General features: G+C 40.3%; 2 protein-coding genes, 6 long non-coding RNA genes, 1 other non-coding gene and 3 pseudogenes across 13 annotated transcripts; 7 read left to right on the top strand and 5 right to left on the bottom strand.

The window, feature by feature from the left end:
* The first annotated feature begins 123,778 nt into the window (after positions 1-123,778).
* On the top strand, positions 123,779-125,313 carry LOC145534238 (uncharacterized). The gene is made up of 2 exons (XR_014074371.1): positions 123,779-124,488; positions 125,127-125,313. It is a non-coding gene; the product is annotated as an uncharacterized LOC145534238 (long non-coding RNA).
* Positions 125,314-156,877: 31,564 nt separating this feature from the next.
* On the top strand, positions 156,878-194,324 carry LOC145534404 (uncharacterized). Its single transcript, XR_014074564.1, has 4 exons — positions 156,878-157,029; positions 157,559-157,677; positions 158,673-159,396; positions 194,132-194,324. It is a non-coding gene; the product is annotated as an uncharacterized LOC145534404 (long non-coding RNA).
* Positions 194,325-246,222: 51,898 nt separating this feature from the next.
* Positions 246,223-1,136,312, bottom strand: SETBP1 (SET binding protein 1). Of its 3 annotated transcripts, XM_081561785.1 has the most exons (10): positions 1,135,379-1,136,312; positions 1,088,134-1,088,177; positions 1,087,525-1,087,602; positions 1,052,019-1,052,145; positions 823,791-823,846; positions 627,346-627,992; positions 444,457-444,510; positions 365,329-368,785; positions 277,843-278,013; positions 246,223-251,638 (listed from the first exon to the last, which is right to left on the bottom strand). In XM_081561785.1, the coding sequence occupies exons 6-10, from the start codon at positions 627,826-627,828 to the stop codon at positions 251,016-251,018; spliced, it is 4,788 nt and encodes a 1,595-aa protein (XP_081417911.1). In that variant the 5' UTR covers positions 627,829-627,992; positions 823,791-823,846; positions 1,052,019-1,052,145; positions 1,087,525-1,087,602; positions 1,088,134-1,088,177; positions 1,135,379-1,136,312; the 3' UTR covers positions 246,223-251,015. The 3 variants fall into 3 exon arrangements, with proteins under 3 accessions (XP_081417911.1, XP_081417910.1, XP_081417912.1); XM_081561784.1 differs by lacking the exons at positions 1,088,134-1,088,177; positions 1,135,379-1,136,312 and adding an exon at positions 1,092,855-1,092,976; XM_081561786.1 differs by lacking the exons at positions 823,791-823,846; positions 1,052,019-1,052,145; positions 1,087,525-1,087,602; positions 1,088,134-1,088,177; positions 1,135,379-1,136,312 and adding an exon at positions 647,695-647,744.
* On the bottom strand, positions 328,744-332,606 carry LOC145534403 (uncharacterized). Its single transcript, XR_014074563.1, has 2 exons — positions 330,509-332,606; positions 328,744-330,140 (listed from the first exon to the last, which is right to left on the bottom strand). It is a non-coding gene; the product is annotated as an uncharacterized LOC145534403 (long non-coding RNA).
* Positions 477,670-496,826, top strand: LOC145534401 (uncharacterized). The gene is made up of 3 exons (XR_014074561.1): positions 477,670-477,894; positions 489,741-489,949; positions 496,553-496,826. It is a non-coding gene; the product is annotated as an uncharacterized LOC145534401 (long non-coding RNA).
* Positions 551,046-597,725, top strand: LOC145534400 (uncharacterized). Of its 3 annotated transcripts, XM_081561788.1 has the most exons (5): positions 551,066-551,146; positions 552,390-552,525; positions 554,961-555,160; positions 595,863-596,047; positions 597,385-597,725. In XM_081561788.1, the coding sequence occupies exons 1-5, from the start codon at positions 551,068-551,070 to the stop codon at positions 597,454-597,456; spliced, it is 672 nt and encodes a 223-aa protein (XP_081417914.1). In that variant the 5' UTR covers positions 551,066-551,067; the 3' UTR covers positions 597,457-597,725. The 3 variants fall into 3 exon arrangements, with proteins under 3 accessions (XP_081417916.1, XP_081417915.1, XP_081417914.1); XM_081561790.1 differs by lacking the exons at positions 554,961-555,160; positions 597,385-597,725 and adding an exon at positions 565,553-565,688 and having other exon boundaries at positions 551,046-551,146; positions 595,863-596,036; XM_081561789.1 differs by lacking the exons at positions 554,961-555,160; positions 597,385-597,725 and adding an exon at positions 565,553-565,688 and having other exon boundaries at positions 551,050-551,146; positions 552,387-552,525; positions 595,863-596,036.
* Positions 595,628-600,784, bottom strand: LOC145534402 (uncharacterized). The gene is made up of 2 exons (XR_014074562.1): positions 599,856-600,784; positions 595,628-599,593 (listed from the first exon to the last, which is right to left on the bottom strand). It is a non-coding gene; the product is annotated as an uncharacterized LOC145534402 (long non-coding RNA).
* On the bottom strand, positions 597,104-597,175 carry TRNAF-AAA (transfer RNA phenylalanine (anticodon AAA)). The gene has a single exon. It is a non-coding gene; the product is annotated as a tRNA-Phe (tRNA).
* On the top strand, positions 1,129,315-1,129,927 carry LOC145534259 (cytochrome c oxidase subunit 2-like; annotated as a pseudogene).
* On the top strand, positions 1,130,126-1,130,961 carry LOC145534258 (ATP synthase F(0) complex subunit a-like; annotated as a pseudogene).
* Positions 1,130,967-1,131,717, top strand: LOC145534257 (cytochrome c oxidase subunit 3-like; annotated as a pseudogene).
* Positions 1,136,313-1,142,591: 6,279 nt separating the features above from the next.
* LOC145534398 (uncharacterized) lies at positions 1,142,592-1,146,993 on the bottom strand. Its single transcript, XR_014074560.1, has 2 exons — positions 1,144,958-1,146,993; positions 1,142,592-1,143,013 (listed from the first exon to the last, which is right to left on the bottom strand). It is a non-coding gene; the product is annotated as an uncharacterized LOC145534398 (long non-coding RNA).
* Between the last annotated feature and the right edge of the window lie 6,440 nt (positions 1,146,994-1,153,433).

Below are 1,153,433 nucleotides of genomic sequence, written 5' to 3'. Positions count from 1 at the left end.
ATCACTGTATAAATTTAGGGTACACAGAAGAATGGTTTGATTTATGAATATTGTGAAGTGATTAATGATTACCATAATAAGTTTAGTTAACAAACATCATCTCATATACATTCAATAAAAATAAAAATGTCCTCCTTGTGATGAGAACTGTTGAGGATCTACTCACTTAACAACTTTCTTATATATCATACAGCAATATTAACTATAGACATCACGTTGTACATTACTTTCCTGGTACTTATTTATCTTATAACTGGAAGTTTATACCTTTTGACTATCTACTGCCAATCTCCTTGCACCCTGCCCACCACCTCTGATTTGTCTTAAATTAGAGGGAGAGAGGTTTCCCTGGTGGCTCAGATGGTAAAGAACCCATCTGCAATGTCGGAGACCTGGGTTCGATCCCAGGTTGGGAGGATCTCCTGGAGGAGGGCACGGCAGCCCACTCCAGTATTCTTGCCTGGAAAATCTCCATGGACAGAGGAGTCTAGAGGGCTACAGTCTATGGGGTCACAAAGAGTCAGACACAACTGAGTGACTAAGAACACACAGCACAGAAGGAAAGAATAAAGAAAACAGGGGCTGAATATTTGAGATTGCTATTAACATCAAAAATGAGAGACTGGATTTAAATTTAACAGAGAAGACAAGCAATTAATATATATGTGTGTGTTTGTGTGTGTGTATGCGCATATATATGTGTATATATATATATATACACATATACTTACATACATATATGTATATTTATGTAAAGTTATATCACTTGTAGAAGCAGTTAGGGCCAGAGTGGGAGGTCAGGTCTAGCCATCAACATTTATGCCCTTGGTTTTCTTGAAACCAGAGACAGGAATTCAGCCTTGCATAGGAGGTTACAGATCAATAGAATAAAGTTTAACTTACGAGTGCTTGATGACAATTCAGTTGTTCAGATGGCACCAATCTATGCCTAAAAATAGAATTTATTTTCAACTTGTTACTAATGGTATTCTAACTCAATGTTAACATAGGTCGGTGAAGTGTACTAGATTCTTGTTGAACGTAACAATGTTTGAAAAAAAAAAAATCATGGGCTGGATTGTGGGCTTCCTCTGTCCTGTAGATACTGTCTGTGTCCATGAACTTGTCATGCTCACTACTGCTGTATTGCTTACCTGACATATTTATCGTACCTCGCTCCCTTCTCATGTTTTTGTCTGCCTAGAAAACTTCTACTCATCCTTCACTTCTCAAAGCTGATCTTTTAGGGGCTTGTCTTGATTTCCTCCGACTTCAGAGTCTCTTATCTGCTCCCTCTGGACTTTGTGCCTGTACATCTGTTATAAAAGCCATCTAAACCACACTGAAATTTTTGAAGTGCATGTCTGTCTGGTCCTTGTGGATTGCCTTATCTTTTAGGATTCATGGGCACAGCTCCTGATCTTTATATAGTAGTGAGCTTGTCCGTAGGATGGATAAATGAAGTATGCACACCATGAGACAGCGCCTTATCGTGGCAGAGAAGGCTCTCACCAAACTGCCCCAGCTCCTCCCAGACTCCACTTTCCAACACTCTCCACCTCACACATTCACCCAGACCCATGGTCTCATTGTCACCAAAGACCAGGCCTCAGGGCCTCACACGGCCTGGTACAGTCATCTACACCGCTTCTACTCCAGATATATGTCATATCCCACTTCTTCTCAAGATCTAGGTCTCTGTTGAAATGTCATCTTCACAAAGATTTGTTCTAACCACATTCTTGAAAATAGCAGCTTTCTTCTGTAGTTTCTCTATTCTTACCTGCTTAATTTTTCTTCTTAGCCCTTACCGATAACCTGCATATTTTGTACTTACTTACTTTTTAAAACTTTGTCAATCTTCCCCACAGAGAGATGAATTCAGTGGAGAAGGGGATTTTAATTTACAAATAATAAACAAGTAATCACTCAGTAATAAAGGGATTAATGAGTCTATTACTATCTTTGATGAGACTACTTTCACCTTGTGGGGAAAAGCAGAATGGCAGTCACAGAACCGCCTCTAGAGGAAACCACTTTTTTGGATCATCTAATATAGCCAAGTTTGCATGTGTGCACACGTGCTCAGTCGTGTCCAACTCTTTGTGATCCCATGAACTGTAGCCTGCCAGGCTCCTCTGCCCATGGAATTTTCCAGGCAAGAATACTGAAGTGGGTTGCCATTTCCTACTTCAGGGAATCTTCCCAACCCAAGGATTGAACCCACACCTGTTACATCTCCTGCCTTGGCAGGCAGATTCTTTACCACTGCACCCACCTGGGAAGCCCTAATATAGGTATGCATCATTTTAATTTCTTTAAATGTATTAGCTCATTCATTACTCACAAAAGTCCTAGCATATTGGTATTATCACTACCATTTTAAAAGAGGAAGTAATTGTGGTTCTTTCAATTCCCATAGACTTTTTTTTATACTCATCTTTACACTATTACATTTTTGCAAATCCATCTATTCCATTACCTTTATTCAATAATGCATTCAGTACTTGTTGAGTTTATCCCATATGCACCTATTACAAGAAAAGAATACAAGATTTTCCCATAGGCGTTTAGCAAATATGATACTTCCTGGCTGTTTCAAAGGTAGTAGAGATATGTTAAAAACTAACAAACAAACCATAACCTAAGAGAAAATTTAGAAGTATTTGTTTCTTTTCCTCATTATTTATACATACTCTTTCACTGTTACTTTCATCCAACAATAAAGTCACTAAAGATGGGGAACAACTACCATATATTCTGTGAAATATATGGTGGAACCATAGTGCTCTACCTGTCCCCATCTACTACCCCACTTTCCAGGCCCTAACTCCCATAATGTTTGGTTTAAATAAAGTATTGCAGAGAAACATAATCTTAACACATGAAAAGGAAAGACCATATTGAAGGAAGGAGTTTAAAAGAGAATTCAATTAATGAATCACTACAGCTTCTCCCTGGAAGAGACCTGCAAATGCATTCATCAGGCTGAGAATCAAGTCTGGAAAAACCACCCTTGGAAGAGCTATGCTTGAGAACTCACACCAAGAATAACATTCTCAAGGGAATTCAGGCGTGTTCAACAAGACATAAATGATGTTATTAGAGGACTAGTGATTTGAGTTATCAAGGAATTGCAGAGAATCGTGGAACAGACTCATTGGGCAAGGCCTGAAACACTGCTATAGAGGTAAGTGTAAATTTGGTTCTGAGGACATTGTCCTAACTCTTCGGTGCTATGATAGCCCACCTGAGACATCTATTGACTGGCAATGACCTGCCCTGAAAAAATCATGAGTTTGCTAGAGCAAAGATTTCTTACTCTAGATCTAGATGGATGACTGAAAGAACAAAACACATTGCTTTCATAATTGTGGAGAAGTCAGACATTTGGAAAACCTGAATCTTATGAATGCTGGGACTACGGCTCTGAACAACGGTAATAGAAGATCTATAGGTGGGTCTTAGCCCTGGAAAACAATGACCAAAGCATCACTTAATCCCAGAGATTTCCAATAATATAAGAGAAAAAGGACTTCAATTTAGTAAAATGTTTAAGTTCTGCTATTTAGCCAAGTAGCAGACTAAAATATTCTCTTTAGGCCAGATGTTTAATCTCACTAGTGAGAACAATACACATCTTGCCTGAACTGACCTAGGAAAGATCACCATGTGTGACAGAATCCAGCCAAATTGCACCTGATCACTTTGGTCTCACCCTGAGTGCTATTCTGAAGGTCTCAGAGTTGTGGGTGCCCCTGTTAGGTCAGTTAGGTTGTACTATCACCGATACAAAGGACTCCTGGCAAGCCTACATAAGGGGGAATCCAAAAATATAAGAAAGTAGCGGTAAATTATATTACATTTTCTTAACAGAGATATTTCTTATAATAGGTAATTCTCATTAGTCCTGCCTTGGAATTATAATTTGAAATAAATAAAATTTATTGAACATTAAATATGATATAAATTTGTGGCATAATGAAACTTAGATGATCTAAATCTTCTTCACTCTTTGGTTCCATTTTATAGACAATTACATCAAGCCCAGAGAAGAAAATTGTCTTACAGTAGTCACATTTAAGTTTCAGTTTCCAAAAGAAAAGAGGTTTTTGTTTCATTCAAAGGACAATCTGTGCCAACACAGAACCTGGTTTGTTCTCCTACTTTGCCTGCATCTTTAAAAGATACAGGCAAAGCTCCTCTTTAAAAGCTCCTTGTTAATGCTTTTTTAAATCGACTATCAGAAATTTCTTTGGAGACCTCCTTATTTTACTCACCTGTTTGTGCCTGGTCCTCCTCTTTGCCACTCCAGGCCACAAATACACACACACACATTTTCAGACAAGAAGTTGAATCTAGAGTGTTCTAATGTTAGATGGTTGTATTGCATACCACTCATTCCCTCTTGATCTCTTTTCCTCTGAGAAATGCCCTCTTATGAGAAAAGCTCTTCCATTTCAGTCTCCATAATTTGGTGGTATCTTGATTCTATTCCCTGGTTCAGGGAGAGAAATGCTGTTCAGACCTGACTAATCACAGCATCCCATTGCTCTGACCTCAGAGATTGGTTCAAGGATGAGAATAAGACCCAGTTAGACCCAAAAAGGCAGTCACAAGACTTATGATGGGAGCACCTACAAGAGAGGCATTCTCTCTCTTTTTCAGATATAAGCTGAAGTTAGAGCTATAGGATATAGACCGAAACAACTAGATGGTCATTTTACTTCTGCAATGTCTGGAACTACTGAAAATGAGACCAATACACAGCAAAACAGAGTGAAAAGAAGGAGAAAAACCTATTCTGCTGATATTATTAGAACTCCTTGATCCATCTGAGCTTCAAATTCTTAGACATTTCAGTTATAAGAACCAAAAAATCACCCTTTTATTTAAGCCAGTTGGGTCTATTATTCTGACACTTGCAATTGCAAGATTCCTGACAGTTTCTGCAGTGTATAGTTTATCTAATGTCTTGGCTCACCTAGAAGGGATTCACTTGCTGGCTTGGGTAGCCTTTTACTAATGCATGCTTTGTTGATACGATTAAAGTCACATCTCAGTTGCTGCAGGCTTTTTCACAATGTCATGAATTACTGTTAACCATCAGACTGGATTTTCATTCAAGTCATGAATTTCCTAATTTTTCTAAGATCTGGGCTAGGATGATATTTTAGACTCTAGAATCACCTCTCAAAGGGAAAAAGAAATACAATCACTGCCAGGGAGAGCTAAAACTGGACTGACCCAACCACTAAGACGTCTAAAACAAAAGGGTATTTTTTCTGGGGACGTGCTGGCTTGGTCTGACAAGAACTACTTACCCCTCTGCTCTTATAACTTGGTTAAGCCTTGCAAATGCAGCTTGCTTTTCAAATTGAGGCATCATTAACTTTCTTTACTTGGATGTGGGGTCTTGCCTGTGGAGGGCAGTACAGTAAGACTGGGGGATGTGGGCACTGGCACCATTAGGCTATACTTCCCAGCTGTCGGTAGCTGCCCTCTACTTTGGGCCCTGCCTGGAGAGCTTTGAAGAATGCTTTCATTGATGTATGAAAGACAACTTACAGCTTGTTGTGTTCTCCTATGGCATATCTGTTTTAAAAGAGTCTTATATCAAAGGAAAGACCCTTAGGCATCAGCCACAAACTAAGAAGAAGAACTTTCTAGCACATCTGAAATTCTACCCATCAATTCTGCTTTGGGGCATAGAGTGCCCTTAGTAATGGAAATGAAAGGGCAGAGCCTTGGGAATCAGGTTCAAGTCATTCTCAAAGTGTCATCTTGATTTGGCACTATAAAGCTTGACTCATTTAGGTCTCTTTCTGGAAGCAGAACTTACCCTCCGGGCTTTCCCTCCTTCTGTCAATGACCATTACTAGTGATCTAGTAATTGGGAATTCCCTGGTAGCCCAGTTGGTAAAGAGTCTGCCTGCAGTTGAGGAGACCTGGGTTCAGTCCCTGGGTCAGGAAGGTCCCCTGGAGATGGAAATGGTAACCTACTCCAGTATTCTCGCCTGTAAAATCCCATGGACAGGGGAGCCTGGCGGGCTACAGACCATGGGGTCACAAGAGTCGGACACGACTTAGTGACTAAACCACCAGTGATCTCAGCCTCCTCCTACTCCATTTTGTTCACACACACACACACACACACACACACACACACACAGTATTAAGTGAAGCAAACAGATAATGAAGAGCTTCTTCTCCCACAACACCCATTGGTGCCTCCACTTTTGTCCTGTTACTGCTATTGCTCTAATGTGCTTAACTCTGGGCCTTTCCAATTACTCTCATGGGCTGTGCTTGACTGTCCAGTGTCACCTTTCAAGGGATCTCAACCTCTAGCCTGCCTGATCCACGGTGGTTACTAGCTCCCTATGCATGGTCACCCAATCAGATAAATTGGATGCCCGAAGTCTGGACTTGTAACCACCCGCTTGCTGCTCTGAAGCTGGTACATACTGCTCACAACTGTACATACACGCCTCCAGATCTGTCACATGCCATGTGCTTAGACTTCACACAATTCTGTCGCTGCCCCAGAGAGACCACAGAACAAAAGAGGGGAAAATAAATGGGAGCACTGCTGTTTACTGTAGATAAGACAAAATCTGTCATTTCAAACCCAACCCTTTATGAAACAACAAACTCACAGCAGTTGTACCTATCATACTATACCTTTCATTTAGTGTATATCAGAGATTGCCTTTGATATCTTTTATATTATGTGTTATTATTATGTGTTAGTGCTCCTCATTTCTATTTAACATTTATATGGACATTTGACTACTTGTGATTTTTTTTTCCAGTTTTCTCATACTTTGAGAAAAAGATGTATTTGCATCCCCTAGCTCCTGGCATGGGGCTTAAACATATATTTGTATTAAATAAACCCATAGTTTATCAATAGATATTTATTGAACACTTGGTATTTGCTTCAACTTTGTTCCAGTTACTGTGGGATTTGCAGAAGAAAACTTTGTAATACTCTCCCTACCCTGGAGATTATGCAGTTTGGGAGGGAGTAAAATGAATGAGCATGAAACAAATAGAGACAATTGCAAGTTACTTTATGGTAAAGTGGTGCATTGTGAGAACTGGGCTATGTTTGCTATAAGAATTTTAAAAACAAACAAATATTTCTCAGAAAGAAAAATTTTACAGTCATAGATTTGAAGTGGAAGAATACAAAACAGGCCTACCCTTCAGTCCATGCCAAGCTGCTCCCTACAATTTATCTCTTCAGAGTTCTGTTTAGTCTAGTCTTGAACACCGCTAGTGATCCGGTTTCCATCACAGTCATTGGGAAACACCTTTACAATCTAAGTGTTCTTTGTCTGGGAAAGTTTTTTTTCCAGTACTCAACTTATATTTCTCTACCTCTTACTGCCTTTTGGTTTCATTTCATCATTTCTCCAGCCATGGCATGTCTACTGGTACCTTTGTTTTCCATCTCCTTTGTGTTGGTTGGCCCAGTGTTTCATGTATCCCATCTCCCCTGCCTTTCATCCTTTGGTTTCTTTCCTTTTATATTTCCTATAACAATGACAATCATATTCCTGCCCTGGAATGTTCTCTATATTAAATAAATGGTTATAGTGTGACTCACAAGATGCAGAGTACTTTAGAAACAACAACTCTAACATTGTTTGATATTAAAATGTTTCCAATTCATGGTTGTATCTCAGTGCCTAGCCTGGCACATAGTAGGTCTTCAATGATGGCTGCTGGGTGCAGATTAGCTCACCCTCCTGAAAGTAACTTGTTCTCCCAAAAATGGACCTTAGGGGAACTTCTGTCCAACTTTCTGTGCCAAGTTGCTTCAGTCATGTCGGACTCTATGTGACCCTAAGGACTGTAGTCCACCAGGCTCCTCTGTCCATGGGATTCTCCAGTAAAGAATACTGGAGTGGGCTGCCATGCCCTCCTCCAGGGGAAACTTCCCGACCCTCTAACAAAAGTTTCCAACAATGAGGATTCATAATTCTGTAAGTTGGTCCATTCATTTGTTGGGCCATTCTATTAGAACTTAAAGAATTCCTCCTTGCATTTAATGAAAATTTGCTTCGTCTTAAATTCTATTCATTTTTCTTGATTTGCTATGTGGAGCTAGTTAGAAAAAGTATAATTCTTATTTCACATGAAAAACCTTCACAAGCTTGAAGAAAATTATTATGACCTCACTCCAATTTCTAATCTAGCCTCAATAATGCCAGATATTTGTTGCACACAGGTCATTTGTTATGTGCCCCAAATAATTGTTTTCAATGGAAAGATGGACCAGTGATGGTTGAATGAATATCTGAAGGCATGTAAGGAGATGGCTCACTCATTGGTTCATGGATGCATTAATTTTAGATTTCTCGCCACCTTGGCTATCCTCTTCTGGATGCTCTCTAGTTTGCTGATGTCACTGTTAAAGTGAAGTTTCTAAAACATAACTCTTCAGGAGAAATGTGGCCCATACAGAAAATAGCACAACTGAGAGCTCTAATGTGAATATCTGTTTTTTAAAACTCCAAAGCCATCTTGTAAGGCAAAAGACAGATAGATAGATATAGATATAGTTAGTAACTTTGTTTACCAAAAAATATGGGTTAGGAATTCTGAAACTATTTTACGCGTATTCTGGTTTAGAACAAATAATTGAATATATTATGGATAGCAAAGAGTAACAGGAGCCAAGTTGGAGAAACCTAAACAACTCGTTTTTTTTTTTAAGTCTGCTCATTCTCACTGTTGGAAAATGAAATCATGAATAAGGAAAGAGAAAAGAGTAGAATGAACCCTGTGGGTTAGGATTAGAATCAGAGGTATTGAATATGAACTAATGGCTTTTTAATATAGATTCAAATGGAAAGATATGAAAATAGGTATAGATGTGGCTATATGCGTGGATTAATGTCTATTCACATATTTGTAAGTTCTGCTGAGAGGAGTTAGGAGCAATGACATTGCAGTAGCAGTGATCACAGCTGGTGCCCAGATCTTGGCTTCTAAATGCCATTCTCCAATAAAAAGAGTCAGAAGTCCTTGGAGAAGACATTTTGATTTTGAAGCTAGAAGAGAAAATATGAAATGAGACTGTTGAATATTGTGGTGCCAAAAAGAAAGGAAATGCTTTAAAAAGAATGTGGATATATCAGAATGGTGCAGGAACCAACCTGAAGGAACTTTCAATAACAAAATCTGGAACTACAGGATAAAATTAATATCCTATGAGTATTTAATATTTAATATGAGTCAATATTTAATAAATGTGGGAGAGGGAAAGCTTTTCCTTCTAGAATAATTTTACTTAAAAATAAAAAATTAGGGAAATGGAAAATCATCATTAAAATACTACGTTAGAATTGTTACCAGCAAGATTCCCCAAGCATGCTAAAAATAGTGGGGGAAAGTTTGGGGAGAAACAATATTTTATAACCTCAATATGCTTCCATAAACTATTTATAAATTGAAAAGGAAAAAATAGAAATTCACAGTGAGGCAACTCATCAAACAACAATGTATTCAATGATCAAATTTATTATCACCAGTATATAGATGTATCAATATCATGTAACACCTGACTGATGTACTGAAAAGAACACATCACCTCCTTGGTAAATATCTTACTAAAAAATACATAATCACAATCTAATTGTGAAAAAAACCTAAGACAACTCCAGATTGAGGGATAGTCTGCAAAATCAATGACCAGTACTCCTCAAGAGTTTCATGGCCATGAAAGATGAAGATGAGGAATTGTCACTGACTGGAGGAAATTCAGAAGCGTGTGTGTGATCAGTTGTCCAATTCTTTGTGACCCCATGGACTGTAGCCCTCCTCTGTCCATGGGATTTTCCAGGCAAGAATACAGGAGTGGGTTGCCATTTCCTACTCCAGAGGATCCTTCTGCACTCAGGGATCGAATCCACATCTCCTGCATTGGCAGGCAGGTTCTTTACCACTAGCGCCACCTGGGAAGTCTGATTCAGGAGTGATGGGTACTAAACGTGATGCAGGTTGCTGGATCAGATCTTGGGAACAGAAAAAGGACACTAGTAGAAAAGAGGATGAAATCTAAAGAAAATCAATAGTTAGTTAATAGTATCGCACCAATATTAATCACTTAGTTTTGGTATTTGTGCTATGGTTATGGATGATGTTAACGTTTGGGGAAGCTGGATGAAGGATGTATGGGATTCGCTATACTAGTTTTGTAACTTTTCTGTAAATCTAAAATTATTTCAAAATATAAAGTTTAAAACAAACACGGATGTTTCAAAAGTTGACCACTCCTTTTTTTCTTTTTTTTTTTTTGGCTTACACTGGTATTGCCTTTGCTCCATCTTCTTGATGTTCAGCCTATAGCAATGTGCTCAGTCACTGCCGTGGAAGGAAAGAACAATGGTAAAGTAGGAAGCAGTCAGGAGTGGGCCATGTGCCTGTACTACAAAGTGGTACAGTTTCCCCCAGAGTTGAAATCTCTGACTAGCAATAAGGAGACCTTAATTCTAGTTCTGGCTTCACCTAATTGATGTTTTTGGTCATATGACCTTGAGAAAGCTATTCAATCATTTCTACCATAAAAATGAACATAGTGACCTGCCTTCCCTTCCTCACAGAGCTATTGATAGACTCAAAGACCACAGTAAGAGTCTGGACCAAAGCAATGACAAAGCATCACCTTACTCAAGAATTCCCACTGCATTTATTGCCTGTCTAATTCATTTACCTTTCACTGTGTGCAATGTTGTTTTATACAGGGTAGCCTGTGCAGTGGTTAAGACCACAGGCTCTGGGTTTATACTGCCTGGTTCTTACTCTAATGCCACATGTCATAGTTTCCTCAGCTATAAAATAAGAGTTGTGACAGAACCTACTCCATACAGTTGTTGCAAGGATTAAAGGGAGTGGTATCTGGAAAGCTTTAAAAAATGTCTTGCAACATGGTAACTGCTATATAGTATTAGATCATAACATTACTGTTTTTCTGCCGCTTTGTGGCATTATTCAAGGAACTATTTTACTCCTCTGGGTACAGCAGCTGGTGCCTTCCCAACAGTAGGTTGTTTGAGGGCAGGGGTGGAGACGGTTGTGGAGCTGGAGCCTCAGCCTTCCCCAGCACAGTGCCGTGTGCAGAGGAGGCACTTGGTAAATAGCTGGTGATTGATTGATTCATAGGGCCCTAAAGCCAATGTTCTCTGCTTCACAATTTTGCTTCAGGCCAACTTGTCAACTGTGTATATTTAAACAAACTTGGAAAATAAAAAAATTCTCTTGTGCTAGAAATGGGCTTTCCTGAACTCTGTCAGAGGTGGCTATGGAAATTGCTAGCTTTTTGACATCTCTTCCTCCCATCCCCCCACCAAAAATCATTCCGTCAGCACTATATTTGAGGAGACGAACTCAGAAATAGCACACCTGACACTTAACATTTGACTGTCCTCTGCCCTGTTCTTTCCTCTTGTCTGGAAGTTAAAACAAATGAATCCTACCGTCCACTTTCCCAGATTCTCTTTTTATGTTTGTTTTGTTCCTTTTCTAAGAATGCATCTTCAGAGTCAACCTGAGCGTCAAAGCTTGGCAATTACTAAAGAAATAAAATATTACCCTCCTTGTTAAGCATTTGGCCACATTCTTCTCGGTGCTTCCATTTTCGAGATCTCAAGTGCAGCCCTCCTTCAGTGCCCTTGGAGATGTACTTGTTTCCTTACTGAATGCATTATTTCAGAGAAGAAAAAATATCATCTTTCAGTTTATGAATCACTCTTATCTCTACTCTTCACCTTTCCTTCTCTTTATGTTTCTTCCACTTACATACTTCTAAATTATTCCTGGCTAACATGAGGCAGCCAAGTAGGAATTCTGGGTCTGTCACTATCGTTCTAATCATTCCTTTGGTGCCATTTGGATGAAATGAAGTCCCACAGATTCAGGGCATACGGAAACTCTTTTCATTTTTGCCGACAGCAGTGATTGTACTCGAGAATTATCCAAAGGCTGCCCCTCTCTCCTGACCCTATTTTTCATTTCTCTCCAACATGTTGTTTTCTCCTGTTTTGCTTCTATGACTCAATAGTGGAAATATTTCATGATTCCAAGAAGCTTCACTGTTCTCTGATCCTAAAAGTGTTCCAGAATGGTAGGAGTCCTTTCTCATCCTCTAGGAGGGGAGGAGAATACTGAAACACTAGCACTAGTTCTTTGGCCCACTTTTTGATTGGGTCGTTTATTTTTCTGGAATTCAGCTGCAGGAGTAGCTTGTATATTTTTGAGATTAATCATTTGTCTGTTGCTTCATTTGCTATTATTTTCTCCCATTCTGAAGGCCATCTTTTCACCTTGCTTATAGTTTCCTTTGTTGTGCAAAAGCTTTTAATTTTAATTAGGTCCCATTTGTTTACTTTTGCTTTTATTTCCAATATTCTGGAAGGTAGGTCATAGAGGATCCTGCTGTGGTTTACGTTGGAGAGTGTTTTGCCTATGTTTTCCTCTAGGAGTTTTATAGTTTCTGGTCTTACGTTTAGATCTTTAATCCATTTTGAGTTTATTTTTGTGTATGGTGTTAGAAAGTGTTCTAGTTTCGTTCTTTTACAAGTGGTTGACCAGTTTTCCCAGCACCACTTGTTAAAGAGATTGTCTTTTCTCCATTGTATATTCTTGCCTCCTTTGTCAAAGATAAGGTGTCCATAGGTGTGTGGATTTATCTCTGGGCTTTCTATTTTGTTCCATTGATCTATATTCTCTGAAGAAGACATACAGATGTCTAACAAACACATGAAAATAGGCTCAACATCACTCATTATCAGAGAAATGCAAATCAAAACCACAATGAGGTACCATTTCACACCCAGCAGTCAGAATGGCTGCTATCCAAAAGTCTACAAGCAATAAATGCTGGAGAGGGTGTGGAGAAAAGTGATCCCTCTTACACTGTTGGTGGGAATGCAAACTAGTACAGCCACTATGGAGAACAGTGTGGAGATTCCTTAAAAAACTGGGAATAGAACTGCCATACAACCCAGCAATCCCACTGCTGGGCATACACACTGAGGGAAGCAGAATTGAAAGAGACACATGTACCCCAATGTTCATCACAGCACTGTTTATAATAGCCAGGACATGGAAGCAGCCTAGATGCCCATCAGCAGACGAATGGATGAGGAAGCTGTGGTACATATACACAACAGAATATTACTCAGCCATTAAAAAGAATACATTCGAATCAGTTCTAATGAGGTGGATGAAACTGGAGCCTATTATACAGAGTGAAGTAAACCAGAAAGAAAAACACCAATACAGTATACTACACATATATATGTAATTTAGTAAATCGGTAAAGATAACCCTGTATGCGAAACAACAAAAGAGACACAGATATATAGAACAGTATTATGAACTCTATGGGAGAGGGCAAGGGCGGGATGATATGGGAGAATGGAATTGAAGCTCGTAAATTATCATATGTGAAATAAATCGCCAGTCCAGGTTCGATGCATGATACAGGGTGCTCGGGTCTGGTGCACTGGGATGACCCGGAGGGATGGGATGGGGAGGGAAGATGGGAGGGGAGTTCTGGAAGGGGAAAACATGTACACCCTTGGCGGATTCATGTCAATGTATGGAAAAACCAATACAATATTGTAAAGAAAAAAATAGATAAATAAACTAATTAACAAAATAATAAAACATTAGCACTAATGTCAGTCAAACCTTCCTCCCTTTCTTTCTTTGCTGACTTCTGTCAGGCCAAAGCCATTGGCTTTTTTCTTGAGAAGAGAAAGTTTGGGAGCTTAGAAGGCAACCTAGTGTGAGACACACCCATGAGTATGCAAATAGGCACTTGTGAAGGCACACTTGGAAGAGAATGGCAGTGCCTGAAGGAGATCCTCCAGTCTCTGCAGCAATATGGATACCAGGCAGCCACGGGAAGCCCAAGAAGACCCTACACCGAATCTCATTTTATTACCTTCAAACTGTATGCTATGACCTTGATCAAATTACACCCCTGATCGCCTTTGGAAAGAGGAAAAGCAACTCATAGCTCCCTCAGTGGCCCTGGTCAAAGCATATACAAAGTGAAAAATGCCACGCGGGTGTCATTATTCAAAAATATTTTTTATAACAATGAATAAAAGGGTAGTTATTAGCATGGCCATTCAAATCAGTTGATCAATGACTTGTCCTATTACATCAGCAAGAGGTATTAAATAAGGTCTTTGCCCACAGAAACTTGAAGTTTGGTTGAGAAGACAAAACTTGCACAGCTCATCCAGGCTTACACAGATAAATCCATGAGAAAGCAGACAAAATCTGGTTCTAAATAGTGTGTTGTAGGGTATTCTGCAAAGATGCTAAAATTTCAGAGGTTTAAATGCTTCAGTTAGGAAATAATATTGACCATATTCTTCTACTTCTAAGTCCTGGTAGTTCTTCAATTAGACTGCAGCAGGGAGTGATATGTGAGATACAGGCTCCTCCCAGGCATCCAAACTCCTAGCTCAGTGGGACTCAAGCTCTTGGATAGGGTATTCCACCATTGTCAACCTCCCATCACAGAAAAAAGAGGTAGAAACACGACATAAGGGTGGAGAGTATAAGCTAAAGGGTATATCAGCCTTATTCAAATCATACCTCCCAAATATACCATTTGCTGACCCTGGATAAGTTATTTATGCTCTTCAGGACTTGCGTGTTATAACTGTACTTATCATAGGATGGTGTGAGGATGATAGGGTGATACATGTCAAGGACAAAGAACAGTGTTTGGCTTATTGCTGTTGTTGTTGTTCAGTTGCTAAGTCATTTCTGACTCTTCGAGATCCCATGGACTGTAGCATGCCAGGCTTCCTGTCCTTCACTGTCTCCCGGAGTGTGCTCAAACTCATGTCCACTGAGTTGGTGAAGCCATGCAACCATCACATCCTCTGATGTCCACTTCTCCTCCTGTCCTCAAACTTTCCCAGCATCAGGGTCTTTTCAAATGAGTCGGCTCTTTGCATCAGGTGGCCAAAGTATTGAAGTTTCAGCTTCAGCATCAGTCCTTGCAATGAATGTTCAGGGTTGCTTCCCTTTAGGATTGACTGGTTGGATCTCCTTTCTGTCCAAGGGACTCTCAAGAGTCTTCTCCAGCACCACAGTTCAAAATCATCGGTTCTTTTGTGCTCAGCCTTCTTTATGGTCCAACTCTCACATCCGTACATCACTACTGGAAAAACCATAGCTTTGACCATACAGATCTTTGTTGGCAAAGTAATGTCTCTGCTTTTTAATATGCTGTCTAGATTGGTCATAGCTTTCCTTCCAAGGAGCAAGCATCTTTTAATTTCAAAGCTGCAGTCAGTTTGCAGTAATTTTAGAGTCCAAGAAAATAAAATATGTCAGTGCTTCCACTTTTTCCTCTTCTATTTGCCATGAAGTGATGGGACTGAATGGCATGATCTTAGCTTTCTGAATATTGAGTTTTAAGCCAGCTTTTTCACTTTCCTCTTTCATCCTCATCAAGAGGCTCTTTAGTTCCTCTTCACTTTAGTTCTACTTCACTAGAAAGTAAAGTGGTATCATCTGCATATCTGAGGTTGTTGATATTTCTCCCAGCAATCTTGATTCCAGCTCGTGATGCCTCCAACTTGGTATTTTGCATGACGTACTCTGCATAGAAGTTAAATAAGCAGGGTGATGAGATACAGCTTTGATGTACTCCTTTCCTAAGTTTGAGCCAGTCCATTGTTCCATATCTGATTCTAATTGATGTTTCTTAACCTGCATATAGGTTTCTCAGAAGACAGGTAAGATGGTCTGGTATTCCTGTCTCTTTAAGAATTTTCCACAAGTTGTTGTGACCCACACAAAGGCTTTAGCATAATAAATGAAGCTGAAGTAGGTGTTTTCCTGGAATTCCCTTGTTTTCTCTATGATCCAACAAATGTTGGCAATTTGGTCTCTGGTTCCTCTGCCTTTTCTAAATCCAGCTTGTACATCTGGAAGTTCTTGGTTCATGCACTTCTGGAGACCAGCTTGAAGGATTTTGAACATTACCTTGCTAGTATGCGAAAGGAGTGCAAGTGTACATTAGTTTGAACATTCTTTGGCTTTGCCCTTCTTTGGGATTTTAATGAGAACTGACACTTTATAGCTTAGTAAATTCTGGTTATATTTGCAGCTCTTGTCACTGTTATTATTATTACTGTTATTATTAAGTAGTGTTTCCCAAAGTGTGTTTAGAGGACAGTAATCCTATAAGATATTCCTCACAGAAGGGTTCTGTGGTTCATGTATGTGATGATTGTTGCATTTTACATGAAAAAATGCAAAATACTGAAGCATAGAATTCCTTAAAGACCTGTAACTTTAATCAATCCAGGTTATCAAAACATATTTGGTCTCACCCTAATGCCAATGATCTTAGACTTCCTCTGAGAGTGCAGTTTAAGGAACTTACTCCAGGGGGTGATAAAATGGGGGAAATCTCCAATTTATAAATATTTTAATCTCAATAAAGGGCTACACAGACCTTGGAAATCAGTTTCCTAAGGAGATCAATTGAAAATACTAACTGCATTATGAGTGATTTTTTAAGTTGTCAAATAAATAGTTTGCATATCTTTATGTAATCATTAGCTCTTTATCTGACACATTAAAATTGAATGAAATATTGACTTTTCTCTCTAGCCAACAACTGATCTGCAATTTTATTAAAAAAAAAATTATTAACCTCGTGTCGTTTTAAATTAAAAGACACTCCTTGGAAGAAAAGCTATGACCAACCTAGACAGCCTATTAAAAAGCAGAGACATTACTTTGTCAACAAAGGTCCATCTAGTCAAAGCTATGGTTTTTCCAGTAGTCATGTATGAATGTGAAAGTTGGACTATAAAGAAAGCTGAGCACAAAAGAATTGATGATTTTGAACTGTGGTGTTGGAGAAGACTCTTGAGAGTCCCTTGGATAGCAAGGAGATCCAACTGGTCCATCCTAAAGGAAATCCATCCTGAATATTCATTGGAAGGACTGATGCTGAAGCTGAAATTCCAATACTTTGGCCACCTGATGTGAAGGACTGACTCATTTGAAAAGACCCTGATGCTGGGAAAGGTTGAGGGCAGGAGGAGAAGGGGACGACAGAGGATGAGATGGTTGGATGTTGTCACCGACTCAATGGACATGAGTTTGAATAAACTCCAGGAATTGGTGATGGATGGGGAAGCCTGACATGCTGCAGTCCAGAGTTGCAAAGAGTGACTGAGCAACTGAATTGAACTGATGCTGGGAAAGATTGAAGGCAGAGGGAGACGGGGACAACAGAGGATGAGATGGTTGGATGGCATCACCAACTCAACGGACATGAGCTTGAGTAGGCTCTGGGAGTTGGTGATGGACAGAGAAGTCTGGCGTGCTGCAGTCCATGAGGTCACAAAGAGTCGGAATGACTGAGTGACTGAACTGAACTGAACCTTGTGTCAGTCTCAGTCTCACTAATGACACAAAGGACACAAGGAATATGTTGAAGAATACACATGCCTCACCCACTTGCAAACACGAAAGTTAGAAATAACTCCCTAGGTGACTTAAATCAACCTACTATGTATGAATTTATCTAAAACTTCTGCTTCTATCATCCCTGGAACAATTAATTTCATAAATCAAGCTGCCACTTTACAGGATAATTTTAGGGTCAATGTGTCTGGATACTGTGATCATCTTAATGTTCACCTTTCATTTCTTTGAAAAAAACGTCAGCATTGCAGTCTCTGCATAGACCCACCTTGACTACATGTCACCTTTTCAGAAGATGTGTTCTTCACCAAAATATTGGTGGAGGTATAAGGCAAAAGTTATATGTGTATGTGTATAAGGTATGAGAGTAAGGATCTGACAAAATTTAATTTCTGTTATTGTCTCTAGTGTGAAAGCAATTATATTTTTCCATATTTGAGCATGTAATCAAAAGACAACAGCAACGCTGGCTCATGTGAAGGATATACGGCCTTCATCTGGGTTTGACAAATTGACAGCCCCAGGCTTTGAGGGACCCTGCAGTGTATATATGATGTTTGATCACCTTTCATTCAAGACTCTTCTGGTGGTGACATTCCAAGGCCCTAATTCATGTTGTATTTGTGATTTAACCTTTTCCCCTTTCTTTCCTTAGTCAAGAAAAGCAGCTTTGATAAGTCAAAGCTGCTAATCATTAGGTTCTTATTTCAGTCATCAACTGGTAGAAAGTTTTGTATTGGACTTGAACTTCCCACTCTCTGTCAATAATAGTTCCACAGTTGGTAACTTGGCCTTTGTTACAATGATTAGGACACCTTCACTCAACAGAGCTTATCAGTTCCTTAGCAGAGACAAGCTAAGAGGGAATGAGATAGCGGACTTGTGGGAATCACAGAGAAGGAGGGGCAGGGTGTAGAAAGCTATTCTTGACCCCATCAAAACATACCTAAAGGGAGCTCTCTAGGCAGTTGGAAGAGCACAGAAAGATGACAGGTTCCACTGGAATTCAAATAGCTCAAAAGGATGGTTGAATTGAAGGTGGTGTAAAGCAGTCTTACCTTTTGCCCACATGTGCCTTTGGGCTTGCCCCATCTTTGACACTTCATTCCTACTTAGCAGCCATATTTAATTGTTTCTGTTCCTTTATTTACCCAGTGAGAGATCAACAATCCAAATCCTTCAATAAGAATTTGTTCCACTCTCCTCTGTCAAAAATCTAACAACAGTATTTTAGATAGAAGTTACCATCAGCCTCTTCATAAAGAAAATCAAGGACCTTGAGGGATAGGCATGGGCATCTATTCAGGCAACCCTGGATAGAACTGTTTCCCAGGTCTTCAGTGGGTGAGACCAAACCAGGTGTCAAGATACAAAAGTGAAATGAACACCCGAGTGTGAAAGGCTAGAATCAATTAGAAGGGCTTAGGCTTGTAAGATCCCTGAAAAGCAGACATATGGGCCTTCCTACCCTTTCTGTCTATAGGCATCTCAGAGTTGAGGGGCAGAAGAGCTGCCCATGAGACTCTGCCAGGGACACCGCTGACTGAAGTTTTGGGGCTGGTGGCATATGTGTTTGTCTTTTAAATATATATATATTTTTTCATCTTGGTTAAAACCGCAAGTATTTGAAATACTCCCAAAGGAACGAAATCTCAGACCTGTGGAATGTCAGTCGTGGAAATTAAATGGCCACCACGTGACCTAGCGAATGCCACTGTGGAAAATAAACATATGATGCTGTGCAGACCTGCTGTTTACTCTAACATTTTGAGATGACAGGCAATCACTTTCCAAAACCACGGCAAGAGGTAGAGCTCTCAGAAAGCTGACATCAAGAGTCTTTTAAAGCAAATTGACTATTCGGCTGTGATTCTCAAGCAAATTAAGATCTGCTCTTGAATGCTGGACAATGAAAGCCCAGACAAAGCTACTAAATACACACAAGCCCACTCTTCCTTTCTGGCCACAAAAGACCACACTAAGTACCTTGTTGCTCAATCCTGCCTGCAGCTGTGCAAAACCAAGATCTCTTTACTTTAAAGGAGCAAAAACTGTAGCTTTAACTGTGATGTGATGCTAGAGGGAATGTGAGCCAGGGATGGAGGAGAAAACATGAGATAGAGAGGCGCCAAGGGAGAGAAGGAGGAAGGTTGGGGGATAGAAAGGAAGAGGAACGAAGATGCAGAGAAAAGGGGAGAGGCTGGCACAGCATTTAGGTAAAACAGAAAGGAGAAAGAGGTGTGGTAAAAATGAAAAGAATAGAGAGAAAAATAGGGAAAAGAGAGAGAAGGAAAGAAGGGATAAATGAGAATCAGGAAACCAGCTAAGATGGAGGCAAGGGGAACATGCAGAGGTGAGGGTGCCTCTTTTATGGATTCCTCCTTTCCCTTCAGATAGCATTACAAAGGCTGGAGTCTTGGCCAGCCTGGCATGGCACAGCTGGAATCAATTGAAGTGAACTGTGGGCGGCTCCAGGCCTGCCCCAGGAAGCAGCAGGAAGCCCCTCCCTCTGGTTTGGCCGAGTCTGGCTCAAGCCTGCCAGAATCCTGGGCTTCTTTGGGGCAGAAGGCTTGGCCCACTGCAGCCTTCAGGAGAACAGAAACCCAGGCCCCAGCAAAAAGCTCAGGCCCCGACTGCATTCTCACTTGGATTGCTGGGATAGATCCTATAGGGTATTTCTCTCCTCAAAGGGAGAGATGTAGCAATATGAGTCCTTCCCAGAGAAAAATCAAAATCCAGTCAGCTGCCTTCAAGGTTTCAAAGCCTTAAAATTGAGGTCCAGTGTTTCACACAGTATGGAAACAAAATCCTGACCAAATCGCACAGTTGAGTGATTTTTATTTGCACCGCTCTCCTCCTCCCCTCAGGGTCTTTCTCCAAACTGTAAGCATTTCAGCTCATTTGGTTAAAATATGTGTGAGGCCTACAATGTGCTTGGTCCCTGGCTCCAATTAGGGAAACACTGAGTGACTAACACATGCCCAGAGCCTGCCTTCAGGCTGCTTATAAGCTTTTCCACCTTCCTGTGTCTCTCCCGGAATCCCAGGAGTTGAGTCAAAACATCCTGAAGAGCAGGATAGGACAGTTTGCCCAGCTAACAACTCGAGGGTTCTGAGGAGACGACCTGCTTTATAGTCTCAGGAAATACACTGCCTGGCTGTGACCTTGACCACAAGGATTCCCACCTGTAAAATGAAACTGTGGGACAAGCTGAACTGTACGGTGCCTCCTAGAGCCCCAGTTTTGTGCTTCTCCTATAAAACTCCCTCACTGTCCCCTACTGCCCACTTCCACCAGTTTCCCAAGAGCCTTAGAATCAAACAAGATACCATTTTCCCAGATTTCTTTTTAGGCATGGAATAAAATTTCCTCACCCATTCAGGGACATGAGAAGTCTGATAAAAATTTAGGGAAAAAAAAAACTATTCATTATGAAAATTTAATTCAGGAAATATGAACTAAATCAAATATTTCTAAAGTCACTTTAACAAGTTTACAAATTTGAAGCAAATCTATTTGTTCTCCAAAGATAAGACCTGGAGCTAGAAGTTCTTTTTCATCTTTTAAATGGCTTGGGGTGTGGGTGAGGGAGAGGGAAAGTACTATATTCATATCTGAAAATGATTAAATGAAAATTTAATCCTTAATTATCCTCCTAACAGCTGCTGATGGAAAATCATGTGTGTGCACAAAATTTTAAAGTGCCTGGGTTCTGTGCTTTCAAATTAAGATTTTTTTATGCAGTCATTTGATTTTTAAAGTTATAATGAATGTCTGTTTTCAAAGCATCCAGCATAATGCAGACAGCAAATACTTTAAGAAGTATTGCGTAAAAGTAATCTGCTCATTTTTCCAAATCCAAGGATCTGTCTGAACCCGCCTTGAGCTATTTCTTGGTCTGCATTCTGTCTTCTCTCCATTGTGCTGCGTCATCACATTCGCACTCTTCTGGCTTTCAATACTGGGCCACGGGGGATACCCTCCTTATTAGAGGTGTAGGACCAAAGGTTCTCCAAGTGTGGCCCTCCAGCCAGCAACATCAGCATCATCTGGGAAATCTTAGGCCCCATTCTGACCAGTGAAATCAGAAACTCTGCATATGTGGCCCAGCAACCCCTTTCAGCAAGTCTTCCAGGTGACTCTGTTGCTCAAGACTGAGAATATGAGGTTAAAGGAAGGGATTAGAAACTGAAGCAGACGGTTGTGAAGTGAAAGAGTTCAGGCTTTTTGATTTCATCAACAATTGGTCTGCTTCCTGACCACCCCAATTTCCATCCTTCTTGAATAACTTTCCTTATTTTAGCTCTCGGTGGTGGTTTAGTCACTCAGTCCTGTCTGACTCTTTTGAAACCCCATTAGCTATAGCCGGCCAGGCTTACCTGTCCATGGGATTTTCAAGGCAAGAATACTGGAGTGGGTTGCCATTTCCTTCTCTAGGGGATCTTCCTGACCCAGGGATCAAACCTGGCTCTCCTGCATTGCAGTTTACCAGCTGAGCTACCAGAGAAGTCCTAGAATGTCCAAATTCTGTATTTAAATATGCAAAGGGAGGAAATGTGCCCTCAATCATATTTCCTAATTCCTTTTGACTCCTCTCTATTGAGCTCTCTTATCTGTAAAAAGAGTTCCATGCCAAAATTGCTATAAGTATGTTGGCATGAAGAAAAAAAAACCCAAATGATAATATTTAACTTTGATTTTAATGTTTCTCAAATTGGGTTTGTGCAAAATCTGAACATACTCAAGTTTGAATAACATTGATCTAAAAGACTGAGGCTTTCAAGCACTAGTCTACAGACTGCTGATTCATGACTAAGCTCTTATCACAATGAGGCAAGATGTTTAAGTGAGGAGGTGTTTTATTTTTGTACCGCTTTTTTTTTTTTTTTTTACTTGTTTGTTAATAAAGCCAGATATCCCATTTAAATGACTATGATTCTTTTAGGTCTGAGATTACATCCTTCAGATTTTTTTGTTGTTAGTATATCCTCTATTATTTTTAACCCCTATATTTAGCACAACAAAAATTAGAAACCCTAAGTGACACCCCAGTTTAAAAAAAATTGGTAATATTAATAAAATGAGAAAAATCTAGGAAACACATTACACATCATTTCTCAGGTTTCTATATGCTTTCAAACTTCTGAGGTCTCATCTTCATCTCTCTACTACCCCAATATTGGGTGAAAATGAACTTCATATCGTCTAAAGATTTATTTTGTGATAGAATTGATTCTTGGTTTTTTTTTTTTTCCATGAATAAAATAAAAGTCTATGGTTCCAATATAGCTGTTCAGAGGGTAGAGTCTGTCTGATCCAGAGTTTGGAATATGGCTCAGATCACCGCTGGTATAATTTTCATTGCTAGCAGTGAAGGAGGAAACAGAACAGGCTCTATCTTGAAAGCAGAACTCCATCTTCGGCGGGACTGTGGACTTTGAACTATATGCCCAGTATCTAAGGAAACGGCATACCAACTGGGAAACCAGGCCCCCGGAAGGAAGAGCACTGCCCATCACCTAAAAGAATACCCTAATTATCTGTGTAACTGAATAGAATCATACATTCTATTATGCTTATTGGGGTATAACCCCAAGCCTATTGATAATTGTCCACTGTTAACTACCTAGGCTTAAGGCATATGAAGCATGGGTTAACTTTGCTTGTCAGGGAATTTGGGAAGGTGGGTTTGTGCACGTACACTTTGGGTATATAAGGTTTTCACAAAAACTGGTCGGGGTCCTTGGCTAAGAGGAGACTCTGCCTTGGGCCTGCTGGGGTAATAAACTGCAATCCACCATCTGCATTGTCCTTCTGAGTGAGTTTGTTTCCCAGAACACGTGGCTACAACCGTAGCAGTGGGGACCAAAAGCTTTCTAGTGCAGAAATAGCATTTATCAGTAGCAGAGACTTCAGAGGAAGTTTGTTGCATTAAAGCAAAGGATGTAAGAGATACATGTTTTAAGATCATCATTTCATAAGCCAATGTTTTTCTGTTCCTTCAAGTTCCAGACCAAGAGAGACTCTGCCATCATAGTTAGGTGGAGGCTTCCATTAGCATAGACATTCTATTCACTATCTATTAGAGGTTAAATTGTGTTCTCCCCAAATTCATATGTTGAAGCCCCTATTAGAATGTGACTGTACTTGGAGACAGAATTTTTAAAGGGGTAATTAGGTTAAAATAGATCATTAAAGTGGATCTTCATCTAATAGGACTGGTGTTCTCAAAAGAGAAAATTAGGACATAAATCCATACAGAGGGAGGACTATGTGAAGACATAGGGAGAAAGTGGTCATCTATAAGCCAAGGAGAGAAACTCAGAAGAAACCAACACAGCTGATACCCTATACTTTCAGCTTCCAGAATCATGAGAAAATAGATTTCTGCTCTTCAAGTCAGAAGAACAGAAATTCCTTTAAACCATCTGGTCTACTCTACTTTGTCATGGCAGCCCCAGCAAACTAACACACTACCCATTCTGTGCATCAGAATGCATCTGCAAGGAAAACTAGCCTTTTCTGAGAGGGATGATGGTTTGAGTTCCTTAAACACAGTGGAAAATCTCTAAGCAAGATTCTTCTCTAATGTCTATGACTGAATTATGAGACTTTCTCAACCTGATTTCACAGTAATCTTTTATATTCTGAATCATTAACACTCCTCCCTAGAATGATGGAGCTGAAGAGATTTAAGAGATCTGATCTGCCTGCCTTACCCACCATTTGTTTATAGAAAGAAAACTGAAGCCCTAAATGGTTAAGCAATTGTATTTGGGTCATTGGCTAGCTACAGGCATGAGCTTCCCGTGGGTCAATGGTAAAGAATTTGCCTGCCATGCAGGAGACACAGGTTTGATCCTTGGGTGGGGAAGATCCCCTGGAGAAGGAAATAGCAACCCAATCCAATATTCTTGCCTGGGAAATCCCATGTATAGAGAAGCCTGGTGGGCTACAGTCCATGGGGTCAGAGTCGGACATGACTTAGCAACTAAACCATAACCACCACAACAACCTAGTTACAAGCAGAGACAAAATTTGATCCAAAGTTTTGACTCTAATCCTAGTTTTCTTCACCATGTCACGTGCCTTTGCTTCTTTCTCTGCATATGTTTATTGAATTATTATGTGCAAGGTCCTGTGATACTGGGTTTAGGTTAAGTACAATGTCTCTTAATCAAGAGTGTACAACAGAGGACATGGTAAAGTTTCTCAAAATGTGGATACCAAGCATTTAACCCAGACCTACTGATTCCAAATCTGCTAGAGTATTTGACAAGTGGAGTGTCAAAATCCTATGGTGGATGTATGGTAACTGCTGAACAATTAATACATTATGTTCCATTCCTATCAGCAGTGTATGGAAGTTCCACATCTCCAGCAACACTTGGGATGGTCAATCTTCTTAATTTCAGCCACTTGTATTGTCATATCATAATGTTTTAATGTCTATTTTGTTTCATTGTATGAAGTATCATTGTTTACTTTAATTGAGAACTTCCACATGTACAAGCTAGATTTAGAAAAGGCAGAGGAACCAGAGACCAAATTGCCAACGTATGCTGGATCATAGAAAAATTGACAGAATTCCAGAAAAACCACTACTTCATTCAGTTCAGGTCAGTTCAGTCGCTCAGTCATGTCCGACTCTTTGAGACCCCATGCACTACAGCACGCCAGGCTTCCCTATCCATCACCAGCTCCTGGAACTTACTCAAATTCATGTACATTGAGTCGGTGACACCATTCAACCATCTCATCCTCTGTCGTCCCTTTCTCCTCCCACCTTCAATCTTTCCCAGCATCAGGGTCTTTTCAAATGAGTCAGCTCTTTGCATCAGGTGGCCAAAGTATTGAAGTTTCAGCTTCAGCATCAGTCCTTCCAATGAATATTTCAGGACTGATTTCCTTTGGGATGGACTGGTTTGATCTCCTTGCAGTCCAAGGGACTCTCAAGAGTCTTCTCCAACACCACAGTTCAAAAGCATCAATTCTACAGCACTCAGCTTTCTTTATAGTCCAACTCTCACATCCATACATGACTACAGGAAAAACCATAGCTTTGACTAGACGGACCTTTGCTGGCAAAGTAATGTCTCTGCTTTTTAATATGCTGTCTAGGTTGGTCGTAACTTTTCTTCCAAGGAGTAAGTGTCTTTTAATTTCATGACTGCAGTCACCATCTGCAGTGATTTTGGAACCCCAAAACACAAAGTCTGCTTCATTGACTGCATGAAAGCCTTTGACTATGTGAATCACAACAAAGTGTGGAAAATTCTTAAAGAGATGAGAATACCAGACCACCTCACCTGCCTCCCCCAAAACCTGTGTGCAGGTCAAGAAGCAAGAGTTAGAACCAGACATGGGACAATGGATTAGCTCAAATTTGGAAAGGAGTACGTCAAGGCTGTATATTGTCACCCTGCTTATTTAATTTATATGCAGAGTACATCATTTGAAATGCCAGACTGGATGAAGCACAGGCTGGAATCAAGATTGCCAGGAGAAATATCAATAACCTCAGATATGCAGATGGAACCACTCTTACGGCAAAAATTGAGGAGGAATTAAAGAGCCTCTTGACGAAAGTGAAAGAGGAGAGTGAAAAAGTTGGCTTAAAACTCAACATTCAAAAAACTAAGATCATGGCATCTGGTCCCATCACTTCATGGCAAATAGATGGGGAGACAATGGAAACAGTGACAGTCTTACTTTCTTGGGGTCCAAACTCCCTCCAAATTTAATTTCATGGTGACTGCAGCTATGAAATTAGAAGAAACTTTCTCCTTGGAAGAAAAGCTACGACAAACCTAGACAGTGTGTTAAAAAGCAGAGACATTACTTTGCCAAAAAAGGTCCATACTGTCCAAGCTATGGTTTTTCCAGTAGTCATGTATGGCTGTGAGAGTTGGACCATAAAGAAGGCTGAGCACAAAATAACTGATGCTTTTGAACTGTGGTATCAGAGAACACTGATCAGAACACTGAGAGTCCATTGGACAGCAAGGAGATCAAACCAGTCGATCCTAAAGGAAATCAACCCTGAATATTTGTTGGAAGGATTGAAACTGAAACTGAAGCTTCAATCTTTTGGCTACCTGATACAAAGAGATGACTCATTAGAAAAGACCCTGATGCTGGGAAAGATTGAAGGCAGGGGGAGAAGGGGATGACAGAGGATGAGCTGGTCGGAAAGCATCACGGACTAAATGGACGAGTTTGACCAAGCTCCAGGAGGTGGTGATGGACAGGGAAGCCTGGTGTGCTGCAGTGCATGGGGTTGCAAAGAGTCGGACATGACTGAGTGACTGAACAACAATTTCTGAATATTTAGGTGATTTCAGTCTTTTGCTATGACCCAATGTTGCCTAATTTTGTACATTCATTTTACATATTGAAACACTACATTGCAAATTTCCAGGAATCATTATGCCCACTGTAGTTTATGTAAATAACACCCTACGCATCCATTCCAGCAGCCCAACTTTTAATAAGTAGGAAAAAATTCCTAAAAGAGCATGCTGCAACTGTGCCAACATTTAGATATATCTGCACCAGTACATGGATTTTTATCAGAAATATTAAAGCAGGAGCAAAAGGAAGTAGGTAAGATCAACTAGATATAATTTAAGAACTTGAAGGATGAGGAGAGATGATACCAAAAGACAGAACTATGTGAAACACCAACATTCAAGGTTTAGACCAGGGAAAAAGGAAAGTCAGCAAAGGTAAGAGGCAGAAGGAGAAAGAGAAGTGGTCATTAGGGTATTTAAGCAATTTACCCAATACTGCATAACCAGAGACCAGCAAAGCAAAGACAACCCCTGACAATATCCTATCAGGGCAGTTTTATTGCTGACAGAATAATTTTTGCAACATACTTGGTCTCTCTGTCTGTCTTTCTCCATAGTTTTCTTCATGTTCTCCAGAAAGTTCCATTTCTTTAGTATCTCTTGCTCTAACAGGCACAAGCTATGCAACCTTGTGAGAGTATTCACCTTTCTGGTACATCATTGATGATGAGATGTGCTTTGAATATCAAGTGGGAGTATAGGTGTCTTAGACACAGAGATGCTTGTAGCCAGGGTGGAGAAGATGAAGCACGGTGTTCCAATATCACTGAAATCCCAGTTGACATCATGGTGCCCTGAACTGACTAAGCTCGACAGTGCATTACAAGAGATGGTGATGATATTGACAATGACACCCCTTTGGGGAAAGAAGCCTACTGTTTGTAGGATTACTCACTCATAGTGATCTCCCTCTCCTGTGAATACCTGGTGCTCTACAAACACTTGTACCTTGCAGGATTACCAAAATATTTGCCACACTGTAAGCAAAGCATCTAAAACAGTGTTGGATACATAGCACACAAGCTCCATGAAGTAGCTATTGTGGTTTGTTGAATACTTTGATATGACCCGATTGTAGTGATAACTAGATGATCAGCTTCTTTAATTGCTCTGCTTTACTGTATGGAAGACCACACAACTTCTATCTACATGAACATCAGCTTTGACAACATCAGGACACGAAAGCTCATTCCTTAACCCCACCTCACTCATGGACCTGACCTGAAGACATCAAAAAGTCAAGAGCTGGAATTCAAAGTGAGCGTCATGTAGCCTATATGCATTTTAGGGAAGACAGGTGGTTTTGCCACCAAGACTCAGAAGATGGCTCACAGCTATACAAATGGAGAGGGTGTGAGTGCACAAGACAGATACAGAGAGACAAAGAGAGACAGACAGAAGGGATATGGAGATGGAGACAGAAGCTCATAGAGAAAACAGTGGGAACCTCAACTCAAAAAGACATGACAACTTGTTTCTCTTAATTTCCTGGAACTTGCCTGTGAAACCTCACTCTCTAGTCTTCTGCTAACCCTTTTCACTTCTCAGTCCCAAGCAGAAGCTTTCCCATGGGCAGTTCTGAGTAAACCTGGTCCATCTCACTTAGTGCTTTGGAGACAAGGGAAATGGGAAGGACATTTAGAAAGTAGGCAGAAGGGGAAATAGGTACAATAATAATAAGGTTGGAGGGAAAAAAACCTCACTTCCAGTGGGTGATGGAACAAGAATAATAGAAAAATTAGGGCAAAGAAGAGACAGGAAAAAAAGAAAAATGAGAGTAGAAAGGAAGAAAAAAGTCAAGAGGGAAAATCAGGCTACACATGATGTGATAATAGGGCATTTTAAAGTGGCTATGGAATAAAAGCGAGATTAAAAATCAAATGAGGACTAATTAAAACGTGCCCTTACGTGGGCATGCATGTGTGAGTATTTGGTATTGGTGTCCTTTATCTAAAACCCAAACATCAAATTGGACCTAATGCTCTGAAAAACACAGTACTCCTTAGTACCCACCTAAATGCCTGTAGTTGATTCTAGTTATTTGTTTCTTCAGACTGACCACACCTTCAGCAGAGTTATCAGAGCTTATTGGCAAATCATGCTGTCTGAATTTCTGCCCATGCATTTACATTCCTTTTCCTCCTACTTCAAAAACAGGATCTGGCCTTAGTGAGGATCTTTATTTTCTCGTGGTTACTTGGCCTGTTTGATATTTAGTCAATGTCTCTGATTCATGGGATGAATTCGACATTTTCTAAACCAATAATAACAGGTATCGGGGGTATTGTGGCTGGAAGGAAGCAGAGAGACCTCCCGTTGGGCCCAAGAGGAGACGAAGCCCATTGAAGCCAGGAGGCCACACATGCCAGCTCTGCCTCTCGCTGGAGCTCAGACAAGTCACTCCACCTCTCTGAGCTCAGTTATATCTTCTCTAAAATGAGTGTTAAAATATTTGCTTCAAGGATTTTTTGAGAAAATTAAGAGTGCTTAAAAGGTAAAATAGCATAAATTCAAAGTGGGTCACAGTAAGTGTTAAGGGCATACACAGTTAACAGGACCTGCCCCCCTCCTTGCCTGTTCATGTGGAGCAGAGGAGAAACAAGGCTGGGGTGCTGACTATGACCTTAAGGTCCTTATTGCAGCATCATAGGATGCAGCCAAGTCCAAACATAAGATAATTAAAAAAGAGTGAATGAACGAGCCAATTAAATAATTAGCTAATTAATTAATTAAAGAAAGTTACACCCCTCAGTTTAAAAAAAATGCAAAAGTAGTTTTATAAAAGTCCTCAAAGAAGGAAGCAATTATTTCAAAATTCACTTATGTAAAAATCCTCTGCTCTGTTGATACTGAAGCGAACACACCTAAATGGAGTTATCAGTTGTTTCCAAGTGAAGGTTGCTTACATACATATATAGATACATGTATTTTATGGTCCTGTGCTCACTATTTTGAAGGCATCCCCCCCCACAAAGGATGCTGATCCCTTTCTTCTATTTTCTTAAAAAGACACTAAAGGGAATTTAAAAGAGAAAAATTATGGAAAGTGGACAGCAATGAAAATATCACTTCACTCAGGTTCATAAATCATTAAAAAAAATTCTTCTTTCATTTCCCACAACCTAGCAGATTTATTGAAAATTTATCACTAGTCCTTTCAAGGAAGCTTTCCCTTGTTCAGAAGAGAGAGGATTTTGACCTAAATTGCCTAACAGCTAAGCCAGAATGCCATTGTAGTTCTGTGGCTCTATTTCAAAACTAGCCTGTATTTTACAGACTTTCAAACATTCAAGTCACTTCCAGTCATAGGAGCTAAAATTGGCCAGGGTGGAACTTGTGGCTGTCAGAACTGATAAACATTTCCTGAATGTCAATTGGTTGGGGAACCATGTCTCTGAATGCCATTAAATGAGTCTGAAGTCTACCTCAACACGTAACCCCAACTTTCAATTGCTTGATGGGAAATTGAGACTTTGTTTGAACAAGCTCAACCAAATTTTTTAGTCCCTTGTTCTGTGGTAAAAGGGGTCTTATGAATGCTGAGATCTCTGGAGGGAACAGGCCAAGTCTGTTTTTCACTGGGAAGAAAATAATAAAGGTCAAATCCCTCAATCCTGGAAATTAGGGTTTTTCTGCATGAACTAGTGACTGATAGGCCTCAGAAAGTTTTGAAGAGGAGAAATCAAAATTAAATCCAATATTTACTATGGTAGGACAAAATGGGATTGACAACAGCTAAGATCTTTCTCTGTATTGGAGGAGCTTTCTTCTCTAAGGCAGAGTTTTTCCTTGACCTCCCCTTCCATTTCTATGCAGTGACCCCTGCCAGCTAAGCACTTACTGCACAAAATCAGACAGGCTGTTAACATCTTCTCAAGATAGTATTTGATGAATGTTTTTCTCTCTCTCAATCTCTTTGACAGAAGGGGGTCTCCTGTGTGTGTTTTTTTCCAACACCACGAAACAATTGACTCAATTCTGACACTATCTAACTGAAGATAGCTTCAGATCCCACAGTTAGGGACTCAGTCCTACAATACTGTCACCCAAGACACCAATTGCTAATCCAGGGCATCACCTGTGCTTCTAACTGATTAGCTGTAGATTGGAGGTTCTCCAAATCCTTCCTCAGGTTTGATTAACTTGCTAGAGTAGCTCACAGATCTCAGAGAAATGTTTTATTACTAGATTATCAGCTTATTACAAAAGGATATAATTCAGAAACAGCCAGAGGGAAGAGATACACGGGACGAAGTATGTGGGGATGACACAGAGCTTCCACACTCTCTGAGCATATTGTTTCCCAGCACCTCCATGTGTTCACCGATACAGAAGTTCTTTGAACTATGTCCTTTGAGTTTTATGGAAACTTCATTCAATGGCGTAATTCATTGGCTATTGGCTACTGGCCAGTTAGAACCGGATATGGAACAATGGACTGGTTGAAAATTGGGAAAGGAGTACGTCAAGGCTGTATATTGTCACCTTGTTTATTTAACTTAGATGCAGAGTACATCAGATGAAATGCCAGACTGGATAAAACTCAGCTGGAATCAAGATTGCCGGGAGAAATATCAGTAAGTTCAGATATGGAGATGATACCACCCTAATGACAGAAAGCGAAAAGGAACTAAAGAGCCTCTTGATGAAGGTGAAAGAGGAGGGTGAAAAAGCGGGAGCTCGACTTTCAGAAAACTCAACTTTCAAAAAACTAAGATTATGGCATCAAGTCCCATCACCTCATGGCAAATAGAAGGGGAAAAAAGTGGCAACAGTGACAGACTTTATTTTCTTGGTTTCCAAAATCACTGTGGACAGTGACTGCAGCCATGAAATCAAAAGATGCTTGCTCCTTGGAAGAAAAGTTATGACCAACCTAGACAGCATATTAAAAAGCAGAGACATCACTTTGCCAACAAAGGTGTGGATAGTCAAAGCTATGGCTTTTCCAGTAGTCATGAACAGATGTGAGAGTTGGACCATAAAGAAAGCTGAATGCCAAAGAATTGATGCTTTTTAACTGTGGTGCTGAAGAAGACTCTTGAGAATCCCTTGGACTGCAAGGAGATCCAACCAGTCAGTCCTAAAGGAAATCAACCCTGAATATTCATTGAAAGGACAGATGCTGAAGCTGAAGCTCTAATACTTTGACCACCTGATGTGAAGAGCCAACTCAATGGAAAAGACCCAGATGTTGAGAAAGATTGAAGGCAGGAGGAGAAGGAGACAACAAAGGATCAGAAGGTACAATGGCATTACTGATTCAATGGACATGAGTTTGACCAAACTCCGCGAGATTGTGAAGGACAGGGAAGCCTGGCATGTTACAGTTCATGGGGTTGCAAAAAGTCAGACACGATTGAGTGACTGAGGTTGATTGATTCAACCTCTAGTCTCACTTCCCTTCCTGAAGGTCAGGGGGATGGGACTGAAATTTCAATTCTCTAATCACATGGTTGGGTCCCCTGACATTCAGTCCCACCTTTCAGTGCTTCTAAAATTTACCTTATCAACGTAAAGTATGGTATAATTGAAAGGGGTTTGTTATTAATATTAAAACACCTTTATCCCTCTATGACTTAGGAAATTCCAAGGGTTTTAGAAATTCTGTACCAGAAATGGGGATGGAAATCAAACTTATATTTCTCGTGATAAATAACAATATCACAACGTCATTTGTTTATAATTGACAAACCCAACCTGAATTAGTTTAGGTACAAAGGGAACATGCTAAATCACCTGGCTGCTGGAAGAGCATGGTGTTCCGGGCCTCGAGGAGACTTGGAATCAGGGCTTATAATGCCACTACCTTCCTTTTTCTCTCCGTCTCTCGCCTGTGTTTCTCTCTGAGTAAGCTCCATTGTCTCTCACCATAAACTGGCTTCTGCTATAATGGGGAACATGATTGCCTGCAATTTCAATGCCTTATGTCACTGAGGAGATTCTCCTCTTTTAGAGGCCAAATTTAAAAATGCAGAGGAAGGGCTTTGATTGGGTAAATGAGACGCAACTGTCCAGAATAACCAACTGGTACCAGCAGAGTGAGGGTCTATAATTGGTCCCACTTATTCAGAGGGCTGATCTGTTAGAAAACAGCATTTGAACTCGTTGAGGGAGAAGGAAAGAGGCGTATTTCTAGAAGGAGGAAGGTAGATAGGAAGGGTTAGATGAAGTTGTGCATGTTTATCAGAGAAATCCACAAATACTTGTCAACTAAATGTCTTGCTCACATTTAGGCCTTAATATAAATGAGTAGCTGAGGTCAGAATCTGAGGTGTTCAGGGCATAGACTACAGGCCTCCATGGACCTTTGAAGGTAGCTACACGATCACTCTCCTTATCAGTATCTCTTCAGCAGTGCTTGCTTGATTCTAGCACAGTTATCTCTTTTTCTTCACCATATTTGTTTATGGAATGTGTGTGTAAATCACTTTTTCTAAAGAAAGAGTGAAGCTTTAAATGAACTAGGGGAATTTACTTCTTTAAAAATAATCTGTTTTGAAAAGTGATAATTCTGCTTAAAATGTTGACATAGGCTTAGAATTTACTTTGTGTTTGAATATAGAGTTTTTTTTATAGGGCTTACTTAAATTGGAAGGGAGTGGGGTCAGGGAAGGGAAACACCTATACATTTCACTTGGTGCACTGTTAGATGTTCTGAAAAACGTTTTTGGACTGCAGCATTTTTTTTCCTGTCATTCAGGTAAAGCAGTCTTTTGTGAATGCAGTTTCTTCTCTTTCTAACTGGATGATCTTAAACAAGTCATTTATCTTTGCTGAACCTCATCTGAAGAATGGGGATTATAGTAATAGTTACTTCTGCTTTATGATGTTAGTGAGAGGTTCAAATGAGATAAACCTATGAAAAATTATTTTAAATTGTACATTATTGTGAGACACTAATACTAATTTAATATTTATTTATGTTTCTTATTACCTAGGACTATGTTACATTAGGGGGCTTCCCCAGTGGCTCAGTGGTATAGAATCTGCCTGCGATGCAGAAGATGCAGGAGACCTGGATTGGATCCCTGGGTTATGAAGATCCCCTGGAGGAGGGCATGGAAACCCACTCCAGTATTCTTCCTTGGAGAATCCCATGGACAGAGGATCCTGGCAGGCTACAGCCCATAAGGGTTACAAAGAGTTGAACACAACTGAAGTGACTGAGCATGCACACTTGTTACCTTATCCCTTTTTACCACCTGTCTTAGTTTGCTCAGGGTGTCAAAACTATAGCACAGAATGTATATGTATATACATACATACACACATATATACATATGTATATACACACATATATACATATATATACACACATATATATACATATCTGTGTATTCATGTTTATTTCAAAGTTGTGTGCCTTTAAATCAAAAGGCATCTGAAATAGCTCATGTTTAAGGCACATCTAACATCAAACAAATAAACAGCATCCAGAAGATGCAGGGTCATTACAAAAGAAAGCAGAGCAAATGAGTAGTAAAAATTTGAGTAACGGTGAATCCAGGGATTGAGGAAGGGCTCCCAGGCTTGCCTTCCTAACCACAGTAAATTTTGCAGACCAGAGTCAGCCTTGCAGACTCAGAAACCTAACTTGGTCAGCACCCAAGGACTAGCCTGTTCAGGAACAGTCTTCAATTAACCTCAGAGATATTGTGTAAATCAGACTGCTTATTAATTAATTTATCTCAAACACTGTAACTCCTGTGCCAGTCACTCTGGATACAGTCAGCACATTTCAACCTGTAGACACACATACCTGGCCTGCCAAAACCAAACCAGAAGATTATTTGGTCAGCATGGTATCAGAATAAGGAAATTTTGAGTTAATGGCTTCAGATTCAGATGTCAATAGAGCTGTGATGTGCAAAGCCCATGCTACGGTGCCCCATCTCTTGGACCCTGCTAGGTGGGCACTACCTATACCAGTCTCTTTGATTCTCATTTGGTCTGCGCTTCTGTTGCTAAGTAACACTCCTTCTGCCTGATTCATTTCCCCCAAAGATGTCTTGAAACTCTCAATCTGCTTACAATCAAGGTCTACTCATTTTAGGGCTTCCCTGGTGGCTCAGAGGTAAAGAATCTGCCTGCCAATGCAGGAGACATGGGTTTGATCTCTGATCCAGAAGATCCCACATGTCACAGAGCAACTAAGCCCAGGTGCCATGACTACTGAGCCTGTGCTCTACAGCCCGGAGCCACAACTACCGAAGCCCTACTGAAGCCTCTGTACCCTACAGCCCATGCTCTGCAACGAGAGAAGTTGTGCACAGCAAACGGAGTGCACAGCCTACAACTGAAGGAAAGCCTGTGAAGCAACAAAGACCCAGCACAGGCAAATCAATCAATTAATTAATACTTAAAAAAAATCTACTCATTTGAAAATTTTCTTCTCTGTAAGGAGATAGCTAATATCTGTTGTTTCCAAATTAACTTTCAAGTCCTATGACCGCCCTATTTTTGTCCCCTTTAAATAGTAGCTGAGAATGCTGGTTCTAAAATCACAGAGTACCAGTTCCAAATTCCAGCTAGGTGAACATGCGTGAGTCACTTAACCTCTATGAGTCTGCTTCCTCATCTGTAAAATGGTCATGAAAATAGCTAAGAAGACTATTTTTAAGATTAATTTATGGCAATGTTTAGAAGCACTTAGCATACCAGCAAACTCTCATTCATAGTAAGTAATAATAAAAGTGACTATTAGTCATTATCTCATATTCCGCCATTCAACCATCCTTCACTGAGCACCCACTAAATGTGTTTAGCTACATGCTAGCCCAGGAATCTAGCACAGGGCAATTACTACAACTGAATATTAAATTTAGCTCTTAGTTTCCTGGCTGCCAAGGCCCAAAGGGCCATATTAATTATTGCTAAGATGTTTTCTTCCTGAACTTAAGTTTATTTGATCTTATGATACTTATACAAGAAGCTTAGTACCAAAAGGTTTAAGCTCTAAAGAAATGACTGTCTAATTATGGACTTTCAGATACTGAGACAGTTAGATGAAGACAGCATCTCGGCACTCAACAGGCTGAATGTGGTGGTAGTGCAAATTAGCTATGCTGACAATTCTCTATGCTTTCCTGCCCTTCTCGAAGAGCCTAAAAATTATAAACTAAACATGAAGGTGACCGCCGCAACATCTCACGCTTTGAAAACAGGATTGGTTCTCTTGGCCAATGAGAAGGTTTAGTCAAACAAAGATTTGACCCTGGTTATTAATTGTTTCTTTATAATTTTAAGTACAGTGCTTAGGAAATGAACTCATATGCCTAAGATGCACATGTGCATTCATTTAGGCTGATCTTGAGTAATTCACATTAAGAAGAAAGACACAGAGCCCCATCTCACCATATGTTGGCAGTCACTTTACTGGACTCGAGATAGAATCAAAGTAATTGCTCCATAAAGTAAAGCAGTTATAATAACCTAAACTCCAAAAGCCCTTTAATTTTCTGATTCATATCTTTAATCAATTTGCAACATGGAGCAATTGAGTTTTCCCTCTAGTTTCCCAACTGTTTGCTCAAAGGGCTGCTCTGCCGCCTTTGACTGACGTGACATTATTGCATTTATATTGACTTTTACGGCAGTTTTTACAACATTCGCGGTGCATAAGTTACATGAAAATGTAGCACGGGAACATTTCAGGATGAAAGTATGCCATAAAGAGAGTGCCCGGCTGTAATGTTTTCAATTTACAGTGTGAGGACATTACAAATGGAGCAGAGCAAACTGGGTCTGGGCTTGGCATCATCTGCTTCCACCCCCTCCCCAGGAAATTGTCTAAGCTGCTTCCCTCAGACCCTGGACCAGGAATAGCTCTGGAGCCCTGTTGGTTGCTTTTGGCTTTGCTGTGCCATGAGGTGCTCTGAAACACTGCTTTTACAAGAGAACCATCTTTTAGCTTCAGAGTTGGAGGGAAGGAGGAGGCTGTTGAGGCAGGATTGTTTTAAAAATTAAGTAAGTTATTTGAAGTCTGAAGGAGGCCAGAGGACTGCTTGAAGATGTTGCTGCTACTGGTTGATTGTTACCTGTTCTGGGGCTGCACACCAATCTTCACTATTCATTTCCTACCAGGGTCTGGCCAGGAAGCAGAAACACATGCAAGGCTGTTTCTCACCCACCAAGGTCTCTCTCTTCCACTGTCTTCTCAACTGTGATGGCTCCAACTCAAGCCCCAGAATCTCCTACCTCATGACCTCCTCCATCTCTCCAGTCCCTCCCCTCTCCTATCCTCACTAGAGGTCTTTTTCTAAGACATTATGTCTCAGAGCAGGTGTTTCATTCCAAAAACCTGTCTGGTGGCTTCCTGTTCCCTCAGAGGAAGTTCCCAGCCCTTTTTCTAGAATTCAAGGATGCAGTCCCATCTCACCTTCCACAGTTACTGCCTCTATTCCAGCTATGCTAGGGAGCAGCTGATCTGCACACCAGCACTTTTGTTTTTTTACCTCTTGTGTTTCCCATCACTCCTCATTGACTCAATGGACATGAGTTTGAGCAAACTCCGAGAGATAGTGAAGGACAGGGAATCCTGGTGTGCTGAAGTTCGTGGGGTCACAAACAGTAGGACATGACCGAACGACTGAACAACAGGAGTATTTGTCAGTTTACAAGAAGGTTCTGAGAGGTCAGGAGCTAGCTAAATGCCCTTGGTTTGAGTCTCAACCATACCACTTATTCCTTTTGAGATCCTAGGAAAGTAACTTTTCTGTGCCTCAATTTCCTCATCTGCAAAATGGATATAATAGCAACACCAGTCTCACTGGATTAATTCATTCAGTATACATATAAGCACTATTTAAGTGCTAACTCCTGTTTCAATATTGGATTCTTCTCCATTTCTGGAGAAGGATTTCCTGTAGAAATCCTTTCTACTTTCTCTGCTAATCAAAATCTAATCCTTCAGTAATTACAATGTTTCCTCCCTAGTGAAGCCATCCTAGATTTTCTTGTCAGAATGAGGCACCCTCTGTGCCCTCCTTCCCTCTACATGTGTTTCTTACTTAGAACCTTTACTAAGAAGGGCATGGTTTCCATCAACAGCTGCAGGAAGCCACCACACAGAAGGATCCGAGCAGGCAGCCCACACTGAGCGACAGTGACAAGTTTGCCATCATCAGGGTCCCCTCGTAGGTGCTTACATACAAAGTCAGTTTCTGTTACATTACCTGTGACTGGGTCACAACTCGTCAGGAAAACTCAAAGTTCCAGGGAAAATTTAAATCAGCAAAGCTACCTATATCTTTCCTTGAGTCAGCCCTTGGCACCTACAGAACCCCTTCTGGACAGATGGGCAGTGGTAGTGGGATTGGAACAGGGGCCTTGAGAGGGTCGGTTCAATGCTTCCCTTCCTAGGGAGAACGCAGGCTGGCTTGTGCTTCCTCATCACCCCGGAGCCTAAAGAGGCCATTCACTAGCACCTACTGCTCTGGTGGGGATGAAAGAAGCAAGTTTTTGGTCAATACTCCCAGTGGGAAAATTTCTTTCAACACGTGGCCTTTTTATCTTATACACACTTTTTCAAGTAAACACTTCTCATGTACTTGCAGTGTCTTTCTTCTTTCTGATACTGTAGTTAATGCTTGTTTGTCTGCTCTTTTTGGGTGTGAGGTCCTTGAGGTTGGGGACTACATCTTTTATGTATTTACTTTTGAATATTTTATTTTTAAAATGCTGAAACACAAAAACGATCATTTCTAATATGACTTTTAAAATACTATGTGAAATTAAAAAACCAAGAATGTGGCCCTTTCACTCCTCCCCTCACACTGCTGTTAGTGGCACATAAATTCTTCCTAAGCTCTAGTTTCCTCTCTCTTGCTCTCACTCTTTCTCTCTCTTACTGACCTTCTATTTATCATCTATCTGCCTCTATCTGTTTGTCTACATGCATCATATATGCATATAACCTCATAAACATACACACATAGTTAATAAACATTAAATCATTGGCCATCTTCCCTTTTAATGCTATATCATGGACATACTTCCCAGGTTATCTATATCTAACTCGTTTTTATCAATGGCCACACTCCTGGATGTGGTGTTATTAGATCAAGAAGCCTGTGTAGTTAGGTGTAGCAATCCCTTAAATTCTGCATCAGTGGTGCCAGCTTAATTTCAGACACTGCTTTCTCCGCTCTAACCTCTCCTTCAGGTTTCCTTGTATAGAAAACAGGTACATCTTGAGCTTCATAATTATATTCAGCTTCCTTGTTGCTCAGTGCCCCATACAGTGCTGTACACAAAGCAAGTGCTCAGTAAAAGCCTGCTGTAAGAATGGATGGACATGCAGGAAGCCCAGCATAATGTTACCCAGTCAAGTCCATAACCACCTGCTAGACAGACAGCATCTGTGGTCAAGGGGTTTTCTGTGTTACTTTCAGGATGTTTTTTGTTTCCTCAGTTTCCCATTCATCCAGTAAGTCTAGAGATATTGGCTTGTCTCCCTGGAGACCTTGGGTGGAATCTGGTATTTCAAAGTGCTTAATGGTGCTGCTCAGTAAATAAAAGAAGCCATTAATATGCATGAAGCTATTTCATCAAGAGGCCAACAGAGCAAATTTAAAAGCTATCTTCAAGGGAAAAGAACTAAACTGCCATTATCATGCATACTAATAACTACAACAGAGGTCTGCAGGAGCCAGGACAATGCCCTCCCCAGGGCCCCTCAGACTCTGCTGAAACCTTAAGGTGCCCTGGGTCTTGCTATCAGCCTCTCCAGAAAGGGGCTAGAGATAGAGAATTGTCTTCTGTCTCCAAACTCCCACCAGCAGGACTGGAGCTCTCAGCATTCTAGGGCTGTGCTTAAGGGCCCTTAGATGATGCATCTAATGCTTTCCGAGAACTCTCCCTAACAGTATGAAAAATTAGATGGGGAACAGCCAACTCATGGGCAGAAAAAGACTCAGAGGATTTACGATTTGCCACCACTCCAAGGTCACATTTCCACTCAAAGGCATGAGAAATGGGGAGCGTGGTTAAGGCAGAGTCATTAGGAGTGAGTAGAGTGTACTATGCTGTCAAGAGAGCCAGAAACTGCTGGGAAAGGAGCCCTGGGCTGCCAGTGACCTTGGCAAATTCCTAAAACTCTCCCTACCTAGAATCTATACCTCCCCTTATCCATATGTCATCTACAGGCAGGCCAAGACACTTTCATGGGGATCCTGCACGTGCGGGTTAGCAGGGAGACTAGCAGCTCCCTCTTGAGTCTTCTTCTTCTTGAATTACCCAAGAGCTTCGGCCAATGGGGTCAGTCTTCACTCCAAATGTCAGCAGAGAACTAGGGAGCCTGATGTGTCCACTAATGGGTCCCTAGTTGAATCGCCTTTATTTCTACTGTTGCCACAAGTGTTGCCATGAAAAGGCTTCCACACCACACAATCCTTTGTGTTCTTTTTATAGTTGAGATGATGCCTTTTCTGGTCCAGACCCTGTTGTAGCTTGCAGTGGTCTCTTCATATGTGACCCCTTAGTTACAGCCATTCGTGGCTACACGCCCATGCCCGGGAGCCCTATTTCTGAACTCTTCTCCAGACTTCCAGGCCCTGGAGTTGAGACCAGACCAACAGTTCCAGATGTTTTAAGTTCTTTCTCACCTTCACATATCACCTGACCCATTCCAAGCTGCCACAGATGATCTGAAAGGGGATATTTAAGTTATCAGTCTCTCTTGCCTCCCAGGGGAAGTCTTGGCATCTATGCAGACTCAGATCTTCTCCAGCTAAGCATACAACAGGGTGTGGAAAGAGTGCATATCTTATATTTGCCTAATTAAGAGGGAAAATTCAGGAAAGAGGCAACTTTAAAGGTTTCCAAAGTGACTTTCTGTGCCACCTATAAAATGAAATAGCAGATAAATTCTCCTGTTGAAAAATAAGTTCACTTTTATGGATATTTTGCTATATATACAATGTGATTTACAAACAGTCCTGCTTCATCTGTCTCACTTATTTGTGAGGATCAAATAAGGTATGCGATAAAAATATGCATCTTAAAAAGCAAAAAAAAAAGCTTGATAATAAAGACAAGGAATTGCTATATAAATGATTCTTTCTATAAGAAATAGAGTTTGGTTCTAGAAACTCTAGGTTGACTTCTAGGCAAGTAGAGAATAAAAACTGGTTCCCCAAGGAAGTTTGGGGACAGAGCATACTTGATTTGTGGTGCAAACACAGAGGGGAAGCCAAAAGAATGTAATGACAGATAAAGATAATCATAAGGACAGTGTTACTAATTTATAATATCCATCTCCCACTTAAATAGTTGCTGTTTCCTTAGTTTTTCCTCCAAAATTCTGTATATTTTAGAAGCCACTTAACCACTCTGAGATTCAGTTTCCTGAATGTAAAATGAGGGAATTCAACTAAAATCAGTGGTTTTCCAATTTTTCTTTTTAGTCATAGAATGCCTTGTATGAGCAAGATTTAGAAGATGACTTAAGGATGCCCAATATGCAAACCCACTGAAACAGAGTATTTGAACACCCTAAGATTATATACAATCATAGATAAATGGTAATCTTCCAAAATTTGCTCACACCTTACATAGTAGAGGATACCACCCTACCTAAAAAGTCTGACAGGAGCCCTCTGGAGATGTTTTCATGCAACAGTCTTTAGTGACCGTGGCCCAGACCCTCAGCCCCGAGTTGCATGTATATTTCCATTGAGCTTCTTGAATAACCTGACAATGTTAGGCAGATGAAGGAATTTAGTAATTAGCATTTAATTTTTCCTAGTTTTTCAAACAGGGAGAATAACTGACTCTGACTGGAGGTCTGATATGAAGGCTTTACCTCTGATAAAGCCTGGAAGACCACAAGCAGTCCAGAAAATGAGCAGCTCAGGTGGCTTCTCTTCATCCAATACTGGGCCCACATTCTTCTAATGAGCTAACTTCTCACTTTCCTGATAGGTAAAATCACCTAAAATCACCCCTTGCTCCAAGAAAGCAAAGGCCAGTGTAGAGATAAGAAATAATTTCACTTTTTACACGAAGGCGCCATGACTACTGGCAAATACCTTTGGTGGGGGTAGTAAGTGGAGTGGAAAGTGAAAAGCACCTGGGAAACAACCCAGAAATATAAAAACAGCCTCGGGAGGCAATAAGTCTAAAAGGCACTGACGAGAATCAACCCAGCGAGCCAAAGGAAATCATGAATTTGAGTCATGCCAAACATATGAACTCATCACGGCCTAAGGTTCTCTTTCTTTTCAGAGTCACATAGAGGGTTCATTCTTCATTGACATTTTCACGACACACAGGAGGGATCCTAAACAAGACCATGAACTTTGGGAGTTTTGAGTTTGGGTTCTTCTGATGCTCTTGGGTACTTTGACTCCCATGTTGAACCTTCATCAACAGCAGGAGAAGAAGGGTCATTCATCAGGGTCAAAGAATCACATCACCTGCACAACGTGAGCTTAGTTTGTGGGGCCCATTTCATTGTGAACAAGATAGTATTTCAATAATAAGTTTCTGTTAGCCAGTGAATTTAGATTAGGAGAAAGCTGACCTTGAGAAGTCAAGTTGTAGAATCTTCTAAGCAGTACAGGAACCCCTTCTATGACGTAGCAGAAAGATGGTCACTAAGGGTCTGTGTGAGTCCCTTCAGGGACAGGCCCTCACTGCCATTCCAACATGCAGGTTCCATTGTCAGATCACTATTAGTGTTGGAAAGTTGTGAGAAAGTAGACAGAAACTTAGAAAACCCATTCTTTCTTGCAATTTCAAAGACAATTGCAAGAAGAAGAAAATATTTGCCCTAAAAGAACACATTTTGAATAGGAAAAATCTCTTGTCAGCATTTACCTTGGAGAAAAATTGGGGTGTAAGAAGTCAATCTATAACCTCTCCTTTCACAGATCTCTTTCTGAAGTGACACATCTCCAATAGCCTGTTCCACAGAGCTTGATGATATTTTAATCATATTATCCTTTGTGGTTTGCAGGTTGTGCCTCTGAAGGGGGCACACACTTGCTTAATAGCACTCCCGTGACACTCAGCCTGGAGACGGCTGGCTGCTCTTTAAAGCCCTTGGTGACTAAATCAATTAGGCCAAATATGTAGCAGATTTTTTAAAGTAACAACTCACAATGTATTTATAGTTTCTGGAGTTGGGTCACAAGGAGATTCTCTATGGTGCCAGCCAGGTGTACCCTGGTTTGATAAGTGGATCTTCAAAGCTGGAGTCCAGCTTGGTTAGTCCTTTGCCATTTCTAAATCATCACTGGAATGCCAAAGAATTAGAACAATGGGTTGAGATGTGTTAGTATCATGACCTAGTTGATTGATCCTTTTCTGCTCCCAGAGTCAACCCTGCTTCAAGCTCTTGTCATTTTGTGTTTCTACTATAGCAATGGGCTCTTAGTTGAAATCCTTTAGCCTAGTTCTCAAGGTGTTATGTGAAAGCTTCCAGCCTTGTCTGTTGTCTCTTCCCAGAGCAGTTTATATTTGTTCTTTGGTAATACTCTTGACACATGTAGTTGCTTATTTGAAAGATCGTTTTCACTACCACACTATAAACACTCCACAAGGGTAGGGGCTGTGCCCTGGATAGTCACTGGGATGCCCGCAATACTCACAGATGCTCAATAGCTACTTACTGAACGAATGACCCAATTCCTCACGTGTACCTTGTAGCGCTGCGTAATTGAGCTATGTGTTAACACACTCGAAACAAACCCCCCACTTGTCTGCACTGTTACTGCTCTTGCCTTTTGCTTATGTCATTTGCCTTATGGACATTCTAAAAGAAACCACAAAAGACAGTATGAAGACAATAATTTGGACATATTTTAAGTGATGAGAAAGGAAAAATGAGAGTATCCTGGCTGGGAGATAAGAAAGGAATTTTAGGGTTACCATCTGAAAAAGCCTGAGCTTGATCATTAGGATGCCAAGATTTTATTACTTGGTTATCCTGTGACTGTGGAAGATTAAATTCTCTGTACATTGGTCTGTAAAGCTTGGATAGCAATGCCATTCTACCCCATGGTGTTCCCACAGGCTGCATAGGGACTGTGAAACACTGAGCTTTAGGACTCTTGCTAATACACTTAGCTTTGTTGTTATTGTTAATATTTAACATAATTGCAACCTGAGCTCAGAAAAGTTTTTTTTCCCCCTGCCTGAGGTATTAACACATCACCATTCATTCCAATTATTTGTACAAATAATATTAGGAAAATATTTTCTGGAAAACAACAGACTTTTCAAAACTCTCTTTGAGTCTCCCTACCCTGACACTGAGGATTGGATTCAGTTCAGCTACATTTCTTAAAAGCTTTTCATATGCCAGGCCCCATAAGGAGTAGCTGAGGGGAAAAGAGAAGATCTATCCTCAAGGCTCTCATGGCAAGCCAAATAATGGTCCCCAAAGACAACCACATCCTAATCCCCATAACCTGTGAATATGCCACATTGGATAAAGGAGTGTTGCAAATGTGATTAGGTTAAGGGCCCTGAGATGGGAAGCTTTCTGGATTAGCTGACTTGGGAGAGCATAATCTAATCACACAGCTCCTCAAAACTGGAGCCCCTTTCCTGGCTGTGGTCAGAGGTGTGACCACAGGAGGATGGTTGGGATGGTAGTAGTGTTACTGGCTTTGAAGCTGGAAAAAAGATCCATAAGCCAAAGAACACAGATGGCTGTGTTCAGAAGCTGGAAAAAACAAGAAAACAAATTCCCCCTTAGAGCCTACAGAAAGAAACACAGCTCTGCCAACACCTTGATTTTGGTCTGTGTTGGACTTCTGACATGCAAAACTGTAAGATAATAAATTTGTGTTGTTTAAGTCACTAAATTTGTGTTAATCTTTTAGGTCAGCAGTAAAAAACCAAAATCAGATCTCATGAAATAACACAGGAGGAACAAGGGGAGAAGTCACAACAATCTAAGGACATCCAGGATTATTTCGAACAAATCAATCATATTAATGATAATGGTGACAATTCTGATGATAACCCTTAAATAGCATTTAATATCATTCATATGATACTTGAAATATATTTTATTATTGACCTCACTTTTCAGATGGGGAGACTGAGGCATAGGAATATTAACTAACTTGTCCAAATTTATTTAGCAAACATGCAAATCCATGTTCATTCCATAGAGTGGAATGATGAATCCCACCTAGGAAACCAGCAACATCATCCTGTCTTAGATTGGATCATGCTTGATCTTGAACCGGTGAGTAGAATTTTGAGTGAAGAAGCTAGAGAGACCACCATGTGGAGGAAGTGACGTGAACAATTGTGTGGGAACACCTCTGTGCTTGAAGGAAGGTAAAGAGTTTGAGTTGGCATCATGTCCAGTGCCAGAGGCTGTATTGGCAGACACAGGCTGCAAAGTGGGTTCAAAACAAATCATGAAGGTCTGGCCATGCTAGCTGCTGCTGTTACTGCTGCTAAGTCACTTCAGTCGTGTCGAACTCTGTGCGACCCCATAGACGGCAGCCCACCAGGCTCCGCCATCCCTGGGATTCTCCAGGCAAGAACACTGGAGTGGGTTGCCATTTCCTTCTCCAGGGCCATGCTAGCACTAGGGTTCTAATCTGTCGGTGGATGAAAGCTAGAGAAAGTTTCTCTGTGGAGTGACATGTAAGAACTCATTTAGTTTCACTTCATCCACCAAGAAAGCAAGAGGTGGGGGCGCAGGTGGTGAAGGGAGGAGCATTTGTGTTTTAAAAAGCCTAACCTATGGGGAAAATTGCTAGCTTGACTCCAAGGAGAGTGTATCGATTATTCACATCTTGAATTCTGAATTTTTTCCCCAATATTTGACTCCTTAGTTATTAACTCCTGACTTGTAATCCTCTGGAAGGCAGAAACTAGCTTCTCTTTATATGTATCCCTGGCACCTACCACAGGCCCTAACCCAGTACAGGGGCTTCCTTGACAAGAAATTGATAAATGAATGAATGGGTCAAGTCATGCCTTCTTGAGCTTCACTTATTAAAGTTTATGCTTTGTCTGCTTTCTGAAAAGACTACAGGCCAATAATGCACAGAACAGACGTACAGGAAACATGTATATGCCAAATCAAACAATCTTACTAAAAACTGGAAAGGGTCTCCGGACACCAGATTTCAGCAGTTACTGTGATTTCTGCCTTGGGAGACATGGTGATGGTGGTGAGGGGAAGTGTGTGGTGCAGAAGGCCAGCAGGCCCACCAGGTCTGCTCTCAGCCGCAGAAACCCCTGGAGAGGTGGACCTGGCCACACACTCAGGGGCGGCAGGACCACCATGACCGACAGTCACGTGACAAGAGTGTTGGAATTGGAAGGTGTAGGGCCTGAGAAGTATACACAACGTGAGGGAGCCAGAGCTAGGCTGTATGTCCTGGGGTGTCTCCCTAAAGCATCTGTCCATGCCCTGAGCTTACAGAGAGATGAACGCCATTAGCTTTCTTTTGGAAAATGGTGAAGGGAAGTGTTTTACATCAGGGTGCAATGCAAGCAAAAGGCAGCTCGAGGCCAGGGAAGAACTCAACGGGGGACCCCATGAAAGACACTCTGGACTTGTGGTTATCCTGCAGGTGAGAGAAGGGGAGGAGAAGGGGGAGACCCTCACAAGGAAATCCTCTTCCAAGAGGGGCGCTGAAAGCTTTCCCTCTGAGAAGGCGGCGGAGGCTATACAGCCGTGACCAAGAGAACGCTTGAGGCCTTCGCAGCAAGAAGGAGCTGCTGGAACAGCTGGAGGACTCGAAGGCAGCGCTGTCCCAGCTGGCCCAGCTTCCAAACTTTTCAAGATCTGAGTTGTTCGCAGATCCATCGCCCGTGTGCTCACTGTCATTAACCAGACTCGGAAAGGGGACCTCAGGAAAATCTGTAAGGACAAGAAGTACAAGCCCCTGCATCTGCAGCCCAAGAAACACGGGCCATGCACCGCCAACTCAACAAGCAGGAAGAGAACCTGAAAACCAAGAAGCTGCCACGGAGTGAGTGGCTGCACCCACTCTGGGAGCATGTGGTTAAGGCTGGAGCATCTGGGCGTCAATAAAACAAAGTGGCAACGAAATGAAATCAAAGTGGCACTGAGGGCCCACGTCCTGAGTTTGTGGCAGTGCCCTGGGCATGAGCTCTAAATCACCAAGACCCTAGAATAGATCCAGAGAGGTGAAAGAACGCAAAAGCTACAGAGAGCCTCTCCTGGTGGCAGGAAGTGGAGGAAGGGCGTCCACATAAAGGTACAGCCCAGGGAGGGCGCCCCCAAGCCTGTGGTGACAGCACCACCTCTAGAAAAGGTTCTGACAATCACATATCTCTGCTCGAGCCACCAGCATGGTAACTCGACCGTCTAGTCTTTTTCAGTGATCTTAAACACTTTTCTTTGTACTAAAATACAAGCCAACTTCAAAGAAAATGTTGCAATAAAAATAATCACCTCATATCCTCTCACCTAACACAAACCCTATTGTCATTGTCTTTTATTCTTTTTCCCTCTAACCATTTGTTCTTGTTTTATAGAAGGGACATTCCCAATTGGAAAAAAAAGAAAAAAGGAAGTAGAACAGGAAGAATTCTTCCACTATCTATTTTAAGTGATACAATCTATTTTAAATGAAGCACAAAAGGATCTCTTCATACAGGAACCTAGAGCCTTTTTTCCAGCTGTGGAATCCATCCCTAAGCTTTGGGGGGCAGTCTGAAGTTTAGCAAATTAAAGTAATTAACACGTGTGTCTTGTTAAAGCAAGAGAATGTGGCTGACAGGAGCATGGAAACAACAGTTCGTGCCTGAAAAGATGAAGGTGGCTTTTAGAGTGGGTGCTTAAATTCCACTGTAATGCAAGCCCCAGCTGGCTTTCCAATCTGTGCTCCTGCCAGTTCTCCACACAAACTGGGGTCCAGACCTGGCCCGACCTCACCATCTTTATATTTGCACCTTCCTCTCTTGCACTTGCATTTCCCTGTCTCTCTTACTGTCCAATGATCAGATCACATTTAAGCTAAGGAACAATTGCATAAAACCATTCCAGTCCTTCCCATGTAGAAAGCAGAGAGACAAATTCTTCCTTTCCTTAGCCTTCCTTCCAGGTAGCGGAGGTCGTGTGACTCCCTTCTCATCCATGCGTCCTAAGAAGTCTGCTTTTATTGGGGAGAGGTTGGTCCTGAAAAGCATTTTCTTCCCCGGTGTATGAAAAGAGGTAGTGCTAGCACCAAGCTTTCTTCTTTCTGTCTTCCTGCCTTGAATACAGATGTGATGTCTGGATGTGTATGGCCTTCTTGGGACGAAAAGGTAGAAAGTAGAAGGTACACGTAGAAAGGGTAAAGGAACAGCCCCACCCCCACCCCCACCCCGTGGCGTTTGATTGAGCACCAGCAGCTGCCTAGCTCCAGACTCTCATTAGGAGAGAAAAATCAACTTCTGTTTACTTAAGTCACCATAACTCACATTTTTTATTGCTTGCAATCAAAAGTAATCTCAACAGATATCACCACTCCCATCAGCCTTCCCTAATCAATCCAGCCTGAGAGGTAGTGCATATAATGGTTAGAAACTTGGGTTCTGGAGCCAACCAGTTTCAAATCCTGGTCTATCACTGACTAGCTGCATGACCTTAGAAAGTTATCTAACTGCCAAAAGATTCATTTTACTGATCCATAAAGTGGGAATTACACTGGTGTGTGCTTCATGTACATGTTAAATGAAATAATGCACATAAAATACTTAAAATACTGGCTGGCAGATAGTCAAATAACCCTGGTTTTCCTGGTATAGATGCTATCATCCTTCCCCAGTACTCGCTGGAGACGGAGGTTTCCGAACCCTTCCGGTGTCCCACAGCTGAGCCCACCCCTCTGGCCCCCAGAGCCCCACATCTGACTCTGAAAAGACCCACCTGCCCTGACCTGCCCCCCATGGGCATCCATTCTGGAGCTTGAGTTGAACTTGGCTGTGATGCTATTTGGTTTCCTCTGCTGACCTGGGGCCTCATCATACTTTACCCCTTGGTTTCTTTGAAGGAGGGACTTGAGGCAGAGAGAAGGAAAGAAGAAAGCTAAGAGAGTGTTTTCTATGCCCCTGCTTCCCTGTGACCCCTGACACTTTGCTTTTTGCCATGGCAGTGGGTTCCAGGACACCACTACTCCCCATGGCAGCTGCTTAGTCTCCCTGCACTTCAAGGATGGGAAAAATAAATCCTTCAAAGAGTCTCCTCCCCCTCTGGGAACCAAGGATTATACTGAAACTTTATTATTACTTTAAATAAATAAATTACTCCCATGAGGCCAGATGAAAACATGCTCTTATTAAATTTTTTTAAAGAAGGAAAGCAACTGGAGAATAAAATCAAAGGTAACCTAATGGATTGAAGTGGCTCCTCAGAAGCTGTCTTAATAGCAATTTGTATTTATGTTATGCTTCTCATCAAAGGAGCATTTCACAAAGGCCTTGTTTCCTCAGAGTTGCCCCATGGAGCTTGACTCCAACACAGAAGAGCCCAAGAGTCTTGGGGGTCTGCCAGCCTCCAAAGCCCAGCCTCAGGCTCTGACCACTGCTGATGATCTGTCTCTGGACCTCAGGGCTGGCTTAGCTTCAGAGACCTTCTGGGAGCTGTGAGGAGGCATCTCTGTCCCCACTGGCCAGTGGGAAAGAGAGTGGCTACCTCCCAGGTAAGGACTCCTAGTGGAGACATAACATGGAAGCCTAATCAAGGGACTTATAACATACACACACAAACATACACACACACACCATGAAAACTGTTGGAAATAAGAAGAACCTACCTCAGCTTGAGTTTCCTTCTGACTGTCCATCTACCAAGACCCAAATTTCTGACTGTGTTTGTTTTCCCCAAGTGTTCAAACTTTTTCTTTCCTTGTTTTCTAGATGGGAGACAAGCCATATGCATACAAATATGTTGAAAAATAAAACATCCATCACAGGTCCTCTTTCATTTGTTTTTGCTTCCACAGTGCTCGATATATGGTAGGGGTTAGGTAAGTATTCACCAGTGAGATAAGTGCACAGGTAAATTGATAAAAGAGGAAGGTGGATCAATTATTAATAGATGGTAAGTGGAAGTTTCTAGGTAGGAATGATCACTTCCCAGCTGCCTAGGAAGCTGGACAGAATTTCACTCCTCAGTTATAAAACCAATTAAAAAGTAGACTTAACATTTATTGAAAAATCTACTCTTTGCTTGGCACTGTTGCAGAATCTTGTTGTTGTTCAGTTGCTAAGTCATGTCCGACTCTTTGCACAATTTAATATGTTTTTAAAAGAATAGTCTTCACCGTTACCCTTCTCATGGCATCACTTCACAGATGATCACTTCACTAAGGTTCAGAGACCCTGTGACTTGCTCATGGACCTGGAACCCATCTCTACCTGCCTCCAAAGCCATATTACTCCTCAGTGCTTCTGTGTCCCTCCACCTATGGTCTTGCTTCATCTTTCCACTGTAATGTCCACATCCTTACTTGTTTCATGGAAATTCTACACTTGAGATACTTTCTTTGTTATTTATTTAGCAAAATTCTGTATTTTATTTAGAGCCCAACCCTATCCCCCAATCTTTTAATATCCAGAGTCTGCCCCAGCACAGTCATCAACCAAATACTCCATTAAGGAAGACAGAGCAGGGATCACTTAAGGAGGGTTTGGATATTCCGTGTAATGGCAAATACTACCCGTAGTAGGGCTGTTTCTCATCCTGAACTCCCATCCTTTGTTGACACCCCCCCCACACACACACACACACTCACACACAGTGATTGTGAGCTCCCTGCAGTCAGAGGCCAAGGTCTAAGTTCCAGCTCCATCACTTACCACCTTGTGACTGTAGGCAGGTCACTAAACATCTCTAAGTGTTATTTTTGTCATTTGGTAAAATGGAGATAATAATATAAAACCCACCTCATAGGGTTATTGGAAGAGTTAAATCGAAGGATAACTATAAAATTCTTGGAACTACTGGGCTTGTAGTCAAGGTGGCCAGGATTGTCAGTAATGAGAGGGTGATGGTAGAGATGGCAGCCCTCAGGTATTTCTCATGCAGTGTAGCCTAGGTGGGGTGGCTGAGGCCCTCTGTGGGACTGAGAGGGGAGAAAAGGGTTTTCAGTGATGTTAGTTGAGTATCGTTAGGGAATTCAGGGACAGACAGATGGGGACACCATCTGCACTATTTAAGCTCCATAAGGGTGTGCTTCCCGTGTATAGGACCAACTCTGGGGAGGCTGATCTCCAGAAGATAATATACAGTGTCAAGTAATAGGATCAAAATAGTCTAGAATATTCCAGAGATAGTGTGAAGTGCTATCCAGAAGGGCAGGAGTGCCCTTTGCAGGCCTGAGTGTCTCTGGGATAAACATTGCCCTTTCCCACCTCTCTTCCCTTGCTCAGTCCCCCTCCAGCTGATGCCCAGTCGCCATTCTTGATGACCTCATCCCCGTCTTTGTCTATGTTAATCACAACCATCCTTACAGCCCAGGTGAAATCCCACCATTCTGTGAACTTTTTCTCACCACTGCAGTTCAAATGCTCTTGCTCTGAGTGTAATCAGAATTTTGTATCTTTCACATGTTAGTTTGTGAAAGTACAGCGACCCGGCACTAATATTCTATTGTTCACATTAAGCCTTGATTATTTGTCTTCAGTTTTTCATAGACAAAACCAAGGCCAAATACAGATCTTCTCATTCTGTAATTGAGATCAGGGGAATCCCCTGGCTATCCAGTGGTCAGGACTCTGCTTTCACTGCTGAAAATCTGGGTTCAGTTCCCAGTCAGGGAACTAAGATCCTGCAAGATACGCAGCACAACCAAGAGGGGAAAAAAAGAGGGAGAGAGAAAGAAAGACCATATCTCTTCTGAGAAGCCGTGCCTGGGCATCTGGCACTTACCTTCTTAAAACAAAACTGAGGTCAGCACTAAGGCCAGTTGGAGCTGACAACCAGTATTCAAAATATACATTTGTTGGATAGAAAGGTAAGTAGCAACCAACTGACCTGGCAGAGTTTTAACAATTCATACAAGAATAATCCTTTCATTTGAAATAAATCAGTAAACTGAGAACCAAAGAGGGGATGTTCCTAGTCCAGAGTCATAGCCCAGACTAGTGTCTCTTGATGGGGAATGTTAAATTATTTTACCTTCTCCCTTTTCTTCTTCATACCGTTATCTTAATGGAAGTTCTTAGCTTTGTTGTTTCACTGGGACAACAGTAAGACACGTAGAATCACTTTGGATCCACTGTGGGTCTGTCAAACTGCCTATGCTTAAGACATGGACTCTCTAGTCTCAACTTTTACATTTCACGCCACCATGTTGAAATACCTACAGGCTCCCTAAACTTCCCACACAAAACTTTGCATTCCTTCTCTATGCCTCACTCCACTTGGTGAACCTTCTCTTCCTGGGAATATTCTTTAAGGTCATTGTCTTTGCTGATTCCTCAAAACCCTGTTGGGTGCTCCTACCAAGTGCTGACTTAGCGCTCTTTGCATTTTTCCATATTAGAGTTACCTTAGATCACTATTCAGAGTCCTTTCTGATATTGTATTGAAATGTGTTTGACTTTGTGTTTGACTCCGCCAAAGATACACTGGAGTGCCTGTTTGGATCTCACTTCCCCTGTGGTAAGGCTCTTTGGGAGAATGCCTCCTCTTCCTGAATTATGTTCCAGATGAGGGCTACTATCTTGGTAAAATCCTGTCTCCCTGGCTGCGGTGACTGATCTGGCCATGGGCTCTGGCTGAATTTGAACCAAAGTTCTCACAGCTGTGGCCACACTGGTTCATGGAAAACCACCCGATGCAAGATAGATCAATCAGTGGCTTCCTCCAGGATATTTCAAGCTCAAGCTGGGAAGAGGCATTTCCTTTTCTCCCTAATAATGCACTAAAGATGAGCGGTCAGCAAGGCTGGAGGCCGTGGTTCCCTCCTGTGGAGAAGCACTTCTAGAATGGTGAAGCTGACGGAGAGAGAATGGTATTTAGAGGAACAGAATCTTGACCACATTTGATCTCTTATTTTCCCAGTTAAGCTCTTGCCCTGCCAGTCAGAAGATCTGAGCAATGATCATATTTTGAGGCTGAATTGTGCCCCCTCCCAAATTCAAATGTTGAATCTGTAACTCCCAGTACCTCAGAAAGTGACTATGTGTGATAATAGAGCTTTTAAAGAGGAGATTAAGTTAAAATAAAGGTGTTATGGAGGGCCCTAATCCAGTATGACTGATGTCGTTATAAGAACAAGAAATTGGGATATACTGAGAGACACGAGGGACTCTCAAGTACAGAGAAACGACCACGTGGGGACACAGAGATAAAGCAGCCATCTGCAAGCTGAGAAAAGAAGCCTCAGAAAAAAAACCAAACTGCCAACACCTTGATCTTGGGCTTCTAACCTTCAGAACAGTGAGAAAATAAATATCTGTTAAATCACCTCGTCTGTGGCACTTTGTTAGGGCAGCCCTAGAAAACTTATACAGATTCCAATATTCTCTTTTTTGTTTGAATTGGTTCAAGATCAGTTTCTAAGCCTGATAATTCAAAGAGTTCCAGGGCAGGCTTCCACGTATCTTCAGCAAATGCCATAGTGCTTGAATCCCAAATAGCTTCATGGCCTGGCCCAAGGCCCAAGGCCTGTGACATCAGGAAGATAGACAGGCTTACCAACGGACTCATTTACGGGCCTAAATGAGTCAAGCCTAAATCAGGTAAATTTAAAACCACTGTCTCAGTTCAATGAATTAATGGCTGCCTGAAATATTTTATTTGATAAACAATGCCCTTCACAGAATTCAGAAATGTAGGATTGAGAAATGACCATCTAAGTGCCCTTCACAGAATCCAGGAACCTAGGATTTAGCAACAGCAGAACTGACACTCAGTCTGTGAGTCATAATTATCTGGATACCTCTGATTACCTAAAAGACTTGGCATTTCTTTCTAAATGGCATTTACCTCACAGAAACTCTCCTGCAAGATAAACCCAGTGAAGGGTCACTCAACTAGGTGGCTTGCTTTAAATATGACTGGGTGGCATTTTGTTCTTATGGCATTTTCCACCTTTCAAATCGTCTACATGCTTACTACCAGTAGTATTTCCTAGCTCTGTTATGAATGACTTCACCGGATAAAGATCAACATCATTCTTTTTTATTTCATCTAATAATGTTTTCAAGTTTTAAGACCACCATTTACACACCAAGTATCCACTGCATGCTGACTAGTGGTCAGAAAACCTGACTATATTAACTTAGCTTCCTATAGAACATCTATCATTGAATTAAGATTCAAAGCCTTAACCTGAAACAAGTATCAGCCTTGGGGACTACCTCTTAAACCTTCAATAGCTTCACAGTTTATTTACTCTTGATTTTGTGTGTTGGTTGTTTGTCTCCCTGCTCTCCTTATACATTGCTGCCCACTCCTTTTTATTGCAAGGACACTCTCCTTCTTAAAATATAGTTTCTGAATATATTTTCCTGTCCGCCCCCTCAATCCCTCAATAACCTTCTTCCTTGCTAAGCTAAATGTGCATAATCAGGAAAGTTCAGAAAACAGAGTTTAAAAACAATGAGAAACTTACCAATTTATAAAGTTCTTAGTAATTGGCATTTGAGGTCTACAGAAACATAAAACTGATTTTGTAAAAGTTCTCTTTCCTCTTTTTCAAATGCGTGTTTTGCTGTGAGCTCCCTTAAGATTTCACCCACAACTCTGATAATCTCCCTCAACCTATCACCTCCTTCCCTTTCTTAATGGACTCTACCACTTGAGGAAAGCTTGGCTAAGACTCAGTTCTTAATTTCTTGCTTCACAGATCAAAAGACTGAGAGAGGCTTGATTTAAGCAACTTTTTATTTAAATAAATTTTATTTATTTTTTAAAATAAATTTATTTAAATAACATTACTATCCCATCCACAAAAGTGTAGACAAAAAATACTGTTTACCACATCTCTCTCTCAACATTCTTTATGTGGACGTAAGATAAATTCTTGAGTTTAGCTAAATAATTTTTTTAAACAAGTAACAAATGAATTAGCTGACTATGAATCTAAGTGCCTTTGTCTTAATTATGCAAAAACAGGGAGAAATTATTTGACTGTGTGTCACGATCCACTCAGCTCAAGTCTCTGAGAGGACCCACCTTTTCAGGTGCTCTCACTTTTGCTATCTTCTAAAGATTGTACCTTGTTTTAATCCAGAACATGTTGAAATATTACCAAAATAACTGCTGAAAAACTATTTTGAGTTCAGATGTACTTGGAAAAGGCTAGATAAAGTAAATGAAGCATGAGGACTCTTTGTTTTTGGTTTGGTTTTCTTTAAGCAGCAAAACTTTTCAGAGATTTTAAAATGTGTGTGTAACAGGAGAATCTGCAGGGTGCCACTAGAAGACGCACTCACAAGTTTGACCTTCTGCACCTCTTCTGTGCAAAGGATCTTTCAACATTATTGGTCCAGGGAACATCAGCTTGATGTCTCTAGCCACTTCAATGACTTACAGAATAAAGGAAATTTTAAGACATAAAATAAAAACATCTTTGCTTTTCTTTTAAAAATGTAAGCTACTACTCTAGTTGACCTTAAAACTACTATTAGCGGCATTAGAGGAAGTGCTATTTCTAGTAACATTCTTCCTTTTTAGAAAGGATCATATTTAACCTTCTTCCATCAAATGGTCAAGTATTTCACAATATAAAAAGAATCAAGTTACCAAATAATACCCAGAGATGCATATAAGTGCCTATTGGATGGTAATGAGCATTTTATCTACACCACAAACTTGAGGTGATGGGTACACAAAACGTGGTATACACAAGCAATGGGATAGTATTCAGCCTTAAAAAGGAAGGAAATTCTAAGACATGCTACATTACTGACAAACCTTAAAGGCATTATGCAAAAGTGAAATAAGAGACACCAAAGGACAACTACAGTATGATTTCACTTATATAAGATAACTTGGGTAGTAAATTCATAGTGATAGAAAGTAGAATACTGGTTACCAGGGGCTTGGGGAGGGATGGGAAATGGGGTTTCCCATTCATGTCTAATGAATACAGGATTTTTTTTTTTTTTTTTTTTTAGGATGATTTTTAATTTAGGATGATGAAAAGTTCAGAGATGGGTTGTGGTAATGGTTGCAAAATAACATGAATATACTTAAAGCCAATGAACTATACACTTAAAAGTGGTCAAACAAAAACAAAAACAAAAAAAGAAGGAAAGAAAGAAAGAAATCAACATAGCTTGCTGTGGTCCACAGAGTTTGGCCTTAGAGGGTGGAGTTGTAAGGGCAAAAAGATTGAGTAAACCTAGTGTCAACATTAGTACCATGAATGAAGACTTATCTTGGTCTTGTGAATTGGTGACTTTGGTCTCTTCCATGACTTATTTCTGTCTTGAAATGCTGTTGACTCCTGGACTGTGTGACCCTATAACCATCTGATCACCAAGTGACTTCCTTAACCCAATCCTGAGAATTTTTACCACCTTAATTTTCAGGACTTAAATAAAGAATACAAAATACAGAATCAGGATGAAACAAGCAAAATGACTGAGACATTCTATTAGTCAGGAAACTAGCACCATTGTCCTCTTGTGGCTTGAACTCATCCCCATCCTCACTACATTGCCTATCATGGAGTAAGCACTTAATAAATATTGGTTGAATATTTGGGGGGGGGGGGCAGAAACAGGGTCAAAATGGTAAATTTCAGGTTAGGCATATTCTACCACACAAAAAACAAATAGCAACTTTAGGTGATCACTATATGGAAATCCCATAGATAAGAAGGGTGGGACATCAAGAAAGAAAAAAGAGTAATATATTAAAGAATATCTAAGGTAAATCTCTATTCAGATTTTTAAAAAGTGTTTTTCTTTAATACAGGAGGTAAAAGAACTCAGCAGTTTTAAAAGAGAGAGCTAAGGGGAAAAATTTAAATTCTAAGTTTTTAACATGTTACATTTTAAATGTATATGAAGACCTAATGTGTACAAGCACATGGCTAAGTAATATTATAGATATAAATACAAAAAGCTTTTGTCCCTCTCTGCAAGTAATTTATTATCTTGTAGTAAGGTATGCTGCTGCTGCTGCTAAGTCGCTTCAGTCGTGTCCGACTCTGTGCGACCCCATAGACGGCAGCCCACCAGGCTCCCACGTCCCTGGGATTCTTCAGGCAAGAACACTGGAGTGGGTTGCCATTTCCTTCTCCAATGCATGAAAGTGAGAAGTGAAAGTGAAGTCACTCAGTGGTGTCCAACTCTTAGCAACCCCACGGACTGCAGCCTACCAGGCTCCTCCATCCACGGGATTTTCTGGGCAAGAGTACTGGAGTGGGTTGCCATTGCCTACCCATGGATAACTCAGAGAAAATAAAAACTTTCCTAACAGAAGAAAGGACACTCCCAAGCTCATTCTATGAGGCTGCTATCACCCTGATACCACAACCAGACAAAGATATCATAAAAAAAGAAAATTACAGGCCAATATCACTGATGAACATAGACACAAAAATCCTTAACAGAATACTAGCAAACCGAATCCAACAACACATTAAAGGATCATACACCATGATTGAGTGAGATTAATCCCAGAGATGCAAGGATTCTTCAACATACATAAATCAATCAATGTGATACACCATATTAACAAACTGAAAAATTAAAACCATATGATCATCTAAGTAGATACAGAAAAAGCTTTGACAAAATTCAGCACCCATTTGTGATAAAAAACTCTCTAGAAAGTGAGCAGAGAAGGAACCTACCTCAACATGGTAGAGGTCATATATGACAAACTCATAGCAAACATCATTCTCAGTGGTAAAAAGATGAAAGCATTTCTTCTAAGATCAGGAAAAAGACAAAGCTATCCACTCTCACCACAATTATTTAGCATAGTTTTGGAAGTCCTAGCCAACGTAGTCAGAAAAGAAAAAGAAATAAAAGGAACCCATGTTGGAAATGAAGCAAAACTGTCTCTGTCTGTAGATGACATGATACGAAACATAGAAAATCCTAAAGATGCTACCAGAAAACTACTAGAGCTCATCAATAAATATGACAAAGTTGCAGAATACAAAATCAATACACAGGGACTTCCCTGGTGGTCCAATGGTTAAAAATCTGCCTTCCAATGCAGGGGATGCAGGTTCAATCCCTAGTGGGAGAACTAAGATCCCACACGGCACAGGGCAACCAAGCACACACACTGCAATTATTGAGCCCACATGCTCTGGAGCCCACATGCAACAGCTAGAGAGAAGCCCATATGCCACAGTGAATGATATCACATGCAGCAGCTAAGACCCAAAAGAGTCAAAAGAAAATATTAATATACAGAAATCTCTGGCATTGCAAAACACTAAAATTGAAAGATCAGTAAGAGAAACTAAGGAAATCATCCCATTCATCATGACTTCAGAAAGAATAAAATATCTAGGAAAAAACCTACCTAAAGAGGCAAACTGGAGAAGAAAATGGCAATCCACTCCAGTAGTATTGCCTGGGAAATCTCATGGACAGAGGAGCCTGGTGGGCTATAGTCTATGGGGTCACAAAATGGTCAGGCATGACTCAGTGACTAAACAACAACAAGGAGGCAAAAGACCTATACTCAAAAAACTGTAAGATAAGTGATGAAAGAAATCAGAGATGATACAAACAGATAGAGAGATATACCATGTTCTAAGATTGGAAGAATCAATGTTGTCAAAATGACTATACTATCTAAAGCAATTGACAGATTCAGTTCAATCCCTATCAAATTACCAATAGCATTTTTTTTTTTTTTACAGAATTAGAGCAAAAATTTTTGTAATTTGTATGGAAACACAAAAGACCCAGAATGGCCAAGGCAGTCTTGAGAAAGGAAAACAGAGTGGGAGGAATCTGGCTCCCTGACTTCAGACCATGCTACAAAGCTACAGTAATCAAAACAGTATGGTACTGGCACAAAAGAGAAATATAGATCAATGGAACAGGATAGGAAGCCCAGAGATAAATCCACACATCTCTGGTCACCTAATCTATGACAGAGGAGACAAGAATATACAATGGACAAAAGACAGTTTCTTCAATAAGTGGAGCTGGGAAAACTGGTCAGCAACGTGTTAAAGATAGAAATTAGCACATTCTTTAATACATACACAAAAATAAGCTCAAAATGAATTAAAGACCTAAATGTAAGGACAGATACTATAAAACTCTTAGAGGAAAACATAGGCAGAACACTCTCTGACATAAATTGCAGCAAGACTTTTTTGATCTATCTCTGAGGGTAATGTAAATAAAAATAAAAATCAACAAATGGAACCTAATTAAACTTAAAAGCTTTTGCACAGAAAAGGAAACAAAACAAAAAGAAAGCCCACAGAAAGGGAAAAATAAATATTTCCAAATGAAACAACCAACAATGGATTAATCTCCAAAATATACAAACAACTCATCCACCGCAATATCAAAAAACTAAACAACTCAATCAAAAAATGAGCAGAAGACCTAAATAGACATTTATCCAAAGAAGGCATACAGATGGCCAAGAGGCACATGAAAATACACTCAACATTGGAAGCCCACAAATTATTAGAGAAATAAAAATCAAAACTACAATGAGGGTTAGGGTAGGGGTAGCACGTATTGGGAGATTGGAGTTGACATATACATACTACTACACATAACATAACTAGTAAGAACCTACAGTATAGCACAAGGAACTCTATTCAATATTCTGTAATTCCTATATGGGAATAGAATCTTAAAAAAGAGTGCATATTTGTGTGTGTGTGTGTGTGTGTGTATGTGTGTGTGTATACACAAACACATAGATGTGTGTGTATGTATGTATAACTAACTGACTTTTCTATACAACAGAAACTAACACAACACTGTAAATCAACTATACTCCAATAAAAAATTAATTTTAAAAAACTGCTAAGAGCTGTATATGAGGTATAAATACAGAGCTCTGGAAGCATGTGGAAAGAAGGTATTAAATATGATTAAAAATCCATTCCCTCTTCTTCACATCTACCCTACTTCTTCTATCCCTGAGATCCAAGTCAAGCTCCACTGCCTCTGAGGAGCCATTCTTCATTGTTCCAACCCACTGTGATCCAACTTTGTACTCTCACTACAACCATGAGTGTTACTCACTCAGTCATGTTGGACTCTTTGCAACCCCATGGACTGTAGCCCACCAGGCTCCTCTGTCCATGGGCTTCTACAGGCAGGAATACTGGAGTGGGTTGCTATTCCCTTCTTCAGGGGATCTTTCCAACTCAGGGATGGAAACTAGGTCTCCTGCATTGCAGGCATATTCTTTACCACCTAAGCCACCAGGGAATCCACTACAATCATACTCAAGTAACTATTCAGAGCCTTGCCCTTTTCCCTCAATGGCTTTAGGTAGACTTTATAACATGGCCAATATATATTTTTGTGTATTCTCACACATTCCCCCTATTTTGTTAGAGCCATCAGTTGCTTTGGAGATGACTAGAACTGTCAAAACAAGAATACAAATAAATAGAGAAAATTGGGTTTTCAGTCCCATATTGATAAAAAGTTGTTTGTTTTCAAAATCAGCCTTGGTTAAGAGAGACAGATTTTACTAAATTCCAAAATCTTCTGTTCAGATCAGAAACCAAGCTTGGCGAACTCAGCAGCAAAATTTTACCCTAACTCTTACTGTAGATATTAGAGACAGCAGGGAAGTTTCTATCAGGTGAGATAAGAATAAAGCATTCCAGGAAAAGAGAGAAGGATTTTATGTGGATACCCCCAGGGTAAAAATATAGTCAGAGTCCCTTAGAATCAAAAGCCCAGACTTTTTTGGGCCCTGACCAAGGGTGGGGAGTTAATTGACCCAACACATTAGACTCTATAGTCTGAGTCTTCTAGAACACTCAGGCTGATGCTGCTCTGTCCCGTTACACCTAAGATGGCTGGAGAAATATCAACTAGAGGAGCCCAAGAGCAAGCACTCTGTCTCTATATGACTTGTGCATTGCATGAAGAGGTCCTCTGAGTTCCCATAGACTCTAACGTGGGGTGAACACAAAGATACTGAGCCCTGCAACACCAGGTTATATGAGAAGGATTAAAAAATAAAGTACAGGAACTTCTCCATGGTTATATAAGTAACAATATATTTTGATGGTGTGAGTGAAGCACACCAAAACAAACAGAAAACAAAACAAAACCCAGGTGGGATTAGCCATAGTGGGCAGACACCAGTACAATGTGTTCAGGAGCCAGAACAGACCTGCCTCCCTCCGTGATCAGCAGGGAAGACAGCAAACAGCAGTTCCTGCTCCCTCCATGTGGCATATAAACGCTCCATGAACACATCCAACCATCTTGGGAAAGGAACATAGAGGTGCTTCTTGTGAAAGGGAATATCCCTGATTGAACATTTATGCTTCACGCTCACTGAATATCTGTCCAAATTACACCTCAGATGCTATTCTAAAATGAAAAAGGTTGAATTGTATTTAATTAGAAATTTTAAATCCAGTTACCACTTGATCCGATTAAGGAGAACAGTCATAGAAAAGAACTCTATTCCTCCATTCTCTGACCCATTTATCTTAGAGTATGTAAATGTCCATCCTTTCTCCCCTGTTTAACACAGGAGGTCCGGGGAATGCTACACTGTGTATACCATAGGGGTCCCCTAAGTAAACGCCACATGAAGAAACAAAAGGAAGAAAATATGGATTTCATTTCTTCCTTTCCTCTCATTCCACCAAAGCCAAAATAACTCATAAGACAGATTTTTTCAAAAGTAACATAATTCACAGAGAGCATTCTGGAAAGAGAACCGGCATTAGGAAAGTCACAGGGCTTAGTCCTTAGAATATTGGTACTGCTGGCTACGGACAGTTTTCCTGCCAAGCTTTCTGTCAATAAGCTGAAGTAAATATCTAGCTGAACTAGTAAGTCCCACAAAAGTAATAAGCAAAGTTTTCAATCTTCAAAAATGTCTGAACGTCTCTTTCTTGTAGAGGAAAAGCCCTACGATGGCTCATAAATGGATATTTCCCTTGGGGAACTAATATCTTCTCCAAGGTCAAACTTGAGTTTTCTTAAAGATTAGCAGAGCAACATTTATGAGAAAGTCATTCTTTTTTTTTCTTTCCTAATCTATTACCTTAAAATTCTCTTTGCTTTGAGAAGTCATTAAATATATCCACCACCCCCCACCTTTTTTTTTTTTTTTCCTCATTAGAGCTTTTAGCAGGAAAAAAACTAGAGCAAGGGCTTCTGTGGTGGCTCAGTTTAAAGAAACCACCCTCAATGCGGAAGACCTGGGTTCGACCCCTGGGTTGGGAAGATCCCCTGGAGGAGGGCATGGCAACCCAGTCCAATATTCTTGCCTGGAGAATCCCCACGGACAGAGGAGCCTGGGGGGCTACAGTCCATGGGGTCGCAGAGAGTTGCACACAACTAAGCGGCTTTCACTCACTCACACAAACTAGAGCAAATTGTAGGCAAAGTAAAAGACAATCTTAAAAGTCAGCAAACAGTCCAGATACCCCTTAATGAGAACGTTGACAGACTGGCTGGCTTTTGCTTGGTGTATATGATGAGGCATGTGAGGCTATTAAAAATAAAACTGCAAAAAGTATTGCAGGTGAGAGACTTCCCTGGTGGTCCAATGGCTAAGACTCTGGGCTCCCATTGTAGGGGGCCTAGGTTCAAGCCCTAGTTGAGGAACTAGATCCCACATGCCACAACTAATGTTCTGCATGCTGCAACAAAGACGGAGGATCCTGCACATCGCAAATAAGACCCAGCATAGCCAAGTAAATAAATATTTTTTTAGAAAGACGGGTGAGTGTTGATTGTCTGTCTGAAGTTCATAAATGACTAATAACCGAATTGTATTAAAGATACAGCCATTACTACAGCCATACCACCCTGAACATGCCTGATCTTGTCTGATCTCATAAGGATACAGGCAGTACTCAGTTTTCAAGTACTCTTTTTCAAGTACTCTGTTATAGCGCGATACAGAAATTCATTATAGTCAGTATCCCATAAAAATATCGTCATCCTTTATGAAGACACTCAAATTTCATCTCATTCATAAAGCCTTCCCTGACCAGACTAGCCCACACCAATAACTCCCTTCCCCCAACTCCAAGAGCATTTATTGCCTTTAGCACTCACTGGGTGTAAGCCATTAAGTATTATTTTTTTAAATAAACATGGTGCACTAGATAATAAAATCCTCCAGGGTATGGATCACATTAAATTCATCTTGTCCCTAGTACCTAGCCTGGAGCCTTACCCACAGCCCATAAGGGTTCAATAAATGTTTGTTGTTAATGATGATATGTTGTAGGCGCATCTGAAACATAATCTGGATAAACACAATACAGGAAAAGTGCAAATCATCATCTAATGAACACGCAAGCCAAGAAATCAATATGAGAGAGCTGTCTGGGCACCAAGTAAAAGACAAAGTAATGCCCTTCTCCTTGCCCCAGCATCCAATATGGTGATGGATTATGCTACATAAAATTATTGATGAAGACCAATGTAGGCACAATGATTTCTAAACAGTAGCAAGAAATATTAGATACAAAATGTAACATTACAACATAGGCAGCAGTACTGAGAGGCAGAACATGGACAAATAGATTCAGTTGGTGAAGAACCTCTTCGCAGATAAGTAACTTCAAGCATAATGAAAACATGGTGCTTTCATTTCCTCCTCTATCTTTCCAGCCCAGAAAATGAGATGCTGATTTCTCACAAGATACGTCAAATGAGCGTCATTTGCCCCTTAAACAAAAGAACAGGAAGGCAAAGTGGGGCGTTCAACCTTTGCCAAAACAAACCTAACCCTTCCAAATGAGTTATGTTCTCACAATGTGAGTCAGGTTGAGTAAATTCATACAATTCTCATTTACGGTACACAAAGAGAGTAGAACAATCTACTTACCTCTAGTTTGAATTATTGTCTTCTTTCATAAGATCTGACTTATTAACTTAGTAGTAGAAAGTTCGGGCCAAATCTGTTCCAGCAGTGAATCTTATCTTGCCCTTCTCTGTCACTCTTGTTTACCTTTCCTCTACTAACACCCTTTCTTTCATCCTGGAAGCAGAGGGACTCTTAGGAAGAAGGCTCTGCCACTTTTTTTTTTTTTTTGGACCTGTAGGTAATATACTCAGCAATAGCATTGGTGTAACTGATGTGAAGCAGTGAAAAACTCCATCAGACTGATTCAAATGTTCCTGGGCCCTAGGCCAAGATTTGAGACAAAAGGGGAGAAGATGGGGACCACAAGTTGATATTCCTCCCCTCCTCAACTTGCATGTTCTTTGTTGTTATATGGACAACTGAAATAAGATAACAACTAAACTCACCATTTCAATAGAACATTGATAAGGGCATGACTCATTTTTAATAGAGTTTACTAGTTCTTTGGCTTAAATAACCAACCAACAATATTTGAACTAGAGCTCCTCACCTCATCCACTACTATGTTTTCTAGCTGCCTATAAAATTTTCAGTGGGTTGAAGAACTTGCAAAACAAATTGGTTATATAGACACCGATCTAATGACCTGGTTTTCTCCACTATTATTAATATTTTGGGTGCATTAAATCCACTAGCTAAAGGAAATGAGGACTTAATTCCATGGTTAACTGATGTATAGCAGTAATAATTTCTACAAACAACCTGGCTTCCTTCCTAGTCAAGGAAAACCAAAACCGGCTCATTTCTTTGAAATAGTCTGAGGCATATTTTTGTGTAAACACAAAGTAGTCCTAAACTTAGTTGTGTAAGAACCCTTCATTATAGGATACAGAATTTCCCTTCTAGATCTTGAAGACATGGAATTAGAAATGATTCATGTACTCACAGTCATTCATGCCCCGTTGACCCAGTGGATGAGGTGTCCCGTCTCTTCCTTATCTGTGGGTAGTGGTGGGAATATTTCAATGATACGTACTCGTGTCCAGAAATACCCAAGAAGAAAACTGGAACAGGCCTAAATAGAAGTACAGAGGAACTCTCTTAAGCATAGCTGTTTCTTAGGATGATGGAGTGTTCTAAGTCACTTCAGTGACGTTCGGATTTTTGTGACCCTACAGACTATAGACTGCCAAGCTCCTCCGCCCAGGGGATTCACCAGGCAAGACTATTGTAGTGGGTTGCCATGCCCTCCTCCAGGGGATCTTTCTGACCCAGGGATCGAACCTGCATCTCTTATGTCTCCAGTATTGGCAGGCGGATTCTTTACCACTAGCGCCACCTGGGAAGCCCACGATGATGCAGGCAGCTTGCAAAATGGTGAGTTGGGCAATGGCTGGAGCAGCACATGGAGACACCATGGGACAGAAAGCGGGAACCTCCACTAGATGGCGCTAGCATATACCTGTGGCACCCAAGGTACTATTATCAAGGCAAAGCAGGGAGGTGTGTGTGTGTGTGTTGTGTTAGTTGCTCAGTCATGCCTGACTCTTTGCAACTCCATGGACTGAAGCCCCCTGGGCTCCTCTATCCATGGAATTCTCCAGGCAAGAATACTGGGGTGGGTAGCCATTCCCTGCTCCAGAGGATCTTCCCAACACAGGGATAGAACCCAGGTCTCCTGCACTGTGGGCAAATTCTTTACCATCTGACCCCCCCTAGGGAAGGTGACCTGTGAATTAAAGTGACTATACGTGAGTATTTCATACCTCCTTAGGTTTGACCCTATGCTGAAGGTATACCAGGGGTGGTACACACATGTGTTTTATTATGACCATGATTGCTTATATGGGTATAGAGAGATGTGTGGGTGTTAACACACACATATACACATACATACCTCTGTATTTATGGACACATATGCACATATATATGTTAGATTATATAGATAAGTGTTGATAAAAGTAGAGATATAGATTGTGGGCCATTACTACAATAAATGGAAGTCATGCTGGAGGAAGGAAGCTAGCTTTTGCTGAATGTGTACTGTGTGCTAGGCCTTTTCATACACTTTCTCATTTAACCTTCACAATAGCTGTGGAAAGTGGCTATTATTACTCCCATCTTTACCAAAGAGGAAATTTGATGAACCTCATGCAGAACTTGCCCAGAATCACACAGCTAGGAAATTACAGGGCCTAGATTAAAAACCAGTTCTGCTGAACTTCAAAAATTTTAATATAGTCTTCAAAACCACAATATAGTCACATTTAACATCACATAGACTTGCAATAGTTTCTTGCAGTGTGCAAACTAAGTCCAGGGAATATGGTTTGCAGTATGTTTTCACAAATAATATTAACATGTGCATTATACAAAATTAAAATAACATATATGCAAAAGTATGATCTATGTTGAAACATAAATATATATAAAAATTTAAATAAATACCACATTTCACTTTTTGCTTTTTCACCCCAGGATAATTATTGAAGAATCCCATCATAGGAATATGCACAAGAATGAATTCCAGTATATGATTTAATTAAAATAAGTTATTTAAAAGAATATTAAGCTTGTTTTCAAGTGGATATATCAAATCCACACGCATACATAATCAAATGCATTCACCATTTGCAAAAGAATACATTAGCATTGGGGTAACAATACAAATTCCATTTACACTGCCTCTTTATGCTGTAGGAAAAGCCATTTCCACTGACATGCATGAAGCATATCTCAACTTGACCCACTTCATAATGCTCTGTCATTGAAGACTTTGCAGCCTTTGGGCACCAGACTTTTGGTTTATTTTTCTCTTGTTCAGAAAGTGTGCTGTCCCCAAATACATGGAGAAATACCATGTTCTTAGGCTGGAATAATCAATAATGAAAATGAGTGTACTACCCAAAGCAATCTATAGATTCAATGCAATCCCTATCAAACTACCAAAGGTATTTTTCACAGAACTAGAACAAAACATGTCACAATTTGCATGGAAACACAAAAGACCCCAAATAGCCAAAGCAATCTTGAAAAAGAAGGATGGAATTGGAGACATCAACCTTCTGACATCAGGCTATACTACAAAGCTACAGTCATCAAGATAGTATGGTACTGGCACAAAGACAGAAATACAGGTCAATGCAACAAAATAGGAAGTCTAGAGATAAATCCATGTACCTATGAACACCTTTTCTTTGACAACAGAGGCAAAAATATACAATGGAGAAAAGACAGTCTCTTCAACAAGTGCTGCTGGGGAAACTGGTCAACTACATGTGAAAGAATGAAAGTAGAACACTTTCTAACACTGCACACAAAAATAAACTCAAAATGGATTAAAAAACCTAAATGTGAGACCAGAAACTATAAAACTCTTGGAGGAAAACATAGGAAGAACAGTCAATGACATAAATCACAGCAAGATCCTCTATGACCCACCTCTTAGAGTAATGGAAATAAAAGCAAAAATAAACAAATGGGACCTAATTAAACTTAAAATGTTTTGTACAATGAAGGAAACTATAAACAAGGTAAAAAAACAGCCCTCAGAATGTGAGAAATAAGAGCAAATGAAACACCTGACAAAGAATTAATCTCCAAAATATACAAGCAGCTCATGCAGTTCAGGAGCCTGGTGGGCTGCTGTCCATAGGGTTGCACAGAGTCAGACATGACTGAAGTGACTTAGCATGCATGCATGCATTGGAAAAGGAAATGGCAACCCACTCCAGTGTTCTTGCCTGGAGAATCCCAGGGACAGAGGAGCCTGGTGGGCTGCTATCTATGGTGTCGCACAGAGTCAGACATGACTGAAGTGACTTAGAAGCAGCATGCAGCTCAATATCAGGGAAACAAACAACCCAATCAAAAAGTGGGCAAAAGACCTAAACAGACATTTCTCCAAAGAAGACATGCAGATGGCTAATAAACATAAGAAAAGCTGCTCAACATCACTCATTATTAGAGAAATGCAAATCAAAAACACAATGAGGTATCATTTCATGCCAGTCAGAATGGCCATCATCAAAAAGTCTACAAAAAATAAATGTTGGAGAGGATGTGGAGAGGAACCCTCTTACACTGTTAGTGGGAATGCAAACTGGTACAGCAACTATGGAGAACAGTGTGGGGATTCTTTAAAAAGCTGGGAATAGAAATGCCATGTGACCCAGCAATCCCTCATCTGGGCATATACAGCCCAAGGAAACCAGAACTGAAAGAGATACATGAATGCCAATGTTCACTGCAGCGCTATTTACAATAGCTAGGACGTGGAAACAACCTAGATGTCTATTGGCAGATGAATAGATAAGGAAGTTGTGGTACTTATATACATGAAATATTACTCAGCTATAAAAAAGAATGCATTTGAGCCAGTTCTAATGAGGTGGATGAACCTGGAGCCTATTATACAGAGTGAAGTAAGTCAGGAAGAGAAAGACAAATACTGTATATTAACACATATATATGGAATTTAGAAAAATGGTAACAACAATCCTACATGCAGGACAGCAAAGGAGACACAGATGAAAAGAACAGGCTTTTGGACTCAATGGGAGAAGGTGAGGGTGGGATGATTTGAGAGAATAGCATTGAAACATGTACATTACCATATGTAAAACAGATGACCAGTTTGATGGTCATGCAACTTCGATGTATGAAGAAGAGCCCCCAAAGCCAGTGCTCTGGGACAACCCAGAGGGATAGGGTAGGGAGGGAGGTGGGAGGGGGGGTTCAGGATGGGCGGACACACGTATACCTGTGGCCAATTCATGCTGATGTATGGCAAATACCATCAAACTATTGCAAAGCAATTATCCTTCAATTAAAATAAATTAATTAAAAAAGAAAGTATGTTGTTCTGTAAGTTGTGTTTTTGTAGACTGATTTAAAAATGTAGTGCATGTTGAGAATGGAAGTTTCTGGCAAATAGCAAGTGCTGAATGAAAGTCAACAGTGTTGATGATGATAACTATATGGATAAGAAAGAAGAGGAAACAGAGGAGGGAGACCTGAAAGGAGAGACAAAGGCGAAGAAGAGGAAATTTTAAGAAAAAGAAGAGGATGAGGAGAAGAGGAAGGTGGAGTGAAGAGAGATACAAGATCCAACTGAAAATTCACGGTTTTTGTTTTCTTATCATAAGAGCTTCCCCCTAAAGATACAAAAATATCATCTGAAATTATACGGAATTTAGGTATCTGCTGCACCCTGCAAATTACTCCATTCCTTACCTTCGACTCCATGCAGCTCTCCCCTTTGTTCTTTTGGTCTAAGGTTGGTTGCTGTTCTGTAGGAAGAAGGTGCTGTGTGCTGAGCCCCTGGCCAGGATCAGGGGACTGAGAAGCAGAGAGAGGTAGCATTTCCCCTCTGTGTGCTGCGGTCCCTTGGAGAGTATGTCAGCTGTGTGCTTTGCAAATAGACTACTTGGCGCCATAATAAAGGTTAACTTTGGCCTCTGAACCCAGGTGGAGGTCATGGAAGCGCCTCCTAGAGAAGTCAAAGTGAAATAGACTTTCTCTGATGTTTTTGTTTTCTAATTAACAGTATCGGAAAGAAGTTATAACTCAGGCAGGGCAGGGGGAGGAAGGAAAATATTTTCAGTTATCTTGGAAGGTAAAATTTCTTAAGTAGATTTTTGTCACATCAGATCTCAGTCTTTCTTTCTTCCTTTGTGTTGGGGAATGTTGGAAATTGAATTGATAATAAAATAATAGTGATAATAAAGACTAACATTTATTGAATACTTATCATATGTAGAGTACTGCTTTCCAAGTTTTATACTAGTTTATACTCAGTACAGTCTCATCCAGTAGGTGCCATATTACAGATGAGAATTTAAATGATTTGGCTAAAGTCACATAGGTAGTCGGAGAAGGCAATGGCAACCCACTCCAGTGTTCTTGCCTGGAGAATCCCAGGGACGGCGGAGCCTGGTGGGCTGCTGTCTATGGGGTTGCACAGAGTCGGACACGACTGAAGCGACTTAGCAGCAGCAGCACATAGGTAGTAGGTAGCAGAGCTAAAACGCAAACTAAGGCTAGCTGAAAACGAAACCCTGTGTAGACCACCAGACTATATTGAGATAAGCTACAAGATGCCTCCTTCACTGCTACACACAGTCAGTATATGATAAGGCTTCCCTTTACTTTTTAAAACAGTTACCCCCTTGGATTATTACCTCTTTAAATAAAGCTCTGTTTTCATTTGTGTAAAAGTTGAGAGAAGTGATACTCTTTCACAAGGGGAGTGATACTAACTTTGATCTAGGAGTCTAAAATAGCCATTTTTTTTCCTGAATATTTCTACTTTGTAGATCTTAGATCTTAGCATAAAACTTCAGCATCCTTCCTTAGACTCAACAAGCCATGAGACATGGGACAACACTTGGAGGTTACCTGCAAGGATTATTTGGGGAGGTGGGATGTGCAGTGGTGAGAAGGAAGATGTCTGACTCTGTTGGGCTTTCATGTCTACCATTCTGAGACATTCATGCTTACATGATCTGCAGTATACTTTAAGGGAGAAACCCAATGCTTAATTTGCTTCCAAAAGGTAATTTCCTGAGCTTTTAGAGAAATGTAGCAAATTGTCTCAAGAGCAATGGGCATGGTGGCCACTAGTTACTAATTGTCTTAAGAAGTTATGCCCGTTAACTAGAGCTGCTGTCAAGTGAATATCTATCTCAACATTTCCACTACTGTCTCCTGCTATCTTTTTGACCAAACTAGGATAGCAAGATGAGTGAGGAAATTGAGGTCCCTAGATGTCCAAGGTCACACCTTTAGTCTATAAGTGAACAAGAATCTAGGTTTCTTATCTCCAGTCAAAACTAATCTTTGAATCAGGGTGTTAGTAGTGAAAGATGCCTTGCTGCAGAAAGAAGGGGGGATCCTAATTAGTCAAGGTGTTTAGGAAACGCAGCATTCTCTACCATCCTTCAGAAATTAAAATGTACATTTTGCATATTAAATTCTTTCCTAAATTCTGCTGTAAATTTTTAAGTCTTGGTTTCACCCACAAATTCTGTACACTTTGATCACAAGTTTTTTTTTTTTTAAACACCTTGTCAATATCCAGAGGCACTAGTATTTCTCAAAATCCATTTTAAGTAGTATACCACAAAGCAATTCAGAGGGAGTTCTGGAAATGCTTATTAAAAATAATAGTCTAAACCATAATGATAGTAATTGATTTTTATTGGTATTTCATGTTCATACTATCTCACCTTGGAAAACCACCATATCTTCACAACAGGTCTCTCCCTAGCTCTTTCTCTCTGATTGATTCTCTGGACTCCTACTATACGTGCCTTTTCTAAAACCCTTTCACTGTGCCCTCCTCCCACTCTATCATCACCACAACATACACTATTCTCAGTATAAAATCCAACTTCTCATTTAAGTCTTTCTCTTTCTCCAGGTTCTCTCTCCACTGTTCTCCAAGACAAGCCCTGTGGTTTAAAAATTGGCACATTTTCTGATCCTCAAATTGGGCACATACTTCCTCACTTCCCCCACCTTTTCTCCTCTCTCCATTTGTGCGGGTGTATTTCTCAATAGAGCATAGGTTCCTTTGAGAGCAGAGGCTGTGATCTGCTCATCATCACTTCCCTCACAGAACCTGACCCTAGGTCTTACACCAAGCATCTTGTAACAACTTCAGCTGGCCACCTGTACTGTCTTCACCCTGTCTTAACATCTCTCAAACAACAAATGTCCACAACCAGAGTCACACCTGACCTGTGGTTTTATTTTTAGACTTTAACTATGATGACAAAGTTTTATTATGATGAAAGTTAGAAATATGTAACTTCCTGGTGGCTCAGATGGTAAAGAGTCTGCCTGCGGTGCAGAAGACCTGGGTTCAATCCCTGGGTCAGGAAGATCCCCTGGAGAAGGAAATGGCAACCCAGTCCAGTATTCTTGCCTGGAAAATCCCATGGACGGAGGAGCCTGGCAGGCTACAGTCTGTGGGTTCGCAAAGAGTCGGACACAACTAAGTGGCTTCACTTTCTTTCTTAGAAATATGTTAAGTGATTGTACTTAAGGGAAAAAGCTATCTCTATTTTAATTGTGACACCGAGGAAACCAGAATTGAAAGAGACGCGTGTACCCCAATGTTCATCGCAGCACTGTTTACAATAGCTGGGACATGGAAGCAACCTAGATGTCCATCAGCAGACGAATGGATAAGGAAGCTGTGGTACATATACACAATGGAATATTACTCAGCCATTAAAAAGAATACATTTGAATCAGTTCTACTGAGATGGATGAAACTGGAGCCCATTGTACAGAGTGAAGTAAGCCAGAAACAAAAACACCAATACAGTATACTAATGCATATATATGGAATTTGAAAGATGGTAATGATAACCCTATATGCGAGGCAGAATAAGAGACACAGATGCATAGAACAGTCTTATGGACTCTGAGGGAGAAGGTGAGGGTGGGACGTTCTGGGAGAATAGCATTGAAACATGTATATTATCATATGTGAAACAGAACACCATTCCAGGTTCAATGCATGAGACAAATGCTCAGGGCTGGGGCAATGGGATGACCCAGAGGGATGGGATGGGGAGGGAGGAGGGAGGGGGGTTCAGGATGGGGAACACATGTAAACCCATGGCTGATTCATGTCAATGTATGGCAAAAACCACTACAATATTGTAATTAGCCCCCAACTAAAATAAATAAATTTATTAAAAAAAATTATTGAAATTCTAGACCTTCAAGCTCAAGTTTGTATGTTGGTTGAAACAGCAACTTTAGACGCCATGAGCTTGTGTCAAGTACATATTCTGCCTTCCGGGTAGTTACACCTCTACCTTGTTACAGACATAACTGTTTGCAGAGGGACCCACGGCTATGAAGACAGAGAGGCTGAGATTGGACAGACAGTCTACAGTCAAAGATCTGGCTTTGGGTTCCAGTTTCACAACTGACTTCTGAGTGACCTTGGGAAAAGCCACCTTCCCTTCTTGGGCAGCAGTTCCCTTGGCTGTAAAATAAGAAATGTAATATTTGAATTCACAGAGTTATTGTGGGAATTAACTGTGGTAATTGCTATAAAATACCTTGTAGATTCTAAGGGACTCTGCAAATGTTAGTTATTATTAAAGAAACATTCTGGGCATCTCCAGGTTTTTGTTGCTTGCCTGTTTGCATAAGGCAATACCAGAGGTGTTTCCAACTACCCTTGAATAATTTCTGTCATGAAATGTATGATTCTCTTGCATGCGTGCATGCTCAGTCACTTCAGTGGTGTCCAACTCTTTGTGATCCCATGGACCATAGCCTGCCAGGCTCCTCTTTCTATAGGATTTTCCCAGCAAGAATACTGGAATGGGTTGCCATGCCCTCCTCCAGGGCATCTTCCTGACCCAGGGATCAAACCTGTGTTTCCTGCATTGCAGGCAGATTCTTTACCACTGAGTACCTGTACAAATGCTTCATGTTCCAGTTTTAATTCTGTTTATATTTACATGCAGCAGGCTCCATTTCTTAACCAAAAATTCTCTTTTTAGTGTTTGAAGTCTGCTGTTCAAACTTTTGACCCAATGAAGTATTATGGATAAACTTGCCATTTTAGATGCTGTTGTCAACCTTGTTTTTTTGTTTTTTTTTTTTATAAATTTATTTATTTTAGTTGGGGGCTAATTACTTTACAATATTGTAATAGTTTTTGCCATACATTGACATGAATCAGCCATGGGTCTACATGTGTTCCCCCTCCTGGACCCCCCTCCCACCTCCCTCCCCATCCCATCCCTCCCGGCCATCCCATTGCCCCGGCCCTGAGCCCTTGTCTCATGCATCGAACATGGAATGGTGTTCTGTTTCACATATGATAATATACATGTTTCAATGCTATTCTCCCAGAACGTCCCACCCTCACCTTCTCCCTCAGAGTCCATAAAATTGTTCTATGCATCTGTGTCTCTTACTCTGTCTCGCATATAGGGTTATCGTTGCCATCTTTCAAATTCCATATATATGCATTAGTATACTGTATTGGTGTTTTTGTTTCTGGCTTACTTCACTCTGTATAATGGGCTCCAGTTTCATCCATCTCAGTAGAACTGATTCAAATGTATTTTTTTTTAATGGCTGAGTAATATTCCATTGTGTATATGTACCACAGCTTCCTTATCCATTCGTCTGCTGATGGACATCTAGGTTGCTTCCATGTCCCGGCTATTGTAAACAGTGCTGCGATGAACATTGGGTTACATGCGTCTCTTTCAATTCTGGTTTCCTCGGTGTATATGCCCAGCAGTGGGATTGCTGGGTCATATGGCAGTTCTAGTCCCAGTTTTTTAAGGAATCTCCACACTGTTCTCCATAGTGGCTGTACTAGTTTGCATTCCCACCAACAGTGTAAGAGGGTTCCCTTTTCTCCACACCCTCTCCAGCATTTATTGCTTGTAGACTTTTGGATAGCAGCCATTCTGACTGGTGTGAGATGATACCTCATTGTGGTTTTGATTTGCATTTCTCTAATAATGAGTGACGTTGAGCATCTTTTCATGTGTTTGTTAGCCGTCTGTATTTCTTCTTTGGAGAAATGTCTGTTTAGTTCTTTGGCCCATTTTTTGATTGGGTCGTTTATTTTTCTGGAATTCAGCTGCAGAAGTTGCTTGTATATTTTTGAGATTAATTGTTTGTCTGTTGCTTCGTTTGCTATTATTTTCTCCCATTCTGAAGGCTGTCTTTTCACCTTGCTTATAGTTTCCTTTGTTGTGCAAAAGCTTTTAATTTTAATTAGGTCCCATTTGTTTATTTTTGCTTTTATTTCCAATATTCTGGGAGGTGGGTCATGGAGGATCCTGCTGTGATTTATGTTGGAGAGTGTTTTGCCTATGTTTTCCTCTAGGAGTTTTATAGTTTCTGGTCTTATGTTTAGATCTTTAATCCATTTTGAGTTTATTTTTGTGTATGGTGTTAGGAAGTGTTCTAGTTTCATTCTCTTACAAGTGGCTGACCAGTTTTCCCAGCACCACTTGTTAAAGAGATTGTCTTTTCTCCATTGTATATTCTTGCCTCCTTTGTCGAAGATAAGGTGTCCATATGTGCGTGGGTTTATCTCTGGGCTTTTTATTTTGTTCCATTGATCTATATTTCTATCTTTGTGCCAGTACCATACTGTCTTGATGACTGTGGCTTTGTAGTAGAGCCTGAAGTCAGGCATGTTGATTCCTCCAGTTCCATTCTTCTTCCTCAAGATTGCTTTGGCTATTCGAGGTTTCTTATATTTCCATACAAATTGTGAGATGATTTGTTCTAGTTCTGTGAAAAATACCATTGGTAGCTTGATAGGGATTGCATTGAATCTATTGATTGCGGATTTTCAACTACACGCACACACACACACCGTTAGGTTTATTTTCCTTTCTCCTTCCTTCCTTCTATCCCTCCTAACTTTCTCTTCCATCCTTATTCTTTTTTCTTTCCTCCAATTAAAGTCTAGAAATATTCACTTCAGGGAATATCACATGAATCTTTGCCCTGAGTGACTTTTTTATTTCTCTCCTGCCTGGAACACTCGTAAAGCCTCACCATTTTCTCCAGAGCATTCAGATAATCTCTGGTAGATAAAATGGGCCCAACTGTGTGTTATTTACCAACTAAGTCCCAGAGCAGACTAAGAAATTAAGGCACAATCTATTATGCAGGGGACTTGATTACTGAGGAACATCCCCCAGGCATTCCATGACCTATGGAGGCAATACATTTTCTCTGATACGATGGGAATTATTGACTCCCTGAACCAGAACGCTCTGAGAGTTCACATTAAGACCCTTATTTCCAGAATGGATTGAAAAGCCAACAGACTCTGGTTTCCTGCATACTCACAGTTTGTAGATTATTGATCTGATAATTAACCAACTCAGTATCCTCAGTATTGGCTCAATGTATGTGCAAAACCCCTTCATGGGACTTGAGTTGAAGAACAACCCCAAATCTGCACCTCACAGCAGCTGCTTATAGTGCTCAGCTGCTCAAATTATTTTTGTCTTTAAAGTGTAGCAGTTCAGCCTTCCTCAAAACACACAAGGTCAAGGAAAGTAATACTGCCTAGGAAATAAGTGAATTGCCACAGACATATAATTATAAGTAAGAAAGGCCTATAAAATTAATATAACCATGGAATTTTCAAGTTGAAATAAAATTGTTTACAATTTATTGCATATTAAGGCTAGCTTTGGAGGATTACAGACAAGGGTCCTTATAAAGTTAAGTACGTGTGTGTGTATATGTGTGTATGTGCCTGTGCTAAATTTTTTCCCAAAGGATTATTGTTGGAACTTGTTTCATTGAGAGTTATCATGTCACAGCCTCTCAGGAAAGCATGTTTTCTAGTGACTAGCATAAGCCACATGGAATATTTTGTGGGGAAGTTCAGAATTTAATCTTATCCCCCTCTGGCCTATTAGAATTGTCTTCTAAATGTTGATATAAAGATTAATTCTGTTTCGAATGACTACTATCTCACAATACATCTTGCTCCTCTATTTCCATGCTCTTTTTGTTCCTCCCAGCCTCTCCAAATCGTCTTCCTGCCTCACACTCTGATGGCGGTCCTTCTGCTACCAGTGAGAGTCTGAGTCAGCACCCATGCTCTGAACCACGGCTCTTCCTCTCACCTCTTCTTCCCCGGGAAGATCCCTCTCTCTTCCCATGTCCCTGTCTCCTTAGAGGGATTCTATAACAGAGTCCTTTGCTGAGATTGCAAGGATTCACTTATATGAAGTGATCAATTTAATCTTTGTGGAATAAAATAATGAATAGGTCCAGCCAGGAATCTATGTTATAAGGCCTTGCTCTCTGACGTGTTCCATAGTACCTTCATGTTTTCAATACATGAAAGATTTAAAAGATTCATAAACTCACAGAGTTGGTTTTCTCTTGCTAGGATTTTAGCTTCAATGTAAGCAGTGAGATCTTAGTCCTGTGTCTTTGAATGGCACCTACTCAATCTATTTTTCCATCAAGGGTTCATAAGCACCACAAAGGCAATGACCTTTTCTCTACTTCTGTGTTTAACCCCCACAGCCCTCATTATATTACTCTGTTCAACAAATGCCAATGTCCAGCTCTTTCTACTCCTTCAATCTCCAGATAATTTGGTCGACTATAACAAAATGTTTTGCAGCGTACAGCATGAAGTTGTTAAAGATTCTTTGTCAGGTAATTGATAAAAGAACATTTCAGCCTATCCTTCACATCCACTGGCTCCAAGTTTATGCCACTTATACTTGTACACCTCATACCTAAAATACCATTAGCCTGTTGACGTGAGAATATCACCCATTGCAGATGAATGGTAACGCAGATATCTGACCCCTCCAAGCTGCCTGACAGTTGGTGCCACCAGGGGATGTTCTGGGCCCCCTGATGCTAGGATGCTGGAGTATTGGCATACTGGGGAAAGGATCTTGAGATGGAGTGGTCTCCAAGCCCAGCACCGAGTGCCAGCCCCCAGTTCTCGCCTAGTTTTGATCATGGTCAGGACCGTAATTATGCCTCAATACCTACATCTCATGGGCTTCCCAGGTGGCGCTATGGTAAAGATCCTGCCTGCCAAAGCAGGAAACATGAAAGATGCAGATTTGACCCCTGGGTTGGGAAGATCCCCTTGAGGAGGGCACAGCAACCCACTCTAGCATTATTACCTGGAGAATTCCCATGGACAGAGGAGCCTGGTGGTCTACAGTTCATAGGGTCACAAAGAATTAGACACAACTGAAGCAACTTAGCACACACGCATGCACCTACATCTCATATCAAGGTGGTCTGAGCAAAGCTCAGGGGACTGCCACCCAAGGCAAGTTATCTCCTTCTCTCAGCAAATCACTCCCTGCTTCTCACTTCTCCTCACCTCACATTTTTTCCTCATGCAAAGTTAGTATAGATGGCGCATATGGCAGAGAGGGTTTCTGGAAAGTAATAGGATAGATGCCTTACTAGTAAATGTTTTTTAAAACCTGAAGTAGAGGTTTAAAAATTGGAAGTAGCTTTTAATTGATGCAAATGTATTGATTGAATTTGGCTCGCTGATACAAAATCATGGCTTATATGCCCAATAAAATTCGCCTTGACATCAGCCAGTCAATCTGAATATAAGGCAAACATTTATTGATTATCTTTCTTGTATTGTGAAGGCCAAATTGCATTTAGATTTTTAGTCATAATAAAGTTATAGTATTGCCTTACTTTAGAGAGTGTTATTAATAAGACAAAATAAGATTGCACACTTTTGCCATTACTTTTAAACCTACCCTTACACAAAACCTATACCCACCACCACTGTACAGTGCCCAAGGGGATCATCAACTCTCCATCAGACCTGTCAAAATTTTCCATAGTCAACAGGGAGCAGCACTTATAAGCCCTGCCATCATACACGGCAAAGGTGGAGAAAACCATCAGGTAGACCAGACGGTTTCCATTCTACAACCAATCAGTCCTGAATAGTTAGAATAGATTTTGGAACTCCCTCCCATATGCACAGATATAGCTGTAAATATGCCCTCTTGTTCTACTGATGGGAGCCTCAGGAGGCTGATATTCATTTGTCCCAAATAAGTTCGTTTGAACTCTTGGTGGATTCCCTTTAGCTTTTCATTACCATTCTGGAATAATATGCAAATCATTAGGTGACAGCATACCCTTTGGGCTTTATTAAATATATCTATTTATCACATGTAGTGTATTCTATGTGCATACAAGTCCCTTCAGGATAGTGCATATTCTCAACCCCAACCAAAAAAATAAAAAGAGAGAGAGAATTATTAACACCCACTCTTCAAGTGCCATAAAACCAAATCTCAGATTGTGACACTAAACATTTGTGGCTCTGGCATCTATATAGGCTGGTTGGAGAATTCACTCACTATGGTGTTTGACACACTCATTCTCTCAGGTGAAATACTGTGGGCAAAACTGCATAATTTATTAGGATTGTACGGCAAGGCTGAATAATTAGATCCTCTCCTTGTACAAGGCTACATTTTATGATGAGCTTTTCAACGCTGTAATCTAAATTGAGGTTGGAGTTGAGGCATGGAGGGGGGTTGAAAGTAAACTAATTGGGAGATGCTCTACATGAACTAACAGCTGTACTATTATGTCATCAAAAGTGGGATCCTATTCTTAAAGGCTTTCAAATCATCTGTATTATTAGGTAACAAGTGCCTCAAATGTTTTAATAGCAAGAACATGATCATACATATCTGTCTATCTATCTATATATGTATATATATATAGAGAGAGAGAGAGAGAAATAATGTTGCATTTTTATTTTGGTGAGTGGGGAGGAAAAGAAAAAGAAGGTTAGAAGCCAGTAATGTCCTCCATGAACAGGTAGAAAAGAATTTCTAAATGTTGGCAAGAGATGACAAAGTAAGAAAAAAAGATCTGCCTTACCTCACAGTTCCTCCTGAGCCTTGAAACGGTGGTTTAGAGAAAAGTAGCCAGTGTCACCAAAGAGACAATTTGGAATAAGAATTTGAGATCCTTCTCAGGTGATCAAGGCAAAGAAGGCCGCGAACATGGAGGACACACAATGTCCAGGTATTTGCTAAACTGGTTCGCTTGGTCCTTCCTCACGGTACCAGCAACTGAGCACTAAAGTGGGTCCGTCATTCTAGGAGATTTGCTTTTAAAGTGCCTCCCCTTAGACCGCTTTCCCTAGCATCCCGTTCTCCTTCGGTGATCAAGTGGTGTGTGAGGATAAGGTTGTTTCCCACTGGAGATTTGCTTCTTATTAAGTAGTCAGACAACCCATCTCAGGGGCCCAAGAAAGAACCATTGGAAGATAATTCTTCCTGTAGCCACTCGGGTTCTGCGTGGCTGCCCCTCTGCCACATCATTTCCTCCTATTTTTTTTCCTTTGCACATTACTGAGAGGTTAAATTTTTACAAATCTTATAAGACATTTTTGTCTTTGAGCAGATGGAAGATAAGGAGGGTTCACACACCTGGCCCTCTCAGGATGGAAAACTCCATTTGGGAAACTAATTTGCCATCTTGAAGGTTGATTCATGAGCATACCTGGCCATGAAATTCAGGTGGGAGAATCAAGTTCAAAGAAAAGGGCATGAGAAACTCTTCCCATGAGATCTGGTCTCTTTCTCTTTGAGAGCAGACCAAAGTCAAACTCCTTCACTGTGTTTTTTTTCTGAACTGAAGCAACTTAACAACTGAAGTGCCTAGAACTCCAGTTTTCATCACCCTCATTTCATTCTCCTCCTCTTCATTATCATGATCAGAAAAAGAAACAAAGGTAATTTTTATTCCCTAACATCGAGTAGAATAATTTGCCTTAAGCATAGGGTAAAAACTAAGGCTCACTTGTACTCACTGTTTCCTTTGAACATCACATAATTGGTCCCTAGATTTCCCTGAAATCTTAGATTTTATTCTGAAAACCTTACATTAGCTATGACTTTATCCTAAGGATCAACTCCCTTTAAGCCTCAATATCTATCCCTTGCTTTTAGAAATGAAACTGTTTTTCCAAAGGCTCAGCATGCTGTCCTTTGGGCTTTTGCCATATCTTAGCAACCACTCTGTTGGAGAACCTTACAAACAAAACTAGACTTTGGAGTCTGGGCACATATAAAAAGATATGTTGCAATAATAAACATTTTAGTTTCTTTGTTTAAACCAGCAATAACAGCTTTTAGTAACTGCTGAAGCCTTGCCCTTTGTTCTGATTATAGAAAAGAGGTTCTTTAAATTTAGTGTATTTCCAGGTTAATTTGCTCTTGCATTTAAGAAATCTCTACATAATAGCTCAATATTAGATCCACATTTAGAAGAGATGTATGGTCTCAACTGGCAATTATAGATGAAGTTTTTTGTTATCTTTATGGAATTTCCTAATTTTCTTCAAGAATTATGCCTCCCCATTTTGAAAATCGTTGCTTTCAAAGAAATCTAATGGCTTTATGAGGCCATTCACTGTAATCTCAGCATTCCTGCCAGACTGACAGAGGGAAAAGTATCAAATATTTTATAAGTGGATGAAAGAAGAAAACAATGTCTAGTCATGTTAGATTCAATGCAACATTTTCTTTTAGTCAATAATCTCCTTACTAAAGGGAACCAGGGCTCCTTGGAGATGTGGCTGATTCTAGAATTGGGGCAGGAAATATACAAGATAAGCCTAGAGAATTTCACAGCTCTCAAAAATAGAAGGAAAATGAAGATCTGATGCAACTGGTAGACACAAAAACTTATAGAGCCCTTCTTGCATTTGTTGTTTCTCAAGTGTTTAAGCTCAAAATAATCAATATTCCCAAGTGGTATATTCTGAAGTGGCATGTTCTGAACTCTTTCACACTAAGCAAGTATTTGCTGACTGCAAATCAAAAAATCATCATTTTGAAATGTCATCTTCTCTTATTCTATGCAACAGCAACAAACCACTTCTCCATCAGATTGTGATGTGCAACGAAAAGTGGATTTTATATGACAACTGACAATGACCAGCTCAGTGATTGGACTGACTGCTCCAAAGCACTTCCCAAAGCCAAACTTTCCAAAAAAAGGTCATGGTCATTGTTTGTTGGTCTGCTTTTGGTCTGATCAACCACAGCTTTATGAATCCCAGTGAAATCATTACATCTGAAAAGTAGCTCTGTAAATCAATGAGATGCCCAGAAAACTGCAACACCTACAGCCAGAATTGGTCAATAGAAAGGGCCCAATTCTCCACGACAATGCCCAATCACACATTGCACAATCAAGGTGTCAAAAGTTGAACAAATTAGGCTACAAAGTTTTGCCTCATCCACCATACTCACCTGACCTCTCACCAACTGACTACCACTTCTTCAATATTTTGACAACTTTTTGCAGGGAAAATGCTTCCACAACCAGCAGTAGTCAGAAAATACTTTCTAACAGTTCCTCTAATCCTGAAACAAGGGTTTTTTATGCTACAGGAATAAACTAACTTATTAATATTTCTCTTTGGCAAAAATGTGTTGAATGTAATGGTTCCTATTTTGATTAATAAAGATGTCTTTGAGCCTAGTTTTAATGATTTAAAATTCACAGCCCAAAACTGAAATTACTTTTTCACCAACCTCATAAATGAATACATAAATGTATGGAATAGACAAATCACCCATGCAGAACAATTCCACACAACTTATGTGGATAGTCAGTCCCTTAGAAGGTAGAACATAACTCTCCACTCTTCAAGTGTGGGCTGCTCATAGTGTATGCCCTCTTGGGGCATGAACAAGGGTTCAAGAGCAACGTTTGAACAAGGTACAAAGAGTACTTTTCCAAAGAGTACTTTTCCAGTTGATAAATCTTGCAAATATTATCTCAGACATAAAAAATGATGTCATCTTGATTTCATGTACCCTTGATATAAAGTGATGAGAATGGCACTTTACCTCTGTGATCTTTCTCCAAAAGTGGGATACTCACATTCCCACTCTAATCATGAGAAAAAAATCAGACAAATCCCAATTAAGAGACATTCTGCAAAGTTCCTGACCAGCAGCCTTCAAAGCTGTCAAGGTCAAAAATGTAAAGTCTGACTTTTTGTCACAGGGAAGAGGAACCTAAGAAGACATGATAAGTAAATGTAATATGGTGCCCTGGATTGTACCCTAGAGAAAAAAAGTCAAAACTAAGGAAGTCTGAATACAAGTATAATGATGGATCAATATTGGTTCATTAATTGTGACAAATGTACACTACTGGCATTAGATGTTAATGATGGGGGAAATGTGTGTAGGATATATGGGAACTCCACCTTTACAATTTTTGTAAATCTAAAACTCTTTTAAAAAATAAAAAGCCTATTTATTTTTTAAAAAACATCTACCTACTACTTCCCAGGCAACACCTTAGTGCATGTATAGACTGGTATTCAAAAAATGTTTGCTAAATATATGAAAATAACATTTTTCCTTAGTCTCCATAAGTTTACCATAGTGCATCAACTTCCATCCAAGAGTTCTTTTTTTATTTAATAACTTTGAGGGTGGTATTGGAATGTGAAAAAAGGAAATTCTATAGTGGAAAACTCAGAAGTAATTTTTTAGCAATGTATATTGACATTATTCACAATTTCCATCACAATAGAACTTTAAAAATGAAAATATTAATGAGACTAAGTGTCTTATTTTCAAAATACTTTCACATGTATTTGCAATGTCAATTCCTTCAATAATAAATTGAGAAAGGCAAGGTAGGCATTACTCTGCATTTTGAACATCAAAAATCTTGAGGCAAAGAGACAGTATATGGTGTTTTCAAGGTGGAAAAGAGCTTTATAATCTACATATTGGCAATAATTAGGCTGTGAATTGAGCAAGCCAGCTAACTTTTCTGGGGTTAAGTTTCCCTGTTTGAAAAATGAAGGAAATTTCCATGGTAGAGGAAAGTTCCTGTATAATACAACCCCCATCCAACTCCAAACACATGGAATATAATAAATTAATTTATTTAAAAATAAATACAGAACTGTATTAAATATTAAGGAAAAAACCCAAGGACCAAAAAGGAAAGGAAATTACAGGTATAGACAGAGGCTGAAGTCTCATGGTCACCAATGGGATGAGACTAGTTGTATGTGGATGATTCAGCTAAAGTCCTCAAATGGGAATGTGTGCTCCAATGTGAGCTCAGGCTGTGATAGAAATTGGAATATCCCATCTTGTCTGTCCAGGTGGCTTCTAGAAACATGATTCTTTCCCAAAGCCTGCTACCAAAGTCAAGTTTCTCATGTGAGCCTGATTTCCAGGCTGTTACCTGTACCCACACTGAGAGTAGAGCTCAGACCTCCTGTGGATCCAGATGGCACACGAGGTACAGGCTGAGGCCATCATGAGATGGCTTCTGGAAAAGGGTGCAAGAAGGAACTCTTCAAGAGAGGGTACAACCAAAAAATTGGGTGAATTCCAATTCTAGGAAAAAGAAATAATGAAAAATCTAAAAAGATCCTTAAAAATCAATATCCTTGAAATTCTCAAAGAAATAAGAGAGGAGAATGGGAAATCAAGAGTAGGTCTAATACTAGGCTAACATAAGCAAAGAAATTGCAACATGAAAGATAGAATTGAGGAAATTTCCTAGTATGGAAGCAAAGAGATAAAGTGATAGTAAATAAAAGAGAAACTGAGCTGAAGGCTAAGAAGTATCAATATAAGCCTAATAAGAATTTCATAAGAAAAATACAAAGAATTAGGGGGAGGGCCTATAAGAGCTAAATAATGTCTGAAAATTTCCAAAGCTTCCAAAAGAGTCTTCCAATTAGGGAGACCCATGTTGTACACAGCAAGAGAAATAAAAAATACAGTCCACACATAGACTGTAAAACCCATGAGAAGAGATAAATTACCTTAAAAGAACAGCATCTGTTTGACAGCTCATTTTTTTCATTAATAAAAGAATTCATTCAAAGTGTCATGGGAAAATAATTGTGAATATAGAATGCTATGCCTTCAAGAGTAAATGTGAAATGAAGACATCTTTAGACATTTAAGGACTAAGTTTATTACTATCAGATTCTCACTGCAAGAATTATTAAAGGCTATAATTCATCAAAAAGAATAATAAATTCAGAACTAAGGAGTGGGATTCAAGAAAGTTGGTGAGCAAAGAAGTTGAATATAGTGGTGATAAAAACACATAGATGTTTACTGTAAATAATAAAGGAGATAAATTTCTTTTATGTTTAAAACATGTTGGAATTAAAATTCTAGACATCCACAGTATGAAAACTGGGAATTAGAAGCTATGTACCTAAGGAGAATGAGTTACACTAAGATCCGTCATGTATACTTCATTAGAAAATTAGTAACAGAATATGTATATTGAAAATTTAAAGATAACCACTAAAAGAAAAGAAATAAACTGTGTATGTTGCCAAATAGTATATGAAGGAAAAGAGCAAAAGAAAGAAAATTATATCAGTCCAATAAAGAGGGAAATAGAAGTAAACTTAAAGTAGCATAAAGAGAACACACAATAAGGTAGCAGAAATAAAATCCAAATATATATGGGGAAGCAAGTTTCAGAATAATACTTTGTATTATTGATGCCTATTACATAAAATGTCTGTCTCTAATAACATATATGTAATCAAGTCTACAGAATGCTTTAAAAAGACAAAGAATCAAACTTATTAAATTCATGGCAGTGGTTGCATGTTGGATGAGGGCTCTAAGAAGACTATGATATATTAATTATTTGTATATTAAAAAAGAGATATGTAAATATTAAATTTTAGGCTTAATTAGAGATACTAGAAACCCAGATATTATTAGATCTTTCTTTGTATGCCTTATGTTTTTCTATTTTTTTTCTACAAAAAGTGTTTATACTAGGTTATTCCTTCTAAGTCTAATAATGTGTATATCTCTATATTATCTCAAAGCATCCAGTGAGCTAAAGGCAGAATTAAGACTAGCACCACTGTTTCCTAATTTCAAGTTCATGGTTCTTTCCTGTACACCAATATTCTAGATGTTCAGGTTACAATCAATTTTAGCTGCTCCCTCGAGTCCTTAGAGATGACTTTTGAAAGTTCGTACAAGCTTTGGGTTTTCATTACTTGTTCTTCTACTCTCAATGCTTAGATTGGCACCAATTTACCCTCGAGAGGTTCTTGTGAGCCTTAATTGAGGACCACAAAAGATAGCAAGATCTTTAAGTGAGTAGCTCTGAATAATTTCCCCAGCAGATCACTCTGCAGAATTTCATTTTCAACATGAATGGTCACACTTCAAGCAATGAATGAGCTGCATCGTTCAGGGGAAATGACGCACTCGATTCTGCAGTGCTGCTCAACAGGCTCAGTGCGACTGAGCAGCAGTGCGTCAGCATTGTCGTTACAAACCCACCAGCAGGATATGAGTGCCAGAGGCTTCTCAGATTGATTTGCTGACTCACTGCCGAGAAGGACCCACAAGACGGTCACAAACATCAACACCAACCTCTTTAAAGAAGTCTTTCTTGACTATACTCGTCCTCACGCTGACCCTTTTATGACCTTGAGTATTTGCCTTGTGTATGGAGCCTGCTAGCTTGATTATTATTGGTTTATATCAACAGACTCTTACCTCTCTTACTGTTTCTCTACAATTGGAGAAAATTTGGGGGTAGATGGAAGGTCTTTTGTTTATCATGATTATTATCCATAGAGAATCAGATTATTGCTGCATGCCATTGGTTTTAGGAATAGAACAGCTAAATGAGAAAGGTAATCAATAATCTAATATGTGATCATGCACTTAGATATAATGAAAACTCTCTCTTTATGGCACTGGATTCACTCCCAGATTAGAGAATTAGTTGGAGCACATAATAGGCCTTTTTTTTTTTTTCCTGGCGTGGGTACACGGTAGAGGACAAAACTTATGTGAAACATCAGATTTATAAACTAGTATCTTCTGACTCTGGAATGCTGTACATTTCTTTCTGGGTGTCTAAAGCCAATCCATCATTCATCATTAGTAGAACTCTACCAGAGAAGACCTTCCCATTTGCTCATTCCGTCTCTGTTGTCTCTGAACTCCTTTCATATTTATGTTCACATACTGTTGAAGCCTAGCTTGAAGGATTTTTAGCATTACCTTGCTAGTGTGTGAAATGAGTATGGTAGTCTTAACATCCTTTGGCATTGCCTTTCTTTGGAACTGGAATGAAATCTGACCATTCCAGTCCTCTGACCACTGCCAAGTCTTCCAAATTTGCTGGTATATAAAGTGTAGCATATTAACAGCATCATCCTTTAGGATTTGAAATAGCCTGGAATTCCATCACCTCTACTAGCTTTGTTTGTAGCAATGCTTCCTAAGTCCCACTTGACTTTGCACTCCAGTATGTCTGGCTCTAGGTGAGTGACCACACCATGACGGTTATCTGGATCATTAAGACCTTTTTTTAAATTTCATGGCTGCAGTCACCATCTGCAGTGATTTTGGAGCCCCCCAAAATAAAGTCAGCCACTATTTCCCCATTCATTTGCCATGAAGTGATGGGACCAGATGCCATGATCTTAGTTTTCTGATTGTTGAGTTTTAAGCCAACATTTTCACTCTCCTCTTTCACTTTCATCAAGAGGCTCTTTAGTTCTTCTTTGCTTTCTGCCATAAGGGTAGTGTCATCTGCATATTGATATTTCTCCCAGCAATCTTGATTCCAGCTTGTGCTTCCTCCAGCCCAGCGTTTCTCATGATGTACTCTGCGTATAAGTTAAATAAGCAGGGTGACAATATACAGCCTTGACATACTCCTTTTCCAATTTGGAACCAGTCTGTTGTTCCATGTCCAGTTCTAACTGTTGCTTCCTGTCCTGCATACAGATTTTTCAAGAGGCAGGTCATGTGGTCCGGTATTCCCTTCTCTTTAAGAATTTTCCACCGTTTATGGTGATCCACACAGTCAAAGGCTTTGGCATAGTCAATAAAGCAGACGTATGTATTTTTCTGGGACTCTCTTGCTTTTTCAATGATCCAACGGATGTTGGGAATTTGATCTCTGGTTTCTCTGCCTTTTCTAAATCCAGCTTGAACATCTGAAAGTTCACATATTGCTGAAGCCTGGCTTGAAGAATTTTGAGCATTGCTTTGCTAGCATGTGAGATAACTGCAATTGTACGGTAGTTTGAGCAATACTTGGCATTGCCTTTCTTTGGGATTGGAACGAAAACTGACCTTTTCCAGCCCTGTGGCCACTGCTGAGGTTTCCAAATTTGCTGGCATATTGAGTGCAGCACTTTCACAGCATCACCTTTGAGGATTTGAAATAGCTCAACTGGAATTCCATCACCTCCACTAGCTTTGTTTGTAGTGATGCTTCCTAAGGCCCACTTGACTTCACATTCCAGGATGTCTGGCTATAGGTGAGTGATCACACCATCGTGATTATCTGTGTCGTGAAGATCTTTTTTGTACAGTTCTTCTGTGTATTCTTGCCACCTCTTCTTAATATCTTCTGCTTCTGTTAGGTCTACACCATTTCTGTCCTTTATTGAGCCTCTCTCTGCATGAAATATTCCCTTGGTATCTCTAATTTTCCTGAAGAGATCTGTAGTCTTTCCCATTCTATTATTTTCATCTATTTCTTTGCACTGATTACTGAGGAAGGCTTTCTTATCTCTCATTGCTAGTCCAAAATGCAGTACTTGGATGCAATCTCAAAAATGACAGAATGATCTCTGTTCATTTCCAAGGCTAATAATTCAATATCACAGTAATCCAAGACTATGCCCCAACCAGTAACGCTGAAGAAGCTGAAGTTGAACAGTTCTATGAAGACCTATAAGACCTTTTAGAACTAACACCCAAATAAAAAGATGTCCTTTTCATTATAGGGGACTGGAATGCAAAAATAGGAAGTCAAGACACACCTGGAGTAACAGGCAAATTTGGCCTTGGAGTACAGAATGAAGCAGGGCAAAGGCTAGCAGAGTTTTGCCAAGAGAACACACTGGTCATAGCAAACACTCTCTTTCAACAACACAAGAGAAGACTCTACATATGGACATCACCAGATGGTCAACACCAAAATCAGATTGATTATATTCTTTGCAGCCAAAGATGGAGAAGCTCTATACAGTCAGCAAAAACAAGACGGGGGCTGACTGCGGCTCAGATCATGAACTCCTTATTACCAAATTCAGACTGAAATTGGAGAAAGTATGGAAAACCACTAGACCTTTCAGGTATGACCTAAATCAAATCCCTTATGATTATACAGTGGAAGTGAGAAATAGATTTAAGGAACTAGATCTGATAGACAGAGTGCCTGATGAACTATGGACAGAGGTTCGTGACATTGTACGGAGACAGGGAGCAAGACCATCCCCTAGAAAAAGAAATGCAAAAAAGCAAATGGTTGTCTGAGGAGGCCTTACAAATAGCTGTGAAAAGAAGAGATGAAAAAGCACAGGAGAAAAGGAAAGATAAACCCATTTGAAAGTGCCTCTTGGTAGATTCTCTTATACAAGCTGGGCTGGCAGGATGCACTTCCTGTGTGCCACAGAATCAGTAGGAAGATGTCTGGTTCTCACTGAGCTGCAGGCAATGGGAAGACACTGGCCCTGGAGGAACAAAGATATGAATTCTGGTGAACTTCATGGCACTGCCACAGCCCGTCTTTATCACATATTGGGAGTTAAACCAGTTGACCAACTTGGTCATTGATTTAGTGCAGAAATTCCAAAGGGAGTAACCTGAAATGCTGATTCCCAAACCCAAGTGTTTACACTAATGAGATGGGACAGTTGGTGAAAACGCAAACTATTAAACCCACCCAGAAGTTCTGTTCCATTCAGCCTGGGTGTAGGGACAAGGAAATTATATTTGTAATTGTCTCCTTCAGGAGTTTATAGTACCATTTGGAAACCGGTACTATTTGAAACTTGAGGTCTGTTTCAACACAAAGTGCCAATGCTCATTTATTTGTCTGTCTTGCAAAAATGGATTTGCAAACTTTTCTAGTTTGATTTCCTGCTTCCTGAAGCAAGATCTAAAGAAAGAGTTTGTAGAGAAAATTGTTGTATAAACAAGAATAATGTTTAGCCTGCTGAAGAAAGGTCAACAAATGGTTGCCAGGCAACTATACAAGCCACTTTGTGTGCAAATAATGCTGTTAAACAGAGAATCTGCTCATTATAAATTATTCTTACAACACCTGAAAAGGTTTTCCTGATTTTCAAATTCATGTTATAAACCTGAGCTCTGCTCACGACCCAGGCATCATCTGTATCCTGGGAAAAGAGTGCCCTCACCTCAGCCTTCGTGATTTTGGAGTGTTTTCCCGAGCCAGGAGATGACACTCCTCAGAGAACTGAGAGACAGGGGCTCATCTAAATATGAGCGAAGAAGCGGCACTGCCAGCACACATGCACACTCTTGGCTTTCCCTTTATTTGTTAGATTTGCACTTTCGCCTTCATTCTCATCACTCTAAGCCAAGGCCTTGAGCCCTTCACACCTAGATTAACGGCTTCATTAATGACAATTGTTACTTCTTTTTTTCTGCTGTCATTTTCTTTACTTATTAAATTTTATTTTGTAATGGTAATAACACAAGTGCAACCCTCTGAACAAAGCTTGTAAGTGGAGACTACATGATTGCTGACTATCGGGACAAGGTTGTACCCAGATCTCTTAAGTTTATTCATCTTGCTTCACTGAGACTGTATGCCTGTTGAATAGTAACTCCCCACTTCCCCCTCCCTTGGGTCTCTGGGAACCACCATCCCACTCTTTGATTCTATGAATTTGACTCTTTTAAATACCTCATATAGGTGGGATCATGCTGTATCTCTTTCTGTGCCTGGCTTATTTCACTTAAATTGAAAGGACAATTGTTATCTCTTCATGGGGGCAGTTACTGAGGACCAGGCACTGCCTAAGCATTTCACGTGTTTTATCTCAACATCTACTTGAAATATACCTCCCTTGCAGATGTAGGAAGTCAAATTCAGAGAGGGTGCATTACAAGGCCAGTGTTCCACAGCTAGTAAGACAACTGAGTTGTGAGTGTAAGACCTGGGTCTTAATCGTACTGCTCTAATGCCTCATACCTGCAATAACCTCATTTTATCTATTGATGACAGTTTCTCCACAGGCTAAATTCTCTTGCATTTGGCTTGCAGACTTATTTTCTATCAACAAGAAAGACAACACTTACTAGCACATAAGTAGTGTGCCAGGATTGTTTCCAAGGTCTTTTATGCATTATTTCATTCAACTCTCACAAGAACACTATGAGGCAGGTTGTATTATTATTTTTATTCCATCTAAAAGGGAACTGAGCCTGAGAGCTTTGCTCAGAGTTACAGAATTCATAATTGTTGAGTCTAGCTTTGAATTCAAATCGTTCTACTACAGCGTACGAGCCCATAACCTTTAAGCATACTTCTTCTGTAATATTTTTCAGCATTTTTTTATCACAGAGCACATCTAGTTTAATCTGCTTATCAATTTCTTATGTAAATCATCTGTTTTTGCCTCAGAATTATGGAAATTTCCCCCTGGAAACTAAGTCACAGACTCACATCCTAAGAGAAAGCACATAACTGCCTTGTTTGGAACAGAGCTCAAAATACAAAATCATCCAATAGGAGGCCTGCAGGAAGAGGTATCTCTACTTTTAGTCACTCCTTGCTGTGCTGTGTGCTCAGTCACTCAGTCATGTCTGACTCTTTGCAACACTACAGACTGTAGCCTGCCAGGCTCCTCTGTCCATGGGATTTTCCTTCAAGAATACTGAAGTGTGTTGCCATTTTCTTCTCCAGTCAAATAGCTCATTCCTCATTTCCCTTGCCTTTGCTTTGCCATCTGACACAATGTAGTATCCTGAACTCTCAATTGCCCAAATGACTTTGATTCCTGACTCATATTTGATCTCTATACTTTGGGAACTCCCCAGGTCTGGTTGCTCCCACACTCCACCCTAGGCAGGATTAGCAGGGAAAGGAAGGGATGTTTCAAGGCATGGTGACAAGGCATTTCCTTACTGTGGGGCCAAGCAATCAGGGAGGCTCTAGAACAAAGACTCTAAGTCAAATTCTAGGCAATTCTTAGGAGCATAAAACTTGGGGAGGAGATGAAAGTAAAGATGTTTTAGTAGGAGGGATTTGTATCTAGAAGGCCCTATGATAAAAGTACTAGTCCAGGGCTTGGACAACAAGTAGCTGGAATATAGGAACAAGGGCAGGTAGTTCTAGGAACATACTAGATTACAGTCCTAGAGGACCCCAGCTTGCAGATAAGTTATCAAAGCAGAGATTTAGACATAAGAGGAAAAGATGATAACACAGTTACAAGACATAGGACATAAGTTGGGTTAGGATCAGTGACCAGTAGGAATTAGTGGCAATCATCATTGAGCAGCTGCCCAAAGATTCTGTAAATTCTTGCCTGAGGGCATTGTCAGAATGGGAAGCAGGGGATCAAGGCAAGATATAAGACTACTTTTGGTTGCCTACTAAGTTTTACCTTTCTTATACCTCCTTCAGACTATATCCTTTGTCTACCAACACTGGTTCCATCTTCTATCATCTTCACCCATTTATGTCTGTTCTATAAGGACCTCTGCTGCTGCTGCTAAGTTGCTTCAGTCGTGTCCGACTCTGTGCGACCCCATAGACGGCAGCCCACCAGGCTCCCACGTCCCTGGGATTCTCCAGGCAAGAACACTGGAGTGGGTTGCCATTTCCTTCTCCAGTGCATGAAAGTGAAAAGTGAAAGTGAAGTTGCTCAGTCGTGTCCGACTGTTCGTGACCCCGTGGACTGCAGCCTACCAGGCTCCTCCATCCATGGGATTTTCCAGGCAAGAGTACTGGAGTGGGGTGCCATTGCCTTCTCTGATAAGGACCTCTAGATTGTAGACATACCCAAATATTTAATTTCTAGTAACCTCTAACTTATATACCCTCCCAATTTGAAAGACTGACGTCTCTAGGATATGTATGTATCCTATAAACTTTGACATAAGTCTCACCTGTTCAAGGAAACTGCTCTAAAGATTCACTTGGCATAAGAAGAAATGAGCCTGGATTGCACAGATCTGTGCAATGGCACAGATCTGTCCTTGATGAGTTGGGAGATACCCCTATCAGTAGTGACAGGGCACTTTCTACAGTAGCCACAGATGCCCTCAAGTCTCAATACAATGTAGAAAAAAAGGAAGCCTACTCTGTTTCAAAGGCCCTTTGGGAAATTTTACTGGCTTTATAATACTTGCTGGCATGAAATGGTTCAAACTTGACTCAAAAAGATATAAATACTGTCACAAAAATAAACATTTTTCACAAAATTAAAACCCTCTTGCCACCAAAAATCATAAAAATAATAATTTTTTACCAGAAGTAGAGATTGGGGAAGGAGAGTAGTTATCAGAAAATATGGAAGGAGGGATTTGGAAATGCTACTTTTGTCCTGAGTCATTGATGTTTTTCTGTAGCAGCATCATCAGGTGACCTCATTTTCTTTGGTGCACTTTGCAGCCACCCATTAATGCCAGAAACATCCTAGTTGATCTAGGCATCTCCCAATGCCCCATTGCTAAGACCTCCCCAGCCCCAAGTAAGCAACAGTGTTGTTTTATCCTAAGAATGTCCTAGGGAATGTAAATCTCAGTTTGTAACTTTAGATCCCAAAATAAATATCATTATTGTTTCACAACTTAATTTAACTCCAGTGGTGAATTCCATTCTATTGGGGTTGGTGGAAGACACTTAAGCTTATTCTGTTTAACATTCCTTCCACCCCTTTCTTCAAGATTATATTTAAATTTGGGTTGCATGTCTATTTAAACTTTGAGATTGTCTGTCTACCCAGTCACCACAGAACCATTCCAAATTTCCTCTAGTCTTCCATTGTTGGTTCATATAGGTCATGGCTTAGGTTTTTATTGTTTCTGCCACAGTTACCAAAGGAGACTAAAACATTTTAAGATAAAAGAGAATGAGGGACTTTCCTGATGATCCAGTGGCTAGGACTCCCTTCTCTCAATGCAGGAGGTCCAGGTTCCTTGGGCAGGGAACAAGATCCCACATGCCACAACTAAGAGTTCCCATAATGCCACTAGACCCAGCACAGCCAAATAAATGAATAAATAAATATTCTTTTTAAAGAGAGAGGAATGAAGAATGTTCCTGAATGATGAGCTAACTTTTGGAGTAATTTATATTCTTTAAAAGAGCAATTCTTTGGTACAAGAGCCCAATGAGTGATGTAGTGGGCAACAGTGGTTTCTGAAAACTCTCTAAAGGCTTCTCACAAGTGACTATAGAGGATTTTCCCAGCAGAGAAAGTGACTGGGAATCCATTCATATCAAGGAATCTCCAGGTTTAGAAGGCAGAGTCCTGGGGTTATGTGGAGGTTCAGCAAGAGAGAACTGATGGAGCCATGAGAGAATATTTTCAGAGCTTTACCACAAGAACCTGCTAGAATTCCTGGCTGGAAAGGTCATAAAAGTATGAGGGCTTTCCCCATGACTGGAGCCCTTAGGAGTGTTTTATTCCCACACTGGTTCACACTCAGCCTTCAACAGTTCATCCAAATTACCATGTAAGTAGTCTTACTAATTTATGGGTCTCATGTCTTCCGATTCCAAGAAAGTGGTTCTCAACTATAACACTTGAGATATGACTTTCCAGATTCTGAGGTGGCAATTTACCCTGCAATTTCAGGTCTCTGATGGGTTCAAAAAAAGCTCTTTATATTCAGTTTGTCTAGCTTTTCTTGTATTAAGGAAAAAAGTGATGCATTCCAGGTTCTTTACATGTAGGAGCTGAAACTGAAAGTCTCTAATGGTTTTCACCTATATTTTCTTCTGTAAGTTTTGTGATTTTAGATTTTATATTTGTCTGTGATCCATTGATTTAATTTTTGTAGTTAGTTCAAAATTCCAAAGTGTTGATTGAAGGTATGTTTTTCTTTATTTCCTTTTAAAAATATGTAAATCTAATGGTCCCAGTACTATAATTGAAAAATGATCTTTTTTTTCCATTTAGTTGTCCTTGCATCGCTATCCAAAATAAGTTTTCCATATACAAGTGAGTCTCTACCTGGTTCTATTGGCCTTGTGTGTCTCTTAAAACCAAAACCATATAGTCTTGATTAATGTAGATTTAAAATATGTATTGAAATCAGGTGGTATTAGTCTGCCAGTATTTTTCTTTTTCAAAGTGCTTTGCATTTTCTTAGACATTTTAGAAGCCTCTTGCCAATTCCTACCAAAAAAAAGACTGCTGGCATTTTGATTGGAATTATATTGAATTTAGAAGTCAATATGAAAAGAATTGACATCTTAACAATATTGAATCTTCTGGCATATTAACAATGCATATTGTTCCATTTATTTAGACTCTTATTTTCTCACAGAAATGATTTGCAATTTTTACACTTTTTGGGAATCAGATTATTCCTAAGTGTTTAACCATTTTGATGGTATTATAAATGACACTATTTTTTAAACCTAAGTTTCTGACCATTTGTTGCTTGTATACATAAATACAACCGATTGTTGCACATTGATTTTTACTCTACCACCTTGTTAAATTTACTTATTAATTCTAATAATTTTGTGTAAATCATCACAGTTTTACACAAATGATTATATATTCTGCAAATAAGGATAGTTTTATATCATCCTTTCTAATTCAGACGTATTTTTTTCTTGCTATATTTCACTGACTAGAATCTCTAGCATAATGTCAAAGTGATGATAATGGATGATGTCAGCTATGTATTTACTAGATATACATTTATAGATTCCCTTTATCAAGTTGAGGACATGTCCTTCTATTAATTCTAATCTTAGGGCAAAGGCCAGTTGTTCCTATATTAGTATCCTCTGAGGTAACCATGTCTATGCAGATTCTGACCAACCTCATATGGCTACAAATCTGACAGCTTTGCACTGTGTACATCTCGTTTTCTTTATGCTCCAAGTCTTCCTTCTGAGTGTTGAAGCACAGATGACATGGACGTGCTCAATAACACATGTGTACAACCTGGAAGTTCATAGGAATTTTCCCTGTCGGATAATCCTTTGTTGAGAGAAGTAGTAGATGAATTCTTCTCTCTCCTTCTGTCTGGAAGGCCAGTCCTGAGATATAAATGTTTCTGTAACCTCTCAGTGGGTCAAACATATGATAAAGTCAAGCCATCTGTAAGGCTTGATATCAGATAGAAGTTAACTTGACAATTGACTCTCCCTCCATTGTTGCCTCACTTTAATTTTCCCTCACTCCTGCTTCTCCTGAGTTATGCTTCCTAATATAATGGTAGCAAATAGCCTTTGCTCTCTAGGGGATTCAAGCTAAGAGGGCTTACAGAAGTGAAATGTTGAACTACTCTATTCATCTTGCTAACACAAGAGGAGTTTGTTGAAGGATGAAGCCAACAAAGGTGGTGAAGATTTACTAATCATAAAGAAAAGGGGCTGGGCTCACTGGACTATATCAATGCTCTGCAATTTTCTCTCTCTGGATTCCACTCATGAAACAATAAAATTTCTTATTATCTAAGCTAATTAAGTAATTGTATATGCTGTTAACTTCAGTTGAAAGTACACTGCTTATGCCTTGTTTCATGTTTCAATCATTATTTGTGATTTCTCCTATTACTTTTAATTCCACAATGGGAAACAATTGTGGGATTAAATAAATATCTACCTTTTTTCCTTTAATTTATAACATTGAAAAAATAAACTGCTTCATTTATGTAGACTGTTTTGTTTGTATTCAAATCAGCACATCAAAGTGAGCAGTGAGATAGCAGGTAAGATTATTTTAACTGCTGAGGGTCTTTAGGACTCATTAAGAGATCTTCAAGAAGAGAGCTGCCTTCATTGGGAAGCTTTATAGCTTCCACAAAACTGATAAGCTTTCCAAAAGGCTGAGCCAATGCATGAGGAGCAGCAAGAAGCTGAATGGTGTGTGTAGATTTAAGGCACTGAAAGACTACACCCCAACCTAATTTGGTGAGAACAGATTGGGGGCAGCCATCTAAAACATTACCCTCATAATCACTTTGGACTTATGAACAAGTGAACCTATGAGCAATATTTCTAAATCTAACTGCTCATAATTTTAATCTATACTAGTCTCTGGTTTTGGCTTTTCTACTGTTCTAATTGCCAGTCTGTCAAGTCTAACACCAATACCAGACTGTTACAATTATTCCCTCATAATGTTAATTTTGAACATTCCTTGCAGTGGTGTTGAGGAGTTGCCAACAGGGCAGCCACAGCCCTGACTGAAGCATGGGAGACACAGCCTCTCTGAACCTCTCAACTTTCCATGACCATGAACAGAGACCTGTAGCAGCAGCCATGATGGTGGAGTAGAGAGAATCTGAACTCATTTCCTCTCATCATACACCAAAATCACAACTATCTGCAGAACAACCATTGATGAAAAAGACTGGAATCTATCAGAAAAAATCTACAACTAAAGACATAAAGAAGGAACCATAGCAAGATGGGTAGAAGAGGCAGACTCACAATATAATTAAATGCAATGCCCCCTGGGTATTTCAGACTGGACAACAATTATATTGCAGAGGTTTCCCCACAGAAATGAGAGTGCTGAGCCCCATGTCAGACTCCCCAGCCAGGGGATCAGGCACCATCAGGATAAGTCTGCAGAGCACTTGGCTTTGAAGGCCAGTGGGGCTTAATTGCAGAAGCCCCATAGGATTAGGGGAAGTAGAGATTTTCCTTTTAATGGCACACACAAAATCTCACATGAAGCAGGACCCAGGGTGAGAGTAGTAATTTGATAGGAGTCTGGACCAGTCCTACCTGCTTGTCTTGGAGTGTCTCCTGGAGAGGTGGGAGGCTACAGCTCATGCTGGGGACATGGACACTGACATAAGACATATTTGGGAACATTCAACCTCATGAAGACTGCTGCTGGTATCTGCCATCTTGGCTCATTAACACCAAGACCTGGGCCCAAACAAAAGTATGTAGGCACCAGTGCTGGGATACATCAGGCCAAACAATTAACTCGATAGGGATATAGCCCCATCCATCAGCAGACAGGCTGCCTAAAGACTTTCTGAGCCCACAGCCACCTCTTTACGTTCTCCAACACATGCTGTGTCCACCAGTGGACAGAAACAGTCCCTTTCCTCTAGGAATTTTTCACCAGCCTCTAGACTAACCTCACTACCAAGGGGTAGACCCCTGATGCCAGAAAACTTACAGAATCCTCAGCCCGCAGATTCAGCACACCAACAGCAGGCCAGACTCTACTCTGGGACCATATAGGCCCTGACCATGCCTACTAGCAGACCAATATAATCTTCAGGACACCCCAGACTCGATAGCCAAGTGTGCCAAGAATTCTCTCCTCCCCCATCAATGATCTGAAACAAGCTCTGGGATACCTGGGCCCTGTAGTTGGACTCCAAGAGCCATTTCTGTCTGCTGGTAGTCTGGCACTGGCCTCAGGATCTAGCTTCACATGCTAACAGGTGGGCAACAGCCCCAGAATCTTCAGAACCTCAACTCTGTCTGCCAATGTGCCAGCAGTATAGCCCAGGAACCCTGTACGGTTCTGCAACCAGCTACTTCATGACCAGGCCCTGATAATCAGGGGCCAGAAGCATATACACAAGGCAAGGCCTGGCAACCAACCAAATTGCCCACGTAATCATCCCATCACAACAGAAGGATCCATGCAGTCTTGTTAAGGTGAACCCCTATAGCATTTACCTTGGGAGACATGAAGGTAGTGCACTTCTGGGAGGTATAGGATGTCTCCTACATAAGGTCAATGTCAAGAAATGTACCTAATCTACCACATACATAAAAGAAAGAATTCAGAGTAATGATCATAAAGATGATCAAAGAACTTGGGAGGAGAATGGATGCACAGAGAAGTTAGTCTTTATAGTTTTTTATTTTAAAAATTTATTTTTATTTAGTTAGTTTTGCCTGTGCTGAGTCTTCTTTGCTATGTGCAGTCTTTCTCTAGCTGCAGCAAGTGGGGGCTACTCTCTAGTTGTTGTACTTGACTTCTCATTGGAGTGATTTCTCTTCTTGCAGAGCACAGGCCCTAGGGTTCATGGCCTTCAGTAGTTGCAGCTTGCAGGCTCTAGAGCACACAATCAATAGTTGTGGAACAGACTCTGTTGCTCCACAGCATGTGGGATCTTCCCGGGCCAGAAATTGAACTGATGTCCCCTGCATTGCAAGGTGGATTCTTAACCACTGGACCACCAGGGAAGCCCAAGAAGTTACTCTTTGTAACAAAGAGTTAGAAAATAGGACAACTAAACAGAGATGAAGAATACAATAACTGAAATGAAAAATACACTAGAGGGAATCCATAGTAGATTATCTGATTCAGAACAGATTGGTGAGCTGGAAGACAAAGCAATGGAAATCAGTGTCACTAAACAGAAAAAAAAAAAAAAAGAATGAAAAGAAATAAGCACAATTTAAGAGACCTCTCAGATAACATTAAACACGCTAATATTCACATTCTAGGGGTCCCAGAATTAGAAGAACGAAAGGACCTAAGAAAAATATTTGAAGATATAATAGTTGAAAGAGATCTCTAGTCTTTCCCATTCTGTTGTTTTCCTCTATTTCTTTGGACTGATCACTGAGGAAAGCTTTCTTATTTCTCCTTGATATTCTTTGGGGCTCTGCATTCAAATGGCTATATCTTTCCTTTTCTCCTTTGCCTTTCTCATCTCTTCTTTTCACAGCTATGTGTAAGGCCTCCTTAGACAACCATTTTGCTTTTATGCATTTCTTTTTCTTGGGGATGATCTTGATCACTGCCTCCTGTACAATGTCACAAACCTCCATTAATAGTTCTTCAGGAACTCTGTCTATCAGACCTAATCCCTTGAATCCATTTGTCACTTCTACTGTATAAGCATAAGGGATTTGATTTAGGTCATACCTGAATGGTCTAGTGGTTTTTCCTACTTTCTTGAATTTAAGTCTGAATTTGGCAATAAGAACTTCGTGATCTGAGCCACAGTCAGCTCCAGGTCTTCTTTTGCTGACAATATAGAGCTTCTCTATCTTTGGCTGCAAAGAATATAATGAATCTGATTTCGGTATTGACCATCTGGTGATGTGCTTGTGTAGAGTCTTCTTTTGTATTGTTGGGAGAGGGTGTTTGCTATGACCAGTGCATTCTCTTGGCAAAACTCTATTAGCCTTTGCCCTGCTTCATTCTATACTCCAAGGCCAAACTTGCCTGTTACTCCAGGTATTTCTTGACTTGCTACTTTTGCAGTCCAGTCCCCTACAATGAAAAGGACATCTTTTTTGGGTGTTAGCTCTAGAAGGTCTTGTAGGTTTTCATAGAACCATTCAACTTCAGCTTCTTCAGCATTAGTGGTTGGGGCATAGACTTGGATTATTGTGATATTGAATGGTTTGCCTTCAAAATGAACAGAGATCATTCTGTTGTTTTTGAGATTGCATCCAAGTACTGCATTTCGGACTCTTTTGTTGACCATGATGGCTACTCCATTTCTTCTAAGGGATTCTTACCCACAGTAGTAGATATGATGGTCATCTGAGTTAAATTCACCCATTCCAGTCCATTTTAGTTCACTGATTCCTAAAAGGTCAATGTTCACTCTTGCCATCTCCTGTTTGACCACTTCCAATTTGCCTTGATTCATGGACCTAACATTCCAGGTTCCTATGCAATATTGCTCTTTACAGCATTGGACTTTTAGTTCCATCACCAGTCACATCACAACAATCACAACACATGGGTGTTGTTTTTGCTTTGGCTCTGTCTCTTCATTCTTCCTGGAGTTATTTCTCCACTGATCTCCAGTAGCTATTGGGCACCTACCAACTTGTGGAGTTCACCTTTCTGTATCCTATCTTCTTGCCTTTTCATACTGTTCATGGGGTCCTCAAGGCAAGAATACTGAAGTGGTTTGCCATTCCCTTCTCCAGTGGACCACGTTTTGTCAGAACTCTCCACCATGACCTGTCCATCTTGGGTGGCCCTACAGGGCATGGCTCATAGTTTCATTGAGTTAGACAAGGCTGTGGTCCATCTGATTAGATTGGTTAGTTTTCTGTGATTCTGTGTGATTTCTATGACCAACGGAATATTTCATGTAAAGATGAGCACAATAAAGGATAGAAATGGTATGGACCTAATAGAAGCAGAATATATTAAGAAGAGGTGGCAAGGTTACACAAATAACTATACAAAAAAGATCTCCATGACCCAGATAATCACAATGGAGTGATCACTCACCTAGAGCCAGACATTCTGGAATGTGAAGTCAAGTGGGTCTTAGGAAGCATCACTACAAACAAAGCTAGTGGAGGTGATGGAATTCCAATTGAGCTATTTCAAATGCTAAAAGATGATGCTGTCAAAGTGCTGCATGCAATATGCCAACAAATTTGGAAAACTCAGCAGTGGCCATAGGACTGGAAAAGGTCACTTTTCACTCCAATCCCAAAGAAAGGGAATGCCAAAGATTGCTCAAACTACTGCACAATTGCACCCACCTCACACGCTAGCAAAGTAATGCTCAAAATTCTCCAAGCTAGGCTTCAACAGTACGTGAACTGTGAACTTCCAGATGTTCAAACTGGATTTAGAAAAGACAGAGGAACTGGAGATCAAATTGCCAACATCCATTGGATCATCAAAAAAGCAAGAGAGTTCTAGAAAAACATCTACTTCTGCTTTATTGACTATGTCAAATCCTTTGACTGTGCGGATCACAACAAACTGTGGAATATTCTTAAAGAGATGGGAATACCAGACCACCTGAGTTGTCTCCTGAGAAATCTATATGCAGGTCAGGAAGAAACGGTTAGAATTGGAAATGGAACAACAGACTGGTTCCAAATAGGGAAAGGAGTATGTCAAGTCTGTATACTGTCACCCTGCTTATTTAACTTATATGCAGAGTACATCATGAGAAACGCTGGGCTGGATGAAGCACAGGCTGGAATCAAGATTGCCGGGAGAAATATCAATAACCTCAGATATGCAGATGACACCACACTTATGGCAGAGCAAAGAAGAACTAAAGAGCCTCTTGATGAAAGTGAAAGAGGAAAGTGAAAAGTTGGCTTAAAGCTCAACATTCAGAAAACTAAGAACATGGCAACTGGTCCCATCACTAGATGGCAAATAAATGGGGAAACAATGGAAACAGTGAGAGATTTTATTTTGGGGGGCTCAAAATCACTGCAGATGGTGACTGCAGCCATGAAATTAAAAGATGCTTGCCTCTTAGAAGAAAAGTTATGACCAACCTAGATAGCATATTAAAAAACAGAGACATTACTTTGCCAACAAAGGTCAGTCTAGTCAAAGCAATGGTTTTTCCAGTAGTCATGTAGGGATGTGAGAATTGGACTATCAGGAAAATTGAGCGCCGCAGAATTGATGCTTTTGAACTGTGGTGTTGGAGAAGACTCTTGAGAGTCCCTTGAATAGCAAAGAGTTCCAACCAGTCCATCCTAAAGGAAATCAGTCCTGAATATTTATTGAAAGGACTGATGCTGAAGCTGAAACTCCAATCCTTTGGTCACATGATGAGAACAGCTGACTCATTTGAAAAGACCCTGATGCTGGGAAAGATTGAAGGTGGGAGGAGAAGGGGATGACAGAGGATGAGATGGTTGGATGGCTTCACTGACTCAATGGACATGAGTTTGTGTAATCTCCAGGTGTTGGTGATGGACAAGGAAACCTGGTGTGCTGCAGTCCATGGGGTTGCAAAGAGTCAGACACAACTGAGCAACTGTTCTGAACTGAACTGAGTAGCTGAAAAATTCCCTAACCTGAGAAAGTAAACAGTCACCCAAGTCCAGGAAGCACAGAGTACCATATATTAACCCAAAGAAGAACACATCAAAACACATTGTAATCAGAAGGGCAAAAATTAAAAATAAAGACAGAACATTAAAGCAGTAAGAGGAAAGAAACAACATACAAGGGAACTACCATAAGGCTATCAGTTGATTTGAGTCAATAATTTAAAAACTCCCAACAAACAAAAGTCCAAGACCAGAGGGATTCACACAGGTGAATTCTGCCAAATATTTAGAGAAGATTTAACATAGATCCTTCTGAACCTTTTTCAAAAATTGCAGAAGAAGGAGTACTTTTGTACTCATTCTATAAGGCCAGGATCACCTGATATCAAAACCAAAGATATCACAAAAAAAGAAAATTACAGTAAAGCCAAAAGTATTCTTGGCAATTTTTATTTTTCCAGATAAATTCTAAAATCACTTCAGATTGACTTAATCTGTATATAATAATCAGAACTGTCATATTTATAATATTTGATTTTCCTATATATAGAAATAGTATATTTCTTATGTATTAGGTTATACTTATGCTCTTTGGCCAACATTTTTTACTTTCTTCATATAAGTATAACATATATTATATTTGGCTACTTTATTTTTATAATTTTTATTGCTTTATATATTAGGATTTTTTGTGGGTTTGTATTCTTTTTAAAAATTACTTACAAAAATAATTCCTATGTGTTTTACTTAGACTATAGGAAAAATTATGATTTCTGTATATCTTTTCTATATTATCAAATATTTTTGTTGGCTTTAGTAGTTTTAGATTAATTTTCTTGCTAAATACTTTCCATTGTTTTTCTGTGTTCTGGTACAAGAGACTTATTTATCTCTCCAAAGTTTGAAATAGTGTATTTTAAAAATCAGCTGAAGTATTTGAGGAGTATTTTTTCAATTATTTCCCTTCTGTATAAATCAATGTTCAAAGGTATATCTTTCCAAGAAAACCATCCATTTCTTTGAGATTTTCAAGTTTACTTTCATAAGGTGTTATATAGCAATAGGTTACTATAAAAGTTCAGTTCAGTTCAGTCACTCAGTCGTGTCCGACTCTTTGCGACCTCATGAACTGCAGCATGCCAGGCCTCCCTGTCCATCACCAACTCCCTGAGTCCACCCAAACCCATGTCCATTGAGTCATCAATGCCATCCAGCAATCTCATCCTCTGTCGTCCCCTTCTCCTCCTGCCCTCAATCTTTCACAGCATCAGGGTCTTTTCCAATGAGTCAGCTCTTCACATCAGGTGGCCGAAGTATTGGAGTTTCAGCTTCAGCATCAGTCCTTCCAATGAACACCCAGGACTGATCTCCTTTAGGATGGACAGGTGGGATCTCCTTGCAGTCCAAGGGACTCTCAAGAGTCTTCTCCAACACCACAGTTCAAAAGCATCAATTCTTCGGTGATCAGCTTTCTTTATAGTCCAACTCTCACATCTATACATGAACATTGGAAAAACCATAGCCTTGACTAGACGGACTTTTGTTGGCAAAGTAATGTCTCTGTTTTTTAATATGCTGTCTAGGTTGGTCATAACTTTCCTTCCAAGGAGTAAGCGTCTTTTAATTTCATGGCTGCAGTCACCACCTGCAGTGATTTTGGAGCCCAGAAAAATAAAGTCAGCCACTGTTTCCCCATCTGTCTGCCATGAAGTGATGGGACCAGATGCCATGATCTTAGTTTTATGACTGTTGAGCTTTAAGCCAACTTTTTCACTCTCCTCTTTCACTTTCATCAGAGGATCTTTAGTTCTTCTTCGCTTTCTGCTGTAAGGGTGGTGTCATCTGCATATCTGAGGTTATTGATATTTCTCTCGGCAATCTTGATTCCAGCTTGTGCTTCCTCCAGCCCAGCATTTCTCATGATGTACTCTGCATATAAGTTAAATAAGCAAGGTGACAATATACAGCCTTGACATACTCTTTTTCCTATTTGGAACCAGTCTGTTGTTCCATGTCCAGTTCTAACTGTTGCTTCCTGACCTGCATACAGGTTTCTCAAGAGACAAGTCAGGTGGTGTGGTATTCCCATCTCTTTCAGAATTTTCCACAGTTTATTGTGATCCACACAGTCAAAGGCTTTGGCATAGTCAATAAAGCAGAAATAGATATTTTTCTGGTACTCTCTTGCTTTTTCGATGCTCCATCAGATGTTGGTAATTTGATCTCTGGTTCCTCTGCCTTTTCTAAAACCAGCTTGAGCATCTGGAAGTTCACAGTTCACGTATTGCTGAAGCCTGAATTGGAGAATTTTTAGCATTACTTTACTAGCTTGTGAGATGAATGCAATTGTGTGGTAGTTTGAGCAAAGAATGCTCAAAGAATGCTCAGAAAGGAGCATTGCCTTTATTTGGGATTGGAATGAAAACTGACCTTTTCCAGTCCTGTGGCCACTGCTGAAAGTAGTACTGTGCATCTTTTTTTTTGGCTTAAAATTGTACCTTTCCATAAACATTGCTCTTGTTTTAGATACTTTTTATAACCAGTTTATAATTATAACTTTGATGATGTCTTTTCAAACCCAGTAAACTTTTTATGCAAACCATAATTCCAAAAGATACACGCACCTCAGTGTTCATTGCAGCACTATGTACAATAGTCAGGACATGAAAGCAAGCTAAATGTCCATCAACAGAGGAATGGATAAAGGTACATATATGCAAGGTAATATTACTCAGCCATAAAGAGGAGCAAAATCGTGCCATTGGCAGAGACAGAGATGGACCTAGAGCATCATACAGAGTAAAGTAAGTCAGGAAAACAAATATTGTATATTAACACATATATGTGGAATCTACAAAAATGGTACAAATGAACCTGTTTGCAAAGAAGAAAGAAACACAGATTTAGAGAACATATGGATACCAAGGGAGGAAAAGGGGGTAGGATAAATTGGGAGATTGAGATGGACACATATACACTATTATGTATAAAATAGATAACTAATGAGAACAGACTGTATGGATAGGGAACTCTACTTGCTCTGTGGTGACCTAAATAGGAAGCAAATCCAAAAAAGAGAGGATATTTGTAAACACATGCTGATTCACTTCACCGTACAGCAGAAACTAACATAACATTGTCAAGCAACTATACACCAATATTTTTTTTTTTAAAAGAACTCATTTAATACACATCAGTGCAACCTCATTAGTTATTATATTCAACTCTTTCAATTAGCCTACTTTGTGCATTAAAGAGTGACAGATATGTATTCAAGTGCCCTGTTTTGTGCAAATTTCTGTTTCTCATGAATTTTAAATCTATTTTGGTGTTATTAATTGATATGTAAATCTCTCTTTTAGATAGCATCTTTTATCAATTAAAAGTGACCATTTGATTTATTTTGTACAATTTGTATTTTTATTTTACTTTATTTAAAATTAATATTATCACTTGCTTTTTCTTATGCTTGAATTTTCTTGTTGCAGTTTTTTGCTTTTTCTTTTTTAACTTTCTGAGAGCTGTTTTGCTTATAAAGAACACATACTTGAAATTTTACAAATGAGTCAGTTCAGTTCAGTCGCTCAGTCGTGTCCAACTCTTTGCAACCCCATGAACTGCAGCACGCCAGGTCTCTCTGTCCATCACCAACTCCCAGAGTCCACCCAAACCCATGTCCATCGAGTCGGTGATGCCATCCAATCATCTCATCCTCTGTCGTCCCCTTCTCCTCCCGCCCCCAATCCTACCCAGCGTTAGGGTCTTTTCCAATGAGTCAACCCTTCGCATGAGATGGCCAAAGTATTGGAGTTTCAGCTTCAACATGAGACCTTCCAATGAACACCCAGGATTGATCTCTTTTAGGATGGATTGATTGGATCTCCTTGCAGTCCAAGGGACTCTCAAGAGTCTTCTCCAACACCACAGTTCAAAAGCATCAATTCTTCGGCACTCAGCTTTCTTCACCGTCCAACTCTCACATCCATACATGACCACTGGAAAAACCATAGCCTTGACTAGACGTACTTTTGTTGGCAAAGTAATGTCTCTGCTTTTAAATATGCTCTCTAGATTGGCCATAACCTTCCTTCCAAGGAGTAAGTGTCTTTTAATTTCATGGCTGCAATCACCATCAGCAGTGATTTTGGAGCCCCAAAAAATAAAGTCTGACACTCTTTCCACTGTTTCCCCATCTATTTGCCATGAATGATGGGACCAGATGCCATGATCTTAGTTTTCTGAACGTTGAGCTTTAAGCCAACTTTTTCACTCTCCTCTTTCACCTTCATCAAGAGGCTCTTTAGTTCTTCTTCACTTTCTGCCATAAGGGTGGTGTCATCCGCATATCTGAGGTTATTGATATTTCTCCCGGCAATCTTGATTCCAGCTTGTGTTTCTTCCAGCCCAGCGTTTCTCATGATGTACTCTGCATATAAGTTAAATAAGCAGGGTGACAATATACAGCCTTGACAGCCTGGACAGTATACAGTCCACTGGAGAAGGGCATGGCAAGCCACTTCAGTATTCTTGCCTTGAGAACCCCATGAACAGTATAAAAAGGCAAAAAGATAGGACACTGAAAGATGAACTCCTCAGGTCAGTAGGTGCCCAATATACTAATGGAGATCAGTGGAGAAATAACTCCAGAAAGAATGAATGCATGGAGCCAAAGCAAAAACGATACAAATGGGTAGTCTTTTATAAAAGGAGTTAAGATAATTTACTTTCATTCTCTGCCTTGTTTGGTCTTTCTTCAGGGTAAATTAAAAGATCATGTAATGGTACTTTGAATGACACTATATTCCTGTGAGAAGCCACAGCACCCACTCTATCCATAACTCCTTCCTAAGGCTTTGTACATCAGCTGAGCAGAGGTAATAGGACCAGGAACAGGACTAGACACATGACTAGGAATAGATAATAGGTAATATCATTGAATTGGATCAGGCACCGGATTCAAAGAGACAAATGAAGTGGGTGGACTCAAGACCTTAGTAGGCCACCCTAAACAGAGTGATGACTCTCTACAGAGTGATGACTGGGCAGCCCAATCACTTCTTCACATTTCAAGAGCTTGAAAGCAAGACAGAAACAGAGAGTCAGCAGTCAAGAGAGAAATACAATCCCCTGGAGACACACAGACTATGTGCAGAGAGGATGAGGAGGAGAGGAGATGGGAGAGCAGTTGGTCAATGACATCTGGAGAGGCTGAGAAGACAGTGGAAGAGCTCCCCTGGGAAACTGGTGTGGGAGCAAAACACAACCAAGCCCAACAGCCAGAGGGGGTTCCAGGCCTCATCAAGTCTGTTGGGCTGTGGTCCTGGGCTCCTGGACTTCCCCCAGACCCTTCTCACCCCAGGGAACCCAGGAACCGGAAAACTTTGATCAAGGAACTTTAGTTCACATTTTCTCTGTGCTATACTTCTTTGCTCTTTCTTTCATTCTCTGTATTTTACTATGTGAAATATATGTTGTTTGATTTTTTTGTGCTCCAGAGACTTGAGAGGATTATGCCCTTCTTTGAAATCTATCAGTGAATATCCTCCAGTTTTTTGAAAATATCATTTTGCTATGTTTTAGTTTTCTGTGGCTATTCAAATCAAGAATGGACTGTAATCTCTGGAGTCCTTACTATACAAGGGAAGAGATTTAGCATGGTTGTATTCCCCTGACTTGACACTCTTCTTCTTCCTTTAAAATATAACTGGGATTTTTATATAACTTGCTAAGAAATCACTATTCTTTTTATAATACATAGATCATCTTATAAATTCTTTGACATTTGCATTATTTTTAAGCATCCATGTTAACAAAAGCTACTTAGTTTTAGTTCTATGATTAAGTGAACGATTTCAATGATTATTTCTCAATCTTTCATGCCTTAATTTTCACATTCTTAATTACAATGAGCAATAACTACATGGCAATTTCTAGGTACCAAGAATTCTAAGTACATTAGAATAATGAATCTTGTAATCCTCATAGCAGCCTAGTGAGATGTGTGCTAATATTACCCCCATTTTATATTTGAATAAACAGAGGCACAGAGATAATAACTTTCCCATAGTCTCATGGCTAGTTTTCAACAAAACCAGTATTTAAAAGCTATGCAACAAGATGCTGCACCCAGGAATTCGGTCAATTTGCTCTGCTGCCTTTCATCTGTAACCTCATAATTTTAATTAACCTTTCTATGGGCTCTTGTCATTTCTTAAAAATAAAACAATACTTGAGTGGTGTATTTTCTGAGTCCTTATACACCTGAGAATTATTCTTTGTTATTGTTGTTGTTTAGTTGCTAAGTCATGCCCAACTCTTTGTGACCCCATGGACTGTAGCCCCCCCAGGCTCCTCTGTCCATGAGATTTCCCAGGCAAGAGTACTAGAGTGGGTTGCTACTGCCTTCTATAGGGGATCTTCCCAACCCAGGGATCAAACCCACATCTCCTGCATTGCCAGGTGAATTCTTTACTGCTGAGCCACCAGGAAAGCCCAAGAATTATATTCCTTTTCTTTATGAAATCCTTATTTACTTGTTTAAGTTAACTTGCAGCATATTCTTCAAATAACAACAACAAAAAAAATATTTATTCTTTTTAACAAGGTGGAAAAAAACATTCACAGAATAACTTTCAGAGAGCACCCTGTGTTGTTTTTGCTTTTTATTTTTTTTCTCAAAAAAGAACATTAACAAACTGTTAGGGCCAGGTAGCAAGACTCTAAGTGTATTGATGAAGAGAACTGGGGAGACTGGTGTGTGAGGCAAGGTGGTAGGAGGAGTGAGGAAAGAGATGGGTGAACGAGGCAAAGAGAAAGGGAAATGGGAGCCAGCCAGATGGCCTGCAATCCACACCATGTTCTGCAAAAGCTCTTCAGGACCTTTCCCAAGTCTCCAAATTCATGGACAGAAATTTGGTGTCATGATGTAACATGTGGCTCTGCAGAAACTGATAGAAGGGCTGGGTCTGGCACACCAACTGATTAAGGTGGATTAAAGTGCCTGGGAAGGCAGAGGAATAAGCAAGGAGGCTAAAGCAAAAGTCTTGCAGTTCTCCTGAGGTTTCTCTACCAAAGGGGTATTAAAGAAGAATGTATCTTCCTAGTTCCTGTCCACACCTGTAAGATCAAATCCTTCCCACTATAGACATAGTGAAACATCTATGCTTGTATAGGAAACAAGAAGGTCACCCCATGGGCTTTGAGAAGTTTAATCATTTCTACAGATATGGGAAAATTAGAGAAAGCTCCTGCTTTTTGCTCCACAGTCACTTCCTGCTCTAACTCACTGTTATTTTCTTCACTGGCCACTTCCTTGAAGTTAGACTTAGGTCCAGAATCAGGAAATTCATTCTTCGGGTTGGGGCTTTTCTCTCCAATTTCTCCATTTCTTTCTTTTTCTTTCTTTATCTTTTTAGGCTTAGGTGAACCAATTCTTCCTCAGAAGGCTCCTCATTTTTTATAACTTTTTTTTTCTTTTAGGAGAAACAGTCTTTTCACAGGGTCCCTTTGATTTTTTCGAACTTTTGTTTTTAGGAGACGTAAGGTCATTCTGAGATGGCTTCTCTTTCTATTTTGCCTTTTTAGATGTAAGAGAATTAGCAACAACCTCAGAAGGTCCTGCTTTCTTTTTAACCTTTTTAGCTTTGGGGGAAATAATTTCTTCCTTTTCTTCTGCTGCCTCTTCAGTCTTACTAGATTTTTATTTCTCTTTTTTTTTAACTTTTCTTCTCATTTTGCTTTCACAGAATCTCCATTTTTTCCATGGCTGCATCTGACTCCAAATCCATGTCACTAAGAAGTTTCCTCAGCATCACTCAGCACAAGTGGTATAGGCCAACTGGTCTCCCCTACCACGTGGAGAAGTACTAGTTCTTGGACCCACAAGGGAGTTGTCAAGTCAAGTAAGCAAAGACTTCAGTGACATCACAAAAGGTTGGCAGTGGCTTGTTTTTATGGTGGAACTCCCTATGGAGGACAAATTGAATGAATAAATGAACTTGAATAAATAAATGAATGAATAAATGAACAAGGATGACTCAAAGTGAAGAATTACAGATGAAGGTAGATATCCTCTAGTTTTTCATGAATTTTGTTCTTTGTTCAGTTGCTTAGTCCTGTCTGACTCTTTGTGACCCCATGGACTGCAGCACCCAGGCTTTCCTGTCCTTCACCATACCGCATGCATTCAATTTGCATGTCTTTCTACACTAAGCACTAGGGATAAAATAAAACATTCCTTATATCATCCCTCAAGAAGCACACATAAATAATACCAACAGGATATAATTTTGGATTTGTGAATGCTATGAAGAGAAAGAGTAATGAGGTGAACATATATTTCAGAGCAGAAACACAATCTGGGTAGGAAGCAAGGAGGACTTCTCTGTGGAATTTATATTCTAAGCTAAACATTGAAGAGTAAATTGGAACCATTCAAAGGAATAGGAAGAAGAGCATTCCAGATGGGGGAAATCCTGTATGTAAATACACCTGCTGCTGCTACTGCTAAGTCGCTTCAGTCGTTTCCGACTCTGTGCGACCCCATAGATGGCAGCCCACCAGGCTCCTTCGTCCCTGGGATTCTCCAGGCAAGAATATTGGAGTGGGTTGCCATTTCCTTCTCCAGTGCATGAAAGTGAAAAGTGAAAGTGAAGTTGCTCAGTCGTGTCTGACTCTTCGTGACCCCATGGACGGCAGCCTACCAGGCTCCTCCGTCCATGGGGTTTCCCAGGCAAGAGTACTGGAATGGGGTGCCATTGCCTTCTCCGGTAAATACACCAGGAAGGTTCAAAAGAAAAGCTTGTGGCTAAATCCCGAAATGCAAAGAGGCTTGTGAAAAGCAATGCTCTGCATAAGTAGCCAGGGGCCAGCTCAGGTAGGCCTGGCCACTCCTATTAAGGATGTTGAAGCAATGGAATACTACTAATCAGGGTTTAAGCAGTGTAACAATATGCTAGTACTGGTCTCTAGTGGATCTCCCTGATTGGAAAGTAAAAATATTTAAAGGACCAATAATGGACATAGTAAAGCCAGCTAGGGGCTGTTTCAGTGGCCTGAGTAAGAGAGAATGATAGTTTCTACCAAGCATTTTGTGTAGGGATAGAAGTGGGTACATTGGAGAGACAAATGAGAAGCAAAAATGACAAAAATTGGTGAAAAAATGGGGTAGAAGGAGAAAGAAGGATCAAGGATGCTCCTAATTTGTGTTACTTGACTGAATGATAGACTTTTTCATCAAGATAAAATTAAAAGTAAGTTTAGCTAGAAAAGATATGAGACTAATGTTGATAATATTTAAGTTTGAGAAGTTGTTGAGAAGTCCAAGCAATAATGTCAGGAAGGCAGTTAAAACACAGATATGGAGCTCAAAATACAGGTTTAGGCTTAATATGTAAGATTTGTGAGTCTTCATGAATAAACAAGTGCTATGGTTGTCCATGAGATTTTCAAGGAAGAATCAACATGCTTAAGAAGTGGGTTAGGGCTGAGCCTTATGAAATCCACATTTATTAGCTGAGAGAATGAACCAGAAAATCAGACCAGATGGGAGACCAGATCCACAATATAGAAAGAAAATCAGGAGAGTTGGGTGTGAAAGCAACTGAAGAGGGAGGGTTTCCAGAGTAAGTAATGTTCAGCATAGTCAAAGAAGAAATTTGTCACCCTGAGCCCTCCTTTCCTATTTTCCTAATAAAGATTGTAAAAGTGTAGTTCTGGGAATTTCCATCTGTGAGTAGATATACAAATGGAAATACTCCTTGGGAAGGGGAGGGTGTAAAGGCAAAAATCCAGGCTAGACCAGACCACCTTACCTGCCTCCTAAGAAACCTGTATGTAGGTCAAGAAGAAAGAGTTAGAACCAGACATGGAAAAAAGACTGGTTCAAAATTGGGAAAGGAGTACCTCAAGGCCATATATTGTCACCGTGCTTATGTAACTTATATACAGAGTACATCATTGAAAATGCCAGACTGGATGAATCACAAGCTGGAATCAAGATTGCCAAGAGAAATATCAACAACTTCAGATATGCAGGTGATACCACCCTAATGGCAGAAAGCAAAGAGGAATTAAAGAGCCTCTTGATGAAGTTGAAAGAGGAGAGTGAAAAAGCTGGCTTAAAACTCAGCATTCAGAAAACTAAGATCATGGCACCTGGTCCCATCACTTCATGGCAAATAGATGAGGAAAAATGGCAACAGTGCAAATTTTATTTTCTTGGAGTCCAAAGTCACTGTGGACGGTGACTGCAGCCATGAAATTAAAAGACACTTGCTTCTTGGAAGAAAAGCTATGACAAATCTAGACAGCATATTAAAAAGCAGGGACATCACTTTGCCAACAAAGGTCCATATAGTCAAAGCCATGGTTTTTCCAATAGTCATGAACAGATGTGAGAATTGGACCATAAAGAAGAGTGAGGGCTGAAGAATTGATGCTTTCAAACTATGGTGCTGGAGAAGACTCCTGAGAGTTCCTTGGACAGGAAGGAGATCGAATCAGTTAATTCTAAAGGAAATCAACCCTGAATATTCACTGGAAGGACCGATGCTGAAACTGAAGTTCTAATACTTTGGCCACCTGATGTGAAGAGCCAGCTCATTGGAAAAGACCCTGATGTGAGAAAGAGTGAGGGCAGGAAAAGAAAGGGGCAACAGAAGATGAGATGGTAGGATGGCATCTTCTACTCAACAGACATGAGTTTGAGCAAATTCCGGGAGATAGTGAAGGACAGAGAAACCTAGCATGTGGCAGTCTATGAAGTCACAAAGAGTCAGACATGAGTTAGTGACAGAACAGCAACAAAACGATCAGTAATCAGTGGAAATTTTCTATAGGGTGAAAATCCTGTGTTTCATTGGTTGAGTGTTTCATTGGTGAGGGGAAGGTTGAGTGAGAGATGGTGATGATGGAGCAAAAGGACCACATGGGCTGTAGAGTTAGACTGCCTGAATTCAAATCCCAGCTCTGCTTCCTCACTAGCTAAGGAAACTTGAGCAAGTTTTCTGTGCCCAATTTCTCCATCTGTAAAATGGAAATAAAAATATTACTTATCACATGTGGTTGTGACCATTAAATGCATTAATATTTGCAAAATAATCCTAGAGTGTCTAGAACATAGAAACACTCAATATTAGCTGTGATTTTTTAGTTCAAGTGGAAAAATCCATTCTTTTTCAGGGAGGGGCCGCAGAGGTGGACAACCAGTGTGGACATTGGTCCAGCCTCTCTGGCAGGCTGCTCACTGCCACCACTTCACTAGGTTGGTAAGATAACTTGTCTATTTTGTTTCTTCCTACTAATTTTATAGGTAGGTAATAGGAAGTTATTAGTCAGAGACTCTTTTATGCTATAGTTTTAAATTTTTATTTATTTGAACAGGTATGTGAAGAAGAAATTAGCCCCTCATTACTTGTCACGTAGACTGAGAATTAATGGTTCAGAAAACTGATAAAACTTATGTTTTTCTCCCCTGAACAAATAGCATTCAAATAGTGTGACCCCTTTCAGAAGTATGCTGTCAGCATTATTTACAGAGGCTCATCAGGTTGCTAACCTCATGGCCCAGCCGTAAGTGAACACAACAGAATGCTCTTCAATGTTGTCGCCCATCACAAGGAACAGCTTGCAGCGTGACTTCCTGAACCCTAGTTTTATTCCTTTCTGCCTGTCACCTTAGAAAACAACTTATTCAAGAACTTAGGGCTTTAGTCCTATTTTCCTTGGAACATGATCCATTCATAAGCCACAAAAGTCAAAGGAGGCTCCTCCCTCCTTCTCCACCTGCCCAGTTATCACAGAGGCACTGCCATGGGCAAGCAAAGCTATCAGTCCCTCAGGAATCTTCCAGAGTTGCTGTTGTTACTGTGTTGGGTAGCATTGTTCATCCACTCCCATTTATTGAGTCGTTAAATGTAGTATATTATGACACTATTTTCTCCTTCCTTTTTTTGACTTAATTTATCTTGGGGATCTTTTCATATCAGTATATAAAGAGCTCCCTTCTTGTTTAAGTCATTGTATGGATATACAATTATTTATTTAAGCATCCTTATTGACAGTCTAGTGGTTTGTTTCCAATCTTTTGCTACTACAAACAAGGCTTCAATTAATAACCTTGTAGGTGTATCATTTTGCACCTGTGAGAGTATATCTGTGGGATAAATTCCCAGAAGTGGTATTGCTGGGTCAAAGCATATTTGCATTTGTAATTTTGACAGATACCACGAAACTGCCCTCCACAGGGGTCATACTGACATAAATTCCCACTAATAGTGTATGAAAAGAGCTTGTTTCCCCACAGCCTTGCCAACAGCGTGTATTTTTGACCTTTTGGATTTTTGCCAATCTGATAAGCAAAAAATGGGATCACAGTATAATTTTAATTTCTATTTCTCTTATTATGTAAGGTTGTGCATCTTTCTATATAAAAGCCTTTTGTATTTCCATTTCCGTCCACTGTTCATATTCATGATCCATCCATCTATTAAGTTGTTCTTTATCTCAGATGTTTTAAACATGTATACCTCATCTTCTGTAATTTTTAACAGAAGTATAGTATACCCTGGAACTACTTTAACATAAGTAGGATACCCTGGGACTCAGTATTTTTGTTTTTTGTTAGGGCCCATTCTTGCCTTAATTTTCAGTTAGTAACATGTATGTGTGTGTATGCTAAGAAGGGAAGTACATGTAACTATTATTAGAGGTGGAAAAAATGAAGAGGAATGGCAATTTATGACTGACATTCAAATTCTGACTTTAAAAAAAAATGGTGATTCTGGCAGACTCTCTCCACTTATAACAGGATTCCATTTCTTCCCAGTTCTGAAAGAAATGTGCAAATTAGAGAATATGTGTAACCTCCCTAGAGTGGTCTTCCTAGAACAATTACTCTCAAGATAGTAGTTAGGAAAATGGTGGAGCGAAGAATAAGATTTGGAGGAAATTGTCCAGGAGGAATTATCCTTACAACCACCTGCCAGTCACCTGGAAATCCACTGGCTAAAAAGAAAAATGGCCAGCACTCTGTCATAGCTAGGGGGAAGGAAGGGCGAGTGTCACTCAGCATCTCTATTAGAGATGCTGACATGGTGGGAGAGATCTGCTGTGACATGCTCGCTGCCGGGGAGAAAACTCATTCCCTAGGCGCACATATCTGCTCTACCCTGTGCTTTAAAAATAGAAATGGTGAGCCCAGTTCAGGGGCTGCTTGGGGTGGGAGAAAGCATATTCAAATGAAAGAACTGACCTGCTAACACACACTCATATGAGGTAATGGTTTACTCCATAATATCCTTTAAAGTGAAGCTCAGAAACTGATTTGAAATATGACAAACACTATCCCAATCAAAGTAAAGCCAGGAGACTAAGCTGTCAGGTAGCAGTTGTGCGTCCTGAGTTAAGTTGTTGAACTACTCTTAGGTTCAGTTTTCCTCTTCTGAAAAATGAGGGTAGGGGAAGATCAGTTGGGGGCATCTTAGTACCCTTCTTCATCTTCTCCACACTGCAATTCCCTGAGGGACCACAGAGCCAGGGTGATATCAAACTGGGCTATACATTAAGTTTTCAAGCCTTGAAAGAAAAATTAAGCATAACTGACAATTATTGGTGGTCCTCCATTCATGTTCACGTTGTAAGTCAGGTTCTAACTCTTCCAAGCTGCCACCACTCAAAGGCATTGGTCTCTTCTCCAACCCTCCAGTTCCAAATAGCTGGATTCATAGCAAACCTATCAGTGTTTACCAAACAAATCTATCGGTGTATTTATCAGTGTTAAATATCAGGATATTTTGCTGATCCTTTACTCCCAGCTGTGAAATTTTGCCTTGGTCCCTTTTTTTCCTTTATATTTTCTCAGGTGAGCTCTACTCTTAACACTTCAACTCCCAACTGAATGATAACAAAAGGAAAAAGGAAAAACTGAAACTGGTGTTGGTCTTCCATATCTGAGCAGGTACTATTATTAAGCATCTTATAGAGTGCCTCATTATTGTTGACATTGTCATTGCTTCTAGATTTAAATGACCAGACATGGAGTTTCCTTTAGGATTCCCTAAGCTTGATTATAGAATCTTAGAGATGGATTAAACACTAAAAAATATCATCAAGTTTCATCTCCCACCCAATTCATAATTTCTTATGCATCATCCCTGCCAAAGGGCAATCTAGTTGTTTCACACCCTGCTGACAGAGAGTTCACTACCTGACAGGCTGTGACTTGCATTAGTATCTTAATAACAGCAATACGTAGCTTTTGCTTTTCTGTTTCGGAAGCGTTGTCACATTGATCCATTGTTCCTCTTGCCTTTATTCATTTAAATTAGGAGAGAGCATTTGGCAGTTTAATAGTACCACCTAAATGTTTATTTAATAATAAATGTTTCAAATACCAGCTGTAATCTTTAGCAGCTGTTTTGTATTGGTGGTACAATTCCAGCAATTATATTTTACAAAATCATTTCCACTGGGTTGAGGGAATCTATGGATGAGTCAGGATTGGAAGACAGGAGAGCTAGGATTTTGTTGCCACTTTGCTTAAAAGTGGTGACTCTGGGGAAAGTCACTTCTCTTTCTGATTCTCAGTTTTCCTAATACATAAAATAAAGGGAAGAAAATAGACAATTTCTAAGTACTTCCTTCCCCAATAATAACTTTAAATGAGGCCACAACAGTGCTTTGTCAGTGGAAAAAACCAAAAATGGTAAATAAGTGAATTCATGAATTTCTACAGTCAACTGAATATGTAATCAAGGTAGATAATAATCCAGAAAACATAAATCAGAATTCCCAGAAAAGCTTCAGTTACCACCAAATCTCTATGAACATTCAGATAAAATGAGACTTCCATATCTTTGGCATCTTCTCAGATGATATTTCCACTTATATACTTCATTATTTTGGTGCATTAATGTCACTGGTTCCTAATAAAAAGCTAATCCCACCTAAAAGGAGAATGCTGAATTAACTTTATGAAGTACTGGACTCTTTTCAGTAAATTGTTTTGATGATGGCTGAACATGTTGATTGGCTTAGGAAAAAGAGGAGGCCACACTCAGAAGATCACCTGAGCCAAATTTCTAGTGTCAGCTGAGAGTGGGGGTCCCTCAGGAACAAAGTTTAAGGAGGGAAGAAAGTGACTAAGGGACTAATTTTTTAAGTGAAATTAAGATTTATTTACATGGTCAAGCCAAGTCAATCACTGCTTACGACATTGATACACATGGAAGATTATTTTCTGGCACAGATCTGTGTGTGGAGAATTTAATTGTCTGTGGAAAATAACAACCAACCAATACCCTAAAGGGAAACTACCTCTCTAAACTTTTTAGGATGTCAGTAGCAATTTGCCCCACTGAGGGCTACTAAAAGAAGTGGAGCCCAGAGAAATCTGAACACCCAAGGAAGGTTTCCAAAATTGCTTGAGGTGACTTGAGCGAGTCACGATGGAACTTAGAAAATAATTTCATTACTTAGCTTTCACTTTCATGTCCCAACAGATTGGTTTGGGACCACTGTTGGTTTGAAACTACTACTTTATTTGAGAAATAAGAAAAATATACTTTGTATGGTGAAATGGAAAGTATATTAACCTGAGAATTAGAGGCTTAGGGTTCTGATCCCAGATCTGTGAGTTTGGGCTGTGCTTTCTTCATCTGTAAATGAAGAGGGAGATGACTGTCAAGGTTTCTTCCTGCATTAATTATCCATGAACTTTCAGTTATAAAATATAAAGACCATATCTATCTAACTTTTATATCTTCAACTCAGAGTTCATTGGACCAGTTTTAAATTTCCATGTAATGAGAGTGGTGAATTCCTGCCAGTCCACCTTTGTCTTCTACATAAACTCTTCATTCCAGACCACCTGTTTTAGTCATCATCCCTTTGCAAAAGTGGCCTACTTTTTAAATTATACATCTCCTCTTTCTTCTAAAGATTCCATTCTTTCTAAAAGTTTTTATATCCATCAAGCTATAGGATAAGATGTCCTTTTTTTTATAAAGTTATCATAAGATACAGTATACCCACTTAAAATGAATTTTAGTTAAGCAATCAATAGTGTTTAATATAAGTATATTTTGTTCAATATTTGGAATATACTTGTGCTAAAATGTGTTTGTCTGAAATTCAAATTCAATTGGATGTCCTATATTTTTATTTGTTAACTTTAATAACTCTGCCTTTGACCAGAGTTCTCTCTCCCACTGCTATAGAACTTCATAAAGTCCTGTAGAACTTCATTTAACATTTTGAGTGTCTATGTCCATCTGATTTCCCTAACTAGATCGTAAGTCCTGTGAGAGACAACCTGGATGCTACACATTATTATCTCCTCTTATCCACAGTGGTGCTTTTTATTATTTCATAATTGGCTGATTCTTTTGAGACTCCTTCACAACTCATGTACTTTAAAGCACAGTCTGCTTCTTCCTCAGGCTAAGATAACACAATCATGCCACATTAACCCAAACCCACAAGAAAATAGGATGGAACTCAATGAAAGTTAATGTCAGGGTTTACAACAGTCAGTCAGTGTTACCAATGACAATGAAAAATATAAATTAATATAATTGTTTCCAGGGAATTAAAAAGTACTACAAGGTCACTTGCAAAGCTGAATTCTTAGCTTACCAAATGCTTCCTAGTTGGTTTTGACTTACAGGATCTATTTAGCAGGACTTTGAAAAGTCTCTAAGGTAGTGAGTTCCTTCTGTGTCCATTCAAAAACACTTAATCCCTGCCCCCAGAAAACCAAGGGCACCAACTCATTTCACTCCTCAAAATAAAGTTCTTTAATTTCATTCCCGTGCTTGAGACTATTCTCTCCCTTTCAAGTCTTACCTCCCTCCATAGGTTACTCGCCATTTCCCAAACATACCTTGGACCCAAGCTTACTCTCTTGCCTCTGTCTCTAACACTCACCTCTCTGCCTTTCTAAATCCTACCCATTCATAGAGCCACTGATTCATGAAGCTGTGGGAGAGGCCCTAGGAATCTAGTGTTACACTAGCACTTTAAATATAAACTTATGATAGACCTGAGATCCAGTCAACAATATTCTCAAGCGGTGTGACGGAGTCATGGCTCAAAAATGTCCTTTAAATCTTTTACTTTTGCCTTTTCCAAGTTCCTTTTTCAAGAAGTACCTTCAACTACCCCGTCATTTTTAAAGGCTTTCTTCATCATCCCAGCCAGAAATATTCTCTCTCTCATTTAACCCGAGGCAGCATTTTATTTGTAGCTCTCCTGAGGTACTTCGTCCTTTTTAGGTTATGTTTTTGTTGTTGGTAAGGTTCCAAGATAAAACCATTCCCTGTGGTAAGAGCAAAGAGATTGGATGTACTTCTGGAGCACGGTTTTCCTAACTGCCTAAGGGCTTTGTTGGGAGAAAAATGGATAAATGGTGTTGCCCAATTGCTGGACCCCATGACTGAGGCTTTCCTTGGCAAGGAATCGTGGCTGCCCTTCACTCTCAGGGCAGCTCAGCATGGAGAAGCAACCGAGGAGAAAGGGAGTAGGGGTGCCTTGGGTTGTCCCAGGGACTCAGGCTATGCGGGATAGGGAAAAAATAGTCTAAAGTGTTAATACAACTTCACCATGCCCTGTATTCAACCGACCTCAGTGAAACTTGTCATAAATCCATTAAGAGAGAGACATACAAACTGTATTATCAGTCTAAGGACACTGTAAAAACTAATGTAACTGTGGCTCTGTGATTAAGCTTTGTCAAAGAGCTATGGAGAGGATACCAGTGAGAGCAAACTTAGAGGAGGGATAAAGCAGCAAAGAGAGGTGGACAGCTGGGCGAGAACCAGGTGTCAACGTTGGCTTTCACATCAATGAAGGGGTCAAATGAGTAAGGTGGCACATAGCAGTCACAGGTTTCAAAAGAATGAATTTGGTCACCAAATAATTTCCACAAAAATTTCATATCATGCTAGATTAAACTTGGTCAATTTTTTTTTTTAATATAGTACTTCGTATGGGAGGTTTACCATCAAGAAGTAATGTACCTTGTGGCAAATAATTGACTTTAAATCACACAATACACAGCATTTTGTATTATTGCCATCTCTTTCAAAAAGAAATTTTCCCAGGAAATTGGGGTAAGAGAAATGTGTAAAAAGACAAACACCAGCTATGATTAATTTCTTCACGAGTCAAAGCCTCTAGCCATCAGTGGGTGTGGATCTAGTCAACAAACATTCATAGGGTGACTCCTCCAGGTCCACCACTGTCCAGCCCATTCAAAGCAGTCCACAAAACAAGCATAATCTCTGTCTTCATTGAACTTGATCCCAGACTCTGAGGCCACAAAAACACCGTTTATGCACTATTTGACACAAGAATTAAAGTATCTAATGAGTTTTAATAAATTTAGAGCAGTGGTTTTATACTAAAAGCCCTTTTTTTTTCATTTTTAGGGTTATTCTATCATTAGATGTGATACCTTATTCAAGGCACCGACTGTCTCATTAAAAAAAAGAGCTCCTTTTTCACCACTAAAACAATACCCTAATTGGAATACTTCATTAAAAGAAGAATATTTCTCATGGTCAACCAAACTCTAAACACTTAGTTCACATTTTGATAAATTTTCAAAAGGAAGTCACTTACCAAAATGTAAGGACTCCTGTGTATAAGTTCTATGCATCAAACATAAGTACATCTCAAATATGTTATTAAAAGCTGCCATGTACTGAGCGTTTCTTGTCAGCTTGCTACTGTTCTAACCTTTTTTGTTTGTGGTTGAAATGAATCTACACAAAACTGTAAGAGGTAAACACTACTCATGATTTCCATTATACAGATGAGGAAACTGAGGCACTGAAAAATCAGCCACTTGCTCATAGACACAAAGCTAGTGTGTGATTCAGCAAAAATTCAAAACCAAATGTCCAGCTCCAGAGCCCACATGCTATTGGCTGTGCATGCTGGTAAATACAAATAAATATAAATTTCATGCCAAAAATCATCATTATTAGTTTTTTCCCTGGAGAAATTTAAGAAATGAATTTAAAACTTAAAAGTGAAATAACTTTTTTTTTTCTTGCCAATTATGTGTTACTTTAAAAGAAAGTTGCAAGAGGTGAAAGATATGAATCTTAACAAAGATAATACTGTCATGATCCATATGATTATAAAAGAAAACTGTTCAGCATTAATATGAAGCCACAAGTCCTGGACAACATCAAGATGGATGAACTCTCTACCAAGCTATTCAAATAACTGCCTGTTTATTGGGCTAGCTGTGCTCAGTAGGTGTGGGCCAGCAGTAACACCCTGGTCAGGATCACTCTTGATTATACAAATGACAAAGCAGCACAACAGCATATAGAGGCAGCCTCCACAGAAAATATGATCTCAAACCAGGCTATGACATAAAACAGCAGAACTTAAGTGGGGAACGACAGATGCTCTTGTCTCGATTTGTATTTGAGCACTGTCTCAATCTGCTTCGCATACACAGAGCTCATATAATCTCTTCTCTGGTACAAAACCTGAGAATGAGCTCCAGCTGAAGTCACCAGAAGGAGAGCAGGGTTGCATTCACGCAGGAAAGCAGAAAGTTGGATTGTCCGCAGCCCAGAGTGGAAGGTGAGACTTGGGGACCGACGGCTAAGGTCCCGAGGTTTCACTGGGGAGTTCCCAAACTCCAAACCATTGTTCACCAATAGACCTAGAAAATATTTTCTAGGTCTATAGACCTATTTTCTGTTCTAAAATATAGGGATTGCCTACTTATTAATAGGAGAAGGCAATGGCACCCCACTCCAGTACTCTTGCCTGGAAAATCCCATGGACAGAGGAACATGGTAGGCTACAGTCCATGGGGTCGCTAAGAGTCGGACACGACTGAGCGACTTCACTTTCACTTTTCCCTTTCCTGCATCGGAGAAGGAAATGGCAACCCACTCCAGTGTTCTTGCCTGGAGAATCCCAGGGACGGCAGAGCCTGGTGGGCTGGCGTCTATGGGGTCGCACAGAGTCGGACACGACTGAAGTGACTTAGCAGCAGCAGCAGCACTTTAATAAGTACGCCTCACTACTTCTTTACAAGCAGTGATGAGGGAGAGAGCACCTGATGTTTGGCATCGTCTGAGTACAGTGAACATTTGTCAGTGCTGGTCTGTCTGTCCGTTTCTGTTTGAAGGAAAGTATTAGCTCCCAGAGGTTTGGTTCACTTTCGTGGTAAGATCACTGGTGGTTGAGGGCCATTGTACTCACCCGCTTAGGGGGCAACTGACATCCAGGGCTGCACCGACACTTGAGGTTGACCCAAATGCACATAAGAATTAACAAGGATGGTGATCTCATTCAGTAGTAGAAGGTGTGTAGGAAAAAGAAACTGTCAACATGTTCGAAAGTCATTTCATCCCACATTGTCAACATGAAATATATCGAGTGGCTGATTGAAGTAACAGGCTGTCTTTGTGGAGCAGTGAGAAGTCGAGAAAAGGATGTTCTTTGTGCAATGATGACAATGCAAGGCCAGCTGTGGCTAACTGAATCTTCCCTCATAGACCATAATATCCCCTGGGAACCTTGATGGGCAGCACAGAGCTCCTGACACTCACCTAATTCACCACATCAAGAGAGTCAGAGGCCAGACCAGCCAGTGATGGAACCCCACGGAGTCAGACAGGCTGGTGCTGCCCTCTTTGGGCCTCTAGCGAAATCAGCTTAAGGACAGGGCCAAGGTCAGAAGCCCCAGGGAACAGGAGGAAGTAACCACAACCCATCCAGGGTTGTGAATGAACCATGTACTGAGAATGAGTCTCCATATTGGGCGCCCACACATATTAGCTCCTTTATTCTTCCCAGTTGTTAGAGCACATTGACATTGTCCTCACAGCATCTGTGGAGCCAACAGAGCTGAGGAAGCTTATGTGAACTGCCTGATGCATGAGCCCGGTGAGTCGTGAGACTGGAATTTTAACTCAGTCTGTGGTTATGGAGCAAACCAGCTCTGGATCCAGCCAGTTAAACTCAAGAATAGAATCTGAGGCAGCACCAAAAAGATCTTGAAGACCATGCTTCTGTGGAGCAAAGTTTGTATTATAGCATATCACATTCTAAAGTCTAGTTTACAAGAAGAAAGAGAACATTTATAAAATATCTGATCAGCTATACTGTGATTTGGAGTGTAAATTCCATTACCTTTATACTCAGAAAACCTTTTCTGCAGATATGGGCGCTATAGCAGGGGCTTGATGTTTTTTAGAGGGTGTTCCAGCACTGGTGTAAGCTTCCCAGTAGCTCAGATGGTAAAGAATCTGCCTGAAATGCAGGAGACTTGGGTTTGATCCCTGCATCAGGAAGATCCCTGGAGAAGGGAATTACAATCCACTCCAGTATTCTTGCCTGGAGAATTCATGGACAGAGGAGCCTAGTGGGCTACTCCATGGGGTTGCAAAGAGTCGGACACAACTGAGCAAATAACACTTTCACTTCTTTTTTCACTTTTCCAACACTGGTAAGAAGTGATCCAAGTCAGAGCTGTCATGCTTTTAGGTAGTTTTGCACAGTATTTTGAACTTTTTAGGCAACCCATGGGGGCTTCCCAGGTAGTACAGTGGTAAAGAATACTCCTGCCAATGTAGGAGACACAAGAGACATGGGTTCTATCCTTAGGTCGGAAAGACCCTTGGAGTAGGAAATGGCACTCCAATATTCTTGCCTAGAAAATTCCATGGACAGAGGAGTCTGGCAGGCTACAGTCTATGAGGTCACAAAGAGTTAGACATGACTGAGCAACTGAGCACACAGGCCAGCCCACTAAGAACCTGTATCCTCTCCTGCTTGAAGAAATAAGTGTAGTTAGCTTGAAAATTCACTTATATTGACTCTCAGCATCATGTTTAGACACTTTTTGGACATATATGTCATCAAATGCTTTGTATTCCAGAACTTTTTTCAACTGATCCAGATCATGACCTTAGACAATAACTGTTCAACATGACTTATGGTTTCAGGAATCTTAAGGACCCTGTTCTTAGGAGCATTGATTGCTTATTTTGCCTTCCATACAACTCACTGAGGAATCCAGTTTCCCACTCAAATTTCCAAACCTAGCTCAGTTCTACTTTATTTCTGGAATCTTCCTAAAAACGCAGCAAATACAGGATAAGAAATAACTGGACTCCAAAAAGAATGATTAGATGATATGGAAGCAAGTTTGACTTTTAAGATCCTGTTATTCAGACTAACGCCTCTCATTTTCACACCCTTTCCTGCTCTCTATGAAATTGTATTCCCAACTGTCTTGACATAAAGTGTGAACCATTTAGGTGTGGACGATCTCATCCACCTCCACATGCTCTGTTTCCACTTGTGCTTGATTCTTCTGGCTCTGGGAACTTCTCCTGTGTATTTGTGCTCCCACTGAGGAGAGATAGGAAGAGAGACAAGTAAAAATTTGTCTAGTCCTGAGTTGATCAGGTGAGGGTGTGGATCAGGAGGAAGGAAGGGACCTGTGTGTACGATGGGAATACTGACAAGACCTGAATAAACCTCTATTTAGGCAACATGTCTCAGGATGCTGGTCACTGCTTGTGTCCATTAGAGCATTGCCTCAGAGGGTTAGGCAGGATTATTCTGTGAATAACAAAACTCAGAGAAATTAAAAGATTTTTTTTTATTTAAGCAAAAAGAAGTGTCAAAAGTTAACTGCTAATGAGAGGAATATATTTCATTACAAACTATCTTAAGCTTATAAATAAACAGAAGTAAATATTGTCCAGCAGGATTCTACTATTACCTCGTAGTTCATACTCATAAAGGACATGTTGGTAACTTTCACTAAAGCATTCAATAACATTGTTCAGTAACAACCTGCAGCATGCCATCTCTTATGTAAGCCGATTCATCACAGGCTTTCTTCACTGGGCTTTCTTTTGTTTTCCATATCAGTGCCCTTATTATTAAGTTTTAATCTTTTCATCTTTAAATGCCAAAAATTCAAGGTAAACGTGCTTTTAGAGCCCTGACTAGCCATTATATGTTCTGCAAAATGCTAGATGCCTGCTTTGCTTGTCAGTTCTAGAAATGACTTGATGCGTCTATGGTTCCTTTTTCAGCTTCTGCATCCTGCCCACCCGGATTCTCTCCCCTGAGCTCTTCCTGTCTTCCCTGCTGTGGGAAAGGCAGGGAAGCCATTTCCTGATTTGGAACAGTGCACCTCGCTGAAGCCACTGGTTGAGCATCTCAGTCTTATATCCCTTATCGTAAGCTAAATGTCAATGGAATCATGAAATTTTCTCATCACTTTCTGGTGTTATCAGTTACTTCCTTAAACACTGTACTTTGTTAAAACATTTAGCATTTTCTAACTGCTTTCACATGTACTGTCTCATTAATTTAAAATAGTGACTTCATCAGAACTGCAAATTTCATAAATGAGTAAAACTCATTGTAAATGAGTAAACTAAAAAGCAGTGACCCCACAAGAGACTGACCCAGACTTACCTGTGAGTGTCCAGGAGTCTCCAGCAAAGGCATGGGTCAGCAGTGACACTGAGCAGGTGAGTGTAGCAGTGCCTGCATGGGATCTTTTGAAGGAGGTCACCATTATCTTCATTGCCTCCGACGTAGTTTGGCCCCAGATAAATAGCAGGGAGGGAATACAGCACCACCCTTCAACAGAAAATTGGATTAAAGATTTACTGAGCATGGCCCCACCCATCAAGACAAGACCCAGTTTCAGCCTCCCCACCTGCCCCCTCCCCCCCAGTCAGTCTCTCCCATCAGGAAGCTTCCATAAGCCTCATCCTTCTCCATCGGAGGGCAGACGGAATGAAACCACAATCACAGAAAACTAACCAATCTGATCACATGGACCATGGCCTTGTCTAACTCAATGAAACTATGAGCCATGCCATGTAAGGCCACCCAAGGTGGACGGGTCATGTTGGAGAGTTCTGACAAAATGTGGTCCACTGGAGAAGAGAATGGCAAACCACTTCAGTATTCTTGCCTTGAGAAGCCCATGAACAGTATGAAAAGGCAAAAAGATAGGACACAGAAATATGAACTCCCCAGGTCAGTAGATGCCCAATATGCTACTGGAGATCAGTGGAAAAATGACTCCAGAAAGAATGATGAGATGGAGCCAAAGCAAAAACAACACCTAGTTGTGGATGTGATTGGTGATGGAACTAAAGTCCAATGCTGTAAAGAGCAATAGTGCATAAGAACCTGGAATGTTAGGTCCATGAATCAAGGCAAATTGTAAGTGGTCAAACAGGAGATGGCAAGTGTGAACATCGACAGTTTAGGAATCAGGGAACTAAAATGGGCTAGAATGGATGAATGTAACTCAGATGACTATTATATCTACTAGTATGGGAAAGAATCCCTTAGAAGAAATGGAGTAGCCATCATAGTCAACAAAAGAGTCCAAAATGCAGTACTTGGATGCAATCTCAAAAATGACAGAATGATATCTGTTCATTTCCAAGGCAAACCATTCAATATCACAATAATCCAAGTCTATGCCCTGACCAGTAACGCTGAAAAGCTGAAGTTGAATGATTCTATGAAGACCTACAAGACCTTCTAGAACTAACACCCAAAAAAGACATTCTTTTCATTACAGGGGACTGGAATGTAAAACTAGGAAGTCAAGAAATACCTGGACTAATGGGCAAATTTGGCCTTGGAGTACAAAACAAAACAGGGCAAAGGCCAATAGAGTTTTGCCAAGAGAACACACTGGTCATAGCAAACACCCTCTTCCAACAACACAAGAGAAGACTCTACACATGGACATCACCATTTGGTCAATACCAAAATCAAATTCATTATATTTTTTGCAGTCAACGATGGAGAAGCTCTATACAGTCAGCAAAAACAAGACCTGGAGCTGACTGTGGCTCAGATCATTAAGTCCTTATTGCCAAATTCAGACTTAAATTGACGAAAAAAGGGAAAACCACTAGATCATTCAGGTATGACCTAAATCAAATCCCTTACAATTCTACAGTGGAATTTAGAAATAGATTCAAGGGATTAGATCTGATAGACAGAGTGCCTGAAGAACTATGGATGGAGGTTTGTGACATTGTACAGGAGGTAGTGATCAAGACCATCCCCAAGAAAAAGAAATGCAAAAAGGCAAAACTTGCTTATAGAAAACTGTTGTGTGAACTGACTTGTGGTCAATAAAATCAGTTGGCTCAGAGGAAACTTTCTGTTTAAAAAGGAACCATTTTGAGTCATTTTATGAAGTAAATATTCTCTAATGCATCCATTTTATAAATCTGGATTTTCTAACAATATATTATACATTGCTAAAAGCTGCATACACAGGAGCCTGCCCATTTCAGCTACTGAAACTTATTCTAAGTTTCTCCTGATAGAAGTAGTAACTGGCTGGCTGAGTCTGCAATGTGGGTAAAAGGCAGCAGCAGAGGGAGCAGAGAGCACCCCTGACAGACACTGGAGCAAATCTATCTCCTGAATCTGGCCACTGCTCAGCTACTTTCCGTGTTCTGCTCACCAAGATTACTCCTATTGGGACTGGATGACTGAACACTTGTGTCTAAGTCTGCACTGTGCCTTAGTCCATTACTGCTTTGCCTGACTCTGTCTCACTTTTCTTGCCTCCTGACCCTCTGTGCCACATGTCCCATCTGAGCTGAGTATTTAGTTATTGACATGGTCCCTTGACTGTGCTTTTGTTTCTCCTTGGGTCTTACCATCTTAAAGTCTTATCCCCAACTTTGTTCCTCCCGATCTTGTTACTTGCATGGTCCTCAGCTCAGAAGTGTAAGTGATTTTCAGCCCTGGCTCTATATTAGAATAACCTGGGAAGCTTTAAAATTTTTTCCAATACTTAACATTATCTTCAATAGCAAAAAATTGAAAGCATTTCCCCTAAAGTCAGGAACAAGACAAAGAGTGCCCATTCTCACCACTACTATTCAGCATAGTTTTGGAATTTTAGCCACAGCAATCAGAGAAGAAAAATAAAAGGAATCCAGATTGGAAAAGAAGTAAAACTCTCTCTGTTTGCAGATGACATGATCCTCTACATAGAAAACCCTAAAGACACCATCAGAAAATTACTAGAGCTAATCAATGAATATAGTAAAGTTGCAGGATACAAAATTAATACACAGAAATCCCTTGCATTCCTATACACCAACAGTGAGAAAACAGGAAGAGAGATTAAGGAAACAATTCTATTCACCATTGCGATGAAAAGAATAATAAAGGAATATTCTTTATTCCTAAGAATATACTTAGGAATAAATCTACCTAAAGAAACAAAAGACCTATATACAGAAAACTATAAAACACTGATGAAAGAAATCAAAGATGACACAAATATATGGAGAAATATACCATGTTCATGGATCTAAAGAATCAATATAGTGAAAATGAGTGTACTACCCAAAGCAATCTATAGATTCAATGTAATCCTTATCAATGGCATTTTTCACAGAACTAGAACAAATAATTTCACAATTTGTATGGAAATACAGAAAACCTCAAATAGCCAAAGCAATCTTGAGAAAGAAGAATGGAACTGGAGGAATCAACCTGCCTGACTTCAGACTATACTACTATACAAAGCTACAGTCATCAAGACAGTATGGTACTGGCACAAAGACAGAAATATAATCAATGGAACAAAATAGACAGCCCAGAGATAAATCCACACACCTATGGACACCTTATCTTTGACAAAGGAGGGAAAAATATACAGTGTTAAAATCTCCTTAACAAGTGGTGCTGGGAAAACTGGTCAACCACCTGTAAAAGAATGAAACTAGGACACTCTCTAACACCATACACAAAAATAAACTCAAAGTGGATTAAAGATCTAAATGTAAGACTAGAAACTATAAAACTCCTAGAGGAAAGCATAGGCAAAACACTCTGACATAAATCACAGCAAGATCCTCTATGATCCACCTCCCAGAGTAATGGAAACAAAAGCAAAAATAAACAAATGGGACCTAATTAAACTTAAAAGCTTTTGCACAATGAAGGAAACTATAAACAAGGTGAAAAGACAGCCTTCAGAATGGGAGAAAATAATAGCAAATGAAGCAACTGACAAAGAATTAATCTCGATAATATACAAATAGCTCATATACCTCAATAACAGAAAAATAAATGACCCAATCAAAAAAATGGGCCAAAGAACTAAACAGAAATTTCTCCAAAGAAGACATACAGATGGCTAACAAATACATGAAAAAATGCTCAACATCACTCATTATCAGAGAAATGCAAATCAAAACCATAGTGAGATACCATCTCATGCTAATCAGAATGGCTGCTATCACGGCTGATTCATACTGAGGTTTGACAGAAAATGACAAAATTCTGTGAAGCAATTATCCTTCAATAAAAAAATAAATTAAAAAAAAAGTCATAGACAATAAATGCTGGAGAGGGTATGGAGAAAAGGGAACCCTCTAACACTGTTGGTAGGAATGCAAACTAGTACAGTCACTGTGGAGAAGAGTGTGGAGATTCCTTAAAAAACTGAAAACGGATCTGCCATACAACCCAGTAATCCCACTGCTGGGCATACACACCAAGGAAACCAGAATTGAAAGAGACACGTGTACCCCAATGTTCATTGCAGCACTGTTTACAATAGCTTGGACATGGAAGCAGCCTAGATGTCCATCAGCAGACTAATGGATGAGAAGGTTGTGGTACATATACACAATGGAATATTACTCAGCTATTAAAAAAACTCATCTGAATCAGTTCTAATGAGGTGGATGAAACTGGAACCCATTATACAGAATGAAGTAAGTCAGAAAGAAAAACACTGATACAGTATATTAACACATATATATGGAATTTCAAAAGATGGTAATGATGACCCTATATGGGAGACAGCAAAAGAGACACAGATATAAAGAACAGACTTTTGGACTCTGAGAAGGTGAGGGTGGGATGATTTGAGAGAATAGCATTGAAACATGTATATTACCATATGTGAAATAGATCACTGGTCCAAGTTGGATGCATGAAACAGGGCACTCAGAGCCAATGCACTGTGACAGCCCAGAGGGATAGGATGGGGAGGGAGGTGGGAAGGGAGTTGAGGATGGGGACGCATGTACACCCTTGGTTGATTCATGTCAATGTATGACAAAAACCACCACAATATTGTAAAGTAATTAGCCTCCAATTAAAATACATAAATTAATTTTAAAATAAGAAGGATTAGAAAAGGAGATGATTTTCTTAAGTAGGTCAGCCTTAAAGTGTTTAGTTTTATGAAAGCTTTCATTTCTCATTTTGAAATTTGGAGACCATATCTACTGTGTTTATATTTCAACTCTACTTCCACAAACTGAGAGGTCATCTTTCCTGATAAGCTGAATTAATCTTATTTGTCATGCCTCACATTTCATGACTTCCTCTTGTCCATTTTAAGATTGTGTGTTGAGGCTTCTACCCTTATGCATGTAAAAAACAATAAAGAGATAGAAGGGAAAAAAATTTTTTTTCCAATGCCTGATCCATCATCAAAATTCTTATTTAATTGGTCTGGTGTGGGGCCTGCAGGTGCTATTTTTTGTTGTTCGTTTTCCTTTCTTTTTTATTCTTTATTTTTAAGCCATCTAGATGATTCTAACATGCAACAAAATGGAGAACTCCTGATATACTTGATGGTCTGACCTTGACCTTGGCCTCTGTTTACTGGATAATCCTTGTGGTGGGCTGAATTGTATCCCATACAATTACATGCTGAGATTTCTCTGGTAATCCAGCAAAGAATCTGCTTGCCAATGCAGGGGACACTGGTTTGATCCTTGGTCTTGGAAGATTCCGCATGCCACTGGGCAACTAAGCCTGTGGACCACAACTGCTGAAGTCTACACACCCTAGAGACCATGCTCTGCAACAAGAGAAGCCACTGCAATGAGAATCCTGTCTACCACAACTATAGGGTGGCCGCTGCCCAGTGCAACAAGAGAAAATCTGCATGCAGCAAAGAAGAAGCAGGGAAGTCAAAAATAAGTAGATAATTTTTAAAAGTTCACATGCTGAGTTTTTAACCCCCAGTACCTCAGAATGTGACCGTATTTGGACATAAAATCTTTACAGAAAAAAATCAAGTTAAAATGAGGCCATTAGGGTAGACAATAACCCAACATAGCTGGGGTCTTTATAAAAAGGAGGACTGGGAGACAGACACAGGTACAGGGAAAACTCCATGTGAACGTGAAGATGGCCATTTATCAGCCAAGGAGAGGGGCCTGGAGAGGTACTAGAGATACTTCCCTAGTGCCTTTGAAGGGAACATGGCCCTGCCAACAATTTGATTTCAGACGGTAACCTCCACAACTGTGAGACAATAAATTTCTGTTGTTTAGGCCATCCTGTTTTTGGCACTTTGTTAAGTCATCCTCAGGCTATTAATAATAACACTCAAGACCTCATTGCAGTTGCCCTGATTTTGTAGCATAACTAGAGTGGCCAACTCTAGACCAAGTCGCTCAGGATTTTCTCAGAGTAAGCACCAAAAATCTGCAAAATGGTTGAATATGTGGGCTTCAGAAACAGACAATCTGGATTTAATATCCATATCTGCTCATTCTTGGCTACATGGTCATAAGCCTCAGCATCTTCAGCTGCACAAAGACCTATTATTAATGACATTAATAGTAATGTCATTGCAGATAACACATACTAATACATATAGAACATTTTTCAGCATGATGGGCTCTCAGTAAATATTAACTAAATCTACATTAACATACAAAATTAACATCAGAAAATAGTCAATAGATATTTGATTTCATGACAATAAGATAGTGAAGTGGCTTTGCTTCAAGAGCTGAATGTGGTCAAGATTTTGCTTTCTATTTCTTCATTCCAATCCTGGTTTTTCTTCACTATTGACTATGATATGGCCTTGACATTTCTCAGCATTTTTACTATTATTTTACAGCTTGCATTCACCAAAGATTTGGGCTATGTGAACCAACACAAGAAGGTGTGGTTTTAATCATTCTCTGTATTTACTTTCCATCTCCTTGCAAAGCCACAGAGGAAGCTACCCCTACTCAATAGATAAAGGCCATGACCTGGTTCAATGGTGAATCTTCTAATCTGTCATAACCAAAAGGATTCATCCAAAAAAGAAGAAAGACCTGCAAATGAGGAAGTGCCAGTTACCTGCAGACACGTAGTTTGAGAGCGGCTTAAAGAGGACTGATACTGACATTGAATCTTGAATGAAAGAAAGGTGCTGGCAGGTGGTTATGGAGCACTGGTGAGTTTAGACAGAAGGTACAGTATCAGCAAAGGCAAGAAGACATGAAACTGTCAGACATATCAGAAAAATAGAAGCTTTTTTGGCATCTCTGGAGTATGGGAGTGTGTGGAGGCTAATTAAGAGAAGAATTCAACCCACACTAATTTCACCCTCCCTTTTAATGTTTCAACATGTGACTCTTGCCTTCACAACCAGATTTTAAATTCACTGAGGACCATGAGTTTACTTCTTTATATCTCCCAGTAAAATTTTGTCTTGTTATTTACTAATAAGTATTTAAATTGTGTCAATAAAACTTTTTAGAATGGATGTGTTATATCTACAGGTACATGAATTCATTAATTCTTAAATTTATTTTATTTGGAATCTGTATGTCACCATGTAGAATTTATCATGAGAAACCCTATCCCATCACCACTTCCACATGCAGGCTTCCTTGAAATCAGAATCTGTTCAAATCCAGTATCTTACACTCCAGCAACAACTCCAAATTGACTTCTATGAACCTTGGCTCTGTGACAGTGTAGAATATAATACTAAGGCTAAGGGAACACAGGCCTTATCTAGAATAAAGTTCATACCCATGCTTTTGTCTCCAGCCATTCTTATCCTCTTCCTTATTTTAGCTGCTCAATTTTTGCTTGACTTAGGATTTTACTTTCTTTCCCAGTGATTTTTGCTTTCCCTCTTCTGGACCCATTTGCTCTCTTTCATACTAATTGGTCCCCTGATCTGAACTTATGGGTTCTCTGGAGGTGTGCCTGTGTGTGCTAAGTCACTTCAGTCGTGTCGGACTATTTGCAACCCCATGGCCTGTAGCCTGCCAGGCCTGCCAGGGGAAGTCCTGGCAGGGAAGTCCCTCTGGGTATGTAGTCTCTGTCAAATTCTTCCTATACAAAAGATACGAGTTTTCAGCCCTGGCGATGCACAAGAATTACATATAAATCACAGGGGAAGTCAGTGGCAGAGCAGAAACAAGAGGAGCACGAGTGTTCCTATCCGTATATATATGTGCCTGACCTTTCATAGTGTAGCAAAGACAAAAACAGATAAGACTATATATCCCAAGGTGCCAGTTAAGGGGACCAATACAATGACTTGAGTCTTTGCAAGCTTTAATTCGGAGGCAATACCTGTGGAGAGAGAGGATAGAGACATCTTATATTTCCATCTAGCCCTATATATCACACTGCTGATAATCATTAAGATATGTGGATTAGGGGCCAACCCTTGTAGTAACTGTTTGAAAAAAATCAGCTACAATTTTTAATTTTGTAAACCAAGGGCAGACAATGTTCCAGCTTCACTACTCCATGTGTGCGTGCTCAGTCATTCAATGGTGTCTGACTCTCTGTGACCCCATGGACTGTGGCCCTCCAGGCTCCTCTGTCCATGAATCTTTCAGGCAAGAATACTGGAGTGGGTTGCTGTTTCTTCCTCCAGGGGATCTTCTCGACCCAGGGATCGAACCCAAGTCTCCTGCATTGGCAGCAGATTCTTTACCACTGTGCCACCTGGGAATCCCCAATAGTAACTGGAGATCTGTTTGAAAAAATCAACTACACATTTTGATTTTGTAAACTGTTTTGAAACTCCTTCAACAGAACATTCTTAGAAATCAAGGGCTTTCTATGAAATCTTGAGATTCAAATACATAGGCTTATAGAAAAGTAAAGCTAGAAGGTAGTACTGGCATTCAAGGTGGCTGCAGCTGGGAGTATGATCCAATGAGAAGGCGTGGTGACCACCTGCTTCAGCCGATGTCTCCAGTAAGCACAGCTAAGCTTTTCTGCTGCCACTTCCCTTTGGTGTGAATCTTTAATCTCTGCAGTGTGCTGACATTGTTCATTATCCCAGACACCAACAAGATTCAATTAGTTTCTACAGGGATGGCCATTTTACCAAGTTGAATGTGAGTGAAAGACCTTGGTGTAAGTGGTGCACTTATCAATCCAAGATTTTACCATGTTATTCATTAAGCAAATGAATTCATGTCAGGCCTCCTAATCTACTGGGCCATCAAGGGACAGGCCAACTCCTTGACAGGATTTTTTTTTTTTTTTAATGAATAGCCATTTGTATGAGAAAGAAAATCTTGCTGAAAGCCCTAAAGGATGTGCCAGCAAATAAGAGTATTTTCAACGGAACAGATGCAAGATGCGTTGGGAAGGGAAGCTGTAAGACTACAATTTCATGTGCTGTCTTGATGTACTGGAGCCCACAAGGCCACAAAGGCCTATCAGCGAGCTTCTCTGTTCTCTCCAGATGTGTGCCCACTCCAACAGAAAGGCTCCCCATCTGGACCAGGTGTACCATTTTCAGTCCTCAACCTATGGTTTCACCTCCCTGATAGCTTGAAGAATTGTTCAAACAAGCCTATTACATCCTCTTGCAGGAACAAGGGGTCACCTCACCCTCTTGTTACTACAAACCCTCCCTTCCACAGCCTCTGCTCTTTAGTCTTTCTCAAAGGCAACCCCCGTGTAGCCCCACACAGTATGCAGTGTCTTTGTCCCTACACTCACTCCCTGGACTATGTTATTAATAAACTATTCTCAGTCTCCCCTGTCCAGTATCAAAGTGTCAGGTGTTCAACCAATTTGAACTATTTTGGGCAAAACATCTCTCTCGTTTACTCACAGAGCAGGGGTCAGGAAGAGTTGGGATGAGAGCTCAGCTTTCTCCATTTGTAGCAGAACACCAGCCTTGCTGACCACAAAATGGACAGTCGGAGCCCTGGCTGCCAATCCCAGCATCTCCAAATACGCATGTAACTTAAATCCTCTTATCCTCAATTTCCTTGCCTAGCAAATAGCTGTAATAACATTATCTCCACTTGCTTTATAAGTTTTGTTGTTGTGTTGCTGTTAGTTGATTTACTCTGTGAAATATCCAAATTAGCAAAAAGAATTGCAACTTTAATTTCTTTCTTTGGAAATTTTTTTTCCAAATTTTTATTGGAGTATGGTTGATTTACAATTTTGTGCTAGTTTCTGCTATACAGCAAAGTGAGTCAGTTATACATATGCATATATCCACTTTTTTTAAGATTCTTTTTCCTTTCAGGCCATTACAGAATAGAGTTCCCTGCACTATACAGTCACTGCTTATTAGTTATTTATTTTATATACAGTAGTGTGTATATGTCATTCCTAGCTTCCAATTTATCCCTTCCCACCCTCCGGCTTTTCCCCTTGGTAACCATAGGTTTTTTTTCTATTTATGTTTAGAAAATAACCATATTTTCTGTATCTCTATTTCTGTTTTGTAGATAATATGTCTGTGATTCTATTTCTATTTTGTATATGAGACAGGGAAGCCCAGCATTCTTCAGTCCATGGGGTTGCAAAGAGTTGGACATGGCTTAGCAACTGAAAAATAACAATCCCTTTTTTCTTAAATATTCCACTATAAGTTATATGCTATGATATTTGTCTTTCTTTGTCTGACTTACTTCACTAAGCATGACAATCTCTAGGTCCATCCATATAATATTTTATCGTTCAGTCGTTCAGTCATGTCCGACTGTTTGCAACCCCATAGACGGCAGTTTGCTAGGCTTCCCTGTCCTCCACTGTCTCCTGGAGTTTGCTCAAACTAATGTCCATTGAGTCGATGATGCCATTCAATGAACTCATCTTGTCTCCCCCTTCTCCTCCTGCCCTCAGTCTTTCCCAGCATTATTGTCTTTTCCAATGAGTTGGCTCAACCCATCAGGTGGCCAAAGTATTGGCGCTTCAGCTTCAGTATCAGACCTTCCAATGAATATTCAGGATTGATTTCTTTTAGGATTGACTGATTTGATCTCCTTGAAGTCCAAGGGACTCTCAAGAGTTTTCTTCAACATCACAGTTTCAAAGTATCAATTCTTCTGTGCTCAGTCTTCCTTATGATCCAGATCGCAAATCCATACGTGACTACTAAAAAAAACACATAGCTTTGACTATACAGACCTTTGTCAGCAAAGTGATGTCTCTGCTTTTTAATATGTTTCTAGGTTGATCATAGCTTTTCTTCCAAGGAACAAGCATCTTTTAATTTAATGGCTCCAGTCACTATCCACAGTGATTTAAGAGCCCAAGAAGATAAAGTCTGTCACTGTTTCCATTGTTTCCCCATCTATTTGCCATGAGTGATGGGATGGGATGCCATGATCTTAGTTTGTTGAATGTTGAGTTTTAAGCAAGCTTTTTCACTCCGCTCTTTCACCTTCTTCAAGAGGCTCTTCAGTTCCACTTTATACCATAAAGGTGGTGTCATCTGCATATCTGAGGTTATTGATATCAATAACCTCAGGTAAATATTATTCAGCCTTAAAAAAGCCTTAATGCCTTCTCCAGCTTTATAAATTTTTTATGTACCTAATAATGATGCTTTCAGTTCAGTTCAGTTGCTCAGTCATGTCCGACTCTTTGCGACCCCATGAACCACAGCACGCCCAGCCTCCCTGTCCATCACCAACTCCCGGAGTCCACCCAAACCCTTGTCATTGAGTCGGTGATGCCACCCAACCATCTCGTCTTCTGTCGTCCCCTTCTCCTCCTGCCCTCAATCTTTCCCGGCATCAGGGTCTTTTCAAATGAGTCGCATTAGGACACTATAGACTCTGTAAATTGGTAGGGTTATGCTGTAATCACTGAATCCTGTTTTAGAATTGTTTCCTTCACCTAGTGTAGGAGGAATTGTTACTAGAGATAGGTTATTAGAGAACACGTGGACAGTCCCTTTGGAGAGACCTGGAGCATTCCCCCTCCTGCCTCCTACATCTTCTCCTGAGATGCTACCTGTAAGAGGAGGAGGAGAAAGAGTGAGAGAAGGAGGTAGAAGAAGAGAAGGGGAGTGAGGACTGCGCCATTATTTGAAAGCAGCAGAAGTGACAGGTAGCAATTTTTCTTTGTCATATTCTGAGACAAATATACTTGCTTGTGCCACCACATGTCTGCATGTAGAGCCCTGTCTAAGCATGAGGTGTGGGGACATGGAAAGAGCAAGAATTCAGAATTAGAAAGATATGAGCCTGCCTGTAGAAACATTGTCACAAGGCTTGGGTGATAGACTGCTTTAAGGGTCTCATAAAACAACCCATGGACAAGTGAAAATTGTTACATATTTTCTCTCTTCTTTTTCCAAACTCCTGTATCCTTCAGATCCCTGCACCTACATAAAGTCTTCCCCGAAACCCCATTCCTCTGTGATTGTATAGAATCATGGAAGTGCTGGCACAGATCTTGGTGGCGGTGGTGGTTTAGTCACTAAGTTGTGTCCGACTCTTGCGACCCCACGGACTGTAGCCCGCCAGGTTCCTCTGTTCATGAGATTTTCCAGGCAAGAATACTAGAGTGGATTGCCATTTCCTTCTCCAGGGGATCTTCCCAACTCAGTAATCAAACCCAGGTCTCCTGCATTGCAGGCAGATTCTTTACCGACTGAGCTATGAAAGCTCAGCTATTCCAGCCCCAATCTTTTTCTTCCAGTTCCCACCACGTGGAGGCATTATAATAACGGTGTGTCTGGAGTGAGAATAAAGTGCCTATAACAAGGTTCATGGGAGTGGAGGAGAACATTACATAGTGGGTGACTAGGAGGGATTTTACATACGAAGAAATGGGGAAACAGGGCTCAAGTAGAGGGAAGATCGCTCTGAAAGTGAAAGGAGGAAGAGAAAGCACGGATCACTTGCTAAACAGCAAACAGAAGTCTGGAAATCTGGAAGGTAAAGTTGCAGTCAAAGGGAGCCTGGAGGTGAGGTGGATCCTGGTTGGCATATTGTATTCTCTAATTTAAGAAATTTTAATTTTATATTGAAGGTAATAGGGATTCATGGGGTCGCAAAGAGTCGGACAGACTGAGAGACTGAACTGAACTGAATAGGGAAGCACTTAAAGTATTTAAATGACGACTTTGTGTGTGTGTTTATGATACATACTTTTAAAATCTCACAGTGGCAGTAGGAAGAATGAGATTGCACTGTCAAACTGAAAGCCACATGAAACTATTGTGAGACTTCGTCTGAGAAATGAGGAGGGATCAAGCTATATGTATGTATGTATGTATGTATGTATGTATGTATGTATGTATACATACAAAATATGTATCTCTCACTGTGAGAGTCATGAGGGAAGAAGTGGTTTGGGCACTCTCTATGTAAAAGTAAAATTCAGTGTATAGAGCCAGACGATTCCTGTATCAGCTCTTCCACTGTGTAGCTAGATGACCTGGGGCAAGTCCCTTTCTTTATCCTTTCCTTTTCTTCATCTGTAAAATGCGAGGGTTGGACTAGAAGTATTACAATCACTTCCAGCTCTAATACTCTCCAGCACTATGATTCTGTTCCAATTTGAAAGACATCCAAGGACATATGGTTAGTGGAATTCCCAAAAGACCTCATTATAAAGCGGTACCATAGATTAGAGCCCCAGGACAGTTATGGCAAGACTTCAGAAGACTATTATTAAAGATAATAATAGCATTTTGTTTTTATATAAGACTTATATACCTGTAATCACCTGTAATCTGCATTAATCTTCATCATATCATTGTAAGGCAAAGAAGTATAAGGATAATTATCCACATTTTAAAGATGAGGCATCAAGTCTTTAAAAGCTCAAAAGATCTGCCTGAGGTCCCAAACAAGTCATGATGGAGTCTGGACTAGCATTTCTTGTCTCTAAATTTATCACACTGAGCTCTTTACATTACCTTGGGCTCCTTCTGGTCTGACCTGAACCTCCCAGGTGCATGCCTAATCAGGACCTCAGCCTGCCCATTACAGGGAGCCCTGAGATCAAATGTAACCAGGATCAACTTCAATTTGGCAGGCACGACCCTGAGTACTTATAACATCCTCACACTGGAGAAATATTACTATGAAGATGCTCTCAGTAGATCCATTTTGAGACTAAAAGAGCCCTCAGTATGATTACATGCAAGCAAAATCTGAAGTTCTCTTATTTGTTGTGTGAAGTATGTCAAAAATACAACTTTCAGGTGCTTCTCCAAGCAGCTCAGAGAGCTCATGCATGTACTTCCAGCCTGCTGTCCTGACCTGAAAAAGGAGAAATGTAAGAGAAGAATGGTAGAGACAGGATCTTTCCTTGATCTTCCCTCTACTCCTCTGTGTTGTAAGGAGGACATACCAGGGGTCTAGGATGAAAAGAAGAGAATAAATTCCTCACAGGATACTTATCCCTTAACAGAAGGACAAGATCAAGGTAGATTGTTTTCCTGCCCTGCTGACTCTCTGGATCCAGTCAATCTACTCCTCCTTTCACTGCCTCTGTCCTTTATTACATGTTCCTTATAGGTTGGTCAAGACAGTGAGTGATTTCTAATGGAATGAAGAAGGGAAAGAAGGGAGGAAGGGTAGGCGGGAGCAGGGGTGTCTATGATAATATTTAATAAGTACATGCTAAGGGGCCAGGGTCTGTGTATATATTATATTTTGTCCTTACAGTAATCTCATTAAGTAAATTACATTACTACCATTTTAGATATTAATCAAGGAAGTCAAGTAATTTAAGATTATGTGGGTAAATAAAGCTAGAATTTGAGCCCAGGAACATATGACTCCAAATCTTTTCCACATCACTATGCTACTTTCTAATTCTGTTGGTTAGTTTGCTGCTGGCCTTGAAAGATTATCAGAGAGGATAATCTTAATTTTGCATGGTATGGCTAAAACCTGGGAGTCATAATGGGTTGTAAGACAATAAGTGAGAGGGGTTAAATGAAAATTTGACTAATATTTATAGATTTTTGTTATATTCTCCATATAACCTTATCTATATTTACCATTTGTTATTTCTGATGAGAACACTGAAGTCAATAAAAGTTATGTGCAACATAACCAGTTTATTTTACAGCCAAGATTTGAACCCAGGTTCCCTGACACACATTTGGGGTCTAGTTCCACTCCACCATACTCTCATCTCACATAGCTCTTTATCCATCCATGGTAAGGAGGCAGTGATAGCAAATATGAGCTTCTTCCACATTTTAATGATTCCAGTGTTACTAACATCCTTGTTTTGCGAAGACCTCTATAAACACTGTTCTTGAAATTCCTCATGATAAAGGTAGTGACTCTACAAGATGAAACTGCTAAAGTGCATTTGCTGGCATTTTTACCAGTTTTCTTCTGTTCTAGAGCTGTTCATATATTATAGACTTAAAATTTGTTTTTAGAATGATTTTGATCAGAGATTTCCAAAAGGAAATGACAAGAAATAGTTTCCACACTTTAAAATTAAAATTACTCATCTTACTCACTTTATAAGGAAGTGAGGAGGTGGCAGGAGAAGCTGTAACAGAGCCTTCATGAAAAAGACCCAAACCCTTATAATTAATAGGAGCCTCTAAAATCAGAAGCCAAATCCATTAATCATTCAGCCAACTTTCCATGAGGTTGGCATCACCCACACACCTTTGATGACTCAATGCACAATGAGCAAACTTGAACTGCAGGCATAGTCCTCCAAGCAGCATTTTAATACTGGTACCAATGGAATGTGAATGCTGCTATTAAATCTGTGAGTTTGTGCTCTTTCTAGTCCATAAATGTGGCTTTCAGAGTGTTAGGAATTTGGAGATGGGGGAGCATGGGGAGGCATGCCACACAGCTTGTGGGATCTCAGTTCCCTGACCAGGGATTGAACTTGGGTCATGGCAGTGAACACACAGAATCCTAACCTCTAGGCCATCAGGGAACTCCCTCAGAATGTTTTTAAGACTGAGTTGGGAGGTGCTGCAATTGCTTCCAGGGTTAGCAGTGAGAGGCAAGATGATCTTTTTTTCAGTGTATGGTGGGAATTCTTAACAATCAGACCCTAAGCAGGAAAGATGTGCCTTGTCAGATAGTAAACTTGGTACTCCAAGGATCACCCAAGGGAAGCTTAAGGTGTGGAAGAAAGGATACCTCCTCTAAGTAGATAGCCTTCCCTTGTGGCTCAGCTGGTAAAGAATCCACCTGCAATGCAGGAGACCTGGGTTGGGAAGATCCCCTGGAGGAGGGAAAGGCTATTCACTCCAGTATTCTGGTTGGAGAAATCCATGGACTGTATAGTCCATGGGGTCGCAAAGAGTTGGACACAACTGAGAAACTTTCACTTTCTGGGTAGAAGGCTGGATTATACTTCCTTCCAATTCAAAAGTATTCGTGTTCTTTTCTCAGTTATTTCTTGGAGTGATGTAATTAATCGAGAAGCAAACTCCCCCAGGGAGCTCCCAAATGAACACAGGACACAGAGACTCTCACAGAGGAAGACTATCAGGAATAGCAGGTTTTCAAATTAGGTGACTCCCCACCCCCTTTCTCAGCTAGTCCATGAAATTTGTGCCGGGATCACCACCAGTCTTCTGGTGAAGAGGACAATGTCTTCTATATATTTCACCCTAATCTGAAAAAGTGAAAGTCAGTCAGTCATGTCCAACTCTTTGCGATCCCATGGGCTGTTGTCCATGGAATTCTCCAGGCCAGAATACTGGACTGGGTAACCGTTCCCTTCTCCAGGGCATCTTCCCGACCCAGGGATTGAACCCAGGTCTCCCACATCGCAGGCAGATTCTTTACCGGCTGAGCCATGAGGGAAGCCCAAGAATACTGGAGTAGGTAGCCTATCCCTTCTCCAGTGGATCTTCCCAATCCAGGAATTGAACCAGGGTCTCCTGCCTTGTAGGCAAACTCTTTACCAGCTAAGCTACAAGGTTTTCATTCTTAACTAGCTTAGTAGTCTACAAGGGTTTTCATTAAACCTTAGTAAGCTAAAGTTCATTTAAATGAAGTATTTAATTACATAAATCTTACTATGTTTACTGAACATCAAGAAAGAGAAGAAAAACATTCTTGATAAGTTTGTTTGTTTTTAATACAGGCTGTCTGGAAGTCAGTACAAACTCAATCTCTTCTCTTTCTAACAGATATTTGTAGAGCATGAACTGTGAGATATGATTTGTGCTAGGTACTAGTTTCACAGGCATTCACTTTGAAAACAGTGTTATAAGACAGTTACGATTGTTTCCATTTTATAACAGAGAGCACAGATTCAAAAAAGTTGAATGATAGCTCCAAGATGACTCTCTAACCTTCTCTGTGATTTTAGAAGGAATATTTACTCCTGGACCCTGAAGCTTCCTCATTACTGGGGAAAAGCAAGTACTGACACACAACAGACTTTAGTTATAAGGATGTAACATGGCAAAACCACTGGCCCTTTTTTGTTGCTGTTGTTCAGTCGCTCAGTCATGTCCAACTTTGTGCGACCCCATGGACTGCAGCACCTCAGGCTTCCCTGTCCTTCAACATCTGCTGGAGCTTGCTCAAACTCTTGTTCATTGAGTCGGTGATGCCATCCAACCATCTTGTCCTCTATCATCCCCTTCTCCTCCTGCCTTTAATCTTTCCCAGCATCAGCATCTTTTCTAATGAGTCATTTCTTTGCATCAGGTGGCCAAAGTATTGGAGCTTCAGCTTTAGCATCAGTCCTTCCAGTGAATATTCAGGATTGATTTCCTTTAAGATTGACTGGTTTGATCTCCTTGCAGTCCTCGGGACTCTCAAGAGTCTTCTCCAACACCACAGCTCAAAGGCCTCAATTCTTCAGCACTCAGCTTTCTTTATGGCCCAACTCTCACATCCATACATGACTACTGGAAAAACCATAGCTTTGACTATGTGGACCTTTGTCGGCAAAGTAATGTTTCTGCTTTTTAATACACTGTCTAGGTTTGTCATAGCTTTTCTTCCAAGGAGCAAGCATCTTTTAATTTCATGGCTGCAGTCACCATCTGCAGTGATTTTGGAGCCCAAGAAAATAAAGTCTGTCACTGTTTGCACTGTCTCCCCATCTATTTGCCATGAAGTGATGGGACCAGGAGCCATGATATTAATTTTTTGAATGTTGAGTTTTAAGCCAGCTTTTTCACTCTCTTCTTTCACCTTCATCAAAAGCCTCTTGAGTTCCTCTTCACTTTCTGCCATAAAGGTGTTGTCCTCTGCATATCTGAAGTTATTGATAAATCTCCCAGCAATCTAGATTCCAGCTTGTGCTTCATCCAGTCCGACATTTCACATGATGTACTCTGAATATGAGTTAAATAAATAGGGTGACAACATACAGCTTTGATGTACTCCTTTCCCAATTTTGAACCAGTTTGTTATTCCATTTCTAGTTATAACTGTTGCTTCTTGACTTGCATATAGGTTTTGCAGGAGGCAGATAAGGTGGTCTGGTATTCCCATCTCTTTAAGAATTTTCCACAGTGTGTTGTGATTCACACAGTTTAAGGCTTTAGCACAGTCAATGAAGCAGAAGTAGATGTTCTCTGGAATTGTCTTGCTTTCTACTTGCCCTCCAATATACAAAGAATTAAATTTACCAGGAGAACTCCTAGCCTTTTAGTCCAACAAGAGTTGATGATAATCTTTTTCTCAGTTCTATAGATATTATCTGTTATGGGCTGAATCATGTTCCCCCAATATTCATATGTGAAACCTTAAACCCCAACTCTTGGCGTATGACTATATTTGAAGACTGTCATTAGAGTGGGCCCTAACTTAAAACCTGGTGCCCTTATGAGAAGTGGAAATTTAGATACCCAGAAGAAACACCGGGAATACAGGTACATGAAGAAAAGACCCTTTGAAGAGGCATCTACAGGGCAGCCTTCTGCAAACCAAGGAGAGATGCCTAAGAGAAAAGTCAACCCTGCCATCCCATTGATGTTGGACTTCTAGCTTCTAGAACAGTGAGAAAACACATTTTTGTGGTTCAGGACACCACTCTGGCACTGTGTTATGGCAGCCCTAGTAAACTAATACATTGTCTTAAAGGAAGTGGTTTTCTCTAGGAGATGAAAATGGATAAGAGAGGCAACTGTTACTTCTACTTCCAAAACGTGGAACATGTAGGTTGTTTCCAGTACTCTGATCAGTCTTGGTTCCTGACCTATCATGACAGGAAGGTACAAGCACAGGGAACACTCCAGTTGGAATTCTACCAGTGAAGGACTCAGACAGCCTATTTATATAGTTAAGATTTTAACTAAATGATCCAAATAAATGTATTCAATATATATTCAATATTGCTCACCAGAGAAACCCGGAATTATATAAGAATCACACACACAAACATAAATACATATATTTTGTAAGGACAAATTCTGTTTATGTCCCTGGAATCTAAATAATCTAAATCAGTCTGCTAACAGAAATCTGTGTGATGTAGAGAATGTTCTATATTTGTGCTGGATATGGTAATGACTATCCACATAAGAGCTACTGAGCACTTGAAATGTGGCTAGTGCTACTGAAAAACTGAATCTTTAATTTAATTTTAATTGCATTAAATTTAAATAGCTACATGTAGCTAGTGGCTATTATATTGGACAGTATGGTTCAAGATCACATGGAAAAATTAAGCATTACTTCAGTTTTGTTTGGAAATAAACAGCAAGGAAAGCTAAACACAAATAAACAAAAACTCAGGATTTTGTAATATTTTAGTACACATTCCATTTTCTTTGGCAAATGCTAATTTGACCTGTCTAAGAAGTAAAAAAGAAAAAAAAAGAGTTAAACCTTGAAATTTTATTTCAATGTGTAGCTTATTTCCTAAGAGAACTTAAAGAACTCTACAATTTTAGACTTATAGGAGATCTTGGGCTTCCCAGGCGGCTCAGTGATAAAGAAACTAACTCCCTAGGTAGGAGACACATGAGTCTCGATTTTGATCCCTTGGTTGGGAAGGTCCCCTGGAGGAGAAGATGGCAACCCACTCCAGTGTTCTTCCCTGAAAAACTCCATGGGCAGAGGAGTCTGGCATGCTACAGTCCATGGGATCACAAAGAGTCGGATACAGCTGAGTGACTGAGCACAGACACACACACACACACACACACACACACAGGAGATCTGAGAAACAGGTAGTTTCTGAGAATTTAAAATATAAAATTTCTTATTTTAAGAAAGGGGACTGGACACTTTCTGAAATTTTCACATCTGGTGCCAAACAATCATATATATGAAAGAAATCAATGACAACAAAGCCATATTCAAAAGCAAGGAAAGCATTAATAAAAGAGAAAGATAGACTGACAGGAGAAGCCAATGCCGTGGTGCTGACGACAGACACCTGCTGCTCTGCCCACAAGGAGGCTCTCACAGGTAACAAAAAGCTGTGTGGGAAACGTGTGGAAAATTTTTTTGAAGACAAGCATTTGGCTGGCAACCACCAATAATCTGAGGAAAGCTAATGCTATAAAAAGGAATAGTAACGACAGAGTAATCTCAAAAGCTCTTAAAAGAGTACACTTAGTATTCTCAGGGAGATAATGGGAAAAAAGTCACATTCTCTAAAAAATAACTGTGAAACAAAGACAGGAGATTATGAAACAAGAGTAAACAACTATGACAAAGAATGAAGGTTTTAAGATGAAAAAATAATGATTAAAAATAAACACAGCTGAAGGGCAAACCAGCAATCTATATATTAAGCCTAGTTCACAAGAAGGAGACAGAAAATATTAGATTAATATTAAATGAGATGGAAACCTGATCCAGAAATTGAAAGTGGATCTAATTGGAGTTCCAGAATTAATAATCAGGAAAGAAAATGGAGAATAGGCAATATGCCTGAAATAATGCCTGAATATGCGCCCAATCAAAAGGGGGAAAAAAGGACTTGCATCTTTAGATTATAAGAATCTGAAAACCTGAGAATTACAAGCTACACTATACTTGGACACAAATCTGTAAAGTTAAAACATCAAAGGAAAAGAAATTCCAAAAACCTGCCAAAGAGGAAAAGGCAGACTTCCTACAAAGGGATGAGAATGAGTGACATCAGTCATTTCATCATCAGTCAGAGCACATTTGCATTCGAGGTGACATTTCCTTCCCGGGAGAACACAGATGTTAGCCTGCAGACTCAAGGAGTAATTTGGATGTTTCACTTCTCTACAATATAGAGACAAAATGGTAACCCCTACCATCCACAGAATCTCAGTAATAATCAGTACCCTACTTACACTGCTTTTTCATACCTAAATACCCTCTGAAGCATCAGAATACTTATGCCCTTCTTGGCTTTCCCAACATGAAATTTCTGTACCCAAACAGTGAATTTGCTCACTTGCACTCTCTCTCTACACTTGCCCTGGCCTTGATGAAATTCTCTCCACCCGTAATGTATATTCCTGGCTAGGTGCTCACCTAAAACTCTAGCTGATCATTAAGGGCCACCTCTGAGCACATCTCTAGTTTATGGTAACCCACTTTCCCTTCTTGACTTTCAGAAATGCAGTGTTTTTTTCAATACATCTTGGCATTTTCAAAATTATTTTGATGATCTTACTGAAAACCAGTACTGAATGCTTACTATACACCTAGTACTTTAGATCTGTTACAGCACTTAATCCTCAAAACAATGCTTTTAAGTTGTTCTTCAGTCACTCAGTGGTGTCCGACTTTTTGCGACCCCATGGACTGCAGGCTTCTCAGTCCTTCACCATACAGCTAAGAAAGATGAAGCTTAGGGATTCTAAATAAGTTGCTAAAGATCAGAGAGCAAGTATGTATCAGAGCTAAGATAGACCCAGGCTGCCATGTACAGTTGTGCAGCTTAGGCATTGTACAAAAGTGCATTTCAAGGGGCCGATTGGAGTCTAATATTTAACCCATTCTTAGCTCAACAAGCCAATAATGAACCCTTCCTAGAGGAAAGGATGTCTTTTTTTTTTCTAATTCACCAAAGACCTATGGGTAGTCTGGGAGAGACACTCAAATACTGTCTGGATCCAGAACCCACATTTAACTGTACCCCTCTGCATTTAAAAGATAAAATAATGAGGTCCAGAAAACAAAATGATTTTTTAAGTTTCCAGAGCTACTGGAAAATAAGCTGATATTTCAAACCTTCCATTGCTCTTTTTGGCACCCAACTGGGGTTGCATTCCACTTACCTTTTATAATTTACTGTGTATCACTGTTTTCTGATGACTTCTTGTGTTTATACCCATGGTAAATGGAAAAATCCTGAGGAGAAGACCATTCTTACAATTATCCCAGCAGCAAATGTACTTAGATATAGAGAAGACTCCAATATCTTAACTTGAATGAAATGCTTCTCAAAACGAAGTTGCCCCATGACCCTGTGAGAACCCATGTGATAAGGACTTAATCTTCAGAAAAATCACTTGGTCACATGGTCTTGAGAAAACACCAATTTGCCCTTATCCCACTAGGAGCTAAAGTAGAACATTGGCAGGAGCTCCCTGTCAATGTCCTGCTTTGAGTCTTTCATGATATCACTTGCTTCAAAGTAGAAGAAGCCCTATCTTGAAGGCATTCTTGGTAAATTTCCTTTATATCTTTCTTTTTTCCATGCCCAACTCCATCTTTAAGCAAAATTAAAAGATGCAAAGGATGATTGTGGAATCAAGGCCTTAGAGACTCCAAGAATAACAACTGACAAATGTCTTGAAAGTTTTATATGATGAATGACATAGGCTCCAGGCATACATCTGGAGTTCAGAAAAGGAATATTATTTTCTTTAAATGTGTTGTTGCAGTTCATGTCCGACTGCAGCAGGTCAGGCTTCCCTGTCCTTCGCTATTTCCCAGAGTTGGCTCAAATTCATATTCATTGAATCAGTGATGCTATCTAGCCATCTAATCCTCTGCTACTCTCTTCTCTTTTTGCATTCAGTCCTTCTTAGTATCAAGGTCTTTTCCAGGGAGTCAGCTTTTTGCATCAGGGAGCCAAAGTATTGAGGCTTCAGCTTCAGCATCAGTCCTTCCAATGAATATTCAGGGTTTATTTCCTGTAGTATTGACTGGTTTGATCTCCTTGTAGCCCAAGGGACTCTCAAGAGTCATCTCCAACACTACAATTTAAAACCATCAATTCTTTGGCACTCAGCCTTCCTTACAGTCCAACACTCACATCCACACATGACTACTGGAAAAATCATAGCTTTGACTATACAGACCTTAGTTGGCAAAGTGATGTCTCTGTTTTTTAATACACTGTCTAGGTTTGTCATAGCTTTCCTTCCAAGGAGCAAGTGTCTTTCAATTTCATGCCCGAGTCACCATCTGCAGTGATTTTGGATCCCAAGAAAAAAAAATATGTCACTTCAGCTCAGTTCAGTCACTCAGTTGTGTCTGACTCTTTGCGACCCCATGGGCTGCAGCATGCCAGGCTTCCCTGTCCATCACCAACTCCTGGAGCCTACTCAAACTCATGTCCATTCAGTCGGTGATACCATCCAACCATGTCACCCTCTGTTGTCCCCTTCTCCTCCCACCTTCAATCTTTCCCAGCATCTGGGTCTTTTCAAATGAGACAGTTATTTGCATCAGGTGGCCAAAGTATTGGAGTTTCAGCTTCAACATCAGTCTTTCCAATGAACATTCAGGACTGATGTCCTTTAGGATGAACTGGTTGGATCTCCTTGCAGTCCAAGGGACTCTCAAGAGTCTTCTCCAACACCACAGTTCAAAAGCATCAATTCTTCGGCACTCATCTTTCTTTATAGTCCAAATCTCACATCCATACATGACCACTGGAAAAACCATAGCTTTGACTAGACAGACCTTTGTCAGCAAAGTAATGTCTCTGCTTTTTAATACACTGTCTAGGTTTGTCATAACTTTTCTTCCAAGGAACAAGCATCTTTTAATTTCATGGCTGCAGTCACCACCTGCAGTGATTTTGGAGTCCCCCAAAAATAAAGTCTGAAACTGTTTCCATTGTTCCCCCATCTATTTGCCATGAAGTGATGGGACCAGATGCCATGATCTTAGTTTTCTGAATGTTGAATTTTAAGCCAACTTCTTCACTGTCCTCTTTCACTTTCATCAAGAGGCTCTTTAGTTCTTCACTTTCTGCCATAAGTGTGGTGTCATCTGCATATCTGAGGTTATTGATATTTCTCCTGGCAATCTTGATTTCAGCTTGTGCTTCATCTAGTCCAGCATTTCTCATGATTTGTCACTGCTTTCATTTTTTCCCCAACTATTTCCCATGAAGTGATGGAACTGGATGCCATGATCTTCATTTTTTGAATGTTGAATTTCTCTCCTCTTTTACCCTCATTAAGAGGTTCTTAGTTCCTCTTCACTTTCTGCCATTAGAGTAGTATCATCTGCATATCTGAGGTTGTTGATATTTCTGGAAATCTGGCTTCCAGCTTGTGATTCATCCACCTCAGCATGTCACATGATGTACTCTCCATATAAGTTAAATAAGCAGAGTGACATGACACTATATAGACTTGACATACACTTTCTCAATTTTAAACCAGTCAGTTGTTCTTTATCTGGCTCTGTTTCTTCTTGACCCACATACAGGTTTCTCAGGAGAGAGATAAAGTGGTCTCATATTCTCATCTCTTTAAGAATTTTCCACATTTTACTGTGATCCACACAAAGGCTTTTGTGTAGTCAATGAAGCAGAAGTAGATGTTTTTCTGGAATACCCTTGCTTTCTCTATGGTCCAATGAATGTTGGCAATTTGATCTCTGGTTCCTCTGCCTTTTCTCAATCGTTCTTGTATATTGGAAGTTCTTAGTTCACCTACTGCCGAAGCATAGCTTGGATTTTGAGCATAACCTTACTAGCAAGTGAAATGGCCACAATTGTACAGTAGTTTGAAAATTCTTTGGCATTGCCTTTCTTTGGGATTGGAATGAAAACTGACCTTTTCCAGTCCTGTGGCCACTGCTGAGGTTTCCAAATTTGCTGGCATATTGAGTGCAGCACTTTCACAGCATCATCTTTTAGCATTTTAAATAGCTCAGCTGGAATTCCATAACCTCCACTAGCTTTGTTCATAGTAATGCTTCCTAAGGCCCACTTGACTTCACTCTCCAAGATGTCTGTCTCTAGGTGAGTGATCACACCATCACGGTTATCTGGATCATTAAGACCTTTCTTGTACAGTTCTCAAATCCTTACTAACTCTTCTTAATCTCTTCTGCTTCTGTTTGGTCCTAATCATTCCTTTCTTTTATCATTCCCAGAATGATTGTATGAACTGTTCCCTTGATATCTTAATTTTCTTGAAGAAATCTCTAGTCTTTCCCATTCTATTGCTTTCCTGTATTTCTTCACATTGTTTATTTAAGAAGCCTTCTTTTCCCTCATTGCTATTCTCTGGAAATCTGCATTCCATTGGCTATATCTTTCCCTTTCCCCTTTGCCTTTCTCTTCTCTTCATTCCTCAGTTCATTTAAGAAGGCCTTCTTATCTCTGATTGCTATTCTCTGCAAATCCGCATTCAGTTGGCTATATCTTTCCATTTCCTCCCTTACCTTTCTCTTCTCTTCTTTCTCAGTTTTACCTTCTTGTGTTTCTTTCTCTTTGGTATGGTTTCTGTCACTGCCTCCTGTACAGTGTTATGAACATCCATCCATAGTTCTGTACGCACTTTGTCTACCAGGTCTAATCCCTTGAATCTATTTATCACCTCCACTATATAATCCCAAGAGGTTTGATTTAGGTCATACCTGAATGGCCTAGTGGTTTTACCTACTTTCTTCAATTTAAGTCTGAATTTTGCAATAAGGAGCTCATGTCTGAGCCACAGTCAGCTCCAGGTCTTGTTTTTGCTGACTGTATACAGCTTCTCCATCTTCAACTGCAAAGAATGTAATCAATCTGATTTCAGTATTGACCATATGGTTATGTCCATGTGTACAGTCATCTCTTGTGTTGTTGGAAAAGGGTGTTTGCTATGGCCAGTGTGTTCTCTAGGCAAAACTCTGTTAGCCTTTGCTGTGCTTCATTTTGTACTCCAAGGCCAAACTTGACTGTTACTCCAGATATCTCTTGACTTCCTACTTTTGCATTTTAATCCCCTGTCATGAAAAGGACATTTTTTAAATTAGAAGAAAGTTACAACATTGTGATGGCTTGTGCCATACATCAACATTGCCCATAAGTATGCATATGTCCCCTCTTTCTTGAACCCCCCTCTCACCTCTTTCCCTATCCCACCCCTCTAGGTTGTCACCTAGCACCACCTTTGGGTTCCCTTAGTCACACAGCAAACTTCCACTGGCTATCTATTTTACATATGATAATGTATATGTTTCAAAGCTATTCTCTCAGGAAAAAAAAGACAAATATCATATATTAACACATGTATATGGAATCTAGGAAGATAGTACTGATGATTCCACTTGCAGGACAGCAAAAGAGACACAAAGAACAGAATTTTGGACACAGTGGGGAAGGAGAGAGAAGGATATTTTGCAAAGGTCACCTTTTTTTGGTGTTAGTTTTAGAAGGTTTTGTAGATCTTTCATAGAACTGGTCAACTTCAGCTTCTTCAGCATCAGTGGTTGGGGCATAGACTTTGATTACTGTGATGTTGAATGGTTTGCCTTGGATACAAACCAAGATCATTCTGTCATTTTTGAGACTGTACCCAATTACTGCATTTCAGACTCTTTTTTTGACTATGAGATCTATTCCATTTTCTCTAAGGGATTCTTGCCCACAGTAATAGATATAAAAGTGAAAAGTGAAGTCACTCAGTCGTGTCCAACTCTTTGCGACACCACTGACTGTAGCCTTCCAGCCTACTCTGTCCATGGACTTTTCCAGGCAAAAATACTGGAGTGGGTTACCATTTCCTTCTCCAGGGAGTAGATATAAAGGTCATCTGAATTAAATTCACTCATTCTCATACATTTTAGTTCATTCATTCCTAAGATGTCAGTGTTCACTCTTGCCATCTTCTGCTTCACCACCTCTAATTTACCTTGACTCATGGATCTAACATTCCAGGTTCCTATACAATATTGTTCTTTACAGTGTCACACTTTACTTCACCACCAGACACATCCACAACTGAGGATCATTTCCACTTTGGCCCAGTTGCTTCATTCTTTCTGGAGCTATTAGTAATTGTCCTCTACTCTTCCCCAGTAGCGTATCGGACACCTTCTGATCTGGGGGGCTCATCTTTTGGTGTCATATCTTTTTGCCTTTTCATACGGTTCATGGGGTTCTTGTGGCAAGAATCCTGGAGTGGTTTACTATTCTTTCCTCCAATGGACTATGTTTTGTCAGAACTCTTCACTATGACCCATCCCTCTTAGGTGGCCGCACAGCATGGCTCACAGTTTCATTGAGTTATGCAAGCTTCTTTGCCCCAACAAGGCTGTGATGCTTGCAGGAGTTATTTAAACATACATTTTACAAAATAGAGACTCTTAAAAAGTCTCATGCCTGATGTGCCTCAGGTTATGGTGATATAAAGCGGAGGATCTGGCAGTGGATCTCCAGTTTACATAACTCTTGGTTCAGGGATCCTTCCCCTCATCACAACTGCTGTAATCTGAAGGGTGAGAGGAATGTGGTCTCCCAAAATGCCATCAAAGTTTACTGCTTGAACATTCCTTCTGTCATATATGAAGGCTAAACCAGATAGACTCCAGAAAGTGTGAGATAGATAAGATATCTTGGGGAGTTAAAAGTAAATTCTAACTGCCCTTTAGAAAGTTAGAGAAAGAGAACCTACCATGGCCAGTAAAAATGTAATAAAATGTTCCTCACTGGCTAAGGAAGATGATCAAGAAATTCAGCTCTGCCCAGACCACAGGCAATTGCAACCATTCTTCAAAGGATCCTGTCTTCCCAAAATAAATGTCTGCTCCACTTGAGTTAAAATTAGACACACATCAATCCTGGCTGTTGACACAGAAGCATCTGGCAGGCAGGGTAGAATCCAGAATCCTCTACATAAATGACCAAGCTCTGCAGACATCTCTCAAGACACTCAGAGCTAAAGGAATAAGGTATCTTGCCACTTCCTAATCACCAGTATCCTCTCTTCCTGCCCCAGAATCAGCTATGTCTCAGTGAGAATGAAGGCATGAACAAAAACTACCTCCCTCTTTGTGGCTAGGGTTCCAAAACAGAATGGCACAAATATGAGATGATTTTATTTTTTATAATGTTTTTTCTTGTAATCTGTGGTCTTGCCTCAACACTTTAATATTCATTATATAATTTATCCTTTCTTTCCATAAATATTTATGGATCCTCTCCTACTCCTTTAAGTGTCATGTCATAAGTCAGGGCCCATGCCCAGAATCACCCCCATGACTAAGATGTGAAAAGTATTATTGACATCCCTTTAATGAATAAGGAAATGGACACTCAGAAAAGTTAAGTGACTTTCCAACATGAGTGTTAAACCAGAAAAAAAGCCCAACTTCCTCAGTCTTTCAAAGATGTGACTTCCTTATTATCCACATTCCTTCAAAACAGAGAAACTTCATGGAAGCTGTCAGTACTGCCTTGTAAATGCCATTATAATTTTCCCTCAAACAGATTAAGATACATAAATACACAATGGAAGGAAATTTATTTTTGGATTTAATTTTTTTTAGAAATAATTTTTATGTAATAGTGAAAGAAAGAAGTATAATTTAAACAGAACTTCATTGCAAACTTTTTTTTTCTTGCATGAGCCATTTGGATGTGAGAAAAATTACCTGTTGAGATTGGTCAGTTTTGTGTTTTCTCACTAAGATTCTTGCCTTCATCATTCCAGGCATGCATTCTTGCAACTAATATTCCTAGAAAAGCTTTCTATTTAACTCACGTGCCCTATGGACTTAATTTCATTCTATAGAATAAAGTCTTTCTATAGAATAGGGCAAACTCCTTTAGGACCATCTAATATTTGTATTAATTCAATTCATTAAACATTAATTGAGAATTTAGACTTGGGATACAACAGTGTAAAGTTTTGAGCCCTTGCACCCAAGCAACTCCTGATTCATTAATGAAGGAGACTACCAAACAAATAATTGCAGTGCCTGAAGAAATTCTTTAGTAAGACCCAATTGTAGGCAGAGAGATAGTTTTTCAGAAGTGATTAACTCAGTTTGAAGATGTACGGTTAAGAAAAGCCTCCTGGAAGAGGAGATGCTTGAACTTTTCTCTAACAAGAGCCTTCTCACTATTCTCTGTGCCAACCATATATCTTTTTTGCCTCTTACTTTTGCTATGTCTAGGTTACTATATTAAGTTACTCAGTTATTTTATTATTATACAAAGTCTTATCGTACTAGCCCTCAAGGAACTTAGAATTATTAAAAGAATTTATTTACTGTGTCTCCCATGCATTTGCTCATGACATTTAGAAGACTTCAAACATGTACAAGATATTGATTTCCAACATCACTGTTTCCATTTTCCTAGCTGATGTAATCATCAAGAAGGTTCTGGGTCTCTTGAACAATATATCTCTTACCTGATATGACTTTATATAATTTTCATAATTCATCAGATTTTCCTCTGCAAAGGAGACTAAATTATATTTTAAAATCAAATTTGTTAGAGAATTCATAAGTAGTACTTTTGGAGCATTTGACTCCATCTACCTTCTTCTTTTTCTCTTTTTCTTTCTTCTTTTTGCCATTTTGCCATATTTTGCATATCCTTGTAAGCCACCTTAAGACCCTTCTAGATTGAATGATTCTTCCTAAATAAATAAAGATAATATTGGCACTGCTTTTTTATTACCCAAGTGTGTAGCACAGGGCCAACATGGGGCTAGGGTCACATTACAACTTTCACAGATGAATTTCCTGGTAAGTATTTGAGTGTTTTTCGGTCTTTGAATGGTTGGAGAGGTAAGCAGTCATCTAAAGGAGCACAGGAGCAAAACTCTTCTTCTGCTTCATGATCATAACAAATTGAAACAAAACCAAGATATGAATTTTATAGACCAATTCTTGAGTCCCCAAATCTAAGCAAGAAAAAGATGATTTCAGGTCTTGAAATACTCACCTACTACTTCTCATTGTAGTTGGGAAAAGCTAACCTTATTTTTGTTCCTGATTTGCTGTGATATACTCCTTTCCTTAAATTTTATTATTTTACTAAACTCTGAACTCTGTTTTGCTTTAGGGAAGGCCATAGAGGTATAGATTTTTATGTCAAAAAATTTTTGAGATCAATATTTGTTCCTTGCTGAGGACCTATGGAAGGTATGTAGAGTAGGCTAATTGAAATAAGTCTTCAATGATCAACATGCAGAAAACCCCAATAAACCATTGACTGGCTCCAGGAAGCTGGCTTCAGCCCAGGTCTTAATGACCTTCTCTGAAGAATGCATTCCAGCCAATTAAAACTCTTAGCCTGGCCCACAAACAAAGTGATAATGCTGAACCTACCCAGGTTTCTACTCTCTGATTTTTAGACCAGCCAGCAAGTTGTTGATCCAGTATCCAGCTATTTTTTGCCTGTAGCCTACAATGCAACACATTTGTCTTCTGTGCCAGCTATTTCTTGTCTATTTGAGAGAGAAAGAGGGGTTTCCCTGATGGCTCAGTGATAAAGAATCTGCCTGCAATGCAAGAGACACAGGAGACCCGGGTTCAATCCCTGGGTCAGGAAGAAGGGAAGAAGCCCTGGAGGGAGAAATGGCAACCCACTCCAGTATCCTTGCCAGGAAAATCCTATGGACAGAGGAACCTGGCAGGCTACAGTCCATGGGATTGCCAAGAGTTGGACACGACTGAAGCAACTGAGCGCATAAGAGAGAAAAGTAGTAACAGATTGGAGGGTCCCTTGGAAGAGTTACTTTTGTGTTCCCCTTTCTTCCATAGACTTTTTCCCTTAATAATCTGTTGTGATGGTATGAGATTTTATCATAAAATACTGATTCTTTGGATTCAAATGTTTCCATATTTCTATGTCTCTGTATGTCAGTATGAACGAGTCTTCCTCATCCTGAGAGCTTCCCTTCCTAAAACTGAAGGATAATTGCCTTGCTATTAAGGATAATAAGAAAAAAGGAGAAAAAGAGACAGAAAGGAGAGAGAGAGCCAGTCTAATCCCAGGACAGTAAACCCGTGTACAGATGTACATCCCACCTTTGTGCCCCCAGAATGACCAAAGAAACCTCAAATCATGCTGATTTAAAGTAATCAGCTTACTTTAAAAAGTAGAGATTCAGCAAAAGAGGCACAAACATTTCTTGGGGAAAATATCTTCATCTCTGGTGGTTCAGATGGTAAAGAAGCTTTTGCAAAGCAAAGGAAACTGTAAACAAGGTGAAAACACAACCCTCAGAATGGGAGAAAATAATAGCAAATGAAACAACAGGTAAGGAATAATCTCCAAAATATACAAGCAGCTCATGCAACTCAATACCAACAAACAAACAAACAACCCAATCAAAAAGTAGGCAAAAGACCTAAACAGACATTCTACCAAAGACGACATACAGATGGCTGATAAACACATGAAAAGATGTCCAACATCACTCATTATCAGAGAAATGCAAATCAAAACTACAATGAGATATCATCTCACACCAGCCAGAATCATCTCGAAAGCTACAAACAATAAATGCTGGAGAAAAGGGAAACTCCTGCACTGTTGATGGGAATGAAAATTGCTACAGCCATTATGAAAAACAGCATTATAATTCCTTAAAACACTAGGAATAAAACTACTATATGACCTAGTGATCCCATTACTGGGCATATACCCTGAGAAAGTCATAATTGAAAGACACATGTACCCCAGTGTTCATTGCAGCACTATTTACAATAGCTAGGACATGAGAGCAACCTAGATGTCCGTCAACAGATAAATGGATAAAGAAGCTTCTTATCCATTTACTCAGCCATAAAGAGGAAACAGTTTGAGTCAGTTTTAGTGAAGTGGATGATCCTAGAGCCTGTTATACAGAATGAAGTAAGTCAGAAAGAGAAAAACAAATATCATATATTAAAGCACATACATAGAGTCTAGAAAAATGCTATTGATGAACCTATTTAGGGAAGAAATGGAGACTGAGATACAGAGAATGGACTTGTGGACACAGTGGGGGAAGGAGAGAGTCCGACAAATGGAGAAAATAGCATCAATATATACACTACCATGTGTAAAATAGATAGCTGGTGAGAAGTTGATATATAACACAGGGAACCCAGCTGCACTCTGTGATGACCTAGGGGGTGAGATGGAGGAGGGAAGGGAAGCTAAAGAGGGAAGTGATATATGTATATATGTATGTATGTATATAAAATTATAGCTGATTTGCATTGCTGTACAGCATAAAACAACACAACATCGTAAAGCAATTTTACCCCAACAAAAAATAGATTTGAAAAAAAGATCAACAGCTTAAAATAATTTTGTATATATTTGTATATATGTATATATTTGTTGTTGTTTAATCGCTAAATTGTGTCAAACTCTTTTGTAACCCCTTGGACTGTAGCTCACCAGGTTCCTCTGTCAATGGGATTTACTAGGCAAGAATAGTGGAGTGGATTACCGTTTCCTTCTCCAGGGGATCTTCCTGAACCAGGGATCGAATCCACATTTTCTGCATTACAGGTAGATTTTTTACCATTCAGTCACCTGGTAAGCCCACCATATATATACATATATATTTAAATATGTATACTTATAGGTGTATATATATCAGTTCAGTTCAGTTCAGTCGCTCAGTCATGTGTAACTCTTTGTGACCCCATGGACTGCAGCATGCCAGGCTTCCCTGTCCATTATCAACTCCCAGAGCCTACTCAAGCTCATGTCCATTGAGACGGTGATGCCATCCAACCATGTCATCCTCTGTCATCCCCTTCTCCTCCCATCTTGCTCCTTGGAAAAAAAGGTTATGACCAACCTAGATAGCATATTAAAAAGCAGAGACATTACTTTGCTGACAAAGTTCTGTCTAGTCAAAGCTATGGTTTTTCTAGTAGTCATGTACGGATGTGAGAGTTGGACTGTAAAGAAAGCTGAGCACTGAAGAATTGATGCTTTTGGATGTGGTGTTGGAGAAGACTCTTGAGAGTCCCTTGGACTGCAAGGAGATCAAACCAGTTCATCCTAAAGGACATCAGTCCTGAATGTTCATTGGAAGGACTGATGCTGAAGCTGAAACTCCAATACTTTGGCCACCTGATGCAAATAACTGTCTCATTTGAAAAGACCCAGATGCTGGGAAAGATTGAAGATGGGAGGAGAAGGGGACAACAGAGGATGACATGGTTGGATGCTATCACCGACTCAATGGACATGAGTTTGAGTAGGCTCCAGGTGTTGGTGATGGACAGGGAAGCCTGGTGTGCTGCAGTCCATGGGGTCGCAAAGAGTTTCACATGACTGAGTGACTGAACTGAAATGAATTTAGACTAACATCACCATTAATCCAGTAATCCATCACAGTAATCCAGTCTCAACAATTCAAATTCTAAACCACAAGAATACTCTGAGAAGAAAAAAATAGAATTAGGAAGTCAACACCCTAATAATTTTTTTGTAATGAGATAATAAGAAAGTAGAACATGGGGTAGACTACTGTTTGCCATTCTGTTTTGCAGGCCATATTTGCTGCAGGGAGTGAACCCTGATTTATATCAATAATTGGAAGGTGCTGCTATTCAGCGTGGGTGGTATTATGATGTATTATGATGCCATAATACATCACATGGCAAGTTGCTGACATGCCCTTCCCTTGGGCTTCTCTGGACTAAAAGGAACCCATTTGTTATTAGTGATACTGTTTCTCTCTCTGCCTTTGCTTTCAAGAGTTTCACTCACATTTGTTAAAGGGTTCCCTGGGCTGGCAAAGTAGGCAGACAGCCTGGTCACTTGGAGGGTTTTAGGCAGGGCCCAGTCTCTCTGACAGCACAAAAGCAGGAGTTCAGATGAGGAAACATCAAAAATCAATGTTTTAATTCATAAAGACATGGGGATCCTTTGTGACTGGGCAGCTCCAGATGATGGACTGGGAAGTCACTTGAGAACCAGGACTGGTGGCACAAGGATTACTGAGCTCAGAACAGAATGCGCATCGGCAGTTTTCAATTGAACTGGGAGGCAAAAGAAGCACTTCAAGCTCAGATGAGCAGAGGCGAGGATACGGTCCTGTGCTTCAGGAAAGTGGAAGAGTGAGAGTAAGACCCTAGAAACCAGAGGAGAGGAAGTTTCCTCATAGGACCCAGGAAGAAGATGAAATGAGACTAAACACCCGGGAAACAGGCCAGAATGTATAATCAGGATTGTTCTCCACAGGAGATACGTCAAGGTCTTAAAGTAGTGGAGGTAATATTTTTATTATATTATTATATACATTATATTAATAATATAATTATATATTATATTAATGATTATATATATTTATATATAAAATATTGTTATTATTTATTAAAAATAAATAGGAGTTAGTTCATCAGGGTTCTAATCCACATTTTGTTCTTATCTAACTGTGTGCCATGGGGCAATTTACTTCTTCCTGTCTTTTGGTGTGGTTTCTGCATTTATAAGATTAAAAGTTTGTATCACACAGTGTCTCAGCTCTTCCTCCCCTCCCTTTCACATACTACCATGACTCTCAAAAAAGTTCTAGAACTTTCCTCTCTCCAATGCCCTCAGAAATGATTTGAATGTGTGGCTATAAATACACACACACACATACATATACACACACATACACAAGTGCACAAGTGTGCATGCCCACTACAAATGAGGCAATCATTTCACAGATGCATCTTGTTTATTTATAACCCAAATAATACATTTAAGACTGACTATTCACCTTATTTCTATCTTGCTTTCAAGTGACTTTAAATTTTCTTAAAAAAATTAAATCAGATATGAAGTTAAATAGCATTTATGAAATGTTTATTATATGCCAACACTCTGCCAGAAAGTTTCACTTATGTCCTCTTTGATTATTTTCATATTATCAAAAACACAGGAGATCAACAATTTTATCTCCACTAAACAGAGGATGAAACAAGGTTTAATAATTAGTCAAAATTATACAAGAGTAAATAATGTTTTTATCCATAAACTAAAAGATAAAGACTTGATCACTAATATTAATCAAAATCTTAGATATTCTAATCCCTTTCTGAAATCCCATCTCCAACATGACATTCTCTCTGTCTAACTCAGCATGTCCATCCTCAGACCTGATTATTCTTATTGGGAGGCTACTGGCTGGTCTCACATAGAGGCTACTATCTCATCATCAGTTGCATAATTCTACTTAAATGCAAGCTCCTTGAGGCAGAAACTATGTCTTACAATTTGTCCTGAAGCATCTAGAATAAATCATAAGACCAAGAAAACAGTAGAGATCCAATAAAGGAAGAAACAAATAACTATAACTACTTGAGTGACCTACTTGGATTTGTAGCTATTTGAATTCACAGAAGTGTAAACTAAAATTCCATTCTTTCTCTGTGCACTTAATATCTTTCTGTTAAAGATGTAAGAGAAAGTAGCATTCCCAACAGAATCATTGCAAAACAGGAAGAAAGGCTGAAGATTCTGATCGTCTCTTTCTCTCCATTAATGGAGTGGTGAAGGACAGAGTACAATATACTGTACTTAATACAGATTCTGCTCGGTGAAACAATGATTACAATCAATTTGACTACTAATGTGACTTATCTTGTAAATTGCTGGGTCATTAACTTCAACAACATCAATGTGCTGTCACTATCCAATTCCACCAAATTAGTGTCCGAGGTTAACAGGAGAACGAATGTATTAGTGCACTATTAGTGGCTAATAGAGACAGCGAGTCTTTAATGTGCTGCAGAGAGCAGCTGAGGCACTAGAGACAGAGACAACAAGACCAAGGGAATTGGGTGAGGAGTCGAGATCCACAACACGGGGGCGCGTTAGGACAGCTGCAGGAGCTCCCCCTGCCCCTTTGCCTTGGTGCCTTAGACTGCACAGCTGAATACTAGGGGGATCTCAACCTGTGGTAGGGGAAATGCCTATTCACTGCCCATTTGGAACAAAAGTAGCAAAAGTGTACAAAAGTATACTTGGATCATCCAAGTATAATGTGCCTGTTTAAGGTCAGGTTCTTGAAGCAGGAGCTTTTCCTGCCAGCCTTGCATTCACAAAATATGAAGGAACACTTACTCTGTACACACATGAGGATGGTCCCCATAACCTAACCTATCCTGGAAGTTACTTTGAAAACTGTGCTCATATTCAATTTGAAAATTCCTTTGGTACTTGTTTCTGAAATATTTGTGTCCATATTCAAGAAATAATCATTATATTCTCCTTGTCCATCCTTTCTTGTTGAGAAGCTTCTATGCCTACAATACAGCCCAACAGGGACAGGACTCAAAGCACATGACACTGTCCCTTGTCACAGTTCATTGAACCAAAGGTGAGTACCTGTGTGAGGTAGGTCAAGCATAGTCAGTCTCTCAGGAGAACGGAATGAAAGTATGGACATTGAGTAAGTCAGGGAGTGTTAAGCGCTAAACTGTAATTCTTTCAAGTTGGAGTTAGTGCCAAGACACCAAATCCACATTCAAGCCAGAGTTATGAGGGAGCAGAATTTATGAACTTTACAAAAGTTCTAATGCAGAAAGGAGAATGAAAGGCTGAAGTGAAAGTGTGAAGAGAAGCTGTCTCAGAAAGATGGAGAAAGAAAGGATGCTTGACAAATTTTCAGGTTCTGGGCAAAAACCCACTACCTACCTCACAATTAGGGTTTATGCACTTCTCTTTCTTTTTACTAAACTGGTTTTAGTAGGTTTCTGTTTCATGCATTCAAACAACCCCAATGATACTTTCTTTATGATTGTCAGCAAGCAGCTATTGATCACCTGCTGTGGGTAGCAAACTAAACCTTGGGCAAAAACCCACTACCTATCTCACAATTAGGGTTTATGCACTTCTCTTTCTTTTTACTAAACTGGTTTTAGTAGGTTTCTGTTTTCATGCATTCAAACAACCCCAATGATACTTTCTTTATGATTGTCAGCAAGCAGCTATTGATCACCTGCTGTGGGTAGCAAACTAAACCTTGCCAGAGAGACTCAACCAAAAGAACAGATTATTGCTTTTCAGAGAACGATAACTAGTTGGAGAAATTTTTCTAAATATTTATAATCATTTTTCTTTGGTGAAAGTGGGATTTATAGAAGCCCAGGTCTGTAATCACAGAGGCCTTCCTATGACTGTAAGACAAGGTAAGACATGTAAAGAGTACATGAGAGGTGTACTGTGTGGGGTTGAGATTCAACAATCTTTCAATAGTCATTGCCATCAGGACCACTAGCTCCCATTAACTGTGGGCCCCTATGAAACTTATGCTGGGCTTCTTCGTGTCTACCCCATGAGGTGCCACTGCTGCTGCTAAGTCACTTCAGTCGTGTCCGACTCTGTGCGATCCCATGAGGTAGTTACCCTCTTTTAAAAGGAGGAAACAAGGCACAGCTAGCAAGCAATGGAATTTGAATTTAAACCCCACTGGTCTAACTCCAGAGTCTGCTCTGATCCATTCCCCCACCTCCTTTTTCAACATCTGCCTCCCTTTTCAGAAGCCATGTCCCTGTTCTCTTTTCAGATCCCTTTCTTGGCCTTCCTAAACAAACCTGTAGTAATCAGAGTTCCTTATACCAGGAACCTAAGTCTTGAGAGAAATTGAAGTCATCATTTATCTCCCCTGCAGGAGGACTTGCATTATGTCTGATTTCTGCACCTGAAAGGAAAAATATTGTCCCTTAGATATAAAAGTTTAGGCATTTTTAAGAACAGGTAGGTAAAAGAATATCTTCATGACAATCCTGAAACCCCACCCTGCAACTTGCAAAGGAAGATTGCTCTAAGAGTTTGCATATGTAGTGAAACTTTTTATGAATGACTAGAATTTTCTTGATTCCACATATATTAATATGAAGTGATTTTCTTGCTTTCACTATGATATTGGTCAGAAAAACATCTTCAATTGTAACTAAATGGTTTCAGTTAGTTTATTTTGAAATATGCTGTATTAAATTGCCTTGTGGCAAACATTACTCAATATAATCAATGTGTGTTTCCCATAAACAGTTCTCTCTTGCCAAGACCCACTCTATGAAGTAGGTCAGAAAGAGAAAAGCAAATATCATATACTAACGCATATATGTGGAATCTAGAAAGATGGTGCTGATGAATCTATTTACAGAGCAGCAATGTAGTCACTTCCCAGGTGGCGCTAGTGGTAAAGAACCTGTCTGCCAATGCAGGAGACACAGGAGACATGGGTTTGATCCCTGGGTCAGGAAGATCCCGTGGAGGAGGAAATGGCAACCCACTCCAGAATCCCATGGACAGAAGAGTTTGGCAGGGTACAGTTCATGAGGTTGCAAAGAGTTGGACATGACTGAGCATGCAGCATGCAATATAGACACAGACATAGAAAACAGACTTACGGACATGGCTGCAGAGTAGAAAGGAGAGGGTAGGATGTATGGAGAGAGTAACATGGAAACATACATAACCATATGTAAAATAGAAAGCCAATGGGAATTTGCTATATGACTCGAGGAACTCAACCCAGGGCTTGGTAACAACCTAGAGGGATGAGATATGGAGGAAGGTGGGAAGGATGGTCAAGTGGGAGAGGACATGGGTAAACCTATGGCTGATTCATGCTGATGTTTGATAGAAACCAATGCAATACTGTAAACCAATAATCCTTCAGTTAAAAATAAATAATTAAAAAAAAAAAAAAAAAAAAGACCCACTCTACACAAGATAGGTAGGGAGTTTTGAAGCCAGCCACCACAAAGCCTATAACTTGGTCAGGGGTAAGACATATCCATCATGTGTATTGTGGCTTTGAGATTAAACTTGATCCTTAACAGACTTTTAACATCCTAGCAAAGAATTCCTAACACACAGGCTCTTACCAGGTAACAGACATGGCTGAATGCTTATACTTGGCACAATGAATAGGACATATCAAAAGGATAACACACACACATATAAAGTTTTTAAACCCTTTTTATCTTGAAATGGCTAGATTCACAGGAAGCTGCAAAGAAGTGCATAGGGAAGTCCAGTGCACCATTTTCCCATCCTCCCCAAATGTTAATATCTTGCTCAACTCTAAGACTTTATTAAAACCAGGAATTTGACATTAGCGTAACCATAAAATTTATTAAGATTTCATCAATTATGTATGCATTCATTTTGCGGGAATGTGTGTATAGTTCTAGGAAATACTATCGCATGTATAGCCTTGCATAGTCACCACTACAACCAAGATACTCGGCTTGCCATTACCACATTACCACAAAGATTTCTCTTGTATTATTCCCCTATAGTCCTTTTCCATGCTCTTCTTAACACACTTAATCGCTAGGAACTACTAATCTGTTCTTCATCTCTATAACCATGTGTTATAAGAATGTTACACAAATAAGAATCACACGCTATACATCCTTCTAAGATTTTTTTCATTCAGCATAATTTCCTTGAGGTTCATCTAAATTTTGTATGTACCGTTCAAGTTTGTCCCTTGCTCTTGCAAAATAGTATTCTATGATATAGATTACCACAGTTTATTTCAGGTGCAACCATTGAAGGACATATGGGTAGTCTACAACTTGGGTTATTACAAATAAAGTTATTATGAATATTTGTGTAACATTCTTGTATGAAAATAACTTTCATTTTCTTGGAATAAATACTCAAGATGGAAATTTCTGGGTATACAATTAGAAATTGAGTACATCTTCATTTTTGAAAGAAACCATTATCTAAAATAGTTGTTGTTCAGTAGCTAAGTCATGTCCAACTCTTTGCAACCCCATGGATTGCAGCACACCAAGCTCCTCTGTTCTCCACTATCTCCTGGAGTTTGCCCAAATTAATGTCCATTGAATCAGTGATCATATCTAACCTTCTCATCCCTTGCTGCCCCCTTCTTCTATTGCCTTCAGTCTTGCCTAGCATCAGAGTCTTTTCCAATGAGCTGACTATTCGCATCAGGTAGCCAAAGTATTGGAGCTTCACCATCAGTCACTCCAATGAATATTCAGGGTTGATTTCCTTTAGGATTGACTGGTTTGATCTCCTTATAGTCCAAGGGACTCTCAAGAGTCTTCTCCAGTACCACAATTCAAAAGCATTAATTCTTCAGCGCTCAGCCTTCTTTATCGTCCAGCTCTCACAGCTGTAAGTGACTACTTGAAAAACCATAGCTTTGACTATATGGACCCTTGTCAGCAAAGTGGTGTCTCTGCGTTTGAATACTCTGTCTAGGTTTGTCATACCTTTCCTTTCAAGGAAAGATGATGTACTTTCCAAGATGTACTCTGCATATAAGTTAAATAAGTAGGATGATAATATACAACTTTGTCATTTTACATTTCCATCAGCCATGTGTGAGTGACTCGGGGTCTGTGTCCTTACCATCATTTTTCCTCACCGTTATTTTTTTTCTTTTTTAAATTAATTTGGTTGTTTCAATTGAAGACTAATTACTTTACAATGTTGTAGTGGTTTTTGCCATACATCGACATGAATCAGCCGTGGGTGTACATGTGTCCCTCGTAGCTCCGTCAGTAAAGAATCTACCCGTAATGCAGGAGACCTGGGTTCGATTCCTGGGTCGGTAAGATCCCCCGGAGAAGGAAATGGCAACCCTCATCATTATTTTTCATTTTAGCCATTCTGATAGTAGTATAATGCTATCTCATTGTGGCTGAAATTTGCATTTCTCTAATGGCTAACAAACAATGAAATGTCTGTGTGTGTTTTTGAACATTTTCTAGTTGGGTTTTTTTTTAGTGTTGAGTTTTGAGCTACACAATAATTCCTCATATAACAAGCATTACTTCAAGCCTATTTGGAAGAAAATTTTTTAAATACATTTTAGGCAAGATTTAATATTGACCTGGTTGTTCTTCCAGAGGGGATACACAGTGATAGGCACTAAGATATTTTCTTTTGCATTTATTTAATAAATATCTCATCAGTACCCAGCCTATACCCAGCCTACTAAATCATGTATTTTAAATTACATTTTAAATCTCTAGTTAATTATTACTCCCCTCTAGTGTCTACTCCATCCTACTTAACAACTTCATCTTTTGCTACTCTGCCCATTAAATTCTATGCCACTGTTACCCTCAACTTTCAAGTCTGCCTCAAATATTCCATATCTTTCTCAGCTCTCTGTACTTTACAAGCTATTTTCTCAGGCTGGAATATCCTTTGCTGCTTCTTCATGTGGAAAACTCCTACTCAAACCTCAAGATCCAATTCAAATACCTTCACCTCTAAGAACCCTTCTCTAATTTCTTCTATACTCCTCCATTTCGCTCAACTCATGATTGCAGCACTAGGAATTCTCTTGACTTTTCAAATAATTATTTTTTATATTAACGTATGTTCTCTCTCCTCCATAAAGCAGCTGACAGGGCACACAGGATAGTGAGTCTGGTACTCTGCTGTCTACAGCACTCACATCTGTTCCCACCAGCATTTGAATACCACACTTCCAAGAATCAACCAAGTTCCTTCCCATATTTGTTTATGACAATTGAGTTTTTAATTGCAATTATGTAAGTGAATCATATATTATTTAAAATGATGAAATATGAGTGTGAAAGAAAAGGGATTGTTATTGCTGTAAATATTGTTATTGGTTTAGAATGATTTGATGAAAGCAAATCAAATTAGGGATGGGTGAAAAATTATAAAACAGTAGGGGTGAAAAACATAACATTCCAGAGGAGTTCAGAACTCAGATTGTTTTGATGCTGGTAACTTAAACTTTTCACTCTTCAAAATAAAATTGAAAATTATATAGAATGTATGATGGATGCAGTTTACATGAGAAAGAGCATGTGAAACTCCAATTATTCAAACCTGTATACAAAAGTCCTTGGCCTTACATTAAAATTAGTTAATTTATTATCACTTTAAGTAAAATATATAGTACTTATAGCATTAGTATTTATTATAATTTTTCACTTTAACTATCATTCTCAACACACAAAATACTGGTTTGAATTACATCAGTCGAGAAGGCTTCTATTATGTTTTCTACTGAAGCTTATCATTCAAAAAATCGTTTTTTTATGTGCTTTCCTACTAGATCGAGAGCTCCTTAATGTCAGGAACCTGGCATTTTGCCTGACACATCAGGAATACTCAATAAATTATTGTTGGATGAATGAAAAGAAATCTATAAATCAAATTTATAAAAATCAAAAGAAAATTGTATCTTATGATCTTCATGCAACTATTTAATCCAATTTATTCCAAGAAGTTATCAGTCTCAGGTATCAGTAATCAATTCAGAGGAGTTCATTCTCTCTCTACAGAGAATCTGGGCCTCTTGAAGGGTGTTAGCTAGTCTTGATATAAATATACATCTGTATATATATGACAAATAGATGGGGAAACAATGGAAACAATGACAGACTTTATTTTGGGGGACTCCAAAATCACTATAGATGTTGACTACAGCCATGATATTAAAAGACGCTTGCTCCTTGAAAGAAAAGTTATGACCAACCTAGACAGCATATTAAAAAGCAGAGACATTATTTCGCCAAGAAAGGTCTGTCTAGTCAAAGCTATGGCTTTTTCTGTAGTTGTGTATGGATGTGAGAGTTGGACTATAAAGAAAACTGAGCGCCAAAGAACTGATGCTTTTGAACTGTGGTGTTGGAGAAGACTCTTGAGAGTCCCTTGGACTGCCAGGAGATCCAACCAGTCCATCCTAAAGGAAATCAGTCCTGAATATTCATTGGAAGGACTGATGCTGAAGATGAAACTTCTGTACTTTGACCACCTGATGGTGAAGAACTGACACATTTGAAAAGACCCTGACGCTGGGAAAGATTGAAGATGGGAGGAGAAGGGGACAACAGAAGATGAGATGGTTGGATGGCATCACCAATTCGATGGACATGAGTTTGAGCAAGTTCTGAGAGTTGGTGATGGACAGGGAAACCTGGTGTGCTGCAGTCCATGGGGTCACAAAGAGTCAAACACGACTGACAGACTGAACTGAACTGACTGTATATGTCTGTGTGTATATATATAAAATATAGTCCCACAAGTTTAACTAGATTTAATTGTGATAAAAATTAACCTTTCAGCATGGAAATGTTGTTTCTTAATTACTATTATTTTTTACACAGTTTCTCAAATATGGTCATGATATAGCCTAACATAATCTAGATATCTATTAGGTTCATGAAAAAGCAATTGTGATTTCAGTCTGTAAATTTTAAATCCTTATAACTAGACTCAAACACATTTTATTAATCAAAGTAGAAACCATTATAATCAACACTTTTTTGCAATGAGAAATAAGTTTGTTGATTCTTGTAGCATAAAAATCTGTGCTTTGGGATTCGACACACTCTTGGAAAGCATTTTCTGCCTCCTGGCGAGAGGTAAGGTGAACATGGCAGATGAGGCAAAATTTTGTAGACCAATTCATTCAACTTTTGAAGTGTTGGTTGTGTGACATGCAGTCAGGTGTTGCCATGGAGAAGAAAGGGGCCCTTTCTATTGACCAATGCCTGCTGCAGGCATTGCAGCTTTGGGTGCATCTCATCGATTTGCTGAGCATACATCTAATGGTTTCACTGGGATTCAGAAAGCTGTAGTGAATCAAGATGGGCAGCAGACCACCAAGCAGTGATCATAACCATTTTGGTGCAAGTTTGGCTTTGGGAAGTGCTTTGGAGCTTCTTCTCAGTCCAGCCACCGTGTTGGTCGTGGCTGGTTGTCAAGTAAAATCCACTTTTCTTCACACGTCACAATCTGAAAAAGAAATGGTTCATTGTTGTTGCATAGAATAAGAGAAGACAACACTTCAAAATGACAATTTTTCTGACTTTCAGTCAGCTCGTGAGGGACTCACTTACCAAGCTTTTTCACCTTTCCAGTGTGCTTCAAATGCTGAATGACCAAAGAATGGCCAATGTTGAATTCTTCAGCAACTTCTCATGTAGTTGCAAGAGGATCAGCTTCAATGATGGTTCTCAATTGGTCATCGTCAACTTCCAATGGTTGGCCAATGCACTCCTCATCTTCAATGCACTCTCATCTTCTTTGCAAAACTTCTTGAACTACCACTGCACTGTACATTCTTTATCAGTTCCTGGGCTAAATGTATTGTTGATGTTGCGAGTTTTCTCCGCTGCTTTATGACCCATTTCAAACTTGAATAAAAAATTTGCTCGAATTTGCATTATGTCTAATGTCATCTCTATGGTCTGGAATAAATATAAAATAAACAGCAAGGAATAAGTTATTAGCAAAAAATAAAGTGATAAATGTGCATTAAAATGATAAATAACATAACCACATTTATTTAAGAATGTAACCCAATATCAAACAATGCAAAACCACAATTTCTTTTGCACCAATGTAATAAAATGAAATATTTTTAAAGTTAAGCTCACATTTAACCCTACTAATTTCAGCCAGAGTACAATGTGTTACCTATAAACCATTTTTAAAAATCTAAATGATTTCTCTGAGCAGCATCCACAGCACCACTGTGAAATACAAATTACTAGGTGAGGGGCTTTGCGTTAGCTTTTTACCAAGTAACTAAGAGACCTTTCTTCAAGCTCTGAGGGGTCCTCTTAGTGCTTTCTTTGGTCCAATTAACACTGAATGGGAAAATTGAGAGGGCTCTTCATATTATCTTTGCAATTAAATGATTTGGTTGGTCAATTATTGTTAGAGCCTCATCCAGCAAGCACAAAAAAAGAAAAAGAATGAATCAGCTCCTGTATTGTTGATTAGCTTTGGGTTAGCTCCTGTCCTTACTTTCTCACTTTGGAGAACAGATGATACAATCCGTCTTGGTGTAAGTGTCAACCATCTTGTCTTTCAACTAGAAAGCTAGAAGTGACAGCTTGGTATATTAAGAGGTCTCGGCCTGAATAAATTGATGTCAGGTTTTATTACACATAGTCCAAGTTAGGAGGCACAAGACAGCCACTCAACAACTATGTATTGAACAAATAAATGATATACAGCGGTACGGCCAGTTCATGAAATAAAGATAGAGGCAGGCAAGATCTGTGTTCTCTAGAAGGCTAAAGACCACCAAAGGAGATATACAATACAAACCAAGGTATATGGTAAGGCCCTCATGGTCTGGAAAGGAGCTATTCTCTTGTCCTTATGGGCTGAAGCATGGATGAAGTTGTCCAAAGAAATGCCTCCTGGAAGCCCAAGTCTATCTGAATATCTAAAGAAATCATAAGCAGCCTCAAGGAAGTGGCTCATATTCATAACTTAGTATAAAAGAGAGAGAAATGGGATAGGGAGAGATTTTTAAGTAAAAAGCATTCCTTAGAAGTAAAACAAAAAGATAAATCAATACCACTAACATTTTTCAAATACTTATGTGAATAACTGTACTAAATTCTAGAAGAGTATATTTCAAACTAAGAGATGCAACCCAATAGAGAATTGTAAGTTTCCCATTTTTAAAATGAACTAAAATAAGATAGAAAATATCAGAATATTTCACATATAGTAGGTACATGTTTGTTTCAGTTACGGATGTGTGTGGTATTGAGTTACAGGGTAACAACGTTTTACTTACTGTGCGTTTAAATTAATTTTTTAACCTCTGATCTTTTCAATAATTAATTTATTAATTGGAGGATAATTTAAATTTAAAATTAGCTGAAAATATTACTCTAAAAAGTTTTTTCCTAAACTTGGCTAACAAAGCCATTTAGGAGTTACATCCAAATTTCCAGGTCCCATCCTAGGAGGACAGGTCCAGCATCCTCTGGAAGCCTCCTCAGAAAAAAGAGTCTGGAAATCATTAATTCTAATTAGTATGAGCTCAGTTCAGTCCCTCAATAGTGTCTGACTCTTTGCGACCCCATGGACCACAGCATGTCAGGCTTCCCTGTCCATCAACAACTCCCAGAGCCTACTCAAACTCATGTCCATAGAGTCGGTGATGCCATCCAACCATCTCATCCTCGGTCGTCCCCGTCTCCTCCCGCCTTCACTCTTTCCAACATCAAAACTTCCCAGCAATTAGTATGAGTAGGTGAGAAAATGAAAAAAAAAAAAAATGAGAAAGTGTGCTATGACCTAAGCATCGGGACCCATACGTGGAGTTTAAGAGTGATGGATGTGGGAAGAAGTTTATCAGAGAAGACTGTTAGAGAAGGTTCCTGGAGCAACTGCTGTGAGCAGGATACAAAGGTACCTGAGGACTTGCAATTTGAGGGAAGAGAGCTAAAACACTCTCAGTGGAGTCTGCCAGGGAAAGACCCATGAAAAGAGTTTGAGATTTGCCTTGACTGAGACCTGAACAGTGATTAAGCCAAAGGTTTCTTGAGGAAAGAAAGTATCTCACTTGCACTGAGCACCAATTGCTGAGAACACAGCAGATGTTGAATGAGTACAGAACGTTTGTGGAGGAACAGTAAGAAGATGAGCCGGAAAAGTAGGTCTGAATGGTAAGTTTGCATATAAGATCAGCCTCTGCATTCATATATTTGAGAGACATAGGAGAAATCGAATCAAAAGGAAAAAACACTAACAAGACAATTAAGTTTTTTCATTTCTTCCCTTGGCTTCTGCAGCCAAGTTACACAGAAATGTAAAAGAATGTATCCAAAGATGTCCTCTAAAATACCGAGCATCTTTTTCTGACTGTAAGAGGCTTGGATGCTCAGGTTTAAACAGTAGATTTGGAAAGAAGTTTTTGTTTTAAGACCATAAGACACACACTGTATTAGTTTTAAATTCCTCCATTGCAACTATGCTTCTCTATCCATTGCTATACATTAGAATAATCTGGGAGCTTTTAAATTTTCCATTGTTTGGGCTCCCCACTAAGAAACTAAATTAGAGTTTCCAGGGGGTGTATCTGGAGCATTTGTGCTGTTGAAAAGTGCCCCAGGTAACTCTGACATGCATTCAGGTTTGAGAACTATTGAAATGTGAATACTAAAACTTGCACTGCTAAAACAGAGCAGAGTTTATGCTCTCTTTTTTGCTTCTCAACAGAAGAAATCAGGCTGACATTTATTTTTTTCCAGTCTTGCCCCAGGCTGTAGCCGCAATAGAACCATGGACAGCAATGATTCTTTCCTTAACTCTGTAGGCAAAACCAAAGATGAACTTTTAAGCTGAAGCCCCTGACAGCTGCTCCTGTTCAATGCCAATTATACTAACCTAGACATCCTTTCCTTCCAGACATACCTCCCCAATGGCACACCATTGTCAGACTTTCACACTTAAAAATTTCCTGTGGCTCTCAGTTCTTTAATGGCAAAGCCCAAACTCTTCATCCAGACACACCTTGCCCTTCCTAATCTGGCTCAAAACTCTTACTCAAGCTGTGGTTTAGGCTTCTAACTGTTGGAGTTGCCTACTATTCCCTCAAGTGCCATATTCTTTCTTGTTTCTACCTTTCTCTTGCTCTTATCCACATTTGCAGTGGCAACAGTTCTATTCTTACTCTCACTTCATCCACTTTTGCTACTCAATGTCAAAGTCAGGTTAAGTCCCTCTTTGATTATCAACAGCCTTTGAAGCTTCTTTCCACCACTCCCAGCACTGGGAAATATGTTAGGTTCAATGGTTCAAACAGAACTTCAAGTTGTTCAGTGAAGAAGATTCATTGTATTTGGATCATAATTATTCGGCATAATGATTCTGTGATTCAACTGTCTGGGGCTGAGTCTTAGTTCTTTAACTGATTTATTATTTGACTTCTCTAAGCCTTAGTTTTTTCACATGTAAAATGGGGAAAAAAATTCTTACCTTAGATGTGAGGTTCAAATCAGACAACGCAAGAAAATTCATTAGCACAATGTTCAACCTCTAGTGAATATTCAATAAATTCTAGCTTTTCTTGCTTGTTTATCTGTCTCTTCATACATTCTGATAAATATATCTTGTCTCTTCAGCAAAATTGTAAGATCACTTAAAAATCAACTCCTTATTACCTGGATTACAATACAATACTAAAACCAACGTGAGGTTTGAGATCAGTTCAGTTCAATTCAGTCACTCAGTCATGTCCGACTCTTTGCGACCCCGTGAACCGCAGCATGCTAGGCCTCCCTGTCCATCACCAACTCCCTGAGTCCACCCACACCCATGTCCATCGAGTCGGTGTTGCTATCCAGCCATCTCATCCTCTGTCATCCCCTTCTCCTCCTGCCCTCAATCTTTCCCAGCATCAGGGTCTTTCCCAATGAGTCAGCTCTTCGCATCAGGTGGCCAAAGTATTGGAGTTTCAGCTTCAACATCAGTCCTTCCAATGAACATCCATCCTTTAGAATGGACTGGTTGGATCTCCTTGCAGTCCAAGGGATTCTCAAGAGTCTTCTCCAACACCACAGTTCAAAAGCATCAATTCTTCGGTGCTCAGCTTTCTTCACCATCCAACTCTCACATCAATACATGACCACTGGAAAAACCATAGCCTTGACTAGATTGACCATTGTTGGCAAAGTAATGTCTCTGCTTTTTAATATGCTATCTAGGTTGGCCATAACTTTCCTTCCAAGGAGTAAGCATCTTTTAATTTCATGGCTACAATCACCATCTGCAGTGATTTTGGAGCCCAAAAAAATAAAGTCTGACACTGTTTCCACTGTTTCCCCATCTATTTCCCATGGAGTGATGGGACCAGATGCCATGATCTTAGTTTTCTGAACGTTGAGCTTTAAGCCAACTTTTTCACTCTCCTCTTTCACTTTCATCAAGAGGCTCTTTAGTTCTTCTTCACTTTCTGCCATAAAGGTAATGTCATCTGCATATCTGAGATTATTGATATTTCTCTCGGCAATCTTGATTCCAGCTTGTGCTTCTTCCAGCCCAGCGTTTCTCATGATGTACTCTGCATATAAGTTAAATAAGCAGGGTGACAATATACAGCCTTGACGTACTCCTTTTCCTATTTGGAACCAGTCTGTTGTTCCATGTCCAGTTCTAACTCTTGCTTCCTGACCTGCATACAGGTTTCTCAAGAGACAGGTCAGATGGTCTGGTACTCCCATCTCTTTCAGAATTTTCCACAGTTTATTGTGATCCACACAGTCAAAGGCTTTGGCATAGTCAATAAAGCAGAAATAGATGTTTTTCTGGAACTCTCTTGCTTTTTCGATGATCCAGCGAATATTGGCAATTTGATCTCTGGTTCCTCTGCCTTTTCTAAAACCAGCTTGAACATCTGGAAGTTCACTATTCAGGTATTGCTGAAGCCTGGCTTGGAGAATTTTGAGCATTACTTTACTAGCATGTGAGATGAGTGCAACTGAGCGGTAGTTTGAGCATTCTTTGGCATTTTCAAATTCCAATTTATCCATTTCCTCCTTACATGATTTATGGAATATTATTCAACCTGTTTAAACTTCAATTCCCTAATATCTAAAATGGAAGTTATAATAATAGTGGTATTTTCCACATTCTGGAGATTAAAGGAAATAATTCACAATAAAGTTCTTTGCTATCTTTCAAGTACGAGTAGATAGTCTATACGCTTTTTTTCAATTATTCCGTAACTAAATTTGATATTACATATATATATTAATAAATTTATTTATTGAAAATATAAGTTTATTGATTAATTGTTCACTTAAAAATAAAAAAGTTGGTGCAAAATTTAGGTCTTAATTTCTTCATGTGTAAAGAAAGTGCATTAAACAGGAAGGAGATCATAAGGTCTTTTCTGACTCTAAGTTCTAGATCTTTGGAAAGTGTCTATACTTTTATGTGAGTTGAGAAAAGATAAGCAGGGGGTTATACGTGTAAATGCTTTTCCTTTATGTATATTCCATACATAAGAAAATAAATAGATAAACCTGTAAGCATATGTTAGTAGTGATTATCTCTGAGAGAACTGTGGGTAGTCTAAACATTTTCTATTTTTGTGTGAGATTTCAAAATTTCTATGATTAAAAAATTATTATTAAAAAGTTCTTAAGATGTAAAAGCCTTTCCCAAAAATGTGTGAGCGGGTGGGTAAGTGCGGGGGGTGGGGTAAGTGTGTGTGTGTACAGAAGCGTTGACATCTTTTAGGACAGCTGACTAGCAGTGTGCTATGACAGCTTCTTGCACATTTTTGCTCATTACAGCTAGAAAGCTGAAGAACAGACTGAGTAGAGTGCATACACATAAAGCTTTGTTTGAAACTTTGTAGTGAGATTATTATAATCTCTTTGTAGAAATTTGAAATCACCAAAAGGTAAAGTTGAACTCTTCCCAGAGAAGCCCAACATGTGACAGCGGCACCTACTGGCATGATGTGGTACAGTAACCAAGCTCCCTCAGACATTATAACAGGTTGTGTGTGCCTGCGGGCTAGGTCATGTCTGATAACTGAATTTTTAAGGAAGACTAAAAGAGTTCAAGGACAAAGGACTTAGGGTTGAATTTGGGAAAGTAAAGATTTATTTCAAAAGTAATCACTATGCTCTTACAGACTGAAAAAATACCTAATTACGTTTCCCTAAATGGGAGCCTATCTCTTACTTTTAAATGAATAAAAAGTAGAATTTTCTTTTTAGAAAGTAGGATTTTCTTCACAGATATAAACTTTATAAACATTTTGGTTGAAACATATACCAGCTACAGAAAATAATATCCATTTTTTTTCCTTCTGGTATAGAGATCTTTGAAGATCATTTTAACATTTTAATGTGGCGTGTCAGTTTATTGAACAAGTAACACATTGAAATGGACATGAGGTCATATGAGTCAGAGATTCTTACTCAGTGAATTGGGACAGGCTGAGTATACACTGAAACTTCACGTAAAATTTTTCTTGAGAAAGAAACTATAGCTTCTATCCATTTTCCAATGGGTCCCTGGCCCTTAAAGGGTCTCTGGGACTGCCCTGGTTCATGTCTGCTTATCTGGTGTAATTATTACTAGCATCCCCTTTCTCAAAATTGTCCTAGCCTAGAAGATAAGTTATTTAATCATGCTAGTTAAAGCCTGTGTGTCAAGACATTATTTTTCTTTTTCTGTGCAAGTCATGACTTATTTGACAGGAAGGAGGGCAGCTTTAAGAGAAGTTTTATGAAGTTCTCTGAACACAAATAATCTACACACCAAATATTGATTTAAATTTCTTCATTTATATTCTGCTTAAATTTAGACAACACACAGCTGAATACTTCACCAGTGTTTATTTACCATCCCCAAAATGTTTCTGTTCATCTTTTTCTTAGTTGTACTACATCTGGGTAAACACTAGGAATGGCAGGTAAAGAATGTGATTGGGATTTTTTGTGCATTCATTCAAATAGCATTATTAAGTATCCACTTAACAACAATTTGTGGTAGTGGACAGAAAAAAAGTAAAATAATATCTCATTTGTCCCATAGCTTCCAATCTGTCTGAGGAAATAAGAAACACACTTTTTAAAAGATAAGACAATTAAAATAACAATGAGATACTTATTATATCTATTAAAATGGCCAAAATTCAAACACTGACAACAACAAACACTGGCATGAGTCTAGAACAACAAAGTAAAAATGAAAGTGAAGTCGCTCAGTCATGTCCGACTCTTAGCGACCCCATGGACTGTAGCCTACCACCCTCCTCCGTCCATGGGATTTTCCAGGCAAGAGTACTGGAGTGGGTTGCCATTTCCTTCTCCAGAGGATCTTCCCAACCCAGGGATCGAACCCAGGTTTCTCACATTATAGGCAGACGCTTACCGTCTGAGCCACCAGGGAAGTCAACAAAAGCTCTCATTTATTGCTGGTGGGAACACAAAATGGTACAGCCACTTTGGAAGACAGTTGGCAGTTTCTTACAAAACCAAACATACTCTTACCATATGATCTAGCAACTGGGTTCCTTACTATTTTCCCAAAGGAGCTAAAAACTTAGATCCACATAAAAATCTGCACATAAATTTTACAGCATCTTAATTCCTAACTACCAAAATTTAGAAGCAACCAAAGTATTCATCAGTGAGTAGATAAGTAAACTGTTGCATCCAAACAATGGCATATTACTCAGTGCTGAAAAGAAGTGAGCTATTCAATTTGTGAAAGAGCATGGAGAAAATGTACTAAGTGAAAGAGCCAATCTGAAAGGATAGGTACTGTGTGATTTCAGCTATACAATATTCTAAACTATGGAGACTGTAAAAAGGTAAGTGGCTTCCACAGGTTAAGGGGACAGAGGAGTACACGCAGCACAGAGGGTTTTTCGGGCAATGAAGATACTCTGTATAATCCTTTAACGATGGATACATTATACACTTGCCCAAACCAATAGAATATACAATATCAAGAGTGTAATGTAATGTAAAGTACATATTTGGGCTGATTATGATTTGTCATTGTAGGTTCATCAGTTGTAACAAATGTACTCTTTGGTGGGGGATATTGATAATGGGGGAGGTTATACATATGTGGGAGCAGGGCATATACAGTTCAGTTCAGTTCAGTTCAGTTCAGTCGCTCAGTCGTGTCCGACTCTTTGCGACCCCATGAATTGCAGCACGCCAGGCCTCCCTGCCCATCACCAACTCCTGGAGTCTACCCAAACCCATGTTCATCGAGTCGGTGATGCCATCCAACCATCTCATCCTCTGTCGTCCCTTTCTCCTCCCGCCCCCAATCCTACCCAGCATTAGGGTCTTTTCCAATGAGTCAACCCTTCGCATGAGGTGGCCAAAGTATTGGAGTTTCACCTTCAACATCAGACCTTCCAATGAACACCCAGGATTGATCTCTTTTAGGATGGATTGATTGGATCTCCTTGCAGTCCAAGGGACTCTCAAGAGTCTTCTCCAACACCACAGCTCAAAAGCATCAATTCTGAGGCACTCAGCTTTCTTCACCGTCCAACACTCACATCCATACATGACCACTGGAAAAACCATAGCCTTGACTAGATGGACTTTTGTTGGCAAAATAATGTCTCTGCTTTTAAATATGCCATCTAGGTTGGCCATAACCTTCCTTCCAAGGAGTAAGCGTCTTTTAATTTCATGGCTGCAGTCACCATCAGCAGTGATTCTGGAGCCCCAAAAAATAAAGTCTGACACTGTTTCCACTGTTTCCCCATCTATTTCCCATGGAGTGATGGGACCAGATGCCATGATCTTAGTTTTCTGAATGTTGAGCTTTAAACCAACTTTTTCACTCTCCTCCTTCACCTTCATCAAGAGGCTCTTTAGTTCTTCTTCACTCTCTGCCATAAGGGTGGTGTCATCCGCATATCTGAGGTTATTGATATTTCTCCCGGCAATCTTGATTCCAGCTTGTGCTTCTTCCAGCCCAGCGTTTCTCATGATGTACTCTGCATATAAGTTAAATAAGCAGGGTGACAATATACAGCCTTGACGTACTCCTTTTCCTATTTGGAACCAGTCTGTTGTTCCATGTCCAGTTCTAACTCTTGCTTCCTGACCTGCATACAGGTTTCTCAAGAGACAGGTCAGATGGTCTGGTATTCCCATCTCTTTCAGAATTTTCCACAGTTTATTGTGATCCACACAGTCAAAGGCTTTGGCATAGTCAATAAAGCAGAAATAGATGTTTTTCTGGAACTCTCTTGCTTTTTCGATGATCCAGCGGATATTGGCAATTTGATCTCTGGTTCCTCTGCCTTTCCTAAAACCAGCTTGAACATCTGGAAGTTCACTATTCAGGTATTGCTGAAGCCTGGCTTGGAGAATTTTGAGCATTGCTTTACTAGCATGTGAGATGAGTGCAATTGTGCAGTAGTTTGAGCATTCTTTGGCATTGCCTTTCTTTGGGATTGGAACGAAAACTGACCTTTTCCAGTCCTGTGGCCACTGCTGAGGTTTCCAAATTTGCTGGCATATCGAGTGCAGCACTTTCACAGCATCACCTTTGAGGATTTGAAATAGCTCAACTGGAATTCCATCACCTCCACTAGCTTTGTTCGTAGTGATGCTTTTCAAGGCCCACTTGACTTCACATTCCAGGATGTCTGCCTCTAGGTGAGTGATCACACCATCGTGATTATCTGGGTCGTGAAGATCTTTTTTGTACAGTTCTTCTGTGTATTCTTGCCATCTCTTCTTAATATCTTCTGCTTCTGTTAGGTCCATACCATTTCTGTCCTTTATCGAGCCTATCTTTTCATGAAATGTTCCTTTGGTATCTCTAATTTTCTTGAAGAGATCTCTAGTCTTTCCCAATCTGTTGTTTTCCTCTATTTCTTTGCACTGATCGCTGAGGAAGGCTTTCTTATCTCTCCTTGCTATTCTTTGGAACTCTGCATTGAGATGGGAATATCTTGCCTTTTCTCCTTTGCTTTTTGCTTCTCTTCTCTTCCCAGCTATCTGTAAGGCCTCCTCAGACAGCCATTTTGCTTTCCTGCATTTCTTTTCCATGGGGATTTTCTTGATCCCTGTCTCCTGTACAATGTCACAAACCTCTGTCCATAGTTCGTCAGGCACTCTGTCTATCAAGTCTAGTCCCTTAAATCTATTTATCACTTCCACTGTATACTCATAAGGGATTTGATCTAGGTCATACCTGAATGGTCTAGTGGTTTTCCCTACTTTCTTCAATTTAAGTCTTCAATTTAAGCCTTCAGTTATGCCTTAAATTCTTCAATTTAAGGCATATACAGGAAATCCATATATCTTCCCTTCAGTTTTGCTGTGAACGTAAACTTGCTCTATAAACATAAAGTCTTAATAATTTTTTTCAAAAGGTAATTAATGAATGATTGGTAGATAACTAGTGATCTAAGAATTTGAAGGGAATGCTTGCTATAAATTAGAATAGTTACAACGACTGATTGGGATTTTTGAAAAACCTTGAAAGCCAGCCAGTGCCATGGAGAGAAATTATTCTCTAGACAATGGAACAGCTTTAGATCTTCTTAAGCAAAAACTAGAGCATAATAACACAACTCAAGAAATGACTCTGAGGCATGGCTTCCTGAAGATAAATTCCTTAGTTTTCCTGAAGACACAATAATTTTCAAGCATTATAGATCTTTCCAGCCCCATAGCACCTGTCTGATCCCTTAACATTCCTATTCTGAAAAGCAGGCAGTTATTTAAGCATGTTTTGAATCCACAGGAACACAAGTTACTGGTTCTCTTGTCTTCCTTTATAGACAAAGCCCTCAAAGCCAGGGACAATATCTGATTCTATTGTTCATCTCTGTATAATCTCTCTGTTTCTTTGTATCTGTTTCTGTTTCTGTGTCTGTCTGTCTCTCCCTCTCTCTTTCTCTCTCTGCCTCTACCACACACACACACACACACACACACACACACACACACACACACACACTCCAAATAGAAGCCAGTTCTGAACCTTCATACAAGTGATGGATGAAGGTTTGGTTTCACTTTAGTAGTCATTTCTCACATTCAAATTTGCAAGAGAGTCTATTGATGGGAACCACAATTCAAGGAGATAGTGAAGGACAGGGAAGCCTGGCGTGCTCAGTTCATGGGATTACAAAGAGTCAGACACGACTTAGTGACTCAACAACAACAAAAAATTGTATATGCAGGAGGAAAAAGTCACCTGCGTCACAGTGGGGATTCTAAGTAAAATCCCTCATCCTGCTGGATTTGCCAGCAATATATGACAGAGCTGATCACTCTCTTATCAACATCCTGATCTTTAAGTGTTAGAGGATTCTAGGGCTTGGTTCATGGTCATCTTCTCTATTTTCTCTTATCCAGTGAACTCATTCATATTCCTGATCTTAAACACTATCTATATGCTGATGATACCCAAATGTATGTCTCTACCTCTGACCTTTCTCTGATCTCCAGATTCATGTCTGTAACTTTCTGCTGGACATCCTTACTTGGATGCCTGGTAGGGAACTCAAACTCTATATGTTTGAAACAGGACTCTTGATTTGAAACCTTCCACCAAATTTTTGTGCTCTCATTCTATTCCTCATCTAACAAATGGCATTTTCATTCCACCAGTTAGTTTCTTAAGCCAAAAAATCTTAAGTTATTTCTTAATATGAGTCATCTTTGACATGTCTTTCTCTGAGGACACACATCCAATCTATCATAACTTCTGTCAGCCCAGTCTTGGAAATATATTTAGATTCAAGACCACTTCTCTCCACTTTCATTGCTGTTTCCTTCCCTTTTCTTCTGAATTATTTAAATTGCTCCAAATTGTCTTTCTGCTTCTACCCTTGCTTTTATACAGTGTACTCTTTAAAAAGCAACAGAATAATCCTTCTAAAATATCATATCGTGACACCCCTCTACTCAAAATCCCATAATAGTTCCCATTCCACTCAGAGTAAAAGCTCAAACGCATACCATCCTATAAAAAATCTATATTTTCTGGCCCTGCTGCTTTTCTGACACCACTTCCTACCATTCTCCTTATTGTTCTTTCAGCTCCAGCTACTGGTTTCTTTGTTATTCCTCAACATACCAGGTACATGTAAAATAGCACCTGCCCCATTCCTGACTCTATATCTTAACCCTGCTTTTTTAAAAATGATTTCTTACCCCAATCTCACATATTATCTATTTATTTGTTTATTTAGTATTTATTGCTATTAGAATATTGGAACATAAACTCCATGGGGGCCAAGGTTTTAATCTATGTATGTATATATCTATGTATACCTATATCCTCAATAACTATAATATTACCTGGTACGAAATAGATGCTCAATAAATATTTATTGATTAAAGAAGCTAATATATAAATCAATGAATAAATGAATGAAAACATAAGCAAATAAACCAGCCTCTGTATTTCTTATCTACACATCTCTACCTTTGTTAGAATAAAGCTCTAAAAATTGACTTAAGCCCACCAACAGATCCAAGACCAGAGGTCCCAAAATGTGCACACCAGAACCCAACTCTGCCCACCAGTGGGCCAGCACTAGTACCAGGATGCCCCAGGGTTCTACAGAAAGCCACCTTGTGAATGGCACTGCCTATCAGAGTACAGCAGCCCCTGCACAAGAAAGGGCCAGGCAGAATAGACTAAGGATCAGCTATACCTACATGACCATCTACAGTACTCAGTCCACCACAACAGAGAGACATATGTAGCCAACACAGGGGGTACTCCCAGAGCATATAGCTCTGCTGATAGAGATAAATGCACTGGTGGCACTCACAGGATGTCTCTTAAAAAAGATGACTTCTGCAAGGCTTGGAAATATAAACAACTTGCTTAACACATAGAAATAAAAACAGAAAATTAGGCAAAATGAGGCAACATAGGAATATGTTCCAAATGAAGGAAAGAGATAAAACCACAGAAGAATTAAGGGAATGGAGACAGCAACCTAACTTATGAGAGTTCAAGGTAATGATCACAAAGATGTTCGAAGAACCCAGCTGAGGACTGGATAGAGTAAGAAGTTTTTAACAAAGAGGAAATATAAAGAACAACCAAACAAAGATGAACAATAAAATAACTGAAATTAAAAATACACTAGAAGGACTCAAAAGTAGATTACATGATACAGAAGAACAGATTGTGAGCTGAAAGAGCAGTGGAGATCGCTGAAGTGGAACAGAAAAAAAGATTAAAAAGAAATAAGAATGGTTTAAGAGACCTCTGCGAAAACATAAAGCATACTTATATTTGCAGTATAAACATTTCAAACACAGAAAAGTGAGAGAAAGGGGCAGAGGACTTTATATAAAGAATTAGTAGCTGAAAATTTCATTGACTTGGAAAAGGAAACATCTAGGTCCAGAAAGTAAGAAGAGTCCCAAACAGGATTAACCCAAAGAAGACTACACCAAGACATATTGTAATTAAAATGGGAAAGATTAAAGAGTATTAAAAGTAGCAAGAAAAAAGCAACAAGTGATGTACAAGGGAGCTCCCATAAGGCTATCAGCTGCCTTTTCATCAAAAACTCTGCAGGCCAGAAGGGACTGGCATGCTATATTTGTAAGTGATGGAAGAGAAAATCTTACAAGCAAGAATATTTTACTTGGAAAAGCTTCATTCAGAGTCGATGGAGAAGTTACAAGTTTTACAAATAAGCAAAAGCTGAAAGAGTTTGGCACTGTAAAATCAGCTTTATGAGAAATATTAAAGGGATTTCTCTTGGTGAAAAAGAAAAGGCAGCACCTACGAATATGAAAATTACAAGAGGAAAAATTTTACTTGAAACTACAAATATAAAATAAATGTAGCAAATAAACTGCATATGAAGGTAGTAAGAAGCTTAAAGGATGTAGTTAAGTCATCTGTGTTCACAAAACAAAAAGATGCACAAAACAAAAAAATGTAAAATATGATGTCAAAAGCAGTAAATATGAGGGGGGTATAAAGTGTGGGGCTGTACATAGTAGGACAAGACACAAGCCTCAATAAATTTAAGTTTACAAATTATTTCAAGCATCTTTTCTGGCCACAAGGGCATGAAACTAGAAATCAACCACAGAAAAATAAATGAGGAAAAAACTATTATATGAAGACTAAACAACATGCTATTAAAAAAACAATAGGTCAGTGATGAAATCAAAGAAGAAATTTAAAATTACCTTGAGACAAATGAAAGCGAAGACACAGCCATACAAAATCTATGGCATGCAACTAAAGCAATCTTTAGAGGAAAGTTCATAGCAATATAGACCTTCTTTAAGAAACCAAAAATCTCAAACAACCTAACCCACCACCTAAAATAATTTTAAAAAGAAGAACAAATAAAACCTAAAATCAGCAGAAGGAAGGAGATAACAAATCAAAGAGAAAATAAAACAGATTAAAAAATAATAGAAAAAAATGGATTAAGCCAAGAGTTGATTCTTTGAAAGAGTAAACAATTAACAAACCTCTGGCCAAGTGCACAAAGAAGAAGAGAGGACTCAAATAAACAAAATAAGAAATGAAAAAGGAGGATCCAAACTGACACCACAGAAATACATAAAAAAGAGAATATTATGAAAAATTATGGGCTTCCCTTGTGACTCAGCTGGTAAAGAATCCACCTGCAATGCGGAAGACCTAGGTTCGATCCCTTAGAGAAGATCCCTTGGAGAAGAGAAAGGCTACCCACTGTAGTATTCTTTCCTGGAGAATTCCATGGACTGTATAGTCCATGGGATCACAAAGAGTCGGACACGACTAAACGACTTTCGCTTTTAATTTCATGAACAATTAAATGCCAACAAATTTGACAATCTAGAAGAAATGGACAACATTCTAGAAACATCAGTTCAGTTCAGTTCAGTCGCTCAGTCGTGTCCAACTCTTTGCGACCCCATAAATCGCTGCACACCAGGCTTGCCTGTCCACCACCAACTCCTGGAGTTTACCCAAACTCATGTTCATCGAGTCGGCGATGCCATCCAGCCATCTCATCCTCTGTCATCCCCTTCTCTTCCTGCCCCCAATCCCTCCCAGCATCAGGGTCTTTTCAAATGAGTCAGCTCTTAGCATCAGGTGGCCAAAGTATTGGAGTTTCAGCTTCAACATCAGTCCTTCCAATGAACACCCAGGACTGATCTCCTTTAGAATGGACTGGTTGGATCTCCTTGCAGCCCAAGGGACTCTCAAGAGTCTTCTCCAACACCACAGTTCAAAAGCATCAATTCTTTGGCGCTCAGCTTTCTTCACAGCCCAACTCTCACATCCATACATGACTACTGGAAAAATCATAGCCTTGACTAGATGGACTTTTGTTGGCAAAGTAATGCCTCTGCTTTTTAATATGCTATCTAGGTTGGTCATAACTTTCCTTCCAAGGAGTAAATGTCTTTTAATTTCATTGTGCAATCACCATCTGCAGTGATTTTGGAGCCCTCAAAAATAAAGTCTGACACTGTTTCCACTGTTTCCCCATCTATTTCCCATGAAGTGATGGGACCAGATGCCATGATCTTAGTTTTCTGAATGTTGAGCTTTAAGCCAACTTTTTCACTCTCCTCTCTCACTTTCATCAAGAGGCTTTTTAGTTCCTCTTCACTTTCTGCCATAAGGGCGGTGTCATCTGCATATCTGAGGTTATTGATATTTCTCCCGGCAATCTTGATTCCAGCTTGTGCTTCTTCCAGCCCAGCGTTTCTCATGATGTACTCTGCCTATAAGTTAAATAAGCAGGGTGACAATATACAGCCTTGACATACTCCTTTTCCTATTTGGAACCAGTCTGTTGTTCCATGTCCAGTTCTAACTCTTGCTTCCTGACCTGCATACAGGTTTCTCAAGAGGCAGCTCAGGTGGTCTGGTATTCCCATCTCTTTCAGAATTTTCCAGTTTATTGTGATCCACACAAACATGCAGTTCACCAAAACTAAACCAAGATGAATAGAAACCTTGAATAGACCAATCACTAGAAGTGAAATAGAATCTCTAATTAAAAAAAAAAAAAACTCCCTACAAACAAAAGTCCAGAGCCTGGCTTCACAGGCAAATTCTATCAAACATACAAGGAAAAATTTATACTGATCCTTTCCAACTCTTCCAAAAGACATTCTATGATGCCACCATCACACTGTATCAAAACCAGACAAAGACACCATGAAAAAAAAGAAAATTATGGGCCAATATCTTTGATAAATATACATGTAAAATCAAATTCCATACCCGCCAAGTGGGTGACCCACAAACTGAAGAATAATAATACCAAAGAAGTTATCCCACTGTTGTAAAGGTTCTGAGCCCCATATTAGGCTTCCCAGTCTGACAAAGGGACAGGAAATCCCCAGGGAGTCTGACCTTGAAGGCCATTATGATTTGACTATAGGACTTCCACAGGACTGGGGAAAACAAAGACTTCAGTCTTGGAGAGCACAAACAAAATCTTGCATGCACCAAGACCCAGAGGGAAGGAGCAGTGACCCCACAGAAGGCTGAACCAAACCTTCCTTCTAGTGATGGAGGGTCTCCTGTGGAGGTGTGGGCTGGCAGAGGCTCACCACGGGGATGAGGGCACCAGTAGCAGCAGCAGTCCTGGAAGGTCCTCCTTGGTGTAAGCTCTCTTGGAGGTCACATTAACCCTACCATAGAGTCCCTAGACCCCAAGGCTGGATCACCTCTAGTTATTAGGCCAAAATACTAACAGGGAGTGAGCACAACTTCACTCATCAGCAGATAACTGGATTAAAGCTTTACTGGAGCAAGGCCCTAGCCATCAGAGCAAGACCAACCATGTCCATTCTATCAAGAAGCTTATAGAAGCCTGTTAGCCTCATTCACCAGAGGGCAGAGAGAAGAAGCAAGATGAAATAAATAACTCGAGTAGACCAATCACTAGATCACAATACCACAGCTGCTAGAACAAAAACCAAATTACAGAAAGTTAAGATGAAAAAAGTAAAGAGTTACATCCCAGGAGAAGGGTCAGTATAAAACCCCAGAAAAAACAATGGAATGAAGTGTATATAAGCAAACTTTCAGAAAAAGAATTCCGAATAATGATAATGAAGATGATCCAGGATCTCAGAAACAGAATGGAGAAGATATAGTAAATGTTTACCAAAGACCTAGAAGAACAAACAGAGATGAACAATACATTGGAAGGAATCAATAACAGAATAACAGGCAGAATAGTTAAGTGACCTTGAGGACAGAATGGTGGAAATCACTACTGTAGAATAGAATATAGAAAAAATAATTTAAAAAAAAATGAAGACAGCCTGAGACCTCTGGGACAATATTAAACACACCAAGATTTGCATTATAGAGGTCCCAGATGGAGAAGAGGAGAGATAGGACCCAAGAAAATATTTGATAAGGTAATAGCTGAAAACTTCCCTAACATGGGGAAGGAAATAGTCAACCAAGTCCAGGAAGCTCAGAGAGTCCCAGGAAGGATAAACTCAAGGAAGAATACCCCAAGACACATAGTAATCAAACTGACAAAAATAAAGTATTGAAAGCTGCAAAAAGCAACGGGGTAAAATGGCAAATAACATATAAGGGAACTCCCATCAGTTTATCAGCTGATTTCTCAACAGAAAGTCTACAAGCCAGAAGGCAATGACTTGATGTATTTAAAGTGATGAAAGGGAAGAACCTACAACCAAGAATACTCTATCCAGCAAGACTCTCATTCAGATTTGAGAAAACAAAAGCTTTCCAGACTAGCAAAAGTTAAAAGAATTCAGCACCACCAAACCAGCTTTACAACAAATGCTAAAGGAGCTTCTCTAGTCAGGAAACAAGAGAAGGAAAAGACTTACAGAAAAGAAACCCAAAACAACTAAGAAAATGGTAATAGGGCCATACATATTGATAATTACCTTAAATGTAAATGGATTAAATGCACAAACCAAAAGACATAGACTGGCTGGGAAGATGAAAACATGTGCATGTATGCACTTCTACTTATCACATCACATTGCTTGACCCTCCTCCCCAAATTGTATGCAATAATTTATATTGTTAGGTTAATCATGTTGCCATTATGACTTGCAATTGCATTTTATCTTTATTTTTTTTCTGGCTATTGATTGTGAAAACTGATAAATATATTTTACTATTGTGATTATGTAACTATTGCTTAATACTAATGTATCATGATTGATCAACAGAATGATAGAATTCTATATCACCAAAACTACCATTTAATAGAAAAATCTGTAATCACTTTTTAAAATCCAGATGGATATCAGAATTATCTTGGAATTTTTTGAAAAATACAAATGTCTAGGTATTACTTTTTTCTCCTAAGCTCCAGATATGTTTCTAATGAGCAGCCATGTTTAAAAAAATTGGACTATATGATAATCTTTAACTTTTATCAAGTTGATTTCACTTTTTCTATTTCACATTCAGTGCTCCCATTTTGTTTATGTTTTCCAATTTCTCCATCTCTTCTTTTTTTTGATGTTCTTCCTCAAGCCTTTATCAAGCACAGTAGCAAAGCTTTTTATACATATATATAAATAGTGTGTATGATATATATGTTTTAGAAAATTTATGAATTTTTGACTAAAAATTTATGACATTTTGATTCCATTTGTTTGACTTAGTATGAATAAAATGCTAGATTTTTAATTTAAAAAAATAGATATGCACTAAGCAACAAAGGTTTACCATATAGCACAGGGAACTATCTTGTATATAGTCCATATCTCATAATAACCTATAATGGAAAATAATCTGAAAAATTATATAAATATATGTATATGCATAACTGAATCACTTAACTGTGCACCTGAAACACTTTAAGTCAACTATATATAGTTAAATAAAATATATATTAAGAAAAAATAAATAAAACAAACAACCCAATTAAAATGACTGATGATCTGAATACACATTTTTTGTTGTTGTTATTTTAAACTAGTTTATTTATCTATTTTTTAACTTTACAATATTGTATTTGTTTTGCCATACATTGACATGAATCCACCATGGGTGTACATGTGTTCCCCTCCCAGAACCGCCCCTCCCACCTCCCTCCCCATCCCATCCCTCCGGGTCATCCCAGCCCCGACCACCCTGTATCATGCATTGAACCTGGACTGGTGATTCATTTCACATATGATAATTTACATGCTTTAATGCCATTCTCCCATATCATCCTGCCCTCGCCCTCTCCCATAGAGTCCATAATGCTGTTCTATTTATCTGTGTCTCTTTTGATGTCTCTCATACAGGGTTATCTTTACTGATTAACTAAATTCCATATATATATGTGTTAGTATACTGTATTGGTGTTTTTCTTTCTGGCTTACTTCACTCTGTATAACAGGCTCCAGTTTCATCCACCTCATTAGAACTGATTCGAATGTATTCTTTTTAATGGCTGAGTAATATTCCATTGTGTATATGTACCACAGCTTCCTTATCCATTCGTCTGCTGATGGGCATCTAGGCTGCTTCCATGTCCTGGCTATTATAAACAGTGAATACACATTTTTTTCAAAGAAAACATACAGATGGTCAACAGGCACATTGAAAAGGTACTCAACATCACTAATCATCAGAGAAATGCAAATCAAAACCACAGTTGGATATTCTCTCACAGTTGTCAGCATGGTTTTTATCAAAAGTACAACAGATAAGAAATGTTGGCTAGAATGTGGAGAACAGAACCCTCATGCACTGTTGGTGGGAATGCAAATTGGTTCAACTTCTACAGAAAGCAGTATGGAAACTCCTTGGAAAATTAATGCTAGAACTACCATACGATCCAGAAATTCCACTCTAGGGCATTTATCTAAAGAAAATGAAAACAATAACTTGAAAAGGTGTGGTGGTGGTGGTAGTTTAATCACTAAACTGTGTCTGACTTTTGTGGCCCCTGGACTATAGCCCACTAGACTCCTCTGTCCATGTGATTTCCCAGAGAAGAATACTGGATTGGGTTGCCATTTCCTTCTCCAGGGGGATCTTCCTGACCCAGGGGTTGAACCCAGGTCTCCTGCATTGCAGGTAGATTCTTCACCAACTGAGCCACTTGGGAAGCCCTGGTGAAGGTATATGAAACCCTATGTTCATTGAAGAATTATTTATAATAGCCACAATATGGAAGAAACCTAAGTGCCTGTCAACAGACAAATGGAAAAAGAAGTAGTATATACATGCAATGGAATATTATTCAGCCATAAAAAAGAATGTAATCTTGTCATTTGTGACAACAAGGATGGGCCTAGGGGTTATCACACTAAATTAAATGTTAGACAGAGAAAGGCAAATATTGTGATTTCACTTACATGTGAAATCTAAGAAAATTAGCAAATATAACAAAATACAAACAGAATCAAAGATACAGAGAACAAACAATGGTTGGCAGAGGAAATGCGGTAGGGGGAGAAAACAAATAGGAGGAAGATTAAGAGGTACAAACTTTCAGTGGCAAAATAAATGTCATTAGTATGAAATATACAGTGTGAGGAATATAGTCAATTCTGCAAAATAGCTTTATGTGATGACGTACTACAACTAGACTTATTGTGGTGATCATTTTAAAATGTATGTGTGTGTGGTAAGTCACTTCAGTTGTGTCCAACTCTTTGCAACCATATGAACTATAGCCCACCAGGATCCTCTGTCCATAGGATTCTACGGGCAAGAAGACTAGAGTGGGTTGCCTCCTCCAGGGGATTGTCCCAACCCAGTGATCAAACCATTATCTTATTATGTCTCCTGCATTGCAGGCAGGTTCTTTACCACTAGGGCCATCTGGGAAGCCCTTTGAAATGTATAGACATATCTAAGCACCATGTTGTGTAACAGGAACACAGTGTTATAGGTCAATTACACTTCAAAAACAAACTAATAGGGAAAAGAGATCAGACATTTGGTTACCAGAGACCAGTGTTGTGGGGCAGCAGAGATTGGATGAAGGCAGTCAGAAGCTACAAACTTCCTTATGTAAGATAAATAAGTACTAGAGATATAATGTACAACATGATAAATATAATTAATACATATGAAAGTTAAGAGAGTAAATCCTAAGAAGTTCTCATCACATGGAAAAATATTATTTCTATTTCTTTAATTTTATATATGTATGAGATGGTGAATGTTCCTCTAAACTTATCGTAATAATCATTTAACGATGTAAATCAAATCATTATTCTATACACCTCAGGCTTATACAATGTTATGTGTCAATTATATCTCAATATAACTAAAAAGAAAAAAAAGTTAGCATATAAATAACTGTAGAGGTACTTTTGTTTATTTATTTTCAGAGAAGAGTATAAGAGTTGGCCTGCCTCCCTGTCCATTTCATACTCTCTAATTACGTATTCAATCTGTGATCTTTTCCACTGGGAATTAAGTAATAGAGCAAGAAGGGTCATTGGAGATGACCTAGTCCGAATGAGCTTTTCAGAAGAAAAGAAACTGAGGCTCAGATTCTTGAAATAACTTCAAAGTTACAGAGCTAGTTAAAAATAGAGTTAGAATTAGATTCCAAGTCTCTAAATTTTGATGACCCACTGCTTTTTTTTCTATCACAACAAGTACAAGCGCTCTTTCTCTTCCTCTCCCTTGTAGTCCTTGTTATCATTATTGTTTATCAAAATTCAATATCAACAGTCTAAGGAGAGAGAGTCAGATTTGCAAGAGAATTTGAAGCTCAGTGATGACTTTCGTGGAGTGCTAAACACTGTTGATGCATCCCCTTTACTTTCACAGAACAAAAGAGGCAAGGATTCATCCGTGGGCATTGGCAGGGCTTGATGCTTACTGACAAGGCCCCAGAATGGAAATATCCTGCTTGTCCTTTTAACAGGATTTCAGCCAGAGATTTGAGGGAAAAGTACTGCAACCGAGTGGGCTGTGAATATGAGTGGAAATGTCAGAGCTATGAATCAGTTAACACGTTTTTATTTAGCATCTTCCTGTGAAAAAGGATGAAAAGACAAGGCTCTTGTACTCAAATTCCTTACCATTGCAGAATGGAGTCAAGAACAGTGTAAGACCTTTTTAGATGTTAGAGGTTCTAACACCCCAGACTTGGAAAGCGCAACCTGCATGGCAAGAACGGGGTGACTTTCATGGAGGACAAAACGCTTAATTTTGTCATGATATGTTATTGGGATTTAAGTAGACGAAGGGGATGTTTTCTCCTTTTCTCTCTGGATTTAAGAAGTAAGTTTATATCCTTCAGCTCATGAAACACTCAAAATGTCTCTGGAAAGTAGGGAAAGCAGAAAGTATATTCCTTTTTGTGCAGAGAAATTAACATTCTAACCTCTGAATTGGCCAAAGTTCCCACATCAGATCAGAGCCAAAGTCCCTCCGGCTCCCTCCCAGGATACTTTCTAATAGAATAATCTTCTGGAAGATTGCTCCTTTGTATCTTCCTATTCGTTCTGAAGATACAGGTACTAACCCAGTCTTAGGATCCCTCGAGATCACACTTGGCTAGTGTCCTAACTATTATGACATAATTAAAAAAAATAGTTCAAGGCATCTCAAGGTGTCAATTTCTTCCTTGGTGTTCATAACCCAAATGTTTTAACAGCCTTGAGGTGCCTTCCACCTATGGGGCCCTGACTTTTTGAGGCCTATATGTTGACCTGGCCCTGCCAATGAGAAAAGCACAGATGTCTACCATCTGGTCAGGGGTCCCAGTGCTTGTGCCAATTTCCTGTCACTGACAGCCAGCACTTGATTGATGGAATTTGGTACTCCACCTTTTTTTTCTTAGTACAATATAACCTAATGAATTCAGATGGCACATAGCCAAAATGAGAGAATCTGAACTTGGGCAGGGGTAAAGTTTACCATCAATGAAATGAGGGTCTGTTAAGTAAATTACGAATGTAAACAGGATTGTAAAAAGGACAATTTAATCTACTTACAAGAATAAATTGTTTTCAAGCATTTAAGTTGCATAAATTTACATACAGTGTGCTAATTACAAATGATTGATAGCCAGTCATTCAAACACATCTGGTAGGAACCCTGTTCTCTTAACACTTTGCGAGACACTAGACTGCATTACTTAAAGTACTTGAAAATAGTACAAATGTGTATATATATATTACATATGAATATATGTATTCACACACCCTCATATAAGACAGTTCTTGTTTTTCATCAAGCCATGTTCCTGGAAACCACACCAGAAAGGATTATCAAACACAGATCACTGAGAGCCAAATTATATTTTCATACAGGAACAATTTTATTATTGGGACTGGTGTGCCAGACCCAGGGATCGCACTGGGTAAATCATAGATTCAGTCAACATTGTGTCATAGCAAACTGAGCTACAACAATCACAGCTAGAGAAGACAGCTAATATTTATTGAGCAGTTGCTGCGTCTGTGTGCTTTACATATGTTATCTCAGTCATCAATATATGACGGTAGGGAGCTACTGCCTCCATTTTCTCGGAAACAACACACTGAAACTCCAAGAGATTAAATAACTCACCCTTAATCATCCATTTGTCATCAGTAGAATTAGAAAGTAAATCTAGGTCTGATTCTATATCTCATGGCTACTTTTTGAACTATAACATTTATAATCCTTTAAAAATGCTGAATTGTATATGGTTGCGCAAAGTCTATATAACGTATAAAATGGGAATAAACAAAACCGTTATTTTCTATGGCCTGGATAAAATTTTAGTTCTCCATGAAGACTCACTGCTAAAACAAATCTGTCTTCTCTTATGCAAATGTGTGTGCCAAATTTTAAAAGTATTCAGGTGCAAGATATTGTCTTAAATAAAGCTATAGCATCCTCAGCATATATTTTTTCAATTGTTGCTGTACATGTCTTATCTTTCCTAATAGATAGTAAGTTCATTAAGAGTAGAGACTAATGTTACTCATAATTTGCACCCATCAGCATCATTTATTATACTACCTAGAATAAAATCTTGACCAATGGATGTTTTAATATGTTCATTATATGAATTAGCAAATGACTAAATTGTTCTTTCATAAATTTTAATATACCCATAGATTTTAAATTAATATGTGGCTCAGCAGTAAAGAATCTGCCTGCCAATGCAGGAGACGCCAGTTCAATCCCTGGGTCAGGAATATCTCCTGGAGAAGGAAATGGCAACCCACTCCAGTATTCTTGCCTGGGAACTCCCATGGACAGAGGAGCCTAGCAGGCTTCAGTCCATGATATCACAAAAGAGTCAGATGTGATGAAACAACAACAAAAATGGCTACAATAAATATCACAGAATAGTTTTTAAGTTTTAGACAATTATTGGTGGTGATAACGGAAAGAAGGGGCATTAGAGAAGGGTTTGGATGTCTAGAGAGTTTGGAAAACAAGTTGCTCTTGAAAAAATTTCCTATAGCTAGGAAATCAGTCCAGATTAATCCCTTGACTTCAAAGTCAACATTCAAAGTAAAAAATAACTTTTTATTGCAATAAGACATGTATAACATAAAACTGACCATTTAAAAATGTTTAAGTGTACAATTCAGTGGCATTATGTACATTCATGGTGCGGTGTAGCTATCACCACCTTCTATCTCCAGAACTTTCCTCATTATCACAACAGGACTTTGTGTCTATAAACAGAAATTTCCTATTTCCTTCCTATCAGTCTCTATAACCTCTATTATACTTTGCGTCTTTAGGAATTTGCATATTCTAGATATCTCACACAAATGAAATCATTTCAAAACTGCATTTACATATTTAGATTTTGGAAAACCTCATTATCAACTTGAAGACTGACAAATTAGAGGAGAGAAATACCATGACTCTGAAGAACTATGGATGGAGGTTTGTAACATTGTACAGGGGGCAGTGATCAAGATCATCCTCAAGAAAAAGAAATGCAAAAGGCAAAATGGTTGTCCAAGGAGGCCTTACAAATAACTGAGAAAAGAAAAGATGTGAAAGGCAAAGGAGAAAAGGAAAGATAGAATCTTTTGAATGCAGAGTTCCAAAGAATAGCAAGGAGAGATAAGAAAGCCTTCCTCAGCGATCAGTGCAAAGAAATAGAGGAAAACAATAGAATGGGAAAGACTAGAGATCTCTTCAAGAAAATTAGACACACCAAGGGAACATTTCATGCAAAGATGGGCACAATAAAGGACAGAAATGATATGGACCTAACAGAAGCAGAAGATATTAAGAAAAGGTGACAAGAATACACAGAAGAACTATACAGAAAAGATCTTCATGACCCAGATAACCACAATGGTGTGATCACTCACCTAAAGCCAAACATCCTGGAATGCCAAGTCAAGTGGGCCTTAGGAAGCATCACTAGGAACAAAGCTAGTGGAGGTGATAGAATTCCAGTTGAGCTATTTCAAATCCTAAAAGATGAGGCTGTGAAAGTGCTGCACTCAATATGGCAGAAAATTTGGAAAACTCAGCAGTGGCCACAGCACTGGAAAAGGTCAGTTTTCATTCCAATTCCAAAGAAAGGCAATGTCAAAGAATGCTCAAGCTACCACACAATTGCACTCATCTCACATGCTAGCAATATAATGCTCAAAATTCTCCAAGCCAGGTTTCAACAGTACATGAACCATGAACTTTCAGATGTTCAAACTGGATTTACTAAAGGCAGAGGAACCAGAGATCAAATTGCCAGCATCCATTGGATCATCAAAAAAGCAAGAGAGTTCAAGAAAAACATATACTTCTGACTTATTGACTATGCCAAAGTCTTTGACTGTGTGGATCACAACAAACTGTGGAAAATTCTTAAAGAGAAGGGAATACCAGACCACCTGACCTGCCTCCTAAGAAATCTGTATTCAGGTCAAGAAGAAACAGTTAGAACTGGACATGGAACAACAGACTGGTTCCAAATTGAGAAAGGAGTATGTCAAGGCTGTATATTGTCACCCTGCTTATTTAACTTATATGCAGAGTACATCATGAGAAACGCTGGGCTGGAGGACGGAAAAGCTGGAATCAAGATTGCCAGGAGAAATATCACTAACTTCAGATATGCAGATGACACCACTCTTACGGTAGAAAGTGAAGAAGAGCTAAGGAGCTTCCTGATGAAAGTGAAAGAGGAGAGTGAAAAAGTTGGCTTAAAGCTCAACATTCAAAAAACAAAGATCATGGCATCTGGTCCCATGACTTCATGGGAAATAGATGGAGAAACAGTGGAAACAGTGGCTGACTTTATTTTTTGGGCTCCAAAATCACTGCAGATGGTGATTGCAGCCATGAAATTAAAAGAGACTTAATCCTTGGAAGGAAAGTTATTACTAACCTAGACAGCATATTAAAAAGCATAGACATTACTTTGCCAACAAAGGTCCATCTAGTTAAGGCTATGGTTTTTCCAGTAGTCATGTATGGATGTGAGAGTTGGACTATAAAGAAAGCTGAGCACTGAAGAATTGATGCTTTTGAACTGTGGTGTTGGAGAAGACTCTTAAGAGTCCCTTGGACAGCAAGGAGATCCAACCAGTCCATCCTAAAGGAAATCAGTCCTGAATATTCATCGGAAAGACTGATGCTGAAGCTGAAACTTCAATACTTTGGCCACCTGATGCGAAGAACTGTCTCATTTGAAAAGACCCTGATGCTGGGAAAGATTGAAGGCAGGAGGAAAAGGGGACAACAGAGGATGAGATGGTTGGATGGCATCACCGACTCAAGGGACATAAGTTTGAGTAAGCTCTAGGAGTTGATGATGGACAGGGAAGCCTGGTGTGCTGCAGTCCATGGGGTCACAAAGAGTCAGATACCACTGAGGGACTGAAGTGAGTTGAGTCCTCTTTTTCTTGTTTTCTTCTTTCTTTGTATTTGATACTAAGTTGGGATTACTGACAAGGATTCAGCAAAAGGAACTGGCAAGAAACCTGTATGTACAAATGAGGGCACAGCCTTAGTGCTGGTTGTTGGGGGCAGTGTTTACCTCCATCAGTTGATAGCAAGTATATGAAAGTCAGCCTAACATCCACCTTTCTCCCTCCTCCCACTCACTGCCCCTACCTCTTGACTTTCCTTTCCCTCGATAATATCACTCAGAATATCTGACTGTAACATAAACAATTAAAAGTGGCAAAATAAGGTGAATTCATTAGGTGGTGTTGAATAAGAAAAGCAGCAAAAGTGGATTTCAACATGCCAAGGAAGCATCAATATTTCTGACTATTCTTTATATCAATTCACTCAAACCAGTTTAATAGTTTTAATGCTGCTTAATAGCATTTAATGCAGTTTATTAGCATTTAATGCTGAATGAACCATTACAGTCACTCAGTGTACTCTCAGTAGGTCGAAAATCACAAGAACTAAGGTGGAACTTGGCTGTCAACTCTCGCCCTTAGCCACCATCTTGTTTTAACTCTTCTAAGTCAAGGAGTCTCTATTTTAAGCAAAACCTTTGCATCAGCTATTCTCCTTGTTGAGGAAATGTTCTCTTTGTTAATGTTTGTCATCCCATTACTCCTCCTCACCTCTTCCTGTACTGGGTTAAATAATTTCTTTGCCTCCTTAGAAGTTAAACATTTCAAATATTTATAGTACGTAACTTGAAAAGTTTTGGGCTAATGGATCATGTTTCTACCTGAGATACTCCTTCATTTTCCAAAATTACTGTAGGTGCGTAATCTTTAATCCTCCATTATTTCTGATTTCTCCAGGTTAAGCATCTGTGGGTGGCAGCGAATTTAACTGACACCTGCAAACTGCCTTTTTTAGATAAAGACTTTTCTTCCCTACCTTTAATATTTGAACTTTTGAGAGAACAAATTGACTCTGTACTTTCTGGTATAGGAAATCTGATTCAGCCAAACAAAACATTAAGACTGAAATGATGCAGCTGGCTCTTGAGCTGGAATACAGGTAACTCTTATTACAAAATATTATTGCTACAGCTTTACATTATTCAGTGAATGAGCAGCTGTGAATCATCAAATGAGAGAATATCCATGAAAGGGATTTGAAAAATACAAAGTGTTATAAAAATAAAAATTTTATTAGCAGTAATATGAATTGTGCCATGCTGTTTGGATATTTGAAGTTGTATTTATTTTATACTGAAACTTAAAAAGAATAATAGCATTGGGTATTAATAAAGTTTACTGCACAGAATATATCCTTTTGCTCATAACATAAGGCCACCACAATGAACATAATCATTTTAATATGAGGAACTTAGTTTTATTGAAGGTTTTCTCCATGTCAGTATATAGAGCTAAGTATTTTACAAAGATTAGATCGATGTCTATAGTATTTCTCTGAAAAAGAATTTATTTCCCTAAAGTACAAGTGGGAAATTTGGATCTTACAAAGTGTATTATCTGATGTCACTCTACTAATGTGAACTTGAATTCAGATCAATTCAATGGCAACATCTGAGTTCTTATCAGTGCTTTCCTTTTCTGTGATATTATGATGCCCTTCACTTAAGAAAGTGTATCTACAATTTTTCCCTTAGCTAGATGGTTGCAGCTTCCAGATATTGTTTTCTCATGAACCTTAGGGAGTCTTGCTTCCTCTTTCACTGTTAGACTGTGAGATGTCCCTTCTTCCTCCCGTCTCTGTGACCACCCCTCCCTCTCTTTCTAATTAGACACTGCAGGTCTCCTGAGAAATTGGAATCCAGATGAACATATGAAAACTGTGCAGCAAATAAAAGTCAGTGTACACTGAGTGAAGGGCTAGGAAGGCTGCCCAGAGTGAAATGGGCTGTGGCATAAAATTCCCATTTTAAGCAGAGCAACTATTGAGTATGCTGTGGGAGTAGGGGAACATGTTCCATGAAAATCAGACTAGAGACTTTCTGGAGGTATCTCACTTTGGGCATTTTATGGATCCATGAATGAAATTCTTATAAACATACCAGAGTGGAGAATGTGCTCATTGATTCACTAATTCTTTTTTTTAATTGAGGTATAGTTGATGTACAATATTATTAATATTGAACTTCCCGGTGTACAACATAGTGATTCACAATTTTTTAAAGTTATATTCCATTTATAGTCATTGTAAAATATTGGTTATATTCCCTATATTGTACAACACACCCTTGTAACTTATTTATTTTATGCTTAGTAGTTTGTACCTCTTAATTCCCTACCCCTATATTGCCTCATCCCCCTTCCCTCTCCCCACTGGTAACTAATATTTTGTTCTCTGTATCTGTCTGTTTCTGTTCTGATATATATGTGTATGTTTTGTTTTTTAGATTCCATATCTAAGTGCTACCATACAGAATTTGTTTTTCTCCAACTATTAATTCTTTGGTTCAACACTTTATTGAAAACCTTCTCTGGACTAGTCATAGCTCTGGCAGTAGGTCATATAGTGGTAAAGAGGACAAAAGCAGTGACCTCAAAGAGGACATTCTCAAGGGGACTCAAGGGCTCAGAGCAGAAACACATGAATAACCAAAGTCATTTCTGAATAAAAATGCAAACTGAGACTGTGACGCATGCCATGGGTCATGGAAGCCTCTCTGAGGTGATGACATTGGAACTGGGTCTTGACTGACAAGAAAGAAGAGCTGTTCAGGCACTGAAAAGAAGGAGCGAACAGGTCTGGAGAAAGGAACAAGCAGAGCTTCTTTATGAAACAGAAGGTCAGAGAGGCTGGAGCTTGGAGAGGGAGGAGCAGACAAAGGGCAGGTCACAGAGGGACTTACAGTCCAGTCGCCGTAGCAGAACCCCAAGGGGCTTTTTTAAGCAGTGAAGAGGCATGCATGATCTATTTGCATTTTTCAAAGATGTGTTTGGATACTACATGAAGAATGGGTTTTGTTACCATGTACAGCTTTCTAGGACTTATAAGCAGCTTTGCTAAACTAAACTTCGATGAAGCCAATCATTTTACCTATTTTTAAAAAGAATAAAAAGCACTTCAAAAGGGTGACACCTCAGGGAGCTCCATCTTCTCTTTCTTTCACAATGTCTTGGTCTAATCACCCTCACTCTGGCCTTGGTAATATTCTCATTTCCAAGCTGCCTAGACCAAGGACAGAGGATTTTAGCAATCTTTTATTTTCTATTCCTCAGGCATCCAACTTCTGGAGGGCACAAAGACTTCTTTGCCTCATGCTGAGCCCTGGTCCAATCTGCCACATTTATTTATATTGTATAAATAATATACGGCATAGTATAATATGTAATATAGTAATATATCATATAACAATACCTATTCTTTAATGCTAGAAATATTACCTTTGGAATTTTTGTTTCATTAGTTCAACACTTAGATGCTTTGTTAAAACACAAATGTCTTCAAGGGAACTTTTAGATTATCATCATTGGTCATTCCAAATTGAGAATTAGGATTTGAGGATTAGAGGGGAGAATGGGAAAAGCACTAAGGAGCTAGGGACTCTACCAGAACTGGGGTAAGACCAGAGGAAGAGCACAAGGGCTCCAAAAATAAAAGCATCGGAACTGACAAATTGCTTGGCACTGCCGCTCACTTTTACTTTATCCAAACTTTTCTTCTGTCTGGGTGTTCGCTCTTCTTTTTTTTCTTCACCACATTCACCTTGTTCTGTGAGCAACAATGTCTTTTGTTCCTGATAATTAAATGGAAGTTTGCTGAAGTTTATGTCTGAAACCGAAGCAGTGGGATGAAGTTGAATTTCCAGAGCCACTCAGAACATCTCAATTAATAGCCAACATTCAGTGCAGCAAGTAAACATGTATCTCGTGGAGTGAGAAATATCAGGAAAAGACTAATTCCCTTTTATGGTTGAAATGATATAGTGGAAAGAGCATTTGGTGAGACATCCAGAGACCTGCTTTGCAGTGCCAGCTCTAGTGTTTACCCTTGTGGGACACTGTTAGAAAGAGAGACTATTTCAGGGAATTCACAGTAAGGAGTCAATGAGCCAATACTAGTGAATTAACCCTCATGAAAATCTTCAATTAACCAAATAAATCTTCATAGCCTATCTGGCAGTGGGAAGGCAAATCTCTACCTTCTAACCACCAGCCAATTTTAACTGGTGATTAAATTCTAGCATGAATTAGACTTCAACCGTGTGTATGTGTGTGTGTGTGTACAAGCATGCACAGTTTTAGTCATGTGTATATTCACAAGTATACATATGCATGTGATATATATGTATATATATACACATTCACATGTGTGTTTATCTTTACACATAAGTAAACTTGTATGCATGTATTACATATAAACACACAGTTGTGTGAGAGCATACAAGTAAACCATTTATTATGCTTATGTATATATGAATTTGAATTTCTGTTTAGTAGGGACTCTCCAGTGAGACAAAGTAACTAGTACTAGACTCACATGTCCATCAAATAACCATAAAACTTGGATAAATTATATTAGATAATTTTTGGCAAATATTGGAGAACGAAAATATAAAATGTTGTGTCCCTTAAGAGAATGAAGGCATAGGGGATTTTAGTCATATTCTCTCAGAATTTCTCCACAAGGATATTTCCTGGGCTCTAATACAGGGAAGAGGAACCCAAGCAATGAGAAGTGATCTTAATGGCCAAAGGAAGGAAAATTAGAGTCCTAACTGGGATCTCTGGAGCAGAGTGACAAAAAATGGGTAAACCACAGAGAAAGCATTTCAAAAATCTGTGTGGAAATATTCCTTAGGTTCTAGGCCAACTTTTGGACTTTGCATGTGCCACACGAAGCATGCTGAGTGGCTGAGAGCTGATCAGAGATTACAGAGATCCCAGAGGGGAGTGGAGGTACATTGGGCAACACTTTGGACAATTAGAAATCTTAAAATGTCCATTCTGTAGAAACAAGAATGCCCTGAGGATAAGAGGAATAAAACCTGAAATAGATCCACTTTGATAAAGCTTTTACCAAACCCGAAAAGAATCAAGGAGATTCACCTTTGATTTAATCACCTACCAGAATAAAACTCAACTTCATTTAGAAGACTAGAACATAATTTGAAACCTCTGTAAAACATTATTTTAGATGTCCAGCATATCATCAAAATTTACTAAACACAAAATTAGACAGAAAAAAGTGACTGAGAAAAGAGAGACAACAGAAACACTAGAGTTAATAGAAGCAAATCCAGAGATACTCTAGATATTGAAATTAACAGACGAGAGCTTCAGAAAATGATGTTAAGGGAAACAAAAGGGGGAAATCGATGACCCATGTAAAAAAGTAAAATATTTCAACAGAGAATTAGAATCCATTAGAAAGTCATTAAACTAACATTCTAGATGTACAAAATACAGTATCTGTCAAGAGGAAGGTGATGTATGTATAACTATGGCTGCTTTGCTTCATTGTATGGCAGAAACCAACACAACGTTGTAAAGCAATTTTCCTCCAATTAAAAACTAAATTTGTAATTGTACACAGAAAATTATAAGACACTAATGAAAGAAATCAAAGGCAACATAAACAGATGGAAAGATATTCCATGTTCCTGGGTAGGAAGAATCAATATTGTGAAAATGATTATATTACCAAATCAATCTATACATTCAATGCAATCCCTATCAAATTATCAATAGTATCTTTCACAGAACTAGAACAAAAAATTTCACAATTCATATGGAAACACAAAAGACCCCAAATAGCCGAAGCATTCTTGAGAAAGAACAAAGGAGTTGGAGGAATCAACTTTTCTGACTTCAGATTACACTACAAATCTACAGTCATCAAGACAGTATGGTACTGGCAGAAAAACAGAAATATAGACCAATAGAACAAGATAGAAAGCCCAGAAATAAACCCATGCACCTATGGGTACCTTATTTTTGACAAAGAAGGCAAGAATATACAATGGGGCAGAGATAGCCTCTTCAATAAATGGTGCTGGGAAAACTGGACAGCTACATATAAAAGAAGAAAATTAAAACACTTCCTAACACCATACACAAAGATAAACTCAAAATGAATTAAAGACCTAAATGTAAGACCAGAAACTATAAAATTCTCAGAGGAAAACATAGGCAGAATACTCGATTACATAAATCAAAGCAAGATCCTCTATGACCCACCTCCTAGAGTAATGGAAATAAAAACAAAAGTAAACAAATGGGACCTGATTAAATTTAAAAGCTTTGCACAGCAAAGGAAACTATAAGCAAGGTGAAAAGACAACCCTCAGAATTGGAGAAAATAATAGCAAATGAAACAACTGACAAAAGTTTAATTTCCAAAATATACGAGCAGCTCATACAAATCAAAGCCAGAAAAACAAACAACCCAATCAAAAAGTGGGAAAAAGGCCTAAACAGACATTTCTCCAAAGGAGACATATGGATGGCTAACAAACACGTGAAAAGATGCTCAACATCTCTCATTATTAGAGAAATGCAAATCAAAACTACCGTGAGATACCACCTCACACCAGTCAGAATGGCCATCATCAAAAAGTCTACAAACAATAGATGCTGGAGTGGGTGTGGAGAAAAGGGAATGCTCTTAAATTGTTGGTGGGAATGTAGATTGATACAACCACTATGGAAATGGTATGGAGATTCCTTTAAAAACTAGGAATAAAACCACCATATGACCCAGCAATCCCACTCCTAGGCATATATCCTGAAGAAACCAAAATTGAAAGAGACACATGTATCCCATTGTTCATTGCAGCACTATTTATAATAGCTAGAACATGGAAGTAACTTAGATGTACATCAACAGATGAATGGATAAAGAAGTTGTGGTACATATACACAATGGAATATTACTCAGCCATAACAATGAACACCTTTGAGTCAGTTCTAATGAGTTGGATGAACCTAGAACCTATTATGCAGGGTGAATTAAGTCAGAAAGAGAAAGATAAATACCATATTCTAATGCATATATATGGAATCTAGAAAAATGGTACTGAAGAATTTATTTACAAGGCAGCAGTGGAGAAACAGAGAGAATAGACTTATGGACATGGGGAGAGGGAGTAGAAGGTAAGATGTATGGAAAGAGTAGCATGGAAACTTACATTACTGTATGTAAAATAGATGACTGATGGGAATTTGCTGTATGGCTCAGGAAACTCAAACAGGGGCTCAGTGTCAACCTAGAGGGGTGGGATGCAGAGGGAGATGGGAGTGGGGTTCAGGAGGGAGGTGATATATGTATACCTGTGGCTGTTGCATGTTGAGGTTTGACAGAAAACAACAAAATTCTGTAAAGCAATTATCCGTCAACAACAACAAAAAATAATAAATTAAAAAAAATACAATATCTTCAGTTGAATAGGTTTAACAGCAGACTGGATAGAACAAAAAATAAGATTACTGAATGTATTTTTAAAAATACCCAAAATGAAATACTGGAAAGAAAAACAATAAAAAGAATAGAGCAGAAAGAAATGTGTGAGATGAATTAAACTATCTAACATATATATAATTGTGACCCTAGGAGGAGAAAAAGAAAGGATAAGAAAGGAATAATATTTGGGGGGGAGGGAGTGAAAGGGAATAGCCAAGAATTCTTCAATACTAATGAAAGACACTTACCCACAGATTTAAGAAGCTCCGTGAACCATATCAGAAAAATACAAAAATATTGTATCTAGGCACCATATAGTAAAACTTCTGGAAGCAAAGCTAAAGAGAACATTTCCTTGAAGAAAAATACTGGTATGGAAGAAGTTTAATTTTTTTTAAATAGCCTTTTTATTCTGCCTTGCTAGGAATCTTTGGCAAGTCCTTTGAAAATCTTTAAATGCTTCTTATGATAAAATGGGAGAACATATTATACGCCCCTTTGGAAGTTACTCAAGAGCTGCCTCAGTTTTCCATCCTCCATAAAGTCTTATCCAACTTTCCCAGGTCCCCTGAAAACTGGAAGAGAGCCAGGTATCTCTTTCCTCTTGTTCTCTCGATGCTTTATGTCTGTATCGGTCATGCCTCTCTTCCCCAATGCTCAGTTCTTTAAGGATGCATGAACATTTCACATAGCTCCTTAGGATTTCCAGAGTTCTTAGGGATGCATGAACATTTCACATAGCTCCTTCAAGGCTTGTTGCAATGTTAGAATAAATTAAACTCTGTATGAAATTTTGCTCATTGAATTAATTAAAATGTAGAAGTTCTCATTTTAAAAAGAAAGTATAAAGTTTGTAGATATTTTTTCGTTCCTATAATCCATACATTTTTCAATCAATATTTATTATGCCCCTTGTATGTGTGAAGCACTTGTACCTAAAAATTAATTTTCATTGTTTCATACATTTTCAAAATGTACATAAAACAGTCCAAATAAATATCAAATTCAGTATCCTGTTAAACATTATTATCCATTTACAATATCTATTACCCTTTTAAAATTTCAGTACCTAAGTCTTCTATAATCAATTGCAAGTGCATGAATACACAGTAACTTTTTTATTAAATCTGAGTTTAAATATTTGTTGTAGAGCCTTAATTTAAATCTGACCCTCTTTTGAATGGAAATCCTTTTTGAAATTTAATAAAACATGAAGGTCATAAAATGTATTAAACTATTATACTTTTTCATTTTTAATTCTGAACAGGCAAGATTCCAAGAGAGAAGTTTGCTTTCTTATTAGCATGACAGGCAAGTTAGGAGAGGATGGTTTCCCTTCTTCAGGGCCCTCAGCCTCAGAAAGAGTCCTGTTAACTAGTGTGGGAAAGGCTGAGAACAAAAGGACAAGGTAGGTACCAGACAACTCCCCAGGACCTTCAAGCTTGACAATTCCATATCATGTTCTCTTGTTATGCAGGTATGTCCAGAGAAATTTTGACAGACAGTGAGATCTCAGCTGCTTGTGTTCAAAGACCATCAACAACCATATGAAAGGTCTGTAATAAACAAAGTCTAATCAGAGCAAGATGACATCTTCAGAGCAAGACTGACCCATTTTTGAAACACTAAATATTGGGAGGGGGCCCTGAGAAGAAAAAAAAAAAATCATTATTTGTTTTAGCCTTTAAACTGTATTTATTCATCCTCATTGTCTTCTCAATCTGATTGTTTATGGTACATGGTTACTTGATAGGCAGTTAATAAGTACTAATGGAAGGAACAGATATGCAGCCCCATTCTGCCACATTTTTCTCATGAATATGATTCAAATCTAAACTGCTCTGACAACAATTTTGACCACTTGAAAGAGAATGGGTTTTTTCCCCAACATCTTGTAAAGAAGTTCACTGAGTAGCTGGGTTCTCAAACTTTGGTTATGACCCAAATTAAAGTTGCTGATGCTCTACAAAATGACTTGGAAGCATCCCCAGAAAAAGAAACACTCCACCCTCCCTGTTCCCAGACTCCAGGCCAACTGAAAAAGGGCAAAGAACATAGAGTCTTTACAAGGGGGAACCCTGCTCTAGAGTGTTCTCCACTCACAACTCCCAAACGATGGTGAGGGGTGAAGAAGGGAGCAATGCTTTCTTATTATATAGATTATCACTAGCTGCCCACATTTGGCTGGCAATGCCATCTTTACTTTTGGCCTGAGGTCTTGGAGACAGAAGAGTGGAGAGGAAAGAAAAGAAGTATTAATACATGTGTTCATTAATCATTTATACTGTGACAGACATTGTTCAGTGGAATGTGCAGATGAGTCAGATACTGCTGTCACTGACTTGAAGAGATGACTTACTCCCTGGCAGAGAGTTGCTCTGGCTGTCTTCCATTTGTCCCTCCTGACTCACCAACTACCCATTTCATTGTCCCAGAAGACTGAACATCATGGGTTGTTTGAACAGGTCCTCTTGCCCTCTGTCTTCTTATGTTCAGTTAATGGGGAAGCTTGCAAAAAGGCAGTAGATTGAACGTGGAGAGAAGCTGGGGAATATTTATGCCTCTGGCTCCCTCCATGCTCAGGCATCTCTCAGCTGATAACCACAACTCAACAATTCTCTTTCCTTATGTTCCTTGCTCCTTTAGGCACCACTTCTGTCACTAGGTCCAAGATATTGCACTGTCCATCATAGGTCACTGCCCCCTGCCCATGCCTTTGAAAATAGTTCTTTTATTAGAAACTCCAATTTCCAATGTTATTATGCCATCTGTGATTGATACAAGGACTTTAGCTTACTTGCTATGTGATCCTGGCCAAGTTTGTCTCATCTTCTGGATAAAATAACATACATTTTACACAACTGTTTTGAGGATTAAAAAAGTATATAAAGCATCCAACACGTAGTACCATCCAGTGACTTTATCCAGGCATTGGACTTACTCGCATTCAAGTATATGTGTTCAGCCCAAATAGACAGAAAGAGAGAAGAGAGAGTGAGGAGAGAGAGAGAGGGTGCAACACTGAGCTACATAATTTGGGATTCTGCTGCCTGTTTCCCTTAATTAGTGTCTGTCTCAGGCTGGCCTCAGTTCTCATATGACCTTAATTCTGTGAGAATCTTCCCATGTTGACTGGAATTTTGCTGCTCGAAGATTTGTGTTTTTGTATTCTACATGACCCCTAAACAGAAGCCAATCACTTCTCTGTGTCAGCCAAAGAACAGCTCTCTGGTGGAAAAACTAGCTGAAATAGACTTACTGAGAAGTTGTAAGTTGGTACTCAATGTAGTGTTTCTTAAGGGATTCAAAGATGATTTTGATTTTGAATCACATTTTATGGCTTTAGAAACCATTCCTCAGATAGAATAGCTCTCCACTGGTCAGTGTTCCATCACAGGGAGCTGCCACTCTACCCGTTGGTGTGTGGAGTCCACCACGAGGCTCCTGTCCCCTCTTTCTCCTTGTAGATCCAATCCCTAGCTTACATAAAATGGATACTCAATCCATGCTTACTGAAAAAATGCGTAAAAACATGGATGAGTAAAGCCAGACCACAAAATGCTTTACAAGTTCATCAATTCCTAGGAAATATTTATTTCCACCACCTCCCCTCCTCCAGTGTAGAGCTAGGATACTTGGTGGGTCCAGGAAAGCCAGCGGCTTCTTTGGATGCTCAATTAAAGTTGCAATGTGGCTGCTTCAGTCTACTGGAGCTCATGGGCGTGAACTGGAGTCATATGTAAATGAGCAACTTTCTGTGTCTGCTCTGTGGTATATACTATGCAGATTTCATAAAACTAAGTTTGTTGGCCTCTCCAAGTCCTTGATTTATTTTTTTCATGGAAGACAACATGCACTATTGTTTCCATTCTTGTTAGCTTCATCTAAGAAGCCCACGGTGGGTACTGTGGCATTGGTACAACTGCTGCTGCTGCTGCTAAGTCGCTTCAGTCGTGTCCGACCCTGTGCGATCCCATAGACGGCAGCCCACCAGGCTCTGCCATCCCTGGGATTCTCCAGGCAAGAATACTGGAGTGGGTTGCCATTTCCTTCTCCAGTGCATGAAAGTGAAAAGAGAAAGTCGCTCAGTTGTGTCTGACTCCTAGCGACCCCATGGACTGCAGCCTACCAGGCTCCTCCGTCCATGGGATTTTCCAGGCAAGAGTACTGGAGTGGGGTGCCATTGCCTTCTCCGTTGGTACAACTGAGGTGATGTGAAAGAGAAGCGATGTAGCTCTGGTTCCAGTCTTCTGTTCTCTAACTTCTTAATGGTGACTTGTACTTTATTGAAATGTTTGTGGCTCCACCTCCATTTGCAGGGACAGTTTTCTTGAAACGGGATAGTCTAAGTACAAATTCCTATCTGGAGCAAGGTACACATTTTCTCAACATCCCTTTTGATTCTTTCAGGCCTCCTGGTGTTATCTCCTAAGGTGGAAAGCAGCTCTAAAGAGCATGCAGTTTGTAAGCAATGTTAACAAGAAAATCATGAATGAAGAGATTTTTAAACTCACTTTCTTGACTTATTTACAAGTTCTCCTCCCTGCATCTGTAGCTAGCTGAAAGACATGTTATATGTTAGCCAAGGGGATCTGATGAACCAACAGTGTTCAATGACCATGAATAAGAAGAATATTCTGCTCTGAAACTAGATAGCTAGATCAACCAACTTTGTCTCTCAGTGAACTCAAGACTTTGGGACATAAGTCTGTAAGTTGATCCTTTAGCATTTATTTAATTTATGTGACCTCTATTTATCTTGAAAATGAATTTTTCTTTAGAAAGGCAAATCTTGTTTCTATTTAGATCACCTTAACTAGTTGAATTTCTGGATGTCAACTCTCTTTCATTATATCATTCATTCATTCATTTATTCAACAAATAATAACTGACTTCTGCTCTAGGTACTAGGGATACAGGAGTGAGCGAAACAAACAAAAAAGCAGCAAAAGTCTCTGCCCTCATAAAGTTTATATGCTGGGGAAACAGATGAAAAATGAACAGCACAAATAAAAAAATATTGTAGTATATTAAAAACTATAAAGTGCTATAGTGAAAAATAAAGTGAGAAGGGAATAGGAATGACTAAGGTAGAAGCTTCACTTAAAAAAAACAGCATAGGCAAAGTTCCCAAGTGGAGTGTGTGGCATCTTTGTTGCACCAGGAGTCCAGTGTAGTGTCAGAGGAGTGGGGAGGAGAGTTTGCAGAAGGTGAGGTCAGAGAGACAATGGGGTTGGATGGTGTAGGGCTTTCTGTGTCTCTGTAGGGTCACTTTGGCTTTTACTCTGAATAAACTTAGAAGGTACTACAAGGTTTTGAGCAAATGAATGACATGCTTTGATTTATATTTCAATAGAATCATTCTGTTGGGATTAGAATGAAGGGTTTGAGGTTACAAGTAGGGGAAGTTAGGAGAGCCCTACTGTGATATGGGCAAGAGATGAAGAGATGATAGTGGTTCAGGCCAAGAGATAGCAGATAGCGAGAAGTGATCATCTGAGCCAACAGGATTTGCTGACAGACAGAATATGGGGTGAGAGAAATCAAGAAGTAGAGCTGACATTAATGTGCTTGACCTGAACAATTATCAGGATGATTTTATCATTAACAGAGATGGAAGCAAACACAAAGGAGTCAGTTTTATAAAGGTCAGGATCTCAGCTACTATCACATCAGGACCTTCCCAGAGGGTCTCAGTCTGGGCTGAGAAGGAAGCCTTGGGAGGGCCACAATGAAGAATCCAAGCCCTGAATGGGCAGTCATTCCATCCATTAACCAGCATTTTTGAAGATCTAGTTTGGGCCAGGCAGGATTTGAGGCTCTGGGGCTGTAGCAATGACAGAGTCTCTCTGCTTAAAGGCTTACATTTTTTGTGCAAGGGTGCAGAGGTTAATGATGGGTGAATGGATAGATGAATAGATACACAGATATAGTCATATTGATAGATACACATGAAAAATAAAACAGTGGGAAAAAAAAGAAAAGAGAGCCATCCATTGCAGCAGTGCATATACTTTTTCATAGCTATGGTGGCTAGGAAAGTCTTCTCTGAGAAGATGATCTATGAACTGAGAGCTGAATGATGAAATAGAGCCAGCCGGAGCAAGATCTGGGAGAAAATATTCCAAGTAGAAAAGACATAGTTCAAGATCCTGAGCTGATGGTGACCTTGAAGTGTTTGGGGGACAGAAGGAAAGCCAGTGAGGCTGGAGGAATATGAATATGGGGCTGAGTGGTGAGGAGTCAAGAGGAGACAAGGTGGGAAATTTAGGTGAGTGCCAGATCAGATAGGACCTTGAGGACTGCAGCAGTTTAGATTTTGTTATATATTTATACACACATAGGAAGGTTTTTGAACAAGCGTTCAAATCTGGTTTGCATCTTTTAAAGATCTCTCCAGCATCTCTATGAGGAATGACCTTATGGAGAGGCAAGAGAGGAAGCATGGGGAATCACTGGGTGGCTGTTAGAGTGGGTTGTAACGTGAAGAGAGCAAAATGTTGGTATTTTGGAATATGTTCTAGACATACCCGATCCAATACAGTGACTACTATATTCCACATTTGACTATTTATGCTTGTGTTGAAATTCATCAACATTAAATAAAATTAAAAATTCAGTGACTTAATCATATTAGCCACATTCCAAGTGCTAAATAATCACATGCAGCTTGTGGTTTTGTTATTGGATAGCAGAGCTATAGAACATTCCCATCATCTTAGAAAACTCTATTGGAAAGTTCTGCTCTAAAGTCACAAAGACAACAAGCTGAAATAGTTATAGATAAAGACAGTGAAATGATTTTGGTGCCAAATATGTTCTAAGTTAAGCAGAAATGGGCCAAATACATTAGATTCAAGCTGTCTAGAAACTGAGACAAAAAAACTTCTGTAGATAATGGTATCTTCCCCTGATTCTATTGTTGGATTCTCATAGACTAATGCATACTGACCTCCACATTTCATGTTCCTTCTGCTCCTGTGAAGGATTTAGACCTTTATTCTCCCTACATCAGTCACTTATTCTTTGGTTATAAGTATTAAAAGTCTTAAATTTTAGAAAGAGAGTTATAAAGATGAATGTATAACCGGAACATATGGTTACTATCATAGCAGGATGTCATAGGACCCGGAGAGTTGTGAGGTAGAGATCCTCACTTCTGCTTCATTTTTCTATCGTAGAGGGGCTTCTCCATTCATGTATCCATCATGTAAACCAGAGAAGCCCCCAAAGTGGTCACAACCCCAAGTTTACACAGTCTTCTAGTTAAAACACTGAACATTGATTAATTTAATTTATTGACTCAATTCATTTTTAAAATTTTGAAGCGTGACAGGTATAGGCTCTGCTTGACCTGCTGTAGTCAGTTATGACCAGGCTGCAGAGCCCTTGATACTTGGGATTGAGTCTCAACGAGGAGGTTCTCTAAGAGATGGGGATGGTTGGAGAGAGAATGACAGGTAGAGATCTGGGTGGCATTTCTGCTACAGTCTCCTGTTTCTACTTCATACTCACAGAACCTAACAAAGATTATACCAAAGCTATAACAAGACAAATAGGTGTCTATTAATTACACATTTATTTAGCAATAAGCTTGGCATTCCAAAAGACAAGACTGCTATGCTCTGGGTGTTTACCAAATACTAGGTGTCACTTGAGCACAATCCTTGGCTTGAGAGGAAAGGAATAAATCAGTTAAACAACCTCTGACCTTTATTATTACATATAAAGCAAAACGGCCCAGCAAACTTGTAACCTCAAAAAAGTCTTGAGGGAAATAGTTGTTCTTGTATTACTCATCAATCAGGTCGTTTCTTATCTCATTGTTAATTCCTTGCACTGAATTCAGGTGGCCTCCCATCATCCCTGGAGCATTTGAGGTAGTTTCCTGGGGAGGACACTCATATCTAGAAAGACAGGGACCAAGATTTTCCTTGGTGCAGTTTCTAGTATCTAGTAGTTGTTCCATATATGCTAAATGATTGAGTGGATGGATGGATAAAAGTCTGGCATCCCTATGAGTGCTGCTTTGTCCCCTTGGAGAGGCTGGATCCTGTTCTTCATCCATGTGCTCATCCTCTTTTACCAGTCTCTTTCAAGAGGAGATGGCATGATTTGGTATTAAGGACTTTGACATTTATTTTACATATTATCAGCAAAATACTAACCAAAGGATCATGCCCACATGGCCTGAAGGGCTGGATAGTTCTCAGTTTTTGAGGTAAACAGCCTTCTTCTAAGGGTATAAGTGCATCTTTAATTTCAGTAATATATCTTTCACAAGCAGTAGAGGGAGTTTATTTATAACAAAAGGCAGGGATTCGTGGTTTCAATTTCTGTTCACTAATGGCCATTAGGCAGGTTTCTGACGTGCGCTGGACTGTTGTTGAGCAGTAAGTATATCACAACAAAGGCCAGGAAATGACTAATTAATCCTACAGGAGATTGTAGAGACACATTTGCCATTCATCCAGCAAGTGCTGTTTAAGTGACAGTTGTGAGTATCTGAGGGCGCTTGGGCTAAAGAGTTTATGGATGCGGTGTAATGGGAGTTCCACAGTCTGCCAGCTCACTGTCAGCCCACACCCAGAAAGTCTCCCAGGAAACACCTCCAAACTGGCCAGGTGGCAATGAACACCTTTTAGCCAGGTGATTCCCTCCCACCTCACCCTTTTGGGGGCAACACTGAGCTTAAAATTTGCTCAGTTCATTCTGTGCAGTATACCCTGTGTACCTCTGGCAGCTAAGCTGGCATTTGCTAAGATAATGTGAGAAGGCAGCAAATAGATGGAAAGCAAGCACTTCGGGTCATTGCATCCAAACCGCTCTCTTACTTCAGCCTGTTTTCTGCACAGCAGGCTGTGGCTCTAATGACTGTTTCTCATTGAACTCTTAGAATAGCAGCAGTCTCAGTTTCTTTCAGTGTCTCGCCTGTCTCTCCTCGGGGGGAAAATCAGCTTCTTGTGCTTTTCTCATTCTGACAGAGCCTCCAAGAATCGGGAGCAAGTGCATCTTGGAGACATAAAGAGGGCAGAGTGCAGCCACCTACACGAGGACGTGTGCTGTGGGGTTAGCCTAATTCGATTCAGTTCCACAGCATTTATGGAAGGCTTGGGCTTACCGCAAGGGAGTGTGGGGGATTAAAATTCTTTGAGGGCTTGCTACCTCCTAGGCATCAGGACGGGAGCATTACATGAGCCGGCTCATTTCATCCTCCCCACTCGGTGAGGACACACTGCAGTCTGCAGTTGAGACATAAGAAAGGGCTAGGTTAAGCCACTTGCCCAAGTCACAGTCAGAAATGGCTTTGAAGCCAGGACCTTCCGTTGACACCAAAGCCTGAACTCACCCCACCTTTCAGTCTGTCTCCTGGTGCTGAAGAGGCACAAGAAAAACGAAGTCAAACCAGCAAGTAGTGGGTGAGCACAATATAGTTTAATGGAGGAAAAAAAAAAAAGGAGTAGAGCAGCCCAGCAGAAGCCGAAAGAGGCAAGAAGGCTGGTGAGCCTGGGTTCCAGGCCGGCCCACTTCTGCCCCTTGCTTGTCCTCTTTCACAGTCGGCGCTGAGGACTCTGAGCTGCCCCTCCTCTCACGCAGTCCCCACCTCACTAAGCCAACTCCTCCTGCTCCGCAGGTTGCCTGCCTATCCACCTTCAGAGGTTTCACCAATTTCTACAGTGTTCACGGATTCAAGCATTTATTAAATATGCCTCCTGTGTGCATATTAAGCACACTTCCTACCTTGGGACACACACAGTGACTCCATGTCAAGGATTTATTTGCATATGTGAAATAAAATGTATATCAGATTATTCATTGCAGCATTATCTTAATAGCAAAATAGAGAAGTGGTTAAATAAATTATGGTGCCTCCATACCAATGACTATTCTGCAGCTGTTCAAAAAAAAAAATGAGGGAAAAATTTCCAAGTTATATACTTAAATGAAAAAGCAAAGAGCAGAACATTTAGCAGGCAACATTTTGTGCACATGTGTGTGTAGCACTCACACACATGTGTATGCATGTTTGTAAATTGTGCAAGGATACACAGAGTCTAGAGACATGTGTTGCCTCCAGGAGGGAACTGGAGGGCTGAGGCATAGGAATGAGAAAGACTTCACTATACAGCTGCTTTCAAGCTGCCTGTGGGGGGAAGCACCAATATTGCTTCCTCTCCTCCATCATAGACAAGTGTGTGATCCTATTGTGCATGTTTGCATGCAGTTTGCTCTGTGGGCCACTTATCACATGAGTTTGACAGCACTCAAAAGGATCTAGTCCCTTTTCTTAGACTGGAGCCTGCCAGTGTCGTGCTTATTTGACAATGTCACATTGCTGTAAAAGTTTCTAACTTTTTAATTCTTTTTAAATTCTCTGAGTTTATCTTGTGAACCAGAAGCAAACAGTTCATGCACTGACGTACACCTTTCTGTCCTTTCGACTCTGACATATGACCTATCCAAAGAAATTTCCTTTTTAAAAAAAGATGCCAGTGACCCACCCTACCAGAGTAACATTGAAAGGAGTGAGAACAGACTTGCTAATTTTGAATTCCCTTGGACTCCTTTTTCCAGCACCAGCTCGCTGTATAATTGTGAGTGTACCTACTCTGCAGTGGGCTCTTTCGCTCCCTCCAACAAATGAGCTTGTAACCACTCCATTGCCTCAGGGAGCTGCCTAGATATGCCTCCCACCACCTTCCCTGCCACTTACTGTGGCTGTCAATTCACTCTTAAACACAAATGTGCAGTACTAACCCAGACGTAAGGAACTTTCTTTCCCATGTAAACAGGGGAACTGAAAAGTGGTTTTCCAGAGTGAAGGGGAAAAAGGCATCAGAATTGGGTGGCAGATATCAGAATTGAGTATGTTTAGCTGGCCACCACTGGTCCCCAGGTCGAGTGCATGAGGAGATTGAAACAGCCAAAGGAATGGGGCTTCCCTGGTGGCTCAGACCATAGAGAAACTGCCTGCAGTGCAGGAGACCTGGGTTCCATCCCTGGGTCGGGAAGATCCCCTGGAGGAGAATTCCAGAATGGACAGAGGAACCTGGCAGGCTATAGTCCATGGGATCACAAAGAGTCGGACACGACTGAGTGACTAACACACACATAAGGAAGGAGAGATAGTGGTTCTGCAGTCTCTTCATGGCAGGCATGGTATGGAGGTGACAGGGAGGAGACTCTGAAATGGAGGACTAAAGGGAAAGATACTATCCATTGTAGATTCACATATTCAACAAACTAATGATTAGAACTGATTCAGGCAGAGCTGTTTTAAAGAGGTGTTTTAAAGGTCAACAGAAATCAGTCTGAATGTTTTAACCTGTCTAAAGAGAGAATGTATCCATCAGAAGCACAACAAGGTGGAGTCCTGGGGTCCAGTGTTGGCAGTGCCCATCTGAATCATAATGAGGGGAGAGGTGTCCAGACTGCAAACATAACACACCGGGGCATCCCCACTGTAGAGATAGTAGCCTATGCCTTGCCTTACATCTCACCACTACTGGGCTCATCCTTTCTGTTTTCACAACATGTGAATCAAGCAATCTGTTAATACAGGTTGCATTACCATGTGTCCTTTCTCACAGGGAGAAAGTGTGCTGGCTTTTCTGTTAACATGTCTCGTAGAAATTATTAAGCTGATTCTGTGATTTATATTCTAGCCTCTTGTAAACACAGATAATGTGAATCTACTCTGGTGATACAGACTCACTTTGGGTCAAGAAGAAAACTCTAGAGTATCAGCACAAAAAGCCAAAGAACTGACCATGGACTGTGGTTTTTCCAACATGCCAAAGCCATGAGTCCTGTGGTGGCCAGACAGCTAAAGGCTGTGGAATCTGCATCACAATGATTCTCTCTCAAATTTCCCAAGTTCTTTAGGTCAAAGTAGAAGCTCTGGGCATAATCCTCAGGCTCCATGTTGGTTTTGATTTGGCTCAGCAGTGGAATGGAGTGTATCTGACGTACAATTACACAGTTACAGAAACTGTATATTTAAGACCATGTTAAAATGACCCATACCAAAACAGCCAAGACAAAAAGTCATATATTTTTTAAAACCTGTTTTAAATTTCTTAAAATGTAAAGAGATAATCCACATACATGTTTCAAGTATGTGGATTATCTCTTTACATTTTAAGAAATTTAAAACAGGTTTTAAAATACAGGCTACTTCTTGCCCAGTTTCCATTACTCTCAACAAGGAACTATTGTGATTAATTTACTGTTCATTCTTGCAAATATATTGACATCTGCAGGCCAATAATATATATGTTATTTTTTTCCCTCTCTTTTCAACAGAGTAGCATTCTCTATATTTTCTTCTCTCTTATCTGTTTATTTTGGTGATCATTTTATCAGTATATCTTGGTGACTTTTTCCATATCAATAAAAAAATGTTTTCTCTTTCAGGAAGTCATATTGTTTTTATACTAAACAAGGTAAGAATACAGGATTTGGTATCAGAGAGATTCAGCTTCATAACTTCTTAAGTGAGTTCTTTAACTTTTATAAATATTTACTTTCTGAATCTAACAGAAGCTACTGACAGTTAGACTTACTCCTCATGTACCGCTGGGATTCACTTACTTTCTCTAAGATTCACTACTCTTGATTACTCCAGGCAATAAGTGCCCCTGGGTGTTTTGACTCTCTATATCCTGATTTTAGACTAATTTAAATATTTTATATTGTATGTCAATCAAGTTTTGTACATAGGAGCTAGAGAAAGCTGATCAGCACTTTCTAAATAGCCTGAGGAACCACTAGACAAAAATGATTAGATGTTCCTTGATTCAATGCCAAAATGCTATTATTGCCTCTTTACTTGTGAATCCAGGAAGATAAAACACTCAGTACATTCTTTCCAAGATGACACAGTCCACCCCAGATGGGCCCTGACCCACTTTTGAAGTTTAGGGTCATTTGTAAACACCACCCACAAATTGATTAGGGTAGTGGCCATTCTTCTCGGACAAACACTTTAAAAGTTTTAAGATTTTGTTTTTTAGAGCCATTTTAGATTCACTGCAAAATTGAAAAAGATACAGAGATTTTCCACACATGCATAGCCTCACCCACTAGTAACATCCCCCACTGGAGTGGTACACGTGCTGCAATCAATGAACCTATGTTGACATATCATAATCACCCAAAATACATACTTGACACAAGGGTTCACTCTTGGTTTTGCATATTCTATGAGTTAGACAAATGTATGATAGGTATCCATCATTATAGTATCATATAGAATGTTTCTACTATCCTAAAATTCCTCTGTGCTACACTGGGCAAATTCTTGAAGGAGACTTTCTTGTTGATGAAATAAAATCATTTTTGACCAATTTCAAGACAAATTGCCAATATTTCAACTCATAAAGATTTCCTTCCTTTCTATCGTCAAGCATTTTTTCCTAAAAAGAGATAACAAGAAAAATAGATATTTCCTAATATTATTCTTTTTCTGGCCTTCTCGGACCTCTACTCACCATGCCCTCTGCCCCCAAACCATCAGAAACACAAAAATGATCAGCAGTCAGAGCAAAACTAGCTGAAAGTCAATGATTTGTAGTTAGGTATACGGGACCAATTGCTATGATAAATGTTCTTTTAAGTAGGCAGTTCTACAAAGGATATAGACTGTTTATGTATGATTAATTAAGAAATAATTATCTTTGACTAGGGGAATATGAGACAATAAATGGACCATAAAATCTAAATAAACACTCAGGCTGCTGCCTTTAGTTTCAATTGGTGCCTGGAATATTTATGAATTATATAAAAAGACATGATAAACTCTTTCCCAAACCACCCACCATTTCCAAAAGCAAAAGGAATTATGACATTTTTCTTTGTTTCTCTATTGTCTCTGACACTAGATATGCCCATCAAAAAGGTGTATTATTGTACAATCATTACGGTGCCTTCATTTTCTGTTTGTTGAATGCCATCATCTTAGAGGTCATCATCAGTGACATCTTCTGCTTCATCTTCATCTCTTACCTTTTTACTGGAAGGGGCCACATAGAAAGCATAAGAAGAAAATGCAGGCAGGCTCTAGATGCTAAGACTAATCCCTGAATGGCAGCCAGTAATGAAACAGCGGCCTTAGTCCCAAAATTGCAAGGAATTGAATGTGGCCAGGGTTTCAAAAGCAACAGGACCTTATGGACCCTTTAATTTCAGCCTAGTGAACCTAAGCAGAGGACCCAAATGAGCCATGCTACATCCAGACTCTGACTGAATGCTAAGTTTGTGGTAATTTGTTATAGCAGCAATAGAAAAGTAATACACCATCTGATAGCATATGGGGAAGAGGGCTGAGGTAGCAATGAAAGTCCAGGACAACCAGCCCCTTGCAACCTGTTTTCTGTTATTCACTCAGCAAGGCTTTTGGCCTACATTGGTGATCTGAGCTCTTACTGAAGATTTATGACGCAACAGTGCACGTAAGGATTATTCAAATTTTTATGCTAATTCTGGGGGAGGCAAAAGCACAATGCAAGCTTTCCCTCCAGTATTGCCCCCTATGGCTGTGCACCTCCCAATACACCCAACTCTCCAGGGATTCCTCATTTGTCGTTTTTTGTTTTGTTCTGGTTTTAGTTTCTAGAAATACTAGTTTCTTGCTTCTTCAGATTTTTGAGTTAATCTGGGGAAAGGAGCCAAGCACTGCCCTATTTCTTCATCTTTGTAGAATGGACTCTTTGGGTCTGTTTTATATGCCAGCATCTTATGACCTCATTTAATCAATTACTAACTTCCTATGATGGACTGTCCAGGTGGTTCTGTGGTAAAGAATTGACATGCATTGCAGGAGACAAGGGTTCAATCCCTGGTAGTGAAGATCCCCTGGAGAAGGAAATGGCCACCACTCCAGTATTCTTGCCTGGGAAATCCCATGGACAGAGGAGCCTGGCGAGCTACAGTTCTTGAGGTCACAAGAGTTGGACATGACTGACAACTAAACAATAACAAGAAGCTTCTTATGATAGATGTAATACTACTGCTTAACAAAGAACCGAACTTGATCATAATATGTAAATAATTGCCCAAGAGCACACAGCTAGTAGGTGGCACAGCCCGTTGGTCCTGGATGTTCCTAAACATGAAACCTGTTCTTTTAAATGGGGTAGCATGCTGCCACCCAAAGATTTACATTTTCAGTCTTATTATTTATTGAAGAAAGAGAGATGCTGGGTGGGTAAAGGCATTTCAAGGATTAGAGGTCCTGGAAAGCTGAGAAGATATTAACATCCTATTGACAGCTTCCTATTTTGCCAACTCATGGGGCTGGTTCAATGAGTAAAGAGAAAACACTGACAGTTAGAAAAGCCAAAGATGACTGTCTTCTAGATCTATTTCAAGTCCAGGACAAAGTGTATTTCCTTGTTACCTGCAACAGTAGCCCAGGCTGATTATAGATAAAGGTTAGAGACGCCTTCTTACTTGGACCAAAGCCCAGTTATGGGACTGATGACCACTACCTATCAGCTGCACAATGTTACTAACTCACTTAACTTCTACACCTTAGTTTCCTCATCTGGAAATTGGGGGTTATAATGTTTTTCCAGTGGCATGCACCTGAAAAAGATGATTCCTTAGAGTCCTTCTAGCCCTAAGATATGGAATTCTCTTTTTCTCAATTGAGTCTAACAAGGTTCTGTTGTAGACTAGAGAGTCTGGAACTCTGCCACATGAGATCTTCCCAACTAAAAGTTAAACTAGCCTTTTTTTTTATTTTTCATTTGAGTAAATCTGGCTTCTTATATATTTCCCTTTATTTAATCCAGTTTGACAAGCGGCAGTGAACTTCCAAGTTACCTCCCTGTGGAATAACGTTCCATCTCCTATCTGCATTGCTGTTGTGTGCCACAGAGGAACTCCATAAAGCAAACAGATGACCCAGGTGTCAAAATATCACTTCAGGAAATAACTCGGAAATGAATTTTGATCACTAGGACACAGTGCATCTATTCAAGCCAGGGAACCGTAGTGCTTCCTGTGTCTCTCTTGGCTCTGAAATAGCATCCTAAAGCAAATGTGGAGGAAGTAATTAATTGTGTAAAATAACAGAGATTTTACCCTGAATTGCAGAATCACCTTTGTTCAAATCCTGTCAGGACTTTTATAAGAGCTATCTTTTCCCACAGTTGAGGAATTCTAAGCCAACCATGAACATGACCACTGGCCAAAATGCTCTGGCCTAATGAAATGAAAGAGGGAGACCTAGTGAGACATTGAACCCATCTTGCTTTCTTCTTTTTTCCCCTGAGTTTCTGTCTGAGAGAAAGTTCTCTTTCTTGGCCTCTCCTTTCCTTTTCCATTTTTTCCCTCTTGGTTTAGGATTTTCATTCTACTACATCTACCTTTAGGTTTATTGACTGAGATCCAATCACTTCCTAAGAGCAGTTTTGGGTGGGGGAGACTAGGAAAAGGATAAAGAGACACTAATTATGCTCAAGTAAATGCCCTAGAGGAAACACAATGGAAGGAGCACATAAAACAGTTAGTACAGTAATGAAATTGATAGGTAATATACTATTTTATATTTGACAAGAAATTGATTCTTTCTAATGCTTTCACTCTGGGATTCTAGAAAGACTATACTACTAATGCTACTACTGCTGCTATTACCAATAAAAATACTACCACTTGTAGTAGTAATGAAAACCCCTCTAAATTACCATAACTTTCCATTTGTCAAAGTGCCTTTTATTTTTTATTTTATTTGACCTTCACAAGTATCATACTGAAGCAGCTGGGCCTCAGAGAAGGCTTTGAAGTAGCTCAAATGCACAGCAGAAGACTCAAGTCTGAACCCAACCTCTGGATTCTTTGGGCTCATGGCATTATGAACGAGTCTAAGGCTTAATTTGAACTGTTAATTTGAACTTAATTTGACCTTGCTTTTGAACTGTGGTGTTGGAGAAGACTCTTGAGAGTCCCTTGGACTGCAAGAAGATCCAACCAGTCCATCCTAAAGGAGATCAGTCCTGGGTGTTCATTGGAAGGAATGATGTTGAAGCTGAAACTCCAATACTTTGGCCACCTGATGAGAAGAGCTGACTCATTGGAAAAGACCCTAATGCTGGGAAGGATTGGGGGCAGGAGGAGAAGGGGATGACAGAGGATGAGATGGCTGGATGGCATCACCGACTCGATGGACATGAGTTTGGGTAAACTCTGGGAGTTGGTGATGGACAGGGAGGCCTGGCGTGCTGCGATTCATGGGGTTGCAAAGAGTCAGACACGACTGAGCGACTGAACTGAACTGAAATAAAGGCTTAATTAATGAGAACAGACTTTCATAAACGCAAAATTTTGAGGAGCCTTAAGGGGAAGGAACAATGGTTAAAGCAGAGGAGCGAAAAGCATGAAAGGGCAAATATATTACCATACTGCTGTTGAGCTGACCTCCAGAGGCAGCTTCTGCCAGTAGATGCTTGTGTGTCTGGGTGTGGAGACTATCATAGGCCAAACTCTGCAATCTTTCCCCCTGCCTCAGCAGTCCTTCTGTGTGCTGTCAGCAGAAAAGGAACAGAGAGAGGTGAGGCTTTCGTTGAAAATCAATTTGCACAATGCACAAAAGATCGCCACAACATGGCACCCAAATGGGCCAATTTCCTGTGATTTTCCGCAGAATTACCCTCCATTCACCTTCACAGTCAACTAAGCTTATCTCTTGGAAAAAAGAGAGTCGAGTGTCTGGGTTATACTCTGATGCCAACTGTAAAGTTTCCTGTTGTCCTGACAGCTTGCAAGACAAGCAGGGAAGTGCGGCCTGTGCTGGAGACACTCACCAGAGCATCTGACATCAACACAACTGAAGTCTTGTGCCAGGTAAAGAAAAAGATGAGCATGCCAGGCTTGGATCAGGCCACCCATCAGTTTCCCAGGAGAAAGCTAGACTTTAGGGAGAAAAATAAAACAGACCAAAAACAACAAAGTTCAGCTCTTGGGAAGATACTGTACTATTTTAGGATGATGCTGACTGATGCCTTAAGTAATAGTTTAAAAACTTAAGATGTCCTGCCAGCAAATCAAAATAAGAAGTCATGATGTCTAAACAATGCATTAAAGCTTTCAAAGAACTTGTACCTGCAGGATTTCATTTGGGTTCCACAATTTCCTGAAGAGCAAGTTATAAGACGTGTTATCCCCATTTGCTTGGGAGAGTCTAGATGGTCTATCCAAAGCCACACAGGGATTGGCCGTGGAGTTAGACTTTGGCCTCCTGACAACTGCTCAGTGGCCTTTCCATCCTTTCTGTGCCCTGGTTGTTGTATAGCTCAGTGACTTCTCAAAGAGTACTGAAAAAGGCCTTGCAGCAAATCACAATTTGTGATTTTCAGGCATTCATTGCCTGATTACAGTGCAGGGAACATGGTGTTGTTTTAAGAACACATTCTGATAGAAATAGTGTTGAGGTGGATGAAGTAAAAATTCTCCTAAACACGGAGAGACAACTCTCTCAGTTTTGTTCATAGGCCCAAGCCCACCTGTTCCAAGGACTGAATGACTTTTCTAGCCCCCCTGTTGCTACTCTTTAAATTTTATTGTCACTGCTTTGACTTTTGATTCTTTGACTTTGTCCAAGTACCTTCCCTGGTCCAGTAGTTTTAGCTCTATCCTAGAACTGCCACACAGTTTCTCCACTCTTGTTCTCTGTGGTTCTTAGTAAATGCCCGACTTTTAAACTGGCCAGCACTAATTCTTTCAAAAAATCCTCTGGGGACACCTACCAGGCAGAGCTGCATAAGCCAGTGCTGTCTCAGCAATGTTTGGAGAGACTACTGTCTTTAATCTTGGTCTAGTGAAGAGAGAAGCCACTGATGCATTTTATCTTAACATCTTGTCCCTATTTCAGCAGTTCCAAGGCGGAATGAATGGGGCTGGATAGCATCCCCTCTTTGGAAGGATGTTGGTCTGACTGTTTAATAGATCTGGGAGGAGGGCTCTGTTGCAATTCTTCATTTCCTTTGTCTCTTGTCGCAGGTTTTCATTAACCTTTGAGGTTGTCTTCATTTTGTGGTTTGCATTTTAAGCATTTTCTGGTTTTGAAACTGCCTAGCAAATAATTTCTTTTTATCCAACTGCTTCCCTCAATTACTATTATATTTAACTCTTTTGCAAAATAGCAAACTCCACACCCTCTGGATATCTCAAACCACCATTCCACCCATCTGTGGCCCTTATGGTTCAGGATTTCATTTAGGAACTGAGCTTTGTGCACTTGAGGAAATGATCCACAAACGCTAGACTTCTGTTTCCCTTGCTAGCTTGGAACTCCTCTTGTTTCTTCTAGTCCTAACTGAAAGGAAGAAGAAAACAAAGAAAAAAAAAAAGAAAGGAGCAGAAAGAGGATAAGTGAATGGATAGATACTGTGCACATCTGCCATGTGGTTCTATAAACATAATGACATACACCTCACTAGTTACATTTTTCCCCTCCACAAACCCTGCCTCAGATACAAATTTCCACATTAACTGTACGGTTCAGAATGATCTTTGTTTTCCTCAGTCATTTAAATACTAACATTTTATAAATTTTGCTCAAAGACAACACAGCATGGGAATTCCCTAGTGGTCAAGTGGTTTGGACTCCATGCTTCCACTGCCGAGGGCTCAGGTTCAATTCCTGGTCAGGGAGCTAAGATCTCATAAGTTGCACAGCATGGCCCACCACCCCCCCGGCAAAAAACAGACAACCCTTGACAAAAATATAAATTAGACAATTTTGTACCACATTAATGATAAAATAGTTAACATTTGTTATTTATTAATTTGTCAATTATTAAAAAACATTTTCCTGCATTATTTCATTTAATTTTTACTGCAAGAGTATGAGGAGAGTTTGTCATGTCCATCCTACAGAAAAGGAAGCTGTGGTTTTGGGGGATAATCTAAGCTGTCCTTTCAAAGCAGCACCCCTAGGAAATGGTAGAGAAACACTGAATCGATGTCTCTTTGATTCCAGGATCTTTCTTTTCTCCTAAATATTGAACTATTTATATTCCTTGCATCCATTTCACTTACCTTTTTCCCTTGCCATTTCCCCAAACTCCCCCCACCCTAATCCCATACCACCTCACTGCTGCCATTCCCAAGTCTTTCCCTCTGTTGTGTGATCTCCTATTTGGAGAGAAAGTTTTGATAAAACACATTTGCACTGACATATATCATTAGTCATTAATTCAATGAATTAACACAGCTCACTCACATCCATTTACAACAGACACTGTGCTAGGCTGTAGAACAAACAAATATGTCTGGGTTTAATAAATAGGTCCTAGGCGGATCTGTGTCAGTACCGACAACATGACTCTGTGTGTTGAAGTAAAAGCATGTGCAAGGCATTCTGGGCGCAGAGCAGGAGGCTGCCTGGGAAGTTTAGGAAGACTTCAGAGGGAGGGATATTGGGTGTGTATTTTGTAACATGACTATGATTTCAACACTCACATATTCCTCCAACACATGGTTGTTGTGTACCTGTTTAATGTAAAGCACTGCATGAGTTCACTAGTATACACCAGTTGAAAAAAATAAACCTAGTCCCTGCATTTGTGGAGCATGCGTTATGACAGGGAAAACAGGCAGTAAACACATAAGTATCTGAAACAAACATTCAATTATAAATCATCAAAATGTGTACCATAGGTAAAATACATAAGAAGGGAACCTAATTTAAGTAGTGTGGGTAGGAGAGGAAGAGTGTGTGTAAGAAAGTCCTTTTTAGAATGATGACACTGAGGGATGGGTAAGAATGAGGTGGGCAAGGTGGGCTAGGCAAAGCAGCACTATGCGAAGGCCTTGAAACCGGGACAAGCTGGACACATTCCAGGACCTGAGAGGAGGCCACTGTGGCAGGAGAGTGGTCCTGGAGGGGAATCACAGGAAGTGAGGATGGAGAGGTAGGTGGGGCCTCAGCTTGATAAAGAGAACAGCTTGTACTCCCAGCGCGTTGAGATGAGAGGACAGGGAGTGGAGCGACACAGGCCACAAGAGCAGCTTGTGATGTCAAATGTAGACATCTGGTAACCCCCTGTCAGGTGTGGAAATAGATGAAATTCAACCAAAGGAGGCTTGTTTTGGCAGAGGCTCAAAGGCAGGCAGAAGAATGGAAAAGCTTTATGGTAGAAAAAAGTGAAGTCTTCAGGCATGTCTTGACTGGATGCTGTTGGCCTGACAAAGCTGTAAGAGAGCTAACTAGAAGCCAGGTGTCTTAAGGGATAGGTTATGGGTGTAGCTTTGGTTTCCTCTCCTTGATCCTTAAGTTGGAATTAGAGACAAAAATCAGAGAAGCTGTTAGTTATTAATCAAGTCCTGGCTATTTGGGGTCAGTTATTATGGAAGGTGTTCTTTAGCTTCCTATTTTGTCATTAGAGATAGCACTCTTGCTTCCTGCAAATCTGACATCACAGCCTAGCATCCTGGTCTGTAGGTAAGGGGTTGGTTTCCAGGGTAGGTTGCTGTAGGCTGTGGGTCAAAGTTGACTAAAATGTGATTGGCGCATAGATTTCACTGGGGAAGAGAACTGGAGGCAGGGAAGATACAGGAAAGTTACCTCTAGGGTTTGGGTTTAATCCTCCAGACAATCATCACCAAATGTTTCTGTTTGCATGTTACTGTCTACAAAATAGTTTTGAACATACATCTCCAACATGTCTATCTTTATTTATATCTAAATTTTACACATGTTCTGCTATAAATTTTAAGAAAATGTGAAACAGTTTTCTATACATTATTATTAATTTAAATGTAATTTTTCAAAGACTTCATTTGTCACATGGCTCTAAATTTTGCTAAAGAATTATATTTATAATTGAAAAAGATACATATACCCCTATGTTCATAGCAGTACTATTTACAATAGCCAAGACAAGGAAACAAACTAAATGTCCATTGATAGATAAAGGGATAAAGAAGATATGGTGTACTATGACCCAGAAATCCCACTACTGGGCCTATACTCTGAGAAAACCATAATTGAAAAAGACAAATGTACCCCAATGTTCATTGCAGCACTATTTACAATAGCCAGGACATGGAAGCAACCTAGATGTCCATTAACAGATGAATGGATAAAGAAGCCATGGCACATATATACAAGGGAATATTATTCAGCCGTACAAAAGGAATGAATTTGAGTCAGTTGTAGTGAGGTGCATGAACTTAGAGTCTATTATGCTGAGTGAAGTAAGTCAGAAAGAGAAAAACAAATATTGTATATTAATGCAGATATATGGAATCTAGAAAAATGGTACTGATGAACCTATTTGCAGGGCAGGAATAGAGACTCAGACATAGAGAACAGACTTATGGATACAGCAGGGGAAGGAGAGGATGGGACAACCTGAGAGAGTAGAATTGAAGTATACACATTACCATATGTAAAATAGTGAGCAAATGGGAAGTTTCTGTATAACACAAGGAGCTCAACCTGATGCTCTGTGACAACCTAGAGGGTGGGATGGGGTGGGAAGTGGGAGGGAGGTTCATGAGGGAGGTTCACGAGGGAGGTGACATATACCTGTGGCTGGTTCATGTTGATGTATGGCAGAAACCAACACATTGTAAAGTAATTATCCTCCAATTAAATAAATAAATTTGAAAAAGATGTGGTATATATATATATATATATATATATATATACACATGTATATGTATATATATACACATATACTATACATTATGGACTACTACTCAGTCATAGAAAAGAATGAAATAATGCCACTTACAACAACATGGATAGATCGGGAGATTATCATACTAAATGAAGCAAGTCAGAAAGAGAAAGATAAATACCATATGGTGTCACTTATATGTGGAATCTAAAATATGACACAAATCAACTTATTTACAAAACAAAACCAGATTCAGACATAGAAAACAAATGTATGGTTACTAAAGGAGAAAGGGGGATGGGAGGGGGATAAATTAAGAGTTCAGGATTAGCAGATACAAACTACTATATATAAAATAAATCAAGATTGTCAGGAAAAATATAAGCAACCTCAGATATGCAGATGATACCACTCTAGTGGCAGAAAGTGAAGAGGAATTAAGGAGCCTCTAGATGAGGGTGAAAGAGGAGGTTGAAAAAGCTGGCTTGAAACAACATTCAAAAAACTAAGATCATGGCGTCTTGTCCCATCACTTCATGGCAAATAGAAGGGGAAAAAGTGGAAATAGTGACAGATTTTCTTTTCCTGGGCTCCAAAATCACTGTGGACGGTGACTGCAACCATGAATTTTAAAGATGCTTGCTCCTTGGAAAGAAAACTATGGAAAATCTAGACAGCATTTTATTTTTTTAAATTATTTTATTTATTTTAATTGGAAGCTAATTACTTTACAATATTGTGGTGATTTTTGCTATACATAGACATGAATCAGCCATAGGTGTACATATGTCTCCCACCCTGAACCCCCCTCTCACCTTCCTCCCCAACCCATCCCTCAGGGTTGTCCCAGGCATCAGCTTTGAGTGCCCTGTTTCGTGCATTGAACTTGGACTGGTCATCTATTTCACATATGGTAATATACATGTTTCAATGGTATTCTCTCAAATCATCCCACCCTTGCCTTCTCCCACAGAGTCCAAAAGTCTGTCTTTATATCTATGTCTCTTTTGCTGTCTTGCATATAGGGTCATCGTTACCATCTTTCTAAATTCCATATATATGTGTTAATATACTGCATTGGTATTTTTCTTTCTGACTTACTTCACTCTGTATAATCGGCTCCAGTTTCATCCACGTCATTAGAACTGATTCAAATGTGTTCTTTTTGATAGCTGAGTAATATTCCATTGTGTACATGTACCACAGCTCTCTTATCCATTCATCTGCCAATGGACATCTATGTAGCTCCCATGTAGTAGCTATTGTAAACAGTGCTGCAGTGAACATTAGGGTACATGTGTCTCTTTCAACTCTAGTTTTCTTGGTGTGTATGTTCAGCAGTGGGATTGCTGGGTTGTATGGCAGAACTATTTTCAGTTTTTTAAGGAATCTCCACACTGTTCTCCATAGTGGCTGTACCAGTTTGCGTTCCCACCAACAGTGTAAGAGGGTTCCCTTTTCTCCACACCCGCTCCAGCATGTATTGTTTGTAGACTTTTTGACAGCAGCTGTTCTGATGGCATGAGATGGTACCTCATTGTGGTTTTGATTTGCATTTTTCTGATAATGAGTGATGTTGAGCATCTTTTCATGTGTTTGTTAGCCATCTGTATGACAGTATTTTAAAAAGCAGAGACATCACTTTGCCGACAAAGGTCTGTATAGTCAAAGCTACGGTTTTTCCGGTAGTCATGTAAGGATGTGAGAGTTGGACCATAAAGAAAACTGAGCACTGAAGAACTGATACTTTCAAACTGTGGTGTTGGAGAAGACTCTTGGGAGTCCCTTGGACTGCAAGATTAAACCAGGCAATCCTAAAGGAAATCAACCCTGAATGTTCATTGAAGGACTGATGCTAAAGCTGAAGCTCCGATACTTTGGTCACCTGATGTGAAGGGCCAGCTCATTGCAAAAGACCCTCGTGCTGGGAAAGACTGAAGGCAAAAGGAGAAGGGGCAGCAGAGGATGAGGTGGTTAGATAATGCTTGGCATTCAATAAGCCATCAATAGGCACTGTTGCAGAAATAAATTCTTAAATGAATGACTAGAGTCTGTCTGTAGAGATGTTCATCTCTCTGCAGCAATTTTCCTAAGACAGTGTCTCCACTGTGCCCTACAGTAGTATTCTACATTGTTTGACTATTACATTAAGAGCAAGTTCTTGTTGCCCTGTACTAAAATATCAATACTTCTTGTAATTCTACTCTGTGGTCTTGAGTTTTCAGCGGAGGTACTCAGATCAAGGCTATCTCCTTTTCCATGGCAAACCTTCAGATCCTTGAAGACAGTTATTTTCCCACTGAGATTTCTATCTGAGTCAACATTATTACATATCATAATATTACACATTACATGTTGCATATTACTTTGTGATATATAATGAAATAATTATACAACTCACTATAATGCAGAATCAGATCATCAGGCATCAGATTCTCCTAAGGAGTGCACAGTCTAGATCCCTCACGTGCACAGTTCTCAGTAGGGTTAGTGCTCCTATAAGAATCTCATGCTGCCACCGATCTGACAGGAGGCGGAGCTCAACTGCTAATGTAAATGATGGGGAGAGACTATAAATACAGATGAAACTTCCCTAACTCCTCCGCCACTCACTTCCTGCTGTGTGGCCCGGTTCCTAACTGGCCACAGATTGGTATCAGTTCATGGCCCAGAGCTTGGGGACCACTGCCTTAGATTAGTATGGCCAGTAATATTAGTATTATGGGATGAGTAGTCATGGAAGTATTAATAGCAAGGGCAACAGTGACAGCTTATGCAGTATTGTCAGTTACACTAATACCATTTCCCACTTTCACAGTAGTTAATAAAGTACTTTCACAGTCATTGTCTCATTTCACTCTCCTGGTAACACTGGGTGGTGGATTTTACAGCCTCTTACTTTACAGGAGAGGGAACGGAAGGTATTGCTGCCCACATTCTCTTGTCCAGTGCTCTGCCTTTGAGCCAGCAGGCAACATTCTTTCAGCCACAACACGGCTTTTGTGAACGTGTTGCCACATGCTAACTACTCTGGATGCAGCCAGGAACACCACAAATATTAATGGGGAAAAAAAAAAGCAGGAGAGAAGGCAACACCTAGACACCAGAGCTGCCTGGAGTAGGGGTGGTGGGATTGCTGGTTAGTCTGTACTTCCATATCTGTGGATTTCTTTCCACCACCTTCCCAACCTGGGCACCAGACTTTCTGCCCCTTGGCAGCTGGGGATATGCCCAAAGCAGTGGTGCGTAGAGAGTCCTCAGTTCTGTCCTGGTCTCCACTCTCGCTGGTCTTCTCCACTTTCCCCTGGAGAATGCTTTCCTCAGTTTCCTCCCAGAAAATTTAATTTAATAAATTCTTACAATGCCCTTCAGCTCACTCAAACATATCACTGAGCAGTGTTGGGCAACTGTATTTGCCTGCAAATTTCCCAAGAGCAAGGACTCAGGAAGCGTCAAGCTCATCTGCCCTTACTGGCGGCCCTGACTACCTGCGCTGGGAACAATCGGCCTGCATGGTGCTGGGAGGACAGAAACACAGTGTTCTCTTTTGATGGGGGTTTCAAAGCGTCCACTTCCCGGAATGGGGGCCGGTGGCTGGAAAAGGCCCTCAGGATTTACGAGCCTGCAGAAACTCGGCTCGTTGCTCCTGTAACAAGAGGGAGACAGAACGTTCTGTCACCACGTCAGGTTCTCATGCACCAGGCGTTCTGGAAATGTTTTCCCCATCTGAGAATTGAAGGCAGATGGGGACAAGTTGCTTTGTTCATTTGCACCGTCTTCTCTCCTTCTCTAATGCTTTTCAAATCCAGTGAACCTGGAAGGAACTTGAGGGAGAAAGGGCACAAAACAAATGAACACTGCCCCAGTGTCACATAAGGGACTTTTTGATCGCTCCTCCCTTATACTCGGGCTGACACCTCACTGGCTTAGCTGCTCAATCAGTCAGTTAATCAACAAACATCCTGATCATCTACTGGGGGCTGTGGCTGGCTCCGAATAGGAGGCATAGAACAAAATGCTCAGCAGAGGCTTTATTCCTGAGGTGCTCACCTCAGGCTTGAGCAGACATTCACTACTGCTGATAAAATGAGAGATGGTTCATTATTAATCAGGACTAGATTATCTGCCCTCGGTGCCTAAATGCTTTCCTCTCATAGAAAACAGGATGAGATTCTGGAGCCCAGGAGAGATTTAACTGTCTGGAGATGATTGAAACATCAAGGGCTTGGTAAGAATAATCCAAGTAAGTGTTACCAAAAGCAAGGGCTCTCTGCACACTGGTGCTGAATCAAATCCTAGAGACAAAGTTTGAGGTGGAAGCAGAAAATGATAGCTTTATTGTTTTGCCAGGCAAGGGAAACACACTGGGCTTCTGCCTTGAAAAACTATGTGCATCTACCAGAAGATTTGATGAGGGTTTTACAACAGTGGCTCTATGGTGGGGTCTCTGACAAGAATAGGGTGTGAACAAGGCATGTAGACCCTTAATCTCAGGTGGTTGAGTCTCCTAATCTTGATGAGCTTCTGTGATTCCTTCAATATTGTGGTTTCTTGGCTGCTCCTCCTTTGATTACCAATTGTTGGAATCCAAAAAGGAACTCAAGGAAACTCAAGGAAAGTCATGGAAACTCAAGGAAACTCAAGGAAACTCAAGGAAAGTCATGGAGGCTGGAATTCACCCACAAGAAATGGCAGACAGAACAGTCTCCATGCCTGGGAGGTTCGATTTCATAAATAAAGCGTAAGTGAGGAATTAGAAGCCTCCATGACTGAGGGACACTAAGGATGGATGAACGTGACTGGATTGTGTGTTCAGTAGCTCAGTCATATCTGGCTCTTTGCAAGCCCATGGACTGCAGCAGGCCAGGCTTCCCTGTCCTTCGCCATCTCCCAGAGTTTGCTCAAACTCATGTGCGTTGAGTTGGTGATGCCATCCAACCATCTCAACCATCTGTGTCGCTCCCTTCTCCTCCTGCCTTCAATCTTTCCCAGCATCAGGGTCTTTTCAAATGAGTTGGCTCTTCACACCAAGTGACCAAGGTATTGGAGCTTTAGCGTTAGTCTTTCCAATGAATATACAAGGTTGATTTCCTTTAAGATTGACTGGTTTGAACTTGTAGTCCAAGGGACTCTCAAGAGTCTCCTCCAACACCACAATTTGAAAGCATCAATTCTTCGGTGCTCAGCTTTCTTTGTAGTCAAACTCTCACATCCATCCATGACTACTGGAAAAACCATAGCTTTGACTATACGGACCTTTATTGGCAAAGTATGTCTCTGCTTTTTAATACGCTGTCTAGGTTTTTCATATCTCTTTCTCCAAGGAGCAAGTATCTTTTAATTTTGTGGCTGCAGTCACTGTCTGCAGTGATTTTGGAGCCCAAGAATATAAAATCTGCCAGTTTTCACTTTTTCCCTTTCTATCTGCTATGAGGTGATGGGACCAAATGCCATGATCTTAGTTTTTTAATGTGAGTTTCAAGCCAGCTTTTTCACTCTGCTCTTTCATCCTCATCAAGAGACTCTTCAGTTCCTCTTCACTTTCTGCCATTAGAGTGGTATCATCTGAATATCTGAGGTTGTTGATATTTCTCCCAGCAAACTTGATTCCAGTTTATGATTCATCCAACCCAGCATTTCACATGATGTACTCTGAATAGAAGTTAAAGAAGCAGGGTGATGATACACATCCTTGATGCACTCCTTTCCCAATTTTGAACCAGTCCATTGTTCCATACAAGGTTTTAACTGTTGTTTCTTGACCTGCATACAAGATTCTCAAGACAGATAAGGTGGTCTGGTATTCTCATCTCTTTAAGGATATTCCACAGTTTTTGTGATGCACACAGTCAAAGACTTTAGCATAATCAGTGAAGCAGACGTAGATGTTTTTATAGAATTCTCTTGCTTTTTCTATGATCCAACAAATATTTGGAATTTTATCTCTGGTTTCTCTGCCTTTTCTAAATCCAGCTTGTACATCTGGAAGTTCTTGGTTCACATACTTCTAAAGCCTAACTTGAAGGATTTTGAGCATAACCTTGCTAGCATGTGAAATGAGCACAGTTGAATGGTAGTTTGAGCATTCTTTGGCACTGCCTTTATTTGGATTGGAATGAAAACTGACCTTTTCCAGTCCTGTGGCCACTGCTGAATTTTCCAAATTTTCTGGCATATTGAGTGCAGCACTTTCACAGCATCATCTTTTAGGATTTGAAATAGCTCAGCTGGAATTCCATCACCTCCACTAGCTTTGTTTGTAGTAATGCCTCCTAAGGCCCACTTGACTTCACACTCCAGGATGTCTTGCTTTAGGTGAGTGACCACACCATTGTGGTTATCCAAGTCATTAAGACCTTTTTTGTATAGTTCTTCTGTGTATTCTTGCCACCTCTTCTTAACCTCTTCTGTTTCTGTTAGGTCCCTGCCGTTTCTGTCTTTTATTCTAACCATCTTTTCATGAAATGATTGGGATGGAAAATTATAAAAATTGAAGTGGGAATATTTGTTCCCTCACAGGGTCTGACTAAAATGCTGCCAGGCAGAGATCTTAGCGAACTGAATTAACTGCACACAGCTATGTGTACTCCTGGAGACCAATGATTAAGTCAGCCTATTCCCAAGGCCTCCATACTTTTTCTGTGAAGGGCCAGACAGTAAGCACTGCAAACTTTGCAGTCTATATTATCTCTGTTGTGACTTCTCATCTCTGTGGTGACAGGAATGCAGCAACAGGCAATATGTAAATGAATGACTGGGGCTGCATTCAAATAAAACTTTATAGATGGACACTGAAAATTTAATTTCATGTAAGTTTCACAAGACATGAAATATTATTTTTCTTTTGATTTTTCCCCCCAAACCACTTGAAAACGTAGCAGCCATTCTTATCTTGTGGACTATATGAAAGAAGCAGCAGACTGAATTTTGTCGATGAGTCATAATTTGTCAACTCCAGTCTTGGAGAAGCATTATCACTCCCGTGGTGGAAAAGGAGGGAAGAAGAAGAAGATGGAGAACAAGAATATTTATTAAGTACTGACACTTCCTTCTATTTGAGTTTAAACTCATTTGCTCTTTGCTTGCTTCACATATGTAAGTGGTTCTTAAAAACAGCATCACTTAAGCATATTAAAAAAGAGTGTACCTTTTTTTTTTGGTTGAGCCATGCTGATGATCATTCATAGCCACACTGATTTGTATAATTTTTATATAAACTGTGTTCACCATCACAGGATATACTTTCCTTGAAGGCTAGCACCTGCTTTACAGCCACCATATTTATATTGGCTGCTGCAAACTTTTTTTTGGAGTGGGCCTACAGTAATTTATTGTTTTATTGAATTAGCGAATTTGAGACTATTCTATCTGCACAGTACTAAGTATTAAAGGGAGCACATAATCAAAATATAAGACTTGGACCATAAATTGTAAGCCTACCTTTCTGGAATTTTGAATCCTGGTTTATTGCTTTTAAAATATATCATAAGTGTGTAGCAATTCAGACATGTTTTTGTTGTTGATTTGTTTTTAACATTATGATGCTCTCCTATTTATTCACTTCTACTCCTCACTAATTTTTTCTTCTTCTGTGACATCTACCCACTGGCTGGGCTGATTTCCTCTCTGTCTCATAACCAGACCATGTGACTAACTCTTGCAACATATTTGCTTGTATTTTCTTTTCCTCTTTTATGAAACATTGCAGAGGATGTCTCTTTTTTATTCTCTCTTTTGCATCTATCCTTTAAGGGCATGCTCACCTTTCTACACCTACATACATATTTTTCTCTTTTCAACTCCTCAAACACTTGTGGTGCCCTGGCCCATTCATTTCCTTTCATTTTGCATGTCATATCCACAATTAAAGTTGGGGAAAACCTTAACTTTGTGCTGAGATGGCTTCTATTGTTGTGGTTTAGTTGCTAAGTCATGTATGACTCTTTTGTGAGCCTGTACTCACAAAAGTCTGTAGCCCACCAGGCTTCTCAGTCCATGGGATTTTCCAGGCCAGGAAAATCTACCAGATAAATAGTACATGGCCAATGAGAACATTCTTGGTGGTCAAATCCCTGTGTCACTTAAAATGACACCAGAGAGAACAGGGATATTAGGTTGGAAAGAGAAGGTTCAGATAAAAGTAGGAAGGGAAACAGTGTCAGGAAATCTTAGACAACAAGTCAACATTTAACACTGCAGGGAAATGGGAGGCTGCAAAATTAGGACTATCCAGTCTTGTCTTTTTAAACTTCAGGAAAATTATTTCAGATAAAGATTAGAGACAGAAAACAATCAACTTTCAAATATCTCTCATAAAAGTTATTAAATGAAAAAGAGAAATAAGAGGCAGAATAAAAATATACCAGTAAAACATATCCACAAAACAAATAAAAATGCTAATTTGCGGTTTAAAAATGAACTGCTGCTGCTAAGTCGCTTCAGTCGTGTCCGACTCTGTGCGACCCCAGAGACGGCAGCCCACCAGGCTCCGCCGTCCCTGGGATTCTCCAGGCAAGAACACTGGAGTGGGTTGCCATTTCCTTCTCCAATGGATGAAAGTGAAAAGTGAAAGTGAAGTCGCTCAGTCGTGTCTGACTCTTCGCGACCCCATGGAATGCAGCCCACCAGGCTCCTCCGTCCATGGGATTGTCCAGGCAAGAGTACTGGAGTGGGACGCCACTAACTAAAAGATATGAAAAAATGTGGAAAGACATGAAAGAAGAACATAAATTAGAGTGAGAAAACCTCAATAATGAAGTGAGAGAATTCAGGAAAAAATTAAAAGAAATGAAAATACAATATAAAAAATGAAGATGAAACAGAAGGAATACAAGAGTGGATAAACAAAACAGAAAATACTTGAAGTAAAATAGAAGATTAAATGAAAGAAAAAATTTTAAATCAAATAGGGATAAAATAAACAGATAAAAAGTATTCATGATATAGTGACTAAAATTGAAGCTATAAAAGAAGATCCCTGAACATTATAGATGTCCCTAAAGAAGAAAACCAAAGCAAGGAAACAGAATAAGATCTAAAAAATACGTTGCAAAAAATCTTTCCTTAAAAAAATTTAAATCACATATTTAAAGATATTATTGACCAACACTAACATCTATTCTAGTAAAATGATTGACTTTTAAAGGAAAAAAAAAGCATTGAGTATCTAGACAAAAAGAAAAAGTGACGTATAAGAAAAAAAACATAGATTGTAATTGTGTTTCTCAAAAGCAGTATTCCATGCCAGATGAGAATGGAGGAACTTACTTACTCAAAGAAAGAAAATGTGAGCCAAGCATCTGTTATCCAGCAAAAGAACTTTTAAATATAAAGGTGAACTCTTCTTTACATGGAGAGCTCAGGAAATTGTATTCCTATGAGGCTTTTCTTAGGAATTTATTTGATGGTGAGCTAGACATCAAAATAACTGGAGAGACACTGACATGTCTGGTGGTGAGCACTAAACAGTTATTTGTAGAACTAAGATTGGGTGTGTGCTAAGAGGGAACAAGTACATATGCTCTTTAGGTTCTGACAAGGTAAGCATATAAATATGGTGTAAAAATGAGAGAAGGAGGAAAGCACATGCTGTTTTGTTTTCCCATCTTTTCAGAAATCATATTGATGGAATCTATTAGGGGTGTTTCACTGATACTGTTGTATATATATGGAGCTAAAAGAAAAGATTAATTGTAGTTTTTCTATGTTTTTTACCCTTATGTTTCTTAAGATGAAATTAAGGAGATACAGAAGTTTTAGTTAAAAAAAACAAAACAAAACAAAAACTCTTACAATCCAAATACAGGAAGTTGAAATAAATTTGACTTAGAAGTATCAGTTTGAAACATACATACACAAACACCCCCCCACACACATGCCAAGTTCATACTTACATTTGCAATTCAAATTTATTTCAGGTTCTATCATTCTAATCTATCTATCCCAGTGCCCAGATTGTGGTCTTGGAATACCATCGCCCACTTTAAAAAATAAAAAAATCAAGAATTCTTAGAGAAATGGCTCATTTCATTTCATCTGAAACAAGAAAAAATATGAGATGAGCTTAGAACATCTTATGACACCAGATAGCCAAGAAGCTACCAAGCATACTATGTTATATAAAACATTCGAGGTTGTATAAAAACATTTTAGGAGCCAACTTGAAGAGACTCCAGCTGGACACAGATGGGTCAATTTGAGCTTCAATAATGATAATTGCAGTGAGCTAAAACCTTTCAAATATATTTGTCCTAGAGTTTAAAATAATATTTTAAAAAAGCCTCTTGGTCACCTTTTCAGGGTGATAGGAAATATTCACTATCCTGAAAATAAAAGAAAGCATCAAATATTTATCCTGCTTTTCTTATATCAACTGTACCATGAGGTATCCAAAGAGAAGACAAGGAAAAACACGTATGAAAGTATGTCACCTAGTCAGTGAAGGTAATGGCAAGATTAAAACATCACCTCTTTTCAGTCCCTAATATATGAATAGATTTCTACCTAAGCATCAATAGCTGCTAACATAATGGAGAGACAATCAGATATTATGTGCCCTTAGATGAATGGTTACAAGTCTACCTACACTCTTTCTAGAGGGATCCAATCTGAGTCCTGCTATCTTTGGATCCAGCACTGAATTTAGCTGCCAATTTTCAGAGAAGCCTGAGGCCAGAGGAACAGACGCACCATGAGGGTGCACCCAGCAGCAGCCACACTGGGGGCAGGTCTGCAAGTCAAATAGCCCAGGTTCTTCAATAGGTGCGTATAAAGAAAAGAAAGGGATGAAGGGGAAGCATGTGGACTCAAAGGGTCCTAAAAGCTTATCAAGGATTTCTAACTCTGCATGTCTAGGGATATATACTTGGGTGATAAAACCATAAAGAGCTGCATGGAAGTAACTGCCATAAAACTTAGGAGATGTTCGGAGGAGGGCTTGGTTCTGGGTTTCCCTGGTGGCTCAGATGGTACAGAATCTGCTTGCAATGCAGGAGACCAGGGTTCAATCCCTGGATTGGGAAAGATCCCCTGGGGAAGGGAATGGCTACCCACTCCAGTATTCTTACCTGGAGAATTCCATGGAGAGAGGAGCCTGGTGGGCTACAGTCCATGGGGTTGCAAAGAGTCAGACACAACTCAGCAACTAACACTTGGCTATGTTGGAATGAAGAACACAAGAGGGGTAGTGTGCTGGGTTCTATTTTTTAACTGGCTGGTGCTTTTAAAGGACTGACCTTACAGTAATATGTGAAGCCATATTTTATGTGTTTTATATATCAGTGTTTTATTTTTACAATGCAAGTTTTTAAAAATGAAGTGAAATATCCCCAGAGACACCTAAAGGGCCTCACATTTTTTTCTAAACATACATATTTTCTTCATCACCATGAACACAGAGTATATAACCTACACCCTCCTAAGTCAATATCTTTGGCTCTGAGAGAAAGAAAAGCAGAGCCTCTTTCCCTAGCTCTGTGTCCATCCCCACCTACCCCAGCTGGAATCTAGACAAGTCTGTGCTTGGGTATGTGTGGGAGGGTGGAGATGGGTGATGGAGGGAGCAATGGCATAGACATCTTGCTGCACTGAGGAAGATTCACTTAGTTAAGAGAGATATATTTCAGTGTTTTGAGTTAGGATAAAAGCAAACAATTAGGCACAAACAGCCTCTACTAGGATTGTCACAGATATTGCAAGGGAATAAATAATATATCTATTTTGAGGGGCGGTGACAACATTCACAAGTGTCAGCAGCCTCCACACATTCTCATCAGTGAAACTGCTAAGGCTTTCCTCGGTATTCATGTGACCACATCACTTCCTTTGATGTTCATTTGTTTTCTGCTGCCTTTCTTTACTTTCCTTCATCCCTCCAAGGTAAAGAGCTCTTTTCTGGGCTCTCAAGTCATTATCTTTCCTATCCCCTAAGCTCCTGGGACATGCGCATGCTGGACATGGGGAGGTTTAAGGGCTAATGAGGGAGTGTGGCAGAACAGGGAAACAACCAGAGTGAGAACCAAGCCTTGTGCTCTAGGCTGGATTCCGCCATTAATTATTAAGCCATGAGTATCAATGATTCATTTAATCTCCCTGCTCTTAGTTTCATCAATTGTAAACTGTGGGACTTGAGCTATAAGCTGTCTAAGATTCCTTCCAAAATAACATACTATTTTAATTGAAAGACTCTTTGGCATCAAGAAAATTACCAAGTATGACATAACCAAGATGTCATAAAAAACAAAACAAAACATACTGAGCTAGCGCATATGTAGTGAGTTCTAATTGCAGCTACGCTCTTAATAGTTGTGTATTTTTAAAAGCTCCTTACCTTGTTGAGCCTGTTTCTTCATGCTGAGATATGAAAAACAGTCATGTTTCAGAGTGTTTTAAGACTTTAGCAAATGAAAAGACAAATTACAGACTAGGAGAGTTATTTGCAATCACATCTCCAATAAAAATCTTATATTTAGAATATATAAGAAAAAGTTCTCAAAACTCAGCGTTAAAAAAATGAGAGGATAGCGTTGAAACATGTATATTATCATATGTGAAGCGGATCACTGGTCCAGGTTTGACGCATGAGACAGGGTGCTCAGGGCTGGTGCACTGGGATGACCCTGGGGGATGGGATGGGGAGGGAGGTGGGAGTGGGGTTCAGGATGGGGAACACATGTGCACCCATGGCTGATTCATGTCGATGTTTGGCAAAAACCGCTACAATATTGTAAAGTAATTGGCCTCCAATTAAAATAAATAAATTTTAAAAAATTAAAAAAAATTAAAATGGGCAAAATACAAGCACAGATATTCTGATAAGAGGATGTACAGATGACAAACAAATGCATGAGATGATGTTCAACATTATTAGCCATTACAGAAATGCAAACTTAAACCACAGTGCGTTATTACTACAAACCTACTAGAAAAGGTCATGATAACATCAGATGATGGTGAAGATGCAAAGAAGCTAGATCATTCACACATTGTTAGTAGAAGTGTGAAATGGTATGACCACTCTGAAATATAGTTTGACAGTTCCCTTCAAAACTAAAAATGAATTTATCATATAACCCAGTAATTGGAGATCTGGGCAATTTTCCCAGAGAAATTAAAATTTATTTCCACATAGGCTCTTGTCTATGAATGTCCATAGTAACTATTTGTAATGGCCTCAAACTGTAAATTACGCAAATATTCTTCAATACGTGAATAGGTGAAAAACCCTTGTACCTCCATGCCATAAAAGTCTACTCAGCAAGAAGAAGTCCACTACTGATACATGCAATTTGGATAAACCTCAAAGGAATTATGGTAAGGAAAAAGCCAGTTTGAAAAAGATATACAATCATAGGTCAACTGCTCTGATACTGATATACTGGAATTAAACAATTGGGTAAATGAAATGGAAAATAATGAAAGCTAGGATTCGCACTATTGGAGTGGGACATTACAGATATGCAAGAGAAGGAGGCTAGAATAATCCATGGTAATGAATTAGAGATATCAGTTCAGACTCATGCTTAACAGATGATTACATACGGAAATATTTCCAGCAATATACAGTGTATATACACTGGTTAGTGTGCACACATACTTTGCCAGCTGAAAGGGCCAAGGCGTAAGGATACACTAGTATAAATGTGTGTGCCTAAGGCCCAGATCTTGGTTTCTAATATTGTTCTTTTAAGGGATCCTTAGAGAAATGACTGATGCTAGGACTGGGGTAGTAAATAGATAAAATGAGCCTAGAGCATCTTATAGTGCCAGAAAGTAAGACCATGCTACCAAAGGAAAAGCAAAACAAAACAACGTACAATGTTGGGAGTATGTCAAAGGAATACAGGATCCAGTGGAAAGAACTCCCAATGGCCATAGCTACAGTAATTTGCTCAACAAACTAAAATAAATAAATATAATATTGTTAATGTAATAATGATAATATATAAAATTGCACAATTTCATTTATGTAACATTCTTGAAATTTAAAAAAAACCTGTAAAGGTGGAGCACACATTAGTGGTTGCCAGGGATTAGTGATGGTGAGGGAAAAGGGAGTTTAGCGAGAGGGAAAGGTCTGTGGTGGTGGAACACATGCTGAGTATCTTGATTGTAGTGGTGGTCATGTAGGGTTATACAGGTGACAAAATTGCATAGATCCGTGCACACATGCACTCACCACAGTTAAGTTCATGGTAAAATCTGAATAAGCTCTGTGAATCACGTCAAGGTCAATTTCTTGGTTTTGATATTATACTATAGCTGTACGGGATGTTGACATGGGGTGCAGAGAGGGAGTTGGGGATCCAGAGAAACGGGGTCAGTAGGAGACATCTATCATCCATCATATCTGTCTCTATCATCTATCTATATCTATCTACTCTCTATGTATCTCTCATCTGTATCTATCATCTAGCTATCTAGCTAGCTATCATTTATCACGAGGAATTGACAGTGGGGGCCGAGGAGTCCCATAATCTTTCCTCTTAAAGCTGGAGACTCAGGAAAGCCAGCGGTATAATTCAGGCTCAGTCTGTGACCTGAGAACCAGCAAAGCTTATAGTGTAAATCCCAGTTTAAGGGCAGGAGAAAATGAGATATGTGCCAACTCAGTAGTGAGGAGGGCAAGACAAGGGACAGTTTTTTCCCCTCTCCTCTTGTTCTATTCAGTCCCTCAGTGGATTAAATGGTGCCCATCCAAATTGGATAGGGCAATTTTCTTTACTGAGTCCACACATTCAAGTTCTAATCTCATTTAGACACATCCTCTCAGACTTGCCCAGAAATAGTGTTTATTCCGGGAACCCCATAGCCACTCAAGATGCCACATGAACTGTCATGTGTCACATGACACATGAACCGTCACATCTAGTCTCACTGTTTCCTTCCAACTGCTTAGTTTGGGAGGGGATTCAAGATCTTCTGGAACACACGGTCTTGCTGACTAAAACAGAAGTCTTGGGAGACTGGTATTGGAGGCCTCAGGGGCAAGGGCAGAATGGACTGTGATCTGAGTGAGGAGAAGAGGGAAGCGGAGATTATCCATACCTTTCATTGTTGCACAGTAGATCTTGAGAAAAAAAATTTTTAGGCATTATTCTCACAAAATCATCATGTCTATTTGGGGCAGATGCCTCTCCCCAAGAGTACACAGTTTGACAAGGAACTGCAGGCTAGATTTCAGCTTCCACTTTCTTTCTCAGACAGATCACCTTATACAGGGAACAACCTGTACAACTTTACGTGGCAGCCTTGGCTGAGGACTGTATTCTGTTGCATGTGAGGCTGTTAAGAACAGTTACCAAATGAGTGATCTGACAGATATTTGTGTGTGTGGCTTGGACTTCCTTGAGGAGGCGGGATTTGAACTGAACCTTAAAAAGATGGGTAGAATTTGGATAGGCAGAGAGTGGGAGGAGGAAGTTCATGATCTAGACTTGGTTGGATAAAGCTCATTGAAACCTTGACTTGTTCATCTTTATATTTTTGGTACTTGTTAATGTTCCGATAGGAAAGAAAAGAAGAAAGGAAGGAAGGAAGGAAAGAAAAAAGAAAGAAAAAAGCTTGATTATATGTTCTTAGGATTCTATTTGTTTTCATTAATTTCCTCCACACCTTCACTTCCTTAGTCACACTAGGATAAACTATACTGAGGATAGACAACCCCAAAAAGTCACTGGCTCTGTTAGGGAGAGATAAGAAAGCCTTCATAAGTGAACAATGCAAAGAAATAGAGGAAAACTATAGAGACTAGAGTTCTCTTCAAGAAAATTAGAGATACGAAGGGAACACTTCATGCAAAGATGGGCACAATAAAGGACAGAAATGGTATGGACCTAACAGAAGCAGAAGTAAGAAGAGGTGGCAAAAATACACAGAAGAACTAAACAAATAAAAACCTTAGTGACCCAGATAACCATGATGGTATGATCACTCACCTGCAGCCAGATATCCTGTAGTGTGAAGTCAAGTGGGCCACAGGAAACATCACTATGAACACAGCTAGTGGAGGTGATGGAACCTGAACTTATTTCAAATCCTAAAAGATGATGCTGTGAAAGTGCTGCACTCAATATGCCAGCAAATTTGGAAAACACAGCGGTGGCCACAGGACTGGAAAAGGTCAGTTTTCATTCAAATCCCAAGGACAGGCAATGACAAAGAACGTTCAAACTACTGCAGAATTGCACACATTTCACATGCTAGCAAAATAATGCTCAAAATTCTCCAAGCTAGGCTTCAACAGTATGTGAACTGAAAACTTCCAGATGTTCAAGCTGGATTTAGAAAAGGCAGAAGAACCAGAGATGAAATTGCCAACATCCTTTGGATAATAGAGAAAGCAAGAGAATTCCAGAAAAACATTTACTCCTGCTTCATTGACTACACTAAAGCCTTTGACTGTGTAGATCACAACAAACTGTGGAAAATTCTTAAAAAGAGGGGAATACCAGGCCACCTTACATGCCTCCTGAGAAATCTGTATGGAGGTCAAGAAGCATCAGTTAGAACCAGACATGGAACAACGGACTGCTTCAAAATTGGGAAACGAGTATGTCAAGGCTGTATATTGTCACCCTGCTTATTTAACCTCTATGCAGAGTACATCATGTGAAATGCCAGACTGGATGAAGCACAAGCTGGAATCAAGATTGCTGGGAGAAATATCAATAACCACAGATAGGCAGATGACACCACCCTTACAGCAGAAAGTGAAGAGGAACTAAAGAGCCTCTTAATGAAGGTGAGACAGGATACTGAAAAAGCTGGCTTAAAACTCAACATTTAAAAAACAAAGATCATGGCATCTGGTCCCATCATTTCATGGCAAATAGATGTGGAAACAATGGAAACAGTGACAGACTTTATTTTCTTGGGTTCCAAAATCACTGCAGATGATGACTGCAGCCATGAAATTAAAAGATGTTTGCTCCTTGGAAAGAAAGCTATGACCAACCTAGATAGCATATTAAAAAGCAGAGACATTACTTTGCCAACAAAGGTCTATCTAGTCAAGGCTATGGTTTTTCCAGTAGTCATGTATGGATGTGAGAGTTGGACTATAAAGAAGGCTGAGCACCAAAGAATTGATGCTTTTGAATTGTGGTGTTGAAGAAGACTCTTAAGAGTCTCTTGGACTGCAAGGAGATCAAACCAGTCCATCCTGAAGGAAATCAACCCTGAATATTGATTGGAAGGACTGATATTGAAGCTGAAACTCAAATACTTTGGCCAACTGATGCGAAGAGTGAACTCATTGGAAAAGACCCTGATGCTGGGAAAGATTGAAGGCAGGAGAGAAGGGGATAACAGAGAACGAGATGGTTGGGTGGAACCACCAACTCAATGGACATGAGTTTGAGCAAGCTCCAGGAGATGGTGATGAACGGGGAAGCCTGGTGTGCTGCAGTCCATGGGCTTGCAAAAAGTTGGACATGACTGAGTGACTGAACAACTATCTACACAACAGATAAAGTTGGGAACTAAAGGTAGGGCTTATTTGGAAGGTAGAACAATGAGAGAATTGGAGAGTTAAACTTGTAAGCCATTGCAGATAGCATTAATAACTTAGCTCCCTATTTTAGAGTGTAAGCAAGTGAAGCTCAAAGAAGTTCTGCTCCTTGGTGTAGAATTTTTTAGTGACCAAGTGACCCTCCAGATATCTTGACTCTTATTCCAGTGCTTTGTTCTCTAAAAAGAGTAGAATTAAGGTAAAATGTCAAGTTTAGTAATGATAGAATAAGTGAGATTTCTCTATTGAAGTTTTAATATTTCTCATTTGTTAGTTCCCAATTTTGGCTTATATGAATGAGAACACTGGTAACACTTCGGAATCAGTTTTTTTTTTTCCTTTAATGAATCCTGGAAACAAAAGCTCTCAACAAAGTGTGTTGCCACAGCTTTTATAACAATTAAAAACCTGAATCTTGACCTTTCCTATAAAAGTGAAAGTGTCAGTAATAACAAACAATGGAAATGCTTGCCACTGTTGCCACCTTGCCAATCCTTTTCACACCCATTCTCTCACCTCACCTATTAAGAGCCTTTTAAGACTTCGGCAAATCCTTTACTTTTTACTTCCATTGTCCTTATTCCCTATCACATGGATACCAGGTTAAACTTTTTGAAGTAGTAACCAGTTACCAGTATTTCTACTTTTCTGCTATCTCCTCCCTTCAATTCAGGTAGATAGGCTGATTTGTCTTCAACCCCTCAGGGTATGAACTTGACAGCAAAACACAGAGGGGGAAAATTAAAAAGCAAAAAACTTCTCCTGGTTTTTCAATTTCAAATGCCTAGGGACTAGGAAAATAGAAAAGACTGCAACACAGAGAAATCGTTGGGAAGAATTGGAGCCAGGCTTTCTGAAAGGCCCTTCTTTCTTTCTCCTCCAGGTTAGAAAAGAATTCCTAGGTCTGGAACTAAGGTTCATCTATGCTGGTAGAACAGGGTGTAAAAATTTGTACACTAAGGTTCATACCAGCAACATGTGTGAACACATCTGACTATCTTCACAATCTCTGTCAACACGTTGCTATTCTCTGGACTGATGAAAAACCCTAAAGGTTGAGCCAATCAGTTTCATGGCAATAGCTTTGTCCCTACATGAGAAGCTGGTGGGAAGAGATTAGGTACACCCCTGGGAGTCCTTGCTGATTTCAGAAATACCAACAGTCTAATGAAAGCCTGGTTCAGTGCAGGCTTCTCTGATAGCTCAGTTGGTAAAGAATTCGCCTGCAACGCAGGAGACCCTGGTTCAAATCCTGGGTTGGGAAGATCTGCTAGAGAAGGGATAGGCTACCCACTCCAGTATTCTTGGGCTTCCCTTGTGGCTCAGCTGGTAAAGAACCCGCCTGCAATGTGGGAGACCTGTGTTCAATTGCTGGGCTGGGAAGGTTCAGTGCAAGATAGTTGGCAGAGGAAAGAGGGCAAATTCTACTTTGATAGTGATTGCTGACTAAATTCTCTGAGTCTCAGGAGACCGTCTAAAGCACTAGGATAAACCATCCTGGGGACTGCTCTAATAATCTGCTCTTTAAGACTGCTACGCATTCCACAAGATTCCTGCTATTCCACTGTGTGCTGCAAACATCAAGTCGTAATAAATGTTACATTGGCTCAGGTTGATGGTTAAGGATGCAGAGCTGCTTATAACATTTCCTACTTACCTTGTTGGCTTTTTGAAGTGGTTCATCAGAAGATAAAGAAAGGAAATGAAAAATATATAAATATATGTATGTTTACCTGTTCTAAAAGTAGAATGCACAAATTACACTTTTAAAAGGGCTCTTAAAACCTACTTCTGAATATAAAAATTAGAACAGAAAGAGTAGGAATAGAACAAAGTGCCACCTCAAGGGCTCCACCCTTCTTCTGAGACTCCAACACTCTTTTACTGCTTGCCATATTCTGCCTAGAACTAAGTTTATTTTCCACGTGCCGACCTTGTAAGTTTCTTCAGAGCAAGGACTGTATATTCCTGGACACTGCCTTTTGGGTCTTGCTCAGACTGGGAGTTTTTGGATATGTGATCAGTAACTGCCTGTGGTTGATTAAACAGCTTTTCCTATCACTCCAGTAAAACTTTAAAGCCAGCCAGGGATCCATCCTTTAGCCATTTAACATCATGAGATATTTAGTAAGAAGGCTTAATCCATAATGTTCTTCTAAAATTTTAGGATAGGATGGGTCTCCAACATCTTATACTACATTTGGATTGCTTTCAGCAGAGTTCTGACTAGTTCTTTGAATCAGACTTGGCTTTATGTCCAGGTGTAATATATTCTGAACAGTAACCCAGTAAATCAGACTCAAATCTTGCCCAAAATATACTTCCCAGAATCATACAAAAGGCAGAAATTTGGTGAGAATTTTCTCAATGATTCTATATCCAGTTGGTGTGAGCAAAGACCCCCAAATGCTATTAAACTTCTTAGTGATGTGAACCAGATGGGAAATAAAACAAAAGAATTCACAACTCATGTTAGACTGAATTGAATGTCTTTAATTTCACACAATGAATAACATATGAATAGGATTAACTTTTTTTTTTTTTTAATAGTTAAGTGCTCTATACTGTGCTAACCTGATCTGGTAGCGAAAAAGACTGAGCTTTCTTTTAGAAAAAATGTTTAAAACCCAACATCTAAGACCATGGAGGAGCATGACAGTAAAGCATGCCAGATGTATCTACGCCTCAAATAACAGCAAGTCCATGTTCATTTTAAATGTACAAAAATGCTTTATGAATAAAAACTGTTACAAAAAGAACATTTCAAACAATGTACAATTTTTCTTGCCTCTATATTCAATAAAATACAAATACATTTTTTGTTCTAAAATATGTTTACATACAATCAAAGTAGAACATGCAAATTACACTTTAAAAAAGGCTTTTAAAAACCACTTATGAATACAAACTAAAAATTAGCCAGCACGACTTGTAAGACAATCTTGTGCCCCATTTTTTTCTTTTGAAATATATATATACATATTTAACACATCATGTGCATTTATTATTATTTAAGAAATAGATTTTTTTTTTTAAAAAAAGGAAGAAAAAGAAAGACACCAACCTAAGCTGGAACTGCCCTTCTGTGTTGACCAGTGGCAGCTCTTTTCAATTTTCCCCCCTTTAGTGTTTATTATACCTGGGCAAGTGGGCAAGAGATATCCAGGAAGTTTCTTCCTTGGTTGATATGTGCTTCTAAGACTGTTCCCCAAGTGACTGAGTCCAACAAGGGAGGCAGACTCATCAGTAGGGCAAACTCTCCAAGAAACAAGAGGCAGAGGGAGCCTGGTGTTGTGGAAGGAAACTTTAAAAAAACACCAAGAAAATGCTACGGTATATTACAGTTCGAGTTTCTAGGCACTGCGATGACATTGTCTGTAAGCTCTGGCGTGTGGACCATTGTGATATTATAGGGTAGAATTGAGAATAATGTCTATATTTATCTACTTTTACATAATGTGAAGGACTGAAAATCCTGCAATGTAACACTTAAATGGCTTTTGAGGCATTTCAGCTTCTGCCACCTCCCCCCCACCCCCATGCTCCAGTTGGCATTTAAAGGCTTTGGAAATATATGTATAGACTTTAGACAGTTCCCAGGTAAATCTTCCTAGTGGTAGGGAAATAATATTCTCCAAAAGCTCATTATCTGAATATTGTCGAGTAATAAGCTGTAGGAGTGGATTTTCTACTTAAGTCCTAAAACCAAATCCTTTATGATCTCCATGTAGTACATCACCTTCTACTATAATTCTGTCACCACTTGCTTATCATATTTATAGAACCAGCAATGCCCAGAACACAAACTCCGACTGCCATCGAATGTGGCCTCCCACTCCGGACAGCAGCCAAGTTAACATGCTAATCCTGTCGGCCCTTAGTCACCTACTCGGGGCTGTCAGTGGCTGTTGAGTCCCAGGCCTGTCAAATCACGAGCCAGCCCTGACACGCTCTCCTTTCCTTCAACCTGTCTTTCTTGGGTTGTAGTGGGAGCCATGACATTAGAGGAAGTTAAACTCTGTTCCTCTTGTTTGAGATGAGCGGTTGAAAAGCAAGTGGCTCCCCAGCCACTTAGAAAGATGGCTCAGAGATCCACCATCACCCTCAAGGTGATTTTTATACCGATTTCACCCTTTGCTTACCCTTAATCAGACTCCATATAAGTGGGTCCATATTAAGTGCCTCCTTGCTTAGGGCAAGTCTTGCAGGAAACAGAAAAGTAAACCAAAGAATTTTTCTTATTATGAAATACTTTTGGATCAGTTTATGGAGTCTAGTGTGTTTTCTCTAAATATGCAGCCACAGAAAGCAGTGTTGAGTGGCTAAGAGACCTCCACAGTGCATGTCAGGAGAGTTGGGTTCTAATACTGGTTCTGCTACCAATAAGATGTGAAATGAGACTGGCCCCATATTGAGCCTGGACAGGAGAGGCTAATGCAAAGGGGGTAGTTAGAAAATGAGGACATGGTCATACTAGAAAGATGAGTTAGGTTAATAGAAAGCAAAAGAAAAAAAATCAAAGTAATGCAATACTGAGGGAAGAACTTGATGGGAAAGAGAAGCCCTGCAGGTGACAAGACTCACATCCACCTCCAAACAGTGGGTTAGCTTATCTCAGTTTTGCTCCTCTGCAGTTTTCCAATCTAGTCTCGGGAACATAAATGTAGAAGATCTGCATTTGACTCACATGATCACTGGAGAACTCAATTTATGTATAAGTATGCTGTATCTCTCCTGGAATATTTTTTGTTGGTTTGGAAATTCTAATGTATCCTAGGGCTATTTGAAATTTCTCACCTACTAGAGGTTAATGCCAATTGAGCTTTAGGTCCTTCCTTAAGACGCTTAGAGAGTGTCAGCTTATTCCTCTCTGCAGGAAGATTTAGTCTGCTCACAGATTTGGTTGGGGAAACAGTACAACACTGGAAGGAAGAAGGGCAAAAGAAAGAATGAAGTCAATTATTTTCAAAATCCAACAAGAGAGAAACCTCTTTATGGCTTAATTGGAATGAAAATGGGTGCTCTTTCATAGCAATGGTGGGGTGAGCAGGGATAATTTAAACCTTCCTCTTGAGTGACTTTGGAACCACTCAGATATGGCTTGGGAATGACAAATTGAAAGTGGTTGGTTTGATTTTGCTGTTCAACCTGTGTGAAATGCCAAAGGTCAACCTAGGTCATAAACTGAGTATCTAAGATATAAGCTTTGAAGAACAGGAGACTGCATTCCTTTAAACTCACATATGCTGGGATTAAATGCTACTGACTTAGTGGCAGCACACGATGTGAAGTCCATGGTGATAGCGCACAATAGGATGACTCTGTGGATAATTTCAACCAACTGCTGGTGCCATGACAGAGCAGTGATGTTTGCAAGCATATTAACTTGGAATTTAAACGTTTACTCTGATAGATAACCCACCCCTTACTCTTATGTTCCCAACAAAATCCTTCTTTCTCTAAGGAAATAATGTGTTCTGAAGTAATAATACAATTTTCTGCTGTTCCCAACTTCCTGTAAAGAAACAATTTGGAGGTAAACCAGATATTCTCATTCTCATCGGAAAATTTAATTCTGTCTCTCAGTGTCTCTCTTTTTATAATCTACCATACCAGGTATTTGATGTCTTAGGGAAGATAAGGGGGAGGTGTGAGGGAGGAAATTGAAAATACTTATTTGAAGTTTCCACATCTGACTTTTAGAAAACATCTATGGCAACGGAATAACTTTATATTCATTCTGAGCTTCTTAACATGTTTTACTTGGGCTGTGGAAATGGATAAAAGAGATGGAATATCTGTCCACGCTAAACCAATGGCTAGAGTACAACTTGGATGAGAACTGTACAGTTGAAATTGACCACTTAAAAGACGATTTGTCACACACAGTTTGCATCCATGCAGACTGATAGACTTATAATTACATTATGTACAAAATGTTTCAGTTTATTAAGGCAACCACAACTTGGGTACTTTGTCCAAGGTGATGTGATACAATTGGAGTGGTGACACCCTTTGAGCATTTCCTTTCTTTTTTCCCAGATAAGAACACTTAATTCCATCTGCTTTCATGAAAAGAGATAATGGACTTCTATTGTCTTTTTGCTCCCCTTTTTTTTCAATGACCTTTGACAGTTATCTGTTTGAAAAAAAAAAAAAATCACACACCAAGGCATTGCTAGACACTTGTCTTTCTGGTGGGTCTGGGGTTTCAATTTTTGGTGATTTGTCAGTTATTCCATTTTCTATGGGGCATTAAAACCATTTTAATCTGTCTATACTTCGCTGATATATTTTAAGTATAAAAATAACCTGATTGATACCTGGGTCAACAAATCTTCAGTTGCTCTAAATTACTTATTTTTAAAAGGCTCTATCAATACTAAGTATTTGTTTCACAATGACTGGGATTCAAAGCCAAGTTCCTTGGAACAGCATGCCAAGGATGAACATTATGACACAGGTAAGGTTTACATTATTTAGGCATGAAAGGTAATGAAAAGGTACACGGAAGTACAATGAGCAAAGAAAAAGTTGGAACAGATGATGCTAAAAATCAGTGTATGTGTGGTAAAGGAAACACACAAAAGAGTATGAATGCATGTCTGAGGTTGCCTATCACTAGAATTTCACCCTCCAATGACATCAGTCTATCTGAGAAACCGTATCGTTAACAGAAACATTCAGGTCACCTGAAGATGATTTTGGTGCCCCCAAAGCCTAGCCTAGCTCCAAAAACCAGAAGAAATAAAAACCAATTAAATGGAAGTGGATTACAACAAAGCCAGTTGAGAAATTTGCCGCTTTTTTCGAAACCCTTGGAATGTTTCCTAATTGAGGGCGTTTCCCTTTCAATCTTCCTGTCCAGTAACTGCAATGGAATCAAGGGTGCACCTTGGCTGCAGGAGGTCTGGCGGCTTTCAGGGAGCACCACCATCTTTTTCCTCCGGGATGGGTCTCCTGCTGCCTGTCAAGGATCTAGCCATACTGAAGTGCTGCTTGGTGGGAACTGCTGTGAAACACACACGCACGCGCGCAAACACACACGCACGCACACACGCATTCTTTTGAAGACGTCCCCTTGCTTTGCTTTGCCAAGAGCTCCTGAAGGCTCAACCCCGTCCTCTGGCCCGATTCTGCCCCTGCCCAGCTTCTGGAAAGCAGGGCATGGTGTCCCTGCGGCGGGGAATCCGCCCAGCCCGGCTCACTGCACTTCCAACGCGTCAGTCCACCCCCGGCCCCAGGTTCGCACGCCCAGACCCACCCTAGGGAAGGACATCGCTCTCACTCCCTCGCGACTTCCTCTGCCTTTTGGCTTTCACTTCCTCTTCTGGGGGAAGGGGCTGTGGCGGGGGCGCCTGCTGTGGGGGCTGGGCCGGAGGCTGAGGTTTGTGTTTCCTCTTCCCGCCTCCTCTGGGGGTCTTGGGCAGAGGGGGCGGCGGGGGTGGCGGGGGCGGCGGAGGCGGCGGGAGGGGCGGGGGCGGCGGCGGGGGCAAGGGCGGCGCCTCCCGGGCCATGTGGATGACCGCCTCGATGGTGGCCATGATGGTGTCTTGGCTGGCGGCCGGCTCCAAGACGAGCGGGCTCAGGCTCGGCTTCTGACCCCGTTTGCTGGGAAGGTCGATACATTTTTCCAGCACTGGCATTTGGTCTCTGGAGTCCTCATCGAACTGCGTGGGCTGCTTCCGGGGACGCCCTCTCCTCTTCTTGACGAAGTTGTTGCCCGTCTTTGATTGTCTCTGCAGCCGCTTGGCCTTCAGGATCTTGTTCACGTGGTCCAGGTTCTTCTTGGTGGACAGAATCTTGGTGTAGTTGCACATCTTCCGCACCTCGCACTGGATCGCTTCGATCTCCCGCCGCTTAAATCGCTTCTTCAGGGAGGAGCTGGCTGCAGGAAGGGAAGAGAGAAGAAACTGATCACAGGATGCAGGCTGTCTTAATAACCCAGTCTTTTCAGTGACAACTGGCATTATATTTGGCTATGAAGATGATGGAAAGTTGATGCTATGACTCAATACCCACTATTAATTCTTTATTAAAATTAAAAAAATAGAAATAAACATGGGTTGAATAGTATGTGTACGAAGTATATCATTATTTCAGTCTTCACAGCAATCCCATGAAATACTCTTGTTCCCATTTTTAAGTTTGGAAACAGGCTCACACCATGTAGGAGGATCTGCCAGGGAAGTCAATGTCAGAATCACAATATAAAGTCTTCCATTGTTGTTTTTCTACTATAGCTTTTATTTTTTTTATTCTGCTCTCTGACCTCTGATCTAATTTAATTTAGCATTAGGCTATACTTTCTTTTGTTTGTAAAAGATGCTGAAAGGATAAAATGACAAGCAGCCCTCTGGATCAGAGAATCTGACTCATTCATTTGTACCATCAGCCTCAAAAAGGAGATGCCTTGACCTGAACTAGAATCCGGAACTGAACCTATTATATCCCTAACCATCCTCCACTGACAGAGGGAGAATTCTTTCAGGAACACTCTATTTGGGATGACTAACCCATCTCTCTCAATTTTCCCCCCAATGGTCTGGACTTGTCAACTTGCCTGATGATGTCCAATTGACCATGTCGTTCTTAACTAGTACACCTTCTGGAATCCCCAAGGAAAATACCAGCCAGGTGTTTCTGAATCATTTACACCCCTGCTACTGGGCTGTTGTTTGCAAAGAACTCTTTTCATGTCCTGGTGGCCATATGCGCCTCTATTTTATGAGCCCAACTTCTAGTTGCAGGAAGTCCTGTACTGCCGCCACTAAATAGCCTTCAGAACTGCTTCATTTTGAAGTTCAGACACCATAAAGTGTGAATAGCTTCAAGATGGAGCAGACCTTTCCTCCTTTAGATTGTTCTTCTTCCTTGTGTTGTTCACTAGAGGCACACCTGTATATACATGTGTATACACACATACACACACAGGCACTCATACACATCCGGCTGCCCTATCTTCACATTGACTCCTCCCTCTGGCAACTTACAAGCTTAAAGAGTGTGTCCTTAGTTCTTTGCTGCTGTGATTTACACTAAATGCTCATCCCCAAAGAAGCCCATGTAGTTGTCGTCAACACTAAAAAACACTGCAGGCCTAAAAGCAAATGTGTTTCATTTTAGCATGGTGGTTTGTGTCATCCTGCATTTTTTCAACTGTTAGTGGAGAAGCAGAATAAATGTCTTAAGGGAGATGAGGAAAAACTGGCAAAAACACAGACACCGCTGTCACTTACTCTTGGGCACTTTGGCATGGTTCTTTCCCTGCTTTTCCCCATCTCTCTCTCATGCTGTGCCTGACACAGATCTCCTGGAGGGTTTTATTTGAAGTTATTTATGCCATGGGCTTCATGGAGTGGGAAGCTCTGAGTTCCATAGGACAGGCCAAAATGGTACTGCTTTTGGCCAAAGGTCATTGTGAGACTTAACTGTGCAATGAATACCTACTGAACAATCTTTAAAATAAGTTATAAAGATCAAAATAGAACAAAGCCAGAGTGAGCTTCTGACTACAAAATAGAATTTTTGTAGTTAGTGTTGTAAAAAGAAAAGCTTGCTCGATTGTAAGTTTTCAGACACAGAGGGTGACTTCTATTGGTCTTCATGTCCCTCACAGGGCATGGCATGGTGCCTTGTACATGGAAGAGATTTAAAAATTGTTTCTTGACTGATGAATCACACTGATCATTGTTGTCTTATTTATGATTATACATTGGAAGTGAGAAATAGATTTAAGGGACTAGATCTGATAGACAGAGTGCCTGATGAACTACGGACAGAGGTTTGTGACATTGTACAGGAGACGGGGATCAAGACCATCCCCCAGAAAAAGAAATGCAAAAAAGCAAAATGGCTGTCTGAGGAAGCCTTACAAATAGCTGTGAAAAGAAGAGAAGTGAAAAGCAAAGGAGAAAAGGAAAGATATTCCCATCTGAATGCAGAGTTCCAAAGAATAGCAAGGAGAGATAAGAAAGCCTTCCTCAGTGATCAATGCAAAGAAAGAGGAAAACAATAGAATGGGAAAGACTAGAGATCTCTTCAAGAAAATTAGAGATATGTGTACAAAGTATATCATTTCATGCAAAGATGGGCTCGATAAAGGACAGAAATGGTATGGACCTAACAGAAGCAGAAGATATTAAGAAGAGGTGGCAAGAATACACAGAAGAACTGTACAAAAAAGATCTTCACAACCCAGATAATCACGATGGTGGTGTGATCACTCACCTAGAGCCAGACATCCTGGAATGTGAAGTCAAGTGGGCCTTAGAAAGCATCACTATGAACAAAGCTAGTGGAGGTGATGGAATTCCAGTTGAGCTATTTCAAATCCTCAAAGGTGATGCTGTGAAAGTGCTGCACTCAATATACCAGCAAATTTGGAAAACTCAGCAGTGGCCACAGGACTGGCAAAGGTCAGTTTTCATTCCAATCCCAAAGAAAAGCAATGCCAAAGAATGCTCAAACTACCACACAATTGCACTCATCTCACATGCTAGTAAAGTAATGCTCAAAATTCTCCAAGCCAGGCTTCAGCAATACGTGAACCGTGAACTTCCAGATGTTCAAGCTGGTTTTAGAAAAGGCAGAGGAACCAGAGATCAAAATGCCAACATCCACTGGATCATCGAAAAAGCAAGAGAGTACCAGAAAAACATCTATTTCTGCTTTATTGACTATGCCAAAGCCTTTGACTGTGTGGATCACAACAAACTGTGGAAAATTCTGAAAGAGATGGGAATACCAGACAACCTGATCTGCCTCTTGAGAAACCTGTATGCAGGTCAGAAAGCAACAGTTAGAACTGGACATGGAACAACAGGCTGGTTCCAAATAGGAAAAGGAGTATGTCAAGGCTGTATATTTCACCCTGCTTATTTAACTTATATGCAGAGTACATCATGAGAAATGCTGGGCTGGAAGAAGCACAAGCTGAAATCAAGATTGCTGGGAGAAATATCAATAACCTCAGATATGCAGATGACACCGCCCTTATGGCAGAAAGTGAAGAGGAACTAAAAAGCCTCTTGATGAAAGTGAAAGAGGAGAGTGGAAAAGTTGGCTTAAAGCTCAACATTCAGAAAACTAAGATCATGGCATCTGGTCCCATCACTTCATGGGAAATAGATGGGGAAACAGTGGAAACAGTGTCAGACTTTATTTTGGGGGGCTCCAAAATCACTGCAGATGGTGATTGCAGAAATGAAATTAAAAGACACTTACTCCTTGAAAGAAAAGTTATGAACAAACTAGACAGCTTATTAAAAAGCAGAGACATTACTTTGCCAACAAAGGTCCGTCTAGTCAAGGCTATGGTTTTTCCAGTGGTCCTGTATGGATGTGAGAGTTGGACGGTGAAGAAAGCTGAGTGCCGAAGAATTGATGCTTTTGAACTGTGGTGTTGGAGAAGACTCTTGAGAGTCCCTTGGACTGCAAGGAGATCCAACCAGTCCATCCTAAAGGAAATCAGTCCTGAATGTTCATTGGAAGGACTGATGTTGAAGCTGAAACTCCAATACTTTGGCCACTTCATGCGAAGAGTTGACTCATTGGAAAAGACCCTGATGCTGAGAAGAATTGGGGGCAGGAGTAGCAGGGGACAACAGAGGATGAGATGGCTGGATGGCATCACTGACTCGATGGATATGAGTTTGGGTAAACTCCGGGAGTTGGTGATAGACAGGGAGGCCTGGCTTGCTGTGATTCATGGCGTCGCAGAATCGGACACAACTGAGCGACTGAACTGAACTGAACTGAAAGGAGTTTTAGTTTAGATGTTTAAATTGACCATTCCAAATAACCGTGACACTAACACCAAGTTTCCATGTCAGAGCCAAGTCATTTACCTTGTCCACACTGCTCATGAGGAAAGGAAAACTAGTCAGAAATACTCCACAAAACAATTGGCATCATTCCAAATAAAAGTTCCACTAGCAGTTTACCTTCTTTTTATTTTATATCATCCAAAGAGAAGAAAATGCTATGTGACACACAAGAAAGCATGCAGTTCCAAAATAAGTCATTTGGGGCAATTAGCTGGCAACGTTCAATGATTAAAGCTTGACTGGAAAACTGTGAGCTGAACTGGAGGTCATTTGGAGCAAATACAACCAATGGATATTTCATCTCAGTACTTTTTTAAGCATGAAGTGTCAGACAAACAAAAAGGAACATAGTAGATAATCCCATATTCAATAATTTCTTACATATTTTTTATTAAACCCTTGCATTCAAAATTATGAAATAATTCATTCTGAGTATTTTAAACCTACCAAACAATACTAAAAATACTATAACCAATTCTTTTGTACCCACCATTCACATTTAATAATCACTACTTTTTGTCATACATGCTTTATTTATTTTTTTAGCAAGAAAACATTACAGAGTCAGTTCAGTCAGTGCTCCATCATCAATTCCATTTCCTTCCCTTTCCCTGCTTGAATTTGTACTTTTACTGCGTATATATGAACTCATATTGGTAAAAATTAAAAGTCTGAGGCCACCTGATACTTGTAATTCTGTAAGGAGGTAGGAAGACTTGCACAGTGTTGGCAGGAAAGCAAATTGTCACGATCATTTTGGAAAGTGATTGGGCAATAACTACTAGCTCTGAAGATGGGCGTGCCCAGTGCCCCAGAGAGCCCACAGCCAGGTTGGCTCCTTTGCTCATGTGTGACAGGAGGCTGATGATGTCCCCTGAAGCTCAGTGTATGTTACAGAAGACTTAAAACAATCTAAATATTAATTTAAAAGATAATGAATCACTGTGAAACATTCACCCAATGAAATACTGCACATCTGTTAAAAGGAATAAACTACAAATCAATATGGCTGAATCTAAAAACACTTGAATAAAAAAAGAAAATGAGTGTTTGTAAGCATACCATTTACGTAAATTAAAAAACACACAGATCCCTTGAATTTTTATCTCATTTTCAATGACCAGGTGTGATAGTTTAAAGTGACTCTTATGCAGATTAATTGAGTCAAAGACTGAGTGGCTGAGATTTCAACATTTCTTCCCTCCAAAGCTACCTCATGGGACTTTATTAAGCCTCTGGAGTAGCATTGTCCAATAGAAATGTCTGCAGTGGTGGAACTGGTCTGTATTTATGCTGTCTCATACAGTAGCCATTAGCCACATGTGGTTACGGGGCACTTGACATGTGGCAAGTGTGACTGAGGAATTGAATTTTTAATTTAATTTAAAGTTAAATAGCTACATGGGCTAGTGGCTAACATATTGGGCAACTCAGCTCTAGACCCAGGGACCACAGAATACTGAGGACACACAGGGATCATCCAGTAAAGCACAGACTCTGAGAAGCTCCTGGGAAACAACCTGGTGCCTCAACAAATAAGTTGGGAGCAGGGGAGGGAGGAGGGGAGGAGCTGTAAATTAAAAGAGAGAAGATATAAAATGACCACATGTGGATGCCAATTTAAACAAGCTGTCAAAAGATATTTTATACATTCATGGAAATTCTAATAATATCTAGGCATTTCTTGATATAATTGTTGCTAAGTTTCTTAGGTGTGATAATTGTACTGTGATCATTTTTAAAAGTACCTTCCTTTTAAAAATACCTACTGAATTATTAATAGGTGAAGTCATCTGGCCCTGGCTTCAAAATAATAAAGGAAGGAAGAGGGGAGTGGAAGTATTCCTGAAACAAGATTGTCATGAGTTGATTATGTTGAAGCTGAGAATGCTATTCTACTACTCTGATATATAGTTGCTAGTTCCATAATACATGGTTTAAAATTCTGAGGGAGAAGGTGAGGGTGGGACGTTCTGGGAGAATAGCATTGAAACATGTATATTATCATATGTGAAACAGAACCCATTCCAGGTTCAATGCATGAGACAAATGCTCAGGGCTGGGGCAATGGGATGACCCAGAGGGATGGGATGGGGAGGGAGGTGGGAGGGGGGTTCAGGATGGGGAACACATGTAAACCCATGGCTGATTCATGTCAATGTATGGCAAAAACCACTACAATATTGTAAAGTAATTAGCCCCCAACTAAAATAAATAAATTTATTAAAAAAATAGAAATAATTAGTGTCAGTAAAACATCTTTCTTAGGATCTTAGGATTGGTAAGGGTCACAGTGTTCTGCTTTTCATACTCTTGGGCTCTATTTTACTTAAATAACTTTAGAAAAATAAGGAATGTCCTCAGTAAAGGTCATATATCATCACCTGGAAAACTCCTGCTGGTAGCTATCCTCCTGGCTGAATGGGGTGGGAGAATGAATGAGTGCTCTAGGTTTTATTTTGTAACTAATTGCATAAACATGCATCGCGGTCCAATCTCCATTGATAGCCTCACGTGTTAAGACTAAATATCCCTCTTTCTTTTTTATATTACAGTTTTTGAGGGGTTTCCCATCTACTGATGGAGAAGGCAATGGCACCCCACTCCAGTACTCTTGCCTGGAAAATCCCATGGACGGAGGAGCCTGGTAGGCTGCAGTCCATGGGGTCACGAAGAGTCGGACATGACTGAGTGACTTCACTTTCACTTTTCACTTTCATGCATTGGAGAAGGAAATGGCAACCCACTCCAGTGTTCTTGCCTGGAGAATCCCAGGGACGAGGGGAGCCTGGTGGGCTGCCGTCTATGAGGTCGCACAGAGTTGGACATGACTGAAGCGACTTAGCAGCAGAAGCAGCCATCTACTGAACATCTGAATTTTATTGTATTCTATAAGTATTATCCAAACTTTTAGTGCAAGCTCATTATGTTGTGTGTGAATAGCACCAGAGTGCAGGTCAGTAGGAAGGGCTTTGGGCAGGGACAGCTGGAAACCATGTTGAATCAGGATGAACCTCTTAGCCCCTTCTGGGTCTCTCCTTTTCCATCTGTTATGCTGAACAGTTAGACTAGATGCTCTTAATGTTCCCTTCTGTATTTAAAGATTGTTATAATTCTTTCCTATGAAAGAAAGAAAGTGAAAGTTGCTCAGTCATGTCTGATGCTTTGCAACCTCCTGGACAGTACAGTCCATGGAATTCTCCAGGCCAGAATACTGGAGTGGGTAGCCTTTCCCTTCTCCAGGGGATCTTCCTAACCCAGGGATCGAACCTAGGTCTCCCACATTGCAGACGGATTCTTTACCAGATGAGCTACAAGAGAAGCCCAAATCCCTTCCTATCCTCATTATCAATTGCCTTACCAAATGTGAGGTGGCTTTCTACAACATTTATTTCATCTAATAATTTTGAAATCCTAGTGTGGTGGAGAGGAAGGCTTTGGATTTGGCAGGGTTTGATAGTCACAAATCTTTCTCCTTACTGCTTATGATTTCACTGTCCCTCTAAATGTTAACAGATTTTTCTCTCTTCAAATTGTTTCATTATTAGACAGTAATTTCTGGTCTCTTGCAGCAAGATTGATTCCATATTTGCTCTCTTTCCTATAATTGTCCTATATCTTGCCTGTGCTTTGTTAGTCTTAAAGAATAATTGTGAGTGGCCAAGGCAAAATATGAATTCATTTCTTCATAACTCTGAAATGCAAATCATCCTGTAGATTTTTTCTGTACTTAAAATTGCCACGCAAATGGTTGAGTTGGTTTTGATACACATCTTGAGTTTCTCTATTTGCTCCCATTATCAGATGATTGGCTCACCAGCATTTGTTGATTCTGCTCCTTCTTTTATGATAATCAAACATTGGACAGCACTCCTTTTGCACATTGACTTTATAGATGTTGTGTAAGCACTGCGAGCAAGATAAGGGCTAATGAGGCTTAGCTGTATATAGCATTTTCTTAAGAAACAGGTACTAATCTTTTAGAGACTCTGCCCACAGGCAAGACACATTCTGGTTTTATGAAGTTTTGGATGGGTTAGAGAGGGAGACAAATTTATCTCTAAACTAATTAGACTTCTTCTTGCTATTGGGAAGGTGAAGAAATTTTAGGGACTGTTGAAATGCCCTGAGTGGAGCTGGGCTGCAGGTAGATAGGGCTGGAGCACCATTAGCCTCAGTCAAGGAACAGGGATGCAGTGTGAAGGGCTTTGTATGCTGATACACGTTAGAAGATTTCTTTGCAGGCACAGGCTATGACTTTCCTATGTACTCCCAGAGTTATCCACATGGCAGGACAAGATCTGGTATGTAACACATGGGCAACAAATACAAGTTCAAGGGAATTTGATTGTTCTCCCATGTAAACTGTGCATTTTGGGGATACTTCTGTACTTAACTAAGTGATGATCTCTTGTTTTCCTAATGCTACTTTCTACTTTCTAAAGAGATATATGAAGCTCCCCTGGTGGCTCAGCTGGTAAAGAATCTGCCTGCCAATGCAGAAGACTTGGGTTTTATCCCTGGGTTGGGAAGATCCCCTGGAGGAGAAAATGGCAGCCCACTCCAGTATCCTTGCCTGGAAAATTTCATGGACAGAGGAGCCTGGTGGGCTACAGTCTATGAGATCACAAAGAGTTGAATATGACTGAGTTCGCATGCACACTAGCGTGCATGTAAATTGAGCATTTTATTTTGGATACTTCTGTACTTAACTCAGTAATGATCTCTTGTTTTCCTAATGCTACTTTAAATTTTCTAATAGGATATATGAAGTAACTTTCCTTGGTATGCAATCTTTCTTCCTTCTTTCTTAGAATTTAAATTAACCTTCTGTGTCCCGGTCTTAAAAGCTCATTTGAAAAAGATGGCAAGTTCCTTTGGCCACTGAGGCCTCTGTGGGGCAGGGCACATCAGAGTCATTGCCAGTCATCAGCACACGTGTGATATACCACTGCTTTCCAATTTGAAAGCCATAATTTAGAATTAAGGGTTAGCAGATGTGGGGGACTTGTCACCGATAGAATGGTGTGCTTCCATTCTGTTTTGAAAGTCACATTAATATAGTTGGGGGTTTCTTTGAAAATGTAACTAGCTTGTTTAAAGCATAGTAACTGCTTGAACCACTAAATGATAGCTTCCTCTTAGGGTTTTATTTTGAAAGAACATTCTATCTCAGCTGCAATGGCTGAGGAGACCCTGGTCTTTGTTTTGCTCCTATTTCACATGTCTCTGTGGGAAAGGGGAAGGTGGGAGGTGAGGAGAGCAGTGTGACTACGGAGAGGTGGAGCAGTAGGTGTGTGCCTGTGTGTTCACGTGTGGGGGCTCCTCTCTGCCTCTCCAGATCTGGGTCCTGTTCTAAACTGGCAGGCTCTCAAGTAGGGTGTATGTTCCCCAAGGAGGAAACTGGGCTGCAAGAAAAACATAATAATATTTTAATTTATATTTTATCTGAAAAACAAAAACAATGTTAAGCAGTCTAATGTTTAATATAAGGAACAATGGTGGATGATGCCCGTATTTGGGTTGCATATCAGATAATGTGTCACCTGTCACAGTTGGGCATGAGGTCCCTGGGAAAAGAAGAGACCACATGCATTGAAGGAACTGATGGCACCCCATCAGTTTATTCCTTTCGGGTGTTGTCAGGTCTTGTACATGGTTAAGTTTAGAAAATTAAGATCTTTAAACAGTAAAAAACAAAACAAAACAAAACAAAAGTTTTTCACAAAAAATAAAAATACTTTGTAATGAGACCAAGAATAGCTATGAAATATATTATATACCACACAGAGTTTCATTGGTTACTTTGCAGCAAACTTGCAGCAGTATAAAGAAGTTGCTATTTTCAAAGACGAATCTGGCAATTTTCTTTTCCTTTGAGAGAAGGATTCTAAATATTTTCACCTTCTTGGTACTGTCAATAGGCTGTCTATAATGTTACCTTGCAATTGTTAAAAACAAAAAAAGCCCTTAGTATCCCTTTAAGGCAAAATGGGCAAGAAAGTAACTGCTTTTAGAAGCCAACTCTTGCCTGGAAAATCCCATGGACAAAGGAGCCTGGTAGGCTACAGTCCACGGGGTCGCTAAGAGTCGGACACGACTGAGCGACTTCACTTCCACTTTTCCCTTTCATGCACTGGAGAAGGAAATGGCAACCCACTCCAGTATTCTTGCCTGGAGAATCCCAGGGATGGGGGAGCCTGGTGGGCTGCCGTCTATGGGGTCGCACAGAGTTGGGCACGACTGAAGCGACTTAGCAGCAGCAGCAGCAGCATCTTATGGAGATAGCAGTTTTTGAAATTGATTGGAAATGTTTTCAGAGATCTGAGCTCATTAAAAAATGCAATGCCTTTTGATATGCAAGACCATCTGATTGTTAATAAAGGAAGTTGGTTAGTCTAATTTCAACAACAACAAAAGAAACCTTTGCTTAGTTGATGGATGGAGTTGAAAAAAACAGTGCTATGATTGAAACATAATGATGCACTTCCTCCTTTTGGATCTATGTTTATATGAAATACCATTTTAACTTATAACATCTACTAACAAGTATTGAAACAAACTGAATTTGACATGAGACTTTCAAATTGCTTAGTCACAAATGTTAAAACCCGAGATTTTTGAAAAGAAGTATTCAAATGCAATCACTTGGTTCTCTCTGAAACATTATTAAAAATACTAAAATTAGTATAAAATTTTGATGACAGTGAAAATATTTTTGTTTCATTAATAATACAGTTAAATGAAATTTCGATTTATTTTGAGAATATTATTTATTTCAGATTTGTCTCAACTTTTCAAATTTACATTGTAAAAGTGCACATATTCTAAATATGTATTTACATGGGGGTAATGTTCAAAATTATTTTACTGATATCACTTCATAATCAAAAATTTGAACTGCTTAAAAAGTTTTCCTTTGTTTTTCTAGGCTCCCAAAGACTTTATTTACTGAGTATTTAATCCTAGAGGAATTTAACTTTCTATAAATCCATGGCTTCAGAAGTCATTAAAGCTTCTTGAAGACAGCATGTGTTCTTCTTTGTACCCCTCATAATGAAGAGAACTATAGTTCCTTTCTCATAGTAGATGCTTGATTAATATTTCCTGTTGGATTGTTTCAGCTTCTAAACCCTAGAAACCAAAGCCTAATATCATTAATCTTCATATTCCCTAGAGCACCTTGAATTGAATTGCATGCAATTCCAAGACAGTCAAAAGAGTGTTTCATTCATGGAGAGCCTCTGGAGTGGGATTTGATGCTGACCTCCATGTTTTGGAAAGGCAGTTCTGAGGTCCTGGTTCCTAGGTTTTCAGAATCCTTGACTTTTCTGACCATGGGGTTAAAATGCCAGTCCTTTCATGAGCCTGGGTTTTGGACAAACCACCTGCAGTTTGGGGCAGATAAAGGCGGTGGTGACTAGCCTCCAGAGAGAGACTAAGCCAAGCAAGAACACTGCCAGGTTGCTCAGAGAACCTCTAAGAAAGGGAACCAGGACTTCAGCAGGCCTGAGAAAGCTTGGTGAAGGGAATGAGCTCAGGGATCAGAAAACAAGAAATAGGTGCAACTGTATCAACCTCAAAGTGAACTGTGCATAGTATTAGTAGGAATTGCCCAGGATGAATCTACAGAAGAATTTTAAGTCTGGGAGTTTTTCTGAGAGTGATACTTAATAGAGTCAGAGTGGCTTGGTGAGGAGCGAACTGAGAGTGGCGGCACTCATTAACTAGGAATACTAGAGCCATTCAGCCCGACTCTGTGTTCAATCAACTTTGGTTTTTGTACGTCGCATGTGGCTCAAGCCCCAGCAGACTGACTAGACAACGTGAGAGGCTGGATAGTAGTGCAGTTAATGCCAAAAAGTTTGACGCTACATCTGTTGAGTCTCACAGCATGCCAGGTGGTCACACGGCGGGGGTAGCTGCACCCTCTCAAAGGGCTCTTTATTTCTCTTTTCTTTCCTCTCAAATGTGGCATAGCAGTATTCTTAACTGTAAATACCATCACTTATATAATACTCCAGCTATTGTAGATACGTGTTCATAAGTGATCACGAGAGATTTTCTTTCTCTCTTGTAAGTTTTGAAAAAGAAAATAGAAAGACAAGGAAGAACAAAGAACAATGTAACAGACATGATCTTATGAAACTTTTCATATTTTTAATATTTAGGCTTGGATTAAATAAATCCTTATTGACCATGCTAGAACTTTAAGAATTACATCAAATGGTTGGTATTCCTGTTTTGTTTTCTATTTGGTCTTAATAATTGCATTTGTTTACTTAAAACTCAGACTTTTGTTTACAATCTGATAGAAAACATATTGACCAGGTAATTAGGAGAATGAAGTTCTCATCTTGATTTTTCACTCCTCAGTACTGTGCCTTCAGACAAATCTCTCGATTCTTTGGCAGGACGTTTACTTCGGAATAAATATGATTGGGTAAAAATAGCTATATACCTCCAAGTCTTCTCTGTTCTAGGTAAAATGTCCTCAATTCCTTCATCTGTGTTCATATGAAATTAATTCTAGACTATATTCCATTTTGATTACCCTCCACTGGAGATTTAATCATCTGACAAATCTCACCTTAAATTTTGTTGCCCAGGATGGAACTGATTTTCCAAGTATGAAGTGATGAATGCATATGGCACTACACTTAATGTGAACTACATAAAAACAAACAACCAAAAAGCCTCCTTTTTTTTTCCCCCAGCAACATCACATGGTTTGTTCACATTAAATGGAAGCTCAATTAACTCTCTTAAACACTTTCATAAGTTTGGCCACCAAACTTGGCCATTGCTACATGGAATTGGTTTTTGAGCTTAAATGCAAGCCTTCTATTTAAATCTGCAAAATTTAATTTTGCTGGTTTTAGTCAATTGTGCAAGTCTGGAATCATATTTTTGTTTTCTCAGAGAGGGCCCAGGTTTGTGAAGTTTCCAGAGAATCTGAATACCCACATGCCAGCTTTTGCTTTAACCCCTTCAGAGCATGATTCGTGTGACTCAAATGCCTGCTACTATTTTCCTCTTTATTGAAGTTTTTCAAGAAAAGATGTCAATTTACACAATGAAATATCCCTGAATTCTTCGTAAAACTAGCAAAAACAATTTATACCCATTGCTTTAGACTTTCACATATGTTTCTGTCTGGTTAGTAAATGAAGGGTGTACCACAGAAACAATAACTTTGCCTAGCCCACAGGTGTATGCCCAACTCTATTATTTCTGCCAGAAAGGATATTGCATCTCATGTTGGAGAGGGAAAAGAGAAGTCTCACATTTTTCTTTTATCTGGAGGCAATTCTCCAGCCCTAGTGGGAAAAGAAAAGACAAAAACAAAACAAAACAATGCTAGCTGTGGTTCCAGTGCTTCCCAGTTCCTGCTGGAATTCATTCAAATGAAGTCCTCTCTCTGAACGCCAAAAAGGACTCTCATTTCAGGGTTAATCTTTCTGGACCCCTGTACATTGCTTAATGTCTCTCTGATAGCACTTCACACAGTGTGTCCTATTTTAAGATTATGGGATTAATCTGCACTTATCTCTTCTTTTAAATTGTTTTTTCTTAAGGCACAGGGACCATATCTTAGCCATTCTTATTTATTCTTAGAACAAATATGGACTGAGCCCCCTCTGTGCCAGGCGCTGTGCTACGCACTCAGTTCTAACTCCCTCAGGCCAGGTCCTAGCACAGAGCTCAGCTCACTCACTTGAAGTGGACAATCCACGTGCTTCAACCTAAACCAACACTTACCATCTATTTGTAAAATCTGTGTGTAAAATCGAAAAGGATTTATTGAAGGGGATCCAAATCACTGTAAATTAAACTAGATCCTCACATATTTCAGCTGTTCACTGCTCTCCTCAGAGCACCATTAGCTGTTTGGAGTATCCGAGCTACGATCAAAAGCACCAAAGTACTATGAAATACAGACTGAACTCCAAACCACCTCATAGGAGAAGAGAAGCTTCGATGAAAGAAACAAGTTTAGAATTTATTAAGTGCCATTAAGAAAACAAGCTTGAACATATAAGTCCACTGATTAATTAAAACCATGGTCCCCTGGAAAAAGGAGACAAGTACATGTTATATATTGATTATATAACACCAGAAATGAGAGTGACAGAGACAGAGGATGGGTGGGGAGATGAAAGGTCTTCTCATGGCTGAACATCTGGATCAGAATTATAATGGTTTATTGTGGGAGAGTGGTCATATGCTCTCTTGGCAAATTATCTATACATTTAAGTTCTAAGCCAATTGGTTTAGCCAAACCTAAACCAATAGTTTGGGTTTGTTGTTGTTATTATTGCTTTTTTTTTTTCAAATAAAAGCTTGGATAGACACAAGGCAGCAAATATTTCTTCCTCAATTCAAGATTTGACAATTTAACAGGAAAACACTCATTCATCATCTTTTCCTTTTAGAGACCATAAATTATTGGCTCACATACCATGTGGCTTGGATTCTAGGAAAAGTTAGTGTAAACAAACCCAAGTTACAATGCGTGGAGTAAGAGAGTGAGTCATAAACAAAACACAGACATATGCTCTCATATAAATAAGGGCCTGGATCATCAGCTTCCCAAAGTCTGCTTCCCATTAATTACACAACAAAATGAACTTTCCATATGTAAAGCCCAAATCACTTAACGCTAGCAACTTGCACAAGACAAAGACCAGGATTGTACCTAAAAGGCAGTGACAAAAAACTGAATTTCAAAATAATGAAAGTCCTCTCAAAATATCTTCGGGTATCGGAGGGCAAGAAAATCCCTTGGAAGAGTGTTTCTGAGCACTGAAACTATTCCCAACAACCCAGGAACACTGCTTGAGGCTGGTCTGATCCCCTGCTGAATTTAAAGGTAGTATCAGGCTTACTCTCTTTTGTTCTGAGCTCTGTCATCTCTATGGGGCAAGCCCCAGGTCCAGGCCACATAGGGTGTTCACAGACATTGCTGGAAACACTGAAGAGTTGAAATTCCCTCCATCAGTACCTTCTCACTATCCTTTGAAATTGCCCATTGGTAGCACAGATTCATGTTTCCTTATTGTTGTATGAAGGCTATCTGGTTTCTCTTAATTTAAAGAGATTTCCAGGAAACAGAACAATTCCTAGGGAAGAGGATTCTTGAACAGGTGAGGAACTCTGAGAGAGATGGTAAGCAGCTAAGTTCTCTCCTTGTGTCTCTTTGAAAAGTAGACTTCATAAAGCAAACTAACAACATTACTTACAAGGGACATTAAAATAACAGATGTCACATTTTAGGAGTCTTGGGTGGGGAAGAGAGGAGAAAAAGAAATTTCATTCTTTGCTGGGGGTGTAGTGGGGTGTATGTGGTTTGTTTGTTTTTTTTTAATCATCAATTTACTCAATGATCGTTTTTGTAGCATTTACTCTTTTTGTCATACCATAGACCATAAAAGTTAAGTGGACTGTATCATCTCTGCTCTCACATGAAACTATAGGAAAGGGGGAGAAACTAATATTTTTGGAGAACCTACAGCGCAGTCTGCATGCAGTATTTCACATATTTCCTCATTTAATTGTGGTCACAACCAAGTGAAGACATTACTATCTCTATTGTACAGAGATGAAAACTGAGACCTAAGAGATTAAATAATTGCTCCAAAGGACACATAAGTGATGGATTCACGGATTCAAGCAAGGGCTGCCCTGTTTCAAACTGAGTTTCATACCATATTTCCTTACTAAGAAAGCAAAGAAGACAAGGAACTGGACAAAGAGAACTCCTGGGTTTCCCTGGTTTTCCCAATTTCAAAGGCCTTTTCCAGCCCCCAAATTTCATAGTTAAATAACACAGGTATTACTGTGTCCAGATCAAAAGTAGAGCAAGTAGAACAAGTAGATGACCTGTCCTACTTCTGCTAGACTAGGTCTTCTTCACACTGCTTTGATCCTTCCGCTGTCTCAAGGTCACATGCCTTTAAGGGTTCTGTATAGGGAGCCAGACAGCCGATATAATGAGTGAGGTTGACCAGGATTATGACAGAAGGTGGGGGTAAACAGAGGGCGACATGGGAAAGTAATGAGAATATGGCCCATCCAATGGGACAAATGTTATTCTGTATGGATCATTGTTGTCGGGTAGGAATCTGAGTCCGAATGTATCAAATAATCTGGTTTCCAAAAAGCCAGAACTCTGATTATTATGTAAGCCTTCTGATGTTGAAAATCTACAAATTAACTTTTTAAAAAAATGTATAAACCTGTGTAGGTCAACTGAAATACAACTGCAGACAGCTACTGGCCCATGGCTTTATTTTGCTATCATTGTCCTTCAGAAGAGTCACGATGACTCATTCTAGAGTTTCAGGGACTCCAGGTTCTGACCCCAAACCTTTCTTCCAGCCTTATCTGTCATTATTTCCACATACACTTCTATCTTAGAGATGTTGTAAACCTGTCTTTTCTGCTTCTGTCTACTTACTTAATTTAATCCATCCTTCGAAGGCCATCTCAACTCTTCTCTCCCCAGATTACCTCAGTGTCCTCCAAACGCCCTTAGTGCCATTCAGCTGGAAACTAATGATCTATTGGTTTAAATGATAGCTCTGTTAGTATCTGAGACTGTTATTCAATCTATTAATTTAAAAATATTATTTGGCCATTTCATGTTTTAGAGTCAGGTCTTCCCAAATAGGGTGAAAATTTCCCTAGGGCAAGGGCCAGTATTTACTTGTATGTAGAAGTTTCAGTAAGATGAGCTTAATACGAAGCCTTTAACAGGTGGCATGAAGTAAGCGTATTTGGAGGAGGTAGTGAGAATAAAGGGGCTTCCCAGGTGGTGCTAGTGGTAAAGAACCCACCGGCCAATTCAGGAGACATAAGAGACTGAGGTTCCATGCCTGTGTTGTGAAGATCCCCTGCAGCATGGCATGACAACCTTATTCTTGCCTAGAGAATCCCCATGGACAAAGGAGCCTAGTGAGCTGCAGTCCAAAGAGTCAGACATGACTGAAGCGACTGAGCACGCATGCATGCAGTGAGGATAAAACTTCTAAAGATAGTTAATGGGTGTTATGATCTGAGTCATAACATGACTAAATTATGACTTACATGATTAAATCATAGCATGACATGACTTCATTTTTGACATGAGAGGGGTCATAAGACAGTAATATATTGTTTTGAGTATGTGATTGGTGTTTTTATCTGCTATTTCATTTCTTCCTCACCACTGCCTAAAAAGCAGAAATTCTTTTTCTCATCTCACTGATAAGGAAACTGAGACTCAGAAGTCTTAGTCAGACTGTTACTCACCTAAGGAAACTAAGTACTGCACACTATGCAATAACACTGGTCCCTGAATTTCAAATCCAGTTTTAACTTTACATCTGTGTGGTAGCCAGAAAAAGTCCAGGTTTCCTAATTTCTAGCAGGTAATATTTGTAATTCAATTCACTTCTCTGGGCTCAATTTCCTCAGCTGCAACATCAAGGGGTTTGCAGAGATCCCTTCTAGTCTATTCTAAACCAGTCTTGTCAATTCCAGTATAAGTAGAAGGAATCCCCCTGGGAGGTGCTCTGGGATTATCACAATGACTCTCAAAGGTAGAGTGAAGTGGGCTGCGGGTGAGTTATACCTCTATGTCTGTCTGTCTCTTTCTCTTTGTCACACCTGTTTATTCTCTCTAAACCTCTTTCTTCAGTCTCTTAGACTAACTTACAGTCTGCCTGGACCACTAAAGATCATTCTTAATGACAGTCATTACACAGTTCTTCCACACTGCCTGAGGCCATTTCCGCAGCAATAAGCAGGAAAGACCCTGTCCCCCTTCACAGCTGGGCTCAGTATGCCAACTTCACTGGAACCAAGAAGTTTTTCAAAAACTCTCCATTAATTACAGGAAACCAAAAGCACTGTCCCCCCTTCTCATTAACACAATTGCTTTCAGTTGCCACTAAATTATCTCACCACCATTAAACTAACAATCTAATTAGACTTCTGGAAATGGAAAGAGCCAATGAATAAGGCAGGCGTGTCACTTTCATCTCAAAACTGATCGTAAAATATTTGTGCCCTTTTGTTCTCTGCCACATAAAATCTGCCCTGGAAGAGTGTCCTTTCATTCTCTCCTATTTATAAAGAGGAGTTTGAATATTTGATATAAAATGAGTATCTTAATAGAAATCACTTCATGTGTGGGAGGTTTTCTTTCCCGTATTTCTGAGCGTGGAATTATTATTACCATGATCGCACCTGACTCCCCCGGTGTCTGATGCCTCACAGCCAAACCTCCCACTGGGCTTCGATGAATGTGTGAATGATACTATCACTAGGAAGATGATAAAATATATTATTATCATTACTCTGTTTTTAAGAGGGTCTGATTGTGACAAGAGGTGGTTGGGAGTGTAATCTGTACAAAGCATTCAGGGAAGATAAATTGAGTTAAACTTCTCACAGGCATAGCACTTTCCAACCTGTCATTAAACCCTCTGTCTTGCCTAAAATTTCAGCTCTGGAGAGAGCAAAATTAGTTAAATCCAGTCCAGGCATGTTTACTGAGTATCTACTATGTAACCCAGCACTGCACGAGGTTCTTGACACCCAAATATGATTAAATGTTGCTTAATAGCAGTGTTCCTGGATTTTGTTTTCTCTTGTTTTCATCCCATTTAGCCCAAGGTTTTGGAAATTCATGGGTTACTCAATACTCATTGAATGGAACAAATTTTAAATAGGAACTGGTTGCTCCCCTCAGGAAATCAATACTCCGGACAGAATTCAAGAATGGTATATATAAAATAATTAAGTATGCATAGGCCAGTGTAATCTCCAGCTTTCCATTGAGAAGTTCACCCTGAAAACCCCAAAGAATTTCTGAGTAAAGGAATACATTTATGTGTACAAGTTCCTCCTCCTCTGAATAAGCACATATCCATTTACCAAATATACCATGCCATTTAGGCTGGTGTTTTTCCTTTAACTTGAAAACAATCTTCCTTGGAGGATATCCTGGTGGACTAGCCAGAAGCTGGTCTGCTACTACTGAACAGAAGATTCTAGAGGCCCCAGGGATCCCTCTCAGGTTGTTCCTTTTGCTGAACAGTCTCAGGATGATTTGCTGTTTCTGGGGCTGACATGGAGAATAAAAGCAAATCAATGCCTCTCAACTCTAATAAATATCATTCTAGAGTATGTATTTTTGTGCAACAGATGGTTTTGTGCAGGAGACAGCTGTTGTCCAATTCATTTTGACTAATATTTAATGATTAGCTATTGTTTGCCCATGCCACGTCAGTGCTAGATCCTGGGGTTTCAAAGTTGAATGAAGAGTCCTGGGTTTGGGCTCCCTGCAGCATACAGCAAATTCCCACTGGCCATTGGTTTTACATATAGGAATGTATATGTTTTCATGCTACTTGCTCAATTTATTGGTCCCACCCTCGCCTTTCCCCACTAGTCCACAAGTCTGTTCACTAAGTCTGCGTCTCCACCGCTGCCCTGCAGATAAGTTCATCAGTACCATCTTTCTAGATTCCACATGTATGTGGTAGGATGAGGTGGGAGATAGGAAGGTTCAAGAGGGAGGGGACATATGTATACCTATGGCTGATTCATGTTGATGTATGGTAGAAATCAGCACAATATTGTAAAGAGATTATCCTCCAATTAAAAATAAGTTTTAAAAAAGTCGAATAAAGTCTGACAATAGGGCAGTGGACAGTGCAGCATGGGACACAGACACCAAATTAAATGTAGGGATCAATGATCAATAGGCTTGTGGGGAGCCATAGGGCACAGAAGATGTGGTGTCTCATTCGGCCGTGGGTTTAAGGGAAGGCTTCTTAGAGTTGAAGACACTTAAGATGAGTCTTGAAGAATAATCATGAATTCAATATCCAAACAGCTTGAGGAGTGGGTGAAGGAGATAGGAACATTCCAGGGTGGAAAACAGGTGATAGCAATAACAATTTCTAACAGCAACAATAGTAGCAGCGACAATAAGACTTATTTGCTGAACTATTCCTATGTGTCAGGCACTCTGCTAAGATTTGCTTAAGGTGTACTTCATTTATTCCACACCACAATCCTCTGTGCTGGGTACCATGCTTTTCCCCATCTACAGACGTGAACACTACTTTAGTGCAGTACTGAAATTCCAACGCGGGCACTCAGAAGCAAGAACACATGCGTTGAACTAGAGCCTTGCACAGCCCACAAGTGGTGTCAAGAAAAATGAGCCAAAACTTAGAAACAAGGTAAATGGAAGGGTGCATGTCCTTTTCGAGTTTTAGTGTCATTTTACAGACCTGCCCAAGGATTATTAATTATCCAGGGAAATGTACCCTTATTGAATTCACTATCCACTGCTGATTAAAGGCTCAGATTCTTCCAGGTAATATATTAACTTGTAGACTTTTGCCCAGAAAATATGCAAATTATTTCTTTCCAGTAGAAAATATAAGCCCAGAGGTTATGGTTTTATTGCCCATTAGGACAGTCACTGAGCAATCTTGCTGAGATTTCTTTCTTCAATGCCTACATTCCTATAATGCCATTTTCTTCTACTTCTAATTCTTTCTGGACCAGCTTTATCACCATGTTGGTTTTCTCATTAAAGAGCTGAATGAACCCTTGACATGAATTTTTAGTTTTTTGCAAGGTACTCTGACAATGGGGATTCCAAAGGAGTTTCGGGCTGGCTGACATTTCCAAGTGGGGTTGGAGCAGAAGGCAGGGGCCAGATTCTGGAGAATTTGATGCTTCTTGGGGATGTTTACAGCCTTGTTGTTCAGTTGCTAAGCTGTGTCTGACTCTGTGTGACCCCATAGACAGCAGCGTCCCAGGCTTCCCTGTCCTTCACTATTTCCCAGAGTTTGCTCAAACTCATGTCCATTGACTTGGACAGCCTTGGCCATAGGAAGAACTCAGCTTTTCTAGAATGTCCAGTTTAAATCAGAAAAGAACTTATTTTCTCCTTTTTGGGCAGAAAAAAAAAAAAAAAAGTTTTTTCAGAAGGCCTTTGGTGCGATGGGGTCTTCCAGGAAACACAGAAGTTTGCAACCCTCTGGGTCTCTTCATGGTCCAGAGCCAAATGGAGGGGACTCTTTCAGGATTTCGTGTTCAGTAGAGCTTGCTAGGCAAACAGAGTCATTCTGAGCTACTTCAACATCAGCGGGTAGGTAGACCTTTAGCAAATTTGAATGATATGTTTTTTAAATAAAGCTTTATTTTCTCTAGATCTTTTTGAACTTTTTTCTCCTATATATTTTAAGGGATTAATCTAGACTTAGAGAAATTTATTTTACAATTTGATGGCTTCTTTGGTTTGTATACTTATGACTCTTAGATGTTCCAAATCCTATTAACTTCCACATATATTTGCTCTATTTTGGTTCTTTTTGAAGGACGAGACTTTTGGCTGAATTGACCTGTTATTTTGATCAGGAGCTTCAGATCATGATTCCCCATATGACAAAAAACAAATAAATTACTTTACAATTCTGAAATTCCTGCTCATTGCTTTTTGCATTTGCACCTGGATATTATTATTTCATCCTTTTGCTTTTAGAAGCAAAATGTCTAAACATTTGATCGACTTGTGAAATTTAAATATTTTCACTTACTCTGATAGTTCTAAACAAGACATATCATGCAGTTTGAGAGAATAGTGTATTAGCCTTGATACAAAACAGATACAAACTATAAACAAAGAGCTATGCTCCCTCCGTGGCCCCTCTGTCATCTCTAACAAGACTATACCTTGAACAGGGGAGATTTGGTGACAGCAACCTTGATACATGTCTTTTTTCCTACTTGAATTTAAGATGAGAGATTATCAGTGTTGTGTGGGTGGGTGTGTGTGTGTGTGAGAGAGAACAAGAAAGGAGTGCCTGCCTATTTGCTTGTTTTCCCATCACTACTACTCTAGACTCTTCAGGTGTAGAAACCAAAGAAATTTATTTTCTTGGTGTTTTACGAAGTGCCTACAAACTTTGTAATTTACTTAATAATATAGTCTCATCCTAAGTACAAAGTGTGGGAGCATGTTTCAGTAGTGAAATCCTGTACTCTCTACACATCCCATAATCTCCTTGAGAAATCAGTTCAGTGTGTAGAGGATCAGAAAAATCAGGCTAACTTATTCAGGTGCACGTTATCTGGTGTGGTTATTCAATCACTACTGGAACAGGGCAATAGAAGTTATTTCAAATTATACATCATTTCGAAGAAACTTTATTGAAGCTTTCACTGCATTAGCCCTAATTACTCACAATAATGATGCAGTGCTGCCTTGAAGCAGACCTCCTGTGCTGTGCCAGGGGACTGCAGCTGATCAATGGCTACTGAGCAGTTTGATCACGAAACCTGACCTGCTTGAGCACCAGTGGCAGCCATTGCCTCCCTCCCTCCCAGAAGTTCACAGACTGACTTGTTCTCAGTCTGGCCACCCTCTCTTACAGCTCCTCTTCGGCCTCCTCCTCCAAATCAATAGCTTCATAAGCAGCATGACTACCAGACTCAGAGAAGCTAAAAAAAAATCCCCTTAAACAAATAAAAATACACACATACACACACGCACCAGCTAGAAAAGACATATTTTTAAGCCTCTGACCTACATTCATTTCTTCCATTTCATGTTTATAAAATGAAGTGGGAAATGTTCCTTTTTCTCTTTCACCAAAGACCACCTGTCTAAAAAAAGTACCATTAGGACTATAGACTGATAAATTATTTGGCAAGTATTTACTAACAGACTACCACATGTCTGTCAAATGTTTTCCATTTGCTTGTTAAGCAGTTCCAACATCAAGCATGTTTTTCTCAGATGTCTCCCATGTTGCTTGGTATTGAATACGTATATAGCTATTGCCTTGTAATCATTCATTTCACTCACTGATTATTTATTCAGCACCTACTATGTGTCAGAGACTGTACAAGATACCTTAAAGTAAAAGGAATTTCAAATTAGTTGAATTATTTTAGCATTTTAAAAATCTCAATAGGGATTCCCTGGCAGTCCAGTGGTTAGGACCCTGTACTTCCACTGCAGGGGGGATGGGTTCCATCTCTGGTTGGGGAACTAAGATACCTCAATAAATGATTTCTTAAATTAATTTTGCTTTATAAGCAACTTAATTTTACTCTTTTTTCCTTTTCTTTCTCTGCAGTTGTCTGGGTCTTCAAAATCATTCTATAGAAATGGTGACCTATTGGAAAATAAGTTGATTTCTGTATACAGCCAGAAGTAATTTCAAAATTACCTTATTTATAGTGAAAGATGGTACTCTAAAGAAAACAAGTGAGTTTTCTCATCAGAAGTATGTATGATTAGTGTACAAGCACCCAACTGAATGAAATCAAACCCAGAAACTGTTTATTAACTGCCTTTTGTATGCTTGACTTTGGTTAAAGCATCCAATTGTGAGTTTCACTCACTGTTCTCTAAAAACATTAGAAGTCCGTAATTAGGGAGAAAGAAACCTACCTTTGCTACTAGTAGTTGGGCCTATGACAGAAATGAGATTCCACTGGAAATCAGGCAGTAAATCAAGAAATTTGAATTCCAATCCAACTGCATGACCTCAGGCAAATTTCTGAATCTTGGAAGCATCAACGTCTTCATGTGTGAAACGGGGCATTGGGCATGAGCCCAGGTTGTGCAACTCTAACTCTCTTAGATTTGTGGGAAGACATTTGTCTGTGGGGAGTGGAATCTCAGCAAGGCCTGGTCTCCAGCACCTGCAGTAGATCTTTAGCTTGTTTTCCCGTAAAGTTCTGCTCAGCAGCCTAAGCTCCTTTGAGCACTGCCAAAAATAAACAGCCTATTTCTGTATCCTCAAACAGGAGGGCTTTGGCTCAGTTCTTATTACCAGAAAGGCGGGTTTAAAAGTTTAATATCCACCTGTTTCTATGCCCATTTGGCATATTTGTAAATTATTGAATGCAAATAGGGGAGGTGAGCCTGTAGAAGCTTGGGATCCCAAGAATGCATTCTCTCACTCAGCATGGAAAGAGTTCAGCGAAGGAAAACGGGGGATCACCTGTCTTTTGCCTCTGGGAAATAGCTATTCTTGGCAAGCAAAGGCGGAAACACACAGGCTAATTTTTAAACCCATAAAGGGAGGTCTCCAGAGCTTAACTGACAGAGTTCAAGAAGCAGTTATCTGGATGGGTATGCATACTTTGGGCTTCCCAGGTGGCACTAGTGGTAAAGAAATCCCCTGCCAATGCAGGAGACATAATAGATGTGGGTTCAATCCCCGGATTGGAAAGATCCCCTGGCAACCCACTCCAGTATTCTTGCCTGGAGAATCGCAGGGACAGAGGAGCCTGGGGGGCTATAGTCCATGGGGCTGCAAAGAGTAGGACACAACTAAAGCGACTTAGCGTCCACGCACGCACATGTAGACTCTGGCCCAAATCTTTTGCTCCAGGCAAGTGATGAATTCCTAGAGTTCCAGGCATGGCAGCAGTACCCACTTCTCTATCCACAGATGCCCTTCCACAAAGGTGCTGCAAGTCTCAGGGGCAGCTTCTTCCCCTTTCCTCTGTGATTCTCCCTGCTAGAGGGACAGTTGTTCTCATAGCTGGCATCCTTTACCTGGCGTTTCCATCAGAAACTTTCATTTCACACCTAGCATGTGAAAGATGCTAATATTCCTGATCATATTGGAGAGATGATCCCATTTCTTCAAAGCAAGACTTTCCAAGTGGGGGGGGAAGAATACCATTTCCAAGGAATGTTAAGAACTATTCCCAGAAAACATGAGTTGTGTGGTCAGGTAAGATCGTGAAATTCTGTGTCTCACCCTCCCGGAACTTCACAGTGCACACTGGTCAATTAAAGGCTTAGGAAAACCCTGCAGAAAGGAAGCAGGTACAGAGCAGCATCCCTCACACTCATCTAAGTTTGAAAATACCTATCACAAAACACCTACTGATACTTTGTGAGATTCAATGTGGGAAGTCTTGCCAAATACTTCTTTCTGTTATTTCAGTTGGCCTCCTTTTCGAATTACCAATGGTCTCCGTGAAAGAGGTGGGTATGCAGACAAGTTGAGTTCTCTATTTAAAGCAATCTGCTGAATTAGAGGGCTTTTCTGGTGGCTCAGATGTTAAAGAATCCACCTGCAATGCAGGAGACCTGGGTTCAATCCCTGGGTTGGGAAGATCCCCTGGAGGAGGGCATGGCAACCCACTCCAGTATTCTTGCCTGGAGAAAGATTGGTTTAGAGTGAATATCAATAATGAGTGTCTTCTTGGGCTTCTAATCATAATAGGCATTTCTAAATACAGCAATATGCCTAAGGTTTACCAGTACATCAATTCAACACATTTTATGGAATGTGCCATCATTCTGTGTGCCATGAAGACAGAAGAATCTAAATCATGGGTTCTATCTCTAAGGTACATACAACTCTGTCACAAGAAAAAGTTAAAGAGAAACATTTCTTATGCAGTCCAAATGCACACTAGAGATGCCAGACGCTATTGGTATTCAGAGAAGATGTGACTTACTTGCTGGGCCTTGAAGATCTGAAGGATGTGAATAGGAATGGAGTAAGGCTGTCCTCAAGAAAGGTGTTAAGCCAACCACAAGGCCTTCCTTCCTGGCAGTAGGGATGAGTCTGGCACACTGGGGTTGATACAGGAGATGATGTGTGTGAAGTAGTGGAAGGCAGAGTATAAAGGATGTCTGAGTAAGGAGCTTGTATTTTATAAACTGCTAGTGAGGAGCCAGGTGGCTATTGAGGAATTCATGACATCATGAGGTAGAATGAATCAAGCCTCAGGGAAGCTCTGATTATTGTCTCCTAACCCTGGTGAGCACAGGAGGTAGTGAAATGCAGTGGTCAAACCATGTGTTTTGGACCTGAGTTGGAATCTTGACTGTCTAAAAGTTCCCAGGGCGAGCTTCCTTACCCTTAGCTTCCTCTTCTGGAATGAAGATGCACGTATTTGTTTCAGAGAGCTCTTTTATGAGTTACATGAGATGACACATATAAGGTCCTTTATGCCGAGATTAGTAATTACGAAGGCTTAAATGATTAATACTGTTACGATTACTCACTGACCTCTGCTTCCAGGTTCTGAGATGATCTCCTTCCTTTCTTAGACCTTTTCCCTCTTGAAAAATCCAGTGCTGAAACAGCGCCCACGCTCACCGTCTGTGGGAGGTTGGCTGAGCACAGAACCCTTACCTGTATTCAGCAGCACATTCCCAGAGGGCTTTGCCATGCCCACTTTCCCGGGGCCAATCCAAAGCATCTGAAGTGCTCACCTGCATCCGATGTTGCTGCCGATGCAGCAAGGAGAGATAACACTGGGGCAGGTGGGATCGCAACACTGTCCACCGCAGCTGGCTTCTTCCTGGTCATCACGGTGGACGCTGAGCCCTCGTTCTTACTATGCGTTGCCGTTTGGTCCACTTTTAAGTGGGGACTTGGTATCCCTAAAAAAACAATAACCCCAAAGCCTACAGTCACTTTAAAGAAACAGGAAGACAGACAACATAAAATCTGAAAATGACCCGAGGTCACATCACCAAATGATCTGATCTTTTGCTGCAAGAATGACATTTTAGAATGTTTAAAGAAAAAAAAAAATGAATTAGAAGCATGACCAGTTTTGGTTTTGTGGCTGATGTTAGTGGTGACAACATTCTGGGTGGGCTACCTGGAAGTTGGGGTCAGGGCACAGGTCTAAGGGAGTTATCCATCATGCACACTTTACCTTCCATGGGTCAAGAAGCCTGTTTTTATAGAGGTTGTGGTATACACAGCAGGGAGGGGAGAAGTGCACCCCATCCTAACGAGGCTTCTCATCGCAGCAGCTGAGAGGAAAAGACTAAATGAAAAGGAAAAACTAGGCAACAAGTGTGGGCAGGTCTGCATGTTATTCATTCTAGGTGCTTGGGAGGCAGGGGTTAGTGTGGGAAGAAGTGGGGAAAGGCTTCCCAGAGCAGCATGGTTGAAGGAAAGGCATTCTCAGTGCTTAGGACAGTGTCTCATAAGTCATGGGTGGGGAATGAAGATGATTCAGGCAAGAAATCAGCCTTCTGGAGGCAGAAGATGCCCTGTGGGGACTGTTGTGTAAATAGTCATTAGACCAACTGAGAGTTGTACTTGGGGGCCTTTGAGTGTCTGATCATAATAATCCCATCTTTATGATGCTGAAAAGCCTGGGTAGGCTCTTATAAGGTGCCTGTGGATGGGCCTGGAAATTTACTACATGACATTATAAGAACTATTCTGGAGCCTTGTTTTCTGGGCTCAAATCCAGGCCCTCTTACTTTTCAGCTGTGTGATCATGAGCAAGTTGCTTAACCTCTCCAAGCTTCAAGCTTCCGTAACTGTGCAGATGGGATGGAACCACATTCTCTCATATGGGTGGTTTGGAGCATCCATAAGTCAATCAATGTAAAGGGCTTAGAACAATGTCTGACACATAGTCCATGCTATATAAGTGTTTCCTGTTATGATTATTGCTATTATTACTACTATCATATTATAACTTGCTCCACAGGTCAAACTAAAGCCAGCCAGCAAAGCCTCAGTTCTCCTACCTGACATGACCAAGGATTTCTGGGCACCTTCTACATCCCTAGCTGCAAAAAATTTTTTTAAAAAATCACTCTCCAAGTCATCTAGGCATAAGTTCAGAGACTAGAGGTATCTGAATCCATGTCAAAAGGTCATCTACTCAGAATTTCTTTAATGGTAGGCTACAGACCACTGATAGCAACAACAAGAAATGGGGCTATATCATAGCAATTGTTGATCTTTTTTTCCCATCCAACCAACTTGAGTGACACTGGTCCCTCCCAGACTGTCAGCTTACCTCCACAGTGAGATCTGCTCACTTGGGCCTTAACAGCAGCCCTGTGAAGCATGTAGTGTAGAGATTACTATTTTCTTAACCTTATAGAAGAAGTCAACACATTTCTGGGATGTTAAGAGATAACTGACTAAACTCATCCAGCTCTTATTGTCAAAGCTGGAAGTTTTCAAGTAGTCAGATGCTAAACTCAGGGGTCACCTTGGTCCACTGGCCATCTTGCAACATCTGCCTATGACCCAGCCTACCAATAGCATGCTTCACACTGAGAACACAGAGGCCCTGTATCACACTTGGAAAAGGCATCTGTAACCACCTAAGGAAGAAATACTGACATTTTCATTTACCTTTTACTACCTTCCTCCTTCTCTCCACCCAAACCTCTGAAGCTTCCACTTGAGGAGTTGTAAATAACAATACCATTTTTGTTTTTTGATTTCATATTTCATAGAGTTTTGACAGTGGGAGTGCACAAATATAAAATTCTATGACAGAGAGACAGCAAGGCACAACCATCAAGAAATCAGGAAGTGCAACAATCGTGGAAATGATCCTTGGATGATGCCTGTTTGAAAATATGCAGGTGTGCAAGGGATAGGTAAGGTAAACATAAGCAATATATGTAAAATGCAAACAGAATCTTCTGCCAGGAGATACATCCAAATAGCTAACTGTGGTTATTCCGAGGAAGGAGAGCACAGCAAAGATCAGTGTGGGAGTTTTTACTTCTGCTCTTTAGCCTTCTTTATTGTTAATATTTGTTAAACTACAAACATATTTTCAACTGTTTTTCCATTGAGAAAATATGCATAGTTTAGAAAGAATCTAGCAGTCTATCAGAGTATAGTCATCAGGGTAGACTGACTGATGCACTTTGACTGTGGATGGCTAACAAATCTAGCAATGGGAGAGAAAGCCTAAGTCAGGAGATTCCCCCACAGTGGTACCCTCTGCCACCACTGGCCCTGTTCCCATCAAATGGGTGCAAGCATCCTTGGCACAGCACACTTCTGGAATGTTGAGCTGCCAGAGGTCTGTTGGCTTATAGGTCCTCTCCCTGATCTGTCTGTCCTCCTTGTACCTGTGGACACAGGTGGGGCAGGTAGGTCTTTACTTAAATTATGTCATGCAGAAGGACTGAGCCATAAACAGTATTAGCAGGCAGATATTTAACTTCCACTTGGGAACACAGTGATTTTAAGCCATTTTGGTTGTACTCTTTTCAAGCAGAGATTCACAATCTACATCATGCCATTAAAATGGATCTGATCACACCTCTCTTGGATGTACTTTGCTACTCAAGTGTTTATAATACAGAATATGTTAAATAATAAAATGACACTTGGAACACTATAATTCAGATGGTCACTATTTAGCTATCTCGAAAGCCCTAGATAATTTAGGATTTTCTAGATTATAGTACTGTTTGCTAATTGCCATCCAGTGAATTTGAAAACAAAACAAAACAAAAATCCTGATGTTTTCTCAGACATTTTTCAGTTTTGAAAGGACTAGGGAAACAATTCTAGAAGTAGTGTATGTGGGCAAGAATATTAGATAAACTTTAAACGAAGGCTAATATAACAGTACTAGCAATTCACAAACTCTGTCTAGGAGCAGAGGTCTCAGGAGACTGGAATGGGTGACTTCTCCTTGGGAGATAGCATTGGACAGGCTGGCCACTGGAAGTCTTGGCTTCCCTTCATTCCAGGTGGCAGATGATGCTCCATGGAGAGGTACCCAAAGGACCAGACGAATGTGAACCATTCGAATGTGAATCAAGCTCTCACAAATGGTAGGTGATGGCAGAATGGTGGGGTATTTGTTAAGTTCCTTCGCAGCGTGAGCCTGGCTACTGTCTCCAAGGGAGGAAGATTTTTGAGGCTGGAGATCAGTCATGAAGAAACCCAGATTCAGCACTGTCCTGACTAGACCACTGAGGTGTGGCCCTGCTGCTTATACTGGGGCATGAGGAAAGACAACGGTGGCTTCGATCTGGGAAAGGATCACTCTGTCAAATTCAGACAGCAGACTGTATGAAGAGCACACTTGGTAGATGTGTTCAGAGAAGCCCCAAACCCCAACACAGGACAGACTGTACTGAGGCTTGCGTATCTGGAGGCCAGTACATTTTTAAAGGAGGAAATAACAATGCTAATAACTTTGTGGATCCAACATCTGTTCATAATTAAGACAGGAGCCAAAGAGAAATAAAAAAAGTTAAACTTATATGAAAACATTCTACTATAATCTGTTGACCTCGATTGATAATTTTTTTAAAAAAGTCTTTGTGCATAGCCTATCGAGGGACAGTCACTCATTTTCAAAGGTAATTTCTCATAGATCACTTACCCTCTCAAACCTCTACCTGCACACTGTGTTTGCATTAGAGACTTGATTTATGGATTCCAGCTCCTCTGATGCAGAAGCTGACTTCCTGTTGCCTTGGTTACTTGGAGCTCAGTTCAAGGTTAAAGTACTCCCAAATCAGAATCAGTGGCAGACGCTGCATCTAGAGGCCAGGTTATTGACTGCCCTAGGATGCGGAAAGGTCAGAGACCAAAGCATTGTTTACTGCCTTAAGGGTGAGTCAATATCGAGTCAATAGCTTCGATATCTTGATTCTGTTTCTTCCGAAGTAGTAGCTGCTGTTCAATTACCTCTTCCCCAGGTTGCTCAAGGTTACAAGGGGTCATGCAGGAAAAGCAGGGTCTAACAGTGGCTGATTTTCCCAGGATCCCTGTAATGAGCTTTGTGACCCTGGATAATAAAAACCAGCCTCACCATAGAGTAATTTGTATGTCACTCAGGTTTATAAAGTTAGTTATCTACTCATCTCATGTTCTCTATGGGGAAACAAACAAACCTTTGTGGGACAGTTACTATTTACTCCTCTTTTCTAGAAGAGAAAACGGGGGTTCAAGAAGGTGAGATAACTCATCTAAAATCACACCGCTGCTAAGAAGTAGTAAGTACTAGATCTTAACTCCTGGTTGAGTCCTCATTTCATCCTTTCTTTAAAAGTGCTGATAGAATCATCATCTAGGGAGCATACGTAATTCATTTTGTAACATCCACTAAAGAAAGCAATATATCTGTAAAACAGCATGCAACTAATAAAGACTTAATTAATTTTTTAATTCTAAGATTTGCAAATGCAGATGTTTCCTATAGACAAAACTCATAATGGCATAGTGAGAAAGGCTGACACCATAGTGAGAAAGGCTAACCAGGGGTGGTTAGTTCCTTCCATCATTTTTTGGTCCTTTCACAGTAGAATGTAGGACTTGGCATGGACTGAGAGGTATGTTTTGTTGAACAGTTAGTGGCTTTTAATCTTGCAAGGAGCAATGATATGCATTATGCCATTTGCCCCTTGCAGCATCCCTATGAATGGATGACAAGAGTCAGAGGGTGAAACTCCAGATTCCCAAATAAGAAAACCAAGGCACAGTTGACCAGGTGATGTGCCCAAGCTCACATATCACATGTGCAGGAAATAGCAGTGCTGAAATCCATCCCTGTTGACTCAATTCAAAGTTCTTTTCTGTTCCCTAACACATTGACTTTGGGGTAAACCAGTATATAATATATTTTTCACAAGAGGAAACTCATCCTGAAAACTTTATTTTAATTCCTTTTCTCATATGCTGGTCTGGATGAATTCTCCCATTTCTCTTTTATTCTTGTTTGCAAATGAACTTCACTCATGGTAAATAAGGGGATACACGTTATAGAACAAAGTGAATTAAGAGATAGATGGATTTGGAAAATAATGTTCTTCTGTGCCAAAGTCAATAAAAATGTTATTTTTGTTACCTCATTTTATTCATTAACGCAATAAGTATTTATTGAACATCTACCATACCAAGGATGTGACACTGGTCAAAACAGCTGAATCCCCTCAGTTCTCTAAGAATTACATTCTAATTATCTCTGCATAGCAAAAAGGTAGCTGTTACTTTTTATAAGGGTTCTGAAATATCCTAAAAGGCCTATTTAATTATCAAAAAATCAGAACCTTTGTGACCCATACAGAATCTTTGGGTAAATTTGTAAAAGTCACAACACCTAGGTGGAGATCCCCAAGGGCCCAGATCTTAGCAAACAGAGGGTGTCATTGTAAACGTATGAATAAAGCATGACTTCCTGTGTGCAGTGCACCCTCACCGCTCATAGTTTGTAGAGAGGAGCATGGATTGGATCTCAGTGACCTTTTCTCCTCGAGCCAGGGGCCTACATACTGCGAACAACCTGCTCAGTTGCTGGTGATGGCCCTATCAACATGTGTTTTGTGTCAAATGAATTTTACTTCATTCTTGGATGAAGAAGGATCTTGAGAGATGAAGTTCAGCCAAGGTCACCTGTAAGTAGGATGCTATTCAGTGAGCCTGGAGTCAATCATTTTAAAATCAGCAATTATTTGAGTACTGCATAGCACAACTCAGAAGATGCAATCTCTGTCTTCGCAAAGAAGGTTGAGAAGCAGAGAGTGAGATAAAACAGAAAAACTTACAAAACTGCTAAACCAAGTGAGATAAGAAGCCAAAGGAGTCCTCCATGAACTAGGAGGAAAATGAGATCTCAGTGGGATCTGAGGTGGTTCAACATTCACTAAGAGCCTGTAAGTGCCAGGTACCTTTAAGTACAGGGAACATGAACCTTCTCTGAATGGGGCAAACCTGTCCACGCAGGAAGACAGATACAGGCACAAAAAGCCCAGTCTTGATGACTGTGGCTTTGTAGCAGAGCCTGAAGTCAGGCAGGTTGATTTTTCCAGTTCCATTCTTCTTTCTCAAGATTGCTTTGGCTATTCGAGGTTTCTTATGTTTCCATACAAATTGTGAAATGATTTGTTCTAGTTCTGTGAAAAATACCATTGGTAGCTTGATAGGGATTGCATTGAATCTATAGATTGCTTTGGGTAGTATACTCATTTTCACTATATTGATTCTTCCAATCCATGAACACGGTATATTTCTCCATCTGTTTGTGTCCTCTTTGATTTCTTTCATCAGTGTTTTACAGTTTTCTATATATAAGTCTTTTGTTTCTTTAGGTAGATATATTCCTAAGTATTTTATTCTTTTTGTTGCAATGGTGAATGGTATTGTTTCCTTAATTTCTCTTTCTGTTTTCTCATTATTGGTGTATAGGAATGCAAGGGATTTCTGTGTATTAATTTTATATCCTGCAGCTTTACTGTATTCATTGATTAGCTCTAGTAATTTTCTGGTAGAAGCTTTAGGGTTTTCTATGTAGAGGATGGTACAGGCACAAAGATAGAAATATAGATCAATGGAACAAAACAGAAAGCCTGGAGATAAATCCACGCACCTATGGACACCTTATCTTCGACAAAGGAGGCAAGAAAATACAATGGAGAAAAGACAATCTCTTTAACAAGTGGTGCTGGGAAAACTGGTCAACCACTTGTAAAAGAATGAAACTAGAACACTTTCTAACACCATACACAAAAATAAACTCAAAATGGATTAAAAATCTAAACGTAAGACCAGAAACTATAAAACTCCTAGAGGAAAACATAGGCAAAACACTCTCCGACATAAATCACAGCAGGATCCTCCATGACCCACCTCCCAGAATATTGGAAATAAAAGCAAACATAAACAAATGGGATCTAATTAAAATTAAAAGCTTTTGCACAACAAAGGAAACTATAAGCAAGGTGAAAAGACAGCCTTCAGAATGGGAGAAAATAATAGCAAACGAAGCAACAGACAAACAATTAATCTCAAAAATATACAAGCAACTCCTGCAGCTGAATTCCAGAAAAATAAACGACCCAATCAAAAAATGGGCCAAAGAACTAAACAGACATTTCTCCAAAGAAGACATACAGGTGGCTAACAAACACATGAAAAGATGCTCAACATCACTCATTATTAGAGAAATGCAAATCAAAACCACAATGAGGTACCATCTCACACCAGTCAGAATGGCTGCTATCCAAAAGTCTACAAGCAATAAATGCTGGAGAGGGTGTGGAGAAAAGGGAACCCTCTTACACTGTTGGTGGGAATGCAAACTAGTACAGCCACTATGGAGAACAGTGTGGATATTCCTTAAAAAACTGGGAATAAAACTGCCATATGACCCAGCAATCCCACTGCTGGGCATACACACTGAGGAAACCAGAATTGAAAGAGACGCGTGTACCCCAACGTTCATCACAGCACTGTTTACAATAGCCAGGACATGGAAGCGACCTAGATGTTCATCAGCAGATGAATGGATAAGGAAGCTGTGGTACATATACACAATGGAATATCACTCAGCCATTAAAAAGAATACATTTGAATCGGTTCTACTGAGATGGATGAAACTGGAGCCCATTATACAGAGTGAAGTAAGCCAGAAAGAAAAACACCAATACAGTATACTAATGCATATATATGGAATTTGAAAGATGGCAATGATAACCCTGTATGCGAGACAGAATGAGAGACACAGATGCACAGAACAGTCTTATGGACTCTGAGGGAGAAGGTGAGGGTGGGATGTTTTGGGAGAATAGCATTGAAATATGTATATTATCATACGTCAAGCAGAGCACCGTTCCAGGTTCGATCCATGGGACAGATGCTCGGGGCTGGGGCAGTGGGATGGCCCAGGGGGATGGGGTGGGGAGGGAGGTGGGAGGGGGGTTCAGGATGGGGAGCACATGTAGACCCATGGCTGATTCATGTCAATGTATGGCAAAAACCACTACAATATTGTAAAGTAATTGGCCCCCAACTAAAATAAATAAATTTATTAAAAAAAAAAAAAAAAGCCCAGTCTTGAATAATGAGTAGAATTCAACAACTAAAAGTAGAGAGATGGCCTGCCAGGACTGGGAAGTGACAAGAGCAAAAGCAGAAATAACAATCTTTCTATGTGCAACTGAGACGAGGGTGCTTGGGCTGAGTTGTAAAAACCAAATACTGAAACATATGTTTGCAAAAGTAGTTGGGAAAAATTAAACCCACATCTTGTAGTTAGGTAGAGTTAGTTTCTCCCTTCCACATATATGTCTTATCATCTTGGAGAGACTTCTACAATAGGATTTATGTCCTATTGTGTAATTATTTGTTCATTGTTCTGACAATTCTTGTAGGCAACTGCAAAATCTAAAAGTCAGGAACCATGTCTAACTTTATTTTGATTCCCCAGCAGTTAGCTTGATGGGTATTAGATACTCAAAATTGTTGGATGGACGAATGGACAAATGGAATATACATTTATTCTTCCAGGCCCAAACCTTCTGGGGAAGCTGCTCTAATTACTTCGGTCCACACATGGTCTTCTACCCTAAAACTCCTTTTTCAGCACAGTGTAGAGCACAGGTGAAGAACACATTCTCTGGGGGTAAGATACCTGCATTACTAGCTGTGTGATTTGGGGCAATACATGTCAACTCTCTGTGTTCAGTTTCCTCATCTGTTTTATTGAGGATTAAAGAAGTTTATATATTGTAGTAGAAAATAATGTCCCTCTTCATAATTCCTAGAATCTGTGAATGTGCTATGTATCATGGCAAGGGGGAATTAAGGTTGTATTAATTCTGTTAATTAATCAGCTGACCTTAATATCTGGAGAATATCCTTGATAACGAGATTGTCAAAATGTAGTCAAAAGTTTAAGTCCATTTAAGTAAAAGGAGGTAGAAGAGTCAGAGAAAGAGATGTGGTGATGGAAGTAGGGTAAGGGAGCAGCTAAGTTGCTGGCTTTGAAGATGGAGGAGGAGAGATACGAGTTAAGGCAGTGATCCTCAATTTTTCTGGCACCAGGGACCGGTTTTGTGGAAGACAATTTTTCCATGGATGGGGGTGGGGGCGGTGGGGATGGTCAGGCAGTAATATGAGCAGTAGGGAGAAAGAAAAGTGGCAGATGAAGCTTCGCTTGCTTGCCTCCCACTCTCCTCCTGGTGTGCAGCTGGGGTTCCTAACAGGCTGTGGATGGGTACTGGTCCACGGCCCAGGGGTCGGGGACCCCTCAGTTAAGGAATGCAAGTGGCCTCAAGAAAGTTGGAAAAAGCAAGAACATAGATTCTTTCCTATAGCTTGCAGAAACGAAGTTGATACTTTGATTTTAGCTCAGTGAGACTCATTTGGGACTTCTGACCTCTTATACTGTAATATAATACATTTGAGTTGGTTAAGCTACCAAGTGTGTGGAAATTTGTTATACCAGTAACAGAAAAATTAACACATACAAAACCACTTATTATGGTGCTTAGATATAGTAAGTAGTCAACTGTGTTAACTATTATTACTCAGCACTACAACATCTTAGTACTAATTGTTTCATTTTAAACTTATTTCATATGTTCAAGTCATGTGTGTCCTCTGCATGCTTAATCACTCAGTTATGTTCAGCTCTTTGGGAGCTATAGCTGTCAGGTTCCTCTGCCCATGGGATTCTCCAGGCAAGAATACTGGAGTGGGTTGCCATTTCCTCCTCCAGGGGATCTTCCCAATTCAGGAATTGAACCTGTGTCTCAGTTTCCTCTTGGTCAAAATCTATTCTAGCTTTACTATTCTAAGTTGTCCAGATTCAACGAAACTGCTGAACAATCTGATTTGTTCTTGCTTCTCTTAATTTAGAAGTGAAGAAATGGGCTGAGAAGAGAATATTTTGTCTATTGGAACTTCAAAGAGATATTTTATTAAAGATTCCTTTATGCAGTAAATTCTAAAGCTGTAGAAGCCAGTCTACCCTAATCCTACAGTGAAAAAGTCACATCAGATGAAAGGTATATTCTAGATGTGCCCAATGATATCACAATGGAAATACAGCAAACATCACAAATGTAAAGAGGAGACATCTTGAGTTAGAAGTTTTTAATCTTTCTGCATCTTAGACCTCAGAACATCTTCTTAGGAAAAAAAAGACATAGACATGGACACACACACACACACACACACACACACACACACACACGGCACATTTTGTACATAGCTTAAGGTTCAAAGATACTTTTAGGTTCAGGTTAGTATCCTGGCCTGCTTATCATTTCCTGTACACACACACACACACACACACACACACACACACAAAGGACTAAGCACAGATAGATGTAACCAAACAGAATGCTGATGAAACTGCCCGATGCTTTTAAAAAAAAAGGATAGTAAAGTGGTACCTGTTTCTCTGAAAAATATAACACAGGGATTTTCAAAAGATACTAGCAAGGGAAGGATGCCTACAGGTAATTAAAACAATTTAGTAGCACACTGCACAAAGTATGGGGTTTTGTTATGTCCTTGGTGATCAGGTACGCTAGGAATTTGCAACTGATGCACATAAAGCAGCCTTCATCAATAGATGAGCACCAAGAAGCTTCAGTAAAGTAAAATCAAGGCAGTTCAGAGTTGGAAAGGAACTAGTCCAGTCCTTCCTGGGAAATTGAGGCCCCAGAAAGGGATGTATCCTTGCTTTGCCCAGTGACACACAGGGAGGATGGCAGGGCCATCACTCTGGCCCCAGCTTTCTTTTCTGACCGTCTCCGGCCAGTGTGTTGGCTTCTGTTACAAGGGTTGCATTCTGAGGCTTCACAGAAGCAGTCTTCTTGCCCTCCTGGTACATGCTTATTATTCTACACTCCTCAGGGCAGCTGTAAAACAGACCAAGTCAAAAATGGCAGCTGTGATACCAGCTATGAGACCACTGGCTCTGGGGGATTCTTCCCTACTCTCCTTAATGTGAAGTTGTTAATATAAGCATCTTTTGTAGTGTCTTCCTTTTTACCTTTAGAACACAGAGTTGCAGAGCACATCTGCATGGCAATACAGATCTTGATGCTAACTGGGTCACCTGATTTGCATTTTGATTACTGCTTATTTAGAAGCCACATTGAGAAAAGAGCTTGATATCGGGAGCTTAAATGCATGTGTGTCTATAAATATATGTATAAATAGATAAATGCATACTTGCTGGTTTGTGAAAGATCAGTCGAATATGTACTCATCTCTCAAGAACCTATCTGTAGGAGTCTGGCCATGTATGGATGTTAGGATTATAAATGTGGTTACAGAATCTAATTTCTCTCAGTGTAATATCACCCACTGTATGGATACACTGTGTCAGCTAGAGAAGTCAATTCAGCATATAGCCCCCTTGTTAAGTAGTCTTAGCTTTATGTGTGAGAAAGTTGCATTGTTTTAACGGTTTGAGTGTGGCTTTCTTCAAACCACCTACTTTGTTCCACTATTTGAAATAATCCTATAAAATGGAAACACATTGTGGCTGTGTGTAGGCATACACATATAGACACAGAATGTGTACTAGAAAAGCTCTCTTCTTTGCGATAGAAGAGAAAAAAAAAAATCACAGAAACTCAGACCCATCATTAGATAGATTTCCTAATCTTTATCTCCAGTAGTTCAGTCAGACGAGCTAATACCATGATGATGGCTTTGAAATCTCTTAGGAATTGGATGAGGAGAAGTGATAGTGATGAACTCCCAGCTAATAAACACAGAGTGCTTATTTCGGCAGAATGATCAATTTCTAGATGTCCTGAGGCTTGTCTGATACAGTTGATTTACTCATCCTTACTTACCTCACTAATAAAGCCAAAGTCTACCATCAGATTACAGAGGTGCCTAGAATTTCTTAAAGGGGCAGAAGAAAGCTAAGGTAAAAGTCACCATATCCCTCTGAGCATCCTTCCCCACCCACAGCCCTTGAAACCCCAGCTGCCGCCTTCACTGGTACTCACCACTCAATAGACTTTGGGCTAGTACAGTAATACAATTAATTTGTTATCTTGTTAGTGGAAATTTAATGCAATGATCTAAAAGAAATCTTACATATTGTGATAAACTTTAGTGCCGCCGGGCGGCTCCCCTTGCATTGAGCTCATTTCACTTCTCATCCATTATGTAAATGAGATTTGGAAATAGTTGAGTTTCACTAATGTAGCTCAACTCTGATGGATTGGAGAGAGTCAGTCCTACTGAAACTAATGAGGTTAAATGCATCTCAACATTTCTTTCTACTTGGTTGATTATGCAGCCTCTATTCAATAAATGGGATGCACTGCATCTTTTTTCAACCATCCTCTAAGGAAATTTCACCATTGCCAGACCCCAGAGTAGCCCCAAATAAGTTTTGTTTGTATAATGCCTGTGTTGTTTCCAACACTGCATGGTGCACAAACAGAGCTAATGGAGGATATGCCATTATATAATTTAAGATATAAGGTGAGTATTTTTAAAGTTAGTGCATCTGAGGAAGACTTTCGGTCATACAGAGAAGAATGAAGGGAAATTTCCAGAAGTGGATGATGGAGATGAAAAGTCCTTGGTAGGACTTAAGATCAGAGAAGGAAATAGTCACTGGCAGAGCATGGAACTGGAAAGAGACTATTGCATTTGATTCAAAGAGTCACAAGGCATCAGTCCCGTTATTCAGGGCCTAGTTTTAAGACAAAGATATACAAGAAGGACTTTTGCATTCTAGATTTCATTTCAAAGGCCAAAAAAGTAGTAGTTCTATAGTTTGGAGGCTTGATGCTTTTCTCTCTCACACTCTCTCTCTCTCTCTCTCTCACACACACACACACTAAGGAATAAGCGTTTCAGGAGAAGCAGCTTCAAACTCTCCAGGGTCATAGAATCATGGAGGTGAGGATGAGTTGCTAAATATCAAAAATAGCCAGACAATTATTTGGTCTTTATTTAAAAAGTGGGGGTGGGTTAAGTGAAAAGAACTTTAACCTTCATGATAGCCCTCTCAGGTAGTTGGTTTATTAAACATTTTTTTTTAAAAAAAATAAGAAAACTGAAGCTTTGAGAGGTTACATAACTTGAACAAGGTCATATACCTAGTTAAGTGACAGAGCCAGGAATTAAATCCAGGGTCTTCTGGCTCCAAAGTTACACCTTATCTACCCCCTCAAAACTCCTTTCCCAGTAGCCGGGAATTAAATCCAGGGTCTTCTGGCTCCAAAGTTACACCTTATCTACCCCCTCAAAACTCCTTTCCCAGTAGCAGTGTATTTCTTAATTACTGGGTAGTACATTTGGATTCAGAATGTTTCTATCTCTATGTCCTGGCATAAAGACTAGTGCAGAGAATGAGCTCAGAATGAGCCAGCCAGGAATGAGTCGAGGAAATGCTGGTTATTTACAAGATGATAAGGATGGAGGCCACCAGATGCTTGACTGAAAGCCTGGAGAGCTGGAGGAGAGATTGCTGGTCAAATAATCACTCCATCTTTGCCATCCGAACTAACTATCAATTCTCTGAAACATGGGACCCCAACAAGAAAGTTTGTCAACTCTTCAATATTTAACTTGATATCACATTTTCAACAAGTTACTGGTGGGTGGCAATAAGGAAGCAGTTTTGCCTTTCTTGCATTAATTTATTCGCAAAAGTTTCACTGCCCATCAGGAACACAGCCATTCTGGGTCCTTTTGGGTACCCTTAAATCCATGGGTCCAGTTTTTGGGTATTCAAATATTTAGTTGAAGAAACAAGATGCAGTAATAAGAAATTTGAATAAAAATAATGATCTCCCCTGAGCTGAAAAGACTACCAATATTACCTTCTTTTGCACCTGGGGCACGCCAGAGATTTATTGGGGAGATTTTAACAACTAGCATATACTGCAAAATAATAGTTTAATATGGAACTTATTAACTATATAACTCTTATACAAACATAAATAATTTATCTAGCTGATTAAGAATAAGAATTTATATTAATATAGATACCATAATAAAGGTGACAAAAAAAAATATGATTAAAGAAAAGTAGCATTCCAAAGTAGATAAAAGGGTTTGTTCTGAGCCCACATTCCCTAAATTCACATCACAGGGTTATAAGTTACTGGTGTGTCTTGACTTGGGCAACTTATTTCACCTCTTCGTGCTTCTGTTTTCTCGTTAATAGTGGAATTAATAATAGTATCTATACTCTAGGCTTACATGCGAGGATAGAAAGATAAATCTCTATCCTCAAAGTATTAGAGGTAAACACATAAATACTCATTCTCAATATTCTATGATAAGGACAACGGGGTCAGGCATAAGAGCCAAGGGCATGAGTAACTTTCCTGTTAGGGAGGGAAAAACTTCACTGAGGAGGTGATATTTTACTTGGGTCCTGAACAATTTAGAAGCACTGGCTGAAAGAGGATGAGAGGAAGGAAAGGCAGCAGGTGCAAAGGAATGAAGCATAAAATAGAATGGCATGTTTAGCAAAAAGCAAGAATTTCTGTGTGGCTACAATACAGTTTCTAAGTCAGGCGGGTGAAGATGGGGCCCTAGGTCAGCCTGGGAATAATGCTAGGAATTTGGATCTCCTTGTGGATAATGTGTTGTGTGCTGTCACTCAGTCCTGTCTGACTCTTTGCGACCCCATGGACTGCAGCACGCCAAGCTCCTCTGTCCATGGGGATTGTCTAGGCAAGAATACTGGAGTGGGTTGTCATGCCCTCCTCCAGGGGATCATCCCAATCCAGGGATCAAACCCAAGTCTCCTGCATTGCAGGAGGAGTCTTTACCATCTGAGCCACCAGGGGGTAATGAGATGACACAAAGGATTTCCACGTAGACACATAGACACCCAGCCTTGGAAAAGAGATCATTTGCTCTCTACAGGTACAACTGTGATTAAAGGGGACAAAAGCTGCTCCCAGTAGATTTCTGAGAAGAGAGCCAACTGAAGATAAGGTTTCTACACTAAGGGTAGAAATTCACCCTTTGATTCTGGATGCTTAACCAGTGTGTCCTAGTGTTCACAATTCCTACTTGCCCTCCCTGTTTCCTTTTCCCTTCCTCATCCTTTATTGGGCAAATTTATATTAGAAGTTCCCTTTGAAGAACTATAGGGGAAATGCTGATGAGTAAGCTATGGGTCTTGCTCTGAAGACACTCAAAGCCTTGTTCAAATAATATGTTTTGTAAATCAAATTTTGTTTTGTTCATTTGGACAGCTCACTGCCCAGAGGAAGCTGGTTCAGTTCAGCTTCAGTCATGTCTGACTCTGCGACCCCAGGAACTACAGCACGCCAGGCTTCCCTGTCCATCATCAACTCCAGGAGCCTACTCAAACGCATGCCCATCGCATCAGTGATGCCATCCAACCGTCTCATCCTCTGTCATCCCCTTCTCCTCCCACCTTAAATCCCAGCATCAGGGGCTTTCCCAATGAGTCAGTTTTTCTCATCAGGTGGCCAAAGTATTGGCATTTTCAGCTTCAGCATCAGTCCTTCCAATGAATATTCAGGACTGATTTCTTTTAGGGTTGACTGGTTGGATCTCCTTGCTGTCTCAGGGACTCTCAGTCTTCTCCAACACCACAGTTCAAAAGCATCAATTCTTCGGTGCTCAACTTTCTTTATAGTCCAACTCTCACATCCATACATGACTACTGGAAAAGCCATAACTTTGACTAGATGGACCTTTGTTGGCAAAGTAATGTCTCTGCTTTTTAATATGCTGTCTAGGTTGGTCATAACTTTCCTTCCAAGGAGTAAGCATCTTTGAATTTCATGGCTGCAGTCACCATCTGCAGTGATTTTGGAGCCCCCCAAAATAAAGTCTGTCATTGTTTTCATTGTTTCCCCATGTATTTGCCACGAAGTGATGGGACCAGATGCCATGATCTTAATTTTCTGAATGTTGAGCTTTAAGCCAACTTTTTCACTCTCCTCGTTCACTTTCATCAAGAGCCTCTTTTAGCTCTTCTTCACTTTCTGCCATAAGGATGGTGTCATCTGCATATCTGAGATTATTGATATTTCTCCCAGCAATCTTGATTCCAGCTTGTGCTTCATCCAGCCCGGCATTTCACATGATGTACTCTGCGTATAAGTTAAATACGCAGGGTGACAATATACAGCCTTGATGTACTCCTTTCCCGATTTGGAACCAGTCTGTTGTTCCATGTCTAGTTCTAACTATTGCTTCTTGATCTGCATACAGATTTCTCAGCTGGAGGTGTGGGTTTTTAGAAAGTTATATGTTTTCAAGACAGGGAGTCCCCATCTAAAGTATGTGTTCTACAAGTGTGGATCTGTATACCTCTGAACTGAGGTTTTCACATTTTCTTCCTCCTGTCTTCATGGGCTGGTATTTGATTGTAGCTTTTGAGAGATTTCATTCTTAGTACAAAATTTCCTATCGATGCTCAGTCTCAGATTATTAAAGATGCTTTAACATAGGCTAGAAAATAGGTTTGGGGAAGAAGAGGAAATAACCGAACAGCAATGACTGCAAGTGGACATTCTACCAACATCAAAGGATAGCTATGCAGATAGAAACCATGATGGCCGCTTAACCAGGAGAGCGGAGATACCAGAAGAAGGCATGTGATCCCTTTCCTAAAGAAGCAAGTATACTGCAGCTTTAAATCTTGACATTCTAACAGCTTGCTAAAAATAATCAAGATAGTTATCAGTTGATATGCACTGGTGGTGTTGTTATTGTTGTGTAGTCGCTAAGTTATGTGTGACTGTTTTGGAACCTCATGGACTGTATAGCCTACCAGGCACCTCTGTCCGTGGGATTTCCCAGGCAAGACTACTGGAGTGGATTGTCATTTCCTTCTCTAGGGGATCTTCCTGACCCAGGGATTGAGCCTGCATCTCCAGCATTGGCAGGCGAATTCTTTACCACTGAGTTACCAGGGAAGCCCAATAGGGCTTATAGGCCTGAACTAAATTCTTTTTACTAAATTCAAATTTCATAGCCTGTTTACTTCATAAACCGAAGTCATTCCAGCAATTCATAAATACCATTGGATTGATGTGTGCTGGGAATGTTCATGCATATATTTATTTGTCCATTTGTTTAACAAATATCTATTGACTATCTGTAATGAAGAAAGAGTTTTAGCAGATCTTGGCAAAAATGCTATTGCTACACAGCAGAAAGATGGTCAAGAATCAGCATAAAAAGTAAGAAAGGGTGTGATGCCTATCACCCTAACCAAAGACAAGTCACACAAATTGAATCTCTGACCACTAAGAAAGAGCACTAGTGAACACAGGGATGAATTCAGCACAGAAATGCCTCACAGTTATGGATGCATATGCAGTAAAGAATGGGTCACATGGCACTCAGGTTTTCTGGAATATTTTGCACACTGCCCCAGTAACTCATTTAGAATCCTGCTGGACAGTAGTGTCTCCATACAGTCACTTCATATGTTCACTTCAAGGTTTATGGTCACGAAGGAATGCTGCCAGGCAAAGGGAGGGCCAAAGCAGCTCAAGATGGCGATTCCAGTCTTACTTATCTTCAGCTCTATGACTTGGGCATTACACTTCTTTTTTCCTGAGTGTCTTTATGGTCTATGATTCCTTGTGATTCTGCATCTCGAGTAGACAGAAGAGTCTCTGCTGATCTTAAATAGGAGGAAAGTCACTTTGCCATCATAAGGAAGATCTGCGAGCCAAAAGCACTTCTATTTTTGAGAAGACAACAGAGATCTCAGTTCTATCAGGTAAACCAAATAAAATGCAAGTTACTGGACTGGACCTGCAAGACCTGGGAAACCTAGTTAGGTCTAAGCTCCTCTGGGTGTTTCTGTCACAGGGTTGGTGACTAATGCTGAAAGTGGCATGCCACTTTTTAATGAGGTCCTTTTGGTTACTTCTGGAAGGACCATTCTTGGTTGAAGATCAAACAATTTAAAACTCCCCACAACCCAATGAAATATCGACAGATAATATTAACTATATTGTATATATGAGGAAAATAAGGCTCAGAGATGTTGAGAAACACATTCCGGATCTCACAAAATTAAAGCAGGAATTTGAGCCCAAGTCTCTCTGTCAGGTGCTTTTCCTTAAACAGCCTTCCTGTCCCATGCTTATGAGAAATACAGATGGTTACTTCAGTGTCTGGATTCCAAGAAGTGACAGAAGGACTGAGAGGTTTTCTTTAGGTAAAGGTTTAGGAAAATAACTTTTGTCGGTAAATGACTTATTTCTTAAGTTTTTCTAGTTAGCCCTGGGTATAAGCAGATGATAGCCTAGTATAAGATTAAGAAGTTGTGGAACTTGTTGAAAAAAAAGTTCAGATGGAATGTGCAATGAGGTTACAACTGTGGACAATCTCCATGAGCTCAGAGCTGAAAAAACAGCTTTCATATTTGACTTAGGCTTTCCTAAGAAAGGAAAGGAAGCCGGAAACCAGGATTTGGGGAGCAAATGGAATTGCTAAGAGGTGCCAATAAAGCAAATACAAGACTTTACAAAAGGTTAAAAATAATTCCCTGACTGTATTTCTCAAACTTGGAAATTATTACATTTCCCAACTAATAAAACTGACAATAAAATGTTATTTTTTCAGCCTTGGTTATGTAATAAGTGGAATGTGTTTATTTTTATAAGCATCAATTTAAAAATAATTGAAGTTATCTGAGGGCATCCCTTTGTCAAGTCAGGAATTTGCTTGAAGTACATCCAGCATAAAGGGTGACTGGGATTGAGGCTTGGGCAGGTAGAAGCTCTCTCTCCCCAATGGTCTTAGTAAAAGGCCTGCCTCTTGTTAAAGAGGATTGGAGGTGGCAAATCAGTCTTCCAGTGTTCATCTTAACATCTTCTATCAGGAGCCCATGTTCTCCTTCTCACTTCTGAACTAGGGCCCAGGGTTAGTTCCTGCTTATTCCTTTCAGGGTAAACTCAAGCAGCAGGTAACATCCCTTACTCAGAAATTCCACATCTCTGGCCTTGCAGAGAGTACCACACCTACACCACAGCTCTGCAGACCTTGCTCACGCTCAGTGTAACACTTGGTTATATGATATTTCAAACTCATAGAATCAATCAGCTATATCTTCAATCACCATTCAGCTTTGGGCAAATTGATCTACACCTTAGATTCCTTGTGAATAAAGTAGAACTTTATTAAAATGGTGTGCATTAAAATGAGGAATTTGTTCAGGCTTAAGTGAAGTAAATATCTATCAAGTATCTACCACAATGCCTGCCTCCTAACAGGCATGCTGTTATTAACATTAATATTATTACAATTCATAGTGATCTTGACTTCCCAATAAGATAATTAGTAAGTTGCTAAAAGAGTTTGTGTCTTATATTTTTTATATTTCCAACAGTGTCCACTTGGCAAAGGGCTAACAAGAGATCGAGAGATTGACCAATGTATGTTGAATAGAGCTGCATCTGCTTGTAAAGAGTTTGAGACAGTCTCACACAAAAGCATATCACTGATATGACTACTTGAAGTAGAAACAAGATGGTGTTTTCCCCAGGCTCCATAAGAAACAGTCTACAATTCTATGAATATTATAAATAAGAAGATACAATTTTTGTGACAGAAATAAGTTATTTATTATTCCATTTCAAGAAAGTAAAACAGACAGAAGGAGGTGTCAAATACTGTGAGAGTAAAAGATGTTCGAGGAAAACCACTCAAAGTCTGTCAGAATCACAGAATAACCAGGCTGGAAAGATCATTCCATTAATGAGGAAACAATGGCTCCCAGGAAACAACTGCATATTGTTGGTGAGGCTATCCCAATCTGGTGCCCTGCACTCTGGACCTCTTCCCTAGTCAGTAAGGGCAGCCAGGTCCTTCATGTTATTTACGTGTCCAGGTACCTGACTTCCAAGTTTCTTTGCTTATTTTGTCAAATGACTGTGAAGATCCCATTAGGGGATGTGATAAAGTAAGATGGGGATGGATTGGGGATGTCAGATCACTTTTGCTTTTGACAGTAACTTCAAAAGAGGAAAAGAAAAACAAAATCACTGGTAATAACTATGGTCTGTTCTTTGAAAGGAGAGAAATAGATGCGTCTACTAGCAACAAGGCAGAATTTGGCCACCATACTGACAGATGGGGGTCTCTGGAGCCACCATTTTGTCTCTGCCACCAGTAGGAAACCATGCCTCAGGCCCCCAAATCACCCCTTCCTGGAATGGTCCCTTCCTTCCGAGGGGATTCCCAGATGCCAACCCATAAGGGTCTTAAGTGTTCACTGTGGGCACAAAACTTTGGAGTTTCAGGTTTCTGAAGCTGCAGGGTGTCCTCCAGAAGAGGAGGCTGGGACCACCAATGGGGTCCCATTTTGCAGATCCCTCAGTTTTACCCTCTGTGGCTATATTTCCTGGAGGGTGGTGTCTGGAAGAGGTGTGCTGCAGGTCTGAGGTTGGCATTTCTCCTTTTCCTCCTATTTCTGAGAAAGGGTGCTAGGCCCAGGGTTGACTTTGTGGGTATCCCTCCTCATCCTTTTCTCCCACCTCTCAGAAGCATGGAGTCCTGACTAGTCAAGGTCAGTTGAGAGTCCTTTTATCTCCACACTAAGCCCCCATATTTAGCTGTTTTTATATGGAAGTCTCCATTGGCTGGGCCAGGTCTAGTGGCCACTTGCGAGGAAACAAAGGAAGAGAAAAAAAGGCTGATGATGGCAGCTTTTAGAGGTGGGTATAGTAATTCCAACAGAGAGGGAGGGAAAATGAAAAATGAAAAGATGGCATTTCCACGCAGCCGTGAAACGAGATGGAGGAATCCTTCCTCTCCTTGGACAATAAAGGCTCCTGCTAATTTTAACCAAAGTCAGCTCTGAAAAACCTGCAGTTGACTGTGAATCAGTGGCCCTCCAGGGAATAGGAGGTGGGGAAGTGCATGCGTGCGTCTGTGTGTGTGTGTGTGTGTGTGTGTGTGTGTGTGTGGTGAGCACGCACACCAGTGTATATAATCTCACAGTGCCCAGAGCCCTGGAGATCCTGGAACACTTCAGTAGCACAGGCCAGATTCATTAAAAAGCCTGGCTACAGGCCAGCAGTTAAAATTGAAGCAGCATATTTATTGCATTTTGTTCAAATAAATCTGAAAACGTGTGAATCATATTCCTTGGAGAGATTGGGAGAAGAAGTAAACAACATCAGGCTAATACTTACAAGCCGTGGCGGAGAGAGAACAAAGATCCAGAAGGTTTCTCGCTCCAAGAACTCTGGGAGCTGCTCACCCACCCTTCCTAGGTGGGAACTGGGGGCCACACTCTCCTGCCACTTTGCCCCCCCCCAGCCTGACGCTGGCTTTGGTGCCCCTTTCGGGCAGGTGGCTCTGCCCTCTGCCCGGGGTTTTCTCGGTTGCAGGGGGCATATTTCACCCTGCTCTGTGGGCCTCTGTTGTCTCCCAGATGCGCCACTGCTATCCTGCTTTCTAACGGCAGCTGCAGAAATTAGATTCAATTATGGGCTTTCCTAAAATAGTATATATAAAGGGAAATCTCCCCCACCCCCACCAGCCCAGTTCTTATGAAACTCGGCAAAAGCTCAAACTAATTATTTACCTCTGTAAAGAAAATAAGCCGCCGGCCAGCTTTATCATGCCTGTGCTGTATTTTCTTTTGTTGTTTGATATCTTTTGGTGATGGTTTGAGGGGCTATCTGTTTTAGGAGGTAACCTCCTAGTGGTGGAGACTGTAGGCTAGACTTTGGGCCTCAGTTACCTTAAGTGTAAACCATAATAATTCCTCTTGTGTGGTAAATATGAGGGCTGACTGAATGAAGCCTTACGAAAACATCTAACTCAAGAACACAGGACCACCAAGACCAAATGTCAAGTCTTTTCTTTCTCTCCACTAAAGAGATGATTTATGGGCATCAGTATGAACATATACTGATCTATTTTTCTCTGATCAAACCAGGATCTTTTCCACAGCATCGTTTTGCCACTAATTCCCTCCCTCTTTGGGAGAAGGCAATGGCACCCCACTCCAGTACTCTTGCCTGGAAAACCCCATGGATGGAGGAGCCTGGTAGACTGCAGACCATGGGATTGCTAAGAGTCGGACACAACTGAGCGACTTCACTTTCAGTTTTCCCTTTCATGCATTGGAGAAGGAAATGGCAACCCACTCCAGTATTCTTGCCTGGAGAATCCCAGGGACGAGGGAGCCTGGTGGGCTGCCGTCTATGGGGTCGCACAGAGTTGGACACGACTGACGCAACTTAGCAGCCCTGCCTCATTGTCTTTCATTACACACATGCATGTTGGTATGAAACATGGAGAAAGGTAGATGAACTCATATGAAGGGGGCTTCAGAACCTCACTTGTACTTCACACAAACACGGCTGCTGAGGCATCTTCAGAAGCCCTCTGAGCCTCCTGACAACGCTGACAGGCCAAGGGCATGAGTGGGGTGGTTGGAGGTGTGAAACTCAGGCACATGTCTGGGGTATTTTGAGGCCTCTGGAAAGGTGAGAATGTTTCCCAGCACTGCACAGGTGTTAACCAGAAGAGATCTTAGGTAGAGGTTTCATGGGATGGCAGTGAAGATGGATTAGAGCCCTGGTGCAGGTGTGAATATACAGAGTTGGCAGGTTTCTGAATTAGGGCCAAAATGTGGATACACTCACTTGGAGATCCCATCTGACTCATACCCTTCAAGATGGTAGAAATGACTCTTGAGAAGTTGGCCTTATTAGAGAATCTTAGTACCTGCTCCTTCTCAGTGTTGGGGCTCATCCAGCTCTTTTTGGTCTGGCCAGTCTGAGTCATTCTTTTATACTCTCCGTACTCTGAATTCTGGAAAACCTCCAGGAGGTGATCCTTCCTCCCCTCACCCTAAAATATCTGACACTGATCAGGTAACCCTGATGCAACAGTGAAAGGCTCCCCTGTATTCTAGTTGCCAAAACTTTTTCACAACTTGCTGATAATAGTAATAGCTAGTACTTCAATAGCAAGGATACTCTCCAAGCCCTTTCTTTACATGTACTGACTCACTAGATTCATCAACAAGTCTATATGAGAGGGATATTGTGTTTATTCCCATTTTACAGAGAGGGCAAGCAATTCACTCTTGGTTATCACAATGAGTAGATGGCCGAGTCAGAATATGAAAGTTCCCAAGCTGATCCCAATATCATGCCATACAGTCCTGGCTTCTAGAATATCTGTTCCTCTCAAGATCTGAATGATGGACCCCCTTTATGTATTGGTTTTCTGAGTGTGTGCCAGGAGGAAATTCAATAAGTAGCCACTAGACCAGATGGTAACAGAAAGCTAAATCAAGTTTGCCAGTTAAACAAGAACATATTTATTCATTTATTCCTATCTATATGAACCACATCTCTTGATTGCATGGACTTCAGTGAATGTGCTTCATTTGAAAGGTGCTGCCTGACCCAGCAGTGGGAGGACACATCTGATTATTTCCCCAGGATGGGGTGGATGGGCCCTGCTTCTCAGTCCATCCTCTTCCTTTGCTGTTTGGGTTAGGTCACAGGTCAGAGTGAGGGAAGACCCTGTGATCAGTGAAGCAGGCTATCTGGGCAACATGGGAATAAAACCAATCCCTCAGAGACTGCTAAATCCCTATCTCCTTGCCAGAACTGTATGAAGTCCAGTTGATGCTTCATGGATGGTCACAGACTGTGTTCACTGACTCTGTCAGCACACATTCTGGCTGCTGACTGCATAGCAGACACTGGCTTTCCTCATCCTCCCACTTTGTAGAATTTGAGTCTCAAAGCTCAGTGATTCATTTTGCTGTATTGCCTGGGAATTTAGAAAAAAAAAAAAACAAAAACTTCTGCCAAACATTATTTGCTTATTGAATGAAAGAATAAATGGATTATTGAATTAAGGTAGAACATGAGAAGAAATCAAGTTGCTTAAACACGTATCTGTGTATTTCCAAGTGTCTTGGACACCACATGCCTCTTCCTGAAAGCAAATTTTAAAACAGAGCATGAAGAAATCTGGTGGGTGAGTCTTGTTTGTCAACCACAGACAGATTCACAGCAGACTGGAGATGCCTAGTGATTGACACAAGGACAAGGGCAGTAAGTGGTGGCCACTGCTCAGAAAAATACCAGATATTATCCTAACTAGTCTGTGTCCAAGTGGGTCCAGCTCTTGAAACAGATCTCTCAAAACTCCCACTGGGTGGAGGCAACCAGATTTTCATAGCCCCGCTCATGAAATGAGTTATCAAAGGTTAAGCAGGCAGGTAGGATTAACCGCCCAAAGGGTGAGATCGCGGGTCTCCCCAAACCATCACTTTAATGGTAGTAGCGTGAGGGCACTGTGATTGGCACCAACCCAGCATCCTACTTGCTAATATGGAGAAACCCACAGGATTCCTTAACCCAGAAGCTGATTCAGTAGTGAAGTTAGTTGCTCAGTCATGTCCAACTCTTCGCGACCCTATGGATGGAAGCCCTCCAGGCTCACCCTGTTCATGGGAGTCTCCAGGCAAGAATACTGGAGTGGGTTGCCATGCCCTCCTCCAGGGACTCTTCCTGACCCAGGGATCGAACCCACATCTCTTGCATCTCCTACACGGGCAGACGTGTTCTTTACCACTAGCACCATCCGGGAAGCCCGAGTCTGTGGTGAGCTGGACAGAAACCACCATCGTGCCTTTTGTAAGTACCACCTCTACTCAATCCTCAATCAGCATGGTAGTGCCACATCTATTAACTGTGCATCTTATTTTCCGTATTTTATGATGCTTTGACATTTGAGGCCTTCCTTGCTAACCCTCAAGAGATCGTCCCTTACAGGGCTAGGTTATCCTAGACATAGTAAACAACCCCCCTATAAAGCATGCTTTTCATGTGCAAATAAATACAGAACCCATATCCTCCTCCTACCTTCTTTATGGAGCTTCCCCACTGGTTGAGGCACTATGCCCCTGCTTTAATATCATCCCAGGGCCAAGTACCAGGCAACTAGGGGCAATCTCTAGACCCCAAAATCTGCTGAAATTATTCAGAACAGCTAATTCCAAATCTCCCTCACATGCTTCACACATTCCTTTCCATGAAAACCACAATAAAGGCTTTTGTCCTAGTGCTTACCCAGGTAGTCCTACACACTACAGGCATGGCACACTATACTTTCGGTTTCCAGGGATCCATGAATGTAAACTTCCTCCTTCATGACAATCAGTTTCACGTCTGCATGTCTTACCTTACAATGAAAACAAGTCCCGGGTACCCTTTAACATACCAAGATTCATGTCTGTCCCTAAACCCCTGCAACTCCTGGGTTAAGGCTGGAGAATTAAAAGAGGTCACTCTCCTATCACTTCTTGATCCTTTAACATAAACTAAGATCTTTATTTTTTATTTTATGCTAACATATCTATTTTGCTTGGATCTTTATTTTTTTTAAAAAAAAAACCTTACAAATGTTTCTAACAATAACATTGCCAACAATCACCACAACAAGAGCTAACAGGTATAAAGTATTTCCATGTATGAGGCATTTTCCATGAATTAATTTCTTTAATTCACACACTCTCCATCTGTGATTTTCAGAGAATAACTGATTGCCCAAGATCAACAGCTGGACAGAGGTGGCACTTAGATCTTGGCAACTTGACCTGAGGCAGGACACAGGGCAGTGCCCTTGGAGGGGCAGCCACCCCTGGGAAGCTGAGCTTTAGGAGAGCACTGAGACTTGGTGTGTGCAGCCTAGAAAGAAGTGACGTGGTCAGCACGCCTACTGTTGGTCACTACACGATTTGTGTCTCCTGAGAGAGAGCAAGAGAGAGATTGCACCTATATGTAAACCAGCTACGGCACTGACCATAATTTATAGTTCAGCTATTTATTTGTTTCTCTAGTAAGCCTTTGTGGATGACAGAAGCAGTTAGGTGACTCCCACAAAGGCACCATTTCCTTATCTTGCTCTCAGGATCAGCACTTTGAATGGAATACCTGCTATAAAATCGTATACGCTGCCCCGCACTCTTTAAGGCACTGGAGCTGCTGCTTTGGAGACTCCTTCACTGGAGAGACTGGTCTAGATGCTGGTTTATCATTTAATACTGACTGAATCTTCATCAGATGCCTGGCACTGTGGCGCATGCTAGTGTCATAACATTGCATTTATCATGCTTACCTGGACCGCAAGTCCCTCCCACCCTACAAGTCTAACACAGGCTTGTCTCAATCCAATAAAAATCATCACTCATGGGTTACGTGTATATCATGTGTTTATATCTGCAGCCTAACAGGTTGTAGAATCTTTAATCCTAGAACTGTGCTGCATATTTCTATGGCATCCCCACAGCATCCAAGCTGGGAGATTGTTTGATTTGACTTGATTACATGGATTATATTTTCTTACTAAATATCATGTGTAATTCTATCAGCAACCAGTTATAAAATTAACATTTGCTTCCTGAAATTAGAAAATTTTAAGTATACAATCCAGTATTGTTGGCAAGGCTCTAAGAAGTTAGATCTTATGGTAAGTGTTCTTACAATAACAAAAAATAATAAGGTGTGTGGAGGGGGTTGGAGAATTTGGGAGGGGAGGGAATGTGTCTATGGTCTTCATGATGGTAGCGGTTTCACAGGTAGTATATACTTATTCCTAAACACAAGTTATATACACTTAATATGTACAGCTTTATATATGTAAACTATACCTGAATAAAGTGGTGAAACAAACAATTTTTAGCTATAAAGCTAAAAAATACATTAGAGCCTTGACTTCAGGCTCCAGCTTAAGTCCACACCAGCTATGTTAGCTATGACCCTGAGGAATTATTTAACTGCAGTACCCAATCTATAGGATTGTTGTGATGAACAAATAAATAATGCATATACCATATTTAGCATAATGTCTGGCACATGGTAAATGCTCACGCTCATTAAGTGTTGTTAATATTTTCAGTTAATTGTGAGTTAAGAGAGAGGGGAGGAGTCCTAGAAACCGTTCCTTTGGTAATGTCCAGGAGAACTATCACGATCCATGCTCTCTCAGGACCATGTTCCTATAAACTTCTGGGCTGCCTTCGTGGGTACTTAATTATTTGTCTAAGGAATGTAATCATATTTTAACATCTGTCTAAAGTCTAAAAACATCATGACAGATATCCTTGTCAAGTTCCTAAAAAGTTAGAGGAAAAAAAGTTATAGGAAGTATTTGTTATATGAGTGTGTGAGTCCACATATTTAATTCGGGAGTGATGGGCTTTCCTAGTCTCTGGCTTCCTCTTGTATCAAGAAGAGTTAGAAGGTAACCGTCCACTAGAGTGAGAATTTACCAGTGTGCGAGGGGCAAAAGCACCAGAAGATCTTTAACTAAAGTGCTTTTGGGCCCAGGTTAAGTCCCCCTTGATGCCCCGTTTAGCCTGTGTCTACAGGTGGGCCATCAGTTCATGACCCAACACGCTTTTTGGGGTGGCCAGAAGCAATGGAGATGGGGACCTGCAGTGTGGAGGAGCACATGGAGAAGACGGGCGTGGTGAAGAGGAGAGTCTGATTTTATATCTCGGGATTTATCCGTTCCTCCTCCTTCCACCGTTCTCTGTAACAAAGCCTCGGAGGCAGGCAACTGAGGTTAACAGGCATTGATCTGTGTACCAAAGGAAAGACCACAACCGATCGGAGAAAAAGACATGTGATTAAGCAGCTCACTGGCAACTGGAAACAAAAACATAGGAGCTAGCAGAAGGCATGAGCAGCATGGCAGACTGGAAAGGATGGGGTACTGAGACACAGAAGACCTGAACTGGGGTCCTAGCTCTAGAACACATGTGGTATACAACCAGACAAGTCATTGCTGAGCTTCAAATTACACATCAAACAGACCAGTTCATCAATTCCTACTCTACCTCACTCACGATTTTCATAGGGAGCCCCAAATAAGATCCTAGATGTAAACATTTCTGCAAAACATACAAATGCAAACTTGAATTATTATGTGGCTGGAAGTAGTGCCCTCTTGAGTCATAAACATATCATCCAAGGGCCTGAGCAAACCCATGAATGATAATGAATTGTATTGAATGATGGCAACAATCCCCATTCCCCCCTCCCAAAATCCTTCAAACAAGAAACATTAACAAGCATGTTACAATCTCTCATACCCTCTAAAAACCACCACTACTACTGAACCACCCACTGAGGTTATATTATGGCCCATAAAAACCAGCACAATCATTATCTTCCCACCGTGGGGGGACACAGCTCTACTCTGTGCTTCGAGCCACATGCATCGGAGATGAAGGCCACTGCTCCAAGGCAGAGCTGCTAACCTGGAGTACACCTGGGTTGCTGGGGGAACCTGGCAGCCAGCACCTGCTGCTGCAGCTGCAGACCGAGTTTCCTTGTTGGCAAATGCAAGAAAGCATTTTGTGAGGTTGGCTGTAGGGCCCAGTGCTGAAAGTGAAACCCCTTCTGGTGCCCAGTAGGTACAGTTGGCAACCGGGAGGAAACACAGTTCTTCTGGCGTCCTCCCTTCTGAGAACATGACTTCTAAGGAGGCTTCATTAAAAGGAGTGTTACCTCCAAAGTGCAAGGTGGCCATCACCTCCCAGCCTCCTCTGTTTTCTTGCCTATAGAAATGGAGTGAGGCCCCACATCCTACCCCATAGATAAGGAGACACTAGCTGTTCTGCAGCCTTTCTTTATAGCTCTGCTGTCAGAGCTGCTGTAAACCTACCTAAGTTGCAAACCCAAGCCAAGGAGGGCAGGTGGGCCTGGCTTCCTCCTCCCACCTGGCTGCTGCAGTGCTAGCCATCAAACCCTGCCAGGATTTGGGGGTCTGCTATTTCTGGCTTATAGTGCAGTCAGAACCTAGCCATTGGCTGGAAGAAAAGACAACCAAGGAGTTTGGGGATTCATTTTTGCTTTCTTTCTCATATCTTGAGGTGTGCATTATTATCCCTATTTCTCTGAGGACAGAATGAGGCTCAGATATCTCAAACATTTTGCATGAAGTTGAAGCAGTGAACAACTGGATCCAGACACAGGAGCTTGGTCTATTGAACTCCAAAGTTAATACTCTTTGGGCCTTGTCAAGCTGCTCTCTTAGGAGAAGAGCATGTGATCTTTAGCATCATCACTTCCCTGAAAGCAGTATCCTGTGTGACTTTCCTGGAAGTGCATCTGGATTTAATCCTGATAGGAAAAAATGCAGGAGAGAAGCAAATATGTAGAGGAGAATTTCCATTAGACCCCTGATGAATGTACATGGTCCTTGACGAAGGCCACACAACATTTCAGGACCAGGTTTTTGGAGGTCTGTGAATCCTCACTGAGACTTTATACCCATATAATTGTTAAAACAATTAGATAAGGAGGCCAATAAACTGAGGTGGCTTTAATGCCTTAGTTGCCTACGAAATAAGCAAACCAAAACCTAAGTCTGAAATGCTTCAAATTTAAGCAGTCACAACGCAAGGATCACCAACCATAGCAGTCAACTACGCTTTCCCAAATAAGGCAAGTGCTCCAGCTATAGCCAATCAAATCATTACCTTGCTTTGTTTCCATTTCTTCCCTATAAAAGCCTCTCTTTGAGCTCCTGTTGGTGGAGTGCTCTGAATCACTTTTGGTTTGACACTGCTTGATTTGAATCAATTTCTACTCACATAAACTGTTAAAAATTTAAAATGTCTCAGTTTTAACAGCTTCAACACCCAAGAGATTAATGAAGAAAACTAGGCATGGGATAGAATTTGGTTTATGTTGCTCAAACCACAAGAAAAGGGGGTGGGGAATCAAATAATAATAGCCACAGAGTTATCCTGAGCTCTCTCTGAACCTTCCTGCTGCTTTGCACAAATGAAGAGCCCTGGATTTCCCAGGAATTCATAGAAAGTTTTTTGTGTACCAGCTGTTGGGACAATGTGGAATTTTGGTAACTCAGGAGCTCTGAAGGAGACCTTGCCATGTTTCAGAAGGCTCTGTTTCACTGGCTTATTTCTGGAGGAGGCACAAAGCAAATACCTGTCTTGCAGGCCTCCTGGGCCTGAACTGACAGATTTACTCTGACCTTGGGTAGTCCAAGTCCTTGGAGAAGGAAATGGCAACCCACTCCAGTATTGCCTGGAGAATCCCATGGACAGAGGAGCCTGGCGGGGTCCTAGTCCATGGAGTTGCAAAGAGTTGGACATGACTGAGCAACTTCCATTCCACTGGGTAGTCCAGTCACAGTTCAACCTGGATACCTTTTGAATCTTCAGAACAGTTTAGAGGTTACTGGATCTTGTTGGGTTTAAGCAAGAGTTTGGCCTTAATATGATCAGTTGACTTAATTTAGAAGAGAAAGTTCCTCATTTTTGAATGTCCATAACTATGAGTGTCTCCAGGTTAATATGCGAATAAATCCTAATAATGGTAGGGAAAAATGGGATGTAGAAAAATTCACAGCTGTGATCTGGAAAAGACTAGACAGGAGAGATCAGGAGACCATGTCCTGATGTCAAGGATTTATAAAAGGACATAGGGGAAGACAGGTGGAAAGGAATACAGAAACATTATCTAGAGGCCTTGATCATCATGCTGAATACAAGCCTCATCTGGTGGGTCCTCTGGAGTCAATGTAAGTTCTTAAACAGAAGAATAATCATCAAAGTGGGATTTTAAGCATTATTGGAGATCTTTTGTTCCATGTTAACAATAAGCCCTCAAAATTATATATTGTTTTATAGTAAACATATTTAGAGGAATGCAGAACAAGACATGAAAAAGAATACTTGCCTAACGTAGCATACTACTATATAAGATAAACAGAGAAAAACAACAGCTTCACAAAATAAATGTGCTCCATTGACTGGAATCAGCTGTAACTGGCAACAGCTTCAGAAGGAGTTGGAATGTAGTGGAGCAGGAATGAGGTGGCGGGTACTCAATGCTAACTCTTCCACTAATGGCAAGATCGAGTCACAGAGTTTTCTCAGCTTTGCAGTTGACAAATGAGGAGGGGTATAGCTGGAGGAAGTAGAGCATATATCGGTGGAAATTCTTAAAGTGTACTCTCCCACAAACCAGCCTCCTGCAACTCTACCAGAGGCCATACCCTGAGGTGGACAGACTATGTGTTCATGCCTCATACTGTATCTCTGATTACCTAACAAACTTGCACAGTTAGCCTGGTGTAACAAAGGCCATATAAATATAAGACAATTCCTGTCCTCAAAACCTGGAGGCTTAGCTGAAATTAGAAGTTGAAGTGTGTCACCCCCAAGAAAGAAATATTGGAGTTCCAACTAATCCTCAGAATGTGGCCTTATTTGGAGATGAGTCTTTACAGAGGAAATCAAGTTACAGACAAGGTCACAAAGGTGGGATCCATCTAATATGACTGGTGTCCTCACAAAAAGGGAAAATGTGGACACAGAAAAGCATGTAGGGAGAACAGCAGGGGACCATAAAGACAGAGATCAGGGCGATGTGTCCACAGGCCAAGGAATGCCCATGTTAGCCAGAAAACCATCGGAAGCAAGGGGAAGTGTGGGACTGATTCACTCTCGCAGCCCTCAGGAGCAACCAGTGGAAGTCTGCTGTGCAAGCTCTCCAGCTTGTGGTACTTTGTTATGGCAGCTCTGACAAACTGATCAGCTGCAGAGACTCTGAATATACTTACAAAGAACAATTAAACAGCAAGTTAGCAGGTTATATATTAATTAAAAGTGCTAAGTAAAGGGAGAAACATGCCAGAAAGAGAGCTTTTAACCTTTCCTGGAGGTGGGGGTCTTGTGTCAGGCCTTGAATAATTTTAAAGCTTCTTCCCTGATTTGATGATTCTGCAGATGGTTTTACATTCTATCCCCTCCAACCACTGTTTATGGTACTTGCATCTCTTTAGTTTCAGTTCAAGTTTTCTTTTTCTATGCAAAGTTCTGAGCCCAGATCCAGTGTGAACTTTCTGGACACTGATCTGGGTGGCCTAGAGGTTCTTTCTAAATTTTAAGAGTCTGTTGACCCTGTGACCAGAACTCTATCCTCAGTTAAGTCGCTCAGTCATGTCCGACTCTTTATGACCCCATGGACTACAGCATGCCAGGGACCCTGTCCATCACCAACACCCGGAGTTTACTCAAACTCATGTCAAATGAGTCAGTGATGCCATCCAACCAGCTCATCCTCTGTCGTCCCCTTCTCCTCCCGTCTTCAATCTTTCCCAGCATCGGGGGCTTTTCAAACGAATCAGTTCTGCTCATCAGGTGGCCAAAGTACTGGAGTTTCAGCTTCAGCATCATTCCTTCCAATGAATATTTAGGGCTGATTTTCTTTAGGATTGACGGGTTGGATCTCCTTGCAGTCCAAGGAACTCTCAAGAGTCTTCTCCAACACCACAGTTCAAAAGCGCCCATTCTTCAGTGCTCAGCTTTCCAACTCTCACATCCATACATGACTACTGGAAAAACCATACCTTTAACTAGACAGACTTTTGTCGGCAAAGTAATGTCTCTGCTTTTTAATATGCTGTATAGGTCGGTCACAACTTTAATTCCAAGGAGCAAGCGTCTTTTAATTTCATGGCTGCAGTCACCATCTTCAGTGATTTTGGAGCCCAGAAAAATAAAGTCTGTCACTGTTTCCATTGTTTCCAGATCCACTTGCCATGAAGTGATGGGACTGGATGCCATAATCTTATTTTTGAGTGTTGATTTTTAACCCACCTTTTTCACTCTCCTCTTTCACTTTCATCAAGAGGCTCTTTAGTTCTTTGCTTTCTGCCATAAGGGTGGTGTCATCTGCATATCTGAGGTTATTGATATTTCTCCCAGCAATCTTAATTCCAGCTTGTGCTTCATCCAGCCCAGCGTATCTCATGATATACCCTGCATATAAGTTAAATAAGCAGGGTGACAACATACAGCCTTGATGTACTCCTTTCCCGGTTTGGAACCAGTCTGTTGTTCCACGTCCAGTTCTAACAGTTGCTTCTTTACCTGCATACAGATTTCTCAGAAGGCAGGTCAGGCAGTCTGGTACTCCTATCTCTTGAAGAAGTTTTTACAGTTGGTTATGATCCACACAGTCAAAGGCTTTGGCATAGTCAATAAAGCAGAAGTAGATGTTTTTCTCGAACTCTCTTGCTTTTTCGATGATCCAACGGATGTTGGCAATTTGATCTCTGGTTGCTCTGCTTTTTCTAAATATAGCTTGAACATCTGGAATTTCATGGCTCACGTACTGCTGAAGCCTGGCTTGGAAATTTTGAGCATTACTTTGCTAGTGTGTGGGATGAGTGCAATTGTGCAGTAGTTTGAACATTCCTTGGCATTGCCCTTCTTTGGGACTGGAATGAAAACTGACTTTTCCAGTCCTGTGGCCACTGCTGAGTTTTCCAAGTTTACTGGCATGTTGAGTGCAGCACTTTCAAGGCATCATCTTTTAAGATTTGAAATAGCTCAACTGGAATTCCATCATGTCCACTAGCTTTGTTCGTAGTGATGCTACCTAAGGCCCTCTTGACTTTGCATTTCAGGATGTCTGGCTCTAGGTGAGTGATCCCATTATGGTTATCTGGGTCATGGAGATCTTTTTTGTATAGTTCTTCTGTGTATTCTTGCCACCTCTTCTTAATATCTTCTGCTTCTGTTAGGTCCATACCATTTCTGTCCTTTATTGTGCTCATCTTTGCATGAAATTTTCCCTTGGTGTCTCTAATTTTCTTGAAGAGATCTCTAGTCTTTCCCATTCTATTGTTTTCATCTATTTTTTTTGCACTGATCACTGAGGAAGGCTTTCTTATCTCTCCTTGCTACTCTTTGGAAATCTGCATTCAAAGGTGTATCTTTCCTTTTCTCCTTTGCCTTTAGCTTCCCTTCTTCTCAGCTATTTGTAAGGCCTCCTGAGACAACTATTTTGCTTTTTTGCATTTCTTTTTCTTGGGGATGGTCTTGATCACTGCCTCCTGTACAATGTCATGAACCACTGTCCATAGTTCTCTAGGCACTCTGTCTATCAGATCTAATCCCTTGAATCTATTTCTCACTTCTACTGTATAATCATAAGGGATTTGATTTAGGTCATACCTGAATGGTCTAGTGCTTTTCCTTACTTTCTTCATTTAAATCTGAATTTTGCAATAAGGAGTTCAAGATCTGAGCCACAGTCAGCTCCCGGTCTTGTTTTTGCTTCCTGTATAGAGCTTCTCCAACGCTGGCTGCAAAAAATGTAATCAATCTGATTTTGGTATTGACCATCTGGTGATGTCCATGTGTAGAGTCTTCTCTTGTGTTGTTAAAAGAGGGTGTTTGCTATGACCAGTGCATTCTCTTGGCAAAACTCTATTAGCCTTTGGCCTGCTTCATTTTGTACTCCAAGGCCAAATTTACCTGTTTCTCCAGGTATCTCTTGACTTCTTACTTTTGCATTCCAGTCCCCTATAATGAAAAGGACATCTTTTTTGGGTGTTAGTTCTAGAAGGTCTTGTAGGTCTTCATAGAACTGTTCAACTTCAGCTTCTTCAGCATTACTGACTGGGGCATAGACTTGGATTACTGTGATATTGAATGGTTTGCCTTGGAAATGAACAGATCATTCTGTCATTTTTGAGACTGCATCCAAGTACTGCATTTTGGACTCTTCTGTTGACTACGATGGCTATTCCATTTCTTCTAAGGGATTCTTGCCCACGTAGTATATATAATGGTCATCTGAGTTAAATTCACCCATTCCAGTCCATTTTAGTTCACTGATTCCCAAAAGGTCAATGTTCACTCTTGCCATCTTCTGTTGGACCACTTCCAATTTGCCTTGATTCATGGACCTAACATTCCAGGTTCCTATGCAATATTGCTCTTTACAGCATCGGAGTTTACTTCCATTACCAGTCACATCCACAACTGGGTGTTGTTTTTGCTTTGGCTATGTCTCTTCGTTCTTTCTGGAGTTATCCCTACATGGCTTGGCTCATAGTTTCTTTGAGTTAGACAAGGCTGTGGTCCATGTGATTCATTTGGTCAGTTTTCTGTGATTGTGGTTTTCATTCTATCTGCCCCCTGATGGGTAAGGATAAGAGGCTTCTTCAAAAGGTTTCATGCACTGCTGCACTCAGTGCCCCCAACCCTATAGCAGGCCACCGCTGACCCATGTCTCCACCGGAGACTCCTGGACACTCATGGGCAAGTCTGGTTCAGTCTCTTGTTGAGTCACTGCTCCTTTCTCCTGGGTCCTGCTGTGCACGAGGTTTTGTTTGTGTCCTCCAAGAGTTTGTTTCCCCAGTCCTGTGTAAGTTCTGGTGGTGACCTCCCCCAGCAGGGCGTATGCCAGACCCAGGTCTGCTGCACCTAGAGCCCCTGCCCATGTGGCAGGCCACTGCGGACCCGTACCTTTGCAGGAGACACTCAAACACTGTTCTGGCTTAGTCTCTTTGGAGTCTTTGGGTCCTGGTGCACACAAGATTTGTTTGAGCCCTAAGAGTGTCTGTGGCAGGTATGGGGCCTGATTCTAAATGTCATTTTGCCCCTCCTACCATCTTGCTGGGGCCTCTCCTTGGATCCAACATTCTCCTGTCAACAGTTGTTCAGCAGCGAGTTATAATTTTGGAATTTTCACAGGAGAAGATGAGTGCATGTCCTTCTACTCTGATATCTTGTATATACTTTCATAAGGTAGATATCTAACAATGACCTCTTTTTTAGCACAGGGAACTATACTCAAGATTTTGTAATAACCAACAAGGGAAAATAATAATTGATTTTTGACTAGGTAGAAAAGAGTCCTCATCTTCTTCATCACCATTATCCCCTTTTCAACGACGTAGGCCTCATCTTATACTAGGTCCCCCTTCTGGCTAGTGTACTGAATCGTCTTCGGCTCTGTTTCCCCATCAGAAATACCACTTTCAACACCTCCTTTCACTTACCTGATGGTGAACCTGGGAGTGTTTTGAAAATCACTTCAATTTGAGGGATTTTTTTAAAGTAATACTTTTGTTTTAGTAAATTCCAAGGCAAACAAAATGTGACGAATTATTGAGGTTAATATAAATTTTTCTTTGTGCAGTGATGACAGGTGGTGTCTGTCTCATCATAATATTGGTTTCACTCCTCCGGTGATATACTGTGACAAAACCCTTACAGTATTTTTTAGATTACTGGGTTTCTCTAACCTATTTACTTTTAAAATAGCAACCACAATCCATGAAATTCCTTTGTCCCATATCAACTTTATTCCCAGTATGTTCCCTTATATGATGATAAAGAAGCTTACCAGGATTGCTCCTAACATCAATTAATAATGTTTTAAAATGACACGGGGAGTGAACTGAAGAAAAAATACATTCTCTAATCTCAGCAGAGAAGTGAGAGAATTGAGCTTTACAGTTCAGAGGGTCCAGCAGGATCCAAGAGCAGAGAGAAATACGCTATGCTCTTACCCTTGAATGGAGCCTGTGATTTCACTGCCTAGGTATGTAAAGAAATGTGTTACTAGCTGGGTACAATTGACCTGGGGCTGCTGCTCTTCATGCCTACATGAGGAAGTGTGGTAAAAATATGGTGGTGAGATAAGCCGTGGGTTGGATCCCAGGAGAGCCAGTTCTTCAATCTGGCTCTCTTTTGACCTACCCAAAGAGTTAGCTGAATTCTTGAGATTTCCTTTTTCTGACAGGTAAGATAACTAAAAGGTCCTTTTCATTTCTGACAGCCTCTGATTCTATAATTGGCATCTGGTTACACAATAAACAGTGAAGATTATTAAAGTATGGATAGCAGAGATGCCATGTGTGTTTAGCACAGTGCATGTGATAGAATGAAATAAGTGCAATGTTCACACCAAACATTGGTGCAGAAAAGATGAATTTGGGATGCCAAGGGTATCATTGACTTGCAACATTCCCATTTTCACGGTATGAATTGAAGAGAATCATAGTAACTGACCCCTATTCTAAATCTTGCTCAAAGAAGGCAGGAGGGTACTTGGCATTATGCCAGGGCTAAACTTATGCCCTTATGTTGCCTTCATTTTTTCACCAGCTGAGACTTGTTCAGGTGTAGTTTCTTGATTTCAACGCTCTTGGCATTTGGATCAGATAAATCTTTGTTATTAGGGGTTGGAAGCAGGCTGTCCTGTGCCATGTAGGATGTTTAGCAGCAGCCTTGACCTCTACTCAGAAGATCCCAGTAGGAATAGCCCTCCCCTAACCCAGTATGACAATAAAAAAAAAAAAAGTTTCTAATAAAACTTTTTTCCTTGGGGAAAATAATTATACCAAGGTGAAAACCATTGGTCTAATGGGATATAATCTTGCCAAAAGACAACCACACCCACATAATAGAGAACAACTTTAAGACAGGTCACCTCTCCTGAATTTTGAAAGAAAGCCACCATGTTTACTTATAGTATCAACGGACTTTTGGGTCCCTGTGCAACTAAATGGCTTCTAAAGGTTTAAGAGAAGTGGCTTTCAGATTCCCTGCTCTTTTGGTTTTTCATGACATCATTACTCTTCAGGAATTTTATGTAGAAGGGAAGCAGGTCTTTTGTTGGACCCACATGAGGACTTCGTTTGAATATGAGGATGTAGGTGGTTTTCTTCACATGTTTACAGTGGGAAGCACTTACTCTGAAGCTGTACCCAGAGCAGACACTGCCCACACAGTGGGCTCCTGATGGTGCTGGGTTGCATTGACTGTCCATGTAGTCATGCTCCTTGAATAGGATAATGGTCCACTGATTTGGCCTGGACTCACACATACAGATGTGTCGTAATGGAAAGGAATTACCAGAGAAAGGAAATCACCCATCCTGATGATACTGCCATTGTTTAAATGTTGCTCCAAGTTTGGAACCATTAAAACTGGATTCTGAGCCAACCAACAAAGTCAGTCTCAGAAGCCTGTAATAATCATTAATGGGACTAAAATATTTACTGATTCACTAGTATATCCGTATACTAGTATATCCTGTGTGAAAGTGAAAGTGTGAAAGCCGCTCAGTTGTGTCCGACTCTTTGCGACCCCATGGACTATACAGTCCAAGGAATTCTCCAGGCCAGAATACTGGAGTGGGTAGCCTTTCCCTTCTCCAGGGGATCTTCCCAACCCAGGGATCAAACCCAGGTCTCCTGCATTGCAGGCAGATTCTTTACTAGCTGAGCCATAATATGCTGTGTAGAGGATGAATATTTTTCCTTATCGAGAATACATAACAGAAAATACACCAGAGTTTCTGGAGGCAATTCCAAAAATATGCCAAAATTCCTTGAGCAATGTTAGCTTTGTGGAATGTGATATACCCTTTTGAGACAAGGGCTTTTTGCATTTGGCTTGGAACTTATCAGTATATTTCTTAAATGGATTAATAGAATTATTCAATATTAACATCTCATATATACCAAGGTACTCATCACCCACAACACATGTTCTTCACTATAATCCCCAAAGAAGTAATTAGAGTAAAGGCCCCCATTGTTCTAGTCTTCAGCCAAGTTTTCACAGTCTCCTGAGGATCATATTTTCAACTAATTCCTTACACTGACCTGAAAAGGTGAAAAGAACCAATGTTTTTTCATGTGAAGAAAGAGGTTCAGTACTTTCTATTTGAGTGAGGTGGTTGCTGAGGTCCAAGTACTTTGGCGAAGGAAATAACAAAAAAACGAGGCTGTCGGTACAGAGTTGGGGGGGTCCACCCACACAAGGTAATAAGTAAGAAGCAGCACTTTAAATCTGGCACTGCTCTTGGAAACGTTTACAGGCTTAAAAGCGTAATTATAAAAGACAGAGGGTGTGGAGGGAGAGATGAAGGAAAAGAGAAGATGAATGAAAGAACTGTTCCATCCTTGCCACCATTAATAGCACAGATTATAATAAATCCCAAGTGAGTAGGAAGAACAGTACTGAGACAAACACTAGATTCCAGGGGAGACCGGACCTGTGTTTTAAAAACAGGGCCATGTGCTTCGGAAGGAATGCTGTGTGCTTAGTCTTGTTTATAACATGGTGAAGGATTCAAGAATGTAATCTGTTCCTCTCGACAAAAAAAATTTTTTTTCTCCTCAACCGTCATCATCCACCACCCCTTCACCCCGTGTCCCATTCTAATCCCAGATCAGAAAGATTGGGTTCCATAGTAAATTTCTGGAATGTTCGGTTTGGGCCTGTTTTTCATCAGTGTAGCCAGCTGACAGAGTGGCTTTGCTTTTGCAAAAAGAGATCAATGCGGGGAAGTAAAGATTTTCTGAGGGAGCTTTTCAGACTTGTCAGATCTGAGGTATTTTTAGGCAGGTTTTTTTTTCTTTTTCTTTTTAAGGCAGGGGCACAGAACTAGAGATGCAAAAAGGAGCATCTCCCCTAACTTTGCAGGAACATTTCAGTTTGGTTTCATTTTGCCTTGGACCACTTTCCTGAGGATTCTTGAAATGAATTAACTGAAAGTGAATGCTGTGCAGTGAAAGACCATGGGTTTGGGGGCTGATGTCTTTGCAACCTTTTCCTGCTTGTGCCATCTTGGGTACATCACTTGGCCCTGCTAAGCCACAGTTTCTGTAACTGAAAAAAACAAACAAAAAAAGTACCAGCATCTACGCTGCAGAGGTTTTGCAAGGCTCAAATTAGAACACATTTGAGTAAAAATCAGTGAGCCAGCACACAGGGTGCCATCAGAAACGTTACTTCCTATCCCATAGCAGTTGACTGGGATATAGAATTGGAAAAGCCTGGACAGTGCATTTGTCCCAGCCTCTTCTTCCTCAAACAGGAGTCCTTTCGCCCACACACCTGACTCTGGGAAAACCAGGCTCTGCCTGAGACAGACAGGGGTGGATCAGGCAGCTCACTGCCTCCTCAAGCCGCATCCTGTGTTCACAGCGCTCACCCTGAGAAAGATCTCACTGCAAGCCCACACTTGCCCCTCTCCACTTTCTGCTCAGGTAGAACACTGAAGAGCAACAACAGCAACAACTTACATTTTTTTTGTGCATCTACTTTGTACCATGTGAAAGTCACTCAGCAATGTCCAACTCTTTGTGACCCTGTGGACGGAATTCTCCAGGCCAGAATACTGGAGTGGGTAGCCATTACCTTCTCCAGGGGATCTTCCCAACCCAGGGATCAAATCCAGGTCTCCTGCATCGCAAACGGATTCTTTACCAGCTGAGCTACGAGGGAACCACTTTGTACCATGCACTGGCCTAAAAACTTTTTTTCAGACATTATCGGATTTACTCTTCATATATCCAATAAGGTAGCAGCTAATACTGTCCTCATTTTACACATAAGGAAACCGAGGCTTTGAGTGGCTTTGCAACTTACCAAAAGGGTTATGTTAGACATAGCAAGTGGAAGAGCTGAGACTAACCCAACTTGGTCTGACTTGAAGTCATGCAGCCATCCCTACACTACACCACTGTCCTCTGCAGCTCAAGCTTTTAGGGTAGTGTTGAATGCCCAGAGGGGGTGCTCAGCAAACAGAGAATGAATGAATGAACGAATACATGTACATACCAAAGAAGCATCCTATTTGCAAAATAGTCAGTACTCGGACCTTTGTAACCTCAACTGTGTTGAGTTCTTCAGTACCCCCAGCCTCATCTTTGTTGCTGATGCTGTCTTTGTAACTCTGCACCACATTTAAGTGGATAAAAATGTAAAGCAAGCACCCTGCCTAGTGTAAAGTTTCCTAGGGGTGTGTGTGAGCTCACACATTTCAGTGGTATACCGCAGATCTAATCATACATATTTTTAGCAGAATGTTAGCTACTGTTTAAGGTCTTTATTATATTCCAGTACAACTTCTCTGCTTTTTTTTTTTCAATGAGAAAATCATAAGATGGGAAAGCTGTAGGGCTCTTAGAGGTTTTCTTACCAAGCCCTAAACATACATGTACATTTTTAATTTAAAATTTCTAGTTAGTAAGATTTGGATACATTTTGAGCAGATCTGGTTAGGGAGGGGGCTTCGTAATAATCCCAGGACTCTAACTGTAGTCTTCAACGCTATCCCACACCCCCTCCCCACCCTCATAACCCTCCTACTCTGTTGCCAGTCAGGAATATGCACAGAAAACCTCAGAGCAACATGTGGGCTGCCTAGCATGCAGGCTGCTCACTGCTGCCCTGCTCTGCCCCAGGCCTTGGTTCTCATCCCCAGCTCCTGCTTTTCCCTTGTGGCTGTGCCTCTGTGTAACGACTTGATTTTACTAACTCTAGTGTGCTCCTGTATGTCCAAGTTCAAGGTCTGCACTGGTTCCCTAATAATCAAGACAAGTCTCCTGTTTCATCCTCTACTGGGAATAGGAGTTGTGTCTCAGAAGCCCAGCCTTGGCATCCCTATGCCAAATCAGATCCCCCTTGTTTAAGCACCATCTGAGACCTATTGTTGACCTTCGGAAATCACTGTCCAGTGGTAGGTAGTAGGGGAGGCAGGCATGCAAACAAAGCTTTGTCATATAACACTGGGCTATGGACAAAAGAATATTGGCAAGTATGGTTTTCAGTCAAATAAAGACTAACAAGCTTTTTGTGTTCTGTTTTTTTCTCTCTTTTGGTTAAACATCTATATTTAATTTCTTTATGATCAAGTCATAAGCCCTTGATAAGAAAACCTCTAGACTGTAAGCTACTAGTGGCAGGGTTATCAGTTAGCATTACATGATGCAGAATTACATCCTCAAAGCACCAGTGTGAGATACTGGGTGCTCTGCATACACAGACAAATTGAATCAACCAGTATAAAATGGATTAACCAGGTCAGCTAATTTTAGCAATGCAGGCAAACTAATAACTATCATTTCCTCTATTACGATGGAGGGTTTGCCATGAATTAGGTTGTTCTAACTTTCTATTCCATTGTATCTATGTGAAGACAAAGCTCAGAATTCAAAATTTATTAATATTGAATAAAATAATGCAAATGGTAAGAACACACACTGCACATGTCCAGAGTTCTTTTCAGGTATCATTTGGTAGATAATATCAAGATGGCATCACTGACTCAATGGAGACATGAATTTGAGCAAACTCTGGGAGACAGTGGAGGACAGAGAAGCCTGGCGTGCTGCAGTCCATGGCTTTGTAAAGAGTTGGACACAACTTAGCCATTGAACAACAACAATCAAAATTTCAGACTTCTTACCTTCCCACCCACTCATACCACACAATATTTATCTATGCATATATGCATATATATTATATGCATATATTCCACATAACATTTAAGATACTGTGAATAATATAAGAATATAAAATTTATATATTTATACTTTCTAAGTGTCGTGGTTATGCTGAGCTCTGGATGACTTTTTAAATGTTTCACTAATCAGTGAATCAGAACTTCTTGGAACCTTTGGTTCTGAGTCAGTGGCCACTCTAGGGCTTAAAAAGAATATGACACATGTGGACTCCTGCTCTTGAATACCAGATAGGTCTGGTTAGGGAGACCAGACTTGCCTATAAGAGTGCCATCAAACAACATCAAACCGTGTAAAAGTATCTCTCATGTTGATGCGTCAGAGCTACAGGAGTTGTTTTTTTTTTTTTCTTTTTAAAAATTTTTTTGATGTGGACCATTTTTAAAATCTTCATTTAATTTGTTACAATATTGCTTCTGTTTTATGTTTTGGCCACAAGGCATGTGAGATCTTAGCTGCTTGACCAGGGATCAAACCCGCACTCCCTGCATCAGAAGGCGAAGTCTTAACCACTGGACCGCCAGGGAAGTCCCTGTAGGAGTTTTTCTTAAACTCCTTTGTTTAAAACTCATTTTTTTATGGATGATTTTTATGAGATAGAATAAGTAGCAGGAGCTACTTAGAATTAAGGTCTTAGCTGAGGCTAGAAGAATGTTCAGGATTATTAATTATTCTATGAAAACCAGAAGACTATCTCCAAATATATAAGGTTTAACATTAACAGACTAAGACATCAGTAGCTTTGATTCAACTGGGTCCCTGGGATTCTTTTGTCATGATTTATTTCTCATCAAGGCATCAAACTAGTGGTAAAGTAACAAGTGTTTTCTGTTAAGAGTTATTTTAGGACTACTTCTCATAAAACAGCAGTAAATAAAATTATTGTGGAGTTCTGGTACTGTAGGTGGGTGCACATAAACGAACATCCCTGTGGATTTACTTCCCCATCCAACCTTCTCCAGCACTACGCCCAATGCTTGACTTTAGGTTGTTCCACAGTATGGGGAGAAGGGCTGGAGGCACATTGGAAGGTGAGTGGATTTCTAAGCATCTTTCAACTGAGGCCTCGAAAGCTATCTACGGATCTAGCTGTGCGTGGAAAAGGAACGGCAGTCGTTAGGATCAGTGCTGGAAGCTGTGAATAGAGTCAATATGTCTACTGAATGGTACATATGTCTGACTAGAAACAGACACATGGGTTTATGTGCATACAGTTTCAGTCTGTGCAGGGCAAGGGAATTCTCTGGGGTCCTTCCTGCTCGCCACTCAACCTGGAAGAAAACAGCTCTATCACTGGCCCAAAGCAAGAGCCACAGAGCAGTCAAACGTGGGGCAAGTTCCTGAAGTAACGAGACTCCCCTGTAACTGGGCCACCAGGCCCCTCGGGTGTTTACCACACACGACGGGAACTGCTGGAGATGCCCAGTCAGGGCGTAGCTTAGCTCAGGATTCTGAGTCTCTTCTCTGCCCGGGAAATAGCACACAGACTTTCTCACCACGGCGCTCCCCCACCACCGGCCTGGCTTCTTCAAAGCCCTGAAGAACTGAAAAGATCCCAATCTCCCTTCCCTTTAACTAGAGCAGGGGCTGCTAAACGGCCTCTTGCTGCCTTTTGCGTGTGGTGCTAATTAACATGATCCAAGTTACAATATGTGTTAAAGATTCCAGTTTTGTTACTTATTTAATGAGCTTCGTGGGATTTGAACATGAGGCTCAAAGTAGCAGGGGAAACCTCATAATTAGTTTCAATTACAAGAAGTTCCTACGCATTAAGACTATTTGATGAACTGCAGAGGGAAGGAGCTACCGACCAGATACAAATCACTAATTTTGTTGCATTTATTATTATACTTATTTTCTTCCTAATTAGTACTGATTGGCTTATGATCCTAATTAATGCAAAGGAATTTGGAATGGTATACAATGGTATGGCTTAGAAGATGCCAGCATGTACAACTGCTAAATTATTGCTAATTGTTATTTACATGAGGCCTTGAAGACTAAGTAATGCAATGCCTAATTAGCATTAAAGATATGGTATCCATTTCCAATTTACACTAAGGCAATGGAGATCAGATTGTTTGTTTTTAAAAACTCAATCTTTAGATTCCAAGAACTGCACCATTATATATTGACCTCCACCTAAGGGGAGACTGTTTCTTCTTTTCTTCAATTGCATCTTGCCAGGGCTTGGCTAGAACTTTGCAAAAAAAAAAAGTTACACAGGAATACTCAGCATCACCCTGGCCATGCTGCACTACTTAAGGATTAGAGCTGAGAGCCAACGGGCAAAGAGGCCAAGCATAAGACCTCTGTTTGAGCCAACAGTGGAAGGTGTGTGTACTTGCTAGAGTGGGGTCCTGAGATGAGAGGCTTCTGTAAAGGCCCAAGTCCATCTCGAGGTCATGGTGGCTCTAAGTGACACCCAAGGGGAATAGCAATGCCTGTTCGGAAGGGCTAGATGATCAGCCGGTGTCTCAGGGGCAGATGCTTCTCGCCTCATGGGGTCTACTGTGAAGGAGAAAACAAAGAGAAGGTCTTGGAACACAGAGACTTAAGTTTCAGTTCTCAGTCCCAGATACCCTCAAGAGAGCCTGCTCATCCCTGATAATGCCACTCTCCGTGTGGCAAATGTTGTCCCTTGCCTTAATCTGCTTAAGAAAAGAAAGAAAGATAGCACTAAGTTGTGTCTGACTCTTGCAATCCCATCCATGAACTGTAGCCCACCAGGCTCCTCTGTCCATGAGATTCTCCAGGCAAAGAATACTGGAGTGGGGTGCCTTTCCCTTCTCCAGGAGAACTTCCCAACCCAGGAATTGAACCCAGGCCTGCCCACATGGCAGACAGATGCTTTATCAACTGAGCTACACGGGAAGCCCCTCACCTTAACCTGCTAATAGACAGGGCTTAATGATAGGGCTGAAGGGAAACACCCTGGAATATATGTTCTGGCCGAGACCTGCCTCTGTAACGCTCACTCATTTTGTCTTTTTCCTCCACCTGTTTTCTTTAGCTAGTCCCCTATCTTTAACCTTTCCCCCTTTGTCTCCTCCTCTGCTTCTTCCATAACTCAGTCCTCCAGGGAGTAAAAAGGAGGAGTGCTGGAGAAGGAGCGAGAAGACCTGACGTCACAAGTCACTTCTGCCCCTGGGACCTGAGGTTCCCCATCTTACGAAGTGGGAGATGCTAACACCTGCTGTTCCCTCCCTTCTTCACAGCCGCGCTTGGAAACACAAATGGGATCCCACATGTGAAAGTCTTTGGGAAGTTATGAGGTTGTAAACGAAAGGGAAGGATTTTTAGAGCCAGTTCACCCATTTCACCTTCACGGGTAGAGGCAGCAGTGCTCGTGGTGATTGCTTTCTCCTTGTGGTGCTGACATGGGCGCAGAGTGGAGCACCCGGGGGTGACTGCCAGGGCTGAATGGAGCCAAGGAGACAAGCTGGCTTCCATCCAGGCCCCTGACTCCTCATTGGAAAGTCCTCTTCTCCACAAGCCCTGGGGACATTGTGCACTGAAGCCCAGATCTACTGACAACCTGGACCCGGGACAAGCAGGCTCTAGTTTATCATTCTCGGAGTGTTTGGAGACTTTCCGTCTTCCAGACAAACACTATTCTGGACGATCAGGCTTTATTTAAAGATGCTATTCTCTGCAGCTTCATAAGCATTATATTTTTAGAGAGAGAAAGCAACAAGGACAGTAGCTACTCGATGTCTAACATAACATAAGCTCTGTACTGGGTTTGGGGGCAGCCTCATCCAAATCTCATGATGTCCTTCCTTAGTGATGATACCTCAAAGTTGGGAGAAGACATTTCCTGGACAAAGATCAGTTCAAATCATTTGGCAAAGATCTTCCCCAGCCAGGACTTCCCTTGTGGCTCAGCTGGTAAAGAATCCACCTGCAATGCGGAAGACCTGGGTTCAATCCCTGGGTTGGGAAGATCCCCTGGAGAAGGCAAAGGCTACCCGCTCCAGGATTCTGGCCTGGAGAATCCCATGGACTCTATAGTCCACGGGGTCACAAAGAGTCAGACACGACTGAGTGACTTTCACTTTCCCGACCCAGGGATTGAACTTGGTTCTCCTGCATTGTAGGCGGATTCTTTACTGAGTCATGAGGGAAGCACATATGTGTTACAAATATAAAATATACACTGTTTCCCCCAAAGAAATAGTGATTATCCATAAGAAATACATTATTTACTTCCTTTTTATCAGTTAATAAAATAGCCACATTAAGAAAACTTAATGCCCTGTGCCTTATGCAAATTATTAAAATATATATCAGATGATTATAAGATATATAATATAACATACATATAAAGTTTATACAAATACAGATAGTATGTGTATGTTCCATGTATGTATTAAATTTAAACTGCACACATTACATATGTAATTATCCATGTATATTTTATATATGTGCATGCATATTATATTTAAAGAGTGTGTTCTTCATATGTTCACTTAGAAAACAAAAATAACATGGCTGATTATGTACCACCACCCAGCTTCCCTGGTGACTCAGACAGGAAAGAATCTGCCTGCAATGTGGGAGACCTGGGTTTGCTTCCTGGGTCGGGAAGATCCCCTGGAGAAGGGAATGACTATCCACTCCAGTATTCTTGCCTGGAGAACTCCATGGACAGAGGAGCCTGTCAGGCTACAGTCCATGGGGTCACAAAGAGTCTGACATGACAGAGTCACTAACACATTCACTTTCATCCAGCTTAAGATACAAAATACTGACAATTCCTTTGACACTCCCATGTATGTTACCATCACCCTGACATGGTGGAGATAAACTTGGAAAAGGTCCCCTTTCCTCCAAGTGGAGTTGTGTCACTCACACCAGGGTAAATGGCTTAGGGGTAGCTATTAAAGAACTAGTTACCATCTTGGGTAAAAATCCTTGTGCAGTGTACAAAAATACACAAGCAACACTATCCAACCTCCCCCTCTTTTTGTTTTATCATACATACATGGATCCCTGAATAATAAATATATTGTTTGGTTTTTCATACTTGTGAACTTTGTGGAAAGAGTCACATGTTTCTCTTGGTTAACATCCAATTTCTGAGATTTACCCTGGGTGATATGTGTAGTTGTGGCTGGCTCATTCATTCTCTTTGCTAATAGCATTCCTTTGTATAAATAACCCACAATTTTTTAATCAAATTTTCTATCAGTGGACACGCAAGCTGTGTCCAGTGTCTAGTTATTACAAAAAAAAAATTCCCCATAGTATTCTGATGTTCATTTTCTATGCATGTGTGAAGAGCTTTTCCAAAGTAGATACCTAAGGATGGAAGTGTTGTGTAGTAAGATGTGGAGAAATTACATCTTTGATCTTACTATATAAAGCCAAATTGTTTTCCAAATGATTGTGCCCACTGATACTCCTACTCACAGCATGTAAAGAATTCTCCCTGCTGTACAGCTTTCCAACCATTGGTATCAGCCTTTAATTGTTGACAATCTGGTAGATGTGGCTTTATTTGCATGTTCCTTATTACAAACAAGGTTAACAGTTTTTCTTGTGTCCTCTTATGTGAAATGCCTTTTTATGTCTTTTATCCAGGTTGTTTTCTTTTTAAATCGGGTTGCTTTTTATTATTTCGTAGGAGCTCTTTAAATGTTCTGAATCTCCTTCCTTTGTTACATGAAATGCAAACATTTCCCCAGCTGATAGGTTATCACTAACTTTATGTCTTGTGATAAACATTTTCCATGAAGATAGTTAAATATATCAATTCTTTATGGCTTGTACTTTTTGTCTTAAGAAATATTTCCCTATCCTTGAGATGAAAAGACTAAGATAAAAAGAGGTCATAAAATGTTTTCTGAAAGTTTAAAGTTTCACCTGTCCCAGTTAATTATGTAATTCAGGTAGTGGTCGTGACAGTGGACGTCCTTGTTTGTTTCTGATATTAAAGGGAATGGCAATCCACTCCAGTATGCTTGCCTGGAGAATCCCATGGACAGAGCAGCCTGGTGGGCTACAGTCTGTGGTATCACAAAGAGTCGGACACGACTGAGCGACTACCACTACCACCACTACTACTAATGTTTCACTACTGTAGTACAGGGCCTACTAGAAGATTTTTTCTTGATATCCTTTATCAGGATAAAGAAGTTTCCTTCTATTTCTAGTTTGTCAACAGCTTTTATCACAAATGAATCTTGATTTTCATTGAATGACTTCTGCATCAACTGAGATAATCATATGGCTTTTTTCTTTTGTCCTGTTAATAGAGGGGGTTATACTAATATATTTTATAATGTCAAGTCAAGACAGTATTCCTGAGTTAAACCAACTGGTCATAACATATTTTTTTCAAACACATTGTTAGATTAGGGTTGCTATTATTTTGTTTGGGATTTTTATATCTATGTTTGTGTGAAACTGGTCTGTTTTGTTTATTTTCTGTTTATGTTTGACAATGGTGACCTAGACTGTATTTTGAGGAGAGTTCCTGTTTCTATGCTAGAAGTTTGGGTAAGAATGGAATGCTTGGTAGAGCTAACTGAAAATCTTCTGGACAGGTTTTATTGGGAAAATTTTAAACTACTGATTTAATTTCCTTAATGATTAAAGAAATGTTTGGGTTTTCTATTTCTTCTTAAATTGCTTTTGGTGAGTCACATTCTTTTCTAAATCTGTCCCTGTTTCATCTAAGTTTTCAAATATACTGGCATCTAGTTGTTCATAATATCTTAGTCTTTACATCTCAAGTGATCTGCAGTTATATACCCTGCATAATAGTTCTTTCCTTCTTTCTCTGTTATCTTATTTTTCCTTCTGTCCTTCCCTTCCCCTCTCCATTATTCTTACTGTAAATTCATTAGTTTATCAGTCTTTCAAACAAATGTCTAATTTGTTAACCATCTCACATCTGTGTTTTTCTGATTTCTGCTTCTATGTATGATTACTTTCTTATGTTTTTACTTTCTTTAGATATATTCATTAAAAAATAATTTCTAAATTTTTAAGTTGTACAGTAAATCTTTTTTCTTCTATCCCTTCTTATTTTCTAATATAAATCTTTACATTTATACATTTCTTTCCAAGAACCTAGATGCATCACTCAAGCTTTGCTACACAGTAGTTTTACTAATATTCAATTCTAAATTTTTTTATTTTAATGAGTTAATTAGAAACATATCTTCTAATTTCTGATAATTTGAGGTTTTTAAAGTTACCTTTTTGTTTTATGCATTTTAATATAATTGCTTTTTGTTAGAAAATATGAAATCTATGACAATGATGCTTTGAAATTTGCCATTAATTTTCATTATTGTTTTCCATTTGCTTTGTTGTAGTTTCTGTTAGTTGGATCTGGCATTTATGAATGCTTATTAAAATAAGATTTACAAGTTGTTTTTCTCCAATTTACTATATCCTTAATCTGTTTTTCTTTGCTTAACCCATTACTGAGAAAAATTGGCTGAAATATTTCACTCTGAGATCAAATTTATCAATTTCTCTTTTTATCATCTTTGTTTTATATTTTTTCTTTGATTTAATCTATGTTATTATACACATTCAACTTGGAATTTATAAATCTTGGTTTTAACTGAACATTCTGTCATTAATCCTGTATTATGACCTTTATGGGGCTTCCCTGGTGGCTCAGACGGTAAGGAATTTGCCTGCAATGCAGGAGACATGGGTTCAACCCCTGGGTGGAGAAGCTCCCCTGGAGAAGGGAATGGCTACCCACTCCAGTATCCTTGGCTGGAGAATTCCACGAACAGTCTACATGGCAGGCCATAGCCCATGGGGTCGCAAAGAATCGGATGTGACTGAGTGACAAACACACACGCATGACCCTTACGACTACCAATAATTTTTTTAAGGCAAAAGTCATTAAAGACTATTTTACATTATTTTAATATATCAGTATGTTGTTGTTGTCGTCTGGTCTCTAAGTTGTTTCAATTCTTTTGTAACTCCAGTGACTGTAGTCTGCCAGGCTCCTCTGTCCATGGGATTTCCCAGGCAAGAATACTGGAGTGGGTTGCCATTTCCTTCTCCAGGATATCTTCCTGACCCTAGGGTCAAACCCACATCTCCTGCATTGGCAGGTGGATTCTTTACCACTGAACCACCAGGGAAGCCCAATATATCAGTATGAAAAGTGAAAGTGAAGTCACTCAGTCGTATTCGACTTGGCAAGGGTACTGGAGTGGGTTGCCATTTCCTTCTCCAGGGGATCTTCCCGACCCAGGGATCAAACTCAGGTCTCCTGCATTGCAGGCAGACGCTTTACCTGAGCCACCAGGAAGCCCAACATGTCAGTATACCAGCTTTCTATTACTATTTTTCCAGTGTATTTTTTCCCCACACCTTTATTTTCAGTCATATGTTTTCATATATTTTAGGTATATGTCTTATGACTAGTATATTTCTGGATTATGAAATTGAGGATCCTATCTGATCTTTTTAAAGTTTATATGTTTCCTGTGATTACTGATTTATTTGTAGTTTTATTGTACAATTTTCAGTTTCTTTTTTGATTTCTTTTTTTTCCTCATTCCTTTTTAACCCCTCTCTACTGATTTGTAATTTATACTTTTAATGCTTTCTATTCAGAGGCTACCTTAGACATTCTAAAAATCCATATTTAATGTAATAATGTTGAAAGTTAATATTGTTAGCCTTTTTCAAAACAATAAGATAATCTTTGAGTGTTTTAACCTTATTATTCCTAACCATTCATACTATAATTATTTAGCATTTACCTCTATCTTTACCTTAACACTATAAATTAGACAGTTTAAAAATTATTTTGTGTAATCAATGTTTGCATATTTAAATTTATCCACAATTTTTCCATTCTCTTTGTTCACTATATCTTCTTACATCAGACCTTCTTTCTAGTATATTTTTTTCTTATTGAAGTACATACACTAGGGATTTCTTTAGGGAGAGTGTCTTCAGTTTCATTTTATTTGAAGCATATTTATTTTTGTTTTTGAAAGATTGTATTGTTGTGAATATTTTTGCTTTTGATAATTTATCTCTCTGCACTCTGAAGGTAGTTTTCAGCTGTCAACCGGATTTCATTGCTATTATAAACAAGTCATCCAAAAGACTAAAAGGTTGTTTTTTTTTAAGATTATCTTTTCCTCCTGTTGGATTACAGTGTGTCTATTTTGAGATTTTTTTTCAGACAATAAACATATCTTATTGGAATTTTGGGGGCCTTTTGATTCTAGAGATCCATGCCTTTCATTTATTCTGGAGATTATTAAATATGATAGTTTTTCTTATTCCTTCTACTATCTCCTTTTGGATTATCAACAAAATGCATGAAAACCTGTTATTTATCCTATGATCCTAACCCTTATTAATTTCTTCTATATATACTATCTACATTAAATATAACTTTTTGGACTTTTCTTCCACTTCAGTGATTCTCTCTTTAGTTCTGACTAATTTGCTGTATTATCCATCACTGTGTTTCTAATTTAAGTTAATATATATTTGATTTTTAGAATTTCTACTTGCGTACTTTTCAAATCTATCTTGTCATATTTCACAGGCTATGGTACTGATCCTTCTTTTGATGTCTTCTGTTGTGTTTTTCAGACATATCAAGATTACTTAGTTTATATTTCAGGGTGATTCACATTTTTGTGGACTCACTGCATCTAATTATATTCCTTGTTGTTTCTGCTGACTTTTTGAAAGCTTGTTCTTTCATGCATTTTGCACTATATTTTATAATGATTCATGTTTTTGGCATTTTATGAGTCAGCAGTGAAGTTGCTCAGTTGTGACCCCAAAGACTATAGCCTGCCAGGCTCCTCTGTCCATGGAATTTCCCAGGCGAGAATACTGAAGTGGGTTGCATTTCCCTCTCCAGGGGATCTTCCTGACCCAGGGAACGAACCCGGGTCTCCCACATTGCAGGCAGACTCTTTACCGTCTGAGCCACCAGGGAATCCATTTATGAGTCAAGGGATTTCTAAACGTACTTTTCCAGATATAATAAATACATCTGCTAGATGTGTAAGGGTTCCACCAAGCCAGGAACAATTTTAAACCAAAATTTTGGCTTGGTCATTCTCAAGCTACAAAAGGTATCTCTTTTGGCCCTTATTCATGTGACGACTGTCTTGGGGTTAAGATTTCTCAGAGGTTACCGGTCCTTCCAACCAGAGTGGAGACAGGTAAGAGTCCTTTCTCTTCTTGTGAGGTGGGTTACAGTCACTGAGGATTTTGCCTTATAAAATCTAGCATTTATGAAGGGGTTTTGAATCATACGTCCCACATTGCATGCACACTGCATTTTTTTTCTCTATGTGAAGCACAATAAACCAAAGAGTCTGGACATGCAGGGATAGGCAGATGCCCCCAGTTCAGTTCAGTTCAGTTCAGTAGCTCAGTCGTGTCCGACTCTTTGCAACCCCATGAATCGCAGCACGCCAGGTCTTCCTGTCCATCACCAACTCCCAGAGTCTACCCAAACGCATGTGCCATCCAGCCATCTCATCCTCCATTCTCCCCTTCTCCTCCTGTCCTCAATCTTTCGCAGCAGCAGGGTCTTTTCCAATAAGTCAGCTCTTCGCACCAGGTGGCCAAAGTATTGGAGTTTCAGCTTTAACATCAGTCCTTCCAATGAACACCCAGGATTGATCTCCTTTAGGATGGACGGGTTGGATCTCCTTGCGGTCCAAGGGACTCTCAACTCTTCTCCAACACCATAGTTCAAAAGCATCAGTTCTTCAGCGCTCAGCTTTCTTCACCGTCCAACTCTCACACCCATACATGACTAGTGGAAAAACCATAGCCTTGACTAGACAGACCTTTGTTGGCAAAGTAATGTCTCTGCTTTTTAATAAGCTGTCTAGGTTGGTCAGAACTTTCCTTCCAAGGAGTAAGCGTCTTTTAATTTCATAGCTGAAATCACCATCTGCAGTGATTTTGGAGCCCCCAAAAATAAAGTCTGACACTGTTTCCACTGTTTCCCCATCTATTTCCCATGAAGTGATGGAACCAGATGCCATGATCTTAGTTTTCTGAACGTTGAGCTTTAAGCCAACTTTTTCACTCTCCTCTTTCACTTTTATCAAGAGGCTCTTTAGTTCTTCTTCACTTTCTGCCATAAGGGTGGTGTCTTCTGCATATCTGAGGTTACTGATATTTCTCCCGGCAATCTTGATTCCAGCTTGTGCTTCTTCCATTCCAGCGTTTCTCATGATGTACTCTGCATATAAGTTAAATAAGCAGGGGACAATATACAGCCTTGACGTACTCCTTTTCCTATTTGGAACCAGTCTGTTGTTTCATGTCCAGTTCTAACTGTTGCTTCCTGACCTGCATACAAATTGATATTAGTGCTTTCTGATCAATTGTATCTTCTAAGACTCCCCCCTGCAGCCTGTATACACATTTTAAAACATATCTTTTATACTTTATTCATCTTTTAAATGTTTTGTAGAAGAAGAGTATTAGAGTATATCTTTTTTGCTATGTCTTACTGTCAGTACAAAGTGACCCACTCACTTTTCTCCTTCCTTACTATCATCATATTTTCTTAGCCTTGTTTAGGTAATCTAAGTCAGTTAAGTAACTAAAGATGCTATATAATAAATAATTTGGAGCTTTTATTTGAAAAGTAATATTTAACTCCTTTCTATAAATATATCCTATGATATGGAATTTGAAGTCACTTTTCTTTCTAAATCCCAAGACAAAACTTCTGGACAGGGCGTTCATGTCCCCTTCTTTCCAAATCACATGAATGTGTATATATTTCTATTTTTTCTACAAAAGAGTCCATACTTTTTAGCAGATTCTATAATAAGTATGCAGCTTTAAAAAAAAAAAAGGTTAAGAATTCCTTATCTTAGAGGAATATCAACAAAAAGGTCCACATTTTTAGGAGAATTCTGGAAACTATGTCTGGGAAAAGGGAGTGAAAAGTATCCCATGAGAAACAGTATACATAGCTATATCTATCTATGCATGTCTATTTGTCTAACTGCAGATTAAGCTGCCTATTTATACATAATCAATCCACACATGTGCCCACACTTTTATAAATGTGTGTATATGCTACTCTGATAAAATGTAATCATAAATGGGAATAAACACTGGGGTTATCAATCATAAATTTGTTTTAATTATGTGTATTTTTCTACTGTAAGCTTAAGGATAATAAACTGCTTGATCTTCACTGAGAGAAACAAACCAGTCATCCCTGAGAAAACCCTAACGGCACTCTTATCTAAAATGGGTAATTCTAAACTACATTACCCATCTTGACCTCCTTGCCAGACTTGGCTCTGAGTGATTCAGCCATTTCCATAAATCACATCTTCCTTCCAAAGATGAAGATAGTTCAGATATTCAAAAGAATGTGGTAGGACTTTAAAAGAATTTCCAAGAGCGCTTCAAAACACTTGAGCAGAGGCAGCTGTAACAGAATCTGTGTTTTCTGGTCATTGCTGGGCAGGCAGTGGTCCTTGCTTTGGGGGTGGGTGCCACGGCATTGAGTCTCAGTGTTTTAAAGTCACCTTATTCCTGTATATCTCAAATATCAAATATATCTAGGAGTGGTCAACAAAGTAACTCAGGGCTATTCTTCAGAAGGATCTTTGACTATGTTAATCTATGAACATCCCTGGGATAAGGTGACACAGTGACATCTTGAGGGGCAATGCCCACTGGGATGGAGTTGTTTGGTTATGCACACCAGAAGAAGTGGCATCACTTTACAGTTGTTCCTTGGATAGTCTGTAGCAAACGTATATTTTTTTCCCTCACTTTAAAACCAAAACACCTAGAAATTGCCTGTGTTTTACTTCCAGCAACAAGATTCCACTAGAATATTGAATATTCTAGGTATCTGATCCAAATATCATTTTTAAAACAGAAGGTTATGTTAGCTTCCCCTGCAGGATTTCTCTGGCCATCATTGTAAATCCGGGAGGAAATCAAGGTACTTATGACAATGTAGCTGGTTAAAGGTTGACCACTGCAAATGAACAACAGAGAATCTATAGTCCTAAAAGCTGATTAAAAGTCACCCTGCAGGTACTAAATGGTGGATTACAAAGTGATTATTGAAAAGTGGAGAGGCTGGCATCTAGACACTGTAAAAACAGAACCATTGTATTTCTGATTTAAATTAAGACCATTTGGGAGAAGGGAAAGAATCAACACACAAGTTAACTGTGACCTGGGAGAGGAATAGTGTATATGGAAGTAGAATCTGGACAGAGTTACAAGTTATTTGAAAATGGAAACAATAGTTCTTGCTACTTATCTCAGAGGCACTGAGCATTTTCTGCAAATTGAGTGTGGACTGAGCCTTATATGGAAACTTTAAATCACTGCAGGAGACACTGGTAATGATAATGATAAAAATTAGCAATGTAGTAACCTGTATGTGCACACTATGTGTCAGGAACTATTAGAGACAAGTTCCTTAGATGTATGACCTCATTTAATCCACATCACACCCTTATGATATACAATCATAATCATAACAACATCAACAACTTATCAGTGCACAGTATTTTGTAGTTATATAATATATATATGTAGTCTTACGATTCTGTACCTTTTATAAGACTGGCAGGGTAGAAATAATCATCTTTTGACAAATAACAAAACTGAAATTCAGAAAAGATGGGCCATTTGTGCAAAGACAAACAGCAAATGGAGAATTTGCCATTCTGGTTCTTCCTGTTTGATACCAGCATAATCTATTGGAAAAGAATGGAAAGCAGGGGTTACTGAAACACGCTGATGGCTTACAGTTGTCACCAAGTCTGGAAGAAGCCACTCAAACTGGTGTGGGTGCTGGCCATTTCTGCTGTTTCTTGGCAAGAGGAAGAACTGATGCTGCTGCAGCATGAAGGGTCTAGGTTAGATAGGCAGACCTGCCCTGAATGGCAGGTCTGTAGTGCAGAGTATGAACTTGCAATGAGGCTGGCTCGGGGCAAACCTTGGTTACCCTACATTCTCAGAAATCTACCTCACCTCTTTGGGCCTCATTTCCCTGATCAGTATGAGGGGGATAACAATAGTACCTGTTCCTTAGGGCTGGTCAACAGAAAAATAAGATTATGCATATAGAGCATTTAGAATAGCACCTAACAACCAGTCAGTCCTTAACAATGACTTACTATTTAGTAAATTATTTTATATCTTTTCTCTCCTAGTCGTGTTTTAATACACACAAAAGCATTCAATTCTATGATCCTGTAAACGAAAATGGATGACTTCATGTTCTGCTGCTGCTGCTGCTAAGTCGCTTCAGTCGTGTCCGACTCTGTGCGACCCCATAGACGGCAGCCCACCAGGCTCCTCCGTCCCTGGGATTCTCCAGGCAAGAACACTGGAGTGGGTTGCCATTTCCTTCTCCAATGTATGAAAGTGAAGAGTGAAAGTGAAGTCGCTCAGTCGTGCCTCCACTCATTTTTCAGTGTCCTTATTGAGAAGGACACGACTGAGCGACTTCACTTTCACTTTCACTTTATTGAGATTTACTCACTAGGTCTGGTTCTGACCTAGTAAGTTCCCTACAAGGCTTGAGGGTCTGGAGCCTGAGGGAAATACTAGACAGGGGCTTTCAGCAATTCCTTGGAGGACTCACACACGGAATCACAACTACAGTTGTGGCTAAAATTAACTCATCCTGTGATCTTGGGCAAATCCTTTAATTGTTCTAGGCCTTGGTGTTGCCATCCATAAAATCAGGGGCAGAAACCCAAGGTGACCTCAGGACTGTGTACTTGCTAAAGCATGGAGTGCCCCCAACAATGCCACACTCCCTTTCAAAGCCTTTAAAATGAGAGTCAAAAAAGGCTTTTAAAAATTGCCTTCATAAGTCGGCAGGGAATTATACGACCTCCTGGGAACAGGAATGAAATAAGAGGAAGAGTCAAATATATTCAGCTATAGGGGAAATACATAAAACATAACTCTTTCAGTCTCTATAATTATCTACATGAATAACAATTTATCTTACAGCTTACCAAATTTGTTCTTTTACCACTTTAGATACAATCAAAAAGTTACACTGTTGCTTGGTTTAATACACTTTTCATCTACTCATGCCAAACTCTTAAGAGTTGGGGGGGGCGGGGTGAAACAGAGCCATGAATAAAGAGAAAAAAAAAAAGACTTTAGGCAGGGAATACTTAAATGATATAATAATCACACAATCATCCAAATTAGGAGTGGAAGATGGAGCTTGTGCTCCTGGCTCCTCCAAACAGCCGCAGTGTGAGGACCCTCTAGTGTGCCCCCGCCTCCCAGGCCGGCTCTCTGCCATATGCTTGCTTCCTAGGCTCTTTGCTTTTATGCATTTCAATGATGCTACCGTTTTCCTCACCCAATTTGTGTATTTTACACCTGTATAGGAGAATGTTATTGGAAGTGTCATTTGTTTCAGAGTTGTGAAACCACAAATGGTGATTCACTCTACCAGGAACTTCAATTCACACAATCAAGCAACTGAGGGGTTTTTACTACCTTCAACTCCACCCCATCTTCCCTAAACTTCAGCTTTATGGGGAGCTATTTTATGCTTCCTACAATAAGCCCGCTCTGAATATAAATGCACATTTCCAATGTATATGGCACTTTCAAACAGCGTGAAGAGAAAATCTTGGAAAGATGCTACAGTGAAGCAACTGCAAACGTAACACCCTGTTGTTTTTATTGCTAATTAGAAGCAAAACACAAGTTCGACCTCATTGCAGGCTAATCAGCTATTAAAACTAAGTGCTTCTTTAAAAAAAAAAAATCAAATCTGGTTGCCTTCTTTAGATGTATGAAAAAAAGGGGGGAGGCACGTACATTAAAATTCTTTCCTTACTCTTTTCTATGCTGATGCAAATTCTCTGAATGGTTCCCATGTAAAATGTAAACATGGGCAGGATGGTCAGTGATCTCAGGGCAAAGATACAGCTGCCACAGTAACACCTAGATGCTCTTCTCCTGGTAAGCCCTGTTATTGTCAGAAAGATGAATTCTAAAACAACTCTATATTGTGCAATCTGCAGATTTTATTGACAAAGGTGTCAAGTCCTGCAGAACTGAAAGTTGTTTCCCTTGTCATGAGATAAATAAGCAGGTTTGCTTGAGCTTCCAGCTTTATTCAATTTGCTTAGATACAAGGTGACTAGCATTGATTCCATGTAAGACCGGATATAGGTTTTTTAACGGAGGTGCATGTTCTGGGAGTTAGAGTCACCTCTTGAAACTGATGGCCTTGCAGCTTGGCTCACAGATACAAAGAGACAGAGAAGACACCACTGGAACCTGAGAGATTATGTTGAGATGGGGAAAATGGGCTAGCTGGTTTTCACTGCTCTGCCTTGGGGATTCACAGCCTGTTGCTGCTGCTGCTGCTGCTAAGTCGCTTCAGTCGTGTCCGACTCTGTGTGACCCCATAGATGGCAGCCCACCAGGCTCTGCCGTCCCTGGGATTCTCCAGGCAAGAACACTGGAGTGGGTTGCCATTTCCTTCTCCAATGCATGAAAGTGAAAAGTGAAAGTGAAGTCGCTCAGTCGTCTCCATCTCTTCACGACCCCATGGACTGCAGCCTACCAGGCTCCTCCATCCATGGGATTTTCCAGGCAAGAGTACTGGAGTGGGGTGCCATTGTCACAGCCTGTTACAGCTAGAATAAAGATCATCCAGCTTTTCTCTAACTTGAGAAAGTGTGGAAGTCAGGGGAGAGGGGCTTGTTAAAACACTGGTCGCTGGTGCCCAGTCCCAGAGTTTCTTATTGAGTAGGTTCTGGATGAGGCCTGAGAAGTTTCATTTCAAACAAGTTCTCAAATGAAGGTGATGTTATCGGTCTGGGAACAGCACTTCGAGACACACTGTCTAACCCAACCCTCTCATTCTGGTGAATAAACACAGACAGACCCAGAGAGAAATACTGGTTTGTGGAGGCTGTACCCTCACAGGCCCAGAAAACTGATGTTTCTCACTTTCATACCTAGAGTCTTTGCCATTTCCCTAGAACCACACTGTGCAGCCTGTCTACCTGGTGCACATAAACATAACCTGAACCGAGAGATGAGGAAGCTGTTTCTGAAGTTGACAGCAGGTGTGGAGTGCTTCCCTTCTTGCTGGAAAATTTGACGTATTCCTTCAAGGTAAGCAGCTCCATGCTTGCAAAAAAGGAAAAGGCCCTTGGAGATTCCTCTCTATACTCTTGCTTGTTGGAGGAGAGGAGGGGCCAGGGAAGCTTGAGTCTGTTCACACGTGGACTTGGGTTGTTATATACAGTAATGAATTTCTAAAAACTAGAATTTTTTTCTTTGCAGAGGAATGTGGCATAGGTATTTGTGAATCAGAGAAGCTATTAATATTTGGGGTTGGGTGGCCTATAAGTTCTCTTCTAACTCTGTGATTCTAAGATCTATGAAATTGGCTCTTTTAATATATACTGTAGTAAAATTTCCTCATTTCTACCTTACTAAAGCAATAGTTTGTTCAGTTCAGTTCAGCTGCTTAGTCGTGTCCAACTCTTTGCGACCCCATGGATTGCAGCACGCCAGGCCTGCCTGTCCATGACCAACTCCTGGAGTTTACTCAAACTCATGCCCATTGAGTCAGTGATGCCATCCAACCATCTCATCCTCTGTCGTCCCCTTCTCCTCCTGCCTTCAATCTTTCCCAGCATCAGGGTATTTCAAATGAGTCAGTTCTTCGCATCAGGTGGCCAAAGTATCGGAGTTTCAGCTTCAACTTCAGTCCTTCCAGTGAATATTCAGGACTGATTTCTTTTAGGATGGACTGGTTGGATCTCCCTGAAGTCCAAGGGACTCTCAAGAGTCTTCTCCAACATCACAGTTTAAAAACATAGTTTGTAATAAGAAGCAAATTGTAATTGAATAATAATGTTGAGCTATGAGAACAGTTTACTGTGGAAACTATTTCCTGAGACTTATTTCAGCAAGCAATTTACAAAATACATGTCCCAACATTTGTATTAAAATATATCCAGTCACTCCACATCTTCTTAATGTGCTTTATTGCCTTCTCAGAATTTACTGATATCTGAAATTTTATTGTAGACTTACTGCTTTGTTTCGTGTCTGGGACCACCAAGACTGGAATATAAGCTGTGTGGGAACAAAATGCCACCCCTCTTGGCCACTTCTCCAACCACAGTGCCCAGCACACTGTGGCACCAGATCAGTAACTTAGTAACTTGATAGGAACTCCTACATTTATAAATCTATTAAATGAAGAGCATAGATAAAGGAACAAGATCGTTACATATTTCATCTCTGTCAGCCAATATATAAATTGTTGATGGTGTTCAGAAAAATAATAAATATTAAATCCCATCAAGTGAGTTTTCTTGAAACCGAAGCAAGTTTTATTTATCTCAGAGGCTTTCCACATAAGAACTGTTTGTGATTTTTAATGTCAGTGTGGATCATTTGCTAATACACAGGTCTGGAACACTTTCTTCCCAAATTCTTACAGTAAAACCACCAGCTCTATCAATATGGCTCAAAACTCCAGATTTGTTCAACAAACAAAAAAATCACTCCACTATATAGAGTAGAATCTGACAGCTCTGTGATCATCTCCATGGACCAAAGTTTACTAAACTGTCTTTGAAATTATGAAAGATAATACTGTTCTGAAACGTTCACTGACTACCATTTTGTTTCAGGATTGTGTGCTGAGCCTCAAGCTGAGCTACACTTCTAATGGTCACAGCCACTAGCACACTGAATTTGATTAAAGTCAGGCAACTCCTTTGAAGTCATCCTAGAACAAAGGGCCAAAAATATGAAAGGCTTAGGGATAAAGCTGAAAACAGGCAGTTTCCAGGAATACAGTTCCAAGCAGAAGAACTCTGAATAGACGGGAGTTGACCTCTTGGATTACAATGGGAAGAAAATGCAGATCTGGGTTGGGTCTGTATGGGCTAGAATGTCCGTGACAGTCATTTCAAAGAGCTGTTGAGGTACCGTTCCGTTCACCAGGTGTGAGCCTAGCCCTGCTCTGTGCTCAGTTTCCAGAGCAGGACACCAGAAGCGAGGGGAAAAGCCCACCTGAGGGGAGAGGCCCATAGGCGCACCAACCAAAAACTGTGGAACAAATGAGTTCAAATCCACACCTTGGTAAAGGAGAAAAGGCACCAACTCTGAAGTTAGATTTGGGTTCAGAACTTATTATATACATGACTTGAGACAAATCATTCATTCCTTGAGTTTCAACACCTTCACCTGTTAAACAGCAGAAGTTCTAGCAGATGGGACGGTCAGCACAGGGATTACAGTTACCAATACTGTATATTTGAAAGTAGCTAGGAGAGATCCCCAGGCCAGGAAGATCCCCTGGAGAAGGAAATGGCTACCTACGCAAGTATTCTTGCCTGAAATACTCAAGTATTCTCCAGGCAAGAAAACTTCATGGACAGAGAGCCTTCTTCATGGACAAGAAGGCTGGCGGGCTACAGTCCACGGGAGTCACAAAGAGTCGGACACCACTGAGTGACTAACACTACACTATTAATTACTAGGAGCACAGGGCTTCCCAGATGGCTCAGTGGTAAACAATCCTCCTGCCAGTGCAGGAGAGGCAAAAGACATGGGTTCAATCCTCGGGTCAGGAAAATCCTCTGGAGAAGGGAATGGCAACCCACTCCAGCATTCTTGTCTGGAAAATCCCATGGACAGAGTAGCCAGGGGGTTGCAAAGAGTTGGACACAACTGAACAACTCAGCATGCACAGGAGAGTAGATCTTAAGTGTTCTCATCAAAAGGGAAAAAAAAAAAAATCTGTAACCATGTGAGATGATGAATGTTAACTACTTATTGTGGTAATCATCTTGCAATATATACATATATATATCAAATCATTTTCTTATATAACTTAAATTAATATATGTCAATTTTATCTCAATAAAACTGGAAAAAATTGTGATAATAGTGTCTATTTCAAGAGATCTGAGATAATTAAAGATATTTTATGGGAAATGTCAAACAGCATCACATCCTGGAGCTTTATACAAATGTGGGCCGACTGTTTTTATTTACCGAGAGCCACCACAGGTAGGCACATGAGACAGGGGTGGAGAGGACTAACGGGGCTTGGTAACCATACATCTTCATATCTACCCACAAAGTTCACGACGCCTGGTGTTGTCCACTTTGTTAGGAAGGAAAGTGACACAGCTTTCTATTTTGAAATCCAGTAACAGTCCCCCTTTGAAATTCTGCCTCCTCTTCTGATAAGCGGGCTTCCCTGGTGGCTCAGATGGTAAAGAATCTGCCTGCAGTGCAGGATACCCAGGTCCGATCCCTGGATTGGGAAGCGACCACTGAGCGGCTAACACTACACTGCTACCAGGAGCACAGGGCTTCCCAGATGGCTCAGTGGCAAGGAATCCTCCTGCCAGCGCAGGAGAGGCAAAAGACATGGGTTCAATCCCTGGGTCAGGAAAATCCTCTGGAGAAGGGAATGGCAACCCACTCCAGTATTCTTGCCTGGAGAACTCCATAGACAGAGGAGCCTGGCGGGCTACAGTCCATGGGGCCGGAAAGAGTCGGACACAACTGAGTGACTAACTTTTCATCTGTTAAACAGGACTAATCATAGTCAGTCCTACCTACCTCAGGGGGACCTAGTGAGGGTCAGCAGATAAAGAAGGCGAAAGGTGCTGTGAGGAGTGTAAATTCTGGGTGGAATTATGCTATTTATTTTAGATTCTGAATACTCACTTTCAGGGTTTTGTGATTATTATCACTATAAGATGCAAGATAAAATGACACTGCTTTCTCTGCAGAGGCAGACACCTCATTATGAAGCCTGGCTCTTGGCTTCTCTCCTGCCCTCTCTGCAGAAGGAACAGGAGAGAAGCTAGCCTGTAAAAAACACGACACAATGCCTCTTGAAATCTGGGCCTCTGAGGGAGAAGTTTGTATTGACATTCTTAAAATATGAGCCTGTCTCAGTGTTTTATGTCATCAATTGTAACTGTCAGTTTCCTCTGCAAGGAGAGGAATAATGGAGCTATTTATTCCCTTGCTCTTCCCAAACTACTGTTGGCCTATGGGCTGGGTACTGCCCTGGCTGTAGTGGGAGGAGGGATCTGTTTTTAGAATATGGAAGGTTTTATGATGTTGTGGATTTAATCTCAAACTCAAGAACAGGAAGAGTACGTGACCCTCAAGCTGAAAGCTGTGTCATGCCACTGAACTTTTTGGTACTGGAAGACTGTTCCTCAGAAGCTGGGAAAGAATTTACAAACTCAGAACTCATCTGCAGTGCCCGTGATGGGCTCCCGGGACAGTCTCCTCTCAGCTGGGTGGCCCAGGGTTAAAGCTTAAAGGACACCAGTGTTTACAGGCTGAACAGGCCTCTGTACATTGAGCTTGGCTGGCCTAAGATCTGCCCCAGGTTACAGAGTCATTCTGGGAAACAAGGTTTAAACTTCTACGAGGGAGACATAAAAAGCACAGTGATTTACTAATAAATCAAGAGACAATTAAGGTTAAAAAGTCAATGCTCAGGAAACATTAAGGATCTGAATTAAATCAACATATCAGAGTAATTCAAAGGCTAGTGCCTGGAAGGCAGCATTTTATTCACAATCCAATTCATCTATCAAGCAGCATTTCCCCACTCGTGGGTTCTCATTCTACAGAATGATTTGGGATATCTGCCAGCTGTAGCCAGTTTTTTCTGGCTGGCGCTCATTCTGGACCGAACATTTGCTGGGGTTTATAACCAAACTTAGGCTAAGTTTATTTGCTGTTCCTCCCTCCTCTGCTCTTTTTTCCCCTTTCTCTTTCCCCAGAATATCAGTTGTACACACATACTTCCTCTTTTTCTTTTTCTATAAGAATCCAAAATAGCCCTAAACAGGTCCAAAAGACATTGCCTTAGGCTCTTTCTACTTGGTATCAGAAAGAACATACAATAGAACACCTTCTTTTCTAGTACATTCTTGAGGGGCAGTTTTAGTACCATTTCATCTGATGATTAAGCAAAGCCTTTCAATGCCCTGGGAGATGGTCCCATAATGAAAGTTAAGGAATCATTTCAAGGTTTGAGAAAGGAAAAACCTGAAGACAAAAACATCTGCCTGGTATTGATGACTTCCGACAGGTTAGAGATTCTCTATATGTTCTTTATATCCATTAACTCTTTTAATCCTTACAGGAAGTCCTAGAATAGACTTCATTTCCCCCCATTTTACAGAAAATAAAACATGCTCAGAGAGTTTAAGTTATATATTTACATGGTCTCAGAGGTAGTAAGTTACAGAGTTGGGACTCAACTCTGTAAACTGAGGTTCAGGTATGTCTGATTGCAAAGGCCACGTTGTTTTTTAATTTTATTCTCAGGGCCCAAAGGCTTCAGAATAACAACAACAACAACAAAAATACGTATATGCCGGGCTGTATTCCAAACATCTTACATGAAGTCCCTTCTTTAATTCTCACAGCACATCTATGATGTAGGATATCATCATTTGTGTATTACAGATGTGATTAAACTAGAAGGCACTAGTGGTAAAGGACCCACCTGCCAATGCAGGAGACATAAGAGACACGGGTTTGATCCCTGGGTCAGGGAGACCCCCTGGAGCAGGGCATGGTAACCCATGCAAGTATTCTTGCCTAAAAGATCTCATAGACAGAAGAGCCTGGTAGGATACAGTCCATAGGGTCACAAAGAGTTGGACACGACTGAAGCAACTTAGCACGCACACACAGAACACAGGCAAGGAAGAGACTCACCCAGATCACCCAGCTAGTGAGTGATGGACCTGGGAAGCACTCGGAAGTCCTTGCCCCTAACCACTACTAATCATAACTCCCGGTCTGGAATGGAACCTTGGCCCTGTACCTGTCTCACCATTCGAAGGCCACAGACTTGGGATTGTTCCTTTGTGTTCTGGTGCAGATAAGGGCCAGATTACTTTCCAACAGTGTGGTTCTTCGAAGTTTACCCCAGATTGCTAACATTTTGTTCAATACTGGCTTTTTCTTTGCGGTTTAATTATTTGCTCACTCAGGTTCATTTGATTTGGAGCTTCTTGAATGTCAGAGCTTCAGATCTCAAATGCGAGCCAAGCTTTGGCCTTTGCAACAGCCCAAGGTTAATGCAAACCGCAAACAAGGGGCCTCCAAAACCCACTGCGGCTGTGGGTCTGCTCCCCGCACCTGCTTCTTGCTTCAGCGCATTTCCTGGGTCTTGTGTGAAAGGCGCCTTGATGCCCTATGTGTGTGTGTGTGTGTGTGTGTGTGTGTGTATACATATACACATATGCCTCTCCCAATGCTTGTCTCACTGCTGACTCAATACACACACATCCGGTTTACTGAAGGTGGCAGTGGGGATTTGAGGGAACAGTTCCTCAACAGAAACTGGAAAGGGCCCAGGCCAGGCATCTGGAGACCTGTGTTCTAGGCCTAGCTTGGCCACAACCACTTGATCTCAGCCAGGACATGTAACCCTCTGAGCCTTGATTCTGCCATTTTTAATTTTAGAGGATTAAGCTAGATTAGTATTTCTCAAATCATCGTCTGCAGAATGTTGGTATTCCTTGATAAATTAATGGGTGGATTTGGAAAGACAACTTGTGCAGTCAGATATATTAGGGAAGGTGACTTTTCTTCTACTGGCGTGTCCAGCGCTATGAGGTGTTTGATGCAGTAGATAATTAAATATTTTGTTTATTCCAACATTTAATAAACTTACTTGATAACCAAACTGTCTTTTCATACAACACCTATGAACACTTTGTAGGGTGCTGGACAATGCTGAGGATGAATTTTAAGATATCAAGAAGCCTTAAGCCCGGCATCCTCCACATTCAAACTTCAATAATTTAATAAATGGCTAATGAATTTGCTAAATTATTGCAACACTAACATGAGAAAAACAATAAAAAGTATTTAAAAGCGAACTTATTTTCATGTGAGGCAATCAACTGACAAGATAGCACTGAAGTTTAAAATCCATCTCTGTGGTAAATAGTAAATGAATGGTCCCCACAGGTGAGGTGATGACAGTGCCCTATATCCAGCAGAACTGAAGATGCAGAAAGTATTTACCATAGTCCCAGGTTTTTAATGATGAATTTATTTTTTTAGTGCAGGAGCGCTCTTAAGGTCAGAGAAACTCAGACATTTGAATAGAAGAGAGCTTATCTCCTTGGATATGAAGATTTTCAATCCTATCTTTTTATACATTGTTGTTCAGTCACTAAATCCTGTCTGACTCTTTGTAACCCCGTGGACTATACCATGCTAGGCTCCTCTGTCTTCCACTATCTCCCGGAGTTTACTCAAATTCAAGTCCATTGAGTTAGTGATGCTGAATAACCATCTTATCCTCTGCTGCCCTCCTCTCCTTTTGCTTTCAATCCTTCCCAGTATCAGGGTTTTTGCAATGAGTCAGCTCTCTTCATCAAGTGACCAAAGTATTGGACTTCATCAACAGTCCATCCAATGAATATTCAGGGTTTATTTCCTTTAAGATTGACTAGTTTGATCTCCTTGCTGTCTTGAGAGGGACTCTCAAGAGTCTTCTTCAGCACCAGTTTGAAAGCATCGATTCTTCGGTGCTCAGCCTTCTTTATGGTCCAACTCTCACATCCACACATGACTACTGGAAAAACCATAGCTTTGACTATACAGACTTTTGTATCCCTTACTGATCTTCAGATACCATGTGACGTTGATAACTTGGTTACATACACAGAATTTAATAAACAGATGTTGGTCAAATCACCTTTCAAAAAGTGTCTTCGTGTGGTATGCCTGTTAACAAAGGCCAAAAACGTAATAATTCAATCTTTAAAGAGAGCTCCTTGTAGATTTAGTATTTCTACTTATGTATCTTTGTTTTATTGCTTTTCTTTTGTTCTATGTAGTATATTTTATATTTGAATGGAAAAAAAATTTTATAAGAAAGTGTAATTTAGATGAAACTGTTCTGCTTCTGATCCATCTTGCTGTTAGTTGTGACAGTCTTGGATTCTCTTATTTTATTTTAAAAAGATCAGGTACTACTCTTCTCCTCTTCAACGTATTTGTTGTTTGGGCTAGTGTTTGCTTTACCAGCCTTTGGTAGATCTAATCATCTCACCTGGATGGGGCTCAGAAGGCCACACCAGTCACATCTCCTAGATCTGAATGAACAGAGAAGCTCTCTGGACCTCAACTGAAAACCTCCAGGACTTTGATGCAGTGAAAGCACCCTGGTACAACACCTCCCTTTTTCTCCCTCTCTCTCTGCAGTTCTGAGTCCTATAGTTCTTGACCACAGATAGTTTGAAAAGTCCTGTTCTAAGGCACAACTCCCATTCTCTACCCTCTACCAGTTTAAAAACTTTGACTGGAATCCCAAAGCACAGGGTCAAAAGTTAAGCTCCTCCACCTGGTGCAGCAGCCCCTCCTCTTTGTTGGCCTCTCCAGATCACCCCTGGGTACTTTTCAACATCCTTTGGCCACCTAACCCCCCCCTCCACCCCCCAGCATCCTTTTGTCCCCAACAAGACAAAATAAGGCAACATGGCTCCAGTCTTTATTCTCATTGCCATCAATACTTGGATCTGCTCTTTCTCTCTATCAAGCCATGAGGCCCTCATAACTGCATCCAAATGCCACCCTTTCTGGCCCTCCAGGGAGTACTGTCTACTCTCATTTGTCCCCATGGGCCCTGGGCACACACCACAGCAGCACTGAAGGCATCCAATGTCCTTCTCTGCTTCTAAGTCCATCTCTCTCTCAGACTGGTAACCTGTGCAGAGCAGTGATTGGGCCATATAATTCTTTCTGTATTAGAGTCCCTGACACCAAGTAGGTAGATTTTTGGTGCACATTTGTTTAAAATGATCACATGCATTTGAAATTATACCAACAATGATATATTCTACTATTGAATACCAACTGGAATCACTGTATACAAAATATTAACAAGGTACACAATATGGGTTTAATAATAACAATAATTATGACCATTGACATTTATTGCATGTTTCCCATGAGTCAGACCTTATGGTACGCTTTTGTAAGCAAACGTATCCTAGAAGATGGAAATAATTATTATCTCTAAAGCCTTTGACTATATGGATCACAACAAGATGTGGAAAATTCTTAAAATGATGGGAGTACCAGACCACCTTAACTGTCTCCTGAGAAACCTGTATGTGGGTCAAGAAGGAACAGTTAGAACTGGACATGGAACAATAGACTAGTTCAAAATTGGGAAAGGAGTATGACAAGGCCTTATTTTGTAACCCTGCTTATTTAACTTATATGCAGAGGACATCATGCAAAATGCGGGGCTGGATGAATCACAAGCTGGAATCGAGATTGCTAAGAGAAATATCAACAATCTCAGACATGCAGATGATACCACTCTAAAGGCAGAAAGTGAAGAGGAACTAAAGAGCTTCTTGATGAGGGGGAAGAGAAGAGTGGAAAAAACTGGCTTGAAACTCAACATTAAAATAAAATCATGGCATCGAGTCCCATCATTTCATGGCAAACATTAATAGAAGGCAAAAAAGTGGAAGCTCTGACAGATTTTATTTTCTTGGGCTCCAAAATCACTGCAGGCAGTGACTGTAGCCATGAAATTAAAAGACACTTGCTCCTTGGAAGGAAAGCTATGACAAATCTAGATAGCATATTAAAAAGCATAGACATCACTTTGCCAACAAAGGTCTGTATAGTCAAAGCTACAGTTTCTCCAGTAGTCAAGTACAGATGTGAGAGTTGGTCCATAAAGAAGACTGAGCACTGAAGAATTGATATTTTCACACTGTGGTGTTGGAGAAGACTCTTGAGAGTCCCTTGGACTGCAAGGAGATCACACCAGTCAATGTTAGAGGAAATCAATCCCAAATATTCATTGGAAGGATTGTTGATGAAGCTGAAGCTCCACTCTTTGGCCACCTGATGTAAAGAGCTGACTCACTGCAAAAGACCTTGATGCTGGGAAAGATTGAAGGCAAAAGGAGAAGGGACAGCAGAGGATGAGATGGTTAGATAGCATCACCAATGCAATGGATTTGAATTTGAGCAAACTCTGGGAGATAGTGGAGGTGTGCTGCAGTACATTATGTCGCAAAGAGTCTGACATGACTTAGCAACTGAACAACACAATACCTTATTTGGTAGAAACTATTATTATCTCTGTTTTAAACTTGAGATTGCTTAAGTCACTTTCCAAAGATCTCTTGGTTTGCTCTCTCTTGTCAGCTTCTCCTTTGGCCAGTTCCTTCCAGTGATAGCTCCCCGCCCTAAATCAGAGGGTGTCTGTCACTTTTTGATCTCCGTTGGTAAGCAAATCCATGCAGGCTGCTTGCTGAGGAAGTAATATGAGCTCTCAGCTTATGAGGCTATAATGAATGTACTTGGCAAAATAGAAGCCACTATCCCCAAGTGTGCACAATAACCAGACATGGAGATAGGATTCCCTGACTCCGAGGCAGCAGCAGCTTCAGGGCATTTGTTTGCATCTTTGACCCTGAGTGGACATTATCTGGGATTTCTCCAGGTGCAGCTACACCTGAGGTCACAGCTGATCAGCTGCTACAGCAAAGTCGAAGGGGAGTACTGTATACAGGCAGAGTCAGGAGGTCAGGGGGAAATAGAAGAGGAGGAAGTGCAAGGCCTACTGAGGTGACCTTCAGAGTAACTTTATCTTCCAATCAGGAGGGTGATTTCAGGAGTCCAGTAAGATTTCCTCTGGGCACAGGGCTACTAAATCAAAGCTTCACAAGCAGGTAGCTGGTGTAGGAGGGACAAAGAAGATTTGACAAATAAAGACCAACCCAGGCCCCAGACAGCTGAAGTGTGCCTGCTTTTCTTGGGACCACCTCTCTCGTGTGCAGCCAGCAGAAACACCGCCCAAGGACCCAACCTAACGTCTGTACTTTATGTGAATAAAACCGTCTCTAAATGCTGACATTTATAACTTCACAGGAAAGGTTTGGGAGGAGGGAGAAAGCGTAAAAGAACATTCTGTGTAGTGCCATGATGCTGCCAACAGTTTGTGGGTTGGATGGGGCCCTGCATTCCTAAAGATTAGACAAAACTGAAGGTTTCTTCTTCTTTAAAGTGAGGAAATACAAACCCTCTCCTCATGTCAGTCTCAACTCTTCAGACTTTTTGTACAATTTTCCCTATTCAGGAGTAATATTTAACTGAAGGGAAATCAGAAAAGCTGTAGCTTTTTTTTTTTTCTAGAAACCAAAAGAATTTAAAGATATCAAGTTTAGCTTTCTAATTCAATTTCTGAACTTTCTATTTTTTAATGAGAGAAAGAATGTTAGTGGATATAAGGAGAAAGCACATGTTTTTGTGATTACTAGAATTTCAGGGGTTGGTATTTTATGAACATGCCACAGAGCTGTACAATGAGGACCAGAGAGCGATCGGAGCGACCCCCAACTCCTGGCCCCTATCAAAGAGAAACGTCAGCAAGAAATCCAAGCAACAGAGTTATTTTCCTTTCCACCTTGGATAAAACAGATTCTGAACTGTGAAAAGAAATTAAGGCTGAGAAGTATTTTGACTTAATACATGTTCCCAGTTACCTCCTCCTAGCATGTGAGCTACACCTGAACTGTAGGCTGAGATTTGGTGGCTGGTTAGCTTTCAGGGTGAGCTCAGAGCAAGTCATTATAACTCAATCGCTCAGATGGGAATTAAAGGAAAAGCCACTGTTGCCTACTCATGAAGAAAGGGTTCATTAAGCCATTCCGACATGTCACACAATTACAAGATGGCCCAGAACTACATAAACAATCAAGGTAAGTAGTATCATGGCCAAACTACTCTGTGGAAGACACAGTGATCTCCATGCCATTTCTTTGATCTCAGTGGTCCCCTCTTGCTGGTAGAACCCGACTGAAACCCACCATTCAACACAACGCTCTCTGACAAGGCCACTTCTCTAGTTCTCCACGCAGATAGCCAGTCAAGCAGATCATGCCCCTACTAGCCACATTTTTTTTTCCTCCCAAAATATATCACATTTTGTTATTTAATTATTTTATTTGTTCCTTTTCTCTTCTATATCAGCTAGTAAACTCCATGAATACAGAAACCCTATCCTTCTGGATCATTTTTATATTCCCAAAAGTTTTAAAAATATACATATGTAAATGAATGAATAAATGCTATAGCTTTTCAAAGAACATTGTATATATAGTCATATTAACCCCAAGCTGCTCATCTCTCTTCATTATTTATGTAAATCCAACCTATTCTTCAAGGTCCAGGTATGGTACCAACTCCTCCGTAAAGTGTCCCATGTGCGACCCCAGTCTACAAATGAACTGTCCCTTTTCTGAGTTCTTTACCATCCAGCTTAGCAATCTGTGGCTTGATAATTGACTTTTTAACTGCATTTTAAAAATTATCCATGAGGTAATTATTTTAAAATTATCCATGATCATCTACCAGATCACAAGGGGAAATCTACAAAGAACACAGGTAATTAGTCATGAGGCAAATGTTAGTATCATCCCCTGTGAATAGCGTTTTGAAAGGAAAGCAGAGCATGTGTAAAAGTTGGGAGGTTTGGAAGCACAAGGTACCTGTGTTCACAGAACAGCAGAGAATACTAGGAGCTGGAGCATGGGGGTGAGGGGTGTCCAGGCATCAGAGAGATGCAGGAAAAGGAAAAGCAGAGAGACTGGACCTTCTGCTGGAGAGGCCACATAGAAAAAAGAAGAACTAATGCAGGTGGCCTCTAGGAGCAAAGACTAGCCCCTAGCTAACAGCCACCAGGTACCCTGGTGGCTCAGTGGTAAAGAATCCATCTGACAATGCAGGAGATGCAGGTTTGACCCCTGGGTCAGGAAGACCCCAGGAGAAGGAATAGCAACCCGCTCCAGTATTCTTGCCTGGAGAATTCCATGGACAGAGGAGCCTGGTGGGCCACAGTCCATAAGGTTGTAAGAGTTGGACACAACTTAGGGACTAAAACAATACCTCAATGCTAAAAGCACAAGGAACTAAATGGGAACTCAACCTGAATGAGACTGGAGTCCCATCCTTGTCCAAAATCTCCAGCCCTGCCCGCACCTTGATTTCAGCCTCATGAGACCTTAAGCAGCTGAGCTTCCTGGACCTCTGACCTACAGAAACCATGGGATAATAAATGTCCACTGTCTCAAGCTTCTAAATCTGTAATAAATCTTTATAGCAACAATAGAAAATGAATACAAATTTCACTATTCCTCTTATCACTGCATTTTAATGACTGGGGTTAGTAGATAAACTGGTCTCTGAGACAGGCGCCATTAACTAGTGCTCACAGACTCTGGCTGCAGCAGACCAAATGTCACAGGGTTGAAACTGCCTCCCTTTTCAAGAGAACTTCCAAATTCCGCAGATGATGCCAAAATGGTGAGCCTGCAGTTATCTTTGGATGAAATGTGTATTTTGTCACTTATCCACCGTCACTGTCTAATCCTGACACCTTATCTTCGTTATCAAATACAATTGTAGTCCAGCAGATGTCTGCCCCTCCATGTGCATATGTGTGTTCACAGGGAGATTTAACTTCACCCTAGTATGAGCATAATTGGGAGAGAAAGCCTGCTGTTCAAAGAAGACTTCTGTAGAAATCTGCTGTGTTGTATTTTCTGTGCTTGAATATATTATCCAAAGTGGAACTGAAAGGAAATGAACATTATTAATGACCATGTGGTAAGTTGTGCCCTGGAAGCTCTCGTGGATACTCTGCTTTCCTTTGGCTCTCATAAAACTCTACTAGGTAGGTATTAATAGCCTCGTTTTTCAGATGAGGAAAACGAGGATCAATGAGGCTCAGTTGCCCAAGGTCATGCTACTAGTAAGTGGGGATTTAGTATCCAAATCTGCATCCAAGAGACTTTAACTCCCTAGCGTTTTAATGCTCTACTATGCTGTCTTAGACGTTGCTGGATTTATTCTCAAGTTAGTGAGTTGTGTCCTATACAACTCAGATTTTATCTGAGTGAGTCAAGACATTCTTACCTAAAATAAACAATACAAGGCCATAAATACATAAGCACTAAAATGAAAGTGAAGATATTAGTTATATCAGAGAAGCAGGAGATGCCAGAATGGTTAAGGAAATAAGTAAGATTTGGAAGCCAGATTGAAGAGAAGAGATGTTCTATGTGAAGGAGGCAATGGTGTGACTGGAGATTCAGATCCAGGCTAATTATGGTATTTTCTGTAGGATAAGGTAGAGATTTAGCAGAACTCACAGCAAGTCACTAAGATGAAAATGATCAGGAAACAAGGTGAGATAATGGAGGGTCTTTTAAGCCAGATAAAGAATTTTGGGCTTTATGCAAGAGAAATGGTTATTTCTACATCTGGCATCAATTACTCATTTTGTTATGGTTGCCTTCGTGGATGCTCCACGAAAAGTTATTTCATTCTTCATTCTTCTTTTTCCATTTCAGTAATTAATATATTTATTTAGTTAGAGCTATAAGGGATGTGGGGTAGGGCATGCAAACAAAGGAGCTTTGCTCTGGGCTGATTATTTCTAAAAGGATCCCTCAGATGAAAAATGGAATACAGAAGCATTTCTGTGGACAAAGAAGGCGCAACCCTGGCCTGGTGGAAGCTTAGGCTACATGAATGAAGTATTTCTGGGGCTTGAGGGGCTTCCATAAGCAGGTGGAGCTGACATGCTACACTGGGGAAATCACCTGAGGGACCCATTCATTACTCAGTGTCCTCACCAGTGTCAGGAGAAAACACCCAGAAATAAGCTACTTCCCTCTAAGATAGACCACTGGAACAGAATTTCTTTTATTATAATTGATATCAATTGGTACTAGAAAAATAATGGATGAAAAGTAAACATGAAAAGTTATTTCAGCTATTTTATTTAATAAAATAAAATTTTATTTGTACTGTTCATGAAAATGTAAGAAATCTGGAAGATTTTCTCTTCTCCTTTGCCTAATGCCCTATGCAAATACCTATTTAAGAACATATGTTGATGTAGGCTTAGATATAGCCATAGGTATACGAGGAAGAAAAATAAGCAAGTACAGGTAGTTCTTTGTGTCACAAACCTATAATCAATAGCTAGCTCCCTCTCTTTAAGTGATTTGGTATGAGTGACAGCAACGCTGACCAAAGAGTGTAGCTATAGTGTGTGTGTGTGTGTGTGTGTGTGTGTGTGTGTGTGTGTGAGTGAGAAATGGGGGTGGTATTTGTAATAGACACTGGCTGGTTGCATTTTTCACTTCCATGTAGAACTGTGGATCTCAAGCTTTGGAAAATTTATTGCATCCCCTCCTTGTCAGATTCTGATTTGAGAGAAACTCTCAGCACCCGGAAACTCTTGGGAAAAACTTTTGGCAACCGTCTTCAGCAGTGATTAACCGGCCCCCTTCCCGATTGCGGTCCTGGCACTTGAACTCTTGTGGAGATCGTATATAAGACAGTCTAGAAAGTGGGATGGCTTTCATGCCCAACTGCTGCTGCCTTTATTTAAAAAAACTTACTCCCCTGTTTGGACAATGACACAGAATGCAGAATGAAAGGTCATGGCAGTATAGTGGTCAATTCTGGGAAGGCACTTGAGAGAAAACTGAAAAGACCAGACAGCTGAAGTGATGATGGGGAAGAGAGGAGATAGGAGATGGTGGAGGAGGGGAGCACGGGCTGGCTTTCCTGGGGAAGAAAGGGAGGTAGGTTGCAAGGTGAGCAGCTACCGTCACCATCAACTAGGGACCTGTGTATTTACCTTATCATAATGGCTATTTAGTGGGATTGTAGTTGATTTTATTTTTTCTTATATGAATTTTTTTTCCTACATTTTCCAAATTTTATTCACTAACAGGTTGTTTTTTTGTTTTTTTTTTTAGATGGCAAAAGAAACAATATGTTTTTCCAAATAATCCTTTGCTCTACGTAATGGGTGGAGAATCTGTTTTTACTGTTGTTCTTGGGTCTTCAACGAGAAAAATAATATCTAGTACTAAAGGGGTTGGTTGCTGAATTAGGAGAAATTCTGACAGACTTTTAGGACTGCTGCTGCTGCTACTAAGTTGCTTCAGTCGTGTCCAACTCTGTGCGACCCCACAGTCAGCAGCCCACCAGGCTCCCCCGTCCCTGGGATTCTCCAGGCAAGAACACTGGAGTGGGTTGCCATTTCCTTCTTCAATGCATGAAAGTGAAAAGTGAAAGTGAAGTCGCTCAGTCGTGTCCGACTCTTAGTGTCCCCATGGACTGTGGCCTACCAGGCTCCTCTGTCCATGGGATTTTCCAGGCAAGAGTACTGGAGTGGGGTGCCATTGCCTTTTAGGGCTATGTCACTCCTGTTGAAAGATGACAAGATGTCCCTTACATATTTGTAGTTGTAATACTGCCTAGGACAATGTCTTATACATTTCAGACAGTTGATGCCTTTTAATTGTATGATTAGAAAAAATAAAGAAAAACTATAATAGCACAAAGAATTATGTCCTATAAAAGAAATTTCCTTGGCCTACTGGTCTTTCATGGAATATAAGACATGACAAACTGGTTCAGAACCATAGCTTTTCACCCAATCCCAATTCCTGGTAGATAGTTAAAAGGGGATGAAGTCTCCTAACACTTTACCACATGTTTTAGATATAACCTCAAACCCATGGTTTCCTTAATGACTTACTCTGGTCTGTTTTTATTTTTAGCCTATGTCACTCTCAAGATACAAGTTTTGTTTGCTACCAGGTATGTAAAATTCCTCAAACTTTTCTTTAAAAAATAACAAAGTTTTAAATATTAGGTTTAGTGTTTTGTGATTTAATGAATAAGACCATTTTTGTTTTCCCTTTGCATCTCCTTTGTGATTTTTCAGAACATCCAACTTCCATCGAGTCTCTGTTCACCAGATGAGACAAAGGCTCTGTACATAGAATTCGTATCATACCCCAGGTTCGCCTAACTTTGGCTCCAAAGAGATCCTTTTAAATAAAAATAAAAATTGTAAGAAGAGCATAGAAGTTCTTTAAAAATAGAACTACCATGTGACTGAGTAATCCCACTGCTGGGGATAAACCCAGAGAAAACAATAATTCAAAAAACACATGCACCCCACTGTTCATTCCAGCACTATTTACAACAGCCAGGACATGGAAACACCCTAAATGTCCATCAACAGAGATGGATAAAGAAGATGTGGTACATATATACAATGGAATATTACTCAGCCATAAAAAGGAATGAAACTGGGTCATTTGTAGAGATGTGGATGGATCTAGAGACCATGATACAGAGTGAAATAAGTCAGAAAGAGAAAAACAAACATTGAATATTAACACATATATGTGGAATCTATAAAAGTGGTATAGATGAACTCATTTCCAAAGCAGAAATAGAGACACAGATGTAGAGAATAAAATCTACAGATACCAAGGGGGGAGGGGGATGAACTGGGAGGTTGGGATTGACATATATACACTACTGATACTATGTATAAAATAGATAAGTAATGAGAACCTGTTGGTAAAGAATCTGCCTGCAATGCAGGAGACCAGGGTTCGATTCCTGGGTTGGGAAGACCCATTGGAGAAGGAAATGGCAACCCACTTCAGTATTCTTGCCTGGAGAATCTCATGGACAGAGGAGCCTGGCGGGTTACAGTCCATGGCATTGTAAGAGTCGGACACAACTTAGCGACTAAACCACCCCACCAAAGAGAACATACAGTATAGCACAGGAAACTCTACTGAATGCTCTGTGGTGACCTAAATGGCTGATTCACTTTGCTGTACAGCTGAAACTGACATATTATAAAGCAACTTTACTCCACTAAATTTTTTTTTTAAATTGTAGCAAAGATCAAAGTGCTTATTAGCCAGTTCCTTATTCTGAACTCCAATATTTAACCCACAGACAAAGGCTCTTGAGGGTTCTTTTGATAACTCAAAAGCTGAGTCATGCTATTGACCTTGTCAAAGACTTTGGAAATACAGTGGGAAAAACGGGAGGTGATGGGAAAAGTCAGGAAACCTGGAACCTAGCACTTTCTCTGTGCAAAACTGGTTCAGCGACTTTGGACAAAGACTTTAACCTTCTGGGTTTTGATTTCCTTGCCTGGCAAGTAGGAGAGCAACATTTATCTGCAAATCTCAGTGGAGCAGGAAGATCAAATAAAAGTTGGGAAATGTGCTTTGAAAAGCAGAACGCCCTCTTCAGATGTAAGGGATCACTGGGATGTACCCCCAGGGGAAAGCTTTTTATCTCTTTGTGTCCTCAGATTCTCCATCAATAGAGAAGCCCCACCTCCCGACCCATCGTGTCCACCTTCTCAAGCCCTCCAGGCCCTTCAGAGAAGAATGGGAAAACCCCAGCAGAGGCAGCTCTTGGACCTGCTTGCTCTACTTTGTGGATCCTCCCCCTTTTACTTTCTTCTTTTTATCCAATTTGTTCTGAATCCTTATGTAATAAAGTAAACACTCTTATCAACTTGCTTTTACAACATGCAACTTACTATTCTGAAAGTTATTTTCCTGTAGACCTGGTGTTTATTTCCAGTCATTAGTGGGTAGCCTGTCATTATTCTCTCTAGTTGCTTTCCACATGTGTATATATATCCATTTCTTGTCTCCTGGGAGCTTTACAAGGTCTTTGAGGGAGGCATGTTCCCTGGGACTTCATCATTTCACCCAGCACCAAGCTCACCACCCTTCATGCTGGGCCAGCACCCTTTAACACCAGTGTGTACTTCATCCCTCCAGGATACAGTTTCATATTCTCTGTGTGCAACTCTGCCTTTGTAAAAGTCTGACGGAACCCATGGACTGTAGCCTGCCAGGCTCCTCTGCTCGTGGGATTTCCCAGACAAGAATATTGGAGTGGGTTGCCATTCCTTTTTCCTGGGGACCTTCCCAACCCAGGGATCGAACCGGAGTCTCCTGCATTGTAGGCAGATTCTTTCCATCTGAGGCACCAAGGAAGCCCTCTTAAAAGTCCATCCCCACTCGACTGCTAACTTCAACCTAGCTAAGCACCTTCCCGTACCGGCCACATATGCCCAGCTCCAGGTCTTCGCCCATGTCAAATGGAATATCTCCAGCCGTATCAATAAACAAGGATGTAACAGCCATCAGTGATTTCAAGCTGCCAAAAGTGAATGAGGGCTTTGGAAAGGGAACACAATGCCTGAGATCCAGCATGCCACCACCCCCATGGTGACTGCCAAAGAGCTGGGGGTGGGGTGGGGGGGTGGAGCAGGTGTGAGAAATAAAAAACAAAACAAAACAGGATTTGGCCCCAGATAGCTGAGGTGCATATGCAAGGAATGAATTCAGTGAGCCCAGAGGCTTGTATCTCCCCAAACACAGAAGAATGCTAAATTCCTTAACTTGACATTTGGTTTTCCTTATTGTGTGAGCTGGTAGCTCAAATGGTGAAGAGTATGCCCACAATGCCGGAGACCTGGGTTCAATCCCTGGATTGGGAAGAGCCCCTGGAGAAGAGCATGGCAACCCACTCCAGTATTCTTGCCTGGAGAATCCGCATGGACAGAGGAGCCTGGCGGACTACAGCCCAAAGGGTCGCAAAGAGTCGGACACGACTGAGCAATTAACACACTACTGTGCGTGCTATGTGCTAAGTTGCTTCAGTTGTGTCTAACTCTGTGTGACCCTATGGACTGTAGCCAGCCAGGCTACATAAAGAGAAACTTTCAAACAGCCATTACCATGACCAAAAATTAAGTGCCTGTGTGTCTGTGGGACAAGCAAGGTGGAGTCTGCCTGGAATCTCTGACCTCATCTAAAATACTAAAACCTTTTCTCTATGTGGCCTTCACAGGGAGGCAAAATGACATGGGATAAAGAGTTATGTCGTTGTTTTTACGCTCTCCGAATTGGGGGAAACTTAGACTGCAGGCCTGCTAAGAATGAATGTCTCACTTCCCGTCAAGGGCTCACTATAGAACACAGCCTTCTAAGAAGTTGGAGCTTCTAAGAAGCTAGAACCACAACCAAGTTTCACTTTTTGCACTTATTCATTACCTCTTTGCTACCTGAACTTGGCACACAGCCCACCCCCCCTTAACCATACGAGGCACTAAATACATAATCGCTAACATTTCTGCTGTCTCCAGAGCCAACAATATGTTCATACAAGTTCTCATATCTCCCCATCTTCTGTGAACTCTGTAGCTTGGGCCCTCGTGGCCGCCCACCCCATTCTTCTGAAATCCATTCTTCTCCGTGCCCTTGTTTCTTCTCCAACATTCCGTCATTCCTCCTCTGTGTCCGCCCAAGCTCCTCTTATTCTGCCTCTCTTTTTAAGGTGAACCACAGGGGGCCCCCCTTCCACTCTCTTTCCTTAATTTTCCACAATCCTCCCCTTTACTGAATCTCTGGCTCTACTCTGGGCAGGGCTGCCAACTGCTGCCTCAACCACTCATCTCCTCACACACCAACCACACCCCCTCTTCAATGTCTATGGTTCTGTTCACATGCCATCACGCTTCCAGTTGCCTGAGGCCAACATATTGGAACCCTCTTTGGTTTTAGCTAAAGAGGGAAACGGATGAGTCAGGAATGACTCATTATTATTATTTTTTTCTTTGAGCACCTGAGTAGATATGATGCTTTTAAAAGGCGTAGAATCTAGGGGGTGGGTTGGGGGAAGAAGGGCAGGTAGTGGGTACAATTCAAATAAGAAATGAGTTATTACAATGTCATATGAAAAATGCAAAGATGGGGTAAGTTTGCCCAACCCAGACAAGAGGGAGGGAGCAGTCAGGGGAAAAAGACAATAATTTGGTCATTTCACAATTTTTGCCTGAATAATGAAATGGCTGCCCACTGTCTACTTAATTAAGCACAAGCCTCAGAGTGTGGGGTAAAACCTTTAAACTCCAGCACAACATACTCTTTATCTACCATGATTCCCCAACTGCAGATCCTAACCTCAATAGAACTAGACCAAACACCATTTCCCTAGTATCTCTTGGGTATTTCCTCCTAAATACTTTTATTGACATAGCTTCCTTCCCACTCTATGCTTGACTCCACTTCCTCTCATCACCATCCCACCATCTCCATGCTCCAAAAGACTCTTCCATTCTTGAAAAAATGCCAAACAGAAGCATTTCCTGGTTCCACCTCTCCACCAGCACTGAAAATACGGCAGTGGCTTACCCTCATTGGACAGCCCAGCATCTTCTCTATGATTTCCTGATGGTCCTTATAGTCTATACTATGAATTGCATCTATTTTCCTCCCCTAAGTTATTCAGGAGAGCCTCCTGACTGTACCCTCTTTGAGGACAAAAGCATTGAGTTACTTAATGCTTTTTTACTATTATTCATTAATAGTAACGCATCCTTCAACTACTCTCCCAGGACTGAACAAACCCATGCATATACTAGACACTAAATTAATAATTTAAAAAATTTCCCTTGTCTTTATTAGCTCCTCTTCAATTCAACTACTTTGTGTGGAGTGCTATGCTCGCACAAGTCTAAGCCATGATCCCAACAAGTGTTCAGCCTATTGCTTGTTTGTTTACAGAGTGAAGACATGGTTTTCTGGAGGATCCTTCCAAAGGCACTATCCTTATCATGGCCCAGTGACAGGCTAGCCTTTGGAAGGCATGCTTTACTGATTTTTCTGGCCAAGAAAAGCTCCATGTTGTATCAAAGCCAAGTCTGTCAAAATTGTGACTTCTCTGTAGATGGCTCAGATGGTAAAAAATCCGCCTGCAATGCAGGAGACCCCTGTTCGATCCCAGGGTCAAGAAGACCCCCTAGAGAAGGAAATGGCAACCCGCACCAGTATTCTTGCCTGGAGAATCCCATGGACAGATGAGCCTGGCAGGCTACAGTCCATGGGGTGGCAAAGAGTCAGACATGACTGAGCGACTAACACTTTCCCTTTCCGCACCTACACCTGAATCTTCATAACTCTCCAAAGCCACAGAGGTATACATAAAATATTCCAAAAGGATGGGGGAAAGTTTGCCAACTGTGGGAAGATAAATGGCCTAGAGACTCCATGCTCCAAACAGATTGCTGGATTTCTGGTTCAACGTAGCAAAAGAGATGCCATTTTCTTTTTTCCATTGTCAGAAAGTTATGGGTCACAACATTTAATTTGATTAATTCCTGGTTTCCAAAAGGAAACCTTAGGAGGAACTGAGGGAGGCTCAATAAAATAAGTATGTGCAATTGTGAAGACAGAAAAGGAAAAAAAAATTACTTCCATCACAGTCCACAAAGATCGTTTCCAGTCCCAAACATGGGTCCCCAGAGAGAGCCTGGAAACCAAATTATTGTCAAAGAGATGCTTACCTTTTACAACAGCTCACAGCAAAATAAAATGTATAGCTTAACATCTCTCCCACAACTCACTTTTCTCTCTCTCTCTTTTTATCTCTTTTATTCTCTCTCTCTCTCGCTTCCCTTTCTTTCTGCCTGATGTTAAACTTCAGGGCTCAGTCTGAGCCCTTCTACCAATTAGATATGTATCATTGGATGAGTCACTTGTCCTTCCTAAACCTCAGTATTCTCATAAGCAAAATGAAGTGTTTATGCTGTGTTAGTACTCTTTTACTTCTAAGCGTGACTATAGGTGCAAGTTTGCTTAATCTACTCTCATACAATTGGTCATATTAGTGCTCTAACTTATTTGGTTCTAAGATGATGACTGTGGTTTCAGCCTGCACAATGAACAAGCTAATTTGTTGGTGTAATTATGAGGTCTCATCTTTTGCAAAAGTGGGATCAAATGGGTAAGTGAAGTCGCTTGAGCCAACGATGAATGGGATGTCACATAGTTTAAGACATGGGCCAGAGGAATCTGCTTTGAAACTTCACCAAACAGCTAATTAATTGGTCAACTTGGCTATAATGTGGGCATTTTCTCTCTAACTGCACAATCTGGTGTGTGTATGGCTCTAATTCCATTGTATAAATTCAAGAATCCTAGACTATCAGGTCTGGTCAGAACCCTTATTGTCCTAGTATTACTTGGGAAAACCGTAAGTAAAAAAGATCTTCCAGCTGGTTAGCAGAGGAGACAAGACTGGGGCAGGCACTCATAATCTCACTAAACCACACAGCAACCATTAGCTAATTAATCTTTTACTTCCTCCCACAGGATGACCTAGAATTCAACTTAGATTGAGGTCACACAGACCACACTTCACCAGTTTTCCATTTTTTCCTCTTTCTTCTTTCCTGGTTTTAACTTTCTCTTCCCACGAGTCCTCTTCTTCCTTCTATTTCAGTTTTAGAAAACTTTCCACACACATGTTTCTTCTGTATGGTTTTCATGACATTTTGTCCATGTGGTTAATATTCCCTCATCTGTATGACTGATTGGAGGAGGCTTCTGTATTATTTTAGGCTTGGGCATCCATTTCCTGCCTGTGACTGACAACAGCGACTGCCTCCCAAAATGCCCACAGTGCCTATAAGAGGAGCTAACAGAGGGCAAGGCAGAGCCACAAGGAGAAGTGGAGTCACCCAGGCTCAGGGAATTCAGCTACCTACATGGCAGGCCTCTGATATCTGAGATATGAGCTAAGAATGAATTCTCAGCATCCATTCATCATGGGGAAAGTACTTGACACTGGGGACTCATCTTGATTAAGAATGGCATTGGACTAAGAGGTAACAGATATAAACTTAACTCTCCTCACTGTTTCTCCAATATCTGATGGGACCCTGGACAGCAGCGGTCAAGATATCTGAAGCTCCTGGCCTAACTTTACATCAAAGTATGCGAAGGTTGTTTTTACCAAGAGGTTGGAACAGGAAGAACATCATTCACACTAGAGACATCTTCCACTGCTTCATGAGAACGTGGCTCTGACAGCATACAGCATCATCTGAATATGCACTGTCACCCTTGGACAGGTTTGCTCTCTGGTAATCTGCTGCACATCGGTGTGCATGAGATGGTGGTGCCTGGTGAGAGAGCAGCCCAGGTGAAGCTTTTCCCAGCTCTGAGAGTCTGTGCAATTTACCTTCCCACTATTTATCCATTATTTGGCTCCAGGCTAGCATTTTTATAGGTGAAGATTTACCAGATGGTGTGCATTTAGAAAATAGGTCAAAAGAGTCACTGCCTTTTGAAAAACCATAGAAGCAGTAGGACAGGAGTAAAATACAGGAAAAAGGTAAGAGTCTGTGTAACTTCCCAGCTCTAGGTATGTGGTAAGGGGGCTAACAAGACAACGCATCTATATACTGGGGCAGGGGGGATGGAGAACGAACAACTTTCCAAGCAGAAAAGAGGAAATGAAGTGTACAACTGCTGCTATTGCTAAGTGGGGTCTCTAATTCCTCTCTCCAGAATAGTAATGACTTCCATTTGGGCTTTCCTTACAGCTCAGTTGGTAAAGAATTCGCCTGCAATGCAGGAGACCCTGGTTCGATTCCTGGGTCAGGAAGATCCCCTGGAGAAGGGAAAGGCTACCTACTCCAATATTCTGGCCTGGAGAATGCCATGGACTGTATAGTCCATGGAGTTGCAAACAGTTGGACACAACTGAGAGACTTTCACTTTCATCAGTTCTGATCTCCGCGAGTGCTCAAAGTCCTCTTTTCACTTTGCTCCTAAATTTGGTCCTCAACAGGGTAAAGAATGGCATTTATATTTATGCCATATCAATTCTAGAGAAGACTAGATGGTGTGAAATTGGACATTAAGATGCTATGGAAATGAGCCATATGGAGAAGGAAGAGGTGGAAGAAGAGAAGGTGTGGAAGGACAGATGCTTATTTTCTAATCATGACCTTCAGTACCATCTAGCCAAACAGATACCTCGATTCAGATAAAGTCTCTGAAAATCTTAATGCTTCCGGTAACCTCAGTCTCATCTCATCTGTCTCCCAGCTTTTAATGGGACTTGGCACTCTTTGGAGTGTATTACATTAAGGTGAATGCTTTGGGTTCCAAGCACTAAGGACATTTTTTTACTGATGTTTCAGGGGTTCAGGAATAGAAAGGGCATTTAAGATATCAAGGAGAGGCCATGGTTCAGAAGGAAAGGGAATGATAGGGAATCTGGTCTGTTCCAATAAGTATTCATCAAGATGTGTAGGGACAACAGGTATAAGTATATAGACACAGAAGCCACTAACAATTAAGATTCATGATAATGTTCAGAAAAAAAGACTCATACAACACAAAACTAAGCACCAGCAGTGGCAAAAATAACTCAGGGAACTGGATTTCAGCGAGGACAGAAGTGGAAACCTTGTGAGCATACATGTTTCCAGGCTGATATTTAGTAAAGTTTAGGCCATAAGAAATCCTCCTTCATTGGCTGGGAGCTAAATCAAGGGATGTCTTCTTGTTTTAATTACTCTCTTATGCACTCATCACATAATCACTGTACAGATGCCCTAGGGGAAAGCATGTAATCAGAGGATAGATGAGATTCTGAGAGGAAGGGTGGTGGTAAGATATAGGGACACTGACTGGGGACCGGGACCTGTGTTCTAAACTTGGCCTTAACTAGCTGGGTGACAAGCAGCTGAGCTGCAACGCAGAAGGCAAAGCCCTAGGCTTAGAATTAAAAGTGACATTTTTCTGAACCTGGCCAGGTCACTTGATCTCTGAGCCTCAGTGTCCTGTTTCATAAAACGGAAATGAAAGTACTTCTCTTCTAAGATAGCAGGAAGGGCACTATAAGAAATACATGTGAAATGGCTTTAAGAATTGAAATATGCCATACAAAAGAGGTCTGGCCCAATTCTTTGAGTTATAGGTTGGCAGATAGTACCCCCAAAGAGGTAGGATATCATGCCTAAGGTCATAACAGAGTTGGGTGCAGAACTCAATTTCCAGGCTGAATCCAGATTTCTGTGGCTAGCTGCAAAACAAGTAAGAAGTTGGGGACGGAGAGAGAGAATTTTAAGTGAAGTAACAACCACCTTGTGAATACAAATACAAGGAGTTGTGTATGGCTAGAGAGTGGCTGCCCTCAGACACAGGGCCCAGAGATAAACCTCTAGCTGGCAAACTTCTGCCAGAGCCCACCTGTAATACAGTCCAAAACACACAGAAGTCCCCATAAGACTGCTGAGAACCCTAATGTAACAGTGGCTGGTTTTAGCTTCTGAGACCTTGTTTCTCACATCTGTTAAGTTAGGATTCTTGCTTGCTGGTTCTCAGCAATAACATACCATTATTGTTTTCTAACTAAACAATGCTAAGAAAATAGAAAGAAGAATGCCCTCTGCTCATGGCAAGTTCAATTCCACCACATTGTAAGAGAAAGTAACAATATGTCTCATGTGAAAATTTAATCTTTTAGCAACTCTTGTCTGTGTGTGTTAGTTGCTCTGCTGCTGCTGCTGCTGCTGCTGCGTCACTTCAGTCGTGTCCGACTCTGTGCGACCCCGTGGACGGCAGCCCACCAGGCTCCGCCGTCCCTGGGATTCTCCAGGCAAGAACACTAGAGAGGGTTGCCATTTCCTTCTCCAATGCATGAAAGTGAAAAGTGAAAGTGAAGTCGCTCAGTCCTGTCCGACTCTTAGCGACCCCATGGACTGTAGCCTGCCAGGCTCCATTGTCCATGGATTTCTCCAGGCCAGAATACTGGAGTGGGTTGCCATTTCCTTCTCCGGGGGATCTTCCTGACCCAGGGATCGAATCTGGGTCTCCTGCATTGCAGGTGGATGCTTTACCATCTGAGCTACTAGGGAAACCCAACTCTTGTTTGGATGAGCTTAATTTAGGCTTTGCACAAAAAATAAGCACCTTCAATAAAGTCTGATGATCAGAAATGGGGAAACCCAGAAGAGGACATCTATCTGGGTGGACATGAAGTGTGGGCCATTTGTCACCTTTGGCAAGTGCAGGAGACATGACTGCTAATTGGTCTCTTCGTTAAGCAAGGAGACCATCTACCACAAGAGCAACTCACAAGCTAGTGGCAATTTGGGGAAATCTTTAAGTGGTTTCTAACTCATAGCCATATTTCCTTCTGAAATCTGCTGGCCTAGAAAATGTCTCTAATCCTCATGAATAGATTGCCCTCACGTTCACTAATTTGACTCCCTACGAAGGAGGGGGATGAGCAAAGGATATGCACCATACATAGAGGTCAAACAGTACACTCAAATCTTATCAGGAATGATTAGTCCTTTAAAACTAGGCTTTGGCCAGAGAGTTTGTCTGGCCTAAGGAGTTTCTACTCTTTTCCTAGTAAATAACTACTCTCTTCTACAGGAGTCTTACCATCTGTGTGATATATGGACAGGGACAAAGGGATATATGTGTAGAAGTGTGAGGCTTCTGTGGCAAGGAAGGTTTACGTGGGTGGGCAGATCAGCAAGGAGATTCTGCCAGCAGCTGACAAGGAGTGAGCAACCAGCACTTCAGTTTAGAGATTAGTGGGCAAATCCCAACCCCAGTGGATGTGCCAAGAGACACAGTGGTTAAGTCCTGCGGAGGCAGGAGACTCACAGTGCTGACAGCCAGGTTCCGCCCCAGCCCCACCTTTATGCAGGGAAATGACAGGTCAAGGCTTCACTTGAAGGGTCTACAAACGGTTTCTTATCAAATGCCCGTGGACGAAACGAGGAAAGCATGGCCTTGGTCTGTGGCTTCCTGACCACGTAGCCTTCAAGATTCACTGGCCATTAGCTTCCAATGGCTCTGCTATAGATGTTTCAACCTAGGCTGTGTGATATCTAGAGCTAGCATGTCAGATAAACTAGATATTCATTTGCATCCAGCTCTGACATTCCTGGGATTGTGTTGGGATTCCTAGTGAGTTTTACAGGATTTACCCAACTCGCAAATTCACCATCAGATCAGATGAGGACCTAGGCACCATGTCTTTCATTAAAAGCATAAAGGTAGTGGGTATGGATGTAGTCTAGGCAGCTACTGGGGCTGCCTCTGGGCCCACAGTTCTCAGGCAATGGCTCCAAAAGAGGCAATACAGTAAATACTGAGTAAACAAGGCACAAAACGTACAACAGAATCAAATGTACAAGAAGACCCATTGTCATATGATTTCTACCTCTCTGTAAACTAGTGAATGCAATAATGTGCCAAAGACAGCGGACTTCAGAATGGCAGGGCCCAGCAACCAAGTCACAGGACAGTCTGAGTCTGAAGAAGATTCGGCCTTACCTGGAGATACAGAGGAGTCATAGGAACTTCTCTCCTTGCGGTTCATCTTGAAGGCTTGTATGTCCTTTTCCCTGTACGTTCCAAAGCCTTCGTAGCTCCTCCTTTTACTCGCACTCACATCACTGTCCCACTTGTCATTGGGAGGGTTCATCTCGCTGAACACGTCCAGGCTCTCCGGTCTTGTGCTGCCCCCGTCCCCACCATTGCCAGAGTACCTTTTCGCACAGGAGTCCACAGGCTCGCTGCTCAAGTCACCTTTGTCCTTCGCCTGCGTCCAATGCTGGGCATCGGAAAGTGACAGCGTAGACAAGGTGTCCACCTCGAAGTTGTTCTTGGATGCTTTGTGGCCGGCTTCACTGTGCTGGTGCTTCTGCTTCTCTTTATGCTTGTTCTTCTCACTCACCAAGGAGAGCTCTTTGTCTGTGCTGCTCAGCCGCTCGCTCAGGATGTGGCTGGAGAAGCCAGTGGCTTTGCCTGTGAAGAGACCACTCAAGTTGTCGTGGGTCCCCAGGAGCCGGTCTTCCTTGTGCTTATGCTTGTGTTTGTGTTTCCTCTTGTGGAGCCGACCGCTGGACAGACTGGCGCTGCCCACCTTGGGAGGGTTCAGGGATGGCTGCCTGTCACCAAGGCCCATGCCCACAGGCCCCTGCAGGTGTACTCCGTGCTTTGCTTTATGCTTAGCTGTGCCAGACATCTTCACGTGGGAGCTTGTGTGGAACTGAGGTGGTGGCACTGTTGGCCTCATGAACGGGGACGCTGCTCCGAGCGTGTGTGACAGGTACAGAGGAGCTGGGTACTGACTGTAATAACCAAGGTTCATCATAGGCATTGATGTGTAAGGCATTCCATAGGGTGCATAGTAACTTCCACTGGGAATAGGGTAGCTGAACCCTTGTAAAAAAGGCACCTTTGTCATGGTGTCATTGGTTTTTGCAGGCCTACCACGCTTCTTCTTTGACTTTAAGTCTGAAGTCCTACGAAGATAGAGCAACGGGTCATACTGGATATATGGCACCGGGTAATAGTGATCAAAATTAATCCGAAAAATGCTGGGATACGGATTCTCGTGGTAAAAGGTATAACTCCGGTGGGAGATCCTGAACACCTGGAACTTCGTGATGAGCTCTTCTAGGTCTGCCAGAAACTGGAGATCATCACGGTTTTGCAGGCTTTTCCGTTTCCTCTTGTGCTTTGGCTTCTTGAGGCTTTCGTGGGCCAGAAAGTTGTCCACGATGAGATGCTTCTGCCGGTGGCCATGCCGGTTCTTTGTGCTGGTGTCAGATGGGATGGCCTCCGGGTTGTCCAGGGAGCAGAAATCAAAAGAGTACCTCCGTCGGGATTCAGAACTCTTCTCTGCTTGGTCAGACGTGCTGTTGTTGTCTGTCCCAATGCCACTGTCACTCGGGATCGTCTCTTCACTGTGGGACTCGCTCACAGGGGACAGTGTTATCTCCTTGAGTGACCCGATCTCACAAAGGTGTGAAGGGGAGTTGGCCATCAGCCTGGGTGGAGACAGCTTCCAGGTCCCACTGTGGATTCCCTTTTGGGTTTTGGTTGGAAGAGCACTGATGGGCTGGAGATTTGGCATAGTTTTCAACTCTGAAAAATTGGTTTCAGTGCTGGCGGGGCTCAGGTTGCCATTGGACCCACCCAACTGTGTCGAAAGTGGGTGCATAGCTGCTGGTGAAGATGCCACAAGTGACTGAAAGTTGGAAGGCACGGCGGGAACATCCGGCTGGCTAGAAACAGGCCTCGGGTGCTTGATGGCTGTTTTGGGTTCTTCAGATGGGGGTGGCAGCTCTGCCCTCGGCTTCCTGCCCCTTTTCTTGCCGATGTAGATGGTGCCCCTCTTGCTGACATTAATCTGCTTGCCCAGTTTGCTCTCGATTGCTGCTGCCCCAGGGCTGGTCTCCGGGGGAGCTTTGGCCTTCAGCGCTATGCTGCTAGAGCAGGACAAGATCTGGTTCAATATATTTTTCCTCTTGAGTGTTTTCATCTTATTAATAGTTTTGATGGTCTTCTTATCCAATACCCCAAGCTTTCCAACTTTTTTGTGAAACTTCATCTCGCTCATGGGTTTGTCCTCTCCTGGCACTAGTTGGGCCAACTTGGCTAAACTCCGTCGTCTCTTTCTCTTCTTGGTGCCAGGAAACTCCCGACTGATGGGACTAACTGGACTGGTGGACGTCCCCTCATGAATTGTCTCAACTGTGAGCAAAGGCTGCTTCTTTGGTCGCCCCCGCTTCTTTTTGACTGGCGTGATCACAGTAAGACTGTCTGTGTTGGTGTAGAGAGGGCTGGATGGAGTGATGGGATAAGCAGATGGCGGCTCCACCATCAGTTTATCGGAGGTGGCCATGACTGCCTCCCGAAGCAGACTGGTGGGTTTTGGTTTGCTGCACGTCCACCTCCGTTTTGCGGCAAATTTGGGGTGCTGGATTTCTGGCAGCTTTCTTGGAGAGTGATCTGTGCACGTTGGAGATGTCATAACCATGGGTGGCTTTCTCTGCTTAGGTACACCTCCCGGGACAACTTTCTCGGCATTTACACCAGTTTCAAGGCCAGCTGAGGGGGACTCATTCTCCATCATTTTACCCAACTTAGGGACACGGGAATCTTTCTTATTACCCTCAGGGTTGGAAAATATCCTATTAACTACTTCACTGCTCATAGTGATTCCAGAAGTCAAGGCTTTCTCTGGCATGATCTTTTCCACCACTGCTTTGATGGACTGTCTCTTTTTCCTCTTATGGCTGCTTGGATCTAGGCAAGGTGCCTTGATAGGGATAGTAATCCGGACATGGCTTGAGTCATTTTCAGGATTACTGACGGAACTCACATTCTGCCTGGCTGGTGAGGCCTCTTGGGCATTATCTGCAGAGTAGCCTTCCCTTTTCCCTTCTGTATTGTCAAATGCTTTCTGAGCATTCTTGACCCAGTCTAGGTCTGAGTTTGGTATGGTTTGACTTATCACATCTTTTTTACTGGACTTTTTCTTGCTGCCTGTAGTAGGTGGTTCAAGGGGCTCCTTTGTACTTCCTCCATCTTGATCTACCATGGGCTGAATTCCACTGCACTCAGCAGAGCTGCTGGGTGGGGCTGGTGAGCTGTGGTTGCTTGGAGATGGAACCACACCTCCCAAGAGCAGATCTTTGTTATTGTTGGACAACTGATTCCATGTGCTCCCTGCACTGCCTTTCTTACCCTGGGCCTTTGCAAAGGGAGCCATGGGCTCAAGAGCTGGGATCTTGCTGGTGCTTGTAGTTTCTCTGCCAGACTCTGGACTGATGAAGCAATTCTGAGTGGCAGGTCCATTGTCAGAGTTGGTGGACCAGTCCATGTGATTCTGGCTGCTGCTTTTTTGCTGGTGCTTTGGTTTTAAGGTGTCACTGGTGAAATCCTGTGGGAGGCCTGGGTCATAGTGGAGAGCTGAGTGTTTCTGTGGCCGCTCATAAGCCTAAGAGTGGGTGGAATGGAGAAGGAGAGAGAGAGAAACAAAGATGAGCGTGTTGAAACTATTTAAAATTTCATATCAAAAGGCTTAATTATTTATAAGTTGGAAATAGCCACCTTTAACAACCAGAATGCTATGTGGAGGTATTTTTCAGTTTCTTTAGTAAAACTATGTTGTGTTGATGTTGAACCTTAATAAGGATGCTATAATCGTTGCCTTTCGCACCCTAAATAACAGGATCTATCTTGTTTTAATGCAATCTCAAGAACGAGAACTGTTTAGAGATGGGAGGTCCTCTAAAGGTCCCACAGTCTAGTGCTTCCATTTTCCAAATGAAAAGGCCAAAACTTCAACCATGGAGAGTCCTGCCCAAGGTGGCAGAGTTCAGGAGAGCATCTTAACTTCTCAACAACCTGGGCTCATTTCCATAACTCCAGCTGCAGCTTATTTCTGCCCCAACTTCTCCTCAAACACACGTCTTTCCCTTGCTTCTGCCTATGGCAGTTCATGTCTGTTTGGGGTTTATCCTAGAGTACAGCATCTCTGCACTCAAACAAGCAGCTCATTAGGAACCAAAAAGGAGAAACAGCACAAACTGAGAAATTAAGAGGGGAAGTTTGTTGTGAAGTATGGGCTTTGGAAAAATCTGGTTTTCATGAAACAGAATGAAAGCCTAAACCCAGTGTTGCTTACTTTGCCCCCAAAAATGACAGAGCTTTATTGAGACAATCCTCTGGCAACACAAAAGTCAAGGGAGGAAAAGTAGGCAACTCAGGGGTGAACTGTGGCTCCTTTAGAGCGATAAAAAGACTGTCCTCCATTAACAAATACCACTTTAGCCAGGGCCTTTGCTACATGCGTTGTTCTCGTCCCAGTTCTGGCACCTTATCATTTTGATAAGGACCTTGTCTTTTTACCAACTTATTACTTGAAATGATAATATTGTCTGTTTGTTGTTTCAAGACTGTGATATATTTTCCTAGTGGTTTGGTTTTAAAAAGAAATAAGACTTAATTTTCTTCCAAGAAAAAAAGAAAACAGAGGGGAAGTTTGATGACTGCAACTTCATGGGGGAAAGGGGCCTGTCAAATGTTCTCATGTTTTCATGAAACAATGTATCTCATCTTTGTTGTACTTGTCATAGTTTTAAATTTACATTTGATTTTTGTGCTAATTTAATTAATGCCTGTTTTCCTTTCTAGCCTGTATACACCATCACAGAGATACCAAGCACAGTACCTGGAAAATAGTAGGCACTCAATAAACGCTCATTGAATAAATGAGGGAAGACCCATTTTACTATGGGTAATTCATTTGTCATAAGTGAGATTAGTGACCTGTATATTGCAACATATTGTCTGCAGACACAGTTACCCTCTCCAGCCCTACTGCTACGCCATTCCTTCTGCATGCACCATTGTCTCTCATGAAGACATCTATCACAATCCTTATAATGCCATGTGCTATTTTTTGTGTACTTTTCTACCTTCTCCTAGACTGGAAGTATTTTGAGGTCAGAGATGCTCTCGTTTATCCTTTTATCCCCAGTATCTACTACAAAGCAAACCACCCAGAAAGTTCGCAATAAATGTTTGTTGAATGAACAAACAAAATGATATTTAAGATGCCTATTACCATGACAAAATACATGGCCACACACAAAAGACAATAAGCCACCAATCACTCATTTCATAATGGCTCATAATGAAACTGGAGTGCTCAGATGCATTAAATGTTGAACAAAAGATCCTTCCCAAATACTTCAGGACTAAAGATACTTGAATGGTAACTCCCCCTCAAAGTAATTTTTACTGTTAGCTCTCTTCCATCTCCCATTAATTGTTTCACTTTCCAATTAACTCTGCCTTTGGGGAAACCCATGTGACTGTCAGGAGGGTAGATTTCACTCTGGCAGTTGAAAGGTGAGGCCCGCTCACTGACACTCCGGGCAGACCAGCTGAAAGTAAGCAGTTAAGCATGCCTGGTTCCCAGTGCCTCCATCTGGACACTGCCGGATCCCATTGTTTCTACCATTTCAGCTGAAATTTGCCCTGCTGGGAGAGCTTGGCAATCAAAGGGCAGGGTGGACAAAAGGGAAGCACAACAAAAGATCAGCAGTAATGGGGGAAATGGTGCTTTAAACCTGGTGCTCAGATGGCTGCAGTGAAGGGGCAAAGAGGACTGAGGAGGAGTGCTTTCTAAGGGGTTCAGGAGAACAAGGCTTTCCTTCCAGCAGTGGCTGATGGCTATATCCAGTTGCATTTCACAAAATCCCATTTCTTCATCTGTCAGCCATGACAGATTATATACACAATGGTGAGGCTGTCAGTTCCAATATGTCCTTCACTGAGAATTGAGCACTTACTCCATTGAGACAGAGATAGACATGGCAAAACAGGCTCTGAGCTCAGTTGCAGGAGTGCAAGCTCTCCCTCCCGTCCTTCCCCAGCGGTCTGGGGGATATTATTCCATATAGAGGGCTTTGACTGGGGCCTTTATTAACCCACACAGCACATGTTTCCGTTTCCCCTTTAGACTGTGGATTTTTTCTGGGGGATCAGACCTGAATCTTTTATGGACTTTATACTACCCTCAGTCCCCAGCAAGGCTATCTCTGAAATGGTTAGCAAATAAGGAAAGAGCTTATGATAGTCTATATTGGGCTAGATTATTTTTATGGAAAACTTTTAATACCATCAAGTTCAGCATGACTCTTGGTTGCTTCCCCATCCCCACAAATTGACTGTGGAACTCACAGTCATTCTGAAGGTCTGGCTTCCTTTTTATACATGCTTTCCATGTATAAAAAGGCCTGGGCCAAATGTTCATCAGGGAAATACCATTTTGAAAACACTAGACAGATTTCTCTCTTACAGGATGTGTTTATGGAAGCATGTCTGTCATGTGAAAAATTACTTTATAAAGTAGGTAACTATACCCTCCCCCACAACCAGTGTATAAATTAACTAACTTATATAAATTTAAATGTTGTACAAGTCAGATTTCTTTTTAAAGAGCATTTTATTTTTTTACATAATTTAAGAAACAAGTATTAAATCACTGCATAAAAACTTAAAAGTCTATGAAAATAGAATAAAGGAGCCTTATCTCAGGGTTATCTAAAGCAAGTTTTGTCCCAATAAGAGGATAACATGATGATTGTGGCCTGAGGAAAATCATATAACTCATCAAAAATCAAGCATGACTTTGTGGATGACAAACGACACTCTTGGGTTAGCTGTGTTTGTGCTACTTTTTGCTGACACCAGTAATTTAATGTGCTGTTTGTGAGAATTTTGTTTTTACATGAACAGGAAGATGTGCCTGGGTATAAGGGAATGAGGAGAGCTTTATCTCTTATTTTGGCACTTGGTACTTCTCAAGATGTGGTCCTGGATCCCTGCATCACAGCCAGCTAAGGTTCTGGTTATTAATACAAATTCCTGGGCCCTGCTGCAGATACACTCATTGGCCATCTCCCAGGGTGGGACTAAGGAATTTGCATTTTAACGTGCTCCTCAGATAATTCTGAAATATAATTGAGTTGTAAAACCACTCATCTAATGTTTTAACACCATAATTCCTCTGAGGTGGGGCTCTTATGTGGCTGCTATGACATTCGCAGCACTTTTTGGTGGTAAATATGCAGAGCTACCACAGGCCTGTTAGGATATGTAGTTTGGCAGCACTGAGCATTCCTGGTTTGCTCTCTGAGCTCTTTGTAATTCACATAGTAAGAAACTCTTAACACAGTCCATTCTCTCTTCAGGTTTTCCAAGTATACTGCACAGTGAGCAGAAGAGTCAATTATATGGGTGGGTGAGAATACTGTCCTCCCAGAAAGAACTGGGCATGCAGAGGTTTATGACCTCCCAACCCTGGGATTTCTATTTCCCCATCTCATCCAAGCCAACCCCAGAGCTCTGGGAATCCCAGCATTCCACCCCTGAGGCTTGAAGCAAGTGCTCAAGCCTGAGCAAGAGGTGAGTGTGGGAGAAAAGGAATGCAACCCCATGCTGTCTGATTCAAGGTTCTCAACCCTGGCTGCACGTTAGAATCACCCAGGAAGCTTTGTAAAGAACACCACAGCTAGGATTTGACGCAGGCCAATTAAGTCAACATTCTAGAGGTGGAACCTGAACAGTAGTACATTTTTCAAAGCTCTCAGCTACCCCAATGTGCAGACAGAGTTGAGAACTACTAGATTATATCAAAGACAGGGGTCTGGGTTAGGGACTAAAGAAGCTCTGATATTATCAGGAGATGTTCCAGCTCAGTGGTTTTCAAATGTGTTCCACAGAGTCCCAGGATTTTGTAAAGACATTTCTGAATTGTAGCCAGTGAATTGGGCAACAGAGAGGCTCCAGACCATTCTTTTAACCCCCAATTGAACAGAGCAGCCGTGCAAAGGATTTCATTTAAGAGAAAGGAGGTGGAGAGAGATGGTTCTGTCATTTAAGAAAAGACTGAAAATTACCATTTTGGCACATGAATAGGAGGAATGCACATGCCAGCTTCCACTGAACTTGCTCCCAAAGCATCTCTCCTAAGCCCAGTTTGTTCCTGCATTTGCGAATGGTAGGTAGAGAAGAATGTCACTAAGTACCTGATTTAAATCATGGCTTTATGATCCTCTGAATTCAGAGAATTCCATGAATTCTCTGTGTCCCTTCAAAATTCCCATGTTGACATCCTCACTCCCAATGTCATGGTATCAGGAAGTGGGGCCTTTGGGAGCACAGTGTTGGATTAGGTCCTGAGAGTGGAGACTTCATGAAAGGGATTAACGCTGTTCTAATAAGAGACCCCAGAGAGTTCACTTGTCCTTCACCATGTGAGCACACAGAGGGAAGATGGCCATCTATGAATCAGGAACCTGTCTCTCTCCATACACTGAATCTGCCAACACCTTGCTCTTGGAATTCCCAGCTTCCAGAACTGTGTGAGATAAACTTCTGTTTTTATAAGCCACTCCGTCTACGGTATTCTGTTATAGCAGCCCAAACAGACTAAGACAATGGAACATAGAAAAGCCCCTAAATGCACATGACGTTTCCAATTATATATATACAGTTCTCATTTCCTGCCACATGAATTGTCCTCGGAAGTTACCTTACTGTGGTTCCCATAGGAACCATTCTTGATTTGCTATTTGGGGGCCGTGAATGATGTTGAAGTACTCCATTTATTGGGGGTGATAACAGCTTACACAAATACAGAGGCCACTATCATATGCTTCCTTGAGTACACAGTAATTCTATGTAATTAAAAATGATTGCTGCCTTGTTTCCAACCATAATGGCATTAATAGGTATTAGACTTGACTTTGCTACGGAAATAAACATAAAACTATAAAATACATGAAACAACTATTTTCAGACATTGGGCAATAGGCAATATAAGCTGTGATTCTAGATAGAAGGGAAACTTAAGAGGCTCTGCCGTATCGCTAGTTTTCTGCCAAGAAGAACTTTCTAAACCTAGGCACAGGGAGGTGGAACCCAGATAACTATGGGTAGAGGAAACAGAGATCATAGTTTGAGAGTCTTGAGGGGACTAGAATCTGGGGTCAGGGTACCTGAGAAGAGGGAGCCATGTAGAAAAGTAAGCTTAAACCATGGCTTTATGATCCTCTGAATTCAGAGAAGTCCATGAATTCTCTGTGTCCCTTCAAAATTCCCATGTTGACATCCTCACTTCCAATGTCATGGTATCAGGAAGTGGGGCCTTTGGGAGCACTTAAGAAAGCTTAATAGAAATACCCTATGTCTTTGGCCAAACTTTAACTTGCACTTGAGGGCAAGACTCCATGAAGCACTGCAGATATTTGCTATCGGGGACTGAATGTAGCTAGAGTTTAAGGTCACGTAATACTAGGCAATCTTGCATTTCTGACTAGTCAGAATGGGGAGACTTTAATAAATATCCCAGACAGGCAGCTGATATCCCAGGAATAGTTCTCCTTAAGAGTAGGGTTACTTGAGCCCTAGAATAAAAGCTAGCAAAGTCTAAAAAGAATCCTTAATAAGATAAAGCTAATCTGCCAGTAAATTAACTACCAAGCAAAACAAAAGTCAAACTCTTTACAGAAAAATTGTAAAATCTAGAATCTTTACAATATACTATCTACAACATCCAGGACACAATAAAAAATATTAGACAGGCAATGAAGCAGATAAATGTGACTTGTAACCAGGAGGGTAGATATAGATCCAAGGCCCTCAAAGCAGCCATTATGCAGATGGCCAAATATTAAGGAAAAGATTGGAATAACTGATAAACATATGGGAAGTCTCAGCATAGAGATGGCAACTATACCAAAATAACAATGAAATTATAAATTGGAAAAATACAATATCTGAAATGAAAAATTCTCTATGGGCTTAACAACTTACAGGACATAGTAGAAGAGCACCTCAGAGAATATAAAGAAAAGATAGCAGAAATTATCTAAATTGAAAGGTGCATGAAGTGAGGGAGGGAGATTTAAATAAAACAACAAACAAACAGCAACAACAACAAAAAGACAGCACTTCAGTGACCTATAGAAAATTATCAAGTGGTCTAACATACATAAAATTAGAATCCCAGTAGATAGAGAATAACGCATGTGGATTCATATAGGTAAGAAGTTCAATCAATCCCAAGCAGAGTAAGCACACACAAAAAACTACATCTAAGTACATTGTAAACAAATTGATGAAGACCAAAGAGAAAATGTTAAAAGCAACCGAGAAAAAAGATACATTATATACAGGGAAATAGTGACAAAAATAATGTCTGACATTTTATCAATAAAAATCAAGCCAGAAGACAATGAATATCTTTAAAGTACTAAAACGAAAATAAAGTCAACTTAAATTTTTCTATCCCAAGAAAACATTCTTCATATATGAAGCCAAACTGAAGATATTTTCAGATAAATAAAAAGTGAGGAAACTCACTGCTGGTAGACTTGAATTATTTTTGTCATTTAGTTGCTAAGCTGCATCTGACTCTTTTAGGAGCCCACAGACTATAATCCACCAGGTTCCCCTGTCCATGGGATTTCCCAGGCAAGATTACTAGAGTGATTTGCCATTTCTTTCTGACCCAGGGAATCCTCCTGACCCAGGGTTGGAACATACGTCTCCTGCATTGGCAGGCGAGTTCTTTACCACTGAGCCACCAGGGAAGCCCAGATCTGAATTATAAGAAACGTAAAAGGAAGTTCTTTAGGGTAAAGCAAAATAACACCAGATAGAAACTCAGATCTACATGAATGAATGAAGAACATGGAAATAGTATATATGTGGGCATATAACGCCTATTCTTGGTCTTAAAATCTTCAAAAGGCCTGCTTAAAGTGGAAGTATTAACAATGTATCATGAAGTTTATGACTTTTATAGAAATAAAATGTAAAACAATAAAACAAAGGGCAAGAGAAGGGTATATAGAAGTATACACGTGTAAGAGGAGCCTGGTAGGCTGCAGTTCATGGGGTCGCTAAGGGTCAGACATGACTGAGCGACTTCACTTTCACTTTTCACTTTCATGCATTGGAGAAGGAAATGGCAACCCACTCCAGTGTTCTTGCCTGGAGAATCCCGGGGACGGGGGAGCCTGGTGGGCTGCCGTCTATGGGGTCGCACAGAGTTGGACACGACTGAAGCGACTTAGCAGCAGCAGCACACGTGTAAGGTACTTATATTTGACGAAATGCACATTAAATACAAAGATACAGCTTAAAAAGATGGAACGAGACACACCACACAAACATCAAATTTTAGAATGTTGGAATGGCTCAATTAATATAGTGCAAAATGGTCTTCAGAACAGAGAGTATTACCAGACATAATTAGGGACATTTCAAAATAAGAGTCAATTCATCAAGATTAAACAATAATCCTAAATTTGTTTGCACCTCGTACAGATATATGTGAATCAAATACTGGAAAGGAAAATTAAGAGAATTAAAGGAAGAAATAGACAGCACCATAGTTAAAAGGATTTAACACTCTTCTTTCAGTAATTGCTAGAGTAAATTGACTTAAAAAAAAACAGAAAAAAAATATACAGAAGATTTGATCAATGCTGTCAACCAACTTAACCTCACACAACTGCAAAATCTCTTCACCCAAATACGCTGGATCACAAAACAAGTAGGAATGGACAGGGAGCAGATATGAATGTCCTCAAACATAATTTGAAGCAAGAAAATGTCAATTAAAACCACAACAAGATACGACTAAACCCCAAGTAGAATCAGTTCAGTTCAGTGCAGTAGCTCAGTCATGTCCGACTCTTTGCAACCCCACGAACTGCAGCACGCCAGGCATCCCTGTCCATCACCAACTCCCAGAGCTTACTCAAACTCAAGTCCATTGAGTCGGTGATGCCATCCAACCATCTCATCCTCTGTCATCCCCTTCTCCTCCTGCCTTCAGTCTTTCCCAGCATCAGGGTCTTTTCTCATGAGTCAGTTCTTCACATCAGGTGGCCAAAGGATTGGAGTTTCAGCTTCAACATCAGTCCTTCCAATGAATATTCAGGACTGATTTCTATTAGGATGGACTGGTTGGATCTCCTTGCAGTCCAAGGGACTCTCAAGAGTCTTCTCCAACACCACAGTTCAAAAGCATCAATTCTTCGGTGCTCAGCTTTCTTTATAGTCCAACTCTCACATCCATACATGACCACTGGAAAAACCATAGCCTTTACTAGACAGACCTTTGTTGGCAAAGTAATGTCTCTGCTTTTTAATAAGCTGTCTAGGTTGGTCATAACTTTTCTTCCAAGGAACAAGCGTCTTTTAATTTCATGGCTGCAGTCACCACCTGCAGTGATTTTGGAGCCCAAAATGATAAAGTCCAAGTAGGACAGCTAACATTAACCATACTGAAGATAACCAGCACTGACAAGTGTATGGACAACTGAAACGCTCATCCATTGCTGGAGGGAATGCAAAATGGTACCACTTTGGAAGCTGTTTTGGTCATGTCTTTTAAAGCTAGAAATACTCTACCCTTGCTGTTGTTGTATAGTTGCTCAGTCATGTGCACCTCTTTGCAACCCCATAGACTGCAGCATACCAGGCATCCCTGTACTTCACAATCTCCTGGACTTTGCTCACACTCATGGCCATTGAGTAGGTGATGCCATCCAACCATCTCATCCTCTGTCACCACCTTCTCCTCATGCCCTCAATCTTTCCCAGCATCAGGGTCTTTTTCAATAAGTTGGCTCTTTGCATCAGGTGGCCAAAGTATTGGAGCTCCAGTTTCAGCACCAGTCCTTTCAATGATATTTGGGGTTTATTTCCTTTAGGATTGACTGGTTTGATCTCGTTGTTGTCCAAAGGATTCTTAAGAGTCTTCTCCAGCACCACAGTGTTAAAAAGCATCAATTCTTCAGTGCTCAGCCTTCTTTATGGTCCATATCTCACATCCGCACCTGACTACTGAAAAAAACCGTAACTTTGACTAAACTGACCTTTGTCGGCAAAGTGATGTCTCTGAGTTTTAATACACTGTCTAGGTTTGTCACAGCTTTTCTTCCAAGGAGCGAGCATCGTTTAATTTCATGGCTGCAGTCACTGTCTGCAGTGATTTGGAGCCAAAGAAAATAAAGTCTCTCACAGTTTTCATTGTTTCTCCATCTATTTGCCATGAAAATGGGCCCAGATGCCATGATCTTAGTTTCTTAAATGTTTAGTTTTAAGCCCGCTTTTTCACTCTCCTCTTTTGCCTTCATCAAGAGGCTCTTTAATTCCTCTTCACTTTCTGCCATTAGGGTGGTGCCATCTGCATATCTGAGGTTATTGATATTTCTCCTTGCAATCTTGATTCCAGCTTGTGATTTGTCCAGCCTGGCATTTCACATGATGTACTCTGCATATAAGTTAAATAAACAGGCTAACAATATACAGCCTTGACGTACTCCTTTCCCAATTTAAAACCAGTCCATTGTTACATATCTGGTTCTAACTGTTGGTTCTTGACTTGTACACACGTTTCTCAGGAGACAAGTAATGTGGTCTGGTATTCCCATCTGTTTAAGAATTTTCCACAGTTTTTTGTGATCCATACAGTCAAAGACTTCAGCACAGTCAATGAAGCAGAAATAGATGTTTTTTCTGGAATTCCTTTGCTTTTTCTATGATCCAATGGATACTGGCAATTTGATCTTTGGCTCCTCTGACTTTTCTAAATCCAGCTTGTACATCTGCAAGTTCTCAGTTCATGCACTATTGAAGCTTAGCTTGAAGGATTTTGAGCATTACCTTGAGAGTATGTGAAATGAGTGCATTGTACAGTAGTTTGAACACTCTTTGGCACTGCCCTTCTTTGAGATTCAATACAAGAGACCTGGGTTCGACCCCTGGGTCAGAAAGATGCCCTGAAGAAGGAAATGGCAGTCCACTCCAATATTGTTGCCTGGAAAAATCCCATGGACAGAAGGACCTGGCAGGCTACAGTCCATAGGGTTACAAAGGTTTGCACATGACTGAACGACTAACACTTTTCACTTGCTTTAGGATTGGAATGAAAACTGACCTTTTCTACTCCTGTGGCCACTGCTGAGTTTTCCAAATTTACTGGCATATTGAGTGAAGCACTTTCACAGCATCATCTTTTAGGATTTGAAATAGCTCAGCTAGGATTCTATCACCTCCCCTTGCTTTGTTCTTACTAATGCTTACTAAGGCCACTTAACTTCACATTCTAGAATGTCTGACTCTAGGTGAGTGATCACACCATCATGGTTATCCGAGCCGTTAAGACTCCTTTTGTATAGTTCTTCTGTGTAATCTTGCCACCTCTTCTTAATCTCTTCTGATTCTGTTAGGTCCCTAATGTTTCTGTCCTTTATTGTACCCATCTTTGCATGAAATGTTCCCTTGGTATCACTAATTTTCTTGAAGGGATCTCTAGTCTTTACCATTCTATTGTTTTCCTCTACTTCTTAGTGTTGTTCACTTAAGGAGGCTTTCTTATCTCTCCTTGCTATTCTTTGGAACTCTGCATTCAGTTGTGTATATCTTTCCCTTTCTCCTTTGCCTTTCACTTCTCTTCTTTTCTCAGCTATTTGTAAGGCCTTCTTGTGTTTCGTTTTCTTGGGGATGGTTTTGGTCACTGCTTCCTGTCCAGTGTTAAGAAACTGTCCATAGTTCTTCAGGTTCTCTATCAGATCTAATCCCTTGAATCTATTTGTCACTTCCACTGTATAATCATAAGGGAATTGATTTAGGTCATACCTGAATGGCCTAGTGGTTTTCCCTACTTTCTTCAATATAAGTCTGAATTTTGCAATAAGGAACTCATGATTTGAGCCACAGTCAGCTCCTGGTCTTGTTTTTGCTGACTGTACAGAGTTTCTCCATCTTCAACTGCACAGGATAAAATCAATCTGATTTTGGTATTGGCCATCTGGTTATATCTATGGGTAGAGTTGTCTCTTTTGTTGTTGGAAGAGGGTGTTTGCTACAACGTTCTCTTCACAAAACTCTGTTAACCTTTGCCCTGATTCATTTTGTACTCCAAGGTCTAACTTATCTGTTACTCCAGGTATCTTTTGACTTCTTACTCTGGCATTCCAGTCCCCTGTAACGAAAAGGACATCTTTTTTTATTAGTTCTAGAAGGTCTTGCAGGTCTTCATAGAATTATTCAATTTCAGCTTTTTCAGCATTAGTGATTGGGGCATAGACTTGGATTACCTGATGAAGAATAGTTTGCCTTGGAAGCAAATTGAGATCACTGTCATTTTTGAGATTACTCCCAAGTACTGCATTTCGGACTCTCCCATTGAATATGATGGCTGCTCCATTTCTTCTGAGCGATTCTTGCCCACAGTAGTAGATACAATGGTCATCTGAATTAAATTTGCTCATTCTTGTCCATTTTAGTTCACTGTTTCCTAAAAATGTCGATGTTCACTCTTGCCAACTGCTGTCTGACCACATCCTTTTACCTTGATTCATGGACCAAACATTCCAGGTTCCTATGCAATACTGTTCTTTACAGCATCAGACTTTACTTTCACCACCAGACACATCCACGTCTGGGTAGAGTTTCCGTTTTGGCTCAGACTCTTCTTTATTTCTCTAGCTATATCTCCACTCTTCTCTAGTAGCATATTGGACACCTACCAACCTTGGGGTTTTCATCCTTTAGCGTTGTATCTTTTTGCCTTTTCATACTGTTCATGGGGTTCTCGAGGCAAGAGTATACTCTATGACTGAGCAACTCCACTCCTGTGCATTTACCCAAGATATAAAAACATGTATCCATAAACAGACTTTACAAAAACTTTAGAGCATCTTATTCAGAGTAGAAAACACCTGGAAACAGCCTGGGTGTCAATCAGCAGAAGAACACACAAATTCATCAATGCAAAGAACGAAGTTTGGATATATTCCACAATATTGATAAGTGACACACATGAATTATGCTGAGTGAGAAAAGCCAGACTCCAAAAAAGTATATACTGCATGATTTCATTTGTGTAAAGTTCTAGAACAGGTAAAACTAATCTATTATGATAGAAATGAGAACAGTGGATGCTTGGAGTTGGGTGGGATTGGGAAAGGACAGGAGGAACGTTTCTAGGGATAATATACATATTTTATATCATGATAAGAGTGTGAGTTACACAGCTGTGTGCATTTGTCAAAACTTTTTGAACTGTATAGTTAAGATGTATATATTTCAGTATATGTAAAATTTACCTCAATTACGTAAAAGAAAAAATACATCAAACAAAGAATTACAAAGAGCTCTCTGTCACACACACACACACACACACACACACACACACACACACACACACACACACACCCAAAGCCACTCAGTAGAATTTAGGGACACTTTCTTTCCAATGAACACCTAGGCAGCCAGTAGGTAGTGTTGGCCTACCACAGACTCCACTCTATCTTTGCTCAGGGACAGCTGAAGGAGCTGACCCCAAACAATGGAGCCTGAATCAAGCAGACAGGTGCCTGTGGCTTTTGCAGGCCCCATTCTCTCCTTTCCTCATCCTTGCTGGATTCCCTGACCTGGGCCAACAGGTAGAAAGATAAAGCCTGCCTCCATCCCAGCCACAAATCCACCTTCTTTGAGGTAAGAAGGAAGCTTGACAAGAACCTGCTCACAAATCAAAGTTAAAGCTGCCCCGCCTCCTCTGTAAATCATGTGCGATCCATCTGGGTAATGACTCCTCCAGTGTAATTCCCTATTAAGAGGCTTTATCTGGAGAGATAAGCAGCTGGTTTCCGTGTCACTAATTGCTGTCTGCTGTGATTTTAAAACATCTGCACCATTGTGCTCTTCATTTTCATATTCTAATCACCCTGAAACTTGAAAAAGGTACATCATTGATTGTTTCTATGGGTTAATTAGTACACAGTCTCCTTGTAGAGACAATTTAGAGGCAGCCAGAACCTCAATCAGGAAGTTTGTTTTAAAAATTAATAACATCAGCAGTGGCTGGAGGGACTGTCACGTTCAGGGACATACCAGGACTCTACTGGTTGGGGAGCCACCCTTTGTTATGCTCCAAAGAGGAAGGAAGCCAACAGGGCAAGGGGCAGGAGAGCAGAGAGTGGCAGTGAGGGCAGCAGGGGAACGGACCAGGCCCGTCCCCAGTGGACGTGGCCACGGTCTCCACTGCCTTCCTCCCTGCTGTACCACCCCACTTCAACTAGCCCGAGTCCCTTTCCCTGTCAGCACAAGTCAGGACTCTGATAAGTTAAAGAAAGTGAAAGTGAAAGTCGCTCAGTTGTGTCCGACTCTTTGCGACCCCATGGACTATACAGTCCATGGAATTCTCCAGGCCAGAATCCTAGAGTGGGTAGCCTTTCCCTTCTCCAGGGGATCTTCCCAACTCAGCGGTGGAACTCAGGTCTTCCACATTGCAGGCGGATTCTTTACCAGCTGAGCTACAAGGGAAGTCCAAGCATACTGGAGTGGTAGCCTATCCCTTTCCCAGCAGATCTTTCCAACCCAGGAATTGAACCAGGGTCTCCTGCATTGCAGGCAGATTCTTTACCAACTGACCTATGAGGGAAGCCCAGGACAATGATGAGGACTGAACACAGCAGCTGAAGGTGAGAGTGATTTGTTAAAGCGGTAAGAGCATGAGAGATGATCTCATATTTTAAAGTCCGTTCATTGTTCTCCCCTCCCCCATGAAAGACCTGGACCATATAGAAGAGAGACACTGGAACCCTGAACTTCTCAAATTTAAATGGCACATGATTCACCTGGGGGTCTGGTTAAAATGCAGATTCTGATATAAACAGAAGATCTGGGGTGAAGCTGTGACTCTATTTCTAACAAGCTCCCAGGTGGTGCCCAGGGTCAACCATTTGATACTCTCTTTTCTCAAGCCTACGTGTAAGATCACTATTCCTGAGATCCAAGGGAGAGCTGAGAGGCCACAGTGTGTGTGGGGAGGCTTGAGATCTACACAGGAGTCTAAATCTCAGGCTCACAAGGCCTGTGGCCTCTCCTATCTTAGCTTCCTTATCTAGAAATTAATAGCAGTATCCATGTCAAAGAGGAGTTGAGAGGATTAGCAGTTGGTGAGCATCAAGTATTTAATAGTGCCTGGCCCTTAGTAGGTGCTATGTTAATACAGCTATTACACTTACATATTTTTCAATAAACTGCTTTTCTGAAAAGTAACATTGAGTAGAAATTTGGGATAGGTTAGAGGAGAGCCTCATTTAATCTCAGATGGTGGAGTCTTGCAATCACTCATTCTTGAAGTCTGTTGCCACCCCTCCTCCAAACTGACCTGGTGTTCAAAGTCTTCCTTCACAGCCTTCTTGTTGGTTACCTGACATCTATGGTCACAGTGAGCTTACTTCTGCACAATATACATTGTTGTATCTATTAAATGTATGTGGGTGTATGCTCAGTTGCTAAGTCGTATCCAGCTCTTTAGGACCTCATGAACTGTAGCCCTCCAAGCTCCCCTGTCTATGGAATTTTCCAGGCAAGAATACTAGAGTGGGTTGGCATCTCCTACTCCAGGGGATCTTCCTGACCCAGGGATTGAACCTGCGTCTCTTCCGTCTCCTGCATTGGTAGGTAGATCTTTACCAATAAGAACTACCAGTGGTCTCTGCTAAATCCGCATTTCACCAAGCCTCTCTCCTGCAAGTCTGGGGTCACAATTCTGGGCTAGAGCCCAGAGAGCTTTACTTCAGTCAAGTTTGGTAAACACTGGTAACCTAAGGGTTTCTGCAGGGAAGGGTTTAAGAACTGTACCCCAGGGTGGAGGAATAGTAAAGACCAGGCAGGAAAGGGCCCAAAGATTCAGCCCAAAGGTTATATTTAGTTTTGCTTGTTAGAAGACAAAAAAACTTAAGATGGGAGAGGGCAGAGGAAAAGAAGTATTTTTCCCCTCTTTACCTCATGCTTTCCTTTTTATAAACCCATTTTACGGCAAAACTGGCACTTTTTACCATTAGAGCAAAAATAACCATTGATGATAAATCAAGTCAAATATGTCATGAAGATGCTGAATTAGCCTGCAGATCCAGCTTTTAAAATTTCTCATAAACACTGCAAACTGCAAGCATTTGGCACATCCTTCATTTTGCACAAGTATCATTTAGATGGCACGGGAGACAGAACGAAAGCAAGGGGCTAGCCTTGTGGGTAAGGGCTGAGGCCCAGGATTCTTGCCCCTGGAGTGTGACCGTGTCCTAGGTGGTTGCACACAGTGATGTCCCTGGTGTGGCAATCACGTGGGTCCCCATGTCAACCAATGTTGACCACACTTGGAATCTCCTATTCAATTTATGCTCCTGAACTTTCTCTAGGAGGCTTCTTGTTGAAGGTAATATGGCATCTATCACTTGTGGACTGTCTTCTATCTTTTTTTGAGAGACAGTGGAGCAGAACTGTGGAGCAGTGAGGAACATAGACTCTTGAGCTAAGATGCTGCTGCTGCTGCTGCTGCTAAGTCGCTTCAGAAGTGTCCGACTCTGTGCGACCCCATAGATGGCAGCCCACCAGGCTCCCCCATCCCTGGGATTCTCCAGGCAAGAGTACTGGAGTGGGTTGCCATTGCCTTCTCCTGAGCTAAGATGACTGGGTTCAAATCTTACTCTGTGTGACATTGGGCAAGTTGCTTCACCTGTCTGTGTCCCAATTGCCTTAGCTGCAGAACAGGGATGATAACACACTTATCTAGTCAGGTAAATAGGTGAATCAAATATGTCGACCTATGTAAAGCCCCTCATCCAGTGTCAGGTGCACAGTCAAGGCTATTCCAGTGCTCACTCTGCAGTGGAGACTCCCAAGGGCATGCTCAGATTCAGGAATCAGAAGGAACTCAGTTCAAATCCCAGCTTCACCTCATACAACCTGTATGACCTGAGACTTGTTTATCTTCTCTACTTCTAAAATGGGAGAAGTAACACAGCTATCTAATGGTGTTGTTTTGAAAATTAAACGAGAATATTGGTAAAAATATTATCATAGAACACACTGTAAGTGTTCAACAAATTCCAGTTATTACTAACATTATAAATTTATGATTATTAATTACTGGTGTCACCCGTCCCCCCCATCAGAAACTCAGTTCTCTCATAAGAGGGGTAGAATACGGCACCATTCACTTCTAGTTATCCTCCTGGTATGAGTTCCAACTCAAATTTCTGGGTGTGATGACAGGTCTGGGAGGAGGTTTCTGATAACCAGAGGGATAAGAACTAGTATGATGTTCTTATCAGCCCAAGCACACTCCCTGGCCATGATTCTGCACTTATTCTGGGCCATATGGCTTGGCCTTGATCTCTTCAACTGTACCTGGTGCCTTCCTGCAGTGCAAATATCTTAGAGTGTCAATCAGCTGTCTAGAAGTTATAAACGGGACACACATTCTCCCCATTGTCTTTTGTCATGATTTAGCTTAACGGGGATTTTAGGCTCTTTCTGCATCAAAACGTAGAAAGCAGAGCGTTACACAGAGTTTCTGTTGGTGTGCTTTGGGGTTGGGGACTGCAATGCTATAAAGTCATGAAGACAAAATGTACTACTTACTATGATGAATGCTGGTGCCTGTCTGTGGGCAGTTGGCATCACTGAAAGGTTAACAGGGAAGTTTGGATGTAGGTTGAGAATCTGTGTCTGCCTCCATTAGGTCAGGGTCTGATGTATCTGCCTCAATTCATCTGGAGTCATTCATGAAGAAAAGGTATATTTGACATCACAGATGAGGTACAGTGCTCTCACAATCCTAGACCCTCTTCTCCTATTACAGATGAAAACATTGAATCAGAAGACTGATGGAATGCTTAAACTCACACAGATAGTCAGTCAGGGTCAGAGTTGGTTCAGAGTCTCCTGATTCCAATCTCCAACTGCTCCTTCTGTTCCCTTGTGAGAACCTCCTCCATTTAGGAGATTAGGTGCAAGGCACTGGGAAGACACCCTCTGCTCTGATGATATTCTCTGGGAACTGCAAGCCAACGTACTTTGCTGAGCCTTGTTGTATCTACTAGACCTAGTCCCATAGGTCTGATTCTTGAACCCGCCTCCAAGGTGAAGCCAACCTGAAACTTCTGTTCTAGTTTGGTTGCTGGACTATCTCATAATCTGTTCCCACCTTTCCTTCAGGTCCTTGTCAAGTTTGGTCAGAGAGCTTGGCCTTAATAATTACACTTGCTCATTCAGCATGCCTATTCTCAGACACCTGCCTTGCCAATAACTGCTTTAGTAGCAGTCACCTTGTGGATCTCCTGGCTAAATCTCCCATGGATCACCTGTGGATCTCCTTCCCTGGTCCACTGGCTTAACCATGTCTCAGGTCAGGTAATTCTGGACTGGTTTTCAGCAATTCCCTGCATGCAAGAAGAGAGAGGGGCTGAAACACATCCCATGTGCAGCTGCAGGTCAACAGAAATTTATCTTTGATGACATTTACATTCAGACTAATAGTGTCTTAGCCTTGCCTCTCCCTCTTTCTAATGCCCTCCCCCCCCCCCCCCGCAAACTGCCCTTTTCCTACGTAAGGATCTTAATTTCATTTCCTTTTTAATTAATCTGGGTTTCAGCTTTTGTTTGACCCCTTAACTAGTGGTGTAACCTTGGGAAGTAACCTGACCCGCTGGGCATCCATCCTTCTTTCTGTAATACAGAAATGATCACCCGCTTGCCTCTCCAAGTTACCCTGAGGATCTAAGGGATGTGAAAACATTTTGAAAACCGTAAAGCACTATATAAATGCAGGTTATTGCAGTTGTTTGTTATTGCTTGGTTGAAAACTCTTCTAATAATTTCAGAAAGCCAAGAATGCTGACCATACTCCCTGTAAAATCAGCATGAGATGCAGGGAAAACTTAGGATAAATTTTAGTAAATTCAAAAAATCATTTATATACACTTTCTAAGGACTTCTAAAATCTTACCATCCATCTTTCAGTATCTCAGCTGAAGGTGAGGGAAGGGAGAGTATGGAAGGGGAACAGAAAACGCTAGCAACAGCCCTCCCCACTCTGGCAATAAACTTCTAGCTCCAAAGCAGGTTTTATTTAGTGTGCCATAAAAACAGTCATTTCTCCCATCATAAAAGAAGCCTGACTACTCAGTATCGTTTTTCTGCAGTAAGTCTGTGGGTTGAGTGGTCCTATTTCTGGAGTAGGCTGCCCTTCCTCCTCAATCCTACGCCCCCTCCCTCTCAGTCCTGCATATATTGCGAAATAAAAGGCAATTTTAAAGTATTTTATTACGTGTGAATTTACAGGGGAAAAACATATATGTTTTTGGAGATGGAACTAAGATTTAATTGTCCCTCTATTTTATGGTTACTGCCTCATGGGTATGTTCCAGACATCTTGGGCAATGTGGTTTAAAAAAAAAAAAAATTCAGGTGAGACTGTTGCAACTTTCCTAGCCATTAAACAGACCTTGGAAATTTTAGGTCATTCTGGAAATAAAAAGCTCAACACAGGCTCAAGAAAGTAGGTTCCACTTATCTCTGCACCTACCAAGCTCTTCTGGGCTTAGGGAGCTAACTGTGTTCCTCTGAATTACCTGGCAAAATACTTGATGCCATACACGAGGTAATTTACTGACTATATGTGCCTAAATGAATCACTTCTCCTCACAAGGAGTCAGCAATGTACGTTGGTCTGTTTTCACTAAACAAGCAGAGGTAAGTTAGCACTGAGATGTCTGGGACTAACACTGTATTTCAAGGTTTCTTCTGAACGAACTCACGTTCTGTCAAGTGGGCAAAGTTGGCTCCTGGCATTCAAAGGGCAGAAAGCATCAGGGTGAGCAACAGGAAACTTGATTTCTAAAGCATGCACTGCTCCTCTAGGCCTCAGTTTTCCCATTTGTAAAACAAAATGGCTAGCGTGACAGAGGATGTCCAAGGCTCTTCTGGCTCCACCACTGTAAACTCTGAGGTGCAACTATTCTTTATTTAGTATTAAACAGGTGAAAGGAAAAGTGTTAGTTATTCAGTCATGTCTGAGTGGCTCTTTGCTACCCCATAGGCTGTAGCCCTCCAGCCCATGGGGACTCTTTGCCCTCCACTATCCTCCATCCACGGAATTCTCCAGGCAAGAATACTGGAGTGGGCAGCCATTTCCTTCTCCAGGGGACCTTCATGATCCAGGGATCGAACCTGTGTCTGTAGCATGGCAGGTGGATTCTTTACAATCTGAGCCACCAAGGAAGCCCCGAAACTTCATTCTTAAAAGCCCTAAATACAGCTGAGGTAGTTTTCTCTCTTCGGTTATTTCTCGTAGGGTTTGCCTGAGCTGATTCTACAAAAAATTCTGGGCTGTGGATGACATTTGATTCCCTGATCCCAAAGCCTGTTTATCAGTGGGAAGGACAGAGTGACAGGAGCCTGGGGAACTGGAAGTTCAGAGGTGCCTAACCTCCAACCTGGCATCATATATTAACTAGATGGCAGTCACCCTCTTAGTATAAGTTGAAAGAAGACCATAGTCTCGAGGGTCCTACATACACAACTGAGTCATCCAAAAGTTTTTCTATTTGTGTCTATCTATAACTAAATAAAAAGCATTCCTGCGGGGATTTCTGAAAAGTAGAATACCTGGCAGGAAAAGGAAAAAAGGCCTGGAGAGTGGGTCTCCCTGGCAGATATAGAGCTTCTGTAAAAGCATCCCAACACCCTAGTTTCTTAACCTTCAAACCAGTACTCTGCTGGCTTATTTCCTTAAGGATATCAAAGATATTTCATTGTATTAGTTCTTCCAAGCAGAATTAGAGCATGGTGGAGAGGTATTATGGGTTTTAACTGATTGGATATCTCATCTTCAATAATAAGTTCTCAAGTGAAAAAGTTCTCAAAGCTCTGGCTAATTGAGGAGACTAAGGATTCAATCATGTTCATAGATGGAAGAGTAGCAAGCATATCAGCATAACTAGTGTTCAGGGCTGAGGGCTCCATACTCACTGGTCTGTCAATCAGTTATCTCCACTCAATTCTACTTTCTAATGTAGAGGCTGACTTGTTAGCTGGCTCAAAAATGCACATAAGAATAATTAATTTAAAGGATGTGGTTGGCTCAGGACAAATTTATCCCAAGTAAATGACCAGATGGCTGTGAGTCAATGCAAAGACTCAATGGCATTAGGAGACCTGCCTGCTGGTACACAATGTTATGCTAAATTTTTAATGATCTTGGGTATGCTCTCTAAGCTTAGTTTACTCACCAGTTAAACAGGAATACTCTCGCTGCCTATCCAGTGCTCAGCCATCTTGTCTTGGAGAAAAGGACCTAGTGATTCACTTCACTTCCCTGTATGTTTCCTCCAATATAAAATCGTGTGGTCAGATGAAATGATCTCTAAAGTTCTTCCCAGCACTGCCACCCTAGAAAGCTGTGACATCATGAGACCATAGTTTCTTGCTACATACTAACCAACATGGCAGCTGGTCTGTGGCAATTAGGCATCTGACTCTTTTCAAGGTTGGGTTTGAGGATCAACCTTTGGAATCTCTGAGCTCTGGGTCAATTACTTTCAAGAGGGGTCCCTGACACTCTTCTTCTCATCACTTGGAGGATACTGTCATCTCTGGTAAGTACCTATCCTAATGTTTCTGCTCTCAGATGTTTTATAAGCAAGAGCATCTTAAAGCTAGAACATGTGCCATGTAATTAGATTTCCTTTCCTCACGGATACTGTGCTCCTTCAGCTTGAAAGAAGAGGACACTTCACGTAAGGATGAGAGCTGAGCAATGCTGTGTGTCTGCTCACTAGGGTTCACTTCAGCTAGGCAAGAGAAACACTGTCATTAAAAAAAATAGGGTCTTTGTCCTTTCAACAGCTGCTCCAAAGAACTGGAGAAAAGAGATATTTTAACCGGTCTACACAGCTAAGATTCTAACCCCAGTGATTTTAGGGAGAGGAGGAGGATATAATTACATTAGCTCTTTATAAAGGTAATTTGCAATATCAACACTTTACATTCCAATAACTGCTATAACTCACATAGTAACACTTGATTGGGCAGAAAATATCTCTCTTCCTAGGATCTCAGCGAGGTTCACAGACATGGCTAGCACATGCTTTATTAAAAAGACCATCATCAGTTTTGTGAATCTGCAGAGCCTTGTTCTGACTCTGCAATTAGTACAGAGGGATTTTGAGCAAGTCACTAAAGTCTCTATTTGCCCATAGGTATAAAGTGGGCATAAGAATGCCCGAATCAGGTTATAGTGAGGAAGAAATGAGATACTTAGAGACGGGCAGCTTATATTTTCTTTTCTCATCTCTCCAGGTGTATGTTCTTTTTACAAATCTATAAGTACTTATAGAACAAGACCATTTTAAGCCTCTTTATCTTATTTTTACATAGCAAAATAACTGAAATAATAACTAAATAAAATGTCTGAGTTTTCCTTATGCTCCTAAGTTCTTCCTGGTTACTCTTTGTCTCAGAGAATTCAAACTCCATGTTTGAATGGAGTACCAGTACCATGGCTGGTACTCTGCCTGGCTAACCAATCCTTCCAAACTCAAGTCCTGAAATGCACACCACCGAGTAGACTTCAGTATCACAAAGGAGCCTCCACATGTGACACTGGTCCCACTGGTCCCTCTACCCTGGAAAGCCATTCTCTGTCACCCTTGCAAACCTTTGTTCCATCTGGAAAAAGTAAAAATCTAATGCCACCTCCTTCATAAATCCCCACCCTGCCATTTTTCCCTCCATCCACTGGGCTCCCATAATATTGTTCTGTATATCCTAAATGGCTTAGCCCAGTCAGTCTTATACTAGAGTTACTTGGCTATTTTTCTCCCTCTTGAACTATAAATCTTTTGAGAGGATCCCTTACAACATTTAGCACCTAAATTATGATGATTAAAAAAAATGTATCAGCATCTCAGAAGTCTTAATGCACTACTGAAAGCAGAGTATTTTTGTTCTTTTGACTGTTTGGGCGTGCTCCATGCTTCCCTTCTGCTCTGCCTTTAGCCTTTCTAACATGGTGGCTCTAAGACCGGCTGCCACTGGAACCCCCGCCCAGTCCCATCAAGACAGAGTCTGGCCCCCTCCTGCTCAGGCTCACAAGGCTAGCCTCAGAGGCCTTTAGTCCTTGACACCCACCAGTCAGGCATGCTGGAGACTTACTGCACTAGCAATAAAAGTTCAACTACTTGCCCTTCAAATAGTGTGTGCAAGTTTTGCTAGCTGTCCTGGAGAAGGGATAGACCACCCACTCCAGTATTCTTGGGCTTCCCTGTGGCTCAGCTGGTAAAGAATCCGCCTGCAATGCAGGAGACCTGCGTTCAATCCCTGGGTTGGGAAGATCCGCTGGAGAAGGGAAAGGCTACCCACTCCAGTATTCTTGGGCTTCCCTTGTGGCTCAGCTGGAAAAGAACTCGCCTGCAATGTGGGAGACCTGGGTTAGTCCCCTGGGTTGAAGTGTTCACTTTACTATGAGAGGAAAAAAAGACTATAGAATTTGACAATTAATTTGAGAATGAAAATGTCTTGAAATTGACATAGCCCAATCACATCCTTTTATGAATAAGGAAACTGAAAACCAGAAAGGTCACCCAACTAGATAATGACAGAGTGAGGACCGAAACCTAGACCTCAGACTTTTCAGTTCAGCTCAGTTTCCACACCATATCCTGGTTACCATCAGCAATATTTCAGTAGATATATTTTAGTATATATGAGAACAAAGGGGAACATTGGAAAACTATGGCTAGGCAAGCAAGTCATCTGCAAAACAGTTAAGGTGGCTATACCAATGCTGGAAACTAGTTGGTAACTAATCTATGATTATATTCTTAAGACATAAATCCCAGGGAAGCCTGAATGGAGGACTTTGCCAGACTCCCAGTAAGTGGCTGTTGTCCTTGAGGGCTCTAACACATGTGTCAGGGACCTTCATGGCTGGTACTGGCAGAAGCTGCAAACCACAGTGGACAACCATGGATGACGGCCAGCCACTCAGATGATGATAGATCAGCATACAAGCTACTTTAACTGTTGGGCTCTTGCTAAGCTCCTTTTCACTAATCTGCTTTTGATCTCGCTGCCCCCTCATCTGCAGAGTTCTCCTTCTCCTGTTGGACTTGGCCACATTCGAATCAGTCTGTAAGACCCAACTAACGTCCATCTTGTCTCATTCTTTTATTCATTCGTTCAAGAGATATTTTGGGGAACTCTGGATTTTGGGCACCATTCTAGGATCTCAAGATCAAATAAGTCAATCCAAAAGGAAATCAACCCTGAATATTCACTGGAAGGACCGGTGCTGAAGCTGAAGCTCCACTACTTTGGCCACCTGATGCAAAGAGCTGACTCACTGGAAAAGACCCTGATGCTGGGAAACATTGAGGGCAGGAGAAGAAGGGGGTGACAGAGGATGAGATGGTTGGATGGCATCAGTGACTCAATGACATGAGTTTGAACAAACTCAGGGAGATAGTGAACGACAGGGAAGCTGGCATGCTGCAGTTTATGGGGTCACAAAGAGTCGGACACGACATAGCAACTGAAGAACAATAACTAGGATCTCAAGACAAAGCTTAGACTCTAGTGGGGTAAAGAAGAAAAACAAAAAACAAAAATTTATATTTATATCTATGTTTACACATACACACATATATCTGAAATATACAGATGCATATTTACATACATATAGTATATACAAGTGTATGCTAAGTCACTTCAGTCATGTCCAACTCTTTGCAACCCCGTGGACTGTAGCCCACCAGGCTGTCCATGGGATTCTCCAAGCAAAAATACTGGAATGGGCTGCCATGCTCTCCTCTAGGGGATCTTCCTGATCCAAGGATCAAACCCACGTCTCAAGTCTCCTGCATTGGCAGGCGAGTTCTTTATCACTAGTGCCACCTAGCAAGCCCAGTATATACACATACATGTATATTAATTAATCAAATGATATTAACTACTAAGAAAAAATAAAGTAGAACATAAAGACAAAGTTTAAAGATGAAAGATGGAGAGATCTGTCTGAGACATACTCCTTTTGAGAAAGTGACAAGCAAGCAAAGATCTAATGGAAATGAACACTTGTCAAGTATATGTAGAATCAGAACCCTATAGTTAACCCCTTAATTCTCTTAGTGTTATCATATTTTTATTCAACAAATAAATATCCATGTGAGACCCTGTGTACTAGATGATGGGTACCTAGTGGGGAATGAAGGGGGCATAGCTCTGCCTTCTTGGAGCGCATGGTCTGCTGCAAGGACAGGTGTAATTAAACACATGAACAGACAAAGGGCACTGGGACAGCTATGCTGCCTACATTCCTTCTTTATCTCTGAGGGAATTCAAAGTGGGGCTGGCAGGTATTAGGCCCTAGGGAAAGAGTTAGCTGATAACTGCCATAGTCTCAGCTAATTGCTCCAGGAAAAGTAGATTTCCACCAAGATTGTGCTGAGGCCATTTGGAAGTCTAGTCAACTCAGTGGCAGATACCTCAGACATCATCTCAGGTTTAGTGTTGATATAGCCAGAACACAAACTTACATTTTCATGCCCTATTGTAGTAGTCAAATATTTTTACATACATCACTCTGTGATTAGGTAGATCTGAGCAAAGTGGCCAGAACTGGAAACGTTCTGTCGGAAAGAACTTTTGAGGCTATTTGATCCAACCATTTACCCACTGCTGGTTCCTTTCTTCAGCATTTCTGAGCAACAGCCAACCATTCCTGCTTCAACATTTCTAATGATGAGGCACCCATGCCTCTCAAAGCAATGTTTCCCATTTTTCTGGAAGCCCAGTGGCTCGTTAATGGTCAGGTAGGATACATTCCTTGTCTGTTGACTCCTAGTCAAGTGCTCTTTGCATTGGGGCTCTCTCTCAGAAGGACTCACCTCAAGCCATGGCTGAGGAAGCCCTTGATTAAGGAGGCCCGGTCCCTTCTTCCTCAGGTGGAGGCTCTCACTTCACCCTGATGAAACTTGCCCACAAGTGTATGTCCCCAGGAAGCCCAGCCAGAGCACAATGACCAGATCCAAATGCAAACACATCTTATGCACAAGTACAGGCTGTCTGTGATCAAAATAGATTTTGTGTGTGTGTGTGTGTGTGTGTGTGTGTGTGTGTGTGTGTGTGTGTGTTGGGGTGGGGGGTGGTTCATTTAATCAAGTTCTTTGACAACTGTTAATTGAGAGGAAAGTATGGATCGCTCAGCAGCAAGGGGAAGGATTCTGGCTTTCAAAAACCTGATGTACTTTCCTGAGTCCTCCAAAAACACAAGCGGAGGGCAGAATGCTCCAGGCAGGCCCTGGTGAACAAGTCCATGTAAGGGCATGTGAGCATCTGGAGACTTTCTAGGAGAGAAGCAAGCCTGCTGCCATGAGGACTGACATGTTCCGGCTAGCCTTTTCTCTTCTGCTCCTTCTCCAAACCTGGCTCCTGGGAGTCCTGGAAGTCAAACTGAATGCTTCAATCATACCCCGGGAGCACAATACCCCAGAACCCTCCCATGCACTGGCTTTGAGTGCAGAGGTAGAAAGCAAGGAGCCCTACCCCACCTCACAGCCTCGTCTGCAGGAGGCAGACTCTGACAGCTGAGGAGGAGGCTAAACAGGGTGCGAGACTCCGGCTGGAGCGGACAGAGAGGACTGGAACATTGAAGCCTTTGCACCTGCATGTGGATGGGGGCTGGAGATGGAAGCTAACTCACTCTTTAACTGGATTACAGGACCAGAGAGTCAGACATTTAAATATCACCTGGCCCTGTGCTTTAAAAAATAAGTTTCATATTCCTTGATTTAAATGAAATCTCAGCTGGAACATAAACAAATAAGGAAGATTTTAGGAGTTGAGCCACCCTGAGATCGGAGGGCTGGAGCTCTCCCAATGATCTGCACAAACCCAGCTCCCCCCAGGTGGTGACCCCGACGTGGGCCCCATAAGACTCTTGGAGGGCACCATTCCAAAACCAGCAAGTAAATCAATTACTCTTCATTTTACAAATAAGGAAACTGAGGCCTAGAAAGAAAGGGCTGGTGCAAAGTCACCCTTCTGGCTCAAGGCTTATAGATGTCCCGGTCCAAGCTCCTTCTACCCCATTCAGCTTCTTGGGGAGGATGTCTTTCCTCTGATGTCCACCCAGAGGGACATTCAGGAAGTTCCCTGGGGAATGAGGCTACCTCCAAGCCATTATATCTATTAATCTTTTTCCTGTGATGAGGTTCCTAGAATCAAATAATAGAGCATGGTGTTGTGCAGAGGTCCCCAAGCCCAGAACCATGGAACGGTACTGGTTGGTGGCCAGTTAGGAGTCAGGTGCTCAACAGGAGATGAGCAGTGGGTGAGCGAGTGAGTGAAGCTTCATCTACATTCACAGCCACTCCTCATCGCTCGCATTACCCCCTGAGCTCCGCCTCCTGTCAGATCAGTAGTGGCATTAGATTCTCATAGGAACATGAACCCTACTGTGAACTGGGCATGCAAGGGACCTAGGTGGTACACTCCTTATGAGAATCACCCCCAAACCACCCTCCACCCCACTCCACCCCCGGTTCTCTGGAAAAATTATCTTCCACAGAACTGAGCCCTGTTGCCAAAAAGGATGGGGACCACTGGTGTAGTCAATGAGTTGCCAAGTTGGCCTGTAGTCATGTGTTTTATCAGCCAGCAAGGCAGCTCATTCAGCAAGTAAGTGTCACAGGGCCCAGGGTGGACTTCAGTTTCTGGAATAGTTTTCACACATACACTACCTCTCATACCTCCCAACACCCTTGTAAAGTTCACTAGGGAAGGAATTATTGGTCCCATTTTATACTTGAAAAACGTGCAGCATAAATGGTTCACATGACTTCTCTGAGGTTGAGAGAATTTAGTAACAAAGTTGAGATTTAAATACCGATTTGTTGACATAGTTTATAACTCATTCAACCTCTTACTGACTGCTCTGAAAATACCCTTTCATGCCTGGGCTGTTTTGTGGATTCTACACCCTAAATAGGGCAACACCAATTCATGCTTCATCTGCAGGTATGAGGTGGTGTCTCTATACCTGATTCCACTGTGACCTGGACTGGAATTATATTTACACAAATTATGTTTAGGAAATTTGAGTATTTGAAAAGAAATTAATAAATATTTGTGGAAAGAAAGAAAGGAAGGGAGGGAAAATGGAGGGGGAAAAGGGAGGGAGAGAAGGAAGGAGAAGAAAAATGAAGCACTTAGGGAAGGCAGAAGTTGATTTTTTCTCTATGAGAAACCTGCAAGGAATGTTTCATCATGGAATCCCTGGTCACACAAACTCCAGTCAGGCTGGAAACGGAAGATCAGAAAAGAACAAGTGTTTGTGGGGACGGCGAAAAGCACCAGTGAAACAACTGGAAAGGAATGAGAGTGGTTGAGAGAAAAGTTCCCAGAGTCATCCAGTCGTAGTTGGATCTTAACTCATATTTGCTAACTGGGTGATAAGGAATACCTATTTATCCATTGACTCTGTTTCCTCATCTGTAAAATGAGGATTATCACGGCTCTCTCATGGGGTATCAAGAAGACAGAACAAGATCAAGGAGTGAAGCGCCTCCCCAGGCCACCTGATCAGTAATTGATGGCAGGTGCCCACAGGTGACTTCCCCCAAGTTCCCCTTTTTCCTGCTTTAACCACATTCTGTTCAAGTAAAGCCCAGTTCTAGTGTCTGCTTGAAGCCTGCTCTGGATTCTTTATTGTTCAACCATCTTTTATCTCATCTAACACCTGACTGCTACTATCAGTCAATACCGAACATTTGAGCCCTGTGATGGTTCATTTTATATGCCAACTTGACTGAGCTAAGAGTGCTGCCTGGAGAACGGGTAAATCATAATTTCTGGGTATGTCTATGAAGGTCTTTCTAGAAGAGATTAGTATTTGAATCTATAGACTAAGTAAAGATCACCTTCATCCATGTAGGTGAGCATCCTCCAATCTGCTGGGGACCTGAATATAACACAAAGACTGAGGGTCTGCTCATTACTCGAGTGGGAGCATCCACCCTCTCCTGCCCTCAGACATTAGCCCTCCTTGCTCTTGAGCCCTCCGACATGGACTAAAAGTAACACCGTTGTCTCTCCTGGTTCTCAGAACCTCAGGTTTGGACAGGAACTATATCCACCGCTGTCTTTCCTGAACCTCCAGCTTGCAGATGGCAGATCGTGGACTTTTCACTATTCGCATTCCCATGAGCCAATTCCTCGGAACAGATCTCTTTCTGTATATGGGTGCATATTCAATTGTTTCTGTTTCTCTAGAGAACTCTTACACAAGCCCTTAGTTATTTACTGTTATTTTTATGTGTTTATATCTTTTCTCTTTTATATAATGCTCTGAGCCCTTTGAGGCCTGGAGTTATGTTTGCTCTTAAATTCCCATGGACTTAAGCCTAGAGCTGGGCACACTGGGCAGTGTCCTGTGTATACGTATTGAGTCAATGGTTAGCTGAGTGACTTGTACTCTCCATTTGCTACTAATGTCCTTTTGACTACCCAAAAAAAAAAGGTGTATGACGTTTTCCTGAGTCACCAAATGAAACCCTATCCATCCTTTGGGGATTGGTTCTTGACTATATTTCTGAAGTCAGGAGAACTGCTTGGAGAGGAATCATTCTAGAGCATAATGGAGTGAGGAGGGGAAATATAGGGGGCAAATGTTTCCCGTACTTTTCCCAAGAAGACCCCATTCTATTAGGGATCTTTGTTTGCCAAGTTGGAGATGCCGTTGACCATATTTCTTCATCATGAATTTTCACATATTCAAGTCAATGTAATGCACATATTTACTATGCAGTAAAGACATCAGTTAAAACCTGAACCATTTACTTAGTAAAATTTACTATTTTAAAAATGAATTCCATTGTTTTCTACGATCCGTGAAGGAATTAAAACAGGGCTTATCAGAAAATCAGCTCATTCTAAGCATCAGATGCTTAGGCACCTTTTCTCAGAACACGTGACTGGGTAAAGTCTTGGCATAACAGTACTAGGAGAAAGCTTACTGTCAAGATCGCTGGTCTGGAATTTGAATCCTGGGTTCAAGTTCAGTTTCTGTTACCAAATTACTTTGCTTGTAACATGAAGGGATTGGTCAAGATAAATTTTTTGGCTTCTTCTAGATTTTGATGTTATTAAAAAAAAAACCCCCAAAACCACCTCACTTCAGTCCCAAACCTGTCCTAAACAATAACATTTGATGACATCCATTTTTATCTTTCCCTATTACTTCCTACTATCATTTGATTATACAGACCCATGAAAGAACCGTCTCTTCTTCTATCTGAAATCAGAAGGCAAGAGTCACTGGAAGAGGAAAGACTATGCCAAATCTATTCAATTATTGCCAGTCTTTGCCTGTCATATAGAGAAACTGGCCTTGATCTTGCCCAGAAAAAATAAATGAAAACTCAAACTTCAGACTTTGGTGTTGAAAAGGCAAAACAAAATATGACACATGTTTTTCCCAGTCACACAAGTGTACTATGTTTCCTAAGAGCAGAGTATTCCTTAGACTGTAGGGCCTTGCCTCATTAATAAAATTCTATACTAGGCCAGTGTGTTCATAATCAACAATTAATAGCAATTATCAGGCTTTGAATGACAAATATCTTCATCCTAGGTAACTCACTATACTGCAATTCACTTTGACATTGACATCTGTGCAAAGCACGTACAAGTAGCAGAAGGAAATCACATAGAAAGAACATAAAAGCATGTCTTGGGCTGGGGAAGGGAACACAGGGTGGCTTCTGAAGCTCCAAACACTCTATACTGAGTCTAGGTCTGCACCCCCATCTAAGGACAAAAGCTGGAGACATTGAAAAGCCAGGTTGGGCATGCATCCTGGGCCCTATATTATTCTGTTAAGCTCACAAGAATGGCACGCAGGTCCTGTATTGCAAAAGGCTGAGAAAGGAGTGGAAGGACGGTGCACACAGAAAATAAACTGATGAAACCAAGCCTCCTTAGTAACTAAAAATGGAAAGGGCCTAACCATAGTATGGTGTCACCCTGACCATTACACAATCAGCTATGGTCATTGCGGTCCACTCAAAGATATCTGAGAGAGAGTGCTGGAAAGGCAACACACAGAGCGCCGAGCTGACCACAGCAGCATGAAGAAAGAGGCTCTAATCTGGACAGGTGAGGCAGCCAGTGCGGGCCTGGGATCCAGCTCTCCACCTGGATGGAATGACAGCAAACTACTTTCCTTCCCACTGTAGCCGTTTCCACAGAGTTTTCCAGGCCTGTTCTTCTCTACATATCCCAGTCATATCCACCTTTCGGTCCTAACCCACTTCTATCCTTGATCTTCTGTGAAGATGACACTGCATACTCCATCTATTTCCCTCTTTTCTCAGGACACCCACAGCATCAATAGTTTCAATAAGAGTTTACACTTGAGTCTAACCATGAGCGCTGATGACAGTGGAGAGACGAAGTAGAGTCAGGTCCTGGGGACAGGGTGAAGCAGTCTTACCAGTTCTGGCATTCTTTCCTCTAGACTTCCTTAGTCATGAGAAAACTCAACTTCTATCTTGTTTGAGATTTGTTCTGTGAGTTTTCTGTTACAGGAAGCTGAACTTAACTTTCCTTGTTATGGAAACCCATCAAGTTGTATTTGTGGAGGAGTCGCAAAGAGTTGGACACTACTTAGTGACTAAACAACAATACTCCCAGTAACCTGAACTCAGGCAAGCCATACCTTAACCTGGAAAGTGGGCTTAGAGCAGGTTTCTTCAGAAAGTATATTCTTCCTCTTTAAAACACTTGAGGCCCCAGCTCCAGAATTCTTGACTCCTCTGGGCTAAAAGCTAAAGCTCAAGGGAGCTTCTTGTTTTATGGTTGCTGACACTGAAATGGAGCAACGAACACTGGGAAGGCACACACCACTAGGACTCACTGCTTCATTGGTTACACCCAAGAGAAAGGGCTTAGGAGCCAGGGAAGAAGAAAGAGGAAGAAAGGAAGCAAGCAGAAGAGAATGACCGTCTGAGATCTGTGTAAATGAGCATGACTAGAGGAAGACGGTGAGAATCTTCTAATTATAGGAAAAGTTATCTTAGATATCTGTATACAGATGTACTCATGAGCATCATGGAATAAAATTGCTTCTGGAAGGAAGGCAATCAGTAACATCCATTTGATAACATATATGCTTCCCTACAGACTCAAGTCAATTAAAGTTCATCATTACTTGGGTAATATTACTACAAGTTCTAGGGAGAAAACTCAGCACTTCCACAACTATTTACTAAGCTATCACTACGTGTCATAAACATAGTTTCTGTCCTTGAAAAGTTTTAAATTTAGTAAGAAGTCAAGACTAACATTTATCAAGCAATAAGTACATTATCTAGAAAAAAAGTTTTGATGAGTAAACCTGACTTGTACAGCAGAAGTTTAATGCCACTTCCATCAGAAATAGACTCCTTCTTTTTACCCCTGCTGGAAGTGTTCACACCCCTCCAAGCCCTCAGCATGTTTTTTTGTTTTTTTTTTTTTTAAATCTGCCATATATTGCCTTGAAGTGTGTGTGTCTGTGTCTGTGTCTGTGTGTGTGTCTGTGTGTGTCTATGCACCTTCTCTCCTTCATCATTGCCTAAGTTCCTGTTCTTATTATTGTTCCATCACTAAGTTATGCCCAGCTCTTTGAATTCCCATTCCAAACTCTTTTGGAATCAGGTAAGGCTTGTCCTTCACTCTCTCCCTGAGTCTGCTCAAACTCATGTCCACTGAGTCAGTGATGCCATCTAACGATCTCAACCTTGCCCCCTTTTCCACCTGACCTCAATCTTTCCCAGCATCAGGGTCTTTCCCAACAAGCTGGCTCTTTGCATCAGGTGGCCAAAATATTAGAGCCTCAGCTTCAGTCCTTTCAGTGAATATTCATAATTGATTTCCTTTAGGATTGACTGGTTTGATCTCGTTGCTGTCCAAGGAACTCTCAAAAGTCTTCTTTAGCACCACAGTTGTAAAACACCAATTCTTCAACGCTCAGCCTTCTTTATGGTCCAAATCTCACAACCATACATGACTACTGGAAAAACCATAGCTTTGACTAGACAGACCTTTGTTGGCAAAGTAATGTCTCTGATTTTTAGTATGCTGTCTAGTTTTGTCATAGCTTTTCTTCCAGGGAGCAAGTATCTTTTAATTTCATGGCTGCAGTCACCATCTGCAGTGATTTTGGAGCCCAGCAAAATAAAATCTCTCACTGTTTCCATTGTTTCCCCATCTATTTGCCATAAAGTGATGGGACCAGATGCCATGATCTTAGTTTTCTGAATGTTGAGTTTTAAGCCACCATTTTCACTCTACTCTTTCACTTTCATCAAAAGACTCTTTAGTTCTTTGCTTTCTGCCATAAGGGTGGTATCATCTGCATATCTGAGGTTATTGATATTTCTCCTGGCAATCCTGATTCCAGCTTGTGCTTCATCCAGCCTGGCATTTCACATGATGTACTCTGCATATAAGTCAAATAAGCAGGGTGACAATATACAGCCTTGACATCCTCCTTTCCCAATTTGCAACCAGTCTGTTGTTCCATGTCCGGTTCTAACTGTTGCTTTCTGATCTGCATACAGATTTCTCAGGAGGCAGTTCAGGTGGTCTGGTATTCCCATCTCTTTCAGAATTTTCCACAGTTTGCTGTGATCTACACAGTCAAAGGCTTTGGCATAGTCAATAATGCAGAAGTAGATGTTTTTCTGGAATTATCTTGCTTTTTCGATGATCCAGCGGGTGTTGGCAATTTGATCTCTGGTTCCTCTGCCTTTTCTAAATACAGCTTGAACATCTGCAAATTCATAGTTCATGTACTGTTGAAGCCTGGCTTAGAGAATTTTGAGCATTACTTTGCTAGTGTGTGAGATGAGTGCAATTGTGAGGTAGTTGGAATGTTCTTTGGCATCGTCTTTCTTTGGGATTTGAATGAAAACTGACCTTTTCCAGTCCTGTGGCCACTGCTGAGTTTTCCAGATTTGCTGGCAAATTAAGTGCAGCACTTTCACAGCATCATCTTTTAGGACTTGAAATAGCTCAACTGGAATTCCATCACCTCCACTAGCTTTGTCCATAGTGATGCTTCCTAGGGCCTACTTGACTTTGCATTCCAGGATGTCTGGCTCTAGGTGAGTGATCACACCATCATGGTTATCTGGGTCATGAAGGTCTTTTTTGTATAGTTCTTCTGTGTATTCTTGCCACCTCTTCTTAATACCTTCTACTTCTGTTAAGTCCATACAATTTCTGTCCTTTATTGTGTCCATATTAGCATGAAACATTCCCTTGGTATCTCTAATTATCTTGAAGAAATCTCTAGTCTTTCCCATTCTATTATTTTCCTCCATTTCCTTGCATTGATCACTGAGGAAGGGTTTCTTATTTCTCCTTGCTATTCTTTGGAACTCTGCATTCAAATGGATATATCTTTCCTTTTCTCCTTTGCCTTTAGCTTCTCTTTCTTTTCTCAGGTATTTTTAAGGCCTCCTTGGACAACCATTTTGCCTTTTTGCATTTCTTTTTCTTGGGGATGGTCTTGATCACTGCCTCCTGTACAATGTCATGAACCACTGTCCATAGTTCTCTAGGCACTCTGTCTATCAGATCTAATCCCTTGAATCTATTTGTCACTTCTACTGTATAATCATAAGCGATTTGATTTAGGTCATACCTGAATGGTCTAGTGGTTTTCCCTACTTTCTTCAATCTAAGTCTGAATTTAGCAATAAGGAGATCATAATCTGAGCCACGGTCAGCTCTTGGTCTTGTTTTTGCTGACTGTATAGAGCTTCTCCATCTTTAGCAGCAAAGAATATAATCAATCTGATTTCGGTATTGACCATCTGGTGATGTCCATGTATGAAGAGTATGAAAAGGCAAAAAGATATGACACTGAAAGATGAACTCCCCAGGTTGGTAGGTGCCCAATATGTTACTGGAGAAGAGTGGAGAAATAACTCCAGAAAGAATGAAGAGATGGAGACAAAGCAAAAACAACATCCAGTTGTGGATGTGACGGGTGATGGAAGTAAAGTCTGATGCTATAAAGAGCAATATTGCATAGGAACCTGAAATGTTAGGTCAATGAATCAAGGCAAATTGGAAGTGGTCAAACAGGAGATGGCAAGAGTGAAGATTGACATTTTACGAATCAGTGAACTAAAATGGACTGGAATGGGTGAATTTAACTCAGATGACCATTATATCTACTACTGTGGACAAGAATCCCTTAGAAGAAATGGAGTATCCATCATAGTCAACAAAAGACTCCAGAATGCAGTACTTGGATGCAATCTCAAAAACGACAGAATGATCTCTGTTCGTTTCCAAGGCAAACCATTCAATATCACAGTAATCCAAGCCTATGCCCCGACCAGTAATGCTGAAGAAGCTGAAGTTGAACAGTTCTATGAAGACCTACAAGTCCTTCTAGAACTAACACCCAAAAAAGATGTTCTCTTCTTTATAGGGAACTGGAATGCAAAAGTCGAAGTCAAGAGCTACCTAGAATAACAGGCAAATTGGCCTTGGAGTACAAAACAAAGCAGGGCAAAGGCTAACAGTTTTGCCAAGTGAACGCACTGGTTATAGCAAACACCCTCTTGTAACAACACAAGAGAAGACTCTGCACATGGACATCACCAGATAGTCAATACCAAAATCAGATTGATTATATTCTTTCCAGCCAAAGATGGAGAAGCTCTATACAGTCAGCAAAAACAAAACCAAGAGCTGACTGCGTCTCAGTTCATGAACTCCTTATTGCCAAATTCAGACTTTCTTTAAGAGAGAGGAGCATTTCCTTCTGTGCACTGGCAGTTTTTCTATTGATGAAAGTGAGGTACAAAGAGTAGTTTGTCTAAAATTTTACCTTTGCCAAAGTATTTTCTCCCTTGAAGTCTCACTTGGTGAACTGACTACATAAAAAGGTCGCTGAGAACCCGCAGAACACTAAGAAAACACACACTGAGTGCTAGCCCTTTCACTTGCTGTCTAAGGCCGTCTTTCGAAGCAGGAGGAGGTAACCCCTAGTCACTTCTGGGAGCCTCCTGGAGTCATCTGTAATGCTATGATTCTTGTGTTTCAAGCTCCTCTTAAACACATCCGTTCTAAGAATAACAACCAATTTCTAGACTCAAATGGACAATCAAGATTTCCAGCATTTCCTGGCATCTCAGTGCTAGTGACCCCATCTACACAAAGCTTGAATATCTTTGAAGTAGGATTCAGAGATTTTGTCTCCCTGCAACTTTCTGGTCAGCAGGACTGCTGTTAAGATATTCAAAAAAGAAAAGGTACCCAGTGGGTGGTTCTGACCACTGAGTGTGAGTGCTCCTATGCAGAGGTGGGTGTGGCTAAAAGGTTGCAGAAATAAAATCTTAAATGCAAACCCACAGTAGCATCAGGAAAACCCTGGTAGGAGGCTGGGGACCAAGAAGAGATTTCCAAAGGAATCTTTCAATTCTGAGGAAACAACTTTTCTGATGGATCACCAGGTGAATTAATCTTTGTGTGACTCCTGGTGATGGTGGCTAGAATGCTGAAACTTGCTGTGACATGACTGCTTTTGAAAGCTTGATCTGGGCTAATGAACCCTTGAATCAGAGGTGAAAAAAGCCACTGAGAAGGGGATACTGCATGGTTCAAATGCTGCCACTTTCTGCAACATCAATGTGGTATGACTACAACATTCTTCACACATTCAGCCAATTCTTCTGTTCTCTTGGTATCAGAGCCCCCTCTTAGGATCCAGCAATACAGAAACATGGGGTCATGGTAATTAGTTGACCAAATTCTGTTCATACATATTTATTGACTGTCTGAGACGTGTTAGGCAAAGTGCTAGGAGCTAGGGAATACATATTTCTTACCCTCCTAAATTCTGTAAGAGTCAAAAGTCCAGGCTTCCAGAACCCTCCCCCACCAAAGGATTTCACTCCTTCCTCTAACAGACCTTTATCCATTAGTAAATGGTCCCATAATTCTCTTGCCCAGGACAAATCTCTCTATTTTTACTTCTTCTTTCTTCCTAGACATGCTTTCTTGGTCTGTCTTTACTATTCTCTAGGTCTGTCCTCCTCTTATTTAGCTCTGGTTTTTCAATGTTCCCTTTATAACATGGTATTCAGACACTGCTGAATCAGTGTACAATCCTAAAACTACTTCCTCTCTCACTGTGGATCCTCATATTGCTGTTCATGGGGCTTACATTTGTTTTTATCTTTTTCATTTTGAAGTCACCTAAAACTCTGTGTCAGAGTTTTCCTGTTTTCCTAACTTGATGCAAGAATACAAGACCCTGGCAGATGGCAGGGCCTTGAGATGGAAGGAGACTGGGTCCCTGAATCACATGGAGAAGTACTGCTCTCTGACCAGAAACATTTAGCCCTGAACTGCTACCATACTTTGTCACATATTTGTGAAGTCAGTTTAGCTTACCCTAATTAAAATAATTAACCTTGTCTTTTTTCTCCCCCCCCAGATAAACTGTTATAAATTACTACCTGTATTGCACACTTAGCTAATTTCAAATAATCATAGGATTTTGCATTGTTAAGTCTGTGTAAATTAGTTCAAATATTTGGAGGTTTTTTTTCAGTAATACAAACCTCATTTATATTTCAATTCAGTGTCTTTAAACAGGAGAAAAACTCTACAAGGAAGGCATTTAAACCAGTAGTGTTATGTCTATTCTTACTTTGCAAGAGTAGAGTAAGTATTCAAGGCAAGATGAACAGAGGCTCCATATACCTTGGAATAAGAAGAAGCAAGGACCAATCCCCAGGAATAGGCTGATAAGTATCTTCATGTTGGTATTGTGTTTTGTGTATATGTGTTGTCCAAAGTCCAGGTATCTTATGCATAAACAAACAAAAAGTAGTCACAGGAGGCCATCCACATCACCCTTATCTTTTATAAAGAGGTATTGTCAGACTTTATAGCAAGTATCCACACTAGACCTAGTTTCTAAAGAAATTATATTTGCTGTTCATTAAATTCAATTCTGCTTAATTCATTCATTTATTCCCTCATCCATCCCTTTAACAAATAAGTCTGCTGTAGACTCAGCACTGAAGCAGGTTTATGTAGGATAATAAGAAGTAGAAGATAGAGCCCAGCCGACTTTATAATTTGTTTCCACATTTCTTGTCACCTAGCATGTGACAGATGAACTTATTCTGATGACTGTTTTGAGATTTTAATTTCAATAAACATTTATTTTGTGCTTAGTCCATGCTAAGCACTGGGCTAAAGATGCTGCAGGAAGTTGACTATAAAGATAAGGAGGTACGATAGGTGTTACAATGAAAATGGCAATGGTATTTATCCAATTCAAAAACACTGACTGTTAAATAAAGTCTTTGAGATCAAGGGCTGCTCCTTACATTTCTTTGTTTTACCCTCTCATCATCTGAGTCATTCCCCTTAAGTCCTCTTAGGTTCCCTGTAGCTTAGGCTACAAACTTTCTCACAGGATGGCTGATAAGTGAAAGAGATCCACCTTGCTGACAATACCAGACAGTGATCTATTTCTACACCTTCTCCTTGACATCTCAGGGCAACCAAGGGAAGATGAAATCCTCTGGACTCCTTGAGTGGGACAATGGGATTATACATATATGACAAGTACTGCCCAGAGTTGAAGGGAAACAAAATTCTCATTGTTCATCTAACATCTGTTTTTCACTTGGGTAAGAATGCACACCATTGAAATATTTGGTGTGAGTAAATGCTTAACTGATGTGGAATTAGCATTCATGTTGCGTGTGTGATAACAATAAGGTGGAATGCCCTTGGTACCGGGAGACACACACTAAAGTAGGGAGCAGTAAACAGCCATGCTGCCTGAAATCTAGTTTTCAAAGGGGTCATCAAATTGGATAAATTTGACAAATGTCAGTGACTCTAGGTATAGTGTATGTGGATGTTCACGTATTATTATTCTTTCAAATTTTCTGTACATTTCAACCTTTTCGTAATAAAAAGTTGGTTTAAAAATGTTTGTCTACCATGTGTAGTTTTGAGCAACTCAAAGGTCTGGTTGACTGCTCCCCACTCACGACTGCTCCCCACTCACCCTTATACCCAACCCATTTCATCTCTGTCTTACTTTCTCTTTCAATAGTTGTGATCTGAAATTCTACCATCAAGAGCCTCAACCAATTTAGCTAAAAGGTTTTATTCATATTAAAATGTAGATATGCATTTACATGGTACATATACATGTATTATTATGTATTAGCAATTAGTTAGATTATTTTACACATAAATAAATGGGGTCATGAAGAGTCAGACACGACTGAGCGACTTCACTTTCACTTTTCACTTTCATGCACTGGAGAAGGAAATGGCAACCCACACCAATATTCTTGCCTGGAGAATCCCAGAGACGAAGGAGCCTGGTGGGCTGCTGTCTATGGGGTCGCACAGAGTCGGACACGACTGAAGCGACTTAGCAGTAGCAGCAGTAAATACGTAATACAGGTGCTGGTTAGAGGTGATGGGAAAAAAATAATAAAACATGTGAATTTATGTGGGACTCCTAAGAGGGATATACATAGAAAGAGAGACAGAGAAAGATTTGGTGGGTGGGACCAAAGCACTACAGCAGTGTTTGTCCAACAGAACTTTCTACAATGGTGAAAATATTATGTATCTGCACTACCAATATGGCAGCCACCACCACATCTAACTATTAGGTACTTGAGATGTATCTATTATAATTAAAGAATTGAACTAATTTTATTTAATGTTAATTACTAATTAAAATTTAAATTGCCACTTGTGGCTGGTGGCTATCATTTTGAACTATGAAGCTCTAGAGAGATATGAGCCTGGAGAGGCAGATAACTATAGTTTCTAGAAGTGAGTTGGTAACTGTAGAATTAAAATTTCCTAAGGGAATTAAAAAGATATTTTCATATGTATAATTTGTGGGGAAAGAATGAAAGAGAAAAAGTGGTTGTATAGTCTACTAGGAATTCTTGTCCCTGGGTATTATTTCTAATTGGTCAAATCAAAAGTATTGCAGAGTAGATGTGCCCACTACCAAATCTCTCTATATAGTTTATACATGCAGCATATTTATACATTCAGTATATAATGATGGGTTATTATGACAGGAGAAGTTATGGTTTTTCCAGTGGTCATGTATGGATGTGAGAATTGGACCATAAAGAAAGCTGAGCACCAAAGAATTGATGCTTTTGAACTGTGGTGCTGGAGAAGATTCTTGAGAGTCCCTTGGACTGCAAGGAGATGAAACCAGTCAATCTTAAAAGAAATCAATCCTGAATATTCACTGGAAGGACAGATGGTGAAGCTGAAACTCCATACTTTGGCCACCTGATGCAAACTGACTTATTGGAAAAGACCCTCATGCTGGGAAAGATTGAAGGCAGGAGGAGAAGGGGATGACAGAGGATGAGATGGTTAGGTGGCATCACCAACTTGATGGATATGAGTTTGAGCAAGCTCTGGGAGCTGGTGATGGACAGGGAAGCCTGGCATGCTGCAGTCCATGGGGTTGCAAAGAGTCGGACATGACTGAGCAACTGAACTGAACTGATTATGACAGGAAAGATAGTTTCTAAGAGGTGGGATACATAAAATCACCAGTGTCTTTTCAGATACCCATTGAGTGGATCAAATACCCATGTCATCTACTTCTCTACCCAAAACTTCAGCCAAGACATAAAAGATGTCTTCTTCATTAGCAAGGGCTGAAATGCATCTCCTCCAGTGGGAAGAAGTCATTGAGCTGCAAGGAAAGATGATGCTAAGAACACAATCAGGAAAATATTCAACTCATTAGATGGATATATTTGGTCTCACAAGCTAGATTTTCAAAAGTCTGTCTCCTGTTGACTTTCTCTTTCAACTTTTCAATATCATCACTCCTTCCTAAACAAAGGACAAGGAAGTTCAGACTTATCCCAATAGACAAAGTAGATACAGCCCAGGAATTTGCATTTCTAACAAATTTCCATGATGATGCTGCTGGCCTGGGGACCACTCTTTGAAAACAAATGTCCACGGCATTCACTGTTGTAGTGCATTAATTTTTCTCCTGTGCATCTAGAACAGTGCTAGCTATGTGTCATCTTTGGGAGAATGGGGAAAAAACTCTAACTCATATCTTTTTCTGTAAGACTGTATTCTCTCATGGAACCCAGGCAGGATTTGAGGATCAGTGGGGAGAGAAGACTTGAGGTGTCCTCACATCTATAATGAGGCATGAAGATAAAAGCTTCTGTAATGTTCAACATCTGTTAATAGAATTTTAAGCTTACTCTTTGCTTTATATTTTGATTCTCAAATTTCTTTGTTTTAGGAGAAGTGGTTCTCAAACATGAGAGCTTATAAAGTTGTCTTTGAGGTTTTAAAACACAGATTGATGGAAAGCTGAGCCCTACTTGCTCCCAGATACAGCATCTGGGGTAAGACCTGAGAACTGGCATTTCTAACAGGTGACAGTGATACTGCTTGTCCTGGGACCACACCTCCAAATGACAAGTCTATTTGTCTCAGCTTTCTTTATCTTCTACATCTCTAGCCTGTAGTCCACAGGGCAGCAAACTGTGATCAACTGTTTCCCAAACTGTTTTAATGAAACATACCTCCACCCATTCATTTCTGTATTGTCTGTGGCTACTTTCAAATTACAATAGCAGAGTTGAGTGGTTTCAACAGAGACTTAGTAGCCTATAAGTCTACAATATTTACTATTTGGCTCTTTATAGAAAAAGTCCATCTCCAGTCTTCTTTCTTCTCCTTAAACATGACATTTATTAAACAACTTCTATAAACAGGGCACTTAATAAATATCTTTGTATTTTACCTTCATAGTAATATAAATGGAATTGGCTTCCCTGGTGGCTCAGATGGCAAAGCGTCTGCCTGCAACGTGGGAGACCCAGGTTTGATCCCTGGGTCAGAAAGATCCCCTGGAGAAGGAAACAGCAACCCATTCCAGTACTCTTGCCTGGAAAATCCCATGGATGGAGGAGCCTGGTAGGCTACAGTCCATGGGGTTGCAAAGAGTCGGACATGACTGAACGACTTCATTTTCACTTTTCTACATCACAAGGTCTAATAATTTGTATAAAGTGAAAGTGAAAGTTGCTCAGTCATGTCTGACTCTTTGCGACCCCATGGACTATACAGTTAATAGAATTCTCCAGGCCAGAATAGTGGAGTAGGTAGCCTTTCCCTTCTCCAGGGGATCTTCCCAACCCAGGGATCGAACCCAGGTCTCCAGCATTGCAGGTGGATTCTTTACCAGCTGAACCACAAGGGAAGCTCAATTTGCATAAGGAAATACCTAAATCAAGACCTCTGTATAACCTGTGGTGCCCAATGCATAATGAAACTGTAAGCCTCCTTGTTCAAAAATTAAGAATTTCAAGATGATAAGAGCAGAGCATTAACCAAGTGTGGGGCCCAGTGTGACTGAATAGGTCACATGCCCATGATCTAAGCAGAGTGCTCAGTCCTGACCTGGCTGCCTCTGATGTCTGAAACTCTATCCTGTATGGCAGACTCAGGAGTCTCATATACCATGACCAGCAAGCATTGTCATGGTGAACTACTGCAGTTTTCCTTGGAGATAGAATCTTGTTTCCTGAGAAACCACTCAAAGTATATTCTCAACATCCTTGTATTATGTATGACCCCCTTCTCAAGCCCCGGGAACAGGCTCCTGGGGAGAAACCACATCTCTGCATTCCCCCAAATACTTAGCACCTAGAAGCCACTCAATAAATATAACTTTTCTATTAAAAAACATTGCTCCCCTTATACTACAGAGGATTTAAAATAATTTTTCAATGAATTATTGCTGAATTAGTAGATACCAACAAGGCTAACATGAAGAAAGGCCCTGCAGAGATTACTGTAATTCAACAAAAGAGAATATGGAGCAATAAACATCAACACTTTAGTTTGCCATCACTCAAAATTTCATGGTGGGAGCCACAATAGAACCTCAGTGTCTGCCCATATGACCCAGGGCTATTTTCCCAAATTTGTAGCAGAGAGTACTGTTGGACATTCTCTCAGTACTGAGGTGTGAGAGACAGCAATTCAACAACACACGCAAAGCCAAGTCCGTGATCATCTTAAAGAATGCCGCATCTCATGTTATTTGATCACTATATTTTCTGAGCATTTAATCCTCTCAAATATTTTGCAATCACTTCCTCTAATTACAGAGAAAACACATTGGAGTGATGTGCATGCTCGGGAGCATCCCCTCCTGTTTCCTTCTCTCTGTTTAATCAAGAATTTGAATCACCTTTCAGTTTCCTAATCCTATAATCCTAAAAAGAATTTACTCTGCTCCAAACTCTGCTTGGCGAGACCCTGTACAGCGGAACCTGGAGCCCTTTCACAAAGTCTGAGAAAGGAAAGAAAATCCTGGAGGCAGGCTTTTGGCTTCCTTCCAGGAAGCTCAGGAAACTAGGGCCCCTGGAGACGATCCTCTTCTAGCTAAGATTCTGAAGATATGATCTGGGAGGCCTGCATCAAATTTACCTAGAGGGCTTGTTAAAGTTCTAACTTTCTGGGTCTCATTCTAGCCATACGTAATCGGAATTTGAAGACAGGAAATCTATCTGTCTTATCTATCTGTCTGTCTATGTTTCTAAATTTAATTTTTTTCCTGAGTGATAGTATGTGCTAGGTCGCTTCAGTCATGTACAGCTCTTTGCGACCTTATGAACTATAGCCTGCCAGGCTCTTCTGTCCATAGGATTCTCTAGACAAGAATACTGGAGTGGGTTGCCATTTCCTAATCCAGGAGATCTTCCCAACCCAGAGATGCAATCCGTGTCTCTTATTTCCCCTGCATTGACAGAGTTCTTTACTACGAGCGCCACCTGGGAAGCCCTCTCTATCTATATTTAATTTTTTCCCAAGTGATTATCATGTGGATAAAAAATTGAGAACCAAGTGGCTAGCCATCCACATCTTCAATGTATATTTACTGTATTTCTTTTTTTTTTTAATTGAAGTATAGTTAATTTACTATGTTGTGTTAGTTTCAGGTATACAGCAAAGTGATTCAGTTATACATCTACATCTACATGTATAATATATAAACATACATTCAGATTCTTTTCACTTATAGATTATTACAAAATATTGAGTGTGGTTCCCTGTGCTATACAGTAGGTCCTTGTTGGTTACCTATTTTATATATTGTAGTATGTATATGTTAATCCCAAACTCCTACCCCTTTGATCCCTTTCCCCTTTTGGTAACAATAAATTTGTTTTCTATTCACTCTATAGTTATTAATATTATAGCCCAGTTTTAAAATTCTGATTTATAAATATACAGGATCAATTAAATGATTTAGCTAAAAAGGTCTCTGGTCACTACAGGTCATTGATCTGGAATCCAGAAAGAATGTGCAAGAAGGTGAAGTGGGCTCATTTGGGTTCACAGTCAGGGTACCAACTCCTCAGAGGACTGGGCACTATAACTATGAGACACACCATGAAACTTTTCTGCAATGGCCTGCAGCTCCAACATTCTGACCCTCTGTCTCCATTTAACCCTGGTGTATACTAAAAAACCTCAACATTTTAATATCCTAATTACACTAAAAAAATTCAACATACTCAGAAGTGTATTAAAATAATTTCTCAGGCCATGGGTCTATTATTTATTGTTCAGTGACTATGGCCACCATAACTCAGAGAATAAGCCCAAAGCTCAGGACTAGACTGTCTTCCCACATTACCTTCATCGAAAAAGAATGACCTTGTTTCACCACCTGCACATCTGCTCTTGTTCATCTGCTGCCAGTGACACGTCTGCTCTGCGCGCTCTTTTCTATTTACCACTTCTCTGAGAGCAAAAAACCAGTGTTTCCTACTTTTCTCCTCTCTCAGAGGCACCTGCAGTGTTTCTCACACAACTCAATTAATGCTCTAAACTGGTAAGATATGATGGTCCCTGCTTGATTTGAGGAACTCATCAGTAAAATGAGCTGATGTGTCCCAGACCACATGCTGGGAGGAATACAGATTTGTAATACACCTTCTCATCAGCCCTGGGTCGCTAAATAGGGCAGACTCTTTTTCTCAGAGCCTCCATATGTTCAGCTCACATGGATCAATAGAAACACCATATTGTCTTCACAAAAGCTTTAGTTGCTCACCCTTTCTAATATACAGAAAGTCCCAGATTGTTTTTATCAAACACAGTGATGCCCTGAAGCTTCAGCTTACTGTTTGGGGATAGAGAAGCCATCCACAGTGAGTTTCATGGACACAAACTGGGATATAACTAAACATTTGGGCTTTTAAATAGCCCCAAACAGAAGACCATGTTAAACTTAAAAGCAGAGAAATGCTGTAACTCTGGAGCTCAAACAATCTCAACCTCTAAAGGGCTTTTCTGTAACAAGGCAGAAAATAAAAAGTTAGGAGTGCACAGAAGCAGCCAGAAGCGAAGCAAAGTCCCAACAGGAGTGAGCCAACATGCTCTGGGCGACAGCTGGGTAAACATTTCTGATAAAGACTCACAGTTTTGATAGAACTGTGTGTGTGTGTGATAGTACAGTTCGGTGGATTGATAGCTGCTTAAATGGTCTGCAACCAAAGAGTATTGAGTAAGGACACTGACAAACTAGACCAGACAAGAGAAACACAAAGAAGGATGGAGATGAAAGCGGTATGGTATAACAGGAGGAAGAACGTGGGTATTTAGGCTGGAGAATCAAAACCTGGATGCAGAGTGGGGAGAATCAAGGATGACAGTTCTCTTCAAATCATGGCATGGAAGATTAATACCGTACATATAGTTCAACTGGGTAGAAATAGGCTAATAGGTGAAAGTTACTAGGACACAGATTTTAGCTAAGCATAAAGTGCTTTTCTGAAAATCAGAATTGTTCAGAAATGGGAGGAACTACTGGAAATTTTAGAAGAGGTAGAATGTCCATTGGTGGAGTCTTCATTAGATGGGGAATCAGAACAGTGGCTCTCCCAGATAACTCTCAACTCCAATTCAAAGGTTCTATGTGCTGAGAGGATGTGATGGTTGGATGGCATCACTGACTCGGTGGACATGAGTTTGAGCAGGCTCCAGAAGACAGTGAAGGACAGGGAAGCCTGGCGTGCTGCAGTCCACGGGGTCCCAAAAAGTCAGACACAACTGAGCGACTGAACAAGAAATGTGCTGAGAGCCTGTCCCCATTTTCCCCATACTACCCTCCTCATCCCACCTGGCAGGAGTAGTCAGTTATGTAAGTAACAATCAGCAATATTAGGAGGATCAAATGTTACAGGTATGTAATAGCCACAAAGCTCTGGGCAAGTCTATGTTCCTCTCCTTTCACTGATGGAGTGATTAATGCCTATATCATGAGCATAATGGTGGGTAGGGAGGAAAGGGGAATTGATTTTTACCCCACCATTATATTAAGTATTACACTAAATTTCCTTTAAAAAGGTTTTTGGATTTGCCACTTGATACTGACAAATATCTTATAAAGCATTCAATGTATTTTTTTCTCTTTGGCTGAAATAAATAAAACTAAATATTGCAGTTTCCCTTGAGGGAATCATTTAATCTTCAAATTAGACACTAAACACTAAGTTGTTCAGTTTATAAGCCATCATAAAATTCTTAGCCACTTGTCCACTTGGAGGAAAAGATAGTAATTTATGAAGAGATTACATCCTAACACCACTGCCACCTTCCCACTTGGAGGCAGCGTGGAGTTGTGGAAAGAGCAATTACATGTGAGTCCAATGACCTCCTCCAACAACTTGTTGTGGCACACCTTGGGCAGCTATTTCACTTCCTCTGTCAAAGGTCACTGCCACTTTGTAGCCCAACCATAATCACCCAACACAGAAGACTGAACACCACCTGACTTATCTATGAGGACCATGCAGAGAGAGAGAACAGTTTCAAAATTCATGGTACTTTCTGCTGATCTTAATTTTTCAAAATTCTCAATAACTTGGTTAAATACTTTTATCCATAGCATTTGATGTGAAAAATAGTTTTTTAGTTATGTTTTCAACAGTGGCTTGGACCTAAACAGTCTTCTGTTCTCAATAGCTAAAAACCATTTAGATTCTCTTGGTGGGCCTCTGTTGATCCCTGGAGATTATTATGCTATACTTGCCTCATCCTTAGATATAATTTAAATGAATGAAATTGGGAGAATGCATTTTTCCAAATGGCTAAGATGACTCTGGAAATACTCATGGAGAGTTACTATTTTTCAGTCTATAGTCTATATATCATTGTGGACATAACAGAAATCCTATATGTCTATAATTAATCAACATCATAATTTTGTTTTTCTCCTTACATTATGATTTTTAACCGAGTACCAAGGGGGTCTTTCATGCAAATGAAACTTCATGGCAATCCAACAAGCTCAACATTATGATCTCAATTAAGGACGCTGATACACTGAGGGGTAAAAAGAAAAAAAAAGTGATCCAAGCAAGATCACAGAAATGGAAGTCTAGGGATTCCCTTTACTAGGGAAGCAAACTGCATGTCTCCTCCAGGAGGCATATGTAAAACAAATTTATATTTACAATTGCTTCCTGCTTGGCTGGCTAAATTGAAGTCATTTTGCCAAGCTTCACAAAGAAAAAGAGAGTACCATTTCCTGAATTCTCTGGCTGGTTCTGGCAAACAGCTTGGGGAGAGGGGAAGTGATTTGCTTGAGGTGATGAGTTAGGAATCTATCAGGCTGCTGAATGGAAACTCAACTGTAATTAGAACAGATTTTAATTTTTTTTTTTTTTACTTCAGTCCTCAACCACTTCTTTTCTCTCTGAAGTTCTTAGCTTAAACTTTGTTAGTTGTAAGTTATGTTCTCACTGCGTGCAGCTCAAGAGTGGAGATCTAAAATCTAGGTGTGTCCTACAACGCCTGTTCAACCTTAAAGAAATGAACAAAGTCTAACATATAAAATTTACTAGGCAGCAATGCTCAAACTGCTTTGATCATAAGAAACAAGAAATACATTTTTCACTGTAACTGTATACACAGTGTATATTTGTGTGTGCGTGTGTTTCACACACAAGAGTTTAAGAAACAAAATTTATACTTACTAAGTAAGAGGCATTTTTATTGTCCTCCCCCCTCCCCCCCGCTTTCTTCTCCCCTCTCTCTCCTCCCCTCTTATCCCTCCTTTTTCTTCCTCTCTCTTCCTCTCCTCTCCTCTCCTTTTGCTAGTAGTAACCCACTAAATTGAATTCACAATCTACTAATGGATTATGAGTCTCAATCCAGAAAACAAAACAAAACATCTTCTATAGAGAGCAAAAGTGAAAGACTTTTTGCCACTACAGGAAGCCACAGTGGGATGAGGAAAGAACACTGATCTAGCAGCCAGGAGACTGAGGGTTTATTCTTGCTGGCCACCAACTGTATTTGAATATCACCTTTCCTGCTTATAAAGTGTGTGTTAGTTGCTCATTCACATCTGACTCTTTGTGACTCCATGGACTATAGCTCGCCAGGCTCCTCTGTCAGTGAGATTCTCCGGGCAAGAATACTGGAGAGGGTTACCATTTCCTTCTCCAGGGGATCTTCCTGACCCAGGGATCAAACCCCCATGTCCCGCATTGCAGGTAGGTTCTCTACCCTTTGAACCAGAACTTGGGCAAATTACTAAACCTCTCCATGCTTTAGTTTCCTTATCTTTCAAATGGAGCTTTCAGAGAACCAACCCTCTTGAGAGTCCCTTGGACTGCAAGGAGATCCAACCAGTCCATCCTAAAGGAGATCAGTCCTGGGTGTTCATTGGAAGGACTGATGTTTAAGATGAAACTCCAATACTTTGGCCACCTCATGAGAAGAGTTGACTCATTGGAAAACACCCTGATGCTGGGAAGGACTGGGGGCAGGAGGAGAAGGGGACAACAGAGGATGTGATGGCTGGATGGCATCACCGACTCAATGGACATGAGTTTGGGTAAACTCCGGGAGTTGGTGATAGACAGGGAGGCCTGGCGTGCTGCGATTCATGGGGTCGCAAAGAGTTGGACACAACTGAGTGACTGAACTGAACTGAATCCTCAAGGGTTATGATGAAGATTTGGTGAGTTAAATACACAAAAAGTGCTTAGAACAGTGCCAATGTCCGGCTTTTAGGAAGCAGTCAGTAAACGTTATCTAATATTCTTAAAACTGAGGTATTACCATCTGTTCTAGCTACCCAAACCTTCCACTTAAGTTTTTGTTTGTTTTAAAGAGATGAGAAAGAATTAAATGGGGAAAAATGACTCAAAGTTGTTCTGGGAAGAGGACTGGTGATGTCATTTGACCACAAGCTCTTTTTGAGCCAGCAATGTTTTCTAAAATAGCTGTCATAATCCTAGATGGCAGAAGTTGAAGCAGCAAATTTCAAGGGACACTGCTGACACTCACACCACACTGCTCAGGGCACATTTAGGGCTGTGTCAGAGTCTGAGGACTATGCTCAGAGTCTGGAGACACCAGAAGACTGTATTCTAGGGAAGGGTGAGAAGAAGTGAGCAGAGACTGGGACCAAATCACTTAAGGGTTGGCTGTGAACATGAGATGTTTAACATGAAGATGGGAAGATTTAGGAGAGCCTTGATAATTGCTTTCAAATGACTTAAAAATCATTTAGGGTAAAGCCAGCAAATAGATGTTTCAATAAAATAGATTTGAACTCTACATAGAGATTAATTTCCAAACAATAAAAGCTCTCTAGCCACAAAAATAAGTCTGGCTAAATAGAAGCTCTCCATCACAAGAAACATTCAAGCAGAGAATAGATAGCCTAGTAGGTATGTCTAATTGAATTCTTGAATTAATAGCAAAATCACATTGAATAGAGACTCCTTAGAGCTAAAATTCTACAGGTTGACACATATGAATGGGCTTTAAAAGGCCTAAAGCCATGCACATATGCAGTGTCATTGTTTCAATGTTGGCTGCAACTGTCTGCATCACCTAGGAAGTTTTGCAAGGCCTCCAGAAGATATTCTGCTTCCCATCCTTAATTTCTACACAAGACCAGATCTAAAGTTCCTGGTTCAAGCAACATTTGGGCAGCCATGTAACTCCCCACTGACAAAACAGGTAGGTTTTTGTGCAACAGAACTTATTCTTGTCTACTAGTGAAAAGCCAGGAGTTTTGTTTTGTTATGTTTTCTTTTATCCTTTAATAGGAAACAAACAATTTGGAGATAATTTGGGCTTCCTGTAAAAGCCTCACTCCCTTTCATGCCTAAAAACTGTCAAAATGTTTGAATGTAAAAGGATTATTCAGGATTCATTGAATGAGACACTTGAGCTTAATTTTTATGCTTTCTTCTCACACTAGAGCACCCAGGTCTCTCCCTCCCCTCAGCTTTGAGTCTGAGTTTCTCATCTCGTAGGTGGGTTTGATTAATATGTCTGTCGATCATGTGCAAACTCCTTTGAGAAAATGAAAAGTAATGTTCAAAAATAATGTCTTTCACAGTTCCCATCTCAAGACATCTAAGACAAAAATCTCTGTGAAAAGACATGAAACCTAAAGAAGAAGTGAATAACCTCCATTATACAGAACCAAAATCTGACATTTCTGAAGTGCGACTCAGAATTAGTCAAAGAGGGAAATGGAAAATGGAAGCCTAAGCGATGGTCTAAGAAACCTGAAAATATTCACAGCCAACTGGGATCACAAAGGCCTCAAACACATCATTTTTCTCAGGAAGAGGGCACCCGCAGTCAGCATTAACTGGGTTTAGAGCAACTCTGGCTCCTTCAGTGGAACAAACCCGCTCATGATGATTTTACACACCGTGGCTAGAGCAGAGGCTGGGTTATAATGAGCCCAACCTACCCCACTCATGCTTATGCTCACAGGTGTCTGGATGGGGAGGAGGAAGACAGGTAGAGAGGAGAAGATTAAGAGGAAAAAGGAGAATGATGTACATGGGAAGAATTAGTGAATTAAAATTATATATGTGCTTACTAGTGTCTGTCTCTGGCCTCAGTATTGATGTCTATCTCTGCTCCAGGAGGCCCAGGATTATACTGGAATATAGAAAGTCTGCCCAGAGTATATAATATATATTTGCTATAAATTCTCTCCTTCTCAGCTTATTCTCCCTTCTCCATCAGAATTGCTCCATCTTTAAGATTCAACTCATTCTGCTCTGCTTCTGTATACCTTGTGACCTGGCAGGTCCTTGGGTATTTCCTATAATGTAAGATTGTGCTCATATATGTAAAGAAAAACAATGGAATTGAACATTTCTACTTGAGAACTAAGTCTAAAGAAAGAAAGAAAGTGAATCAAGATTCCATTCAACTCAAGGTCTGTTTTTCAAACCAGTTTCCAATGCCTGACAAAGAGTAGGCACTTAATGAAATTTGCTGACAATATGTGTGATAAAATGTAGATCAAACATAGATGATCAAATATATGTGTATACAGTGCTTTTGTTTTATTTCATTTGTGTTGATGTGCTTCATCTCATCAAATGTTTAGCATTTTTGTGCTGGCCCAAAACTGGAGACTTGGAATCAGAAGATCCATGTAAATTTCAAGCCAGTGTGGTTGCTTACTAACACCGGGAGCTCAGGCAAACCAATCAATCTCTGGATTCTCAGTTCCTTAGCGTTACAATTTGGATAAAAGTAATTGCCCTGGCTAGGTCACAGGTTTGATGTGAAAATTAAATGCAACAGTCATTTGGAAATTACTTTTTCAGCAACAAACCACTATCAAATGTAAGATAAGGTAGATAAGTTAGAGTTTATAGGTCACCTCTTGACATATTTTTCTGTCAGCTGCAGGCTCAGGCTACTTTGGGCGATCCCCTAAATCAAGGAATTAAAGAAAAATAGGCATGTTTGTTCTAATAATAACTTGATAATATATAATTTTAATGGGACCTACACAAACATCGGGTTTCCCTGATAGTTCAGTTGGTAAAGAATCTGCCTGCAATGCAAGAGACCTGGGTTCGATCCCTGGGTTGGGAAGAGGCCCTGGAGAAGGGAAAGGCTACCCACTCCAGTATTCTGGCCTGGAGAAACCCATGGGCTGTATAGTCCATGGGTCACAAAGAGTTTGACACTACTGAGTGACTTTCACTTCACTTCACACAAATATCTCAGAATGTTCCACCTTTGGCCTCTAAGAAAATTCCTGTGGAAGTGACTTTCCCATCTTGATAAATTTCCCTCAACGGGTAAAGAGAAACAGAAAATCCTCTTAGAGGGAGAAAAATCCAGACAGCAGAAGACCTAGTAACATCTAGAATTAATAGCCACTCTAAGTTTTATACAGCTGTTTCTCATCCTGCTTTTTATACATAATGATTTATCACTACTGGAATAAGAACACATAAAACAACAAATCCTCCATTAGATGTTGGGGAATTTTATTTATCCAATAAAAAAGGAAAACATTTTCAGAGAAATCAGAGTTTCCAATGGTCAGTTATTTTTTTTCAAGACTGTGGAATGGGGCTTCTCCACATAAATGGCAATGAGTTATAAACATCTAATTTACATTTGTCTGTCCCTTCTATGTGTATACAGGCATGAGGATATGACATCTATCCTGGGTTATTGCCTGTCACAAGGTTCTATCTCAACAGCTTAATTTAGCAATCTGCTAAGATCCTTAAAGCAGAATGTAACAAGTGAGGCTCTCATTTCAGCTCTTTTAAGTGTAGAGTCAACATATTCACATCTGGAGGCACTGTTGCCACCCCCTTAGATGTTTGGTGGATAGTGACTTGAGCATCTAGAAATGGTATTTCTTATGTATGCTCACCACGTGACCGGGTCCAAACTGAGCTCCAAAGGGAATCAAAACAGTCTAAGTTAACCGATCACGTTGCTTTTACCTGTTCTTAGGACAGGTTTGAGTAGGGATAACAGATAAGGCTCTGATGATAGCTCTTAAACTTTTAGAGGAAGAATGAACCTCTCAGAACAAAGTTAACTTCCTCTTTTGATTCTTCCCCTCCTCATCTGGCAAGAAAACAGAACATTTTTAAAGCCACAAAAGCCTATTGTTGTCCCTGGTAACTAATCAAAGAATCTGAGAAATCCTAAAAACATCAGCAAAATTGTTTATCTCTGTTTTGAAATACTGAAGGGAAAAACAGGTGGGAAGGATATCGCCTTACAATAAAAGGGAAAGAAAAAGTTGATTAGGGACCATATTCAACTTTTGAGCACAGGCAAATGAAATCAGTTTGCTGTTATTCTAGAATTAAAAAGTGTGCGAGATTAAATCACTATGTTGTATAACAGGAACCAGCATAGTGTTGTAGGTCAATTATATTTCAAAAACAAAAAAACACATAGAAAAAAAGAGACCAGATCTCTGGTTACCAAAGGTGAGGGATGCGAGGGGGAATTGGATGAAGGTGGTCAAAAGGTACAAACTTCCAGTTATAAGATAAGTAAGTACTAGGGATGTGATTACAACATGATGAAGATAACTAACACTGCTCTATGTTATATATAAAAGTTGTTGAGAGTAAATCCTGAGTTATCATCACAAGAAAAAAACTGTTTTTTTTCTTTAACTTTGTATTTATATGAGATGATGATGTCCTCTAAACTTACTGTAATAATTATTTCATGATGTATGTAAGTCAAATCATTATGCTGTATACCTTAAACTTACACATGCTGTATGTCAATTATATCTCAATAAAACAGGAAGAGAAGAAAAAACGTATGGGAGAGAGAAACTTCCACTTGCTGGTGAGTGATCAGGGGTGTTATTTACACCTTTGGGAGAGAATGGATGCTGCCACTGGGGACATTTCTACATCCTCAAGGAACAGGTCTTAAAACTAGAGCAGTTGACTCCCAGGAAGGACTGGTTGTCAACTTTTTCAAGACCCTCTTTCTTTGCACCTTTTTCATTGACCTCCAATTTACTATCCATCAGTTTCTATGCTCCAAACCACTGGATAAGCTGTCAGTGGCATCAGTGTTATTAATCTTCAGTGGCCATGTCAGTGACAGTCACTGCTCATATAAGTCCACACAAGGGATGAACATAATAGAGGGGTATTAGGCCTTGAGTAGTCAAGGTAAGTCTGAGGAAATGAACAGGCTGATTGCCACCATTTTAATAAAAGCACAAAGCTCCTTTATCTGCTATATAACTTCTATTTTGCACCAATGGGAAGCCTATTCCTTTTGGAGCCAGTTCAATTCATAAGGTTTCAGAGAAGATAAATCTTGCCAAAGAATAGAGAGAACAGTATCAGCTTCAAAATGCTGTTTCTTGAGTTCTTGTAAAAAAGGCTTCTCCAAGCACTGATCTGAACACAGCCCCCGAGTGTGCTCTAAACATGGAATATTGGTGACATCTGATAAGCTGCTAAGACGGCACCTTCACACAAGTAGAAACTCAAAGCGAATGAAACCCTTGGTTTGAGTCTCCTTAGCTCTACTCATCACCTGAAATGCATGGCTACAGGCTCAGCCTACGCACTTGCCTCTCTGGGAGCTTGGTGTAGAAACAGATCATCTTCCCTGGCACAGAGCAGGACCAGCACGCTAAACGATTCCACCAAGGACAGGGTTTGGGTTGCCTTTCATCGGGGATGGAGACTGGATGCCCTTCTGATGTGTAAGTTCTTTGTTGAGCCCAGAAAATGATTTGTTTGTTGGTCCAAATGGGTTCTTGTTCGGCTCTACTGTCTTACACCTCAGTACCCCATGTTCCTCCCACTGAGCCCTGGCATTTGGGGGCTTGACTGCCCATTATCTGGGATCAGATGTCCTGCCACCTCTCTTTCATGTGGTCTTTGACCACATCTGCTAAGGCTTTGATATCCTTCTGTCCCACCCCTGCTTGGATAGGCCCTGGGCATCCTGGACATAGTTGGCCACTGGTTCATTGTATTTTCTGCCTGCAGCCTCTTCTGTTGTCAGTGGCCCAAGAATCTGACCCAGTCTGAATGCTCACCTTAGAATAACTGATCCTGGCCAGTCCTCATTTCTGTCTCATCCTGAAGACCTGCCACAGACCTTGGCCTTGGCCTTGACACATTCTGGCCTGCTTCTCCACCGCTTGAACCCTACTTGAGATCAGGGAAAGACCTCTGCTCTGTCATCTCATTATCAGAACTGCTTTTTCTGCCCTAAGAGCAGGAGTCTCTAGTCCTGACAAGAACGGAATCTCCAGGTAATTTGCTCATTCTCAGAATAGCTAGAAAGAGCCATACGTGCTTGGTTGACTGGGCGAATGTGGCAACCAGGAGACTGGGGACTTCCCCAGCTGAGAACAGCAGCTCAGTAGATGAAGGAGGTGTAATTTCCGTGTGTGGATGACTTGTGGCCTTAGATGAATGGTGCTAGGCTCTCTTCAGTCATCAAATATTTCCTAAACGCCCACTGGGTGCCAGCAGTGCATGAGGCAGGATAGTTAAAAAAAAAAGCCTTCTTTTAATGGGCACCTCCCATGTACCAGGCGCTTACATGCATCATTCTTAATCCTTCTAGTAACACTCAAAGGGAGTTCCTGTCCTCATTTGACAAAGGAAAAATCAAAGTTAAGTAATTTTCTCAAGATCATGAACCTACTAAAAGGATGATCAAAATTCAGATCCAATTCTATATAACCCCAAACTCCAAGTTCTTCCCAAATACCAGATGGTAATACCACTCATTCAATCACCAATTCATTCATTCATCCAGCAAGTGTTCCTGATGGTTCACTGCAAGCCAGAGCCTCTGCCAGTGTTCAGCATGAAAAGATCCTTCAACTGCAATTAAAAGATTACTTTGAAGGAGCTCAATCAGAAGCTTTTGGGTGACTTTAGAAAGCTGTCATTTATGTGTGGCATCAAATAGGATAGTTGGCTTCCTTTTAATTAATAAAAATAGTAATAAAATGTATAGTCTAGTAATCTTTCAAAAGAAGAAGCTAGTGAAACCCCAAAATGAGGCTTTCTCCATATTTCTGATGGGTACTGAAGTTTTTACAAGGAATTGGATACACTTCAAAGGTGACAGGGTGCTTCCTGTAGAAGGCATCAGGGTAGACCCGAGGGCTACAGACTCCAAGCACTCTTTTTATTTTAAATTAAAACTACTTCTACATATGAATATGAAAGTACAGCATCCAACTTGGAAAAATATGCAAGTGTCAAAAAATGAAATGGGAAGGCTTTGATCCAAGTAGGTTGAGGAACATCTTGGATGGAGTAAATAAAGATTTAAGTAGTCTGTAGCCGAAGCAGCAAGCTCTGGAGGAGCTATGCCTATTCTTTAAAAACCTTCATTTATATTCTTTACAGCCTCTAGAAGTCTGATGTCTACAGGAATGAGATGGGATGGAAAAGGATAAAATACTGGAGCTGGAAGGCTTTTTAGGCATCATTCAAGCACAGCCCTTCATTTGGTACATAAAGAAACTGAGACACATGGCCTGACTGACAGCTGGAGTGGAAGCTGTATCTGGGACAGCTGGGGGTACAGATGAAGAGCTAAGGCTGACTTGATTCCACTTGAGCTCAGCTGTCATCTGAGGCCATAAAGAAGCTGAGACGCACACCTAGGCACTGAGCTCACGACATACTGAGAGACTCGGATTACCCAGGGCATTTATTTTTGGAAAGGCCTCTTCAAGTTGCCAGCAGGCTCTAGCATAATGGACTGGAAGAACTTTTATTTGAACAAGAGTGTCTTCAGTGACACATTTTCCATGTATCATCTTTTGGCAAACATAAAAACAATTTCCCAAACGACATACTTGTGAATTACTCAGAGTTGCTGAGGATTCCAATTCCATTTTTCCAATGACCTTCTTCTGGTTTCTAAATCTAAAATGAGTTTAATAAGATGCTGTGCCCAGACCCGTGAATGAGGACCACAGCCCCTGGGCCCCAATGCTGCCACTGGAAGGACCTACTGGGCCTACTTTCCTCATCTGGTACAGAGAGTGTTTGCTTGGACAGGGCTGCAGGGAAAGAGGAGACACATGGGATGCAATGGCTTAAAGAAATGCCAAACATTTCTTGAAAAAGTGCTTGGTTCCAGGCAAAGTGCTTGGTTCCTTATGAATATATGTAATCAATCCAACACCAGGTGAGGTGAGTATTGCTCCCTCCATTGTCTGCATGAGGGCTTCCCTGATGGCTCAGTTGGTAAAGAATCCACCTCCAATGCAGGAGACCCCAGTTCAATTCCTGGGTCGGGAGGATCTGCTGGAGAAGGGGTAGGCTACCCACTCCAGTTTTCTTGGGCTTCCCTGGTGGCTCAGCTGGTAAAGAATCTGCCTGCAACACGGGAGACCTGGGTTTGATCCCTGGGTTGGGAAGATCCCCAGGAGAAGGGAAAGGCTACTCATTCCAGTATTCTGGCCTGGAGAATTCCATGGACTGTATAATCCATGGGGTCGCAAAGAGTCAGACATGACTGAGCAACTTTCACACACTCACACTGCATGCATGAAACAAAACAAGATGCAGAGAGGTTATCTGACCTGAACAAGGTCACAATGCTAGCAAATGTGGAAGCTGAGATTCAGTCTCAGGTTTTGTACCTGTATCTGCACCTGCCAAAACCCCTCTGGTATACAGCCTTTCCTTCTACTCGTAAGTATCCAGAGATGGGGTGCTAACTAGGCACACACGGCTAAGTGCCTTCCAGTGCTGGGAAAGTCTTTCTAAATACACCAGAAACATGCTTCTCTCAACTAACTCCCATAGGTTCAAGTTTTCCTTTGGGGAACATTTAGTTGAAATTCTAAATATCTTCTATAGGTAAAACAGAAATACATAAAAATGCCATCCATACACAACACCTGTTACCTTGTTGTTTTACATCTGTGGACAAGACAGCAAAGAATAAAGAAGGGATGGGGTTTTAGAGTCTTGGTGAATTCCTTTTATCACTTTGAACAAACCATTTAATCTGCCTCCACTTTTTCTTCTGTAAAATGAGTTTACCTACTTCATGTTGTTTCTGGTGCTCTCTAGATATAAGAAGGTATATAAAACTGCTACATAAATACAAGCTGATTTTATTGTTTCATACCCTGTACATGGGCTTAGAGCATGACCCTATTCATCCCACAAGTGAAAGGAATGAAATGCCTTTTAAAAAGGTTTCTCTGGCCTTTGGGTCGGTGCTCCTGCACCTAGTAGAGATGTGTTACTATATCGGCAGACATTCTGACTAGTGAATCTAGACTGACATGTATTTAAGGAAAGTGGAATCATTGAGACCGGTGCAAGGGTCTAGTTTCTTAAAACAGTGGATTGTTTATGGCATATTTTTTTTTAAAAGAATATTATAGAGAGAGATGGGAAAAGAGTATTTGCTGCAAGAGGATAGTTAATTTTCATGGCTGAGCTATGTTAGTGCATCTGAGGCTGGCCCTGTCTCAAGGGGTCAGACACAGGATCACACCCCACTGAGACTGACTTTGATGAATGCATTTTGATACACCCTGCTCATGGTGGAGGCTGTATCGCCAAGCCAGGGTTGCTCTCTGAGTCCACAAGTGAACAAATGACTCACCCCACAAACAAGGAGATCCCTGAATACTTTCCAAGTCATGATGCTGAGGAGGCAGGATTGGCAGCTCCCTTTGCCATTGGTTGTAGAGCTGCTGATGCCGAGTACACATAGCATGATTTGATGGCCTCATCTCCACTTACTGCTTCATACACTATCTCATGATTTCTAAGGGTTGTTTTTGTCCCCAGGGATTTGCAGGAGACAAGTTCTGTCTCTTATCTGAGAGCCAGGAACGTTATCTGAACAGCTGCCACCTGCCGAAAAGCTGGTGTCAAACCAAATACACTAGCTGAAGTACCTCTTTTAGGGGAAACAAACACATGAACATGCTTACGTGTGTGTGTGCACAGACACACACTTCTGGAATGAATGATCTGTAAGGCATGAGCCCTGCCAGACTAAGGGATAGCCTATAGACCCGTCCTCTGTTGCCCGCCTGATCCTCTGCTGCTTTCCACCAACAACAGAACCTGCCTGATGCTGGTCTTGTGGGCCAGGGGGCCCTGGGCAGCAGCTAGGCTGGGAGAAGGAGGACTTGGGGGGTAGATGAGCCACTTACACATCCCCACTCTAAGTAGATGTGCCACTTACAATGGCAGCTGTCTTTGAATTCAAGAGAATCCTTTCTTCCCTAGGCAAAGGGGCCTGTATCATAGGCATGAAGAAGGAAGAGGCAAGTTAAAACAATACAATGACATATTGGTAGCTTGTCACAAAGCAGAGGGGAGAGAAATAGCTTCCCATTCTCCTCCAGGCTCTGGCCTCAGATGACAGCTCAGCACAAGTGGGATCAAATCAGCCTTTAGCTCTTCGCCTGCACCCCCAGCAGCCACAGATACAGCTACCACTCCAGCTGTCAGTCAGGCCGAAGCATTCAGTAAATGCCCATGATTAGCGCCTTCCTCAATTGGGAGTGTAAATGGAGAATCACAGCTCACTTCTCAAAGTAGCTGGAGCCACACACCCATTAATTTATACGGAGCCAAATGTAAACAGAAAATGAATGTTCCTGTAGACTCTCCAAGTTTTATTTCCCCTGCTAAAAATGTTGGGAGGAGGAGGGATATCTTCCTCTCTTACCATCTCTTCCCAAATTTGAATTGATCTGTTTGACATCCAACCAAATGATTCTCAGAGGGAGACAATAAAAGCCCTGCACCCTCATTTGTCAGTATTTAAGGCTTAATGAACTCTTGGCGCAGTCTCTCCTCCCAGAGCTTCTGTTTGTTATTATTGTTTAAGGTGATCTGTCCAACGCGCCGATGTGCCAACAAGCTTTGCTCATAATCAGAAATATGTATTTATTTACTAGTTGGGTAATCTACAAAGAGATTTTTCTAGAGATCGCCACATTCACAAGACCTGCCACACCCAGCTGTGCTCTTTGTATTTAAATCCCAGGCGTTCGCCAGTAATAGGGGCATTGGGTCCAGCCTGCCCAGGCGGCTCCCGCATCCATCACATAGATAATCTCCCTCAGCTGTGGATAAGTCTGGCCCAAGAAGAAGATGCTCATAGCTCTAAGCTTTTGGGTGCAAAAGATTCTCTACAAACGCACATTCAGAGTAAACAAAACCCATCAGTCCCCTGTAAGAGTCCTACGCCTGATTGCACGAAACACATCATGATGGAATCTGCAATTGGCAAAGTAATTGGCGTTATTACAGCTGATGGGGAATTTCTGATGCTGCCTGAGCTCCCCTTTGAAATAATACTCAGCCATTTAATTTGTCCAGCTCTCGTTGAGCTGATTGCTCTTTTCTGCTGGAGTTTATCAAGAATGAAACGCGCTGTCTCTCCAGACGCCTGCAGGCTGAGATTTCACAGACAGTTCTTTTTTTCAACACTCTCTCCACTTCTCTCATGACCCCACGCCTTAGTCACCTTTCACAGGATGCCAATAATGCAATAGATTGGAAATGGGTAAATCAAAGCTGATTTAATTCAAAGCTGTGTATTTCCAGTCCCAGTTCCAGAGGTATTCGAATGCTCTCGCTACACCATAAAATAATGGCGAAAGACTTGCAAACCTCCAAAGATTTGGTTGTTCTAAAAAAGGCTCACAAAACTCATTAGCTCCAAAAATAAGATAAGTAATAGGAGACATCTTTATTATAACCACAAAGCCAGAAGCACTAAAGAAATATCAGAATTTGGATACAGGCACTTTTGTTTGGGGGATCTATTTTTACTGCTGATAGATATCCATCCCTAGAATGGGTTCTACAAATATTCATCGAGCATCTACTTTTTGTAGAAGCACAGATTCTTTTTTTCTTTACACAATGGTCATCTGAAACCCCATTCTCCACTTTGGCATTTCTGTTCCTAACCAGATGAAGGGTAAGAAAGCCAACTTTAGCCAGCTGTGTTTTCTCACAGTACAGACAAGGCTAGCGTCTGGGCACAGACCTCACATTCCCATCAGCAAGCTACTTGCCCTGTCAGCACGTTGACAATGAACTGCTTACTGGAGACATGAGTCCTGCAGCCAGGAGGGCTCCCTTCTGCAGATGCCACCTCCATCTGATGGCCCACGGGCTCCAGAACCCATATGTTCCTTGAATCAGCCCTAATCTCATTTTTAATACAGAAACAACTGAATTTATGAATATGAAAGTCATCACATAAAGTCCCCCTGAAGTCCCCAAGCCCTAACACAGCCTCTCTGAACAGCACTCACTCAAATGCCCTTTGGTAAAATTTCTCACTGATTTTGGAGGGCAATAAATCATCATGCTTATGATTCTTTTACAGGGTTGGAGCTGAAGAAGATGTCCAGAACTATGCCGAGGATCACTAGACCCAAGGGAGTTGGTTCAGATGAGGCAATGCTCTGGTGGTTGAAAAAGCTCTTGATACATTTCTTTAAAATCATTTTGAGCACTTTCTAGCTAGTGCTCCTCCATGGGAAAGTGCCAGAGGTAGTAATGGAAGGAAGCAAGCAATGAACACACTTCTTTGTGGGTGTTCCCATGTCCCTGCCAAACAGTTCCTATTTGTCTTTTATCCATCCCATCCATCCCGTCCTCCTTTCTCTTATAGGATCATTCTCACAGGGCAAGGCTGTCTGTCACTGTTCACTTTGATTGGCAAGTGTCATAAACTAGCAAAAATACCAGCAAGATCTAGATTTTTTTGTTTGTTTTTTAGGTTGTTTTCTTCTTTGGTAATCCCAAAGAACTATGGTGCTGGAGAAGACTCTTGAGAGTCCCTTGGACAGCAAGGAGATCCAACCAGTCAACCTTGAAGGAAATCAGTCCTGAATATTCATTGGAAGGACTGGTGCTAAAGCTGAAGCCCCAATATTTTGGCCGCCTGATGCAAAGAGCCGAACCACTGGAAAAGACCCTGATGCTGGGAAACATTGAGGGCAAGAGGAGAAGGGGGTGACAGTAGATGAGATGGTTGGATGGCATCACTGACTCAATGGTCATGAGTTTGAGCAAACTCAGGGAGGTGGTGAAGGACAGGGAAGCCTGGCGTGCTGCAGTTCATGGAGTTGCAAAGAGTTGGACATGACTTAGCAACTGAACAACAATCCCAAATTCTAGTCATATTGTCTTGGGGAGCTGTAATTTGTGCTCTAAATTCAGTTTCAGTGGTCCAGGTTCAATTTCAATATATAATTTACAAAAATAATAAAACTACAGCACACGTGGCATGTGTGCTGTGTGGCATGCTTAGCAGATAACACTGTTTTTTTGGCCTATCTATTCAATCCTCCTCAAAATCCCACAGAACAGGTATCCTTCTTTCATTAAAACAGAATCTGAGCCACATAAAAACAGAGGCCACACAGCTAATACAGGGCAGACCTACAAGTTTAACTACTAAATGATAAAGTAATGGAAAATGTTCTCCTGCTAGTTACTGGATACAGAAGAGTGAAAGAGATTCATGTCATATTTCTAAATATGCATCAGTTTTACTATTTATAATAATAAAGACTACAACAACATCACTTAAAGTTTTTCTGTCCCATGAATCACTGGACAGAGTCAATCCCTTAGGATAATCTGTTGGCAACATGGGTTTGCTAGAAGCTCTGATAAACAAACTTTTAGGAAGGTGGGTGATGCAAAAGGAAGATCATTTGCAGAGCTGGAGAAGAGGGAGGGCACAGTCATTATCAGGGACATAAAAGAAAGTGGTGGCTGTCTGCAGATTTGATGCAGCCTCGAAACACAAGGAGACAGATGGCTGGAAGATGCCTCTTGAGGTCTGCAAGCTGTTCCACTACGAGAGGCCCTTCTCCTATGGGGGTGTTCTGATACCTCTCAATTGACCCCTTTTGTCTGGTACAAGATGGTCAGAAAGAGGTTGGGTAGATAGGTAGAAGGACAAGAGGGTTGAAATGTGAGCCAGACAGTAGGATTGGAGAGAACTTAAGTGAGTTTGCTTAGTCATGAGGCAGGTTTAGAACTATCCTGCTAAACAGATTTTGAAGAAAACATCTCCTTTCAAGTCCTAAAGGTGGTCTCTGAATTTGCATTTTCTCCATGAGTCATTCCTTGCCCTAAAAATGTATAGAACAAAGTTACATATCACATTAAAATTTAGACAGAGAAATTTGTAACTCAATCCACTAATAAACAGATATTTGAGATAGATCAAAAAATTAATGACCTCATACCTCAAATGATCAGAATTACAGGATGATTTTTAAGAAGCTCAAACTGAAGCCACTTTACCAAAAGAATTGAAGAGAAAAACAAAAATAGAAAACTAGAAACATGAAGTCAGCGGAAGAAGCCAATGTGATTAAAGGTTTTGAGTCTCAAGGGATCATTGAAATCATCTAACTCTACACCCTTGCTGCTAAGCAGTTTGGTTTGTTTTTGTTTTTCTTTCAGATGAAAATTATTGTTGAAATAAAAGAGAATGATATTCAAAGTTAATCATCACTGATTGGCCTCATTTTTTTAATACTTCTATTCTGAAAATTTGATTTTTTGATTAAAATCAGATTTTGAGGCTAAAAATTTGATCAAAATCAGATTTTGAGGCTAAATCATATTTTAATATTTTGTGGGGATAACTTAAATTGACTCCTTTGACAAATGTAGAAAAAAAATTTCTCATATGAGGAAGCCCCTCTCCTCCCAACACCCACCAATTGCCAATCAGCAATTTTCCCAAGTGTGAACTTCTGCATATTAGGCCTGTTTTAAGTTGGACCTACCTGCACTTGGCCTTCAGATGTTCAAAATATCTTGGGACAAATAAAATATTCGCAAAGTCTAAAGAGATTTAGAACTTATTAAGACTTCAGAATATTCCACTGAAATGCCAGACACTCTGGAAACACCTGGGGGACTTTTTTCTTCAGGACTATATGCCAATACTGTCTTTTTTTTTTTAATCTACTATAAACACTATCAAGGCAGGCAGTGTAAAAAAGATATACCTGTATGAAGTGATTGATCTCATGTAAGAAAATAATAATGCCAGTTTGAGTTTTAGTACAAAGTGTGTGTATGCATGTGGACAAACGTCTTTGTTTAAAATGCTCTACTACTGTCACAGATGTGACAATACTGGTGTTAGGTAAGAAAAATAAAGTGGGTTGCCTTAGGAACTGTGGGAAAAGATTCATGTTCTATGTAGGTATCCAACAAGTAGCAAAAAAACATCTTTACAGCTGAAGCCATTTTTTGGAGGGGGCACATTATTCACAATACAATATAATCACATGGGCCCATCAGTTCAGTTCAGTTGCTCAGTCGTGTCTGACACTTTGCGACCCCATGCACTGCAGCACACCAGGCTTCCCTGTCCATCACCAACCCCCGGAGTTTACTCAAACTCATGTCCATTGCACTGGTGATGCCATCCACCCATCTCATACTCTGTTGTCCCCTTCTCCTCCCACCTTCAATCCTTCCCAGCATCAGGGTCTTTTCAAATGAGTCAGTTCTTCACATCAGGTGGCCAAAGTATTGGAGTTTCAGCATCGGTCCTTCCAGTGACTATTCAGGACTGATTTCCTTTAGGATGGATTGGTTGGATCTCCTTACTGTCCAAGGGACTCTCAAGAGTCTTCTCCAACACCACAGTTCAAAAGCATGAATTCTTCAGTACTCAGAATTTATTTTTACAGTATTTACCAAAATAACTGTACATTTCAAGTCAATGTATGGCAAAAATCCCTATAATATTATAAAGTAATTAGCCTCCAATTAAAATAAATAAATTAATTAAAATAAAATAACTACATGAATATGGCTTGGGGGGAAAAACATGTTGTCATTCCCGAAAATTGCAGATGCAATTTCCTAGTGAGCGATTTCACTTTCACTTTTCACTTTTATACATTGTAGAAGGAAATGGCAACCCACTCCAGTGTTCTTGCCTGGAGAATCCCAGGGATGGGGGAGCCTGGTGGGCTGCCGTCTATGGGGTCGCACAGAGTTGGACACGACAAGCGACTTAGCAGCAGCAGCAGCAGTGTTACCAAAAGGGTAAGATCTGGACTCTTGCTTTTCTTTGCCTTATTCTATGGGCAAATGGACCAATGGACCTGCTATGCCCACTCAATAGTTGAGATTTGTCCAGCATTTTAAACTTGCTAGTGATGGTGTTGGGTTTATGACCGCCTCTGCATGCTACCTAGACATTCTATCTGGACTCTGAGAGATATCCAAAAAGACCCAGCATTACAACAGTGTCCCAAGAGAGAATGCATGTGGTTGGCTGGCGTACCTAATCCTCCAACTTCAGGAGCAGGTTGAAGTTGATGAATCCTTGGAGTCAACCATAAAATCAACTCATAGTTGATCCCATGAGTCTTCCTTGCCCAGGGTCCTGCTTAGTAAGCTCATTCAGTTAGTTTCACTTCAGTTCCATTCAGTTCAGTCACTCAGTCGTGTCCAACTCTTTGTGACCCCACAGACTGCAGCACACCAGGCCTTCTTGTCCATCATCAACTCCCGGAGTTTACCTAAACTCATGTCCATCAAGTTGGTAATGCCATCCAACCATCTCATCCTCTGTCATACCATTCTCCTCCCATCTTCAATCTTTCCCAGCATCAGGATCTTTTCAAATGAGTCGGTTCTTCGCATCAGGTGGCCAAAGTATTGGAGTTTCAGCTTCAACATCAGTCCTTCCAATGGACCCAGGACTGACTTCCTTTAGGATGGACTGGCTGGATCTCCTTGCAGTGCAAGGGACTCTCAAGAGTCTTCTCCAAAATATACCGTGTTCATGGATTGAAAGAATTAATATAGTGAAAATGAGTATACTACCCAAAGCAATCTATAGATTCAATGCAATCCCTATCAAGCTACCAATGGTATTTTTCACAGAACTAGAACAAATCATTTCACAGTTTGTATGGAAATATAAGAAACCTCGAACAGCCAAAGCAATCTTGAGAAAGAAGAATGGAACTGGAGGAATCAACCTCCCTGACTTCAGGCTCTACTACAAAGCCACAGTCATCAAGACAGTATGGTACTGGCACAAAGATAGAAATATAGATCAATGGAACAAAATAGAAAGCCCAGAGATAAATCCACGCACCTATGGACACCTTATCTTCGACAAAGGAGGCAAGAATATACAATGGAGAAAAGACAATCTCTTTAACAAGTGGTGCTGGGAAAACTGGTCAACCACTTGTAAAAGAATGAAATTAGAACACTTTCTAACACCATACACAAAAATAAACTCAAAATGGATTAAAGATCTAAACGTAAGACCAGAAACTATAAAACTCCAAGAGGAAAACATAGGCAAAACACTCTCCGACATAAATCACAGCAGGATCCTCCATGACCCACCTCCCAGAATATTGGAAATAAAAGCAAACATAAACAAATGGGACCTAATTAAAATTAAAAGCTTTTGCACAACAAAGGAAACTATAAGCAAGGTGAAAAGACAGCCTTCAGAATGGGAGAAAATAATAGCAAACGAAGCAACAGACAAACAATTAATCTCAAAAATATACAAGCAACCCCTGCAGCTGAATTCCAGAAAAATAAATGACCCAATCAAAACATGGGCCAAAGAACTAAACAGACATTTCTCCAAAGAAGACATACAGATGGCTAACAAACACATGAAAAGATGCTCAACATCACTCATTATTAGAGAAATGCAAATCAAAACCACAATGAGGTACCATTTCACACCAGTCAGAATGGCTGCTATCCAAAAGTCTACAAGCAATAAATGCTGGAGAGGGTGTGGAGAAAAGGGGACCCTCTTACACTGGTGGTGGGAATGCAAACTAGTACAGCCACTATGGAGAACAGTGTGGAGATTCCTTAAAAAACTGGGACTAGAACTGCCATATGACCCAGCAATCCCACTGCTGGGCATACACACCAAGGAAACCAGAATTGAAAGAGACAAGTGTACCCCAATGTTCATCACAGCACTGTTTACAATAGCCGGGACATGGAAGCAACCTAGATGTCCATCAGCAGACAAATGGATAAGGAAGCTGTGGTACATATACACAATGGAATATTACTCACCCATTAAAAAGAATACATTTGAATCAGTCCTACTGAAATGGATGAAACTGGAGCCCATTATACAGAGTGAAGTAAGCCAGAAAGAAAAACACCAATACAGTATACTAATGCATATATATGGAATTTGAAAGATGGTAACGATAACCCTATATGCGAGACAGAATAAGAGACACAGATGCATAGAACAGTCTTATGGACTCTGAAGGAGAAGGTGAGGGTGGGACGTTCTGGGAGAATAGCATTGAAACACGTATATTATCATATGTGAAACAGAACACCATTCCATGTTCGATGCATGAGACAAATGCTCAGGGCTGGGGCAATGGGATGACCCAGAGGATGGGATGGGGAGGGAGGTGGGAGGGGGGTTCAGGATGGGGAACACATGTAAACCCATGGCTGATTCATGTCAATGTATGGCAAAAACCACTACAATATTGTAATCAGCCCCCAACTAAAATAAATAAATTTATTAAAAAAAAAAAAAAGAGTCTTCTCCAACACCACAGTTTTCAAGCATCAATTCTTCAGCACTCAGCTTTCTTTATAGTCCAACTCTCACATCCATACATGACCACTGGAAAAACCATAGCTTTGACTAGACGGACATTTGTTGGCAAAGTAATGTCTCTGCTTTTTAATAAGCTGTCTAGGTTGGTCATAGCTTTTCTTCCAAGCAGCAAGTGTCTTAATTTCATGGCTGCAGTCACCATCTGCAGTGATTTTGGAGCCCCCAAAAATAAAGTCTGACCCTGTTTCCACTGTTTCCCCATCTATTTCCCATGAAGTGATGGGACCAGATGCCATGATCTTAGTTTTCTGGATGCTGAGCTTTAAGCCAACTTTTTCACTCTCCTCTTTCACTTTCATCAAGAGGCTCTTTAGTTCTTCTTCACTTTCTGCCATAAGGGTGGTGTCACCTGTATATCTTAGGTTATTGATATTTCTCCCAGCAATCTTGATTCCAGCGTGTGCTTCATCCAGCCCAGCATTTCTTATGATGTACTCTGCATATAAGTTAAATAAGCAGGGTGACAATATGCAGCCTTGACGTATTCCTTTCCCGATTTGGAACCAATCTGTTGTTCCATGTCCAGTTCTAAATGTTCCTTCTTTATCCGCATACAGATTTCTCAGGACGTAGGTCAGGTGGTCTGGTATTCCCCTCTTTAAGAATTTTCCACAGTTTGTTGTGATCCATACAGTTAAAGGCTTTGGCATAGTCAATAAGTCAGAAGTAGATGTTTCTCTGGAACTCTCTTGCTTTTTCAATGATCCAATGGATTTTGGCAATTTGATCTCTGCAAGTAAGCTCATACCTTTTTCTCAAGGCCTTTCTTCAAGCTTGCTCTCTGCCTCTTGCCATGCATCTTTGCTCTTTGATTCAGTATGATTCAGGGCATGGAATGCTGACTGGTGCTGCCCTGTCAAGTATATTTTCTACCTGAATAGCAGGTGGTAGGCACAGGGGTAACCATTTCAAAATACCTGCTTAGCCATATATCCTCTGCCTCAGTTTTCTCCTCAGTGAAAGGGGAAGTGTAAGTGATCTAATAAAAGGCTGTTGTGGGCTTAGACACCAGAAGCAAGTGAAGCACATGGCACATTCCTGACACAAGGTAGAAGCCATTTGAATGTGGGGCCCTTTACTTTCTCTCCTCTTTAAGACTTCGTCTATGACTCAGTCTATCTAGAAAATGAGGAGGCTGATTTAGATTCTGGGGAGCTTCTGAAAACACTTGGAGCTTCTGGACTCCACCCAGATTATACCCAGATTAATTCAGTGGGGTTGGACCTGGGCTCTGGTAGTTTTTATAAGCTCCCTCAATAATCCCATCTACGGTCAAAGTTGAGACCCACTACTCTAGGTGTTCTGTCTTCATTTTTCAATTCTGAAATGGAAAGGGGAGTATGTAAGCACTGGTAGAAGGACTTCCCTATATCCTGTTTTGCTTCAGGTTGGTTCTTCCCAAAATGGCAAAGTAGATACAAGGTGGCGATTTCAAGACAAGCCAACACTTTTCCTCACTGCTGTGTGTCTTAGGTGGGAGACCCCACTGCCTACCTCTGCCTCACCGTGGTTTCCTCTGAAGAAGGGACAACAACTGCCATAACTCTCCATCTGGGAATGGGGAAGGGAAGGGATGAGAATAGCAGAAATGCTTTGCCGAGATGAAAGGGTTCAAAATGCTCCACAAAAATTCCCTGTCTTACTCTGAGACAGATGAATTATTTTTCCTTGAATAGGCTGAGATAAAAGGAACTCAATATGGTACACAAAAGTGAAGCTGTGGCTGCTTGTCCTGATTTTATCAGTGATCAGTTTGGGTTTGAATTATCTTAACAATGGTGATACCCTCTAACTCAAGGTGTCATAGTGTAAGAGGTGAAGAATACAGGTGTCGGTGCCAGACCATCTGGGTTCAAATCTTAATTCTGCCACTTACGGGCTTTGTGACCTTAGCAATTCTGTGATTACTTTTGAAATGAAAATAATATTATTACTGATTTCACAAAGGTTTGTAAGGATTAACTGATGAATAAATGTAAAGTTCAAAGAACACTTTCTGGCATACAGTTCACTTTTAGTAAGTCTTTGGCATATGTACACTCAGCCAAAGGCCATGTGGACGTGTAGCAACACCAACTCCTGCTGAGTCCAATAGTGGCTGGGTACTCTGGAAAATCCCAAGCTTCCTTTTCCATCTTTATGACTGTTGACTCTCAGCCTGTAGGCAGCCAGTGTCCATGGGAGCAGAGTCTGACAATGGTGATTCTGTTCTGAAGGGCACTATCCACCCTTAAAGAACAAGCAACCTGGGAATTCAGGGATTTCACATTCAAATGAAAGGAGCCATCAGAAGCCTCTGATTCTGTAACCTGCTCTGCTGCTTTTCATTGTAGAAGCAGCCACTTGAAATAATCAAAAACACAGACCACCACTGAGTCATAGGTTACTGTCATGGCCCCTTCTCTGCGTCACCATGCCTTTTCTAGTAGGACATGTGCACAGCTAAAATTTCTTTCTGCTCAGAAACTCCATGGTCACATCTTCCTAAAAACTAGCTCCTCCTCACAAAATGTTTAGAGTCCTTGCATTGAAAAATTCTGGGTTAGGACTCATGGAGCCCAAGATACTTTGCAGATGGTTATATCCCCTGATGTCTGTAAGTAGAGCTGATCGTGGAGCCTGAGGAAAATGGAGTAACGGTTTGTTTAGGGATGACAAAGTCCTCCTCTTTGAACATTGGGTGATAATCACACTTAATCCAGGAATGAACACTGTAACTTCTCAACCTGTACCTCCTCTGGGTTTATGGTCCCCTTATTTGTCCAGTCAGCCAAGTAGCTACTAGGCCCACTGATTCTGCCCCTATACTTTATCTGGCATTTCTTCCCTCAGGAACATGTCCCACTGACCCCAGCCCAGCTTCATTCCCTACTATGTCTCATATGGACCAATGGCCCAGGCTTATTACTGGCTCAATCCCCTCTTCATTTCATCACATCTACTAACTATGGTACAACCTTCTTGCACCACAGTTGTGGTTCTTCCCCATACTCAAGCCTTCAGTGGCTCTGCTGTCCTCAGACAGATGTCAAAATCTAAAATCTGGATTCTGATTCAAACAAATCAACTGTAAAATCCATGTTACGATAATCAGAGAAATCTGGACATGAGCTGGGCATTAGAAAATATTATGGAATTATTGTTACTTTTATAGGTAACAATAACATAATACTTATATATTATATTAAAAAATAGTATTTTATAGGTAATAATAACATAAAACAATAACATAATGGTATTGGGATAATATTTTTTAAAGGCCTTATTTGTTAGAAAAGCTTACTGAATTATTTATGAGTGAAATAACATGATGACTGGGATTTTGAAAAAATACTTTCCCCAGATTTAAAATTAAAAATACATATGCATCTGGGAGTATAGCTGAAATAAGACTGGCAAATGGTAATGATTACAGAAGCTGGCCCAGGGGTGTGTGGGGAACTGATGATATCAACTCGGGAAAACTGACTGTCAAAGACTTTGCAAACAGGTTATTAAACCATTGACAGCTTAAAATTGTTCACTAGGGGGATATTTACACCACAGAAATCAGCACATGCTCCAAATCAAGGCTTTTGTAACAACATATTATTAAAGTTGAATAACAGATAATAAACATTAGATAATCAATGGAGGATTATTAAACTAGTATGGCTATTTTTCTGGACTTTGGAGACCTTGTGCAATTTGGTCCCAACCTAATTTGCAGCTATATCCTCACCATATTCCATCTAAACCAGAGCAATTAAAGCACTCTGTCTCCAGAACATGCCCAAGAATCTCCACCCTTGGTTTGGTCTTCATCCAGGCTTCCCCTGCCCTGAAGTAAGTTCACTGCCTCACTTCCTTCTCACCTATCTTGGTCCATGTAACAAGAAGACTTTTTTGCTTGGTCTACATAGATACAATTTCTCCTTTCTCTGAATTCTTAAATAATTTAACCTAAGGAGAAGAGGATGACAGAGGATGAGATGGTTGGATGGCATCACCGATGCGATAGACATGAGTTTGAGTAGGCTCCCGGAGTTGGCGATGGGCAGGGAAGCCTGGCATGCTACAGTCTATGGGGTCGCAAAGAGTCAGACATGACTGAGCTGAACTGAAACTTCTCTACCTGGGGGAGGGCATGGCAACCCATTCCAGTATTCTTGCCTGGAGAATCCCCACTGACAGAGGAACCTGGTGGGCTACAGTCCATGTGGTTGCAAAGAGTTGGACACAACTGAGTGACTAAGCACACACTTCTCTAACGAAAGGAAAAGTTGAATTTGCTGTCTGTGGCAGCCACCAGGCTAGGTTGCTTTCACAATATTGTCTCATTTGATCCTCACAACAGTCTGTGGGATAAGCTGCACAGCTTTTTTGTTCGATAAGGAAAATGAGGATTAAAGCCATTAGGCAACTTCCCCAGGTTCACAAAACTAATAGTGGTAGAATATTTTAGAATTGCCAAATTCTGGGGAAGAGTCTGTGCAGCACGTAGCTCTACATAAAGATCTCCATGGGCACCTTTGAATGAAATGGCAGCTCAGTAACTGGAAGTCCTGTTTTCTCTGAACTGAAAAATGTTTTCCCGTGTGTTCTGAGTGACTCTTCTTACCTTTCACTGCAAATGTCCCCTTGGCCATAACAGCAATAGCCATTTTAGAAATTTCTTTAAAATAGCTACCCTTATATAACAGCTATTACACTTGCCTCCCAAAATCTTTTGATTGAGGCATACTTGAAGTAAAATCCAATTTTTCCTATAAGAAGCCTCCTCTCTCCTCTGAGACAGTGGGGCGTTTATGAAGCAGGTGAGAACCAAGTCTTTTCGTGGGTGCTCTCTTTTGTGGGGGATGGGTCTTCTCAGGGTCGCTTTCCAGCACGGCAGGTGGACAGGTGACACTTGCATCTGAGCTTGGGCCCCATGCTATGGCTGTTTCTTCCTAACATCCCCCACCAGGGCCCTCGTAAGCATGTGCTTAAATGCCCATGGGCATATACATGGACACTTTACTACAAAATTTAAACAACCGTCAGATGCCTGTAGGAGAGACAAAGAACTAAATGCCAAGAAGCCATGGCTGCTATTTGTATCCTAGATGAGAGCAGAGGATCCAGCATTTGCCTTGGATTGCTCCTGGAGAGCTCAGCCTGCAAAAGGAATGGAATGTCTAGCAAGAGGGGCGTGGTGAATAAATGATGGTACTAGCAAATAGACAAAAATAGCTAGCTGCTAGAAGATTTTCCAGTGACATGAAAAGCATGCAAACAAACAAAAAAGAAGGTTAAAAGGCATATAAAATATGAGTGTCAATTTTTAAAAAAATCCCATAGATGTGTATGTTTTTGCACAATAATTATGGTAAGACTATACCCCAAAATGTCATTATAAGTATTTCTGGGGTGGAAAGAGATTTTCAAAATTTTCTAAATATTTTCCAAATTTCTTCTTTTTAGTTAATTTTTACAGTTAGCATCCATCACTACACAGAATTACAAATTTTTTCCTGTGATGAGAGCTTTCAAGACTCACTCTTTTAGTAACTTTCAAATATAACTATAGTCACCGTGGAGTACATTACATCCCCAGGACTTATTTATTTTATAACTAGAAGATTGTACTTTTTTGACTACCTTCGCATATTCCAAAATTTTTACAGTGAACAACTTATAGCTCTTAACTCAGAGGGAAAAAAGAGTAAAAATAAAATGAAGAAGAAGACACATGACTGTGGGGTGTCTACTAAGCTTCTACTGCTTTTAATCCTTTCAAGGATGGAGAGAGATGGTCTGGGAAAGGTCCTCATTTCTAGTCATCCAAGGATAAGAAGAAGGGGCTCAAATATGTTCATTCCTTTAAAGGCAGGAAGAGCCAAGTGCTGGAAAATGAAAGATGTGTTTGGGCGGGGACCAAATATTAAGAGAAGAGTCTGGGTGACATAGGTGTGAATTTCAGGAGGCTTTCCATCTGTGTTTTTGAAACTTATTGGGACAAGTAACCTCTCCTCTGGTGAGGCAGTTCTTCCTGCTCACCCAGCAAAGAAGCCGAGATCCCAGGAAGAACTCTCAACCCTGATGCACAGGCTGTAAAATCTCAGCATCAGGCTCTACCTTCAAAGTAATGTGTTTATTTCCAGGAATGAACAGGGTGCCTTTACAAACCAATAATCACAGGGAGAAAGGCTGACAGTGACTTCCTGACCCTCCTCTTCTTTATCTGGATGCAAAAAAGAAGGAGAGAGACAGGAGACAGGAGAGGTCAGATTCATACACTCACCACTCTCCACACCTTCAAACCGAAGGGGCAGCAAGGATTCGGGAGAAAATCATGACTATTTTCCCTAAGAGGCTGCAGCAGGAAATGCTTCAAGGAAGGAAAAAAAAAGACAAAACTTTTCCATGCAAGTGGTGAATGTGGACCATGTGAAAGCCGACAGGCCCACTGACAGTGAACCCAGGGAGTGGTCCTCAGTGAGTTGCCTCCTGAAAGTCAGTGACAGTTGCTGGGAAGGAACACACCCATGAATGACTGGACATCAGGATGCCTAGGGCTCAGTTTCACCTGAAACCCAATGAGAGAAGGGGAAAACAATAACAGGAGCCAATGAATTGGTGCACAGCTCCAAACATGTGGGCAATGTTCTGTTTCTCTCTGGAAAAGCACCCAATAGGGTGGTGTTGACTCTAGACACTTCAGGGCCTTTTTGATTTAGGAACAACACTGAAGAACTGACTTTGATCTGGGCACTACACTCTGGCCACAAGACTCCCAGGGCCTCCTGGCCTCAGAAACATGCATCCTGAGGAGTGAAAAATACACATTTATATTCCAGCCGCGGGGGAATGACACACAAATGGAATAATGTGGAAAGGTCAGATGGAACCAAGGGAGTGAGCCATCTGCACCAACCACCGCAGTGTAATCGGCAGGGAGCGGGGGAGCTGTCTTTCTAGGATCATGGCCTCAAGTGTTACGGGCAGACCCCCAATATATCCAACAATAGTTCATTTTAAATCAAATATCTTTAGAACCGTGGGCTCAACAAACAGAGAGAGAATATGATCAACTCAGAAATAATGCCAAAACCACACACACACACACCCCCATACACACACACCTTCCATAAAGTCAGTCTCCACTATGTAGCCTTTTCAAGCCACAAGACAACATAGTACAAAGCCTTTCTCCCCGCTTTATTTTTATAAATTCCAATAAAAATAAATCTTTGCCTGGGATGCCACTGTGTGTGTGAGTGTAGGTGTGGAGGTGGGTGGGACGTGGGTCGATTTTCTTTTCTTTTTGTTTTACATTCTCTGAGCTCACCTGAAAGCTTGTGTGCATTATGTGCATAACTACTTGAATAAATTATCATTTTTCAATATTGTCAAAAGGCTTCCTGACTATTTTTAAAACCTCACCGCGTCCTGACAGAAGGATTAACAAGCTGTGATCAAAACACCCCAAACTGTACATGGATTTATCTTTGACTCTTACCAGCGGGGCCCTGGATTTTGTTCACTGTCTCCCTCAAGCCTCTTAGTCTACTTCTGATCTGGTCCCTGGTGCTCTCAGGGGTCTGGGCCTCTTCTCCCCAGGTTTTGGGGTCTCAGCTTCCTCCAGCCAGTAAAAGGGGACTCACAGGATACACTCCACATGGGGGAAGTGTAGTAAGGGTACAGTGAGCTCTTGGATATAAAACAGGTTTTAAGAAGAAAACATCCTCAAGTTTATGGAATTTTTGTATTAGAAATTATCTGCTCTGCCTTTGGGAGTCCCTGCAGAGGTGCAAGCAGGTGGGGCCTTGGGCAGCAATGAGTTGGGGAGTGACAGGAATTTTCCCACTCAAGAGGGAACAGAGGCAGGGGTGAGATATCTCAGTTCTTGCTCTTGGATTTACCCCTCTTTGCATATACATTCTATCTACACCAGGATCCATGGGGAACACAAAGACTATGTGTGTCTGGTATGCATTTGTGTGTGTGTGTGTGTGTGTGTGTGTGTGTGTGTGTGTGTGTGTGTGTGTGTGTGTGTGTGGTTATGCATTTGTGTGGAGACAGTAAGCTTCCTTCCAAAGACAGGCAAGGTGATTTTCCATCTTCAAAGCTGCCAGGGAGGTCCCAAGAGAGATTTTGCCTGTGCCTCTTGCTCATAGTGACCTTCAAAAAGCATTCTGGCCAGAGATAATAATGGCCCATTTTCTAACCAAGATCAGCAAAACTCAACCATCTGCCTCTGCAGAGTCTGAGATTAACCTGGCCCCTAGACTGTGGCTACAAGGCATTTGCTCACAAAGATTCCACAAATGCGAGTATCCTGTACCAAAAAGGAGAAATGTAGGAGAAAATCCCACCTTCTACATTCTTGGTTTAATCCTGTCCTATGCTGAATCACCCACCACCACACATTCCAAGCAGCTTGGTCTACTCTCTTTCACACTATAAAATATTAAGGAAGCAGAAAGAGGTTGTTTTGTTTGTGATGAGTTGAGAGGAGCCAGTTGGAGATGACAAACTACCAAGTCACTGTCAAGGTTGGTTCCCTGAGTCAGAGATGCTGGAAATCCAAGGTGGGGGTTTGTGCCCTGGTACCAACTTTGTTTCCTCACAACCAAAATTCATAAAAGGATCAGTGGAACTTACTTGTGGCTGAAATCCTTTGAGGTCGCTGGCTGCAAGGTCACTGGCTGTGAGGAGCTGGAAAAGAACAAAGAAGTGTTCCTTAGTGATACCTCTCAACAGTTTGCATACAGCGTCCCCAGGACAACTGATCAGCAATGGATCAGACAGAACCGAGAGCCAGGGCCAAGTAGCAGAATCACAAAAGACAAATGCAGTGCTTCTAGGCTAGGAGCCTGGAAGCAATGGCCTTTTCACCTTGTGTCTACTCTATTTCTGACTGTCTCTGCTGCCTTCTCCTATCTTCTTTCTAGGTACGATCAATCCTTCAGTCTTAAGTTAGACAGCATGAGCTATGAATGGATTCCAACGCATCCACAGAGTCCTTGAGATTGTTAAGTACAAATCACATGTGAGTCCACACACTTCTTTAGCGAGAGGGTCCCTGACTTCCTTCCTACTATCAAATTATTCTGTGATTCCAGTAGTCATGTATGGATGTGAGAGTTGGACTATAAAGAAAGCTGAGCGCCGAAGAATTGATGTTTTTGAACTGTGGTGTTGGAGAAGACTCTTGAGAGTCCCCTTGGACAGCAAGGAGATCCAACCAGTCAATTGTAAAAGGAAATCAGTCCTGAATATTCATTGGAAGGACTGATGTTGAAGCTGAAACTCCAATACTTTGGCCCCCTGATGAGAAAAGCTGACTCATCTGAAAAGACCCTGATCCTGGGAAAGATTGAAGGCAGGAGGAGAAGGGGACAACAGAGGATGAGATGGTTGGATGGCATCACCGACTCAATGGACATGAGTTTGGGTAGGCTCTGGGACTTGGTGTTGGACAGGGAGGCCTGGCGTGCTGCAGCTCATGGGGTCGCAAAGAGTTGGACACGACTGAACGACTGAACTGAACCACAAGTAAAAGAGACAGTTAAAGGCCCATCTCCTCCGGGAGGGCTGTTGCTTCTTCCTCCTCTTTTTTAAAAATCGGACCAGTGAAAATGACCCTATCCTCTCCCCAGCTGCACATGACTCAGTTTCCCTTTATTGTATGTTGCCTTTCATTTTATATACTTTTGAAATATTCAGAGTTTATGAGTCCAACTATCATGCACAATATTAATGGGTAAGTCAGGCTATGTATGTTCTGTATCTCTGTGTTCAATCTATATTAAAGGGTAAAGTTAAGGCTTTAATATGTTTGCGTGCTCTCCAGAAAACACTCAGTGGAGTCCTGAGATGAATTAATAAAATACTCACATTCTTAATCGTTGCTCAAAAATGCTGGGAAAGCAGGATAAAGAGAAAAAAGGCAGATGCTTATTTTGATTCAAGGAGTGTGACTGCTTGCAAGCTTTGTTAGGCCTGGAGAGCGTTTGTGAAAAATAAGAGAGATTTTATGTTTGCTGTAACAATATTTTGTTTGGTTCAAGAAAGAGAGGAAGTCATGCTGGGCTGCAGTGCCTCCAGCCTTAGAAAAGCTCAACTGGGCTCTTTATCTCAGAAAAGTTCAACTGAGCTCATTGCTCTTTAGGCAATGACTTTGCCTAAAAGGATGCACTAAGTGGTCTGCGATAGAGTAGGAAGGAGGTGGAGATTGCAAAAGCTGTACCTCTCTCCCCACACCCAGACCTGCAGGCAGGTTCCCACCCCCCAACCACTACCACACCCCAACCCCAGGGACGTGGAATTTGCCTGGAAAGGTGGCACCATCCTGAGAGAGAGGCAGCTCAGCCCCTCTGACTGCAAACACAGCCAACAACAAGCCACGAGGGCACCTGATGAGACACTGGAGCCGAACATAATTATAAGGCATCTCTGCCTGCAAGGAACATACAATTTGGTCCAAGCGTAAGACACGCAGTGAGTAGAGTTAGTGTCAAACTGTGAACAACGTAAGGCAAGAAAGGTCAGGGTGGGGTTACTAAAATAAGAGTTTGAACTGAGCCTTGAAAATGGGAGTGCAGGGAGCCCCTTCAGGTGGGCAGTGGGAAGAAGACATGGGAAAGGGGTTTACCAACCCCAGCAGGCAGCTCGCTTTGCATCTTCCCCTGCCAGCCATGGTGTGATTTAAGGAAGAAGGGAGGGAATCAGCATCATGGTTGCTGCTTTACAGATTTTTTTTTTTAATCTTCATAACTCCTTCATGAGATAGAAAGTATCCCCACTTTATGGATGGGAAAATGGAGACTTTGGGAGGTTAAATAACCGTTTTTAGGTCACACAGGTATGGCAGGAACTCTTCTACTGCCTTTTTATGAGGTTTACAAGACAACAGAAGTGAAAGCAAAACATCTAGTTCTTCCTAGTTCTGAGATGCTGCAACAGAAAATAAACCACAAGGGTGTTCATAGCATCTTAGCATTTGCACTATTTTGTCAAATTAGAGGTTTGGGATTGAGAAATGATCGTATCCAGATAGAATGGAAATAGAGATAATGGCATTTTGGGTTATTATTCCTTATGTCCCCAGCTCAACAAAGTTAGGATCTATTCCATCCTCGCTGGAAAACTTATATCCTTTTCCTTTCTCTTAGAAAAGCAAAAGATGCATGAAATTTAGTTCTTTTTTCTTTCTTGGCTGCACCACACAGCATGTGGAATCTTAGTTCCTTGACCAGGTATCAAACCTGTGCCCTCTGTGGTGGAAGCACAGAGTCCTAACCCCTGGACTGCCAGGGAATTCCTACAATTTAGTTCTTAATTATTTAAAGTTTTATCTTCTGCTGTTGTGTGTGTGTGTATAGATATATATTTAAATTTTCATTTTTTTAGCCTAAACAAGCCTATGCACAACAAGACAATGGTTTATATCTCACACAACTATTTCATTTCTCAAGAAAAATCTTGACATACAACTAGTCATTGAATGCCTATTGGTCAAATAACTTAAAAGTGAGGAATACTGTCAAACTAGAGGTGAGGACTAGAATGACTAAATTGCTGAGATGTGTGAGAGACAGCCTATGACATCCTTCAAGTTGACAAGAGGAAATGACACCTAGAATGCATAGCACCTAGAGGACTTCCTGCATGAAGGAAGCATGCAAACATCTGGATGAATTAATCAGCTCCAACATGGGAACAAGTCCTTCTATATCCATGATAGATTTTACTAGAGAATATCAGCTTATGCTTCAGTGCACGAGTCAAGGTTAAATTGAAGAAAGAACAGTATGGGCAAAATACAAACCACACTCCTTGAACACACCCCTTTCTAGAGCTGATTGTTTCATAGACAGTTCCACGTTCTGCACCCAGGAAAGGAGAAAGAACTGGCCCTCAAGCAGTGAAGTGTGGCGCTCAGGTGCAGATTAGAAATACACAACGGGAAGTCCTCCCATATTTCAGAATTGAAGACCACCTAGATCTGGACCCCCAAAAAAGACTTCCAGTCTTACGAAAAGACTTCCAGTCTTGTCAGGACTTAAAAGAGACAGCCAAAGGTCCCTGGATGGATGAGGAAATCACTGTGTCTCCAGGCGGCTCAGGAGCCACCTCTGCTGGGCAACTAGAGGAGAGGAGGTGGTACAGACAGAGGATCTCCACTGTCCATCTCTCCCTCCTTTCAACCACAACAGCTCAGCTTTTCTCTTTTTCATGTATATAGCTTCATTTGAGAACAAATATTCTGCCACTAAAACAAATTTGAAACCTCCAGACTAAATCCTCGTTTTGCACAAAGTTGAGAAGTGGCTTCTTCAAGTCCCACTGCTAAGCTAATAACAAGCCTGTGTGGGTCCCTGACCCCTGGTCCCTCTGCAGAAACATCCATGAGTAACTGTCTTGGTCCGGTCCAACCCTCACACCTAGGCATGACTGGCTGCTGGCCTCTATCCTGAAGGTAGGAGAAAATGGGCTCAGCACTCAGGAGAGGCGGAGGCATGGCCAAGAAGAGATGAGAATGTCATTCCATAAGGAGTGTCCTCAAAAGCACTGATCCAGACCATCCAAACTGTCTCGCACAACCAGATCCCGTCCTTATCCCGTCCCACAGGACAACAGTTCACTGCTTGGAGCATCCTAGCTGTGTGGGGAGGGATTCAGGACAGGGGAGGCAGAGAGGGAGGAAAATTCAATCCTCCCTGGCTCTGGGGACTTCAATCAGGCTGGCACTAATGAAAAGGATCCTGCCTTTTCCCAGGATGGCTGAATGTCTGCACTGCTCCCAGCAAGAGAGCTGGGCGGGTGTAGGGGAGAAGGGCAGACGGAATTACATTTAAAAGGCAAAGGAAGGAGAAAATTCTTTCACCTCCCTGGTGGAGCTGGGCAGTGATCCTGGGGCCCTGTCTCAGACCATTCTCATTCCTGACAAGTCTCCCTGCTCTCTCCAACAGTCCACATTCAGAACACTGGGACGATGACCCTGCTTTCCATTTTGGAGGAGCTGTACTTTCTCTCTTGGCGCAAGCTCAATTTTTTTTCTGGGTCTCTCTAAGCCCAAAGGGAAGGCTGGGGAGCAGGGGGGTTAGAGGAAGATGAAGGCAGCTATGGGGCCCTCGGGTGAGAGAAATAGCTTTCGTTTCACAAGCATTCCGTTTGTACTCCTCTCGCACCCAATTCGCTGGATAGGATCCCTTTGCTTCCAGCACCAGAAGCCACCCCCAGCACAGCTGCAGCCAGCATCACCCTGGGACCTTCATGGGCCTCAGACTGCCTCTCAAACAGCTTCCTTGTCACCTGCTAAAGTCTGCAGCTTCCAGAGCTTCCTTCAAAGGAGGGGAGGAGGCTGCTCCACTTTCCTCCGTGTCCTCCAGCCCCAGGAACATCACTTCCCCTCATCAAAAGGACACACCACATCTGGGTAAGGTGGAGCCTAGTATGTCTCCACCAGTCCCTCTGGCTGACCCAGGACACAGGCGTCTGGGAAGGGAGTTCCTGATACAACATGGGTGGGGGGCTCACACTGGACATCTGGCTGAAAGGATCTCAGCCTTGTAGACATGCAGCTGGACACAATGAAGCCTGGCTGTGCCAGGGATGCTCTGGGTCATCTGTTCTTTTCCAATACGCTTGCCGTGGGCCAGAAAAGCAGATGACAATATGTGAGATGGAAGGATGGATGGGTGAGTGGTGGATGCAGAGGTAGGCAGGTACACAGATAAAGGAACAGAGCAAAGACTGCTTTGGGGAGAACAAATGACCCTATTTCAAATTTCCCTTAAAGACACCATCCTTTCATTAAGTATGCTTTTTATCTCACCTGTCCTCTTTTCAATCTATTCTCCTTTCCCTTTCCTATTTTTGTAGAAAATGGATGTTTTTTTTCCTCTTTATGCTGTGAAGTTTTCACTTGTTTCTTACTTTGGCTACATGATGGACCATGAACTGCATCCCACCCCAGTTTCTCAAACCACGGAACAGTTGGGGATAGCCTGTGTGGAAGGCAGCATTCCAGGAAGCAACACAAACACCCAATTATGTGTGCGATTGGAGTTGTTAGGAATCAACTAGAAACTGAGACCCAGAAAGAATGACTTACCCAGTGGACAAATCAGAAACAACAAAGCCAACCATATGCATGCAACTCAAAGAAAGTTTTAGATGACCTAATACCCGGGGCTAGGAGACTCAAAAGGGGAAGGGTGCAGATGGTGATTGCAGCCATGAAATTAAAAGACCCTTACTCCTTGGAAGGAAGGTTATAACCAATGTAAATAGCATATTAAAAAGCAGAGACATTACTTTGCCAACAAAGGTCCGCCTAGTCAAGGCTATGGTTTTTCCAGTAGCCATGTATGGATGTGAGAGCTGGACTATAAAGAAAGCTGAGGGCCGAAGAATTGATGTTTTTGAACTGCAGTGTTGGAGAAGACTCTTGAGAGTCCCTTGGACTGCAAGGAGATCCAACCAGTCCATCCTAAAGGAGATCAGTCCAGGGTATTCTTTGGAAGGACTGATGTTGAAGCTGAAACTCCAATATTTTGGCCACCTCATGCGAAGAGTTGACTCATTGGAAAAGACCCTGATGCTGGGAAGGATTGGGGGCAGGAGGAGAAGGGGACGACAGAGGATGAGATGGCTGGATGGCATCACCGACTCAATGGACATGAGTTTGGGTAGACTCCAGGAGTTGGTGATGGACAGGGAGGCCTGGCGTGCTGTGATTCATGGGGTCACAAAGAGTCGGACATGACTGAGCAACTGAACTGAGCTGAACTGAACTGAAAGGAAAGAAAGCTAAGGAAGAGAGCTTGGTTTCTACCAAGCACAAGGCTCTGGAACCAACCATGAGTAAGCCTGCAACAGAGTTCCAGGAACACAGAAGGAAATGTGGACACTGAATTAAGAGAGGTAAAACAGAACCACCAGGTTGCTATTCCTCACAAGATGATAGCTGAAACACTGCTGCACAAAAGTTTAGACTCAGAGGATGAAAACTCATATCTTGGCCCTGGGTCTGCCTCCATTCACTATGGGATGTGTTTTGGTGTTGCTTCACCTATTCAGGTCTCATTTTCCCACGTATAATATGAATCCCATGTTCCTTCTGGCCCCACAGTTTCAGTACCCCAGTCTCTCTAACCTCAGGAATAAAAGAAGTGTAACGGACTTTATCTAGTCTCCTCTCTCTCTTTTTTCTAGGAATTCTCCCCCACGAAACACTTCTAAGAGGCTGTCTACACTCTCTGGAAGAATTCCTAATCAGAAAGACACACAGGAGGGCAAAGAGATAGTCCTGTGCTGTGTCTCTATTACTGGTGTGCAAATAGGAATTTAGACAGATGGTCACTCAAGCTGCTACATGGGGTCACCATCCCAGTGAGGCTGCGGTCACATCCACATCCAAACCAAAGGTAAACAACCTTACAATTCGGAAAGCATTCATCCTAACTGCCAAAGCATTTAGGGTGGGTGATGCAGGGGCCAGGCAGCCAGCTTCTTCACAGCCTAAGTTACACACTTGAAGTGGCCATCCTAGCTGGGCCGAGTGTCCTTTTGCTAAATCCCTTCAGCTAAATCCCTTCAGCCTCTAGGAATTTTAAAGGTTAAACCTGAAACCACTGATACCTCCAATCTTAGTTTCAGGCTCTGTTCCAAAGAGCGACGAGGATGACTAATAATAACTGAATATAACCCCAAGCAAGTCTGGTCTTGATGGCTTATATTTTTCTTTTATTATTTTTTAAATAATGGGGTTCTAATATTTATAGGTGAGATCTGTAACAAATTCCCCTAGACATGCAGCCAAAAGAGCTCTTACATTGCTTTTAAAGATTCCATGTGTCATCCTGTACATAGAACCTATGCTCTTAGAATGGTGTGCATAGTTGGTTGCTGTCCAAGTCACAGTTATAATATTTCAACTTCTGGGTGAGAATGTATTTAATCCTTCTTGTAGATTAGAGCTATAAGTACCAAGCCTAATGACAGAAGAGGCCTCTGAATGTCCTAATCTGGAACTCACTGAGACAAAAAGTCTTATTTCGTGTAATTTGAATCTGGTGAACCTACAGAAGCTCATCCTGCCCTTTTTGAACTTCCCAGTAAAATTCTTTTTAAATGCCTTATTCTGCAGACCAGGGAAACTGGATTTCATGGATGGAGGGCATCTTGTGTAGAGCTGGGTGGGAAGTTTACAGAGGTAAACCTGGTATAAACTAATGACATGAATGTTCATATCCTCAATTATTATGCATTTTGGTAAAAAGTAGCTCAAGAGGATTAAGTCATTTCTGGGGTTCTACCATTTACACGTGGTAGGGAGGCATGGGAACCTGGTTTGGTGAACGCATGTTCCCTTCTACTACACCATAATACTCCATGACCACCCCCCGCCCTACTTTTGTAGTGTATATTAATAGAAGGTCTATCAGGTCCTCTATGATGCCTCTGATATTTCAAAATGAATCATGCAAAGGACACTTATAGAATAGTGGTTTTCCAATTGTGCCCTAAGGAGCTTTGGATTCTAAAGAAGGGATTGCAAAGTGGGTGAGAGACGATGAGTTGGGGAGATCCAGGTCCCCATCCCACTTTAGCCAGAATGGCACACCTTTTACTGGCATTTTATATGGAACTTCCATTTAAGATCTAGTTGATTGGAAACTATAAAAGGAAAATTTGAAAGTGCATATCTTAAAAGACAAGGCCCCTACTTAGTGAACAAGCCACTCTGATGCTAACAGAATATACCTGGAGTAAGAAAATTAACCAGCTTACCTCTTTAAAGATGCTCAGAGAGTCATCTCTTACTAGGAGTGGAATGGATGCATGATCAGAACTCATTTTAAGAAATCAGCCTTTTTAATACTTGCCATGAGTTACTCATCAGGAAATGCTTTCTCTTCTTTTCTTTCCACTTTGTGCAGGCAGTATTGTCTATTTTTTTTTCATCTGAAGTTCAGCAGACTACACACTTAAGAAAGCATAACTAGAGACTTCTCTGGTGGTCCAGTGGTTAAGACTCCATGCTCCCAAGGCACAGGACCCAGGTTCAATGCCTGGTCAGGGAAATAGATTCCAAATGCCACAACTAAGAGTCTGCGTGCAGCAACATATGCCACAACTAAAGATCCTGCCTGCCCCAACTAAGACCTGGTGCAGTCAGATAAATAATAAATAAAATAAGTTTTAAAAAGAAATCACAGCTAACATCAGAAAAGAAAGGAGCTAAAGATATGTTGCTTTCCAGGAGCGTGATCTGGGCTGTTGGTTCTTTTCTTTGAACAAAATGCAAAATTCACATTGCATCAGAAGCGTCCGTGGGCTAGTCCCAAAGTCCATAAAGGTCAGGAAAGGAGGTTGCCCTCACTGAAGATCCCAAGTGAAGCTGGATACTAGGGGAGAACCCACCCTCATCTCTGCCTTCTCATCTGGTACTGCATTTCTGCTTCAAACTGACCAGATGATCTGCTCATTTGGCTCCAAGACTAGTATTAAGTTTTCTAATGCATCTCCTTGGCAAATCCAAGGGAACTGATTTACACCCCTAGGCTCAGTCCGCAGCAGAGAATGGAAAAGTCAGAAGGTGCTTGCTTCAGAGAGTATCTGAGCACTGGAGTCAAAAGCTTGGCTCCTCAGCTCAGTGTAGCCAATTTGGCTGAGACTCTGGGCCTCTCAGGCCAAGTCCAGAGCAATTAATCACAATTACAGGTGAATATCTAAAAGGGATAAAGTCCAGCTGGATCCAGTGAGAGCTGAGCCTTGTAGCTGAAGGTAGCCACAGCTTTTGTAAGCCACAGGTAAAGTGGAAGAATCTCCTCCTTTGAAAGCCTACCCTGAACTCTTGGCAATTATGATATAAAAAATAATTACTTTTTTAGGACCTACTTTGGCCAGGTAGATGCTTTAACTTAGTATTCCTCTTAATCTTCACATTATTAGTGTAGGATAGTTGAGTAAACTGAAGCTCAAATTGGTTAACTGATTTACTCAGAGTTATGAGAGCAAAAAGTAGCAGAATTGGAATTTGGACATAGCTCTGAAATCATGGCAAGTCCATTCCTCTGTCTAAGGCATCCATGACTCCCTCTGGAACCACTAAATGGAACAGTGCTTTCTCCCTCCCTGTTGTGTCAGGGTCTCACCCCCAGCCCAGGGACATTGGAACCACAGCCAGTCAGGCCCCAGATGACCCACCATGCACGGAGCAGCCAGATTTCCCACTTCCCATCAGCCCTACACAGCCTCACGGTGCAGGCATCTAAGGTAACATCTTGATCTTCCCCTCACATTTCTCTGAATTCAAGTTGACTTTTCCCAAAGGAGCTTCGTTCCTGAACCCTGGCTGATCAAGAACTCACTAGAGTCTGCACTGATACATTATGTGGCTATTCTCTCCCTAACCAAGTTCACCCCCTCTGCCTCCCTCCCTGCTTCCCTTCCTCCCTTCCTCCTTTCCTTTTTTTCTTCTAGCTAGTATAGTGTTTGGAGATGGAAATAGCAACACACTCCAGTATTCTTGCCTGGAAAATTCCATGGACAGAGGAACCTGGCGGGCTACAGTCCATGGGGTCGCAAAGAGTTGGCCACAACTGAGCACATCAGCAATACAGTGTTTGCAGTACGGTACAGGTACAAAAACAGAAATATAGATCAATGTAACAGGATAGAAAGCCCAGAGATAAACCCACACCTCTATGGTCACCTAATCTATGACAAAGGAGACAAAAATATACAATAGAGAAAAGACAGTCTCTTCGGTAAGTGGTGCTGGGAAATTTATATGTAACAGCTATATGTAAAAGAATGAAATTAAAACACTCTCTAACACCATACACAGAAATAAACTCAAAATGGATCAAAGACTTAAATGTAAGACCAGATATTATAAAACTCTTAGAGAAAAACAGACAGAACACTCTTGGACACAAATTGCAGCAAGATCTTTTTTGACCTACCTCCTAGAGTAATGAAAATAAAAACAAAAATAAACAAATAGGACTTAATTAAACTTAAAAGCTTTTGCACAACAAAGGAAACCATAAACAAAAAGAAAAGACAACCCCCAGAATGGGAGAAGATATTTGCAAATGAAGCAACTGACAAGGGATTAATCTCCAAAATTTACAAATAGCTCATGCAACTCAATATCAAGAAAGCAAACAACCCTATCTAAAAATGAGTGAAAGACTTCAGTAAGCATTGCTCCAAAGAAGACATACAATTGGCCAATAAACACTTGAAAAGACACTCAACATTACTAATAGAAAAATGCAAATCAAAATTATAAGATATCACCTCACACTAGCAGAATGAACATCATCAAAAAATTCTACAAATAATAAATGCTGGAGAGGGTGTACAGAAAAGGTACTGTTGGTGGGAATGTAAATTGATATAGCCACTATAGAGAATAGTATGGAGGTCCTTTACTAAAAATAGAACTACCATACGATCCAGCAACCCCACTGCTGGGCATATACCCAGAGAAAACCATAATTCAAACAGATACATGCACCCTGATACTCAGTGCATCACTACTCACAAAAGCCAGCTCATGGAAGGAACCTAAATGTGCATCAGCAGAGGAAGGGATGAAGAATATGTACATATATACAATGGAGTATTACTTAGCCATATAAAGGAACAGAATTGTGCCATTTGCAGAGACATGGATGGACCTGGAGACTGTCATACAGAGTGAAGTAAATCAGAAAGAGAAAAACAAATATTGTAGAATATTGCTTATACATGGAAACTTGAAAAATGATACAGAGGAACTTATTTGCAAAGTAGAAATAAAGACACTGACATAGAGAACATATGTATCAATAACAAGGGACGGGGGGAGGGGGAATGGAATGAGTTGGGAGATTGGGATGGACATATATACACTACTATGTATAAAATATAACTAATGAGAACTTTCTGTGTAACACAGGGAACTCTACCCAGTGCTCTCTGGTGACCTAATCGGGAAAGAAATCCAAAAAAGAGGAGTTATATGTACACATATAGCTGATTCACTTTGCTTCACAGAAGAAACTAACACATCATTATAAAGCAACTATATCCCAATAAAAATTAATAAATCAAAATTAAATATTCTTGAACTATAAAAATAAAAGAATATAGTCTTTGTTTACCAAATACCTCTGGTTGTAGTTTTTCATTAGAAAGATTACTAAGTCTTTTTAAAGATGTAAATCAAGTTATCTGCTTATTTCTTTTAATTAACCAAGTGAACTTGTTTGTTTATACTCCTTGCTAGTAGTTGAAATGAAAATGACTTTGAGACTCTATTTGAAAACTCTTTGCACAATTAACATGCAATTTCTTTCACAAATGGTCCTGCTCTTGCACTCTAAGACTGTACAATGCTACAGCCATCGTATGTGCTGTGTACTTACTTGGTCCTGCCATTTCCTAGGACAGGGGCTCCTTGAGGACTGAGACATCTGGCTGTTTCCAGAATGATTCTTCACCATTAAAGATACTCTATGGGGTCTGCCACAGCTTTCTAATGATGTTCCCCAGTATATTAAGCCCACAGAACACCCTTGGAAAACAGGACTAGAGTCCTAGCATAACAACTTTGAAGAAGGCATGGTTCTCTGAAATACAGATATCCTGGGACTTTGTTAAAACTCTGTTCCTCGTGTATTTTCTATAGGACTTCTTGAAGTAGCTGGTTCACCAAAAACTCTTTTCTGCCTGGGTGTGTATGTATCTGCTTCACATAGTCTTGCTTCAGCTGTTTGCTAAAAATGGTTGCTTATGATTTTACTCTCAAGAACAAGATCATCTATCTGGAAAACAGATATTTTCTTTTCATCAAAAGCCATTATATGTGGACTGTATCTCCCTGCATCTCTTCCCCCAATAAGATATCCTTTAATTGGTTCTCCCTGAAATCACATGTGTGCCTGACTCACAGTCCACCTAGTGTTGGACAAGCCTGCTCAGAATTTCTGGCTGGCTCAGTGGGGCAGGGCACATCTCTAGACGCTGCCCACTGAGGCTGCACAAAATGAATACAACACACAGATGCTATATCAGCAGGACTGGAAGTAGCTGCTAACTTAGTCTGAAACCCCCTTAGTAATCATATGTCCAAGTCCTTTATTTATAGCACAAAGGGCCCACCAAGGGACTAGCGATGTTCACTTTTACGGCTACATTTGGCAATTCATCTGGTGACCTTGGGCAAGTCATGTCCCTGCCTGGCCCTCAGTATTTCATGCCTGACATAGGAAACTCTGTAAGATCACCTCATGATCTGACAAGCTGTGAATCTGGAAAAGGCTATGGATGGCCCTGCTCCTCACCCAAAGGACTATCAGGCGTCACATGAACTGTCGATTACTAAAGGTACTTGGGAGTGAGTTATCATAGGAAAAATGGTGGAGTGGCAGAGTGGAAGGAGAGGCAGGAACCTGGGCAGAACTGAGAGGCTGGTGAGGCCTAAGTGTACGTTTAGGAGAATCCACGCTCTCCATCTGTTACTGAACTAACACTTTTAAAGCCAAAAACGTCCTTAGGCAAGTCACTGACCAATTTTTTTTTTTTTTTTTTTTGCCTGATTTCCTTCATCTGTCAAACAAGCAGGATGGTTTCCGTCCCTTCATTGTTGGTTTTTGTCTTTCACTGTTGTTGAGTTGATTAAGTAAGATCATCATTTGAAACGTTTTCAGATCTAGGAGTAAAGATATCTCATCAATATCATACTTCACCATTCTTTGGAGAAGTAAGCCGCCTCTTGTTTATCTCCACATAAGCCTGGTTTTAGGAAAGTATCCATCATCAGTCAGTTACTCCATAATCACACTGTAACTGTTCTCACTACAGCTATTTGCTGTGCTTCATTTCTAACCAGATAAGAAGAATCGGAATCCCCAGGTCTTTTGATTAAAAGAAATTCTAGATCTAAGGAACTGCAGCTAAGAATAGAGGTGAGAGTAGCCCATAATTTGGAGGGCAGAGGATCTATTGGTACATGGCGAGTTATATGGAGCAAGTCTTAACTCTGGGACAAGAGGAACAAGAGGGTAGGGAAGCTCTATCTAAACACAAGGCAATAGCAGTGGCCTAATCTCCCCCATCCACCCTAGGGCTTTCCTCGACCTCATGGGATATTAACACACATCCTAATTCTAAAACTCACAAGTTTATTTCCACATAATACTGACAATAATTTGACAATAGGGCTGTCTTTTAATTATTCACCCTCTGTTATCTGTTGAGTACAGTACAACAGGCACTCTTCATAGTCATATCACAGGGAATGCTGCTTTATTCTAAGGTGTAAAGTGGTTTTATAAAAGAATGGTGAAGTATGATATTGATGAAATATCTTTACCCCTAGATCTAAAAACGTTTCAGGTGATGATATCACTTAATCATCTCAACAACAATGAAACACATAAGGGACAGAAACTATCCTGCCTATTTGACAGATGGAGGAAATGAGGCAAAAAAAAATTGGTCAGTGACTTGCCTAAGGATGTTTTTGGCTTTAGAAGTCTTAGCGTAGAAGGGATCCAGGGGCTGATTATCCAGCCCAGCCTCCCTCCGATGTAGGAATCCCCTTTTCTAACTTCTCTGACAGATGGACACCCAACTTGAATCATTCTGAGGAAGTGCTGCTCCCTATTTTAGTCTTGAGCAAATTTTACCTTTATTCACTTGAAATATGCCTCAGTAAAACTCATCCCCCTAGTTCTGAGGAATAGGAGCTAACTGCTTCTCTTACTGTCAGGATCTCCCCGTTAAACAGGTAACATGAACCCATTTTACAGATGAGGAAATTACTCAGCTCACTCCAGGCCACAGATCTCAAGTTAAGAGCCAGACACCAAACCCAGAGGATTTCAGACCCAGCCTCTCCCATAAATTCTCCAGTCTTTCCATGTGCCCACACTGTAGTATACTTGGTCCTCCTGTCACTGGCCATTCCTAATACATTTGATGACCAGGCATATTTGTATCCATACATCCTCAGGTAGAATATCCTAAGCGCTTTTAACTCTTCTCCCCTTCGTTCCTGGTGTCGTCATCATCTAGGTTACAAATGCCTCTGCAACATGTGGCTCTGTGTCAGTGGAAGGAGTAACTGCTACGAACAAGTCTTGTCCTGGAGAAATCTTTAATAACTGACTTTCTGGGGGAGAAAAAAAGGCCTGATGTAAGACGTTTGCCTATTTCCACAGTGTAAATATTCCCACCAGTTCAAGTCCAACAGATGTGCCCTATTGCCTCTTGCCACCACGAGCTGGCTCCAGCACATCACAGTGCCCATGGGACTATCTGCTACAGACCACCGACAACTGGACTGGAACACAGACCAGGTGACTTGAATGAAGCAACGTCCAGAAACTAACATGCTTTCTGTGCAAATCTGTGTATGAAGTAAGCCAAGCTTTTGAATGGAGTAAATGTGAAGGATGCTGATATTCATGAAATAAATTCATTCAATAATTAGATACTTTTTCTAGGAACTGGGATATAAAAGTAAAAAAAAAAAATCTGTTTTCAACAAGAGAAAATAAAGTAAAATGATAACAATAAAAATAAAACAATGCTATAACCTATCGGTTGTAATAAAAGATAAGAAAAATAAAGCAGAAGAAAGGGGCAGAGTTTAGGATGTACTGCTTTAAGTAAGCCGGTCAGGAGAGGACTAACTAACAAGAGAATATCTCAGTAGAGATAGTAGCAGAGTGAGCTGTGTGATATTTGGAGAGTGATCCTAACAGAGGGAACACAACGTGCACAGTTGCTGACATGGGCATGAGCTCAGTGTAGTGGTGAAACAGCAAGGAGACTGGTGTCGCTGGGGCACAGTGAGCAAGGGGATGGTGGCTGGAGACGGGCGCAGAGCAAGGCCGTGCCACACAGAGCCATCAGGTGTCAGTTCCGAGGTCTCGGTCACAGCATAGCACTCTAAAGGACATGGGGTGTCTTTGGAGGAGAGCAGACACAGAACATGGGCTTCCCAGGTGGGCCGGTGGTAAAGAATCCGCCGGCCAATGCAGGAGATGTCAGAGACCTGGGTTTGACCCCTGGGCTAGGAAGATCCCCTGGAGAAGAAAACGGCAACCCACTCCAGTATTCTTGCCTGGAAAATTCCATGGACAGAGGAGCCTGCCGGGCTATAATCCTTGGGGTTGCAAAGAGTTGGACACAACTGAACAACTAAGCACAGCAGAGTACAGACACAGCACACAATCTGAGTTACACTGTTAGAGGTTTCCCAGCTGCTGTGTCGAGAACAGCTCTCAGTATTTGCCGATGGACTGGCTGTGGAGTGAGAGGGAGAGACAGGCATGAAGGAGGACGCCTAGCGTTTTGCCTTAGAAGTTGAAAGGATGGAGTTATTTCTAAAAATTGGGAAGTCTGGGGTGGGTGGTGGTGTAAGTGTGTTCACAACCTATGAGTATTAGGTGTGACTGAGAACGGAGAGCCTCTGTGCAGAACAGATGTGGACAGTGGGCATGTGGGCAAATGCACTGCCCGCCCTGTTCAGAACAAGAGGTATGCTGAGGATGTGCTGGGCAAGGAAACCTGAAAGATATGTGGGATTTATCCAGCATGTAGGCCGTAGTGAGAAATCTGCATTATTAAGGATTCAAGATAAATCCGAGAACATCTCAGATAAATGTGGTAAACCTGCTATAGTCTGAATGTTTGTTTGTTCCCAAAATCCATGTTAAATCTTGACCCCAACGTAATGATATCTGGAGGCAAGGCCTTTGGGAGGGGATGACGTCATGAAGGTAGAACCCTCATGAATGGGATTAGTGCTCTTACCCCCAGGGAACTGTCTAGTCCCTTCCTCCATGTGAGGACACAGTGAGAAGAATCAGGAAGCAGGTCCTCAACAGACAACAAGCCAGTCAGCACCCTGATCTTGAATTTCCTAGCCTCTAGGACTGTGAGAGAAAAATTTTTATTTATAAGCCATCTAGCTTACAATGGCTTCCCTGGTGGCTCAGTGGTAAAGAACCTGCCTGCCAATGCAGGAGACTCGAGTTCAATCCCTGGGTCAGGAAGATTCCCTGGAGAAGGAAATGGCAACCCCACTCCAGTATTCTTGCTTGGGAAATCCCATGGGCAGAGGAGCCTGGAGGGCTACAGTTCATGAGAGTCTGACATGACTTAGTGACTAAACAACAAGCTTACAATAGTTTGTTACAGCCGCTAAAAAGACTAAGAGATGAACCTGGCTCTGTTTCATCTCCATCTCGGTTGAATTCGCTGAGTGTGAGTTTTTTCAGACCTGTGGACCCCATACCCCTTCTTGTTTTCTGGCTCTACTAGGGTCTGAAGTTCAACTTTGTCTTATTAAGCCCATGGGAGTGCCCAGCCCACGCAGTGTCTATACTCTCCGGATACACCAATGAACAAATACGACTGAAATACTGACCTCATGAAACTCAAGAGTCTAATCAGGGAGACAATAATTTTGAATAACAGAAATAAGTGTAATTTAGAGTTGTGACAAGTTAAAAAAAAAAGTACGGGTAGGGTAGAGAGTTAACAGAAAGCAACCTGATCAAAGGAAGCTTTCTCGAGGAAGCAACAGTGCAGCTGAGCCCTGAGGAACGAGCAGACACGGCCAAGCAGAGAACCATGGGAAAGGTACCTCCGGAGATGGAGCACCATCCTCCAAAGGCCTCGAGCAGAAAAACGATGTGCGAATTGGAAGGGCCTTACAATCTCTGGGCTTCCCTGATAGCTCAGTTGGTAAAGAATTCGTCTGTAACACAGGAGACCCTGGTTCGATCCCTGGGTTGGGAAGATCCGCTGGAGAAGGTATAGGCTACCCAGTCCAGTAATCTTGGCTTTCCCTTGTGGCTCAGCTGGAAAAGAATCTGCCTCCCATGCGAGAGACCTGGGTTCGATCCCTGGGTTGGGAAGATCCCCCAGGAGAAGGGAAAGGCTACCCACTGCAGTATTTTGGCCTGGAGAATTCCATGGACTATATAGTCCATGGAGTCGCAAAAAGTCAGACACGACTGAGCGACTTTCACTACAATCTCTAATGTGAAAAGTAGGCTAGACCGAGGTGAGGTTCCTGAATCCTAACCAAATCCTTGATGACCCAGCACTATGCCCTCGTTCCTTTCATTTACTGTCCCTGGAGCTCATTTTTTTTCACCTGGGAAGTGGGAACACCGATCAGGCCCATACTGGATTGTCATCAGTCAGGTTCACGTACTTCCTAGCAGCTTAATCTTGAGCTTCTGTTGTCTTATCCATAAAATGTGGGTAACACTAGCTGCCTCATAGAGATGCTTAAACAATGAAATACATGCCTGTAAGGAGGCTAGGCAGTCAGTGCTTCATAAAGGTCAGTTGCCCCCCTCTTCCTCAGACCCTTAAGAGGTGTGGTGAGGCTCGACTTGCACCACTGAAATGGGGCAGTCGGGAAGGCATGTTGTCCCCACTGACAGGACCGATGGCTGGCGGTAAGTCTCACGCTCGTTCCTCTTCCTTGCCTGCCCCCATGCCCCTGGAGAGTTGTGGGCAACGTGGAGAGGCTCTAGACATGGCTCTTTTGTGGCTGGGCTTGAAGTGGCCACCTCGGCAGAAGGCTGATACCTTGCTTTCCTGGGCTGAGGGTGAGGGTGGGCAGGAGGTGGTGGGAAAAGCTGGCTCTTTTGTGGAAGCTTTTATTAGAAGCAGGGGATTCCCCAGTGTTCTTTCAAAGTCTTTCGGCCACACAGTAAATGTCCCAAGGTCAAATTTATTAGTGTATCTAACAGCCCCGAGAACTCTTGGCTTCGGTGCCGAATCCCTCTTATCTCCTCTCCCCGCCTGGAGCCTTGCAATTTAGCCAAGGCAGCTGCTCATCCCCCTCCCCCAAATCTGTATACAAAAATAGACGCATTCAGGCGGTCACTGCTTTCATGGGTCCATCATCAGAAACTAGATCTGCTCAGGACCTTCTCCAATAAGGGGTAAGAGGAGCTGGTAGATGATTACATGGCAGAATGACAGAGCTAGGGCTGGTCCCCAGCAATCCAGAAAGGGCACACACAAGCACCTGGGAAAAGCCTCTTTACTGTCTGAACTTCAGCTTTCCTATTTCTGAAAGAGATCCAAAAATTCTGCTGAGCTCACGGGGTTTGGGGAAAATATTTTTGGGATGGCGGTCATGAACATCCTTCACACCTGTTATATAAACAAAGACTATTATTGAGGATACTATGATTTCTAGTGTTTCCAATAAGCCAAATGACCATGGTTAGGTGAGGAGAGGACCCACTGGATCCCTTGTGGAGCTGGCTGCTCCTGAGCTGGACTTGGGATTCATCTCAGAAGAGCAGCTGCTATTTAACCAGCAGCTTCACACCTTGCCTCCTGGGAACACTGAGGGAACAGGCTGCTTTTCCCGCAGCCATGGTGGAGAGCACGGGTGAACAAATGGCCAAGGGCACAGCAGGCAGGGCAGCCAAGGGACACCTCGAAGAGGCTGAGGGAACCCTAGAGGCTAGCTTAGTGAAGGGTCTGTGTGAGTTGCCTTGGTTTCTTTTGCATCTCTGAAAAGTGCCCCCTGCCCTGAGGTGGGCTGGGGGCTGGGCAGAGCTCCTGGCTGCAGTCTCCCAGCCTGTGCCTGCGCATCTCATTACTGAGCAGGCCTGAATCAAAGCTGCCCTGTGCAGCTGCTGTCCCATTTAATCCATTCGTAATCAAAAGTCATTAGCATGGATGCCTTGGTGCTGAGGTTATTGTGTGTGTGATCAAAGCCATGGCTCCTGCCCACTCCCCAGAGCTGCCTGCACCTGGGAGGGCACGGAGGCCTGTGAGCCTGGGGCATGAAGCAGGCAGCCCCTGGCCGTCCAGCGGAATGTGGGCTCCTTGAGAAAAACTGGGAGCAGCAAATGCAGCCTTGCCCACCTGAGGTTCAGCAGCCTTGGGGAGGCCTCTGGCCCAGGTTTTCCCTTTGGAGGCTGACATTCCCAACTCAAAGACTTAAGGGAGCAAGTGGAGGCAAGGGAAGGCTGAGGGCAAGCAGGGTACACTTGGTGTGAGACTCAGGAAGAAGTGGTAGTCGCTCAGTCGTGTCCGACTCTTTGCGACCCCACAGTCTGTCCAAGGAATTCTCCAGGCAAGAATACTGGAGTGGGTTGCCATTCCCTTCTCCAGGGGATCTTCCCGACATGGGGATCCATCCTGGGTCTCCTGAATTGCAGGCAGATTCTTTATCATTTGAGCTACTAGGGAAACCCCCTAGACTCAGAAAGGATTTGTAAATTCTCACTTAGTAGAAGAGGACACTAAGACCCAAATAAAGGGAGCACAGTATCCAGCTGGCAGGCACTTGTGGGTATATGGCAGGAAAGAAAGAAAGAGGGGAAGAGAGAAAAGCGGAGGAGAGAGGATAAGACAAAAGTTTCCCCCCAGTGCTGCACAGCAGAGAAAGGAAGAACACAAGCCGAAAGAAGAGGAGCAGGAGGAACTAAGAGTCAAGATGTTCTGGGCCGTTAATAGTTTATACAGTCCTTCCAACACACCAGCTCCGGTAACTCCCTGAGCCGTCTCCCTAAAAGCACTGAAATCCCAGCCCAGATATCACCCTCTATTTATAAATTCTGCCTGAGTAAAGCTTGATATTCCACTTCTCTCTGGCCATCCAGATTATGAGCATCACTAAGATCCAAAGGAAGACTCAATTCTTTCAAGAAGTTTCTCGAACCTCCCTTCTCTGAACTGTTCTATCATGTTCTACCTGTAACCCTCATTTGGTACTTAGCATGCCTTGTCCTTCTGATAGCTCCTGGGTTGACAGGGGAAATAATTACTCTGACTCGTGGATGAGGGTGATGATGACATTGATAATGATATAGGGTGTATGAACTTTGCTCCATCAGCCAGACCAAAGCCCCTACAGGCAGCTGTTGTGTAATGCCCTTAAGGACACCCCTACACAGATGCTCTGAAGTTGATCAGGTCCTGAGTCTCTGACCGGAAATTGTGAGCTTCTTGAGGGCAGCTCTGGACCTTGGATGACTTTGCACCTATTTCTGGGCCATGCATAGTCCTCAGATATGGCAGACCTATAACAAGAGTCTACAGAATAGTGAATGAAAGACACAAAGAGTTTTGCATGAACGTGTCTGTGTTAGGATTTTGACATGGTCAGTGTCAAAAAGCACTAAGGCTTTTGTGCTGGCTGTTTTCTCTGCCTGAAATTCTCTTTCCGGGCTGCCTAAAGGTACTACTTCTGAACCATTCTCAAGAGGCCACAGAAAGAAGAAGAACAGAGTGTGTGGTTTGTACAAAAGACCTAGGTGCATGGAAAAACTGCATGCACTCAGCCCCCATGAGTTAGGGGGGATTCTAATCTCCCCACGTGGGGAAGAGTCCCTTGGGAGTTGCATATATTCTCTTAGATCCCAGTGGGTGCCTGGGCTGCAAATCCCATGATACACCATGAGTTAATACATGATATTAACAGTTTACATGACTATAGCTTTCACAATGGATTTAGGGGATAAAGGAACATCCTAGATCCAGGCTGTGCATGACACTGTGCAGTCCTTCACACCAAATGATCAAGTTTGGGAGCTGAAAGCTAAATGGCAAGACTTGGGGGCAATCTAGAAACATTTACAACAGAACCCAATACTAAGAGAACCAATCTTTCCCTTGCTGAGTCCTATGTCATGTTGGAGGATAACCAGATATTCCAAAGGTATAAATAATAAATAATCACCCATTACAGAGTGGGCGACGGATGGTAATAACTAGCCTTTACATAATAAGCTCTCGTATGTGTCGGGTGTATCAGACAAATCTCATTTGTTTTTCACAATTTTTCTGAATAGGTATCAGTAATTCCATTCTGAAGATTCAGTGACATTAAGTCATTTGCCCAAGGCCACACGGTTAGAAAGTGACTGAGTTGAGACCTGAACTCCTGTCTCTGATCCCTCCACTGAGTGCTGTTCCCCATGGCCTTCCCCATCTCTGGCTCAGCCCCACCCTGGGGAGGGTGTCACTGATGCAGTGCATCCACACAGCATGGACAGAGCCCAGGTACCTCAGGACTCGCCTCGCCTCTCTGCTCATACACACTTCAGGGAAAGCACCCCAGACTCACACTGCTGGAAACAAACATTTGAATATATTCAGATAAATGAATTAAAGCTCTGAAAGGTTAATCACCTGCTCAACACCACAAGGTTAGTATGCCATAGGCTTAAAACCCAAGTCTTGCACGCTCAGTTCAGTGATCGTTTTATTGAATGGCTGTATCTGAGAATGGAACAGTGGCTGGGAAGAGGGGACACGCGGGTATCTGTCTTTTGCGCATTGGCATTGCAAGGACAACACTCCACTTAAAATGTCTGCGGTAATTTACTAATATGTTGCCACCGGGGGCACATGGGGCCAGTGCCAACCTCATCCTCCTAGAAGTAGATCAGGGTGTCCCTGACACAGGCATTCATTCAGCACACAGTGTGTGGTATCCGCCTGCCTTTACCACTAGGGATTCGAGATGATCACAGGACACTGGGGAGAGCAGGTGGAGATTTTCTTCCCTGATTTTTGAGAATCCACAATTTCAGCTTAATTTGTAATAGATAGTGAGCGTAAAGAAACTGACAACAGGGCCATCAGCTATTCTGTTAGTAACACTTGAGGCCACGGCACTTCAATATGACTTGAGCCAGCTGTCCAATGCACAGAAAGACCTTTGACCCCACCCTTGGAGAAATGTAATTCTCTCCATGCCTCTTTCTGTCCACAGGGAGTTAGAAACCAGAGTTGCCAGAATAATCAGAAGGCTTCCTAATGACTATGCTCAAACAAGCGGAGATTACGCATTGTCAGAAATGTAATCTGCAACTCTTCTCATCTGTTTCATTTTGTTTGCATTTTTAAAACCACTCCTGGAGGAAAAAAAAATGAGACAGTTGAGGTCCTCCCTGTTCTTGCACCTAAGAGATACATTTATCTTCATCTGGCATAGCTTCATCTTCCCCTGGCGTGCCAGGGAGAGGAATTAGAATGTGCTAAGTTCAGAGACTCTCTAGTATTGCAGTTTCTAGCCCATAAAGTAGGTACACATGTCTTTTCTAGACATGTAACCAAACATGGATTAACTATCTGTACACTGACATGAGCAAAGACAGCTTCTCTGAATGCCGCTTCTCAACCTTTGTCGATACGCCCATGGATCAGATGCACGCATGCTGATCTGCCACAGAGTACGATGCTCACTGCGACCCCTGCTCCCATACTCTCTAGGGGCTTTCCATCATTTCTAATAACATCTGAGATCCTTACCGTGGCCTTCAAGGCCCTCTACACTTATCCTCTCATTCTCTGGAACTCTGGCCCACTCAGCTCCAGCCACCACGGCTCCATATTCCTTTTACACAGCTCGTTTGCAGTCTTTGTCAGACATACTACAAAATTGCCTAGTGTTTTACACGCACACACATCCACGTTCCAGGGTGAAATCCGACCCTAGAAAGTTTCTGTAGAGTTGCCAAGGTAATCACTACATTTAGCCAGGATTGAGGACCAAGGCTTTTGTGCTGGCTGCTTTCTCTGCCTGGAATTCTCTTTCCTGGGATGCCTACTGGCTCTTTCCCTGACTCTGTGCACGTCATAATATGTATCAGACAGGCCTCGACCAGCTAGTCTCTCCACATCAGCACCTCTTCCTCTTCTCCATTGTTTTCTATCCCCTGCCTTACATTATCTCTCTTGGTACATTTAGGCTCTCTGACATTTTATTGTATATTTCTTAATTCACTTCTTATCTGTCTCTCTTCTAACCCCTGTCCCATCCTACTTCAGTGTAAACTCCCAAAGTACAGAGATTTGTGTCATTCACTGCGACATCTCAACAGTGCCTGACACATTCTAGGGGTTCAATAAGGAGTTGACAAGTAAGGCATGAATGTCTCTCTGCTCTGCAATCAGGAGGGCTCTGCTTTATGTCCTGAGCACTGGAATAGGTTTGCATCAAGCCATTTCTACTTCATCACACAACGGCAGGCCAGGTTTGGATTTTCAGCCAATGGGCCTGTATACTCACTGTCGTAGCTGTAGATTACTTAGACTCTCATCTGGGAAGGCATAGAGTGAAGGATGGAGATGCTAGTGTTACAAATGACTGGGCAGGCATCATGGCAGACCTTTGCAAGGCACTAGGCAAACAGGCATAGCCTGAGTGGCCTCTGGCTAGGGCTGGATCCTTTGGGAAACAGGAGGACTTAGAAGTGGAAAAGCAGGACTTGGACTACTGAGCAGATCCTACAGCCATCACATAAAGTGGGACTCTAACCTGTGCCCTTCCAACCACTGCAGTGATATCCTTGTTCTTAACCTCCCCTTGGATCATCGAAAAAACAAGAGAGTTCCAGAAAAACATCTATTTCTGCTTTATTGACTATGCCAAAGCCTTTGACTGTGTGGATCACAATAAACTGTGGAAAATTCTGAAAGAGATGGGAATACCAGACCATCTGACCTGTCTCTTGAGAAACCTGTATGCAGGTCAGGAAGCAACAGTTAGAACTGGACATGGAACAACAGACTGGTTCCAAATAGGAAAAGGAGTACGTCAAGGCTGTATATTGTCACCCTGCTTATTTAACTTATATGCAGAGTACATCAGGAGAAATGCTGGGCTGGAAGAAACACAAGCTGGAATCAAGATTGCCGGGAGAAATATCAATAACCTCAGATATGTGGATGACACCACCCTTATGGCAGAAAGTGAAGAAGAGCTAAAGAGCCTCTTGATGAAGGTGAAGGAGGAGAGTGAAAAAGTTGGCTTAAAGCTCAACGTTCAGAAAACTAAGATCATGGCATCTGGTCCCATCACTCCATGGGAAATAGATGGGGAAACAGTGGAAACAGTGTCAGACTTTACTTTTTTGGGCTCCAGAATCACTGCTGATGGTGACTGCAGCCATGAAATTAAAAGACACTTACTCCTTGGAAGGAAGGTTATGGCCAACCTAGATAGCATGTTTAAAAGCAGAGACATTACTTTGCCAACAAAAGTCCGTCTAGTCAAGGCTATGGTTTTTCCAGTGGTCATGTATGGATGTGAGAGTTGGACGGTGAAGAAAGCTGAGCGCCGCAGAATTGATGCTTTTGAACTGTGGTGTTGGAGAAGACTCTTGAGAGTCCCTTGGACTGCAAGGAGATCCAATCAATCCATCCTAAAAGAGATCAGTCCTGGGTGTTCATTGGAAGGTCTGATGTTGAAGCTGAAGCTCCAATACTTTGGCCACCTCATGCGAAGGGTTGACTCATTGGAAAAGACCCTAATGCTGGGTAGGATTGGGGGCGGGAGGAGAAGGGGACGACAGAGGATGAGATGGTTGGATGGCATCACCGACTCGATGAACATGGGTTTGGGTAGACTCCGGGAGTTGGTGATGGACAGAGAGGCCTGGTGTGCTGCAATTCATGGGGTCGCAGAGAGTCGGACACGACTGAGCGACTGAACTGAACTGAACTGAACCTCCCCTTTCTCCCAACTCTAGTATCTGCTAAGGATATGTTTTTATCCCCTCTTTCCAATGTCAGTCTAGCTTTGGTTCTAATACATGCATGAGACCCCAGGGTGGCCATTTCAGTTTAGTTCCTTTGATTGACCAGGACTATCCCTGTTATTATAGAGTTCTCTGAGCACACTTCAAGAGCACCCAGCCACAGCTCCATGTAAAAAAGTTCTATATTAGTTAAGGAGTTGGTAACTGTCAATGAGACTCAATCAATTTATTGATGTAGGAAAGTAGAGACTACAGTGGATTTTGACTTATTTCCATATGAAAAAAAGTGAAAGTGTTAGTTGCATCTGACCCACTGTGACCCTTTGGACTGTAGCCCACCAGGTTCCTCTGTCCATGCTATTCTCCAGGCAAGAATGCTGGAGTGGGTTGCCATGTCCTCCTCCAGGTGATATTCCTGATCCAAGAGTTGAACCAGTGACTCCTATGTCTCCTGCATTGTAGGCAGATTCTTTATCTGCTGAGCCTTCAGAGAAGCCTTTATTTCCATATACTATTGATGAAACAGCTAATTGGAGAAGTTAGGACTAATCAACGGAGAAGGCAATGGTACCCCACTCCAGTACTCTTGCCTGGAAAATCCCATGGACGGAGGAGCCTCGTAGGCTGCAGTCCATGGGGCTGCTAGGAGTCAGACACGACTGAGCGACTTCACTTTCACTTTTCACTTTCATGCATTGGAGAAGGAAATGGCAACCCACTCCAGTGTTCTTGCCTGGAGAATCCCAGGGACGGGGGAGCCTGGTGGGCTTCCGTCCATGGAGTCGCACAGAGTCGGACACGACTGAAGTGACTTAGCAGCAGCAGCAGCAGGGCTAATCAATTAATTTGGGAGGCAAACATCCTGATCACACCAGGCTATGAGAGACTCCTCTAAAATGTGGACTTACTCATTCAACAAACATTTCCTGAATACTTACATACTTACTGTGTGCTGGGGCAAATGGGGCCCCAGGAAGAGTGCTTTACCACTCCATGCCGAGGGGACCCAAAACCTGGCTATGTCTAATCACCTGAGACTATTTAAAAAAAAAAAATGTTTAACATACAAGGCTCTGATGTTTCAATTTACAAGGTTCAGAATGGGGCCAAGCACATATTATGTGATTCTGTTTATAGGAAATATCCTCAATAGGCAAGTCTGGAGAGACAGAGAGTATATTAAACATGTCTTAGAGCTGGGGAGGGGAAATGGGAAATAACTGAATGAGTATGGGTTCTTTCTTGGGGTGATGAAAATGTTCTGATAGATGGTAGTGATGGTTGCACAACTATGCAATACACTAAAAACCAATGAACTGTACAGTTTAAAAGATGGACACAACAAAGGACAGAAACACAAGGACCCAACAGAAGGAGAAGAGATTAAGAAGAGGTGGCAAGAATATACAGAAGAACTATACAAAAAGACCTTACTGACCCAGATAACCATGATGGTGTGGTCACTCACCTAGAACCAGACATACTGGAGTGTGAAGTCAAGTGGGCCTTAAAGAAGCATGACTATGAACAAAGCTAGTGGCAGTGATGGAATTCCTGCTTAGCTATTTCCAATCCTAAAAGATGACTGATGCTGTTAAAGTGCTGCATTCAATATTCCAGCCAATTTGGAAGACTCAGCAGTGGCCACACAACTGGAAAAGGTCAGTTTTCATTCCAATCCCAAAGAAAGATAATGCCAAAGATATTCAAACTACCCTACAATTGTGCTCCTTTCACATGTTAGCAAAGTAATGTTCAAAATCTATCAAACTAGGCTTCAACAGTACATGAACTAAAAACTTCCAGAGGTACAAGCTGGATTTAGAAAAGGCAGAGAAACCACAAATCAAATTGTCAACATCCATTGGATCAAAGAAAAAGCAAGGGAATTCAAAAAAAACATCTACTTCTGCTTCATTGGCTGTGCTAAAGCCTTTGACTGTGTGGATCACAACAAACTATGGAAAATTCTTAGAGAGATGGGAATACCAGACCACCTTACTTGTCTCCTGAGAAAGCTGTATGCAGGACAAGAAGCAACAGTTAGAACTGGTCATGGAACAATGGACTGGTTCAAAATTGGGAAAGGAGTATGTCAAGGCTGTATATTGTCACCCTGCTTAATTAACTTATATGCAAAGTACATCATGTGAAATGCTGGGCTAGATGAAGCACAAGCTGGAATCAAGACTGCTGGGAGAAATATTAACAACCTCAGATATGCAAATGATATCACTCTAATGGCAAAAAGCAAAGAGGAACTAAAGAGCCTCTTGATGAGGGTGAAAGAGGAGAGTGAAAAAGCTGGCTTAAAATTCAGCATTCAAAACACTAAGATCATGGCATCTAGTCCTATCACTTCATGGAAAATAGATGGGGAAAAAGTGTAAATAGTGACAGATTTTATTTTCTTGGGCTCCAAAATCACTGTGGATGGTGACTGCAGCCACAAAATAAAAGACACTTGCTCACTGAAAGAAAAGCTATGACAAACCTAGACAATGTATTAAAAAGCAGAGACATCAATTTGCAGACAAAGGTCTGTACAGCCAAAGCTATGGTTTTTCCATTAGTCATGTATGGATGTGAGAGTTGGACCATAAAGAAGGCTGAGCATTGAAGAATTGATGCTTTCAAATTGTGGTGCTGGAGAGGACTCTTGACAGTCCCTTGGAGAGCAAGGAGAGTAAACCAGTCAACCCTAAAGGAAATCAACCCTGAATATTCACTGAAAGGATTGATGTTGAAGCTGAAGCTCCAACACTTTGGCCACCTGATGTGAAGAGCCAACTCACTGGAAAAGACCCTGATGATGGAAAAGACCTTGACGCTGGAAATGATGGAGGGTACGAGGAGAAGCGGGTGACAGAGAATGAGATGGTTGGATGGCATCACCGACTCAATGGACAAGAATTTGAGGAAACTGCAGAAGATAGTGAAAGTCAGGGAAGCCTGGCTTGCTGCAGTTCATGGAGTTGCAAAGAGTCAGACACAACTTAGCGACTAAACAAAAACAACAAACAGAATGTGAATCATGTCTCAGTTTTTTAAAAAAAGATACTTTGGGAGCATTAAATTTTTAAAAACTGAAGGAACAGGACTGGGCTTCTGAATTTTTTAAAAAGTTCTACAAGTACTTGGGAAGCATAGCCAGGGTTGAAAACCACTGTGCTCACAGCCTGAATCATCTCAAGAGACTGCAGCAGATTAAAGGTTAAAGTCTCCCAGTGCAACAGGCAGGAATGTGTTTCTGTAAATCCTGAACCTGAGGAACCCTGAGTTTCCAGGTTGAGGCTGAGGGAGGCTCATGTTTTCAGCCACTTCCAGGCATTCCCTCTGCTGGGCACTAGGGACACAGGAAAGCCAAATGTAGACGCAGCTTTGCACAAAGCGGATGCTCTGTTCTCGTTTATCCCAGGAGGAAGTGTTGCTGCCAACAGCAGGCCATGCAACCTGAAGATCTTGATTGAATTTCTAAATGTAGCCCCCTCCAACATTCCCCCAAGCAGATTTTCCCCTTGAGTATAGAGTGTAGATGGTAATCAATTAGAATCGGGCTCCCCTGTGAATACAGATAAATGAGAAAGCAGCGGTTGAGGGGCCATCCTTGCCTGGAACAAGCCTTAGAGGGAGTGGTGAAGCAACTGCCCACAGGGAACATCCCCGGAGGAGGGGGCAGAGCATGTCGCAGCACTGAGTGTATGAAACGGGCCATCCCTACGGTGGCCCATGGCTCTGCAGACCCCCAGCTGCAGTATTCCTGCAAATTCAGTGCACGGTGCAAACCAACTGGGAAATTAATCACCCAGAGACAAGAGACTGACCGATGAAGAAAATCAAGCAGAATGTCTTGGTGCCTTGAGTGGGAATTCTGCATACAGGTACCCATTTAGGTTAATGAGATGAAGTGTGAAGCCTCCTGCTTCCTGGAAAGTTGCATGTGAATAAATGGCCACAGTCGGGCAGTTCTGAAGGAGCAAAGGACAATGAAGAGAGTAACAATAAAGGGACTGGATGACTGCCCTAGACTCCTGGAAACATCCCAGGCCCCTGCAGAACCATGGTCCTAGGAAGCTATTTAACTGTAGGTGGGAAAACCAACACAGAAGTAGCACCATCCAGTGTCATAACCACACTCTATCAAACAACCTTGCTCTGAGTTTAAAAGAAAATGGAATATCTGTGGATATTTGTCTCTTCTCTAATCACTATCTGGCAACTGCCCAATAGTAAAAGAGAAAAGCCAGGTATAACTCTTTTCTACCATTCAGAAAAAACTCTCCCTCATATGATCAAACTTGATCAAGTCACTGATTCATATCAACACACTTCCCTCCGCAACACTAAACTCTTTTCTGGCTCCAGGCACAAAGATGAATGCCATATCATGTTGGAAAGCAAACTTGGCCTACAGCTGCTTTTCCACCAGTCCCCATGACTACCTCAATCCTCCACACAGCCACTCCTGATTGCCTCGTTCTGGAAACATCCATGAATCTTGCACTACTTCCACAGCCATCAAGACCCTCCAGCAACCTCCTCTTCTAAACGTCTATACTTGAAATACTGGGCATCCTTAAGGGGACACCCAGCATACGCCGCCTTGTACAGGTCAACCGAGTCAGGTTTTCACCTGCCCCTGCAGGTGAGTGGTATGAGCCTGCAGGGCAAAGCCCATGATTTCTCTTCCCTCACAGTATGATGAGTAGAGGGTTTGGGGGGCAGTTCTACCTGGCTTCAAATCCCAGCTCTGGCCGTACCAACCATCCACACCGGAGCAAACTGTAAACCTCTCAGCTTGCCCTCTCTTACATGGACTCAGGTTCCACATGTCTCCACGCCAGGCCTCCAGGAGCACAACGCTCTGGACAAGAAAGGAGGAAGCAGACAGCGTCTCCCTAATTGAGGTCAAAACAAGGCAGCAGTGGCCTAATACTTTCATGTGTGTATGTGAGAGGGAGAGGCAGACAGACAGAGACGGAGATGGGGGGGTGGGGGGAGAATACGAGAGAGAATGGAAGAAGAGAAGGAGAGAGGAGAATGGAGGAAGAAAAGACCCAGCAAAGAGGAGGGGCTATATTTGCGGATGAAGGCTGATAATCCTAATGGAACTTAGACAAACTAGAAATCGAAAAGCACACAGCTGCTGACATCAAATACGCCCTCTTTCTGCACTATATCAAAAAGCTTTAATTAACAACTAATTTATTTGCGTGAGAAAATAAATTTCCTTTTCGCACATAAGTGTATTATAAGTCAAAGAATAGAACCCCGAACCCCCATCTCCCATACACACATAGGAAAAAAACACAACAGGCAGGAGTGCAAATTAAACCTTTGGAAATAGGATAAAGAAGAATCTGGATCAAAGACAAAAAGAGTTTAGGGACTTGAGAGGTCAGCAGGATGAAAATAGAGACTTAAATCATGGAAAACTATCCTCTCTCTGCTGTGGGAACTCTAATAATGTACTTGCCAAGAGAAACTGTCATTGCAGGTATGGACAGCAGTCAGGATGTCTGGGTTCTCTCCATGAGCAAACTGGGGTTTGTTTCCCAGTCCTGTGCACCAAGGTGAATGGTCATGAGATGGGGGGAGTGGGGAGCAGCAGCTGGGGTGGGGGGTGCGGGATGGGTGAAGGGTGAATCCTCCCTCTGCCCACAAGGTCTCTGTCTACCACCTCCACATGTCCGCCCTTGGAGGGCTCTCCTTCTGCCGGGGCCTCTGTGATCTGCACAGAACCACGTGGGAGAAGCCCAAGGCCCAGAAGTGTGCGAATACAGAGGTTGCCGGATACAAAGTGGCAGGATTTTCAAGCAGGACCTTGAACAACAGGTATCAGGAGAACTGCATTCCAGGCTCTGCACTGCCACTAACCTCCTGTATGCTTCCTTGAATGCTCCATGTCCCACTCTGAGACTCAGTTTTCCCATCTGTCAAATGGAAGAGCTGCAAACTCAAACAAGAAATGTGGGTGTGGAGGGTCACTTGGGGGGCTGTGGTGACTGAAGGATCGAAAGTGTCCAGCTCCACTCCAGCCAATTGTTTCCAGAAGCCAAAACTCTAAAACCTGGTGTGGACGCGATTGCATGTGCACGTGAAGAATCTTTTTATTTTCAAATGTTGGCAAATTTTGTTAAAAACATTGTGTGGTTCAAAAAAGAGATGTCTGTGCAATGAATTTGGCCCCAGGCCGTCTGTGTTGTGGGAAGACCCTTCATTCCTCATATTATGTGACTGCCGAATAGGAGCTGCTCTATCACCACTCTCATTTCCAAATCCCTGATATGCAGACACCACTTCTGAACAAAAGAAGTGAGCCAATTTAGGAAAGGAGAGCTCACCAGGGCCTCTTGCAGGTGTGGCAGCAGCTCTGGGCTGAGGGAACTTGCTGATCAGTCTCCTAGTCCACAGAGGGTAGACCCTCATTTCCTCACGTGTAGAACAAAGGGGCTGCACTAGGAGGTCTCCAGGGCCCCCCACTCCCCAGCTCCAAGGTCATGGCTGATGACTTCAGCATCTTCAAATGGTTTTGCCAAAGAGCTAATGGGAAATCGAGAGATGAGGGTCTACCCTCTCATAGTTCCCTCATGCAGATGGGAAATGAAGGCAACAACTAAGTAGGGTAGTCAGACCAAAGCCCACTCACAAAATTGGGCGAATGCTTATTCTGTGATCTCTCCTTTCAACTTCTCCCCATTATCCTGTCTCTGTCACCTGGTGGGCATCCCCACAATCGGGGCCTAAAGGAAATCAGTCCTGAATATTCATTGGAAGGACTGATGCTGAAGCTGAAACTCCAATACTTTGGCCACCTGATACAAAGAACCAACTCATTGGAAAAGACCCTGATGCTGGGAAAGATTGAAGGCGGGAGGAGAAGGGGATGACAGAGGATGAGATGGTTGGATGGCATCACCGACTCAATGGACATGAGTTTGAGTAGGCTCCCGGAGTTGTTGATGGGCAGGGAAGCCTGGAGTGCTTCGGTCCATGGGGTTGGAAAGAGTCGGACACAACTGAGCGACTGAACTGAACCGAATCCCCATGATCCACGTGTTAATTGATAATCTGAAGACCATTTCTTTTTAGGAATCTGTAGCCTGTGCAGGCCTCTAAACAAACAAGTTGGCTCTTAAATGTTGGAATTTCAGGTACCCTGGGTTTTACTGGGAGATACTGTTTGGGGAGAGCCCCAGCTGGTTCCCGTCAGATCCTACAACCAGGTAATCACCTGCTCTACCTGGTAGTCAAACTGTCCCCAGAGAGCAGTGTGTCAAGGAGTAAAGCTATAGGGCTTTTTTGTTCCAATAAAAATCGACAATTTACTGTAATTTGGTTGTGATTTAACAATGCTTTTAAAAGAGGAAGTAAATGGCTCATAAAGTCTAGTGACCTATTCACTCCTGCGTGCTTCATCAGTGCTCCCCGTGAGCTGGTGCCCTTCACATCCCCCAGGCCGCCCATGGACAGGCTGAAGTGGAGCCTAGAGACAGCGGGAAGCCCAACTCCACAGTCCCGGGCGTCAGCACATTCTCACCTCTCTCAGTCTCTCTCCTTCCCTGACTCTTTCCCTCCCTTTTGCTCACTCCCTGGCTCTTTTCTTTTTCCGAACAATGGAAGTTTGAATGGCAACGCAAATCTCAGTCTCCTTAAAAATCTAGGCCAGGGAGGCAGCACGCCACCCATATTTATGAGCTTTAAATGGCTTTTATCAAAGTGAGGTCGCGCTAAATCACGCCTGAGCTGTCATAAATACAAATGACTCGACATAGGCTGCAACAAGCCTTTGGGGAAAATTATATGATGTGCTGTTGCAGTTATGGTATATCACACAGGGAGCTCATATTTTTCCACTGGCAAAGTAATCCAATCCTTCAGAGAACTCTAATGGGTGAAAAGAGGCAGTAAGTCCAAGTGAATCACACAAGGGATGGGATGGTCACACGCATGCCTGACAGGTGAGAGACCTTTCTCTGGATGCTGATATTTTAGAGAACCAATCTGTTCATTGGAAGGAGCCAATTGATGGAACCTTAAATATTTTATGGGGATTTCCTTATTTAAGAATCAATCAATGAGACTAGCTGATGGGGCACTGGACACGTAGCTCTGACACTAAATGTAGTTACATGACCTTGGCCAGGGGTGACTCTAAAACACAAATTCCTGATATTCTTCCTTGCAAAAGATGATGCCTGAATCCCCTTGCCACAAATTTGGAATGGTTTTAGTGACTCATTTCAAATTAAAATATTGGGCCAAAGGTGAGTGAGGTGTGTGCTTTCTAAGGCTAGGTCATAAAGGTATTGTGGCCTCCTCTTTGGATCACTCACTCTAAGAAAAGCCAGCTGCCATGTTGTGAGGACACTCAAGCTGCCCCATGGAGAGATCCACACAGTAAAGAACTGAAGTGTCCTGCCAAGAGGCAGCACTAACTTGCCAAGTGTGCAAATGAGCCACCTTGGATGAGGATCCAACAACACCATTAAGCCATTAGATGCAGATAGGTTACACCTAGAGCCATGACCCACAGAAGATCTGAGAGGTAACAAATGTTTATTATTTTAAGCTACTAAATTGATATAATTTGTATGTAGAAATAGATAGCTAATATAAGGCAATAAGCTTAAACTCTCTCAGTATAAGTATATAAAGTGAAGTCGTTCAGTCGTGTCCAACTCTTCACAACCCCATGGACTGCAGCCCACCAGGCTCCTCCATCCATGGGATTTTCCAGGCAAGAGTACTGGAGTGGGATGCCACTGCCTTCTCCATTATATATGCATATACTTATATATATAAGTATATAAAGGATGGACTAAATCCAAGGTTCCAAATCCTGACTATACATTAGAATCACTTGCAAGCTGTTCAAAAGCATTTAATACTCAGGACCTATACCAGTTGAAATTGAGTCCCTAGGCATGGTGAGGCCCCAGCTCTGGCATTTTCTAAAGCTCCCCAGGTGATTCTAAATGTACAGACAGAATTGAGTGCCACTGAATTAGATGCACTTTATGTTCTAAAATACATTTTACAATTTTACGAAACTCTTGGCAGGTTTGGAAACTGGGAACGTGAGACTTGGGCTATTTCTTCATTCCCAACTCCCTCTCATTACTCCAGATGCCTGGACATGGTCCAGCAGAGCCAAAGACAATCCCTATACTACAGCTAGTGAAACCTGGCCCAAGACAAAGAAGCATATTTTAAGATGTAAGATGTCATTACAATAAGGATGAGTCAGTGCTAGGGAACAGGAAAACAGTCCAGATCTGCGGAGAGCTGACATTGATCAGTTGTCTTAACCCACTGCATAAAGAGAGCCAGACATGATGAGCCATCTTCAGCTAAGCAGGCTCCTTTTGCAAAAGAAGAGTGATGTCAAGCATGGACCCTTTGTGAGGGAGCATCATGCCACTGCTGGTCTAGCAAGGGCAGGCGTGGTGCTGGCTGCAGTCATGCACTGGGATTTGAGCCAAAAGACTTGCTGCTCACGGGCTGTGACACCCTGGACAAGTCAGTTCATGTCTCTGACTCAGGGTCTACACTGGTAAAAATGGAAATTACATATCTCCCACACTGACCTTGTTATATGGAGTAATGAGACAACAGAGGCAAAAAGCCTCACAAACAGTACTATACACACACAGTAGTGCTGTGACCCTGAACCATGAAAACCCATAGAGGGAATTCCACTACCAGCACAGGTCTCTTTCTCTGAGGAAAAACAAACAGTAAGCAAATAAATAAAGAGCAATATGCATCAAGAAGACAATTTGCCCCCAAAAGGTCAGAGAGACCTTCTCCTGGTTTCTGCTCCTGCCACGATCAATAGTCACAAGTTATTATGAGTGTTCTCCACCTGCCCTTCCCAAGGAGGTTTAAACACAATCCTCTCTGTCATTCCTAAATGTCTAGCAAGCATCAAGTCTGAGTCCTTCCTTCATCCATCCATCTGTTCATTCAATAAGTGTTTAAAGAGTGCTTACTACACAAATACCCTTCAAAACCATATGAAAGAGGAAGGAATGCTTGTTCAGGTCTACCTTAAATCTCCATTTAACTGGATGCTACACCCTGGTCCTCAATCCCTTGTTACAACCTCATGCAGTCTGGACATCCCATGATACTGTACATTTGCCTCGGCCTGAGTGTTATCCCCAACACTGGCAACTCAGTTTGTACAGTATAGGACCAGGCTTCCAAAAAAGTGAAGATCCATAAAGGTAGAGAAATGTCCCCCATCCTCTGCATCACCTGTTACAGTAGCTGGGAGTCCGGTAGATGCTCAAGCAGCTAGTGTAAGCTGATAAGTCGTCCTGTACCAGCAGCACCAGCTTTTGCCTGGACATCCTGAATCAACCTCCTTCCTTCTACATCTGCACACCAGCCTGCCCAACCCTAGGGGTGAGGAAAGTAGAGGGAAGAGATATGACTTTTTGTTTGAGTGAGATGTCTGCTGCCTCCCTGGTAGCCTTCTTACCCTGATTTCCACTTTAGGGAGCACAGTTTCTGTGGTTCATTCACATGCCTAAACTGTTTACGATGCTGTCCCCAGGAGTGATCCTTCCCAGGTCCCTCGGCTGTCTATCCTGTAATACTTAATTCTTTGGAAAGAAGTAACAAGAAGCCTGGGTGGGGTTTTTTTAAGATATTAAGAAAATCATTTGTTGCTGAGAAGTCACATCAGGGTCTCATCCTTCAAAGCGACAGTTGAATGTGTATCAGCCTGAGAGAGAGCCTGATTATTAGTTTTAAAGAGCTTATTTTATTCTCTTAAAAATGGGATCAGTTCACCTTCGTCACATCTGTCTGTGCATGGCTCCTGCATGCCACAACAACTGTCAGCTCCAGGCATTAGGTTATTAAGGTGTAGCAGGTGTATGCGTGGATCTGCCTGGGTATGTGTGTTTCCCAAAGGAGCAGACAATGAGATTTAGCACATGAGTAATTAATGGGGTTGATTTGCTCATCTGCATTCAGGAAGGGACTGGGAAGACAGTTTCCAACCAGTCCATCCCACACTCGTTGGCTAGGGAGGAGGGAGGAGCCATGGCCAGAGCACACGTACCTAAACAGCGACAGTAAGACCTGGGAGTAAATCACCTTACTGCTGCTGCTGCTGCTGCTAAGTCGCTTCAGTCGCGTCCGACTCTGTGCGACCCCATAGACGGCAGCCCACCAGGCTCCACCGTCCCTGGGATTCTCCAGGCAAGAATACTGGAGTGGGTTGCCATTTCCTTCTCCAGTGCATGAAAGGGAAAAGTGAAAGTGAAGTCGCTCTGTCGTGTCCGACTCTTAGCGACCCCATGGACTGTAGCCTACCAGGCTCCACCGTCCCTGGGATTCTCCAGGCAAGAGTAAATCACCTTACTACAGGATGCTATAAAAGGAATATGACTATCACAAGCATGTGTCTCCCTCACCCCAAGGGCCATGTAGCTTTGCCCAGGTGATCCAGCACACGCTGCAGCAGAGCTTCCAGCTGCGGCCGATACCTGTTTAAAGAGCTATTTCATAGGGCCCAGACTCCTTCTCACTGTTATGCAAGAAGGCAAGAGCTAAGCTAAAGTTTCAGATAAAGAAAAGGAAAGAATCTTCCACTGTTTTGCTCTATATACCCATTCATATCAATGGAAAGACATTGCACAATGTCTGAAGTAAGTATGAAGTGTTAGTTGCTCAGTGAACTAAGGTGAAGAAAGTGAGAGGTGTTGGTCGCTCAGTCATGTCTAATTCTTTGAAATCGCATGAACTGCAGCCCACCAGGCTCCTCTGTCCATGAAATTCTCCAGGCAGGAATGCTTCAGTGGGTAGCCATTCCCTTCTTCAAGGGATCTTCTTGATCCAGGGATCGAACCTGGGTCTCCTGCACTGCAGGCAGATTCTTTACCATCTGAGCCACCAGGGAAGCCCATAGCATGGTACTAAACGTCAACACAAAAGTAGATATGCAGGGAGAGACCTGTACATAGAAATATGTGACAAATAATATGGAATAGATAATAAAATGCTAAGTTGAATGCAGCTGGATGTTAAACATGGCTCACAAAGTATGTTTTACTGATGAATGAAAAAGCCAGAGGACACAACCAGCCATGGGATGCTTCTGACAGAGGGGGACTTGGGAGTATCTTTATCACAGAAAAGCAGAGGAAGGGCCCATCAAGCATGTGCCAACAAGAGGAAACAAACAAAAGTGGGAAAGAGACTTGAGAATTACAGAAACATGGTACATACAACCTGTAACAGGGAATGGCGGGCAATTCAGCTGAATAGATATTAGGCGTGCCTAGAAACAGAAGCGTGTCTGCATGTGTCTCTATGTACACCAATGACTCTGGGGCACATAATCTGAAATGACAGATAATCAAAACATCATTTAGCATGTATCTATGTCTTAGAATTGATAAGCACGGATGAGGAAACGTAGGGCTTGCAATACTTTCCATGAAATAATGAAATGCCTCAAAAGATCTGAGTCAGGAAGAGCTGGGCAGCCATCATGCTGGTCTTATGAGTGCACCCGTCCCTCCCAGTCCTGCCTGCAGCAAATGCACCTCTTGGGCTGGGGCAAAACACTCACCTCCCCTAGTATGCTGAGGACAGGCTCCCACCCTCCCACCCCATTCACTCCACCCTCTTGAGGCAAGGAAGGCAGTTAAGTGATGACTGTATATAAAAGGCACATTCTCTTAGTTCCTACAGGACTAGAACATACAATAATTCCATATTCATTATCAAATAAAAGATATGTCATAGGAATAAATTATTTCAAATGAAAGAGACTGGCTATGGATCACAATACTGATAATTTGCCAGGAGAGAATTGAGTTCCCATGCAGAGGAAAGAAGCCTCCCTGAGAAGCCTGGTTGACACTCTTCCATCCAGAATGAAGCATTCTTGCTCTGTACTCACATCACATTTTCTCATTTCCTCCTACAGTCAGTGTCAGTTGAAGGCGGGAGTGCATATCAAAGACCACTCAGGGAGGACAGGGACTTATATTCAGGGCACTTGCATGCTGACCCACCAGCACTGCTGTTTCCAAGACATCAAACAAGGTGCTAGCCTGTGGAGCAAAGCCTGTCCTGCCCTCTGGAAATCCTTTGTGGGGGCTGGAGAGCACACACAACTCACAAAATTAACGTGGAAGAATTCTAAAAAAGAAATGGAAATGAACAGTGACAAAATCACGGCACCTATAGTTGCAGGAAAATGGGTGTAAAGGTGTCAGGCCTAACAACTGTAGTGGCTTGCTGTATAACAGAAGATAACAGTACAAACATCATGATCCTCCCAAGCCAAGAGTGAGGAGAGAAGCTGCTAAGGACAGATCACAGCAAAACCCAAATGAGCAGGAACTGAAGAGCTGAGGACAGCGTGGCCTGTCACATACTGCCCAAGTTGGGACGTTCCTAAACCTGGCCTTCCTTTTACTCATCTGCCAAATAGGCTGTTACAAACCTGGATCAAGCCTAGAATTTACTAGACTAATATTGTGAAGCAATAAACACCTTGACAAAGAAAGAGTGCACAAGCCATGGTTCTCAAGTCTTCAGAGAAGTGTTCCAAGTCAGAGAAGAGGCAGGACAAAGGACCCTAAGGGAAGAGTGGAGTAGGGGAGGGGTGGGAAAGCCCACAGACCCCACAGTTGTGAGCACTAGCCTCTACCAGACTGCACCCAAGGACGCTCTCAGTCTTTGGATTTGACAACCCACCTCCTCTCTTGCACAGCAGAAATGCTGCAGCAGCAGATGTGAGCTGGGCTGTGTACTTAGTTGCTCAGTTGTGTCCATGCTAGACAAGACAAAACTGAGGATAAGCAAGGGCACTTAAAATAAAAAAAAAAAAATGAACGGGGTCGGGGAAGAAACAGAAAAGAATGAAAATTTGACTACAGAGTGTTTATAAAGAGCTAGTGTGTAATTCAATGTTTGTGGAAACTTTTCTAGTTTGTTTGGTGGCAGAAACCAAATTGGAAACATGTAAAGTACGTAAACATAATTTACAATCTAAAGAACTTAAATTGTAAGATTAAGTGAAATGATGTCTGAGAATGTGCTCCAAAAGGTGCAGGGTACTGTCCCCGTGGAAGGGTTTGCTGTCCATGGCCAAATTCTTCATATGTTTACTTGATGGATCAGAGGTCACGAGGGCTCTGCTGGCCACCAAAGCAGACAGTAAGAGGCATTTGCTGAATTCCAAAAAGGCTCCAGGACCAGACCGCCTCCCTCACACCTTCTGTAGGACCAGAATTTACATTCCTAGAGATTCATACTCTTGGAGTTTCTGCCCTCAGGCTTTCTTTCAAAAATGCAAATACCTCTGGGAGGGCTGACACTTTTAACTAATTCATTCTAAGATGTGGAGAACAGGTTGTCAGGTAGACATCTAGAGGGTCTGGAAGTCACAGCGCGGTTCCACCCTGACTGTGTGAACTTGGCAAATAAGCCACTTGACCTTTCAGGGCCTCAGCACCTCCATATGGGAAAGAGACACTGCACAGGCAGATAAGACAGACCTTTCAACCCTGAAATGAGATTACCTGATGTATCAGAGGTAGGGCTGCAGATAAAGGAGCAACCAGTTAAATTTGCATTTCATAATAAATACATGCTTAGTGTATGTTCCATGTACACTAAAACCAAAAAAAAAAAAAGTATGAGAGTCCTGTATTTTTAATTTTCTAAATCTGGCAACCCTAATCAGATGGGCTTTTCTCTCTAGAGGAAAGATTCTAGGGGGAGCATGGGCAGCAAATGGAAAATACAGGGAGTGAGGAAAAAAGGGAGTAGGAAAGCAGTTGCAAGAACAATTCTGCCTCCTTCACAATTCTTTGAGGGCTGATCTAGTGCGATGACATTCATAAAATGCACCTCACCTGAGGGTTTCAGAAAAAATGCACAGGCTGCCAGAGCCCCTCCCTGGAAAGTGGGCTCCAAGGACCACTTCTCTGCCTGTAATCTGACCTTCCACTGCTCTTCGCAGCTTCCCTTACCTCCCTCCCCGGTGAGACTCTTTAAAGGCTCCCTCCTGATGCTTTATGAAATCCAAGCTCCCTAGAAGCTCATAGAAAGCCCACTTAGTCTGCTATACTCTCCAACCCCCAACCCCCAACCCCAGACAGGTTACTTGCCCTACCCACCTCATACCTCTAAGTCAGCTTTCCTCCCCCATCTGCCTAGTAGAAGGTTTTGCTTTCTGAATGCCAAAGACTGAACCCTTTCCAGAGAATGGCCCTGGCTCCTCCATCTCCTGTTCTGATTTAGCTCATCTCCCTTCAGGTCTCCAGTGTGTCCCACGTGGGCCTCTGCTGAACAGGGCACCACCCTGTATTTGAGTTCATGCATTCTCAGTGTCAATCACTTCCTACTCCTTGAGGGCAAGTATGCATTTCTGTCTTGCTTCATCTCTGAATCTCTAGTTTCTGCTACAGCACTTGGCTTTTGATGAATACGGTAATTATTTGATTGATTGATTGATTGATTATTACATTTTCTGGTCCCTGTTGACTGAGGACATTTGTTGAAGAATTGATTAGCCTCTTTCTCCCCAGTTTTGTGCCTCTTCTATAACTCCTGGGAATCAAAAATCATCTCTTTTAGCCATTTTCTACCCATCTCCGTGGAATTAGCCGTTTTCTACTCATCCCCATGTACCCTTCCTGTACTCCCGAAAGCACTGAGCAAGCCCGCCTTTGAACTTACAGCTTTGAGCCATTTTATAACTTGGTTGAGTTTGCATTTATCCAGCAATTAACCATATGCTTCCTTGTGCATGCGCGTACCAAGTCACTTCACACATACGCACGCACAAGGAAGTATATGGATAATTGCTAGATAAATGCAAATTCAATCAATGCCACTCCTTAAATTATGTTCTGTATTGTCATTCCCATCAACAGTATCCCATCAGAGCTTTCTAAAGGCAAGGGCTAGTATTATGTTCTTGGTGAGGAAGGAAGCCAGGAAATGAGGCCCCAGCCCTTTGGGAGCTTATACTTAAAAAAAATGGTAAAACAGAAGGCATCCCACATTACAGCTGAACCATCCTTGGAGACCTGTATACAGTGGATTTACACATGTTGTTTGTTGCTATTTAGTCACTAAGTGATGTCCGACTCTTTTGTGACCCCCTGGACTGTAGCTCACCAGGCTTCTTCTGTCCACGGGATTTCACAGGCAAGAATAATGGAATGGATTGCCATTTCCTTCTCCAGAGGATCTTCCTAACCCACGGATCAAACCCGTGTCTCCTGAATTGGCAGGTGGATCCTTTACCACTGAGCACCAGGGAGCCACACATTACCTCATGTTAAATGAGGGCTGATTCCTGTTTTTCTTTTTCTTTTTTTTTTACTTTCTAGTCTCATAAAAATTAAGATCTCCTCTCCTTCCACATCCCTGCTTTTCAGTCTTCTACCAGCTCTCAGCTACAGCAAAATTTTCATTCTTTTTCTTAGTGCAGAACAATTAGTTTCCTTTCATGCCAAGCCTTAGAGGACTCACCTTTTATACCCAAACTAGGTATTTGTTAAACAAAAAAACCCACTCACTTCTGTATGGAAAGAATCAGAGGCAAATCTTTTAATTTGAAAGATCCTTTATCTTCTCCCCTTTCTAACAGAGGTAACTATTACAGGGAGTGACAGTTACATGCCAAGGGAGCCTGGAATAAAAAGTGACCATTTTTGACACAGGAAATATAGCATTGGTAGGCTGTGTTCACCAGATTGAGTGTGACTAACCCATCTTTGCATGTCTGCCACCCGAGTAGGAACTTGGGGCCCACTTCACCTCCCATCTCGGAAGCTGCCCTCTGACCCGAGGATGGCCACCTGTGCCTCTGAAGAAGCTACTCTATTTCCCTGTCATTCTCCATCCAATTCCAAGGCCCAGGTGTTACAAACATGGGCTCTGGGACCAACAACTGTTCCTCCCCCTCTTCCAGATTCTAACACCCTCAGCACCCTCCTAGGGAAACTCTTTCTCTGCCAGCCCCCAGCGACAGCAAACTGCCAAGCTCCCATTTCTTGGAACACTGGAGAAAACCAACCTCTCCTAGGCCCTCAGAGGTTTTTCTTTCTCCAAGAAAGTGTTTCTAGCCTAAACTCAGTTGCTGGATTAACTACAAATATTCTAGAAGCAAAGATTCTCAAACTGGAAAGTGAAAGTGTTAGTTGCTCAGTCTTGCCCAACTCTTTGAGACCCCATGGACTGTATAACCCACCAGGCTCCTCTCTCCATGGGATTTCCCAGGCAAGAATACTGGAGTGGATTGCCATTTCCTTCTCCAGAGGATTTTCCCAACCCAGGAATTGAACCCACGTCTCCTACATTGCAGGCAGATTCTTTACCAGCTGAGCCACCAGGGACAACATATCAGAAACATCTGGAGGGCTAAGCCCCAAGTTCTGAGGTGAGGTCCGTAATTTTATATTTCTAACAAGCTCCTTGGTGATGGGGATGCCTGAATACTGGCTTACACCTCTGGCTTCCACATGTCCACTTAGGGGCTTTTACACACTGCTTAGCACTGAGGGCCCTTGACTGCAGCAGACACTCCCCATTCACTCCACTGTCCCCAGGACACACAATCGGGCTTTGAATCCAAAAGTGATGGCCTGGAAGCAAGAGTGCCCTAAGGGGTGGCCCTGGCCTACAGCAGCTGTTTGTCCAATGTGATTAAAACCCAATTATGATGTACTTCACAGGCCAGAAAACTAGGAGGGCTGGGACCATGTTGCAGAACAGCATGAATTTTGTGTAACCAGTGTAAACAGAGTGGATAGGGGGTGGGTGCAGACAGCTGTTTCCCATTCAGGGGCCAGCAGGGCCCAGGGAGTAGGAAGCCAAGCACACTGCTGCCCTGCCAGGCCCCTGCAATCAGAACCCCAAGGGCACATTGGCCATTCCTCAGAGAGGCAGGGCAAGAGGAATGAAGTTACAGAGGGGGGGTTCAGAAGACAGTGAGACAGGGAACAGAGGATATACCCAGCAAATGCTTTAAGGAGGGGTAACTATTGATGTAAAGTTTTATCATGACTAATTTGCATCCTGGGATGCTGAGGAAACTCAGCCTTACCAGAGAAAGGGCGGGAAGGGGAGCCTTTGATGGAGGCGTTACACTGATGAGAATGGTCTGAAAACCAGGGTCATTAGAATCCCCTTGGCACTTGCGGAATGTGCAGATTCCCAGGCCCCATCAGGTCTACAGAATCAGAACCTCTGAGGGTAACCCCAGGCCCCGCCTGGAATCTGCATGCTATAAAATATCTCCAACTGATTGTTATGCTCACTGATGTTTGATCAAAGCAAGAGTGGCTTGGGTTTTACATGCTGCCTTCTTTTCAAATCTATACATGGTGTCTAGCCTCATCCGACAGGTCTGGCAAAAATCAAGAACCCCATGGACCATTAAGGATGGTTCCCTCCTGTACACTGTACCACAAAGACCACGTGTTCTCCAGAGCCCAGGGAAGCACTTGGCTCCTCATTATTGTTGCTTTCTAAGTCAATCTATGTAGTAATCAACAATTATTTGTTGAATACCAATTTTGTGCTTATCACTTCACCAGGTGAATACAGAGAAGTATGAAGCATGGTCCCTAACAGCAGGAGAGGAAGTAAATGAGATAAACACAACTCAGGCACAATGGACACACTGAGGCAAAAGGCACAGAGAGTGAACGAATGGAATACAGGGAGTGTTATTTTAAACTCTATTACAGTCAGTGTCACAATCACCTAACTGTTATTAGTTTAATTCAGAAAATCAATATGCCTTTCATGATTAAAACCAATGATAGCAATACACTCTGTTTATGGGATATTTACATAGTGGCAGGTGTGGTACAAATGAATTTGCCTTACTTAATCCTCTCCAAAACCTGATGAGAAGGGTACAATTATTTTTCAATTATAAATGAAGATCCTGAGCTTTACACTTATTAGCTACATGCCCAAGTTCACACAGATAGTAAGAACTGGAGGCAGAAAGTAGGCTTAGTTGTGCCTGATCCCGATAACCTGCGTCAGTCTTATGTGTGACAATCAGGAATAACCTAGTTGTAATGCAGTAAAATCTCAGAAATGGGCAAGATAATTAAAAGGCATAATGGCACCTCAAAGGAAGAAACGGGCAGAGAAGTGTGTAAGAATTAGGAGTCAATTTCATGGAAGAAATGAACCTTTGGTAGGGAGATTCTGAAACTCCCTGAACTAACAGGGCCCCTTGACCACAGGTCTTTCTACATATACAACAGAAGCTGAAAAGCCCTGGGGATCCCTGAGGGAAAGACTGAGTCTAAGATGATCCATGAAAACAAGTCAAACTGAGCTTGCTCTTCACTCCATACTATTCTGTGTCAGTTGAGACTGCGATACGAACAGTTCATCACCGGCAACGTTCACAAACAGGCCTCTACGGGATTCACAAAATGTACAACGAGGCTTGTTCTTCATTTTTTAAAGGAGGATTGGGAATAAAAACAAAAAAGAAAAGACAACTCTACACAAGGCCTTACTGAATAAGCACTCTGGAAAGTCACTGAGCAGAAAATTGAATTTAAGTTTCTCCAAACGATACATATTCCCCATTCTCCCAATGCTTTGTTGGAATGATCCACTCCCTCTATAAGGAAGTCATGAAACCAAGGAAACACTTCAAACTAGAGAAAACACTGTGTACTATTTTGTGCATCCAGACTTTTGGATTCAATTCAAATTCTCGATGTATAGAGTTTCTTTACCCACCCCACCCCACCCCTGCCCCTCTCTCCCTGCAACAGTGCACAATACTTGCAGTCTCCTTGCAAGGGTATGTTTTAAAACGTGTGTGTGGTTTTCCTATATCTGCTCTTTACAGAGGATGAGAATAAACTTGTTTTCTGATCAGGGAAGCAGGGTAGTGTCCCCAGTTGCTCTGAGTTCTGAAGGCTGTCCCACCCAGCTTTCATGCGAGCAAGTCCCAAAAGTTTCCAATACATAAGATAAGCAGAAATGTCCTTTGTATAGGCTAAATAGGCTAAACATAGATGGGAAATGTGATTTGAGAAGCTTCAAACGTGTCTATACCTCTTCCCTTAGTCTGAAATTCCGCCCTAAGTGATGCCTCTAAGGATTTTATAGCAAAAATAATCTGGAAAGAGCCTTTGAGATCACCTAGGCCAGTCCTCAAATTTTATGTTTGGGTAAATTGTAGCTATGAAAGTTTACTGTCTTGCAAAAGGACTCAGGTTTTCGATTGAAGCAGCCTTCCTCAATGTTAATTTGTTCCATATGATGTTGACCTCTTCTGACCTTGGGTCAAAATAATTGTCCCATGGTCAAATCACTTTGGGAAATGATGCACATATTATATCACCTCCCTTCTTTCTTTTGTAGGTTCACAACACAGATTAATAGAATAAAGATTAAAAGAAGTTCTACCATCAGGAACAATTTTTTTTTTCCAAACAGTTTAGCTACTTAAAATTTTTACAATATGATTCCTAATAACATGCAGAGGAATGAGTGTCCTTGTGTAAGCCATTTGGGAAATACTGCATGATATCATACTGTGTTCTCTTCTGCACCAGGAAAATAATTCAAAGGTAAAACTTTATACTAATTCACATTCAGTTACTTAGGACATAAGTCTCAATTTTCCCTTGGCAAGAAGGGTTAAGCAGTAGTAAGGAATCTGAACACAAAGAATAAGGATCTGAGACATGCTCAACAAACTTAGACAACAATTTGGCATTGGTCACAGCCAAATTTCACAGGTGGGAAACTATGCCAGGCCAAAGGGATTAAACTCAAGGACCAAAGCAACTGACCACTTTGCTCCTCTGTTGTAGAAATCTTCCTTGTTTTCATCTTTAGAACTCTTTTTGCTCCAGTAGTACTTCCTACTACAAGGCTACTTTCTCACATTTTTGGTATTCTCTAAGTATAATCATGGTGGTAAACATGCAGTGGGTGTCCAATGATTATAAAAATAACAAATTATCAAAACAGAAAACTGATCATGGTTTTTATTCTTCTGCCAGAATGAAATTCGGAATGTGACCAGTCTCAGGATTTTACTAATTCTTATTCCTCCTAAGTTATTTTTTAAAAAGTTCAAGTATTTTCAGTTGTTCAATTGACTTAGTATGTTTAAATAAATTCACTTTAGATCTATCTTATCAGCAGAATTCAGTCTGATCAATAGAATTATACTTATCAAAAGGAAAAAAATTCCTTTAAAGTCACCAATGCAATAGAGTGTATCAGTAACATTTATAAGATGTGCTGCCCTTGCAAACATGAGAAATGAGAAGGTGCACTGGCAAAACCAAATTTGTTACATGTTAAAGTCTTAAGAATGGATCTACAGGTCTTGTAGTGGGACCTATTTGTCTCCATCCACCAAGTTTCTACTCTGTCATGAAATGTAGAATCAATCTACTGGAAGGAGTTGGGAAAGAGACATTCACTACTGTTCATGCTTTTCCATTTATCTGATAGAGGTAACTGGAAAAAGAGTTCATCTTAATCTGCTCCAGCTGCCATACAAGATACCATATACTGGGTGGCTTAAGCAAGAGACATTTATTTTCTCCCAGTTTTGGAGGCTCAGAAGTCCATGATCAAGGTTTCCACAGGGTGCAGTTTCTTGTAAAAGTTACCTTCTTGGCTTACAGATGGCCACCTTCTCACTGGACCTCACCTAGCAGAGAGAGAGCAAACCAGGTCTTGGGTGTCTCTTCTTTTAAGGGCACTAATCCTGTAGGCTCAGGGCTTCACCCTTAAAATCTCATTTAACTTTACTTCCTTACTCCAAATATAGTTACATCAGAAGAAACATCTTAAATATATAAATTCTGTGACACAATTCAATTCATAGCAGGTCTGAAGATGTGAAGCCCAGGTCTATGGAGACTCCCTCTCTTTGTTACTCTCCCCTCTCCTTTCATCTACCCTCTTTCAGTCCAACCCTTCATATTATACAGAATAGGAAAAGTAGCCAATACTCAAGAAAAATTTTCAAAATAACTAAAACCAAATCAGAATGGATCTAAAACACCTTATTTCTTCAGCTGCCCCCAACATCCCCATATTCAAAGAGACACTTGGTTTAGTGGTATCTGAACTTTCATCCACTACATTGATGATGACTTATGGTTAAGGAAGCATTGCCAGATTTGACAAGTTAGGACTTGCAGCTGCTCACGGACACTGAGTCCCATTGTTTCTACTGCGTGGGACAAGGCCACAGGGAACCTGCATAACGGCACTTCCTAACTGTAGCTCCCTGGGGCCCTGTTGGAAAAAGTCAGCTATGTAAGTTAGAAACCACTATAATGGTATCTCTTTTTTTAAAAAAACCAGTGACTTAGAAACACAAAAAAGAGTATTTCAAAACATAGTTTCAACAACAGCAAGATTTAGTACATAGCCTTTTTAGAAGAACATTTTGAGATGTGACTACTTGGAAGTATAATACAACCCATTTTGTGTTTTGAAAAATTACTTTTATTCTTCCATGCTTTGCATGGAAACATGCCTATCCTTCTTCATTTAAAGGCATTAATAAAAGGTCCCAAGGGTTGAATTTGAAATGCTTTTATAAATGTCTACTGTCCCTCCCTCTCTCCATTTTTTATTTGCTAAATGGGAGAGAAAGGTGCATACTCATGGAGAAGTTAGTTGGAGGCCTAGGAGGTAAACAAATACAACATAAATACAAGCTGAGCTTGCTCAGCTCAAGGAGCTACTGGATTTACTACATTGCAACTATAACATTTGGTTCCCCCATGGTCTCTATAATCTGTGCATTTACTTTTTGTGGCAGGAAACTACTCGCCCAGGAAGAGAAAAGTTTGTTAAGTTCTGCTGAAAATGCTGACCATCTAGGCTTTCACTCACCAGGCTAAAGGTTCAATATATCTGTTACCTCTCTAGGCCTTCACATAAGGTCAGGCCACAAAGGGCCTTTAATGAATACCCACTGGATTGCTGAGAGATACATGTTGTAACAACAACCAAAAAATGAGTAAATGAGCTATCATGGGCTCTTTGGCTGCTTAACGCTCACCAACTGTCCTATTCTGAAGTCTGGTCTAATCAGTCTGGAGGCAGTGAACAACATAATTCCTATTAGGGAATTTCATTGCAAACACAATAAACAGGAAACACAAGTACATCTCTACTGACCTTTCTATAGGTAGTTTCAATCCAGTGATGGGGGGGTATAGTTAGAATCTAGTTGTCCCACCACGACCACAAGATCTTACCTTGTTTTTCTTATTTTGGAAACTATACTGAGCGTTCTTTAATTAGGAAGTCCTTGATTTCCTACTATAGGCTCCAAAAGAGCTTTTTATAAGTTTCTTCTCTTTAAAAAGAAAAAGACATTTGTTACCAAATAGAACACGCCATGAGTGCTGAGCCCATGCTCACATCACCACTATTCCTGCATCGTGAGCTGTGTGCTCACCAGCAAGCACCTCTGAGGCCAATGGAGTGAAGGAGAAATGTCCCCCAGAGCATTCTCAGCCTGCACTAAATACAAAGAGTAAGCTCAAGAAATTGTAGTTTCTTTCCTTGGCCCCTTTGTGGGTCCAAAGCAGCTATTAGGGAGCATTGGTGCTCCTGGATTATGTGCTAAACAAACCAATATTTGAACCACAGAAAGGCCGGGCTGGGGCTGGGCTGATCTGCAGGGGCCTCCTTTGTCTGGGGGTTGGAATCATTCCCTGATTCCTTTTCACTACTCCTCCCCACCCCCAGCTCCTTCCCTTCTCCCAATTCATTCTTTAAGAATTTATCCTGCTGCTTCTTTAACTCAGCATGTGTCTGGGCAGATGTCCAAGAACGCTCCCTTCAGCGACAACAACAGGAACAGGAAAAAAAAAAAAAAACCCTCCACTTCAATTCAGTCCTCCCTGCTCTGGCTGGCTCGCCCTCTCCCTCCTGGCTTTTCACAGCTCATGATTGATAATGTCCTCCTCTCTCTCACCCTGGGACTCCACACGCCTTTCTATTGGACAACATAGCCTCTGTGAGGCAACCTGGGAGCCCAGCCACTGGGCCCTGGGACCCCCTTGGGGTCTTTTGAGAGAGGAAAAAAAGAAAGGCCAAAAGGGGCCCTGGATAGGGGCAGGCCCAACAGGTACAAAGCAACCAGAGAGCTGAATGGGGTGAGCCTTTGTGCCAGGGCCAGGGCCTGGCAGCAGGGAGAGGATGGGGAGCCCTGTGAGGAAGTCTTTCTGGACCAACTCCCCACCTTTTTTTTTTTTTTTTCTGCCTTAGTAAGAAAGGCAACTACACTGAGACTCCAAAGGACCACATATATTTTGAAACAGTTAAAAGCATGCTACCTGAACCCTTCCTTTGAATTCTATGGCTTCCCTTGAAGTTCCTTGAGAGAGGACATGGCATTTTCAATTGCATGCTGTTACCAAAAGATTCAGCTAACATTTGCTGAGCACCTACTAAATCTCAAATACTACGCTACTCGTTTTCTCATTCATAATGACACTTAATCCTTGGAACAACAAGGTAGTAGATACTCCTTGTTACCAGATGTGGAAACTGAGGCCCATACTGATGAATTCCCTTGTCCTGGATCACACGGCTAACACGCGGCAGTGCTGTGGGCTATGACCCATATACCCATACTTTCTCTGTTCTACTCGGCTACTTCAGTCAACTTTGAGAAATCAAAGAATAATTGAATGAAGGGCAAAGGAAGGGGCGTTATTATTATTTCTTACTATTATTATTTGTGCCATTCAGTAAATTTGCATCAAGAAACCTGCATCACCAGAAAATTAGTTTTTTCCCTTTCTCCTCAAAACTGTCTTGGGATAAGTGGGTCAGATGAGGGTTGCCCTAAAGTTGATGGACTACATTATCTCATTCTACCTCAGAAATGTTTTCTTGAATTTCCAATTCAATCATATATCCTGTACATTTTTAAGTGGTCAGTTTGAAAGTGATCTGCTTGATTAAGATTTCTGTCATTTCTAAAACTGCACTTGAAAATACTGTCTACTTTATAAGGGACAATTCTTGTTTGAAGATAATTTCAGAAATATTCTTCAGGTAAATCTGTGCCATCTGTTAATGAAAATGATTATATGAAAGTTTCCTTTTTCCTGTGGTTTCCAGCAAACTTACAGACCCAGTTAGTCCCCAACGTAGACAATTAGAGCCTTGAAGGAACCAGGTAGCTCCCAACCCTTTTAGGTTTTCCCGTAACTGTTGAATTTCGTACTGTGCAAATAAACCTCTGAAATTCCTTTAGAAATAGATATGATAGAACTTCCTGATAAGTAAACAATCAGTATATATGCCTATCTCAGGCTGTCATCATAATCTAACACACCTTATTTAATGTCCACGCCTGGGACAGAGCAGAGTAAGACAGAGCAAATTACTCAACAGAAGTGAAAAAAAAAACCTCTGACTCAGTGATGTGCTTGCCTGAGTCTGTACCCCTCTCTTGGTGGAGGGTAGTGCTGTCTCCATGGCTGCACCGAGACCAAGATGCTTTGGCTCCTCTATCTTCCCATGCTGAAGTCCAGGTTCTCAGCTACTGTTATAGTTTTCTACCCACTTTGTTCATCTGCTTCACTAGCCTCTCCCTTCCCTTGTTTCTCCTTCTTCTTTCCTCCCCCTACTTCTGCTTCTTCTCTCCTCCTCCCCTTTTTTCCAGCTACCTCAGAAAAGCAATACTTGGGGAAAGGAAAAAGGAGGGAGGAGGAGGAGGCAAGTCAAAAGTTACAATCTGTCATTTAGAAAAACAGTCTGTTAGTGTTAAACACTTAATGGGTCCTTCAGAAGCAAAAATAAGGACAAATCCATTGAAATAGTATGTTCAGTTCAGTTCAGTTGCTCAGTTGTGTCCAACTCTTTGTGACCCCATGAACCACAGCACACCAGGCCTCCCTGTCCATCACCAACTCCCGGAGTCCACCCAAACCCATGTCCATCGAGTCAGTGATGCCATCTAACCATCTCATCCTCTGTCGTCCCCTTCTCCTCCTGCCCTCAATCTTTCCCAGCATCAGGGTCTTTTCCAATGAGTCAGCTCTTCGCATCAGGTGGCCAAAGTATTGGAGTTTCAGCTTCAATATCAGTCCTTCCAATGAACATCCAAGACTCATCTTCTTTAGGATGGACTGGTTGGATCTCCTTGCAGTCCAAGGGACTCTCAAGAGTCTTCTCCAGCACCACAGTTCAAAAGCATCCATTCTTCTGCCCTCAGCTTTCTTTACAGTCCAGCCCTCACATCCATACATGACCACTGGAAAAACCATAGCCTTGACTAGATGGACCTTTGTTGGCAAAGTAATGTCTCTGCTTTTTAATAAGCTGCCTAGGTTGGTCAAAACTTTCCTTCCAAGGAGTAAGCGTCTTTTAACTTCATTGCTGCAATCATCATCTGCAGTGACTTTGGAGCCCAGAAAAATAAAGTCAGCCACTGTTTCCCCATCTATTCACCATGAAGTGATGGGATCGGATGCCATGATCTTAGTTTTCTGAATGTTGAGCTTTAAGCCAACTTTTTCACTCTCCTCTTTCACTTTCGACTCTCAGAAATAAAGAAGAACAATCAAGAAATGTAACAACAAATACCTGTTGAGCATCTACTCTATGGAGGTCCTGGGCTAGTGGTACAATAGTATTCAAACAAGAAGCAAATGTTATTGGAGACCCTTAACTTAAGGAGGATAGAGTCTAGTAAGCCATATGTGCCACAGTAAATAGCCACATAAGTGAATCATACAAAATTCTACATGTGATGTTACATGAAGCAAATGAGCAGGTACTGGGGCAGAGTGTTCCAAAGACAATGTGTACCAGGTTCTCAAAGGCAGGGTGTGCTCTGATGAGGGCTCAAGGGAGGGAAGGCTTCGGATGGGCACTGAAGGATGGGTGAACTCTGGTGAGGAACCAAGAAGTAGAAGGGAGCTGCAGCCTTAAAATTCATCCTCTTGCCACCCATCCCCCACCTGTCACCTTCCAAAGCACCATAACTGGTCTTAAGATTTAAACGGGAATGAAAGGTGGAACCTGGATGGAATTTGAAGAGAGAATGAATAATGCCTCTTACCAGGTCCCTGGGGAGTCATCTTCTCAGCCATCTGGGATTATTGCTATGGTTGCTGTTAAGCCCAAGTACTTATTTACCAGGATTCACCACGTATGATTTTTTCTCCTAGATTCAACTAATCCAGACCCAAATGGTCTTCATCACGTTGCTCACCTCAAGAACTTATAATAACCAAGCAGTGTGATGAAAAGAAAAGTCAAGTCATTTATTTGTGAATCAAGAGGATTAGTCTCGAAGATCTTTTTGGTTGTAACATTCATGTTATCTTCCTTTCTATTTCTTTGGCACTCTGGCTAAGAAAGATTACTCTTGTTTCCCCCTTGCACTAAAGCTCAAAAGCAAAGAGTCAGTTTTGCAGTAAAATTTGAATTTCCTTGACCTAAGAATGACTCCTCAGGTAGTACTGTCCTGCTGCTGCAGGATACAGAATGCCTTTCCATCAATATGTGGTACTGATGTCACCAATGGATGTGAGTTCTCAACACACAGCAATTGTTTTCAGTACCAAAGGATGGAGCCAGGCATAAATAAAGAAATGCCATCTGTGTCTTGCTCAATTAAAGGTATGCTCTTCATCTATTTATTTTCTTAAATATAATTGTTATTGCCAGAAAAAGGAGGGAAAAGCTACCGTTGGTTTTTATTTTGTTAGGTGTTCTCCCTCTGATAGATGGAAACATGTATCTTTTTAATGAATATCACCTGCAAGAAATCTAACCTAGGGATATTTATTTCTTCTTAGCCTATCAAATGGTCTAAGATCTATAGTCTGCTTGGTATTTTCGGTAGGCAACAATCTATCTAATGCATAACACATAAGGAGCAAGGCAAAGGTAAATTCTCATTTCTTTCTATAGCCAAACTGAAAACAATTGTTGGTGACTTTGAGCCACATGCATACATGTCTCTTGAGGGGAGGAAGCACAGAGGACAGCTCAATCAGAGACCTAGGCGTTCAAAAGGCGGAGGAGCCTCTGCCATGCATTATGCCTGAAGGCCAGAGTTTTTAGGTGTAGCTACTGTAGGGGCAATGTGAGGTTCAGTTCTTCAGGCTGATACCTATGACCTCTTCAGAGGGACCAGCAGGAGAGGGTGGCCAGATGCAGACGTGGGTTGCAAAGACAGGACTGCACTCTAGTATCCCAACCTCAACACCAAGCCCTTTGTCCGTGGCAGGTGGTGAATTCTGAAAGGAATTTTGGGATGAATAGCTAATTTAAAAACCCTTACTCTTTCATATTTTGACTGGAACTTGTTTGCTAGTCGGTGGTTAAATATCCACTGACAATGATTTTAGAAGACAAATTTAAATTGATGAACATTTAGGTGCATGGCTGTTGGATGCTATGAAGAGAGTGAAAGGGAGGCAACATGATTATTATGCTCAGGAAGTTCTGATTTCCCTGATGCTGCCTGGAACTGCTTGGTGATGACAGAGTCGGGATTAGATAGCCTGAGCTTAAGCAACTCTCTTTTCACACTCCTTAAGAGAAGGATGGGGCTGCTGAATTAAATGCTGCTGCTGCTAAGTCACTTCAGTCGTGTCTGACTCTGTGTGACCCCATAGACGGCAGCCTACCAGGCTCCTCTGTCCATGGGATTTTCCAGGCAAGAGTACTGGAGTGGGGTGCCACTGCCTTCTCCGGCTAAATTAAATGAAAGGGCCATAAATGGAGGGTGCAAACTTCTTCTCCAAATCAGTCATACTCCAACCTGGACAATTCCATTCTGCAAATGTAGTGACTCAATGAACACACAGTGACTGAACACTTATGAGAAAACCAAAGGGAAAAAAGGGAGAGCTAAGTGGGAATTTAATCAGAAGAGTAGGATATCCTTTGGACAGTGGCTCCAGGGAGTGACAGTCTCTTCTGCCTTTCTGCTTTACACAGAGCCACTCCAGAAGGAGCTGTGCTACTACAGATGTGGGTATGGATCCCCAAGGGAGGTGTTCATATCTGTGGACAGCACACACATCCCCAAGTACACCAAGGAGATCCATGCCCCGGCTAACCTACTTTGATTCTAAACAGACTGAACACTGACATCTGCTTCACCATTTCCACCCATGGTTCTCCTCTGCCATGGGTGGAGAGAGAAACCGAGGAGCCGGTCTATTTCAGTACATTCAACAATACTACCAGCAATTATTTAACACCAAGCCATATGTCAGGAACAGGGGAAGAGGAGGGAGCAATCCAAAGCTTCTCAGAAGCCAGGGAGAAGAGAGACAAGTGCATAAACAAGAAACATGAAATGAAGCAAATCCTCTGTTAGAAGGATGCCTAGAGGAGCATGGGGCCAGCCACAGGTGAGGAGACAACTCTTCTACTCCAAAAAAAAAGGAGACATTTGAGCTTGGAAAGCCTCTGGAGAGGCCGATTTTGAAAGGTTACTGTAGGCAGAAGGAACACTGCATAGGGGCCCATAGGAGCACAGCAGGACAAAGAAAGTTTAAGGAAATTCAGGAGACTGCTATGACCAAAATACCAGGTGCAATGGAAAGAGAGATGACTCAGATTGTGGAGAGCTTGGTTTCTGCCTTGCAGAGTTTGGATTTTATTCTGTGAGCGCCAGGGAGCCAGTAGAGGCTTTTAAGAAGGTCTTACAGGGAAGGAACTAATGTTCTGATTTTGTACATGAAAACAATTGCAGCACAAAGAGGTTTTGCCTGAGGCCATTTTAGCCAGTGAGGTCTAGAACATAGGTCTTCTTATCCACAACCCAGACTACTTTCCACCAATGTAGGCTGATTCCAGAGTCAATATATCATTGTGGGAAGCAATATATCTTTTTGGACATCCTGTGGGAAGCAGAATCCTTACCTGCCAATAAGAAATTGTAATCCTTACTTCAATGAAAGGAAATGTTACTTTGATGGCTTCTGAGCTATCAAGTATATATTTCTATTGAGTCACTTACCATAATGTCACTGTGACTAGTAACCCACGTGCCTTTCTGCACTAAATTGTGAGTTCCTTGCAGTCAGGGACTACAGCTTCAGCCAGTCCTTCGGATAAGTGTTAATTGAATAACGTCCACGTGCCAGGCTCTGTGCTGGCCACAGGGTACGCCACCCCAGGTGACCTGGACATGGACTACTATGGACTCTGGAGTCATTCCATCTGTGCACTCCCCATGTCTGCACTCAGGGCTGACCTCCAATATGGTGTGTGAATGACAGAGTGAGCAGAGCTGCTAGCGCTGCACTATTTTCCCCCACATATCACAGAAGCTTTTCTGAAGTTGTGCCTGGTGTGTGCACAGGTTGTCAAGGGAAAAAGCCCCCTTCGCATCCTTCCATTCAGAAATGCCAGACTTAGGGCAGATGCACGCACACCAGGCTGGACTTCACAGTTTCAGGCCAAATAGAGAATGAGCAGGTGTGAGAGCTCTCAGAGTTGGTGGCCAGGAAAGCATTTCATCAGAAGCCACGGAAGTTAGGAAACTAAGGGGGCAATGCCTTCCACTGCCTTCTAGGGTCCTCCCCTGAACATTTATAATTCTCAACTCTCTTGTGTGACTGGAGAAGACACTAAAGCCCCAAGACAAAGAAACCACTAGGCTGTAGGTTCAGCTTTGGACTCCAGAACCCAATTTCCAACCATGTTACTGCCCGTCTGCCATGTGTCGCTTAGCTGGGTGGCTTCAAGCCCAGACTGGACCAGCCTAATGAGAACGTCCTCCTGCTGGACAGGCCAGAAAGGGCCACCAGTGACCGCAGCCACTCCCTGGTGACTCAGCCAGCCTCCTTAAGCCCCTGGACTGGTAGGCCTGGTCCAGCTTCCAGGTGCCTGCTCAATTCATTCCCAGCACTGAGCAACATGTACACCAAGTACAACAGTTTTTGTCCAAGAATGATCCTGTGTGCCCTAACCTAACTGTGGACCCTTATCTTTTCCTGCTGCTTGGGGATCATTATAATTTATCTTGTTCCCAAGGGAACCAGTAGGTTGCAAGCAGTCCTACTCCATTCTGGAAGAATCATTCTCAGTGGAAATTCTTAGCATCCACTTGCTGCCTGCTGGCTTTACTTTAACTCTAGAACAGCCTTATAACCTGAGCCAAAGTTGAACAAGATAGTTGCCCCTTGTGTGGCCTCGGTGTGAACATGAAAACATGCTTCAGTATGGTGCTGTGAGAAAACACTGGATTCCGAGTACAAGGTTCTGGGTGGAAGTCTCACTTCGGCTCCCGCCATGGGCCCTTGAGTGGGTGATTGACCTCTGGGGGCCTACTTCCTGCCATAACACAGGAGTGCCCTCTGCCCCCTTTTGGCAGGTTGTACAGATGAAATGAGAGACAGGGCTTCCTTTTCTGTTTGCCCCTCCATCTACTTCCAAAAATGTGTGATGGCCTACAATGAAGGAAACATATACAGTAAGCCTTACTATAAAAAGAAAAGATCCAATTCTCTGTGGAGGAAGGATGAGACGGAAAGAAGCATAGCCATACTCTCAGCTGACCGAGTAACAGGGAAGTGTTTAGACGTTCTGATGAGAGAGGGGAAGAGCAGTGGGTACATCTGGTGTTTGGTATCGCTGCTCAAGGGAAACCAGGTGATCGGCCACCCCCATCTAAAGATGGCATTTTGATTTGTCTTTTGAAAACCAACAAGACACGTGTACCAGGCGAAAAAGGGAAGTCTACTCCCACTCCAAAGTATCTGACCTAATGAAAGAATCCCAGAAATAAAAAGCTACATAAGAATTGCTCAACTGCTTTCAAAAATCCAATAATAGCAGACTATTAAAATATAGTTTCTATCTATATTCACCCAATGAAATATGATCTGCTCATTAAAATCGAGAAGAAAATATTGGAAAGTAATCATGACAATGTTAAGTGAAAGCAAATGCAAATGGATACAAACAATGATCAGAGCTCCACAGGATTTTTTTTACAGAGATAGATGGTAGAGAGGGGTATTCTAACAACCGAACCTAATCCTGTTAGGCTGGTGAGATTGTTGTATGAGTATGTGTGTTTCTTGTCATAAAAAGCAATCTCAAAATATTTTTACAAATGTTTTTGTGAAGACAGCTGATATCAAAGAAGTAATAGGTCATGCCTCTGAGCTCTCTGCAGGCCACCTTTAACTGTGTAAAAGGCAGGCAGGGGTGATTTCAATCCTCTTAAAAGTGCCTATTATCACTGGGGGATGGGAATAGTGGTTAAGAAACTAAACAAAACCCACTAAGGACACATGTGGCCTTGGCAACCTTTGGTTACTACCCCAAGGGCCACTAGTTTTAAATCCAATGAGTCTGTGCATCAGAGTTGAGAGCTCACTCCTCGGGGAGTCTTGGTTCAAGGTGGCCTGACATGGCCAAAGTCACTTCCCAGCTCCTGCCTCATTTCCCAGTCTGCAAAGCAAGGGGATTGAGATCAACAAATTCTGAAGTCCTTCTTTTTTAAGGGTTCAGTGACTTTATGATCCTCTGAATCTCTACCAGAATAAATTCATTTTTATAAGTGAAGCCCTTTATAATAAAATATCTCTACAGTAATAAGAATTCTGCTTCTCAAAAGGTAACCACAGACTAACAAGAGTGTGAATGTGGAGTTAGATGAAGGTTTGAATCCAATTTGCCACTTCCCAGATGTTTATGCTATTTTAGGAAATCAATCAATCTTGCTGTAAAAGAGAATTAAATGTGATAATTTATGAAATTCCACATGGATGGTGAGTGGCCAAAAACACTTAAAACTACATTGAAGCCAAATGGCAAATAAATAACAAAATATATGTCACATACAATAATCTTTCTATTTTTGGAAGATGTCAATATATTCTGAAAGACTGTAATTTCCAAGAATCGTAAAGAACCAGATTTCTCAGGTTTGCTTGGTACATGTGTCTTGTTGGTTTTCAAAAGGTCCCATAATCTTATTGCCCGTTGTCCTCAGGAAGTCACATGTGTTCTGACTTCTGTTTGGAAAGTGTGGCCACTCATAGTGCAACTCCTGGTTTGACTGAGACCCATGTTCAACCCAGACCAAGATGACTCTGTGATTTTAAAGAATGTTCACAGCCACTAACCCCAACTCTAACCAACCCTAACCTAGCCACTAAGGTACGACACTCAAGTGCAGTGCTGAGTTCTGCACTTGGAAGGTCTAATGGACAAAGACACAGACTGGATAATATATTTCTGGGACCCCAGTATTTAACCATATGACCCTAGGGAAGTCATTTGCCCAGTCTGGGATGTGGTTGTCTGGTGAGGGGGCTGGTCTGGAACGTAATTGAGGCTTCAGCTTTCAAATACAGTGTGTCTCTGTGAGCAGGTGGCACTCTTAGTAAATTCTCTTAGTAAATGCTTTGGTTCTAACTTCATTCCTACATGAAGCCATTTGGATCCAGGGCCTCTTGCTCCTACCCTCAATGATGCAGTTGGGCTGGTGCTGCTGTTGTAGATCTGTTTCCTGTCAACTGAGGGTTCCGCACAAGATAAACCTGGAGGTCCCTGTGTGCTGTCTGGATTTAACCCAGGGGCAATATTATCATCTGACCCCAAACAGAACAAGCCCCAGAAGATCATCCATTTTCTTAAATCACTGGCTGGATCCATGTTTAATGCATTCTTGTCAACCAAGAGCAAGACACACAGTCCTGCTCATTCTGGATCAGAAAGAGGCAAAAAGACCCACGGAGGAGGAAAGGAGGTAGAGAAAGTGACAAATCTGAAAGGCATTTTTAAAAAATTTGAGAATGTGCTTGTTAAGACTAGGACACTCTGAGATGATGAACTGAGGTATTCTATTCCACTGAACACAGACTGTGGCAAGTTATAAAATCAGCCAGCTAAGGATTCATTCGTGGTGAATCTGAACCTCTTCTTTTTTCAGATGTTCAGAGAAAGGGCTTCTGTCTGGTCTTGATATCGGGATACCAATGGGAAATGGCCCTTCTAGTAAAGGTAGGCATAGAGGTACCACTAAGATACAAAACTTACCAGTGCCTGTATCCAGAGTCTGGCCATCCCCGCCACCCACCGTACCCCTCCCTGTGGGGTCCCTCCCTCTCCTCTCAATCACCTTCGCCCTTCAGTCAGCTGCTGACTTGTCCCTGTATTTTCCCAGGATAGGCTTCACCACTGCCCCTCCAGCCAGTCCCTAAATCCTTCCTGAGTATTTGCATTGTAGCTTTGCTTGCACCTGCTCCAGAGACCCTGCCTTTCTCTCCCTGCAAAAGCGTCTGCCCTAAGCCCCCTCCCACCCATTAGCAGATTTCCAGGCAGATGACGCCACAGAATGAAAAAGGCCCGTGGAGGCTGCCATTCCCCTGCCTGCTTGCTCGGCCTGCCCTGCTCTGGCTTTGGAAGGAAGCTCCCTGGGAGCCTCCCTCCTCTCCCTACCCTCCTCGCAAGCCTCTTCTCTCATCTGCTGTCCCTTGTTTCCCAGGCTCTCTCTCCACTGTCTCTCTAATTTGTTTATTGACTTGGAGAATCAAATCACCTTTGTTCAGACAAAGAAACAGCCTGGTGTAACGGAAGATGCATTTATTTGGAATCAGGAAAGCTGTATTTAGATGCAGACTCAGGATGGAGGGCTGGGAAGGTCCTCCAATATCATCTCTTTCAAGCTTGTCACTTCACAGATGAAGGAACAGAAGGCCCAGAGAGACTGCAGTTTCCTTGTCACTGGGCATCTGTGTGTCCTTAGGTTGTCATTTTGCCTGTCTCAGTTTCCGTTTCCTCATCTGCCTGGCAACAGAAACAATATGTTTTAACTTCAAAGGCCATCTTAAAGATGGAAATTGTGCTGATTGACCAGAGCAGCAAATGTGTAATCCTGACTCCATTTTCATACTTAATAGAGGAGTATGTCTGATTAGGGGACTCACATGGCAAGTCCTTTAAAGTCAGAGACCCGTGTGAGCAGAAGAACTTAAGGTTTCAGGGAATGGATGCAAGCTTGTTGCCCTCTGAACTGTGGCCTCCTGTGTCAGGTAGTGCATATATCATGCAGCTGTACATGGTATTCCAGGAGGTCAGAAACCAAACAGATTTTAAAAAAAAAAGGATTGTATTTCATAATCAGATTTGGAGAAGCGTGTACCTTCCTGACTCCATGGAACTTCTGGGACAATGAAGCAAGAAAGAAGTACAAACTAGAAAGCACCACAGGCCCAAATCATACAAAGATATTCAACACTGGTATTAGTAGTACCTAAAAGTAGCGTCAACCATAACAACAACAACCAAAATATGATAATTATGAGAGGTGAAAGAACTAATCATATTGTGTTAAACACTTCACAATATATACATGTATAGAATTATATACAATGAATACATACATTGTACACCTTAAACTTAATGCTATATGTCAATTATATCTTGATACAACCAGAAAAAAAGTAGTGTCAAAAAGGCTTCAGATATCTGGAACCCCAGTCCCAAAAAAATGACCAAGGTAAATAGCAGCAACAGAGGGGACTGGTAAAATGAATCTTATTGGACATCCTAAATAACTTTTGCCCATTTTTTCCTTCCTTGCCCCCTAGGAAGTAGACGCAGACTCCTGCTTATGGCGCTCCATCTTCAAACCCAACTCATAAAGTTCAATTCAAAAGCCTTGCTAATAGCTCCCATCACTAAGTTCTGAGGTCCTGATGAATTTTACCATACAGTTTAACGTTCGATTGTATATAGTCTAACTCTGTTTCCTCACCGAGAATCTTTTCTTTGGGGGAAGCGGGGAGGAGCGCAGAGGAGGGAGGTCACACAGCTTGTTGCCCAACCAGGGATCTTAGTTTGAAGTAAGAGATTGAACCCAGGCCCCATGGCAGTGCAAGTACAGAGTCCTAACCACTGGACTGCCAGGGAATTCCCAAGATGAATTCTTACGGGTGGGAACTATATTTTCTTTTATCATCCTTTGTTGCCCAACATGCACTGGGCATATAGTAAGAGCTTAGTAAATATCGGTGAGTAGCTCGATTTCTGAACTGAAGAGAGAATAAGAATCCAAGTCTATACTGAGCTCCTGGCACCGTATGTGTCAGGCCCAACAGTTCCACAACTTCCCACCAAGCTCTCCCTGCCCAGCAGTATACTTATGATACTAGAGGCAGTAACATGGCCCAATTTATGAGATTTCAACAGACACAGTACAGCTAAAGAGAATTCAAAGACCCTGAATTCCACATACTTTAAGTTCAAAGCCCCCTCCACACACCTGTGCTCATGCTATTTCACCTACCAGGAAAGCCTCCTCTCCAAATCTGATTACCAAATACAATTCAGTTTTTTAAAAAACCTATTCAGATTCTGACCTCCTAAAATACCATGTACAGCTGCATGAGTTGTGTACTACCTTACATAGGAGGCCACAGTTCAGAATTCAAGCTTGCATCCCTCCCTGAAGCCTTAAGTACTTCTCCTCACTTGGAGCTCTGACTTTAAAGGACTTACCATGTAGCCCTCCTAATCAAACATGCAGTCATTAGGAAGGGAATTTTCTTTAGCCTCTGCTTACTGCTACAAGCGTCTACTTCCTAGGTCACCTAAAATCTGGCATAATTTAAGCCAACAGATAGTATTTCTGCTTTGCCAATCTGGATGTTTGAGAAGCCATAGATAACCTTCATTCTATTTATTGTAATAAATTCCATTTTAAGGAACCAGAGGCATTTGACTGGGCTCTTGGCCTATTCAGTTTACTTCTGATTCCGTTGGGCCAGAGCTCTTTCCAACCTCACAGAGCAACCTCCACTTCTTAAGTCTGCAGAGAAAATAAATCTCTCCTCTTCCTCCATCACTCGGCCTCTTCCTCTCTACTTCAATCCAGAAGAACAAATGCAAGATTTATGGCTGAATCAAAAACAGAAGCCTTACAGCTCATGTCTCAGTGCAACTTCTTCTTGCAGAACCCAGACACATAAGGAGTGTTGAACCCAAGGTCTACACTAAAGAGAGAGAGCAGAGTGGGGTTAAGGAAGGAAGGAGAAAAAATTGAGGGTACACAAAGCCGGGGGGCCTTCACGCCTGGGGAAACACCCTAGTTCCAGAGAAAGGGCACACTCGCTTCAGCTCAGCACCACTTTCGGGAAAATTTTCCCTATATTCTGGGGACGAAGAAATGATTCACAATCTAACCACCTAATCTGAATATAAGAGCTGTTCCTATAAGCCCCTCGATCTCTACATTGCAAGAACCCCAATTCACAGCAGCTCTAAGAGACAAGGTTGTCCTTCCTCACTTTACACACAATGAAACGAAGTCAAGGCTTTCTGTTCTCAGCCAAAGACTGTGAACTAGAGCTGAAAACTCAGGTCTGAGTGGCTCTGAAGGAATTTCCTTTTTACTCCAGTCTATGGGCAAATGCTTTATTTTCCTGCCCATCCAGGGAATTTATTGTCAAAGCCATCATTTTGGAATTTTTGAACATCATTTGAATGGTTACCAATTCGGATAAAGAACTTGTCTCCCCAAGCAAAGGGCAAAACTGCTGAGGGCAGGAAACAGGTCACACCTGGCATATCATCGGAGGCACTCAGTCAGGCCCTCTGTGAAATTTGCCATCTGATTTCACTGGGCCAGAGCTCCTCCCGTCACACTGCAACCTCCATTTCCACCACAACTACCTCACATTAGGCACAGGTTTTGCACAAAGCAGGTTTTTGGTATATTCTTGTAGAACTTTGTGCAAATCAAATAAGCAAGAAGTAGCTTCTGGAAGATTCTATCCTCTGCTTTTCAGGTGAGGTTCTCTGATCACCTGCTCTGTTTTCTAACTTACCAGTCTTTCCCTACACTCCCACTGGGTTCGGAGGCCCTTCCCCATTACTTTAGCCCTTGCGTCAACTATAGACCACATCACGTCACATTTTGCCTCCATCTCCCATTAGGCTGGGAGTTCCTAGAGGGCAAGAGCCCTTGCCCTTACTCATCACTATATTTTCAGCCTATAGGACTTGCTAAATTTAGCACTTGATCCGTGGTATTTGTGAACTCAAAACAGGAATTGGACCAAAGGAATTACAAATCTGGCCTGGCGGATAGGGCCACCAGCACTGTTCTAACACCCCAGCAGACTTGTGGTCCCAGTCCAGAAACAGATGTGGTCTATTAGGGTATCAGCTCTCAGAGGACTCTGAGTTTATGACTCAAGACCTGCATCTGCAGAGCCTTGCACAGTGTCTGGCACACTCTACAGAATGACTATGCGTATGTGGGATAAATTAATTACTAACTTCAAACTGGATCAGTTCCCACATACTCTCTTTTTCCTCAGAAGGCAAAGTTGTGTAAGTTTCCCTTTTTAATGATTGGCAAAGTCATAGAAATTTAGAGTCTGATGGAGATGGAGAGCTGATTCCAATTTTTCATTTACAGATGGGAACACTGAAGTCCAAGATCTCACAGAAGGCCTCCTACTCTCAGTCTAGCATGCATTCAACTCTGCCACTGTCACATTTTGCAGGAAATCCAAGAGCCTGGGAGGCCTATGGCTGAGCCACAAGACTCTTGGCTCCTTCCTTCCCATCTCTGTCCAGCACTTGTCTCTTGATAGTGAAGAGAGTTTTCTCTAGAAAAAAAAGGTTGGGAAAAGAGCCTTTTTTCTTCCCAAGCAAAAGCCAGAAAGTTTTTCTGTACTCTGACATTCTAGGAGAGGATCCACCTTCATATAGTATCTTCCAATGGTAATGTCTCAAAGTCATTCTTCATGAAAGGACAGAGTCAGAGAATGGACTGCTGAACTTGAGTTTTGTTTGACTGTAGAAAATCAATGGAAAAGGATTCTGAGAAACAATTTAGTGCCTTCCTTCCCAGTGACCCGGCAGTAAAGAATCCGCCTGCAATGCAGGAGACCCAGGTTCCATCCCTGGGTCGGCATGGCAACCCTCTCCAGTATTCTTGCCTGGAGAATCCCACGGACAGAGAAGCCTGGGGGGCTACAGCCCATGGGGTCGCAAAGAGTCAGACACGACTGAAGTGACTTAGCATACACACATGCATACACATCCCCTTTTATAGCCTGTTTCCTCTCTGTTCTATGGCTAACTGGCATTCAAAATCAACATGTCATTGATATGAGCCCAGAGAAACCCCTTAGAGTCACTTATTGTTAATGCCACGGAAGCAACAATCTTGGCACCACTCTTGACCTGTGGAGCTTTCACATTAAAGAAAACAATCTTGAAACTAGAGAAAGCCTAGACCTGCTGGAGTATGGCATTCCCTGCACTCTAAGGCTCTCATCCAATCAAAAATGCTTAGAAATGCTGCCCATGACTTGTCATTTTCCAGCTCACATGTTGGAATCCTCCCAGCTCACAATTAGAAACTTGATTTTCAGGGTGTTAGTAGGAGGTGATTCAATGTACAACTGGAGAACAGCCATCAGTGTTGACACAAAAGAAGCAACCGCCCACAGTCCAAGAAAAGGTGCTCTGCCAGGACACCATTCAAGTGGATGGCACACTATGCCAAGCTGATGTACAAAAATATCTTAAATACAATGATGGGGAGAATAAAATGAAGTGTTCATTTAAGAAAATAATTTATCCACAATAGCTTGAGAGACCATTTCCTCTTGCTCAGCTATTTTCTACAGAAATTAGGGAGCACTAAAAATCAAATAGGATTCTAATCAAATCACAGATATTCAAAGAGCCTTTGTGTATCAATAAAAATTATAGAATTTGAAAAAAAATGAATTTATTCAAGCATTTTTAGGAATGAGACCACTATCAATGTGGCATATGGCATAACCTCTGCAAAAATGCCATGGGAAAAGAGAAGCTGAAGGACAGAGGCAAAGAGGGAGGTCTATAGAGGCTTATCCACAGATTTCCTCCCACGAGCCACAGGGCAACATTGTGCTGTACTCTCTGTGCCTCCCACAGTTCTAAACTCCACGAGCCCTGAGACTGGTGATGGGGCAGCTGCTCAGGCCACCAGTCCAATATACCTGGGCCTCCTGGAGCTCATTTCTATAGGGAACAAGATCACATGGTTATTCTCCAGTGAAACAGTGGGTTGTCCTGCTCAAAACAGCTGTCTGTAGGAACATGAATAGGACGACAGGCTCAACGACTATGCCAGCAATTGGGCCAGTTGTCCTAAGAATCCCCATCCTTGTTGGGAACCCCACTGACAGACAGGGGTTGGAGGCCTCTTGTAGACACTGAGTCACAGTACGTTGGTACCTCCACATGGCGGCATGTGCTGAGGTATTGTTTTAATCTTCCCAATGGGAAAGGAAAGAAAGACAAAAGCTGACATTCATTTGTCAATACAAAGGTTTAACTGCAACTTTAAATAAAGTTACCTTCTGCCCTCATATTTCCTCAGATCTGTGGGTATCTTCAACAGTCACGGTACACACTGTATTTCAAAATTGCAAGTTCTACCTGGTAATAAGTCCTCCATACTCAGGTGGGCAGAGTTCAGTCAGTCCACATGACTGTACTAAGAAAGAGGGAAGATAACGGTCAGCCCTACAGGAAACCCATAACCGTTTTTTTCAGCCAGAACAAATATTTCACCATTTTTATCGGTGTCTCTTTCCTTTTACAGAGCATGTGAGGTAGTGCCACAAGGACATCCGTGAATTATATAGTGCATGTACATACGGGCATCTGTATGCGTGAACACAGGTGTAGGCACGCATGTGTGTATTTATTGAAACATCTCAGCCTGGTGGAATGTTCAAAGAGGGATGGAGCTAGACAGGTGCATGAGGCAGGGTTGCAGCCTGGAAAATCTCTTGCTAGAATGGTTTTGTCTCTTTACAACTAAGTGTAAAGAGACAAAAGAAATATAAAGAAACATAAAGAACTGTATTTTCAAAGAATTGCAAACTTAAGATCTGGTCTAAAGTCGTCTACAAAATACTCAAAAGGAATAAGCAATAGAATTTTTCAAGAAATCTGGGTTCAAGTTCTGGCTCTAAGGTGAGCCATGAGCTCTCTGGCACTTTCGCTCTTGGGGTTTCAGCTTTCTAATGCAGCTCTCTAACACAAAATGAGAAAGGTGGGCTTTTGCTGGGTCCTGGATCCCTCTCAGTATCTTTTGAAATTCGTATAGCTCTCCCTAGAAAATGTACATATTCACAGCTCAATACAATTCTGCATGACATTCCAAGGCATTGACCACCTGAAGCCTCTCCCTACATTAGGCTGCTATTCAGCATCCATTTAGGCTTTAAAAATTCTTCTTTATATTTCTGAGCAAGAAAATCAGGACCTGTGGGCTTCCATTTCAACTTCTCTTTTCCTCATTCCCTCAACACAGTGATCTACCTGCAAAATTACATCAAGTACTAAAGCTTGAAAGTTCTGTAAAACTGTTTCACAAACCCAAGTGGGCATGATATGTTAGGAAGCAAAAGATATTACAATTAAGGTTTCCAATCCAGAAATCAAATGTCATTCACTCAGCTGTGAAAGCGATTGTCAAGAAAGCTTTGGGAATTAATATCTCACATGTGACTCAGTTTCTTTAGGGGTTTTTCTACTTGAAATGTGCTTGAATCTAATTGTGAATGGACGCCAGGAAATCTTGAAGACGGGCACATTTCTTTCAACCCAATATTATAAAGTTATCCTCTTTCCATCTTTATAAAGAGGTTGGAATATACTTTCCATTTCCTTCCCTGAAAACTGTGTAATTTTTGAACTTAGAAGGTGCCTCAGACATTGTCTAGGTCATGATCTTCACTTCAGATGAAGGCTCACAGGGGTGAATGCTCACCAGGTAGAATGGGACTCAGACTCAGTTCTATTGACTCTCAAATATTGATTTTTTCCCCTTATCCTTTGCTGCCTATTTCAGAGGCCTCACACAGGAAAATAAAGCAGATTGAATATGTGTTGGGAGGAGAGAGAAGGTGGGGATATTTTGTAAAATGAAGAAAAGGGTACCCATGGATAAGAACTCTCCTGCTGCTTTTCTTTTCAACAAATGTAGTGAGATAAAATCCATTAAAGCCATGGGGACCTGTCCAAATGGGGAAGAAAATAACCCATGCAGGGAGGCTCTAAAGACAATTTCCCCTTTGCAGGGCAGATGGGAGCCCGGAGGAGTGGGTCAGTCCCAGCACTGGCTCTTCTAAGAAGGTATAGAGGCTCCCACTTTCTGCATTAAGATTCTTTCCTGAAAAGGATTATTCTGAGCATTTCTATTTTATAACCTGCTTGTAATCCACTGACCACTCCCCGGCTCCAGAGACTCACTCTCCTGTCCACTTTAGACAGATCGTCCATGAATCACACCTCCTAACACTTGGGCTGGAATTTTCTCCACTCAACACACACCCCACTTTTGGACATGTGGGTAATGAGAGACAAAGCTTTTGTTTAAAGCAACAATATTATCTGTATATGAGACTTCATCAAGAAAAATTGTTTGACAGAGAGTCATCCATAGATCCAACAAGATGCTAAAGGCCATGAGCAACCCCTAGACCTAGTCTGAACGGGCCAGATCCCCTTATATCCGTTTCCCAAGACAATTTCAAAGAGTCTTTCTGGATGGCATATTAGTTTTCTTTTTAAAGTCTGAGATCAGGAATCACACACACACACACACACACACACACACTTCCCTGGGACATGTAAGTCCAGACTAGGAGATCAGAGGTTATACACACTTACAGAATTAATTTTTTGAATTTTCACGTTTTCATGGAGTTGCCCTTATATGAGAATGAAGAGAAATTTGTTTTTAGGATTATCCAGTTGCAGTTTTGAAAATCATATTACCTAGATTTATCCAACAGTTTCTTATATACTCCTTCAAAAAATCTAGTTCCTCACACCCCTGCTACATCCTCCCTATTCCACCCATCTGAATCTTCGAGTATCTCAATAGAAAAGCACAATATTTTCACTGGGGGAAGTGGAAACATTCATGCCAAAAAATTGTCTTTTAGGATTCTGCTTTCAAACGTTAAAACAGAGAAGCAATCAGCACCATTAGCTGTTGCATTGCATTGCAGGTCACCTCATCCTACTTAGCAGAGACCACACATCGTCCTGGTGATTACAGTGGGGAAACAAAAGCTTCGCACTCACCCGTGATTACTCCAAACAGTTGGTTGATGGCAATTTTTTGCTTGTTTTGAAAAAGTTTATTCTTAGGTTAGTTTCTGAAATGTTTTTCCTTACCTTGCTACAACCAAATGCTCAAGGGTCAGCAAAATCATGCTAAGATTAGCTTGAGTCAAATGTAATCAGAAAGTGAAACAATTCTAGACTGGAAGAAGGTTTTCCTAAATGTACTTCCTGCTGATGCTCCATACGACCCCCCATGCGCCCCATGAGAGATGAGCTTCGTGGCCCCTGCAAGTGTCTCCTGCTTTCCTATTAACGCACGCTCTTCCATTCTTCCTAGAATGACACTCAGTCTCTCTTCATAGACCCCAACCAGCAGGTGCTTATCAGTCTCCCCTCTGAAGGCTTCCTGAGCTACCCTGGTTACCTCTGACCTTTCTTAACTTGAAATCACTGCCTCAAAACTTAATTGGCAAATGGCAAATTTCAGTTGAACTAGTAAAGACTTGAAAATGGATGACATAAGAACAATAACAAGTGTTGGTGAGGATGTGGAGAAAAGGGAACCTTCATGCTCTGTTGGTGGGAATGTACATAGGTGCAGCCATTATGGAAAAAAGAATGGAGAATCCTCAAAAATCCAAGACTAGAATAGCAATTTCATTTCTGGGTATTTACCCCAGATATGCAGATGATATCACTCTAACGGCAGAAGATGAAGAGGAACTAAACAGTCTCTTGATGAAGGTGAAAGAGGAGGGTGAAAAAGCTGGCTTAAAACTCAACATTCAAAAAACAAAGATCATGGCATCCAGTCCCATCACTTCATGACAAATAGAAGGGGATAAAGTGAAAGCAGTGACAGATATCATTTTCTTGGGCTCCAAAATCACTGTGGATGGTGACTGCAGCCATGGAATTAAAGCTATGACACACCTAGACAGCATATCAAAAACCAGAGACATCACTTTGCCAACAAAGGTTCATATAGTCCAAACTATACGGACCTTTTACTGATTTTACCAGTAGTCATGTACAAATGTGAGAGTTGGACCATAAAGAAGGCTGAGCACCAAGGAATTGATTCTTTTGAATTGTGGTGATGGAGAAGACTCTTAAGAGTCCCTTGGGCTGCAAGGAGTTCAAACCAGTCAATCTTAAATCAACCGTGAATATTCACTGGAAGGACTGCTGTGAAGCTGAAGCTCCAGTACTTTGGCTACCTGATGAGTGAAGAGAGACTCACTAGAAAAGACCCTGGTGCTGAGAAAGATTGAAGGCAAAAGGAGAAGGGGGTGACAGAGGATGAGATATTTAGATAGCATCACTGACTCAATGGACATGAATTTGAACAAACTCTGGGAGACAGTGAAGGACAGGTAAGCCTGGCATGCTACAGTTCATAGGGTCACAAAGAGTTGGACATGACTTAGCGACTGAACAACAACAACAAATATGCCTCCTTGTTCATTGCAGCATTATTCACAATAGCCAAGATATAGAAGCAACCCCAGTGCCCATCAATGGATGAATGGATAAAGAAGATGTGATATATAAATGTACACACATACAATGAAATATTACTCAGCCATTAAAAAGGAATGAAATCTTGCCATTTGCAATAGCATGGATAGATCTAGAGTGCGTTATCCTAAGTAAAATAAGTCAGAGAGAGAAAGACAAGTACCACAAATACCATATGATCTCATTCATATGTGAAACCTAAAAAACAAACAACCAAACAAAATAGAACAAAAACAGACTCATAGATACAGAGAATACAGTGGTGTGTATTCTCTGTATCTATGGAATACAGAGGGAAGCAGGGTGGAGGATGGGTGAGATACATGAATGAAATTAAGAGGTGCAAACTTCCAGTTCTAAAATAAGTCACAGGATGATGTAATGTACAGCATACAGGATATAGTCAATAATACTGCAATAACTTTGTATGGAGACAGATGGTTACTAGACAACATGGAGATCATTTGTAATTTATTTAAATGTTGAATCACTAGGCTGCATCCCTGAAACTAACACAGTATTGTATGACAAGTATATTTCAATAAAAAAGAAAAAAAAAATGAATGGAAAATGGACACACTCTGCATTTTGAATGCTCACAGGCTAGTGGGGTGACAAGCATAGAAACAAATAATTATAAGGAAGTGTGAAGGAGAGTGTATCAGCCAAGATCTTGAAACAGCTGGCCACACTAAAATCAAGATAGTTAAGGAAAGTTAATTTACAACGGTATGAATGGATGTAAGGGAAGCATGAGGAGTGGTTCGTAGAGAAGACATTAGTATCTCTAGACTCCAAGTACAGAGAGGGAGCAGGGGCTGGAACCATAGGAGCCTCCAGAGGATTGGTAGGTTTTTAATGCCTTCTAGCCTCCATTCTGTCACTGGAAACAGCTTTCTAAGGGGCACATGTGACAATCCCACTGCCTTATTTCTAAGCTCTCATGGCTTCTATTTGTTCTGAGGACGAAGACCAAATTTCTTGGCTTGCTCTTTTCACTCTTCAACATCAGGACCCAACCACCATTTTTTAGCTTGTCACTTCCCTCCAGAGCAGCCATTCTCTATAGCATCATACCCTAACTGGAATACCCTTTTTAACTAGTCAAATCCTATTTGTCCTTCAAGATTCAACCCAAATGTCTAATCCCCTTGGGCCTTGCCTCAACCTCCTCAGTAAACTTATTTCCTTCAGCCTCCAAGTGCGTATCTCCTGTATCTCTGATGAGTGCCAAAAAAAAAAAAAAAAAAAAAGTGAATGCTGAAGAGGGTCTGAGTTTAAGCAGAGACAGAGAGACAGAGGCCAAAAAGATATGTATTCTATGTCTTACTCTCGGACTTCTTCCACATACATCCCAAAGGACTCATTTCTTCTTTTTGTAATCAGAAGGTCAAGATAATTCAAGGAAGAGTCAGAAATAACATTTGTTGCTGCCAAAATTGGTTACATCCATACACACAAAAAATACAGAAAACAACTTAATATTGTGAAGATAACTCAATGAGAAGAAATAATAATAACAATAATAGTTATTTAGTGTCCCCTTCTGAGGGGCTGGCCTGACCTCATGCCTTCTGGTACAAAGGGCCCTTGAGGTCCCAGAGAGTATTGGGTTCCAGCAGAAGTACTATGCAGAACAGCCTAAATTAGCAGTATAAATACAAATGAATGATTCTACTAGTTACCCAGGATCAGGAATAATTGAAAAATTAAGCAAAGAGGCATAAAGGGCCTTCAGCAAATAAATTCACAATGATAAAATGTTGACTGGCCCAGGGGATCCTATGTTACTATCATTTAGGGGTTTCTTTGGCTTTCAAAGTTAAAGCAAAACTGCCAAGTACTCTTGGCTTGAAACATTTGAAAACAAAAACAAAATGAAACAAAATAAAGTCATCAAATATGAATGGAAATGTCTCTATGATGGTGCATGGATAATTTAAGATAAGATAGAAAAGATTCCATGGTTCTAAATTGGGTAAAACAAATTTAAATGCTTCTTGGTGGAGTAGCTACTAACATCGTACAGAAACAACAAAAAATAAACTCTTAAGATGGAAAAATAGAACTGGTGGACATAAAATTTAATTCTACTGTGTAAGTGTACAATCAAGAAAGAACTACATGTAAAATCTATAAAATGTGCTTTTAATATATACAGTCCCCCGTGCCCTGAGTCTTGAACAGCCTCAGCTTGTATTATATTGCCAAGATCATCATGCAAAACTGTTGTCACAGAAAAAATACAAGATTCCTATCCTTGCCTTACAGAGCTCATGGTATAGTTAGAAAGTGAAAACTGACACACTTGAAACAGTTGTGTGCCCAGTTGTATACCGGTTGTCCAGGGCTTATTGTGAGTGGTAATGGAATTCCCAGATGGAAGCTGTCAGTTTGAGTTGACTAAAGTGCAAATAGGAGCCAGACATAAAAAGATGGGAAGACATGGCTAAGGTGGCAAAGAGGAAGGAAACTGAGTCTTCCTACCATAAGGTACTGCATCACGGCACCACGACCAGAAGAGAAGCTTCCTGTCATGAGCACAAATGTATAGTGGAAAACTGAAACTCAGTCAGATGACACAAACTTGTTTTAAGCATGTTTAGAGTTTAAGTGTTACTAGTAGTCACATAGGTGAGAAATTTCCAACACACTGAGATATAAATACCTTTAGATAGATGGTGGTACTAGTGGTAGGAAAAAAACTGCCTGCCAAAGCAGGAAATGTAAGAGACAAGGGTTCTTACTCTAGTATTCTTGCCCGGAGAACCCCATGAACAGAGGAGGCTGGCTGGCTACAGTCCATGGCATCACAAAGAGGCGGACACGACCAAAATGACTCAGCATGAGTGCATGCAGATAGATACACAGAAATCACTGTGTTATCAGTGATATCAGAGAGATAGGGAGAGAGAGAACTTAGAATTAACCTTCTCGCAAAAGAAAGCAGGAGACAGTGTTACATGGAAGACTCAGACATGATGCATTAGCAAGGGACAAGCTTTTGTGATCATTCTTGCTAGAGAATGCCAATGGCAGGAGACAGATTCACAGGCTTCAACAAAAAAACAAAAGCAGTATTTGAAAGGTATCCATAAGGGAAAATAATTTAAAACAATGAATGAGGATCTCGCTTTTCTCACAGGTGATCAGTTTTCCTTCCACGTTTTAATTTTTCTTCTTAGTCCCTAATGTGGCATTTCCCTCACTTCACCTTCTGCCTTTGTGGATATGTGCACACATATGATACTTTAGAATAATGGAAATGTCAAGAAGTGTGTAATGGGCCAAAGAGAAATGGAAGGTCTGAAGCGTGACTTCAAGACTCCCCAGCAATCTCAGGCAGAGCATGGAGGACCTTCCAGCCTTTTGTTCTGACATCCAGCTCAGACACTTAAAATTTAGTGTAGAGGAATGAGGCTGGAGGAATTGCTTCCCCTCCATGACAGGCTGCCTTAGCTGATTGACCTTAACAAGTGGAGTAAGTGTTCCGTTATCTCACTTGTTGAATGAACTAGCTGAGACAGTCAGTCTCTTTTGGACTTCCAAACCCTAGATGCTCTAATCCTACAGTATCAGAGCTGAACTCAGGGCCTTGCTGAGGCAATAGGGAAACCCAGAAGAAGACAGTTCATACCTTTAGTCTGGCTCAGAAGAGAAAGTAAATGCCTGAAATTAAGAAGAGTTCAACAGACCTTGTAAATACATACCAAGTGGTAAGAACAACAGGATATAACAAAAGTTAAGGAAAGGGAATGTCCAGGGTTGTGGCACCTCTCAAGAAGTGCAAAATGACCTTCTGAAGGGGAGGAGGGTGGATCTGACTAAGGATCTGAGGAACTGGTAGGTTTTGAAATGGGGAAGAGGAGGAGTAAGAACACATGCAAGCTTGCACCCCACATACACACACCCACAACCCTACCTCTATACACATGCACACACACAGATCCACAGTCATCCCCATAGTGACTAGCAGTCATTAGACATACAGAACAAGTCAATCCCTCAGGCACGAACAGGTTCCTCATCCAAAGTTTCCAACATCAACTTGTAGTATGCTGAAAATACTCCTATTAGTGCATTATTTCATTCCTTGAGGTCTGGAGGGATTTTTAGTTTCAAAGTCTTCCTATAATTTAAAATCCCTGGAGAGAGGTAATTTCTTGTGTTAGTTGTCCTCAAACCTCAGTTCTGTGGACAGAATGTGGAGACAGCAATCAGCTGAGGTCTACCATAGAATTGTACTCATTTCACCTGCTACCAAGGTTATGCTCAAAATTCTTCCAACTAGGCTTCAACAGTAGGTGAACTGAGAACTTTCAGAAGTACAAGCTGGATTTAGAAAAGATAGAGAAACCAGAAATCAAATTGACAACATCCACTAGATCAAAGAAAAAACAAGAGAATTAAAAAAAAAAAAATCTGCTTCACTTACTATACTAAAGCCTTTGACTGTATGGATCACAACAAAATGTGGGAAATTGTTAAAGAGATGGGAATATCACACCTTACCTGTCTCCTGAAAAACCAGCATGCAGGACAAGAAGCAACAGTTAGAACTAGACATGGAACAATGAACAGGTTCAAAACTGGGAAAGATGTACATTGTCACCCCGCTTATTTAACTTCTATGCAGAGTATTTCATGCAAAATGTGGGGCTGGATGGATCACAAGCTGGAATCAAGACTGCTGGGAGAAAGATCAACAACCTCAGATATGTAGATGAAACCACTCTAATGGCAGAAAGTGAAGAGGAACTAAAGAGCCACTTAATGAGGGTGAAAGTTTTAAGCCACCCTCAATATTAAAAAAACTAAGATCACTTCATGGCAAGTAGAAGGGGATAAAGGGGAAGCAGTGACAGATTTTATTTTCTTGGGCTCCAAAATAACAGCAGACAGTGACTGTAGCCACAAAATTACAAGACACTTGCTCCTTGGAAGAAAAGCTATAACAAACCAAGACAACGTATTAAAAAGCAGAGACATCACTTTGCTGACAAAGGTCCATATAGTCAAAGCTGTGGTTTTTCCAGTAGTCATGTACAAATGTAAGAGCTGGATCATAAAGAAGGCTGGGTGCCAAAGAATTGATGCTTTCAAATTGTGGTGCTGCAGAAGACTCTTGAGAGTCCCTTGGACTGCGAGGAGATCAAACCAGTCAACCCTAAAGAAAATCAATCCTGAATATTCATTGGAAGGATTGATGCTGAAGCTGAAGTTCCAATACTTTGGCGACCCAATATGAAGAGCTGACTCATGGGAAAAGACCCAGATGCTGGGAAAAACTGAACATTAAAGGCAAAAAGAGAAGAGGGTGGCAGAGAATGAGATGGTTAGATAGCATCACTGACTCAATGGGCATGAATTTGAGCAAACTCCAGGATATCATGAAGGACAGGGGGGCCTGCCGTACTGCAGTCCATGGGGTCACAGAGTTGGACTGGACCAGGCCTTAGTGAATGAGCAACAACAAAGAGAGAAAAACAAAAGAAGATAAAGAATGAGAAAAAGATCGGGCAAAGAGGCAAGGAGGAAAGACCGAGAAAAAGGAAACATAAGGAAAATTTTTAAATGTTAACTAAGAAGTTGTCCAACTCCTTGTCTTCACTATCGAGAAAAGTATGTGGGGATGGTGGGGGTGGGATTGGAGTGTCAGAGAGGAAAGAGGAAAAGACAGAGTAATCAGAAAGAAGAGAATGGAGAAGAAGGAGGAAAAGCCAGAGTCTGGAAGCAGCATCTGCTGAGACACAGTCTAAGAAGTCAGTGCCCTGAGGAGCACCCCCACTGGGGCTCAGATGCAGTCCTGTGAGCAGGAGCACCAGCTATATTTAGCTCCAATGTAACATCAGTCATTAGTATTCATTCCACTTGCGCAGCTGCCGTACAGTCCTGAGGAGATATTTTACCACCTACCCTTAAACAGCCATGCCAAGGTCCCGGGCCGTGATAGCTACCGAATCCGCTGCATTTATATACAAGAGGGCAGCACTTTGAACATAACTGACAGGATTGCAACAGGAAAGCATTTTCAGAAGCCCAAAGTCATGACTCCTGGTTGCATAGGATGTCTTTTACCCCAACCCCTGCAGGCAAACACCAGCCCTTACCTTTTATGGTATGTTCTCCCCAGAGAACTTCCCTGATCTTCTGGCCCGAACTCCACAGAGGGCTTTGTGTTTTGGAAGAATACTCTCTGGTATCTACTCAAGCGTCCCCAGACCCAGCTGACCCACAGAAATACCTACAGGTTTCCTCTGATGTCAGGTGAACATGACGGACTTCTACTGAAAAAGTGGTTTGGCTCTTAAAGGGTTGGCAGGTTACCAACCTCAACACCCTGTGCAAGAAACAAAAACCCTGGCACCACACAGGAGAAGTGCTAGGACTGGGAACAGTTTAGAAAATCAACAGTGCTTGACCTGAATATTAAGTAATTCTGAGTCACTGTTCCAGGTAAGGTGTCATAGTTAAATTCTATGGGACAAAATCCCACATAAGCATTCCCTCCACTCTCAAGAAGATTCAGTTATGATTCATGTCTAAAAACAATCACACAGGTGGCCCAGGGAGTAGATGAATGGGCTCCAGATAAAATTCTGAGGGGAGAAGAGGCAGTGCAATTTTGGAAGGCTGAGAAGGTTTTTCAGAAGAAGAGACTCCTTTCTCAAAACATGAACAGACTATTAATAAGCAGAGGGGAAGGAGGAGAGCATTTCAGTCGGGAGAGATAAAATAGGCAAATATGTCCCTCATTCTTTGGTTGAGTATAGATGGACACTTCTGTAAAATTAAAAGTTTCCAATCTTGTGCCTTGACAAATATCAGTAGATTCTCCATTATTAATTCTTGGAACAAAAGCCATCTGCACAAAGGTTTTTGCCAAGAGGCAACCTCCTTATCTACAAACCAGAAGCCAAAAGTCCCTCTTCCATGAAACAAGACTAGGAAAGGTAACCAGCACAGAAACTAGCACGGAAACTAGCACAGAAAAGGTCTGGGTCCTTACAAGAATGATTGTCTGTGCTGCAGGAAAAAATAAAATAAAATACAGGACTAGTGACACTGATGGGGAAAATTGATGGCCATGCCTGCCCTGGTCTGAACTTGAAAAGGAGAATCCCCAGAGGATGGTGTATGCCAATCATTCCTTCCTGGTGAAGTAGAGAAGTGAGGAGGCAAGGACCAGGTGGAGTAAGGAGCTTACTTTAGCCAGAGATCACCTACAAGCTGTCTAATCACTTTAACCCAGACTGAACTGAAGGAAGGGCTAAGAGAAAAACATTCTCCTTAGGGTATAAAATGGGTTATTTCCTGTCCACATGGTTTCTCATAAATACATTAATGACTTTATAGGCATGTCTGCCTGGAAAGGTAACAGTTTAACAACCACACAGTGGTAAATAGTCCTTTTGGATTCTGTGTAAATTGAGTAAAAGACCAAAGAACTATTAAAAAGTATGTGTTAAATTACTCTTTTTCCCACACCTCATTCTTTTTAGATGGAAAGATCAATAAACGAGCCTAATAGTTGATTTAAAAGAAAAAATATCCAAACCTTCAGGAGTATTTGAACATGAATGGTCCCAGTGCTGAGAAATGCAGGCACATGTGCCTACACACACACACTCCTCATTGGTGACAAAGTCAAGACTTCTGCACAGAGGATGGCTGTGCAGTGACAGAACTGTGTTATAGTTCACCTGGACAAATAGTTCACCTGTGACAAATGTAGTCACATACCTGTCAAGAAATCCTGTTCTTCTGCCTCCAAAACATTTCTCAAACCTGATCCTTTCTATCTAGTCCCCCATCCCCTTCACCTAAACCACCACTATGGCTTCATAATTCATTTCTGGCTCCCTTCCATTCCTCCTTCATAGAAATTCCATAATCCCTTTACAAGCAAATCTAATTCTGCCATATCCCTACTCAGCCCTTTAATGGCCCCCATTGTTCCTAAGCTAGAGACCCTGGGAATTTTTCTCCTGTCAACAGAGGCAGGTGCAGCTTCCCTCTCCCATTCCAGCCTCATCTCCTCACACCATCCCTGGTCATTCCACCCCCTCTGCATATCCCACTGCCCTGACCTCCTTCCAGATTCTCTGCATTGCCTACGCCACCCTACTCCCTCTCAGTGCCTTAACACAGAACCTTCTCTTTGCCTCCAGATTTTCACAGCATTCTTGCTCTCAGAGTCCTTATCATGTTTGAAATTATTTATGTATATTTTGATTGTTTGATGGATGCCTATCATCACGAGGGTTGTGATGAAGGTCAAATCATAGAATGAGTATGAAAATCTTTAAAGAAGTGTAAATAGAATCCCAGTGGAAATCATAGGTTTTCCATTGCTACTTTTAAAGAACTCCCTCAAACAAAACAAAATGTAAATGAAAACAGCAGTAGTATCATTTTCCCCAAACATCAAAAGTAAATGACTTCCAAAAGCACCCTCCTTTTTATGTTAGGCTAAGATAGCAGCAGGAACAACCTGGTGAATGATTAGCCTCGGGATCTCCTGGCATCAAACAAAAATCCACTTCCCTAGGGCCAGTGGAGGCACTAACATCAGCCTGAGTCTTGACAATCTCCCTGGTGCGGGAACGCATCCCCTGGGCCCAGCACACCTGGTTCCAAAGGTGCCAGTGGCCGAAGGAGAATAAATATTAACTCTGGTAGGGAATAATTAGTCAGAGGTGGACAGCTTTCCGCAGTCTGCAAAGTACTGACCTGAAAATGAGCTGAAAGGAATGGAGATTGGGGTAACGCCCACCGGGCTGGCCGTCCCTCCAGCACCTCTCCACGTTCACTCCCCATCTCCTCTAACCCCACTGTCTGCCAGCAACCTTGACCTCTACGAGCTGCAAATCAAGTTCTTTTAGCCTCTGCCTTCAGCCACGGAAGGGCACCAACAGGAAATCACAGGGAGATGAGTGAGGTCAGGAGTACTGCTCTCCCAGCCTCCTCCCTGCTGGGTCCCCCAGACTGTGCTAACTAAAGGCCACAGCTCCTACTCCGCCAATACAACTTCCTTGTGCTCTCTAGCTTGCTCCCCATCCCCAACACACCCATACATCCAGGGAACCGATCCTTCCCATTTCAAGTCAAAGATGATCATAGTTTTCCTGGGGCCATTACTATTCCGGGGATACTCCAGCTCCCTCCATGGTTTCCCTACACCCGGCTCAGTTCTGGAGCTGGAGAGACTTTACTGCAAGAAGCATACATAGGAACAAATGAGATGAGTATGAGGAAATAAGAAATGTGTTCCATGGGTGCCTGCACTTCTGTGATCTGGGGTGGCCGTGGGGCCAGAAGTCAGGAAAGGTCTCCCTAAGAAGCAGATGCTTGGGCTGACATCAGAACTGGGCAAGTCTGGGTGGGACATGGGTAGAGGTTAGTGGAGGGAGCAGGAGAATCCCTGGCAGAGGGAACAACCTGTTCCAAGGTCTTGTCACATTTTCTTTCTCTCACACTTGCTCTGTGTGGGTGTTACGTCACTTCAGTTGTGTAGGACTCTTTGCGACCCTATGGACTGTAGCCCACCCACAGGGCTCCTATGTCCATCAGATTCTCCAGGCAAGAATACTGGAGTGGGTTGCCATGCCCTTCTCCAGAGGATCTTCCCGACCCAGGGATCAAACCTGCGTCTCTTATATCTCCTGCATTGACAGGTGGGTTCTTTACCACTAGCGCCACCCACACAAAGGGTCTTAGCCCTTTATTTCACATTTGGTTATTTAAGCTTTTGTGGGGAATACACTATGCCATTTTAATTGACTGCACAAATATGAGATGATAATAATCATGTTAATAAAAATTCTCAAGTACACATAGACTTTGTCCACAGCAGCTAGCATAATGGCAAATGTACACACAGCTGAAGTGCAACAAACGTATTGCAATGGACTGGATGTTTGTGCCCTCTCAAAATGCACGCATTGAAATCTCTAACCTCCAATGTGATGACGTTAGGAGGCAGGGCCTTTGGGAGGTGATTAGGTCATGAGGGTGGATCTTCATGAATGGGACTATTGCTGTTATAAAAGGGACCCCAGAGAGCTCTCTTGCTTCCTTCCATTGTGACAGAATATAGGAAGAAGACACAGTCTGCAACCTGGGAGAGGGCCCTCCCAGGACTTGATCTTGCTAGCATCCTGACCTCAGACTTCCAGCCTTCAGACCTATCAGAAATAAATTTCTGTTTATAAGCCACCCAGCCTACAGTGTTTTCCTATCACAGCCCAAGCTAAGACACATTTGCAACTGACTTGGTTGACTGACTGAAGGGGAAAATCCAGTGGAGACCTAGCACTATCTGTCAGCGAAGATGGGTGCATAAAATGCAGGTGAGCTGACTTCCAGCTAAGCAGCAGCTTGACCTTGGGCAAATTACACTTATCTTCAGATACTATTTGTTCAGGTCTCAGGCCCTAGGATGGGAGATAAGCAAAAGTTATTTTAGTCTCTGGTATGCCTCAGAGAAGAGCTGGGACACAAGGGGTGACCTCCATTCTGAGGGGGACATGAAATTCAGCCTCAGGTGTGGGGTTCCATGCTGCCCAGTCCCCATAAATATGTAGCTCTTCAGAGAGGAATTGGAGGTTTCCCTGTAACCCACAGGTACCATTATCAAAAGCCCCAATGCTTTAAAAATGATGCCATTTCTACTAAAGGAAAAGTAATATTTTAGATTCAGCTATTTATTATTATTATTTTTTTTATTATTATTATTATTATTCCTTTTCATCTCACAATGTAAGTATGATGCACGGCTATCTTCCTAGACCTCAAAGTGATTTAAAAAAAAAAGTTCAAGAAGGAGCCAGAAAAGTCAATCTTCATTTTACTGAAAGGCATTTTACTCTTATTGTTGTTTGGTCACTAAATCGTGTCTGACTCTTTGCAACCCCATGAACTCAGCATGCCGGGCTTCTCTGTCCTTCACTATCTCCCGGAGTTTGCTCAAACCCATGTCCACTGAGTTGGTGATGCCATCCAACCATCTCATCTTTTTCCTTCTCCTCCTGCTCTCAATCTTTCCCACCATCAAGGTCTTTTCCAATGAGTCGGCTCTTTGCATCAGGTGGCCAAAGTATTGGAGCTTCACTTTCAGCATCAGTCCTTTCAGTGAATATCCCTAGACCTCAACATGATTAAAAATAATAATAATCCAAGAAGGAGCCAGAAAAGTCAACCTTCATTTTACTGAAAGGCATTTTATTGTACCAGATAGAAAAAGTACGGGACAGAGACCCTAATTCAGATCCATTACTGTAATTAACCTCAATATGGCCTCAAAAAAAACACTGGTCTCCCCTGGGGCTCAATTTTCTCATCTGTAAAATGAATGGCTTGTATTAAATGATCTATGAGATCCTTGGATGCTATCATTTTGAGCATCATTCTTTTTTTTTTTTTTAATTTCAGCAAATATGTCTTAAAAGTCAGTATATTCTCACCATTGTTATCTTACGGATAATATATCATCCATGCCCCCCCACCAAGGGTCCTTATCTTATACTTAATGGGCCTCCTGGGAGAGTCCTTGAATCTCTTGATAATGAACACAACATTTTATGCCTATGTGTACTTTTCCTGGAAAAAAGGGTCTACAGCTTTTAGGTCTCTATATAAGTCCTATGTGCTTTTAGCAGAAAAGCATAGGTGTGAATCGGAGAAGGCAATGGTACCCCACTCCAGTACTCTTGCCTGGAAAATCCCATGGACAGAAGAGCCTGGTAGGCTGCAGTCCATGGGGTCACGAAGAGTTGGACATGACTGAGCGACTTCACTTTCCCTTTTCACTTTCATGCATTGGAGAAGGAAATGGCAACCCACTCCAGTGTTCTTGCCTGGAGAATCCCAGGGATGGGAGAGCCTGGTGGGCTGCCGTCTATGGGGTCGCACAGAGTTGGACACGACTGAAGCGACTTAGCAGCAGCAGCAGCAGCAGCATAGGTGTGAATGTGCAGATGACAAATCTCAGATGACATGTGAATGTCTCAGATGTGCTCATCAGAGACCAATCCCAGAAGCAGATACACCCATCCAGTCACTATGTGCTGTGGGTTCAAAGGAAGACAAAACCCTGGGACCTCATTGTTAGGAAGATTTCAGAAGCAGGATGGCTTCTGATTTTAGATGGAATCAAGGGAGGTAGAATGCCAAAGAGAAGGAGAGTTTGGAAACACCATGCAAAAGTATACTTCTGGGTAAAATGTGCTATGTTTTCAAATAAAACAAACAAACAAAAACACCTGGCTGCTATACTAATTTAGACCCCCTCCAAGTGCGCCTGAGGGTCACACACTCTTTGTCCTGCCTGTGTTCTATTAGCACCAGCATCAGCGTTCTGGGTTCAAGGGAAGAAGAGGGCTTGGTTTTATGACTGGGAATCTGCCCCAGATAGAGTGGCATTTTTGCCTGGAGAAGGCTGGGAGATACTAAGTCTGTATCTATTACTCAGCTTGAATGGGGAAGTACCACACCAGATCTTAAGGTAAATTTGAAACATACAGTGACAGGGTGAAAGTTAACACCATATACAGTTATACATGCATGTGAGAAAACATAAACATAACCATGTAAAAACTGAGGCATAGGAATTATAACTTATAGAGTAAATACTATTATCCAAAAGTTTAAACATATGTGAGACAACTCATAGCAAATATGCTGACATATGGCTTTGAAACCAATATGTCAACACATATAAGTAAGAAATCATCTATAAAAGTAAAGTCAACCACATTTCTCTCTTTACATTTAGGCCACAAATGAGACCACCACTGAGCATCTCTGGTTAAGCATTAACACACACCAGAACCTGCCTGTAATTTGTTCGTTAAGGTGCAGTGCCCTGGCTAATTAATACATCACCAGCAGGTGAAGTTCAACAAACGGTATTGAGCAAGTGCATTCCTAAGGCCTCATTTACTCCTTTTCAGGTGAGAGGAAGTCCAGAAGAAAGGGACAAGGGAGGAGAAGAAAGAGGGGGAGATGGGAGAAATTATCATTTTGCCACTGTAAAGTGTGTGTGTTAGTGACTTAGTCGTGGACGACTCTTTGTGACCCAATGGACTATAACGTACCAGGCTCATTGATCCATGGGATTCTCCAGGCAAAAATACCGGAATGGGTTGCCATTTCCTTCTCCGGGGGATCTTCCCAACCCAGGGATCGAACCCAGGTCTTCCACATTGCAGGCAGATTCTTTATCTTCTGAGCCACCAGGGAAGCCCAAGCATTCCACAGTTTATAAAAGTGGTGTGTGTGTGTTGGTCAAACTTTGAAATCATGTCACTTGAGAAAAGGCTGAAGGATTAAGAGCTGTTCAGACAAGTAAAGACCACATGTAAGGAAGGCTATCATCACAGCATTTGTAGGACTGGAGACTGACTATGGCAGAGACGCCACTGACCTGCCTATCAGTCATACTCCTTGTGCCTTGAATTCTTCATCTGTAATATGAGCAAAGTGTGGGAGATTCCTGTTTCTCAACTGCTGATGCAATGAGAACCACATGAAGAACTGTTAACAAATCAGATACTGGGACCCTACCCCAGCTTACATTTTTAGCTCGGAAACAAGCACTGGTGTTTTAATAGCTTTCCTGGACACCCTAATGCACATTCAGTCACATTGGCCTAGATCACACCCAGGTCCCCTCCAGGGTGACATTCCTGAGCACTTCTGGCTCAAAGGAATTAGTCATATATAATGCTTTCCCCACTTCCTCTGTGGCTCTGAGAGGAACCACAATCCTGAGGGAAACTCAATACATAAAATGTTGATACTCAGTAACAGAGTTCTCTCAAGCCAGCTGGACAGGAAGATCCGTGGAAGAAGAGCTCCATCACAGAAGAGCTGCGCCGGTCTTGGCTCAGGACCTGTTTACCCTGACTTTCACTTGATTTTTACCAGCTTGGCTATGTCCTTTCTCACCCCCGAAAGATGAGAAGCACGAATTGGAAGGGTGGTTTGGTGAAAGAACGGCTTATGTTTATTAACGAAGAACCAGCATCCTGACAGTGACAGAGGAAGCTAAAACACTGTACAAACAGAGGGCAGGAGCCAATGGAAAACATGGTCTGGGTGCATTTGTTGTAGGAGCAAACGACTCCTACATGGTTCATCTTCATCTTCAAAGATCCACATGATCTCTCTGTGGTACTAATACTTTGGGGAGAAGACTTTATGTTCTATGTTCATGGAATTCTGTTACCAAAGCAAGGACAAGAGTATATGTGTGTATGTTGGTATATGGATTTGGTGACTTTTCTAAGCAATGATTTCAATTATTCAAAACATTAGGGGTCAGCATATTTGCCACTGTATTCTTCTCAGGCTTTTAAAAATAGACCTGCTATCTGTAGCCTTTTCCACCTCAAAATCACTCTCTACGTTTTCATCAGACAGTGTCACCCCTGGATGCAGCCAATAAACAACTACAGAAACCCCAGAATCTGCAGGTGGGAAGCCTGAGACGCATAGAGAGACAGCAATTTCCCCTGCCTCTAGGAGTCAGTAACTTCTTCTAAAATTCTTTCACCACCCCCTACCCTACTTCTAATAAAATCTGTAGTGAATAAAAAGAACTCAGGTCAGGCTGTGAGGAAGAAGATGTGGTTTCAAGTGCAGCAAGCAGCCGAGCGTGAAAAGTAGAGTTCTAGGGGCCGCTGAAATAGTGGGGACCCTCGAAGAACCCGGAACTGACCAACTGAGAGACCACGCATCTTTTTTTAGCAATACTCACAATTATTTGAGGCACTTTAATAAGTCATGATTTATTCCAAGAAGAGAGAAAGAAATGAGTGCGAAAGCAGCAATGGAACTGTTAGAACATTCATTAACATATCAGCAAAATGGTGCGGGAAACAGTGAAGCTATTCGCAGTAACACTTCCTGACAAGACACCACCATTTTGTACTCTAGACCCACTGCCCTCGAATAAAAGCAGCCCTCTACAGGTTGCTTTTCTGCCACATGGGAATTAGATATTTCCTGAAACCAGAGGGCAAGGCCTCCGCCAACTCTGAGAAGGCCATGATCCTCTACTGGATCTGGGCTCTACCTGTGAAGTGATTAGAAAATCCCCTGTCCATCAATCGTCACCTTGTTTTATAGCTCAAAGAAGAATTATGACACATAAATCTTGGATCTTAAGAAACCATCAGTCTCCTAAGGCCTCATTTACCCCCTTTTGAGGTGGGAGGAAGTCCAGAGGAAAGGGACAGGGGAGGAGAAAGAGGGGGAGATGGGAGAAATCCCTAAAAATCTGAGGTAGAATTACAAGTCATACCTCTCCTCAGTATCACCTACGTAAGAGCAGTGTCTGAGGCTGGCATGTAGAGAAGGTTAAGAGGACCAGCATATCTTCCCAGGTCTTAACTTCGGTGTCTTTAGAAAGTGCTGGGGAGAGCCAGAGAGAGCGCTGGAGAAGAACGACATCCAAAGGTCTAAAAACTCTCTCAGTACCTGTGGCCTCCAGCACGTCACTTTCCTATCTGAACTTCAATACTCTTCTGTATGAAATGAGAGATGTACCAGAAAAGCTCTAGGATTCCTTCCATCTGCCCTGTTAGCCTGTGGCTCCCAATCTCATTGCTTCCAGGCACCCCCCGATCGTGTGTGGGTTCAGCTCTCCTTGGAGGTCCCCGCTGCTCTTCCTCACTCCAGGCAGGCGCCTCAGCCTGGGGTTCAGAGGCCAAGGGCCTCTAGTCCCAGTCCTGCCTACTGGGTGCTGAGGACTGCAAGTAAGGCCTTCATTAATCTCCAGGACAAGCAGATGAAATTATTTCTTAAGACAAAACTCAAATTCCACCCTAAAACTTACTCCAGACTCTGCTTAAGAACATCTTTTTAAAACTGCTGCAACCACTACAGACAGTGAATTTTATAAAACGTGGTATAGTGACTACAATTCTAGATATTTTTGAAGAAGAGCTAAAAGAATTATAATTGTACCGTAAGAGAAAGGCGTTGTGCCTTGCCACTCCCTGTCTTGTTTACCTCTTCTCGATCAGCAGACTGTGCTTTTATCAGGATATTTACCTCCCAATCAATTTCAATAAAACTGCTCAGCCACATTTAGTTACAGAACCAATAAAGTGACCAATAATTCACAAATAACTCACTCTTTGTTGTGATTTCTCTTTATAATGAACACATCCTGCACTGCAAGTGTGGTGGTGGTGGTGGTGGTTTAGTTGCTAAGTTGTATCTGACTCTTTGCAACCCCAAGGACTGTAGCCAGCAAGGCTCCTCTGTCCATGGAATTTCCCAGAATGGGTTGCCATTTCCTTCTCCTGGGGATCTTGCCAACCCAAGGATTGAATTCAAGTCTCTTGCATTGGCAGTCAGATTCTTTAACACTGAGCCACCTGGGAAACGTGCACAGAAGGTATACTATGAGCTAAAAATAATATTTTCTCCAAAATCCTGTGGCCCACTAGAAGCTAAACCCAGAAAGAGACAGAAGAGACAGAGAGACCAAGAGAGACATGCCATGAATCCTAAACATCCTCTTAGTTGGATTAATTAGACAAGCACTGAAGGGCAGTTCAAGGACCTGATTCTAGAAAGGGTTCCACCACTTAGCCAGCTGTGTGGCCTTGACTTGATCTTGAACCCTATCTAGGCTATTTATAGGATGATAAGTTTTGAAACCTAGTAGGAACCCTTAAAAAATTATCCAATCTACGGCTCTTTCAAATGTTTTCATGCCTAAGAACTATCTGGAGAGCTTGACAGAACCTACTGCTGGTCCCAAAGATCAGTCTCTAATTTAGTAGGTTTGTGGGGGGTTCTGAGAATCTGTGTTACTAACAAGTTCCCTGGTGGTACTGCTGCTGCTGCTGAGGCCATGCTTTGAGAACCACTGATCTGGCCCCTTGATTGGCAGCAGTGGCTGGAAGTCAGAATCACCTCAGGAGCATTGAGAAAATGCAGATGCCCAATGTGCCCCAGACTTTGTAAATCAGAAACTCTGGTCAGCCAGTCACTACCTCTATTTTCTTAACAAACTCCCCACATGATCTCAGTGCATAGCGAAGGTTTAGCACCATTGAGCAAGTTCAGTCTCCTCATTTTAGAGATGATAAAACTGAAGTTCAGAGGGTCAAATGATGCCCAGTTCAGCACATTCAACTGCAAAAGGAGGAGGTTTGGACATTCGATGATTTGAAAGTCCCAGCTTTTAATTGCATGTGTATAATATTCTATAGCTTCATTTTTCCTTCATCTCCCCTCTATAAAACCCAAATAATAACTCAGGTAAACACCCCAAGGCCAAGGGAGACTCTTTCTTCATCCACCCACCCCAAGTAACCAGAAGGAATCAAAGAGGACCACGCCGTGTTGGCAGGCTCTGAGCATTCTTAAAGCTCGCCTCTGTGTTGCTTCTAAATATAACAGGCAGTCAGACACTGAATAACTCTTGGCTGATTTGGCTTCCCTGGGATAAACTTTTTTCTCCTTAGATTATGCTACACCAGGAATAGAGCCCTAAGGGGAGAAATTCCTCTTCAAAGTCAAAGTGAGATAACACCGTGTGTGGTATTCAGGTTGTTCTGCTTTGGGAGGAGAAAAAAGTAGGAGGCAAACTTCTAACATCAGCCAACATCAAAAAGGATATTCATACCCTGTATGTGTGATGAGTGTGGAGGGGGGCAGAGTGTGAGGGCAAAGTGGTCGGGCAAATGACAATTAATGCAGCCCAGTGCCCAGTGGGCAGAGGGAAGGAGCGTGGGCAACAGGCTCAGGGCAGTGGGCAAGGGGAAGGCCACATGCCAGCAGCCCTGGAAGCCACCTGGTGCTGGCTCTGCTGCAGGGGCTGCTGGCTCCCTGGGAGGTAGGCGCAGTTAGAGCTCCAACTTCGTTTCCAGCCAGGCCACACTTTACCTCGCCCTTGGGCTCCTTCTGCTCCTTCCATGATGGGGGAATTTGATGCAACCTAAAATCAGACTGGAACACATGCAGACATTCGTATCTTCTCTTTTGCACAAATACGATATCCTTCTTCCTTATTTTAGAACGAGCTGAGCCTCTTCATTCCCAACATGACAATATATTTGTCATGTTGAGGTCACCCAGGTCTATCCTCTCCATTCATAGAGAACATCATAAAAGCTACCATTTGTTAAGCCCTACTATATGTAGGTAAACCCATTAAATCGAATGTTTCTGCAGCCCCCAGTGAGCAGTACGTTTCCAGATTACAGAAGATGATGCACAGGCAAATAGAGAATAAATGATTTGCCCAAAAAGGAATGGTTAAGAGTCAGAGAGAGGACTCAAATGCAGGTTTTTCTCCTCAGAACCACTGCCCAGCCCACATCATGAGAAGACAAAGCGCTGGTGAGCAGTCGGCTGCCTCCCTCCACCCACCACCTTAGGCCTGCCTCAGCTGATGTCACTTTGTACTTTTCAAGACCTGGCCCAAAACTTTATTTAGAACTTCTAAATGTCCACAGAGGAGTTTGTTAGCTCTTTCTGGTCCCCAGAGGGGGGAAAAAAATCAACCTATCAATTTCAGCCTTACACTGGGAGGCCAACTGCTATTAAAACAGAGCAAGAAACTGCAAGGGCAAACCAGGGGCAATTCTCCCTCTCTATGGGAATTTCTCCAAAGTACTGAAAGCTCAGGGAAGAGTTGAGGGAAGTGTGGAGATCCTGAACATGTCCCCCATCCCTGAAAGATGCAAGTCTCCCCTGGGACTGGTGGGGGAGAACTCAAAACAACACTGATTTGCATGTTTTATTTTTGAGGGTATGCACAGGGGTGTGTGTGATGGGGTGGGGGAAATTACAGTAACAGGCATTGCAGTAAGAGGAATATCCCACAGGAAGCCTTCCTCCAATTTCTTCTATCTCTAGAATATAGTTCCCTAACTGCTGCACTTCTAACATTTGGGACTGGATCCTTCTTTGCTGGGAATGCTGATCTGTGCCTTGTAGAATGTCGAGCAGTATCCCTGGCCTCTACCTCTCTGGACGCCATAGCGTTTCCACCCAGTTGTGACAAGCAAAAATGTCTCCATGGGATTTCCCTGGTGGTCCAGTGGCTGGGACTCCATGCTCCCAATGCAGGGGGCTTGGGTTCAATCCCTAGCTAGAACTCACTCACCTTGCTAGTGAGTTATATCTTAAGCTGCCACTGAGAGTTGGCATGCCACAATTAAAGGTCCTGCATGCCACAACAAAGATCGAAGATTCCCACAATTAAGACCAAGCACAGTCAAATAAATAAATATTTTAAAATGTCTCCAGACATTGCCAAATATCTCCTGGTAGAAGAGGCAAAATAGAACCCTGATTGAGAACCACTGTTCTAGAATGTCTTACCCTGCCACCATACATTAATAGGAAAAAAGTTCAAAGGTGTGTATCTGACATCCTCTTTAAAGGTGGTAAAGATTTGTAATTTGCATATTTTCATCAAAACTCATGTGTTTCCCACTGTAAAGCTTACAGAAGAGCAAAGCCATGTACCAGGCACCTTAATCACGCGCTCCCAATTGGTCTAATGTCTTGTGGCTAAATTTCCTGTCTTCTTTCTAGCTTCAGGAAAGAGCCCCTATTCCATTCTTCTCCATCAAACCTTCCAGGCCTGCCTCCAGAGTAGCTTGTCCGTTAAAGTCACCCTAGCCCACAGGCAACTCAACTGTCCTTGAACTTCTATGAACTCCATGAAAGCAGAGTCCTTACTAGCTTTATCCCTCTGTACCCTAGAGTCGGCAACTGCGTTTGGCACATTAGGTGTTCGATCAATATTTCTGAATAAATACATTGTTGAATAAATAAATATGTTTGAAGAAACAAATGTTCTGATAGTTTCTCTAGGTTACATATTTCTTCAGAGTGGTCTCTTTTAAGGGATGTACATTTTACCTCACCAAACAAACATAAAATTCTCTGAGGCAAGAAGTTCTGACCAAGTGATTCTGGAGCCTCTGGGACAGCAGTTCTCAACATAGGTCACACATCTCTTAAAAACCTCAGTGCCCAGATAACAGGCACATACCAAGTAAACAGACTCTTGCGGGGGTGGGGAGCAGTCAGATTCAGGAATCCTAGTTCTTAAAGTTTCCTCAAGTGATCTCGTATGCAGACAGTGCTAAGAGCTATGTTCTGCAGTTCTGTGAATGGACTGTGGGAATCAAGTTCAAAAGAGTTAAAAAAGCACAGGGAAGTCTGACGTGTACTGGAATGCGGCTGCCATGTTAGCTGGAACAGCAGTTCTCAGGCTCTGTGTGGGTTTATGGCATCTTAATGGGACTACACGGGCTATCATGGACCAGAATTTCTAGTTGCTTTGAATAATCAAAAAAAGAACATTAATGAGTGGTTATCTAATAAATACCTTCAGCTCAGGAAACAAGATCTTTGTAAACTTGAGTCCATGTGGGACTAATAAGTTGCATGCAGTACCTCAGACTTGCCTTTTGTCTTTCAGAGCACCCTACAGGGCAGAGAACTGAGTAATACTTGTTGCCAAACTGACAGATTTGGCTGAGGATTTTTTTTTAATTAATATTGCTGTTGTGTTGTTCTTTAAGCTGAGCCAAAAGTACTCCAATTCCCCCTTTCCAGAGCAAAAGTGATTACCAGAGAAACTGACAGTGGGGTATGTAGCTATTTCTTCCACATAAAACTCAGACTGTTCTTCCTGTAGAGATCACAGAACAGTCATCTGGGCAGCAGCCACCAGGATTCAAAAGAGAAAGAAGAAAAATCTCATAATGGGTGGAGATTTGGTTTAAAGAATAGATCTGGGTAAATTACATCATTCCTGGGTTTGTTCAGTGAATTGGATCACACCGTTTGTCACACAATGACTTCTGACTCTACCAGGGCCAGCAAAGCAGCCTCAGGCAAGCCTTATCAGGAGGAATCAGTGTGGAAAAGTACTTTCAGAAATAAAACTAACATAAACCAGGCGTGTCAGAGTTAGCTTTGCTAAATTTCAGGAATGTGGGCGGAGTTAGTCTACTATGCTTACAGGTTGGGACAGACTTGGTTTGCTGAAAGCAGTGTCCATCCTATTTCTCTCTTCTCTATCGATAGAGATTCACTAGAAAATAAAATCTCCTGTTTTCTTTTTAAGAAGACAAGAAGAAAAAAACAGGAGCAAGAGAGCAAGAGAGGGGTGATAAATGCCACCCACACAGGATTATCAGTACTGAAGGTGTTGAATGAAATGGAAGCAGCCCAAGGATAAACTCTACTGAAGGACCCTCCTCCCCCTCAACCCCACCCTGACAACTACTATCTGGAAGAAAACTTAGATCTTGTCTTCTTTTTCCTACTTTCTCCATTAAATTGAATCAAGTCAGATTCAAGAGCACATATTTGTACTTGCTGAAACACACAGAAAGGAACGATTATTCAGATAAATAGATTTTATGCAGCTTTAAAGTTTAGAACCTTAGAAACACTGAGCTGGAAAGTCACCAACAACCATTTTATCCTTCATTTTCAGAGAGAAACGTGGAGGAATGGGGAAGTTAAGTGATTTCTCTAAGGTCACGGAGCTATTTTTAGTAAAGCAGCAACAAACTCCATGTTCCCTTCCACACAATCCTTTTTCTCCTCTTATCCACTGTTCCTGAACAAAATCTACCACTGATCACATGCGATCCAAGGGACAGAAGACTTGCTTAGCTATTTGTTTTGAAATATGGGGGGAGACCAGCTCCTTTGACTGGGGAGTTGTTTGTATGTTTATATGATCAATTTTACAGCTGAAAATTTCACTAGTTAAATTACGGCTGAGTGCTTGCCTTTTCCATAAACAATTCTGCTTCCTTCTTACCAATGTTTCTTGCAGAACAAATAACAACATAAGCAGATTAAAATATTGCAAAGATGAGGTCTTGGAGCCCCACAGAATACTATGAGAGCAGGGGGACCAGTGGATGGGGGGAGGGGCTCACTTCCAGCTCTTTCCCATTCACTCTGTTAACATCTCCTGCCACCTAAAATTCCATAAGGCCTTCCACAGGGTCCTCATCAAGAGAAAACAGAAGCACGGATGGAGGAGGCTTGTACACACTGAGAGTTCTACAAGGGAACAAGGCAGCTGCCCTGCAGTAACATCGTAACTTAAATCAGAAATTATAAACTATTTCCTAAAGTCATTGGATCAACCCCTCCCCCAACTCTACCTCTGGACAGGGTTCTGGATGGAGGCAACCTCTCCTCACATCTGCTCAAGAGAAAGGGCCACCTTCTCTCCACCATCACAACCGGCTTTTCTGGGAGCCAGATGGAAACTAAGATCCTACACTCCTGAAGGTGAACTTCCTTCAACAGCTTGAGGGTTTTTTCCCACCTAACATTATCTGGGAAATTACCCTCTGGGGCTGCAGTTGATCTTTGATCTTTAAAACATAGTTCTGTTCCTGTCTTGAAAAAAAAAAAAATGAATGTATACAAGTCCAAAAGAGGAAGAGAGACAAACCAGAGGTCTTTATTCACATTACAAGAAGCTCTTTATTTCTTCTCTCCCTTCTTTTTTTAAAGAAGGATTTTCCCACAATTTCTTTAAATGGCCAACCTCTAAGACATTGTTTTTTTTTAAAGAACTGACTTCCAAAAAACTCCTCAACTTTCTACATATCTTTTCGGTAATCACCTGTCTCACCAAGTAAGGGGTGCCTGTCCCCATCTGGCTACCCCATAGTTCACTCAGCTGTGGATCGGGCGGCTTCCAGGCCTTGCCTCAGTTCCATCTTTGACTCAGCAGCATTTTTCCAAGAAGGAAAATGGTACCTGTTTGTGGGTACTTAGTAACTTAGGCTGACAGATGTTATATAAATGAAATATCCTTCCAATTACTGCCATGTACTCTATTGAATTAAGCTCTATCACCATAACTAAGGAAACGAGTCTGCCTACACAGTGACACCTTCTCTCATCCTGGTGTTCTTTATGCTCATCTCCTCATAAATAAAATCATTCCTAAAGAGAGAAGTCTAAATTATCTTGTACATTACTACATACCATCAGGACTTGACTGACAGGGCTTCGAAGTCTGTAAAAGTCTTGATTCCCAGGGAACAACTCAAAATGCCCTCCCTTCCTGGAACCCAAACCATCTTTTGTAAGCTTCCCTTGTAGACGGCAAACTTGAGAGAAGGGTCAGAACCTGAAAGCTATAGACAGCGTGACAGGAGCATTTCAGCATGACAGCTGACAGACATGAACACATTTCCTTGACAACCTCAGCTGCCTGAGTAAATCAAGTGAAGCTTAATACAACCCCCCACCTCCTCTGGTCCCATATGCTACTCCAGCCCTGTGCCACTGAACTTCTCCTGGGTGGAAGGAGGAAAGAAGAAAGTCCCGAATCTTCAGAGAATATGTGACTGATGTCACAAAAAAGTTTTATTACCACCACGGATAGCTTTGCTTTGCCAAGTGGAGTTAATGTTATCTTGGAGTTTGAAGCACATTATATCCTCCCCATAGATCCTACATGGGGTCTTGACCTGGCCTGCTTTCATTGGTCTTTAGTGTGAAGGTTATTTTTCCAAAAGTAATATTTTCTAGTTCCATATAGCACCTCTACCCCACTGTTTTGGCCAATAACTTCTGCTTGTGACTGTGTAACAGTGCACAGTGATATCATAAACAGGTGGTATGGAAAATTATGTAATTCCAGGGAAAAAAAATCAAAGAGCCCTAAAATTCTGTGTTTGTATTTTTATGTGTGTTAGAACTTAGGTCTAAATTTGGGATGATAAAAATATTAACAAAAGAAAGTCTGGGGTGCCTTGTTCTTTATGTGAGTCAGTAAGTCTATATACAGGGGAATCCCAGGATGTCAGCTCTGTACCTTTCAAATAACTATTAAATATTGCATTTCCAGTGCAAATTAAAACAACAATGAGATATCACCTCACACCAGTCAAAATGGCTATCATTAAAAAAATCCACAAACAATAAATGCTGGAGAGGGCATGGAGAGAAGGGAACCCTCCTACACTGTTGTAGGAATACAAACTGGTAGAGCCACTATGGAGAACAGTATGGAGGTTCCTTAAAAAACTGAAAATAGAATTACCATATGACCTTGCAATCCCATTCCTGGGCATATATCCAGAGAAAAACATAATCCGAAAGGATACAAGTACCCCAATATTCATTGCAGCACTGTTTACAATAATCAAGACATGGAAGCAAGCTAGATGTCCATCAACAGAGGGATGGAAAAAGAAGGTGTGGTATAAATGTACAGTGGAATACTACTCAGCCATTAAAAAGAATAAAATAGTATCATTTGCAGCAACACAGATGGACCTAGAGATTGTCATACTGAGTCAAGTAAGTCAGACAGAGAAGGAGAAATATCATATGGCATCCCTTATATGTGGAATCTGAAAAGAAATGATCTAAATGAACTTACTTACAAAACAGAAAGAGACTCGTAGACTTAGATAATGAACTTATGGTTGCTGGGGTACGGGTGGAGGGCCAGGGATGGGGAGAAGGGATAGTTAGGGAGTTTGGGATGGACAGGGACACACTGCTATATATAAAATGGATAACCAACAAGGACCTACTGTAAACAACACAGAACTTGGCTCAATGTTATGTGGCAGCCTGGATGGGAGGGGAGTTTGGGGGAGAATGGATATATGTATATGTATGGATGAGTCCCTTCACTGTTCACCTGAAACTGTCACAACAATGATAATGGCTATATCCCAATATAAAACAAAAAATTTAAAAACATATATTGCATTTCCAGCAAATAAAGGAGATGCTCTGTCACAGACAGGAAGTTGGCTTAAAGACTGAATGAAGATACAGGAAAGTCCAGAGACTGTGAAATTAATAAACATTGCCTTGCTCAAAAATTTTTACCCAGAGGAAATCTCCTTAATGCTGAAAAGAGAAAACACAAGGCAAATGAAGGCAATTAGTGCCACAAAGCACTAAATAAAATAAATAATTAAGAAGTAATCTAGGTGACATTCAAGATGTCATCCTAATGCCCAAAACAAATTCCAGTAAGCTGATAGAGTCATAATGGGTGATTGAGAGAAACTGGGCCATTAAGGAAATACTGCAAATGTAACCTCTGAGGCAGATTTTCGAGGAAATAGCCATGCCCTAGCAATGCCTTTTTTGTAATAGTCTCACACATGAAGCCCTTTGAGCTTCTGTCAGAGAGAAAATCTCTGCAGCTTGACCAGGAATCTAACCCATATGTCATTGTTTATGTTCCTTGGTAAGTGTGTGTGCATGACAGTGTGTTTATATATGTGAAAATCCAAACATCGTCAATAAAAAATACTGAAAGTGCTCCTAAAATAAGCTTCCTTTAAAAATGAGTTAAACAAATATGAGATGATTGATGTTGAATATACAAAGTACATAGATTGTAAAGTTCTATCATAAGCTGAATGGTGTAAGCCTCAGGGATTTCCTCATTTCCCTTAACAAATGCATTTCCGTTTCACACAAATGTCTCAAGATCATTTAAATTTTATCAGTAGTCATCAGGAATTCCCAGGTATAAATATGCATACATTTTGGCAGCATAATATCAAGTGGAAAGAGCAGGTAACTAGGAGAAACAGAAGTGGAATTCTGGTGCTATGTCAGTTACTCATTGACCATGTAATCTTGAGCAAGTCACTAAATTTCTCATAAGATATAGATTTCAGCCAACAGATTTTAAGCTCCTACTATGTGCTATAATATTAAGCACTGCTCTAGGTTGTTTGTTATACAATGGGAGCAGGGGAAACAGCTCTATTGGAGCTTAAATTCCAGAAAGGTGAGACAGTGGTAATATAAACAGATATTCATAATTCAGGTGACAATAAATACTCTGAAAAAATTAAAACAGGTCAATGTGATAAGAGTGATGGCAACAGGGACCTCAACTGAGGGGGCCCTCTGACCCTCTGAGTAAAACAACACATGCCCACCAATTGACAAGAAGCAGGTTACATGATGGCAGAGAACTGTGCTCCAGACAAGGCAATAGCAAGTGCAAGGTCCCTGAGGCAGGTCTGGGCTAGGACTGTTTCAGGTATTGAAAGTTTAGAATGGCCTTAAAAGAAGAAGTCATAAAAATCATTCATGGTCATCCTCTCTAAAGAATGTGGTAAGAATAAATGAAACAAGACGGGCAAATTCTCAAAAATGCAAAACACTCTACAAAATAAAATGGGTTATAAGAACCAGCATACTATGAAGGAAAATTCTTATTCTCCATATTGTATCTTTAAGGAAAGTTTAGAATAATAGTATATTTGATCCATGTATCTCAAAACACAAACTTTAGAGCTGGAGAGAACAATCCAGCCCTTTCCTTTCATCTTCCAGATCAGAATCAAAGACACTAAATTACCCAAGATCATGTCAGTGGCCTTTCAGGACCAAGCCTCTCAAACTGCTTCCTGCCCACCTTCCCACCATCCCCTGACCCCCATGCCTGCTTGGAAATGGGGTTTCCCACTTATTTTCTAAGCTAGCTCATTATACTACAAGAAACCTGCAATATAGGTGAAACAAACCAAGGACCTAAGGCTTAAAGTAAACAACTAGTGGCATTAGCACAATGGAGATAAAAATTTAAAGTCTCAACACCCAGGCCTGATGCATCACTTGCAAGTTTCATGACCTTGAACAAGTTATTTAAACTCTCCAGGGCCTTAGGTGAGGCATTTAAAATTGGAGGATAATAAAAATGCCTTTTCTCCCTGTATTATAGAATTCTGAAAGGATCAAATATTATAATATGCGTGAAAGTCTGAATAACTATAAAACACAGTAGAATATCATTATCTTTGTCATTTTTTTGGTATGTGGTCTCTTCCTAGATCACTGACCATGTACTGCTGCTAACATCCAACCACTACTGTATGTTGCACCATCACTATTACCTCGGATAGACCTTGGGAGTATCTATGCTGGGAGTTTAAAAAAAAAAAAATGCATCAAAGGAGTTCCATGAACACTTGATGACCTATGAAATTCTCTCATGAAAACAGTTCCCACTGATTTCCTTTTCATCTGAATTCCCATAATGGGCAAAGAAACCACAGATTACACTGGAAATACCCCTTCCTGGATGAAGACCCAAGATTCTGCTAAAGACAAGCCATGGGACCTTGAGCAATCTCTGAACTTCAGGCTATCATTTATGTTGTGTGCTTTCATTCCCAGAATGCGCAGAACACTTATAGTCTGTCCCCTCCCCAAAATGTACAAGATACATTTTTTGAGTCTCCCAGAGTTTGTGGAGCAATTTCAAATTCATTATTTTATTTGATCCTTTTAATAACCCTGGGAAGAGTGAGAATAGGAATAAAGAAAGCAAATTAATAGAGGAGAAAACAGGCTTTTGGTGGTTACGTGACTCACCACGTCTCGAAGTCTAGGTATTCTGACCCCAAGTCCAGTGCTCTTCTAAGTTCACTGAATCTCTTACATGTAAGAATCGAGTGAAGATCAAATAGGGTCATGGAAACTGTTAGGGGCTACAGACATGAGACAGGCTACCTTCCTTTGTCCTCATTTTCTGACCAGTCAGTGGTGGTTGCCCATCTAGAACATAAGCTGGCAGAGGGGAGGATTGGTTCAGGGTATTCTGCCTTCCCTAGAACATTTGGAAAAGCACATGGTAGACCTTTATCAATCCTTTTTAACTGATTATCTGAGTTGAGCGTGAAAGAATATCTAGCTCTGTCCACAGCCCTTTAAGAAAACCTCCCCTCACTCCCAAGAGAGAGTGAAGGACAGGGAGGCCTGATCTGCTGCAGTCCGTGGAGTTGCAAAGAGTCGGACACAAGTTAGCGACTGAACAACAACCCCTTCACCCATCCCAACATGGACCTCCAGCAGGAAGAAAATGAACACACCCAGTCTAGGCAATTTCCAGACAGCTATGAAATGCCATTAGGGTTAGCAGCCTTGACCGGGCTTCCTTTCTGCCTCCTTCTGACTTTTCTTTCCTTCCCCTGTGAGGTAAATAAATATTTTAAAAAGAAAGAAAGTTGTGTACTCTTTTGTTCTGTTTGACCCACATATTGGAACCAAATGACTATATCTTTCCCCCAAAGCGGTCATGTTGGCCAAGTAGCAAAAATGTGTTTCTTAAAAAAATAAATAAAAGTTTATTTTACATGTTGTAAATAGCAGGAAATTCTTATCAAGATGTGAAAGTTCAAGTCTTGTTTTTCTCTTATCCCCTTTCTTTCTCTTCAAGGGAGAGTAAGAAGAAAACAAATCTCTCTCTTCATAATGGAATCCCCTCTTTTTTGTCTATGCCCTGCTGGAAGAAGCTGGCCTCTAAGTGTCTGCGAACATTCTGATTGAAGTTGTCCTGCACTCCTAATGGCTGTCTCATTTTCTCTAATCCCTAGACTGGAAGGTATGATCCAGCACCCTATGATAAAATAGTCCTGGTTGTCCAACATCCTTCCAGCAAAGGATATTTTATGACAAACTCAAAATACTGAGGGTTGTCAACAGTAAGGGCTGTGCTGGATTTAAACATGTTACAGTGCCTTAAGTCATAGGATCACAGCAACTGGGTGATTAATAGGCTTTCTCTAGCCAAATTCCTTCATTTACAATAGAAGGAACAGGATGTCAAGAAGCTACAGGTTGGTCCCATTTGCTCAGCTTCTCAGAGGCAGAGGTGGAATGGAAACCCAGGCTCCTAGTTCATTCTTTGTATCGCTCCCTCCTCCCTTGCATATCACTTGAACACCAAGGTAAACCTTAACAGGGAAATTGTTTCAAAAGAGAGTCTAATGAGGAATTGAGCATTCATTCATTCATCAACTTGGCAGACATACACTGGGCACCTTTTATGCCAGGAACTATGCTAAGCAATGGGGGGAGGGGTGTACACAAGTGAACATGATGTAGATCCCTCTCTTGGTGTGTGAGTGTGTGTGTTTGTGTGTCTGTGCGTATGTGTGTGAAGCACACTTAACACTGTAGCTTTAGTGATAAAAAGAGGATATGTCAAAAAAACACCTCACAGTGGGAGCAGAGCTAAACAGCCCACCTTGGGCCAATTCTTCCCCATCTCTTAAGAATTTTCAGTTAGGTGAGCACATCCTGCGTACTCATCCTTATTATCCTACAACCCTACAATCTTTTCTCCACAGAGCAGCCAGAACAATCCTTGAAAGAAGTAACTAAGGTCATGTCATTCCCCTGCTTAAATTCTTTGATGAGTTTGCATTGTCCATAGGATGAAGTCCAGAATTCCACAGAGGGCTGGGAAAATACCTTCCAGGCAACCCCTGAATTTCTCTTCACTGGCCCTTCAGGCAGTTCTCTCCCCTTGCTCGCCTCAGCCTTGCCATACTGGCCCCTGTCAGTTCCTCCAAAGCTCTAGACTTAATCTTACCTTGGCACCATTTGAACAAGCTGTCCCTGTTCTTTAGAACTCTTTCTCTCGACCCAGCCAGACTTGTCACCACCTCATCCAATCTGCCATTCACCTAGTGGACTCCCTGTTCTTCAGTTCACAGTGTGGACACCACTTCTTTAGGGAGACTTTCGTGACTTGTTAAGGTGAGTGCCTGCTGTGGGCTACCATAACACCTACTTCCTTAGCCTTACAACAGTTTAATTGTATCTCCTTAATAAAGTCTCTCTTCCCCAGGAGACTAGAACCCAATGAGGGCAAGTATGATGTTTGTCTCATACAACGTAAGGCCAAGGTCTAGAGCAACGCTTGTCGCAGAGCCAATTTTCTATAAACATTCATTGTTTGACTGGATGAATGAATAAACACGAAGGCGTGTATATGGACATTTCAAACGAAGAATACCACAAAACCAAGACTGGGATGATAAGTTCCAGCATGAACTTGTTCAGTGGAACTCAAGAGCAAGTGTATATATTCTAAAGTATGAAAAAAAGACCTTTGGAAAAAAACAAATATTTAAGGTTCATTATCCTAAAAGATGATGAGGGTAATTTAAAATTTCGTGTACCAAAGGATGAAAAGAATACAGAAATGACAGTTCCAAAATAGGAAAGGCATGACTTGTGAGACAAGGAGTCAGGGGTCTGGGCTCCTGGCTGCCCAGCTATACGTCTACTTCCTCTGTAAGATACCAAGAAGGTAACTGAGGAAGGCAGGGAAACGGATTCCTATTTCTGGAGCTTTTTGAGGATTATTACCATGGAGCACATGGTCTCCTGCAACATGTGCCTCCCTGGGAGCATTGGAGGAGACTGGTTTGCATGAGTTTCTTGTTTCTGAATAACTTGATGGCACAGGTCATGCTGGGAGGAGAGAAGCTGTGAGTATCCCACACTCAAGCAAGCAGGGAGCTCTATTCTGTAGCCCCAAAGTGTTGTTAGGAAAGTACAGTATGTGCAGATGCGAGTGTGCATACGCAGGGGGTAGTGTGAGATTCTGGTGGTTTGTAGAATCTTTGAGGCTGTAATTTAAATTTTATTCCATTAGACTATAAAGACAAGGTGAGAGAAAAAAAACAACCACAGAGAAAAATAAAAGGCAGTAGGATGGAACTTCAATGACTTAGGAGTCTGACGCAGAAGTGCAGAGGTAAGAAGAGGAGAGTCAAGGAAGGTAATTCGGTGACGACCCTTGGAGAGGCTCCCAGAACGCCTTCAGACTTTTCCTCAAAGCCACCTCCTCACAAAGTTTTCCTGCAGTGTGCGGTGGGCAGCTTGGATAAAAGATCTTTCTCTCTTTTCCTCTCTCTCCTTCCCTTTCTCCCTCTCCTAGTCCTTGAACTCTCCTGCCAACTGTCTGTCCCCAAAGTAACCACTGACAGGCCATTATTGTTGTTTAAAAAAAAAGAAAAGAAAATTTAAGACTCCACCCTGTCACAAAAGGAAACTAACACAAGCCCAGGCTGTTTATATATCTGGACGTCTTCAGCGAATGGCGTGTGCCTTGCACTCCTGGAACATCCATTCTTGGTTTTGGGGGAGTGCCGGGCGCTGTGTGAGGAAAGTCTCCCACAGCACTAAGCACTTTGTGGGGGCCTGGTGCGTGCCCTCCTGCCTCCCAGCATCCCCATCAAGTGTGATGCTCTGCTGGCAGTGACGTGGTGCATATTATAAAGGAACTGAAGCATCACCCACCCCCTGACTCTGACAGGGGTTGTGATTTTCTCCTGGTAGAATTCTGGAAACCTGGCCTCCTCTAATGTTCTAGTGACTCTCTGAAGTCACAAAAGCAACATTGTCCAGCTCTGCCTTAAGGAAGATTAAACCGCATTTAACAACCCAGGCAAGGTAATGATCTCACTACAAAATCAACATGCAGCGGTGGCTCGGAGGCTGCTCCAGCCAATGCTCGGTGGCCACCCAACACCTCAGCCTCAACCAGCCATTCATCCTTCAGCTTCCACTCAGCTGCCCAGCTCCAAGGCCTGACCCACTGACATCACCCCATGCTGAACAGGATTAAATGTTCTGGGGCTAAGTAAATAGACCTCAGCAGCCAGCTCAGACTCTGCAGGGGCTCCAAGGTTGAGATCCCAGGTCTGCTTCAGGCTTTGGGCAGGAATTACAAATTCCACAATTCCACCTTCCACAGGCTCCTCAGCCTTCCTTTTGTGACACCCGGATAGCTTGAAAAGAGGGTGAAGGAAGGGCCAAAAACTAGAGTAAGAACTTTGGAGAAGAAAAGAAAATGAGTCACTTGTTGGAAAAGTATGGTATCTCACCCCTGGATGTGCCAACATAAGAAAATTCCTCATCTGATCCCAGAAAAGATAAACTATTGACGTCTTAAAAAATTGTGTGCTTAGTAAAATTCACAAGATCAAGTAAAGAAAATCAAGTGATATAAGTAAAGAATACTTAGGATTCTGTGCTTGAGCATTCTTTATGGATATACCAAACAAGTGATCCCAATTTCTCACTAGCAAACTTCTGAGGAATCTTTCAACATTGAGTCCAAGTTTACAAAGTGCTCAGAACAAAATTCGGGGGAAAATGATGAATGATTAGGGGTTCCCTCCAACTCTAACAGTCTGCTGAGTGGGTCTCCAGGTCTTGGGGCACTAGCCCCTTGTCACCTGAAAATGAAAAGAGGGACAGGAGGCGAGCTGGCTCTGTTTTCCAGGGGCTATTACACTTTGACTTTGAAACAAGCAATCAGCAAGTGGGTTTCCTCCAGGCCAGCTCAGTATCCATGCCCCCAAACTCAAGCCAAACTAAACAACTCTAGTCTTGGCACTGCGTCCTTCAGGGAGAGGGAAAGGAGGGGGCCTGGAAGCTAAGGGTGCTTTAGAGCACACACTAGCCCGCCCCCAGCCCATCCACACACAAGGAACTTGATTACTATGCCCCAGGGAATCTGCTGGTGACATTCCAAAAGTTTGCTCAGACTGTAAATATAATAATCAAGCTCAGAAATGGGAGGGCTTTTCCCCAGCTTTTGCTTTTCCATGGGAAGTATTAATCAGTGCCACTCTGCCCCAACTGACAAAGTGTTTGAGAAATCAGACTTTTATCATTGGCCCCAAATGGGTCTATGTCAGCTTAATTAACAAGTCCCTGCTTTCCTCCTAACTAGTGTCCAGGAGCCTCCTGTGTACTCAGTTTACCAGCTCAAGACACTCAAGGAAATGGATGCCTAGTCTGAGGGACAGGGCAGAACAGCAGGAGGCAAACTGGTATGGCTCTCTCCACCTGACAAGGGCACACAGGCTGGATGGTGTTGGGCCAGGAAACAACATGAGAGCCACACAGAAACAAGGCAAAACCATAAGGATGACCTAACAACCCAACATGATAGTCCATGCTGAGGGGATGATTATCAACTGCCAGACACTTAGTTCGCCTTTCAGAGAGAGTCTGAGCTGCGTGTGTAACCCAGTTCTGCACTTTTAAGTGGAGACATACTGGGCAAGCCATTTCACATTTTAATCTTCAGTTTCTCCTGTATTTGGGAGGAGAGAGAATGCAGAACTCCACACTGAAAAAGCACCAACATCAGGATGATGCTGGCCTGAGGAGACCACAGTTATACCAGGTTTCCACTGCCCACATTTTGACTTCTAAAGCATTTTTATCCACCTTGTCTCCTCCTGGTCTCCTGGGATGTAGTCTAAGAAAAAATCTCCCTACTTTACCAATGTGGAAATGGAGGTACAAACAGAAAAAGTGTAAGGAGAATACCCAGGACCAGTCCCAAGTTCTCCTGATCCTGTACCAAGTATTCCCTCTACTAAACTGATCAGCATCAGAGCTGGGCCTCTGTGAATACATTTGTTCAGGTTAGGGACATCTGAGCATTGAATGTCCCCCCAGAATTTTATCTCTCAGTGCTATTATTTAGGATGTTTTATATTTCTTTACATTTTTTTCCCTTAGCTAACAGATTAAAAGGCAGGACTTCTTTAAGCATAAAGGATAAGCCCAAATGGCACAGCTCAAGTGATAAATACGGGGAATTAGAGGGAGAGAGGAAAGCTTCTTAACAGGTACTTTCCAATTGCCCTGGAGCCCAGGAGCTTAAATATTTACCATGAAATTTCCTGTCCCTCTGGCTTTGGGAGTTTCTAACTTTCTAGATAGAGTCTTATCCTGACAGTCCTACCTCACAGTGCTGCTAAATAAAATAAGAGAAGATTCTGTCTAGTTTGGAAATCATATTCTCTTTGGCCTTTTAGGAAAAAAAATCAATCAAGGCTAGGTCTGAATGGCCACCCACTGAAAGCATGGGCTGTGCTATGGAGCAAAGAGCTAGGGCCCTGCAGTCCTGACATCAACCAGGAGTAGCTGAATGGGAACACTCGGGGCTGGGTGCCCACCTGCCATGGACAGGGGAGGAGGGAGAAAAGACCACTGGTGACAGGGCTCTAAAAAAGAGCTTCTTGACATAACGTCCAGGCCTCACTGCCTATCCACACACTGCCAGTCGGAGTGGGTGACTATTTATACTATCCCTCTTAATTGCCAGGGGAGCATTGCATAGATGATCATACCTCACAACTTCATAAGAGATAAAAGAGAGGTATAAGTAAATAGCCATTCACTTAAAATGGACTTATTCATTGAATATTGAAGGGCACTTAAGAGACAGAATCAAGATCATTCTAGAGGTGACCACAATTCAAACAGTTTAGGTAGAGATCAAACTGATAGGGATCAAAAACAAAGTAGTCTGAGCAGAGATCCACCCAAGCCTAACTAGCTGAGGGACTGAGCCAGGCCCACCTAGGTGAAAGATGCATCATGTATAATACACAAGCACTCGGTAAGATGGCCTTTAATGACCCTTCCAAACCTGGTAGTCTCCAATTCCATCATTTTAAGTTCAATATCTACAACTCATTATTTTTCAGGGTAAGATAATGAAGGAATGATCAAAAGTTAATGTGTTCCCAAAAAAAGCTTTCCAAGCTTGGGAATTCCTCAACTGATCTAAATTTGAAAATTAAGCTCCATCCTAATTACTTGGATTGAGTAAGGGAATTAAGAGGTAAAATAAAACTACTATAGAAAAGAGGTGAGACACTAAGGTAGACAAAAGTTGTGCTTAATTCGTTTGTTGAAAACACGGCTATAGAGGAAGTGAGGTCAGAAAAAAGTAACCAAAAATTTGAGCACTGAATTCTTATAGGCACACAAGTGAGAAAGAGAGAGGAGTCTAGACATCATAACCTTATATTACCTCCTCTGGAAACCTTCCTGGCTTCCCAGGCTCTGTTCCCATAGCACCTCGTGTATCCTGCTAACTGCATTTGTCATACAGAAATATCCATGTTGTCTCTCCCAGAAGATGGTGAATCCTTTGAGGAGAGGAAGAGCATTTTATTCAAATTTATATGTGGAGGACCTTTTACAGAGCCTGTATAAAGTAACTGGTCAAAAGTATTTTGAATGAATAAGTACTGGAATCACTTTCCAGTAGCAATTAAAAGAAAAAATGATCCAGGTCACAGGCCAAGTGTTTTAATTTCTGGCGAGAATTGAGGTAGAAAGGCAAGGTACACTGATTGAAAGTATTTGCATTCTCAGAGTTTCTCATTAGCATTTTCAGGAAAGTTAAAAAAAAATTTCTAAATTTACCTTGAGAGACCTTGTCATTATCCTCTCTGCAAAGCACTGTGCCAACTTTGAAGTGATTTGACTTAAAATAAAACCCAAGTAAAAATGTAGAATCCCATGACTTCATTGTTAAGTACCTAGGGATATGTGATTCACCCAGATTGAGAGGTTACTATCATTTGTCTGGATACCTAAGTGTCAGGAGTATGAACTCTGGGATCAGACAACCCAGGTTCAATTCCTGGCTTGGACTCTCTTGGACTGCTTAACATTTTTCAAGCCGAGGTTGAAGAGTATCTTCCAGAATGCCTGTAGAGGAATGTGATTAGATGACCCTCAAGTTACCTCCAGCTTCAAGTTTCCATAGTCCCAAGCAGTCCCTCCGTACCCACAAATCATCTATTCGCAAGTCACATTCTGCATGGCAACTCTTGCCAATCTCCTGCATATGTCATACCTAGTGACCATCATTAATACCAGTGGTTCCCTGAATGCTCATGTTGGCAAGGGGTAAAGCTCAGAGGCAGGTCATGAGAATGTCTTTGTATATCTTTTACATGATGCACATATTCAGGTCACACACACACACACACACACACACACACACACACTCTTCTGGAGGGTACTTCCAATGACAGAAGTCATAACATATGTTTCAGTGAAGCTCCCTGGATAGAAGGAGTTTCCATACCCTCATCCGTCATTACAACTGAAATTCCCCTAACTGCTGAGACTCATGCCTACATCTAGGGAAGCAGTAAAGACTATCATCCTTTTAATAAGAACATCTTCAAAGTCACAGCCACAGCCTATAGCAAACCAAGCACATTTTCAACCCAAATTAGTACATAAATCTCAGGCCTTCCCTCTTCCTTCTCACCTTACCCCTCAATAACTATGAACTACCACTAGCTCAGACTTTTGATTTCAACCTGATTCAATGACCACGTTATCTTATGAAAAGTGGTCATGGAGGGATAAGAAAGTACGTTATCATGTCATCCAGGACCTCTGCCTTTTTTCCTCATCAGGCCATGCCAAGAAAAAAACAAATACGTACACATCCAGAAAGAGTAGGGGAAATGGAGAAAGAGAAATCGTATGATTTACTTAGAATCTGAAGTATGAACCTAGCTTAAGACCACACATTCTCTTCAGCTAGCCTGAGATATTCTGCAGGACTCTAGCAGCTGGACTGACATTTGTTTACTTATTTGTTGGTTTTGGTTCCCATCAGTCAGGGATAAGCACTTAAAGAGTGAGGTTCCAAGACATCCCAACTATCACTACTCTACATTCTGAGAGCAAGAAGAAAACAACCTTCTGTTGATGTAGCACAGATGTATTAAAACAAAACCTCAGCACGCTGTCCACAGTGGGCGACTGCCTGGCAACCTGCATAATCCTCCCTGGTTGGCAGCTCTGCTTGGGTCTCCTTATCCTTTCCTTTGTGCCTGGCCTGAGCCAGCCTTCCCATGAGGCATATCTTTGAGGGCATATCTGCAATTAAGACCCACAGGTTAGGGGTGAAGCCATCAAAAGTCTCCCTCCATGGATGTGTTCTCTCTAAGGAAGACTGCTCAGAGCACAGGAAATACCAGCAGGGAGAGCTGGGTGAGTCTGTTCTGTAGGCAGGAAACCTAGGGGCACCTTGGTGAGCAGGCTTCCTCTACAGTCTAAAACTTTTAAAATCACTGTAGGCCACAGATAATTATGAACCCTTATTCAATAGCAGGGCTTCCCTGATAGCTCGGTTGGTAAACAATCCGCCTGCAATGCAGGAGACTTCGGTTTGATTCCTGGGTTGGGAAGATCCGCCGGAGAAGGGAACAGCTACTCACTCCAGGATTCTCGGGCTTCTCTTGTGGCTCAGCTGGTAAAGAACCAGCCTGCAATGTGGGAGACCTGGGTGCAATCCCTGGGTTGGGAAGATCCCCTGCAGAAGGGAACGGCTACCCACTCCAGTATTCTGGCCTGGAGAATTCCATGGCCTGCATAGTCCATTAGGTCACAAAGAGTTGGACACGACTGAGCGACATTCACTATTCAATAGGAGTAGATGAGGAAGGAAGAGGAGAGGGAGCAACAAGTCCGGATCTGCAGGAAGAAAGCACCTTTGGTCTTCAACAGACATGAAAGTAAAAGAAATTTAAAGAACACATGAACCCCTCCTAGATATTTATACACAGAAGTCCATACTTTCAAAAGTTCAACAGCATTCTAAAAATATGAATAGAATCAAAGATTCTTTTAAGTAAGAGACACTTAAGGACGAATCATAATATTGGGGTCTAACATGCTTTCAGTGCCCAGTCTATGTCAGCTATTATTACATGCATTTGTATATGTATATGCTATGGGAACTTGAAGCTGGAGGTAACTTGAGGGTCATCTAATCGCATTCCTCTACATGATATTTAATTCTCAAGATAACCCCATGAATCCCACTGAACAAATGAGAAAATCGAGGTGGAGAAACACTACATAACCTATCTAAGCCTGATCAGTAGAGCTGGATTCAAACTCTGTCAGTCCCAGTGCAAAGCCTGAAAGTTTAAAGTACAACACACAGGAACCTGAGAAGATGACCAAGAACAGAAGTATCATACTGCCCAAGAGTGGAATTTTCCTTTAGCCCTGGGGGTACACCCTTATGAAAATACCCCCAGGTCCTGAAGAGGCCTCGGAGCCAAGAATGTTCCTTCCTTGACAAGCACCGGCCTCCCCAGAGATGCAGCTCCCCAGCCCTGCTGGGCTGGGGCCAGGGTCCAAGGATCACCGGGCCTTCTTGCAGCCAAGGCGGGAAGCCCAGCCCTGCACAGCCCATGGCAGATGTGGATTCTGGAGGTGTTTTCTTTTCCTTTTCTTATTTAAAGAATAAACAAGCTCTCCATACTCCCCACATGAGAATGCCGCTCGTGCTGCCACCAGACAATAATTTTACAGTCATACGATGACCTTTGTGCAGAGAAAAGAGGAAAAGCCTGCACCCCACCCCATCCAAGCCTGGGAGAGTCAACCTGTGGAAAAGCCCAGGTCACAGAAGATCAAACTCACTTGCTGAGGAACAACAGGAGGCGGGGAGGCGGGTTGGGGAGAGGACAGGGAAGGAGGAAGCAGAAAGTTTAAAGGTCAAAGCAAATGTCAATCTAACACCAGTACTGTATGAACAGCACACAGCCTCACTGCTAGACAAATAAATGCTGCCATGGAGGCAAGGTATCAGGAGGTTTTATTAACTCTCTTCCTGGAATCATACACATAGGAAGTCTGTTCCATCATATAAGCTGCAAAGCACAGTATTTATCCCTTGGGGGGGAAACCACAGAACTGATACTGAATCCACAATTCAGAGTTTCTCCTCCATTCCCTTCCCAGCAGGCTTCTGTTCCTGTTGCCCCTCGAGGGGCCTGTCAGCAGGACGTACCAAGGCAGATTCCGATAAGAACCGGAAGGGTCACATGCTGATGAGAACTCAGGGCACAACACTGCCTCCGCCCTCAGCTGACTTTCCCAGGCAAGTCTTGGTCCCAATGAAACTAAGGGAGGCTGGAGATTAATGGGCTCCTCTGTGTGTGGGTCCTTCTCACTGGGGGGCTCTGTCCCCGCCACCCTCATGTCCAGATGCATGGAGATCCCATCTCTGTCCAAGGCCCCAGGTGAAAAATGCCCATTTGCAGAGCCCTAGGCATTTAAGGGGAACCTACTAGATTGGACAGCTGCTCTTGGCCCACTGGCAAGGGTAAGCTCTCTGTTCACTCCCTCTGTTTCCCATGCTGCCGCTCACCTGCCTACCCGGGGAACGTAAAAATGTGTGCACGTGTGCATGTTTGTGTGCAAGTGTGTGTTTTCCCCAGTCACACCCTCAGAAATTCTGATTCAGTTGGTCTGGAATATATCCTGAGAATCTGTACATTTTTTTCAAAAGCTTCCAGGCTGCAGTCTGCGATCTGAAAAGCAATCTGAAAGTAGGTGTTATAGGAAATTAGAGATCACAGTATTGGCCTCCCTGCCCCACAGGACAGGCAGCCCAGTTTGCAGCAGGCCACTGTGCTAGTTACCAACCATGAGCCACAGCTGTCTCAGAAGCCCCATTCAGAGTGCCGTGCAGTTCTCTGCACTGTGTTCAAACCACAATCTTGGGTCTTGGAGGCATGCCTCCATCCCTGCACCTTCTCCAAACCATCTTTTCCTATTACCACCCTCAATTCAGTCACTCAGTTGTGTCCGACTCTTTGTGACCCCATGGGCTGCAGCACGCCAGGAGCCATCACACCAGCACGCCATCACCAACTCCTGGAGCTCGCTCAAATTCACATCCATCGAGTCGGTGATGCCATCCAGCCATCTCATCCTCTGTTGTCCCTTTCTCTTCCTGCCCTCAATCTTTCCCAGCATCAAGGTCTTTTCAAATGAGTCAGCTCTTCGCATCAGGTGGCCAAAGTACTGGAGTTTCAGCTCAACCATCAGTCCTTCCAATGAATATTCAGGACTGATCTCCTTTAGGATGGACTGGTTGGATCTCCTTGCAGTCCAAGGGACTCTCAAGAGTCTTCTCTAACACCACAGTTCAAAAGCATCAATTCTTTGGTGCTCAGCTTTCTTTATAGTCCAACTCTCACATCCATACATGACTACTGGAAAAACCATAGCTTTGACTAGACAGACCTTTGTCAGAAAAGTAATGTCTCTGCTTTTTAATATGCTGTCTAGGTTGGTCATAGTTTTTCTTCCAAGGAGCACTGATATAAAATATGTGGCTGACTACTTTCTGTTCTATAATGTCTCTCCTATTTTCTGATATAAATGGAATTTGGTTTACCTGACATCTGTATTAAGTTATTGAAAACTTTTGAAGAAATGACTCAAAAAAATTTTGTAATTTGTTTCTGAACAATTGAGACTGGGGAATATTTTGCTCCACAAGTGCTAAAAAAAAACCCCCAAAAGAGTGAGGCACTTCATTTGTACCACTGAGGTGTAAAAGAGAAAAAGAATAATCCACTGGCAATCCCAAAGACACTAAAAAAATACCAAAATTCTAGAATGAAAGGACAACCCAAGGCAAGCAACAGATGAAAAATAAAAAATCAATTAAACAAAGTAGAACATGCATGATGGCAAACTGATCTAGAGTCAGGTGGGGTAAGGCTGTTACTCTACCATCTCAGGGCTAGGCTTGGGCAGTTCCAGGAAATGCTGTTTTCCAGGCTCCCAGCTTCCACTCAGAGTCTTTATTCCTGGTTCTGTGCCTGCCCTCTCCTGAATATGCTGGATACAAGGCTATCCTGTCTTCTTTCTCAATTACTTCTACAGAAACTCTTCTTGTGGACAAATCTGTTACCAGTTGTTGACACTTTAATTTGAAAAAACAACACAAAAACAAAAACCAGTGGTGTCTCTCGCAAAGAATATGTAACTTTTGTGTTTTATTTCTCAGTTGGAGTGAGAGGAGGAAAAAGAAGAGGTGGAGAGAATATTTTCCTTTTACTTTTGAAAAACTTTCAGGATCTGCTAGCAGTGAGGAACAGTCTTGGGTTTTCTCTGGATGGAAGGGTTGAGAGTATAAAATCTGTAATTTCTGTGATGAAATGTCTGTAGTGAGCCCACAAAGAAACTGGCGTGTCTTTGTTTGCATGGTCTAGATGGCATACAGGTACATGGGTGGTGTCAGGTGCCAATGAGGAAAGAGGATCCTCATGGCAATTGCATACATATGCATGCATACAACACTGTCAGTCAGCTGTCAGTATGTTCCATTCCATGACAGCACAAAGGTGGCCCTAAGTGAATTTCTGTATGACATATGGTGAGAAGGAAAGGGAGTTCTATATGTGATTTCTTCTTCTGTTTGTTTTTACTAGATTTCTTTATAAGAATAATCATAGGAAAGAATAAAATTTTTAATTTTTTACTCCCCGTTCTCACTTTTACCCCAATACATACTTTCAGACACAGAATTCCATGTAAAGTAGAAGCAAAGGAGAAAGCATTTAGAAGATCAGAATCTTCAGGAGAAGTTGGTATGAGTCAAGGTCATCTAGGTGGGTCTCTTCTAACTGACACATCTCTAAGTAAAGTAGAAGCAAAGGAGAAAGCATTTAGAAGATCAGAATCTTCAGGAGAAGTTGGTATGAGTCAAGGTCATCTAGGTGGGTCTCTTCTAACTGACACATCTCTAAGAAATTATTTATCCAGTAGAACTAAAGAGCATATTTTGAAAAGACCATATTGCAGTGTGAATAAAGTATCAAGACTTTTCTCCCTTTTTTGCTCCCAAGGGATTTGAGGATTTTAGAACCAGTACTAAATAGTAAATATCAGTTTCAGGCTAAGTGAAGTTTCTGAGTTTGAGCTCCCATAGAAAGAAAGACAGAAAAAGTTTAAAAAAAAAAAATGGGGGGTGGGTGGAATGTGTTAAGTGGAAGGGATCTATCCAGGTTCCCATGGGAAGCATCCAATTTGGGGGCCCTTTGAACTCTTCACAGGTGAGAATTCCTTTTCTGGATCAGCTACCTTACCAAAGCCTGGAGTTAGACCCTTGGGATCACAGACTCAGCTCTGACCATTGAGCTAACCCTCCAGCTTATTTCTTCTCTTTTCCCCCTCCTAGTGCACCTTCTTCCTCTGTCACTTAAAGAAAGCCACAAACTGGTGTAGTATAGCTCGCAAGTCACACTACCCATCTCTCTTCACACAGCCCTTTGCAGAGATAAGAGTCCATCAGTTTATCACTCCATCACCTCCCTGTAGGTACAGCGGATGACTACAGAGCCAGAAGTCTTTGTCTTATTCCTAAGGATTTCCACAGGATTTTCTTGAGCCACCAGTGGCAACTGTCAAAGTAACAAAGTCCTTGGTGAAATACATCTCTCTATACATTATATGGGGTTTGCAAACAATTTAGAAACTGTAGGATTATTATTGAATTGTAATTCATTGCCTGATATAGTTAAGCACTGATGACTATAAATCCACTAATGGGAAATTCAAATCTCCTTAGAAGGAAAAGAACAAAACACCTGGTAATCACCCAAAACTTGGTAAACATGAATAAAATTCTTAGCTAGTCTTGACAGATCTCTAATGAAGCAGTTTGTATTGTAGCCAGCCCACTTCCTCCACAATAGGAAAAAAAAAAACAAAAACCACTTAATAGAGAGTTAAACCAAGTAAAGAAACTTGAAAACATTGTATCTTACCCCAAGCTCTGTAATATCCAACACACCAGATAAGCACATGCACACAAACACCTCCTGAAAGCATTTCCTGATGTTTTGAGTATTTGTGTGTGTATGTTTTTCAGAATACTTTTACAAAAAACTTTACATGGGATCCTAATACGTAAAAGAGATAAAAGCAGAGCTCTGTGGTTAGAAAGGGGTCCTATCCATTTAGCAATCTCTTGGCACCCAACGTTGGGCTCGGAGGCATTCAGGACTCCCCAAATCACATTTTAAAGATCACCAGCCACACTGACACCAGGTATGGGCTTTCTTCCAGGGATGAAGACAGACATTCACCCTTCATTCTTCATTCTATAATTTGCTGAACATCCACTCTGCTGGTATACAGAGACACTGAGGCCAAAGTAACAGGAATCCTCCTCACAAGAAGCTCACACTCTGTTATGGGAAAGGCAATGCACTGGAATATTCTGAAACTTTAGTGAGTAATGTGATAAAGGTAGTCAGCTGATGCTTTGAGATTCCAGTTTTCATCTCACCAAAAGTTTAGGGACACCGAGTCTGTTCCAGAGTGGACTTTGCCTTTAATTTATCACTTCATTAACTTTGGGCCAGAAGACTGATAAGCCCAAGAAAAGAATATATTAAAGGCTGTCTGAGACAGACCCTATGAAATAAACTTATTTCATTTTATTCCCAAGAATTACACAACAAGCACTTGGTATTCACCTTGCAAATAAGTGATGATGCCAAATCTTTGAGGAATAACAGGACTTTCACACTGTATCAAACAGTATGCATCTAGCCCAGAATTATGATTCTTATGGCCTATATTGGCACTAATCACTAAGACTAAGTTATAAGCATGTATAACACTTAACGCAACTTAATTACCCATGAAGTCTTTTGTAAATCTTTTAATCATAAGAATTTAATATAACCAACTTAAGAAGGTAAAGATTTCCTAAGCTTGATACCAATTTGGTTGAGCTGAGTTTACTGATTTCCTTCCCTATGTTGACCTAGAAACCCCTGAGGTCCAAGTTACAGTTTGTGACTTGCCTGAGAATAAAATGGATTTCAGTTTTCATTCCAATCCCAAAGAAAGGCAATGCCAAAGAATGCTCAAACTACCGCACAATTGCACTCATCTCACACGCTAGTAAAGTAATGCTCAAAATTCTCCAAGCCAGGCTTCAGCAATACATGAACCGTGAACTTCCAGATGTTCAAGCTGGTTTTAGAAAAGGCAGAGGCAGAGATCAAATTGCCAACATATGTTGGACCATCGAAAAAGCAAGAGAGTTCCAGAAAAACATCTATTTCTGCTTTATTGACTATGCCAAAGCCTTTGACTGTGTGGATCACAATAAACTGTGGAAAATTCTGAAAGAGATGGGAATACCAGACCACCTGACCTGCCTCTTGAGAAACCTGTATGCAGGTCAGAAAGCAACAGTTAGAACTGGACATGGAACAACAGACTGGTTCCAAATAGGAAAAGGAGTATGTCAAGGCTGTATATTGTCACCCTGCTTATTTAACTTATATGCAGAGTACATCATGGGAAACGCTGGGCTGTATGAAGCACAAGCTGGAATCAAGATTGCCGGGAGAAATATCAATAACCTCAGATATGCAGATGACACCACTCTTAAGGTAGAAAGTGAAGAGGAACTAAAAAGCCTCTTGATGAAAGTGAGAGAAGAGAGTAAAAAAGTTGGCTTAAAGCTCAACATTCAGAAAACTAAGATCATGGCATCTGGTCCCATCACTTCATGGGAAACAGATGGGGAAATGGTGGAAACAGTGTCAGACGTTATTTTTTGGGCTCCAAAATCACTGCAGATGGTGACTGCAGCAATGAAATTAAAAGACGCTTACTCCTTGGAAGGAAAGTTATGACCAACCTAGATAGCATATTAAAAAGCAGAGACATTACTTTGCCAACAAAGGTCCGCCTAGTCAAGGCTATGGTTTCTCCAGTGGTCATGTGTGGATGTGAGAGTTGGACGGTGAAGAAAGCTGAGCACTGAAGAATTAATGCTTTGTAACTGTGGTGTTGGAGAAGACTCTTGAGAGTCCGTTGGACTGCAAGAAGATCCAACCATTCCATCCTAAAAGAGATCAGCCCCGGGTGTTCATTGGAAGGACTGATGTGGAAGCTGAAACTCCAATACTTTGGCCACCTCACGCGAAGAGTTGACTTATTGGAAAAGACCCTAATGCTGGGAAAGATTGGAGGCAGGTGGAGAAGGGGACGACAGAGGATGAGATGGCTGGATGGCATCACCGACTCAATGGACATGAGTTTGGGTAAACTCTGGGAGTTGGTGATGGATAGGGAGGCCTGGCATGCTGCGATTCACGGGGTCGCAAAGAGTTGGACACGACTGAGCGACTAAGCTGAGACAATTCAATTCACTACCATATAACCTCTGGAGTTCTTAATAACTTCAGAGTGGTGTTTTTCTTTGTAGTAATAGATGCTGTTATTCGGGGGAATGAAAAAAAGCATTCAAGCCATGATAGAGAAGGAAAAGAGGACCACAGAACCTTAGGCAGACAATTTAGTGCTACGTCATCCAGCATCCCACAGGAGTAGAAAGGACCCCGCACATGACTGCATGTGCTTGACACCTCTGTTAGAGGGAGGTGACTTCCTCCTGGGGAAGCTCGTTCATCTTGGACAGCCTTTGTACTTATTTTAAAAAGAAAGTTATTCTTAATACAAAGTTCTGCCTTCTTGTCCCTCCTACCTATTGGCTCTAAATCTGCTCTGTGAGAGCACACAGAACTAAAATCCTCCCTTTTGTGAAGCAGACCTTCAAAGACATATCCTAGCTGAAGTATGCAGCTTACTTCCAAATATATTAGGACCCTACAGATTGGCCTCCACTGCTTTCTAAACTTAATGATTCCCCACCACCTGAGGGACTACAATAAATTTTAGACTGTAAGATATAATTTTCAGAGTTTATTACTATTCCTTTTTTAATTGAAAACTTTGAGCTATGGTAAAATACACATAATATAAAATTTGCCATTCTAAGTGTACATTTCAGTGGCATTAAGTACCTTCACATCGATGTCCTCCCATCACCAACATCCATCTTCTTTTCATCTTGTGAAACTGAAACTGTATCCACTGAACACAAATTCCCCACTCCCTACCCCTGTCTGCACTTCCCATCAACCACCACTCTACTCTCTGTCTCCGTGAATCTGACTACTCTAGGTACTTCATAAGCAAAATCATATAGTTTCTGTTCTGTGACTGACATGTTTCATTTAGCTTAATGTCCTCAAGATTCATCCACATTGTAGCATGTCTCATAATTTCCTTCCTTTTTAAGGCTAAATTATATTCCACATGACCATTCCACTTTACTGATGTGAAAAGCAAGGCTCCAAGAAGTTAAGTTTTCCTAAAATCTCACAACTGTAATGGAAGCTAGGTACCCTGATTCCCTGCTTTCTGCCTACCTATCACATCCTTCTCTATTTTCCAAATGTTCTACATTGCAAATTGGACTGAAGTTGAAGAGGAGGCTCCTTTATCAACTTTTTCCAGGCTTACCTTGTTTTTGGAAGTCATTTTACACACATTTCAGAATGGGAAATATCTTAAGATAGTAAGAGGTTTGGAGATTATGGAGACTGCTGTCCCCAAGATTCAAGTATTGGCAGGGGAACCAGGGTAGCAAGCATGTGGATTTAGTCCTACTATAGTAAACACCACATCATAAGGATTGTTCTAATGACTATTACAGTTATTTGTGTTCTTCCCTTTGAGAAGGAAGTACATTTCTTTTCGCCTTTTCCTTCCTTTTCTTTACTTTTTAATACTGGAACTTGAATTCCTGTGGTAGGCAGCAGTATTAGAGAGAGAGCACCTCATGAGTGGTTTTGTTTTGGATTTTAATCTGGCTATTTGCTTTTATCTCTGTTGACAAGATATGGGGAAAGCCACCATACAATGTAACCAGAGTGGGGCTCAGCCATTCCTCACAGCTATTATCTCTTAATAAAAGAGGAGCACTTCTGCAAGGGATGAGGTTACTGTCAGTGAAGGCATGACTAATAATGATTAATTTGATCTGCACCAACATAAACTGGATCTGAGATTCACTAAATAATTATTCTGTAGCCTGGATACCATTTTCACAGGGTTCAGGGAAGTTGCTAGCCATTTATCACATTAAAACAGAACCCCCAAAAAACTTACATAAACAAGAAAGGATAAAATAAGAAACCATCCCTCCAAAAGCCAAATGCCTTAACATCCACCCACAAAATATCTGCTTAAAGCTAGAAACAACAACAACAAAAACCCCATGTTACTATCTAGTGCCAAAGAAAGACAAACAAAATGTACTGGACACATACCCTTCTCCTAGCAGGAAAGAGCCAAGCCTAGTTCCTTTTACAGAGAGGGAAAAGGATCAGCCATCTAATTGGCAGAAGTGTATCTATCTCCTCAACTGATCTTACTGTAGGTAAGACATCAGCATCCATGCAACACAAATGGATTTACTCCCAAATTTCCCCAAACCACAGAGCACGTTTGCAGTAAAACCTGGTCTCAATTCAAGGCTTCTACCTTGTGGACTATCTTTTGCTGTCATCTTTGACAAAATTCATCATTGGCTAGATCCTAACCCAGACTGCCTGAGTTCTGTTTTCAGAGAAGCTCATTTCATGAATCATTTTACAAATACTTATTGATCCATTGATCAGTGACCACTATGTGTCAGGCACTGTTCTACATACAAAGACACAGAGTGAGCAGAGCCAAGTCCCTGTTCTCGAAGAGCTTTCATTCTAACAGAGAAAGGCAGTAATAAGGAAAGAAGCAAGTAAAATGCATAGTACATCAGACAGAGATAAGCACTAGATATAAAACTAAGGCAAGTTAAGAGGAACAGCGAAAGTCAGAAGGGATGGTTCTCAGAGTATTCTGGGCTAAGAAGGAGCAGTTACTTAACTCTTTTCATTTTAGACGTGGAGATCCTGGAACACTAATTTGGATGCTACGCCCCATTGATCTGTCTTATTAATATATCCCCTCCCACCATCAAAATTTGACTTCCATGACCTGGCATTCAATGTCCACTATAACTACTATTTCAGAATCTCAAGATTTATTTTAACCCATGTGGTCACTCACTGTTCCCCCAGTGCCTGGAACACTTCCTTACTTTTGGACTGGGGTGCTTCCCTCCCTCACGCCGCTTATTTAATACATCTTTTAGACCCAGTTAAATTCATCAATGAAAATTTTCTATAAATGAGGCTTCACCCAGTGTAGAATAATTTCTCCTTCCTCATTATCCTGCCTATAGACCACTTACTATAGGTATCTTATGGTTTGCATCCTGTTAACTTATCTTTTTGACAGATGCCATATCTTCACCATCCCTATTCTATATGTCACAACAATGTGCCTTGCCCCAAATAAGTAGTTAGTGATCATTTAGAAGATGAATGAATGGTTCTTAACAAAGAATGACGGTCTTAAGAGCTAAAAGCAAGTCGATAGTTGAGTTCAGTTCAGGACCTTTAAGTTCTGACACCCAGATTCACTCTTCAGAAATGTCTGCTCTTTTTTTTCTGCCAAAGCCAATTGTTGATGGTGATAGAACTGTTAAATACACTCTTAAAGCCTTGACTCAGCTCCCCCAAGAACAAGCTTGCATAGTCTTTACTTCTCTGGGCTCCACTCCCACAGTCCAGCCTCAATGGGAAACTCTTGACCCATCCCTGGTTTTAAAATAATAATTTCTTTTTCTTTCACAGCATACCCTGGTAACCACTGAGATATTATACTATGTAGTAAACCAGAGAAAAGCAAATGGCCTGTGCACACCTGGTAGGGCCAGCTACATACTCATAGCCACACTAATCACTCCTGCCCTATACTTGGCACTCTCCAGCTGCACATATACTTAAAAGCTGAACAAACCTCAAACCTCTATGTGGGAAGTGCTAAACGAGTTGTACTGTCCAGATAAAAACGTCTTAGGAACTAAGGGAGGTACCACATAAGGGGCTCTAATCAAGGTGGAGTTCCTGAGGAGGTGGGTTCTGAAATGGGCAGGATTTGCTAGAGTGGTAACAGGACAGGAGAACATGCCAGGAATGGAAATAGGAAAAAAAAAAAAAATGTTCAGCAGCTTGGTAGGACTGTGGATTGGCCAAGGTAAGAGATAAAGCCCAGAAAACCAGTCTGACCAGCTAGTCCAGTTCTTTACTTCTGTGTCTTTGATGATCTAGGTCAGCCAGGGTACAACTGTGAGGCCAGGCTGTGCATAAAGATTGACCATTAGTCACAAGTGATGGAAAGAGCACTGGACCAGGAGTCAGAAGGCCTGGCTGGGTCCCAGCCCTCTGCCACAGAAAACACTTACAAATATAAACAAGGCAACCACTTTTTCCTTTGCTCTGGTTTTCTCCCTTTAGGGAAAAAGGAGGGAGTAGGCGGGGGAGGACAATGGCTCCACCCACTTGTACACTTATGAAACTCATATGCACTTATGATTGTCAAAGCTCCGTTCAAAAGCAGTATGTATATGAAATAAATCTTCTGCAAAAATAAAGTAGGTTGTCCTTATGACCTAATGAAACCTAATATCCATAAGACCTAATGAGAGCACTGTAACTCCTCACCACCTTTCCCTCAAAGAGCACACTCTCTTGATGGGAGACAAGTCAACCCTTCAGAATGTGGGTGCTGGCGAGAACACTGAGATCAGACCGACTTGGACTGACTCCTAGCTCTGTTATTTGCTATCTTGTGTGACCTTGGACAAGTTTTATAAACTTTCTTAGCTTCAGTTTTAGTTTTGCTTCATTTATCAGTAAAATTAAAACAACACTGCGTACTCTGTGGTGAAGATTAAAGACAATTTCGTGTAAAGTTTCTAAGTTGGTTCCTGGCACACAGTAGATACTCACAAATGTTGCTGACATTTTTATAATTAGCCTCAATATGAAAGACCTCATGTACAACAGATATCAAATCAAATTCATCAGCCATTTGCAAAGAATTGAAATGTTTTGATATCCACAAACATAGTTTAAATCTGATTTGAGACTCCTTGCTTCTTTTTCCACGTCCTTCATTTCTGAAACTGGTGCAGTGAAAACTTCTGAAAAATGGCATAGAAGTCAGCATACAATGTTACATTGCATGTTAGAAAATATTCTGAAGACCTCTAGCTATCTCCCTACACACCTTCAAAAAAAAAAAAAGTCCAGGTCTGCTAATTGTGGAATAACTAAAAAGTATATTGTTATCCCACACCACACTTGTAATTTGGGTTACATTCTGTGCTTCTATCATATTTAGGTTGACAGGGCTGCAGACAAGAGCAGGGAAAGAGGAGATGTATAAACCTCAGATTGGCTCAGATTAACCATCTGAACATTTAAAATTAATGAAATCCACAGGGTTCTACTCCTTTCTTAGATGTTAGAAATGAGGTCAATTGGCTGAGATGCAGAATTTGGTTTCATGGGCCATTGCTGCAACAAGAGCTTAGGCTTACAGACAGGCTCCAGGTGATCATTCAGAGGCGAGGCTGAGCTAACATCCTTGAGCACAGACACATGCCCAGTGTATCTCTCTGCATTGCCCCCCATGGACCAGCTTCCCACCCCTCCCTTCACGGAGAGCTCTGCAAGGAAGTGGTGAGAAGTTTAAGGTGAAAATACTCCCAATGATCACCTTTAAAACACAGACGATTTCAGAAACATTATTTACCCACCCAAGGGAGACAATTTGACAGGAGATGTAACCATCACTCCAACAGGCACAGTAACCTAGTTCTTCCAGCTGCTGTGACAAAGGTACCACAAGCACAATAATCTGATGGTCAGAAGAGAGTCCTCAGCAAGCACCCTGGCCATAGGTCCCACCCTGGCTACACACAAAAAAATCACCTGAGAAACAATTAAAAGAAAGTACGGAGCCTAGCATCCATTTCTAGATTTTCTAGTTAACTGGTCTGAGTAAGACAGAGGTATCAATTTTTTGTTCTGGTTTGTTTTTTTAAGTTTCTAGTAATTCCAACATGTAGCCTGAACTGAGAACGATGATCTATTTCAACATCATTACATATAGAGGAAGAATATGAGGGGCAAAGATTCCTACTGAGTGATTTGTTCTTAAATCAAATTGCTTTCTTCCCCTTATCGTCCAATATTTTGGCCATATATCAGGGAAATCTCCTGCTTTCAGACTTGATTATGAAGCCCTCCCACCTTGCCCCAGGCACACTGTGTATGAGGAAATGAAACCCTATTAGGCTAAGGTGGAAGAGGGGAACTGAAAGGTGAAACTGACTTTAAATAGGAACGAAACTGAGAAGAATCAAGCTCAAAGGCCAAAACTGGAGAAATGAAGCAAACGAAAACAAACCAACTCACTGAGAAAAACCAGTTAGACCCAGAAGTTCTTTCAGTTTGGATAATTTAAGGTTTCAGTGAGGGATTATGTTTTACATGTTGAAAGTATCACCCACGCAGTCAAGTTCAGCCGACCCAGCATTTTCTTGAGGGCAACTGCAGAACTGTAACAGTCTGCTGACTGCCAGTACACCTTCTGAAATAAAAAAAAGGAGGGCAGTGATCACTCTTGGGGATCACCACAGATAAAATCAAGAGGCCACCTTTCCAAGTCCTACGAGCAGCACCATCACACCAACTCCTAACGTATTCATTTTGATCATTGAAATAAACATTGTCCCTCTTCCACATCACAAAGGACTTAACTCACCAATTACAAACTAAGAAGAAACCAATTACAAACATAGAAGAAAGATAACTTTCTCCACTTTGGAAAGGCCCCAACCTATGTTTCCTGATGGAGAAAGTTACTTCAAGAAACTGGTTACGAACAGAGGTTGAGTTTAGAGCACGAACCAACATCACAGGAACACCATATCTAGGGTGGTGCCTGCAGGCATCCCTGGAACCCAGAAGGTGCCCTTTCATCAGTGGACAATGGAAGAAATGCCCCTAAACCAGGTCAATATTTTTTATATAGAAACAGATGGGAAAGCATGTCCATAGTTTCCCATAAGACTAATAGTCATCAAACAAGAAAGAGGACAGAGGCACTCAGAAAGGCTGGATTGTCCAGAATATGCAATAGTTCACAGATGCAAGTTATTAAATAGCAAAATCTTAAAAAAAAAAAATCTATTTAGCCATGCAACTTTTGGAGTCTCAAGATTTAGTCCCTGGGATCTATTCTCAGCCACTGCTTGCTTTTACGCCCAAAGGAAAGTGCTGGTAATTCAAGGGAATTAGCTGAGGACTGATTTATTGCTTATCTCCTTAACCTGGTTACAGCTCAGAAGTGTATCCTGTTGGTTCCTGTGCTCTGGTGTCCGATGTCATCCTCTGCCTCAGCAGTTTTAGCCTCCTGGCTCAGAGACAAATTACAAAAGGACTCGAAGGGGACCTCCGGATGGAGAGTTACACTGAGGTCTGTCCACTCCCATCTCCTCAACATCAGACCCCTCAGAGATACGCATAACAGATCTATCTCCAACCAGAAATGGAGTGTGGCTGGGGTAGCAGGGGACTTCAATTCCCCTCATTATCCTTTGGTATGCTTTGAATTGAGGGTTAGCAGCCACAGCAATGGTCCCTGATCTGCAGAGCACTTCATGACTTATAGATTGCTTCCCTATACTTTATAACTGAGCGACTGAGAGCCTGGACTCTGGAGTCAGGGTTCCAATCCCAGTGGCATGACCTCAGACAAGCTGCTTAACCTCTTTAAGTCTCCATTTCATCATCCGTTAAATTCTTCCCACAGAACTGTCGGGAAGATTAAAAGAGACAGTGAAGGTGAAGCACGTAGCAGAGAAGCAAAATGTATGGAAGTGTTGAGGAGATGCTAGTTAGCTATTATTATTAGCATGACGTGAAAGTGAAAGTCGCTCAGTCATGTCTGACTCTTTGTGACCCCATGAAACCATACAGTCCATGGAATTCTCCAGGCCAGAATAATACTGGACTGGGTAGCCATTCCCTTCTCCAGGGGATCTCCCCAACCCAGGGATCAAACCCACGTCTCCCACATTGCAGGCGAATTTATTACCATTTGAGCCACCAGGAAGGCCCCAGTAATGTGATTTAAACCTCACAGTAACAATTCCATTAACCACAGTGGAGACTGGCAGGAGGTACAGGGCACACGGGCTCATGCACACCCGTGTTTATGTGTGTACAATGCCAGTTGGTGGGCAGTGTGGATGTGTGGAAGAACTGGCATTAGCTGTGAGGCTGGCCCCATATAATGCTGTGCTTGCTATGTCCCAGCAGGTGTGTAGCTATACTGTGGACCACAGATGGTTGGGAATCCACTAAACAAAAACCATGAGTATTTAATTCAGATCATACTTCACTGACAAAATAAAAGATCAGAGAGATCAAGTGACTTGTCCAGGATCACCCATTTTGTTAATAAGTGGCAGAACTGAGATGTCAATCCAATTTGTCATGCCCTACAGCCAAACTCAGGGCAGAGGGGAGGAGGCTGTGGAGCTCTGGCCACTGGAGGGATTTCAGAAATGAACTCAAATCTCTTCCCCACTGCTCTGTATCACCTGGCACTGCTGAACAAAATCAAAGAGTCTCATCCTAATAAATGCTTCTTATCTTGGATAGCTAAGGAGTCAGATGTGTGAACTAAACTACGTGCCTCATTCTCTCCCCCAAAAGAATAAAAAATGCCGACTCTGCCTTTTGTCAGATTTAGCATTGCGTTAATATGTACAGCACCAAAATGTCACATTTGTGAATCAGTAAAGTCATTCTGAAAATTCAAGAAATCCATAAAACTGTCCCCTGGTTCTCCTCTAAACATGTCCCACACCAGAGTTAGAGGGCCCAGCATTCTCCCACAAAGAAGGGTGAGTTCCAATTCATAGAACAGTACAGTGAGTGGCAAATTTGCAGAACAGACGTTTATATTATTAAAAAAAAAAAAGCGATATTGCATCATTACAGAGGTTAATGAGCTTCTCGAGGCAGATGCCCTGAACAGCAGGAAGGGGACAGCAGAGGAGACAGGGTGGTGGGAGAGACACATACAGGGAATTGCTTCCATTCTTCAATGTCAAATGTGGTCAGGAGGTGCCCTGCTCATAGTAATAACTGCAGGAGAAGGACAAGTTTTTCTGGTGGGCACTGGAGCCTGGAGATAGCTGGGCAGCAACTTGCCCTCACATCCAGCCCCTGGTTCTCTGAGTGAGGAAAGTACTTGTCAGCACAGAGATCCCTAAAGATTCGGCCAAAACCAGCTGGTTCAGTGTTTCTCAAAAGGGGTGCCACAGAATATTTGCCCCAACTGAAAGTGCTCCAAGATCAAATAAAGTTGGAGGAAAACCGTAAACTATTTCTCAGTAGTGGAGATTCATAAGGCACATCAGCATGTGGAAGGCTCTGAGAGATGCTTTATAAAGAAACTTGCTTACTTTTTTTAATCAAGTATTTTAAAACTTGTTTAATCATTTTTCTCTTCTCATTTTTTTAATGTAAGACTTAGCAACATAATCTCATTTTGAAAAACATTTTCAGAAGTGCTATTCTAGTCTAAGCTTCCTCATTTTACAAAGTATGAATAAGTGATCTGAGGGTCACAAACAAGTTAGCAGGTCTTTTTCATGAGTTAAAGATATATGACATTGTGGGGATAAGTTCAAGAAAATCAAGGTTCAAGTCAAGATGCTAGGACAGAATATCGATCAGCAGATCATTATCAGCCTTTTGATCATATGCTCAATCAATGGCAGGCTGAAGAAGGAATCCCTTTTACTCACTATGCTGGGGTTTTGATCACAGTAAATCCAAGAATCATATCTGAGGAGGATTTCAAGATTGAACAGTAAAAACTTATCCAAAATTGGTGATAAGGGCCAGCCACAGCTACAAGAAGCTGAAATGCAGAGTCCAACAGGGGATGGAGAGCCAAGGAGAACTGCAGTGACAAAGTTCACAATGATGGGGCTGACGGGGTCTAGATGGCACTATCTAGATAAATTTTAGTCTACTGTATCTAGATTCTGACTGTGGCTAGAGAAACTCTTCAGATGGTGTTCCCTGCCCTGGGCTGGGCAACTACATGTTCTAGTGTGGATTCCTACAAGTGTGTAGTATGCAATTTAAGAAGTCAGGAACACAGGCATAAAGGAACTTCTTTATCATAAGGCCCAGAACTTCATAACTTAACCCTGATCTATTCAATATCTCTATCAAATGAAGTTACGAATCACTTTTTCTAAAAGTCAACTCCACTGATGACATAAAATAGAAAGGACCAACCAACATAATGGACAAAAAACATCTGAAATTATCACCATAGGCTGGGATGCTGATCCAAAATCGACTTATCATTGATAAGGCTAGTTAGGTTTAAGTTAGTCAGCACAGCATAAGGACTCAAGGTAGGCTTCCTAGGTGGCTCAGTGGGTAAAGAATCCGCCAGCAACGCAGGAGACACAGGAAGAAGCAAGTTTGATCCCCGGGTCAGGAAGATCCCCAGGAGGAGGGCATGGAAACCCACTCCAGTATTCTTGCCTGGAAAATCCCATGGAAGAGGAGCCTGGTGGGTTACAGTCCATAGGGTCGCAAAGAGTCAGATACGACTGAAGCCACTGAGCACACATGCAAGGAATCAAGGTACAACATAGATTGCACTTTTTCTCTGTACTCATCAGACTACATCTGAAGGAATGGAATCCTCTTTATTCATATGCATTCGAGTTACATTTAAGTAAGACGTTCACAGCTGGAGTACCTCTCATTCAAGAAGCATTGCAAGGAACAACCTACAGAGTGACTAGAAACTGGAGAACCTAGAGTTGTTAAAGATAAGGAAGAGCACCACAACTGTTTCCAAATACAAGAGAAGCTCTCCTGGGGAAGAAGGAAGGACCTAGTTTGTAGGATTTTAAGAAGCGGCACAGAGGCAATATATGGGAAATAAATAGCTTTCTAAAAATCTGAACTGCCCACGAATGAAGGGAAGCCAGATGTCCACCATTCTCTGAATGAACCTCTAACCAGACACTGTCTACCGTAATTAAGGGGGATGGCCTCAGATTTTCTCTAAGAGTTCTGCCATGCTTCTTCACTCTGTCTCCCTCAGATCCCCAACTTCCCATCCATGGCTATGATTTAACTCTTCTTCCTTTCTTCCTCCCTCCCTCAGCCCCCTCTCCTGGGTCCACCATACTCCATCCTTATGTTCCACTATTTTTTCCCTAGACACTTGACCATAACTTCCAACCAGGACATGCACCTTGCCACACTGCAGGCCTTGTCTCCAATGTAAAGTTCATGCTAATCTAAAACATTTCTGTCTGGGGTAGCGACCATTTCGTGGTCACATCAGTCATGGGGTAGAGAGACCAAGACCCATCTGTCAGGGATTTGAGGAACAGACTTCCTTAGGTATGGGAGATTGAAGCAATGACCTGGGAGGGCTCATAATGGTATGTTTCTAGAATTTTTGAGGTAGCACTAGTTCTAATTTACAGTACTTTCAAAGGCTATGCAAAGAGATTTCTATGACATTAGGCAAATCAGACCATGTTTCTATCCCTTATTCTTAGGATGCCATCTCTGGAAGTAAGGATCCTTATACTGATGGAAGGTACAAGGAAAGAGCATTTTCATAACTGCCTTTCAGAACATATTCAGATTCAGATTACCCTTCTAGTGTTTGATGATTCACTGCACAAAATCCTTATTCTGTGGCAAGCCTGTGGGTGGTTTACCTTGGTTCCAAAACAAGAGTAGCCTTGTGTATTAAGAGGCCTGGCAGGAAATCAATCACTAATCTCTTTTTAGTGGCTCATCCTTCTCAATAGGATTTTGGAAATAATCCACAGGAAAAGGTGACTTCTTGATCTGTCAGAGAGGAATACTAGAGAGAATGCTACACTATAAGACTAAAAACATGCATAACTCCCACAATTCTGAGTGACCTGGGAAAGTCATTAGCCCTTTCTAAACCTTGGTTTCCTCATCAGCAGACCTGAGAAGTTTCAATCTGCAGTAGTTCTTAGCTTTTCTGTGTCACAGATAATCTTAAGAATCTGATGAAAGCTGTCAACTGCACATCCAATTTCAGAAGGTTAGAGGAAAACCTGAAGACCACCTATAGAGATTCTATAGCAACCTTGGACCCCAGGTTAAAAACTCTGTGGACCAGTATTATAACTCTATGATGCTTCTCTATCTAGCTTTCTATCCAGCTTTCTATCAACCTTCTCTGTGAATGTTAATATTTATTAAGTGCTATTTTGCTTTTTAGCTCCCAGTCAGTTACACAGAGCTCTCATGACACCCACATGGCGCTTAAAGTAATAAATAAAATGTGTCAGTTGTAGTCATTTTAACAGGTGAGGTGACATAGAGACAGCGATAGATAATCACATTAATACAACTCTACAGTCACCACTACTGGAATGCAATCTCTACTCAAGTAAAGATTCAAGTACCCACCATCATTCCTTTAGATCATTCCCCAAGAGCTGCCATATTCTTCAGAAGCATTCCTGTTCCTTGCCTATGTCTCTCAGGATAACACAGGCACTACGCATCTCATGATACCAGAGACAGTTGTCCAGGCTCTGTCCATGAAGAAGATAGTCCTGGATCAACCCAGCACAGACTACCAGTCAACATTCCAATGATACAGGCATTCAAGCACCACTGCGTTTCTAGAGTATCTCATAATATAACTGGTAAATCAGTTGGATTGGGAGGGTAATCCACCAAATAAATAGAAATCAAATAAACAAACATGGATTGTTCTTCCTCTACTCTTTATATACAATTTTTTTCTTTTATTTAAAAATTGCATCCTGTCTCTTTCCCAAAAGTATTGAACTCAATTTATTAAGTATTTACCAAGAAAAAGAAAACATATCCCAATGCTTTGAGAGATACAAAAAACAGTACCTGCTTTCAAGGACTTGACATTATAATTGGAAAGAGAAGAAATTAATCAAATAACAATAAATAAAACAAGTTAGAAATAAATCAAATAACAATTAACTGTAAACAGTAATAAAATACAGGCTGAAACCCTATAAGCTTAATTCCAAACAGTGGTAGAAAAAAAGGAAGGGGCATAGGAAGCAAGAAAGGACACTAGTCTAAATATGAACGCCTTGCCCTTTCTGTTCCAGTAGGTTCCCTCCTTCACTTTTTTTTCCCATTTCAAACTCCCTCAAATTCTTGCCTCTAAGAATTTTTATAATTTATAAGTGTAAGTCTGTAAATTTCCCTCCATCTTCCTCCCCATAGACAGAGAGAGAAGTGCTGATGCTGATACGAAAGGTATGTTCCCTTATCTTCTGCTTCCTCCCCTTCTCATCTCCAGCCCTTTCACTGACTATGCCATGGACAAACAAACAAAAAACAATGACAAAAACCTTTGCCTTGTTATGTCCTCCCTGAGGTAGATAAATGCTGGAATGACACTCACCTGGACAAACCTCTCAAGGGCTCCCAAATATCCAGCTCCTCCAAGTCTGAATATATTTGCTCACGCCCTTGCCAACTCCATCTGCCCTACTCCATAAGCCCTGCCATCTTCAAGGTTCAGCACAAATCCCACCTGCCCCAAGAAGCCTTGTCCTACTCAACTAGCCCACATGGATTTCCTATCTTGCCACCTTTAACAGACTGTCAGTATTTCACATACCTTCCATCTTACTGGTCTTACCCTTATAATCTTTCGCAACTTTAAATTTTGTGTGCCCTAGCTAAGCCTCCTGAGAACAGAGGACATGTGTTCCCTTCCCCTTATATACTCCAGACAGCAGAACTCTGTGACAGGTGTATAGAACTTAGATGTAAACCCAGAAGAATCCCAGTGACATTAAGTTTGATTACAGGCAGACTCAGATTGCCCCTCAAAACAGCCTTATTAATAATGCTACCTTATTCAGATCCTCAAAAGTTCCCCAAGTCTGCCTACTGTTCTAAGTTCCAGGACCCAAACCTAATTTAAATAGTTTCCCAACTGTTATGGACTGAATGTTTTGTGTCCCCAAATTCATGTGCTGAAGCCTTAACTCCCAGTGTGATGATATTTGCAGATGACCCTTTGTGAGGTAATTAGGTTTAGATGAGGCCATGAAACTCCCATGATGGGATAAGTGCCCTTATAAGAAAAGGAAGAGATGCTCAAGTACTCCATCATCCATAAATCCTCCCCTTACTAGCCCACTCTACTGGTACCCAGGCTCCCTTCCTCACTTTGAGCTCAAAGCAATGCATATCTGTACCATGCCTTGGCTACTTCATCACACGTGGGCATATTAGGGGAAACAACTGGTGAATGAATACATATGGTTTATGACAACTCTGGACAACCAACTTTCATTTTTATTTACCTTTGTATTACTACCATCTCCCATTGATTCTAAAATGCACAATTTTTCATTTCTAACATCTCTGAAATTGCCTCAGAGTCTGTGGCATCTTAGATTTGATGATGTATGGCACTTCACTTTTCATATGTATGTCTTTATTCCTCAACAAACTGCAAGTTCTTTTATAAAAGGACTCATACATTGTATATCCATTTTCCTTCACTTGTCTGGCAAAGATCCTGTGGACAGCATAGATCCTCCGTACGTCCTTGCTAAAAGAGGAAAGTGCTTCCTTAATTGTTCCTTCTCTCCTGAAAAAGGATGAGATAAGCAGAGAGCAGCCAGAGATTTGGGTATGTTGGATAGTGAGGGGGCTTAATCCTTGGTCATTTCTTTCCCACAACACCATAAAATTTTAGAACTGAAAGCATACACTGGCTCCACTGCAATTTCTATCTCTGAATCCCAGAGTAACATTTGTTTCTCATGCTTCACTTTCCCTTCTATAAAACGGGTCCAATTATACTTACCTCCTCAGAGAGGGGTAATAACTGGAACAGAACGAAATGATGATATCTTACAAACGCTGCAGAGAAAGTCATGAGTATTATTAAGTGACTGCCCCAGGGGAATGTTGTTGCCCATGATGGAAACGGAAGGAGGCTTTGAGATTCTAAGTTTGCTGTTCTGTACATACACAGTACGTCACCATGACAATTCTTCTTAAGTTCACCCCTTTTCTCTCTGTAATAACTTTTCTGCTGACAAACAGGAAAGCCTTGGTGGTCATGCAGAGAATGAGGGAATATGGACAGTGAGGAGAGCTAGAGGAGGGTTCTACTGCAGCCTCTGGAGACACCTTTCCTCATCAGTCTGTACCTACCTGTGTGTCCTGCCACATGCCCAGGCAGAGCGTACAAATATGTCTCGTTACGTGATCCATCCTGTGTTGCCCAATAAATAATAGACACAATCTAAGTTGCCAACAGCAGCTTATCAAAGGCTGATCTTTATGTCTGGATCCAAAGTCCAGGAATACCAACCCAATTAGGTAGAAGTGAAATGAGCACTGGACACAGTTCCTTTTCCTTACATTGCTCTTTCGGGTGCATGCATGAACATGTATGCAATGCCCACACAGACCATCTTCCTTCTGAGGGGTGTTTTGAACAGATTTAGACTGAGCTCATGCTCTCAATTAACCTTTTTCAAAACCATGGATTCCTGAGCTACTAGAGGTTTGACCAAGATCAGGAACCATCCTATAAAACCAATGAGTCAAAAGCTGATAAAACTATAAAAGTATGATATCCTCTTTGTTTGCCCTCCTCCCTTTCTTCCTCTGGAAAAGTAGGCAAATGTTCTTGTTTATTCTCCTCTTCCCCTTCACTTTTCTAGTCTTATATTTCCAAACTTTGTTCTTCCTGATAAGTGAAGAAACAAAGAGATCATCTTCTATCCTAACACAGGGAAAGATATTCACGCCCCTCTTCATGTTAGAGGAATGGCCTCCCTTCCTTCTCTCTTGAGGGTGGGCTCAAACAGTAAAGGATCCACCTGCCATTGCAGGGGACGCAGAAGGTGTGGGTTCGATTCCTGGGTTGGGAAGATCCCCTGGAGAAAATGGCAACCCACTCCAATATTCTTGCCTGGAAAATCCCATGGACAGAGGAGCCTGGCAGCTACAGTCCATGGGGTCACAAAGAGTCTGACACAACTGAGCTGCTAACAAACTGAGGGTGGGGGCAGCGTCACATACTGGAATTGGTGTTTCACAAAGCTTCCTTTTCCAGAGTCTTCCTTGTGTCTCCCAACCCCATCCAGCCTCCCAAGGCACAAGATGCAGTGAGACATCTTTACAAAGGCTCAGAAAGGTACTTCTACACAAGAATTGGAGGTGGGAGTAGTCCAGGGAGAGCTGGTCTAGTAGGCCTCAGTTAGTGATCTAATGAATTTGGGAAACACCATAAACTCAACCACACTGCAAAACCATGACACTAACATAGCAAAGACTTTGAGACATCCTATTGCAAAGACTCTGTTTAGCTTCGTTTGTTGTTGTACAGTCACTCAGTTGTGTCCGACTCGTTGCAACCCCATGGACTGCAGCAAGCCAGGCTTCCTTGTCCACTATCTCCCGAAGCAGCTTCGTTTAACCAGATGTTTCTCAATCGTTTTCGCTCATGGAACCTTTTTTGGCCTCCAATACCTCCTAATGTTCTGAATAAATGTGTTCCACAGACCGCATATTGTAAAATGCTGACCTTGTCCAATACCCACCTTCTTCTCGCAGGGAAAGTAAGAAATAGAGAAGGGCTTTGACTCACTTAATCTCGCACGTGAATGGCAATACAAAGCACTGCATAAGAAGTTCAACAAGCTCTGGATGTGGAGGCCAGGATGTCTGAGTGAAATTGCCTCCCAGTCATTTTTGAGCTGTGTGGCTTGGGCCACCACCTCTCTTTCTAGAGTTATATTCATTCTCAGTAAATGGAGGATTTTTTTCTTCGGAGGATTTCTAAGGCTCTTTTTAATTCCCTTTTCTGGGATACTGAGAGACTCTAACACTTGCTGTAACACCTCCTGGAGCAGGTCCCAGAAGTGTGAGCCTACAGCTGCTCTAAACTTAAAGTTTAAAAAGCTCATGAAATTGTCAACCTACACAAAGGAAAAACCAACAGCAAAACCCCCCATGGTCATGAAGATACTCGCGAGAGGAACAGGGGAGAGACGAAGTTCAAGTTATATCACCTGTATGCAGAGGCAGGCACTATATGGCTGATTCTGGAGTCACCAGGAACCAGGAAGCCCTACCCACATGCTGCTCATCTAAGCCCATGGAGCATAGCTCAGAGTGCAGCTAATGCTGTGGCTCAATTGTGACCAACCACTACACCAAGATCTGTCTCTGGCTACCAGGCACTATATAAAAGCATAAAAATATTTCAGCACAACTTAGATGAATTATGCATTCATGGCATGCTCTATCTGCTCCCCTCCCCTCCTCTAAGGTAATCCTTAGATACCCAGGAACAATATGTATAGTCCTCTCCAATCATATGAGCAGACAACAGTCTGCAGGTTGGCACATAACTTGCTGGCTTGTTCCTCACTGTGTCCCCAGGGTGTGGCATTAATTGGTACTCTTTAACATCTCCAAAATAAATGATTATTTCTAAGCTGGTAGTTCCTGATAGTTAAGACTCAGAAAACACATTAATTTATAAGTTCATCAAATATCTATTAAGTGCCTGGACTATTGTGGGAACTGAGCTAGACACGATGAGGGAACTAAGAGAGAATTCCCACCAGACCCTACTCCCAAAGAAATTACATTAGACAACATCTGCGAGGACTTAACGGTGCCAAAACTTATCATCCTGCTCTTCCTACCCCTCCCACCTCAGTCTCCCATTCTGCTGCTTTTCCTCTCTCCCCATTTGTAGATATGACCTGGAGGCAACCACTCACTTGGTCACCTAAAAAAGCAAACATCATCATCATTACAGATGGCATTAAATTAGTGTTCATTCCGTGCCAGACTAGCAATGCTTTGAATTTTGTACAATTTTTGCCCTATTTTACATAAAGGTGTATATCATTGTAGAGCTACGCCTGTCTTTCCAACTCCCTACATCAAACCAGTCTTGAGATTAGTTACACGACCTAGATGTCTTTCCCTTCCATCTTGGTCAGTGCTCCTGTGAAGCACCAACCCTTAATCTCTATTCATGCTTGAACTATTAGAGTCACCTTCTAAATTGTCTTCTGGCTGACTGACAACCTACCCTCAAACCAGCTAAAATGAAAGTGGCAGACTTGCCTCTCTACACTATGTGTCTGACCATGTCCTCCACCTCCATCCAAACCCTTCCTTTGCTCTTTGGTGCACATCAGCTTTTGAGATCAGGGATGGCTGCCCACAGAGGGATGGCCACCACTATGCTGTCCACTCAAGCTCCCTGGAAAAACTCTCCCAGCCTATTAGCTTACAGACCACCCTGAACTTAAAAATAATCCTGTATTACCTCCTCCAGGAGCTTTCCCTGACCCCAAGGCTTCCTCCTGTGCCTCTCTTTGATGTCAATTTAGCACTTTCAACAGATTGTGGCTATTTAATAGCCCTTGACTCTGAGACCCTAGGGTGAGCCAAGTCTGGATGTGGCTAGAAAGATGGAAAGGTTTTCTCCCTTAGCACAACTTCCTCTTCCCATTGCCTTGTGGCTTTCTCACTGAACAATGCTTTGTAAAATTATTAGAGTAAAACGGTGCATTCTTTTCTCTCATAGCTTTTAAAAAACCTTAATGTTTCAAGAAATAATTGAGTATCTCTTCCTATCAAAAGAGAACTCTCATTTTTTTTTTTCCAATGAAAAAGCTGGCTTTGAGAGATGAAGTGACTTGCCCAAAGTAAGACAACTAATCAGAGACAGAGCTGAGATCCAAATCCTGGTGACACAGTTCCCAACACAGCAGCTTTATTACCTGCACCTGCCCCTGCCCCTGCCTCTGCCCAGGGCTCTCTGTTAAAAAAGAAACCAAAAAAGAATATATATGTATATATACATATACATGCACATATATGTTTTTATACTTATACAAATATATATTATGAATACATATATACATACAGGAATATGAGTGTATTCCATCCAATGTTTAACGGAAAGAGTGGGGACTCTGAGAGCTTCAGAAGGGGAGGAGATTCCCCCCAAGAGGGGGCCGGGCAGCACAGGAGACAGCTGGTGTTTGGGTGGTAGTAAATCACCCTGAAATGAGCCTCTTCCGTGGACTCAGTGAGGCCCCCACAACAAAGGGAGGCCCAGCTTGCAGCCGGACAGCCTGCCCGCCAGCCCCAGACGCGCATAACAGCTTCATTCAGGAGCCCCACGTCCACACAAAGGCCCCCGAAATCAATCCGACATCCCGCCACCCTGGACAATGCCTCGAATCTTCTCAGAATCGAAGGCTTAAATGAGGGGACAGCATTCAGGGGAGATCAAACCAGCAGCCTGCCCCTGAAAACAAGCAAGAAGAGTTCTGCAGAGGAGGCTGGGGAAGAAGCAGCATGTTGGGCAGCTGAGCCGGCTCCCGCCCTCCAGGACACAGGCGCTCGGCCACCTTCAGGACCCAGTGAGTGACGCTCGCTGGCCAGGGCCACTGCGCCACTTGGCCTCGGGCTTTGTGCAGCCCTGGCCCGTGTGAACCTCTGCCGCCCGCTTTTCCCAGTAGCTCCAGGCACAGCCTGCCGTACAGTAGCCGCACACACATGCAAATATCCCGCCTGAGGCAGCAGCTTAGCGTGTTGACAGTGGCAGCCCCCACGCCATGCCAGGCAGCCCCTTTTTCCCAGGCAGGGCCCCTGGAGGTACTCATCTGCCCCATTCTGCTGCCTAATCCGGTTATCAGCTGCCGAACGGGTTGCCTGGTGGAGCTGGGGAAGCTCCTGCAGGGAAGGGGGGCAGGCTGCCGCTACAGCAGAGGAGCCTGGATTGTACCGAGGGTCATTGTTAAAGCCTCCAAGGTCTCTCCCAGTCTCAGAGACCAAGCCAGAGACCCCAGTGCCAGAAACTCAGCGCTGCAACCAGGTCACCGTCTCCCCTGGATGGCTGAATTGGACCTGCATCTAGGGATCAGCAGTGGCTGAGTGGAACCTTGCTGTGGGTAGCAGAGGACATTTGACTGATCTGTGAGCCATTATATGTGCTGGGGCCAGAATCTCTCCAGAAACTCCAGGTAGAGCTGCCTTAAATTTGACATTCTAGGTGGCGACCAAAAAAGGTTAAATAAACTCTGATAGAAAACAAAGGACTTTCCATCAGAGTCCCTTACACCTCCCTCCGCCATCTTGCCTTGGCTTTCCCAAGTCGGCACAGGCAGTGGACAGGGTCTGCAAAACAAGGCATGGTTACGTGGGCAGCTGCCCCAGAGAGAGCTGAATCAAACTGAGAAGGCACAGGAAACCAAGCAAGAAGCTCTGAGTAGAAGCTGGGCCTGGGTTAACTCAGGCCAGTCTTCCCTCAGCCCCTTATTTTAGCCACAGATACCTCTATTTTGCTCTTGCTAAATTACTGGCTAAACTTCTTTGTGGAATTGATACATGAACAGACAGCCATTTACCACATCATAGAAGAAATCCTGCCCACCTCCCGCTGCCCTTCTCCCACCATCCTCTAGAGCTAGAGCCCTGGGCAGTATGGTAAGAGGTGGGACAGCTGGAGGAGGGGGATAAAACTTCAAGATGCAAAAAGGGTACTTTCTGCTTTAGATTCGCTTCATTCTCAACTGATTCCACTGGCCAACAATAGTAAACTGAATCCAATTTCCCTCTTGGAAGGGTCAGCTGTTGTGTGTGTGTGTGTGTGTTTTTACCCTTCCCCTTTCCATTTTCTGCTTCTGTAGCTCACCTCCTCCAATCCACTTCCCTACAGGAGCCGAAATTAAACAAGCTCCCCATATGCCATGCCTCACTTGTTGTCTGTTCCCCTCACCGCCATCTGGCCTGTTTGCTCAGCCAAAGAGAGAGAGAGAGAGAGAAAGAGAGAAAGAGCAAAAGAGGGAGGGGGAGGGGAAGAGGGGGAAGGAAAGCAGGGAAGCGAGGGGAGGGCAGAGAGGAGGGAGAGAGAAGGAGGAAAATGAGGAAGGGCAAGGGAGGGAGGGAGAGAGCGAGAGCGAGAGGGAAGGCGGGAGAGCCAGACACAATGAGGAGGCAGGGGTGATGATGTAGCCTCTCCCATCTGCTCCTTGGCCAGAGGCCCGGATGGAGCAGTAATGGAGAGCAACAGAACCAGTGATAATTAACCCAAACACAGACCTGTTTATTTAACCTGCTCAGATAGATCAACTCTGAGGCTGCGCTCTAGCGGAGGGTGCTGGGACACACTTAGGGAGACACCCAGGAGGCTGCTAAGGACACAGAGGCAAGTTGGCCCTCCCCACAGATATCCTGGGGCTAAGCATGTGTTTGCGGAAAGAAGAGGAGAAAGTTGTTGCAGAAAGAAGTCACTGACGCCCACTCAAATCTTCTTAGGGATTCTTTTGTCATCTTGCCCTATCCCATGCCCATCACCCTGTTTCACGGCAATAGCTGCTTCTGGATGGCCAAATGTTGCCAAGCAAAAGTAGCCAGTGAGATACAGTTGTCTCCTGCATCTTTCTTCCCCAGTACCTCCTCTGGACTACTCCCCATCCTGGCACAAGGATCGGGAGCCAGGAGACAAAAAAACGAGCTAACGAGAAAACACAGAGATGGAAGCAAAACCACCTGAAGACCTCAGACTAAGATAGTAACGAAGGACAATAACCAGTGGCACTGAATAAGCATAAGATGAAAGAAGTCTGAGGTTCAATGCCTACATCAGCCACTTCTGCTGCATCACCATGTCACCATGCCTTCTTCTCCCTCGGCGTCAACTTATCTACTTGATGGGGGCAGCAAAGCTGATCTCCCAAGATGTTCCAATTTTCAAAAGTGAAAATGGAAAAGTTCATTATCATCAGCCCATACTTGCCCCCCGCCCCCAAGTCAGGGAGGAGACTACAGCCTTGAGCAAGACCACTAAAGACTATGATCTGTTTGAAATAGTCAATGTGCAGTCTCTAGAGAGGGCTTCTATACCCCCTACCTCTCCACCTTTGCAGGCCCCAGAAATAAAGAACAAGAACATCTCCAGGGTTGAATAGCAGCAGATAGGAGTTGCGAGCCTGGAAACCAGGCCCAAGAAGCCTGGGCCGCGCACTGACAGTTGGTAAGAGAGAGGGTGCACTAGCTGGGTTGAAAACAGGAAGCGTCGGGGTAGCTGAGGAGCTGGCAGGCACCGAATTCCAAGTGGCTTCACGCTCCTCAGTGGAAGAAATGCAGAGATAATTTGAACATGGCTATTTTCAAGCTCCACAGCTGAGCTCCTTGCTCTCCCACCCCACACCTCCCACCCAGCCCTGCAATTTGGCAAACCCTTTCTGCTGGCTGCTCTTATACCCAATATGTTGGGTTGCCTTAGCAACTAAGGCAATTATCTCCTTGGAGCAGTTAAAACAATGACCGTCATAAATAATAACAATAAGAAGGATGATGGTAAAAAATAGATCTTAGACTTCCAGGATCATAGGTTGACAGAGAATGAAAAAGGAAAAGAGGTTCTGATTGCGCAAGCAGTAAGAGCTAGTCTCTTATGGACCTAGTCTTATTTTATTTATCTAGAGAAAGAGATACAAAACACTTAGCTTTGTTCTTTTACCCTCAGGCAATCTTAGGGACATTTCCTATTTGTTCTTGGTTTATCCTGTATATCCTCCTATCAGCTAGACCCAGCAGGAGCACTAATTGTTTAATACCTATCTCCTCTAAGGACCAAGAATTCCTTACAGGCAGGCACTAAGTCTGTCATCTTGGTATATTTAGCACTTAGCTCAAGGCTTGGCACAGAACAGGTACTCTAAAATATTCTCTGATTGAATGAAAATATTATATCACATTGAATGAATGCCCAATTTTTGCCTTTTTTTTTTTTCAATTTTTAAAAAATCCTCTGGACCAGACAATGTTTAAGTCACTCCAATCTCTAACATTCTATGAGCTTAGAATCTACCAGCCTGCACTTTAAGATACAGTGGTGGTGTCTCCTGCATTACAAGCAGGCTCCTTCTTTGCAGGCATATGCTTTACCAATTGAACCACCAGGGAAGCCCCAAGATATAGTAGGGCTCCACATTTACAAGAATAAAGAGAAATCAAAATATAAGTTCCAATTTATCTAAGTACAGGTTTAATTTGCCTATAGGACCATCCAATAAAGTTTTGTGAATGTAGAATGTTGAGATAAAACACTAATCTTAAAACAATTAAAAATGATTAAATTGATAACAGATCATACAACTTGAGCTCGCCCTATCCAAACATACATGCCTTCTATCCTACACTCAAACTCCATCCCAGGAATGATGTCCCACCAATTAATGAAACATCAATTCATGTGCGGGATCTGTAACTCTAAACAAAGACAGTCTATCCTTTTCCAGCATCCATGGGCAAAAGTAGTGAAAAACACAGGGTCAGGGAGTGAATTAGTTCATATCAACTCTATCTTTCCCTTTCTGTTCCACTTTTCTTTGAAGTATTGGAAATTGAATACCTGACACTTTCAAAGTACATTGACATTATATGTGGTCTCTAAATTAATTCTTGAGATAAACTGAGCAGGAATCATTTCTATTCCAAACATGAGGAGATGAAGTAATTGATCACAGTTAAAACAGTGGCGGTCCTCCACTACACTGACACCAGCTTTCTTGCTGTTTCCTTTCCTGCTGTGATGGCCACAGTGCATAAAATGTGTGATGTGGCCCTTAGTGTAAAGGTGAAATATACTACCTTCCTTTTTCTGCGTGTGGATGGGGTGATCCAAAGATTATTTTTAATTTTTATTTTTAACCACTTTTATTGAAGTATCGTTTATTTATGACCTTGTGTTAGTTTCAGGTGTATAAGAAAGTGATTCAGTCACATATATATATATGTGTGTGTGTGTGTATATATATTCTTTTTCAGATTCTATTCCATTATAGATTATTACAAGATACTGAGTATAGTTCCCTGTGCTATACAGTAGGTCTTTGATATTTATCTATTTTATATATAGTAATGTTACTACCAAACTCCTAATTTATCTCTCCCCAACCCCTCCCCGTAAATTTGTTTTCTATGTATGAGTCTCCTTCTGTTTTGTGAATAAGTATCATCATTGTATCATTTTTTAAATTTATTTTTAATTGGAGGATAACTGCTTTACAATGTTATGTTGGTTTCGGCTGTACAACAACGTGAATCAGTCATAAGTATACACATACCCCTCCATCTTAAACCTCCCTTCTCTCCCCAATCCAACCCCTGTAGGTCTTCACAGAGCACTGTGCTGAATCCCCTGTGTTATACAGTAACTTTCTACCAGCTATTTTACACATGGAAACGTGTATGTTTCAGTGATACTCTCTAAATTCATCCCATTCTCTCCTTCCACTGCTGTGTCCACAAATCCTTTCTCTACATCTGCATGTCAATTCCTGCCCTGCAAATAGGTTCATCAGTACCATTTTTCTAGATTCCATATATATGTGTTAATATATGATGCTTATTTTTCTCTTTCTGATTTACTTCAGTCTGTATAACAGGCTCTAGGTTCATCACCTCAGTTCAGCTGACTCAAACTGTTTCCTTTTCATGGCTGAGTAATATTCCATTGTATATATGTACTACAATGGCTTTATCTATTCATCTGTTGATAGGTTGCTTCCATGTCTTGGCTATTATATATAGCACTGCAATGAACAGAGGGGTACAATGCATCTTTTTGAATTACAGTTTTCTCATGGTGGGATTGTTGGCACATATGGTAGTTTTGTTCCTAGGTTTTAAGGAACCTCCATATTGTTATCCATAGAGGTTGAATCAATTTACATTCCTAAGAACAGTGCAAGAGGGTTCCCTCTTCTCCACATTCACTCCAGCATTTACTGTTGGTAGATTTTTTGAAGATGACCATTCTGACTTGTGTGAGCTGATAGCTCATTGTAGTTTTGATTTGCATTTCTCTAACAAGGAGTGATATTGAGCACTTTTTCATGTATTTCCTGGCTATCCGTATGTCTTCTTTGGAGAAAAGTGTGTTTAGGTCTTCTGCCCATTTTTGAATAGTTTTTTTTTGTTTTTCTGATATTGAGCTGTATGAGCTGCTTGTATATTTTGGAAATTAATCTTTTGTCAATTGCTTCATTTGAAATTATTTTCTCCCATTCTGACCTGGTTGTCTTTTCACCTTGGTTACAGTGCAAAAGCTTTTAAGTTTAATTAGGCCCCACTTGTTTAGTTTTTATTTTATTTCCATTACTCTAGGAAGTGGGTCAAAGAGGATCTTTACGTCAGTGTTCTGTCTATGTTTTCCTCTAAGAGTTTTATAGTTTCTGGCCTTACATTTGAGTCTTTAAGCCATTTTCAGTCTATTTTTGTGCATGGCATTAGGAAGTGTTCTAATTTCATTAGTTTACATGGAGCAGTACAGTTTCCCCAGCACCACTTATTGAAGAGGCTGTCTTTTCTCCACTGAATATTCTCAACTTCTGTGTCAACAATAAGGTGTCCATAGGTGTGTGGGTTTATCTCTGGGCTTTGTATCTTTTTCCATTGATCTATATTTCAGTTTTTGTGCCAGTACCAAACTATTTTTCTGACCAAAGTCTATTCCTTAGACTCTATTCTTCTGATCATCATAGAAGGTCACAGGGCAACTCGTCACTCCCCACAGGTGCACCTGCAATTCCATGAGTGTCAAGTCATTGCTCAATAACTAGAATTGCTCCAACCCGGGCTTCAGGCACCAGCAAAGATACAGTGCACACTTATTGGACTATAATCTAATATATGATTTTGTAAGTTTAATGAACACACTGCCAACCTCTTCTGTATCCGTTACCCATTTAATTAAATAACAAAGGCAAATTCTCCTTTTCAGAGTACTTTTCAAATGTGAAGGACCTGAATCCAAACTCAGATATCACTGACAATGAAAAAGAGATTTTGCAGAACCTCTGATGAATGAAAATATTTAGACTTTTTTACATATATACAAATATCTTATTATTAAAACAGATCTTTAAAATGTTGTGACTCTAACAGTTCTACAAATTATACCAAATCTGATTAAACAAAACACAACTATTTTCATTTTCAAGTGTAAAGGACTGTGCTTGGAGGTGTAGTCACAGATCAAGGAGGTAAAGGCAAGGTAAGATTGTTGATGTTTTGTTAATCCAAGTTATTACCACTACTACAGTAAGGTATGGTAGGCAGAATAGTAGGCTTCCCTTGTGGCTCAGATGGTAAAGAATCTGCCTGCAATGCCAGAGACCTGGGTTTGATCCCTGGGTTGGGAAGATCCCCTGGAGAAGGGACTGGCAACCCACTCCAGTATTCTTGCCTGGAGAATTCCATGGACAGAGGAGCCTGATGGGCAACAGTCCATAGGGTCGTAAAGAGTCAGACGTGGCTGAGCAACTGAGCACAGGCAGAATAAAGAATGTCCCTCTCCATAGATGCCCCACGTCCTAATCTCCAGAACCTGTATGTTATGTTACATGGCAATGGGTAATTAACATTGTAGATATAATTAAGGTTATTAATCAATCAGCTGACCTTAAAATCGGGAAAGCATCCTGGATTAACCAGGTAGGCCTAATAAGTTCTCAGAAAGCTCCTTAAAAGTAAAAGAGGAAAGTACTCTCAGAGGAAGAGGGGTATGAGGAGAACTCCAACTGATATTACTGGTTTTGAAGACAGACTAATGGAGCAGTTAGCCAAGGAATGTAGACTCTGCTTTTAGAATCCAGGAAAGAAAACGTTCTCCTCTAAAGCATTCGGAAGGAATGTAACTCTGCCAACACTTGATTTTAGCACAGGGAGTCCCATTTCAGACTTCTGATCTCCAGAAATCTAAGGTAATAAATTCGTTTTGTTTTGAGCCACTAAATTTGTAGTAATTCATTACAGCAGCAATAGGAAATTAAACAGAAGTTGTGACTCTGTGTCCATGTGTATGCGCACATGCATCTATGTATGTTCTTACAAACACAAATATTTATTCTTACTATGTAACTTCATCCTGCTAAGCGTTCAGGAAAATAAAATCAAGTAAAATATAAACAATGTCATAATTTTGCTCTTAGGATTATGAAGCTTCAGAAGTATTTTAATGTTAATAAAGATCTCTGGCAGCATAGACGCTAGGATAGGATTGCTGAGTAAATGAAAAGAGATCAACACAAGACACATATGACTACAAAGTGAACATCACTCTCCAAACAAGGGCAACTGAATTATTAAGTGGCGCTGGAGTCTCCTGCAGAAGGACACAGTGCAGGGCTCCGTGGCTCCAGTTTAAATGGCAAGTCCTAAGGGGCTCTGTGTGCCAGGTTGTCAAAGGAGTAAAGAGAAAGGGCATGAGCATAAGAGCTTATGGAGCTGTGTGTGCTTCTGGATATACAGATGCCCAACAATTAACAAGCCTGAAAAAAGAATTCGAAAAGTGACACACAATGGAGACGACATTGTCACTATCAAAACAGCCATGGCAGGTAATTAATTCACTTGTGAGTGGTACGCTGCAAAAAATGTAATCCCTCTCCTGACATCAGTTTGGCCCATGCCAATGCAATTCAAACCAGCTGAAAGTTATAATAGCAGAGTCTCAGGTTGGAAAGGCCCTGATAGTCATCTAACAATACCACACTTCTAAGGAACAGAATTCCTACTACAAAACACCACCAGCAATTGGAACCTCACTGATTTCAGCAGCAACCCATTCTATCCTTGAAAATTTCCAGCTTTAACTCTGAGATCATTCAGTGCCTGCATTTATCCTACAGACAGAAGCTGGAAACAGAGAAGTGACTTTTCTAAGGTGACACACTCAAGGAAGACCAGAGTTGGAAATAGAATCCGTGTCTTCTAATTTTGAAAGCAATGGATTTTACACTACATCATGTGGCCTTTAACAAGTAAGCACAATGTACTCTCAAGCAAATTGGTAGTGGTGTATGGTGTGTATGTGTGTATGTGCAGACAGCCTATAAGTCTACATATCATGGAGAAACGAGACTGCCAGTGTTTCCGCTCCTAGAGCAGGTAACCAAGTAACCATCTGTGTCCAAGTGCACATATTCACCTCAGCAATCAATCCACTAACATTTTGTAGAGACTAACATATTGCTTTGCTAGGCAATAAGCCAAGAAGGCTGGGTCCTATAGTTTCTGCTGGATCACAAAAGTGGACTATCCAAGAAGGTCTGACCCAGATAAACTCAACAGAGGAGTCCTGCAAGTCAGGTCTGCTAACCATTACTCATCAAGGAACTTGCCAGACTTGCCACCAAATTTGCCCCTCCTTCTCAACCTGAACTACCATCTGAACTCCTAAAGCTCAATATTCACCAATTAATTCATTAACATGCATTCATCTACAAAGATTTATTAAATGGCAGTCCACTTCATTATTCTTGCCTAGAAAATTCCATGGACAGAGGAGTCTGGCAGCTGCAGTATATGGGGTCGCAAAGAGTCAGACACAACGGAGCATGCACACATGCGTTAAGTGTCAACTATGTGCCAGGCCCTGTTATCAACACTGGTGATATAATTAAGGAGACAAATAACTGGAGAAGGAGGGCAACCAAGTGTGTAGGGGGAAGAGAGGGAATACAGAGAATAGAGTGACCAAGTTTGCCTAGGGCACAATGGAGGTCACAGAAGGCTTTACAAGATAGTTCCAGAAACTAATAAATCTCTCAGTCATGCTAGTCCTATCTTTTCCAGCAATGTCTTCCCTTCAAATAACTGCAAATCATGCAAACTCTATGAGAAAGAGAATCATGGTGGCAGTAAATCAATCAACAAACTCCTGGTCAGCAATTGTGGGTCTGCATCTTGTTCTAAAAGCATGGCAGGTTATGAGAGGAAAATGAGTCAAAGCCTCTGCTTTGATAAATTTCTAGAGTTACTATAGTGATAAAATGTATATACAACATCACAGATAATTGAAATATATGCTGATTTGAAAGGAGAATGAAAAATGGAAAGAGTGAGATATGGCAAAATCTGTATTACCAACAATATGATGCAAGGCCTCTGCCTTGGCCCACAAGTGGCATATTGACCAACATCCAACAGCCGGTGAAGGTTTACACACTCAACGAGGACCAGCAGTGGGACAACCAGGGTGCTGGGCATGTCATCCATCTACATGGAGTGGCTGAAGGACATATCTCTGTCAGTTGGGGCTTGACAAATTGTGGTCCACTAGAGAAGGGGATGGCAAACCACTTCAGTATTCTTGTCATGAGAACCCCATGAGCAGTATGAAAAGGCAAACAGATATGACACTGAAAGATAAGCAACCCGGGTTGGTAGGTGTGCAATATGCTACTGGGAAAGAGCAGAGAAATACCTCCAGAAAGAATGAAGAGGCTGAGCCAAAGCAGAAACGGTGACCATGTGTGGATGTGTCTGGTGGTGAAAGCAAAGTCCAATGCCATACAAAACAATATTGAATAGGAACCTGGAATGTTAGGTCCATGAATCAAGATAAATTGGATGTGGTCAAACAGGAGATGGCAAGAGTGAACATCGACATTTTAGGAATCAGTGAATTAAAATGGACAGGAATGAGCGAATTTAATTCAGATGACTATCATATCTACTATTGTGGGCAAGAAACCCTTAGAAGGAATGGAGTAGCCCTCATGGTCAACAAAAAGAGTCTGAAATGCAGTACTTGGGTGCATTCTCAAAAACTACACAATAATCTCCATTCATTTCCAAGGTAAACCATTCAATATCACAGTAATCTAAGTCTATGTAACAACCCCTAATGCCAAAGAAGATAAAGTTGACCAATTCCATGAAGAACTACAAGGCCTCCGAGAACTAACACCAAAAAAAGATATTTATTCTTTTGATTACAGGGGATTGGAATGCAAAAGTAGGAAGTCAAGAAATACCTGGAGTAACAGGCAAATTTGGCTTTGGAGTACAAAATGAAGCAGGGCAAAGGCTAACAGAGTTTTTCCAAGAGAACGCAATGGTCACAGCAAACACCCTCTTCCAACAACACAAGAGACGACTCTACACATGGACATCACCAGATGGTCAATACCGAAATCAGATTGATTATATTCTTTGCAGCAGAAGATGGAGAAGCTCTATGTAGTGAGCAAAAACAAGACCTAGAGCTGACTGTGGCTCAGAGCATCAGCTTCTTATTGAAAAATTCAGGCTCAAATTGAAGAAAGTAGGTAAAACCAGTCGGACATTCAGGTATGACCTAAATCAAATCCCTTATGATTACATAATGTAGGTGATAAATCGTTTCAAGAGATTAGATCTGGTACACAGAGTGCCTGAAGAACTATGGATGGAGGTTTGTACCACTGTACAGGAGGTGGTGACTAAAACCATCCCCAAGAAAAAGAAATAAATACAAGAAGGAAAACTCATTGTCTGAGGAGGCCTTACAAATAGCTGAGAAAAGAAGAGAAGAGAAAAGCAAAGGAGACAAGGAAACATATACCCAACTTAATGTGGTGTTCCAGAGAATAGCAAGGAAAGATAAAAAAGCCTTCTTAAGTAAACAATGCAAAGAAATAGAGGAAAACAACAGAATGCAAAAGACTGGAGATCTCTTGAAGAAAATTAGAGACACCAAGGGGACATGTCATGCAAAGATGGGCACATAAAGGACAGAAACAGCAAGGACCTACCAGAAGCAGAAGAGGTAAAGAAGAGGTGGCAAGAATACACAGAAGAACTGTACAAGAAAGGTCTTAATGACCCAGATAACCACAATGGTGTGGTTACTCACTTAGAGCCAGATATCCTGGAGTGTGAAGTCAAGTGGGCCTTAGGAAGCATTACTATGAACAAAACTAGTGGAGGTGATGGAATTCCAGCTGAGCTATTTCTAATTCTAAAAGACGATGCTGTTAAAGTGCTGCATTCAATATGCCAGCAAATTTGGAAAACTCAGTAGCAGCTACAGCACTGGAAACGGTCAGTTTTTATTCCAATCCCAAAGAAAGGCAATGACAAAGAATGTTCAAAGTACCACATTATTGCACTCACTTCACATGTTAGCAAGGTAATGCTCCAAATCCTTCAAGTTAGGCTTCAACAACACATGAACTAAGAACTTCCAGATGTATAAGTTGGATTTAGAAAAGACAGAGGAACCAGAGATCGAATTGCCAACATCTGTTGGATCATAGAAAAAGCAAGGGAATTCCAAAGAAACTTCTGCTTCACTGACTACATTAAAGCCTTTGATTGTGTGGATCACAATGATTTCTGGAAAATTCTTAAAGTGATGGGAATACCAGACCACCATGCCTGTGTCCTGAGAAACCCGTATGCAGGTCAAGAAACAACAGTTAGAACCAGTCATGGAACAATGTACTGGTTCAAAATTGGGAAAGAACATCAAGGCTATATATTGTCACCCTGCTTATTTAACTTATATGCAGAGTACATCATAAGAAATGCTAGGCTAGATGAAACACAACTTGGAATCAAGATTGCGGGGAGAAATATCAATAACCTTAGACATGCAGATGATACCACACTAATGGCAGAAAGGGAAAAGGAACTAAAGAGCCTCTTGATGAAGGTGAAAAAGAAGAGTGAAAAAGTTGGCTTAAAACTCAACATTCAAAAAACTAAGATCATGGCATCTGGTCCCATCACTTCATGGCTAATAGATGGGGAAAAAGTGGAAATAGTGACAGATTTCATTTTCATGGGCTCCAAAATCACTGTGGATGGTGACTGCAGCCACAAAATTAAAAGACGCTTGCTCCTGGGAAGAAAAGCTATCACAAACCTAGGCGGCATATTAAGAAGCAGAGACATCACTTTGCCAGCAAAGGTCCATATAGTCAAAACTATGGTTTTCCCAGTAGTCATGTATGGATGTGAGAGTTGGACCATAAAGTATGCTGACTGCCGAAAAATTGATGTTTTTGGACTGTGGTGCTGGAGAACACTCTTGAAAGTCCATTGAACATCAAGGAGATCAAACCCGTCAATCCTAAAGGAAATCAACCCTGAATATTCATTGGAAGGACTACTGCTGAAGCTGAAGCTTCAATACTTTGACCCCCTGGTATGAGGAGCAGATTCATTGGAAAAGACCCTGATGCTGAGAAATATTGAGAGCAAGAGGAGAAGAGGGCAACAGAAGATGAGATGGTTGGATGGCATCACTGAATCAATGGACATGAGCTTGAGCAAACTCCGGGAGATAGTGAAGGACAGAGAAGCCTGGCATGCTACAGCTCAGGGGGTTGCAAAGAGTCAGACACTTAGTGACTGAACAATAACAATGATATGATACTGACTGTGTGGAACAAAAAAAATGAAAGAGCACAGTGGGTTGATGTCATCAGGAAAGGTTTCTTAGACAAGATGACAGTATCCTCCCAACTTAGAATAATGTCACCCTAAGAGCTATAAGGGCTTCCCTGGTGGCTCAGCTGGTAAAGAATCTGCCTGCAATGCGGGAGACCTGGGTTCAATCCCTGGGTTGGTAAGATCCCCTGGAGAAGGGAATGGCTACTCATTCCAGTATTCTGGCCTGGAGAATCCCATGGATTGTATAGTCCATGGGGTCGCAAAATGTCAGACATGACTGAGTGACTTTCACTTTCACTAAGAGCTATAAACCTTGTCTCCCAATAGCAATATCAATTTTGTGCTGTTGAGGACCATATCTGGGGGGTTCTTCTGCATACTTGATAGAGCCTAGGCTGACAGAAAGACAATTTATGTTCAGGAAAGTGTTGATACTAACATTCTTAATGAATATGGCATTTCTTTCCTTGGCCATCCCAAAAGACCAGTAGAGTGATCTGCATTTGAAGGTAAAATTGTTCTTTCTTATTTCAAGGCAGCACCAGCTGGCAGCTACTAAACCAGCACTGAAGGAATATGGTCTTTCCTTCAAACCACAGTATCTGAGGATGGCAGTATACATTCTTCAGGCTTCACTCAGCCCAGATACTTGATGTGAAACAGCCCCATGAGAAGCCAACGAGAGCTTCTTTCTGGAGTCTTCTTGAACCCAGGAGCAGCATGTATGGAATACCTCATACTATTCTGTCTTTTGTGAAATCTGTGGGAAGTCATGATGTGCTGAGGCTTAAATGAGAAAGAAAAGATCATGCTAACTTAAGGGTTTTATCCAAAATCTTTTCTAAAGACATCCTTGATCATTCTCATTCTCAACCCAGGAAAACATGGCCACTCTGGTATTTGACCTACTTTGTGCCCAGGAGAACCTGTCATGGGCACCTCTATCTCAGAGGCATCTGCCTTCTTAATCTTTACTCTTTTGAACATTTGGCATTGGTTTCTGCAATGTCAGTTCAGCTGAACTTTTATTTGTTAATATCTGTGTATTCAGTTAACTTTTATTTAGCGAGCAAGATTAGTCTCATTAAATAATGGAATCAAAGAATTTAGATATACAAAGGAAATTTAACAGATATAATAGAGGTTCAGACCTCTAACCTCAGGCAGTTAATACAACCTTAGTTGTAAGGAAAAAGCAACTGAGCCTAGGAAATTACATGACTTGCCTGAGGCTGAACTGCTAATAAATGGAAGAAGAGGAACTAGAATTCAAGGCTCATATTTCCTAACCAAAGCTTTTCACTACATGCTTGCTATGCACCAGTGCACCATTCAAATTCAACGGATCCCTTTTACAGAGTGGTCCATTATTTCATATTTCAGAGATCATAGTTCAGAAATAGGCTGAACCATAAATGTACACACATAAAATTTATATTTATCAAACCCCAAGTTGTGTGCCTAAAACAAGTATTATTATTATTCCAGCCTGCTGGCTCAAGGCCTAGTAGAGTTTGGTGCTATTAAATATGCACTGGGGTGGGAGGAAACACTTAAAAGTCTTCAAATCTATCCTCCTGATGCTAGGAAACCATCCACCTGAATTCATATAAAAGACAGTCATGCCACCTTACCCAATAGATTGAAATGACTGCTTGAAATCAGTTACCAACATGCAGGTCTGGCCCCACTCCTATGCTTTGGTTGGCATTGATGATTTCATCTGAAGTCTACTCTGTCCTTCTTGGTTTCTTGCAGCCTGACCCATCACCTTCTAAGCAGTTATTGAAATCATTCTTTGTTCTAGTTAAACATCTATGTGCCTAAGTGTTGTCAATATTGAGTCAAGTTCCTGAATTTCAACATTTTCTCTTCCAATTAATTATACTCTTCATTTTCCACAAAGGGAGAGCATTCTCCTCCAAAAGAAGCTACAGAATGCTTGGGAAGGGGCACTGTTGAATTCAGCTCCCCACTATGACAGACCACCTTGATGTCCATATTCAACCTACAATCCCTCTTGACTTGAACTCACAATCTCAGGATTCCACAGGTCACTCTTTAAGCACACTTCAACTAAATTCTTTGCCCCATACCAAATCCCCTTTCTCTGGATGCTCTTATTCAACAAATATTGAAAAATTTAGCTTTGATTTTCTAACTCTACAATGTTTAATTAATAAACATCTCTACATAGATTTCTACATCGATGTATAGGTAACCTCATCTCCACTTGCTTGCTGTACAGCAAAATTCCTTACATGGAGGAATGGAGTGTAACGTAATTTTATACTGTCCAGAAGTTATTCATATAGTCAATTAGTACTCACTGAGTAACTTACAATGTATAAGGTGCTATGCTAAGTGCTGAAGGGAATACCAATAAATTAAATCCTTTAACCACAAAAGAGATTTCCTAATCTAAAAGGGAGCTGCTGCTGCTGCTAAGTAGCTTCAGTCGTGTCCGACTCTGTGCGACCCCGTAGACGGCAGCCCAACAGGCTCCCCCATCCCTGGGATTCTCCAGGCAAGAACACTGGAGTGGGTTGCCATTTCCTTCTCCAATGCATGAAGGTGAAAAGTGAAAGTGAAGTCGCTCAGTCGTGTCCAACTCTTAGCGACCCCATGCACGACAGCCTACCAGGCTCCTCCATCCATGGGATTTTCCAGGCAGGAGTACTGGAGTGGGTTGCCATTGCCTTCTCCGCTAAAACGGGGAAAGCAACATAAAAAGTAAACAAAATTTAAATAGCTCAAAAGAAGAAATGTGACAACAGGAACACCTTTTGCCACTGAACAACTGACATTGGTGAACGTATGCTAGGAGTTCAGGAAAGGAAGCTGTGTGCTGAGGAATCAGGAAAGAGGGGACTTTTCATGGAAAGGTGACTATTGGCCCAATGAGGAAGAGACAGGAAGGCATTTAAGGTCACAGTAATGTGAACAGAAGAATGGAAATGGGAAATAGTCAGGGAATGAGCAAACCACTCAGAAAACAGTGAGAGACAAGTCTTTAAATAACAGTTTGGGTGAATCTGGAAGCCTTTTTGAACATCGTACTAAGTTATATTACTGTCCTTTTATGTCTTGTAAAAAGCAATGGCATTTACAAGGGCCTAAGTCAACCCATGGTTTTACCAGGTGGCTCAGTGGTAAAGAATCCGCCTATCAATGCAGGAGACACGTGTTCGATCCCTAGGTCAGAAACATCCCCTGGAGAAGGAAATGACAACCCACTCCAGTATTCTTGCCTGGGAAATCTCAAGGACAGAGGAGCCTGGCAGGCTGCAGCCCATGGGGTGGCAAAAGAGTTGGACACGACTTAGCAACTAAACAACAAAGTCAGTCCATACACTACCAACATACACAAGAGAGCTCAAAGAGCAGACAGCTAGCAGGATGTACACTCAGTCTCTGGGAAGGCCCAGGGAAGAAGCTAAAACTGGCACAGAGTAGGGAGTTAATTAATTGTTCACAAATGACAAATCCAGATATATGAAAGGGTGTAGAAACTCCCTCCAGCAATAAGCATCACATCTTACCCTTATTTCACATTTACAGTATACAAAATTTCATACTGTGTCTGATTTTGCTCTTTTATCTCCTTCTAGAAATTATCTCACCCTGTGTTCTGGAAAGTTCTCTGGAGAAGGCCTCAAGAGGTCTTCTGATTTTCAGCCCTTTTTCTTGAACCCATTTGCTGAGATTTGGGATTTGCGGGCCCATCCTCACTCACTCCTTCCCCCAGCTCCATGGAGGCTTTGAACTGTGGTGGAGGGAGGGAACTCGGACCCAGCTGATTTACAGTACATGCCCTCAGGGCTTCTCAGCCACAAGTCTGTGGATTCACAAATCATTGACAGACTGATCAATTTCCTCATCTACACATGAAGTTGGCAGGGAGGTCAGAGAGGATGGGAGTGAAGGCTCCTTACTCTCCAGAGGACAGTGGGCAGAGGCTGTCCCAACCACTCCATTCGAAAGCCAATTCATCTTCAGGATTTCCTGAGGACAGCTTGTAATTCAAAGGCCACAGTCCCCTTGACAGGGCACTGAAAGAGTGTTTTGTTTTCCACAAAAAGGGAAATTGAGGTTTTTGTGGTAAAAGAGAAGGATGTAGAATCAGCCACGTAATGGTTTATTCACAGCTTGACCCCTCCCCAAACCCACAGAGATATTGGAACTGAGACTCCTCTCTGTCATGAGTCATGCAGACGTGCACAGGCCTGGTGGACTTAGGAATGAAAACACCAGTTGGCCCAGTGTGTACACGCACTGGGGACAATGATGTGATTCAAGGATGAGGAGTTCAGCCCCTTGACTATAATGTGGAGAGACAGGGCTGAAGACAGGGTTGTCCGGGTCTAATAGAGCCGACAGGTCATTTCAGAGGCCAGAGCGGCTATCACTTTTGGGGCTTGTCATTTGAGCCCATCACAGCTGCCCAACTTCCAAATTAATTATTTACTTACCAGAGATTCAGCTTGGCTATGTCAGATGGAAATAGCGGGGGTGTGGTTGTAGGTCGCATGGGAGGGCATTGAAACAGTAAGAGAAGATGCCATTCAGAACATGACCACCTCTGGCAGACAGGGAAGCTGCTTGCTACTCTTAAAGGGCTCTATGATCCTTATACCTTTTTTCCTCATCTAGTTCTGGAAATAGAAACAGAGGGATGCATTGATCCCAGGACCGCCCCCTGAGAGTTGTTTTTTGATTGAATTTTTTCTTGTCCTAAAATCAGAATCCTGGGGGGGAAATGTATTCTCTGGTTCTGGTTTGTCAGGGTTTGAAATCATAGGAGAAAGGGTCCTGAGTGGCTGGGAGGCCCGGGACAGGAGGGGCTCAGCCATCACTGTGAGCTCTGTTTGCTGGCAGAAGGACAGGTGTTAAGTTACATGTTTAGGGAATGTGAGCGCCAGGAAGGGACCTGGTGGGTGCCAGCCAAAGCAGCAAGGTCAATACCTCCTTCTGTACCAGCTCTTCCTGGAGACCAAAACAACAAGCCATCCTTTGGCTTCAGGTTCCTGAAAAGACCTGAACTGTTCTTGTTTACTGTTCTAAGAGGCTGCACAGCTCTTTTTTTGCTTTTTTTTTTTTTTAAGTAATTTATTTCATTGAATTAAAGATCTCAGAAAGGCAACAGTACATGAAGTAAGGGCTAAACAGGACATGTTTACAGAGCTCTTATCATTAGCAGTAAGGGTTTAAATAAATGCAACATCCAAGATGGTTGCTTCTGTCGAAGGTGCAAGGGTGAGAAACAGCACTCTATGCATGTCGGAAACATCTTTATTTTTTTGTCCCGACACAGGCTTTGGGTTTTCCTTCTTCACTGGATGCCTGCTCAGCACACCAAGTTCGAGTGGGGAGGAGTCTGTGATTGTATATAAGCAGAAGACAGCAGGGGTTATAGGGCAAGCAACCTCTGCAGTCAAGTTGCAGCACGCTAAAGAAAATAAAATCTCAGAGCCCTGCTCATCTTCAAGGAGTAGTAAGGTAAATTCCAAGAAGATCATATTTAGATATGAATTTCAACCAATTCTATTTTCTTAATAAGGATATGTGATCATCTATTTGAGTAGTAATTAGGTTTCTTAGGTCAGTTCTGAGTCTAAATCCTCCAGGCAAAGTCCAGCACGTATGCACAGTCCCACACCACATTATTCATCAAGTAGATCTAGACAGTCCCAGTTCAAAACCTGAGAACGCATAACTCACAAATACATATATCTACACACACCCAGCCAATGGAATTTGGTGATAAAGAAAACATGTCAAAATAGGATCAGACATGGCATAAGGAAGAGGAAAAGTAGTCTAACCAGACATTATTGAAATTCTGATTGTTATTAAGGTAAGAAATCAGAATGACAATGATGATTCTATAAGAATCTATGAGTCTAAACAGACATGGAACATTTTACTTTTATGGGTGACACGCTGACCAGGTAAGCAGTCTTATCCTCACATTTGACAGATAAGGAAAATGAGATTTGGAGACCATGTGTTTATAAGTGGCAGAAACAGGACCTGACTGAGGTCTGCCTGATTACAGTCAGTTTCAATTCTTTCTGCAGTTTATAGAGACTATAAGAATTTGTGTGTGTCTGGAGGGTGTGTGCACATGTGCACACACACATACATGCTCGAGAGAGAGATTCTCTGTCTCCTACAATCAGTGTAACTCCATTCAACCCAGGGTCTTGGTCGAGTAGAGTAAAATATACAACCAGTATGATCAGGATATTAATTAATAGGTCAAAGTTTTTCTAAGGTTGGTCAGATGAAGATAAAGCCAGAGCCAGAACCTAGGTCTCTTGGCTCCTGATTCAGGGCTCTTTAAGCCACTGAACAAGGGTCTTCCCCACAAGGACTGTAACAATCTCAAAAACTTTTCAGAGGATCTATTTTCTGTCAAAGTGAAAGTGAATTTGCTCAGTCATGTCCGACTCTTTGCGACCCCATGGGCTGTAGTTCACCAGGCTCCTCCACCCATGGGATTTTCCAGGCAAGAGTACTGGAGTGGGTTGCCATTTCCTTCTCCAGGAGATTTTCCCAACCCAGGGATTGAACCTGGGTCTCCCGCATTTTAGGCAGACGCTTTACCGTCTGAGCCACCAGGGAAGTCCAATTTTCTGTCAGGAACATATCAATTAAACAAGTGGTTCCTTTCTCTCCTGTGCCCATGCAGAAAATGCAGGACTTTTACAGAGCCTAACAATCTAGGATGGCCTTACTGACTTGCTTGACCAATAGAATGTAGTAGAAGTGACATTCTTTCATTCTGAGACTAGTATATAAGAAGTCTCAAAGCTCCCACCGGATTCTTTTAGAAGGAAACTGGGGGAGAAATCAGCTGTGCTGAGACGGACATGCTGTGGGGAAACTCATGTCAGCCATATTGAGGGGCTGTGTGGAGAGAGCAGCTCGAAGACAGCCCCAGCTACACCAGGCATCCCAGGCCAGGCACTGGAAGTGCCCAGCAGACACAAGGCAGAGAGGAGAGAGATCCAGCCAACAGCTAGAGACAGTCACAAAATCTTGCAAACACATGCTGCCCCAGCCACTCCAGATGAGTTCCAGACCACTGAAGAGCAGAAATGAGCCATCCCTACTATGCTCATCCACAACATGGAGAGCACAATAAAATAAAAGGGCTATAGTTTTAACGCCACTAAGTTTCAGGGTGATTTGTTACACAGCAGTTAAACTATGACAACGACTTCTGTCTCCAGCAAAAAGGGCTCCCAGCGTAACCTAAGCATCCAAAATGCATGGGACCATCTGAGCCTTTTCTTCCCCAGCCCCAGCCACAGCTTTCTCATCTACCTCCTTGGTGACCCTCTTGGGCCACTGGGCAATGCTGAAAAGAAAAGAATCAGTTGAAAGTCTAAATAAGAATAGAGGCAAAACAGGTAGCAGATGTCACATGCCCTCCTCATGGTAGGCAGAAGTGATACATAAGAGTCTCTTGGATGCAGAGACCAGGCAACACAGGTTGTGAGCATGTAGAAAGTCTCTGAAAAAGGAGGTTTGGAAAAGGCATGTGATAAAGGGGACAACTGGAGAAAAGGAAACCCTGAGTATGAGAGGCACGAGGTGGGCTCCTCACTGCTTTCCTCCCCCAGGCCCTTTGCACGTTTCCACATCCAAGCTCACACCGTGCTCCCCAGACTCTCCCTGGCTCCATCATTCAGGATAGAATTGAATTCACTCTCTGCATCCTCATGGACTCCAGCAAAATCTTTCCTTCTCTAACAGCCTACTGATTAACATCTCTCTTATCTTTCCTCTTAGTTTCCCATGTTTGTCTTCTCCCTACAACTGGAATAAAAATTGAGGGCAGAACCTATGTTATTAGGTTGATGCAAACATAACTGCAGTTTTTGCATTGTTGAAATTTGCCATTTGATATTGGAATACATTCTTAATTAATGTGGTTCTGTTATATATTATTTAATGTGCATTCCTCACTTCATGTTTTTTGCTAATGAATTATTACTTGCTGTTTATTTTATATGTATTTTAGACTATGGAAATGATGTTAGACAAAAAAGCAAATTCGAGGGATTTTCTTATTTGAGTTCAGAATGGGTTGTAAAGCAATAGAGACAACTTACAACATCAACAACGCATTTGGCCTAGGAACTGCTAACGAACATACAGTGCAGTGGTAGTTCAAGAAGTTTTGCAGAGGAGATGAGAGCTTTAAAGATGAGGAGTACAGTGGCCAGGCCCATTGGAAGGTGACAACGACCAACTGAGAGTAATCATGGAAGCTGATCCTCTGACAACTACATGAGAAGCTGCCGAAGAACTCAATATCAACCATTCTACGGTCGCTCAGCATTTGAAGCAAACTGAAAAGGTGAAACATCTCAGTAAGTCAGTACTCCATGAGCTGATCACATATCAAATATATCGTCATTTTGAAGCATTGTCTTCTTATTCTATGCAATAACAATGGACCATTTCTCGATACAATTGTGACATGTGATGAAAAAGGGGATTTTATACGACAACCAATAGTGACCAACTCAGTGGTTGGACCAATAAGAAGCTCCAAAGCACTTCCCAAAGCCAAGCTTGCATCACAAAAAGGGTCATGGTCACTGTTTGGTGGTCTGCTGCCAGTCTGATTCACCACAGCATTCTGAATCCCAGTGAAACCATTGCATCTGAGAAGTATGCTCAGCAAATCAGTGAGATGCACCAAAAATGGCAATGCCTGCAGCTGGCATAGGTCAACAGAAAGGGCCCAATTCTTCTTCTCAACACTGCCCACAGATTGCACAACCTAATATTTATATATTGCTTCCCTTCACATTGCACAGTATCGGGTCCAGATCTGAACTAGTCCTACTCAATATGTCTCTAGGGACTGAACTTTAGTACTACCCATATACCAAGAGCAAGTTATGTTCCAGGCCCACTGCTCCGTGTGTGTGTGCTCAGTCACTCAATGGTGTCCGACTCTCTGCGACCTCATGAACTGTAGCCTGCCAGGCTCCTCTGTGCATGGGGATTCTCCAGGTAAGAATACTGGAGTGGGTTGACATGCCCTCCTCCAGGGGATCTACCCAACCCAGGGATCAAACCTGAGTCTCCTTCATTGGCAGGCAGATTCTTTACCACTGCACCACCTGGGAAGCCCCCTCACTACTCCAGCTTTCTACAAATCTTCCCTGATGTGTTTTCAAGAACTTAACTCACATGGATGTGCGGCTAAAGTTCACTTCATAGGTAGGCTTCTGGAAAGACAGGTCAACATTACAGTTTCTGCTTCCCTTCTTCACAATTTCACTGGAAACACTCTCCCAAAAGTAACAGTGACCAATGTTGCTAAAGCCTGTGCTACCTACATAAAGCATGCACTCCTGCGGCTCTCGGGATTTCTTCTCTTCTGGTCCCATCACTCTTTGTAAATTTTTTTCTTCTGCTTATCTCTTAAGTGCCTATAATTTCCAAGGTCTTTCCACAACCCTCAGACTCTACAAGTTACTCCAGGCAAATTAAACCACACCCATGATTTCCCTTGAAACTGGAAACTCAACAGGAATCAAATACCTTACCATTCTTTCCCCTAACCAGCTCTTCTTTATGAATGGTAATATCCATTTACTTAGGAGATAAATTTCATCTTCTCATTTAACAACTAAATCCTATTAGCTGGAGTCCCACAGATTCTACTCGCTTGATGCCTTTTGAATCTGTTTACCTCTGATGACGTCCCCTGTCACCAGTGTGTTTCAGGTTTTTATCACTTTTCACCTAGATTTATGTCAAAGGCCTCCAACCTCTCTCCCCTATGATCTACTCTCCACACAGCTCTCCATGTGACCTTTCCAGAACGTAATTCTGTCCAGGTCATTCCTGTGTCTAAAATAAATCAGAATTTTCAGGATAAAGTTCAACCTCCTTGTACACAAGGACCAAGAATAGTGATTCAAAGTGAGCTCTAGAGCCAGGCTTCAAGGGTTCAATTCTAACCGCCTCCTCTTCCTAGTTCTGTGACAAAGTGCTCAATGCTTCTATGTCTCAGTTTCCTCACTTGTAAAGTACGATTAAGCTATCTCCTAGGTTTTTAAGGGGATTTCATGAAGTAAACAGGTGACGGGCTTAGAACTCTATCCAGCACATAGTAAGGATGCAACAAATATTACTTAGTTCCTATCTGCATTCTTCCCATTGCTCAGCCCTCATCACACCTCCCAACACACTCTTTGTGTCATGAATCCAAGCAGAACTACTTGTATTTCCTCTAATCAAACCTGTGTTTTACCACACAGGCCTGTATCCAGGCCATTCTTTCTTTGTGGGATGTCCATTCTCCTCCTGAGTCCAACTGATTTCTCTTGTCCCTCAAAACTTTGCTCCAAGGGTTACCTTTCTTTCTATCCCTGAAGCTTTCTGTTCACTGCATTTGTACATTCTTTTATAATTTCCACTTTATTTACCTGTCTCTCTCAATTTTGTGTGACTCTTTTCAATTTTTTGAGGTATAGTTGATATACAATATTATACAAGTTTCAGTTGTACAACAGAGTGATTCACAATTTTTAAGAGTTAGGGTCCAGTTATAGTTATTATAAAATATTGGCTATATTCTCTGTGTTGTACAATATATCCTTGTAGTTTATTTATTTTATATGTAGTTTGTATTTCTTAATCTCTTACCCTTATTCTTGCCCCTCTCTCCTTCCCTCTCCCCACTGGTAACCACCAGCCTATTCTTTACATCTGTAAGTCTGTTTATTTTTTGTTATATTCACTCATTTTTTGTGTTTTTTAGATTCCACATGTAAGTGATATCATACAATACTTATCTTTCTCTGTCTGACTTACTTCACTTAGCATAATACTCTCCAAGTTCTTCCATATTGTTGCAAAAATGAATGGCAAAATTTCATTCTTTTTTATGGCTGAGTAATAGTCCAGTGTGTGTGTGTGTGTGTGTGTGTGTGTGTGTGTGTGTGTGTGTGTGTGCGCACACCACATCTTCTTTATCCATTCATCTGTTAATAAATTCTTAGATTGTTTCCATATCTTGGCAACTGTAAATAATACTGCTATGAACATAGGGGTGCATCTACCTTTCCAAATTAGTGTTTTAATTTTACCCAGATATACATCCAGCAACAGAATTGCTGGGTCATATGGTGGCTGTTTTTAGCTTTTTGAGAAATCTCCATACTGTTCCCTACACTGGCTGCACCGATTTACATTCCCACCAACAGTGTATAAGGGTTCCCTTTTCTCCACATCCTTGCCAACATTTGTTATTTGTGTTGTTTTTGATGATATCCATTCTAACCAATGTGAGGTGATATCTCATTGTGGTTTTAATTTGCATTTCTCTGATGATTAATGATGTTGAGCAACTTTTCATGTGCCTGTTGGCCATCTGTATGTCTTCTTTGGAAAAAATGTCTATTCAGGTCTTCTGCCCATTTTTTTAATTGGTTTGTTTGCTTGTTTGAAGTCAAGTTGTATGAACTGCTTATATGTTTTGGATATTAACCCCTTAGCAGTCACATCATTTGCAAATATTTTCCTCTGTTCAGTAGGTTGTCTTTTCATTCTGTCTATGGGTTCCTTTGCTCTGTAAAAACTTTTAAGTGTGTCCGATTTGTTTTTAATTTCATTTCCTTTGCTTTAGGAGACATAGCTAAAAAAAAACATTGCTGAGATTTATAAAAGTTTGTGTGATTTTTGAAGGAAGATGACACATCTTGGATTTTATATTCTTAATACTGAGGGCAATGACTGCCTCAGAATCTAAACTCATTCATTGTTAGTGGAATAAATAAGTGATCACTATGGGACATTAATAGCAGGTACCCAGATGCACCTTAAATTTGATTACTTGCACTTAAAATAGTACACTTTTCAGTTATGTATACCTTCTGTGATTTTTAATAGATTGCAGATAAATTTAGCACAGAGAAATGTGATGATATCCAGAGAGACAACCAGTTCTGAGAACCACAAGTTTCTAATAGTGAACAGCCACCAAATATCCTGAAGGTTTCACTTCGCCCTAATCCCTGACTGCCCTGCTACCTGGAATAAATCAGACAGTACCACACCGGAGTTTGAAAGAAGTAGCCAAGCTGTGCTAATGTGATCACAATGGAGAAGGGAGGCATGACTCAGTCTCTCAGAATCAGCATATTCCTAAGCAATGAGTCTTGAATGAGAGAAGAGAAGATTCTGGTTTCTTCCTAACATAGCCTTCATTCATAAGTGGCAAGATAACAAATGAGGGACTGCGTGACTAGTACTTCTAAGGATCTCCCCTCAAATCAAGTCTCTTTTTTTTTACCAGGTACAAGTAATCTGGGTTTCAGTTTAGGGTCTTAGAAAGTGTCACCAACTATTTAGCATAGCTTCTGTGTTAAAAGGCAGGGTTACAAAGAGGAATACTTTAACCCAAAAAGGGAAAAAGCATCTAAGCCCAGAACTATACACCACTGGAAAGGCCACTCACAAAGCACAGACAATGGCAACCAAGCATCCATTGGGAATACCAGCATGGTCCATTTCACCTATAAGAATTCAATTCTAGGAAGGTGGTCAAGATTTCACATTTAGGGTGTTTTGAGACCTTGGTGACAACATAATAGAGGTTGCTCAAATGAGTCTTGTTCTCATTAGGGTTGGAGAGAACATTCTAGATACCTCAAATCATATAGTTGGCAACTACTAACAGAGCTCATACAAAGAAAGTGTCTGCCAGCTACCCACTCTCCTCTACTTAAGGTGATTCCTGCCATTCAGTGCATAAGCTGCCTCTAGAACAGCAAGTTTCTCATCTAAATGCATCTTTGTGAGACACAGAAGACATTCAGCAACAAATCCTCAAATGCTTTCAAATGAAAATGAAATGATGATAAGGCCCTTGAAGATAGGAACCTCAACAGATAGCATTTATCACAATCTCTACCCCAAAGTAGATGACATAGGACATTGACAGTGAAAAAATAAATAAATAAAGGCTTGCTTTTGTTTGAGAAATCAAAATATATACGAACACATACATTTCTATATATATATCCTGACCAAATATTTGAGTCAAATGTATTGAGTTGGCCAAAAACTTCATTCAAGTTTTTCCTTTACTCAATTTTATGGCCAACCCAACATTTAACACTTCCTGAGAGCTAAAACACTAAGTAACTCAAACTAAACATGCTTCATTTAGGATCTGAAAAGTGAGACTGAAGCACGCTTAGACTGTTAAAAAAAAAGAAAAGAAAAGAAAAAAAAAAAAGCTGTTAACATGTTCTATTCTTGCACTTGAATAATGCTTTCAACTTTCCAAGATCCTTTGATAGCCATCACCTCCATACCAAGATCAATGGTAAAGGGATTTATCTCCCCAGTTGACCCCAGAATGTGAAAGCAGAAACCAGAGTGGGAACATGGCTGTCATACAACAATTTAGCTAGGGCCTTTCACCGTGGACCCTTCTTCTCATATTACGCCAAAACAAGTTATGGAACAGAGCAGACAATAGTGATTTGAGGCATTTGTTAAAACAAGGGCTCCAGAAAATCTTTGTTTACCTTAAAAATTTAATAAATTTCAAGTATAGTGCATTTGAAAGCAAGCATATCATGAAATTTAAAAGCATTACTATTACATACTACTGTAATATTAATACCTCTAAACTGCAAATGGGGGCTCATATAGCTTCATGATTAAGAATATGAATTTTAAAATCAGATAACCTAACTTCAACTAGTCACACTCTTATACACTTGTACTTATAACTTATATTCTCCTACACTTTGTTAAGCTATCTAACCTCCCCAAGCCACAGTGTACTCATCAGCAAACTAGGAATAATAAGACTTAACCTCTTGGAGCTATTGCGAGGAATACATATAAATTTGTATGTAAAGGCCTTAACTCGGTGCCTAAATATGCAAAACTTAAGAGGTAGCAATTAACATTAGCTTATTCATAATCTCTTTTAGTCTCTTCCAACTTCAGGCCCTACAACAAACAAAGTTTCTACCTCCCTCAAGAAGAAAATAATAGGTATCTAGGACTATTGGAATGAACTAAAGCCCCAAAGCTTGAAATGTCACTTATAAATTACTTTGTAACAATTCACATTAGTAAGTTGTTAAAGTTTAAAATTTAGGTAAGAATTTCATGAAGTTTTCACAGGGCTCCTAAACAGTACTCTTGCCTGGAAAATCCCATGGACCGAGGACCCTCCTGGAGGGTCCATGGGGTTGTGAAGAGTCGGACACGACTGAGCAACTTCACTTTCACTTTTCACTTTCATGCATCGGAGAAGGAAATGGCAACCCACTCCTGTGTTCTTGCCTGGAGAATCCCAAGGACGGCAGAGCCTGGTGGGCTGCCGTCTATGGGGTCTCACAGAGTTGGACACAACTGAAGTGACTTAGCAGCAGCAGCAGCCTAAACTGACAGAAGGGAAAGTCCATCTTGAACTGAAAAGCCAAAAAAATTTCAGAAGGGAAGGAATCTTTCAGAGACCTACTCAAGGTTCCATGAAGGTACCCAGTTCTGATTTCCTCCAGGCTGAGAACCAGGAGAGACCCACCCCCTTTGAAGCTTCTCACACCTCCCTCCCCAACCCCAGCCACCATCACCACCCCCAGCACCCTTTCTAACCATAGATTTCTAAGTAAAAAAGGAAACTGCCTAAAATTGAAACTGCTTTGGTCTATTATTGGCTTTGGTGACTGTGGAAAGAAAATAGAGGAGGGGTTGGGTAAGATATGCTGATGAAAATACTCTGAGTCATCACTTCCTGGAAGAGGTGGCAGTGAACCCAAAGTCGGCTGGGGAGTCAGAGGGTTGAGGCGGGTCCCGGCTCTGCCACAACCTCACCAGGCACTGTGGGGACGTCACTCAACTCCTGTGAGTTGCCCTCTGTGAAATGACAGTCACGGCCTTCCCAGCTCTACATTCTTGCCGTTCACAAATATCCCAGTGAATAAACTACCAGTGCTGTTCACCGCCAGCCTTTCTACCTAAGGGAACTTGTACTCCTGAGCACAGAAGCCTCCCTCACAAGCAAGAGCAGGCAGGACCCAGCAAGGAGGAGGAGCAGCTGGCTCTAGGTCAAGAACCAGCTGTTTTACTTCCTAAACACTTTCCCACACCCAAACTCTTCCATCCATACACACGGCACCTCAGCCTTGCTATATAATTCCCTGGGCAGTGCAGGGTAACTCCACTAGCAAACAACACCCTGGGATAACCTGACTACTAGGGTAGCTGCAATCACTTTACATTCAATCTTAGATGGAAGATTATATAAAAGTATTCACTAAACTGCAAGCAGACACAGACAATTTTAAGATTTAGGTTTTAAAAGAAAACAACCTTAACAGTAGCAAAACAAAAGTTGTACTTTGCTTTGGAAGCACCCATTCATGCACCTGCATACCTTTGAGAGGCAGGACTTTTCATTTGTCTGATGCTAACTCCTATGCGCAGCTTCTAAACCCTCCATCTAAGGCAGGTCCTCATGACCATGTGCTGGATGAGTGAGTGAAGAAATGAATGCTGAGCTGCCCAAACAAGGAGGCAAGGGAGGATGATGCACTACATTGCTCCTTGAACTCTGTAGTCACATTGGCTTCCTGGGTAATTTAATAATATTCTCTCACATTCATGTTCTCTCTCTCCATCTCCAGCTCCCACCCCAAAGCATTAGGCAGTCTGACTGAATAGCACTCAAAATATTTTCTCATTTAGAGAAGAAAACAGGAATTTGCCACTTGTCTGCCTCTATTCTGTTGCCTGTCAGCCTTCAGCAAATATTTCAATCCTGGGCCTCTGCCTGCTGCTAACCTTTCTCCTTTAACCTTTGGCCCCGCCCTCTTCAAATCTTTCAGGCTTTACCTTCTCATCTTCCCAGCTTAGACACTCCACTCCAGAGCTGACTTCTCTACTATGTTCAACCAAAAGGAGATATGGCAACACCCCTAAAATAATCAGAGTCAAAAGAAAGCTCCGGTGGTCTGCTCGCATGATCAAAAGATGATTAGACACATCGGCACATCATTGTGGTGAATGGGACTCTTCCTGTAACTGGGCTCCCATTCTCACTGGCCTAAATGTGGCCTCCAAACCTTCAGAGCTTTATTTCTACTCTGCCACTGCTGCTGCTGCTAAGTTGCTTCAGTCGTGTCCAATTCCGTGCAACCCCTTAAACAGCAGCCCACCAGGCTCCTCCGTCCCTGGGATTCTCCAGGCAAGAACACTGGAGTGGGTTGCCATTTCCTTCATCAATGCATGAAAGTGAAAAGTGAAAGTGAAGTCGCTCTGTCATGTCCGACTCTTTGCGACCCCATGGACTGCAGCCTACCAGGCTCCTCTGTCCATGGGATTTTCCAGGCAAGAGTACTGGAGTGGGGTGCCATTGCCTTCTCCGTATTTCTACTCTAGCCACTTCTAAATGCTAACCACCTCAAGAGGGCAGGTCACTGAGATTAGAGGCTCAGGGGTGGCTGTCAGATGTACACAGAAGATGCAGATCAGGTCCACCAGGGCACTGAGGATGCAGAGCTCCTGGTGAACTTTTCTTCACGTTTGGCCAAATCACATACCAATTCCTTTCCAAACCCCTGCCCCTCCATCTCCCAATCATTGCAACTCCAGCTAATCGCTCCCCACCCCAATCCCATGTTGGGACCACAAGCAGTCACCATTTTCCCAAACTTGTCTGTGTCCACCAATAGGTGAGCTGTGCTATTATTAAGTATTTCTGCAAAAATGGGGGGAAGGTGAGGAATATTGAAGGACCCTTTTTTTTTTTGCAAGACCAGTCTGCTGTCTAATAGCACTCCTTTGAATGTAATTAATTGTGTTGTCTCTTGGTTCATTAGAAATGAGAACCCCAGGTCCCAGCCAGCATAATGCAGGGTAAATCATATTTAAGTAACCACATAACTAGTGGGTCAGTTTTATGTTTTGTCTTGGCTGCAACCATTATTTAGCTGAGTACTCAAAGTGCCTGTCAGTGAGGCTTTCATGTCAGGCAAGTATTAAAAGACAAATGTTTTCTCTCTTCTCCACCTCCATTTCCAGTCTCTCTTTTCTGATGCCTGCAGGCACAGGGCAGCTAGGAAATAAAGGCTCCTTTATCTGATCCTCCTAGACTAGAGCCATGTAGGTTCAGGAGGATTCAAGAGAGAAGGACCAAACTGTACTGAGATGGGCCAAGTAAATAGGCAGGCAGACTCCCATGCAGTGGCAATGGAAGGCCACAGTAATCAAGTGTCCTGTCTCTTTTTTAGCACCCAGCATTCTTTTCTCGAGACTGTCACTGGCTGGCCATGTGATCTTTGACAAATCATGAGACATTCTGATCTGAACTCTGTCCTCATCTGCAAAGGAAAGATTGCTCAGATGATCTTCAAGGTCTCTTTCAGCTTTAATATATTTTATGTGTATCCATCGAGCACTGGGAAGCAGTTTGACCCACTCAGATAGATATGGAGAATGCCCCCTACAGTATAAAAAAGGATCTTCTGAAGAGATGAAAGCACCAACCTTTTTATAGCCAGAGTCTGCCCAGTATAAAGGAAAGTAAGAGAAAAAGAAGGAAAAAGCAGGATGTCCAGGATGTCCTTTTATTTCAAAAAGGAAATTTAGGTCCAATGTGGCAACATCACAGAGAGAATAAATTACTGGTGCGACTAGATATAAACACAGAAGAACTCAAACTTTTGTCCCAGATTCTTATCCTATTATATAAACTTTCCCATAGGATGGCTTGGTGATAAGCAAAAGGAGCATTTCTGCTTTTTAATTTTTATAGATTTGTGTTTGTCACTTTCCCTAGGGTGCCAATCTGGAAATCCCAGAAGTCTAGCCCAAGAGCCCTCTTGACCACACACTGTACACAATCTTCTGTCTTCCACACTCCCTCAGGGGCAGACTTCAGTGGTCACTGGGTGATAATAACCAATCCTTCCATGCATGACATCCAGAACTTTGTTCATCCCATCCACGGAGCTTGTGTTGTTCATCATGCATCCCTTATACTCCATGGAATCTCCCTGAAGACAGGGGTAATGGAGGTCACGCAACCGTTAGATCTCTACAGCATCCAGTACGCCACTTGACTCCACTAGGCTCACTGGAAACACTTGTAGAATGAATGGATGTAGAACAACAAATCTTTGACATAGAACTATGTGGTCACACTGGAGGCACATACCTCTCTTAGCTTTTAACTAGGATGTAAACTGCCCTAAATATGTTCTGCCACTTTCAGAACACACACCACCAATTAACAACTTGGAAGTTGAAGCAATGATGGGAGACTCAGAGGAGAAGTAAGGGACAGGAGCACAAAAAGGCTTGGAGACATTAACTAGGAATGTCCAAAAATAACATAGGAGCTCCCAGGATTCCCCTCCTAAGCCCAGAGCCCAGTCAAAGCAGCCCCCCAGATATCTATTTCAACAGCACACCAACATATACATACATGTCCACTCAGACACCCTCTCACCTATACATGTCCAGACACCATCCAGTTGGCAAACAAGTGACCGTATGCAAATTATCAGAAGCCACAAAGATCTGCTTCGGTGGGGAGCCTGAACAAGGAACAATTTTGCAAGTGGTCACAGATGGCTTAGCTTCTCTCCTTACAATGGACACTAACGAGATTTGCCATAACTAATTCATTCTTTCACACCATTGCCCTAATTCATTCTTTCACACCTGCCCTCAAAAGGTGGGGGAAATTCCCCATCACAGCCATATGCATTTTGTTCCTTCCTAACACACGAAAAGCGAAAAGCGCAATTTGTCCCTCCTCATTGTGTAGGGGCAGTTCACATTTAAAGGAGTTAAAAAAGGGTTTGAGAGGAGGTGATGAGGAAAGCAAACATATGCTGGATTTTCTTTCCCATTTCACCTGTTTGCAGAAGGGGTAGATAAGCAGAGATTTACTGAGTCCTGTACTGAGCTGGAGGCATCCCAGGTGGTGCTAGTGGTAAAGAACCCGCCTACCAATACAGGAGATGTTAAGAGACACAGGTTCAATCCCTGGGTCGGGAAGTTCTCCTGGAGGAGGGCATGGCAATCCACTCCAGTATTCTTGCCTGGAGAATCCCCATAGACAGTGGAGCCTGGCAGGTTACAGTTCATAAGATCGCACAGAGTCAGACACGACTGAAGTGACTTAGCATGCACGCACGTACTAAGCTGGAGAATTCAGTAGTAGCAGAGGAATGGGTGCAAAGCACAGCAGAAAACAAAACAGTGAAACAGACAGTTGGAAATAAAACTCTACGGCAAAATGCTGGATTTGGAACTTTTGTAAACACCTCAAACTCTTCTGGCACTTTCTAATCATCTTTTCGTAAGTGTCCCTATGCGACCCCATGATGTAGCTCACCAGGTTCCTCTGTCCATGGGGATTCTCCAGGCAAGAACACTGGAGTGGGTTGCCATGCCCTCCATCAAGGGGATCTTCTCAACCCAGTGGGTTGCCATGCCTTCCTCCAGGGATCTTCCCAACCCAGGGATCAAACCAGGCCTCCCGCATTGCAGGCAGGTTCTTTACCATCTGAGCCACCAGAGAAGCACGTGTCCCTAACACACAGTCAATGGATTCTTAAGAAAACGACTGAACTTCTCTAAGTCACAGGAATCAAAATGTTAGAGGCCATTCCTTTTCACCTGCTGAAGGCTCCTTAAGCCTCTTCGGTGTGACAGCAAAACCCAAGGGCACTTTCTCTCTTCACTATATGCTGCAGTGGGCCTCTGTTTCTTGTCCACTCTGGGCCCGCTTCCCTCCAATGCTGTTATATTTTGATTTCCTAAAGTAGCTCTCCAGACTCCCCAGCTCTCTGCTCCCCAGGGTTGGGAGGGATGGTATCATACCTTTCTTGTCCCATTCAGGAAGAAGTCAGATTCCTCGTCTGCTCTCCCAAGGTTTTCCTGCACTCTAGATTCCCAGGTAAAGCCTGCAGGCCAGCCCAATGAGTTCAAGGCATATAGTGAGCACCCTGCCCCCAGGACCATGGCTCAAACAATACCTGAGCTGCTTTTCCCTCCTTTTGAATTGTAGTGTTGGAGAAGACTCTTGAGAGTCCCTTGGACTGCAAGGAGATCCAACCAGTCCATCCTAAAGGAGATCAGTTCTGAATATTCATTGGAAGGACTGATGTTGAGGCTGAAACTCCAATACTTTGGCCACCTGATGCGAAGAACTGACTCACTGGAAAAGACCTTGATGTTGGGAAAGATTGAAGGTGGGAAGAGAAGGGGATGACAGAGGATGAGATGGTTGGATGGCATCACCGACTCAATGGACATGAGTTTGAGTAAACTCCGGGAGCTGGTGATGGACAGGGAGGCCTGGCGTGCTGCAGTCCATGGGGTCGCAAAGAGTCGGACACGACTGAGCAACTGAACTGAACCGAACTATCTCCTCTGCTTCCGTCAAGATCCATTCAAGCCTCCTCTGTTTCTCCATCCTTCTCTGAACTCTTCACACACCCCAGCACCTGGCACAGATGACCATCCTGCTTGGGCCCAACCTCCCCAACAAGAGGTGAAGCTCAGAGGCTTCTCTGAAGGCCAAACAAGTCCATGTAAACTGGGAGGAACGACTCTGCATCCTTTCACCTGCCCAGGTACCCATATGAGTTCCCTCTTTTTTCATTGTTAGTCATCATTCACATCAACTATCACAGAATATGTCTACTCTTTTCTCAAATAAATATGTAGTTTATACTCATAGGTGTCTACTTCGAAACTATGCATGTTATTATAATAATATATATATAATATAATAATAATAATATATAATAATTAGGTCAAGCCAAGCCCACATATTAATATGTCTCCTAGTTACATGAATCAGTATTTTTATGGCAATTTACTGGAATATGAGAGTTGGAAAAGACTCCAGTATCTTCTGCTTCATTGCCTTCATTTCAAGATGTAACTCCTAAGAACAGAGGCAGTGAGGAAACCCAGGTGGTTAGGGGCAGAGACTAATCTCCTGCTTCTCAGTGAGGACTCTATTGCATCGTATATAATATCTATCTGCCCAGAGGCCAGACACACACACGCATACATGCAGGTACACATAATACTGAATACTCTCTAACACACACCCACCAAACCACACCACCTTCTTAGGGCTCCTCAGACAGAGCTCATCAGAGAAAACATGATGACAGAAGGATGGACGTGACTGTGCATCCTGTTCTCTAGGTTTCACTTTGATCATTTCCTAAATATATGTCTTCCTCTCTAGCTCTTTGCCTCCACTGTGTATAGGGTGAACCCCCACAACTGAGTTGTCCTCTTTTGAGAAAGAGAAGCTCCAAGGACCAGCAACTGTCTCCGTGGGCTTAACGAGATGAGCAGAAGCAGCCGCTGATGCACAGCAGTCAGGCCCCGATGGAGTGGGTTCTGCCGCAGGCCTAATATCAGAAGCAAAGGTCAGCTGTCATTTAGGAATGAAGCCAGAAGGAAAGCCAGGCATCCAGAAGTTCAGCACCTGCTCCTCCCAGGAGGTAGAGGGGGCACAGCTGGTCCAGCCCGCGGCAGCCCTTCTCAGGCCCACCTGCATGGCTGCCCCCAAGGGGATGTGATTTCCACACTGGTAGAAAGCCATCAGTCCCTCGGGTGGAGCAGTAAGTACTTCTGAGAGGTCCAGGACCAAAAGCCAAGCTCATCCAGGAGCACCTGCTTTCTCACCAGTCGCTCCATCCTTCCCCTGCACTGGTTGCCTGGACTGAGGGAGCCTTGCAGAGGCAGCCCTTCCTCCCACCCATAAGCATAAACAATTCTCCTGCTCCCCACCCCCACCATTTCTTTCAGCCGTGGTCCTTCTCTCCCTCCCTTTCCAGGGGCCAGTTCTCACGTGGCCTCCACTCTTGTACCTGATTTGCCCCAGTACCCCTCAGATTTCTACTTCCATCTTCTCCATTACTTTTTCTGGGTTCCACTCCTTCTGCTAAAAGGCATGATGTGATTTTTTTTTCCAGGTCTCTGGCCAACTTTGCTTTCTCTCTTCTTTCTATACTCAAAATCTCATGGACAAATGCAACACATAGGAAATGAAGAAAATAACTTTTATTAAATGAGTGAATGAATGACTCAGTGAGGCAGAAGAAAGGAAGCCCTGTGAATGGACAGTTAGCAACAGCAGGGGCACTGAGTGCTGCTAAGCTCAGCTCAGCTCTGTGACTCTTTGTTGGGGCTCCTTTCTCAAGTCTAGCAGAGTCCACTGTTCTGAAGTCAACATTCTCCTTTCACTATTTCCTCCTGTCCCTCCTGCTCTCAGACCTCTGAGAACTGAAGCCTCGGGTGAAACAGAGCTAGAAAGAGACCCTGGCTAACTCAAAGCACAGCCTGAGTCAGCTGGCAGAGCTGAGCATAGGGACCATTCTTCCTGGCCCCAGGCCCACTGCCCCTGCACCCACTGTCACGCAGCTTACAGACACCATCACTTAGACCCTCTCTCACCTAATCCAGTGTGTCTACATGTCTTCCCTGGCTCTCTCTCTGAATTGATTCAGGCAAGATTTGTTTTTACTCATGGATTGTATTAGAAAATCAAGGAGAGACCATTTAGTAAAAATTACTTCAGTTCATATAGTAAGGTTTTGAACAAGGACTTTATTGATATTTTCAAGTGCAAAGCTGACTTGACTGCTAAGTCAAGTCACTATATTTCTTATAATTCACATTAACAGGGGCCTACAATGTATTTTAAGATACTAAAATAAATACAGACACACACGCATTATAAGTTACCTTGGAAAATTCTATCCCCTCAGGAGGACGCAAAAGAGAAGCCCCCGGCCTCTCTTTCTGTTGTGTGTTTTATTTAATATTCCATTCTAGGCAGAGCCTCCAGCCCCTCAATGCTCTGGGTCATAATTCCAGCCTAACAGTGAAAGGAGGAAGGAGATGGTACGTTTAAAAACAACTTTATGGGGTTTCACCAATTTACAGAATTCATCATGTGTTCATTCCCCAATCTATCATCTTATTACCATAAAGGAGCAAAAATCCTTATTACCATAAGGAGCCCGTTAGTTTGTAAAGGGCTCTTACCCAGCAACGCCCATGAGTGAAGGTTGGGAGCCTATGTGGCAAGTGAGGGCTGGGGGTGCAAGGCCAGAGGCCGGCAGGGTGCTCTGTGCACAAAGTTGCAGGACCACTTGAGAAGTTATCTCAGAGCACCTCCGAAACCTGCTAAGAGGATTTTCACTCATCTCGTAGAGGGTGCCAGAAAAAGACAACCAATGCGCAAGGTTCAGGAATAGCTGCTGCTGCTGCTGCTGCTGCTAAGTCACATCAGTCGTGTCTGACTCTGTGTGACCCCATAGACGGCAGCCCAACAGGCTCCTCTGTCCCTGGGATTCTCCAGGCAAGAATACTGGAGTGGGTTGCCATTGCCTTCTCCAATGCATGAAAGTGAAAAGTGAAAGTGAAGTCTCTCAGTCGTGTCTGACTCTTCGCAACCCCATGGACTGTAGCCTACCAGGCTCCTCTGTCCATGGGATTTTCCAGGCAAGAGTACTGGAATAGAAGGGCTTATAAAACTTTCAGGAGATTTGAACAAACAGTCCCTCTGAGTTCTCTGGAATCTAGCTAATCTGGTTCCAGTTTACAGAGAAACGGAAGCATTGAGAAGGCCCCTTGCCTGTGGGTCTTCGGGGGGCAGGGTTAGAAAGCAAGGATCTCAGGCCCCCACCTTAGGCTCAGTCCCGCTGAGCCCCAAGTGAGGAGCTGCCTGCCTCAGGGCTTAGAGGGTGGACATGCTGGAATCCCAGCTTCCCAATCCTAAGACCAAGGCAAGGCACTGGAAGTTTCTGTACCTCACTGCACACAACTGCAAAATGGGGATAAAAACACCTCCACTACCATGGTGGGAAGGAGTCAGTAAATAGTGCATGTCAAGTGCTTGGCAAGGTTCCCAGCTCAGCAACAAAATGGTAGCTTTCACGGCCAAAGGCTTTCCCTGTGATTCAAGTTTTCCATCAAAGAATGACTCTCTTCTGCCTCTGATGCACAGTTCATATTCTTCAGCAGGAAATCAGGAAACATAAGAAGCTGGACATCAAAAGACCTTCAAGCGAACATCCAAGGACAACAAGCCCTAAGCTTAAGCAACCAGTAGGATCTTGTGTGACCTATAAAATGAGGTGGGAACAGGAAGAAATACTTTTGCTAGTGATGGTTTTAATTTTATTTTTTTCTGTTTTGTTTTTTGTTTTTTCCACCCCTCCGCTAAAGGATTAACATGCATGTTCTTAAACAAGGGGGTCCCCCATTTACAGCTGACAGCAGCAGCTGCAACCTCTGCCTCTCCTTCAGAATGGCAGGGAATCGAATCAAAAAGAAAAGCAAGTGGACAACCTTTCCTCCTCCGGGAGCATGAAACACAATACCAGCCTCTCACCAAACCCAGCAGACCCCAGCTCTGATTGGAGGTTGCCTCGGAACAAAGGGAAATTGGTATTTAAAAAAAAATCTTCTGAAAGCCAACTCAGCAGATGGTTTTTTCCTGGGCTCCATGAGAGGGGGGTGGGGTGGGGAGGTAGGGGGGAGGGGAAGGGTGCTGAGATAACACAACTGCCACCGGGATACAGATGACTGAGAAGTGACAAAGATGGGGAAAGAGGGCTGACCTCTTGCCCCAGAATTTCACAAAGGGCAATTACTCCATGTGGTGGTGACCTGGACTAGGCCACTGATCGTGTCCAACCTGCAGCTGCTGTTTATCACGGGCACGTCTGGGGCCTTTATCCAATGCTGGGGTGGAGAGAGGCTAGGGATGGGGGGATATTGGAGGAAGCCTGGAAAAGTTTAATTAGAGACCACAGTTTGTTAATAATCTACTATAGGGTGGTCCTACAGAAAAGTCTTATATTTCCATTGCATTTTTAACATTTCAGAACCCTTTTACAACCATTCACTCAGATTATCTTCAAAGTAATATGTAAGAAAGAGACACAGCATTAATGCCCTGTTAAATATGAGAAAAGAGTGGTTCACATGCTAAAGGCAAAAGAAGAAATCAAAACCAGAACCCCAGCACAGGGTGGCCACCCTTCCCTCAAGTCTCAGGCCTGACAGGACTCAATGGAATCTTGTTTTGGAAGGGACTTTTGCCGAATCCCACATTTTCAGCCCAAACCAGGATACTTGAGAATATTTTTGTAAACAGCTCTAGACTAAGTCTCAGTGAGTCTATTATCTATCGCCTCATGCTGCATGCACTGCCAGCCATCACTTCTTACCAGGTCTCACTGTGGCCATGCCCTGCTGAATATTCTCCATCAGGGAGGTGGCTATGGGTCCGAGAAAGGAGCTGTGTATCTCCCAGATGAAGCTACAACACCCAGGTTCACCCACAGCCTAGACCAAGGACGTGCAGGAGGAGCAATTAGGTGGTGTGCACAGAACTCAATTATTCTCTCCTTGAGGAGGTAACAGCAGGACCAGCTAAAGTGCACCATTCAATGATGGCTTCCCACTTCCAGAAACCAGGAATCCGAGGGTCTGATGTAGATTTGAGTCTCCCCACTCCCTCTCCCCTGGTTGTAATCCTGAGAAACCCTGAATAAAAAACCCTCAAAGTCCCTCCCTCAGTCTTTAAAACAGGGAGGACTAACAGCTCTCCCAAGAACAACCCAGAAAGAGGTCACAGTTGGGTGATGCGAACCTTTCGTAAAGGTGCTAGGCAGATGTGACCGTTGCCACCAATCTTCCACACTATGCACTGTCTGAAACACTCATTCTGACAGTCTTGTACTGTCCTGGGTTTTTCCCTAAATGCTGTGAGATCAATTCCTCCAAATGAGAACTGTCTAAACCCTATGCAGCATTTATGCTGAGCACACCATACAACTCTGTAGATTCATGCAGAATTTAGAAGCTTCAGCTCTGCTACAGTATATCTGGATAAGAGCACAGAAAAGACAGCATGATGAAAGGTTTTAGATGTTTCTTAAAAACCAATGCAAAATACACAGGGCTGACTAGGCAGAACCTATTTTTATTTAGAAAAAAAAGAGGGAGAGAGAGAGTTTTTTTCCCATAGAACTACCTTCACTGGCACAGAGCTAACAAGAACTTCTTTAATATCCAGGCCAGGAAATAAAAGATACAACTTCTGTCCTCAGAGAGCTTACACTATAACTAAGAAGAAAATACTTTACCTTTGATAACGCACTTTTAAAACCTTTTTAGTTAGATCCAAAAAGGCCACTATGTAATTGAGAAACCAGGTTCACAGATGGTGGAGAGCCATGTAGAGATGCCCCAGTAGGGCAACCACAAAAAAGGGACTCTTTTGTGAGAGGGCATCTACATTTCAAAGTGGCCCTATTTCTGTGTAGTCCGTAGACCCTAACCAGACCATCTGACTAATATTTGACCTAGATGCCCGCCTAGAATAGTGTACAAAGAAATGATAATAAGGATAATGCAAACACCTACATTTTGGACCACTGTATGTAGGATGTATGGGCTTTCCTGGCAGCTCAGCTGGTAAAGAATCCTCCTGCAATGCAGGAGGCCCAGGTTCGATTCTTGGGTCAGGAAGATCCCCTGGAGAAGGGATAGGCTACCCACTCCAGTATTCATGGGCTTCCCTGGTGACTCAGATGGTAAAGAATCTGCCTGCAATGCGGGAGACCTGGGTTTGATCCCTGGGTTGGGAAAATCCCCCTGGAGGAAGGCATGGCAACCCACTCCAGTATTCTTGCCTGGAGATCCCCATGGACAGAGGAGCCTGGCTACAGTCTATGCAGTCACAAAGAGTGAAACATGACTGAGCAACTAAGCACAGCACACGTGGGATGTAATGGTTTAGACCCTCAAGAACAGCAGAAGGCAATACTAAGTTGGAGTCTCCTTGACCTTGAGTTCAGTATACACCAACAATGATGAAGCTGCCAGAAAGTTGAAACAGCCCAGCGACCTGTTAATAGAGATACTACACTTAGAGTAAAGGAGGGCACAATCCCCTGCAGCCAGACCACCTGCTGGCATTGTCCTCTGCTCTGTGAGCCCTCCCCCACTGAAGCCTTTTAGGAAGGACACAGACAAACTAGCATCCCTGGCACAGGAATCAAGGTGCCTTGGCATCCGAAAACCATGGAATCCCAGAAATAGTTTCAGGAACTGGAAACAGTCAGGCTTTAAAAGAATAATTTTAGTGCAACGTAAGAAAGAGTTTTACTAAAACCAGAGCTGCCTCAAGAGGTAGCAGCGAGTCTCCTCCCTGAGGACCATTGAGAAGCAGCCAAATAACTGTCCATGAGGGATTTTGGAAGGTGTCTTCTGTTTGTTTACAAAGGAAGCGGAAATGGAAATATTCAGAGGCTCTTCTGACTCTTAGTGAAGTCCAGGATGCTAGAAGTGTGACCCAGCTGTGGACTCATTCTTTCCTTTTGACCCATACCTTCTGTGGTTGGCCTTCACCTGTCTCCTGATCTGGTACCAGCTTCTAGCCTGTGTCAATTTAACTCCTGGTTCTCAGAGCCTTTCTAGATCTCCTAATCATGGCTGCTTTCGTGACCCAACAGCACCCACATCCCAGCATGATGCTGACCTGCCACTTAGTCAATGGGAGGAATCCAATGGAAGATTGATAAGTTCAGGAACCTGATGGTGCAAGAAAGAGCCACACACCCAAATAAATCCATGTCCATCTCTGGCTTGCCTGAAAGGACAAAGATGGAGAAATCACAGATTCCCATTGTATGCTACAAATAGATCCCTTTTAGCTATACCCACGATCCACCATGAGAAGCAACTCCTTTAAGACAGTTCTCCAGGGATACAGTCTGTAGTGAACAATGCTAAAACCCCCTAATTGTTCAGTGCTGTGAATGTGTCTTCATTCACAGCACTGAACAAATGAATAACTGGCTTGGCATGAAAGGCTGCCCACGTTCCTGGGCACATTCATACCTGCAAATGATTACTTCTTATTGGAAGGCATGGTGGCCCAGCATGAGCGAAAGAACGGTGATCTGTTCATATCCCTTCAAGAATTCTGTACCCCCTCTTCTCCACTTCCACTGATCCTCCCCACTGTGAAACTGGCTGAAACTTGTGACAGCCAAAGAAGACAATGTAGGGAAAAACACAATAAACAAGGTCTAGGAAAAAACATTGAAGCAACCTGCATTTGATACTAATGATGATTATCAAATGGCTTCATGGGGCCAGGTACCAAGGTGGGAACTACTTGGACTTTTCAGAGTCAATAAAGGCTTCCATTGTTTCCTCCGGTGAGGTCAGAGGCTGGTGGGAAGGTGAGAGAAGTGAGCCTGGGGATGGAGGGGCAGGCAGGAAAAAAAAAAACAAACCTAGGACTTTAGAGACAAAGACACACTGCAGGTACAGATGGAGGCCCCTGGCCTTCTTAGGGCAAGATTCAATGGAACACTATGGAAGGTAGGAAGAAGCCCTAGAAGTTATGTCATTGAAACCTGCCCTTAGTGCAGGGCTCTGACTGGCTGTCCATGTTCCAACATGCTCCGACAGCAGCCTCAGCTTCACCAGACAGCACATAATTCAGAATCCTCCATGCACTGGGTACAACTGCTAGTCCATGCGGGCATTTGCATGCTGTGTATGTCAGTACACCTCTTGGGAACCTGGCTCCACTGAGCTTCTGCCCTCCTCGCTGGCCGCCTCTCCCTTTGGCCACTGGTTCCTCTTATGGCGGTGGCAGGGGGCAGAACCTTAATGCTACCTTCCAAGTCAAGTTATCCTGAGAACCAAACAAGTTGAAACCATTTTCACAAAGTAGTCTGGTATGTACAAATTATAATGTGAATTTTTAGCTTACTGTGGATAAAAAATACCTCTACAACACAAGGCTTCATTGCCTCATGGCTTTGATTTCTGTATGTAAGGCAGTCAGGAGCCTGAACCACTGCCTACAGCCAAGGCTTCGAGAACCTCCCTGCCATATCCCCATGCTGTCTGCCTAGGCAGTCCTTAAGCAGAGACTTTCCAACCAAAGTGACTCATGTCTCAGGAACAAGGAAGGCAGGTGGGGACATCCTGGGATGTCCTGCATTCCAGCGTTTTGAAGGTGGGATGTTTTTCACTTAAAGTTGCAGGAATCAGAAGAATCAAGGGATGGAGCAGAGAAGGGCAAAAAGGAATTATTTCTTTTGCCTTTTATTAAAAATAAAAGAGGTAATGTAACTGAAGGTCAACTGGAAATGCAGATACGAGAGGACTTCTTGCATGTGTAGAATTGATGATTGAGAAGAGGGGGTGACTGTGCAAATGCTGGGAGTGTGGCAGGGATGCAAGGAAGCACCAGCTGAACCCCATCTGGTCGTCCTTATGACACTACTTTGAAAGTTTCATTTTGAGTCATGCTTTGAGCTCAGCAGCAATCCTGGTTTGGCAGATAAGTGACCACAAAGATAAAAGATTTTTATCAAAGATAAAAGACCTTTGAATCGACTCTAAATAAATCCCCATACCAATTCTTACCACCAAAAAAAAAAAAATATATATATATATATATATATATATATATATCATTAGAGGCATGTTTGATTAGTAAGTAGGTGCTTGTGCAAGCATCAGAAATAAGACACTGGTACTGCAACCCACCTATCATAATTCAACATAGCCATGGGCAGTATAAAAACAGGATCAGCCTAAAGAAACATATGGCTTCTGAGATGGCCCACGCCTCTAAGCACCCAGCACAACTGCAGGGCACTATGTGGCTAGCTGTGCTGGTACTGAGGAGGGTCCTGTGGGTGAGCTGGAAGAGAGACACGCAGAACAGGAATTAAAGTGGTGCATACTGAGTGAGGTGCTGTGCTAAGCATACCAGGCACTTTCATCCCCACAAGACACCAACCAGCAAGGAAGTGTTACTATGACCGCTGGTTTTCACACAGTTAGGTAACAGCTTCAAGGGGTTAAGAGACTTGCTTAATGTTACAGGGAACCAGCTTCTAGTGAAGGTTCTCTGCAGAGAACCTGGTCTGGAATCAGGGCCGACAATGTTTCTAACAGATCTCTTCTTTCTTTTTTTTTTTTTTTTTAATAAATTTATTTATTTTAGTTGGGGGCTAATTACTTTACAATATTGTAATAGTTTTTGCCATACATTGACATGAATCAGCCATGGGTTTACATGTGTTCCCCTTCTGGACCCCCCTCCCACCTCCCTCCCCATCCCATCCCTCTGGGTCATCCCATTGCCCCAGCCCTGAGCATTTGTCTCATGCATTGAACCTGGAATGGTGTTCCGTTTCACATATGATAATATACATGTTTCAATGCTATTCTCCCAGAACGTCCCACCCTCACCTTCTCCCTCAGAGTCCATAAGACTGTTCTATGCATAACAGATCCCTTATTTCTTATCTGAACAGTTCAAGGAATGAATGACTCTCCATCAGAACAGAACACGGTTTTCCTACTTTTACTCTAACAGGTTTATCTTCAAAGGTATGGAGTTCACCAAAGAATGTTCCTTGTTGAACTCTAAAGTGCAACTAAGAACAGCGGAAAAGAGCCAGCACAGTGCTGTGAACTCCCAGGGAATCCCTAACACCGGAGAAAAACAAGAAGCACACAAGGAAGAAAGAGGGGAACCAAACGTTCCCAGAATATCCTCATGGAATGCAAGCCTGATAAACCTCCCCACTTTTTAAGCTCAATTCTGACATCTGTTCCCATGATTTTAGGCCTTTTGACACTGGGGCAAAAAGGAAACAATCCGATGACAGAACAGTGGGTCCCAACGAGAGGTCAACAAGTTTGTTTATAGTAACTAGTTTTCTTAAAGAGGAAGACTTGCCTCATCTAACAGAATGACTCTTAAAGTTTCCAGGTTTTAGAAGAGAAATAAGGTTTCAGAGGTCCATAGCGGTTTTTGTTTTTTTAACATGCAAAAAACTGAAATTCTGGAAAGTAAAGCATTCTTATTGAAGCTGTTATTAACAGAGGCAGAGATGGTGCCCAGGGCTCCTCTCCCCAAGTCTAGTGTCCTTCCCAAACACCAACTCCAGATGTTAAATATTACCTGCTGCTTGATACAATTACTTTGTGGAAAAGGTTTTTAGCTATAAAATAACTACAGAGAAATGTTTCAGGAAACAAAATTTCAGGTACTTTGATGAATAAAGAGGAACATGCTGCTTAAAATAAAAAAATCTATAGAGAGAAAATATAAAATTAAACAAGGGAAATTCAGCTTATGAAGAAATGCGGGCCAGACCTACTCTTCCAGTCAGGTTGAGGGTGTTGAAGGGGAAGAAGCCCATACACCCTGGAGTTCAAAGCATCACATTCACAAGCACTGAGAAAGGGAGCGCAAGCCTTCAGTCAAGCAAAGCACCTCAAAGTGACCAGAGAAGGTGCTGGGCAAATGACCGTGCGAGAGGGACACCTGAGCCCTAAGGAGTGTGGAAGGCTCTCGTGGGTGCTCAGGACCACCCGTCAGAGTGGAGGAGGAAGTGGTGCAGTACCGGAGGTCCAGCAGCCTGAGTCACCTTCCATCCCTGCCCAACACGCCCTCTAAACTGCTACAACCATAGCGAGTCAAGTGAGAAATGTGTTTCCTAGAAGCCTACAGGGAAAATGGAGAGCCCTAGTGCAGCCCTCCTAATTCACAAGTGGACCACTTTCGTGCCTCTCTGCCCTACATCACTCTCATTACGTTCTCTGGACCCGCAACCCTTCCTTTTTGCAGTTCAAAGCCTGCAAAGCACTCCCATTACTTACAGAATTAAATGCAAACTCAGGTACTTATTTGATATTCATCACTCTCAGCAATCTGATGCCAGACTTGCTTCCCATCTACATCACCTAAAAAACTGTTTTTCCTCTTCATACTTTGTGCGTTTGACACAAGGAGGGTGCTATTTGAAGGATGAGTAAATGAGCTTGTAACCTATTAGACTTCCTAAGAGAGGGTTATGAGTACTTAGAAGAAAATACAGGGTCTTTCCACCCATGTATGATGATGTTCTATGTGGGGTTACTGAGAAGGAATCCTGAACATCTTCCTAGGACCATGGCAGACTCTGAGGAATATGAGACTGCTAGAGAAAATCAGTTCTTCTGATGAAGCTGGGTAAAGGTGAACATTAAGTCCAAAGAAACAAAACAGAAGTTGCACTTTGGTCAAAAGCAAATAATAACCATAAGCAGAATAAAGGAAAAAATAAGACTTTAACTCACAACACTTTGAAACACTTGGAATTAAAGACAATGTATCAGCTCATGATCTTGCCACCCTTACTGTGTGGGAAAGTAGGAGAGAAATGCCCTCGAGCTGGATCCTCACCTTCCAGCAGCCCTTTCCAGTGTGGGCACTTGGGGCCTGGACTCCAGCATTGGCCAAACAGTCCAAAAGAACTGACTTCAAAGGCCAGCGCTGCTCCTGCTTAGGTGAAGCCACTGAGCCTCAATTTCCTCATTTGTAAATAAATATCTCTCATCTCACAGGACAGTTATAAGGACTAATAGAGAAAGCGAATACAGATAAAAGAGTTAGCCGAAGGTCTGTCATGTGGCTCAATAAATTGGAACTGTTACTATGACATGTACAATGTACAGTTCCTATCTTTTAAAAAAAATCTTCCATTGGGTTATATTATGTGGAAACTATCATCTCTATTTGGCAGATGAGGAAACTGGGGCTTCAGCAAGGTTATACTCCATATCCAGAATCACAGAACCAGCTGGTGCTGATAGCCATGCCACATTTCCAGCCTTGGGTCACTGTATAGTCCTTGTCTCGAACCCCCTCTCCTTTTCATGCCATTGAACCTGGTGAGTGTCCTGACTCCCACAGGAAGTCCTCCGAAAGAGGAGAGCTGCTAAGCTCTGTCCAGCTAAGAGCCTCTTAAAAACCTGTTACTGCTAGAACACTTTAAGTTCACATGTTATACCTGAACTTGCTTCTAGAGATTCATTCTCATATTCTCTATTGTTTTTATTGAGCAACCTAGAGGGGAAATAGAGGAAGCTTACATTATAATTCCACTTACCTGAGTCAGTCTAAGATGTAACAACATGGGTGCTGTGATAAAGAGCACTTATAGGATCTACCTGCAACCCAGGACCTGCCCAAATGACAATTCTGAGGCCCTGAAATTCTGAGTTCTCGTTTCAGTCACCACTTCTTACCAAATGCTGCTCTTACACATCACATAAATCAATTCATCATAAATCCTCTTCCAGACAGCATCTCAAGTATCATCCTAAGTTTACTTGGAAGAGAGGTGATCTATCCACCGGTTAGACAAGTCCATGCATCCTTGAGCCAATGAAGTGGGATTTTCATGGGTCCCTCCTAACATCCTACTACTGACGTGGCCATGTTACCTGAAAATCTATCACAAGTCTCCAGTTTGGAAGATTGTGTCTAGGTGTGAAATTCAGAATAAATTTCTTAAGGATACCACACTCAGCAGCAGCAGAACATGTACAAACAGAAATAGAAGAGAACTAGCTGTGATATGTAAGGAATGCCATAATTATCCTATAGAACTTTCCTTTTACCAAAAAAAAAAAAACAATGAAAAAGCAAATCATTTGGGATCCAATATAAGCTGTCTTTGCCTAAGGCTGCCAAACAATGACTTGAACAAAACTGATTGGTCTGCAAAAGTAAAACAAACAAAAACAAACAACAACAACAACAACAACAAAGCACATAATGATTAACACTCATTTTCCCAGCCTCCAAGTTTGGAGGATAAATCTTTCAAAACAAAATGAGATAAAACAAAATCCTTGTAATCCTAAAACTCCCTGCCCTTCCCCTGAGTCAAGGGTCAACAAGTGTTTTATGTAAGAACCAGAGAGCAGATAGTTTAAGCTCTGAGGGCCATACACTCTCTGTCACAACTACTCAACTCTGCTGTCGAAGTGCAGAAGTAGCCGTAGCCAAAATATAAATAAATAGATGTGGCTCCATTCCAACGAAACTGTATTTAAGGACATTGAAATTTGAATTTCATATAATTTTCCCATGTTACAAAATATTATTCTTTTTATTTTTTTCCAACCATTCTTTGCTTGCAAGCTGTACAAAAACAGGCAGGGGGTTGAATTTTGCCTACAGACTAGTTTGCCAACCCTGCTCTAAGTCAGCATATATGATCAGATGACACCCAAGGAGGCATCTCCACTCAATCAAGGACCAGCTCAACAGAGCTGTTTTTAAGTGCTTAGCAAAAGATCTGACTCCCAGGGATCACTCCATGTACACTTCTTCAATGAGCAACTTGCCTCACAATAAACGATCCAGAAGACTAGATTTTAGAGTAAGACACTCACCTAATGCTTACAAATTGCCATCCTCATCCTTTTCCCTGTCCCAAATTAATGATCTTGTACTTCCCATTTATACAAATGAATTCTGCAAGCTTATTCCACTGAACTTTTCTGTACAAATGGTAGGCAAGGTTTCCACCTCTCCACCTTAGCTCCAGCTTTTGCTTACTCCTTGCTGGCAAAACAACAGGAACTAAAAGAGTAATAAACTTACCATACTAATCCAATATAGATCAGAGAACTTCCTATCATCTATCAAATGATTAAGATCCAGTACTGATAACTTTATTTGTTCATCTCTGGAAAGTATCAGCTCTAGACATACTGTAGAAAGGATAAAGAAATAAAATCCGAAGCACTTTTCATAGATATTCCCATTACAGAGCCAGCATAACACAGCATTGTGCATTTAATTTCAGCCCTCCCCCTTTTTATCTCCACCTCCAATTGCCCAAGCTTAGAAATGCATACTTAGTAGGTCACATATTCAAAGAAGCAATTTCATCTCTCTTTCCAATAAAGTACACAAAGGGCATCCAACTTTTTGGGTGAGAATCACCAGCCTGAGAATTTCAGATATGAGAGTGGAGGTCCACTCCACATTTCAGCTTTGAAACCATCCCTGTGTCACAAATTCCAGAGTTTTATTCTGGGGCATTCCAATAAGCAGTTGCCTATATTTGGGAACAGTCTTACGGCCTTAAGGAAGTAGTACTGATCAGGACAACTTACTCTTTCTAGGATTGTGAATTTTGGTTTGCACACTCTAAACTGTGGGCTGCTGCTCAAATTCTGGTGGTGATGGTGATGAAGGGAAAACAGTTCCCAGTTTTCAAGACTGCTCTCCCCCACAAAAATCCAACAATACTCTTTGTGCCATCTCAGTGACCAAAGACAAAGATATTCATTTTCAAAACTGAAGAGACTTCAACTCCAAAGCAAAATTTAACTTTCTAAGTGGAGCCTGCTTGCATCTCTTTGCATGTGCTTGCAAAAATCTCAAAAGTTTCCGCGTATATATAGATAATCTCTGATTTTATATCAGAGAACCCAGAAAGCATTGCAAAGTTGTAAATGGGGACAGGAGAGGTGAAAGCACTCACCTCTATGCTACGTAAAAACACACCAATTTCTAAAGATTTTTTTGTGTTCCAAATGTTAAAGAAGACGTCAACTGCCCTGGCTTGCCCAGGATTGAAGGGGGTCCTGGATACAGGACTTTCTGTTTGAAAACCAGGTTAGTCTGAGCAAACTAAAAGTGTTGGTCTTCTCAGACCAGAAAAGTCTTTTCTAATCCTTTTTTAAAAATTATTTTAACTGCAACAAATCAGCCAAAACACCTAGCATGAGGAAAGGCACAGCCCAACACTAAAGAAACAACATGATTCTTAGCAGTTTATTGAAAATGACTACACCAAAGTTCAAAAACCACTGGCAACAGAAAAACTAGATTATTTCTGGGCTATAAAGGAGAAAGGTTCATTCATATGGGCCATTTTATCTTCCAAATATTAATAAATAAGATGTGAGAGAATTACAGACTCGGGTTACCATCTACAACCTAAAACTCCAAAACTCTTGTCAACAAGAGGACTCCTTTCAGAGCTGTTCACAAGACCCAGAGATTCTTGGAAAAAAACTTTCTAGACTAAGGCAGCCCTCTGCTATCATATCTGAGTGCCACACCCCTCCCAGGAAAGGAGGTCTCTGTAACCCTCTGCGACACAAAACAAATAGAATGAAACCTTAGATCCATGCATTCAACCAAACTATATCATTAATCACCTAGAGATCTGCTTTCCACACCCACACTGACTTTTATGAGGAAAATGACAACACACTGAGTTCATCCAGCACTTCACCCGAGACATCTACAATGTGTTAGACAAAGCCTCAATAGTCCCCTGTCCCTTCCATTTCTCCAGCGCCAGCTCAAATGCTCACCACTGGCTCCTAGGAAGATGATCTCTCAGCCAAGAAGAGCCTCAATTTACTATGAAGCCAGCTTTCCCACTCAAGTAAGCGACTTGTCTACATCTCCTTTAGAAAGACGTACAGAAATGACTGAAACCAAAAGGGTGTTATAATGGTCCTAAACTGCTCTGAATGACCAAAATTTTCAACTTCCTACTCTCACTATGAGAACAAATGTAAATATTAAACCAAAAAAAAAAAAACAAAAAGCACCCTCAAAATTCTCTCACAGCTTAGCCAGATCTGACCCAGCCAACTGGCTGCTACACAATAAATAGGAACTTCCAGGAATATAATTGTAGTTTTTTTCATTTTGTTTTCAGTCAGTAGAAGCCATAATATTAAACTGGATACTATACCAAGACATAGGAGACAATTTCTGTAGGCCACAAGTGTTCCATCAGAGAAATGAGTAATTTATAAATAAGCAGTAGCCCCTTAACAGCTGAGGATAAAACGGCAAAAACAAACCAAAAAACCTAGTCAACATGGATCCCTACCTTCTTTTTGGAGTGGCTTCTTTCCTCCTCCTTTGTGGCTTTGCTATTTTTCCCAGCACGGGACACCTTCTGGTCCGACTGCTTGATGGTGATCTTGATCTCAGGTGGGCATATATAGTTCTCCAGATTCTTTGGGGGTTTCTTAGCCCGTTTTGTGGTCTGAATCTTCAGCTTCAGACTCCCCTCTGTGAAATTGGCCTCCTTGATAGAAAACTCCTGTTCTTCCAGGCCATCTCCTGCCACCCATTTCTCACTGTCTGCATTGGAGTTGGAATCCACATCCCGCCCTGAGCCCAGTTCATCCTCCTCCTCTGGCTCCATGCGTTCTCCACCTGCTGGGATTCCCTTCCCAGTCTCCGGAGCAGATAGCAAAGGTTCCCCTGCACAGCTAGGAGTAGTCGAGGGTTTGGCTGAGGAGACCGGCAGGAATTCCGACTCACTCCCCCTTTGCCGGGAGCCACTTACGACTTCCCTGGACTCCATGACAATCCTCCAGTCGCCAAGAGTTCTCAGGAAGGAGACAGGGAAAGGGAAAGGTGAGAAGAGACGGCACCCAAAATTCCAAGGAGCAAGTGGTCCGGCTTCTGGGCTCAGAGCCCCAGGGAAGGAGACACCGTGAGGTTGTTCAGAAGAGATCAGATCTGCAACTGAGAAGCAGAGAGATAATTAGCCATGGCAGGCAGGAAAAAATGACCTCAAAGGTAACTCAAACTAAGTTCCAGAAGTCCCATCCTACTTATCTATGGCATTAGAAAAAGAAAAAAATGATTTGAAAGAAATCAAACCAGAAAGTGCACATTCCCAAATTGTATTATATGGGAGCAGAAGGGGAGACACACGCACAGACACAGGCTTTCATTGAATTGTTACTAATTTTTATGGTTGTGGGTCCAAGAATAAAGATAAGAGAGATGAGTCCTCCAGTCCAGTAACAAGCTAGATGCTTCTTATACCAAAGCCACAGCTGGCTGAGTCACCATGAAAGCCAACCATGACGAAAGGAAGTCTAAGTGCTGATGCTCGGGTCTGTGGAAGCTGCATCTGGCTGGCTTCTTGCACAACTTCCCTCTCACATGTGAAGAACAGTCTGCAAAGCTGAACACAGCCCTGGGCTGCCTGGGCCAAGCTCTCCATCCCCTCAGAAGAAGAGCTTCTGGACTGTTCTTTCTTTATCATCTTTCATTGTGAATTATTTTAATCATGCACGTGTCTTGCCTTTATTTCTTAAAACAAATGCAAAGCTGAGGTGAAGGTTTGTAAAAGGAAAACAAAAAGAGTTCAGTAAGAAATTACTTCTAATGCTGTGATTAATGCAAAACAAATGCTAAATGTGTTTCTGACACAAAAGTTATTTAATTGCTATCTATCTTTTAGATAAAAATAACCACCCGAGACAGTTTTAATTCCCTTCCTAGCCCTTAAATAAAGTGGCATTATGTCTACATGACAACAAAAAAGAGAGAGGGAGAGAGAGAGCATTTCACAGGCCTTTGGAAGTGTCAGGAATCCCTGCAGGATTTTTTATTCTCCCTTTCTCCTCACTAAGCTATTCTTCACCCTTATTCACTCCATGTCCCATTATTCCCAACTTTATACTCATCATTTTAAAGCTCAAAAGAAAGCCCAAATGCTCATTTTCAAGAGAAAACTTCAAGCCCTGGGGCTGCCCTGAACTTCGAGACATCATCTCCTTCTACCCCAGCTGTAGATGAGGTTACAACCAAGCCTTCACTTGGCCACTCAGCAGAAGACATTGCAGCATACCCTAGACTGTTAGCTTTGAGCCCATCATTTAAGGACTTGACCAGCAAATGTGCCCACCAGAAATTTCCAGAAATGCCCACAAAGACATATTTAGAACAGCCAAGAACTGGAAATCAAGCAGGTATTTCCGCCCTCAGGGATCAGTAGATTTTCAGCTGACGCCCTGTGAGAAAGCCAGCTAGCAAGGCATCAGCACTTCAACACGGAGGCTGCTCCCCAGAGAAGTCCAGGAACATAATCAGCTTCTGGAAACTACTCAGCCCCGCAGGAAGACACGTTTACAATTGCTTCTACTTGGGGGAAAACCCAATGAATGCAGCACCTCTGCAAAGAAGCGGTTGTTTGGTGAGAGCATCCTCCCCAAAGCTGTCAACACTGAACAGCGACCTGCGCCCCACGCTACAAAAGGGCCAAAGTCCCCGCTGAGGAACAGAGGAGGGCAGTTAGAACAGTTGACACTTCATGTTTTCTTTACTGATGAGGTTTCTGTCTCATCTAGACTGATCTGCCTATTTGCCCAAAACCTTAGATAATTTTTAAAAAGTCATATTCAAGTCAATATTCATTGAGGTCTCTCTTACTGGTGTCAGATGACACACTGCTGTTGGAGGCATCAAGAAGCCTGAGAACCTGTCCCCGCTTACCGCTACTGAGCAAAAGCCCAGTAGGACCGTCTCATTTTGTGCATTAGATTCATACAAATTGGCATCCATGTTTCTTATGGCAGCAGTGTTCAGTGGTTTACTCCCTCTGACAGGGATCTCCAATGTTACATTTTAATATCCTGGTACCTACCTACAAAGCATACTTTGGTCAGAGCAAAAGCTGAGGCATATTCTCCATAAAAAATTCCTAAACTAAATCTATTTGGACCTTTGAACCAGAGTAGGTCAACAGCTATTGCCAGTTCTGTGATGAGAGAAAAGAAGGTAAAATCTAAACTTTAGAGGAGTACGAGGTAGATGAATTATCAGTACTGAGAAAGTATCTTCCATTTAAACAATGATTCACTTCAGAGTTTCTTATATTTAGTAGTATAAATCAGTAGCTAATGAATATAGGACACAAAGTTCTAAAACTTAAAACTCAAACAGTAAGAGAGCCACAAAAACTGAAAATTCAATATTTTTTTTTCAGTTGTCCTCAAGTCAAGATCCTAAGAAATGATTAATATACAATTTTTTTCCTCAAGGAGGTTATACTCTTGAAGAGAGACTTGAAAAACAAAACAGAGAAGATTTTTACCTCCTATAATAAAGGATAGAAACAAAGGGAAGAGAGAGGGTTTTCCACTTGGGCGAGGTGTAGACAGAGAGGAAACTGCATAGGAAGGCCCCAAGAGCGCATTTGACCTGAGGGGCTTCAGTAAGTAAAGTGGGAAGAGAGGAGACATAGAAGACAGAAGGAACAGCATGAGGCAAGACCTGGGCAGGTGTGCACAGAGTTACGTTCAGGAAAGAGAAAGCTGAGGTTTGACTAGGAAGTGTGGTACAATCGGGAACTGGTGAGAGAAAAAATGTTACAGCCATATCACGGACATCCTTGGACGGCACGCCACTAATGAGCTGGATTTTATCTTACAGACAATGGGAAGCCATTTAAGTAGGGGATGCCAGTAGGGAAGGGGCGTTAGTAAAGCTATGCTTTAGAAAGATAAATTAAGGGAACCCGATATTAGAGCCAGGGGGACCATAAAGAGGCTTGGCTGAAATTCGATTCTTGTTGCACGAGGACCAAACCAAAGCAGCGTGAGTATTACATGATGAACACTAGAGATGAAACCATAATGCAGTTTCAAATAATCCCATCCAGGAACACATCAATTCCAGACTTTCCATACTTGTCTACCCTAAGAATTCAGTCTTAGAGCTCATTAGCCATCAAGCTGCATTCCCTATTCAAGTCAAACCAGTCTCCACAGTGGCATTACATGCTCAGAGATCTTCCCGCCTTGATATTTTTATAGAATCTCTTCTTATATCCTCTCCCAACCATCCAGGCAATGCCTGGCATACAACTGGTGTTTTCCAAATGTTTGTTGTATGAAGGAATGAATGGACAAAGGAACAAGCATATCCCAAGCCTTCCCACATTTCAAGGTCATGCCCAAGTCTTCACTTCTCCATGACAACATACTGCAAACTCTGAACCACAGTACTCACTCCCTGGCCTGACTGAAAATGCTTGCAGCTGTAGAGCTTGCCACTAAATACTAGTCATACATGGTCTCCTCATTGTTTCCAGGATACAAATCTTATTTTCCTTTCTTGATTGCAATTCAGGCTCAGGCTGAGGTCGACGATGGCTATACAACACTTGCATTTGCTTCAGCACCCAGTGCAGGACGGGGCACAGGGAGGACTTCCTGAAGTTCTTTCTGAATGAAAATGAGTTAGCCCCTGACAGCTCATCAAAGTCCTGTGGTTCAAACGACTCCAACTGCAGATCCACCCAAGCAGGCGGCCCCTGCGCAGTTCGCTGTCTATGCCCCTCTTGGCCACATGCAAGAGAGACACTTTCAAAAGTAAAGAGCAAAGAAACATAAACCTTCTGTTTACTGCACCAGCACACAAAGCTGCTGTTCTCCTTTTGCCTTCTCCCAGCACGTAGCTGCCACCCCAGATTCACAGGTCCAGTTTTTTTGGTGCATCTGGGAGAACACTGGGAGTCCTCTTATGGCACCACCAGCCAGCGTACCCCGGTGTGAGCACACGCACACGCTCACGCACACACACGAAAGTGAAAACAAAAGCAAGGTGAAAACCGTTCGCCTTGTCACATTCCAGCAGCCAGTGGCTCCTCCAGAGTGGGCAGCGCACAAAGGACACTTTGTGCTGGCTCAGGCCTCCAGGCCAACAACAGTTAACCCCTCTGTGGCTGATTGCAGGACCTGAGGTGAGAGAAGCACTATAGGTACAATATTACACTTAGGAAATGACCGCTCAGCAGGTCCCAGGGGAATAGAGGGGAGAGGGGAGGGATGTGCTGGAGAAAGAACACTGAGAAAGCAGTCCAGAGACTGGGCCCGCCTTTCCCCAACAGTGAGGTGCTAGACAAGTCAATCTGAGTCCCTCACTCCGTACTTATCTCAGCAATGAAAGCAACAAGACCAAGGTCTCTTCCATAATCTAGACTGTGTAATTACACCCAGCACGGTCACAGACCTATGAGACACTCCAAAGTAGATACTGTGAGCCTACAGAATTATTTGTCTGAGGGAAAAGGGGAATCTTGCTTGGCTCTATGTGCTTCACGACCCAGATGAGTCCCAGGGAGTAAGTACATCCTCTCTTCTCCATGATCTGTAAATGGAAGAATTTTTCCTAGTCTAGAACACATTCTCCACCCACAGCCTGGAAGGAACTAATCCCGGAACTTGGTGGAAATGCCAATTCTCAAGCCCCACCTATGGCTGCAGGGATAGGCCCAGCATTCTGGCTGGTACCAAGCCCTCTAGGAAGTTCTAATGGGCTTAGGCTTTGCCTGGTCTATGTGCTTACCCCTACACCACCTGACTTTACCAAAGAGCACTACTACTCTATATTTAAAGGGAATTCTCCCTTACTGTTCATCAGTGGCATTTTATTCATCTATGCAATCCCAACACCTAGAACAGTGCCCAATGAATAATGGGCACTTGAGAAATGTTGGTTGATTGAATTAATAAATAAATCTCCTCGAGCTGGGCTTCCCAGGATTACCTACCTCTCCCATCTGCTTTGCTTCCAGGGCACATTCAGACCATCATCACCCTGACCACTGCTTTCCAAAGTGTCAGCCTGGTAGAACTGATACAGCCCTTTGCTTATATAACAGGAGTCAAAAGATGTGGACTCTGGACCTAGTTCTGACACCTAGGAACCCTCATAAGACTCTCTCAGCCTCGTTGTCTCATCAATCAAATGGGGGAAAAGATGACTTCCTGATCTTCCTCATTATAGTTTTTTATCTTTTTTTTAATGGGACTACATGCTTCTCATAATTTTTTTTAAATAACACATACAACTCATAAGGTCTTAAAGGCAAACGATGACAAACACCGGAAGATCTGCTGCCTCATTCCTGACCTTTCCCAAACTCCCCCAGACCTCCTCATCCTCACCCCCACCTCAGCTCCTTATTCTGCAAATTCCATAAAGCTGGACACGTCTTTCATCTTTACATTGTCGAATACAGTAGGCTGCCCATATAATCCTCAGGTCAGAACTTTTCCCCCTCAAAAATCTGTAGACTGTCTTCTAGCACTTGAAGTAAAAGAAGAGAAAATGGACGCCAGTCTGGTTTTGTTCCCTTTGTAGACAATGTGTTTTATGCTTTTCTAATTGAAGTTTTTTTATTATTATACAATTTTATTAATGACAAAATGAGGAATGTGGATCTTACTTATTTTTCCTAGAACAGAGTGATACTTTTGGATCTGAAGTGCAGGTTATTTCTAATTCAGAAACATTCCCTTCAATTATTCCTTTAGCTATTTCTTCTATTCAGTGGTTCTTTTTCTTTTACTTCAGTTTAGAACTCTAATCTCTGTTCTCCATTTCTTTCATTTTCTCTCTCACTGTTTTTCTTTATTTTGTATCATGCAAGAGCCTTCCCTAATCTAAGGTCCATAACACCAATTTAATTTTGTCTTTCATCCTCCCTGTGCCTTTATTGACTTCACTGTGGATGTTTAATTTTGCAATTGCACATTTTGCATCCTTGCAATCTTTCTTACCTTATTCATCCTTCTTTCTGCTAACTCTGCTAACTTTTTCATCTGCTAATGCTCTCTCTGTTACTTTATGCTCCTTTTCCACGGGAGGGGATGATTCTTCCTGTTGCAGATGTCTGGTAGCAATCTAAAATTCTTATTTTGCTACTGTAGTAAATAATATCATAATACTATTCTTTCTTCCTTGTTCTGAGTGCTAGTGCTCAGTCACTCAGTCATATCCAACTCTCTGTGACCCCATGGACTGTAGCCCTCCAGGCACCTCTGTCCATGGAATTTTTCAGACAAGAATACCACAGTGGGTTGCCATTTCCTCCTTCAGGGGATCTTCCCAACCCAGGAATCAAACCTGCATCTCCTTCATTGACAGGCGGATTCTTTACCACTGACCTACCTGGGAAGCCCTTGTTCTGAGTGTTTCACCCCTAAGGTCTTGTGTTTTATTCTTTCTTTTTACTCACGCTCTAATGAGGAAAAAGCCTTGCAAGGCAGCTTTGGTTTACAAAGAAAGTACTAGACAGCTTTTGACTCCACCTTCTTTTCAGCTTGAAGTCAATCAAGTCCTCCTCTCAGAGCTATGGCTGTTATCAGTGATCTGGTCACCTCAGTTCTTCGCAAACATTAACAGTGGTTTGTTGGGGCTCATTAGAGCCCATCCATGTGAGTTCTTCCCAATTCCACTTTCAATAGTGTCAAGTTGATAGCTTGAAAATCAGCTGCGGTGGGAGTATTTATACCACAAGAACAGCAAACTTGACAAATCAGGGCTTAAAAAAAGTCCAGAGAAAGTGTTAAGCATTTACACCACTGATAGCAAGCATCTACATACTATTGTTTTGCAGATTCTTCTGTCAGTTTCTTTACAACTCCAAACAGCTGTAACCCACAATGTCTCTTTATGTCTTCCTCAGAACTTTCCCTGAGGAAATGTCTCTGCCCAGAAGTCAAAATCTCCTCCCAAACCTCCCTCCTCCAGTCTTGCCTATGTTCTCAGAAAGCTGTTGACTTTGAGAATATGTATAATGATGTTAGGGAAGAGACAGTCTTTGGTCATTTTATTAAAGTTGTCCATGCAGAAGATCTGATGACGGCCTAGTTTTCTTGTTGACAGAAATTGCAAGTTTCTGATCTCAGAGGGACAAACTGTGTAAAAGGATGGAGTGTGAGCCTCTGTGGCTTCAGATAGGGAAGCAACTGTATTTTCAACTGAGGCTCATCAGCTATAGTTATAAGAAGTGAAGTGAAGTGAAGTCGCTCAGTCGTGTCTGACTCTTTGCGACCCCATGGACCATAGCCTACCGGGCTCCTCCGTCCATGGGATTTTCCAGGCAAGAGTACTGGAGTGGGTTGCCATTTCCTTCTCCAGAGGATCTTCCTGACCCAGGGATCAAACCCAGGTCTCCCACATTATAGGCAGATGCTTTACCGTCTGAGCCACAAGGGAAGCAGTATAGTTATATGAATCCCTTCTCAAATTCCGGCAAGAGATGGATCATCTGTCTGACTTCTGCATTGGAGTGGTTGAGCGTTCATCTTCCTGTGTGTCTTCTGAGGTATTTAGGTGGAGAGTCAGAAGTGGTCTTTTCCTCTTGAGGGACTTTACATGTGTCTGGGATCCTCCTTTGCCCCCTTGAGTTAATGCCTCTTCATTATGCAGGCCCTGGTCTGAAAGTCTACCTGCTACAGAAGCACCCAGAGTAAAAGCTCCATAAACACTGATAAAGTGATCAAGCAATCCAACTAATGTTGTTATTGTTTAGTCACTAAGTCATGTCTGACTCTTTTCTGACCCCATGGACTACGGTCCACCAGGCTCCTCTGCCCATGGGATTTCCCAGGCAAAAACACTGGAGTGGGCTGCCATATTCTTCTCCAGGGGATCTTCCCAACCCAAGGATCAAACCCATGTCTGCTGCCTTGGCCTTCCCTGAGCCACCAGGGAAACAACCCAACCCTTGCCAGCTCTCAATCAGTGAGGGCAAAGGCAGCTCTGCACACAGCTCTCTGACCCTGCAAACATAGCAGTGGTCTCCAGCAGAGAATGAAGATCAGACTCAGTGACTTTATTACGTTACATGGACTTCCCTGGTGGCTCAGTGGTAAAGAATCTGCCTGCAATACAGGAGCCAGAGGAGACACAGATTCAATCCCTGGGTCAGGAAGATCCCCTGGAGGGGGGCATGGCAACCGACTCCAGTATTCTTGCCTGGAGAATCCCACAGACAGAGAAGCCTGGTGGGCTACAGTCCATAGGGTCACAAAGAGTTGGACACAACTGAAGCGACTTAGCGTGGAAGCACACACACAGATATGGTACATTCCTGATCACAGATCACCTCCTCCAAGCAGCACCGTCTGAGTACGCATCCACCACATTGCCGAGCAGCATGTCCTGAGGTGCAGCTTCCCCAGATCCCACTGATTTGCATAATTTCATATAATTCCCTAATTCTTCTGGCTGGCCTGTCCTCTCTTCTTTCATCACCTGGTTATCTCTAAGCCATTCTTCAATAACTGGGTCAAGTTTCACCTCCTTCATAAAGACTACTTGGGCCTTCCTTTTCTCCTACTTTTCTCTGTGTGTACAAATGTACACACTCATATACAGAGTCACACTCACAGATGGTCTTACTCTCACTTTCCTGGGCATTCTGCTATCAAAGCATTTGGCAAACTATTGCAATGTTCCCTTATTTATCTCTCCCACCAGACCAAGGACTCCATAAGGAAGGGGCTGGGTTTTAAGTGGGTCTCTACCATATACCAGAGAATAGTGAACTCGCTCAGTAAGTGTCCCACAGCAAGTGTCCAAACGATGTTTCCTCTTGAAAACAGGAATGGAAGTAGCACTGATTTGAGGTCATGGGTTCAGATTACTTAACCTCTCTTTTCCAGTGAGTAATTGTGTTCTCAGAAATTATACTTAAACTGTTTGTTTCATTTGGAAACTTGGTAATCCTACCTCAAGGTTTGTTTTAAGAAGTAATTGAAGATCAAAACAAGTTATTTATGAAAGATCGTGTTGGGATCACCTTAGTGGGTATTCAAAACTTTTGGTAAATTTGATATCCTCCCACAGTCTGTGTCACCCTCACTGGCATTAGGCCAAATGTTGCCTTCTCTTCCCAGATTCCAAGTAAAGACTGAGGTTTGGGAGTTGGAGACCAACCTCCTCCACCACCCTTTACAATGGGAAGCACATACAAGTAGTTTAATTTGTATCCACTAACTTGCAGTGCTTTGAAGTTGTTTGACTATTGCTTTCTTCTTGTACCTAGTTTGTCCTGTGGAGGAAATAAGACTTAATTCAACCACGAATTCCAGATTCAATTCCCCACTCTGCCATTTGGAGCTGGGTGGACTTGGGCAAGTTCTTTTTTCTCCCAGGGTCTCCTCATCCACATCTGTAGAACGGGGAGGTGATGAGGTGAACTCTGTTGGCCCTTCACCTCTAACCTTCTCAGGTACTGAGCCTTCTCTCCTCAACTTGACAACCAGAAGCTTTTCAGAGACAGCTGGTACCCCACACCTCTTCATAGGTTTTACTGGCTCTGCAGTTCTGCTTGGTTGAGCCTAACACAAAACTAAGAATCGGTCCTGTGCTCAGGGATCTCCATGACAGGGAGAGGCAGAATCAAACTTCTGAGGCCTGAGGCCAAACACATACTGTTAATCAACAGTTCCAGTTCGAGCTGCAAAAACTGTGCCTCCTCTAGGAACCAATAACACAATTCAATGGTAGAAGCCTTGGGTACTGGACCCCAGGGGAAGGTCTCGACAGCATTGCCTGAGCCAATCCTCCAGTTTAGAGGTGGACCTCTGGTTTTGGTGTACTACCTGTTCTCTGCATTTCTCCATGCAGTCAAGAAAAGCACATGCTTGTAGTGAGAGGAGGGGTTGAGCATAATAAATGGTCTCTACAGGCATTATCTATTTAATCTAGACAACGGCCCTGTGATGCAAAAGACACACCCTCATATTAAAGATGTGGAAATGTAAATACAAATGTCTAGAGAGGCAAATAATTTGCTCTGCACACACTACCTGTGCCAGATCCACAATCAAATTCAGGCTTATATGATTCCAAAGTCTGTGCTTTTACTTTTAGATCATGGTATCTCTAAAACAAAGTGATGCCAGCTTTTGGCCAAACACTCCTAGCTACTTTTATACATGAGTGAAAGTTGCCCAGTTGTGTCCGACTCTTTGAGACCTCATGGACCATACAGTCCATGGAATTCTCCAGGCCAGAATACTGGAGTGGGTAGCCTTTCCCTTCTCCAGGGGATATTCCCAACTCAGGGATCGAACCCAGATCTCCCGCACTGCAGGCGGATTCTTTACTAGCTGAGCCACAAGGTAAGCCCAGTTTTATACATAGGAGCTCTAAAACCAGTTTGCCATCTGACTTGCCACATCACTTAAATTCTCTGGGCATCAGTTTTCTCATCGGCCTCCTAATCTTTTCACCAACTTCTACAAGGAAAAGAAAAAAATAACATACACAGAATAGCACCTAAATAGGTTAAATACGTAGGGTTCACCTGTAAGAAGTAATTGTGATCATAATATCTCTTGTCTAAGTGTATTAAAGAAGACACCCACATAGTAAAGAAAATGATCCTAACTTTGAACAAGGAAATAGTATATAATAAGTGCTTTAAGTTTATTCTTTGATTTAAACCTGACATTTACCCATTTTACAGATAAGAAAATGGAAGTAGAGATATTTGTTGAAATCACATAGGTAGTTCTGTCTGACCCCAACTGTGATTTGCTTTCCATTGAACCATAATACCCCCAAGTCTTTAAACACCCATCATTAGTAGTCATTTAAACTCTGATCCTCCACCATACCACATATAAACTGGGGGTGAAAATGGTAGAGTTACCTGAGGGCAACGCAGCTAAACTGAATAATTGAACAGATAATAACTTCCCTAGTCTTTCTTTCAAGGCCCCTTAATTTTGACCGCACTACCTATTCAGTCTTAATTCAAATTCCTTGACTCCTAAGCCATCTGATTCGCAACTGCTTTGCTCATTGTCATTTGAATGTAAAGTGTAATCTGACACTTAGATGTTTGCGCTTCTGCCACAAAGGAGATGCTAGGCATACCAGAGAGTAAACAAATACTGGCTCCATTTCCTGTCCTTTATGATATTTCTCCTTCAGCTATCCTGAACTGACATTTAAATATTGCATTGTTACTGAAATTTTAACATGTCTATCTCCAATTACGTTTTAAACTCCTGGAAAGGAGCACCCACGTCACAGAGCTTTTTTGTTCCTCCAACTGGCTGATTCCATTCTGAATGCTTATACATAGTTTAATTTTTTTTGTCCTAAAGGTGCCTCTTTTGAACTTCACACTGAAGAGTTGGTGGCTAACAGGACTAGTAGTGGGCAAGACAGTCAGATGTCAGGATCTTCTTGTGTGTGGCATGTGTGGAATTCCTCCAGCTGGCACATACCTCTGCTCCTCACACCTACACTCCTCACGTTCTGAAAACTCCAGTCATGGCTCCCATCTCAGCACGGAAGACACAGCCTTGACCCGTTCCCCACAGGACCCCATCCCATCTGTTCTGCTGACTGACACTCCATAGAACCCTAGAGGACCATCTCCTGCTTCTAATCCTCCACTGGTTTTTATGAGTTCTTATGGAGTCTTCCACCAGATTGAGAACAGAGACAACCTCCTCTCCATCTCTTGGGGTCCCCACAGCATCCATCAGAGTCCATGATACTCATGTTTAAAGGTAAATGAGGCCCAATTTAGTGGGCCCTGGGTGTCGTTCTTCCCACTGCTGTCAGGAGACTTCAGACCAGCAAGATGCCTGATGTAGTGACCTGTGGCTCAATATAAGCCAGCTGGACCTTCAGCATCAGGGCCTCCTTGTTCCTGTCAGATGCAGTACATGATCATAATTAGCATCTGTTTCCTGGTGGCAATTCCAAATTCACATTCAAACTCTGTCCCATCTCTGCTCTTGTGCCAAAGCTAACTGGGACATCAAGAATGTCCCCTGGTTCCAGTTCTACCATCAAACCTAAAACCACAACCTTCTTGAAGCCTTCCCAGACTGTACTTTATCCCTGATCACCCAAATAGCTAATTCCACTTAGATCATGCTCCCACTTTGGCTGCATACCGATGCTTTCCATTTGAGCTAAGCCTGTCTCTTGAGATATACTGTCCATTCGTCAAGGGCAAAAGTCCCATCTCATACCAGACCTTTCTCACCCAACATTGCCAAGAACAATGGCACAAACTACAATGCTGAGACCTTAATAAACATTTGTGGATCCAAAAATCAACTGTAATTGAGCTCCAGAGTACAAAATAATGAGCAGAGAGAAGGCCCACGGGGCTTTCACATCAAATCATCCTTTTTAGTCACCATTATGAATCAATACTTAAAAAAAAAAAGTCAAAGCTCTCATTGCTCGAATAACAATAGGTCACAGACATACCACCCAACAACTGCAAGGGACTTGCAACCCAGAGTTTATTATTTTGCTACAAGCACAACTGTGCCCCAATTGCCTCTAATGGGAGTTCTCAGGCTATAACATTGGATTCATCAAATTTAGCATCTCCAGCTTCTACATCTTTCCAGGTTGAAGCTGAAACCCCAAGACCAGTCTTTCCACTGACAGAACTCTCAATCTTTGACAAATAAATGTAATAATGAAGACATTTCTTTTTACCTAATTAGGCTAATCGAGTTGCTTGCCTTTTTTTTTTTTTAATATCCCAAGTCCTACAGTAAAAGTAACTGAAGCATCTCAGTAGCTTGTAGAGCCTTGCTTGCCCTAAATACTCAAACAGTGTGCTCCTAGGTGACTCAGAATAACTGCTTAACTCAGGTCAAAACCCAACTTTCCTGTTTCCACCCCAATCCTAACCTCAGAGGCCTCTGGCTTTGGACAAACTGCAGGTCACTCCCTCTCATCTCAAAATGCACACAAACCAATTCACTCATTGTTACTGAACACAGGCCATGAAGAGGCAGACTCTGATGTAAAGATTGAACAGACATCCCAGGAGCACAGGCAGAGCCCTAACCTTTATTCCCAACAGAATCTACACAAGAAAACAATGCCTAGCCCCCTAGATCTGTGAGGTCCAAAAGCAACCATAGCAGAGATTCCAAATGCCTACTGGGCACAGGAAGTAGTAAGCAAAGCCCAGAAAGGGAATTCAGTACAGATTTTCCAGAAGCCGTCTTTGTCTGCTTCATTTCCCTTGTCTCAATTTGGTCACTTCATCAACAGGGGCCAGTTTTCAAAAGATGTACCGGATCAATCCTTTTCTTCCTTCCATATTACTCACTATCGTATTTCCTTACATTTAACTAATCATCCCCTCCTCTTCTTTCCGTGTCCCCAAGTCTGGCTCTTTGAGCTTCTCCTGGTCCCATGTCTCCTTCTGTAACTCTCACTCACAGCAAACACTTAGCAAAGTTCATGATTCCTTAGTGGGAGTTATGTGGACAGTTGTTGGGGTGCCATTAAATGGGGTTGAGGAGTTCTGAGCTTTAAGAAACCTTTAAAATTCCTGGGACACTTCTGCCTCTAGAGTTACAGAATTTCAGAAGGGGCCCCTCCTCCACAATAATCCAAACTCTTTCTCTTTACCGTGGCTTAAGCTAAGGAGCAGAAAGGAGTGTCCTATACCACATGCTGACTGGGGGCCAATCCAGCCCGCCACCAGTCTTACAGGAGCCCATCCCTGGAACTTTCCCCTCTGAGTGCATTTCTCTGCTCAGCCTTCCTTTCCACTGCAGCCAGGCGCACTCAGTCACCAAGGAGTGAGAAGCACTTGGACTTAAGTAACAAAGAAGATTGCATGGTTAAGTGCCAAAATGAGTGTGGTGGACAAAAAATGCAATTGGAATTTTCAGAGAAAGTCAAGAGCTATGTGTGCTAGAGTGGCGAGCAGGCTCTAGTAGGTACTTAATAAATATTTTGATGATTGAATGAATAAGTGAATCACTGACTGATAGGATGTACATGCAGTAAAGCATCATTAACTCTCAGGCTTTGAGGGAGAAACTGAGAGTGGGTGATTGCCCCTGAAAGATAGCCAAAAATAAAAAAAGTCATTGCCATAAGTGCTTATTATTCACTTTGTCTAAGAGATTCTCATTGTGTTGCTTCACTGTGCAGAGCTTTCATGTATCTTAAACAACATTCACTTTTAATATTATATCACTGCATAAATTCTGTGATTCATTCATTCTCAGAAATCATTCATAAGTAGGACTTTGTGGGAGCAACCTTGGCCCCATCCTTCAAGGACTCACAGCCTGGAGGGGTGAGTGACAACGAAGAGCAAAGCAGTATAAGCCAGATGCCTGGCAAGTGCTTTAGTCCTGAAGTGCTCTGGAAAAGGCAGTAAAGAACTGAGAGCTGGTCAGGTATCCTACGAGGTAGACGCTCTGGCTAAAAGGGACCAATTGGGACACTTTCAGAGAGGAGGCGGTGACACAGAAGGAGCAGAAGTGTGGAGGTGGACAAGTGTACAAGTGCTCAGGGCCAACAAGGAAATCAGTCTAAGGGGAACAGAGGCCCATGTGTGCTGCATAAAATGGGGTTCACTGGTGAGTGCTGCAACGTGCCTGGTACAGGCTGCTGGACAGGGCGAGCCAGGAATCATGGAAAAAAGAAAGAGGAGCAATGCAGAAGAGTCTATGAAGAACGTCCCTAATTCGAGAGAACTTTCTGGGTTTGCTGGGACAGATGCAATCTTGCTATCAGTTCTGTTCTTTAGAGAGGATACAAATTCTGTCTTGACTGTCATTTTTCAGCCACTGTGGCTCCCTGATGGAAACCACCCCCCACACACACACTCACCACCCATTACCTGTCCTCTCTGTGGGTCTCCATGTCTTTTTTCTTTTTTCCTTCTCATTCTTAAGCTGACGAGCATTTCCTGAGCACTAATACATCCTTGAGTCCAAATTCAATACTATCTGAGACTCTTGATCTTAGATATATATGTAAAGTAGGTATCTAAGAATTCAACCGATCTGAAATACATATACTATACACATTTTCTTTTTCCTTTGGTCAACTCAAGAGCACAAAACAACTATTCCCTGCCTGTGTTAGAACACAAGGGGCCCCTACAGGCATTTCTAGGCATACCAAGAAGCTATTAATCTCCAAGCGATGGTGACAACAATCCCAGACACCAGTTTCCAGAAGGCAGCGTGGAAATCCTCTCAGAGTTCAATCATAGAAATTAGCTGGTATTATTTAATCCTCAGAACCCCTGTGAAGTAGGCAGGGTAAGCATCTTTTATCCTTATTTTACTGATTAGTTTACTGAGGCTCGAAGAGGTTAAATAACTTTCCAGGGACATTTAGCCGGGAAATAATAGGGACAAGATCCAAGGCAGATCTTGTCACTTCAGGTGTGATGCTCTTCACACTTTATCAGAGCCATCTGGTCCCATGTGGGCCACCAACTTGTGTCATTTCAGCAAGTCAGCACATCAATGGCCTCATCTTCTGCAAGGGGATAAAAGGCTTACCTAGCTTCCCACCTTAGAAAATCAAGGGGGCAAATGTGATATAAAGATATTTTTGAAAAGAAAAGTGCCATGGATATAAAAAAGTTTGTTTTGATGCAAAAAGGTATATTGGGTCAGAGAAACATTTTTCCAAGGTGGCAAAGTTCTGAAACTCTTATCAGCTCACCATTCATCCCTTCTCCCTTCCCAGCACTTGGAAAGGTAGAAGCCTCTACCGGCCTATGGGTGAGCTCAGCTGGCCTTGCCTATAACTTATTTCTCATGGATCTGCTGATGACAACCCATCATCAGCTCCTGGGGAGGGGCAGCTGCTTCCTCCCAAGAGATCCTGTGGACTTCAGGGCTGCTCACATTCTCCATCTGACCTTGGCATTATTTGCTCTGAACTGGACAGAAAGTCAACTGCAGGTTTCTACACCAAATGCCATTAAAAAAAAAAATCTTTCCTCAACCTTAGGGGGTAATCACTAAGGGGGTAAGAAAACCAACTCTGAAAGGGAAGCTGCTCTGACCCAATTCTGGAAATTCTGGATGTGAAATGTAAGGGCCACTAAGTTGGACTCAGTCATCTAAGGTCACCAGTTTGCCCCAAAACTTGATATTATCCCAACCCAGTGTGTCTAAGGGGGCATAAGAATCTAGTAGTAAGCTAAGCGAAAATGGACATAAATACTCAGAGCCAAACAAGAATGTAAGTTGGCATCTTTCCCCTGAATTCACGAAGTAGTACATTCTGTGGGCATCTTGGTGTTTACTTTTCTGCACTTACCAAGTGTTTGGCTGCCCAAAAGTGTCTGCAGTTTCATGAAGAGTTTGTGAAACACCAGGGTTTCCTTTAGAAACAATTCTAAATGAAGTTCAAACCTATGGCTAGATCTGATGGTTGTGCTCCTTATTTATGCACATGCATGCATGAGCAGTTGTGTCTGACTCTTTGCGACCCCATGGACTGCAGCCCACAAGGCTCCTCTGTCTATGGGATTTGCCAGGCAAGAATACTGGAGTGGGTTGCCATTTCCTCCTCCAGGGGCTCTTCCTGACCCAGGGATCAAACCTACGTCTCCTGTGTCTCCTGCACTTCAGGGAGATTCTTTACTCACTGAGCCAGCTCCTTATTTAATCCTGACACAAAACATTTTGGGAAGCTCATCAGGTTTCACAGTATACCATAAGACCATAGGATAGCAATGGAACTGGACTCTTTTGTTCCCTTCTTCACAGGAACCCAAGGACCAAGCACAGCAATATGTGGCCAGGACACTGTGAGCTTCCTTCTCTCAGGGCAGTGCTACCCCTTCAGGACAAGAGCAGCCTCCTGTCGCTGCTCCCCACCACCTCCCCCATCCCCAAGAGACAGATCCCACACAGTGGGTCCCTAAGCAAACTCAGTAACATTATCTCATTTTTTAAGGCACTGCAACTTCTGACAACGTTAATGTGTTAATAATAATTTATCCCATTCTCCTGGCAGGAGCAAAACTGAAGCAACTTGAAATGCCATCAGCAAAAAATTATTTATTTTCCATTCCTGAGCAGTGAAGAAAACAAGATTTCATTGGCCAGGTCCACTCTCAATAGCTATCTGGTTTCAATTAAAACTTCACATCTCCAAGGGAAAAACTGGCATTCTGAGTAGCTGAGGCCCAGCCAAGTTTCAGTGTCTCTACAAACTCCAGAAAGGATGTCCCATCCGACCAGCCAACCTCTCATCTTCCTCCTTTTGCATACCATATAGACACTTCAGAGAAGAGACTAAAGTGCAACTAAAAATAATGACCAAGTTAAAAGAACTCTGCGCTCCTAGAGGCACATTTTTGGTGCCAGTGAAGTATTGATTCTGCTCCTAATAAACTGAAGTCAAGATAACAGCAGAAATGGAATCAGGAATCCAGGGGAAAGTACCTACCTATTTACTTCTTCTTCAGCAAACTCCTGCCTCCCCCAACTGACCATTTTCAACAAAACTTTCTACAAAGATTCCAAGTACCGTTTTCTCTTTGCCCTCAGCCCTCATTTTTAGGTCAAGTGACTTACAAAGTAGCTTACCATGAATAATGCACACACAAGACCAGAAGTCCTTGTGGCACCAAAGGGGCTTCTTGGTTCACTCGGGGATACCCTTAGGCTTCCCCTATGTGAAGTCAGAACAGGGCCTGCCAGCGATGCCTTCCTGTGGGATGTTCTGATGTTAACACACAAAAGGTCAGGTTACACCCCTTCACTTGCCTGGCCCATTCGTGAGCATATAAGGCAGTTGATATTATCTCCCAAGCTATAACTGGCCCCTTCCTAACCATATCACTGCCTCTCAATCACCCTTGTGTTCACTACAAGCCATTCCCCACCTCCAATTTGTTTATTTCAGTGACACATCTATTTTCCCTGCTAACAGAAACAAGTCTGCTTTCCTCCTCTGGCTTCCGATAGCATTCACTCACCACCTCCTCCCCTCTGCCCCAGCTCAGGTTACTATAGTGGCTAGCAGTTCCCAGAGCCCAGCTCTAACACCGATTCAACTTCCCAAGACTAAGACTTTTATTTTCTTAATGGGGGAAGGGAGATGGTGTGCAAAGCAGCACTTTCTGCATACCTGGTCTCCTGTCTTCTCAGGCTACATTCCCTGAAGTTGGCAAATCTCTGTATTTAGCCATACTCTTCTGATCTGCCCTAAAGCCCTTCTTTGGTAGCAGGCAAAGTAATTAAGTACAGAGGACAATACTGCATCTTCAACTTCACTGGGACTTCCAAGTGGGAGCAAAAGAGATCATGTCTCCCTTCAGGAGTCTTGGAATGGCAGAAGTCACAAAAAGCAGGAGAAAGGGGAAGGAGTGACCAAGGATTGTAAACTGGCTACATTTTAAAGTGCTACAAACTTTCTCCTCCCTCACACGCCCCTGGACAATTGGCTCCACCTCCCCATCCCAGACAGACAACATCCAACTAGGGTGTGTGAGGGTAACTCTCTCCGAGCCTGATGGTCTGGCCCCAGTGTTGCAGATGTGGCTGCATAGAACAACACCCTTCCTCTCCTCTCCTCTCCATGTTCTTCTTTCTGAGCCCACTCCTGCCCCTCCAAAATACATGAGCATGCATGTACACACCTACACACATGTTTTGAGGATAAAGATGGGCTGGGAAGGGCAACCTGATCTACCTGTGTAAACTACAGGATAGTAAGAGATGGGGCAAGACTGCCAGACAGTTTTGGCAATAACAACTTTTTAAAGTTAGATTTTGCACAAAACTACAGGAAAGGAGAAACAGAATGAAGACTAAACGAATGAAAAGGAACAGAATTTTAAAAAATAATGTAAGAGGAAAACAAGTAATATTAGTATTTCCATAAAGACCATGGACTCCGACTAACTTTAAAAAAAGGTGTAGATATTGGTAGAGGGGATGGGGAGGCTTGAAAGAAAAAGTAGCTGTGGTAGAATTCCAAAATAAACTGCCCTTTCAGAGGAGAGCTTCTGCAGGGATAAAGAGACACACAAATTGGCCTTTTAGCATTAGATGTCAACCATGAGATTATCAGGACAGTTTATTTGAAGCGGAAATGAATCGGAAATCCTTCCCTCAACAGTCCTCTTAAGACCAATATATACACCTTCAGAACCCACATAGGCACACATAAAGAATAAATGCAGCATCAAGGGGCAATAAGAACCCCCTCCCCACACCAGCAGTACCTCTAACCTCATCTCATACTTCCAACTGCACAACTTTCCGATCTCCAAAGAAAATATTTCCAGTTGGATCCTATTTCAGAATTGTAACTGGTGAGGGTTGTGGGAGGAGGGGTGTGTGCAGCCTGTCGGGGATGGGGACTGGAAGACAGCATTTCGGTAGTTACTTATTTTTGTAGAGCCAGCATGCTCTACCGATCAGAAATTGCTATTACCCAACAAAGCTTCTATCACAAACAGACACCAAAAACAGCATCAGCGTTATCACCATCTTGCTAAGGATCTGCCTGGTCCAGTTTACCTGACTCTGTCTCTGTGGAACTTCTTGGACAGTATTGTAGTCAAAGGGATAATGGTTTGAAAGACAAAAACAATAAATCGATACTGAAGGGCTCCCTTTCAGGAGTTATTTCCCACTGGAAACCACCGAACGGGAAAGCCTGTCGTTAATTCCCAAGCCCACGGCTCCTCTAGAAACACACACAATGCGTGCTTTCAAAAAGGGCATTCGTCTGCTTTTAAGGGAATTCCTGTCTTTTCAGAGTCCCAAAACCGGAGAGCACGAGAGAGACTCAGATGCATTGATTAAGATTTTAAGAAAAAGACTAACAGAGAGCCACAACACAAGCACACACCAACCTTCGCCGGCTGGACCACTTCTTCCCTGTTCTTCTTTCTATTAACGACACGTTAGATTCTGATACATCCCCCCCCACCTACCCACCCACCTCCAAAATTCAACTAGATACAATGTAGCTCTCTAGCTCCACTTAACCTGCAAGTTACAAAGAGAGAGGGAAAAAAATATCCTGCCGCCTTCCCACTCCTTTCCCTACCCCCTCCCCCTCTTGAGTCCACTCCACCAACGCCAAACCCGCGAGCCCCACAGTCGGCGGCCGGACAGAGGGAGGGAGGATGCAAAAGGCGGGGGGAGGGGGAAGCCCGGGGCGGAGTGGGGTGGGGGGGATCAGATTAGGCCAAACTCAATAAGGTCCCAGACCTCCAGCCCGACGCTGCCACCCTCGCCGCCACCACCGAGTCACTTCAAATGAGCCAGCATCTTTGCCCACGGCCGGCTGGCCGGAGTCGCGCCCATCCTCCGCAGCCTCGCCGGGACCGGCATCCCGCCCCTTCGGCCCGGTCTCCCAGTTCCCGCCGGTGCAAAGTCAAAGCCCCGGCGAGGCAGTGTTAACTTTTGCAAGCAGAGAACACACACCGCCCCTGGCCCCGGGCGTGCGGGGGCCCGCGGCGCGGCGGGAGGCTGGGCGCCGAGCTCCCGGGCCAAGGTCGCTGCGCGTGCTCACCCACGGCTCCGGCTCCGCTGGCCCCGGCGCTCGCTCAGATCCCGGCTCCCGTCGCTCGCCTGAGCCCCCGAAGGTGCTGCTGCGGCAACTCCATGGCGATGAGCATCTGTCACACGGCGAGCCGCGGGCGGGCCGCCCTCGCTCGGGGGGCGCCGGGGCCCCCGGGCGCGCGGAGGCGGAGGCGAGCGGCGGGCGCCCCGGCCAGCCCCGCGCTTCCCGCCCGGCGCGGCCGCCTCCGCCGCGCCACCGATTTACAGAGAGAGATATCAAGGGGGAAAATGGCGTCTCCGGAGCCCGAGGAGTCCTGGAGTAATCACATTCACACACACACACACACACACACACACACGCCCGCACGCACACACTCGCACACCGCGCGCCGCGGGCCCGGCTAATTTTAGCAGGAACCCCCCTCCCAAATTATATATATATCCCAGTCTATCCAATCAATGCTATTTTTTTTTCCTTTTCTTCAAAGGATGGATTGGAGCCTTAAAAAAAAAATTGTTGCCGGGTTCGGGCTCGCAGGAGGCGGCGCGCGAAGGGCGAGGGCGCTTTTGCTGAGCTGTGCAGTTCGGTCCGCGGCGCCGGGCGGCCCAGCCCGCCCGCTCGTCTGCCCGCGGTCGCTAGTGCTGCCGCCGCCGCCGCCGCCGCCGCTCCATGGCCGCGCCCGCCCCGCGCCCCCGCCGCGTCCCCTCACCACCCGCCCGCGTCCCCGGCGAGCGCTGGAGTGGGGTCGGGCCCGAGTGGCTGCCTCCCGCGCCCTCTCTCGAGTCCCGGAGTCCTAGTGAAAGGAAGGGGGAGGGCGCGGGCGGGGGAGGGGGAGGATCGCAGCGGCCTCGCGGCAGAGCCCAGCGGGGACCGCCACCCCGCGATCTGTCTCGGCAGGGGTGCGGGCACCCCACACCACCGCTCGCCCAGCCGACCGGGGGGCCGCTTCCCCGACTTGAGCCCGGGGGAGGCACAGCCAGGAACCTGCGAGCGACCTCTCTCCCTTCACCCTCCCTCAGTGAATTTCTGTGGATTTCGATCCATGGGAGGGAATGGGGCTCGGGCCGGGGGTGAAGGAAAACAGTTCGTGGAGGCGGATCGGAGACCCCTCACCGCCCTCGCGCCCCTCCCGCTCCCCGGCGCCCTCGCGGCCCAGTGGCTCTGCGCGCCCGAGTCCGCGGCGGAGACTGGGCGGCCGCGGGGACTGCCGCGGGCTCGGCTCCGGGGCTCAACACTGCCACTATCTGACACAACAGCAGCAGTGTCGGGGGAGCTGCGCGGCCGAGGCGCGAGACGTGATAGGCTCTGAAAACTGGGTGCATTTTTTTTAACCTGGTAATTACATTTCAGGGGGTTGTTATTATTATTATTTTTTTTTTGTCAAACTACATGTATGCATTCAGACGCATATGTGCATTTTCTCTTATTCACAGACACTGGACCGCTGATGAGGGAAAGATAACGAGAGAGACGACGCTGGCGTGCGGTTCTCTATTCAGGGTGGTGAAAAGAAGGAGGGATGTCTTCATTTCATACAAAATGTGGTAGTTTAATCTCCTTGACTATTTGTATGGGGGCTGCAAAAGTGGACCTATTCAGGCCACTCAGTGGCAACCCAAGGCAACTGAGGAATGTAACTCCCTCAGGGGCGTGTCTGCGTTATGGGACAATATAGAACAGATAGGGATTCAGAAAGGTTTTGCCAGTGGTTTGAACTCAAAGACGCCTGGTAGAGTTTACTCAAAGCTGGCATTCTGAGAGGACTCCTCCCTACCACGTTTTATATTGAAAGTTTCAGGACTGTGGATTGAGGAATGATTTGGTAGTGGTTGGTAATGACCCCCCACTGTGATGTCAATCATATGTCAATGTGATGTGACCAAACATCAGCCACTGCCGACCTGGGTCGGCTGCTGGTGTGAATTCTGTCACAGAGCCTCCTCACTCTCATCACTCTTTTTTACAGAAAGGATGCAGTGAAGTACAGCAACGGAGACTATTCTGGGAGGACCCAGCAATTCCCATCCTGGCCCATTTCCCTGGATCCGTTTCAGTTCGATCCTGAATAGATCACTGCCCTCTGACCCAAATGTTCTTGCCGATGTGCTTTTTTTCAGAGAAACGTTCTGACTGGCCAGAAACGTTTCCTCTGTTACTCATCACAGCAAAACCTCTGTTAAGAGCAATGTTTCAGTAGGTCTTCTGTTACCCATATACTAGAGTATCGTTATTAGTGGGAAGGTAATGCTTAATTAGGAAAAAAAAATCAGCAGGGCATATGAACTGATGATAGAAATAGATAAAGGCATAAAATATGATGTCAAAACAATGGTTCTGTGTGATAAGATGACTTTTGTCTGATTCCTTCTGTACCTAGATTTCTGAAATCCTGTCCCAAAGGTCCTAGAGGACTAAGATAGCATATGGGGTTTTTTTCCCTACACTTTCCAAATGGAGAAACTGAGCTCCAGAAATCAGAAGGGTTTGCCCACAAGCATACACCTGGCTGGTGTCATCTGAGCCAGAACTAAAGTTTGTTGCCCAAGTCCTTCCCTTCTATAACCTTAGCATATTAACACAGTCTCCCATCCTGTGTCGTTGTGTTTCTTTGAATAGCATCTCAGAGAAGCACATTACCTATTAAAAATTCAGTATAATAGATGATAAATAAGTCTACAGAATTATAGTGCAGTAAAAGTTTACCCAAGAGATCACCTATTCAAACCCCATCATCTTAACATTGAAGAAGCAGAGACAGAGATGCAGTGGACTGCCCCTAGTCATTAAATTAAGACAGAGCCATAAATAGACTCTGTGTCCTTTGACTTTTTATTCAATGTCCCTTCCTTAAATGTAGCCCATTTTTTGATCATTAGAAGTGAGAAGAGAAGGAAAGGGGGGGTCTTCTCTTTGTTTTATATAGCTATAAAGTACACATACATATGCACATATGTATCTACATACACTAATATGCATTACATACTATGTATTTTTACATTTTTAGTGTATAATCATATATATTAATAATATAAAATATAACTTTGTATACAATAGTAAGATATTCCTGAAAAAAAAGTAAAGCCCCACCCCTGAACAATATGCTTGTTGATGAAGTAGGAACTGTATTCAAATTCTAGCTAAATATGACAGGAATTCTTATCTACTTTCCCTAGTAGGCCACTTTCTGGTTATCTAAGAACCAGATCCTAAAACACTGAAAATCTGAAGCTGGCAAAGAATTTCATCTGAAAATTAGTTCCATGCAATTTTAAGATACCTATTCTGAGGGCCCCAGGATCCTTGAGAAAATAAAGAGACAATCTGAGCAGCTGATGGGAATGCATGCAACACACAAGTCTTAGTCCTATGCAGTCTCCAAAGTCAGCATCTTGCAGTCACTCGGCAAATAATTATGTAACATGAACTATATTAGACAAGATAGTAGCAACAAGAGATTCAAACTCAATATTCACAACCAAGTGGGAGAGATAGACATGCAAGCTTCTAACTACATCTAATGTATGTAAATATCAGAAAGGGATGTTTACAAAATACACAGAGCACAGATGCAGAAATGGTTGAGGGTGAAGTCAGAAATTGTATCTACTTGGCAACTGCTGCACGTTTAGTGTGGGTTGGGTTGGCCAAAAAGTTCCTTTGGTTTTAAGTAAAAATAAAGACATTTTTTAGGGGTTACGGAGTATGTGGCTTCCCTAGTGGCTCATATAGTAAAGAATCTGCCTGCAATGAAAGAGACCCAGGCTCGATCTCTGAGTTGGGAAAATCCCTTGGAGAAGGGAATGGCAACCCACACCACTGTTCTTGCCTGGATAATCCCATAGACAGAGGAGCCTGGCGGGTTGCAGTCCATCGGGTCACAAAGAATCGGACATGACTGAGAAACTTCCGTTTTACTTTCACTTAAAGACATTTTTCATTTTCGCAAAGAATTTTATTGAACAATAATTTACCATTTTATTCCACTATCTTCTGCCATTTTTCAGACAACTTCATAATTCTATCTTGCCAAAACTTTTTAACTTTTTGAGCAAAGAACTATTCTAGGTACCTTTATAGTCTTCCAGGGAATTGAAATCTTTTCCATTAAAAGAATTCCATAAAGACTGAAATAAGTGGAAATCCTAAGGTGCAATGTTTAATGAACACTGCAGATGAATCAAAACTTCCCAGCCAAGCAGTAACATTTTTCGTGTGATCATCAAAGAAACATGTGATCTTGTATTATCATGACGGAAGATTATGCATTTTCTGTTGACTAATTCCAGATGCTTTTCATTGAGTGCTGCTTTCAGTTGGTGGAATTTGGAGCACTACTTGTTGGAATTCATCATTTGGTTTTTCAAAAGGAGCGCATGACAGAAGACTCCCTTCCAATCCCATCATATACACAAGATCACCTTTTTTGGATGAAGACTGGCTTTTGCTGTGGTTGGTGGTGGTTCATTTGCAGGCCCCACAGGTTCTTCCATTCCACCTTATTGTACAGTATCCACTTTGTGTTGCCTGTCACAATTTGTTTCAAAATAAGCCAGGCTTCAGCAATATGTGAACCGTGAACTTCCAGATGTTCAAGCTGGTTTTAGAAAAGGCAGAGGAACCAGAGATCAAATTGCCAATATCCGCTGGATCATCAAAAAAGCAAGAGAGTTCCAGAAAAACATCTATTTCTGCTTTATTGACTATGCCAAAGCCTTTGACTGTGTGGATCACAATAAACTGTGGAAAATCCTGAAAGAGATGGGAATACCAGACCACCTGACCTGTCTCTTGAGAAACCTGTATGCAGATCAGGAAGCAACAGTTAGAACTGGTCATGGAACAACAGACTGGTTCCAAATAGGAAAAGGAGTACGTCAAGGCTGTATATTGTCACCCTGCTTATTTAACTTATATGCAGAGTACATCATGAGAAATGCTGGGCTGGAAGAAACACAAGCTGGAATCAAGATTGCCGGGAGAAATATCAATAACCTCAGATATGCAGATGACACCACCCTTATGGTAGAAAGTGAAGAAGAACTAAAGAGCCTCTTGATGAAAGTGAAAGTGGAGAGTGAAAAAGTTGGCTTAAAGCTCAGCATCCAGAAAACTAAGATCATGGCATCTGGTCCCATCACTTCATGGCAGATAGATGGAGAAACAGTGGAAACAGTGGCTGATTTTATTTTTCTGGGCTCCAAAATCACTGCAGATGGTGACTGCAGCCATGAAATTCAAAGACGCTTACTCCTTGGAAGGAAAGTTATGACCAACCTAGATAGCATATTAAAAAGCAGAGACATTACTTTGCCAACAAAGGTCCGTCTAGTCAAGGCTATGGTTTTTCTAGTGGTCATATATGGATGTGAGAGTTGGACTATAAAGAAAGCTGAGCACCGAAGAATTTATGCTTTTGAGCTGTGGTGTTTGAGAAGACTCTTGAGAGTCCCTTGGGCTGCAAGGAGATCCAACCAGTCCATCCTAAAGGAGATCAGTCCTGGGTGTTCATTGGAAGGACTGATGTTGAAGCTGAAACTCCAATACTTCGGCCACCTGATGCACAGAGCTGACTCATTTGAAAAGACCCTGATGCTGGGAAAGATTGAGGGCAGGAGGAGAAGGGGACGACAGAGGATGAGACGGCTGGATGGCATCATCGACTCAATGTACATGGGTTTGGGTGGACTCAGGGAGTTGGTGATGGACAGGGAGGCCTGGCATGCTGCGGTTCATGGGGTCGCAAAGAGTCAGACACGACTGAGTGACTGAACTGAACTGTGTTTTTACTTTTCTTGAAGTAATACAACATAACATGCCAAAAATATTACTCTTTACTTCCATCTTCAATATTAAAATGGTGCTGCCCAAAAGTTTACCAATTTTGATAAGTTTTTTTTTTTTTAATGCAGGCTACTATGATAGTATAGGACAGAAATGGTAAGAATCTAACAGAAGCAGAAGAGATTGGGAAAAGGTGGGCAAGAATACCCAGAAGAACTGTACAAGAAAGGTGTAAAGACACAGATAACCATGATGGTGTCATCATGCACCCAGAGCTGGACATCCTGAAGTGTGAAGTCAAATGTGCCTTAGGACGCATTACTATGAACAAAGCTAGTGGAGGTGATGGAATTACAGCTGAGGTATTTCTAATCCTAGAAGATGATGCTGTTAAACTGCTGTGCTCAATATTCCAGCAAATTTTGAAAACACAGCAGTGGCCACATATTGGAAAAGGTTAATTTTCATTCCAATCCCAAAGAAGGACAATGGCAAAGAATGTTCAAACTACCGTGCAGTTGCACTCATTTCACATGCTAGCAAGGTAATGCTCAAAATCCTTCAAGCTAGGCTTCAGCAGTACATGAACCAAGAAATTCCAGATGTACCAGCTGGGTTTCAAAAAGACAGAGGAACCAGAGATCAGATTGTCAACATTTTTTAAATCATGGAGAAAGCAATGGAGTTCTAAAAAATATCACCTTCTTCATTGACTACTCTAAGCCTTTGACTGTGTGGATCACAACAAACTGTGGAAAATTCTTAAAGAAATGAGAGTACCAGACCACCTTACCTGTCTCCTGAGAAGCCTGTACGCAGGTCAAGAAGCAGCAATTAGGACCTTACACGAAACAACAGACTGGTTCAAAATTGGGAAAGGAGTACGACAAGATTGTATACTGTCACCCTGGTTATTTAACTTCTATAAAGAGTACATCACACAAAATTCCAGACTGGAATCAAGCTGGAATCAAGATTTCCAGGAGAAATATCAACAACCTCAGATATGCAGGTGACACTACTCTAATGGCAGAGGAACTAAAGAGCCTCTTGATGAGGGTGAAACAGGAGAGTGAAAAAGCTGGCTTAAAATTCAACAATAAAAAAACTAAGATCATGGTATCCTGTCCCATCACTTCATGGAGAATAGAAGGGAAAAAAGTGGGAGCAGGAACAGATTTTATTTTCTTGGGCTCCAAAATCACTGCAGATGGTGACTGTAGCCATGAAATTAAAAGACACTTTCTTATTAGAAGGAAAGCTATGATAAACCTAGACAGTGTATTAAAAAGCAGAAATGTCAAAGCTATGGTTTTTCCAGTAGTCACGTATAGATGTTAGAGTTTGACCATAAATAAAGCTGAGCTCCAAAGAATTGATGCTTTAAAGTTGTGGTGCTGGAGAAGACTCTGGAGAGTCCTTTGGATTACAAAGAGATCAAATCAGTCAATCCTAAAGGAAATCAACCCTGAATATTCTTTGGAGGGGCTGTTGCTAAAGCTGAAACTCCAGTATTTTGGCTACCTGATTCGAAGAGCAAACTCATTGGAAAAGACCTTGATGCTGGGAAAGATTGAAGACAAAAAGAGAAGGGGGCAGCAGAGGATGAGATGGTTAGACAGCACCACCAACTCAATGGATTTGAATTTGAGCAAACTCTAAGAGATAGTGGAGGTGTGCTGTAGTCCACTGGGTCTAAAAGAGTCTGACTTGACTTAGCGACTGAACAGCTAAGCGAGTTGTCACAATACAACCTAACAAAATTGTTTTGAATAAAGTTAAAGACAAACAAGTGTCACTAGACTCACCTTGGACTTCCCTGGTGGCTGTAAAGCATCTGTTTACAATGCAGGAGACCTGGGTTCGATCCCTGGATTGGGAAGATCCCCTGAAGAAGGAAATGGCAATCCACTCCAGTACTATTGCCTGGAAAATCCCATGGACAGAGGAGCCTGGTGGGCTACCGTCCATGGGGTTGCAAAGAGTCGGACACGACTGAGCGACTTCACTTCACTTCAGACTCACCTTATGGAAAAACACTAACAAACTTTTGGGCCAATCCAATATCTATTTAACATACGCATTTCTTTCTACTCCTTTTACACATATATCTTTGTCCCCTGTGTCCTGTTTTTCCAATCAAAGAAAAAATTTTGAGGACAGTGCTGTGCCTTGCACAGGCAATGTCAATAAATCTAGGCAAGAATAAATGTTCCCCTGATATCACCAAATAACTGACTTGCTGCTCCTAGATTTGATCTATGCTTTAGGCATCCCTATGCCTAACTGGTAAAATGACCATAATAATACTGCTCCCACCCGAGGCTACACACCAGAGATACTATATGGAGCTGTAAGTTAATCATGTCTCTATGTGGCTTAAGAGACAGAATAAATACATATATACAAGCAAGGTGTAATTCAAAGTACAAAGGTAGGTCATGTCATTTTCTCATCTCTGAAACTAAAGGTAGAAAGAAATGAGTCAAACGCATCCATTTTCCTTTGTTAGAACTTAAGATCAAATAGTATAATCAAACCCTCAGAGCCAGTCATCTTCCCTTTTTGGTTCAAATACTGTATTGATTCTCATTTTTTTTAGAAAATGAAGTGTTGTTTTTATCTAATATAGTGCTTCTCAACACTTATGGTGAATCAGAATTACCTGAGGGAATTACTGATGCTTGAGACCCATATTGATTTAATTGGTCTTAATAATAAATGCCCTGGGTGCTTCTAATATGCAACCAGCATTGATAATCACTGCTCCAATAGAAAGGGCATGTCCCATAAAGTGATCGTGATACTTAGAAAGCTCCTATCCTCTTAGGTTTTGTTTTGTTGTTCAGCCGCTAAGTCATATCTGACTCTTGGTGACTCCATGGACTGCAGCATGCCAGGCTTCCCTGACCTTCATTATCTCCCGGGGTTTGCTCAAATTCACGTCCATTGAGTCAGTGATGCTATATAATCATCTCATCCTCTGCTGCCCTCCTCTCCTTTTGTCTTTAATCTTTCCAAATGTAGCGGTCTTTTCCAGTGAGTCAGCTCTTCCCATTAGGTGGCTAAAGTATTGGAATTTCAGTTTCAGCAACAGCCCCTCCAGTGAATATTCAGGATTGACTTCCTCTAGGATTGACTGGTTGGATCTCCTTGCAGCCCAAGGGACTCTCAAGAGTTTTCTCTAGCACCACAATTTGAAAACATCAGTTCTTCTGTGTTCAGCCGCTTTTATGGTCCAACTCTCACATCCATACATGACTACTGGAAAAACCATAGGTTTGACTATATATACCTCTTACGTTAGGTAGCGTTAAAGAAGTGGTACCTAACCAACAGAGGTAATAGCCACAGTAAATTGTAGTAATTTTTGGAGTTTGGGGGCAATTCTGGAAATGTAAAAACTGGGAGTTGGTTCCAGTGATGTTATGAAAAGACCACAAACCAGATAGTTAAGAAGACTAATTTCAAAGCTTATTTGGAATGTCATCTAATCTTTCTGACCTGCAGATACTACTTGCAAAAAAGGAAAGGTATCTCTATGGGCCAAGCCAGCTGTAGGATTCTCTCCATTTTTGATTCCAGGACACAAGAGAATCCCAATAGGTCAGTGAGAATATACCGCTAACGGTCGGAGTAGGATGTGAAAGCTATCCTGAAATGTAAGACAGGCATGCGTGTGTGTTCAGTGGTGTCCAGCTCTTTGCAACCCCATGGGCTGTAGCCTGCCAGGCTCCTCTGTCCTTGGAGTTCTCCAGGCAAGAATACTGGAGTGGGTTGCCATGCCCTCCTCCATGGGATCTTCCCAATCCAGGGATCAAACCCACGTCTCCTGTGTTTCCTGCATTGGCAGGCGGATTCTTTACCACTAAGCTACTTGGGAAGCCCAAATGTAAGAAAGACATTAGAGAAAATAGGGATTAGTTTGCTTGGTCTGCTCTGTAGGGTATAGCAAGCCCCAAACAGCCCAGGTAATGGGGAGGCAGATGTCAGCTCAATATAATGGAACCTAAGATGGAGGAAATGGCAACCCACTCCAGTATTCTTGCCTGGAAAATTCCACGGAGAGAAGTGCTTGGAGAGCTACAGTCCAAAGGGTTTCAAAGAGTTGGACACCACTGAGCAACTAAGGATGCATGCATGCCTTAATATAAACATTTTTAAAAATAAGATGATTTCATGATATGACCTAAGATGAAAACAGATCTTAAATAGTAAGGAGCTTGCTGGCCTGAGAAGAGCTCCAGAAAAGATTGTGCACCCTTATTTTTCACACCCCCCATCCATAATCTGTGAACTTATTGAGGTCAAGGGCTTTGCATTATATCTCCATCAGTTCAGTTCAGTTCAGTCACTCAGTCGTGTCCGACTCCTTGCGACCCCGTGAATTGCAGCACGTTAGGCCTCCCTGTCCATCACCAACTCCCGGAGTCCACCCAAACCCATGTCCATTGAGTCGGTGATACCATCCAACCATCTCATCCTCCGTCGTCCCTTTCTCCTCCCGCCACCAATCCTACCCAGCGTTAGGGTCTTTTCCAATGAGTCAACCCTTCGCATGGGGTGGCCAAAGTATTGCAGTTTCAGCTTCAACATCAGACCTTACAATGAACACCCAGGATTGATCTCTTTTAGGATGGATTGATTGGATCTCCTTGCAGACCAAGGGACTCTCAAGAGTCTTCTCCAACACCACAGTACAAAAGCATCAATTCTTCGGTGCTCAGCTTTCTTCACCGTCCAACTCTCACATCCATACATGACCACTGGAAAAACCATAGCCTTGACTAGACGGACTTTTGTTGGCAAAGTAATGTCTCTGCTTTTAAATATGCTATCTAGGTTGGCCATAACCTTCCTTCCAAGGAGTAAGTGTCTTTGAATTTCATGGCTGCAGTCACCATCAGCAGCGATTCTGGAGCCCAAAAAAGTAAAGTCTGACACTCTTTCCACATCTATTTCCCATGAAGTGATGGGACCAGATGCCATGATCTTAGTTTTCTGAACGTTGAGCTTTAAGCCAACTTTTTCACTCTCCTCTTTCACCTTCATCAAGAGGTTCTTTAATTCTTCTTCACTTTCTGCCATAAGGGTGGTGTCATCCGCATATCTGAGGTTATTGATATTCCTCCTGGCAATCTTGATTCCAGCTTGTGTTTCTTCCAGCCCAGCGTTTCTCATGATGTACTCTGCATATAAGTTAAATAAGCAGGGTGACAATATACAGCCTTGACGTACTCCTTTTCCTATTTGGAACCAGTCTGTTGTTCCATGTCCAGTTCTAACTGTTGCTTCCTGACCTGCATACAGGTTTCTCAAGAGACAGGTCAGATGGTCTGGTATTCCCATCTCTTTCAGAATTTTCCACAGTTTATTGTGATCCACACAGTCAAAGGCTTTGGCATAGTCAATAAAGCAGAAATAGATGTTTTTCTGGAACTCTCTTGCTTTTTCGATGATCCAGCAGATATTGACAGTTTGATCTCTGGTTCCTCTGCCTTTTCTAAAACCAGCTTGAACATCTGGAAGTTCACAGTTCACGTATTGCTGAAGCCTGGCTTGGAGAATTTTGAGCATTACTTTACTAGCATGTGAGATGAGTGCAATTGTGTGGTAGTTTGAGCATTCTTTGGCATTGCCTTTCTTTGGGATTGGAACGAAAACTGACCTTTTCCAGTCCTGTGGCCACTGCTGAGTTTTCCAAATTTGCTGGCATATTGAGTGTAGCACTTTCACAGCATCACCTTTGAGGATTTGAAATAGCTTAACTGGAATTCCATCACCTCCACTAGCTTTGTTCATAGTGATGCTTTCTAAGGCCCACTTGACTTCACATTCCAGGATGTCTGGCTCTAGGTGAGTGATCACACCATCGTGATTATCTGGGTCGTGAAGATCTTTTTTGTACAGTTCTTCTGTATATTCTTGCCACCTCTTCTTAATATCTTCTGCTTCTGTTAGGTCCATACCATTTCTGTCCTTTATCGAGCCTATCTTTGCATGAAATGTTTCTTTGGTATCTCTAATTTTCTTGAAGAGATCTCTAGTCTTTCCCAAACTGTTGTTTTCCTCTATTTCTTTGCACTGATTGCTGAGGAAGGCTTTCTTATCTCTCCTTGCTATTCTTTGGAACTCTGCATTGAGATGGGAATATCTTTCCTTTTCTCCTTTGCTTTTTGCTTCTCTTCTCTTCCCAGCTATCTGTAAGGCCTCCTCAGACAGCCATTTTGCTTTTTTGCACTTCTTTTCCATGGGGATTGTCTTGATCCCTGTCTCCTGTACAATGTCACGAACCTCTGTCCATAGTTCATCAGGCACTCTGTCTATCAGGTCTAGTCCCTTAAATCTATTTGTCACTTCCACTGTAGCTTCACTGAATAAAATTGTACCTGGAGCCCAGTGTATGTCCAGGAAGGGTTAGTGGAATGTCAAAAATATTTAACAATATGACACAAAGCCAGTTGGTCAGAATGGACACTGACACATGGCCTTGTTCAGCTAGTTGATAATTGCTTTAATTCTTGGATCCTTTGGAAGTTCAGGAAGGACAGGATAATAGAGTGAAAGGTATGAGGTGAGTTTGGAACAATGGTTATTTAAAAATTCTAAAATTTTAGCACCATTATCCTATCCATGCATATTAGATGAACACTGGTTTTATATGATGAAAAATTTTATATGATGGAACAATTTTATGGACTCTGAGGGAGAAGGTGAGGGTGGGACGTTCTGGGAGAATAGCATTGAAACATGTATATTATCATATGTGAAACAGAACACCATTCCATGTTCGATGCATGAGACAAGGGCTCAGGGCCGGGGCAATGGGATGACCCAGAGGGATGGGATGGGGAGGGAGGTGGGAGGGGGGCCCAGGAAGGGGAACACATGTAAACCCATGGCTGATTCATGTCAATGTATGGCAAAAACTATTACAATATTGTAAAGTAATTAGCCCCCAACTAAAATAAATAAATTTATAAAATTAAAAAAAAAAAAAAAAAGAAATGTAATCTCTTGGACCCACCTTAGATCTATTAAATGAGAAACTCGGGGGGTGGGGTCCAGTGATCAAGTTTTAACAATCTTCCAGGCGATTGTGATGCATAGGTAAGTTTTGAGAACTGCTGCTGTAATGAGACCTAATAGGGTAGCCAAAAACTGTCCTTTCCGTTAAGCTCCTGAGAGAGTTCTGATTTTCAAATGAGAAGAATGAGGCAGAAGTAAGAGTCTCTGGAGAACAGACATCTTCTCCAGCAAAGTGCAAAAGGATTTGACATGAGAGGAACCAGAAAACTGTGTTGCTCAGTCAATCAAAATGAGGATCTACTATGTTCCAGGAGCTGGGCTAAGTGCCAGAGAAACCATGGCAAATGCAACATATGATCCCAGCTCTCTAGGACTTAACATTTCATGTGGAAGACCTGCATTTCATGCACATCAAACCGGTAAAGATGGAAATTCTAACAAAACCAAATGTTGGAGAAACAGGAACTTTTGTATACTGCTGGAAGAGTGGGAATTGTTACAACTGCCCTGCAGAGCAATTGGGTGAAATCTAGTAAAGTTGAAGATGTATAGCCCTTTTCATTCTATTCCTGGGTTTGTACCCTAAGCCTGGAATAGCTCCATTGACTTTTCACAGAGAGAAATGTACATTAATGTTTACTGCAGCACTGTTCGTAATAGCAGATAACCTAAAATAGAAAATACCTAAATGTCTGTTTACGGGAGAATGGATAAATAAAGCATGATAGAGTTGTATGGTGGAATACCATCAGTAAAAAATTAACACTAGAGAAACTGAGTGAAACACAACTTTGATAAATCAAAAAATCGTAATAATTAACAAAAAAAGCTAGTCATGGAATGATATGTATTTAATACAGCAGGATTCTATTGAAGGTTTTAAAATACACAACCCAATACTGCATATTAATGATAGATAACAAATATCCAATTAAAGTATAAAAATATACATGGAATAAAAATACAACTGGAGGATTGAGGTCACCACTGGAAAGAAGGGAGAGCAGAAGGACAAGACTGAGATGTGTCCCAATGGGATTAGATTGCATTTGTTATGCTGTTTCTTAAGCTGAGTGATGGGTAAATGGTAGTTCACTATATTAGACTTTACATAGGATTTTTGTACCTGAAACATTTCAATATAAAATAAATTTATAGAAGACACTGCAAAAAATAAATAAATAAAAATAAAAAAAAATAAAAATTCTAAAATTTTAGCACCATTATCCTATCCATGCATATTAGATGAACACTGGTTTTATATGATGAAAAATGAATTGATGAGTGAATCAATCAATAAGAGTTACAGTAGAGAGATAGAAAATGGTAAACTTGGACTCTAGTCCTGTTCTGCCAGTAACTGACTGGGTAAAGCTGAATACATTATTTCAGCCACCTTAGTTTCTTCATATATAAACTGAGAACTATAATCTTACCCTAAGGTATCAATCAGGGATTACCTGATAGCTCAGTTGGTAAAGAATCCACCTGCAATTAGGGGACCCCAGTTCGATTCCTGGGTCGAGAAGTTCCACTGAAAAAGGGATAGGCTACCCATTCCAGTATTCTTGGGCTTCCCCTGTGGCTCAGCTGGTAAAGAGTCTGCCTGCAATTTGGGTTCAATCCCTGGGTTGGGAAGATTCCCTGGAGAAGGGAAAGCCTATACACTCCAGTATTCTGGCCTGGAGAATTCCATGGACTGTATAGTCCATGGGGTCGCAAAGAGTCGGACATGACTGAGCGACTTTCACTTCACTTCAAGGTATCAGTCATCATGAGGCTTACAGGAAATATCAGACACAAAGTTACATTGCAAAGCTAAATAATTCTGTTCAAATACTGGTTTTGATAATTAGATATGATGTGGACATTTAAATGACACCATTCAGATGAAGCCTAATTCTACCCCCTCTGAGGTTCACAAGACATTTTTCTCTTCTAGGAAGTGAGAAGGCAATTTTTACTCCTGGTTACTCTCACCCCAGCCCCACTTTAGAAAGGGCTTGTCTCTCCAGTGGCTTCCCCTGATGCTACTGCTGTTGCTAAGCAACAAAGAGCTAAGCAGGAGCAAAATGTAATTGTCCCAGGAAGGGAATTCCAGGTCTGACAATGACTGGATTGTAGTTTTGGAATCTCTGCCTTCTTGGATGCATGAAATTCACTACAGGAAGATTTCTTATCACATGGTTCCTTCTGCAGATGCTCCAAGAGGGCAACTTTCACTACTTGAAAGGTGGGGGAAGGAGCATTCTTCTGGGTTGTCACTTTCTGGCTCCCTGGCACATTTTTTGTCACTGTGATTTCAGAGAGCCCCACATCTGCAGCAACATTTGGAATGTTCCCAATTCCTAACTGAGCCTTAGGAACCCAGCTATAAGAAATTTATGTGTATATCACTGTGTATGGTGCAGGAGCTGAAAGGAGATTGGAAGGAATACTACAGGTGATGCAAGGTCTTCATTGCACCTAAAACTCCACCTACTTGGTCCAAAACAGACAGAGGTATGCACAGAAAGGTGTTGTAAGGACACCTTATTTATATTGAGGGGAATTTATTGAAATGATACAGAGGAACCTCAAGGAAGGCAAATACAGGAAGTATACAAGGCCTTGTGGGATCTGGGAAGTTGCCAGGCAGCTCCTCTCTCTCTTCCTCTCCAGGGTTACACTGTCTCTTGTCTGTGCCTTTCTTATCTATTGGTTTCACCTTTTCGGAGACAAAGGCCAAGGGCCGTGAAAGGGAACCTGCTTCAGGAAGCTGAAACAAATTGCTCAAAGTTACCACTCTAGTTTGCAAAACTGGGCTTTGAAGCTCAGTTGTCTGATTCCAGAGCATACCCTCTTATTCACAGACCCATACAGCTGCTCTATTGCAGTACTGCCTAGTCAAGAAGCAGCACAGAGACACCTGGATGTTCCTTAAATCACGCCTTTAGAATGAATTGAATGAGTTTGTTGATTTCAGCCTTCTAAATAAAAGCAATCACAGTAACATTAAAACTTTGAATTATAGAGCTGGAGGGTCCATTAAAGATCATTTGGACCAAGAAATTCACTTAAGAGAGGAGAGAAAACTGAGAACCAAAAAGATAAACTAATAAATTTCCCCAATTTCCAGGCAGGTGACATAGCCAGGTTTTGAAACCAGAACATTATACTCAGCTACCAGGGCTTAATTGCATCCTCTGCAAACCAACTCAGACTATGAAAAAGAGAACAAAGAACTAGGAGCTTCCCTGGTGGCTCAGTGGTAAAGAATTCTCCTGCCAACACAGGAGACACGAGTTCAATCCCTGGTCCAGGAAGATTCCCCATGCCATAGAGCAACTAAGCCCATGAGCCAAAACAATTGAGCCTGTGCTCTAAAACCCAAGAGCCACAACTATGGAGCCCATGTACTGCAGCTACTGAAGCCTGCATGCCCTGGAACCTGTGCTCTACTAGAAGAGACTGCAGTGAGAGACTCATGCACTGCAACTAGAGAGTAGCCGCTTCATGCCGCAATTAGAGAAAGCCTGCAGGCAGCAATGAAGACTCAGCACAGCAAAAAATAATAATTAAATAAAATTATTTTAAAGAAAAGAACTAGAAGGTTCACCAAATGGGCATACCCATGAAACTTCATAATAGGAAGATTTGGGCATGTTAGCTTTAAGAAAATAATTTGGCATATACTTTTGTGATTGTCCATTTTTACTCCAAATTATAGACCAGAGGAAAGAAAATAGGGTTGAATCCTTCACAGTTAGACTGATATTCTCTCAGCAATTATTTTAATTTTTGTCTTGTAATAATTAAGAGTCAGTTCAGTCGCTCAGTTGTGTCCAACTCTGCAAACCCATGGACTGCAGCATGCCTGGCTTCCCTGTCTATCACCAACTCCCAGAGCCTACTCAAACTCATGTCCATCGAGTCATTGATGCCATCCAACCGTCTCATCCTCTGTCGTCCCCTTCTCCTCCTGCCTTCAATCTTACCCAGCATCAGGGTCTTTTCTAGTGAGTCAGTTATTCCCATCAGGTGGCCAAAGTATTGGAGTTTCAGCTTCAGCATCAGTCCTTCCAATGAATATTCAGGACTGATTTCCTTTAGGATGGACTGGTTGGATCTCCTTGCAGTCCAAGGGACTCTCAAGAGTCTTATCCAACACCACAGTTCAAAGGCATCAATTCTTCGGCACTCAATTTTCTTTATAGTCCAACTCTCACATCCATACATAACTACTGGAAAAACCATAGCTTTGACTACATAGATCTTTGATAGCAAAGTCATGTCTCTGTTTTTTAATATGCTGTCTAGGTTGATCATAACTTTTCTTCTGAGGAGCAAGCGTCTTTTAATTTCATGGCTGCAGTGATTTTGGAGCCAAAAAAATAATAAAGTCTGTCACTGTTTCCATTGTTTCCCTATCTATTTGCCATGAAGTGATTGAAATGGATACCATGATCTTAGCTTTCTGAATGTTGTTTTAAGCCAACTTTTTCACTCTCCTCTTTCACTTTCATCAAGAGGCTCTTTAGTTCTTCACTTTCTGCCATAAGGGTGGTGTCATCTGCATATGTGAGGTTATTGATATTTCTTCTGGCAAAACTGATTCCAGCTTGTGCTTCATCCAGCCTGGCATTTTGCATGATGTACTCTGCATATAAGTTAAATAAGCAGGATGACAATATGCAGCCTTGACCTACTCCTTTCCCGATTTGGAACCATTCTGTTGTTTCATATCCAGTTCTAACTGTTGCTTTTTGACCTGCATACAGATTTCTCAAGAGGCAGGTCAGGTGGTCTGGTATTCCCATCTTTTTAAGAATTTTCCACAGTTTGTTGTGATCCACACAAAGGCTTTGGAATACTCAATAAAGCAGAAATAGATGTTTTTCTGGAACTCTCTTGCTTTTTCGATGATCCAGCAGATGTTGGCAATTTGATCTCTGGTTCCTCTGCCTTTTCTAAATCCAGCTTGAACACAATTGAGAGTCAGAAGATATATTAGAGGAAAAAGTAGAAGAAAAATATATTTTGAGAAATTAAGAATAAGAACTTGTATATGGGGTATTTCCAAAAAAGATTGGTGAAGCATGATTGGGAATCCTGGCTCAGATAGTAAAGAATCTGCCTGCAATGATGGAGACACAGGAGATGCAGTTTCATTCTCTGGGTCAGGAAGATCCCCTGCTGAAGGAAATGGCAACTCAGTCCAGTATTCTTGCCTGGAAAATCCCACGGACAGAGGAGCCTGGTGGATTACAGTCCATGGGGTCACAAAGAGTTGGATACAGCTAAGTGACTAACACACACACACACAAAGCAAAAACAATTATTTGATGTCATATGTTCATATTGAAAGATATAGGATTCATCCATTCATCCTGCAAGTTACTGGGTACAGGGCATAATGAAAAGGACTGTGAGCTGTATAAAGAAGGGTAATATACCATCTCAGCATTTAGACAGGAACTCATAAGCTTTAGTTTCCGACCTGCAGAGAAGTTGATTCAAGATAATTCTAAGTTCAATCAGAAATTATGACCAAGCATAATAACTTACAATTTTGCTTATCCAGACCCTCAGTTAGTTTTACCAAAGTTATCACTTTCTGAACATCTCACATAGTATTATACTAAACAATTTCCCCTGTAGAAAATATTTAGGTACCTGCAGTTGATTCTATTGTCTTTAATAATCTGTATCATCTACTATAAAAATTAGAAGAAACTGGTATCTAAGGTGAATGATCATCAAGCCCTGAGACTTTCCTCAATCAATTAAATTATATGTGTCTGTGTATGTATTTACATCCTAGTCTTCAGTTTCTCAATGGTGAATTCCTGCTCATTAGATAATAAGATAATATGTACAAAATGCTAAGTACAGTGGTTAATGGGATCGTAAGTAGGCAGATGGGAATCAGTTCAGTCAGTTCAGTTGCTCAGTCGTGTCTGACTCTCTGCGACCCCATGAATTGCAGCACGCCAGGCCTCTCTGTCCATCACCAACTCCCAGAGTCTACCCAAACCCATGTCCATTGAGTCGGTGATACCATCCAACCATCTCATCCTCTGTCGTCCCCTTCTCCTCCCGCCACCAATCCTACCCAGCATTAGGGTCTTTTCCAATGAGTCAACCCTTCGCATGGGGTGGCCAAAGTATTGCAGTTTCAGCTTCAACATCAGACCTTACAATGAACACCCAGGATTGATCTCTTTTAGGATGGATTGATTGGATCTCCTTGCAGTCCAAGGGACTCTCAAGAGTCTTCTCCAACACCACAGTACAAAAGCATCAATTCTTCGGTGCTCAGCTTTCTTCACCATCCAACTCTCACATCCATACATGACCACTGGAAAAACCATAGCCTTGACTAGACGGACTTTTGTTGGCAAAGTAATGTCTCTGCTTTTAAATATGCTATCTAGGTTGGCCATAACCTTCCTTCCAAGGAGTAAGCGTCTTTGAATTTCATGACTGCAGTCACCATCAGCAGCGATTCTGGAGCCCAAAAAAATAAAGTCTGACACTGTTTCCACATCTATTTCCCATGAAGTGATGGGACCAGATGCCATGATCTTAGTTTTCTGAATGCTGAGCTTTAAGCCAACTTTTTCACTCTCCTCTTTCACCTTCATCAAGAGGTTCTTTAATTCTTCTTCACTTTCTGCCATAAGGGTGGTGTCATCCGCATATCTGAGGTTATTGATATTCCTCCTGGCAATCTTGATTCCAGCTTGTGTTTCTTCCAGCCCAGCGTTTCTCATGATGTACTCTGCATATAAGTTAAATAAGCAGGGTGACAATATACAGCCTTGACGTACTCCTTTTCCTATTTGGAACCAGTCTGTTGTTCCATGTCCAGTTCTAACTGTTGCTTCCTGACCTGCATACAGGTTTCTCAAGAGACAGGTCAGATGGTCTGGTATTCCCATCTCTTTCAGAATTTTCCACAGTTTATTGTGATCCACACAGTCAAAGGCTTTGGCATAGTCAATAAAGCAGAAATAGATGTTTTTCTGGAACTCTCTTGCTTTTTCGATGATCCAGCGGATATTGACAATTTGATCTCTGGTTCCTCTGCCTTTTCTAAAACCAGCTTGAACATCTGGAAGTTCACGGTTCACGTATTGCTGAAGCCTGGCTTGGAGAATTTTGAGCATTACTTTACTAGCATGTGAGATGAGTGCAATTGTGCGGTATTTTGAGCATTCTTTGGCATTGCCTTTCTTTGGGATTGGAACGAAAACTGATCTTTTCCAGTCCTGTGGCCACTGCTGAGTTTTCCAAATTTGCTGGCATATTGAGTGTAGCACTTTCACAGCATCACCTTTGAGGATTTGAAATAGCTCAACTGGAATTCCATCACCTCCACTAGCTTTGTTCATAGTGATGCTTTCTAAGGCCCGCTTGACTTCACATTCCAGGATGTCTGGCTCTAGGTGAGTGATCACACCATCGTGATTATCTGGGTCGTGAAGATCTTTTTTGTACAGTTCTTCTGTGTATTCTTGCCACCTCTTCTTAATATCTTCTGCTTCTGTTAGGTCCATACCATTTCTGTCCTTTATCGAGCCTATCTTTGCATGAAATGTTCCTTTGATATCTCTAATTTTCTTGAAGAGATCTCTAGTCTTTCCCAATCTGTTGCAACTAGGTTATCTTTTTTCTTAATTGAAGTATAGTTGTTTTACAATGTTATTTTAGGTGTTAGATTCAGATATCCAGCAAATATACATATATGTATATATATATTCATATATATGTGTGTGTGTTAGTTGCTTAGTCGCGTCCAACTCTTTGCAACCCCACAGACCACAGCCCAACTGTCCATGGGATTCTCCAGGCAAGAACACTGGAGTGGGTTGCCATTTCCTTCTCTAAAAGGAACTATAGAAAGAAAAAAAGTGAAGTCGCTCAGTCATGTCTGACTGTTTGCGACCCTATGGACTGTAGTCTACCAGGCTCCCCCATCTATGGAATTTTCCAGGCAAGAGTACTGGAGTGGGTTGCCGTTTCCTTCTCCATTCATATATATATAGATGTTCTTTTTCAGATTCTTTTCCATTATAGGTTATGAGAAGATATTGAATATAGTTCCCTGTGCTATACAGTAGGTCCTTGTTGTTTATAAATTTTATATATAGCAGTGCTTGATTACCTTTGTTTTCTGTATGAATTCTCATTTGTTCAGGTAGCCTACAATTCTGCTTATAGTGATATACCATCTTTTGGAGATTATGACTATTTGTTGTTGCTATTCAGTCACTAAGTCGTGTCCAACTCTCTGTGATCCCACGGACTACAGCACACAAGGCTTCCCTGTCCTTCATTATCTCCTGGAGTTTGCTCAAACTCATTTTCATTGAGTTGGTGATACCATCTAATAATCTCATCCTCTGCCACTCTCTTCTCTTTTTGCCTTCAATCCTTCCCAGGATGAGGGTCTTTTCCAATGAGTCAGTTTTTTGCATCAGGTGGCCGAAGTATTGGAGCTTCAGCATCAGTCCTTCCAATGAATATTCAGGATTGATTTCCTTTAGGAGTGACTGTTTTGATCTCCTTGTTGCCCAAGGGACTCTCAAGAATCCTCTCCAACACCACAATTCAAAAGCATCGATTCTTTGGCACTCAGACTTCTTTATGGTCCAACTCTCACATGCATACATGACTACTGGAAAAACCATAGCTTTGACTATATGAAACTTTGTGGGCAAAGTGAAGTCTTTGCTTTTTAATATACTATCTAGGTTTGTCATAACTTTTCTTCCAAAGAGCAAGCGTCTTTTAATTTTGTGGCTGCAGTCACCATCCAGACTTTGGAGTCCAAGAAAATAAAATCTGTGTCACTGCTTCCACAGTGATAGATTATTATTTGTATCTAATGCTTTATCCATGGGAGCAATCTGTATGTAGTTGCAGAGTTGTGACACATAATACAATTATCTCAAACTAACATACTCAAGTTTAAAAGAACAAAGGAGAAAGGAAATGAGCAAATTAATAACATTTAATTTTGTTTAACCTTAGTGCATAAGATAAAGCATTCACTTGATTATATAGTGTTCTTTAAGTAAGGGTGCCTCCCTGTGAAACTGGTAACAAAGTATTTTCTCTAGTGTCAGACACAAGACTGATAAAAGGCAATTCTACTTCTTATCTAGAGATTCACATATTTATTAGTGTGTCAGGATAGGTGTGAAAAGGGTCAGAGCTCAGTGCTATATCTGTTCAGAAGGTGTGGCAGACTCTGTGGGGGAAGCCCCCTAAAAGCAGTGGACCAGCCATATAGGCAGGGCAAGCTTCCAGCAGAGATATCAATGTTTAGTCATAGCTTCTATAAAGGGACAAAGGTAAAGTTGTAGGTGCACCAGCAGGTAGGCAGATCATGATAAAAATGAATACATAGCAGCAAACACTGCAGGCAACATCTGCACGTTCTGTTCGTGGCCTGGGAGAAAAAGGAGGTTGTCAGACTAAGAAGGAAACCCAGATCTGGACCCAGATCAAGTCAGGTCATTAGAAATGGTGGTCATAATAGAAATTAAAGCAAAAATGAAGTCTTCTGAATCCACTGGATTACAATGATGCCCAAGAAGGTAACTCTGAAACTCAAAGAGGGACTTTGGCAGTCATATTGGAGCACCGATGGGGCAGTGAATCCTGTCAAATGTTATTACAGAAATAGACTGTCCTGGGAGGAAATCAGATATTCAGCATCAAGTCATGTCATGCTGCCCCAACACTACTAGCACAATGATTGTGTTCTAAGTGAAGTCACTCAGTCGTGTCTGACTCTTTGTGACCCCATGGACTGTAAGCCTACCAGGCTCCTCCATCCATGGGATTTTCCAGGCAAGAGTACTGGAGTGGGTTGCCATTTCCTTCTCCAGGGGATCTTCCCAACCCAGGGATCGAACCTGGGGCTCCTGCATTGCAGGCAAATGCTTTACCTTTTGAGCCACCAGGGAAGCTGGCACAATGATTGGGTTCTAAGCATCACCCTATGGGCTCAAGAAGAGACTGGAGAGACTACTTAAGTTCATTCATACATCAGACTGCTTTGATGCCTGGAATGGGTTGAACTTTTATGCAGAAATCAATTTGTCTGCTGTGGAAATGTGAGGAAGATATCAGCAGAAGAACTGAGGTGGCAGAGTGAGAGATGTTGTTAAAAAGGTCCTTAAAGGGTGTAAAGACAATTTCATTTATATTGAGAAACAGCTTTTACTCAGGTTCTAGCTTTTAGTTCATTAGTTTAAAGAGTAAATTTTAAAAACTTGTGAACTTAGAAAAAATTAGAATTATTATCTAATTGAATGTGAATTAGTATGAATACAAATGTTCTGTTTTACCCAATAGATTTTAAGTAAGTCAGGAAGAGAAACAAGCATTTGCTTCAGCATTTGCAAAATATTTATTGAATAACAATATACTGCTAGAGACTTTCTTTATCATAGATTTCTCTCTTGCAGCAACTCCTCCCCAACAATTAATACCTACCGCTGCCACCACAGCCCCCACAATCTTCTACATAAGCTATTTTCTGTATTTATCACCAATCTCTTTCTACAGCTCCTAGATAAAATATTTGTCTGCCTAGTCCTTGTCACCCTGAAGAAGAGCTGCCAAAAACATGGGGTTCTACCTTTCCAATTATAGTGAGTTAGGAGACTCTGCCCTTGCTGAGGTGGGGAGAAGAAGCCCAGACATGAAGAACAGACCAGCTCAGAACATTCAAGAGTTTTGGTCAGAGGAGAAAATGGCTAGCTTAATCATTTTCTATGATAGTAGATATTAGATGATTTGCAGCCTCTGGCCAGGCCTCTCCCATTTGAATCTCCTCTACTTTCTTATTGATATTCCCAAACTCTCTCTACCCTTGTACATATCTTCACTGGCTAAACAGAACTTAAGGTTAAGATTTACATTGACTTACAATAGGTTTTTGGTTATGTGGAAGGATAAGTAGACTTCTTTTCTGGAGAAGACTCTTGAGAGTCCCTTGGACTGCAAGGAGATCCAACCAGTCTATCCTAAAGGAGATTAGTCCTGAGTGTTAATTGGAAGAACTGATGTTGAAGTTGAAACTTCAATACTTTGGCCACCTGATATGAAGAGCTGACTCATTTGAAAAGACCCTGATGCTGGGAAATATTGAAGGTGGGAGGAGAAGGGGACGACAGAGGTTGAGATGGTTGGATGGCATCACCGACTCAATGGACATGAGTTTGAGTAAACTCTTGGAGTTGGTGATGAACAGGGACGCCTGGCGTGCTGCAGTCCACGGGGTTCCAAAGAGTCGGACAGGACTGAGCGACTGAACTGAACTGAACTGAACTGATTCTAGCTCTAATGAAGTGGTTTGTATCATACCTACCCACCCTCTAAGAACATAGCACATCTGTTTGAAGGCATTTGAGAGTACCTAAGGAAGCCAAAACATGAAATGTCAGGATCCCCAAAAGAAGGGAAAAGAATTGAGGAAAGTCAGATACTCTGCACTGCTTTTCCTTCAAATATTTGCTGATTAAGAAGACTCACATGGAGTAAGAGTATGAGCAACCAAGCAGAAAGGAGTAACTAAAAAGTAGAAAAGCTAAGCAGAGTCTGACTATATCACGAGGCTGGGAGACAAAAAAATGTAGTTCAGGACTTCCAAGGCAGCCAGGACTTGAGCAGCCAGTCACAGAGAGAAACACAACCCTGAGAAGTAAGCTCTTGTGCTGATTTTCCTCTTGTGGAATGTGATGATTCCTAAGGAACATGTAGCATGGGACAAAAAATATTATAATTCAGGCCCAACCAAGAAGGATGGATTCTGGTAAATATTCCCAGGCTTTCATTTGGAATCCTGGAAGTCTCTCTTCTTAGGAGTAAGAATAAACTCAAAAGGACTAGGTCTTACAGTACTAGAAGTCCAGCTCCAAATTAATTCAATATCAGATTAAATTAAGGTGAGCAGTATGTAAGAATCAAAAGAATATTTTATCTGGAGGAAAATAACATGAATTAGAACTTCTATGATTTTTATACATGTGCCAGATGTGGCATCAATCAAAATTTGATAGGCATTCAAGGAGATGGAGAAAAGAAAAAAATAGATAATTAAAACATTAAAAGTTGATCCCGATTTGGAATTACCAGACATGGAGTATAAAATAATTGTGATTAACATATTAAGAAAAAAAAGAAAAGTTGCAAACTTTCACAAGATTCATACATTTCTTTAAAAATGAAACAGGAATTCTAGAAGAAAAAATTCAGAAACAGAAAGTAAAGTCTCTATAAATGGGTTTACTGAACAACTAGATACAATTTAAGAGACAACTGGTAAACTGGAAGTTAGGTCAACATTTATGAGATGCTCGGAGTAATTTTTTTAAATAGAAAAATAAAAACTTTAGTTTTTGCAAAAAAAACTGTTGATGAACTTATTGTCAGTTATGTATGTTTGAGTTTGTTTATGTGTGTTGAAAGTGAAAGTGAAATTTGCTCAGTCATGTCTGACTCTTTGTGACTCCATGGACTATACAGTCCAAGGAATTCTCCAGGCCAGAATACTGGAATGGGTAGCCTTTCTCTTCCCCAGGGGATCATCCCAACCCAGGGATCGAACCAAGGTCTCACTCATTGCAGGCGGACTCTTTACCAGCTGAGCCACAAGGGAAGCCCAAGAATACTGGAGTGGGTAGCCTATCCCTTCTCCAGGGGATCTTCCTGACCCAGGAATCGAACCGGGGTCTCCTACATTACAGGCGGATTCTTGACCAACTGAGCTATCAGGGAAGTATAAATAATATTCTTTTTTAAAATTGAAGTATAGTTGATTTACAATATTTTGTTACTTTCATGTGTACAGCATATTCAGTTTTTTTGTAGATTATATTCCATTATAGGTTATCACAAGATATTGTATATAATTTCCTGTGCTATACAGTAAATCCTTGATGACTATCTATTTTATGTACAGTAGTTGGTATTTGTGAATACCATATTCTAATTTGTACTTCCCTCCTCCTTCTCCCCTTTGGTAAGCATAAGTTTTTTTTATGTCTGTAAGTCTGTTTCTGCTTTGTATACACATTCATTAGTATTGTTTTTTAGACTTCCTATATGAGTAATATTATATAGCATTTGTCTTTCTCTCTCTGACTTATTTCACTAAGCACAATTTTCCCTAGGTCCATCCGTGTTGATGCCATGGTAATATTTCATACCTTTTTATGGCTGAATAATATTCCATCACACACATACACACACACACACACATCTCACATCTTCTTAAACTAATCATCTGTGATGCTCACTTTGGTTGCTTCTGTGTCTTGATTATTGTGAGTAGTGATACTATGAACATTGGGGTGCATGTATCTTCTTAAGCTACTGTTCTTATTTTTCTTTCTGGATATATAACCACAAGTGTGATTGCTGGATGATATTGTAATTCTAGTTTTAGTTTTTTGGAATATGTCCATACTGCTTTCCCCAGTGGCTGCACCAATTTACATTTTCACCAACAGTATACAAGAATTCCCTTTCCTTCACATCCTTGCCAACATGTATTATTTATAGACTTTTTTTGTTACAGCCATTCTGATAGGTATGAGGTGATACCTCAGTATGGTATTATTTGCGTTTCTCTAATAATTAGTGATGTTGAGCATCTTTTCCTGTATCTGTTGGTCATCTGTATATATTTGGAGAAATGTCTGATTAGGTCTTCTGCCCATTTTTTGATTGTTTGTTTGTTTGATATTGAGCTGCATGAGCTGGTTGTATATTTTGGATAGTAATCCCTTGCTGCTTATATCATTTGCAAATATTGTCTCCTATTTCACAAGTTGTCTTTTCACTTTGTTGATGGTTTCCTTTGATGTGCAAAAGCTTTTAAGGTTGATTAAGTCCTATTTGTTTATTTTTGTTTTCATATCTTTTACCTTGAGAGATTGATCTCAGAAAACATTGTTACAATTTATGTGAAAGAATGTTTCATTTATATTCTCTTCTAGGAGTTTTATGGTATCATGTTTTACACTTAGGTCTTTAAACCATTTTGGGCTTAGTTTTTCACTGTTTTAAATGCAGCTGTCCACCTTTCCCAGCAGCACTTGTTGAAGAGATTATTTTTTCTCCATTGTATATTCTTGCTTCCTTTGTCATAGATTAATTAAATGTAGGTGGGTGGGTTTACTTTTGGGCTCTTTATTCTGCTCTATTGATTTATGTGTCTGTATTTATGACACTATGACACTGTTTTGATTATTGTAGCTTTGTAGTATAGTCTGAAATGTGGAAGGATTATACCTCCAAATTTGTTCTTTTTTCCTCAGGATTGTTTTGGCAATTCAGAATCTTTTGTGGTTTCATATAAATTTTAGGATACTTTGTCCTATTTTTGTGAAAAATATCCTGTATCTTGATAGGGATTGCATTAAATCTGTAGATTGCTTTGGGTAGTATGGCCATTTTAATAATTTCAATCCATCAAATCCAAGAACATGGGAGTATCTTCCCATTTCTTCACATCATCTTCAATTTCCTTCAATATTTTATGGTTCTCAATCAACATTTTATAGCTTTCAGAGTATAGATCTTTTGCTTGTTTTGTTAAATTTATTCTTAGGTATTTTATTTATAAATAATATTCTTCTATGTATATATATGCAAATATTTAGTTTCAATTGAACACTGAATGTGTAACAACAAAGAAGATATAATCCTGGCTTTTCTCAAATTTATGGTTTAATGGCAATGCTTACATAGAGAAAGTAAAAAGGGAGAAATAAAAGAAGAGAGGGAGAAGAAAAGAAGGACATCTTTTCTCATACTTCAGAGATAAAGTCAAGAAGAGATAATTATTTAAATTAATCTAGCTTTTATTTATTATTTATTTTAACCTCATAATCATCCTTTTCTATTACTTGGTTAATTCAGATTAATTTTCAATTTTTAATTTTGTTTGGACCACATGTCTCAGCTCATTCCTGTTTTTATTTTATCATATTTTATAAACTGAACATCTTGTAATTTTATGTATCCCCCTAAGATCTTTATTTGGATAATTTGCATGATTTTTAGAAGAAGGATTCTGAATGAGCCATGAATATTAACATGATATCAAGTATGGTTGAGTATTGAATAAGTATTTGTATGAAACAAATATTTGATAACTTTGCATCATCTTTTATGCTACATTTATTAGAGAAAATTTAAGGTCTTGGAAATTAAAATATTAATTTATAAACTTAAAGATTATTAAGTAAATAAAGCTGTATTTGAAAAGACAGGAACTAAAAATGGAAAATGGTTGTCTTATACAAGACAAAATGGATATTGAAGCCCATCCTTCCTTTCAACACTGTAGTTTATTGTATGTCTCTTCTCCAGTCTTTTCCTCCTCTTCTCTCCCTACCTGTGAGCATCAGTTTTCTTTCAGGGTTTGCTGTTCCCAGAAATCTTTACCTCTGAAGAACCATTGCACTTTCCATTTTTATCACTTATTGACTCATTTCCTACCTATTTCTCTAGGCATTTTCCTTCACATACACATCTTATCTCTAACTCAAAACCCCTTCAATCAGTAGACATTTAATACAAGATGCTATGGAAAGAATAAACAATATACTTACCCTCCCATACACCCATGGATATACATAGAGCTCTGATGGCTTCTGATTCATCGTTGCCTAATTCTTAATAGAACTTGTTCAGTCAATAAGTCATGTCCACCTCTTTGCAACCCCATTGTCTGCAGTGCACCAAGCTTCCCTGTCCTTCACTATCTCCTGTAGTTTGCTCAAACTCATGTCCACTAAGTCAGTGAGGCTATCTAACCATCTCATCATTTATTGCCTGCTTCTTTTCCTGCCTAATATCAATTTACTCATTAGTCTCTCACATAATAGAATCTCCACATTTTTGATGAACACTAGAAATATAGATTTTACTTTCAGCTACCTTCACATCCAGGTGTGGCTGGATGATTTTGGCCAATATAATGAAAATAATAGTGGCATGTGATATGTCACTCCTTATCCCTATTCTAATACCTACAATGCAGGTGCTGCCATCTTGGACCATGAGGTTGAGACTATGTACTATAAAGCAACAAGATAGGTAGAAGCATGACACTTGAAGCACTATGCCAGTCAGAATTGCCTGGCCAGATTTTGATTTTACGTGGAGAAACTACTCTCTTGCAGTTTCTGTTATTTTAGGGTTTCCTTTATTCACTCCTAACCTATCCTAACTGACCAGAGCTCTTTATCAGAATGTCATGCTAATATTCCTGTGCTTCAATACTCTCATAGTATAATAATAATGACCCTTCAGTATTATAAGACTATTTTAGACAGAAGTAAAATTTAGTTGTCATTGAATTCCAAGTTAGTACACATTTCTTACATTTGGTTGGTTCTTTAACAATGAAGAATATCTATCAATAAAGGGCACTTCCTAGCTGAAACATGTCCCTCATCAAATGAAATGACTATCCATAAACTTATTTAATTGTGTTAAGATATTGTCTCCAGGGATTTCCTGTTAAAATATTAGTTTATGCCTGAATGAATATCTATCAATTACAGTCTAGGTTAATGTCTCAAAGGATCTAAAATTGGCAAGTGGGGAATGTCAATTTTAGTATGACTTCCAGAAAAAAAGCTTTAGTTCTAGAGTAAAGAGAACTTTTAGTTAGCTGAAGACTTATCTCTTATGACAAAGTTTCTGTGGTGCAACTAATGAGTTAATCTTTGAGGTTCTAGGTATAATTAAAATGAACATTTTTAAGCAAAATGATGCTCACTCCTGAGAGCTCTCGTAACTGCTAGAACTGAGATGTTCCCATCACAGCTATCGTCACTCCACACCCTTTCCCAGCTTCTTTTATTCAGTTCATATTTTCCTACTTTCTGTTATGTCCCCTGAGCTCAAAGTACTCTGTTTTTCAAGGTAAAACTAATACTTCTATTAATTAATCCATCTTAGACTGTTAATGACTGCCCTGTGTGCATGTAGGCATGTTAATGCCTCCCTCTCATTAGATGTCCCCTGCAGTGGCTGTAGTGGAGCGTCAGCCTTGCTGTACTCTGCTTAGTAGGGAAAGTAATTGTGTGGAAGTATTTCTTGGAACATTCTCTGGAATTCCACCTAAGAAGCATCTCTCTTATGCTTTGATAGCTTGACTCCTTAGGAAAACCAACATTGGGATAGAAAGAGAAGGGGTAAAACTGAGGCTAGCTAAAACTTAGGCATCTGGCCTCACCATTCAGGAAATACTGACTAACATTATCCTGTAGGACTAGAAACAATAATTGGAACTGATCCAACCATAGTCCTGAACAGGGCAAAAGACCTCTGGAGACTCCTGGCTGACTTGGGTTTGTCATTTGAGAAAAACACTCAGGAGGTCTTGAGTGAAACCTAAGTAGTTATTGAAAGTGATGAGGAACTTGGAGTTTATGCTGAATTTCTGTAAAATTTACATTTTATGCTTTAAACTTGGGTTTAAAGAATGAATAGAGTAACATGAAGGGAGAAAATTTGAGAGTGAATTGAAGAATTGAAGGTAATGATGAATTGCCATTCCATCTGTGTGATATCTTTAGTTTTGGGGTGAGTATCATAGATACGATATGATCTTTATGGAGACTGATCTAGAGAAAAAATATCTCTGAATTTCCCCAGATTTATCTGCATCTCAGAGAAAACTTGGCATAATAGAAAGAGGATGAGATGGTTGGATGGCACCACCGACTTGATGGATATGAGTTTGAGCAAGCTTCGGGAGTTGGAGATGGACAGGGAAGCCCGGCGTGCTGCAGTCCATGGGGTCACAAAGAGTTGGACATGACTGAGCAACTGAATTGAACTGAACTAGGTTTCTCATAGCTTTTCTTCCAAGGAGCAAGTGTCTTTTAATTCCATGGCTGCAGTCACCATCTGCTGTGTTTTTGGAACCCAAGAAAATAAAGTCTGTCACGTTTCCATTGTTTCCCCATCTATTTGCCATGAAGTGATGGGGATTTCATCAATCATATTATTTCAGCCACCATCAGGCTGAATTCAGGCAGCCTAAGCCAAAATGATCAATTAAGCTGGGAGGTCTAGACACCAAATATCTAGAACCTCTCAGGTCCACAGTTATCTACATAATGAGGCTAAAATTTCTTGCCCACTTAATGACTCAACTTACTTTCTGAATCAAATTAGGTTATAAATGTTGCAATCCTCTGAAAGTTAAAGTGCTGTATAAGTGGACAGCACATTAATCAACAGGCTTGTCATTGTAGAGTCTAATCAGATCAATTAAGATCAATCAAGTCAACCAAGACTGAAGGAGAGAGCCAGTTACCATGTAAAAACAGCCTGCTTTAGGGCCGTCCCTTGTGTCCAATTTACCACTTTTTCCTATTTTTACTCCTGTTTAGTCCTGGAAACACTGCAAGTGATTTCCATCTGATTTAGGGAAGTAATGGAGCAAAGAGACTATCTGTAAACATAAAGAATACAATGAGAAACATTATGTGTGTATATAAAGAAAGTGAAATAAAACCAGGCAAAAAATTTTTACAGCTTGTCTCAAAAGAATTATAAAATTAGTAGATGAAGGGTATGTTGTTACATTTTTATGTTTGCATTTTGCCAATGGAAGGGCCTCATAATATTTTTACTATACTTGTAGACTTGGCTCTTCTGCCTATAACATGGATTGAAAGCTGATTCTCTGGAATTGGGGACTGCTGGGAAGTGAAATGATTCCAGGGATGGGAGACAGCCTGATGTTATGATGGGCCAGGCTTTTTTAGCATCTCCTCTGGGCACAGAGCTGAGCAGGTGCATGGCATCATGTCTGACTGTGCTGCTCATGCCAAAGCTTCCATCAGACATTCTTAAAGATACTCTTCTTTTCTACTCTCCATCCTCCTCATTTTGTACTCCATCATAAAAAGGAAAGCAAACCAAAACAAAACAAGTGTTAATTACAAAAGGGCCTTATGATTCCAACTTTGTTTTCTGTTGTTTATTGTTCAGTCACTAAGTCATGTCCGACTCATTGTGACCCCATGGACTGAAGCACACCAGGCTTCCCTGTCCTTCACTATGTCCTGGAGTTTGCTGAAACTCATATCCATTGAGTCATGATGTCATCCAACTATCTCATCCTCTGTCACCCCTTCTCTTCCTGCCTTCAATCTTTCTGAGCATCAGGGTCTTTTCCAATGAGTCAGCTCTTCACATCAGGAGGCCAAAGTATTGGAACTTCAGCTTCAGCACCAGTCCTTCCAATGAATATTCAGAGTTGATTTTCTTTAGGATTAACTGATTTGATCTCTTTGCAATTCAAGGGACTCTCAAGAGTCTTCTCCAACAGCACAGTTTGAAAGCATCAATTCTTTGGCGCTCAGCCTTCTTTATGGTCCAACTCTCACATCCCTCCATGACTCCTGGAAAAACCATACTTTCGATTATATAGACCTTTGTCAGCAAAGCAATGTCTTTGATTTTTAATATGTTGTCCAAGTTTTTCATAGCTTTTCTTCCAAGGAGCAAAGATCTTTTAATTTCATGGCTGCAGTCATTGTCTGCAGTGATTTTGGAACCCAAGAAAATGAAATCTGTCACTGTTTTCATTTTCTCCTCATCTGTTTGCCATAAAGTGATGGGACTGGACGCCATGATCTTAGTTTTTTGAATGTTGAGTTTTAAGCCAACTTTTTCACTCTGCTCTTTCACTTTCATCCAGAGGCTCTCTAGTTTTTCTTCACTTTCAGCCCTTAGGAGGGTATCATCTGTATATCTGTAGTTGCTGAAATTTCTCCCAGCAATCTTGATTGGGATCAAGATTGTGCTTCATCCAGCCTGGCATTTTCTTGATGTACTCTACATATAAGTTAAATAAGCAGGGTGACAATATACAGCCTTGACATATTCCTTTCCCAATTTTGAACCAGTCCATTGTTCCATGTCTGGTTCTAACTGTTGCTTCTTAGCCAGCATAGAAGTTTCTCAAGAGGAAGTTAAGGTAGTCTGGTATCCCATTTAAGAGTTCTCCACAATTTGCTGTAATTCACACAGTCAGAAGCTTTAGCATACTTAGTGAAGCAGAAGTAGACATTTTTCTGGAATTCTCTTGCTTTTTCTATGATCCAACAGATGCTGGCAATTTGATCTCTGGTTCCTCTGCCTTTTCTAAATCCATCTTGTACATATGGAATTTCTTGGTTCATATACTGCTGAAGCCTAGTTTGAAGGATTTTGAGCATAATCTTACTAGCATGTGAAATGAGTGCAATGAGATAGTAGTTTGAACATTCTTTGGTAATGTCTTTCTTTGGGATTGGAATGAAAACCAACCTTTTCCAGTCCTGTGGCCACTACTGAGTTTTCCAAATTTGTTGGCAGATTGAGTATGGCACTATAATAACATCATCTTTTAGTATTGTGAATATCTCAGTTGGAATTCCATCACCTCCACTAGCTTTGTTCATAGTGACGATTCCTAAGGCCCACTTAATTTAACCCTCCAGGATGTCTAGCTCTAGGTAGGTGATCACACCATGGTGGTTACCTGAGTCATTAAGACCTTTTTTGTACAGTTCTTCTGTGTATTCTTGCCACCTCTTCTTAATCTCTTCTGCTTCTGTTAGGTCCTTGCAGTTTCTGTCTTTATTGTGCCCATTTTTGTATGAAATCTTCCCTTGGTATCTCTAATTGTCTTGAAGAGATCTCTAATCTTTCCCATAGATTTTTTTCCTCTATTTTTTTGTATTGTTCACTTAAGAAGTCTTTATTATCTTTCCTTGCTATTCTTTGGAACTCTGCATTCAGTTGTGTATATCTTTCCCATTCTCCTTTGCCTTTCCCATTCTCCTTTCTCTTCTTTTCTCAGCTATTTGTAAGTCCTCCTCAGAAAACCATTTTGTTTTCCTGCATTTCTTTTCTTTTGAGATGGTTTTGGTCATGCCTCCTGTACAATGTTACGGATAGTTCTTCAGCCGTATTACTTCAGGCACTCTTTCTATCAGATCTAATCTCTTGAATCTATTTGTCACTTCCACTGTATAATCATAAGGAATTTGATTTAGGTCATAACAGTAAAGCATCTGCCTACAATGCAGGAGACCCAGGTTCGATCCCTGTGTCAGGAAGATCCTCTGGAGAAGGAAATGGCAACCCACTCCAGTATTCTTGCCTGGAAAATCCCTTGGATGGAGGAACTTGGTAGGCTACAGTCCATGGGTTCACAGAAAGTCAGACACGACTGAGCAACTTCACTTTCACTTTGAATGGCCTAGTGGTTTTCTCTACTTGCTTCAATTTAAGTTTAATTTTGCATTAAGAGTTCATGATCTGAGCCATAGTCATCTCCAGGACTTGTTTTTCTGACTATATAGAGCTTTTCCATCCCTGGCTGCAGAGAATGTAATCAATCGGATTTCGGTATTGACCATCTGGTGATATCCATGTGTAGAGTCGTCTCTTGTGTTGTTGGAAGAGGGTGTTTGCTATGTCCAGTGTGTTCTCTTGGAAAAACTCTTTTAGCCTTTGCCTTGCTTCATTTTGTATTTCAAGGCCAAACTTGCCTTGAGTTTATGGGGCTACAGATACTCCAGGTATCTCTTGACTTCCTACTTTTGCATTCCAATCCACTATGATGAAAAGGACATCTTTTTTTGGTGTTAGTTCTAGAAGGTCTTGTAGGTCTTCATAGAACTGTTTGACTTCAGCTTCTTCCGCATTAGTGGTTGGGGCATAGACTTGGATTACTGTGATGTTAAATAGTTTGCCTTAGAAACAAACCAAGATCATTTTGTTGTTTGTGAAATTGCACCTAAGTACCGGATTTTGGACTCTTTTGTTGACTATGAGGGCTACACCATTTCTTCTAAGGGATTCTTGCCCATAGTAGTAGATATAATGGTCATCTGATTTAACTTCACCCATTCCTGTCCATTTCAGTTCACTGATTCCTCAAATGTCTGAGTGACATTCCTAAAATAGCGATATTTACTCTTGCTATCTCCTTTTTGAGTCAGACACAACTGAACAACTGAATAACAAGAAATCTCCTTTTTGACCACATCCAATTTACCTTGATTCACCAACTTTGATGCTTATTCTTTATTACCCTGATATTGTCAATGCTTTTTAATGATTAACGCTTCAGTATTTGATCTATATCTGAAGACATTTTACTCCTGCTTTGCAAATTTGTTAATTTGTTTATTCAGTTTGCTATGGACTAAACTGCATACCTCAAATATTCCTATGTTGAAACCTTAATCCCTAATGTGGCTATATTTAGAGATAGGGCTTTTAGGAGGCAACTAAAGTTAAATGAAATCAGAAGGGTATGTCCCTAACCTGATATGATTGGTGGCCTTATAAGAAGAGTAGGAGAGAGAGACCCAGAAGGTAGCCATCTGCAAGCCAAGATTGATCTCACTAGGAATCAAATTGGCTGGCACCTTCATCTTGGATTTTTCAGCTTCAAGTGCAGTGAGAATATGAATTTCTGTTGCTTAAGCCATCCAGGCTATGGTATTTTGTTACGGTGGCCAAAGCTGACAAATACACAGTTAGGTTGATTGGGCTTTTTAATTCTCTATCAATTAGAAGAATCAATTTGTCTATTAAATTATGAAGCCATTTGTGCTTCTCAAATATGCACTGCCTACACTATTCAAAAAACAAGATGGTGGTGTCCAAAGGGGTTGCATAACTTGATAACATTTTTCCAGTGATAAGCATCTCAAGTCTAGCACCAGAGCCTATTTTAGTGTGTTTAAACCACTGCACAAATCAGATACCATCAAATCCAGAGCCTTGTCTCCAGTGCCAAAATAATCCATCTAAACATGATTCAAAATCCAGAAATCATAAAAAGAGGATTAATAAAAATGACTATGTTGAAAAAAAGAGTTGTGATCAGCAAAAACTAAAGCAAAATAAAACTTTACCATGAGCAAGTCAAAATTTAAATGACAGACTAGATAGTGCAAAGAGTTTTGCAATTTAGATCATAGACCAATAACTTTATAAGAAAAGCAAATAAAAAGACAGTTCACAGTAAAAGAAACATGAACACCTTTCACATTTATGAAAAGATTCTCTCTACACCCCTCATAATAAAAGAAATGCAAATTTAAATTTTACTGAGACGTTATTCTTCATCTGTTAGATGGGGAAAATCCAAAAGTTTTATACTACATTCTTTTCAAGTCTGTGGGGTAACAGTCACTCTCATTCATGACAGAAGGGAAAATAAGTACATGCCTTCTGGAGAGTAAGTAAAAAATATCCAAAATTTTAAGTATATCCTTTTGACCCAGATTGTCATTTACAAGAATTGATATTATGTGTAATATAACTTGCAAAAGTATAAAATGGCTTTTGTCCAAAATTATTCATTCAGAATTATTTGTAAAAGTAAACAAATGGGAAAGACCCAAAAGTCCATCAATGAGAGACTGCTCAAATAAACTATGGCATTAATCATATGATGGAAAACACTAAACTAAGAAGAGAGAGATGAAGACCCTGTTTATGTACTGATATGGAAAGATCTCCAAGGCATATTGTTAGGTGAGAAAAGCAAACGATAAATGTTATGCTAACTTTAAAAAATCAAATACTTATAATGACCTAAATAAGTACTGCAAGATATACAAGCTTGTCAGTGTCTTATGAGGATGGAGATTAGTGAGCATGAGGCCAAAGGAGGATAAGAAAGAGAGTGAGACTTTTGACTACACATGTTCCTAAAATAATTTTTGTTTTTTGAACCATGTGAATTCATTACCTATTCAAAGCTAGACTATTCATAACTAATAGAAAAATAAAACAATAGAAAGAGAGAGAGAGAGAAATCCATGAGGGGATTCCATGAGAAGAATCCAATATTCTCCTCGGTAATCCATGTCTCTTTGTTCTATTTTTTTGATGTGAAGAAAGTCTTCATCATGGCTCTTTTCAGTAGTTTCAGATTAATTACAACTTTTCTTGGCAGTTTAAAAAATACATATAGAAGAGTTAGTAACTGCATGTTCTGAAAATGCAATATTTAAAAGAAATTTGGCCAAGAAAACACAATAACACTAGAATAATCTTGCCACAGTTTAAAATGTTCTCAATTACTGGCTACCTGTCTATAATGGAAATAACAAAGACCTTAGAGACTAGTCAATTTGCGTGCAAATCTCATTTCTGTCACTAGCAACCTTCGTGTTCTTGGATGAATATCTTTACTACTAAACTTCAGTTACTGCTCTCTGATGGTCATTGTAGTAATATCCGTAGTAGATGTACTGAATATCCATTAAGATTATTCAGGTTAAAGAGCTGGAATTGGTAGGTTTGTCATAGAGGGTAGCTATTTTTAGATGATTTCTATGTTGTCACTGTGAAAATTCCATAAAGCCTGCAGTTATTTGCAAAATAAAGGCAGTCTACAGAGTCAATAACATTTCACCTACTTGAAATTTTACCATCTTCAATCTCACTTACCACCAGAGTACAGAAAAAGAAAGAAACAAGCAATGGCTCTCAGTAGCAAAACAGATTCTGCAAATATCTGCATGAATGGTTGTGCATTTGACTCTTAGAAGAGTCCCCTAAAAGCCCCCTTTAGAGCTGATTTGGCTTTGATTTCATGGTAGTGCTAAGAACAAAATTAGAGAAGGAACTGACAGAGTCATATTTACTGTCCAATGAAAGTGACAGACAATGGCCTGAGAGGAGAGCCATAAAAAGCAAACACAGTAACTTAAGACCATAACATTTGAGAGCTTTTTATCTAGGAATACATATCTATAGATACATATCCCAATAAGTTGTGAAGACCTTGCTGTTTCAGGCCAGATCCATAGCAAATATTTATCCAACAGCTTGACAAGGTATGGAAGAATAAAGATTTTCACTAAAAATAGTTAAAATAAAAATTAATGTTGATACTTAAATACCTGCTTATGTCAAAAGTTGTTATCTTTAATTATTCATTCCCTGTGTTTTATCACGAATAGCTAAAATTTCACTGTATTCAGTACCTTTTGTTAGAAAGTGTTAGTCATTCAGTCGTGTCCAACTCTTTGTGACCCCATGGACTGTAGCCTACCAGGATCCTCTATGCATAGAATTCTCCAGGCAGGAATACTGGAGTGGATATCCATTCCCTTCTCCAAGGGATCTTCTTGATCCAGGGACAAAACCTGGGTCTCCTGCACTGCAGGCAGATTCTTTACCATCTGAGACACCAGGGCAGTCCTTTTAGAAATAGAAATTCTAACAGAAAAATCTGGTCTTAGATAAATAAAACCTCTAAATTAACTTAAAACAAGAAAGCTGCACAACAAATAGGATGTTGTTCTTATGTGCTCATGGAAACTCCTGTAAACAAATAGAACAAAATTACCTGTACTGCCTCTGATTTAAGGCTTACAGCATGGCGTGTAATATTTTCCACCAGGTTCTCTATTCGAGTTATTCCTATTTGTTTAAATTTTCAGAAATCCAAGAGCTGAATAAGTCACTTTTGCAAGCTGCAAATTGCTTTGAGGGGAAACATTTCAGTTGTTGTGTATGTAACTTAGTAAAAGTGAAAGTAAAAGAGAAAGTGTCATAGTTGCTCAGTTGTGTTGACTCTTTGTGACCCTATGAACTGCAGCCCATCAGTCTCCTCTGTCCATGGAATTCTCTAGGTAAGAATACTGAAGTGGGTTGCCATTTCCTTCTCCAGGGGATCTTTCCAATCTAGGGATCAACCCTAGGTCTCCTGCATTGCAAACAGATTAATGATATCTTCTTTTGGGCCATGGAACAGAGATCTTAATTCCTGTTGAGCTTTTGTATAGAGACAGGCATGAAGAAGGTGCTTGCCCTGAAAACTTTGATGCCATACACCTGGGATTACTACAACTCTTCTCAGTAAGAGAACTGCAAGAAATCCTGCCATATTTTCCAAACAAGTAGCAATCAAACTGCCAGTGCACCCTCTGCATCACATATTTTTTAGATGACATATGTGGTTATGTTCTTTTGGGTCAACATTCTTCCTTTATTATGTGCAGTCCCCAGTCACTCTGCAAATAGTTATGCCACTTCTGTGGCTGCTAACCACAGAAATTGTAGGACCATATTCAAAAGTGTGTTTATTATGGAAAGTGACAAGTTGCTTTTATTGTTGTTATCATCATACCAACAAAATAATAATGAAGAATCAACTCATGTTTGTTAATTGAATCCCACTTCAACCACAGAGTACAGATCCGTAACCTCCAGGTTCCCTGAACTGATTGCAAGTCTGTATATTTGTATGTGGGAAATGGTGGGGGGGGGGCAGGAGAGAGGTACCAGAATCACCTGGGAACTTATTCCAAGTGTTCTTGCACACTTCTATAGTTTTCTCTCATCCCCAATTCATTTGAATACATACTTGTGAGGGAGTTTTGTGGATTTAGAAAAAAAAGTTTCCCAGATGATTCTGATACATTAAATACAATAATAATAATACATATCATATAATAGAAAATATTTATTGTATGTGCTCTACAGGCTGGACATGTTCCTAAATTCTACCCTTTCCTGTTTAAGACCTTTTCTCTGTGATTAATACAATAAGTTGATATTACAGTTTGGAAATTAACTGCATAATGTTATCCACAGACTTTTCCCTATCCCCTTGTAATAAATTTTAAAATGTTTTCATAAGAAAACATGGTACATTGAAAGAACAACTCTTTCTTGTGTGCTATATGTGGCTTTGAATAGAAAATATTATCCTGAACCTCAGTTTCCTTATTTGTGGTACATGTGGATAATAAAAGCCTCTTTGTCAGAGTCAACACTTTATATTAAAATAAAATAAATGCAGTTGTATCATGCAGTGAGTACTTTTGCAGAAGCTTGTAGTATAAGTAAAACATGTGCTTATATATGATTTTTGCCTCCAGAGGAAGTATCACCTGAGGCAAAAGCTTAGAGCTCTGTGTTATAATTCCTGTAGCCTTATAACACTCAGCATCATTCCAAGTATATAAGGAAGAACTCACTTTACATTTACTTGTGGATTAGAAACATAAGGTGAGATGAGGTGATAGGCTTGGAACTCTGGACTTTGCTGGTCCTGGACAAAGGCAGAGCTACAGGTCAAAGGAATTGGAGGAAAAAAGCTGTGCAAAACGAAAATGGGGACCACTAGAGATAACCGGTTCTCCTAATCTGTTTTCCCAAGGTCTGGCCCTATCACAGTTGCATAGCCTTGAACCACCCACCTTGAAGGCTGGGAAATCTGTATCTTTCCCACCCACCCTCTTCCATTCCAAATACCTCTCCTTAAAATACACAAAAGTTGAGGCTGGGGTGGTGTGATTAATACAAGCCTGTCTGGAGTGCAATTCCATCACCCCATGGCCTTCTCATTTTTTTAGATGGTGAGAAAATGCTTTTCACAGCTATGATGACACAGCCAGAAATATCACCTTTTGAAGACATCATAACTGTGAGATATGACACTCTTTCAGCCGTTAGAAGGTTATTTGCTGTAGCCATTAAATACAGCCCTGTCACTCCCACTCACCTGAGCCATATTTCCTCCTTCAATAGATTATCCATAAATACAGGCTCAGGTACAAATACAAATAATGAACATTCACAGCTAAAAAGACCTGCACAGTCAGATCTTGCCAAAGGGCAGAGCTTTCCCTCTAAGAAAGAAGTGATCCTGCTGTGGAGCAGGCTCAGCAGAACCCAGAGGCCAGATCTCCTTGAAGGGTCTCAGAGGCTCAGGTCAATGTAGCTTCTCCAGTCTCTGAGTAATACAGACCTCTTGCCTACTAAATTCCAAGGGTGTAGCTGTCTGCCCATTTGCTAGTCCATTCTACTTTGCTGCCATTTGTTAATTAGAACGAGTTATTAGCTGCAGCTTATCTAGTATTTAATTCTAGTTACTATTAATATTGGTAATAATGCATTACACATGTGTAGATTCTACAATTTCCAAAACACAGGCAAATAGTGTACTCATTTAATCAAATATATTGTATATGTATATAAATATGTTTTCCTAAGCCAGAAGATTTATTAAGCATTTTATGTGTGCTGTGAAATGAAAATATCTTCTGCCATACTGATAAACAAGAAATGTCACAGCCATCAGCAATATCTGGCCTCCAAATGTGAATGAGGGCTCCCCAAACTGTGATACAGTGGGTGCTGCCAACCCCCATGATGAGCTGGGGGAATGCAAGAAGCAAGGTGAACAAGGAAACAGAATAGGCCCCAGATAACTGAGGTGCATATGAAAGGAATGAATTCAGTAAGCCCAGAGGATTACCATACATAGAATGCTAAATTCCTTAACTTGATACCTGATTTTTGATGTTCAGATTGCCTGCTCCTTTTGTTTCAAACTTATATATAGCCTAACTTCCCCTCCTGCCTCCTTGGAGCAGTTTTTTCAGAGCTACTGAGATGCCAACTCTCAGGCTCAGAGTCCTAAACATTCCCACCAAATTAAATAACTCTCTACTTCCAGGTTGTGACTATATTTTTTAGTTGACAGTGCTTAGCACTTCCCTGGGAACCCGGTGAAATACAAAAAAATTTAGAAAATACATAGTAATTTATCATCAAACTCATCAAACTAGGGTTAAAACTTTGACCTCATGCAAGTGTGAGAGAATACTGTGTAATTAAATGCAAGCTTGCATAGCACAAGTGACTACTTCTGAGGTGTCCCCTGGGATTAATAGGACTTTAGTTTGGCTCTGAGAACGAGACGTCTGCAGGAGACATTTATCTGGATTCTAAACATGGGATCTCTGTAAAAAAAATGCAGCACATCATCCCAAGGAGTGAGTGAAAAGTGAAAGTGAAAGTCACTCAGTACTGTCCATCTAGTCCACAGAATTCTCTAGGCCAGAATACTGGAGCCTTTCCCTTCTCCAGGGTATCTTCCCAACCCAGGGATCAAACTCAGGTCTCCCGCATTGCAGGTGGATTCTTTACCAGCTGAGCCACAGGGGAAGCCCAAGAATATTGGAGTGGGTGGCCTATCCCTTCTCCAGGAGATCTTCCTGGCCCAGGAATTGAACTGGGGCCTCCTGCATCGCAGGTGGATTCTCTACCAATTGAGCTATCAGGGAAAGAGTAAGTAGAAAGATTCAAAGGGAAGAATATTCGTGACATAAAAGGGACTATTTTCTGGAAGAGAATAGAACACTTGAACTGCTCATGAAACTTTCATATTGAGAGAAATAACCCTGGAAAATCAGGCAGGCCTTAGAAATAACTTTTGTAGATTTGTGTAATACTGTGATATAGTGATTTCCAAGGATTATCTACATACTCAGAAACTTTCTTTGTTCCCTAGAGCTCATGTCCCACATCCTTAAATAAATTCTTACTCAAGAGAGGTTCAACTCATGGGAAAAACCCATGAGAGACTTAGGACTTGGTTTCATTTCATGGCTCAAGACAGATTTGTCTACCACAGAGAAAAAATATTAGCCTATTTATGAGTTGTGTTTTTGTCTACATGCCTATTCACAAAGTTGTTGTATTTGATTAGCAAAGAGGACACACCTCTTGAAGAGGTTTCTTGTTGATAAAAGGAAATTGTATCTCACAAACAGGTATTAATTTCACATGATTCTTCCTTCTACTGGTAAAATATTTTCATGTGGCAATAGCTCTGTTTGTAGAATAAAGTATTATTAAAATCCTTTTGACCCTAGAAGTACATGACATATATACTTGTAGGCTAAATGTTTTATCACTTCACCAGCTCCCAGATCTTCAGTGTATTATCTACCTCAAAGCTATAATACACACATAAAATTCACATAAATATTCTTTTGCAAGCATATATATGTATATGGTGGGAGAAGTGAGTTTGTTAGCACTCATATGAAAACAATTTTATTTTGTGATCTGGCTATTAGCACGTCAAGGATTGGAAGGAAACTACATACAACAGTGTGTTGAAGAGATCTGATCTGCTCAATTTTGACCCACAGCAGTCTGTTCAACATACTGTAGCTAGAAAGATCCTTGTGAAAGTAAAGCAGTTTTTGTCAGTTTATTGCTCAAAGTCTTGCTATGGTTTTCCACTGGAGTTAAAATAACAGTCAAATCCTCAGCAATGCCTAGAGGCACTTCCTGATCTGGTCTTCATTTCCTCTTATTTATTTCCTATTGTTTTGTTTACTCTGCCTAGTTGTGCTTTGCTGCCCTTGAAAGATGCCTAGCACATTTCTGGCCCAGGGACTTTCCCCTTGATGCTCCCTCTGTCTGACATACTCTTCCTTCAGATCTTCACTCTCCTTCACCTTACTTAGATTTCTGCTTAAAGGTCACTTCCTCAAAGAGGCCTTTTCTGATCACTCCACCTGAGACTGCCTTCTTGTCCCTTCCTAGCTCATGGTCTTGCTTTATTTTGCTCTTAGGACCTAGGGCAACCTGTCATTATATAATGCATCCACTTGTTACTCATTTAACATACATATTTCCCAAACAGGAATGTCAGTTCCACAAAAGAATGAGTTCTGTTTTGTTTTCTTCTATATCTTTGGCACGTAATAGATATCCATTAAAGAAAAATAGTAGGATGGCACTTGTTAGCTTATTTGTTTATTTACTTATTGATTAATTTATAGTTACCATCATACACCTACTATCCAACTTGGGAACTAGAATGTTATCAGAAACTGTCATCTGCCTATGTAGGCCCCTCCCTACCTCACACACTCTGTCCTCCCATTTAAAATGATACTTATCTTGAATTTTGTGTTATAATTTCCTTCCTTTTAAATACAGTTTTGTTGTATAGATGTATGTATCTAAAACTGTATATTGTCTAGAATATATTCTTTCATCGTATTTGTTATTGAATTTTATTTAAAAAGAATATAAAATTCACATGTAATCCATGGAACTTTTTTTTCTACTCAATTTTATACTGATTAGTTTCAGAGAAACCAGAGATCAATTGCCAACATCTGCTGGATCGTAGAGAAAGCAAGGGAATTCCAGAAAAACATCTGCCTCTGTTTCATTGACTATGCTAAAGCATTTGACTGTGTGGATCATAACAAACTGTGGAAAGCTCTTAAAGAGATGAGAATACTAGATCATCTTACCTGTCTCCTGAGAAACCTGTATGCAGGTCAAGAAGCAACACTTAGGATCCTGTATGGAACAACTGACTGGTTCATGATTGAGAAAGGAGTACTAAAAGGATATTTATTATCACTCTCTTTGTTTAACTTATATGCAGAGCATGCGAAATGCCAGGCTGGATGAGTTACAAGCTGGAATCAAGATTGCAGGGAGGAATATCAACAACTTCAGATATGTGAATGATACCATCCTAATGTCAGAAAGCAAAAAAGAGGAAACTAAAGAGCTTCTTGATGAGGGTGAAGGAGGAGAGGGAAAGAGCTGGCTTAAAACTTAACATGAAAAAACTAAGATCATGGCCTTTGGTCCCATCATTTCATGGTAAAAAGAAGGGAAAAGTTGAAAGCAATGACCAGATTTCTTCTTCTTGGGCTTTAAAATCACTGCAAATGGTGACTGCTGCCATGAAATTAGAAGGCACTTGTTCTTTGGAAGGAAAGCTATGACAAACCTAGGCAGTATATTAAAAAGTAGAGCCATCACTTTGCCAACAATGGTCCATATGGTCAAGGGTATGGTCTTTCCAGTAGTCATGAACAGATGTGAGAGCTGGAAAATAAAGAAGGCAGAGAGCCGAAGAATTGATGTTTTTGGACAATGGTGCTGGAGAAGACTCTTGAGAATTCCTTGGAAAGCAAGGAGATCAAATCAGTCAATCTTAAAGGAAATCAACCCTGAATACTCTTTGGAAGGACTGATACTGAAGCTGAAGCTCCAATACTTGGACCACCTGATACAAACAACTGACTCATTAGAAGAGACCCTGATGCTGGGAAAGATTGAAGGCAGAAGGAGAAGAGGGCAACAGAGGATGAGATGGTTGGATGGCATCACCAAGTCAATGGACATGAACTTCAGCAAAGTCCAGGAGATTGTGAGGGACAGGGAAGCCTGGCATGCTACATTCCATGGGTTCTCAGAGTCGGACACAACTTGGCAACTGAAGAACAACAGAGTCCTTGTTTTCTTTTTAAATTTTGATATTATATTGTTTTGATACATGTCTGTGATCCACTCATTTTCACAGTTATATAGCAGTATTCCTTTTTGTGACTGTACCACAATTTATTTTCACATTATTTTCTAAAGAGTATTCTAGTATGGTCTTCTCTTTCAGAAATTGAGGAGATCTGGCAGAGTTCTTAAGCAGTTTGTCCAAGGCCATTGAAACAATCAGGATTTGGGCTCAGACTCCCTGTTGAGTTTTCCTTCTAATTTGTAAAGACTTGTTAGGAGGTATCTTGAGTGTGATGTCCTATAGTCAATTGAAAATTGAGCATGTTTTAGACATCTTTTCCCAAGGAAGTCTCTCCTAGTTCTTCCAAACTGGCTCACACCTGCTTTCTCACATGTAGGTTCAATTTCAATCAAGTTTCCAAAATAAATATGGTAGAAGGAAGCATATTAATGATCCTAGCTGGTGAGATTTCAAATGAAGCCCCCCCACCCAGGACCCAATATAAAAGCTTTGGCTAGCAGATAGACTTAGGGGTTAGTGTGTCTCCCCCAGTCCCAGCCTTGCTACTACCAGCTTCTTACTCTCACATATTGGTCCAATTGTAATAGAGTCTTCCCACATGTAGCAGAGCCCAGCCCTGTAGCATCACCTTGACCAGTCTTATCCCCTAATTCGGGAAACCGTATAATTCCCAATATGATTGCAAAGACCTGACAGCATCTGAATCCTCAGTTCTAGAGTCCTGCTTGCTTGATCAGAACTCAGAAAGCAGATCACTCTTGGATTTATGATAGAAAACATTGTGTTTATGAATAGAAGCCTTTCATTTAAGCTGAACATTAGGAATTATAGCCAGGACAGTTTTTCTGAATTTGTGAAAAAAAATGACTGAAATCAGGAGTGAGATTTGTGACGAAAGACCAGACAGACTCTAATTGGACTTGATGGGTCTAAAAACACAAGTGATATAATCTCAGACAAAGATGATTATATTTAAAATTTACATAACTTTGTAATGCAACATCACACATTGTGATAGTGCACATTGGGATAAATCAATTTTATAGCACCTATTCTTACGTAGTTCACAGATTCTGGCCCTATACAGTAACTTCTGGAAACATATTGTTGAGATCATTTTAAATACAAAAACTTTTTTGCACAAAGATGTTCATGCTGCATTACATACCTACAAAAAGAAAGATAACGAGCTAAATCTTCACTGGGATAATAAATAAATTAAATTGAAATAGCTATAATTTCCATTATAGGAATAGCGCTAATCTTAAAGCTTGTATGTTAACTTTGAAAAACATTGTCATTATAATGCTAAAATGATACATGGAAAGATTAAAATCATACATATGGCATAGTCAAAAGGGTGAAAAACAACTTCCTCCCACAAACTATGCCAGAGAATAACACTAATGGAACTGCTTCAAAATATTCAAAGTGATGAAATTATAGCTGTCTTCTAGCTGACTTAGTTTTCATTGTCTTGAACTGTGGTGTTACAGAAGACTCTTGAGAGTCCCTTGGACAGCAAGGAAATCAAACCAGTCAATCCTAAAGGAAATCAACCCTGAATATTCTTTGGAAGGACTGATGCTGAAGCTGAAGCTCCAATACTTTGGCCATGTGATGCAAAGAGCTGGCTCATTGGAAAAGACCCTGATGCTGGGAAAGATTGAGAGCAACAGGAGTAGGGGGCAACAGAGAGTGAGATGGTTAGATGGCATCATCAACTCAATGGACATGAGTTTGAGCAACCTTCAAGAGATAGTGGGAGAAGGCAATGGCACCCCACTCCAGTACTCTTGCCTGGAAAATCCCATGGACGGAGGAGCCTGGTAGGCTGCAGTCCATGGGATCGCGAAGAGTTGGACACGACTGAGCGACTTCACTTTCACTTTTCACTTTCATGCATTGGAGAAGGAAATGGCAACCCACTCCAGTGTTCTTGCCTGGAGAATCCCAGGGACGGCAGAGCCTGGTGAGCTGCCATCTATGGCGTCACACAGAGTTGGACACGATTGAAGTGACTTAGTAGCAAGAGAGAGTGAAGGACAGGGAAACCTGGTGTGCAAAAAGTTGCATGGGGTTGCAAAAAGTTGGACACAACTGAGCAAGTGAACAACAACAAATATATCACTTTTTCCAGAAGAAAAAATAACCAAACTAAAATAAATCAAACATGACACCTTTCAATTAAGAACCCAGATACACAGAAGACAGTGGAAAAAATAGTCTCAAAGATCTTTAAACTGTGTCCTTCCCTGCATGGATCTCTCATCCTGTTGAGATCAGAGTAGGGAAGCCCTTTCTAGGTGCCTGTGGAACATTTGCTTTAGAGATTACCTTCAAAAGTAGAAATAGATACAAGACATAAAATAATTTCCTCCATGGTAAAAGTAGATTTTCAAGTCAAATAGAATCAGAGGGATCAGTTCATGTTTATAAATGTATTTAGAACACTATCTGACACATTATAAATGCTAAAAATAAAATAGCCTATTATTATTATCATCACAATTCAGTACATGCATTTCCATTGGTGGCTGTCAGTTTAAGAAAATGATGATAAAACTTCAAACATTTGATCTTATATTAAAATAAATTCCAGATAGATTAGAAATTCAAATACCAAAAATGAATCCATAAACAAAGTAGACAAAAATTCATCATAGAGAAATCCTTTCTCAGTATAATACCAAAAGTAGAGTCCCCTGGGGATTGGAAAGACAATCCTTTTAACCATAAGCAATTAAAATTTTCTGTAGGGATGGAAGTCAGAGAAATGACAATCTGGGGTAAATATTTACAAAACAGATATTTTATTTGGCTTTATTATTTTTTAAGATATCATGCTTATTTTTTCTCATTTACATAAGAGCTAATAATCTCATTATGAAAAAGCTATTGCAAATCTATAAGAAAATAAGCAGTTACTCCAATAATGTAAATGGAGTAAATGTGGTAGAGATATCAGCTACATGGCCAAATAAGATGTCCCTGGTGTATATCCTTTTCTCAACAATAATAATTTGGCATCCATTCATGGATAAATGTGCCTTCACGAGAGCTTTATGATCCAGGTAGGAGACATGAAACTTGAGAAGAGCTATTTTTAAAAGGCAGGTTCCCCAAAAGGTAACTGACTTGCTGACTATGGCCTCAGCTACACAGAAATAGCTCTCTACCCCTGAAGACTTGACAACAGCCCATTTGGTTTTATCTATAGTGGACACTCATAACTTTTCTCCCAAAAGATGCCTGCTCCTTGGAAGAAAGGTCCCTCTAGTCAAAGCTATGGTTTTTCCAGTAGTCATGTATGGATGTGAGAGTTGGACTATAAAAAAAACCTGAGCACTGAAGAATTGATGCTTTTGAACTATGGTGTTGGAGAAGACTCTTGAGAGTCCATTGGACTGCAAGGAGATCAAACCAGTCCATCCTAAAGGAAATCAGTCCTGAATATTCACTGGAAGGACTGATGCTGAAGTTGAAGCTCCAAAACTTTGGTCACCTGATGAGAAGAACTGACTCATTGGAAAAGACTCTGATGTTGGGAAAGATTGAAGGCAGGAGAAGAAGGGGACAACAGAGGATAGGGTGGTTGGATGGCATCACCAACTTGATAGACATGAATTTGAGCAAGCTCAAGGAGTTGGTGATGGACAGAGAAGCCTGGTGTGCTGCAGTCCATGGGGTCGCAAAGAGTCATACACAACTGAGTGACTGAACAGAACCTATAATGGACACACAAAAAAGACAGAGAAGGGAATTAAAGCATGCCAGTAGGAAAAAAAAAAAAAAACTTTTTTTTTTAAATGAGGAAAGAACAACAACAGAAACAACAGAACAACGGTCAGAAAACAGTGAATGAAGAGGCAATATAAGTCCTCATTTATCAACAATCATTTTCAATAGAAATGGACCAAATTCTCCAATCAAAAGACGCAAAGTGGGTGAGTGGATAAACAAACAAAAGCTGACAATATGCTGACTGCCAGGGACTCACTTTAGCTTAAGAACACACATATATTGAAAGTGAAGGGGTGCAAAAGATACTCCAAGCAAATGGTAACCTAAGGAGAGCAGAATGGCTTTATTTATATAATATGAAATAGACTTTCAATTAAGTAGGTTACAAGAGACAAGGAAGATCACTATATAAAGATAAAAGGGGTGAATTAATTAAGAAAATATAATAATTGTAAATATACATGTACTTAACATTGGAGCATCTACATATTTAAAGCAAATATTAATAGAGTTGAAAGAAAAAACAGACAACAATATAGTAATAACACTAGGGGATTTCAATACCCCACTTTGAACATTGGATAGATCATCCAAACAGAAAATTTATAAGGAAACAGTAGACTTGAATACACTATAGACAAATTGAATCTTACAGTTATATATAGAACATTCAATCCAACAGTAGCAGAACATACATTCTTCCTAAGCACAAACACCTGAAACAGTCACTAAGATAGATTTACATGTTGGGTGTGACAGAACAAGCCTTAACAATTTCATGAAGATTGAAATAATATCTAGTATATTTTCTGACCAATGATATAAAACTAGAAATCAACAACAGGAAGGAAACTGAAAAATTCACAGTGGAAAAAAATGGGGAAATTAAATAACTCACTCCTGAACCACCAATGAGTCAAAAAAGAAATAGAAATGGAAATCAGAAAGTATCTTGAGACAAACAAAAACAAAATCACAACATCAAAATTCATGGGATGCAGCAAAAGCAATTCTTAGAGGGAAGACCCTAGTGCTAGAAAAGACTGAAGGCAGGAAGAGAAGGGGACGACAGAGGATGAGATGGTTGGGTGGCATCACCGACTCGATGGACGTGAGTTTGAGCAAGTTCCAGGAAATGGTGAAGGACAGAAACCTGGTTTGCTGCAATCCGTGGGGCTGCAGAGTCGACCACAACTGAGTGACTGAACAACCAGAGGGAAGTTTAGAGGGAAATGCCTGCATTAAGAAGAAGAAAGTTCAAATAACCTAACTTTACACCTCAAGGGATTAGAAAAAGAAGGGCAGACTAAGCCCAAACTACTAAAAGAATAGAAATAATTAAATTTAAAGCAGAAATATGTGAAATAGAGACTAAAAAGACAACAGAAAAAATAATCTATGAAACTGAGTTAGTTTTTTGAAAAGATAAACAAAATAGACAAAATTTTAACTAGACTAAGAAAAAGAGAGAGCGATAAAATAAACACAATTATAAATGAGAGGAGACTTTACAACTGACACCAAAGAAATACAAAAGATCATAAGAGGCCACTATGAATAATTATATTCCAAAATTGCCTAAATGAGAAGAAATGAATAATTTTCTAGAAATATACAGCCTACAAATGAATAATAAAAAATAGAAAATTTTAACAGATCAATTAACAACTCCTTAACAACTAAGGAGATTGAATCAGTAATCAAAAACCTTTCAACAACAAAAAGCCCAGAACTAGATGGCTTCTCTGGTGAGTTTTACCAAACATTTAAAAAAATAATATCAATCTTTCTTAAACTTTTCCAAAAAAACTCTCAAATTCATTTTAGAAGGCCAGCATTACCCTGATACCAATGTCAAAAAAGACACTGCAAGAAAAACTATTGATTAGCAACCTTGATGAATATAGATGGAAAAATTCTCAACAAAATCCTAGCAAAATTAATTCAATAGCACATTAAAAGGATGATACACCATGATTAAGTGGGATTTATCCCTAGGATGCAAAGATGGCTCAATATAAATAAATCAATAAATGTAATATGCCACATTAATAGGTTGAAGGATAAAAAAATCATATGAACTTCTCAATAGGTGCAAGATAGCACTTGGCGATATTCAACATCTTTTCCTAACAAAAGCTTTTAACAAATTAAATACATATAAGGAACATACCTCAAATAATAAAGGCCGTATATGATGAGCCTACAACTAATATCACATTCAACAGTGAAGAGCTAAAAGTTTTTCTTCTAAAATCAGGAACAAGACAATGGTGCCTACTCTTACCACTCCTCTTTAAAATAATACCTAAGTCCTAGCCAGAGAAATCAGGCAAGAAAAAAAGGCATCCAGTTTGGAAAGGAGAAAGTAAAATCTCTGCTTGCAGATTACATTATCTTATAAATAGAAAACCCTAAATTTACTCCAACAAAACTTTTCTGAACTGACAAGTGAATTCAGTGATGTTGCAGAATACAAAATCAACATAAAAAATAAATTTCACTTCTATACACTAACAACAAAATATCTGAAAGAGAAATAAAGAAAACAATTTGATTTACAACAGCACCAAAGACAATAAGATATTCAGAAATAACTTATCCAAGGAGATGAAAGATATGTACACTGAAAATTTTAAGACATTGATGAAAAAAATTGAAGACACAAATAAATAGAAAAATATTAAGTGTTTATAGATCAGAAGAATTAATATCATAAAATGTCCATACCATCCAAAACCATCTATGGATTCAATGTAATCTCTATCAAAATTTGAACAGCATTTTTCACAGAAACAGAAAAAACAATTCTAAAATTTATATGGAACCACAGTAGACTTTGAATAGTCAAAGTGATCTTGAGAAAGAGAACAAAGCAGAAGGCATCACGCCTCCTGATTACAAGCTGTTGTAATCAAAGCAATGTGGTCTTGGCATAAAACAGATACACAGAGCACTATTGGGATAGAGAGACCTAAAATAAACCCATGCATATATATATGTTTAACTAATGTTTGATAAAGAAACCAAAAATATTCAGTGACAAAAGGATAGTCTTCTCAATAAATAGTATTGGGAAAGCTGGATATTCAGATGCAAATGAGTAAAATTGTATCCTTATTTATATCACCCATGAAAATGGTCTTGAAATGGGTTAAAGACTTACAGGTAAAATATGCAACTGTAAAACTTCTAGAAGAAAACTTAAGGATGAAGCCCTTTGATATTGATCTAACAATATTTTTTGGATATGACACCAAAAGCAGAAGAAACAAAGGCAAAAATAAACAAGTGGAATAATGTCAAACTAAAAAGCTTCTGCACAGCAAAGAAACATTTAGTAAAATTAAAAGGCAACCTACAGAGTAGAAGAAAACATTTGCAAAACCTATATCAGATACCTGGTTAATATCCAAAATATATAAGAAGCTCATACAACTCAAAAGCAACAAAACAAATAGTTCATGTTAAAACAAAATGAACTAAGGATTCAAATAAACATTTTTTAAGGAAAATATACAAATGACTAATAGTTATATGAAAAGATCCTCAAACACAACTAATCATCAGCGAAATGCAAATGAAAAGCACAATGAGATGTCATACCTGTTAGAATGGCTATTATCAAAACAGTAAGAGATAACAAGTGTTAGCAAAGGTGTGGGGGAAAGGAAACATTATTGCATTGTTGGTAGAAATGTGAAACTACTTTGGAAACAGCATAGAGGTTTCTCAAAAATTTTTTAAAAAGCTACTGTATGATCCAGGAATCCTACTTCTGTATATATACATATCTGATATATAAAGGAAATGGAATTATTGTCCTAAAGAGATATCTCTACTCTCATTATTCATTACAGAATTATTCACAATAGCCAAGAGACATAAAAATGACCCAACCATCCTTTGACTTGTGAATGGATAAAGAAAATGTGGAATACACACAGACACACACACAATGGAATATTACTCAGCCATAAAAGGAATTTCTGCCATTTTCAACAACCTTGATGGGATGAACCTTGAAGGCATTATGTTAAAAGAAATAAATCAGACAGAGAAATACAAATACTGTGTGATCTTATAAGTGAACCTTTGAAAAAGACAAACTAATAGAGAGTAGAATGGTGGTTGCCAGGGGCTGGGGCAAATGGGGAGATGCTGGTTAAAGCATACAAACTTCCAGTTATAAGATGAATAAGATCTGGGAATCTAAGATTCAGCAGGGTGACCATAGTTAACAATTCTGGCATATATACTTGCAAGATGTTGAGTGTAGATTTTAAATGTTCTCACCACACACACAAAAATGGTACTTATTTGAGTATATGTTTGTGTTAACTAACCTTGTGGTAGAAATAATTTCACAATATATATGTGTATCAAGTTATCATGTTGTACACACTAAACCTACACAATATTACATGCCAATTATCTCTCAGTACACAAACAAAAGTGGAGCAAAGGATAAAACAGTAAAAGAAAGTGGGTGTGTATGTGCATGTACAAATACATTATATAGGTATATATAATATTTATATTTTATATTTATGAGTTGTAGAAATGTGAATTAAAACAACAAGAAATACAAGACTTTTTTCTCAAATGAATTGGCAAAGATTAAAATTAAGATAATGCTTGATATTTTCAAGATTAGGGTTTCTACATTGTTTTTGTGGAATTAATTTAATACTCTTCTGGAAAGTTTTTGTTGTTGCTGTTTAAAATTATGGAAGCCACTTTGTCTATCACATGCCTATGAAAAATGTGCTATTTCACTTATAAAAAGAACTAGGGATATGGATTCCAATATGAACACAGTGCAGAATTTCTGGTGAGTGATATTTTTGTTTTATTTTATAAGAAAAATATTCTTTAAAATAATTTATATATTAGAGTGTTCATACATCAACACATGGAATCTTTCAATGAATTAAATGCTAATAAATCATATAATTTTAAAAAGTAAGCCTCAGATTAAGATCAAACACTTGAGTCTAATAGAAACATTGACAGATTGTGATGTGCTCCAGAATCGTTTTTTTCCTCTCTCTCTCCAAATGAGCATTAGAATATTGTTCATGATTAAAGGGAAACACACTCTCATAGGAATGTAAATTAGTAAAAGCTTGTGGCACAGTTTGACAATATGTAAAGTATTTAAAATTGTAAACATGCTTTGACAGAGAAGTCTAATTTTTAGGAATTTATCCTAAAGAAATAATAAGACAAATGTTTAAAGATGTTTATATGAGGGTGTTCATTGAAGTGCTGTTAACAGTACTGAGAATTTTGAAATAAACTGGATATTCAACAGTGGGCAATTGGTTTCAAATTTATGCTATGTGGAGTAGAATTTGCTATATAGAGTGAACCTTTAAGGATATGAATTTATAAGTATATTCACTGAGTTTCATGAAATATAAAATGTTCATTACATATAAAGTGAAAAAGCAACTACAATATTGTGTGTTTAGTACAATTTTCTTAACATAAAAATCACACACACACCTGTACATCAATATCCAAGCAGAATCAACTTCCAAGAATAATACATATATCAAAAGGCTAACAATATGTACCTCGAAATGTAGGATTATGGATAACTTTTTTCCTTTGTTTTTTGTGTTTCTACAAAACATGCATATTATTTATTCAGCTTCGGTATAATCTGACAATTTCTCATCCAAGCTACCACTTTGTTCAAGCCACTGTCACCTTTAACCTGACATCTTCTCTTGAATCCCCCTGAAAGTAGATGCAGAAATAAGAACTAGAGGGCTATTAATTGAACTGGGAGGTGATTCAGGAAGCAGAATGGCCAGGAGAGGAGAAGAGCCAGCAAAATGTGTGTTAATAGACTGGTGACTCGTGACTGCTGTGTGAGCTGGGATCAATCCCACTGTAGTCTGTGTGAATGCTCTTCTGAGTTGTCCCATTGAGAGACTGGAAAACCAAGGTATTTATCTCTCCTTGGTAGAGAATTGCCCCAGAGTGTCAAATTTCTGGTAGCTGGTACCAGAAATTTGAGCAAACTTCTCTAACACCAAAAGAAAATTCTCAGTCAGAGGAACAGTGCTCTTGCTCAGAGACACTGGAGGGATATGGGGAGCTAGATATTGCCCTTGTAGCTGTACTCCTGTGTGAGTCTCAGGACGTCACTGAGGAGAGTCTATCTGGTACCCTTGGATTTCTGTCACAGTGTCTCAAAAGATCTGCTCATTCTACTCTCACCCACTCAGAGTCTGTTCTTAGCATAGCCACCAGAGCGATTATTTTAAAACTCAAGTCATACTATGCCAGACCTTTGCTCAGATCTCTGATGGCTTCTCAAGTCACTCACCAAAGCAAACAACTCCCCACAAGGATTTGTTTAAATAGTCCACAAGGCAGTACCCAATCCAGCCCCCATTATCCCATGTCTCACTTCTTTTCTCACTGGCTTCACTGTAGCCACACTGACCTTCACGCAAGTATTCTCCCAAGTATACACTCATCCAGGGTCTTTGCACTAGTTCCCTTAGCCTGAAAGTCTTCTCTCCCCAAATGTATACTTTCCTCAGGATCTGCCCACATGATCCCTTCTTGGAGAATCCCTCCCTGCAGCTCTCTGACTCTATTTCCTTCTATTCCTATTTGCTTTTCCACATGATGAATGAATGAATAAGCCAAGGAAGAATCAGCTTCCAAGAGAAGTATAGGATGAGATAGAGAATATTTCTCCAGGATCATTCCTTCTTTGGTATTTTCAGCTGAGTAGAGCCACTTGCCTGGAGAATCCCAGGGACAGAGGAGCCTGTTGGGCTGCCGTCTATGGGGTCACACAGAGTCGGACGTGACTGACACGACTTAGCAGCAGCAGCAGCAGAGCCACTTTTACTAACCCTCCATGACTTTGACAATTGTGCTTAGTCCTATTGGTCAGTCCTACACAGAAGAACTGTACATAAAAGGTCTTGATGACCCAGATAATTACAATGGTGTGGCATTCACCTAGAGACAGACATCCGGGAGTGCAAAGTCAAGTGGGTCTTAGGAAGCATTACCACCAATAAAGCTAGTGGAAATGATGGAATTCCAGCTGGGCTATTTAAAATAATAAAAGATAATGGTGATTCCACACACAGATAAACTAAAAATGGGCTAAAGACCTAAATGGGAGACCAGAAACTATAAAACTCTTAGAGGAAAACATAGAACACTCAATAACATAAATCAAAGCAAGCTCCTCCATGACCAACCTCATAAAGCAATGGAAGTAAAAACAAAAATAAACAAGTGGAACCTAATCAAATGTAAAAGCTTTTGCACAGCAAAGGAAACTATAAACAAGGTAAAAAGACAACCATCAGAATGGGAGAAAATAATAGCAAGTGAAACAACTGACAAAGGATTAATTTCCAAAATATACAAGCAGCTCATACAAGTTAATACCAGAAAAACAAACAATCCAATCGAAAAGTGGGAAAAAGACCTACACAGACATTTCTCCAAAGAAGACATACAAATGGCTAACAAACACATGAAAAGATGTACAACATTGCTCATTATTAGAGAAATGCAAATCAAAACTATGAGATATCACCTCATACCAGTCATAATGGCCATTATCAAAAAGTCTACAAACAATAAATGCTGGAGAGCATGTGGAGAAAAGGGAACCCTCTTGCCCTTTGGTGGCAATGTACATTGATAGAGCCACTATGGAAAATAGTATGGAGAGTCCTTAAAAAGCTATAACCAAAGCTATCATATGACCCAGCAATCTCACTACTACTCATATGCCCTGGGGAAAACAAAATTGATAGACACATGTACCTCAGTGTTCAGTGCAGCACTATTTACAATAGCTAGAACATGGCAGAAACCTAGATGTCCATCAACAGATGAATGGATAAAGAAGCTGTGGTACATATATACAATGGAATATGACTCATCCATACAAAGAACACATTTGAGTCAGTTCTAATGAGGTGGATGAAACTAGAGCTTATTATGCAGAGTGAAATAAGTCAGAAAGAGAAAGATAAATATCATATACTAATGTGTGTGTGTGTATATATATATATATATATACATATAAATATAGAAAGATGGTACTGATGAATTTATTTGCAAAGCAGCGATGGAGAAACAGACATAGAGAACAGAATTAGGGACAAGGAGGGTGGGGAGGAAGGACAGGGTGAGATGTATGGAGAGTAACATGGAAACTTACAATACCATATGTAAAATAGACAGCCAATGGGAGTTTGCTGTATGACTCAGGGAACTCAAACAGGGACTCTGTAAAAACCTAGAGGGGTGGGATAGGGAGGAAGATGGGAGGGAGGTTCAAGAGGGAGGGGACATATGTACACCTATGGGTGATTCATGCTGATATTTGGCAGAAAACAACAAAATTCTGTAAAGCAATTATCCTTCAATTAAAAAATAAATATATAAAAAAAATAAAAGATGATGGTGCCAAAGTGCTAAATTCAATATGTCAGCAAATTTGGAAAATCCAGCAGTGGTCACAGGACTGGTAAAGGTCAGTTTTCATCCCAGCTCCAAAGAATGGCAGTGCTAAAGAATGTTCAAACTACTGGACAATTGTGCTCACTTCTTATGCTAGTAAGATTATGCTCAAAATCTTTCAAGCTAGGCTTCAGCAGTACTTGAATAGAGAACTTCCAGATGTACAAGCTGGGTTTAGAAAGGCAGAGGAGCCAGAGATCAAGTTGACAACATCCATTGGATCATAGAGAAAGGAAGGGGATTCCAGAAAAACATTTACTTCTGTTTCCACTGACTAGGCAAAAGCTTTTGATGGTGTGGATCACAAGAAACTCTGCAAAATTCTTAAAGAGATAGGAATACCAGACCATCTTACCTGTCTCCTAAGAAACCTGTATGTGAGTCAAGAAGCAACAGTTAGAACCTTACATGGAACAATGGACTGGTTTCAAACTGGGAAAGGAGTATGTCAAGGCTAAATATTGTCACCTTGTTTGTTGAACTTATATGCAGAGAATATCATGCGAAATGCTGGGCTGGATGGGTTACAAGCTAGAATGAAGATTGCTGGGAAAAATATCAACAGCCTCAGATATGCAGATAATACTACTCTAATGGCAGAAAGTGAAGAACTAAAGAGCCTCTTGATGAAGGTTAAAGAGGAGAGTGAAAAAGCTGGCTTAAAACTCAACATTAAAAAAACTGAGATCATGGCATCCAGTCCCATCACTTCATGGCAAATAGGAGGGGAAAATGTAGCAGCAGTGACAGATTTTCTCTTCTTTGACTCCAAAATCACTGCAGATGGTGAATGCAGTCATGAAATTAGAAGACACTTGCTTCTTGGAATGAAGGCTATGACAAACCTAGACAGCGAATTAAAAAGCAAAGACATCACTTTGCTGACAAATGTCCCTATAGTTAAAGCTATGGTTTTTCTAGTAGTCATGTATGGATGTGAGAATTGGACCATAAAGAAGGTTGAGGACCAAAGAATTGATGTTTTCAAACTATGGTGTTGGAGAAAGCTCTTGAGAGTTCCTTGGACAGCAAGGAGATCAAACCAGTCAATCCTAAAGGAAATCAGTCCTGAATATTCATTGGAAGGACTGATGCTGAAGTTGAAGTTCCAATACTTTGGCCACCTAATGCGAAGAGCCATCTCATTGGAAAAGACCCTGATACTGGGAAAGATTGAAGGCAAAAGAAGAGGGCAGCAGAGATGTCATCATCAATTCAATGGACATGAAGTTGGGTGAACTCCTGGAGATGCCAAGGGACAGGGAGGCTTGGTGTGCTGCAGTTCATGGGGTCACAAAGAATCAAACATGACTCAGTGACTGAACAACAACAATACATACATCTGCCAGTGTCATCTGTTTAATCACATCTCCAGTACTGTTTAATCAGATTAATCTGCTTATTCAGATTCCCAGGCTGTCTGCTCCAAGGGCTGTCAACATCCTGGAATTACAGGTGGACTGGAGCTCCTGTCATAATGACCTGTCCTAGGCAATTAGATCCCCAGAAGGCAGGACGAGTGTTTTCACAAGGTTCTTGGTGCAAGTTCTGATAAACTCTGTTCTTGTCTCCTTGTAAAGCCAAGGGAAAGAACTTTGTGTGCTGGCATTGAGTGCAGTGGCCCAGATTTTCTTGACAACACACCCTCCCATAAGCGAAGACAAAATCATCCTTCCATCACCACCTCTCCTAGCTTTATTGGTTCTGGATCCCTGCCCCAACCTCCACCCTGCACCATTGCTAAGACTGCTTATGAAACATGAGTTCCACCCACAGCTCTCTTCTCCCATGACTCACCTGAATTAATGACAATGTTCAACACAGAAGTGATAATATCTTCTCTCCAAAGAATATGGAGTGTTTGGAAATATACCTGGGTTACCTATTCCTAGCACCCAGAGACACACAGGTCATTCATTTACCCAAGAGAAGAAAATGAGATTTGGGTTGAAAGTTCCCAGTGTGCCTCAAAGAAGGGAGCTGTAGAGTTGACATTTCTGTTTAAATCAGTAGCACTTAATCCCACTTGGTGAAACGCAATTTTCTCTGAATCTATTCCATTGCATGACATCCCATTCCATGGGTACTAAATGCATACTTAAGAACATACAGCATTGATGTCAAAACTCATTTTCTGATATATCACTATACTGTAGTTTAAGTTTGAGGTAATGGGACTGAATTTTTGACAGAATTCTAGTAAAATTTGTTTCTTTCTCTACCTCTCATAACTGAATTCTGTTTTTAACATGAGTCACCTGAAAATATTAGAAAAAATGATTGTTTCTATATTCAACTATACTTAAATGCCTGTAAGGAAGTCTCTCAGGAACTTATGGCATTCAGATGTTTCCTAATACTCCCAAGTAGGAAGTGATCAATGGATTGCTATATATGTTTATCCTCAAATAATTTGAAGTTTGTATGAAAGTTATTCCATAAATTTTTATTATACCCTAGCTCTTAAAGAGATTTCATTTCAGCAATATATTGACCATTTGCAATCCTATGTTATGTTTTTGACAACTAACCATAAAATAAGAATTTATACATATACAAGAATAAATATTTTCTCAATGTTGATTCAAAACCACAAACACTGTATTTCACAGAAATAATAAATCTGTAATAGAATTATTAACATTATCTACATTCTTACTTTTGTGCATCTCCTTGATACAGTTCAAATAACTTTTCATCTTCCCTTCCTTTTCCACAGAATGTAATTCAGTCTTACCTACAACTTTGTGTGTAAGATCATGTTTGAGACTTTGAGATACACAACATGATTGGATACAGATTTTAATTTCAAGAAAACTACTTCCTCTCTGTTCTCAGACATGTGGTTTGTTGTAACCAAGAAACCACTCTATATAGAGTTCACAGCTAATAATAAAATTTAGCCTATTGTTAAGTGCTAATTTTGTTCTAAGCATTGTGCTACTTTCCATCGATTATATTAATGTAATTTCATTCTCATCCTTGTATAGTAGGTATTATCTTTTTTACCAGATGAAACAACTAAGGAATCTTCACTATTTGATTTGATTTAATTCCATACTTCTATATACCAATATAGTTGTCCTCATACACTTGATTGTATATTAATTGAAAAATGTTTTTCATTGCCTACTCTAGGTAGAAATTTCTTAGGAGCTGTGTTATGAGCTACAGGAAATACAGAGAGAAATGTGATTCAAACTCTTTCCCCAGAATTAAAAATATAGTTGTGTATCATTAGGTGACACAAACATTCAAAGCAATAACATCCTAAAGTCTTAGTGGTGCAACACAATGGAAGTTAATGATTTCTCACCATAATGTTTGGTAAGCTGTCTTCCATGTGATGCTTTCAGAACCCAAACTACTATCACCTAGTGTTTTTGTCATCCTTTTGCTTTAGAGTCAATCACTTCTAGCAGGTGGATGGGGAAAAGAGACACAAGATAGGCCTAGTCAGGCCACGGTGCTCTGTTCTGTTAACTAGAGCTCAGAACATGGCTCTGTGTGATTTCAAGAATGGCTAGAATATGTGGTCTTACTGAGTGCCCAGAAAGGAAAGAACATATACAATAGTAGCAGACTTTCAACCAGTCCACTTCTCTGCGGATCAAATATCCCTTCAAACCTCCATAGATCACTTGCCCCATGGAAGAGAAACCAAAGACTCATCTATTCAATTCAGTTCAGTTCAGTTCAGTTCATTAGTTCTGTGGTATCCAACTCTTCACGATCGCATGGACTGTAGCACACCAGGCCTCCCCATCCATCACCAACTCCTGGAGTTTACCCAACCTCATGTCCATTGAGTCGGTGATGCCATCCAACCATCTCATCCTCTGTCATCTCCTTCTCCTCCTGCCTTCAGTCTTTTCCAGCTTCAGGGCCTTTTCAAATGAGTCAGTCCTTCACATCAGGTGGCCAAAGTATTGGAGTTTCAGCTTCAGCATCAGTCCTTCCAATGAACACCCAGGGCTGATCTCCTTTATGATGGACTGGTTGGATCTCCTTGCAGAGATCTCAAACGTCTTCTCCAACACCACAGTTCAAAAGCATTAATTCTTCAGCGGTCAGCTTTCTTCATAGTCCAACTCTCACATCCGTACATGACTACTGGAAAAACCATAGCCTTGACTAGACAGTCTTTTGTTGGCAAAGTAATGTCTCTGCTTTTTAATATACTGTCTAGGTTGACCATAACTTTCCTTCCAAGGAATAAGTGTCTTTTAATTCCATGGCTATAGTCACCATCTGCAGTGATTTTGGAGCCCCCAAAAATAAAGTCTGCCACTGTTTCCACTGTTTCTCCATTTGTTTGCCATGAAGTGATGGGACCAGATGCCATGATCTTTGTTTTCTGAATGTTGAGCTTTAAGCCAACTTTTTCACTCTCCTCTTTCACTTTCATCAAGAAGCTCTTTAGTTCTTCTTTACTTTCTGCCATAAGGGTGGTGTCATCTGCATATGTGAGGTTATTGATATTTCTCCTGGCAAAACTGATTCCAGCTTGTGCTTCATCCAGATTTTCTCCTGATGTACTCTGCATATAAGTTAAATAAGTAGTGTGACAATATACAGCCTCGACATACTCCTTTTCCTATTTGGAACCAGTCTGTTGTTCCATGTCAGGTTTTAACTGTTGCTTCCTGACCTGCATACAGGTTTCTCAAGAAGTAGGTCAGGTGGTCTGGTTTTCCCATCTCTTTCAGTGTTTTCCACAGTTTGTTGTGATCTACACAGTCAAAAGCTTTGGTGTATTCTATAAAGCAGAAGTAGATGTTTTTCTGGAACTCTTTTGCTTTTTCGATGATTCAGCGGATGTTGGCAATTTGATCTCTGGTTCCTCTGCCTTTTTTAAATCCAGCTTGAACATCTGGAAGTTCATGGTTCACGTATTGTTGAAGCCTGGCTTTGAGAATTTTGAGCATTACTTTGCTAGCATGTGAGATGCGTGCAGTTGTGAGGTAGTTTGAACATTCTTTGGCATTGTCTTTCTTTGGGATTGGAATGAAAACTGACCTTTTCCAGTCCCGTGATCACTGTTGAGTTTTCCAAATTTGCTGGCGTATTGAGTGCAGTACTTTCACAGCATCAGCTTTTAGGATTTAAAATAGCTCAGCTGGAATTCCATCATCTCCACTAGCTTTGTTGGTAGTGATGCTTCCTAAGGCCCACTTGACTTCACATTCCAGGGTATCTGGCTCTAGGTGAATAATCATACCATCGTGATCATCTGAGTCATGAAGATCTTTTTTGTACAGTTCTTCTGTGTATTCTTGCCACCTCTTTTTAATATCTTCTGCTTCTGTTAGGTCCATACCATTCCTGCCCTTTACTGAGCCCATTTTGCATGAAATGTTCCCTTGGTATCTCTAATTTTCTTGAAGAGATCTCTAGTCTTTCCCATTCTATTGTTTTCCTCTATTTCTTTGCACTGATCACTGAGGAAGGCTTTCTTATCTCTCCTTGCTATTCTTTGGAACTCTGCATTCAAATAAGTATATCTTTCCTTTTCACCTTTGCTTTTGGCTTCTCTTCTTTTCACAGCTATTTGTAAGGCCTCCTCAGACAGCCATTTTGCTTTTTTGCATTTCTTTTTCTTGGGGATGGTCTTGTTCCCTGTCTCCTGTACAATGTCACGAACCTCCATCCACAGTTCATCAGGCACTCTGTCTATCAAATCTAGTCCCTTAAGTCTATTTCCCACTTCCACCGTAAAATTGTAAGGGATTTGATTTAGGTCATACCTGAATGATCTAGTGGTTTTCCCTACCTTCTTCAATTTATGTCTGAATTTGGCAATAAAGAGTTCATGATCTGAGCCACAGTCAGGTCCTGGTCTTGTTTTTGCCGACTATATAGAGCTTCTCCATCTTTTGCTGCAAATAATATAATCTATTCAATACATCCAGCTAAATTTACAGGCACTCAGAGTGATGCATGTCCCAACTATGAGGTTCCTATGTGACTCCCTATGGTCTGGTGACCTATGAACTCTAAAAAGAAGTTTTCTACCTTCCCATCCTCACCCAATAACTCCCCACCCACCTTCCCACCCTCAATGTACACTGTAAACTAGTGTCAAGATAACAGTTATAAAAACTCATCTGCAAAGTTCCTTAATAATTACAAAATCCTGCTGGGTGGCCCTTGTAAAGGTTCATTACGAGAGGGGATGACAAAGTTCTGGATGAGACCTTGATTATATTATATCTCTGGGAGAAATTCCTTTGTGCATTGTTTTTGGTGGCCCATCTTTGAACATTTTCCCTATGACCACACACATTGGAAGTTGGTGTTGGCAAGCTTGTCCTCCTTGAAGGTTGTCCACCATTTGTTATCTATTTTCTGCTGGTACTGGTTTAAGTGTTCAAATGTTTTGACTTCTGCATAGTCACAGTTTTCTGTGGTAAGTCTATTTACTTCCAGTCATTTCTATGGGTTAGTGGAAGGAATATCAATAGCCAATCTTCAATCTCTTTTCTAATGACAATTCTCAAAACTGAATTTTTTCTTCCCCTTCCAAATAATTTTCTCTGTAACTTAAAGGGACAGTAAACTTGAGGGAAGGGTGGAAGGAAGGGCCTAACATCTTTAATCTGATCTTTAACAGTTGGAGTTTCTTTGAATTACAAATGAAAAGACGTATTAGGCCTGCCTGATCAGCAAGCTCTCCTTTAGAAAACAAAACAGCAGAATAGAACAAAACTCAAACAAATTAACCAAAAAATACTGGCAAAAATGAAAATTTAGTAACCACTCTAGATCAAGGATATATTTATGTTGTTCCACTGCTTCTGACTTGCAGTTGAAAGGGTGAGGCTCACCTTGTCTCATGTAAATAAAAATCTATATGAAATAGATGAATTTATGAAAGCAGGAAGACATTCAGCAAATAGTCTTAGAAATCATTCCTTCTCACTCATCATCATATTGTAACATTTTGCAAGCCCAAGATAAAGAGTTAACCATTCATACTTTCAGGAAAGAGTGAATGAACAAATTCTTGTTGAAAGCTTCTGGAAAATTCATTCCTTTGGGTTGGTAATTTCAAATAGAAGCCTGCCATTCCTCAGTCTTGCCTCTATGGATGTGAATTGTTCCCCTCGCTGTAGTCCCTAAACTCCTCCATTAGTCATTTATTTTCCATTTGGGGCAGACAACAGACTTTTGGAAGGTAGCACTTGAAGACATTGTCATTTAAAATGCCTTATGAGGAGAAAGGATCTTACCAGATGAGCTCTAAATCTCATACACTTGTTTTGGAAATAAATAGCTTATAGTCTGCGTATTACCATTTGCTTACTTGGTTGAGGCCCTGGTCAGGAAGCTGAGGAAGACTCTGTGGTAGCACATGGGGTCAAGGAGACATAGCAGAAGTGATGGAGAATTTGATAATTCTCTGGAAATGAGTCTCCTATTTTTAGAAGCCAATACAATATAGAAAGAATACAAATTTTGAAACTGGTAGGCTTTGTTTACAAGCTATATCTCTTTATGAGGTATATAACTCTGAGCAAGTTACCTAACCTCCTTTTAGCTCATTTTCCTTATCTGAAAAATGTGGGATAATAGTGGCACATTCTCCATAGTATTATCTGAAAATGAACTAATGGATGGGAAAGCAGTTTCAAATGCATTCATTATCATAATTGGCCCTCAAAAAATACCTTTGATAAAAATGATCAGTTTCTAATCCAACTTGTCCTTCTCATAAGTGTTGTAGATGTAAGGTATCAATATCACAGGAATAGAGCTCGCTGTTGGCACCTTTTCCTACCCAACTCAGAAGATTATTAGAGAAGTAGGAGCAAGACTCACCTCACCCTGATACTTTTTCTTTAAGGCAGTATTTTACCACATTAGAACTTTGTTCTTTTTTGGAGGGGGTGGGGGTAATTTGGAGCAAAGAAAGGTTTACTATAGGGCCAAGAAAGGAGATCAGGTGACTAATGCTCAAAAAAATCCCCAACTATCAGAATTCTGTCTTTATGTAGAATATGGTGTCAGTGTGACAAGTACAAAGAGCACTGGGCTGATAGTTCTACACACATTTGTATTTCTTTATTATTTTGCCAATTTATGCATTAATTCAGCAAATATTGCTGAGGGTTTATGATTGCTAATTTACTATAACTGTGGAGGTGAGTATTTTAACCGTCCCTCATCCCCATATGAATAGGAACTTGATGATGTCACTTAAACTCTTAATGTGTTGGCTGACTCAACTGTCCACAGTGATCAGCCCTGCCCTGTCTTTCTCACAGTTTCTATGGTAGAACAGGTTGGAGAGTGCTTTGCAGAAAAAAAGAACTAGACAATTATGAGGTGTCAGTATATTAATAGCATTTCTTGAGTAACCTTTGGGATATGGCATGACTACTGTGCACTGGTCATTAAACTATAAAAATCTCCCTCTTTCTTTATGATCATAAGAAAGCCACAAATAAAAGTGCATCATAAAGAAAGAGGGAGATTGTTATAGTTTAAAGACATTTTGTTGAATGCAAATAACTGAACCCAAGATTCTTTCATTGTTGGGTTAGGTGTGAAGTTATGGCTGTGAAAAAAGATGAGAAAGTTAATTGAAGGAGAGTAGGAGTAGGTGTGGGAAAATGGGTATAATGATTGTCCTTTTCATCATAGGCGACAGTAATGCAAAAGTAAGTCAAGAGATACCTGGAGAAACAAGCAACTTTGGCCTTGAAGTACAAAATTGAGCAGGGCAAAGGCTAACAGAGTTTTGCCAAGAGGACACATTGGTCATAGCAAATACCCTCTTCCAACAACACAAGAGAAGACTCTACACGTGGACATCACCAGATGGTCAATACAGAAGTCAGATTGATTTTATTCTTTGCAGCCGAAGATGGAGAAGCTCTATACAGTTAGCAAAAACAAGACCAGGAGCTGACTATGGCTCGCATCTTGAACTCCTTATTGCCAAATTCAGACTTAAATTGAAGAAAGAAGAGAAAACCACTAGACCATTCAGGTATGACCAAAATCAAATCCCTTACTATTATACAGTGGAAGTAACAAATAGATTCAAGGGATTAGATGTGATAGTCAGAGTGCCTGAAGAACTCTGGACTGAGGTTCATAACACTGTACAGGAGGCGGTGACCAAAACCATCCCCAAGAAAAAGAAATGCAAGATAAAGGCAAGATAGTTGTCTGAGGAGGACTTATAAACAGCTGAGAAAAGAAGTAAAAGACAAAGGATAAAAGGAAAGATACACCCATTGAAATTCAGACTTACAAAGAAAAGCAAGGAATAAGAAAGCATTCGTAATTTAGCAATGCAAAGAAATAGAGGAAGACAGTAGAATGGGCAAGACTAGAGATCTCTTCAAGAAAATTAGAGATACCAAGGGAATATTTCACGCAAAATTGGGCACAATAAAGGACAGAAGTGGTATGGATCTAACAGAAGCAGAAGATATTAAGAAGAGGTGGCAAGAATACACAGAAGAGCTTTACAAAAAAGATCTTAATGACCCAGATAACCACGATGGTGTGATCACTCACCTAGAGCCAGACATCCTGGAATGCAAAGTCAAGCGGGCCTTAGGAAGTATCACTACCAACAAAGTTAGTGGAGGTGATGGAATTCCAGCTGAGCTATTTAAAATCCTAAAAGATGATGCTGTTAAAGTGGTTCACTCGATATGCCAGCAAATTTGGAAAACTCAGCAGTGGCCACAGGGCTGGAAAAGGTCAGTTTTCATTCCAATCCCAAAGAAGGGCAATGCCAAAGAATGGTCAAACTACTGCACAGTTGCACTCATATCACTTGCTAGCAAGGTGATGCTCAAAATTCTTCAAGCTAGGCTTCAACAGTATGTGAACCAAGAACTTCCAGATGTTCAAGCTGTATTTAGAAAAAGGCAGAGGAACCAGAGATCAAACTGCCAACATCTGCTGGATCATAGAAAAAGCAAGAGAATTCCAGAAAAATATCTATTTCTATCTATTGACTATGCTAAAGCCTTTGACTGTGTAGATCACAACAAACTGTGGAAAATTCTTAGAGTGAATACCAGATGACCTCATTGTCTCCTGAGAAATCTGTATGCATGTCAAGAAGCAACAGTTGGAATTGAATATGGAACAACAGACTGGTTCAATATCAGGAAAGGAGTGCCTCAAGGTTGTATACTGTCACCCTACTTATTTAACACATATGTAGAGTACATCATGTGAAATGCGGGGCCGGATGAATCACAAGCTGCAATCAAGATCACCGGGAGAAATATCAATAACCTCGGATACGCAGATGACATGACCCTTATGGCAGAAAGCAAAAAGGAACTTAAGAGCCTCTTGATGAAGGTGAAAGAGGAGGCTTAAAACTCAATATTCAATCAAAAGAGACACAGATAAAGAGAACAGTATTATGGACTCTATGGGAGAGGGCGAGGGCAGGATGATATGGGAGAATGGCATTGAAGCATGTAAATTATCATATGTGAAACGAATCGGCAGTCCAGTTTCAACGCATGATACAGAGTGCTTGAGGCGGAGAGATGGGATGGGAAGGGAGGTGGCAGGGTGTTCTGGAAGGGGAACACATGTACACCCATGGTGGATTCATGCCAATGTATGGCAAAACAAATACAATATTGTAAAGTTAAAAAGTAGATAAATTAACTAATTAAAAAAAAAAAAAAAACTAAGATCATGGAATCTGGTCCCATCACTTCATGACAAATAGATAGGGAAATAATGGAATCAGTGACAAGTTTTATTTTCTTGGGCCTAAAAATCACTGTGGACAGTGACCACAACCATGAAATTAAAAGAAGCTTGATCCTTGGAAGAAAAGCTATGAAAAAACTAGACAGCATATTAAAAAGCAGAGACATTACTTTGCCAACAAAGGTCTGTCTAGTCAAGGCTATGGTTTTTCCAATAGTCATGTATGGATGTGAGAGTTGGATGTAAAGAAAGCTGAGCACTGAAGAATTGATGCTTTTGAACTGTGGTGTTGGAGAAGACCCTTGAGAGTCCCTTGGACAGCAAGGAAATAAAACCAGTCCATCCTAAAGGAAATCAGTCCTGAATATTCATTGGAAGGACTGATGCTGAAGCTGAAATTCCAATACTTTGGCCTCCTGATGCAAAGAGCCAACTCATTGGCAAAGACCCTGATGCTGGGAAAGATTGAAGGCGGGAGGTGAAGGAGATGACAGAGGATAAGATGGTTGGATGGCATCACCAAGTTGTTGGACATGGGTTTGAGCACGCACTGGGAGTTGGTGATGGACAGGGAAGCCTGGCATGCTGCAGTCCATGGGGTCGCAAAGAGTTGGACACTACTGAGTCACTGAACTGAAATGATATATAAAATAGATAACTAATAAAAACCTACTGTATAGAGCAGGGAATTCTATTCAGTACTCTGAAACGACCTATATGCAGAAATAATCTAAAAAAAAAGTTGGTATATGTATAACTGATTCACTTTTCTGTATAGCAGAAACTAACACAAATTGTAAATCAATGATACTCCAATAAAAATTTAAAAAAGAGTAGAAGCTATACCTTTTATTGCTCTTACATCCTAGAAACTTGACTCTCAGATTTGGCTAAATAATTCAGACTATGAATCAGAAGTATAATTGTTTTTAATGTCTGCTGATATTTTTCACAGCAGTTGGAATATTTCATAGAATATTAGTGCTTCGAGGGACTTTAACAAACCCTAATCAGATGCCTTTCATTTTGTAAACAAAAATATTCAAAGGCAAATCACTCCTCTGAGTGCACAGCATTGCTGCATGCTTGGTCGTAGAGTTCTCTGAGTGCCTTCCCTCTGATGCTTCAGAGATTCCCAGGTTGCACTTTGTGGTATTAGAAGGAGAAGACTAGCACAAATTCATATTTTTCCTAGAGGACAAACAATGTTAAAAACAGAGTGGGTATTAGGCTATGTTAGGTTCAATTTAAGTTGAATAGGTACTCAATCTCTAGAAAGGGGAATAAAATGAAGAAACTGATGTGTAGGTTAAGTAGTTCTCAACCATGGAAAATTTTGTCCTCAACAGGGCATTTGGCAATGCCTGCAAATATTTTTTGTAGCAACATCTGGGAGAGTGCTACCTGCATCTAGTGGGTAGAGGTCAGAGATCCTGCTAGATACCCTACAATGCAAAGGATAGCTCCTCATAACCAAAAATTATACACTCCCAAACGTCAATAGATTGTAAAATCCTGCAGTGGGTATTCTTGTCAGCTCAAGAATGAGACCAAGGCCAAGAACAAAAGATAGAGAACTGCCATCTTCAAACATAATGGCCAAATAATTTCTCCTCTCAGGGTAATAAGGTGGTAAGATGTCTGATAGTAGGTCAATCATTTTAAGAGACTTTAATGATGAGATGAAGTCCTGATGGACAGATTATTAACCAGTATTCTCACAAGGAGATTCTAAACTTATTATTCGATTAACCCACTGTTTTGCTTGTGCCAAAAGATCCTCCTGAAGATAAACTTTGACCCTTTGAGTCTGAGAGCCACACACCTGGTCTGAAGTCCCAGCACTAACACTTTTATGGACTGTTTGTGCGGCCCCTAAATTTATTTGCTGAAGCCTTAATCCCTTAATTTAACTGTGTTTGGAGATGTGAGCCTTGATAGAAGTAACTCAGGTTAAATGAGGTTGTAAGGTAGGGCTATAATCTGATAGAATTTGTGTCCTTCTAAGAAGAAACACCAGAGCTCCATCTCTCTGTGCACTAAGAAGAAAGGCCAAGTGAGGATTCTGTGAGAAGGTCGCTGTCTAAAAGCCAGGAAAAGTGGCTTCATCAAAAAAAACTTAACCCTGCCAGACCTTGATCTGTGATTTGCACCCTTCAGACTGTGAGAAAGAAATTTCTGTTGTTTAAGCACCCAGCCTGTGGTATTTTGATGGCATTCTAAACAGACTAATATACTCAAGAAGCTTGAACAACTGAAAAAGAACAGAAAGTAATAAAGATCTCCAAGAATATCTTAGAAGGAAAATGCTAAGAGAATAAAACTCAGACTTTCCTACAAAGAAGACTATCAGTGAGGATTCCCCTGCCATCCCCACACCAGCGTTATCTCCTAACAACTTCTTTCCAATAACAGGCAGTTCTAACTGACTCTGGTTTTTGGAAGCTAGGCCTCCTTTTGGTTGCTGAAGACTTTTCAACAGAAACAAAACATATTGAATAACATAATTAGAAGACATTTTAATAAAAGGAAGATAAATGATATTTTTGTGGAATAATAATTATGTATCAGGGGCCACCTATTAATAACAACAACAAAAAAATGTTTCCCTGAAGACTTTAGTGCAGCACTTTTAAATATTAGGTTTGCATAGGAATTATTTGGAATACTTGTTAAAAATTCGGATTCATGGGCCCATCACCATAGATTCTGACTTAGTGGGTTTGAAGTAGGGCCTAGAATCTATTTACAAAACCCTTGGCATTTCTGCATAGGTAATTCACTAATCACATTGAGAAACACTGTGTTCATACTTCACAATGAACTTTTCAAAGGCAATTTCATTCACAATAAATTTAAGAAAATGGGGAAGAAATAAATGAAGGGGTTTGGAGAAAAGGAAATGCAATGAGTGAGATATAAAAACAATGAAAAGTGAAATGTAATCCAGATATGAAGAAGTGAGGGCAGCCTTGGGGAGGAATTGCATTTTAGAGCGAGTTTCAGTGAAAAGGGATGAAGCCTGCTAGAAGTTTATAGTAATAAAATTCAGTTTATTTCCATTTGTCACAACTGGCTTCTGAATTCCAGTCTTGGCATTTATAGTCACTGCTAGGGACAATAATTAGTTCACTCTCTCACTTTAAAACTTGAAATCAGTCTAGAGTCCTCTATAGAACCTCTCTTTTGGTTCACTAAGGAGATTCAGGAGAAAAAAAATCATGATATTTAAGTGCCAGTAGAGGATGGGAATTAGACCAGCTGAAGATATGCTGGGTGACATATTCCATAGGCATTTCTCATAGGATATTTTATGGGTATATTCCATAGATATCTGAAACCAGACTCTATCAAGAGAAAAATCTCACAGGTGAAAACTATTTTGTACACCCACACATTCTGTGACTCTTAATGTTTATTTTACTTAGGTGAAATCAAGTTTAAACAACATCAGTCACAAGAGGAAAATGGAGTGTTTCAATATGGGTGGGCCATGGAGATATAGGGGAGATCATGGTGGGACAGCTACAGATTGTACATAAGTATTCTGGATGTCTATTGCCAATTATGTGATATTGGAAATTATATTTCCCAGAATCTTGTGGAAATGCCTGATACTTTTCTGAGTTGGGTTACACAAAAGTGAAGTTGCATGAGATTTGGAAGGCAGATGTGAAATAGAAGTCATATGCTTTGAAGATCCTTGTCAATGAGATGTGGTGAGAAAGAGATGCAAAATTGTAGGTGGATTCCTATTTGTTATTGATCTTTTCAACTGGTGGCCTTGATGACCAACAGAACCCACAGCCTGCTATCTGACCATTTTCTGGTAAATGCATAGAACCAAAAAACTACAGACTTCTATAGCCCTCCACACAGTTCAACTATAGCAGCTAGGTGCTCCTAGCTTCCAGATGTTCCTGCAAGCTCTAATTCATTCAGTCACACCATGAGTAGCTAATGGTTTTTCTCTGATCCTTGTACTCCAGACTTTTACTTCACAATTGACTCCCTCAATCACATAAGGTCTAATTCCTATAATAAATCCATTATTCCATGACCCTTGTGATAATACTGCTTCCCAGACTAAACCTTGATCAATAACAACCCTGTACCACTTCCCTCCACCAAACTTTCCAATGCATACCAGCCTCATAGACCTTCAAAGTACAAAGAACATTGAGACGAAACAATTCTCTCCATATCCTTGAGATAACTGTTACCATAATAATTAGTATATGGATATGAGAGCCTCCTCTCAGTGAGTACTAGAGAAAGGTTGGATGCATAGAGCTAATATTTTGCAACAATAAGAAATTGAAGGCATCCCTTGAGACACATGGACTTTAAGGACAATTGTAAAATTTTTTGAGTCCAGATGGCTGTCAGTGACACTTGTTTACTTGTTCAGCCCCTAAGTCATGTCCGACTCTATGAGACCCCATGGACTGTAGCACACCAGACTTTGCTGACCTTCACTGTCTTCTAGAGTTTGCTCAAACTCATGTCCATTGAGTCGGTGATGCCATCCAACCATTTCATACTCTGTCACTCCCTTCTCCTACCTTCTATATTTCCCAGCACTAGGGCCTTTTCCAATGAGTCCGCTCTTCACATCAGGCGGCCAAAGTACTGGAACTTCAACTTCAGCATCAGTCCTTCCAACGAATACTCAGTTTATTTCCTTTAGGATTGATTGATTTGATCTCCTTGCTATCCAAGGGACTCCCAAGAGTCTTCTCCAGCACCACAACTCAAAACATCATTTTTTTTTTTGATACTCAGCCTTCTTTATGGTCCAGCTCTCACATCCATACATGACTACTGGAAAAACCATAGCTTTGACTATTGGACCTTTATTAGCAAAGTGATGTCCCTGATTTTTAATATACTGTCTAAATTTCATAGCTTTCCTTCCAAGGAGCAAGTGCCTTTTAGTTTCATGGCTGTAGTCATGGATTTTGGAGCCCAAGAAGATAAAATCTGTCACTGTTTCCACTTTTCCCCTCATCTATTTGCATTGAAGTCATGGGGTCACATGCCATGATCTTCATTTTCTTAATATTGAGTTTTAAATCAGCTTTTTAACTCTCCTCTTTCACCCTCATTAAGAGGTTCTTTAGTTCCTCTTTGCTTTCTGCCATTAGAGTGGTATCATCTGCATATCTGAGGTTGTTTATATTTCTCCTGGCAATCTTGATTCCAGCTTGTAATTCATTCAGCCTTGCATTTTGCATGATGTAGTCTGCATATAAGTTAAATAAGCAGGGTGACAACATACAGCCTTGATGTACTCCTTTCCCAATTTTGAATCAGTTCATTTTTTCATGTCTGGTTCTAACCATTGCTTCTTGACCTGCATATAGGGTTCTCAGGAGACAGGTAAGGTGGTCCAGTACTCACATCTCTTTAAGAATTTTCTACAGTTTGTTGTGAACCACAAAGTCAAAGCCTTTCACAGAGTCAGTGAAGCAGATGTTTTTCTGGAATTTCCTTGCTTTTTCTATGATTCAGCTGATGTTGGCAATTTGATCTCTGGTTCCTTTGACTTTTCTAAATCCAGTTTGTACATCTGGAAGTTCTTGGTTCACATACTGTTGAAACATAATTTGAAGGATTTTGAGCATTACCTTACTAGCACGTGAAATGATTGCAACTGTACTGTAGTTTGAACATTCTTTGGCATCACCTTTCTTTGAGATTGGAATGAAAACTGACCTTTCCCAGTCCTGTGGCCATGGCTGTTTTCCAAATTTGCTGACATATTGAGTGCAGCCCTCAATCTGGATATAAGTTTAGAACACTAGGTGAGGAAGTCAAGTGATAGGCAAGTGGATGTTCTTCAGAGAAGCCACTTGGAGAAATCTGCTTTAGCAGAGTGACTAGAAATGCAGAAGTCAAAGGGATGCCATGGGTTATGAAAGTGGCAACTTATAGGGCAATTTAAGATGCCTTAAAACCAAAGAGAAACTCTCTACAGGGCAAATAATGTGTTACTTTCCTTTTCTAGGAAACTTTCAAGTGCAGCATGCTCACAGCCAGAGGAGACCACAGGAAGTTCACATTCTGGGTCAGTAATACTGGTGGTTGAAGTTCTGCAGGGTTTGGGTCCCCCCCTGTACTCAGTGGCAGTGTCCTCCAAACTCTGCTTTGGATTGGTGGACTGCAGAACTTGGGGTGACTCAGCACCCTTCCTAGATAGAAGGTAGATAAGCAAAGAGAGTAGAGACAGTTACATTTATGACTGGACTTAAGGTCAGTTACTAAAACACATCTTTGTTTTGTTAACACAGCTGTTTCAACACTTTTCTTTATCTGTTTTACAGAAAATATTTTATATGAGGATTTAACCTTACTGAGGCTAAAATAATTAGGAAATTTATTTTTCCAACCTCAGACCAATAAGTAGATGAGGATCTGGTTTCTTCCTAAAGTCTTGTGGAAATAGTATCAGTTGCTTCTCCTGAGAGCTGTTCGGTGGCATGACTGCAGGGACGGGCACACAGAGGGATAGATATTCAGACTCAGCAATGGACTGTTCCTGCTCCTTCTAACCTGGCATGAACCTCAAATATTTTCTTTCTCCACTGTCTGGCATTCTCCATGGGAAAACAGATGACACCACCCTTATGACAGAAAGCAAAGAAGAACTAAAGAGCCTCTTGATGAAAGTGAAAAAGGAGAGTGAAAAAGTTGGCTTAAAACAACATTCAGAAAACTAAGATCATGACATCCGGTCCCATCACTTCATGGCAAATAGATGGGGAAACAGTGGAAACAGTGACAGACTTTATTTTATTGGGCTCCAAAATCACTGCAGATGGTGACTACAGCCATGAAATTAAAAGACACTTACTTTTTCCTTGGAAGAAAAGCTATGACCAACCTAGACAGCATATTAAAAAGCAGAGACATTACTTTGCCAACAAAGGTCCACCTAGTCCAGGCTATGGTTTTTCCAGTAGTCATGTATGGATGTGAGAGCTGGACTATAAAGAAAGCTGAGTGCCAAAGAATTGATGCTTTTGAAATGTGGTGTTGGAGAAGACTCTTGAGAGTCCCTTGGACTGCAAGGAGATCCAACCAGTCCATCCTAAAGGAGATCAGTCCTGAATGTTCACTGGAAGGACAGATGCTGAAGCTGAAACTCCAATACTTTGGCCACCTGATGCAAAGAACCGACTCATCGGAAAAGAACCCTGATGCTGGGAAAGATTGAAGGCAGGAGAAGAGGCAAGAGCTTCACCTGGAATGGAACTAGCAAAACCAAAACCAGGAAGTGGCAAACACTGGAAAGTAGAACCTGGGCAAGATGCCAAAATTTAGTCTGCAAAGAAAATGCAGGAATGGGAAAAAAAAAGTCAAGGTCAAATCCCCAATTAGCATAATAGAAGCTCCCAATTCCATTGAGAATTGGCATTTCTGGGGTTGCTGGCGCCAGAAGTAGACTGGAATTTACAAGGAGAAAGTCCTGAGAATTAGTGCTGGTGAGGTAGTTCTCTGGACAACTTTCCCCTAGGGCAGGACTTCTCCAAAGGGGATGAGTTCTCTCTTATCTCAAGAATGCACCTCTCTTTTATCTCGGTATTGAAGGGCCAGTATTCAGAATTCTTCACAATTTTCCTCTCACAGATTTTCTGTTGTTGTTGTTGTCCGCTAATCTGATTGTTGTCTCTCTCAAGGGGTGGAGTACCAAGACTGGAGTGCTAAGCTAATTGCTTTGCTTCACTGAGTTTCTGTTCTTTCTTGAAGACAACTTTTACGCTTTCTCTCCCCTTTTTATAGTGATATCAACCTTGGGCATGTCACTTAGCACTGGGTACACTTGGTGGCCCCAAATTTAGAGCTGACTAATTCAATGAAAGATGTTAAGGGCGGATAAGGAGCTGTTATTCATCTTAGCATTTGCCTTTCAGTACAGAATTTACTTTCTCCGAAACTCCCTCTAATGAAGGAGGGGAGAACCTGCCCATTTTGTCACCTCTCAAATCCTGTCCTATGGGTGTTATCTATTCCACCTACTAGCCCAAGAACAATACTGAAGTAAAGAACAGAGCAGCTCTCAGCTTAAAGAATGTTTCCCAGGCCAATGGAATCAAGCAGTTGGCAACTCCCAAATCTGTTTGCAGACAGTGCTGAAAGTTGAGATTAGTATAGCTGCAGGATTGGATACAATCTTCGGATTGTCTTGCCAAATATGGGTTAAAATGACTTTGGCTGCTGTACACTCCAGTTTCAATGGAGGCAGAGAAAGTGTCTCTTTCTCTCATCTTTTCTGAACTCCTGGGGCGTAACAGTCAGTGTTTGGCTTAGAAAGGGATTTGGTATCTTTTTATTATAGTTTTGATGTCAACTCCAAAGCCACATGGGAAGCCTTCTTATTTTCAAGGGGCAGCCACAAGCAGAGAACAACAATCTATGTTTTTCTATTTTTTTTGTGTCTGAGATAATTTTGAAGAAGGCAATGTTTGTGTTTCCAAATTACCCCTCCACTTTTCAATTTTTGTATCTCCTTACATATCCTCATATATCATTTTCATGGTTTTGTGGTTTTAGGCTGTTCTTCTTTTGAGAGGAAAACAACCTGATAATAAGCCTATGTTAGGTATTCAGACCTGAGTATGTTATTCCTTTAAAGGCTATTTAGATTTTTTAAAAGGTTGCAGAAAGAAGACAATACTCAAACCATGTTTGCCTTACATGCAAAAACATTTTTGACTCAAAATATAAGTATCAGTTTTCATAACCCAAGCAAACTTAGACCTCTGGAAAAGTTCAGTTCTCACTTGGTAGAAGCTGGTTAATTGCAGCTTCAATTCATATCGCTGGTAATACTGATAAGGCAATGGCTTCTGTGGATTATATTATTTATTTATTTGTATAACCCAGAATATTTTAGAATTTAGGTGGAACATGGAGGTGGGGAGAGGGTGTAGAGCAATAAAGCAGAATAATGGGAGCCCCCGAAGATAAGCATGCATTGTTTATATGGTCACTGGTCACTAATGTTGACTGGTATCAAGGTAAGATAAGGTCTGATCACTAACATCTTGAAGTCTTTAATCCTTTTTAGACATCTATGCTATTTTAAAAATAAACTTACAAAATAACTACCATAATACTTTATAATAATTTTGTTGAAAGATTAATATTAGTATGAATATTTGTGGGAGTATCATTAAGTAGAACAGTTTTAGCTGTTTGTGACATAAACACTGATGGGATGCATAGACTCCAGATAAAATGCATACAATGTTCAGTGTTAAAAAGCAACAATATTTCCACTACAAATATATATTCCTGGCATAGAGAAGTCTGTTAAGAAAAATCTTTTCTATCAATAACACATCATAACGGCGGCTGACGTCTTGAGCTGGAAGACAGAACCCCAGGGATGTAAGTAATATGGGAAATAAAGAAACAAAACCTAATAAGGCTGCTTTTTTGCACAGCTTGCATTGGAGAACTTGGTTTTTACATCTGCAAATAAGGATTTATTTTATGTGATCATGTGCTAAAGCAACAAAGTTGTAATAATGTCTTGTGTTAAAGTGAATCATTTAAAAATGAGAATTTATTTATTTAATGAGTGATCTTTTCCTGAACTGGATGTACATATTTAGCTCTAGCAGATAGAGTGGCTGTTAATAATTCATATTCCCATCACTAAGGTATAAAAATTCCAGGCATCATCATTCATTTTAGCCATTCTGTGCTGTTGCATATTATTTTGGTTTTAATTTGCATTATCCTAATATCTAATGAACACAATCACTTTTTCATATGGGGGGATCTTCAGAGCCTCAGAGGAGAATGCAGTGAGACAGGTGCTCTGAAGGCAAAATGGAGAAAATGCGCCACAGAGATCTTGCTGAATGTCACTTTGCAGCTGAGAAGTGGCTCACACGCTTACGTCAACCTGCAGCAAATTGGGCTGGGGGTGGAGGTTCAGGCCTCAGGGTCTGTCCTCGGGGTAGGACCAGAGTTGACTGCTATGAAGTCATTCTGAGAGGGCTATGTGACACTGCAGCGGCAGACCAGGGAACACCCTGGGATCGCCCGAGAAGCAAAGGTCAATTTCCACGGCAAGACTCTAACGCTGCTCTCTAACTCCGCTAACTCACAGAACCAAGGACCTTGCCCTAGTGAATGCTGAAAGGGGGTGAGCTGGCTGCAGTCTACAGCCCTAGAAGCAGGAAAGCAGGTGCAAACATCAGAGATGGAAGACAGGGGTTTGCTAAAGTCCAGACCCCAGAGATTTGCAACTACTATCAAGCTGTCAGTGGCCGTGTGCTGCTACTCATGTCTCCCTGGGAATCTGAATGAATCAACTCTGCCAAGTGTTTCACAACCCTGAGACAAACTCCCCTAGAGAAGTGCGTGACCTGCTTCAGGCTGGAGCCACCTCTTGCAGGAACCAGCCTCAAGGAGCACTCCCCAAGCACCTCAGTGGTGTCTGCTGTACCCCTCCTCCTTCCCAGCACAAATAAGCCTTAAAAAGCAGCTACTTTCACCCCCTTGTGTCTGGGCAGAGAACAGACACTGGAGAGAGACAAGCAGAAGCAGGCCCAAAAACAAAGTGGAAAGCCAGGGGCTGCATAAGCAAAGGAAAGAAGGGGAAACCACCCCAAGGTGGCAGGTGCAATGGTTTAAATTTCTGCAATCAGCCTGAGACTGTGCCCTTTAGGGGAAACTGCAGACTTTGAGAGCAGGTACAAGCTAGAACAAGGAAAGATCTGAGTCTGAGCTGACCCAACACTATCCACAACAGATCCAGAGACCTTCCTAGATATACTGGAAAATTTTTGAGTAGGCAAACTGACTGGAGCAGGAAAATGGAAGAATCACTTAGACATTCTTCTCAGTACCACTCACTATATATATCCTGTTTTTTTTTTTCCTTATAAAAATGTTTTTCTCATATTGTCCTGATATGATTTTTTATTACTCCTTTAATTTTTATTTTTATAACCTACTTTTACCTTTAAAAACTCTATTTTTAATAAATTCTGTGTTTTTTAATTTTTGCTTTTGATGTTTTTGATTTTGTATTTTTGAGAGTCTAGGTTTTTTGCATCTTTTTGTATTTTATTTTTTTTTTTTTTTTTTTTTTTTTTTTTTTATTTAAAAAAAAAAAAATAAGTGTCGAGGGCTGACTTTCAATAGATCGCAGCGAAGGAGCTGCTCTGCTACGTACGAAACCCCGACCCAGAAGCAGGTCGTCTACGAATGGTTTAGCGCCAGGTGCCCCACGAACGTGCGGTGCGTGACGGGCGAGGGGGCGGCCGCCTTTCCGGCCGCGCCCCGTGTCCCGGGACGAAGGGCTCTCCGCACCGGACCCCGGTCCCGACGCGCGGCGGGGCGCGCCGCGCCGCGCCCTGGGGGACGCGGGCGACGGCCCGCCGGCGGGGACGGCGGGGGACCGGCTATCCGAGGCCGACCGAGGCGATCTTTTTGTATTTTAATCTTTTGTTTTTAATATTGTATCTTTGAGAGTCTAATTAACAATGTTGATTTTCACTTAGGGGTTTGATTATTGGCTTGATTGCTCTCTTCTCTTTTGACTCATCTTCTTATCATTCTTTTCCCTTTTTCTCTTTCTTCCCTCTTCTTTTCCATATATAAGTATGTGAATCTCTTTGGGTGTTCTTAGCTGTTGGGAGTTATTTCACTATTAGTCTACAGGTTTTGTCTTCTGTGCTGTATGGCCTATGAAGTCTTGATACTACTGTAAGGGGTTGGGCCTGAACCTGTAAGGCAGAAGGCTTCACTCCAGGACTTTGGATCACCAGAGAATTCCCAACCCCATAAAACGTTAATAGATGAGAGTGCTCCCAAAGGCCTCCATCTCAACATTAAGATCAAGCCCCAACCCAAAGGCAGAAAGCTCCAGTGCTGGATGCCCCATACTATTCCTTCAGCAAAACAGGGCACAACCCTTCACATTATCAGACAGGCTGCCCAAAGCCATACTGAACCCATGGACACCCCAAAACACACCAGTGGACATGGCACAGCCATCCAGAAAGACAAGACCCAGCTCCATCCACCGGAATACAGGCACAAGTTCCCCCAGCCATGAAAACTTCACAAGGCACTGGCCCTACCCCACCCACGGAGGGCAGACTCCACAATTAAGAACTATGACCTTACAGCCAGTAGAAAGGAGACCCCAAACACAGTAAATTAAACAAAATGGAAAGACAGAGAAACATGCAGCAGATGAAGGAACATGGTAAAAACCCACAAGACCAAAAAATGAAGAGGAAATAGGCAATCTAACTGAAAAAGAATTCAGAGTAATGACAGTAAAGATGATCCAAAGTCTTGAAAATAAAATGGAGGCATGGATAGACTGGAGGCACAGATTGAGAAGATGCAAGAAATGTTTACCAAGAACCTAAAGGAATAAACAATCAACAATGAACAATGCAATAACTGAGAATAAAAATACACAGGAGGGAACCAAGAGTAGAGTAACTGAGGCAGAAGAATAGATAAATGAGGTGACATACAGAATGGTAGAATAACTGAAGCAGAACACAATGAAGAAAAAAAAGAATAAAAAATTATGAGGACAGTCTCAGAGACCTCTAGGATAATATTGAGACACCAACATTCAAATGAGTTAAATGCTCCAGACAAAAGATACAAATTAGCTGAACAGATACAAATCAAGACCCCCTATATATGCTGTCTACAACAGCCCTACCACAGACCTCGAGACACATAGAGACTGAAAATGAGGGCCTGGAAAAGATGCTCCATGCAAACAGAAATCAAAAGAATATGGGAGTATCAATACTCATATCAGATAAAATAGACTTTAAAATAATGTTGTTGGAGACAATGAAGTATACTCACTACATAATGATCAAGGGATCAATCCAAGAAGAAAATATAACCATTATAAATACATATACACCCAACATAGGAGCACCTCAATACATAAGGCAAATATTAACAACATTAAAGGGGATATTGACAGTAAATAAAAATAATGGTGGGAGACTTTAATACCCCACTCAAACCAATGGACGGATCATCCAGACAGAAAATTAACAGGGAAACATGAACTTTAAATGATACATTGGACCAGTTGGGCCTAATTGATGTCTACAGAGCATTTAATCCAGAACAATAGATTTCACTTTTTTCTCAGGTGCACATGGAACATTCTGCAGGATAGATCACATCTTGGGTCACAAATCAAGGCTTGATAAATTTAAAAATATTGAAATCATTTCAAGCATCTTTTCTGACCACAACTCTATAAGATTAGATACCACCTACAAGAAAAAAAGGGCTTCCCTGATGTCACTAGAGGTAAAGAAACCCCCTGCCAATGCAGGAGATGTAAGAGACACAGGTTCAATCCCTGGGTCAGGAAGATTCCCTGGAGGAGGGCACCTGAACTCATGACAGTACTCTTGCCTTGAGAATCCCATGGACAGAGGAGCCTGGTGGGTTACAGTCCTGACTAAAATGACTTAGCACAGCATAGGGAAAGAAAAACTATAAAAAACAAAAACACAAAGAGGTTAAACAATATGCTTTTGAATAACTAACAGATCACTGAAGAAATCAAAAAGGAAATAAAAATATGCCTAGAAACAAATGACAATAAAAACATGATAGCTCAAATCCTATGGGGTACAGCAAAGCAATGCTAAGACAAATGTTTATGGTTATAATAGCCTAGCTTGAGAAAGAAGAGAGGTATCAAATAAACAACCTAAACTTACACCTAAAGCAACTAGAAAAAGAAGAACCCCCAATTTCTAAAGTTAGTAGAAGGGAAGAAATCATAAAGATTAGAGCAGAATATAATGAAAAAGAAAGGAAAGAGATTATAGCAAAGATTAATAAAACTAAAAGCTGGTTCTCTGAGAAGGAAAACAAAATTGACAAGCCATTAGCCAGATTCATCAAGAAAAAAAAGGGAGAAGACTCAAATCAATAAAATTGGAAATGAAAAAGGAGAAATTACAACAGATGTTACGGAAATACAAAGGATCATAAGAGACTACAATAAGGAACTATATGCCAATAAAATGGATGTCAAAGAAACAGACAAAATCTTAGGAAAGGATTATCTTTGAAAATTTAACCACATAGAAATAGAAAATATAAGACCAGTTCTGGTTCAAGATGGTGGAGTAGAAGGACATGCGCTCATCAACTCCTGTGAGAGCACAAAAATTGCAATTAACTTTGGAACAACCAACGATGGGAGAATAATGGAACCCACCAAAAAAAAGATATACCCCATGTCCAAAGACAAAATGGAAGCTGTAGCGAGACAATAGGAGGGGCACAATCATGATAAAATCAAATCCCATACCCACTGGGTGGGTGACCCACAAACTGGAGAACAATAATACTCAAGAAGTTCTCCCACTGTTGTGAAGGTTCTGAACCCCACATCAGGCTTCTCAGCCTGGGGATCTGACAAAGGAATTGGGAATCCCCAGGGAATCTGATCATGAAAGCCAGCAGGATTTGATTATAGGACTTCCACAGGATCGGGGGAAACAAAGCCTCCAGTCTTGGAGGGTGCAAACAAAATCTTGCACACACCAAGACTCAGAGGAAAGGAGCAGTGACCCAATGGGAGACTGAAGCAGAAATACCTGCTATTGTTAGAGGGTCTCCTGTGGTGGGTTGGGGCAGCAGGGGCTAACTATAGGGATGGGGGCATTGGAATCAGCAGTCCTGGAAGGTCCCACTTTATGTCAGCCCTCTTGCAGTTCGCCCTTAACCCTACCAATGAACTTGTAGTCCTCAGGGCTGGGTTGCCTCAGGCCAAACAACTAACAAGGAGGGAGCACAACCCCACCAATTGGCATATAATTGGATTAAAGTTTTACTGAATACTTTGGCCACCTGATTTGAAGAACTGACTCATTGGAAAAGACCCTGATGCTGGGAAAGATTAAAGGCAGGAGGAGAAGGGAACGACTGAAGATGAGATGGTTAGATGGCATCACCAACTCGATGGACATGAGTTCGACCAAGCACCAGGAGTTGGTAATGGACAGGGAAGCCTGGAGTGGTGCAGTCCATGGAGTTGCAAAGAGTTGGACATGACTGAGTGACTGAACTGAACTGAGCAAGGTCCTGCCACCTGAGCAAGACCCAGTTTTTCCCACTGCCAGTCCCTTTCATCAGGAAGCATACACAAATGTCTTAGCCTCCTCCATCAGAGGCAGACAGAAGAAGCAAGAACCACAATCCCACAGAGGCTATAACAAAAATCACATTATAGAGATTTAATCAGGATGACAAAGCAGAAAATTATGTCCCAGATGAAGGAACAAGGTAAAACTCCAGAAAAAAAACTAAATGAAGTGGAGATAGGCAACTTTCCAGAAAAAGAATTTAAAATTATGATAGTGAAGATGATCCAGGACCTCAGGAAAACAATGGAGAAGAAGCAAGAAATGTTTACCAATGACCTAGTTGAACTAAAGAACAAGCAGAGATGAATAATACACTGAAGAAATCAATAGCAGAATAAATGAGGCAGAAGAACAGGTAAATGACCTGGATAACACAATGGTGGAAATCATTGCTGCAGAACAGTATGTATAAAAAAATGAATGAAAAAATGAAGACAAAGAGAACTCTGGGACAATTTAAAACACATCAATATTTACAATATAGGGGTCCCAGAAGGAGAAGAAAGAGAGAAAGGACCTGAGAAAATATTTGAAGAGGTAATAGCTGGAAACTTCCCTAACATGGGAAAGGAAATTGTCAATCAAATCTAGGAAGCACAGAGTCCCAGGCAGGACAATCTCAAGGAGGAACACATCAAGACTCTGTTCAAAGGAGTCATACCGAGACAGTAATCAAACTGACAAAAATTGAAGACAAAGATAAAATATTAAAGGCACCAAGAGAAAAATGACAAATAACATACAAGGAAACTCCCATCAGTTTATTATCTGATTTCTCAATAGAAACTCTACAACCCAGAAGGGAATGACACAATATATTGAAAGTGATGAAAGGGAAGAACCTACAGCCAAGAACATTCTACCCAGCAAGGTTCTGATTCAGATTTAATGGAGAAATCAAAAGTTTTCCAGACAAGGAAAACTTAAGAGAATTCAACACCACCGTACCAGATCTCCAACAAAAACTGCAGGAACTTCTTTAGGCAGGAAACACAAGAGAAGGAAAAGACAGAAAATAAACCCAAAACAATTGAGAAAATGGTAAAAGAATCCCACACATCGATAATTACCTTAAATGTAAATAGATTAAATGCACCAACCAAAAAACATATACTGACTGAGCAATCACTCTGCTCGACACCCCAAACTGTATGTAATTAGTTTTTATTGTTAGGTTAATCTTGTTTTCATTATTGCTTGTAATTACAATTATCTTTTATTTTTTGTCTGGCTATTAAATGTGTAAACTGACAAACGTCTTTTACTATTGTGATTATGTAACTATTACTCACTTAATACCATTGTATCTCTTTTTTACAGTTCATGAGTTTCTCACAGTAAGTGTACTGGGCAGTTTGCCATTTCTTCCTCTAGTGGATCACGTTTCGTCAGAACTCTCAGCTATGACCCGTCCATCTTGGGTGGCCCTACAAGGCATGGCTCATAGCTTCATTGAGTTACACATGCCCCTTCACCACGACAAAGCAGTGATCCATGCTGCTGCTGCTGCTGCTAAGTAGCTTCAGTCGTGCTCTACTCTGTGCAACCCCACAGACGGCAGCCCGTCAGGCTCCACCGTCCCTGGGATTCTCCAGGCAAGAACACTGGAGTGGGTTGCCATTTCCTTCTCCAATGCATGAAAGTGAAAAGTGAAGGGGCTCTAAAATCACTGCAGATGGTGACTGCAGCCATGAAATCAGAAGACAATTGCTTCTTGGCAGGAAAGCTATGACGAACCTAGATAACGTGTTGAGAAGCAGAGACGTTACTCTGCCAACAAAGGTCCATATACCCAAGACTATGGTCTTCCCAATGGTCACATACGGTTGTGAGAGCTGGATTGTAAAGAAGGCAGAGCACCAAACAATTGATGCCTTTGAATTGTGGTGCTGGAGAAGACTCCTCAGAGATGCTTGCACAGCAAGGAGATCAAACCCGTCAATCTTAAGGGAAATCAACCCTGAATAGTCATTGGAAAAACTGATGCTGGAGCTAAACCTTTGTATTTTGGTCATTTGATGCAAACAGCTGACTCACTAGAAAAGTCCCTGATGCTGGGAAAGATTGAGGGCAGAAGGAAAAGAGGGTGCCAGAGGATGAGATGGCTGGATGGCATCACTGATGCAACGGACATGAACTTGGGTAAACTTCTGGAGATGGTGAGGGACAAGGAGGCCTGGCATGCTGCAGTCCATGGAGTTGCAAAGAGTCGAACATGACTGGGTGACTGAACCACAATAACCATTGCATCATGAGTGGCTAACAAAAAAATAATATAATTCTATATCACCAAAAATACCATTAGAAAAATCTGTAATCACTTTTGAAATCCAAATGCATCTCAGAATTATCTTGGGATTTTTTGAAAAATACCGAGGTATTGCTTTTTTCTTCAAAGCCACAGATTTGTTTTAATGTGCATCCATGTTTAAAAACAACTGCACTATATGATGATCTTTTACTTTTATCTAGTTTGTTTCATTTTATCTATTTCATTTTCAGCACTCCCATTTCATTAGTTTATGCTCTCCAATTTATCTATTTTTTTCTTTTTTTGATACACTTTCTCAAACCTGTATCAAGCATAGTAGAAAAACTTTTGTATACATATATATATATATATAGTATACATAACAAATATTTTAGAAAACATATGAATTTTTGTCTAACTAAAATTTTGTGACATTTCAAATCCATTTGTTTGGCTTACTACGAAAAGAATGCTAGATTTATAATTTAAAAACTAGACATGCAACAAGCACCAAAGATTTACTGTAAAGCACAGAGAACTATAGTCAATATCTTATAATAATCTATAGTGGAAAATAATTTCAAAAATAATATATGTGTATATGTATAACTGAATCACCTTGCTGTGCACCTGAAACATTGTATGTCAACTACAGTTCAGTAATATATATATTAAGGAAAAAAATGAATACATAAATTATTATCTTTAAAAAAATAATTTCTATTTTAAACATTCTTCAAAAAGTTAATTCTATCTTTTAAAAAAGAAAATATGAGTAGACCAATCACAAGCACAGAAATTGAAACTGTAATCAAGAATCTTCCAATGATCAAAAGCCCAGGGGCCGATGGCTTCACAGTTAAATTCTACCAATGATTGAGACAAGAGCTAATACCTATCCTGCTCAAACTCTTTCAGAAAATTGCAGAGGAAGGAAAACTCCCAAACTCATTCAACAAGGCTACCATCACCCTATTATCAAAAGTGAACAAAGATGCCACAGAGAAACAATTTATAGGCGAATATCACCGATGAACATAGATGCAAAAATACTCAACAAAATTCTAGCAAACAGAATTCAACACATTAAAAGATCATATATCATGATCAGGGGAGCTTTATCCCGGGGATGCAAGAATTCTTCAATATATACAAATCAATCAGTGTGATACACAATATTAACAAATTGATAGATAAGAACCATATAACCATCTCAATAGATGCTGAGAAAGCATTTTAAAAATTCAACACCTGTTTATGATTAAAACTCACCAGAAAGTAGGCACAGAAGGAACATACCTAAACATAACAAGATCATATATGACAAACCCACAGCAATTATTATTCTCAGTGGTGAAAAATTGAAATCATTTCCTCTAAATTTGGAAACAAGACAACGATGCCCACTTTTGCCATTATTATTCAACTTAATTTGGGAAGTCTTAGCCACAGAAATTAGAAAACAAAAGAAAAAAAATAAAGGAATCCAGATTGGAAAGAAAAATAAAACTCTCTCTTTGCGACATAATTGTTTATATTAAAAACCCTCAAGATACCACCAGAAAATTAACAGTGCCAATCAAAAAATATAGTAAAGTTTCAGGATAAATATTAATACACAGAAATTCCTTGCATTCCTATACACTAACAATGAAAAATCAGAAAGAGAAATTAAGGAAAAAATCCCATTTGTCATTGCAACAAAAATTATAGAATACTTAGGAATGCATGCATACATGCTAAGTAGCTTCAGTCATGTCTGATACTTTGTGACCTATGGTCTGTGCCAGCCAGCTATTCATGGGATTATCCAGGCAAGAATACTGGAGTGGGTTGCCAGGGAATCTTCCCACCCCAGCGATTGAACCTGTGTCTCTTATGTCTCCAGCACTGGCAGGTGGGTTCTTTACCACCGGTGCCACCTGGGTAGCCCACACTTAGGAATATATTTATCTAAAGAGACAAAAGAGCTGTATGCAGAAACTATATGACACTGATGAAAGAAATTAAAGATGACACAAACAGATGGAGAGATATACCATGTTCTTGGATTGGAAGTATTAATACTGTGAAAATGATCCAAAGCAATCTATAAATTCAATGCACCCCTATCAAACTACCAGTGGCATTTTTCACAGAACTAGAACAAATAATTTCACAATGTATATGGGAACACAAAGGACCCTGAAGAGCCAAGCAATCTTGAGACTGAAGAATGGAGCTGGAGGAATCAATCTTCCTAACTTGAGACTATACTACAAAGCTACAGTCATCAAGACAATATAGTGCTAGCACAAAAACAGAAATATAGATCAATGAAACACGATATAAAGCCCAGAGATAAATCCATGCACTTATTGTACCTTATCTTTGACAAAGGAGGCAAAAATATACAATGGGAAAAAGACAGTTTCTTCAATAAGTGGTGCTGGGAATACTGGGCAGTTGTGTGTAAACACATTCGCTAATGGATACCAGTTGGCTCAGACAGGAAAGAATCTGACTGCAGTGTGGGGGACCTGGGTTTGATTCCTGGGTTGGGAGGATCCCCTGGAGAGGGAATGGCAACCCACACCAGTATTCTTGCGTGGAGAATTCCTGGGACACAGGAGCCTGGTGGGCTATAGTCCATGGGTTAGCAAAGAGTCAGACACAACTGAGTGACTAACACACACATATGTGTAAAAGAATGAAATCAGAACACTTTCTAATATCATACACAGAAAGAAAATTTAAATGGATTAAAGACCTAAATATAAGACTAGACACTATAAAACTCTGAGAGGAAAATATAGGCAGAACACTCTTTGACATAAATCACAGCAAGATCCTCTACGACCCACCTCCTAGAGTAATAGAAATAAAAACAAAAATAAACAAATTGGAGCTAATTAAAATAAAAAGATTTGTTCCATGCGTCTGTGTCTCTTATTCTGTCTCATGGACAGACGCATGGAACAATTTTATGGACTCTGAGGGAGAAGGTGAGGGTGGGACGTTCTGGGAGAATGGCATTGAGACATGTGTATTGTCATATGTGAAACAGAGCACCATTCCATGTTCGATGCATGTGACAAGGGCTCAGGGCCGGGGCAATGGGATGATCCAGAAGGATGGGATGGGGAGGGAGGTGGGTGGGGGGTCCGGGAAGGGGAACACATGTAAACCCATGGCTGATTCATGTCAATGTATGGCAAAAACTATTACAATATTGTAAAGTAATTAGCCCCCAACTAAAATAAATAAATTTATTAAAAAAAAAAATAAAATAAAATAAAATAAAAAGATTTTGCACAATGAAGGAAGCTATAAGCAAGGTGAAAAGACAGCCCCCAGAATGGGAGAAAATAATAGGAAATGAAACAGCTGACAAAGGAATAACCTTTAAAATATACAAGCAGCTCATGCAGCTCAATACTAGAAAAACAATCAACCCAATCAAAAAATGAGCAGAAGACCTAAACAGACATTTCTCTAAAGACATACAGTAGATGGCCGATAAACACATGAAAAGATGCTCAATAATGCTCATTGTTAGAGAAATGCAGATCAAAACTACAATGAGGTATCATCTCAGACCAGTCAGAATGGCCATCAAAGTCTACAAATACTAAATGCCATAGAGGGTATGGAGGAAAGGGAATTCTCTTACACTGTTAGTGGTATTGCAAATTGATACAGACACTATGGAGAACAGTATGGAAATTCCTTAAGAAAACTAGGAATAAAACTTCCATATGACCCAACAATCCCACTACTGGGTATACACTCTTAGGATATCATAACTGAAATAGGCACATGTACCCAATGTTCATCAAAGCACTATTTACAGTTGGTGGAATATGGAAGAAACCTAGATGTCCATTGACAAATGAATGAATGAACAAATTGTTGCACATATACACAATGGAATATGACTCAGCTCTTAAAAGGAATGACTTTGAGTCAGTTCTAATGTGGTGGATGAATCTAAAGCCTATTATACAGAGTGAAGTAAGTCAGAAAGAGAAAGACAAATATCATATATTAGCACATATATATGGAATCTGAAAGATGGTACCGATGGTCCTATTTGCAGGGCAGCAAAGGAGACACAGACATAAAGAACATTTGTGGTCCCAGTGAGGGAGGGAGAGGGTGGTAAGACTTGAGAGAGTAGTATTGAAACACAAATATTACCATATGTAAAACAGATAGCCAGCGGGAATTTGCTGTATGATGAGGGAATCCAAAGCTGGTGCTCTGTGACAATCTAGAGTTGTGGGATGGGAGAGAGGTTTAAGAGGGAAGGGACATGTGTAAGCCTCTGGTTGATTCATGTTGATGTATGGCAGAAATCATCACTATATTATAAAGAAATTATTCTCCAATTAAAAATAAAATTAAAAAGTTTAATGGAATAATATACAGATATGAAAGTTGGACCATAAAGAAGACTGAGTACCAAAGAATTGATGCTTTTGAACTGTGAACGACGTTGGGCTCCCCAGTCTGCAGTGTTCATTGGAAGAACTGATGTTGAAGCTGAAACTCCAATACCTTGGCCACCTGATGCGAAGAGCTGACTCATTGGAAAAGACCTTGATGCTGGGAAGGATTGGGGGCAGGAGGAGAAGGGGACGACAGAGGATGAGATGGCTGGATGGCATCACCGACTTGATGGACATGAGTTTGGGTAAACTCTGGGAGTTGGTGATGGACAAGGAGGCCTGGCATGTTGTGATGCATGGGGTCGCAAAGAGTCGGACACGACTGAGCAACTGAACTGAACTGAACTGAAGGAAGTATTGATAGTGGCAAGGTACTGGATTTATGACAAAATAAAGAGCAAGATTAATTATTGGACATAAGTTCTGCTTCTAGGCTTTCCTGATGCTTCTGACCTTGCTACTTGGAGAAAATATGGGTAACAGCTGAATATATTGTTGGCCTGGCAGGTTTTTCTCCAGGATGTTTACAGCTGAGATCTGTACAAGTGGCAGCAGTGGTGTTAATGGAACCAGAACTAGATTGGAACCAGGAGTGTTAGGTTGCCCAGTCAGCCTACATCTCTATGGGATAACAGGGATTTATTTGTCAGTACCATCACTGCAAGCTCTTCTCCACCAATGAGCTATCTAGAGGCCCTTGGTGAAAAAATCAGGTCTCCAGGGCAGTGGTCTCTGAATTATGTCCTTGTGCATCTCTATTGGTAAAAAGAAAACAAAAAGCACCAGTAAATATAAATATATATTTATTTATAAATTATAAAAATATTGTTCTTAAAGAGATGGGAATACCAGACCACCTTACCTGCCTCCTGAGAAACCTGTATGCAGGTCAAGAAGCAACAGTCAGAACTGAACATGGAACAACAGATTGGTTCAAAATTGGGAAAGGAGTGCATCAAGGCTGTATATTGTTACCATGCTTATTCAGCTTATATGCAGAGTATATCATGCTGTAAAGATCAATATTGCATAGAAACCTGGAATGAATTGGGTCCATGAATCAAGGCAAATTGGAAGTGATCAAACAAGAGATGGAAAGAGTGAACATCAACATTTTAGGAATCAGCGAACTGAAATGGACTGGAATGGGTGAATTTAACTCAGATGACCAGTGTATCTACTACTGTGGGCAAGAATCCCTTAGAAGAAAAGGATTAGCCATCATAGTCAACAAAAGAGTCCAAAATGCAGTACTTGGAAGCAGTCTCAAAAACGACAGAATGATCTCTGTTCATTTCCAAGGCAAACTATTCAACATCACGATAACCCAAGTCTATGCCCCGACCAGAAATGCTGAAGAAGCTGATTTGAATGATTCTACGAAGACTTATAAGATCTTCTAGAATTAACACTCAAAAAAGATGTCCTTTCACTATAGGGGATTGGAATGCAAAAGTAGGAAGTCAAGAAACACCTGGAGTAACAGGCAAATTTGGCCTTTTTAGTACAGAATGAAGCAGGGCAAAGGCAAATAGAGTTTTGCCAAGAGAATGCACTGGTCATAGCAAACACTCTCTCCCAACAACACAAGAGAATATGGACATCACCAGATGGTCAACACCGAAATCAGATTGATTATATTCTTTGCAAAGATGGAGAAGCTCTATACAGGCAGCAAAAACAAGACTTGGAGCTGACTGTGGCTCAGATCATGAACTCCTTATTGTCAAATTCAGACCTAAATTGAAAAAGTAGGGAAAACCACTAGACCATTCAGGTATGACCTAAATCAAATCCCTTACAATTATACAGTGGAAGTGACAAACAGATTTAAGGGACTAGATCTGATAGACAGAGTGCCTGATGGACTATGGATGGAGGTTCATGACATTGAACAGGAGACAGGGAGCAAGACCATCCCCAAGAAAAAGAAATGCGAAAAAAGCAAAATGGCTGTCTGAGGAGGCCTTACAAATAGCTGTGAAAAGAAGAGAGGCAAAAAGCAAAGGAGAAAAGGAAAGATATATCCATTTGAATGCAGAGTTTCAAAGAACAGCAAGGAGAGATAAGAAAGCCTTCCTCAGTGATCAGTGCAAAGAAATAGAGGAAAACAATAGAATGAGAAGACTAGAGATCACTTCAAGAAAATTAGAGATACCAAGGGAATATTTCATGCAAAGATGGGCTCAATAAAGGGCAGAAATGGTATGGACCTAACAGAAGCAGAAGAGATTAAGAAGAGGTGGCAAGAATACACAGAAGAACTGTACAAAAAAGATTTTCATGACCCAGATAATTGCAATGGTGTGATCACTCAAATAGAGCTAGACATCCTGAATGTGAAGTCAAGTAGGCCTTAGGAAGCATCGCTATGAACAAAGCTAGTGTAGGTGATGGAATTCCAGTTGAGCTATTTCAGATCCTAAAAGCTGATGCTGTGAAAGTACTGCACTCAATATGCCAGCAAATTTGGAAAACTCAACAGTGGCCACAGGACTGGAAAAGATCAGTTTTCATTCCAATCCCTAAGAAAGGCAATGCCAAAGAATGTTCAAACTACCACACAATTGCACTCATCTCACACGCTAGCAAAGTAATGCTCAAAATTCTCCAAGTCAGGCTTCAACAATACGTGAACCGTGAACTTCCAGATGTTCAAGCTGGGTTTAAAAAAGGCAGAGGAACCAGAGATCAAATTGCCAACATCCACTGGATCATCAAAAAAGCAAGAGAGTTCCAAAAAACATCTATTTCTGCTTTATTAACTATGCCAAAGCCTTTGACTGTGTGGATCGCAATAAACTGTGGAGAATTCTGAAAGAGATGGGAATACCAGACCACCTAGCCTGCCTCTTGAGAAATCTGTATGCAGGTCAGGAAGCAGCAGTTAGAAATAGACATGGAACAACAGACTGGTTCCAAATTAGGAAAGGAGTATGTCAAGGCTGTATATTGTCACCCTGCTTATTTAACTTATATGCAGAGTACATCATGAGAAACGCTGGGCTGGAAGAAACACAAGCTGGAATCAAGATTGCTGGGAGAAATACCAATAACCTCAGATATGCAGATGACACCACCCTTATGGCAGAAAGTGAAGAACTAAAGAGCCTCTTGATGAAAGTGAAAGAGAAGAGTGAAAAGTTGGCTTAAAGCTCAACATTCAGAAAACTAAGATCATGGCATCCGGTCCCATCACTTCACGGCAAATATATGGAGAAACAGTGGAAACAGTGGCAGATTTTACTTTTGGGGGCTCCAAAATCACTGCAGATGGTGACTGCAGCCATGAAATTAAAAGATGCTTACTCCTTGGAAGAAAAGTTATGACCAACCTAAAGAGCATATTAAAAAACAGAGACATTACTTTGCCAACAAAGGTCCATCTAGTCAAGTCTATGGTTTTTCCAGTGGTCAGGTATGGATGTGAGAGTTGGACTATAAAGAAAGCTGAGTGCTGAAGAATTGATGGTTTTGAACTATGGTTTTGAAGAAGACTCTTGAGAGTCCCTTGGACTGCATAAGATCCAACCAGTCTATCCTAAAGGAGATCAGTCCTGAATGTTCATTGGAAGGACTAATGCTGAAGCTGAAACTCTAATACTTTGGCCACCTGATGCAAAGAGCTGACTCATTTGAAAAGACCCTGATGCTGGGAAAGATTGATGGCAGGAGGAGAAGGGGATGACAGAGGATGAGATGGTTGGATGGCATCACCAACTGAATGGACATGAGTTTGAGTAAACTCTGGGAGTTGGTGATAGACAGGGAGGCCTGGTGTGCTGCAGTCCATGGGGTTGCAAAGAGTCAGACACGACTGAGCGACTGAACTGAACTGAACTGATATCAGGCAAAATGCCAGGCTGGATGAAGCACAAGCTGGAATCAAGATTACCAGGAGAAATATCAATAACCTTGGATATGCAGATTACACCACCCTAATGGCAGAAAGCAAAGAGGAACTAAAGAGCCTCTTGATGAAGGTGAAAGAGGAGAGTGAAAAAAGCTGTTTTAAAATGCAACATTCAAGAAACTAAGATCACGGCATCCAGTCCCATCACTTCATGACATATAGATTGGAAGCAATGGAAACAGTGAAAGACTATTGTCTTGGGCTCCAAAATCACTTGGAAAGTGACTGCAGCCATGAAATTAAAGACGCTTACTCCCTGGATGAAAAGCTATGACAAATCTAGATAGCAATTCAAAAGAAGGGACATTACTTTGCTGACAGAGGTCCATGTAGTCAAAGCTATGGTTTTTCCAGTAGTCATGTATGGATGTGATAGTTGCACCATAAAGAAGGTTGAGTACCAAAGAATTGATGCTTTTGAACTGTGGTGTTGGAGAAGACTCTTGAGAGTCTCCTGGACTGCAAGAAGATCAAACCAGTCAATACTAAAGGAAATCAGCCCTGAATATTCATTGGAAGTACTGACACTGAAGCTGAAGCTCCAATACATTGGTCACCTGATACGAAAAACTGACTACTTGGAAAAGACCATGATGCTGGGAAAGATAGAAGGTGGGAAGAGAAGAGGACAACAGAGGACAAGATGGTTGGACATCATCACCAACTCAATGGACATGAGTTTGAGCAAGCTCTGGGAGATGGTGAAGGATACGGAAGCCTGGCATGCTGTAATCAATGGAGTGGCAAAGAGTGGCTCAGACACAACTGAGCCATTGAACATCAACAATCAGATGTCTTGTGTTGTCCATCTCCTGGAGCATGCTCAGACTCATGTCCATTGAGTTGGTGATTATATTCAACCATCTTGTCCTCTGCCGTCCCCTTCTCCTCCTGCTTTCTATCTCACGAGTCTTCTCCAACAGCACAGTTCAAAAGTATCAATTCTTCAGTGCTCAGCCTTCTTTATGATCCAACTCTAACATCCATACATGACTACTGGAAAAACCATAGCTTTAACTATATGGACCTTTGTTGGCAAAGTAATGTCTCTGCTCATTATGAAAATTAAAAACATAACCAAAATATATTTTTCAATTAATGCAAGATAAAATATAAATATTATAAAATGTACCCCCAAATATGATGACATCATAACCATCAATATCTATATTAACTTGAATAAATTAACAATCTGTATTACAAATGGGTTTAATTGTATATATAATCTGTTTTGTCTCACAACATTCCTATGGGAGCTATACTATCTCTCTATATATCTATACTACACAGGTATTTCAGCTCAGTTCAATGTAGGCAATTTGTATATTAAATATTGATAAAATTGATCTCTTAATTTTAAGATGAATTTCAATAAAAAGTCTAACGTTCTCTTTCTGTCTCTCACTAGATCACCTTGTAAAACTCACTTTAGAGACAGCTCCCTTTAAATTCCTTTTTCATTTAGGAAACTGAAGCAAATTTATTTCAAGAAAAGCATTTCTGTTGACATCATACAGATCACTAGTTTTTGATACTTAGATTACTATTAGAATTACAATACACGTTCTACAAGTTTAAAAAAGAGTGTGATTGTTTTAGCTGGAGGGATTATGAGTCTGCATTGAGGAGATGGGATTCATGTTATTCAAGAATGGAAGGGATGTTGAAAGTAATGTCAGTATTCCAGGTGAAGGAATTGGAATAAGTAAAGCAAGTACTGTTAGAGGACATAAGGAATCAGAGCTTAGGACCATAGTGATGAATTTAATTTTAGATATAATGAGCTTGCATTGCTGCTTAGATATACAGGTGGCAATGTCTCTCAAGCAGATGTTTCTTTAGGGCTGGTATTTTGGAGCAGTTTTGACATTAGAGACATTGACTTAGGAATCATCTTCATAACAATATTTTCTAAAGTCATGGAAGTCATTTTCTAAAGATTCATCAAGAGTGGGGAGACTGCTTTTATGGACTGCTTTTATGCATAATGAATATATTGAATGCCCTTTGGGAAGTCTCTCTTGTCTATTTTTGGGGTTTTCTTCTCTTTCTGGAAACTTGAAGTTGTTGGAAGAGTGAATAGCAGATGTGAGAGTCTTTGGAGCAGAATAAAGTTTGTCAAAGTTGTAGATGTGGATATCCACAGATGTTACCTCTTCTCAGTGGAAAGATTAGGCTGGTCTTGTGGGTTGCAGAGCTAGAATAAGACTGGAACTTGAATTTGAGAAGATGAGCAAGTGATGAATAATTACAGCTGTGTGATCATGAAAGAAATAGCTTTATATTAATATCAAAGTATGATATCAAGAGGGGATGCCTTGAAAAATTAAGGAAATAATTTATACAATTAAAGCAAAACTCTCATTTAATCAACATACTTTAGCTAGAGTAAAAGCAGATAATGACAGAGTCCTTTCTCAAAAGTACTTCACATTGTTGAGAAAGTAGAGAATCATTTCTTGATAAAATAACAAACACAGAATTGAATAATTAATTATCTTTGTGACAATTAAAAAATAAAATACACAGATAAACTCTTACTCTGGTCCTCTCAGAGGAACAGCTCTATGGTATAGTGGAGTGAACACTGGATTTGGAATTAAACTTTTATTTATGTCTATTTCCAGTCTTTTAACAAATAACCTAACCTCTTGAAAAAGAACCTTCATCTTCAAAGTAGGATCCTAATATTTGTCGTGACTGCTTAATCATCAAGGTTCTCAAGAAGATGCAGCGAGATCTAGCACATGTTACTTACTATGAAAACAGAAATGTGCTAAACCAGCAGCATGCAAGATGTCAGTTTATACGTATCTTCCTTTATATGTAATTTAGATGCATGCTTTAGTTCTTAAGGAATTTTTTCCACCAAGCTAAATATTGTTTCTAGTAAGAGAAGCCTTTCAAGTGAGGTTGATAGTCTTACAAATTTCACCTTAATTCATAAACATTTTATGCCAGAAATAATGCTATTTTAAAGACAATAAATTCCTGCTCTTGCCTGGGGCCATTGGAAGCTCTGCAAAGGAAGCTGGAGGAATTAAAGGCCTGTAATCATATTGTTTCATTTTTAACTGTGAGTTTTTACTCTCTTAAACCACTTCTTTCCTTTGGCTGGGCCCTACCAAGGCCAATAAATCTTAATTAAAGATGCAATTTTTTTTTTCTTTTGAAACCTGAACTGCAAGACACCATTCTTATTTTTTATTTTAAATCTAGCTCCATGTGGCAGCTCATAAAACAAGTAAAATTTTTACACTCAAAGGATTTTGAAATCTGTTATTGCTACTATCATGTGGCACTAGTCCCACAATTACTATTATTGCTATTTTAATTTTTTACACACAAGCTTCTGATTTTCTATACAACACAATGGAAAAAATGGATCTTATAACAGGCTGCTCTTGGTTAAATCACTTTTTAAAAACTGGGTGCTATGCCCCAAAACAATGAATTTCACCTTTTTCTCAAGTGCACACAGAACCTTCTCCAGGATAGATCATATCCTGGGCCATAAATCTAGCCTTGGTAAATTCAAAAAGATTGAAATCATCCCAAGCATCTTTTCTGATCACAAAGCAGTAAGATTAGATGTCAACTACAGGAAAAAAACTATTAAAAATACAAACATATGGAGGCTAAACAACACGCTTCTGAATAACCAACAAATCACAGAAGAAATCAAAAAAGAAATCAAAATATGCATAAAAATGAATGAAAATGAAGACTCAACAACCTAAATCCTATGGGATTCAGTAAAAACAGTGCTAAGGGGAAGGTTCATAGCAATACAAGCCTACCTCAAGAAACAAGAGAAAAATCAAATAAATAACCTAACTCTACACCTAAAGCAACTAGAAACAGAAGAAATGAAGAACCCCAGGGTTTGTAGAAGGAAAGAAATCACAAAAACTAGGGCAGAGATAAATGCAAAAGAAACAAAGGAGACCATAGCCAAAATCAACAAAGCTAAAAGCTGAATCTTTGAGAAGATAAATAAAGTAGCCAAACCATTAGCCAGACTCAAGAAAAAAAGGGAGAAGAATCAAATCAACAAAATTAGAAATGAAAATGGAGAAATCACAGGAGACAACACAGAAATACAAAGGATCATAAGAGACTACTATCAGCAACTATTGCCAATAAAATGGACAACTGGGAAGAAATGGACAAATTCTTAGAAAAGTATAACTTTCCAAAACTGAACCAGGAAGAAATAGAAGATTTTAACAGACCCATCAAAAGCACAGAAATCAAAACTGTAATCAGGAATCTTCCAGCAAACAAAAGCCCAGGACCAGATGGCTTTACAGCTGAATTCTACCAAAAATTTAGAGAAGAGATAACATCTACCCTACTCAAACTCTTCTAGAAAATTGCAGAGGAAGGTAAACTTCCAAACTCATTCTATGAGGCTACCATCACCCTAATACCAAAACCAGCCAAAGATGTCACCGAAAAAGAAAACTACAGGCCAATATCACCGATGAACATAGATGCAAAAACCCTTAACAAAATTCTAGCAAACAGAATCCAACAACATATTAAAAAGATCATACATCATGACCAAGTGGGCTTTATTCCAGGGATGCAAGAATTCTTCAATATTCACAAATCAATCAATGTGATACACCACATTAACAAATTGAAAGATAAAAACCATATGATTATCTCAATAGATGCAGAGAAAGCCTTTGACAAAATTCAACATCCATTTATGATAAAAACCCTCCAGAAAGCAGGGATAGAAGGAACATATCTCAACATAACAAAAGCCATATATGATAAACCCACAGCAAACATTATCCTCAATGGTGAAAAATTGAAAGCATTTCCCCTAAAATCAGGAACAAGACAAGGGTGCCCATTCTCACCACTACTATTCAACATAGTTTTGGATGTTTTAGCCACAGCAACCAGAGAAGAAAAAGAAAGAAAAGGAATCCGGATTGGAAAAGAAGAAGTAAAACTCTCACTGTTTGCAGATGACGTGAACCTCTACATAGAAAACCCTAAAGACTCCACCAGAAAATTACTAGAGCTAATCAATGAATATAGTAAAGTTGTAGGATATAAAATTAACACACAGAAATCCCTTGCATTCCTATACACTAACAATGAGAAAACAGAAAGAGAAATAAGGAAACAATTCCATTCACCATTGCAATGAAAAGAATAAAATACTTAAGAATAAATCTACCTAAAGAAACAAAAGACCTATATATAGAAAACTATAAAACATTGATGAAAGAAATCAGAGATGACAGAAATAGATGAAGAAATATACCATGTTCTTGGATCGGAAGAATCAATATAGTGAAAATGAGTATATTACCCAAAGCAATCTATAGATTCAATGCAATCCCTATCAAGCTACCAACGGTATTTTTCAGAGAACTAGAACAAATAATCTCACAATTTGTTGGACATACAAAAAACCTTGAATAGCCAAAGCAATCTTGAGAAAGAAGAGTGGAACTGGAGGAATCAACCTGCTTGACTTCAGGCTATACTACAAAGCAACAGTCATCAAGACAGTATGGTACTGGCACAAAGACAGAAATATAGATCAATGGAACAAAATAGACAGCTCAGAGAGAAATCCACGCACCTATGGACACCTTATCTTTGACAAAGGAGGCAAGAATATACGGTGGAGAAAAGACAATCTCTAAAAAGTGGTGCTGGGAAAACTGGTCAACCACTTGTAAAAGAATGAAACTAGAACACTTTCTAACACCATACACAAAAATAAACTCAAAATGGATCAAAGATCAAAATGTAAGATCAGAAACTATAAAACTCCTAGAGGAAAACAGAGGAAATATACTCTCTGACATAAATCACAGCAGGATCCCCTATGACTCACTTCCCAGAATAATGGAAATAAAAGCAAAAATAAACAAACGGGACCTAATTAAAATTAAAAGCTTTTGCACAACAAAGGAAACTATAAGCAAGGTGAAAAGACAGCCTTCAGAATGGGAGAAAATAATAGCAAATGAAGCAACTGACAAAGAATTAATCTCAAAAATATACAAGCAGCTCATGCAGCTCAATTCCAGAAAAATAAACGACCCAATCAAAAAGTGGGCCAAAGAACTAAACAGATAATTCTCCAAAGAAGACACAGATGGCTAACAAACACATGAAAAGATGCTCAACATCACTCATTATCAGAGAAATGTAAATCAAAACCACAATGAGGTACCATCTCATGCCAATCAGATTGGCTGCTATCAAAAAAGTCTACAAACAATAAATGCTGGAGAGGGTGTGGAGAAAAGGGAACCCTCTTACACTGTTGGTAGGAATGCAAACTAGTATAGCCACTATGGAGAACTGTGTGGCGATTCCTTAAAAAACTGGGAATAGAACTGCCATATGACCCAGCAATCCCACTGCTGGGCATACACCAAGGCAACCAGAATTGAAACAGACACGTGTACCCCAGTGTTCATTGCAGCACTGTTTACAATAGCCAGGACATGGAAGCAACCTAGATGTCCATCAGCAGATGAATGGATAAGAAAGCCATGGTACATATACACAATAGACTATTACTCAGCCATTAAAAAGAATGCGTTTGAATCAGTTCTAATGAGTTGGATGAAACTGGAGCCTATTATACAGAGTGAAGTAAGTCAGAAAGAAAAACACCAATACAGTATACTAATGCATATATATGGAATTTAAAAAGATGGTAACGATGACCCTATATGCAAGAGAGCAAAAGAGACACAGATGTAAAGAACAGACTTTTGGACTCTGCAGGAGAAGGCGAGGGTGGGATGATTTGAGAGAATAGTGTTGAAACATATATATTATCATATGTGAAATAGATCACCAGTCCAGGTTCGATGCATGAGACAAGGTGCTCAGGGCTGGTGCACTGGGATGACCCTGACGGATGGGATGGGGAGGGATGTGGGGGTTCAGGATTGGGAACACATGTACACCCATGGCTAATTCATGTGAATGTATGGCAAAAACCACTACAATATTGTAAAGTAATTAGCCTCCAATTAGAATAAATTAATTAATTTTTTTTAAAAAGTTGGTGCTATGGTCCATAAAGGGCTTCCCTGGTGGTTCAGCAGTAAAGAATCTGCCTGCAATGCAGGAGCCACAAGAAACAGCTTGGTCTCTGGGTTGGGAAGATCCCCTGAAGGAGGGCATGGCAACTCACTCCAGTATTTTTGCCTGGAGAATCCCACTGGACAGAGGAACCTGACGGGCTACAGTCCATAGGGTCACAAAGAGTCAGATACAACTGAAGGAAAAGAGCACACATACAGGCACATGGTTCATAAAACATGAAAGTGAAAGTGAAAGTGAAACTCGTTCAGTCGTATTCGACTCTTTGTGACCCCATGGACCATATAGTCAGTCCATGGAATTCTCCAGGCCAGAATACTGGAGTGGGTAGCCTTTCCCTTCTCCAGGGGATCTTTCCAACCCAGGGATCAAACCCAGGTCTCCCACATTGCAGGCAGATTCTTTACCAGCTGAACCACAAGGGAAGCCATAAAACATGAAGGAAACATGAATTCAAGATTCCAATGGGAACATGAGAACTCTTTTGAGTGCCACTGGGTATGGAGGCTTGTTGATGGGATCCACACTGAGGAACACTTATTTAAAGAGAATATTCTCTTGTCTGGAGTCTGATAGGTAAAATGAACTGGGTACTTGCAACCATATTTCTTACCTCCTCAGATTAGGAGAATAGGCTCGACACCTGTAGGTCTTTGGACCTAATATCCAGATGACAGAGCCTAGAGAATTTAGTCACAGATAGTAGAGGCAACTTGGAACTATCTATACCTGTTCTAGATAATGATATTTTTAAAGAATAAAAATAATTCTGATTTATTATGTAAACAATGATGAATGAGGCAGTGCCAGCCACTATGCCCAGAGATCAGACTAATCAGATGTCAATTTGTCTGTCTTCTGTCATCATCCCTTCAAAACTTCAGTGGTCTCCTATTGTCCACAAGATTACACTAAAAGTCTCAAGACCACTTCTAGTCTGGCCTCAACCTATCTTTTGACCCATTATCTCCAACTGTCACACCCCACTTAACTGTACTTACTCTGATCACAGAGAAAGCAGACAGTGCTTCCCAATAAACCTTATTATTTTGCAACTTTATGACTTTGCATGTGTTGAGAGGAACAGTTGGAAAGAAAAAAGGCACTAATGGACATAGCGTAGGTTTTAAAGTTGAGAGTTGAGTGACCACAGGCAAATTATTTATGTTCTGAGCCTCCTCTTCCTCATTTGTAAGATAGGGATAATAATTTTTTTTTACTGGTGGTGGTGTGTGGTTTGTATGAGATACATGTAATGCACCTAGCACAGCATCTGCAACGAAAGAGATGCTCCATAAAATAGGTGCTCCTCTGTCCTTCCTATTTGGAGTTCAAAGGCCCCACCTGCTGTGAGTTCCTACTCATCTTTTAAGACTCTGTCAAATTACACCTCATTTACACAGCCCATAATAAGATACCCCAGTGAGTACCTCATAGAATTAGGATGAATAACTTGACAACAAATAGAAGATGATTGGGAGGAAGGAGGGACCTAGAATAAACAGACCAGATGACACCTTTCTCTCCTTGTGGCCAAAACACATTTTCTCACAGAAAAGGCTTCCTAGCCTAATTCTGTCTCCTCAGGCAACTCTCAAAATTTCTCTGAGTTTTGCTTGCCTTAACTTCTCTCTCACACACTTCCCATCCTGCTTCCTCTCTCAAATTTACCCATCTCATCTATGGTTTCTTCCAATGCTCTTGTTGACTGGTAGACAAGTCTTTCAGCTCCTGCTTTACACCTTGACAAATGAGATATCATTCCCCTTTTACTGCCTTAGATTTCCCATGTTATTTTTGTTCCTTTACTGGATTCTGTGTGGCTTTGTTTTTTGACATTCTTGGACCAAAAACTGCAAGGCCACTTGCATCATAGACTCACAAGACTGTAAAGATGGGTCTAAATACATCTCTACCCACTTTGTTTTGTACACAAAGAATAGGAAGCTCAGAGAAGTGAAAAGCCTTTATTGAACTAATACTTAGCTGTTGATTGAGGCTCTGACCCATGTCTCCCTCAACCTTTTCAGTGCTTGTCTGTTGTCCCCTGACTTCTCTGATCCTAAGGTACCTTGAAATTTCATAAAACTCCAGTTGGAAGAGTGTCAAAATAATGCTCTGTAGCTGTGTGGGGGTACAACCCAAAGCCAAATGATTCCCTTTCTATACTGCTAAGCCACAGGGTCTTTTTAGTCAAGCCAACTAGGATGATGTATGCCAAGGACATCCATGACGATGTGGATGGAAGGAAGTGAATCTTTCAAGGCAGGCTGCTCTTGTAAAGACCTGTAGGTGAAGCAAGCTATCTCACAAAGTTGGGCAGGACCATTCAGAGATGTCAGAATGCCCAGCAGACAGCCTCTCTCCACTGAATTTCCTACCTGATATGATTTCTTAACTTAATTTCTTCCTAGTTCTGGGTAGATACTGATTGTGATTTTGCAGAGATTCGTATTCAAAGGAACTGTGACAGTGTGACTGGGTCTTTCTGTAAATAATGAAAGTAAGAGGAAAAGAGTGAATATTTATAGAGTACTTAAACAAGGTCTGGTAATTTTGCATGCATATTTTTACATAAATCTTCACAAAAGCATTAATGGAGTTGTGAGAAATGTTTCCATTTTATCGATGAGGAAACTGAGGCTTAGGAATGATAACTAATTTGCTAAATATTGCTCAGCAGGCTAAAGCCAGATTCAAATTTTTACTTACTCATTTGGACAATATGAGGTATAGAAAGACCTTGACTGAAATCTTGTAGAACTAATTTCTAGACTCTAATATTCTATTTGTGTTGACTTCAATAAGCTTCCTGAGTCCTGTCTATATTTCGTTTTCCTCATCTTAAAACCAGGTGTTAATTCTCCTTTACTATCTTATATGGATATTGGAAAATCAGGTAAAACAATGGATTTGACAGTGCTTTGGGAAATGAGGAAGTACACAAATACAAGTCATTATTATCAGTTTATTACAAACTAAATATTTAAAAGATGTATAAAGCCTAAGAAGAAGTGTACATTGTTTTTCAAAGTATTTTGGAAGCTAACCAAAATCCAGAGTGTCTCTTAAAATATTCTATTCCACTATCATATTAACCTCATTAACTGTTTTCAACTATGAATTAAAATGGTATAACTAAACTCAGAAGACTTCCCTGGTGGCTCAGTGGTAAAGATTCTGCCTGCCAATGCAGGAGATGTGGGTTCAATACCTGAGATGGGAAGATCCCCTTGAGAAGGAAATGGCGACACACTCCAGTATTCTTGCCTGGGAAATCCCGTGGACAGAGGAGCCTGGTGGGCTACAGTCCATGGGGACACGACTTAGCAAATAAAACAAAACTAAATTCAGAAATTCTATTTCTTAGTATTCAAAAGCAATCTGACGTGTCTATATCCTGGGCTAAATGTTTTCTGTGAGTTGAATGAAATTCTACCATTTATCTGACAATCACCTTATGTATATTCTTTATAATGCATTAGTAGACATTGTCACTTTCATACCATGTTCACATCTTTTACTTTAGATACTTACAAATAAAAGTAGTAGCATCAGTGGTACCAATTCAGAAATTGAAATTGACCATTTATATGCACAAAGCAAAGTGTTGGTGGTTAGAATTCAATAATGTTGTAGATAAAGCTAACTTCCTGTTTGTCAGGACAGAAGAAACAATACACCCTTAACCATGAACAAACTAGGAAGAAAACCTTTCCTTTTTGACTTCTGTTACCACTTGGATTCTGATTTCTTCTTTAGTATATAGGAGCTCATTGATGTTTTAAAATATAGGTATAAACATAAATAAGTATATATTATTTTTTCTGAGAATAAAAATATAAAGGATGACTGAAAAACGTAATTTTCATGGTAAGCTTGAAGAAAGTCTCATTATTGTAAACTAGTTTGTGTTTATTATTTGTTACTATGAAAGTGTGCGACAGAGTACTTACCAAGTTACCTTGACTGCACTGATGCTAGGGTTTAGGTGCAATCAAGGTGATAAAAACAAAGCGAAATATGAAAAATGTGTTTATTTCTAGGAATAGAGGAACATCTTGTGAAAAAGTCTTGGGAAATGAAGATTCTGAATACAGGGGGGTAGCTGAAATTGAAATTTGGCCTTGTACTCTTCTCCTGTGAAAAAGTTGGTATGTATGAGTTGAGGGTTGTTTCATTAGAAGTTTTTACACTTGTGGGTTCATGACTCTTAATTTTGTACCTATTTCTTACCAGCTCCCATCTCCAGAAAGGCTATAAGTTAGAAAAGGTCACCTTCTGACACAGGAGTTGCAACATGGGTTTCTGATTGGAAAGGTTCAGCAGGTCTGTTCTAGGTCCAGAAGCCTCAGGTTGAACATATTCTCATCTCCATCAGCCATAGGAGCTTAATAGAGCTAAGGCCACTCTGTGGGGTTAATGGAACCTGGAAGCTATGGGTGATCTTAATTTGGCTGGCTGACTCTTAATAGATATGTCTTTTCAGTGATTCCAAGCATTGCTTGAGGGAGAAGAAATCTGGGAAAACTTGGGCTTCTAGCCATTGAGATTTACTATTCAATGTCAGCAGTACCACACTGTGTTTACTGACTTAAGAAAGCTGCTAGACTGCCAGTAAATAATTACATAATTCACAAATAAGCAGATACGTAAGTAAACACTTTTATTCCCACAAATAATTTAAATAAAACTGCAAAACTACATCCTACAAATTTCTTTTAAAAACGAAGCTAACTTCCTAACACCATACACAAAAATAAACTCAAAATGAATTACAGATCTAAACGTAAGACCAGAAACTATAAAACTCCTAGAGGAAAACATAGGCAAAACACTCTCCGACATAAATCACAGCAGGATCCTCCATGACCCACCTCCCAGAATATCGGAAATAAAAGCAAAAATAAACAAATGGGACCTAATTAAAATTAAAAGCTTTTACACAACAAAGGAAACTATAAGCAAGGTGAAAAGACAGCCTTCAGAATGGGAGAAAATAATAGCAAACGAAGCAACAGACAAACAATTAATCTCAAAAATATACAAGCAACTCCTGCAGCTGAATTCCAGAAAAATAAATGACCCAATCAAAAAATGGGCCAAAGAACTAAACAGACATTTCTCCAAAGAAGACATACAGATGGCTAACAAACACATGAAAAGATGCTCAACATCACTCATTATTAGAGAAATGCAAATCAAAACCACAATGAGGTACCATTTCACACCAGTCAGAATGGCTGCTATCCAAAAGTCTACAAGCAATAAATGCTGGAGAGGGTGTGGAGAAAAGGGAACCCTCTTACACTGTTGGTGGGAATGCAAACTAGTACAGCCACTATGGAGAACAGTGTGGAGATTCCTTAAAAAACTGGGAATAGAACTGCCGTATGACCCAGCAATCCCACTGCTGGGCATATACACCGAGGAAACCAGAATTGAAAGAGACGTGTGTACCCCAATGTTCATCGCAGCACTGTTTACAATAGCCAGGACATGGAAGCAACCTAGATGTCCATCAGCAGACGAATGGATAAGGAAGCTGTGGTACATACACACAATGGAATATTACTCAGCCATTAAAAAAAGTACATTTGAATCAGTTCTACTGAGATGGATGAAACTGGAGCCCATTATACAGAGTGAAGTAAGCCAGAAAGAAAAACAACAATACAGTATACTAATGCATATATATGGAATTTGAAAGATGGTAACGATAACCCTATATGCGAGACAGAATAAGAGACACAGATGCATAGAACAATTTTATGGACTCTGAGGGAGAAGGTGAGGGTGGGACGTTCTGGGAGAATGGCATTGAGACATGTGTATTGTCATATGTGAAACAGAGCACCATTCCATGTTCAATGCATGTGACAAGGGCTCAGGGCCGGGGCAATGGGATGATCCAGAAGGATGGGATGGGGAGGGAGGTGGGTGGGGGGTCCGGGAAGGGGAACACATGTAAACCCATGGCTGATTCATGTCAATGTATGGCAAAAACTATTACAATATTGTAAAGTAATTAGCCCCCAACTAAAATAAATAAATTTATAAAAAAAAAAAAAAAAAACTGAGCAACTGAAAAAAAAAAAAAAAAACTAAGATCATGACATACAGTCCCATCACTCATGGAAAACAGATGGGGAAAAAGTGGAAACAGTGACAGTTTCTTTTCTTGGGCTCCAAAATCATTTCAGGCAGTAATGAAATTAAAAGCCGCTTGCTCTTTGGAAGGAAAGCTATGACAAACCTAGACAGCATATTAAAAAGCAGAGACACCACTTGACCAACAAAGGTCCATACAGTCGAAGCTATAGTTTTTCCAGTAGTCATGTATGGATGTGAGATTGGACCATAAAGGTCCATAAAGGTCGAGACTCAAAGAACTGATGCTTTTGAATTATGGTGCTGGAGAGGACTCTTGAGTGTCCCTTGAACTGCAAGGAGATCAAACCAGTCAATCCTAAAGGAAATCAATGCTAAATATTCATTAGAAGGACTGCTGAAGCTGAAGCTCCAATACTGTGGCCACCTGATGTGAAGAGCCGACTGATTGGAAAAGACTCTGATGCTGGGAGAGATTGAGGACTGAAGGAGAAGGGGGCAACAGAGGATGAGATGGTTGGATGGCATCACCAACTCAATGGACATGAGTTTGAGCAAACTCTGGGAGATAATGAAGGACAGGGAAGCCTGGTGTGCTGCAGTGCATGGGGTCAGAGTCAGACACAACTTAGCGACTGAAGAATAAACACAGCACTTTTAAAACACCCACTAATCTTAGGCTTCGTATAAGATTCCCAAGCCTTCTTGATTATATGCCTTAATTATAAGATTATGATCATAGACATCAAGTATATGTAAACTTATTAACACATTCTATACATTTGAAATTGCAGTAACATTATTATGGACATTAAAAACCTTCCAAAGATAGCTGTTCAAATAGAAGATATTACATTAATATAAAAGTTAAAATTCCAATTTTTTTTTCTACATTCCAGTGGATGTTCTTGCCACATTATGGGTCATGCTCACTTAAAGAATTTGCTAAAATAATAAGACATTTTATGTAATGTACTTTAAATTAGAATTTTCTAAGCAATGGTGAGTAATCACTATAAAACTTTATTTTACAAGAATTTCATCTACATTTTTAGGACTAGACATCACACAGCCCATGCTCTTGAAATGGAAAGCTACCAAATACGTTTTGTTCAAATTCTGGGAGAAAATAATCTAGCTTTCTCAGAAAACTTTGTCTTTGACTCAGGTATAGTCAATTAATTACATATTTAAATTTCTATGATGCAGAAAGATTAAGACCAACAATTTCCACTTTACTGAGGATGATTTAGATAATCATGAAAATAAATTTTCCTCTATTCACCTGAAGAAGTGAAAGAGTCTGAAGCAAAAAGATGCAAGGAGCTAAAGAGGATCCAAGAAAAGCAAAAAAATCAAAAAGCAAAAGTAAACTAATTAAAATTATAGCATACGAGTAATAAGAACTAACATCTACTGAATACTTGCCAGAAATTGTCCTTGCTAAGTGATTTACAAACACGCATTACCTATTTCATCTTTACGAAAGCTAGGAAATATGTGTTAATTATTATCTCTCTTATACAATGAGCAAACTTGCTCCTGAGATGAAAGATTAATCGAAAAAGGTTTTATTTCTGGGAAATAAAATATGTTTAAGTAATTGTCCATTGTTAGGTATATCCTTCTGTCAGAAGACTTTCCTGCAGTATGTAAGAAGTTGAATTTGCTTACGCTTTAGATCTTTCCAGCACTATGTTTTTATAAGTATTTTTGTACTTACTTTGTGCTTACCATTCTTCTAGATGCTTACCAGGTATATAAACTTGAACAAGTCACCTAACTCCAATGAGTCTCACTTTGACCATCTGTAAGTTGGGGCTGTCCTATCTGATTGGCTTTTCTTAAGAAAATCTCATAAAAATCCAACATGTGTATGTTTTGAGGACTTTCTATGATATTCTATCTGCTTAAGGCATCCTTATCATTATTATAAAAACATGATGTAATCTCTGTGTTACAGGAGTTCTTCATTCATGAAGAAATTTTACTTAAAGCATGAAGTCATATTCATACATGAAGCAGATAACATTTTGTTTTCATTTTTCCTATTTGAGTCATCTGGCCTCAGGTGTGGATAGACAAAGGAAACATTAATTGATGAGAGGAAGTAGTTCTAGTTTTTCCATTGTGGTAGTAAAGACAAACAATCTCTGGTAAAGTCAAAAGCAAAACTGAGGCTTTTGATTCTCAGTTCCAGAATTGGTTTTTCCTCCAACTTACAGTATTGACTATTGAGGCACTATATTCTCCTGTTAGCACTGCTTTTGGGGTGTTGGTCACCAACTTGGATGCACCATTTTACCTCCCCAGTCAACTCTTGGCTCACTTCATCAGCATAGTTACCTTTGCCTCTGTCCCTTCCCTCTCTCCCTCCCATTTCCCCTCCCTTCCTTCCTGCCCTCCTTCCCTCCCTCTTTGCCTCCATAATCAAATAAGGATTTAAGGGTGTTCCATATGATAGGCACTATGCTAGGTGCTGAAAAGTGAAAGTCACTCAGTCGTGTCTGACTCTTTGCAACCCCATGGACTGTAATCCATGGAATTCTCCAGGCCAGAAAACTGGAGTGGGTAGACTTTCCCTTCTCCAGGGGATCTTCCCAACCCAGGGATCGAACCCAGGTCTCCTGCATTGTAAGCAGATTCTTTACCAGCTGAGCCACCAGGAAGCCCAAGAATACTGGAGTGGGTAGCTAGGTGCTAGAGCTCAGTAATTAAATAGATGTTACTGGTCTCATGTAAGAGTCTTACTGAGGAGATATAAGAAAAAAGGCAGTTACAATTCGCTGTGATGGTAATATAATAGTGGTAAGTCGGCAAGGTTTTGAGAAGGCTCAGGGCCTGATCCCAGTAAGGAGAAAGAGGGAGGTCAGGGAAAGCTTCATGGGGCAGGCTCAGCTGGGAGAATTAGCAGTCAGCCCAGCGTAGATCATGAGGACATGCAGAGGGGACCTATGTTTAACTGAAGATGAAGAAAAAAGTGCAGTGCTCTTAAATTAGAATGTTCCTGACTCCAAAATCAGGAATTCTCTCGAGTTTTGACTTGAAAAAGTAATCCCTGACTTCTGCGAATTCTCAGTGACTGGCACCCTGTGCTCTCTAGACCCTCCTTTCCCGCAAGCAGCCCCAAGATGCTGATTGAGCCACTGACCCTCTTTACATCCTAGGGTTTGCCAGTGATTAAGGGCATTTTTGTCTGAGTGCCTAAATGTTAGGGCAAAATGCCTAGTTCAAATGAATCAATGGACTAAAAATTGTCTTCCCAGCAGGCACTGCCAAAGCAACCTCCAGTCAATGCTCCAGGCAAATAAGAAAAGATCCATTGAGCTCAGCAGGAGGCCCTGTTTTGGCTGACTCAGCGCCCTGGAAGCACTTCTCCAGTCATTTATATCTCTGCTTTTCCTCTCTGAGCTCTGCTCTGGAACTCTAATCTTGATGAGATATGTTTTGTGCCAAAGCAAGGGGTGCTGAGATTTCTAATGAAAATACCTTATCAACATCTCCATGTGCCTCTGACATGCCCATCAAGTAGGCCCAGCTCAATTGTCCATTTTCATTCTCTATTAGTTTAATATATTGTTGGGTTTGGCCCAAGTAATAAAGGTTTTAATTCAAGATAAACATTTTAAAAAATGATGAATGAGATTAATTTTGCAAAAATCATGGAAAATAAAATAATATTTGTGGTTTAAACTAGAGAATTTAAGAAACTTGTGAAAATTCATGCAATTGGCTTGTGGAGGAACTGGGCATAGAACTCATGACTTTTGGCTAATTTTAGTCATTAAAAATTATTGTTTTCCCTATTTTTAGAGAATATTAAAAATACACTTTAGCTTTTAAAGCTGCAATCCTACAAAGTAAGTAGGGCACACACCATTACCATACTTGCATCAGTTCAGTTCAGTCGCTCAGTCGTGTCTGACTCTATGAAACCCCATGAATCGCAGCATGCTAGGCCTCCCTGTCCATCACCAACTCCCGGAGTTTACCCAAACCCATGTCCATCGAGTCGGTGATGCCATCCAACCATCTCATCCTCTGTCGTCCCCTTCTCCTCCTGCCGACAATCCTTCCCAGCATTAAGGTCTTTTCCAATGAGTCAACTCTTTGTATGAGGTGGCCAAAGTACTGGAGTTTCAGCCTCAACATCAGTCCTTCCAATGAACACCCAGGACTGATCTCCTTTAGGATGGACTGGTTGAATCTCCTTGCAGTCCAAGGGACTCTCAAGAGTCTTCTCCAACACCACAGTTCAAAGGCATCAATTCTTCGGCGCTCAGCTTTCTTCACCGTCCAACTCTCACATCCATACATGACCACTGGAAAAACCATAGCCTTGACTAGACGGACCTTTGTTGGCAAAGTAATGTCTCTGCTTTTAAATATGCTGTCTAGGTTGGTCATAACCTTCCTTCCAAGGAGTAAGTGTCTTTTAATTTTATGGGTGCAATCACCATCAGCAGTGATTTGGGAGCCCAAAAAAATAAAGTCTGACACTGTTTCCACTGTTTCCCCATCTATTTCCCATGAAGTGATGGGACTGGATGCCATGATCTTAGTTTTCTGAACGTTGAGCTTTAAGCCAACGTTTTCACTCTCCTCTTTCACTTTCATCAAGAGGCTCTTTAGTTCTTCTTCACTTTCTACCATAAGGGTGGTGTCATCTGCATATCTGAGGTTATTGATATTTCATACTTGCATAGAAGAGAGGAATTGGACAGACTTGCCAAAGGCAACCCAATGGAAGCAAAAGACCCAGGAATAGATTTATTTTTCTTTTAGGACCTTTCCTAGTGTGCCATATTGTACAATGTCCTACTTCTATAAATCCCAATGTAAGAGATCTGGTTGAAAGGTTATAAGTCAAGGCTATTTCTGTTTCTAGTAACCCGTGCTAAGTCACTTCAGTGGTGTCTGACTCTTTGGACCCTATGGACTGCAGCCCGCCAGAAGCCTCCGTCCATGAGATTCTCCAGGCAAGAATATTAGAATGCGTTGCTTTGTTCTTCTCCAGGGGTTCTTCCTGACCCAGGGATTGAACCTGTGTCTCTTACATCACCTGCATTGGCAGGTGGGTTCTTTAGCTCTAGCACCACCTGGGAAATCCCTGTAACCCATGGGTTTTGAGCAAGTCTCTTTTGTCACTCTGGGGCCCAGGATGCTCTTCACATGTAAAACATATACATTGTACTGTAGCAGGCTTGCAAATCATTATACCTATAGGAGCTAGGTTTGAGATGCCAATGAGTAATCAGGCCACATTGAGCCTTCTACAAGGGAACCACTATGACTCAGTTGCAGCTAATTGCTGCCACACCAGAATGTTGGTCCATGACAGAAACAACTTCTGATTGTTTAAGAGAAGTTGTAAATAGAGATTTTAATTAATTTTTAATTGTTGATAAGAGGTTCAAAATAAAAATTAAAAATAAAAACCAGTGATGTTTGAGCCAAAGAGCGATGTCTATAGTTTAGAAGTAGCTTATAAGCTATCAATTTGCAGTGTCTGAATTGCAGGATCTATAGAGAACTGGTAACTATTATCATTTCGTGTCCTTTTTGAAACTCAATTGTGTAATTGAGTAATTGTGTAAGTTTCCATAGATATTATCATCATCAAAATACATACCTTAAGCACAATTTGTAAGAAGCTTCTAAGCAGCTCAAGTAATAAACCTAATAAGAATGTCGAAAAAATATAAATCTTAAATTATTGCATTTTATTCTCTTCTATTGGCTGCAAAGAATAGTTATTTTGCCTTTAAGCTGACACTGCTCCTGCATTACTCTTAAACTGTTCTATGAATGTGTTCTGTCTTCAAATGTATGATAGCTTTTTTAGACACCGGCAAGTTTTTTTTAAATCATTTCTTTTTTCCTTGGCCATCATAATACAAGAACACAGTTTGATACTTGATAGTCAACCCTTTGCTTCCTGTCCTCTTTCATCATTTGGTTACTATGATCCCAGAATATATGATAATTCTCTCTAGGTGACTGGTTTTCTATCCTCTCTGATGGAGTCACTCTTTCTCATGCTGCTATTATACATGTTCTCCTGCGTTTTCTTTTTGACCTTCTCTTTTGTGCTTCAAATATCACTTCCATGTAGATGATACCAATACTGTCCTTCTTTATTCTATTCTTATTACTACCTACGTGCCTTCAGAAAAGCCATCATTTCTCTTGGCTAAACCAAAACCAATATGTATAACCAGAATAGTAAGAAGAGGCAAAAAGACATGACAATGAAAGATGAAGCCCCCAGGTCAGTAGGTGTCCAATATGCTACAGGAGGACAGCAGAGAAATAGCTCCAGAAGGAATGAAGAGCCTGAGCCAAAGCGGAAACAACACCCAACTGTGGATGTGTCTGGTGGTGAAAGTAAAGTTTGATGCTGTAAGAACAATATTGCATAGGAACCTGAAATATTCAGTTCAGTTCATTTACTCAGTGGTGTCCAACTCTTTGTGACCCCATGAACCGCAGCATGCCAGGCCTCCCTGTCCATCACCAACTGCTGGAGTCTACCCACACCCATGTCCATTGACTCGGTGATGCCATCCAACCATCTCATCCTCTGTCGTCCCCTTCTCCTCCTGCCCTCAATCTTTCCCAGCATCAGGGTCTTTTCAAATGAGTCAGCTCTTTGCATCGGGTGGCCAAAGTATTGGAGTTTCAGCTTCAACATCAGTCCTTCCAATGGACCCCCAGGACTGATCTCCTTTAGGATGGACTGGTTGGATATCCTTGCAGTTCAAGGAACTCTCAAGAGTCTTCTCCAACACCACAGTTCAAAAGCATCAATTCTTTGGCACTCAGCATTCCTGAAATACTAGGTCCATGAAACAAGGTAAATTGGAAGTGGTCAAACAGGAGATTCTAGGAATCAGTGAACTAAAATGGAAAGGAATGGGCAAATTTAATTCAGATGACCATTATATCTACTACTGTGGGCAAGAATCCCCCAGAAGAAATGGTGTAGCCCTCACAGTCAACAAAAGAGTCTGAAATGCACTACTTGGGTGCAATCTCAAAAACGACAGAATGATCTTGATTTGTTTCCAAGGCAAACCATTGAATATCACAGTAATCCAAGTCCAAGCCCCAACCACTAATGCTGAAGAAGCTGAAGCTGAAAGGCTCTAAGATGACCTTCAAGTCCTTCTAGAACTAACACCAAAAAAAGATATCCTTTTCATAATGGGAAAGTGGAATTCAAAAGCAGGAAGTCAAGAGATAACTGGAGAAACAAGCAAGTTTGGTCTTGGAGTATAAAATGAAGCAGGACAAAGGCTAACAGAGGTTGCCAAGAGTTTGCTGGTCATGGCAAACACACTCTTCCAACAACACAGTAGATGACTCTACACGTGGACATCACCAGATGGTCAATATCAAAATCAGGTTGATTTTATTCTTTGCATTTGAAAATGGAGAAGCTCTATATGGTCAGCAAAAAAAGACTGGGATCTGGCTCTGGCTCAGATCTGCTGCTGCTGCTGCTAAGTCACTTCAGTCGTGTCTGACGCTGTGCGACTGCATAGATGGCAGCCCACCAAGCTCCCCCGTCCCTGGGATTCTCCAGGCAAGAACACTGGAGTGGGTTGCCATTTCCTTCTCCAATGCATGAAAGTGAAAAGTGAAAGTGAAGTTCCTCAGTTGTGTCTGACTCCCAGCGACCCCATGGACTGCAGCCTACCAGGCTCCTCTGTCCATGGGATTTTCCAGGCAAGAGTACTGGAGTGGGTTGCCATTGCCTTCTCCAGTGGCTCAGATCATGAACTCCTTATTTCAAAATTCCAACTTAAATTGAAGAACGTAGGGAAAACCACTAGGCTATTCAGCTATGACCTAAATCAAATCCCTTATGATTATACAGTGGAAGTGACAAACAGATTCAAGGGATTAAGTCTTATGGACAGAGAGCCTGAACAACCATGGATGGAGGTTCATAGCATTGTACAGGAGGTGGTGATGAAAACCATCCCCAAGGGGAAAAAAAAATGCAAAAAGGCAAAATGGTTGTCTGAGCAGGCCTTACAAAGAGCTGAGAAAAGAAGAGAAGCAAAAGGCAAAGGAGAAAAGGAAACATATCCATCTGAATGCAGAGTTCCAGACAATAGCAAGGAGATATAAGAAAGCCTTTTTTAAGTGAACAATGCAAAGAAATAAAGGAAAACAGGAGATTGCAAAAGACTAGAGATTGCTTCAAGAAAATTAGAGATACCAAGGGAACATTTCATGCAAAGATGGGGACAATAAAGGATAGAAAAGGACAGCAGAAGAAATTAATAAGAGGTGGCAAGAATACACAGAAAAATTGTAGAAAAAAAGATCTTAATGTTTGGGATAACCATGGATGGTGTGATTTACTCACCTAGAGCCAGACATCCTGGAATGTGAAGTCAAGTGGGTCTTGGAAATCATCACTATGAACAAAGCTAGTGGAGGTGAGGGAATTCCAGCTGAACTGTTTCAAATCCTAAAAGAAAGTGCTGCACTCAATATGACAGCAAATTTGGAAAACTCAGCAGTGGCTACAGGACTGGAAAAGGTCAGTTTTCATTCTAATCACATAGAAGGGCAATGCCCCAAAATGCTCAAACTACCACACAATTGCACCTAGTTCACATGCTAGCAAAGTAATGCTCAAAATCCTTCAAGCTAGGCTTCAACAGTATGTGAACCAAGAATTTCTAGATGTTCAAGCTGGATTTAGAAAAGGCAGAGGAACCAGATGTCAAATCGCCAGCATCTGTAGGATCATAGAGAAAGCAAGAGAATTCCAGAAAAACATCTACTTCTGCTTCATTGACTCTGCTAAAGCCTTTGACTGTGTGCATCACAACAAACTTTGGAAAATTCTTCAAGAGATGGGAATACCAGACCACCTTAGAAACCTGTATGCCTCCTGAGAAACCTGTATGCAAGTCAAGAAGCAATAGTTAGAACTGGACACAAAACAGCAAACTGGTTCAAAATTGGGAAAGGAGCAGGTCATGGCTGTATATGGTCACCCTGTTTATTTAACTAATATGCAGAGTACATCATGAGAAATGCTGGACTGGATGAACCACAAGCTGGGATCAAGATTTTGGAGAGAAATATCAATGACCTTAGATATGCAGATGACACCACCCTTACAACAGAAAGCGAAGAGGAATTAAAGAGGCTCTGATGAAGGTGAAAGAGGAGAGTGAAAAAGCTGGCTTAAAACTCATTATTCAAAAAATAAAGATCATAGCATCCAGTCCCATCACTTAATGGCAAATAGATGAAAAAACAATGGAAACAGTGACAGACTTTATTTTCTCAGGCTCCAAAATCACACTGGAAGGTGACTGCAGCCAAGAAATTAAAAGATGCTTGCTCCTTGGAAAAAAAGCAATGACAAACCTAGACAGCATATTAAAAAACAGAGACATTACTTTGCCGACAAAGTTCTGTGTAGTCAAAACAGTGGTTTTTCCAGTGGTCATGTACGGATGTGAGAGCTGGACAATAAAAACAGGCTGAGTGCTGAAGAATTGATGCTTTTGAAATGTGGTGTTGGAGAAGACTCTTGAGAGTCCCTTGGACAGTAGGGAAATCAAACCAGTCAATCCTAAAGGAAATCAACCCTGAATATTCATTGGAAGCACTGATGCTGAAGCTCAACCTCCAATACTTTGGCCACCTGATGCTAAGAGCTGACTCATTGGAAAAGACCCTGACTTTGAGAAAGGGGATGACAGAGGATGAGATGTATGGAAGGCATCAACAACTCAATGGACATGAGTTTGAACAAATTCTGGGAGATAGTGAAGGACAGGGAAGCCTGGCATGCTGCAGTCCATGGGGTCGCAAAGAGTTAGACATGACTGAGCAACTGAACAACAACAACAAAACCAACACCACATCCTTGCTTCAACTAGTTATATCACCATGGAAAGGAAAGGGTGGATGTCAAAGTTTATTCAGGTAAAATATCTAGGATTTGGTGGCTGAAATGACTAGAGAGTAAGACAGGAAATAGGCAAAAACTGTTCTTAAGTTTCAAATCCAAATGCCTTGGAATATGGTAATATTAGCAACAGAAATGAATAACACATCAACCTATTGGTCAGCTAGCATGAGTCTGAACTAAATCATTTCTGGATTTAAGATAAAACTAAAAGGTACTTTGAAACTTAAATTGGAAATTGAGGCTAGGCCTGGGAAGGTTTCCACTTGAGCTTCTATGGACTATTTTTAACTCTCTCTCTGGTACTCTTTCGATCTGTATTTTTAGCATCATCTCCTTGATCAGGAGTAAATTTATTGTGCTTAACCCTGATATTTTTAGTCAGAGAAATTTTATCACCTTCCAATCCCAATCTAGTCTGTCTACCATACCAGAAGATTCAATTAATTTATCCCCAGCTTCTCAACCCTTTCCACAAATCAAAAGCTATAGAAATGGACAAATTGTAAAGCAGGTAAATGAAGCTGCTCTGTTGAAGTTGAGATGGGGGTTCTCACTCCAAATCTCTGAAGCCCTGAAGAGAGTCTTACAACCATGTAGAAAGCTACCCTTCTGATTGACTAGAAAATAGGGCGAAAGTTGTTCAAGTTTTTGATTCTTGGTGACCTTTGTATATTAGTAATTTTTTTCACGGAGCTCCTTGGTCAAAAGGAACACTTCAACATTCCATTTATTAAGTAGTTAGGTCCACACAGCTTGTATTTATGGCCCAATAATTTAGTAACCATTTGAACAGCTAGTATATATATATGAAGAAAATGATATTTATTTTAATTTCTTTCTCCACCAACTATAACTACTTGCTGATGGAATAGGTGTGCTTGTCAGGCCCTGTGCAAATATTCAAACCTTGGAATCAGATCAGATGCCATCATCTGAATTTCCTGTTTCACACTGACTTTTATATGGTGTTTGCTTTTAATCACAAGAATAGATGAAACCCAGCTTCACTTCAATGTGATATCATCAAAAGAATTCAATACAATCTAAGTTTGAAATTGTGAACTACCTTGAGTTGGTAATTTGTATGGTTTCTGATTCATGTTAACCATTGTTTCCCTTAAAAATTAAAAATGTCTTACAGCAAGACTGTGAGATCACTGTGGCACTTTGAGGTACCTTAGCTAATACAGTTAGGGAACCATGAGAACAGGGCACTCAACTATCTGAGTTATGACTCTAGCTCAGTTAACTACCTCTGATACTGGACTGGTCATGGAAGAACTCTCCACCACAGCTTCCTTGCTATAATGGAGGATGTTGGGATTTGTTCATCTCTTGTGGTTTCTTCTTGCTTTCAATGTTTGTGATTAAATGCATTCTTATTCCATCATACTGTTGAGGAAACTTTTAAATCATTTATTACCTTGAATGGCAAATAGCAAAAAAATCCAAATACCTTGAGTAACAAATCATTTTTCTGGATCCTTGTTTAAAAGTGAGGACAAACCTTGTCTTAAATTCAATCACCTATTCCCTGCCACCACTGTCCCAACCTCTGTTAGCTCTTAAAGTTCAAAAATTTTCAGAGGAACTATCTAAGGAATTCCATGCATGCTTAGTATCAGGCCTGAGACAGTAGGATAAAAAAATAGCTTATATGTTCTGACGCTTTGAAACAAGTGAAATATCTCCATGCACACATTCTTGCTTAATGCATCAGGAAACTCTCCAAGACTCCCTTTTCCCTTTTGAGTCTACTAGTTTGAGTCAGATTAAAAAGATAAGGTGCTTCCAGTCAAAAATCTAGAAAACTATGAAGAGCTTGGAGAGAATGAAGGCTGACTCATTCATCAATTTTGAATGGAAGAATGAATGAGTGTTCTTTGGAATTTGGAGCAGATCAAGTGAAAAGAAGCGATAACAATTTCTTACTCACTACCCAAGTGGTAAATAGAAAAAACTACTTAGTTCTTTGGCCCATAATGGGCCAAAGAACTAAACAGACATTTCTCCAAAGAAGACATACAGATGGCTAACAAACACATGAAAAGATGCTCAACATCACTCATTATTAGAGAAATGCAAATCAAAACCACAATGAGGTATCATATCACACCAGTCAGAATGGCTGCTATCCAAAAGTCTACAAGCAATAAATGCTGGAGAGGGTGTGGAGAAAAGGGAACCCTCTTACACTGTTGGTGGGAATGCAAACTAGTACAGCCACTATGGAGAACAGTGTGGAGATTCCTTAAAAAACTGGGAATAGAACTGCCGTATGACCCAGCAATCCCACTGCTGGGCATATACACCGAGGAAACCAGAATTGAAAGAGACGCGTGTACCCCAATGTTCATCGCGGCACTGTTTACAATAGCCAGGACATGGAAGCAACCTAGATGTCCATCAGCAGACGAATGGATAAGGAAGCTGTGGTACATATACACAATGGAATATTACTCAGCCATTAAAAAAAAATACATTTGAATCGGTTCTATTGAGATGGATGAAACTGGAGCCCATTATACAGAGTGAAGTAAGCCAGAAAGAAAAACAACAATACAGTATACTAATGCATATATATGGAATTTGAAAGATGGTAACGATAACCCTATATGCGAGACAGAATAAGAGACACAGATGCATAGAACAATTTTATGGACTCTGAGGGAGAAGGTGAGGGTGGGACGTTCTGGGAGAATAGCTTTGAAACATGTATATTATCATATGTGAAACAGAACACCATTCCATGTTCGATGCATGAGACAAGGGCTCAGGGCCGGGGCAATGGGATGACCCAGAGGGATGGGATGGGGAGGGAGGTGGGTGGGGGGTCCAGGAAGGGGAACACATGTAAACCCATGGCTGATTCATGTCAATGTATGGCAAAAACTATTACAATATTGTAAAGTAATTAGCCCGCAACTAAAATAAATAAATTTATAAAAAAATAAATTAATTAATTTAAAAAAAAAGAAAGAAAAAACTACTTTGTCACTGGTAGTTTTCACTGAACAGAAATTATTAATTGTTTACAAATCATCACCATCTTTTGGCACTTTGAGGTTTTCTTTGAAAACTGTTTACTCTTTCTTGTCTTCCCTGATAGCTCAGTTAAAGAATCTGCCTGCAATTCAAGAGACCCCAGATCAATCGGGGTTTTGAAGTTTTCTTTGAAAACTGTTCACGGTTCCTGGGTTATAAAGTTGCTGCTGCTGCTGCTGCTCTTTTGTCACTAAGCCACGTTGGACTCTTTGAGATCTTATGGACTATAGGTCTCCAGGCTCCTCTGCCCATGGGATTTCCCAGGCAAGAATACTGAAGTAGGTTGCCATTTCCTTCTCCAGATGCTTATTTACTTCTCTCTATATACTGAGCTAGGTTTCTCACCACCACCTGTTATGCAATCTCCCCTTTCTTTAACCTTTATGACACTTTCTTTATGGTATATTATGTTTGTTTATATCAGGGATCTGCCTATTGGATCTCTATTGACCTATTTGTCTCTTCTTGGTCTTTAAGTGTACTGTTTTACTTTATGGCTTTGTAGTATGTCTTAATATTTGATAGGGTAAATCCCCATTATTTAGTTTTCTTTTAAAAGTTTGATTCAATCATTTCTGGACTTAGGAAGCAACAGAGAACATTGGAAAGGTAAGAAGTGGTGCATGGACACAATAGAAACAGTAGCTAGCCACTCACAGTGCCATGAAGGAATCTTAAAAATATAGTGAGGAAAAAAACAAGAAACAGTGAGATATATAATTTGATAATGTGTGTAAAAATTTTTAAATACATGTACTTATATAAAATATAGCAAACTTTAAGAATGCATAAAAACAAAAGAAGCTCATTAAACACATTAGATGTGTCTCACATTAGATGGGAGAAGGCAATGGCAACCCACTCCAGTACTCTTGCCTGGAATATCCCACGGACGGAGGAACCTGGTAGGCTGCAGTCCATGGGGTTGCGAAGAGTCGGACACGACTGAGCGACTTCACTTTCACTTTTCACTTTCATGCATTGGAGAAAGAAATGGCAACCCACTCCAGTATTCTTGCCTGGAGAATCCCAGGGACGGGGGAGCCTGGTGGGCTGCCATCTATGGGGTCGCACAGAGTCGGACACGACTGAAGCGACTTAGCAGCAGCAGCAGCAGCACATTAGATGAGACAACAATAGTTGTGGATTTTGAAAAGAAAATTGTAAAAAATCCAAAATATGTAGAATAAAAATGAGTTTATAATAGACCAAGCCACATTTGAAATAATAGTGTAATTATCATTTTTGAAAATAAAATGCTATAAATTACCTGACTTCCCAAATTAGAATCAGTGAGAAAGCCAGTTTTTTCCCCATAGCATACTTTTTGGTGGATAATGAAAAAAAAAACTGCAAGTAGACCTAAGTTCAACTCTATTAGTCAAGTCCTGTAAAAAAACACATTAAAGAGGAAAAGCTAGAAATTCTCATCAGAAGAAGCTGGAATCATTCAATCTTGTCTTTCATGAGTTATCAGTATTGTGTGGAACCAGTTGGCAGGAAAATCTATCCCAGAAAACTCCAGTCCTTGACTCTGGTAGGCACTAAGGATAAACATGCATAGATCCCTGCCTGAGTCACTCAGCACTCCACCCTGCTTCAAAGAAAAGAGCACTTTGTCCAGGAGCACAGTGCTCTGACCAAGAGCTAAAAATGTCCTCTTTTCTAATTGTCAATTATCTCTACACTCCAAGATAAACATTTTTCTTTTAACACCAGACTGGCCTGATTTAGCTTCATTTAGGACAGGGCTATTTGAAGGGCTGGAGGAGAGGAAAAGGGGAAGAAGACAGAGAAAGCAAAAAGACAAAGTTTGAAAGCAAGATATACAATCTACTTCTTCTGATATGTCTCAAATACATTCTTAATTAGAGAATGGCTGTGCATTAGCCTGAGCCTACTTTAGGGAAGCAGGAGGATGTCACAAGGAAGTAAGACCCCATGTTTTAGAACTTCTGTGGGATGAGGAGCTCTGAGAGGAAATTATTTTTCCAACGAATTCCCCTTTATTTGTTGGTAGATGAAAAGCATTTCATATCTCTATTTTTCTTTCTAGCTACCTCTCTATCTACATCTATCTATCTACCAATCTATCTATATATATCTCTATAGCTGTATATGTATATTTATGTATATATATATATATATATATTTGTGTGAATTTGTGTGCATATATCTCTCTTTGCACACACCCACACACTTACACACAATTGGCATGCACACATATACTTTTGAATAAAGATGACTTTTCTTTTTTTACTATGAGAGCAAAATTTAGCTCAGAAATGTTCCAAACAAAGACCTATTTTCTCTAGTTCATTTATATTAATGTAATGGATAGGATTACAGTCGACTTGACTGCAGTTGACAGCAAGGCCAGAAATATTTTAATTCAGTACCTCCCTAAACCTGTTGTGTTTCCATGATTTAAAAGAGGAAAAGAGGATCTAGTAAGAATAGGAAAGTTTACACCCATGTAGCAAATAAGTAAGGCTAAAACTGAAGGATTTTTCCTGAAGTCAATCTTCCAGGACTATCTGCTTCAGAGGATAAAATAAGGTCATTCAAAATTCTTTTGCCCAGGTTCCCTTCCTTTCATTTCTTCTTCGTTCTCTCCCCTACCTTACATCTCTCCTTGCCTGACATCCTTGAAATCCAGAAATCCATGTGCTAATTAGTGTGGTTCTGATCTGCTCCCTGTCCAATGATGCCAGGAAGTGAGATACAACCTTTTCAAGTTCAGTACAACCAGTTAATGTGAGTCAAAACAGAGAGAAATGTTCAGCTAATTTAGGGGTTGGGGGTAGCTGGGATTTGTATATTTAAAGTTCAGTGATGACAGGTCACATTCAAGGGGGACAGTCTCTGTGTTAAAATGAGCCAATAAAGTTAGAAACTTTCTAGGTCAAGCAGAGAGAAGAGAGATTGTTTTTGTGAAATGAACTGTTAAACGTGGAAACCCAAGAGAATCAGGAAACCTGTTTTCAATCAGACACAAAGATTATTTCTACTTCTTTCAGCTCTAGAAATAAAACTTTTTAAAAGAGTTTGGGGGAGTAGTAAATGCTTGGTTTTCAATGATTAGTATAGTTAGAAACTGTTAGTTTGGGGATTTTTTCTTTTTTTGCAAAGGAAGAAAGAGAATATGTGGATTTTTGTTTGCTACTGCGGCTGCTAAGTCGTTTCAGTCATGTCCGACTCTGTGTGATCCCATAGACGGCAGCCCACCAGGCTCCTCCGTCCCTGGGATTCTCCAGGCAAGAATACTGGAGTGAGTTGCCATTTCCTTCTCCAGTGCATGAAAGTGAAAAGTGAAAGTGAAGTTGCTCAGTCGTGCCCGACTCTTAGCGACCCCATGGACTGCAGCCCACCAGGCTCCTCCGTCCATGGGATTTTCCAGGCAAGAGTGCTGGAGTGGGGTGCCATTGCCTTCTCTGGGATTTTTGTTTACTGCTGTGTAAATTTTGTCTCTGTTGCTCCCGTCCCTTTGGCATGATCCTTTGCCCACCAGTGTCCAGCTAGCATTCCACTGGTAAGGCCTAATTTTAGGGTTAATAATTAAATGACAACAATGACATTTCAAAAAGCAAAACCTTTGACCTTAAAACTCTAGTTACTGTTATGTTTGGGCTGGGCTATCACAGAGAAACTCATCTTAATGATTCTTGAATGTTTGAACTATGATTATTCACTAGCAATATATGTTTGGAGATATTTTCTATATGATATGTGATGTTTCTGAACAGTACATGTATTATTAATAAATAGATAGTCCAACTTTCCTAATATTAGCCCTGAATATTGGGTAAGCTGCTAATTCTATCTGATGATATCGACAATGCAGGATTACAAAGATTAAATAAGATATCATGTAGTTCAGCTAGCACAGAGTGTGTTCTTAATTACCATTCTTTTCTGGTTTCTTTATTCATAGACTGAAACTCCTTCAAAGGGATGAACTATGTCTTAATAAGTTTTTATCCTCAATTTATAATACAATATCTGGTCTATGGAAGTAGCTCAGGAAATGTTTATGGAATTTGTCATACAATCCTGCAGGCTTTGAGTTCAGATTTTTCTGTCTTTTGCATGCTCCATTCAGTTTTTGCGTTTTCTGTTATTTTATGAGATAGATGTCTAACTCCTCCTTTCTCCCCCCACGGGATTTGTATCTGTTCATGCTGTTTGTTAAACATCAAACCTCTTCACTTGTCTTGATTTTGTCTTTACTAAATTTTCTCCTTTCTGACTGAGCTTCATAATGACCACAGATTCTGGTATTGGCTTAAGAGAGCAATGACCATTGACCAACCTATCACTGTGATTGATATTGATGTGATAATAGCAGAAAACACAAGATTCCTTCACTTAAGAGCCGCCTTCTGTAGACTGTTCACCACTTGTTCCTACTCTGGCTCCATTGTTGGGAGTTCTAGCTCGTGCCAATCAGCAAAGGAAGTGTTAAAAGTATGCAAGACATTTTTTATGCGGCTTCTCTCTCTCCCAACACACACACATGCACACATGTAGAGTTGGCCTTCGTTGCTAATTATGGCATAATTTGGGTTTTGTGGAACAAAAAATGCCAGCCAGGTGAGTCATATTCTGATTTATTGAATAAACATTTTCCATGTGGGAAGCAGAGAACAAAAATGAAACTATTGCCTGTTCAAGTTGGAAAAGACTAGTGCTTCCAAGACACTGGACTGCAGATTTGAGCTGAGCTGGCTGTTGCAGAGTTACCTGGGGAACTTTATAAAGAAATTGGCTTTCAAGTCCATCCTTGGAGATTTTCAGCCAAAGCTCTCTTGATGCTACTTGGATTTGACTAGTTTCAGCAACCACTGCTTTTTCCCAATCTCCTCATTTTATAACAGAGACTTGAAAGCCTAGGAAAAAGTGATTTGTCCAAGTTTCTTCAGGGGTAAGAGGAATAGCTTAGAGGGAGAAGGAATGAATTTTAAGTGAATGGGGGAGTTTAATGGGAGCTGTATACAGTGTTCTACACATTTGGTCTCATGGCCTTGGAAGAGAGGCATTTGCATTTCCATTTGCAAAAGAGGCTCAGAGAGGCTAAGTAATTTGCCCAGGCTCACACAGCTAGGAAGTAGTGGAGACAAGCTAAAATAAATTTGTCTTATTTTGTAGCCTCCCAATTCAAATCTTGTTTCCTGAATCCTAATCCATGATAGTACAGTAGGAATTTACTTATTTTAAGATAACTGAACTGTTCAAACTGAGCAGATTATTATTATACTGACATGCCACTGTTTAGTTTCATGAACTTGTTCAGAATCTGTGCTGGTTCTGTATGATTCCTTTGAGCTGACAACATCAACCTAACCCCCTGCAATTAGATTCACTTCAAAATATTTCAACAAATATTTATTTTAAAACTACTATGTGCAATAGACAATGTTAGGAACATAGAGATAAATATGAGGAACAAAGTTTTGGCATTTATAGAACCTATAGTCTTTAGGGGGCTATGAGAAAATAAATATACAAATAAAATGTGATGAGAATTACACCAAGGTAAGTAGAAGGTGCTTTGGGAATATATAGCAGGGAAATTTAACCCAGACACAGGGCCAACTGAAGCCTTCCTGAAGCTGACAGCTGACAGTTAATAGAAGTTAACTAGCTGAAATATGTTTGGGCAGGAACATGGATGGTGGGGAGGGGGCAGGGGCAGGGAGATATTTCAGAAGAGGAAACAGCTAGCCTGTGTGAATTCCAGGAGTCTAGACATTGTGTGAAGAGTTTGCGTTTGACCAGTTCAAGGAACTAAAAGGAACTTCCTATTTCTGGAAAAAGAGGAAAGAGTGACTAGGTATTAGAAGGGGATGCAGAAACCTCCACATGGAGAAAAGTCTGAAAACCCCATTAAGATCTTTGGATTTTATTTTAAAGCACACTGCTTATTTAACTTATATGCAGAGTACCTCATGCAAAGTGCTGGGCTGGATGAAGCACAAGCTGAAATCAAAATTGCTGGGAGAAATACCAACAACCTCAGATAGGCAGATGACACCATCCTCAGATATCCAGATGATTCTACTCTAATGGCAGAAAGTGAAGAGGAACTAAAGAGTTTCTTGATGAGGGTGAAAGAACAGAGCGAAAAAGCTGGCTTAAAACTCAACACTCAAAAAACTAAGATCATGGCACTTGGTCCTATCAATTCATGGAAAATGGAAGGGGTAAAAGTAGAAGCAGTGGCAGATTTTATTTTCTTGGATTCCAAAATCACTGTGGACAGTGACTGCAACAATGAAAGTAAAAGACGCTTGCTCCTTGGAAGAAAAGGTATGACAAACCTAGACAGCATATTAAAAAGCAGAGACATCACTTTGCTGACAAAGGTCCATAAGGTCAAAGCTATGGTTTTCCCATTAGTCATTTATGGATGTGAAGGTTGGACCATAAAGAAGGCTGAGTGCTGAAGAATCGATGCTTTCAAATTGTAGTGTTTGAGAAGACTCTTGAGAGACCCTTGGACAGGAAGGAGCTCAAACCAGTCAATCCTAAAGGAGGTCAACCCTGAAAATTCATTGGAAGGACTGATGCTGAAGCTCCAATACTTTGGTTACCTGATCCTAGAGGAGGTCAACCCTGAAAATTCACTGGAAGGACTGATGCTGAAGCTCCAATACTTTGGTCACCTGATGTGAAGAGCTGACTCATTGGAAAAGACCCTGACTCTGAGAAAGATAGAAGGCAGGAGGAGAAGGGGATGACAGAGGATGAGATGGTTGGATGGCATCAGTGATCAATGGACATGAATTTGAGCAAATTCCTGGAGATAGTGAAGGACAGGGAAGCATGGCATGCTGCAGTCCACCGGGTCACAATGAGTTGGAAATAACTTAGTGATTGACCACCAACAACAAAGGTAGATTGGAATGAGAAAGAAGCTGAGTAGGAAGTTCAATAAGAATGAATGATATAATAAGATCTCTGAATCTGGGTGTTGACAAGGGTAGATGTGTCTCAAGGAAATATTTGACAAACTGATATTTGATTAGACTTGAGGGTTTATTGTGAGGGTGGAACAAGGAAATAACTTTAATGAGGCTTATGAACTGGGGGAATGATAGATAAGGATTTAGCCAAAAAGCATTTGTATAATACCTATTGTTAAATATGGAGTACTTTGAACAAATGTAAATTTAATCTTTAATATATTAGTTTCAGGTGGCAGAAGCTTATACTCAATGCATAGTTCAAAATGTGACATTGGTGCTAAAGAGAACACAGGGCTGAAGGTGTGGTTTGGGAGACGTTCACATAGAGACTAGATGTAGTTCATTAACAAAGATCGTTATAAACTATGGCTAATACGTGTCTGGTTCAGCTAGAGAGGAAATGAATAGTGTGAATCTTATCTTTAGAGTCACTGAACTAGATGTTAATCTCTATAAAGTTTGGTATTAATGAGGACAGTGAGAAGGACTTCTCAAATTTAAAAACTAAGGTATACTGAAAAACTGTACTTTTTTCCTCTCCATGGTTTGGACAGCAAGTTTATCATTATGGCATTGGATAAAAAATTCAGAATTCAAATAGTTTTAATCTTATTCTAAGATAGTTCCCCACATTGGAGCAAACGGTCCTGTCTTGAAGCTAGAAGCAAAAGAGACAGTCCTCATTATATGTATTCAATATAGTTTTAGGACTTCAGTGGGACAATTGGCAAGCAACTGGGACCAAAGAACCCATTTATATGTTTGTTCCCAGGGATTACGTTATCAAAGATCCCAAAGAATTATTTAAGTTTCCTAAGGAAACTTCTTTTCCTCTGAGAGTGAGGAAACAGTCCTCTCTTTCCTCTGCCTGTCAGTTCCTCAGCTTGGCTCAGGGCATATAATTATTGGCACCTCAGTCTCTGATCACATGAAGATGAACTGTGGAGGGACAGGGACATAATTTCCTTGGGTGGCTCTTCCATTTAAGATGTCTAAGTCTTTGGATTCTAACTCAAGAACTTCTATTGACTCATCCAGGGTCCTGGATTGATTAACCCATTGATATATGTCCTGGTTATGTGATAGGGGATACACAGGGCTATCTGCACATGGTTTCATCATTTCACAATGGTGAGCCTGATGGGATTAGAGATTTTAAAACCTCATTGTTAATACTTTAAAAGATAGTACACCAGTAAGTAAATATCAGATAACTTATGCAAAGCACTGTTGAATGATCAGTGATTGCCTGTGGGAAATAAAGAAAATCTTAAGCTAGAACACATCCATTTGATCCTGAGTCAAATGATTAAATAGACTGAGTAAGATCATAGGGTGTTGGGAAATGAGAACTTAGTCTTCATGGAAATGTTATTTTACAGAGTGGGTAGTAGAATTTGGGAATTTTTTTCCCTTGTGTAAGGAACAAGCTATGTGGAATAGATCTATAGGGAAATCAGAGATGCTTAGTATATGTACATATCCTGACATATGTGAGCATGATGACAAAGAGAGAATACTAGCCTGAAATCAGAAGATTTATAGTCTTGGCTCTGAGACTTCTTAGCCATATATTCTTGAGCAAGGTGCCCCCTCTTTGAATTATGGTTTATTCACATATAAATCATATGTAAACTTTGGACATCTGATACAAAGAGCCGACTTATTGGAAAAGACCCTGATGCTGGGAAAGATTGACAGCAAAAGGAGAAAGGGCAGCAGAGGATGAGATAGTTATATAGCATGACTGACTCAATGGACATGAATTTGAGCAAACTCCAGGAGACAGTGAAGGACAGGGAAGCCTGGTCTGCTGCAGTTCGAGGGGCCACAAAGAGTTGAATGCAAATTAGTGACTGAATAACAATAATAACAACACAAATAAGAGGTTTAAATTAAATATAATTATTTTCTGAATTATTATTACTTTTATGATTCCAAATCAATCTAATTTTCAGATCTGAATTTAAACTATTAAGTACCTAAATTTATGTTAACAATTTTACATAAATTATCTCACTTATTCTTACAGTAATATTCTGAAGATTGTATTAATTATCTCATTATAAAAATAAGAAAATTAAGCCTCAGAGAGAATAAGTGACAGATACAAGGTCACACAGCTAATATGAGATTAAGTTGGGATTCAAATTCACTTTTGATCCCAAGTCCGATGCTCTTAGCCTTCATGTAGTAAGGATTCTCCTGTGGGAATATATGAATCTTTAGAAATTACAGCCACAAGCAGTATATTTCTTGGTTCTTGTTGCATTCAGAGATTAGCTGGAGATATTTTGTTCTTTAAATCAGAATTTTCTTAAGGGTGGGAAGTTTGTTCTTTGAACTTATGCCTATCCTTTGCATCATCACAATTTAGAATACCTCTTGACTTCCCTGGTAGCTCATACAGTAAAGAATCTGCCTGCAATATAGGAGACATAGGTTCCATCCTCGGGTTGGGAAGATCCCTTGGAGAAGGGAATGGCAACCCACTCCAGTATTCTTGCTTGGAGAATTCCATGGATGGGGGAGCCTGGGGGGCTACAGTTCATAGGGTCACAAAGAATCAGACAGACTGAGTGACTTTCCTGGTAGCTCAGCTGGTAAACAATCCACCTGCAATGCAGGAGATTCCAGTTCAGTTCCTAGGCTGGGAAGATCCCCTGGAGAAGAGAACAGCTACCCACTCCAGTATTCTGGCCTGGAGAATTACATGGACTGTATAGGACATGGGGTCATAAAGAATAGGACACAAGTGACTGACTTTTAGTTTCACTCTTAGATTACCATACCACTATGCCACCCTCTTTTTTCCCCCAAAGAAGTTTCCTCTAGTAAACATCCGAGCCATAGAAAGGTCATCATCTGGTCAACTTTAAACTGCTCCCAGTCATTATTCAGTTTCTATCATACCCAAAAGGAAGGTCAAGGGAGGATGTTGTTGCCACTCTTTTCCTATGCCCCTTAATTGGGAGGGGATAATGGTTCCTAAAGAGCCTAATCTTCTCTTAAGAGTTTGTTATGAGTTTGTAAGCTGCAACTACCTCTATACTTTTGTATATATCTATGTGTTTCCCATAAACTGAGGCTTAGACTAGTTTGGGTAAAATCATTTGCTACTCTGAAATTTGTTTGCCCTATGAACTATTTACCTTAATTAAAAGATGATACTGTTTTTATAAACCAGACACCTCATATCTTGCTTTATAAAAATCACAAGTTGGAATGAGAACACCTGGTTTCCATTCACAGCCTAGCTAGAGTGCCTGTCACATTTCATAAGCCAAAGTCTCAGAATTATGGAATGCTAATTTGGAAAAAGCCTTAAAGATCTTCTACTCCAACTTTCCACTGATTATCTTCTGCCTCAGAGGTGCTCTCTTTTATGCTTCTATAAATGGAACCTAACCCACCTGGCCCTCCCTAGGGAAACTGGGCATTGAGATGGGCTTCTGTTTGGGTATTGGTGACAGTGACCACTTAGTATACAATTTGGAAGGAAATGGATGTGATTCAGCAGTGAAAATTACAAATTAGATTTTGGCTTTCTGAACACTATGTAGTTTTAGAACCAGAGAAGTATAAAACAAACATTATTTTAAGTCTAGTAAAAATTTTTAATATTATGTTCAGGAGAAAAAAAACTTTTCTGGTGATTGGTTCAGATAACTTTTCCTAGATATAAAATTAGATATAAGATTTTCTAATAATGCTAATTTCTCCAAGGTAACACTATACATCACTTTATTCACAATCTCCCTCTATTTTTTTATACCCTCCCACAGAGACTGAGAGAGAGGGGTGCTGTTTATTTCAGTGTTTATGTTTCAAAGAGATGGTTCCCCTGTCCTTGAGAAAGACATTTCCTGGATTGTAAAACTGGCAAGAGACTGGGAGAAGATATTCCAGACAAAGCTTGCAGCAGGTACAAATATTAAAAAATAAAAATGTGCTTATCATATTTGAAGGACAGGGAGGAAGGTAAACTTTTGAGATTGAGGACAGAAGAAGAGTAAGTACTGACAAAGAAGGACTAATCATTTCCCCCAGCTTAACTAAATTTTGGACAGGCTTCTTTCTGACTCTAAGTCCCTGACTTCCCTTTTCTAAAGGCATTTATTTTAGAAAACTTACAATTGTAAATTCTTTCTTCTTCTTTGAAATATATATAAATCTTCTCCCTCCTTCTTAAACACATATTTCTCAGGAATTAGAAGTATGAATTCGATGAGTTCACTTTATAATATACATGACCTAGCTTAGCTAACTGAAAGCTGCTTGAGAGAGTAGGAATATTTTTCTTCATATTTACATCACCTTCCATGTAGTACAGTGCCTGGAACTCAGTAGGAGCATAAATCATGCTTGTAGAATGAGTGGATAATCAGAAAATTTATGTACTGATAATAGAATTTAATGACAGCTGCCTTTTGCTATGTGCTCATATGGCCTTTCCTTGGTGTGTGTGCAGAGAGAGGAAAAGACCGGGCATCTTTTTGTCTTTTTCTTTTATTGGGGTATAGTTGCTTTCCAATATTGTGTTAGCTTCTGCTGTATGGTATAGTGAATAAGATATATATAGATATAGATATAGATATATATATAGCTTCCCAGGTGGCACTAGTGGTAAAGAATCCACCTGCCAATGCAGGAGATACAAGAGATGTGGGTTCAATACCTGGGTTGGAAAGATCCCCTGGAGTAGGAATTGGCAACCTACTCCAGTATTTGTGCCTGGAAAATTCCATGAACAGAGAAGAGTTCCCTGTGTTATACAATCAATTCTCATTGGTTATCTATTTTGTACATAGTAGTGTACATATGTCAATATTCCAATCTCCCAATCTATCCCACCTCCCCCTCCCTCACTTCCTTTTTGGTGTCTGTAAGCTTGTTCTCTACATCTGTGTCTCTATTTATGCTTTGCAAAAAAGATCATCTATGCCATTTTTTTCTTGATTCTACATTTATGCCTTGTTGTTTTTCAGTCACTCAATTTTTTTTTTCAGTCTGACTCTTTGAGACTCCATGGACAGCAGCACGCCAGACTTCTCTGTCCTTTACCAATTCCCAGAGCTTGCTCAAACTCATGTCAACTGAGTCAGTTATGCCATCCAATCATATCATCCTCTGTCATTCCCTTCTCCTTCTGCCTTCAATCTTTCCCAGCGTCGGGGTCTTTTCTAATGAGTCAGCTCTTCGCATCAGGTGGCAAAAGTATTGGAGCTTCAGCGTCAGCATCAATCCTTCCAATGAATATTCAGGGTTGATTTCCTTTAGGACTGACTGGTTTGATGTCCTTGCAGTCCAAGGGACCCTCAAGAGTCTTCTCCAACACCACAGCTCAAAAGCATCAATTCTTTGGTGCTCAGCCTTTATTGTCCAACTCTCACATCCATACATGACCACTGGAAAACCATAGCTTTGACTAGATAGACCATTGTTGGCAAAGTAATGTCTCTGCTTTTTACATATACACAATGGAATATTACCCAGCTATTAAAAAGAATGAATTTGAGTCAGTTCTAATGAGGTGGATGAAACTGGAGACTATTATACAGAGTGAAGTAAGTCAGAAAGAAAAACACCAATACAGTATATTAATGCATATTATATATATGGAATTTAGAAAGATGGTAACAATGACCCTACGTGAGGGACAGCAAAAGAGACACAGATATAAAGAACAGACTTTTGGACTCTGTGGGAGAAGGCAAGGGTGGGATGATTTGAGAGAATAGCATTGAAACATATATACTACCATATGTGAAACAGATGACCAGTCCAAGTTCAATGCATGAAACAGGGCACTCAAAGCCGGTGCACTGGGGCAACCCAGAGGGATGGGATGGGGAGGGAGGGGGAAGGGGGTTTTGGGATGGGGGGACACAGCTGTGGCTGATTCATGTCAGTGTATGGCAAAAACCACCACAATGTTGTAAAGTAATTAGCCTCCAATTAAAATAAATAAAAATCTTGAGAGTTAATTGTGGTGAAAAATCATAGCAAGAGTTGACTTTTTTTTTTTTGACCCTGCTCTGATAAGGTTTGGTATCTAAGTAGTCCTAGTCAAAAGCAAAATGAGGTAGAACAAGATGGCAGAGGAGTAGGTGGATGTGGAGCACATCTGTCTCCATGGATACGTCAGGAATACATCTTCAGACACAGAAGTACATGCAGAACACCAACTGGGAGCAGACAAGAGTACCTGACCAGTGGAAAAGAATATACGGAACCACACAAAACTCGGTAGCATGAAGGGACTAGGGGAAAACCAGGAGTGTTAGTAGGACTGGACCTGCCCTTGGCAGGTGGGGGAACTGAAGAAGGGGTCTGAGTCCCACATCGGGGCAATTGTCTGAGTCAGAGGAGAAACATATGGCTGAGACTGAAACAGCTGATCTGTGGCAGCCTAAATGGAATGAGACTCAAGACAGTCCTTGCTGCAGCCATACATACCCCAGACAGGGACGCAGGTCCCCTGGAAGGCGTATCACCTGGGAACTGGAGTTTCGGGATTGTGGAGCAATCCCAGGGCAAGGGCTGCTATTGACTGTGGAGAGACTGATTGAGGGGATATGAGGGAGGAGATTGTGGTGGGAAATGCCTGTGGAGGAAAGCTGGGAAGCCATGGAAGCAAGGCGATACTGTTGAGTCACATGTAGTAGTGGAGCCATCACTACAGCCTCTCTCTCCCCACATGCCAGCATCCACAGCTGAACAATAGAGAGGCTGGCTCATCAAACGCCTGATGCACTAAACTACAGCGTAGGAAACCCTCCCCCCCAGCATTGTCCTTTAAGTGACTGATGTGCCAAACTACAGAGTAGGACCCCACACAAGGTGCCCCTTTAAGTGCCTGATGTGTTTATCTACAGAGTAGCACCCCAGGCAGGGGGACCTCTCTATGTGCCTGATGCACCAAACAACAGAGAAGGACCCCAAGCAAGGGAGCCCTCTAAGTGCCTGAACTGGCAGAGCTCTGGAAAAAGACTCATCAAAGAGGCCTTCTGATCACCAGCTACAAGAGGCTCAAAAAAAGACTCTGATAAGGCCATAACTCCTGCAGCAGAGTCAGTCTGTGTCCCTGCACACTGCATCACCAGGGTCCCCACAAGTCAAGCAGTGGTGCCACCTTCATGCTCAACCATCACTGGGGCAGAACTGCCAAAGGCAAAATAAGTCTTGCATCTATGTACGGAGAGTTGCTTTTGTTATGTCCAACTCTTTGCGACCCTGTAGACTGTGGCCTGCCAGGCTTCTCTGTCATGGGGGTTCTCCAGGCAAGAATACTGGAATGTATTGGCCAATACTGGTTGCCATAACCTTCTAGAGCACTGAATTTCCTGCTGCCCTAGCCTCAAACTCCCCTGAGTACCTGGTGCTGCCAGAACCCCTATGACCCAAGCAGCTGCACCATCGCCACACCTGGTCCTCACAGAGGCAAACCCAAGTCCTCCAGGGCAGCCTCAGGAGCAAACCCTGGTGGACGACCCATATGCAGAAGTGAAAATAAAACCACAATTGAAACCCAGGGGCAGTGTGGCTAAGGAAGAAGACCCAAAACCTTCCCACCATCTGTACAAGCTACAGATTAACTCCACACAATCAATCAACTAGGCATATGCTGTGTCTATGGAATATATAAAAGGACATTGAGTGCTCCCACAAAAGTAAATGCTGTGTTCTGATAGCTGTGGACATTGGAGGCAAGAACACACAGGAGCAGGGCCATATTAGAATCTGAGCTGCCCCCACAGCAGGTCCAGAGATCAGCACAGTGTTGGAGGGCACCCTAGGGAGGTGAGGTGAACTGTTTCTCCCAGCGAGGGAAAGGACTTTGACAGCAGTGACTCAAGAAAAACATTTATTTTTCTCATGTTTTGACTTGTTCTGTATATTCTTTTCGATTTTTTTCTTTTTTCCCTTTTTTCTCCTCCTCTGTTGTAGTTGTTGATTTTATTGGCACTATGAAATCTAATTAAGTTTTTGAGCTTTTTTTTCTCAGTCACATTTTTTATTGTTTTTATAAACCTCTGCCTCTATGATTGGTTTTGAAGTTTTGTGGCATTTTCCTTTCTTTTTTCCTTTTCTCTTTTTTTAATTTTAAGTTTTTAAACCTATGGTTATTTATTCTACATTTATTCCCTTCTTTGCTTTTCCTACTGTTTTTTTCCCCTTGCAGTTAATCTTTAATATATATAAATCTTCTTTATCTACCTCTGTTCAACTTTGCATATCTATTCTTTTTTCGTTCCTTCCCTCTCAACATATTTGTCAGTTTTATTTTCATTGCTTTATTCCCCAATTGGTACCTTGCTTTAGTTTTGTTTTCCAGTTTGTGCTTTAGTTAATTTTGTTCTTAACCTGTAAATATAATTATTTATTTCCTTTGTTCACTGGGTCAATCTACTGTACTTTATTTTTGTTGGACTGTTTACCCTTTGCTTATGGGTGTATTTGTGTATGTGTATATTCCATTATTTTAATTATCATTTGCCTGATTTTGTAACTGCCACTTGTCTGGGGTTCATCTTTGGTTTCTCATTTTGGGGTATTTGTTTTAATCTCACTTAATGCCATAACACACCACTTGTGGAATCTTCATTCCTGAGCAGAGATCAATCCCTGAGCCTTTGGAGTGGAAGCACTGACTCCAAGATCCTAGATCACCAGAGAAATAACCCTAGGGATTATCAAATAGTGAGAACTCACACAAAGGAAACCACTAGAATACAAGACCCAGCATCACCCAAACACCAGTAGCACCCTGTGCAGGATGCCTCATCTAAACAACAAACAAACAAAAAATACAAACTCAATCATCAACAGACAGGATTACCACCTCACTCAGCTTTGCCCATGAGAGGAAAAGCAAACAAAGAAACAAAAACTCAGCACAAATCTCACCCTATAGGAAACTTACACAAACCACTGGACCAAGCTTAGGAGGGCAGAAACAAAAAGGAAGAAAGAATTCAACTGTGAAGCCTGGGAAAAGGAGATCTCAAACACAAAAAATTTATATATATATATATATATAAAATAAAGGCATATAATAAATAAATAATATATAACATTATCATATATATTATATAATATATAATATATATAATAATATATATTGTTATATATAATGATATAAATAAATAATAATATATAAATAATATATTATATATGTTATATGATATATAATTATTTAGATATAATAATATATTATATAATATACAATAATATATAAATAAATAATATATATATAATAAAAAGGCAGAGACATACTACATAAATGAATGAACAAATTGGAAACACGGAAGTCCAAATAAGTGAAGAGGAAATAGGCAAACTACTTGAAAAAGAATTCAGAATGACGACAGTAAAGAGGGTCAAAACTTTGAAAACAAAATAGAGGAAATTCAAGAATCAATTAACAAAGACCTAGAAGAATTAAAGAATAAACATATGGAGGCAAACAACACAATTACTGAAATTAAAAATACTCTGGAAGGACTCAATAGCAGAATATCTGAAGCAGAAGAACGAATCACTGAGTTGGAAGATAAAATGGTGGAAATAACTTCTGAAGAGCAGAATAAGGTAAAAAGAATGAAAAGAACTGAGGATATTCTTAGAGACCTCTGGGACAATATCAAACACACCAACTTTCAAAGTATAGGGGTCCCAGAAGAAGAAGAGAAAAAGAAAGGGTATGAGAAAATTTTTGAAGAGATTTTCTTAGTTGAAAATTTCCCCAACATGAAAAATGAAATAGTCAATGAAGTCCAAGAGGAGCAAAGAGTCCAATAAAGGATAAACCCAAGGAGAAACACGCCAAGACACATAATAACCAAACTAAAAAAGACTAAACACAAAGAAAGTATATTAAAGGCAGCAAGGGAGAAGAAACAAGTAACATACAAGGGAAACCCCATACACTTAACAGCTGATCTTTCAGCAGAAACTCTGCAGGCCAGAAGGCAATGGTAGGATATATTTAAGTACTTAAAGGGGAAAATCTATAACCAAGATTACTGTACCTGGCAAGGATCTCACACAAAATTGATGGTGAAATAAAAAGCTGTTCAGACAAGCAAAAGTTAAGAGAATTCAATACCACCAAACCAGCTTTACAACAAGTGTTAAAGGGACTTATATAGTCAAGAAATACAACAGAAGAAAAAAGATCTACAAAATCAACCCCAGTTAGAAAATGGCAATAGGAACATATATATCAATAATTACTTTAAGTGTAAATGGATTAAATGCTCCAACCAAAAGACACAGACTGGCTGAATGGATACAAAAAATAACCCATATATGTGCTGTCTACAAGAAACCTGCTTCAGACCTAAAGACACATATAGACAGAAAGTGAGAGGATGGAAAAATATATTCCGTGCAAATGGGAAGCAAAAAAAACCTGGAGTAGCAATCCTCATATCAGACAAAATAGACCTTAAAATAAAGAAGATTACAAGAGATAGGAAAGGACACCACATAATGATCAAGGGCTCAATCCAGGAGGAAGACAAAACAATTGTAAATATCTATGCACCCAATATAGGAGCACCTCAATACATAAGACAAACACTAACAGACAGAAAAGGAGAAATTGACAGTAACACAATAATAGTAGGAGACTTTTTAACACCCCACTCACACCAATGGGCAGATCATCAAAACAGAAAATTAATAAGGAGATACAAGTCTGAAATGATACATTAGATGAAATGGATCTCATCGATATCTTCAGGACATTCCATCCAAATGCAGAAGAATATACCTTCTTCCCAAGTGCACATGGAACATTCTCCAGGACAGACCATATCTTGGGTCACAAATCAAACCTCAGTGAATTTAAGAAAATTGAAATCAAATCAACCATCTTCTGTGACCACAACACTAGGAGACTAGATATCAATTGCAAGAAAAGAACTGTAAGAAACACAAACACATGGCAATTAAACAATACGTTTTTAAATAACGAACAGGTTACTAAAGAAATCAGAAAGGAAATAAAAAAATTTCTGGAAACAAATAACAATGAAAACACGACAACTCAAAACCTATAGGATGCAGCAAAAGCAATTCTAAGAGCGAAGTTTATAGCAATACAATCCTACCTCAAGAAACAAGAAAAACATCAAATAGACAACCTAAATTCACACCTAAAACAACTGGAAAAAGAAGAACAAAAACCCCCCAGAATTAGTAGAAGGAAAGAAATTATAAAGATCAGAGCAGAAATAAATGAAAAGGTAATGAAACAAACAATAGTAAAGATTAATAAAACTAAAAGCTGGTTCTTTGAGAAGATAAACAAAATTGACAAACATTTGGCCAGACTCATCAAGAAAAAAAGAGAGAAGAATCAAATTAACAAAATTAGAAATTAAAAAGGAGAGGTTACAACAGATAATGCAGAAATACAAAGGATTATGAGACTATCATGAACAATTATATGATAATAAAATGGATAACCTGGAAGAAATGGACAGATTCTTAGAAAAGTTCAATCTTCCAAGACTGAACCAGGAAGAAATAGAAATTATGAAGAACTCAATTACAAGCACTGAAATTGAAGGTGTGATCAAAAATCTCCCAAAAAACAAAAGCCCAGGACCAGATGGCTTCATAGGAGAATTTTATCAACATTTAGTGAAAAGCTAATGCCTATCCTTCTAAAACTCTCAAAAAATTGAGGAAGAAACACTTTCAAGCTCATTTTTCAAGGCCACCATCACCCTGATACCAAAACCAGACAAAGACAACAGAAAAAAAGAAAAATACAGGCCAATATCACTGATGAACATAGATGCAAACTCCTCAGCAAAATTTTAGCAAACAGAACTCAGCAACAGATCAAAAAGCTCATACACTGTGATCAATTGGGTTTAATTCAAGGATGCAAGGATTCTTCAATACATGCAAATCAGTCAATGTGATACACCATATTAACAAATTGAAAGATAAAAACCATGTGATCACCTCAATAGATGCCAAAAAGGCCTCTGACAAAATTCAGCATCCATTTATGATTAAAACTATTCAAAAAATGGTCATAGAAGGAACCTACTTCAACACAGTAAAGGCCATATATGATGAGGCTACAGCAAACATTATTCTCAATGGTGAAAAACTGAAAGCATTCCTCCTAAGATCAGGAACAAGGCAAGGGTGTCCACTTTTACCACTATTATTCAACATAGTTCTGGAAGTCCTAGCTACAGCCATCAGAGAAGAGAAATAAATAAAATGAATCCAGATCGTAAAGGAAGAAGTAAAGCTCTCACTGTCTGCATATGACATGATACTGTACATAGAACACCCTGAAGATAGTATCAGAAAATTACTAGAGCTAATCAGTGAATTTAGCAAAGTTGCAGGATACAAAATCAATGCACAGAAATCACTTGTATTTCTATATGCTAACAAAAAAAAATCAGAAAGAGAACTTAAGGAATCAATCCCATTCACCACTGCAACAAAAAGAACTAGTTATCTAGGAATAAACTTACCTAAGGAGACAAAAGAACTGTACACAGAAAATTATAAGACACTAATGAAAGAAATCAAAGATGACATAAACAGATGGAGAGATACTCCATGTTCCTGGGTAGGAAGAATCAATATTGTGAAAATGACTATAGTACCAAATGCAATCTACAGATTCAATGCGATCCCTACCAAATTACCAATGGCATTTTTCACAAAACTAGAACAAAAAATTTCACAATTCATATGCCAACTTTGAAGAGAGTTTTTATCATATGGATGTTTACAACATAAGTACATTTACGACAAACCCACAGCTACCATCATACTCAATGGTGGAAAGATGAAAGCCTTTCCTCTAAATTCAGGAATAAGACAAGAATGCCCACTCTTGCCACTTCTATCTAACATAATATTGGAAGTCCTAGACATAGCAATCAGATAAGAAATATAAAGTGCTTCTAAATAGGAAGGGAAGAAGTATAAGTGTCACTATTTGTAGATGACATGATACTATATATAGAAAACCCTAAGGTCTCCACCAAAACAAACATTTAAAGTAGTAAAAGAATTCAGTAAAGTTGCAGGATACAAGATTAATACACAGAAATCAGTTGCTTTCCTTTTTTAAAATTAATTACTTAGCTAAATTATTTTTGACTGCACTGGCTCTTCATTGCTGCATGTGAGTTTTCTATAGCTGCACTGAGCAAGGGTTACTCTCTAGTTGCAGTGATCAGGCATCTAATGCAATCTCTATCAAAATACCTATGATACTTAAAAAAAAAACAAACAAAAAACTTTTCTGTTCTATGTACAATTCCCTTAGACCCTCGGTGTCTTTTAGGTGACAAAATTGAGAATGAACAATTCAGTTTTACTTACTCGAGTTTTAATCGTTAAAAGTGTTCTCGTCTTTTCCTCAATGGAGTTGTAGTATTTACCATTATTTGCATACCACTGTGCCAGGGCCTTGGGGTGAAGGTGAAAATGGGGGGTGGGGGGGTTTGAGCAAAAATATGAGAAAAGTAATTTTTGTCCTCAAACTTTCTCTAGTTGCAAAGAAAAAGCATACCTTTATGAAATTTAAGTTAATAGAATTATATTAGATGTCATGCTATAATGTACATCAATTAATAATCAATTTGTGATTAATAGCCAGATGAGAGAAAAAGTGATATTATGATTTTATCAAAAGTGTGCAAATCTCCAAAAATTCTCAAGAAGTAATTTCAATGGTGGATATGTATATTTGATGGTTCCTTCAGAATTTCCTGCAGGTATGTCACAATGGTTTTGGTCAAAGTGGCCTTTTGGTGACCCTCTAATCTCATCAAACAGACTGATAGCTAAATCACCAAATCACCAATGATACACAATCTGCTGAGCTGAGAATACTGGCAATGTTTAAGTGATGTTTGCCGAAAAGTCCTCCATCCACAGTATTGTTAATAAGAAGGCTTCAGAAGTGAAGCAACAGGCAATGAGGTCAATGACAGCAATTAATGTCCGCACACAAAGGGAACCCCTAGTGGGGAAAAAAAGTTAATGCATTTTCCTGACTTAAAACCTAATTAAATCAGATACTACTAATCTGAAACTCTTGCCTTATTTGGACCAGCCTAAGTGTTGTTTCTACTCTAGCTATGAAAGAAAGGGTTTTCTAAGCAAATAACTGAAGTAAACAAGATTGCAGAGAATTAAAATGTTTAATAGAATAGTAGAGAGTGAGTTTGCCAGAAAACAATTATTGTGCTAATTTTAAACTGTGTTTACCTGTTCATTAAAGCAGCTCATTAAAGAACTCTGCCTCTTAACATTTTGTTTTGCTAGATAGTAAACAGAAAATTTAATTCACACTTCTTTAATTCATACTGGCCTTTTCATAGACTAGTTAGTTTGAATTAATGAAATTTGTTTATGGTGAGGGCAACCTTAGAAGTCATTTTGAGGAGATCACTAGAGTCACTAGAATTCATTGTTTTCTTTATGAAGGTTGAATTGTGAATCAGCAGCAGTCACATAATACTTCTAGTTGTATACATATTTTTATATAGCTACATAAACAGAAAGTTTATGGTCATGAGCTTCTGAATAGAGACAAGTAGTTAAGATCTATGAATGAGAATCACTTTCATATGTATTTTTGACTCCTTGATCCCTAGGAAGAGAATGAAAGGAAAGAGCAGGGTAGGTCTCTGCTGAGGAAATTTTAGGTTATTGTGAGAGAACCAGAAGCACTGATAGTTGGCACTTTTTAAATGACTACAAGGAATTAAAGACATCTGCAGACAATCTGTGGTGTTTGTGGGCTCTTTACTACATTTTTTTACTTTACATATGTGTGTGTGTGTATATATATATTTCAATTTTAGTCTAATGATAATTATAATCTGTAGAGATTCCCTGTAGCTCAAACGGTAAAAATCTGCCTGTGATGCAGGAGACCAGGGTTCTAACCCTGGGTTGGGAAGTTCTTCTAGAAAAGGGAATGGCAATCCACCCCAGTATTCTTGCCTGGGGAATTCCATGGACAGAAAAGCCTGGTGGGCTACAGTCCATGGGGTCGCAAAGAATCGGACATGACTAAGCGACTAACACACAACACACAATTATAATTTAAAGAAAAGACAAACACTCTGAATCTGGGTTGGGAGGTCGTCATAGGGAACCCAAGAAAAATAAAAGATGGAAGTTTCTGTGATCAATAAGCCCTGGAAAATCATAGTTGCTGTCTCGTCTCCTGAAGACTCACAGTGCTCTTTTATGAAATAAAGACTCAGCAAGAATTAGTGGTAAAGAAACCTGTCCAATTGTATTCAAAGCAGCATTTCCCAATCTTATCAGCACCAGCAGTCATAGACGACCTGCCTCCAACCTCCAGAAAAATTCTCCAACAGAACTGTAGCATGAGAAGCATTGCTCAGCATCCAGGCCCTCATTTCACAGATTGGGACATGAAGAGGGTATAATGGGCAGAATAGCAGCCTACCAAAACTCGTGTCTACCTGAAACCTCAGAATGTGATCTTATTTGGAAATATGCTCTTTGCAGATGTAATTGGTTAAGATGAGATTGTGATAGTTGATTTCAGGTGTCTAATTTACTGGGCCATTGAGTGTCCAGATATTTGGTCAAATGTCAGTCTGCATGTTTCTATAAGGGTGTATATTTCTTTTTTTAAATTTGTCATTGGAAGATAATTGCTTTACAACGTTGCATTGGTTTCTGCCATACATCAGCATGAATCAGCCGTAAGTATACATGTTCCTCCTCCCTCTGGAAACTCCCTTCCACCTCCCACCCCATTCCACCCCTTTAGGTTGTCACAGAGCAATGGGTGAGCTCTTGGACCCATATAGCAAATTCCCACTGGCTATCTAACTTACATAGGGGAATGTATATGTTTCAATGCTACTATCTCAATCTGTTCCACCCTCTCCTTCCCCTACTGTTTCCACAGGTCTATTCTCTATGTCTGTGCCTCTACTGCTGCCCAACAAATAGGTTTTTCAGCACCATTTTTCTAGATTCCAGATATATGCATTAATATATAATATTTTCTTTTCTTTTTCTGACTTACTTCATTCTGTATAATAGGTTCAAGGTTCAGCCACCTCACTAGAATTGACTCAACTTCATTCCTTTTTATGGCTGAGTAATATTCCATTATATATATGTACAACTTTTGCTCCTGGACAGCCTATCAGGTCCAGGGTGGCTAGTATCAGTGGTGAGGCTGGAAGGACCTCTGTTCCTGGGCATTCTCCAACATCAGCTCCAGCTTCCCTGGACCCGCTTCCCAGCCGCTCCAGCAGGGCCTTTGCCTTGACCACTGGCTGCACGTTGACAGACACCAGATAGCCAGTGAAGGTTTACATGCTCAACAAGGATGAACGGTGGGACAGCCAGGGCACCAGGAATATCATCCAGCAATGTTGAGCAGCTGAAGGGCCTGTCCCTGCTAGTAAGGGCCTGACAAAATGTGGTCCACTGGAGTAGGGAATGGCAAGCCACTTCAGTATTCTTGTCATGAGAACCCCATGAACAGTAAGAAAAGGCCAACAGATACGACACTGCAAGATGACCCCGCAGGTTGGTAGATGTCCAATACACTACTGGTGAAGAGTGGAGAAATAGCTACAGAAAGAATGAAGAGGCTGAGCCAAAGCAGAAAGGACACCCAGTTGTAGTTGTATTTGGTGCTAAAAGTAAAGTCCAATACTATAAAGAAAAATATCGCATAGAAACCTAGAATGCTAGGTTCATGAATCAAGGTAAGTTGGATGTGGTCAAACAGGAGATGGTAAGAGTAAATATTGACATTTTAGAAATCAGTGAACTAAAATGGACCAAAACAGGTGATTTTAATTCAGATGACCATTTTATCTACTACTGTGGACAAGAATTCCTTAGAAGGAATGCAGTAGCCCTCATAGTCAACAAAAGAGTCCAAAATTAAGTACTTGGATACCTTCTCAAAAATGACAGAATGATCTCTGTTCATTTCCAAGGCAAACCACTCACCATCACAGTAATCTAAGTCTACACCCCAACTACAATGCCGAAGAAGATGAAGTTGAATGATTCTATGAAGACCTACAATACCTTCTAGAACTAACACCAAAAAAATGTCCTACTCATCATAAGGGACTAGAATGCAAAAGTTGGAAGTCAAGAGATACCTGGAGTAACAGGCAAGTTTGGTCTTGGAGTACAAAAGGAAGCAGGGCAAAATCTAACAGAGTTTTGTCAAGAGAATGCACTGGTCACAGCAAACACCCTCGTCCAACAATAAAATAGATGACTGTACACATGGACATCACCAGATGGCCAATACCAAAATCAGATTGATTATATTTTTTGCAGCTGAAGATGAAGAAGCTCTATACAGTCAGCAAAAACAAGACCAGGAGCTGACTGTGGCTCAGATCATGAGCTACTTATCGCAAAATACAGGCTTAAATTTAAGAACATAGGGAAGCCACTAGGCTATTCAGATATGATGTAAGTCAAATCCCTTTTGATTATATAGTGGAAGTGACAAATAGATTCAAGGGATTAGATCTGAGAGACAAAGTCCCTGAAGAACTATGGATGGAGGTTCAATATTCAGGATTGATTTCCTTTAGGATTGACTGATTTGATCTCCTTGCAGTCCAAGGGACTCTCAAGAGTCTTCTCCAACACCGCAGTTCAAAAGCATCAGTTCTTTGGTGCTCAGCTCTCTTTATAGTCCAACTATCACATCCATACATGACTACTGGAAAAACCATAGCTTTGACTGGATGGACCTCTGTCGGCAAAGTAATGTCTCTGCTTTTTAATATGCTGTCAAGTTTGGTCATAGCTTTTATTCCAAGGAGCAAGCATCTTTTAATTTCATGGCTGCAGTCACCATCCACAGTAATTTTGCAGCCCAAGAAAATAAAGTCAGTCAGTGTTTCCACTGTTTCCCTATCTATTTGCCATGAAGTGATGGGAGTGGATGCCATGATCTTAGTTGTTTGAATGCTGAGTTTTAAGCCAGTTTTTTCACTCTCCTTTTTCACTTTCATCAAGAGGCTCTTTAGTTCCTCTTCGCTTTCTGCCATGAGGGTGGTGTCATCTGTGTATGGTGTCATCGGCATATCCGAGGTTATTGATATTTCTCCTGGCAATCTTGATTCCAGTTTGTGCTTCATCCAGTCAGACATTTTGCGTAATGTACTCTGCATATAGGTTAAATAAGCAGGCTGACCATATGAAGCCTTGAAGTACTCCTTTCCCGATTTGGAACCATGTCTGGTTCTAACTGTTGCTTCTTGACCTGAACACAGGTTTCTCAGAAGTCAGGTAAGGTGGTCTGGTATTCCCATCTCTTTCAGTATTTTCCACAGTTTGTTGTAATCCACACAGTCAAAGGCTTTGGCATAGTCAATAAAGCAGAAGTAGATGTTTTTCTGGAACTCTCTTGCTTTTTCGATGATCCAGCGGATGTTGGCAATTTGATCTCCGGTTCCTCTGCCTTTTCTAAATGCAACTTTTACAACTGGAAGTTCTTGGTTTATATACTGTTGAAGCCTGGCATGGAGAATTTTGAGCATTACTTTGGTAGCAGGTGAAATGAGTGCAATTGTGCGGTAGTTTGAACATTCTTTGGCATTGCCCATCCTTGGGAGTGAAATGAAGTTACCTTTTCCAGTCCTGTGGCCACTGCTGAGTTTTCCACTGCTTAGTTTTCCAAAAACTAAAGACAAAATACAGACAATATAAAAAACTAAACAAACTCATTTCTAGAAGCAGTATAACACTAATTATGTATGTAACTGCTATTTACACTGCTATAAGAAAAAGTGTCTGTCTATAAGATGTCAGAACTGAAAGGGACCTTTGAGGACATCTAAAACAATTATTTTATTTTAAAGATATAAACATTTTTCTTAAGCTAGTATATTAGTTTACTATTTCTGTTGTAATAAGGGAGAAGAACGTGATTTGTTTTACCAAAATTTTAGTGGTTTAAATCAACACAAATTAATTTTCTTATAGTTCTGGTGGTCAGAAGTCCAAAATTAGCTCCAGTGGGCTTCTCTGGTGGCTCAGACATCAAAGAATCCACCCACAATGTGAGAGACCTGGGTTTGATCCCTGAGTTGGGAAGATCCCCTGGAGGAAGCATGGCAACCCACTCCAGTACTCTTGCCTGGAGAATCCCCACGGACAGAGGAGCCTGGCAGGCTATAGTCCATGGGGTTGCGAAGAGTCAGATACAATTGAGCAACTAAGCACAGCACAGGCTAAAATCAAGGTGTCAGAAGGATTTGCTATGTCCTTTCTGGGGCTCCTGGGAAAACTCTGTTCCTTTGCCTTTTCCAGTTTTTACAGGCTGTCTGCATTCCTTGCCTCTTGGCCCTGTATCGCTCTGACTTCCATTTTTGTCATCATCTATTTTATACCTCTGACTCTCCTGCCTTTGTTTTATAAAGAACTTGACATTTATCTTGGGCCCACCTGGACAATTCAGGAAAATTTCCCTATCTCAAAATTTTTAATGTTATCACATCTACAAAATTTTATTTATGTTTAAGGTAAGACACTCATATGTTCTGGGATTTAGGATGTGAGTATCTTTAGGAAGTCATTATTCATCTTACCACAGCTGTCCAGTGTGATTAGCATTTAGACTGGCATACCTCTATACCATTTCTTCATCAATAATTACATAAAGCATGGTATCATAGAGTGATTATGTAGTTTTGTATTTTCTCAGATTTCCATACATTGGAACAACATTAAATTATTTTTAAAACTATGCATAGTAATTAAAATATATAAAATAGTTTATAAAATATATTATTGCAAATTGGAAACTGCTTCAACTCATAAATTACTACTGCTTTAGTCACTCGACAAAAAGATGGAACTTGGTCCCATTGCCATAGCTCTGTGATGCCCCTGACTACTCAGTGGTCACAACAGTGAATACCTTGTGAATTTGGGAAGGAACTCAATCCCAGATTGCTCCTTAAAAACAGAATAAGGATATTTTTGCTTGCCCATAAATCTGTGTAAGGATAGTAATGCCTTATGTTTATTTAGAAATATTTATAGGTCACTAAGCATGTTAATGTAGGATATCTCAGGTAATTCTGCAATAAGCTAGAGAGGTAAGCAGGAGTAACAACTTTATCCTATTTTAGATATGGAGAAACTGAGGCTCAGAGGAGACAAGTGAATTACCCAAGGTAATTTACAAATCAGTGGATCTAGGACTTAAATCCAGATTTCCTGATTCTAGTTTTCAGGTTGTTCTTAGATTGATCTAGAAAAGGAAAGCAAAAATCAACCAACAAACCAATCAGGTCCATCAAAAAGGGATAATAATAAGTCATTATTTTCTAAGTTAAAGAGACTGTTATATAATGGCAATTTTGTGTTTTGACTGTTGAAATTTTAAAAATAGGCTAAAAAACTCTTAAATGCAACAGGAATTTCTGACTAGACTCATGAAAACTCAAAGCTCAAATAAATTCAGCCTCTCATTCACCTTCTGCTGAATATTGGAAACTAAGTGGAATTTAATTTATGGTTTAAGAAAGTATATTTCTATTAAAAATCCTTATGTCTCATACCTCAATCTTTTCTTATTTTGGCCACATTTTACAGAAAAATAGTATGTATACTTTTTTTCTTGCAGAAACTGACACTGGGCAATGTCTAATTTGTTGTTAGAAATAAATGTGAAATATAATATAAAAGAAACATTTGAGGCTTTTTGCTTTAACCAGTTAGGAAAATAAACAATTTTCAGTCAGTCATTTCAGTCACTCAGTCCTGTCTGACTCTTTGTGACCTCATGGACTGCAGCATGCCAGGCTTCCCTGTCCATCACCAACTCCTGGAGTTTGCTCAAACTCACATCCATTGAGTTGCTGATGCCATCCAACCATCTGATCCTCTGTCATCCCCTTCTCCTCCCACCTTCAATCTTTCCCAGCATCAGGGTCTTTGCAAATGAGTCATTTCTTCGCATCAGGTGGCCAAAGTTTTGGAGTTTCAGCTTCAGTATCAGTACTTCCAATGAATATTCGGGACTGATATCCTTTAAAATTGACTGGTTGGATCTCCTTGCAGTCCAAGGGACTCTCAAGAGTCTTCTCCAACACCACAGTTCAAAAGCATCAATTCTTCGGTGCTCAGCTTTCTTTATAGTCCAACTCTCACATCCATACATGACTACTGGAAAAACCATAGCCTTGACTAGACAGACCTTTGTTGGGAAAGTAACGTCTCTGCTTCTTCTTATGCTGTCTAGGTTGGTTTTAGCTTTTCTTCCAAGGAGCGTCATTTAATTTCATGGCTGCAGTCACCATCTGCAGTGATTTTGGAGCCCTAAAAAGTAAAGTCTCTCACTGTTTCCATTGTTTCCCCATCTATTTGCCATGAAGTGATGGGACCAGATGTCATGATCTTAGTTTACTGAATGTTGAGTTTTAAGCCAACTTTTTCATTCTCCTCTTTCACTTTCATCAAGAGGCTCCTTAGTTCCTCTTCACTTTCTGCCATAAGGGTAGTGTCATCTGCATATCTGAGGTTATTGGTATTTTCCCCAGCAATCTTGATTCCAGCTTGTGCTTCATCCAGCCTAGCATTTTGCATGATTTACTCTACATATATGTTAAATAAGCAGGGTGACAATATACAGCCTTGACATACTCCTTTCCCAATTTGAAACCAGTCTGTTGTTCCATGTCCAGTTCTAATTGTTGCTTCTTGAGCTGCATACAGATTTTCAGGAAGCAGGTCAGGTGGTCTGGTATTCCCATCTCTTGAAGAATTTTCCAGTTTGTTGTGATCCACACAGTCAAAGCCTTTGGTGTAGTCAATAAAGTAGAAGTGATCCCACAAGAGACTGACCCAGACTTGCCCATGAGTGTCCAGGAGTCTCTGGTGGAGGCATGGGTCAACGGTGGCCTGCTGCAGGGTTGGGGGCACGGAGTGTGGCAGTGCATGCATGGGACGTTTTGAAAGAGGCCTCCATTATCTTCATTACCTCTACCATAGTTTGGCCTTAGGTCAAACAACAGGGAGAGAACACAGCCCTGCCCATCAACAGAAAATTGGATTAAAGATTTACTGAGCATGGCCCTGCCCATCAAAACAAGACCCAGTTTCCCTTTCAGTTAGTCTCTCCCATCAGGAAGCTTCCATAAGCCTCTTATCCAGCATAGGGCAGACAGAATGAAAACCACAATCACAGAAAACTAACCAAACTGATCACAGGAATTGTCTAACTGGGCCACAGCCTTGTCTAACTCAACGAAATATAAGCCATGTCATGTAGGGCCACCCAAAATGGATGGGTCATGGTGGAGAGTTCTGACAAAACATGGTCCACTGGAGAAGGGAATGGCAAACCACTTCAGTATTCTTGCCTTGAGAACCCCATGAACAGCATGAAAAGGCAAAAACCAAACAATTCTGTGATGGCCTAATTCTTCTGACGTAGGTTAAATTCTAAGTGGAATTTTATTGTGAATGAGTCTGTTTAAGATAGAAAAGTAAGCCCGATGATGACTGAGAAGACTTTCTGTATAAAAGTCCAGGTAATATGGTTTTGATGAAAAATCTTGATCAATTCAGATTAGAAAGGACTGGCTCCAGCTGCCAGTTAAGACAACAACTTCCTTCCTTCCTTCCTTCTATTACCATGTGTCAAGAACAATACTAGACACTGAATTTTCAGAAATAAGTCATTTCATCATAAAATCAACAATTTCAATTTATATAGCTCCATATATTAGAAAGTTCTCACTTATATGCAGCAAAATGGTTATGTCCACAGTTTCTAACAAGTGAACTTGGTTAGGTCTTTTGGAGTCACAGACAACATCTTTTTTTTTTTTTCTCTCCCCTACAAGAGCCATTTTATTATTTCTATCCTCCAGTCTAGAAATCCCTGCTTACAGGTCTCACTTGACAAGATTTTTAGACTTTTTGTAGTCTTGTTTCGTCAATTAAATCAAGGCATCCTGAATTCTACCCTTACTCCAGATCTATCCCGTCATCACAGTAGAGTCAATTTAGATTGTCTCACAATGTTGGCTTCATAGATATATAAATGTGACTGACCTAATTTTGTGTTAGCTTTTGAAACACCCCTAGCTTGTGGTCAGTTAATATTGTCACCTATTTTGCAGGTGAGTATTATCAAAACAAGCATCACATTCTATTTATAAAATTGGAATTTTGATCCTAAGTGTATGACTTTATTCTGCTGAAATACATCCTGTTGGCTTTGACCCCAGTGACAAGGTTACTATTAGCTCACCCTATAGTTAGTCACCTATGCAGGGGAAATTTAAGAAATTTAAAGCTACCTTGGGATTCCCTGGCGGCTCAGCAGTAATCTGCCTGCAATGAAGTAGCCGCAGGAGACGTGGGTTCAATCCCTGGGTTGGGAAGATCCCCTGGAGAAGAGCATGGCAACCCATTCCAGTATTCCTGCCTGGAAAATCTCATGAACTGAGGAAACTGGTGAGCAACAGTCCATAGGGTGGCAAAGAGTCAGACTTGACTGAAGGGACTTAGCATGCACACGCAGATATTTTTAAACCTAAACTTTCTCTCCTACTGGCTTTCTATCAGCTTAGATTTATCAGTTTTATAATTTTTAAGAATATTAAAAGTAAATATACTCTTAAGGGTAAGATATCCTAGTTTAACATGGAAATATTTAATTACAGAGGAGTGTTCTGTTAAAACACCAGAATGAAAAGTTATGTTATAAGATAAATACTGGACCCTAAGAGGATGACGAAGTAGAAAGTTGCCTTATAATAGAAGAATGGAATTAAAAAAGTTTAGATCAATAGGCTTTCTTGGGGATGACAGATCTGTTTCCCTAGGGAAAGCCTGAGATGCTATTTTAGATGAAAGCCTATTAGTACTTAGGTTAAAAATACATACATATATAGCTGGAACTGATGTATAAAAATGTTTCCACTACAATGTACAAAAATGTAGAGTAAGCATTGTTATTGAAATTTTACAGATGAAGAAACTCAGACTTAGAGGAAGTAATTTGTCCAAAATTGCAGGATCAGTAGGTGACAGAGATACTGTTTGAAGTCAGACTTCCTTGCCTCTTCCTCCTCTTTCACAGAACTCAAATTCAGCATGTGAGTCTTCTGAAGGATGCATTATAATTGATACACGGATACTTTAGTTAGAAAAAAGAGAGTGAAAGATTGTTAATAAAAGGATTTTTCAGGGACAGGGTACATTCTAAAATTCTGTGATTATTAAGATTTCCATTCCATTTTAGTTCATGCCCAAGAACATGACTCAGTAATTGGCTACCAGTGTAGCCTGGGAGTAGGGGTTTTGGAATAGCACTGGAGAGGTGAAGTTGATATCATGATAAATATCCTCCAGAGAAGAAACTTCATTAAATTTATCTTTGTAGTGTCACATTGGAGAAATATTCACATTATCTTGGATCCTGTACATGAGAGAGAGGCCAACTTGTGGCTAACACCAGGATGTCGTCAAGGTGCAAAAGATCAGTTCATCTCTGGAATGAATGGAGCAGAGAGTAATTAATTCATTTGCTTATTTATTCTTCACACAATTAAAGCACACACCGAGCTAACACAACTGAGGATATAAAGAAAAATAAACTGAGAACTATACTCTCACGTGACTTGCTATCTAATAAAGAAGCCACAAAAAATGTTAACATTATTTAGAATGTTATAAATATCTCCACAACCAGCCTCAAGTTCTCATCCTGGCTTTCTGGGCTGTTCATAATTTGAGACAGTACTGCTCATTTGTTCCAATATCCTCAACACAGATGCACATTGTTCTTGTTAGTTAAGTTTCTTCACCATTCCACAACAATGCCTGGCCCACTTTTGCTTTCTTCCTTTCTTCCCTTTTTCCTTTCCACTGCTTGTCTTTTCTCTCCTCCTTCCTTCTTACCAGGGACCCATCAGAACAGACGTCCAGATTTCCTACCCTCCTGGGCTAAAAGTCAGTATTTTAGGATTTAACTTATGTCACATTTTCCTTTGTGAAGTCTTTTCTTTATTATTTTTGTTCTGAGTAGTCAATGACTGTTCTGAAAATGGGTAACTTATATAGTGTGTACCTTGCAATTAGAAATGTATTAATTTTCAGTTAGAGTATTATAGGAGTTTAAGGAGTGGAAAGTGTCAAGGCCCAAGACAGCCTGGAAAAGCTTTGCAGAGGAGATGTGACTTGAGATGACCCATGAGGGAGGAACAATTGAACTTGATAACTGAGATGGAGAAAAGATTTAAGAAAGGGGATGGAATGAGAGTAAGCAAGAGAACAAGCCCAAGAGAGGAATTCTTTGCTTCAAGTTATGATAGTTGGTTTTGTTTCTAAACTATTATTTTAAGAAATTGATTAGCTTCCAGTTAGTGTGGAGTCACCATGGAAGGCAATGTTTGTCAAAGGCTGTACTCACTTGCCATTTACTCAGATCTGTTGGTTATCAAATGTAAAATTTCAGAATAGCCATAATTTTAGGGACTCAGGACAGAAAGCCCCCTTGAAACTAAGCAAAACCCTGTGGGGTTCCTGGGCACAGAAGCATTTCTGTGTTCCTTGTTTGTAGTAAATAGGCTTCAGTCTCCATGACTTTCCCTGAGTTCCAAAGGGCACGTTCAAACTGTTGCTAGTCAGAGAAGGAAAGGGATGCGGAGACAAGGGAGGAACAGTCAAGAACCAATAGTGCAGCCTTGGGGCAGGGTCCTGGTTCTGACTCAAGAGATACACATAACAGCATTTTTGAGCTCTTCTGCAGAACTAAAACCTACAACACATGGAAGATGTTAACTACTTGATGAAGCATTCTTTATTTCAGAGAGAGGGTCATAGTATGATAACCTCAAAAACCACAAAAGCTCACTAGAAGACCACCTAAGGCCAGATTAAAGAAATGTAGGCCTTGCACACAGTCTGATCTTTAACAGCAATACTGCTCTTGAACCATTGCAGTAAATCTCCTCACCAAAGCCCTGAGTTTTTTCATGGCATGAGCGCACTGTGTTCCCCTTTGCCTGGGAAAGAAATAAAGCTGTTCTTTTCTACTTCACCCAAAACTCTGTCTCCAAGTTTCACTCTGGTACTGGAATATAGAGGCTGAGTTTTTGTCATCACAACCTCTGTTTGAACAATAACTTCTGCTTGCTATATTCATAAAATAGCTAGTTCCATTCATTGCAGCATTCCAAAGAATACAAAATTCATTCCCACATTAAGCTAAAATCTGGCTGTTGATATTTTTCAGCCATTGAGCCTCTTTTTTCCTGGTAAAGCCATACAGAGTAAATTTGATTTCTCATCAACACAAGGGTTTATTAAATATTTGTAAAAGTAGTATTGTGCACTTGAAAAGTAACTTGAGTGATTCATTCCCTGGAACAGGTGGCTTGAAATTGTAGCTTAAGATAATGAAACAGTTTGGCAGAACATAGGAAAGCAATATGGCAGGGTGCTAAAAGTTCAAGCTCTAGCTTTTTTTTAATTTTTAATTTGAGGAAAAATTGATTTACAATGTTGTGTTGATTTCTGCTGTACAACAACATAAATAAGCCCTAATTATACATATATCACATCCCTCTTGAGTCTTTATCCCATCCTCCCATCCCTCCCCTCTGGGTCATCACAGAGTGCCAAGTTGAGCTCCCTGTTATGCAGCAACTTCTCACTAGCTGTCTATTTTATACATGATAGTATATATGTGTTGAGGCTACTTTCTCCATTTGTCCCACTCTTTCCTTCCCCCACTGTGTCCACAAGTTCAAGCTATATATTTGCATCACCATTTATTCCCTACAAATAGGCTCATTAATACCATTTTGCTAGATTCCATATATACATATATGTGTGTGTGTGTGTTAACATATGACATTTGTTTCCCTTTCTGACTTACTTCACTCTCTGTATAACAGATTCTAGGTTCATCCACCTCGCTAGAACTGACTCAAATTCATTCTTTTTTATGGCTGAGTAATATTCCATTGAATATATGTACCAAAACTTTTTTATATGTTCATCTGTAGATGGACATCTAGGTTGTTTCTATGTCCTGGCTATTGTAAATTGTGCTTCAATGAATATTGGGGTACTTGTGTCTTATTTAGTTATGGTTTTCTCAGAGTATATGCCCAGGAGTGGGATTTCTGGGTATATGGTAGTTTTAGGTGGCTCAGACAGTAAAGAATCTGCTTGCAATGTGTGAGATCTGGTTCAATCCCAGAGTGGGGAAGATCCCCTAGGAAAGGGAATGGCTACTTACTCCAGTATTCTTGCCATGAGAATTCCATGGATGGAGGAGTCCGATGGACTGCAGTCCTTGGGGTCAAAACAAGTCAAACATGACTAACACTTTCACTTCACCTTCATGGTAGTTTTATTCCTAGTTTTTTAAGGAATCTCCATACTGTTCTACATAGTGACTGTATCAATTTACATTCCTACCAACAGTGTAAGAAAGATCCTTTTTCACCACATCCTCTCCAGCATTTGTTGTTTGTAGGTATTTTGATGATGCCCATTCTGACTGGTGTGAGTCAATACCTCATTGTAGTTTTGAGTTGAATTTCTCTAATAATTAATAATATTGAGCATCTTTTCATGTGTTTATTGATCATCTGCATGTCTTCTTTAGAGAAGTATCTGTTTAGAACTTCTGTCCACTCTATGATTAGGCTGTTTGCTTTTCTGATATCGAGCTGTATGAGCTGCTTATGTACTCTGGAGATTAAGCTTTTGTCAGTTGTGTCGTTTGTAATTATTTTCTCCCATTCTGAGGGTTATCTTTTCATCTTATTCAATGTTACCTTTGCCGAACAAAAACTTTTAATATTAATTAGGTCCCATTTGTTTATTTATTTTTGTTTTTATTTCCATTACTCTAGGAGATGTGACAAAGAGGATCTTGCTGCGATTTATGTCAGAGTGTACTGTCTATGTTTTCTTCTAAGAGATTTATAGTTTCTGGCCTTACATTTAAGTCTTTAATTCATTTTGAGTTTATTTTTGTGTATGGTGTTAAGAAGTGTTCTAGTTTCATTCTTTTATTTTTTTTATTTATTTTACTTTTTAATCTAATTTATTTATTTTAGTTGGGGGCTAATTACTTTACAACATCATAGTGGTTTTTGCCATACATTGACACGAATCAGCCATGGGTTTACATGTGTTCCCCTTCCTGGACCCCCCCTCCCACCTCCCTCCCCATCCCATTCCTCTGGGTCATCCCATTGTCCCAGCCCTGAGCATTTGTCTCATGCATCGAACCTGGAATGGTGTTCTGTTTCACATATGATAATATACATGTTTCAATGCTATTCTCTCAGAACGTCCCACCCTCACCTTCTCCCTCAGAGTCCATAAGACTGTTTATGCATCTGTGTCTCTTATTCTGTCTTGCATATAGGGTTATCGTTACCATCTTTCAAATTCCATATATATGCATTAGTATACTGTATTGGTGTTTTTCTTTCTGGCTTGCTTCACTCTGTATAATGGGCTCCAGTTTCATCCATCTCAATAGATTCAAATGCATTCTTTTTAGTGGCTGAGTAATATTCCATTGTGTATATGTACCACAGCTTCCCCATCCTTTCGTCTGATGATGGACATCTAGGTTGCTTCCATGTTCTGGCTATTATAAACAGTGCTGCGATGAACATTGGGGTACACACGTCTCTTTCAATTCTGGTTTCCTTGGTGTGTGTACCCAGCAGTGGGATTGCTGGGTCATATGGCGGTTCTATTACCAGCTTTTTAAGGAATCTCCACACTGTTCTCCACAGTGGCTCTACTAGTTTGCATTCCCACCAACAGTGTAAGAGGGTCCCCTTTTCTCTACACCCTCTCCAGCATTTATTGTTTGTAGACTTTTGGATAGCAGTCATTCTGACTGGCGTGAAATGGTACCTCATTGTGGTTTTGATTTGCATTTCTCTAATAATGAGTGATGTTGAGCATCTTTTCATGTGTTTGTTAGCCATCTGTATGTCTTCTTTGGAGAAATGTCTGTTTAGTTCTTTGGCCCATTTTTTGATTGGGTCGTTTATTTTTTTGGAATTCAGCAGCAGGAGTTGCTTGTATATTTTTGAAATTGTCTGTTGCTTTGTTTGCTATTATTTTCTCCCATTTTGAAGGCTGTCTTTTCACCTTGCTTACAGTTTCCTTTGTTGCGCAAAAGCTTTTAAGTTTAATTAGGTCCCATTTGGTTATTTTTGATTTTATTTCCAATATTCTGGGAGGTGGGTCATAGAGGATCCTGCTGTGATTTATGTCAGAGAATGTTTTGCCTATGTTTTCCTCTAGGAGTTTTATAGTTTCTGGTCTTACGTTTAGATCTTTCATCCATTTTGAGATTATTTTTGTGTATGGTTAGAAAGTGTTCTAGTTTCATTCTTTTACAAGTGGTTGACCAGTTTTCCCAGCACCACTTGTTAAAGAGATTGTCTTTCCTCCATTGTATATTCTTGCCTCCTTTGTCGAAGATAAGGTGTCCATAGGTGCGTGGATTTATCTTTGGGCTTTGTATTTTTTTCCATTTATCTATATTTCTGTCTTTGTGCCAGTACCACACTGTCTTGATGACTGTGGCTTTGTAGTAGAGCCTGAAGTCAGGTAGCTTTATTCTTCCAGTTCCTCTCTTCTTTCTCAAGATTGCTTTGGCTAGTCGAGGTTTTTTATATTTCCATACAAATTGTGAAATTACTTGTTCTAATTCTCTGAAAAATACCGTTGGTAGCTCGATAGGGATTGCATTGAATCTATAGATTGCTTTGAGTAGTATACTCATTTTCACTATATTGATTCTTCCAATCCATGAACACGGTATATTTCTCCATCTGTTTGTGTCCTATTTGATTTCTTTCATCAGTATTTTATAGTTTTCTTTATATAAGCCTTTTGTTTCTTTAGGTAGATATATTCCTAAGTATTTTATTCTTTTTGTTGCAATGGTGAATGGTATTGTTTCCTTAATTTCTCTTTCTGTTTTCTCATTGTTAGCATATAGGAATGCAAGGGATTTCTGTGTGTTAATTTTATATCCTGCAACTTTACTATATTCATTGATTAGCTCTAGTAACTTTCTGATGGAATCTTTAGGGGTTTCTATGTAGAGGATCATGTCATCCGCAAACAGTGAGAGTTTTACTTCTTCTTTTCCTATCTGGATTCCTTTTATTTCTTTTTCTGCTCTGATTGCTGTGGCCAAAACTTCCAAAACTATGTTGAATAGTAGTGGTGATAGTGGGCACCCTTGTCTTGTTCCTGATTTTAGGGGAAATGCTTTCAATTTTTACCATTGAGGATAATGTTTGCTGTTGGTTTGTCATATATAGCTTTTATTATGTTGAGGTATGTTCCTTCTATTCCTCCTTTCTGGAAGGTTTTTATCATAAATGGATGTTGAATTTTGTCAAAGGCTTTTTCTGCATCTATTGAGATAATCATATGGTTTTTATCTTTCAATTTGTTAATGTGGTGTATTACATTGATTGATTTGTGGACATTAAAGAAATCTTGCATTCCTGGGATAAAGCCCACTTGGTCCTGATGTATGATCTTTTTAATATGTTGTTGTATTCTGTTTGCTAGAATTTTATTAAGGATTTTTTCATCTATGTTCATCAGTGATATTGGCCTGTAGTTTTCTTTTTTTTGTGGCATCTTTTTCTGGTTTTGGAATTAGGGTGATGATGTCCTCATAGAATGAGTTTGGAAGTTTACCTCCTCCTGCAATTTTCTGGAAGAGTTTGAGTAAGATAGGTGCTAGCTCTTCTCTAAATTTTTGGTAGAATTCAGCTGTGAAGCAGTCTGATCCTGGGCTTTTGTTTGCTGGAAGATTTCTGATTACAGTTTCGATTTCCGTGCTTGTGATGGGTCTGTTAAAATCTATTTCTTCCCGGTTCAGTTTTGGAAAGTTATACTTTTCTAAGAATTTGTCCATTTCTTCCCAGATGTCCATTTTATTGGCATATAGCTGTTGGTAGTAGTCTCTTATGATCCTTTGTATTCCTGTGTAGTCTGTTGTGATCTCTCCATTTTCATTTCTAATTTTGTTGATTTGATTCTTCTCCCTTTGTTTCTTGATGAGTCTGGCTAATGGTTTGTCAATTTTGTTTATCTTCTCGAAAAACCAGCTTTTAGTTTTGTTGATTTTTGTCATGGTCTCTTTGTTTCCTTTGCATTTATTTCTCCCCTAATTTTAAAGATTTCTTTCCTTCTACTAACCCTGGGGTTCTTCATTTCTTCCTCCTCTTGTTGCTTTAGGGGTAGAGTTAGGTTATTTATTTGATTTTTTTCTTGTTTCTTGAAGTACGTCTGTATTGCTATGAACCTTCCCCTTAGCACTGTTTTAAAGTGTCCCATAGGTTTTGGGTTGTTGTGTTTTCATTTTCATTCGTTTCTATGCATATTTTGATTTCTTTTTTGATTTCTTCTGTGATTTGTTGGTTATTCAGAAGTGTGTTGTTTAGCCTCCATATGTTGGAATTTTTAATAGTTTTTTTTCCCGGTAATTGAGGTCTAATCTTACTGCATTGTGGTCAGAGATGATTGGGATGATTTCAATTTTTTTGAATTTACCAAGGCTAGATTTACGGCCCAGGATGTGATCTATCCTGGAGAAGCTTCCATGTGCACTTGAGAAAAAGGTGAAATTGATTGTTTTGGGGTGAAATATCCTGTAAATATCAATTAAATTTAGCTGGTCTATTGTATCATTTAAAGTTTGTGTTTCCTTGTTAATTTTCTGTAGTTGATCTATCCATATGTGTGAGTGGGGTATTAAAGTCTCCCACTATTATTGTGTTATTGTTAATTTCCCCTTTCATACTTGTTAGCATTTGCCTTACATATTGTGGTGCTCCTATGTTGGGTGCATATATATTTATAATTGTTATATCTCCTTCTTGGATTGATCCTTTGATCATTATGTAGTGTCCTTCTTTGTCTCTTTTCACAGCCTTTATTTTAAAGTCTATTTTATCTGAAATGAGTATTGCGACTCCTGCTTTCTTTTGGTCTCCGTTTGCGTGAAATATCTTTTTCCAGCCCTTCACTTTCAGTCTGTGTATGTCCCTTGTTTTGAGGTGGGTCTCTTGTAGACAGCATATATAGGGGTCTTGTTTTTGTATCCATTCAGCCAGTCTTTGTCTTTTGGTTGGGGCATTCAACCCATTTATATTTAAGGTAGTTATTGATAAGTATGGTCCCGTTGCCATTTACTTTGTTGTTTTGAGTTCGTGTTTATACATCCTTTCTGTGTTTCCTGTCTAGAGAAGATCCTTTAGCATTTGTTGGAGAGCTGGTTTGGTGGTGCTGAATTCTCTCAGCTTTTGCTTGTCTGTAAAGCTTTTGAATCCTCCTTCATATCTGAATGAGATCCTTGCTGGGCACAGTAATCTGGGTTGTAGGTTATTCTCTCATTACTTTAAGTATGTCCTGCCATTCCCTTCTAGCCTGAAGGGTTTCTATTGAAAGATCAGCTGTTATCTTTATGGGAATCCCCTTGTGTGTTATTTGTTGTTTTTCCCTTGCTGCTTTTAATATTTGTTCTTTGTGTTTTATCTTTGTTAATTTGATTAATATGTGTCTTGGGGTGTTTCACCTTGAGTTTATCCTGTTTGGGACTCTCTGGGTTTCTTGGACTTGTGTGACTATTTCCTTCCCCATTTTATGGAAATTTTCAACTATTATCTCCTTGAGTATTTTTTCATGGCCTTTCCTTTTATCTTCTTCTTCTGGGACTCCTATGATTCCAATGTTGGGGCATTTCATATTGTCCCAGAGGTCCTTGAGGTTTTCCTCATTTCTTTTGATTCTTTTTTTTTTTCTCTCTGCTTCATTTATTTCCACCATTCTATCTTCTACCTCACTTATCCTATCTTCTGCCTCCGTTATTCTAGTGTTGGTTCCCTCCAGAGTGTTTTTTATTTCATTTATTTCATTATTCATTATATATTGACTCTTTTTTATTTCTTCTAGGTCTTTGTTAAACATTTCTTGCATCTTCTCAATCCTTGTCTCCAGGCTATTTATCTGTAACTCTATTTTGTTTTCAAGATTTTGGATCATTTTTATTATCATTATTCTAAATTCTTTTTCAGGTAGATTCCCTATCTCCTCCTCTTTTGTTTGGTTTGGTGGGCATTTCTCATTTTCCTTTACTTGCTGAGTATTTCTCTGCCTTTTCATCTTGTTTAGATTGCTGTGTTTGGGGTGGCCTTTCTGTATTCTGGTACTTTGAAGTTCCTCTTTATTTTTGAGGTTCCTCGCTGTGGGTGGGGTTGGACGGGTGGCTTGTCAAGGTTTCCTGGTTGTGGAAGCTTGTGTCGGTGTTCTGGTGGATGGAGGTGGATTTCTACTCTCTGGAGTGCAATGGGGTGTCCAGTAGTGAGTTTTGAGATGTCTATGGGTTTGGTGTGACTCTGGGCAGCCTGTATATTGATGCTCAGGGCTATGTTCCTGCATTGCTGGAGAATTTGCATGGTATATCTTGCTCTGGAACTTATTGGCTCTTGGGTGGAGCTTGGTTTCAGTGTATGTATGGGGGCTTTTGGATGATCTCTTATTAATTAATGTTTCCTGGAGTCAGGAGTTCTCTGGTGTTCTCAGGTTTTGGGCTTAAGCCTCCTGCCTCTGGTTCTCAGTCTTATTCTTGCAGTAGCCTCAAGTCTTCTCCATCCATACAGCACTGATAATAAAACTTCTAGGTTAATGGTGAAAAGATTCTCCACAGTGAGGGATACCCAGAGAGGTTCACCGAGTTACATCCAGAGGTGAAGAGGGAGGAGGGAGATAGAGGTGACCAGGAGGAGAAGAGGGGGACTCAAACGTGGAGAGAGCAATCTAGCCTGTAAGCACTTCCCTATGTGCTCTCCACAGTCTGGAACCCTCAGAGAGGTTCACGGAGTTACATAGAGAGGAGGGAGGAAGGAGATAGAAGTGAGCATGAGTAGAAAGGGGGGGAGTCAAGAGGAGAGAGAGAGATCTGGGCAGTACTCTGTTCCCTAAGTATTCTCCAGTGCCCAGAACACCCACAGAGATTCACAGAATTGGGTTGAGAAGAGAAGGAGGAGGGGGGGAGATAGAGGTGCCCTGGGGGGAGAAGAAAGAGAGTCAGTAGGGGGAGAAAGTAATCAAGCCAGTAATCACACTCCTGAGTAAAAATGGGTACTAAAGATTGGGTTCTTAAATGTACAAAATTGATATCAAATATATAAAACAAAGATTAAAAATCTAGAGTAGAGGTTAGACTCTTAAATACACTATTTTAAAAAATCACAAAAAGTATAAGATATATGTATGCAGTTTGGTTTAAAAATAGGGTCTCTTTTTCTTGCAAGATAATAGTGGGTTATGAAAATGAAAATTAAAGGTGTAATAGAGGACTTAAAGTAAAAAGAAAAAAAATTTAAAAAAAAACGATAATAGTAAAAATATATCCAGGACTTTCTCTGGAGCTGTTGTGAGCAGTGTGGGGTCAGTTCAGTTTCAGACAGATCCTTGTTCCTGCTTATACCTTTCATGATTTATAGGCCCCTTTCAATGTAGTCGGTGTTAACTACAGGGATTTTAATCTGTTGACCTGTCACTTCCAAAGCGGTTCCCTCTGTTTATTTAGCTTCTGTTTGCAGGTCTCTTCAGTGTCTGGTTTCTGCCCTGACACCCAGGGGCGGAGGTGGTCTCTAGGTTCACTTGTTCAGTCGTTCTGTTGGGGGGGAGGAACACTGCAAACCAATATCACTGGCGAGTGTGTGGAGAACTCGCAGTGTCTCAGCCGCACTGGGTTTGCCCTCGCTCACGGCGTGTGTGCTTTCCCAGTCTTCCCTGCTCAGGCTTCAGGTTACTCTGCCGGGGAGCGGACCCTGAGATGCCTGCACTTCCCAGGTCTAAGCCACTCAGGTTCAGGTTCTCTGGTACGCCACAAAGGCGCAGACTCAGTTTGTGCCGATCCCTGGTCGGAGCAGCTCAGGCAGCCAGGTGTTTGGTGAGCACACTCTTCCCTGTTGGGGTGGTGTGACTTGTCACCTCCCTGGTCCCAGTCTCGGTTTCTGGGCGCGCCCGGCTCTGGTGTGCCTTGTGTCAGTTCTGGGGAGCTGGCCTCTGTCTGCGACCCTCCCAGTGGATGTCAAGCATCTGGAATCTCAAGAAGTCTGTGCTCTCTGGGGCTGAGTTTGCCCCTTTCCAGCTCTGGCTGACCCCACCTGCCCACTGCGTCCGGCGGAGGGATGGAGCAGTCCACAGCTGGCTAGCTCCTTTCTGGTATTTCTCAGTCCTTTCTTCTGTGAGCGGGCCGGTAGTGCCTTAGATTTGGGCTTTTCGTGGGATAGTTCTCTCTCTCTGGCTATCCCACAGTTTAGGTTGCTATCTCACGTTAGCTCCCTCAGATTGTCCTCAGGGCATTCGAGCCCGGGCCTTACCCTAAGCAGTTCTGCCCACTTTTCTCCATTCAGCCCCCACTTGCTGGTGGCGGATGCGAGTGTCTGGGGTACTTTGCTGGGAGTTGCCTTTAGGCATGTAATCTGTGGGTTTTATTTATTTATTTTTCCTCCCAGTTATGTTGCCCTCTGAGATTCGAAAACTTCCCCCAAACCCGCCGGTGAGAGGGTTTCCTGGTTTTGGAAACTTCTCCTCTTTTACGACTTCCTCCCCAGGAAGGGGCTCCATCCCTAACTCTTTCGTCTCTCTTTTTATCTTTTATATTTTGTCCTACCTCCTTTCAAAGACAATGGGCTGTTTTTCTGGATGTCTGATGTCCTCTGCCAGCGTTCAGAAGTTGTTTTGTGAAGTTTGCTCAGCGTTCAGATGTTCTTTCGGTGAATTTGTGGGAGAGAGAGTGGTCTCTCCATCCTATTCCTCTGCCATCTTAGCCCCAGCCCCAGTTTCATTCTTTTATGTGTAGTTGTCCAGTTTTCACAGCACAACTTATTGAAGAAACTGTCTTATCTCCATTGTATATTCTTGCCTCCTTTGTCAAAGATAAGGTGCCCATAGATGTGTGGGTTTATTTCTTGATTTCTCCCTTGTTTCATTGGTCTATATGTCTGTTTTTGTGACAGTACCATACTGCTTTGATGACCGTAGCTTTGTAGTATAATCTGAAGTCAGGAAGTTTGATTCCTCCAGCTCCATTCTTCTTTCTCAAGATTTCTATGGCTGTTTGGGTCTTTTGTGTTTCCATACGAATTTTGAAATGTTTTGTTCTAGTCCTGTGAAAACTACCCTTCTTTTCTCAGCTATTTGCAAGGCCTCTACAGACAACCATATTGCCTTTCTGCATTTCTTTTTCTTGGGGATGGTTTTGATCTTGGCATCCTGTACAATGTCACAAACCTCCATCCATAGTTCTTCAGGCACCCTGTCTATCAGATCTAATCCCTTGAATCTATTTCTCACTTCCACTGTATAATTGTAAGGGATTTGATGTAGGTCATACCTGAATGATCTAGTGGTTTTCCCTACTTTCTTCAATTTAAGTCTGAATTTGGCAATAAGGAGTTCATGATCTGAGCTACAGTCAGCTCCCAGTCTTATTTTTGCTGACTGTATAGAGCTTCTTCATCTTTGGCTGCAAAGAATATAATCAATCTGATTTCGATATTGACCATCTGGTGATGTCCATGTGTAGAATCTTCTCTTGTGGTGTCAGAAGAGGGTGTTTGCTATGACCAGTGTGTTCTCTTGGCAAAAGTCAGTTAGCCTTTGTCCTGCTCATTTTGTACTCCAAGGTCAAACTTGCCTGTTATTCCAGGTGTTTCTCGACTTCCAGTTGACTTCCTACTTTTGCATTTCAGTCCCCTAAGATGAAAGGACATTTTTTTTTTTTTTGGTGTTAGTTCTAAGAGGTCTTCTAGGTCATCATAGAACTGTTCAGCTTCAACTTCTTTGGCATTAGTGGTTGGGGCATAGACTTGGATTACTGTGATATTGAATGGTTTACCTTGAAAACAAACCAAGAGCATTCTGGCATTTTTGAGATTGCACCCAAGTACTGCATTTCAGACTCTTTTATTGACTATGAGGGCTACTCCATTTCTTCTAAGGGATTCTTGCCCACAGTGGTAGGTATAATGGTCATCTGAATTAAATTTGCCCATTCCAGTCCATTTTGGTTCATTGATTGCTAAAATATTGCTGTTCACTCTTGCCATCTCCTGTTTGACCACTTCCAATTTACTTTGATTCATGGACATAACATTTCAGGTTCTTATGCAATACTGTTTTTTATAGCATCGGACTTTACTTCCATCATCAGTCACATCCACAATTGGACGTTGTTTTCACTTTGGTTCTGTCTCTTCATCCTTTCTGGAGTTATTTCTCCACTCTTCCCCAGTAGCATATTGGTCAGCTACTGACCTGGTGAATTCCTGGGGAATTCATCTTTCAGTGTCCTATCTTTTTGCCTTTTCATGCTGTTCATGGGGTTCTCAAGGCAAGAATACTGAAGTGGTTTGCCATTCCCTTCTCCAGTGGACCACGTTTTGTCAGAATTCTCCACCATGACCTGTCCATCTTGGGTGGCCCTACACAGGATGGCTCATAGTTTCATTGAGTTAGACAAGGCTGTGGTCCATGTGATTAGTTTGATTAGTTTTCTGTGATGCCTGCCATAAAGCACAACAAATATTTAATCAAGGAGAGACTTCAGAAAACCCAAGTCACAGGTGTTTTGTTCTGCATTCTTCAAAAACATGGTGAAAAATAAGTAGTAAGATATTAGGAGATACGGATTTTTTCTATTAATATTTTTATTCAACATTTTTTCTGACAGTTCTAGCCAGTGTGATAAGGAAAGAAAAATCAATAAAAGATGTGAATACTGGAAAAGAATATATGAAACTGTCCTTATTTGCAAATACCATGATATTGCATGTTTAATACAATGATCAAATTATCATCTGCTCTGCTGGAACTCTGCTAGTGTTATAGCCCTTGGGCTTTGGGAGCTGTGATTAAAAGCTGTCTCCAAAACTTAGACCTAGAATGAATACATGTGAATAAACACTGACAGACCAAGGTGCTCAAAACTTGTTGAATTCAACAGAATATATTTTCACTGATTAATGTGGACAGCATGAACAAAGAAGCAGCATTTTAGTGGAGGTACTTGAATATGAATAATGAAATAATATATTATTTACTAGGAAGTTCTTCCAAATTATCTTGAATCTCATAGCAATCTTGGATTGCTTATCCACCTTGGATAAGAAATATACTGATATTCTCATTCTCAGATGAAAAACTACCACTCAGAGAGCTTGAAGTGTTTTCCTTAAATCACAATTGTTAAGAGGTTATGCAGTTGGGAGCAGGACCCAATACTGTAGGTCAAGAATTCTTTCTTTATTCTTCAATTATTTGCTGTATGAATCAGTACCAGATTTCCCAAACCACTCCTGAAATATCAAAGCTAACTAGATAATGAGTACAAAGGAAGACTTCTTGCTGAAATTGTTTTATGTCTAGTTAAATTGCCTTATGTAGGACCCAACAGAATGTTGTTTATGGAGACATAAAAGCTTAGAAATAAAATATAAAATTATAAATGTCACCCAAAGAATATTTAGTCTTTTTTATATCTAAGATTCAATATTCTCCATTACCTTTTAAAAATAACTTCAGTTTCCTAAAGCTATCTGGGGAGCCTTTGTGTAATTCACTCTACCAAAATTGAGAATTTTATAAGTATTTTAAATCAATCCTACATTTCTAAACTAATCAACTGGCTTTATATCCAGAAGATATATAAAAATAAAAACAATTGCTTGTTTTTCACTTTCTTCACAGCTTTCAAGTTTTTAAATTATTTCCTCCACATCCTTATAATATTCAACATCTTATTCATGTTTTATATGTAAGATGCTTAGCAACTGTTTGAAGATGCTTCTTGATCAAAAGCCTAGGTGGGAGAATCTGACCCAGGAGAGAAATATGTTTTTGTTATGAGAATGCAGCAGTCTAGCTCTGGACCAAACCTCACATCACCCCAGCGTCTGTCACTGTCAGACACAAATAGGAAGGTGTCTTCCTGTTGGGCACTGGTGGCAGAGAGGTTCTTCCTGTGCTTCCAACACTGGGTTGACTGAGCTGCCTCAGAGCACAAAGTCCAAGGCACCCAGGAGGGACCCATAGGCTATCATGTCTGCTGTACTGGGGTCTGATTTTTGTTTTTAACAGACTCATCTTGGAGTTTGTATGATCTAACTTCTATTTTCCATGTACTTGAGAAATTTCCAGTGAGGGAGCGTTCCTTAATGTCAGTGTTGACAAATGTAAAACCACATATTTTACTCCAAATGACTTAATATTCGAAAATTTACACAAAGAGAATTGAAGTATTATCACAACATTGTGTACATTTAGTAAATCTTCAATGAGGCTTAAATTGTACCAATGATGGTTGTTATTGTAATTGTAGACAGCAGAGCTGGAGCTAGGAGGCTGACATTAAGTTAGGGAGAATTTTTTTTTCTCCTTTATAGCTCCTGGATAAAGAGCTAGACATTTAAGGGACTATCCTATTTGTACCTCAGCTGTGAAATAAGTGTTATATTTTCTGGCACCAATGCATACTGCTAAGGCTTAAACAGTGATAAAGAGATGAGTTTAGTGACAAAGAAAATACTAAATTGGAATTCAGTGAATCTCTGGATTATTGTAAGCTCTGGGACAATAAATAAGTGAAATAAAGAATGTTTGGAAAAAGAGTGAGGAACTAACTTGACAGGGAGATTACCGTTCTCAATACTTCAGGAAGGTAGGGAACAAGGAGCCAAAAAGTGGAAACAAGGTGAGTGAATATGAGACAAATTTGGGAAAATATCAAGAAGAGTTTTACTGGCAACACAGACTGACAAAAGGATACTTGGTTGTTATTTTGTACTTTTGATGGAACGCTCTCTAAGCAAACACTTTAATTGCATACACAGTTGATCTGGGCTAATGTTTCCGGCTGGGGTAATGTTAAAATGTGGGCAGCCAGAGGGGACTACCAAGATACTATGACAGATTCTTGGAAAAACAACTATTTTGGAATAAAATATATCAGGAAAAAAATGTAAAAACCATCCAGAAACTCCAGACTTCCTCTTTCCTCACGTGTGTGGCTAAACTGGCTTTCAGTTTAGCTGAAACATAAAACATAGAAACATAAAAGAATAGGATCCCTTCTTTGATGTGTGAAGGAAATTATTTAGAACAAATTAAAAGGAAGCCCTCAGTATGAGGGACCATTCTTTGTATGCAAGGAACAACATTCGTTGGACACTCACTTTATTCTTTTTTCAGAATAGTGTGATATGAAACCATCTATTGGAAGACATTTATTGGCTGACTGGGGCTGGGCATTTAATCTCTGGAAAAATAACCATTTCTACATGCAGTCACGGGACTCATGATTTTGCCTGTTACTTGTGAGGTGACAGTTAAGGTGAGGAGAAATAAACAACACATCTTTAATACACTGGAGGATTGTCTGACTGCCGAGGGGAATATAATGCAAAATATTGCCCTCAAGGAGTGTAGAAAGGATGATAAAATGATAAATACATCTGAAACGGCAAAGCATGCTAATTATTGTTGTTGTTAAGTCACTAAGTCATGTCTGATGCTTTGCGACTCTGTGGACTGCAGCATGCTAGGATTCCCTGTCCTTCACTATCTCCCGGAGTTCACCCAAACTCATGTTCATTGAAGCGGTGATACCATCCAAACATCTCATTCTCTATCACCCTCTTCTCCTTCTGCCCTCAATCTTTCCCAATATCAGGGTCTTTTCCAGTGAGTAAGCTCTTTGCATCAGGTGGCCAAAGTATTGGAGCTTCAGTTCCAGCATCAGTCCTTCCACTGAATACACAGGGTTGATTTTCTTTAGGATTGACTGGTTTGATCTTCTTGCTCTCCAAGGGACTCCCAAGACTCTTCCCAGTACCACAGTTTGAAAGTATCAATTTTTTGGCACTCAGCCTTCTTTATAGTCCAACTCTCACATTCTTACATGACTACTGGAAAAACCCTAGCTTTGACTATACAGAACATTGTCAGCAAAGTGATGTCTCTGCTTTTTAATATCCTGTCTAGATTGGTCATAACTTTTCTTCCAAGGAGCAAATGTCTTTTAAATTCACGGCTACAGTTACCATCCACAGTGATTTTGGAGCCAAAGAAAATAAAATCTACCACTTCTTCCATTTTTCCCCCATCTGTTTGCCATGAAGTGATGGGACTAATGCCATGATCTCAGTTTTTTGAATGTTGAGTTTTAAGCCAGTTTTTTCACCCTTCTTTTTCAACCTTATCAAGAGGTTCTTTAGTTTCTCTTCACTTTCTGCCATTAAGATGGTATCATCTGCATATCTGAGGTTGTTGCTCTCTCTCCCAGCAATCTTGATTCCAGATTGTGATTCAACCAGCCTGGCATTTTGCATGATATACTCTGCATATATGTTAAATAAGCAGGGTGACAATATATAGTCTGGACCTCTTCCTTTCCCATTTGGACTAGTCCATTGTTCCATGTCTGATTATAACTGTTGTTTCTTGACCTGCAAACAGGTTTCTCAGGAGACAGGTAAGGTGGTTCGGTATTTCCATCTCTTGAAGAATTTTCCAGTTTGTTGTGACGCACACAGTCGAAGGTTTTAGCATAGGCAATGAAGAAAAGTAGATGTTTTCTGGAATTCTCTTACTTTTTCTATGATCCTATGGATGTTGGCAATTTGATCTCTGGTTTCCTCTGCCTTTTCTAAATCCAGCATGCACATTTGGAAGTTTTCAATTCATAAACTGTTGAAGCCTAGCTTGAAGGATTTTGAGCATAATATTGCTGGCATGTGAAATGAGTACAATTGTACTGTAGTTTGGACATTCTTTGGCATTGTCTTTCTTTGGGATTGAAATGAAAACTGCCCTTTTCAGTCCTGTGGCCACTGCTGAGTTTTCCAACTTTACTGCATATTGAGTATGTCATACTGACTTTAATAGCATCATCTTTTAGTATTTGCAATATATCCGCTGGAATTCCATCACCTCCATTAGCTTTGTTTGTAGTAATGCTGCCTAAGGCCCACTTCACACTCCAGGATGTTTGGCTGTATGTGAGTGACCACACCATTATGATTATCCAGTTCATTAAAACCTTTTTTTATTAGTTCTGTGTATTCTTGCCTCTTATTAATCACTTCTGCTTCTGTTAGGTCCTTGCTTTGTCTGTCCTTTATTGTGCCCATCTTTGCAAGAAATGTTCCCTTGGTGTCTCCCATTTTCTTGAAGCAATCTCTAGTCTTTCCAATTTTATTGTTTTACTCTATTTCTTTGCATTGTTCACTAAAGAAGACTTTCTTATCTCTCCTTGCTATTCTCTGGAACTCTGCATTCAGTTGGGTATATCTTTCCCTTTCTCCTTTACCTTTGGCTCCTCTTCTTTTCTCCACTATTAGTAAAGCCTCCTCAGACAACCATTTTGCCTTGTTGCATTTCTTTTCTTGGGGATGATTTTGGTCATCACCTCCTGAACAATGTTATGAACCTCCATCCATAGTTCTTAAGGCACTCTGTCTATCAGATCTAATTCCTTGAATCTATTTGTCACTTGCACTGTATAATTGTCAGGGATTTGACTTAGATAATACCTGAATGGCCTAGTGATATTCCTACTTTATTCACTTTAAGTCTGAATTTTGCAATAAGGAGCACATGATCTGAGTCACAGTCTGAGTCACATGCCTTGTTTTTGCTGACTATATAGAGCTTCTTGATCTTCGACTGCAAACAACATAATCAATCTGATTTCGGTATTGACCATCTGGTGATGTCCATGTGTACAGTCATCTCCTGTGTTGTTGGAAGGGGGTGTTTGCTATGACCAGTGTGTTCTGTTGACAAATTCTATTAACCTTTGCCCTGACTCATTTGTCCTCCAAGGCCAAACTTGCCTGTTAACTCCACGTATCTCTTGACTTCCTACTTTTGCATTACAAGTCCCTATGATGAAAGGGACATCTTTTTTTTTTTTTTCTGGTGGTCATTCTAGAAGGTCTTCATAGAACTGATCAACTTCAGCTTATTTGGCATTAATGGTAGGGGCATAGACTTGGATTACTGTAATATTGAATGGTTTGCCTTGGAAATGAACCAAGATCATTCTGTTGTTATTGAGATTGCACCCAAGTACTGCATTTTGGACTTTTTTGTTGACTATGAGGGCTACGCCATGTCTTCTAAGGGATTCTTGCCCATAGTAGTAGATATAATGGTCATCTGAATTAAATTCACCATTCCTGTTCATTTTAGTTCACTGATTCCTAAAATGTTGATGTTCACTCTTGCCATCTCCTGTTTGACCACATCCTCAATTACCTTGATTTACAGACCTAATATTCCAGGTTCCTATGTAATACTGTTCTTTATAGCATCGAAATTTACTTTCACCACTACACACATCCACAACTGGGTGTGGTTTCTGCTTTGGCTCAACCTCCTCATTCTTTCTGGATCTACTTCTCCACTCTTCTCCAGTAGCATACTAAGCACCTACTGACCTGGAGAGTTCATCTTTCAGTGTCATACCCTCTTGCTGTTTCATACTGCTCATGTTAATTATTAACCAATATTAATTCCAACCCTGTGCCAGGCACTGAAATTACAATCAAGTAAACTCATCTCTTCCTGCTGCCTAGAATCTACTGGAGAATACAAGAACCTGAAAATTCATGGCCACATGGGAAAAAAACACAAGTTTGTGCATTTGAATCAGATTCATTTTGAGCTGATTCATTGTTCTTCTATTGGTTTTGAAGTTGGCCAAAAGATTTAACCTTCTTTAACCTCATTTATCGCATCTGTCCACTTGAGTGTGTGTGTGTGTGTGTGTGTATGTGTTTAAATATCAAAGGTGATCCTTGAAATGTTTTAAAAAATGTAAAATACAAAGTGGATCCTCAGAAAATGGTAGCTCTGAGGATAAGCAAGGAAATGTTTCGTGTACATGTGAAAACACTCTGATGGCTAGGATTCCACAGAAGTGATGGACCTCTTTTTTCATCTCTTGTGACTGTTAAGATATAGATAGGTAAGATGGCACCATATTTGGCTCTCTGAAGTATCCCAGACCCGTTCTTTTCACAGATGGACTATTCAGAAAGGAAGCATTCTTTTTTAGGTTGAATAGACTTTGCCAATAATGAGAGAGAACTTCTCTGAATGGAACTCAAGGTTGGTAGGCACTGATGAAGTGCAATGGGAACAGAAAAACCTAGTAAGTGACACTGAAAATATGCCAATGGGAAGGGATATATAATGTTTAGCTCTGTCAGCTTCCACAACAGATTGTACATGCATTAATCTCCCCAAAGCTTGTAGAAGCATCACCAAAGAAAAGAAAAGGAGGAGTAAAAATAAATTTTATCTCACAAATTTATTAGTCCTAAGCCTAAGTCCCACTAACATTATTATTAATAGAAATAATAATTATAACAATTTAACTTTGCAAAGAAGTAACAGTTAGAACCAGACATGGAACAATAGACTGGTTCCAAATTGGGAAAGGAGTACATCAAGGCTGTATATTGTCACCTTGCTTATTTAACTTATATGCAGAGTACATCATGAAAAATGCCAGGCTGGATGAAGCACAAGCTGGAATCAAGGTTGCTGGGAGAAATATCAATAACCTCAGACACACAGATGACACCACCCTTATGGCAGAAAATGAAGAGGAACTGAAGAACATCTTGATGAAAGTGAAAGAGGAGAGTGAAAAATCTGGCTTAAAACTCAACATTCAGAAAACTATCATGGCATCCAGTCCCATCACTTCATGGCAAATAGATGGGTAAACAATGGAAACAATGACAGACTTTATTTTGGGGGGCTACAAAATCACTGCAGATGGTGACTGCAGCCAAGAAATTAGAAGACATTTGCTCCTTGGAAGAAAAGCTATGACCAACTTAGACAGCTTATTAAAAAGCAGAGACATTACTTTGCCAACAAAGGTCTGACTAGTCAAAGCTATGGTTTTTCCAGTAGTCATGTGTGGATGTGAGATTTGGACTATAAAGAAAGCTGAGTGCTGAAAAATTGATGCTTTTGAACTGTAATGTTGGAGAAAATTCTTGAGAGTCCCTTGGATTACAAGGAGAACAAACCAGTCAATCCTAGAGGAAATCAGTCCTGAATATTCATTGGAAGGACTTATGCTAAAGCTGAAACTCCAATACTTTGGCCACCTGATATGAAGAACTGACTCATTGGAAAAGACCCTGATGCTGAGAAGGATTGAGGGCAGGAGGAGAAGGGGATGACAGAGAATGAGATGGTTGGATGGTGATGGCATCACCGACTCAATGGACATGGGTTTGGGTAAACTCCAGGAGTTGGTGATGGACAGGGAGGCCTGGCATGCTGCGGTTCATGGGGTTGCAAAGAGTTGGACACGACTGAGTGACTGAACTGAACTGAACCGAAAAAACAAAAACATCATACAATACTTATATAGCAATACTATAAGTGAATGTTTGTATAATGCTTTATAGTTGGCACAGGTTTTTTGTATAACATCTTATTTCCCTGGATCCACAAGACAACCTTGTTTTCCAACCCTCTAAAGTAGCTGTGTGAGCTTCTTGCTCTAATTTTAAACATTATATGGAATATGTGTAGTATTTACCCACATTACAGATGAAGAAGCTGATATATAGAAAGAGTCTAGGATTCATGCACAATCATAGGGCTGATAAGTGAGCAGAAGCGGCTCAAAGAGAAGTTACCTCCCTTCAGACTTGCTCTTTGGCTTACACTGGTTGTATATATCATATTTTCTCTCTTGAGAACACACCTGGATGACTGGTAAAAGCCAGGGGAATGATCTTAGCTTTGATAGTTCCCAGAACACACTACTGTGATATGGATGGCTACTGAGCAAGGAAAGCAGCTTTGCCAGGGATGCTGGCCACTACACAGATGAGGAATCCTCTCTGAGTGCAGAAAACTCAGTTTGGCTGTCATGCCAAGAGATCTCCTATAGCCTCTAATAAAATCTGAGCCTAGCCTGCAGGAGTTCATTAATTGGTGTGCAGCTATGACAGGTTTTCATAAGAAGCTTAAAAATAAATAAAGTAAAATATATTCTAACCACAATCCTAAATTAGCACAAGAGAACTGCACTGCCCTGTGGAAATAGTAGGCAGTGGCAGGAGGGACCTCTTGTCCATTATTTCTTGGACAGTATCCTTGCCAAGTGAAATAATTCTTTTTGTACACCCACCTCACTGCCTTTCAGTTTAAGTCCACATTTCTCACCTAGTTGGCTATGACAGCTTTCCAACTGGTATTCATGCTTTAACACAAAACTCTTCCTCCTTTCAACCACACTGGCACCAGTTCTGTGTCCTGGAGCCATCAATAAACCAGGCTTATAAATTAAAGCCCCATTGTAGGAGTATTTGTCATTACTTAAACAAATGTTGAAAAATTTTAGAACCTATCATTTATCAAATTAATGCAAGAGCCACCACATCATAAGCACTAGCTAATTATCCAATTTGCCTCATCTCCCTGTTTATACTCAAGGTAAACTGAGCAACATCCACTTCTATAGAAGCATTGCAATTTCTTATATTCTCCATGCCTTTGCTCATAATTCTGCCTTTGTCTGAAACCTTTCCTTTTATTGTCTAGTTATTTACTAATCTAGCTTCTACCCATAGCCTAACATGAAGCTTACACTTCAACTCCATTGGGAAGCCTTGTTTGTGCTCTTCATTGCTCTGAATAGAATCTCTCATAATATATTTTCTATAAGAAATTGTTTATTTTTATTTTTGGCTATGCTGGGTCTTCATCGCTGCACATGAGCTTTCTCTAGTTGTGGCAACTGGGGGCTATTCTTCATTTTGGTACATGGGCTTCTCATAGCAGAGACTTCTCTTGTTGGGGAACACCGGCTCTAGGTGCCTGGGCTTCAGTATTTCTGGCACATGGGCTCAGTAGTTGTGACAACAGGCTTAGTTTCCCGTGGCATGTGGGATCATCTCAGACCAAGGGTTGAACCCATGTTCTCTGCTTTGGCAGGTGATTCTTAACCACTAGACCACCAGGAAGGTCCTCTCTCATAATCTATTATGACTCTATAATAGAGATGAATCTCAAGTAGTTAGATGTGTGAAGGCTATATAAGCAAGGATTCTATTTGAGGAAGGCCAGTATTATGAAGCCCATATTTGAAATCTACCAATTTAAATTTTTCATTTACATTTATGTAATATTGAGCTGGAAGTAGGAGTTGAGGTTGAGTACATGGTGGAGAGAAGAGGTGGGGTGTGAGGTTGAAATCCATTTCCTAAGATCAAGAGTTTCTGTGTGTGTGTTAGTCACTCAGTAGTGTCCAACTCTTTGTGACCCCATGGACTGTAGCCAGAATCCTCTGTCCATGGAATTCTCCAGGCAAGAATACTGGAGTGGGTTGCCATTCCTTTCTCCAGTGAGCAAGAGTTTCTAGACACTCTCATCTAGTATCTCCGTTAGGTAAAGGGAGAAGTACTAGATGACAGTATAGATCTTTTGCCTGTTACACTAGGATATTTCATATCAGTCTAGGCTGATTATTTTTTGTGAAGATGGTTAAAACTAATCATTAGTCTTTCCAAGTAAAGAAATACATATTTTCCATGAAAAAAATATAAAAGAATCTGTCTTCACAGCATTAATCAATCAACCAATTCAAATTCATTAACTATTAGACAACCAAAAATACAGTCAAGCAATTTACACTTGCCAATGAATCAATGAATTGGTTGGCTACACAGCATAAGTAGTCCAGTCATGTGGGTTTTGTGTAGACAGATACAGCCTGGCTTTCTCTGAGGTGGTAATCTAGCAAACAAACAAACCCAAGGGAATCCTGAACACACAGGCTAGGTCCCACACATTTCCCACCAATTGAAGCATATTAAATTAATAAATTTGCTCTGTTTATGGACATTACAAGCAGTGTAGGCATCTCAAGTGACAATCAGCCAGGCAGAGAAACCAATTAACTAGTGGATCTAAATCACAAGGAAAAGGAGTCATGTCTTAAATGACCTGAATACATTCCGGGTACAAATTACTAAGCTAAATAATGAATAAATTCCAAGTCTTTATTGTTCGTAACTTCATTCATTCATTCATTTATCAAAAATTTTAACTTATTTTTCTGTATTAGACTTTAAGAAACAATGATAAGTAAATTTTGCTTCTTCCAACATAGAGATAGTAGCTCTAAGTAGATATTTTCAAGTTGTTTCTTTTGAGCATTTCTTAGATCAAAATCTTGGAAAGTGAAAGAGAAATAAAGGGAAAGAGAATCATCTTTTGTCAAACTTGATTACACCTACTTGGTGATTTTATATACAGAAGATTTGGCCTTGCATGAAAGAGAGTTGAAAAACAAGTGACTCACAAGAGTATCACACACATTTTTAGATAACAAGCTGCAATTCCTTCTAATATAGCAGACAAATAAGATAATAATTTCTTACACTTACCCCAGTTCTTTCCCAGTGTTTCACATATATTATCTCATCTGACCTTCATCTTCACCCTAAGAGAGACAGGACAAGCATCATTATTTCAGTTGTAAAGATAAGGAAATCAAAGGCTAGGAAGTTTAACTGATTTTCCAAAGAGACATACATAACTAGTGTCATTATCAGCATTCCTTTTAAAGGTGTGGTCATCTTTACATTTAAACATTTTTACCAAACGGAGACGATTTCTTGGTTGAACAATATTTATAGACATTATTTTGATTTATTTAGGGTAGTGTTGGTGAAATAGCCTACAACCTTTTTGAAGACACTGAATGGAGATTTTATTAATATTTTTGTTTGGGAAATCCTCTGTAATGCCCTCCTTCCTCCTCCTATCTTTTATTCAATGGAGACACACTGGGATCTGGGATCTGGCATCATTTGTTGCAATGCTTGCACCTGAACAAATGTCTTCTCAAGCAACAAAATACAAAGACACTATAAGGGACTGAAAATAACCGTGTGCATGAGCAGTTGGGGCAAATTATGGACAACAAGATACAAAAAGACCAAAACCTGAACTACCATTTCTCAAAAGCCAGGAACAAAACCAGGGTACTGCACATGCCCTCTACACATAACACCACCAAAGGGGTGGGTAAACCACCTAAGCTGTCCCTCTGGCCTGCCCCTGGACTCATCCCCTATCCCCATCATATATAAGGAAAACAGCTTGCCCCTGTCTTGGAGAATAAACAAAGGAAAATGTTACTTGTTTCTGCTCCCCGCTACCGCAATAGGGACCCCAATAAAACTTTTCCTAATTTTTTTGTCTGGCCTTTTATCAATTTCTATTGATTAACGAAGACCAAGAACCCTGGTCAATAACACAACCACTGAAGTCTATTTCAGGTCCTTTGTGAGCCACAAAGCCTTGTCTGGCTTCTCAAATCTACTTTATTCAACAACTTCTCTGAAATCTTTTAGCATTGCAACAGAAACAATTTTTGAAGAGCTAATTTTTTTATTTTGGATTTGCTAATTAAGATGTTATGCTAAGTCTTGATGTAAAGAAGAAAGAGTAATGCCTGTTACCTGTCCAGCAAGGCAGGGACGAGGCAGCTCACTGCTACAGGATCTAGGGTATGCTTTGTTGTAGTTCCCAACACAATGGGGCTCTAAAGGGAGAAGACCTGCTCTGTGTATGGAGTGAAGAATATAAAGACATTCAACAATTTTGTTATGTACCTTTTAGGCTACCATCTAATATTTCATTTGCCTCACTATTATAATCCCAACTAGAATGCTTCAGGCTGGAAGGATTCCCAACCAGGAAAGTATCTTGAGTCTACTGGTTAGGACAAGCATAGGAAAGGAAAAAATATTTAACACAGAATAAAGTAACCATCAGCTATCTACCCGTAAAAGGATAAACCTACCTTGGAGAAGAATAGTTTTCAAGGGAAGCAATTTGCTAAGTTTTTCACAAGAATTCCTTGGAAGCGAAGAGTGTTTGTTTGCATTAAGTCCCAACATATTTATATGAATCATTCACATTGTCATTTTTCATTTGACTACCATCCTGTACCAGATCCTCACATTGATTGAGGATGAGGATAGGGTAAGTGGAGTGAGGGTGGACATAATTTTTTTTTTTTAAATGCACAGTCCCTATCCTTTCATTTTAATTTGGAGACAGGTATGTGCAAAGGGGTATATTTCTTCACGGAGAAATATCAACAACCTCAAATGTGCAGAAGATACCACTCTAATGGAGGAAAATGAAGAGGAACTAAAAAGTCTCTTGATGGGGGTGAAAGAGAAGAGTGGAAAAGCTGGCTTGAACTCAACAATCAAAAAGCTAAGATCATGGCATCCAGTCCCATCACTTCATGGTAAATAGATGGGGAAAAAGTGGAAATGGTAGCATATTTCAATTTCTTGGGCTCCAAAATAACTGTGGATGCCATGAAATTAAGAGATGCTTGCTCCTTGGAAGGAAAACCATGACAAACCTAGACAGTGTGTTAAGAAGCAGAGACATCACTTTGCCAACAAAGGTCCATATAGTCAAAGCTATGGTTTTTCCAGTAGTCATGTATGTATGTGAGAGTTAGACCTTAAAGACAGGTGAGTGCCAAAGAAATGATGCTTTCAAATTGTGGTGTCGGAGAAGAGTCTTGAGAGTCCCCTGGACTGCTGGGAGATCAAACCAGTCAATCCTAAAGGAAATCAGTCCTGAATATTCATTGGAAAGACTGATGCTGAAGCTTCAATTCTTTGGCCACCTGAAGCAAACAGCTGACTCATTGGAAAAGAAACTGATGCTGGGCAAGATTGAGGGCAAAAGGAGAAGGGGTAGCAGGGGAAGAGATGGTTAGATAACATCACTGACTCAATGGACATGAATTTGAGCAAACTCCAGGAGATAGTGAAGGACAGGGAAGACTGGTATGCTGCAGTTCATATGGTTGTAAAGAGTCAGACACAACTTAGTGACTAAAGAACAACATATGCAAGAGATATAATTAAATAACAGTGAAAGTTAGGATATGATTTAGGGCTAAAGAATCATATGAGGGATTCTATTAAACTCAGAAATCAAACTGGCATATTCAGAGAAAGCTTCATGGAGAAAGTTGAACTGATTTGACACTGAAGAACAGGTTGAATTTGGCCTGTCGGGAAGTTAGGGAAATCCATACTCACCCAGTAGCTGCTGTAAACCAGAATCCAACCCTTGTAAACAAGGCAGTTTCCAATATAATATACTGTTTTTCCTCTTTTGTGACCCTAAATGACATCTTTATGCTTATTAGTACTAAATGAGCCAATCAGTCCAGTTATGTGGGACATAGAAGACCTTGTCTCTGCCCTCACAGTATTTACTATATAATTAGTCAGAAAATGTGAGGGTAAGAGAAGGAAGGAAATGCTTTCAAGGACAAAGTGATTTGCAGGGTGGGGGAGAGTGGCTATCTACAGGGATCAGCCTCATAGGTAATTACCCAATCCCCTTTCCTATTTGTCACAGCAGATGTGGCCTTGGCCTCAAGTTGTAAATTGCCTGAAAGATGCTTCCTGTTGTCATTCTCTGTGGTTGTCCTTTTTCACGTTAAGAACAACTGTTCTCTACCCTATCCACATACTGGAAAAGAGTTGTAATTAATGTATATAATTTTAATTGAGAAAATGTTAGTCCATGCTTAGAGGCTGCCTGGTTTAGGAGAAAGAAGATGGATAATATCTTTCCATTTGCAAACTGAGAATAGTAACTGATCCTTATTGAGGAAGAAGAAATACTATATTTACAAATTAAAGATTTCTTCAAAAGCAACAGTGTTTCATATTTATTAAGCACATACTAGGTGTCCAGATTTATGCTACAAATTGAAATGTGCACAAAAAGATTAAAAAAGGATAAAGGACAAGAACAAACTATAATTTCTAAACTTGCAATCAATTTTGCAAAATAACAATAGAAAAAGTAACAATAATAATCTTATAAACTCTATGCAATGCCTATAATTTTTTATTCCCTATTCTAAATTCTATATGTACTAAAATTTTGCAACTTAAGTTTGCAATCCAAACTCTTTATGAACATTCAACTAGAAAAGAAATATACATGGATCATTTCACTCTTGGTGGTAGTAAATTATTATGTTTGGAGGAAGCATTGGATATTTATAAACAATGATCATTTGTAAACATATATGGTAAAATTATTTTTGTTGAGAATAGAGGGACTATTACTAAGATGTTGGTTCTCTACAAAATTAATCTAAGACATGTAGTAAATAAATAGAAAATTGGTTCCATGTCACTAACTTTAATTCTTACCCATAAGTGGCAATTTTCCATTTTCTAGCATTATAGGATTTAATGTTTGTAGAGATTTTTAGCTTACCTTGTACCTTCACATTCAATATCTATACCCATATCTTTGAAACAACAGTAATAGTATTTCTATTACTTCAGATACAACATAAATTCCTTAGCTTCAAATTCTCTGTGAATAATACTGAGGGAATGATTAGCTTACTATTTTAAAGAATGATATGAAATCATGTATTAATATATAAAGTTTATAGTCATTCTTGACATATTATAAGCACATGATGGTCATGGAAATATATCAGCTATCTTTTATTCTACCTTATACACACATTATTGAGACAGCCTCTTACTGCTTTGTCTTATTTCTAAGTTTTCCATCATCAGTACATCCTGAACCCTCCCACAAGATGAACATTTCTAAGTTAATGCTTTGCTCATATGATTTGCCTATTTAGAAAACTTCTCTGTGTTGCTTTCAGGATGAGTGTTAGCATTTTTTGAAGTTATTAATAATGTATCCTTAGCATATTTAGCTAACCTTACTTTTTAAAAATCCTTTATACAATAGCATATCTGAATTCCTGCTTCTGCTATTTCTGCCACATTAACAAAAATAACAACAAAATTCATCACATCACATTTAGCCTTTCTCCTCCCCTCCAAAAAAAAGGACATAGTTTTATCCCTTGAAAGGATTATTATAATTTTACTGAAGGTCAAGACTAAAATAAGCCTAAGCCTAAGCACATGTGAGATAGAAAACAATGCAAGTTAGCCAGATTCATGCATATATTAATAATCAAATATTGTTGAATGCTTACTACATTAACTTATGCAGATCAGATGCTCACCACACTGGGCATTCACATATTGAAGTGATTCTCAGGATGAGAAAGGAAAAGAGGGTGGAGGAAAGCTAAGACTTAAATAAAGCTTGTAAAATATATAGATTGTACATTGAGAGGAGAGAGTTAAAAGACAAGAAGGTAGAGAAGAGGACATATGTACCAAATATAATACGTCCAATTCTTTTTTTTTTAATTGAGGTATAGAAAAGACCTTTAACAAGTGGTGCTGGGAAAACTGGATAGCCACTTGTAAAAGAATCAAACCAGAACACTTTCTAACACCATACACAAAAATAAACTCAAAATGGATTAAAGATCTAAATGTAAGACCAGAAACTATTAATCTCCTAGAGGAAAACATAGGCAAAACACTCTCTGACATAAATCACAACAGGATCCTCTATGACCCGCCACCCAGAGTAATGGAAATAAAAGCAAAAATAAACAAATGGGACTTAATTAAACTTAAAAGCTTTTGCACAACAAAGGAAACTATAAGCAAGGTGAAAAGACAGCCTTCAGAATGGGAGAAAATAATAGCAAACGAAGCAACTGACAAAGGATTAATCTCAAAAATATACAAGCAGCTCATGCAGCTCAATACCAGAAAAATAAATGACCCAATCAAAAAATGGGCCAAAGAACTAAACAGACATTTCTCCAAAGAAGACATACAGATGGCTAACAAACACATGAAAAGATGCTCAACATCACTCATTATCGGAGAAATGTAAATCAAAACCACAATGAGGTACCATCTCATGCCAGTCAGATTGGCTGCTATCCAAATGTCTACAAAAAATAAATGCTGGAGAGGGTGTGGAGAAAAGGGAACCCTCTTATACTGTTGGTGGAAATGCAAACTAGTACAGCCACCATGGAGAACAGAGTGGAGAGTCCTTAAAAAACTGGAAATAGAACTGCCATATGACCCAGCAATCCCACTGCTGGGCATACACACCAAGGAAACCAGAATTGAAACAGACATGTGTATGCCAATGTTCATGGCAGCACTGTTTATAATAGCCAGGACATGGAAGCAACCTAGATGTCCATCAGCAGATGAATGCATAAGGAAGCTGTGGTACATATACACAATGGAATATTACTCAGCCATTAAAAAGAATACATTTGAATCAGTTCTAATGAGGTGGATGAAACTGGAGCCTATTATACAGAGTGAAGTAAGTCAGAAAGAAAAACACCAATACAGTATACTAATGCATATATATGGAATTTAGAAAGATGGTAACGATGACCCTATATGCGAGACAGCAAAAGAGACACAGATGTAAAGAACAGTCTTTTGGACTCTGCAGGAGAAGGCGAGGGTGAGATGATTTGAGAGAATAACATTGAAACATGTATATTATCATATATGAAACAGATTGCCAGTCCAGGTTCAATGCATGAGACAGGGTGCTCAGGTCTGGTGCACTGGGATGACCCTGAGGGATGGGGTGGGGAGGGAGGTGGAGGGGGGGTTCAGGATGGGGAATACATGTACACCCATGGCTGATTCATGTCAGTATATGGCAAAAACCACTACAATGTTGTAAAGTAATTAGCCTCCAATTAAAATAAATAAACTTAAAAAAAAAAACAAAATAAATAAATAAATAAATTGAGGTATAATTGACAGACAACATTATATTTGTTTTAGTTGTATGACATAATGATACAATAATATTATTGTGTTAGTCACTCAGTTGTGTCTAACTCATTGTGGCCCCATGGACTGTAGCCCACCAGGCTTCTCCATGGAGGAAGAATAGAATTCTCCCATAAGAATACTGGAGTGGGTTGCCATTCCCTTCTCCAAGGGATCTTCCTGAAACAGGGATTAAACCTCGGTCTCCTGCACTGCAGGCAGATTCTTTACCATCTGATCCACCAGGGAAGCAATTTGTATTGTGAATTGATCATTACAAGGTTAATCAATATCTGTTACAATACTTAGTTAAAATTTTTTTCTCATAATGGCTTTTAAGATCTGCTCCGTTAGCAACTTTCAAAATATACAATACAGTACTATTAACCACAGTCATCAAACTGTACATTGTATCCCTATCATTTATCTATTTTATAACTGGAAGTTTTTACCTTTTGACTCCCTTTGTTCTTTTTCCCCATCCCTCACCCTCCATCTCTGACAACTACCAATATGTTCTCTGTATCTATAAGTTTGGGGGTTTAGTTGTTTTTAAAATTCTACATATAAGTAAGATTGTACAGTATTTGTCTTTCTCTGTCTGACTTATCTTACTTAAGTTCCAATCATGTTGTTGCAAATATGGGACTTCCTCATTTTTAAAAAAAATTATATATATATATAATCTTTATATATACAAGTATAAACTATATATATAATTATATATATATAGAGAGAGAGATTACATTTTCTTTATCCATTAATCCTTCAGTGAACACTTAGATTGTTTCTGTAGCTTGACTACTGTTAATAAGGCTGCAATAAACATAGAAATGTATATATCTTTTTGAGTTAGTGTTTTCATTTTCTTTGGATAAATACCCAGAAGTGAAATTCCTGGATCATATGGTAGTTCTATATTTAGTTTTTTGAGAACTCTCCTTACTGTTTTTATTTCCCATAGTGGCTGCACCAGTCTACATTTCCACCATGTTTTTGAGTTGTATGTGTTCTATGTAAATATTTTGGATATATGATTTGCAAACATTTTCTCTTATTTATAAATTGCTTTTTCATTTTGTTGATGGTTTCTTTGCTGTGCACTCAGTTCTTTTCTTTGTCACAGACAAAACTCTAGCCTGCATAATAAACATCTCTCCCTCAGGACACTGCATAGATCTAATATGTCCCCTTCCACTACTGCCACCTCTGCAGTCCATTCTCCACATAACACACAGAATGGCTTCTACAAAAATGGAAAACCTAGCTTAACATCTACTACTTTCTCTACCAGTACTGAATAGAGCTCACGCTCCTTCTTTTGATTTATAAGCTCCAGGTAATTGAAATCTGGGCTTCTCAGGTGGTGCTAGTGGTAAAGAACCCATCTGCCAATGCAGGAGACATAAGAGACACAGGTTCGATCCCTGGATAAGGAAGATCCCCAGGAGGAGGGCATGGCAACCCACTCCAATATTCTTGCCTGAAGAATCCCATGGACAGAGGAACCTGGCGGGCTACAGTCTATAGGGTTGCAAAGCATCAGACACGACTGAAGTGACTTAGCACACAAACATACTTCCCTTCACCACAACCACCTATTATCAATAGATTGGCTTTGCTATGAGCTAGATGAGCAGACACAAGTTTGATTTAGCAACACGAGTGCACAATTGTTCTCTTGATTTGAAATTTATTCTTCAAACATTTTCATGGCTGACTCTTTCATTGTTTTGGTCTTACCCAAGGATGCCACATCTTCAGACAGTCCTTTCCTGCTTACTAAGGCTAGAAACTAATCAATCAGAAAACTAATCAAACTGATCACATGGACCACAGCCTTGTCTAACTCAACGAAACTATGAGCCAAGCTGTATAAGCCTACCCAAGATGGACAGAGAGTTCTGACAAAACGTGGCCCACTGGAGAAGGCAAGGGCAAACCACTTCAGTGTCCTTGCCTTGAGAACTCCATGAACAGTATTAAAAGGCAAAAAGATATGACACTGTGAAAGATGAACTCCCCAGGTTGGAAGGTGTGCAAAATGCTACTGGAGAACAGTGGAGAAATAACTCCAGAAAGAATGAAGAGATGGAGCCAAGGTGAAAGCAATGCCCAGTTGTGGATGTGACTGGTGAAGGAAGTGAACTTCGATGCTGTAAAGAACAATATTGCATAGGAACCTGGAATATTAGGTCCATTAATCAAGGTAAATTGAAAGTGGTCAAACAGGAGATGGCAAGAGTGAACATTGGCATTTTAGGAATCACTGAGCTAAAATGGACTAGAATTGACAAATTTAATCCAGATGAACATTATATCTACTACTGTGGGCAAGAACCTCTTAGAAGAAATGGAGTAGCCATCATAGTCAACAAAAAAGTCCAAAATGCAGTACTTGGATGCAGTCTCAAAAATGACAGAATAATCTCTGTTTCCAAGGCAAACCATTCAACACCACAGTAATCCAAGTCTATGCCACGACAAGTAATACTGAAGAAGATGAATCTGAACAGATCTATGAAGACATACAAGACCTTCTAGAACTAACACCCCAAAAAGATGTCCTTTTCATTATAGGGGACTGCAATGCAAAAGTAGGAAGTCAAGAGATACCTGGAGTAACAAGCAAATTTGGCCTTGGAGTACAGAATGAAACCAGGCAAAGCCTAGTATAGTTTTGCCAGGAGATCACACTGGTCATAGCAAACATTCTCTTCCAACAACACAAGAGAAGACTCTACACATGGACATCACCAGATGGTCAATATCAAAATCAGATTGATTATATTCTTTGCAGCCAAAGATGAAGAAGCTCTATACAGTCAGCAAAAATAAGACTGGGAGCTGACTGTGGCTCAGATCATGAACTCCTTACTGCCAAATTCAGACTTAAATTGAAGAAAGCAGGGAAAACCACTAGACCATTCAGGTATGACCTAAATCAAATCCCTTACAATTATACAGTGGAAGTGAGAAATAGATTCAAGGGATTAGATCTGATAGACAGAATGCCTGAAGAACTATGGACAGAGGTTCATGATATTGTACAGGAGGCATGGATCAAGACCATCCCCGAGAAAAACAACTGTAAAAAGGCAAAATGGTTGTCTGAAGGAGCCTTACAAATAGCTGAGAAAAGAAGAGAAGTAAAAAGCAAAAGAGAAAAGGAAAGATATACACAGTGAATGCAGAGTTTCAAAGAATAGCACAGAGAGATAAGAAAGCCTTCCTCAGTAATCAGTGAAAAGAAATAGAGGAAAACAATAGAATGGGAAAGACTAGAGATCCCGTCAAGAAAATTAGAGATACCAAGGGAACATATCATGCAAAGATGGGCACAATTAAGGACAGAAATTGTATGGACCTAACAGAAGCAGAAGATATTTAGAAGAGGTGGCAAGAATGCACAGAAGAACTATACAAAAAAGATCTGCACAACCCAAATAATCACGATAGTGTGATCACTTATCTAGAGCCAGACATCCTGGAATGTGAAGTCAAGTGGGCCTTAGAAAGCATCACTACGAACAAAGCTAGTGGAGGTGATGGAATTCCAGATGAGCTATTTCAAATCCTAATAGCTGATGCTGTGAAAGTGCTGCACTCAATATGCCAGCAAATTTGGAAAACTCAGCAGTGGCCACAGGACTGGAAAATGTCACTTTTCATTCCAGTCCCAAAGAAACACAATGCCAAAGAATGTTCACTCTACTGCAGAATTGCACTCATCTCACATGCTAGCAAAGTAATGCTCAAAATTCTCCAAGCCAGGCTTCAACAGTATGTGAACCGTAAACTTCCAGATATTCAAGCTGGATTTAGAAAAGGCAGGGGAACCAGAGATCAAATTGCCAACATCTGTTGGATCATTGAAAAAGCAATAGAGTTCCAGAAAAACATCTACTTCTTCTTTATTGACTACACCAAAGCCTTTGACTATGTGGATCACAACAAACTTCGGAAAATTCTTCAAGGGTTTGGAATACCAGACCACCTTACCTGCCTCCTGAGACATTCTGTATGCAGGTCAAGAAGAAACAGTTAGAACCAGACATGGAAAAACTGACTGGTTCCAAATTGGGAAAGAAATATATCAAGGCTGTATTGTTATCCTGCTTATTTAACTTATATGCAGAGTACATCATGTGAAATGCTAGGCTGGATGAAGCAAAAACTGGAATCAAGATTCCCAGGAGAAATATCAGGAACCTCATATATGCAGATGACACCACCCTTATGGCAGAAAGTGAAGAAGAACTAAAGAGCCTTTTGATGAAAGTGAAAGAGGAGAGTGAAAAACCTGGCTTAAAACTCAGCATTCAAAGAGCTATGATCATGTCATCCGGTCCCATCATTTCATGGCAAATAGTTGGTGATACCATAGAAACAGTGAGAGACTTTATTTTGAGGGGGCTCCAAAATCACTGTAGATGGTGAGGGCAGCCATGAAATTAAAAGACACTTGCTCTTTAGAAGAAAAGTTATGACCAACCTAGACAGGATATTAAAAAGCAGAGACATTACTTTGCCAACAAAGGTCAATCTAGTCAAAGTAGTCATGTATGGATGTGAGAGTTGGACTATAAAGAAAGCTGAGCACTGAAGGATTGATGCTTTTGAACTGTGGTGTTGGAGAAGACTCATGAGAGTCACCTGGACTGCGAGGAGATCAAACCAGTTAATCCTAAAGGAATTCAGTCCTGAATTAAAAGGAATGATGCTAAAGCTGAAGCTCCAATACTTTAACCACCTGATGTGAAGTACTGACTCATTTGAAAAGACCCTGATGCTGGAAAAGATTGAAGGCAGGAGAAGGGGATGACAGAGGATGAGATGGTTGGATGGCATCACTGACTTGATGGACATGAGTTTGAGCAGCTCCAAGAGTAGGTGATAGACAGGGAAGCCTGGCGTGCTGCAGTCTATGGGGTCACAAAGAGTCAGACACGACTGATCGACTGAAATGAACTGAAGGCTTGAACAATAATCACCCCTAATGTCACTCTCTATCAGCCCATTCTGTTTTATCTTCTTTGTAACACCTTTTCATTTTTCCCCCACATTTTTCTTATTTACTTGTTCATAGAGCACAGTTGTCACTCTGTATCCATGGGGAATTGGTTCCAGTTCTCCTGGATGCCAATATCTACAGATACTCAAGTACCTTATATAACCTGCTTCAGTATTTGCATATAACCTATGCAATCTTCCTGAATTCTTCAAATCATTTTTAAATTATTTATAAACCAACTACAATGTAAACAATTATATAATAAAATAATGCAAATACTATATAAATAGTTGTGTGTACAATTTAAATGCTATGTAAACAATTTCTAAAATGTGGCAAATTTTGCTTTTTGAAGTTTCTAGAATTAAAAAAATATATTTTTGATCTGCAATTTTTTGAATCCACAAATGTGGAAACATTGGATATAGATGACATGCTTTAATTACTAGTCTCCTACTAAAACGAATCTCCCCAGGTGGTGAATTGCTAATGAATCCACCTGCCAATGCAGGAGACACAAGAGACGTGGGTTCAATCCCTGGGTCTGGGAGATCCCCTGGAGAAGGAAATGGCAACCCACTCCACTATTCTTACCTAGAAAATTCCATGGACAGTGAAGCCTGGAAGCTACAGTTTACAGGGTCTCAAAGAGTTGGACACAACTATGCATGCACACATATATGCAGCTAAAATGAAAGCCCTTCAAGGACAAGAACTCTTTTTATTTTGTCCACACTTGTTTTCTTAGAGCCTAGAAAAGACCCTGCCTAACAGTTGGTTTGTGTTCAATAAATATTTTTGCACTCCTGTGGGCAAGTGTGTATGTGTGAATCTGGGCTCTGAAAAGAATGGAGAAAGAAAGTTTCAGGGATAGAGAAGAAAGAAGAGTTGTTGGACAAGAATGTCACAAGGTGATCAAACTTGATGTAGGAGCATCAGGAAATAGAATTTATATATTTTCTCTCTGAAGATATATATATATATGTATATATTCTTTTTTAATGTATATTAATTTATATATCTCATATATTTTTTCATCTATCTACACACATATATATTATACACACACAGAGCAAAGTTGGGTTGAGATGGCTGTTTAATATAGCCAAAGAGAGGTCTATGGAACATACTAAGGACACGTGAATTTTGCTGGAGAATGAGAATATGTTTCAACATACGGTATAGAGCCATTTTGAGTTCCTGAATATAGTAAAGGGTGGAGTCACAAGACGGGTTTCTACTAAAGACTAACAAATGGATTCAGGGACTTTTTATTATTATTCCAATGGCACTATAATATTAACCAAAATGTCAGGCTCTGAAGTCACATATGCCAGGGTTTGAATTTTGTCCTTTCCACTGAAGTCTGCAAATAAAGACAAGTTACTTAACTTCTCTAAGCCTTAGTCTCCTTATTTTTTATGTGTAGGATAAAAATAACATCTACTACATAGAGTAGTTGCAAGAGTAAAATAATACATGTATAAAGTATTCCCTGATACCTGGGCTTCCCTGATAGCTCAGTTGGTAAAGAGTCGGCCTGCAATGCAGGCAACACCAGTTTGATTCCTGGGTTGGGAAGATCCACTGGAGAAGGGATAGGCTACACATTCTAATATTCTTGGGCTTCCCTGGTGGCTTAGCTGGTAAAGAATCTGCCTACAACGCAGGAGACCTGGGTTCGACCTCTGGATTGGGAAGATTCCCCAGAGAAAGAAACAGTTACCCACGCCAGTATTCTGGCCTGGAGAATTCCATGGACTGTATAGTCCATAGGTCACAAAGAGTTGGACACAACTGAGTGACTTAAAAAAAGAGTATTTAGCAGAGATTATAGCACTTAGTAAATATTCAGTGAAAGATAACTATCCTTATTCTTATGTGAAAACAATATTTTAGGGCATCTGCTTTGGTAGGTGGAGCAGAAAGAAAGTATTTGAGCTAAGAGCAATTAAAAATATTTTTATTTTAGAAATCCAGACATGGGGTTTAAAGTGTTTGTCTGGATGTTGGATATTGAAAATGGAAGACAAATGATGGGATTCAGAAATAGTGTGAAACTAAAAACAATGGGTCAAGATTCAAGCTAAATTTTGAAAGCCTAGTGGTGATGCCATTAGCTGAAATGGAAAATCTGAGAATGTTTAGGTTATGAATTATCATGAAAGTGTTTGTCACCATTGTGTTGTCTACTAGATTACGATGTTCTGGAAGAGCTGACTTTGAAATGCATCATCAATTTACAAATAAAGGTATTAACCAAAAAAATACTTTTAGAGTCTTATTCCATGTATTGTTATTTGAAGAACTGAGAAGCAATTCTCTCTGCCTTGTCAAAATCCAGTGCTATAGAAATGATGAGAGTTCTCTGAAACTTCTGCACAAAATCTTTGATTAGATCTTTTAGGTCTGGTTCTTTCTTTTGGCCTGGAGAAGGCAATGGCACCCCACTCCAGTACTCTTGCCTGGAAAATCCCATGGATGGAGGAGCCTGGTAGGCTGCAGTCCATGGGGTCGCTAAGAGTCGGACACGACTGAGCGACTTCACTTTCACTTTTCCCTTTAATGTACTGGAGAAGGAAATGGCAACCCACTCCAGTATTCTTGCCTGGAGAATTCCAGGGACGGTGGAGCCTGGTGGGCTGCCGTCTATGGGGTCGCACAGAGTCAGACACGACTGAACCGACTGAGCAGCAGCAGCAGCTTTTTTTGGCCAAATTTACACTAGCCAATCAGCATAAAGACTGGAAATTTTGTTCATATAATTTGTTTCAAATCTGATTTATTTCTGAAATCATAAAAACACTGAAGAAATTTTATATCCACTACCTGAAAAATTTTATATTTAAAATTCTATTCCTATTTATTAGCATAAGGAGTTATTTTATAGTAATGCGTCTTTTTAAAAAAACATGCAAAGTCAGGGTAAAAGGACAATTTCTGTGTAATTTTAACAAATTATCCCTCCTCTGATCTTTATCATATTCCTATAATTTTCAAAGTAAGTTTGTACTTTATGTCAATCTTGCAACATGGAAATGATTTTTGATTGGTTAGGACATATTAAGCTACAGTAACAAATAGCTTCTCAAATTTCAGTGGATTACATGTTAACAACTTCTAGGGCTAATATTTAGGTTGGCAGGATGATTCTTTTCTACCCAATCACTCAGGAACTCAGGTTAATGGCAACTCTGTCACCTTCAACCCATGGTTTCTAGAACTATTCTGATATCATTTTTCCAAAAAGACATACACATCTGTCAACAGGCACATGAAAAGATGCTCAGCATCACTAATCATCAGGAAAATGTAAATTAAAACCACTGTGAGGTATCACCCCACACCTGTCACAATGGCTATTATCAAGAGGACAACTATCAAGTATTGGCAAGGATGTGGAGAAAAAGGAGCCCTGGTGCACTGTTTGTGAAAATGTAAATTGGTGCAGCCACCATGGAAAATAGTATAGAGGATTCTCAAAAATGTAAAAATAGGACTATCATATGATCCAGTAATTCCAGTCCTGGGTATTTATCCAAAGAAAATAAAAACACTAATTTGAAATGATACATGCACTCTTCTGTTCATTGTAGCATTATTTACATATAATAAATAAAGAGCAATAAATTTATAATAAGAGCAAATAAACTTATTTTGATAAATAAACAATTATATATAACATATAAATAATATATATATAATGGAATATTGTTGTTTATATGCTAAGTCGTGTCTGACTCTTTTGTGACCCCATATACTGTAGCCTGCCAGGCTTCTCTGTCCATGGGATTCTCAAGGCAAGAATACTGGAGTAGGTTGCCAGGCCCTCCTCCAGGTAAGTGAAGCCAGTCAAAGACAAATATTATATGATCTCACATGTGGAATCTAAAAAACCAAAACAAATGAACAAACATAACTAAACAGAAACAGAGGACATAAATACAGAGAATAAATAGGTGTTTTTCAGAGGCCAGGAGGCCAGGTGGTAGGAGAGAAATAAGTGAGGGAAATTAAGAGGTACAAACTTCGTTATGAAATAAATGAGTCACATGTCTCTTTATTTGTTTTTGTCAGTAAAATAACTCTTCTTCCACTTTTTGCCTGTTTGAACTGGGAGCAAAAATCTAACCTATAGCTTAATATTCCTAGTATTAGAAAGTTAAGTCAGATTCTGGAATGAGGACTGTGTCAGCAACCTCCAGGGATCTTGGATGTAGCTAAAGTTCTTTTAGAATCTCCAGAGAAGTATTTCTTTTCATTTATTTCTAATCAAATTACCTCTCCTCAAGCACCAGTATTCGAGATAAATTTTTTATAAAATTACTATGACAGTCATAAAAAATGACGTAAGACACATGCCATAATGGGTCTTGAAGACATTATACTAGATTAGAGAAGCCACAAAAGTCTACGTATTATGATTTCATTTATATAAAAGTTCCAGTACAGGGAAATTTATAGAGAATGAAAGTAGATTAGTGGTTGTTTAGGGAAGGGAGCAGGGAATGAGGGGTGGTAAGTAGAAGGGTGATAGCTAAAGGTCTTTCTTTTTGAGGTGATAAAAATGTTCTAAAATTGATCGAGGTATTGGTTGCCCATACTAGTTCATATGTTGGTCACATGTGAGTATACTAAAAACTACTGAATTGTATGCTTCAAATTAGAGAATTGTAACGTGAGTTATATATTACTAAAACTATTTAAAGAAACAAAATATTTATCAGATATTCTGTGTGGGCAAGATATTGAGCTATGTATAAAGTGTTCATTCATTCAATGGATTATTGTGCAATTATTTTTAAATGTATTATTTTGAAGCCTATATGATAATCTAAAAATGCATTTATGATTTTTTCTTTTTTTTTAGTTTAATAACTTGGATTTTCTTAAATCTGGAAATACTATTTTTAATGAATTTCAGACATATAGGATGAAATAATGGATACCCATGTGCCCATCACCCAAATTAAGAAACAAAAATAAAAAACACAGATGAAGTCCCTTATGTTTGAAATTCCTGAGATAGTTCAATGTCTTTAAAATCCTAGCTAGGCAAACTTCACATAGGACATGTCTTGGTTTGGGCTGCTATCACATAGTATCAAACACTGGGTGGCTTTTAAAGAACAGAAATTTATTTCTCATAGTGCTGGGGGTGGGGAAGTTCAAGATCAAGGTGCCTGTAGAATCAGTGTCTAGTGAGGGCCTTCTTCCAGGTTCATAGGTGGCAGTTGCCTCTTCTCACTATATTCTCACAGGATGGAAGGGATGAGGGAGCTCTTTGGGGTTTCTTTTGGAAGAGCATTAATCCCATTCTTTTGCTGTTGTTTAAATTTTATTTTTAATTGGAAGATAATTACTTTACAATATTGGATGGTTTCTGCCATATATCAACATGAATCAGTCACAGGCATCACATGTCCCCTTCCTTTTAAAAACTCCTTCCTGCCTCCCTCCCCATCACACTCCTCTAGGTTGTCACAGAACACTGGCTTTAGGTTCCCTGCATCATACAGCAAATTACCACTGGCTATCTATTATACATATGATAATGCATATGTTTCAATCTACCTCTCAAGCATCCCACCGATTTCTTCCCCGACTATGACCAAAAGTCTGTTCTTTATGTCTGTGTCTCCTTTGCTGCCCTGCAAGTAGGACATAAGTACTGTTTTTATAGATTCCATATATATGCATTAATATATGATATTTATCTTTCTCTTTCTGACTTACTTCACTCTGTTTAACAGGCATCAAGTTCATCCAGCTCATTAGGGTTGACTCAAATACAATCCTATTCTGCCATGCATATGTATCACAACTTCCTTATCCATTCATCTGCCAAAGGACAGCTAGGCTACTTCCATGTCCTAGCTATTGCAAATAGTGCTGCAATGAACATTGGAGTACATGTGTCTTTTTCGATTATGGTTTCTTGAGGGTATATGCCCAGTAGTGGGATTGTTGGGTCACACAGCAGTTTTATTCATAGTTTTTTTCCGGAATCCTCATAGTGTTCTCCACAGTGGCTGTATCAATTTGCATTCCTATCAACAGTGCTAGAGGGTTCCCTTTTCTCCACACTGTCTCCAACATTTACTGTTTGTAGACTTTTTCGTTGGAGAAGGCAACGGCAACCCACTCCAGTACTCTTGCCTGGAAAATCCCATGGATGGAGGAGCCTGGTAGGCTGCAGTCCATGGGGTCGCTAAGAGTCGGACACGACTGAGCGACTTCACTTTCACTTTTCACTTTCATGCATTGGAGAAGGTAACGGCAACCCACTCCAGTGTTCTTGCCTGGAGAATCCCAGGGACGGCGGAGCCTGGTGGGCTACTGTCTATGGGGTCACACAGAGTCAGACACGACTGAAGCGACTTAGCAGACTTTTTCAGGATGGCAATTCTGACTGGTGTGAGATGATACCTTGCAGTTTTGATTTGATTTCTCTAATGAGAGCAATGTTGAGCAGCTTTGCTTGTGCTTGTTAACGAGCTGAATGTCCTCTTTGGGCTTCCCTGGTGGCTCAGATGGTATAGAATCTGTCTTATGTGGAGAAATGTCTGTTTCAGTTTCTGTCTGCTTCTTGCTTGGGTTGTTTGTTTTTCTGGTATTGAGCTACATCAGCTGCTTATATATTTTGGAGATTATTCCATTGTCAGCTGTTCCATTTGCCTTTATTAATATTTTCTCCCATTCTGAGGGTTGTCTTTTCACTATGCTTATAGCTTCTTTCATTGTACAAAAGCTATTAGATTTAATTAGGTTCCATTTGTTTATTTTTGTTTTTGTTTCCATTACTCTAGGAGGTGAGTCATAGGGGATCTTGCTGTGATTTATGTCAAAGAGTACTCTGCCTATGTTTTTGTCTAAGAGTTTTATAGTGCCTGGTCTTACATTTAGGTCTTTAATCCATTCTGAGTTTATTTTTGTATATGGTGTTAGTAAGTGTTCTAATTTTATTCTTTTAAATGTAGCTAATTTTTGCAGCACCATGTATTGAAGAAACTGTCTTTTCTCCATTGTTTATTTTTGCCTCCTTTGTCAAAGATAAGATATCCATAGGTGCCTATAGATAAACTGGGCCTTCTATCTTGTTTCATTGGTTTATATTTCTGTTTTTGTGCAAGTGCCATACTGTTTTGATGACTATAGCTTTGTAGTATAGTCTGAAATCAGAAAGGTTGACTCCTCCAGCTCCATTCTCATTTTTCAAGATTGCTTTGGCTATTTGGGGGTCTTTTGTGTTTCCATGCGTGCATCCATGCTAAGTCACTTCAATCCAAAAATATGGTATATCTCTCCATTTGTGTCATTTTTTAATTCTTTCATCAGTGCCTTATAATTTTCTGAATACAGGTCTTTTGTCCCTTTAGGTAGGTTTATTCCTAGGTATTTTATTTGTTTTGCTGCGATGGTGAATAGGATTGTTTTCTTAATTCCTCTTTTGGATTTTTTATTGTTAGTGTATAGGAGTTCAAGGGATTTCTGTGTATTAATTTGTATCCTGCAACTTTATTGTTTGTTTTTGTATCTTCAGCCAATTTGTGACTTTTGCTTGGAGCATTTAGCCCATTTACATTTCAGGTAATTAATGATATATATGATCCTATTGTCATTTACTTTATTATTTAGGTTTGTTTTGTAGGCCTTTTCTTTTTGTATTTCCTGTCTATAGAAGTTCCTTTAGCATTTGTTGAAGAGCTAGTTTGGTGGTGCTGAATTCTCTTAACTTTTGCTTGTTTGTAAAGCATTTGATTTCTCCTTCAAACCTGAATGTGATCCTTGCTGGATACAGTAATCTTGGTTGTAGGTTTTCCCCTTTCATCACTTTAAGTATATCCTACTGCAGAGTTTCTGTTGAAAGATCAACTGTTAGTCTTATGGAGATCCTTTTGTATGTTATTTTTTGCTTTTCCCTTGCTACTTTGAGCATTTTTTATGTGTGTTTAATTTTTGTTAGTTTGATTAATATGTGTCTTGGTGTGCTTCGTCTTGGGTTTATCTTGTATGTAACTCTCTGGGCTTCTTGGACTTGGGTGGCTATTTCCTTTCCCATATTTAGGAAGATTTTGACTATAATCTCTTCAAATATTTTCTCATGCCCTTTCGTCTTCTTCTCTGAGATTCCTATGATTGAAATGTTGGAGGTGCTTAATATTATCCCAGAGGTATCTGAGACTCATTACTTTTTATTCTTTATTGTGCTCTGCTTCAGTTATTTCGACGATTCTATACTCCAGCTCACCTATCCATTCTTCTGCCTCACTCACTCTACTGTTGGTTCTCTACAGTTCAGTTCAGTCACTCAGTCATGTCCGACTCTTTGCAACCCCATGGACTACAGCATGCCAGGCTTCCCTGTCCATCACCAATTCCCGGAGCTTGCTAAAACTCATGTCCATCAAGTCAGTGATGCCATCCAACCATCTCATCCTCTGTCGTCCCCTTCTCCTCCTGCCTTCAATATTCTCCAGAATCAGGGTCTTTTCCAACGAGTCAGTTCTTCGCATCAGATGGTCAAAGTACTGGAGTTTTGGCTTCAGCATCAGTCCTTCCAATTAATATTCAGGACTGATTTCCTTTAGGATGGACTTGCTGGGTCTCCTTGTACTCCAAGGGACTCTCAAGAGTCTTCGCCAACACCACACTACAAAAGCATCAGAAAGGAGACCCCAAACACAATATACTGGTTCTCTCCACTGTATTTTTAGTCTCAGTTCTTGCACTTTTCATTGTTTGTTGTTTATTCTTTAATTTTTCTAGGTTATTCCTAAACATTTCTTGCATCTTCTCAATCCATGCCTCCAGTCTATTTATACACGTTTGCATTTTATTTTCAAGATTTTGGATCATCTTTACTATGATTCCTCTGAATTCTTTTTCAGTTAGACTGCCTATTTCCTCTTTGTTTGGTCATCTGTGTTTTGCGATGTTCCTTCATCTGCTGCATATTTCTCTGTCTTTTCATTTTAATTTACTGTGTTTGGGTGTCTCCTTTCTGTTTGCTGGAAGGTCATAGTTCCTCTTAGTTGTGGAATCTGCTCCCTATGGGTGTGGTTAGGCCAATGCCTTATGAAGGTTTCCTGGTTGGGGAGACTTGTGCCTGTGTTCTGGTGGATGGAGCTTGATCTTATCTTTCTGGAGAGCAGTGCCATGTCCAGTCAGGTGTTTGGGGGTGTCTATGGGTCCAGTAAAGCTTTGGGCAGACTGTCCACTAATGTGAAGGGTTGTGTTCCTGTTTTCCTAAAGGATTGGCATGGGATATCTGGTGCTTGAGCTTGCTGCCTTTTGGGTGGGGCTTGGTCTTAGTTCGAGATGAAGGTTTTGGGGAGGGCTCTTGCCTATTCATGTTGCATGGGGTCTGGTGTTCCAAAGTCCTGAAGTTGAGTCTCTTGCCTCTAGTGTTCAGGCCCTACCCCTACTGTAGCATCAAGACTTCACAGGCCACACATCATAGAAGACAAAACCCCTAGACAAATAGTGAAACAAATATCAATAGCCACGAACACCCAAAGAGGTTCATACACTTATATAGAAAAGAGAGAAGGAGAAAAAGGAAAAAAAGATGATAAAAGAGGGATCAAAGAAAACAGTAATAATTACATCAGACCAATAATCAACCCCTAAGTGAAAATGGATACTAAATATTAGACTCTCAATCATAGAAAATTATAAATAAAAGATCAAATTTCAAAGACATGGAAAAAAATTAGACCCTCAAAGATGCAAAATCAAAAACAAAATATCAAATCATGAAATTTATTTTAAAAATAAGATGTTTTCTTAAAGTAGGAAGAAGTAGGTTATACAAAATAAAAATTAAAGGAGTAACAAAAAACCATATTAGGACACTATGAGAAAAAAAAGGAAAAAAAAAAAAAGGTGTAGGGAATATGTATAGGTTCGTAGTGAGAGAAATGTCCAAGCGATTCCTGTTTCCTGATTTGCCTACTCAGAAAGTACTCCAGTATATTTAGGAAGGTTTCTGGACCTATTGTGGGCAGTGTGGGTTCAGCTCAGACTCAGGTCTGCCCTTGCTCCAACTTGTGCATGCATGCGTGCAGTCACTTCAGTGGTGTTCAACTCTTTGCGACCCTACAGCTGATAGCCTGCCAGGCTCCTCTCTCCATGATGTTCTCTAGGCAAGAATACTGGAGTGGATTGTCATGCCCTTCTCCAGGGGATCTTCCCAACTCACAGATCGAACCCACATCTCCTATGGCTCCTGTATTGCAGGCAGATTCTTTACTACTGAGCCACAGGGGAAGCCCCATTCCAGCTTATACTGGTTCTCAAAGTCTACAGTTTCCCCTAAAGCACACAGATTCAGGCTAATTGTGGGAATATAAATCTGCCACTTTCAGGGCGTTTTCCCCTTCTTTACTTTGCTCCTGCAACCCCTGGTGTTTCGCTTTGGTTTGGATACTAGTTCTGTTTTTGTCTCTCTCCAGTGTTTGTTCTCTACCCAGACACCAGGGGGCAAAAGTTGCTGTTTATTAGGGCTTACTTGCTCAGTTGAAGTTGAACGGTTCAATGAAGACCTACAAGACCTTCTAGAACTAACAATGAAAAAAGATGTCCTCTTCATTCTAGGGGACTGGAATGCAAAAGTAGGAAGTCAAGAGATACCTGGAGAAACAGACAAATTTGGCCTTGGAGTACAGAATGAAGCAGGGCAAAGTCTAATAGAGTTTTGCCAAGAGAATGCACTGGTCATAACAAACACCCACTTCCAACAACACAAGAGAAGACTCTACACATGGACATCACCAGATGGTCAATATCAAAATCGGATTGATTATATTCTTTGCAGCCAGAAATGACAAAGCTCTATACAGTCAGCAAAAACAAGACTGGGAGCTGACTGTGGCTCAGATCATGAACTCCTTACTGCCAAATTCAGACTTAAAAGTAAGAAAGTAAGGAAAACCACTAGACCATTCAGGTATGACCTAAATCAAATCCATTACGATTATACAGTGGAAGTGAGAAATAGATTCAAGGGATTAGATCTGATAGACAGAGTGCCTGAAGAACTATGGACAGACATTTATGACATTGTACAGGAGGAAGAGATCAAGACCATCCCCAATAAAAAGAAGTGCAAAAAGAGAAAATGGTTGTCTAAAGAGGCCTTACAAATAGCTGTGAAAACAAGAGAAGCAAAAGGCAAAGGAGAAAAGGAAAGATATACACATTTGAATGCAGAGTTCCAAAGAATAGCAAGGAGAGATAACAAAGCTTTCCTCAGTGATGAGTGAAAAGAAATAGAGGAAAACAATAGAATGGGAAAGACTAGAGATCCCTTCAAGAAAATTAGAGATACCAAGGGAACAGTTCATGCAAAGATGGACACAATAAAGGACAGAAATGGTAGGGACCTAACAGAAAGAGAAGATATTAAGAAGAGGTGGCAAGAATACACAGAAGAACTATACAAAAAAGATCTTCAGGACCCAGATAATCATGATGGCGTGATCACTCACCTAGAGCCAGACATCCTGGAATGTGAAGTCAGGTGGGTCTGAGGAAATATCACTACAAACAAAGCTAGTGGAGGTAATGGAATTCCAGTTGAGCTATTTCAAATCCTAAGAGCTGATGCTGTGAAAGTGCTGCACTCAATATGCCAGCAAATTTGGAAACCTCAGCAGTGGCCACAGGACTGGAAAAGGTCAGCTTTTATTCCAATTCCCAAGAAAGGCAATGCCAAAGAGTGCTCAAACTACCACACAATTGAACCCATCTCACACACTAGTAAAGAAAAGCCCAAAGTTCTCCAATCCAGATTTCAAAAGTACATGAACTGAGAACTTCCAGATGTTCAACCTGGATTTAGAAAAGGCAGAGGAACCAGAGATCAAATTGCCAATATCCGCTGGATCATCAAAAAAGCAAGAGAGTTCCAGAAAAACATCTATTTCTGCTTTATTGACTATGCCAAAGCCTTTGACTGTGTGGATCACAATAAACTGTGGAAAATTCTGAAAGAGATGGGAATACCAGACCATCTGACCTGTCTCTTGAGAAACCTGTATGCAGGTCAGGAAGCAACAGTTAGAACTGGACATGGAACAACAGACTGGTTCCAAATAGGAAAAGGAGTACGTCAAGGCTGTATATTGTCACCCTACTTATTTAACTTATAGGCAGAGTACATCATGAGAAACGCTGGGCTGGAAGAAACACAAGCTGGAATCAAGATTGCCGGGAGAAATATCAATAACCTCAGATATGCGGATGACACCACCCTTATGGCAGAAAGTGAAGAAGAACTAAAGAGCCTCTTGATGAAAGTGAAAGAGGAGAGTGAAAAAGTTGGCTTAAAGCTCAACGTTCAGAAAACTAAGATCATGGTATCTGGTCCCATCACTTCATGGGAAATAGATGGGGAAACAGTGTCAGACTTTATTTTGGGGGGCTCCAAAATCACTGCTGATGGTGATTGCACCCATGAAATTCAAAGATGCTTACTCCTTGGAAGGAAGGTTATGGCCAACCTAGACAGCATATTTAAAGGCAGAGACGTTACTTTGCCAACAAAAGTCCGTCTAGTCAAGGCTATGGTTTTTCTAGTGGTCATGTATGGATGTGAGAGTTGGACGGTGAAGAAAGCTGAGCGCCGCAGAATTGATGCTTTTGAACTGTGGTGTTGGAGAAGACTCTTGAGAGTCCCTTGGACTGCAAGGAGATCCAACCAGTCCATCCTAAAGGAGATCAGTCCTGGGTGTTCATTGGAAGGACTGATGTTGAAGCTGAAACTCCAATACTTTGGTCACCTCATGTGAAGAGTTGACTCATTGGAAAAGATCCTATTGCTGGGAAGGATTGGGAGCAGAAGGAGAAGGGGACGACAGAGGATGAGATGGTTGGATGGCATCACTGACTCGATGGACATGGGTTTGGGTAAACTCCGGGAGTTGGTGATGGACAGGGAGGCCTGGCGTGCTGCAATTCATGGGGTCGCAGAGTCAGACACGACTGAGCTACTGAACTGAACTGAACTGAATAATGGGGTGCATATATCTTTTTTAAAACTAGGTAAACTATTACATTTATGATTATTTTAAGTAAAAAATATTCAAAAGACAAAATATATTCACACTATCACATATATAGTGCAAATAAATAATAAAGCTATATACAGAAAAATGTTCAATAGGAAACGTGCCAGAATCTTAATAGTGACTGCTTTTAAGCAATGCAACTATGGGCAATTTTAACTGCTTCATGATTTCTATATTTAATATTTTCCTATAATTTTAAAATAAACATATTGATATATCATTTTTTGAAAAAAAAAAACTGTTTTGATGTGCCCTCAGTTGGGATGGGGAAGAGCATAGAGCATACGCCTTAGAGTGGAGGTAGCATAGATTATTTCCATTTCTATCTCACAGCCTTAGAACTTAGTCAGATGACCACATATACCTGCATGGTAGGCTTGGAAATGTAATATATTTGCATCTCCATGGAGGAGAGGAAGTGAATAATGGTGAATTGTCAATAGGCACAGCCACAGTTTCTTCTGTATTTATCAGCAACACAGTATTGACTAATGCTAAGATAATGGTCAGTTTGTCACAGAGCTAAGTTTAGGACTTTGGCAACCCATCTTATTATTTAGTAGTTTTTTAGTAGTAGTCTCATAGACAACATGTCCTGAGAAGAATAAGACTTTATATCTCTTATGCCAGTTTCTTCAGAGAACAGGTGGTTAGATGACTGGAACAGTCGTTTATTGAGGGTTTCCTGTTCATCTCATAAAATGGTACCCATTTTCCTTTTTCAATTCTTCCTCCTTTTCAAAGTTCTTACTACAACACTTCAGTTACATTTTGCAGAGTAATTGGTGAGAAGAAATGGTTTCCCAGAAGAACTATTGATTCTGAGTGGCTGTTGATTTGATACAGCTTGCAAGACATAGCTACTCAGGTGTTTTTGTTGGTTTAAGACCATTACAAACCTGAAGTGACTCTAATTTTCTATTAAACATGAAACAAAGAAATGCAACAACTTTCTTATCATCCATGATTGGTCTGACATTTTTCTATTGTTTAGAGCTGAGATTTTTAAATTAGAAAAGAAATATGCCATTTTACAAAACTCATCAAATATCAGATAGAATCTGCCCTGTGCACATGAAGGGGTTGGCGCTCCACAAATCTTTCAGGAATGACAGCCTCCTGATACAGATAAGATCAAGTTATGACAGAGCTGACATTGTGCAAAAACTATGCTCATTTCTAGTCTTGGTTGTAATGTACTCTGTGCATTTGGATAAATGATACATTTTCTTTGGCTTTAGATTTCTCATTTATGAAAAAAAAAGAGAAAGCATTAGTCCATCTAAAGGTTCTTAAATTCCTAACATTTTCCAAGTCAAGAGTTAGAAAGACATGAGTTCTACAGCAAAGTTAGTATTTTTTTAAAAAAATGTCAATATAGTCAAGAATGGCCTATGAAAATCTTTCAGGAGAGGCAAAAGTTTAATCAGAGTCTTGGGGACTAGGAAAATAAATAAATAGGAGGAAAAGAACATTTATTTTAGAGAACAAAAGGTCACAAGCAATTTTATTTATTGTTTCAATAAATATTAAGTGTGCACTAGATGTCAGGTACTGTGCTTAATGCTAGGGATATGAGAGTTAGAAAGACAAATTTGGCTCCTGCCCTTACAGAGATTATATACAGCAAGTGAAGGACAGTAATAATCATGCATATTTACCAGTGAGGCATTTTGCTTCTTTAAACAGTGTTAAAATGAAGATAATAAGAGATGGGGTTAGATATATGGAGGGTGCCTAATGGTGAAAATCTTAAATCCCAAGTGGAATAAAGTTTCAGTTTTTGTAGGCTGCTATAGAAGATTTGAAGTGACTTAGCAGCAGCAGCAGCATAGAAGATTTCTGAATTGAGATAAGATAAAATAATGGGAATATTGAGGGAAAGCAATATGTAGGATAAACTGGAATATCTTTTCCTCAAATTTTAAGTCAACATATTGACCTATTCTAGAGTTTACATGTATAGGATTACTCAGAGACATATGCAGCGGCTCCAGTGTGTTCTCTTTACCCATCATCACATAACGACCAACGTTATGACTGATAATCTAAAACTTGGTCAGTATTAGGCCTGCTTTTTGCAATCTGCAGATATGGCCTAGTAGGCAGATGCAATTCACAACACCAGCAGATTGATCTGTTTTACTGAGAGGAACCACATGTGTTTAGTGGCAAAGATTAAAGAGTGATTCAGCATTCATGATAAAATGTAGCAACAAAAGGTTAGTGTAACAGTCCTAGAAGTGGAATCATATTGGGAGCAATTGCAGAAGGAAATGGTCTGGATTTATTATCTACATTAAAGATATCGTGGGTCCCATGGATACCAGGATTGTCATAGAGACCCAGCTAATAGGTTTTTTATTGGATTATTGTCAGATTGCTGCACCTGCTTTGAAAGAGGGAACATTTGCTTTGTTTCCTGGCAGAGACTACAAGCTGTGAAACTGAGAACAATCATTGGGGTTGGAAATGGTATTTATTATTTTTTAGAACTTGTTCAAGGATTACAGGGCTGATCTCCCTACTGTGGAAGTATATGAGAAATTTAAAAGTCCAGAAAATAAAAATGCAGTTTAGAAGTTCACATTATATTTTGGATTCATAATATTCACATAGAAGAAGATTGTCTGGTTAAGAACCTGAAACACTAAATTTGGTCAGCCAGTCCATTGATTTTTGAGCACGTGTGGTTCTATTCCATGTACCTTCTTGCTAGTCTTGCTAAGTCGCTTCAGTCGTGTCCGACTCTGTGCGACCCCATGGACGGCAGCTCACCAGGCTCCGCCGTCCCTAGGATTCTCCAGGCAAGAATACTGGAGTGGGTTGCCATTTCCTTCTCCAGTGACCTTCTTCTTAACCACCCAAATAATGATAGTTTTTATTTTACTCTAACTGAGTTCGATCACTACGTTTTGTAGATAGCCAAGATACAGTTTCTATATGAGTCCTTTTTGGAATTTGGGGATTAATATGGATGAAGAAGGTTGTGTCACAACTGAACTGGAAGTCTGGAGTTTGTTCAATAATTCTAGCACTGGTCTAGAAAAACTGCAAAAGCAATTGTAGCTTTTGGTCTAGTCTAGTAATTATATGAGGTAATTATCTAAGTCACCTAATTACTTAAATGATAGCTCAGATACCACATTCTTTTTCCTTTTCACTGATTATCAAAAGTCTTATTATAATCCATTGGTTCAATGGATGAATGAACACATAAATAAAGAAAGAAGGTAGTGACAAGTCATACTGCAACTGAAAGAGGGACTGATGGCTTTTTAAGCCATTTTCAGGCCTAGCCACAAACTTACATCTGGAAAAAGGCTAATTTCGAATGAGGCCCTAGTTCAGGGACAGTCAATGCTACCACAGGTTTCCATGTAGAAGAAGTTGATCTCACAGATTTCTACCTCCTATGGGATCTTTCTTAATAAGCAGAGACATTACTTTACCAACAAAGATCCATCTAGTCAAAGGTATGGTTTTTCCAGTAGTCGTGTATGGATGTGAGAGTTGAACTATAAAGAAAGCTGAGCACCGAAGAAATGATGCTTTTGAACTGTGGTGTTGGAGAAGCCTCTTGAGAGTCCCTTGGACAGCTAGGAGATCCAACCAGTCTACCCTAAAGAAAATCAGTCCTGAATATTCATTGGAAGGACTGATGTTGAAGGTGAAACTCCAATGCTTTGGCCATCTGATTCGAGGAATTGACTCATTTGAAAAGACCCTTATGCTGGGAAAGATTGAAGGCAGGATGAGAAGGGGATGACAGAGGATGAGATGGTTGGATGGCATCACTGACTCAACGGACATGAGTTTGGGTAAACTCTGGGAGTTGGTGATGGACAGGGAGGCCTAGCGTGCTGCAGTCCATGGGGTCACAAAGAGTCAGACATGACTGAGCAACTGAACTGAATGGGATCTTTTTGCATCTGTCAAAAGCTTTAGGGGGACCTATGTAGGTTTGCACTGACAGAATTGTTTGTGGAATACTCTGTTGTTAGGTAAGTGATTCCACCTAACTTTCCTCTTTAATAACTTCCACAGACATATAGAATGATGAAGTTTTGAACTACAACATATATCAGAGCATATTTAGGTAGCTGTCATCTATTTTCTCAGACTAATACTATGCACTTAATTGAAACACTTAAACACTTAGTTGCAAAGTGTTTTGATTTTTCACACCTCTTTCCCCCACTTGCCTACTGACCCTTGGACATGAGAACAGAGACCATGCCTTATTAATTTGTTTCCCCTGAATCTCAGTGCCTCATATATATTAAGTGTTAAGTAAAAGTTAAGGACAGGTAAAGCATATGAATGGGGTTTCTGGTGGTTCTGTCCTTTCCCACTGCTATTTACCTTTTTTTTCCAGTGGCCTCTGCTTTCTTGGGTTCATCTCATTTCCCTTTTCAGAGAATTTATGGTTCATCAGGAGGTTCTTAAAAGACAAAGACCTTTTAATAATTAAAAGAACCAAATTTCTTATTTGAAATTTTAGACACTTTGATTTTATACTGGTGGGGATATTTGGGGGCAAGAGTATATATTACTTAGGCTACACCATGATAGGGAATTTCCTATTTGTACTTCAAGTTAGGTACAGGTGAATGTGTGCGTGGTAAGTCTCTTCAGTCATTTCAGTCATGTCCAATTCTGTGCAACCCTATGGGCTGTAGCCTGTGAAGCTCCTCTATCTATGGGATTCTCCAGGCAAGAATACTGGAGTGGGTTGCTTTGCCCTCCTCAGGAGATCTTCCTAACCCAGGAATCAAACCTATGTCTCTTAGGTCTCTTGCATCCGCAGGCAGGTTCTTTACTAGTGCTACCTAGGAAGCCCTAAGGGTGAATAGAAGGAACATATTCAATTCAGTTCAGTTCAGTTGCTCAGTTGGGTCCCACTCTGCAACCCTATGGACTGCAGCACAGCAGGCCTCCCTGTCCATCATCAATTCCTGGAGTTTACTCAAACTCATGTCCATTGAATTGGTGATGCCATCCAACAATCTCATCCTCTGTCATCCCCTTCTCTGCCTGCCTTCAATCTTTCCACATCAGGGTCTTTTCAAATGAGTCAGTTCAAAGTACTGGAGTTTCAGCTTCAGCATCAGTCCTTCCAATAAATATTCAGGACTGATTTCCTTTAAGATGGACTGGTTGGATCTCCTTGCAGTCCAAGAGACTCTCAAGATTCGTCTCCAACACCACAGTTCAAAAGCATCATTTCTTCGGCACTCGGCTTTCTTTATAGTCCAACTCACACATCCATACCTGCTGCTGCTAAGTCGCTTCACTCATGTCCGACTCTGTGCGACCCCAGAGAAAGCAGCCCACCAGGCTCCTCTGTCCACAGGATTCTCCAGGCAAGAATACTGGAGTGGGTTGCCATTTCCTTCTCCACATCCATACATGACTGCTGGAAAAACCATAGCTTTGACTAGATGGACCTTTGTTGGCAAAGTAATGTCTCTGCTTTTTAATATGCTACCTAGGTTGGTCATAACTTTTCTTCCAAGGAGCAAGCATCTTTTAATTTCATGGCTGCAGTCACCATCTGCAGTGATTTTGGAGCCCCCCAAAATAGTCTCTAACGGTCTCCACTGTTTCCCCATCTATTTGCCAGGAAGTGATGGGACCAGATGCCATGATCTTAGTTCTCTAAATGTTGAGTTTTAAGCCAACTTTTTCACTCTCTTCTTTCACTTTCATCAAGAGGCTCTTTAGCTCTTCTTCACTTTCTGCCATAAGGGTGGTGTCATCTGCATATCTGAGGTTATTGATATTTCTCCCAGCAATCTTGATTCCAGCTTGTGCTTCATCCAGCCCAGCACTTCTCATGATGTACTCTGCATATAAGTTAAATAACCAGGGTGACAATATACAGCCTTGATATACTCCTTTCCTGACTTGGAACCAGTCTGTTGTTCCATGTCCAGTTCTAACTGTCGCTTCCCGACCTGTATACAGATTTCTCTGGAGGCAGGTCGAGTGATCTTGTATTCCCATCTCTTGAAGAATTTTCCACAGTTTGTTGTAATCCAAACAGTCAAAGGTTTGGCATAGTCAATAAAGCAGAAATAGATGTTTTTCTGGAACTCTCTTGCTTTTTCGATGATCCAACAGATGTTGGCAATTTGATCTCTGATTCCTCTGCCTTTTCTAAATCCAGCTTGAACATCTGGAAGTTCATGGTTCATATACTGCTAAAGCCTGGCTCGGAGAATTTTGAGCATTACTTTGCTAGCATGTGAGATGAGTGCAATTGTGAGGTAGTTTGAGCATTCTTTGGCATTGCCTTTCTTGGGGATTGGAATAAAAACTGACCTTTTCCAGTCCTACGGCCACTGCTGAGTTTTCCAAATTTGCTGGCGTATTGAGTGCAGCATTTACAGCATCAGCTTTTAGAATTTCAAATAGCTCAACTGGAATTCCATCACCTCCACTAGCTTTGTTCGTAGTGGTGCTTCCTGAGGCCCACTTGACTTCACATTCCAGGATGTCTGGCTCTACGTGAGTGATCACACCACAATGATTATCTAGGTCCTGAAGATCTCTTTTGTATAGTTCTTCTGTGTATTCTTGCCACCTATTCTTAATATCTTCTGTTTCTGTTAGGTCCATACCATTTCTGTCCTTTATTGTGCCCCTCTTTGCATGACATGTTCCCTTAGTATCTCTAATTTTCTTGAAGAGATCTCTCGTCTTTCCCATTCTATTGTTTTCCTCTATTTCTTTGCATTGATCATTGAATAGAAGGAACATATTCATTTATATGTTAATCAGTCATGACAGGCAACCACTCTCTGAGGCCCCAGATAAGCAGATAAAAGCAGGCTTTTTGGTTTATGGTCTGCCTTGAGCCCATCTGCCTATTATTTGGCATCATTCCTGCAAACATGGTAAGATGTCCTGGAGGGCTAGCATTCAAACCTGATTCACTGGTTCTCTGACTCAGAACCTGGTATGATAGACTTCTAGACTCTCAGACCAACTTTGGAGTGGTGCCTTGAGAACCATTTCCAGTTGTTTGTTACACTGGAGTTTTCCTGCTGATATGATTAGAGAGCAATGCATGCAGTTATTTTGGGGTGTCCTTTGCAGCCCTGTGCCTTCCTTACAAGGTGAGGAAACACCACTGGATAGGGAATCAAATGGCTTGGATTCTACTACCAAACATGCCTCCAGCCAGCCCTGTGGCTTGTGAAGAAATCGCTTCATTTTTCTAAATTCAAGTTTCCTGTTTATAAATTGATGTAATTGACTTTCCCCCGCTATTTCTCTGCTATCTTTTAACGAAAAACCTCTCTAATTCCATAAACTGATATATTAACATCTCCAGGTCATAGATACTTCTTAAAGACTAGTACTGTGAAAACAGAGCTACAGTCATCTTAGAAGTCAACTTATATTCTTGAACATGTTACCCTGATCAAACTGAAAAGTTCTAAGAGGAAGGAAAGAGCCTGAACATGATTCTGTTGCTGTTCAGTCAGTCATGTCTTACTCTTTGTGACCCCATAGATTGCAGCACACCAGGCTTCCCTGTCCTTCATTGTCTCCCAGAGTTTGCTCAAACTCATGTCCATCCAACCACCTCATCCTCTGGTGTCCCCTTCTCTTCTTGTCCTCAATCTTTCCCAGAATGAGGGTCTTTTCCAATGAGTTGTCTCTTTGCGTCAGGTGGCCAAAGTATTGGAGTTTCAGCTTCAGCATCAGTCCTTCCAATGAATATTCAGAGTTGATTTCCTTCAGGATTGAGTGGTTTGATATCCTTGATGTCCAAAGGACTCTCAAGAGTCTTCTCCAGCACCACATTTTGAAAGCATCAAATCTTTAGTGCTCAGCCTTCTTTATGGTCCAACTCTCACAGACATACATGACTACTGGAAAAACTATAGCTTTGACTATATGGACCTTTGCCAGCAAAATGATGTCTCTGTTTAAATACACTGTCTAGGTTTGTCATAGCTTTTCTTTCAAGGAGCAAGTGTCTGTTAGTTTTATGGCTGTCATCACTGTCCACAGTAATTTTGGAGCCCAAGGAAATAAAGTCTGTCACTATTTCCATTGTTTACCCATCTATTAGCCATGAAGTGATGAGACTGGATGCCATGATGTTAGTTTTTTAAATGTTAAATTTTAAGCCAGCTTTTTCACTCTCCTCTTTCACCTTCATCAAGAGGCCCTTTCGTTCCTTTTCGCTTTCTGCCATAAATGTGGTGTCATCTGCGTATCTGAGGTAATTGATATTTCTCCCGGCAATCTTGATTCCAGCTTATGCTTCACCCAGTCCAGCATTTCACATGGTATACTCTGCATAGAAGTTAAATAATCAGGGTGACAATATATAGCCTTGATGTACTCCTTTCCCAATTTTGAAACAGTCCATCATTCCATATCTGGTTCTAACAGTTGCTTCTTTACCTGCATACTCTGCAAAGCTCTCCAGGCGTACGCTGGCTACTGGACCTTTGTAATCACTGCTGCCCTGAGCTGCTCAGTATATTCTCTGGACAAGAAAGCATGTGGATGTGAAGAGCCTCTTCACTGCACTGCCTGTTAGCAGAGTGTGTGCTCTGATGAGAGTCTGTCTTCGGAGAAGGAAAGGCTCCAAGAAAAGACATATGAGCGCTGTGGAAGGAGCATTGCACTGCGGGTCAAGAGCAGCAGCATCTAGTCCCTCCTAACCTGTGCAACCATCCTGTGTTGCTGAGCAAATCACCTAGTCTTTGTGGCATACTGTTTCAAATGAAGAAGATGATGCATGTGCCACAAGGTTACTAGGAGATTAAAGATATGTAAAATTAGTCAGGAAAAAGTTAGAATGCACAGGAAAACGTGATTTAAGGATAAGAAATCAGGAAATCTTTCAACCAAAAGAAGCAAAAAAAGTTCATAGGAAGGTGAAAAATTCGGGAGACAGACGATGGTGAGAATTGTACAGCAATGTGAATGTACTTAGTGCCACTGAACTCTACGGTTAAATATGGTTAAAATTTTAAAAACTTAGAGTTAAATCCCAAGCTTAAGTTTAAACAAGCCAATGTTGTGAGATCTGAAATATATTATAAGGAAGGGAAACAATTACTCCTTGGACTTAGTAACAGTCTCAATTTGACTCCCCATCCATTCTTGGTGATTTATCACTGTGTCAAGTGCCGAGATTGGACGTGGCTCTGTTGGCCACAAGATTCAGGGCCTCCTGACTAGTTTTAAGGGGCTTGGAAACTGTTCATATTCCAGAAACCTCAGGTGACCAGAGGGAAATGCTTTTCAGACATTAAAAGTTCTCTGAATTTTTTTTAATTTCCCCTTTCTCCATTTCTTTGAGAAGAGTTTATTTAGTAGAGACATCATCAATGGGAGGTTTCCACAGGGATTTAAATAAAGAGACGGGGTGTCTTAGGAAATGCAGTGGTGATAAGGGTAAGTGTGGTCCGTAACAGAGCAGGTCATATGTTGTGGTCCCCTTGTGGTCAGTCTGCAGATCTGTGCTTCAACACCACAGTCCTCACTCTGGTCACTCACTCCCATACATGTTGGCAAGGCTTGGAGAGACAATTACCATGCAGGGCCACCACTCATGGAACACTTCTGTCATCCAAATCCAACATAAAGCCAAAAGTGATAAAGTTCACCCTCAAAATGCCTCAACCAAATGTATCTCCTCTTCTTCAAAATCCATATTTCCCATCTTACTGAATAACGCCCATATGTACTGCATCTCCCACATCAGGAACCTGGCAGGACTCCTTCCTTTCCTTGCACCTTATAGCTAACTGTTCACCTGAGAGCCCCTCTGTTCTTGTTCAGTTATTCAATTCTCAGAAGAAGAAACTTACATCATGTGCTATTGCCAATCATTTTGACTTAGAGTGCTGCAAGAATGGGATGGAAGTGGAAACTGGAAACATAATTACCTTACACCATTCACTTCACATCCCTTATCTCCCTGAGTTCTCAGATAAGTCTATGAAGAAGGCACTAAAAACTCCAATTCTATGATTGTAATAATGAGACTAATACTAAGCATTAATCATGTACTTGGCACTGTGGATCATTTTACACTTACTATTTCTCCTACCTTATATCTTTCCCCCTTTACACTGCTGTTACACTAGTCTTAAATTCAATTTTTTGAGTGGTTTTCTTTCATCTTCTTTTCTATACCCTCATTACATGGAAAGAGAAGGCAATGGCAACCCACTCCAGTACTCTTGCCTGGAAAATCCCATGGATGGAGGAGCCTGGTAGGCTGCAGTCCATGGGGTCGCACAGAGTTGGACACGACTGTGCGACTTCACTTTCACTTTTCACTTTCATGCATTGGAGAAGGAAATGGCAACCCACTCCAGTGTTCTTGCCTGGAGAATCCCAGGGATGGCGGAGCCTGGCGGGCTGCTGTCTATGGGGTCGCACAGAGTCAGACACGACTGAAGCGACGCAGCAGCAGCAGCAGCATTACATGGAAGGCAAGGGGTTCCTTCAATAATCTGGCTTCTGACTATGCCTTCTCCCTTTTGTTGCTACTCCCTGAAGCCCAGTGTACCTTCCTTTTCCTTCCTTTCTCTCTTATACACACTATAATAACCTTGTACTTTCTTTAATATTTTTGCTCTTGTCAATTTCATCACAGGAGTCATCTCCCAGTCTGTTTTAGTTTATCTTACAGACACCTGTTATTTTGTCTGGCAACAATTTCTTGTTTTCACTTATCAATTTAGTGTTATCACTTTGATTTTACTTTCTCAGTGGGAGCAGTCTGAATAATAGTCTATATGGTGATCTCCTCTCCCTGGAAAAGGGGTGGGCATAGAACTGAGGTTAAGCAAACAAGACTTTCTGGAATCTGTCTTTATGTAGAATGATACATGGACCAGGAATGATTGAAGCTGGTTATTCTGATGATTCCTGCTTCCTAAATCCCAAGAACAGACTTTGCTCTTAGATTTCTGAGGCCTGTTTTTGATCTCCTGAGGTTTCACAAAGCCAGTCAAGTAATTTAACCCCTCCCTCCTTGTGCTTAAATAAGCACAAGAGTTATCAATTTTGTTTCTCTTTTCAAAGAACCAGCTTTTAGTTTCATTGATTTTTTATTGATTTCTTCAACTCTTTCACTTATTTCTTCTCTATCTTTATGATTTCTTCCCTTCTGCTATGAGTTTTGTTTTTGTTTCTCTAGTTTATTTTTTTACTTTTACTTTTCATATGTTTTTTAAATTTTTAATTTAATTTTTTTATAGTATGACCTTGCTGGTTGTCTTTTTTAAATATAGCAGTGTGTGCATGTCTATCCCAAATTCCCAGTCTACCCCTCCCGCCTTCCCCTTCTGGTAACCATAAGTTTATTTTCTAAGTCTGTTTCTGTTTTGTAAATAAGTTCAATTGTATCATTTTTAAAAGATTCCACATATAAATGATATATATTTGCCTTTTACTTACTTCATTTGTTATGATAATCTTCAAGTTCATCTATGTCGTGGCAAATGGCATTATTTAATGTCAGGTTAGATTTCATATTTGAAATTTTTTTGTTGTTTCCTGAGTTAAGATTGTATTGCTATAAACTTCCCTTTGATATTGTTTTCACTGCATCTCATAGATTTTGAATTATGTTTTCATTTTCATGTGTCTGGAGGCATATTTTTATTTCCTCTTTGATTTCTTCAGTGATCCATTGATTATTTAGTAACATTTTCCTTAGCCTCATTGTGTTTGTATTTTTTACAGATTTTTTTCTTGTAGTTGATTTCTAATCTCATGTCATTGTGGTCAGAAAAGATGTTCGCTATGATTCAATTTTCATGAATTTACCAAAGTTTGCTTTGTGGCCCGCATAAAATCTATCCTGGAGAATACTCCATGTGTACTTGAGAAGTACATGCATTCTACTGCTTTCAAATGGAATTCTCTATAAATATCAGTTAAGTACATCTGGTCTAATGTGTTATTTAAGGCCTGTGTTTCCTTATTGATTTTCTGCCTGGATGATCTTTCCATTGATGTAAGTTGGGTGTTAAATCCCCCACTATTATTGTGTTACTGTTGATTTCTCACTATATGGCTGTTCGTATTTGCCTTATATAATGAGGTGCTTCTATGTTGGGTTCGTGCATATTTATAATTACTGTGTCTTCTTGATCTCTTGATTATTATGAGTGTCTTTCTTTTTAAAGTCTATTTTGTCTGACATGAGTATTACTACTCAAGCTTTATTTTCATTTCCATTTATATGAAATACCTTTTTCCATCCCCTAACTTTCAGTCAGCATATGTCCTTAGATCTGATGTTGGTCTCTTGTAGATGGCATATATACTTGTCTTGTTTTTGTATCCATTCAACCAGTTTATGTCTTTTGGTTGCATAATTTAATTATTTTTCATTTGAGGTGATTATCAATATGCATTTTATTATACCAATTGTGTTAATTGGTTTAGATTTGTTTCATTTGGTGATGGGTGGGAAAGCCTGGTGTGCTGCAGTCCATGCGGTCGCAGAGTCAGACACAACTGAGTGACTGAACTGAACGGAACTGTTTCTGTAGGTATTTTTTCTTCCACTTCTTTTTTGTTCTTTTCTCTTATGATTTGATGTGTTTTGATTGCTATTACTTTTTTGTGTTTGTATCTATTGTAGAATTTTGCTAGGTGCTTCCTGTGAAGTTTTGATATCAGTTCAGTTCAGTTCAGTCGCTCAGTCGTGTCCGACTCTCTGCGACCCCATGAATTGCAGCACGCCAGGCCTCTCTGTCCATCACCAGCTCCCGGAGTCTACCCAAACCCATGTCCATCGAGTCGGTGATGCCATCCAACCATCTCATCCTCTGTGGTCCCCTTCTCCTCCCGCCCCCAATCCTACCCAGCATTAGGGTCTTTTCCAATGAGTCAACCCTTTGCATGAGGTGACCAAAGTATTGGAGCTTCAGCTTCAACATCAGACCTTCCAATGAACACCCAGGATTGATCTCTTTTAGGATGGATTGATTGGATCTCCTTGCAGTCCAAGGGACTCTCAAGAGTCTTCTCCAACACCACAGTTCAAAAGCATCAATTCTGCGGTGCTCAGCTTTCTTCACCGTCCAACTCTCACATCCATACATGACCACTGGAAAAACCATAGCCTTGACTAGACGGACTTTTGTTGGCAAAGTAATCTCTCTGCTTTTAAACATGCTATCTAGGTTGGCCATAACCTTCCTTCCAAGGAGTAAGCGTCTTTTAATTTCATGGCTGCAGTCACCATCAGCAGTGATTCTGGAGCCCAAAAAAGTAAAGTCTGACACTGTTTCCACTGTTTCCCCATCTATTTCCCATGAAGTGATGGGACCAGATGCCATGATCTTAGTTTTCTGAACGTTGAGCTTTAAGCCAACTTTTTCACTCTCCTCCTTCACCTTCATCAAGAGGCTCTTTAGCTCTTCTTCACTTTCTGCCATAAGGGTGGTGTCATCCGCATATCTGAGGTTATTGATTTTTCTCCCAGCAATCTTGATTCCAGCTTGTGTTTCTTCCAGCCCAGCGTTTCTCATGATGTACTCTGCATATAAGTTAAATAAGTAGGGTGACAATATACAGCCTTGACGTACTCCTTTTCCTATTTGGAACCAGCCTGTTGTTCCATGTCCAGTTCTAACTGTTGCTTCCTGACCTGCATACAGGTTTCTCAAGAGACAGGTCAGATGGTCTGGTATTCCCATCTCTTTCAGAATTCTCCACAGTTTATTGTGATCCACACAGTCAAAGGCTTTGGCATAGTCAATAAAGCAGAAATAGATGTTTTTCTGGAACTCTCTCGCTTTTTTGATGATCCAGCGGATATTGGCAATTTGATCTCTGGTTCCTCTGCCTTTTCTAAAACCAGCTTGAACATCTGGAAGTTCATGGTTCACGTATTGCTGAAGCCTGGCTTGGAGAATGTTGAGCATTACTTTACTAGCATGTGAGATGAGTGCAATTGTGTGGTAGTTTGAGCACTCTTTGGCATTGCCTTTCTTTGGGATTGGAACGAAAACTGACCTTTTCCAGTCCTGTGGCCACTGCTGAGTTTTCCAGATTTGCTGGCATAGTGAGTGCAGCACTTTCACAGCATCACCTTTGAGGATTTGAAATAGCTCAACTGGAATTCCATCACCTCCACTAGCTTTGTTCGTAGTGATGCTCTCTAAGGCCCACTTGTCTTCACATTCCAGGATGTCTGGCTCTAGGTGAGTGATCACACCATCGTGATTATTTGGGTCATGAAGATCTTTTTTGTCCAGTTCTTCTGTGTATTCTTGCCACCTCTTCTTAATATCTTCTGCTTCTGTTAGGTCCATACCATTTCTGTCCTTTATCGAGCCTATCTTTGCATGAAATGTTCCTTTGGTATCTCTAATTTTCTTGAAGAGGTTTCTAGTCTTTCCCAATCTGTTGTTTTCCTCTATTTCTTTGCACTGATTGCTGAGGAAGGCTTTCTTATCTCTCCTTGCTATTCTTTGGAACTCTGCATTCAGATGAGAATATCTTTCCTTTTCTCCTTTGCTTTTCGCTTCTCTTCTCTTCCCAGCTATCTGTAAGGCCTCCTCAGACAGCCATTTTGCTTTTTTGCATTTCTTTTCCATGGGGATTTTCTTGATCCCTGTCTCCTTTACAATGTCATGAACCGCTGTCCATAGTTCATCAGGCACTCTGTCTATCAGGTCTAGTCCTTTAAATGCAAACTGGAAGTGGTCAAACAGGAGATGGCAAGAGTGAACGTTGACATTCTAGGAATCAGTGAACTAAGATGGACTGGAATGGGTGAATTTAACTCAGATGACCATTATATCTACTACTGTGGGCAAGAATCCCTTAGAAGAAATGGAGTAGCCATCATGGTCAACAAAAGAGTCCAAAATGCAGTACTTGGATGCAATCTCAAAAACGACAGAATGATCTCTGTTTGTTTCCAAGGCAAACCATTCAATATCACGGTAATCCAAGTCTATGCCCCGACCAATAACACCGAAGAAGCTGAAGTTGAATGGTTCTATGAAGACCTACAAGACCTTCTAGAACTAACACCCAAAAAAGATGTCCTTTTCATTATAGGGGACTGGAATGCAAAAGTAGGAAGTCAAGAAACACCTGGCGTAACAGGCAAGTTTGGCCTTGGAGTACAGAATGAAGCAGGGCAAAGGCTAATAGAGTTTTGCCACGAGAACGCACTGGTAATAGCAAACACCCTATTCCAACAACACAAGAGAAGACTCTACACGTGGACATCGCCAGATGGTCAACACCGAAATCAGATTGATTATATTCTTTGCAGCCAAAGATGGAGAAGCTCTATACAGTCAGCAAAAACAAGACCAGGAGCAGACTGTGGCTCAGATCATGAACTGCTTATTGCCAAATTCAGACTTAAATTGAAGAAAGTAGGGAAAACCACTAGACCATTCAGGTATGACCTAGATCAAATCCCTTATGAGTATACAGTGGAAGTTTTGATATAGTAGTCTATATATGTTATATATATATATAATGTTATATATTACATATAAATACACACACACACACACACGAGATTATTTTAAGTTTTTGGCCTTTTAATTTCAAATGCATTTCCAATATATTGCATTTATAGTCTCCTCTTCTCCCAGTTGCTGGTTTTGATATCCCACTTATGTATGGATAGTTTTCTACCTTTACTGTATGTTTGCTTTACCAGTCAGCTTTTCCATTCATAATTTTTTTTCTCGAGATGTGGCATTTTTTTTTCTGCCTAGGGAAGAGGGAAGATTCTTTAGCACTTGTAAAGCTGGTTTGGTGGTGATGATTTCTCTAAGCTTTTAGCTCTTGTCTGTAAAATTTTTTATTTCTCTGTTGAATCTGAATAAGAGCCTTGATGTATAGAGTATTCTTATTTGTAGGTCTTTACCTTTCATTACTTTAAATGTATTATGCCACTCCCTTCTGACCTGCAGAGTTTCTGCTGAAATATTAATATTAGCTGATAACCTTATGGGGATTCTCTTTATATTATTTGTTACTTTTCTCTTGTTGTTTTTAATATTTTCTCATTTTTGTCAATTTGATTATGTGTCTCGGCATGTTCCTCCTTGAGTATATCTTATGTGGGACTCTCTGTGTTTCCTGGGCTTTTGTGAGTGTTTCTCTTCCTGTATTAGAGATGTTTTTGGATGTTATCTCTTCAAATGTTTTTTCAATACCTTTTCCTCTCTTCTTCTGGGACTCCTATTAATACAAAGGTTAGTGTGTTTAATGTTGTCTTGAGGGGCCTTACGCCTTCACTGGTGTCTCAGATGGTAAAGAATCTGCCTGCAATGCAGGTGACCCAGGTTTAGTCCCTGGATAGGGAAGATCCCCTGGAGATGGAAATGGCTACCCACTCCAGTATTCTGGCCTGGAGAATTCCATGGACTGTATAGTCCATGGTGTCGTAAAGAATTGGACACTACTGAGCAACTTTCACTTAACTTAACTTAGGCTCCTGCTAGCCTGAGTCATGGATGCCTTTTACCTTTGGCTCAGCTGAAATAAGATTAGCTTTTTGCAACTTGAGACGGTCTAGTCATTGATGATCTGGCTAGCAGCAATGCTCAGACATACAGGTGTATTTCTATTCTCCACTTCAGCCTATTGTGTTCCTTCAGTCTAGAGCACACTCACTCACCAGTTGCTACACTCTCTGGATGATCCACTCCCTGGGTGCCATGAGCCTATTTATTGCCACGTTTATTGGAAGTTCTCTTTCTGGATTTACTTTAGCCTCCACAATGTAATAAATTGCTCACTCAATTTCTGATTCCTGCTGGGGTATTCCCTACACTCCCCAGATTCAGGAGTCCTTTCTAACACTCATTCAGGTGCTATCTCTCAATAAGTACATTTTCAGAATTCCACTGCTTCCATTTTATGTAGGCAGTATCACAAAATCACTTACCAGTGTAAAGAGGATTATTCTCTGATATTGCTATTTACCTTAAGGCCAGGAACTTAGGCAGCCTGTGTGTTTATCAGTGAATCAAATTACTATCTAAAAAATTCTATTTAGTGATGATTAAAGCAATATAATTAAAGTGAAAAGAAGGTTCTACCCATGCATATGGAACATGAATGCTCTCAATTAATCAACTCATTTTTATTATTAAATATTTATTGAACACCCACAGTGCAGAAGGCATGAAATTCTGAGAGGACACACCAAAGACATGGTCTTTTCCCTTTGGGAATTTGCTATCTAAAGCAATTTAGACTTTAACCCGTGACAATATGCTCTGGCTGTGACTTTCTGTAGATTAAAAAAGGGTGAAATTCAAAGCAGCTCTGAGCTCTAATTTAATCTACTACTTACTCCACTACTCATATTTCAAATTCTCAGCTTTATTTTCTGCTAGCTTAATCATGACTATTCCTCCCATCCTTTAAGACTCAGCAAAGTGCTCACCTCCTCTATGAAAACTACCCTGACTATTCTAGCAGGACTGATGACTTTTTTCATACTTTAAACAGCACTATATGTGTCTATTAATCTCTTCATAACATCTTAAAATTTATCTTATGCATGTTTCCATCCCACCACCACTAAAACTCTCAGTTTTTGAGAACTTAAAGCATATTTTTCATCTTTGTATGTGTAATGTCACTCTTTGAGACTGGATCTCATTCTTGAGAATCTGATAATCATCTGCTTATTTATTCAACAAATTAAAAACCTGTTGTGTGCTAAGCACTATTGTGTTCAGGTTGTATACCTGTGGACATAGCACATCCTTCACCTGATAACACTTAAGATTTAGCAAAGAGGGAAACTGATGAGCAAGTATTGAAGGATTATATGATGCCTCTTTTGCTAGGACAAAAGGCCTTCCTGACTTAAGTGTCCTGGGAAACCATCCTGCCAAACTGATGTGAATATGGAAGCAAGAGGGAGAAGGCAAGAGGGGAATGAGGGGAAGGAGTCAGAGGCTGTGGTCCAGGAACAGGACACTATGTTCTGCTTGGTTATTATTCACATTTCACAATATGAGGCTCATTCATTTCATTGTATAGCCTTGCTTAAACTTAAATATATATACATATATATGTTTGTGTGTGTGTGCATTAACCTTCCTTAATTTTTTTTTTTTTTTGGTTAATGATTGTGAAAAATATAGAACTAAAACTCAACTCTATTGTTTTGTTTTCCATACTCATTCACTCTATTCTGGATGGCACTTCATTTTCACAACCAGTAGTCAAAAAAGAGCTAGAAGGTAGATACTTAAGGCCACTAGGATTGGAAAAATGAGAAAATGAGTTTGTTTTTTGTCTGAGACATAGAGACTGGGGAGAGAAGACAGCAGATGAACCTGACTCTTTTTGGTCTGTCTTTTGAGAATAGACCTTTTACTTTTTCACATTCTTAGACTTTGGGGTTAGACTTTTTACGTTCTTCTCTTTCTCCTTTTTTCACCTCATTCCTCGATGAGGCAGTAGCTTTGGTATGTCATTCACCATCCCTGTCATGATGTAGAGTGAATGGACTTTAGAATTGTTATGGTACCCCTTTGGCAAACCCAGTGTAGTGTTTCCCAGTGAATGTCAACTCCTGCCCCTGCCCTCAGCTACCTTTTTCTATTTCTCATAGGGATCATCTCATCATGAGTTGTGCAGTGCCTAACACTGACAAAGATTTGTGAGTCCTTCACCAAGACATGGCAATTCAGTTACACATCAAACATTTGGGATTGTACAAAGGAAATTAGCAGATCTCAACACCAATGAGTAGTCCCTTTCATTCCTGATGGGTACTTTCTAGCAAAGTTTCTTTGTTGTACCTCTCCATCTGGCTCAGTATCAAGAGTACAGGGTGGACCCTAGGATTGTAGATCAAGTGATAGTCTGAGATTCCACTTTCCAATGAATTCTTGAGGAAATGGATCTCATGTATGTCCACATATGCTTCATCACATACCTTGATGCCCTAAGCAATTCTGTGTGGCATTCTGGCTCCCAATATGATATGCAGCACAACCATAATGGGGGGTCATACTTCACTACTCATGGCACCCTAGACAGATTCAGAAAAACAGGGTCATAGGTCTCAGATGCTGCAGGCATTGTAGCTTTAAGCCCTCCATCCAAATTCGGTCTTATATTTTGATTTACATAGTGTTTGTGCTTTTTCTCCCCTTAGCTATATCTTGACTGTGTTGTAAATTCAGAGATTGTGTCTCATGGATTTTAATATTCTGTTGAACACTGAGCTCAGCACACTTTAGATGTCTAGGAAAATTTGTTTTGTTATAATAAATTAAAAGGTACAGATTATAACAAGAGACAGATTAAATCCAATCACAAATAAAGACTTTTATCCAAGCTCCTTTTTGAAAGTAAGGAATCATCTTTGATAATACATTTCATGAAATATCTGTATCTTATCAACATCATGTAGTCATTTGTGGTTGTACCATACATAAAGCAACACCAAGGCAAGGCCATTTATGAGGCAATGCCTGATTTAGTTTTTACAAGAAGTCATATGCCCTGTTTTGCTCAGACAAATACCTCAGGTGCTCTGGCAGACTGCAGAATTTTTTCTTTTCTGGAGAGAAGCAGCTCTTATTTGGGTCTATCTTTATGGTTGTTTAGTCACTAAGTCATGTCCAACTCTTTGTGACCACACTGACTGTAGCTCACAAGTTCCTTGGTCCTCCACCATCTCTTGGAGTTTGCTCAAATTCATGTCCAATGAGTCAATGTTACTATCTAACCAACTTATCCTCTGTCTCCCCCTTCTCCATTTGCTTTCAATCTTTCCTAGCATCAGGGTCTTTTCCAATGAGTCAGCTCTTCACATCAGGTGGCAAGAGTATTGGAGCTTCAGCTTTAGCAACAATTCTTCCAATGAATAAACCGTAGCTTTAACTATATGGACCTTTGTCAGCAAAGCGATGTCTCTGCTTTTTGATATGCTTCACAGGCGGATTCTTTACCAAGTGAGCCACTGTGAAGCTTGGGCTTCACAGTAGGGAGGCTCAAAGACACTAAAGCATTGCAGATGACTGTTCTAGGAATTATCTTTGTCTAATTACAAAATTCTCTACACTAGGAGAAATATATCCATTTTTAAATTGAGAAAGCCAAGGCTCAGAAAGTTTCAATGACTAATTTAAAGTCACATAGCAACACTTGGCCAGGTCATGAATACTCTCCAGGTTTTATCAACTCTATACATGAATGCCGACTATTAGACAAAATGGGCCTATGCTCCATGGAGGCTTCTGGGTATAAACACCCCGTTTGGCTGGGTCAGGCCCAAGATTTCACATATTGTTCTTTCTTTCCCTGGAAGGTGGTTGTTACTGCAGCCACTTCCAAACTACTCCTGTAATATTTTCCATCCTAAATCCCAGAAAAACTGAGAACATAGGGGGGACTCTGCCCCCTCCCGCGAATCTCCAGGCTTGTTGCTACTTACTTAATGATTAATCCTTCAGCACTGCCTTGTTAAATAGAAAGGTAATCTTTTCCTCCTGTCTGGACTGGACAGGATCCCAGTTCCAGTCAGGTACCTTCAGGCCTTGGAGCTGCACATATAATATGCCTTTTGTGTTGGCCTTTGGAAACTGAACTTCAGTGGAGGGGAGTGAAGGGTACCCTTAGCACTGGATTTTCTTCTGTGGAAGAAGAAAGTGTATTTTTGGAAATTGAACTTGAGTGGAGGGGAGTGAAGGGTACTCCTAGCACTGGATTTTCTTTTGTGGAAAAAGCCCTTAGCACTGGATTTTCTTCTGTGGAAGAAGAAAGTGTATTTTTGGAAATTGAACTTGAGTGGAGGGGAGTGAAGGGTACTCCTAGCACTGGATTTTCTTTTGTGGAAAAAGCAGTGGGGTTTTCTTACAGCTCTGGGGTCAAGTGGAGGACTTAGTGTGAATTTTAAGCTTTCAAGTCAGAGAGACTGGAAAGACGATTGAGTGTCAACAGCCTCATATGCAGGAGAAGGCAATGGCAACCCACTCCAGTACTCTTGCCTGGAAAATCCCATGGACGGAGGAGCCTGGTAGGCTGCAGTCCATGGGGTCGCGAAGAGTCGGACCCAACTAAGCGACTTCACTTTCACTTTTCACTTTCATGCATTGGAGAAGGAAATGGCAACCCACTCCAGTGTTCTTGCCTGGAGAATCCCAGGGATGGCAGAGCCTGGTGGGCTGCTGTCTGGGGTCGCACAGAGCCGCAGAAGCAGCAGCCTCATATGCATGTGTAACTATTTACTTTAAATACCCCAAATCACTGAAACATCAAGCCATCCTAATTATTATTTTGTAGCTACTGATTTTGCAAATAATAATTTTTAATATGATCATTACAGATAAATTGTCAATATCTATAGTGTAGTTGAATTCATTATGAATAATTTCAATCTGGGCACCTAAATATTCCTTTCTAACCTAGAGTTAATTGACTGCCAATAAGAAGGTAGAAGAATATTTAAAAAAAAACAATTGATGCCACACCAATATAGGAAATGTTTGTGAACTGGGACCCTCAGTGACCTGGGGGAAAAAAAAAAGAAATAAACAACTTATCCCCACCCATGTGAGAGAAGAGATTTTCTAATAAGGAAAGTTAGATTTTTAGTGGATTTTTTTTTTCTACTTCCAGTAAGAATGGAAAACTTCAGCCTCCTGCAAGTTTGTGGGATTTCCCCGTGAGTGTGTAATGGGTTTGCTTGGAAAATCTGTCACAGTGGCCTCCCTAATGAAGGTGGTCACCCTCACCTTAACAACCTTGGATGCTGTTAAGAATTGTTATTGTTGTTTAGTTGCCAAGTCGTATACGATTCTTTGTGACCTCATGGGCTGTAGCCCACCAGGTTCCACTGTCCATGTGATTTCCCAGGGAAGAATACTGGAGTGGGTTGCCATTTCCTTCTCCAGGGCATCTTCCCAAACCAAGGACCGAATCTGCATCTTCCATGCATCTCCTGCAAGGCAGGCAGATTCTTTTGCTGTTGATCCACTGGGGAAGCCCACTGTTAAGAATTAAACCTTCCTAACCATTTTTCTTTTCTTTTCATATCCTGATTATGGACTCAATTAATATTGTTCTTGAAGGATTTCTATAAAATCAAAATGCAAGCAAAACCACAAATTAACCATCAAAGAAGCAATCTGGAGATGAAACTATGCTTTGCAGAACTGCTCCATATGCAGTCAGGCCAGACTCAACTCCTACTGCTGTTGTTCAGTTCTTAACTCATGCCCAACTGTTTGCACCCCATGGATTGCAGTGTGTGCCAGGCTTCTCTATCTTTCACTATCTCCCAGAGCTCAAATTCATGTCCATTGAGTTGGTGATGCTATCTAACTATCTCATCTTCTACTGCCCTCTTCTTTTTCCCCATCAATCTATCCCAGCATCAAGGTTTTTTTCCAATGAGTCAGCTCTTCGCATCAGGGGGTCAAAGTATTGGAGATTCAGCTTCAGCATCCAATGAACATTCAGTGTTGATGTCCTTTAGAATTGACTGGTTTGATCTCCTTGCAGTCCAAGGGACTTTCAAGAGTCTTCTCCAGCACCACAATTCAGAAGCATCAATTTTTCAGCACTCAGCCTTCTTTGTGGTCCAAATTCCACACCTGTACATGACTACTGGAAAAACCATTCTGTTGTTGCTGTTCACTCACTCAGTTGTGTCCCACTCTGTGACCCCATGGACTGCAGCCTGCCAGGCTTCCCTGTCTTTCTCTGTCTCCCAGAGTTTGCTCAAGCTTATGTCCATTCAGTTGGTGATGCCATCCAACCATCTCATACTTCTCTTTCTCCCTCTGCCCTCAATCTTTCCCAGCAACAGGGTCTTTTCCAAAGAGTCGGATTTTGCATCAGGTAGCCAAAGCATTGGAGCTTCAGCATCAGTCCTTCCAATGAATATTCAGGGTTTATTTCCCTTAAGATTGACTGGTTTGATCTCCTTGCTGTCCAAGGGACTCTCAAGAGTCTTCTCCAGCATCACAGTATGAAGGCATCAATTCTTCAGCACTCAGCATTCTTTATGCTCCAACTCTTCATCTATTCGTGACTACTGGAAAAACAATAGCTTAGTATTCATTTTCATTTAGGGGTTTGTTTATTGGCTTGATTGCTCTCTGCTTTTTTATCTTCTGTTTTTATCCTTTTATCCCTCTTTTCTCTCTCTTGTTTTCTCTTTGTAACTGTGCAAATTTCTTTGAGTGCTCTCAGATATTGAGTTTTGATTTCACCATTAGTCTTAGGGCTTCTTCTTCTGTGCAGTGAGGCCTGTGAAGTCTTGGTACTACAGTAAGGGGTTGAGCCTGAACTCCCAAGGTAGGAGACCCAAGTCCAGGACTTTTGATCACCATAAAACTCCCAAACCCATGGAACATTAATTGATGAGTGCTCTCCCAAAGGCCTCCATTATCACAGTAAGACCAAACTCCACACAAAGGCTGAAAGCTCCAGTTTCAGACACCTCACACCAAACCATTAGCAAAACAGAAACACAAACCTGTCCATTAGCAGAAAGGTTCCCCAAGGCCACACCAATTCCACAGATGCCCCAAAACATACTATTGGACACAGCACTGCCCTTCAGAGAGACAAGATGCAAGTCCATCTACCAGACACAGGCACAAATCCTCCCAATCATGAAACCTTCACAAGGCACTAGTTCAACACTACCCACAGTGTGCAGACTCCACAATTAAGAGGAACCATAGCCTTCTAGCCTGCAGAAAGGAGACCCCAAACACAGTAAATTAAATGAAATAAAAATACAGAGAAGTGCCTAGTAAATGAAGGAAAATGGTAAAAACTGAAATGACAAAACAAATGAAGAGAAAATAAGCAGTCTGCCTGGAAAAGAACTCTGAGTAATGATAAGAAAGATGATCCAAAATCTGGGAAATAAAATGGAAGCATAGATCGAGAAGCTGCAAGAAAGGCTTGATGAGGACCTGGAAGAATTAAAGAATAGATAATCAGCAATATACAACACAATAGCTAAGGGTAAAAAGTACACTAGAGGCAACCAATAGTAGGCTATTTGAGATAGAAGAATGGATAAGGGAGGTGGAAGACAGGATGATGGAGATAATTGAAGCAGAGCAGGATAGAGAAAATATATAAAAAGAAATCAGGAGTCTCAGAGATCTCTGGGATAACATTAAGTATACCAACATTAGAATTATAGGCATCCAAGAAGTACAAGAAAAAAGAAAGGGTATGAGAAAATATTTGAGGAGATTATAGTAGAAAACTTCCCTAACATGGGAAAGCCATCCAAGTCCAGGAAGCCCAAAGAGTCCATTGCAGGATAAACTCAAAGAGAAACATACTAAGAGACATACTAATCAAACTAATGAAAATTAAACACACAAAAAAATTATTAAAAGCAACAATGGAAAAGCAAAAAAAATAATATTTAAGGGACTTTCCACAAAGCTAACAGAAATGGGGATGGTCTCAGAGACTGTCCTCAACTGAAGAAAGTCTTTCTGATCTTTCAACAGAATCTCTGCAGGCCAGAAGAGAGTGGCAGGGTATACTTAAAGTGATAAAAGGAAAAAACCTATAACCAAGATTACTCTATCTAGGAAGGATCTCATTCAGATCTGAAGGAGAAAGCAAAAACTTACAGACAAGCAAAAGTTAAGAGAATTCAGCACCACCAAACCCTGGTTTGATTCCTGAGTCAGGAAGATCTATTGGAGAAGGGATAGGCTACCCACTCCAGTATTCTTGGGCTTCCCTTGTGACTCAGCTGGTGAAAATTCCGCCTGCAGTGTGGGACACCTAGGTTTGATCCCTGGGTTGGGAAGATCCCCTGGAGAAGGGAACGGCTACCCACTCTGGCATTCTGGCCTGGAGAATTCCTTGGACTCTATAGTCCATGGGGTTGCAAAGAGTCAGACAGGACTGAGCGACTTTCACTTTCACTTTCACAATAGTCTTATCAGAAATGATAAAGGAACTTCTCTAAACAGGAAACACAGGAGAAAGAAAAGCCCTGAAAAAACAAACCCCCCAAAGAAAGTAAATGGTAATAGTATCATACATGTGGATAATTACCTTGAATGTAGATGGGGTAAATGTTCCAACCAAAAGACACAGGTTGGCTGAATGGATACAAAAACAACCCCTATATATGCTGTCTACAAGAGACCCATCTAAGGCCTAGGGACACATACAGACTGAAAATGAGGGGCTGTAAAAAGATAGTCCATGCAAATGGAAATCAAAAGAAAGCAAGAGTAGCAACACTCATATTAGATAAAATAGACTTTGATATAAAGAACATTACAAGAGACAAGGAAGGATGCTCCCTACATAGTGATCAAGGGGACAATCCAAGAAGATACAAATATTATAAATATACATGCATCCAGCATAGAAGCACATTAATACCCAAAGTAAATGCTAACAACTATTAAAAGGGAAATCAATAGTAACACAATAATAGTGGGGGATTTTAACACCCCACTCACACCAATGGTCAGAATATCTAGACAGAAAATTAATAAGGAAACACAAGCTTTAAGTGATAGATTGAACCAGTTGGACCTAATTGATATCTACATGGCATTACATCCCAAAACAGCAGATTTAACATTTTCCTCAAGTGCACATGGAACATTCTCAAGGATAGATCACTTCTTGGGTCATAAATCAAGTGTTGATAAATTAAAAAAAAAAAACTTGAAATCATTTCAAGCATCTTTTCTGCCCACAGTGTTATACAATTAGATATTAACTACAGGAAAACAAAACCTAGGAAAAACACACACATATGGAGGCTAAACAGTATGCTTCTGAATAGCCAACAGATCACTGAAGAAATCAAAAAAGAAATCAAAATATACCTAGACACAAACGACAATGAAAACAGGGCCAGTCAAAACCTGTGTGATGTAGTAAAAGCAATGCTAAGAGGGAAGATTATAATAATACAAGCCTATCTCAAGAAACAAGAGAAATATAAATAAGTAACCTAACTTTACACCTAAAGCAATAAGAAAAACAACAGAAATACATGAAAGTTAATAAAAGGAAAGAAATCATGAAGATCAGAGCAGAAACAAATGAAAAAGTAGTGAAGGAAACAATAGCAAAGATCAATAAAACTAAAAGTTGGTTCTTTGAGAAGATAAATAAAATAGACAAACCATTAACCAGATTCATCAATTTTAAAAAGAAAGACCCAAATCAATACAATTAGAAATGAAAAAAGAGAAGTTACAACAGAAAACACAGAAATAAAAAGGATCACAAGAGACTACTACAAGCAGCCATACACTAATACAATGGACAACCTGGAAGAAATAGACAAATTCTTAGAAAAGTATAATCTTCCAAAACTGAACCAGGAAGAAATAGAAAATATGAACTGACAAATCACAAGCATGGATATCGAAATTGTAATAAAAAATTTTCAAACAAACAAAAGCCTAGGGCTAGATGGTGAGATCTTCCAAAAGTTTAGAGAAGAATTAACACCTATCCTACTCAAACTCTTCCAGAAAATTGCAGAGGAAGGAAGATACCCAAACTCATTCTACAAGGTCAACATCACCTTGTAACCAACTCCAGACAAAGATGCCACATAAAGAAGAAAACAACAGGCCAATATCACTGATGAATATAGATTCAAAAATCCTCAACAAAATTTAAATGAACAGAATTCAACAACACATTAAAAGGATCATACATCATGATCAACTGGGCTATATCCAAGGGATCAAGGATTATTCAATACGTGTAAATCAATCAATGTGATACACAATACTAACACACTAAAAGATATAAATCATATAATCATCTCAATAGATGCAGAAAAAACTTTCAACAAAATTCTTCACACATTTATGATAAAAATTCACCAGAAAGTAGGCACCAAAGGAACATACCTTAACATAATAAAGGCCATGTACAATAAACCTACAGCAAACATTATTCTCAACAGTGGAATACTAAAAGTATTTCCTGTAAGATGGGGAATAGAACAAGGGTGCCCGCTCTCAACATTATTACTAAAAACAGTTTTGGAATCCTAGTTACAGCAATCAGAGAAGGAAAAGAAATAAAAGGAATTCAGACTGGAAAACAAAAAGTGAAACTCACTGTTTCAGGATTATTTGATCCTATACATAGAAAGCCCTAAAGAGGCCACCAGAAAATTACTGGAACTAATCAATGAATAGAGCAAAGATAAAGGATTTAAAAACATACAAAGAAATCCCTTACATTCTTATACACTAACAATGGGATATCAGAAAGAGAAATTAAGAACACAATCCTATTCTCCACTGCAAGAAGAAGAACGTAATACCTGAGAATAAACCTACCTACAGAGACAAAAGACCTCTATACAGAGAAGTTTAAGGTTCAGTTCAGGTGAGTTCCATCACTCAGTCGTTTTTGACTCTTTGCAACCCCATGGACTGTGGCACACCAGGCCTCCCTATGCAACAACTCCCGGAGTTTACTCAAACTCATGTCAATTGAGTTGGTGATGCCATCGAACCATCTCATCCTCTGTCGTCCCCTTCTCCTCCTGCCTTCAATCTTTCCCAGCATCAGGGTCTTTTCAAATGAGTCAGTTCTTCGCATCAGGGGAACAAATATTGGAGTTTATGCTTCAACATAAGTCCTTCCAATGAATATTCAAGACTGATTTCCTTTAGGATGGACTGGTTGGATCTCCTTGTAGTCCAAGGGACTCTCAAGAATCTTCTCCAACACCACAGATCAAGGGCATCAATACTTCGGTGCTCAGCTTTCTTTATACTCCAACTCTCCCATCTATATATGACTACTGTAAAAGCCATAGCTTTGACTAGATGGACTTTTTGGCAAAGCAATGTCTCTGCTTTTTAGTATGCTGTCTAGGTTGGTCATAACTTATTTTCCAAGGAGCAAGCATCTTTTAATCTCATGGCTGCAGGCACCATCTGCAGTGATTTTGGAGACAAAAAAATAGTCTCTCACTGTATCCATTGTTTCCCCATCTATTTGCCAGGAAGGGATGGGACCAGATGCCATGATCTTAGTTTTCTGAAGATTGAGTTTTAAGCCAAGTTTCTCTCTCTCCTCTTTTACTTTCATTAAGAGGGTATTTAGTTCTTCTTTGCTTTCTGCCATAAGGGTGGTGCCATCTGCATATCTGAGGATATTGATATTTCTTCAGGCAATCTTCATTTGAGCTTGTGCTTCAACCAGCCCAGCATTTTGCATGATGTACTCTGCATATAAGTTAAATAAGCAGGGTGACAATATACAGCATTGACATCCTCCTTTCCCAAGTTGGAACCAGTCTGTTGTTCCATGTCGAGTTCTAACTGTTGCTTCCTAACCGGCATACAGATTTCTCAGGAGGCAGGTCAGGAGGTCTGGTATTCCCATCTCTTTCAGAATTTTCAAATGTGTTATGGTCCACACAGTCAAAGGCTTTGGCATAGTCAATAAAGCAGAAGTAGATGTTTTTCTGGAACTGTCTTGCTCTTCGATGAGCCCACAGATGTTGGCAATTTGATCTCTGGTTCTTCTTCCTTTTCTAAATCCAGCTTGAACATCTGGAAGTTTGTGGTTCATGAACTGTTGAAGCCTGACTTGGAGAATTTTGAGTGTTACTTCGCTAGTGTGTGAGATGACTGCAATTGTGAGGTAGTTTGAGCATTCTTGACATTAACTTTCTTTGGGATTGAAATGAAAACGGATCTTTTCCAGTCCTGTGGCCACTGCTGAGGTTTCCATATTTGCTGGCATATTGCGTGCAGCATTTTCACAGAGTCATCTTTCAGTATTTGAAATATCTCAACTGGAATTCCATCACCTCCACTAGCTTTGTTCGTAGTTATGCATCCTAAGGCCCACTTGACTTCACATTCCAGGATGTCTGACTCTAGGTAAGTGATCACGCCATCATGATTATCTGGGTCTTGAAGATCTTTTTTGTATAGTTCTTCTGTGTATTCCTGCCACCTCTTCTTAATATCTTCTGCTTCTGTTAGGTCCATACCATTTCTGTCCTTTATTGTGCCCATCTTTGCATGAAATATTCCTTTAGTATCTCTAATTTTCTTGAAGAGATCTCTAGTCTTTCCCATTCTATTGTTTCCCTCTATTTCTTTGCACTGATCACTGAGAAAGGCTTTCTTATCTCTCCTTGCTATTCTTTGGAACTCTGAATTAAAATGGGTATATCTTTGCTTTTTCCCTTTGCCTTTCACTTCTATTTTCACAGCTGTTTGTAAGGCTTCCTCAGACAACCATTTTGCCTTTTTGCATTTCTTTTTCTTGGGGATGGTCTTAATCCCTGCCTCCTCTGTCCATAGTGTTTCAGGCACCCTGTCTATCAGATATAATCCCTTGAATTTGTTTGTCGATTTCACTGTATAATCATAAGTGATTTGATTTAGGTCATACTGGAATGGATAGACAGAGTGTCTGATGAACTATGGATGGAGGTTTGTGACATTGTACAGGAGACAGGAATCAAGGCCATCCCCAGAAAAAGAAATGCAAAAAGGCAAAATGGCTGTCTGAGAAGGCCTTACAAATAGCTGTGAAAAGAAGGGAAGTGAAAAGCAAAGGAGAAAAGGAAAGATATACCCATTTGAATGCAGAGTTCCAAAGAATAGCAAGGAGAGATAAGAAAGCCTTCCTCAGCAATCAATGCAAAGAAATAGAGGAAAACAATAGAATGGGAAAGACTAGAGATCTCTTCAAGAAAATTAGAGATACCAAGGGAACATTTCATGCAAAGATGGGCTCAATAAAGGACAGAAATGGTAGGGACCTAACAGAAGCAGAAGACATTAAGAAGAGGTGGCAGGAATACACAGAAGAACTATACAAATATGATCTTCAAGACCCAGATAATCACAATGGTGTGATCACTAACCTAGAGTCAGACATCCTGGAATGTGAAGTCAAGTGGGCCTTAGGAAGCATCACTACGAACAAAGCTAGTGGAGGTGATGGAATTCCAGTTGAGATATTTCAAATACTGAAAGATGACTCTGTGAAAGTGCTGCACGCAATATGCCAGCAAATATGCAAACCTCAGCAGTGGCCACAGGACTGGAAAAGGTCAGTTTTCACTTCAATCCCAAAGAAAGTCAATGCCAAAAAATGCTCAAACTACCGCACAATTGCACTCATCTCACACGCTAGTAAAGTAATGCTCAAAATTCTCCAAGCCAGGCTTCAGCAATACGTGAACCATGAACTTCCAGATGTTCAAGCTGGTTTTAGGAAAGGCAGAGGAACCAGAGATCAAATTGCCAACATCTGCTGGATCATCGAAAAAGGAAGAGAGTTCCAGAAAAACATCTATTTCTGCTTTATTGACTATGCCAAAGCCTTTGACTGTTTGGATTACAAAAAACTGTGGAAAATTCTTCAAGAGATGGGAATACAAGATCACTTGACCTGCCTCCAGAGAAATCTGTATACAGGTCGGGAAGCAACAGTTAGAACTGGACATGGAACAACAGACTGGTTCCAAGTCAGGAAAGGAGTATATCAAGGCTGTATATTGTCACCCTGGTTATTTAACTTATATGCAGAGTACATCATGAGAAGTGCTGGGCTGGAGGAAGCACAAGCTGGAATCAAGATTGCCGGGAGAAATATCAATAACCTCAGATATGCAGATGACACCACCCTTATGGCAGAAAGTGCAGAGCAACTAAAAAGCCTCTTGATGAAAGTGAAAGAGTTGAGTGAAAAAGTTGGCTTAAAGGTCAACATTCAGAAAACTAAGATCATGGCCTCCAGTCCCATCACTTCATGGCAAATAGATGTGGAAACAGTGGCTGACTTTATTTTTCTGGGCTCCAAAATCACTGCAGATGGTGATTGCAGCCAAGAAATTAAAAGACGCTTACTCCTTGGAAGAAAAGTTATGACAAACCTAGACAGCATATTAAAAAGCAGACATTACTTTGCCAACAAATGTCTGTCTAGTCAAGGCTATGGTTTTTCCAGCGGTCCTGTATGGATGTGAGAGCTGGAGTATAAAGAAAGCTGAGCACCGCAGAATTGATGCTTTTGAACTGTGGTGTTGGAGAAGACTCTTGAGAGTCCCTTGGACTGCAAGGAGATCCAACCAGTCCATCCTAAAGGACATCAGTCCTGGGTGTTCACTGGAAGGACTGATGTTGAAGCTGAAACTCCAATACTTTGGCCACCTGATGCGAAGTGCTGACTCATTGGAAAAGACCCTGATGCTGGGAAAGATTGAGGGCAGGAGGAGAAGGGGATGACAGAAGATGAGATGGTTAGATTGCATCACTGACTCAATGGACATGGGTTTGGGTGGACTCCGGGAGTTGGTGAAGGACAAGGAGGCCTGGCGTGCTGTGGTTCATGGGGTTGCAGAGAGTCAGACATGACTGAGCGATTGAACTGAACTGAATGGTCTAGTGGTTTTCCATACTTTCTTCAATTTAAGTCTGAATTTGGCAATAAGGAGATCATGATATGAGCCACAGTCAGCTCCTGGTCTTGTTTTTGCTGACTTTATAGAGCTTCTCCATATCTGGCTGAAAAGAATATAATCAATCTTATTTTGGTGTTGACCATCTGGTGATGTCTGTGTGTACTGATGAAAGAAATAGAAATTGACACAAACAGATGGAACAATATACTGTTTTCTTGGATTGGAAGAATCAATATTGTGAAAAGTGAATATACTACCCAAAGCCATCTACAGATTCAGTGGAATCCCTATGAAACTGACAATGGTATTTTTTTCACAGAACTGGAACAAAAATTTCACAATTTGTAGGGCAACACAAAAGACTCCAAAATTGCCAAAGCAATCTTGAGAAACAACAATGGAAGTGGAGGACTCAACATTCCTGACTTCAGACTATACTACAGAGCTACAGTTATCAAGACAGTATGGTACTGGCACAAAAACAGAAATACAGACCAATGGACAAAGATCAAAAACCCAGAGATAAACCCATGCACTTACGGGCACCTTATCTTTGACAAAAGAGGCAAGAATATACAATGGAGAATACATCATCTCTTAAGTAAATGTGGCCTGGCGTGCTGCAATTCATGGGGTCGCAAAGAGTCGGGCACGACTGAGCGACTGAACTGAACTGAACTAAGTAAATGTGATGGGTACACTGGACAGCAATGTGTAAAATAATGAAATTAGAACATTTCCTAACACCATACAGAAATAATAAACTCAAAATGGGTTAAAGTCCAAATGTAAGACCAGAAACTCTAAAACTCTTACAGGAAAATATAGACAACACTCTTTGACATAAATCACAGCAAGATCTTCTTTGAACCACCTCGTACAGTAATAGAAATAAAAATATACAAATGGGACCTAATTAAACTTAACAGCTTTTGAACAGTGAAGAAAACTATAAATAAGGTGAAAAGTCAATCCTCAGAATGGGAGAAAATGGTAGAAAAGAAACAAATGACAAAGGAATAATCTCCAAAATATTCTAGAATCTCATTCAGTTCAATACCAGAAAACAAACGAAGCATTCAAAAAGTGAGCATAAGACATGAACAGACATTTCTCCAAAGAAGACATACAGATGGCTAATAAACACATGAAAAGATGCTCAACATCACTCATTATTAGAGAAATGAATATCAAAACTACAATGAGATGGAACAAGAAGGCAGAGGAGTAGGTGGATGTGGAGTACATCTCTCTTCATGGGTACATAAGGAATACACTTACTGATACAGAAGAGCTTGTAGAACACCAGCTGACAGCCAGCAGGAATACCTGACCACTGGAAAAGAGTATATAGAACCACATAAACTCAGTAGGATGAAGGAAGTAGCAGGGGAAAGAGGAGAGTTAGTAGGATTGGACCTTCCCTTGGTGGGTGGGGGAACTGAAACAGGGGTCCGACCCCCACATCGGGGCAATTGTTTGGGTCAGAGGAGACACATTTGAGCCTGAGAGTGAAGCAGCTGATCTGAGACAGTCTAAAAGGAATGAGAATCACACAAACAACCCTTGCTGTAGCCAAATGTACCCCATACAGGGACATGGGTCCCCTAGAAGGCACAGAGGCTGGGAACTGGAATGTAGGGCTGTAGGGCAATCTCAGGGTGAGGTCTGCCATTGACCGTGGGGAGAAAGCCCGATGGGATGGGAGAGAGGAGATTGTGGTGGGAAATGGCTGTGAAGGAAAACCAGGCAGCCGTGAGGCAAGGCAATACTGCTGTGTCATGTGTAGGGGGTGGAGGCATCAATGTTGCCTGTCTCTCCCCATACATCAGCACCGGCAGCTGGCCATTAGAGAGGCTGGTTCTTTAAGCACCTGACACACCGAACAGCAGAGAAAGACCCCAGCCAGAGGAGCCCCTTAAGTGCCTGATGCGCCTAACAACAGAGTAGAACCTCAGCCAGCGTGCCCCTTTAAGTGCCTGACGCACCAAGCAACAGAGAAGGACCCTAGCCAAGGGGCCCTTTAAGTGCTTGAATGGGCAGAGCAACAGAGAAGGACCAGCCAAAGAGGCCTTCTGATAGCCAGCTGCCAGAGTCTAGAAAAAGACTCTTGATAGGGCCATTGCTCCTGTGGCTGAGGTAGTCAGTGTCCCTGCAGACTTGGCATTGCCAAGGTCCCTGCAACCCAAGCAGCTGCGCCACCTTCACGCTCAATCCTCACTGGGGCAGAGCTGCCACAGGGTAGAAAAAGCCCTAATAGCACCATATTTCCTGTGACAATAACTGCTGGCATTCCTGTGTAGCTGGCATTGCCAGGATCCCTGTGATCCAAGCAACAAGATCACCTCCATGCATGATCCCATTGGGACTGAGCAGCCACAGGGTAGGAAAAAATCCTGTGTCTGTGCATGTGGGGTCACTTTGGTCATGTCTGACTCTGAGACCCTGTGGACTGTGGCCTGCTAGGCTTCTCTGTCCACGGGATTTCCCAGGTAGGAATGCTGGAGTGGGTTGCGATACCCTTTAGGGCACCATATTTCCTACTGCCCTAGCCACCAGCTCCCCTGAGTACCTAATGTTGCCAGAGCCCCATGACTCAAACAGCTGTGCCACATCCACACCTGGCCCTCACTGGGGCAGATCCAAGTCTTCCAGGGCAGACTCGGGAGCAAACCCCTGTGAACAACTCACATGCAGAGATGGAGATAAACCTACAATTGAAACCCAGGGGCAGAGTGGCTAAGGAAGAGGACCCAAAACCTTCCCACCAGCTATACAAGCTGCAGATTAAACCCACAGGATCAAAAACTAGGCAGACTCTGTGTCTATGAAATATATAAAAGAACAATGAGAGTTCCCACAAAAGAAAATGCACTAGTTCTGACAGCTGTGTACATTGGAGGAAAGAACACGCAGGAGGAGGAACAGATTAGTCTGAGCTAACTGCACAGGTCAACAGACCAGCCCAGTGTTGGAAGGCATCCTAGGGAGGTGAAAGGGACTGTGACTCCCAGCGAGGGAAAGGACACGGACAGCAGAGACTCATGAAAACATTTATTCGTCTTATATTTTGACTTGTTCTGCAGTTGTTTATGGATTTTTTCTGCTTTTTCCTCCCTCCCCCTGCCCCATTGTTGTAGCTGTTGATTTTACTAGCACTATTAAATCCATTTAAGCTTTGAGAATTTTTGTTTTAGGTCACACTTTTTATTTCTTTTATATACTTCTTCCTCTACGTTGGTCTTTTGCAGTTCTGTGGGGTTTTCTTATTTTCTTCTTCTTCTTTTTCTCTCTTTTTTAATTTAGATTTTAAAGTATATTCTTTTTTCTACATTTATTCTTTTGTTTGCTTTTCCTACTGGTCTTTCCCTATCATAGTTAATCTTTCCCCAACATGAGAAAGGAAATAGTCAATTAAGTCCAAGAAGCACAAAGAGTCCCATACAGGATAAACCCAAGGAGAAACATGCCAAGACACATACTAATCAAACTAACAAAGCTTAAACACAAAGAAAGAATGTTAAAAGCAGCAGGGAAAACAACAAGTAACATACAAGGGAAACTCCATATGTTTAACAGCTGATCTTTCAGCAGAAACTATGCATGCCAGAAGGGGATGGCAGGATATATTTAAAATACTGAAAGAAAAAAATCTGCAATCAAGGTTACCCTACCTGGCAAGGATCTCATTCAGACTTGAGGGAGAAATCAATAGCTTTACAGACAAGTGAAAGTTAAGAGAATTTAGTGCCACCAAACCAGCTTTAAAACAAATGTTAAAGGGACTTATATAGTCAGGAAATACAACAGAAGTTTATCTACAAAAACAAACCCCAGACAATTAAGAAAATGGCAATAGGAACATATATATCAATAATTACTTTAAATTGACTAAATGCTCCAACCAAAAGACACAAACTGGCTAAACGGATACAAAAACAAGACCCATATATATATGTTGTCTACAAGAAATCCACTTCAGACCTAAAGACACATATAGACTGACAGTGAGAGGATGGAAAAATACATTCCCTGCAAATGGAAATCAAAAGAAAGTTGGAGTAGCAATCCTCATAATGGATAAAATAGACCTTAAAATAAAAAAATAAATTACAAGAGATAAGGAAGGACATTACATAAGGATCAAAGGATCAATCCAAGAGGAAGATATAACAGTTGTAAATATTTATGCACCCAATACAGGAGCATCTCATTGCATAAGACAAACACTAATAGACATAAAAGGAGAAATTGACAGTAATACAATTAAGTAGGGGACTTAAACACCCCACTTACACCAATGGATAGATAATCAAAACAGAAAATTAGTAGAGAAACACAAGCTATAAACGACACATTAGACCAGATGGATCTCACTGATACCTTCAGGATATTCCATTCAAATGCAGAAGAAAAGGTGAAAAGACAGCTCTCATAATGGGAAAAAAACAATAGCAAATGAAACAACTGACAAAGGATTGATTTCCAAAATATACAAGCAGCTCATACAAGTCAATACCAGAAAAACAAACAACCAAACCAAGAAGTGGGAAAAAGACCTAAACAGACATTTCTTCAAAGAAACATACAGATGGCTAACAAACACTTGAAAAGATGCTCAACATCTCTCTTATTATTAGAGAAATGCTAATCATTTCTACAATGATTACATTACATTGTAGAAAAGTGTGGTGTATGCTTCTTTGAAATATCACCTCACACCCAGTCAGAATGGCCATCATTAAGAAGTATACAAGCAATAAATGCTGGAGAGGGTTTTGAGAAAGGGGAATGTTCTTGCACTGTTGGTGGGAATGTAAATTGTTACAGCCACATTGGAAGACAGTATGGAGATTCCTTAAAAAACTAGAAATAAAACCACCATATGACCCAGCAATCCCACTAGTAGTCATATATCCCGAGGAAACCAAAACTGATAAAGACACATGTACCCCATCGTTCATTGCAGCACTATTTACAATAGCTAGAACATGGAAGCAACCTAGATTTCCATCGACAGATGAAAGGATAAAGAAGCTGTGGTACATATATACAATAGAATATTACTCAGACCTAAAAAGGAACACATTTGAGTCATTTATAATGAGCTGCATGAAACTAGAGCCTATTATACAGAGTGAAGTAAGTCAGAAAGAGAAAGATAAATATTGTATGTTAATGCATATATATGAAATAGACATACAGAACAGACTTACAGACACGAGCGTGGGGAGGAAGAAGAGGGTGAGATGTATGGAGAGAGTAACATGGAAACTTACATTACCATATGTAAAATAGATAGCCAAAGGGAATTTGCTGTACAGCTCAGGGAACTCAAACAGGGGCTCTGTAACAACATAGAGGTGTGGGATGGGAAGGGAGATGGCAAGGAGGTTCAAGAGGGAAGGGACATGTGTATACTTATGGCTGATTCATGCTGATCTTTGGCAGAAACCAACAGAATTCTGTAAAGCAATTATCCTTCAAATAAAAAAAAAACTATGAGATATCACCTCATACTGGTCAGAATGGTTATCATTAAAAAATCTTCAAACAATAATGCTGGAGAGGATGTGGAGAAAAGGGAACCCTCTTGCATGTTGGTAGGAACATAAATTAATACAGCCACTATGGAAAACAGTATGGAGATTCCTAAAAAACTAGGAATAAAACTGCCATATGACCCAACAATCTCACTACTGGCCATATACCCTCAGGAAACCATAACTGAAAAAGATACATGTATCCCAATGTTCATCGCAGCACTATTTACAATAGCTAGGTCATGGAAGCAGCCTACATGTCCATCTACAGATTAATAGATTAAGAGGTTATGGCACATAGCCACAATGGAATATTAGCTGTAAAAACATTTGAATGTTTTCTTCAAACATTTGAAGAACATTTGAATCAGTTCTAATAAGGTGGATGAACCTAGAGCCTATTATACAGAGTGAAGTAAGTCAGAAAGTGGAAAACAAATATGTATATTCATGCATATATATGGAATCTAGAAAGAAGGTACTGATGAACCTGTCTACAGGCCGGCAATGGAGATGCAGACGTAGAGAACAGACTTGTGGCCACAGCGGGGTAAGGGAGGGTGGAATGAATTAAGAGCAGCATTGAAACATATTCATTACCATATGTAAAATTAGATAGCCAATGGAAATATGCTGTATGATGCAAGGAGCTCAAATCTGTTGCTCTGTGACAACCTAGAGGAGAGGGAGGGGTTGAGAGTTGGGAGGGAAGTTTAAGAGGGAGGGGACATACATATACTTATGGCTAACTCATGTTGATATATGTCAGAAATCAACACTATAATGTGAAGCAATTATCCTCCAATTAAAAATAAATAAATTTAAAAAAAAGAGAGAGACAAGGAAGGACACTACATAATGATCAAGGGATCCAGCCAAGAAGAATGTATAACAGTTGTAAACATATATGCACCCAACATAGGAGTGCCTCAATATATAAGGCAAATGCTAACAGTTATAAAAGGAGAAATCAACAGTAACACAATAGGGGCTTTAACACTGCCCTTACACCTATGAACAGATTATCCAGACAGAAAATTAATAAGGAAACACAAGTCTTAAGTGACACATTAGGCCAGAGGAACTAAATTGATATTTATAGGACATTTCATCTGAAAGTAGCAGAATACACTTTTTCTCAAGGGCACATGTAACATACTCCAGGAGAGATAAGAGATAATATCTTGGGTCACAAATTAAGCCTTGGTAAATTTAAGAAAATTAAAATCATATCAAGCATCTTTTCTGACTTCATATCAAGAATCTTTCCCTGAAATCAATTACACAGAGAAAAACTGTAAAAAAAAAAACAAACAAAAAAACACCTGTAAAAAAAAAAAACACATGGAATTTAAACAGTATGTTACTAAAAAACCAATGGGTCATCAAAGAAATCAAAGAGAAAATAAAAAACATGCAGAGACACATGACAATAAAAACAAAATGATCTGGACTTTCCTAGTGCCCCTCTGGTGAAGAATTCACCTGCCAGTGCAGGAGACATGTGTTCAATCCCTGGTCCATGAAGATTCCAAAGGCTATGGGGCCACGAAGCCCAAGTACCACAACCACTGAGCCCATGTGCCTCAACTACTGAAGCCCACATGACCTAGAGCTCGAATTCCACAACAAAAGAAGCCACTACAACAAGAACTCATGCATTGCAACTAGAGAGTAGCCTCTGCTCACCACAGTTAGAGAAAGCCCTTGCACAACAATAAAGAACCAACACAGCCAAAAACGGTAAATAAATAAACAAAATAAAAAATTTAAAAGTCATATTAAAAACACATTAAAATAAAAAGAAAAAAAAAACCCACAATGATCAAAAACCTATGGGATGCACCAAAAGCTGTTCTAAGAGGGATCTTTATAGCACTACAATCTTAGCTCAAGAAACAAGAAACATGTCAAACAATCAACCTAAACTTTTACATAAAGCAACATGATAAAGAAGAACAAGAAGACCTAAAGTTAGTAGAAGGAAGGACATCACAAAAATCAGAGCAGAGCTAAATGAAAGAGAGATGAAGAAAGCAATAGAAAGATGAATGAAAAAAAAAAAACCTAGTGCTTTGAGATGATAAAATTGATAAACATTTAGCCAGACTCATCAAGAAAAAAAGGGAGAGTGCTCAAATCAATGAAAAGGAGAAGTCACAACAGACACTAAAGAAAATACAAAGGATCATAAGAGGCTACTCCAAGGAACACTATGCCAAAAAAAAAAAGACAACCTAGAAGAGAAGGAGAAATTCTTAGAAAGGTACAATCTTCCAAGACTAAACCAGGAAGAAATAAAAATTATAAACAGATCAATAACAACTGTTGAAACTGAAACTATGATTAATAATCATCCAATAAACAAAAGTCCAGGACCAAATAGTCCATTTATTCAAATACTTATAAAAGAGTTAACATCTACCCTTCTGAAACTCTTCCAAAAATTGCAAAGGAAGGAAGACACCTAAGCTCGTTGTATGAGGCCACCATCAACCGAATACTAAAACCAGACAAAGATATCACAAAACAGAAAATCATAGGCTAATACCAGTGATGAGAATAGATGCAAATATCCTCAGAAAATACTAGCAAGCCAAATACAACTAATTAAAAGGAACATGCACCATGATCAAATGAGATTTATTCCAGTGATGCAAGGATTTTTCAGTATCTGCAAATCAATCAATGTGACACACTACATTAACAAATTGAAAAATAATAGCTACGTGATCATCTCAACATATTCAGACAAAGCTTTTGACAAAATTCAACACCAATTTATGATGAAATTTCTCCAGACAGTGGGCATAGACGGAACATAATAAAGGCCACATAAGACAAACCCACAGCAAACTTCATTCTCAGTGGTGAAAAACCAAAAGCACTTCCTCGAAGATAAGGAATGAGACAAGGATGTCCATTCTCACCACTGTTACTCAACATAGTTTTGGAAGTCCTAGACATGGAAATTAGAAAGAAAAAAATAAAAGTAATCCAAATAGGAAAATAAAAGTAAAACTGTCACTGTTTTCCCATGACATAATAATATACATAGAAAATCCTAAAGATGCTACCAGAAAACTACTAGAGCTCATTAATAAACTTGGTAAAATTGTAGGATACAAAATTAATACATAGAAATCTCTTGCATTCATATACACTACCAATGAAAAGGTAGAGAAATTAAGAAAACAATCCAATTTACCTTTGCATCAAAAACAATAAATTACCTAGGAATAAAGCTACCTGATGAAGCAAAAAGACATATACTCAGAAAACTATAGGATACTAACAAAAGAAATAAAAGATAATACAAGCAGATGGAGAGATATATCATGTTCTTGAAATGAAAGAATCAATATTGTGAAAATGACTATACTACCCTAAGCAATCTACAGATTCAATGTAATCTCTGTCAAATTAATTTGACATTTTTCACACAATTATAACAAAAAGTTTTACAGTTTGCACAGAAACACAAAAGACCCAAATATTACTTTGCTGACAAAGGTCCATATACTCAAAGCTATTGTTTTTTCAGTAGTCATGTAGAGATGTGAAAGTTGGACCATAAAGAAGGCTGAGCGCTGAAAAATGGGTGCTTTTGAACTGCAGTGCTGGTAAAGATGCTTGAGAGTCCCTTAGACAGCAAGGAGATCAAACCAGTCAATCCTAAAGGAAATAAACTCTGAATGTTCATTGGAAGGACTGATGCTGAAGTTGAAGCCCCAATACTTTGGCCACCTGATGCAAAGAGCAGACTCAGAGGAAAAGACCCTGATGCTGGGAAATACTGAGGGAGGAAGAGATGGGGGCAACAGAGGATGAGATGGTTGGATGACATCATCAACTCAATGGAGATGAGTTTGAGCAAACTCTGGGAGATAGTAAAGGATAGGGAAGCCTGATATGCTGCAGTCCATGGAGTAGCAAAGGGTCAGGCATGACTGAGAGGCTGAACAACAGCAAAGCCAAAGTAATTTTAAGAAAGAAAACTGGAGTTGGAAGTTTCAGATTCCCTGACTTCAGACTATACTACAAAGCTACAGTAATCAAAACAGTATGGTACTGACACAAAAACAGAAATATATATTAATGGAAAAAGAAAGTCTACTGATAAACCATTGCACCTATAATCAACTAATCTATGACAAAGGAAGCAAGAATATACACTGGAGAAAAGACAGTCTCTTGAACAGTGGTGATGGGAAAACAGGACAGCTACACGTAAAGATTGAAATTAGAGTATTCCCTAACACCATACCTAAAAATATACTGAACATTGATTAAAGTCCTAAATATAAGCCAGGTGCTATAAAACTCTTAGCAGAAAACATAGGCCCATCACTCTTGGACATAAAGACTGAAAATAAAAACAAATAAAACAAAACAAAACAAAAATAAATGGAACATACTTAAACTTAAAGCCTTTTGCCCAGCAAAGGAAACAAGCAACAAAATGAAAAGACAACTTTCAGAATGGGATAAAATATTTGCGAAGGAAGAAACCAACAAGGGATTAATCTTCAAATGTACAAACAGTTCCTGCAGCTCAATATCAAAAAAATAAATAACCCAATCAAAAAGTGGACAGAAGACTTAAATAGACACTTATCCAGAGATATAGATGGCTAAAAAACACATGAAAAGATGTTCAACATCATTAATTATCAGAGATATGCAAATCAAAACTACAACGAGGTCCTTGGTGCACACCTGAAACAGTTACAATAGTGTTAATGTACTATACTCCAATACAAAATAAAAATTTAAAAATCTTCAATGAGGTATCACCTCACATTGCTCAGAAAGACCATCATCAAAAAATCTACAAACAATAGCTTCCTGGAGAGTGTATGGAGAAAAGGGAACCATCCTACAGTGTTGTGGAAATGTAAGTTAGTACAGCCACTATGGAAAACGGTATGGGGGTTTCCTTAAAAAATTAAAAATAGAGCTCCCATATCACCCAGGAATCCCACTCCTGTTCATATATCCAAAGAAAACCATAATTCTAAAAGATACATGCACCCCAATGTTCACTGCAACACTATTTAAGATAGCCAGGATATGGAAGCACTGACATGTCCATCAACAGAGTAAAGGACAAAGATGTGGTACGTATATACAGTGGAATGTTACTCAGCCATGAAAGTATGAAATAATGTCATTTTCAGCAACACGAATTGACCTAGAGATTGTATACTGAGTGAAGAGAGACAGAGAAAGACAAATGTCATATATATCACTTACATGTGGAATCTAAAAAAATGGTACAAATGACAGAAATGGAGTTAGAGAGATAGGAAACAAACTTATGGTTACCAGAATGTAAACAGAGAGACTGGGATAGATATATACACACTACTATGTATAAAATAGATAACTAATAAGAACATACTGTATAGCACAGGGAACTCAACTCAATACTCTGTAATGGCTTATATGGAAAATAATCTTTAAAACTGTGGGTATGTGTATAATTGATTCACTTTGTTATATACTCAAAACTAACTCAACATTGTGAATTAACTCTACTACAACAACAAAAAAAATTTTAAATGCCTTTCAGAATCTGGTAGGCAACTTTTCTGTTCAATTCAGTTCAACAATTGAGCTTCTTCTCTCAACAATAGAAAACAAGACATAAAGACACATTTATTGGTCAAGTTCCTTAGTTGAAAATAACAAAGACAAAGCCTGGGTAAATTAACTGGAAAGCAATTTTATTGGAAGGATATTGGATAATTCCAAGAATAACTGGGAAGGCTTAAAAGTCAACTTCAGAAAATGGACAGAAGCTAACATAAGCTTGTCTGCCAGAATAGCATCCAAGAAGATGTCACAAAATGAATTTGACCTCTAATAATAGACCTGAGATGAGTGCAATTGTGCGGTAGTTTGAGCAATCTTTGCCATTGCCTTTCTTTGGGATTGGAATGAAAACTGATCTTTTCTAGTCCTGTGGCCACTTCTGAGTTTTCCAAATTTGCTGGCATATTGAGTGCAGCACTTTCATAGAATCATCTTTTAGGATTTAAAATAGCTCAACTGGAATTCCATCACCTCCACTAGCTTTGTTTGTAGTGATATTTCCTAAGACCCACCTGACTTCATAGTTCATAGTGATGCTTCCTAAAGCTCACTTGACTTCGCATTCCAGGATGTCTGGCTCTAAGTGAGTGATCACACCATCACGATTATTGGGGTCCTGAAGATCCTTTTTGTATAGTCCTTCTGTGTATCCTTGCTACCTCTTCTTAATATCTTCTGCTTCTGTTAGGTCCATACAAATTCTGTCCTTTATTGAGCCCATCTTTGCATGAAATTTTCCCTTGATATCTCTAATTTTCTTGAAGAGATCTCTAGTCTTTCCCATTCTATTGTTTTCCTCTATTTCTTTGCTTTGATCACTGAGGAAGGCTTTCTTATCTCTCCTTGCTATTCTTTGGAACTCGGCAGTTAAATGGGTGTATCTTTCCTTTACTCCTTTGCCTTTTGTTTCTCTTCTTTTCAAAGCTATTTGTAAGGCCTACTCAGACAACCATTTTGCCTTTTTGCATTTCTTTTTCTTGGGGATGGTCTTGATCACTGCCTCCTGTATAATGTCACAAACTTGTATCCATAGCTCTTCAGGCACTCTGTCTATCAGATCTAATCCCTTGAATCTATTTCTCACTTTCACTGCATAATCGTAAGGGATTTGATTTGGGTCATACCTGAATGGTCTAGTGGTTTTCCCTACTTTCTTCAATTTAAATCTGAATTTGGCAATAAGAAGTTTATGATCTGAGCCACAGTCAGCTCCCAGTCTTGTTTTGCTGACTGTATAGAGCTTCTCCATCTTTGGCTGCAAAGAATATAATCAATATGATTTCAGTATTGACCATCTAGTGATGTCCATGTGTAGAGTCTTCTCTTGTGTTGTTGGAAGAGGGTGTTTGCTATGACCAGTGCGTTCTCTTGACAAACTCTATTAGCCTTTGCCCTGCTTCATTCTGTATTCCAAGGCCAAATTTGCCTGTTACTCCAGGTGTTTCTTGACTTCCTACTTTTGCATTCCAGTCCCCCATAATGAAAAGGATATCTTTTTTGGGTGTTAGTTCTAGAAGGTCTTGTAGGTCTTCATAGAACTGTTCAAATTCAGCTTCTTCAGCATTACTGGTCGGGACATAGACTTGGATTACTGTGATATTGAATGGTTTGCCTTGGAAACGGAAGAGATCATTCTGTTGTTTTTGAGACTGCATCCAAATACTGCATTTTTGTGTGACTGCAGCCATGAAATTAAAAGACGCTTGCTCCTAGGAAAAAAAGTTATGACCAACCTGAACAGCATATTAAAAAGCAGAGACATTACTTTGCCAACAAAGGTCCATCTACTCAAAGCTATTGTTTTTCCAGTAGTCATGTATGGATGTGAGAATTGGACTGTAAAGAAATCTGAGCACCAAAGAATTGATGCTTTTAAACTGTGGTGTTGGAGAAGACTCTTGAGAGTCCCTTGGGCAGCAAGGAGATCCAACCAGTCCATCCTAAAGGAAATCAGCCCTGAATATTCATTGGAAGGACTGATGCTGAAGCTGAAACTCCAATACTTTGGCCACCTGATGCAAAGAACTGACTCATTTGAAGAGACCCTGATGCTGGGAAAGATTGAAGGAGGGAGGAGAAGGGGATGACAGAGGATGAGATGGTTGGATGGCATCACCAACTCAATGGACATGAATTTGAGTAAGCTTCTGGGAGTTGGTGATGGACAGGGAAGCCTGACATGCTGCAGTCCATGGGGTCGCAAAGAGTCGGACATGACTGAGCAACTGGACTGGACTGAACTGAACTAGACCTGAGCTTCCCAGGTGGTGCTGGTGGTAAAGAGCCTGCCTTTACCAATGGAAGAGACTAGAGACGCAGTTTCGATCCCTGAGTCAGGAAGATCCCCTGGAGGAGGCAACAGCAACCCACTCCAGTATTCTTGCCAGGAGAATCCCATGGACAGAGGAGCCTGGTAGTCTATGGTCCATAGCATTGCAAAGAGCTGGACACAACTGAAGTGACTTAGCACAGCATAGCACAGCACAGAACTAGACCTGAGCATTAGAAATTTTCACTGACACTTCTGCTAGGAGATGCATGCTGTGGCTATTGTTGGTAAGTTTTCCAAATTTCTGGATGCATCTTTGCTTTATTTGTTTTCAATTAAAGTCCCAAGGGAAATAGACAGTTAATTGTGATTCAATGAAGTTCCTATCGTCTAGCTGCCAAGAGCAAAGGAAGACACGTGTTCTCCTTCAAGAAAGTGAGTTCAAATACTGGGTAGCCACAAAGGGAAAATGTCTACTACAGTTGTTATCTTCCTACAGCCTACAGACTGGGAAATAAGATAGGCATATAGTAAATTGCACTGAAATAAATACATGTTATATAGAACATCTGGCTTTTTTACATTTTGACCATTTGGTCACGGTTATACTCCATTCAGTAGTTAAGAAGCCATATTCTCTCACTTCTACCTGTTAGAAACCAATCTCATCCTTAAGTCATAGCACATAATGTCTATGAAATCAACCCTGTCTATTTCAGCTACCAATTATCTCCTCTCGTAATTTTATTTTGTGCCAATTTTATGACACTCATTCCAAAGGGAATAAGAACTCTGGTTCATTTATCTTAGATACTTTATGCTAACACAGAGCATGCCTAACACAGCATTTAATAGACATTAGTTTGGTGATAGAGAGGGATGCAGGGCTGTCAAATAAATTGTCAAATAAAAACCAGTTAATTGCACAATTCTTAATCCTCTCTCCCACAAGATTATAAAAAAGTTGATCATTTGAGGGTAAATTTTTTGAGAGATCTATTGGTGTGCTTGTCTCTTATTTTGAGCCAAGTAGAAAGGAATTTAAGGAGAATTCTTGGAAAGTCTAAGGCACTGATCATACCTACTTCCCCGTCTGCAGGCTTTTTCTTTGAAATAAGGGAAGAGTGTTTATTTTAAAGCCAGTTTGTAGTTTTATGGGATTGGCTATTTTAATTACTAGATTGAGGCTAGAAGGGGCAGGTGAACAACTTGCATAACATAAGACTGACCAGTAAAATTCCTTCTTGGGGTGAGCACGGTGGACAAAAGTTAAGTAAATTTTTTAATTTGAAATATAGATGATTTACAATGGTGTGTTACTTACAAGAGTACAGAAAAGTAATTCTGTAAATCACAAATTTACAAAATATTGTAAAAAATATTTCATTACAAGATACTGAATATAGTTCTCTGTGCTATACAGTAGGCCTTTACTGTGTATCTGTTTGTATGTATAGTATACATATGTTAATACTAAGTTTCCAATTTATTGCTCCATATCCTCTTTCCTTTGGTAGCCAGAAGTTTGTTTTTTTTTTATGTCTGTGGGTCTGTTTCTGCTTTATAAATAAATTCATTTATATTACTTTTTTAAGATTCTACATATTTGTGTGTGTGTTTGTCACTCAATCAGGTCCAACTCTTTGCGACCCCATGGATTCACCAGGCTTCTCTGGCCATGGAATTCTCCAGGCAAGAATACTGGAGTGGGTTGCTATTCCCTTCTCTAGGGGAGCTTCCCAACCCTGGGATTGAACCCAGGTCTCCCACATAGCAGGAGGATTCTTTACAATCTGAACCACAAGGGAAGTCCAAGATACTATATATAAGTTATGTTATATGATAGCTGACTTTCTGACTTCATTTAATATGATGATCTATATTGTTGCTGTTCAGTTACTAAGTTGTGTCTGACTCTTTGAGATCCCATGGACTGGAGCACACCATGCTTATCTGTTCTTCACTATCTCCAGGAGTTTGCTTAAACTCATGTCCATTGAGTCACTGATGCCATCCAACCATCTCATCCTCTGTCACCATTTTCTCCTCCTGCCCTCAATCTTTCCCAGCATCAGAGTCTTTCTAATGAATCAGCTCTTCGCATCAGAGGCCAAAGTATCAATCCTTCCAATGAGTATTTAGGGTTGATTTCCTTTAGGATTGACTGATTTGATCTCCTTGAAGTCCAAAGGATTCTCAAGAGTCTTCTCTAGTACGAGTTCATAAGCATCAATTCTTCAATGCTCAGCCTTCTTTATGGCCCAACTCAATATCCATACACGACTACTGGAAAAATCATAGCTTTGACTATATGAACCATTGTCAGCAAAGTGATTTCTCTGCTTTTTAATATGCTGTCCAGGTTTGTCATAGCTTTTCTTTCAAGGAGCAAGTGTCTTACTTTTGTGGCAAACATCTACAATGACTTTGGACCCCAAGAAAATAAAATCTGCCACTGTTTCCACTTTTTCCCCTAGTGATGGGAGACTGGATGCCATGATCTTAGTTTTTTGAATGTTGAGTTTTAAGCCAGCTTTTTCACACTCCCCTTTCACTTTCATCAAGAGGCTCCTTAGCTCTTCTTCTCTTTCTGTGGCTTCCCTTGTGGCTCAGCTGGTAAAGAGTCTGCCTGCAATGTGGAAGACCTGGATTCAATCCCTGGGTTGGGAAGATCCCCTGCAGAAGGGAAAGGCTACCCACTCCAGTATTCTGGCCTAGAGAATTCCATGGATTATATAGTCTGTGGGGTCGCAAAGAGTCGGACACAACTGAGCAACTTTCACTTCACTTCACTTCACTTTCTGCCATTAGAGTATATCATCTGCATATCTGAGGTTGCTGATAATTTCTCTCAGCAATCATGAATCTAGCTTGTGATTCATCCAGCCTAGCATTTCACATGATGTACTCTGTATATAAGTTAAAAAGCAGGGTGACAATATACAACCTTATCCCATTCGTTTCCCAATTTTGAACCAGTCCATTGTGCTATGTCCAGTTCAAGCTGTTGCTTCATGACCTGCATATAGTTTTCGTAGGAGGCAAGTAAGGTGGTCTGGTATTCCCATCTCTTAAAGCATTTTCCACAGTTTGTTGTTATCCACACAGTCAAAGGCTTTTGCATAGTCAACGAAGCAGAAAGAAATCCCTTTCTTTCCCTATGATCCAACAGATGTTGACATTTTTATCTCTAGTTCCTCTGCATTTTCTAAATCCAGCTTGTACATCTGGAAGATCTTGGTTCACATACTATTGAAGCCTACCTTGAATGATTTTGAACATTACCTTGCAAGCAAGTGAAATGAGCACAATTGTATGGTAGTTTGAACATTCTTTGGCATTGTCTTTCTTTGTATTGTAATGTAAACTGACCTTTTCCAGTCCTGTGGCCATTGTGGCCAAATTTTCCAAATTTGCTGACATATTGAGTTCAGCACTTTAACAGCTCATCTTTAGGATTTGAAATAGCTCAGTTGGAATTCCATCACCTCCACCAGCTTTGTTCATAGTAATGTTTCCTAAGGCCCCCTTGACTTCACACTCTGGGATCTGGCTCTAGGTGAGTGACCACACTATTATGATTATCTCTGTCATTGACATCTTTTTTGTATAGCTCTTCCATGTATTCATGCCACACGAATCTTATCTGCTTCTGTTAGGTCCTTGCCATATCTGTCCTTTAGTTTGCACATTTCTGCATGAAATAGTCCCTTGACATCCCCATTTCTTGAAGAGATCTCTGTGTGGTTGTTTAGTTGCTAAGCTGTATCCAACTCTTGCGACCCCGTGGACTGTAGCCTGCCAGGCTCCCCTGTCCATGGGATTCTCCAGACAAGAATACTGGAGTGGGTTGCCATTTCCTTCTCCAGGAGATCTTCCTGACCCAGGGATCGAACCCATGTCTCTTGCATTGCAGGCAGATTCTTTACCCACTGAGCTAGAGGAAAGAGATCTCTAGTCTTTCCCATTCTGTTATTTTCCTCTATTTCTTTGCACTGTTAATCTAAGAAAGCTTTCTTATCTCTCCTTGCTATTCTTTGGAACTCTGCATTCAGTTTCTCCCTTGCCTCTCACTTCTCTTCTTTTCTCAGCTATTTGTAAAGCCTCCTCAGACAACCACTTTGCCTTCTTGCATTTCTTTTTCTTTGGTTTTGGTCATTGCTACAATGGTGATCTTTCTCTAGGTCCACCCATGTTGGTACAAATAGTATTATTTCAGTCTGTTTATGGTTGAGTAAAATTCCATTATATATATATATATATACACATAATGGAATTTTTTGCCTATACCTCTGTGGATGGACATTTATGTTGCTTCCATATCTTGGCCTTTGTGAATAGTGCTGTTGTAAACATTGGTGTTTATGTATCTTTTCAAATTATGGTTTTCTCTGGATATATGGCCAGAAATGGGATTCCTGAATCATATAGTAACTCCATTTTTATTTTTTAAAGGAACTTCCATACTGCTCTTTATCACCAACACTGTAGGAGGGTTTCCTTTCTTCACACTTTCTCCAGAATTTATTTTTAATGATGGCCATTCTGACTGGTGTGAGGCTCATTGTGGTTTTGCTTTCCATTTCTCTAATAATTAACAATGTTGAGTTTTTTTTTTCTTGTGCCTGTTGGCCTTCTTCATGTCTTCTGTAGAGAAATGCCTGTTGCCCATTTTAAAAAATGTTTTATTTTGTACTGGTGTATAGCCAATTAACAATGTTATGATAGTTTCAGGTGAACAGCAAAAGGACTCAGCCATATATCTACATGTATCCATTCTCCCCAAATCTACTCCCATCCAGGCTGCCACATAACATTGAGCAGAGTTCCATATGCTATACAGTAGGTACAACCTGTGTACATGTCCATCCCAAACTCCCTAACTGTCCCTTCCCCCATCCTTCCCTTCACATTGCCCATTTTTATTGGTTTATTTTTTGATATTAGGTTGTATGATCTGTTTGTATATTTTGCAAATAACCCCTTGTCAGTCACAAGGGATTTACAAAATATTGTTTGTAAATACCTCCCCCCCTTTAGTAGGTTGTTTTCTTCATTTGGTTAATGATTTTTTCTGTTGCGCAAAAACTTTTAAATTTAATTAGTTCCCATATGTTTATTTTTGCTTTTGTTTCCTTTACTCTAGGAGACAAATTAAATATATATATATGTTTATATAGATAAATATAGATAAATAGATAAATAATAGCTATATTTATAGAATGTTCTATGTTTTTCTCTAGGAGTTTTATATTATCTGGTCTTACATTTAATTCTTTTTCCATTTGGGGTTTATTTCTGTATATGGTGTTAGAGAATGTTCTGGTTTCATTTTTTTACATGTAACTGTCCAGTTTTCCTAACATTGCTTGTTGAAGAGACTATCTTTTCACCATTGTATAGTCTTTCCTCCTTTATCTTAATTGATCATAAGTGGATGGGTTTATTTGCGGGCTTTCTGTCCGGTTTCATTGATCTATGTGTCTGTTTTTGTGTCCATGCTATATTGTTTTTATGACTGTAAGTCTGTAGTAGTATAGTCTGAACTTGGAAGCATGATCCATCTAGTTCCTTTCTTCCTCTTCAGGGTCATTCTGGCAATTTGGGGTTTTTTGTGTTTCCAAAAATTTTTAATTGTTTTGTTCTAAGTCTGTGAAGAATGCCATTGGTAAGTGGACTTTGACTATACTTGATAAATTCTGGTTTTTTATATGGATTTGTTTATTTTAATTGGAGGATAATTACTTTACAATATTGTGATGACTTTTTGCCATATATCAACATGTATTGGCATACATGTATCCCCTTCATCCTGAACACTTTCCCTACCTCCCTGCCCACCCTATTCCTCTAGGTTGTCATAGAACACCAGCTGCCCTGCTTCATGCATCGAATTCACACTGATTATCTGTTTTACATATGATAAAGTAATATAACAGTTACCTTTGTCATTAAGAATTCAACAATATTCATATTTTCAGAACTCTGTAGTAGGAGTTTGGGCATAAAATAACCTTTCTGGGATTAAAAACTTTGTGATTCTTCTCACCAACTATATCCCTTGTACCTCTGACCATCGCCATCATACTGTTCATAAATAACACCATAGGTGAGCTCTTTGTCTAAAAGCATATTGTATTACTCTTTTGAGTTTTACCCTGTTGGAAAAAGAGACTGTACTCTTTGCTTTGCAAACTTCACCCTCCAAGAAAAATATTTACTTAAAAGAATTGAATTTACATGCAAAACTTAAAATTTCTCTTTTCTAGTTCTTTCCTTCAGATATAGCTCTCCCTGTAACTTATCATAATAATAGCACTTAAGTTCTATTTTTGAAAATGCTGCCACACAGGTTGAATGACAAAATAGATACTTGCTTGGTGACCTGGAAACAATTAACTGGATACCTTAATAATGGAACACTGGTTCTTCCAGCCTTTAGTTTTATAACAAAGTGGGAAAGTCCCAATAAAACTAACTATGAGTTACACTCACATGCTTACATTCACAGTCAGACAGGCACTACTGATTCTACTTCTTAGATGTATAATCCAAGACATTACCAATTCTCTAAGACTCAGGTTCCTTATTTTTCAAATGATTATAATAGCACTTGAGGCTTCCCCAGTGGCTCAGTGGGTAAAAAAATCTGCCTGCAATGCAGGAGACATAGGAGATGCAGGTTCGATCCTTCAGTCAGGTTGATCTCCTGGAGAAGGAATTGGCAACCCACTCCAGTATTCTTGCCTGAAAAACCCCATGGATAGAGGAGTCTGATGGGCTACAGTCTGTTCAGTTGCAAGAAGTTGGACATGACTGAGCATCTAAGCACATAATAGCACTTACCTTATTGGATTATAATCAGCATTAAATAAGACAGTCAAGTGTAAAACACAAATATCAACTGGTAAGTGCACAGGTAGTATTCAATGAAGAATGATTATATTGATGATGATAAAAACATATTATAGTAAAATAAACTTATGTTTCTTATTTTAATAGGACTACCAACTTAGCTTTGACTTCTGTTATATGTTTCATTTATATATTTTAATGTATGCTCACATTTAATGACTCATTCTATTTGATCTCTTTCTCCAGGAATTATTCTAGACCAAGAGAATTCATGTTTAAAATAATAAAACATGAGTCTGGTTTTGAAAATGACAGAGTTGCTTATATTGAGCTAATCCTTGAGCAGAGGATAATTAAGAACTTTAGGAAAAGTATTTTCAAAATCATGGTAATAATTGATTTAGACAAGAATCATTAATCATTTATAAATAAACACTACATGATTAGGATCACACTTATTAGAGAAATGCAAGACATCTACACAGAAACCTTTGAGATATGTCCTAGGGGAATTAAAGAAGGCCTAAATTAACATTGAAATATGCAATGATCATAGATTGGAAGAGTTAATATTGTAGATATTTCCTCTGGTTGATTTATAAATTCAACAATTCCCAATAGATTTTTTTAATTAAGTAGTTTAGAAATTGAATTTTAATTCAATTTTGAAATATAAATAAAATTGAATTATAATTAAATTCAATTATAATTTACTGATTATAAAATGTATGTAGGAATACAAATACATAAAATATCTTGGAAAAGAAAAACAAAGTTAGAGTATTTAAATTACCTGATTTCACATCTTACCACAAAGCTGTTGTAATTAAGAAAATGGTATTTGTGTAAGAACAGATACATACAGCAAAAAACAAAAACAAAAAAAAAAACAGAATAAAGACTCTAGATACATAGCCACATATATACAATCAATTGATTTTTGTCAGAGATATTCAGGTGACTTAGTAAGGAATTTAGAGTATAATAAATGGTGTCAACACAACTGGATAAGTGCAAAGAAAAAACTGAGTATCAGCTCATATCACACCACACACACAAATTAGTTCAAGATGAATTGTAGATATAAACATAAAAACTGTTTTCTAAAGTAAAAAGGATATTATATTCATGACTTTGGAATAGGCAAAGATTTTTTATAAATGATATCAATAGCACTAAACAGAAAAACAAAATTTGATACATTGAGAATTATCAAAATGTAAAACTTCTGCTCACTGTAAATTTAACTTCATTTCTGAGAGAATGCAAAGGGGAATAGGTGATTCCCCTGAGATCATAAGTATATAAATGGAAAGAGACTGATTTGACTCTAGATGCTCAGCTTTCTAACACTATTCGAAATAGGAATTGAGATTTAGCTTAATTTCAGTTATAAAGAAATAAAGGTATATTCTTACATATGACTTTTGAATTACTTAAATTTCAAATTCATTATTTGAGCTAGCCGAATCTGAGAAATCAACGTTTAGAGCTAAATATTGCTCAAGGGATACTGCTTGAGGTATCAGAATATGTAGCCCATTTTAAGAGAAAAATCTATTCCCCTGTGACTTTTTTCTTGCCCAATATTCTGGAGGGAGAGGGAAACCTCGCGTGCCGCAGTCCATGGGATGACAAAGAGTCAGACATGACTTGGTGACTGAACAACAGCAAATATTCTGATTATCTACAGTTTACCTAAATTCTTGTTTCTTTATTAATATGAAAAGAGTTTCAATTCCACCGTTTACCTGGTAGTGGTTATGTGTTTAAATGGTCCTGGAAATTCACTTTGATGACTAGCATTTCCATGTGAAAAGGCTTAGGTGTTTGACTGAACATAGCTAGTCAGTTAATTGCATCATTTTCATAAATTCTTTTTTTTAATTAGTTTATTTATCTATTTTTTAACTTTACAATATTGTATTTGTTTTGCCATACATTGACATGAATCCACCATGGGTGTACATGTGTTCCCCTTCCAGAACCCCCCCTCCCACCTCCCTCCCCATCCCATCCTTCAGGGTCATCCCGGGTGCACCAGCCCCAAGCACCCTGTATCATGAATCGAACCTGGACTGGGGATTCGTTTCATATATGATAATTTACATGCTTCAATGCCATTCTCCCATATCATCCCACCCTTGTCCTCTCCCATAGAGTCCATAATACTGTTCTATATATCTGTGTCTCTTTTACTGTCTCGAATATAGGGTTGTCTTTACCGATTTACTACTGTATTGGTGTTTTACTTTCTGACTTACTTCACTCTGTAAAATAGGCTCCAGTTTCATCCACCTCATTAGAACTGATTCAAATGTATTCTTTTTAATGGCTGAGTAATATTACATTGTGTATATGTACCACAGCTTCCTTATCCATTCGTTTGCTGATGGGCATCTAGGCTGCTTCCATGTCCTGGCTATTACAAACAGTGCTGCGATGAACATTGGGGCACACGTGCATAAATTCTTTTTAAAGTATTCATGTTTTTGTAGCAATATAATAATCTAAATTTAAGCCTTTCTCATGGAGTTCAGCTGAAGACTCTGGTCTTAAGAATTATTTTTCAAATTTTCTTTTTGTGACCTTAGACAAATTAAACTTTTGAAACTTTCCTTATCCATTCATAAAACAGCATTATTATTCCTTGGGTTCATGGTTTCCCATGTATTCTACCAGATGCTGGGCCTAGAACCTGATTCTTTAGATCTGAGTTCTGTCTTCACATACTTCTTTCTACTGGTTGATGAAAACTGACTAATTCTTAATTTTAATTACCATTATTATGTCCAGAATTGGATAGTACTTGTCTCATAATCATTGTTCTCTATTGTTGGGTCATCTTTGTAAAAGATCATTTTTTCCCTCTCAGGAATTGGAAATGTGTTATTTTAAGGACATAAACATTTCTTTGAATCTCTTCTTTTGGTTATATATTTTCAGACTATTTTTCAAATCCAAACTGTTTTGTTATGGGTGCAATTACCTATTCCCTTAAAGACTAAACATGACACTGGCTTGTGGAACAATTGTCAATTCTTTGAATTTTTTATTTTCATTTTATATTTTATGAGATGTAGGCACAGCTCATGTCTCCTCAAGTCTTTGAATGTATAAGAGTGAGTCATGTTTCAGATGAACTCAATGATTTTGCTATTTCTGGTGGCAAAATAAAATCCATGTTCCATTTCTGAGAGAACATACAGCTTTTTTTTTTTTTTTTACATCTGGCCGTCTGCCATATCTCCTCTCCTCAGTCAGATATCAATGTAATTTCAATATCCTGATGCTTAATGAGACATTTACAGTTTTGGGAAGCCCAGGTCTTGTGCTTCTGATATGTTTTCTCATTAATTGTCCCTTTTGATATTTGCAATCCTATGTGAGGTTGTCAATATAGATATCGTTATTCTTTCTATTTTCAGATGAGGAAATGGAGGCTTCAAAGGATGACATAATTTATCAGACAGTAAGAAGTAAGATCTAGAGCCTAGATCTTTATCCCAGGTCTAGCATCTGCTTTTCCATAATCAGTAGATTCTAATTAAATAGCAAAACAACAAATATAAGTAAGTTTTAAAAATTAACTAAAATAGTAACATTTTAATTGGAATGCAAAGGCAAAAAACAACAATTGCAATAATAAACTTAAGAATCTTAAAGCCTTTTTAGTAAATTGCCTGATTATGTTTGGTAACTCCTTTCAGATAAATACATCTTATTTTTAGTCTTTTACTTGAGTGCCTTTCTCACTTTGTCTCACAAATAACATATTCTGTTCATACAAATATAGCTAGAAACACTTGTGATTTCCTCCCTCCTGTCTCGTGTTTCCTTTTTTTTCTTATGATTTTGTCAACATTGACAGCTGTGTTCATTGCGATCTATGGCTGGCTGTACCTTTAAGTACTAGCTTGGAAATCATTTTGTCCCTCTAGATATGAAAAATTACATACCTATTTCATAGTTCAAGATATTCTGAAATAGAGCCATGCTGCCTGCAAGAATATTAACTCTGAGAATAGGATTGCTGTTTGCACCATACACTCTGCCCTCTTGCCAGCAATAATCAAAGTGAGCTTGCATTTCTTTAATGACAAAGCCTCCCAGTGTGTTAATTTGGTTCTCCGTGACACTATATCTTGTCAGAGAAGTGAGGGTAATGGGAAAACATACATTAACATTACTGTCAGCCAAGTGGTACATTTTTCTGTGTAATCCATATCTGGAAGGTGAGGGTCTTTGGCTCTCTTCTCAGAGAGTTTTGGGGTTCTGAGAAAACTGTGGATTCATTCTTTCCACTATATTCAAAGGGAGAACTTTTCACACATGACTTCTTACTCTGGCCCCAAGGAAATTGTTTCTCAGCAATAGAAATCAGTCTGCCATGGAGTATCACCTTGCCACCATCCCCTAAATATGAATTACCCCACAGCACAGAGGGGAGAGGAGAGCATTTCTTTTCAGATAGACCTGACTTTGACTGGCTATATGATGATGAAACAGTCATTTCAAACTCAGTACCTTCACTCGTAGAAAAATGACATTGATACTTAATTCAAAGTATTAAGACTATTGATTGGAATAAGAAAAATGGTGAAATTGCTTTACAGTCACAATATTTACCTTGTCCTCTTTTCGTATCTCCTGCTAATTTGTGAAGCAAGAAAGTAACAACTTATCTCAGAGATGATCATGCAATGAAGTTCTAGGATTTCAAAGTGTGACTGAAATAAGATCTGAGGCCTGGAGTGTCATCCCAGGATAGCTCGTGAAATGTCTGTCCATTTGTGCTGGGTATTTCAAAACTAGAGACTCTTTCAGCCTAACCTATAAATCTTTCAAGTTCTGTTGCCACTAAGGTCATGCATGTCACCAATTGATTCTAAGGTATGACATCCCCCAAGATTTTGCAGGCAGTCTTCTTTTGGCTCTTATTCTTGGTCAGTCACTATATCTTCCAAGATTGCATTTTAACTCTGAACTTCTTTATTCAGATGGTAGTGATAGTGGTTGGTTCTAGAAATCATTATTATTCCTTTGAATGAGCAACTTCTTCCCAAATAGCTTGGTAAAGAGGAACTGGCATTTTCCTTTCCTCTTTCATTTCTGATCACAGAAACCACTAGAGCCTATCAGCATGCCCATGGTGACTGCAAACCAGCTCAGCTCAGGGGAGCACTTGTGGTAAGTTCTCAGGGCCTGGGTGTTTGGTTTGCCTCTTCCTGTTTGCCTTGTATCTTTAAATAATGTGGTTGCTTCACAACCACTTGTTTTTGAGTAGGGAACAGAGCATATTTTTCTAGCAGATAAAATGACTTCCCACCATTCACTCTTTGTTATTTCCCTTTTCTGAAGGGTGGTCTGATGAATTTAGGGCAATGTATAATACATGCTTTCCTGTTTTCTGCTCTTTCTCCATCGGGCTTGTCAATCAGTTATGGACTTGGTTCTAGGAAGGATGTGGCCTTCATGAGAAGGATATCTAAGATAATTTGTGTGCATTATCCTTAGAGAGTACATATTCTAGTTCTGTACTGGAATCAGGTGCCAGTGACAGTTAATAATACTGAAGATGCTATATATCCAAGTTATGAATTGGGAAGCCAGTTGTTAATAAAAGGAGAGTGACAGAAATTTATAACAGCTTCATGAGGTGTCATACAATATACTTTTCTTAAAATTAGTTTATTTATCTAGTTTTTAACTTTACAATACTGTAACTTACTGATGAATTGTGCAGTTGGTGAGGACTAATCAAGAGCTTAAATTGACTTTGGAAGAAATAGGGACAATAGAGTGTTTAAGATCTAGACTGTTTAGGGCAAATGCTCTTTGACCATTCATCCTTCCAGAAACCACATCCTACACCAAAAATTTATGTCTATATCACTGCTCTCATATACTTTGTTAAAGGCTCAGGATTCAGCCAGCTTCATATCTCAATTTTGTTTTACCCTTCTACTAGCAAATTTAGAACTCCTCTCTCCTCTGGAGACCTGTTAACACTTGCAGGGGAGGAGATTGATGTTGGCCATCTGTCCTATGGCTAGTGGCATGGAGAAGTAGTTGTGTAAGTAGCAACTATGAACATAAATTTTTCTTCAGTGTTATATACATGATGACAAATTTCCTCAAAAATCCTATCCCAGAGAATTTCTATGTAGCTTTAATTTATTAACTCTAAATGAACTGGAAGTAGGATATGGATAGGAAATGAATTCAGGCCATACATATTTCTGCTATGTGATATATGATGCCAGTCAGAACCACCCTGCATAAGAAAGTTTTTCTTATACGTGGGACCTTAGAAGGTCTACTAACTCATTTTATATCAAATAACAGCTTATCTAGTTTTCCATAATAGTCATTATTTAATTTACTCTGAAAACTTTTTCTTTAAGTAAAACATTTCTTACAAAATGCAAATATTTTATTATAAATTAGCATCTATTTGGGGACACAGGTGAGAATAGAACTTGCTACATATTGGATAGTGACTAGGAGAAGGGTACTGACCGTAAAGATGGGAGGTATTGAGTGTATAGATTTTGCTTAGAACACATATTTCCCAAGGGTCTTCCTGACATATCTCAGCAAAATAAATGCAATATGCTAGTCATCCCAATTGAAGGATCATGAGTCAACTACTGAACATGAACTTAAGTCAGTTCTTAACTACAGTGAACCGCTGAAGACTAATCCCCAAATACCATCTACCTCTCATCTTACCAAATTTTGTATAAAGAAGTCACATTAACCAAGTAGGATCATCTCCTCTTGCTTTTCTGACTATCTCTTCAGCTAAGAGGAAAATAGTCTGGGTCCTTGGATAAGTCAGAGTAGATTCTAAACTTTGAGAACAAGGTATCCACAGTTTTGAAAAGACATCATTCTGTAATGGTATCAAATGGTGTCAAGAGAAGTGGAAGGGTCTACAGAAAAAAGTAAGAGGTAAGGTAACATGTGTCAGCCTGATAGCAACTCTGAGACTGAATACTCTATATATAGCCCCTAGAATTTTCTTGCTTCTTGCCTTCAGAGCCAACAAAATGCACTGGGGAGAATTATCTCTACCATCTCCCACTAAGCATTTCACAAAACCCACAGTAGGTGGTGTGAAGAAGTTATAAGTGTTTATCTACAATTGGAAGGAATATAAGGTTCACCAAAGACAACACTTATTGTGACTTAATCCCTCTCCTAATATGACAACAGTATAGGATGTAAGCTTTCACCTTTGGGATGGAGTAGAAATTAGATGACAGCTCAGAAGTACTCATCACCAGGCATAAAAACATAATATTTATTAAATAACCCAAAGAAATCTTTATCATATGTATTCTTACATGGTACTATGCATGGGGAGAGCTAATGAAGAAATTAGATTCCTTCCTGACTTTAAGTTGCTGATTTCCTATCTAGGGTTTCTCAAGTGGTGCTAGTGATAAAGAACTTGCCTGCCCATGTAGGAGACATAAGAGATGCAGGTTCTATCCCTGGATCAGGAAGATCCCTTGGAGGACGGCACAGCAACACGCTCCAGTATTCTTGCCTGGAGAATCACATGGACAGAAGAGCCTGGAGGTCTACAGTCCATAGGGTCACAAAGAGTTGGACTCAACTAAAGTGACTTAGCATGTACACATTGCCTATCTGTGGATTTGAAAACTATCTATAGGAAATAGTTTATAGAATAATAACAAAAAAAGTATTAAGAAAGACTTTAACATTTCAATAAGAGCAACAAAAGCTATGAAAAAGCAAACATTGTTTTGTTTAGTACTTTTTGGCATTTCTCACAATAGCAAAGAAACTAGGAAGTAGGAAAGGAGCAAAAAGAATACAATAATGAATGAAAAGAAAAGCAAATTTTAATTTTTCTTTATTCCTCTATTTCTCTCTTGAGCTGAAATTTTGACCCTTAAGGGGAAACTTTCTCAAACTTCTTGTCTCCCAGACTGCCTTTCTTTCTCTTCTTCTGTCATCAAAAACCCTTTCATTTTTTAACTGACTTGATAAGTTCTATCTTTTCCGTGAAGCCTGAGTTTGTCATTCCAACTCACAAAGATATTTTTCTTTTCTAATGTTCTTTCTCACTTGTCATTTTTCCTATTCTGATTTGAACTTCAGTTTGAATGGTATGCATTAAGCTTCTGAGTGGAGGAACACATTGTTTTTGTTGTTCAGTCACTCAGTCATGTACAGCTCTTTGCGACCCCATGGACTCCAGCATGCCAGGCTTCCCTGTCCTTCACTATCTCCACAAGTTTGCCCAAATTCATGTCCATTGAGTCGATGATACCATCCAACCATCTCATCTTCTGTCATCCTCTTCTCCTACCCCCCAATCTTTCCCAGCATCAAGGTCTTTTCCAGTGAGTCAGCTCTTTGTATTGGTGGCCAAAGTATTAGAGCTTCAGCTTCAGCATCAGTCCTTCCAATGAATATTCAGGGTTGATTTCCTTTAGAATTGATTGGTTTGATCTCCTTGCTGTTCAAGGGACTCTCAAGAGTCTTCTCCAACACCATAGTTCAAAGAACATGGAAGGATGTCTAAGATTGAGTGTGTATGTGTGTGCTCAGTCACTTCAGTTGTGTCTGACTCTTTGGACTCCATGAACTGTAGCCCAGCAGGCTCTTCTGTCCATGGGATCTCCAAGCAAGAATAGGGAGTGGGTTGCCATGCTCTCCTCTGGGAGATATTTCCCACCCAGGGATTGAACTCCATTTCCTGAATCTATGCAGGAGATTCTTTACTACTGAGCCACCAGAGGAGCCCATCTAAGATGAAAGTGATTTCCTAAGAGTATATACATATATACGTCCAGACTTCAAGGGATCTCACTTAGTGTTAGAAAATTTGCCATCAGTGATTGTAGTCAGAGATTCATGTAAAAGAACAGATCTCAAACTTGGTAGTTTTGGAACGATAATGCCAGACTAGAATTTGGAAGTACTGTGGCTACTGATTAATTAGGGAATCTAGGAAAAAGATTTCCAGCATTTCTTGTTCTCAGTTTCTTTTTTTAAGTGAATGGTGACATAGGATAATTCTAAGCATTTTTTCAATTTTAACTATTTACAAGTATATGGCACCTTGTTTATAAGTTCTTTTGGCTTTAAATGAGTTACTGCTGCTGCTGCTGCTAAGTCACTTCAGTCGTGTCTGACCCCATAGATGGCAGCCCACCAGGCTCCACCGTCCCTGGGATTCTCCAGGCAAGAACACTGCAGTGGGGTGCCATTGCCTTCTTCGTAATGAGTTACTAGTGACTCACAATCTCAGGTACTCAATTAAATAATAAATGAGCTGAAGCATGTGCTTACATATCCATCCTTCAATTCATTTATTCCACAACAGTATTTTGTGTGCCCAGTAGAACTTCTGCTTTATAATCCTGACCAAAAGGGAAAAATGTCTTTATAGGTGTGTCCAACTGGGATTTCTAATGAAGGCAACGTGTTCTACTCCTCACTTGTTCCAGAGACTTAGTGACAAGTGGGATTGTTTCAGAAGTAGAACTTCTATAAGATGAAAGACTAGGTATAGACTCAAGATTCCATGCTGCAATTCAAAGTTGCTCCACTTTCTTCTTGCAGACTCTTGTGCTTAGAATCATCCCAGAAGTAATATAATTAGCAAGTTAGAGAGGGGCTCTCAGGAATATAGACTTTATCTCAAGGTTTTCATAATACAGGTCCCCTAGGTTAATAAGTTTCTCCTATGACAGGCACTACGATATGCCAGCAAATTTGGAAAACTCAGCAGTGGCCACAGGACTGGAAGAGGTCAGTCTTCGTTCCAATCCCAAAGACAGGCAATGCCAAAGAATGCTCAAACTACCGCACAATTGCACTCATCTCACATGGTAGTAAAGTAATGCTCAAAATTCTCCAAGCCAGACTTCAGCAATACGTGAACCGTGAACTTCCAGATGTTCAAGCTGGTTTTAGAAATGGCAGAGGAACCAGAGATCAAATTGCCAATATCCGCTGGATCATCGAAAAAGCAAGAGAGTTCCAGAAAAACATCTATTTCTGCTTTATTGACTATGCCAAAGCCTTTGACTGTGTGGATCACAATAAACTGTGGAAAATTCTGAAAGAGACGGGAATACCAGACCATCTGACCTGTCTCTTGAGAAACCTGTATGCAGGTCAGGAAGCAACAGTTAGAACTGGACATGGAACAACAGACTGGTTCCAAATAGGAAAAGGAGTACGTCAAGGCTGTATATTGTCACCCTGCTTATTTAACTTATAGGCAGAGTACATCATGAGAAACACTGGGCTGGAAGAAACACAAGCTGGAATCAAGATTGCCGGGAGAAATATCAATAACCTCAGATATGCGGATGACACCACCCTTATGGCAGAAAGTGAAGAAGAACTAAAGAGCCTCTTGATGAAGGTGAAGGAGGAGAGTGAAAAAGTTGGCTTAAAGCTCAACGTTCAGAAAACTAAGATCATGGCATCTGGTCCCATCACTCCATGGGAAATAGATGGGGAAACAATGGAAACAGTGTCAGACTTTACTTTTTTGGTCTCCAGAATCACTGCTGATGGTGACTGCAGCCATGAAATTAAAAGACGCTTACTACTTGGAAGGAAGGTTATGGCCAACATAGATAGCATGTTTAAAAGCAGAGACATTACTTTGCCAACAAAGGTCCGTCTAGTCAAGACTATGGTTTTTCCAGTGGTCATGTATGGATGTGAGAGTTGGACGGTGAAGAAAGCTGAGCGCCGAAGAATTGATGCTTTTGAACTGTGGTGTTGGAGAAGACTCTTGAGAGTTTCTTGGACTGCAAGGAGATCCAATCAATCCATCCTAAAAGAGATCAATCCTGGGTGTTCATTGGAAGGTCTGATGTTGAAGCTGAAGCTCCAATACTTTGGCCACCTCATGCGAAGGGTTGACTCATTGGAAAAGACCCTAATGCTGGGTAGGATTGGGGGCGGGAGGAGAAGGGGACGACAGAGGATGAGATGGTTGGATGGCATCACCGACTCGATGAACATGGGTTTGGGTAGACTCCGGGAGTTGGTGATGGACAGAGAGGCCTGGCGTGCTGCAATTCATGGGGTCGCAGAGAGTCGGACACGACTGAGCGACTGAACTGAACTGATGACAGGCACTGAGGGTCTATGAGAGCTATCTTTCTGGAACTTGTCAGGGAGAAGTAAAGACACTCTCCTTCATATACCACCTTTCTCACAGGACTTTTGTTATCAGCTCTTTCTGAGTCAGGTTCATTGTGACCTGCCTTGCTCAAATATTTTTTGAGCCTTATTATGTACCAGGCATGGTATACTATAGTGAGAATGGTAGAAGTAAGATTGTTAAAAGTCCTAATTTTACTTCTTCAAGAAGCCCACAGTCAGAAATAGAGAAAAATGTAAACAAACAACTATATTATAATAGAAGGAATGATGTAGTAGAGATCTGATCAGAGGGTTATAATGACGCAGAGGGCAAGCTTGACTGAAAAAGTGCTTAGTGCTAGGTTTTGTATAAGCAGGAGATTTCCAGGAAGATTTTTAAGGCCAATTCTGAACTTGGTGTAAATGTGGGAGCTAAGCACTTACATCAGGTCACCCCAGCACAAGGTGGTCAATGTTAGGGCTGGAGCCCAAGTCTACAGAACCCAGTCCATTAGTCTTATTAGTAATAATGAGGACACATTAATTTTCCTAGTGAGTTAGCTACAGTTCTACCTGCATCATTTTAATAGGATCTGTTAATAATTGGGATAGATAACAATAGTCATATTTTATTTTTATATAATAAGACATGGAAAATATTTCAGATTCAAATTCTAAGTAATAAAATGTTACTGCTACAAGGGGCTTCTTGAAGACTGTCTGCTTTAACTCCTTGGTTTTATTGGTAAGAGCCCTATATAAGCCAAGAAACTTTTAAGAAACAGGAATCATGTAAAATTCTCAAGGTCACACTGTTAACCTAGTGTGCAAGATTCAGGTCATATGATTCTAAGGTCTGAGAGATTTCCACTAAATAATCTGTTTCTCTAGGCAGAGGGCTAAACTGCTTCTATTCTAAAGAAGACATTCTTCAAGGACATATGATAGCAGGAGAACAAATTAAGTGCTGCAAAATGCCTCAGCGTTGGCTCTGATTTGGAGAAAGACAAGGGTAGAACTCAGGGGAAACGTGGGTACACAGGAAGCCAGCTCAGGCAGCACCTCAGCGGAGCAATGATGGTTGATATCCCAGTTTTCAAAATCAACTCGCCTTATCTCCCATCCTGGCCAATAGAGTAGCCAGACAGTAAAGCACTTAATTTAAATTATGTTCTCATCTCAAGGAATATGGGACACAATTCTCTTGTATTCTCTGATAAGGTTGATAATGAAGCGATCAGTCTGTAGGATTCCCGAGTGGCAGTGAACCTGTATTTGCATAATGATATTATAGCATCTGTCAAATCTGCTAGTGATGATCCATCCATATTGGAGAAATATAGAATAGCAAAGATGCAGCAGCAATGAGAGAGGCAGGGCTATTCACTTATTAGAGTAAGAAAAGTCTTCTCTATCCTTTAGCACAGCATGGCAGAAATAAATGGAATGGAATAGATCAGAGGGTTCTATCGGCTATTGAACAAAGAGATGCATCAGTTCTATCTCATGGATTAAATTCAATTCAAAGTCTACTTAACCCTTTTGTTTCCATCGGTATCCCTTCTATACTTCTCTAGCTCTGAAAATGTAGTGTGCTATAACAGTATTATGAGAGATCAGGATTCTTAAAGGCCCACATTTGATTGAGGAGAGGGTGGAAGATAAGGAAATTAGTTATTATGTGTTTCTCTTGTGTTCCCTGATCTCTAAGATCTGTGATATCTCCATCCCACACATGTCATTCAGTTTTGAACTTTTTATTATTCTATGTATTGTCTTTATTGTCATTTTAGCACCTCATTTATTTACAATACTTTCCCTGTGCTTTTCTTTACACCATGTCTCTAAATCTTGTGTATAAGATAATAAATCTTCCTTCTCTTATTAGAATTGTACATTTACCAGTGGCAAATATCTTGCCTCATCTTTTTCCCTGGAAAGCACTTTCACAGCACCTACTAAGGCTACACACATAGAAGGCCTTCTAAGAGTCCATTGAATTGAATTGAAGTTATGGTCTCACCCTAGAATTAACTACAAGGAGGAAAAGTGATCTTAAGAAATCACTTAGAGCATCTTAGAGTCAGGCAGTAGTGCAAGGACAACATTTGGGGAAAATGGTAAGATACTTTATCCTTAAAATTCTAATATGATACGCACATTATTTCAACTAAAAACAACTCTTCTAAGTTATTTTAACCCATCTTAGCATTTTAAAAATGTGTGCTCCATTGGTAACAAACTATATAAATGATCTCTGAAAGTACAGTCCTTTGTGCTCCAACAGTATGTCAAGAAACTGTGATTATCCTCTAATGGCTTAATGGTTATCAACAAATGGAAATAGATTTTTATTACTGTGTGAATATAGATGAAGTGTGATAAAGGATAGTGTGTATAAGAAAAGATATATCTATTGGCACATTCTCTATGTGACTATTGTATTAAATTGACATGCTAAATTACTCTGATGGAAAATACACATGCAATATATACATGCAGTATATATATCCACATGCACTTACATACATACTTATACAGTGCTCTCAAGTCATTTTAATTGTGAGGGTAACATTTTAGAATAACTGGAAGGGAAAACTTCTTGCTGAGAGTAACTTTGATGTAACGATTTTGTGGACAATGATTTGGGGTACAGTGATTAGCACCAGGTTGATTTCAAAGGTAAAATGCTAACCTAAAAAATAAAAAGCAAATCCCAAACAACTCTAATTTTTGGCTCAAACTAGCAGGGCTGTTTAGCTTCAGTTAGCTTCAGGCAAGGGAAAGAACTTGAGGTTTGACCAGTTCCCAGGAACTCTGCAAGCTGGATTACCCCAAATGAAAGAGTTGAACTAGAATGGAATACAAAAGTTTATTTCTCTTTTGGTTTGGACCTCAGTCTTTGTTCTTGATCTCTGGTCTTTGGGCTGCCTTCCATCATCTCCAGGCTCTATAGCTCTTGCCAGTCTGGATCTTGGCCACAGACTGGAGTCAATAAAGAAAATGTCTGAACATGTCTGAACCTGGGAACATCCAAACCCAAAATGTAATAAATCACTGCCACCGAAGAAGAAAGAAATTATATTTTCCATTTCTTAACTATGACTGAAAACTATGTTGTCTGCCTATCACTCTGAACTATGAGATCATACTTTGGAATTAGACATTATGGCCTGTCCTGTAGCCATTGTTTCCATGGTGGTGGTCAAAGTATTTCAGCTGCCTTTAGTTCAATTTGCTGACCCAGGGTCTGGGGTCTATATCTGATGACAGTGAGCATTTTGTGTGGAATTCGGACAATACAATTATAAATGTGATGTTTTTGTTTGGAATAAGAAACATGCCACCCCTTCCTCTCTTTCCCACCATATGTTCAAGAGAACAATATACATCCGATCATCATGCATACTACAACTGTGTGAAACTGTAATGACTATTTCCTTAGTGTGATTGCCTTGTTTTAGAGCAAATGGAGAAAAAAATGGAATTCGACTGCTAGTGAAACCATCTGTTTATTGATTGTCTAAAACACTTAAGTACTTGCCTCAGAATTTGAGATAGAAAAGAAACTTGGAACTTCCTTGTTATTATCTATTGTGTGTCAGAATTTTTGTAGTGACTAAAATGTCACTACATTTTTCTTGGAACAAAATTCTTCTGGCATCATTTGGTTTCTTTATTTTAACTTATGATTTTCATTCCTCATTTTGTATCCAACTACCTCCGATAGTGTATCTTATCTAGCAGATAAGAACTTTGTGGGAAATTATTTGGTTTATGGGTCTTTTTCCTATATGATATATTCGGTTTATTTTGAAGTAGAGGGATGTGGGAGAAGAGGATGGGCGTTTGGCTTATTTTCACAATCATTGCCTTGGTATTTTGTAAGATTGCTGGCTTCCTTTCTTCAAAGGCATTGGTGGCCTATTTTCACAAAGGCAGTCAAATCTGATTCAAGACTTAAAGAAATCTCAGTGACCGCGTGACTCAATCCACTTCTTCTTGATCATTTTGCTGTTATGTTGATATGAATATCACACAATAACATAGGACAAGAATTTTGTTACTGTTGTTATAAGCTTAACCCATGCTAATTTCATAGTTTATCCCCTCATGATGCAATATTGCTCCACTTCAGACATTTTCATTCTCATCTTCATTTTGATTTGGTATTAGGTAAAAAATTTAAAACGTTTTTCAAAATCAACTTCTAGAGCAGAAAACATACATTTTATATTTGACTCTAAAACATATTCTTGCTTTATGTAATTTTGTTTGGATTTTTTGAAAGTGGGTGGGGTGAGAGGAACTTTTTGTTTTGCATTGTTTTATATATTTAATTATTTTTAATTGGAGGATAATTGCTTTACAATATTGTGTTAGCTTCTGCCAAATATCAACATGAATAAGCCATAGGTATATATGTGTCCGCTCCTTATTCAACCTTGTGGGTTTGAAGACAACTAGTTATGTTACTTATTACAGCATTCAATAGAGTAGTTTGTTTATTGCATTGTATTGTTCAGTTGCTAATTCATGTCCGACTCTTTGTGACCCCATGAACTACAGCCTGCCAGGATTCCGTGGCCTTAATTATCTCCCACAGCTTCCTCAAACTCATGTCCACTGAGTCAGTGATGCCATCCAAACATCTCATTCTCTGTTGTCCCCTTGCCCTCTTGCCCTTAGTTTTTCCCAGCATCAAGGTTTTTTCCAATGAGTTGGCACTTCACATCAGGTGGCCAAAATACTGGAGCTTCAGCTTCAGCATTGGTCCTTACAATGAATATTCAGGTTAATCTGTTTAGGATTTATTTATTTGATCTCCTTGCTGTCCAAGGGACATTGAAGAGTCTCCTAGAGCACCACAATTTGAAGCATCAATTCTTCAGTGCTCAACTTTCTTTATGGTTCAATTTTCACATCCATACATGACTACTGGAAAAACCATGGCTTTGACTATATAGATATATAGACATTTGTAGGCAAAGCAATGTCTCTACTTTTTAATACACTTCTAAGTTTGTCATAGGTTTACTCCCAAGAAGCAAGCATCTCTTAATTTAATGGCTGCAGTCATTGTCCACAGTGATATTGGAGCTCAGGAAAAGAAAATCTCTCACTTTCCAATTTTTTCCCATCTATTTGCCATGAAAGGATGGGACTGGATACTATGATCTTCATTCTTGAATGTTGAGTTTTAAGCCAGCTTTTTCACTCTGCTATTTCACCTTTATCAGGAACATCTTTAGATCCTCTTTCCTTGCTGCCATTAAAGTAGATAGTCAGGTCAGTCACTCAGTCATGTCCAACTATTTGAGACCCCATGGACAGCAGCATGCCAGGCTTCCCTGTCCATCACCAACTCCCAGAGCTTGCTCAAACTCATGTTCATTGAGTCGGTGATGCCATCCAACCATCTCATCCTCTGTCATCCCCTTCTCCTGCCTTCAGTCTTTTACAGCTTCGGGGTCTTTTCCAATGAGTCAGTTCTTTGCATCAAGTGACCAAGTATTGGAGCTTCAGCTTCAGCATCAGGCCTTCAAATAAATATTTAGGACTGATTTTCTTTTGGATTGACTGGTTTGATTCTGCTTGCAGTCCAAGGGACTATCCAGAGTCTTCTCCAACAAGACAATTCAAAAGCATCAGTTCTTCAGTGCTCTGCTTTCTTTATGGTCCAACTGTTAAAACCATCCATGACTACTGGAAAAACCATAACTTTGACTAGATGGACATTTGTTGGTAAAGTAACGACTCTGCTTTTTAATATGCTGTCTATGTTTGTCATAGATTTTCTTTCAAAGAGCAAGCATCTTTTAATTTCATGGCTGCAGTCATCAACTGAGGTGATTTTGGAGCCTCAGAAAATAAAGTCTGTCACTGTTTCCATTGTTGCCCCATCTATTTGCCATGAAGTGATGGGATTGGATGCCATGATCTTAGCTTTCTGAATGTTGAGTTTTAAGCCAGCTTTTCCACTCTCCTCTTTCACTTTCATCAAGAGGCTCTTTAGGTGACCCTTTAAGTGCCTGATGTGTGGATCTACAGAGTAGGATCCCAGCCAGGGGGGGCCTCTCTATGTGCCTGATGCCCTGAACAACAGAGAAGGAACCCAGGCAAGAGAGCCCTCTAAGTGCCTGAAGAAGTGGAACTAGGGAGAAACACTGGCCAAAGAGGCCTTCTGATTGCCAGCTACAAAAGGCTCGAAAGAAGACTCTAATAGTGCCATAACTCTTGTGGTGGACGCAGTCCGTGTCCCTGAACACTTGGCACCACCAGGGTCCCCCCATGCCAAGCAGCTGCGCCAACTTCACGCTCAATTCTCACTGAGGCAGAGCTGCCGCAGGCAAAAAAGAGGTCTTGTGTGTATGAGCACAGGGTCACTTCGGTAGTGTCTGACTCTTTGCGACTCTGTAGACTGTGGCCGGCCAGGCTTCTCTTTCAGGGAAGGGGGTTCTCCAGGCAAGAATACTGGAGCGTATTGGCCAATACTGGTTGCCATACCCTTCTAGAGCACTGTATTTCCTGCTGCCCTGGTCACCAACTCCCCCGAGTACCTGGTGCTGCCAGAACTCCTGTGACCCAAGCAGCTGCACCACCTACACACCTGGCATTCACAGGGGCAAACCCAAGTCCTCCAGGGCAGCCTCGGGAGCAAACCCCAGTGGATGGCCCACATGCATAGGTGAAAATAAAACTACAATTGATACCCAGGGGCAGTGTGGCTAAGAAAGAAGACCCAAAACTTCCCACCAGCTATTTAAGCTGCAGATTAAATCCACACAATCAACTAGGCAGTCTCTGTATCTATGAAATATATAAAAGGACATTGAGAGCTCCCACAAGAGAAAACGCACTAGTTCTGATAGCTGTGGACATTGAACACAAGAACACATAGGAGTAGGACAAGATTGGAATCTGAGCTGCCCCCACAGCAGGTCCAGAAATCAGCACAATATTGGAGGGCATCCTAGGGAGGTGAGGTGGACTGTGACTCCCAGTGAGGGAAAGGACTCTGACAGCAGTGACTAGAAAAACATTTATTATTCTTATGTTTTGACTTGCTCTGTAGATTTTTTGGGGGTTTTCCTTTTTTTTTTTTTTCTCTCTTTATTCCCCCTCTGTTGTAGTTGTCGATATTATTGGCACTATGAAATCTAGTTAAGCTTTTGAACTTTTTTTTTCCACATTTTTTATTGTTGTTATCAACCTCTGCCTCTCCATTGGGATTTTGCAGTTCTGTGAAGTTTTCCTTTTTCTTTTTTTCCCTTTTTTTTCTTCCTCCATTTAAAAAAAATTTTCTTTTCTCTTTTTTATAATTTTGATTTTTTAAAAACCTATTATATTTTTTCTACATTTATTCCTTTGTTTTCCTTTCCTACTGTTCTTTTCCCCTTGCTATTATTCTCTAATGTATACAAATATTCTTCATCTACCTCTATTTTATGTTGCATACCTATTGTTTCTTTCTTTTCTTTTTCTCCTTTCCTCTCAATATATTTGTTAGTTTTGTTTTCATTGCTTTATTCCCCAATTGGCACCTTGCTTTAGTTCCATTTTCCAATTTGTGCTTTAGTTGGTTTTGTTCTTAACAGATAAATAAAATTTTTGATTAACTTTGTTCATCAGGTCAATCTACTGTACTTTATTTTTGTTGGACTGTTTTCACTTTGCTCATGGGTGTATATGTATATGTGTATATTCCATTATTTTAATTATTATTTGCTTGATTTTGTAACTACCATTCGTCTGGGGTTCATCTTTCATTTCTCCTTTTTGGATATTTGTTTTAATCTCACTTAATGCCATAACAAACCACTTGTGGAATCTTTGTTCCTAAGCAGAGATTAAGCCCTGAGCCTTTGGAGTGGAAGCACTGACTAAAAGACCCTAGACTACCAGAGAACTAACCCCAGGGAGTATCATATAGTGAGAACTCACACAAAGGAAATCATTTGAATACAATACCCCAAATCACCCTGGGCAGGTGCTACTGCACAACAAACAAACAAAACAAAAATACAAACCCAATCATCAGCACACAGGATTACCACCTCACTCAGCCTTGCCCATCAGAGGAAAAACAAACAAACAAACAAAACTTTGGCACAAATTTCATCCTTATGAAGCTTGCATAAACCACTGGACCAAACTTAGGAGGGCAGAAACCAAAAGAAAAAAGAATTCAACCTTGAAGCCTGGGAAAAGGAGACCTCAAACACAATAAGTTCAAAAAAAAAAAAAACAATGAAAAGGCAGAGAAATACTACAAAAATGAAGGAACAAACTAGAAACAAAGCAGTCCAAATAAATGAAGAGGAAATAGGCAATCTACCTGAAAAAGAATTCAGAATAATGATAAAGATGACCCAAAACCTTGAAAACAGAATGTAGAAAATGCAAGAATCAATTAACAAAGACCTAGAAGAACTAAAGAATAAACACACAGAGACAAACAACACAATTACTGAAATTAAAAATACTCTAGAAGGAACCAATAGCAGAATGTCTGAAACAGAAGAACAAATCAGAGAGCTGGAAGATAAAATGGTGGAAATAACTTCTGAAGAGCAGAATAAAGTAAAAAGAATGAAAAGAACTGAGGATAGTCTCAGAGACCGCTGGGACAATGTCAAACACACCACGAATTAAAGAGGTCCCAGAAGAAGAGGAGAAAAAGAAAAGCTAAGAGAAAATGGTTTTAGACATTATAGTTGAAAATTTCCTCAACATGGAAAAGGAAATAGTCAAATAAGTCCAAGAGGTGCAAAGAGTCCCATACATGTTAAACCCATGCAGAAACACACCAAGACGCATACTAATCAAACTAATAAAAACTAAACACAAAGAAAGAATCTTAAAAGCACCAAGGGAGAAGCAACAAGTAATATACAAGGGAAACCCCATATGTTTAACAGCTGATCTTTCAACAGAAACTCTACATGCCTGAAGGGAATTGCAGGATATATTTAAAGTACTGAAAGGGAAAAATCTACAACCAAGATGATAGTACCTAGCAAGGATCTCATTTAAAATTGATGGAGAAATAAAAAGATAATCAGACAAGTAAAAGTTAAGAGAATTCAGTACCACCAAGTCAGCTTTACAACAAATGTTAAAGGGACGTATAAAGTCAAGAAATAAAGGGATGAAAAAAGATCTACAAAATAAACCCAAACAATTAAGAAAATGGCAATAGGAACATATATACCAATAATTACTTTAAACGCAAATGGATTAAATGCTCCAACCAAAAGACACAGACTGGCTGGATGGATACAAAAACAAGACCCATATACATGCTGTCTACAGGAAATCCACTTCAGACCTAAAGATACATATAAACTGAAAGTGAGAGGATGGAAAAATATATTACGTGCAAATGCGAAGCAAAAGAAAGCTGGAGTAGCAATCCTCATATCAGACAAAATAGACCTTAAAATAAAGAATATTACAAGAGATAAGGAAGGACATATTACATAATGATCAAGGGATCAATCCAAGAGGAAGACATAACAATTGTAAATATCTATGCACAAGAGCACCTTAATACATAAGACAAACACTACTAACAGACATAAAAGGAGAAATTGATAGTAACTCAATAATAGTAGACTTAAACACCCTACTCACACCAATGGACAGATCATCAAACAGAAAATAAATAAGGAACACAAGTCTTAAATGATACATTAGATGACACGGATCTCATGTCTAAAATGTTGCAACTAATTTACCCAAGGACTGCATACCAGAAATGCTGAAATTTTCTTACAGTTTTATTCTACACCAAGCCACTACAAGAAGGAGGATGTATTACTTCTCATTTCTTTACAAGTGTTGGTGCAAATCCAACTGTCGAACAAAAGTTGAATTTAAAACCTTTTAGATTACAGCAATTATTACTGATTTTATATGAGATAAAAATGTAATTGCTCCATTTCTTTCATTCTTTCTTTTTTTCCCTCCCTCACTGCATATTTTAGACCTTTCTGCTTGATTGCCAAGTCAGACCCAGCACAAAAAGACATTGGTCATAAGACAGTGGAACTGGAGTGTTCCTTTTCATAAGAAAAGAAATGCTTGAAATTTCTCTCACAAATTAATCACAAATTTTCCATTATCATTTGTTTTCAAACTCTATTATGTCTATGAAAACTCATGCATTGCCTATAAAGGAATATCTCTAGCCATTTGGATAGTTACAGAGAATGCACTAAGGCAGCTACTCCTCACAAGCAAAATGGTACATATTTTTTCCCTCTCCTTTCTTTCCACTCTCCCATGTTCATTCACTCTTTTAAATTCTTTGAATCTCTTCTAATTTTCCTCACTCATTTTTTCTTTTCTACTTCAGTTCCGTTCAGTCACTCAGTCATGTCCGACTCTTTGTGACCCCATGAATCGCAGCATGCCAGGCCTCCCTGTCCATCACCAACTCCCGGAGTCTACCCAAACCCATGTCCATCAAGTCGGTGATGCCATCCAGCCATCTCATCCTCTATTGTCCCCTTCTCCTCCTGCCCCCATACATTTGTCCCTCATTAACTCCCTCTCTTCCTTCTCTCTAGAATTGGATATTGGTATATCTGTCCATCATTCTCTTTCACATAGACTCTCTCTCTCCTGTAAGTTTTAAGATGTTCCCATTTTAAAATTAACTCTATACTTTATAAGACATATTTATATGCTACTTGGATGGGCTTCCCTGATAGCTCAGCTGGGAAAGAATCTGCCTACAATGCAGGAGATCCCAGTTCAATTCCTGAGTTGGGAAGATTCCCTGGAGAAGAGAAAGACTACCCACTCCAGTATTCTGGCCTGGAGAAGTCTGTGGACTATACAGTCCATGAGTTCCCAAAGAGCTGGACATGACTGAGCAACTTTTACTTTCACTTTTTGTATGGGAAGGACTATTGCCTAAGCTAACAAAGATATCCCTTTGGAAATGTTGGTTTTTCACTCCTCCACATACTTACAGAAACAGTGCTATAGGATTCTTCCCTCATCCCTAGGATGTGGCAGACCAGGTTTTAAATTATTTTTCCCTTTACTAAGTCTATGACTTTGAACTAGATTTTAAGCTCTTTGTCATTAGTTTATGATTTATAAAGTGGGGAAAGTATTAGTTCTTAATTCTTAGGATTATTGTTAAATAATAGATGCAAAATATTTTGTACAGGGTTTGGTCACATGATGAACACAATATATGTTATTTAATATTATGTTTACCTATTTCTATGTAATAATGTACAGCAGAAACTCATTTCCATTTTCCATTAATGTCTATTTTCCACTGAGTTTACCTGGGTACATATTCTAGCTTAATTTGCAAATGTGTGGCCATATAACTAGGAAGATCTGGAGTAGGAAATAGCAACCCACTCCAGCATTCTTGCCTGGAAAATTCCATGGACAGAGGAGCCTGTAGTCCTATAGCCCACAGCATCACAGAGAGCCAGACATGATTGAGCACACACACACACAACTTCATTTATATAATATAGACATTTTATGTAGTTTCTGGGATGACCCCTTAGATAGAGGACGAACACTGTTCTTTCCTCCCTTTTCCATCTTGCTTACATAAATGCTTGTATGATAACAGATACTCCAGCAATCATTTCTGACCACTAAAACAAGGGTCTTCTCCTAGGTGAGATGGAACAAAAATAACTCCATGGATTTCCATAGTTGTCCTGAAGTGCTTATATTTGGACTATAAAAAAAAAGTGAAAGTTTTTTCTACTTTTAAAAATTATTGCATTCATTTATTCTATGCAGTTGAATAATTGATAAATTTAGCTTTTCCTAACCCCTGTTCCCCTACCTTTTTATTTTAGTTTCTTGTATTACTTATTTTGTTGTTCTATTTCTACATGTCCCTATTTCTCAGGGTACTTATTTTGGCTTTTGCCAATAGGTAAAGTTTTAGTGTTGGGATATTACTCTTCCTTTCTGTTGGTCCTTTTTTTTCTTACCCAATTAGCCTGACTTCTAGTCTATCATCATCTCTGCTTATCTGCCTGGTTTTGCCCCATGTCCTTTTATGGCTGTAAGGTATGTCACTAAGTAACACACATACCATTGACCATTGGATTCTGTTTGTCTGTTTGGAATATTCCTTTAACATTTCTCACATGCAAATCTGAGCTCTTAGTATCTATTTTTCTAAGCTTAGTGTTGCCTCTTTCACATTCATCTTTTCCTTTTAAAAAAATCTCACTTCCCTCTCTCTATTAGAATTTTTTTTCTGTGTGCCCTATGTGCAATACTAGTAATCTACTACTTGTTAAATATTAAAATGCTGAAAATTTTTATTAACATATATTATACAGTGTATTTTACATCTGACAGTTTCACCTTCCTCAGTAATTTTGGCGAATGCCCTTTAGAATTAGAAAGATAAAATTTCTACCTAATTATAGTCATTTACATAAGCAAATGTTATCAGATTTAATAATCACATTTCCCTAGAAATGAAGACTAAAGCCACGTATATTTTAATTGACTCCTGTGTAATTAAGTTACTATCCTGTGTCATTTACTGTAAAGAAAATCATTTGAGTTTGAAACTATAGCTTAGTCTATTGCTTAAGCAGACATTTCGGTGTTTAAATGTGGGCATGGCTAACCGAGTAGAATCATTTCAGGGAAATTTAGGAGAAAATAATCTCTAATCACATACTCTTTTAACTCTTGGAAACTTTATTTTGGTCCAAATTTTACACCTTAACACTATGAACTCATTGACACTGAAAACAATCTTTAATAGAGTTTAAGAATGAGGAGAGCTTAATACCTTCTATAGTATGTACTATGTATACATATATAGTATATATACATATATATAATATGTAATATAATATGTGAATGAGAGAGTGAAAGTCACTCAGTCGTGTCCAACTCTTTGCGACCCCATGGGCTATATAGTCCATGGACTTCTCCAGGCCAGAATACTGAAGTGGGTACCTGTTCTCTTCTCCAGGGGATCTTCCCAACCCAAGGATCAAGCCCAGGTTTCCTGCATTGCAGGCGGATTCTTTACCAGCTGAGCCGCCAGGAAAGCCCACCATAATATGTACACAATCAAGTTTAGAGGAATAAACAAAATAAATGAGAAACGACCTCAGTTTCTCACTTGGCTTGATGAAGCTGTCCATGTTCTCTACAGGAAAAGAAAGCCAGCTATATTAAACAGAAAAGTCAAAGTATTAGTCTCTCAGTTGTGTCTGACTCTTCGTGACCCCATGGACTGTAGCCCACCAATCTCCTCTGTCCATGGGATTCTCCAGGCAAGAATACTGGAGTGGGTTGCCATTTCCTTCTCCAGAGGATCTTCTCAACCCAGGGATCAAACCCAGGTCTTTTGCATTGCAGGTAGGTTCTTTAACTGCTGCTGCTGCTAAGTCACTTCAGTCATGTCTGACACTGTGCGACCCCATAGACAGCAGCCCACAAGGCTCCCCCATCCCTGGGATTCTCCAGGCAAGAATACTGGAGTGGGTTGCTATTTCTTTCTCCAATGCATGAAAGTGAAAAGGGAAAGTGAAGTCACTCAGTCGTGTCTGACTCTCAGCTACCCCATGGACTGCAGCCTACCAGGCTCCTCCATCCATGGGATTTTCCAGGCAAGAGTACTGGAGTGGGTTGCCATTGCCTTCTCCTTTAACAACTGAGCCACCCAGAAAAGCCTGGGTATTTTACAGAGAATTAGCAATAAGGAAGGAGCTGATTTTAGTACTGAAATGCTGCATTGAAAATAATCGAATAAATATGAGAACAATGGAAGTTGAGTACTCCCGGAAAAAATTCAAAAGTGAAGTGAATTCAAAAGTGAAGTGAAGTCTTAATTCAGTTTGAATTAAGACTCATTAACAATATGCCATGTTTACAGTGTGTTTGAAGAGTACATTCCACAAATTTTCTCAATATAACTCACACAAAAACCTAAGGTGTAGCATGTGTATCTTTACCTACAGTACTCTCCTGAAAAGTAACTTGGCATTGGAAAGCAATATCTAAGATAAGAGAATTGAAACCAAGTTTTCAGATCTAAGCACAGTTCTACACAGTCCCTACACTGAGCAGTCAACTGAAGGCAGCAGTGTGCTTGGGAAAAGGGATATATCATATAAAGGCGGGAAATCAATTCATTCTATATTCACCCTGAAAGTCAATTTATTCTGCATTTATTCTGTATTTACAATAATTATTGGGTAGAAATTATAGGGAGGCTGATTTTGCTATGACTCGAGGAAGAACTTTTCAACAATTAGTTAGCTGGCTAAGGAACAATTTGCCTTGTCAAATGAATGGCCTATATCTAAAGACATTTAAGCCAACATCTGAAGACCACTTCACAGAAATTCTGGAGAAAATATTCCTACATGGATGACATGAATGACATATAAGAATTTATCTAACAAAGATACTGTGAATGGGGCTGAATGACATTAGGGGAGATGATCCATATCTTTGGACATCACAGTCTTCAGAGTCATATCTAGACAGCTCTGATGTGCAATCTGTGTGTTTGTGTGTGTGTGTGTGTGTGTGTGTGTGTGTGTGTGTGTGTTAGTCGCTCTGTCATGTCTGACTCTTTGTGACTCCATGGACTATTTCCTGCCAGGCTCTTCTGTCCATGGAATTATCGAGGCAAGAATACTGGAGCGGGTAGCCTTTTCCTTCTCCAGGGTATCTTCCCAATCCAGGGACTGAACCTGGGTCTCCCGCACTGCAGGTAGTTTCTTTATCATCTGATCCACCAGGGAAGCCAATCTGATGTGCTATGGAACAAGGCAATTGTAGATCAAGTAGAAGCTCCTTGTGAACAGATTTTCAGTTCAATTGGCATATACAGAGAGGTTGAACATGATGAATTAGAGCTCTACTTTCTACAATATTTAAGATTTCTTATTATTGATGCTTCCAGATGTTCAAGCTGGATTTAGAAAAGGCAGAGCAACCAGAGATCAAATTGTCAACATCTGTTGGATCATTGAAAAAGCAAGAGTTCCAGAAAAACATCTACTTCTGCTTTATTGATTAAGTCAAAGCCTTTGTCTGTGTGGATCACAACAAAATGTGGAAAATTCTTCAAGAGATGGGAATACCAGACCACCTTACCTGCCTCCTAAGAAAACTGTATGCAGGTCAATAAGCAACAGGACATAGAACAGCAGACTGGTTCCAAATTTGGAAAGGAGTACGTCAAGGCTGTATATTGTCACCCTGCTTATTTAACTTCTATGAAGAGCACATCATGCAAAACGCCAGGCTGGATGAAGCACAAGCTGGAATCAAGATTGCCGGGAGAAATATCAATTACCTCAAATACACAGATGACACCATGCTTACGGCAGAATGAAGAGGAACTAAAGAACCTCTTGATGAAAGTGAAAGAGGAGAGTGAAAAAGTTGGCTTAAAATTTAACATTCAAAAAACTAAGATCATGACATTTGATCCCATCACTTCATGGCAAATAGATGGGGACACAATGGAAACAATGACAGACTTTATTTTCTTGGGCTCAAAAATCACTGCAGATGGTGACTGCAGCCATGAAATTAAAATATGCTTGGTCTTTGGAAGAAAAGCTATGACCAACCTAGACAGCATATTAAAAAGCAGAGACATTACTTTGCCGACAAAGGTCCATCTACTCAAAGCTATGGTTTTTCCAGTAGTCATGTATGGATGTGAGAGTTGGACTATAAAGAAAGCTGAGCACCGAAGAATTGATGCTTTTGAACTATGGTGTTGGAGAAGACTCTTGAGAGTCCCTTGGACTGCAAGGAGGTCCAACCAGTCCATCCTAAAGGAAATCAGTCCTGAATATTCATTGAAAAGACTGATTCTGAAGCTGAAACTCCAACACTTTGGCCATCTGATGCAAAGAACTGACTCATGGGAAAAGACCCTAATTCTGGGAAAGATTGAAGGCAGGAGGACAGGGGATGACAGAGGATGAGATGGTTGGATGGCATCACCAACTCAATGGACATGAATTTGAGCATGCTTTGCAAGTTGGTGATGGACAGGAAAGCCTGGCATGCTGTAGTCCATGGGGTCACAAAGAGTTGGGTAAAATGTTATCACTTCTGGAATAATTACATGTGAGTATTTCATATACTGAAATAGCACCTCAAGTTATGCTTTTGAATTTCTTGTAAAGGTTTAAAATTTCTCATTAAGTACACCTGAAATAACTTACCTAGAAGTGTGGCAGTGGGGAATTGGGTAATTATTTTCACCTGAATATACAGACTTCCCCAGTGGTCCAGTGGCTAAGGCTCTGCACTCCCAGTTCAGGAGATCGGAATTCAATCCCTGGTCAGGAAACAAGATCCCACATGCCACAACTAAGAGTTTAGACGCCACAACTAAGAGTTTAGATGCCACAAGTAAAGATCCTGCATGCCAAAACTAATACCAAGAACAGACGAATTTAAAACAAACAAACAAACAAAAAACCTGGGAGAACAAGATAGTGGAGGAGTAGTTGGATGTGGAGTACATCTCTCTCCACAGAAGCATCAGGAATACACATTCAGACACATCAGTGCATGCTCAATATCAGCTGAGAAAGGACAGGAGTACCTGACCAGCAGAAAAGAATATATAGAACCATGCAAAACTCGAGATCAAGCCCTGAGCCTTTGGAGTGGGAGCACTGACTCCAAGACCCTACACTATCAGAGACCTAACCCTAGACAGTATCAAATAGTGAGAACTCCCACAAAGGAAACCACTTGAACACAAAAACTGGCATCACCCAGCCACCAGTAGCACCCTGTGCAGGACATCTCATCCAAATAACAAACAGAACAAAAATACAAACAAAATTATCAACAGACAGGATTACCACCTCACTCAGCCTTGCCCATCAGAGGAAACACACACACACAAAGAAAAAAAAACTCAGTGTAAATCTCACCCTATACGAAGCTTACACAAACCACTGCACCAAGCTTAGGGGGGCAGAAACCAAAAGGAAAAAAGAATTCAACCTTGAAGCTTGAGAAGGAGACCTCAAACACAATAAGTTTAAAAAGAAATAATGAAAGGCAGAGAAATACTGCACAAATGAAACTAGAAACACAGAAGTCCAAATGAATGAAGAGGAAATAGGCAAACTACCTGAGAAAGATTCAGAATAATGATAGTAGAGATGATCTAAAACCTTGAAAACAAAATGGAGAAAATACAAGAATACAAAAACAAAGAATTAGAAGAATTAAAGGATAAACATAGAGACAAACAACACAATTACTGAAATTAAAAATACTCTGGAAGAAATCAATAGCAGAATATCTGAAGCAGAAGAATGAATCAGTGAGCTGGAAAATAAAATGGTGGAAATAACTTCTGAAGAGCAAAATAAAGTAAAAAGAATGAAAAGAACTGAGGATAGTCTCAGAAACCTCTGGGACAATATCAAATGCACCAACATTCAAATTATAGAGGTCCCAGAAGAAGAAGAGAAAAAGAAAGGGTGTGAGAAAATTTTTGAAGAGATTATAGTTGAAAATTTCCCGAACATGGAAAAGTAAACAGTCAATCAAGCCCAAGAGGTGCAAAACCCATGCAGAAACATGCCAAGACACATACTAATCAAACTAACAAAGACTAAACACAAATAAAGAATATCAAAAACAGCAAGGGAAAAGCAATAAGTAACATACAGGGAAACCCCATACGTTTAACAGCTGATCTTTCAACAGAAACTCTGCAGGCTAGAAGGGAATCGCAGGATATATTTGAAGTACTGAAAGAGAAAAATCTACAACCAAGATGATAGTACCTATCAAGGATCTCATTCAAAATTGATGGAGAAATAAAAAGCTTTTCAGACAAGCAAAAGTTAAAAGAATTCAGTATCACCAAACCAGCTTTACAACAAATGTTAAAGGGATTTATATAGTCAAGAAATACAAGAAAAAGAGCTACAAAATCAACCCCAAACAAATAAGAAAATGGCAATAGGAACATATATACCAATAATTACTTTAAATGCAAATGGATTAAATGCTCCAACCAAAAGACACAGACTGGCTGGATGGATACAAACACAAGACCCATATACATGCTGGCTACAGGAAACCCACTTCAGACCTAAAGATGCATATAGACTGAAAGTGAGAGGATGGAAAAATATATTCCATGCAAATGGAAAGCAAAAGAAAGCTGGAGTAGCAATCCTCATATCAGACAAAATAGACCTTAAAATAAAGAAGATTACAAGAGATAAGGAAGGACATTACGTAATGATCAAGGGATCAATCCAAGAGAAAGACATAACAATTATAAATATCTATGCACCCAACATAGGAACACCTCAATACATAAGACAAACACTAAAAGACATAAAAGAAAAAATTGACAGTAAAACAATAATAGTAGGAGACTTTTTAACACCCCACTCACACCAACAGAGAGATCATCAAACAGAAAATTAATAAGGAAACACAAGTCTTAAATGATACATTAGATGACATGGATCACATTGGTATCTCTAGGACATTCCATCCAAATGCAGAATACATCTTCTTCTCAAATGCACATGGAACATTCTCCAGAATAGACCACATCTTGGGTCACAAATCAAACCTCAGTAAATTTAAGAAAATAGAAATCATATCAGGAATCTTCTCCAACCTCAGTGCTATGAGACTAGATATCAATTACAAGAAAAAAATATAAAAATCACAAACACATGGAGATCAAACAACACACTTCTAAATAACCAACAGGTTACTGAAGAAATCTAAAGGGAAATTAAAAAGTTTCTAGAAACAAATGATAATAAAAACAGGACAACTCAAAACCTATGGGATGTAGCAAAAGCAGTTCTAAGAGGGAAGTTTATAGCAATACAATCCTACCTCAAGAAACAAGAAAAACATCAATTAGACAACCTAACTATACACCTAAAACATCTGGAAACATACACCTAAAACATCTGGAAAAAGAAGAAGAAAAAAAATCCCAAAATTAGAAAAGGAAAGAAATCATGAAGATACAAGCAGAAAAAAATGAAAAAGAAATGAAAGAATTAGTAAATATTAATAAAACTAAAAGCTGGTTCTCTGAGAAGATATATAAAATTGACAAACCTTTAGCCAGACTCATCAAGAAAAAAGAGAGATGAATCAAATCAAGAAAATTAGAAATGAAAAAGGAGAGGTTACAAGAGACAATGCAGAAATACAAAGGATTATAAGAGACTATTAGGAACAACTATATGGCAATAAAATGGATAACCTGGAAGAAATGGACAGATTCTTAGAAAAGTTCAATCTACCAAGACTCAATCAAGAAGAAATAGAAATTATGAACAACCCAATTACAAGCACTGAAATGGAAGCTGTGATCAAAAATCTCCCAAAAAACAAAAGCCCGGGACCAGATGGCTTCACAGGAGAATTCTATCACACATTTAGAGAAGAGCTAATGCCTATCCTTCTAAAACTCTTTCAAAAAATTTCAGAGGAAGGAACCCTTCCAAGCTCATTCTACAAGGCCACCATCACCCTGATACCAAAACCAGACAAAAACAACAGAAAAAAAGAAAACTACAGGCCAATATCACTGATGAATATAGATGCAAACCCCTCAACAAAATTTTAGCAAACAGAATTCAACAACACATTAAATAGCTCATACACCATGATCAAGTTGGGTTTATTCCAGGGATGCAAGGATTCTTCAATATATGCAAATCAATCAATGTGATACACCATATTAACAAATTGAAAGATAAAAACCCTATGATCATCTCAATTGATGCAGAAAAACACTTTGATAAAATTCAGCACCCATTTATGGTTAAAACTCTTAAAAAATGGGCATAGAAGGAACCTACTCCAACATTGGAAAAGCCATATCTGATAAGCCTACAGCAAACATTATTCTCAATGGTGAAAAACTGAAAACATTCCCCCCCTAAGGTCAGGAACAAGACAAGGGTATCCACTTTCACCACTATTATTCAGCATACTTCTGGAAGCCCTAGCTACAGCAATCAGAGAAGAAAAAGAAAGAAAAGGAATCTAGATTGCAAAAGAAGTAAAGCTCTCACTGTTTGCAGATGACATGATACTGTACATAGAAAACCCTAAAGATAGTATCAGAAAATTACTAGAGCTAATCAGTGAATTTAGCAAAGTTGCAGGATACAAAATCAATACAAAGAAATCACTTCCATTTCTGTATACTAACAATGAAAAATCAGAGAAATTAAGGAATCAATGCTATTCACCATTGCAACAAAAAGAATCAAATATCTAGGAATAAACTTACTTAAGGAGACAAAAGAACTGTATACAGAAAATTATAAGACAATGATGAAAGAAATCAAAGATGACATAAACAGATGGGGAGATATCCATGTTCTTGGGTAGGAAGAATCAATATTGTGAAAATGACTATATTACCAAATGCAATCTACAAATTCAATGTGATCCCTATCAAATTACCAATGGCATTTTAAACAGAACTACAATAAAAAATTTCACAATTCATATGGAAACACAAAAGACCCCGAAAAGTTAAAGCAGTCTTGAGAAAGAGGAATGGAGCTGGACGAATCAACCTTCCTGACTTCAGATTATACTACAAAGCTACAGTCATCAAGACAGTATGGTACTGGCACAAAAACAGAACCATAGACCAATGGAACAAGATACAAAGCCCAGAAATAAGCCCATTCACACATGGGTATCTTATTTTTGACAAAGGAGGCAAGAATATACAATGGGGCAAAGACAGCATCTTTAGTAAATGGTGTTGGGAAAACTGGACAACTACATGTTAAAGAATGAAATTATTACACTTCCTAACATCATGCATAAAGATAAACTCAAAATGAATTAAAGACCTAAATGTAAGACCAGAAACCATAAAACTCTTAGAGGAAAACATAGGCAGAACACTCGATGACACAAGTCAAAGCAAGATCCTCTATGACCCACCTCCTAGAGTAACAGAAATAAAAACAAAAGTAAACAAGTGGGACCTGATTAAGCTTAAAAGCTTTCGCACAGCAAAGGAAACTATAAGCAAGGTGAAAAGACAGGCCTCAGAATGGGAGAGAATAATAGTAAATGAAACAACTGACAAAGGATTAATTTCCAAAATATGCAAGCAGCTCATGCAACACAATACCAGAAAAACAAAACCCAATCAAAAAGTGGGAGAAAGACCTAAACAGACATTTCTCCAAAGATGACATACAGATGGCTAACAAACACATGAAAAGATGTTCAACATCACTCATTATTAGAGAATTGCAAATCAAAACTACAATGAGATATCACCTCACACCAGTCAGAATGGCCGTGATCAAAATGTCTACAAACAATAAATGCTGTAGAGGGTGTGGAGAAAAGGGATCCCTTGCACCGTTGGTGGGAATATAAATTGATACAGCCACTATGGGAGATGGTATGGAGATTCCTTAAAAAACTAGGAATAAAACTACCATGTGACCCAGCAATCTCACTTCTAGGCATATACCCTGAGGAAATCAAAATTGAAACAGACACATCTATCCCATTTTTCATTGCAACACTATTTACAACAGCTAGAACATGGAAGCAACCTAGATGTCCATCAACGAATGGATAAAGAAGATGTGGTACAGATACACAATGGAATATTACTAAGCCATAAAAAGGAACACATTTGAGTCAGTTCTAATGAGTTGGACAAACCTAGAAGCTACAGTATAGAGTGAAATAACTCATAAAGAGAAAGATAAATATTGTATACTAACGCATATATACAGAATCTAGAAAAATGGTACTGAAGAATTTATTTGCAGGGCAGCAATGAAGAAACATACATACAGAATAGACTTATGGACTTGGGGAGAGAGGAGGAGAGGGTGAGATGTATGAAGAGAATAACATTGAAACTTACATTACCATATGTAAAATAGATAGCCAATGGAAATTTGCTGTATGTCTCAGGAAACTCAAAAAGGGGCTCTGTATCAACCAAGAGGGGTGGGGTGAGGAGGGAGGTGGGAGGGAGGTTGAAAATGGAGGGGATATATGTATGCCTATGGCTGATTAATGTTGAGGCTTGACAGAAAACAACAAAATTCTGTAAAGCAGTCATCCTTCAATTTAAAAATAAATTAATTAAAAAAAGAAAAACTAGCATATGATCCAGCAATTCCACTACGGAGTGTATACTTGTTAGGGAAATTAAATAAATAAATAATCTTCTTTAGGCTTCAGAGACAAAGAAGAGCAGTCCTCTGACCTTGCTTTTAACCTGCCTGGACCCTTGCCCTGACTGTGAGTGACCTGACTGTCTTATGTGAGTGGAAGAATTGTAGCACCATAGATAAGATAGAGGACAAATCTTGAAATTGTTGAGCCCTTGGAGGGGCCCTGGCCAATGGAGGGGCCCTGGCCAATGGAGGCCCAGGCTAGCAACATTCCAAGTTTTACAGGACAAAACAAACAGCATTAACATGAAACCACAGCTGCAATTTGCTCACAGATTGATGATGATATCAGTTTGCACTCTGGGATTATAAGCAGGAACCCTGAACCGCATTCTTTGAAGTCACTCACAGAGTTGACATGCTGTCTGGGGCCTTTTCCCATGTGGTACTCTGGACTGCTGTCACAAGAGACTTCCCAGTGCTGTTTAAGTCTGTATGTTGGCAAATTCAATTTGGTGATGTATGTACTATTGCTCTCCTCTGCTGTTTCTATTTCACTTTTCTTTTGATGTTATTATATTGAAAGTAAGCTAGACAATTCTCTAAAAAATATTTGTATTATTTATTTGTAAAAAAAAAAAAACCTGAAACATAATCAAATTTAAGAATTTTAGCATGGAATTCTACATTGCTAAAGTAAATCTTAGTCTGCCTACACATCCATTTCTCACTTCTTTTTCTTTGTACCACTGTGAAGCACAAAAATTCCCTTATTCATCCTGTACATTTCTAAGAGCATACTTTTTTCCTCCTAAGGATAATTTTGTGTCCTAAAAAACTGCATTCATATATAAGAGTCAAACTTTAAAGTTTTTCACTGGTGACCTCATGATGGTATTTCAGTAACTTGTAGGGTCATCTAAACTGCCATTAAATTTTATCCTGTACCTCAAGAGGGAAAGTCATAAAATAGTGACTCAAGTCAACAAAACAATTTTAGATCATATCCAGGGACTCATTCTCCACCTATTTTCTACCTATTTGATGAAAATAAGAGTCACATTTAGGTCTGATTTTGTGCTGAGTGTAAAATGTTATATAATAATGTTCTTGTTCAGTCATGAAGTCATATCTGACTCTTTGGGCCCCCACGGACTGTAGCATGCCAGTCTCCCCTGTCCTCCATTATCTCCAGGAGTTTGCTCAAATTCATGTCCATTGAGTCGGTGATACTACCTAACCATCTCATCCTCTGCCATCTCCTTCTCCTTTTGCCTTCAATTTTCCCAGCATCAGGGCCTTTTCAATGGGTTGGCTATTCGCATCAGGTAGCCAAAATATTGTAGCTTCAACAACAGTCCCTCCAATGAATATTTAGGGTTGATTTCCTTTAAGATTGGCTGGTTTGATCTCCTTGCATTCCAAGAAACTCTCAAGAGTCTTTTTTAAAAAACTATATCAAGTGGGAGTACCTATCTCTTGAAATAACAATGTGTGGAATTACTGTAGTTAACTATTATCATATTTAACTATATTTAACTATTATTATAGCTAAATATAATAGTTTATTATGTAATACATAATATATATATTATTATATAATATTATATATAATAATATTTAAATATAATAGTTTAACACATTGTTTCTAATCTTCATAGGCATCTTTTAAGTAGGTTTAAGGTATCTTTTAAAATAGGTTTGACAATCCTCATTTTACTAATTTAAGTAACTTCTAACCTCCACTAATTGAGAAAGACCATATCCAAACTTTTAATAATAAGGATTTTTCTATTATTTCAAGTGAGAGGAACTCCACTTGATACAATTTTTTAAAGAGACTCCAACAATGGGAAAGGATGCATCTGAGCATCAGTTCAGGTGCTAGGGACTTGCCTGCTGCCAATGTCCCCTGTTCTCTTTTTTATCTCTCTTCTTATTCTGTTTCTTCAACAGTACCAATGAAATAAGTGGGACCTACAGTTTTCTGTTTTAATATTTAGGAATGGGTACAATTCCTCTAATAAATGTAGGGCTATTCAAATTTCTTTATGTTTTCTGGCAGTTTAGATTAGTCAAAGGGAACTTGTTAATTTAGTGTAAGTTGATAATTATTATAAAATGACTCATAATAATTCTCTAGGATTTTCCTCTAGGATCTTTTGAGTATATTATCTTATATTTCAATATTTATGTCTTGTTTTTATTCATTCGCCAACTCAACTCATGTCTGATTCTTCACTACCTTATGGAGAGGAGCATGCCAGGCCTCCCTGTCCCTTACCATCTTCTGAAGTATGCCCAAGTTCATGCCCATTGCATCAGTGATGCCATCCAACCATCTCATCCTTTATCACTCTCTACACCTCTGCCTTCAATCTTTCCCAGCATCAGGGTCTTTCCCAATGAGTTGGCTCTTCGCATCATGTGGCCAAAGTACTGGAGCTTCAGCTTTAGCATCAGTACTTCCAGTGAGTATTCAGGGTTGATTTCCTTTAAGACTGACTGGTTTTATCTCCTTGCTGTCCAAGGGACTCTCAAGAGTCTCCTCCAGCACTACAGTTTGGAAGTATCAACTCTTAGGTGCTTTGCCTTTCTTATGGTCCAGCTCTCACAACCCTACATGACTACTGGAATGATTGTAGCCTTGACTATGTGGACTTTTGCTGGCAAAGTGATGTCTTTGCTCTTTAACACGCTGTCTAGGTTTGTCATAGTTTTCATGCCAATAAGCAACTGTTTTCTAATTTCATGGCTGCAGTCACCATCTACAGTGATCTTAGAGCCCAAAAAGAGGAAATCTATCATTGTTTTCACCTTTTCCCCTTCTATTTGACATGAAGTGATGGGGCTGGATGCCATGATCTTAGTTGTTTTAATATTTAGATTCAAGCTAACTCTTTCACTCTCCTCCTTCACCCTCATCAAGAGGTTCTTTAGTTCCTCTTCACTTTCTGCTATTAGAGTTGTATCATCTGCATATCTGAGGTTGTTAATACTTCTCCCTGCAGTCTTGATTCTACCTTGTAACTCATCCAGCCTGGCATTTCTCATGATGTGCTCTTCATATAAGTTAAATAAACAGGGTGACAATAAACATCCTTGTCATACTCCTTTCAATCCTGAACTGGTTCAATCCTGAGCCAGTCAGTTGTTTCATATAAGGCTCTAACTGTCATTTCTTGACCAGCATACAGGTTTCTCAGGAGACAGGTAAGGTGGTCTAGTATTCCATCTCTTTAAGAGTTTTCCACAATTTGTTATGATCCACAGAATCAAAGGCTTTAGTCAATGAAACAGTGGTAGATGTTTTCCTGGAATTCCCTTGCTTTCTCTATGATCAAGCAAACGTTGGCAATTTGATCTCTGGTAGCTTCATTGACTATAGTGCTTCCTAAGACCCACTTACTTCACACTCCAGAATGTCTGGCTCTGAGTGAGTGACCACACCATTGTGGTTATCTGGGTCATTAAGATCTTTTTTGTACAGTTCTTCTGTGTATTCTTTCCATTTCTTCTTTATCTCTTCTGCTTCTATTAGGTCTTTACCATTTCCTTTATTGTTCCCATTCTTGGATGAAATATTCTTTTGATATTTCCAATTGTCTTGAAGAGATCTCTAGTCTTTCCCCTTCTGTTGTTTTCGTCTATATCTTTACATTTTTCATTGAAGAAGGCCTTCTTATCTCTCGTTGCTAGTCTCTGGAACTCTCCATTTAGTTGGGCATACCCTTCCTTTCTTTCTTGCATTTTGCTTCTCTTCTTTTTTCAGCTGTTTGGAAAGCCTCCTCAGACAACTACTTTGCCTTCTTGCTTTTCCTTTTTGTCAGGATGGTTTTGTTCGCTGTCTCCTGTGCAGTATAAGGAACTCTGTCCATAGTTCTTCAGGCACTCTGTTTACTAGATCTAAGTCCTTGAATCTATTAGTCACCTCCACTCTATATTCATAGGGGATTGATTTAAATCATACCTGGCTTGCCTAGTGGTTTTCCACACTTTTTTCAGTTTAGGCCTGTATTTTGCTATGAGAAGCTGGTGATCTGAGCCACAGTCAGCTCCAGGTCTTGTTTTTGCTGACTGTATACAGCATCTCCATCTTCCATTACAAAGAATGTAATCAATCTGATTTCAGTATTGACCATTTGGTGATGTCCATGTGTAAAGTCATCTTTTGTGTTGTTAAAAAAAAAATGGTGCTTGCAATGACCCGTGTGATCTTTTGGCAGAATTCTGTTAGTCTTTGTTCTGCTTCATTTTGTACTCCAAGGCCAAACTTCCCTGTTACTCTAGGTATCTCTTGACTTCTCAGTTTTGCATTCCAATCCCCTATGATGAATAGGACACCTTCTTTTGGTGTTAGTTCTAGGAGGTCTCCTAGGTCTTCATACACCTGATCAACTTCAGCTTCTTCAGCATCAGTGGTTGGGGCATAGACTTGAATTACTGTGATGTTGAATGGTTTGCCTTGGGAACAAACTGACATAATTCTGTCATTTTTGAGGTTGTACTCAATACTGCATTTTGTACCCTTGTTGATTATGAAAGTGAAAGTGAAGTCGCTCAGTCGCGTCCGACTCTTTGCGACCCCATGGACTGTAGCCTATCAGCCTTCTCCGTCCATGGGATTTTCCAGGCAAGAGTAATGGAGCGGGTTGCCATTTCCTTCTCCAGGGGATCTTCCTGACCCAGGGATCGAACCCAGGTCTACCACATTGTTGGTAGATGCTTTTACCCTCTGACCCACCAGGGAAGTTGATTATGAGGGATACTTCATTTCTTCTTTGGGATTCTTGCCCACAGTAGTAGATATAATGATCATATGGATTAAATCACCCATTCCCATAAACTTTAGTTCACTGATTCCTTAGATGTCGATTTTTACTCTTGTCATCTCCTGCTTGACCATGTCCAATTTACCTTGATTCATGAACCTAACAATTTAGGTTCCTATGCAATGCTGTTCTTTACAACATCTGACTTTACTTTCAACACAGGATCCACAACTGAGTGTCATTTCCGCTTTGGCCCAGCCACTTCATTCTTTCTGGAGCTATCCTATCCTTGTCCTATTAGATGTCTTATTAGGTATTTATCAATTACAAAAATCCTTCAAGTTACCAACTTTGAGCTTTTTAAATTATCTTATTTCCTGTCAGTAGTTACACAAATTTCCACTCTTGTCTTTGTTTCTTCCTGTTGCTTACTTTGTTTTAAATTTGCTTGTCTTTTGTTGTTGTTTTTCAGTTGCTAAGTCGTGTCCAACTCTTTGAAACCCAATGAACTGCAGCACACCAGGCTTCCCTGTCTTTCATTATATCCTTGAGTTTGCCCAGACTCATGTCCATTGATTTGGTGATGCCATCCAACCATCTCACTCTCTGTCACCCCCTTCTTCTCTTGCCCTCAATCTTTCCCAGCATCGAGTCTTTTCCAATGGGTCAGCTCTTCCCATCAGGTGGCCAAAGTATTGGAGTTTCAGTTTCAGAGTCAGTCCTTACAATGAATATTCAGGACTGATTTCCTTTAGGAGTGACTAGCTTGATATCCTTGCAGTCAAAGGACTCTCAAGAGTCTTCTCTAGCACTACAGTTCAAAAGCATCAATTCTTCTGCACTCAGCCTTCTTTATGGTCCAACTCTCACACCCATTCATGCCTACTGGAAAAATCATAGATTTGACTATACATTCCTTTGCTGGCAAAGTGAGGTCTCTTCTTTTTAATATACACTCTCTTGGTTGGTCATAACTTTTCTTCCAAGGACTAAGCATGTTTTAATTTTGTGGCTGCAGTAACCATCCACAGTGATTTTGGAACCCAACAATATAAAATCTTCCACTCTTTCCAATTTTTCCCCATCTATTTGCCATGAAGTGATGGGACAAGATGCCATGATCTTAGTTTTAAGCCAGATTTTTCGCTTGTTCTTTCACCTTCATCAAGAGCTTCTTTGTTGTTCATTGTTCAGTCATGTCAGACTCTTTGCAACCTCATGGACTGCAGCACATCAGGCTTCCCTGTCCTTCACCATCTCCCAAACTCAAACTCAATGTCCATTTGTTCCCTTTATTCCTCTTAGCATTTCAATCATACATTTTATGCTTCTTTTGTAGATTAGCTAGAAATTAAAATGTGTCTTTTATATATTATGCACAACTGAGTAATTACTTTTACTGCTTCCACAATTCTAAAATTCATGAAGGTTTTTAATCCCATATATACATCCTTTAATTTGATAACGTCATGAATTTTAGTTCCACATCTATTTTATGGTCTATAAAGCACTCAAATTTTGTTTATGCAGTTACTATTTATTTATATTCACCTATGTATTTAACTTTGTGTTTTCCATTATCTTATATCCATGTTTCTACCTAAGGTCTTTTTCTTTCTATTTGAAGAACTACTTATAGATATTACTTATATTTCTGGTCTACTGCTTTTTGTTTGAAACTGTGTTTACTTTTTATTTATTTTAAATTGTCTTTATTTTATCACTGTTTTATGAGTGCATCTTTCCTAAACATAGAATTCTAGGTTAGCACATTTTATTCACCCTCAGCCTTTACAGGATGCTAATCCATTGTCTTTTACTTACAATAATTTTTTAAAATAAGTTTTTTCTCAATTTTATTGCAGCTCCATGGAAGTAATTATCTTTTTGCCTCTGGATGCTTTTCTGGTTTTTTAATTTGTGTTTCATCAATTTTATAATTTTCTTTATATTTATTCTGCTTGAGGAAACTCATTGAGATTTTTAAATTTATGAGGTTTATTTTATCAGTATGACAAATTCTATCATTTTCTATTTTGAATATTCCTTTTGCATTATTCTTCCTTATTTCTCCTTCTAGTACTTCAATTTCATGTTTTACCTTTCAGTGTGTTCAATACTTTTATGGTTTTCTTTTCTTTTCTCCTATTTTTCCCCTGTCTCTTCTTCAATTTAGGTATTTTAACCAACATATCTTATAAATATTTACTCTATTATGCTTGAGACAACCATCTGAATTTTTATTTCATGTGTTTTATTAATTTATAAAATGTAAGTTTACTTTTATATATACCAATACTATTGAAAGTTTATTCTTAATTCATTTTGTCCATTTTTTCTTCTGCATTGTGAACTTATTGCCCATAAATATTTTAAAGTCCCCTTCCGTTAATAAACATTGAGCTTTACAGGGTGCTCAGGGCTGGTACACTGGGATGACCCAGAGGGATGGGATGGAGAGGGAGGGGGGAGGGGGGTTCTGAAAGGGGAACACATGTACACCCATGGCGGATTCATGTCAATGTATGGCAAAACTAATACAATATTGTAAAGTAAAAAATAGATAAATATATTTAAAAAATAAACGTTGAGCTTTGATGTTGTCATTAATCTAGGCTATCTAAACTAATATAAAGTTGATCATTTCCCCACAATGTTTGTAAATTTAATTGGGAGGTTCTTTTTAATTTTATAGCGGAGATTGTATGACAAGTTTTACTAGATTTTGGAAATAATAGAGGGATTTTTGAGTATTTTCTTGCTGGAAACTCCAGGGGTTTTACAATTTTTGTTTCTGCTTTTGTTTTTCTCAGTTCAAGTCAGTCACTCAGTTGTGTCCAACTCTTTGCAACCCCATGGAAGTGGTATGCCAGGACCCCCTGTCCATCACCAACTCCCAGAATTTACTCAAACTCATGTCCATTGAGTCAGTGATGCCATCCAACCATCTCATCCTCTGTCATCCCCTACTCTTCCTACCTTCGATCTTTCCCAGCATCAGGGTCTTTCCCAGTGAGTCAGTTCTTTGCATCAGGTGGGCTAAGAATTGGAGCTTCAGTTCCAGCATCAGTCCTCCCAATGAATATTCAGGACTGATTTCCTTGAGGATTGACTGGTTTGATCTCCTTTCAGTCCAAGGGACTCTCAAGAGTCTTCTCTGACACCACAGTTCAAAAGCATCAATTCTTCAATGCTCAGCTTTCTTTATGGTCCAACTCTCTCATCCATACATGATTACTTGAAAAACCATAGCTTTGACTAGATGGACCTTTGTCAGCAAAGGTACCCATATTAACACTAATATGTCAAGGCTGTATATTGTCACCCTGCTTATTTAACGTATATGCAAAGTACATCATGTAAAATGCTGGGCCAGAAAAAACACAAGCTGGAACCAAGATTTCCAAAAGAAATATCAGCAATCTCAGATATGCAAATAACACCACCCTAATGGCAGAAAATGAAGAGGAACTAAAGAGCCTCTTGACGAGGTGAAAGAAGAGAGTGTAAAAGCTGACTTAAAACTCAACATTCAAAAAAACCAAAATCATGGCATCTGGTCCCATCACTTCATGGCAATTAGATGGAGGAAAAGTGGAAACAGTGACAGACTTTATTTTCTTGAGCTCCAAAATCACTACAGATGGGGAGTGCAGCCATGAAATTGTTAATCAGCTATACTCCAATACAAACTGTTTCTGGTTTTAAAAAAATAAAGAGCTAAAATTTTTCAATAAAAAAAGATAAATTAAAAAGCAGAGACTTCACTTTGCTAATCAAAGTCCGTATAGTCAAAGCTATGGCTTTTCCCATAATCATGTATGGATGTAAGAGTTGGACTATAAAGAAGGCTGAGCACTGAAGAATTGATGCTTTCAGACTATGGTGCTGGAGAAGATTCATGAGAGTCCCTTAGACAGCAAAGAGATCAAATCAGTCAATCCTAATGGAAATCAACCTTGAATGTTCATTGAAAGAACTGTCTGAAGCTGAAGGTCCAATACTTTGGCCACCTGATGTGAAGAGCTGACTCATTGGAAAGGACCCTAATGCTGGGAAAGACTGAGGGCAGGAGAAGGGATGACCAAGGATGATATGGTTGGATGGCATCATGAACTCAATGGAGATGAGTTTCAGCAAACTTCTGGAGATAGACAGGGAATCCTGACATGCTGCAGTCCGTGGGGTCACAAAGAGTCGGACACAACTGAGTGACTGAATGACAACAACAGTGTCAGTTTTAGAATAGCTTCATGAAAAGTGTAGAGACTTAGGATTGGGTATTTGTTGGTTTGTGAGGGTTTTTTTTTTTTTTTCCTTATCTGGATCCCTAGACAGAAGCATGCTCACTTTTTTCTTACATTTGGTGAACATTTTCCTAGTGTAAGTATTTTTCTTTTGTTTCGTTGAAGAGGTACTGCTTCTAGGATCTCCAGCTATGCAGATTCCTTAGTGACAATTCTTTAACTTCCTTAATCCAAAACTTCACTTTCTGTTTCTCTAAGAATATTAATTTCCAAGTTCTCATCTCCTAAGTCCTGCTATAACTTCAGTTTCTCTATTTCTAGCACTTGATAATTTCAATGCCTTTAAGCTCAATCATATATGTGCATTACTGTTCCTTTACTTTCTATATGTTTGTAGTGAAAGCAGAGTCCCTGTTAAATTAGTCTGTCATTTTATGCTTTACTTTATGCAGTGCCTATAACATCAATGGAACTGAAATATCACTAAGGTCACCTTTCAGTTGAGAAAAAAAATCATTGTTTACATTTTTTTCTTTTTTCTTGGCTTTACCAAAGCTTCACAACTAGCTGTGTACTAGAATAATTTGAGCCCATTTTGGATTGGCTCTGAAACTTCAGTCTTTCTAGAAGAACAGAAAAGAATGTTAAATTCCTGATTGCTTATTTTTTCTCTGAATACGTGCTTCAGACTGTCAAGGGGTCCAAGGTCCTATTGGGGAATATCCTATTAAAAGTCTATTAGAAGATATAAGTATCTTTATGTGGAGTCCAAACTCACTCTGGATAATAACTATTTTTCTATAGGTTTGAGCTCTTTTAACCATTGCTTTAACAAACTAGGGATGATGAGTTGTTCTTACAATTTTGCCTAAACTTAAGTTGCCCACTACTTTGCTGTTCTTAATAATGATTATGAATTTACTATTATTTATGAAATAGTCATGATTCTTTACTTTCACTTTTTAGCTCCTATTCTGTGCAACACAGTATTTGATTGGGAATCAGGTAGTAAAGAATCTGCCTGTAATGCAGATTCAATCCCTGGTTCAATCCCTGGATCAGGAAGATCCCTTCTAAGGAAATGGCTACCCACTCCAGTATTCTTGCCCGAATGGCTACCTACTCCAGTATTTTTGCCTAGAGAATTCCATAGACAGAGGAGCCTGGCAGGCCACAGTCTGCCAGACAGGACTGAGTGACTAACTTTCACTTTCACTGGGTAACAATACTTAATAGAAGTTTCACTATTTTATAAACCTTTATCTGTCTAATGACCCTTAACTCTCAATGCAGACTAACAGGTTCTTGAAGGTGAAGAACCTTCAAAATTTCCTTCCTCAAACACCTAGAAAACTTTTGTTGTGTGTGCCACGCAGTGGTAGGAATGTTTGCTGAAGACTTGACCATAGCTGAAAACTTCACCAAAAATTACCCTTTGCGGAAGGGATCTTCCAAGATTACTACCTCATCCCGGAAAATCTAGATCCAATAACAGGTTAATTTGAGGGTAAAAGGGTCCAGTTTTCACACCTAAGATATCTTTTAAGGAATATCTTAGAATTAGGGCAGTATTGTGTTTGACTCAAGCCTCCATTGTGCTCACACCCTCGTTCATCTACTCACTCTGCCCAGTCATGATACTCTGAATAGCACATGCCAGTAGTCCTTTTGTACTTTCATCTCAGAGACTTAGAATCTGATTCCAGGACAACCAACCTAAAATAGACTTGGTTAGAGGGAGCATTGAATTAAATATTTATCTTAAATTGAATAAACTTGACTGATACAGGACTATAATAAGGGCTTGGGAAGAAATGAAAGTGAAAGTTGCTCAGTCGTGTCTGACTCTTTGTGACTCCATGACTATACAGTCCATGGAATTCTCCAGGCCAGAATACTGGAGTGGGCAGCTGTCCCCTTATCCAGGGAATCTAGGTCAATAATCTATAAATCCAGACATTTGTTTTCTTTGGGAAGACTCTCTAAAGTGACTTCCTCCACTATAACATTGAATTATTCACAATATATTCCAAGTGTTGGATACTTATAATTACTACCAAGAAAGTTACTGTGAATTAATAATGCATACTGTTTATCTCACTTATTCTTCATAACAACCTTTAAGATTGCATGCGTTTACATCTGGAGAACAGAGCATCAGCCATACCTGAGGAATAGAACAAATAGATGTATATTCCTGATGTTCTTTATTGAGAAGTAAACATGAACTACTGTGGTATCTTTGATGTTTATATTCTTATAACTTAAAATTTTATATAAATTTAAAATTTTTTTCTAAATTCTAATGTTCTAAGTGGAGATAAGTTTCCTTTTACTATCACATCCCACCCTTGTGACTTATGTGATACTTTGAATTAAGCTAATGTACAATAACCTTATTTCGAGTTGTTGATAGACTGTTCTATAAAAGTCTTAATCAAAAAAGTAAAAAAAAATAATATATTTGTGTTATGATGTCAAACTCATGTATATATTTGGAGAACTTAGCTTTGATGTTGTACTGTATTACTTATCAAACAAATATGAATTATGTACTATAAGAAGAATTACAAAATAGTGTAAATCCATTATTTTGGTCAAAGAAATGCAACTTAAATTCAAGACTATAGATAAAGAAAAAAGTTAATGTGGCTACAGAAGAGCTCCAACCTGAGTCATTCTAGTAAATTTTATGTTCTATCAGTGCCCTCTGGCAAGGAAGTCCATGGTGTCTTTATTCATCTCTTGGACTCAGCATTTTGGGGGACTCAAGGAAGCATCAAACACACAAAAAATATTTTGAAACAAAAGAACCAGTTGAACAACTAGCAGATATGTTTGAAAAACTGTTCTTGCTCAAGTCAAAGTGATGGTTCAGTGTATCTGTCCTAGACTGTATTCCCGAAAAAGGAAAGTTCACAGAAGGGAGGTAGTTAGAAAGACTTTATGGAATTTCTTTTTAACATGTAATAAATTTTATATTTTAGAAAGTCTCAGGCTTCTAGAAAAGTGACAAAAATATTACAGAGAGTTTTCATATACTCCATAAACAGTTTAATAGTTAATATTTTCAAAAAAAGTTTGAAGATGAAGTAATTTTGTATAGGTATATGGGAAGAATATATTTATGACATTCACAGTACTAACAGAAGTGCTTGGCGTAAATTAGACCCTCAATAAATATTTCTGATGTGAACAAATAAAATGCAGATTGTGCTTAAATATTAAAAGGCCTCTGATACTGAGGTGAAGAATTTGTTTTTAACAAATTCTGTAGGTAATGAGAAGCTATCTTTTCAAGGATAACGTTATACCCCCCAAAATGTAGAATTTAAATGTTCTTAAAGAACTTGGTTATTTATCTTAGGGAAACAACAAAACAAGTTCAAAATTGAATTCATGTCCTGAGACTCAAAAGACCAGAAGTTCTACTTCTCTGTGTCATGAATCAATGTCATATTGTCTGTAATCACAGATGCAGAACACCCTCAATCTCAAGTAGGGACAGAATGTGATTTGAATTTATTTTCTAATGGTTAGTATAGTTTGGGTGAGAATTATATAATATTTCTTTCAGCTTGTTTCCAGCTCACTAATGAAGCTGATTAATGAGGACATTTGGAATTTGTGTTGGTCTTCTGAAAGGAGAAAAATAGCATTCTACATAATAGTTTCAGGGTCATTCAAAGGTCTTTCCAGCCATCAGATTTCCTCTTAGTGTATGCAGAATTATGTTGTCGTAGAGGTAAGAAATTTATCCTCTAATATTGAGCTGCATGAGCTGCTTGTACTTGGAGATTAATCCTTTGTCAACTGCTTCACTTGCAATTAGTTTATCCCTTTCTAAGGGTTTTCTTTTCATCTTTATTGTTTCCTTTGCTATGCAAAAGCTTTTAAGTTTGATTAGGTCCCATTTATTTATTTTTGTTTTTATTTCCATTAAACTAGGAGATGAGTCAAAGAAGATCTTGCTGTGATTTACATCAAAGAGTGTATGCCTATGTTTCCCTCTAAGATTTTTATAGTTTCTGGCCTTAAATTTAGGTCTTTAAGCCATTTTGAGTTTATTCTTGTATATGGTATTAGGGAGTGTTCTAATTTCATTCTTTTACACATAGCTGTTCAGTTTTCCCAGCACCATTTATTGAAGAGGGCGTCTTTTCTCCATTGTATTTTTTGCCTCCTTTGTCAAAGATAAGGTGCTCATAAGTGTTTGGGTTTATCTCTCAGTTTTCTATCTTGCTCCATGGGTCTACATTTCTGTTTTTGTGCCAATACCATACTGTCGTGATGATTGCAGCTTAGTAATATAGTCTGAAATCATGAAGGTTAATTCCCCCAGGTCCATTTTTCTTTCTCAAGATTTCCTTGGCTATTAGGAGTCTTTTGTGATTCCATACAAAAAAATTGTGAAATTTTTTGTTCTAGTTCTGTGAGAAATGCCATTGGTAATTTGATAGGGATTGCATCAAATTTATAGATTGCTTTGGGTAGTATAGTCATTTTCACAATATTGATCCTTCTGATCCATAAACATGGTATATCTATCTCTACATCTGTTTGTGACATCTTAGATTTCTTTCATCAGTGTCTTACAGTTTTCTGCATACCAGTCTTTTGTCTCCTTATGTAAGTTTATTTCTAGGCATTTTATTCTTTTTGTTGCAATAGTGAATGGGATTGTTTCTTTAATTTCTCTTTCTTGTTTTTAATTGTTAGTAAATAGGAATGCAAGAGATTTCTGTGTATTGATTTTGTATCCTGTGACTTTAATAAACAAACAACCCCATCAAGAAATGGGCAGGAGACCTAAACAGACATTTCTCCAAAGAAGAAAGATGGCCAATAAACACATGAAAAATGCTCATTATTAGAGAAATGCAAATAAAAAATAGAATGAGGTATAACCCCACATTGGTCAGAATGGCCATCATCAAAGACTCTATAAACAATAAATGCTGGAGAAGATGTGGAGAAAAGGGAACCCTCTTGCACTGTTGGTAGGAACATAAACTGAAACAGCCATTAATGAGAAGAGTATGGAGAGTTCTTTAAAAACTAGGAATAAATCTACCATATGACCCAGCAATCCCACTATTGGGCATATATCCTAAGAAAACCAGGATTCAAAAAGACACATGTATCCAAGTCTTCATTGCAGCACTATTTACAATTGCCAAGATATGGAAGCAACCTAGATGTTTATCAACAGATGAATCCTTATGGCTGATTCACATTGTTTTATGGCAGGAACAAACACAACATTGTGAAGCAATTTTCCTCCAATTAAAAATAAATTTTAAAAAGAGAAATTTATTCTCTCATTATCTGTCCATTTTTAGGTACTGAACTATGTGGAGTGTGGAAAACAGTTTATGATGTCTTGCTGATTAGGGACTGATTATGTCCTGCAAGTCAGGCTAAACACATAGTAATAGGTAGCAGGAACTCTGCATCTAAGAGCTGGATTATATTAGGCTCCCCTTTGCTGGGGAAACAAATGAGAAAGGCTAGCTGTCAGAACTATTTTCCTTCATGGTTCCCAAGAAAGATGTGTACAGAGAAGAAAAGACCAGGCAAATCCCATCCCATCTGTTACTATAAGGCTTTCCCTCCAACATAGACTCCTAATAAGTGGTACCTTGCCATGTAAAACTTGCAAGAATCCTTTTAATGAGAAGAAAGGTTTTCTTTCCCATGGGGGTTGGCCTGGTTGCTGACGGCCATGGCTCTCTAACATTTCCAAGAGGTTAAACGACATTGATGTCAAAGTTGGTCAAGTAGTCTCTGTGGCTGCAGATCTATGTACTCAAACAACTCTATGAAATAAGAGCAAAAAGGGAAACCCTAAAAGAGCCAAAAAGGAAATCTTTCACCAACCACCTCATCCCTACCACCGTATCCAAAATGTGATCTATCAGTACTCTTCTATTCACACAGACTGCCAGTCAGTTCCTCCTACTTTCCCTCCTCTTTTTAATGGCATGTTAATCAGTGCTTTATATTATAAAGGCCCGTTTGTCTTTCATATTCAATCAGGTACAAGTTCTCTAACATTTCTGAATCTAACAGTTGCTTTCTATTTCCACAGCAACCATGACAGTCTGAAATTCTGTATAATGGCTTCCTAACCCAACAATTTCAGTTATCCCTCAAACCTAGAAAAGTGCCTTACATATAGTATGTTCCCAATTAATAGCTATTACATTATTGTATAAATGGATATTCCTCTCCCCATCCTAATCAAGGTTCTTTTCCCATCTGCATAATATACTAAAAATAGAGACTTGATTCTCTAAATTCAGGGACATCTTATTTCTTATTCTAGTTCCATTCCTTTAATCACATTTTTAAAATTTATTTATTTATTTTAATTGGAGGCTAATTACTTTACAATATTGTAGTAGTTTTTGCCATACATTGACATGAATCAGCCATGGGTGTACATGGGTTCCCCATCCTGAACCCCTCTCCCACCTCCCTCTCCATCCCATCCCTCAGGACTGTCCCAGTGCACCGGCCCTGAGTGCTTGGTCTCATGCATCGAACCTGGACTGGTGATCTATTTAACATATGGTAATATACATGTTTCAATGCTATTCTCTCACATCATCCCACCCTCACCTTCTCCCTCAGAGTCCAAAAGTCTGTTCTTTACATCTATGTCTCTTTTGCTGGCTCACATATAGGGTCATCACTCCTTTAATCACATTTTTAACACTAAATCTCACTACTTTTTCCCAAGGATTCTATTTAATTACACTACATTGACAAGCCCTAAATTTTTCTGCTTTTTTCCCCTTCTTTGTGAAGTTCCTTTCTTTGATCTTCCTCTACACTGAGCTCTTCCTATGAAAATTCTTTTCATACATTTATAACATGTGTTTGTATTCAGCATAATTCAAAAATTTTGTTTTATTCTCATTTGTATTCTTATTAACATATAGCATGGTGCCTTACACATTTATTAGCCACATAGTAAATATCTATTAATTTAATCAACATGAATTTCAAAGACCTCACTAGAAATCTTTGCACACACACAGGACAAAATCAAGACATATTTTGAGTGATTTACAAGGGTTGACAGAAAGGAGCAACATCAACATGGACCAATGTCACAAAACAAGTTTCCTGAAGAGGTGGTTCTTGATGCAATCCTTAAAGGTAGCATTCTCTTCTTACCAAGTAATAAGCCAATTAATATGGTAATACCACAATTCTACTTCATCACTGAATGTGTTTGTACACCATAGGAAGATTCAGAACAGAGAATATTCATAAGTATTTTGGAAAACATAGGAAGAAAATGGAGAAGAAGAGAAGTCAGTACTATAGAAAGTTGCAGGTAGGAGAAGTAGTCCAAGAATCCACAGCAAGGAAATCCTGGACATTAATTTGAGGTTGTGCCACCTCCATCAAATCACACTTTCACTTGAGCTTTGCTAGTCACCCCTGCACAACAAATCCATTTAACTCTGTTGTCTCCAGGTCTTTCAGCTGTAAGATTTGGGGATTTGCTGATGCCAACACTGGTTAATAGCTTAAGAGAAAATTATCCCAGGTTTTTTTCTAAAGGGCTAATTAAAGGCAAAACATTAGAGTCATGGAAAGGCATTAACCTCTCTTGAAGTACTCTGAATATTTCCACATGCTTGAGACTCCTGATTAATACAGTATGGGAGTGGAGGTTTAAACCATTATTTGCAGTTAACACATACTGCCTAAGAAATAAAATGATTCCTAACTATGATTTCTGTGTATAAACTCCCTGTAGCTATTATTGGACTCACAATAGGTTTCCCAAAGTTCTATTAAAATATCAATAGTATTTTTCAGAGCTTAAATTGAGCGGTGATTTTATTTCAGGCTGATCGTATAAACCACTTTTCTTCAAAGATTCTCTTGTTGCTAAAAATGAAAGTCATTCAAACGAGCAGTGATTGAAACAGTGGAAAGAAGGTGGGGGGAAATCAATATCGCATTTTCCAGGGCACTATCTCTACTTTTGAAAAGACACCATTAATAACGTGCTTACAAGAGAAGCAGCCAGTTGCTCAAAGTGCATTCAGAGGTGAGCTGAATGGATGGATTTCTGAGAAGTCTCTCTCTTTCTCTGTCTCTCTCCTCTTTGCTAAGAAGTCAAAACTCACTGATAGAATCTGGAACAAGCTGACTCAAGTCACTCTCAGATTTTATATTAGGATTCACTTTTTGTATAAGCCTAAAACTTCTCTAAAACATAATAAAGTCTATTAATTAAAAAGGCACTCTCAGAACCTGAAGCTAAACGGACTGCTCTGCAGCCTTGGAAGTACTTCTCTCTCCTATACTTTGTCTGCACTTTAAGACAAGAATGACATGGGGGTGAAGAGAGAAGAATAGCCATCAGTTCCTAGTGATTCACAGGCTTATTGTGTTTCCAAATCTGGTTCATTAAATCAAGACCAAACTCATCAGCAGAGAATCTATCTCTTTAGTGATGACATCATGACCCTGACTACACTTAACTTCCATTTCTTGACAATGTTCCATCTCTGCTCTAGGATATTTCCTAGGCACAAGAAAGAGAAAGTTTTGGAAAAGAAAAATTTGTGGTTACACTTGAAACATGACAGGTTTAGGATTAAAATGTTTTGTAACTGCCAACTGATATCTCCCTTCTAGTGAAGGAATTTGAGAAAAGCTATTAAAAAAAAAAAAAGGCTGGCTTATTATAAAGCAAGAAGGATTCCAAAACATGAAAGATGATGCCAAATAACAATGCTGAAAAGAGGAAGATTTTGAGGAAGTAGAGGGGGGATCAAAGCCAAGATCAAGAAGGATAAAAACTCACCATTGGAAGAATGAGTAGTACAAATTCATAGTCACAGGAACTATAATACAAGTGAAGTGAAAGTGTTAGTCGCTCAGTCCTGTCCAACTCTGCAATCCCATGGACTGTAACTCTCTAAGCTCCTCTGTCCATGGAATTCTCCAGACAAGAATACTGGAGTGGGTAGCCATTATCTTCTCCGGGAGATCTTCTCGACCCAGGGAACAAACCTGGGTCTCCCATGTTGTAGGCAAATTGTTTACTGTCTGAGCCACCATGGGACCAAAGAGTAGAATATTCTTGTGGCTCAGACGGTAAACAATCCACCTGCAGTGCAGGAGACTTGGGTTCAATCCCTGGGCCGGGAAGATCCCCTGGAGAAGAGAATGGCTACCCACTCCAGTATTCTTGCCTAGGAAATCCCATGAACAGAGGAGCCTGGTCTATATAGATGCAAGAGTTTTTTTGCCTGTGGCAGCTCTGCCCCAGTGAGAGTTGAGCATGAAGGTGGCACAGCTGCTTGGCTTGTGGGGATCCTGGTGGCACCAAGTATGCAGAGACACAGACTGCCTCCGCGACAAGAGTTATGGCCCTATTAGAGTACTTTTTTGAGCCTCTTGTAGCTGGTGATCAGAAGGTCTCTTTGGCCAGTCTTTCTCTGTGGCTCCGCCCATTCAGGCACTTAGAGGACTCCCTTGCCTGGGCTCCTTCTCTGTTGTTTGGTGCATCAAGCTCATAAAGGGGCCCCCTAGCTGGGGTCCTACTCTGTAGATCAGCGCATCAGACACTTAAAAGAGCACTCTGGGTAGGGTCCTGCTCTGTAGTTCAGTGCGTCAGGCATTTGATGTGCCAGGCTCTCTATTGTTCAGCTGCTGATGCTGACGCGCGGGGAGAGAAAGGCTATTGTGATGGCTCCACCCCCTACATGTGACTCAGCAGTATCGCCTTGCTTCCATGTCTACCTGCCTTTGTCAACAGCCATTTCCCACCACAATCTGCTCCCTGACATCCCCTTGATTCGTCTTTCCTTAGTCAACAGCAGCCCTCACCCTGGGATTGCTCCACAATCCCTAAACTCCAGCTCCCAGCCGCTGTGCCCTCGAGGGGACCTGCATCCCAGTCCAGGGTATGTATGGCTTGGCAAGGACTGTCTGAGTCTCATTCCATTTAGGATGCCACAGATCAGCTGTTTCACTCTCAGCCTTAAATGTTTCTCCTCTGACTCAGACAACTGCTCTGATGTGGGGATCGGACCCCTGCTTCAGTTCCCCCACCTGCCAAAGGCAGTTACAGTCCTACTAACACTCCTGTTTTTCCCCCTCCTTCCTTCATCCTACTGAGTTTTGTGTGGTTCTATATATTCTTTTCCTTTCATCAGGTACTCTTGTCTGCTCTCAGCTGGTGTTCTGCATGTACTTCTATGCCTGAAGATGTATTCCTAATGTATACGTGGAGAGAGATGTACTCCACATCCACCTACCCCTCCGCCATCTTGTTCTCCTGCCCAGTATTTCTTGATGTCTTCAATTCGATGATAACAATAAAGCAAATCCTCCAACATATAAAAGTGAAAACATATCATGACCAGCAAGGATTTTACCTGAGAATGTAAGGTTGTATCAACATTTTAAAACTAGTGTAATTCACCATACCAATAAACTAAAGAGAAAATGATCATCTCAATAAATGCAGAAAATACTTTTGATGAAATTCATCATAAACATTTTCAGAAAACTAGAAATGGAAGGGAAATTTCTTAAATGAATAGAGGACATCGTCAAAATCTTTCAGTCAACATCAAACTTTATGATGGAGTGATTACATCCCTAAGACCAAATAAAAGGCATTTTACTCTCACTACTCCTATTCCAGAATTACATTAGAAATCTTAGCGAATATAGTAAAATAAAAGTAAAAGGCATATAGATTAGAATTAATAAAATTATACTTACAAGTGATATTATTTCCTACATTGGAATTCTAAATAATCTATTCAAAATCACACTTGAACTATTAATAATAAGAAACACTGAAAGTGGTGATACAGGTTTAATATGCAAAATGAGCACTGTTTTTAATTTATGAATTATGAGCTACTCAGTTCAGTTCAGTCGCTCAGTCGTGTCCGACTCTTTGCGACCCCAAGAATTGCAGCACGCCAGGCCTCCCTGTCCATCACCTACTCCCGGAGTTTACCCAAACCCACGTCCATCGAGTCAGTGATGCCATCCAACCATCTCATCCTCTTGTCGTCCCCTTCTCCTTCTGCCCCCAATCCTTCCCAGCATTAGGGTCTTTTCAAATGAGTCAGCTCTTCGCATGAGGTGGTCAAAGTATTGGAGCTTCAGCTTCAACATCAGTCCTTCCAATGAACACCCAGGACTGATCTCCTTTAGGATGGACTGGTTGGATCTCCTTGCAGTCCAAGGGACTCTCAAGAGTCTTCACCAACACCACAGTTCAAAAGCATCAATTCTGCGGCGCTCAGCTTTCTTCACTGTCCAACTCTCACATCCATACATGACCACTGGAAAAACCATAGCCTTGACTAGACGAACTTTTGTTGGCAAAGTAATGTCTCTGCCTTTAAATATGCTATCTAGGTTGGCCATAACCTTCCTTCCAAGGAGTAAGCGTCTTTTAATTTCATGGCTGCAATCACCATCAGCAGTGATTTTGGAGCCCAAAAAAATAAAGTCTGACACTGTTTCCCCATCTATTTCCCATGAAGTGATGGGACCATCCCATGAAGTGATGGGACCAGATGCCATGATCTTAGTTTTCTGAACGTTGAGTTTTAAGCTAACTTTTTCACTCTCCTCTTTCACTTTCAACAGAAATGGAAGCACATAGTAACACCACAATACTTTAAATACTTAGGTATGAAATGTAACAAAATATTTTGTAATGTTTTTATTACGTTTGTAAAGTAACAAAATAAGGTCTCTATATTGAAAATTATGAAACACTAATAAATCAAAGAAAGTACAAATAAATGAAAATATATGGCATGTTTATGTGCTAGAAGACTCGGGATTGTTAAAATGTCAATCCGCCCTCCAGTGTTTCTATAGATTGAATGCAAATCAAAATCTTAGCAAGTTTCTTATGAGTATCAATAAGCTGATTCTAAAATTTACTGGAAAGGTACTACTATAATAGTTAAACAATGAAAAAGCAAAGTTTGGAAGATACACGGTGCCAATTTCAAGAACTACTATTAATATAAATTTATAATAGTCAACTGGTACAGAATTGCTGAAAGTTAGACATATAGAACAATGGAGCAGAATACAGTCAGGATATGGACCCACAAAAATGCATTCAAATGATTTTCGAAAAATAAGCAAAGGTAATTCAATGTAGAAATAATTTCTTTTCAATAAATGGTGCTGGAAAATAGGAATATCTATATGTAAAAAACAAACAAAACAAAAATACTTCATAGAGTATAAAAATATTATCTGAAATTAATAGACCTAAATGTAAAATGTTAAACCACAAGACTTCTAGAAGAAAATTTAGGAAAATCTAAATCTAAATCAGTGTTTGACAATGAATTTTTAAATATAACATCAAAAACACAATCAATAATATAAAAAATTATAGGTTGAAGCTTTCTTGTATAGTTTCTTACAAAGTTAAATGTATATATAAGACAATAGGGCCCAGCAACTTCTACTTTTTTTTTTATCCAAGCAAATTAAATACTGTGTTCACGTGAAAACTTGTATGTGAATGTTTAAAGCACTTAACTCATAAACTTCCCAAACTAGAAACTGTAAGATATCTTTCAAAGGTGAATGGATTTAAAAAATAAATAAACCTGTGGTACCTCTATAAGTATAGAAAGCTATTTAGCAAAAATATTTAAAGTGTAGAATTTAAACACATTTGCTAAGTAATAAAACCTCAAAAGCACACACATTACATGATGTTATTCATAGGATAATTTGAAAAAGTGAAAATTATTGAGATGAAAATCAAATCAGTGGTTGCCAAAGGTTGGGGAAAGTCGAGTACAAAAGGGCCATGTAGGGAATTTTTATAGTGAAAGAAATATTTTAAAAGTTACTATGATTTAAATATGACTATGCATCTATCAAAAACCACTGAACTTCTACACCACACAAAGTGAAGCTTATTGCTTAAATCAACAGTCACCAAGACATGAGAGGAATCCCAAGATGGAATGCACACAGTGTCAAATAAAACTGACTGTATATCAATGAAGATATAACCTCGCTGGAGGGGCAAACACAAAGGAAACTGATTTTTTTGCTGGAAAGCATGGCTAAAGACCAAACCAACTGTACATAGAAAACAGCGTACCCTAGTTGGTAAATTTGCTTCTCACTAACATATAATTTAACATTTCTAAAATGGATTTACGTATATACCAGGGTTAAAAAATTAAATAAATTATAGATAATGGAAACCAGGATTATGTCAGAGGAAAAAGCTACAAATAAGCAATAAGTAAAGGACAGAATAAATTCTGTGGTAATGGAATGGAGTCAGAAATATAAGTATAAATGTAGAGCAATCAAAATTAGTTCAACAAAAATTTTTCAAAAGAGAGAAAATAATTGAAAATAACCTAAGGAAAAAAATCACATGGTCCAGTATCTTTTTTTTCTTGGTAAGTTTTGGGCAATAGGGCTTATTTCTCTTTCGGTGTGTCCGAAACTGAAAGTTTTCAGGGTGCAGGTTCTAGACTCAGGTCTGTGACGCAGTGCATATGTTTGAAAGGCAGAGATATATGTTAGAATGCTCATGTCTTGAGGCCTGTGTTCAAGCCTTTAAATTCTTATAGTGGCACTCTTTGTGACAGAGCCTTATGACCTTTGATTTACACACTTACTACTGTAATCTTTCTTGCCATAAGAGCTCAAAGTCAGCTATGCAGACTGAGAAGATGAACAGAAACCATGCAGTCCCTGCAATTTTTACTGTTCTCTGACCTCTCTTCCCGGAGAAGGCAATGGCACCCCACTCCAGTACTCTTGCCTGGAAAATCCCATGGATGGAGGAGCCTGGTAGGCTACAGTCCATGGGGTCGCTAAGAGTCGGACATGACTGAGCGACTTCACTTTCACTTTTCCCTTTCATGCACTGGAGAAGGAAATGGCAACCCACTCCAGTATTCTTGCCTGGAGAATCCCAGGGATGGCAGAGCCTGGTGGGCTGCCGTCTACGGGGTTGCACAGAGTCAGACACGACTGAAGCGACTTAGCAGCAGCAGCAGCAGCAGACCTCTCTTCCAGAAGAGTCCATGTGCTCATTCCCTTGAATTTCCCACCAGTAGGAAAAAGATCTTCAATCATTAAACTCATATAAATAAGCACCAGAAGATGGCATAAGTTCCAGAAGCATCTAGAATATTATATCTATTTGGATTTAGCTGAAGCTTCTCTTTTATTATTAGTACATTTTTATTATAACAGCAGCAATATCAAATTCATCTACATTAAAGCAACTCATTTTTAAAGACAAACATCTCAATGATAAATGCCAGAAAAAAGGATTTTAATAACATATATGTTACATCTTTTGCAGCTATTTTTAGCAAGAAACTTTTCTGATGTCTTTTATACCCCATGTTTATTTTTTTTTTTTTTAATTGGAGGATAATTGCTTTACAATCTTGTGTTGGTTTCTGCTATACAACAACATGGATCAGTCATAATTATATAAGAAACCCCTCTCTTTCAAGCCTCCCTCCCCCTTCCCATCCCAACCCTATAGGTCTTCACAGAGCACCAGGCTGGGCTCCCCACGTTATACAGCAACTTCCCACTACCTATTTTACACATGATAGTGTATATATGTTAATACTACTTTATCAATTCATCCTACCCTCTCCTTCCCCCACTGTGTCCACAATCCATTCTCTACATCTCCATTTCTATTCTTGCCCTGCAATAGGTTCATCAGTATCATTTTTCTAGATTATATATATATATATATATATGCATTAATACATGATATTTGTTTTTCTCTTTCTGACTTACTTCACTCTGTATAACATAGGCTTATCCACCTCACTACAACTGACTCAAATTCATTCCTTTACATGGCTGAGTAGTATTCCACTGTATATATGTACCACATCTTATTTTTCATTTCATCTGTTGAAGCACATCTAGGTTATCCTATCTCCTGACTATTGTAAATAATGTTGCAATGAACATCAAAGTACATGTGTCTTTTTGAATTGTAGTTTATTCAGGGTATATGTCCAGTAGTGGGAATGTGGGGTCACAAGGTAGTTTTATTCCTTGTTTGTTAAAGAATCTTGATACTGTTGTTCATAGTGGCTGCATCAATTTAACGTTCCAACCAAGAGGGCAGCAGCATTCTCTTTTCTCCACATCCTCTCCAGCACTTATTGTTTGCCATTCTGATTGGTTTGAGGTGCTAATTCACTGTACTTTTGATTTGCATTCTCTAACAATGAGTAATGTTCATGTATTTATTGGTAATCTGTGTGTCTTCTTTAGAGAAATGTCTTTTTAGGTATTCTGCATATTATTTTGATAGGGCTGTTTGTTTTTCTGATATTGAGCTGTACAAGCAGCTTATGGAGATTAATCCTCTGTCAGTTGCTTCATTTGCAATCATTTTCTCCCATTCTGAGTGTTAACTTTTCATCTCATTTATTGTTTCCTTTGCTGTGCAAAAGCTTTTAGGTTTAATTAGGTTCCATTTGTTTATTTCCATTACTGTAGGAAATGGGTCAAAGATGATCATGCTATGCTTTATATCAAAGAGTATATTGCTTGTGTTTTTCTCTAAGAATTTTATAGTTTCTGGCCTTACATTAAAGTTTTTAATTCATTTCGAGTTTATTTTTCTGCATGGTGTTAGGAAGTGTTCTAATTTCATTGTTTTACATTAACCATTCAGTTGTCCTAGCACCAATTATTGAAGTGAAAGTTGCTCAGTCATGTCTGACTCTTTGCAACCCTATGGACTATACAGTCCACAGAATTCTCCAGGACAGAATACTTAGTGGGTACCCTTTCCCTTCTCCAGGGGATCTTCCCAACCCTGGAATCAAACCCAGGTCTCCTGTATTGCAGGCATTCTTTACCAGCTGAGCCACAAGGGAAGCATACCAATTATTGAAGAGGCTGTCCTTTTCTGTTGTATGTTCTTGCTTTCTATGTCCAGATAAGGTAGCCATAAGTTCATGGGTTTATCTCTGGGTTTTCTACATTGTTTCATTGGTCTACATTTCTGTCCTTGTGCCAGGACCATACTGTCTTGATGACTGTAGCATTGTAGTATAGTCTGAAATCAGGGAGCCTGATTCCTCCAGCTCTCTTTTTCTTTCTCAAGATTGCTTTGGCTATTCAGGATCTTTTGTATTTCCATACAAATCATGGATTTTTTTGTTCTGTGAAAAATGCCATTGGTAGTTTGATAGGGATTGCATTGAATCTGTAGACTGCTTTGGGTAGTAGTCACTTTTACAATATTGATTATTCCAGTCCAAGAACATGGTATATCTCTCTATCTGTTTGTGTCGACTTTGATTTCCTTCATTAGTGTCTCACAGTTTTCTGCAAATAGGACTTTTGTTTCTTTAGGTAGGTTTATTACTAAGCATTTTATTCTTTTTGTTGCAATGGTGAATGAGATCATTTCCTTAATTTCTCTTTCTTATTTTGCATTATTAGTGTATAGAAATACAAGAAATTTCTGTGTATTCATTTTATATCTTGTGATATTCCTAAATTCACCAATTAGTTCTAGTGATTTTTTGGTGGCATTTTTCTGGTGGCCTTACTATCATGTAATCTGCAAACTGTGGGAGTTTTACTTCTTCTTTACCAATCTGGGTTCTTTTATTTCTTTTTCTACTCTGATTGTCATGGCTAGGATTTCCAAAACCATATTGAATCATGGTGCTGAGAGTGGGCACTCTTGTCTTGTTCCTAATCTTAGAGGAAATGCTTTCAGTGTTTCACCATTGAGAATAACGTTTGCTGTGGGTTTGCCTTTTGTGACCTTTATTATGTTGAAGTAGGTTCCTTCTATGCCAATTTCCTGGAGAGTTTTTATCAAAAATGGGTATTGAATTTTGTCAAAAGATTTCCCTGCTTCTGCTGAGATAATCATATGGTTTCTATCATTCAATTTGTTAATATAGTGTATCACATTGATTGATTTGCATCTATTGAAGAATCCTTGCATACCTGGGATAAACCTCACTTGGTCATGGTGTATGATCCTTCTAACGTGTTGTTGTATTCTGTTAGAATTTTGTTGTGGATTTTTGCTTCTATGTTCATCAGTGATAGGTGCCTGTAATTTTTTTCTGTTTTTGGTGGGGGGGTATCTTTGCTTCTGGTATCAGAGTGATAGTGGCCTTGTAGAATAAGTTGGGGAGCTTTCTTTGCTCTGCAGTTTTCTGGAAGAGTTTTGAGCATTGTAGATGTTACCTCTTCTCTAAATGTTTGGTAGAATTTGCTTGTGAAGTTATTTGGTCCTGGGCTTTTGTTTGTTGGAAGATTTTTTATTAAAGTTTTAATTTCTGTGCTTATATTTTCTATTTCCTCCTTGCTCAGATTTGGAAGATTGTACTTATCCAAGAATTTGGCCATTTCTTCCAGGTTGTCAATTTTATTAGCATATAGTTGCGCATAGTAGTCTCTTAGGATCCTTTGTATTTCTGTGTTGCCTGTTATAAATTCCTTTCACTCCCATTTTTTTTGATTTGAGACTTCTTTTTCTCTTGATAAATCTAGCTAAGGGTTTTTCTTTCTTTCTTTTTTTTTTTTTGCCTTCTCAAAGAACCAACTTTTAATTTTATTGATATTTGCTATTGCTTCCTTTATTTCTTTTTCATTTCCGCTCTGATCTTTATGATTTCTTTCCTGCTACTAACTTTGGGGATTTATTGTTCTTTTTCTACTTGCTTTAGTTGTAAGGTTAGGTTATTTATTTGATATTTTCTTGTTTCTTGAAGTAGGTTTGTATTGCTATAAACTTCTCTTTTAGCACTGCTTTTACTGCATCCCATAGATTTTGAATTGTTATATTTTCGTTGCCATTTGTTTATAGATATTTTATTTCCTTTTTGATTTCTTCAGTGACCTCTTATTTATTCAGGAATATATTGTTTAGCCTTTATGTGTTTGTGTTTTTCACCATTTTCCCCTGCAATTTATATCTAATATTACAGAGTTATGGTCAGAAAAAAATGCTTGGTACAATTTCAATTTTCTTTTTTTTTAGTTTAACTTTTTTTTAATTTATTTTTTTACTTTACAATATTGTATTGGTTTTGTCATACATTGACATGAATCCACCATGGGTGTACATGTGTTCCCCTTCCAGAACCCCCCTCCCACCTCCCTCCCCATCCCATCCCTCTGGGTCATCCTGGTACACCAGCCCCGAGCACCCTGTATCATGCATCGAACCTGGACTGATGATTCGTTTCACATATGCTAATTTACATGCTTCAATACCATTCTCCCATATCATCCCACCCTTGCCCTCTCCCATAGAGTCCAAAAGACTGTACTATGCATCTGTGTCTCTTTTGCTGTCTTGAATACAGAGTTATCTTTACCAACTTTCTATATTCCACATATATGCGTTCATATACTGTATTGGTGTTTTTCTTTCTGGCTTACTTCACTCTGTATAATAGGCTCCAGTTTCATACACCTCATTAGAACTGATTCGAATGTATTCTTTTTAATGGCTGAGTAATATTCCACAGCTTCCTTATCCATTCGTCTGCTGATGGACATCTAGGTTTCTTCCATGTCCTGGCTATTATAAACAGTGCTGTGATGAACATTGGGGTACACATGTCTGTTTCAATTCTGGTTCCCTCACTATGTATGCCCAGCAGTGGGATTGCTGGGTCATATGGCAGTTCTATTTCCAGTTTTTTGAGGACTCTCCACTCTGTTCTCCATAGTGGCTGTACTAGTTTGCATTCCCACCAACAGTGTAATAGGGTTCCCTTTTCTCCACACCATCTCCAGTATTTATTGCTGGTAGACTTTTGGATAGCAGTCATTCCGACTGGAGTGAAATGGTACCTCACTGTGCTTTTGATTTGCATTTCTCTGATAATGAGTGGTGTTGTGCATCTTTTCATGTGTTTGCTAGCCATCTGTATGTCTTCTTCGGAGAAATGTCTGTTTAGTTCTTTGGCCCACTTTTTGATTGGGTCATTTATTTTTCTGGAATTGAGCTGCAGGAGTTGCTTGTATATTTTTGAGGTTAATTCTTTGTCCATTGCTTCGTTTGCTATTATTTCTCCCATTCTGAAGGCTGTCTTTTCACCTTGCTTATAGTTTCCTTTGTTGTGCAGAAGCTTTTAATTTTAATTAGGTCCCACTTGTTTATTTATGCTTTTATTTCCAATATTCTGGTAGGTGGGTCATAGAGGATCCTGCTGTGGTTTATGTCAGAGAGTGCTTTGCCCATGTTTTTCCTCTAGGAGTTTTATAGTTTCTGGTCTTATGTTTAGATCTTTGATCCATTTTGAGGTTATTTTTGTGTATGGTGTTAGAAATTGTTCTAGTTTCATTCTTTTACAAGTGGTTGACCAGTTTTCCCAGCACCACTTGTTAAAGAGATGGTCTTTTCTCCATTGTATATTCTTGCCCCCTTTGTCAAAGATAAGGTGTCCATAGGTGCATGGATTTATCTCTGGGCTGTCTATTTTGTTCCATTGATCTATATTTCTGTCTTTGTGCCAGTACCATACTGTCCTGATGACTGTGGCTTTGTAATAGAGACTGAAGTCAGGCAGGTTGATTCCTCCAGTTCCATTCTTCTTTCTCAAGAGTGCTTTGGCTATTCGAGGTTTTTTGTATTTCCATACAAACTGTGAAATTATTTGTTCTATTTTTCTGAAAAATATCATTGTAGCTTTATTGGTATTGCATTGAATCTACAGATTGCTTTGGGTAGTGTACTCATTTTCACTATATTGATTCTTCCGATCCATGAACACAGTATATTTCTCCACCTATTTTTGTCCTCTTTGATTTCTTTCACCAGTGTTTTATAGTTTTATATATATAGGTCTTTGGTTTCTTTAGGTAGATATATTCCTAAGTATTTTATTCTTTTCATTGTGATGGTGAATGGAATTGTTTCCTTCATTTCTCTTTCTGTTTCCTCATTGTTAGTGTATAGGAATGCAAGGGATATCTGTGTGTTGATTTTATATCCTGCAACTTTACTATATTCATTGATTAGCTCTAGTAACTTTCTGGTGGAGTCTTTAGGGTTTTCTATGTAGAGGATCATGTCATCTGCAAACAGTGAGAGTTTTATTTCTTCTTTTCCAATCTGGATTCCTTTTATTTCTTTTTCTGCTCTGATTGCTGTGGCCAAAACTTCCAAAATTATGTTGAATAGTAGTGATGAGAGTGGGCACCCTTGTCTTGTTCCTGACTTTAGGGGAAATGCTTTCAATTTTTCACCATTGAGGATAATGTTGGCTGTGAGTTTGTCATATATAGCTTTTATTATGTTGAGCTATGTTCCTTCTATTCCTGCTTTTTGGAGGGTTTTTATCATAAATGGATGTTGAATTTTGCAATTTCGATTTTCTTAAATTTACCAAGGCTTGATTTGTCACCCAAGAAGTGATCTATCCTGGAGAATATTTTCTGCGCACATGAGAAAAAGTGAATTCTACTGCACTTGAACTAAATGTCCTGTTTAGGTCCATCTAAATCAATGTGTCATTTAAGGCTTGTGTTTCCTTATTTTCTGTATGGATGATCTGTCCACTGGTGTGAGAGGGGTGTTAAAGTCCCCCACTATTATCATGTTACTGTTGATTTCCCATTTTATATTTGTTAATAGTGATTGTGGCTCAGCTGATAAAGAATCCGCCTGCAATGCAGGAGACCTAGGTTCTATCCCTGGATTGGGAAGATCCCTTGGAGAAGGGAAAGGCTACCCACTCCAGTATTCTGGCCTGGAGAATTTCATAGACAGTATAGTCCATGGGGTCGCAAAGAGCTGGACACAACTGAGCGACTGTCATGTCATGTCAATGTTTGCCTTATGTATTAAAGTGCTCCTATGTTGTTTGCATATATAACTGTTATATCATTCTCTTGAATTGATCCCTTGATCATTATGTAGTGTCCTCCTTGCCCCTTGTAATATTCTTTATTTTAAAGTCCATTTTATCTGATGAGTATTGCAACTCCTGCCTTGTTTTGATTTCCATTTGCATGTAGTATCTTTTTCCAGCCCCTCACTTTCAGTCTGTATGTGTCCCTAGGCCTAAAGTGGATCTCTTGTAGATAGCAAGGGGTCTTTTTGTATCCATTCAGCCAATCTGTGCATTTATTTGGAGTATTTAATTCATTTACATTTATTGATGTGTGATCCTATTACCATGTACTTTATTGTTTAGGGTTTCTTTTGTTGGTGTTTTCTTTTTCTTGTGTTTCATGTCTAGAGAAGTTCTTTTAGCATTTGCTGTAAAGCTGACTTGGCGGTGCTAAATTTCCTTAATTTTTGCTTATATATAAAGCTTTTAATTTCTTCATCAAATCTGAATGAGATCCTTTCTGGGTAGAGTAGTCTTGGTTGTGGTTTTTTTCCTTTCATCATTTTAAGTGTACCCTGCCACTCCCTTCTGGTCTGCAGAAATTCTGCCGAAATTTCAGCTTTTAGCCTTAAGAGAATCCCCTTGTGTGTTATTTGTTGCTTTTCCCTTGCTTCTTTTAATATTTTTGTGTTTAATTTTTGTTAGTTTTATTAATATGTGTCTTATCATGGTTCTCTTTGGGTTTATACTGTATCAGATTCTGGACTTCCTGGACTCGGGTGGCTATTTTGTTTCCCATGTTAGAGAAGTTTTCAGCTATAACCCCTCAAATATTTTCTCATACCCCTTCTTTTCCTTTTCCTCTTCTGGGAACCCTATAATTTGAATACTGGTGCACTTATGTTGTCCCAGAGATGTCCTGATGTCTGTAAGTTCACAGTGTTAGAGGGTCCCCAACATAATAACCTCTTGCGCCTCTGGCTGGCCTAGTCTTTTTCCTGGACTCCCTCAGCTGTGCTATACCAGCCCCCTCAGAGTATCTTCACCCCAGTCCTTTCTCTGGGGTCTGACTTCTGAAGCCTTAGCCTCAGCACCCAGACTCCATTTGCTGAAGTGGGTGTACAAACAAGTGTCACAGGCTGGGAAGTGCTGGTCAGCACTGATCTCTGTGGTAAATTGTCTCCACTTTCCCTTCCATGCACCTGTTGCTATACTCCTTTCTGAGGGACATACATTAAACTTTAAACAAAATTAAGGAAGATAGGATAAAATATAAAATAAAAACATCATGAGATCCTTCCCAGGAAACAATATTCCTGACACCAAACCATAATATTATGGGCTTCGGTTGTTTATCTCTTTCTAGGACAGCCCCTGGTTTATATCCCAAATAGCATTTCCCTAAATGCATGAAACAAAATACCATTATGATTTCTAACATTAATTTCCAGTGAAGTTTCTGTTAGGTTGCAACTATAACTATGATGGAATGGGTGCATGTAGAGCACTATATCTTCATACATCAAACTGAAGGATTATAGGAGTAATATCTACATAGAACAGGAAACTAACTGGCGGGGTAATGTCAGATTGACTTTAAAATGTCACAGAAAATGATCAGAATTTTCACCTTTTTTTTTCACAATTCATTTTATTACAAACCTGCAAAGTTAGGAAGTTTCTACTTTTGACCAACCTTATTTTTCATACTGTCTTTTGGTCAGAACTAAAGAGACAAGACACAAACAAAACCTGAACATTGCAAAGTAATCTATCCTCATTTTCATGCCTTATTCACATGAGACAGTATCATAGTTTCAGTTCAGTTCAGTTCAGTCGCTCAGTCGTGTCCGACTCTTTGTGACCCCATGAATCGCAGCACGCCAGTCCTCCATGTCCATCACCAACTCCTGGAGTCCACCCAAACCCATGTCCATTGAGTTGGTGATGCCATACAACCATCTCATCCTCTGTCATCCCTTTCTTCTCCTGCCCTCAATCTTTCCCAGCATCAGGGTCTTTTCCAATGAGTCAGCTCTTCACACTGGAGAAGGGAATGGCAAACCACTTCAGTATTCTTGCTTTGAGAACCCCATGAACAGTATGAAAAAGCAAAAAGATAGGACACTGAAAGATGAACTCCCCAGGTCAGTAGGTGCCCAATATGCTACTGGGGATCAGTGGAGAAATAACTCCAGAAAGAATGAAGGGATGGAGCCAAGATAAAAACAACAACCAGTTGTGGATGGGACTGGTGATAGAAGCAAAGTTAGATGCTCTAAAGAGCAACATTGCATAGGAACCTGGAATGTTAGGTCCATGAATCAAGGCAAATTGGAAGTGGTCAAACAGGAGATGACAAGAATGAACATCAACATTCTAGGAATCAGAGAACTAAGATGGACTGGAACGGGTGAATGCAACTCAGATCACCATTATAGCTACTACTGTGGGCAGGAATCCCTTAGAAGAAATGGAGTAGCCATCATAGTCAATAAAAGAGTTCGAAATGCAGTACTTGGATGCAATCTCAAAAACGACAGAATGATCTCTGTTCGTTTCCAAGGCAAACCATTCAATCTCACGGTAATCCAAGTCTATGCCCTGACCAGTAAAGTTGAAGAAGCTGAAGTTGAAAGGTTCTATAAAGACCTACAAGACCTTCTAGAACTAACACCCAAAAAAGATGTCCTTTTCATTATAGGGGACTGGAATGCAAAAGTAGGAAATCAAGAAACACCTGGCGTAACAGGCAAATTTGGCCTTGGAGTACAGAATGAAGCAGGGCAAAGGCTAATAATAGAGCTCTGCCAAGAGAACACACTGGTCATAGCAAACACCCTCTTCCAACAACACGAGAGAAGACTCTACACATGGACACCATGAGATAGTTGACACCAAAATCAGATTGATTATCTTCTTTGCAGCCAAAGATGGAGAAGCTCTATACAGTCAGCAAAAACAAGACTGGGACTGACTATGGCTCAGATCATGAACTCCTTATTGCCAAATTCAGACTGAAATTGAATAAAGTGGAGAAAACCACTAGACCATTTAGGTACGACCTAAATCAAATCCCTTATGACTATACAGTGGAAGTGAGAAATAGATTTAAGGGACTAGATCTGATAGACAGAGTGCCTGATGAACTATGGACAGAGGTTCGTGACATTGCACAGGAGACAGGAATCAAGACCATCCCCAAGAAAAAGAATTTAAAAAAAAGCAAAATAGCTGTCTGAGGAGGCCTTACAAATAGCTGTGAAAAAAAGGGACGTGAAAAGCAAAGGAGAAAAGGAAAGATATACCCATTTGAAAGCAGAGTTCCAAAGAATAGCAAGGAGAGATAAGAAACCCCTCCTCAGCGATCATGGTTTACATTGTTAAAAAAAAAAAAAAAGGTCAAGGATATCAGTGAACAGTTAATCTATTCACTTACTAAAATCACATACCAAATTATGAATTTGGTACCTGGGAACAAGTCCAGTCTCTCATGTTATAGGCTTTTCCTATTTTTTAATTTCAGTATTATGTCACCAACTTGAGGTGGCTATGAACTTTGGACTTGAAGTAACTATGAACTTAAAAACACATGTACACAATTAAGTGGTTACCTTTTCAGCCTATAGAGAAGACTTTCGCAAATTTTTTTTAAAAGATCAATTTTAAAAAAAAGAATTAAAAAGCAGGTTTACCTTATAAAAGAAAGAATTGTGTGTCTATCTAAGATAATACCCTTGCATACTGCATATGCATACCCTGCATATTGCAGAGACAGAATATAGAAAAGTAACATCTTTCAAAATATCTGGGTTTTGGTTGGGTAGAGGAGGACTTAAGGGGGAGAAGCTCCCTAAACAAGAAAATAAAAAATAAGTTGCTTTTAAAGTAATACCCTGTTCTGTTTCATCCTTGATAAAACAAATGCTAATTTTGTTTTTAAACTGCCAGTACACAGGGAAGTGATCCAAATCCTCTATACCTTTGAGAGACTTTCACTGTTTACATATTCTAGTTCAACTTAAAATATTGTGCAATTGCCAAACCTCATATTTAAAATATATGCTTATCATCCAACTCAGGGTAACATTAGCATGCTGAAAACTGCATTCTAATTAATAAATCAGAGATTTAACCACTGAAACATCATTCACACATATGAGATGGCAATAGTGAGAGCTATTAAATATAGTAGCATGCTGTCACCCTTACAGGGAATATGGAAATATGCCTTTTGGGGAGATACTGGTCTACATTATTTATCAATGTTTGGCTTTAATATATGGATTTACTCAACAATGAATGAATATCGTATTTCTCCTAGAAGACACAGTATTAATTTGTGATCTTGCCAAACTGTCACTCTGATAACAAGCCTACTAAGAGGGGGACATGCAATCAATAATTTGTATCCAGTGATTTCTTCCCTTTAGGGAAATACTGCTTTCCCACTTTTACTCATGTTCATAAGCACAAAACAAGGGAATACAAAAATTACAAAAAAAAAACTTTTGATCTGGCTCTATGAGAGTTCAAAAAGCAAATTACTTTTACCAATATATTAGAACTCTGCAGTCAACTCTTATTCTATCTTAAAAACCACCACCAAATAAAATGAAATAAAAAGAGAACAAATAAAGACTGATGCTTAGGAAGAGAAATCATTGAAAATGTGAAACCAAATTCAAGCCTCAAGCTTACACTATGAACCAGTGGGAAAAATGCTCATGTGGGTTTCACTTCTTTCAGTCTTGAGTCTTCCCTCCTTCCCCCCTCCCTACTTTTCTCCACACCTCTAAGCTGTGACAGTATTTCTACTGTCTAAGCTTTAGCCTTAACCATAATTATTTCACCTTCATTTATGTTCATGTAACTCAGACAGTTCCCAACACCTGACTCAATTTTGAATCTCCAGTCTGGCTTTGCTCAAATTGTAACCAAGTAGGACTCTGTGGAGTCTTACTAGAACAGACTCTCACCCCCATATCCTCTGCCTGCCTCTTGTCTGTGGAAAAACTAGCCTCCTAGGCCTTCCCAGAGTTCCAAAGAATAAATTTAATCAGAGAAGTGAGAAAATGCAGAAAGAAAGGAAAACAATAAAGCAAGACAAAATATAGTTTAGTCATTAACCAGACTCAAAACCTTTAGTTCCTCATCAAGGGCTATAGATAATTTTCTAAGCCATGCTGTTTGAGCTGTTTTGCAGATACTGAAACTCCCAGCAGGGGGAAGAAGTTAACTATATGCTGCCCTTATGCATGTAGACCCCACTCTGGTTGGATTCAGAAAGTTGATATTGACTGCCAGTTACCTCACTATCAACCATTCGGGGGCTTCCCAGGTGGTGCAATGGTAAAGAATCTGCCTGCCAATTTAGGAGATGCAAGAGACGTGAGTTTGATCCCTGGGTAGGGAAGATCCCCTGGAGTAGGAAATACCTACTCCAGTATTCTTGCCTGAAAAATTCCATGGACAGAGAAGCCTGGCGGGCTACAGTCCATGTCACAAAGTCAGACACAACTGAGCTACTGCACATGCATGCATGCAACCAATCAGAAGAATGTCCATGAGCTGATCATGCACCTCACAAACCCCTTCCCCTAACCCTGTCTTTTAGCACTAGTTGTTGAGACCTCTGGCTTGACGCCCTGAAGTAAACTGCATTTCTCTTCACTTCAACCTGGGGTCAGTAAATTGGCTTTATTGTGCACAGGGAAGCGGACTCAGGTTTGATTCAGTAACAATAACATGTTATACTTGTCCATTTTTCCTTATCCATGTGATTGAACTCAAGCTACCTTTCAGCATGCCTTAGCTTTAATCTCAGTATTTGCCAGAACTAATTCTACCAGTCCGATGTCTGTCCACATATCTGATGGGGTTTTTAGTAAGATTATTCTTTTCATATGAAACTAGAAGAAATTGAAACATCTGCACAAGGGGAAAAAGTCACAATTGTTATAGAGTCTTTGCTTATAAACCCAGATTGAAGAGCATGGTTTGAACCTTGGTCTACAATGTGTGGGTGTCCGAATTTCTTTCACCCTACGCACATACTCTAGGCACTTAGAATCAGAGAAGGGACAGTTGACTTAGCAGGGTAAGGTAGCTTCATGATCCTCCCCCAATCCTCACCCAAACACATAAAACAAACATGAGCAGAAAACACAAGTCAGGCAGGGAGACAACATGAGGTCATGACCTTTGACATCTGTTGCTGTTCAGTCACTGTCATGTCCAACTTTTGTGATCCCATGAGCTGCAGTACACCAGGCTTCCCTGTCCTTCACCATCTCCCAGAGTTTGTGAAAACTCATGTCCATTGAGTCAGTGATGCCATACAACCATCTCATCCTCTGTCATCCCTTTCTTCTCCTGCCTTCAATCTTACCCAGAATCAGGATCTTTTCCAATGAATCGGCTCTTCATATCAGGTGGCCAAAGTATTGGAGTTTCAGCTTCATCATCAGTCCTTCCAATGAATATTCAGGGTTGATTTCCTTTAGGATTGACTGGTTTGATCTCCTTGCTGTCCAAGCGATTCTTAAGAGTCTTCTCCAGCACCACAATTCAAAACCATCAGTTCTTCAATGCTCATCCATCTTTGCTCAGTCAGTAAATCATCTGCCTGCAATGCAGAAGACCCAGGTTCAATTCCTGGGTCAGGAAGATCCCCTGGAGAAGGAAATGGCAATCCAATCCAGTATTCTTGCCTGGAGAATCCCATAGACAGAGGAGCCTGGTTGGCTACAGTTCATGGGGTCACAGGAGTCAGACACGACTTAGCAACTAAACCACCACTACAGCCATCTTTATGCCCCAATACTCACATCTGTACATGACTACTGGGAAAATCCATAGCTTTGACTATACAAATTTTTGTCAGAAAAGTGATGTCTCTGCTTTTTAATATGTGTCTAGGTTTGTAATAGCTTCTTTTTCCCAAGGAGCAAGTGTCTTTTAATTTCATGGCTGCATTCATAGTTGGCAGTGACTTTGGAGCCCAAGAAAATAAAATTTGTCACTACCTCCACATTTTCCCCATTTATTTAACATGAACTGATGGGACTGGATGCCATGATCTTAGAGTTTTTTTAATGCTGAATTTTAAGCAAGATTTTTCACTCTCCTCTTTCACCCTCATCAAGAGGTTCTTTAGTTCCTCTTCACTTTCTGCCATTAGAATAATATTATCTGCATATCTAAGGATATTGATATTTCTCCCTGCAATCTCGATTCCAGCTTGTGATTCACCCAACCCAGCATTTCGCGTGATGCACTCTGCATATAAGTTAAATAAACAGGGTCACAATATACAGCCTTGACGTATTCCTTTCCCAGTTTTGAAGCAGTCCCTTGTTCCATGTCCGGTTCTAACTGTTGCTTCTTGATCTACATACAAGTTTCTCTGCATACAAGGTGACAGGTAAGGTGGTCTGATATTCCTACCTCTTGAATTTTCCACAGTTTGTTATGATCCACACAGTCAAAGGCTTTAGCACAGTCAATGAAGCAGAAGTAAATTCTTTTTTGGAATTCCTTTGCTTTTTCTATAATCCAATGATGTTGGCAATTTGATGTATGGTTCCTCGGGCTTTTCTAAATCCAGCTTGTACATCTGGAAGTTCTCAGTTCACATACTGTTGAAGCCTAGCTTGAAGGATTTTGAGCATTACCTTGCTAGCATTTGACATTTGAGACAGCTCAATAGAGAAGCACAGAATGTTGAGCATCAGTCTCAGGCTCCCTACATTTCACCAGATCAAAATTTGATTCTTCTCGTGGAAAGGAAGGGGTAACCACAGTATTTTTTCCTCTAGTACTTACCTTACAGTGTAGGAAGTATTGATAAATTTTCCTATTTTATTGTCTTAGGACTGAATGAAGACAGAGATTAAGAACAATTTTCTCAAGCCTCACAGGCAAATTTCTTTGACTCTTCTGCCTTCTTATTGTCTTGATATTCATGGGTTTATTACTACTGGATTACTTCCAATTTGAATTTGACCCCATAGAGATTGGAGAAAGGGATACTTGAAGAGCCAGCAAGATTTCCTCCAAGAAGATTTTATACCTTAACAAGGTGGAGACAATCTTCAAATATTTCATAACCTCCATCATTCACACATACAGAGAGTAGATATTTCACCAGTGATGAAAAAAGTAAAAGATATTTTGACTTTTAGTCAGTTTTGGTGGCAAGTAAAAGAGAGTTTAAAGTTTAGTGCCATGAGACACATGTGAAAGTATCACAGGAAAAGCTGAACATCTATACCTATTAAAAACTAAAGAACAAGAACCCAGCAACGTGGAGTTATAGGAAGAGTAGGGCAAATAACAGAAACAGGCTGTGTTCTTCACTCTTGTGCAATGGTTTTAGTGTGTGGTGCCTGATTAGCAGCATTACTATCACCTGGAAACATGCCTCCAGCACATACTAATGCCCTGCCAGCTAAGGTCTGAAAATCACTGCTCTAGTTTACCATCATATTTAGGATGACTTGGCTATTTTCTTTAGGTGTGTTTCTCTTTGTTTTGAGAAAGCTTGCATTTTTGTGATGACTGGGGCTATATAAAGCACATAGGGAAAAAGAAATATATTTTGGTTTATCTGAATCAAAGAGACTGAAGTTCTTAAGATCCTAAATGTATAGTACAAATATTTTATGAACATTCTTTCTAGAAAGTGTTGCTTTTGGGTTTGATCTCTCTTTGTCCTCTCTTTCCAAACAGTGTGGATAATGACAGTCTCCAATAATTGAATACTGTGGGCCTTGCCTCCATGTAACAGAGGGTCCCAATTCTCCCACTGCAGAGGGCTGTCTGGAAGAGGAGCTGCCTTTGATGTGTAGGAAAGAACTGTCCCTGGAGGGAAGGATATTTGACAGGCATATATTTTAGAAATGTTTCTCAGGTAAAATTTTAATCCATAAAATTATATTAACATTTCAAACATGCAACCCTCCAGAATTCAAAAATGTAGTCTCTGGAGAGATTCTCCATCTTTGTAGAGAGTTATATTTTTATAGGGCAAAGAGAACGTGATTTTCTCCAAATGCTTTAACCATGCCCCTGGCCTCCATTTCAAAAGTAAGCCTTTAACAAGCTAAGGGGGTCAGATATAGGGTAACAATAAAGGAAGGGCAAAGGCCAAAAAATATGCCCTCAGAAATACAACTTCTGTTTGGATGATAAAATATGAAGTGCCTGCCCCCACATTCTGCATGGAATCATTCAGAACACTTGGAAATAAATCATAATTATTATGAAGCAGAAGACCAAAGACCTAGCAAACCTTCAGCCTTACCAGTCCCCTCTTTGATGCTCTTCAACACTCAAAATTTCCCATCTCATTTCTTTTGAGCATCCTATAAATAACAAATCCATTCAGCATAGGGATGTTTTGTAATAGATGTGAAGCAACTGAAAAGAACGGATAATACCCAGAAAGTCAATGGATTAGAAAGGAATATAGCTCAGGTATGGAGCGCCAGGGCTTAGTGGCTGGGGCTCTGAGCACACTATGTGAAGGAGGCTGCTTTGCTGTTATATATGTGCCTTTGTTTTATATCTCAATGCCAGTTTATAAGTCTTAATATGAATTGTTGTTTACCTAATATTTTTTATATACATTATGATGAGCCCATGAATTCAGGAGAGGAAAGAGGAGCATAGTTGAATTTAGTTAAACAAAGGTAAAATTATAATTTTATTATTACTAAATGACAACACTCTCCTCCTAACCAAATATTCCCTTGCTTTAAGTGGCTGATGTGATGCTGTGTGATCCCAATTAAACATGCTGCTAAGAATGCAAAACTGTTCAGGTAGCACATGTTAGTGGAAATAACAATTTTGGCCATCATTCACAGAGTGTCTACCATGTGCTAAGCACTGCCAAGAAATTTACATGTGTTACTGCTAATCCTCATAAATGTGTGATATTATTTATCTCTATTAATCTACTGTTCTAAACATTCCCTGACATTTGTTACCAGTGGCACTCATTCACTGTATAAATACGTACATTGAGCCTCTGCTAGTTGCCAAACACTGAGGTCCTGCTCTTGCTCAGTTTATGTTATCACAAATAATAAACAAGATAATATCTATTACCAATAATGCTGTCTAGAAAGATAGAATACATAATTTACAATGGATACAATATACAACGAACAATAAATGAGTAGCTATGTCAGAGCAGTAAGTCAGGGAAAGACTCTGGGAATGTGATATCCAAGCCAAGTCCTAAATAACTAGGGAAAAAAAAAAACAACATGCAAAGGATAGAGTGTCTTCTAAGCAAGGAGAAAAGCTAGATTAATTATTCTAAAGTGGAAACCTCCTTTTGGATATATAATGGACACCTAAGTCTTAACATACTCAAAATAAGATTAAAAAATTTTTTGCCATTATTTCCCATCAAACTGACTTTCTCTCAGTCTTTACTACCCAATAAGAGTAGTAGCAACTCTACACACCAAAGGCAGCACCTCTTCCAGGTGTCCAAGGAACTAACAAATACTGATCCTACCCTCAGCTCCCACAGCTAATGCGTTTGCAAATCCTACTGGCCAGAATTCTAAAACATATCTGAAGTCCACATTTATCCATCACTACTAAAGTACTTTGAGGAGATATTGCACATCCAAGGGCAAAGGAGAGGCCCCAGCAAGACAGTAGGAGGGGTAAAATAGAGTTTAGACTCAAACCCCATACCCGCCAGAGATGCTCAGAGGGCTCAAACAAACCTTGTTCACATCAGGACCCAGAGACCCCACAGAGACTGAGACAGAACTGTGTTTGAGTATCTCCTGTGGAGGTACGGGCCAGCAGTGGACTGCCGCAGGGGCAGGGGCTCTGGGTGCAGCAGACTTGGATACAGCATAAGCCCTCTTGGAGGAGGTCGCCATTAACCCCACCATAGAGCTGCCAGACTTTAATTTTTTGGGCTCCAAAATCACTGCAGATGGTGATTGCATCTCAAAATTTAAAAAAAGAATACTTTATTACATTCAAATCATCTTCAACATAAATCAAGTGATCATGTATGTACAGTTTGTGGACTCTGTATCATATATGATTACTCTATCCGTCTTGCTCTAATGCCACAGAGTTTTAATTACTTCAGTTTTAAAAAGGATCTTATGTCTGATAGTGTGTGTCTTTCAATATTATTCTTCTTCAATATGGTGTAAGTTTTCCTTGGTCTTTTGTATTTTCCCATATATTTTAGAATCAACTTTTAAATTTTCACAATTTAACACTTGCTATCATCTTGACTGAGATTGTATCGGGTGTGTGGGTCAGTTTTGAAATAATTAACAATAACATCAGCTAATTCATAACAATAATCCATTTTAGTCTGATGCTCAGACATATCTGATGTTGAGAAATCTGTATGCAGGTCAGGAAGCAACAGTTAGAACTTGACATGGAACAACAGACTGGTTCCAAATAGGAAAAGGAGTATGTCAAGGCTGTATATTGTCACCCTGCTTATTTAACTTATATGGAGAGTACAGCATGAGAAATGCTGGGCTGGATGAAGCACAAGCTGGAATCAAGATTGTGGGGAGAAATATCAATAACCTCAGATATGCATATGACACCACCCTTATGGGAGAAAGTGAAGAAGAACTAAAGAGCCTCTTGATGAAAGAGGAGAGTGAAAACGTTGGCTTAAAGCTCAACATTCAGAAAACTAAGATCATGGCATCTGGTCCCATCACTTCATGGCAAACTGATGGGGAAACAATGGAAACAGTGACAGACTTTATTTTGGGGTCTCCCAAATCACTACAGATGTTGACTGCAGCCATGACATTAAAAGATGCTTACTCCTTGGAAGGAAAGTTATGACCAACCTAGACAGCATATTAAAAAGCAGAAACATTACTTTGCCAACAAAGGTCCGTTTAGTCAAAGCCATGGTTTTTCCAGTAGTCATGTATGGATGTGAGAGTTGGACCATAAAGAAAGCTGAGTGCAGAAGAATTGATGCTTTCGAACTGTGGTGTTGGAGAAGACTCTTGAGAGTCCCTTGGACTGCGAGGAGATCCAACCAGTCCATCCTAAAGGAGATCAGTCCTGGGTGTTCATTGGAAGGACTGATGTTGAAGCTGAAACTCCAATACTTTGGCCACCTGATGCGAAGAACTTACTCATTTGAAAAGACCCTGATGCTGGGAAAGATGGAAGGCGGGAGGAGAAGGGTACAAGAGAGGATGAGATGGCTGGATGGCATCACCTACTCAGTGGACATGGGTTTGTAAACTCATGGAGTAAACTCTGGGAGTTGGTGATGAACAGGGAAGCCTGGCATGCTGCAGTCCATGGGCTCAAAAAGAGTTGGACACAACTGAGCGACTGAACTGAACTGAAACTACAAACACGTTTTTTTTCCCTCAAAATTGTCAGACATCTGAAGTTGTAAGACAGTCTGAAATTCAAGGATAGAGCCTTCACCTCTCTCCATGGAAAAAGATAGGATCTCCATCTCTGTCACTTATGCTAGAGTACAGGTAGGCAATGTAAATGCCATACAAGTGAGTAAGACTAAATCAGTTAAAATATTAATGAACTGCTAAAGACTGAGTGTGAGCTGTTATGATAAGAGATTTATATCCACTTGCAGGCTCTTTTCAAAGTAACTCATGAGAAAAGGCAAAAGGCTGGAAAGAGATTCAATAAATGTGAGAGAGGAGTGAAGGAAGAAATTGGTTACCACTGTGGGAAATAGATGAACTCCCACCACCTGCTACTTCCATCAAAAAACTTAAGTTATTGCTCCTAGGCACAGATAAAATCCCACTGTTGTCGAGGAAAAGACAGGAGTGAGAAAATCAGTCATTTAATCCAGCCCATATCCCCAGTCCAAAAGACCTTTGGAGAAATTTGAATCATATAAAAGTATGGGTATAAATTATATTTACCTCAGTTTCTCTCATTCCAATCTATCAAGACAATTGTTTTAAATATTTTATCTAGTTTTTAATTTGTTTTTGATGGGAGGTCAAGTCCAATCCTTGTTACTTCAACATTTCTAGATTAGGAGACCCATGTTGTACCTCTTTTTTGAAGTTATATGATTAGATTCTTAGATTTCTAGTAGGGTCAAATATTAACACTGGATGTACAAAAGACTGGAGGAGACGTGAGGAGTCCTTGAATTTAAAGCACAACTTCCAATATACATACTTAATTCCATGGCTTTGAGAAAATGTGATACTCTCTCTACAACTCAGTCTTCTGATCTGTAAATTAAGACTGCTGCTAAGTCGCTTCAGTCGTGTCCGACTCTGTGCGACCCCATAGACGGCAGCCCATCAGGCTCCGCCGTCCCTGGGATTCTCCAGGCAAGAATACTGGAGTGGGTTGCCATTTCCTTCTCCAGTGCATGAAAGAGAAAAGTGAAAGTGAAGTCGCTCAGTCGTGTCCGACTCTTAGCGACCCCATGGACTGTAGCCTACCAGGCTCCTCCGTCCATGGGATTTTCCAGGCAAGAGTACTGGAGTGGGGTGCCATTGCCTTCTCCTGTAAATTAAGACAGTTGTCCTTAATTTCTTCCAATTCTCTTCCTAAGTGTGACTATTCCAAATCTATTGTAGAAAACCACTTGCCAATTCTTTGTGGGTAGGTTGACCTTCTTACTGTTTACCTGAAAGCCAATTTTCAACATCACTCTTTAGAGCAAAACAAAAGACCATAATCTCAAACTACTGTGCTGCTGCAAGTCCCGCTCACACTAAGAAGGATTACAGACAAGCATCTCAGAGATAATGGGGCTGTCAATCTCTTTTATGAACCATGACAAGTGTCCAAAGAATTGTGGATTTCAAAGTAAACATCCAGCATTTTAGGATAGGTCAGCAAGCCTCAGTTCCAAAATTTTTTCATTACTTTCTCCATCCCCCTCCAGACTTAAAATACCCATGAAATGTACCCACATCTTAGGCACCTGTTGATTGACTTTGTTGTGATGGAACTAACAACTGAATAACAGGGTAGTTAGACTGGAAATAAAATCTAAGTAATTGAAAATCTTCTTTTTTGGTTTCAGGATCCTGCTAATCAGATAATTGCTGATTAAAGGACTCATTCTATCCTTTTGAAGTCAAAGCAAAGGTATTAAAGTTTCTGTTGATCCTCAGTGTGAAATGGAATGTCTCCTGCCATATCAATAAACAAGGATATAACAGCCATCAGTGATTTTGGGCCTCTAAATGTGATTTTCTGAGCCTGGAGAGCCCCCAAGAGGGAGAACAATGCCTGTGATCCAGCAGCTATTAGCTGCCACCACTCTCAATGGTGAAGGAGGAATTAAGGATGTGAATAATCAAGAAGCAGGATGCTGGCCCCAGATATGAGATATATATGAAAGAAATTATTTCAGTCAGTCCAGAAGCTTGCATCTTCCCATGCATGGAAGAGTGCTAAATTCCTTAATTTGAGATATCTGGTTTTCCTTAATTAACAGTAATCTTTTGATATTCAGATTACCTGCCCTTTCCTGCAAATTTCTATATCCTGACTCCTTCCACAGCCTCCTTGGAGCAGTTTCTCAGGGCTATTTGAGATGCTGCCTCTGGGGCTTGAAGTTCGAAGAATTCCCACTGAATAAATATATCTCTCAACTTTCAGGTTGTGACTATTTTTTCAGTCAACACCAGAGAGGAGCCTGAGAGGAAATCTCTGATGTAGATGGTTCTCCTGAGATGGAACTTTCTGGGCAAACTAAGAATTCTTAGAGTCTTCTGACCTTCTATGTGCCTCAGGTGATCCATGTCTGAACATTTATCAGCTGTTATTCTATCACCCTAACTGAGGGAATTTGTCAGGGTAATATTTTAAATAAACTATTAGTGGAAGCATTGTTTCTAGTAAATACAGTAGAGCACATAATGGAATTCCTCCCACCTCTGTTAGTTTATCTATTGATGTTAGATTAACGGACATAAAAATGGAAGGGAATTTTAGAGCTAACTTGTCCTATTCTATCACTTTACCAAAAAAAGTGAGTTGTTGCATAATATTATAATTCCTAAGGCAGGAAATCATGCTCACACATTTAAATAAAAGATTAAAAACAAAAATGTTTTCTCAGCTAAAAGAGAAATTGAATTAACCAGCCTCCCTGAAACTCCAATACTTTGGCCACCTCATGCAAAGAGTTGACTCATTGGAAAAGACCCTGATGCTGGGTAGGATTGGGGGCAGGAGGAGAAGGGGACGACAGAGGATGAGATGGTTGGATGGCATCACTGACTCGATGGGCATGGGTTTGGGTAGACTCTGGGAGTTGGTGACGGACAGAGAGGCCTGGCATGCTGCAATTCATGGGGTCACAAAGAGTCAGACACGACTGAGCGACTGAACCAAACTGAACTGAACTTTCCAGGTTACTCCAGCTATATATACTCTAACTGAACGTAGAATTACTAAACAAATCTCAGGAGTTTTGTGGGGTTTTGATTTGTCTGTCTGTTTGTTTTGCTTGCGAATGTATTTTAGGTTGAGATGAATGAATGGTAGCTCACTGATAGGCATATGGATGGAGCTGAGAACTTCCTGAACTTGGATGTAGAGTGCATCATTAGGGAATTATACGCCTCATCTTCAACCCCTTTTCCTGTGGCACAAGAGGTCAGGCATGATATTATTTACACATTTTGTAATCTTGCCCTTCTCTGGAAAACTGAAGATTACATTTGTTTCAGTTCTAAGGAAGTTGGGTTAGTCTGGCCACTTGTATATATATTGAATTCCAGAGAAAACTCTTTCAGCAGAGATGCTTTTAGGAGAGAAGACATTACCTTGTCTATATAAGTAAAACTTACAGTTTTAGAGTGATTTGGGATATAAAAACTAAGGTCAAGAGGCATTCTCATATGCATCATAAGCATTAGAATTAGTTTGCATACTTGTTGTTGTTGTTCAGTCACTCAGTCATGTCCAACTCTTTGCAACCCCATGGACTATATGTAGCATGCCAGGCTTTCCTGTCCTTCACCATCTCCCAAAACTGTATGTAGGATGCCAGGCTTCCCTGTCCTTCACTATCTCCCAGAGTTTGTGCAAACGCATGCCCATTGAGTCAGTGATGGCATCCAACCATCTCATCCTCTGTCATCCCTTTCTCCTCCTTCCTTCAATCTTTCCCAGCATCAGGGTCTTTTCCAATGAGTCGGCTTTTCGCATCAGGTGGTCAAAGTATTGGAGCTTCAACTTCAGCATCAGTCCTTCCAGTGAATATTCAGGACTGATTTCCTTTAGGATTGACTGGTTTGATCTCCTTGCTGTCCAAGGACTCTCAACAGTCTTCTCCAGCACCACAATTCGAAGGCATCAATTCTTCAGTGCTCAGCCTTTTTTATTGTTCAGCTCTCACATCCATACATGACTACTGGAAAAACCATAACTTTGACCTTACGGACCTTTGTAAGCAAAGCAATGTCTCTGCTTTTTAATACTCAGTCTAGATTTGTCATTGCTTTTCTTCCAAGTAGCAAGCATCTTTTAATTTCACGGCTGTAGTCATCCACAGTGATATATAGTTTGCATTTACCTGTTTGGAAATACTAATACATCCATTCTTCTTGCTCTAGAAAACTTTTTATCTTTTTATTATCTAATTTGCCCAAGAAATTTGGTGATGTGTCTTGGATCAGAAACTCTTAAATGAGTGAATGGGAATTTAAATGCAAGTCTGACAGATCACCGAACCACAATGAGATGCTGATGCTCTAATAATCTAGAATGGGAAAAGAAGTAAGCATAGTTTTGTTGAAAGTCACAGTGAAACAACACTGTCAGCACCTTAATTTCAAATATACTCCAACTTTAGTGTAGGTTTTACTCTCATATTTGTATATATACTTCATAATTCATAAGTTGTGAAGTTCAGAAAATGAGAGCATCCCAAGAAGCATATCTCCAAAGTCAAGATTTGGCATTTGGAATTTCTGACTGAACTACAGGATGTTTCAAACCTCCCTGCCAGACAACTCTCTTTTGAAAACACAGGCTTTAGAGCATAAATTAGTTCAGCAAGTATCTGTATTAAGTTACCCTGTACATTTTGTCACTCCCAATTGCCTTGATTTTAATGAATGCAAGGAAGATATTCTATGCATTTGGTGGCATATACTTAATTAAGGTCTAACGAAGCCTTTACTTGGCACCTTTTTGAAAGTAAATAATTCAAATCCAGTATTTGGCTTTAGTGTCTCTCAGACAACACTGTGGTGGTTCCTTGCTCTCTGTGAAAAGTTTGTTAAAATGTTTATTGTGAGGAATTTCTGTTGCTATCCTGGAACCACCGGCAACCTTGATTACTGCTTTGCTTACTCATTTCCTCTGCTTAAATATTTATGCTCCTCTTACCCATTGATTTTGAAAGAGGGTTATGGCAATTGATCAGCAGCACCAGCATATAGCTTATGGGAGAATTTGCCTCTCTATGATACTTACTAATGCCAGAACTGTACTAGTGCGACTAATGCATATAGAGTAGGAGAGCTCTGGGATTCCCTTCTTGCATGCAACCTTATGCAGTATTGATGTCAGAGGCAGGGAGGAGTATCTTCTTCACCACAAGGACTTGAGGATATTCATCACTCTTAGTATTCAGTTGAATATACTATAACAAACCTTTAATTTCAAGATAGGATATCTGTATGGAACTCACAGAAGCATTAATTTATTGGAGTCATGTCCAGCACTGGAGTTGTTAGCACTTTGGGTTGATAGACTTTGGATGGCAGTAGTACACAATTCTTGATTACAGGGCTTTATTTTGCATGGGGAGCCAAGTGATCATTTCCTCCATTGAAAACCAAATTGGGAAATATAAAGAACAATTATTCTTCTTCACATATGAACGTGGTATCCATAATATGTAAAAAGTGAAAATTTCTGTTTATCAAGAGTTCATTTCATATTGGGACAAAAACAACTTTTAAAAAACTGATGTGAGACACCACGGCCCCACACTAAATTGAAGAATCAATATTCACAGAGTATTTTTTCTACTTTTCAATCACCTTCATGTGGTAAGCACTTCACAAATATTTGTTGAATAGGTGAATTTAAAAACACATGAATTTGTACATAAATTTGAATTCTCTAAGATAACTAGGAGATAAATTGATGTAGGCAAAGTAAGTGTTGCTTTCTTTACATATGGGTGAAGAATAAAGCACAGGTGAGAATGTTCACATGAGGCCACAGAGGAGGATGATAACAGAGCTGGGTGTCAGCTCCATAATAGCACAATAGCACATTGTGAGTTTGGAAGTGACTAATCTGTTTAGTTGAAAAGCCATTTTTCAGTAAGCATAGAAGTACAGTCTATGTGTTCTTAGGGAAACTTCCTACCTTTAAAAGCGGTATTGAAAAGGACAGGAAGTCGGCAGGAGTGAGACAAACCCCCAGATGAGCAGGAAGAGAAGGTACTGGAAGGACAGGTCCCAGAGAAGAAAGATAGTATGAGACTGGAGTGTGGCCAAAATGTAGATAGTGACCACATAGGACTGGAAAAGGAAGAGCTCCTGATCTGCTCCCATCCCAACCCAGCAGTTGGGAACTCTCTCCTAGAGTTCCTCTCTAGTTCCCAAACTCTCAAGTTCCTCTCAAAAAGCTCTACCAACAGCCTCTATTCCATTGATCATTGGTCTTTAGATAGAGCCACCTCTGGTTTCTTTTCTTCATTTTGCCAAAGGATAGAGATTCCAGTATGCTCTGTAAAGCAAAAAGTGAAAATGCCACTATTTGTACTTTAATTTTTTTCCCCTTGGGTAATTAAAAAATTATTTTAGCTTGGAATTTGAGTAGATTTATTCTGTACTATAGACAATTGACTGAGTCTTTCTTATCTCATGACTACCTGGTATCATTTTCATTCCTTTCAGATTACTATTATTTTTGGATAAACAAAGATTTTGAGACTAGGACTACTTATTTTCCAAGACACCCACCATCTCTACTCTGTACCTTCAAATCTAAACCACCAATATATACACACTTCTAAATTCTTTCTGCCTTCCTGCCTGCAACTAAATATACCCACATGAGAGCTCATGTATCTGGTCTATAACAGGAATAGATCTATGAAACATAGTTTCTGATCATCAGCCTCCTTGTATCATAATCTCAGTTCCCATTTCCATGACATCCATGTTAGAGATATGTAAATCCTCCTATTATTTCCTGGGACACCTCTCTCTTAGTGTGTTTTGTGGTTACGGTCATACTGGAATAAAAAGTATCTTCAAAATCCCTTATATAATTAAGACTGACAATTTGAAAACACAGTGTCAAGTGTCCAAAGTATTACCTGGAAATAGAATGCAGGTTCTGTTTCCAAGTTCATAGAGCAAGATTAGAAAACAAAACAGAATAAAATCCTGTCTGCCAATGACTGAGCTTTATCCATAAGTAGAATTAATGCATAAGGTCAAGTTCCGAGCATAATTTTGAAGTAGATAAAATTTGGTCCTTCCAACTTAATCTAGCAAAGTGGGAAAGGGCATTTGCCTTTACATTCATATCATAGACTGCTAATTTTAGAGGCTGTGCCAAATACTGGTTGCTGTTGTGCTGTTAGTATCTTAGTTGCCCAGTTGTATCCGACTCTTGGGAGCCTGTGGACTGTAGCCCACCAGGCTCCTCTGTCCATGGGAATTCTCCAGGCAAGAATATTGGAGAGGGTTGCCATGCCCTCCTCCAGGGGATCTTCTCAACCCAGGGATTGAACCCAGTCTCCTGCACTGCAGGCAGATTCTTTACCATCTCAGCAGAACACAGTCAAACATGGCTGGGAAGGCAGACCCAGGTCTCTAAGGTAAGAAGAGTGTCCACTTGTAGAAGAGTTGACTGAAGAGTGTAATGTGGGAGTCAAATTTTAGTGGTATTGGGACTGACTTGGTTCATGGATGATAACTTGCTTTTCTCTGCTACCAGGTGTTCTGGGAAGGCCATCTTAATACTTTCTGAACAACTTTTTGCAGGTTTCTGTCATGTGGTTTTCACAAGCATGATACAATTTAAAGAGGTGTTCCCTTAAAGTTTGATCTCCCGGATTTGAGTTCAGTTTTGACACATTCTACCTGTGTCACATTGTGAAAAATGCTTCACTTCAAGTCTCATTTTTTAACCTGAGGACAATAATAGTTTCCATGTTAGATGGTAGTGCATGTTAACAATACATCAAAATTTTAAAGGATAGTAGTTGTTGTTGTTCAGTTGCTTGGTCATGTCCAACTCTTTGTGATCCCATGGACTGCAGCACACCAGGCTTCCCTGTCCTTCACCATCTCCCGGAACTTGTTCAAACTCATGTCCACTGAGTTGCTGATGTCATCCAACCATCTCGTCCTCTGTCGTCCCTTTATCCTCCTGCCTTCAGTCTTTCCCAGATCAGGATCTTTTCTAATGAGTTGGCTCTTGCATCAGGTAGCCAAAGCAGTGGAGTTTCAATTTCAGCATCAGTCCTTTCAATGGATATTCAGGGTTGATTTCCTTTAGGATTGACTGGTTTTACCTCCTTACAGTCCAAGGGACACAGTTTAAAAGCATCAATTCTTTGGCACTCAGCCTTCTTTATGGTCCAACTCTCACATCCATACATGATTACTGGAAAACCATAGCTCTGACTATACAGACCTTTGCTTCCAAAGTAATGTCTCTGCTTTTTAATATGCTGTCTAGGTTGGTCATAGATTTTCTTCCAAGGAGCAAGCATCTTTTAATTTCATGGCTGCAGTCACCATCTGCAGTGATTTTGGAGCCCAAGAAAATAAAGTCAGTCACTGTTTCCATTGTTTCCCATCTATCTGCCATGAAGTGATGGACCAAATGCCATGATCATAGTTTTTTGAATGTAGAGTTTTAACCCACTCTCCTCTTTGACCTTCATCAAGAGGCTCTTTAGTTCCTCTTCACTTTGTTCCATAAGGATGGTGTTATCTGCATATCTGTTCAGTTCAGTTGCTCAGTCATGTACGATTCTTTGCGACCCCATGGACTGCACCATGCCAGGCCTCCCTGTCCATCACCAACTCTCAGAGCTCACTCAAACTCATGTCCATTGAGTTGGTGATGCCATCCAACCATCTCATCCTCTGTCATCCCCTTCTCCTCCCACCTTCAATCTTTCCCAGCATCATGGCCTTTTCAAATGAGTCAGCTCTTCGCATCAGGTAGCCAAAGTATTGGAGTTTCAACTTCAACATCAGTCCTTCCAATGAACATGCAGGACTGATTTCCTTTAGGATGGATTGGTTGGATCTCCTTGCAGTCCAAGGGGCTCTCAAGAGTCTTCTCCAACACCACAGTTCAAAAGCATCAATTCTTTGGTGCTCAGCTTTCTTTATAGTCCAACTCTCACATCCATACATAACTACTAGAAAAACCATAACTTTGACTAGACAGACTAGATGGACTAGACAGATAACTCTTGGTTATCTCTTCCTAAAGAAATAGTCTCTGATTCTCATAGCATATTTTGCAGTGTTTAAGTTCTCCTTTCTCCTTCCTATAGTTGGATGCTTAGAGACCAGTCTTTACTGCTAAAAGTTATTTGCCTTTAGCAGACACAGAACATAGACCAATTCTTTTTAATTTATTATAGCAAGATGATTTAAGTTGTTTAATAGCCTGTGGCATTGTGAGTTGAGGACATGGGTTTCACTGCATGGGATCCAAACATTTATTGACCTGCTTGTATCTGCTTTTAAATTTTATTTTTAAAGTTATTTCTTAGTGTTTAAACATGATCACAATAGTTTAAAATGAGCTTTCCAATTAACAAAGGTTATAACACCACTAGACTCCGGGAGTTGGTGATGGACAGAGAGGCCTGGCGTGCTGCAATTCATGGGGTCGCAAAGAGCTGGACATGACTGAGTGACTGAACTGAACTGAACTGAAAACACCACTAACATTAATTTATTATTAATAAACTAACATTATTTATTAGTTTATAAATAATGAAATCTGGTTATATGTGCCTTAGTTTTTGTTGTTACACTAACATTTTTTATTATTATCAGCTTCTATATATTGAACACTTACTATGCACTAGTCACTGTGCTAATTAGTTAAATAATCCTCACAACTACCTAAAGTTAGATTTTGCTCTAAGAAATTTGGGAGTGGAAGAAGATGGCAGAGAAGTAAGATGGGGAGATCACCAGGCTCCCCACAAATACATAAAAAACTCATCAAGATATGAAACGACTCTTACAAAGCAACCTCTAGATCACAGCAGAAGACCCCAGGCCTCCAGGGGGCAGGCTAAACTCCCTGGAATGAGGTAAGAGAGAGGATGGAGACTTAAAAAGGGAAAAGATAGAGAACTTCTGGATGGGAGCTTGTGCCCCAAGGGAGGTAGGGAGTCCTGAAGCAGGAAGAGTTCCGTGCATTGGGAAGCTCTCTCACAGACGGACCCAAGGGGGAGCTGAGGAATCTTGGAAAACTGGGCAAAGCCCGGATTTAGACGACAGAAAACAGAGAAATCTGCGCTTCTCAGCCCATAAGTAGCTCATAAGTGTGGCCCCAACCAGAGGGCAGGCTCAGGGACTGAGAGAAGCCCACAAAAGCCTTGCAGTGGAAAGGGCAGGCCCGGAGTGCTGAGACAGATAGAGAGAGGGGCGGCGTATAAACCTCTCCAGCGCACACAACCCTCAGAGGCACAGTGGGCAGGCCAAGGGAGCAGAAAGAAGAATACACAAGCCCCACAATATAGAGGGCGGGCTGGTGAGCTGAAACAAGTGCACATAAGCCCCATGATGCAGAGGGCAGGTCTAGGGAGCCAAGACAAGTGAACACAAGCCCCACAATACAGAGGGCAGGCCTGGTGAGCCAAGACAAGTGCACACAAGCCCTGAGAAGCAGAGGGTGAGCTCAAGGGGGCTGAGGAAAGCCCACACAAGTCTCTGTGACACTCTTCTCAGTCAGGGAGCTGAGAAAAGACCCACAAAGCCTCTACCTAGAAAGCTTCAGCCTGTAGTGCAGGGCGAGGCTGGGGAACAGAAGCTTTGGCAAAGATTCCAGGGACAAGTAGGGAGGCCGCTGGTGCCAGTGAAGATATGCTGAGAGAGTCACTTTGACGTGGCTGTGGAAATAGATGTGTCTAACATTGCCAAAGTCAGAAGGACTGCCCAAAGACATACTGAACCATAGACACCCCAAAACCTACTACTGGACATGCACTACCCTTCAGAGAGATGAGATCCAGCTCCATCAATCAGAACACAGGCACACGCTCCTCCAACCAGAAAAACATCACAGGACACTAACCCAACCCCATGCATGGGGACAGACTCCACAACCAAGAAAAAGTGCGACCTTGAGAACTTTTTATTTTTCTTATAAATCACACTGTTTATTCCCCCTACATATTTCTACCTTCATATTAACATTTGCGATGCTGTGGAGTTTTCTTCTTTGCTTCTTTTGTTTAAAAAAAGAAATTCATTTTAAGATTTTCTTTTTTTTTTTCACCCCCTTTTTTGTGATTTTTCTGATTTTGTTTTTGCATATTTGACTGCTTTTCTTCTAGTAGCTATTCCTGAGTATATATAAATCATTTTCACATATGTCTATTTATCTTTGCTTTTCTATTTTTTTATTTTCTCTCTCATTTTTACCCTTTTATTCTACTCCTTCCTTTTCTCTCCCTTCTCCTCTTTTTTTTCTGTTTTCTTCTACCTTTTTTCCTTCATTCTTTTTTTCACCAATTTACTTGCTGTATTCCCCATGGATGGAGGAGCCTGGTAGGCTGCAGTCCACAGGGTCACTAAGAGTCAGACACGACTGAGTGACTTCACTTTCACTTTTCACTTTCATGCATTGGAGAAGGAAATGGCAACCCACTCCAGGGTTCTTGTTTGGAGAATCCCAGGGACGGGGGAGCCTGGTGGGCTGCCGTCTATGGCGTTGCACAGAGTCGGACACGACTGAAGCCACTTAGCAGCAGTAGCAGCAGCATTCCCCAGTTGGCACTCTGCTTAGGCTCAGTTCTCTGCATTGAGCATTAGCTAGCTCTGCTTTTAACTGGTTGATATCAACTTTGGTTTCCCTTGTTCACCAAGTCAATCTCCTGTAGTCTTTAGAATACTTGGTTATAACTGTGTGTGTGGAAGTCTGTGTATATGCACCATTATTTCCGTAATTACCTGTGTGATCTCCTCCTACTAGAACACCAGCACAAGTCATCCCTAACAAGAAGTCAACACAAACCACTCAACCAACCTTTACCCCCAAGGGTAAAAACTAAAAGGAAGAAGGAATACAACCCTAAAGCATGGGAAAAGGAGACCTCAAGTGTAGCAAGTTAGGAAGAAAAAAAAATGAGAAGGCAGAGAAATACAGCACAAATTAAAGAACAAGGTATAAACTCAGAGCAAATAAACAAAGAGGAAATAAGCAATCTACCTGAAAGAGAATTCAGAATAATGACAGTAAAGTTACTCTGAAGACTTGAAAATAGAATGGAGAAGATGCAAGAAACAATTAATACAGTTAATACAATCACCAAGGACACAGAAGAAATAAAGAATATGCAAACAGACATGAATAACACAAGTACTGAAATTAAAAACACTCTAGAAGGAACTAATAGAAGAATAACTGAGACAGAAGAACAGATAAGTGAACTGTAAGATAGAATTGTGGGAATAACTGCTGAAGAGCCAAATAAAGGAAAACGAATGAAAAGAATTGAGGATAGCATCAGAGACCTTTGAGACAATATTAAAAGCACCAACTTTCAAGTTATAGGGGTCTCAGAAGAAGAAAAAAAAAGAAGGCACTGAGAAAATTTTTGAAGAAATTATAGTTGAAAACTTTCCCAACATGGGAAAGGAAATAGTCAATCAAGTCTAAGAAGCATAGAGAGTATCTTACAGGATAAACCCAAGGAGAAACACATCGAGACACATATTAATCAAGCTAACAGAGATTAAGCACAAAAAAAATATTAAAAGCAGCAAGGGAAAACAATAAGTAACATACAAGGGAAAACTCATACAATTAACAGCGGGTCTTTCAGCAGAAAGTCTGCAGGCCAGAAGGGAATGGTAGGATATATTTAAAGTACTGAAAGAAAAAAATCTACAACCAAGATTACTATACCTGGCAAAGATCTCCTTCAAAATTAATGGAGTAATCAAAAGCTTTACAGACAATCAAATCTTAAGAGAATTTAGCACCACCAGACCAGCCTTACACCAAATGCTAAAGGGACTTACATAACCAGTGAACACAAAAGAAAGGAAAGACCTACAAAAACAAACCCAAAAGAATTAAGAAAATGCCAAAAGGAACATATATATCAATAATTACCTTAAATGTAAACATTAAATGCAGCAACGAAAAGATACAGACTGACTGAATGGATACAAAAACAAGACCTATACATATGCTGCCTACAAGAGACCCATTTCACACCTAGAGACACATACAGACTGAAAGTAAAAGGAGGGGAAAAGATATTCCATGTGAACGGAAAACAAAAGCAGAATTGTGATTCTGCTTTCAGACAAAATAGACTTTAAAATAAAGAATATTATAAGAGACAAAGAAGGACACTACAAAATGATCAAAGGATCAATCCAAGAAGACATAACAATGAAGATTGTAAATATGTATGCACCCAACATTAGGAGCAATTCAATACATAAGACAATCACTAACAGGCATAAGAGGGGAAATCGACAGTAACACAATAATAGTAGGGGACTTTAACACCTCATTTACTACACCAATGGGCAGGTCATCAAAACAGAGAATGAATAAGGGAACACAAACCTTAAATGAAACATGAGATCAAATGGACCTAGTTGACATCTTCAGGACTTTCCATCCAAATGCAGAAGAATACACCTTCTTCTCAAGTGCACATGGAACATTCTCCAGGATAGGCCACATTTTGGGCCACAAATCAAGCCTCAGTAAATTAAGAAAACTGAACTCATATCGAGTATCTTCTCTGATCACAGACTATGAGACTAGATATCAACTACTGGAAAATAAAAACTGCAATAAACACAAATTCACTGAGATTAAATAATACATTACTAAATAATGAAGAGGTTACTGAAGAAATAAATGAAATCAAAAGATTCCTAGAAACAAATGACAATGAAAACATGACAACTCAAAACCTATAGGATTCAGCAAAAGCAGTTCTAAGAGGGAAGTTTATAGCAATACAATCCTACCTCAAGGAACAAGAAAAGCATCAAATAGACAACCTAACTCTACATCTAAAGCAGTTGAAAAAAGAAGAACAAAAACACCCCAAAGTTAGCAGAAGGAAAGAAATTATAAAGATAAGAGCAGAAATAAATGAAAAAGAAATGAAGGAAACAGTACCAAAGATTAATAAAACTAAAAGCTGATTCTTTGAGAAGATAAACAAAATTTGCAAACCACTAGCCAAACTCATCAAGAAAAAAAGGGAGAAAAATCGAATCAACAAAATTAGAAATGAAAAAGGAAAGGTTACAACAGACAACCCAGAAATACAAAGGATCATAAGAGAATATTCTGAGAAACTATATGCCAATAAAATGGAAAAACTAGAGGAAATGGACAGATTCTTAGAAAAGTTTAACCTCCCAAGGCTGAACCAGGAAGCAATAGAAATTATGAACAAGCTAATTACAAACACTGAAATCTAAACTGTGATAAAAAAATCTCCCAAAAACAAAAACCAAGGGCCAGATGGCTTCACAGGGGAATACTATCAAACATTTAGAGAAGAGCTAATGACTATTTTTCTGAAATTCTTCCAAAAAATTACAGAGGAAGGAGTACTCCCAAACTCATTCTACAAAGCCATAATCACCCTGATACCAAAATCAGGCAAAGACAACACACACAAAAAAGAAACTTACAGGCCAACATCACTGATGAAAATAGATGCAAAAATCCTCAACCAAATTCAAGCAAACAGTATTCAACAACACCTTAAAAAGCTCATACACCATGATCAAGTTAGGTCTATATCAAATTTGCAAGGATTCTTTAATATACATAAATCAATCAATGTGATATGCCATATTAACAAATGTAAGGATTAAAAACCATATGATCATCTCAATAGATGCAGAAAAAGCTTTTAACAAACTTCAGCACCCATTTATGATAAAAATGCTTCAAAAAATTGACATAGAAGGAACCTACCTCAACATAGTAAAGACCATATATGATTAGCCTAGAAATAGAGGAAAACAATAGATTAGGAAAGACTGGAGATCTCTTCAAGAAAATTAGAGATACCAAGGTAACATTTCATGAAAAGATGGGCTCAATAAAGGACAGAAATGGTAGGGACCTAACAGAAGCAGAAGATATTAAGAAGAGGTGGCAAGAATACACAGAAGAACTGTATAGAAAAGATCTTCACGACCCATATAATCACGATGGTGTGATCACTCACACTCACCTAGAGCCAGCCATCCTGGAATGTGAAGTCAAGTGGGCCTTAGGAAGCATTACTTACAAACAAAGCTAGTGGAGCTGATGGAGTTCCAGTTGAGCTGTTTCAAATCCTAAAAGATACTGCTGTGAAAGTGCTGCACTCAATATTCCAGCAAATTTGGAAAACTCAGCAGTTACCACAGGACTGGAAAAGGTCAGTTTTCATTCCAATCCCAAAGAAAGGCAATGCCAAAGAATGCTCAAACTACCGCACAACTGCACTCATCTCATACTCTAGTAAAGTAACACTAGTAAAGAATGCTCAGGGGATTGGCTAAGATGACGGAGGAATAGGATGGGGAGACCGCTCTCTCCCCCACAAATTCATCAAAAGAACATCTGAACGCTGAGCAAACTTCACAAAACAACTTCTGAATGCTGGCAGAGGGTATCAGGCATCCAGAAAAGCAGCCCATTGTCTTCAAAAGGAGGTAGGACAAAATATAAAAGATAAAAAGAGAGACAACAGAGTTAGGGACGGAGACCCGTCCCAGGGAGGGAGTTGTAAAGGAGAAGAAGTTTCAAAATACCAGGAAACCCTCTCACCCGCAGGTTTGGGGAGTTTTCAAATCTCAGAGGGCAACATAACTGGGAGGAAAAATAAATAAATAAAACCCACAGATTACGTCCCTAAAGGCAACTCCCAGCAGAGAAGTACCCCAGATGCTCGCATCCACCACCAACAAGTGAGGGCTGAACGGAGAGGAGCGAGCGGTATTGCTTAGGGTAAGGACCAGGCCCGAATGCCCTGAGGGCAATCTGAGGGAGCTAACGTGAGATAGCAACCTAAACTGTGGGATAGCCAGAGACAGAGAGAACTATCCCGCGAAAAGCCCAAATCTAAGGCACTGCCAGCCCACTCACGGAACAAAGGACTGAGCAATACTAGAAAAGAGCTAGCTGGCTGTGGACTGCCCCATCTCCTGCCAGACACAGCAGGCAGGCGGGGCCAGCCAGAGCTGGAAAGGGGCAAACTCAGCCCCAGAGAGCAAAGGCTTCTTGAGATTCCGGACGGTTGACATCCGCCAGGAGGGTCGCAGACAGAGACCAGCTCCCCAGAACTGACACAAGGCACACCGGAGCTGGATGCGCCCAGAAACCGAGGCTGGGACCAGGGAGGTGATAAGTCGCACCGCCCCAACAGTGCACTCGCCAAACACCTGGCTGCCTGAGCTGCTCCGACCAGGGATGGGCACAAAGAATGCTCAAACTACCGCACAATTGCACTCATCTCATACACTAGTAAATTAATGCACAAAATTCTCCAAGCCAGGCTTCAACAATACGTGAACCGTGAACTTCCAGATGTTCAAGCTGGTTTTAGAAAAGGCAGAGGAACCAGATATCAAATTGCCAACAGTGACTGGATCATTGATAAAGCAAGAGAGTTCCAGAAAAACATCTATTTTTGCTTTATTGACTATGCCAAAGTCTTTGACTGTGTGGATTACAATAAACTTTGGAAAATTCCAAAAGAGATGGAATACCAGACCACCTGACCTGCCTCTTGAGAAACCTGTATGCAGGTCAGGAAGCAACAGTTAGAGCTGAATATGGAACATCAGACTGGTTCCAAATAGGAAAAGGAGTACATCAAGGCTGTATACTGTCACCCTACTTATTTAACTTATATGCACAGTACATCATGAGAAATGCTGGGCTGGATGAAGTGCAAGCTGGAATCAAGATTGCCAGAAGATATATCAATAACCATAGATATGCAGATGACACCATATTTACAGCAGAAAGTGAAGAAGAACTAAAGAGCCTCTTGATGAAAGTGAAACAGGAGAGTGAAAAGGTTGGCTTAAACCTCAACATTCAGAAAACTAAGATCATGGCATCTGGTCCCATCACTTCATGGCAATTAGACAGGGAAACATTGGAAACAGTGGCTGACTTTATTTTGGGGGGCCCCCAAATCACTGCAGATGGTGACTGCAGCCCTGAAATTAAAAGACACTTACTCCTTGGAAGGAAAGTTATGACCAACCTAGACAGCATATTAAAAAGCAGAGACATTATTTGCCAACAAAGGTCCATCTAGTCAAGGCTATGGTTTTTCCAGTAGTCATGTATGGATGTGAGAGTTGGACCATAAAGAAAGCTGAACACCGAAGAATTGATGCTTTTGAATTGTGGTGTTGGAGAAGACTCTTGACAGTCCCATGGACTGCAAGGAGATCCAACCAGTCCATGATAAAGGAAGTCAGTCCTGGGTGTTCATTGGTGATGTTGAAGCTAAAACTCCAATACTTTGGCCACCTGATGCAAAGAGCTGACTCATCTGAAAAGACCCTGATGTTGGGAAAGATTGAAGGCAGGAGGAGAAGGGGACGACAGAGGATGAGATGTTAGATAGCATCACCGACTCAATGGACATGAGTTTGGGTAAACTCTGGGAGTTGGTGATGGGCAGGGAGGCCTGGCATGCTGTGGTTCATGGGGTTGCAAAGAGTCAGACACGACTGAGCAACTGAACTGAAGTGAACAGCAAACATTCTCAATGGTGATAAACTAAAAACATTCCCTCTGAGATCAGGAATAAGATAAGGGTGTCTACTCTCACCACTATTATTCAACATAGTTTCGGAAGTCCTAGCTATGGCAATTAGAGAAGGAAAAGAAACAAAATGAATCCAGATCAGAAAAGAAGTAAAACTCTCACTGTTTGCAGATGACATGATACAATACATAGAAAACCCCAAAGAAACTATCAGAACATTACTACAGCTAATCAGTGAATTCAGCAAAGTCATGAGATTCAAGGTCAATACACAGAAATCACCTCCATTCCTATACACTAACAATGAAAAATCAAAAAGAGAAATTAAGGAATCAATCCAGTTCACCATTGCAACAAAAAGAATTAAATATCTAGGAATAAACTTACCTAAGGAGACAAAAGAACTATATACAGAAAATTACAAGACATTGATGAAAGAAATCAAAGATGACATAACAGATGGAGAGATACTCCCCGTTCCTGGGGAGGCAGAATCAATATTTGAAAATGACTATACTACCAAATGCAATCTACAAATTCAATGCAATCCCTATCAAATTATCAATGGCATTTTTCACAGAACTAGAACAAAAGTTTCACAATTCATATGGAAACACAAAACCCCAAGTAGCCAATGCAGGCTTGAGAAAGAAGAATGGAGCTGGAAGATGCAATCTTCCTGACTTCAAAATATACTACAGAGCTATAGTCATCAAGACAGTATGGTCCTGGCACAAAAACAGAACCACAGACCAATGGAACAAAATAGAGAGCCCAGAGGTAAACTCATGCACCTATGGGTACCTTATTTTTGACAAAGGAGGCAAGAATATACAATGAGGCCAAGATAGCCTCTTCCATAAGTGGTGCTGGGAAAACCGGACAGTTACATGCAAAAGAATGAAATTAGAATATTTCTTAATAACATACACAAAGATAAATTCAAAATGGACAAAAGACATAAATGTATGACCAGAAATTATAAAACTCTTAGAGGAAAATGTAGGCAGAACACACAATGACATAAACCAAAGCAAGATCTTCTATGACCCACCTCTTAGATTAATGGAAAAAAAAAAACAGAAATAAACAAGCAGGACCTAATTAAACTTAAAAGCTTTTGCATAGCAAAGGAAACTATAAGCAAGGTGAAAAGACAATCCTCAGAATGGAAGAAAATAATACCAAAGGAAACAACTGACAAAGGATTGATTTCCAAAATATACAAGCGGCTCATGCAACTTAATATCAGAAAAACAAACAATCCAGTCAAAAACTGGGAATAAGACCTAAACAGATGTTTTTCCAAAGAAGACATACAGATGGCTAACAAACACATGAAAAGATGCTCAACATCGCTCACTATTAGAGAAATGCAAATCAAAACTACGATGTAATACCACCTGACACCAGTCAGAATGGCCATCATCAAAAAGTCTACAAACAATAAATGCTGGAGAGGGTGTGGAGAAAAGGGAACCCCCTTGCATTGCTGGTGGGAAAGCAAACTGATACAGCCACTTTGGAAGACAGTATGGAGATTCCTTTAAAAACTAGGAATAAAAGCACCATATGACCCAGCAATTCTACTCCTAGGCATATACCCTGAGGAAGCAAATATTGAAAAAGACACACGTACCCCAATGCTCATTGCAGCACTATTTACAACAGCTAGAACATGTGAGCAACCTAGATATTGATCGACAGATGAATGGATAAAGAAGCTGTGGTACATTTATACGATGGAATATTACTTAGCCATAAAAAGGAACTTGTTTGAGTCAGTTCTAATGAGGTGGATGAACCTAGAGCCTATTATACAGAGTGAAGTCAGAAAGAGAAATATAAATATCATATACTTACACATATATATGGAATCTAGAAAGATGGTACTGATTAATTTATTTTCAGGGCAGCAATGGAGAAACAGACATAGAGAACAGACCTATGGGCCTGGGTGAGGGGAGAAGGGAGAGGGTGAGATGTAAGAGAGAGTAACATGGAAACTTACAATAACATATGTAAAATAGATAGCCAATGGGAATTTGCTGTATGACTCAGGGAACTGAAATAGGGGCTTTGTGACAATCTAGAAGGTTGGGATGGGTAGGGAGATGGGAGAGTTTCAGGAGGGAGGGGCCATGGGTGTACCCATGGCTGATTCTTGTTGCTGTTTAACAGAAAATAACAAAATTCTGCAAAGCAATGGCATCAAATAAATAAATAAATTAAAAAAGTGGCAAGAAAAGAAAAAAAAAGAAATTGGAAGTTCAGAGAAGATATGAGGGAAATATGCCCAAGGTCACACAAATAAGTGACAACTCTTGTATTTGAACCATGGCCTCAATATGCATGCTCTTAATCAACATGACTATAAGATCATAAATTGAGAATTTTTAAACCCAAAAAGAGTAATGTTTTTCATATCTCCAATACTTAACTTCTCCTGTATTGTACACTCAATCTTGTCCAATAACTACATGTTCTGTTTGAGTTCTAGAGAGAGGATGAGTTGCTTGAAGGAGAGTAGTGGAAGTAGAAGAGAGAGGAAGAGAGAGAGATAGGATATGTGACTCAAGGACAGAACAAAACTTCAGGAAAAAGAGAGACTGAGGGATAAGACATCCTCCAATTATCTTTTCTGTGCCACTCTCTCCTTTTTGCCTGAAACATATTCTGTGTCCTTCAGTCCTTGAAGATATTTAATCTCAATTTCCATAAACTAACTACCCACTATGAGCTATGAGTTTAAAAGTTTCTTTGTCCCCCAGGGGACATTTTCATTTAAGTAGAAGACATTTTGCAGACTAAAAATACATCAGGATCAAAACCAATAAATATTTTATGGTAAGTTTCTGGCTCCAAGATAATTTGTGAGGAGCATATTTCTGAACTAATGGCCAGAAAACACAACTCTTTTTCTTATTATGCTCTTGGCCATAAGGTTTGAAGCCAAGACCTTAAGCAAAGGAAGATATTTGAAGACAAAGGAAGAAGAAGAGGAAAGGATGGAAAGGAAATCTGAGGTCTGAAGAAATTCAGATTGAATGGTCTGACTTTCTTTCTTGGAAACTCTAAATATCCTCAGCTAAGCAAGCTGGCAAATGTAAAAGAAACCATTGACTATAAAACTCATTTAGCTCCCTGATTTTTGTAGGAAGGTCCAGCAACCACATGAGAAGAATATTATTGTCCATCAAGGAATTGTTTTCTCCTAAAAAGTTCTTTCCTTGGAAGAAAATGAGTTAGTCAGATCCCCAAAGCCAAATTTGGAGACAAGTACATATATTGGAAATAGGACAGTTTTTAAAATTCCAGCAAGGCTTCACAAAAATGAATTTATTTTCCTTGAAACATAACACAATCAACTATTTTTTTCAATGTATACAATTATATTCCTGGCCTGGTAAATACTGTTGGATAATTAAATAAAGTGAACTAAACTGGTATTTAGACAAACAATATATTTTAATGAAAGCCTTCAAAGTGTAATTAAGCCATTGCTCAGCTTCTTTGAACAAGCATGTATTAAATGAAGCCAACACGTGCTTGCCTTTGCAGAAATTGATACTAGAGCAGATACAATTATAATCAAAGACAGAGCTCTCACTTGATTTTTTTCATCTCAATTCCTGCATCCTAATTAAAGCCATATGAATGGACTTAAGCTATTAATTTTACATAATCTGATATATTTATACTGCTGAATAAATCTAGAGTCCTCTAACCAAATTAGATAAATTAACTATAATGGATATATTTGTTGGCTGAGCCCTAACATATAATTTACTTAAACTAATATTAGAATGAAAATCAATGTATCTGTATCAACCACATACATTTTCCCAACGTACTTGATTGTTACATAAATACATATTCCTCTAGATCACTTCATATTCATGAAACCAGTGAATTAAGTTCATTGAGCATATGTGACAGAATAATCACCTTCCATTTACTTTTCTTATTTTTTAAACACAAACTATAAAACATACTTTTGTAAAAGAGGTCATCTAGGGAAACAGAAGAGAATATATTACAAGGCAAAATTAACGAAGGCATGGCTATCTGTTGGGAGGAACGCTAGACTAGGGGTTAGCAGTTGCTGTTGTTCAGTCACCCATTCATGTCTAACTCTTTGTGACCCCGTGGACTGTAGCAAGTCAAGCTCCCCTGACCCTCACCATCTCCTGAAGTTTGCCCAAGTTCATGCTCATTGCATTGGTGATGCCGTCCAGCCATCTCATCCTCTGACACCCTCTTCTCCTTCTGCCCTCAATCTTTCCAACATCAGGGACTTTCCAATGAGTTGTCTGTTCACACCAGATGACCAAAACACTGGAGCTCCAGCTTCAGCATCAGTCCTTCCAGTGAATATTCAGGGTTGATCTCCCTGAACATTGACTAGTTTGATCTCCTTGCTGTCCAAGGGACTTTCAAGAGTCTTCTCCAGTGCCACAATTCGAAGGCATGAATTCTTTGGCCTTCTGCCTTCTTTACTATCCAGCTCTCACAATGGTACATGACCACTGGGAAGACCATAATCTTGACTGTATGGACTTCTGTTGGCAGAGTAATGTCTCTGGTTTTCAACACACTGTCTAGGTTTGTCATTGCTTTCCTGACAAAAAGCAATCATCTTCTGATTTCATGGCTGCAGTCACCATCCACAGTAATTTTAGAGCCCAAGAAAAGGAAATTTCTCACTACTTCCACCTTTCCCCCTTCTATTTGCCATGATGCCATGATCTTAGTATTTTTAACCTAGTAGTTTTAACCTAGTTCTTTCATTCTCCTCCTTCACTCTCATCAAGAGGCTCTTTAGTTCCTCTTTGCTTTCTGCCACTAGAGTGTTATCATCCAGTTGTTGTTATCCTGAGGTTGTTGATGTTTCTCCCACTTATCTTGATTCCAGCTTGTAACTCATCCAGCCCAGCATTTCTCATGATGTGCTCAGCATATAAGTTAAACAAACAGGGTGACAGCAGAGACCCCTGTTGTACTCCTTTCTGAATCTTGAACCAGTCAGTTTTTCCATACAGGATTCTAACTATTGCTTCTTGACCCACATACAGGTTTCTCAGGAGACAGGTAAAATGGTCTGGTATTCCCATCTCCAATTTTGCAACTAACTTCTACATTCTAGGACAAATCATTTAACTCATCCTGGCCTCATTTTTCTCATCTGTAAAAATGAAGATAATAATTCCCTAATCATACAGAGCTGTTATAAGAATTAAAAGGAAATAAATATGCAAACGTACTTTGAAGTAGTCTTTTAATCATTGCACAAACAATAAGCAATATTGTTGTTGGTAATTACCATGTCCTCAGTTTCAACAAATGGTTGTCAGTGGCCAGATACAAGCAGTCATACCAATTCCATTAAATGTTTCTCCGTTTTCTATGACAATCTCAGGTTAGAACGATATTCTGAATGGTCAGACAAGTGCACTGGTTCTATTCCATATATTAAGCCACATTACACTTCTCCTTGACCTCTTTGACTAGCAAGAGTAACAGCCAAGAATGAAGTATAACTGCTACTTGTTATCCATTGGGTTGGCCAAAAAGTTCATTTGGGTTTTTCATAACATCTTACATAAAAATGCAAATGAACTTTTTTGCCAACCCAACATTATCTTTTTGTGATTCAAATGAGGAAGACAATGTAGCAGGATTTTTTTCCTAAACAAGTAAGAAAATAAAGAGCAAACAGCATCTCAGCAAGTTCTGAGATAAATGTAAAAAATCAAGTATTAACCAATCAGAGTCCAGACTTTCTGATGCTCTACTCAAGTAAGTTTTCTACTGTATTATACTGCTCACTTCAGTTGCTCAGTCAAGTCTGACTCTGTGAGACCCCATGGACTGCAGCACACCAGGCTTCCCTGTCCATCACCAACTCCCAGAGATTGCTCAAACTCATGTCCACTGAGTCAGTGATGCCATCCAACCATCTCATCCTTGGTCGTCCCCTTCTCCTGCCTTCAATCTTTCCCAGCATCAGGGTCTTCTCCAATGAGTCAGTTCTTCACATCAGGTGGCCAAAGTATTGGAACTTCAGCTTCAGTATCAGTCCTACCAATGCATATTCAGAACTGATTTCCTTTAGGATTGACTGTTTTGATCTCCTTGTAGGCCAAGGGACTCTCAAGAGTCTTCTCCAACAACACAGTTCAAAAGCATCAGTCCTTCAGCGGTCAGCTTTCTTTGTGGTCCAACTCTCACATCCATACATGACTACTGGAAAAACCATAGCTTTGATTAGACAGAACTGTGTCGGTAATGTCCCTGCTATTTTAATATGCTGTCTACGTTGGTCATAGCTTTTCTTCCAATGAGCAATCCTCTTTTAATTTCATGGCTGCAGTCATCATCTGCAGTGATTTTGGAGCCCAAGAAAATAAAGTCTGTCACTGTTTCCATTGTTTCCCCATCTATTTGCCATGAAGTGATGGGACCGGATGCCATGATCTTAGTTTTTTGAATGTTGAGTTTTAAGCCAGCTTTTTCACTCTCTTCTTTCGCTTTCATCAAGAGTATCTCTAGTTCCTCTTTGCTTTCTGCCATAAGGGTGCTGTCATCTGCATATCTGAGGTTATTGATATTTCTCTTGGAAATCTTGATTCCAGCTTGTGCTTCATTCAGTCTGACGTTTCACATTATGTACTCTGCATATAAGTTACATAAGCAAGGTGACAATATTCAGCCTTGATGTATTCCTTTCCTAATTAGGAACCAGCCATTTTTCCATGTCTGGTTCTAACTGCTGCTTCTTGACCTACATATAGATTTCTCAGGAGGCAAGTAAGGTAGTTTGGTATTCCCATCTCTTGAAGAATTTTCCACAGTTTTTTCTGATCCACACAGTCAAAGGCTTTCTTGTAGTCAATGAAGCAGAAGTAGATGCTTTTCTGGAATTCCCTTGCTTTCCCTAAGATCTAACGAATGTTAGCAATTTGATCTCTGGTTCCTCTGCCTTTTCTAAATCCAGCTTGAACATCTGGAAGTTCTCAGTTCACCCACTGTTAAACGAAGCCTAGCTTCAAGGATTTTGACCATTACTTCAGTATCATATGAAATGAGCGCAATTGTGCTGTAGTTTGAACATTCTTTGCCACTGCCCTTCTCAGGATTGGAAGGAAAACTAACCTTTTCCAGTCCTGTGGCCACTGTTGAGTTTTCCAAACTTATTGACATATTGAGTGCAGCACTTTCACAGCATCATCTTCTAGGATTTGTAATAGCTCAGCTGGAATTCCATCATCTCCACTAGCTATGTTTGTAGTGATGCTTCCTGCAGTCCATGGGGTCGCAAAGAGTCAGACACAATTGAGCAACTGAACTGATACTGACACTGACGCTTCCTAAGGCCCCCTTGACTTCACACTCCGGGATCTCTAGCTCCCAGTGAGTGACCACACCATCATGGTTATCCCAGTCATTAAGGCCTTTTTTATATAATTCTTCTATGTATTCTTGCCACCTCTTCTTAATCTCCTCTGCTTCTGTTAGGTCCTTACTGTTTCTGTCCTTTATCATGCCCATCCTTGCGTGAAATGTTTCCTTGATATCTCCAATTTTCTTGAAGAGCTATCCAGTCTTTCCCATTCTATTGCTTTCCTCTGCTCTTCACATTGTTCATTGAAGAAGGCCTTCTTTTTTTTTTTGCTTCTGTTTTTTTTTTTTAATAAATTTATTTATTTTAGTTGGGGGCTAATTACTTTACAGTATTGTAGTGGTTTGTGCCATACATTGACATGAATCAGCCATGGGTTTACATGTGTCCCCATCCTGAACCCCCCTCCCACCGAAGAAGGCCTTCTTATCGCCCCTTACTTTTCTCTGGAACTCTGCATTCAGTTGGATATAGCTTTCCCTTTCTTTGTTGCTTTTCAATTCTCTTCTTTCCTCAGCTATTTGTAAAGCCTCCTCAGACAACCAGTTTGTCTTCTTGCATTTGTTTTTCTTTGGGATGGTTTTGGTCACTGTCTGCTATACAATGTTATGAATTGTATAGCAGATGGATCTGGATCTTCATGGATCACAGCGTTGTCATGATGAAGGGGCTTGTGTAACTCAATGAAGCTATGAGCCATGCCATACAGGGTCACCCAAGGTGGAAAGGTCATAGTGGGGAGCTCTGAAAAAACGTGGTCCCCTGGAGGAGGGAATGGCAAACCAGTCCAGTATTCTTGCCCTGTGAATCCCATGAACAGTATGAAAAGGCAAATTTTTTAAAAACTTAACAATTCTTAAAGTTTGATCTGCTACTAACTCACCTACAGAGTTTGTTTCATTCTGAAATTTACTTCTGAAAATTTTTATTTAGTAAACTGGACAGGGCATTGAGGATTTACCATTTTAAATACTTTGTAGGCTCTTAAATCATTTTAATTTTGCCTTTGATCAATACTTTGATCATTTCTGTCAAATTCAAAGGGGGTTCTTTACAAATGAAAGAATTGATAGGGAAATAAGATAGGGTATAAGAATTTCTTTTCTTAAAATTATACTGGAGAAAGGATTACTCCTAGAATTTACACCTGAACCCCACTCTACTTTCCAACTACCACCATTTTAATATGAATGATTTAATATTGTATACATTTTAAGAGATACTCTGGTAGGTATCTATGCTATGATTCAACATGTTATTCAGTAATGGTCCCATTGTGAGCACCTCTCAGAGATATGGAACAGGAAATGTATCTTGAATTAGATTCTCTAAAACCACCATTAACCAATTATAATATTATAGATATTTTGAGTCAGATTGACCCTTGAATTTTTCTAAATTGGAAAACCAAAGCTCAAAGAAGGGAAAATGAGCATAAAGTCATAGAAAACAATTTCATATTTAATTTCTCATTCATTCATTACAAACCATCAAGGTAGAAAGTGTATTAAACATGATCTCTGTCTATAGATACAGAAACTGAAACTCACAATAAATTTGGTGCGTTTGCAGTAATACATTTGTCAATATGGGAGTTAGGAATTAGATCACTTGATGCTAATTTAGGGCTCTTTTGACTGCATTATGCTTTATACATAGACAAGTAGAAATTATTTTTTAAAGAAAATGTTTGCAAGACAAGCAAGACTGGTATATTAGACATCTAATGCTCAATGGCTTTCAACAGTATTGATTCAGCTTATGATTGGGGCGGGGTCAGCAACTTAAGTTGTATTCATTGGTTTTTGTTTTTTTCCCCAGTCGTAGCTTGGTTCACTCATTTTTGATCAGTTGCTCATAATTCTGCTTTTGAGTATTGTTTGACCGTCAACCTAATGGGAGCAAGGCAGCCATGTGTCTCTTCTCATTTAGCACACTTGTCAAAGAGTGTTTACATGAAAGTTTGACATAGTTCCCAGCAAGAGAGCAAAATATACAATGCTCTCAAGGCCTATGCTCAAAATTGGAAAAACATACTTTTGGTCATAAAGTCACAAGGAAGATTTGTGACAAGGAGTGGAAAAATAGACAAAAGATGAAGAAACAGACTCCATCTCTTGGTGGAAGTAACAAGTTATATGCAAAAAAGTATAGAGGGAAAAAATTAGGGTTATCTGTGCAACATGCTGGAGAAGAAAATGGCAACCCACTCCAGTATTATTGCCTAGAGAATCCTGTGGACAGAGGAGCCTGATGGGCTGCTGTCCATGGGGTCGCACAGAGTCGGGCACGACTGAAGCGACTTAGCATGGGTGCATGCACTGGAGAAGGAAATGGCAACCCACTCCAGTATTCTTGCCTGGAGAATCCCAGGGACAGAGGAGCCTGGTGGGCTGCCATCTATGGGGTCGCACAGAGTCAGACATGACTGAAGCGACTTAGCAGCAGCAGCAGTGCAACATGCAATATTTATTTTAAAACATTAAATAAATTAGCATAGGGCATAGTATATACACAAACACACAGTTAAAAATATTTAAGGATTTACTGTGTTCTACATATTTTCATTTATATTTTTCTCTATTTTCCTGATTTTTTTTTTATATTGGAAAATGCATATTAAAAAGTTTAAGTCACACAATCTTTGAGGAAATTTAAATAATGGAAATCAATAAAATCCAATAAAAAAAATCTGGACAGTGGTTAGATCTTCCCAGTTATGAGAATGCTCATTATGTTTCTCCTATATCCACATGATGGTTGTTGTTGTTGTTCAGTCACTAAGTCATGTCCAAATCTTTGCAAGACTATGGACTATACCATACCAGGCTCCTCTGTCCTCCACTATCTCCCAGAGTTTGCTTAAATTCATGTTCATTGAGTTGATTATGCTACCAAACCATCTCATTCTCTGCTACTTTCTTCTCCTTTAGCCTTCAATCTTTCCCAACATCGGTGTCTTTTACAATGAGTAAGATTTTCACATCAGGTGGCCAAAGTATTGGAGCTTCAGCTTCAGCATCAGTCTTTCCAATGAATATTCAGGGTTGGTTTCCTTTAGCGTTGACTGGTTTGATCTCTTTGCGGTCCCAAAGACTCTCAAGAGTCCTCTCCAACACCACAATATGAAAGCATCAATTCTTCAGCACTCAGCCTTCTTTATGGACCAATACTCATAGCTGTACATGACTATTGGAAAAACCATAGCTCTGACTATATGATGTCTATTTGACTATGTGACTTTGACACAAAGGTGTCAAAAAATTATGTCTCTGCTTTTAATACACTGTCTACGTTTGTCATAGTTTTCCTTCCAAGGAGCAAGCATCTTTTAATTTCATGGTTGCTGTCACTGTCCAGAGTGATTTTTGAGGCCAAGAAAAAAATAATCTGTCACAGCTTCCACCTTTACCACTTCTATTAATATTTGGCATGAAGTCAAGGGAGTGTATGCTATGATCTAATTTTTTTAATGTTGAGTTCCTAGTCAGCTTTTTCTCTCTCCTCTTGTATCCTCACCAAGAGGTTCTTTACTTCCTCTTCACTTTCTGCCACTATAGTGTTATCATCTTAATATCTGAAATTATTCATATTTCTCCTGGCAGTCTTGATTTTAACTTATGATTCATCCAGCCCAGCACTTTATATGATATGTATTCTGCATAGAAGTTAAGCAAGATGAGAATATACAGCCTTGACTCACTTTTTTCCCAAATTTGACCCAGTCAGTTGTTTCATGTCAGTTCTGTTGCTTCTGGCCCACATACATGTTTCTCAGCAGACAAGTAAGGTGTCCTAATATTCCCATCTCTTTAGGTATTTTCCACAGATTTTTGTGATCCACACAGTCAAAGGCTTTAGTGTAGTTGATGAAGCAGAGGTAGATTTTTCTCTGGTACTCCTTGCTTTCATCATGATCCAACAAATGTTGGCAATCTGAACTCTGGTTCTTCTGCCTTCTCCACATCCAGCTTGTATAGCAAAAAGTTCTCAGTTCATGTACTGCTGAAGCCTAACTCACTACTGAATTTTTCCAAATTTGCTGACATATTGAGTGTAGCACTTTCACAGTATCATCTTTTAGGATTTTAAATAGCTCACCTGGAATTCTGTCACCTCCACTAGCTTTGTTCACAGTAATGCTTCCTAAAGCCCACGTGACTTCACATTCCAGGATGTCTGGCTCTAGCTGAGTGACTACAACATTATTGTTATCCAGTTCATCAAGACCTTTTTTTGTAAAGTTCTTCTGTGTATTCTTGCCACCTCTTCTGAATATCTTCTGCCTCCATTAGGTCTTTACCATTTCTGTTATTTTTCAAGCCCATCCTTCCATGAAATACTCATTTAATAGCTCCAATTTTCTTGAAGAGATCTCTAATCTTTCCCATTCTATTGTTTTCCACTATTTCTTTGCACTGCTCATTGAAGAAGGTCTTCTTACCTCTCCTTGCTATTCTTTGAAACTTTGCACTCCATTAGGTATGTCTTTCCTTTTCTCCCTTGCCTTTCACTTCTCTTCTTTCCTCAGATATTTGCAAAGTCTCCTCAGACAACCTCTTTGCCTTCTTCCATTTAGTTTTCTTTGATTGTGGCCCTGCCTCCTGTACAATGTTACAAACTTCCATCCATAGTTCCTCAGGTACTTTGCCTACCAAATTTAATCCTTTGAATCTATTCATCACCTCCACTGTAGAATCATAAAGGATATGACTTAGGTCATACCTAAATGGTCTAGTGGTTTTCCCTCTTTTCTTCAATTTAAGACTGAAATTTGTAATAAAGAGCTCATGATCTGAGCCATAGCTAGCTCCAGGTCCTGTTTTTGCTGATTCTACAGAGCTTCTCCACTTTTGCTGGAGATTTTTGGCTGCAAAGAACATGATCAATCTGATTTTGGCATTGACCATCTGGTGATGTTCATATGTATCATTGTGTCTTGGGTTGCTGGAAAAGGGTGTTTGCTATGAACAGCTTGTTTTCTTGACAAAACTCTGTTAGCCTTTGCTATGCTTCATTTTTACTCCACTTGCCTGTTACTCTAGGTAAGTCTTAACCTTCTCTGTCCGTATTCCAAGCTATTATGATGAAAAGGTTAGTTCTAGAAGGTGTTAAGTCTTCATAGAACCAGTCAACCTCAGGCTCTTCGCAGCATTGGTTGGGGCATAGACTCGGATTACGTGATGTTGAATGGTTTACCTTGAACACACTGAGATCATTTTGTCATTTTTAAAATTGCACCCTAGTACTGCATTTTGGACTCTTTTGTTGACTATGAGGGCTGCTCCATTTCTTCTAAGGAATTCTTGCCCACAGTAGTACATACAGTCATATGAGTTAAATTCGCCAATTTCATCCATTTTAGTTCACTGATTCCTAAGACGTCGATGTTCAATCTTGCCATTTCCTGCTTCACCATGTCCAATTTACCTTGATTCATCGACCTAATATTCCAGGTTCCTATGCAATATTGTTCTTTTCAGCATTGGACTTGACTATCACCACCAGACACATCCACAGCTCAGTATCATTCCCGGATAGGCCCAACTACTTCATTCTTTCTGGAGCTATTAGTAATTGCCTTCTGCTCTTCCCCAGTAGCATATGGGACAATTTTTGCCCTGGGGGCTCACCTTCTGGTATCATATCTTTTTGCTTTCTCATACTGTCCATCGGGTTCTCCAGGCAAGAATACTGGAATGGGTTTCCATTTCTTTCTCCAGTGGACCACATTTTGTCAGAACTCTTCACTCTGACTCGTCCACCTTGGATGGCCCTGTTCAGCATGGTTTATAGCTAAATTGAGTCATGCAAGCCCCTTCACCACAACAAGGCTATGATGCATGAAGGAGTCACAAGATGGACCAACACTAAATAGAGTATTGTGCACCAAACAGTATTAAAGTAAGTGTGGATATTATAAATATTAGGGTCATTAAATTCCTGATAGGATTATTATATACTGAGAACTGGTAGATTCATCATCTTTTAGAATTATTTTAATTTCTTGAATAATTAGAGATATTCAAAGGAGTCTCTAAAATACAAACACTTTGGTTTAACTGATAGACTACTTACAATATATAATTTACATAAGTAACTTCGTGGATGTTAGCTTAAAGATTTCATATCTTTAAAATAAAGTAAATTTGGAGTGACCAAGACAATTGAGAAGCAACACCCTGAGCTCACCTCTTCTCATGGGCACACCAAAATTCAACTATTTACAGAGAAACTATTAATGAGAATGACATGTAGACTAGCAGAAAAGATCTTATAAACTAAAGTTTTGAAGAAGGAACCAACAAAGTGGGTGGGAGGAGCAGAGACATGGCACACTCAAAAGTACTAACCCAAGTGGGAAAAACAAATAAAGCATAATTACATTTGCAAAGGTTCTACCCACAGAGCGAAGGGTTCAAGCCTCACATCAGGCTCCTACATTAGGAATATAAGCCTCCAGAACATTTGGCTTTGAAGCCCAGCAAGGTTTACTTTTGGGATAACCAGACGATTGTTGAAAATAGAGACTCCAACCTTAAAGTGCACACAGAATACATCACATGGTACGAGATACAAGGAATAGGTAGTCATTTCAAAGGAACTTGGTTCAAACTAACTTGCTGATCTTGGAAAGCCTTCCAGAGAGGCAGTAGGGAGCATTTTGGGGAACTCTTTCTACTATGAGGGTACTGGTGAGCACCATTTTGGAATTCTATCTCTAGCTTATTAGGACCAGGACTCAGCCCCAACCACTAGCTTGTCAACACCAGTTCTTGCTGAACAGGGATACAGCTCCATCCAAAGAAAGCTGTCATAAGGCCCCTGAGCTCTCAGCTGCCCTAGGACCTTGCCCCATCTACCAGAGAATCCAGAAACGCTCCAGAGCACCGAGAGGCCGGCATTCAGCCCTATCAGGACTTGACCCCACCAATAAGAGAGAGCTCACCAATAGGCTAACATCAACTCCATGACATCTTGAGTCCGTCAACAAGCCACATTTAGGTCTAGCTCCATACACCAGTGTGGTGACACCAGTCCTGAGACACCCTGAAACTCAAAGCCAGCCATATAAGAAACCAGCTCTACCCACAAGCAGGCCACCAGCATCCCAAGAACATTGCCACATCTACCAGCAAGCCAGCTCTAATGCTGGGACTTTTGATCCCACAACCAACCACCTTGGGGCCTGGACCCATCCACCAGCCAGCTAGGACTTCATAAGTTGTGTAGTCAGTTGTGCTAAGACATTCCCCTGCCCAACAGTGGCTGGTAGCCTCCACACTATGCAAAGACAGACAGACACCAAGACTGGGGACAAGCCATGCCTACCAGTGTATCCACGTTAGTCATCCAACCACAAAAGAAGGCCCCACACAGCTTATATAAAGGGTATCCTTACAGTATACAGCTCTGATGACTAGTGGGGAATGTGCTGTTAAGTCCCAAATGATGTATCCTACCTAAGGTCACTTCTTCAAGGTCAAGAAACATAATCAACCTATCAAATAGACAGAAATAAAAACAGAGATGTGACATGAAAGAAGAGAGGAATATGTTCCAAATGAAGGGAGAAGATAAAATACAAGAAGAAGAACTAAATGATGTGGAGATAAGTAATCTCATGTGCTAAGTCACTTTAGTATGTCTGACTCTGTGAGACACTATGGACTATAACCTACTGGGTTCCTCTGTCCATGGGATTCTCCAGGCAAGAATACTGGAGTGGGTTGCCATGCCTTCCTCCATAGGGTCTTCTCATCCAAGGCATAAAACTCACATCTCTTATGTCTACTTGCTTTGGCAGGTGAGTTCTTCATCACTAGGGCCACCTGGAAAGCCCGGAGGTAATCTAGCCATAAAGGATTCAAGGTAATGATCATAAAGATGATCAGAGAACTTGGGAGAAGAATGGGTAAACACAGTGAGAAGACAGAATTTTCTAACGAAGTGTAAGAAAATATAAACAACCAAACAGAGCTGAAAAATGCAGTAACATTTTTAAAAACAGAGTAGAAGTAATCAATAGTAGATTAGATTATACTGAGGAATACAGAAAACTGGAATACACAATGGTACAAATAACTCAAATTGAACAGGAAAAAAAAGAATTTAAAAAATGAGGACTGTTTATAGACCTGTGAGACAACATTAAGCATATGAACATTTGCATTATAGGAGTCCCAGAAGAAGGGGGAGAGAAAGGGGCAGGAATGTATTTGAAGACATGATAGCTAAAAACTTTCCTAACATGGGAAAGGAAACAGATATCTAGGACCAGGAAGCACATAAATTCCCAAAAATCAGGACAAAAAAAGAACAAAGATACATTATAATTAAAATGGCAATAATTAAAGAGATAATATTATAAACAGAAGGGGAAAGGAACTATCTTCACACAATGGAATTCCTATAAGACAATGTGCTAACTTTTCATTAGAAACTCTGCAGACCAGAAAGGAGTGACATGGGAGATTTAAAGTAATGAAAGGAAAAATTCACATCCAAGAATACTGTGTCTGGCAAGCATATTATCTAGATTTGATGGCCAGATCAGTAGTTTTACAGACAAGCAAAAGCTAAAAGAGTTCATCACCATGGAATCAGCTTTACAAGGAATGTTAAAAGAGTATAGAACAGTCTTTTGGACTCTGTGGGAGAAGGCGAGGGTGGAATGATTTGAGAGAATAGCATTGAAACATGTATATTATCATATGTGAAACAGATCGCCAGTCCAGGTTCGATGCATGAGACAGGGTGCTCAGGGCTGGTGCACTGGGATGATCCAGAAGGATGGGATGGGGAGGGAGGTGGGATGGGGAGGGAGGTGGGATGGGGAGGGAGGTGGGGGGGGGGTTCAGGATGGGAACACATGTACACCCATGGCTGACACATGTCAATGTATGGCAAAATCACTACAATACTGTGAAGTAATTAGCCCCCAATTAAAATAAATAAATTTTAAAAAAGAGATTTTCTAAGCAGAAAAGACTACAACTAGAAATGAGAACATTACAAAATGAACAATGTCATTGGTAAAGGCAAATATACAATAAATGTAACATATACACCACTTGTAAAGCTCAGTCGTGTCTTACTCAGAGTAGCTCGCCAGGCTGCTCTGTCCTTAGGATTCTCCAGGCAAGAATACTGGAGTGGGTTGCCATTTCCTACTCCAGGGGATATTCCTCTCCCAGGGACTGAACCCATGTCTTTTATGTCTCCTGTGTAGGCAGGCAGGTTCTTTACCACTAGTGCCACCTGGGAAGCCCACTCGTAAAGCTAGTAAATTTAAAATACAAAAATAGTAAAATAATATATTAATATATCTACAATAAGGAGTACAGGGATACACAAAATTTTTAAAATGTAAAATATAATGCCAAAAACAGTTAACATGAGGTGAGTGGGAAGTAAAACTGAAGGGTTAAAATAAGTTCAAAGTTAAGAAATTGGTAGCTTAAAATAATCATGCACATATACATATATAGATTGATATATATATAAACTCGAAGTAACCACAAATAAAAATCTGTAATAGACACACACAAAAAGTGTGTAAGAAATCCAAAAATAGCACTTTTTTGGAAATAGCAAATTTTTGCTATTTTAAAAATAGCATATTTTTAAAATAACCACCATATCACAAAAGAAAATGGTAAAAGAAGACAGGACAAGAAATACTCTATAAAAGAGTGAACAAAATGACAATAAATGCATACCTATCATAATTACTTTAAACACAAGTAGATTAAATGCACAAATCAAAAACATGGAATGGCTGAATGGATATAAAGATCAATATTTATGCTCTCTACAAGACTCAGTTCAGATCTAAAGACACACAGAGACTGATAGCAAAGGGCTGGAAAAAGGTAGTCCTTGCAAATGTAACCAAAAGAAAAATGGGGTAGCAATACTTCTGTCAGACAAAATAGACTTTAAAACAAAGACTGTAACAAGAGACCATGAAGGAATTAAATTAACATCAAGGGCTCAATACAAGAAGATATAACAATTGCAAATACATATAAAACCCAAATTCAGAGTACCCAAATACATTAAGCAAATATTAACAGACATAAAGGGGGTAATTGCTAGTAACACAATAATAGTAGGGAACTTTAAGATCCCACTTGCATCAATGAATAGATCATCCAGACAGGAAATCAATAAGGAAACACTGGCCTTAAATAACACATTGAAGCATATTGATTTTAGTAGATATATTATAGAACACTCCATCTAAAAGCAGTAGAATATACATTCTTTTTGAATGCACATGGAACATTCTCCAGGATAGATGACATTCTAGGCAACAAATTTCAGTAAATTTAATAAGACTGAAATCATATCAGGCATCTTTTCTGACCACAATACTATGATACTGGAAATCAACTATAAGAAAAAAAACTGGAAAAAAAAAACACAAATGCATAGAGGCTATATAACATGCTACTAAACAACTAATGGATCAAGAAGAAATCAAAGAAAAAAACTTTTAAAATAACATGGAAACAAAGGAAAATATAAATACAATGATCCAGAATCTATGGGACAGAGCAAAAGCAGTTCTAAGAGGGAAGTTTACAGTGATATAAGTCTGTCTCAAGAAACAAGAAAATTCTCAAACAGCCTAACATTATACCTAGAGAAAATAGAAACTGTAAAGCAAAATTCTAAGTTAGAAAAAGAAAAGAAATGATAAAAAATCAGAGATAAATGAAATAGGGATTGAAAAACAATAGAAAATATCAGTAAAACTAAGAACTGGTTCTTTGAAAAGATAATAAAATTGGTAAACATTTAGTCAGACTCATCAAAAAAAAAGTAGAGCCCAAATAAAATCAGAAATGAAAAAGCAGACATTACAACCAACACCCCAGGAATACAATGGATTTTAAGAGACTGCCGTTAGCAATTATGCACCTATAAAATGGACAATCTAGGAAAAAGAAAAAATCCTTAGAATGCACAATCTCCAAGGATGAACCATAAAAAATAGAAAATATGGACAGACTAATTATGAGTAATGAAATGGAATAAGTAATTTTAAAACTCTATAAACAAATATACATCCAGGAGCAATGGTTTCACAGGTGACACTTAAAAAGAGTTAACAACTATCCTTCTCAAACTATAGGAAAGATTTGCAGAGGGAAGTAATGTTCCTGAACTCATTCTGTGATGCCATCATCACCCTGATACCAAAACCAAACAAACATATCACAAAAAAGATAACTACAGTCAAATACCACTTAATAAAATAGACACAAAAATCCTCAATGAACTATTAACAAGCCCAAGTTAACAATACATTAAAAGGATCATGCACCATGAATTCAGCGGGGTTTATCCCAGGGATGCAAGGATGGTTAAAAATCTACAAATCAATCAATGTGATACACCATATGAGCAAATTGAAGAATAAAAATTCTGTGTTCACCTCAATAGATTACACAACTCAACACCCATTCATGAAAAAAGCTCTCAACAAAGTGTGTATAGAGGGAACATACCTTAACAAATATAGGCCATTTATGACAAGACAACAGCAAATATCATAACGTTGAAAAAATGAAAATATTTTCTCTAAAATCAGGAATAAGAAAAGGAAACTTCTCTCTCCACTTTTATTTAAACTTCCTGTCCATAGCAATCAGAAAATAAATTAAAGGAACCCAAATTGGAAATGAAGAAGTAAAACTGTTGTTATTTGCAGATGACATGATATTGTAAAGAGAAGTTCCTAAAGACACTAGCAAAACACTGCTGGAACTCAATGAATTCTGTAAAGTTTCAAGATATGAACTATTTGAAAGAGAAATTAAGAAAACAATCCTACATACAATCATATCAAAAATAAAACAAAATACTTAGGAATAAATCAAACTAAAGATATAAAATGCCTATACTCAGAAACCTATTAAGTTACTAATGAAAAAATTCAAAACAATACAAACAAGTGGAATAATAAACTGTACCCATGGATTAAATGACCTACCAACCTATTGCAACTCAAAGCTTTAATGTCATCCCTATCTAAATTCCAGTGGCATTTTTCATAAAACTGAAACAAAATATTCTAAAATTTTATTTCAATACAGAGTAGACTTCAAATACCAAAAACAATCTTGAGAAAGAACAAAGGTGGAGGTATCACACTACCTGATTTCAAACCGTTAAACAAAGCTAGAATAATCAAACCAATATGATATTGGACTAAAAATATACACATAAATCAATGGAACAGCACAGAGTCCTAAAATAAACCTACATTTATATAGGCAACTAATTGATGACAAGATTGCTGGGAGAAATATCAATAACCTCATATATGCAGATGACACCACCCTTATGGCAGAAAGTGAAGAACTAAAGAGCCTCTTGAAGAAAGTGAAAAAGGAGAGTGAAAAAGTTGGCTTAAAGCTCAACGTTCAGAAAACTAAGATCGTGGCATCCAGTTCCATGCTGCTGCTGCTGCTGCTGCTGCTGCTGCTAAGTCGCTTCAGTCATGTCTGATGACTTCATGGCAAATTGATGGGGAAACAGTGGAAACGTTGGCTGACTTTATTTTTGGGGGCTCCAGAATCACTGCAGATGGTGACTGCAACCATGAAATTAAAAGGCGCTTACTACTTGGAAGGAAAGTTATGACCAACCTAGACAGCATATTAAAAAGCAGAGACATTACTTTGTCAACAAAGGTTCATCTCGTCAAAGCTATGGTTTTTCCAGTAGTCATGTATGGATGTGAGAGTTGGATTATAAAGAAAGCTGAGCACTGAAGAATTGATGCTTTTGAACTGTGGTGTTGGAGAAGACTCCTGAGAGTCCTTCGGACTGCAAGGAGATCCAATCAGTCCATCCCAAAGGAGATCAGTCCTGAGTGTTCATTGGAAGGACTGATGTTGAAGCTGATGCCACCTGATGCGAAGAGCTGACTCATTTGAAAAGACCCTGATGCTGGGAAAGATTGAGGGCGGGAGGAGAAGGAGACGACAGAGGATAAGATGGCTGGATGACATCACCAACTCAATGGACATGAGTTTGGGTAAACTCTGGGAGTTGGTGATGGACAGGGAGGCCTGGCGTGCTGCGTTCCATGGGGTCGCAAAGCGACTGAACTGAACTGAACTGAACTGATGACAAAAAGGAAAGAATATACAATGGAGACAGCCTCTTCAAAAGATAGTATTGGGAAAACTGATTTGTTGCTGCATTATCATGAATTGCGCCTGACTCTTTTGTGGCCCCATGGACTGTAGCCCACTAGATTCTTCTATCCATGGGATTTCCAAGTCAAGAATACTGGAGCAGGTTGCCATTTCTTTCTCCAGGGGATCTTCCCAACCCAGGTATTGAATCCGCATCTTTTGCACTGACAGGCAGATTCCTGAGCCACCAGGGAAACCCAGGAAAACTGAGTAGTCATATGAAAAAGAGTCAAGCTGGAGTATTCTCTTCTATCATGTACAAAAGTAAATTTTAAAAAGGATTTAAAACTTTAGTAATATATTTTTTAGCTATGTATCCTTAGTCAAAGGAAGGAAAGGCGAGAAATAGGAAAATGGGAGCAAATCAAACTAAAAGGCTCTTGCCCAGCATTGAAAACTATCAACAAAACAAAAAGGTATCCTACTAAATGGGAGAATATCTTTGCAAACAATATATCTGATAAGAGGTTAATATTCTAGATATACAGTGAACTCATACTACTTAACAGCAATAAAAAAAGCAACCTAATTTTAAAAATTGGCAAAGGACCTGAAAAGGCATTTTTCCAAAAAAGACATACAGACTGTCAACTAGCACATAAAAAGAAGCTCAACCTCACTATTCATCAGAGAAATGCAAACCTAAACCACAAAGAGATATCACTTCACACCTGTCAGAATGGCTATCATCAAAAAGACAAGAAATATCAATTGGTGAGGATGTGGACAAAAGAGAACTTTCATGCACTGTTGGTAGGAATGTAAATTGGTGCAGCCACTATGGAAAAAACTGTGAAGTTTCCTCAACAAACTGAAAATAGAATTAACATATGATCCAACAATTCCACTCCTGGGTATTTATTCAAGGAAAATGAAAACACTAATTTGAAAAAAATATGCATCCCAATGTTCACTGCAGCATTATTTATAATAGCCAAGATATGGAAGCAAAGTAAGTGCCCAACAATTACATAAATGGATAAAGAAGATTTGACATATAACTATATACAATGGAATATTACTCAACCATAAAAAGAGTGAAATCTTGCCATTTGCAACAACATGGATGGACCAAGAGAGTAAAATGAAATAATTCAGAGAATGGTAAATATTGCATGATTACACTCATTAGTAGAATCTAAAAAGCAAAATAAATGAACAAACACAAAACGGAATCATGAATATTGAGAAAAAACAGGTGCCTGCCAGAAGGGAGGTGGTGAGAATGGGAGAAATAGGTGACAGAGATTATGAAGAACAAACTTCCAGTTTCAAAATAAACATATTAGTGGTACAAAATATAGAATGCAGGGAATATAGTCAATAACTATGTAATATCTTTGTATGGCACAGATGGTAACAATTATCAGGTGATTATTTGGTGATTATTTTGAAATACATAAAAAATTGAACCACTGTGTTGTGTAACAGCAACTAACATAGTGTTGTAGGTCAATTATGCTAAAAATAAACAAACAAATTCATTAAAAAAAAAAAAGATTAGTATTGTGGTTACCAGAGTTGGGTGTTGAGGAGCAGAGTTTGGATGAAGATAGTCAAAAGATACAAACTTCTAGTTATAAAATAAATAATTACTAGGAATTTAATGTGCATGTGTGCATGCTCAGTCGCTTCAGTCATGTCCAACTCTTTGTGACCCTATGGACTGTAATCTGCCAGGCTCTTCTGTCCATGGGATTCTCCAGGAAGGAGTGAGTTGCCATGAGCTCTCCAGGGGATCTTCCCAACCCAGGGAATGAACTCAGGTCTCCTGCATTGCAGGAGGATTCTTAACCTCTGAGCCACCAGGAAAGTCCCAGGAATTTAATGTACAACATAACAAATATAATTAAAATTCCTGTATGTTATATTTGAAAGTTATTAACAGATTAAACCCTGAGTTCTCATCACAAGGATATTTTCTTCTATTTCTTTAACTTTGTATCTATATCAGATGATGGATGTTCACTAAACTTACTGTGGTAATCATTTAATGATGTATGTAAAGTCAGATAATTATTCTGTACACCTTAAACATATGCACTCTGTCTATCAGATCTAGTCCCTTAAATCTATTTGTCACTTCCACTGTATAATCATAAGGGATTTGATTTAAGTCATAGCTGAATGGTCTAGTGGTTTTCCCTACTTTCTTCAATTTAAGTCTGAATTTGGCAATAAGCAGTTCATGATCTGAGCCACAGTCTGCTCCCGGTCTTGTTTTTGCTGACTGTATAGAGCTTCTCCATCTTTGGCTGCAAAGAAGATAATCAATCTGATTTCAGTGTTGACCATCTGGTGATGTCCATGTGTAGAGTCTTCTCTTGTGTTGTTGGAATAGGGTGTTTGCTATGACCAGTGCGTTCTCTTGGCAAAACTCTATTAGCCTTTGCCCTGCTTCATTCTGTACTCCAAGACAAAATTTGCTTGTTACGCCAGGTGTTTCCTGATTTCCTACTTTTGCATTCCAGTTCCCTATAATGAAAAGGACATCTTTTTTGGGGGTGTTAGTTCTAAAAGGTCTTGTAGGTCTTCACAGAACCATTCAAGTTCAGCTTCTTCAGCATTACTGGTCGGGGCATAGACTTGGATTACCGTGAAATTGAATGATTTGCCTTGGAAACAAACAGAGATTATTCTGTAGTTTTTGAGATTGCATTCAAGTACTGCATTTCAGACTCTTTTGTTGACCATGATGGCTACTCCATTTCTTCTAAGGGATTCCTGCCCACAGTAGTAGATATAATGGTCATCTGAGTTAAATTCACCCATTCCAGTCCATCTTAGTTCACTGATTCCTAGAATGTTGACGTTCACTCTTGCCATCTCCTGTTTGACCACTTCCAATTTACCTTGATTCATGGACTTAACATTCCAGGTTCCTATGCAATATTGCTCTTTACAGCATTGGACTTTGCTTCTATCACCAGTCACATCCACAGCTGGGTATTGTTTTTGCTTTGGCTCCATCCCATCATTCTTTCTGGAGTTATTTCTCCACTGATCCCCAGTAGCATATTGGGCACCTACCGACCTGGGGAGTTCATCATTCAGTGTCCTATCTTTTTGCTTTTTCATACTGTTCATGGGGTTCTCAAGACAAGAATACTGAAGTGGCTTGCCATGCCCTTCTCCAGTGGACCACATTCTGTCAGACCTCTCCACCATGACCCATCCATCTTGTGTGGCCCCACACGGCATGGCTTAGTTTCATTGAGATAGACAAGGCTGTGGTCCATGTGATCAGATAAGCTAGTTTTCTGTGATTATAGTTTCAGTGTGTCTGCCCTCTAACGTCCTTTTGCAACACCTACCGTCTTACCTGGGTTTCTCTTACCTTGGACGTGAAATCCCTTATGATTATACAGTGGAACTGACAAATAGATTTAAGGGACTAGATCTGATAGACAGAGTGCCTAATGAACTATGGACAGAGGTTCGTGATACTGTATAGGAGACAGGGATCAAGACCATCCCCATGAAAAAGAAATGCAAAAAAGCAAAATGGCTGCCTGAGGAGGCCTTACAAATAGCTAGGAAAAGAAGAGAAGCAAAAAGCAAAGGAGAAAAGGAAAGATATTCCCATCTGAATGCAGAGTTCCAAAGAATAGCAAGGAGAGATAAAGCCTTCCTCAGGGATCAACGCAAAGAAATAGAGGAAAACAACAGAATGGGTAAGACTAGAGATCTCTTCAAGAAAATTAGAGATACCAAAGAAACATTTCATGCAAAGAGGGGCTCGACAAAGGACAGAAATGGTAGGGACCTAACAGAAGCAGAAGATATTAAGAAGAGGTGGCAAGAATACACAGAAGAAATGTGCAAAAAAGATCTTCATGATCCAGATAATCACAATGGTGTGATCACTCGCCTAGAGCCAGACATCCTGGAATGCGAAGTCGAATGGGCCTTAGAAAGCATCACTATGAACAAAGCTAGTGGAGGTGATGGAATTCCAGTTGAGCTATTTCAAATCCTCAAAGATGATGCTGTGAAAGTGCTGCACTCACTATGCCAGCAAATCTGGAAAACTCAGCAGTGGCCACAGGACTGGAAAAGGTCAGTTTTCATTCCAATCCCAAAGAAAGGCAATGCCAAACAATGCTCAAACTACCGCACAACTGCACTCATCTTACATGCTAGTAAAGTAATGCTCAAAATTCTCCAAGCCAGGCTTCAGCAATACGTGAACCATGAACTTCCAGATGTTCAAGCTGGTTTTAGAAAAGGCAGAGGAATCAGAGATCAAATTGCCAACATCTGATGGATCATCAAAAAAGCAAGAGAGTTCCAGAAAAACATCTATTTCTGCTTTATTGACTATGCCAAAGCCTTTGACTGTGTGGATCACAACAAACTGTGGAAAATTCTGAAAGAGATGGGAATACCAGACCATCTGACCTGTCTCTTGAGAAATCGGTATGCAGGTCAGGAAGCAACAGTTAGAACTGGACATGGAACAACAGACTGGTTCCAAATAGGAAAAGGAGTACATGAAGGCTGTATATTGTCACACTACTTATTTAACTTATATGCAGAGAAACGCTGGGCTGGAAGAAACACAAGCTGGAATCAAGATTGCCGGGAGAAATATCAATAACCTCAGATATGCAGAAGACACCACCCTTATGGCAGAAAGTGAAGAGGAACTAAAAAGCCTCTTGATGAAAGTGAAAGAGGAGAGTGAAAAAGTTGGCTTCAAGTTCAACGTTCAGAAAACTAAGATCATGGCATCTGGTCCCATCACTCCATGGGAAATAGATGGGGAAACAGTGGAAACAGTGTCAGACTTTATTTTTTGGGCTCCAAAATCACTGCTGATGGTGATTGCAGCCATGAAATTAAAAGACGCTTACTCCTTGGAAGGAAAGTTATGACCAACCTAGACAGCATATTTAAAAGCAGAGACATTACTTTGCCAACACAGGTCCGTCTAGTCAAGGCTATGGTTTTTCCAGTGGTCATGTATGGATGTGAGAGTTGGACGGTGAAGAAAGCTGAGTGCCGAAGAATTGATGCTTTTGAACTGTGGTGTTTGAGAAGACTCTTGAGAGTTCCTTGGACTGCAAGGAGATCCAACCAGTCCATCCTAAAGGAGATCAGTCCTGAGTGTTCATTGGAAGGACTGATGTTGAAGCTGAAACTCCAATACTTTGGCCACCTCATGCAAAGAGTTGACTCATTGGAAAAGACCCTAGCACTGGGAAGGATTGGGGGCAGGAGGAGAAGGGGACGACAGAGGATGAGATGGCTGGATGGCATCACTGACTCGATGGACATGGGTTTGGGTAAACTCCGGGAGTTGGTGATGGACAGGGAGGCCTGGCATGCTGCGATTCATGGGGTCACAAAGAGTCGGACACGACTGAGCGACTGAACTGAGCTGAACTAAACATATGCAGTATTATGTCAATTATATCTCCATAAAACTGGAAGAAAAAATTAAAACAAATGAAAGCAATCTCTTACTGTATCAGGTTGTTGGAGGGTTAAATGAGATTATGTGTAAAAAGTGATTATGTAACCTACAAAGAGTTATAAAATGTAAGGTGTCAACTTTACCTAAAGTCATTCTGAGGGTATTGAAGAGCAGCAATGTTTGCTATTTTGCGATCATGATAGATTTATGGGTATAGAGTGGTAGCTCTTAAAATTGTTGTTTAGGCACATTTCACGTAATGACTATATCAGTTTCTCTATTTCCTAAATGTAAATGTTTGATTATTTTCAAACTCATTTTTGAACATAATGTCCCAACCTGAAGTTTCTTACTTATAACTTGTTAATGAAGATTTATCCATGTAAATTAAATCATACTTTCCAAACCAGGGCTCTAGGATATTTCCCCTGGTGGAGAGTTTTGTTTAATTTCAGTCCCATGAAAGGAAGCTTGAAAATAATTGATTAGGCTGGAAATGGGTCCCATCTGTGTATTTGAATCAGAAGTGCTCTTAGGTTTCTCCTCTTTACAAAAGTCAAAGCTCACAATCACACTTTACAAACCACTGTCAGGTAGACAAGACACCTATGCTCCCTCTAGATTAGAGATTAGGGGACAAAGATTTATTATGCCTGCTTTTGCCCCATGTAGAATGTTTTTTGAGGAATAGGAATACAGTTAAATTGTATTTCTTGCACTGGCTTACATACTTCTCCAAAAGTGAATTTGATGATTGGCAGATAAGAGGCAAGCTTGAGAGTGAACTGATCAACAATAACAGCCTAGTTTTGCTTTAAGTTTCTCATCTGATGTTTTACCATCCAAATTTTCTAATAATTTTTCTTCATTCTTAATTTTCATTAGAACACTATAATGGGGTAGTGTCCACTCCAATAGCATTGGATTTGATTATGCTTTCATTAACTGAAATGGAAACGAAAGTAAGGAAATTACTTTCTTTCCAAACTCTTTTCCTTTCTTTGTTTCAAGAGTCAGACACGATTGAGCAACTAAGAACCGCACAGCACATATTAAAGGCCGGGCACCCCAGGTGGTGCTAGTGGTAAAAAAAAAAAAAAAAAAACAAAAAAAACCCACCAGCCAATGCAGGAGACATAAGAAACACAGGTTCAATCTCTGGGTTGGAAAGATACCCTGGAGGAGGGTATGGGAACCCACTCCAGTATTCTTGCCTGGAGAATCCCATGGAGAGAAGAGCCTAGCAGGGTACAGCCCATAGGGTCGCAGAGAGTCAGATGAGACTGAAGCAACTTAGCACATGCATATTAAATGCCTTTAATATGCCAGATATTAGAGTTGGTGAAGGAAGTTAGTGACTGATAGACACAGTAACTGCCTTACAGGGCTTAGCATATGGGAATTTTTGATAAATTTATAAAATAAATATTAATATATGAATAAAACCTTTGAGAAGGCTGAGGAAAGCAAGGCACAAAGGACTATGAAAGAATACACTAAGGGGAAAAATGTAGCCGAGAAGTAAAGTCAAGGAAATCTTCTCTGAGAAATGAATCTGAGAACATAATCTAGAGAATGAGAAAGAGTATGATAAACAGGCAGCAGTAAGCTAGTTAGAGAGAAGGGCATATGCCAAGGAACAGTTGTTGTAGTGCAACTGAGATAAGAAGGCTAGGGCAGTAGGAATGTAGAAAGTGAGGAGAAAATGTTAGCACAGGACTCCAATTTTACCCTAAGAACAAAATGAAGCAATAGGAACACTTTTAAGAGAGGTAGGAACAGGTTTTTAAAATATCATTCCTGGCTGATACTAAGAAAATGGATCGCTACTGCTGCTAAATCACGTCAGTCATGTCCGACTCTGTGCGACCCCATAGACGGCAGCCCACCAGGCTCCTCCATCCCTGGGATTCTCCAGGCAAGAATACTGGAGTGGGTTGCCATTTCCTTCTCCAGTGCATGAAAGTGAAAAGTGAAAGTAAAGTCGCTCAGTCGTGTCCGAATCTTCACGACCCCATGGACTGTAGCCCACCAGGCTCCTCTGTCCATGGCATTCTCCAGGCAAGAGTACTGGAGTGGGTTTCCGTTGCCTTCTCCAAAGAAAATGGTTTAGAGGAGGACAAGAGTGGATTCAGGGAGCAATATTGTGTCAGACTGAGCAAGTAATGAAGTGATGATAGTGGCTTAGATTTGAGTGGTGACCCTAAAGTTAGAGGGAACTGGATGAACTAAAAATGTACTTTATATATGAAACTGAAATAACATTTCGAAGTATTAGAGTCCTAAGGAAATTTCCTCAAGTCCTTTGTCTACCCATCTAGAGTTTTAAATATTTCTCTATCATCTTTCTAACCACACTCTGTTGTATAAAATGGTGATCATCTGTATTGGTTTGTCTCCTTTCTCATTCCCATGTGTCTAAAAATAAGATCTAATAATCTCCATTGACATCATTAATCTCTCAGTGTTATATGACCCACATGAGATTTTTGAAAGAGCAGAGATGGCACAAAACAATTCAATGTTCAAAATCAAAATGATATATTCTGTCCCTGAGAGCCTTAAAACACAACTCTTAAGCTTTAAAACAACTCCTGTTCATAGTGTAATGAGATTAGATGAAAAGCGTTTAACATCCCTACCATCCTTCCAGGATTTAAAATCGTATGTTTATATAAGACTTAGCTTTAAAAAATTAATTCCTCTTTGTGTGCCAATTTAGTTTCTTTTTGATCTAGTTTAAAGAACAAGAAAAGGCTTTCCACACCAGGTTTTATTATTTATTATTTGTTATTATTGAAGCAACATGTCCATTACCATAGGGTTTCCTTCTTACCATTTCAACCCACTTCCTCAGTAAAACAGCCTAATTTTTTTTAACATATAATCTTATATGAACACACACACACACACAGAGACTTTCCTGAAGAGCCACAAGTTGAAATGACTAGAAATAATACATTTCCAGTTTAGACCTCAGACTTCAGTGTGCCAAAGATTTCATGGAGAAATTTCTTCAAGGATATAAATCAAAAGAGACTTTTACTTTCATTGAAGTTGGGATAGTGCCCTGAAAGCTGTCTTCAGCTCTGTTTTATAGCATGCATGTTTTTCCCCCTAAAACAAGGTGTCCTCCATTTTCCTTTCCATCATCTGTGTGAATCCCACCTCTCCTTAAGGAGTTAACCTAGCTCAAGTTTCTCATTTCAAGATGACAGACGAGTAGGAAGATATAGTGTTTGTCTCTCTTCAAAAATGCATCAATAATGCATATAGAGATGAAATAGTTCTCTCAGAGTACCAGCTGAACACAATCAGAAGGACTTGGACACCAGAAAGGATAGGAAAGATTCCTGTGTAACCAGGTAGGATGAAACAAAGAAGAGGGGGGAAAAGGAGAGAAAGAGTGATGAGACGAGCCCCTGGGGGTGATGAGGAAGAGGAGAGTTTCCCACATTTGGGAAGCCTACTCACCAATGGGGAAAACATTTAGGACAGAAGGGCAGCATCTGAGGCTGTTAGAAGAAGATGAAACAGCTACTCTGTGGCAGACAGGACAGAGTAAACCTAAACATATAGCCCATGCCACAGCCCTGCATGCCCCAGACCAGGACGTGTGTCCACTGGTATGCATGAGGGCTGGGAGCTGGAGTATGGAAACTGGTGAGCAAAGCCAGGAAGAAGACTGCCACTGACTATGAGGGGAGAGCCTGAGGGGATGGGAAGGAGGTCAACTGCAACTGGGAAAGCTTCTAGAGAAAACCCAGACTGTCACAGAAGCAAGGTGCTGTTGTTGAGTGACACACAGCAGGTAGAGCTGCCATCGCAGACTCTCTCACCCCACGTGTCAGTTCCTTACCCCCAGGCAACGGGAGGGCACCATACCAGGGCTGATCTTCTCATGCCTGCCCCTGGGCACTAGGAAAGACCTCTATCAAGGCTGGCCCTCACCCACTTGCAGCTGGGCACTGGGAAAGTTCCCTGCCAAGGCTCACCCTTGCCTACCGGCCACCATGCACTAGGAAAGGCCACTACTAGTGCTGATCCTTTCACAATGGCCACTGAGCATTAGTAAAGGCTACTGCTAGGGCCAGATCTCTCATGTCTGTGGCTGCCAGCATCCCCATGGACCTATTCACTGGCAGGAACAGACCATCCAAGACTACTGACCGTTCAATGCACCTATCACCAACAAGGCTCCCATGAGCCTCTCAGCAGCCATGCCACCTCCACACCCTGTCTTCACTAGGGCAGACTCAAGTGCTCCAGGGCAGTCTCAATAGCACACCCTTATAGGTGGTCCCCATGCAGAGGTGGGACTAAAACCACAGCCAAGCCCCATGGGTGGAATGGCTAAGAAAAAGGAACGAAAATCATTTCTTGTAGTTGCACAAGCCACAGATTAAATCCCCACACTTGACTTGGTAAACACTATGTCTATAGAATATCTTAATAGACAAGTGTTCCCAAAAATGAGACCAGTCTATGGGGGCAAGTATGAACATAGGGCCAGATCAGAGTCTGAGCTATCCTCACAGTGCCCACACAGGGCTTGCTTAAAACTCAGTATTTAAAAAACTAAGATCATAGCAGCTGGTACCATCACTTCATGGCAAATACATGGGGCAACAATGGAAACAGTGACAGACTTCATTTTCTTGGGCTCCAAAATCACCGCAGATGGTGACTGCAGCCATCAAATTAAAAGACATTTCCTCCTTGGAAGAAAAGCTATGAAAAACCTAGAAAGCATATTAAAAAGCAGAGACATTATTTTGCAGCAAAAGTCCTTATTGTCAAAGCTATGGTTTTTCCAGTAGTTGTGTATGGATGTGAGAGTTGGACCATACAGAAGGCAGAGCACCAAAGAATTGATGCCTTCAAACTGTGGTGCTGGAGAAGACTCCTGAAAATTCCTTGGACAGCAAGGAGATCAAACCAGTCAATCTTCAGGGAAATCAACCTTGAATATTCATTGGAAGGACTGATGCTGAAGCTCTAGTGTTTTGGTCATCTGATGAGAACAGCCGACTCAACGGAAAAGTCCCTGATACTGGAAAAGATTGAGGGCAGGAGGAGAAGAGGGTGTCAGAGGATGAGATGGCTGGAAGGTATCACTGATGCAATGGACATGAACTTGGGCAAACTTCAGGAGATGGAGAGGGACAGAGAGGCCTGGCGTGCTGCAGTCATGTGGTCACAAAGAGTCGGACACTACCAAGCGACTAAACAACAACAGCAATATATATACATTCTGGTCTCCTTTGTTATGGATTAATTGACCATTAAGTACATGGATTTATTTCAAGACTTTTTATCCTGCTTCATTGATCTATAAATGTATTTTTGTGCCAGTACCACACTGATTGATGACTGTAGCTTCATATTAAAGTCTGAAGTCAGGGAATGGAATTCCTGTAACTCCTTTCTCCTTTCTCAAGATTGTTTTGGCTATTTGGTGTCTTTTGTGAAGAAATGTTTTTCTTGTATTATGTAAGAAATCCATGGATAATTTCATAGTGACTGCACTGAATCTGAAGATTTCCTTGGGTTGTATGGTCATTTTAATAATATTGATTCTTCTGATCCATGAACATGATATATCTTTTCATCTGTTGTGTCATCTAATTTATTTCATCAGCATCTTATGATTTTTAGAGTACAGGTATTTTACCATCTTAGATAGGTTTACAGCTAGATATTTCATTCTTTTGATGCAATGGGAGAATATCCTGTCTATCTGGCCATTAACTTTATCCAATTGATCACAGCATTATAATTCTAGTGACTATATTTGCTGCAAAATCACTAGACACAATCCTTATCCTGAAGTTTTACAGCAGCTTATCTTGTTTTCTTTGAAGTTTATATTTCTGCTGTTTGCATATACTTTCTCATACTCTTGTTCCACTTATTTTTATCTCTATGAGTTTCTCAAATTTCAATCCCTTTTTTTTAGATCTTTGAACAAATTTCACACTAATCAAGAGATGAAGAGAACTCACATAATAGATTAAAAGGCCATCTGTGTATATTGATTAAGTTTCTCCAGAGAAACAGAATAGGAGATGCATATTGAAGAAGAGAGAGAAACAAAGAAAGAAAGAAGAAAGGTAGGGATAAAGATTTATGATAAGGAATGCATTAAAGTGTGATTATGGAGACTGACAAGTTCCAAGGTTTGTGGTCAGGAAACTGGGTACAGCTAATGGTGTAAGTTCCCATCTAAGATCATGTCTGGGACTCAAGAGAGATGATGGTGTAATTCCAGTCCAGCTGGAAGGCTGGAGCCTCAAGAAGAGCTGATGTTTCAATTTGTGTCCAAAACTCAGAAAGTTCCCACTCAGTGTGTTTGGACAGAAAATTCCCCCTTACTCATGGAAAAGTCAACCTTTGTTCTTTTCAGGCCTTCAGTTGATTGGATGGGGCCACTTACATTAACAGGTGTTCTTTTAAAATGAGTCTTAGTAGAAGGCAATGGCACCCCACTCCAGTACTCTTGCCTGGAAAATCCCATGGATGGAGGAGCCTGGTAGGCTGCAGTCCATGGAGTCACTAAGAGTCGGACACAACTGAGTGACTTCACTTTCACGCATTGGAGAAGGAAATGGCAACCCACTCCAGTGTTCTTGCCTGGAGAATCCCAGGGACGGTGGAGCCTGCTGGGCTGCCATCTATGGGGTCACACAGAGTCGGACACAACTGAGGTGACTTAGCAGTAGCAGAGTACCAGAGTAGAAGCCCATATGAACACTGAAGCAAGATACTATGCTGCTAGTTTTTCAGATAGAGAAAGAGGTATGTCCCAAGAAATACAAGGAATGCAGCTCTAGAAGCTGGAAAAGCATGGACATGGGATTTTTCCTTTTGAAGCCACTGGACAGACTACAGGCTGGCCAATATGTTGATTTCAGCCCAGTGAAACTTATTTGGATTTTTTGCTTCCAGAACTATAAGAGAATAAATGAATGTTGCTTTAAGCTGCCAAATGTGTTATGGTTTGTTACAGTAACAATAGAAAATTAGTGTACCATATTATATAGAAGTACCAGTAAATGATATTCTGTATGTCATTTATTTTATGTAAATATATTGCATTGTATTTACTGCTCCATCCCTGTCTCTTGCCTACCAATTCCTTTCTATCATAGATCAATCTGGATCCCAGGAAAAGGAAAAAAGTGATTCTTTCTACTGATTTGTACACAGTTCAGTGATTTTGTCTCTATTATAAAAGAATATAAAACTTTCTATTATCCACTCCATTCAAATAATTTATGTCATAATATTTTCTTTGTTTTACCTTTAAAAATATCATCAATATTATCTAATCATACATATCAGTAAAGTTCCTGGCAGGAAACACAGTTTCAACTCTGGTGACTTAGGTGAGTATAAAAAGGAATTAAGTACCAAAATGTGAATCGAGTTAAGAGAATTGACAAGAAATATAGTGGCACCTAGAGTTTAGGAAAAAATTGAAGCTACTGTCAAGCTTGGGCCTGAAGAAACAAGGAGGAAGCTAATGATACCCAGCCCATTATGAGAGGTACGGTTGGGGAATATCTGCTGACTGACATGCATTGTAATTGCCCAGAAACATGACTACTACTAGAAAACATGGCTCTGAAGAGGCAGAGTGTAGGGAAGACATGTAACAACATAGCTCTCTCCCCTCCCTTTGAGTTCCTGCTGAGGCCTTCTATCAGTCAAAACCAACTAAAAGTTGAAACAGAACACCATTCCATGTTCGATGCATGAGACAAAGGCTCAGGGCCGGGGCAATGGGATGATCCAGAAGGATGGGATGGGGAGGGAGGTGGGTGGGGGGTCCAGGAGGGGGAACACATGTAAACCCATGGCTGATTCATGTCAATGTATGGCAAAAACTATTGCAATGTTGTGAAGTGATTGGCCCCCAACTAAAATAAATAAATTTATAAAAAAAAATAAATAATAAAAAAAAAAAGAAAAGAAAAAATAAAATAAAATAAAATAAATAGCTTCAAAAAAAAAAAAAAAAAAGTTGGTGGCTCAGAAGGTAAATAATTTGCCCACAATGTGGGAGACTGAGGTTTGATCCCTGAGTTGGGAAAATCCCCTGGAGAAAAGAATGGCCACCCATGCCAGTATTCTTGCCTGGAGAATTCCACAGACAGAGGAGCCTGGTGGGACGCAGTCCCTGGTATCTCAAAGAGTCGGACATGATTGAGCGACTAATACTTTCACTTTTTCAGCTAAAAGCTGAAGTAAGGCATGGTGATGGAGTTTGTAAAGTTTTTCCTTTTGTGTCTCAAAGAGCAAAGAATGTTCTAAAAATGCATCTGGCGTAGTGAGCAGAAGAAAACAGCAAAACTGGCATACTATAGACATACAGACTGGTAGGATTCAAAGAAAAACAAGTAAAATTGGGCCCAATTTCTTTGTTTTATAGATTAACACCTAGAGGGTCAGAGAGGTCTTGCCTAAGGTCCTGTGCAGAGGCAATGTAGATATTGGACATGCTAAATTATGTCTATATGTAGATTGTCTTCTTGTGAGTGAAAGGCACTCAATCATGTCCAAGTCTTTGTGACCCCATGGACTATACAGTCTATGGAATTCTCCAGCCCAGAATACTGGAGTGGGTAGCCTTTCCTTTCTCCAGGGGATCTTCTCAACCCAGGGATTGAACCCAGGTCTCCCACATTGCAAGCAGATTCTTTCCAGCTGAGCCACAAGGGAAACCCAAGAATACTGGAGTGGGTAGGCTATCCCTTCTCCAGCGGATCTTCCTGACCCAGGAGTTGAACTGGGGTCTCCTGCATTGTAGGCAGATTCTTAACCAACTGAGTTAAGCCCTTCTTAGGCTTGATCTGATTTCCTACCTCAAGAAATTAAAACCTACTTTCATTTGTCTCTTGGTCAGCTCTTCTTCTGAGACTATCAGAGACTCTGAGGTTTTTGAGGTATTTGGAATCAATGAAATGGTGTCTTATTGAATTATGTGAGGAGATCTCAAGCTCTGAGGCATAATGTCTTCATTAAGAGTGTGAAAAGTAAATCTATGCAGGCTTTTGTAGATATGTTCATTGGAGACAAAACCACTTTGCCCTCAAAGAATTACATAAAGACACAGGGTTACAAAGTGTAAAATGCCATAAACTCTGATTAACCTAACCCTCCATGATTTGAAAGATCTGAAAAGTTTTTAATTTGTTTTTAATTGAAGGATAATTGCTTTACAATATTGTGTTCATTTCTGCCGTACATCAATATGAATCAGCATGGAAAGTTTTATTTTATACAAATGCACAAAGCATTAAGATTTCTGAAACCTGAGAATATCATTGGCTTTGCTAGTCTGGAATATATTTCAGATGTCTCAGCAGAAAGAAAAAAATTGCATCCAGTGGATGTGAACATTCAAGCTAACTAATTCCTTCCTATCAAACACAAATGCTTTTTTATCCATGCCAGATTTTAGTCTGATCACTTTTATAACCCATTGCATTGCCTTAGCCTTCTTTAGATGGAAGAAAACAGGTATTTCAGAAGATACTGAAAGGCCCTGTGCCATCTATCATTGTTGGTATGATCCAAAAAGTATGCAGAAGGTTCATAAATCAAGGATCCTCTTTGTGGCAGTCATCAATTTTCTTGTAGTTAAAGAAGTCAACATGACATAATGACACGATACCAGTGTTTTAGCATCTGTGCTTGTAGGGATGGTCCCGAGAATGGAAGGCTGAAGATGCTTAGAGCTTAAGAAGCAAGAATGGAGCTGATAAAACATTGAGAGAGAACAGAAAGATGTGAGAGTGAAGAAGCAGGTCTGTGAATTCAGAGATGAGAAGCGATGGTTAGATGAGAAGGATGAAAAGGCCCAATGAGTCTAGTAGGAGATTTTGAAAGTGAAGTGGTAGGAAATAAGGCCAGATGGAAGTTTATGGTTTTGGCAGTGATGTGATAAAGGCTCTATTAAAGGAGTTGAGTCCACCAACTCTTTACTGAAAAGGCTAGAGAAGAGAGTGCCAGAATGGAGGGAGGCCAATTGAGAGCCTATTATAATAAACCACTGTTCATGGCTTAAATACACATAAAAATGAATTGTAAATCCTTAAAAGCACGCATGCTTCTATCATCCTTATAGCATAATAATCTCATTTTGTTTAAGAGGCAACAGAAGATTTCGTAATGAAAGTCCTTCTTATTAAACTTATACACTCACTTTTTTCTCCAATACTTAATCAAGGAACAATCCATGTAGGCAAGAGGGCCTTAATAAATAACTCCCAATCTCTTCTGGTTCCATCTCCTTGTGGTTCTCTTATTGTAATTTCTGCTGCTACTTTCTGGAACATTTTTTCAGGAAGGCACTGTTTCTACTCCTAATTTAAAACTAGGCCAAGCAGAAACATACACCATTCCCTGTCTTCCTGTGTTTACAGTTAAGATGAGCTCCAAAATTAGAAACAAGGAGAAAACATAAATATAAACTTGACTCAATACCAAAGGCTAAAAGAATAGAGACAATTACCCAAATGCAGTAAAGCTTGCAAAGTTCAAGTTTCTAATCCTGAGGTAACTGAACACTTGGCCCAGAGAATTGAACATTTTTGCATCTCTGGTTACTTTCTTCTGATTTCTGGCTTCATATTGTGGGTGCCATCTTATACTTTTCTAACAAACCAAAGACATCTCTGGGCTCAAAACTTACAGGCTCCTGATATACTTCAGTTAGTTTTGATATCTTATCTGAAGGTCAATATTATACTCTTTCATCATCATTTGCCAGAACTGTGTTTATTTGACAAGAAATGTTCGCATATTTTTTGACTCTGACAATTCATGGGAGTCTCCCCTCACCCTATACAAGGAAGAAACTATGATCATGGCAGACCAAATTAATCTATACTTAGACTCAGATGAATGAAAAAACTAACAAACATATAACATCATAGAAATAAAATGAATATTTAGAAAGTAACATACAGTTTTTATACTATAGCCTCTATCATATTGAGAAACCCAGAGCATAACAGAGTTGAGGACTCCACTGATCAACTGGTCCTAGATGCATAATATTGTGAGCTTCCTTTTTTTAATTAATTTTTATTGGAGTATAGTTGCTTTACATGTTTCTTAATATGGTTATAGATGTGGACAATTTAAATTAAGCATGTTAAATTAAGCATTATGATTACAGTTTGAATGTCCCCTCTAGAAGTCTGTCATGATAAATAAATTAGCAAGTCTTAGGCCCAGTATCATGACAGGTGGGAAGTGTGGGTTAGTCGCCCAGTCACGTCCAACTCTTTGCAACCCTATGGACTATAGCATGCCAGGCTCCTCTCTCCATGGAATTCTCCAGGCTACAATACTGGAGTGGGTTGTTAGTCCCTTCTCCAGGGGATCTTCCTGACCCAGGGATTGAACCCAGGTCTCCTGCATTGCAGGCAGATTCTTTACAGTCTGAGCCACCGGGGAAGCCTTATAGGTGGGAAGGGGAAGATGCAAAGCAAAGAAAATCTTGTCTTCAGACAAATACAGAACAGAGTATGGCCTAATGGATGAACTTGTAGGAGTCTGAGGAAAGAGTAATTGCAGAGAGACAGAGACAGAGAAGGACAGAAAACATTCTTGAAAGACACTTGATGGAAGAAGGACTATCCCTGGAGTTATGTCAGATCAGTTTGAGAGCCCTGAGATTTTTCTCATGATTGAACCACTTAGCACAGTGCTTTTTACATTATAGACACTCAATGTTTAACACTAAGTAAACTGGAAAAATATTTGTGGTCCATTCTTCCATACCACCCCACTCAACAAGTAGTTGGTATAGACAGTAAATCCATATCAAGCATTTACTAGGTGCTGAGCATGCTGAAGAATAAAAATAAAGGAGGGCTATAGCTTCTATTTTCAATATCTAGAGGAGTCTATTCAGAAAAACACACAAGTTAGTATATAATTAAGTAGCACATGGCATATGAAAGCACTTTATAAATGTAAAATATTGTACAAATGTTAGAATTATAAATGTCAAATACAGTGGTGGAAACTATGAGAAACTCATTATTTTAGGTCAGTGGGTGAGAAGATTCCCTGAGATCCCACCATCCCATTATCAGTAGAAAAGAAACAGTTTAATTCTCATTTGCCTGGCATATACTCAGAGCTCAATACATGCAGACAAATTTAGATGCACTGAAGTTCACTGATATCAGTGAAGAAGACTTCTTGAAAGACAACATTGGATACCTGCTGGCCTTGGAGAATGAGTAGCATTCAGACAGGTGAAGAGTTGAAGGGGAAGCAATCTGAGAAATAACAGAGCATGGTGTTTGAATTACATGGAGCAGTTACATAGGGAAGAGAATATGTCTTAGGAGCCACAGGGACACTAATTAAACATTTAGTGAAATATTTATTATGCTAATTTAGGAACAGTCTAGAAAAATAGAATATCAAGTAGCAAAGTGATTACAAGATTCATCGTCTACAGCTTCTGACTCAATTTGTTCAATGTTTGGCTTTTTGACAGACTACACCTTCTCTTGTCTCCATTTTTGCTTTCAGCAAGCCACTGTGGGAAGGGTTATCCTGGCCAATGGAAATCTCCCAAGATGAGATTCCTTCAGGCTCATTTCAAATGCTTCTGTCATTCCCTCTAGCCAATTTTCCTTTTGACCTTAGTAGTCCCCGGTTTCCTTCTCTGGACCTCCCACATCTTAGCTGAAGGGCTCTGGCAGGTTGATTTGGATTCACCCTCCTCTCTATTCTCACAGTGAGTTTTCCACCAGAGATGTGTTGGGAATCCGCCAAGTCCTTTTGTACTTGAGCATTGCCCTGCTGCCAAAGAATTCTGCTCAAAGTCTTCTCTTCTTGCAGGCAACTGGCCCTTCTTTGGAAGGGTGTTATGCTCCATTCATGCAATCTGCTTTATCTAGCTGTCATACAACAAATCACTTTCATGTGGACAGGTACATTTTTCTAAGGAAGCCTTGAGTAGAGGAGAATAGGAGGCCTGATAAGTGAGTCATTTGTCCTACATGTCTCTCCAAGGCACATAAGCTGCCTGCTTTTGCATAGCTTGGACCACAGAACTTATTTATCATCTTAGGGAGAGTGGGCAGGATTTTTGTTACCTACAGATATGAAATGCTTCTGTTTCTAAATAGCAGCACTTGAAGCTGCCTTGAAAAGTGAAAGCGTTAGTCGCTCAGTCATGTCTGACTCTCTACAACCCCACACACTATAGCCTGCGAGGCTTCTTTGTCTGTGGAATTCTCCAGGCATTCCCTTCTCCAGGAGGTCTTCCCAACCCAGGGATGGAACCCAGGTCTCCTGCATTGCACGCAGATTCTTTACCCTCTGAACCACCAGTGAAGCCCTCGAAGCTGCCTTAACTCTGAATGTTTCTGACATTATAACAACTTTTCCCTAAACCCTACCATTGCCTACATTATCCATTACTGAATGAACCATTTCACCACAATAGAATTTAATTTCTCAATTCTGATAGCAAAATTTGCACTGTCTCCTTCATAAGGTTCTCAGAAGCATGAAATATATTAATAGAGGCTAAAGTGCTCTGCAAGCTACATATTAATAGTTTTTAATGCAGGTGCTCCCTAGGTTGAACAGGTAAGGTTGTAGAATTAGCAATGTTATATACACATTAGTTACTTCATTTATTTGACCTCAAAAACTTTAATGGCAGAATATTAGACACAAAATGTCTGATTTTTTCCTCTAATGATAATAATTGAAAGTTTTATGAGTTTTTCCTTCCATAAAGAAAACATGTCCATAACTAACATAGCATAACTCACTAACTGTGAGACTAAGAATTTGTCCTGATTACAAATTCTCCTCCTAAACACTGATTTTACTAACAGCTTCAGAAAAGATTCATAAGATTTTTTGAATACTTAATCTGTGAAGTATTGTGTTCATTCTATGAGTACCGTAGTGAGTAAGATATATTCAGACCACGCCATCAAACATCAGTGAGACTGTTTGGGGGAAATTCCGTTGTAATTTCCTAAATGTACACTCTGTTTCCTCTATTACCTGCAGCACCTCACAAATTCTAGATACAAAGTAGATACAATTGATCAATGAATCAAGCAGTCGAAAGTTCTGACATTTCTGCAAATGCCAGACTCTCCAAAGCAGGCTAGGCTTCTCAAACATATCAGCCTATGGAAAAGATAAGTAGAAGTGAATACTGATTGTATGTAGATTGAATTGGTCTAATGGGGCTACGGTAAGTTTGAATGCAGAACTAATTAGTTTGTATGACTGTGTAATATAGAAACTATATCATACATACACATTTATTGTTATGAAATCAGTTAGCAGCAAATGAAGCCCATTGAAATGAATGGAAACTAATTGAAAGTAACAGGTAATTACCTGAACATATATTGCCAGTAAATTAAATTAATTGTAGGTAATTGATGGTGAAGGGAATTAATACAATAATGGAAACACATTGTACATAATTGAAATTTATTGAAATTGGATTAGACTCAATAATTCGAAGTCTATTAAATTTAATAGATTCTAAGTGATATTAATTATAGACAATGCTGAATAATAGCAGACCATTCTTCAAGGCCTCCAACTGCATTTGCACCATAATATTGTCTTTAACATGTAAAAATAAATTCTAAGAAAAGATGCATTCATAAGAATAAAATTCTGCTTTAGAATTTTAGATTTCTCTGGAGTAGCTGAATTAGAAGGATCTGATTCTGATAACAGAGCTTTCTCTGAAGACATAGAAAGATAAAAATGGCTTTACTTCTTTAAAGAAGGAAAATTTTATTAGAGTTTAATGAGAACATTTTACCTGTTAAAGCATTAGCTTTGCTCTGATAAATACTCTTGCAGTGCATGTTATATTCATCTTTATAGCTGTGTTGTCAGATTTCTTTATTTGTTTTTCTCCCTTTTTCTCTCCCTCTACTACAAAAGATCCAAAAACTCCAAGAGTTTTCATAACTTGTATTGGAAGATACAAAGACTTGCATTTTCAGCTTCTTCTTCCTCAACTTTGGGCATTAGGGGGTAGGGGGGTGGAAATCCCAGGCTGGATTTTCTATTGTGGAATTGTATCAGCTGGATCCCTCCATTTTAGTAACAGTGACAGTTCATGCATACATTTGGTGATGTTTACATCCTTCATGTTTTCACTAACCTTGATGTTTACTGAATGGCATTGTTTGGCAGAATAGTAATTTTCCCTCAAAAGAACTGCATCAAATTTATTTTACATGAAATATTTACTAAATGGTTAGAGGACTGTAAATTAAGCTCATCATGTGGAGTAGAATAAATGCCAAATCTTTCAGCTTACCTCAGGAAAATCCCAGGATTCAGTATATAAATCAGTGATTCTCATACTAGCCATGTATCAGAAGCATCTATGTGAAATATTGAAAATGCTCTGGTCAGGGGAAGGGTTTAAGCATCAGTTTTCAAATCTCCAGGTGATTATGAGGCAAAACCAGGGAGAATCACTAGGCTAAATGCAGGTTGGTTTTAGCCTTCTGCCTCCTTTTCCATCTGCACATGTTTACTTTTCCTCAGTCCTAGAGACCTTGGTCCAAATCTTCATCCTTCTTTATTTTAAAAATTGCTTTTAGAGATTTGATTAATTTCAAAGTATAACAAACTCATAAAATTCTAGACTACATTTACTCGCAAAGAAAACTTAACAGGAATCCCTGGGTTGGGAAGATCCGCTGGAGAAGGTAATAGCAGTCCACTCCAATATTCTTGCGTGGAGAATTCCATGGACAGAGGAGCCTGGGTGGACAGAGGAGCCTGGCAGGAGATATATATATATATATATATATATATATATATATATATATATCCCTTCCCTCCTAAGCCTCCCTCCTCTCTCCCCTCCATTCCTCTAGGTCATCACAGAGCACCAGACTGGGCTATCTGTGTTATATAGCAGCTTCCCACTAGCTATCTATTTTATACATGATAGTGTATATATGTCAATACTACTTTCTCAGTTAGTCTTTCTCTCTCCTTCCCCCACTAGAGACTTTATTATATACCAAAATGTTGCATGTTCTTTTAATTAATTCCATTTACAAAAGTAAGATGTGTTCTAAAATTTAGTTTTGCTTTAATCTTATCTTGAGACAATCTAGGCCTATCTTCTGCCCTTCTTTCTCATTATCCTTGTTAACAAAAGTTGGATGGCTGGATAAATATGTTCCTTCAGGTTCTTTGTAAGACAGTACCAAAAACCGAAAACAGGCTTTTTGGCCAACCCAATAGATAGATGAGATGGATAGATAGTTAGAGAGATTGATTGATTTTCAAAGAAATAAGAATATGCATTTATCCCTGAGAACTCCAAATAACCAACATTTCAATGAAATTTAAGAATATTAGCATACATTTTCATTTAACATATAACATTTAACATGTTACTAACTAGTTAATTTGGATCATCTTCACTCTCAGAATAATTAAATACTTTGGATAAAGTTTTATCAATAAGCTAGCTAGAAAGTAAGAAAAATTTTAAGAACCCACAAAAAAATGAGGATTATAAATCTAAAACAGTGAGACACTTGCCTAACCTGATCTTAGGTTTGGTCTTTGCTCCATGGAGCTCTGCAGGAACTAAGCAACAACCTAAGGTAGGGATGTAATAGAAAGTCCCTTGTATTAAGCTGAGACTACCAATGGCCACACCCTCACTGTAAGAGTGACTAGGAAGTATCCTGCTGTGATTTATGTCGGAGAGTGTTTTGCCTATGTTGTCCTCTAGGAGTTTTATTGTTTCTGGTCTTACGTTTAGATCTTTAATCCATTTTGAGTTTATTTTTGTGTACGGTGTTAGGAAGTGTTCTAGTTTCATTCTTTTACAAGTGGTTGACCAGTTTTCCCAGCACCACTTGTTAAAGAGATTGTCTTTTCTCCATTGTATATTCTTGCCTCCTTTGTCGAAGATAAGGTGTCCATATGTGCGTGGGTTTATCTCTGGGCTTTCTATTTTGTTCCATTGATCTATATTTCTATCTTTGTGCCAATACCATACTGTCTTGATGACTGTGGCTTTGTAGTAGAGCCTGAAGTCAGGCAGATTGATTCCTCCAGTTCCATTCTTCTTCCTCAAGATTGCTTTGGCTATTCGAGGTTTCTTATATTTCCATACAAATTGTGAGATGATTTGTTCTAGTTCTGTGAAAAATACCACTGGTAGCTTGATAGGGATTGCATTGAATCTGTAGATTGCTTTGGGTAGAATACTCATTTTCACTATATTAATTCTTCCAATCCATGAACACGGTATATTTCTCCATCTGCTTGTGTCCTCTTTGATTTCTTTCATCAGTGTTTTATAGTTTTCTATATATAAGTCTTTTGTTTCTTTAGGTAGATATATTCCTAAGTATTTTATTCTTTTTGATGCAATGGTGAATGGTATTGTTTCCTTAATTTCTCTTTCTGTTTTCTCATTATTGGAGTATAGGAATGCAAGGGATTTCTGTGTGTTAATTTTATATCCTGCAACTTTACTATATTCATCGATCAACTCTAGTAATTTTCTAGTAGAGTCTTTAGGGTTTTCTATGTAGAGGATCATGTCATCTGCAAACAGTGAGAGTTTTACTTCTTCTTTTCCTATCTGTATTCCTTTTATTTCTTTTTCAGCTCTGATTGCTGTGGCCAAAACTTCCAAAACACTCTCCGACATAAATCACAGCAGGATCCTCCATGACCCACCTCCCAGAATATTGGAAATAAAAGCAAAAATAAACAAATGGGACCTAATTAAAATTAAAAGCTTTTGCACAACAAAGGAAACTATAAACAAGGTGAAAAGACAGCCTTCAGAATGGGAGAAAATAATAGCAAATGAAGCAACAGACAAACAATTAATCTCAAAAATATACAAGCAACTTCTGCAGCTGAATTCCCGAAAAATAAACGACCCAATCAAAAAATGGGCCAAAGAACTAAACAGACATTTCTCCAAAGAAGACATACAGATGGCTAACAAACACATGAAAAGATGCTCAACATCACTCATTATTAGAGAAATGCAAATCAAAACCTCAATGAGGTATCATTTCACACCAGTCAGAATGGCTGCTATCCAAAAGTCTACAAGCAATAAATGCTGGAGAGGGTGTGGAGAAAAGGGAACCCTCTTACACTGTTGGTGGGAATGCAAACTAGTACAGCCACTATGGAGAACAGTGTGGAGATTCCTTAAAAAACTGGGAATAGAACTGCCATATGACCCAGCAATCCCACTGCTGGGCATATACACCGAGGAGACCAGAATTGAAAGAGACGCGTGTACCCCAATGTTCATCGCAGCACTGTTTACAATAGCCAGGACATGGAAGCAACCTAGATGTCCATCAGCAGACGAATGGATAAGGAAGCTGTGGTACATATACACAATGGAATATTACTCAGCTATTAAAAAAAATACATTTGAATCGGTTCTACTGAGATGGATGAAACTGGAGCCCATTATACAGAGTGAAGTAAGCCAGAAAGAAAAACAACAATACAGTATACTAATGCATATATATGGAATTTGAAAGATGGTAACGATAACCCTATATGCGAGACAGAATAAGAGACACAGACGCATGGAACAATTTTATGGACTCTGAGGGAGAAGGTGAGGGTGGGACGTTCTGGGAGAATGGCATTGAGACATGTGTATTGTCATATGTGAAACAGAGCACCATTCCATGTTCGATGCATGTGACAAGGGCTCAGGGCCGGGGCAATGGGATGATCCAGAAGGATGGGATGGGGAGGGAGGTGGGTGGGGGGTCCGGGAAGGGGAACACATGTAAACCCATGGCTGATTCATGTCAATGTATGGCAAAAACTATTACAATATTGTAAAGTAATTAGCCCCCAACTAAAATAAATAAATTTATTAAAAAAATAAAAAAAAGAAAAAAAAAAAAAAAAAAAGAGTGACTAGGAAGTAAATCTCAGAGATAAGCATCTTCATATTTCTCATAAAACTTAGCACTTTGTCTTACCCATTATGAATGTTTAGCATTTTTTTCAAACAATCATTCTTATTAGATTTTTACAGAAGGAATTTTCCTATTTTGAATATAGCCACTGAGTATCCTATTGTGCCTGAAAATATGTTCAAGCATGTAATTATGATAAAAGACTTCTTATTGGAATCTGAAGGGAAAGAAAAACCATTCCCTCAGAATTTTCCTTTTAGAAATCAATCTCGCAAAAAATTATGATAGAGATTTATGGTATTCATTTATTCATTTAACAATCCAAGAAAGCCAAAGCCAGGAGAATTTTGTTTCTCAACATTTTTCACAGAACCATTGTCCTAGGGCAGCCAAATGTTTTCTGAAAATCAGTCCCACTGAATCTATTAAGCATTATGATCCGGATTTTGTGCTAAAAAATTTTGGAAGTTTTGGTCGTCTTTGTCAGCTCCTCCTCAGTCATCTCAGCATATTTTGGGGTTTCATTCTTCTTTCTTCAGCAAGTGATAATGTTGATATTCCATTATTTTTTGAAAGCTTCATATTGCAGCGGAGCAATCCTGATTCTAATACCTCTTTCAAAATATCCTCCACCTCACTCTTTCCTCATTTCTTCTTCTGCCTCTAAAATGCAGGGATTGAAATTTTACAGCCCTTGTGGATCTTAATCCCAGTTTTATTTGCAGTATTTAGCATGATATCATTGCGGCCTATATTTTTCATTCAATGCATAAATGAAAATGTACCTTCTATTACCCCTAACGGGACTTTCCTGGTAGCTCAGTGGTAAAAAATCTGCCTGCCAATACAGGAAATGGCAGTTTGATCCCTAGGTTGGGAAGATCTCTTGGAGAAGGAAATGGCAACTCACTTCAGTATTCTTGCTTGGGAAATCCCTTGGACCGAGGAGCCTGGAGGGCTATAGTCCATGGGGTCTCAAAAGTCGGACACAACTTTTCAACTAAACAACATTATCCCTAATATGAGGGTCTATTGTTAGTTTTTCACCTTTTCACTGACCTTTCCATCTGACTCCATTATGTAGAAATCCTTTAGCTACAAAACATAGTGCAAGTAATGCAACCTATAACACATTCATCAGAGTTATCATTGTAAATTCTCAAAATTGTTAGCTAGTTTGTGATTCCGTTTCCACATGCATCAGTATGATAAGATTCTGGTAATGCACAGTGAACTTTCTACTTTTAAATCACCCACTCATCAGGAAATAGACTTAGGGCTATGAAATACAAATTTATTTACCTGTGTGATGATACTATCAAATTTTATTAAGTGAAATATGCTGGTGTTGAACTATATATTTTCCTCTTCTTTATTTATCAATTTTGTAAGTTGTCATAGAAGGAAATTATCACTTTTATAAGGTCTGATTCTCTATTCTCTTCCTCTAAAATTGAGTATGTGTCCCCACTGTGTCTTTTACATATGTTTATCACACACCTAAAACAATTTAGTTACTTTCTTAATTTTCACGTATCTCTTTAGCTATAAGCAGTGTAGGGATATGTGGTTAAAATATGAATTCCAGATTATAAATGCTAGTTCAGAGCCCTATTCCTGACTTACGAGCTGTGCAATGTTGGGCACATTACTTCAACTTTCTCTACCTCAATTTCTTTATCTTTGAAATGAAAGTAATGATACCTATGACATAGAGTTGTTGTGAAAATTAAATAAATTTATTCATGTAAAGAACTTAGCATGGAGTAAGAACTCAAAAATATAAGAGAAATAAAAAGGATGTCGATCCTCTTGAAGGCAAGGGCAGTATCTGATTTCCTACTCTATTCTAAGTATCCATCTAATCTAAGACCATAACACCCCAGAAACAAGAACTCATCATACCTGAAATTCCTCAGTGAATAGAGGTTTAATGACACTTTCTTGTTCATGATTCCCCGAACTCTAATTTCTTTCTTACTTTTCTCACTGCTCACCGAGCCAGTATTTTATATATAATAGATAAACATGATGCAGAGTGATACTGCTGCTGCTGCTGCTGCTAAGTCGCTTCAGTCGTGTCCGACTCTGTGCGATCCCATAGACAGCAGCCCACCAGGCTCCGCCGTCCCTGGGATTCTCCAGGCAAGAATACTGGAGTGGGTTGCCATTTCCTTCTCCAGTGCATGAAAGGGAAAAGTGAAAGTGAAGTCGCTCATTCGTGTCCGACTCTTAGCGACCCCATGGACTGTAGCCTACCAGGCTCCTCCATCCATAGGATTTTCCAGGCAAGAGTACTGGAGTGGGGTGCCATTGCCTTCTCCGCAGAGTGATACTACATAAAGCCAAATCTGCACCATATCTGAATCTGGACGACACTAAAATAATTCAGTTTAGTAAAGCTAGCTTTATGTGATCTTAGACATAAACATTTTGTAAATTAGCCCAAACAAAAATAATTTTTTAAAGCATTTACTTTCTTATTAGATGTTTTGGTGTCACAAAACATGTCTCTGGATCAGATGTTTTGAATTCCTTGATGGAATTCCTTGATGGAACACTTACTTTGTTAACAGAAATCTCCATTTTTAATCCAAATATTTTTGTTACAAAAGGTTCTGTCTTTTGCTGACTGAAATAATTTTTATAATAAGACAAAATTTTATTCCAATTATTATTCTTAGGCCTTGTTATTCTGTTTTGAATCTCTGAAGAGTATTCATCTTAATGTGAGTTTGTAAAAATTTTTATCTGTATTTCTCCACAGATCAGGAATCCTGAATTAGTTTAGCTATAAAAGACTCAGCTGAGTTCTACTGGAACATTCAAAATTATAACTATAACCCCAGGCTGGTTGACATTTGTTATACTAATTTATTTTTATTTCAGCCTGGAAATTTAACCACAACTAAACATATTTTCTTCAGATTTGGGTGGATAATTTAAAATCATTTTTGTTTTTCATTCTTGGTGCCACCAGGCAAAATGTCAACAGTAATCTGACTGATGACTCTTGCTTACCAGCTAGCCAGAGAATGGAAAGCTTGATGCACTGAGTCAGCTAGAAATGAGTAGTTCTATCAGATCCCTTTTTCAATACTTAAACCATTCTAAAATCCTAATGCATTTCTGAGCCCATTGGTTTTACAAAATTACTTAGTGTGCTTACGTGCTTTCTGAATATACTAGTTAACTGCCATGGATAGCTCAGCTCATTTGAAAGGGCTGTTCAGATTTTCTAAACTGCCACATAACATCCTCATCTGAAATACACTTTTGCCCTTTCCTATAAATTTTGTGCAGCAGAATACAACATTATTCATTGAGTTTCTCTCTCTCTCTCTTTTCTTGAGATAATCACATCCTTGGGGGCACTATAAGGGAAGAGATGTATCCAAGTTCCTATAATCCCCAGGAGTGTGATCTCCTTGTGGTAATTATACCCTCCTTCCAAGATGTCTTATACTATTATTATGGTACTTTATTGATCACGTGTGGCAGAAATATCTGATAGTGTAATTACTTCACTTTATCATGCTTTAAGAAATAATGTAGTAAGAATGACTTTTGCAGTGAGCTTGTCTAATGAGGCCAAGCATCCAAAGGAAAAGGATCTGTAATACGGCTAATGTTAATCTGAAGAGCTTAAGGTAAGCAACAGAAACATTAAAATCTTATTTTGCAATGAACAATTAAACAAGACAGGGTATACCAAACAAGGCAGGGTATATTAGAGTATAGCTCCCTCTTCAGACACTTGAAGAACAGTTTGCCCATTCAGATGTGAACATTTGGCAGGTAAGTATCTTTTGAGGCATGAACATATACCTGAGATTTGTTGTTTCTCTGTTTCTGGAAGTGTCCCTACCATTGTATCTAATGTAGTTAATATAAAGGTGAATCAGTACGTGTTTGAAATATTGCCTTTTATAAAAAATGAGCTTCCTATGGTCATTTATTTAGTAACATCTAATGATTATTTTTCTCACTCAATTTCTTAAAGATTCCCTGCTTACCCCTTTAGCTTTTTATATTTCTAAGGACTGTATGCATTAGTGATTAACAGACTATTCTGATTATAATTAAAAATCATCATTGTATACATGTACAGTTCCTTCTTTTCATGCTATAGTAACATGCTTATTACCTAATTAAGGAATTTTCTTCAGAATATAGCCATTATTGTGACTCCTACTGAGCAAAGAATAATCTAATCAGCCTTAAACTGCCTGTTCAAAAAAGCACAAATACCTGGATAAGAAGATTCATGGGACATAGTATAAGAAATGAGTTTGGCAATATAGGATGGGGCAGGAACTGGGTACTAAACACTGTGTTAGGTGCTGTGCTCTCCAAATTAGGGACAGTGCCTGCCACAAAATCAGTATTTAAAGTATGTGAAACAAATGGATGAATTAATGGAGGAGCCAAGTTAGTTAGAAAATCTGAGGAAATTAAACACTAAACCATTTGGAGAAAGACTATATGAATTAATTCACTAAAAAACTACAGACATAGCAAATGTTTAAAAATGCTAGATGATATTATTAGTTGGTTATTATTTCCTTAATTTCATTACATTGTAATTGACTACGTATATTCCCAATAGAAAAGACAGAGGAAATCCAAACTTATTCCAAAAGAGAGTTGCAAGGGGAAGAGAACAAACAGAAAGAAAAGAAAATATAGAGTTGGATACAATTTAATAAAGAATACCCATAAGCAATGTTGGAAGTCTAGATTTTAAAGATGAAAATATTGGTCTCTCTCTTCTCCTATGTAACTCAAGACAGAATACAGTCATTGATTATCTACAATGAACAGACATAGTGCTAGACCTTGATTTACATAGAAAATAAAGTTGGATGATAACTTCTGAATTAGCAGTGCATTAGATTTCTGCTACTGCTACAACAAATAATTGAAACCATAGTGGCTTTAAACAGCATAAATTTATTATCTTACATTTCTAGAGGTCAGATATACAACATAGATCTTACTAGGCTCAAATCAAGATATAAGCAGGACTGAGAATATATTTCTTTGCCTTTTCCAGCTTCTAGAGAATCTTTGCCTCTTTTCTCCATCTTCAAAATCAACATGGTGGGATTTTCTCATACAACATCACCTTGGCTTTCTCTTCTACTTCATTGTTCCACTCTTAAAGATTCTTGTGATGACATTTTGTGAATATGGATAACCAAAATAATCTCCCAATTTTAAAGTCAGCTGATTAGTAAACTTAATTTCATCTACAAGTTCAATTTCCCTCTGTTAAATAATATATCATGGTCACAGGTTCTGGCAATTAGGATGTGGATATTGGGGGAAGAGAGATTATTATGACTACCACAAGCAGAATCTCAGTATTTATTTTAAATTGGATAATGAATTTAGGACTTTGTTTTCACATGAGTTAATCTTGAACAAAAAAAGAAGTTAACATTCGAAGTCTTATCCTGTCTAGTCATTTTTATGGGATATTTTTCAAGATACTGATACCTACAGAACAAGCACAGTCGGTGGATTATACTGGTTGTGAGATATTAACTATATATAATTAGTAAATATGGATTTGTGAAATAGAAATAACATACTGCAAAGAGAAAAATAACAACAAAATAACTGTATAAATATACTGAAATATTTCAGCAAAACCCAGGAGTTATAAAATACCAAGAAAGGGGTGGAGGATAAGAGAATTCTAAACTTCTGTGTTTTAAGCAATGCCAAAGAATGCTCAAACTACCTCACAAGTGCACTCATCTCACACGCTAGTAAAGTAATGCTCAAAATTCTCCAAGCCAGGCTTCAGCAATACGTGAACTGTGAACTTCCAGATGTTCAAGCTGGTTTTAGAAAAGGCAGAGGAACCAGAGATCAAATTGCCAACATCCAATGGATCATCAAAAAAGCAAGAGAGTTCCAGAAAAACATCTATTTCTGCTTTATTGACTATGCCAAAGCCTTTGACTGTGTAGATCACAGTAAACTGTGGAAAATTCTTCAAGAGATGGGAATACCAGACTACCTGACCTGCCTCTTGAGAAATCTGTATGCAGGTCAGGAAGCAACATGGAACAACAAACTGGTTCCAAATAGGAAAAGGAGTACATCAAGGCTGTATATTGTAATGGTGTTTATTTAACTTATATGCAGAGTATATCATGAGAAACGCTGGGCTGGATGAAGCACAAGCTGGAATCAAAATTGCCAGGAGAAATATCAATAACCTCAGATATGCAGATGACACCACCCTTATAGCAGAAAGTGAAGAGGAACTAAAAAGCCTCTTGATGAAAGTGAAAGAGGAGAGTGAAAAAGTCAGCTTAAAGCTCAACATTCAGAAAACTAAGATCATGGCATCTGGTCCCATCACTTCATGGGAAATAGATGGGGAGACAACGGAAACAGTGTCAGACTTTATTTTTTGGGGCTCCAAAATCACTGCAGATGGTGATTGCAGCCATAAAATTCAAAGACGTTTACTCCTTGGAAGGAAATTTATGACCAACCTAGACAGTATATTAAAAAGCAGAAACATTACCTTGCCAACAAAAGTCTGTCTAGTCAAGGCTATGGTTTTTTCAGTAGTCACGTATGGATGTGACAGTTGGACTATAAAGAAAGCTGAGTGCTGATGAATTGATGCTTTTTAACTGTGGTGTTGGAGAAGACTCTTGAGAGTCCCTTGGACAGCAAGGAGATCCAACCAGCCCATCCTAAAGGAGATCAGTCCTAGGTGTTCATTGGAAGGACTGATGTTGAAGCTGAAACTTTAATACTTTGGCCACCTGATGTGAAGAGCTGACTCATTTGAAAAGACCCTGATGCTGGGAAAGACTGAAGGCAGGAGGAGAAGGGAACAACAGAGGATGAGATCGTTGGATGGCATCACCCACTCAATGGAGCTGAGTTTGAGTAAACTCCAGGAGTTGGTGATGGACAGGAGGCCTGGTGTGCTGTGGTCCATGAGGTCACGAAGAGTCGGACACAACTGAGTGACTGAACTGATCTGAACTGAAACTTCTGTGTAGTCATGATAGATAAAAATAAAAGTCTTTTGTTATATATGATAATAGATAAATGCAAATGATTAGTAGTGCAAGGAAAGCATCCACAGGAATGGAGTGTCATAAAAATTAGTCAAATTTCTGACTTAACAAGGAAGAGTAGGATGAATAGTAAATAAATAAGCTAAAATGAGGAAAAATAAATGAGGACATAGCAAAGTAAATTAAATGGTAGACATTAAATCGTGTGGTATCAGTTTTCATATTACCTGCAAGTAGACAGAACTTTTAGATTGAATAGAATATAAACATTTGATTATATTTTGCTTGCAATGACACTTTAAATGGAGCAATAAAAAAGTTTAAAACAAAGGATGGGAAAATAGATATTAGACAAGTCCAAACAAAACAAAGCAGAAGTATTTGACTTAATATCAGAGAAAGTGAGATTTAAGGTCAAAAGCACTGAAGAAGATACTGAAGGACACTACAGAAATATAAAAGGAACAATTTATGAAGAAGATATAAAAGACATAAAGTCGCATGCACCAGTAAGATAGCAGCTAAATATATAATGCAAAATATTATAAATGCACATTGACTTTGATAAAAAATAAAATTATGGGAGATTTTATTACACCACACTCAAGAATTGCATAGATATAATAGACAAGAAATAAGTGAGGGCTTAGAGGCATAGAATAATGCAATCAATAAATACATAAACAAATATGTGTGGGTATACAGATATATAATATATACATCATGGCATCCTTTAAGAAGAGAAAAGATACTTTTCAGGGCATATTTATAGTAATCATTCATCTCCTGTGCATAATCTTAAAATATTTTCAAAAAATATAGCCTAAAATATCTAATCATAATCCAATGTAATTTTTAATATAAAAATCTTTTACATATTAATTTTTTAACTAATTAAGCTTTGTCTGCCTGTGTAATTCTTAGGACTAAAGAAAAGTCAAAAGTAAAATTACAGTCCAAGAAATGGAGAAAAGGCAAAAAGCACTTCTATAGTGGTTAGGATTGTTTTGATAAAAGTATCAGAGAGCACAGAGTCAAATTGCTTTCATAATAATCTCCTATGACAAGGAATGAGTTGGGAACTGCAACAGTTTTAACAAGGAATCCTGAAGTGGGATGTTTCAAGGGATCCTTCAGCTGCTCAAGTATATTTCCAGTACACTGTATTTCTTCCAATTGATCTGCCATGCCATTCTTGGTTTGCTGGATTTATTCTCACTCCTCTCTCCTCACATTTGCAAGAGGGCTGCTTCATTTCCAGGTATGATATTAAAATGTGCTAATATCCATTTGAATGAAGAGACTATTTCTTGTAGAATGTCTCTTTGTAAGAACAAATAAACCTGTGCCCAAAATCCCCTAGTGGATATCCATTCACATATCATTACCAAGAATTTGATCATATGCCCAAGTATAAGCTAATCACAGGTAAAAGTGAATTTGATTCACAATTAATTGACATTAATTAGGATGACTTGATTGGGTTAAGTGAGCCTAATGGGAGAATGTGTGTTTCAGACACCTCAAAATACCTGTAAAATTCGTCATAACTGGTAGAAAACATGCAAAAATTTAAATTTATAATTTTAAAGTTCAATAAATTCATGCTAAAATTTTTGAAAGAGTACAATATATAAATCAAAAGACAGCATAAAGATAAAAATAAAATTAAAAAGATGAAAGCTAATGAGACATAAACTCAAAAAAAGAAAAAGAAAGGTTAAAACTACCTGAAAGTTATTCTAGAACCAGAGTTTCATAGCTGAATTCTATCTAACAATTGAAGAACAGGAAATTCTAATGCTCTATAAATTATCCCACACTATGAATGGGATCCTGAAACTTAATAAGCATAATATAGAAAAAAGAATTGTATAGATCAATCTTATTTAGGGATATATATGTAAAACTCCAACTAAAAATGGACAAATAGAATCAAGACTGATATCCCAGAATAATACATTTCACAAAAAGTATTTATTCCAGGATTATAGCAGTCTGCTTGTTTTAATGAATATAAACAAAAGGTATGATTATACTAATAGTTGCTAACAAAATTTATCCAGTAATTATAAAACAAAACTCAATTCTCTGATACATCAAAAGACCTATCTAAAATAGAATATGGAAATATAAAAATAAAAATGATGGGAAAATGCATACAAGACAATACTATCACAAATAAATAGGATTTTTTAAAAAACAGAGCTAAAAATTAGAATTCACATGCATTAGTGTGTGCTAAGTTGCTTCAGTTTTGTCTGACTCTTTGTGACCCTGCTGACTGTAGCCCGCCAGGCTCCTCTGTCCATCAGGGTTCTCCAGGCAAGAATATTGGAGTCAGTTGCCATGCCCTCCTCCAGGGGATTTTCCTGATCCAGGGATTGAATCCACACCTCTTAAGTCTCCTGCATCGGCAGGCAGCTTCTAGCACCTGGGACCACTAGCACCACGTGGGAAGCTCCAGAATTCATATACAAAAGGACTAACCAAGGAAAAAAAAAGATACCTTATAAAAACTAAAATTATGACTACCACTGCATCAAAAGATGGTAACGATAACCCTATATGCGGGACAGAATGAGAGACACAGATGCATGGAACAATTTTATGGACTCTGAGGGAGAAGGTGAGGGTGGGACGTTCTGGGAGAATGGCATTGAGACATGTGTATTGTCATATGTGAAACAGAGCACCATTCCATGTTCGATGCATGTGACAAGGGCTCGGGGCCGGGGCAGTGGGATGATCCAGAGGGATGGGAGGGGGAGGGAGGTGGGTGGGGGGTTCGGGAAGGGGAACACATGTAAACCCATGGCTGATTCTTGTCAATGTATGGCAAAAACTATTACAATATTGTAAAGTAATTAGCCCCCAAGTAAAATAAATAAATTTATAAAAAAAAAAAAAAAAAAAACAACAGTGACACACACAAAGTTAAACTACATGAAATATAGGGAGAAATAAAAATAAAGGGAGAATTGCACTACTTGTCCTAAACATTATTTCACAGCTTTCACTCCATGACAGAGCATATACAGTAAAAAAAAAAAAAAAAAGGTAAGTACTAATAATGTAATTAATAAGCTAGATTTATACAATATAATAATATATGTCATGAATTTTCGGAGAAGGAAATGGCAATCCACTCCAGTACTCTTGCCTGGAAAATCCTATGGACAGAGGAGCCTCGTAGGCTGCAGTCCATGAGTTCGCTAAGGGTCGGACACGACTGAGCGACTTCACTTTCACTTTTCCCTTTCATGCACTGGAGAAGGAAATGGCAACCCACTCCAGTATTCTTGCCTGGAGAATCCTAGGGACGGCGGAGCCTGGTGGGCTGCCGTCTATAGGGTCGCACAGAGTCGGACACGACTGAAGCGACTTAGCAGTAGCAGTAGCAGTTATGAATTTTAAATTATATTTAGTATAATAAATAATATATATGATGTATGCATTTATATTACATAGATAAAATTAAATGTATAGATATACATTTATATTATTATATATAACAAATTCTGTACCATCAAAGTAGAGACTATGGCTTTGTTCTTTCAAATTTCGTGAACATCGTAATAATTGAATATAAATACTATTCTACAAAGAAAATTATTGTAAATTTTAAGTTAGAAATATTAAATAGCATCTTTTGTATTCAAAAGAAAATAAAAATTGAAATTAACAGAATCAAAAAGTCAATAAGACCCTCAAATAGAAATTAATAAATTATATATACAAAAATAGCTATTCAAATCTTGGGTTAAAGTGGACAAAGAAATTAACTTTGTGAAATTTCTAAAAAATTGTTATATGTATTAAATATTAATGTCTTAATGTTAATCATACTGTTTTAAGATGGATCTATCAAGGTAAGTAGATACCTTTTCTGGAAAAGATGAGTTTTCATTCCAATCCCAAAGAAGGGCAATGCCAAAGAATGTTCAAACTACTTACAATTGCACTCATTTCACATGCTAGCAAGGTAATGCTCAAAATATTTCAAGCTAAGTTTTAATTAACAGCATGTGAACCAAGAACTTCCTGATGTACATGTTGGATTTCGAAAAGGCAGAGGAACCAGAGATCAAATTGCCAACTACCAGTGGATCACAGAAAAAGCAAGAGAATTCCAGAAAAACATCTACTTCTACTTCATTGACTACGCTAAAGCCTTTGACTGTGTGGATCACAACAAACTATGGAAAATTCTTAAAGAGATGGGACCAGACCACCTTACTTGCCTCCTGAGAAATCTGCAAGCATGTCAAGAAGCAACAGTTAGAACAGGATATGAAACAACAAACTGGTTCAAAATCAGGAAAGGAATACATCAAGACTGTATATTGTCACCGTGCTTATTTAACTTCTCTGCAGAGTACGTTACGTGTAATGCTGGAGTAGATGAATCACAACCTGGAATCATGATTGCAGGGAGAAATACCAATAACCTCAGATATGCAGCTGACACTAGCCTAAAGGCAGAAAGTGAAGAGGAACTAAAGAGCCTCTTGAAGAAAGTGAGAGAGTGAAAAAAACTGGTTTAAAACTCAACTTTCAAAAAACTAAGATTAGGGCATCTGGCCCTATCACATCATGGGAAATAGATGGGGAAACAATTAAAACAGTGACAGATTTTATTTTCTTGGGCTCCAAAATCACTGCAGAAGGTGACCACAGCCATGAAATTAAAAGACGCTTGCTCCTTGGAAGGAAAGCTATGACCAACCTAGACAGCATATTACAAAGCAGAGACATTACTTTGCTAACAAAGGTCCATCTAGTCAAAGCTATGGTTTTTTCAGTAGTCATGTATGGATGTGAGAGTTGGACCATACAGAAGGCTGAGTGTCAAAGAATTGATTCTTTTGAATTGTGGTGTTGAAGCAGACTCTTGAGAGTCCCTTGGACAGCAAGGAGATCAAACCAGTCAGTCCTAAAGGAAATCAGTCCTGTATATTCATTGGAAGGACTGATGCTGAAGCTGAAGTTCCAATACTTTGGCCACCTCATGTAAAGAGCCAACTCATTAGAAAAGACCCTGATGCTGGGAAAGATTGAAGACTGGAGGAGAAGGGGATGACAGAGGATGAGGTGGTTGGGTGACCTCACCGACTCAATGGACATGAGTTTGAGCAAACTCCAGGAGTAGGTGAAAGACAGGGAAGCCTGGCGTGCTGCAGTCTATGGGGTCGCAACGAGTCGGACATGACTGAGCAATAGAACAACAACAATCAAGGTAGGTGACTGGTTGACACAAGGAAAATTGATGATGTAATATACTAGGATTGTTGAGAATAATACAATAAGAGTATAGAAATGTCTTGATCAGTAAAATAAAGACCTTGTTTATTAAGCAAAAAGCTCACCTAGAGAAACAATTTATTGTTTATCAAAATAGCTATTTTACAAAGTGAGTAAATTGGATAAAATCATTTCCAGGCATTTCTGTAAACTGATAGCCAAGTTTTCTATTGACTTCTTTTTATATTCCTTGAAAAAGAAACTTTTTATATCTATAGTAAACTCAGACTGACATAGGTAGTCTTGGTTCTCAGTGATGGAAATTAACTGTGTGGAAACAAGTGGATTCAATTTTTAACCAAAACTATTCCAGAAGAGAGAGGAATTCTTACTAGACTCCCTTCCAATTCTGAACAAGAACACATGAGAAAAAAGCAATATCTTCTTTTGGTTTCACATTTCAGGAATAGGTAAACTAACGTTATGTACAATGCTCCAGAAAATAGAAGAAAAAGCACTCAATTTCTTTTCATGAAAAAAGCATAGTATTAATATTAGAACCCTAAAATCACAAAAGTTCCACACACCAACCTTACTCATGTATTTGTGCAAAAATATTAAGTACAATATAGAAAAACAGAATCCAGCAAAATATTAAAAATGATGATGGTGTATTTATTCTAAGAATATAATGATGATTCAATATCAATATGCCAATTAATATATCTTACCAATAGTCTAAGGAGAAAAGTTATGTGAGCATATGCACAGATGCTGAAAAGCATTTTACACCAAAAATTATTCTAAAAAAATTTAATAACATAGCAAAAGATGAATACTATCTTAATACATCCATCTCATCCTCAAAGCCAACATCATGCTAATAAGAAAATATAGGAGTTTATTAAAATCTGAAACATATAACTGCCATATAAGCCAGCCATAATTTTTTATACTCTCCCAAGAGAAATGAAAGCAAATGTCCAAAGCATGGCACCCACTGTCTTGGGAATGTGGAAGGACCACCACAAATACACACCCCATACCAAGTGGATAACAGCCAGCATACACTGAAGAAACAGGCAATAGGCATACATATTTATAAAAATCCCTCAATTCTGGACAAGACACTGGAGTAGAAGGATTTGAACTCACCTCCTCACACAAAAACAACAAAATCACTACTGCTGAACAACCATTGACATAAAAGATTAGGTTCTACCAAAACTATATATATTTTACATTTAAAGACAAGATGAAATCACAATAAAATGGTAGGAGGGGTATTTTTATGATATAATGAAACCCCATATCCAGTGGGTGTGTGATCCACAAACTGGAAAATAATCATATTGCAGAAGTTCTCCCTCAAGAATGACAGTTCTGAGCCCCAGCCTGAGGGTGTAGCATTGGAAGGAGGAACCAACACCCACCAAAAGCAATTGGCTTTGAAAGCCAGCAGTACTTGAGCGCAGGAAATCCACAGGACTGGGGGAAACAGAGACTCTACCCTTGGAGGGCACACACAAGGTTTCACATACACTGGGACCCAACACAAAGCAGTAACTCCATAGGAGCCTGGGCAGGACTCACCTAAACACATCAGAAGGTCTCCTGGGGAGGCAGGGGTAGGCAATGGCTCACTGCGGGGCAGAGTCAAAGAAGCTGGAGGTAGAGGCCTCAAGGAATAAGGTCATCAGTTGTTCTTTCAGCAGAAAGTCTGCAAGCCAGAAAGAGGTAGCATGTTATATTTAAAGTGATGAAAGAGAAAAACTTACAATCAAGTACATTCTACCCAATAAGGCTCTTATTCAGATTTGAAAGAGAAGTCAAAAACCCATGGCTGATTCATGTCAATGTATGGCAAAAACTATTACAATATTGTAAAGTAATTAGCCCCCAACTAAAATAAATAAATTTATTAAAAAAATTAAAAAAAAAAGAAGTCAAAAGCTTTACAGACAAGCAAAAGCTAAGAGAAATCAAAACCACAAACCAAATTTACAAAAAATACTAATGGAAATTCTCTAGATGGAAAATGAAAGGCCACAACTAGAAGGAAGAAAATTTTGAATGGAAAACTCACTGGTAAAGATAAACATAAAATAAAAGTTGGAAATCATCCAAACACAAATATATCAAAATCAGCAATCATGAAAAGAGGAGAATACAAACGCAAGTATTGGAAATGCATTGGAAATTAAGTAATTAGCAACTTAAAATAATCTTGTGTATGTATACAGTCTGTTACATCAAAACCTCCATGCGAATCACAAAATAAAAAGCTACAGTAGATACACACAACACACACACAAACACAAAAAGCAATCAAACACAACATTAAGTGAACTAAATAGAATGAGACTACCAAAGCAAATCAGAAAAAGTTAACAAGATGGCAATAGAAACAAACATATCAAAAATTTTTTTAAATTTGAACTTAAGCAATATGTTACTAAACAATCAATAGATCACTGAAGAAATAAAGAAATACTTAGAGACAAATGACAATGAAAACATGACAATTCAAAACCTATGGAACACCGGAAAAGCAATTTTAAAAGGGAAGCTTGGAGCAATACAATCTTACCTCAGGAAACAAGAAAAATCTCAAGTGAACAATCTACCCTCACGCCTAAAGCAACTAGAGAAAGAAAAAACAAAAGTGGAAGTTAGTAGAACAGACAAAATCATAAAGATCTAAGCAGAAATAAATGAAATAGAGACAAAACAATTACAAAGATCAATGAAACTGAAACATGGTTCTTTGAAAAGATGAACAAAATAAACTTCTAGACTCATCACAAAAGGGGGGCTCAAATCAAGAAAATTAGAAATAAAAAATGGAAAATTTACAATGGACACGAAAGAAAGACAAAAGATCATAAGAGATTGCTACAAAAACTATATGAAAATAAAATGAAATAAAATTTTATATGAAATATATGAGAAAATAAAACTTGGAAGAACTAGACAAATTCCTAGAAAGTTTCAAAGACAGAACCAGAAGAAATAGAAAATATGAGTAGACCAATCACAAGTACTAAAACTGAAACAGAGATTGAAAAAATTCCAACAAAAGTCCAGGACCAGATGACTTCACAAGTGAATTCTATCAAATATTTAGAGAAGAGTTAACACCAATCCTTCTAAAACTCTGCCAAAAAGTTGCAGAGGAAGGAATACTTCCAAGCTCATCTATAAGACTATCTTCATCCTGGTACCAAAACCAGGAAAAGATACCACAAAAAAGTAAATTACATGCCAATACCACTGATGAACATAGATGCAACAATACACAAAAGAATACTAGCAAACCAAATGCAATGATTCATGAAAAAGCTCATAGACCATGATCAAGTGGTATTTATCCAGGAATGCAAGGATTCTTCAATATCTGCAAATCAATCAGTATAATACACCCCATTGAAAAACTGAAGAGTAAAAGCCATATGATCATCTCCATAGATGCAGAAATCCAACAAAATTCAACACCATTTATGATAAAAAAAAAAAAAAAAAACTCCCAAGAGTGAGCATAGAGGGAACTTGCCTCAGCCTAATAAAGGCCATATGATTCTCAAGTGTGCAAAACTGAAAGCATTCCCTCTAAGGTCAGGAATAAGACAAAGATGTCCACTCTGGTCACTTTTATTCAACATAGTTTTGGAAGTCCTTGTTTGTTGTTTAGTCACTAAGTCATGCCTGACTCTTTTTTGACCCCATGGGCTGTCCCTGGGATTTTCCAGGCAAGAATACTGGATTGGGTTGCCATTTCCTTCTCCAGGATAGCTTCCTGACCCAGGAATCAAACCCACATTCTTGCCAAGTTTCCTGCGTTGCAGGTGGGTTCTTTACTGCCGTTTGTGTTTAAAAAACAGCATATTGCTTTTAAAGAGGGCTTTTCCCCTATCATTTCAAAAGAATGGACAGAAATCTAGGGCTCTGGTTTTTGCCCTGTACTGTAGTCAGGGACAACTGTAAAATGTTGACAGTTGACAGCTACTTCCCTTGGCCCTGAATGCCATTCCAAAAGGTCCACAGTGGGACCCGGGCTGGGGTGGGCCAGAGGGAATTTGCCTGTTGCCCTTCATCCCACAGGGCTGGGGTCCAGACCCCCTGCCAGAATACCCACCTGGTCTGCTACAAACCCAGGGCCAGACTGGCAGGCTACTGGAAGGGCTGGCAGTGTCATACTGCCTCCCAAGTCTCAGGCCTAGTCTAGCTGCATTTTACAGATGAGGAAAAAAGGCTCAAAAAGGCAAGAATCCTGTGCCAGCTCTGGAGGAAGCTCTGGATACCCTTGGGCTCCCCAGCAGGTGCTTGGGGCCACAGCTACAGGGGTCTAGGCCTACAGTCTGGTGGATACGGCTCCCCAAGGTTGCTCTGCAAGAATACAGGCTCACCCCAGGAGTGGTGCCAGCTGCTACAGCAATCAGAGCAGAAAAAGAAGTAAGGGAAATCAAAATTGGAAAATAAGAAGTAAAACTGTCACTGTTTGCAGACAACATGATAATACACATAGAAAATCCTAAAGATGTACCAGAAAACTACTAGAGCTCATCAGTGAAATTTGTAAATTTGCATGATTAAAAATTAATACACAAAAATCATCTGCATTTCTTACATTAACAACAAAATATCAGAAAGAGAAATAAAGGAAATAATCCTGTTATGATTGCATCAAAAATAATTTTTTAAAACCTAGAAATAAACCTGCCTAAGGTGGCAAAAGATCTATACTCTGAAAACTAAGATATTCGTGAAAGAAGTCAAAGATGATACAAACAGAATAAAAGATATACCGTGTTCCTTGATGGGAAGAATCATAGCTGAATATGGGATTTCCCAGGCAAGAATACTGGAGTGGGCTGCTATTTCTTTCTTCAGGGGATCTTCCCGACCCAGGGATTGAACCTGTGTCTCTTACATTGCAGGAGGATTATCACCTGAGACAGCAAGGAAGCCCTTGTCCAAATGACTATTGCTACGCAAGGAATCTACAGATTCAGTGCAACTGTTATCAAATTACCAGTAGCATTTTTCACATAGCTAGAACAAAAAATAAAATAATATAAAATTTGTATGAAAATACAAAGGACTCTAAAGAGCCAAAGCAATTCTCAGAAAGAAAAAAGACTGAATAAATCCAGTTCCCTGGCTTCCAACTATATTACAAAGCTACAGTAATCAAAACAGTACGGTACTGGCACAAAAACAAAACTATAGATCAATGGAATGGGATACAAAGCCCAGAAATAAAATAACACTGCTTTCTTAAGCAGTGTTAAGAAAGCTAGATAACTATATATAAAAAATGAAATTAGAACATTCTCTAACACCACACACAAAAGTAAACCCACAATTGTTTAAAGACCCAAATGTAAGACCAGACAGTATAAAACTCTTAGAGAAAAACATAGCCAGAATTCTTTGACATAAATCACAGCAAGATCTTATTGGCTCCACCTCCTAGAGTAGTGGAAACAAAACCAAAAATAAACAAATGCGATGTAATTAAATTTAAAAGCTTTTGCATGGCAATGGAAGCCATCAATAAAATAAAAAGACTACCCACAGAATGGGATAAAATAATTGCCAATGAAGCAGTCGACAAGGAAATAACCTTTAAAATGTTCAAACAGCTCATGCAGCTCTATGTCAAGATTTAAAAACACAAGCTAATCCAAAAAATGGAAAGATGACCTAAATCGACATTTTTCCAAAGAAAGCATATAGATGACTTATAGACACATGAAAAGTTGCCTAACATAACTAATGATCAGAGAAATGCAAATGAAATCTACAATGAGGTGTCACCTTATGCTGGTCAGAACAGGCATCATCAAAATGTCTACAAACAATAAATGCTGGAGAGGAGGTAGAAAAAAGGGAACCCTCCTACACTGTTGATGAGAATGTAAATTGGTAAAACCATTATCAAGAATAGTATGGAAGTTTCTTAAAATACTAAAAATAGAACTACCACATGATCTTGCAATCCCACTCCTGGACATGTATATGGAGCAAGCATAATTCAAAAAGATACATACACCTCAATTTTTACTGTGGTATTATTTGAAATAGACAAGACACAGAAGTGATCTAAATTTCCATCAAAAAAAGATGTATAAAGAAGATGTGATTCATATATACAATAGAATATTACTCAGCCTTAAGAGAATGAAATAATGCCATTTTCAGCAACACGAATGGATCTAGACAGTATGAAGTCAGAAAGAGAATGAAAAAGATCACATAATATCATTCATATGTGGAATCTAATTTTTTAAAATTATAGAAATGATCTTATTTACAAAACACAGATGGAATCACAGATTACAAAAACAAACTTAGGGCTATTGAAGAGGAAATGTGGAGGGAAGCAGTAAATTAGGAACGTGGGATTAACATACATACACTACTGTATATAAAATAGCCAACAAATGCCTACTATATAGCACAGTGACTCAATCTGATATTCTGTAATAACCACAGTTATTATCTGTCCATAGTTCATCAGGCCTCCCTGTCCATCACCAACTCCAGGAGCTTACTCAAACTCATATCCATTGTGTTGGTCATGCCATCCAACCATCTCATCCTCTACTGTCCCCTTCTCCTCCTGCCTTCAATCTTTCCCAGCATCAGGGTCTTTTCAAATGAGTCAGTTCTTCGCATCAGGTGGCCAAAGTATTGGAGCCTCACCTTCAGCATCAGTTCTTCCAATGAATATTCAGGACTGATTTCCTTTGGGATGGACTGGTTGGACCTCCTTGCTGTCCAAGGGACTCTCAAGAGTCTTCTTCAACCCACAATTCAAAAGCATCAAGTCTTCGGTGCTCAGCTTTCTATATAGTTCAACTCTCACATCCATACGTGACTACTGGAAAAACCATAGTTTTGACTAGACAGACCTTTGTTGGCAAAGTAATGTCGCTGCTTTTCAATATGCTATCTAGGTTGGTCACAGCTTTTCTTCCAAGGAGCAAGCATCTTTTAATTTCACTTGCAGTCAATATCTGCAGTGATTTTGGAGCCCAAAAAAATAAAGTATCTCACTGTTTTCATTGTTTCTCCACCTATTTGCTATGAAGTGATGGGACCGATGCCATGATCTTAGTTTTCTGAATGCTAAGTTTTAAGCCAACTTTTTCACTCTCCACTTTCATGTTCATCAATAGGCTCTTTAGTTCTTCTTCACTTTCTTCCATAAGGGTGGTTTCATCTGCATATCTGAGGTTATTGATATTTCTCCCGGCAATCTTGATTCAAGCTAGTGCTTCATCCCTTCCACCATTTCTCATGATGTACTCTGCATGTAAGTTAAATAAGCAGGGTGACAATATACAGCTTTGACATACTCCTTTCCCAATTTAGAACCAGTCTGTTGCTCCATGTCCAGTTCTAACTGTTGCTTCTTTACCTGCATACAGATTTCTCAGGTGGCAAGTAAGGTGGTCTGGTATTCCCATCTCTTTAAGAATTTTCCAGTTTGTTCTGATCTACACAGTCAAAGGCTTTGGCATAGTCAATGAAGCAGAAGTAGATGTTTTTCTGGAACTCTCTTGCTTTTTCAATGATCCAGTCGATGTTGGCAATTTGACTTCTGGTTCCTCTGCCTTTTCTAAAACCAGCTTGAACATCTGGAAGCTCACAGTTCACATACTGTTGAAGCCTGCCTTGGAGAATTTTGAGCATTACTTTGCTAGCGTGTGAGATGAGTGCAATTGTGAGGTAGTTTGAGCATTCTTTGGCATTGCCTTTCTTTGGGATTGGAATGAAAACTGACCTTTTCCAGTCCTGTGGCTACTGCTGAGTTTTCCAAATTTGCTGGCATAGTGAGTGCAACACTTTCACAGCATCATCTTTCAGGATTTGAATTAGCTCAACTGGAATTCCATCACCTCCACTAGCTTTGTTCATAGTGATGCTTCCTAAGGCCCACTTGACTTCACATTTCAGGATGTCTGGCTCTAGGTGAGTGATCACACCATCGTGATTATCTGGGTCATGAAGATCTTTTTTGTACATTTCTTCTGTGTATTCTTGCCACCTCTTCTTAATATCTTCTGCTTCTGTTAGGTCCCTACCATTTCTGTCCTTTATTGTGCACATCTTTGCATAAAATGTTCCCTTGGTATCTCTAATTTTCTTGAAGAGATCTCTAGTCTTTCCCATTCTATTGTTTTCCTCTATTTCTTTGCATTGATTGCTGAGGAAGGCTTTCTTATCTCTCCTTGCTATTCTTTGGAACTCTGCTTTCAAATGGGTATAGCTTTCCTTTTCTCCTTTGCTTTTCACTTCCCTTTTTTTCACAGCTATTTGTAACGCCTCCTCAGACAGCCATTTTGCTTTTTTTCATTTCTTTTGCTTGGGGATGGTCTTGATTCTTGTCTCCTGTACAATGGCACGAACCTCCGTCCATAGTTCATCAGGCACTCTGTCTATCAGATCTAGTCCCTTATATCTATTTCTCATTTCCACTGCATAGTCATAAGAGATTTGGTTTAGGTCATACCTGAATGGTCTAGTGGTTTTCTCCACTATAAACTCCTATTAAAAGTAGATAAAATTTTTAAAACAGGGCATTCTACATTTCTTGATGAATTGAGTGATTTGGTTTCTCTTCATAACTGAATAGCAGTTCCCAGTTGCCTGTAGAGTTTGACAAGATACAATAGTAACCTAGAGTTTATGTTGCAGAACACAAGGCAGGATTCTGACTAAGTCAAAGCTTGAATTCCTGCTTTTTTCAATACCAACTGTTAATTAAAGATGGTGTTTGAAACAGAATTGAGGGCATTTGACTTTCAGTTCTCAGCACTAACAGTTTCATGACCCTTATTCATCATACCCCTCAAAATGAGACATTTAATTAAGTGTGCTCAGATTTTAATACTCCACTTGATTGGCTATAAACCCAGGAATGAGTGCAGATTGTATTGTTCTCTTCTTTGTTATCTTTTGCACCATACATTACTTTCCATGTGAAGCCTTAACTGTATGCATCATTATGAGCTCCTCTGCTAGAAATTCAGGCTTCCTCATTCCGCATCCACAGCAGGGTGCTTTTTACAATCAGACAAGCAGACTAGACTTCCTACATTCCTGTTAACATTGCTCATGAACTTTGTAATACTGGAATTCCCTGATAGTACTGAAAATAAAATTCAGAGCTGCATTTCTCTTCCTGAGTCTATTACTTTATCTAAAACTCTTTGATTTTTGTAAATTAAGTTTCGAAATGCTCTATGTATTTGCAATTAGAGTAATGTTAGTTCTTTGGAAGGACCACTACCACACTGTTCTATTATTAATATTGCTACATGGGATAGTCTATAATGTGGAGGGGCTATCAACCAGCACATAAAAGAGTTAGTGGTTATCATTGTGGTAGTAGGGGTCCTCTCCATTCAAAATATGTGTCTATTTGATATGACATAACACAAAGTGACTGTGTGTATGTTTGCAGGTGTCAGTTTTACTGATCTGTATACGACTTAGCAACTGAGCATAGACACACACACAGAAAGTTGTCTGAACCCCATCTCTGGCACTTGCTACCTGTGTGATCTCAACAAATTGTTACACTTTCTAGAACTCAGTTTATCATCTATAACTAAGGAATATTAGTACTCATGTCAATGGACTCTCATGAAGATTATAACATCTTGCTATGTATATTTGTTGTAAATATTATTCTTAAATTATTGTGCTTTTATTATCTAGTTTACAGAAACTACCACTCCCTCTTTCTGTAAGATTCCACTGAACTTAGTGATGTGCTTATTTGTATGCCATCTAACCATTAGCAATGTGTTTCTTGGATATCCAAGTACATTGAAAGTTATTAATATTAGACAAAGACAACACGTGGCTCTAACCTGATAAGCACTCACGACTGATCTGTGGTTTGTCAGAAAGGTCAGTGTAAGCTGGAAAGATATTTAAAGACTAGAAAAACAAGGCTTCCCTGGTGGATCAGTGGTAAAGAATCTGCCTTCCAATGCAGAAGATCTTCCTGATCCATGAAGATCCCACATGCCACAGAGCAACTAAGCTCATGTCCCACAACTACTGAGCCTGTGCTCTAGAGCCCAGGAACCGCAACTACTGAGCCCATGTGTTGCAACTACTGAAGCCCGTGCATCTAGAGCCTTTGCTCTGCAACAAGAGAAGCCACCACAATAAGAATGAGTAACTCATGGACTGCAATGAAAAGTAACCCCCCACTTACCACAACTAGAGAAAAGCCCATGCAGCAACAAAGACTCAACACAGCCAAAAATAAATAAATAATTTTTTAAAAAAGAATAGAAAATAATACTGGAATTTATACCATATTTTCCCTTTCCCCACCAGCTTACCAAGTTATTGTGTCAGTAGTCTACCTTGTTGTAGTCACAGCTTATTTTATGAAAATAAAATCATAGAATCTCCCGAAAAATGAGGACTGCTACATTCTGGTTTCAGGGGTACAGTAGCTTCAAATGAATGAAGACATGTCACAGTGGAGGCATGCTCAAGGTAACTTAATTTTTTGCTTTTCTTTCTTCTACGTTGCCTGGGAGTTCCAATACCTGCTCTTGAGTCACTCTGAAGCAGAGAGAGACAGCACTTCTCAGTGCCAGACAGGGATGATGGGTGTGATATTGGTAGAGAAGTAGCCTCCATCTGGGACTACAAGCATACAATATGTACAAGAAAATCCACAAATCTCTGAGTATATGTAGCCCTACTCACTTACTCCTAAGCAATGGATAACTATAAAGAAGTCACGTGTGAAAAATCCTAGCTCCTGCAGCAGAGGGTAACAAGTTCTCTGAAAGGCAATCACCTGTGGGAAAACATATATAAATGAGATTTAGTTGAGCTCTGACACCCAATCTTCACCGTGAGGCACAATATGCTTCATTCTTACCTTCCCTGGGCCAACTAAAGGGCTTTCCAGATGATACAGTGGTAAAGAATCTGCCTGACAATGCAGGAGACACAGGAGATGTGGGTTTGATCCCTGGGTCAGGAAGATTCCCTGGAGGAGGAAATGGCAACCCACTCCAGTACTCTTGCCTGAAAAATTCCACGGATGGAGAAGCATGGCAGGCTACAGTCCATGGGGTGGCAAAGAGTCAGACACAACCAAGCATGTACACATACATACATAGAAGCCAACTAAGGCATTCCAAGATATACCCTGGATGTACTTTAAAGCCCCAGATATTGCAGAGGAATATAAGCTAACAGAAAAGCAAACAACAAAGCATAAGTAGCATCACTGTTATAAAATGCAAAATGTCATGAAGCGAAATAACTTATACCAAATGAAGAATCAGTTCAATTGAGTTGCTCAGTCCTGTCCGACTCTTTGTGACCCCATGGACTGTAGCACGCCAGGCTTCCCTGTCCATCACCAACTCCTGGAGCTTGCTCAAACTCGTGTCCATAGAATCAGTGATGCCATCCAGCCATCTCATCTTCTGTTGTCCCTTTCTCCTCCTGCCTTCAATCTTTCCCAGCATCAGGGTCTTTTCAAATGAGTCAGTTCTTCACATCAGGTGGCCAAAGTATTGGAGCCTCACCTTCAGCAACAGTCCTTCCAATGAATATTCAGGACTGATTTCCTTTAGGATTGACTGGTTTGATCTCTTTGCAGTCCAAGGGATTCTCAAGAGTCTTCTCCAACACCACAGTTTAAAAGTATCAATTCTTCCGCAATCAGCTTTCAGTTCAAAAGTATCAATTCTTCAGCACTCAGCTTTCTTTATGGTCCAGCTCTCACATCCATACATGACTACTGGAAAAACCATAGCCTTGACTAGATGGACCTTTGTTGGCAAAGTAATGTCTCTGCTGTTTAACATGCTATCTAGGTTGGTCATAGCTTTTCTTCAAGGAGCAAGCATCTTGTAATTTCATGACTGCAGTCAATATCTGCCATGATTTTGGAGCCCAAAAAGATAAAGTCTATCACTGTTTCCATTGTTTCCCTATCTATTTGCCATGAAGTGATGGGACCAGATGCTATGATCTTAGTTTTCTGAATGTTGAGTTTTAAGCCAGATTTTTCACTCTCTTCTTTCACTTTCATCAAGAGGCTCTTGATTTCTTCTTCACCCTCTACCATAAGGGTGGTGTCATCTGCATATCTGAAGTTACTGATATTTCTCCCGGCAATCTTGATTCCAGCTTGTGCTTCATCCAGCCTGGCATTTCACATGATGTACTCTGAATATAAGTTAAATAAGCAGGGTGACAATATACAGCCTTGACGTACTCCTTTCCCAATTTGGAACCAGTCTGATGTTCCATGTCCAGTTCTAACTGTTGCTTCTTGACCTGCGTACAGATTTCTCAGGAGGCAGGTAAGGTGGTCTGGTATACCCATTTCTTTAAGAATTTTCCACAGTTTGTTGTGATCCACACAGTCAAAGGCTTTGGCATAGTCAATAAAGCAGAAGTAGATGTTTTTCTGGAACTCTGTTGCTTTTTCAATGATCCAATGAATGTTGGCAATTTGATCTCTGGTTCCTCTGCCCTTTATAAATCCAGCTTGTACATCTGGAAGTTCATGGTTCTTGTACTGTTGGAGCCTGGCTTGGAGAATTTTGAGCATTACTTTGCTCCTGCTGCTGCTGCTAAGTCACTTCAGTCGTGTCTGACTCTGTGCGACCCCATAGACAGCAGCCCACCAGGCTCCCCCTTCCCTGGGATTCTCCAGGCAAGAGTACTAGAGTGGGGTGCCATTGCCTTTTCCCCATTACTTTGCTAGTGTGTGAAATTGTGTGATAGTTTGAACATTCTTTGGCATTGCCCTTCTTTGGGAATGGAATGAAAACTGACCATTCTTCCAAATGAAGAATAAGCAACTATTTTGAGCTAGCATGACAAATGTTCTTAATGAATTCAAGGTGCCATTTAGCATAAAAAATGTGTGAAAATAATTCCGTTTGAGTAGTAGAATGTATAAAGCTAGAGAATAAAATAACAAACTTAAACATCAGATCAAAACAAACTTTAAGATACAAAGAAGGCATAAAAATTAAAAATAAAGAAGAAAAGATATAGGTGACAGAAATGGGAATATCAGTGATTGTAAAATATATTTCACAAAAGGAGAAAAATTCATTTGATACAGGGAAAAATTTTTGAGAAAATATTACCAATAATTTTTAAGAATTAAAGATTAAGTCTAGACTAAAAGTGTTCAACATTATCAAACAGGAGCTATAAGAAAAAAATTAACTTAGAAATATTTGATTGAAATTTAATAATATCAAATATAGACAGAGAATTTTAAGTTTCTGGAATAAATGAGTAAATAATCTATAAGGAACAAAGTGTCATTTTGATGATACTCTTCTAACAACACAAAAACCAAAAATAAGGTAGAGTAACTTATTCAAAATGTTAAGAGAAAAACAGTAACTTATATGTAGAAGATTATATCTAACTGGCTAAAGCTTTATTTAAATTTGAAGGTTTAGTAAAAGTATTTTAAGTTCTTCATAGCCTTATAAAGACCTCATTTGTGAAAAATCTCAGGCTTTATAGGCTTCAAATAAATTGACTTTTCTGTGAAAACTCTTGTGGAGAAGTATTGGTGGTACTAGTGGTAAAGAATCCACTTGCCAATGCAGGAGACATAAGAGACATAGGTTCAAACCCTGGATCAGGAAGATCCCCTGGAGACGGGCATGGCAACCCACTCCAGTATTCTTGCCTGGAGAATTCCATGAACAGAGAAGTCTCGTGGGCTGCAATCCATAGGGTAGCAAAGAGTCAAACACAACTGAAGCAACTCAGCACACACATAGTCTAACAAGAAGACGACTAAATCCCAGATAATGTCCCCAAACCATATATAAAAATAAATAAATAATAATAAACAACTAGAAATTTGTGTGTTTTTAGAGATTTTTTTTGATATAGACCATTTTTAAAGTCTTTATTGAATTAGTTAAAATACTGCTTCTGTCTACATTTTTTGGCCTTGTGCTATGTGGTGTCTTATACCCCTGAGCAGGGATCAAACCCACATGCCCTTCATTGGAAGCCAAAGTCTTAACCACTGGACCACAAGGGAAATCCCTAGAAATCTGATATAAGCATTAATAACAATATCATTGAGAGAATATGATTTCCTAAATAAAAATATGAATCCATCTATCATGAGATCCTTTTATTAGATAAGAATAAATTTTATTTAAAGAAAAGCCCTACTTGAATAAATTTCCTATTTGTATGGAATTGAATTGTAGAATTCAAACTAATTTGAAACAAGAGAAAAGAACTTTCTATCCTAAACTAAAGTCTACCTTTTATATTAGTCCTCTTTGGAGGCTCACACTTATGACTGTGGTAGTTTCCGTCAAAGCAAGTTAAGAGGCAATAAATCGTAAGAACAACAACAATTAAAAATAATCTGATTAATACTCTCCATCCTTACTTTTGGATGCAAAATTACATCACCTATTGGAGTTCTTCATTTAACTCTGATATAGTAATGTTTTATTATTTCCCAAAATCAAATTTACCATAAATGGGCAAAACATGGAGGATGTCAAAAAGTTTACACGGTAATCTTGATAAAATTGTGATGGTGCTAGTATACACAAAATTACATCAGTCTTTCCCATCTCCGATAGTGAGGATACTCTCACTATCCTTAGCTCTGAGGCTTCAGATTCTTCTTTCTCCCATTTATTCTAACTCTCTTTTTCAATGTCTAGTCTACTTTTCCTGCCACATGGCAAATCACTAACAAACTGATTCACATCAATTTGTATATGACCGAAGTTGATATTGCTATGTGCCTTTTATAGAAAAATAATCCTTAATATTAGGGAATTAAAATCTATTGGGTGACAGGCATAGTTTACTCCTACGGCCAAGGGGAGGGGTGGGTGACGTTTAAACGTTTAAACAGGAAATAGAGAGCTTCTTGTAGTCTATGATCTCTTTACACACACTTGACTGGAAGGCTGGCTCAGGATTCGTTTGTTTCTATTTTCACAAACAAAATCATTATGACATGTGAGAATCTGGTATTTGTGTCCATCTGTAATCAATCTCAATAGCTTGAGGGGATAAAAATCTAACACATGGTTATATAAGTATTAGACTTGAAACATAAGCAAGAGAGTCAGACACTCATTTACCAAGGTGGATTGAGCAGAAAACTCCAGACTATTTAATGCAAATGAAAAGGTGAGTTTCCAAGAATCTAGGTCACTCTAAGAAAGAGAAAGTAATGGGTTCCTGAATTCTTTAATAATATAGTTATCCAGAGTAGGATCTCATGTAATCCATCAAGCGCTCACTTTTCAAATATCACCAAAGCAATTCATTGTTAAGAGAAAGCTGAGTTTATTGCTTACCAAGGTAAGGATGACCTCGACCTCAAAAAGGAAAAAATGCAAAGTTACTATATTTATTGAGACTATACACAGTCTGTTTTAAGTGCAGAAAACAGGATTGAGAAGGGATCACAGTTGATGCTTTTGAACTGTGGTGCTGGAGAAAACTCTTGAGAGTCTCTTGGACTGCACGATCAAACCAGTCAATCTTAAAGGATATCAACCCTGAATATTCACTGGAAGCTGAAGCTGAAGTTCCAATACTTTAGCCATCTGATACGAAGAGCCGACTCAGTGGAAAAGACCCCGATGCTGGGAATGATTGAAGGCAAAAGGAGGAGGGGATGGCAGAGAATGAGAGTTTAGATAGCACCACTGACTCAATGGACATGAATTTGAGCAAACTCCAGGAGACAGTGGAGGACAGAGGAGCCTGGGTGCTACAGTCCTTAGCAACTGAACAACAACAAGGATCATGATATAATTGATTAAGATTGGAGGAAATTTGCAACAAAGTGTTAAAGGTCTATAAATTATCAGTTGATGTTTCCTATTGAACAGTTGATGAATCTTTCCAGAGATTGGGGATAAACAAGTTATATGATACTTTTATCTTTCTGGAAAGGGTCTCCTGGATTAGTAAAGTTATCCTAATGAAAACAAAGTGGTATTTATGCAGATAGCAAACTGTGTGCATCTGGTTTCAAACATTCAGGAATCTTCCCAACTTTTAGTAATCCACCAATGTCTAATATATTAGTTTTCATTTTCTTATTTTTTGACTCTTTTAAAGTTTTTATGTACAAAACATTAAATAACTGATAAATAAATACAACAAATCAATCAAATTAATACTAGTGTGTACATGACCAATATATAAACGGACTATTTTGAAAATAGGTTTGTCACAAAAACCAGAAGAAAGATCTATGGATCATGAAGAATCAGGGGGAAAACCTCATAGAATAAGAGGAATAACGGTGAAATGAGGCCAGAAGTTTACACAATATTTACATTTCTTCATCAGTTTTCTAAGAAGTCTGTCCAAAACCACCATTATACTCTAGACACCATTAGAAATCAAAAAAATATTACAACAAATCTTTGGATACATCTTAAGGAAATAGTGCTTCTGTTTCCCTGAGTCAGAGAAAGGCCTGGACTCATGGCACAAACAGGCAATCACCACTTGGCTTCCCCACACGAGAATGCGGGCGGATGGTGGTGGAGTTTAAGAGGTACCAGGTGTGGACGTGTAAATAGATCCCCCCTTTCTCAATTCAATTTAGTAATTCTTTTATACAAACTAAACTTGCCATGCAAATTAAAATTTTAAAGCAAACCTATTTAAATTAATTTGATATAGATGATACAATGTTTAATTCTACTCTAGCTACTAAGGGATCCCAGATTTTCCTTCAAATGTAAATTGAAAACATTTACCCTATTATCGTTGTTTTGGTTATCCACAGAATTTTCTAAAATAAGAGTTCATGGTTACAAGGATCAATAGTGCACTCCTGGCAAGGAAGCATTTAATTGATTTATTTGGGATCTCATTTTTTTTTCCTTCAGCAAAATGTGAAAATGTTGATTTTTCACAAAAAATTCCTGTTTACATCCAATTTCAATACTAAGCACTTAAAGATGCATTTATATTCTTAAAAACCTATTTTTTAATCAGGTAAGAAAGATGTGAAATTAAAGTTCTTTAAGGAGAAAACTGCTTCTAATATCCTACCATGCCACATAAATGAACACTGAATACAGAACTGTTTCTGCCTGTTTGAATAGTTTGACCAGAATATATATAATTGCTATTCTTGGAAATTTTTAACCCTTGGAATTTTCTAAACTTCTTAGGAATCCATCTATTTAAAGAAACAAAAGGAGGTATTCCAAGATGGCAGAGTAGGAAATTCTTGAGCTCACTTCCTAACATGGATACACTAAAATTACATCTATTTATAGAGCAACTGTCAATGAGCATGACCTAAAGTTTAGCAGAAAAGATTTTCCAAAACTAAATATATAAACAGGGAACCACAATGAGATGGCAGACCTGGCAGAAACGTGGTATAATGAAGATCTATACTCTGGTTAGGTAACCCACAAGTGACAGGATGATGACAATTGTAAAGAAAGAAGCAGAGAACGTATTTGACGCAATAGCTGAAAACTTCTCTAATCAGGGTAAGGAAACAGTCAAGTTCAAGAAGCACAGAGATATCTCAAACAAAATGAAATCAAAGAGGCCCATAAGAAGACAAGTATATTTTTTGTTTTCAGTGACATTTTTCATTTTTTTTTTAAATTTTTTACATTAATTTTTATTGGAGTGAAGTTACCTTATGTTTTGTTTCTACTGTAGAGCAAACTGAATCAACTATATGTATACATATATCCCTCTTTTTTAGGTTTTCTTCCCATTTATGTCACCACAGAGTACTGACTTCCCTGAGCTATACAGTAAGTTCTCATTAGTTATTAATTTTCTACATAGTATCAATAGTGTATATATGCCAATCCCAACCTCCCAATTTATCCCACTTTCCCTTACCTCCCCCCTTGCTGTCCATACATTTGTTCTGTACATCTGTGTCTCTATTTCTGTTTTACAAATAAAATCATCTATACCACTTTTCCAGATTCCACATATATGTGTTTATACAATTCCACATATATGTGTTTATATACAATATTCGTTTTTCTCTTTCTGATTTAGTTCATTCAGTATGGCAGTCTCTAGGTTCATCCACATCTCTACAAATGATACAGATCTGTTTTTATGGCTGAGTAATATTCCATTGTATTAATATATACGTACGGTATCTCCTTTATCCATTCCTCTGTTGGTGGACATTTAGATTTCTTTCATGTCCTGGCTATTGTAAAGAGTGCTGCAATGAATATAGGAGTACATGTGTCTTTTTGAATTATGCTTTTCTCTGGGCACATGCACAGGAGTTGGATTGTTGGGTTATATGGTAGTTCTAATTTTAGTTTTTAAGGAACCTCCATACTGTACTCCACAGTGGCTATATCAATTTCCATTCACACCAGCAGTACAAGAGAATTCCTTTTTCTCAACACCATCTCCAGCATTTATTGTTAATTTTTTTAAATTATGGCCATCTGATGGGTGTGAGGTGATACCTCAATGTAATTTTGATTTGCATTTCTCTAATAATTGATGAAGATGAACATCTTTTGATGTGTTTGTTGGCCATCTCTATGTCTTCTTTGCAGAAATCAGAAATTCTTCTGTAAGGCTTAGGAAACTCAAACAGGGGCTCTGTATCAACCTAGAGGGGTGGGATGGGGAAGATGGGAAGGAGGTTCAAAAGGGAGGGGATATATGTATACCTATGACTGATTCATGTTGAGGTTTGACAGAAAACAACAAAATTCTGTAAAGCAATTATCCTTCAATGAAAAAATTAATTAAAAAAAAGAAATTCCTCTGATTTCTTTGGAGAAATGTCTATCTAGGTCTTCTTCCCATTTTTGATTGGATTATTTATATTTTTGACATTGAACTGCATGAGTTGTTTGTATATTTTGGAGATTGATCTCTTGTTGATTGCTTCCTTGGCAAAAATTTTCTCCCATTCTGAGAGTAGTCTTTTTATCTTGTTTATGGTTTCCTTTGCTCTGCAAAAGCTTTTAATTATGTCTCATTTGTTTATTTTGTTTTTATTTTCATTACTCTAAGAGGTGGGTCAAAAAAAGATCCTGCTGCAATTTATGTCAAATATTTCTCTGCCAACATTTTCCTCTAAGAGTTTTATAGTGTCTGGCCTTACATTTAGATCTTTAATCCATTTTATCTTTGTGTATGGTGTTAGGGAGTGTTTTGATTTCATTCTTTCACATGTAGCTGTCCAACTTTTCCAGAACCACTTATTGAAGAGCTGTCTGACCTCCATTGTATAGTCTTGCTTCCTTTGCCATAGCATAGGAGACCGTACATATGTGGATATATCTCTGGGCTTTTGATCCTGGTCTATGGTTTAAATTTCTGTTTTTGTGCCAGTATCATAATGTCTTGATGACTGCAGCTTTGTAGTGTAGTCTGAAGTCAGGGACTTTGATTACTTTGGCCATTCAGGGTCTTTTGTGTTTCCAAACAAATTCTAAAATTTTCTGTTCAAGTTCTGTAAATTAGATCACATAGTATATGATGGACAAAGTTTAATTGTAATGGCTAAAAATAAAGAGAAATTTTAAAAGAAGCTAGATAAAAGCAAGCAATTACATACAAGGGGACTCCCATAAAACAATGAACTAATTTTTCACCAGAAACTCTGCAAACCCAGGGTTTCCCTAGTGATCCAGTGGTAAAAAATCTGCCTGCCAATGCAGGGGACACAGGTTCAATCCCTGACCCAGGAAGATTCCAACTTCCACAGGGCAAACACATGCATCACAACTACTGAGCCCATGCTCTAGAGCTCATAAGCCACAACGCCTGAGCCCACGTGTTGCAACTACTGAAGCACATGCTCCCTAGAGCCCATGCTCTGAACTAGAGAAGTCACTGCTATGAGAAGCCTATGCACTGAAACTAGAGAAAGCCCATGAATAGCAACAAAGACCCAGAGCAGTCAATAAATAAATAAATGTTTTAAAATAAGAAACTTTGCAAATCAGAAGCAAGTGCCATGATATATTCCAAGTGATGAAAGGAAAACACCTATAACCAAGAATATTCTACTTATCAATGAAGAATATTCTACCCATCAACCAAGAATAATCTACCATTCAGATTTTAAGTAGAAATAAGCAGTATTATAGATAACAAAAAGCTAAAAGAGTTCAGCACCACTCTACTGGCCTTACAAGAAGTGTTAAAGGTACATCTCTATGCAGAAAAGGCCACAGGTAGAAATATAAAAACTACAAAAGGGAAAGAATCATTGGTAGGCAAAAGCTTTTACAAAGGCTAAAAGACAAAGAATTAAAATCATCTACACCCATAATAAGTAGTTAAGGGATTCACATAAAAATGATGTAAGATAAAATGTCAAATTCATGTCCATCAAGTCGGTGATGCCATCCAACCATCTCATCCTCTGTCATCGCCTTCTTCTCCTGCCTTCAATCTTTCCCAGCATCAGGGTCTTTTCAAATGAGTCAGTTCTTCACATCCGGTGTCCAAAGTATTGGAGTTTCAGCTTCAGCATCAGTCCTTCCAATGAATATTCAGGACTGATTTTCTTTAGGATGGACTGGTTGGATCTCCTTGCAGTCTAAGGGACTCTCAAGAGTCTTCTCCAACACTAGTTCAAAAGCATCAATTCTTCGGTGCTCAGCTTTCCTTATAGTCCAACTCTCACATCCATACATGACTACTGGAAAAACCATAGCTTTGACTATACAGACTTTAATCAGCGAAGCAATGAATCTATGTTTTAATATGCTGTCTAGGTTTGTCGTAACTTTTCTTCCAAGGAGCAAATGTCTTTTAATCTCATGGCTGCAGTCACCACCCACAGTGATTTTAGAGCCCAAGAAAATAAAGTCTGTTACCGTTTCCATTTTCCCCCAATCTATTTGTCATGAAGTGATGGGACCTGAAGCCATGATTTTAGTTTTTTGAATGTTGAGTTATAAGCCACCTTTTCACTCTCCACTTTCACCTTCATCAAGATCTTTAATTCCTCCTCACATTCTGCCATTAGGGTGGTGTCATCTGCATATCTGAGGTTACTGATATTTCTCCCGGCAATCCTCATTCCAGCTTGTGATTCATCCAGCCCAGCATTTCGCATGAGGTACTCTGCATAGAAGTTAAATAAGCAGGGTGACAATATACAGCCTTGACATACTTCTTTCCCAATATTGAACCAGTTTGTTGTTCCATGCGCGGTTCTAACTGTTGCTTCTTGACTCGCATACAGGTTTCTCAGGAGGTAGGTAATGCGGTCTGGTATTCCCGTCTCTTTAAAATTTTCCACACTTTGTTGACATCCACACAGTCAAAGGCTTTAGTGTAGTCAATGAAGCAGAAATAGACGTTTTTCTGGAATTCTCTTTTTCTAGATCCAATGAATGCTGACAATTTGATTGCTGGTTCCTCTGCCTTTTCTAAATCCAACTTCTACAACTGGAAGTACTGGGTTCACATACTGTTGATGCCTAGCTTGAAGGATTTTGAGCATTACTTTGCTGGCATGTGCAATGAGCACAGTGGTATAGTAGTTTAAACATTCTTTGGCATTGACTTTCTTTGGGATTGGAATGAAAACTGAACTTTTCCACTCTTGTGGTCACTGCTGTGTTTTTCAAATTTGCTGACATATTGAGTGCAGCATTTTAGCAGCATCAGCTTTTAGGATTTTAAATAGCTGAGCTGGAATTCCAATACCTCCACTAGCTTTGTTCATAGTAATGCTTCCTAAGGCCCAGTTGACTTCACACTCCCAGATGTCTGGCTCTAAGTGAGTGAGAACTACACCACTGTGGTTATCCAGGTCAGTTTTTTTGTACAGTTTTTCTGTGTATTCTTGCCTTGTCTTCTTAATCTCTTCTGCTTATGTCCTTCCCTTTTCTGTCCTTTATTGTGCCCATCTTTGCATGAAATATTCCTTGGTATCTCTAATTTTCTTGAAGAGATCTCTAGCCTTTCCCATTTTATTGTTTCCCTCTATTTCTTTTCATTGTGCACTTTGGAAGGCTTTCTTACCTCTCCTTGTTATTCTTTGGAACTCTGCATTCAGATGGTTATATCTTTCCCTTTCTCCTTTGCCTTTCACTTCTCTTTTCTAAAATATTTATAAGGCCTCCTCAGACAACCATTTTCCCTTCTTGCATTTCTTTTTCTTGGGGACGGTTTTAGTCACTGCCTCCTGTACAGTGTTACAAACCTCCATCCATAGCTTTTCAAGCATTCTATCAAATCTAGTCCCTTGAATCTATTTGTAACTTCCACTGTATAATCATAAAGGATTTTATTTAGGTCATACCTGAGTGGCTTAGTGGTTTTCCCTACTTTCTTCAATTTAAGTCTGAATTTGGTAATAAGGAGTTCATGATCTGAGCTCCAGTCAATTCCAGGTCTTGTTTTCGCTAACTGTAAAGAGCATCTCCATCTTCGGCTGCAAAGAATATAATCAATCTGATTTCATAATGACCATCTGGTGATGTCCTTATGTAGAGTTGTCTCTTGTATTGTTGGAAGAGGGTATTTGCTATGACCAGTGCATTCTCTTGGCAAAACTCTGTTAGCTTTCGCCCTGCTTCATTTTACACTCCAAGGCCAAACTTGCCTGTTACACCATGTAACTCTTGACTCCCTACTTTTGCATTCAAGTCCCCTATGATGAAAATGATGGGGGTTTTTTGTTAGTTCTAGAAGATCTTGTAGGTCTTCATAGAACCATTCAACTTCAGCTTATTCGGCATTAGTGATTGGGGCACAGAACTTACTCTGATTTTGAATTGTTTGCATTGGAAATGAACCGAGATCATTCTTTCATTTTTTGAGATTGCACCCTAGTATCACATTTCCCACATGCTGTGGGGCAACTAAGCCCATACACCAGAACTACTGAACCTGCCTCTGGAGACTGTGAGCCTCAACTACTGATCCCATGTGCAGAAACTACTGAAGCCCACAAGGCCTAGACCTGTGCTCCACAACAAGAGAAGCCACTGCAATGCAAAGTCCACACACCACAACTAGAAAGTAGCCTGTAGTCTCAGCAAGCAGAGAAAGCCTATGCACAGCAATGAAGACTCAGTGGAGCCAAAAATAAATAAATAAAACTAATATGTTTTAAAAATTAGCAAATTGAATTCAACAATAGTTTAAAAGGGTCATACACCTTGATTAGGTAGGATTTATCCCAGGGATTCAAGTATGCTTGAATCTATAAATAAGTGTGATACACCACATAAACAAATTGGTGCAAAGATTTCAACGATATTCAACATCCCTTTATAAAAAGAAAACCAACACTCTCAACAAAACGGGTATGTATAATACAAGCCATTATGTGACAAACTTATAGCCAAAATTATACTCAATGGTGAAAAACTAAAAGCATTTCCTCTGAAATCAACAACACTACAATGCCCACTCTTAAAACTTTATTTCAACACAGTAGTGGATGTTCTAGCCAAGGTCATCAGAGAAGAAAAGGAAATAAAAGGAATCCTATTGGAAGAGAAATAGTAAAACTGTCATTGCAGATGATATGACATCATATTTAGAAAATCCTAATAAATCAAAAAACTGTTAAATTAATATATAGAAATCTGTTGTGTTTCCATATAAAAACAATGAACTATCATAAACAGAAATTAAGACAATAATCCCACTTACAATTGCATCAAGAAGAATATCTAGAAATAAATCTAAGCCTTGAGGTAAAATTCTTGTTCTCAGAAAATGATAACAACTGAGGAAAGAAATTGAAGATGACACTGAAATGAAAGATATAACATGCTCAATGATTAAAAGATATTAACACTTTTAAACTGATCATACTACCCAGTGTATTTAAAAATACAATCTTTATTCAAGTACCAAAGATATATTTTACAGAAACAGAAGAAATTATTCTAAAATTTGTGTGGCATGTACACTCATGGCTAATTCATGTCAATGTATGGCAAAAACCACTACAATATTATAATTAGCCTCCAATTAAAATAAATTAATTAATTAAAAATAAATAAAATTTGTGTGGAAACATAAAAGACCCTAATAATCAAAAAAATTTTGATAAAGAAGAAAAAATGTACAGGTATCACACTCCCTCTTTTCAAACTATAATAAAAGCTATCATCATCAGAAGAATATGATCCTGGCACAAAGTAGAAACATAAATTAATGGATCAGAATAGAGCCCAGAAATGTGTGTGCTAAGTTGTTTCAGTTGTGTCTGACTCTTTGCGACCCTACGGACAGTAGCCTGCCAGGCTCCTCTGTCTATGGTATTCTCCAAGCAAGAATACTGGAGTGGGTTGCCATGCCCTCCTCCAGGGGATATTCCCAACCCAGGGATTAAACCAGCATCTTTTACATCTCCTGCATTGGCAGGCAAGTTCTTTTCCACTAGTGCCACCTAGGAAGCAGAAGTCTACCTGCAGTGAAAGAGACCTGGGTTCAATCTCTGGGTCAGAAAGATCCATGGAGAAGGGAATGGCTACCCATTCCAGTATTCTTGCCTGGAGAATTCCATGGACAGAGCAGCCTGATGGGCCCCAGTCTATGGGGTTGCAAAGAGTCAGACATGACTGAGTGATTAACACATACATACAGAGCCCAGAAATAAACCTACATATATATGGTCAATCTATGACAAAGTTTGAAAATTACACAATGAGGAAAAGACAGCCTCTTCAATAGATGCTTTTGGAAAAACTGGACAGCTACATGCAAAATAATCAGACTGCACTACTTTTTCAAAACATACACCAAATAAACTCAACATGGATTAAAGTAAAAGTAGGACCTAAAACTTAAAACCTTAAAGTAGGACCTGAAACTATAAAACTCTCCTCAAACAAGGGAAACAGAAGCAGATGTATACAAATGGGGCTGTACCAAACTAAAAATCTTTTGCACAACAAAGGAAACTATCAACAAAACAAAAAGGGAGATGATATTTGCAAATGAACTATCTGATAAGTGGTTAATACTCAAAATATAAAAAGAACTCATATATCACAACATCAAAAAATCAAACAACCTGATTAAAAAATGAGAACTGAATAGACATTTTTTTCCAAAGAAGGCACAATTATGGCCCACAAGCACATGGAAGTATGTTTAACATCACTATTCCTTAAGATCATGCAAATAAAAAGAATGAGATACCACCTCACACCCATCAGAATGGCTATCATCAAAAAGACAAGCGATAACAAGTGTCAGAGAGAATGTGGGGGAAAAGGCAACCCCTGTACACTATTAGGATTGTAGATTGGTCAGCCACTATAAAAAATATCAAGAAATTTCATCAAAAAATTAAAAATAGAACTGCCATGTGAACTAATAGGGCTTGCCTAGTGGCTCAGGAAGTAAAGAATCTGCTGCAGTGCACGAGACCTGGGTTCAATCCCTGGGTCAGGAAGATACCTTGGAGAAGGGAATAGCTACCCACTCCAGTATTCTTGCCTGGAGAATTCCATGGACAGAGGAGCCTGGCAGGCTACAGTCCATGGAGTCACAAAGAGTTGGACATGACTGAGCAACTAACAAATGAACTAACAATTTCACTGCTTGTTATTTATCCAAAGAAAACAAAAACTCTAATTTGAGAAGATAGATGCACAAAAATATTCATTGTTGCATTTTATAATAGGCCACATATAAAGCATCTTATATTGCTTTAATTAATAGATGAATAAAGATGATGATATAAATATATATACATATTATATATATATATATAAAAAATGGAATGTTACCTAAGAATATGAAATTTTGCCATTTAATCACATGGGTATATCTAGAGTATATCAGGCCAAGTGAAATAATTCAGTCAGGGAAAGACAAATACCCATGACCTCACTTACATGTAGGATCTAAAAAACAAAGAAATCCCAACCAAACAAAATACAAACTCATAGATACAGAGAACAAATTGGTGGTTGCCAGAGGGAAGGTCTTGATGGAGATGGTGGGCAACGCAGGGGAAGGGGATTAAGAGGTTAAAATCTCCAGTTAAATAATAAATAATTTTCAGGGATATAATATATAGTTAATAGTGTAATAACTTCATATGGGGTCAGATAGTTACTCGACATGTGGTAGTGGTCATTTCACAAGCAAATGTCAAAACACTATGAGGTACATCTGAAACTAACACAATATTGTACATCATCAATATGTCAATGAAAAACAAATGGTAGAAATGGATATGTGAACTGATTACATATAGAAACATTTGTATATATTATAAAAGAATAAAATATGTATGTATGAATAAAATATGTATGCCCATAGACATACACACCCTCATAAAAAAGACTCATAAGTAATGGATTTTTGTACTAGTCAGTTGATATTGAAGGATCTGGCCCTTCAATATCTGGTTTATTGAAATGACAATTGTTTTTTACATGGCATCTCAGTTGCCCTAGTAAGTTGGAGTAAGTTCCATGGGCCTGCCTCACTGCCATCTGTATCTCTTGTTCCTGGATGCTTGAGTTTGAGCACTAAAGGTATGTCAAAACACTCATAAGCAATTTAGTGAGTCAATGAAATATATGCTCCAGTAGTTTCTTAGGAAAACAATTTTCTATATATTGCACTTCCAATATTATTAAAGACAAACTACATGATTTCTACATTTACCAGAGAATAGTCTATCATGGAATACAAATAGACACAATAGATAGACACACACACATGCAAACACAGACACACGGCCATGCACACAAACATAAGACAAATGTACACATGTACAGACACAAACAAACATTTTTTCTGTTTCTCAGAATGGCATGCTTTCAGTGACGTAAAATCATCAGGGTATGTGAGACATCACATGAAAATTCAACTGGTTGTGAGCTTTTACTATATATTCCAATCCATCAGGGGCTTGGACTACTGAACATTACAATAGAGGTAGACTTAAAAAATAGTTTTCTAGCCAACCGGATTTGAGAGTTTATTGCTGCTTCAGTCCTTGCTCCATTTTCCCACAGGAAAACACACTAACTTACACTATTTCTAACTGTCAACTTCGATCCCCTGAACCCTGACACAGCCTGTATTCCTGAGCTAGTCATATTTGGATAAATGCTTTGAACGGCTGACTACATTCGTGACTGAAGGGCTGGCTCTTTACACTTGCATGTCCTCATTTGTTTGTGTGCTACTAAGGAGAGTTCTGTTACTTTGCAAAAATGAGATCTTAAAACTTTATAAAGAAGAAGGGTCTTAGATACCATAGAGATAAGCATTCTTTTAAAAACAATGCAACTGAAGCCCTAAGAAGTGAAGTAACTTTTTCAGGGTCACACAGCATCATAGTAGATGCATGATTTGGTGATTTGATGGACTTCCCACACCTGGACAACTTTGAGACACAATCAAATGTGTTGAGCACCATGCTAGTGAATTTCATAATATATTATATAATTTACTTATTTACAATAATTTCCTAAGGTAGATATAATCCTATTTTACAGATTGGAAATTGCCTAGCTGGTAAATGGAAGGATATGGACAAGAACCTATGTCTCTATGCTGCCCTTCCAGTGATAGATCTGTGCCAAGTCTGCCTCTCTGGAATCCTTGATTAAAATGAAAATACACCTGAGAACTGTGGCCTTAGAAGCTAATATCCCAGTTACTAAACCTGGTTCAGGGGGATTAGTTGATAATTGGACTGTGATGTTGTGCTTAAAGGCAGATTTTGATGGTGAAATTGAAACTGTGCAACTCAGGACTCAAACCTGGCAGGAACCCAGATTGGGGACTTGAACCCATGGTCTTTTAACTGAGATCACACACCTGGTCTCAGGACCTAATGAAGCTCAAGTTCTTTATGTCTCACTGCAGAAAGAATTCAGTGAGATATGAAGTGATAGGTAAGAACTAGATTTATTTAGAGAGGAACACACTCCACAGACAGATGTGGGCCATTTCAGAAAGGGAGAGGCCTCAAAATGGTTAGTTTTTAAGGACTGGATGATTTCAAAGGCCAACGAGTAGAGGATTATTTCAATAATTTCAAGGAAGGGACAGGGATTTCAAGGAATTGTGCCACAGCCCACTATTTGGCCTTTTATGGTTAGCCTCAGAACGTTCAGTTCAGTCACTTAGTCGTGTCCAACTCTTTGCAACCCCATGGACTGCAGCATACCAGGCTTCCTCCTGTCCATCACCAACTCCCGGAGCTTGCTCAAACTTATGTCCATTGAGTCAGTGATGCCATCTAACAATCTCGTCCTCTGTTGTCCCCTTCTCCTCCTGCCTTCAATCTTTCCCAGCATCAGGGTCGTTTCCAATGAGTCAGTTCTTTGCATCAGGTGGCCAAAGCATTGGAGCTTCAGCATCAGTCCTTCCAATGAATATTCAGGACTGATTTCCTTTAGGATTGACTGGTTGGATCTCCTTGCAGTCCAAGGGACTCTCAAGAGTCTTCTCCAACACCACAGTTCAAAAGCATAAATTCTTTGGCACTCAGCTTTCTTTGGGCTTCCCTGGTGACTCAGTGGTAAAGAACAAGTCTGCAAAGCCGGAGACCTGGGTTTGATCTCTGGATTGGGAAGATCCCTTGGAGAAGGGAATGGCTATCCACTCCAGTATTCTGGGCTGGAGAATTCCATGGACAGAGGAGCTTTATAAATTTGGGCTTCCCTGATAGCTCAGTTGGTAAAGAATCCGCCTGCAATGCAGGAGACCTCAGTTCAACTCCCGAGTTGGGAAGATCTACTGGAGAAGGGATAGGCTACCCACTCCAGTATTCTTGGGGTTCCCCTGTGGCTCAGTTGGTAAAGAATCTGCCCACAATGCAGGAGACCTGGGTTCGATCCCTGGGTTGGGAAAATCCCCTGGAGAAGGGAAAGGCTACCCACTCCAGTATTCTGGCCTGGAGAGATTCCATGGACTATATAGTCCTTGAGATCACAAAGAGTCAGACATGACTGAGCAACTTTCACTTTCAGCTTTCTTTATGGTCCAACTCTCACATCCATACATGACTACTGGAAAAACCATAGCTTTAAGTAGACGGACCTTTGTTGGCAAAGTAATGTCTCTGATTTTTAATATGCTGTCTAGGTTGGTCACAGCCTTTCTTCCAAGAAGCAAGCGTCCTTTAATTTCATGGCTGCAGTCAATATCTGTCATGATTTTGGAGCCTAAGAAAATAAAGTCTGTCACTGTTTCCATTGTTTCCCTATCTGTTTACCATGAAGTGGTAGGACCAGATGCCATCATCTTAGTTTTTTGAACGTTGAGTTTTAAGCCAGCTTGTTCACTCTCCTCTTCTCTTTCACTTTCATCAAGAGGCTCTTTAATTCCTCTTGTTAAATACATGCTAATTTATTACAATAAGCATATAATGAGGCTCAAGGTCCACTGACATCTTGGACCCAGTTGGTTCTAATCAGTTTTTGTTGTATCATACTATGGCTATGTCATTTTTTTAAAGGTTGTACCCTGCCCCCTTGCCTTCTGTTTCAAAATGTCAGAGTATAAACTACTTATTTCATAACTTTGCCTTGAGCTATTCCTATTCCATAAAACTGTGTGGTAGTCTAGTAGAGGAGCCAAAGGAAAACCAATTGCCAGATAACAGATAAGTCTGGAGAAAATGAGTACACCTCCTCTCCATTCCCTTTCAAGAGAGCCCTATTTAGAAATAGGTTTACCCTAAAATCCTCAGAGAAACTCATTTTCTAGTGAACAGGACAAGGTTTCTCCAGGCAGGCTTATCACTTTTTGGCCTCTATAAAGATCGTTTATTTGTGCTGAATTCATAATTAACTGGGAAGAGTATAATATTCATTATTTTGCTCAGTTGTTAATCAGTAGATTGTTTCCCTCATGCATCCTTCTCCTTGCACACCAACCTGTCAGACTCTAGTAATTGTTGCTTGAACAGGTTTGGGTAAATGTCTCCAAGGAGGACCAACTCTCTTGTTCCATTAGTGAGAACACATATAGATCATTTGCAGTGCTAATCCAGGGCTAAAATCAATTATGTCTCTTGTATTTAAAAATTAAATTGACTCGCCATGGGAGTAGAATGAAGGAAAAATACATTCCTTCTATTATGTGTAATTACAATTGTAAAACATTTTCCTTTGGAATGTAATTGATGCCTGCAGAGGCTGAAGTGGGAGAGCTTGAAATGTTTAGTGGCAATGTTGAGCTTTCTTTCAGATTTTTCTTCAGGCTTTTATTTCCCACCATTCCCCAGCCTTATTCTTCCTCTTCATGTTAAAACTAATATAAAATTGGGAGGTTCTCTAAGCTTTCTCAACTTTCAAAGAATCCTAACTGTAATTTAGGGCATAAGGAACGAAAACCAATGTGGAAAAAAAAGAGAGCTAATTATGCCTGTAATCTATGTAGTGAAAATTTCAATCTCACTAATATTTATTTAGTGTTGATTGTGTGGCAAGGTCTGAGTTAGGTGCTGTGGGAAAGTGAAAGAAAGTGAAAGTGTGAGTCACTTAGTCATGTCCAACTCTTTTGTGACCCCATGGACTGCAGCCCATCAGGCTCCAGTCATGTCCATGGAGTTCTCCAGGCAAGAATACTGGAGTTGATTGCCTTCTCCAGGGGATCTTCCCAACCCATGGATTGAACCCAGGTCTTCTGCATTGCAGGCAGATTCTTTACTGTCTGAGCCTCCAGGGTCATGGGAAATACACACACATGGCATGGTCTCTGCGATCAATGTCTTTGGTTTTGATGAATGATATCAAAATCATATAAGTTATATGAAAAATAAGCAGTTTTTTTTTTTAATTGAAGAGGTAATTATTGACCAAGAATAGACATTCCGATACTTTGGGAGGTCAGTAAATTAGATTACAGAATTGATTATGAGTCTCTCCTGAGACTTAATCCTTATACTTGTCTTATTTCCTTCCTCAGAAATGCCATCACTTCTCATAACTGCAATGATTCCATTTTAGGAGTATTTTGCTTGCAAAAAGACAGTCTAAATGGCTACATATAAGGTTGCTATGAGACCGGAAGGAAGGAGGCAGGGCACAACCATTAAAAAAATGAGTAGGGGATACAGCTGTTGTAAAATAATCAGGATGTAACAAAAACCAACTGGACTCAGCTAAAAACAAGATGGCATCAAGAATGGCTTGGCCATTAGTTCATTATATCTTCATTTGTTAGGGAAATTAAATAGTCTTGTTTAGGCTTCAGAGACAAAGCAGAGCAGGCCTCTGACCTTGCTTCTAACCTGCCTGGACACTGCCCTGGCTATCTGCTGTGAGTGCAAGTCTTACAATACCATAGATAAGATACAGGACAAATCTTGAAATCGTTGAGCCCCTGGAGAGGGTCTGGCCAACCAAGCTCCAGGCTTAACAACATTCCAAGCGTTACAAGATAAAATAAACTGCATTAACATGAAACCAGAGCTATAGTTTGCTCACAGATTAACAATGATATCAGTTTACATCCTAGGTGGGAACTGCTGTTTCTGAAGTCTCACTCACGAAGCAGATGCACTGCCTGGGACCTTTTCCCAGTTGCAACTCCAGATGTGCTATGTCAAGGGACTTCCCAGTGCTGTTTGAGTCTGGATGTTGCTCAGAACCCAATTTGGTGATGTATCCTTTGCTGTTTCTATTTCTCTTTACTTTTAATGTTAGTATATTGAAAGTAAGTTAGATAATTCTCTAATAAATATTGGTATTATTTATTTGTGTAGAATGAGTGGCTTACTTTGTTAACAAATCCTTTGAACTTGAGACAAAAGTGAAACTTTTGCAAAACATCATAACACTAAAAGTCACCACCGTTCATGCTATGACAGTTCCAAAGATTACCATAAAAGGCAAAAAAGTGGGCAGGAGCCCAATTCCTAGAAATCCCCACCCCTTCACTGAAATACTCCATTCTTCCCACTCAAATTACCCAACCATAAAAACTAACCACTCCCACACCCTGTGGCCACTCTCCCTTTCTGAAACAACCACATTCTGCTTATGGAATGTGTATCTCCCTAAATATATTTGCTTTAACTTTACCTTGGCTTGCTCTTGAATTTTTTTCCTGTGTGAAGCCAAGGTCCCTTACTTGACAACTTGTCTCAGGGACTAGAGCATGTCCTGGAATGTGACACTTCTCTCTGCTGCAAGAGTTATATAATATGGGCTACCCAGTTAAATATGAAATCCAGACTATTCATAAACAAGACAGCAGGCCCCAAATGGGGTTGTATATGCTAAATTTCATTACCAAATACATAATTATTCACCATTTCGGATCTCCCAGAAATGGACTCTTAAACCATCAGGAAGAATCACTTGATCAGCATTAGTTATATAATTTGTCTGATAGATTCCTGCCATCCCCTAAAGACAGTAAGCTTGCAATAACCAATGGACTTTTTTTTCCTTTTGGTCTCAATAGCTCTTGTTATGGCCTTCCCTTGTGGCTCAGATAGTAAAGAATCTGCCTGCAATGCAAGAGACCTGAGTTTGATACCTAGTTTGGGAAGATCCCCTGCAGAAAGGAATGGCTACCCACTCCAGTATTCTTGCCTGGAGAATTCCATGAACAGAGAGGCCTGGCCAGGCTACAGTCCATGGTGCTGCAAAGAATCAGACATGACTAAGCAATTTAACACTTCCACTTTTTTCATCAATTCAATTCAGTCATTCAAGAGAGTCCAACTCTTTGCGACCCCATGGACTGCAGCACACTAGACCTCCCTGTCCATCACCAACTCCCAGAGCCTGCTTAAACTCATGTCCATCGAGTCAGTGATGCCACCCAAACGTCTCATCCTCTGTCATCCCCTTCTCCTCCTGCCTTCAATCTTTCCCAGCACCAGGGTTTTTTCCAATGAGTCAGTTCCTCGCATCAGGTGGCCAAAGTATTGGAGTTTCAGCTACAGCATCAGTCCTTCCAATGAATATTCAGGACTGATTTCTTTTAGGATAAACTGGCTTGATCTCCTTGCAGTCCAAGGGACTCTCAGGAGTCTTCTCCAACACCACAGTTAAAAAGCATCAATTCTTGTGCGCTCAGCTTTCTTTATAGTCCAGCTCTCACATCCATACATGACTACTGGAAAAACCATAGCTTTGACTAGACAGACTTTGTCGACAAAGTAATGTCTCTGCTTTTTAATATGCTGTCTAGGTTGGTAATAGCTTTTCTCCTACGGAGCAAGTATCTTTTAATTTTGTGGTTACAGTCACCATCTGCAGTGATTTTGGAGCCCAAAAAAATAAAGTCTGTCACTGTTTCTATTGTTTCCCCATCTATTTGCCATGAAGTGATGGAACCAGATGCCATCAACTTAGTTTTTTGAATGTTGAGTTTTAAGCCAACTTTTTCACTCTCCTCCTTCACTTTTATCAAGAGGCTCTTTAGTTCCTCTTCACTTTCTGCCATAAGGGTGGTGTCATCCGCATATCTGAGGTTATTGATATTTCTCCCGGCAATCTTGATTCCAGCTTGTGCTTTATCCAGCCCAGCATTTCACATGATGTACTCTGCATAGAAGTTAAATAAGCAGGGTGACAATATACAGCCTTGTCACACTTTCCCATTTTGAACAAGTCCATTGTTCTATGTGAGGTTCTAAATTTTGCTTCTTGACCTACATACAGGCTTCTCAGGAGACAGGTGAAATGGTCTGGTATTCCCATCTCTTTAAGAATTTTTTGCAGTTGTTGTGATCCACAGAGTCAAAAGCTTTCGCATAGTCAATGAAGCAGATGTTTTTCTGAAATTCCCTTGCTTTCTCTATGAATCAAGAGACTTGTTGGCAATTTGATCTCTGGTTCCTCTGCCTTTTCTAAATCCTCTGCCTTTTCTAAATCCAGTTTGTACATCTGAAAATTCTCCATTCACATTCTGTTGAAGCTTTGCTTGAAGGATTTTGAGCATAACTTTGCTAGCATGTGAAATGAAGGCAACTGTATGGTCGTTTGAACATTCTTTGACATTGCCCTTCTTTGGGATTGGAATGAAAACTGACCTTTTCCAGTCTTGTGGCCACTGCAGAGTTATTCAAATTTGCTGACACACTGAGTGCAGCACTTTAACTGCATCATCTTATAGGATTTGAAATAGCTCAACCAGAATTCCACCACCTTCAGTAGTTTTGTTCATAGTAATGCTTCATAAGGCCCACTTGACTTCACACTCCAGGATGTCTGGCTCTAGGTAAATGACAATACCTTCATGGTTATTCGAGTCATTAAGGGAATGGGAATGGCAAATCAGTCCAGTATTCTTGCCATGAGAACCTCATGAACAGTATGAAAAGGGAGGCATTATTAAGGTCATAAAAAGCACAAGACTACATTTTGTTGGTAAGTTTATTTGGCCAGTAACTTGTTTAGGTTGTTCTAGGCATGATTGAGAAGAGACTAAAATGTAGGAAAGCAAAGGAAAGGGATGAATTCTTTCAGCATTGTGTGGGATTGTGAAGTCTGTGGAGAAAATCTTTTGCATAGCTTTCAGCAGTCCCTAATCTGTGCTTTTTCTCATCTTTTTTTTTCTTAGTAATACATGTATGTTCCACACTTCCCGAAAATAATCAAAAGGTCTTGTATTTAGCCTTATACCTTTCTGTCAAGAAGAAAGTGTCACATAAACTCATTAACTCAGAAGCATTAGGGGCTTAATTGAAATGAAAATTGTACCCCACCAAAATTTGCAATTCAGTGAAGAATAATGAAGAGGATGATATTTACATTAAAGGAATTGAGTAGTACTTATATTTCAAGCTGAAGAAGATGATTTTGGGGGGACAAGGATGTACTATCATCTCTTTACAAACCACAATTTTACATAACTGACTACTTAACTCTTTGTAAAGTCCACTAAAATAGATGGCATTAATCATCACCCAGAGTTGAAGGCTTTAGAAGTTTCAATACACATATTTAGAGATATGGTTGGAGCCCTACACATAAACATGAATAGAAGCAGACTTCTATTGTACCAGCCACATACATGATTTCAGGCTATCAGATAATTGCAAGAAAGTAAGTGGGTTTAGATTAGAAGTAGTCTGTTATGCTAATTATATATTAATAATATCTAAGGTTTGTATGGAGAAGGCAATGGCACCCCACTCCAGTATGGACGGAGGAGCCTGGTAGGCTGCAGTCCATGGGGTCACTAAGAGTCGGACACGACTGAGTGACTTCACTTTCACTTTTCACCTTCATGCATTGGAGAAGGAAATGGCAACTCACTCCAGTATTCTTGCCTGGAGAATCCCAGGGACGGTGGAGCCTGGTGGGCTGCCATCTATGGGGTTGCACAGAGTCGGACACGACCGAAGCGACTTAGCAGCAGCAGCAGCAAGGTTTGTGTAGACAGGCAACATTCATAATACACACACACACAATTTTAATAAAATTGTTTAAAAGGTATAACAAGTTCACAAATTATTTTCCTCAATTTTTTTCTAAAGAATTCATCCAAATATGCATGTCTTCATGATCTCATTTAATTCCCCTTTCCCAGAGATAACCAGGGCTTCCCAGGTGGCAACGGTGGTACAGAACCAGGCTGCCAATGCAGGAGACATAAGGATGTCGGTTCGATCCCTGGGCTGGGAAGATCCCCTGGAGAAAGAAATGGCAACCCACTCCAGTATTCTTGCCTGGAGAATCCAATGGATAGAGTAGCTTGGCAGGCTATCGTCCATGGGGTCGCAAAGAGTCGGACATGACTGAAGCAGCTGAGCATGCATGCATGCAGAGATAACCATTGTAAGTTTTTATTTTTTGCTAGAATATTCTTATATTTATGTACAGTAAGTCTCCTACATATGAACCTTCAAGTTGAAAACTTTCAAAGATGCAAACATGCATTCACATATCAGTTCATGTGTCTGGCATACCTTGTCACTTGTGTGTATCCTCTACAAGTGGTTGTGTTCTTGTGTACTTTACTGTACAGTACTGTATAGAGTATAGTAGTACAGTATCTTTATTTCAAGCCCAGGATGTCTGGAAGTAAGTGGCTATACAGCAGTATATAGCCAATTGTGTTATTTGGGTACCTAGGCTAACTTTGTTGCGCTTACAAATTAACTTATGAACACACTCTCAGAACAGAATTCATGTGTATGTAAGGGACTTACTGTATAAATAGAATATTTACTAGATTTTTAAATATTACAGAAATACTATCCTATTTAAACTTATCACTTAACTACTAGTTGGTTTTTTTTTTTAGCTTGTTTGACATTTGTTTGTATTCCATCACATGAACATGTTACAATTTATATGCTCATTTGCTTTTAGGAAGACATTTAAACTGTTCTAACACTGTATAATAGTAACAGATGCTGCAGTATATACCCTTATGTTCACTATTTTGTGCCACTGTGCAGGAGTTTCTCAAGGATATGCAGGTAGTTGTACCAATTACACTTTTTTTGTGTGCGACTATTAGAGTTTGTCTTCCCATATTCTTATTAACGCTACTTTACCTATTGCATGTATGGATATATACTTTACCAATTTAATGGGGATATAATTTTAAATTTACATTCCCTGAATATTAATGAAGTTGAACAAGTAATATATTTACAGATGTTCTTATTTCCGCTTATGAATGACCTGTTCATAAATTAATTCTTATTTTCATTTTTATTTTCTGGGACCTCATGATATAGATATAGTCATAGACATAGATATAGATTAGCTATATGGGTAAAAAAGTCTTTTTCAATATCATAGCTTTAATTTTTAAGATGCTTTCTGGCACTAACATCTTAAATTTTAATGTAATGAAATGTATCAATGTTATGATCTCATAGTGTGTGCTTTTTCTATCCTAAATAATTCTTCCCTACCTCAAATCATAAATATATTCTCATACACTCAATAAATATTTTTTAAGCTACTGATATATGTCTAGCATTGATCTTGGAAATGTATAGAGTGAGCAACAGACATGATATTTATTTTTAAGAATCTTACATTCTAGTGAGAGGGGAGATAAGAACAAATAAACTATGATAACTTGGAAACAATTCAGATTATTATAAAAAAAAAATAAAGCAGAACAGGTTGTGAATAACAATAGAGACACTTACTTTAGGAACAGTAGTCAAGGAAGGAATCTCTGAGGAGGTAATGATGCATAAGAAATCCACCTGAATGGTTGAATTCATCTGAAATGAACCAAGAAAAGTTTAACTGTTAAAGAGTTCCAAACAGAAAGAACAGCAAGAGGAAAGGAGCTTGTTGGCTTGATCAACAGAGGCTTCCCTGGTGGCTCAGATGGTAATGAATCTGCCTGCAAAGCAGGAGACATGGGTTCAATCCCTGGGTCAGAAAGATCCCCTGGAGAAGGAAATGGCAACCCACTCCAGTATTCTTGCCTGGAGAATTCCATGGGGTCACCAAGAGTCGGGCAACACTGAGCAACTAACACTTAAACCTATTTTTTCAGTCTTAGCCCCAATGGCAACAGTCTAATGTTTGCCCTGTGCCCCCTCAACTCACCAAAATTCATATCTTGAAATCCTAATCTTCAAGGCAATGATATTAAGAGCTTGAGACATTAGGAAATGATTAGATCATGAGGGTAGGGCCCTCATGAATGGGATTAGGGCTCATAAAAGAGACATCAAGGAATTTGTTTGCCCCTTCCACCATGTGAGACTCTAACAAAAAGTCTGCAACTTGGGGCAGGCCCTCACCTGACCATGCTGGTGTCCTGATCCTGAACTCCTAGTATCCAGAACTGCAAGCAACAAATGTATGTTGTTTCTATCAATTTTGTTATAGCACCCCAAATGAATTAAAATACATAGCATTCCTGTGCATACAGTTTTAGCCTAATCGGATAAATTACTTTAACATATATTATGATTTTCTATCTTTGTGACTTATAAATATATATTCTTTTATATGACATTCTCTCCACTCTCCATTTCACTTACCAAAGTGAATTTCCCTTAATTATTCATTCAAATGTCTACTATTTGTTATTTAATTAATCATTGATGAAATTTTAATTTTCTCAGTTTTCTGAACTAATATGATCTCTTCTTCAGAACTTCAAAGATGTTGGCAAATATCTAAGCACACTTATAATACTTTTTGCCATATCTCTTCTCCTTTTAATCTTTCCTTCTGTATTAGATTGAAAGTATAGTGAGAACAGGACCAAGATTTACTTGAATTTCTATGGAATATCATCAGTGCCTAGTGTACTGCCTTACAAAAGCTGATGCTTAATATATAATTAAATTGAATTCATCACCAATACAGTAGGGACTAGAATCAGTACTGGGGTAATATTCTGGCCTTCTCTATTTACTGGAAATTGTAGGTGACATTTACTCATTAGTTGTTTTGCATCTCTCTAGCCTGCATTTCCATCCTGTTTTAAGCAGTGTCTCTTAGTGTTAAACATTGTGTGTGTGTGTGGTGTGTACTTTTCCCTTAGGTTGGATCTTTCTAGCTAAAGTATTTATCTGATCTGTGTTACTGCTCTTGGGAGAAAGACCTAATTCAAGCACTATGATATCAAATGAATGTCACAATTTGCTAAACATGAAAGGCCATTCAGTGACCAATGCCTTTAGATTTTATGTTTTTTACTCACTACAAGAGATTTTCCTATGTTATTTAATTTTTGTAATTAAATGCTGACCCTTGCAGTTAAAACTCATTTGAGTTTGGAAAATTGCTTGATTTCTCTTCCTCAGTATTTTCATATGTAATATGGAAATAATAACTGCACAGAGGTTCTCTCCTTAAGTGACATATCAGTAAAGTACCTGTAAGTGTCTAACACATTGTGTACATAACTAAATATTAGCACTTTCACTTCTATGCCTGTCCAAATAAATCTGCTCATATTTACATAGGGCAGCCAAAATTTTATAAATGTGGCAAGAAAGAGACAAGCCAAAACTTTATGATGAACAACTGTGACTTCAATCTCTCAATAGGTGTCACTGAGGCACCTGTGTTGTGTGTTGTACCCTATGCAAACTGAGATAATGTTAAGGCACTGAGGACATTGGGCTTCACAGGTGGCGCTAGTGGTAAAGAATCCACCTGCCTGTGCAGGAGATGTAGGAGACGTGGGCTCGATCCCTGGATCAGGAAGATCCCCTGAGGAGGAAATGGTGCCCCACTCTGGTATTCTTGCTAAGAGAATCTCATGGACAGAGGAGCCTGGCAAGCTAGAATCCCCTGGGGTCACAAAGAGTCCAACACGACTGAACGTCTGAGGATATTATGAGATTGAGTAACCTGATTTGACCTTCAATTAATTATACTGGGCTTTTGGCCTCCCTTGTTGGTTTATATTCCTATTCTAGTGGGAGCTGGAGAGCCTCATTATAAATTAAATTACACTTGGCCAAGATCTTCCACTTTGCATTATCTTTCTATCTTATCTGAGGAAAGGTCTTAATGCCAGTGACCCATATTCCCAGGCACATCTTGAGGCACTACACAGTATAGGTTCACCTGGAAGACTATTTATGACCATTAAGCTCCAAGTATTATTTTCAACAACTTAAACTAACCAAACACATTAGGCATCATTAAGTTTGACAAGAGCTTCACAAATACCTCAGAGGGGTATCTTAACTTGGAATCTCTATAATGAATTATTGGCTACTACTGTTGAGAGACCCAGCATAGGGATAAATCTCTTCTGTCTCTAGTATATACTACTTCCTATTTTACACTGGCCTATGATAATTAATCTCTGGGATGGTCTTGTAACTAACAGCCTTCGTTTGTTTTTGTTTTTTTACTTATGGTGGAATAAGCATATTGCTGCAGGAGTTTCTTAATGTGGCCATCTTTCTTGGCCTTTCTAAGAAAGAAACCTCAAGGATAAATTTATTATAAGTGGCCACTGTCGATTTAGCTGCTTTCTTCATTCAAGGAAGTCAGAGGAGATTCTAAATTTTCTTTACTAACAGACATCTTAGGAAAGCCTCTTTCATTAGTTTTGTTAATCCTCTAAAGAGTGCCTTGATTTTGGACTGAACAGGTACAATTTCCCCAAGGGAAATTCCCACAGTTAAATGCGGATTATGTGGCAAAGGTCAGGAATAGGTTTCTCTGCTGGTAAACATGAGGGAAAGAAAATATCTTCAGAGACAATGGGTGACACTGAATGGAACTACAGCAAAGTCCAAATGGGAAAATCAAGTCAAATACTAGTAAGAGAAGAAGCAACAAGTTTTGCAAGGGCAGAGGCTGGAATCCTGGTCTTTATGTAGGATATAAAGCTTCTTGAGTTGTGGTGGTAACAGAATTATAGGAAAGACAGATTGAAAACATCTGGGTGGGAGAGAAAAAGTGGAAGCAGGGGAAGAGTTAAGTTTTAGTGTCCTTGTTTTGCCTGGCCTATTATAATGGGGCAAACTGGACATATCTAAAGTACCAAACAACTGCACTCATTTCACATGCTAGCAAAGTAATGCTCAAAATCCTTCAAGGCAGGCTTCAACAGTACATAAACTGAGAACTTTTAGATGTACAAGCTGGATTTAGAAAAGGCAGAGGAACCACAGATCAAATTGTCAACAAATCTGTTGGATCATAAAAAAAGCAAAGAAATTTCAGAAAAACGTCTACTTCTGCTTCATTGACTATGCTAAAGCCTTTGTGTGGATCACAACAAACTGTGGGAAATTCTAATAGAGATGAGGATACCAGATCACATTACCTGCCTCCTGAGAAATCTGTTTGCAGGTCAAGAAGCAACAGTTAGAACCTCACATGGAACAACAGGCTGGTTCAAAATCAGGATATTGTCACCCTGCTTATTTAACTTCTGTGAAGTTTGAAACCATCAACCGAAAACATCATGTGAAATGCTGAGCTGGATGAATCACAAACTGGAATCATGATTGCCAGTAGAAATATCAACAGCCTCAGATATGCAGATGATACCCCCCTTATGGCAGAAAGTGAAGAGGAACTAAAGACCTCCTTATGAAGGAGAAAGAGGAGAGTGAAAAAGCTGGCTTAAAACGTAACATTAAGAAACTAAGATCATGGCATCTGGTCTGATTGCTTCATGGCAAATAGATGGAGAAAAAATGGAAACAGTGAGAAACTTTATTTTCTTGGGCTCCAAAATCACTGCAGACAGTGACTGCAGCCGTGAAAGTAAAAGATGCTTGTTCCCTGGAAGAACAGCTATGAGAAACCTAGACAGTGTATCACTTTGCCGACAAATTTCCGTATAGTCAAAGCTATGGTTTTTCCAGTAGTCATGTACAGATGTGAGTTGGACCATAAAGAAGGCTGAGCACTGAAGAATTGATGGTTGCAAACTGTAGTCCTAAAGACTTTTGAGAGTCCCTCAGACAGCAAGGAGATCAAACAAGTCAATTCTAAAAGAAATCAACTCTGAATATTCATTGGAAGGACTGATGCTGAAGCTCCAATACTTTGGCCACCTGATGCAAAGAACTGACTCATTTGAAAAGACCCTTTTGCTGGAAAAGATTGAGGGCAGAAGGGGGCAACAGAGAATGAGATGGTTGGATGGTATCATTGACTCAATGGATATGAATTTGAGCAAATTCCGAGAGATAGTGAAAGACAGGGAAGCCTGGCATACTGCGGCCAAAATTTTGGAAAAGTTTACAATTATCGTCTGCAATATGAGCCTCATCTCATCTCTGAAACAGCCTAACCATGACAGGCAGTATAACTGAAACCCTGTATCTGCTACTCATCTTTATAGCCTTTAGTCTTCTACCTAGTGAGTCTTAAGTGAGTCCCTTCATGTCCTCAGCCCACTAAACATATTCTACTTTTTAGCCTCAATTGTGTGAGCCAAGTTTACAATATTAGTTTTCTCTTCTAGCCTGTGTTGCACTATAGTTACCTACTAGGACAAAATTACTGCCCAAAATTCTAGCCCATGACATAAAGTCTCGAAAATTAGACTAGCATTTACTATGTTACTTTCTCTAAGAATTGGAACTACATAATTAGTGAAGCTCACTGAAAAATAAAAACATGGATGTTGTTGTGAAATTATTAAGAAACTAAAGATGGTCACTGCAGGAGATCCAGGTTCAATCCCTGGGTCACGAAAATCCCCTGGAGAAGGAAATAGCAACCCACTCCAATATTCTGGCCTGGAGAGTCCCATGGATACAGAAGCCTGGTAGGCTACAGTCCATAGGGTCACAAAGTGTTGTGCACAACTGAGCAACTAAAAACAAACAAACAAACAAAAAAGATGGTCACAGAAGAGCATTAAATCAACTGCTAATCCTTCCCAGCACAGAACTCCACGCAATTGTCTTAAATAAACCCAGGGCTGCCCAAATTTCACAACCCAGACACTATCTTGAGTCCTTTAAAAAAAAATAACAAAAGGTCTTTTGTTTGTCTTGTAACTCTGAAAAGAGATAATATCACCCACCTAATCATACTTAAAGATCTTAGTTTCCTTGCAGGTAACCAAATAACTAGACTTTTTGTTAGTGAAACCTCCTGTATCTTGCCCAAGCCCCTCAGAGTAGCTGGAATGCTGGCATTCTCCTTAAGAAGCTGGAATGCTGGCATTCTCCTTAAGAACATGACATCATCCAGTTATCTCACCCTGACCAGTTCCTGCCCCAGCACTGCCCATCCCCTCTGCTGTAGGGGTATACACTGTCCTCTGTCAGCTTGTGAAAGTGAAAGTGACATTGCTCAGTTGTGTCTGACTCTTTGCGACCCGGTGGACTGTAGCCTACCAGGCTCCTCCGTCCATGGGATTTTCCAGGCAAGAGTATTGGTGTGGGTTGCCATTTCCTTCTCCAGAGTATCTTCCTGATCGAGGGATCGAACCCAGGTCTCCCACATTGCAGGCAGATGCTTTACTATCTGAGCCACCAGGGAAGCCCTTTTTTCAGCTTAGCTGCCCCGTTCTTGCCAAAAAAAAAATATGCATGGTACTCCTTTCCGACACTCACCTTTTTGAGTAGTACCTGAAAGTTTTTAAGTTTCTGAGTGTGTAGTATGTAGCAGAGCAGATTTCTCATTGAACAGCCACATGGTTTAATTCAAGGACTTTAGTGTTTCCACTCAAAAACTATACCTTCAGTAATTTAGATCTTTAAGCATAGGCAGAGCGAATTCCCAACTCACTGAATTGCAGACTGATTGAGTTGGAAGAATTTGAGCTAAGAAATGAGATTTTTCTCTGATCCAATGTGGTTTCTGGGCATTGAGACAGCATTTTTCCCAAGGATCCTTGCTCGAGTGTCCTAGCTCTGACACTTCTAAGGCCAAAAATGAACTATAAGGCCACTTTCAGGGATGGGACCCAGACATCCAATGCCCCGGACCAACCAGTATCTTGTAACCTTAATTCTTTTCCTCAGAAATGCTTTCCTGTCAATCTTATTTCTCCTGTTTCTCTGTCATTCTGAGGTTCAACTAAATAGCACTGAAGCCCAATGATCTTTAAAAATATAAATACTAAATAAAAATTATTTGCCCTTCCTCAATGATAATTATGGGCTTCCCTTGTGGTTCAGCTGGTAAAAAATCCACCTGCAACACGGGAGACCTGAGTTCGATCCCTAGGTTGGGAAGATCCCCTGGAGAAGGGAAAGGCTACCCACTCCAGTGTTCTGGCCTGGAAGATTCCATAGATTAGTCGATGGGGTAGCAAAGAGTCTGAGTTATTAAAATTATGAGTTATGCTAATTTTATATAATTTTAAAACTAATTTTGAAATTGCACATTGCAATTATAATCCTACATTTTAATGGTTCATTGCAGCACCTTAAAGATATACTATCTATATCAACTATATCTCAATAAAATTTAAAATATAACAGTACATTGCAGTATGTCTTTTTGACCTGATTCTATTTTTTGTAAGAATATTTTTCTATTCCTTATTATCTTGTTTTTAGTAACTTTTATGAAATTTACCTTGATATCTTTCTGGTGTCTATTTGTTATATCAAATCAGTTTTCTTAAAACTTTAGAAAGAAGCACATTTCAAAATTGCCTTTCTAATCAAAATGAGCTCCCTCTGTTGCTTGAACATCATTTAAAATATAAGTTTTTATTTTTTGAGTTTTTAAGATCCTATTTCCCATCTGACATTTATTTAGATCTTCATTTTTCTTCTTATCTACCATTTCTGTTAAGCTCTATTACTCTTTAATGTCATGTCAAGTGCCCCAAAGGAGGGCACACAATTTAAAGATTACATGGGACCAGACTGAAGGCTTTGTCATGACCTATTATTGGTGTGCACAATAATCCTTCCATTTTCAACTGCTATTCTCTCGTCTTTCCATGCTTTTCAGTGAATACATGTTGACAGTGTTTGGGGCTTATTATGACCTAATATACATTAGACATCTCATTCCTTTCTCTTTCTTCTGTGCAGATGCTTAGAGAATGTAGACTTTTTCACATTTCACAATTTGCTTCTATCTGCTGGCACCCCACTCCAGTACTCTTGCCTGGACAATCCCATGGACGGAGGAGCCTGGTAGGCTGCAGTCCATGGGGTCGCGAAGAGTCAGACACAACTGAGCAATGTCACTTTCACTTTTCACCTTCATGCATTGGAGAAGGAAATGGTAACCCACTCCAGTGTTCTTGCCTGGAGAATCCCAGGGACGGTGGAGCCTGGTGGGCTGCCGTCTATGGGGTTGCACAGAGTCGGACACGACTGAAGCAACTTAGCAGCAGCAGCTTGTATTTTAGATCCACGAGTATATCCTACTACCCTATTCTGTCATAAATCTTATCTGTTTAGTGCTGTTATTGTTTTGCTATTTCATCACTCTTTCTGGTTTTATAATGAATTTGGAAAAACTAGTGTATTTTCTAAGAATTTTGCTTTCCTAGAACTATTGCAACTGTAATTATTCTCGCTTATTTATCAAACTAGGCTCAGTCTGACCACTACTAGGTAAAAATCTAATATTTTTATTTAAAACTATATTATTGAAGATCCAATACCCTAATGGATCTTAATAGTCCTTTCAAATTATTCTGTGTATATCATGAAAGTAATATATATGTGTGTACTTTCAAAGTTTTTCAAGGTAATTGAATCTAGAACAAGCTTCATTTGAAATTTATTTAGAACAAATATTATTTTTCATCTGAACAAATTTCAGATTATATAGAGCTCCACCACTTTTTTTCCAGTTGATTATCATAGGCAAATTTTGATTATATTTTTATCTTTTTTTTATAAATAATGTTGAGATGACATCTATACATCCACATTTTCTTAGTTTCAAAATTGTTCAAAATTTCAGTGGGAGCCAAAAAATTTACAAATACTTGAATTTGAGGAAATTGTTAATAGAAATATAGTTTATGGTACTGTTTTATTTTATGTTATTAACTTTACCTAGGCACCTTTATAAAAGTATAAAATCTTTGGCCACATCATAAACCTAATGTGTCAGATTCTTTGGTAATGTGTATCTTGGAAAATGTTTACACATTATTCAAATGCACAAAAGAGTTGAATGCCATGTCCTAGAAACTAGACATTAAGTCAGAAATAGATCAAGTAGCTAAAGCTACCAAAAATAGAGGAAAAAAACATCAGTAGGTGGACTGAAAGTTGAGGAGGAGGGAGAATGGAGTACAACAGAGAGTAAGAAAGACAAAACTACAAGAAAACTAATGTAGAGTCAGCAGCCATTGTGAAAGTTCAGGGACTTTGTTGTACTTAATCAGGGAAGGCAGTAATTTAATACTGTGGCTGTGTCATCTAGGATTTCTCATAAAATTCAGGAAAGGGGTGGCTCCGATGGTAAAGGATCCTAATGCAATGCAAGAGATCCAGGTTCAATCCCTGGGATAGGAAGATGCCCTGGAGAAGGGAATGGCTACCCACTCCAGTATTTTTGCCTGAAAAATCCCATGGACAGAGGAGTCTCGTGGGCTACAGTCCATGGAATTGCAAAGAGCCGGACATAACTGAGTGACTAACACACACACATATAGCATATATATGACATGAGTGCCAAAATCTAGCCCTCTAGAGCTTAGGGCATACTTTAGTAATCAGCCATAAAACTCTTTCATAGTGTTTTGAATATTGCCTCATATAATTCTTATTTTTTTTAAAAAACTTTAAAAATACAGCACTGTGCAAACATTTCCAACAGGTTTTAGTTGGCATCTCAGTCAAGTCAGAAAGAGAAACACCAACACAGTATATTAACGCGTATATATGGAATTTAGAAAGATGGTAACGATGATCCTATATGCAAGGCAGCAAAAGAGACACAGATGTAAAGAACAGACTTTTGAACTATGTGGGAGAAGGCGAGGGTGGGATAATTTGAAAAAATAGTGTTGAAACATATATATTACCATATGTAAAATAGATGACCAGTACAAGTTCGATGCATGAAGCAGGGCACTCAAAGCTGGTGCTCTGGGACAACCCAGAGGGATGGGGTGGGGAGGGAGGTGGGAGGGAGGTTCAGGATGGGGGAGACACATGTGCACCTGTGGCTGACTGCTGTTGGTATATGGCAAAAGCCACCACAATATTGTAACTATCCTTCAATTAAAATAAATTATTTTTTAAAAATAAATGATTACATCATTTTTATATTATGAAAAAATATTTGTCATTCTCATTTAGTATCTGAGAATTTAATACATACAAAAATAGAAGTCATGGATGAATCTTAGAGAGGCAACAACTGGGTTTAGCTTGCATAGCTTAAGATACTAATGAGGGATATTTTATGAACAAAGACTCAGGGTGCCTGATTAGCATAACCTATGAAACATCAGACTGACCTAAAGCCTTAGTTGCTCAGTAGTTTGTTGCTTCTTTTTTGTTGTTGCTATTGCTTTATTTTTACAGAGGTAAGTGTATGATACTATTCAGAATCAGTGGGAAGTGAGCAGAGTCTGGAGTATCCACATAGAAAGAGCCCATTCCATTGAAAGTTAAGAGGAGATTGGTTGTGGAATACAATAGAGAGCTCAGAAATAAACCCATGAACCTACAGTCAATTAATCTATGACAAAGAAGGCAAGAATATACAATGCAGAAAAGACAGCCTCTTCAACAAGTTTTGCTGGAAAAATTGGACAACCACATATAAAACAGTAAGATTAGAACATTCTTTCACACCATGAACAAAAATAAATTCAAAATGATTTAAAGGTGTAAATATAAGGCCAGAAACCGTAAATGCCTAGAAGAAAACATAGGCAGAATGGTCTCTAGTAAGAATAGTAGAAATATTTCCCTGGACCAGTCTCCTAAGGCAACAGACATATAAAAGCAAAAATAAACAAATGATACCTAATCAAATTTAAAAGATTTTGCACAGAAAAGGAAACCATCAACAAAATAAAAAGACAACCTATGAAATGGGAGCAAATCTTTGCAAATGATGTGAATGATGAGGTTAATATCCAAAATATACAAAGAGCTCATGTAACACAACATCAAGAAAGTAAGCAATCCAATTAAAAATGAGTTGAAGACTTAAATAGACACTTTTCAAAAGAAAGCATACAGACATTCCATCTAAATGCAGAAGACCTTCTTCTCAAGTGTACATGGAACATTCTCCAGGATAGACAATATCTTGGGTCACAAATCAAACCTCAGTGAATTTAAGAAAACTGAAATCATATCAAGCATCTTCTCCGACCACAACTCCATGAGACTAGATTTCAATTACAAGAAAAAAACTGTAAGAAACACAAATACATGGAGATTAAACAACACATGTCTAAATAACCAACAGGTTACCAAAGAAATCAAAAGAGAAATCAAAAAATTTCTAGAAACAAATGACAATGAAAACACAACAACTCAAAACATACTAGATGCAGCAAAAGCAGTTCAAAGAGGGAAGTTCATAGCAATAAAATCCTACCTCAAGAAACAAGAAAACATTGAATAGACAACCTAACTATACATCTAAACCAACTGGAAAAAGAAAGGAAAAAACACCCCAAAATTAGTAGAAGGAAAGAAATCATAAAGATTTGAGCAGAAATAAACAAAAAAGAAATGAAAGAGGCAGTAGTAATGATTAGTAAAACTAAAAGTTGTTTCTTTGAGAAGATAAACAAAATTGACAAACATTTGGCCAGACTCATCAAGAAAAAAAGAGAGAAGAATCAAATCAACAAAATTAGAAATGAAAAAGGAGAGGTTACAAGAGACAATGCAGAAATACAAAGGATTATAAGAGACTATTAGGAACAACTATATGGCAATAAAATGGATAACCTGGAAGAAATGGACAGATTCTTAGAAAAGTTCAATCTTCCAAAACTGAACCAGAAAGAAATAGAAATTATGAACAACCCAATTACAAGCACTGAAATGAAAGCTGTGATCAAAAATCTCCCAAAAAACAAAAGCCCAGGACCAGATGGCTTCACAGGAGAATTCTATCAAACATTTAGAGAAGAGCTAATGCCTATCCTTCTAAAACTCTTTCAAAAAATTTCAGAGGAAGGAACCCTTCCAAGCTCATTCTACAAGGCCACCATCACCCTGATACCAAAACCAGACAAAGACACCACATAAAAAGAAAAGTACAGGCCAATATCACTGATGAACATAGATGCAAAAATAATCAACAAAATTTTAGCAAACAGTATTCAACAACACATCAAAAAGCTCATACACCATGATCAAGCTAGGTTTATTTCAAGAATGCAAGGATTCTTCAATAAATGCAAATCAATCAGTATGATACACCATATTAACAAATTGAAAGATAAAAACCACATGATCATCTCAATAGATGCAGAAAAAGGCTTTGACAAAATTCAGCACCCATTTATGATTAAAACTCTTCAAAAAAAGGGCATATAAGGAAACTACCTCAACATAGTAAAGGCCATATACGACAAGCCTACAGCAAACATTATTCTCAATGGTGAAAAACTGAAAACATTCCCCCTAAGATCAGGAACAAGACAAGGGTGTCCACTTTCACCACTATTATTCAACATAGTTCTGGAAGTCCTAGCTAAAGCCATAGGAGAAGAAAAAGAAATAAAAGGAATCCAGATTGGAAAAGAAGAAGTAAAGTTCTCACTGTTTGCAGATGACATGATACTGTACATAGAAAACCCTAAAGATACTATCAGAAAATTACTAGAGCTAATCAGTGAATTTAGCAAAGTTGTAGGATATAAAATTAATAGACAGAAATCACTTGCATTTCTATATACTAACAATGAAAAATCAGAAAGAGAAATTAAGGAATCAATCCCATTCACCATTGCAACAAAAAGAATTAAAAATCTAGGAATAAGCCTACCTAAGAAACAAAAGAACTGTACACAAAAAATTTAAGACACTAATGAAAGAATGGAGCTAGAGGAATCAACCTTCCTGACTTCAGATTATACTACAAAGTTACAGTCATCAAGATACTATGGTACTGGCACAAAAACAGAAAGAGACCAATGGAACAAGATAGAAAGTTCAGAAATAAACCCATGCATCTATAGGTACCTTATTTTTGACAAAGGAGGCAAGAATATACAATAGGGCAAAGACAGCCTCTTCAATAAATGGTGCTGGGAAAACTGGACAACTACATGTAAAAGAACGAAATTAGAATACTTCCTAACACTATGCACAAAGATAAACTCAAAATGGATTAAAGACCTAAATGTAAGACCAGAAACTATAAAACTCTTAGAGGAAAACATAGGCAGAACACTTGATGACACAAGTCAAAGCAAGATCCTCTATGACCCACCTCCTAGAGTAATGGAAATAAAAACAAAAGTAAACAAGTGGGACCTGATTAAGCTTAAAAACTTTTGCATAGCAAAGGAAACTATAAGTAAAGTGAAAAGACAACCCTCAGAATGGGATAAAATAATAGCAAATGAAACAACTGACAAGGGATTAATTTCCAAAATATACAAGCAGCTCATACAACTCAATGCCAGAAAAACAAACAACCCAATCAAAAACCCAATAATTACAGTCCTTGGAATTATCCAGGCCAGAATACTGGAGTGGGTAGCCTTTCCCTTCTCCAGGTTAGGTCCATGAATCAAGGTATATTGGACATGGTCAAGCACAAGATGGCAAGAGTAAACAACATCTTAGGAATCAGTGAACTAAAATGAATGGGAATGGTTTAATTCAGATGACCATTATATCTACTACTGTGGGCAAGATTCCCATAGAAGAAATGTAATAGCCCTCATAATGAACAAAAGAGTCCAAAATGCAGTACTTGGGTGCAATCTCAAAAATGAGAGATCTCAGCTCGTTTGCAAGGCAAACATTCAACATCACAGTAATCCAAGTCTATGCCCCAACAACTTATGCCAAAGAAGCTGAAGCTGACCAGATATAGAACAACCTACAAAACCTTCGCAAACTAATACACAAAAAAAGATGTCCTTTTCATCACAGGGGGTTGTAATGCAAAAGTAGGAAGTCAAGATATACCCGAAATAACAGGTAAGTTTGGCCTTGGAGTACAAAATGAAGTAGGCTGAAGGCTAACAGAGTTTTCCCAAGAGGATACACTGGTCATAACAAATACACTTTTCCAAAAACACAAGAGATGACACTACAAATGGACATCACCAAATGATCAATACCGAAATCAGATTGATTATATTTTTTGCAGTTGAAGATGGAGATCTATTGTTGTTGTTGCTCTGTCACTCCTTCATGTCTGACTCTTTGTGACTCCATAGACTACAGCACACCAGGCTTCCCTTCCCTTCATCCACTCCCAGTTTGCTCAAACTCATATCCATTGAGCCATCCAGCCCCCTCATCCTCTATCATTCCCTTCTCCTCCTGCCTTCAATCTTTCTCAGCATCGGGGTCTTTTCCAATGAGCCAGCTTTTTGCATTAGGTGGCCAAATTATTGGAGCTTCAGCTTCAGCATCATTCCTTCCAATGAATATTCAGGACTGGTTTCCTTTAGGATTGACTAGTTTGAGCTTCTTGCTGTCCAAGGGACTCTCAAAAGTTTTCTCCAGCCCCACAGTTTGAAGGCATCAATTTTTTGGTGCTCAGCCTTTTTTTATTGTCCAACTTTGACATCCATACATAACTACTGGAAAAACCATAGCTTTGACTATATGGACTTTGGCAGGCAAAGTAATGCCTCTGCTTTTTAATACACTGTCTAGGTTTGTCATAGTTTTTCTTCCAAGGAGCAAGCATCTTTTAATTTCATGGCTGGAATCACCATCCACAGTGATTTTGGAGTCCAAGAAAATAAAGTCTGTCACTGTGTCCATTGTTTCCCCATCTCTCTGCCATGAAGTGATGGGACCAGATGCCATGATCTTCATTTTTTGAATGTTGAGCTTCAAGCCAGCTTTTTCACTCTTCTCTTTCACATTCATCAAGAGCCTCTTTAATTCCTCTTCACTTTCTGCCATAAGAGTGGTATCATATGCATATCTGAAGTTACTGATATTTCTCCTGGCAATCTTGATTCCAGCTTGTGCTTCATCTAGCCTGACATTTTGAATGACATATTCTGCATGCAAGTTAAATAAGCAGGGTGACAAAATACAGCCTTATACTCCTTTCTAGATTTTGAACCAGTCCATGGTTCCATGTCCAGTTCTAACTGTCACTTCTTGACCTGCATACAGGTTTCTCAGGAGGCAGATAAGGTAGTCTGGTATTTGCATCACTTTAAGAATTTTCCACAGTTTCTACACAAAGTCTTTAGCCGAGTCAATGAAGCAGAAGTAGATGTTTTTTCTGGAATTCTTTTGCTTTTTCTATGATTCAAAAGATGTTGGCAAATTGATCTCTGGTTCCTCTGCCTTTTGCAACACCTTTTTACAGTATGAAAAGGCAAAAAGAAGATCTATACAGTCAACAAAAAAGAAGACCTGGGGCTGACTGTGACTCAATCATCAGTTCCTTAAAGCAAAATTCAGGCTTAAACTAAAAAAGTGAGGAAAATCACTAGGCCATTCATATATGACCTAAATCAAATCCCTTACGATTATACAGTGAAGGTTACAAATAGATCAAGGGATTAGATCTGGTAGACAGAGTGCCTGAAGAACTATGGACAGAGGTTCATAACATTGTACAGGAGGCAGTGAACAAAACCATCCCACAGAAAAAGAAATGCAAGAAAGCAAAGTGGTTGTCTGAGGAGCCTTTTACAAATAGCTGATGAAAGAAGAGAAGTAAAAAGCAAGGGAGAAAGGGAAAGATATGCCCAACTGAATGCAGAGTTCCAGAGAATAGCAAAGATAAGAAGGCCTTCTTCAATGAACAATGCAAAGAAATAGAGGAAAACAATAGAATGGGAAAGACTAGAGATCTCTTCAAGAAAACTGGAGATGTCAAAGAAATATTTAATGCAAGGATGGGCATGATCAAGAACAGAATATTCAAAGACCTAACAGAGGCAGAAGAGATTAAGAAGAAGTGTCAAGAATACACAGAAAAATTTTACAAAAAAGGCCTTGATGACCTGGATAACAATGTTGTGATCACTTACTTAGAGCTAGACATCCTGGAGTATGACGTCAAGTGGGCCTTAGGAATCATTACAACCAATAAAGCTAATGGAGGTGATGGAATTCCAGCTGAGCTATTTCAAATACTGAACAATAGTGCTGTTAAAGTGTTCCACTCAATATATCAGCAAATTTGGAAAACCCAGCAGTAGCCACAGGACTGGAAAAGGTCAGTTTTCATCCCAATTCCAAAGAAGTTCAGTGCTAAAGAATGCTCGAACTATAGGACAACTGTGCTCACTTCCCATGCTAGTAAAGTTATGCTCAAAATCCTTCAAGTTGGCTTCTGCAGTACTTGAATCGAGAGCTTCCAGATGTACAACCTTGGTTTAGAAAAGGCAGAGGAACCAGAGATCAAATTGCCAACATCTGTTGGATCATAGAGAAAGCAAAGGAATTCCAGACAAAAACATCAACTTCTGTTTCATTGACTATGCAAAAGCCTTTGACTGTGTGGATTACAACAAACTGTGGAAAGCTCTTAAAGAGATGGGAATCCCAGACCATCTTACCTGTCTCCTCAGAAGCCAGTATGCAGATCAAGAAGAAACAGTTAGAACCTTACATGAAACAACTGACTGGTTCAAAATTGAGGAAGGAGTACAACAAGGCTCTGTATTGTCACTCTGGTTATTTAACTTATCATATGCAGAGTACATCATGTGAAATGCTGGGCTGGATGAGTTATAAGCCGTAATCAAGACTGCCTGGAGAAATATCAATAACCTCCAGATAGGCAGATGATACCACTCTAATGGCAGAAAGCAAAGAGAAACTAACGAGTCTCTTGATAAGGGTGAAGGAGGAGAGTGAAAAAATTGGTTTAAAAGTCAACATTAAAAAAGCTAAAATCATGGCTTTCAGTCCCCTCACTTCATGGCAAAGAGAAGGGAAAAAAGTGGAAGCAGTGACAAATTTTCTCTTCTTGGGCTTCAAAATCACTGCAGATAATGACCACGGTCATGAAATTAGAAGATACTCGATTCTTGAAGTAAAGATAACCCTGTATGCGAGACAGCAAAAGAGACACAGATATATAGAACAGTATTATGGACTCTATGGGAGAGGGCGAGGGAGGGATGATATGGGAGAATGGCATTGAAGCATGTAAATTATCATATGTGAAATGAATCGCCAGCCCAGTTTCACTGCATGATACAGGGTGCTCGGGGCTGGTGCACCAGGATGACTCAGAGGGATGGGATGGGGAGGGAGGTGGGGGGGGCGGTTCTAGAAGGGGAACACATGTACACCCATGGTGGATTCATGTCAATGTATGGCAAAACAAATACAATATTGTAAAGCTAAAAAATAGATAAATAAACTAATTGAAAAAAAAAAGAAGATACTCAATTCTTGGAATGAAGGTTATGAAAAACCTAGACAGTGCATTAAAAAGCAGACACCATTTTGCCAACAAAGGCCTGCATAGTCAAAGCCATGGTCTTTCCAGTAGTCATGCACAGATGTGAGAGTTGAATCCTAAAGAAGGCTGAGCACTGAAGAACTGATGATTTCGAGCTGTGGTGCTGGAAAAGACTCTTGAGAGTCCCTTGGAGAGCAAGGAGATCAAATCAGTCAATCCTAAGGGAAATCAACCCTGAATACTCATTGGAAGGACTGACGCTGAAGTTCCAATACTTTGGCCACCTGATGGGAACAGCCAACTCATTGGAAGAGACTCTGATGCTGGGAAAGATTGGAGGCAAAAGGAGAAGATGGCAACAGACAAGGAGATGTTTGGCTAGCATCACCAATTCAATGGACATGAACTTTGGCAAACTCAGGGAGGCCTGGTGTGCTGCAGTCTGTTGGGTTGCAAAGAATCAGACAGGACTTGGCAACTCAACGATTTGAATAAATGACATAGTATTTCACTAACTTTAGACTTAACAGTGCTTAAATGTGCTAATGAGTATTTTAAATGTCTAAGAGGGAAAAACAGTATATGAGATGAAAGGGTATTTGATCATGGAATTCTCCTAGTTCTTATTTTATTTGTGGAGGGATACATAATTGTTGTAAACATTCAAATAATATGGCATTATATGGAGTAAAATATTAAATTCTTTCTAAATTACTCCATCTTCTGTAATCTAACTCCTCTTACCAGAAAAAAAAACCTTAGTTAAATGTTTTGTGTGCTTCCTCTCAAGATTCTGTTATTTTCTAGATACTGCCAAATTACCATCGAAAGAAGTTGTTACTAATTATTCTCCAATAACTGTGTGAGGGGCTTCCCCAGTGGTTCAGAAATAAAAGAATCACCCTGCAATGCAGAAGCCTCAGAAGACATGGGTTTGATCCATTCTCCAGGGTCAGATAGAGAAAGGCATGGCAACCCATTCCAGTATTCCTGCCTGGAAAATCCCATGGACATAGAGGAGCCTAGTAGGCTACAGTCCATAGGGTCACAAAGAGCCAGACACATCTGAAGCAACTTAGCACACACGCACACAATTGTGTAAGAAGATATTTGTTTGCCTATGTTCATATCATCCCAGACATCATCAATTATTTACATTTATTGGCAATATTAAGAGGGTGAAAAATTTATCTAAGATGATAATGCATTAAAAATTGTTTCAACGTTGTGTTATAGTAAAACATTATATGCAAATCAAAAGCACAATGAGGTATCATCTCATGTTGGTCAGAATGGCCACCACCAAAAAGTCTACAAACAACAAATGCTCGAGAGAGTATGGAGAAAAGGGAATCCTCTTACACTGCTGGTGAGAAAGCAAACTGGTACAGCCACTATGGAGAACAGTGTGGAGATTCCTTAAAAAACTGGAAATAGAACTGCTGGGCATACTCACCAAGGAAACCAAAATTGAAAGAGACACATGTACCTCAATGTTCACTGCAGCACTGTTTACAATAGCTAGGACATGGAAGCAACCTGGATGTCCATCAGCAGACAAATGGATAATGGAGGTTGTGGTACATATACACAAAGGAATATTACTCAGCTATAAAAAAAAAAGAACACATTTGAGTCAGTTCTAATGAGGTGGATGAAACTGGAGCCTATTATACAGAGTGAAGTAAGCCAGAAAGAGAAACACCAATACTGTATATTAATGTATACATATGGAATTTAGAAAGATGGTAATGATGATCCTATATGCAAGAGAGCAAAAGAGACACAGATGTAAAGAAAAGACTTTCAGACTATGTGGGAGAAGGCAAGGGTGGGATGATTTGAGAGAATAGCACTGAAATATGTATACTACCATATGTAAAATAGATAACCAGTGCAAGTTCGATGCATGAAGCGGGAACTCAAAGCCAGTGCTCTGGGACAACCCAGAGGAATGGGGTGGGGAGGGAGGTGGGAGGAGGGTTAAGGATGAGGAGACACATGTGCACCCACGAGTGATTCATGTCAATGTATAGCAAAAACCACCACAATGTTGTAAAGAAATTATCCTCCAATTAAATAAATTAATTTTTTTAAAAAGTCATAGAGATACTTAATGTCCATGGAATTCTCCAGGCAAGAATACTAGAACAGGCAGCCATTCCCTTCTCCAGGAGATCTTCCAGACCCAGGGGTCAAACACTGGTCTCCTGCATTGCAGGCAGATTCTTTACTGTCTGAGCTACCATGGAAACCCATCGATAAAGGGATGGTTAATGAAATTATAAATACATTTGTGTTTATAATTTTAGAAAATATAATTGACTTACATAAAAAGACCCCTAGGAAAAGACTTCTAAGACCTGTAAGAAAAAAAAACTAATAGAGCCTTTCCCCTTAGAAAAATAAAACTAGCTACCATTACCATAAATCCAAGGATCTCAGTATTATATATTTGTTCATAGATAAGTATCCAGAGGAATAAATTCCATACTTGAAAAAGTAGTTACCTTGGGGGAAGAACTACAAGATAAACTGTTTTTGATGAGTATTTGTTTGTAATTGAAGTCATACAAAAACATTATATCTATTTAACTGCTTTTCTAATTTTCATTTCTCAATTATCAATGAATTTCCCCAACATTAGCCTTAGCATTTTTTGTCTTATAAATTGCCTTTACATTCATTGTCCTTTTTCCTATTGGGCTACCTTTCCTTTTTAATCATTTTCTTTGTCAGTGATGTTCAGAGATTCTTTTTTTATCGTGGATTTTTAAACACAAACTATGTATTTGCTCTGCTACCACCTGTGCATATTTCATACTACCTCACTGCCTCTATATCTGTACAAATGAAGTCCCTTTTGTGTTAATTATTTCTGTAATGCCCTATGTTTATCCAAAGAGATGTAAATACCTTAAACCAATTCCTCAGCCATTTATATAATGAACTTTATAAATATGCACTTGTAAAATATATTTATTATATATTCATTGTGTGTGTGCTAAGTTGCTTCAGTTGTGTCATGACCCTATAAATTATAGCTAGCCAAGCTTCTCTGTCCATGGGATTCTCCAGGCAAGAATACTAGAGTGGGTTGCCATTTCCTCCTCCAAGGATTATATATTCATTACCAAACACAAATTCCACCAAATTGCTTATGTGAATTTATATTTGAACAACTTTCTAGCAACTGTGAATCCTGTTCTGTATACACAAAATCTGTTTACCGTATACACAAAATCTGATTTGAGTACAGTTAGATAAAAAGGAAATTGTTGGTTGCTAATAGAAAAAGGAGATAAAGCAAATATCAAAAATTTTGATTTTTACCAAAAAGCTTTAAAAAGGAAAAGGAATATGAGGGGAACAAATTCAGATCCTATAATAACTCTCTGTGTCTGGTTATTTAAGAGCTGAAACAATGCAGAAAGGTGACAGAGGAAACCTGGAAGGGCTGGTATTAGGGCACACAGTGGGATTCGAGGAACAAGAAGGGCCTGCTCTCCAATACTAAAACTAAAAGATATTAAGGATCAGGCAGACAAATATGCCTCACGTCTTCATGTCTTATCTATCTGCAACAATTAAAAAACATTTATACGGACCTCTTTAACACTGTAGAGCAATCATGAAAAACTTCTAATGAGCCAAGAAATAATAGAAATGTATAGTTCTGTCTACTATTATTTGCATAAAAAAGCATTGACATTTTCCTGTGGTTTTTTTTTTTTTCTATACTGTTATATTATTTCGCTTTGGGGAAGGTAGCTGATATTTATAATGGTTTTCCACAGGTTACCCATACACATTTCTTCTCTTAACTGTATTCCTCACAGAAGATTTTAAGTTCATCAATGTCTAAGTGTCCTGCCATGGTGGCTGTCAGAAATCTGACCTCTGAAGTTGAGGAGAGTCTCTTTCAAGCTCCAAGCAGTATCTTATGAGGGAATAGAGAAAATTAAGACTGGAAACACAGACTGAGCAAGTCAATGTGCCAATTGCATGTTCTTACCCTTTAACATATAATTAGACCTGGCAGGCATACGGCAAGTGTTCTCTCAGTGTTCTCTGCCCACAACGCTCAAAACCGTTTCCAAATGGTGATTTCTGGTCACTCAGCTCAGGTGCACCATGTTCTGAGTGCCCTGTGTAATTCTGACCCCTAGTGGTTAAGGAGGCTAATAGACGCACTTCTATTACGTTCATAAGGTGTGTATGTGTTTATAAGGCGCCATGTACCAAACTGCTAACCTTTTTTTATTTTAATTTCGCATCGAAATCTGACTTGAATTCAACCTCCCTTCACTGTTTCATGATGTAGTGTGCCTTTTAATCTATCTAACATATATATAAAACAATGAAATCAAAACTGCCTCTTTTCCCAGTTGATAGAGAGTGAGATGCAAGTTTAATGTAAGGAAGAATGGTTTAATTTTTATGCTTAGTCAGGAGTCACCCCTGCCTAAAGAAAACTGACAATAAACTATGTTATGACACAAAAGGCCAACCTGTGTCAAATATATTTCCCATAATTTTCTAATATGAGCTCAGAAACAACTATTATTTTCACTAGATCCCATCCTGATAGGCACATGTTGTACCTTGAAGCCTTCTATTAAAATCCAAATATTCCACCTAGGTTGCATTATCAATCATTAAGTAATTAACTACCAATCAACACTAATAACACCATTAGCTAGCTATGTGATAGATAAAAATAATTAAACCAAAGACTGAAGAAATGCACATAGAAGTGAGTCATTTCAAACGATAAATATTCACAAAGGCATAACCTGGAGCATGAAGTATAATAGAATGCCTAACATTTAGACATCATCATAGATGTCAAGTGTATTCATAAACAAAAAAATGTTTGCTGCATTCAATCTTTACAAATTTCTTGCGAGAAAACTGGGAATTTTTACCCGATTTTGCCATTACATAAACTATGATGCAGAGAGGCTACCAGTCTTATCTAAAGTTACAGAGCTGACTTATGGTAGAGCTGAAAACCACGTGTATGTTTTTTGATGATAAACCTACCACCTTTTTTATGCTTGATGTATGAGAAAGAGTACTTCCATAGGGTTTCTTGGAAGTCACCTAAATTTCAGGGTGTTATGGAACAACCGGGGTTGAGAGGTCAGAAGAGGCAGGAGACTGGAGTGTGAAACAAGGAAAAATGAACTGAATTATGTCACCACTGTTTATTGGTGAGCCAACTGGATCACACAAAACTCAAAAACAAATGTGGAGTTTTCTGGGGAATTGAAACTGTATTACTAATTAATACAGAAAGTAACAAGGATTGGAATTTTTAATCTTTTTTGAGGCTTTGTCATCATCAAAAGATCTTCGAGAATTTTATTTTAGGTATTGTGGTGTGTGTGTGTGTGTGAGTCACTCAGTCATGTGCAACTCTGCGACTCCAGGGACTGGAGCCTGTGGGATTCTCCAGGCAAGAATATTGGAGTGGGTAGTCACTCCCTTCTCCAGGGGATCTTTCTGACCCAGGGATCGAACCTGGGTCTCCAGCATTGCAGATGGATTCTTTACCTCCTAAGCCATGAGGGAAGCCCAGGTGTTGTGTTCCAGTGTGTGAGTCGCTCAGTTGTGTCCGACTCTTTGCAACCCCATGGACTGTGGCCTGCCAGGCTCCTCTGTCCATGGAATTCTCCAGGCAAGACATAATAAAAATTGTTATAAAATTAATGTTTTCAGTGAGTCCCCTAATATGAACCTTCAAGTTGCAAACTTTCAAAGATGTGAGCCTGCATTCCATCAACGTCAGGTGTGAATAAAATTGGAGCGTGCTCTCCATTTCCTATTGCTGATGATCCTTCAGCTCTCCTTCTCCCTCCTCCTGTCCCTCTTCCAATCAGTAATTCTTCTTGTTCACTCAATGCCAGCTCCTGTATACCAGCTGTTGAACTGTACTACTGTACTTTTCAGGGTACTGTACTCTAAGATTTTTAAATGTTTTATTTTTTGTTTTTTATGTATTATTTGTATGAAAAGTATTATAAACCTATTACAATATAGCCAATTGTGTTAGCTGGGTGCCTAGGCTAACTTTGTTGAACTTATGAATAAATTGGACTTACACATGCTCTCTAGGAATGGAGCTCTTTTGCATGTAGGGTACTTACTATACTCTTTTATTGAGAGTTCAGTATCTGTTTTAAATAACTTGTGCCATGTAATCTTAAGACCAGCCATGAGGTAAGTATTATTATTCCCTTTCCATAAATGAAAAGCCTGAGAGTTGGAAATGCCAAGGAAATTGTCCAAGGCATTAAACTTATAAATAGTACAGCTTACCTTAATGACCATAACACATGCTGTAAATACATATTAAAATACTGTAACAACAAATACATGAAGATAGGGTGTCCCTGACTCTTTCTAGGGGCTTTTAAGACATACATATGAAGTACAAGCAGTCCAAATATCATTGCAAGATACTCAGAAATAAATTAGATAAAATATGAAAATAAAGGAGATCAAAACACAGTAATCTTGAATTTCAATGTCTAATAAAATTGGACCATTAAAAGCAAATTATGTAAAAAGAGCCATTTTGTTACATCATGCTAAACACTGAGATAGATTATTTTGGGTAAACTTTTTTTAAAGGAATGTGTACAAAGAGAATAACTAAGGGTTATATTATTTACCATGCATATCAGAAATGTGGAAGATTTCTTGACTCTCATTTCATCATATAGAAGAGTTCTGATACAGAAAAGTCATTGGAACAGAAAGTGTTTGTTTACGACCACACTGATGAATAGGACATGGAGAAAGAATATTAAAATGATCTGTCTGAGGAGAAAAGAGTAGAAGTAGTAGTTGATGAGCAGAATAGAGAGAAAGAATCTACTGCGATCACTTTTCATTACCTTAACAAGTGGGTGTGGCAACAAACCAAAAAAAAAGAATACAAAATCAACCATTTCTAAATCATGCTTATTGAATATTAAGGTGTTATTTGGAATTCCGCTGAGTCTTAAGGATCTAGGAATGAAATTAGGATTTTCTATTCTTGAATCGTCAGTAGCACATTTGACATACTATTCTTGAAGAAAGGTTTTGGTTTCTTTATGTATTTAGTACAGCCACTATGGAGAACAGTGTGGAGATTCCTTAAAAAACTGAAGATAGAACTGCCATATGACCCAGCAATCCCACTGCTGGGCACACACACCGAGGAAATCAGAATTGAAAGAGACGCGTGTACCCCAGTGTTCATTGCAGCACTGTTTACAATAGCCAGGACATGGAAGCAACCTAGATGTCCATCAGCAGACAAATGGATAAGGAAGCTGTGGTACATATACACAATGGAATATTACTCAGCCGTTAAAAAAAATACACTTGAATCAGTTCTATTGAGATGGTAGCATTGAAACATGTATATTATCATATGTGAAACAGAACACAATTCCATGTTCGATTCATGAGACAAATGCTCAGGGCTGGGGCAATGGGATGACCCAGAGGGATGGGATGGGGAGGGAGGTGGGAGGGGGGTTCAGGATGGGGAACACATGTAAACCCATGGCTGATTCATGTCAATGTATGGCAAAAACTACTACAATATTGTAAAGTAATTAGCCCCCAACTAAAATAAATAATGGAGAAAAGACAATCTCTTTAACAAGTGGTGCTGGGAAAACTGGTCAACCACTTGTAAAAGAATGAAACTAGAACACTTCCTAACACCATACACAAAAATAAACTCAAAATGGATTAAAGATCTAAACGTAAGACCAGAAACTATAAAACTCCTAGAGGAAAACATAGGCAAAACACTCTCCGACATAAATCACAGCAGGATCCTCCATGACCCACCTCCAAGAATATTGGAAATAAAAGCAAACATAAACAAATGGGATCTAATTAAAATTAAAAGCTTTTGCACAACAAAGGAAACTATAAGCAAGGTGAAAAAACAGCCTTCAGAATGGGAGAAAATAATAGCAAACGAAGCAACAGACAAACAATTAATCTCAAAAATATACAAGCAACTTCTGCAGCTGAATTCCAGAAAAATAAACGACCCAATCAAAAAATGGGCCAAAGAACTAAACAGACATTTCTCCAAAGAAGACATACAGATGACTAACAAACACATGAAAAGATGCTCAACATCACTCATTATTAGAGAAATGCAAATCAAAACCACAATGAGGTATCATTTCACACCAGTCAGAATGGCTGCTATCCAAAAGTCTACAAGCAATAAACGCTGGAGAAGGTGTGGAGAAAAGGGAACCCTCTTACACTGTTGGTGGGAATGCAAACTAGTACAGCCACTATGGAGAACAGTGTGGAGATTCCTTAAAAAACTGGGAATAGAACTGCCATATGACCCAGCAATCCCACTGCTGGGCATACACACCGAGGAAACCAGAATTGAAAGAGACGCATGTACCCCAATGTTCATCGCAGCACTGTTTACAATAGCCAGGACATGGAAGCAACCTAGATGTCCATCAGCGGACGAATGGATAAGGAAGCTGTGGTACATATACACAATGGAATATTACTCAGCCATTAAAAAAAAATACATTTGAATCGGTTCTACTGAGATGGATGAAACTGGAGCCCATTATACAGAGTGAAGTAAGCCAGAAAGAAAAACACCAATACAGTATACTAATGCATATATATGGAATTTGAAAGATGGTAACAATAACCCTACATGCGAGACAGAATAAGAGACACAGATGCATAGAACAATCTTATGGACTCTGAGGGAGAAGGTGAGGGTGGGACGTTCTGGGAGAATAGCATTGAAACATGTATATTATCATATGTGAAACAGAACACCATTCCATGTTCGATGCATGAGACAAATGCTCAGGGCCGGGGCAATGGGATGACCCAGAGGGATGGGATGAGGAGGGAGGTGGGAGGGGGGTCCAGGAAGGGGAACACATGTAAACCCATGGCTGATTCATGTCAATGTATGGCAAAAACTATTACAATATTGTAAAGTAATTAGCCCCCAACTAAAATAAATAAATTTATAAAAAATTAAAAAATAAAAAATTTATTTAAAAAAATACATTTAATTTAAGTACACATTTATGTCTTTAAATATGGCCACAATAATTGTTCTTTAGGACTATTTACCTCTAGTAAGATTAGAGCATTAGGAAATTCTTAAATTCCATTTACAGATTTACAATCATATATCCCCTCAATGAATTCATTCCAAACCAGCTCTAAAACTCAAAGATGTAATCAACATTACACATTTAACATCTTGAACTTCATATACATGATTTATGTTGAATATGCTTCTTGATTACTTGAACCCTTTATCTCTTTATTTGTTAACTAGAACAAGCTACTTCAGCAGGGTCTTTGTAAAGAGTGAGTGACATAAACATGTGAAGAAAACCTATTGCTCAAATGCTACTTGACTCTTGTCTATTCCGTTCTCTATGCCTGTTACATTCTACTGTGTAAGCTCCTAAGCTGTGCTCCACACCAAGAAACTTCTGAATATTATGGGGTTTTGTATCTGTCTGTCATTATTGTATGTAGACTTATAATTTTTGACAGTTGCTGTCAGTCTTTCATTTTTTCCCCTTTCTTATTTTTCTGTGTGCTTGTTCACCCTCCCCTTTCTGTTTAATTAGCCTCTTCTAATTTTCTGAAAGTATAAGAAACAAGTTACATACTTGTTAGAGCTGCTTTTGAAATAATGAGCACTTATATTTTGAAAGGGGCTTCCCAGATGGTGTTAGTGGTAAAGAACCCACCTACCAATGCAGGAGACATAAGAGACACAGGTTCAGTCCCTGGGCAAGAGATCCCCTGGAAGAGAGCATGGCAACCACTCCAGTCTTCTTGCCTGGAGAATCTGATGGACAGAGGAGCCTGGTGGGCTACAGTCCATAGAGTTGCAAAGAGTTGGACACGACTGAAGCAACTTCACAAACACATACAAGTACTTTGAAAGAAGGCTTGAGTGCATCTATGGATTTCAGTGGCTGGGTGGAAGTGTACCTATTCTTGCCCCTAATAACCATTTTAGCTAATCTTTCTTGAACCTCCCCCTTGGGTCACAACTGTGCTAAACACAGATTACTTTTATTTTATTTTTCTTTGTACATTTCTGGAGGGCAGGAACTATCTTGTAAACCTCTATCTTCTCTGTGGCATGCAAAGTTTTTCTTTTTTCCATAAACAATCTTCAAATACACAAATAAATGAAAGCTTGAATTCTAAAATCAGAAGCCTCTCCTGCTACTGGTTGGGCATCTTTTGAAAAATAGTATCACTGATTATCTCAACTGTGAATCCTCCTGCCAATGAAGGAGCTGCAGGAGATGTGGGTTCGATCCCTGGGTTGGAAAGATCCCCAGGAGAAGGCAATGGCAACCAACTCCAGTATTCTTGCCTAGGAAATCCCATGGGCAGAGGAGCCTGGCAGGCTACAGTCCATGGGGTTGCAGAGTTGGACATGACTGAGAGACTGAGCAACTGAGCATGAACAGGTTGACCCACACAAAGCTGTGCTTGTATCAACTCAGTAATAAAAAATAAAATGCTGTGTGAAAGCTATTTACATAGAGTATCAATTTCTTTGCTTATTTGCTTCTTGCAGATACTCTGTGCTATAGTGTAAAGGTGGAAACCCACTAACTCACTGGAATGGATTTCATTGTGAAACCAATCATCAGCAACATTAAAAGAAATTACATCAGAAGCTATGAAGAAAAATGACACACTAACTCTGCAATCTGAAAAAAAAAAAAAAAACAGTCTTAGTATGCCAGAATAATCCTAGCAACTACATGCTGCAACTTCCTTTATTTCAGAAATAAATGCAAGGTTGGACTAATGGTAGAGGGAAGCTTAGATGAAGATGAATGTAAAGAAGTGCTTTTCTTCAAAAAGAAGCCCCTTCTAACTTTATGATAATGTCTTTATGATGGAAAATGTACCCCTCAAATGTTTGAAATTTTCTTCCACTGTACTTTGAATGTGATGAATAGTGTTACCTGAAATCTCTGAGGTAGAGGTAACAAGAATCAGAGATTGTCTGATGGCATATAATCCAACTGAAGGCACATGTACTGGACCCCTGCTATGCATGCATATGTACAGGACTTCTACCATATTCCTAGAGGTATTTCAAACTTTATAGATAATAATCTCTACAGACAAAACTAATACAAATGAAAGTTTCCTAGGCATTATGTGTAAAGTGTAATGTAAATTGTAAGTTGCCAGAGTAAGCTGTCAAAGATAATATAGAAAATAAGTACCCTGACTTGTCAAAAATAAGTATCACTTTGAGTTATTAGGGAAATTCTCAGGAAAGAATTCAGAAATTGATATTCTAAAACTGAAAGGGAAATTAGTAATCAACTAGATAAAAGCTTTTAAATTTTTTCTACTATGTGAAATTTGTCTTTAAATAAACTCATAAGTAGAAACTTAACATGTAACTGTTACAAAGTAGATGACGTTAGGGGAAACAGTATGATACTCAGTTCAGTTCAGTCGTGTCTGACTCTTTGCGACCCCATGAACCGCAGCACACCAGGCCTCCCTGTCCATCACCAGCTCCCAGAGTTTACTCAAACTCATCTCCATTGAGTCAGTGATGCCATCCAACCATCTCATACACTGTCGTCCCCTTCTCCTCCTGCCTTCAATCTTTCCCAGCATCAGGGTCTTTTCCAATGAGTTAGTTCTTCACATCAGGTGGCCAAAGTATTGGAGTTTCAGCTTCAACATCAGTCCTTCCAATGAATACCCAGGACTGATCTCCTTTAGGATGGACTGGTTGGATCTCCTTGCAGTCTAAGGGACTCTCAAGAGTCTTCTCCAACACCACAGTTCAAAAGCATCATCAATTCTTTGGCGCTAAGCTTTCTTTATAGTCCCAACTCTCACATCCATACATGATTACTGGAAAAACCATAGCTTTGACTAGACAGACTTTGTCGACAAAGTAATGTCTCTGCTTTTTAATATGCTGTCTAGGTTGGTCATAACTTTCCTTCCAAGGAGTAAGCGTCTTTTAATTTCTTGGCTGCAATCACCATCTGCAGTGATTTTGGAGCCCAAAAAAATAAAGTCAGCCACTGTTTCCCCATCTATTTTCCATGAAGTGATGGGACCGGATGCCATGATATTAGTTTTCTGAATGTTGAGCTTTAAGCCAACTTTTTCACTCTCCTCTTTCACTTTCATTAAATTATGATTCTCAGTGCCCCACAATTATACACTTCACCTATCCCTCATAGCATTCTTAGTGCAACTTTCTGCAGCCTCAGACTTTTCCTCAGTCTAATTTTAAGACCTCTGAAAATAAAGCTGGAAATGCCTCAGTTAATACTAACATTAAATAAGGCCCAAATAGCTATACCAAGGAAGTAGTATGTCTCCTTTACAAATAAGCCTGGAAAATTGCTGGAATTAATTCAAATGTTCAACAGTTCCATCAACAATGCAAGATTTTTGTTTTATTTTTGCAATTGTTAATATACTGGGAACTTTTTCTTGCCTGTCAAAATATGGCTGCTGCATTTCTGGGTATGCAACTGTCTTGAGGACAAGAAAAGGGGAAAATAGTAATGGCAGGTACAAGTGTCTTTTTCTCTCTGCCACAACAAAAAAGCAAAAAATATGTCCAGAACAACCAGTAGATGCTTTCTTATATCTCATTGGCTATAACTTTGTCACATGACCATCCTTAACACTAAGGCATCTGGAAAAGTAAGTTGTCTCAGCTAATACTGTGTATCTTATATCCCTGGACAAAAGTGGGACTCTATTTGCCAGGAAGCAGTGATGTTGGTTCATCAGTTGAGAGTGTCTGCTCCTCTACACCTAGCCACAAATCTTTCTGTAACTGGGAACACCTATGTTCTTTGGTTAACATCACCAGCAAATTGATTGTGGGGTTTGTATCCACATTCTCAAGTTGGACCTTGATAAATGAACCAAATTTTGAAAAGTAGAGAGAGGGGGAGAAAACATTTCAGTGGAAGATCAGTGGTTCAAATGAATGGAACTGTACTTTGTGTTCTTGACCCCCTCATATCTAATGACTTACTTTCATTTTCAGGCCTCATTCAAAAATTCATCTTTTCTGAAGTCCATTCGTATCTGAGTATGTCCTCAATATTTTCCAGTTTTAAATATTTTACTGTATGAAAACCCTTTCTCATCATTCGTAAGTATTTAAGTTTTTCACCCTTTGGATGGTGATTGTATGAATTTATTTGCCAGAATTACTAAGATTAACTAAATTAGAGAATTTCCTAACAGTCTTTGACTTTCTAAACTCAAATTCCAGCTCTGTATTCTTCTGGGTATATAAACCTGAGTTAAATTATCTAACACTTTTGTGACTCAGTTTCATCATCAAAGAGATGAGTGTAATCATAGTGCCTTCCTTATAGAGTTAGTGAGAGTTATCTCTCATCAACTACAAGTCTGTCCTTGGATCAATACCAAAGACAGGCACACCCTGTGCACTCACCAAATAGTGGCTATTATTGCTGGGTGGTGAGCTTCCAATGTGCTGAAATGTGCTCTTATAAGGCCTTTTGACAGAAAATATCACTGTTGACATAATACTTTCTAAGAGGAAACTCTGAACTTAAGGAAATTTACCTTTAATACAATTATGTCTAATTCTCATGCCGCTTTTCATCTCAGAGAGCTAGTTTCTTTTTCCTGCTTCATTCTTCCTTAGTTGAAAAAACCCATATGATGAACTAACAAGATAACTTCACTGTCTTATTATAGATCACCAGATGTATAAGCTGGATTTAGAAAAGGCAGAGGAACCAGAGATCAAATTGCCAACATCCTTTGGATCATAGAAAAAGCAAAAGAATTCCAGAAAAACATCTACTTCTGCTTCATTGACTATGCTAAAGCCTTTGAACGTGTGGGTCACAACAAACTCTGGAAAATTCTTAAAGTGATAGGCATATCAGATCAATTACCTTCCTCCTGAGAGAACTGTACACAGGTCAAGAAGCAAGTTAGAACCAGATATGGAACAACGGACCGGTTCCAAATTGGGAAAGGAGTACGTCACGGTTATATATTGTCAACCAGCTTATTTAACTTACATGCAGAGTACATCATTCAAAATGCCAGGCTGGATGAAGCACAAACTGGAATCAAGATTGCTGAGAGAAATATCAATAACCTCAGATATGTAGATGATGCCACCCATATGGCAGACTAAGCACATATATAATAAAAATACATTTTGAACTGAACTGCATGAATACAGTTTACCAGCTGAGAAAAACAGTAACAATTTTAAAGGCATGAGACGATTTTGGAAATTCAATTTAAAGTGTTAAGTTATGGAGAAATTAAGATGAATGAAGCAAAGACCTATTGTTTATTGTTGTTTCATTTTGATTTTGTCTTAGATTTTTATTTTTAAGCCACTCTTATTGAAGTATAGCTAATTAACAATGTATTAGTTTCAGGTGTGCAGCAAGGCGATTCAGATTTTTCAGATTTTTTTCATTGTAGGTTATTACAAGATACTGAATAAATATTCCTGCCTACACAATAGGTCCTATTTATCTATCTCTTTTTTATATAGTACAATGTATATGTTAATTCCCCAATCCTAATTTATCTCTCCCCCGTCCCCTTTCTGCTTTGGTAGCTGTATGTTTGTTTTCTATGTGTGTGAGTCTATTTCGGTTTTGTAAATAAGTTGATTTGTGTCATGTTTTTAGTTTCCATATACATGTGATATCATGATATTTGCCTTTGTCTGACTTGCTTCACTTAATAATCTCTAGGTCCATCTATGTTGCTGCAAATCTATTATTTCATTCTTTTATGACTGAAAAATATTCCATCTTATATCCTTTTGAACCATGTTTTTTTCCAGATATATGCCCAGGAGTCAAACTGCTGGATCATACGGAGACTCTATTTTTAATTTTTTAAAGGAAGGAATCTCCATATTCTTTTTCCATAATGGCTGGATCAATTAACATCCCCACCAACAGTGCAGGAGGGTTTCCTTTCCTATGCAAGTTCTCTAGTATTTATTATTTATAGAGTTTTTAATAATGACCATTAAAAATGGTGTGAGGTGATACTCTATTGTAGTTTTGATGTGCGTTTTTCTAATAATTCACAATATTGTGCATCTTTTCATGTGCCTGATGGCCATCTATATATCTTCTTTTGGAGAAATGTCTATTTAGATGTTCTGCCTATTTTTTGGTTGGGTTGTTTGTTTTTTGATATCAAGTTGTATGAACTGTTATTTTGGAAATTAGTTCCTTGCCAGTAGCATCATTTGCAATATCCACAAATCAATGTGATACACCACATTTACAAATTGAAGGGTAAAAACCATGTGATCATCTCAATAGATATAGAAAATGCTTTCAATAAAATTCAATACATATTTGTGATAAAAAAATACACTTTTTAGAAAGTGAGCATAGAGGGAATATACATCAACATAATAAAAAGGCCACATATGACAAACCCACAGCTAACATCATGCTCAATGGTGAAAATGCAAATGTATTTCTTCTAAGATCAGGAACAACATAAGAATACCCACTCTTGTTACTTTTACTCAGTGTACTGGAAGTCCTAGTCACAGCAATCAGAGAGAAAATAGAAATAAAAGGAATCCAAATTGGAAAAGAAGGACATATTCTTAATAGACTCACTATCAAACTATGACAAACAGAATGATAATATAGTGCGATAACATTGGAAGTTTGTAGGTATATCATCAGAGAAGTGGTCAAAGGTATTCACTCCGGTTGCAAATAAAGGAAACTTGAATATAAGTAGCTAATGTGCAGAGCTCATTTTATAACTCATGGAACCAACTGACAATCTAACAGGGCCAGCTGGTTTTATAGGATGCTCCCATGCAGAGACCCAAATCTTTTCAGAATTCTCTTTCTTTGTATCTGTATCTTCAGTATATCCCGTTTGTTTTTTTAATATATGTCAAATTTGCTTTTTCCTAATTGTCTTCCTCTACTATCCAGATAAACATGGCTACACAGTTGGTTTAGTGCACATAGTCTAGGTTTATATTAATACGTGGAAAGAGAATGACACTTCCTTTAAAAGTTTTATTTATGGTTCTTAATTGGCCATCTTTCATTAGGTGTCACTTAATAGTAGTTGTGAATCAACAATACTCATGCAAATAACATGTTTGATCCCTGGGTCAGGAAGATCTCCTGGAGGAGGAAATGGCAACTCACTCCAGTATTCTTGCCTGGAAAATTCCAAGGACAGAGGAGCCTGGCTGGCTACAGTCCACGGGTTGGCAAAGAGTTGGACACGATTAAGCAACTGAGCACACACAGAGATAAAATTAAACATGCATATTAGAATCCCTTAGATAAAACATTGGAGGATTTTACTCAAGAAGAGAAAAAAATCTCAAGATAGAAAGTCAAGTTAATATACCATGGTAAAATGCTTATGGGTAAGAAAGCAGATAGAAAACCCACAATTTCCTCTTCCCTTACCTTCAGTATCTTATCAAATTGACAACCAAAATAACAAAAATTTAAATCAGGAAAAAAATTGTCAAAAGCAACTGTGGGAATGGAAAAACTTTCCCTCTATACTTTCTAGGTTAGACTGACGTGAGTCAGATTAACTGCAGAAAAAAAAAAAAATTTTAGTTACATATGTATGAGAGCGCCATAAGATTATGAATACCAAGGACAAGTTTGGCAATTGAGGCTATGTGCTACCTGAGAGGAGGAGAGGAGGTAGGGGTTTGAGACTTCAAAGAAGAGAAAGGAAATTTACATGGAGATGAACAACAAATGTTTGGTAAACAAATGTTTGCTATGCCATGCAGAGACAGTGGGATACAGAATGCACTTTGGTCTCCAAGCCCTGCTGAGTTCCCCCTACTACCTCTATCCCACAGTGCTCTTCCTGGAACAGACGCTATATCTAAATTATTTTAGGCAGTTAAGGGGGAGGTAATAGAAAGACCTCCCAAGTGTGCTGTTTCTTAGAAACAATCAATCCAAAATATTTCTCAAGCCAAAAAGACTCACTCTGCAGTGGCAAGTTATATTTCTGTACATAACCAAATAACATCATACCTCATACAACTCACTTTTAAAAGTGTCAGCCTAGGAAATAGAGTGAAAATTCAGGTGCAGCTTAGACAACTATGTATCTTATACCTACTCCCTCTATCCCCATGAAAAAGAACTGAAGAAATCAAGAAAATCCTGAGACTGCTCATGAATAATTCCCAAACTGAAATTAAGTAGAATGGATGTGTTTACACAGCCAGTGGAATGATAATGAAAAATTCTCTTGAGTAGGACTGTTTCACTTATATTTCCTGTGATCTCATCAGAAGTAGCAAAATCTTTTAGGACTCTCCATTTTTAAGTGTTTTACAGTAAAGTTGTGGAATAATCTATAAGATCTGGTTGTCCCATCCCATTAGATGATATTCTTCTTACTCTACACCTCATTGGATGAATCCCAGTAAAAACATTTAGACAAACTTGAGAAGAGACCCCCCCCCTGCAAAAAAAAGGAGAGATATAGAGCCAGGCTCTATGACAAAGGCTGCACATTGCCCTAGTGGAATGTCCCTCTCATTTTTTTTTTTTTTCCATTCTCAGGTTTAAAAGTTTAGAGTGAACAAAATTATTCCAGTCCTCAATTTAAAGCTTGGGACATAATACAAAGACTTCCTAAAGTTAAGGAAATTATCTTCTATTAGAATAAATAATATTAGATTGGATTACCCAAACAAACTATGAAAAAATAAAGCAAGAGCATGGCAACTATCCAAATATTTTAGGGGAAAAAATTGAAAATGAGAATCAAATAAAAGCACATATCATGTTAATAAAATAAAAAAAAGGTCAGCGTAAAAAGCTCAAGTCAAAGACTCTGAATCCAAACTTTCAAAGTTTGGGATAAATATGTATTTTATGTATGTATTTTATTTAAACTGTATTTTAATTAAATACAGTTATGTATCTTAAATACAGAATATGTATTTTAATTAAATGGAAAGAAGAACTGCAGGAAAAATAATAGAAAAACAACAGTATTGGAGGACATTATAAGACACTAAGGAATAGTTGAAATACTAACATTAAGTTAGTATATTTTTCCAATATAAATAAGTGGCTTTTATATGTCCAACTGTCTTGTTGACAACTGTAAAATTTGGAAGAAATACACACACATAAAACAAAACCTACTTGAAACAGGAAAGAGTTATCAAAAACAGCCAAATAATGCATGAGGGTCTACACACTGGATAAATTTTATAGTTTCATAGTTTTTACAGTGAGAGTAGGCTCAGTTTGCACTGTATGAAGTAAATAAAACTCAGAAAGTTCTGGTGTGTAACACCAAAGAATAAAATAAAAGGCAGCAACAGTCAACAGAAATTGCTGTTGGAAATCCAGGAAAGGGGATAACCAAAGAAGGCAATCTTCAAATTTTGTGTGTACATTCTTTCCAGATTTCTTGCTGATGTCTGACACTTGCATGAATGACATGGACACTGAAGGACAGCAGCATTGCCCACCTGAAAGGCTAACACTTTGGCATATTGATTATTTTGAATCAGAATTACTTAAGAAACAACTGGCAAGGATACTCTGCTCTTTTTGTCCCTTGAAAGGAGGAAATAAATTTCACATGTGATAGCATCCTCCCTATACCTGCAAAGTAGAAAGCATTCTTATCACCAGAGAGGGATTTCAAGGCCAAGAAGGCCATATAAAGAAATTTTGTTACTTCTTTATTAGTTTGCAGCCCCAAACCCCTTTGTTCTGTCAAATCTTCACAAATCTTCCATAAATAATTGTTTCTCTGTCTAAAAGGTATGAAGTCTATCTGCCTTGGTCACTTCTTTGATTTCATATCCATCAGAATTTCATAAACACAAAAGTAAATCTGTTTTTCTCCTACTAATTTATTTTATGTCAATTTAATTACTAGATCAGCCAAAGAACTCAGAAAGGAAGAAGGAAAATGATTTCCTTCCTGAGTTTGTTAATCTGATGATGAACTCAAATATCTTAGTATAAAGAACAGAGAAAAAACTTCAAAAAAAGAAAAATATTTTCAAGAGCTCATGAAATAATATAAAAAGATTTAAAATGCATGTATTCAGAGGCACTTCAGAATAACATGTATTAGTCATTCAGCTATGTCAGACTCAGGCCATTCCCTTCTCCAAGGCCATTCCCTTCCCGACCCAAGGATGGAACCCAGGTCTTCTGCATTGATGGACTTCCCTAGTGGCTCAGATGGTAAAGAATCCTGCTGCAGTGCAGAACACTCAAGTTCTATTCCTGGGTTGGGAAGATTCCCTGGAGAAGGGAATGGCTACCCACTCTAGTATTCTTGACTAGAGAATTCCATGGACAGAGGAGCCTGGAGGGCTATGGTACATGGGGTCGCCAAGAGTCAGACACAACTGAGCAACTAACACTTTCACTTTTTCAGAATAATATAGAGAGGAGGGGACAGAAAAATACCTGATGAAATAATGACCAAAAATTTCCCAGATTTTGGCATTGACAGAAATATATAGATTTGAGAAGCTCAGCAAATTTAAGCTGGATAAACATATAGAACACCATACCTTGATATAATATAATCAACTTATTGGGATCCAAAAATAAGAAAATAAAATCTTGAAAACAGCCAGAAAAAAAGATGCATTATGCAATTTAAGTCCATTGACTTTTCATAAGAAATTCTACACTGGAAAATGATTATTGCAAAGAGATTAAAGAGTCAAAATTCTGAAGTATGGAGAGTGAAAATAAAATAAGACTGCAGTCAGAATATTCTTGGCCTCCTCATTCTTCATCCAATAATCATGATATTCATAAGTCTATTGGAGGCAAATGAGTTCAAATTTTGGAGTTAAGGTTGAATTGGAATTAATATACTCGAATGGAATTGGTGCAAAATGAAAATGCCACCTCAAGTTTACTCTCGCTACCTATGCCAAACCAACTATTTCCATTTGAACTATTTTCTCCAGTGAAAAACTGATCTTTTCAATTTTTCTTCTGTTATTTCTGATTTTTTTTAACCCAAATGTACTTCCCAGTCCTTACCCTGCATTTTAACGATAATATGGGGATCTTTATAAAAATATAAAGGTATTTTGGGCAAGGTGGTGTAGGCAGAAAGAAAGAGAGAGAGAGGAAAGAAAGAACAGAGAGAAAGAAGGAAGAATAAAATAAATGAAAGAAAGACAATGAAATAATATCTGAGATAACTTTAAATGCCAAAACCTGTCAGTCAGAACTCTATATTCAGAGAAAACATCCTTAACAAATAAAGAAATTGATAAGTGATTACCATTGAATTGTTGTGTTTGGTGAACCAAGTATAACATCTCTAAAGACCAAATCAATTAATTGTATCTTGTCATCTCATTAGGAACAGGACTAGACCAGGTGCAACACAAATATCATAAATGATTCAGGAAACACCAGACCTGTGGTTTCATCTTGCCCAGGGGGGGAAACAATGGTGCTTGACTTTCTCATATATCCAGTTGCCATCTTAAAAAATAGAGAAAGCAGAAGAATCCAAAAGGTTGAGCATTGATCAAACAAAAAGAAACAATATTAAACAATAAACAAGCTATGAGATAGAAAGGAATTCTGAATTCATTGAATATTTTAACAAATAAATTGTTTAATCCAGGGATAATTTGAATATCATTAATGAACAAATTCAAGCTTTCTTGATAACTGGTTAAGTGGAGTGAGGATTGAAGGAAGGGGCTTGTGAGGGAGATTAGGCCAGTTAAAGAAAACAATAATAATAAAATCACCTTTCTTGAGTATAATTGTGTATGTGTATTTGTATCTATGATATACATGTTATAACAAAATATTTTTGGCTTTTCTACAATTAGTGTAACAACATACTTTTCTCCCAAAGCAAGTCTGTTCTCAAGTGTCTGTTTTCCTTAATATGCATGGGGTACATTATGTTTAAAAAATTGGCAGAGTATAGTAGAAAGGTAAAGAGAAAGCAAAACTAAGAGGAAATAAAATGTCTATTCTCTATCAGGTTTTTAAGCTTTGTTTTCCATGAAAAACGGTGGAAAGAAGGATAGTGGGATCTGTTCAAGATAAAATTTGTGAGATTCAGGCAGAAGAGTTGTTTGGGGACTTAAGCAATGAAATCTTACACAGGATTGGGGGAGCAGGCTTCTTCTGGTGCGAATTTTCAGGCCTGACACAATTCTGGCACCCAGAATATTAGAACATTAGAAGCATCCAGAGTTAGCAACCAGTCCAGCTACACAAATATTTTTTTGATAGGCAAGATCAGTGGTTAGATGTCTCCAAGTCGTCTCTAGGCAGCAGACTGAGACTGTGTGTTTGTGTGTTAGTCACTCAGTCGTGTCGAACTCTTTCCAACCCCATGGACTATAGCCCGCCAGGCTCCTCTGTCCTTGGAATTCTCCAGGCAAGAATACTGGAGTGGGTTGCCATTTCCTTCTCCAGGGGATCTTCCAGACCCAGGGATCCAACCCAGGTGTCCTGCATTGCAGGCAGATGCTTTACTGTCTGAGCTACTAGGGAAGCCCAAAGTGAAAGTCACTCAGTCATGTCTGACTATTTGGGAACCCATGGACTATACAGCTCATGGAATTCTCCAGGACAGAATACTAGAGTGGGTAGCCTTTCCCTTCTCCAGGGTATCTTCCCAACCCAGGGATCGAACCCAGGTCTTCCACATTGCAGGCAAATTCTTTACCAGCTGAGCCACAAGGGAAGCTCAAGACTGAGACTAGGGGAATATAGAAGAGGGTAATGATGCAAAGAGATTGGAGTAGATTAAAAGTTAGTGGCTCTGTGTAAATCTTCCCTTTCAAGATGTTCTAAACATAATTAGATGATATAACTAAACAGATAACTAAATTCCTGCTATATGTGTGACGGCTATGGGGCCAAAAAGCATGTAGGACATGTGTAGAATGAGTGAACATATAGAAAAGGAATCTGAAAGTTAGAGAACAAGAATTGTAACTGTTATAATAGTAGTAGTTTATTCTCACACAGAGAAGGTATATTCTGTTTAAAAAAAATTATCTCTGCCCATTTTTTAGATAGGAAGAAATAGGTTCTTAATCCAGCCTTAATGTATCTCTGATTCAGAGAATTGACACGAGTTGCTTGAGACCACTTATTAATGCAGAGCATAAGCTAGACTGGTGCTGAGCCTCCTCATTCCTTGTCCTGATCCTTTCTGCTAAGTTCTATCTGTAGGATCATATTTCTCCTTATCACATCTGCCCACAGCCACCTGAGATCTAAATTACTGTCCTGGAGTCTGGAAACAGCAAGTACATGGTTTTTTATAAAATGCCTCCACTTGTTTATGACTTCAAAGTTTCCTTTCATCATCCACTATTTTCTTACTTCTATCAGTCACAGCTGAGAACAACCATATCTATCCACTCAATGAAATCTAAATGTGATTTTTTTCTCTGCAAAGATCATTAAGAAAAAATGTGAACAATTTTGGGGTTGGGAAGAACACACTAGATTATGAGGACTTTAATGTTTTCAAATCTTCAGGAGAGAGCAAAGTTTCAGAGTTAGAAAAGAAGATGGCAAAATTCTTCCCTCTAATATGATTTCAAGGCTACAAGACAACACTTCTTCTTATCACATGTGTATAATTTTTTTTTTTATCAGAAGACAAGCCCTTTCCTTTTCCAAGAAAGAAAAATTACTTTCTAAGTCTTTCTGGGGAGGGTAACACTGGCCAACTGCAGGGATATAATAATAAAGCTAAGGTATTTATTATAACGCTTACTCTTCTCAACAACTATCTGCTTTAGATTTTAATATCCCCATCTGACAGATGAGGACACAAGGAGAGAAAAGTTAAATGACTTGCCAAACATAATGCAGTTAAGGAGTGCTCAAGTTGGCATTCAAATCTATGTAATTTGGCCTCCAAGTTCTTTTGTTTAAGCACTATACCATGTTTTAGTGTGAAAATGTTAGTCACTCAAACAGTCAAACAATCATGGGGTTCAACTATTTGCAACCTCGTGGACTGCAGCTTGCCAGGCTCCTCTCTCCATGGAATTCTCCAGGCAAGAACACTGGAGTGGGTAGCCATTCCCATCTCCAGGGGATCTTCCCTACCCAGGGGATCAAGCCTGGGTCTCCTGCATTGTAGGCAGAATCTTTACCATCTGAGCCATCAGGGACTACCTCTTTACAATAAGATGAAAAAGAGAAGCATGTTTCTTGTTCTCAGGAAAAATAGGACAGCAAAAAATGAGAGTTCCTGTTGCTCCACATCTTTGCCAGTTTGCTGTTGTCAGTATTCTAGATTTTGACTTTCTAATCGAAAAAGCAAGAGAGTTCCAGAAAAACATCTATTTCTGCTTTATTGACTATGCCAAAGCCTTTGACTGTGTGGATCACAATAAACTGTGGAAAATTCTGAAAGAGATGGGAATACCAGACCACCTGACCTGTCTCTTGAGAAACCTGTATGCAGGTCAGGAAGCAACAGTTAGAACTGGACATGGAACAACAGACTGGTTCCAAATAGGAAAAGGAGTACGTCAAGGCTGTATATTGTCACCCTGTTTATTTAACTTATATGCAGAGTACATCATGAGAAACGCTGGGCTGGAAGAAACACAAGCTGGAATCAAGATTGCCGGGAGAAATATCAATAACCTCAGATATGCAGATGACACCACCCTTATGGCAGAAAGTGAAGAAGAACTAAAGAACCTCTTGATGAAGGTGAAAGAGGAGAGTGAAAAAGTTGGCTTAAAGCTCAACATTCAGAAAACTAAGATCATGGCATCTGGTCCCATCACTTCATGGGAAATAGATGGGGAAACAGTGGAAACAGTGTCAGACTTTATTTTTGGGGCTCCAAAATCACTGCTGATGGTGATTGCAGTCATGAAATTAAAAGACACTTACTCCTTGGAAGGAAGGTTATGGCCAACCTAGATAGCATATTTAAAAGCAGAGACATTACTTTGCCAACAAAAGTCCGTCTAGCCAAGGCTATGGTTTTTCCAGTGGTCATGTATGGATGTGAGAGTTGGACGGTGAAGAAAGCTGAGCGCCGCAGAATTGATGCTTTTGAACTGTGGTGTTGGAGAAGACTCTTGAGAGTTCCTTGGACTGCAAGGAGATCCAACCAGTCCATCCTAAAGGAGATCAGCACTAGGTATTCATTGGAAGGACTGATGTTGAAGCTGAAACTCCAATATTTTGGCCACCTGATGCGAAGAGTTGACTCATTGGAAAAGACCCTAATGCTGGGAAGGATTGGGGGCAGGAGGAGAAGGGGACGACAGAGGATGAGATGGTTGGATGGCATCACTGACTCGATGGACACGAGTTTGGGTAAACTCCGGGAGTTGGTGATGGACAGGGAGGCCTGGCGTGCTGCAATTCATGGGGTCACAAAGAGTCGGAAACGACTGAGCAACTGAACTGAACTGAATAGGCGTGGAGTGGTATTTCATCATGTAAATTTACAAATTTCTGATGATATATAACTTTGAGTTTCCTTTCATATACATATTTTTCATCTGTATATAGCCTTTGGTGAGGTGTTTGTTCAGATCTTTTGTCCATTCTAAAAACTATGTTGTTTCATTATTTGGGGGATCTAAAAGTTCTTTGTACATTTAGGATATAGTTCTTGTCAGATATGTCTTTTGCAAATACTTTCTCCCAGTCTGTGACTCATCATCTCATCTCTCAAAAGTGTCTTCTACAGAACAAAGTGTTTTAATTTTAATGAAGCTCAATCTAAATAGTATATATTTCTTGGATTGTGCTTTTGGTGCTGTACCTAAAGAGTCATTGCCAAACCCCAGGTCTTCTAGATTTTCTCCTATGTTACCTTCTAAGAGTTTTCTGGCTTTGTATTTTACATTTAGGCCTAGGTCCATTTTAAGTTAATTTTTATAAAGGATGTATGCAACATCAGCCACCATAGAAGAATTGTCACACTTTCATGAAAACACGTTAGTAATTGTTTTCTTAATTGGTTCATTAGTACTTTTGCTGACAACAAAACTCACACACACTAGCACAATAGACACACAAGAAGTAGAGACTATCTGAACAATCTTACAAGCTATTATCTTAATTGCCCTTCCATCCTTACAAATTTTACACATAATAGACAAAATTAACAATCCATCCCGTACAGTAAAAACTATAGGTCACCAATGATACTGAAGATATGCACATACAGATTATGAAGACTTGAATTTCAACTCCAGTATAATTCCAATATCAGAGTTAAAGCCAGGGGAATTGTGACTATCAGAAGTAAATAATTGAGTCATTTTATCTAAAGAGATAGCTATCTGAATGTTAATTTTCTCAGAAGATGTGCTACACTCATGAGCTGTGCCTTCTCCAGGACTAAAAACAGATTCAATCCCAGGGCGTCTAAATCAAGCAACTCTTAACCCAATCAGGCCTGTATTATGGACAATGTTCAGAAGATTATGGATCAAATCATAGTTCTATACCAATTTTCCTTGAATTGGTACTGCTGAAACACTTTGAAAAATGACCTGCATCAATACTATAGATTCATTAAGAAGCTAAGCTAGCACTAACCTTTTAGGTTGGAGATTGGGAAATAATAGTCCCCCTAATGGTATGACATAGTTAGATACATCAACATGATATATTACTATTTTATCAATGTTCTTCATCCTATTTATTATATTTCAATTGAAATTTTCAAAATACAATTACTCAAACCCAGAAGTTACATCTACAAAAACACAAAAACAAAACACCCCTTGAGAAGTAAAATGAATGAAAATTTATTTGCCTCTTTCATTACCCCAACAATTATGGGATTCCCTATTGTCATCCTAGTCATTATATTCCTGAGCATGTTTTTCCAAACATCTAACCAACAAATCGGAGAAGGCAATGGCACCCCACCCCAGTACTCTTGCCTGGAAAATCTCATGGACAGAGGAGCCTAGTAGGCTGCAGTCCATGGGGTCGCGAAGAGTTGGACATGACTGAAGCGACTTAGCAGCAGCAACCAACAAATTAATAATCGTCTGATATCTCTTCAACAGTGGTTAGTCCAACTTACATCAAAGCAAATAATAAACATTCATAATCGTAAAGGACAAACTTGAGCAGTAATATTAATAGCATTTACTGGGTCAATAAATTTACTAGGATTGTTACCACACTCATTTACACCAACTACACAATTATCAGTTAATCTAGGCATACGAGCAGGAACTGCAGTCATGAGCTTTTGCAATAAAACTAAAGCATCATTAGCCCACTTTTTACCTCAAGGGACTCCAAACTCCTTAATCCCTATACTAGTTAGTATCAAAACCATTAGCCTATTTATCCAACAAGTAGCCTTAGCTGTTTGACTAACAGCCAACATTAGACCAGGACACTTGCTAATTCACCTAACTAGAGGAGCTACTCTGACACTAATAAGCATCAGCACCACCACAGCCCTTATTTATTATCCTTGCTTTATTAACCATTCTTGAATTTGCTGTTGCTATAATTCAAGCCTATGTGTTTATGCTGTTAGTAAGCCTTTCTTTACTTGACAACACATCATGATCCACCAAACCTATGCCTATCATATAGTAAACCCTAGCCTCTGACCACTTACAGGCCTTCTCAGCCCTTCTAATAATATCTGGTCTAATATGATTTCATTTTAACTCAACAACATAACTCCTACTTGACCTATTAACTAATATTCCTACAATATATTAATGGTGATGAGATATCATTCAAGAAAGTACTTTTCAACCTCATCACACACCAATTATTCAAAAAGGACTTTGATATGGATTATTTCATTATTTCAGAAGTCTAATTTTTATAGGCTTCTTTTGGGCTTTTTATCACTCAAGCCTCATTCCAACACCTGAACTAGGCAGGTGTTGACCACCTACAGGAATTTGCCCTCTCAATCTCTTAGAAGTTCCACTTTTGAATACCTCTGTACTATTAGCCTCTGGGGTATCAATCATCTGAGCCCATGACAGCCTCACAGAAGGAAATCAAAAGCGTATACTTCAAACTTTTTTTAATCACAATCACCCTGGCATTTATCTCACACCTCTGCAAGCCTCAGTACTACAAAACATCATTTACCATTTCTGATGGAGTATATGGCTCAACTTTCTTCATAGCCACATGATTTCATGGATTACATGTACTTATTGGATCAACCTTTGTCATTTGTTTATGTCAATTAAAATTGCACTTTACATCTAACCATTTTGACTTTGAAACTGCTGAAACTGTTATTTCATAAACGTGGTATGATGATTCCTTTATGTATCTATCTGTTGCTGAGGCTCATATTCTTTTAGTATTAAACAATACAATTGACTTCCAGTCAATTAGTTTTGGTACAACCAAAAAAAAATTAATCTAATATTAACACTATTGACATACCTAACTGCAGCCGCATTAATTGTTATTATTGCATTTTGACTCCCCCAACTGTTTACTCAGAAAAAACAAGCCGCTATGAATGTGGATTTGACCCCATAGGATCAGCCCATCTTCCCTTCCCCATAAAAGTTTCCTAGCCATTACATTCCTCCTCTTCAATCTAGAAATTGCACTCCTTTTACCTTTTCCTTGGGCATCACAAATAATACAAACACCATACTTACCATAGCCCTCTTCCTAATTCTATTATTAGCAGTAAGCCTAGCCTATGAATGAACCCAAAAAGGGTTAGAATGAACTGAATGATATTTAGTTTAAAACAAAATGATTTTGACTCATTATATTATGATTAAATTCATAATGACCAAGTGTCTTTAGTCTATATAAATATCATCATAGCATTTACAGCATTTACAATCCTAATAAAGGTATTAGGATTACTAATATACCAATCCCATTTAATATCATCCCTATTATGCTTAGAAAGAAAACTATCCTTATTTATTATGGCAACCCTGATAATCCTCAACCCACATTTCACCTTAGGTAGCATAATACCCACTGTGTTATTAGTTAGTGTTTAATGGTTACAGAGTCACTTGAGGAAAATGAAAAGATTCTGGAGATGAATGGTGAGGACATTTTTACAACAATGCGAATGCAGTTAATGCTATAGAGGTGCATACTTAAAATGATTCAAATGATAAAGCTCTATGTTTTTAATCACAACAAAAAATAATGATACATGTTACAACATGGAAAAGCACTGAAAACATCCTCAGTGAAAGAAACCATACAGAAAAAAGCCACCCAGATCACACTCATCTTGTACACTTTAAATCCATGAAGGTTTTTAACATGGGGAAAGCTCCAGTGATGGTTCCAGAAAAATAAAACTGCACTAGAATACAGAAAGATATTTGCACAAAGCTTGGGCAGCTGGTGAAAGTTGAAGTGGTCCTGTGGTTAGGATTGTAATGTGGAAACCATAATTATCCCCCATTTGGGGGTTACATGTTGGTTACCTGGGAAAGTGATCCTGTTTTTGGTAAAACACTGCAGTTTTAGTGTGAAGACCGAAAATTTGTACTGCTATTTAAAGCTGAAACATTTGAAATTTGCTAGAAAGTAAATTACCTTTCAATAAACCATGTAAGTCAAAAAATAAACCAAACATGTCAGAAAATCAGAAATGACATCAAACACTGCAATAGGGACCAAGACTTAACCAGACCAAATTCAACTGAAGTGGTGATGCTAATTGCCTTGTAGGAGTCCACGTGGTATTATAAGTCACCATAGGAAGGGTATATTAGTAGCCACCAAGTCTTGGGTGCTATGGATGACCCTGATAGAGCTGAAACCATGAGATTTCTCAATTCTAGTTTTCCACATAAAACTATCAAAACAACTGTCAGAACTAAAATATGAATTCAGGGAGTCTCTGGAAGTCCAGTGGTTAAGACTGCCTTTCCACTGCAGGGAGTATGAGTTTGATCCTTGGTCAGGGCACTAAGATCCCATAGCCAAATCACATGGCCAAAAAAAAAAAAAATCAGTAAAACTGTAAGATCATTTGTGATTCTCTACATTAATAATCAACTATCAGAAAGAGAAATTAAGAAAATAAACCCACTTACAATTGCATCACTTGCAAAACAAGGAATTTAACCAAGGACTTGAAAGACCTGCAAGCTAAAAACTGCAAGACATTCATTAATTAAAGTGAACAGACACAAAAAGATATCCTATGCTCATGGGTGAAAATACCATTAAAATGTCCATTCTAACCAAAACAACATACACATTCATGCAATCCCTACCAACGTTTCAATGACATTTTTCACAGAAACAAAAACAGTCAACATCTGTGTGGAGCCACAAGTGACCAAGAGAAAGGAGAAAGCCTGGACACATCTTCCAAACGTCAATCTACACGACACAGCTAAAAGCACCACAAAGTGTGGAATTGGCCCAGAAACAGGCATAGAGACAGAGAGCCCAGAAGTAAACCTACAGGAGCATGGTCAGTTAATTCATAAGAAAAGAGCCAAGAACATACACCCAGGAAAGGACAGTCCCCTCAATAAACAGTGCTGGGAAAAATGGACACCACACACCAAGGAACAACTTGGACACCATCCTATACCACAGATAAAAACTGACTAAAAGCCCCAAGTTTCAACAACAAGCCGTAACAGTCCTGGGTCCTCTGAAGACAGACACCCTCATCATCAGCCACCCCCAGAAATCTTCTCCCCAATTTTACTCACCTTTTCCTTCAGCGGCATCACCTCCCTGCAAGTCCTGAGGAGACCAGACTCTTGTCAGCATGAACCGCACAATGTCCCAAAGCTGACTCCCTAATGGGTCCTGAGGAGATCAGACTCCTGATAGCAGCCACCTGGAGCTAGGAGCTTGGTCAGAGCGGGAACTCCCCCTGCGGGTCAGGGGAGGGTCAGGGAGGCGGACTCCTCTTTTTCTGCCAGCCAATGAGAACATGGAGAGCAAGTCTCCCTCACAGCCTAGTGGAGACCCCGCCCCCTGAGAACAGTTCTGCTAGCTCCATTAAACTATGGAAATTCAAACTGAAATGGAGCCAAGTATTGAAAACTTCTCCAAAATACTTATCAACTTGAAACATTAGAGAATGAAATGTAGCCACCAAAATCTCTCAGATTTATTAACAAACATTTAAAATTCGAAACTATCAAATTGTAGACATAAACACGGAAAATCTACATGACCTTGGGTTTGGTCTGTATACCATGAGTTTTAACACACAAGCTGTCAGTCCACAAGAGAAAAATATTGTGGACTTTATAAAATTAAAGAGATCTATTCTGAAAGATCTTATTCAGAAAAATTAAGAAAATAATCCCACTTACAACTGCATCTCCCCGCAAAACTAGGAATTAAACCAAGGACTTGAAAGACCTGAAGCTAAAAACTACAAGACATTTATCAGTTAAACTGAACAGACACAAAAAGATATCCCATGCTTGTGGGTGAAAATACCATTAAAATATCCATTCGAACCAAAGCAACACACACATTCATGCAATCACTACCAACATTTCAATGACATTTTTCACAGAAACAGAAACAATCTTAACATCTGTGTGGAGCCACAGAGAATCCAGAAGAGCCAAAGTGACCCTGAGAAAGGAGAACAGGCTAGTATCATCTCCCTCCTTGACTTCAATCTACATTACACACTTACAGGCACCACAAGACGTGTAGAATTGGCACAGAAATAGGCACAGAGACAAGAGAGCCCAGAAATAAATCTACAGGCACATGGTGAGTTAATTGACAAGAAAGGAGCCAAGAACATACACCCCCTTCCTTTTATTGAAGGAAAAGGACAGTCCCCTCAATAAGCCACACTGGGGAAAATGGACACCACACACCAAAGAACACTGGACACCGTCCTATATCACAAAAACTGACTAAACCCACAACTCTCCACATCAAGCCCTGACAGTCCTGGGTCCTCTGAAGACAGACACACTCTGCAATAGCCACACACAGAAACCTCCTCCCCAATTTTACTCACCTTTTCCTTCAAGGGCACCATCTCCCAGCTGGTCCTGAGGAAACCAGGCTCCTGTCAGCCTTAACTGAACCCCACAATGTCCCAAAGTCAAAACCCCAGCGGGTCCTGAGGGGCCAGACTCTTGTCAGCCTGAACTGAACCCCACAATGTCCCAAAGTCAAAACCCCAGCGGGTCCTGAGGGGCCAGACTCTTGTCAGCCTGAACTGAACCCCACAATGTCCCAAAGCCGAAGCCCCAGTGGGTCTGAGGAGCTCAGACTCCCATCAGTCTGAACTGAGCCCTACAGTGTCCCAAGCTGAAACCCCAGTGGGTCCTGAGGAGACCAGGCTCCTGTCAGCATGAACTGAAACCCACAATGTCCCAAAATTGAAAGCCTAGTGGGTCCTGAGGAGACCAGACTCATGTCAGCCTCAACTGAACCCCACAATGTCCCAATGCTGAAGCCCCAGTGGGTCCTGAGGAGACCAGACTCCCATCAGCCTGAACTGAACCTCACAATATCCCAAAGCTGAATCCCCAGCAGGTCCTGAGGAAACCAGGCTCCTGTCAGCCTGAACTGAACCCCACAATGTCCCAAAGCCAAAACCCCAGCACATCTTGAGAGGCTAGGCTCCGGTCAACCTGAACTGAACCCCACAATGTCCCAAAGCAGAAACCCCAGCAGGTCCTAAGGAGATCAGACTCCTGTCAGCCTGAACTGAATCCCACAAATTTCCCAAAGCTGAAGCCCCAGAGGGTCCTGAGGAAACCAGACTCCTGTCAGCCTGAACTGAACCCCACAAATTTCGCAAAGCTGAAGTCCCAGTGAGTCCTGAGGAAACCAGACTCCTGTCAGCCTGAACTGAACCCCACAATGTCCCAAAGATGAAACCCAAGTGGGTCCTGAGGAGACCAGAGTCCTGTCAGTGGCCACACCCATCCAGGCGCTCTGTCAGAGAGGGAATTCTCATTGGAGTGCAAGAGGGTCAGGAGGCGGGCTCCTTGTTCCCTGCCAGCCAATGAGAACTGGAGATCAAGCCTCCCTCACTCAGGCATGCACAGCTTAGTGGAGACAATTAACTTTGAAACAGTAGAGAATGAATGTTAAGGATTAACTTGAAACAGAGAATGAACTGTAGACACCAAATTCACTCAGGTTTATTAATAGACATATAAAATTCAAAACTATCAAAATTGTAGACATAAACATAGAAAATCTACATGACCATGGGTGTGACCTGTATATCATAAGCTTTGAGTTTTAACACACAAGCTGTCAGTCCACAGAAGAAAAATATTGTAAACTTTAGAAAATTAAAGATGTCAATTCTAAAAGACCTTATTCAGAAAATCAAAAGACAAGCCACAAGCTGGGAGAGAAGTATTTGCAAAATTTATATCCGATAAAGAATTTGGACTCAAAATAGACAAAGACCTATTGAAAAATCCCATAGAAAATAAGTAAACATCTGAACAGACACCCAGCCAAAAAATAAAAAATAAAAGATATACAGATGGTAAAAAACAAAAACATGCTCAACATCATACACCATTAGAGAATTACAAATTAAAATCACGAGATATCACACCACACAAATTAGGACTAAACTCTAAATATATGACAATATCAATTGCCAGAGGGTAAGGAACAACAGGAACACTCCCTCACTGCTGGTGGGTTGTATGCACAGCCGCTTTGTAACATAACTGGGCAGTTTTCTCCAAAGCTAAACAAACCTGACCTTGGGATCCAACAATCGTACTTCCAGTATTTAGGGAACGGCTTTGAAAAATCCATGCCCAAATGCAAACAAAGATGGACTTAAGCACAGCAGCACTATCCATAACAGTTAAAAACTTGAAGAAATCAGGACATACTTCAATAGATGAATGCATAAGTAAATTGGGGTATATCCATGTCAAGGCAAGTAGAATATGCCATCCCAAAATATGCCTCTCTGGTGTGAGGATTTCTTAAGTCTGCTTGGGGGCTGTGGAGGGAGAGGAATCTCAGGAAACTAAATAGCAATTGCCCTTTGTGAGGGACATTTACAGAGAAATCTCTGCATTTAAGGGTTGTCCCTGTTTGCATCAGAAAATAAAAGGACTCAACTTACTAATGGAGAGGTCCTGGCTTAAATTTGCAAACAATCATATCCTTCTTTACTGTGTTTTGCATGATAATCTTCCATAAGTGGCTTGTCCCATTCCCCAAGGTCTTACTTCAGTTTTTAGCTGAAGATGGTATTTAAGGTGATGGCTTAGGACATTTCAAGGAATGACTCAGTTTTCTTTGGTAGCTCCCTTGTATACAGGAGGTATTTGTTGTTGTTTTAGTCACTAAGTCATGTTCAACTCTGCAACCACATGGACTGTAGCCCACTAGGCTCCTCTGTCCGTGGGATTCCCCAAGCAAGAATACTGGAGTAGGTTGCCATTTCCTTCTCCAGGGGATCTTCCCAACCCAGGTATCAAATCCATATTGCAGGCGGATTCTTTACCTTTAAGCCACCAGGGAAGCATAGAGGAGGTATGCTTCTGTTTTTTCTCCTGGTAATTTGCCTTTTATTATGAAAAGTAAAAGTGAAAGTCACTCAGTCGTGTCCGATTCTTTGTGTCCCCATGGAATATACAGTCCATGGAATTCTCCAGGCCAGAATACTGGAGTGAGTAGCCTTTCCCTTCTCCAGGGGATCTTCCCAGTCCAGGGATTGAATCCAGGGCTCCCATATTGCAGGCAGATTCTTTACCAGCTGATCCACAAGGGAAGCCCAAGAATACTGGAGTGGGTAGCCTATCCCTTCTCCAGTGGATCTTCCCGAGCCAGGAATAAAACAGGGTCTCCTGTATTGCAAGCAGATTCTTTACCAACTGAGCTATCAGAGAAGCCCTTTCATTATGGAAGAGCAGAGTGAAAATTGTTTTTCTTCCCATACACATGCAGTGGAGTATTACTCAGCAGTAGAAAGGAATGAATCACCAACCCTTGAAAGACATGATTAAATCTCACATGCATATGGCTCAGTGAAAGAATCTAGTCTGAAGAGACAGCACACAATGTGACCCCATTTATGACATTCTAGGGAAAGCTAAGCTACATAGATGATAAGATCATCTGCTGAATGGGGTTGAAGTACTCCCTGTGATGCTTTAGGATGGACACCTGTCACTATGCATTTGTCTATGCTCATCGATTTGTATAGCCCAAGGAATCAGTTATAATCTATTCAAGTTTAGTTATTTAGAGTGTAGGCATGTCACAGGATGGAATACACAATGCAACAGAACCTAACTATATTAGAAATGCTCAGAAAAAAATCTCACTGTAGGAGATGGGGCAAAATGTTTTGGCTTTGGAAATGAATGCAGTCTACACACAAAAGGCAAAATGACCTACACATAAACACTGGGCTTCATTTTATGGAGTTCTTTCTAGAGTGTGGTAGCTAGCATTTCTGAGACCACTGTACATTCAATCTGAAGAGGAGAAATGAACTGACAAATAGCAGATGGTGGGGGCCAGGTTCCTCACTGTAGGAGTGGGAAGTTACAGATTAGCAAAAAACAAGGGAATGAAGCTGAGCCCCTGACCACCATTCTTTCTGGCTCTGAGTTGCTTCCAACAGGACCACCATCACCTGCACGTCAGTGCTATAACCTACCTGCCTGCTCCTGGCCTTTCGTCTTCCTCCCTGCGATGATTCCAATGACATTTCCAGCCTGGATCCCTCCCCCAGGCCAGATGCATCTGTCCATCCATTGCCTCCCCATCTCACCTTGGGGGCTAACAGGCCTCTCAGAGGACTGTGATCCTGCTGCACCCCACACTCAGGAGGCAGCCCTAACTTCCCCAGCTGCTGCACCCAGACACCTGGTGTAACCAAGCAGGAGTCTATGGAGTCTTCCCAGGGCAGACCCCATCCCATATTCTCTGCTGTAGCTCCTCTCTGAAATACAGAGGTAACAGTATCTAATGCACACTCCCTGCGTTGCTTTATAGATGCTAAAACCCCCATCAAATGGAAGAATTTAACTACTTGGTGAGCATGAACATGTAGTCCCCAGAGCTTCCAGTGCCTGAGAATTTGTGACTTTGGCCCCCTGTTACGTCACCAACCAGAGAACTGTGCACCAGCAAATCACATACGCTGTGACCACCTCCCTCATGTGGCCTGTACAACTGCTTTGCTGAAACCTTTGGGAGAGTTCAGGGTTTAGAGCATGAGCCACCTGTCCTCCACGTATTGGTGCCTTTACAATTAATGCTGTACTTTCCTTCACCCCAACTTGTGTCAGGAGACTGGCTTTACTGCACTCAGGTGTGTGGACTCAAGTTTGATTCAGTAACACAGAGGCCTCCCAGGCTCCCAGTTCCTTGTGCCTCTGTGACTGTCAGCTCCTCCTCCAAAGCATATGGCCAACCTCCACACAAATTCCGCTCTACACACACAGCCCTGCTAATCCCTCCATCAGGCCCTGACAAAGGTCCCTGCCCTGGTGCATCTCACATCCCACCCCAACATGGTCTTTTTGAAGCCTAAACAAGACCATGACTCTCTCCTCCTTATGATTCCCCTCCTCACCTGATGAAGCCAGGCCTTGATCTGTTCCAGGTGATTCCAAGGTCCTCATTCTCTCCAGTGAAAGTTGCTCAGTCACGTCTGACTCTTTGCGACCCCATGGACTATAGAGTCCACGAATTCTTCAGGCCAGAATACTGGAGTGGGTAGCCCTTTCCTTCTCCAGGGGATCTTCCCAACTGTCTGGTGCCAGTCTATATGGGACTGTGGTGGTCTCCTAAAATGAGCGTTATGTTATACACAGAGAATGGGGGCCCCAAAAGATGTGCCCCCCCAGAACACATGAACAGGGCCATATCTGGGAAAAGGGTCTTTGGAGATGTAAAGGATCTCAAGTTAAGGTCATCTAGGGTTAGGGTGACCTTTAATCCAATTAACAGAGTCCTTATAAGCTACAAAAGAGGGCACAGTGGAGAGGCCTCGTGAAGATGGAGGCAGAGATGGGAGGGAGGGGGCCACAAGCCCAGGGACCCCTGGAGCCCCAGAAGCTGGAAAAGGCAGGAAGGACTCTATTCTGGAGCCTGTGGAGGAACGTCAGCCCTGCAGCACCATGATCTCAGACGTCTCAAGTCCAAGACTGGGGGTGGATGAACTCCTGTTGTTTGAAATCACCCAGCTTGTGGTCGTTTGTTAGAGAAGCCACAGGGCAGTCACACAGACCCTGCTCTGTAGGATCCTAGAAGTGTGGGTCTCGCTAAAGGCAGATGGAGGCCGGATTACAGAACACCTGGAGTCAGCACTGGGCTCCCCCCAAAATCCTAAAGCAGTGGCTGGACACCAGAATGCTGAGGGGTCAAGTTTGAAACCTGTCCCTGGGGCACTAGCTGCACACACCTCCCAGGTTCTTACACGTGTACATGTGGTGTAATATCTCAGTCCTGACTGAGGACATTTAATGTCACTGTTCACATTGCTCATTAAGAACCCACCAGTTACACAGGTGAAAACCCAGTTAGGACGCTTGCTACACAGATAACAATTCTGAAGATGGCCAGGGATGGGGATTTGTTCATGTGCAGCCACCCCCTCCCCACCCCTTCCTCCACCCTCCCACTCCCAAGGAATATCCTCAGTGGGAAGCTGGGAGATGCCACGAAGGCATCTCTAAGTAAATGCTGGCTGACCCCCAGGCTAGCTGCTCCTGAACCTCCTCCACCCTACCCAGGTAAAACACTCGAATATGTGCAAAGACCTCAAAGGCTGGAGGAAAGGGCTTGGAGTCACCCTAGTGACAGCACCCTTGCCAAGTTGACTCCTACAGGCCAGGCAGGACGGTCCTGGTCTGGATGCTCTTCTGCAAGCTTTCCATTTTCCTACCTGAATTACCCCTCCTGTCCTGCTCCCACTAGCCTGTTTTCTTGCTTCCTCACCTCTGCATGGGAAGACTTCCAACAGCAGGTACAGGCGACACGTCCTCTTCCTTAGCAAGTGGCAGCCTAGCAACTCCTGTGGAAGGTCCAGCAGAGCCCTACACAGACTGGACCCCTCGAAAAGTCATGGCCCCTCACTCTCTCTCTGGCCAGGCTGGCCCCGCGGCTTCTGATAGCAGAGAAGATGGCGTCAAGCACAGCTGCAGGCACTCTTGCTGCCTCGAGGGGGTATATATAAACCTCAACCCAGGCACATGGTAAAGGGCAGGCTGGCCAGGTAAGCCAATCATTGCCCATCCAGGTTTGTGGTTTCAGAAAACGGGCCTCTGTGTGCTGGTCAAGTTTCCAGGAACAGGTGTGGGTCCTAAGGGTCAGGATAGACACAGGGTCACAGCTCTGGCTTGTTTTCTAATCATTTTATCTGGCCCACGAGTGGGAGAGAATTTCAAGAAGACCATCTCCTAATGAGAGGAACCCAGGTGTCAGGGAGAGGAGGGGTGGTGGGTGGAAACAGAGGCCCAGTGCCCAGGTGCTATGGAAGCCTCTGGAAGATCCACTGGAAGGAGGCCACACGTAGTGAGGCCCAGGGTCACAGACCTGTCCAGAAGCTGCTGTTTGTTACCTCAGGTCCTGCTCTGAGGGGCTCAAGGGCAGATCTGTCCAACAGGTAGGCTGGGGGTGCTCTGCAATGAGGGCTCATGTATGGTTCCTGGGTGCTGAGCCCTGCAGGGGTACCTGCCCAGGTAAGCCCCATATCGTTGGAGGAGCCTGCCCGTGAGAACCCCGTGCTCCTGGGAGGAGTGTGTGAATGAGCAGCCTCTCTGTGCACCAGGCACAGAGTAACTTAGTGACTCCCCTGTGGGCAGCACTGGGATGAGAACAGGGACATGCTGGGGGCCCCTGAACTCCACCTGGGCCCATCCAGAGTGAAGAGGTCAGTAGGTGGGTGCTGGTTGCTGTGCTGGTGTGGGCGGCCTCATGGGTACCTCTTGTTTCTTCCACCGGACACTACAGAGGCCTCCCCAGGACACAGCAGACAGCCTGCCCAGGGGTGGTGGGAGCTCCTGGTGACTCTGCAGGGGACATGATTGGGAAGGGCCAGACCAGAGGGGATAGGGCGCCTAGGCAGAGCCGGGGGCTCAGGGCCCAAAGGGACCTTTCTGGCCTGAGCTGGGAATGAGCAAGCAGGTGGTGAGCGTGATCCGGGAAAGTGGCCCTGGTGATGTGAGACTTGTTGAAGTAGTCTGAGTGCGAGTTGGAAAAGAATTTCCAGACACAGAGCATTTCAGAAGGGAATGAGTTTTTATTAAGAACAGCGAGCAGAGATAAAGTGGGCACTAAGAGTGCAGCAGGCTGACCTCCTGACAGACCAGGGAAAGCTGACAATTTTTGTGGGTTAGTATCCAATTTTTATAGCCTCAAGACAAAGAAAATTCCTGCTGGAAGGTCGGCGTTAGGTAATTGGCTGGAGCACTATAGGATGTTTACTGGAGTGGGCATCTTTGCCTAGTTGGGAGTCAGGAAGCTTGTTAGTGATGATCAGGGGCTTTTGGCAACAGTTACAAAGGGGCTCAGTCAGCTTCAGAGGTGACCTTGGTTCTGGACTCCTCTTCTGTGGCCTTGGTGCAGGACTCAACAAGACCAAACCCTGCTTGAGAGTGACAAGCCTTGTGGATGATCCCAGAGACAGGATGTGAGACAAGTCCTGGTAAAAGGAGGTAAGTGAATCCCCCTAAGAGGAGGCTCAGTGAGCTGGCCCCCAGAAGTGAGAAATGTGAACGTGCTGTGAATGGGCAGTCACCAGGGTGGGCAATGGGCACAGACCCCACTCTGTGGGTTACTTGGCTTCTCAGAGCCTCAGCCTCCCAGTCTGCTTTTGGGGTGGTAGCATGGATTGATGAGTAATTTGCTCAGAACAGGGCAGAAAGAGGTCTCATGGAAATTCCACAGAACACCATCAGTATGGGACTCACAGGCCATTTCCCACATGCTTCAGGATCCAGAGAGCAAATGTGAGCAGACTTGCAGCAAAGCCTGGGGTAGGGTCAGTTTGGTGGGTCCTCCTGTTTCCTGAATTTGAGAGGGAGCAGGCTCCATGGGGCAGTGGTGGTTCATCCCACACCCAGAAGCATCCAGACCTCAAGGCCCAGCAGCCCCCCATGTCCCCCAAGTCCTGTTTCTGGACCCCCAGGAAGCACTGGGGACAGACCAGCCTCCCCCTCGGCCCTCTTCTCACCCAGAACAAGTGAGGAGAAGCCCGTCATTAGGGAGAAGCAGGGCCGGGGCGGGGCGGGGCGGGGATTTGTCCCGTGTGGGAAGGGGACATGGGGCAACTTGTGTACTTGGATGTCCACACGAGGAATGTGAATCTGTGGGACCTGGGCACCAGGAGGGGCAGACGGTGGGCCTGAGTAAGCAGAGCAGGGCCTGGGGGCCCCATGGAGAAGTGCATCGAGCTTGGCCTGTGCCGTTGGCCTTGCCTCTCCTGGGTCCCCAGGGAGGAGGAATTGAGAAGTGTTGGTGGAGTGACCACTCTCGTCCCCAAGCTCTGCCAGCACTGGCCCTTCAGGCTCTGGATCAGGGATCCCATGGCGTGTGAGTCCCGCTGTGCCCACCAAGGAGGCCTGGAGAACTTGGCAAGGAAGCACTGATGTGGACATCACCTGTGCTGCTGCTGCTGCTGCTAAGTCGCTTCAGTCGTGTCTGACTCTCTGCGACCCCATAGACGGTAGCCCACCAGGCTCCCCTGTCCCTGGGATTCTCCAGGCAAGAACACTGGAGTGGGTTGCCATTTCCTCCTCCAATGCATGATAGGGAAAAGGGAAAGTGAAGTCACTCAGTCGTGTCCGACTCTTAGCGACCCCATGGACTGCAGCCTACCAGACTCCTCTGTCCATGGGATTTTCCAGGCAAGAGTACTGGAGTGGGGTGCCAGTGCCTTCTCCAATCACCTGTGCAGAAGCTTCTAAGTCAAGGTCCGGTGGGAACTCTTGCCCTGCACATGGATTTCAAGTCCAGAGCACACATCAGCTTCTAGCAGCTCTGTTTATTTTCTAGACACAGAGTCCTAAAACCCAGTACGTCCACAGCCTGTGAAAAGGCATGTCTGATCTGGCTCCAAGTGCTGCTTCTGGGTCCATCCTAACTGGACACCCAGCAGCCAGTGTCACCAAGTCAGACTGTCAGGCCGTGTCAGGAGTGTGGGGATGAGAGCACATAGTCCAGGCCCATGAGGGGCCACACTGTAAATGGAGCTGGTGCTGCAGCTGTAGGTGCCCTCCACTCACCCCAGGCAGATACCACCATCCCCTCACAGGTTGTCACCAAGTTAAGTGCTATGGACCCTGCTCAGGCCCTACCCTGGCTAGGGGGTCTCTGTCTCAACAAGGAGGTTTCCTTTTTCCATTCAGGTTCAAGTAGGTGATTATACAACCAAAGCTGAGGCCAACACAGCACAGGCTTTATTCAGTGGTCAAAGAACAGAAAAGCAGGAACTAAGTTCACAGCTCACTTCTTGCCCTCCTGGAGAACATGGTTTGGTTTTAAACAGTAAAGAAAAGGGAGGAGGAGTGAGACTAATCTGAGGAGGCAGGTGCGTCTGAGGGAAGGGCAGGATTTTTCCAAGTCAGTGGTACCATCTCCTTTTTACCTTTGTTTGGTTCTTCATGTTGGGTTATGAAGCTTCCCTGGTGGCTCAGAGGGTAAAGTGTCTGCCTGCAAGGCGGGAGACCTGGGTTCAATCCCTGGTTCAGGACGATCCCCTGGAGAAAGAAATAGCAACCCACTCTGGTACTCTTGCCTGGAAAATCCCATGGACGGAGAAGCCTGCTACAGGCTACAGTCCATCGGGTTGCAAAGAGTCGGACATGACTGAGTGACTTCACTTTCACTTTTTTTCACGTTGGGTCATGGCCACCAGGAGGTGTGTCACTTAGTATAACGATCGAGTTAGCAGCGAGCAGTGAGGTCAAGTGAGATCTTAAATTCCCTGCCCAGGAATTGAACCTGGAAAGCCTGGATGAGAACCAGGAATCCTAGCCACCAGACCAACAAGGGCTAAAGGCTAGAAGCTATTTTTCCCTGGATCTTTGCCCCCAGTGAAAAATATATTTATCACAGAGGCAGAAACTGTAAATGCAGGTATAAAATTATTAGAGACATAGAAAAACAACAAGTGGTACAGCACCTAGAGAAATGGTTTGTTAAGATAGAAGCACAGCAGAGAAAGGGTGTGGGCGAACCCCCGAGTGAGGAGGAGCTTCTTCCGGGTCTTTGTCTTCCTTCAGGCCAATTACCTGGTTTCTTTCCCCACATCTGACCTACCCTGGGACCTACCCCTGGGTGCACACTCACCCTTCAGCCAAGATGGATCTTGAAGTGAAGGTTTCTGGGAGGAGCAAGACTCATTATGGCCTGGAATTATCTTTTGAGTTTTGACCCACAAGAGGCCTTTCTGTGCATGTGTAGTGTCTCCCTTGTCCCAAAAGAGTGAGGGGCACAGATCCCTGAATCCTTTACACATACAGGGTTTTGTCCCCTCTTTGTCCTTGCTGTGACTATTACTGTAAGGTGTTTACAAGAGACAAACATTGGCTATTTACACTCTGTTGTTACTTCCATTTCGGAGGGCAAACAGGAGGCTGATTGTAAATATCTAGACTGAAGCCCACCTCTCTCTTCTCTCAGAAATACTAACAGTTGTAAGTATCCACCCTGAAGCCCACTTCTTTGTGTCCCATGACATGCAAACAGGAGGCCAGTTATAAATGTCTAATCTGGAGCCCATCTATCTCCTACATCAATAATATAGTAAAATCAACATACAGTGAGACTCGGGGTCTGTTGGAAGTCAAGATTCCTTGCCATCTTGGTTCCAGCTGGTTTTGTTTGTAGCTTCCTCTTCTCTCTGGACCCTTTACCTTAAAGACCTTTGTTACCTCCTGCTAAAGGTGGGGGTTAGAGGGTTGTGAACAAGGACACCTCTATTAAAGGAGGATTCAGATGCTGCTCCAGAACCACCTGATCCTTTCCTGACAATATTGGGGGGGGGCATTCAGGCAGCAGGGCTGACAGTTTGCTCTGGATGCTCATGTGGGGAGCACAGCAACAGGGGCTCAGCCTGCAAACCCCAGAACCACTCACAGATCGGCTCCAGAACTGCTCCTGGAGTGGCAAGGAGAAGGGATGTCCCACCTGCTAGACATGGAGGAAGGGGGTGGGTCTGTTGGGCCACCTCACCTCGGGGACTTGCTAGGAGGCTCCAGGCTGGTGTGCTCACAGCTGAGACAGGCCTCGGGGTACAGTGGGGATGCAGGGGTGGGAAGAGCCCTGAGCCAGTGACTCACAACCCTTCATGCCCCTCCTCCCTCGAGGGTGTCTAGGGTATCTCTTCCCCCAGTGATGAAGGGCAGAACCCTGACAGTCACCCCCATCCCCATCCCCCCCAGGGAAGCTCACTAGAGACTTGGCACCCAGCTGGGGGCTGGTCACGTGGTGGTATCTGCCCTCACCCTGCAAATGCCAGTGCCCAGAAGCGGAGCTGGGGCTCAGCATGAACCTCATGTTTAGTGAAAACAGCATAGGTGCAGGGGGCTGCCCCTAATGGGAAGGAGGCTTTAGATCAGGGCAGGGCACTTCCCACCAACTTCACGAGCTTCCTGGGGCAGCGGTGACAAATGAGCACACACAGAGGCTCAGAACAAAAGAAGCCTGTCCTCTCTCAGCCCTGGAGACCAGACGTCTGAGGTCAGGGTGTCCCAGTGCTGCGCTCCCTCCAGAGGCTCCAGTGGAGGGTCCTTCCTGCCTCTTCCAGTTTTTTGGGCTCCAGGCATCCCTGGGCTTGTGACCCCCTTCCTCCCATCTCTAGCTCCATCTTCACCTGGTGTCTCCTCTGTGTCTGCATCTGTTAGAAGGATGCCCTCTTTGATTTAGGGCCACCCCAATCCAGGATGACCTCATTTCCAGATCCATAACCAGTTATACCTGCAAAGACCTACTTCCAAATAAGGTTCCATTCACAGATTCTGGGGTCATGTCATGGACATAGCATTTGGGAGCCCCCCATTCACCCCCACTATAGCACCTAGTTCCCAGACACCAGCCTGCCTTCCTCAGGACAGTGCTCAGTCTGTTGACATTCTGTCTTCCTGCACAAGGCGACTTTTGTTTCTTACTGTAACTTAGTGAGGTTGGGTGGGGCACCCTGTAGGCTGACCTCCCAGTGATTCCAGGGACCATGCTGAGTGTCCTCCTGGAAGTGTGGGAGCTTTGCCAGGGCTCCCTGTGCATATTCTGTACTGACCACTTGGTGGTCAGGCACCTGCACAGGCTGGACTGGTCCCATTGACAGCCTGGTGCACTGTGTGTGGGCCTACAGCTGTGATGTGTGGACCCACAAGATCGGTGGGAGCCCTTCTGCCTGCCCCATGGCCTCCAGCTCCCGACACACCCTCTAGTCCTGGTGTGGGCACCCCCATCCAGTCATGGACTCCTGCTCCTACCGTGGACACCCCATCCCATTGGCCCCCAAGAGGCCTGCTGGGAAGGGGTGAGAACTTGGCCATGAAGAAGACAGGCAGTGGCGGGCTCAGACTCCAGGCCCAGAGATCAACCTTCTTCTGTCCCATCCAGGTCAGTGCTGACTAAGAAGTCTACAGAAGCCAAGCCATGGATCCACCTGCGTGTAAAGAAAAACCCAGAGTTAAAGAGCCTGTCAGCGGAGTGGAGAAGACCAAGAAGAAGTCAGCCCAGCAGGAGCGGGAGCAGAGGTCCGTGCCCTCACGAGTCACGACAGGATGCGGCGGCTGGGAGCTGCTTGGTGGCTTCTGTGAACAGACGCAGCCTCCCGGAGAGTGAGCCAGCCCTGTGTCCACAGCACATGGGACCCTAGAGGCTCAGTTGTGAGTGTTACCAGTCTCAAGCTGAGACAGCCCATTAGGACCTTTACACCACTAGACAAGAAGACATTCATGTTATTCCTACAACTGGATCAATCGGAACTTCCTGCATATAACTTGCCTCACTAGCTCCTCTAATCTGAATTGCCCCTTGCTTGCCAAAGAGACTTCTTCTATTCTTCCAAGATAATAGATTCTCTATTTTTAAAACTTTTGTGTGGAACAAAAAAAATCAGTGTTTCTTGTGAAACTAAATCTTCTCCAAAAATGCAAATAAAATATTAATAAAAAAGAAGATGAAGACAGCCAGCCCTGACTGCAGCAGGTGTAGAGAAGAACTGGGGATGCTTGGATACTTGTCCCCCAAGGGCCCAGAATGTGATGTCTGACCTGTGAGGGCTCTGACTAGAGGGATCCACCTCCACCTGGGCTCACCTGGGGGGTCACTCCAGGGAGAGTGTGTCCTTGGGTGACTTTCCAACTTGCCCCACCCCAGCTTCACCCCCCTGGGTGCTTCCTCCCAGCCCACTCTACCCCATTAATAGTTTTTAAATGGTGTCTCTCACCCAACAGGCCTGCGTGGGAGGTTTTAACACTGAGTGAAGGTCCAATGAACAGTGTCCCATGTGTCCTGCATGTGTTGGGGGGAAGGAGCCTCACTCTCATGGTCCTGCCCCGTGCACCTGGGGTGGGGTGGTGGAGGTGGGGGTGCGGCAGCCCCAGGCTCTGCTCTGACAGAAGCTCCCTTTCTTGTGGACAAGTCTTCTCTCCTTATCCTCCCTGGAGACTCAGGAGGCCACAGCATGGGGGCACCTGTGGCACCAGGACCCCACCCTAGCAAATTTCTCAGAAGCAGGGACCAGGCCTGGGGGCTGAGGGGAGGAGGGAGCCAGCCTCTTGGTGATACAAGGGGCCAGGATGCCTCATACCCAGGAGGACCCTGGACTCAGCTAACTACCACCTGGGGTCTCCTGGCCTTCCCCTGGTAGAGGGGCTCTTCAGATTCCAGGGGCCCAAGACCCCCCACTTGTGACCCCAACTACAGAGTCAGGGTCTCAGAGACCCCCTCCAAGCTGCTTTTCTTGGAGGCTCCCAAAAGTCCCTGAAGCTGTTATACTTGGGGTTAGTTATGGTGAAGGATGCAGATTAAACTCAGTGAGGACAGAGGTGTGGAGCAGGGTCCATCCTCCTCTGCTGTGGCAGCTCAGGAAGACCACCTGAGTCCTGAGGTGCAGGATTTATTGGGGTCTGTCACAGCAACATGGGGCCATGATGTGCCCAACCTCAGCCTCCAACCCCCACGGGAGACTCAGGAAGCCCCACCATGCACCATGCCATCAGCACAGAGCAGCCTGGAGCAAGGCCCAGGGAGCAGGGACACTCCTGTCAGACTCAAGGTGAACTCTGGAGCCGAGAGCAGAGGCATGGCCTCTCTGCGGGCATGTGACCCCACACCAAACAGGCCCTGGTGCAGTGCCCGATCCGTGTGGTCAGCAGCGGGGCACATGGGTCAGCCAGCGTCCATGTGCCTCAGCCTGTGACCACTGACCACATTGCCCTGCTCTGCTCACAGAGCGAGGCCAACAGATGGACAACAGGAAGGGAACAAAGCCAGCTCAGAGTCAGGCTGGGTTGGAAAGGGTCCCAGGAGCGAGCACCCGGCTGTCCTTGCCCTGAGCCAAGAGCTGACGTCCACCCTGTGGTCAGTCACATCTCCCCACATAGGGGAGGGCTGCCTTTCCCATGTCCTGGGGAAGGGTCATGCATGCCTGTGTATACAGCAGGACGCACAGCAGTGCACGCAGCAGGCCTGAATCCTGCCCTCTTCATGCAGTCGGAGCCTGGTGAGGGCGGAGCATCCCGACCGAACACGGGGCCGATCCCGGAAGGGAAGCCCAGGGAGGGTCCTGGATCATCCCTGATTCTGCCAGAGGGGTGTGGAGCTGGGGTGAAGGGGGTGGGGGCAAGAAACTGATCACTCGACAACGAGGAGACAGATAATCCCAGGCAGCAGAGGGAGGGGGAAGACTGTGCCCAACGGGAGGACGAAGACACCGGCAGGTGGCGCTGCAGGCACAGGTGTCAGGGCTGCTCCCTGCAGGGCGGCACCAAGCCCCGCATCCCCGGAAACCACGCGGAAACCACGCGGTGTAAGCTAGACGCCAGCCAGGAAGAGAAGGGAAGCCCCGCCCACACTGTTGAACACAACAGTGTAGGCGTTCACACTCTTCTTCACCCGGCGCGGGAAAAGGGCAAACTGAACTGCAGAGAGATGGGTTTGAGCTGGGAAGTGTGGGTACTTGGAGCCTAGAGAGGAGGGTTTCCGAATGAGGTCACAGCGAGCGGGAGAAGGGCAGGGTGACGGCAGTGGGACGGTCAGTGAGTGCTCGGCAAGGGAGCATGTCCATCCTCCCTGAGGCCGGCTCCCTTTCCCGAAGGCAGGATCTATAAACACAGCCTCCCCCATCCCTCCCCCCCCCAAGGCGGTTTTGTGTCTGCCTGGTTCCCTGGAGCCTTGTGGGCTACAGTCCATGGGGTCGCGAAGAGTCGGACACGACTGAGCAACTTCACTTTCACGCATTGGAGAAGGAAATGGCAACCCACTCCACTGTTCTTGCCTGGAGAATCCCAGGGACGGGGGAGCCTGGTGGGCTGCCGTCTGTGGGATCGCACAGAGTCGGACACGACTGAAGCGACTTAGCAGCAGCAGCAGCAGGTTCCCTGAGGCTGGATGTTTGTGGGGACACAGGCCAGTCTGGCAGACCTCGTGAAGACATCGCTCTCTCTGAGGGAGTGAGGTGGACACTCAGTCCCTGGTCTGTGGATGGTCTAGTCCTCTGGATGTCATGTCTCTTCTTGAGGGTCACTAGAGCCTTATCCTCACTCCGAGGGATACTGAAGGGAAGGGATGGATCTGTCCTGGCCCAGCTGTGCCTGGGCTCTTGGGGAGGACCTCTCTGGCCAGATTGACAGGCCTCAGTCACCACTGCCCACTGGATACCCCCCTTCAGGAAAGGAACGAAGCACGAGGACCTGTCCTGTAAAACAAGGCACCTGGGTCGGGGGGGAGTGACTTAGATGGCCACACTCAGGTCAGGAGGTGGGATGAGGGTGGCCTGCAGCCAACTGCCATGGTCACCACAACACTATGGCTTCTTTCTGAGGCCTGAGATGCCCAGTGGGGGTGGGGGAGAGGTATCCTTAACAGGGAAGAGTGGAAGGTTCTTGGACCCTGGGTTCCTCCCCCAGGAAGAGTGGGGGTTATGTCTAGAGGGGAAGCGGCCAGTGACCATCCTGGGTTTCAACAAGCACAGCGTCCCTCCCCCACAGGCCAGATATCTGTTCTTGAGCCCCCATCACACATACCAGACCCTGGGGGGAGTGGGTATTGGAACAGGGGATGCTTGTTCTCAGGCCTGGAGCCTGAGATCCAGGTGTTGGGTGCCGGCTCCTCTTGAAGGTTCTGTGGTCAATCGGTCTTAGGTCTCTCCCTGCCCGTCTCTGTCTCCTGCTCTCATCTTGCCTTCTCCCCCATGAGGACTGCTCCCTCCTCACACACAGGTCAGTGACCTCATCTCAACCCAGGGGAGTCCATGATCCTGGGGCCTCTTGAGGTGACAAATCCCGGAGGTCAACACAGCTTGTGGGGACATGTTGGGGGTGGGGAGTGCTCCAAGGCCAGAATCCAGGAGCCTCCCGGAGGAAGTGGTGTCCTGACTCAGGGAGGATGGATGGACAGGCAGAGGCAGGACGGATGCCAATGGGGGTGGTCACCCTTGTCCTCTGGGGACTGAGGAGTCTCTAGAGGGCTGGGCAGGAGCTGGCAGGACAGGCATATCACAGGAGGGCAACCTGGGCTGCTATGTGCAGAGTCACATAACGGCAACCATAACCCATAACCCAGCTCTCACACCAGTCCCAGGCTTGATGTTAACCCTCCAAACCAACACCAAGAAAAATCTAATCAAATCACACAAATACATCAGAAAAGTAAAACTACACCAGCATACTTTATGAACACAAAAATCCTCCACAAAATTGGAGCAACATGAAACCAACAGAACATTGCATGGATGATCCCGTAAGCAAGTATCTTGACACCAAAAATGTCAGGTTGTTGCACATATTAAAACTAAGCAATGCAGTGAACCACTGTAAGGACATGATGTAAAAACAAACTATCATATCAATTGTTGCAGAAGAAACTATAATCAAACTCTAATGCTATCTCATGATACAAACACTCAAGAAAGTAGGAATAAAAGAATATTTGTGCAATATTAAAAAGAATAATATATAAAGCTATAGCAAACTTCAGGCTCTGTTAAAAACTGAAAGATTTACTCCTGAAATCAGAAACAAGGCCAGGAAGCTGACCTTCACCACTGTTACTCAATAGGGTACTGGAAGTTCAACCTAGAGTTTTAAGGAAAGAAACAAAATTTTCATGTGTGAATGGAAAAATTAAAACTATATAAATTCACAGAATACAGATCACATCATCTTACATATAAAACTTACCAAAACAACAAAAAATTATTTGACTAGTCAACCAATTCAGCAAAGTTACAGGAAAAAATATCAATTCATAAACATTTATCTTATATATATACATAGCAATAAATAAAAAGAATTTATGAAAGCAATTCCACTTTAAATAATGTCAACATCTATATTTAGGAATATATTTAATCAAGTACAAAATTTGCTTTTATGTTTGTAAAGTTGTCTGTACATTTGAAATTACTGGTAAGTAAATTACTTTTCAAAACACGTCAAAACCATTCCAGAAAAACAGAGAAAGCATCAAACTTCCAGATAGAGGCCAAGACATACCTAGATTCAGTTCACCCAAAGTCCACATGGACTTGAGAGGCACTGTGGGAAAATCATGTTAGGAGCCACTGTTTTCCGTATTGTGGATGACCTGGGTGTTGTAGAAACAGTGGAGTTTTGGAATTCCAATCTTCCACATCATTCCACCAAAAAAATTAGAAATGAATTCAGTAAAGACGCAAAATCAATATATACAAATCAACTGCATTTCTAAACACTAATAATGAGCCATCAAACAGAAAAACAAAACTATTTACAACTGCATCAAAAAGAAAAAAATACCAAGGAATAAATTTAACAAAGGATGTTAGATACCTGCATACTGAAAACTTCAAGACAATGATGAATAAATTGAAGAAGACACAAATCAGTGGAAAGATAAGCCTGCTCATG

Source organism: Giraffa tippelskirchi, chromosome 14, assembly GCF_054371585.1.
Source record: "Giraffa tippelskirchi isolate mGirTip1 chromosome 14, T2T-mGirTip1v1.2.pri, whole genome shotgun sequence".
NCBI lineage: Eukaryota > Metazoa > Chordata > Mammalia > Artiodactyla > Giraffidae > Giraffa > Giraffa tippelskirchi.
This window is presented reverse-complemented; position numbering and strand designations above follow the sequence as displayed.

What these genes read in the sequence shown, in the direction of transcription:
- LOC145534400 (XM_081561788.1), top strand. Translation starts at nt 551,068, where the DNA reads ATGAGGAAGGAAGAGGAGAGGGAGCAACAAGTCCGGATCTGCAGGAAG. An exon ending in GGTCTTCAACAGACATGAAA is followed by an intron (nt 551,147 to 552,389) that starts GTAAAAGAAATT and finishes CCTTCCCAGCAG; the next exon opens with GCTTCTGTTCCTGTTGCCCC. An exon ending in CATCTTCAAGGAGTAGTAAG is followed by an intron (nt 596,048 to 597,384) that starts GTAAATTCCAAG and finishes GGATTCTTTTAG; the next exon opens with AAGGAAACTGGGGGAGAAAT.
- SETBP1 (XM_081561785.1), bottom strand. Translation starts at nt 627,828, where the DNA reads ATGGAGTCCAGGGAAGTCGTAAGTGGCTCCCGGCAAAGGGGGAGTGAG. An exon ending in TGACTCCTCTGTATCTCCAG is followed by an intron (nt 278,014 to 365,328) that starts GTAAGGCCGAAT and finishes TTGTTTTTTTAG; the next exon opens with GGATACCAAGTCCCCACTTA. An exon ending in GGCAGCAACATCGGATGCAG is followed by an intron (nt 251,639 to 277,842) that starts GTGAGCACTTCA and finishes CCCTTCCTGCAG; the next exon opens with CCAGCTCCTCCCTGAAGAAG.